Source organism: Neovison vison, chromosome 2 (genome assembly GCF_020171115.1).
Source record: "Neovison vison isolate M4711 chromosome 2, ASM_NN_V1, whole genome shotgun sequence".
Taxonomy (NCBI): Eukaryota; Metazoa; Chordata; class Mammalia; order Carnivora; family Mustelidae; genus Neogale; species Neogale vison.
Window position 1 is genome coordinate 68292975 of NC_058092.1, and position 1153433 is coordinate 69446407.

Below are 1153433 nucleotides of genomic sequence, written 5' to 3' on the forward strand. Positions count from 1 at the left end.
GTTCTTACACGAGCTAAAATATGACTTGAAAGGTTAGTGGGGATAGGGTTAGTTCCCAAAGGGAGAGGCTGTTCCCCCACCCTTGCTTGTTGGAGGATGAGTACGCTAATTGGAAAACTAGAAGTTCTGGGGGATTTGCAAGTGGAACAGGTGAAAATGTAACTGGTGATAATTAAAGGCTAATTATCTTCAACCCACAATTGGCCACAGGAGGTTAGTCTGAGACACTTAAAAAGAGAGTCTAAGAGAGAGAGAGGAAAAAAGCCATACAGAAAAATATACAATTCTTTTATACACCTGTGCCATTAACTATAGACAAAGACTGAACCTGTGCAGTTGTTGATGGTTGATGCCTGCCTCACTGCGCCCCCCCACTGCCCAGTTACCTTCCCTCCCAAATGTATCTTAAAAATAAGTACATCTTACATCAGCATTAGCAGGATTTATCCAGTTTAAAGTTCACCTGTTGATTAGAAAATAGATACTGCTCTGGTATCCTGGAGAAAACAATTTCTGATGTGCAGAATCATTGTAATAACTCTTCTGGAAAGCTCGGGAATATAAATGTTTTGCTTCCATGGATCTCCTTTTTAACAATGGTTTGTGTAGCAGCAAGGTCAAAAGGCACCTTTTTGGGCTGAATTTGGTTTTACTTAGGACACTTCTGTGTTAGGAGAGATCCCAGAAAACCTTCTCCAAGAAGCTTCACAGTGGTGTTAGGTGGCCCAAGAGGAGCACGGAACAAGAGAAAAGGACTGGCAGAAACTTGCTTCCAGTGGTGATGGCCTCGTCACTGCTCCTCCGGCAGTGTGGCTGCACGTGACGTAACCCTGACACTGTTGCTTACTCCCCAGCCTCGAAGCCCACCAAGTAACCTGCCTTTCCTCGTTCCTGGAACTTCTTCCCCCATTCATATGATACCCTCTAAACTAAAATGTGCCTACATAACCCTTGGCCTCCCTGACTAAAGTCAAGTGATCAAGAAATGAGCACTCATTTAACCTAGGAATGTCAGGGAACTCCCATGGAATTTTTTTTTTTTAAGATTTTTATTTATTTATTTGACAGATCACAAGTAGCAGAGAGGCAGGCAGAGAGAGAGGAGAAAGCAGGCTCCCCACTGAGTAAAGAGCCTGATGCCGGGCTCGATCCTAGGACCCTGGGATGATGACCTGAGCCGAAGGCAAAGGCTTTAACCCACGGAGCTACCCAGGTGCCCCTCCCATGGAATTTTAATGAATCGAAGTGATAAAGGTAAACTTTCTCAGGGGGAAAAAAAAAATTATGGGATAAAACTCAGAAGCTGTCAACGACAGTTTCCCACTATTTGGGGGAAGAAAAAAAAAAAAAGCCAGTAAGAGACAATTAAGCTGACAGACAGCAAGTGACAAGGACTAGAGAAGGAAAATGTCCTGTTACATTTTGCGCTCCTAATATTTTTGATTCCAAGTGCATCTGTACTCTCTGTGGTTTAGACCTTCAATCTTTTCTTTTTGACTAAAATAATTCAAGTTGGGATTTTGTCATTAGAACTAAGAGGCTTCTTCATGAAGCCACATATAATGAGATATAATTTAGCAATATTAACCAAGATTTCTTTTTGTATTGTAATTGCCAATCCACACAACTCCTGCCATCCACAGAGAACAGAGCATCCTCCCTTTTGGCTAAGCCTTGGTTTATAGGAAAGGGGAAATGCACCGAAAGTGTTTGGTCCAGGTGTAATAGGGATTTATTTCTTGCCACCCTGGTGATGTTTGAGATGGCGCTATCCTATGACTTCTGGAGAAGTAGTACAGCTATTCTCAAAAACAAATTGGCAATTCTTAATGAAATGAAATGAAATGAGCATTACCCAACAGTCTCATTTCTTGGCATATGTGCCAGGTAACGCAAGCATGTTCATTAATGTACTGCTGGTCTTTGCAGGAAATTGGCCACAGACTAGTCATTTGTCACCAGGGAAATGGGTTCGTTTAAGTTGGACCATATGAAAATGCTAATATTTGGCCATTTTTACTATAAGAAAATATCAGTTTCATACCGTTCAACCTGTATGAGATAATAGAGAAAAAACCAAGTATACCTAGAAATGTCCTACATGCATCAATGATGGTGATGTGTCATGGGCTAGAGAGGGATAAACCCAATTCTCTGCACCTGAGGAATAATAACAGGGAAACCAGAGAGCCAAGGAGGAAGAAACAGATGAAAGTTCCCTGTACCAACTTGAGCTTTCATCTAAAAGCAGTAAGTGAGGAAATGTGTCTAGGAAAAAAAGATCTGAAACAGATCCCCAAGTCTTCCATCCTTCCAGAAAAACATTGGTAATCTTTCTGAACATTTTCCAGGCTAGAGAGCCGAATGAGACTGAAGGAGTTGAGAGAGGAATGCCAGATAAGGCAATATCTCTTTATGGTGACTAGGGGAACACACTCAGTGAGGGTATGTGGCATGAATCACATTGGTATGTGGCCAAGGTCAGCTGTGGATCAACTTGCTGATGCTGTAGAAAATGAGACCAATGAGACCAATGAGCAAAGACCTGACATCATGATTTACATCTCTGCAGAGTCTAAAAGAGGCCAAAGGTTGCTCATGGTCAAGAAGGTGCCCGCATTCTCACCGTCGACGCATCATCTGGATCACACAAACCTTCTAATTTAGGTGTATTCTGAGGACAAGTGAGAGGGACATCCTTTGAGTAAAAACTAGAAATGGTGAACACTAATTTGAGTTTACTTAGTGGAAACTTGAGTGAGTCATAAATAGGGGCTCAAGTGTAAATGACATTCAGTAATAGAAAAAAATGAAATTTTAATTTCACACATCTGTATTTTGACTGTAATTTATAATTAAAGTATATATAAACATCAGTTGCTCACTGCCTCACTCATTTAAATACTAAACTTATCAATGAATTCACATTCCATATAGCATGTACATTTTGGCTCCATATACATTTTTTTGCACCGTGAGATAGTACAGGCATTCTAGAGACAACGTTGGAGGTTTTCATTAAATAGACATGCCACTGGTGGGGCACCTGGGAGGCTCAGTCAGTGAAGCATCTGCCTTTGGCTCAGGTCATGATCCCAGGATTCCAGGATCCAGCCAGCAGGGAGTCTGCCTCTCCCTTTCTCTCTGCCCCTTCCCTTGCTTGTGCTTGCTCTCTGTCTCTTCTCTCAAATAAATAAATAAAATCTTAAAAAAAAAAAAACCAGACATGCCACTGGTATTTCAAAATAAATAACACGTTCATTAGAAACTGATATGTCAAAAAGCTAGTAATTATTCTTGGCTCATTTTCATGCAAGTTTTTTTTTGGGGGGTAGGGTGGGGAGATTGTGCTTTGCCGTTGGAGACTAGTAGCTTTGCAAATATGTGCAACGCATTAAAAATGAAAGGAGCCTCGTTTTAATTAATGCCATAGTTCTAGCTCGAACTAACTAGAGCAGTCTCAGGGAGAGCAGGCAATGTCACCTCCCTAATATTCTACAGCATGCCTACCTTTCACAAAATGTAGACTTTTTCTCAGGAGAATTCATCCTACAAGACAGAAGGTCTGAGCCAAATGCACACACTTCAAGGATTGAGCTAAGGAAAAATTCAGTGCCAAGTGGGAAGTTTGGCTCTTCAAGTGTAGTATTTGAAAAAAGTAGATTTGAATATAAAAACAAAGGAGCATCGCTAGGAGTACATCATTGATTTGTAAAATTGTGTTCAAGAGTAGAATGCATTGCACTCAAAATTCAAAACTGAACTCCATTAAATAAATCACCTAACATCAGAGGTGCTCTGGTTGAAATTTCTTTGCAGGGCAATTGGAAGTGCTGGTGCTCAGACCCAGTCAAAGCCAGGAGAAGCCCCCCAAAGCATTGCAACATCCAAGGACTTTGAGCCAAGCCGACTTTGAAATGACTGACTAGTGGTAGCTATAAAAGTATGATAATAAAGGGAAAACCAATACCAAAAGCTACTTTTTATTTATATCTTCCTAGGTGCTGAACTCTTAATCACATTACCTCTGTCAATCTTTCTAGCACCCTTAATCCTCAAGTTACAGATAAGCAAATTATGGCTCCAATAGGTTAAGTCGGTTGCCAATATTACTAAGCTAATTATTGGCAAAGTTGGAATAGAAACACAGGCTGCCAGAGTCCGGAAATCTGACCTATTAATCACTCAGACTATAGACATTTATATTGGTTGACTTCTTGGTCTGTGATGATGCTACTAGGGCATAAAAGGGGCACTGAGGAAAGGTTTCCTTGGAAGGGAAGGAAAGGGTAATCATGCTTTAATTCAGGATCCACTGTGGGTGAAGCGACTTCGAGATTTCCAAATGGACTTATGTAAGCTCCTGGTCACATGAACTGAGAGTGCAGGAGATACCAGGATAAGAAGAAAGAGATCTCAGAGCAAACTAGAGAAGAAGTTGAAGGTTACATGGGGGAAATCATATATGGAGAAAAGGATGTCATTAAAGCTTTTGAAAACATTAGCAATAAAGGATTCCTGGAAGGAAGGGGAGTAACAACAATAAAGTAGGAAAGAAAATATTTGCAGAAACCTGGCATAAAGAGGGTATGTAAGTGCCATGAGGGCAGGGCTTCCTACTTTTTCTTTCCTGTTTTATTCACTAAGTACCTAAAGTAATGCCCCAAGTACACGCACTGATGCCTGTTCCATAGCAGAAGCCACTGAACAGTTGTATAATGCAGCGATAAGGATCAAATGTTGCAGGGAGGGAACTTTGCCCTTGAACGGTTCAGAGACCACATACAGAAGGTGCTTTTCACATATCCTCCGCACACTCATTTCCCAAACAGAGACTCAGCATAGTCCACACATTTCCTTTTTTTCACCAAGTCAATTTTAAAAAGAAGGGTTAAGTATACAATTTTCTCTGACTAAAAAAAATATGAAATATTTCAGTGTATTTCTACATGCTTCAATATTTTCAAACTAGCTTTTCAAAAAGGAGATAATTAAACAACTTCCATGACTAAAAAATACAAGTATTTCAGAAATTTCTTACCAAAAATATCTTTCCTAAATGAGATCAAGGGTGGAGTTAACAAATTTCTGAAGCAATAAAGGGCTCGCGAGTTGTATTCGTTTTTAGCTTCAGATTTGCCTCCTTTTGCACACACCTACACGTTAGTGCGTTTTCATTAATTTTTCAGTTGGCCTATGATTTATGAAGCAGTTAATATGAATTTAGGAATTATCTGCTTCCAAAAATGCATCATAATTTGTGTCTAAGTAACAACTGTTTCAAAAAAGAAAGCCACAGTCATCACTCGGTTATGTTGGCTGACAAACCTGGAGTAATTAATCTTTGTTTTCAGTGAATATTTTATTAAATTAATTTTCAAAAATATGTGCAAATTACGGTTTAAAAAAAGCTTTTATGTGTGACAGTGAAATGTAATGAAATGTACTCAGGCCCAGACATAAGCACCTGCCAAGATTTGAAAAATGAACTGCTTTTTTTTTTTCTTTTTTCTTTATTTCATTATTATTTTTTTTTTAAATCCCAGAGAAATTTAGGGGCCTGGAAATTTGAGAAATGAATAGTTGCAAGCATGTGAGTTCCGATATATGTGAGCAAATACTATTCATCAGACTTTGTTCATGGCACTGTGACAGAGAATATGTCAGGCTTTGAAGACAGACGGACATGGGTTTGGATCCCTTCCTGGCACTTCTCAAAGGATGACTTTGAATGAGTTATTTCACTTCTCAGAGCTCTTGTTCTCTTCAGCATAAATTGGGGTTACTTGGACACCCACTGCAAGGTTATTGTAAGCTCTAAAAGGGCATAAACTCTTTCTTGTCCAACCTTATATATCTGACCCCCACCATAGTAGGAGTTGAAAAATCCTTGTTTTATGGGCTTGATGAATATGCAGGATAGTATGCTCACTGCCCAGCACACAGAGGGCACCCAACAAACGCTATCTCCCCTTCCTTCTTGCGTGGTTAATGATTTGCCTTCACTCTATCTCTTCCAAATATTTCTGTTATCGGAACAACTGTGCATTTAAGCTTGAATTGTCAGAATAATTCTCTAAAGCCAACTAACCCCCCCTCTTTGGAGATACCACACCCATCCTTTAAAAATAAAATTATCATTAGTCGTAATTTAATACACTAACGCAAAGCTACCCAAACGTTAACCTCAACTCCCCCACGGTGACCAGAATTGCTCTCTTCATTTTCGTTCTTTCACAGGACGTCCACAAATTGCAAGGTTAATTATCATAGAGTTGATAGTGTTTTGGTTAAGTAGTTGACAAGGCACGTCAGGCACACTGCCCTTGGTCGTCACGCATCAGGTCTGCCTCCTCTACTGGATATTCTACTTACGGTTCTGGTGTCAACAGCGGGTGGGGTGATGAAATACACACGGATTGTTATTGAAATTAGGACGACCAGGAAGAAAGGTTCCAACGCAAGTTTATTATTTATCTTACGTTAAAACTATTATAAAATTGAAGCAGTGACATGATTCAATTTAGCTTTGCTTAGAACTATTGATCTTGATTTTTGTACAGAGAAGTCCTTTTGGGCTAACGCTCTACACAGAAAATCAATTTGCTTAAAATGCTTCCTTTTATACATAATAGCTTACTCATCGAGGACTGAATTTCCACATGTGAATAACACTGCAGTCTCCTTGCCAATCACTGGAAGCACTATGTAAATTATAATTGGAATATTATGGCAAAAACCTGGAGGCCACAATCTTTCCACACAATAACTGAATGTCAATAATGTCCAAGAAAGCATTTAAAGCCGCACCTCAGCATGGGTATAAATGTCCTCAAATTTAACTTTTAGAGAGTGTTCCTATTCAATATGCATTGAGCATTTGTCCAAGGATGGACAAATACAAGCAAGCAGCTACCCACTAAAAGCATTTCAGTTCCGTGTACAAATTGGAGCTTCTACAATAGGAGTACTGAATTCAGTTCTCACTGCACATGTGTAGTCAGCAACCAGACTTTGTACAATTGGCCAGTTACGTAACCTCTCTGCATCTAAATATTCTCATTTATAAAACTGGAAATTCCCTCCCAAATACACAAGGCTTCAGTTACATCAAGAGTTGTGTAAACATCTTATATTTTGAAATTATATTATTTAGACATTTTTGGCAAGAAATGAAAGAAAAAAGAGATTTTGTCCTAGCACTTCCAAGGTAAGGCAATAAAACAAGAATTTCAGGGGTTTACACACATATGCTTACTTCAGACTTTTTCAAAATTTATCCTGTTTCATGTGACTTCAAGAGAGTTTTATGTTATAAATCTTAGCAATCAACTTAGAAAATCTTATATAGTATCTTTGATGTAGCCTAGTAAATCCTGTATTAATTAAATAATAACAGAGAGATTTAGAAACAACTTCCAGAATCTAACAAGATTTTTCTTATGTTAACTAAACTTATTGTGGGAATTAGTTATAGTATATGTAAGTCAGGTCATTATGCTGGACACATTAAACTTATATATGAGTATGTCAATTATATCTCAATAAAACTGAAATAAAAAGAAATTTCAGTATCAGTTTCTATCTGTTTCATATGAATTCTAGAATACTAACTACATTAATAATTTTCCTATTAAGGTTTATATAGGAATTTGATGATTACAAGTAAGAGGTTGACTGTTGCTATTAACTTTACTTCCGATTGTGACAAAAATGTTTTCCATGTTTTTTTTTTTTTTTTTTCCTGGTATAGACCTAACTTTGTCTAATATGTCACACAAATTATCACCCAATTCGAAGGGAGATAAGATAGTTCCATGCATAGATATAATATATACTTGTTAATACTATGCATAAGTATTGCATTTTGCCTATGATCTGCTTCCATTCAATTTTCTTAGAGCTAATTTCAGAATCATTTCTCCATAAAGATTTAATTGGGAGTGTCTCTTCACTACAGATCTAATTATTTCCTACTATACCATGAACACGACACACTTCCGGCCTCATATACCCTAAAGGATTTCAATTAATTCGAGCTATTGTGAAACATTAGGAAAGTAATTCCTAGCCATTGTGCAATATGCCTAATTTGTATATATCTAAGGAAATGTGATCTAACATAATCATATTTTACTGGAGGCCAAATAAAGAACATAAATGTGTTATTGAAAGGCAAATCTTATATGATTGAAATTTGTTTTTCCTCTAGAGCACAGTTACTTCAAAAATTGTCAGAAATGAGGATTACTCCATTTTCTCATGCATAAGGGGGAACAACTAATCTTTTAACTCTAGCAAATAATGGATGCATTTTAATAAGGTTTTTAAGAATCTGAAATTAGCATAACATAAAAAGGAAATTAGACATTTTATCAGTAACTACATGTAATGATTTACTAATGAAAAATTACAGTTCTCTAAACTTTTATAATTTTATAAATAAATCAATAACTGTAAATAAATTAAAAAGTCTAATAGTTTGTCTTGTTTAAGCCATACTCACTAAAATTTTCTGTATTTTCAAAATAAAATTTAATCAATATATAGAATAGTGATTAAGAATACGATCTCTAGAGGAAGACTGACATACTTTACCTGTTATGAGAAATTGGGTAAAGTTCTAATATCCAAAGTCTCAATATCTTCTTTTGCAATAATACCTTCTTCCCTTTCCCTATCAAGTTCCTTGTAATGATTAAATAAGATAATGCTTGTGAAGTTGTTACCTAGCACTTAATCTAACAGTTAGGTCAACTTTCACCTGTCCTAGAAGTCTTCCTGATTTGGAGGGAGATTTGAACAGAGTGAACACAATAGCTTGAGCTCTGAACTTGTTTGTTAGTCTAGCATGGGCTTGAAAGATTTGAAGTGATCCCAAGCCATTTCTCAGATCCTAAGTCCCCACTCTCTCATTTGCCCTCCACTCTTATGGTGACTGTTGTTTGAACTGGCCTCCCTGGGCACACCCAGCTGACAAATCTAGCAGTGAATTCCTATCCAACCATCATACGGCTGTGCCTCATCATCCTGTGTTCTATTATTATTTCCTGTCCCCCATAGGATTTCCTTTCAATGCTTAACATTCCTCTCCAGCAGGAAATTCTTCTCGATAGTTAACCAAGTTCTTCTGATACAATTAAAGACCATCTGCTCGATTGTTTAAAGTTGATACAGAAAATGGTCAGTATTCTTGGTGTAAGAAGTCTTTATATACTTTAACAGCAATATTAAGAATACCACAGCAAACTTATGCAAAGTTCAGCCTTAAGTCATTTTGGCATGGCTAAAAACATAAATGAGAGTCAGGACTTAATAGTTTTTTAAGTTTTTTGTTTGTTTGGTTGGTTTTTTTGTTTGTTTTTTTAAGAGAAAGAGAGAGAGGGTACACACATGTGCAAGACTGTAGGCAAGCAGGGGAAGAGGCAGAGGGAGAGAGAGAGAGAGAGAGAGAGAGAATCTCAAGCAGACTCCCCAGTAAGCGTGGAGCCCAACTCAGGGCTTGATCTCAGGATCCTGAGTTCATGACCTGAGCTGATATCAGGACTGGGACACTTAACAAACTGAACCACCCAGAGACCCCAATACTTAATAATTTTGAAAACAAAAACTGGTATCTCAAAACTCTTTCAGTTAGGAAGTTTTAACTTACATAAAATTTAAATCCATTTGTCTACAACATAGGCCTATTTTCTCTTGTTTTGTTCTTAGCAGATAAGGAGAACAGCTATTCATTGTTCTGCCTGCAGTTTTTATCTTTCTGTAAATTATTGCTCTTTTTTCAAAAATCCTTTTTATCTTAGTCATACAAAAGAGCCATTTGTCTTTTTTAAATGGGTCTATCTTCATAATAGCTCCAAAAATACATATGTAAGTCTGGATGTACTTGTCCTATTTAATAAAAACACTGCAAGAAGATAATAGCAACACATATTCCCATTATGTGTAATAGTTATTATATATCGAGTATTATATGTATAAATGTTCCTTAATATTATGCCATATGCACTTCTTTTGGAACAGATGTTAATAGCAACTCTCATGTCTATGTTTCTTAACCATGTTTCCTTATATCATTTTGGATTTATTTTATGACCTATTATTAGCTTGGTCAATTTCATTCTTTCAGCTTAAAAATATTTCTTGATAGGTTGTGATATATCTTCTTTGAAGTGTAAACTTTATTTAGTGTTGATAAAAGAGAGCATCTATGTTTCTTAATAGACAAATGAAGTCCCCTTGTAACTCCAACAGCCTGTTGGTTTTTCAGAAATAGAGGCATCAAGACTCAGTCCCACTTAATTACCCTAACTTCATCCTCCTCACTTCCATTAACTCTATGCACACCAATCATGCACCCCATTGTCCTGGATTTCCTGTAGTTGTCCTTATTTTCCAGAGACTTATCTACATCATTTCTTTCCATGAGTAATCAGAAGACAAAGTTGATCAATATATGTCCCTTGAATTTGTCCTTTCAATTGAGTGTTGCTCTCTTACTTGGAGTCACTTGGAATTGAAATTGACATAACCAGTAGGCCAGGTGATAATCCAGCTCAATCAACATCAACATAGGAAGACAGAAATGTTCACATTTCCTCTCAAGTCTCCTCTTATGCTAAGCTTCCTGTACTCAGAAAGCATCACCGTTCTTTCATTAACCTTCCAAGCAAAGCTCTCAGAATTATTTTCTTTTCTTCACTATGCTTTACCACTAAACTCGCTTACATGCCAAATGTTGTTTTACTGTTGTTATATATTCTAAATGCTTACATTGGTTGTTCTCCTTTCTTGCAATCTCTGCATTCCCTAGTTTGTTTTGTTTTGTTTTGTTGAGAGATAGAGAGATTGAGTGAAAGGAGGGGCAAAGGGAGAGGGAGAAGGAGAGAGAGAATCTTAAGCAGGCTCCATACCCAGGGAAGTACATCACAAGGGGCTTGATCTCACAACCCTAAGATCATAACCCAAGCCAAAATCAAGAGTCAGGAGCCTAATCAACTAAGCCAACCAGGTGCCCCTGCATTCCCTAGTCTTAATATACCTTTGATCTTCCATCTAAGTAAGCATACAAAGAATACTAAAATGTTAATCAATTTATAGCACTCCTCTGAAAGTATTAACTTTCCAACTATTTACTTTGGCACATTTAAATATACCTCTACTCTTTTGAACATGATTTGTAGAGATGAAACTAGGTTCTTTCTCTACTGACTCTTAGGGATAATTTCATCAGTATAAGTGTTGTCTTTCCTACCATTTTCCCTACTAATGTTTAATTTTGTATAAGCTATGAACTTTCTACTTTAAAGTAATATACAGCTTTACCTTTCTCTTTCATCATAATGTCCACATTTGTTTTAATCTCATTTCTACAATTAAATATATTCTGTGCTCACCACACACTTTGGTTGACTGAGATTAATACAAGGGTAAATTCATTGACATTTTAGGGAAACAGTATTTCCTGAGTTCTTGAGTGTTTAATACTGGTTTTTCTATGGCTTATACACTTGAAGGCAACTTGTCAGGTCAAACATCCTTGGCTCACACTTTCTTTCCTAGATTGTCTTGGATATTTTACTCAACTTTTCTATTGTATTAAGCATATTTTTGTAGAAATCGAAGGCCACCATGATTTTTTATCTTTACAGTTTACTTGCCAAACATTTGCACACCGTATCTAGAAAAGGAGTTAATATCTCTAATATATAAACAACTCCTACAACTCAACAAGAAAAAAAAAACAAACAAACCTGATTAAAAATGGGCAGAGAACTTAAATTACTATTCCTTCAAATGACAATGAATACTTGAAAAAGTACTGAATATCACTAATCCTCAGGGAAGTAGAAATCAAAACCACAATGAGATGCAACTTTGCACCCTTCGAGGGGCTATTATTAAAAATAATAATAATAACCAGTGTTGTCAAGATTGTGAAGAAATTGGAATTTTGTGCATTGCTGATGAGAATGTAAAATGGGGCATATTCACAATAACCAAAAGATAGAAACAACCTAAGTATTCATCAACAGATGAATAGATAAATGAAATATACATACTGTGACTTATTACTTGGTCTTAAAAAGAAAGGAAACTCTGACACATGCTACAACGTGGATGAAAAGACATTAAGCCAAGTGAGATATGCCAATCACAAAAGGACAGAAACTATATGATTCCAGTTATATAAGGCACCTAGAATAGTCAAAATCATAGAGAAAATATAATGATGGTGGCCAGGAGCAGGACAAAAGGGATAAATGAGGAGTTGTTGATTATGAGTACAGAGTTTCAATCTGCAACATAAAAAAAAAAGTTCTGGAGATGGATGGTGGTGATGACTACACAATGATGTAAATGTTTTAATGCCTTTGAGGTGGTCATTTAAAAATGGTTAAAATGTGGGGCACCTGGGTGGTGCAGTGGGTTGAGTGTCCAGCTCCTGGTTTCAGCCCAGGTCATGATCTTAGTGTCGTGGGATTGAGCCCCATGTCAAGCTCCAAACTTAGTACAGAGTCTGCTTGAGATCTCTCTCCCTCTCCATCTGCCCCTACCATTTGTACTCTCTCTCTCTGAAATGAGTAAACAAATCTAAAAAAAAGTGATTAAATGGTAAATTTTATATTATGTATATTTTACTACAGTAAAAAATATAAACCTAATTTAAAAAACTGGTATAAATTTTAAATGGGAACTTATTTTTAATTAAATAATGTATGTCTAGTAGTTGACAATAATAATATTAAATTCCTAAAATAAAAGGTGACTGAATACGACAATTGACAGCAGAAGAGCAAATAAAGTAATCCAATATATTGATATAACTGAATACCATTCAGCAATGTCACAACATGATTAAACCATGTTTATCCATAAAATATTATGTTGAGTGGGGAAAAAAAAAAAAGAAAAAGAAAAACTGCCACAAAGCAATATATGTTGTGTAATTGCATTACATGAATTACTATGTGATGATGGAAATACAAAAATTGTTTATTGGAGATGATAATGACGAGAAAGAGGCATCAAAAAATTTTAGGTGGTAATGTTCTCTATCTCAATTCAGTGATTACATGGCAATGTGCTTGTCAAAAATCATAAAATAGTACACATGAAGTCTGCATTTTTTTTAGTATGAGTTTTACTTCAATTCTGATTATGTTAGGCACAAAACAAATTATGATCTTTTGTCTGGTTTGCCTACAGGAGTTTCTATTTTTTAATCTTAGAAACCCAGTCACTGTTTTAAGATATATCCCTATAAGATCTAATTTCAGTCACATTCCCCAGAAGATGGTACGTTCCTTTATTATGATAAATAAAGTTCTTCTTTTATTTTAGAAAAGAGTTCATGAAATGCATATATAGATTTGTGATCTTTTTCTTTTTTTTTTCAGAGATTTTGAATATTTGTATATTTTTCTCTCTCTCTCTCCTCTTACTCTTTTTTTTTTTCCAATTCTTTTTAATTCTTTTAAACATGTAACCTCCTCCAGCCTGGCATATACCACCAGTATTCCACTGAGATTGATTTACATATCATTGTAATAACTTTAGCATCACCAAATCTAATGGAAAATATTTGATTTTCATCTAATTTGATCAACATTTTCATCTCCTTTTGGAATTAGTATTTTCCCCTTGATTTCCAGAATAACACACTTTCTAAAGCTTTTTTTTCTGACCTATTTGGTTTGTCCAGCTCTCTACTGTCTCAGCCTGAATTTTCTCTAACCAGTGAAAAAATATAGAACAAATCAAAGACTTTTCTTTAGTCTTATTTTTTCCTCATTTCATTTACTCCTCCTAGATGATCTCATCTAACATATCTTTATCTATCATTAACATTCAGATGACCCCAAAATTTATACCTTAAACATAAATCGTGACTTTGAACTGTGGACCTGTACCTCCTACTGAATTCTTCATTTGGATAAATCAAAGACACCTTAAAATTCATAATTCTAAAACAAACCCAGAAATGGACTCTCCCTGCCAATACTTATTAATTAATGATTTCGTGTTCCACTAAATTAAACAAGCCAAACCCTCAGAGTCACTCTTGATTTTGCATAACCCACTCACTATATCAAATCTGCTACTAAGACTTGTTGATTTTATCTACATATTTCTCAGGTCTATTTATTTCTTTCTATAACCATGGCAACTACATAACCATAGCAACTATTCTAGTTCAAACTCATCATCTCTAGCCTGAGCTACAATACCCTCCTAACTACACCACTCTACACATAACCATTCTTGTTTCTTTCAAACCTACTTTCCACAGCATCCTTAATACATTTTCCCCCCAAATACAAGTCTGATCATGTCACATCTCTATTGAAACCTTCAGTGGATTTCCACTGATCTTGAAGTAAAGTCTAAAATCCTACAAGGCATTGCATATTTGGTTCCCGGGCTACTTTACTTATCTAACTTCATCTCAAAATTGGAACCCTTTATTCTCTGCAATCACAGCACTGTTTTTAGTTCCTTACACGATCCAGTCTACATTCTGCCACAGAGATTTTGAAAATGTTCCCTTTCTTCCTTTGGATGATATCCTTAATCCCTCTCTTCATTAAGTTTACCTTATATTCATTTTTATTTTTCATCATAAATCATTATTTTATTAGATAAGAACTTTCAACTCTCTTAATCTAGTCAGAATCTACTATTGTATTATTTCATTGCAGCATGAAATTCTGCTACTAAAATTAGAATTATAATTTTATGATCTTTTGGGTGATCATTATATTAATATATGATCCAATACCAGAGTTTATGGCATTTTTTGAGGAGGAACTATATTTGTTTTGCTTACTACTTTTTCCTCAGTGCCTAGTACAGTGCTTGGCATTACTAAGCACTCAATAAATGTCTACTGAATTAATAAATAAATAAGAGGAGATAATCCAGATATTATAAATTGGGACCAGATTGTGAAAGATGTTCAAACAAAGCTAAAAAGTTGATATATAATTTGGTAGGCAATAGGAAGTCACTGGAAGCTTTTGGTGAAGAAGACAGCAAGAAGTAAACTATTCATCAGAAGGACTAATATGTTAATGTTTGCATGGTTGGTAGAGAATTGAGGTCAGTTAGAAGCTAATATTTATAGTCGAGTCAAAAAATTACAGAGGTAGGTAGATTAAAAAAAGTAGAAGTGCAGTGAGACTAGACTGAAATTTCCTTTCACTGTGGCATCACGTGTGTTGTAGAACACGGAAGAAGGAAGAACCCATGTACTTTAAGGTAGACCAAAGACTATCCTGGAGAAAAAATAAATCCAAGTATATGAGAATTGTGGAATAATATGAAATAATCTAACATTCACTTAAGTCTCAGAACAAGAAGAGCGAAAGAATGGTGTAGAGGAAAACATTTGAAGATTAAATGGCTGAAATTTTTCAAAAGTGATAAAAGATATAAAACCATAGTTCTTAAAAATTCAGAGTAATCGAGATAAAAATAAGATTAAGTATAGGCATATGCTAGTCAAACTCTTGAAAAAAAAGTCCAAGAGAAAATCTTAAAAAGATTTTTAAGAAGGGAACTTGTGTGGCTCAGTCGATTAAGCATCCAAATCTTGATTTCAGCTCAGGTCATGATCTCAGGGTCATGGAATCCAACCCCTTTTCAGGCTCCATGCTCAGTGGGGAATCTGCTTGAGTTTCCTTCCCTCTCCCTCTTCCTCTGCCCCTCCCCCTGCACATGCTCTCTCGCTCACTCTTTCTGTCAAATCTTTCAAGGGAAAATAAAAATGACCATTGAGTTCTTAATAGAAATGTTTTAAGCCTAAAGACAATAGATTGAAGGAGAAGAAAAAAAGAATTATCAATGTATCAACTAGAAATGCATGTCCACAAAAATGTTCTTTAAATATGAAGATGAACAAGAAGTTTTTTAAAGATTTTAAAATAATCTCTACACCCAATCTGGGGCTTGAGCTCACCATCCTGAAGACCGAGAGTTGCACACTCGACTGACTGAGCCAGCCAAGCACCCCTGAGCAAGACAATTTTTAGACAAATATAAACTTAGGGAATTTTCTACCAGATAAAAAATTGTTAAGTAAATATTAAAGAAGATTTGCAAAAAAACAAGAAGATATCTCAAAAATAACTATGAGAAGGAACAAATTAAAATCCAGGTAGTAAGAAATATAATGATTAAGTAACATTTAAAGAAATCTAATAGAATAAACTCAGTATTAGATATAGCTAAGGACAAAACTAATAAAATGGAAAGTACTATAAAAATAAACAGTACAGGGCGCCTGGGTGGCTCAGTGGGTTGAGCCGCTGCCTTCGGCTCAGGTCATGATCTCAGGGTCCTGGGATCGAGTCCCGCATCAGGCTCTCTGCTCAGCAGGGAGCCTGCTTCCTCCTCCTTCTCTCTCTACCTGCCTCTCTGCCTACTTGTAATCTCTCTCTGTCAAATAAATAAATAAATAAAATCTTTTAAAAAAAATAAAATAAACAGTACAAATATGGAAAAATATGAAAAGAGAATGAAAGTAAACAGAAGACAAACTGACAAGACTCTACAGTATACCCCAGAGGCTCACCGTTAATATCACAGATATGAACCAAGTTCTAATTCTTTTTGTCTGGGTCTTTTTAGACATCTGTAGCCCAGTTTCTTTATGTATAATATAGTGATATTCTTAACGTAGAGGGTAATTGTGAGATTGAATTACAGTTGACCCCCCAACAACATGGTGGTTAGGGGCATCAACACCCTGAAGAATTGAAAACCCACATATAAGTTGCTCCCGAAAAACTTAACTTCTAATAGCTGAATGATGATCAGAAGGCTTATCAATATCATAAAGAGTCAACCAACACATATTTTGTATGTCATATATATTATATGCTGTATTCTTACAGTAAAGCCAGAAAAAAGAAAATATATTTATATTACTGTACCGTATTTATTGAAAAAAAATCTGCATATAGGTGGATCCATGCCATTCAAATCCCTGCTGTTCAAGGTTAACTATAGTTGAAACATTTTTAGAGAAATTTTCGGCAAATATTAAGTATGCAATAAGCAATAGATACCATATTTTTTGAAGATTTTATTTATTTATTTGACAGACAGAAAGCACAAGTAGGCAGAGAGGCAGGCAGAGGGAGAGGGAGAAGCAGGCTCCCTGCTGAGCAGAAGTCCAATCTGGGGACTCAATCTCAGAACCCTTGGATCATGACCTGAGCCAAAGGCAGCCACTTAACTGACAGAGCCACCCAGGCGCCCAACAAGAAATACTATTTTGACAGTCATTTAGAAGTAGAAAAGAAAAAGAATGACAGACCAATAGTATTTCAAATATAAAGGTTAAGGTATTTTAAGAATTATAGAAACTATCGACTCAAAGGGCATTGCAAATTTTGATCAGCAAATAAAAGTAGATTCAACACTATCAAAGAATAGTTTGTACTTTCTATGAATAAATAATAGTTGTACTAATAGAAAACTTCTGGGAGTTGATAAAATGCATTACCATTGTATTTAGGCAGTAAAAAAAAAGATGGGTTAATCTAGATGGAAAGCAATTGGGGTGTGTGAGCCAAGTATTCAATAAAATAATTTGGTAAATCATTGTTGATAGGAGAAAGTAATTTTTATTTGGTTCAAAAATGATTTGGCTATCATGCTAGATTATACTAACAAGGAAGTTAATACTCATTTCTACTTTCAAGTCTATTAAATTATATGTAGATAAGTATATATGTTAAAAATAAGAGTGATTTTTTTCCTAAACAAATAGAAGAAAATGAGAATAAAATAACTGTTAGCAATGAAATCAAAGCAATGAAAGAACAAAGCCCACAGAAGCAAATTTAAAAGCATTAAATAAGATGATAGAACTAAGTAACCACAGCAAATTTTTATAAATTAAATTTATGCATGAAAAGGGAGGTTAGTTTGGTGAATATATGTGTTTAATCAAGTTATATCCCACATTAAAACAACACAGAAAATAAAGAGATGGAATAAATCTTGATGGAAATATTAATCAAAGAAAGCCAGTCATAATACTAGACAAAACACAATTTAAGGGTAAAAGCACTGACAGAAATTCAATGGGATGTTAAATTCTGAAAACTGCAGTAATCCAGCAGCAAGAAATAACAATTATGATCTTGAATATTCATAAAAAGATAGGTCTTTAAAGAAGCAATATAAAAATTTAGTGATTTAAAAATAAATATTAACAAATTTATCAGTAGATATGGACCTAGAGATTTTAACAAACTTTTAATAAAAACTACATGCATCGAGCAGGTATTTTAAGTACTAATAAAATATTTACAAAATCTGGCCACTTAGTAAGTCACAAAAGAAGTCTCAAAAAATTCCAAGGATCGATATTATAAACACCACACTATGACCACAATAAAATTACATTTGAAATCGATAATTAAAAAATAGTCTAAAGAAACCATATGTCTGGAAGTTATAAAATATTTAGAACTGCACAACACAACATAGTATATATTAAAACTTGTAGGATACAGCTAAAATAATCTAAGAAAGTTGGAGCTTTAGTTTGTTATTCCCCAACCAAAAAAGGCAGAAAAACAATTGAGTAAATTATTCAACTCTAAAATCTAGAAAAGTGTAATAAAGACGCATGGAAAAGCAGAAGAATAAAAGAATAAAGATACTATTTTAAAAAATTAAATAAAATAGAAAGCAGAGAAAAAGTGAGATGATCAGTTAAACCAAAAGCTGATTCCTGGAAGAGCCATAAAACATAGGAACTTGGAACAAAACTGATTTTATAAAATAAAAGTCATGAACACTATTGGAAATATAGAAAGAAACCTAACAGCAAATATGTAATTTCACAAAAGAAAATTACACTTAAACTTATGCTAAAAAATGAAAAAATACAAACTGAACAATTTTCTAGAAGGTAGGAACTTGAGAATTCACAGAAAATAAATAGAAAATCAGTATAAGCCAGTAATCATTAAAGATATTACAGTAATAATTGAATTGAACATCTCTAATCCAACTCTCAACAACAATAAAGCATAAATTACCTTGAAAAGATTTTGCCAAATTCTAAAGCACAGATTTTCTTAGCTTGTAGAAATATTTCAAAAGAAAAAAAAAGAAAATCAACCAATCTATTTATGAAGTGATACTAAATTTGAAACCCAACTAGAGAATAATACTAAATTTATAAAACAATCACACTTACATATATAGCTTTAAAATCTTAAATAAAATTTAGCATATAAATTCATAAATTGAAAAAGAATAGCAATAATACTGCATCCTGACCAAACAGGGCTTATCTCAGAAATGAAATATTTAAACCTTGTAAAATATATTCATGAAATTTACTTTCCTTGATTAAAACACAGAATAATTGTTAGAAATAACTGTTAGAAACCAGGAATGAAAGATTATTTTAACCACAAAATCAGACCATGTCATGCTTAAGAGAAAACCCTAGTAGAATTTCTTTTAATATCGGGAACAATAGAAGGATGCCAAATATTAATTAGCAAACTTAATACTTTTTGGAATTATTAGTGCACTGATACAAGAAAAATTAATACAAGTTAGTAAGGATTATAAATGAAGATAGTATCATTAGCTTCATAAATAAAAGTGAAAATCAATCTTTATAAAAGCGAACAGAATCTATAAGCACATTTTATAACTAATAAGAGTTGTATCTTAGTTTTGGGGAACAAAATGAACACAGAAATATTATAGCATTCCTATTTACTCATATTAACTATGTGAAAGTTTAACAGAAAAGGGGCTAGCCAAATAATAGCAAAAACTTTGTCACCTGGGTATAAGTATAATAAAAGATGTGCAAAATTTGAAAAAAAAACATTTGAAATATTTTTGAAGGAAGTAAAGAAATATTTGGATAAGTGGAGAGGTATATCATATTTATGGAAGGGAATACAAAAGCATCAAATATACATCAAATTTTACAAAATTATACATTTCCTACAGTTCTGAAAGAAATCCACTGAAGATTTTCTTCTGGAAGTTGAAAAATAGATTTCAAAAATCACACCTAAAATTAAAGTGTCAAAAACAGCCATGAAGAAGATGAAAAACATAAAAAAGAAGTTTCATGATTTGAAATAAAGATTATTTTAAAACTATAAATAAGATAACATCATATTTACATAGAGATAAATAATAAATGAGGCAAAATCAAGAATTAAAAAACAGAAGCAAATATATTTGGGACCTTAGTAGGCAATCAAAAATCTTTGAGGGAAAGAGGGTTGGGTAATTTGTTTTAATATTTTAAAATAACTGAATTAATTCTTTTCAAAATAGAACCAAAAATCAAATAAATTAAAGTATTAAATGTAGAAACAAACATATTAGAAAATATATATCTTTGTACCAAGAATGCATAGAATAATTCCTTCTTCAATATACAAAAAATAATACTACTAAAATGAATAAAAGAAGTTTTAAAAATAATTAAGAAATAAATGAGAAGAATATATTTGATGATACTTTTAAAAGAACAAAAAATATACAAAAATAAGAGGTGAGCAAAGAATGAGAAAAATATTCTGATCCAGTCAAATAAATAAAACATTAATACTCTAAATTTTGGTAAGAAAAAAGTCTCATTTAAAAAAATAGTTGTATGGATGGAACTAGAGCGTATCATGCTTAGCGAAATAAGTCAAGCGGAGAAAGACAACTATCATATGATCTCCCTGATATGAGGAAGTGGTGATGCAACATGGGGGCTTAAGTGGGTAGGAGAAGAATCAATGAAACAAGATGGGATTGGGAGGGAGACAAACCATAAGTGACTCTTAATCTCACAAAACAAACTGAAGGCTGCTGGGGGGAGGGGGGTTGGGAGAAGGGGGGTGGGGTTATGGACATTGGGGAGGGTATGTGCTTTGGTGAGTGCTGTGAAGTGTGTAAACCTGGCGATTCACAGACCTGTACCCCTGGGGATAAAAATATATGTTTATAAAAAATAAAAAATAAATAGTTGTAAAATATGAACAGGCAAATCACAGAAATAGAAAATGTAATGGTCAATAAATAGAACATCAATCCCACCAGTAATTAGGAATATGCAAAACAATAATTATGAAACACCATCTGATATATATCAAATTGGGTGATATTTTTAATCTGATGATGGCAAGAGTTTGTAAGAGTATAGAGAAATTGGAAATAATTTACAACCCAGAAAATGAAAGATATTTCAACCCATCAAATACAGATTGTATGTGGCCCCCTTACTTTAATTGCTATAAACTCTGATCAGTTACATACCAACATAGATCCCACAGGTCAGAGCATCCAGATCCTCATTGTATCCCTTTGTCTTCCTTAAACAAGGGCCACCGTATGGCCCCTTCTCTTCAGGATCCATCTCTCAGCTTTCTGACCTCTAGAAGAGAGCACCTCAAATGTTATTAAAGGATACTGGTGTTTCCTTCCCCAGTTCCCCTTTTAAAAACTTTAGGGAGGAAATGTTCTCTGGAACATAGTGGGGGAATATGGCTTAGCATAGATGAAAATATTCACATAATGAATCCACTGCAGTATTATATCTCCCAAAGCCTTTAGACTTTTCCTCTATAGCAGAGGTAAGAAAACTTTCTCTGTAAAGTCCCAGATAGCAAATATTTAAGGCTTTCCAGGCCACATATAGTCCCTGTTCCACATTATTATTTATTTAAAATCTAAATATGTAAAAAACAAACAAAACAAAACAAAAAGTATTCTTAGCTTGATGGCAAAAAAAAAAAAAAAAAAAAAAGGAAGAAAAAATTGAAGAAAAGAAAAGAAAAAAGAACAAAACAGGCTGAAGGCTAAATTTGGCCCAGGCATAGTTTTCTGACCCTGCTCTACAAAAGAGCAAGGAAGTGCTAGCATCTCAACCTCAATTTGTGTATTTCTATGAACTTGTCCTTTTCATCTAGGTTACCCAGTTTCTTGGGTGATAGTTGTTTATTATATCATCTTTATTTCTGTAAGGTTGATAGTAAAGTCTTTGTACTCACTTCTTATTTATTTCATATATTCTTTATTTTTCTTTGTCAGTCTAGCTAATGGTTTATTAATTTTGTTGATGAAGAAAAGCAATTTTGAATTTCACTGATTTTCTTCATTGTTTTTCTATTCTCTATTTTTGCTTTTCTCCACTCTAATCTTCATTTTTTTCTTATTCTTGTTAGCTTTGGGTTTTATTATTTCTTTTTTTTTTCTAGTTCATTAAGATGTAAAGTTAGTTTATTCATTTAATATATTTCTTCTTTTTAAATGTAGGTATTTACAGCTATAAATTTTCCTCTCAGTAGAGCTTTTGCTGCATCCCAAAGTTTTAGTATATTGTGTTTTATCTTTCATTCACCTTAAAGTATTTTCTAATTTTCTATGGATTTCTTCAATGACTTTTTAGTCAACATTAGTTGTTTAAGAACGTGTTGTTTCCTTTCCACATATTTATGAGGCTTTATTCCCGTGTTACCTCCTTTATTGACTTCCATTTCAATCCATTACAGTTGGAAAATATTTCTTATTACTTCAAACTTTTCTACATTTAGATAGCTTTATTCTATATACTATCAACTATGTAACTTCAAGAATTTTTTCAAAAACTTTAGTAAATTGTAATCAGTGAAATCAGAAAAACAATCAAGATTCGCTGAATGATATACAGTCACAAATGCAAAGAAATGCATAAAACTAAAAGAAAAGAAAAACTGAAATAAGAAATTATGATACCATAAGGAAGAGGCACAATATGAGATAAAATATGAGTGAGAGGATGATTCCAAGTGAGGCTAAGTTCCTTCCAACTTATGAAAGAGTGGCATAATTAAAGTTCTTTGGTGATGATACCTAGAAACTCCATGGAGGTCTTGCATTTCCTGTCAAGATGGAGTAATTGGAAACTGATTTACCCACTATCTAAAATAAGATGGAAAAAAATACTAGACTGTATACATGAAACCAAGATTTTCAGATATTGAACAGTTGATGTGCAGAACATCCTACCACTGTCAGTAGGGAGGGTATCCCAGTTGCAGAACACAGATAGAGAACCCAGGAACCCAGAAACTATCTGTGCTAACAAAACAGAACTAGAATACTGAGAGTGGACAGCACCCAGAGATGTGAGACAGAGTATCAGAAAGGTTCTCATACAGGAAAAAAGAAAAAGAGGGGTGCCTGGGGGGCTTAGTCATTAAGTGTCTGCCTTCGGCTCAGGTCATGATTCCAGGGTCCTGGGATCAAACCCTGTATCAGGCTTCCTGCTCAGCGGGAAGCCTGCTTCTCCCTCTCCCACTACCCCTGCTTGTGTTTTCTCTCTTGCTGTGTCTTTTTCTGCCAAATAATAAATAAAATCTATTAAAAAAAAAAAAAAGGAAGAAAGAAAGAAAAAGAAGCGCTCTAGACATGAACAAATGGTTCCTCTTGAGTGTTCAGCTGAGTACTGATCAACACAGCCATATCAGGAAAGAAGGGCCCCAAAAGAGGAGAGGGAATAATCTGTTGAAGTCACAGAGAATTGGAGATAATCTGTGTCCTCCTCAATGATAATGGGAAAATATAATTCACAGGTATATGGTAGCACAGTTGGGAGATTGCCACATGTTCTCAAATAGGCATACATTAAAAGTTTACTCCCATTTAATCATTCTGAGTTAAAAAGTAAACTTCAAAAGGATTAGTTTCCAAAGATGGAGGACAGGCAATATCTGATTTTAAGACCTTCTAAAAATTTTATAGTAATAAAGACAGTGTGATATTGGCATAAAGGTAGATAAATAGGTCAATGGAACAGAATAGAGTCCAGAAACAGACTCACAGGTATATTATTCAAATGATTATTGACAAAAGTGTCAAAGCAATTCTATGTGAAAAGAAAATCATTTTAAGAAATGATACTGGAATAAGTGGAGAGTTCTATGCAAAAACAAAAAACAAAATTCATTGACCTTGGTCTTATGTTATATACAGAATATTAATTTGGAATGCTCACAAACAGAATGTAAGAGCAAAGACAATAAAAGAGGAGAATATCTTAGTGATGTGGATTTGGTAAAATTTCCTGGGTATTACTCCAAATACTATAAAAGAAAAAAATCAATAAATAGAAATTTATCACAAAGATAAAAAAAAAAAAAAAGAAATTTATCACAAAGAAACACTCACACTTCAAGAGACATTGTTAAGAAAAGGAAAAGTCAAACTGAAGATTAGAAAATGTTTGCAAAACATACATCCAATAGATTTGCTGCTAGAATATGTAAAAAACTCTTACATTTCAATAATAAGACAACACAATAAAAATGGGCTAAACTGTTGAGCAGAAACTTTGCCCAAAAAAGCACAAATGGCAAATAACACGTGAAAAGTCATGGCAATATCACTGTAAATGGGGAAATGCAAATATAAACCACTATTATATATCACAATACCTTCACCAGCATGGCTAACACTAAAAAAGTCTCGCCATACAAAGTGGTGCAACCGGAATCCTCAGGAACTGTTAATTGGAATAGAAAATAGCTCATATGCTTGGAGAAAGAGTTTAGTAGTTACTTGAAACATTTGAACATACCTGATCCAATGACCCAGGCTGTATATTTATCCAAGAAAATGAAAGTTTATATCCGCACAAAGACTTATACATGAATGTTTATAGCAGCTTTATTTTTAATAGCCTAATACTGAAAACAACAAAATGTCCATTGACAAATGACTTGAAAACAAATTGTCCTGTCATCACACTGAGATAACATTCAGCAATAAAATAGAATGAACTACTAATATATGCCACAGTATAGATGAATCTCAAAGTAATTATGCTGAGTGAGAAGGGTCAACCAAAAAGAGCATACGTGTTGCATGATTCAATTTATATAAAGTTCTAGAAATACAAATTATTCTATAGTTATAGATCGATAATTGTCTTGGGTGAGGGGGGCAGGGAAGGAGAAGAGAATGGAATTAACTCAGGGCACAAGGAAACCTTTGAGGTTGATGAATATGTTTCATTATCTGTGATGGTTTCGCAGGTATATATTTTTATAATATATAAATGTATATTTATAAATTCATCAAATAAATTTTCTCATGAAATTTATGCTATATATGTGTATATGCCAAAATTAACCAAGAATACCCTTCATATGTAGTATGTGCATTCTAATATGCATCAAGTATACACAATAAAGCCACAATGAGAAAAATAAACTTTAGAATATTAATTATTAACTTAAATGCTATGGTTGTAGAATGACAATGGTTGTAGAGAGACAAGGTCTGGATTGGAAAAGAAAAATATATTTAAGTACTGTGAGGACTAAAGTCATCAGAAGAAGTGGAATGACAGCCGAGGAACCAGAAAATATTGAAAATGAAAATAAATGACTTTATAGGAGAAAGATGCTAAGTTTGAAAGAATGAAGGGGAAACAAAAGGAGTGAAAATTTTACCTGTTCATTAATGAGATAATTGACAGAAAGCCTTAATTTCCTCACCTGAAAATGGATTAATACCTGTACGATTCCTTTTGCTAAAATTAGCTAACATAAGTATTTAAAATCTCTGTTATAATCAAAGAGAGCAAATGTTATCACCATTGAACATGAAGGTACCATTTATATAAAAATATTTTTTTTAATTTATGTATAGGTTTAGTTGTTTATACAGGTCAGCCACTATGAATATTTACCTTGTTTATGGTCAAATTTACTAATTGAATTAATTTTAATGGTAGCAGTTTATTTTTGTGATAGATTATGTGTTTAAAGTCTCTTTAGCATGCACAAAGTGAATTTAAAACAATTTCAGTAATTCTTGTCTGATTAGTTAACCTTAAAAGCAGGTTCTTTCAATGAAATGCTAAGAACCTAGAATCTCAATTTACCAATTATACAGTCATTAGATCATTAAACACATCGCTATCAGAACTATTTTTAGAGCATATTCAAGGATTGCTTTCAGTATCTGGGCTTAGCCTCAACATTCCTCTGACTCTCCAATGTGTTCTTTATTATGAAGCAAAGATACAGTGCAGTTGCATAAATATTTAATAAATAAACAAGGTCAATGACAGTTTGAATTAAAATGGAAATAAAATACAGGCATACATGAACTAAGGTGACAATTGTACCTTAATAAAAAAATACACTCAAATTACAAATAATGGAGAAAAGAACACTTTACATAATCAAATAAATGCAATTCATTCATTCATTTATTCAACAAATAATTTTTTGGCAACCACACTAGACACTTGGGATAAGTCACTAGGGAAATAGAAAAAGAACAAAATTCCTAATTTGGAGTTTATACTTTAACATCTGAGACTGACATATATATATTCCACAAGGTCAAAAATTCCATAAGGGAAAAAAGAGAACAGGGCAGGGAAATGGGAACCGAGAGAGTAAGCCAGAAAGTAGAATTTGAAATTTTGGAGAGGCTGGTGACATTATCTCCACTGAGAAGGTGAGGTGAGTAAAACCTTGAATGAAGTGAGGGATTTAGCCACAGAGATACTCAGGCAGAGTGTGAAGGCTCTCAGGCTCCTGCAGCATTCAGTGAGAGCGAAGATGGCGGCTGGCTGGAGAGGAGGAACTTGGAGAGAGTAGTAGATGGGGAGGTGGGAGAGCCTACCTACCCCTACGGACACGATCAGGTAGGTGTTTGTGTACCGTTGGCTCTTTACTCTGAGTGAAATAGGAACTGTTAACGGTTTTGAAAAGGAGGGCAGTAACTAATTTCAACTTGGAGAAGATTCTGGCTACACGGTTGGGCCTAGAATGCAGAGGGACAGGAATGTCCCTTGTAAGTAGGAAGACAGGGGGCTGTTGATAAAATCCAAATGAGAGAGAGGAGGAGGCTGACACCACACAGTGAATGTAAGGAAGGAGCTGAATTCTGGATACACTTTGTAGAGTACATAGTCTTTTAGGATGGATTGGGTGTGAGGTGTGAAGGAAAGGTGCGAACTAAGGAGAAATCCATGGGTGTTAGCCCAAGACACGACATATAGAGGGATGGAACTCTTACTGATTGAGATGTGCAAGACTTGGGATGGAGCAGGATGTAGTGCCCACACACCAGGAAAGCTGCATGGCGACTTCCGTTCTACTGGAGTGGACACCAAAGGGCCTGCACCCGACAGCTGACGGGTACACAAAAGAGGACAAAACACAGTTCCAGCCCCTCAGGGGATTCATAGTCAAGTGGGCCCACTGATAGACTGGGAACTCTCCCATCCAAAAAGAAATTGCCTAAGGGGGGTTTTATGCCTAACTTCTCTAACATCACCAAATCTCAGACTGCCCAAACGTGCAGAGTAAAACGTGCAGAAGGTTTCAAACAAATTAGATCTCTTGACCTGTTGGGTAGCAGACGTAGGGAGCCAATACAGTTCATGACTAATATGAAATAAGAAAGTATAACTTGAAATTAACATTCTAAATTTTTACAAGTCCTCGATAGCCTTTATTTTACATATACAAGTATTAGTGGAAGGTAAAAATGTCATTTGCCAAGCTGGGCCACGCGCTGAGCCGACATCGATGCGTTGATGCGCTCGGTCCCCGGAGGTCGCGGTGGGTCCACGTGACCAGCTCAGCTCAGCCGCATCTGGTGTTCCCGGGTCTGTGCCAAGGAGAGAGGCACTGAAGACAGAATTCAAAATGCCCAGAAGACTTCTGGGAGCAGCATACAAATTGCGAAAGGGAAACAGCAATAATCTGCCCTGACTAAACTTGAATGCTACATTTTCAAAATGAGAATGTGTGAGCACATGCTAGGGCAGATTGAAAACGATCTCACTTCATGGGGGGTAAGAAAGGATACCTGGCTTGTTCATAGACTGCCATTGAATAAATTGAAGTCTGGTTCAGAAAATGTGTTATTTACCAAAATGTATAAATAAGTGCTTGATGTGAGAGACACAGACTAAAAGTAGAATTAAGAATTTGTGAAAATATTCCTCCCTTGATTATTGATCAAGCTTTGCAGCCAGTATGTATGTTTTCTGAAGACTTCAGATGAAAGGAACTATGGGTTTGACAACAACTGCAGTGTCTATAATGTAACATTTTTTTGTGTCTCATGGAAGAAGTCCAAGATTATAATACATATTTTGAAATACAAAGAAAAATATAATTTATTTTCTAGAATGGAAAATAAATCATTTTTAATCTCCTTTCTTAGGGTTAACCACTGCTAATATTTTGGTGACTGTCCTAAAATGACTAGTGTAAATGTATATTTTCGAATAAATGTAAACACACACCCATGCACATGCAGACACACTTATGTTAATATTTACCAATTTCCCTCAGAGGTGACTTGGAAGAAAAGAAAACTTGTGGTTCAGACCACATATTGATGAAAAAAAATGATAGTTAAGGTGAAATATATATTCTAAAATATATAATATATAATAAAATAAATATTTTTAGGAAGAGTATATCTGTAAAATCAGAAGGTAATAATCAAAATAATATTCAATCAAAATGATATTTTTTCTTACAAACTTTCTGACACATGTTATGCATCAAGTGAACTAAAATTCAGTGTTTTATATGTCTTATTAGCAATGACTTTTTATGTAAGATTTTAAAAGGTATGCTTTATATTGATAACTGTCATTTCATTTAGTTAAAATGTCATGATTAATATACGTCTATGTGTGTGTATATGTGTGTATCCTCTTGCTAAGTATTTCTTTCAGTCACTGATATAATGCTAAGAATGACCTAAGACGATATTCATAACAGCAAACATTATATGAAGAGTTCAATATATGCCAACGACTTTTCTATGTGCTTTCCTATTTGTCAACCAGTGTGAATCTCACAACACCTCAGCGAGCGGAAACCTACTATTATTACCACTTTTCCAATGAGGAGAAATGAGTCACGGAGATGGCGTGCCTTACCCTCATTTACCTTTGGTCACACAGAAGGGAAGTGACACTGGGTTTCAAGCCCTGGCTATTGGGCTTTGCACTTTGTGCCCTTACTTGCTGTGTGCCCTTACAGTCTCAGCCCATTGATTGCTGTTTTTTTACATGAATAGGGACTTTTGAATTACATTAGATAAATATGTATGTTGTAAATAATCACCATTACTCTTAACTTAATTTAGAAATCTAAGATTAGATTTTAGAAATCTAAATGTTTAACCTAAACGTTCTCTGTGAACTTTTTTTCAGGGAATTTACATTACCAATTGCTTTTTACAATTATTCAACAGATTTACATTTCTAATTCTTTCCTAAAATTCCAGAAAATTTTCCTAAATTTTAACACCTCTGGTATGAGAAGAAACCTACTATTATTACCACTTTTCCAAAGAAGAGGTGAAAAATAGGTTATTTGTAATTCAGTTTTTCTAATAGTAATTAATAAGTCACTACATTAGCTGATCTAGTTCTATTATCTAAGAGACTACTGTGTGTCTCACCCTATAACTGATCCTTGAATAAATGAAAGGCAACGTTCTTTCCCTGGAAGAATTTACAAAGTATATGAGACATAGCTTACCTTCACATCACCAAGAAAAACTGCCCATACAAGAATTTCTCAGCTTCTTTTCACCATGTGACACACAGTGACTTTCATTAGGTCCCACATTGCAATTAACCTATATTGTAGGTGATAAACAACTCCTGATTCACTCACTAAACTTCCAAAACTTCCCCCCACCCTTTGGTGGTGGGGGGGGAATGTGATAAAGTTATCAACATGTTAGTGAAAGAGAGCATGCTCAGTATAGAAATAAGTTTAAATCTCCATAATAATCTTTTTCTTCCTGAAGTGTGTCATTTTTAAGCTTTCTTAAAGAATTACTTGCAACTATTCACATCTTGTCTTAAAAGAGTTTTTTCCTTCCATCTCATATAGTCTTTGAAGGCTTATATAGTCATGGAAGGCTTTATTGAGAAGATGGGCTTTGAAGGATGTATACTTTTATTCAACTCCTGAATAACATTTTATGTTTAAGTTACTATGGTCTTATTTCAATAAATCATTCTTCCTGAATTCCATTGATTTCCCAAGCAACATTAAAGCAGCCTACATTCATTTCACCAAGGGCATCCCTTGAAGTGGTCAGATAGCTCTCTGTTCAAAGTTATATGGTATTGTATGAAATTGGTGTTTTCCACTTAGAAATAACTTTCACTCTTTTAGAAAACCATATATCTCACTAACAATGTACTGGTGTTTATTTTTGCTACACGCAAATAGTCAAATGTAAATCCTCCCTTCATTCCCTATATTTTATCCATCTCTAAAGATGTTCACTCTCTATTGGCAAGTAATTATTAACCACCACAAATCAACTTTAAGCTAGTTTTCACAAAGAAGCACTCAATTACTTTTTAAAAAATTATGTATATCCTAATTACTTTGATGCTAAATAGAACATTTATTTTTATCACAAACAAGCATTTGGAAATTATACATTTTTAGAAAAAAAATTACCTTTTCTAATGAAAGAAACTATTTTGCTATAATGTTTTGACTATTATAACAATTAGAAAGGGAGATCTAAAGATTTTTACATCTGTATCAAATTGTTTCTTATATATTTAGCAGTCTCTCATTAAAGGCAGATCTAGACAATCAATAGGATCAGGTCTACAGACTCTTCTTTCTGCAAAAATTTAAAATCTGTTTGCCAATTTTTTTTATTGACAGTTACTTCTTAGTGTCCAGTGTTTTGTTAATGGAAGTTTTTCCAATTCTAGAATTTTCGGTGGATTTTTTTTTGTAGGAATTAAAAGATTTAAAGAATACTATTCAAGCTAGCAATGATCATCACTCAGTAGAGTCACCCCAATTGCTGAACATTACTGGGGCTATCTCATCCAGGCTGATGTGCCCCAGGTTGGACTTCAGCATCATGTACTTGTTTGAACTCTTACTGACCCACGTGCTCTTTACGTCCTTGGGAAGCAATCAGATTGTGATTTTGGTTTCCTATTGGGGCCCGGTATTATATAAACCTCTCACCTCTTTACCATTTTAAGCAGTGGTCAATTTTGACAACATATTCATTAAATATTGTGGCCTTTGAACTCAGGGATAACCTAAAGTGCACACTCCTTCCTTAAACCAAATTTTATGGACAGTTACAGTTCCCTCTATAAACGTAACCAAAGTCTATATGCCTTTTGAGTGTCCCTCATACTTCTATTTTTTGATATCCTAGTTAACTTTTTGTTTTTAAACAATTATAGTGTTTCAGTGTTGAAATGCAAAGACCAGGTGACAGACTATTTCAAGGCTTATACTTCCATAAATTTGTAAACTTGTGATATAAAAATCTGGATTCTCATTTAATAGAAAATAAGCCTTTGATCTTGGCATTATGTTGGGCAGGGCTCCAGTCTTCATTTTTATGTGGCCTCTATAAATGATTTGAGGATAATAAAACACAGTTTCAAATTTTCATGAGAGTCATAGGAAAGCAACAAGAGCAACAAGTTTCTATAATTCCTAATCATTCTCCTTATATGATTATATCCAAAATCAATATTGTCTTTTATTATTAATGTAGAATACATATTTTTAAAATAATAAAATAGAGTAGTTTTATTCCTCAACAGTTCCAGTCTCTGACTTCATGTTTTTATTGGCAATAGACAACATAATAATAGTTCCAAGTATTTTTCAGGCAATTAGAAAGTATACTACAATTTTAGGCTAATGTTTTTTAATTCATCTCAATAAATAAGTGACTCCATATACAATCTAGGTGCAATACATGACATGTATTGATGTTAAATAAAAACAATCTCACTTCCCTAGGACCAAGCAATATTCTAGGTAGTAGAGCAAGGTTAGAATGTATGCTGTATTGGTAGCTACATTTCACATAATTGATTTAAAATTAAACTTATTATATATCAATCATGATTATGTGAAGGTGATATCAATTATGATTTTTAATGATGATTTATGAAAACATGATCTTTCATGATTGCATAAAGATAATATTTAATCTTCCCTAGAAGGGATGCCTTCATGACAGTAGAGTCATTTGAGATAGACGTGAAGAAAGGATTTCAAATATGGAAAGAACAGCAAAAAAAAAGAAGTGAGAAAGTAAATGGCATCTTATGAAATAAGTAATTCAATTTGATTAGAGATGATGCTACATGCAGCAGAACAATGAGAAAAAGAGAGACTTCAATGTTACAGTAAAGAAATATTGTTTCCACTCTTGATTTCCAACTTGGAAACAAACAAACAAAAAATCACATTTAATTCCATAGACAATGAGAATCCAATTCAGTTTGGAAAAGAGCATGAAAAAGAGTTAGAGTTGGGGTTAGAATCAAAAGTAGCCCAATAATAATAAATGTGCTTTTGTAGAGAGAGGAGGTGCTGGTACAGAGAGATTATTTCTATGATCCAGAAGAGAAATAATGAGAGCTTAAACTAACCTTCTGTCAGAGAGACTGGAGAGCAAGGGAGAAGGTGTTGTTTTTGTTTGTTTATTTTGTTGTTGCTTGTTTGTTAATAGAAGAGGTAGACTCTACAGACAAGTACTTAAATTGTGTGAGGTAATATCACATGAAGATTTACAGATAATCTGAGGCACTAACAGTGGGTAACAGAAAATTCTGCTACTATTACAGAACTGAGGAAACCAGGAGCAGGAACAAGTTGTGAGAAGATCAGCAGGGCTGATTTTAAGGGTTGACAAATTGTCCATGTTAGTGTTGCAGAGAAAACTTTTGGAAATGCAGATCTCAAGTTCTGAAATAAGATGACAGCAAACAGATTCAGGAACCCTCTCAACAGTGGTCCAGGTGAGTCTATAATGACTTCCTTAATGCCAGCCCCCTCTTCAGTACTCCATAGAACTTCCTCCGTCAATACATTTATTACAGGGTTGCCCACACATTTTCTTATTAGGATTTTAACTCTATTTAAAACGGACATTATTCATGTCTCTTAGTTCAGTGCATCTTGTAGGGTCCTTGTCTGTGACCTTAAAATAGAGAAAATATTACCCCTTTATCAAATCACGTGAAGCTTCAGGGATGACGTGATTCTTAGGAACAAACCCTGAACTCTATACTCACTCCATTCTTTCTAAATTGATAATGTGTGAGTAGCAACCCTACCGCGCCTGCGAAAACTATGTCGTAGGCGCAGTAGGGTTCTTAGTAAATGCATTCTTAGTAAATGAGACAAGATTAAAGCATTATTCAATAGAAGGTGTGATTATGATGTTCTCTCTCTACCTTTATCTTCATTCCCATGTGAAAAATTCAGCCAGCTGACTGGTGGGGACAAGATAGTCTAGCTGCCTGGCCTCACATGGGCTACTCTTGTAGTTTGGGAAGTTTGGACATAGCTCTCAAGTGTAGGTACGAGTGAGGCGTGATGCTACTGTGCCTGTGAGCATGGGCTATAGACTCTGGCAAGGTAACACTTACAATGTGCCCCAGTTGACTACTCAGTAGAACTCAGATGATGATAGTACCTCTTCATTGGGTTGTTGGGACTACTAAGGGCTTAGACATATTAGCTATGTACTATTATTTTAATGAGTTCAAATTTTCAGCCTCAAAGAGTATTTGAAAAAAATCTAATATTTATTTCCTTAAAAAATTAAAATTAATATAGTTCTGCAGCCTTGTTTCCAGCTATCAGCAAATTTCTTAGCACTTCAAGGTGATAGTCATTCCAGTTTTTAAACGACTTTATTTCAGGATTTTGATCCAATTAAGATTTTATACCTGGTCCCTTTGCATTTTCTCATCTCTGGTCCTTACTTATGGTCCAGACAGCAGGTCAGAGCTGTTTGGTCCTCATGGCCACAGGCCATCCTGCACCCTGGCTGCTCTCCACTCTTGCATGACACGTTCATCCCGGTTCTCGTTGTGCATTAGCATCCGCTGCTGAAGTCCATGACCTCTGTGGCCTCTGGGCAAGAAGTTCATAGTGTGTCTTCATTGTACTCACTTTTATTAATGGGCTAATTTTGCTACAGTAACAACAACAACCACCACCACCACAAACCCAAATCACAAGGGCTTCTGACAACAAAGATTTACTTCCTACTGGGGCTGCATATTCATTGAAAGTCAGTAGCAGTATCATCTGAAGTCAGTCTTTATTCCAGGAAATCCTGGAATGTATGTCTGAATGAGTGGCTCCTATCAAAGACTTGCCAAGTCTCACAGTAGAAGGAAAGGAGAGACAGTGGAACCGAATATAAGTAGGTCATAAAGCTTCTGTTAAAAAGTGCTTAAATTACTTCCACTTTCATCTCGTTGACCAGAAGGAGTCCTGTGGCTAAGTCTGATTTTAACAGTGTGGAGAAATATAATACTCTACCAGGAAGAAGTAACAAATTTTTAAAATAATATAATCTATCCCAGCACACTGGTCTTCTCTGCCCCCCTCCCCAGGCCACTTTCTGGCATACCATATCTCTTTCAGGCAGTCATAGGCATTTTTCACATGTGGGGAAGGTGAGCAGGACATGAGGCTGCCCTCACTCACATCTGTCTAGACACACTGGAGGGCAGAGTTCCAGATGTGCAGGGAGATACACACCTACCTGGTATCAGACCTCCAAATACGTTCAACCTTCAGTGTCTAATGTCGTTCTAAACATAGTAGACACTCTAACAGTCCAAACATTTGCAGGGCCCAAAGCAAGAATACAAATGGAAGTTCATATATTATATGTCTAAATATTTTCAAATCATGACAAGCTCAGAAACAATTACGTAGGATACATTCTAACTTTCCACATAAATCCTTATTAAGATTGAGAAGGCTAGATGCTCCTCAGAACATAACAGAACAAAGACAGTCTACCCAATCCCAGATGCCAGGTCCACTTGGATGGACCTTTTCTTTTCACCCTCCTGCTCTCCATGCACCCAATGGGCCTTGTGCCTTTATATCATTAACACATTCCCAGCAGCCTTTGCATGCTTGATCCACATTCCCACATTGAAGGGTGTATTCACCACCAATAGCCTAGTCTGCTTTCGGGGAAGGCAGATTTAGGAAAAGACCCACAGAAGCCTGAGAAACAATTTCAGTGATATTTGGACTGGAAATTCAGATGCCCTGGAAATTGTAGAACTTTCTAGAAAGGGGTGTAGGGGTTATAGACTGGAAATTCAGATGCCCTGGAACCTGTAGTACTTTCTAGAAGGGGGTATAGGAGTTATAGACAGGCCCTACCACTCACCTGTGTGGTCGGTGTACCCAGATGAGAGCCAACATGGGGCCCTCTAACCACATGACATAGGATAGAGGGACCCTCCTTTACGGTCAAAGTCAAAATAAACTTTAGAGGTTTAGGGGACATAGGCATACCTTTCACAAATTACATTCACATATTTGTGTATGTCAGTAATAGAACCTAGTCATACCAATTTTCTAAAAGATTATCTTTTAAGGTTATCTGTTTTTCTCACTTCTGTCCAGTTACAGACAGATTCCAGTACGATCACCCTCACCTAATTTCTGAGCCAAACTGACCCAGTCAGGAAGCATTTTCAGCAACCCTGTTCATGTTACAAAGTATCTATTCCTTTCCAGAGAGAATCCCCTAAAAGTTTCTTATAAGTAATTGTTTCCTTTAACACTTTTAAAAAGATAGCATTATTTCCAAATGTTGTACTCTTTTAAGACTACATCTATTGTGTAAAGTAGTATCTGTCTTTGCAAATAAACACAACACAAATTCTGACTTTTGTCTAAGAACATGATACCAATTTATCAGCAAAATAAATAGTCTGTGTCAATATGATGGATCACTAGAGATTCATCTGCCTTCCTTGGCATAAACCTTGCTTTGAGAGAAGGAGATGACTTTTGTACACAGCTAGCCAAGATTCAAAGGTTGTGCCTCTGGCCAAGGCAAAGAGCTTTTTTACTCTGGATGAAATTAAATGAGACTCCAACTGTGGCCTCACCAGTACCTAAATGTCAGGTTCTCTTGTCCCAATCCTATCACCATATACCATTTGCCTAAATAAGTAAGTGGCATATAAGGTTAAGGTTGGTCAGTCTTCCTTGGAAAAATGCAGAATGGAAATGCTTTTCAAATGTGAGTTGTGACATTTGAATTAGAATTCTGTATGGTATAAGAATATCCCTTTTTTCTTTTTCTTTTTCTTTTCTTTCTTTCTTTTTTTTTTTTTTTTTTTCTTTTCTTGGCTTGTCACTCACTGCAAAAGCAGTTTAAAAAAAAAAAAACCTGACAATTTGTTTTATCTTATATATATTTAATTTTTTGATTCTTAAACAGGGAAAACATGAAACAGGAAATCTCACATGTAACCAAGCTGAAACAAGAAAGACAATTACTTTTCCCTAATGAAATGTTCTATTTCCTTGGTTTGCTATTTCATTAATTTCCCAACTTCATTTTATGCTGATCTAGACTTTAGTAGTTTTCCCTGAACACAACTTGAACAAAAGATGTTTGGATTAACTCAAAAAATCATTGTGTAACTGTGGTGTGAGAGGCCCTTTCTTATGAACTGGGTAATGCTAAAAGGCAATCCAGATTTTTACTGTCACAGGACTTTCATTTTAGAGCTAGGATGAAGACAGATTAAAACAGGCAAAGCAATAAATATAAGAATTAAGCATAATTATAGTTATGATCAAGAAAATAAAAAGATATATGTCACAGAGAATGACTCGGGGCCATATAACCTGCAGAAAGTCCTCTCTCAAGAGATAATATTTGAACTGATAACCTACTGATGAAACAGTCAGTGTGAATATTTAGAGTAAAATCAAGGGAAACAGCCCAAGAAAGAGACCAGTGGAGTGTGTTCAGCATTGGAAAGGGAGTCATTGCAATGGGACCACAACAAACAAAGGAAAGAGTGATAAGAAAGGAGGGAGGACCAATACCTGTGGGTGAAATTAATCACCACATTCTAAAGTATTATAAGGCAAGCTCCTGTGTTTTTAGTAGGAAGTCACTGGAGGATTTTCAGCTGAGGAGTAATATGATATAATATATGCTTTTAAGAGATTAGTTTGGTTGCAGGGTATAGAATGTATTGGGGGCCCGGGTGATAGAGTAGTTGAGAATGAAAGCAGGGAATCACTTGGGACAACAGTATAACTTGTAGCCTGGATCCCTTACTAGATCCCTTTGAATTTTTCTATTAAAAAAAGAAAAAAAAGATGGGGCGCCTGGGTGGCTCAGTGGGTTAAAGCCTCTGCCTTCGGCTCAGGTCATGATCTCAGGGTCCTAGGATCGAGTCTCGCATCAGGCTCTCTGCTCAGCAGGGAGCCTGCTTCCTCCTCTCTCTCTCTGCCTGCCTCTCTGCCTACTTGCAGTCTCTGGCTGTCAAATAAATAAATAAAATCTTTTGAAAATAAATAAATAGATAGATAGATAGATAGATATTAAAAAAAAAAAAAAAGATATCATCTTCCAGACTCTATGTTCACTCACTTTTCTTCTTGGCCTTTGACTTGGTTCATAATTTGTGGATCCCTTATTTCATGGTCTCCTTCTCCCTTTACCTAAGCTATGTCGTGAAATCACTTTTGTTTACTACAAATATTCAGAGTTCCTCCCCGACGCTGCCCCTGACTCTGAGCAGAGGAATGGAGAGAATTCTCTTCCCTGCTTGTGATCTCTCTCTCTCTGTCAAGTAAATAAATAAAATCTTTAGAAAAAAAAAAGAATTCTCTTCCTGGGAAAGCCACCACAGCACATGGCAACTGCACTCAGAGTTGCCACCTTGACATCCACATGACAGTAATGACCAAAGAAGCTCACTATCTCCCTGAAATTGATAATGGGTAGGTATATTGCATTTTTGCCTCTTTATAGCTTAGCCATTATAAGTTCTTAAACTGTAATTGATGAGAAAACCAACTTCCTAGACATGGAAATCCATTCAAGTTACAAAAAAGCAAAAAAGCCATTTTTTTTTTTTTTCTGATTCTCCTTACCCCAAGTTATTGGACACTGGCAGCTGAGTAACATTAAGAGGATTAGAAACATGCATGGTCTTCTGTTTAGTTTTCTGTCCTTATCATATGTGTCAGACTAATTTCTGGAACATCACTTTTGTTGTCAGTTATTAATCTTTCAAGGTGCAACAATTAGTGGTTTGGGTTCAGTGCATAATTTCTCTGGTCTTAAAATGTTCTCTAAGTGTAGTGGCTCACATGTGTTTCTAATTTCATTTCTGGCTGGGTGTTTTAGTCTCCTACTTCGGTTGAGCCTTGATGGGGCCCAACTCTACAGAACTATTAGCAAAGAGAAATCTCTGAACTTATTGAAGGGAGGGAGTTATTTCCCATTGCTGAGAGGTGTTGGGTGATTTTTCATAATTCCTTTCTTCCAAAATCTTATCGTTGTGATTTCTGTGTTTTCAAGGAATGGGTGTTCACAACAGAAATGATGCGGTAGTTTGAAATGAAAGAGCCATAAATAGAAAGAATATTGCCATGTTTTCTAACAGATGCTCTCTTTGGCTTAGAGCTCAATTTTATCAAATTATTGAAAGGAGCATTTGTAGCATCATGTCTTGGTGAAGAATAGAAAAAAGAAAAGAAAAGAAGAGAAAAGGAAAAAAGAAAGGAAAAGAAAAGAAAAGAAGAAAAGAAAAGAAAACCCTTAGGCTATCTTTCTGAAATACTTTGTGTATTTAGAATTAAATACTACATTTGAGTGGGCCAATGCCAATAATGGTAATATTTTAAAAATATGTGGAGATTTGCTTGGGCCACTGTCATATTATTCTTCTTCCTTTCTTGAGATAATTACCTTATTCTTGACATTGAGTCCAGATAGCCAAATATTCACTTTATCTTCTCTGGGAGATAATACATTTGTTTTCATTTTAGCTACAGGCAATTGAGTACATGTCGGCCATGTAACAGATGTAAACTTTGCATGTTTTTTTGTTGTTGCTTGTTTCCCTCTTTCTCAACCTCTTTATTACCTTCATACCAGTCTACTCTTTTAGTTTTAAAGGGGGATGAGCAGATTGCCACTTGGAGGCATCCCGCAAAGTAGGCAGGTCACCTGAAGGGCAACCTTTGCCCACATAAAAATTCATCTCACATGAGCAGTGAGCATTTGGGCATCACCCCGAATCCTTATTTTGTTAACTCATAACTTTAAGGCATTAAACTTTGCATGTTTAATACTCAGTAGCCCACATCATTTTGTTTATACCAAATCTTAGTTCTAGAAAAACCTGTGGCTTCCATGGCTGAAGATGTAGAATTGAATGCAAATACTGTCATGGGAGTAATTGTGGATTATATTATGTATTGATGAATAGTTCTCAATTTTCCAAACTAACTAATGCAGTGGAAAAATCCTGGAAGCTGTCTGTGGACTTGGGATCAATTTGCTTCTATTGACCATTACTTCTTTTTCAGTCTAAGTCTTAACTACAAATGACTTTTAAGAAAGAAATTCAGTGTCTGTAATTTATCAAATGCAAGTTCTTTTAAAACAATGAGCCAGGATAGTTAAAATTGTGTTGTGTTAATAAATACCTCTAACATCTCAGTGTCTTCAAATACATGGCTTCTTCCTGGCAACTTTGCCTGAGAAATCAGTCCTTGAGGGAAGGCAAGACAAATGCCTGTTGAGCTAAGGAAGGAAAGAGAAGAGCATGGCATTCACCTCTCTGCCTTGGATTCTGATAGTTAGAAAATATGCACTGATGTTGATTCACATCCTTCCTGATACTTGCAACCCCATGAACTGATTGCCCCAGTACATATCCTAATGCTGGTAGAGACAAAGCACTTAGTATAACTAAGTCTCTGAGATTTCCTGTGGGAAAACTGGGTTTATCTGCCACTTTCCTGGCATCTTTGGACTTCTGCTTCTCTATGAAATATTTCCACACCAGAAAATCAAAAAAACTATTTAATAATCATTCATTTGGAAGGTGGATCATATTGAAAAAAAAAATTTCTGAGTTGTGCCTTCACTTTGCTCAGGGGAATTCCTTGGCCCACTCTCAAGCATTCTGTGAGCATCCTCAGATTTCACCAAAAAAACACAAAAAACAAAAAACAAACAAAAAAAAACCTTTAACCATAATCCCAACTTCACTGTCTATTAGGCAGATATGTCTACCTTCACCTGGTAACATTGGACTGTTGTAGTTCAGACTCACCAAGTGTATAAGCTTGTGCTCATTTCTACTTAAACTTACCAAGAACTCAGCTAAGTGTTTCTTCTTCCTTCCTTGCTTCCTTCCTTCCTTCCTTTCTTCCTTCCTTCTTTCCTTCCTTCTTTTTTTCTTTCTTTCCTTTCTTCCTTCCTCCCTCCCTTCCTTCCTTCACTTACCTTTTTTTACAAGCTTTGTTGAGGTACAATTCACATATAATAAACTACACATATTTTAAAAATACAATTTGATGTGTTTTGACTTATATAAACACCAGTGAAACCATCAGTATAATCACAGAATGGACATAGCATATCCTTCACTCCCAAAAGTTTTCTGGTGTCCTTTTTTACCCCTTGTCTGGTTCTCCCCTTCTCCCATTCTCTCCTTTCTATCACTACAGATTAGTTTGCATTTTCTTGAATTTTATGCAAAAGTAATCATAGAGTATATACTCTTTCTTTTGTCTAATTTTTTTTCATTCAGCATAATTATTTTGATATTTATCCATGCCATTGTGTGTATTAGTGGTTGATTGTTTTTCTTTGTTGAGTAGTATTCCATTACAAGGATGTATATCCCCGGCTAAGAGTTGTTCCTAGTTTTTTGTTTTTTTTTTTTTTTTTAATATTACTAATAAATTTTCTATGGCTATTTGTGTGCAATCTTTATATGAACATATGCTTTCATTTCTCTTGGGCAAATATCCATGATTAGAATGATGGGATCATATGGTAGGTAATATTTAATTTTTATAGGAAACTATCAAACTGTTTTCCAGAGTGGTTATACTATGCCATTTTCTCGAAAGCAAGGAATGAAAGTTCCAGTTTCTGTACTTTTTCATCCAACATTTGATATTGTCAGTCATTCCCACACTTTAATACATGTTTTCTGATGTTTCCATATGGTTTTGGTTTGCATTTTCCTAATGACTAATGATGTTGAAGATCTTTCCATATGCTTATTTGCCACCCATACATCAATTTTGGTAAAATATCTGTTCAAATTCTTTGCCCATTTTTTACTTGAATATTTTTACTTTCTTATGATTGAGATTTTCCCCCTCAAAATTGTTAGTTTTGGGATAATTGCAAACTACAGTTAAATAAGACTTTTAAAAAATACACAAAGATGTCATGTCCTCAACAATCTGAAGGTAGTTTGTCAACCTGATATCCCCTACTGCATCAGTAGGGGATATTTCCTATAAAAGGAGATTATCCTATATAAACATGATACAACTATCATCAAATTGGGAAATTAACATTATATGTTATTACCACTTAGTTGTCAAACACCAGTCAAGTTTTGGCAATTTTTCCAAAAAATTGTTGTTCCAATTTTTACCAATTGTTCAGAAAACAAAAAATCCATTCCAGAATCACACTTCACATTTAATTTTCATGCTTTCCTAATTTCCTTCAGTCTGCAACATTTCTTCACTCTTTCTTATATCTTTAGGACTTAGGCACTTTAAAAGATTGCAGGTCAGTTATTTTGAAGAATGTCCTTTATTTTAGGTTTAAATTCTGATGATATATTTTTTGTGGGAATATCTGGAAGTGATGATTAATTCCTATCATTGGATACTACTAGTTTCTTAAGACAACTTTACTGAGATATAATTGAAAAGCAATAAACTGTTCCTGGTATACAATTTTAAATGATTTGACCTATGCATATACTGTTACTACAATCCAGATAATGAACACATCAATAACTCTTCCAAAAGTATCCTGAAGACTTTGTTTACATCTCCCTCCAACCCTCATCCTTCATCCCCCAGACAACTGATCTGATTTCTGTCACTGTAGATTAGTTTATATTTTTTAGATTTTATTTAAATGTAATATTGTTTGTCTGGCTTCTTCCACTTGGCATAATTATTTTGGGATTTACCCATGTTGTTACATGTATCAATATTTATCCCTTATTTTTAAGAAGTATTCTATTGCATGGTATACCGCAGTTGTTGACACTTGTTGATGGACATTTGGGTTGTTTCCAGTTTTTGACTATTACAAATAAAGCTGCTATGAACATTCATGCACATGTCTTTGTGTGGACATATGCTTTTATTTCTTTTGGAAAAATACTTTGGCATGAAATAGCTGGATCATATGGTAGGTGTATGTTTAACTCTTTAAGAAATTGCCAAATATTTTTCCAAAGCGGTTGTGCCTTTTTACATTCACCAGCATTTAATAATAATTGATATTGTTGGTTCACTTCCTCCCCAGCACTTGATAAGGGCAGACTTTTTAATTTTAGCCATTCTACAAGGTGCATAGTAGTATCCCATTGTGGTTTCAGTTTGCATTTCCCTAATGACTAATAACATTTGGGGCTTTTTTCATGTCCTTATTCATCATCTTTATATCATGATCTTTCTCTGAGTCACTCAGAATATGCTTGTTAGCAAAATTTCAATGCTGTATTCATAAGAATCTGTGGCTCTGTCATAATTCCTTATCCTTTTTGAGGCATGGTGGATCAAGGCATCTGTATTTTCTGTTTCTAGTACTTACCTGTATATTGAATAGTTGAACACCTGGTTCACACTTTTGCTTGATGTCTTCAAAAGTACAGTTATACTTGGGGAACCTGGGTGGCTCAGTCGGTTAAAGCCTCTACCTTCGGCTCAGGTCATGATCCCAAGGTCCTGGGATCAAGCCCCACATCAGGCTCTCTGCTCCGCGGGAAGTCTGCTTTCTCCTCTCTCTCTCTCTCTGCCTGCCTCTCTGCCTGCTTGTGATCTCTGTCTGTCAAATAAATAAATAAAATCTTAAAAAAAAACAAAGTACAGTTATACAAACATACAAAGATCTCGGTGTTCCCATCAAAGTACTTTTGTGGTTGTTATAGCTTGGTTCTGTTTGTTTGTTTGTTTGTTTGTTTGTTTACTTTAGTACAGAAGCTTACTGACTACAAGCAGACTATGGTTCTCAGATATATAGAAGTAATGAGAAATTTTCTATTTTGGCTTTCTATTTGTTGGTGTTCTTTCTCAATTAGCGGGGGGTTTTGTTTTCATTTTGTTTTGTTTTTTTTAGTTAGAGATTTTTAATTTCTTAGAAGTACTGAATTTCATGCTAGGTGCAAAGACATGATTCTAGGAATAAAATGTCTAACTAATGTTTTATGTACTTTGGGATATAAATAATAGTATCTTAAATACAAACAATCCTATTTCTTTTTCTCCTTTGCACACAGCTCAACCACAATCCCAATCATCCCTTGGAGGTCAGAGTCATGTGACTGAGTTCTCACCAGCTGAAAAGGAATAGACATAATGTGCACTTCTTCCAGATCTGGCTCATTAAAACCCACCCCACATGACCCACAATATTCTCTTACCTTCTTGTGACAAGTGTTGAAGATGATAGATCAACAAGATGGAACGACACTGGGTATCAGAATCACATTTGAAAAACCACACATGGACCACGAACATTAGTTTTATAGATTAAGTGAATGATTTCCATTGTTTTTAAGCCACTAAAACTTAGGAATTTGCCTGTGACTAGCATTCTTCTTACAACTAGAATTCTTCTTACTAATAAAGAAGTCATTAGGGTCGTAAGTCCATGTCAATAATAAAGTTTCCACGTTTTTCTACAGACAGTTCTTCTTCCTTGTTCGGACTTCAGGCTTCTAGCCCTTGAAGGAATCCAGAAGCCCATTGAGACAACAGTGCTTGGAGTTTAATTGAAAGGCGTAACTACTGTGCAACAGTCCTTTTAATCAAGATGTTAAAAGGAAACTTTATTAAACTGTGATTGAATATATAAAATTAAGGTGTAATGCATTTTAAATATATTAGCTCAAATTATAAAATATTAAATTAAGATTTAATATATTAAATTAAGCACAGATTAAACTAGATTGAAAAAATACTTTTAAAAATCTCAAATACACTGGAGGAATTATTAACCATTTTATTTAAAAGTGAAAGTCTAGCAAGTACTAGAGCCATACAAGGGGGACTATTGAGGGGAACCTCGCCACATTGGGTATACAGCAGTTCTCCACAAAGTAAATGAGATTATCAAAAAGCTGAAACAGAAATTTGGTTCTGGATTAAAGAGTGTGAGAATAAGAACAAAATGTCACAACATGTTGAATCCACCAGATCCTGTGAGATCCCGGTGGCAGTGACAACTCTGATAGTGAGCACATGGCTCATCTATTTAGAACTGTTATCTCTTCCCATGCCCAACATAAAATCTTCTTGAAATGATTTTGTTGTTTGTGCTTCCATATTTTCATGAGACAGGCTGGCCCTTTATAGATATGGACCCTTGGGTCTTACAGACTTTTCACAGGCAAAGAAAAATAGAAAGAGCAAAGTATCTGAAACCAAAAAAGTGTCAACTGAAAAAAGAAAGAAAGAAAGAAGAAAGAAAAGAAGTAACCTTATTTCTTTCTTCATGTTTAATCCTGAAAATAAATGAACGCAAACATACCTTTTTACTGAACTTAGGAAGTGCCAGCACAGAACCCTTAAAATAAATGTTGTTTCATCCAATTTTTGCAACTGTCCTCTAAGTATTATTTTTTCCCAATTGTACATATGAAGAAATTACAAATAGAACAAATAAGTCATTTTCTGGGGATGAAATAACTAAAAATCAGTGTAACCAGACTCAGAATTTTTTCTGTTTTTCTCTAAATGACATGTTGTGGACTTATAGCTAGAGGATAGCCATAAAGGAACTCGGGCAGATTCCCAGAGGACGTCACTATGCTTAATCACAAGGAATTAAAGTACAGTTGATAATAATAAAAAATAATAATAGCAGTTATCACTTATTAGGCATTTAATGATGTGAGACACAATGATAAATGCTTGGCTTGTGATGAGTCTTGTGATCATCTGAACAAATTGTGAAATAAACACTATCAATTCCTCCATTTTAGAGATCAGAAGCCTAAGATTTAGAACTTAATAGGTCAAAGCCACAAGGGTTTTTTGTTTTGTTTTGTATTTTTAAAGATTTATTTATTTACTTGAGAGAGTGAGCCCAGGGGAGGGGCAGAGGGAGATAGATAATCTCAAGCAGACTCAGCACTGAGCCCAGTGCTGGCTCTACCTCACTGCCTTGAGATCATGACCTGAGCTGAAATCAAGAGTCTGCCACTTAACCGACTGAGCCACCCAAGCATCTCTGGGCCACAAAATTTTGAAGACACAAAGCTGGGCTCAAACTCACAGTTGCCTCCTTCCTTCTCCCAGTCAAGAGGTCAGACATATTCAGATGGACTAATGAGAGGATGAGAACTGTGGCCCTCCCTGGTTTCTACTCTAAATCATCTCAGCTGACGCCTTCCTAAGCCTTAGAACCTGTACGTAAGACTAGGCTGATGTCCATATGGGATCATTATCAGGCTGACATGAAATTCTTATCTTCATGTTGAAAAAAAAGCAATGGAAATACATCTGGGTGGTATGAGAAGTGCCAGACAGGTGACCAAAGTCTGTTTTTACTTAATATCTTCCCTCGCTTTATTTCACTCTTCAACCCACTCTAATCTGACTTCAGCCTTCCACTTCACCAAAACTTACCACTGACTATCCATTGTTTAATCTCAAAGGCCTCTTTGTAGACCTCTCTGCTTTTGCCAAATATGTGTTAAATATGATTTAACACAGCCAAACACTTTCATCTTCTCAATATTCTTTCCTGAATATTCTTGACTTCTGAAATATTATTTTTTTCTCTGTTTTTCCTCCTATCTCTCTGATTGTTCTGTTTAACACCTCTCATCCTTTTCATTTTTTTCTCAACCAATCACTTCATGTCAATACTTCTGCATTTCATTATATCTCTGAGCCATTCCAGCTCCTACCACTGGTGCCACCTGTACTCATGACAACATGTTTCTTCTCTAGTATGCCTTACTTCAGTCAAAGATATAACCTTCTAGACACTCTTTTTTGGGTGATCTCGTCCATGTTTATGTTTCCAAATCTACACCCAGTTACTATCTCTATCCTGATCACCAGAGCCAGATTTCCAACTCCCTATATCTTAACATATTTGGACACCTATATCTAGATCTCAAACACAGTACATTTCAAACTGATCTCATCCTAGCTGAACAGTGGATAAGAACATGCATTCTGGAGCCGAGTTCTTTCACTTACTAGCTATAAACTTGGACAGATTATTAAATGTCTCTGTGTGTCCTATCTCGGTAAATTAGGGATGATTACAGTATCTTCCCCATACTCTGATATGACTAGTCTTAGTCTGACCAGGTCTTTTGTTGATGTTGTTGTTTTTGTTAGTTTAGTTTAGTTAGTTAGTTAGCTTCTCTGAGTCTACTAATGCCCACTCATGTGCTATGTCGGCTGCCTCTGAATGTCCACTGATCTGGATCAGAGTTGGCATACCCATAGCCAGAAGTTCACCACATCTATATTATAGCAACCTTATCAACCATCAACTTTAGATATAAAGATGAATCAATCGATTTTCTCTGGCTCCAGTTAGTGCTTTTCCTAATTTGTTACTCAAGATACCCATAAAAATATTAGGACTTAACGTAGTTCATTTTTTTGGTGCACATGAAGCAAAACGTCTACCATACCTGCCTGTTACTTGAGAATGACTTCCCACTTTGTGCTTTAATGGACCTGTGAAAGAATATAGCCTTCAGTTTGTAAAAAAGAAAGAAAAAAAAAGAAAGAAAAAAAATCTTCCTGTTTTCCTGAAAAAGGCCAGGTTCAAACAAGTTCAAAACTGAGTGCTAATTACACACATGTGCGTACACACACACACACACACACACTTACTTTCCTCTTCTCGGGGTGAGTCAGTGAGTCATTGAGTTTATCCTACTTTCTATACAGAGCTAGCAAACTTGACACCCACCCAAATGAGTAATTTAATCATTTTAAGCTTGTTAAAATGAGTCTAAATTTCTGGGGATCATTCAATGTGCTTATAATACTTTCTTATTTATTTGATACTTTTCTGTTTGTACTTCAAATCCCTACTCATAGTTCCACTTCAATAGTGTCTCTCCTGATACACTTAGGAAGAGTTACAGCACTTCGTAAATAATAATAGTAATAACAATAATAATAATAATATATTTAATAGTAGTATCATGTCCTGTGTGCCTAGAATGAATCAAGCCCTTCCAACAAGCTTACTAGGTAGTACCTGTTTTAACATTGAGGAAACAGATATCCCGTGAGACTGAGTAACTTGTGCAAGGCACACAGTATGCACAGAACTGACAGTTTTTCCCGTCTTTTTCCCATTAGCTCGCATGTCCCTCCCACCACCATACATCACACATGATCTAATGAGTATTCCTGTCCTTGTCCACCTCACCTAATATTACGTAACCTCAAGAACAAGCATCATTTTATTTCTGTTTTTCTAACACAGTATTTATTACATAAAAAGAGATTCAAAATGTTTGTTGAATGAATTAGTCAACCACATAGTAACCAAATTTCACATTTGTACTAAACATATGTTGGCACTAAAGAGTTAATAACATGGAAATAGAAAGAAAATGGAAGACATGGTCCCAATTTCAAGTAGCTTAGTATCTTCTAATTTAGGAGCAACACAAGAACAGGCTTTATAGTACATTCAAATTTGTAATTTTGACTTTACTAATACAGGCATTGGGAAAATCATGTAATTTCTCTGTTACATGACTTCACAGCTTCTCAAAAGCCAAAAGATTACTTTATGTAATCAAAAAGCTAACTTCCCATGGTAACAATCTGTCACTATTCTCTCAGAAAGTCAATCTTTGATAGCACTACACAGTTCATATGTGTAAATCACTGGTCTTTAGGAAAAAATGGTTTAAAGGATTTAAGTATTATAATGGACTCCCCTTCAGAAAGCACAGGTTTATGAATCTGTTACAAAATGTTGTCCAGTTTGTATTTAAATTCCAGTTGGTTATCATACAGTATAATATTAGTTTCAGGTACAGAATTTAGTGATTCATCACTGACATACAACACTCAGTGCTCATGAATTTCTGAATGGGTATGAATAGCAGAAGAGTTGACCTAAGCATTTTACTTGTGCTATTTTATTTCATCTCGAACTCTGGGCTTCAATTTCCCCACCTTTATAATGGATAGTCTGCGAAGATATAAAAAGTCCTAACCAGGAATGAAGGCATAGTAGGTTCTAGGCAAACATCATGTTCCTTTCCCTATCTGTCTCTAATCATTTCTTTTGAGATCTAGACATTTAAGGTCCTGCCCATCTAATCCTTTATACACAGAAATGATCTTACAGTTAGTCGAGTGCCAGACTAACCAATCAAAATAGAGTTCTGCTTCATCATTGAGAAGCTCTACATATCCAGCAGATCCTAGGCAAATGTGTTCTAGTGGATAAGTAGACGTGGGCCAGATTATTTGAACTTCACAGTCAGAAGTGCACCAACTTGCCTTATTTGATTTGGACTTACCTACTTATTGCATTCTGACTCAGCTGTGGTGCATAGCAAAGCTTGAATATTCCACCAGACACCCCAATTTCAAGTTTTACCATTATCATTATTTTTGACACTTTCTTCAAGACCAAATTTTTACATATTTATCTTCTTTAAAAACAATAAAGAAAATGGAAGGGAAATATTTCATCAAGGCAACCATAATAAACTATTTGAACATTTCTCAAGTGTGTTTCTCTATCAAGTACTTAAATGATACAAGACACTGTAAAATGGACTCCTAGATGAAATGGGAGCAAGTGGCAGAAAGAACCTGAAAATCTGTAGCGTGGTTCCAATATAGTAAAATAAGAAATGTTAGCATCTACAAATCAAAGTAGGGATGCAATTTCATGGAATATTAAGTAGCTGTCAATAATTCCTAATAACTTTAAGTCCAGCTTACTCAACTTTTGACCAACAGCTCTAAGATTGAAGTCTTAATTAAGTTGTTAAGAGAAAAATGTTTTAGCAACAGCATCGTGAAGAAGGGTTTTAAACATAGTGGAACGTAGCCCTCTTGATTGGAGAGTGTATGTGAATTGACCCTTAGTTTTTACTCTCATCCCACAAAATATTGCTTCATAAATATTTAGAACAATTTATCCAGGATATAATAATGTAGGAACTGAGACTATTGTTAAAGTTAAGCTGCAAAAAGACCATTTCTGGTAATGACACAAAGACATTTCATTCACATTTCTTGAATAGGCAGGAAAAATTAGTCACTAGTTGATAATAACTTGGCAGAAAATTGTTAAGTATACAAAAACCATTTAAGATCAGAGTAAAAAACCTTATTAATGAAATGTCACAAAATATCATGGTTCATTAGTCCCAACTTCCCAATGTCTACTAAGTATAGACTTTTAAATAAATCACTCTTTTTATGCACACATTTGAAAAAACACAAAAAATTAATGATCAAATTCACTAAATACAATTAATAATTATTGAGAAAATAATTTTAAAATATCCAAAGCTCTTTATTTAAAGATTACAATGTACAAAATGTCTAAATTCAACCAAATTAATTATTATGAAGGAGCTTTAAGCTTTAATTTTAATTCTTGGATTTATTGAACTCAAGAAAATATTTAGCAACCTGTTTATGTGTTATGTATACAATAATTTTAAAGCCTTAAATGTATTCATAAGCACATTTATAAAAATTATAATGTCATATGTTTAGAATTTTTTATTTTACTAACCTTGCAGTTTCAAGAAAAGTTAAAAAAAAAAAAATTTTGAAAGTGCCATGTCTTTATATCTTCATTTTATTCTTCTCTCTCTTGTAAGTACTTAAGTAAGGATATCTTGGATGGTGATACTGGGATATTTATATATTTATTTAGTTAGCTCATTGCATGAGCTTCTAATTGGTGAGACTGTTCTTATTCTTTAGGTTTAGGTGTCATACTCTTAACTGATCTTTTAAAATTCCGAGATTGCCATTATAGCGAAATAAAAGGGTGGAAATTCTGTGGAATATACTCTGGATTTTCTAGAATTTTCTAAATTTTGCCAAAAAAAATTAAGAGGAAAATAAATTATTAGAGTCCCTTATTTTCTATTTCTGTCACTGATATTTTTGTGTCTAAGTCATCCAAAATGGAATCAAATAAATAGTCTTCTAGCCACAAATCAAAATGAAATATTATTGATTTTCTAAATTGTTTTGAAATCTGCTCCAACAATATTATTTTCATTTTAATGTATATTTGTGAACTGAAACATATTGACAATAATACTATTTCCCTTGAGGATCTCTCTGCATCTACCTTTCATAATTATTTTCTTATATATACCTCAGGAGGCCATTCTGCTTATAAGGATTATAACTATAAGGATTTGATTATAAATATTATATTTTAAAGACTTAAGCCATACCTATCTTTTCTTATACCATGTAATACATTGTATATACGTGTATTTGTGTATTACACAAATATTACAGTTCACTAGTTGCTCACTTAATTATAATAGCTTTGTTTAAAGCAGCATAAAATCATATATTTTGACTTTAATCCTGAAGTTCTATCTCAATGTAAATTATATAGTAGAAATCCAACTTTTTACTTGATTTTAATGGGAGAGATAGTTTTATGGTTGACAGTACAACATTTGCTCAGCCACAAAACTTGCTTCCATCTCATTTTAGAAGGACTAAGCTAGTTTAAACATTGCATGTGTATTTTGGTTGAATAAAAAGTGGTCACAAATATACAACTTCAAATTGTGAGTGCTTGTCAAAGTGGGCTGTCTGAGCTCAGACCACTGCATCAGATAGTGTAGCTATAATAAAAACATTTCCTTTGTGTTATATTCAGATGAAAATTTAGAATTTATCATCTCAATATAAGAACTGTAGTCTTTAGGGAAAGTCCAGAGAGTTTTCAGGAAGAAAGCCTTCTGGAATTCAGGTTTGGTTTAGAAGGTAACTGAGGCTACCTTCAATGAGTAGACCAAACTGAGTTAGTGATTTAAAAATCAGATATCAATGGTCTAAAAAAGTGATGTTTACCAAGAAATCCCCACGAACAAGCTAGCATCACTAGCTGCTCAATAAATGTTTGTTGAGTAAATAGACAAATAAATACTCAAGATCTGAGCTGGTAATGTTTGACTTATAAAAGGCATTTGTCCCTGCCTCTTTTCCTACTTTCTCTGTTGGAACAACCCAGTACCTAGAGTTGGAAAGGTATAGCAAGGAGCAGGGAGACCATACGTTCACAAAGTTCCTCACCATGCAAAAGCATTGGTGTTAAAAATTACCAAAGATTTTTTATGTGCACTTTAGTATATAACACTGATTTTTTTGATAAAAACAAAGTGAAGTTGTTAAAAAATTCTCAGTTGAATTCTGTGCTACAAAGAAAAAATGATTGTGGAAGTCTGATGTAGAGGATTGTAGGCCAAACATTGCCAACTGTTATTTTGCCCCTGGTAAGTCTGATATTTACCATTGAGACCGAGGCGGGGAGGGGCAGGGGGAGTAGAGACATCTTACATAACTTTGAACAACCAGCTTAAAGGCAGCCAGAGACAGAATTAAAATGAAAAATAATTGCATCTTTAATTGATGAAGTTGAATGATGAAAAAGACAATAGCTTAGAAACTGAGTTTGAAGGAAGACAAAAATAGAAAAAATGGGAAATCTTTGTTAGCACATAAATTTGGTGCACCAACTTTATGCAAATATGAAAAAAATGTACTGCCAGTTGAGTTTTCTTTTTTAAGTTCAAAACTTCGCACTTATTACAGAATGAAAAAAAATGAGTATTTTGATATTTAAGCTGAAAAACAAAGTCACATAAAAATAGTTCTCAAACACTGTGAAATAACATTATGCAAAAGTTCAAAATATAACATCGAAGAGAGGAATGTATCTGGAGCTGGAGGGGGAACTGAGGTAAGAAAATAAAGAATCAAACTGGCATCTATCCAGAACACAGAGGCTGGAACAGGAGCCATGTAGAGCTTATCAGATGGAATTGGGGGAAAATATATACAAGCCTTTGTGTGGGATCATGGAGTTACACACACATGAACAAGGTCTTCACGCTGTTACACATACATGAACGAGGACAACACGCTGCAGAATTCTAACCATTCTAACCAGAAATAATTCTGCAGTTGACTGCATTTCGATTCAGAAACAGAATATTACAGCCCCAAACAATTTCCAGTAACTAAAAGAGAGTCATCCATTGGAGACTGGCGTTCATAAAGTCACTAGATCTTTTATGAGAGATCAGATTTTCTTATGGAATATCAAGATAAGCCCAAGCTGATTTCTCTTTGAACATCTAAGCATACCATATAAGGGTAAAAAAGGAAGGATTAAAATAAAATGTTCTCCAAAGAGTAGGGTTTTTTTTCTATTCTGTATTATTAGATACTTCAGTATAAGTGAGATATGTTATAAAATAAGGCTTATATACATATTTCAAAATGTCAACATGTTTAGCAATTTTTTATGAAGGCAAAAACTTTGTAACTCATCTTCAGTTTACCAAAAGATCCTTTGATGTATGTGGTCCACTTCTAATGGGCTCACTCTAAAATCAAATCTACTAAGTCTCTTTAGTATATGATAGGAAAACAAGGTAGAGGCTCTAGGGTCAGGCACCCTGAACTTGCATTCTAGCTTTGCCAATCACAGACGTGAAATTTAATCTCTTTGAGCTTCAGTTCCATCATTGAGACTTTTGAAATAATAATATTCAGCCCCATAGAGTTATTTTGAGAATGAGCCATCTTAGGGTAGCTGCTATACTAACATTAATGCCATGCAGTGTACTCAATCAACAAATTACTATGGGCCAGCACTGGGCTAGCTGCTGGGAACGAAAAAAAGATGCATAATTACTTTGCCCCTGAGAAGTTCACTCTCTGGTGCAAAAACACACAGACCAGCAGTACAACACAGTTTAATACATTTGCTAACACAGCCCGCTACTTAATAACTTAGGTGGACCTGGATTCCAAAGGAAAAGAAAATTCCAAAAACTTTGTGTCCTCATAGAGTGTTCCACTTTCCCAACTTTCTTGTCTAAAGCACTTCAGTAATCACAGTGGCAGTGAGCTATAAAGTCAAGTAAGCTAAAGCAAATCCCAGCTCCTTTGGAGGTATGAGGACATGGAAAATCTCCATTCCCAAGAAGCTGTGAGATCATGTCTGATTTAAGTCCCAATCCTAAACAAAGCGGGACTCATGCTGGGTTTCATGTGTAGAGTTTCATGTCCAATCCCTGTAACGAGGTGATAAGGCCTGTGTCACAGTTAGTCAGTAGCAGGCGATGCAATTAACAGGATTGCACTAACCTGGAGATGCGCCAGGCTGGCAAAAGAAGGATTAGAAAGTAAATGAAGTGAACAAGCATGAACCAGCAAATAGGGCTTAATGGACAGTACAAGTCAGTGAGGCAAAAATGGGCCAATTTGCTCTCATTGATTTTCACTGCCCATTGAGCTGCATTCCTCTTTTGCTTTCTAATGCATTTATCTTGGCCTAGGCAAGTTCTCTGGCTGTCATCCTGAGGACAATTCCATTGACCGCGACAACTCCATGAGTGGACCAAAGTACAATCTGACCTACAGAGCCTTCTCTCAAGCATCCTGATGGGGTGTCTGATGACTAAAAAAAGTCCGAGGAAGAAATTCCAATAGGTCTTATCCCCAGGAAGTTATCGAGGAGACATTTTATCAGAGGAATGAAAGGAAATACTGCAAAGTTCCTTTCAACTTGTGCGGTCCACCTTATTTTTAAATAATTCATCAAAGTAAATGAAAGCACTCCACCCTGCCATTTTCCACTAGTTTTAAATCATCTCCAGTGGAAGTGCCAGATGACTTCTGCTATCCAGAATAAATAAACCTGATGACCATTTGTTGTTCCCTAACTATGAAGAGAGGAAAGCCATGCAGCTATTCAAACTCTAAAAATAGGAAAATGGAGTCAGCTACGCTGACCAAGCAGATCAGGATATCAAACGGGGTTTCCACCTGGGATGAGTCCTTCCTTTCAGCTTCTTTCTTATTCTTTTCACACCTCCTCTTGTTTCCTGTCCTCTTTGCCTCCTTCTTTCATATATATATCCATATATATATGTATTTTTTAATTTTTAATAAACATGTATTATTAGCCCCAGGGTACAGGTCTGTGAATTGCCAGGTTTACACACTTCACAGCACTCACCATAGCACATACCCTCCCCAATGTCCATAATTCTTTGCCTCCTTCTATATACATTTTCTTGTTTGGCTATTACCCCCCTCTCTCTCTTGTTCTTCCTACCTATTGGATGCTTTCTTCTTTCTTAATCCCCCTCCCCCAAAAAATAAATGCACTGCCTCTTACATCAAAAACCAATCAGGAAAAGTCACATTTGTCCACTGGATTATCCCATCAATTGTGTTCCAGATAATTGCTCCCTACCCCTATATGTATGCTTAATTATAGAATGAAATAGCTTATAAGATTTTGAAATTCCATCAGTTGATTATGGGGAAAGAAAATCTTTATCCAGTTTCATGTGAAACTGAGTATCTTGCCATGATCCTGAGTCAAGCTTCATGTCTTTAAAAGAAACTCAGACTTGACAGAAAATATTTATCTCCCCATAAGAGAAAGATTTTATTGAGTTGGGAAGTAATGGGCAATGTGCACAGAGAATTCAATTTGATATTTCCCACAGTATGAATCTCCCCATGAAATGGGCCACATTGGTACCTTCGGCAATTCAGAGTCCTTCATCATTACAAAGAGCAGAAGGAATGCACCTGGTCTCCAGTGCTGTGTGTGGAAGCCTCTGAGATTTCACTGACTGGGCTGGAGGCTCAGACCCTACTTAGCTCAGGAGAGCTAATGAGATTCCAACCTGACAGGGAATGGATGCAGGCTTGAAAAAAGCCCTCCCCCAGCCCCCGACCCCCTCCGGAGGTAATTAACGGGTATTTTCAATGAGTCCAGTAAAATAATAATTTCTTTCTCTAGTCACCATTGTCAACAATGCCTCATTCAAGTATTTGACACCAGGACACACATACCAAGAAATGATCAATGATAGCTGGGGAGTCTATTCATTTGGCCATATATGTGATTCCTTTTTTTGGTTCTGTTTTAAACTACTAATAAACTAGAAAGAAAAGGAGAGAGGTGAGTCTCACATGATCTCACAGATCACATTACGTTTGGTTATTAGTTCTCTCCTCACCTATGCTTTGCTTCCCGGTGGACCATTTCCCCTTGCTTCCAGCAGGTAGCTTTGCATTCCTTAGATGCATCCTGGGGATTACACAGCCAGCTGCTACACTACTTTCCCAGAGCTGCTGCTGCTACTGCAGCCAGAAGAAGAGATACTGGGGGGTGGGGGGGGGCACTTCAAATTCCAAAAACTGTTAACTGCAGCTGTTAAGCAGGAGAAGAAAAAAAAAAAATCTTCTTCTAAGTTATGCATTCATTGCACAACACGTGCATTTGATGCCTCTTCATATGTTTCCAAAGCAGCATGTGCAACAGATCACACTCAAACTGTCACCATCTGAAACAGAACAGCACACAGGCTAAATGTTCCAGGGAGTCTATTGCCTGCTTGCAGCCCACCTGAAGCACCTGGAAATAACTAAACTCCCAAACATAGGTTGACTTTGCTTGAACAGAATAGGAAGACTCGGTGTTGAAATTGAATGTAATTTTAGCTGGACTAATTTATCCTAATATGGACCTTCTGAATATTTTATAATTCCTGTGGATTCCTCCGAACTTGGAATTGATCTTCGTTTCTTTGTTTCCTTCCTACCTCCTATCTGTTTGATCAGATTCTTTTTTTCCTAAAATGCACATTTTTTTCCATATCGCTCCTCTACTTAAAAACCAACGATGGTTTCCTTGATGCCAAAAATAAAGCTCAAATGCCTTTGTTTGACATTTAAAGTTCTCTGCCATCTGGCCTCGACTTGCCTATGGTTTCTGCCTCATCCCCTAGTCCAATGGATCTCAGCACTGTTACTCCATCACGCTTTTTTCAGAGCCCTGAACAAAATTTCCTGTGAGTTTTCTAATTCTCTCTTAGTATTCTCTAGAATTAATGTTCTCTAGCATACTAATTCTCTCTCTCCCTCTTTTCGCTTGAAATAACCAATTTCCCTCTCTCCCTCCCCTTAGCTGTCTGCCTTATTGTGTCCACCTTCCAGACTCCACTCACTCTGGAAGAATTTTTCTGCATCTGCATAGATCTTACCGAGTAGACTTGGCAGTGTGGTGCTGCCATGGAAACCGGACAAAATCTAGAAACTAGGAAGAAGGACCAGGTTTTAGTTCCAGCCCTAATACATAACAACTGCATGACCTTGACTGGGCCACTTAACCCTCTGGGTCTCTGTTCCCGTACTTGAAAAATGGGTTTAATAATAATCGTCTTCCGTTAAGTCAGCTGCAAAATCATCTAAGACCATCTCTGAAAAAGTACTCTGAAAATACTAAAGTATTCTTTGAATATAACACACCATGACAATTTTCTTCTGAATACCCAGCATTTCCTGTGCAGTTTTGCCATGGACTGTTCTCCCGAACCTGGAATGACATTATGGTTGATACTATTGTGTACAAGTAATAAAACAGAAAAGCTAAATGACTTGTCCAAGTTAAAATAATGGGCAAGAAGAAGAACCAGGATTCAAACCAAGGTAACAAAGAGCCTGATTTCATTACACTACACTTTACTGCTTTTTATGCTATCTTGTAATCAATTATTAGCATGCATTAGTTTTATGAACTCCTTGAGGCCAATAACCACAATCATCTTTCGTATGACTTTACACTTGGTATTCCCTTTGTCTAGAATACTGGCAAAGTGGTTCACATCTCCTTGTCTCCTTCAGATCTTTGAAGAGCGACTTCTCAATGAGGTCTTCTCTGACCACGATATTTAGAATTCTAACCCTCCAGCTTTTCCTATCCACCCCATCCACTTTACTTTCTGCATATCACTTAACATTTCACATCCCACATGTTTTCTATATTTATATGTTTTTATTATCTTCTTCTAATAGCATGCAAGCTCTATGAAGGCGGAGATTTTTGTTGTTTTATTTACTACTGTATCCCCACTATTTAGAACAGGCCTTGAGACATATTAGCTGCTCAATAAATATTGGATAATGAACTAATGATTTAGCTTAACATGTGATTGACCAAATGATTCAAGATTTCTTCACTAAAGACCCTTGATCTATTTATTCAGTTGTGTAGAATTAGAATAGAGACAGTCTCTGGGCACCTAGGTGACTCAGCTGGTTAAGCATCACTCTCTACACTCAGCTCAGGTCTTGATCTCAGGGTCATGAGTTCAAGTCCTGTGCTGGGCTCCATGATGGGTGTGGAGCCTACTTTAAAAAAAGAAAAAGAAAAAAAGAATATAGACAGTATTTACAGTTGTGGCATTCTCTTTGAATGATGTCATTTGCATTAAGAGGTACAAGAAATGCATTTGAAATTTGATAGGCTAAGAACTAAAGTTTATTTTTAACTGTGAAAATTTTCTCTTTTTTTTTTTTAAAAAATTTGCATATAAATATTTAACAAAAGAAAAAGTATCTTGGGATGCCTGGGTGGCTCAGTGGGTTAAGCCTCTGCCTTTGGCTCAGGTCATGATCTCAGGGTCCTGGGATCGAACCGCACATGGGGGGGTGGGGGTCGCTGCTCAGTGGGGAGCCTGCTTCCCTCTCTTTCTCTGCCTGCTGCTCTGCCTACTTGTGATCTCTCTCTGTGTCAAATAAATAAATAAAATCTTTTAAAAAAAGGTATCTTCATGAGATATACTTGTATTTTCTGCAAAGATTTTGTCCATCATGATGACAAATTATCCATGTTGATCAGAGGATAAAATCTAAGTCCCTGACGAGGTGCCACAAGTCATGTTAGGATGCAGTCTCCACCTTCATATCTACTTTCTCCTCTTTTCAATCCCCTTTCAGAAGCTAAATAGTATGGTAGCTACTGCACACCCTCTAGAGGCAAGCTACCTGAGCTTGAATCTCGATTTCACCACCAACCCTGGAAAAATTACTTAAATTTCTTTAAGTCTCAACATTTCCTTTAGTAAACTGGGGACAGTAATATTATTGAATCCCTAGAGTTGTTGTGGAGAGAAATGGGAAACCACCCACACAAAACACTTAGCAAACTGCCGGCTGCAAGGTAACTTTTGGGAGATTGTCTTTCACTTCAGTTTATAATCCAGTTATGTGCCATTCCCCAACCTCCCCAACAGAGACTGTCTCACACATTTTGTATCTCTGAACATTGGATTCTTGAAAGAAAGAAAGAAAGAAAGAAAGAAAATATTTTTATGTATTTATTTCTTTGACAGAGGAAGAGAAGGGAAAGAATGCAAGCCCCTTGGGGTAGGCAGAGGGAGAAGCAGACTCCCTGCTGAGCTGGGAGCCTCAAGATGGGGATCAGGGCTCAATCCAGGAACCCTGGGATCATGACCTGATCCTAAGGCAGATTCTTCACCAACTGAGCCAACAAACTCAACAAAGTTATAATGAAAACATGAATTAATGACTTGAGTTTTTGTTTTTAAGTGATATCTAATCCTAGAAATACATCTATTTGTATCCTAATTATTTTAAGACTAAATCGTTTTTAGATCTTTGGTATAAAATTCTTTCAGTACCCTTTGTTAGGAAGAAAAATTTTTCCCCCACCCTGAAGTTTTCTTCTACGTGAAGCAAGCTGTACTTATGCAGCTTCCTGGCCTTTCCATTTTCTCCTTCACTCTTCCTCACACATGAATTTTTAAGCAGATAGAAAAGTTTGGAATGAAAACTGGTCTTTCGAGGCCAAGTCACTTTTCTTTGCTTTTTGAGAGTGTACTTAGCCGTAAAGAGTATGAGTACCCAAATACTATAGTCAAATAGTCACCATGGCCATGAAAAATCCTGTCCTCATGGTGAAAGTTGTTGACTCCTTGATATTCTACCTAATTTTGAGTTTTAAGATCAGGAAGCTTGCTTATGTTCAGCTATGAGCCATATAGGCCGTGAGAGCAATAGCAATACTAAGGCTGATACTTTTGTTTCCCATTTACCTCTCCTTTTTGTCCTATTTTTCGCTGGTTAGAGTTCAGTTGTGAAACAATGAGGTTCTTTATCAAACACTTGAAACACCAAACATCTTTCATAATTTACTTATACTTACACTACAACATAAAATATATTACCCATCATCATTACCATCCTGCAATACTGAATCATTTATCTCAAGGGATCTTAGGTGTACAATAGCGCCCCCCTTATCAGTTGGGGATACATTCCAATACCTCCAGTGGGTACCTGGAATCACGGATAGTACTGAACCCTGTAACTACTTCGTTTTTTCCTATGAGATGAGGCGAGTTGAACGACACTATAGGCAGCACGATAGCCTTAGACTACTATTGAACTTACTTTCTGTCAGAAAGAGGATCATGCGCTTGCAGACTATGTTGACCATGTGTAAATGAAACGATGGAAAGTGAAACCACAGATTCTTACTACATGAAAAATCTACAAAAGGCAATGTTCACTATCACTGTGAGGGGAGAAAAAAAAAGAGAAAGAATCTGAAGATTCTGAAGAATTCTGAAGAAAGAAAGAATCTTTTGAATCTGTTATAACCCCAAGGTAAAGCATGGTGTCCTCAGGAATGGAAATCACTGTGGTGATACTCAAATAATTTGTGGGAGAGAGGAAGTATATACATCAGTCATCTGAGTGGTACCTCATTAGACTCTTCAGATTCTGCAGGCAATCTCTTGCTCACAAATTTTATTTCCACAGATTCTAACATGCTATTTATCTAGTGAGAATCTCATATTTATGCATGTTTCATAGATCCCCTTATTCCACTTTCCATTGAAAATAAGCTTCTAATGAATAAAATGTTGTTTTTCCACTTTATTAAGCAAAACATTAAGATAGTGAAAGACAATTTTAAGTTGAAGTGTCATATCAGATTTTTGTCTACTTACTAATCAAACATGATTATAAGTGACAGAAGTAGTTTGCATTTTCATTTTATAACATTTTAATACTATAAAACATAAGAATAAGAAGTTAAACAAATTATAGTCATATTAAAATACATTTTCAGGGCAGAGCATGGAAAATGGTTTCTCTTTGCTACATAATTACTGTTCTAAGATTTCACTAAGCTACTATTCTAGGGTGTCAACTTTTATTTGGCAGTTTACATTTTTATACAGGTTTTCTGAATTTCAGTCATTTTCAGTTTATTTTATCTAGAAAAGCATGAGCCAGTCATAAATGACACATTATTACTCACTTTAGCCAGTTCTTCACATTCAACTAAAATATTTTTCACTCATGCAAGCTATTAGGTCAAAATTTTTACCAATATCCATAAACACTTCACATACAAGTTCTATTTTTCTTTCTTAACTCTAGAGCAGGTAACACAATGGATGAAATATTTGTAAAAGTAGAACATATCAAATTACCAAATATGTCAGTGACATCTCTACAAGGTGCCATCCTACATCCTGTGAAATTTCATGAGCTGAGGACCAAATACTTTGCTTTTATCCAAACTTTCTCAACACTTCCAAAAATTTCATTATCTCATCCAGTTCACAGATGCTGCAATGGCATTTTTATAGCAATCAGTATTCTGTTCTAGTATAGATTGATGATTTCTGTCCTTCATGCTATGTGTGTACCAGATAATGTCTTCATACCGAATAAAATGTCTTGAACATCTCTCTGGCTCGCACTCTTTTTTCTCACAATGTGTGTTTTTATCTGCAAAATGTATGTAGCATCTATTGTGTTTTATTTTTTAAGCTTCAACAAAAATGTCATTGCAGTTACCTGTGTATTTATGAGAGTACATTCTCAAGCTAATATACTAAAAGTACAGCAACAATCACATGGGTGTCTGAATGTGTTTTAATGTTTAAAAGGTGTTTATTGGAAAAGGTGTGACACACATTGTATAGACTAACACTTTTAAAAATGATGATGAATATTTTACTTATGCATAACCTTTCCTTCCTCAGAAGACTTAAGGAAAAACTTAAAAATTTGAAAAAAATTGTGATTTTATAACTAGGAAAAAGATGTCATTGAATGAAACAAGAGAGTCCTCATTCTTTGAAAATCTCAACAATATTTATCCAAAGGTTTATGATGTGCCTGACATTGCATTTTAAGACATTAATGCCACATAATTCATGGTACTTTTTTTCTATTTTAAAGAACTATTTGCACTGGATTATACTCCTTGAAATTCTATCATTTAGAAATTCATCTGTGAGGGGCAGCTAGGTGGCTCAGCTGGTTGGGTGTGCGATTCTGGATTTTGGCTTAGGTCATGATCTCAGGGTTGTAGTATTGAGACCTGTGTCCAGCTCTGTGCTCAGCAGGAGAGTCGGCTTGAGAGTCTCTCTTTCCCTCTGCGCCTCCCCCACTCACGCTCTCTCTTTCTCTCTAAAATAAATAAATAAAAAGTAAAAAAAAAAAAAAAAAGAAATGAAATGAAATAAATAAATAAAATAAAAATAAATAAATAAAATAGAAATAAATAAATAGAAATTAAAGAAATAAAATTAAATTATAAATAAATAAATAAAAAGTAAAAAAATAAATATATTTTTTTAAAAATAGATATTCACCTATGTTAACCAGAGCTTCCTGTACTAGCCAAGAATCTTAATCTCAAGTGAATGAAACCCTCCTCAAACTCTCTGGGATCAATTGACAGCATCTTCTCCTTTCACCCCTTTCTGTTGTACCTTTCTCTATGGTAATGGTTGAAAGCTAAAAACGACACTTTCCAGGCTTTCTTGCAGGTAGACATACTGAAAAGACAATAAGAAGAGGGGAAGGATGCAGAACCATGTGCTATTAATGTTTATTCTTTTTGTAGGTCAGCAAGGTCATGAAGAAGTATTCCATTGCATTCCATTGCATTACCTCTAGCCCTCTTGGTCGTGGCTGGCAGGATGGCAGGATGGACGGCAAGTACCACATTCCTGTATGCAGGCTCTAGTTTTGATGATGTCAGAAGAAGATTCTGGAGTGAGAGGCTTATTGATCCTGTTGCCAGATTTTTAACTCCTGCATTGTGTTCTTAAACTATGAGTTCTCCTCACTCCAAACGCTGGATGTAGTTAAGATTAGAGACTCCCTGGCAAGACAATTCTGCAGTGCTCTGGAAGTCTTTTCTAGAGGTCTGATACTCTGGGATTTCCAATCATTTTGTAAGTACTTAATTCACTCTTTTACATTTTTTTCTGCTTAAACTACCTTGTGGTTCCCATTTTCTATAATGAATGCTAATCAATATATTGACTCAAACTTTATTGAGCTGTAAAGATAATTTATTGGCTGACATAACTGAAATACCCAGGCTTACATATGACTTTAGACAGGGTAGCTCCAGAATAGAGCAACATAACCCAGTGCTACTCTCTGCTTGACCATTTTTATCTTTTTTTATTTTTTTTAAGATTTTATTTATTTATTTGTGAGAGAGAGAGAGCACAGGCAAGAGGAAGGGCAGAGGGAGAGGGACAAGCAGACCCCACTCTGAGTGGGGAGCCCAAGATGGGGCTTGATCCCAGGATCCCGGGATCATGATATGAACCGAAGTCAGATACTTAACTGACTGAGTCACCCAGGTGCCCCCACCATTTTTAATCTTGACTGCATTGTTAGGTATGGTGGAAAATGGTTTTGACAGCCCAGTTTCTATTCCTCTCCAACTGAAGTCTTTTTTTTTTTTTTTTTCAAGATTTTCTTTATTTGGTTGACAGACAGTGATCACCAGTAGGCAGAGAAGCAGGCGGGGGGTGGGAGGGAAGCAGGCTTCCTGCTGAGCAGAGAGCCCGATGCAGGGCTCGATCTCAGGACCCTGAAATCATGACCAGAGCCGAAGGCAGAGGCTTAACCCACTGAGCCACCGAGGAGCCCTTCCAACTGGAGTCTTATGAAAAAGATACCCTGGATTTTTTATTTTTTTTCTCAAGATTTCATTTATTTATTTTAGAGAGAGAATGTGAGAGCAAGAGCATGAGCTGGGGAGAAGCAGATGAAGAGGGAGTGGGAGATAATGTCCAGCAGGACTAATATCGAGCTTGATTATAGGACCCTGAGATCATGACCTGAGCTGAAATCAAGCATTGGTTGCTCAACCAACTAAGCCATGCAGGTGCCCAAATACCACCTGCCTCTTTAGCAATCCCAGCAAAAGTTCCAGTGAATACAATAGTCTCTAACTTGATCAGAGGGCTATTATCTGACCAAAGGAATAACAAAATGTCCCATTTATCAGAATTGGGGTTTTTGTTTTGTTTTGTTTTCCCCTTATCAGATTTATGCATTATGCCCTACCCCTGGAACAGAAGTAGTAGGAATAAGCTCCGCTCAAAAGAATAATTGAAGAGAACTGAGGTTTTGCCACATAAATTTAAGTGCCATTATCACAAGAAGGGAGATAGATACTTTGAAACTAAACAACAAATGTCTATTGTGGCTTTTTTTTTTTTTTTTTTTTTAATTTCAGCACTTCCGGGAGGATTATTTTAAGTCATTTACATATTAGTGAGAATTTACTCTTCTTTCACCTTAAATAGAAAATTGTTAAGAAGAAAGAATTAATTTAAAAATAATCATTAACCTCCTACTTTGCTCTAGAATATAATCTCTGGGATTCCATAAAAAAAATGCTTGTTAAGAAAATTACAAATCTGTAGTAAGGTAAATGCATCAATCATTACGAGTAGAAAAACAAAATTCATTATAATATGAGTGGAGATAATGACACTCAGGAAAAGAATTACTTCAGTTGGGGAAATTGAGGAAAGGTTCATGGAAATAGTGATGTCTTAGTAAAAACCCACATGTTTGATTGGACTAAATTTATGCAGAAAGAATGAGTCAACACAGAGATGTGATAAATGGGGTGAGAGGAAGAATTTACTTTAAAAAGCTTCCTGAGAACTGTGACTCTGGGTGGATTTTCAAAGAGCTGTAGAATTTCTTCATAATTTTTATTTTTTTGTAGAAATTAAGAAAAAAATAGAGTCTATAGAATAGTTGGAGGGACTGATTCAATAAGATTGAGTGATTTGATGTTGTCTGTTTGTTTTGTAATTTATTTATACTTAATTTCATTCCAAAAAGGATTTGAGATAGCTGACCTGACAATTGATTGAAATGTGGGGCAAGGGAAAAGAGAGAGACAACAATGACGTTCAATAAATATTTGTTGAGAAGTGAATTAGTTTACTGAGCCTTGGTGAATGGAAAGTGGAAATGCCACGACAGGATTTGGGCCACTCAGGAAGGAGTTGATTTGCAGAGATAATAGGAATTGACAGAAAGCATATTAGAGCAGACACATCTTATGTTTGTAACTACATGCACTTTTACCTCCCCTCCCCTAAAAGTCAATTTAGTTGCCTGTGTCAGCCTTCACAAGCTGTGAAAAATGTCCTTGCCAAATTTTAGTTGTGGACAGAAAACCAAGTATTTCAATAAGGTAGAGCATTTCTCTTTAAGTGGATGGACAGCAAGTGGAACTGATTTTCTTTGTGGTAGTGTGGGACTCCCAAATACTCTATATTCTGCAGCCATAGTTGAAACATTGCTTTGAAATACTGGGGTCATGGGGCTTATCTTACCTTTTATAAGAAGTATTACACTTTCCTCTCCTTTTTCCTTCTCTCAAAACATGCATGAATGGCCATTTTCAGGACTCCAGACTCCCTGATAACATCACTGCAGAGACATTTCCAGGGAGAAGAATTGGACTCCCCTTTTGAGAAACAGCTGTCTTGAAATAGTCAAAGCCATGCATTAATATGTTCTTTAAGTGCAAGATAGATTCTCAATATTCTTGTAACATATAGAAGCTAGACATATCTTAACTTTGTAGATTAAAAACCAAGAAAGGAAAGAAAGTTAAAATCTGCTTACATTAGTGGTACTACTGTAATTTGAGGCATAAACCAGACCTGGACACTGACTCAAAACAAGGTTTTCTGCTTTGCCCACTTGCACTTTATTCACATGCTTTGCCCATAAGCAGCAATACACAAAGGATACACCTTTCTGCCCTCTTACAAACAGAACACTTCCCACATTGATAATTCTGTTTGGCCACTTTAGAGAAAGGATTGCATTTCTAAACTCAAGTCCAGGGGTGTCAGACAGCTCTCACTGTACACTTGGAAAGCTGCCTTATATCTCAGTTTTCTAATCTGAAAAGCAGAAACAACAATACTGTCTTGTTCATAAGATAACTATTGTTTTCAGAGCACATGCTGGATTAAGTGTTTAGAACAATGCCTTACCCTATCATGTCCCTTAAAACCATGAGTTATTATACCTGAGGTCCTTTTACTGAAAAAAGTCATTTCTTTTTTTTTCCAAAAAGGTAAAGCTCCAGTTTTAAACCCATTGTATACTTACAAATAATTAGGATGTTTGCAGTACTCAGTCTTATCCATTTAAAAAGTAGTAGGAACAAGAGACTTTAGCCCTCTGCAACCATTTCGAGAGTAGTCCCTTCAGCAACAATAACCATACCGCTCTGTGATTTAAATTTTTCATTATGCACTTTTGCATGGTGAATTGAGAAGGATACTTCATCCCCCTTAGATCTGAAGACCAAATGTGCTCAGCTGCAGACCAATTATGATATTCAAGTATTTTCAAGACTGCTGAATGGGAAACGTTGAACTGTGCCTGTGTGATTAGCTTCATTGATTTCTATAGAAATGTAGTACTTAACTTCAATCAGTATAGTAGTTCAGTAGTTCAAGGAAGTTTACTCTTTTTTTGAGATTCACACCGAATATGTAGTACAAAACTAACCTTGCGAGAGTCACAACGATAATTTACCAAAACTAGATGTTTCAGGATTATTTGTAATTTGTCCCCTAATTTGAACAGATTAGTCCACCTCATAACTCAGATGTGTGTTTTCAGTTTTACCTTACTTACAGATTATACTGTGCAATTACTTGCAAACAACTATTGATTATTTTAAAAATAAATAGGGATCAATTACATGGGAGTCTCCACTGTTCCTTTTGTTCACAGACATTTTACTGTGTTCTAGTTGAAATAGTGATGTCTTGGGTCTGGAAGGATAGTCATTCACTAAAAAATATGGAGACTTAACACAACAAAAAAGCTTAAGTAGAAAACTAGTGGGTTAGTGGATCCTCAACAAGAACAAACATAAAGCTTGATGAACACTTAACTCAATCCATTTTTCTATCTATTCATCTATTTCTATGGTACCCATGATCAAAGCTATTAGACAAGCTAACAGCAATATTCAAATTTCAACATAATAAATGAAGGAAAGGATGTTCCCCTGGCCGTACTAAACTTGAGACATGTTGGGGTGTATTTGTATAATGACACAATGTCTGTCACGTACAATGAGTTTAGAAGGGAACTGGTACAAATTTCAAGGCTAAATTTTATACTAAATTTACTTTCATTTTGAGGTGAATCTTTCTTTGCCAACTCAGGTGTGATTTGGCCTATCAACTACTCTCAAATTTCAACAGCTATGACAGTCAATGTGTAGTAGATATTTTTAATTATGCAGAACACCAATGTGAGGATTGTTCCTCAATGTTCCAGCATCAAAGCATTCATGGAGAATAACAGCAGAATTGAATGCTTCTGCTTCTATTTCAACTTCTCATAAGGATTATTACCTAAAGCAGAATCATATCCAAGACAGCCAGCTCATCCTTCTGGCCAGTAAGTCCAAGACCATGAAAAAGTGTAGCTGAGTAATATAATTCCAATATATTGTTAAATATTGTTTTCAAACATTTACACAGATCGATGTTGAAAATATAGATTTTTCTTCTCAGTGGTATTCTCAAGACTCTCCTGCTAAAATGTGAATTGAATTTGTTATGGTACCAAATACTCAGAATTTGAAACTGAAACTCCCAATTACCTCCTCTATTTACCCTCTTGTGTTGTACTTGCTCCACTTTTGCTTTTGTAAGATGATATTTATTGAGAAGTCTGTAAGATAGTATTCTAGGGGCCAATTTCTAGATACTAGTATTCTAGTATTCTAGTGGCCAATTTCTCTTTTGTCTTTTGCCCTGTGAACTCACTGAAATATTTTGTCTTTGAGAACCTTCAGCCAATTGAGCCATTCATATAAAAATGAAGGTCGAATGACAGGTCAAATATAGTAAATTCTAGGATTGGTGAAATCTGGGGTTTACTATCACTTGGGTTGTTGTTACAGAAGTTGTAAAGAACATTCCTCAAATTTAATTCTTCAACAATCTTCAAATAGAATTTGGAAATCTTTCATGGGCTATTTTGGGGTCCCATCAAGATGAATAAACATAACACAGAAATAAATATTTCATACAGGTTTGCCACTTAGAGCTGGAGGGGGCAACATTCTTCTGGTTTTCCTTTTGATAATACCAGAAAGTACCACTCAAGAGGCTAGACAATCTTCATAGGACTAACAGAAAGGTATCTGAAGTGATTCAGAATAAGCATCCCCCAAATGTGCCACTTTTATATGTGGGTTATTTTGAACTAAAAATTATCAAGGCCAAAAATACTCAGGAAGAGATTTTTACCTTCCCCTTAACTGATTCTAAGCATGTCAATAGAGAAACTTGTCCAGAAAGACAGCCATCACCAGAGATTACTACAAAGAGCTAGATGAAGTAAACTGTAGGGAGCTCAGCAGGGCCTGTTCGTTCAAATTTTTCTCTGTGTCCCATTATCTCTGCAGGGCATGACAAACATTTGTTTACAAAATATTTGCTCTTCTCATCTTCCAGTGAATCCTTCCTTCCCTTCTAAGTCTCAGATCCCTACCTGCTTCTCCTTAGCTCAGGGTGTCATATAAACCTCAACTACTTGACTGTCTTTGAGCCTCTCATGTCTTTGTGGGGCTCTCGTGCATATGCAATTAAATTTGTTTTTCTCCTGTTAATCTGTCTTATGTCAATTTAATTAATAAGACAGCCGAAAGAACCTAGAAGGGTAGAGGACAGATTTTCCTCCTCTACATATTTAACTCATTCATTCAGTCACTCATGCATTCAATCAACATGTATTTGCATTCAACAAACACATTACATATTCATCTATTCTGGTAAATAAAGAGACTTTTGTTGCAACAGGAGACTGAAATTTCATGACAAGGTTGTATTTCTTTTTTTGTCTGCTTCTTTAGACTTTAGATAATTAGAACTAATGTATGAAAATATTATAATTTTAGGAAATTATATAATTTTTCAAGTGCTTGGAAGTCCTAAATTTTATTTCTATCAAATAATTACTTTTAATTTGACTTGACTGTTCTTTGTTTTGTTTCCTTGTCATTCCATTGACGTATCTAAGGGCTATACAAAGTAAATATCATTAAAAACACACTATTTCGTTTTTGAGCTCATCAGTGTTTTCCAGGTCAACAAATTATTGATAGTATTCTGTAGTGTATCCATTGTAATAATGCATTAAATATGCCTGCTGACAAGGAGCATATTTTGTCAAAATATGCCTCTTTGACACAACAATTATTTTTAAAAAACAGCAGACACAAGAGAAGCTCTGAAAACAAAGCAAAGGCTATTTCTTTGTAAGGGACATTTAAAATTATAAGAGAAATCACCCTCTCTATAACAAGAAAAGAAGAGTGCCTAAATCTCTAGAAATTTTTCAAAGGGGAAAGCAAGGATCTAACTCTGCATAACAACATTACCCTTGTTTACTATATATATAGTTTCCTGGTAAACTCTCAAAACTGCCCACGTCACCACCAACATCCATTTATTCAGCTAGAGATGATACTTAAAGTAATGGCTTAGGCCATTTGGGGGAGTTACTCAGTTTTCCTGGGTATCTACCATGTCTATAGGGAGTACACATGTTATTAAACTGGTTTCTTTTCCTCCTGTTAATCTCTCTGAATTACAGGCATGTCTTAGTCAAGAACCTAGAAGAGGAAAGGGAAAATCATTTTTCCTACCCCACACCATGTCTGAGGCAGATGCTTTGGTTTTGAGTCTCCTTCCATCCACTTGAGCTGTCAAATATAAATTTCTTGTGTGCCAGTACATGTATTTGAATAGTAGTAACAGAAGTTTCTCTAGTGTCAAACCATGATCATGTCAAAATGACCATAAATATTCAGTACACTAGCCTTTTAAGAGTTATACCTGTTTGACATAAGATTATATTTTACAATCTGTTGAGTTGGGCAACTACCTCCTGTGTGACATCTGATTATCTTCAAGGTCTACCTCAAAATGTCCCTCAATTCTTTCAGGAATGTGTGAGAAAGGGTCCTATGTATGGTAAATTTTGACTGCCATCTTGTTCTCAAGTCATCTCTGATGTCAACTGTAAAACTGCTTTTCAATAATTCTCTGCTCTCTTTGGTTGTTAATTGGTTCTATCCATTTGTCACAGATGGAAATACTTCCACTGTATAAATTCAAGGAGGTTAAATTCTTGACCTTCTGTCCAAAATAAAGATATCTCCTCTGGGGGAATAAAAAAAAATATCAAGAAGGTATTGCAGAATATTAGAGGAAAGATTGTTTATGGACTTCTGTTTTGCAGCTTGTCTGTTGAGGGATTTGAAAGAAAAGTGTAAATGGAGAATTATCTGGGCTAACAGGTTTAACCGGGGATGGCTACAAATCCTGATTGTTTTCTTACCAAAAAAAATGGAGCTCAATGTTTAGAAAGCTCTGTTTTTCTATGGAAAAATCAATAAAAATCATTTTACTATATACTGCTTTGGTGAAAGTGGCTAAAGTCTAGGTGAAGTTAAAAGTGAATTGGTTTTCTTTAACAAAATTGTGGATGACATTAAGTAGCAAAGTTCATCCTATTCTCTAGTCAGGAGGTGTGGCAGAAGTCTGGAATGTAAAATTGCTCAAAAACATCTGCAATTGCCAGCAGTTAACTTATGGGAATAAAACCTTTTTTGTATAAGTGATTAGATTCTTGGGGCTTCAAAGACAGTTGCAGCATCTTAATTACTTGCAATGTAACTACCCCAGTTTAAAAAAAAAAAAAATCAAGGTGAAAACACACAGTAGAATTAAGCAGTATTATTTCAACCTTGAAATTGAAGCTTTATCTTATCATTGTATTACCCTGTAATGGAAAACTGAACTTGTGTTAATCAGTATTCCTGATTACAAATAGGGAAATTGTGGGGATTTTTCAGAGCCTTCCTTTTATTTTAAATGAAATGTCACGACCATGATTTAGATAGAAATATTTTGCAGAGGATAAAAGGCCCTTAAATTTCTGATAAACACAGGCTAACTTCTGAGATTTATAACTTATTGAACTTTTTATGCATAAAACATTTAGGTTAATTCATTTAAATAAATGATTGTATTGTTTTGCTGTCACTGCCTCAGATGTTCCTGGTTAGGCTTTCTTTTCCACAAAGTACATTTAGTGATTAGCTCAGTACATTTAAATGCAATTTGTATTGAATAAGAAAAATCTGAAGATAAAGTAGCTGTAAACAACTAACTAAATAAATAAAGCTATAACCATGCAAAAGAGAGACACAAAGCTGAGAACTGAATAGATAGGAGACTTGCAAGCATTGAATATTGATTTGGGGCTTTAGTTCACAATAAGCTTGTGGGTCTATCTTGCTTGTTGGCTCTTGCATATTTTTAAGGCCCCAAACAAAGCAAAACAAAAAAAGACATGAATATAATTATTTTATGTATAATTGCCTTCATGCCATTTTAACAACTCTTGTTGAATGATCATGACAACACCGGCTCAGGGCTATAGAGGCACAGAGAGTTTCTAGACCATTTCAATACATGCAAGATGAAATGAGGTCCATATCTCTAATCCCACTCTAATTTTATAGCTGGTAAGACACTATTCAGACCTGGGTGTTTTCATACTAATCTTCAGCAGAAAATACTCACAATGTGGTACAGTTCCAAAACAGTTTAAGTCACCTAGGTCTTAAGGATTCCATTTCAAGTACCTCATGGTTCTGATTCAACTTGAAGGAGTAAAACAAAAATTGAAATTTGCTCAGGATAAAATCTATAGTTGTATTCTCCAAAATTCATTCACAGTTAAGAATTGAGATAGGTTTGTCAGACTGCAACCAATTTCCACTCTGGGTGTTCCAAGATCCCCATTTCCTGAGTGCCCTACCAACCAAAGGGGCAGAGTGGATCCTGAAAGTTTGTGCCAATGGCCATGAGAAAGCCTGGGATGCATATGAACCCATGTAGGATTTCTCCTCTCTCATAAGCTGTTTTTTTTATATCCTGCATGAAACCTGTTGGGGAGGAAAAAATTTACCTATACCATTCAACCTTCTTCTGCCTGGTCTAAGAATTAAATTGACATGAGAAAGAGTAGCAGGAGGAAATAAAATTTAATTGAATAGGTACTGGGAATCCACATAAACATGAGATTTAAAAGACAATCATGCAAAGTGAGATATATATATCATTTTAAACTAAAAAGACTAAGCATCTAAGATTTCAAAGGGAAGAAAAGCAACTTACAGGAAGATGAAAAAGAGTAAATGTTTGGTAAACAAACATTTGCTGGCCCCTTCAGAAACAATGCGACATAGGAAAGAATTTTAACAAACAGACATTGCTTAATTTCTCCCTGTCTACTACCCCTACTTCACATTATAATGTAGCTATTTATGGTGATAGCTCTCTTCCTGGAGCAGGAGCTTTATCTAAATCCTTTTAGGCAGGTAGAGAGAAGATCAAAGTTTCTTCCTGAGTTTTCTGGGCCTTGATTGTTTTTAGCTTGAAATAATCTTCCAGCCAAAGTGGCACATCGTGGGCTAACTTGTTCTGAACTTCTACAACAGTAAGCATTTATAAATATCAATATATTTTATTATTTTCAGTAGAATGAGAGAGAGAGTTATACAGACTGAAAAGAAACTAGAGCATGAGAATTGCAAGAGTAATGTGCCATGGACCAAATTTCCTGAGGATTAAAAATAGAATTATTATAAACCTAAGAATGTAGAATACAAAGGAAAATAGGTTTAACCAAATGCTGATCTGCTTCAGTTTTTTTTTCCAAAAATTTTCTATCCAGTATAATTGTTTCCAAAATAAAAGAAGTAAAAATAATTCTTACATATCAGAATAGTGTTAGGAAAGCATTAAAATGTTCTATTCTCTCTTTGTTTATAGACAAAATAGATAAAGTACTAACATGCTGACAAAGGGATTTTATGAAACTCAATGCTCTGAATTAGATTCTATTCAAAAGCAGTCTCCTTTTTGGCAAGTGCCCTAATTCCAAAGACAAAAGGTCATATTTTTTTTCTTGTGGGAATTCTTTATTCTTTTATTTCTGACTTTTTACCCTACTGCCCATCTCCCTAGCTAGCTATTTTGGGTTAGTTATGCAGCTTAATTTGATCAAACTTAGCACAGTGAGAGATCAGACTAATCTGGCTTTCTCCTTTTGGATCATTTACTGCAAAATGTTCTAGATCCTACTAAATTGCCAGAATCCTCTGACAATTGTAACAAGGGGCGTCTTTGGATATGTCTTCATCTTTAAACTTCCTTCTAAATATTGGAGACTGAAAATACATGCATTGAGAGATCAAATGTATTCTTTGAAATGCAATTAGCTCAGTCTTGTTACCACAAATCATGTTGTTAAATATGCTTTGGATAATCACTTAACAGTATGTACATACACCCATGTACATAAACATATAGAATAACATTTTCTTCTGGCTTAAAACAAAATTCTTAAGATTGAAAATACAATAATTATTTTAACTTGTTACATTTTATCTGTTACATGACTCAGTTTGACTGAAATTCTTTTATAATAGGCGCAATATATTGATATAATTAATTTCATTGGCAAGTGACTGGAAATTTGAGTTCATTGAATCTTTGGTTTTTGTTTGTGATGTGGTTGATGCTTGTGTGTGTGTGTGTGTGTGTGTGTTCTGTCTCCCCGTTAAATATGCATCTTACAATTCTTGAGAATTGCTTCTACTGGATATATAGTATCATTGTTCATATCATTGTTCATGGAGTTTTATGTCAATATGACCCCTCAAAAACCCTCATTAACTCAACATAGTGCAATGTAAATATAAATGAATGAAGAGCAATATAAATATAAATGAATAAATATAAACGAATTTTTAAGTTGAAATTTTTCAAAATTATTCTAGACCATTTAAGTTGGGTAGAAAGTTCAATATTGCTATATTTCTTATGCACAAATTCATTTTAAGTAAACTAATATATGCATTACAAAAGAAAATATGGAAAAAATATTTAAATAGTTAAAATCCTACTTCCATTAATTTTGAAAATTTTTTGAAGTTTTTTTTTCAGACATTTTCTAAAACAGACTGCTTTCCCTATGACTTTAGTTATAACCATCATGAAAATACAATAGAAGGGTAGCAGTCTTCACCTATAAGAGGAAGCTTACAGTCTCTCTGCATAACCTTTAATGCCCCCTATACAAACTGCCCCTCATTTCTGTACCATCTTTAACCAGACCTGGTGAACATTATGGTCCCTGTTCACATATAATGATATATCTTTTCTGGTCTCATCCTGTCATGTGCACAGATGGAAAAAAAATCACAGTAAAAACAATCCTTGATGCTATCATGAAATTGCTGTATTAACCCACCCTTGAAACTGGAGTCCTCTGGGTTTTCTAGCTATATGTGAACCCATAAATGTCCTTTTATTATGTAATTTTTTATTATTTAATTTAGTCTGATTTTCTTTGCCCTCCCAATTTGCTTAACAAGCAATTGATGTGATAAATCACTTTATGGCACGATATTTATGAGCAAAAGCTAATGAAGAAGACTGCTGTGCCCCATCCTCCTAGGTGAAGATGTGCATTTTCAAGGATGCCGTCTAGTGCTGGTGTCTTATCTATTGCCAACCCGGAGCGAGCATTCCCTGCAGGACATCTCTGAACACATTAGCAGTATATATTGAGCTCCCACAGGGTGTCAAGCCTTGTGTGAGGGCCCTGTGGTACTTATGAAGAATACTCAAGGCCTGGATTTCATGGAGAGGACAATTTAATATTAAGAAAGTGGTAAGCACACATCAGTAAAAATACAAGTGTTGGAAGGGTCAGGGTGTGATACAAGAAGCTGCGGAATCAAAGTCAACTACACCTGTAATTGAGTCTGGCTTTATGACATTATAGCTTTGGAATTCTGATAGCGTTCCTGAGACTTCCAGAGCCCCGTTTCTACATATGAAAAGAAGGAGCAGCACCAGCGTTACTGCAATAGATAGTATTTATTAAATGCTTACCATATTCCAGGCATGTTCTTTAGTACTTTGCGTATTCTCACACAATTATTCCTTAGAATGAACTTAAGAGGTAACCATTATTCCCTATTTACCAATGCTGAAGTTGAGGCATAGAAAATTAAATAGACCCAAGGTCACAAAGCTAGCAAGGGAAGGAGCCAGCCTGCGATCCCAGGCAGTTCAAGTCCAATATCTGGATTCTTAACCTCTATTCTATACTACCTCATGAGACTCTTGTGAGAATTAAATGAAGCAAGGTGTCTAAGGTATCTAGCAATGTGCCAAGACATAACTTCTGAGTGTCCTCTGATTCCCTGATGAACTGAGAAATTTGCAAAAGAGAAGAGTTTTCTTGAAAGTGAAACTTGACTTATGACTTTGAGGAAAAGGCAAAGAAAAGTTGTTCTGTTTTTTTCAGGTGCAAAGAACATTTACCTGAACTTCACTATACATCTCTAGGTGTGAAATCCTTTCCTCTCAGAGTACTTTAATTCTATTCCAAACCAGATTCATGTTTCATCCTCCAAATCATTCTATTGAGAGTGTTAAAGGTAAGATCAGAAGAGAGACCATTCCTTAAAAATGATATAGCTGAGATGTAGGTTTCAACATGGACTCTGGAATACAAAGTTTTCTACAAAATATACAAAGGCAAAGATTATTATGTCTTGTCCATTTATATTCTTAATCAGGAACATTTATTCACTCAGTAAACATTTATTAAGTTGATCAACATAAGCACCTACCATATACCAGACAGTACAAAATCCTGAGAATAAAAAGACAATTTATCTGTGTTGTATCACTGTGGGGACATTTTCATTTCTTACTTCCTGTCATATTCTTCCTTCCTGGGGCAAGATTCCCTCAATTTAGTTTGAGGAAACCATGTCCTACTCCTTACTCTAAGCTTATGAGCTTCAGGAGAATCTGGATTCATTTCCTGGCTCCCATCATATAGCATCTCTCTGGCTAAAATAATTTGTTTGGAGATTAGTGGATTAATTAATCCTATCAATCACATTGAACCTCAGAAGTCCGCTGAGAATTCTGGGACAAAATCACTGGTTCTCTTGTACTTGGTGGCATCATGGGAATATAAAATCCTCTGAGCTCCTGCAGACAAATGTCCATCTTTTTTTTTTTTAATTTATTTATTAGACAGACAGAGATCACAAGTAGGCAGAGAGGCAGGCAGAGAGAGGAAGGGAAGCAGGCTCCTTGCTGAGCAGAGAGCCCAATGCGGGGCTCGATCCCAGGACCCTGGGATCATGACCTGAGCCAAAGGCAGAGGCTTTAACCCACTGAGCCACCCAGGTGCCCCGACAAATGTCCATCTTAAGGACAGCTAACCTGAGGATGAAACCAGCCCCACAGAGGCCAGAGGATTCAGATGGGGGGAGAAATAATAACAAAAAGTACCCCTTGATGCTCTCATTAAATTACTGTTATGAAGCTACCTCTGAAACTTGAGCCTTCTAGTCCTTTCAGTTCTATGTGAACCAATAAATTCCCTTCTATTATTGCAGTCAGTTGAATATGGATTTTATTTTCTTAGAAATAACAGATTTCTGATTGGTCTAGTTTCCTAAAGTGAATCTGATCTAAAGTGCTTATCTTTCATAATCATGACAATACACTAACAAAATGAGTTGCCCTCACTCTCAGGTACTCCTGGCAAATATTTTAAGCTCCCTGGATCTCACAGGTACTCAGCTGTTTAATCACAAAGGATCCATTAGTTGGCTGATTTGCCAATATATTTTTAGGGTTTTTTTATTGTGTTATGTTTTCTGGTGTGATTGCTGAGATGAAATGCAAGAATTGGACAAACATCTTGCATTTTTATTATTTATTGGAATGTTTCAACCAGAAATAGCATTTCTGATAAGCAAAGACTGAGTAGTAAATCTTTGGACTGATGTCTTTGAAGATTGTCTTTAAAGATACTGTACTATATGTGCTGTTGTCAAAATGTCCTACAAAACATTGGGTGTATTAGAAAAAACAACAGCCTTAGGGGCACCTGGGTCACTCAGTCATTAAGCGTCTGCCTTTGGCTCTGGTGATGATTCCAGAGTCCTGGGATTGAGCCCCACGTTGAGTTCCCTGCTCTGTGGGGAGCCTGCTTCTCCCTCTCCCACTCCCTCTGTTGTGTTCCCTCTCTTACGTGCTCTCTCTCTCTCTCTCTCTCTGTCAAATAAATAAATAAATAAATAATCTTTTTTTAGAAAAAGAAAATAAAAAACAGCAACCCTATGGGGGAAAAGCATTATCACTGATCCTTCTGGTTTATTCAACTTTCTCTCATTTGCTCTACACCACTCTCAGTAAACCTCTTGCTCTTGCTCAAATATTCTGGGCATGTTCCCACTTCTGGGCTTTGGCTTTGTTTCTTCCTTTGCAGCTAGATTGCTAATACTCAGGTTTTGTTCCTCTAGATATCCACATGACACTCTTCCTAATCTTTTTAAAGCCTTTACTCAAATACATATTTTCTATGAGGTTTTTCCTGTCACTTAACCCAAAATTATTAACACTCCCCTTCAAGCCAACAATTTCTACCCTTTCCCGATTTATACTCTCTAAAATACTTAACCACCATTTAATGTACTATGTGCCTAGCTTCCTTGTATAGTGTCTGTCTATACCCACTAAAAGATAACCTTCATGAGGGCAAAGTATTTTTGCTTTGTTCACAGCTGTGTCCTCAACAGCAAGAGTCCCTGGCCCTCATCAGTTGATAAATACATGTTCGCTAAATGGAGGAATCTGACCTTGTAATAAATTGGAATCATTTGTATTCCGAGATATCACACCGCAAGAAAAATCCTTAAGAAAAAAGTTAAGAGAAACATTATGAGAAGAGATGAAAATAAAGAGTGTGTGGGGCTATGACTAAAATATGAAACTCTAGAACAAGGGAAAACACAGTTAAAACTTGAAAGAAAAGCAACAGGGGCACCTGGGTGGCTCAGTGGGTTAAAGCCTCTGCCTTCAGCTCAGGTCATGATCCCAGGGTCCTAGGATCGAGCCCCTCATCAGGCTCTCTCCTCAGCAGGGAACCTGCTTCCCCCTCTCTCTCTTCCTGCCTCTCTGCCTGCTTGTGATCTCTGACTGTCCAATAAATAAATAGAACTAAAAAAAAAAAAGAAAAAAAGAAAGATAGAAAAGCAACATGCTTTATTTGGCATGGGTAAGGAATCAAGTCTTTCGATAGTCAAATGTAACGCATTGTGAGAAAGTGTCTGAAACGTGTAATTCTGTGTGAATCAAGATCAGTTTAATGGGGAAAAAATCTGAAAAACCCGAATCTGCGTCCAGCCTTCCTCATGGTGAGCAAGGAGCCTCGTGGAGAAAAGACTGCGTATCACCTACTCCACAGATGGGTCAAGGGGGGAGTGACACTGGATTATCCCTGCTCTTAGAAATAAAATCACAGGACAGAATTCAAAGGGAAGTTTTCAATTCCTGTCTTCAGAAGAGAGTCAAGAACTGTTACCAAGGGAATAAAACTGTAAGAACTTTGTAAATGTCTGTAACCTTCATCACTTTCCCACGTTTGTTATTTTTATCTCTTCAATATTTTTCCCAGAGGAATTAGCAGGAAAATCCTTAGAACAAAAGAAGCCTGTGTGATTTTGTCAAAGTTAGGTAAATAAAGGGTCAAACTGGCCTGACTTCACAAGCCTCTGCCTTCCTTCTTGGTGGATAACAAAACCCCAAAAGATAGAGTGGGGAACAGAGGCTAATCTAAAAAAAAGGAAAACTCGCTGAATCTTGCCAGCTTTCAGCAAGAGAGAAAAGAAGAGCCCAGGGTGACATGGATTCTGCAGATGGGCTGTAGAAATGTCTTGAAGTTCCCCAACATTTAAAATATCATTACCTCTAAAAGATAGAGTTCACATACTAATGCCTTTAAAACACAGCTTTAAATATATTTTGGGTATTTTAAGCAAATGAGAAAGGCTTGGCAATTCTTTTTGGAAAGTGATGTTATGCCAAGCATGTCTAAAAACCTCAAAATCCACCTTGGTGAGCACCACAACCCCAATCATAGACTGGCTACATGATTAACTGGCTTGACCTATGAATCTGTTGAGTAACTGCTTTTAAATGAATGCGCCCATGGAAATCTAGGATAGTACATTCCCTGGTCAAGGGAAATGGTTCTAAATAAGGCAAAATATCAAATGAATTTGATAATGAAGCAAAATTTTGTATCTTGCCTCTGAGAATGTTCAGGAAAATATGTCACACCAAATTGTCTATAAATGTTATCCCTAACTCTTGCCAGGTTTACCAAATTGCTAGTCAGTTGTTTTCAACCTAGGCCCTAATATTTAACAAAGTCACAGTATTTATGTGTTATTCTCCCCCCGAAACTCTATTAATACATTTTTTATTAATAGATGAATGATTCTAGTCTCTTGATGGTACTTCAATCCTTGTGGTTCTATCTCCTTGCATTCACATCTCAATAATATGCTGTAGATTACTGGGTTGAAACTCTGCTCCCATCCGAGCTTATCAGTAAACAATTGTGTCTACTGACTTCTTAAATGAAAACTACTCAAAAACCCCAGGACAGCAAGAAGTAAAGTGAATAAACAAGATCTCACTTAGACCTGTTGTTTACTTTTGGAATAAGTCTTCCATAAAGTGATGAGCTGTCCCAGATGGCCAGCCAGACACATTCCTTGAACAATGAGACGGGTCCCCAACAATAGCAAAGTGTTCTGTCAATCCCCGAGTGCTGTAACAATATACATGTGCAAACATTCTGTCCCAAAGAGAGGATTTCTGGTAAAATAATTTGGCTCCCTCTCCCAATTCAAACAACTGCAGATACATTCCAGTGTGTCATTTTTAATAAAGATAGGTAGCCTGCTGCTTCTTCATACTGGAGCTGTGTTGTATGCTGTGAATAATAGGGAAGCTACAGTTTAGCTACACAGGCCTGTGAAGTACTCATGGAAATGTAAATTGGAGCCACTTCCACCAGCTCCATAGTGAGCATTCCTATTCTTTGCACACTTCATAGGGTTATGGGGTAGTCCCTCTTTTTTTTTTTTCCTGCAGTATTCAAATTTGAGTCAGCGACCAGCATAAATGTTATGAACTTTCTCACTACCAACGGAATTAAGTGGAAAATTAATACACAGATAAGCTGTGTTGTGTTCCCATTCCAAGCTAAATGATTCACTGAACAACTCATGTTTGCCATTTCGTGTGACCCCAAGATTTGTATACACATCTTCATGTTCTTACAGGAACAATGCAATGCTCTTGGAGAAAGCTTCTAGAAAACCAAGTGGGGGGAGTTAAAGTGTAGAGGAGTGTGTTGGAAGCATTCAAAATGGATAGTTCTAAAGCTGCAGGGGCCCTCAGTTCTGGTTATTAATAAAGCAGTTGGCACCCAGTTTCTCTTCTATCTGGTCAGTTCTGCATTAACCTTGACAGTAAGTAAAGATTACTGGATGTGCAACACAAAAAGGGAACATAATATTGACCCCTTGGCTTGATATAACAAGTTTATTGTTGGTACAGCCACTATAGAAAAGAGTACTGAGTCTCCTCAAAAAAAGTAAAAATAAAAATACCATATCATCCAATAATTCAATACCAGATATTGACCCCTCAAAAACAAAACCACTTATTTAAAAATATATATGCTCCACTGTGTTTATCGCAACATTATTTATGAGAGTCAAGATACGGAAGCAACCCAAGTGTCCGTTGACAGATGAATGGATAAAGATGTTGTCATACACACACACACACAATGTAATGTTACTTAGCTGTAAAAAGAATGAGATCTTACCACTTGTGATGACATGGATGGACCTAGAATGCATTATGCTAAGTAGAATATGTCAAAAAAAAAGACAAATACCATACCTATATATGGAATCTTACAAAAAAAAATAATAATAATAATTAAACAAACAAAAAGCACCATCAGACCTACAAGTACAGAGAACAAACTCATGGTTGCCAGAAGGGAGGGAGCTTGGGGGAGGGGAAGTATGGGTGAAGGGGAGTGGGAGAGATAAACTTCTAGTTACGGACTGAGTTAGCCGTGAGACTAAAAGTTCCAGCATAGTGAATACCGTCAACGGTATTGTAATAGTGTTGTGTGGTGACAGATGGTAGCTACACTTTGGTGAGCATAGTATAAGGTATACAGAAGTTGAATTACTATGTTGCATACCTGTACCTAATGTAACATTGTATGTCAACTATACTCAAATTAAAAAAAAAAAAAAGAGTTTATTGCTGGACTAAAAGAAGAAAGTCTGTGATAGAGAGGCTTTGGTATCAGGACCTATTTCCTGGCATGAATAATCATTACCAAGCCTATGTGTATATAATGGATGACTAGCATCAAAATAATCTATTTTTTAAAAGGTCCATAAACATTTTTTTCCAATTTTAAACCCAAAGCATATCTTCAGATTCTCAATGCCACTTATATAACCCTAAATATACCTTCATATAAACTCGAGCTCTCTGCCCTATATTCTAACCTTTAGGAAATTTCTGGAAGTTCTTACTATACCTTACTATATTTACTATAAACTCTCAGTACAAGTTTGGGTATTATAATCAAGAAATTCTACTTGAGGGGTGCCTGGGTGGCTCAGTGGGTTAAAGCCTCTGCTTTCGGCCCAGGTCACGATCCCGGGGTCTTGGAATCAAGCCCTGCATCAGGCTTTCTGCTCATCCGGGAGCCTCCTTCTCCCCATCTCTCTCTCTGCCTGCCTCTCTACCTGCTTGTGATCTCTGTCAAATAAATAAATAAAAACTTTAAAAAAGAAAGAAAGAAATTCTACTTGAAATATGTAGTTCAAATAAACTTATTACAAGTCTTAATTAAAGGGAGGGTAATATAAATGTGATTTTTCCTCAACCACTCCTACTAGTCACACTTTATTGAATTTTGAGACCTCAACCAGAGTGAGAGATCCTTGAACTCTCAGGGTGCTTTTGACAATTACAACTCGCTTCACGTTGGTTAAACTTCAGTCATGTATTGCTTCATGAAGCTCTCCTTCTCTCAACAGATATTGAGTTTCTGGGCACATGGAATAAGAACACAGACAGAAGCATACACTGCACTACACATCTCCCTTCCACCTAAATTTTTGATGTTGGGTTAAGGAAGAGAGATGAGGAAAGGAAGGCAAACATCTTGTTATATATCAGGCAAGAGTGTTGCAAGTATTTTGGATTAGTACTGACTGGCAATGCCCTCTGTCTCATCACTGTTGGAATGTTGACCTTTGTGGCTACAAATATGAGATTTGGTCTGCCCAGTGGAGCTTCCTCAGTACTCTGCTCAGACTCGGGCTCAAACTCATCTTCAGCTTCTAAGCAAGAGCTAATAGGTTCTCCACATCCAGTGCAGGATAACCTCGGTTAGGTGGGGACCCAGCAATGCCATCTTGGGTCGGTTACCTTCCATGGTGTCCCAGACTCAAAAAAAAAAAAAAAAAAAAAATCCAAGTACCAGTTCCCTTACCAATCAGACAATGGAAACATAGCCAAGTTTGGAATAAAGGGTTACCTAGAAGCTTTTCTTTTCAGCTTTGGCATTAACTAAGGTAAAAATCAGATTTAACATCCTATAATATTTAAATAGGAAAAATGCATTAAATTGCCTGCTGTAAATGACAGCTCCACAATTGGCTGTCTCTGTGAACTTGATAAGTCACAGTATCTCTGAGCCTAAATTTCCTCGATTCTAAAATGGATAGTAATGGTCCCTGCTTCATGGTTATCTTAACTATATGGATATGTCAGGTTAGCTATACGAATAAAAAATTATCTTTTTAAAATCCAGATTTCTGTTACATGTTGAAATTAAAACTTCAACAGTATAAAAAAAGAGCAGGGACCAAGGATCCAATGTTTCGCTAAACATCCTCTGCTTTCCAATGAATTTGAAGCAGGTAATCCTCAGACTACACTTAGAAAAACATTGTTTTTCTTTTTTTTTTTTTTAAAGATTTTTATTATTTATTTATTTGACAGACAGAGATCACAAGCAGGCAGAGAGGCAGGCAGAGAGAGAGGAGGAAGCAGGCTCCCTGCTGAGCAGAGAGCCCGATGTGGGGGTCGATCCCAGGACCCTGAGATCATGACCTGAGCCAAAGGCAGCGGCTTAACCCACTGAGCCACCCAGGTGCCCCAGAAAAACATTGTTTTAAGATGAATGTGAAACTTTCTCACCAATGGATACCTGTGATTGTTTGCAGCTATTTATATCTTAGTTCTCAAGGAATGCTTTGCACTAACAGAAAAAACACAGGTGCAACTTGTATGACATTGATTCTATAGTTACAGAAATTAAGTGACATTTTGAAATAATTATAGATTTGCATACTTACTATGCACCAGCAACTCTATTACCAGATAGTGTTTCTTAGAGGTGTAGAAAAGAAACTGACCTTGAAAGTAATAAAGCACTGAATTATAACTCCACCTAAAGGGAAAATGGCAAATCTTGATTTTTGTTATACAAATAATGGACATTAAATAAAAGAAGCAAAGTAGTTACAGAAAATGATTTTTTTCCTAAGCATACTTCCTAGAAAATTTTTATTATCTTTTATCTCCATGTTAGATAGGGGTGGCATATTTGAAATCATTTAATAATAAGTGTTATGCTAAATATTTGCCTGGGAAGTTTTTAGATTCTTGATTTAAATGTGTGATTTTCTCCTTCTGTCTGTCTATCCTTCTCTGATTCAGGCATTTCTCTTACACCAAGAAATCATCTAGGAAAATTTTCTTTAGCATTTTAAATAATCTCTGATTATTATTACTATTTTTTTTCTCCACCCCAACCTCCCCTCCCCCTCCCCCACACCAGCAATATTCCCCAACAGGTAAATTAATAAAATATTCCTGCTTCTGAGTAAGAAATACATTGAAATGGTAAGTGGCAATAAACACACCAGTGATCATAATATTGAAATTTTTAAATGAAATAATGGACTATCTAACCACTTTGTATGCAGCAAGAAAATGATAGCATAAATGAGGAGGTCCTTTTTCTAAAGTAAACTTATCTTTGTCTCTGGTTCAGGAGGGACCACCCCATTATACAGACTTTTCTACAGGGGATAGATTTGTAAGTAAATTTTTTTGGAAGAGTCTCTCTGCTTATTCCGATATCTATTGCAGCCCACGATTTTGCAACGAGGCTTGTCCTCATTTAAAATAATTTTGGACCTGAACCAGAAAAGTTGTGTTGTCTAGACTCCGTTTGATTTCCCATAGTGCTTCAAATCAGCATTAGAAGCATTATATAAGAGACAAATTTGTTCTTGTGTCTCTTCATGTGCAAAGCATAATTCAGTCCTGCAGAGAGCTCGTTGCATTCAGACAACCAAAGCATGTGTGAACCTTATGTTATCCTGCCCTTTCTCAATATTTAAAAACTGATACCCATCTCTTCAGGAGGATAAGGGTTTTCCTAAGTTAAAAAAAATTTAGTGCAGGCTTGGCCTGCATTAATTCCATTGAATTCTTCAAATACATACCAAGTTAATGAAGGCTAAACCATGGTGGGCTAAATTTTTTGATAAATATCGAAGTCTTTGATCCTGATAACCCACAAATGTTCAGCATGAGTGAGTTTTCACGGTCAGCAGGCAGCGATTTTGATATTTAACTTAAGCTCTTGCCCAATGTGGTTTACTTCACTTATGTGGATGGTATGCTTAGAAATAAGAATCAAGAAAAATTGGAAACAGCAGAAGGGCACAAGACAGGACATAGAAGGCATTTTTTCCCATTTGGCTAAGCGTCTACATCATTTACTGGTGGCTTCGACAGCTCTCTCTTTGCATGTGAGTTCGTTGGAAGTAAAATAAACAAAATCTCAGAGAACACGTCTTCTTTTTATTTTGTTGACCAGCACTTGTCTACTTTGTTTTATGAATCCGGGTCTTCCTGTTCCATCATGGTAAAGCAGTAGGAAATGAGGTAGGGGGGAGGTGTGTAAACAGAAATGCACTGGGAAGAACAGCCTTCTCTTTCAAAGCTTCAGTGATAATAAATGGGAACCCTCAACAAATTCACCATAATCTCAAAGTTCCCCAATTTTTCCTGGGCCAGAATAAGTCTTACCTTTAATTTGTAGGATTCAATGGCCTTAGGATTCAAAGGAGAGAAATGTGTCTATACAGTTTATGCAACATATATGTGTAACCTGCTCTGTGATTCCATTTAGATGCTCTTAGAAATCAGGACAGTGGTCATCACTGTCAAGGGTAGAAGGAAGCATGAGATGACTTCTGATATGCTGATCATCTTATTTTACTTGATCTTGTTGTTATTTGCATTCATTTTTTTTTTTTTTAGATTTTATTTATTTATTCATTTGACAGACAGAGATCACAAGTAGGCAGAGAGGCAGGCAGAGAGAGAGGAGGAAGCCGGCTCCCCGCTGAGCAGACAGCCCGATGCGGGGCTTGATCCCAGGACCCTGAGATCATGACCTGAGCCGAAGGCAGCGGCTTTAACCCACTGAGCCACCCAGGCGCCCCTGCATTCAATTTTTGAAATGTGTTTAAGTTGTATATTTAGGACATATATACTTTCTTCATCCTTTTACTTATTTAGTAACATTTTTAAAAATTTATTTGATTGAGAGAGAGAGAGTGAATGAGAGACAAAGAGAGAGCGTGACTGGGGAGAGGAGCAGGCGGAGAAGGAGAAGCAGACTCCTCACTGAGCAGGGACCCCGATGAAGGACTCGATTCCAGGATTCTAGGATTATGACCTGAGCCGAAGGCAAATGTTTAACAGACTGAGCCACCGCCACCCAGGCACTCCCTCTATTTATTTTGAAATGAAAAATAAATATATAAATATTTATGTATGTTACCCATGTTTTCTTAATCTCAACACTATTGACATTTTAGAACACATAATTCTTTGATCTGTGGGGGGGGTGGTTATCCCTTGCATTGTAGAATGTTTAGTAGCATTCTTAACCTCTACTTATTAGATTGGAATCACATATCTCTTTCCCAGCTGGGACAATTGAAAGTGTCTTCAGGATTGTCAAATGTCTCCTGGGAAACAAAATCTTGAGACCTCTGGTGAAACCTATCATTGTTAAAAGTATATATCAGATGTGTAGAAGAAATAGTTCTTTAAGACTGTTTCCTCATAGCAAGAGTAGTATTATCATACATGGAGAAGATCCTGTGGTTTGGCATTATTTGAAATTCATGCTACCTTCAAAATCATTTAAGTCTATTATAGCTTTGATACACCATGTTTCCCACTGCTTAATGTTCATGCATAGCTTCTATAAATCAAATACAGCCAATTCAGAAATGTTTTTGACAACTGATTGATTGATTAATCTCAGTTTTGAGCAGAATAATTGGCAAGAAATGGGAACCCATTATAGGACTACATTATTTATAGAAACAAAAGGGCTCAAAATTACCTGCAAGACAAATACACAAGGGTATTCTCAGTTCTAATAACAAAACCTTACTTTACAACTGGCTCTTGAGGCAGGTAAATAAGTCTTGAAAAGAATGAACGTTGCCAAATCTCTGGGCATGAGGAATTCCTAATACAAGTTCAGATTGATCATAAGAACTGATAAAATTAGTAGTAACTTGGTTATTACAGAGACAAGCCAAACAAGAAATTCTGAGATAAAGTACTGTGTCTAAAGATTCAAACAAAATGGTGTTTAAAAAATGAACATTAACATTACAGGCAAACACATTAAAAGGCTGTGGCACCAGACACAAGCCCCAGCAAATCTTGATAACTCTTTTTATTAAGACAAACTGCTTTCTGCTTAAAGGGCATTCGACATGTTTTTGTTTGGTTTTCGTATTGGTTTTGGTTTTTTGCTCTGTGTGTGTGTGTGTGTGTGTGTGTGTGTGTGTTAAGATGACTTATGGCTTACGAAGAAAAATAATGCCATCTGAATCCCACGTTTTACCAAGAACTGTTTATCAGTGTTTCGTTCTGTGCTCTCAGGGCATAAATGCTTTCTTTTTTCCTGAAGCCAGATTTGGATCACTCACTTGAGCTGGGCCTGGGGGAGAAACACAGCGGGTATGATGAGCTGATTAATTACCAGAAATCAAATGCCTTGCAGTCAGGAGCTCTGTGCTTGAAAGCAAGCACCAGGACTAGAGGAATGGCAAGCTCTGCATGCATGCATGGACGGACTGGAACACCTCAGGGATTAAGTTTCACTGTGGCCCGAAACAAAGGACTTAAGAATGATTGTTTATCCTTGGCAGTGTGACCTGTGCAATATTTTTTTCTTTCTTCTTCTTCTTCTTCTTTTTTTTTTTTTTACAAGAGCTTTCAGCATATGACTTCTAAAGTCAAAGAAACCTGTTAAATCAACTTTAAGATTTTGTCATCTTAAAAAAAAAAAAAATCTGCATGATTTTCTCATTGCTTTTCCAACGCCTTTCACACTCCTTGAAACTTAGGTAGTAATTCATAATTAAAGGTTAGGATATGTCTTATTTCAAGTCTTGTGTGCATAAATAGAACCCTTTGCAGCTGTCTCTTAGGCAGAGCTTCTCATTTAGAGTGGAGTGTGTGTCTACCAGGGAGATATAAACAGAGACAGAATGATAGGAGATGCTGGAAACAATATACAGCAGGTTCTGAAAACTGGAAAGCCATTAATAATCATAGATGGGCAAGATCAGACTGTTGACAGACTTCTCTCATCTTCAAAGATTGCAGAAACATGCAACTTACTCCCTCATCTCACTCTGTAGGTTGGTTACCTTTTTTCTGTGCCTAATATCCATAAAACCCCCATTAGAATCACAGATCCATTTGTAAAAGAGGACTAAGGTCAAAGGGGCCAGTACTGAATTCTCACGCAGCAAAGTTTACCTATTTTTAGTTGCTGTTTTTAGACTTTTGTTGCAGAGATCATTTGTTCCCCCAGAAACTGCTTATGCGAATTACCCTCTGTCCCCAGAGTAGCACCCAGAGATGGGATCAGGGGCTGCAGTGCTGCTGAGCTGTGGCTCACAGAGAGTCAGAAAGTTGTGTTATACCATTAGATTTGGTAGATCCCGACTTCCCAACTTCAAGTCACTGAAACACCTGAACTACTTTCTTCAAGAGGTAGATTTATTATTTATTTATTTATTTATTTATTAAAAGAAAAGCTATTGATTAAAAAGGGCAGTAGGCTACAGAGTGAATAAGTCACGGGAATAAAAGACACAGCGTGAGGAATATAGTCAATGATACCATAATAGTGATGTATCCAGACAGATGGTGGCTACGCTTTTGGTGAAAACAGCATAATCTGTAAATCTGTCAAATCACTATGTTGTAACCTGAAACTAATGTGACCTTGTGTGTCAACTATACTCAAACATAAACAAACAAACAAATAAAAAGATACTTGACCAAATTCCTTCTAAACCACCTAGGTTTGTATGTCTCCGAAAACAGATGAATTGTGAGTTCTGAAAGTAAAACAAAATTGTTCTTTAATATTGACCTTCTTCTCAGGTTGCCTTAGAAAGCTTTTTGATACTAAGTCAGTGGAAGAAATGAGAGAGAAGTTCTTCAAGTTTGAGGGAAGGGTCAAAGTTATACTCTAAATATTTTAAATTAACCAGTGGCAAAGTGTAATTTATGTTTAAAATCTACTTACGAGAGAGCACCAGCCATGATGGGCGAAAATAAAAGATGGAAATGCTTTGAGAGATGTGTGGAATTCACCAACCCTTATGCTATGAGTGTTCTCTGCTTTGGAACCCCCATCTTCTGGCCTACAAATCTAGCATCCTCTGACACAGAAGGGCATTGGGAAAAGGGGAACTCTGCATCCGGAGGTCAGGAGTCAAATCACCCTTGTTGGGTAAACTCTTCTTTAGAAGTCAACTGCCATCCAGGTTGGTGATCCTCCTGTTGCTAACTAGAAAATGATTCCTCTTCCCTATGCGTAAATTTCAAGACTGTAAGAACATATACAAACGTAAGAATTGCAGAGGACCACTACGGACAGAAATGAGCTTGACTAGAAAATACTAGAAAAAAACAAAAAACAAAAAACTAGAAAATAGCCATGAAAGTCACAATGACCTGAAAGTTTATCTATAGAACTTCTAAAAAATCAAGCTTTTTAAACAGTTAAATAAAATTTGTTTTCATTACTTACAAACTTTTCTTCCTGCCAGATGCCTACTCTCTCTCTCCCTCTCTCTTTTGTTTTTGTTCCTGAACTAATCTCAGACTTGTTTTATCCTTTGCCTACTCTGTCCTACACTTCATTCTCCAGTGATTTACTGAGACTTTCCTCTGTTTGCTATCCCTTTCTGTGCCCAAGTAGCTCATACCTATACTCTTAATACCCACTTTTCTATTCCTATTCATTAACTTACTGCCCTGTTAAATGGCAATTATTTTCCCTGTTTACCCTTTTTCACACATTCCCTTTATTTTATTTTCTTATTTTTAATTACCTGAATTGCATTGTATGGATATTAAATATTTATGGAGTTCTACATAATTATCTATGGTGTTAGAATTTATTGGTAAGTTGGAGGGATCTGTTAAATATTTTGCAAGAAAATGCAGGTTTAGTGACATTTTAAAAATTATTGTCGAAGATAGTCTACTCATTGGACAAGTGGTAATCATTTATGGATGATATCTAACCCTGAGCTGCTTTGGTATAACATTTTGGAGAAGCAATTTTTACAAAAATTACATTTGAGTTTGAAATGCCTTGCACGATTCACCCCCTTCTGGCAGAGAATTTACCCTTCTAATTATGTTTACCTTAGGCTAATATTAAAATTGGTTTGCATTCCTTGACATAAAAACTGCCTCAGGGAGAGGTCACAGAAAGAGGGACTTGACCCAGAAACTTGCAGACAAGGGAGAAGTCTGCCCAGGGGTGCAGATTTAACCTAGATAGTACAGAAAGTGGATAAGCCACAAACATATAACCAAGAGGCCCTTATCTGTAAAAAGTGAACCAGAAACCTTATTAAAACTTTTCTCTCCTGCTAATTTTTTTCCATTTTTTTAAATTCTTTATCCCTATTCTGATAAAAATCACAAAAAAAACTATTTCTTATCTTCTTTTTTTTTTTTATTTTCCCATTTTCTTTTTGTCTCTTTAGAAGAAAACATTTTAATTAGGGGGTAATCCAGAGCAAAAATATTTCAGTCGGCAGGAATTTTAGTGATGTTCTTTTTCCTTTTCTTTCTTGTCCCTACCCTAGACACACATATACGTAACTTGGGTAACATCTCTTCTTTCCCATATCATCATTCACTCCGTGTAGGAAACAGTAACAATTGTAATTAAATAGTACTTTTCTCCAATGAGCTTCAAGTGATGAATAGCCATTATCTCAGGTGTGGACATACTATTCCTATGAAGTGGGCGGGAGATAGTTAGTATCATTCTCATTTCACAGATGGGAAACCTGTGTCATAGAGAGGTTAAATGAATGGTCCAAGGTTATACAGAAAACTGCTGTACGTTCAAGCCACATAGTGCATCCTCTTTTAGAACCTGCCACTTAAGAGAATCAGCCATGTTATACCTTATTAACAATACACTCATCACTAGTGACTGTGATCAACATAAAGACATCCACTGAAGTCTTCAAAGAATGAGGGAGTTAGATTAAAAGATATACAAAGAGAGGACATACATCCTCCCTAGAGCCCAAAATATAAACTCAGTCTTTCAACAGCAAGACTTTTATTGAGCTCCTGTTATTGCCAGTTACTCGACTCATGCTGGGGCTATAACTGTGAAGACTCAGTCTTTGCCTCAAGAAACCTAAACGTTGTTGAATAGAATGCATATCTTCAACAGATACTTATATTTATTTGTAAGGAAGTATATAAAGCTGTGTGATCATATGTTAAAAGGGTCCATAATATGATTTGGATCTCAAAGACTTCATAGAACTGCTTGATATACATTTCAGATCTTTCTGATTTCCCCCCAAGGCAATGAATTTGCCTATAACCTCTTTCTACGGGGGGGTCACTTTTAATCTTCTAAAATGTATTAAATGAGAACCAAATGTAAAAGTTGTCCAAATTTTATATATATGTAAAATCTATAAAAGTACATAAATGTGTGTATATATATATACTTATATATTACTTATATAAGTAATATATTAATACTTATACTTAACTATATTACTTATATTATACTTAATATATTTACACTGTCCTTTTGTCAGGACTTAAGGGAATTTTTTAACAGTAAATGAATAAGCTTGAATGTTCAAACTCTTATGACATCCAATTTGGAGATTTAAAAATATTTCAGTTTGACTGTGCTTCACTATAACATGTAGATTGCAGACTGTTTTCTCAGTAAGTATGTTTTTATTGTCATGTTTGAATAACTTGATTATTTAACATAATTGGTTATCTTCATCAATCTTCACGATGCTACTTTAAAACTTCTCTGGCCTTCTGAGACATCTTTCCTTTCCCAGTCTCCACTCAATCACAGAGTAACTTTCAGGAATCACTCATCTATCTCCTCATCAGTGATACAACTCACCATCTAGAACACTGTCCCATAAGCTTTCTACACAAGACTGGGAATATGGCATGTGGAAATCATTAAGGATATTACAAGTAGCTTGCACAATCAGCACATGCCCAGAGCATAAAGGATATTAGCCATTCTATCTATGTCAAGTTCACCATTCCTCTGCCTTATAGTCATACAATTGAGAAGTGGACATTTGTTAGTAATTTATACTTCCAACTTTTGTGTTGCTGTACAATGAAAACCATCTCTTTAGGTGCATGTTCTGATTCTTATCCACACATTTACAGATGTGTATTCAAAGACAGATTTCCACACATATGATTTATGTATTAACTAAAAGCCTTTTCCTTAGGGTGCCTGGGTGGCTCAGTTGGTTAAGTATCTCCCTTCAGCTCAGGTCATGACCCCGGGGTCCTGGGATCGAGTCCTGTGTTGGGCTCCCTGCTCAGCTGGGAGCCTGCTTCTCCCTCCCCTGTTCCGCTGGCTTGTGCTCTCTCTCTGTCAAATAAATTAATTAAATCTTTTAAAAAAGTAAAATAAAAACAAGAGCCTTTTCCTTAAAATGCAATGTAAGTTCCATTTATTGGGGTTTTTTTTTCAGCTTTATTGAAGTATAATTGACAAATAAAGTTGTGAAAATCCTTCCATTTTAGACATGAATTAAACTGGATGGCATTATGCTAAATGCAGTAAACCAGATAAAGATAAATATAGCATGGCATCACTCACATGTGAAATCTTAAAAAAGAGTCAATTTTAAGTTAATAGATTAATCCATCATCCACTTCCATTTTTTTCTTTTTTTCTGGTTTATTTTAAGGTTTGTTCTAAAGATTTTTTCATATATCCTTACTTTATTACTTCAAGATTGTAAAGGTTTATGAAAATATACTATCTTCCAAGCAGATGATAATTTTTTTAAATTATCTAAGTATTGTCATATATTTCTGGACACAAAGACAGAAACATAGGCAAAGATATTTGAAAATTTTGCTTTTAAAGAAATCAAATGGGGGTGCCTTGGGTAGCTCAGTTCAGGTCATGATGACAGGGTCCTGGGATCAAGCCTGGATCAGGCTCCCTGCTCAACGAGAAGCCTGCTTCTTTCTCTACCTCTGTTCCTGCTTGCATTCCTTCTCTCATTCTGTCTCTGTCAAATAAACAAATAAAACCTTAAAAAAAAAAAAAGAAGTAAAAAAGAAATCAAGTGTCCTCAAACTGCAATGTCCACATTGCCTGTGTTCATAAGTTAATATCAATTCTCTGTTCTGTTTTTCTACTCAAACCTAAACTTTTATATCTACATAAGTTAAGTGACCTATTTGTATGCACTCTTCAGTTCTTGTTTGTAATCAATAATGTTCCTGCTCGACAAGTGTTCAAAATTGAATGTTTCAGAACCTTGGGAACAACGTATCTTGATGAGAGGCTTTACTGTATACTATTATTCGCAGTTCTTCTACTGACAAATAGTATCTTCCTTCTCTATGGTGAATACAAAAATATTTAATTAGAGTAACAATGAACTACCTCCTTTCTTTGGAGTATCAGGGATGAGGGATGAACCTAAACTATGATAATCAAATAATCTTCCTTCATTGAGCACATAATATAATTAATTTGAAATGTAAGTCTTAAAAGAGAGGGAATGGAGATGAGAAAATCCGTGATTGAATTTGCTGCTAGCATCTGTTTTTATTTTTTAAAATATTATGAAATCCTCTTTAAGAATTTTTTTTCCAAAGAAAGAAACATAGGTCATCAACACTGCTAAAAATAGTTAAAGATATAAATGTCAAAGGAAGGATTCCTGTCTTCTGTTTTTTTAGTGCTGCTCTTATTGCCAACTGTTGTTTTACGTATGCAGATGTGGTGGAAACAAAATGAAGTATGCCCTTTCAGCTATAGGTGCACTTTTAAAAGGTCAGGTCTATACGACCTGTCATTTTTTTGTGGTTTTAATTGTTGAAAGGTAGCAAGAGTCTTTTGTAGAATCAACTCTTCTTTTTATGCTTTTTCTTCCCACATCATTTCTGGTACCAATTAGCAGAGCAAAGAAGTGCAAACTCGCAAATCTCATTCATTGAAGAAGACACATCAAGTATTTATTACAGATCTACCATGTGCCTTCATTGTTCTACAGATTAGGGATACATGGAGAATAGGGATTTTTGAGATTACAGAGTGTGCCTTTGGGGGCATATGATGAGGTGAGATGGAATATAAAAAAAAAATACTTCAGATTGTAAGTAGTTCTGTGGAGAAAACAGGTGACTGGAGTGGGACAGAATGGGACTGGGTTGTGGGAATGTCTTACTTAGGAAAGAACAGTAGGAAAGGCAACTCTGAAGAGAGAATTTTGAGGCTGACATCTAAATAATAAAAATGAGTTAGTCAGGCAAAGGCATAAGAAAAATGTGTTTCAAACATAGGGACCCACAAGTGCAAAGGCTCAGAGTTAATCATAAATTTGGCATGTGAGGAAAAGAGACATGGTAAGAAAATCGAGCAAGGGCAAGACTTGGAAGAAATAAAGCCAAAGAGTAGGTTGAAAGGCAGACCGAAAGGATCTTGAAGCCGTGGCAAAATCATGCCTTTTATTGTAACCTAAAATCAAAAGCTTGTGTATGGTCTTAAGCAAAGGAATGTTACGGTAAGGTTATACATTTAAAATACCCTTTCATCGATCGCTATGTGGGGATGGGGTCTTAGGGAAGTGAGGCTAAAAGAGAGATCAGGAAGCTACCACAATCATTCAATAAAACATGATAGTAACTTGACCTTGAGTGGTTAAGAGTGAAAATCATGAGAAGTAGTGCATTTCAGGAAACACTTTGAGACTGACCAACTGAAGGACTGTGTGTAAGAACTGAGGGAAAGAAAAAAAATCAAGAACAGCCCCTAGGAAATCTGGGAGATGATAGCCCCATTAACTGGCATAGAAAACAACAGAGGAGAGGTTCAGGAAGATAGGAAAATCAAGAGTTCTGCCTCCTGATACAGGACGGCTTCTGCAATCTAAGGACAATATAGATGGGAACCAATAGTCACTGCTTGATAGCTTCTAGGAATAGAACTTCATACTACTTTCAAAACAATACATGACTAATCACAATTAATTTTCACAATATTCCTGTGAGAAAACTGCTGTCCTTTTAATCTCCATGTAGCTGAGAAAATTAAGATTTAGAGAGATTATGTAATTTGTTCTGAAAAACCCATAGCATTTATGCACTGAGAATTCACAGTCAGATATGGCTGGCCCCAGAGCCCAAGTTCTAAAATACTATGTGTCAGGAAAAGAGCTCCTGGTGGAGGAGGGTTTTTTTGTTTTTGTTTTTGTTTTTTTCAGAAAAGCTTCCAAAACAGAAAGCAGTTCCTAAATCTCTGCAGAGTGGATCTGGATTCAGGAGATTTGTTCAGAGGTTTCAAGACGGAATTCAGAATGCAGACCCGATATTAAAAGTGGACAAGCAGCAAAATGCCTTTGCCATTAGACTAGGAAAGTTTGCCAAACTCTGCTGTGCCGTTAGACTAAAGAACATAAATTCTCTCTCCCTGGGAAGAAGAATGTTCCAAGAACCAGAGCTGGAACTCAACTTGTCAGTTGGCTCTTAAGTGATTCCATTTACATGGATTGGAAGGATGCTGGTTCAGTAATCATTCCATCGTTTTGAAGGCAGTTGAAGCTTGTATACAAGGCATCACTGATGGGGCAGGACATGAAGAGGCTGCCCAAGCACTTGCTTCTCTCAGGCTCTAACCAGGTCTGATGTCAGGTAGAATACTGAGAATTCCCAAGTTCTGAGCTGCTCGCGCTGAAGAAATTGACACTTCATATTTTTATACAGGAAGTCACTTGTTTATCTTTCTCACCAATGGATGGATTATTTTCTCTTTAGATTCTCTTCAGAGAGAGATTTCCTTCTTTAAAAAAAAAAAAAAAAAAAAAAAGTTTAAAATATCTCCCTGCATTCATGATCAAGTGGAGACCGCTGATCCTTGTAGACCAAGCAAGACAGAGCATCTTTCTAGGGTTTGAAAGTTAAAAAATCATTTAAGGGTCATCAAGTTAAGACCACAAGATATTTTTTAACAGAGGGAAGGAGAATAATCCAATTTGTCTCAGATATGTACTTAAGGTCCTATTTCAATTCCTTAAGTAAAGAGACTTAAAAATTTTATTATTGGACCATATGCTATAATGTATTCATATGACTTAATGAATTAATTAAGTTGTTTATTAATATAACAACTAGTTAGTGAATTAAGTCAACGATACCGTGCAGGGACCCACTGGACTTCAGATACTGTGCTGGGTGTTGGAGACAATGCTGGGACAAGGTCTTTGCCCTCTTGGTATTCAGTTTGAGAAGACATACAAACAAACCAATAAACAGGTGTAACTGTAAATTCTGCAAAGTGGGAGGAAGAAAAGAATAAATCTCAGCGGGAGAAAATGATAAGGATGATCTACTTGAGATTGGAGGATCCAGGCAGATTTCTCCAGGAAGGGGAAATTCAGCTGAGATCTGAAAAATGAAGTTTGAGACAAATGAAGAATTGGGAGAGGAGGAAAGAAATGCAGGCGGTTGGCCACCTGCTTGCGAGGATGAAAGACTGGGTGAATTCAGGGAATTGAAAATCATGGGTGTGGCGAGAGGGAAAGGATGAGTGCAGTGAGATGAATTTGGAGAGTAAGAGCCAGATTATGAATGGTCTAAGACATGTGGGCATTTTCATTTGCTTGCTTCCAACTGCAAGAGAAGCAAAGAATGTGGCATCATCTAACAGAGGTTCTTCAAAGACCACACCAGCTGTTATGCCAGTAACGGATTAAAAGAGGGCAAGAGCAGAAGTAGAAAGACATATTGGGCTATTTTCCAAACGAGGACTAGTGATGGTTTAGCCTAGGAGGGATGGTGGCAACAGAGACGGACAGATCATTTTGAAGGTAAAATAGCAGAACTTATTGACATACTTCAGCTACAAAGGAGGAAGTGGGTTAAAATAATAATTTTTCAGCTGTATTTCATGAGTAGATAGAAGTAATATAAAGAAAATCAGCATTAATTTGATCCTATTATTCTAACTCCACTTGTCCTATTTAAATTTTTCATTGTTTTGTCAAATAAACTGAACAATTATTTCTCTGAGTCTTGGCTGAAAGAATGAGAGGCAATTTCCCCTAAGAACTCACATAAGGAAAGAAGCCAAGCCTTTTTCTTCAAGACTTTTTCCTTTGACCTCATCAAATATTGACGGGGTTCTCTCCTCATTTCTCCAGCCCAGGCCTATAGAGCACGACTGCCCATAAGGGAAGATTCTGGGAGGATGAGGTACAGAGGAATATGGGACATTTCTGGTATAATTGTTTCATTTTCAAGCAAAAGAAATAGCTTGCTTCTTTTTTTTCTCTATTCTTTTTTTTATTATTATTTTAAATTGAGCAAAGCCATCTATCATAAAGCTACCTAATTACCAAAAGGAGAATAAAAGAAAGATTTTTTGTCTAGTTATTAAGAGTATGCCAAAGAATAAGTCTGTTTTTTTATTTAACAATTTTTATATTTATCAGAAGCAGAATACACACACACACACGCACGCACACACACACACACACACACACACATTGAACGAGAGAGAGAGAGAGACACAGAGGGCATTTTACTTTTGTTCCTTCAGTAATAAGAAATTGAGCTTAGGTCCTATGACATAGAAGATGACTATTAAAATATTAAAATGTGTCCCTTAGCATAGCACTTAGATCAGAACATGGAGATTTCTATGTGACACTTCTGTTCATTTGTGATTAATTTTAAATCTGTTCTTACATGAAATATATCATCTGATCTAAATTGTCTATACATATGCTTATCCACTGGATATAACCAATGAACTCAATATTTGAGACCAAATTTGACTGGTTGGCTTGAATAATGCCTTCAAGGGGACTTCCTTCAACTTCTGAGCATCTGGCTTGAATTAGAATTTACATTTGGGTTCATTTGAATGCTTTTCCAGAAAAGTTCATTAGTTTTGACCTTTTTGCACCCTTACTCTAGGAAGAATCTATAAAATATTCCATTTACGGGCAACTGGTCAGCATATAGACAGCATTCATGGAGCGTGTTTCTGGACAGAACAGAGGCTATAGATCACTGCGAAGGAAGGAGATGATTTCATTCCTCTCCTTTAGGAAAGTTACTATGCAGTGGGAGAGACAAGTACAGTCTGCTGACCTAAGAGTTTCTTACTTACATGACCATAAGCAGAGGTGACTGTATGCACACAAAATCAAATAATAAGAAATCAAGAAGCCTAGACATTTAAAAGATAGAAGAAAAGAACAATAGAAAGTGCCCAAAGCATGGTAATAAATGTTGTTCACTGCTTGGCTACACCTGGCTTATTGATTCAGTAGATTTAAAATTGGACGAACCTGATCACAGAATATGAGCTACCTTAGCTGGCTCCCTAAAAACAACAAAAATAACAACAACAATTCCTAAATTAGGAGTATAGCTACTTAAGATTTGTAAGTAAATTGCAGAAATATTTTTCGTCAGGTCCAAGGTACCTCTCAGTCATTAGGTTAGAAGCTACTTATAGTGGTACTCAATCATAAGAGGTCAAAACAATTGTAAAAACTACTGGATTAAACACACACACACACACACACACACACACACACACACATGTCCTTTGCATATGACCACATACTCTCATTCACTGACACAAAATTGCCCACATCCTTCAGCTTTATTAGTGTAAGGTCTTGGGGTTCATTTCAACCTTCTCTTGTAGTTTGATTATCTAATTTCCATATTCATTACTCAGTCAGGAGTCTGATCCCATTAGATGTTATACAACCCTCGTGAGCATGGAAAAAATAACTTTTGTGTATAATGACTATTTAAATTTGAAAACACAGGAAGCAACACTCAAGAAGAGTGCACTCATTGGACTGGAAGAAAGAGACCAGAATTGTATGTGGAGGCAAAATTGCATGTATATCACTTTTCCAAATTTGATTACAGAGACGTATGTGTCAGTGTTTAATTGCTCAAAGAAGCCTTCCCTAAGAATTCTGTGGAGTCTAAATGATAAAAAGATAATTCAAGTGCTCCTTAGGAATATATGCTTTTCTCTGCTGTCCCTTTCACTTCCTTCCAAACTTCGAAGAAAGCGAAAGTGTGGGGGAAACATGGGTGAATATCATGGAACTGCTTCTCCAGCCCCCCACTTTGTATAACTTGGCGTGTGCTGAAAAGCCACTTTCAGGCCAGAAACACCCCACAATACAGTCGTTCCTGTTTGTGACCCTTTAGTAGGTCTAGAGGTAAATTTAGTAGGTTCTGACTGGTAGTTTAAGGAAATGGAATCAAATATAAACTCACACTTCATTATTAATAAAATCATATTCAGCATTGACTGTGACTTTCACTGCAGCTGTAAGTGTAAGTATGGTTCCATAAAACATTCATTTGACAAACATGCATGTTCTTCTTAGATCACAATATAAAATATATTTCCTCCTTGGAAATTAGAGGTGCTTAAAATCCAAAAAAACCTTACTAGAAGGGGTATTACATCGTTGAACATTTCTTACGAAAAATTAGATGGTTGGGGGCTCCTGGGTGGCTCAGTGGTTAAGCAACCTGCCTTTGGCTCAGGTCATGATCCTGGGTGCTGGGATGGAGCCTGGAGTGGGGAAATCCCTGCTAGGCGGGGAGCCTGCTTCTCCCCCAGCCTCTGCCATTCCCCCTGGCTGTGCTCTCTCTTTGTCAAATACATAAACAAAATCTTAAAAAATAATAATAAAAGAAAAAGGAAAAATAGATAGTTTGCCTAACCAAGGAGAATGACTCCAGCACACTTCCAAAGGGGAGGAGGTCAAGGGGCAAGGCTGCATGCGGCACGAGGCCCATCAGGACTTGGCACTGGAGACCTGAGTGGAAAGATGACTGGCATCAAGCACCACATACGCACAATTTTGTTCTGGGTCAAGGCTGGAACGATGACACCATGCAGGCCTTTAATCTTTGTTGAGTAACAGGATGGCGATAACCCTGAAAAATCGTCTTCTGACTAACATCTCTAGGGTTACTTCAAATGGAACCCGGAACTCACTAAACCTAAATGACTATTTGAACAGATTAAACTGCCCTGGGCTCTAGCTGTGCATCTCTAGTCTTCACCAGTTCTCAGATCCAAAAAGCAACATCCGTCATCGGAGAATAAATATTTCCGGAAACTGAGTTAGGGAAACAAGTCCAAACTATTTGAAATGAGTTTTTAAGATTAACCTATATGAATTCTATAACCTATATGTATTCTAATTATAGAATTAGGAGGATTTCAAACAGAAATGGAAATAATGAAGGATATGTCATCTTTTTTTTTTTTTTTAAGATTTATCTATTTGACAGAGAGAGAGAAAGACCACAAGTAAACTGAGGCAGGCAGAAAGGGGGAGTGGGGGAAGCAAGCCCGATGTGGGGCTCCATCCCAGGATCCTGAGTCCATGACCTGAGTTGAAGGCGAACCTTAACCCACTGAGCCACCCAGGCACCCCCACATATGTGGTCTTTTAATGGTTAGCAATTTTGAAGATTTGGCCTGAGGGAGTTACAGATAAAAATATACTTCAAGTTTAAGATGTATAATTAATATATTTCCCATTTTATATTATAATCTCAAAACAAAATTTTACTAGGTTTTTAGTTGGCATTGGAATATTTTAAAAAACCTAACACAATTTATTAGAAGTTAGACACTGAAATAAAACCAACGGCCAACATCTACCTGGAAGTAGATGAGACTTAAATAGTAAAGGGAAAATCACTCATTGGGAATTTAAATTCTCTTGTAATTCCTGGAAAGGATTATAAAAATGAGGCAAAATGAAATGAAAACTCAACTTTGAAATATCTTCATATTTTCTGTTCTAATTGTGCTTTTTGGTCTTTCCTTCCTTTCATCATTCAATAGGTACTTCAATCAATGCACAACAGTTCTAGCATTGTGGTTGGAATACAAATTTAAATACACAGGCTATGATCTCAAGAAAGTTATGGTTTTGACTAATTGGTATAGGTGGGGAGAAAAGCCATACTAATAAAACCATAAATGGCAATGTGAGGGAGAACCTGATAAAGCTCCAAGCACATGAAAAGAGAAGATATGTGGGAGTTCAGAAGTAGGAAGTATTACATGGTCTGGGCCTTGAGGTACTGATAATAATCAGAGGGTTTAAGTCTTAAGGACAAATTAAATTTCAAGCCAGAAAAATACTGTGAGCAAAAGCACCATTGGAAGAACACTTTAGATGTCTTCAGAGACTAATGAATGTATCTGGCCTACTACTATAAAGGGTTTGTAGAATAGGGCTTAAAAATAAGGATAGGAAGTCAATGGAGGAAGATGCTAGCCATTATATCTAAATTCCTTCCAAGAATCTAGAATCTAAATGGATTCAATCTAGCATGTTTGCATAAGGTGACTCAAATCTGCTTTTCTACCTCCTTCTCCCTCTCTCTCCCTCACCTGACTGGATCAGGGTTAGACACCTGACACAAGCTGGATGAATGAGATTATCTATTCCAGAAATCTGGAAATTGCGAAATTGAGTCATTTAGCTGTAAAAAGCAAAACAGCAATTTCATGGAATCAGAGTAAGTGCTGTGGCAAACTGAAGGCACATGCAAAATACAGTTATTATGGGAAAGCAGATGGCATCTGAATGAAGAGGGTGGAGTGGGGGAACAGAGCCAAAGATACAGAGAAATACACAGTAGACTGTCTGAATGTGGGGTGTCTGGGACTAGACCCCCAGCAGTCAATGCCAGCTATTCCTCTAACCAGTGTGTGGATATTGGGAAAGTTACTAAACTTTCCTGTAGAGTAGGTAAAGTAGCATGAATCAACTTTGAATTGTCATGAGAATTACGTGAGATAATGTACACAAAGTTTTTAGAACAGTATCAGGCACATGGTAAGCAGTGGTAACTATTATTATTATAATCATTAAGCCATCATTTTCCTGCCTATATTTCCCACATCAGTGGGTCCCTCTGTCCTTAAAATTAATTCACCCTTTCAAAAAAAAAAAAAAAAACCGTTTGTTTGACCCCATTTGAATGGTCCTATTTCTCCTGAAAGCAAATACTTCCTGACCTGAATGACTTAAAAAATAAACTTGGGTCAGACAAGAAAGATCTTGAATACTGGGATAAGAAGTTTGAGTTCAGACCACTAAAATATTCTTGTTTTAGATCTTCCTCCCTCAATCACCACATTTCCCAGAATTCAAACATGTACACTGAATCTCCCACTTGCCCCCAAATTTCCAATCTGATGAAATGTAGTGAACTAGAGAAAACTTACTTTAAAAAATTACGGTAAACATTTTCATGTTTTTGCTCTTTCTCAGTGCAGTTTGAATCTGGGAAATTTGTTGAACATTTCCTATAATTTTCAAGCTGCTACGAAATAGAGGAACTTATACTAAGACCCCACCCGGACTTTTTCTATGTGATCATTGCCAAAACCTCGCTATTCAAGAAACCCAGTATAACTTTTCATTTCCAAACAAATATAAGAAACTCAAGTATTCTGAAGTGTTCTTTTTGTTTTTCTTATTTTTCCCAGAGGTTTTTGAGTTAAGCACTCTATAGCAATGCATTATTCCTCAGATGTCCTATTCTGGTAGGCTCAAAGCTGGGACATGGAGAGGATTTTAGAATTTTGCAATGCAATTTAAAAAAAATAAAAAATTAGTCAGTTCTCATTAGCTGTAAAGTAGGTACGTTTATGGTTAATTTTTGAGGAAATGTTCAAAATTAAGTTAGCTTTTGATATATATTTCAGATTTTTGTGATTTATATAGAGAAGAAAATAGTGACCCTTACCTGATCATCTGTAATAGTTTATGGGTAAAACTGAAGTCTGCAAAGTTGATTATTCTTAAGAATGAAAAAATATTCAGTAGTCATATTTCATTATTACATCTTGGTCTGAATATGATCATCCTAATTATAATGTCTTCAAATACATAAATAAATTCAATAATCAAGTTTTTAGCAAGGCACTTGAAATTTATTCCGGAATACTTATAACAGTACAGAGATTTTTGTTTCAAAACAAAATCATATAAACAAAATTGTATTTACTTTCTACTCTCTGTTTCAAAATCTAAGTCAAACAATAAGCAAGTAAATATAGGCATTTTTAATGTAATTTTTTCAACTTTAAGTTAAAAATGAATTTAAATTTACAGAAAAATTGTACAGACAGTAAAGAAGTTCCTGTCTCTCCATTACCCAACTTCCTCTAATGTTAGCATTTTACTTAACCACAGGACATTTTTCAGAAGTAAGAAATTAACAAAAACATGAGAGTATTGGCAAAGCTAGAAACTTCATTCAGACCCCCAGGTTTTCCACTAATGGCCCAACATGTTCATGGTACAATCTAGTATGCTATGCTATATTTAGGTCCCCTATGGTCCCCAAATCTGTGATAATTCTCAGTCCTTTGCTGTATTTCATTACCTTGACACTTCTAAAGTACTGGTCAGGTATTTTGTAGAATGCCCTATTTAGGTTTGACTGATGTCTTCTCATGATTAAGCTGAACTTGTGGATTTGGAGGAGAACATCACAGAGATAAAGTGTACTTCTCATGTCACACCGTATAGGATGTATATATCAACATGACCTACTGAAATGATGTTAACCTTTATTGCTTGGTTAAGGTGGTGTCTGCCTGATTTCTCCATTTTTTTTTTAAGATTTTATTTACTTATTTGACAGACAGAGAGAGAGAGAGAGATCACAAGTAGGCAGAGAGACAGGCAGAGGGAGAGGGGGAAGTAGGTTCCCTGCTGAGTAGAGAGCCCAACGTGGGGCTCAATCCCAGGACCCTGAGACCATGACCCAAGCCAAAGGCAGAGGCTTAACCCACTGAGCAACCCAGGTGCCCTCTCCACTATTTTTATCTTTCTAAATTCTATTCTTTGCAGGGTGCATGGCTGGCTCATTTGGTAGAGTATGAGACTCTTAATTTCGGGGTCTTGAGTTCAAGCCCATGTGAGGCATACAGTTTACTTTATAATAAAACCCACAATTACAAAATTCTATTCTTTGGAAGCAAGTTACTAAGTCCAGCCTATATTCAAGGGTTGGGAACAAAACACCACCTCTCCCCACCCCTAGAGGAAGAAGGATCATACAATATTTAACAACTGATAAATATATGAGGAAAGATATTTTGAGGCTGTGCAAATATCCTGTTTCTCCTTAATGTTTTACCCAATTTTGGCATTCATCAGTAGGTTTGCCTGGTGCAATTACTGCTGTACTCTAACTGTGATTTTCTACTTCCCTCATTCCATGTATATTTAGTACTGGGAATTCTATGAGGAAAATGTAAACTTTCTTCAGCATTTTTTAATTAATTAATAATATATCAATATGGATCCATGATCATTTAATTTTATTCTTGCCTTATAATCTACTATGGTTATTGTTCATTTCTTGCTCAAAATGCACAGAGTTGGCCATTGGTGTCTCTTTTAAGTTGACTCTAATGTCCTTATAGAATGAGACCATCTTTCTTTCTTTCTTTTTTTTTTTTTTTTTTTTTTAATTTTTCTTTCCTTAAGCACTTCCTTAAGGCTCCAGGTTCACTTTTATTTCCTGGCCTAGGCCTAGAATCTATCATTTCTCCAAGGAACCCTCTCTCCATTTATTAGAGAATGGTATTTAGAAACCAAGATCTGGGTGTTAGGTGGGATTATTGCTAGTAGGTGTCACTGTTTTGAATATCTTAAGGGACAGAGCTAGGCAATATATGCACCAGCCTGTGGATATAATTACTTCTATATTTATCTGTTTGCATATATTGAAAATAAACATGAGGTCAATCTTATATCCTTGACATTGACAAAATTTGCAAATGCAAATTTTAAGTCAGCACAGATTTCATTCAAATATCCACACATTTTTTTTAAATATCCACACATTCATATTGTGAGTTTTTTAAGTACCCTCTGAATCATCAGAGATTTAATCAAGTTCACTCCTGTCTCATGTTTTAAGTATTACATTGAATTTATTTCAAACATGAAAAACACATGTTACATAGTAAGCAGAGAATTATATTGCTATACTTTCATTCCTCAAGCATTTATTTATTTTTTTTTAAAAATATTTAATTTATTTATTTGACAGACAGAGATCACAAGTAGGCAGAGAGGCAGGCAGGGAGAGAGAGAGGAGGAAGCAGGCTCCCTGCAGAGCAGAGAGACAGATGTGGGGCTCGATCCCAGGACCCTGAGATCATGACCTGAGCCGAAGGAAGAGGCTTTAAACCACTGAGCCACCCAGGTGCCCTGTCCCCAAGCATTTATTAAGCACTGAGAAAAGTAGCAGCAGTAGGACTTTCAAGGCCCCTTCCCTCACAGAGTTTTTACTTTGAGACTCATATGCATTATTTGTACTGATTCAATTGCCTATCATTTATTGAGTATTGTTGCATGTTTTATCACAGACATACCCTGAAAACTTTCCCTGGCCTCAGAATACTTGTTGTCTAAGGGGACAATATAAATCATCATGAGTTTTAGCTTCATCCGTGAAAATATGGCATATCAGTACATAAACCAGTTTCTATGGATTTAAGTCTTTTACAAATGCTGTCTCCGTTTAATTTTCTAATTTTCTTAATAAGTTTTAATATCAATCAAATTAAAGGTATTGAAATATTATTGTGATAAGTATTTAATGTCGTTTGTGCCTTTTAAAAACTGATCAAACCCATCAGAGCAGCTTATACGATATCAGGACAAACAGACTTCTCAGTAAGCTCAGCTGGAAATGAAGCCTTGATACCTACATTCACTTTATACACTTGGCCTCTTGGCTGCCAAACCAATGCCCATCTGTTTAGATGGCAGGTTGCCTACTCATAAGTTGGCTGGCCTCTTGTAGGCTGACAGGAGTTCCAGCCAATGACAGCTAACAAAATGCTTCAGGAGGCAGCTCTTCTTACAGGAGGTCCTTTCTCATGCCAGACTTAGAGAAGCAGTTGGCATTATGCATCCATTTAAACTTTGTTACACCTGTTGACACTCCTGTGCCAAAAACAGACAATACAACAAATGAACAAGAGAAAGCACAAAGGATTTAATGAAGCTTAAAAATAACCCTTCTACCCTCTTAGAAATAGATGTTCGGTTTCACTGCTAGTTAGTTGCACAGTTGACATGTAATTAATAGGAAGTGAGGAGAGCCTTTTAAGTAACCAGAAAAGAGTTTACAGTAAGGTATTCCACATCTCCAGGGTTTGGGCCCTTGACGGCCCACATTGTGTCACGCAGTAAAAGTCAATCATTACATTATCTCTTTTGTCTATGTCTTTTTCTAAAAAATGCAGACACATGTCAATCAAAGATCCCTTTTAAGATACCTTTCTTTTACTGGAGAATTAAAGTAATTATTCCAATGATCTAGGCTCCCAAATACACTGAAATTCAATTGTCTCTTTCCTGTAACCGGTAAAGGTTACTAAATGGGATATGGAGAAGATACTTTTTTTTAAAGATTTTATTTATTTATTTGAGAGAGAGAGTGAAAGAGAGCATGAGAGGGGAGGTCAGAGGGAGAAGCAGAATCCCTGCAGAGTTGGAAGCCCATGTGGGACTCGATCCTAGGACTCTGAGTCCATGACCTTACCTAAGGCAGTGGCTTAACCAACTGAGCCACCCACGTGCCTGCAAAGATACATTTTAACATTGTCCCAGAATTTAATTTGATTTAATTTGATTTAATCAAATTAATTTGATTAATTTGATTTAATAGGTGCCTATTTAAAAGATACAGACTTCAATAAAATCTTAGCTTAAATAAATAAAATAATAAATTTAAAAATCAGCTTAAGTGAAATAAAAAATATAATAAAATAAATAAATATGATTATATTCATTTTTTGCATTGTTTCAATCACCTATGATTTGTTAAGTTTTGTTGTATGTTACCACAAGCACACTCCTAAAATATATCTCTGTAAATAAAATGAATTGTGTTTTTAGCAAGAACTTTAATTAAGATAGTGTACAATCCCCTGCCCCCAATCAATCCCCACTTCTCCTTGGGCTAACATGAAGCCAGTTTATCAGTCTTCTATTCAATATCAAGGAAATGATTTTGGGAAACAGGAAAAGTGTGTATTTGTAATATTTATGATAAAATCGCAAAATGATTAGACTAGCAATACATAATGTCTCACAGATTGTTGGAAGTGTATGGGTTATCTAGTTCCTAGACACGACCTTCAAGAACTGTAATAATCTCTTCTCTGATCATTTAACAGTTGAACAACCACAATATCAAGCAGCATTTATCAAGGATTTCTTGTTTGTCAGACTTGATGCTATATTCTTTACATTTAAACCTCATTTAATACTCAGAACACCAAGTAGGATACCATTTTTCCCTTTCACAGGTAAGTAAACTGAAGCACAAAGAGATTAAATAATTTGCCACCACACACGAATGGGTAAGTGTCACAATGAAGTTTCAGATTCAAGCAGTTAGTCTTTTGAGCCCTAATCTTAATTACTATATAATGTCATCTCCTCTTTCATCACTTCTGTTTTATCCTCTGTGTTCCAGTGGACCCTGAACTTCTAGAAGTTCTTGCAGCATAGCAGTCTCACTTAAACCAATTCCTTTTGCCTAGATTTATACCCTTCCTGCCACCCACCCCTTTCCCTCCCATTCATTTTACAGGGATGACTTCTACTGGTCTTTAAGGTTCTAGGATTGATTCTAGGACTTGCTTCACTGGTTTATATCATGGCTCTCCTTGATGCCTCAATTTTAGGTTCTATATTTCTTCTGCATATTTCCATTATACATCTCCAGAGCATTTTTCATGTAGTATAGAAATTGAATGAAATAGATCATAAGTAGTTTTAAAGGTGAGACCCCATCTATCTTGTTCACTTTATCATCACAGTACCTAGCATGACACCTAATAAATTCTCAATATGTATCTGTTCATTCATTCAATTGTTCAATATCTACTACATCTAGGCTTAGGGATACGACAGTGAACATGACAGATAAAATGCTTATCTTAGAGGAGCTTATCTTGTTGTCATGGGTTGGGCTAAGTAATAAATAAAATAAAAATGGATAATGTGTAATAGATGGTAGCAAATGCTATAGAGAAAAATAAGTCAGTAAAGTGAGATAGTTTGTAGTTGATTGAAGACTTTAAATAAGTCAGTCAAGGAAAACATTTCAGGGAAGGTGACATTGGAGAAAACATTGAGGAGAACAAGAGGTAAACTCTATTGATATCTGAAGAAGAATGGTTCAAAGTAAGAAGAAAAATTAAAAGCAAATGTCCTCAAATAGTAGCATAAGTTGACTCTTAGATTTAGCAATATGGCAGTCTCTGGCAACCTTGATAAGAGCAATTTTGGTGGATTGATAAGAGTACCCCGACTCTTGTGGAAACATGCAGTAGAGATGAAAAGGAATTTATCTATAAAGGACAAGAGAGAAGTGACAGTTGGAAGAGGAAGGAGGTTCATGAAAAGATTTTTTTTTTTTAAGATAGTAAGACTAACAGTATATTTGTATAATGATGGGGAAACTCCAGGAGGGAGTTAAAACTTTATCATATAGGAGAAAGAACAGGATTGCTAGAGCTATGTGTGCTTGAGCACTTGAGGGAGGAGAGTGGTTTTATGGAGAAGATATCAATTAAGTTACTTCTAAAAGATAGAATTTTATTTCTCTCCCGTGTTACTGTCAAAGTGAAAACAGATCAGGCCGATGATGGTATCCCAGGGTCAGGATCATAGGCTCATTGCTGATTTATTTCCCAACCACCTCTAAGCTCTGGTTCACAATGTACAAAATGGCTCCTAACTACATTCCAGCAAGCAGGAGAGAAAGAAGTTTGTGTGCGTGTCAGGGGTGTACAGGTGCAATTGTGTGTTCTCTCTGTCTCTGAAGACAAGACCTAGAAGTGGGTCTTACACACAACGAACCCATGGAAGAGCTGAAACACAAGCCCATATCTAATTTCAAAACCTCTTAGAAAATGTAATTTGGCCTATGTGACTATTTAAAATTTGTGAATTTGTTTTTTGTAATAGAGGGGGAATAGATATTTGACCTATTTTCAAGTCTATAATCTTTCCAATCAGGGTAATTAGAATATATAGAAGTTGTCCTCTCTTCCACTCCATTTCCACTGCCCAGCATATCTCAGTGAGTGGCTTGTAGCTGGCAGCCGGGGTAGGGACAGACTGGGAAGCAACTCTTAGTCACTACTGCATAAAAGAAAAGGTTTTGTGTGCGCAGTGGGAGGAGATTTTTCGGCCTCAGGGAAAGAAAACGTAACACATAAGGATATCAAATCTGTATCTACCCAATCTACACCAAACCAATAAATTCATGATTTTAGTCAAAAATATCTTTAGGTCTACTCCATGTCATAAATGAAATTGCTTAACTCTTTTGATTATGAGGTAGTATAGAGGGGTAATAAAGGATAGGGTAGCTAATGTATGAATAAATAGCTCCAGGTTTGTTCTATGCTTAAACAAGTTATTTATTTAAGCTTTAGTTTCCTTATATGTCAAAAAGGGTTAATAAGAATAACAGTATCATTTGGTTGCCAGAAGGACTGAATATTAAGTAGCTAAGGTTAGTGCTTTGCCATGCTAAAGGCACAGAAATAATTGTTATTATCTTTTTTTTTTTAGTTTATTTATTTATTTATTTATTTCACAGAGAGAGAGAGAGAGAGACTGGGAGAAAAGGAACACAGCAGGGGGAGTGGGAGAGGGAGAAGCAGTCTTCCTACAGAGTAGGAAGGCCAATGTGGGGCTCAATCCCAGGACCCTGGGACAACAACCTGAGATGAAGACAGATGCCTAACAACTGAGCTACTCAGGGGCCCTGTTCTTCTTATCTTAACCTGACAAAACTCGATATGTAAAATTGGAAACAGTAGTTCTGATTGTATTTGAACATCTATTTAACAAGGGAAATATTAAATCTATCATATGTCTTTGATTTTAAAATTACTGTGAAGATAGTATAAGCTATGAGGAATCTCTAAGAGGTGACAATAATAAGAATTTCCTGTTGATCTATATGTCTATTTTTGTGCCAATACCATACTTTTTTGATTATTATAACACAGATCAATTGAACAGGATGGAGGTCCCAGAAACAAACCCCACACTTATATCATCAATTAATCTATGAAGAAGGCAAGAATGCATGATAGAGGAAAAAACAATTTCTCCAATAAATGTTGTTGGAGAAACTGGAAAGCTACATGCAAAAGAATAAAACTGAACGACTTTCTTATACCACATATGAAAAGAAACCCAAGATGGGTTAAAGACCTAAACGTGACACCTGAAACCATAAAACTCTTAGAAGAAAACATAGGCACTACTGTCCTGAACATTGAACCTAGCAACATTTTCCTAGATGTCTCCATAGGTAAGTGCAACAAAAGCAAAAATATACTATTGAACTACACCAAAATAAAAAGCTTTTGCACAAGAACGACAACAAAAAACCATCAACAGCATAAAATACAATCTACTGAATGGAAGAAAATATTTGCAAATGATATATTAGATATAGGATTAATATACAAAATTTATATTTATACAACTCAGCACCAAAAAAATATTTTTTAAAATGGAAAGAGGTCCTGAATAGCTATTTTTTCAAAAAAGACATACAGATGACCAACAGACATATAAAAAGATGCTCAACATCACTCATCATCAGGGGCCACAAATCAAAGCCACAAAGAGATATTACTTCACACCTGTCAGAATGGCTAAAATCAAAAACAAAAATAACAAATGTTGGTGAGGATGTGGATAAAAGGAAACCCTTGTGCACTGCTGTTGGGAATGTAACTTGGTGCAGCCATGGTGGAAAACAGTGTGCAACTTCCTCAAATAATTAAAAATAGAGCTACCATATGATCCAGAAATTCCACTACTAGGTATTTACCCAAAGAAAACAAAAACACTAGTTTGGAAATGCTATATGCACCCTTATGCATATTGCAGCATTATTTACAATAGCCAAGATATAGAAGCAACCTAAGTATCCATCAATAAATGAATAGATAAAGAAGTGATTTTTATTCACTGGACTTGAGAAAAGAGTGGAAGACATCAGTGAAACCCTTACCACAGAGATAAGAGTTAAAAAAGAATCAGAGGTGAAGAATACAATTAATAAGCTTAGAAACAGGCTTGATACAATGAAGAGCAGACTGGAAGAAAAAAAAGAACAAATTAAACTTAAAGTGACTTAAAGTATAAAATAATGGAAAATAATGAGGCTGAATAAAAGAGAGAAAGAATAATTATGGAACATGAGAATAGACTTAGGGAACTCAGTGACTCCATCAAACATAATAACTTTCATATTATAGGAGTCCTAGAAGAAGAAGAAAATTTATTTCAAGAAATAATTGCTGAAAACTTTCCTAATCTGGGAATAAATAGACATCCAGATCTGGGAGGCACAGAGAATGCCCATCAAGATCAAAAAAAGCAGGGACGCCTGGGTGGCTCAGTGGGTTAAGGCCTCTGCCTTTGGCTCAGGTTATGATCCCAGGGTCCTGGGATCGAGCCCCACATCAGGTTCTCTGCTCCGCAGGGAGCCTGCTTCCTCCTCTCTCTCTCTGCCTGCCTCTCTGCCTACTTGTGATCTCTGTCTGTCAAATAAATAAATAAAATCTTAAAAAAAAAAAAAAAGATCGTAAAAACAGGCCAACACCAAGACATATTGTAATTAAATTTGCAAAATATACTTACAGAGGAAAAATCTTAAAAGAGGCAAGACAAAAGAAGTCCTTAACTTACAAGGGAAAACCCATAAGCCTAGCTGGAGATTTCTCAACAGAATTTGGCAAGCCAGAAGGGAGTGGCATGGTATATTCAAAGCGCTAAATGAGAAAAGTCTGCAGCCAAGAATACTCTATCCAGCAAGGCCATCATTCAGAATAGAAGGAGAGGTAAAGAGTTTCCAAGACAAACAAAAACTGAAGGAGTTCGTGACACTAAAGCAGCCCTGCAAGAAATATAAAAGTGAACTCTTCGAGTGCAAAGGAGAAACTAAAAGTGACAGAGACAAGAAAGGGTCAGAGAAAATCTCCAGAAACAGTGACAAAACAAGTAATAAAAGAGCAATAACACAAATCTATCAATAATTACTTTGACTATCAATTGACTAAATACTCCAATCAAAAGACATAAGGTGTCAGAATGAATAAGAAAACAAGAGTCATCTATATGCTGCCTTAGAGAGACTCATTTTAAATCTAAAGACACATGCAGATTGAAAGAGAGGAGGTAGAGAAACATTTATCATGCAAATAGATGTCAAAAGAAAGCCAGAGTAGCAAAACTTGTATCAGTTAAACTAGACTTTAAAACATAGATTATAAAAAGAGACAAGGAAGGGCATTCTGTAATCATTAAAGGGGATAATCCAACAAGAAGAAATAACAATTGCAAATATTTATGCACCCAACATGACAACCCCCAAATATATAAAACAATTAGTAACAAAAATAAAGGAACTAATGCATAATAACACAACAATGGAAAGATTCTAAACAGAAAATCAACAAGAAAACAATGGCTTTGAATGACACACTGAACCAGAGGGACTTAACAGATATTTTCAGAACATTCCACCCTAAAGCAGCAGAATACCCATTCTTTTCAAGTGCATGTGGGAAATTCCCCCAAACAGATCACATATTAAGTCACAAAATAGGCCTCAATAAATACAAAAAGACAGAGAACATACAACACATGTCTTCTGACCACAACACTATGAAACTAGAAATCACCACAAAAAAAAAATTTGGAAAGACCCCCAAATGAAGGGAGGTGAAATATCCTACCAGAGAATGAATGGGTCAAGAAAGAAATTAAAAAATACATGGAAACAGATGAAAATGAAACACAACAGTCCAAAGCCTTTGAGATGCAACAAAGTGGTCCAAAGAAGGAAGTAAATAGCAATATAGGTCTACCTCAAGAAATAAGAATTAAATAGCAATATAGGTCTACCTCAAGAAATAAGAAAAATCTCAAATAAACAATTTAACCTTACACTTAAAGGAGCTAGAAAAAGACTTAAAGATGAAGCCTAAAACCAGCAGAAGGAGGAAATAATAAAGATTAGAGCAGAAATAAATGATATAGCAACAAAAAAAATCAAAAGTAAAAAAACAATAGGAGCTGGTTCTTTAGAAAAATTAATAAAACTGACAAACTTCTAGCCAAACTTATCAAAAAGAAAAGAGAAATGATCCAAATAAATAAAATCACAGAGAGAGAAGAAATAACAACAAACATTGCAGAAATACAACTACAATATGAAAAACTGTATGCCAAAAAATTGGACAATCTGGAAGAAATTAATAAATACTTACAAACATATAAACTGCCAAAACTCAAACAAGAAGAAATAGAAAACAGGAACAGACCATTAACCAGCAAATAAATTGAATCCATATTCAAATATCTCCCAACAACAAAAGTCTAGGGCTGGAGACTTTTAGCTTCCCAGGCTAATTCTATCAATACCTGAAACTAATATTGCACTTTAAGTTAACGAACTAGAATTAAATAAAAACTTTTAAAAATGTGAGATGTGTGTGTGTGTGTGTGTGTGTGTGTACAATGGAATATTACTCAGTCATTAAAAAAATAAGATCTTGCCAATTGCCAATAACATGGATGGACCTAGAGGGTATTACTCTAAGTGAAATAAGGCAGACAGAGAAAGACAAACACCATGTGATTTCAATTATATATAGAATCTGAAAACAAAACAAAGAAAAACAGGCCCATAAAAACAGAACAAACTGGTGGTTGCCAGAGGGGAGGCGGCTGAAATAGGTAAAGAGGATTAAGAAGTACAGACTTCCAGTTATAAAATAAATAAGTCATGGAGATGAAAATTACAGCATGAAGAATATAATCAATAATATTATAATAATGTTATATGGTGACAGATGCAAACTGTACTTATCTGGGTGAGCATAACTTTATGTATAGAATTGGCAAATCTCCATGTTGTACATCTGAAACTAATGTAACCTTGTATGTCAACTCTACCTTAACCACAACAAAAATTCCCAGTCATCCCTCTATGAAAGCTTTTCTGACTTGTCCAGCCCACATATTGTTCTTGAATATGTTTTTTATAGCTGAAGTATAACAACTTATACTTCAAGTTATTCATGTAGCAATAGTATTCACGTGGTTTCTGTTTATATGTTTTCCTCGTAGAGGCAAAGAAACATTCTTGAAAAATACTGACAAAAATGAAAGATGGGTAGATGATAGATAGATAGATGATAGATGGTATACTCCACAGAATTTGGTTGCTTTTATGGAGTTACATAAAATTAAGTTCAAATTCTGACTCTCTTTTACACACCTTTTTGAATGTTTAAATGGGAATATTAGTGGTATCTTTGTTATGGACTGAATGTCTGTATCTCCCCTAAATTCATATGTTGAAAGCCTATCCCCCCGCCATGTGATGGTAGTAGGAGGTTGGGGTTTTGAGAGTTAATGAGGATCAGGTGAAGTATCATAGCAGAGTCCTCATAATGGCTTCAGTGCCTTTGAGTGTCAGGGGAGAACTTGCTGCTCTTTGCCTTCAGCCACGTGAGCATTCAAGAAGTCGACAATCTGCCACCAAGAGATCCCTCATCAGAACTCGACCCTGCTGGCACCCTGATCTCAGACTTCCAACCTTTGCACTGTGAGAAATAAATTTCTGTTGTTTATAAGCCAAGCTACAGCCATCTGAATAGATTAATATAACCTTATGAGATTGTTATGATTAAATGAAATAGTAGATAACTTCTTTATCCGATTCCTAACATAGGAAGTGAATGATATATTTTTGTTTGACTGGATCTTCTTTCAGAAGATCACATACTCCAAGAGGGCAGGGACTTTGTATTACTCATTATTGCACCCCAGTGCATAGTGCCTGGAGTAGTAGGAGGTGCTTAATAAATATCTGTGAATAGATGTGATGCGATGTCATGGATTCTGGCTTTTTTTCTTGTTTTCTTTTTCCTTCTTCTTCTTCTTCTTCTTCCTCTTCCTCTTTCTCCCCTTCTTCTTCTTCTCCTTCTCCTTCTCCTTCTCCTTCTTCTCCTTCTTCTTCTTTTTCTTCTTCTTTTTGCAAGTAGCAAGGCCCACAGCCTGGAGTAATTTTCCTTTCTATAATTTTGTTATTACAAAGCTTCTGCCACTATACAGGCCCTTTGCTTCTTTAGTTTTGGCTAAAAATTCCATCACTTTTTTTTACTGTACATCAGGTTGGACTAACTGTTAGCATTTTTAGGCAGTTTGTACCAATGTCACGGGGCTTGAAGATATGCTGTCAATATCCTTATGTTTCTTCTGCCCACTGTGCTTGGAAAACCCAGTGATTAGTCACACTCCATATGAGTTATTCCAGTGGATTGTTTTAATCTGGATAATAGTGCATATTGCTCTATCTAGTCTGGCCAGGCAACACCTGCTTGGAGCTAGGAAACTACTATAGCACAGCAGAATACTGGGATGCTGATGAAAATGTCTGAGAGACTAGGAGTTGATGTTTGCAACCTCGTGGAAAAATGGTAACTACTATGGTTCAGTGAACTATTCATTTAATTTTTGGAATAGTCTATCAATGAATCGGAACTGAATTATATTTAGCCTTTATTCCTCTTGCATTAACCAGAATATTACCTTCCATTTCGTGAAACACTATTTGATTAGTCATATAAAGAGATAGGAGTTATTAATCCAGTGGATTGAAGTTCAAAAAAATTTTTTTTGAAAACTGCTTGTAAAATTTCCCTTCCATTGCAAATCCTCATCTATACTCCTACAGCTAATTCGAAATTTAATTAAAAAATTAACACTAATTTTTAAATGGCATCAAAAATAAAATAAATTTTACTTACAAACATAAATACATATGTAATATAAATGCAATATTATATATGTATGTAAATATACATAAATTATATATATTTATATATATTTATATATATATATATATATATAAAATTTTCAGAGAAGTTGCAGGAAGAAAAAACTACAGATTTTTTTTTTCCTGGACAGTTATAAATTACCAATACTGCATTATAACCTTGTCTGCTTTAAAAGAAAGGAGGAACAATAGAACATACTCATAAACTATGATTTATGCTTAGGTTAAGAAGAAAACTATATTTTTAAAAGTGTGTGCATTCCACAAATTTCAGTTTCACTAAAGGCTTTCCTCCCTTTATGCAGCAGGATAAATCTCACTCTTACCCTGAAGGGGAAGCTTTACATTACACAAAAAAGAAGAAACCAGCTGAAAACAAGTGTTCCCTACACAACAAAGCAGTCTATGTGTCTGAAGTTTTTTACTTTTTTCAGTGACGTTTTTAGTAAAATAGGAAAATTTACTCTTTGGGTGGGGTTTGGGAGGGTTTTTTTTTTTTTTTTTTTTTTGGTCCATATTTGTTACACTTTTATTAGCCTCAAAAATAGTTACCATGGTAATAGCTCCATTTATACCTAAGAGCCGAATTATAGAAAACCTTCCCACTGGGTAGCATACAATGCCATTTGACGGCTTCATCTGGTCGATTATTTAAAGTAGGAATTATTTCAAATACTATCAAGTTGTTACATTCTATTCATGACTTCTCTTTTGTAACTCTCAAGTTAGTGAAATCCTTTGGTGTGTAATTTTGGAAGAACTGTGTTTAATTTCAATTCATATTCTTTTATAATTTTTTATTATGTCTCTTTTATGAATGCTTTCTAAGCTTAGACACAGATGATAGTTTATTTTCTGCTGTACCTTCAGGCTCAAAAGGAATTATCAATAAAACAATTATTTTAAAATAAAATCTGCATTAAATCATAATATTAACCACTACTAAGGACCCTTCAATATAAGGGTATCACTTTCTCTAAAAGGCACTCATAACTTAAGAACAAGAGTCATGAAACAATGAAACATGACCATAGATCCACAAGCTTTAAAGATACTTTAGAACCCAACCAATTTATTCTTCCAACTTTATTCTGAACAGAAATTTAATCAACCAATATGACTCTCTTCTAGAGAACATTCTGTAAAGATGACAATTCTCCCTCCATGATAACATACTCGAACATTTACAACACTTATTTTTCAGGAAAGTTTCCAGTAACTAACTGAGGTTAACTCCATCAGTTTAACAGTATCTCACCTGGCTTTGTGTCATATTTGCTCCCTGCCATCTATAAAGCAATCTTCAGGAAGCCTCTACTATGCTTTAAATTGAAATGTTGTTAACAATAGCAATCTGAAAATGGAGAGATATGCATTGGTATATGGGATTAGTAGGAAAACAGGGATAGCTCTTCCTGGATAACCATTAAAAATAATGATTAAAAAGACTATACAGAGGGGCAACTGGGTGCTCAGTGGGTTAAAGCCTCTGCCTTTGGCTCAGGTCACGATCTCAGGGTCCTGGGATTGAGCCCCACATTGGGCTCCCTGCTCAGTGGGGAGCCTGCTTCCATCTCTCTCTCTGCCTGCCTCTCTGCCTATTTGTGATCGCTGTCTGTCAAGCAATTTAAAAAAATATATATTTAAAAGACTATATAGAAATGTTGAAAAGTCTCATGATACATTGTAAAAGAAAAGGAGCCTCTTACATTGCAGCATAACATGATTAAAACCAAAGTTTTAAAAGTGGGAATATAGAAACTTAGAATGAGATAGATAAAATGATAATTACTCTGTTATAATATTGAAACGTGTGATTTTTAAAAAATATTCCATTTGCCAATTTAAGACAGTGTTTTATTATTTTATAAGTTTTCTCTAAAGAGGAAAGAATAAAATCAAGGGGGCAAGCCCCATAACCCAACACCCATTGCTAACTTTGCCTCTCTTGTTTGCCTTCCCGTTAGAGGCTGAAGGAGTCAATCACAACAAAACCCTTCTATCTCTAGCTGCCAAGACAGAGAGCAAAGACCATGTAACGGAGCTTAAATAATGAGATATAAGCAGACATCTGCTGGGATATATCTGAGAAAACACGAGCTTTCCTGCTGATGACTGTTAGTTGTCTGTTATCCCCTCTCACTTACCCTGTTTTTCCAGCTTCGAATGGAAACTTCATGTCTGAGTTGGAACATAACAGAAAGTCTAAGGCTGGCCTTCTGATCCATTAGCCATTCCACCAGTATCAGCGATTTTGATATTCTTAACGTGGAAGAAAAATAAACCTCGGTTGGTTTCTGCCACTACTATACAGACTTTGTTTCAGCCAAAATATTTTTGTTCTTTTTGATTCAATATGGCACATGCAATCACTATCATTATGGGTTTGATATCCTTTGGTCTCTATATGAAAAATCTTTTAAATCCCCAAATTCTTGGATTACAGAATAACCTGGACACTTTTGTGTTTAAATGTATTAAGGATTGCTAGTTGTTAGAGAAAAAAATAAAAACGTAAAGGAAAGCACAAATTTCCAATTGATAAGATTAGTGTTGTCATTAGAAATGAATTAGTTCTCAGAAAGATTTTGATGATAAAAGAACACAGGGATCTCAAGTCAATGATTGTGTTTCCCCTATGTACTACATAGTTTTACATATTCAAAGAAACAGGCCTGCCAAAATGCAATTGTGATTTATCAAAACAAAGCCTCTGGCATCTAGTTTCTCTAGCTAAAGATTAATCTTTAACAAGTTTCCAAGTCTGAAATTATTAGCAAGCTTACTTTCTAAAAGAAATATTAGTAACCAATAAACTGTTACTGCTGGTATTTACATTCAGAGGAAAAAGTTCCTCTACAGGTGCCTGGGTGGCTCTATCTGCTAAGCATCTGCTTTTGGCTCAGGTTATGATCCTGGGGTCCTTAGATCGAGTCCCACATCGAGCTCCTTGCTCAGCTGGGAGCAGGATTCTCCCTCTGCCTGCCACTCCCCTGCTTGTGCTCTTTCTCTCTCTGTCAAATAAATAAAATCTTTTTTTAAAAAAAGTAAAGTAAAAGTTCTATAAAAACATGTGTGTCTTAAAGATTACTGGAACAGTTAGTTAATACTAACTTGAAGAATAAAATAAAGAGATTTTGTGATTTCATAGATGGATCAAAGACAGGAAAAAAAGGCATAAATCAAGGAAATACCCTCATTTCGACACAGTCCCTTTGAACTATATTAAAATAGGGGGATTGCTATTTTTATTTTAATAAGTAAAATGAGATGCTGCCAGAATGAAGATAAGACTAGGATCCTATAACAAATGAAATATTTCTGACTTTCAGTTTCTGTTCCATTCTTTCTGCCAGACAAGTGGTCAAGATACCATCCACACCGCTTGCCCATTTTTCTGAAAGTCATTCAAGGAAAAGTATTTTAATACCATTCTGTCTAATATGAATTCATCTGCAAAGATATTGTTTTCCTTGATGAAATCCAATGGTTGTATTTCCTCGTAAGGGACATTAATGTTCACTCTTTCACTTTTGTATATCACAAAAGCAACATCTTACTTTCCTTTTGATTCTATCAGCCATGACAGTGCTAAAATCTTCAATCTCTGGAAATGTTCAGAAGTTAGATGCAAATGCTTCAAAGAAAAGAATCTGAATTAATGGGCTTATTGTCAAATACAGAGATATACAGGGCATGTTTCTACTGGCACTTTTTGAAAACCACTTTAATACCCCCTTATGATATCTGTTTTCTTTACAAAAGGACACATTTTTCTTCTCACTATACGTTTACTCCTCACTATACAAATATTCTTGGAAAACCACTTGTCTTTCAGGCAGTTTACTGCTGAACAGTGGCATTTTTGGTTTTTTGTGGGTTTTTTTTTTCCCCCTTGATTAAAAAAGCTTACCCCGAGAGAAGAACATGGAAATACTGGGTGTACATTGAATTTATGCTTGTGATTACACTCATCAGTGTTTAAGGATTTACTTATTTGTTTTAGAGAGAGAGAGAGCAGGAGCAGGAGGGGCAGAGGAGAGGGAGAGAGAATCTCAAGCAGACTCCACACTGAGCACAGAGCCTGATGTAGCCTTGATCTCATGACCCGGAGATCATGACTGAGCCCAACCAAGAGTCAGAGGCTCAACCAACTGTACCACCCAGGCGCCCATATATTAACCAGTATTTAAAATATTTTTACCATTAAGAATGCCAGCATTTAATATTTTTTACGAGTACATATTTATGATTTTATTCTTATAAAAATTTTGTTGGCTGCCAAGATCTATGAATCATCGTTCACTCTACTATTTTCAAATTTTGTCATACACAAGATAAAAACTAATGAAAAAAAGCAGCACCATCAAGGAAGGTACTCAAGAGGAAAATGCTTCACATTTTAATATTACCTATGTAAAGGTCTTTGTTTTTTCAACTACAATAGATTTTACCAATAGCATCTTCAAAGATGTCTAATTGTTAAGTAACTTATACATGATTTGACACTCTCTTTTGCTCCTCAGTCTTTGCTACAAAAAGTTCCTGCAATAGCATTTAACCTATAATATAAATAGACGTGAATAGGCTCACTTATGTTGTGTTCTGGTAGGCATTAATAATCTAAACCAATTCCCTGTCAATAAAAATAGATATTCTTTCTTAGGAACAATTGAAGAAGAAAATATCTTTTAAATTTGACACATGTAATTCTAGACCAATAAGAAAATAAATAATCTTATATGTTCTTATGAACAGAGAGTTGATGATATTTCAAAAAACTAAGTTTTAACAGGCAGTATCACTATTTCTATTTAGACAATCTTACATCTCATCCTTGTGATGACAAGATATGCCCTCCTATAACATATAGAGTGGAAGTGAAAGACATAAAAACTGAGATGACATTCAAAAAGAAAAATAATTTTAGCTCCTGAGCCATCTATAGCATTTTTTTCATACTAACCATTGGGACAAATTGGGGAGCAGGTGTTGAACAGAAAGAAGAACACCTAAATATATTTTAAATTCTGATTATCCTGATCTTTCTTTCTTCCTTACTCTTTCTTTCTTTCTTTCTTTCTTCCTTTCTTTCTTTCTTTCCTTCTTTCCTTCCTTCCTTTTTTTCTTTCTTTCCTATTTTCTTTCCTTTCTCCCTCCCTCCCACCTTCTCCTTCTCTTCCTTTCTTCCTGTCTTTCTTTCTTTCTTTTTCTTCTTTTTCATTCTTTCTCTCTTTCCTTTCTCCTCCTCCTCCTCCTCCTCCTCTTTTCTTCTTCTTCTACTTCTTCTTCATGTATGGGAAATAAAACAGCATCAGGCAAAACAGATTTTGCTATGTTTGCAAACTTATTAGAAATTCTGTATATACAGAGCAAAACATTTCAATTGGGGTCAATAGTGAGGGAGGGAGAAGCTTTGGTAGTTTGAACAAATAATCAAACCAAAGATTTGTGACCAAATTTTGAAGGGGAATCTAAATGCGGTTTTGGGAAAAGATGACTGAATGAATTACCAGTAGCTGTTTGTCACTTCCCAAAACTCTGCTGCAGAAAAACAGTACTGAGCAGCTTTTATAATCTTTTTTCTTTCTTCTTCTTTTTTTAAAATAATCTTTTTTTCTTATTCTTTTCTTTCCAAATCAAGTCAAGCAGAATATAGTTAAAAGCTTAATTTTTTCTGAAATCTTCCATGTAAAACCAAATCTGAATCCAACATTTCCCAACAGTCTTTAAAAAAAAAAAAAAAAAAAAAAAAAAAAACAGTAAGTAATCAGTGTTTAATTACTTGACTTTTACATGGTACAACCTTTGAGACTTTGCTGACTCACTGAGGCTTCAAGGTGAATTGTTCAGAATGTTCAAAGACCCTGGATGTCTTGTTAGCACTAACAATGCTAAGATTACAAATGGAAGAAGTGGACTGTAACGTGCTCCTCGTGCTCCTTGGGTATACCATTGCATAGTCTCAAAAAACCTTATTTAATTTTGGATAGGAGTGGACATAAGGTAGAGATGGAAAAATAGTTCCATGTTTGTGTATTTATTAATGACTGGAGCCTCATTACCAATGACTGGAGCTTAAAGCTCTCAGATGAGATACACTGTTTTGTGACTATAAAACAGAAGATGAAGAGAATGGTTACAAGAAGCCCTTTTAGTGTCAGAACAGACAAATGTGTAATTCAGAACCAAAATATGTGCTTTAGTGATCAGTTTATTTATAATCTATATGTTTAGGTTAAGTGTATTCCCTCTTTTATTTAAAACTTTGCAAATGTGGGTTATAAGTAGAAAATTTAAACAGGTCCAAATTTAAACTCACATAATTTTCAAGATTGTTTTATAGTCTCTACCTATGTAAAAAATCTCATTAACATATGGTTTATTTCTTATCTTTTAATCAAATATTAAGAAATCATTTAAATCAGTTTAAGGAAGAAAATTATGGAGATTTCTATCTTTTACTATCAGTAATGAATCAGATTTGTGTTAATTTTGGAAAATGAATCAAAAGATCTTGTGTGGTTTTAAATATATGTTATTTCTACCCTACCCACATCAGAAAAAGTTTTGAGATGCATTACACACAATATGTATATAATAAAACAATGTATAATAAAAGATCAAATGGAAATTAAAAATTTTAAAAACTTGGAAATAATTTTTGTGAGGCCTTATAAATATAGAATTATTGGTTAATTATTTTGAACTGTCATGTTAGATTATTACTTGTGATGAGTATGACCTGTTTCTGGTATATTCTCTTCCAAAAAAATTTTGACCTCTAGTGGGACATAGTATTACCACATTCTTCCATCTTTTTTTTTTTTTTAAGATTTTATTTTTAAGCAATCTCTATACTCAACATGGGGTTCAAAGCCACAACCCGAAGATCAAGAGTGGCATGCTCCATCAGCTGAAACAGCCAGGTGTCCCCACACTATCCCATTTATGCATCTCTCAGAATCCACATAGACAGAAATTCAATACACAATATTCTATGAATTCTTTTCTCAATATCTTACTTTATGTTCTGATTCAAATCTTTCTGGAATTAGTCCACCAAGAAAACTTACCTGAAATTTCTTTTATTCAACCATTGCAACTAGACAATACACTCTTTGAACAGAGTAACCATGTTATTTTGTTTATTGTTCTTCGCTTGGTGACTACACCAGTGAATGGTAGAATTGAGCGATTCCTATTAATGACATACACAATAAGTGGACAATGTTGACACTTTCTTTTCTGAAGGTAAACTGCTCGTTTTCTTCTTAGCCCACATCTACACCTACAGAGTTAAAGGGAGTTCATACACATTTAGTTTTTCCTGGTTGTTGTCATGATTTTATCTCATTTTGCCTTCCTGTGCTTTCTGATTTTTTGTAATGATTTATCATCAGAAAAAGCAATAAACATGGTTTGTATAATTGTGGGTGTTTTTTTTTTTTAAGATTTCATTAATTTTTTTGAGAGAGAGATAAATAGTGAGAGAGGAGAACAGGTGGGAGGGACAGAGAGGGACGCAAGTTCCCCACTGAGCAGGGAGACAGATGCCCCTAAGTAATTGTTAAACAAATCAAAAAGGAAAAAACTAGGGGAAATAGATTTTTTTTTTAAAATCTAGAATGAAGGTTGTTTATGGGGCTAAAAATAGGGGCTTAAAAAGAAAAAAATGCAAATCTACTGTTAATTAAACAAGAGCGTTTGGCCATTCCACTTTTAGTGTACTTTTTAGAGAACAAAAATTGTTACAGTAATAACTATTTCACAGAGTTGCCCTGAGGTTTAAATTATATAAAATAAATGCACTTAGCAGTATGCTTGATAAGATTAAGCATCAGAAAAAAATGAGGAGGAAGAGAGGGAGGAGGCAAAGGAGGAAGAGGAGAGGGGAGAAGAAAAGAAGGGGGGTTTTAAGGAGATGGGGAGGAGGAGGATGAAGGGAAGGGCAAGAGGTGGGGAAAGAGATTAGAGGACAGGAGGGAAGAGGAAGAATCATATGCTATTTTATACATTGCTTCTTTTCTCTTCCCTTGCAGTTGTAAACTATGTGTCTAAATCACCTGGGTAAATTTCTGTTCTTTACTGTTTATAGACTACTGCTCTTACTATTTATAGGGGATCTCAGAAACCAAATTAGACCTTGTACATACAAAAAATCTCATTTAATCACCACACATGTCCTGTGAGATGGAAACTGTCTCTGTCTTAAAGATGAAGAAACTGAGATTCAGAGTTTAATGAATTTGCCTAAATTTACAAAAAGCTACAAGAGGCTCAGAGAGAATTTGTATTGCAGTCTCTTTATGTATATATGAATTTAAAAATCTTAGTAATTTGTATACTCACTTAAATTCCATTTTTTGCTATTCTAAGTAATAAAATGTTTTTAAAATACATTTGAAGATGTAATATGAATAGCACCATAAAATTTAATTTCAAACTAGTTAATTTGAGGCCAGAGTACAGATGATTGCTTAGATTCAAAAGAAGCAATGAATCACTTTTATAAGATTTCAACTAAAATAAGAAACAATATAGTTTTTTTTCTTTATTTATTTCAAATATGGGCGCTCTCCTCCATTTAAAATACTCCTTTTAATTCTTGCCAAAAATAATACTCTAGATGATTTCATTGTGGTTGATTTTGAAATGTAAATACAATAAGGAAAATGAGAAAAATATTCTACATTTTTAAATTCAGGATTTTATTTTATTAAATTCATGTCAGGTATCTCCTTTTTCATTAGATTGGAAACACAATTCTTGTTTTTTCTACACTTCTGGTTTCATAGCCAAAATAATTTTTTTGGTGGGCTACCTAGTTTATCTTTTCCTGATGGATGGAAGATAAATTTTAATTTGCAGTTTAACAAAGTGATAAGTTAAATACCATTTGGCCAATGAAAAATTTTAAATTATTGGACAATTATCCCAGACTTTAAAAATTATTTTCATTTCATTTTAGTCATCTTTAAATTAATGCAAAGTATCTTCCCAATAAGAATAAAATTTTATTCTTTTCCATTATCTCCAACGTATAGCTGTCTGCTAATTGGTTGGTCACCAAATTCGTAAAATTGCCATTTCCTATGGACTCTTTTCTGTTTCCACGCAAATGAATGCAAGTGACTGATAAATTTTCTTGATTTAGTCTAGTTTGAAGCTTGAAATAACTAAGAAGTAAGCAACTGACCTAATTATGTACACAGTGATGGTATTTATCAAACAACATATGAAGTCTGCCTTGCCTGACTACGAAATAGACACACTCCGCTGCATTCCAGTTCTCCTGTAGAAGTTGCAGTGACTGTGCATTTCATGATCTATCTGGCTAAAGCGAATAGATCTTTACAACACAGACAATGCAATTTGGTGATAGATGTTATGCAATGTAGGAAGAAAATTAAAGCATTCAGAAGCTCTCTTTGAATTTGCATTTCTGTTGGGTTTTTGTTGTTGTTTTAATTTTTTTTAATGAATAGCTTTCAGCTTCCTGTTTTTTTTTGTTTTGTTTAATTTTGTTCTGTTTTGCTTTGTTTTGATGTGTGTGTGTATTTCAGCGTGTCTGAAATTTCTCCTGGAGGTGGGAGAAAGTGGCTGGGGAGAAAGCAGGGGAGGGGATATATTTACATCAAGAACAAAAAAGAAAACAGATAATCTTTTCTTTCAAAACCACGTTACAGAAATAGATATATATCAATGACTTGAGGTGCCCCACCTGAATGACCACGAATAAAAGTTACCTGTATCTTTGGGCTGCCAGGCTATGATAAACTATAAAGGATTTCTGTTCAAAGATGATTTAATACTGTTAACAGGGAAAGAAGTCAGCAGGGAACATCCTTTGGAGACTAATAGTCTTCATATCTGAAATTCAGCTTTGGTTAAGGACTCCAAAAGAGACTTTAGAGACTGGGAACCTGCATGTTTTTCAAGTAGAATTTGACAAGCATGGCATTTCTTGCATATCAAGCATGCCAGGTAAACTTCATGAGACAATCCTAGTTGCTTGTGGTTTTTGCTAAATTATAAGTTATTTTAAAATATACAATTGTCTTCTGATTTTAATTTGGAGTGTTTTTAAGTATGCATGTATGTGTCAGGAAGGAAAGTTGGATTACTAATTGAACACTTTGAAAACAGAAAGTAGTGAAGTGTTCTCCTTTTTTTCCCCCAAGCCAGATTTTAAAAGTTAATACGATTGTTGTTTTTAAACTTTATCAAGGAATAACTGAAAAATAGAATTATATACAATTAAAGTATACTATGTGATGATTTGATGTATATATACATTGTGGAATGATTACCAAGACCAAGATAATTAATAGATCACCTCACATTGTTAATTTGTGTGTGTGTGTGTGTGTGTGTGAGTGTGTTGAGAATGCTTAAGATCTACTTTTAGCAACTTTCAAATATAATATTACATTACTAACTATAGTCACCAAGCTTTACACTAGACCCTCAGAACTTATTCATCATGTAACAGAAAATCTTCTTTGATCAACATCACCCCATTTCTCCCTACCCTAATCCCCTGAAAACCACCATTCTACTTCCTATTTCTATGAACTCAGCTTTTTTTTTTTTTTTTAAAGACTTCACATATGAGTTATGTCATACAGTATTTATCTTTCTCTGTCTGGCTTATTTCACTTAGCATAATGCTCTCCAGTTGTCTCCATGTCATAAAAGCAGGATTTCTTTCTTTTTTTTAATGGCTGAATAATATCCCATTGTGTGTGTGTGTGTGTGTGTGTGTGTGACATTGTGATATATATCACACAATTTCTTTCTCATTCATCTGCTAAAGGGCACTTAGATTTTTTCCATATCTTGCCTTGTAAATAATGCTGAAATAAGCATGGATGTGCAGATAGCTCTTCAAAATACTAATTTCAGTTTCTTTGGGTCTATACCCAGGAGCAGGATTCCTGGATCCTATGGTGGTTCAATTTTTAATCTTTTTATGATTTATTTATTTTATTTGAGAGAGTGAGCACTAGTTGCGGTGGGGGGGCAGTAAGCAGAGGGAGAGGATGAGAGAGAATCTCAAGCAGACTCCTTGCTGGCAGGGCTGATCCAATGATCCTGAGATCATGACTCAAGCCAAAACCAAGTCAGATGCTTAACTGACTGAACCACCCAGGTGCCCTTCACTTTTTGATTTTTTTAGGAGCCACCATACTGCTTTCCACAATGGCTATACCAATTTACAGTCCCACCAACAATGTATAGGCATTCCCTTTTCTCATCCTTGCTAACATTTATCTATCTCTCTCTCTCTTTTTATGACTATTCTAACAGGTGTGCAATGAAATCTCATTGTGGTTTTAATTTTCATTTCCCTGATTATTTATAATGATGTGCACATTTTCATGTACCTGTTGGCCATTGATATGTTGTCTTTAGAAAAACATCTTTTTGGTATTTTGTCCATTATTTAATTAGATTATTTGCTTTTTTCTATTAAGTTGTATGAGTTTTTTTATATATTGTGGATATAACCACTTATCAGTTATATAGTTAGCAAATATTTTTATCTCATTCTGTAAGTTAACATTTGAGGCTATTATTTTCTTTGATGTGCAGTAGCTCTTCAAGTTAGTGTAGTCCTACTTGTTTATTAGCTTTTATTGCCTATGCTTTTGATGTCTTATCCAAGAAATCATTGCTCAGACCAGTGTCAAGAACCTTTTTCATTATTTTTTGAGGAGCTCTATAGTTTCAAACATTACAGTTAGGTGTTCAATCCATTTCAAGCTAATGTTTATGAGTTGTGTGAGATAGGGTTCCAGTATCTTTCTTTTGGATGTGGATATCCAGTTTTACCAATGCCATTTATTAAGAGACTACTCTTTTCTATTGTGTTTTCTTGATGCCCTTGTCAAAATTAAGTGGAACATATATGTGTGAGTTTATGTCTGGCTCTCTATTAGGTTCCACTGGTTTATGTGTCTATTTTTATGCCAGTTCCATACTGTTTGGACTACTAAAGCTTTGTAAATAGCTTGAAATTAACCAGTGTGGTGCCTCTAGTTCTGTTTTTTCTCAAGATTGTTTTTGTTATTTGGGGATTATGTGGTTTCATACAAATATTAGGATAGTTTTTTTCTGTTTGTGAAAAAATGGTACTGGAATTTTGATACAGATTAAATTAAATCTGGAGATTACTTTGATAATATGGACATTTTCACTATATTAATTCTTCCAATCCAAGAACATGAGATATCTTTCCTTTTATTTGTGTCTTCTCCAATCTCTTTCCTTGGTGTCATATAGTTCTCAATGTACAGATCTTTTATTTCCTTGTTTATTATTTCTTAATTTAACCTTCAGATAGTTCATTATTAGTATATAGAAATGAAACTGATTTCTGTATGTTGATTTTGTATTGGCAACTTTATTGAATTCATTTATTAGCTATAACAATGTTTTGGGAAATTATTTAGAGTTTTCTAAATAAGATCATGTCATTTGCCAAGACATAATTTTACTTCTTTTTTTTTTTGCCAATTCAGATGTCTTTTTTTTTCTTTTTTTTCTTTTTTTTTTTTAGATTTTATTTATTTATTTGAGAGAGAGACAGAGAGAGTGAGAACAAGAGCAGGGTGAGGGACAGAAGAAGCAGACTCCCTGCTGAGCATGCAGGGCTCCATCCTGGGACTCCAGGGTCATGACCTGAGGGGAAGGCAGGCACTTAATAAACTGAGTTATGCAGGTTCCCCTTTTAGGTCTTTTTTTTTTGCCTAAACTCTGGCTAAGGGGGCACCTGGGTGGCTTAGTCAGTTAAGCATCCAACTACTGATTTCTGCAATATCCTTGTCTAGTTTTGGTAACAAGGTAAGGTTGGTCTCATAAAATGGGGTTGGAAGTGTTCCTTCCTCTTCAATGTTTTTGGAAAAATTTGAGAAGGATATGTATGAATTCTTCTTTAAACATTTGGTAGAATCACCTGTGAAACCATCTGATTCTAGGCTTTGATGTGTTGGGAGATTTTGGATTACTGATTCAATCTCCTCAGTCATTATTGGATTATTTAGATTATCTGTTATTGCATGATTCAGTCTTCATAAACTATGTGTTTCTAGAAATGTATCCATTTCTTCCGAGAGTCTATTCTGTTAGTATATAATTATTTGTTGTGGTATCTTATGATTCTTTGTTTTTCTGTGATATCAGTATCTCTTCTTTTGTTTATAATTTCATTAATTTGTATCATATCTCTTTTTTTCTTCATCTACCTTAGCATTTCGATTCAGTTTTTTCAAAAACACAACTTGAAGTTTCATTGATCTTTTCTGTTGTCTTTCTGGTCTCCAATTTATTCCAGATCTTATCTAATTATTTCCTTCCTATTGCTAACTTCAGACTTAGCTTGTTCTTCCTTTTCTAGTCCTTGAGGTAATTAAAATATTCTTAAGTCTTTACAGTTGCACTAATATGTTCTGTGTATATATCACATAAATGAAACTTTCCTTTTCCTTAGGATAAATTTCCAAAATTCTCTTTTAGAATATATTGTTTTCAGCTTCCAACTTTCCTTCCACCTGAATAGGAAATTTGAACTTAGGGAAGTTCAATTTTAATAGACAGTATCTATTGACATTTGTTTTAATCTAAATTTATAATATCAAAATCTTATATGTAATATGTGTGTGTGTGTGCAACACCATGCTTAATTCTATTTGTTAAGAATGACTTTTCTTAGTGATAAAGGAAAATAAAATAATACAATTATTAAAAAATCAGTTTATAAAACACAATCTGACATTTTAAGAATAAAAAATTGAGTCTGTATTCTCTCAAAAGGTGACTTTCTAAATAAGTCCTTTCAGGAGAAAAAAAATATTACTTACTATTGTCCCAATCACCTACATATAAAGAAAAAATTCTCATTGAGCTAGTACAAATGCAGATATATCTATATTATAAAACACTGAAATCACAAAATAATTACTTCATATATACATAGTATAAGAACATAATGTACTAGAGGAATATATAAAGATGAATGTAAAAACGCTTACTTCAAATTGACAATCTAGAAGGAAACATTTCTCAAATGTACATATGGATAGGCAAATACATTGGAATTATGTGTAATTTTTTAATAAGTATTTCTTAGTAAAATATGTAAGCCTTTACTTTCTTTTTAAGAGGTGAAATAAATGTTGTTGGACATACATGAGACAAAATACTCTGCTGAAATGTTTGTCAACAGACTATAAAAATATATTTATTTTTTAAACTGTCTGCATGCCAGCAAGGTAATACCTTATATTAAAACCTCTCCTGGTCAGGGGCACCTGAGTGGTTTAGTCGGTTAAGCAGCTGCCTTTGGCTCAGGTCATGATCTTCAGGTCCTGGGATAGAGCTCCGCCTTGGGCTCCCCACTCAACAGGGAATCTGCTTCTCCCTCTTCCTCTGCCCCTCCTCTTGCTCATGCTGTCTTGCTCCTTCCTTCAAATAAATAAATAAAATAAAATAAAAACCAAACAAATAAAAAACAAACCACCTAAAAACCTCTCCTGGACATGGAAAGAATCTGATGCAAGAACAATTTAACGCAACGTTTTATTCAGATAATTACATTCTAACATAAAGCAATGCCCTTCAGAAATTATGTTACCTTTTTGTAAAGTAGGTCTTGCTGTTCATGTCATTTGCCAATACACAATTTTACTTCTTTTTTGGCAAAAAAAAAAAAAATGCCAGTTTTTTCTGTTAGTTCTTTGAGCATAAAGGCTTGGAGCACTGGTTCTAGAGGCATCACATGACCAGCATCCATATCTGCACTCTTTTCTGCTTCTAAACTGAATTTATTCAGTCAAGTTCTTTATGCTATTGTAAAGGTCTCTAACTTCCTTGCACCTCAGTAATAGTATCTTCCTCAAATTTGGGGGCTTTAATTAATTAATCAATTAATTAATCTATGTAGAATTTGTTAGTTTATTTAGGACATAGTAAACACTATATAAAGATTAGCAATCTGATGTGGAAGCACCGATCTTCAGAAGAGGTAAATGCTGGCATCTAATTCATTCACTTTTAATACTAACATCTTATTAAATCACTCTTTATTTTTAGGAGTTGAAACTTAATCCATTTAATAATGTTGGTCTTACATATTTATTCAGCTTAATAAAAGAAGTATTTCCTGACTGTTATTTATAATATGTGCATTAATGAATTATAAGAAAATGCTCAATATTTAAAGGGTTGGCCAGTTTTTTTTTTTTTTTTTTTTTAGTGTTCCATGATTCATTTATTCCAGGGCTCCATGCAGTAATAACCACCACCAGGCTCACCCATACCTCCACCCCCCTCACCTCTAAAACCTTCTGTTTGATTCCCAGAGTCCATAGTCTCTCATAGTTCATCTTTTTTTTTTTTTTTTTTTTTTTTTGTCATTCAAGTTTTTTTATTTTTTTATTTTTTTTTCCCCCCAATTTATTTATTTTCAGAAAAACAGTATTCATTATTTGTTCACCACACCCAGTGCTCCATGCAAGCTGTGCCCTCTATAATACCCACCACCTGGTACCCCAACCTCCCACCCCCCCGCCACTTCAAACCCCTCAGACTGTTTTTCAGAGTCCATAGTCTCTCATGGTTCACCTCCCCTTCCAATTTAAGGGGTTGGCCAGTTTTGTTTCCATCACCTATTCATCTTTCCTGCTCATTTTTCTTCTTCTTTTTCTTTTTTTAACTATGGAAGGGAAGAGTCAATAGCTTTTACCATTTCTGTCTTTCCATCTATTATTTATCAGTCTATTTCTAGGGTGCCTATTGTTGTCCTACTGATGTTCTACCTAGTGCATATTGCAAACTTCAGAAAAGCAGGCATAAAGAGGGAATCTACAGAGGGCCTTGATTTGGCAGACCCAAAGGGAAAGAGTTTTCAGGCAGGAGGGACTTTGTTGTCTAGTGAGATAACAAGACAAAGAAAGCATATAAATGATGAGCCAAGAGAGCTCTGAGAAATAGGGAAACAGGCATCATTTAAGGTGTTGTCAAATTTCTGAGAGTTCCAGAAGAAAACTAATGTCACCTCTACAAACCAGGTAGCATCCCAAAGAAGATGCCTCTAATCAAATCTTTACTGGCTTCAGAGTTTTCTTTTAAAGTGGTATTTTTTGATTGGTGGAAGCATTTTATAACATGTTTTTGTCAGATATCGTTTTTGACAATCTCACATTTGGGGTACTTCATAGGGACCCTTTATATCTGAACATTGTTTATAGGAAGATATAGGTTCATTGACTTAATTGAAGTATTTTAAAGCAAAGATGTGACTCTCATAAAATTAGCTTAACAAATATTTTATCTACTTATTAACCATCTCACTGGCAAAAAATTGTAAGAGCTACAATGAGTTAACAAACACAATTAACTGAGGTTCAGGGAGCTTAGGTAACTGGACCAAGGGTCACAGCTAATCTACCTGTCATAAGTAAAACCCAAGTGCAGATCTAGGGAGATAAGTGAAAAACAAGTTACATATTACATGTAACAAGTTAGTAAGACACTACAAGGAGTGTGTGTGTGTGTGTGTGTGTGTGCGCGCGCGCGCGCGCACACCCGTGTGCTCGCGCGCGCACCCGTGTGTTCATGCCAGCATGCAGGGTGAGGGGGGAGAGCAGTTGAAGAAAAATCTGAACAAACAGACCCAACCCTGGGTGAAAAGAGGGTGGTGAACTTTTGAACCCTGGTGGTATACAAAGCATACAATAATACCCACCCACCCAATTCTGCAGGTAATACAATCACAGTTCTCAAAGTAAATAAGGTCTAATCCCACCAATGTGTACTTCAAATAAGAACTTTGTTTGACTGGTATTAGTTCCTTATTTTTTCAGTTGTTTCCAAGCCCTTTAAATATTTGTACGATAAGTATTGCTCTGGGTTTCTATGCTTTTAATGATAAGGACCAATAGTTTAATTTTACAATGAAAAACACATAGTAATATACCAAGAATATAGAATTGCCTAATATATGTTTTTTAATTATAATGTCATGTTCTGCTTTTATTTCCCAAATGTAAATTAAATGTTTAATAATTTAATTTAATGTTAATTAAATAATTTTGGTAGGACATAAAAAACTGAGTAAAATAATTCTTTTTAGAGATTAAAAAATTACTCTGTTACATCCTTTTGGTTCATAGGGCACAATTAAGAGAAAAACAAACTTGCTGCCTGTCCTTCTAACATGTTTTGGTCTATCTAGTATACTTTGCATGTTCATTGGATTTTATCATGTTTTAAATCTTTAGTACTTTTCAAATTTGGCAATTTGTACCAAAAAGTAAGATAATCATTTTCAGAGAAAATACGGGTTGAAGAACATTTATTGTTCATCCTTTTGCCTTTGTCCAAAAATATTACCACGGTGAGGATAAAATCATATATATGAAATTATAATGATGAAAAACATGTACATATACTGAAAATGGATAACACCAGCTAATAATGCTAATGTTTACCAATTGTTTCTACCGGCATTTGCTGTGAATTTTTTTCTTTGTATCCTTTGGAGTAGGTTCTGTTTTGTAACCTTCCTACTTTGTAAATGAGAAAAAAAGAGGCAGAAAGAAGTCCTAGGAGAAACAACTAGTCATTGTTAGAACTAAGAACCTATACCAAGCCCCCTGTCTCTACATTGCCTTCCTCTGAGGAAGGTAATCTTTAGTCATTTAAAGAAATAAAAATTATATTTCTCATTCAATATTCTTGGCTTTCTGCTGAAGTTATTTGAAAATAAAAAATAATAAGCAAAAGTGACTGAACTGTTATACAGTATATTAAAGGATTTCTCTATAATGTATGCTATTTGCTTTTTGCCACATAATCTGGTCACAATGTCATATTTACATAAATTTATAAAATTTAACTGAAAGCAAATATATATTACAAAGTTGAAACTGTTCTTTAGAGGTGAAACAGAGATAGATAAATTATGATAGAAGACATTATGCTCTAAGTAGCTCAAAAATATTAAAATTTAATGCATTAGTATCTATACTAAACAAATTTTATATTTAACGTTATTAGATAAAATTTGAAGAATCATGTGAAACATATTCATTATTCTGGATTACTTGTGTAAATTAGTTATTCAGCACATAGTAGCAAGCAACTGGCGAAAGCTTTTAAGTTATATCTCTGGAAAGTACGTTACTATTTTTACACATGCACACACACACACACAACCTTAACATTTCATTTCACATAATATGTTCTATATATGAATGTATAAGTACATAAATACTTTACATAAATGTATTATCACTACATAGTTTTATATAATTGTGAGTTGCTTTGTTACTTTTCTCATATGTGTAGGACATACCTTGTCATGACTCAAAATGGCTTACATACAATGGTCATAAATCAGTGGATTTTATCACCTACAATATTTTTTTAAGATTTGATTTATTTATTTGACAGACAGAGATCACAAGTAGGCAGAGAGGCAGGCAGAGATCATGATCTCAGCCAGGTCATGATCTCAGGGTCCTGGGATCGAGCCCTATATTGGGCTCTCTACTCAGCGGGGGAGCCTGCTTCCCCCTATCCCTCTGCCTGATGCTCTGCTTGTGATCTCTCTCCCTCTGTCACATAAATAAATAAATATTTTTTTAAAAATAGGATGCTAATTAATGAGATAATAGATCTTCCTTTTGTAAACTTTTGTAACTGGTTTTGCTTCAAATCTCCTTACTTAATACTATTTCTCAAAGATAATATCACCAATGTTCTTTCTCAGAGTGTTTTAGAACATATTAACTTTTATTCAGGTATTTTATCATGTTTTAAATATTCTGATATTTGACACTTTATTGAACTTTCAAATATTTAGTGAAATAACACAGTACATTCAAAATTGAACATAATGATAATTGGCAGAATGTTATGATTATTAAATTACATGCTACTTCTTCTGAGAGACGTAAAATGCTAGAAGTTCTCCAGCACTTTAAGTAATCCACCAAACTATAACAGTGACATATTGTCCTTGACGTATGATGGGTGATTTATATTTTCCAATGAAGGAGACTCCCAATCAATGTAAATAAAGAGCTTTCATTTTCAGAAGAAAACTAAATCAGGGTGATCCTTTTAGAGTCACATTTCTGCAATCATCTGGTATTTATGAACCTAAATATCTATACTTGCCTCTGTCCCATTATTGGATAGGATGTTATTTTCTTATTGCAAAAGACAGGAAAGTCAGAACTGATTACCAACTTTTCATGTTGAGTCTTTGACTTGACCCAGACGTTAAATTTGTCTTTTATTTTTCTCTTCTTCTTAACAAATTTAAAAATCAATATTTCCCAGGTATATAATTACCTTTTACAAATCGTAATGTTATTTTCTGAAGTATTCTGTGCTGCAGATAGTAAAAGTCTTACAGAAAAAAGAGTTGCATGCAAATTTCTTTTTCTGGATGCCTGGATACTTTTTATAACTTTTGGGAATGAGGCTATCAAGTTACAATTGAAAAGTTAGTGCTTTTAACAGATGCCATTGGATTTTCATTACCACTGCTTAGATTAACCATTTTAAGAGATAGGAGACTGTAGAATGTAATGTAAGGAAATGTAAGAATCAATAAAATGCAGCAATGACTGATATAAACAACAATAAATAAAATTCTGGAAGGTTGAAGGACTGCACAAACTTTTGTGTATGAAACATTCCTTCTATCTTGTTTTTTCATGACTAATTTAGTCTATGTTTAGTATAAACTCAAGCAAATAAGACCTATTGAATAGTTGATTATCTCTGGTTATCGTTGTCTTCACAGCGGCTGGCTCCAGAACAAACAATCCCATACTATTTGCATGGTCTTTCACAGATGGGACAAACTGACTGTCCTAGTCAGCATCCATGCCACCTCCACACTTCAATAAATCTTTCAGAGATGTCTCTCTTTATGTTGTATGAGGACTCTCCCTATTGTATGAAGGGTTAAAATGTTGGCTTTAAAATGTATGCACTTAAAAAAACCAGTTTCAACTCTTCCTCTAGCCTTCTTTTTTTTTTTAATGATTTTATTTATTTATTTGACAGACTGAGATCACAAGTAGGCAGAGAGGCAGGCAGAGAGAGAGGGGGAAGCAGGCTCCCTGCTGAGCAGAGAACCCGATGCAAGGCGGGGCTCGATCCCAGGACCCTGGAATCATGACCTGAGCCAAAGGCAGGTGGCTTTAACCCACTGAGTCACCAAGACACCCCTTCCTTTAGCCTTCTTATAAAGTACCAGCTTCTTGTATTTTTGTATCATGTTTTCAAAGCCTCTAATTATTTTTCACATACAAAGAAATTGTCCCCAAGGTATTGATTTAACTCCTTGAAAATGTAACATTGTTATTAAAATATAGTACTATTTATATAGTTCTTTAGAAATTTTGGTCCAAGACAAGACAGATTATTTCTGAATAAAATCTAAACAATAAATTGGAAACCCTGACCTCATCTTGACCTATATTCCATTCACTGCCTAGAAGGTACTCGGTGCCTCCTCACTTGCATTGGTCTTCTGAGCATGAGACAGTACAGACATAGCCCACCCCACTCATTCCTTGCGCGTGCCTTCACTTGACTGATTCCCCCACAACCGGTCTAAGCTGATACGGAATTTTCTCCTGACAAAGGACACTAAACTTTAAAAAACGGATTTAGTTTCCTCCAAAAATACCAAAATAGAAAGAACGATATAATGAACTCCCCTGCAGCTGTCAACTAGATAAACAGTTATTATTCTGCCATTCCTCATACCATGGTTTTTATCACTCTAACCTCATTGCCCACCCAGCCGAGTGTTTGGCACAGGGCACACTCACCAGATACTATGTGGATTCAGAGCCTTACATTCTCAATAGGAAAAACCTAGAAAATATATTGTTGATATCATTAATATTCAAAACAATTTATAGTGACCAACCGGCTTTTAATTAGTGACTAATTTATATCCCCTCAGAATGATTTTAGTCTCTATGTCTATATGTGTGCATGTGCGTGTGCCTATGTGCACTCAAATACAAACGTATATGTATTTGAGACAGGAGGTAAGTGGTCTCAAAAATATATATAAATACTAAATATATAATGTTAAATTATTAAATATATAATATTATTATTAGACTATATATATGTTTAGAGCACTTATGTAAAAGATACTTAAAATGATTGAAGTCCTTGAGTCAGGAAAGTGGGCAGTATGCTAAGGATACGACTAACATAAATACTTTAAATGAATACCATAATAAGCTCTAAGCTTTTTGATAACCACAGCACAAAGGAGTTCCATATGATATATAATTCTAATTATCAGAAAGGAAGATTCCAATTTTTCAAGAAAAACAACTTCAGAAGGGGGCGGGGTGAGCCTTAAACTGGAAATGTGATTTAGCTCACAAACATTATACAGAAAATATTTGAAATTATTATTAACCATATTTTTGAGAACTTGAAAGATGACTTATTCATTGAAGTCTATTACATATAGGTATACACCATATATACCCCCTCTACCTGTGATTGAAACATTTTCTTTTGTAATAACTATAAAGGAGATAAGCATAAAGATACAGATTTTAATTTTAAATAAATTAAGGGATAAATGGTTATTTAAATACATAGACTATGCTATATGATTTTATAGTATCGGACAGTTCCATAAGCCTCTTAATCTTGGGTGTTGATCTCTCTGATTAACTTGTCTATGAGTCCCTCTAATTATCCAAGACTGATAATTGGCATTCAAAAAGGTAGCAGAATGCACCTGCCACTCTGACCACTGCTGACCTTCACCATGAATTAACGGAAAAATCCATGTCAGGCAGCTAATTGAATGAAGCTGTAGACTTGTAAGTGGTAATGGTTATGATTAGTGTGGAACATACCGCATAACAGTAATGATGTAATCTGGGTCTCGAGAGACCTCAAATTGAAGTCTAAGGAGTCATATTCTCATGAAAGGGCGAATAAATGACAATAAGAAAACTTCCAATGGACAGACAGAGCTCCCTGGCTCCTGTCTCCAAAAAAGAGAAATATTCCGTCAGATCTGAAAGGTCCGTGGGTTTTATGCGGCACCCTCGTTCCTGACAGCCCTTTAAGGTAGATAGGCCTGTCAGCACTCCTTTCATTTAGGTCTGAGTAGTTATTCTTCGTTTGCAGCAGGGAGTGAGGAGTCCCATTGGCACTGCTGACTGCTGCCTTTCTTAGCAGCCGGGGACTCGCGTGTCTCAATGAGGGGCATGCTGAGTATGGCATGCGTGTGCAGAGTGGCTTACCAGTTACTTTTTGTTACATGTTTTCAGAGCTATTACAGTAATGAGATTAGTGATGCCCACGCTGATCATGCTTTCTTTAGACATGCCACGTCGTATGCAAGCGACAAATATGAAGTGAGCAGCCAGAAAATGTCATTTGGTCAGGAAGCACGATGCGTGGGTGTTCTGGCTAAGCCCACACCCTGTGCAGGACTGGAAGAGCTATTGTGGGCCAGACGCATCCTGCTGGGCTCTCAGCCCCAGTGCTCTCAAATGTGAAAGTGAGCTTGTCCTGTGTGAAATTCGCTCCTGATCTCCGGAGTCCATCTATCCCACGCTTGTAGGAATACGACATCTTGTAAATATCTTCAGCAAGACACGTTGCTGAAACCTCTCAATGAGAAAAAATGAAGCCTTTCATAGTAAATGTGTCAGGCCAGCGGCCAGCTTACTCGTGAGCAGAAGCTGAACGTGTGTCCAGAGATGCAAAGTGACGCTTTGGAGCGTGTCGTCCGGCCAGGATATTCTAAATGTGGTCTGTGCTTCTGTGATTCCACAATATCCTGTGGTGTGCAAATGGGTTGCACTTCTAGTATTCCTTTCCATAGATTCATATATTTACAGCGTAAATGATACTTGAAGTTAATGGCGACTGGGAAACTGCTTAATGGAACTCAAGAGCAGATCTGAGAAATGGCATCGGTCTACCAATAGAGCTATTAGAATGGTCACAGATTTGCATCACAGATGCTACATTAACCTTGCAAGTGCATCAACTAATTCCATAAAGCCTGGTGTGTTTATACTGTATCCTGTCAGTAGGTTTGCAAGCTGTCTGCAATAAAACCGAAGTCATGGTATAGAACTAGTAGGGGTGTAGCATATGTCTACTGTGTGTAACCAGTGTGAAAGGTAAAGGGAACATTCTTTTTCTTCTCTTGGTGCAAAAGTGAGGCTAGGAGATATGCTTTCAGTTGGAGTAGATATTGATAAACGAGGAATTCAAGATCCTGCATTGGAAGGTTAGGAATATACATAATATGCAAAAACTGGAAAGGAACATGACGATTAAAGGCAAATGCTGTGAGGTCAATGGGGATCTCAGCTCACAACGCTAAATTTCATCTCTGTCTTTCAGGATATTGTCTTCACAGTATGAGTTTAATTTCATATTAAATGTTTTTCAATTTAGTCACTGGCAGCCAGTTCAAATTAGAGATTTAGCCAGGGTCTGGAATTAAAAAAAGAAAGAAGGAAGGAAGGGGGAAAAGGAAGGAAGGAAGAAAGAAAGAAGGGAGGAAAAAAGTGGTCATGGCCTGAAAATCATTTCAAAATATTTCTTGAGAATAACTTCTTGGAACTTATACTTGGTATTTTAATTATTGATTGTAACCCAATGAAGGGAAGAGATTTTTTTAAAATGAGAGGATTTCCTACTTCTTTAGTTAAGTATTAAGGGGAGGTTTACAGGGAAAATTGTACATATACAAAATTTTTCTCCTCACAGAGTGTTGTTACCTATTACTCATTTGATCAAAAACACAGAACAATAAGATATGTTCCACTAAAAAAGGAAAAAATCTAAAATCAGTGTTTTGCTTTCTGAAATTTAAAATCAGAATTTATAGGCGTATCTCAAATACTATTTACACTGATTTTACCTCACATTTTTTTCTTTGCTCTAAAATTACATAAGACTTCTCTACATCTGGAATATACACATATGTGTGTATATACATTTATTTAGTGTTACCAGCCATTACGATTAAGTTGTAGGCAATAAAGGCAAATAAAAACTGAATAAATATTGCAACTCAGTATTTTTTAAAAGTCTTAACTTTGTCTTATAGTTACAAATATTTGATACAGATGTACATATACAGATATTTGTCAACATTGCCAAATAAGAGAGTCAAGTTTGCCTTCTTATAATTAGAAATTATGCAAAGCTTTATGATGGTTTGCATTATTATAGATCAATAAGACATATACTGACCTAGATGTTTGTCAAGGAAATATGTTAACAGTCCATGGGTTTAGGGTTTTTTCCCCAATCATCTGTCCAATTGACAGAGAAATGTAGTTTTAAAAATTGCCAAAATATATTTACTATACATAAAATTTACTATTGTACACATGACACATCCTTTTTTTTTCAATTTTTTAATTTTTTATTAACATTTTATTAACATTTGAGAACATTGAGAACTATTGAGAATCCAAAAGAAGTCTTGAAATAAAGCATGGTATTATAAAATCTATATGACTTTAAATCATTTTAAGTTAAAGCAAAAAGAAAACCGTTTTTTTTTTTTTAAGTATGTCTACAGTCAGTGTTACATGTAATGAGGAGAAGAAAACAGTAAATATCACAAATTTTGAAAATTTCCCTATCCAAATACATCTATCTTCATACACTCTTTTTTCCGGGTTAACAGATTAGTTCAAATTTAAGGTTCATCAAGAGATTAATAACTTTTATATTACAGTTTGAGGATAAAAAGCAAAATCTTTTTTATAAAGATTGCTTCAAGGAAAACACTTCATTTCTGAAAAGAATTGATAAAATCAACTAGTATAAAGTCATAGTCTAAGGGCATAAATGCCTACCGTGCTAGGGATGATTTTTTTTAAGTCACATCAGAGCTTTGGAATATACTTCTATAACTTGGATGGAAAACTTTTTAAAAACATTCTCCATCATTTTTAAGTCTGAAAGCCTTTTAGACGTTGAGTGGGTAAGAATAATTTAGTTCTTTTTAAACAAAGTTCATAGGCACTTCTATTATTAATTTTTATAATTCTATTATTAATTTCTGTTATTAATTTTATGCACGAAGAATGAAAGAACAAAAACATCAGATAGTCCTCAGAATACATGAATGTAAAACATTAGGAAACATAAGGGATTCATGAGAAAGGATCCAGTTACATCACCACCATGCACCTAATCAAAAGAACAAGGACCCACAATCACATCCTGGGGCCTGTTTGTTCACAGTTATGTCTGCACAGGGGAGAGAGCTGCACTGAAGTGTTTTAATGACCCAGCGCCTGGATGAGACATATCTGGCCTATGACAAGCCTGGTTCCATTTTGGATCATTCAAGACAAAGAGAGTGGGGTTCGTGAAAAGACCATCTACTGACAGCTCAGTGTCTACCGCAGCATTACTCCACTACTGTTGGAATCAATTTGAATCAAATTACACGCATAAATCTAATGAGCTACTGTGCTTTTTTTTAATAGAAACAAATCTTTAGAGCTAAAAACAAACAAACAAACAAACAAAAAACAAAAGAGCAAAGTATAAATGGAGTTTTCAGGGAGGCAGGTATCGGCTTGAAAAACCGAGATGATCACATGTTGCCCTTTAAATTTTTAATTTGGGGAATTGGAAACTTTGTGGCAATTAATGTGCTTTGAGCTTCCCAAGTAATCCTTTTAATTTTAGCAATCAGCCTGTGTCTACTCAGTATGAAAGGATCTATTTGGTGAAAAATAAATGTCAAATTGGTCATCCCCAGGTTGTTAAAAAACAAGGTTTTATTTCATTATCCAAAACTGGAGAAGCGGTGTGACTACACGTGCTTGCTGGTGGCCAGAGAGGAAAATAGAAAAAATATTCAGACAATTACCTATCTTTTGGAAATGCCTAAATTTCTGACAAGAATAATTCTTATATCTGAATACAAAGGTATAGTAAAAAGATACACTAAAGATTATTTTTTCAAATTTTATTAAAATTAAAATATACTTAATCTGCATTAAACAAATTAAAAGAAAACTCAAATTTTTTTATTCATCTGATGACAACTTAATATTCTTGAAGTTTCTTTTTTTAATCCCTCCCACTCATTTTAATGTATTGGAATGCATTTCAGGCTCCTTAACTGTGACTTCTTGTTAATCAACAAGCTAATTTTTTTTTTTTATTAAGCTAATTTTAAACTGTCTTAAACTAATGCTGATGCACTTCCTGTATTTTCACTTATTCTCACTCCTATTTTGTATCGACACATTTTTCTCTATTTTCTGGGAATGTACAACTATACCCTGGACAACAAGTTCAAAGAAAATGGTCAGTTAATTACAACAACAGTATATATATTTACATTTTGATACGTGCCTACAAAGAAAGAATCATTCTGATTTTATTTCTACCAAAGTATAAGTGTATAGAGTTGTTATATATGCTTGGTCTAAGTTGTTAAAGTCAAATACATTTATCTACCTGCTGTACTGCTTATTGTTTATTTTTTGTATGTTTTTTGTTTTTATTGTTAATTTAGCCTATCAAAGCTACATTTTTTTTAAAGTTACTTTTCAGTAACTTTAACTCATTACATATCTCAAGGGGATTTTTAGTAAAGCCAACAAACATTTTCCTTTCAGTTTTCTAAATGCAGTACATGAGCTCTCATTCAATCCAAAAAAAAAAAAAAAATCTTGCATAGATTTAATCAAGGAGCCCAACACTGCAAGGTACATTTGAATTATATTTTCAGTTCTTTGGGATTTGGGCAAGATCTTGCAAACCAGTTCCCAAGAGCAAAACTCTAAAATAGATATCCCTTCATGCCTATCTTCTCCTTTCCTGACTTAACGTCTTCCCGTCGGCCCTGGAAGTAAACAGGACGTATTATTCTTAAATACTTATGTGGATGTTAACAAAACGAAATAGGGCATTGCTCCAAAAAGAGGGGAGGCGGGAGAAAGAAAAAGACCTCTATAATGCTGCAAGCAAGGCTTTATCTTTATGACACTAACGATAATCCCTTGTGTAATTAACTGTGGAGTGGTTATGCATGCGGCATGTAGCCCATGACAAGCCTCATAGAAAATACATCAGTATTAGCCACAGGTGAATTCGTTTAGAAAGATTAATGACTGCACCTGAATTTTAATGTCTGAAAAGGGATGGAACACTGAATCCTTAATTAAAAAGTTGAATGACTGGTATGGTTTGTTTAACATCACAAATTTCAACGGGAGGGTTTTGTATTCAAATGAAGTATGCCAAAGGAAACTTTCCTTAGAAAGTGGTGAAGTAAGGGTGAAAAGCAAAAATGTTTTATGTGCTTTACTTTATGTAAATCGATACATGGATCAGCTGCTTTGATATGGATCAAACATGGCGTAATTATGGCTCTTTTCTGTTTACAGTGAATGTGATGCAAAGAATTCTTACAGAACACAAGCTGGCATTACCCTCAAACCAAGAGAAAGTTCGAGTAAGGGAGCAGTAAAGCCGACAAGTAATCTTATTCTTTCCTTAATGGGAAGCTGTTTCTTCTTCATTATTATTTTACAAAGTTTTTAATGAAGAGAAAGTAACCTTGAAAAACAACTTGGCAATGCCATTCCCAGTAGAGTTTTAACTCTGCTTTGCAAACTCGTTTACTGAGTATGTTAAAGCTTGTCACAGACACAAGATTTTTCAATGACAATTTTAATCTTCCTTTTTAAGATTTAGGAGGGGGGCAAGGGAAGGATGACTTGGGCATGTTTTTATCTAGAAGAGAAGGAAATGACTCTGATTAATCATTTGTCCTTCGGGTAAGAATAGCCAGAAGCAGATGTCTTAAGCAAGAATATCTTGAAGTATTAATTATTTTGGCCACTGTGCTTACAACTTTAAAGTTCTTCTTCTTATTTTCCAGTTAATCACAGTTAACATTTGAGAGGGTTAACAAAATCCAATAAGGAAAAAAAGAGAAGAAGAAGATATACAAGGAAAAGACTGACATAATATCCCTGATCTATCCAGAGTTGAGTATTGACATATTTAGTGCAGGTGCATGACCAAATCTTTTTTTCTTTAAAACAAAAAACAAAACCTTTAGCTTTTATGGCCATAATGTAGAATTCTAAAAATGACAAAACCAAACAAAAAAAAGACCAAGAAAAGATCTGGTAGCTTTGTATTAACATAGTTTATACAATTTCTGCATTTTCTGTTTGTTCTTGTCTTGAAATGGGAATTCTACTGAAATTTTACTTTAAAAGATATCAAAACACATGTAAAATCCCTTGGCCTTTTTATTTTCTAGGTCAGAATGCTGCTCACATCCATGACAAGTAGGTTTTGATGCTCCTTAGTTTCACACATTGCCTGCTGTACTACTTTTTCTGCCAAGTAAAAGCATGGCTTTTAGTTCTGTCCGCTTTCCAAGGGAACACATTTTTAATGAAATGTCATTTAGTAGTATTTGTTACTTCCTGTAAAAGCTTCTTTCATGGTTGTGTGTGTGTGTGTGTGTGTGTGTGTGGATGAAGAGAAACAAAACAAAGCAAAAGAAAAACAAAACAACAATCAGAAAACAGCCTTTTAAAATGTTGTACTTGTAACTGTTCCCAGTGTTCAGAACACTAGAGAAGAGGAAAAGAGAAACTCCAGTTCTCACAGATGTATCAGATGTTTTTAATAATGGATTTAAAAAGCATGTGTTCCATATACAGCTAGCATCTCTGAGATAATTATAAAGCAAGTTTATCATCGCCGATTTCCATTAGATATAATTACCTGTGCCATGGTGTGAGACAATGTTACTGGCACATAAAGTATAAATATTTTTCAGAGACTGGATTTAGTTTTAAAGTAAACATTGACATCTTAGCATAAAGCCAAAACTGAAATGTAAAGAAATGCTAATGCTTTGGCAGCTCTTGTCTGCTGAATTCAGTTAATCCATTAGGAGTCAATCTGTGGGATAAGGTTTGAGGGGGCTTAAGAATCTGGTATTGTTAATACCAGTTAAAATAATTTACAAAGGTGTCCATTAAATCTGTCAGCAAAGTGTTGACGGACAAAAATAGGTTGAGTCTGGATCTGCCCAGAGCTATCCACATTAAATGTCAGTTAATAATGTCTGTTATAATTTTAGTAAGTGAATGTCTGAAAGTTCAGTCTTAGAGCTTTCTCTCAGTTATGTACCTAATTCTCTTTCCAAACTTGTTTAAATCCTCATCACTAAAAATAAGTACAGTCTCAGTGGGTTCCTAAGCATTGCTGGGAGAGTCCTTGTAATTTTCTTAAATTCCAAGGGGACATGTCCACTCCTAAACTGATTAAATTAGGAAGAATAAGCAAATTTCAAATTTAACAAAAATTAAAAGATTAAAACAAAAAAAAATTTAAAGTTGCCTCTTAAATATTTTATTGCTATTAATTCAAAACAATCATTGAGAGCAATTGTTAAAGGGGATAAAGTGATGTGATTCACTCAAAAGACATTGGACCAAAATATCAAATAGAACTAAAACTCATATTCACAAGTAAGCTTATTGTGTACATGCATGTATATGTATATCTAAAATACATAGAATTTCTATGCATAATACATATCCTATATAATATATATTATATATATTATAACATATGGAACATATAGAAAATTTCTTCTAAAGATCTTGTTCTAAATTTACTAGGTCCTGCTTACTCTGAAAGGTAGAATGTAACTCTCATGATATGTGGTAAATTCTCACATCTGTGGCATTTTACCTTATTCATAAACCTGCCACATGTAGTGCTTTAGTAGATTTGAACCATTTTCCTTGCTGAATGAAAGGATAATATGTTTATAGGTAGGTCTCCCTCTCTCTCTCTCTTCCTCAAGTGCAACCCAAACTTTTGACTTTGAATCGAAATACACACTCTATTTGTAGACATAGTTCAACACTCTTGTAATATTTATAACTGACCTGGAAAGAATACCTATATATTTTGATGAAATAGTTTTAATATATATATATAGTGTGTGTGTGTGTGTGTGTAATCCATATGGCTGGTTATTTTTTAGTGATATAGTATAATCACAGAAAAATTGTCACTGAAAAATGGAAACAGCACTAGGAAGCCAATACTAATATGTACCGATTATTTATTATATAGCAGTCTTATATTACAGGCTTTAATTGTTATCTCATTTGTTATCTCACAAATATATTTGTGAGAGGCACCGTATTTAACCACATTTTGTAGATAAGAAAACTGAGGTAATGACTCTTCTAGGTTTAATGCTCTACGCTGTGCTAAAAATACGAAGACTTTTTTCAAAAAATTGCCATTACTCTGCCCACTCTATTTAACTATCTACCATTGGCTAAAATAAGAGCTATTAAGTCTTCGTTCTAGGATTCTAGAATGTCTGTCCTCAAGTTTGCTTAAAGATTTGTTATGCAGTTTGTAGACAACCCAAAACAGTAAGTGCATAAATAAGCAATTGTAGGAAACTGTAGCTGCTTTCTGGCCCCAATTATGATAGAATTGGATGTATTGTAGCTCTTACAAACCATCCTTATGGGGCTGCCCCTAGAAGACTGCAGTAGATGTTGGCAACATTTATGGAAACACAAGCACTTGGTAAAGCAATCCAGTAACGTATTTTATTTAAGTGCACATATAAAGTTTTCTGTTTCTTTGGTTTGGGTTGGGGGATTCGTTAAATAGACAGGATACACATTTCCTTTTCTGTCAAGCTCTCATTGTGTTTCACTCCAAGGCTTAAGTCCTCAGAGAACCAAGAAAAAATACAAACGACTCTTTTCTTCTTATGGAAGGATTCCTTTCATGACATACTTTTCATATCTGTAAAATAAAAGCCATTTAATGATTAAGAAATAAGACGCACAATTTTTGAAACACAAAAAGCTTAGGATACAATACGGTAAAGCTCCATTGTGGGTATATGAAATACTTTCTTTCAACTTTTCTGTATATTTTTATATACTTTCAACTTTTCTGTATATTTTTAATTTTTTTTAATTTTCATAATAAAATGTTGGGTGGGGGAAGCTTTAGAGACAGTTAAATACAGTCTAAAATTATACATCAAACTACTAAGAGTAGTTATTGCTGTGAAGAGTAGGAATTGGCAAGAGACTTTCATTTCTTCTGAATTTTTATATTTTGCGCAAAAGCTTGTGTTATCTTTTAGGAAAGGTTATTTCTATTTCTATTTTATATGTAAAATAAACCTTGTTGAAAAAGTTATCAGTAAAACAGAAAATGGATCACTGAATTGCTTTAAATTCTGTTTCCTTTTGATGAAGAGTGAAAAGAAAAATAATGTCACACATGTTGGAAAGGTTCTTTCTTTCCATGTGTTGTGCTAGGGGAATTAATTTTTAAATATCATTAGGATCCAAATAATAGAATAGTCAAAGAATAGAGTACATTGACACTTTATTATGTGCAGTACTTCACTGGAAATCATATATATGTGTGTATGTATGTATGTGTGTATATATATGTAATTTATATATATAAATACATATATACATACATTATATAAAAATAATATATAAATACATATATACATATATATACATATGTATATATAAATACATATATATATGTAATTTTCCCCATCTTCAAACTGCATATGACTTAGTTGATGATACAAAACTAACATGATGAAAGAAAAGACATTTTAAATCAACTCTCAAGCAGGAATTCAGAGAAAGGGAGTTGAATAGAGTGGTTAGGCAGAATTAATATATTCAAAAAAAAACTACAAGGAGGAGTCTAGGAATTGAAAAATCTTCCAAAACCTGTGGATTAGTCACACACACACACACACACACACACACACACATATACATGTGTATATGTGTGTATATATGTGCATTTTAATCCATTTTAAAAATAAATATATAACATGAGAATTTGTACATATCATTAAAGATTCTTGAAGGTATGACTTAATTGCTGCCTAGAATGTCATCGTATGGGCATATCTTATTTTATTTTATTAATTTTTATTTTGTGGATGGCCATGTTTGGTCAGCACTTAACTGGTATTCTAAATGATGTTGTAAAATACCCTTAGACTGAACATTTTGATATTTTTACATAGCTACATATACCACTTTTTTCAATTATTTTTGGTTCTTCATTTGCTTTTATCTTTGAGGTCTGAGGTAATAGATGATTTTTTTATACCATAGATGAGCTATAGCAACAGGTGCTCTGAGTTAAGGAAAAGTCACATAGGAACATCAATTTCTAGAAAAGATAAAGCTGTGAATAAATTCTTCATTTTGTATGAATGGTTTCCCATAGGTTCTCTAACTACAGATGCGCTTAAAGTGTACTTGTATTTATAGCATTTTAATTTATATGCCTTAGTACCTAAACTTGTTGTGTTGATATGTATGTTGAGTTTATTTCACTAGAATTTCCATACCTTTCTTAAAGGTAAAATAAATCGGTACAAATACCATAAACTTTACTTTTAAGTACTTTTTAAGCTGATTTTATTAAGAATGAACCCAGTGTATTTTATATCAACATTATAATGGAAATTATTTTAGCTCCATCCACAGGCTAAACTATTTGTCTCCAGCATATCAGAAATTCTCATTTAAGATTTTATTGAAAAAATAAATGATTCTTATAATGCAGAGACTACGTATGTCAAGGGTGAAAATGTGTTATTGCCACGTTTTCTGGTAGTGTAAGTATTCCGTTTTCTTTATGGATTTAATATTTTTCCAAATGCAGCTGTATGAAAAAGCGAAAATACAGCACTTCCCGCAGAACCATTTGTCATTTACCTACATTTACTGTGTTTACTGTCCTCTGTGTATTGCTAAACTTCACTTTTAATAGGAGAAAATGGGCCTTAAAAGGGAAGCAGTATTTTACTGCGAAGCAAGAAACTATTTGTATTCCTCTTTCAAAGCCTGCCTAGGAGCATGTAGAATGCCTCTTGACCAAAGGAGATGGTATGAATATTCATGTGTTTTATGAATCACAGAGTTGAGGCCGTATGGTTTTCCCATTTATCAATTACTGGTTTAGGATTACCCAGCCGAAGAGTTGAACTGATTAACAACGCTCTTTTTGTTTGCTCCGTGTTGAGGTGAAACAGCCCGGTGACAACTGTATTATTTCTTGCCTCTTCAGCTGTCCACACTTGCACAGGAAGCTTAACGTCCTGTCAGGTTTCATCATGTAGCCTCTTTATTACGACGTTGTGAGAATTTGTATAGCTGTGAATCAGAGTAAGTTTTTAAAGTTCCATTTCTCGTTGTGGTAAAGACCCCACGGTTACTGTGGAGAAGGAGCATGGCTAATCCTGCCCATCATAAGTGATCTCAGGTATGGTTGGCATCTGACTGGAACATTCACATTTGAAGAGTTAATGCCACAGGCAGTTGAGAAAGGCAGCTACAGCGGCCAAAGTCTGACTGGGGCTGGAGAGGAGTGGGAACCCTTCAGACAGACTCACCTGGACGGACTAAGTTAGCCTATTTGTTCTGGGTTTGGTTTTTGGATTACACTTGGTGTTGTTTCTCTCTCTCTTTTCCTCTAACCTTCTCTCTTAGTTCCTGTTTGAACGATCACTCTGAGATTTCTGCTAGGGCTACCGGTACTGTCAAATGAAATCAGCAAAAACAAAAGATAATAATGAATTCTTTAGTAGTTTGAGAACTCTGCTTTTCAGGAACTTAAAATTCTACGCTCTTGGGAAAAGAAAGAAAGTACTTAGAAACCTAGAGGCTTGATCCTCCTCTCCTCTCTACCCGCCCCCTCTGTCTCTCTCTCTCTCAACCCCCACCGCCCCCCTTGGTCTCCCAGTGCCCCGCCTTCGTGTTTACCTTCATTAGTATGCGCCAGTACGGTTTAATTGGGTAGTGTGAAAATAGTCAAAGCCTAAAGGGGCTTTCTTGATGCTGAAGTAGCGATTTCTTTTTCAAGAGAACAATGAACTTGCTCATCCAGTATTTAGCAGCTTGGATTTAAATTCAAACTTTTCTTTTTGCACTGTTACATATTGATTCCCACTTTATCCCTTCTTCTGTGTCTTTGTGGTTTCATGTGCTATCTTTGACTAGGGTCATCTCTTTTGGTTTGGGTGTGTATAAACATCTCCTGCTTTGTTCTCTTCTTCAGTGATGGGCAGCGGGTTTCAAATCTATAGAAGACTATTTTTTATATAGTCTGAATTGTTTTTTACACTCCTCTATTTTGTAAATATGAAGGAAATCAGGTGGCCCCCACAGGCTACCAAATATCCCAGTGTCATCTGGATTTGCTGTTATTTTGTTCTTTCTTCATGTCCACAACTTTTACTGTTAACCTAACTGAAAAGGAGCTGGGAAGAGAGAAACATTCCGCTGTGTAGAGCTACCACCTTTGTTCTAGTGTGAGAGCATCTAATTTTCTCTGTGGATCTGGGACTACACCAGAAGCAAGTTAGCCCCTTCCAGCACTTAGGAATCCCTCAAACAGCTTATGTGGACCTAGAATCACCTTAGTCTACAAAAGCACATGAAGCAATAAACAAACAAATAAACCTGCATATTTTAAGTAGATTTAAAAGAAGTCTGCAGTTTGGGAAATCACAAAAATTTGGGGGGAGGGGGAAGAAAAGTCCATTTACCACGTAGGACTCTATAACATCAAGACACTGTCAGCGCTGTTGAATTTCTTCTCTTAGATCTAAGCATATCGTTCTATGCCAAGTACAAGTCTTTGGCTGTCTGGGATTCTGAAAATTCTGTTTGTGAAGCAATGAACAGTGTCAAATTCTTTGTTCAACATTCTGAACCAAGTCCCACATTGCAAATTCTGTTTTCTGGTTTCTAAATCTTGAGTGATTGCATGCAATATATATGTGGGATGAAGATTAGAAAAGATTATGTCTCTATAAATTCTTACTCCTAAGCTATGTGTTTGTTTGGGTGAGTGTGACTCAACTATATCCATGCTCTTTTTTTTTTTTTTTTTTTTGATGAATAAGTTTGATTCTTTGATTTACAGTTTATCAAATATACTTTTGACATTAATATAGTCTAAGGCTCTAACACTGAATATCATTTCTGGTTTAGATTTGGTGTCCTCTAGATCATGATATGACCAAAAAAAATTTTTTTTTCATTAACAAAATGGTGACTAAAACAGGGATAGATCATGAACACGTAAGAAAGAGAAAACCAACAGTCTTCAATGGTGAGTTTGTTTTCAGTAAGATTGGTCTCCCAATTATTCCTACACTCTCCTTCCCCATACATATTTCTTTTCACGCCGTTTCTCTTCCATATTACAATATATACATAAAAATATCAAAAGCCAAAATTTTATATTTCTACATTGCCATCTTTATAATTCAATGCCCTCATTCATTCAGCTGTTCAGGCTGAAAAGTACATATAACATCCTTACAATTTTCTGCATGGTGATTACAACTTCAGAGAAAGCTGCATTCGGCAAACAACAATGGAAAAAGTTGGCTTAAGATTTTAAATTCACTAGTAAGTGTACCTCAGAGACTAAATGATGGAAAATATAAAATCAACCTGAGTCATGAAACCAAATCTCTCCTCTTTTAAAATGTAAATGCCATTTCTTTATATAAATGGAGTATTAATTTCCCCTCCTTTTGAAATAGACTTTATTTTTTAAAGTAGTTTTAGGTTAACAGCAAAAATGAGCAGAAAGTATACAGAGTATATATATATATAGAGAGAGAAAGAGTATATATATATACAGAGTATAACCCCGAACTCCCACCTACTCACAGCCTCCCCCACACCGACATTACACACCAGAGTGATATACTTCATGAAGTTTACCTTTCTATTTGTTAGTGAGAAGAGAGATCTCTTGGGTATTGAATACGTTGACATTCTAGGTTAAAAAAAAAAAAGAAAAAAGAAAAAGAAAAATCCCATTTTTAGTTCAGTTCGACCTTGCTGAGGTACATTCTTCCAAGAAACAAATAATCATACTTTGAGTGCTGCTAAATTTGGGACAATAAATGAGTTACTGAGGATATATTGTGTCTAGTGCATTATACAGAGAGAATGCTCAAAGTAACAACTCGGGAAAGGTGTCACTAAAAACACTAGCTGGGTTTTAGATGGAAACTGACAAATGCCACCCAGAGGTGAACACTGTGGATACAGCATGGCCATTGTGGAGCCTCCTCCTCCTTCTACTTTTGGCAGTTGCTTCTACCTGTGGGTGGATAAAAGTCCAGATGTAATCATTCAACATTCAATCCTGTTTCCTCAATCTGCTTCCCAGTGGGACTTTCAAAAAGGAAGCTGAGCAAAGAAATTAAAATGAAGTTGTCATATCGTCTTAGGAAAAAATAAACTAATTTTTAAACCAAATGAATTTCAATATGGGAGAGCATCAAAATGAAGAGCAGAGACTTTAGAAGGGATGGGACCATCTCATTCAGAGAGGATAATTGGAAGTAGTACATTCTTGGATAGTCTGGGTGTTTTCAGACTGTCATAAGATTACAAACATGCTCTGTCTGTAAAGTCAAATTGTGGGTCTTTCTAATAGCAATCCCAGTATGGATACTGAATCTGAACATTAAACGCGGTATGTTGCAGGCATTTGCTAATGAGTCCGCAGAGTATCTATCCTATTTGTTCATCTAGGTCTTGAATATTAAATAGGAAAGCCTTAAAAACTTGGGTTCCATAAGCTTTCATTATATCGGAGACAGATGTATATTTTAGTGAATTAAGACTGTGAGTATTGATTCTATCAAAGAGTTCTGGGAACATTAACAGAAAAGATATTCTCATGACATCATGTCCCTCAACATAAGTGCGCATATAATCCATGTGGGCCATGTATATTTTATAAAATTATTGATGAGAAAAGAGATTCCTTTAAGCCTTTACTCTTTAAATGGTGTTTCTCTAGCAGCCTCTTATCTTGTTGCTTTGAGGCTTTTCTAAGTGCTTGCTAGTTCACGTATCTACTCAGGTTTTCCACCAGCATCTTCTTCAAGAGTTGTCCTAAAGCTTCAGCCAGCCCTTATTGTGATTGCCCTCTATACACCCCCCCCATCTTACCCTAATCCCACAAACCACTTACAAATAATTGTTATTGAAGAGTCAATTAGGCATTCAAAATACTCCTACTTTGCCAGAAAATTGGCAGCAAAATAGAAAATCTGATGCCATCATCAGAATATTGTAACATTTATGTTGGAGCTTTCAATTTTAAAACCCACAATATGTAGCCCAAAATAAGTTATTTTTTTTAACTTCCTGAAACAACTTTCTTATTGCTCAATGTCTATGGATTGCTGGGGGCCTTTCAGTCATTTCTTATAACAACAACAACTTATTTCCACTTTTGTCTTCATCATTTCTTAAATTTTGGATAAGTAAGATCATTGATGTATCAACTGTAACACACAAAAGATGCTCTAGGACCATTCATTGTATGAATGAATGAGGGAAAAGTTTCCATTTGGCTTTTGGGATTTTCTTTTCACAAATAGTGTATTAATGAAGTAAGTATGGAAAAGCATTACCAAATCCATATGTACTTACCACAAAATACACGAATGTTACTATTTCTTTAAGGACTACATGTCCTTTTCTTTTTTCCCTCTCCAGTGTGCAGAAGACTGCAGATCTTCCATATTGGCCTCATGTTGTCAAAAATACAAGACTGTAGGGCACCTGAGTGGCTCAGTGGGTTAAGCCGCTGCCTTCGGCTCAGGTCATGATCTCAGGGTCCTGGGATCGAGTCCCGCATCAGGCTCTCTGCTCAGCAGGGAGCCTGCTTCCCTTTCTCTCTCTGCCTGCCTTTCTGTCTACTTGTGATCTCTCTCTCTGTCAAATAAATAAATAAATAATCTTTAAAAAGAAAAAAAAAAATACAAGACTGTAGGTAAGAAAAAGGGGCCTTTTCTTCGTAGCTGCACTCTGAAAGAGAGAAGGGATTGGTGGTTTCAATATGTGTGCTACACGGTTGAGAGCAGACAGTTACTTAGGGCTTATTACGTGTGGTTTGAATGGCTAAGAATAGATATCTTCAAAGCACGGATATCAATGTCTTAAAAGCCACTCATGGGATAGACAACAGCTTCTTTCTTAAGCCACTTAATTTTTTTGTCTCGAAATTAATATTTCATTATTCCTTTGAGCACTTGACATGGTCTTTATGGTTTGAAGATGTACAGCAACCACCATAGGAACTAATATTAAACTGTGTCTTTAAAACCCATTGAGAAGGTGTTGCAACTAAATGCTTTCACACATAACTGCAGTAATTAACTTTGGGAGACAGATTTAATGCTATGATGGTTTATTTTAACCAAGGACAAAGGTAGAGAAGGGCAGAAAGGCAGGGCAGGAGAAGAGAGGGTTATAGTGGGAAAGTAAAAAATTAAAGAAAGGTTAGTGTTGCCCATGTCAGGAATAGTGTCTCCCTGTTACTTTCTGAACTATCATGTTCAAAGCTGTTGATTTAGGCTCCTGCTGGTAAACATGTTTTTTAATAACCTCAACTCATCCATATTTCACACAAGAGACTTCATAAAAGAGACAGATTTATAATTTTCTGTCACTGAATTCAAGATTACCAATTATTTCTTTATTGAAATCTTTGCATCTTTTACCAGAATAGGTATTCATAGCTTTATAGACCTTTTCTTTTTTTTTTTTCTCAGTCACTCGATTTAAATTTATGAAGCCTAAGAGTTTTCTCCTGCAGCAACTCGCAAAAACATTCTACTACAAATTCACAGTGCCTCAATCAATGTAATTATTTCCAGGAACAAGTCACAAGTTTTAGAAATTATATGTTTTAATAATTCTATATTCTTGGATTATGACATGATTTTTGTCTGAATGGAAAATAAGGATTTTTGAGGCAGAATATATGAGAGTATTTAAAGATTGACTGGACATATATATTTAAAATTTTCCCTTTTCTCTTTGTACAATCCAAGATTTAAAACTTTCCAAACCATATCAATAGCATATTTTTAGAACACTAACTATGTTGATGTTTGCAGAAATTGCGAAGAATTTCAACCCAAATACTCTACAGTGAAACTGTAATCATAAAAAAGTTTATAAAATGTGTGTCATCTTCTGACCCTGAGAGCTAAAAGGCAATGTCCACAAAAAGATTAACAAGTTAGACAGACCGTCTTCTGCAGGCACTATGCTCTGTCTTGTTGATAGAGTTTTGTCCCCGGTGCCGTTCTAGTATGTGGTGGAATTTGTGGGGTTGTTAGAACTATATGATCAGGCACAGGCCCTGTATTATAGTCTGAGAAATGGTGAGGACCTAGAGAAAAACTATCTAAAATATGTCTTGAGGAACCTGGCATTTCTTAGAGGGCCAAGAATGATGATGCTATTTAGCCTGCGGAGATGAGTGGTAGTCCCAAAGGAAGGGACTCAGAATTACCTCATTCTTCGGCTTTAGAAGACTGGAAAAAAGAACCCCCAACTCCAAGCAGACACAGCAGCTCCCTTTCTAGGATGTATGTCTTTTTTTTTTTTTTTTAAGTTTTATTTGCTTATTTACTTTCTCCAAATTTTGATTTAAATTCCAGCTAGTTAACATACAGTGAGGTATTAATTTCAGGGGCAGAATTTAGTGATTCTTCACTTACATACAACACCTGGTACCTGGCGTTCATCACAGAAGCCCCCCTTAATATCCACCACCTGTTTAATCCATCCCCCTGCCCGCCTCCCCTCCAGTAACCATCAGTTTGTTCTATGTGGTTTAGAGTCTGTTTCTTGGCTTGCCTCTCTTTTTCTCTCCCCCCATGTTTATTTGTTTTGTTTCTAAAATTCCACATATGAGTGAAATCATATGGTATTTGTCTTTCTCTGACTGACCTGTTTTGCTTACCGTAATACTCTCTAGCTCTATCCACACCATTGCAAATGGCAAGATTTGATTCTTTTTTACAGCTGAGTAATATTTTGTATTATACATGTATGTATTTAAATATATAATATCACATATATATGTACATCGTATATATATACATATATGTATACATATGTGTATGTGTGTATATATACCACGACTTCTATATCTATTCATCAGGCACTGGACATTTGGGCTCTTTCCCCACTTGGCTATTGTTGATAACGCTGCTCTAAACTTCATAGTGTATGCATCCCTTTGAATTAGCATTTTTGTAGTCTTCGGGTAAATACCCAGTAGTGCAATTGCTGGATCACAGGGTATTTCTACTTTTAACATTTTGAGAAAACTTACTGTTTTCCAGAGCGGCTGAACTAATTTGCATTCCCATCAACAGTGTAAGAGGGTTCCCCTTTCTCTGCATCTCTAGGACTTACTTCCTGAGAAGCAGAGAAGAGTCTAAATCTTATCCCTCCAGGCTTTACGCACCTAAAGCCGGCATCTCTTGATTAGGTTCCAGAAAGTTCAACAGTGAGCGCAGGTACAGAAAGTGTGACTCAAAAACCTATTCCTTCCACATGTCCCCCCTGAAACGCTCCCTTATGAATACCTCAGCTGCATGCCCATTTTTCACAATGGGAGTATGAAACAAAGGTTCCAGAACAAATAAATGAAATAGAAGTAGATGTCTATAAAACCTAAAGAACCGTGGATTACTCCTAGGAATGAAAATTATTTAGATCTAATGCTGTGTGTCTAGCTAAGTATTGCTCATATAAACTATATGTACATGTTTAGAGTTGATTTAATCCTCCTGTTGGGATCTTCATGCAACCCTATGAGTAGACAGAGACCAATATTTTAACCCAAATGTTCATATTAAGAAACAGTATAGTTCAAAGAGGCTAAGTGCTTTGCCTAAAGCTACACAGCAAATTAGGTAGCACTCCAAGTGGAACTCATGTTCTGAACACAAAAAAGAGAGAGTGAGGGCTATTGAGGGTCACATGTGAGAAACGGAATATCTTGGATTCTGAGAAAATTTAATGGCATGATCATTTTCAGCTGTTGCTGAATACAGATGGATAGGAGAGTCCATGGAAACGATGGAAAGGTCATCCACAGCTGTGTGAGTAATTCTTTTTCTAGTTTCCTTTATCTTTCACATGTTTTCCAAGTATGTAGTAACACACATTACTGTCCCATGTTTCTCAGGTTTGCTTTTTTTTGTTTGTTTGTTTGTTTTTTGTTTTTGTCCACGAATGTGCGTGTGTCTGTGAGGGTGTGAGTATAATTCGATATTGGATGTAGGACTAACACAACCCACCAAAGGAGCTCCAGAATAGGGTACATGAATAAAGATTTGAAAAGAGTTAACTTTTTTGGTGAAAGTTGTTAATAAAGATTATTATAAGAAAGTTGATAAATAGTATTATAAAATCACTAGTGATCATTCTCATAGATAGGTAAAATTTGATAAGGCATTTTTCAAAAAAATAAAAGCAATGAGAGTCTCCCATGTGACTCCTCAAGTGATTTTGTTCACTTGTCTTTGTCTAGAACTTTTTTTTTAGTTACATAAAAATCCCAGATTAAGTAAGGTGGCTTATAAAGCTACCTATTTTCTTAAAAATGTCATGAAATGCAAGTCTTGAAATTTTTGAAATTCCTGAAGTAGTACAATAATCAGAGATTTTATTTTATGAGTGATATACGTGTACTCTATGTAATGTCAAACAAGCCACATTGCAAATGAGTTAAAATTGTGCAATTTTGAGTTTTCATTTACCCTCAAGAGTAGATTTTTTTTTTTCAATTTTAAAAGCATAAATAAAAGAAAGTACGGCATCAGAGGCCCTTTATAGAGTCCCATTTAGTGGTACAAACTCCCAAGTTGCTATAATATCGAAAACATAGTATAACTTGAACGTAACAAAGCAGAAAAACAAGGCAAGAAAAAAAAATGCATTTTATGTAAAGTATTTTGGCTTACACTATTCTAAAGAGGGCAAAAAATTGGTGGACTGTAACATTCACATATTGTTTATGAACACACTAACAGCAAGATCTGGGATTCACAAAACCCGTCTCGGTCCATTTATTTTTCATCAGTACTTCCGTCCTTTACTCTAGCCTCTAAACAATACATTGAAAAGAGGAGACATCTAATCAGTGGTTTTCAAGATTCATTTTGGTAGAAATAAAATCAAGTAACCTCGCTTGTATTTTGCAGTGGTGAACCACACCATATTGTATTCTAGTTTCTCTTAATGCATTGATGTTATCCCTTGTCAGTGTGGAATCAGTTTAGAGAAATAATTTTGTAATTACTTTTAAAGTACAAAAATTTACATCTCAATTTTCATTTGTTTTTGGTACTTTAGAACATGCGGCAATTTTTAAGTACTGTAGAAATGAGACACATAATAATATCAGATGATCAATGAAAGCGTAGTCTGCGTAGTAAGAGTTTCATATGTCAATAGATAAAGAACTCATCCGTTTCTAATGCTACATTTTCAGATTTCTTTTTAAGGCGAAGTCTTCTCTTACTTTCTTCCCCCACCCCTCCTCATTTTTTTTTTTTTTTTTATAAGATTTAAGAAATCCTCCCAAGATTCTGCAAGCTCCTTTCAGGGGCTTTCCATAATAAAAGCTGCAGGCTGTTACTTCAGGTGACTGTGAAATCTTAGTCATTCATAGAAGTCAGTTGAAATTATGCTTGCAGTAATCATACTGAATTTACTCTGAGAATAGATAGAGCAAATAAATATGTATAGGATCAATTTTTTCATTCAATTAAATATTTGCATTTTGCTCAAATAATTAACTTGAGGATGAAAATGATCTTGTGAAGCACATTATACACATTTATATAGCATGCAATACTTTACCAGGGTTAAAATATTATCATTATGCCTGATATGCACATGTGAAAGCAGATCTTGGGAATGAAGCATTTATAGTAAACATCCATATGTTTTTGTAAACACAATTGCATGCTTTCCAGAGTAAACAAATGTGTGAACTCCTTAAATGGTATGGAAGAACTAAAATAGTCACTTTTTTTATATCCCTAAAACAAAAACAAAAACAAACAAATAAAAAACAAACAAAAAAGCCCTAAGTAGCATGCTTTGAGATTGCAACAAAATAACAATAAATGAAAACAGTGGCAAGCATTTACTTGGATTTAACCCAAGTATACACGCACTCACACACACACACCAGACCAAGCCTACAATTTAGATATCATATTTTCCAGAAGTCATCTAAGAGAGAGGCAATTTAGTAATTTTCAGGTGAAAACTGACCTAGTACAACATAAAATCTAGTCTTGAAGAACTAGCAAATTATAACAAAGCTAATTGCTTTCATAGTATTTGCCAATTTGAGACATTGGGCACTTTCCTAAGTGTTTTCCATCTATTGATTCATGTAATTTACCCTATTTGGTTGATTCCATTAGGATCTTCATTTTCCTGATGAGGAACCTGAGACATGGAGTGACTAACTTGCCAAAGACCTTGCAGCTAATGAATGACAGCAGGAATTGAAGTGTAACTATTCTAGTTCTGAAGTGTGTCGTAACTGTACTCTGGCCCAGATGCAATTTTGTGAATTTAAGTTGTTCTAAACTGATCTGATTCTAATAACTCACAAAGCCTTAATTTATAAATACTCCCCAAAATTAGCTGTCATGGGATTCTTTTTGCTATGACTCCACAGGGGAGAGAGGATTCTTCCTCTACATTTCAAGGTCTTCCAACAGGGCCGAGAGCTAATTTTACATGAGACAGATTAACAAGAGAAATAACAACAACGAAGTTTTATTACCTGGGTACTGAGACCCAATAATGAGATTAAACCTAAGGAAATGACTGAGTCAGGCAGCTTTTATACATTTTATTCAAACAAACAATACATTTGTAAGGAATTTACAGGATAAGGAAAACAGATGTTTGGGAGTGTTAATCAACAAGGGATTGTAAGTGGAATTTGGGCTGAAGCAGTAGATTATTAAAAAAGGTAACAACTTATTTCTTCTTTTTTCTTTTTGTTATAAAACTCAATTAAATTTTTATTTTTTCTGAACAATTCATTATGTAAAACTTATTTTTCCCAAATTTCTTATTTAAATTCTAGTTAGTTAACATATAGCATAATACTGTAGAATTTAGTGCTCCATCACTTATTTGTAATACCCACTGTTATTTCTACATCTTTCTATAGACTTCAAAGTCCCTACCTCTGGTGATAGGGATGTCTTTTGACTTCTTAAGCCAATTAGGGTATTTTTCATATGGGAGATTTGTTTCCTGCTTTCAGGGTGACAGGAGAGGCTTTGAGTCTCCTTGCACTGGTTGTTTTTCAAGTAACTTCAATTCAAAATAATCAATGCACCACTGTGGTACATTTTGGGATGGCCTACCCTTGGGCCCTTAGACTTCCCTCTTTGTAATGGTACACAGGGATTCCCAGTGGTAATAAAAAAAGGTGTCATTTCTGCCTTCTTTCAGTTAGGGACTTCATTGTTATGAGACCCTTCACATTTTCAAGACTTCATGATCTCATGAACTGGGAATAAAATTTTGCCCTTCATTAAAAGTTTACTTTTCAGGTAGCTGCCCCTTGGGAAGGCAAATAGTTTTAGATTGTTAAGCTGTCTCTTCAAGAGAGAAATCACAGGAAACAAGGGGTATACAAAAACATTACTATGAAGAGTAAAGAAAGGACTTTGCATGAAAAAAATCACGGAAACCAAACTACGGCTAAAGCAAGAAACAAAGAACTATTATATTAAACAATTGCTTCACTAGTATCCTCCCAGTTTCTTTCTGGACTTGCTGCATCTAAGGATGCAGGGAGATCAGGACTCGGGCAGAAGTTCAGGAATGTACCAGCAGGCTCTAGCAATGCCCTTTCCTGTCCCATATGTGCAGCATGGTCAGAAGGCAGGTCATTTTCTACACCATCCCTGGGTAAGACAGGCTCGGGGAACATCATGAAACCAATCATTTCAGGTCTTATGGGGACTCATTTGTCACATGTGTGACTATATTTATTACAGCTATGGAAACGAACTTTCTTAAATCTCTTTCATGCTTTCTTAGACAAAGCAAAAACCTTAATAGAAGAAAATGGCTTTTTTACACCGATGGCTAAATGTCTTCAAGCTTACCATCAGGGACTAATCCCTTTGTCCCTGGGCTGGGTTTCATCCACAACTTCCAGCTTATGATTTTTGAAATGCATTCACAAGTAGCCTCACAACTCCATGTTTTGGTTCCTGATATAATCATTTCTTCAAATCTCAAAACACTGAAACTTCTTCTTTACTGAAATTCTATAATACCTTGAGCAAACTTTTTTTAGTTTTTTTTTTTAATTTTTTAAATTTTTTGAAACCATCTTTTAAACTGACTGAAGTAGGATACTAACTTTTTAACTTTTTCACATTCAAAGAGTGATGATCCCTCATATGTGAACGTCCTCATAAGAGCAGGATTATGTTACATATTAATAACTATTGACACGGGCTCCTTCACTCTTTTGCAAATTTTAAAATCCAGGCCAACTCTAGACATTTCTGGCTCACCTATAACAAATTATCTTCCCCTTAAACTGAGGGAATATTGTCAAGCATTGTCAACACTTTTGAGTATAAAACTAAATTGGCCTTCAGGGTGCTCTAGCAACTTGGTATTTTGGTATATAAATACCAAATGTTACTATCATAGGTTGCTAGTAAAAACAAACAAACAAACAAACAACAACAACAACAACAAAAAGAACAAAAAACTTCTTAGTTACAAGTAAAAATAAGGTAGGTCTATGGGATAAGTCCTGATTTTGCATTAATGTTGAGAGGGACCTTCTGTATATTTCAGTCAGTATGAGGTTATGTGGAGAGCCCCTTAAAGCCCACCAATGGTACACAGGATGTTCTTTGAGAATTATTGTGATAAATCATATTTATGCTTATCTTAACGGAGTAAAGGTAAATAAATGGTCTGCTTCCATTTTGTCTCAAGTTATACTATTTTTTTGGAACAATAGAAATTGCTTTTTATGTCTCAGAAGTGTTGTGGACTTTATAGGAAACACAAGAAAGTAACCTATCTTACGAATTTTGAAAAACTTTCCCTTGCACTCCAGCTGCACTCTCCTGACTTTACATTCCTCGTTGGGTGAAATATCACCACTCACACAGCTATTCATTTGCCAAACCTCCCTTTTCTTTTTTTTCTCTCACATGAGTGAATACTGTCACCTCTACCTATAGATCAGATTTATTCACTACCAAGGTATCCAAGCCCAGGTCTCCCCTGGATGCCTACAGTAGCTGCCTGATTAGACCTAATGTTTCTACCTGTGTTTCCTTTCTCTCCTTGCCCCACAGAATGATCTTTCCAAAATGAAAATCAGATCATAACACTTCAATGTTCTCAACCACCCACGACTGTCCATGGCATGGAAACCCACAATCCTTCCCCATCAGCCTCATCCCCTGCCCTTGTTCTCCTCACTCCCTCATGGTAGGGAGTCACATGACCCCCTTGTTATTCCCACAACAAACCAGAAATATTCCCACCTTAGAGCCTTTGTGCTTGGACTTTTCTCTGCCTGGAATGCTTTCTCTAGGACAATGGTTTACATTTTTGATGGATTTGTGTCTCATTCTTATGTTACTTCCTCAGAGATCTCGTTCCCAAGCAGCCTAATCAAAATGCACTCCTGTCACTCTTCACTCCTTTATCCCACTTCATGTTTTTTGCCTAGTCCTTGTTACTACATAACATTATATTATATATTCAATTCCATACATGTTTATCAGCTGTCCCAACCCCCCACTACAATGTAAGTTCCATGAGGAGGGGACTTTTTATTTTATCTCTGTATCCTTAGCTCCTAGAAGAGTTTCTTATATAGAGAACATGCTCAGCAAATATTTCTTAAGTGAATTAATGTCTATATTTACACCTACACTTAGGTTATTGTTGGAATTGATTTAGATAACTGCCTAATGCCACTTCAGGCTGCAAATTACTGGAGAGATTCTAGAGAATTCTTACTCATTTGTAGTATGCTTAATGCTTTCCTTAGATTCCCTGAGACCCAGTGGCCATTTTTCCAATCTAGCATGAAACTGGGAGGATAAGGGCTGATTTTAGTTTCTCTCATCCACAGCTGGCTGGACATTTAGCTTTCCTGATTTAATCTTTTATTTAAAAAAAAATAAAAATAAATAAAAAAGCTATCTCTCCATCATCTCCCCACTCAGTCCCTCTCTCAGAGACTTGAATCTCCAACCAAAGACTCCCATTCATAATTCTGAATGACACCTATTGTAACCACACTCCTTCCCCTAATTTTGCTGCTCCTGGGGAAGAAAAAACAATGTGTAGAAGCCCCAAACTTTAACAAGCTTCTCCCTTTATTTCCTATGACACCACTTCGACTTGCTAGATAGAAGGATTGCAGATTGGAACTGAATTATATTTCAAATGAGCTAAATATATTCCACAAAGGGAAAAATATTTAAGAGACATATCCTAGAAATATCATGCAAATATAATCCATTAGGAACTTCTGCAACTTTTCAAAGTAAAAGATTTAAAGATCTTGATTTAAATCTTTTGGATTTTGACTTAAATTTATGGATTTAAAGATCCATAACCACATTATAAATAATTTTACTGAAAATAAGTTGAATAATCAACATCAGACTATGTCATAATAATTGGAAACATGGTATAGGAAATATGGGCATTTTATATATTTATATTGGTGTTGAAAATAATAAGAAAGTTAATACTAACTATAATACCATGTGACAGGAACTGTTACGAGCACTTTATAATCACTCCCTTCAAACCTGAGGTCAGCAGCACTGTCTCTTGTGTGGTTTTATTGCAAGAGCTTCGCTACCTAGTCTATCTGCTACTGCCCTTGACCCCGACAGCCTATTTTCAGTGTAGCTGCCCAATGATGCTTTAAAGAATAAGCTATACCATATCGCTCTCCTGCTAAAAATTTGCCTGCTTTGATGAATTTCACCGCTCTTAGAGTAGTATGACAAGCCTTTATCATGTCCTCCTAGATGCTACCTAAGGCGGCTCCCAGGACTTTCCTGATAACATCTCCTCCTTGCTCACCTGGTTTCTGTGCTGCTCCTTAAAACTTCATGGCACACTCCTCCCCCTGCACCCGGTACGTGGTAGTCTCTCTGCCTAGAACACTTCCCCTGGATGTGTGTGTAACTGCTGTCTTTCTTCCTTCAGGTCTTTGCTCAAATGCCATCTTCTCCCTGACACCTTCTCTGACCACACAGTTTGCAGATCGTAGTCCTCAGCCCAGCATTTTTCTGTCCTCAAATGTCTTCCGCATCAGCATTTATCACCATCCTCCATATACAGTTACCACTAATTTCTTTGTTTCCAGCCTCTACCAACAAGAAGACAAACTACATGGGGAGATTTTCTTTTGTCTGTTTCATTCCCTTTTGAAACCCAGTCCTTAGAACAGGGCCTGGTACAAAATAGCTAAAGAATATTTGTTTTAAAAATATACATATTAAACAACAACAAGATATCGTTACCTATCTCTCTGAATGGATAACATCCAAAACATGGATATGGCAAACACAGCTACGGTTGTGAGACAATAGGATCTCTCCTTCACAGCTGATGGGAAGGCAAAATGGTACAGCCACTCTGGAAGACGGTTTGGCAGTTTCTTACAAAGCTAAACATACTCTCACTGTATGATCCAGCAATTGTGCTTTTATCCAAAGGAGTTGAAAACATGTCCACACAAAAACCTACGCAGGAGTGATTATAGTGACTTTAGTCACGATCACTAAAACTGGAAGCAACTGAGATGTTCCTCAGAAGGTGAACGAAGAAACAAAACGTAGCACATCAACAGCAATGGAATTCTCTCCAGTGATAAAAATAAATGAGCTATCAAGTCACAAAAAGTCATGGAAAAACCTTAAATACATGTTGCTAAGTGAAATCAGTGAGTATGAAAAGGTGACATAATGGATTGTGAGATTCTGGCAAAACTATGGAGAAAATAAAAATATCACTGGTCACTGGGACTTTTGGGGTGGGGGGGAAGGGAGGGATGAACAGGTGGAGCCCAGAAAGTTCTTAGGGCAGAGAAACTATTTCATATGATATCATATTGGTGAATACATGACATTGTGCATTTGTCAAAACCCACAGAATGGTAGAACACAAAGAATGAATACCAATGTGAACCACAAGCTTTAGTTAACGTGCCAATACTGATTTGTCAGTCATAACAAATGTACCATACTAATGCGAGATGTTAATTAGAGGGGAAATGGGGGGCAGAAATACATGGGAACTCTCTGTACTTCCTGCACAAGTTTTCTGTAAACTGCTTTAAAAAAAATTCTAATAAGTTAAATAAAGAAATACATTTATAGGGCGCCTGGGTGGCTCAGTCAGTTGAGCACTGACTCTTGGTTTCAGCTCGGGTCATGAGCTCAGTGTTCTGGGATGGGGCTCAGTGGGGCATCTTCTCCAGATTTTCTCTCTCCCTCTCCCTCTGCCCCTCTCCTCCACCTTGTGCTTTCTCTCTTAAAAAGAAATATATTTAGTTACTAATTTGATAATAGAAAAATATATTAATTTTGTTTCATCTTCACAAAATCTCTTTGATGTAGTTTCTATTGTCATCTCCATTTTGAAAATGGGGAAATGTCCTTGCCTGAGTTACCTGACTCCTGTCCAAGCTCATATGGCTAATCCTCGGAAGCTGTATGTGTGGACACAGAATGGATCACCGCCAGAAGCAGCACTCTCGATTTTACTCTCACCAAAAGCCTAAATACATAAGAGAAATACAGCGATAAAAGAAGAGCTGGAAGACACAGAAGCTGCAGTGTTTTTCCCATCACACGTGCAGTGACGACCCACTCCTTGTGGTCAGAGCGAAGACATCCGTATGGAGTAGCTGTGCTGAGAAGAAAATTACCATGCAAGAAGGAAGCCTAATAGTTTGTTGTCATTGCTTATTATCTCTGCTGTTGCCTTTGAAAACAATTTGATCGTTGTTGACATACATAGTCTTGATGATAAATAGGAACATTTTCTACATTATTGCATGGATCTCAATACAAACAGAGTCAAAGACACATCTTCTCTATTTTGCTTTTTAATTCATCTGGGGGCCTAACATGTGTGTGCTATAGAAGGAACAGTGGGTTATCTAATTTTTGTAAAGGGCTTTTAAATATACCTGAGGTGACATTTATGTAGAATTAAAAATTTGGCAGGATGAGTCACTGAGTGTGAAACAGAATTCCCGTTGGCTGATGAGCCCCCCAGGCGCATCACTAAGGGCTGTATGTTATTCTTCTTTAAAGCACTTTCCAGATATTCTGTTATCATGGCAATCCTTCTCAAAGTCTGGATCTTCAAAGTGACCTTTTCCCTGCACTGCCCAAAATAGAAATTTCACTCCATCTCTGCCTGTGGCAATAATAAAACAACCCTGATATTCAGCCTCTTTCCAGATGATACCGTTTATAATAGGATATCATCATAACTTCTTTCCAAAGTATAATATCCATCCAATTAACCTTGAATATTTTTAAAGAAAGCTCACAATAGAAAAGATAATTGCATAGTTGTCAAAAATTATGACTAACCAGGTACAATAGGGCCCGTAAAATAATTCCTATCAAAAGATTAACATTTACCATGTTGCACTAATGAAACATATTGTAAGAGATTTAAAAATAAATAATTGGAAAAAAGAGGAAGTAGTCATAGCATGCAAAACATACAAACAAAATGGACTAAAAAGTTAGAAAAACACATTAAATATAAAGAAATACATTTTCTGTATTTAACATGGGACTTTGTCCTGTCATACAGAAATTATTCACCCTAAATACTTGCTAAAGAAAGAACATATGAAATACAATGCTTTTCTTGCCCCTGTGTGGTGTCATGAGGTTATTCTATGAACGACTTTCTACCATATCCCCTTAGTAAAAGTCAAAGCCTTTAAGGTACAGTTCTTGGTAAGAAATAGCAAGGGAAACCTTTCACACATATAGGAATGGAGAAAATTGCTAAAGAAAGAGAAAAAAGCCCCCTTGACAGATAAGCAATAGCTCTGCTTACACAGTAATTTATGGTAATATCAGAAAGCTTTTGATAAAATTTCACACATATTGCAGGGTAGGGCATTGGAGAAGATAAAGGACTCAAAGAGATAGGGGAAAATTAAACCATTTATAAGAGGGGGAAGTATTTTGTAAAAAAAATTTGGCAATTGGTTTTGATAGTCATAACAATTTATGTAATTTCTGTGTGCATTAGGCACTTGCTGTCTGAGAAAGTGGCAGCCTAACATTTCCCCCATTGCTACAAAAAGTAATTTTTGAGAACAATAAATATGGAAAGCTTTGAAAATATACACGCACACATGTGCATGCACAAAGCTATAGTATAACACATTCGGGAATGTTAGTGAGCAAAATTTCTATCATTTGACTACTTAGGGCCTTTTAAACACTTATCTTTGTTTTATTTGATAGCAAATCAATTTTCCCATAAAATTATTTTGCCTTTGGGGTAACATAATGAAAAAACCATTTAAAATATATTCCTATAAATACTGAAAAGTATTGTCATACTAGCTATGCAGTAAATAAGGGAAAAAATACTCACACAAGTTGCTAGGAAGTACCTTCTTTTTATTGGAAAAATAGTGAACCTTAATTTACACATTTCTCCATTAACCCCTGAAGCCCTTCTTAAGGTCAAAGCCTGAATATAATGTATTTGTCATTCTATAGAATGGTATGTTTTGAATTTTAAAGTAACGTTTGTTGCTCTGATTTCACCATCTATACTAAAATATAAAAATGACATCATCGAGGAGTATTTAAATGTATTTTTAAAATCTTCCTCAACAGCCATGTACAGAAAAGTGGCTCTGTCTCCCTCTGAACTACAGTATATTTTTGACTTCTGGTCATCATTCTTACTCAATGATTTCTCAACTGTTTCTGACCACAGCCGCTATGGAGATCTTTACTTTACGTAACATAAAAGATTCTGTCACTCAAAAAAAAAACATGTTATGAGAACTCTGTTCTTTGTTTTTAAAGAACACTAACAGGAAAATTTGGAAGAAGCAATGCTAGCCTGTCTCTGTTCTCCCTAACAAATTTCTCCTGAGGCAGAGCTTTAATGAGTAGTTCTGGAAACTTCTTAAACAATATGTGTCACTGACCAGAATGGCTGACCCTTTCAAGCTGGTTGATTCTATTGAATAAAGATACTATCAGACTCTGAAGTAACTGGTTTGAGTTTTTAAGTCACTTTGAGGAAATATTTTCTAAGAGTGGGAAGCATATTTTAATGCCATTCCCATGTTTCTCTGAGAATGATAGCTGATCTGCAAGGGCGTTGAAAGCATTACAGACTAATTTCATTGCAATTTTGGGAGCTGGGAGGGAGGATGGGAGAACCGGGAGTTGGGTGTGGGTTCAAGAACATTGAGGTGAATACTATTGACCCTCTGGAAAATTGCTAAGTGCTGGAACCCACTCTAGAAGGCTCATGTTATGAACCTTTACAGCAATTCTGCAGCTCTCTTGAAAATTTACACTGTCATTTTATTTATAGCAGATGTCTCTTAAAGCAAACATTTTTACTTTATACTATACAAATCTTACGGAAAATTGCAAACATAATGTGAGTTTTGGTCATGCTGTAGAAATCTACAGTATTTTCTATAATGGATTGTGAGCACAGGGAAAGAGCTGATACTGATCTAAGGCTGAAGGATAAAGGGTAATCAAAACAAGGCTTCTGTGGATGCTTTCATGCAACTTGTTTTAAAAGAAAAGGCAAAAGTTGAAACTGTGGATTAAACCAACTAAATTAAATCATCTTGTATTCAAAATACATTCGGCACTTCAGAATAAAATGACCAGAAGTCAATGTGAGCCTTAAGAAAGGAATTTGGTTGTTTAGATACATTGTCTGGGCTGTTGGAGAAGGAGAAAGAGAAGGAAAAAGAAGGGGAGGGAGAAGAAGAGGAAGAGGAGGAGAAGGAGGACAATAAGGAGGAGGACGACGACCAGGAGGAGCGTTTTATTTGGATTTTCCCAATTAAAACTTTTATTTGGGGATGCCTGGGTGGCTCAGTGGGCTAAACCCTGCCTTTGGCTCAGGTCATGATCCAAGGGTCCTGGGATCGAGTCCCGCATCGGGCTCCTTGCTCAGCGGGGAGCCTGCTTCTCTCTCTGCCTCTGCCTGCCTCTCTGCCTTCTTGTGTGTACTTGCTTGCTCTCTCTCTCTCTGGCAAATAAATAAAAAATCTTTAAAAAAAAAACAAACTTTTATTTGTTTCTTACGTATAATCAGTGAAAGACAAAATCTAAAAATGTGTTTTATGTTTTCTAGCTAGTTCTGAATTGTAGTTATGCTCTAACCCAATGTTGGGTATAGGGACTTAAATATATGTCCTGTCGCTGCTTAGCAATAGTTCAACTGCTGATAAAGAAGTTTTAACATCCAAAATTCAGCTTTTCATATAAAAATATAATATGCAATTAAAGGAGAAAGTAAATTCTGTTTGGAAAGCCACAAAAGAAGATATAAATAGGGGGAAAAAAAACAAGAGATACTACAATTTTACAGAAATAAATATCAGCAACTTTAATTTTCAGAGGAATATTTGATCCAGGTATTAATATTTACTCCTGTATTTGTTTTCCCAATTAGCAGAAGTTAAAAATAGAGAATTATATAAATTTTGGAAATTGAAAGCCAGATAAGTAAAACCTATATTTCTGAGAATATGCTCTTCATTTTGCAGGGTTTGTTACAAGACACATGTCAAAAAGTAAGTCATTGTAGTAACGTGGCTGTTATGTTTTCACAGGCCTTTGTGAGAGTTTGAACTAATACAGTAGTATAATCTCTCTGGACTTTAAAAACACAAATCTGTGACAAGGACATAAGATTGATAGAATTAGTAGTCATATATTTTTTTTACTTATGTAATAAATTTATCATTCCAAGGACACCATTTGAAATGACCCCCCTGCATTACAATGTGGGGATTCCTATGCTGTTTTGCATTAATATGTGCAGACAGTTTTTATACTATTAACCATCTGCCGTTGGCGTTTCACTGGGTTACTTATTATTATTATTCTGGTCACAGATGAGGGTTAAAATATCTCTAACCTTTACAAATGTATTACGTGGCACCATTGACATAGCTTTTATTGCAGATATAATCTATGACGAATTTTCTGTATGACAGAAGAAGAACATGATTTCATATTAAATTCTCATGATAGAGACATATTTCTCTGCTTGTACTTCTGAGATGTTTTGGGTATAGTAACAAAGGGCAATACTTCCTCTTCCATTACATCAATAAAATCTCAAAATCTACTTCATTTTTATGGGTCCAGAGCTTTAGTAAATATTTAGTAAATATTTCTTAAACAGAACTGAATAACAGCGCAAGAAAAAAAGTGTTCAGACTTCAGCTCACTTCTAACCTTGCTAATCAAAACAGACAAAACATTACTGCTTAGACATAATGAGAAGCAGAAAGAGGAAGTCGTAAAAGAGCCTAGACATTGAGTGTCGCCATGAAGGTATATAAGAGCTCGAGCAAAAGTTTCTCAAATACAAGTGTCAAGATAATAGCAGGTCCCTCTGACAGTCATTTAAAAGAAATCATAAAGCCTATAATAGTAACTTTATGGAGTTATAAAAGCATTTGAGTTTTCAGGGAGCCACATACTTTATAAAATGTTTCTGACATTCCATCAAAAAGTTGGTATTATGACATTTTGTCATAATACATAATCATATAGTCTAAGAATGATTAGAAGTAAATCCCTAATAGCAGATTTTTTTAAGAAAACAATCTCACATTGCATTCCAGACATTGTCTTTCTCCTTTCTTTCTGTAGTTTTAATGAAGAGAAAGGTAGAGAAAGAAATCTGTTGTTTTCCCTTATCCCTTTTCCAGATAATCCCTTGGAAAAGATAAGAATTCTAATTGGTTCATATTTTTTTCAGGTATTGGATTGTGAGGAAGCTCATATAAGTCCATGTCTGATCATCTAAACTATCCAATATTATACTGAACACCTCCCTCTTCAAAGTTACCTAGTTAGAAGAATGTGTCCCTTTAAATTGCCAAGATGCCTCACAGCTGGATCACAAACCCACATGGATTGTGTTCAAGGTTCTGAGGATGTGCTGGACCTGAGTCTCCATCCACTGCTTTTTCTGCGTGACTAGAGACTGGCCCTAGATTATTTAGGGAATAGGTCTCTAATCATAAGATTACCTGAAACCAGACTCAAGCTTAACATCCAGAGTAGCCAACAGTCACATGAATATGGCTCTTCCCCTACCCCCAAATGTAACATGTGGCTTTAATTTTATTTATTTATTCTTTCAATTTATTTAAAAAAAATCTGTGCCCATTGCCTAAGCCTTTGGGCACATGTGTATAATAAAAAACACTGCTGAACATAAATAATGTATATTAACTGTGTCTATTAGGATTCTACTGAAAAGTCCATCAAACTGACTTTTTTTTATAGTCTGGAGTCTCAGTTGAAAATCTATTAGCAAAATAATTCTATTAAGTTGTATGATATTTCTAACATCAATTAATTACATTTATGTCCAGCTCTATAGTGTAATGACTTCGCAATATTAATTTCGATTTTAATTTAGGAAGAGAATTTGTAAGTTTGCCTCAAGTTTTAGTGTTTAATGATTTTTCCACATTTAGACTGTCCAGAAATTGAGACTTTTCTCTATTTTTTTTCTAATTGAACAACTGGTCATTTCAAACTTTATCTTTTATGAGGTTTTTGTTGTTGTTGTTGTTTTTGTTTTCTAAGTTAAACAACTTAATTTGCTCTGGGGCAATAAGGAAACTCAGTAAATAGACAAACTAAAAATTCCTAGATAACAGTGGTTCTCTTTTGCTATGTATCTACCGCTATGTGACCAGTAACTTATTTATACAAACATTGGAAGTGGAGTTTCCTACAATTGAAGATAGACAAACGCAATAATCTGATTTTAAAACAAAATATGTCATAACTGACATTAGTTAATAAAACCAACTAAGGGGCGCCTGGGTGGCTCAGTGGGTTAAGCCACTGCCTTCGGCTCAGGTCATGATCTCAGGGTCCTGGGATCGAGTCCCGCATCGGGCTCTCTGCTCAGTGGGGAGCCTGCTTCCTCCTCTCTCTCTCTGCCTGCCTCTCTGCCTACTTGTAATCTCTCTCTGTCAAATAAATAAATAAAATCTTTAAAAAAAAAAAAAAAAAACAACTAAGATGTCTATACCAGGTCAACACTAAGTTGATTCTTTCCCACAATAAACAAGTTCTACATCTGTCATTTCGACGAATTAAACTGACACAGAGATTACCTGCATCCAGCTCCTTCCTAGGGAAGTCACATAGTTCTCTCTTCTTTCTTCGTTTCTATGAAAAAAGCTTGATCGTGAAATGACATAGTAGTTGAAAGTGCTTAGAACAGAGACACCCATAAGAAATCAGTAAAGTTTGTTTCTCTCTTGATTGATATTATCATTCAACCTAATACTGTTCAAGCTTTTTGATTTCAACGTGTTACACTCCTTGCCTGACATGGTCTGCCCTTTCTGTCTTGTGCTTGTAAATTAAATATTTTCTTCATGCCTCAGCTAAGCACCAGTTCAATGTGATCTCTCTCTTCTTGGAACTTATGTCAGCCCTCTCTCCCAATCGCAGCTTAATATATGTATTATTCTCTAAACATTTCTTATATGTACGAGTTGCTTTGAGAAGGGAACACTAGCTATGTTTCTTGTGCCTAAATTTGACATGTAATACATGGTCTACAACCAGTCACAGTTAAAGTTATACTAATCCAAAGAGTTTTCTAGCCACTCTTCCCAACATCATTTATTCGTCCTGGGCAAGTCAGAGAACCCCCTTGTATCAGCGGAGAACTAGCTTGCTTTGTTTTGGCTAAGCAGCTGCCTTCGGCTCAGGTCATGATCCCAGCGTCCTGGGATCGAGTCCCACGTCGGGCTCCTTGCTTGGTAGGGAGCCTGCTTCTCCCTCTGCCTCTGCCTCTGCCTGCCATACTGTCTGCCTGTGCTCGCTCTCTCCTTCTCTCTCTGATAAATAAATAAAATATTAAAAAAAAAAAAAAAAAACAATAATCCAAGGGTACCTGGGTGGCTCAGTGGGCTGCTCTGCCTAGTTGTGATCTCTGTCTGTCAAATAAATAAATAAAATCTTTAAAACAAAAACAAAACAATAATCCAGGGGCACCTGGGTGGCTCAGTGGGTTAAAGCCTCTAACTTCGGAGCAGGTCATGATCCCGGGTTCCTGGGATTAAACCCCACATGGGGCTCTCTGCTCAGCAGGGAGCCTGCTTCCTCGTCTCTCTCTCTCTGCCTGCCTCTCTGCCTACTTGTGATCTCTGTCTGTCAAATAAATAAATAAAATATTTAAAACAAAACAATAATCCATGTTCCTTTAATGGCAACTCCATAGCTGCCTTTGGACTGCAAAACACACACACACTAAAATTCCTTGGATTGAGTCCAACAAAGTCCAAGATGCTACAGTTTCCCTCTATAATGCAGAATTTCCAAAACAGCTTATATGTCTTATGTTGCATTATAGAACATAAATAGAGACTTTGGATATGTCTGTCAGGATCCTTCCTTTTCCTGAAGCCAAAAGAGATACATCTACTATTACTGACACAGTTCAGGGTTACAACTCTTGGGCATAGTGTTTGTGTACGTGCAATTCTTGTTATCACCAATGGGGGTTTCAAGTATTTAAGATTTACACACGGATTTCATTGGAGTCTATTAATTGGCTCAGAGGAAGGGAAGGTAGTTGTTTCAATGGTAAGGTGCCTAGAAGATGATCTTTTAAGTGTTTTGATGTCCTCGAATTACTAAAAAATTCTGTTTGCATATTACAATCAGACCACCAAAAACCTGATTTCATTGTTTATTTTGCTCTGTTACTTTGCGAAAAACATAGCTCTTATCTAGTTGTCAGTCTTGTCTTCTCATCATAAACCAAGTTCTTTAATTCTACCACCGTGTCATAAAAGATTCAATAAATTCTGATTTGCATTTCAAATTCAAGTCTTTTTTTAGAAGGACATCGGATTCAATGACAATTACATCACTAATCTCTTTAGCACTGACAGTGGGAAGCAAGCTCAGACTCCTGCTGACTGAAGTCCTAAAGATAGAAGGTCATATAATGTTCTTTATCAGCAATAGTGATATTTTTGTATGAATTCTTCATTTTTTTAAATCAATATGTGCTCATTTAAGCCATTTGCCTGGGGTAGATATCTTATACTGTCTCCTCGTTTTATTCAGAAACATGTACCCTATTATTTTTTTTCTACAGAAAGAGGAAACTTTCCAATATTATTGCCCACAGTAATTTTTTCATTGTTATTTTACTCTTCTAAAATATTACTTGAGGAAAGTATTTTTATATAATTTTAGAGAGAAGTTTTTCCATTTTGTTTTTGTTATTGTTTAAACAGTTAAAGTGACAAAAAAATTTTAAGTACTCATATATATGAATGTGTATATTTTGTTCATGTTTGTGTACACATACTATCTATAAATATTTTGATATTCACTACCAAGAGGAAAGCTAAACTTAGCCCTTGAATAAATGCTCTGTGAATCAATCATTGCTACTCCAGATTCCATATAATTTTTTCCTCTACTTTCAAATATTTGTCACAGTTACAGCCAATTTTATGGCAGAAACTATACACAGTTACATAAATTGTATTTCTAATAATAAATTTTGCTAATTCTGTAAAGAAATAAGCAATATAAATTCACATGGAAGTCATAACAATTTAATATAAATTAATAAAGTAACTATCAAATATTATGCAATAATATGGGCAAGGATAGAAACAAGAGAGGAATTTTTAAAAGGAGGTAATAAAAATTTCCAAATTATTTAAGTCACAATTTTAAGATGTTTAAGTTATCCAGACAAAAGCTATTAACTAATAAATATTTTTAAATTCTCAATTTTCAGCAAATAAGATACCTGCATAAAAAAGTTTATTTTAGAAAGCATAGGAATAAGTTGAGTGGAGAAGTGCATCCAGATCACAAAACCAAAAAGCATAAATGTCATTTCTTATTTTTAAATCCACGTATCTGCTCTGACTGCATTAAACAGCCATTATGATGAGGGAACAGAATGCTGGCTGAAGACAAAGCAAAAGCTGACACCCTGCAACCTTCCCCCACCCCCACTCCTGGGTGGGACTTATGGGACATTCTTTAGGAATCTCCCACCCATCTTAATGTTAATAACGTGCTAGAGGGAAAAATGACCGGGACAAAGGCAATGCCTCAAGGCCTCCAGTATCTTGTAGATCCTCTTTAGCATATGAAAGTTCTATTGAAACCTCCCTTTTCCTTACTTCCCCAACATCATTGTACAGAACCTGCCACCCCTCACATCCCAGGGGCAGCGGCTCTTCCTGCCCAGGGGTTCTATCCCCATGCTTTAATAAACCACCATTTTGCACCAAAGATGTCTCAAGAATTCTTTCTTGGTCATTGGCTCCAGACCTCACCCCACTGAAGCTCACTTATATTCTAAGACTTCATCAATTACATATGCATGAAAGATCCCCCGGGGCTCCAAGCACCCCGGGATGGACCCCTTCTCAGGAGGAGACCCCCGGACCCAAAAACCAAGCCGAGTCCACTGGTCAGATGCAAACGGCACGAGGTTTATTAAGTAGACACAGGTACCTGCGGGCGATCAAGTCTTAGGAGGACTCGCGCGCCCAGCCCTTAGTTCAGGGCCTTTTTATGGGGTTTGGGGAAGCGAAAACATACGTACAGAAGCAAAAGCACGGTTACAAAGTTTTCATTGGCTGGTTTGAATGTAAAGGCATACTTGGTGTTTGTAGATTGGCTAGTTCAAATGTAAAGGTGCGCGGGAATACCCCTGATTGGTTCGCTCAGCATCCTTCATTTGCATGTAGACTGACCATCGGCATTGGCCAGATCCCAATCCCTCATTTGCATGTAGACTGACCTTCGGCATTGGTCAGACTACAAACCCTTATTTGCATGTAGACTGACCTTCGGCATTGGTCAGACTACAAACCCTTATTTGCATGTAGACTGACCTTCGGCATTGGTCAGACTACAAACCCTTATTTGCATGTAGACTGACCTTTCAACATTCCTCGTAGTATCTTATCACTTTTTACAACATGAGAGGATTGTTTAAGGGAGTGGGAGAAGGGGGTGTTGGCTAAGCAGAGAGAAGGGGGGAGGAGGGGGAAAGGGAGGGAGAAAACCCTTTTCATTCCCCCATTTTCTTTTTGGCCCGAGTAAAATCTTTTACTTTACTAGGGGCTAATCTCCCGCTGCCCTATTGCATGATATTGTTGGGTTAATACCATGGTTTGGACAAGCGACAATCTATCTTTTATAAATTGGGTTAACTTGTTAATGATGCATGGCCCGAATGTTAGAATTAACATTAAGAGCATTAAAGGTCCTATTAAGGAGGTTATTAGGGAAGTAAACCAGGGTGAACGATTCCAAACTCCTTCATACCAAGACTGTTGAGATTCAAAGTCTCTTTTACGCTTATCTAGCCTTTCCTTCAATTTATCTAGAGTTTCTGTTACTACTCCAGTCTGGTCGGCAAAAAAACAGCATTCTTCTCTGAGAGCAGCACAAAGGCCACCCTCTTTTAGGAACAGTAGGTCTAAGCCTCTTCTGTTTTGTAGCACCACTTCTGACAGGGAGGTTAGGGATTCCTTGAGGGCCCGTACTGACTGTTCTAAAGCCCTAAGGTCTTCATTCATAGCATGATGTAGAAGTAGGTATTGGTCTGTTCGGACCAGGGCGGTTGCCCCAGTACCGACCCCGGCGGCAATGCCTCCTACCCCCAACAACATAGCTAGGGTGACCAGGGTGACAGGTTCACGCCTTACTCGGCTGAGATCACTCCATTCATGGTAGCTAAGAACCAATTCATCTGAGTGATAGGTTATTCGAGGCCATAGTTGAACTAACACACAATAATCAGTAGTCTGGTTTAAGGCAGCAGCAGATACACAAGGGGTTAAGCCTGTGTTACATGCCCAATAGGTTCCATTGGGTGGGATCAAATAATAGGAGCTGGCCCATATGTTATGGGTCGAACTACAGAGTGTTTTTTTAACATGAAGAGGTGGGGTGCCTATACACAGCCCTGCCCCTGAAACTTGTGAGAGGGTTAAACGGTGATCTTGGCCATGGCATATAGCGTTGGGGGTAGTGGAGTTAGTATAGTTGGCAGAGAGGGCTATGCCCTCATAGTATGGAGGGCTTGGATTAAGACATAGCCAGCAATTGTTTGCTCTCTCAGGGCTGGAGAGGTTAAGTGCCTGGTAGGCCCCTCTCACTAGGTTGATAAGCCTGTCTCCTGTTCCGAGTAATTCGGGGGTCTTTTCAGTTTGTATAGCTGTGGAAGTCGCTGGGGTTAAAAGTGGTGTCGGTCTTGGTGTTAACCTTAACCTTTGGGGGGGGCCTCGGGGCGGTGAGGCGAGAACTGGATTGGGTCCTATGGCGGCTCTTGGGGTTTCTATAGAAAGCTTTATAGTGAACGTTAGGCCGTCGTCATAACGTTCTTTATAGAATCTGAGGCCCCAGGTATATCCCTTTACCCAATTAAGTTGTTTTTTTCCTGATTCAGTGAAGGCTATTTTGAGTGGGTGACACCACTGATTTTGACAGGCTGGGTTTTGTGTCCACTTGGGGCTGCTCCTGGCATGGGAATAATTCGCTGTTACGGTTATGTAGTCCCAACCTGAGGTGGGCTTCCAATAAGTGTCACCAGTGGTTTCACAGCCCCAATTGTGACAGTAAAAGTGGGATGCCCCACTGCATGAGGTCCATTCTCTGGGTCTGTGAAACCCGGGGCATACATAGAAGGTGAGTGTCCTTAACATACTTCGTTGACTCCAATCCCCACAGCCTCCCCAAGGATTTAACCCAAGTCGTCCTTGGGGGGACGATTGTGAAGGCGGCTTCTGTAGGTCAAAGTAATTTTCTATATCCCAGTTGGCTGGAGCTCCCATGGCTAATTTACAGATGTCGGGGTATAGATTAGGCCACCAAGTGAATGGGGCATGCTGCTGAGAGGTGTTCCAAATTACTTGTCCTGTTTGAGATAGGACCTGCCAGGTGAGCTGTTTTACATGATGAGGGGACCCATGGGAGCTCGGAATGCCCAGAACAAGGATAGTCAATGTTAGGATCGCATGAGTCTTATCTTTAGCGGGTTTTGAGTGCGTCGAACTCGCCATTCCTCCTTGGGATCGGATGCTGTCGATTCGTTTGGTCCCAGATGAGCTGGTTTTACATGGGAGGCATGGATCCACGCCGCGATGCCGTCGACTTTTAGCGCCGTCGGGGTGGTCAGGAGTACGATGTAGGGTCCCTTCCATCGGGGCTCAAGGTTCTTGATCTGATGCCTGCGGACCCAGACAGAGTCGCCGATCTGGAATTGATGTGGCACAGTTGGATTTTCTAACTGCTCTCGATAAGCTGTAGCCAGTGGCCTCCAAACCTCTTTCTGAACGATCTGGAGTGCCTGGAGGTGGGCTTGTAGGGTAGCACGATCGGCAAAAGAAGAAACATGAGGATCAATAGGATTAAAAAGGTTTACAATAGGGGGTGGTGCCCCATATAATATTTCAAAGGGAGTCAATCCTAGGGGCCCGGGGGTATTCCTGGCCCTATATAGGGCCAGGGGCAGGAGGAGGACCCAGTCCCTAGAGCCAGTTGCAAGCGTTAATTTAGTTAAAGTCTCCTTGATTGTTCTATTCATTCTCTCTACCTGTCCTGAGCTCTGGGGTCTATATGCACAATGCAATTTCCAATCAATCCCCAATAATTTGGCCACCTTCTGACTTACCTGGGAGACGAAGGCTGGACCATTGTCGGTGCCTAATACCTGAGGTATTCCATACCTGGGGAAGATTTCTTCAAGTAGTTTCTTGGTGACCACATTCGAAGTCTCGTGCTTGGTGGGGAAGGCTTCTACCCATCCTGAAAAAGTGTCTACAAAAACTAACAAATATCTGTAACCATAGAGTCCAGGTTTTACTTCCGTGAAGTCGATTTCCCAGTGAATACCCGGGCGATGTCCTCGAACGCGCACTCCAGGGGCAGCGTAAGCCTTTCCGGTATTTACTTGTGCACAGACTAAGCAATTTTTAATTATGGATCGCAACGCCTTGTCTTGGTTTAGTAACAAATACGGTTGGTGCTCATTATTTAAGAGGGTTTTTATTTTGTTTTCACTCAGATGGGTCAGTGAGTGCAAGGATTGGACTATGTGGCGAGAATATGAAGTGGGCATAACAATTTTTTCGTCCATGGTATATGCCCCTTTCTGTGGATCCCATGTGGCCCCCATTTTCTTTAGCAGCTCCTGATCCTCAGAACTGTACTCCATAGGTTTATTATTTTCTTGTGGGGGCCCTATGCTCAGGGTGAGAATGGGCCCAGTTTCTTTTTCCCCCAGGGCAGCTTCCTTAGCAGCTTGATCTGCCAGCTGGTTTCCCCTTGCCACCGGGCTATTATTCTTTTGGTGACCTGGGCAGTGCATAATGCTTAACTTTTGGGGCAGGAACAAGGCCTTGAGCAGAGCCAGTATTTCAGGTTTATTTTTAATTTCTTTTCCCTCGGAGGTGAGGAGCCCTCTCCTCCGATAGATTTCGCCATGTATGTGGGCCGTAGCAAAGGCATAGCGGCTGTCGGTATAAACGTTTAGTTTCTTACCTTCTGCCATCTGCAGAGCCTGAGTCAGGGCAATGAGTTCCGCCCGCTGAGCTGATGTCCCAGGAGATAGCTTCTTGGACCAGATTACCTCTGTCTCATTAGTCACTGCAGCTCCTGCTCTTCACTCGCCATTGTGCAGGAAGCTACTGCCATCTGTATACCAGGTGTAGTCTGCTCCCATGAGGGGCTGGTCCGTCAGATCCTTTCGGGTGCCATGAACTTCAGCTAGGATCTGGAGGCAATCATGTGTTTCCATAGTCTCAGGTAAGGGGAGTAGGGTGGCAGGGTTGAGCGCCACCACAGGCCCGAACTGTACACGATCAGTGTCCAGGAGCATGGCCTGATAATGGGTCAGGCGAGCATTGGAGAGCCACCTGTCTGGGGGCTGCTTGACCAAGGCTTCAACCGCATGGGGGGCCAAGATGGTAAGTGATTGGCCCAAAGTTAGCTTGCCCGCATCCTTGACTAGGATGGCAATGGCAGCCACCATTCGTAGACAGGGTGGCCAACCAGCAGCCACAGGGTCTAACTTCTTTGACAGGTAGGCCACCGGGCGCTTCCAAGGCCCTAGCTTTTGGGTTAGTACTCCCTTGGCATAGCCCTGTTTTTCATCTATGAACAGTTCGAAAGCCTTAGTTACATCTGGGAGTCCCAGGGCTGGGGATTCTAGTAAAGCCTTTTTGATGTTGAAAAAGGCCTGTTGCTGCTCCTCGCCCCAATGGAACCGAGCCCCTTGCTTAGTGAGGGGGTATAAGGGGGCTGCCATTTCCGCAAACCCAGGGATCCACAAGCGACAGAATCCAGCAGTTCCCAAAAATTCCCTTAGCTGTCGTGGGGTGGTAGGTGTGGATATGCGGAGGATAGTCTGCTTTCGTGCCTCAGTGAGCCATCTCTGTCCTTCCCTCAGCTGGTACCCCAAGTAGGTGACTTGTTTTTGGCATATTTGGGCCTTTTTTGCTGAGGCTCGGTATCCTAATTGTCCCAGTGTCTGTAAGAGGGCTCTAGTGCCACTCAGACAGCTTTCTTGGGTGTGAGCCGCCAAGAGGAGGTCATCGACATATTGAAGAAGTATCAGTGAGGGATGCTGCACTCGGAAATCAGCTAAGTCTCTGTGCAGCGCCTCATCAAACAGAGTAGGACTGTTCTTGAAACCCTGAGGAAGCCGAGTCCAAGTCAACTGTCCTGAAACCCCAAGATCTGGGTCCCTCCATTCAAAGGCGAAGAGTGGCTGGCTCACTGGATGTAGTCTTAAGCAGAAAAAAGCATCTTTCAAGTCTAGCACCGTATACCATCCGTGGGAAGGGGGCAGGGTGCTCAGTAGATTATATGGATTGGGTACGGAGGGATGTATGTCTTCAACCCTTTTGTTAACTTCTCTTAGATCCTGCACTGGCCGGTAATCTCCTGTGCCGGGTTTCTTTACCGGTAACAGAGGTGTATTCCAAGGTGACCGGCAGGGAATTAAAATTCCTTGATCGAGAAGTCTCTTAATATGAGGTCTGATGCCTTGGCGTGCTCCCTGAGACATTGGGTACTGCTTTATTGACACTGGGGTGGCTGTCGCCTTGAGTTGGATTATGAGGGGGGGTTGTTGGCGAGCCATACCCATGCCCCCCGTCTCCGCCCAGGCCGTAGGGAACTCTTTTAGCCAAGCTTCATTTTGGATCTCTGAGGATTGTTCAGGTTCATATAGTCTATATTCCTCCTCCAAATGGAGGGTTAGTACTTGTAAGGGTTCCCCATTGGGGCCTGTTATTGCCGCCCCTCCCGGGTTGAAGTGGATTTGGGCCTTTAATTTGGTTAGAAGGTCTCTCCCCAGTAACGGGTAGGGGCAATCGGGTATGTGTAGAAATGAGTGTGTCACCTTACCGGTAGCCAGCTGGACCCTGCGTTCCGTGGTCCACCGATAGTTCTTTCCTCCAGTTGCTCCTTGTACCCAAGCAGTTCGGTTGCTGAGTGGTCCTAGAGTCTGGGTTAGGACTGAATGCTGGGCCCCGGTGTCTACTAGGAAGGTAACTGGCTGCCCCCCGACGCTTAAAGTTATCCTGGGCTCAGGGGGGGGTTCCTGGCCCCGACTTCCCTAGTCTTCCAACGTCAGTAGGGACGTCAGTGGCTTGGGCATCGGAGGTCCTCTGAGACTCTTGGGGTTCTTGGGACACTCTCGTGCCCAGTGTCCTCTTTCCTTACAATAGGCACACTGGTCTTTGTCTAGTTTGGTCCCTCTTCGTTCTCGCTCTCCCAGTCTGACTCCCTCTCTGTTCTGTCCCTGAGTAACTACGGTGGCCAATACCTTAGTCAATTCCTTGCTCCGCTTTTTATCTCTTTCGTCCTGTGCCTCTTTCATTCTTAACCACATTCTTTCCTCTTTCTCTTCTGGAGTTTCTCTCTTATTGAACACCTTCTCTGCCTCCTTTAATAAATCAGAAAGTGTATACCCCTGTAACCCTTCTAATCTCTGTAATTTGCTCCTAATGTCAGGGCTTGACTGCCAGATAAAGGACATTGATACACTAGTAGCTTGCCCTTCATCATCAGGGTCATACGGGGTGTACATCCTATAAGCCTCCTTAAGTCTCTCTAGAAAGGCAGAAGGTGTTTCTTCCTTTCCCTGTATCACCTGCTTAACCTGAGCCAAATTAGTAGGCCGTCTCGAGGCTGCTCGGAGACCCGCTATGAGCAACTGGCGATAGAGACGAAGGCGCTCCCTACCTGCAGGTGTGGCGAAATCCCAATTTGGGCGGGTTAAGGGGAAGGCCATGTCGATCTCATTAGGCAGCTGGGTTGGTCGCCCATCGTCGCCCGGTACGTTTTTCCGGGCTTCCAGAAGGACCCTCTGCTTTTCCTCCGAGGTCAGCAGAGTCTGCAACAGCTGTTGACAGTCATCCCAAGTGGGCTGGTGGGTAACTAGAATAGACTCGATCAGGTTAGTTAGGGCGGCGGGGTCCTTAGAGAAGGGGGGGTTATGTTGCTTCCAGTTATAGAGGTCAGAAGCGGTAAAGGGCCAATACTGTGGCCGACCATTTGGACCTTCCCTCAAGGGTAATGCTTGGGAGGTTTGGCTCGGAGGCTGCGCGCGTCGATCTCTAAGCCGCCCAGCAATGGGCGACTCCAGAGGACCAGGCTCTCGACCAGGCTCTTGGCTGTTTGCAGCAGCCGCCGGGTATGGAGGCGGTTCCTCTGTTAACAGATCTATAAGGGGGGACCCCGTGTCTGGGGGCAAAACAGGAACAGGCTTGGGGGGCTTTGGGGACTTGTCTTGGAGTGGGGTGAGGGCGGGGTAAAGGGAAGAGGAAGTAGGGGTGGGTGGAAGAGATGCAGGTTGGGGATGGAGCAACTGCTCCTTTGGGGGAGGTGGGGCAGTGGGGGTATTAGGGGAAGAGCAGGGTTTAGGAAGGGAAACAAAAGGCTGAACCCAAAGTGGGGGGTCTGAGACCAGAGCCTTCCAGGTGACGATGTAGGGCACCTGATCGGGGTGTCCGTTGGGTTCAGGGCTGAAAACTTTGGCTTCCACCTGAGAAATAATATCAAGGTTAAAAGTGCCACCGCGCGGCCATCCGACATTGAAAGTGGGCCACTCGGAGGAACAAAAGGTGACCCATTTCTTCTTCCGTATTTCCACCGACTGGTTGTTTGCTCGGTTCTGGACGTCGCCCCAGTGGCTAAGGGTCAGACTTAAGGGGGTAGTCACTGTCTGTCCCATAATCTCAAGGACAAAAAGGGTTATTATAACAGAGACAAACACTAGACTCAGACACACAACAACCAGACGCGCTGCGCGGCTTCGGCGTAAAACCGAAAGCAAAAATTCAAATGGAGATCCAGGGGGTCCGGATTCCCCCTCTCCAACCAAGGCCGCGTATCCCTCCGATACCGGCCGAGCTCCAAATGCCCCGCTGCCCCAGGGCATAGATGTCCCGAAGGACCCAAATGTCCCACCTGGTGGGACTACAAATGCCTCTGGAACGTCTTCCAGGGCTGCGAGGGAGAAGTCCGAGCCCGTCAGCTCCTTCTGGCCCCCGCCAAATACAAATGGATCCGATCGAACCCCAAACCAAACGCGTGCGCCAAATCACAAATAACAGATCCAGACACAACCTTAGACACTACGCAAAATTACAAGTAACCGACTACAACCACAAACCACAAACACACGAATATAGCGCTGGCCAGCTTACCTCCTGACAGTGGGTCGGTGGTCCCTGGGTGGGGGTCTCGAATCCCAGGACGAGCCCCCAAATGAAAGATCCCCCGGGGCTCCAAGCACCCCGGGATGGACCCCTTCTCAGGAGGAGACCCCCGGACCCAAAAACCAAGCCGAGTCCACTGGTCAGATGCAAACGGCACGAGGTTTATTAAGTAGACACAGGTACCTGCGGGCGATCAAGTCTTAGGAGGACTCGCGCGCCCAGCCCTTAGTTCAGGGCCTTTTTATGGGGTTTGGGGAAGCGAAAACATACGTACAGAAGCAAAAGCACGGTTACAAAGTTTTCATTGGCTGGTTTGAATGTAAAGGCATACTTGGTGTTTGTAGATTGGCTAGTTCAAATGTAAAGGTGCGCGGGAATACCCCTGATTGGTTCGCTCAGCATCCTTCATTTGCATGTAGACTGACCATCGGCATTGGCCAGATCCCAATCCCTCATTTGCATGTAGACTGACCTTCGGCATTGGTCAGACTACAAACCCTTATTTGCATGTAGACTGACCTTCGGCATTGGTCAGACTACAAACCCTTATTTGCATGTAGACTGACCTTCGGCATTGGTCAGACTACAAACCCTTATTTGCATGTAGACTGACCTTCGGCATTGGTCAGACTACAAACCCTTATTTGCATGTAGACTGACCTTTCAACATTCCTCGTAGTATCTTATCACTTTTTACAACATGAGAGGATTGTTTAAGGGAGTGGGAGAAGGGGGTGTTGGCTAAGCAGAGAGAAGGGGGGAGGAGGGGGAAAGGGAGGGAGAAAACCCTTTTCATGCATATCATTTCAAATATAAAATGGTACTTAATAAACCCTTGTTAAATTAGGTTAAAAGAAAAAAAGCAAATTATTTATTTTATTGTGACCAAAAAATTACATTATTATTACAGAAAAATCTAGTTAATAGCCTAAAGAATTGGTTGTATTCCATAAAATGGGGTGTGTGTGTATGTGTAGACTCAAGTTCAGAAAATTTTAGAAACAAATCAAATTAAAAAACAAAATCCAGAGGTGCCTGGGTGGCTCAGTCATTAAGCATCTGCCTTCAGCTCATGTTATGAACCCGGGGTCCTGAGATGGAGCCTGTATTGGGCTCCCTGCTCAGCGGGAAGCCTGATTCTCTCTCACTCTCCCTACTTGTGTTCCCTCTCTCACTGTCTCTCTCTGTCCAATAAGTAAATAAAAATCTAAAACACACACACAACATCCGCAATGCAATATGGAAATATTTCCTGGCAAGTTTGTGTAAAAGTCTGCTCAAGTTAAGGATCATGTATAGGTGCTGGGTGGTTCAGTCAGTTAAGTGTCTGCCCTTGGCTCAGGTCATGATCCCAGGGTCCTGGGATTGGACCCTTCATCAGGTTCTTTGCTCAGCAGGAAGCCTGCTTCTCCCTCTTCCCTTCTCTGTCCCTCTACCTCCCTCTCTTTCTGCCTGCCACTCCCCCTGCTTGTGCTCTCTCTGTGAAATAAATAAATAAAATATTTTTTTTTTAAAAAAAGACCATGTAAATACTTAGGAAGTTAGAAAGAAAGGAAAGAAATTTAAAAATTGATTAAACAAATAAATATTCATTTATCAAAAATAGTGTGCTGATGCCAATGATGTAATAAACAGTAACTTCTTAAAAAAGAATACTTATATTCACACCAATATAAGACTAAGTAAATGCTTCTTTTATTCTCCTCTTCCTGTCTAAATGCCTTATTTTGCACATTTTATAAGAAAATAAAAAATGAATTTTGCAGCTACTATTTTTATATATTATGCATGATAAAATAAAATAATGTTTTATTTGTTAAAACTGAGTTTTATGAATATCTCTATTACTTAATATATATAAACCTATAAAAGTATGTATGTAAATATATTCACATAAAGATTTTTTTATTATGTGACATTTAGAATAAAAACAAATCTGTTTGAAAAAAATAAATCTGTGTAATCAACAGAAACTAACATTTTTATTTCTTAGAATCAGTCTGATTATAGAAAAATATCAGCAATGTGGTCACAGTGAATAAATTACTCTCTAGGTGTTAATAGCAAAGCTGTGACTACTGAAACCAGAATAACTAAATAAAAAAACAGAGAGATGTCTGTTTCATTATTTAAATAATACCCATTCATCCAGTTATTAAGATGCAGTTGTTCAATATCTTCTGATTAAACAAATGTTCAAAAAATGGTGTCTTGTCAACCAAACAACTGTATGATTTGACTGAATCTTTCAACAGGATGTTTGGGCATTATGTGGACATAGGTATATTTTAAAGATCCAAATAAGTTCCAGAAAGTTGTTTACACACACAAAGATAATGCAGTTGTATCTGATTTTATTACTATATATGACATGAAGAAATTTGAGTCTGGGAGAGATATAAAGTTATCCAATTTTTAGGGGGAAATATAAAAGTATACTCCTGTTCAGAATTGTCTCCTTTCCTTCAATCTATGCAGCTACCAAAAGAGACTAAAAAATGTCTCCTTGTGGAGAAAGAGACAAAAGGAAGGAAGTAGTTGGCACGCAACGGAAGAGACAGTTGACAGAGCATAAATGAAAAGACCCCAGAGGCAGAAAGTATGTGGAAACAGTGTTGCATGGATGAAGGAGTAGATAGGGACTATACAAACTTGGGGAAGACGGAACTGTACTGAAACTAGGGCACCTCTGGTTCTCAGACCTAAAATCTGCACATTCACTTCTCTTGGTTTTCTGGAATTTCAATATTCTAGACATAGCAATTACCACCCTGCTCTGAAGAAGTGCAGAGATTGAAGAGAGTATGCGTTTCAGTCACTGAATTTTTTGGAAAACTTTTGCCTAAATAACTACTCTTTCATTATGAGTATAAGAAAATAACATTTGAGATGTATATTCTTAGGCAGAGGCAAAAATCAAGAAGTAGAGGTTTGGTTAAAATGCCATGGAATCAAAAAATGATTTTAATGCACTCCATCTATTCACTTTGTGATTTTTATGCATGTGTAGATTTAACCAGAAAAATATGTAACCAGAGAAAGAGAAACCCATCAGTTTTGTCTTCAAGAGAATCTGAGAAATTAGCAGTAGGTTTGTAGAGACATACTACCTCGGTAATTCCTGTGTTTTTAAGGAAGAGTGTTGGAATTACATGTTCTCATCCATATCATGTTCACTCTGTAGAAAGACTAAGCAATAGAAACCTTCTTTTAAATTCCTGAGCTCCTGCAAATCCTGCCATCACCAGCTAACCACCGAGCTTTCCTCCGAAAGTACTGCCATTGTTTTGCACTTACCAAAATCCTTATATCTCCTAGGAAGGATCTTTAATTGTATGTAAATAATAAAGAAACACAATAAAAATAAGAAATGAAATACAATATAACAAAGTTCTGTTAGGCTAACCATAATCCTCAGCAACTTTCTTTTAATAAAAATTTGGGCCTTTCCCTTATTGTCTCAAATTCACATTTTTGTACCTAAGATACCTAGGGAAATGAGTAGACAACTGAATGCTCTAAATAAACCCAGAGAGCAGAAAATGTGTTTGACTCTATTGTAAAAAGGTGCCAGAAAAAATTACGAGAAGCGTGGTTTATTACAGTGCTCAACAGTATTAAAATAAATAAATTAGTAATAAAAATAATAATAATAATACTGAACATATTGAACTGATTTGAGATGTAACCATTTCAAATGTTTTCAGCCAGGCACTTGTCTGACTTTCAAGTAAATTTCATAGATTTTGCTTTTTGTTTCCTTTGCCTTTCATACCTGAAGGCCAATGCTTAAAATAACTCCAGACTCAGGTTCCCTAGATCATCCTCCTCTGTGTTCCCCAAGACATTTTTTCTATCCCCTGTTCTACCTATGTTTCTCATGCATCAAAAGAGCTATCCATGTCATTTTCATTTGCACCACATTCTCACTATGCTATCCTTGAAATCCATTCCATGGGACCATGTTCGATGTAAAAGTCTTCTAACAAGATCCTTCTGGTTCATTTGGTAATAAACCCATCTGGATTTGATCCAACATGTACTAGTTTGATACCAAATCTGACCTATTAGGGCTAGAATTACACTAAGGGTCCATTTCACATTATTTCTTAGTTAAATTGTGATCCAGTCATCAAGGATTTTTTTAAAAGATTGATTTATTTATTATAGGGAGAGAGAGGGAGAGAAAGAAGTGGAGGGAGGGGCAGAGGGAGCCATAGAATCTCAAGCAGACTCCCCACTGAGCACAGAGCCTGACTCAGGGGCCTTCATCTCACAACCTTGAGATCATGACCTGAGCCGAAATCAAGAGTCAGGTGCTTAACTGACTGAGCCACCCAAGTGTCCCGGTCATCATGGATTTTAGGCAGCAAATTATGAAAACTAAGTTTACACAAAGATCACTTTACTAAGTGTGACTTTTCTAGAGCCAGAGACAAAGACAAATAACCTAGTTTGAGGTGTCCTGCTAATTAGAATAGTAACTTTCAAACTGTTTTGACCTGTACTCATTTCAACAAGGCAAATGGCCCTGAAACTCACTTAATTTTCCTGTTCTTAATTTCCATTGAAAATATTACTCCATGATGGCAATGAAATATCACTCACTGAACAATTAAATTTGGGGGAGGAGGTTAGGATTAGATAATACAGATGATTCATATATGATTCAGAGTACATACCTTAACGTCAAGTTATTATAAGATTGGAGGACAGAAAATTAGTAGTATAATTATGCTTTGCTAACACTATAGAGCATGATTAAATAAATACACAACAATGTTGATCATTATGAACCTAAACCTAAAGGGACTTACCATTAAAGCCAAGAAGCCAAGAATAATAATTAAAAATCATCACCAGTGTAAGACAGGCTTTGCAACACTTCTGCAGGCAGCCTTCCTGAGGAAGATGGAAGGCCACTCACCTCCAGAAGCTTCTCAGACTGTCCAAGCTGTGTGAGGCAACCAGACCACTTAGTAAAAAAAGATACTTAGCAAATCTAAGATTATACAAATTTTGGCTTCTAAACACTAAACCCTGAATAAATTACATAGTATTTTACTGGTAAATAGGCTTTAATTGTACATTAAGATGAAATTCTATAGAATTTCTTGCCAGTGGTCCAAAAAAAACAAAGAAAGAACTTAATATTATTGTAGCAGTTCAAGATAAGCTGTGGGCCAAGACACTTAATTAAAAAAAAAAAAAATCTGCTGGATTCCTGAGCCCCTAAAAATTTAGTTGTATGTTTAGTATGGTAACCTAAAAACTTCTCAGTAATCATACTGTGAATCATCGGGATGAAAAGTCTATAACCAAATACTATAACTCACTTTTGGCTCCCAGATACACATGTATGTTCAGGATGTCACTGGATCAAATTGCATCACTTTAATTGTCTAAGGCTAAAGAGAAATGTGCATCATAGGCAATTGAAGGGTACCTGCTCAGAAAAGGTTAGCTCATTTCATTTGAAATCCTCATGAAGATTTTTCTACAGTTTGAATACAGAAAATGGTGAACAAATTAAGTCACAATCAGTGATAAGATAGCACTGGCATTCCAAACTCAGAAGAGCCTGATTGTCATTTAGGTTGTAAGTAGCAATTTAAGTTCCACAGAACAACTTCATCTGTCCATTAAATTAATGATCTTAATTTAAATTTTATTAGTTTTATAGTTTTTATTGACTTGAACTTATAAAATGGTTTTTCTTATACATAGTCATATAAAACCGATAAGCACACAGAGTTTATACCTATTTTTATGTTTAAATGTGTTTAAGTAACACTATAATAAGAATAATTAAGTCAAAACTTGGGGACATTAAAAACCTTTGCTCTTAAAAAGGGCCTATACAATAGTAACCTGGTCTGTGGGAGAGGGAAGCAGCTATTGGACCTAGTCACAGTCTGTCTCAGCTAATCCCCAAAAGAACAAAGACAGAATGAATGGAGCAGACTGAATCTAGGGAGAAAATGGGAACAAAGATTAGGAAACATTTCTGTAATCAGTTGGGAGGATTTTAGTAGGGAGCTGCTGAACAAAAAGCTTCCCCATGCCCTCTGAAAATATCTAGAATATCATCTCCAAGGAAACCCAGTGAACTGGCACTTCCTGGTTCTTCTAAAGACTTCTAAAGGCCCCAAAGCATCTTTCTCAAACTTCCAGAAATATCACATTTTGCCAGTTCCCACTTCTCGTCACAACAAATCAAATCCCCAGCCTCATTTACCTCTACACTGTGGCCTGGGAGCTCTCCCTACCATTTCCTCTATCATTAACCATGGCCAAAAACCATGATTTCTCCCTAAGGAAACCGAAGGTAATCCCTCCAATGGGTCTTTAATATGAATTCTTCCTCAATTGCATGTAAATGCAATTTACATATCTTGCAGTATTCCCACAGCAAGGTTCAGATCAGTTTAGTTGCCTGCTCTAAAAGGCATGAATGTTCCAGATTGCCAATTAAATTAGGTATTCAAAGCAATCATCCTAGCATTCAAAGGCTTTTATGATTTGGCTTGATCTTTCTCTCCAAGCATGTTCCCCAATACATCTAAACTCCAACAGTAAATTACTAAGTGTTCATACCTATCACTTCCCCACCTCTGTGCATCTGTACAAGCTATTTCCTTATAAGGAAATATTCTCTCCTACTACCCAAGAATCATAGGACAGATTCCCTAAAAAACAGGCTCTGAGATTCTGAAATGTATAGATAGGGGTTTAATGGAGGTTTAATTGGAGAGTGACCTCTGGAATGGTGCCTATAAAAGAGTAGGGGAAATAGGACTGTTCTGGTAGAAATTGAAGCTCAAGTTGGATAATATTGCAACATAGGACTCAGCAACTCTTGCAGAGAACTAAGAATCTGGGGATGCCTTTCAGACATCTCCCAGTCCCCAATCCCCCCGATCATATCCTTAGTGGTAGAGAGGAGCCAGGCAAGCACTTGTACCACTATACTGACCTATCACTGAATGCAAGCTGCCTTGCAAATGGAACACATACTTGAGCAAGGCAGTGGTCTTCAGCTGAGAGGAAAAGAATGGGATGTAGCTAGGTGTAAACAAGTCAATAGCCACCATCAGGCATATCCTAAAAGCAGATCTACATAAGAAAACACACTCACTTCAGGTGGCCACTTCCATGTGCCACTCAAAACTACTTCCTCATAGCAGGTTCATCCTACCTAGGAAAAGCTCTAGAATTCTGATTGGTCTCTTTCTTATGGTAATTCAGGAGATGCAGGTTGGTGGGAAAAGTGGAGCCCAAGACTACATCTAATACTCCCTGTCCTTTCTCCAATATCTGCTATAGATTCCCTAATTTCTAGCCTAGCACCTCTGCTAATTTAAGTAGGTTACATGTAGAGTGAATTATATCCTAATTGCTGAAGGGTCTTATCCCCCGGTCACCAATTTCTCAGACCATGACTGATGTACCTTTTTTTTTTCTCTTACTATTAAGTTATGTAGGGGAGTTCCAAGAAATGCCCCAGTGGATCGCCTGCTCTATTGTTCCTTGCTCACATTTGTATAATAGCAGTCCTATCTCCTCCTGATTATAACATTACAACATTGTTGTTCTCCATATCTATAGGTCTGATGGGACTGGGCACGGGCGATCACATGAAAGAACAATAGAATACATGAGATCTCCCCTGAGGTAATTGTTCCTGCCTAAGAACTTTAACTTCTAGACATACAGAGCCTAAAGTTACAGATGTAGGGATCACAAACTCCCCAAATAGGTCCTTGTGAAAAATGGGAAGTAAGACCACTTATATTTCTAGCTTTTGATTCCCAGACTTACATATTTCACATATTGGGGCTAGAGCACCCTAAAATAATCCTTTATTTAATTGAATATTACATTCCATGGGGTTGTAATTACCCACACCAGGTATTATCAGCAAATTGGCATCTTTGTTGTACTTTCAAGAGATATTCAGTCAGCAAAACTGGGTGGTGCAGTATTTAACAGGACCAGTATATTCCATGACCTTGTGCCCACTGTCACATCTCTATTGCTTTACAGAAGCTTCTTTGATTTAAGAAAATGCTAGGCAGGATTCTCCCATCCAAGTACTAACCAGGCCCGACCCTGCTTAGCTTCCGAGATCAGACGAGATCAGGCGCATTCAGGGTGGTATGGCCGTAGACTAGGCAGGATTCTATGTTCATGGATCAACTAACCTCAGGTAGTGGTGCTGGCCGAGCTTCTGTAATGTGGAAATAGAAACCCATAGTTGGAATGTTTCATGATTTTACTCATATCAGTCACAGCTTCTTCCAGAGTAAAAGGAATCCTGTGAAATCAACTTGCCATCAAGTGGGGTTTTGATCCCCTCAAGAAATGGTACCATATCTGAGGCTCATCACTGGTTTCTGTTATCAACATGTAGACTCGAAGTAGCAACAATAGTTATGATGAGGGAGCAGGAGGCTGGCTGAGGACAGAGCAAAAGCTGGCGCCTTGCACCCCCTCTTCACCCGCTCCCCTCCATATGTGTAGCATTCCTCAGGCACCCCTGACCGCCATAAAACAATAAATAGTTAACTTGCAGGGATCGCAATCCTGCAGGACAGGAATCTCCCTTGCTCTACAGATGTCCTAGAGATCTAAACAGGAGGTTACCTTATCAATAGCACAAATTTCCAGAGGCAAATAACTCTCAGTTCCTGAAGCCCTAATGTCTCCCTCCCCACCATAAACTGGAGGAGGCTGAGGTAGAAGGGAATGTAAATGATAGCAGGGTCATAACACCCCACCAAGAATCTCCCAACTATCTTGATGTTAATGCCTGACCTAAAGACGACATTGATTAAGCCATAAGGGCAAGGCCTCCCCCGGCACCTTGTAGGCCCTCCTTAACATGTGAAAACTCTGTTGAAACCTCCCATCCCTTCCCCTCACCTTCCCCCAACCGCAAGGTTTATATATAACACGCCTACCCTCACAACCCAGGGCAGCAGCTCTTCCTGCCCACGGGTCCTGTTCCCGTGCTTTAATAAACCACCATTTTGCACCAAAGATGTCTCAAGAATTCTTTCTTGGTCATCGGCTCCAGACCTCAGCCCACCGAACCTCACCTAAGTTCTAGAACTTCATCAGTTAGATTAGTCAAGGTAAGTAGATACACATATGGTAGAGTGCCACCCATTCCACCCTGGCTAACTCTGATTCTAAGTCATTTGGCAGCTCTTGGGTGGCTGGCAACAAAAGGCTGATTGATGTCAACTGGCTGACTGGTGCCGTCTACTTAATTATTTAGGAACTAAATAACATTCCATAGTGGGTGGTCTCTGGCAGAAATTAACATGCAATGCAAAGATTGCCATACTTTGTGCCCATTCACAAAGGTCTAGTCACATACTAGACCTCCTTCTGAATACTCCTTTCCTTCTCTTTTCAAGCCACATAACCAATAATCTAAGCCATTTGACACTGTCCACAAGCCCATATATATTCCTAGTCAGGGCCACTACCCTTTCCACATAAAGTGCTTAACTAGGTACACTGACCAAAGCCAGACTTAATAGGAGAATTTCCCTTAACACACTCTGTCAGGAGCAACCCTAAGAGGAGTTCTAGTGTGTGGGTACTCACATTCCAAGTCAATCCAACTGCAAAACACATCGGACCTCTTTTCCCCTCTTCCATCACCTGGTCACAGTTTACTTCTTGTGGACATACGTATAAGGTAAGGAAAAGGTGACAATGCAACTGTGATAGATGATATGGAGTCTTGGCAACTTGTTTAAGACTCTTACTTGTACCTCATGGCTCTACTCATGCCCCATTCCAATGAATCACTTCCATCTGATAACGGTCTATGACTTGGCCTGGCCTGCCCAAACTTATGACTCAGTAGATCTCCCAGAACTCAGCTCACAATGGCCATCTCTGGAACCATGAGTATTTGATGTTTCATAGTCAGATTCTCCACATCGATCAGAATTCAGGAGCTCACAGGGAGTTTGTTTATTTGAATAGTGTGTAGCACTATGCTGGGAGTGGCATGGTGGGCACCAGGTAACTGCATGTCTCACTGTGATTCTCTTTTGGAGTTTTACCCACCACAGATACCTATAATGCCAGAGGATGTGCCAGACTGGATAGCACAAGCCTCAAGGCTGCTTGGATTGCAGCTTGGATTGCACATTGGATTCCTTAAAGGTGGCAGCGTTCCATGTCACTCAGTAAGTGGGTTGGATATTCCTAAATGTGAATACGCTGCCTCCACAACCTGCAGAAGCCTACCAGATACCATATTTACTTCTAGTGGTGGGAGTATGAGATGTAATCATTTGCCTTTATTTTAGAAGAGATGTCCTGGCAAACACCGCTCCCCTAAAAATTTCACTAAGGAGTTAGTACCTTGACTCTTTGTTTGATTTCTCTCCAATCCTTCAGAGTTCACGTACTTACTAAAGCCTTCAATGTACTTGCCACTTTATGCTCAATTTATCTGATTCACATGTATCATCAATATAGGAGTCCAATGTGCTGTCAGGTGGTATATATGGATGGCATATATCAACCTAGATCCTTTCTGATTATATTCTTTTTTTTTTTAAGACTTTATTTATTTATTTGACAGGCAGAGATTACAAGTAGGCTGAGAGGCAGGCAGAGAGAAAGAGAGGAGGAAGCAGGCTCCCTGCTGATGCAGGGCTCGATCCCAGGACTCTGGGATCATGACCTGAGCTGAAGGCAGAGGTTTTAACCTACTGAGCCACCCAGGTGCCCCCTGATTATATTCTGATAGAAAGTATAAAATATGGAGCAAGACAGTGAGGAAATACTCTTATCTACCTTATGAGAATTCTCCTTGCTCCTAGTTCTCTTTCTGATGGATATTGAAAAAAGTACATGGTCCAAATCAGTAGTAATACACCACATGACTAAGGCCATGTTAGTCTTTCTGCCAAAGACAGCACATTTGACATAACAGTTTCAATTGGTGTTACTGTTTGGTTGAATCTGCAGAAATCTGTTATCTTCTAGATTTCATCTGTTTCCATAGAAACTAGGCTGAAGAATTAAATGGAGGGTGCCACCATCCCTGTATCCTTGAAGTCTCTAATACTGGCACAGATATCTATCATTCTTTCCAGGATGAAATATTGTTTTTTATCAACTGTCTTGGCCAGGGTTTTGAGAGAACAGTTTAGACGCTTCTGCTTGGACTTCCCTGTGTTAGTTTTTATTCCACAGAGTAAAGTAGTCAATGTGAGAGTTTTGCCCACTACCAAGTATGTCTCTTCTTGGACCTCATAAACTCCACTCTAACAGGTACCTTGATATTAAGATCAACTGAGTCGTCATATCCAACAGTACAATGGCATAGGTATTTTGTTAAAAGAACTAGGGCGTTAGTTATTATATTTACCTTCTATGGTATTGCAGGATCTTACTTCCTGTGACTTCTTTAGTCATTGATGATTCCAGATCTGAAAACAAACTGTCATAGAAATAGAGCAAGGGATATGATTTGTTTATGGTAGCTGCCCTTGCACTCCTGGTTATCAGTTCTTTTTTTTTTTTTAATTGCATAAATAGACAGTACCCTTGATGGCTGCCAGTTTATCTAGAAATAACATTATCTATCAATCATCTCCATTTGTCTCAGCAAATCACACCCTGTCTGTTATACATCCAGGTTACAACTCCACCTTACTTGTATCATATCTTATAAGTATACGCGCTTATAAGTGCGTAATATTTTGGGATCTTTCCATGGCTTTTGTTATCAAGGTATAGTTCTTTTTGCCAATTAGCGGGCTAAGCACTTATCCACTAGATTTATCCTTGTGATTTGACCGTATTTATTGGCCTGTTGGCCAGGATGGAAGGTAGGATTAGATTCAGAGGGCAAATATGCTATCTTGCAAAGCAGAGACCTCTGCATCAACTTCAAGCAGAACTGGGAGCAGTAGACCACTTCTATAGTCCAAGAGAGTTCAGAGAATCTAAGTATTTGAGACCTTTTGAATGGAAACTTAGACATTCTTAACTCATTTCTCACCTTGACACAGCAAGTTTGCTAATATGGAGAATTCAACATTTACACGTGGCTTGTAACTAGCAATTATACTGAGCCTTCCACTGGCTAACTCCAATATATAGATTCCCCAAACAACAGCCATCCAATGCCACAACACTTTTAATTATAATTTTCCTCAAACCTCTAAAATACCTGAAATATTGCATCCACTAGCGTATTCCTTTCCCTCAATAACCTACCCTATGTCCAATTCACTGTTGGACTGTTGAAAGTGTTAATAATTGCCCTGCTTGTATAGCATGTCATGAGCTATCCATATTCCAGTCACCACCAGTGATGGAATCTTCATGGCTAGCTAGTCTGCTCAGCTCCAAAATTCAATTTTGCAGTCCACTTTCTAGTACCACTCCCAATGCCAACTGATGCAATTTGGGTTCTCCAGGGAACAGACACTGAAATTCTAAGATTTGTGTGCAGAGGTTTATGGGACAGTGTTTTTGAGAACATTTGTAAAGAAGGAGAAAGGAAGTAGAATCGGGCAGAAAGGGGAAGGGGAAATGGAATATAATTGCAAATACGGCTTCAGCTCATGACCTTAGAAACTCTGAAACAAATGATTTTTAGAGGTTATCTCAACCCAGGCAAGGGGCCCTGATCTTTGTAATGTCACAGTAACTAGTGCCTGGTTGAGGACTCCCCTCAACCCTAAGAGGAGTGTACACTTCAGAATGATGTGTTTCTTTCAGTCAAAAGCAGTTATTGGAGAGGGACAGGGCTATGAGCTCTTAGCACAATACTCACTCATAGAATCTGAGGGAATGAAAATCTTGATCATGAGAGATTTGGATGGTACAACCCTGCATTCACTACACCATCTCTGACAATCTCTGTCAAATTCCATCCTTTTTCTTCTAAGATGGAAAAAAAATCCATATTTCTCTTCTGAACTCTCAATGAACTTTGCTATATATTTCTTATGACACTTTCTATCGTCTACTATATTTATAGATAAATCTAATCTAACCTTTTATATTTAAAATTCCTTGGGTGCAGAATTTGAGTCTGATTTATCTTGAGTTCTTTGCTAAGTCTATTTCTGTACTTTCTCATTGTTTAATCAATATTTGTTTCATCTTGTAAACTTCTATTCATCTACAGATCTCTGCTTACAAATCATTTCTTCAAGAACTTCCTAGACCCAGAAAGGTTATCAGCGTTCATAACATCTTGTACATGTTGATCATTGCATTAATTACAATTACACTTAATTTGTCACAGAAGTAGTTGCTGGTAGAAAAAAAAAAAACATGAAGCAAGATCTATGTCTCCTTTGTTCACCATTTTTCTACAGAAATTAGCACAGTGCCTAGTGCATAACTAGTTGCCAAGTAAATAGTTATTAAGTGAATAGATGAATAAATTCATGAGTGAAGAGAATTCCCTTCAGGATGAAAGTCACTTGGTAAAGAATGGAAATGAACAGTCATTATTGAACTGGTTCATGAGCTTTCTTTCCTCCTAAGACCATGCCAGAATCCGCAGCACCAAGGAGCTGCTTAATGAGGAAATGAAAGGATCAAAGTATCTCAGGCATTTTGATTGCAGGGCAGAGCTGAGTGAAAGACTCCAGAGAAATTGGTCATCTGGAAAACATGAGGACCTTGAACCTCTGAGGTTATAGATAAGATAAAGGGATAGTTTGCTATGAATCAAGGATGTAGGAAGGAAAATAATATGGTTGAACCAAACGTTGTCTTGTGTACTACTTGACCACACCCCTCCACCAAGAGAGGACTACATTTTAGTATTATTTTATTTTAGTATTTTAGTATTTTTTAACTTATTCTTGTAGAGGATGGAATTTAGCAATAGAATATCTAGGTTCAACTCCTGTGTGGACCATTTGCAAAATGAGCTGTTTTTGAAAACTTACTTGGTCTCAGTTTCCTCATTTAGAAAACTAATATTAATAGAAAAAGTTACTTCAAAGCTGTTGTAAGGAACACACTTAAAAATCCATGCAAAAGCACTTTGTAGGAGATAAGTCACCACCCCTATGATTAGCTCTGATAGTGACAAGCCAGGGTCGATGGAGAACATCAAGGCATTTACAGATAAGGTTATGGACTTCTTTTTGTGGATACTTTATTTGGGGCAAGTTAAAAGCACCCTCATAATCTAACTGATTATTTTAAGTAATAAAAACGGATTAGAAGGAAGCACCCAGTATTAGCAGTATGCTAGTACACTCAATGACTGCCTGCTGAGTGACTGGTTGGTGTTCCTGGCAGTTAGGTCAGAAATTAAGATGCGGGGGGATGCGTTTGCAGTTGTTGTAAAGCCAGGTCATTAGCAAAATATCAATTATAATGTCTCATTGTATATTGAGACTTGGGAAAATAATTGGCTTTCTTCTCCAGATCAAACTATTTTCAGAACTTGTCTTGGGTTTCTCATAGCCAAATATAACCTATTTCTTATGTCATTTCTTTATGAAGAAAGTCTAAGGGTCCACAGGTCTTATGTTTTTGCTAAAGAAATCTGTATGAATGTGTGACTACAGGCAGCCCCTTGCCTTTTTGCCTAGATGATTGTAGTACATAGCACAGGCTAAGCGTCAGCAAAGCTCTCTTCTAGCCCTCTTCTGGGTGGCCCTATGTACTTGGACATGCCAGACATGCCTGTGTTCTTCTCTATAAAATTAGGAATCTATCTCAACTAACATTTCTCAAGCACCTACTACAATCAAAAAAACTGTTCAGGCAAGAGATTGTGGTTCTAGGATGCCTTCGATTGTCTCACCGAACCTAGTATCAGCAGCCTGTTTGTTGAGTCTTGAGGTTGCTTCTTTCTACTTTCAACCCATTTTCTTCACATTTCTCCTCCTTCCATTAATTGCCTTGTAATGTATGTGGACATATCTTGTCTTCCACTCAAGTAAGAGCTCCTTTGAGTGCAGGAACTCTATGATAATATTATTTTTATCTCCTATTCTCATCTTTGGCATTGACAAAGCCGTTAGACATGGTAGACACTGAATTTAGAAGTATATATAAAAAAAGAGCTGTTATCAAAGGGGAACTGGTAAATGTCATAATGGAAGTTTAAGAAATTTACTCTGAATAACTGGAGTTTATACTAAACTTCTAATGCCATTATCTCAAAGGCAACTGTAACCAAACCAACATGAGTTCACTTCTTGGTGATTCAGAAATTGCACCAAGTTGAGTTGTTGCACAAAGAAAACTTTATTTGCAGCATATAAGGAGATCATGGGGAATAGCTTCCAGAGATGTGACTCCCTGAGCAAGGGTGGATGTGTTCCTTTTATATAAGGTTAAGATGAATACTTAGATAGGGAAGACTTGTCATCAGATGTAGAGGCAAGCATAAGGTTAGGGAAACATGCCTATACATACATTGTATGATATATAAATAAGGCTTGTGCTCCTCCTTGGGTGGAAATTTTAGCCTTATAATGAAGTAAAGGTAGTCATTTGTCATTCTAGGCGTCACTTCATGGTCCATCTGCACAGGCACAAATCAGGAGTTAAATTCAAACTGTCTGGGTGATCTGAGCCAGCTGGAGGACTTGTCATGGCAGATACTGTTGCTCAAAGTCCAGCTTCTCTTTCCATGTGCCTGAGTTAAGACATACACTGTGGTCTCACCTGGGTGGTAGAGTCAGTTAAGTGTCTGATTCTTATTTGTTTCTATGGTCATAGGATCAAACCCCCACATTGGGCTCCTTGCTCAAAGGGGAGTCTCCTTGAGATTTTCTCTCTCTCCCTCTCCCTCTGTCCCTCCCCACTCCCCTCTCTAAAATAAATAAATACATAAATAAACATTTTATTAAATAGTATTAAATTAATATTATTAAAGTATTATATATTATATAGTATATTATATATTTAATTATTATATAACTTATATATAATTTAAATATATTTAATATTTATTTAATATTTATATATAAATTACATGTAATTTATATATAATTTATATATGCTTTAAATTAATTATATATAATTAGATATATATATTATATAATATATGTGTCCTATATTTCCTCTTGAGCTCTTCTTTCCAGCTTACATCTTTTAAAAATATATATACATATTTAATATTTAATTTAATTTATTTAATAATATGAATATATATTAATATAATATTTATATTATATTAATATTAATTAATTAATTAATTAATTAATATAAATTTATATATGATATAATTTATAAATAATATATAATATAATAATAATATTATAATATATATTATATATAATATATATAATATACAATTTATATGATATAAATTTATAATATATATTATAATATATAATATATAATTATTATATATATTATATTTATAATATATATAATATATTTATTTAATAATAATTTCATATATATAAATTTATATATGATATAATATATATTATATATTATATTATATATATTATATATTATATATATAATATATTATATATATAATATATAATATATATAATATAATATATAATATATATTATATCATATATAAATTTATATATATGAAATTATTATTAAATAAATTAATATTATTAAATAAATTAAATTAAATATTAAATATATATATTTTTAAAAGATGTAAGCTGGAAAGAAGAGCTCAAGAGGAAATATAGGACACAGGTGAGTAAGTACAAGCCAGTAGGCAGCAAAGATCAAATCTTGGCATCTAGTTGGTGACATAACTTCATGAGACAATTAAATATCTTTATCTTGTATGTAAAGAATTCAAACTCAGAGTAACCCAATAATTTGTAGATCAATCCTGGATTCAAAAAAGAGTTTGTCTCTTTTTGGGGTACCCTGGTGTATGACTGGAGAAATAGTAATCCAGGTGAGCTATAATTTTAATACATGACTAGTAATCAAAAAATATTGTGATTGGAATATGATGCAAAATTATTCATATACTTTAGCTTTTGAAAAATTACATGTAACAAGTTATGTTATTCCCCTGCTCAGAATGCTCCAAGATACTTCCATTTCACTCAGAATAAATCCAAGACCTTTTCCACATGATCCCCATGGCTGCCACACCAAATTCAGTAACTACCACCTTTTCTCTCTCATTTACTTGGTTCCATTTATAGCTTCTCTGCTACCTTTCAGCCCACAAAGGCCTCACTTCAGGATGTCCACATTGACATTTTATGAGTCTAAAAAGTTCTTTCTGTAGACAGTTTAATCACCTAATCTCTTGATACAGTCTAGTTTCTGTTCATTTGTCATCTCAAAAGTTGGCTTACCTACCCATGTTATCTGAAATAACAGCCCCCTTTTCCCTCAAACCATTTACCTAGCCTATTTTTCCTTCATCTTAGTTGTCTCTAAACAACATTAAAATAACAATCAAGGTCACCAGAAACAAGGATCATCTGAAAAAATGTCACAGTCAAGAGGAGCCTAAGGAGACATGACAACTAAATGTCGTATGGTATCTTGGATGGTATTCTGAGACATTAAGTAAAAACTAAGGAAATCTGAATAAACTATGAACTTAAGGTTAATAATATATCAATGTAAGATGTCATTAATAAGGAAAACTATGTATAAGAGAGCTCTCTGTACTTTCTTTACAATTTTTAAATTCTTTACAATTGTTTAATAAATCTAATCTAAGGGGCATCTGGGTGGCTCAGTGGGTTAAAGCCTCTGCCTTCGGCTCAAGTCATGATCCCAGGGTCCTGGGATGGAGTCCCACATCAGGCTCACTGCTCAGTGAGGAGCCTGCTTCCACCTATCTCTCTATCTGCCTGCCTCTCTGCCTACTTGTGATCTCTGCCTGTCAAATTAATTAATTAAAAAGTATGTGTGTGTGCTGTTTGATTACTGCCCATTTTCCTAGAAACTTTGTTCCCTGCTTTATGACCAGTCTTAGAACAATGCCTGGCACACAACAGACATTTGATAAATATTTGTCTAATTAATTAATCACTTATGTCATTTATACCTCCCATGAATCCTATGATGGGCTCAAGTATCTTAAATAATATTTGTGAAGTTATACAAAGAGCAAGAGTTAGAACTGGGATTTAAACTTGATTCAAACCAACAGTAAAGGCTCTGTATTTAACCAGAATCTGGGATTGAAAAGGGAAATCAGAATACTGAATTTGTATTTAGTGTAGGTGCAGTAGGGAATCATGGAAAGTTTTGAGCAGAGAAAGTAGGAAAGTGGATCTTCAGAGTGAAGAATGAATTAAGAAAGGTAAAGCTAATGATAGGAAGGCCAATTCAAAGATTATGACACTGAGGCAGAGGAAAAGATATCATGTCTAAACAATGAGAATAAAAAGAAATAGATTGGTGTAAGAGATACTTTGGTTGAGGAATATATAGAACTGACAAATGACTCAAGGAAAAAAAATAGAGATTAGACTGAAGTTATGACTGAATGATCAAAAAAATGCTAATATCATCAACTGGAATGAAGAATAGTAATTTTTTTCTGACCTTCCTTCATCTCTACATACTCATTTGGTTCTCATAAGCAGCAAATGAATATAAATATTCAAAAATAAGAAATTCTTTGAGAAAGTTATAATATTACACAAAATATAAATTACTTTTCAAAATGCTTTTCTTTATAAGATTCCTAAGCAAAAAGCCAGAAAGGCTGAGTTTATTATGCCATGTTAGTATGTGTTTTGCTTTGTCTGACAGAATGTGAAAGGTTTTAATTTATTCATGTCTCAGCTGTAAAACTGTGGTAATAAAAAAAAAATCTTTAGAAAGTATCTTGAAACTACTGGTCTCCACATCAGTCTTGGGGTTATTAAATGATCATTGTAACTCTTACTTAATAGTTATCTGAGACTAACATATATATAACCTACAGAACAAGTGAAAGATGTTAAGGAGCAAAGTAATTTTTTTTTATGATCAATAGTCTATCATTAGCATAATGTTTATTATATGCATCTGCAGACTTTTTGTCACCTGAATTGTGGTTTATAAGTATTAACCTATTGATCTTTGCTGCTCTTCCATCCGCTGTAAGAGTTTCTGATAAACATCATCACTTCTTTTTTTTGTGTGTGTGTGTGTGTGTGTGTGTGTGTAAGTGAAGGACGAAACAATAAAGCCAACCTCTAGATATCTGATGACCGGACATGGTTACAGAATACTCAGAATCCAAGGTTGTTTAACCACATAAATTCCTCATGCTATCATAAAGGTTTACATTTTAGTTTATCCATAAAACGCCTGCTAATAATATGTTCCTTTCAGTGCAAATCTAGAATGAGTATAATAACATAACATACATATTTTACACAGCATCATGACTTGTGACTTACATATGCTTCATAAATTATCCAATAACAAGCTGACATGTACTTGGTCTGTTTCACAAAGATCTACAGCCATTGATTTTCTTTTGTGTATTTTTTTTCAAGTTTTAGCAACAATTTATTAAGCAGGATTTCCTGATTTCTTCCCTGGAAACGTGTCTATCCATTCTTTGGGGAGTTGATTACACTGGATAGCAATCTGATTTCATTTAGGCAGTGCGGATCAGCTCTTCGAATGACCAAAATAATGTACCCTTAAAAATAATAAAAGAATACATTTACAGGAATCTACGAAATCCATTACTTTTTCTAAACTTTTTTTTAATTCAGTTTGTGTGCGTTTTCCAATAGAAGGCTTTATCTCATCCATTTTTTCTCTAATTTATTTTGCTAAAGTAAACCTGACACGAGACCGAGTCCTGGGACCAACATTTGAGTTATATTTAATGAAAATTTGGAGCACAAAAGCACTTCAATTATTCATATTTCCTGATTGATCCTGAAAAATGGGTGCATATATGTGTGTTCTTTTGATAGGGTTCAAATTAGCAGTGAGCTTTTGAAAATTGGTCCTTCATAACTTCCACAAATGTCTTTTTACCAGCTTATCTTGAGCAAAACAGAGACTTTTAAATCAAACTTCTATTTCATCTATTTCTTTCTTTATTACTAAAATGAATAAAGTAATTTTGTATGGAAACTTAAATGCTTATCAAACTTGGGAAGCAATAAGTACAACAATAAAGCCATTTGTTAGAAGCTTCATATATTATTATATTATTACGACTAGAGTGATACATTTGTCTTTTCATAGGGAGTTACAGGGATTTTTTTTTTTTTAAAGCTGTGAACCCAGACATGTCACGTCTATGCAAGGCAAAGAACCAAAAATTGTGTCCAGTTGAACTCACTGAAATTCATTTAAGCAAAGGAACTTTCAAACTAGGAACCAACAGCCCTTCATTTCATCACTTGCAACACAGACAAGACTCTCAGTCACAGGCTTGACAAATCCACATTCAGGTCCATATGGCCATTTATCCTCCCTATGTCTTTGAAAATAAAATACTGTGAAGGCGGCATTTGAGTTTTTGGTGACAAATTACTTTTCTCAATGGAATCAAAGGCTGTGGCCATCTGCAGTGAAATAGATGAGCCACAGCTGGCTTTCATAATAATCAATCCTGATTGCGGCAGTACCGTGGCACTTCTGGATTGATTGTGCAGACCCGCTGTGACAAACAAGACTGACCAATTCAGCCACGTAGGCAACCAGTTACTTCTCATGTTTAGATGCAGAGTCTACTTCATGCCATCAGAGGGAAGGGAAGAGATGAAAATCATCCAGTATACTTTGGTCAATAATGGAAACCTGAAAATTCTTAAATCAGATGTGGAGACTTAACAATCTACGTGATATGCCAATAGTAAGCCTAGATGTATGTTGTAGCAGCAGTGTGGGAATCTTAGTGGACTAGGAACTTATATCCTGCCTCTTCAACCTGCACATACATCCTGAAGAATACTTCCTTATGAATAACTCCTGCTTTATGCATGGTAATTCACTTGATTTCACCGTTTGCCTTATGTTCCCCCTGCCCCCACCGCCAGTGCAGCTGATTCAACCAGGGATGGACACCAGTGAAAAGGCAAGCAGTTCATAAGCATGGTAGTGACTTGTGGCCCAAGCCAATCAGATCTTCCTTTGGGAATTTGGAATGGAACATCTAAGACACTGAGTTAGTTAGCAGTGAAGAATTAAACTTAGAAGCTACATAACCTCTGAGGTTGGGTAAACTAGTATAGACCAAGGATTAGTGGCAGAAAAGGAAGAGTAACAATGGCTAACAAATGTTGAATGTTTACCCTGTGCCAGACATTATGTTAAATGTTTATCATCCACCATCTACTCTAAAACTCACATCACTATTAAACCTTTTGACAGATGCTGTTTGTATCCCTATATAATTGATGAAAATTCTGAAATTTGGAGAAATTAATTAAACTCCCCATTCATGTGCATATAAAGTAATGCCAGACTATTCAGCTATAGAACTGGGAATCTTGGCAGGAGAGGGGGATGGAGAAAGCGAGAAGCAGAAATAACCTTACTAGGTAGCCTTGAGGTAGTGATCTCTTTTTACAGCTTCTGAGTTGCTGTTCCCTTAGACCTAAACATTCATTGATCTCTGTCGTTAGGTTCCCTTGGCTCCCCACTGTGTCTCTAGATACGTGTACAGTACCCAAAACTTTGGGTAGAGTTCATTGAGAGAATTAAAGCAAAGATCATATTTGTCTTCATATTGATGTTTGGTAATTCACTTTGATTTCGAAGATTTGACTTTAGCATTGTGTTTTTCCTGATTAAAAGATAACCAAGTAGTGACTGTGAGCAAATGTGAAATTTCAGTTTTTTTCAACTTTACTTTTCAACTTATAAGAAGTTCCCAAAACCAAATCAGAAAATGTTTATGTATTATTAATAATCTACATGATTTGAATGTACATGTGCTTCTTCTTCCCTCTAGTATCATTTTCATGTTGTGATATATTAAATCTGTTCCAAATAAGAAGGTCACTAATGGTTTCAGCCTGTTACAATGTTTCAATTTTGGAAATAAAACCCCAGTTTGGAGGTAGCAGCGCTGGTCCCTTTCTCCACTTTTTAGCAATTAGTTAAACTATTACTCTATGGATGAGACATTGGGGGATTTATATCCAATATTCTTTTCTCAAAGCCTGGAAAAGAAGAAAGCCTGGATGATTCAGACAGCCCCAAATTTCTGAAGCCTGCTTTCTTATGTAGGAGCGACATTCAAAGAAGAACAAAAATTCTGTATGATTCTATGTCTTATATCATTTGTGCATTTCAGTTCCTTAGATTTTATTGTCCTGAACTTTGAGGATGGGAATTTTAACTTCATTGCCAAGTTGGGTTAATTCAATTTTCAACTCTTCAAAGGCAAGATTCTGCAAAGGCTCCAACACCAACCGCATGACTCAGTCTGGGCCAGGCCTCCATCCTGTCTGGGGGTCCATCCACATTTGTGTGCTCCATGTTCTACAAGCAGACAGCACAATCACTGTCTCTTTTCCAGAGAATAGACTACTGCTATGTTTGGCAGTAGTTAACTGTTTAAGCAAATGTAGGATACTGGAATAGCAATTTAAGATGTATAATGAGACACAGAAATAGTTCCTTAGCATTTTCCATTACTTTCATAATGCTTCACCATCATTCTCTCTAAAATTGTTTCTCTTTGTTTTATAGGGGGGAGAAAAGAAAAGGTTATTTATTGCAAAAATATAAAGACTCCTCTATTCTCTTTGATATTGTTCACAAATTCTGTGTCATTATAGACAAATTGTTGAGAAGATTTGCAGATAATCTTGTCCCAATTTTCTTAAACTCATTCTACTGTATTTTTGCCTTAGAGTAATGTCCTCACTGTAATGGAATTTCAAATATATTAACAGATATTGCCATTGATCTTCCTCCACATTGAATGACTATTAAATGTATATGCTGCATTCATATAAATAAAAAATGTAAAAATCATTCAAATATATACATTTATATTTTACATAACTCTACTCATTTCTATAGCATATTTTTGAGGAATAATTGTTCATTTGCATTTCTTTGAGTCGTAGGGCTTTTGCTACACTGCAAAGTTCACACTGGGGCAGGAAAAAAATTCAGCAGAGTATATTGAAAGAGAAGTTGAGAATAATAAACTTGTGAGCTACTTAAAACCCAACAAAATCCAGCTCCTTCATTATACACATACACTGAAATGTCTAATCAGGATTAAACTAAGTTATGTTGGTTAATTTTATGTATATATGATAGATATGTAAATATATTTACACATATAAACATATATACATACACACATGCACACATATCTATTTAAGAAAAGAATCTACTGAAGTAATATTGCATGTTCACATCAAGTGTTTTCAGAAATATTAAAATGTTTGCTTGTGGGAAGTATTACAAAGATTAGACAGAATAAGAGGGCTAGACTATGATGGAGGCATCACGTTGTCACGCAATAGGGACAGCATCTGTAACAAGGCACCATTTGAATATTGAACTGTCAAGCTGATGGACTCTGTTTTCAGTTTGGGGGAAGATCATTCCAGGTGGAGGATGCAACAAAGGCATGCTGGTTCTGTTCTGTACCCAGTGAGGGGGCCAAGGGGCTGGAAGGGCTGGAAAGAGTAGAAGGTGGTAAGACTTGTAGTCAGAGAAGGACCACCTCAAGCAGTGTCTCACAGGCAATGGAAACGTTTTGCATTCTACTCCAGGAAGAGCGCGGCGGATGATAGGAGAGCTCTAACCAGAGGGGTAGCATGATTGGATGCATATTTTTAAGGCTTACTCTCTCACATTTGGGTTTTTTTAAATTACTGTGTGTGTTGTGAGCTCAAGCACGGCATGCACTGTCCAGTTGGCTGCATGTACTATGCTCACTCCATTGTCTCACGCAAGGTCAGCTCCACTTGTGCACTTTACCCTCTTTTTTATTTTATTGAGGTCAAATTGGAAGACATTATATTAGTTTCAGATGTACAACATAACAATTCAATATTGGTGTATACTACAAAGTGATCACCCCAATAAATCTAGTTACCATCCAACACCATACAAGTGATCCTCTTAACCCATTCCGCCAACCCCCACTTCCTCTCTGAAAGCTACTTATCTCCTCTTTGTATCAAAGTTTTGTTTTGTTTTGCTTATTTTGTTTGCTTCGTTTTTTTAATATTTCACATACAAGTAAAATCATTCGGTATTTGTCTTTGCCTATCTGACTTATTTCACTCAGCATAAGGCCGATCTGTATAGCCGCAAAAGGGAAGGTTTTCTTCTTTTTATTCTTCCATTGTATATTATATCACCCTTCTTTACGCATCCAACCCTCAGTGTACACTTAGGTTGTTTTCATATCTTAGCTACTACAAATAATGCTTCAATTAACATAAGGGCACATATATCTTCTTGAATTAATATTCTCATTTTCTTCGGAAAAGTACCCCAAACTGGAGTTGATGTATCAAATGGTAGTTCTATTTTTAAGTTTATGAGAAACTTCCATACTCTTTTCCATAGTGACTATACAAATTTATATTCCCACCACCAATGTATAAGGGTTCTCTTTCTCTACATCCTTTCCAAAACCTGTTATTTCTTGTCTTTTTATAATAGTAATTCTAACAGGTATGAGGTGACATTTCATTGTGGTGTTTATTTTATTTTCCTGATGATTATGTGCTATTAAACATCTTTTCATGTGCCTGTTGGCTGTCTGCATACCTTCTTTGGAAAAATGACACGAGATCCTCTCCCATTTTTTTTTTTTTAAGATTTTATTTGTTTATTTGACAGACAGAGATCACAAGTAGGCAGAGAGGCAGGCAGAGAGAGGAGGAAGCAAGCTCCCTGCTGAGCAGAGAGCCCCATGTGGGGCTCGATCCCAGGACCTTGAGATCCTGACCTGAGCTGTAGGCAGAGGCTTAACCCACTGAGCCATCCAGGTGCCCCTCCCATTTTTTAATCACTTTTTTTTTTTTTTGCTATTGAATTGAGTTCTTTATATATTCTTTTTCTTAACAACTTATCAGATGCAAATATTTTCTCCCATTAAGTAGGCTGCCTTTTCGTTTTGTTGATGATTTCCTTCCCAGAAATTCTCTAGTTTGATGTAGTCCCCCCTGTTTGTTTTTTCCTTTCTTGCCCTTCCTTTTAGAGTCAGATCCAAAAGTTCAATGCCAAGACTGATGTCGAGGGTCTTGCTGCCATGTTTTCTTCTAGGAGTTTTATGGTTTCAGGTTTCACATTGAAGTCTTTAATCCATTTTGAGTTAATTTTTGTATGGTGTAAGAAAATGGTCCAGTTTCATTCTTTTGCATGTGGCTGTCCATTTTTCTCAACACCATTTACTGAAGGACCTGTTCTTTTCTCCACTATATTGGCTTTTTTGTTACAAATTCAATGGTCATAGACGTGTGGATTTATTTCAGAGATCTTCACTCTGTTCTATTGATCTACCCATCTGTTTTTATGCCAATACCATGCTGTTCTGGTTACTGTAACTTAGCTGTACAGTTTGAAAGCAGAGGATGTAATAATTTCAGTTTGTTCTTCTTTGTAAGATTACTTTGGCAACTTGGAGTCTTTTGTGGTTCTGTACAAATTTTATAATTATTTCCTCTAGTTCTGTGAAAAATGCCTTTGGAATTTTGATAGGAGTTGAATATGTGGATTGCTTTGGGTGGCATGGATATTCTAATTATAATTTAATTCTTCCAATTCATGAGCATAGAATGCTCATTTATTTGTTTTTCAATTTTTTGTCATCAATGTGTTACAGTTCTCAGTGTGTCTTTAACCTCTTTGGTTAAACTTATTACTAGATATCTTACTCTTTTTGATGCATTTAACTGCTTTCTTAATTTTCTCTCTGATAATTTGTTCTTAGAATATAGAAACATAACCAATTTCCATATATTAATTTTGTATACTGTAATTTTACTGAATTCATATTTTACTTCTAACAGCTTTTTGGTAAAGTCTGCAAGGTTTTCTATATTTTCAACACTACATTGAATAAAAGTGGGAAGAGTGAGAATCTCTGTCTTATTCCTGATCTTAAAGGGAAAGCTTTCAGGTTTTCACCATGCAGTATAATGTTAGAATAGTTTTGTCATATATGGTTTTACTTATGTTGAGGTACATTCTGTCTATATCCACTTTTTTGAGAGTTTTATCATAAATTGATGTTGAATTTGTCAAATGCATTTTCTGCATCTATTGAGATGATTATATGGTTTATTTTATTAATGTGGTATATCACGTTGTTTTGTGATGTTGAACCATCCTTGCATCTCTGGAATAAATTCCACTTGATCACAATGTATGATCTTTTTAACATATTGTTGAATTTTACTTACTAATATTTTGTTGAAGATTTTTTTATCTATGTTTATCGGGGATATTGGCCTTTAATTTTCTCTCTTTCTTTCTTTTTCTTTCTTTTTAATTTTTCTGTGGTATCCTTGTCTGGATTTAGTTTTGGCTGGGCTCTTAAAATGAGCTTGGAAGCATTTCATCCTCTTCAATTTTCTGTAGGAGTTTGGAAAGGCTAGCTACTAAATCTTTGAATGTTAGGTAGAATTTACCAACAAAGCCATTTGCTTCTGTACTTTTGTTGGGAGGTATTTGATTGATTTAATCTCCTTACTCATAACTGGTCTGTTCAGGTTTTCTATTCTTCATGACTCAGCCTTGAAAGATTGTGTTTCTAAAATTTATCCATTTCTTCTATGTTGTCCAATTTGTTGGCATATAATTGTTCATAATAATCTTTTATGATCTTTAGTATTTCTTTGGTATCAGTTGTAACTTCTCTTGAATTTCAACTTGTATTTATTTGATACTTTTCTCTTATTCTTGGTGAGTCTAGATAAAAGAAACTAAAAGCTAGAGCTAAAGACTTAGCTCTTAGTTTCATTGATCTTTTCTATTGTTTTGTTGTTGGTGGTGGTGTTTATTCTTATTTTAGTCTCTATTGCATTCATTTCCACTCTAATGTTTATTATTTCCTTCCTTCTACTAACTTTGGGCTTTGTTCATCTTTTTCTAGTTCCCTTTGGTGTAAAGTAGATTGTTTGAGACTTTTCGTGTTCCTTGGGTAAGCCCGGTTGCTATGAACTTCCCTCATAGAACTGCTTTTGCTGAATCCCATCGATTTTGGATTGTTGCATTTTCATTTCATTTGTATCTAACTTTTTTTTTTAACTTCCCTTTTGATTTCTTCATTGGCTCATTGGTTATTGAGTAACATGCTGTTTAGTTTCCACATATTTGTGATTTTTCCAGCTGCCTTCTTATAATTGATTTCTAACTTCATACCATTATGAGTGGAGAAGATGCTTCAAATGATTTCAATCTTCTTAAATTTACTGAGATGTGTGTTGTGTCCTAACACGTGATCTCTCCTGGATAATTCCATGTGCACTTGAGAAGAATGTGTGTTCTGCTGCTTTTGGATGGAATGCTCTGTATGTATCTCTTAAGTCTCTCTGGTTCATATCCATTTAAGGTCAATGTTTCCTTATTGATTTTCTGTCTGATCATTCACTTTACCTATCTTGCCCCCAGTGGCACTTGGATTTGTGACCCTTATTCCAAGCTCTTACAATTTCTGTCTCTTACCACATAATAGGAAACAATTCTTAAAACATAAGCTCAAGCTGCTACCCTTTATGTATCATTTTTTTCTTTCGATGCACCAGTTTTCCTCAGACCTTGCCATGTTAACATTCTGAATTGTAAAATAGTTCTAAAACTTCCAAGTCTTCTGGGACTTGTTACGGCACTCAGAATAGTTCAGGCCTAAAAACTAGACATACCAGAAATCGTGAGCTTGTTGCCAGCTAGAGACTAGATTGGCTCTAAAGATCTTTTAAATTTCTCTTGAAGAAGAACTGGGACAGGACTCATCCTAGGTCACACTAGGAAATGAGGAGGTCAGCCATAGTATCTCATAAAATATACTCCTTGATTCCAAAACATACTATTATAGAAATAACAGTTGAAAATTCACTTCCAGTACAGACTTGAAGAGGGAAGGAAATATCTAAAAAGCAGACTAAATATGTTTAGAAGTGGAAAGGAAATGGTATCCCTTTATTCTGGTAATGATATGTATAAAAGTCAAATTGGGAGGAGGGAAGACAGAAGGAAACTCAGCTACATTTTTCATGACATTCCCTCCATTCGGCTTCCTTCTTGCGTACCAAGCATGTCAGTGGAATTCAGAACTCTCACTACTGTGCATAGGACCTACAAGACATCCCAATTTAACATTTCATGGAAGATCAAAATATCATAGATTAACATTTAGTTTACCCTCATGGGATTCCTAGCACTGGTCCAACAATACTCTAGAATTGACTCATAGAGTCTATAAAATTGTCCAAGCAAATTTAATTTTTATTTGCACTGTTTAATATGCATTACCAGTTAGATTTATTAAGCATGTACTATGTGTCAAGCACTCTGGGCTCTGGATATTAGGTCTTGGGTATAGCAAGATTAATAAAAACTATTCCTTCCTTGAGGAATGCATGTTCTAGTAGAGTAGATAGAACTATAAATAGATAAATGGTGATGTAGTCTATTAAGTGTTATTACTGAGGTGAAAATAAACTGTGAATGCAGAGAGGACACTATCTTGCTGAAGGAAGATCTCACGCAGAATTGAGCACCTCACTTTTCACTTGTCATTTTATATTTTAACTCATACTAGCATTCAGGAAAAAAAATAATTTCATATATCACAAATCCTATAAGGTTGTAAAGGTAAGATAGTATATGGGTTTCAATAACACCTTAAAGACATTGAACTGCATGCTATAGCAATGGGAATCCACTGGGAGTGTTTAAGCTGAAGAGATACTGATTTTAATTACATTACCTCATTTATACCCCTAGACCAGGCCTCTCTTCTGAGTATCTGATTCATATGTCCAACAGCCTATATTATTTACTTCTCTATTTGAAGGTATCACAGATCTTGCAGACATAGCAAAATTAAAATTCTTGATTTCTTTCTAATCTAGTTCTTCTCCAAATCTTCACTATCTCTGACAGTGAATGACATGACCATCTACCCACTGCCTTAGAAGACATTCACGTGTCTTCCTTTTTCCTCATCCCCCATCACCAAGTCCTTTAGTTTTTCTACTTCCAGGTTGTATTTTGGATCTGTCCATTCCTATTTATTTCCATTACTATCACCCTGGTCCAAGCCACCCTCATGCTACATTTTTCTTATGACAAAGACCTCCTCCTGGGTTTTTCCACTTCCACTTATGCTTCTTTCCAGGACATTCTCTATAACAGCCAATAGTCTTCCTCTAATTTATACCATAGCACTTAATTCACATCCTTCATAAAACATACTGCAGTCCGTAATTAGATAGATTATAGTGATGCATGATAGATAGGTAGATAGGTCAACAGAAAGGTAGACAGATAGGTGGCTGTTATTTGCTTCTTTAATGTCTGCCTCCCCCATTAAACCAATACACTGCAACCTTCATAGAGTCTCTTTTATTCACCAGATCCTCAACATCAAAGTGCTCAGTGAACTTTTGTTGAATGAATGAAATACACCTTTGTCTTTTTTCATCATTTTTCTTTGAACTTATGTAACTAATTTTCATATACTTCCAAGTTATTTTACTTAGATGTCTAAAAATTCCTTCCCCTGACCACTTCCTACTAGGTGCAAAGAAGAATAGAAGAGAGAACATTTCACCTACTCCTTTCCACTGCAAAGCATTAAGAAAACAACACTGCAGGGTGTTTTCAAATGCTATAATGCATTTTTAAAAACTCTCACTGACCACCAAATTTCTTGTTTTTCCATACATGACCAATTTTCAGCTGTCTGGAGTTGGATATTTAAATAGATATCCGTTTATTCTATCACGAAAATGAAGCAGATAGTTAAGTCTGCTTCTCTATTGTTTGTATCTTGAGCAAAATTAAAAAATAAATAAATAAAATGATTACACTCAAACATCACTTAGATATATAAGCAATATAGGTAACTTTTCACTGCAAGTACACGTAAACATTTTTCTTGTGTTATTTCACTCCCACTTCTAACCAAAACATTAAAAAAAAAAAAAAGACTGTTCTTACAATCCTTGCAGAATTTCAAGCCTTAGTCAAAGAAGAAAATCCCAAAAATCTTTTCAGAAATCCTATTTGGGCGTTATTCCCAGCCTAATTTTGCAGACCAAGATGTTTGGGCAGTCCTGGTATGCCAGGGATAAGCAGTTGAGGATTTTTATTTGAATCAAACCCGAACTCCAACCCTAATTAAAATACCACAACATTGTTAACTCCTTGACTATGTTAGACATTGGTTTAGTTGAACTAATTCCACTTCTGGAATACAGCTTCTCATTTATGTTCCTGCTGATTGCTTATATTTTCATTTCAGCTCTCCCATTGCTTTTCAAAGGATAGAAGCATTGCCTGTTTTTTTTTGTTTTGTTTTTTGTTTTTTGTTATTTTGCTGTGAAAACACCACTGGAGTTACATAGAGAAAGCAAAATTACTAAAGCCAGATAACATAGATATGGTAACAGAAACTTCTGGAGCCTTCTGTTTTATCCATTTTTCTTCCTCTGATGACTGAGCATGATGCAAAAGATGTCTTGTGACACTTTTTATTGTCCTGTACATTTTGGAGAAAGGAATACTGACGATAGATATATAGATAGATAGATATAGATATAGATACAGATATAGATAAATTGGCAAGTGCATTAATGTTGACATATAAGTTCATAGTCCCCAATGTCGGAAGCATGAGCTGGCAGCATTAGTGCAAACTCTTTATGTGTTTATATAAGCAAGAATATATGTAATTGATGCTTAGAAGTTGCCATTCTGTAAGAGCATACCCTAAATTCTTTGAAATACTGCCAAAGAAAATCAGCAAAGGACAGCTTCTCTGTCCCTCATCCCAAGACCGCTTTACATGCGTATCCACCTTTTGATCCTGTTCCCTTCAAACCTTCTTTAAGTCCCTAAATTTTAACTTGCATTACCGGTTGCTAGCATGGCTGCTATTCCCTCATTACTATTTCACTGGGAGTTCTGGAGCCTGGTATGAAGTCAAATATAAAGTGACAAGTGAAAACCAAGGGGTTTCAAAGTACAAATTGTATATGATCTTCTTGCCATAACAGAATAGTGTCATTGTCCTCTAAAATTAGAGAATCTATGCTCTTCTACTCCAGAGAATTAGCACTATGAATGCTACTTGACAGCTAATAGGAACTCTGGAGAGATTTGGAAATGTTCCCTAGTAGCAAAAGTAGGAAGTTCCTAGATTTCCTATATACTTTCCTCAATTCATAAATGCGTCATTTATTAAATTGCACAGTTATTTACTGGCCATATCTCCTAAGTGCTGGGCAAAGAGCAATGAGAAAAGCTCCCAAATTTCTCTCTAATGGAACTCATACTCTACTTGGGAAGACAGTTAACAAACCAATGAGTAAGTACAATATATATTAGCTCAGAGGATGGCAAATATTGTAGAGAGAAGTAAGTCAGGAAAGGGGAACAGGACTGTGAGCTGAGAGGGAAATATTGGGCAGTAAATGGAATTTTAATAGAGTGATCACTCCCCACACTCACCACATAAAAGACATATCATAAAAATCTTGAGTCATGCAGGCAAGGTATCTAGGGGAAGAACATGCTAGATAGAGGGGACAGTGAATCAAAGGACTTGAAAAGGTACATGCCTTTTGTGTTGGAGGCACAGCAAGCAGGCTGGAGGTCCATGTGGAGAAGGTAGGAAGAAGGTATAGGAGATGATGTCAGAGGGGTCAGAAGTAGGGAAAAGGAGTCCAGGCAGGGACTCATTGATCAATGCAAGGACTTGGCAGTTATGCTTTAGTCTGAATGAGACCAGGAGCCGTTGGAGATTTACTACTTTTCTAGGACTGTCTTAGCAAAATACCACATATTAAGTGACTTAAAACAAGAGATACTTTTTTCTTTCTTAGTTATGGAGATCAAAATTCCATGCTACCTCCAAAGATTCTAAAGGAGATTCCTTCCTTGCCTCTTCCCACCATTGCTGGCTCTAGGCATTCCTTAGCTTGGGACTACATCAACGAAATCTCTGTCTCCGTGTTCATGTCATCTCCTCTGCATCACTCTGGTGTCTTTTCCTCTTCTGTCTCTGATAAGGACACTGGTCTTTGGAGTTAGAGCCCACCCAGATAATCATCTTAAGATCCTTAACTTAATTATATATAAAGACTTTTTCTTTTTTTTTCCCCAAATAAAGTCACATTCAGAGGTTGCAGAGGATACCATGTGAACATCACTTTTGTGGGTCCAAATTCAATCTGTTCATAGAGTTCTGAGTAAAGGAGTGGCAGGATTTCATTCTAGTTCCTTTGGTGACAATGGACTATAGGGAATCAGGACAATGGCACAGTAGAATCCGACAGACCACAAGACACAAAGTGAAAATTCAGGTGAGCATGTGGCCTGTATGTGAACAGTAGTAATGGAGGCAGTGAGAAGTGGTTGGATTCTAGATATATTTTAAAAGTAGAGATGACAGAATTACAAAAGACTTTATGTGAAATGTAAAATAAAAGGTAGAGTCAAGGGTGAATCCAAGATCTTGGGCCTAAATATTTGTGACTTACTTTGGATGGATATGGTAGGAATGCCTCTATTTCTATAAAGCTTTTATATTTGGGGGGTCAAGGTCATTAACTAGCTGTTAGTCCTCATCTAACAAGTTTCAGGATGGATGTCATTCCCTTTGGCAGCCTTCTCTGACTTCAGAAGTTTAGATAAACTTGTCTCTACGCTCTGCACCCTAAGCTAATCCCTATTATAAGTTTCTGGTCACTTGTTTTAGTTTGCTTTTGCAAACTACCCCAGACGTTAGTAACTTAACACAAACAAACAGAAAACATGTATTTAGCTCATGGTTTTGCAGACAGACCGACAACTGGTTTATCTTGACAGTGCTTCTGCTGGGCCATGGACTGCTGATCTTGCCTGGACTTCCTCATGCATCTGTAATTTTTTAGTAGGTCTGCAGGAGCTGGCTGAATCATAATGGTCTCAGGTGAGATGACTGTGATGGCTGGGGTCTTTCATCCTCTACAGGCTGGCCTGAACTTATTTTCAAAGCAGTACAAGGGTTCCAAGAGTGTTTGTGCAAAAGTTACAAGGTCTCTCAAAGACTGACACGTTCAGAATTGGCACAATTTCTCCTCCAATTTTAGTCAAAGCAAGCCGCAAAACCAGTCCAGCATCAAAGGATGAGGAAATAGATCCCCTCTATTTTTGGAGAAGTTACTATGTATTATTGAGGTTTTTGCAAATCTATAGTGTCATTTAATATAACTGCTTATTTTTGTGTCTCTCTTCCCAGTTAACTACCCTGTAAGCAGGGACACAAGTCTCTCCTGTTCACTGCTGTATCCCAAAACAATAGATGCTGAATATATATGTGTGTGTGTGTTTGTGTGTGTGTGTGTGTATATACTTTTTTTTTTTTTTTTTAATGAATGAGTGGAAGAATGAGTGAGGAAAAAAAATCTAAACTAATGTGGGCATTCGTAAGAAATGGTCAAAATAAGCATTATTTCTAAATTTTTAAAAACACAATACATATTTGGAGTAACCTTTTAAGGGAGCTAGATACTCATTGGCTTTATAGTCACCTAGAACAATGATTTATTTTAGATTGTTTGTGGAACAGTTGTATTTGTGTATATAAGTTAACAATACAGTTACCTCTTGAGTTGTAGTTGAGGTTATACAGATTCATTTTTCTTTAAGGGTTAGAGTTCAAGTAAATCTCTTCTTTGCATAAGTCACATTGGTCTCCTTTGAAAAGCTTTGCAGAAACCAAAGTTTTTCAAAAGCACGCTTTTGTTCTTCACTGATATTCATCTTAGAATCTCAGGCAAAGGATTCATTAATGGTGATATGCCTTTGTTGTTAAACAATGCTATTGTCTCGGAAACTCCAAGTGTTTTACAAATGGAATACGGAAGCAAGTTGTTACTCTTTTTGCAGTGGAAACATATAAGGGCTTTGGTGATAGAGATAAGAACTGAATTTAAAAATCTCAGTGCTCAGGGCACCTGGGTGGCTCAGTGGGTTAAGCCTCTGCCTTCAGCCCAGGTCATGATCTCAAGGTCCTGGGATTGAGCCCCACATCGGGTTCTCTGCTCAGCAGGGAGCTTGCTTCCTCCTCTCTCTCTGCCTGCCTCTCTGCCTACTTGTGATCTCTTTCTCTGTGTCAAATAAATAAAGTCTTTAAAAAAAAAAATCTCAGTGGTCACTAATGACTTCATCCCCAAAGCCTCATTCATTTTTCTCTATTACTCCATGCACCCTGAAGAATTTACACTACTGAAGGAGAACAGGTTCTATCACCCCAAAATGTCTCCTTGGCATGAGGGTTATTTTGAGTGAAAGGCAATCAAAACCCAGGAAAAGCTCTTTTCCTTCCCTGTCAACTGCTTAAATTTACATTGGAGAGAGGCCTGTACCAGGAAGATAGCCATCACCAGAGACAACTTTTACCCAAGAAATATCTTGTATCTTCGTAACAGGGCAACCTTTGCTTTCCAAACACCTTCTCTGCCTTCCTGTGATGGCCTTTCTTCTCTTTGTAGCCCCAGTCCCCAACTCCTTTCCTTAGCTAGGGATGTTACGTAAGCTTCAATTGCCTGACTGCCTTTGGGATTCACATTTTTATGGGGCTCTCATATGTGGGAAATTAAATTTGGTTAACCTGTTTTGTATCAATTTAATTATTAGACCATCCAAAATATCTGGAAGAGAAAAAGGGAAGGTTTTTCCTTCCCTATCCTACCTACCTCCCTTACTCTAACTCCTTTTAGACTCTTTTACATCTTTCAAACCCTCCTTCATGAGAACTTCTCTCAACACTGAACCTGAATGTCTTCCAGAGCCTCATTGATCTAAATACATCAACATGTTGTTTGTGCGGATTGTCTATCTGCTGCAGTTAGTCTAATAAGCCTGCTGGACTGTTCAGTTCTGTGTTTGGTGGGGTCCTTGTGTTTTGTACTCAGTCCATCAGAGGTGTGGAAACACAGGAGGAGCCTGAGAAGCCATTCCCCTAGAGCATCTCCTGGAACAGCTTCAGCTTTCCAAAGAATCTTCCCTTTTTCCAAGAACAAAAATATCTGGGAAGTAAAAACACAGTGAGGAGCTTTCTAGGGGTCCTACTGATCAATGATGAGTGAGAGTTCAGTTCTTTGGAAATTGAAGGGAATAAAGATGAAGAAAAAAGAAAGAGAAGTTGGTCTGCATTAAGTGAATATACTGTTGACGATTAGGAACTTGCATTTGCTGGGAAGTGAAGATTGAGAGGAGTTAAGGGGTCTGAGTTCAAGGAGGGACCCAAGCCTGCGAAAGTCAAATGCTGGGAGAGGCAGGGTTGGGTAGGGAAAGCCTCAGAGGAGTCCTGCCCTGGGCAACAGAGATGGGCCTTCAGAGCCCCATTACACTTGGTCATTGTCTAAGAGCTGCCTGAAGAGGAGAATTGTGCCAATGCCAATGGCTGCTGGCTGTCAGCTCCCTCCCCTCCTTGCTGCAGCACCCCAGGGTTTTCCTTGAAGGGACATCCAAGTGACACACCCCCTTCCTTGGCTGCCAGAGAACTGGAAGCAATTTTAAAATACTGGGGAAAGAGCTGGATGCGGGACTAACCAGAACTCTTGTCACCTCCACTGGGCAGGAGGCCGGCAGCACGAAGGTGACAATCGAAAGATAATTTAAAAGAATCCTAATGTATTCAGTCATTCTGTTAATCAGCATAATTTTTTAATCATTTGTGGTTTGTGTGCCCTTTTTGGAGGTTTTACTTGTCATTGTGTTTATGGGAAATTGACAGTTATTAATTGTTTTTCAGCTTGAACCAGTCCTTATTAGAATTCAAATATATTTTCCACTACTGGGTCCAATATCTATGTAATCATTTATCTTACAGTGAATTTTACTGTAAGTGTAATATTTACAAGAAGCAATTTGTCATTCTTGGGTTAAGTATAGAAACTTCTATATTTTCTGGATAAATGTGTCAAAATAACTAAGATTCAGGCAACAGTAGAGAAAGGAAGCTTATAATACAGCATTTTAGATTAGAGTTGGGAGGTTTGCTATCCGGTTTGAGTCCGTTATCGTTACTGTTTTTATAAATATGATTTTCCAATTATTAACCATCATTAGTATTAATGGCACTAATGCTGGTAATCTGTCTCACTAAGGATTTCAAAGTGCTGTATTTTTTTATATGCTAAATGAGTTTCAGGGCTCCAGCAGTGATTCCCACCCTGATTTGCTACATCCCCAAGTCTCCAAACACAATTAATTTTAATTCATAGATGAATATGCCATTCAGCACTTTAGGTTACAGAATGGGGTGGCGGCCCCTCACAAACGATTTTGGAATATTTCAATGCCCTACAGACTTCAATCTCTAATCTAATTGGCAATACATCCCCCTTTCCTCACCGGGGATAGCACTCCTTGTCATTTAAACGTTGTTCTCTGTATGTGTTCCCAGGGCTGGGGAGCCCTGATGAGTGTGTGCAGGCGGCATAGGGAGGTGGGGTTGAGGAGAGACAAAGGTCCCTGGCTGAGGCCCAGAGGTACAAAGGATCTGTCGTGCTTGTGCCTGTGTTTCCTTCCTGAGACCCGCTCCTCGGTTCTTTGTGACACTGCAGTCACATCTCTCCACATTCCCCACTCATCCTTCTATCCTCAGCTCTGGGGCACCTGGGTGGCTCAATGCATTAAAGCCTCTGCCTTCGGCTCAGGTCATGGTCTCAGGGTCCTGGAATCAAGACGCGCATTGGGCTCTCTGCTCAACAGGGAGCCTGCTTCCCCCCCTCTCTCTGCCTGCTGCTCTGCCTATTTGTGATCTTTCTTTCTCTGTCAAATAAATAAATATCTGTCAAATAAATAAATAAAATCTTAACTTTGGCTCTGAGCATACCCAGTTGATTTTCCCAGCTGGCTGTGTCTCTCGTGCCGCCCTGCTTCCGTACCCGTGTTCACTAGACTGGGCACACACCTGCCGCCCGGCCAGCTCCCCTTGCTTGTCCAACAGCACTCTGCCTTCAGGAGTCATATCAAGCGTTGCCTAGTTTGTAAAGGCCTTAATCACTCCAACTGTGCTTTGCCTTCCTTGCATTCTTTCCTCTGTACTCTTTTCCTTTGTTCAGATGTCCAGTATTAGACTCAATCTGATTCCATGCTCACTTCCATCATCTTCAATAAAAATGAGAGCAAGGACCATCTCTTTTGAGATAAGCAGCCCTAGGTTCTTGCCAACAACACACTCAATGGATATTTGCTGAATGACTAAATGAATGAATGCACCCTTATTCCTTGTTCCCACACATGGGGGTGGGGGACAGGGGTGGGGGAGGGGCGGGCCGTGAGCACCTGCACCTTGGTCTCTGAGGGCCTCCTGCTGCAAGATCTCTCAGGGCCTGGGTCTGAGTGCACCCAAGTGTGGCTCTAGCACTACCCTTGTTAGGATCTCATCCCTAAACACTGTCTGGTGTTCACCAAAGGAGCTTTCTCTCCACCTTCATTGAAATCTGGCTTTTCCTTGGCGTTATTGGTCCTCAGTTTGTTGCTAGAAGAAAATATCTCTGATAGAATAATTAAAATAACCATGAGTTCATGTGCTACTCTAAGTGTAAACTTGTTAATGTGTCAATTTTGCCAGTAATATGTGCATTGAAAAGAGAATGGGAAGCCAGTAAAACATAGAAATAAACTTCTAATGGTGGCATTTCAGGAAATAGGAGAGGACAGATGGGAAGATATTTCTGGACCAGCAGCTTCTGGATGCCCTTCACTTTGTACCACACAAGCCATTTCCTATTCCCGTACAGAAGGTTGGATCTGCTTGCTACAACACTCTCTAGCTCTCCTGAGAATAGTACTTCTATTTCTGTCTTTTATAAAAAGGTAGAGGCACCAGTCCTTCTGGTTGTCGGGGACCAGGAAGGAGCCTTCTTCATACAATGGCAAGAAAAAGGCAAGAACAGACAAAGAAGTAATCTTTCTTTTTTTTTTTTTCCCCCACCCCTACATCCAATAGACCCCATAGTAACACTTCCCAATTCAGAGACAACAGTGTTCAATGGGAATGGATTTAAAATAATTCAACAGTAGCTTACACTGATTATTTATCCACATGCTATGCTAAGCCCTTTCTTTTATTCCTTTCATCAACCATATAAAAAAGGGATTTTTAAAGATTTTATATATTTGACAGAAAAGAGAGAGAGGAGAGAGTGAGCACAAGGAGGGGGAAAGGCAGAGAGAGAAGCAGACTCCCCATTCAGTGGGGATTCCTAATCTGGGCTCAATCCCAGGACCCCAGAATCATGACCCAATCCACAAGCAGACACCTAACTGACTGAGCCAACCAGGTGCCCCAAGAAAAGGCTATTTTAATCCCCATTTTACACACAAGTTAAGTAACTTGCACATGGACACAGAGGCTGATAATTGTCTGAGTCAGTACTGGTGCCTAGAAAGTTGTGACTTAAATCCTAAACACACTTTCTGGAAGGTACCCTCTGGAATGAGGAAGGGGATGCCTAAATAACCTTCCATGCCCATATACTACCTAACACCACTTACACTCCCATGGATGGCAAGACATGTTCATGGTATTAATTTTATTTCCTTGTATTTCATGAAGGTACAGAAGACATTTATGAATCCAATTTTTACTTTAAACAACTGGCATAGAGCATCTATGTGCTTTACCATTATTTCCAATATCTCCTCCATAAGCATTTATGAAATATCCCAAATATGTATAGGACACTTTCAAAATGTTTGAAGAGATATTTTAAAGGATATTATATGGCCCCTGACTCCAGAGTTTACCATCTGAAAAGTAATATTAAGATCCCATTAACCATCCAAAGCCAACCTGTGTGCAAGCTGTGTCCATATTGGTATCAGAAACCTGAGAACTCACCCATCCTCTCAAAGAGCAATCAGACCACTGGATGCCAGAGACATAAAATAATTATTGTCTTCACCCTTTTGCTTTCAAGCAATTGTTTCCTAAACGCTATTATAGTCACTAAATCTGCACACTTCAGAAATTCCAGATCATCACAAAATCTCATGAAAATGTGTGCTGGCATTTTCCTTTAGATTTCTTTGAAAGTAATACTTCTGTCCATCAAGACAGAGTTCCTTTAAGTATAGTATATGTAAAGATTTTATTTATTTGAGAGAGAGATCACAAGTAAGCAGAGAGGCAGGCAGAGAGAGAGAAGGGAGGAAGCAGGATCCCTGCAGAGCAGAGAGCCCGATGCGGGGCTCGATCCCAGGATCCCAGGATCATGACCTGAGCAGAAGGCAGAGGCTTTAACCCACTGAGCCACCCAGGCGCCCCAAGTATAGTATATTTAAATTCATTCTCTTTCCTGACAGGATATGGATTCCCAACAGCAGCAAAAATCTGACTGGTCTCTTTACTACTCCCTGCAAATATCCCACACATGTGTATGTTGAGAGTTTTAATGTCATTTGTTGAAATATATTTAACCAATGTCATTTGGTTCACACCAAGTTAATCATGGCTTCCCCAAGGCTATGATCAATTCAGTCAACCGGCTGGTTTGACTGATTTTTCCTTTGAATTGACCTAATTGCCTGCCTGTTTGGACATCTGCAGACACCTTTACACAAAGAGAAGGCAGGCTTTACGTTAACTTGCTAACTGAGGGTTATTCTTTTCTTTCTGAGATCTGCCACCGACTTACTGAGTGACTGTTGGCAAGAGTTCCAATCATATTCCACTCCCTCTCTCTCATTTTCAAAACGAGGATAAGAATATATAAAGCTTCGATGATGCTAAATGGAAAAGCAAATGATCATTGTCTGTTTAAAGATACATGTACGGTAGAGAAAGAAGGATTTCTTCTGTTCTGAAACACCAGGGAAAGACAACATGAAGGTGGGGGGAAAACCCAATTAACAATCTAAGGAGATTTAAAAAAAAAGAAAAAAGCCACGAATTCCCTTTCAGTTGTGCATTTGGGTTCTTTCAGAGAATTAATCATTAATAAATATTCAAATACTCTTTCCTTTTTTGCAGTGCAGGATGTAGCACTACCTCTTTAAAAGTTAACAGGGATTAATTCTCTTTCAAAATAAACATTCTACTTAACAAACTGTCTACGTTCCTTCACTGACATACGGGTACATCAATGAAGTCAAAGCTCTGATCGCATTCAAAACTCAGAGTTTTATCCAAATGTGTTTACCCGGCTCCTAATAAGAGATTTTCTCTATACCATCTAAAATCCTGATGACAAAACAGAAAGACTCCTAAAAGGCTGACAAAACCCGGCTCAGCTAGAGCGTCAGCTAATCTGGGTCTATTTTTCCCTATGATTAACCAGTTCCTAATGACAACGTTGCTTATCTTACAACTGTGACATGAAGAGGGAGCTGTAGCTCTTCTGAGACACAGTTCTGCAAGCACCAGCTTATCCACGCTCTCCGATCTCGTGTCTGTTTCTCTTTCTCTCTCCCTCTACTTGCGCTGTCCCTCATTCATTCACTCTTCCATCTTTTTGCCATTGTGCCAGCTCAATTTAAATGTATCTGCTCTGTATCTGTTCAAGTGGAGATAATCCATGCAAATCAGGAGCAGGGGCTTTCCATGCTTGGTTCACAGGGAGGACTCGGCTTGAGGAGGTCGCTCGTTCACAGCCGCTCCTCCCATTATATTTTTCCCCTTATTGCAGAACTGCTGTATGTATACAGTGACTGAAAGGACTCAATTTACTGCAGCTGCCGCCTGGCTTTACTTACAACTTTTTTTTTTTTTTTTTTTTTTTTTATAAAGGAACTTACCTCCATCTGTCTTTTCAAGGTAGGAAGTCTGATTCTTCTAAAGACCGTGTGTAATGCCTGCACTGTCTGCTCATTATCAAATGTCACTTGAATGCTTTATATTGTTGCTGGCATTAGGCAGAAATGCTGGGATTCCAGGTGCCTCACGCTTTTGTTACTTAGCGGGAGAGGTACAATTGTTTAAGTGTCGGGTATTGTAATGTTTATTTTCCCTGCAGCCAGCTTCAGTTTTACAATGTCAGAAAGATTAGAGTGTCCACTCTCTGATCTAGAAATACAATCCTTTCTATCAAGTTTTTCCCTCTTAAAAAAAAAAATAATAATAATCTCTCAGTATGTTTTAACTTCTCATGCATCCTGGCCAAGCATAGTCAAGGGTAAAATTCAGTCGTGTTAATTTTGGGGCTCTGTTTTTGGGGGGTTTTTTGTTTTGTTTTTTTTCCCCCTAACCTGGCACCTACCTGCAGCGTTTTCTGTGAGAAAGAACTAACTGTTGAAATGTTTTTAACCACAGCCAGAAAAGGATAGATTTTACTTCATTCAGCTGCAAAGCAAGAAGCTGAAGGCCTTATTGCTAACAGGCCTGTCAAATAGATTTATTCTTCACAATTTACAAATGTTACAAGGCTATGCAGAAGTATTATAATTAGCCAGGATTCAGTTCCTGTGATTGTACACGCGTTTATTTATTGTTTTGAGATTGAAATTAGATTATAAAAAAGTTTAACATCGCAGGGCTAACAAAAAAGCTTATGTTTGTACATTATTTGATGTCATTTTTTAAGACTGATTTCAATAGCCAAATTGTTGCGTTTAGATTAAAGATGCACCTAAGAGGCTAACAGATTTGACGAGATCCGTGTTGATTTATGAAGTCAGTTTCTGGGCTTCCATGACTTCTTATGTGTTTCCTTGAAGTTCCTTGTAATATTATTTTAATCATTCCTTAGTCATTTCAATTTTAAAACATACTAAATGCTGTAAAATTATAGACTCAAAAATCTCTTTTTGATTAGTACAAATATAATTATAGCATTTCAGTTACAATTTAGTTTTCAATAAATGTAATATGTCTTTCAAAGAACTCCCTATTAATATAATTTTACATTTATTACCTTATTTTCCTAAGAAGGTTTGACATGTAGCTATGACAAGACCATTTAATCGCTTGCGTAGTATGGAATTGAACATAAACAGTAAACAAAGTTGACAGTCCTGAAAAGAAGAAAAAATGATCCTCTGGTATACTGAATAGTTCTGATGACATAAATCTTCGATTTCATCTTCCAGGTAGATACTTGTAGTTAGTGGAGTTCAAGGGAAAAAATTTATTATCCACATAAAATATCTCAGTGCCAAAAATGTGCAGTTCTTTTTCTTTTGGATACAGACTCTTCTACAGAGAAAAAAAAATGCACTCTGATTTTTGAGTACAGTACAAGGCATGAAGCCCTGTCATTGTTAGCATAAAGAAGACATCTACACAAGTATTACTGTGCAGAGGGCAATCTTTCTGTCTCTGGCATTTGTTAGGTTACTGTACATAGAATTTAACAGATGAATATGTTCTGCTTCGTGGCATTTTAGTGATCCTATTGGTATGCAGGCTACTCTGCTAGGATAGCAACAGAAAAAAAAAAAAAAGGATATATGTTTTATAGCAGTGGTAATAAAAGCCTTCCGCAGTGAGAGAAGAAGAATTTGACTTATTTTCTATGCAGTAATTAGAATTTCTTTAAAACCCATTGAAATATGAGTGGTAAAAAGGAAACTGAGGCTTCTCCAGGAAGGGCTAATTGAATGTATCTATTCAAATCGTGTAGTTGCCCATGAATATCTTCTTGCCAGACACTGTCACTGGAGGATTCCATTCACATCTTCAGGATTACAGGGAAAGGAATGGATTCCTCACGAATGGTGGAGGATGATTCTTTCATATTTAAAGCGAGCTTGGGAAGAGCCCCCGGCACAGGAAAGCCTGAACAGATGGAAAGGTGTGTGAGATTGCCTGGGTTGTGTGAACTTGAGACTAGTGTGAAACCAAAGGCTGCCCCTTCAGAACAAAGGAACACTATGCAATACTCTGTCAGCAGTCAAGCTGAGCAGAGATATAAAAAGTGGCCAGGGAGATCTGGGGAGAGAGAAAATGCAAACAACGAGGCATTCTCTTTTCAACCAAATTACCAGTATTTGATAGGTATGATGGCGTTCCCCCGTGGAATTTCAGCCCATCATTTCCTAGCTATTTCAAAATCACATCTTTTACAGACTTTCACATTTGTTTGCAAAGCTCCTAGGAAACTCTCCAAAGACCTAGTAACTTGCATGCCTTAAATTAGGTTTTACTGTGCATCCTAAATAAAAAGGTCACAGCCTTTAACTCCCATGGGTTTCTTGCGCTTGGTCTGTAAACTTGCCACTCCTCTAGTAACTCATTGGAGCAACTGTTCAAGATAAGTTACATTTTACTCCATGTTACTGTGCCTTGCAGCAGAATCTATAGAACTGGTCAAACTGTAGCTGTATATAATACCATGTTGTTATTCCCACCTGGCTCTCTTCTGCTGGTTTTACTGAGTGCTGTTAAAAAGATAAATTATCATCTTAAAGGGATGCTATGGAGGGTGTTAATAAGTTCTTGTAACTTCCGGAGTGTTCAGTGGTGTCCGGGAAAATTCCGTCCCTGCTCCAGGGGATATGATGTGCCTCATCAGCAGACATTCAATGCCTTTATCATCTATAGACATGAAAAAATCCTCAAGAAGGACTATATTGTGTCATACATATTTTCTCTATCTTGAAACATTGCTGTGTGTGGTTTGATCATAATAGCAAGTGAACACTGAGCAGATACTAATTGCTTTGTGTGTATTAATTTAATCTGCACGACACTGTGAGGTGGACGGGACCATCATCCTCATTTTGCACATCAAGATACTGAGGTATAGGGAGCTTCAGTGGTACAGCCAAGGCCACTCAGTTGTGGTGGAACTGGATTTGAACCCATTTATTCTGTTACTGGCTTCAAAACATCACACAACCATGCCTCCTTCACATAACTAAATATAATGTGGATACCCACCCCACACACCACTAGCAGAAATGTTTCTATTCTGATATCTGATTCCAATTTTTCAACTCTCGCCAGAGCTCTTTACGTCTGTCTGTATAAACATTAAAGCAGAGGGCTTTGTTTTTGTTTTAAGTTGTTTCATTTAATGCATGCCAAGAACATTACAGAACATTTTGTCTTTTACCTCAAGGGGTTAAGGACCAAATCAGATCTGTAATTGGCTGACTTGTCTACTGACAGCCTTTGAAGCACAGCCCCCACCTTTATTTTTTATTTTATTTTATTTTTTCTATCTAAAGAACAAGATTGACGACTCTTTATATGTTTGGAATTTTTCAGTGGTGTAAAATGCTTGGTAATGATGGAAATTAACCTGAGGCTTTATCTAACTACCTTTTCTTGCAACTCCAATGAAGCTCTGGTAACAATTAAAATTTTCATGCAAACAACTATTCCCATCAGAAAATACATATTCTTCTATCTTGTCATATCACCCTTCAAAATCTCCTAGATAGTGAAAAGGAAGCCCTTTTCCTTGTCTTTCTTTCTACTGGGTGCATCTGAAGGAAAATTTCCCAAGTTGAAATATACCAACGCATTAAAAAAGCAGATAAAGAAAACAAATGGAGTGAAAATACATCTTTAAATGGTCGGACTCTGAAACCCTGAAATAGTTATCTGTCCTTGTGTTAGAAGGTGTTATCTCCTCAAGGAGAAATGAGCAAGGACAGGTCTATACAGAAAAGCATTTGTGCCTTTACTTCTGTCTGTTTATTTGGGATAGCTTGAACTGTCTCCCACTGTTTTTCTACCCAGTGTGAGCAGATAAACTATTATACATGTAACTCATAGGAATCTGATTCAAAGACTGTGTTCATTTGACCTCTGAATATCCGATATGTAATGTAAACAAATATCTGAACAGCACCAACACATAATCAAGAGGCAGAAATGTGGGGAACATGGGTCAGTAGCAATTGAGCAAGCCACACATTTCTCGAGTAACGAATGAAAAACAATTTTGATGCCATTCTGTGATACCAGCATATTTTTTTTTTAGATCTTATTTGAAGTATCAGGCAGATGGACTGCCCTGTATATCCAGAACCCCTATCTGCTGGCAGGCAGAAAGCCCGAGAACCTATCTTTAAAGTTATTTTAATATATCACTTTTGCCCGGATTAGCTAAGTTAGACATCGACCATTGGTACAGGGAAGGTTGGGAATTAATTTAAATTTGAGCTTACCCTTCCATCATCTCTTGCTGAGTGAGTTCCTTAGCCTGTGAGACATTCCTTTCAGATTTGATTTCTCCATTACTTGGTGGATATTTCTACTTTGAAAGAAAAAGAGGGGGCGGGAGGACAGGGCATGATTGTTACGAGCTGTGAGTTGACATAAACAGTCAAGGAAGTTAAAACAGACCTAAAACCATTTGAAGACTGTGTCCCTGGTTCCTAAATTCTTCAGCTGCATAATTGAATTTCCTATCTAAAAAGATGTCAATTTCTTGAAATTAAAAGTAAAATCAAAAGATTTTTCTCACTGTGGAAAGCTTGTGATATGAGCAAAAAATATTCAGATAAATTAATTCTCAAATGTATGAGCGCTGACTGGACGGTTAGCAACACAGCCAAGCTCAAAAAACAAAATTTCACTGGTAAGATCTACTGTTGGGGAAGCAAAGCCAACACTTTTACACAGCCTTACACCACGACTGGAAATTCTATTTGTTTCCAACTGTTGTTATGTATGTTATTTTCCTATCAATCCTCTTCCAGAAATATTAAATTAACGCCATTCCCACAGTCACTGAGACCTCTTCCCTCTCTATTGACTGAGCCTACAGTTTACATCACAGAAGTTAGCCTCTAACTGTTCTTTTCTCCTATTTCTCTGGTTGTTCTATGGGTCATAGTCTGCTGTATCTCCAGTAGCTTGTAAACTACTTAAGGGTAAAAATTATACTTATTCTGTGTCTTTCACAGAACTTGGCCCAGTGTAAAGGCCAGAGATCAGTCTTAATTAATATGTGAATGATTGATGGAATTTTCAAAAAAATCTAGTTAGCTTAGGTTATGTATATACTTTTAAATTTGTTTCAAGGGCAACGTGAGGAACATCTATTCATTCAAAACATTTCTTAAGACCTAGCTATGTAGCAGACACAGGACCTGTGCTCTGATAGCATATGGCAGTTCACCGTTCAATTTTTAAAAACAGCAATAGGAAAGGAGATTATTCCAATAGATAAAATCATATATATAAATATATCATATATGTTACAAGTATATGCTATATATAGGTATATGACTTTTCGATTGGAACTGAAAGGAGCAGGCGACCCGTGGGAGAACTAAGATAGAAGGTAGAGCAGGAGGAGAACAAAAAAGACAAAGAGAAATAAAACAGAAGATGGTGGAGGAATGGGGAAGATGTCTTGAGGGATGAGGAGGGAAGAGTTAGAAGATTTGAAAGAATGCAGACCTTGGCCTTTCTTGTGAACCACAGTTTACAGCTTTTTTAATTCCTATCATCAAATCTCCATACACAATCAGTGGAAGAGAAATCGTAATTAATCTCAAAGAGAAATTATTCTATGGCCTGAAGCTTTGTCTCCTTGGGAATGGATATACTAAGCAGGGTTGGGGTCCTAAGTAAGGAAAGATGAAAGCAAAGAGGATATGAGGCGGCTTTTAAAACAAACTCTAGAATTGTCAATCCTAGAAGAGATCCCACGCAGGGAGCTTACAACCATAAATCAGATTGTAAAAGGAATTGGGCAAGTCCCATCTTCCTCAGCCACACCTAGGCAGGGTGGAGATGGAGCCTGTCAGAGTGGGCTGCTTCCAAGGTGTGACTGTCAGCCGGCATGCTCCCGGAAAAAGGCTGGGATGCGTGAAGTGAGACATAGGGTTCAGGAGGCAGCACTGGGAAAAGTGAAACAGAAGCAGTTTGGGGGTCACCAACCTGGGGCAAAAGCAGGGTTCCCCATCTATCCCCTTCTGAACCCCAGAATCGAGGGCAGGAAAAATCTCCCAGTTCCTCAGAAGAGGAGCTGCGCCCCTCCTCGCTGGGACACTCTGGCCTTAGGCGACCTGCACTTGGTGGTCTCAGCACTCTGTCGTCTCATGTTTCCACACCGAGCTGTGGAGATGGTAAAGGCTCTTCGTGAGATCCTTCCCCTGAGCCAATGAAAAGCCATTGCATCCAGGTTACCTGGAATCTGTGGACTTCAGTGAGGGACAGAGCAGCCAGCAGGAGACTTGTAGACGCATATTTCTAATTAATGATAGAAATAGAGGACCATGTTTTAATCAACGGCCTTCTTGGAAAACAACAATCAAAGGCATTTAAAATCACGTGACCTGAACTTACAGAGGTAGCATCATGAAACAGAAAGAGCAACAGGAACAGACAGACAGACCCTGGCTGGAATCCCAGCGTTTGGCCATAGCATTTCATTTCTCAGAGTTACAGCTGCCTCATCTGTAAACTAGAAATAAAAACATGCACTTCTCAGTTTTCTAGAAAAACTAAATATCTGCCATACGCCCCGAAACAATGCTGAGCTTCTGAAAGATGCTTCACAATACGACCCCATATTCATTTTGCTTTCTATTCGAATTCAGATTCGCATGACCCTGGACCTCTCTCACAGACATAAGTATTTTGATGCTTAATGGCTTTATTTTAATGTCTAGCTAAGAAAAGAAAAAAGATTTAAGGGACCACAAAGCACTGATCCCAACTGTTACTAAACTGATATCTGAAGGTGGTGATACTTAAAATTCTTAAGTCTTCTCGGACAGCAGTGAGGTCAGTCATAGCCACGAAGAGCAAATGTTTCGAGAAAGATGCTTCTAATGCTGGGGGTTATATTTATAATTTTGATTGAAATTACTATTTTCACCTACCTCTGCTTCTCAGGTCCTGACTGAATATATCCTGAAGGCCTAATGCCTAATGCCCAGCGTGTGTTAATTTTCACAGCTTTTTGAAACCGCTTGCCTGTGGCACTTGGGTAATGGGCTTGAGCTGCAAAGTTGTGGAATTCCTTCTGAGTAGGTTCTGTGCAGACCTGAGTTTCCAGTACCCACGCTCAAAAGCCAGACTGAGAAATTTTGGAAGGATTGACCAGGAAATAGTCAAATCTAAAATCCTTCCTAAGAGCACTCTTCTTTTTAGCGTCTGTTGTGTGGGAGACGAGCTCGGGGCCCACATCAGAAAGCAAGCATCAGGACATGTGAAAATCAGGAGGGCATTTCACAGTTTTGTAGGATTTTTCTGATTTCTTTGGAAACTATGTAAATGAATTCCTTAAACACAGGCTGTCATTGATTTTTCCCGATGTTCATTGATCTCCTCATCATTGCTTCATGTATGTGTTCTCCCAAAACATCTAGTATCGATATTCCTCTCCCTCAACTCTGTCCCCGATCCATTATAAGTATATCATTAAAACCTGTTTAATTTCCTATGAAAGATTATATTAAGTGCACTTTTAGTGTAATTATGTCAATAATAGAAGATAAACATGTATTAGGCAGTGCAAAATGCTGATTATCTGTCAGGGTAAATCTGTTTATTTGAGACACGGCAATCCGACAACCCCCTGCTGTTAATCGGGAAAGTACATTCTCGTTCCAGGTACGGTGTGGTGGGGTCTGACAGCAGAATGCTGTCAATGGCCTCCTGCTGTGGCATGATCCTTATCGTATATAAACCCATATACATGGGGTCCTAAGTAATAAAATACAGACGTGCGATCATGTGTTTTAGGCATTTGTGATGTACTTACATTTGGGCATTTTTTGTACGGGTAGAAAACAAAGTTGACAAGTTCGAGAAAGGCAAGAGTGGGTTACAGGATTAGCCTGCATTTTCATTTGTGCCCAGAGCAGGGTTTGCTTCCATAATGGCAGCTCAGAATCATTTGTATTAATCCCCAGAGAAAGGAAAGAGCCAGTGCAAAGAAGGGGACTCAGAGAAGGTCGGTTTGGTAGAGGGCGTCGCTCTGATTCTCAATGCCAATGTGCTTCTTTGATTCTTTTAAGCATTTTTTTTTTTTTTTTTTTTTGAGGTAGTACAGTGTAAATACATCCTAGAGACACTACTGCCTGCCGGCTGCAATTGGGCACCAAGTTTTCCTTCAAGGAGATAAAACAGTATAGGAAGGCGACACATCATACTAGCTGTGGCTCAATTCCACCAGGTTTTTGTGCAGCAGAAAACGAATAGAGATGAAAATGGATTGAATATACAGGCACAGTGTGCCAGCCTCTCTGAAAAATAATTTTGTCTGACTTTATTACATTGTGATCATTTCCTGAATGCCGTAAAATGCTGAGTAGAATAATAAAAATTGATACGTATATTGACATTTTAGTTTTCTAAATAGAAGCTGAGCAAATATAAACAGCATTTGGTCTTTGCAACTCTTCTGACCAATCATTCGTATGCTGACTAATTCACTTACTCTCATCCGGCCTTAATATAAATGTCTTCTGAAAGAATTTCTCCCCAGTAGATTATGCACATCTTCAGTTTGATTCAGAATTTACATGTGTAGTTTGCATATTTTTGCATCAGAGTGTCTGCTTTAAATTAGATAAAGGTCACTGTCATTCATAATCAAGAAGAAGGTGGATTAAAGGTCACAATTCAATAAAAAAAATCTGATTAGATGCAGAGGTTTGTTCATGTGATTCAATATCATTGGATAAGTGGAAATCATGAGTCAACAAATTAACCTCAGGATAATGGGTGACTTGCTTCACTGTGATCAAAAATATTCACAGATTTTTTTTTATTTTTTTCCCAATGTCTAACTTGTTTGTCTCTGCGTAGCAGTGACAGTTACTTCTGTTACTACTCTTACCATTAGTTGTCTTTTATAATGTCACTTGGTTTAGGAGTGGCATAAATGACAGTTTTATCTCCAAAATATAGTAGAAAGTTATAATGAATTAATAATAGATGTGGATTAGGAAGTCCCTGAGGACCTATGGTTACTTCTACCATTTTTTCCCCCAAGATATTTCCTAGTTCCTCCACTCTTTTGAAACGATGGAGCTGTCACAGCACATTTCTTCCCTTACATAACTACTTTATACCTCTCACAGACACTTAAGAGCCCCTCTAAACCCTTCCAAATCTTGACATCTACTCGGTGTTTCTGTCTGTGATTAGAAGGGGTATGTATAAATTAAGTGTAGCCGGTGGCAGACAATTAGGCTTTGTCAGTTGGTTGAACTTTTTAAAGGTGGTTTGACAATGACTTGAATAAATGGAAAGCAGCTGAAAACAAACAAATGCTAAGTTGCAAGACAAGTTGTTGTTTGGTCCATACATCAATGATTCATGTAACAGAACTTATTATCAAAAAGGAAAGGGTCCGACTTGCTCATCTTAAAATATTTCTTCTCCTTTTTGCATGTGCTCTTGACTTAAGGGGAAGTCTTATCCCCGCCCCACCACCGCTGAATTATTTGTCTACTCTATTTGCTATATTGGCACCTTAACAGATCATCCAAAAAATAAAAGAAATTTTTAAAAAGAAAAGGAGAAAAGAGAAGAAAGATAGACAAGAAGACACTACCTTTTTAAAGCACATTGTTTATTTTTCCAAGGAAAATCAAACATTTTTATAGGAACTATAAAGGTTAAATGGCTTAAGCAGATTATAATTAGTTAATTTTGTTAAACATATATTGGATCAATTTTACATTATTTTAATTACCTTTTGGAATAAATGGTTTGGTGAACAAATTCACTTGATGTTCAGGATCAAACAAAATTACCTTTCCTCTGGGTAGGCTTAAGTTTCACAAAATGATTTGGAAATGACCTCCTTTGCTTTCATCTAAAAATATCTTTGGATTTAGAAAATGATTAAAGTTGGATATATTGTGTTTTAAGTCAATCATATTTTATCATTTTCATGGCTTGTTCTTTCTTTAAAGAGGAGTGTAATCAAACTTCACTACACAGATGTTCCCCCTTTAAGGAGACTCTTGTAATTCATGCAGTATCATGGTATTTATAAGACTGATTCAAATCTCATTTCTGCCAGAAGACATATAATGTATTCTGGTAAGTTTATGAAGTGGTGTTTTGTTTGTTTGTTTGTTTTCTGGTAAGTTATAAGAATGAGGGCACCTGGGTGGCTCAGTGGGTTAAAGCCTCTGCCTTCGGCTCAGGTCATGATCTCAGGGTCCTGGGATTGAGTCCCGCATCCAACTCTCTGCTCAGCAGGGAGCTTGCTTCTCTCTCTCTCTGCCTGCCTCTTTGTCTACTTGTGATCTCTCTCTGTCAAATAAATAAATAAAATCTTTAAAAAAAAAAAAAAAGATATAAGAATGAAAGCTGGACTAAGTATCTAAGTCACTAAGTATCATGTCCAAATCAGAAATGTTCTGATTTATGTCTCTGTGGTGTATGTGTGTATATATACCTACACTCATACCTAGAAATAGTCAATCCCTAAATTGTAAATACTGGGGCCCAGATTGTTGAGCGTAAGAAAACCACATAACTATCTCTCACCCACCCCAATTAATGGCATCTAGGAAACAAATTAGGAGAATGCAAATACTATTTGCTCCCCCTCCCTTTTTTGGTCTATGTGGAGTTAGCAAGTTAATCTAGTGCCCAAAGATAGCTATCTCTCTTTTTGCTTACAGAAGGACTCCTCAGTGAGGGGTGATTTACTTCCCAAGGGATATTTGGTACTAGACACTTTTTGTTTGGGTTGGTGGGGAGAGGTGGATGTTTGTCTTACTAACATGTAGCTGGCAGAAGTCATGCATGCTTCTAAGTATATGAGAGAGCCTTCCAAACACAGGATTATCTTGCCCAAAATGTCAACAGCCCTGAGGTTGAAAAACCTCCCTTGTAAGAAAGAGGGAGAAGGTTCTTCTTTATGTATCTCAAACCTATAGCATCCCTTTTCCCATAGCCCAATGCTCCATCATCCTGACTGCATCTGGCTAACTTCTCTTTATCCTTCAGAACCCTCAGGGCAGTCATCACTGCATTCTGAAAAGCTCTGCTGGTTTGTCATCTGATCATAATTACACACCATTATGTGATCACACCACTATATCCCTAAACTTGATTGATTTGCTTTTCTGTATCCCATCCTAGACCAAAAATTTCCTGAAAATTGTACTTTTTATTGCTGATATCTAACATGGTTTGTGGGATTTAACTGTCCTATTAAGACATGGTGTTGAATGAAATCTGGCTTATCTCTAAGAACAATACAGTCCAAGGTGTTTGGGTTTAGCTTAAATAGCACTTAAGTGCTTAATAAGCACTTCAATGGGTTAAGCCTCTGCCTGCAGCTCAGGTCATGATCTCAGGGTCCTGGAATAGAGCCCTGCATCGGGCTCTCTGCTCAGCAGGGAGCCTGCTCCCCCCTCCATCTTTCTGCCTGACTCTGCCTACTTGTGATCCCAGGACCCTGGGATCACGACCTGAGCCAAAGGCAGAGGCTTTAACCCACTGAGCCACCAGGTTCCCCGAAGAAAGAAATTCTCAATTTTTTTTTTTTTTTAACTGTAGTCATGATATCCAACAGCATTCATTCTCTGATGCTATCTGTCTGCTTTCTTCTACTTCCATCCATGTGATGCATGGAACATTCATTTTACCCCCTACCAATTTTAAGATGTTTACAAGTTTGTTTGAAAGAATTTTTAAGAGCAAGTTTCAGACTTACACTTCTCTAGTAAACCCAATGACATTGTGTTCCACATCTCCATGTCTTGCTATGACTCACCAGAGCAACAGAATTGTAAATACAAAACCAGAATTTTTTTTTTATTTTGTTTATTTATTTATTTTTTTAATGAGGGACATCCTAGTTAAGAAAGGCTGTGAAATATGTAAGTTTCCTGTTAAATTAGGAGAATTTCATCGATTTCTTCTCCTCTGATCCCAGGAGGCCAAAGTGTCTGAGAATAGCATTTCTAGAAGGCTGATCATAGAGGTGGAGCTCAACAGATGTGTTTGAATGGAACTGGAATAATGAACGTTTCTAGGGAATGATTCTATAGAGGCTAAGATAATCATGAGTCCAATGATCATGAGTTTTTATTGCATTCATTAATTTTAATTCTTGGAATAAGACAACAATTAAAGAGGAAAATAAGACCTATGTACCATTTTCTAATTTTTTCTTGGAATTATTCTTTGAATCTTTATATTAACACGTATAGCTGAACTTCTTCATAGGATGCAGTTTTGATTAGATGTTAACAATATTTTTGTTTTTAATTAATTTTAAAATAATTGAGACATAGCCCTTATTTCAAAATTTAAGGAAATAAAATGCTTTTGAGTATAAATTTGGATGAACTACTACCCTTTTATCAATGTATTTTAAAAAACAAATGCTATTTTAAAAAAAAAACTTAAAATACATTTATTAAAGTAATATGAATTATATTACATATGTCCATGATACACATTACATAATTTTATGTGCATAAATTATATACTTAATTTAATATTTTTATTTATAAAAATATTTTATTTATATAAACTAATATATATAATAAATCAAATCGTGGGATCCTTGACCCCTACCCAGGATAAGAAAGGGCTAAAACACAGAGCTTTATCTTTGCCCCTTGTCTTTGTTGCACTGAATGTGAACAAAGAAAATATGTTTACCCAGATTACACAGGAGACCAACCTGAAAAGGATAATCAGTACCTTATGTGACAATAAGCTATAAGTATAACATAGTACGAGATAAATGATAATTCTGAACATCAGTTAAAAACATTAAATGCACAATTTAAAATAAAGCTCTCTAGGAAGGAACCTTAGTTAAGGAGAAAAGGATATATGGGTTTTAGTTAATCATAAGCTTAATATGCACCAATGGCGAGATCTAGCTGCTAAAAAAGAAAAAAAAAAATACCAACACCTTAGGCTAAATTAATAGACATTGTAAGAAGGACATTGGAAAGGATAATCCTATTAAATTCTCTAATTATTAGATCACATCTAACATACTGCAATTAGTCCTCCATATTTAAAGGAAAAAACTGGAAAACACAACGTGTAAAAAAATGTGTCCAAGTTGGAAAGGAGTTTAAAAACTGTCATGTGAGAAATAGCAAAAGAACCAAGATATCTGGCCTAGAAAAGAGAAGACTAAGGGAAATGTAAGAAATAATTGATATAGATATCTTTCAACAAATATTTATTGACACCCTGATACAAACACTGGGCTAAACAGAGAAAATAAAAAGAAACTGATCTTTTATCCCCTAGTTAATGGACTTTAAAGTCAAGAAGAGGTGACAAGACTTTAAATAATCACACAAATGAACACTAGATAACAAATAGTGCTAGGAAAGGAAAAGAAAAGCTACAATGAAAAAATAAATAAACTGATCTAATTGGGATGGAGCACAACATCAAGGAAGGCTCTCTGAAGAAGTGACATTTAAATCAAACAAATAAAGGTGGGGGAGGAGGGAGGGCAGGCTTCGTTGCAAGCAATGATAATGGCCATGCAAAGTCTCATCATCAGAGCCCCTCAGGAGGAAAAGAGCTTCACAGAATTGAGGAATGGAAAGAGGGGAGGATGATGAGAGCATATTAATGAATAAGGAAAAATAGTATGAGCTGAAAGAGAGGCCAGATTGTTCTAGGCCTTTGGAGACACATTACATCTTCTAAGTGCCAGGAGTAGCTATGGAGGCATTTAAGCGCAGAGTAAGGTAAGGAGAGTTGCCTTTCACAAAAATCACTCCGGCTTTGTGTGGATGATGTATCGGAACGGGGCTTCAGGTGGTAAAGGGTCTACTTCAGAGGCTATAGCAGTAGAAGAGACAAGAGAGAACGCTCATTTGACCTACACTGGAAAAAGGAGATTGAATCACAAAGATTCAAACACATTTTGGAGGTCATATCAAGGGATTCTGTCGATGGATTGAATGTGGGCGCAGAGAACAAAATACGGGACTGAGCAAGACCCCCATTTTCTGATACATGTAAGGAGATGAATGACTGAGAAGTGGAGAAATGTTAAAGCAGAAGTTGAAATGCCTTGGCTTGGCCATAATAAGTTTGAAAAGCAGGATCAGTTGTTTAAACAACAGGGGCTTCTGGGTGGCTCAGTCCGATAAGCCTCTGACTCTTGATTTTAGATCAGGTCATGATCTCAGCAAGGTCATGCGCCCCCCACAGGGCTCAGCACTTAGTGGGGAGTCTGCTTGAGAGTCTCTCTCCATTTCCCTCTGCAGCCCACACCCTTGCTGACCCTCTCTCTTTCAAATAAATAAATAAATATCTTAAACAAAAATCATAAAGTTTTCACATTATTTGGGTGAATAACTGGTGAGTTGTCAGGCAGAACAGAGAGCAGAATTATTTTGTCTTCTTCACAAAAACAGATCTACAACCACAATGTCAAATTTACCAGAAGGTCAGATACAACTCAGTCCATGAAAGAATGATTTTTAAGAACTAAACTGTCCAAAAAAAAAAAAGAAGACTGACTTGGAAGGGGCTAAATTTCCCCTCACAGTAGGTCTATTGGCAGAGACCAAGGTCTTTAGGAAAGGACTTGGGTCTCCTCCAGCACTATAGTGTTTAATTTCAGGAATCATATTTTAAAACCTTGAGAAGAGGGGCACCTAGGTGGCTCAGTTGGTTATGACTCCAACTCTTGGTTTTAGCTCAGATCTTGATCTCAGGGTCACGAGATCGAGTCGCATGTAGGGCTCCTCGTTTGGTGCACAGTGTGCTTGAGATTCTCTCCTTCTCCCTCGCCTTCAACATTTCCCTCCTTCCCCACTCGGATGTCTCCTCGGCCACTCTGAAATAAATAAATTAATTAAATATTTAAAAATAAATAAGTAAATAGAATAAAACTTTGAGAAGAAAACAAAGAAGATTCTCACTTAGGTCACTGCAGGTGTTTAGTAAACCATTTAATTGCTGATTGCTACCGGGCATGTACCTGGCACCTTTCTACCAGAAGGGTTATTGATTGCATCGAACAACTATTGGTTATTTAGGGAAGTGTGTGCACTTTCCCTCTTGGGTAAGCTAAGGTCAGCACCATGCCAGAAATGGACTGCAAAGGTCAGAATCAGAGATGTCTCTTCTGTTATGACCCTAAGTTCTCCTCATGCAAATGTCACTAATTTATTATGGCTTGCTTTCTTGCTGTACTTAAACTTAGCCTCAAGCATCCTTTTCCACCTAGCACTCCCAGACAATCAATACCTTCTGATTGACATTGTCATTTGAGATGATCTCCAACCCGGCTGTCAGGAGTGCTAAACCCCATGACTCACAGCTGTTAAGGGCATCTACCCTCACAGACAACCCCAGGGAATGAGAAGCTATGATGATTTCTTCTAGGACTGGAGCATCTCACTGAGAATTAATGCCTCTTGCCAGCCCAAGCAGTCTTTTCTTTTTTTTCTATTGGTATTGCTTCATTTTTCCCCCCTGAAAAAGCTTTGCAAATTTAAGACTATGTTGCAGTGTGGTCTCTATAAATACAAGTGAGTGGAAAAAAATCACTATATCTTTAGGTTTGTCATAATAACTTGGTATGTGATCCTACATTAAGTGGAGAGTGAGAGAAAGAATTGACCACGTAGCCAGCAACCCATTGTAGACACAGTACCTAATCAGAGCCAGAGATTTGAGGCAAAACATCCTAGTCCTCGGGGTGGGAGTGGGGGGGGGCAGGGGAGAGGAGAAAAAGGCTTATTTTTCTTTTTCATAGACTTTAGCCTTCAGTAATAATTGTGTGCTTTGTGATTGTGGTTCAGAGATAGTACCTATCACATTAGAGTTCAATTTTAATATATCTAGAGCTCTTTAATAAGACAGTCTGTTAAGACTAGGGCACTGACTGATTAATAAGTTGGTTCAAGTAGACTTTCATTCGGTTCTCAGGAATAAGTGCTCTGTCTAGTTGATAAATTTCCACACTAAACACAAACGTCGTTATTTGTCATACACTAACTGTTTTAATGGGCCATTCTTCATGATCTTTAAGAACTATCAATTGATCTCTAGAACTCAGATGTCACCCTGCAATCCAGCTATGTTCAAAGAATCTAAGTTTAAGTGAACTACAATATAAAAGGAGTTAAAAAAACACATTAATTTGTTCTAAGGACAGAAATGTATTAAGCCCATTAATGAAGATGTGGACAACAAGCAGTGACTCAGGGCTGTTATTTTCCTCCACAGCAGAAATATAGTCATCAATCCAGACAGTTATATCTTCAGATCCTCAGGTTCTAATAAAGGTAAGTCTAAGAATTCTATTTAGACTTTCGGACCATTACATCTTGAACCATCAGAAATAATCAGATATGTCTAAATCATCTGGGAGATAAACTCAGTGATTTCATACTTGTAAAACATAAACTCCAGAGGCAGCTTAATTTTCACATTTATCATTTGTGATCATTCTTCCAGTTCCTCCTTGCCTAAAAAACTATATCAAACTCAGATTTCCCTTCAGCAGACTGGCAGGACAAGGCCACTTAATTCAAATAAAACCCAAAATGCTGAGAAATGAAATGAGTTGTTTTTTTAAAGAGGTTCAGGGCAAACACGTATGTCCAGGAGTACAAAGGGATATGCCTATTTCTTCATCTGATAGTCTCTGGTGGTGACATTAGCACATCGATGTTTTATGCATTTCATACATAATACTCCTCGTGATTATAAAATCCAGACTGTAGAGCTGAATTAGGTTTGCTGAGAATGGAATGGGGTGGGAGGAAGAACATGGGCTATTGAGAAAAATCGTCCGTTGCTTTATCTTCTAGGAGATCTGTGGGAGCCTTTCTTTCGGAAAGTGCTCAAAGACAGATCAAATGTGATAATAAAGGTTCACTATCTGAGCAGGTCTGCCCTAGAAATAGTGCTTTAGAAATCTGAGGTGGGAAAGAAAGGCAGCCTGTGCCAGAAACTGATTAAATTTCAGTCATCTATCCAAAGAAGTCCCTAGTTGCTTGTAAAATGCTCCATATAATTACAGTAACTACGGGTTTTAAAGGAATTTACACATTAGCCTTTATCATGGGACTTTCTTTGTGGGTGCATTTCTACTTTAAAATCAATATCTCTAAAATAAACTTTAATAAGATTTATTAATTTTATCTATGTGGACCTTTTAAAAGTCAATATCAAATATCTTTCTCCAGATTCTTCTTGGCATTTGAAGAAGCTTAGATATAATCAAATGTCATGCCCTCTGTATGTTAAACGATCATTGTTCTATGACTTTGGTCTTGTATACAACGCAGCCCGATTTTAAACTTTGAAAGAGTTGCGAATCAATACAAAGACTGTTTAAAAGGTGTGGGTCATCCTGATACACGATCTCAGTACTATGGACAAGGCTCATTAGTTGCTTCTTGAGCTATTATCTTGCTCAGTGTTAGATTTGAATAACCCAGGGAAGGAGTTTGACGGCCCCCAGTTGACCCTGCACTATGGTGGCTCAAATCACTTTTTCAAAACATCTATACGCTCTACGAAAAACAAAAAGGCTTTTATAAAGTTGTGTCCCAGAGAACAAGCTTACTATATTTCATTGGAAGTAAAGAGCATTTATAGGATATCACAGCCTTCAAACCTTTTCTTTTTCAAGAGAGACTTGGCACCAACATTTCTTCTCAGTAAACCTCAAAGGGGAAGACTCCCTGCCGACCACAGACTCAATGGCTTCGTGTTAGGTGGCTATAATCTTAATCCAAAGAAGAATGAATTTGTATTTTTCATGGAAAGGAAGACTTCTGAGGAAGTCAAATGTTAAGATCTTCACGGATGCCAGAAAAATTCTATCACTAAAGCATAAAGGCAACATCAAATTTTGTTGCCCCCTGAAAATGAACCTGATTTAGTCTTAAATTTTAGATGTTTGTAAACACAAAACTTAGGCCAACTTCCCATCCTTAACAAAAAAACAAAAAAATAAAAAAAAATGTAAAAAAGGAAGAAAGAAAGAAAAAGTAGAAATTAAGCTTTAGTACCAGATTAGAAGCTTAACTATGTTTCCTTTTTTCTGTCTTTACCCTCATAATGTCTAGTTTCTTGAACTGTAGCTTCTATGTAATAAATTTGTATACTACCTTGGAAAACTTACTAAAAGGTGAATTTATAATAGTTAAACAGTACATATTGGTTAGGCACACCATAAAAATATAATTTAGTAATTAGCGAAGGTAAACATCATATCGTTCCACTTAGATAACATGGAGAGAACAATATTTCAGTATTTGAACATAGATAACTACCAGGGATAAAGATCACCTCAATTTCAGTATCTGTAACTACCCAACTCAGCAATAAGCTATCTCTAGGCACCGTCCCCTTCTTCACATACACAGAAAAAAAAAAAAAAATGCTATTTGACACTGCATTGACTCAAAACATCAAAGGGTACAGATGTACTTAATTATCATTTTATAGTCTGCCCTTTACCTGGACTATTTCAATAAGGTTTTTATTTCCTTCCTTATTTGCTAGTAAATGACATTTTACATGATCTATAGAGGATCTATCAATCTGTATTAGAATTGGGTCTACTTGCTTATAATGTAAAACTGAATTAATAGCAGCTAAAACCAGCTAATAGATATATATAGAGAGAGAGATAGATAGATGAATTTTTTTTTTTTTTATGCAAAGGGAATCTGGAGTTAGTCTGCCCATGAGCAGTATGGTGGTTCCATGGTTACAAGTCACCCATGCTCCTGTTGTCTCTCTACTCTTCCCCCCTGCATACTGGCTTGCTTTCTTTCAGTTTCTCTCCTGTTTGCAAGATAACACGAATACTCTAGCCATTACATTCTTTTTCCAAACACCAGAGAGGGCAAGGGGAAAATGGCCTGCCGGATCATCCTACTGCATTCTTCTCAAAATAGCACCACCACCACATACCCAACGACTCGTATTTATATCTCATTATCCAGCCTCATTTTGAAAAGAGGCTGAAAGATAGTTTGGTAGACATACACTCTGCTGTTTCCAACAACATAGGAATTCTCTCACTTAAGAAGAGAAGGGGGATATGTATAAGATGGGCAGGTAATAGTTCCTTCCATACGGTCTTGAAATTTGGTCCTTTAAACATGCTTTCAAGGTGGCTTGTTTGGGGACCTGTAGCCCCAAATCTAATGCAAACTATTTTCCCAAAAGCCAGATGGAGATTCTGTGAGCTCAGATCCTTTAGCTTCATCTGCCTGCTTGAACAGCATTGTATTGTAGCAGTAAATGTTCCAAATATAAACTGCAACTTGAAGATAATTTGGTTAATCAAACCCGTTCCAACCCCCAACTATATTTTTAGGTATCAACGTATTTTTCACTTGTGAAACGTTGAAGTGATAGGCACCTATGACTTAAGCACCTTTTATTTTCACAGCTTAAGAGAATCAGAGAGAAAAATTGTTGGTTTTACATTATACATGTTTTCATTCTGTTTCCCCTCAAATGCAACGTTACCAGCACGTTATTCTATTATTCTAGAAATTACAATCTTCACAGATTGTCATCTGACAACTCCACTGGTGCAGATGTCCTTCTTTGGCTTTTCACATTTCCAATGATTAGTTTTTATTCTGAGTTATGGTGAAATAGAAAAAAGAATTTCATTTTAATTAAATTGCTCATATACAAATGGCCATGTTTTGGTCATCCGAGAAGCTTTTTAGTTTCTAGCCGGTATTTGCCATAAGCTAATGAACTAGAGCATCACAAGATTAAAGACTATTAAAATACGGATTTTTCCTGGCCATGTTTAGCATCTCATCATTATGATGAGGATGACCAAAACTCTCTGAAATATGCTGATGTTTTATAGAAAAAGAAGGTCAGAAGATAATCTCAAATACTGACCCAGTAGAGATTAATTCAAACAGATTTCTAAAAGCATCACATGCCACAGAATGAAGCACATGTCTGGTCTGTGACATCTGTAGCTGAGAGCCGAAAAAAAGAGAGAGGTCACACATTTTTATGTTAACATGTTTGCACGCCTCCTTGGAGAATATTCCACTGCTGAGGACCACACAAATGATGCAACTCTAATTTGTCTAAATTTAATCCCAAAATAGCTATGACGTCTTATTTGATCAGAGACCAAGAACATTGTAGGGGCTCATTATCTGGAGAGCTTAGATGTCTTTAGGTCAAATATTATTTTAAACTGGGATACTTTTGAAATTCGGTCAAATTAGTGGATCTTTCCTCTTACACTGTGCCATTATCACTCAAGTATACACAAGGCGTTAAGCCACAGCATACCTGATCATCACCACCACCTGCTGCCAACAGCTGTATCAGTCAACAACAAATGTATTCTAATCGTGTCCTCGAAAGAATGGTTTCACACCTTTGGAGGCTGACATCTGCGCCATGTAGAAGGGGAAAAAAGTGTGTAAGATCTGTATTTATTATTACTTGCTGTATGCATCTGAGAAAACATGTAAGGGTTGCCCAAAAGATATTCTAAGAACACGTTAATAATTGTTATTGGTAACAGTTTAAAAGTTTAGTAACATTAGATTAATTTGGTTGATGAGTACATACATGACTGAATCCTACATTTCATGAATGCTGGAACCACATCTCAAACTTATTTGCATGTCCTATAGTGCCTGGAATGGTGTCGGTAAACTGTAGGCTCTCAATAAATATTTGATGATAATGAGTATTTTACCTTACGTCAACATCAAACCAAAACATCGATTGAAAAGGAGAAGATCTTTGAAATTTAGATCTCTTAACTTCCCCATATTCATTTCTCATTTAATTCCTTTTTAAAAAATCAAGTCGTATGGGACTGCCGTGAATAATAAGAAATACGCAGAATGTTAATGACAACAAGTAAGTTACAGAGAGGTTTTACATTTGCAAGTAAAATGGATGGTTTGGGAATTAATTCATGTTACTAGTTTGGCTCTGAAATAATGATTAGGTAAATTTTGACCCTTGGTGAGTATGTTATTTTTTCTTTATATTGAGACCATGGTAACCAGGCAATACAAATATAGACAATAACATATCAAGTCACAGACATAATAGAGCAGTGAATAAGTGCTCATCTTTTTCATGATTATTGCCTCTATGTTATATTTATTTTCCCCAAATAATTATTAGCTTTATATAAATAATATACTTTATTCCCTTGCTAGTGGAAAATGATGTTTGACATTAAGGAAAGGTCAGGTATCATGAATGGGAAACCACAATGAGCATTGCCTTTAAGGATTATTGAATTAAGAGGTACATATATTTGACAAAGTATAGAAATCAAATAGCTGCCATGTTAGCAGTGCCCTTTTACATGCCATAGATTTATTGACATTTACTAAATATTAAAAAAAAGTTGAAACTGTGAGTGCTTAGTATGCATTATGATGAAAAACCTAATATCACTTCCCTGAAGATTTCATGACAGCATTCTAACCAGGGTAAATTCACCAAATGACTGGACATCAGATTGGAACATAAATTAAACCGGCGAGCTAATTTTAGAAAATACACACACAAACAAAAGTAGGTAAGTCACTATGCCAGATAAGCAGTCGCTGTTGACCTGCGAACAAGTGAAATCCCTGTTCCACCCACATGCACGCATACTTTCCATGGGTCCGAGTCACGCTGGATAGTTTAGTGTGACAAATGGATTCTGTAAGTCACAAGCTTACTGTTGTAGACATCATGGTAGCAGCTTTCCAGCTGAAATGAAAAAAAAAAAAAAAAAAGGTTCAACTCCACACCTTTCATTTAAGTGCAAAATCACAATGTAGGTTTTACATTCAGAACTATCATGGGAGAAGTCAAAACAATTATTTACATCGAAGGTTCTAGAGTAATTTCTCTCACAACTTCACTTACTTTTCCTTTTTTTTTTTTTTTTTTTTAAAGGCTTTATTTATTTATTTGACAGAGGTCAAGCACAAGCAGGGGGAGGCAGGGAGAGAGAGATGCAGGCTCCCCTCTGAGCAGGGAGCCTGACACAAGTCTCAATCCCGGGACCCTGGGATCATGACTTGAGCTAAAGACAGGGACTTAGTTGACCAAGCCACCCAGCGACCCCTATTTTTCTTGATAGATAACATGCTTTTTGCCCTAAATTTTGGAGTCTCCCATTTAATTAATCAAATATATTTGATGTCAATCAAATATATTTGATCAATAAAGGAAAGTTTTTTGCAGAGATTAGGGGGAAGACATAAGAATCTTTATAGAGTTTTCATAGACTTTCATATGCCATTCAAGTTGGATAAGTACCTCATGGGGCCAAATTGATTTGTATTCATCAGATTCGGTGAAGTCTATATTCCAAAAGCTTAAAAAACATTAAATTTCCTCATGAAAATATAATTTAATCCCAGGTAAATGTTTTTGTTTGCCACTACCTGATGGTTACATGGCCTTTGAAACTTATACAAGCTTGAAATGTACCAAAAATGTCCAACTTCTCTAAGGAAACATATACTTGAATGCATAGCAATAAAGCTTCATATGCATTATGCTGGACAAGGAATGACAGGTGGAGAAACCAGTGTAACAAAGTAGCCAAAGCCACATTTGAGCATATTTGCTTTCATGTCTCTGCTATATCCTTTCCTACTTGTGAGACCCTGGACAAGTTGCTGCACCTCTCAGCTGCAATTTCCCTCAGCCGAATGGAAATCATAGTAACTACTTACAAGTCTTGTGAGTGTTGAACAATATAGCAAATCTGAAGAGCTTAACTCAGCACCTCAGTAATTAAGTACAATAAGCACTCAACAGTTATAGTAAAAAATCATTAAAATTCTTACTGTGGTCATGAAGTTGTGACGCCATCATGGTGGTGGCGGCAGTGGGGGTGACCTCCAACTTCCTTTTTTCCAAGGTATTTGTTACCAAAATAAGTTCAGTAAAATGTGTATGGTAATTTAACCAAACTACAAAATGATTTCACTATCTCTGTTTATACAGGAAAATATGAAAACATAAATCCCTTATACTAGATTCTGGTCACAAGAAGAATACACAATACAGTATTAGTAACCCCCATCCAATTTTGCCTGGATATGAGTTTTTTCTTGCAATCCCAGACTCCAGATCTAGCTTTCAGGACAGGATTGAAGAAGCAGCAAATAAGGAACCTTTCCCCATATCTTAGAATAGCAAACAGTTTATAGCACAGACTCTGTAACCAGCCAGCCTGGGTCTCAGTCTGGTTCCACCATTGGCCAGCTGTGAGACTGTGCAAGTTGCTCATCCTCACTGTGTCTTGGGTTCTTTGTCTCTAACAACAATACCTAGATTTCAGTAATCTTGTGAGCATTGATTAGATAGTGCATGTAAAGGGCATGTTATAGTTTTTTTTTTTTTTAACATAAAATAAATTCTCAAAAATTTAGCTGGAATTATTATTATGACCCATGAGCCAGTCTTTCTGCCATACTAGTTTTATTCCTTTTAAACACTGCTAATTGCAGGATGAAAGGTTAGAAAATGACTTACATGTTGCAACCTCCCCAAATTTCACCAGTATTACCATCAGGAGCTTAAAAGAAACACCAGTTTTAGTTACAATTTTCTGGCCAATACATTGATAAGTTATATGAATACACTTTTCCGGAAAGTCTTACTAAAAAAAAAAGAAGAAGAAGAAGAAAGAAAGTAGTTTGTTAACATTTAAATGGAGCCATCAATGGATAGTAGGATTTCAAATGACTTTTACTGTATTCCTTTTTTTATACTGCCTATTAACACATTTATTTTCCTAGAATTGGCACTTGTAAAAAAAATGGTTGTTCACCTCTGCCTGAAGTCATTATCACACATTGATTATCAGTCAACACCTTAGAGGTATTAGCTGCCTGTCAAAGATAGACGGTAAAAATTCTCATAGGACGGATGTGAGGAGGACAGTGGAAGCTGAGGGGCAAGGAAAAGTGTCTTAGGAAAAGGAAAAGAAAAGTGTCAAGGGTGGCAATTAAAGGAAGTGGATTATGTCAAGGACTGAGACAGGAAAAGCCAAAATATGAACCAAATTGGTTTGAAAGCTTTATAACTGCAGTGATAACAAGACAAAGACACATTAAAAAAAAAAATCCTTGCATGTGATTCTGTATTTTTAAAAATGTGGGAGGAATCACTTCATCTGATCCTTACCAAAAAAAAAAGGGGGGGGAGAGGGGAAGAAAGGAAAGAAAGAAAAGAAAAAAGAAAAGGAAAACCTGTCGAATATCATTATTCCATTTTGCAGATAAAATTGCAAAGCGCAGAGTGTGCAAATAATTTAATATCACATAGCCAGAACTGAATCTTGAACCCACAATTTCTGACTTAGTCTAGTGTCTTTCTAGTACACCAACCTGTTTTCATTCATTAGTTACATATACAGATTATCAAAATGAAGTTCATATAACCAGTCCTTCACCCCCAAACCAAAAACTGTGATCCTCATTTACAAAAACATATGATTTAGTGTGAGAAATAAAATCCGCATGTACAAAGGAATTTAAGATTGCTTCCATGGAGCCAATGAGAAAATACAGAATTAAATGTAACTTACATGCATGATTCCAGCTACCCCCCAACACACTCCTCCTACCTCTACCTACCTCTATGTTCCCCTAGTATTGGTCATTCAAAATCAATTTTGGAAGAAAGAATGTAATGCAAGCATTTTTCGCCCACAGTCTGTCTCAGTTTTCACGGATTTTGAGATTCCTTCGTTCCTCCATTCTACATTTATTAAATCCTACTAATAGCTACAATCCTGAACCAAGCCCTGGGGCAACAATGTTAAAACAGACACTGCCTGTCCCACTCAGGGAGACTACCAATTCTTAACAATGTTTAGTGGAAAACTTTTAGTTCGGTAAATAGTACAATTAGTTGGGGTCTAGATCTCAAAATTTCTTAACACTTCCTTCTCTTCAGCAAGTCCCTGTTTCAAGTGAAGCTGCTTTAAGTGTGGCTGTTTGTGAGAAAAGAGCGATTACTATCAGAGTTCCATTGTGATGACCTTCACTTGATCATTCCTTTCCTTCCTGATTAACGTTCATCCGACTTGTCACAGTTTCTCCTCTACTGTGCCAATCCGCCGCTTCCAGAGCCGTTTCACCTCCCTTTCTTGACTGTAACATTCAGAATCAGATTTCTGAAAATTGTGTGTGCAAGCTGTAATAATGCTCCTTTTTATAAATATGCTGATAAAAATAGGACTGTGACTCTGATACTGACCAAGGACTGGAAAAAGGAATAGTTACACAATATGTTATTGCAACCTCCCTTTTATTTCCCTCTTAATGTTCAGTAGAAATCATTTTCTAGTTTCAAATATTAGCCACACACACAGCCAGGTAAGACTGTAAATCTTCATGGAGCCAGTCAAATGTATCCGTCTCCTTGATGTTGCATTTGAGTTGGGAATACGTGTTCATTGCCTTGGTAATTTTCTTGTGCTCATTGCCCAGGTCCCTGAGGGTTGTTAAGATAAAGGACAGCTGGACCAATGTATCTATCCATGGCTGTCAATGTACAAGGTTATATAGGCATATATATGCCTATATGGCAGGGAGCCTGCTTCCTCCTCTCTCTCTCTCTCTGCCTGCCTCTCTGCCTACTTGTAATCTCTGCCTGTCAAATAAATAAATAAAATCTTAAAAAAAAAATAGATGCGACAGACACACACACACACGCACAACTATAATCCTACTGCTTGCTATATTGGTTTCTCACCTCTACTGAAAGCACCCCGAGAGTCAGAATGATAACAAATTTGACTTCATCTCCCCAGTTCCTCCCAGGGTGCATAGCAAATAAATATAGCTAGAAAATTTAACTGTTTTAAGTTTTTCTGATTCTTTCCTATTGGTTCCCTCCTTTTCTCCTTTAGTCCCTCACCTGATACCTAGTTCCCAGGGCTTCAGTTCTTAGAATGGCTTCTCAGCTAGGTGAGCCTCACTGCTATTGCTGTAGGTCGCACCCGTATCTTGTGATTCCCTAATTCCAGTACCATTACTGAGGTCTCCCAGTATTTGTCCTTCTTCCCAGTACCATTACTGAGGTCTCCCGGTATTTGTCCTTCTTCCCAGTACCATTACTGAGGTCTCCCGGTATTTGTCCTTCTTCCCAGTACCATTACTGAGGTCTCCTGGTATTTGTCCTTCTTCCCACCTTCATACACGCTCACCCTTCACCTGGGATGCCTTTCCTTCCTTTCTCTGACTGGCAAACCATAAGTTCTTCTTCTGAATTCAGCTTAACCTTGCGCTTTGTTGGGTTCAGGTGCTCTTTTCTGCTTTTTTGTATTCATGTTTCTATGATAGCAGGACTCATGATTTGCACCGGGTTACAATTCTGTGTTTACCTGGATCTCTTTCCCCTAGAAGACTATAGAAAGGAACTTATTTATTTCAGTACCCAGGCCTAGAAGAATGGATCATGTAAAGTGTGCTCATAATATTTGACAGGCAAATATTATGTAGTAAATGAATAAATGTGAAATCTGGAGAATATACTTTGAATAACATTATCTTTACAAGAGGTCTCTTTCATTGGAAAGTTATGTGTTACTGTTCTGTCATTTTCTAATGAAAGTAATTTGAAGATGTGGTCACCAACAAATAATATGTTATTAACTCTTATTACAAAATATAGATTTAATGTAAGAAGATTGATATTTTATTCCATCTTTTTCTTGCTTTTTCAGTATATAGTTAATGATAGGAGGATACATTCACCTTATTGCTACTATATAAGCCTCTGCTTTTTGAAGAGTCAAAATCCTTTTGCCCAACTTCTGCTTGGGTCACAAGTCCACATCAATGGACTTGTGGTACAGAAGCAATCTTTTCTCTCTTCTAGGGTACAGGGTCATCTGATTGGACTTTCCATGGTCCTGGCTGAATAGGAAGGGAATTAAATGGCAGTGTCAAAGGAAATTACTCATTCTAAGAAGCATTCACACATTATCTATGTCCAAAACCATCTCTGACACTCATTTATGATTAAAATTAAAAGAAAAAAAAAAAGAAGAAGAGGCAGTTTGGCAGTATTTCTATGACAATAAAAATGTGAAGACCACATTAAATTCATGGTGTAAGTCTGTGGCACACCAGATAAGAAAGTGTTTTTCTCAGTGGTGTTTTAGAATTTAGAGACATACAGGGGGTCGGGGGGAAGGAGAGGAAATGTGTGCCCCAGTGTGAGAAGGTCTATACAGAACTTCATTCTATAACAAATCTTATTTAGGTTGATGTCTGATAAGTTCAAATCATCCAGCATTCTTTTCACGGGAAGTTTTTAAGGAGCAAAGGTCTTTTTAAATGAAATCCTGACGGTCTTAAAGGTGAAAACGTCTTCCCAACAAGCTTATTATTCACTTTGTCAATAAGCACATACTATTCTACTTATTTTTATTTTTAACATAGTTCTAAGCATCTGTTTGAAACCCCTTTACGTTTTAAGCTCATGGGTGGGTACAACAATTGGTGAAAAAGATAATAATTTCTTGATAATGTATCCCTAGAATAACATGGAGCTGAGGTAAAATGCCTATTTTAAGATATTCCAACATTATGCATCCTGGCTTAAAATTGTATTCAATCCTATGTCCATAGAAGAAATAAAATTAAAATGTTAGATTTAACAGGAAACTCAAATTGATTCTTTTAAGAGTAAAAATGGTTTTTTTTTTTTGAAAGGTTATGGGACTGTTTTAGTTCCTGGAATAAATATAGCAGCAAAGAGACTTTAAATGAGAGAGGCGCCTAGATTTATTTAAAAGACATGTCATCTCTTTGGCCTCTTCACACGGGGCAGAAAGAACAAAAATGATTTATCAGCTGGGCGATTTGCCTTTTAGAAAAAGGCGTTTGTTTCTTATATAGGATTTGTTTCTTATATAGGCCTATTTTTATGCTTTTATTTCATAGACTGGCATTTCAACACTTAAACGCCTTTTGCTTCAAACGTCAGTTTTCTCTACCAACTGAGTATTTATATTCTCTTTATAAAAGCAGGTTCTTTTCAGGTTTGAAGTAACAGTTTACTATTTATTTTATTCTGATTTTTAAGCATTTTAATGGAAGTGATACTTCTGTTACTTTCATGTGATCACATTACTGGATGATCCTATATTTCTATAAAAATATATTTGTAGAGCTCACTGGGAGTTATATACATTTATGTATCCATTATGTAACTATCTGCTAAAACCCTTCAAAGCTTGGAGAATTAGTACCAATCACTGTGATAAATGTTAGTAATTGTATCTATGTTGGATCAATATTTAAACTAAAACAAGCGTGCATTCAAATTTTACAATTTTACATTTTCCTGTAGAAAGTATGAATTGCATGAAAACTAGTTACTTCTTAAGGAAAAAATAGAAGATGAGCAGTGGTTAATGTTGGTTAGGCAAATGCGTTCCCCTCAGACTGGGTTGACGACTGTCTCCATGAGCGGAGCAGTACTTTCTGAGGTGGTGAGAGTCAGATTTCTTGGACACAGAACTTGAGAAACAAAGGTTGCTTTATACCTCACTGCAGGTCTGGAATTATAATATACCAAGCATAAGGACTTTAGAATAGATAATTTTAATAACAACAAAATGTCCTACAGTTTTCCCCCTATTAAAATTATAGGGGCACCTGGGTGGCTCAGTGGGTTAAGCCTCAGAGATCATGACTCAGGTCATGATCTCAGGGTCCTAGAATCGAGCCCCCGGGCTCTCTGCTCAGCAGGGATCCTGCTTCCTCCTCTCTGTCTCTCTGCCTGCCGTTCTACCCACTTGTGATCTCTGTCTGTCAAATAAATAAATAAACTCTTTAAAATTCTCATTATAAATGCCCAAATTAATCCACTAAAAAATCGCTTAAATGCCCATATATTATAGATCCTATGTTAAGAGTCTATAGAAATTACAACAAATAGTGAGAAACATGGAGTTACACTGGGATTGATCAAACCAAATTAGATCTATATTCTAATTTATCACATGGCTTTCAACAATTTTCTGTTTATTTTGTGATGGTTTTGAAAGACACTGATTGGCCTTATCTGAATTTAGCTATCCTACTAACTGATATCAAGCTATGCCTTCCCTGTGATTCATGGATCAAGCCACCATTTTACAGCAAATGATGGCTTGAAAGTTTCCATTTGGCTATTTGGATATAATTTTAGATAGATGTCAGTAGAAATCAAATTTACTTGAGTCAACCCCTTCATCCAGGCTTAAAAAAAAAAAAAAAAGACCCTGAAGTAATCTAATAAATTTTAATTTTCCATTAAGTAACTTTATTTTTCCTAATTGAATTCTTAATGCACGTGTTAAGTATGCATTTAGTGTCTTATTTTATCTTCATAACAGCCTAAGGGAGTCAGTATTATTATCCCCCACCCTACTGATGAAAAAAAATCAAGGTCCACAATGTTAGCCAAATTGCCTCCTGACATTTAGATTTGAGCTTAGTTCTTTCCGTTTGCAAAGTCTGGATCTTTATCACAACATCAGTGTTTTCCCAATTGCACTCTGTTTTTCTAGAAATGTTAACAAGTAGCAAGTAAACAAGTAAAATGCAAGTAACATTATTTTTCCTTAAAATAAAAGAAAATTAAAGTATATGTAAAGAAAATAATAACTACACTTATTTGACATTATCATACAACAATCTTCCTTTAGTAATAAATTATTTGCTATAGTGTTAAGTGTATACAATAATATTTTTTTAAATATTTATTTATTTTTTTGACAGAGAGAGAGAGAGAGAGAGATTGAACATAAGCAGGCAAAAGAGCAGGCAGAGGGAGAAGGAGAAGCAGGTTTCCCGCTGGGCAGGGGGCCCGTCACGGGGCTTGATCCCACGGCACTGGGATCCTGACCTGAGCTGAAGGCAGATGCTTAATGACGAAGCCACCCCTACATTAATATTTTTTTAAGCCAGTAAAAGATTAAGAAAATTCAGAACTATAATTTCTCCATGTCTTAGCTTCGGCTGCTATAACAAAATAGTATAGACTGGGCAGCTTAAACAGCAGACATTTTATTCTTTATAGCTGTGGAAGCTAAGAAGTCCAAGATGAAGAGGGGCTAGAAAATTCTGTTCTTGGCAAGGGCACTCTTCCCAGCTTGCATATGGCTGCCTTCTAGCCTGATCTTCACGTGGTGGAGACAGTAAGCTGTGGTAGCTCTTTCTTTTCTTTACAAGGGCACTAACACCATCATGGCAGCTCTACCCTCATAATCACGTCTAAACCTAATCACTTCTCAGACATCTTATCTCCTAATACCTTCACACTTAGGGTTAGGGCTTCAACAGATGAATCTGTGGAGGATGCAAACATTCATTCCATAGTACCTCAGGTAGAAAATTATTACATGGTATTTTAAGGAAGTAAGACACAAAAAAAGTGTAAATGGTTGCCAATAGTCTAGTTTTGGGGTTTAATGACAAATGACAAAGAAAAGTAAAAGATAAATAAATAAATAAATGAAGGATGTGCACGGACCAGTGATGGGGGTAAGCCAAGAGTTACAATTTGTGTGATTTATGATTGATCCAGTTTGGGGTGCCTAAAGTGAGGAAGGTTGTAGGGAAGAGAAAGAAAAAGAGAGGAAAACAATTTTTGCCATATTGAGAAACCCATTATTTAAATGGGACATCATCTGATTGACAAAAGGATGGTGTAGTTCAGTGTCTACATTTAAGCTTAGGCAACCTTAACCAACTAACCTCCATGCTCATAATGGACTATGCTTTGTAATTTGTCTTCTATCTTTAATAAGTATTTTGGATTGTTAATTTTTTGTCCTATGTTAATTATATAACAAATGTTTCCCATGAATTCATGATTGGTAGAATATTTTAAATGAAAAGAATATTTGTGTCTGAATCAAATAATGAAAATTGGAACAAGTCAAAATAAAAATCAGCAAATTCAGCTTTTAAGTTCTCAGAAATCATAAAGCGATTTTTCTACATGAAACAATTATTTTTGAAGCATCCAGATTCACTGTGCAGATCATGTAATTAGTGATTTTCTTTCCTTAACACTCGGTACTCATATCAAACAGCTAAATGATATTTTTGCAGTCTTTTTCTCATTAAAAAAAGATCATTTTTCCTTGCATGTAAAATTTTCCCCCAAAATGCAAAATTAATTATGCTTTCTTTTTTATCTTATCCTTTTTTAAAAAAAGATTTACTTATTTAATTTTGTGAGAGAGAGACAGAGAGGGAGCACAGGGGGGAGGAGCAGAGGGAGAAGGAGAGAGAGAATCTCAAGCAGAGTTGGTGCTGAGGGCAGAGCCCACTCTGGGTCTGGATCTCAGAGCCCCAAGATCAGAACCTGAGCTGAAAATAGGAGTCCAAGGACTGTACCACCAGGTACCCCGTTTTTATCTTATCTTGATAAGATTTGTTCTTTTAGTCTTAAGAAAATATGATGGATTTTTTTTACGTTTTACTGAACATTTATGGCTAATACAAAGTTCGTGTGATTATGAGTTATCTATTGCTGTGTAACAAATTATCTTAAGACATAGGGCTTATAACAACAATAAACATTTTTTTATTTCACAGGGTTTATGTGAAATTTTATTTCACAGTCTCTCTCACAGGGTTGCTGTTAAGCTGTTCAATAGACTTTCCTTTTTTTTAAGATTGTATTTATTCAGAGAAGGGAAGCAGGCTCCCCACTGAGCAGAGAGCCCAATGTGGGGCTCCATCCCAGGACCCTGGGATCATGACCTGAGCTGAAGGCAGAGGCTTAATCCACTGAGCCACCCAGGCGCCCCAATAATGCAAACTATATTTGAAAGTGTGTTGTATCCATAGCTGTCACATTATCTGTCACATTAAAAAAAAAAAAAAATTGAGGAAGCATTTTCCAGTATTTGAAAACTACTAATTCAGCAGAGAAGTCATACATGCTCTTCATGAACAAGTGAAGTTTCAGCTTAAGTGTTTATTTTTCTGCTTTTGTTTTAGTCATTGATGTAAACAAAAATATCAACCAGCATCCATTTCAAAACTATACTCATTAATCAATGAGTGATTTCTTTGCTGAATTGACTACTGATCAGTTTATCCAAAGTCTGATTTTGTGAGTCTTGTTAGAAATAAATTACAAAAACTGATATTAAAATTTGCAAGAAATAGGACTAACTGATCATGCTGAAATGTAGGGATATAGAGTTTATAATAAAGATGGTTATATATTTTATTATTGGTAAAATGTTATACCATAAATTAATTCTTTCTTTCTTTCTTTCTTCCTCTCTTTCTTTCTTTCTTTTTATTTGACAGAGAGACAGAGAGCACAGGCAGGGGGAGCAACAGGCAGAGGGAGAGGGAGAAGCACCCTCCCTGCTCAGAACTCTAGGATCATGACCTGAGCTAAAGGCAGATGCTTAACCGACTGAGTCACCCAGGCGCCCCTAATACTATAAATCTTTGTAAGAAACTAATGTGGGTATATGCACCTACTGAAATAAAGATACATGCGTTCCTTTTCAGAGAACAGGAAAGCATTAACCAGCATACCATTTTGCTGACTGAGCTTCCACTGCAGCTCGCTCACTAGGCTGGGAAGTCGATGCTGCTTGTTAACATGATGCCCTGCTCCTCGTCATATGGCCTCTCCACAGGGCTGCTCAACATGGCATCTGACTTGCACCAGAGTGAGGGAAGCAGGAGAGGCGGAACCAGATGGAAACTACCCTTCCCATGACCTACCCTTAGCACTCACGTGGCATCTTCTCTCTCGTGAAACAAACCTAAATTTAGGGCTGTTCTCAGAGATCGTTCAGGTAGATGTAAGTCACTGCTATTGATAGATTGGATGTCTGTGTCCACCGCCACCCATACCTTCAGATGTTGAAGACTTACCCCACAGTGTGAAGGCAATAGGAGATGAGGACTTTGGAGGCACTTAGGAAATGAGGGTAGAGATTTATTTAAAAGTCTGAAGCCTAATAAAAGAGGTTCCCTGGCCATTTCTTTCACATGAGGCTGTAGTGAACGGATGGCCAGCCATGAACCAGACTCCAAATCTCCCTGTGCTTTGATCTCAGACTTCTCAGCTGCCGAAGCTGTGAGAAATGAATTTCTGTTGTTTATAAGTCACCCAGTTTACGGTACTTTTGCTATAGCAGCCCAAACACTAGGTCTGTCACTAAGCCGGGACCCCAACCAAGGTAAGGAGGAAAATCTCTCAGTCTTTTCCAAGGTGATATATTTAATCTCAACAATAGCCGCCAGATTCCATCAATACATAATGGTTTTTAAAGAACCACACTTTGGCCCAGTAGGTTCTGAAAGCCATGCACCCCTGAATCATCCCATCTATCTGTATCCCCACAATCCCCCTTCCAGAAGTAAGGGGAAGACTAATAGTATTTTGCTAGAATATCGGAAAGAGAAATGATAAGTAAATTACCCATTAATGCCAGGATGAAAAATACATATATGGAACAATTTTCTCTTTATAAATATTAATGTCAGAGAATCTGTAGAGCACCTGGAAAATTTAGGTGATCTGCTTTTGGCCTACTAGCCATAACTGTCCTAGATTTAGAATTATTTAATAAAAAAGTAAGAAAGAGAGGGAAAGGCAGAAAGGAAAACAGGAAGGAAGAAACGGTAAAATGATGTAAAATTCAATGCCTAAGGAATTTTTAATTATATTCTAAAATTTGTTAGTAAAAATCTGATATTCAATTGAGATTATGAAGTTTGGAATATTCATTATATATTCTATTCACTTACCTAAGTACCACTTCAAAGGATTTGAGCTTTTGTTGGATCTGCTCTTGGATTCTGAATTTTATGAATAAATAATTTTTTATAGTTCTAGCCTCTATTGTTTCACATTTGATTTTCTGTGACAAGATATAATACAGCAACAGTAATACTTTGCTTTTCCATAACAATTTCTGCAGCAAGTTTATAAAAGTATTGTCTGTTAACCCAAAGCTAAATTGCATGCTGAGAAATGTGACAGGTATTGGGGGTGGGGAGGTAAAAGGGGATGGACTGGGAGATACTTACCTGGGAATATAATGCTTCTTACTCAGGCTTGCAAAATATCTGCAAAATAAAACGTATCCATCATATTTACGTAGAAATAGGTCACAGTCACATTTTTGCAGTTCTAATCCTTTTGACTAGTGTAAACACCATTCCACATTTGTGGCATTACAATGTCATAATCAGAAGAACAATTTGGCCATCTTTACTTCAGGGCTATGATCTTCATTCAAACGCTACATACTTCACATTCCAGTTTCGATGACAACAGCATCAGAGACTGCCATGGACTGAATTTTGTCCCCCTAAAATTCGTATGTTGAAGCTCTACTCCCCAGTGTGACTGTATCTGGTGTAGGCCCTTTAGGAGAGAATTAAGTTTAAATGAGGTCATAAGGCTCTCTAATCCAGTTGGAAGGACTGTGGTTGATAATGAGAGCATGAAACCTCTCCCCGCCTCCTTCCTCCTCTCCCTTCCTGCTATATGAGCACACAGCTCCAAAGCAGCATCTGCAAACCAGGAGGTCTCACCATAAACCAAACTGACCAGCACCTTGATATCAGACTTGACAACCTCTAGAACTGTGAGAAATTTCTGCTGTTTAAGCCACCCAGTCTGTGGTCTTCTGTTGTGGCAAGCTGAGGAGACCAAGACAGATGTTGTCTTGAGAAGCGGGGGTGGGGGGGGGGTGTTATAACGTATCTAAAAATGTGGAACTGGCTTTAGAACAGGATAGTGAGGAGAGGCTGGAAGAGTTTCGAGGCACATGCCTGAAAAACCCGAGATGTCTGTGAAGGGACTGTTGGTAGGAAAATGATATTGAATATGAGATGAAGGAAAAGAAGAGAGCTGGAGGAAAAACCTCCCTATACTTAGAGAATGCGGGCATAATCAGAAACAGAATGTTGGTAGAAATATGCACCCTAATGGCCACTCCGGTGAGGTTTCCGATGGAAATGAGGAACAGGTGATTGGAAACTGGATGGTTGGTTATTGGAAGCGTGATCCTTGTTACAGAATGTCAGAGGACCTGACTGAATCGTGTTCTAGAATTTCAGGGGCAGTCAACCATGAGAGTGGTGAAGTTGAATATTTAGCAGAGGCGCTTTCTAGGTAAAGAATTGAAGCTGAATCCTGAGTTCTCTGTACTGCTTATAGTAAAATGCAAGAAGAGAAAGACAAATTGAAGGAGGACTTGGTAAGCAAAAGGAACCGTAACTTGGGAGATTGGGAAAATTCTCAACTCATCCATATTGCGAAAAGCAGAGAAAGTTTGTTCTCCGTTTTCTCCCTCTTCTCGTTTGTTCTCATTTTCTCACTTAGTGCTGAAGAAAGCACTGGGGTGTGAGTCTGGGACGCCTGGGTTGCTCAGTCCATTAAGGGTCTGCCTCAACTTAGGTCATGATCTCAGGATCCTGGGATCAAGGTCCACCTCAGACTCCCTTCTCAGTGGGGAATCCACTTCTTCCTCTGCCTCTGCTGCTCCCCCCGTTCGTGTTCTCTCCCTCTGTCAAATAAATAAATAAAATCTTTAAAGAAAAAAAAGAGAAAACACCAAGTGTGTGGCTGAACGACCGATGAGATACAGAGATCGTGAGTGCCAGTCATGACTTGCACCTGTCTGAGCAGAAGCCAGAAATAAGAGATTAGACCAAGAGAGCCACTGCAAGTCAGAAATAAAGGGCACCGAGAAAGCAGGACGAAATGCAGGAAGGTTTTTGGACTTCAGGATTCTCTAGGACCAGACCACAGGGCTATTTGTCTGCAAAACGTTCTGACTCTCCCACCACTGAACCTATGGGGTGAGGTCACCCTGCAGAGTCAGGGAGGTGCCCCGGCCACCCCAGTGGGCCTGGACAGCAGTGCAGAGCCCCCCAAAGGATTACAGCCTTCGAGTCTAACAGAGTTTACCTTCTTCTGTAGCTAAGATGCTCACACACACATACAAACACACACACTCACCGCTGACTTAGTTCAGCTACTCCTGGTGTTTTAAAACAGGATCCGGACAGGCATATCCTGGGGGACTGCAATGTTTCTAAGTGCTATGCAGACCCTAACTTCATCAAAGTCGTCCCTACTTCACCTCTGCTCCACTTCTCTGACCCTAAAAGGTACAATTGGTCTGCTAGGTCTAGAGCAAAGGCAACTTGGTTAAAAACTTGCAATGATTTCCCTAAGCCTGACTAAACGAAGCACGGAGTGAGATGCCAATTCTTGAGTGGGAGAGCCAGATTTTAAAAATGTCAAAAAAGGGAAGAAAGCCCAAGAACAAGTTAACAACAAAAACAGCCACAACAAAAAGGGCGCATGGTGAATATCTTTTGAAGACGATACTTTGTCGCTGTTATTAAAAAAATAAAAAGTTTTTATTTTTACTTTCATGTTTTAAAAAGATTTTATTTATTTATTTGACAGAGAGAGAGAGATCACAAGTAGGCAGAGCAGCAGGCAGAGAGAGAGGGAAAAGCGGGCTCCCCGCCAAGCAGAGAGCCCAATGTGGGGCTCGATCCCAGGACTGTGAGATCATGACCTGAGCCGAAGGCAGAGGCTTAACCCACTGAGCCACCCCGGTGCCCCCCAAAATAAAAGTTTTTAAATGAGGACAGTACAAAATTTGCAGTGGCCTAAGCAAATCTTTCCAGGGTAATACTGGGAAACAGTAAACAATTACATTATATAAACCAACCATCTGAGCAGAAATGATAATTAAAGTAATGCATCTGTATGCTTCATTGATTTATGAATTTGTTTAATGATTCTTGTTCCGAGTAGCAAAAACTATTATGCATTCACCGATTTTTAAAGGCAATGTATAACTGCGTGACCTTTTGTTGCATCAAGGGAAGTAATATGCAGTAATATTCCGAGAGATTCAAACAGTCACCCTGATTTTTGATTACATGTTAACCCATATATATTTTTTTCTTCATTGAAAAAAGTTTTATGACTGTATATTCATAACTATTGATTGTTTTGGAAAGAATCATGGCACCCGAGCAAAACTGCCTCCCGATAGCGAGGCTTAGGCTTAAATCAACGCGAGCGAAACCATGAACCATGGTGGGGAGCTTGGCACCAGGCCCTCCCACAGGCCTCACTCCACAGCCACTAAAGAGGTGTCTGTTTGTAACCAGATGCTGCTGGACAAAGGCCGTGATGGGTGGTTGTTCTTATCAGGGAATGTCTTTGTTTATATGAGGGTTCAGTCACACGCTGATCTTTCTATTCATGTCTTGCGGTGTAAACTTCCCTGTTTGTTTTCACTTCTTTTTAACCTAGTTGCCAGAGAAGCTTAGCACATAGCTAACCCAAGAACCGGGGATAAGTGAGGACAAGAATGACAGGAAAGCAGGGATGAGATTAGTGCTCTGAATTTTGAACTCTTGAAAAGCTTCCATCTCTCACATTCTGTGTGTGTGTGTGTGTGTGTGTGTCTTTCACACACTTTCTCTCCTCGGTATCTTTCCTTGTACCAGTCTCTCCAAAAAAATGCAAGGAAAGAGACGCTGAAGAGGGACATGCTTTGCAAGCTTCACACACGCACACCCGCTTTCGCTCATTCAGGAAATCCAAGCTCTCTCTCGTCAGCATGGCCATGCTTGACTGGAAGCAGATACAAGGAAACTATAGAAACAGCCAATTTGCCATATCAGATAAGACCGCACATTTATCTATTTCTGTACCTTGCCTCTGGGAGTGACCGGTTTCTGATGTTTCATAAAAAGGTGGAGGGGGAATCAAACAAAAGAAATAAATACTTTCTGAAAACACTCTTTAGACACTCGTTCCCTAGTCAGGATAGCGCCTTATAATCTTCTATTCTCCTACTCTTTTATTTTGTTCCCCTGCAACCTTCCTGTCCATATTAAATTTAAAATAATTATTATAAATATCAATTATTTCATGAAATATTTAGGCAACCTTACAATTAATTATGCACCTTTCTTTTGTTCCTCTTGTGTTGAGCTTTACTTCTATTGAAAGCTGATTGTGTTTTTAGGAATCAATTTCTGAGAAAAACATATTAAGTGGCAAATAACTCACTTTGATTTTGCTAGTGCACGCATATAATTTTGCCACACACTTTCTCATAGGATGGGCTGAAATGATGCACTGTTTACCTTACCTGAAAAGGTTCTGACAAAAATACAAGTGCTTATTGCTATCAGAAATTTGCATGAAACAGGGTCTGAAGATGTTTGACATCGATTCAAATAAATATTTGTAAGGCATTTTTCCCTGTAAGCCAAAATTAAATTGGATCTTCAAGGATTTCAGGAAAAACTACCAAAAATTACTTTGGAGGCAATTTAAAAAGGATTGCCAAGATTTGAATCTAAAGAATAATCAGTAAAGAAGCTAATGTAACAACATCAAATATTGAAGAAAGCCGCTGCCAACACTTAAGAATTTCTTTTGTTAACTCTAAGACAGTTTGGACTTCATTAACAGAATTTGGGGCCAGACTGCATGGAAATACAAAGAAAGCAAGGGAGCATATCTACCTAAGTAATATCTTTCAGTGGCAAAATTTAATAACAGTAAAACTGGTTTATGATATCTGACAGTGTTTATGCCTCACATCTCAATTTTAAAAATTTTAGGTGTTTCACAGATAAGTGTTTGTTCACACACATATGTGTCTCTTGATTGTGATGAAACATTGCACAATATGACTTAGTGTTGATTTTATAACATTAGCATGGATTTTCTATCAGCAGCTCTCTGATCGTTGAAAGAAAAAATTTGCTCATTTTTATTGACTTGTGACTGACTCGAAAGGATGGTTCTAAATAACAATGTCCATCATCTTTTCATTGATTTTTGTGATTAAGTACAAAATTACAAAAATAAAAATATTTTAAATCTGGGACATATTTCCCACTAGATTATGACAATTTAAAGCTTGCTCAAAATTTGACCCTAAATTATTTGACAGTGTCCCTTTAAGCCTTTTAAGGGTCACTTAGCATTTCCATTACAAATCTCGACTTTCAGAGGTTTAAAACTTGGCAGTTTAAAGTTGCAGGAGTCTGGAACTTATACAAGTTGTCAGAACAGATGTTTTTTATTTATTTGAGATTTTTTTTCTTTTTACCCTTTCTTTTCTTTCCTGATGCACTGAAAGTGTTTCTAAAACTACTGATACCTTCCAAAGTACACAAAAACTAAAACCTTTAAACTTTTTATTTTCCTGCATCAGAGCCATCAATATTTTTATTTAAAAATATGATAAGATGAAGGAATCTGCTCCCCACACCATGATGAAAGTAAGCCCACCAGATTCCAGAATTATTTATATGTATTATGATAAAGATTAGAAATAAAAATGAATTTTAAAGACCAATGATAGTAACAATCAGTGATATTAAACCAAACGATGAAATCCTACTGAATGGACAAGGTATTTGACAAATGCACAAAGAAAAAAAATGAGCTCAGATTAATTGTGGGAAAGCCTTTGATGTCCTTTACCCAGCGCGTAAAACCTTCACGTCGGTGGAAGGAGGTCTGAATTCTAGAGGAAAGGTACTGAGTGTTCAGAATCAAGTTCAAGTCAAATAATGTTTTTAGTGATTACACTTTCTGTCAAAAAAAAAAAAAAAAAAAGGGTTCCTCTTATCGACTGCACTTGCTTTTTAAGAACCTGAATGACTACATAGGTGACAAAGTTATAAACCCCTTCAAATAACTGACAAGTGTCTAAGTCAGTTTAAAAAGATTAAGAGTGGCTCCCTTGTTGTGAAATTATACAAAAGTGCCATTTCACTTTTGAAGCAATTTGAAAGCCATTCATTTCAGTGGCAGGTAGCCAAAACACAAAAGCCAGAGAATGGCAGCAGAGATGTCACACAGGCAAACACACGTCTTTTCCAAAGGCTTGTGCTGCCTGTAACCTCAAAGGCACAGCCTCAATAGGTTGCATAGACAAAAGAGTCGCAGCGAAGGTGCACGCATGTGTCCCGGGTTCTGGCTTGCCCTGATTCACTCTCACCTATCGCCATTTCTTAACTGAACTCTTGAGCCCGGTGCCGCACTGTGGGTGCCTGGATGTCCATGTGAAGTTGCTGGCCACAGAGTAGAATTTGCACCATCGCAAATACCTGATGGGCAAAGTCTCAGTACCCCCGTGAACATGCTGGTAGACCACACCTGGCATTTCCAGTGCTGAAATTTTCTTTTTTTTTTTTAAAGATTTTATTTATTTATTTGACAGAGAGAAATCACAAGTAGGCAGAGAGGCAGGCAGAGAGAGAGAGGGGGAAGCAGGCTCCCCGCTGAGCAGAGAGCCCGATGCGGGACTCGATCCCAGGACTCTGAGATCATGACCTGAGCCGAAGGCAGCGGCTTAACTCACTGAGCCACCCAGGCGCCCAGTGCTGAAATTTTCTTGCAGTGTATTGACCCCCAGCCTATCCCTGGAAGGACACAACATCTAGCAAAATCCCCACAAGTCATACTCTATTCCTCCTCTCCACTTATAGCTGAAGCACAACAAGCTTAAGCCCTACCTGTAAAAACTTGAGTTTGAACAGCCTAAATGCTATAAAGAATGGTTTAAGTTGTCAGTCAGGCACTGTGCTAGTTATGGAGATGCCAGGGAATACCAGAACTCCAGTGGGGGTGGGCCAGACAAACGAATCTTGGAAAACTTGAAAAATTTTGTTGGACTTCATAGTAATAAACTCTATTTTTTTTTTAAGATTTTATTTATTTATTTTATTTTACAGAGAAAGAGCACAATTATGGGGAACGGGAAGCAGAGGGAGAGGGAGAAGTAGGTTTCTTGCAGCCTGAAGCGGGGCTTGATCCCAGGACCCTGGGATCATGACCTGAGCCAAAGGCAGCTGCTAACCAACAGAGCCACCCAGGTGCCCCAATAATTTAAATTCTTAAAGCCAATGGTGATTAAATACTGTTGTGTGTTACTATTGTATGCGCTTCCATCCAATGGAAGATGTTCCATGTGAGAAAACAGGGGTGTTTTTAAGGCTCCTTTGGTTCATCTTATGCACTTGTCTAGTTCATAAACATTTCTTTTAGTCTTCTAGGTACTTGCACTGTAGAAAGGAGAAATACATCCAATTTAGTAGAATTAAAGAAGCAGCAGTGGAAGTGAAGGGAAAGAATATTTACATTTGACTGGTTAAGTCAAAAAAGACTTCAAAAATGAGATGACTTTTGAATTAATGTTTACTAGGAGTAGAAGGGCTTAGGTAAACAAATCAGGTTAGGGAGTGGGATAGAAAGATAAACAAATGTTTTTAGAATATTCAGAGAGAGTAGTGGTGGAACTTAAATTCAATGTTGGGGGCTGCAAAGTGGGTTGGAAAAATTATTGATAGCCAAAGTGTAATGATTGCTTACTACATAGAGGACAATATTGCGTATGTGAGGGTGGGGGTGTGTGCGTGTGAATTAATCATCTCAAGAACCTGATGGCTGGATGCTCTTATTAACCTCACTTTAGTTGCCAGAATTTGTACCCAGGTAGTCTCTCTGCCAGACCCTTGCACTCGGGGACCACCCATACAGCTAATAGCAATACTTGAGATGAGACTGCCAGGGAAGGATGTGAGGCATCATGGGCCTCGTTTGGCATGATGGCAAGTTTAAACTGGATCCATTTATTCTATAAATACTAGGGAGACTTTGAATATTTCTGAGCAGGTGAATATCATGATCAGATTTGTTATCCAATTTACAAGGACAAATTGATGAGCACGTTTGGAAGGAGAGGGGCCATAGTCCGGGTTAGAGGTTCTGATGACTGGGCCACTGAACACATTTGAATTTAGAAAGATGCAGATTCTTGGGCTCCACATCACACCTACAAATGACTATTTCTGAAATGATGAGAACCTTCATAAGTGAAGCAGGAAGAACATTAGAGAAAGGGAAGTGAATTTGCAAAGAAATATGTAAAAGAAGATTTAATGGGACGTGAGGATTGATTGGAGGTGGAAAGATGAAGAGAAGAAAAATCTAGGTTGACGCCAAAGTCGGTGCCTAAAGGCTGGCTTGGGCAACACTGCCTTCAAACAAGCATATCAAACATACATATCAAACAAACGTAATCCATAAGAGAAAGAAAAGGACGGATGTGCTGCATTTAAAATGGCTTTGGCATGACAGTGTGAACCTGTCGAGGATGCTGTGGTTCTGGCGCTCCCAAGAGAAGCTTTGGATAAAGTTACAGATGAGCAGTGGGTAGTTAAAACCATCGTGAAAGGAAGAATATGTCCCAGGCTAAAATATGTGGAGTAGGAGAAGAGAAGCCAAACATGCACCCATGTGGCATTTAATGCATGAGTATAAAAAGAGTAATCTGAGAACGAGTGTTGGAAGAGTTGTAGGGGTGAAAGGGGGAGAAATAGCACCAAAGAAAGATGGAATATGGAAGATCACACGATGGGAAAGGGACTTTGGAGACCAGCAGACAGGATTCGAACGTACGGGGCAAATACTATGAGCCAGGTACTGTGTGAGTATTTCCACACATTATTTCATGTACTCGTCACAAAGAGCCCTAAAGGGAAACTACAGTTGCCAGTCTTTTTTTTTTTTTTTTAATAAAGATTTTATTTATTTATTTCACAGAGAGAGCACAAGCAGGGGAAGTGGCAGGCAGAGGGAGAGGGAGAGGAGGAAACAGATTTCCCGCTGAGCAGGGAAGCCAAGGCAAGACTCGATCCCAGGACCCTGGGATCATGACCTGAGCTGAAGGCAGACACTTAACCAATGGAGGCATCCAGGCGCCCCTACAACTGCCAGTCTTACCTCTCTAACAGGGGAAATAAATATTAGGATTAAGGTCACTTAACAAGCTACTGATGGATCTGGGACCCCACTTCTTCCCCCAGAGCCAGCACACCTAATCAATCATCTGCTTAACTACCTCTGTAAATTCACACTTCAGATGCCAAGACGAAGATCTTGGTGAACACCGTATTTCCCTGTACCTAATGAACTCCCAGAGAGAGAGAGAGAGTAGTCTTCAATAAACACTGACTGAATGAAAAAAAGAATAAGGGTTGAAGAGTACATGTTGTCCTTCCTTCCATCTTCTTGGCTCCTCCCCGAATGCCTTCCCACTAACCTTACTGGCCATCAGCATATCACTAGTTTCACATTTATTTCATAAAGGCCCCTTATCAGGCTCATCCAAAGCCAGGCCTCCTTCCCCTGTATGCATACAACGTTTGTCTGTGCCGCATACATAGAATTCATTCTGTCTTGTCTTAATATATTCCCTTTCTGAATTCTTCTATCTTGCTTCAAAAGCAGGCTGTGAGCTTTGCACGGAAATTTGTGTATTCTTCTGTATTCTTCAGGTAAAGTATGCCCATGCCTTTTACCAGATAGGTCTTAGTAACTGTCTGCCAATTGATTTAACTGGTTAAAATCAGAATATCAAATGGCACATAACCCATGGCTGTGTCACAAATATCACTATGCTCCCTTCATCTTTTTGAGAAAGATTCTAAAGATGTAAAATATAGATTTTAGCAAAGGCAGCTGTATAGGAAAAAAAAAAAAAATACGTGCCAGACACTCACAGTTACCCTCAGTAATGTTCTTTGCTACTTACTGTTAGAGCAGACAACCTTTTGCTACGCTTTAATAAATTCCACTTTGCAGTTTTCACTTCTTATGCATTTTGAGTTATACTCAGTTGAAAGTTGGCATGCAATTTTAAGTTTCAAATATGTATGTATGTATTATCTTAATCTGTAAACTGGTTTGGATGTATGGCACAAAAAGTAAATTACCAAGTCCTTCGGGTACCTAGTTGGGTACGATGAAAGTGAAGGTCCACAGCTGTCCACAGAGGGAACATCACATCAGCTAGCATTTGAAAAAGAACGAATTGCAGTCCCAGAAAGTGTGCTGCAGACAACATGCAGAATCTTTCATGGGAAAAGAAAGGTGATTAGCAGGTTCACTGGGCCCACAGCTTTGCTGAATTCTCACAGGTGCTTTGGAGCAATAAGGGTTGTTTTGTATCTGCCATTACTCAATGAATGGTGACCTACTCCCTCTTGGCCTGAGCTATTCAACTGTCTTCATAACCCCTGAATTAGACTATTGGTCTGCATTTAACAGGTAACATTGACAACTGTCTAGGAGCCTCATCCTCTACAAAATTAAGAAAATGTTTTCTTATTGCCACCATGACATGTTCTTCTATCCTGGTATTCTTTTTATCTTGGGTAGGATATGAACATCGTTGGCTGAAGGAATCTTGACCAAATGCTTCCCGATTGATATGAAATTAGTCTAGTGGGTAATAGTTTGCCAGTGGATAGAAGTGGAAGCACCCGAGACAGCACTCCAGGACAATTCTCAAATGCTTCCCTTTCTCCCTTTCTCCCACCCCCAATATTTATACAGTGGCTTTCCTCAATTAGATTGAAAATGAACTAAGGGAAATGGTGTCATCTCTAACAGGAATGTTAAAAAATTAAGCATGCTAAATTCAACCTAAAATTTCACTGAGGCTTAGGTTATCCCTTGCAAAATGCTATCTCCTTTCAGGGTAAGAAAAAAACAAAAAAAGATTCTCAGATTACATTAAAAAAAAAAAAAAAAAAGGTGTGGATCAATGAAAACAATATGGAATTTTTGCCAGATGTGGATTGAACTTATGTCTCCTCTGCTTACTGTATGACCTTGAGCACATTTCCTAAGTTTAAAATTAATTTTTGTTGAAAGGGGGACTGAAATAATTAGAAAGCAAAAGGAAGATTAAGGAGAAAGAAGTGAGAGGGTCGCATTCAATTCTCTGTGAAGGAATCTTTGGTTATTTTCTCAGAGTTATAGACCAGTATGTACCAGAGTCTCTTCTAACCGAAGCCTCGAAAACATCGTAGTGGGATGCTTTGGTCTGTCTTCAAAGGAGCATTAAAAAAAGTTTTCTTTTTGAATCCTGTTAAGAGTCACAGATCTCCTTTCATCGGAGCTGCTGGGTATTTAAAGCTCATCTGTCCAAGAGATGCCCAGATAATGGTTACTCACATCCAATAACCTTCGGAGAAAGTGTAAACCTAGCAAGACTTGCCTTCCCAAGTTGGCCCTCCCCTTTAGCCAGAAGGAAGTCTTTGGACCTTGTTCTTGTTTGCCTTATTGTTTGGCTTGTGGTTTATATTCACAGACTAGGAGAGACTAATGTTTGTGATCAGCCTTCCAGACTCCTCTCTTCAGTTCTCAGGTTGCAAACATCCCATGTCTGAAACTATAACACCTTCCCACTTCCTTTACTTCCCACCTCCTTTACTTTTAGCTGACTGGTCTGCTAGCTCTACTAAATTACTCTTTGACTAGTTGTTTCTTTCCAAATCTTCAGTATACTGGTTAAGATGTAACTCAAACTGTTTTTACCCTTGTGCTTACTGTTACATAGCATGGCTTTATAGAAAAAATACCAGACTTGGTAAAAGAAATTCTTAGCACCATTTAAGTATATATATATATTTTTTTAATTTAGATATGTCTTGTTTTCTGTTCTGTACAAAAATGATAGGAGATGAATAACGCTACCATTTTACAGGTGAAATAAATGAAGCTTGGCAGGATTGGAGAGTGAGAGGGAGTTTATAAGTAAGTTGCCTAAGGTCCTACAGCCAGTTACTAATAAAATCCATATACAAATTCAAGCACTCCTGACTCTAATGTGCATACCTTTTCCACTAAACACTATTATGCCTCAGAAGTTATTTAAAGTCCTTAATCCCTAATTTATTCATTTACAAAATGAGGGTATTAATCTCTGCATAGCTCAGAATGCTCTTGTGAAAATCAAAGAAATAAAAGTGCTTGATAAACATTAAAGTGTTGTAAAAATATGGGGTAATAGTAAAGTAAATTAGTAAATGCAGAGTAACAATCATTTTTCTATAAGCTATTATACATATTAAAAAAAAGACACTTATTAATTAGCCATTTTTACTTAGAAGAATGAAACCCCCAAGTATGGAAATTAGACCTCTAATTCCCTTTTCAACATAATTTAACCAAAATAATCACAAAAGCTAATTTATCCTGGAAACAGGATAAATTTTATACCTTTAAGACGAGGTAAAGGCAATGGGGAAAGACAGATTTTTCATAAGCAGGTATGAGAATATTTTTCCCACATCATGTGAATAAGGTGCAGTGAGAGAAAGCAGTGACCTCACCTCTAGTGAAATGAATGTGCCTTGATGACTAAGTCGAAGATGCCATTGCATGCCCTCTGTGCTCAGGGTAAAGTACGAGCACTGAATCTAGATTTTCTGGAAGCTGATGGTGTCCTAGATTTTTATTGTATTAAATTCAGTTTGAATCTTTGAATAATCCAATTTAAAGGCAGATATATGGAAATGGTGCCTTTGTGTTCTTTAATTTCTTCAAAGACAGGGTATATGTGAAATTTTCTTTCTCATAGAAATCTCATGGATAGTTTTATTAATTTCTCTTGGTACAGCTAAACATGAGCCTGAATAAAACAGCTTGGTTTTATTCCTTGCATTTTAGAGATTCCATGATTCCTGTCACTTTGGAAATAATGAGGGTATTTGATTTATATAAACACCTATTATTGTCCTCACTTAGATACAATGGTGAGCAAAACCTGTTTTATAAAGAGTAAGATCTCAATTAAACAATTACACAAATGTATAACTGGAAATTTTAGTAACTGCTCTACAGGAGCATTATAAAGTGATAGAAGAGAGATCTTCTCAGTGAAATCAAGAAAAATCCACTGAAGAAGTGATGCTTAGGCTGAATTCTAAAAAATTGGCAGGCATTAATTAGAGGAAGAGGGTAGAGGAGCAGGAAAAGAGAAAAGAATTCAGGAAAAGGGAAATTTACATATAGCTTATGTAAAAGGGAAAATTACATATAGCATATATAAAAGCCCTAATGTAGGAGGGCCTTTAGTTCTCCCCAAAAGATAAAAATAAAAATGGTTTCTGTCCACATTAAGCTCAGAGTCTATAGATTCAATCCATTTTTGGTTACCTATGTTTTTTAAAGAAAAAGAAACTCCAGGTTTTGATATAAATCCCAAGTTTCAATAGTAGCTGTTTAAATATTACATTTCTTTCTTTCTTTTAATCATTCATTCATTCATTCATTCATTTGTGTCCTCTATTCTGGAAAAACTAATGGCTCTATAGAAAATACATTTCTGGTTACCCATTCGAAAACAAGCTCTACAGAGTGTATCTTTACTCAGATTACTACATGGACCTATTCAAAAACAGAACAAAATTCTTGATCAATTGAGGTATAATTTTACAAATGCAGACATAGGTGGGAGAAAGAGTGATTTAGCAAGCTATATCTTTTAGTCTAAATTCTGAATTTGCTCATGAATCTGGTTTAAACATTTCTGAAGACTCATGGTTGCTCTGCCCATGCCTTTCCCACTAGATTTCAATTGTCTGCAGAGATCTGGGTGTAAGTTCCCAGCAGCTGTGATAGGTACTCCTTGGGGAATCCATAAGTAAATTTTTTGCTGTGTGAAGAGCTAACACAAAGCATTAATAATATGGCACTCATGAAGTCATGGTCATTGGAAAGTATTGATTGCTTTGTTTGGTTATGAAGTTGTAGACTGCATTCCTAATGTTTTCTCCAACCCTCTGCCACTAATCACAAAAAAAGACAAGATGAGGAGTATAAGTATTATAAGTATGCCACCTCCCCAAGTCGTAGATGAGAAGGAGGGTCATGACTATCTCATGAACTTATGATAAAATTGCTATTTTCAACCATGATCTTGCCCCTGAGGCCCAGCCTTGTATGTCTACCCACATCTTTATCATCTCGACCTAGAGATTCTGCATCTCAAAATTAACATACCCATAAGCAGAACTACTCTTTGTCTAGGTCTCCTACTTCCCCTCATACAGTGCTTTCCTATTTTTGTTATCAGCTTCACCTACATAAGTTATTTTACTAATGCTTAAAAGAATCAAGCAGGGTATTGAACTTGCTGTTTCCTCCTCTTGGACCTCTCTGCCCCATGATCTTTTCTTCTTGTGTCTCATTCAGTTGTCACTTTAGTATTAGTTCATCAAAGATATTTTTCCCAACAAAAAATATGATGTAGTATTTTGCTCATCCAAATCATTCCCTATAATTGTATGTAGTTTTGTTTTCTATGTCGTTCTTACTATCTGTTTGTGAATGTGCCTACTTTTCCTATTCCAAGTAAATTATAAATTTTGTGAGAACAGGAATCGTACCTATCTTTTTTTGTCTTTATTTCTAGTACCTGGAAAAGTGATTCATATTATTAAATGGAAGGAGGGGAGAAAGGGAAAAAGAGGAAGGAAGAAATGATATGTAAATGAACAAATGAAGGGAAAAAGAAAACACACGGTTATTGTGTCCAGTAAAAACAAGTTGGCATCCCTTATCTTTCACTATCAGTCTCCAATCTAGATATAAGGGGGAAAATATTTCTCCCAAAGCATTCCAAAAACATTTTAATATACCCTGGGGAAGATGTCTACTTATCTAATATCTACATTTTAAAAACGGAGTAGTAAATCTGTGGATAAAACAGGAATACTTAAGACAAGAGAAACAAAAAAAGAAAAAAGAACCTAATGTTGCACTGCTGAGCAGTGTTAGTTGCATTATCTTATCTTCTCCTTTGTTTTATTTTTTAAAAAGACAACAAACCACAATGACAGTTCAAATGCTTGTTTATTCTGTTGGGTATCATTCAGTAGATGATACACTGGGCTACGTTCTCACACTGTGATTATTCCCTCCGAGTGGAGCTCCATTGATTTCGAAGTCTCAAAGCTGCCATTTTGGAGACTGCTGAATGCAAATATTATAATGGCATTTGAAATACTCTGATGTGCTTTTTGCAAAAACAGTCTCTCAATTATACTCAGACTCACCCTGATTGGGGTTTGAGCTACATTCTTGCTAAGAGAAGATGGCTCTGTCTGCTCTTATAGCTTACTTTCAGCACTTCAAATTTGACGAATCATATCAGAGTTCTTGCCCGAGATTTCACTGATTCTACACAGGGTGGCCCAAAGACTTGAAGAAGTCCTTGGGTAAGTGCTTCCTAAGGACAAGGACTTTGTGGTATAAATCAATGTATCACACAGGGGACTGGTACATTACAGGAACTCACTATATGTTTGCTGAATAAATATATCAATATTAATTTCTACCTGCATAGTAAGAAAAATGAGCAATCAGTCCTATTAATCTGATTTTTTCACTTCAGGACTCAAGAGTGAAGTAGAAACTTCCCTCAGAAGTGGCAATGGTATAAACACTTTCTTTTCCCTGATTTTCTTAATACAATGAACACTTAATAACCACGTATTATATGCAAGGCATGGAATAAACACACAGCAATTAAGAAATTTTCTGTCCTCAAAAAAAAACCTATTCAGAGACAATCCCACTAAGACCCATACCTATATTTAGACATTCTTCCTGCCTCCCTCAATAATTTTCTGCTCTAGTAGAGTTCACAGTATTTTTTTCAAAAATTCCCTGTTGGTGCTGCCCTCCATTCCTCGAAAACCATTGTTTCTTCTGGTTTATGTTTAATTAAGGATAGTCTCTTCTTCCTTCAAGCTTTAATAGACACTGTGTCTGGCTTAAGGTATCCCAAGAAACTAGGCATTAAATGATAATTTTGGGCCCTCTATAGGATTGCTTTCTCCAAGATACTTTGGTATGGTGTCCTAGGTTTTTGTTAAGCCATCCTACAGTGGAAAAAAAAACTGTAGAAATCTTACCTTGACATTTAATACAGGGAATTTTTTTGAGCATGATTTTTTTTTTCATTATTTCACTCTGAGTCCCCTTTCTCTATGATATATCACACGAGAAGATTTTTCAAAACTAAGAGCTAGGTAAATCCCCGCTTCTCCCAAAGAATTATTTTCATTATGTTCAAAATTAATTTTATAACTTTGGCAGCTGCTTTTTTAATTTTTGAACAACAAAAAGCTTAGATTTGGAAATACAACTAAACTTTAGCCATTACATTGATCACATTGTCCTTCTAACATTAGCTGATTTCTCCACAAGATAAGAGAATAGGGAGTCTCTAAATTTACATGTAAAAAAGTTTTTAGCAAAAGCTTATTTCAAAAAATATGTTTTTCACTTTTTGAGGGAATAGAGCAGTGATCAATACACATCAAAAATTACCTGTTCTTTTAGCATTTATTGTCTGTATTTTTCCTTCCTAGTTTTTAACTAAAAGAAGTGGCAGAAGAATGCCTATGCTTTGATCATCAAATGATCACATATGACTAATATTTTATTACATCTCCTCAAAATCTGTTTAGATTCAAAGACTTTCCCAGGTATAAAACCTCTTCTCAAATGATCAAGTGATATTCCATTGAGTGGATATGCCTAATTTACTTACCCTATCCTAATATCTTAATCATGGAGGCTGTTTCCTATTTTTTATTCATTGTAACCCTGTTATCTTTTGGTGCTATCATCTGTAGGACCTTCTGCCACTTTTCTTGTTAGATTATTCCAGATATACATACACTTTGTTGTATTCACCCATTGGATTCTTCTCCCATTTATCAGCATTTATACACTTGCTATATGTATTTGTTTATTGGGAGAAATTTATTAAGCAAAATAAATATATTGTCATTTAAGTATTTGGATATAATTATTGACATAATACATTGCAATTAGAAGACAAAATTTAGTAATGTGTAGTATTCCTGACAGCTATAAGATCAAGAATAGGAAACTTTGATTTAATCTTGGAAAACGAAACTCTCTGTGATATTTTAATAACTTGCTACAGTCAAGCATGCTAAAGGGTAACCTAGTCATTATTCAAATTAGGCTATTAATGAGTCAATCCTATGGTAATCCAACTGAATAATTTTTTCTCTAGAGATGTCTATACATAACAAATTTTCCATAAAGTTTGACAATTTAAAAAAAAAAAAATGTGTTCTAGTACAGAATTACTCTTCCTCTGTGGGAAAGCAGGACCAGCAACTGGGTAGAATTTTCACATAGGAGTGGTCACCAGGGAGCTTAAAACTATGTTAACCCTAGGCATAAACAATTGGTTCATTTGGTCAAATAAATAACAAAAGTCATCCAGTGTACTGCTAATCAATCAAGTCATTTAAATGTTATCTCTGTGTAGCAACAATGTTGTAAGAGAGCTGTATTTTATTTATTTTTTCCCCAATTCAGAGAGGTAGCTTTCTTCCTTGCCAGGTTAAGAAATTTTCTCAAATACACATTGGGATACAAATTAATGCCTCCATAAATTATATGGAGGAAACAATAACCTAACAATAAAAATCTATGGAAACATACCATGGTATTTTCCTCCTGTCCCTCTGAAAATATCTACTCTATTAATACATTCCTATTTCTAATATGCAATGAACAATTAAACTCCCTTCAATTAGACTGCTTTGAAAATGACTTTTCTAAGAACATTTAATGTTGTTGAAAGACCTCTGTTTCTTTGTGAGGGTAATTCATTTTTAAATTCAATATCTGTAGAGGCCTAAACTCATTCCTCCGTGCTTGTCTCTGCTCTGTTTTTGTTTTAATAATCTATTATTCCAGCTCTCTTTCCTCTCACTCTGTCCCTTGCCTCCCACCACTCTAAAACCTAACAGAAAGCCAGACAGAAAGAAAAACATAGTGGGGGGAGAGTGATTTTTTTAATAGAACAAAGAAAGGATAAGCCCTGAAATTTTCTATTTTCATAATTTTTACGGTTTTTTCTTTGTCCAGGCTCATGCTTTCTTTTCTTCATACTGGAGTGGAAACCCACCAATCATATTTTGACCAATTTCCATATCCAAATACAGTTCTTCATGGGTTATCTTTACAACCAAAGATTTAACTTACGGATTCACTCCATGAGTAAAGACACAGAAAAATAAAGCTACAAAAGGAGTTGAAAATTTATCATTTTTAATATGATGAACCAAAGTGTAGGACAATTAGATAGCAGATATGGATGTTTAGCTCTGCTGTCTAGACCTAACCATTCTTAACATGAAATGTAATGAGATAATTGAGCACTTGAAAGATTAAGACTGCACCTTCTATTACCTGCATTGCTGTTGGGGGGCGGAGGGTGGGAGCCAGGTGGGGGGGGGGATTGGGAAGGGGTAAGAGGAATGAAATAATTAGTAAAACTGCAAAATTCTAAGCAGTACTCTGGTAATCAGTCACCAGAAGTCTTCATGTCAGGAACAATAAGGTGCTGGTAATGAATATTTTAAATCTGTGACTTATCTGATACTTGGATTGTGATAACCAATTGTTTACTTGATTTGATTTGCTTCTCCATCCTGATAGCTGATTCACCTGAGGTTAGATCTCAGGTGGAGGTATATTGGACCAAGACTTACCCGGCTTCCCATTGGGACATCTACCCAAGTGGGGTATGAATTTTTTTAAAAAGTCAGTCTGTGTGTCATCCAGCTGGGTCAAGCCAGAATTGAGGCAGCAAATCATGAACTAGACGATGAAGTGGTTTAGACGTAAGTTGCACTGAACTAAGGTGGAGACCAAAGCGAAGACTAGTGGAATAGAAAGTATACATGAGTTTAAAAGTTCTCCAAATACAGGGAAAGTAATTAATGGAATTTATCAATACTGATCTTTCATTTGCACTTCTATTCAAATGTAATATCTCACTAGCTCACACTCTCTTTCAAATTGGGAAAAAACCATGGTTGTACATGCCACTCTCACTGTTCATCTCATGGCTAACCCCACTTCTGTGATGTTTATTTCTATCAAGATTAAAAGAAAATCAAGGGCTTTCTTCCTTTTTGAATCAAAAGAAGTGAGATCCTCCAGCTCTGTGGCATAAAAGACATCTCTTCATGGCATTGAATTATTGGTTAGGAAAAACACTCGAGAATCTTCATTCGATGACCACAATATCTACAAGTATGATTTCAATGACATCTACATTTTACTGCCCCTATTCAATTTTTGCACTTATTGAAACTTATTTGAAATCTGTTGGATTTTAAACCATACCACTGACATTGGGTAGTTTGATTTTAAATGATATCTCTACCATGGACTAGCTATCTGATTTTCAACACATTACCTGATTTTCCCAAGGTCCAGTTTCTTCATTGGCTAATAGGGTAAAATATCTTTAAAAATTTTGTTTAAAAGACCAAATGCATCTATTAACATATATGGACACTATTAGCAGAAGGGTGCAATTCCCCATAAGCTCTTAAAGAATGGTAGTTTCTTTCTATTTATTTTCTACTGGTCCTTCTCTTCTGCTGAATTATGGAGACATGAAGGATTTTACATTGGTTCTCAACAAGTATTCTCACACATTCCGCTGAAAGTATTTATGAAAATCTTTAACCTGGCTCTTTCAGTCATCATAAATGTCTTATGTTTTCCTACTATTGAATAATAAGTGACATGGTTACTATACTAAAGTTAAGGATAAGTCATGTAGGTAACAGGAAACTCATGCATCTCCATCATCTTCATAAACTCATTACTAGGAAACTTGCTTGGATATAATACATATGACTCCAGAAAGAGAAATAGTAAATTCAATTTGGAATTATATGCGTTTTTTTTTAAATCACATTTATTTAAAGAAGCAGGTTCAGTGCACAAATATTTATAGGAACATGCCAAAAATCCTACAAAGCCTCAGATGCCAGAAGGTAGTAAAACAAAGGATTGTAAAATTAAATGTAGAGCTTATTTTATACAGATTCTAGGTTTTCTAGTTTTCTTGCTTCACTGGGGCTGTCTTTATGCTTTTCACTGGCCCAGGATCACATATCCTTTAATACATACCAAGAAGATATTTCTCTTTCAATCTCTTAAACTCCCTGGCTTCTGTTCTGATTTAACAGAGAAATATTGTGCACTAACCTGAATTTCACAGTTGGACTGTGAATTCAACTAACATCCCTTTGAGATAAAATAATGTGAAATTTCTCAATATTTAAAGTTTATCCTTATATATTTTTAGACTCTCTAATGAATTTTAGTTACTTCTTTTCAAACCTATGATTCTTGAAAACCTCCCATCCATTGGATATAAGATATAAGATGCTCTTCATTCTTCTTCTACTTCTTTGACCATTTCTATCCCTTCCTTCCTCCTATCTATCCTTAATTATTGTTGTACCTCCAGTGATTTATCATACATTTTATTCCCTTTTTATGCTACTTATTTTCCTGAGATGATCTCACTCACTCTGAATGCTTGTGATTTATATATTCTCCTACCATTACCTTTTCCTGAGTTCTAGACCCAGACAGCCAACTGATTATTTTATAGCCACACAAATTTAATGTCCATAAACAAATGGATAAGAAAAATGTGGTATACATTATAATGGAATATTACAGAGCCATAAAAAAGGATCCAATTGTGCCATTTGAGAGAACATGGGTGGACCTAGAGGATATTAGGCTAAGTGAAATAAGTCAGACTGAGAAAGATAAATATCATATCATTCCACTTTTTAAAAAATGAATAAACAAAAAGCAGAATCAGAACTACAAATACAGAGAATAAAGGAGGAGTGTAGAGGGTTGGGCAAACTAAGTGAAGGGGAAAAAGAGCTAGAGGTGTCCAGTTACGGAATGAGTAAGTCATAGGAATAAAAGGCGTAACATAAAGAATAGTCAATGATACTGTAGCAATGTAATGATGGTAACTATACTAAGATGGTAACTATACTAGTGGCATAATGTATAAACTTGTCAAATCACTAAGTTGTACACCAAAAACTAATGAAACATTATGTGTCAACTATCCTCAAATGTCTAGCAACTTTCCTACCAGTACTATTTCTTCCTCATATATCTCTTGTCTTGGTATCACAAATTTCTGTATACTTGAACAAACCTGTAATGAGGCAACAATTTTTTAACTTGTTTTTCCTTTCCCCTTACCTAATTATTTGCCAAGCCTCATCAATTTTGTCCTTAATATCTCTCAAAAATTCAGCTAACTCCACTTCCCTTGGCCACTTCCTGAGTGGAAGCTTCCATATATCTCCTTGCCCCAGCCATCCCTACTCACCACACATCTTTCTGAGTGATGAATCTAAATGTACATCTGGATATGTCAATCCAATGTTCGAAATCTTGTAATAACTCTCTGCTGGGAATGGCCAGCAATCCCTGTACCCACGGCTGAAAGATTACTCCAGACCTTCCTGTGAAAGAGAGGAGAAGGCAAGGGAGTCAGCACTCAGAGACAATGACACTTTGCCTTTTTTTTTTTTTTTTCTCCCACCTTTATTGGTTCTTCAGGATAATTACAAATCCTTATCACTGTTTCTCAAGCACATGATGTGTGACAAGGGGTCTTACGGGAACTGGGAAAGATAGGATATGTGATATGCTAACCCGAGTAGTCTACTAAACATAGCCTAAGGGACAAAGCATAAGTATCTTAAAGCACAGGGCAGCTCTTTGGTCTAAGGAAGCTGTCAGGAGAAGGCAACTCCTGGGACATTTCTAGGGCAGAGTGGTCACACGGGACTCGGCATTCCAAAGGCCTACCTATGCCCTTCTCTGAAACCATCCATCACCTCCAGCAGCCTCCATGTTACATTTTAGCAAGCCAGGTATTACGGATGATTTCATGCTCCATAAGAGCCCCCAACAACTCTCATTTAAGGTAAAGCCAAAAATTTGTATCAATGGCATACAAAGACATTTACCATTTAACCCCTGATGATTTCAGCATCTGTCTTTAATGTCTCTACTTCAAAATTTACACTCATATTACACTGAACTGCTTACAGTCTGTCCCACTATCCTTATGCCCCCATTTTCCTACCACACTATTATTTTCTATCCCTGCGTTCCACTGAATGTCTTCTACTGACGCACAGAATGTGTTCACTGACATCTGTATGTCCCCATCCACTTGAGAAGCTCATTCTTATTATTCTACCTACTTTTAGGCATAACTCTCATTCAAAACCTTCTGTCACCACAAAAAATCCTACAAGACCATTTCCTCCTCCACCCCCAAATCTGAATCTTCTATATATTTTTGTTATTATACCTAGCATATATATCATATTAATGTTTATATTAAATTAATGTTTGTAGGAATGTGTGTGTGTATGTCAGAGAGAGACAAAGAGAGATAACAAGATAACAAAAAGTAACACAGAACAAGAGAAATGGGGACAAGAAGAGAGAATGCACAAATATATATTTAGGGATTCAATAAATACAGTGTTTGGCCACAAGAATAAAATAGTCACTAAAATAGTTGCAGTTTAGGTTATTGTTTCTCCTTGAAACAATACTCTGTGAGGATTCACCAAAAGAAAATCCTTAAATAGGGGCGCCTGGGTGGCTCAGCGGGTTAAGCCGCTGCCTTCGGCTCAGGTCATGAACTCGGAGTCCTGGGATCAAGCCCTGCATCGGGCTCTCTGCTCATCAGGGAGCCTGCTTCCTCCTCTCTCTCTGCCTGCCTCTCTGCCTGCTTGTGATCTCTCTCAATAAATCTCTCTCAAATAAATAAATAAAATCTTTAAAAAAAAAAAAGAAAGAAAATCCTTAAATATTTATAATCAGCAACGGTATAAAGATATTTGTTCATGTACTGATAGCTTAAGTGTAGTTTATGTTTTGCTATGTAGATTTTTTTTTTGCTAAGTAGATTCTTTAAATGAATTTTCTCTTCAAGCAAATGCTACAATACGTTTAACTGTATGATTTAAAAAAAAAAAAAAGATTTATTTATTCATTGGAGAGAGTGAGTGGGGGGAGGGGGAGGGACAGAAAGAATACCAAGCAGAAATCCCCTGAGCACGGGGCCTCATGAGGGGCTTGATCTCACGACCCTGAGATCATGACCTGAGCTGAAACCAAGATTCAGACACTTAACCATCTGTGCCACCCAGGTACCCCATGGCATGCATTTTTGACAAATGACAACTAATATATGGTGATGTAAAGGTATGTTTATTCTTCAATCAAACTAGATATATCAGAGATAAAATAAAGAATGTGTGTGCTCGGGTCGTCTGGGTGGTTCAGTGAGTTAAGCTTCTGCCTTCAGCTCAGGTAATGATCTCAGAGTCCTGGAATCAAGCCTTGCATCGGGCTCTCTGGGAGCCTGCTTCCCCCTCTCTCTCTGCCTGCTGCTCTGCCTACTTGTGATCTCTCTCTGTGTCAAATAAATAAATAAAATTCTTTTTTAAAAAAAGAAAAGAATGTGGGTGCTCGTGTGCAGCTAGAGATTAGTACATTTACATATAGCCATAAATACATATATGTGTGTGTATAAATATGTGTGTATGTACACACACACACATTAATTGAGACTAGTAACCACTTGGCACATTTTGAGTTAGGGTTAAAGGATTTAGAGTAAAGCGTTCAGATATAGTCTACTTCTGGCAAAATGCATGCCTCCCTGTGCAGAGCTGTTGTTCTGTTTCTAAAACTAACCTTGCTTCAGCTGAATGGATGACCTTATTCTGACGTGATTGGCTCATTTGAAAGGCCATGTATCCTTTTTTGTTTTTTCCACGAGCAAGGGAAAACCAGACTAAATCAGTGTGTAGTTTCTAAGGACATGAGAAAAACAAAAACAAAACAAAACAAAACAAACCTGGGCTCAGAAAACCCATGGCAGAAAAACATGTTATATTAAACAAGGCATCATTGAATTTGAGCATTAATCTGCATAAAGCACTTGTAATCTTACAGGAAGCACTAGACGACTTTGGTATTGGGATTAGGTATTTTTATTTATTTATTTTTTGTTACCACTAAGCTTTTTGGTACCGCAAACCTAACAGCAGTTTGCACTGATTTCCAAAGCCAGTGGAATAGCCTTGAGAGTTTCTTCCTTACTGGGTGATGTCATCAGTTAGCCAATTTCCGTCGCGCCATACACTACCAAAGAAGTTCCTCTCTGTATTAGTTCTACCTTCACCTGCCAAGAAAAGAAAACACACAGCTTCCTTTATTCCACAGTGAAACAAAGTGGTTTGGACACAATTTGGAGGAGAACTGCCAGAAAAAACAAAAAAAGGCTTTAACTTAATAATGTTTCCATACATTTAGATGCTCTTCCAGAATATATAACTTTAATTGATCTTTACCATTTTTATGGAATACAACTGGTGTAGGAGAAATTGAACTTTGGAACTGACCCAGAATTTTAAAGAAAAGATATAAAACTTTATAAAATCTAAAACTATTCAATAATTGCTAGGGGGAATTTTCTTGGGGGTGGGGTCTTTCATAAAACAGCACAATGCTTGTTGTTAACAAAAAAAAAATCCTAATTTTATCTGAGGTAATGCTTTTGTCTGTTTTATCTAAGACAAAATTCTAAAGAGGGTGGTTTATTAAAACCATATTGTGTACCAAAGAAACTGAAATAATTGCTATCGTTTCTACATGGGAATTATTAGAGTCACAAAATTATTTGCACAACCAAATATAGGCATCCTAAAAATCATGTGTGTTTCATCCTCAGAAGACTCTCCCTTGCCAAAGGCAAAAAAAAAAAAAAAAAAGTTTTCAGATATTAAGCTCTGAAGACAATTAAAACTTATCTTACCATCAGAATGCTTAGGGCAGAGTACTTCAGAAATTTTGAATGATTCCAATCCTTTTAGAAATACACTAGAAATACACTGTGGCACTTAAAATCATCTCATCCCTCATTAAATATGATTTTACCCCCTGTGCTTTAAAAAAAAAAACACTTCTCTTTATGTAATAAATTTTCATTTGGAAATACCAAAAGAATTAAGTTACACTAAGTATAATAGAATCATTGATATTAGAGATGAGAAAAATGTATTAGGTCTACCCTTTGAAGTCTCATGAAGGACAGTTTTCAATATAGTGTGTGACTTATCAAGTTCTCTAGTCTAGCGTTTAATGGGAATTTTCAGTATGCTAATAAAATGCTTTTAAAAATCTATCTATTGGGGCCATGTGTACCCAAGTGAAGCAGATGTTACTAAAAAGTGGAAGAAGTTCTCGTTTTCTGTAGTTCATTAATATTGACCGTAAGTGGAAAAGCATCCTTAGGGGCTCCACCACCCACAGAACCATTAAATGAACCACGGCAACTAGAAGCAACCACCGCTCCCTTTTCTGCCTGTTTGGACCACAGCCACAGGGATAAAACCTCAGTGTTCTGCACAAATTAGGGTAGTTATTTCCCCCAAATTCTTCTTTTACATACCAAATTAGGCTGAAATAACGTAAGGCAGAAAAATTAACTGGAGCTAAAGAAAGGCAATTAAAAGACGGAGAACAGGATAAAGATGAAGGAAAAGTATAAATAAAAAGGATGAATTCGTGGAATTAAACCTGGACTTCCAAAACAATGTTTCCATTGAAATTATTAAATATGTCTACTACTATTCTCACTTCTAAACATTTGCTTGTTTTGAACATAAAGGGAGAGAAGACTTGTAAAGCAGCACAGTACAAGATATGTATTCCATCATTAATCACTTTTGTTCTTTATAAATGAAGTGTTCTATCATATATAAGTAGTAACCTGAAATACAGTGTAAAGGTATAGACTTAAATCTCTGTGTCAGCTTCTACTGCAATTGTTTATTAGGAAATAGAGAGGCTATTTTTCAGAAAGTATGCCATGATTTTTGAACAAGAAAAATCATGTACTTCATCATCCAAACATTCACTCATATATTCAATAAATACTTATGGAACAAATCATCTCTCAAGCATGGTATTAATTACTGGGCACAGAAATGAACAGTATATTCTAACTGCAGTGGAGGTGGCAGATACAGCAACAGATAAGCAAAGAACAAAGGAACAAGTGCTGATGTGGGGGTCTGTTGTAGGTACAGCTGTAGGGAAGTCATGTGAGCAGAGTCAGCACAGGAGCTCTAGAACACTGTGGTCTCTGTCTCCCCCAATAGTAAGCTACGGCATAAAGATCTGAGATACCACCTACCAGCGTGAAACAAACAACTGACCCCTGTACATGTGAGAAGGGAGGTCATCTTTGAATCCGCCATGTTAGTTAAGACTTCATACGTTGTGTGTCAGTCTATTGAAAAAAGAAGCCTAGAGGGGTGCCTGGGTGGCTCAGTCGCTTAAGCGTCTGCTTCCAGCTCAGGTCATGATGCTGGAGTCCTGGGATCAAGCCCCACATCAGGCTCCCTGCTTAGAAGAGAGCCTGCTTCTCCCTCTCTCTCTCTCTCTCTGCCCCTCCCCATGCTTGTGCACTCTCTCTCTCTCTCTCAAATATACAAAATCTTTAATTAAAAAAGAAAAGAAAAGAAACCTAGAAACTATTACAGCAATTCTTCAATTAGTGACACATCTGAGAATAAAGATTAAACTCTGTTCAGAAATAAAAAGTCAACAAAAGTCTTTGTAAATTATTCAAACAATATGAGGGCATCATAAAGCTCAGGAACCATGTCCCTCTAAGACTGAATAGTGTTGGGCAAAGCTAAACACTCTCACCTTATGTAACGAAGGCAGGGAATACCAGAGCAGTCAAGTTTGCTTTTCTTACTTGTACCCTACTTGCCTCTATTTGCTGGCTCCTATACGACCTGAAAAGCTTACCGGTAGCTAGACTGACTGATCACAAGTTAGTCTGAGTACATTTCAGAACGTTGCCTCATCAGATTCTGGCTTCCTATAGTTATGACACTCTAATTAATTAGTTGATAAGTTTGTTACCCCCTCTCATTCCAAAAATTTTTTTGAGATAACTAATTTTCTGGTGGTTTAATATAGATTTTACCCCATGTTAAAATAATGTACATCAACAAGCAGGTAGATGTTTTCTCCCCACAAGGAAACCCTTGAAACCAAAGTATAACTGTCCACCTGTACATGTGACTGAAACCCACAGATTTATGATGCACAACCATATCATTTTGGTTAGTGACTCCTTTATCCTCCAGAAGCAACTTCATAATAATAGCAATATAACACTCTATTTCCATACACATGTGTCTTATTCCAGGAGTTCTAAAGTTTGATGTCTATCACCGTAATTCGACAACGTGACAAGTTTATTAAAACATAATAGCTTCAAGAGTTCTGTAGTTTCAACACATACCTACCAATTTCCGTATAATGCTGATGCTGCTAATTTGGGATCACACTTGAAGAACTGTTGTCCTATCCAATACCTGGTAACTACCTAAGTGGTCATAACCATGTTTTACTTCTGTATAGAACCTTAGAGAAATAGCTCAATCAATGTTGAAACATTAAATAAATTAATGAATACTTATACCTGGGTTCGTTCTCTAAGGTGGAAAGATCTCATTCAAAATGTTGGCCTTTGAAAAACCCTAAGTGGGATGATTTTGAGGACAAGACCAGAGTGAAAGCTGAAGACCTATGACTGGAAATGTTGAACAACATTTCCATCATCAGTTTCCTCAAAGATAGACAAAGGAGCTCCGCATAAATCCTTGGAAAATTCAAAACATGTTACTAAAAGGATGGGTTGTGAAAACATAGAAAAGGGAAGCAGCAATCAAAAGAATCCTATCAGTTCATCATAACAGACGCTGATGGGCAGCACTTCCTTAGCAATGTGATTTATGGAGTACATCAAGGACAGGACATTCAAGAGCCATAAGGTACGTGGGGCCACAAAAAGGCCTTGCTTCTCTAGTATAACATGGAAAAGTAAGTTAGATGTCCAAAAAATTATATAGATGAATTAATAACGACCTAGGTATCCATGTCAGACCGGAAGATGATTTTTAGTGGTAGGGCACAGATAGGGCACCTCGTTCTTTGGACAATGACATGGTGAGTAAGCCACCAAAATTGCAGAGGATTCACAGTTGGGGGGAAAATCAGCAATTTAGGAGACAGAATGTGAATCTGGCAGAATCCAGGCAGTCTGAGGTAATAAACTGAAGCAAAGATTACACTTCATAAATCTGATGGTTGGAAAATATAGTGAGTCCAAAGATTAATTACATAAACCTTAGATTCAGTATAACATGTATGAGAAATGCTGATAATCAGTAATATGTTCAACAGGACCCAACAATATTTTATTTAAATATATATAAAAATACATATAAAATATATAGTCACACATATAAGTAGATATCTGTAATATATTACACACACATAGATATATAGATATAGATATAGATATAAACATATATATAGAGAGAGAGTAGAATCAGAATGAGTAGGATAATAGTCCATTCTTTAAGGTACTGAGATAATCAGACTAATCAAAGTACTACATCACACCCTTTTATCCAGTTATTGATTCAAATCCATGTATTAAAACACACGGGAAAGCCCCAACATGATAGAGTGAAGAAGATGAAATGTTGAACTCCAGCATGGATAGAGCTGGAGATTATAATGCTAAGTCAAATAAGTTGATGAGAGAAAGAAAAATATGATTTCACTCGAATGTGGAATTCAAGAAACAAAACAAACAAGCAAAAAGGAAAAAAAAAAAAAAAGAATCAAGAAACAGACTCTTAACTACAGGGAACAAACTGATGGTTACCAGAGGGGTGGTGGGTGGGCAACACATGAAATAGATGGTGGGGATTAAGGAAGGCACTTCTCATGATGAGCACTGAGTAATGTACGGAAGGGTTGAATTACTGTATCGTACACCTGAAACTAATACAACACTGTAAGTTAACTAACTGGAATTCAAAAATTTTTTATAATGTTGGATTCCACAAAATGCAAAGATGCCTTGTTAGGAGACCCATGGAATGAGTAGGGCAAATGTGCCAGCTAATCCACTGGCCATTCTGGAGATCCTGACATGCAGTTCAAACAGGTGCAGGGCCCAGCCATGGTAGCAACTGCCCACTCTAGCTTACACATACCCACTGTGTTATCCCCACTGGTTCCCATATCTTTCTAGGATTCCAGTCTTTATTGAGAATTTCAGCATAGTCACAGCTATTTCAGACATTTCCTAATTATTTGGCACCTATTTCATTGGTCCCCGGGCAGGTAGGTAGGATGAGAGACATGGAGGTCCATTCATTGCCTTCCACTTCCTAAATAGAAAATACCCCTTTTCAGTCAGCCCTCATTGGAGATCAGGGATGGGAGGAAGACCGTGCCCAACACCAGTCATATTCTGTCTGCCTCAGGACTCCCACAGAGGCCAGTTATCATAGAGTTTTGTTCCAGACCACACACTGGCTGCCAAGCCCACAAAGATAAGATATTGTCTCCATCTCCAGGAGGCTTGTAGTCAAATGAGATATGACACCCATGAGCAGGTCTCACTTGATACTTGTTTCTACAAGTACACTTTTACAAAGCATCATGACAACAAGACTGACCACTGAAGTCTGGCTCAGGGTACTAAGGAAATCTTCATATGGGGCTATCATTGAGCCTCCAAATGAAGAGATGAGTAGGTGTTTGCTGAAGACAAGTGATCAGATTTCACCATCGAAAAGGTGGAAGATAAAGCTGGACAGTTAAGTAGGACAAGATGAGGAAGGACCTTGAAACGTATTCAAATGTACCTAAGAAAACAAGCAGCAACAAGAACTGGTAACTCTCATAATGTATGGAGATGAGCAAAAAGAGCAATTTGACTGAGAAGCTCTGAATGAACTAACTCTAGCAACAAGTATCAGTTGAACATTGTGTTGTCAGAAATACTTGTGTGAATGGAAAGAACATGGTACTACTTACAAGCACATGACCATCTTCAGGTACTTCTGACATTCTACTATTGGTTCAGATTAGGAATGTTAAAGTGGAATGTTGGAAGGATATCAGTGCGTGGAATGATTTGACATTATTTATTCAGCATGCTGTCTTGGATGATTCCTCGACTATGGTTAACAGTGGTCCCTTAGTAAAGTAAATGGGGTTCCTGGACCCCCTTCTAGGGAGACATGTACTAGATTCATGCTATAATGGAGTGATGGCCTGAGGGAGAAATTCAGCTCTGCTTCATCACTTGAACTTAATGATTTTTTTTTTCAAAATGCTGTCCTTGATGCTATTTTTAAAACCAAGAATACCCCTTTTGACATTCTGTTAATTAGAAAAAAAGAGACCTATATTGGACCTATGCTTATCATGTTCAATAAAATAAGTGAATTCATTTTCTAATACTATAATAACAACATCATTGCCAAGATCGCAATAAATACCAGCTTCTCCTCTCTGGTGGACTGGCCTCTGCCACTCCTGGCACTGGCTTTGTTCTCTCTTCCTTTTACTAGGCTGAGTAATATAGATAACTTCAGCCTTTCTTCACGAGTCATTTTACAGTGTTTTGTTAAAAAGTCTCTTTTGGGGTGCCTGGGTGGCTCAGTGAGTTAAGCCTCTGCTTTTAGCTCAGATCATGACCCCAGGGTCCTGGGATCGAGCCCCACATGGGGCTCTCTGCTCAGCAGGGAGACTGCTTTCCACCCCCCTCTGCCTGCCTTTCTGACTGCTTGTAATCTCCATCAAATAAATAAATAAATACCTTAAAAAAAAAAAGTCTATTTCGTTCAGCTCAAAACTGTGAAGTTCAAAGCTGGACATACTGGTTTCTTGCTAACCTATTCCAGAGAACCATTAGGCATTTACCCAGCTGCCTGTGGGATAACTTCACTTTTCACACTTTTCCAGCTCTGAGAAGGGAACGGCACAATACTGCCAACCAAGAAAACATTGCCTAGCAACTTGGTAATCCGGGAATTTTTCCAGCCTGCTTCACACAAGCAGCTCAAACACCATAATGTTCTCAACGTGCCTGACTGGGTTGACAAAGCCTATAGTGACTTCACACAGTTGTATGTTATGGCCTTTTTAGTCAGGGTCTCAGCATTTCCTTTCTTTCCCTCCTTCTTCCCTTCGGCCTTTATTCCCTCTTTCCTTCCTCCCTTCCCTCCCTACATTTCTGGTCTCCTTTTCTTATTCTTTCCCTCCCATATCTCCTATCAATTATTTACACCCCAGTATTTTGTGATTTGGCGTGAGGTCCATTCTGCTAATAATGCATGTTACAAGAGGCTAAGCACTGCCAGGATGTGTCTGGCCTCTTCACTGAGACCCAACCAGACCAAACACAAGCTGTGATTGTTGGAGGTGTAGTGTGGTCAGGCAGGGGCTGCCAACACTAATAGCACAGAGCTTGGTCAAGAAAGTAAATGCATGGGGCGCCTGGGTGGCTCAGTGGATTAAAGCCTCTGCCTTCAGCTCAGGTCATGATCCCAGGGTCCTGGGATTGAGCCCCGCATCTGGCTCTCTGCTCAGCAGGGAGCCTGCTTCCTCCTCTCTCTCTCTCTCTCTCTCTGCCTGCCTCTCTGCCTACTTGTGATCTCTGTCTGTCAGATAAATAAATAAAATCTTAAAAAAAAATTATTAAAAAAAAAAAAAAAGAAAGTAAATGCATGACTTTTTCTATTTATCAGAAACAACCATACTGGAGAAAAGAGATAAATAGATTTTCAGGAAAAAAAAAATCAGTCATCTACAAATATGTGAAATAAATACACTCTTGCGAAGTTACTCTGTAAGCTGAAGGCACAAGAAGAAAATATGAGAAAAGTATTCAGATTCAGACCATTGCTGACATTTAAGAAATGCTTGGTAAATGGTGTTATCATCATCATTCTCACATTTCTCATGCTTTAGTATTGGTCAGCATTGAAATTAGTAAAATCTTTTTTTTTTTTTTTAACTTTATTTGAAGAGAAAAAGAGAGCACAAACAGGGAGAGGGGCAGGCAGAGGAAGAGGGAGAAGCAGGCTTCCCACTGAGCCGGGAGCCCAAGGCGAGGCTCCATCCCAGGACCCTGGGATGATAACCTGAGCCGAAAGCAGATATTTAACTGACTGAGCCACCCAGGCACCCCTGAAATTAGGTAAAATCTTAAGGATTTGGTAAAATCTTATTCAGATACTGGCTGGATATTGCTTGGTATATAATCATTCTAAGATAGCCAGAGAGGTATTATCTCAGAAGCAACTGAGGTAGGAAAACCCTCAGATTCATTAAGGTTTACACTACCTCTGAGCTTCCTGAGCGGACCACATTACACTCATTAACAGCCCAAGTGCAAGTCGGTTGGTAGGCTTCCTGCTAGTGTGGCACATTTGTGCTGACATAATATGTGTGAATATTTTAAATTGCCTGACAGTTGTTCCTCATTTTAAAAATATCTTAGTGTTAGCCTTGATTTTAAAAAAACTTCAGAAAGAGAAAATGGACGTATTATCTATCCTGCTACCTTAATACCACATCTCTCAGCATTTTTGTGGGTTTCGTTTTGGATCTGCATGCATGTTTTAGTCATAATAATGTGTATATGCTATCCTAGCATGGTCTTTCCTATCACGTAGATTGCAGGGATTAAGAGTAGGTTTGTCCATCAAGATGTCCAGGTTCAAAATGCAAGCCTGTTGTCTACCATCCATATAATCTCTACAAGTCTCTTCACCTCTCCAAGACTCCATTTCTGCTTATGTAAAAACAAAGGAATAGTAACAACAATGACGACGCCTACCTCACTGTGAAAACTAAATCAGAGCATCTATGTGAAGTCCTCCTGCAGTGCCCAGAATACAGTACTTCAATGTTTGAGAGTAGTCCCTAGTCTTTTACCGGCCCTAACTGGTTGTTAGTGGCTACTAATGCAATCTTATAAATGATGTTATAGGTAGCAAAATTCCAGGTTCATATCACCCTTTCCTATCAATGGATATATTTTTTTTAGTGTTTTGCTGATGTGACCAGGGAAAGGTAGTGTCATATTTCATAGTTGTTAATAAAACTGTTAGCTGTTTATTAAAATTCTTATTGCAACTCAACTAAAGGAAATAATATCACACTGACCAATTTCTTTTTCATCCAAATTTCCCTTCTCTATGCCTCCCCACCACCCAGCCACCTGTATGCAGGACACCTTCAGGGAGAGAGATGCAGGACACAGCACGTCCAATGACATAGTTTTCTCCTGCTAGTTCGAGTCTCCACCCAGTCTCCAGCTGGGGAAAAATCCTGGGACTCAAACTATTTTTTTTTTTTTTAAACTACTTTTTCAAACTGCTTTTTTCAAACTACTTTTTTTTTTTTTTCAAACTATTGCTACTCCCCTTCTCTTTGCAGAAGCCTAAGTTACAAAAACAAACTATAACTTTTCATTTTTCCAATCTCAGTTGAATTTGCATTTCTTTGACTACTAATGAGGTGAACATTTTCCCATATGTTTGTTTACTAGTTGTATTTCCTCTTTGGTGAATTGTCTGTTCCTGTCCTGTGCCGGGTACTTATGAATTTGTATGGGTTTGTTTTTTTTTTTTTTTAATTGCAAAGTTATCAACCCTTTGTCAAATATAGAGTGAAGTATTCTTTACAAAATAAGGATTTTTTAGGGCGCCTGGGTGGCTCAGTGGGTTAAGCCGCTGCCTTCGGCTCAGGTCATGATCTCAGGGTCCTGGGATCGAGTCCCGCATCGGGCTCTCTGCTCAGCAGGGAGCCTGCTTCCTCCTCTCTCTCTCTGCCTGCCTCTCTGCCTACTTGTAATCTCTCTCTGTCAAATAAATAAATAAAAAAAATCTTTAAAAAAAAAAAAAAAAAAATAAGGATTTTTTAAAAATACTTATAAAACTAAATTTTTTTAACTTTATAGATTTTTTTAATTTTTAATTTTTTATAAACATATAATATATTTTTATCCCCAGGGGTCAGGTCTGTGAATCACCAGATTTACACACTTCACAGCACTCACCAAAGCACATACCCTCCCCAATGTCCATAACCCCACCCCCCTTCTTCCAACCCCCTCCCCCCAGCAACCCTCAGTTTGTTTTGTGAGATTAAGAGTCACTTATGGTTTGTCTCCCTCCCAATCCCATCTAGTTTCATTTATTCTTCTCCTACCCACTTAAGCCCCCATGTTGCATCACCACTTCCTCATATCAGGGAGATCATATGATAGTTGTCTTTCTCCGCTTGACTTATTTCGCTAAGCATGATACGCTCTAGTTCCATCCACATTGTCGCAAATGGCAAGATTTCATTTCTTTTGATGGCTGCATAGTATTTCATAGTATATATATATATATATATATATATATATATATATATCACATCTTCTTTATCCATTCATCTATTGATGGACATCTAGGTTCTTTCCATAGTTTGGCTATTGTGGACATTGCTCCTATAAACATTTGGATGCACGTGCCCCTTCGGATCACTACGTTTGTATCTTTAGGGTAAATACCCAGTAGTGCAATTGCTGGGTCATAGGGCAGTTCTATTTTCAACATTTTGAGGAACCTCCATGCTGTTTTCCAGAGTGGTTGCACCAGCTTGCATTCCCACCAACAGCCTAGGAGGGTTCCTCTTTCTCTGCATCCTCGCCAGCATCTGTCATTTCCTGACTTGTTGATTTTAGCCATTCTGACTGGTGTGAGGTGATATCTCATTGTGGTTTTGATTTGTATTTCCCTGATGCTGAGTGATATGGAGCACTTTTTCATGTGTCTGTCGGCCATCTGGATGTCTTCTTTGCAGAAATGTCTGTTCATGTCTTCTGCCCATCTCTTGATTGGATTATTTATTCTTTGGGTGTTGAGTTTGTTAAGTTCTTTATAGATTTTGGACACTAGTCCTTTATCTGATATGTCGTTTGCAAATATCTTCTCCCATTCTGTCGGTTGTCTTTTGGTTTTGTTAACTGTTTCCTTTGCTGTGCAAAACCTTTTGATCTTGATAAAATCCCAATAGTTCATTTTGCCCTTGCTTCCCTTGCCTTTGGCGATGTTCCTAGGAAGATGTTGCTGCGGCTGAGGTCGGAGAGGTTGCTGCCTGTGTTCTCCTCAAGGATTTTGATGGATTCCTTTCTCACATTGAGGTCCTTCACCCATTTTGAGTCTTATTTTCGTGTGTGGTGTAAGGAAATGGTCCAATTTCATTTTTCTGCATGTGGCTGTCCAATTTTCCCAACACCATTTATTGAAGAGGCTGTCTTTTTTCCATTGGACATTCTTTCCTGCTTTGTTGAAGATTAGTTGACCATAGAGTTGAGGGTCTATTTCTGGTCTCTCTATTCTGTTCCATTGATCCATTTGTCTGTTTTTGTGCCAGTACCATGCTGTCTTGATGATGACAGCTTTGTAATAGAGCTTGAAGTCCGGAATTGTGATGCCACCAACTTTGGCTTTCTTTTTCAATATCCCTTTAGCTATTCGAGGTCTTTTCTGGTTCCATATAAATTTTAAAATTATTTGTTCCATTTCTTTGAAAAAGATGGATGGTACTTTGATAGGAATTGCATTAAATGTGTAGATTGCTTTAGGTAGCATAGACATTTTCACAATATTTGTTCTTCCAATCCAGGAGCATGGAACATTTTTCCATTTCTTTGTGTCTTCCTCAATTTCTTTCATGAGTACTTTATAGTTTTCTGAGTATAGATTCTTAGCCTCTTTGGTTAGGTTTATTCCTAGGTATCTTATGGTTTGGGGTGCAATTGTAAATGGGATTGACTCCTTAATTTCTCTTTCTTCTGTCTTGTTGTTGGTGTAGAGAAATGCAACTGATTTCTGTGCATTGATCTTATATCCTGACACTTTACTGAATTCCTATATAAATTCTAGCAGTTCTGGAGTGGAGTCTTTTGGGTTTTCCACATAGAGTATCATATCATCTGCGAAGAGTGATAATTTGACTTCTTCTTTGCCGATTTGGATGCTTTTAATTTCCTTTTGTTGTCTGATTGCTGAGGCTAGGACTTCTAGTACTATGTTGAATAGCAGTGGTGATAATGGACATCCCTGCTGTGTTCCTGACCTTAGAGGAAAAGCTTTCAGTTTTTCTCCATTGAGAATGATATTTGCGGTGGGTTTTTCATAAATGGCTTTGATAATATTGAGGTATGTGCCCTCTATCCCTACACTTTGAAAAGTTTTGATCAGGAAGGGATGCTGTACTTTGTCAAATGCTTTTTCAGCATCTATTGAGAGTATCATATGGTTCTTATTCTTTCTTTTATTGATGTGTTGTATCACATTGATTGATTTGCGAATGTTGAACCAACCTTGCAGCCCTGGAATAAATCCCACTTGGTCGTGGTGAATAATCCTTTTAATGTACTGTTGAATCCTATTGGCTAGTATTTTGGTGAGAATTTTCACATCTGTGTTCATCAAGGATATTGATCTATAGCTCTCTTTTTTGATGGGATCCTTGTCTGGATTTGGGATCAAGGTGATGCTGGCCTTGGGGCACCTGGGTGGCTCAGTGGTTTAAGCCTCTGCCTTCAGCTCAGGTCATGATCTCGGGGTCCTGGGATTGAGCCCCACATCGGGCTCTCTGCTCAGCGGGGAGCCTGCTTCCCCCCTCTCTCTGCCTGCCTCTCTGACTACTTGTGATCTCTCTCTGTCTATCAAATAAATAAATAAATAAATAATCTTTAAAAGGTGATACTGGCCTCATAAAATGAGTTTGGAAGTTTTCCTTCCATTTCTATTTTTTGGAACAGTTTCAGGAGAATAGGAATTAGTTCTTCTTTAAATGTTTGGTAGAATTCCCCAGGGAAGCCATCTGGCCCTGGGCTTTTGTTTGTTTAGAAATTTTTAATGACTGTTTCAATCTCCTTACTGGTTATGGGTCTATTCAGGCTTTCTATTTCTTCCTGGTTCAGTTGTGGTAGTTTATATATTTCTAGGAATGCATCCATTTCTTCCAGATTGTCAAATTTGTTGGCGTAGAGTTGCTCATAGTATGTTCTTATAATAGTTTGTATTTCTTTGGTGTTAGTTGTGATCTCTCCTCTTTCATTCATGATTTTATTTATTTGGGTCCTTTCTCTTTTCATTTTGATAAGTCTGGCCAGGGGTTTATCAATTTTATTAATTCTTTCAAAGAACCAGCTCCTAGTTTCGTTGATTCATTCTATTGTTTTTTTGGATTCTATTTCATTGATTTCTGCTCTGATCTTTATGATTTCTCTTCTCCTGCTGGGCTTAGGGTTTCTTTCTTGTTCTTTCTCCAGCTCCTTTAGGTATAGGGTTAGGTTGTGTACCTGAGACCTTTCTTGTTTCTTGAGAAAGGCTTGTACCACTATATATTTTCCTCTCAGGACTGCCTTTGTTGTGTCCCACAGATTTTGAATCGTTGTATTTTCATTATCATTTGTTCCCATCATTTTCTTCAATTCTTCTTTAATTTCCCAGTTGACCCATTCATTCTTTAGAAGGATGCTGTTTAGTCTCCATGTATTTGGGTTCTTTCCAAACTTCCTCTTGTGGTTGAGTTCTAGCTTCAGAGCATTCTGGTCTGAAAATATGCAGGGAATGATCCCAATCTTTTGATACCAGTTGAATCCTGATTTAGGACTGAGGATGTGATCTATTCTGGAGAATGTTCCATGTGCACTAGAGAAGAATGTGTATTCTGTTGTTTTGGGATGAAATGTTCTGAATATATCTGTGATGTCCATCTGGCCAGTATGTCATTTAAGGCCTTTATTTCCTTGTTGATCTTTTGCTTGGATGATCTGTCCATTTCAGTGAGGGGAGTGTTAAAGTCCCCTACTATTATTGTATGATTGTTGATGTGTTTCTTTGATTTTGTTATTAATTGATTTATATAGTTGGCTGCTCCCACGTTGGGGGCATAGATATTTAAAATTGTTAGATCTTCTTGTTGGACAGACCCTTTGAGTATGATATAGTGTCCTTCCTCATCTCTTATTATAGTCTTTGGCTTAAAATCTCATTGATCTGATATAAGGATTGCCACTCCTGCTTTCTTCTGATGTCCATTAGCATGGTAAATTCTTTTCCACCCCCTCACTTTAAATCTGGAGGTGTCTTCGGGCTTAAAATGAGTTTCTTGTAGGCAGCATACAGATGGGTTTTGTTTTTTTATCCATTCTGATACTCTGTGTCTTTTGATTGGGGCATTTAGCCCATTAACATTCAGGGTAACTATTGAGAGATATGAATTCAGTGCCATTGTATTGCCTGTAAGGTGACTGTTACTGTATATTTTCTCTGTTCCTTTCTGATCCACCACTTGTAGGCTCTCTCTTTGCTTAGAGGGCCCCTTTCAATATTTCTTGTAGAGCTGGTTTGGTGTTTGCAAATTCTTTCAGTTTTTGTTTGTCCTGGAAGATTTTAATCTCTCCTTCTATTTTCAATGATAGCCTAGCTGGATATAGTATTCTTGGCTGCATGTTTTTCTCGTTTAGTGCTCTGAATATATCATGCCAGCTCTTTCTGGCCTGCCAGGTCTCTGTGGATAAGTCTTCTGCCAATCTAATATTTTTACCATTGTATGTTACAGACTTCTTTTCCCAGGCTGCTTTCAGGATTTTCTCTTTGTCACTAAGACTTGTAAATTTTACTATTAGGTGACGGGGTGTGGGCCTATTCTTACTGATTTTGAGGGGCATTCTCTGAACCTCCTGAATTTTGATGCTTGTTCCCTTTGCCATATTGGGGAAATTCTCCCCAATAAGTCTCTCCAGTATACCTTCTGCTCCCCTCTCTTTCTTCTTCTTCTGGAATCCCAATTATTCTAATGTTGTTTCGTCTTATGGTGTCACTCATCTCTCAAATTCTCCCCTCGTGGTCCAGTAGCTGTTTGTCTCTCTTTTGCTCAGCTTCTTTATTCTCTGTCATTTGGTCTTCTATATCGCTAATTCTTTCTTCTGCCTCATTTATCCTAGCAGTGAGAGCCTCCATTTTTTATTGCACCTCATTAATAGCTTTTTTTATTTCAACTTAGTTAGATTTTATTTCTTTTATTTCTCCAGAAAGGGCTTTTATATCTCCCGAGAGGGTTTCTCTAATATCTTCCATGCCTTTTTCAAGCCCGGCTAGAACCTTGAGAATTGTCATTCTGAACTCTAGATCTGACATAGTACCAATGTCTGTATTGATTAGGTCCCTAGCCTTCAGTAGTGCCTCTTGTTCTTTTTTTTGTGGTGAATTTTTCCACCTTATCATTTTGTCCAGATAAGAGTATTTGAAGGAGCAAGTAAAATACTAAAAGGGTGGCAACAACCCCAGGAAAATATGCTTTAACCAAATCAGAAGAGATCCCAAATCGTGAGGGGGGAGAAAGGGAATAAAAAGAGGTTCAAAAAGAAAGAAAAAAAAAGAAAAAACAAAAGAAAAAAAGAAAAGAATTTAAAAAAGAAAACGAATAAAGAAAAGTATAAAAAAGAAAATATATATATATTAGATAAACTTTCAGAAAGTGGTTGTTTTTCTGTTTCTAGAATTGCTGTTCTTCTCTTCAATCTGCCGATGGATTTGCAGGTGTTTGCAATCTTTAGATAAACTATCTAGCTGATCTCCTGCTAGCTGAAGTAGTCTCAGCCTGCTACTTCTCCGCCATCTTGATTCCTTCCCTATAAAACTAAATTTATTGGCATTTTTCTTTATGCTTGTTTTTTAATCATTTATAAATTCAGTCTTCTAACCAAAAGTTTAATTGTTTGTTTTATTTGATTTTTTTCTACCTTAACAATGGTTCGATTTTTTCATTTTCACATTTTAATCCATCTGGAACTTATTTGGAATTAAAATGTGAGGTAAGGAAATACATGTTTTTTTCTGAGTTGCTATTTACCCTTGACCACTTTTTTTTTTTTTTTAAAGATTCTTTTTTTTTTTTTTTTAAGATTTTATTTATTTATTTGACAGAGAGAAATCACAAGTAGATGGAGAGGCAGGCAGAGAGAGAGAGAGGGAAGCAGGCTCCCTGCTGAGCAGAGAGCCCGATGCGGGACTCGATCCCAGGACCCTGAGATCATGACCTGAGCCGAAGGCAGCGGCTTAACCCACTGAGCCACCCAGGCGCCCCTACCCTTGACCACTTTTGATTAAGCCTTTTCCTCCCCCATTTTACTGATTTACAATGACTTTATTACACACGGCATTTCAAACAATAACAACTATTATTTAGCTATTTATTCTCTTCCATCCAGCTGTCTATTTTTATATCAAAACCACAAATTTACTTATTATAAGTTTATAATGTGTTTTGTAGTGTTAGTGGTGGTTGTTTCCAATCTACCTTGATAGTCTTGCCTATTTATTCTTTCTAGATGAATGTTATGTTAGAAAAAAAGGTTTTAAATTTCCCCAAGAGCTCCTATTTTATTTTATTTACATAAAACATAAATAAATGTGGGAATTATATTACATGTATAAATAAACAAGGTTCAATCGTCTCTTCCAGAATCATGTCTTTTATCCTTAAAGATCTCAATAAAGTTTTATATTTTCATATATATTTTAGTTATAGAGATTATAGCTATATTTGTAATTTTCTTTACATATGATTTAGAGATTTCTTTTTAAGATTATCCTATGTTACTGATATCTTTTATTGATGTTTTGATTATGAATTCTTTTAATCGTATTTCTAGCTTTATATTAAACACAATTATATTTTAAGTGATTTCATATAACTCTTTGGGGATTATAACTGTCCAATATTTATACTCCACATTTGGTTTCACATTACACTGGTTAATCAGAAACCCCCAAATAGTAATAAAAATTAATGATCGTGAGGGGGATTGTTATCTTATTTCTAGGTTTAACCATTATATAAATACTGACGGTTGGTTTAAAATAGTGACTATCATGTTAAGGAAAAGTGTTTAGTGTTTTCATGAAGAATGTCTGTAGACGTTTTCAGTGTCCTTTTCAGCACCTTTTCCTATAAACATATCATTTCCTTTTAACGTATCAATTTGCTATTCTCCATGAATAGATTTTATAATACTGAATCCTGCCTCCCCTCTTGAGATTAAACCTCACATGGCTGTGGTAAATTATTTTTCACAAGACTCCAATGGTGGACTTATAACCCAAGAATTTAAACAAATAATAATTGTTGTATCAAACATTTCCCTAAAGTCCTGCTCTTATAACCCCACTTGCCTTTCTTTATCCACCAATTTGGTAATCATATAAGAAAAAAAAAATTAAGCTTGTCTGGCCTGATTTGTGCTGAGGAAGGTCATGCCCTTCATTGGTCATGATTCTTTTGTCCAAGAGTGGTTTAGGTTTTTCTCCCTGGATATTTGTTCCTCTGTTTCACTAATTTTTGACAGAAAAGAATTTCAAAGATTGTCTTCCTAAGCATTGGCCTAACTGAGCCTTTCTGTGCTTTAAGGTTCTAAGTCAAGTCTCAGGATGCCATGACATACATGACATAACCATCATTCCGTAGTATTTTCCCAAGGGAGTTACTCTGCTATTCACCCTTCACTCTCAAACCAAATCACATCAACATTCCTTGTTACAATAAGGGTTTTGTTCTCCTCTGCCTGATTAAAATTTAAAAATCACCCAGATTCAACATATGGGAATTTTTGTTATCCCATTATTATCAAGACTACTATCGCTATTTGAGTTTAAAATAATAGCAATCTGAATGCCCATTAAAGACAAACACACAATAGAGGTAGCCATTGTGAAGTAACCACTTGTTCGTTGTATTGTGTACCCGGTGACCCAACATGCAGAAGATAAAAATGAACTATTTTCAATGACATGGCACTGGCTAGATTTTTTGCTTTTTAAAAAGCAACTTCAACATTTATTTAAAATAGTAAAAGTCCTTCAGACAAGAGTTTGTCAAAGAGGTCCAACTTCTGATAATAAAAGTAATGCTAAAGATAGAATTTTTTAAAAAACCTAAAAGCTTTTACATTACTCAATCTTAATCAAGCCTTAGGAAAGCAGAGTGTGTGGACTGTTGTGGGAAAGCAATGTGGGCCCAACATTTTTAAAGGGAAATTTAACACTGCCTATTGAAACTAAAAATAAACTAAAAAATGTACCAACACTTTCAGTAATTGTACTTGTAAGATTTTTTTTTTTTTTGCATGAGAATTCTCATGTAAATGTGCAAAGATATAAGTGACAATGTTTATCACAGAAAACAACTAGAAACCGTCTAAATTCCCATCAACGGGGAACTGGTTATACAAATCAGGGTACACTCATATCAGCATGTTATGGAGTCTTTAAAAATGATAAAGATCTAGATATACTATATGTTGGGAAATAGGCTTGAAAAGGGATTAAAAATAGGTTATTAAAGTATGGTACAATCTCATTTGCACAGAAAAAAAAGGGTATATGTCTGTGTATGTATGTGTGTGTGTGAATGAGTAGAAGATACCAGAAAAATATCTGGGAAGCTCTTGAAACAGTGACCTGGCTGGGGAGGGCGGGCAGTTCTGAGGAGGTGGAGAAGGATTCTTTTCCTTTGTGCCTCTGCCTATTGTTTTATTACTTTAACATTTAAAATTAATCTTTAAATAATGAATCGTTCACTTTTCTTTTTGAGTTTTATAAAATGACAAGTTTATAACAGATGTGAAATCAGGAAGTACCGTCCGATTTCTGCCACTATCACCATAACTCTATACATTACGTGTTTTTGAAGTTTTACTGCTATGTGATCTGAAACATTTGAATGCCTTCTGTACTATTCTGCTGGGGCTGTCATAATGAAATACCACAGACTAGGTGGCTTAAACAAGAGACATTTATTTTCTCACAGTTCTGGAAGATGGAAGTACAAAGTCAAGGTACCAGTGGGGTTCGTTTCTGATAAGACTTTTCTGACTTGCAGATGGTTGCCTTCTCAAGGTGTCCTCTGTGTGGCAAGAAAAGAGAGAGCTCTGAGGTCTTCTCATCTCTTTATAATGGCACAAGTCCTGTTGGAATAAGGTCCTACCCATATGACCTTATTTCAACTCAATTACCTCCTTAAAGGTCCTATCTCCAAATTCAGTTACATTGAAGGTTAGGGCATCAACATATGAATTTGAGGGGGGCATAATTCCACCCATATACCTTCTGAACTTTTAAAACACCATAACTGACAATGTAACAATGTAACAATGACTCATATATTTGAAAATGTGGCTTAAAAGGCTACTTCATGATATAACTGGTAATAAGTGTGGTCAAAAGAAACAGCCACATTATAATTTCATCCATTCACTTGAAGTGCAGGAGGTTTTACAAATAGTTTTCAGATATATATTATTTTCTTTGCTGGTTGTTAATGCTTATGAAAAAAAAAATGATTTTATCTTCCTCCTACTTATTTTAAACACCATAACCCAGTTGCTACCATAAGCTCCACAGTTGTCTCACAAGATACAAGTTGTGGTCAGTTCTATAAATGCTGCCTGCAGTCAGATAGTCTTTGATAAATATATAAAAAGGGGATATAGTATTCCATTCCTTTGTTCTTCTGCTTCACTTGAAGAGAATACTTAAATTTTATCAATACTATTTCCACATATTCTTTTATTATATGGCCATAAAAAAAGTGATGGTCCTATAAATTTATTTAAAACCCTCTATTTTCCTTTAGTGAGATACAGCTTTGGGGGCTTAGGTGAGTCCTGGAAAATCATAAAGCCATGTGAATAGAAGCCTGGCATGAAAATACAGTTTTTAAACTGGCTTTATTTCCCCAAGTTGAAATATGTTCCAAAGCCTGCCTGAAATGAGAGGTAGAAAGATGTCATATGACTACATTCGTGAAATGTGAAAATTTATGAAAATTTGATCTATTCACAATAACTGGTTGATGTCAAGTAAATTAAATACTAGGGAAAAGGCAGATGAAGTGTCATATCAGTGAGAAAGAATAAACACAAGGGTGATTTAGGCAAGACGTATAGAAATATTCCCTGATACATAAGGCTATTAAACACTGTTTTGGAGAGAGTGGCAAGGAAAAAGTCCCAACCTATTACTCAGTGAAACTGGAATGCCTGCCCTCGGATTACAGAAAGTTATGGTGTTCACTCAGGAGAATTGGAAAATAAGTTAACAGTGTGCTAATTATGAAATATGGGCTTCATGTAATTAATAACTAAAATAAAAACTAAAAAAACCTGCAATATTTATATCAAGATGATTCCCTGGAAGAAGACTAAGGAGATAATTCTACTTGTCTAATCTAGAATTGCCACAAAGTAAATAAAAAGATTTGCTCAGAAGCAAAAGAGAATGATCCCCAAAATGATTGCTAAAGAAAATGAAAGGTCTTCAGAAACCAGGAAAATAAGTGTTAACTTGAAGTTTAAGACCACATAGCTCAGTATGTTTCTATAATTGTCTAATGTCCTTTAGGAACTTGTGGCTAATTACAAAAAAAAAGGCTCCAGAGCAATCTTAATTTGTTTTCTGTTTAAATAGCACAATCTCTTAGGTTTCCATGTTTCTAACTTGAAAAAATTTTATTTCTTTTTCCTGAAAAAAAGTCTTACTCTTTACCACAAAAAATGACAGGTACAAGGTCAAATTCAAAGGTAATTTAATGACATGTCTGACTATTCTTCTATCTAAATGAAATAAAACAGACACAGGCTCTTTTATAAAGGACTTAATAGAATCAACCTAATAAGCAGGAAACCATTTCATTTACTTTAGTTGATTTGGCCTTGGTTTTAAAGGTGACCAGCAGTCCTTCATGTGTGGTGAGGTGATAGTTGAACTGGTTTTGTTTGCTGCTCTCCATGTTGCCTTCTCTCATGGGTTTTGGTTGTGTGTGTGTGTGTGTGTGTGTGTGTGTGTGTTTAACTGTGCACCAAAACATCTTCAAGAAAATTCTTTCTCCTCTCCTAGTTGGTAATCACATCATAGCAGATGCCCAGTCAAAATCAAATGAATGCACAATTACTCACCATGATTTTCTCTGCAACAGTCTAGAAGCACACATTGTCTTTGTGCTGGTACCCTGTATTTTTTGATGGTCACACCTTACAAAAGAATATATATATATTAGGCTAATAAAAGCACATTAAAAGAAATGATGTGATGCGCATTTACTAAGTTTAAAAGATCCATGACCACTTTGGTGCAAACAGTTGGTGCTAAATAAATAGGCATTGAATCAGTTGTCATTACGGAATACAGCTTTGCTACCACTCTCATGAATAGAAGCACACTTTCAAATTGCACCCTGTTAAATCTTCTCTCATCTCTAACTGTCCTTAATAATATCTTTTTCTACTCTGTTGTCTATCAATTATCAGTCTATATTGCATGAGGACAGCTGAAACCAATGTTTCGCCATTACCTTGAGGAGTCGTTAGGCAATATGTCACAATATTACGCAGTCATGGCCTTTTATGAACTGATCATAATATATCCTAACTTTAATAGCAGGTGACCTTTATTTTCAAAATTAATTTCAGGTAGTATCATTTGTGATTTAATATTCCACAGGAAGTTACCCATTCTCCAGAAAATGATAATGTTAGCAAAGTGGGTCATGGAATGATGTATATTACTAATGCATTTTGAACTTACACAACAACATACCAATATTTATTGTTATCATGATTGTCCTTTTGAGTCTGTGCCATAACTTGTAGAACATGTTGTTCACCAATATTTTTTTCTAAAATAATTCAAATTCAGACAAGCTGATTATTCCAAAATGTGTGTACTGTAAAGCTTAACTTTTAGAAAATTGGGAAACTAAATGAAGAAATTTTTCATACAAAAATGCTTCATCATACAAGTAGTCTTTTTATTTTTTCTATTACAACCGCAAAGGTAGTTTACATTTATTATGTCGCTTTTCAAGTAGGGCATTATTTCACATGCTTTCAATATTTCTTTCTACCATCATATGAAGTCAATACTATTATTATCCTCTTTGACTGAGAGAAGAGGAACTTAACCTTGGAGAAACGAAGTAACTTAGCCTGTGTCATATGACTGAAGGATGGTCCAACCTGAAAGCCCTCAGTCTGCAGGACAAATTGCTTCATTTCTAGAAAGTCACTTGTTCACCAAATGCTGCATTCTAGGTTCTAATGCAGTCTGAAGTTTCACAATGACGTAGGTGGTATGCCTTTCTTTCTATTTATCCTGCCTGGGAATTTTCTAGATCCTGTCTTTTTCAAGACTGAGGATTACTATCGTTCTTCAGCTGAGAAAAATTCTCAGCCCCTTTTCTCTCCAAATAAAACGCGTCTCATCCTCAGCTCTCCTCTGGTGTCTAACGTACACTCAAATCTTTCAGCCCGTCCCATATATTGTTACATTTTCCTCTGTTTCCCATCTTTCTATTTCTTGAAGCTTTGGTCTGAATGATTTCTTTGTCTACATCTTTGGAGTTCTATGTCTTCTTACACTTGTCCATTGGATTTAGTGGTGGTTTCTGAAGTTTTGTTTTCTAGAACAAATTTGAAGTGATAAGTCTTTTCAGATCTTCTCTGCAGCTTTTTACAGTTCCTATTCCCTGCAGCTCTTCTCAGCCTTGCCTTTCACTTCCTCTAACGTGGTGACTGTTTGAATGTCTCTTGCTTATAATCCCAATGTCTGAAGTCTGTAGACATGTCCCTTCTGATTAATGTTGGTCCTTGCAATCTCGCAGAGGGCCTTCTTCCTGCTGTACTGAGTCATGGGGATTCCTTGGGCTCTAGCTCAGAGATGCCTTCCTCCAAAAAAAAATTATGTTGATTTTTGCCAGACATCTCTTGGAACCATCTCAAATCAAAGTTTCATAGGCGATCCCCAGACCTCCAAAGCAGTGCATAGGGGAGGCTGCAAATCTTTAAAAATATTCGCAAGTTCTCTAGGACAGGTTATTTTCCCTTTTCCTTTTCTTGCTTGCTCAACAATAGGCCAAATCCATCCTCACTACAATCCTTTAGGAGCAGGAGATGGAAAGGCAAAGACATTGTTACTGCTGGTTTCCTTGTCCTTTGAGGATTAGGACCCTTTGGGGCCCCAGCTCAACATAAGTAGTATGTCCTTTTCCATTCCCATACTTGGAGACATCAAAGGATCTGCCAAAGTTATAACTCTCATTTGACAAAATATAGAAATATCCTTGGGACACTGGCAACTTAAGAGCTTCATTCTCTACTCACCTTGCTATATCTCAACTTCTTCTTCAGTTTTGTCCTGTAGGCTTTACCATCTTGTCACCTCTTAGATGCTTTAGAGAAAATCTTTTTTTTTTTTTAAAGATTTTATTTATTTGACACAAAGAGAGAGTGCGCACACAGGCAGGGGGAGCAGCAGAGGGAGAGGGAGAAGCAGGCTCCTGGCTGAGCAGGGAGACAGATGTGGTACTCAATCCCAGGACCATGGGATCATGACTAGAGCTGAGGCAGATGCTTAAAGAACTGAGTCACCCAAGCACCCCCAGAAAAACTTTAAATACAGATTTTGTTTTCAACGAGATTTCTCTGAATGATTTAACCTTTATGGAACCATTCAGCATCCAATGATGCAGACATTATTGAAAAGAGAAGCCCTATAAATAATGGGACAATGTCTTTTTCTTAAGAGGGATTGCATTCTAGTCAGAGAATTGTACCAAGAATGATGTAAAAAGAAAAAGTGATTCTGAATTATAATATGAACCATGAAGAAAATGCACAGTGAGTAGACATAGATATTAATGGAGGGATGCAGAGGAGTAGATATTATATAAAAGCTTACTGTTTTTCCTAAATTCAAAGGAACTTGGAAAACCAACAATAATCTAGAAAGGAATTTAAGATTTTAAAGAGGTTAACATCAAATTAAATGCCTTGTAACAGATGACTCAGGCACAGCATGATTTAGGGTATAACAGTAAGAGGACTGGATGGGGAATGGGGTTTCAGGGATGGAGCCCATGTGTTATTTCCCTGGTGAGTATTGGTCTTGAAAAAGTCATCTGACCTAGTCAGTGTGATTCAACCACTAAATCATTGCACGGTTTTTGCGTCATCTATAAACGCAAGGCACTGGGCTTGGCACTAGATGGAGATGGTCAAAGAAAGTAAGTGTGAAGGTGAGCAAAGCAGGGTTTCTGTGCTTCCTTTAATATGGAGCTAATATACAGCCGGGGAGGGGGGTACTCTATGTATAAAACTTCACATCTGCTAATCCGAATTCTAATCTCAATTCTGTAGTTTGACCTCGAGTCAACCAGATGATCTGGTTAGTGTAGATTAAGATGGCAGTTTTCACACCGGGCTCCCTGGAAGAGTAAGTGTTCTGCGGATTCCCTCTTCCTCACTCTTGCTTGACGCTACCCACAGCAAGCAAGTTCTGAAACTTTGCTTGGAAATCAACACTAGCGTTCCCCATTATCCCTCCTAGGATTGGGTTTTCCTGTAACATTTCCTGAGCATGCACAAAGAAGGGGAAGCTCACAAACATTTGAAAACTTACTGTTTTTTTGGTTTATTGATTTTTTGTTGTTGTTGAAAAAGGTAAAAGAGTTATAAGAATTGTGTAAGACTGGTTTTCATTCTGATGGTGAAAGCACTAAGGGAGAATTGCAAATTATCACAAAGGATTTCCACTTGGAAGCATGGACGAAACATCAGCCACTGGCAGAACATACTGGTCTAAAGTGAAAGGGGAAAAAAAATCTATATGTCTAGATATAAAATGTAGAAAGACTATAGCTATATAATATATAATTCTATAATTATATTATAAAGCATACAGATATGTAGATAAAATAAAGAGTTAATATATTCAGAGATACATTTCGAGTTTTAAGATAGAAATAATTCATGCTCATGAGGCAAGACTTCAAACAGTCTAAGTTTATAATTGAAAAGTAAATGCTCCTTTCCTAGCACACTCATTTCCACTTATTCTGTATTCTTCCGGAACCTTTCCATACTCCTCTCCGAGAGAATTGTGCAGTTTTTCAAACACAAAGGAAGTTATGCTGTACATATAATTTGATATTCTCTCTTAATATACCTTGGATATTTTTCTGTATCAGTACATCTTCCTTTTCAGTACTGTGAAGTATTTCATGACGTGAGTGTAGCATAATTGACTTAACCCATCCACTATGGGCGGACACTTAACTACATTTTTATAACCTGTCTCCAGTTGTTTCGCTATTACCAAGATGCTGCCACAAACACTCCGTTTGCCACAAACACTCCGTTTGCTACCAGCTCCAAACAGAAGTGGGAGCTGCTTTCGATGCTGTGTCATGTATTTTCTCAATCAAGAGATTATTCAAGTGCAAACACTCATGACAATTTTTGATGCTTACAGGAAATCCTCATGTAACTTGGTAACTACTGGGTCAGAAATTCGTTTTGAGCTTAGTTTAGCATATGCTGTTTTGAAGTATAACAGGCAATCAAGTTTGTTAACAAATGAAGTAAATGAATGCCCTTATCTGGGACAGACGGGAATTGATTCACTGGTGCAGCAAACTCGTTTTTTGAGCACTTGTTCTGTGCTCAGCATTGGCGCTACACGAATAAGATATGGTCCTGTGCTTGTAGCACTTGTGGGAGAGACAGGCATGTTCGCATAAATTGCAGTACGATGTAGCGAGTGTTGTCATAGAAGAGGTGCCCTGTGATTCCGCCAGTTTAATGCGAACACTGAAAAGGATGGACTAGAGCTGCTAAGCTCTCTGCCCGTGTCTGCAGTCGCTCTTTAGGCATTTTCAGTAGCTGTTCAGTGTTCTCTGTGGAAGAAAACAACAAAAACAGCAGAGAATTTGGCAAACAAGATTCAGTTTTCATGTGCTTTGTAATCATTTCCTATCTGTGGCTCATGTATTTTTTTCCTCCAAAATGAAGAAGGGATCTATCTCCCTCCTCTTACCTCTCTAGCAAGTCCTCTATTCCTTTGTGTATCTTTATGTGCCCTTCAAATGCAGCAGAGGTTTCTTCTCACAGAAGTCTGTCTATGTTAAATCCAGATTAATAACTGACAATTTAACCACTTACACTTCACCCTCTATGCAAACCTGTGCCACCACGAATGCTGTGTAGTCTTTTTTCTGATCAGAAGGTGCCTATTTGGATCCCTCTTCTAGAGAAAGTGTTTTTATTGTGGTCAAGAAGCTTTGGAATATATCTAAAATAGGGTGTCTGAGAGGCTCCTTGGGTTAAGATCTCCCTTCAGCTCATGTCATGATCCCAGGGTCCTGAGATCGAGTCCTGTATCAGGCTACCTGCTCCATCGGGGGGGGGGGGGGCTGCCTTTCCCTCGGCCCCTCCCAACTGCTCATTCTTACTCACATGTGCTCATGTGCTCACTCTCTCTATCTCTCCCCCTCACAAAAAAATAAAATCTGTAAAAAAAAAAATTTTTTAAAAGGAATACATCTAAAATAACAATAATAATAATATAAATAATAATAGCAACCATTTATTAACTCCTTACCAACTTGATAGTGCTTTACATACTGCACTAAGCACTTCATCATCTTATTTGATTTCCATAGCAATCAATTTCTCTGATTTACTCATGAGAAGCATGAGGCAAGGAAGAGGTAACTCATGAAGCCATAGAAGATGCAAACTACAGAGCCAAGATGGAAATCCAGGTCTGTCTATGTCTTTGTGCAGACCTTCAGCCACTACACAATACCTCCACAATTAAGGATTGTTTTCAAATCTGGCAGGTATTGATATTTTTTTTTAATTTTTTTAAAAGATTTTATTTATTTGACAGAGAGAGAGATCACAAGCAGGCAGAGAGGCAGGCAGAGGGGGAGGGGGAAGCAATCTCCCTGCTGAGCAGAGAGCCCGATGCGGGGCTCGATCCCAGGACCCTGAGATCATGACCTGAGCCGAAGGCAGAGGCTTAACCCACTGAGCCACCCAGGCGCCCCAGGTATTGATATTTCTAAACCACGTGCAAAAGCAGACAAATGCATACTCCTCGCCCTTCACCCCAACCCACCCCCATACCAAAACAGCAATGTTTCCTGGACTTAAGAAGACACTTCCTGCCTGGATGCAATGAGTAAAAATAAAGTTTATTTTAGGAGTCAAGTTTTGAATATATTTGAGATATTTAAGTTTTATACCTATCTTCCCGTGTTACTTTGTTGCCTAAGGGTCTTTATGGATACTAAAGTCTCACTATTTTTACCAATTTCTACTAAATTATGCTGGAAGAGAAAGCTAATGCTAACAAAGGAGGTAGCTTGACAGATAAAGCCCCAAGGAAGCAAAAAAAAAAAAAAAAAAAATTATCTATATTAAAGTAGTATTAGCCTAATCCCATAACCCAAAATACCGTACTTGGATTGACCAATCTCTCTTAGATCAGGAGGATATAAATTAGCAATGGAAAGGTTGGCCCAACCTCTCTGCTGGAAGCATATTATTAAGAGACCATGCCCAATAGTATTAGGGAGAAATGTGTTTGACTACAATCTTGAAATCCAGTGGGAAAGGTTGCCAACTGGCATGGTTTCTTTTTATTAGTTCAGCCTCTCCTGCTTATACAGTGTGGTGAGGGTAAAACTTTATGTTTCATAGTCAGTCATCTTGTATAGACCAGACCTATCATTGAGTTAGAAAATCTTTTGCAAAATCTCACTTTAATATAATCTCTCTCGGGACGCCTGGGTGGCTCAGTTGGTTGGACGACTGCCTTCGGCTCAGGTCATGATCCTGGAGTCCGGGGATCGAGTCCCGCATCAGGCTCCCAGCTCCATGGGGAGTCTGCTTCTCCCTCTGACCTTCTCCTCGCTCATGCTCTCTCTCACTGTCTCTCAAATTAAAAAAAAAAAAAAAAAAATCTTAAAAAAAAAAAAATAATATAATCTCTCTCATTTTATTGATCCAAAAGGTTTTTCTGAAAACAGACAAGTGTAACTTTTTGTGCCCCATCCAACCAAATCACACTTTGATAAAATTGTTTTCCTCTTCCATTGTTTGTACACATTTTTTTGATTGTCTGATAACATCTGCACATGGGAGTGTAAATTTCAATATTGTTGATGTTTCCAAATAGTTATAAGTTCCAGCTGTTAGTCCTTTTCTCTCCAACTGAGATATAACATTACAAAGGAAAAGAGAAAGAAAAAAATATATATAACTAGTTCCCTGGCCTCTCATTACGGAAGAGATAAAGTGTGTGGTAAAAATTTTATTAGCAATTACATTTTTAACAAATCAGAAATTCTCAGCAAGCTGTATATAAATATTCCCAGTTGTCTCTATCATTTTGAGGTGGGGAGATCAGTGATTATAACCTGAGTATGCAGAAAGTTCAGATAAAACACAAAATTCCATGCCCTAGAAAAATCGTTGTACATACTTAGAATTTCATAGATATGCATCAATCTACCAATTACAACTGAGCACCTTTTATGCTATTTTGAGAGTGTTTATAAAAACTTGATTTTCTAGGAAAAAAAAATCTTTAATCAAGTCAGGAAATGTCTTTGTCATCCATGAAGTAATTAAGCAGCATCATTTTCAACTACCTGCTTGAACCCACTGTGCATTCATGGATTGCCTGTTTAGGGGAATAAAACCCACATAATTATGCCGCATCTTTAACTTTTAAATTTAATGTAAAGTAAGTACAAATATACATTATGCTTAAATCCCTAGCAGCATTCTCTCCTTGAAGATAATCACTCTTTCAACTATACAGAGGAAATAATACAATAACCAGGCTTTCTCTCTAAAGGATTAAAAGCAGATTTTTTTTTTTTTTTCAATTCCAAGGTAGTAAACTGAATGGATATGAATTGGCAACAAAGGACTTAATAGATGGATAGACGGCATGGTTTCTTTGTAACTGAATTAGTCTCTCTTTCTTCATCCTCACAGACCAGTGAAATCTGGCCTCTTGTCTTGGCTAAATGAGAAGATAACTATCTTCCTATACCATAAGGTTATGATAGGATTCTCACTGTTTTCTTAGACTGGTGCTTTTCCCATTGAGTGTGTCATCCACAAACAGACTACACAGTGTCTTTGGGAAATTGAGGTCAGGAGGGAATATGCCACTCTGCCTGCCAGGCTCCCCGATCTGTTATTTCACCTGCTGGGTACAGAAACTTCTCTCCCGAGTTCAACAAAGAAAGTGCTTCCTTGATTAATCACATACGAGTTCCTGCACCCAGGGGTCAATGGGTGATGATTCCTTGATACATAGCAAGAGATTCCACCATATAAAGGTGATATTACTGTTGCCATCAACCCTTCTGGTATACATTGTTCTAACCTGCAGGTTCTAACCACAGCCAGCTTGTTTTAATAAAATTACAGAAAGAGACTCAACTCAAGACTGCAAAAAACACTGGAAAAAATCTTTAAATTCCCTTGTAAACTTCCTATCCTCCTCAGAAACAAAATAACTCATGTTTTTCTCCTTTTAAGCAGATCTTGTTTTCTCCATTTTTCTCTTATATTTCCACATTTACTATTTAAAACAACCACGAAATGGTTTTTTGCACAGATCACTCTTTTTTTTTTTGGACAGAGATCACAAGTAGCCAAAGAGACAGGCGGTTGGGGGGGGGGGCAAGGAGAAGGCTCCACACAGAGCAGATAGCCCGATGCAGGGCTCGATTCCAGGACCCTGAGATCATGACCTAAGCCAAAGGCAGAAGCTTAACCCACTGAGCCACCCAGGCGCCCCTGCACAGAGCACTCTTACTCACACAGCTTCCACCCTGTCTCTGAGAGGCAACTAAGCTTGTCCCGAACTACTCACCACCACCCCCAAACAGCCTTGGCAGGGACCAGTGACTTTTGCTTATTTATCTGGCAAACGTTTTACCAAGCCATTATCCCACTCCATGCTGGATATCATTCTAGATACCAGAAGTAAAAGAATGAGCAGACCAGAATTAGTTTTTACATTCATAGAGCTTTCCATAAAATGGAGAAGACATTCATATTTTCAATCATTTTTTTAAAAATCTATGCTAAAATGGTGACTTGTATAAAATAGAAAAGTTCACATGGCTGAGAGATGATCTAACCAACAGGTGTAATCTACTCAGAGGAATCAGGGAATATGTTCTTGATGAGATGACCTTGGTAACAAGCAATTAATTCCAGAATAGTAACAATAAAAAATATCCACTGGAATTTGCATAACACTTTTCTTTAATGATAATACCTCCAGTTCCCATACCAAAATTAGTGGTATTGTCAAAGAATTCAAGAAATGTGTACTGTTAGAAAGGAAAAATAGGTTTAAAAATAGTTACTAGACAAAGAAAACACACATTTACATGCATATTTGCAGTTTATGTGTTTCTGTATTTTGGTCTTTATCTACCACTCTTTCCTAAAATGTCAGAGATTGTAGATAAAGTCAGTGTCCTTGTTTTTTTATCAGAAGATCTGATTATAGTATCTTATTTGGCAGTTAAAAGTTCATGGCCAGACCTCATGCCCTATTAGCTCACCGTATAGCACAGGGAAGATTTTGGGCCCTGGAATTAACCTTACAAAATACCAACTGCTTCTCTACCACCTACTAGTTTTCAGGGAAATTACATCAATTTGGGGGACCTCAGCTGTCTTGGCTTTAAAATGAAAACAATGCGCTGTTTTTTAATCAAAGAGAGTTTTGTGAGAATTAAATGAGCATGTGTTTTAATAAACATTTATATAGTGGTTATTGTGTCTCAAACACAGTTTCAAGAACTTTCCCAATGTTTATTCAATCAATCCTCATAACATACCAATAAGGATGGCTCTATTAGGACACTTTAGCACATTTTACCTGGGACCTGGCCAAGGTGATACAACTAGTAAAAGGCAAGTCTCACCATCAAACCCAGAACTTGCTCTCTCCACCCTTTCACATGGAGGCACTAAATGAAAGTGCTTTATACATATCCACAGGAAAAAAAAAATGTGAATTACTATTCACTTTGATTATGTATGTCTCCATGTTCTGATGAGTAGCAATTACAACTTTCCCCAAATTACTACTATGTTCTAGATGCACAATTAGACTTCCTCTTCCTTTTCCTCCACTTCTTCCTCCTTACTCTTCGGACAAAATTGTCATTCTCTTTTTCTTCTCTCTTGTATGTGTGCTCTCATTGATTTCTTTTAGTGGGCAGATATGTGACCTCTCCTTATTTTAATTAAGCCAGGAGTATTATAAAATGCTTATGGAAGTGTATAATATCTGAATTGAGTATAAACATGGCTTAGGCAGCTAAGATTCTAAAATCCCATGTTTATATTCTAAGACAATTTTTCAGGCATTCCTCAATAGTGTTGAGATTTCAATACCCAGACTAATCATCCATTGTCTTCTCATAGAAATTACCAGGTTAATTTATGCCACAGAACATAAAAGAGTTACAAGTACTTTCTGAGGAATGCCCAGTCAGGGGTGGGGAAGGGTGGCTGAGAGCATGCTCAAAATTAAATTTCATTGAGATATTATCACTTACTCAACAACGCAAGGAAATCAGAAGAATTAGGTCTTCCTTTGGCATCTGCCAATGATTCTGTGTGAACTTAGAATTGGATCATCTGCTCCAGATAGGACAAAACCTGGACTTAACTCTACTTCCACACATTCAGGGAACTATTTGGAATATTGAAATATACTATTTCATACCTTAAAGAAAATATATCACATCCTCAAAATAATAATAGAGACTATTTTCATAAGGTTTTTTCTACTTTCTAATATGTTAAAAAATCAGCTGAGCCATCTCCTCCCCTCTGGGGTGGGGGGAGTCATTGTGGAATCATGATTATGGCATGTAAGGGAATTGTTCTTATATATAATACTTTTATTTCATTTCCTTTTAAAATCCAATAAAATGTTATCTCCTCATGAAAAGTTATAAAATTTTAGTCCTCTTGAAAAAGATTATAATTAATCTGAGGTTTCAGACACATATTTAATCTATTAGTAGAAAAATGTTCCATCTCTACTATAATTATGTTGAAAAAGTTTGAGATGAGACTTTAAAAAATCTTTACCCATGCATTAAACAATTTTGAATATTGCTCTCTTTTTACCAAGAACAGACCAAGGGGAAATACACTCTTAGCAGCAGTACAAAAGATTTAGGCTAGTGAGAGAAATGGCCTCTGGTAGTTCTCACATCATGGAATTTTTTTTATCAGTGGAAACCACAGACCCTCTGTGTTAAGGGCTTCACAATAGAATTTTCACCTTTCAAATACAATTTAGGTTTAACACTGTTTTGAGATAAGGCGTGAACTGAGAGGCATCTCAGCATCTTTTGATCCCTCACCTTGAAGGGCTGAACCGGACCATAATAGCACCAATCTTGAGTAAAGAAGTGGAACCGATTTTGCTAAAACATCTGAAATATACTCTTCCTAAATAGTAACACCTGGTCATGCAGAAAGTCCCAAGGAGTCTTTGTTCCCAGGAGATTCCCCAACCCAGTTTTCTGCTGCTCCAGAGGCTTCAGGAACATGGCTCAGGTCAACGAGGTGCCGCCATGGGGTCTAGTCTCTGGGCTGTTCTTGAAGTAGAATTGTTTCTCTGACTCTCCTCACTCTCAAGTTTTGACTACTGTGCAGTTTCAACGAGTCCTATCGATATTTTTCTGTTAATTAAAAATAACAAGCACCGTTGTTGTCTGAGAGAAGTTGTGCTTCTCCCTGGTAGATGCCACCACAGCCCGAAAATCACTGACTTTAGGGAAAGCAGAACCCTGCGCCCAAATCAGCAACATCTGCAGTATGAAAGGGGACTCCAGAGGTTAAAACCAATTTAAGCTTGTCAGTCTCTAGGCAAATGCCGCAGAATCTTCAGAAACAGCTTGTGACGGGGGAGTGTTGAATGGAAATAAGCTCAATCAACCTTCCAGTTTGGATCATTGAGAAGGCTGGGATTTTTTAAAATTGTATTTATTTATTATTGTTTTGTCGTGTTTTGGTTTGGGTTCCATTTGGTTTAAGCTCCTTATTCCTCGTCTGGTGTTACTGGAAGAAATGTGTGTTCCTGCAAGATAGATTTCCTCCCATGTCCAGAAATCTTCATGGAAGAGAAGTTCATTGCTACCATCTGTATTTGGTTTAGGAGAGCTTTGATTAATAAGGACCACCCTATTGTTCATTTGTCTGACATGTGGAAATATTTGTAATCTGTTCCTGGTGAGAGAGATTTCAGCAAGGACCTGGCTTGACTTTCAAACCCACGTTGCCAATGAAAACCAGCCTCCTGAATCCAGAGGTCAGTGGGGAACAAGCAAAGGTGTTTTATCTGCCCGTCACCCCCTCCTGCAAACACCAACACCTGTTAGAAGTAAGGTTGAAACGATCCTGTTGGAACTCCGGGACAGAGACCCAATTCCAACCTGAAAGAGGCTCTGATGTGTGGTGTATAATGAGAGCCGGAGACTGCCCACTGCTACACATCATTATCATTCAGATCATGAAAGAAAATGAAATGGTTCAAGCAGATAACAGCTGTTTTTATTCTGCTTTTCAAAGATTCTCTTAAACAACCTGATCTCATTGCTTTTATTTAAGGGTGAACACCCAATTGTAAACATAGGAGAGATGCATTCTCATGATGTCAGTAATAAAAGAATGTATAAAGCAGCATGTGTATTCTGGAAAGCTAACTAACCATTAAAGCCAAGAAACATAGTCTGGCACAAATCTTATTATGTGTCCAAGAGGACTTGATGGTATGCACATAAGAAAATGTAATGAAACAGCGGGAAGGGGAAAAGAAGGGAGGAGAAGGAGCCAGAGGGTTGGGGGTGCGTACTTTTTTTTTTATAACTGCGAGATGTTAGCAAAATTAGAGGAAAGCAAAGCTGCCAAGATCATCTGAGAAAAGGGTTAGCATAGCAAGTAGAAATGCAAGCAGTTGGGTTTCTATTTCATTGTATGTTGGATTACAGAAACACCTCTTCGCTTTTTTATCTATTAGTTATAGACAATGGGGCAGTTAACTAAGACACGGACAGGAAAAAGGAAGAGGTCCAGTTTTCCTTTTATCAGGAGTTCAGATCTCACTTGGGCAACATGCATCTTTTGTGTTTATAATTGTTCCAATGGTTAAGATGAGTATTCGGGGTAGCTTGCTTCAGGGATTCAGCATCGCACATTGGTCATCAGAAAACTTATAAAATTGATACTCATCGTGATTCTTCATTTTTTCCAAAAATAGAGCAAGAAAATAGGCAATCTCTCCTAGGTGCACTATATGATGACGGTGTTCACTTATTAATTTTTTTTAATTTCAGCACAATAGGTAGCATCCTTTATGAAATGGATCCTATGTGTTAATAAAAGCAGAAATAGATCCCTTTACTAGACTTGATAATAAAAAGGGAAGCCTATGTATGTGTAAACTTTGAATGTATATATACATTTGAATGAATATATACATTCAAAGTTTACACCTAACCTTGGTTTATGACCTGCATAAAGTATGACATTTGACCAAAAAAAAAAAGAGTTCAACAAGCAATTTAAAATGGGAATCTGGGGCACCTGGGTGGCTCAATGGGTTAAGCCTCTGCCTTCGACTCAGGTCATGATCTCAGGGTCCTGGGATCGAACCCTGCATGGGGGGGATTTCTGCTCAGCGGGGAGGCTGTTTCCCCTTCTCTCTCTGCCTACTTGTTATCTCTCTCTCTCTCTCTCTCTCTCTGTGTCAAATAAATTATTTATTTATTATATAATTATTTTAAAATGATAAAATAAAATAAAATGGGAATCTAAAGTTCATAAGCTTAGACCTGTGCTTTACAAAAGAAGGAAGAAAGAAAGAAAGAAAAGTAGAAAGCATTAAAAATGTCAGCTCTGTAGACTTGCTGCTAAAAAAATTCTTGTTCACCTGTGCATAAAATACAACCACCCCCAAGGGTGTGCAATTTTACAAAGGCGAATTAATCTTTTATCTGCCCAACATTCAAACTACAATGTATTTCAAAGTTGGAGGACATAAACCACTAAATATGAGATTGTTTTAGATAGCTCTGCCAAAGAAAAACTATAATGCGTGGCTTGGGGTCCTGAATTATAGCTGAATTTTCTGCTCTCAGACGTTCATTAGTTTATGTTCAAGGGGCCAAGGAAAAGTAGCAATACCTTGCACCACCCTATGACATTCTATTCTTTGAATCCAATCGGAAATAATGTGGCAAACCAGTGTTTTGAAATGGCATTTCCAGATCAGTTAGGAACAGTGTTCAGATTTAACTGCAAAAATTTTTCATCAGTGTGAAAAATGCGGATTCCATGGGCTTATGTTAAAATATAGCAGTAATGCACACACACACACACACGCACACAAGTGATCATTCCTAATGGCTTAAACTGATACTCAAATAGTCTATTCATTATCAACTATGGCTATGTTAGTTTTCCAGGTTGTGAGTTATCTGCACCCCAAACTCCTTTTCTTCTTCTTTCCTCCTAAGCACCTGGGTAGGGTCGTTCTGCTCACTGCTGTACCCTCCGCTGAGAAAGAATTGCAAATAAATGGAGACTATAAAGAAGACACCCATCACCATGGAGAGGAACACAAAGTGTACACAGATTTATGCTAATGAGCGGCACTAAATCTCTGACGAATACATGGTTTTAAACAATACACCCAAATAAGGAACTTGAATCTGCAAATACATCCGGAAACAAGAAGCCGTGTAGGCTAGACAGCCAGGGGAGCCAGGGGAGGCCAAGGGTATTAGCCCTGAAATTCAGAGTCTTGTTTCTATTTATGGCACATGAGATAGTCACGTGGCTTTGAGACATGAGTTTGGAGACCAAATGAATAGCAAGTTTGAAGGCTGAGTGCCAAATGACTTGAAACATCTGAGAAGTGAAAATATCCCTGAACCAAGGCACGCTACTGTATTGAAAACAATTACTGTTCTTGATCATTTTTCTGCTTTAGATCAAGTTATGTCTCTTTTGGTGGGAGCAGGTGTACTCATGGCTTTGGGAATGGTAACTAATCAAGTCACATATGGACACAAAACCCCCCACACACACGTTTTTGGTAAGCCCATGCAAACAAAATCACAACTTCTTAGCATCTCAAAGGGGAAAAAAAAAACAAAAAACCTGTGATTTGTTACCAAGGAAGCATAGATTTCACCTTCCCACTTCTCCGAAGATTCGTAGTAATCCAAAATCAAGTGAGCAGAGACACATTGAAAATCTGCTCCTTTACCCCCTGCTTTTGGGATATTAATGACTACAAGATGTCTACCGCTTATTCGAGCAGGAAGAACTGCTTCCCAGAGGGAAGGAGAAACTGGGAACAGACCCAGAGGAGCAATAAGTTCATGGACAGGTCTAAAGAGCTCTCAATATCAGCACGTTCCAGAGCTTAGTAACAAAGCTTAGGCTATTGCATAATCTGTCCATCAAAGTCAGCACACACGATTTCTTTCAATCTTACTTCTAGAAGATGACTTCTTTTTCATAAATGGGCATTTTCCTTACACCGGAATTTAGTGTACAATGCTAACAATTAGTATCTGCCACTGCCTGTTTTGTCCTGGTCATAACAGGGTTTAAAGAATCAGAAAGAAGGGGGAAATGTATATTTGAGGCCATGCAGTAAATGTAGTTTCCTCTTTAAAGGATGGAGTAGAACAGAAATGTCCTGCTTTCAAAAAGCTTATTTTGATTTTGAAGGGTCCCCCTGCTCAGGTGCCATTCCTTTTTCGCTTACTTTTTTCTCAATTGTCTCGCTTTTCTCCACACATCCCTGATGCAGATTAGCACAGGCCTCCAAGCCCCAGGCATCAAAGGAATTAGGTCAGACCCAGAAGAAATCAGGTTGCAGGCAAGAAAAAAAAAATTAATAAAATAGAAGCTATGCCAGCCTGGTACTTCTGTATTCCTTCAGGCAGACTAAGGAGCCCTGGCCTTAGATGTGACAGTATTAAGTAATAAGGACGCGGGGGGGAAGAAAGAAGAAAAGATGTTGGAGAGACCAAAGATTTTAATAGCACTAGCAACAGGATGATAGGCTGAATTTCTTTAAAACTAGACTGTATATACTGCTTGGGTAGGGTGAGTTCTCAGCCTTAAAACAATATTGCCAACCAAAATATAACTCCAGGAAAGATCTAGTGCAGCATCTGTTTTCCTGTGGTTTAGGTTTTGGGGAAAAAAGCTATTTGGTATTTGTATTCCCCCTGAGATCAGTGGTCTTTTAAGGTATATATTATCTACCTACAGGAAAGTCATCTTATATTAGCATGTTTAATGCTCACTTATTCAAGTAGCACTATCTTATGTGTTTTTGGGTTAGTCTAAGGACAAAAGAGAGAGAGAGAGATTTTATTAGAAGATGTCCACGCTCAGTTCATTCTCCAGATGACCATTTTAGTTGCCATTATCACTCCTGCCGAAATGATTGGAGGAGTAATTCGAATTCAACCTATCACATTATCCAAGGGCATTCTATGAATAGCAGCCACCAGAGCAAGTTCTGGCAAAGCTGCAAAGGCAGCGTATCAAAGTCAGCAGTAATATTCGAGAGTGTTTTCCAGAGTTAGCGAATGCAGAAGAGAATATTTATATGTGATCTCTCAAACTATAGAAAGTATTTTGGGAGAGATGTTTTTTCACAGTCCTTAGATTAGCCATTATGCATTCTCTAAGCATTCTCAAGGGGTTTGGGGAGGATGGAAGAAGTCGTTGGGTGAAGCTAGCCACACTTACACCTGTTATCTTGTTGGGTCCTCCCTGAGGGAGATCTTGGCATCTTTAGCGCCTCCTTGTGTGATAAGAAAATGCGGCACAGGCATTAAGCAACTTGTCCAAGACCCTAGAAGGCAGCAGAAATGAAATTTGAACTCAGGGCATTGAAAAGAAGCTCCAGTGCCTTCTCCCTCGTGCTGCGAGCAGTTTCAAGTTTTAGAAAAGGCAAAATCTCCTTGGGCTTCTGAACATAGTAAATCTCAGCTCCTGAGATGTACCTTCTCAGCTCTCAGATGTACCTTCAAAAGGTTAAAAACAGAACAAAAACTATTGTCATTTTCAGCCCTATTCTTATCAATACAATAATTTTAGCCAAGGAAAAATATCATTCTAACTAATATACACTGAGAGATTATTTCATGACAGATACGGGTGTATTTCTTGCATAAGTTAATGTAATAGTCACTATACAGGACAGGACGTAATATTATTATTCCAATTTGAAGAAAGAGCAATTGAGTCTAAGAGATGTGGAGTAATTTCCCCCCAGGTTATCAGCTAGAAAGGGAAAGAGCCAGGATTTAGACTAAGTTGTCTGGTTCCAGAGACAGTATAAATAACCACCAGCTCTATTGCTTCCTCAGGTCATTGTTAATCGAATCATTATATCACACTGTACATAAAGGAGTGGCATTTCATTACATGATTATGTTGCGAATATAAATGAACACCAATTATTAGGAACATGTTTTACATATGCATAGCTTTTGTCCAGAATTACCTTTTCTCTTCCCGAGCTACCTCATTCTTCTTGCTTGTCTTTTAAAATCTGGCTTTACCATTCGCCTTCCTGGAGTCATCAGTGTGATTTACAAGCCGCTCTGTCCTCGCAGAGTCGTGCCGTAATGAGATCTGTCACACTGGGCTGTAATGATACACCTAACTTTTTCTCCAACCGGACTTGAAGCATTTTGAGGGAAGGCACTCCGTCTTTCACATCATTTGGTCACTGGTAGTAGCACTCGTCATGTAGAAGGTGCCCAAAACAGATTGCATTGATGAATGAAAGAACGAAAAAAGAAAACAGTGTGTAAATACTTGGTTGAAAGAGAGAGATGATTGGATGAAAGATGGATGAGAGATGCATGGGTGGAAATAGAAAAGGACACCTAACACATACAGACAGGAAATTCATGGATCCGTCCAACGGATGGACCAAACTTCAAATGAACAGAGCTTCTTGGGTGTATGTCTTCCAAAAAAAATCCATCTTACTATCCTACCTTTGAATACTGTTCTTTCTGCTAGTGTTTCCTTTCAGTAGTCATTAACTATGATTCAGTAAGTTAGTGGTAAATTTGCTTTTGGAAATTTTGGGTTTTGGAGCTGGATTTCACTCCTCTGAAGTCAGACACCCTAGATACCTTTGGATAGAAGAGATGCATCACACTCTTGGCTTCCTAGCTTCAGCTACTCCCTACTTTTCTCCACCATTTGCCTGGCAGGTGCTCCCTGAAGATTTGGCCTCTGTTACCCCTACAAGATTTTAGCAATGAAAATAGCATGAAATCCTAAACTACTGCCAAGTGTGAATCTTCTACTTCACAACAGATATTTCCTCCTGGTCCTAATAAGGAATAACCCACATAATATCTCGGTATTTTAATATTATGCCATTCCAAATGGCAGATTATATTTGCCTAACTGTCAGAACAAGGAAAAAAACAATGTTTTCCTCATTAATAATCACAACATTGTAAGAAAACATTAATTTCTCCACCCCAAAGAACCCACAGAAATCGCAAGCTACCTTCAGATGCCTTTCTGATACCATTTATGAATATAATTCTCTGTTTAGAGTACAATTTCCAGAGAAAAATTTTTCCACAAAGGATTTGGGGCTGTTTATAACCAGAGATATAGCCACTGCTTGGAGAGTTGCACTGGACAATTACTAGTCAAAGCTTAAAAATATAAAGGCAAGTAAAGATTGGTCTTTTACTTGAAGTCAACAGTTTCCTGATTCTAGTCAAGAAAAAGAGTTTACTGGATTTCCTTTGACACTATTAAACAGCTTTTCATTTTTGATCTGATAGACTAATTATTTTTCCAGAGTGGTATAATTTATCCCTTCAATTATTTCTTCAGATGTCGATAGAGAGCCTACTCTTTGTCAGGCACCACAGTGTAATGTATTTTCTGACTAGTGGTTAAATATCTTGTTTCTCTCTCACTATGTTTTTGCCCTCAATGACCTAGTGTTTATGACTACACAAACTAGCCAGTCAAAGTCTCCAAATAAAATAACATTGGGGGCAAAATATACATGTGTGGGAGTTTATTTTAATTAAGAGCAATAGCAGTCTGCAGCTTACATAATTTTAAACTATTAGAGATCTGAGTCAGCTTTAGAACACATAAATTCAAATTGTTGTTGGTTGCTACTGAATGGCAAGAGAGGTAACTGGAGTGCTGCCATCTTTTGGTTATGTAAATGAGGAAATATGCAAAATCTCCACTCTTGTTTGGGCCAAATATTTGTGTATAAAATTTAGGCACTATCTCAGAATCAGAGTGTGTGTGTGTGTGTGTGTGTGTGTGTGTAAATATGTGTGTGTATAAATACATAAAATATGTATTTATATATGCATATGTGTTTTATATGCATTTACAAATATATATGAATATATATGCATATGTATTTTATATATTTAAATATTTTTAAAACTTTGACACTATATATTCACAGTAGATGTGTTCCTAAACCTCTACAGGATACAAACAGCAAGAAAACAGAGCCACTGAGTGTAAAAAAAGTTTGTCCTAGTGGCCTAAGACAGATGGACTCATGCACAAAAGTCCTCACAATTTTGAAAAGTACCAACGTAAACTTTTAAACCAAATTAAAAATTACAAGTTGGAAAATGTTTGTGGGTTATCAAAACATTCTCTATGTCTGGCCTGCTCTGCACTGACTCATATTCTTGCAAGTCTCATGGGACACCTCTTAAACACACTTCACCTTTCTTTCTTTGGTTTCAGGGTAGAAAGAGTCCCTTTAACTCCTGAAGACAGTAAATCACAGTTTGTGTGGTGGTTCTCAGAAGACACTTAAAGGGCTGAATTGGATGCTCTACATAGCACCCTTGCCAAAAGAGTTCGGAAATGACTTCCAGCTTCCCACAGTAATAAAATGGCACTGTTTGGCATCTTTAAGGTAATAAAAGTGAAATTTTTTCCATTCTAGTAAATGAGAAGAGAGGCCTGGTTGTTTTAAAAACTGATTAAAATTCATGTGTTTTCCTCAAATTATAGAGCATTATATGAGCACGCTTACACGTGAACTTGGGACCACCTCAGAGCTCTGTTAGAGCCAGCTCTCTGAGGGAGACAGGATGTGCTAGTGGGTCAGTTGCAAGGGAGCCTGGGAAGGACCCGTCAGGTGCTGAGAATACTGAGGCCATGGTTCAACAGGGGGCACTGTTCCCTCTGAGTCCGTGGTGAATGCATTCAAAGTGAGCTCTTTGGAGGGTTGGGGTTTTTGTGTTGTTTTTTTGTTGTTTTTTTCTTTTGGCTTGAAGGAAGCGGTGTGGAAGTTCGGAAGTGCTTCTGGCACTGTTAAACAGCTGCTGAGTCTCATCACAGACTCTGGTTGCATTTTGGTTTTGGGAAAAGCTCTAGCAGACAGGTTTCGTGTCTTTGAGAAAGAGGCTTGTGCAAGGAATTATCGTCATTTGTATACGAGACATTTTAGATTCAGTCGCTCTCCACGTTTCGAAGGAAAATCTTTTGTCATTCCTTTGACTCATAGGGTCTAAGAGGAAGTTTGATCATCTTCCATTTCCCATCTGGGTATTCATAAGGCACCTGCATCTCTGGGATTTCTCCTAGACTACACAATGTTACCAACTGACAACAAACATTGTGCGAAGGAAGACCACCCTTCAGGAAAGGCACCTGTACGTTAGAAGCCTGTCAGCCAAAGGCACAGGATGTAGCTTCCTTTCCTTAGTCCTTATTTCAGCTGTACCAGAAGTAGAAATTATAATTGTGGCTGGAAAATTGTGGCTGGCTGGAATACACAAGACAGATACTTTTTACATGCAGGCCAGCCCACATTCGTCTTTGTTTAATATGCTGCAATTACAAGGCTATTACAAACAAATTAGTAGTATCACGGAAGAATTTTTAATGACTTACTGATTTCAATTATTGCCAAATACCTTCATCTAACCGTCACATCCTTAATTAAGAGACACCAGCGTGTGTGTTTATATAATCTCTTTGTTAAAATTATGCAATGGTGGCCTCAGCAGTTAGGGACTGGTCCATTCATTAAGTAGACACAACCATCAAAGAGGTTAAGTCGATATTACAATAGAAGCAGGATATGGACACACCCAGTCTAACAATAGTGGGGAAGGAGGTGAACTTAACAAAGATCTGATAAGAGGAAGGGGAAATACTGCTGCAATGCTTACTGATGGTCTGTAAACACTCCAGTTCATGTTTATTAAGCCTCTGACAGCTCACTTCAACAAAGACAGAATTAGATGTACATGCTAATGCCTTTTGCTCACAAATACTCCCAATGAGTATGACCCAAATCAGAGCATCTGACTTCAGTGGGTAACCATCTGTGATAGAGAGGGGAATGTTTCCTTCTGGGCTAGCCCAGAAATACCAACGGAGACAGGGTTCCTGCAACTAGTCCTTGATTTTCACCTTCAATAAGTATGTACCTATCAAATTATGTGGTCTCCAAGCAGACTCATGCAGAGGTTTTAGAAAGAAACTTATAGCCCCTGATACACTGCTAATCATCCACAAAATATGACATGACATGTTTAAAGACCTCTGCTTGCCCTTATCCCTCTGTCATGTGATTTAGCCATTCCTCTCAATACTTTGAGCTAAGAGCTTTTAATGGCCAGGGAGCATATTTAACTATGCGCAGAATAGTCAGTAGTCAATCAGTAAGTATTTGCTGAATGAATAAGTAAATGAAGAAACATGTAAAAGTTAGTTTCTCATTTTTCTTGTTGCTAAAAGGAAGTAATCTTACTTGGGTAAGTAAGACAATTCATGTTCTTGATTTTTTTTTTAAGTCTAATTAATTTATCCCTAAAAATATAAACTACACTGTGCTACCCTAAATAACCTTCCTGATTAAGAGTAGTAAGAGTTAAGAAAATAAACAGCTAGCAAATTCAACTTCTCTAACTCTTATATTAGCAAGAACTTTCTAAAGAGTTTCTAGTTGTATTTCAGTCTGTCCCCTCATCCCTCACTTCTTACCTCCTCGTAATTTATTTATCTTTTATATTCCAAATATTCCTATACACTTGTAGTAAATAAAATAATCAGTATCCTTTAAACATTTCTAATTGTGATCTTCTATTCTAACATATCTATTTTGTATTCAATGGATAAAATTCCATTTATCCATTCACTTCACATACATTGGTGAGTGTCTACCATGTGCAAGATAACCTACCAAAATTTAAGGATGCAACAGAAAACATTCAGTTTCTCTTTATTCCACATGTTTCAGAGTTTGCCTAATCCCACTGGTTTGCTTTGATTTGGCCAGTGGTCCTAAATGATCATATAGCCTGAAGACATGCCATTACGAGAGTGATTCTGAAGGTTGTCCGTGTTGTCCATACCTAGGAACCTGTGACCATGTATGTAGTAAAACAGGTTCTGAATTTCATTCCCTTAGAATCAGGCTCAGTAGATAACATGCATTAAGAATCATTGTTTTAAGAATTAAATTTCCAGGTACAACATGTATCTTCTTTTACTTCCTCATTATATTTTCTCTATAAAACACAATTTAAATATTCCTGAATTGTGTTCTACAATTACAGAAGAATCTGTTGTGATCCAGGAGGACTACTATAGTATTTTTTTGTCCCTCTAAAAGGATGGGGATTAATGGGGATTATTAAATGTAATTTTTTTTAAAAAACTCACATTTTGATAAGAAAAATACTTCAATTGCCATCATTCAATTCTAAATTGATAATATATTGTGAGGGAAATGATGGATTTTTGGTCATTAACTTTAACTATCATTTTACAGAATAATTTTCAAAAGTTTCCACTAAGTACTTTTTTTAACAATTTCTTTTGTAATTTTCCCTCAAAATATTCCATTGGGTCCTAATATAAATCTTACCTAGGCCTTTAGAAAAATGTAAGAGAAGTAAGATCTATTTTCCTTCTTATGTCAATAATGTCTTACTTCAAACTCTTTGAATGAATTATTTTTCTCTATAAGTTCTTCAGTAATATAGCATCATGTTACGGGTTGTGGACAGAATGACATTATTTAAGGTCAGAGTAGATAGAAAATCTGTGACCAGCCTCTACTTCTTCTATTAGGGTCTATCATCCTCCCTTAGAAATGTTGGCTTATTATTTCATAATAAGAGTTCCAGACATGATTTTCTTGCTACTAAGGTTGATAGGTCATTTCATTAAGAAAATCTGATATAGGGGCGCCAGGGGGGCTCAGTGGGTTAAGTCTCTGAGGTCAGGACCTCAGGGTCCTGGGTTAGAGCCTCGCATCTGGCTCTCTGCTCGGCTGGTAGCCTGCTTCCTCCTCTCTCTCTGCCTGCCTCTCTGCCTACTTGTGATCTCTCTCCCTCTGTCAAATAAATTTAAAAAAAAAAAAAGAAAGAAAGAAAGAAAAGAAAATCTGATATATTTCTAACCTTTTCTAATTTGAATGTTGTCATTGTGGGATCTGGTGACTTTTTATTTTTCTTAATTCAAGGGTTTTTTTTTTTAATTCAAGTTTAATGAATATATAGTGTTATATTAGTTTCAGGTGCACAAGATAGTGATTCAACAGTTCTATCCATTACTCAGTGCTCATCACAATAAATGTATGCTTAATCCCCTTTACCCCTTTCACCCAATCCCCCCCAGACTCCTTCTCTCTGGTAACTATCAGTTTGTTCTCAGTAGTTAAGAGTGTGGTTCTTTGTTTCTCTTTCTTACAAGTTTTGTTGTTGTTGTTGTTTAAAATAAATCAGTAATCCCCAAGTTGCTTTAGGAGATTTCAGTTGATATTAGCCTAAGGGCAACCTTCAGTCAAAGGTGGCACCATTTAGACACTTTCTTTGCGTAACAATACACACTTACCTTTTTTTTCCCCCTTTTTAAAAAGAACTTGTTTTAAGAGGCTCACTTGGAAACAGCTCATAGTAACAGACAATTTTGAAATGTTCAGATTCTCTAAGTGCTCTAAAACATTCACCTGAATAATCCGGCTCACTAAAGACTGAAAGCCATTCTAGCTATTTGTGAAAACATTGTGTCCAACACCTGGTTATCCAACAAATATGTTAGGACTAATCAAAATAAAATGAACCATAACATCTCCCCTCTAAAAACAATCAAAAAATGGATTTTAATTTTGAAAATTTTAAAGACTAAATAAATTTGAAATGCTGTTTTAAAATATATATTTCCACATGATAATATGCCCTTGGGCCTGGAAACAATTACCATAAAATTTTGTGGAGAAAACCCCCCACTGGTTTTGTGGTGGCATTTCTGCCATGGTTCCAATTAGAACTCCTATAAATCTTGGAATTGAGCAAATAGGGAAATAAAATCCTCATAAAATACTTGTCTGTATTCAAGCCGAAAAAATGAATTTGGATAGGATTCCAAGTCAAACTTTCTAACTTGTTGAAGTTGATCCATTATACCTGTTTTCCAAACTGTGGCAATTTACCTAAACAGTTCCAAGTTAGAATATATACTTCGATCTTTCCTTTTTAAATGAAATCATAATAATTTTGACCCAATGTAGCCATTTTGACCAATGTAGCCATTTCCCCACATTTGGTTCTGTTAGGAGTCACAAATAAATAAACAATTGAATTATTTCCTCCACAAATAATGCTGAGGCAGAGAATGCAGGGATCCTGGGCACTGGGAGCCAGGGCCAGACCAGGCAGTGGAAGTCCGCCTCAAAAGTGAACAAAGAAACTTTTGATCAACACCTTTACAATAGTAAAATGTAAGGTAGAGCACATTTACAATTTTTGGGACTGTTGAGCAGCAACCTCATAAAGAAAATCTTTTTTATCTTTTTAAATGTCATAATTGCATAATTATGAATGCTATGCAAATGATCTATTACTTGCTGAATGACGAATCCAAAATACTAAGCATCCTTAAACTTTGGAAAACGCATGAATACCTTTAGGACAGTGTTTTCAAATGATGGATAGAGGTAAATACAAATGCTTTCTGGAACCATGGGCAAAGCCTTTGAAGAAACTTTTTTTTTTTAAGATTTTATTTATTTATTTGACAGAGAGAGAGATCACAAGCAGGCAAGGAAAGGGGGAAGCAGGCTCCCCGCTGAGCAGAGAGCCTGATGCGGAGTTCGATCCCAGGACCCTGAGATCATGACCTGAGCCAAAGGCAGCGGCTTAACCCACTGAGCCACCCAGGCGCCCCTGAAGAAACATCTTTAAATAGGAAAATCCCCTGAGGAGAGACCTGACTCACTTTATAAACGAAAAATGCTGTCAAGAGGCAGAGAGAGTCCATCTTATAGTTTCAGTTCATCTAATCCCATCAGAGTTGACACCACTAAAGTATGTGTCTCATAGTGAAAGCATCTCAAACAGTGAAGGTCTACCTGCCTTCACTGTCTTCTAGAAATATGTTACTGGAAAAGGAAAGTATTCTTCGTCTACCCTAAGCAGTCCAGAAAGTAAATACACTCATAACTAGGCAATGTTTTTGTCAGTAGGCCTGTGATTGTAATGAAAGTTCATAATCCTTTCTTTTCTTGTAAATACTCATTTACAGATATTAAAATTATATACAGACAAGGAAAGAAAATCAGAAAGAAAAAAGAGAAAGAGAGAAGAAACCACTGGCCTATAATCTGCTTTTTGATCATTTACCAATAATGCCAAAGTGAAAACAGATAATTAAATTAGATAATTCTTTGGATTGGAAATACACATTTAAAGCACTCTGTTTGAAAACAATATCATAATTCTCATCAGCATATTAGATATCATCCTTCCTCCAAAAGACTTCAATCTCATGTCTATCTTCTATGCTTCAGTTTTTGTGAAAGGCTTTTTGTTGTTGTTAAGTTGTTAAGTTGTTGTTTTAAGTTTTCTATCTGTCCTCTGTCAACAAGCCATCCACCTATGTAAATGTCTGTATCTCTATCTTTATCTAGATACCTTCTAAAATTGGAGGAAAGAAGCCTTTTCAAATACCTTACCAAAAACCTCCCATACTAATAAAATCAAGTCAAAATTATAAGAAAATGAGTTCGTCTTCTAGGTTTGCAGCAGGAGACACCTCTACCCTTTTCACGGACTTCAACTCAGCATGATTTTCCATGTTTTCTCAGTGTTCTTTTGCTTATGAGATAAAGTGTGTTGTTTCATCCACCAACATTGCAGTAATGTTAACACAATGAGTTTTGATTTAAGAATCTTTATGTGGCATAATTATACATTCTGTCCAGGATGCTATTGACGGGAAGCAAACTATTTCTCTCCTTCCATTGTCACGCTTGGTGGAAAGGCCAGATGCGTCCAGTAGCTAAAACTACAAAAGAAGCTCTCCCAGGTCATTGGTGGGAAGTTCAGTATTACTGCGTCCCTAATAGCGGCTGCTTCTGTTTGAACTCAGGGTTATGAAAGATGAACTACATTAAAAGCTAAATCATTAAATATCCACTGAGTAAAAGCACTGTGGTGTGTTCCCTGCTTAAATCACCAGCATCTGTCTTCTCACATGCAAAGAGTTGCTCTTTACAATCATGCAGTGAAAACACTGACAGAAGGGCCAAGGCTGAAACCGCACAAAAAACCTCAAACAGCATCTTTTGGGTTTTCAGCTGGTGAGTAAACGATCATCAGCAAATATTCAGCAGTGGAACTAAAGCACAACATTGCATTTAACACAGCTATAAAATATTTAGGAATGCATAATCCCTTTAGAGCCTCAGTTTTTTCCTTCTATCATGTGTTTATTCTTCAGGAAAAGAAAAACAACTGTTTAAATTATGTCCACCTAATACCTCAGATTTACTGCAAAGCCTACAATTTGCTGGTTTCCTTTTACTATTGATCCTCCTGTTACTTATGGGGATGTGAACATCGTAACCTGAGATATAGCTCATACTTATTCAAAACTAAAACTGTACAGTAATAGATGCCGTAAAGTAAGGTTGCAGGACCGTTAGAAAAATTAGACCCTTCTCATCTACTTGAATTAGGTGGCAGAATCATCTCAAATGGCAATTATAACTGTGCTATCCACTCCCCGCTCGGCTCAGCTTTAGAGTGGTAAGTACACTCACGAGTGCAAGCCGTGTCGTAAGACAATGGTCTTTATCTTTATACCGCACGTGCTTTCATGGTGCCTTGGCCCACCGTGGGTTTGTACTATCCACCCAAGCGTTGGACCTGTCATGCCGGGGTCGTACTAGCTGCCAGTGTCATGGCAAGATACTGGAGGTAACCACAGAGCATCTCAACCACGTATTCTTTTCCCCTCCCCTGAATATACAGTCTACCGATCATTTTTATGATATGCTTATTTTGAAAATGTATCCTGTCATGTCTTTCCGACACTTGTCTCTGCTGGAAACATATTACTTTCTATAGACGGTAGAAAGAGGGCCTCTAAAGTGTTCTGAGTAGTTATACTTACAGACTCATTTCACTCAACAGATGAAAGGAAGAATTTTCTTTTCATTTCTATTAAAAGATGTCATAAAATTATTTTTGCATCAGTCGTAGAACAAATGAAATTGGGAGGAAAAAATTTTTCATGAGTGCTCTACTTATTTTAAAAATACCTGAAAGTTTAAAAGAGCACATTTTTTTTTAATTTATGTTCTTTTTTTTAAAAAAAAAAGATTTTATTTACTTGACAGAGAGAGAGATCACAAGTAGTCAGAGAAGAGAGGGGGAAGCAGAGGGAGAGGGGGAAGCAGGCTCTCCACTGAGCAGAGAGCCCGATGTGGGGCTCGATCCCAGGACCCTGAGATCATAACCTCAGCCAAAGGCAGACGCTTAACCATCCAAGCCCACCCACGTGACCCAAGAACACACATTTTTTAAAAATAATGATAAAAAGATGAAAGACACACATTTTTATATCTGTCAAACTTCGTTTTATTGGAATTGTGTTATTTTAAAAAAAACATTTTTTAAATAATGATAAAAAGATGAAAGACACACATTTTTATATCTGTCAAACTTTTTTATCAGAATTGTGATGTATTTTATCATAAGAACAAATCTACCTTTTCATTGTTCTATTAAATGGCATGTACATCCAGTAAGAATACCAGGGAATATCTTATACACATGATGCACTATTTTCTTTAGTGAAGAAGCAATTATACTCTTGTAATGAACTCTGAGGACTTGGAAGATCTTCTTATTGTGTAACCTTAGGAACATATTTATCAGCTATTGGCCACCATTTGCTCATTAGTGCTGTGGCAATAATAGTGCCAATCTCATATATGTGTGAGAATAAAATAATAAAATAAAATAAGTAGTTATCATAATACCTGGCACATATTAACCTCTTAGAATAAGTGAAATGTTGGTTTTGTTCCAAAACACATATAATATGTTTCAAAACTTTACTATGCAGTTTACCATGTTTCCTACAGCTTCTTCTCCTTCCCTGCTTTGCTAGGCATTTCCCAAAAAGACTTCTTTTTATAACTTCTCATTCCACATGTTTTATCCACTGGAAATCTTTCTGAGACCAACCAGCGAGACCAACTTGCAAATATATTAACAGAAAACATATATGGCATGCGGTTACCTCTTTGGGGACATAAATAGACAAATAGAAAATGTCACTAATGTCACAGTGTCATGTTTTAGAAGAAATACAAATCTCTGTGAATTGCTGGACATGATTTTGCTAACACAAAAAAGAAAAGACAATTTTCACAAAATTAAACTTAACCCTCTGGGACATGGTTATCCTCATGTTTGCTGCTTTTAAGATTTTATTGGCTTACACTCACATTCAGGTCAAACTGAAGATAGTCAAATATTACTTAGTAGCAATAGAGGGGGATTGAGGGTAAGGCAGGCATGTTCAGGACGTTGTCTAGAGCACAGAAGCACGATATATACCAATACTGTCTCATTATTGTGTTAAAAAAAGATACATCCAGACAACCCAGAATGTTCCCTGGACAGAAACGAGGCTTTAGAACTATAAGAGTTTGGGTCCTTAAGAGGAAGAAACATGAGTCGGTCCTAATTTATAGTGGATTCTGTAACACGGATTCTGAATACTGATAATCTAGCACAACTACAAGAATCGTTCAGTGCAGTGTTTCGAATCTTTGTCAATCAACTTCCTCTTATTTTCCCGTCCCCATAATAATGTTCTACACATCCACGTGCTGTATAAATAACAAAGATAGAAGCATAAGTATTTCACGGCAAAATGTTACCTGAAATGTAAAAAGAAACCACTTAATTAATTCTTAAACCACTCAGACTAATTTCATCAGAGATTAAGTCATTCAACAAGTTGTGTCATTACTGAAGCCAAGGTTAAATTGCTCTTTCTAAAAAATATAAAGCCAATCTTTAAAGAGCTTTACAAAAATGAAAGAACTGATTGATCTTGCCTCACTCTCCTGCTGAAAGAAAAGCGATCTATCCATCTACCCAACGTATCAGGCTCTCTATCTAGTTACTTGCTTTTTTCCGTACTGGTTACAAAGTTTCCAAGGACAATACATTTGAGTATGATAGTGCACATTCATTTCATATGGACACCTCAGTTTCTTCTCATTTTTTGGAGGAGGATGAATTTTGTCACTGAACATCCCAAACGTATGTTGCTCAAAAGGAGTCCATTGCTCACCAGCACTTACGGAAATCCTGAGCTTAGGTATCCGAGAGCCTGCAAAAAAGGATGAAGCATCACCCCCCAACGGCCATCTGTTGAGTGTTTTCCCGACAGCTGTATCTCTTGGCCATCACAAATATAGAGCATCACAAGAGGCATGAAGAAAGTGCACAGCCGTCAGACACAGAGGAAAATTCCATGTTCATCTGTGAAACAACATTGCTTTTAATTGCCCCATAATGATTTTCTAACAGACACAATGGTATGTAGTGCAGTCTTAGAGTTGATTTAAAGCACACAATAAACCACAGCGCAGCTGAAAAACCAATTGAGACTTCTTAGTGCCAGGAAGGTTTTTGTCCTACGTGAATACTTAAGAGCAATTTTCACCAGCTACTCTGTCCACAGTCCACTTTTACCAAAAATAACTGCCTCTATCATTGTGCCGGGGCAGTTTCGAAAAGTAAGTGCACATTTTTATTTCAAATATCAGTGAAGTTAAGCTTCGGTTTCATTTTTAATCTTTGGGATAGACAATTCTAAAATAAATTCATTGGCGAGGTGATGGCCCCAAATCTCACTTTTCTGATTTTTTTTTAACAGTAAATGTTTTTATTCTTAGCCTTCAGTGTAAAAGTCCAACCACCATCAGACTTTGCTTCTTCCAGAACATTCTCTGACACAATAATTGAGGTAGTATTGAGATGGAGGAATTGACTCCTCAGACACTGAAATCCTTGCCTTTTTAATGCGAGTCATTAATAACAACACTAGAAACTATTATTATTTGAGGCCCCACTATGGGGCAGTCTTCCTCTGAGGACTGCAGAGCCTGGAACTTGAAAAATTCCAGTCAAAACGACACTTTATGCGAAAGTGTGATACGCTGTTTCTGGGAATTCAGTTGTCAGAATATGATGGATTAATCAGCAGAGGCTTTCTAAATTCCCCCGCTCCATTCCATTCTGGAGCATAAAAGAAAAGAGAGACACAGAAAGACAGACAGAGAGAGAGAGAAAGAAAGGAACTTCAAAAGATCAACGCTTTTACACTTTCCTTTAATCCCATCATCGTTATTATAATAACCGACATATGTTAACCCTATCACATACATACACTGAACACAAACATACACGCGCACATGCACACACACTCACGCATGTACTCTAAACTCTCGTTTTCTTCACCAATTGCCAGATCTCACTTATTTGTACACTGTCATGTTACAACCTGTAACTGCTACTCAGTAGTGTGGCACCAAGAGGTATTTGGTGCCACACCAAATATTGCACCCAAATTAAAAACAAAAACAAAAACAAATCTGTGCAAAGTGCATTAGGTACATTTTGGACTCATTAATTTTCAGGGGAAGAAAATCTATGCCAAAATGAACCCCACATGCCATTAAGTGATATTTTTTGAGGAAAAAAAAAAAATCAGAGTCACCTACCCAGGATCCCAGATGGCACAAAATCTTGGAAAATACACTTTTGACTCCTATTACCTACATTTGTGAACTCTTCATAATGCATTCCACAAGCAGCTTTTTCTCCAATGCCCCGCTGTTTTTGGTAGTAAGGCCTGTCTATGGACCTAACTTCCTGGTTCCACTACTTCACTGTGAGTAACAATGACAGACAATAACTAATTGTGCTGTCACGTGGATGCTACTGTTACTTCTTTTTTTAATCCAATAGATATTTGCACTCTTGTAGTCTCTTATTTTCGGAAAACATTTTCTTGTTTAAAAAAAATTGGAGGGTGCCTGGGTGGTTCAGTGGGTCAAGCTTCTGCATTCGGCTCAGATCATGATCTCAGGGTCCTGGGATCAAGCCCCGCATCGGGCTCTCTGCTCAGCAGGGAGCCTGCTCCCCACCCCCCACCCCCGCCTGTCTCTCTGCCTAGTTGTGCTCTCTCTCTCTGTAAAATAAAAAAATGGAATATCTTAAAATATATATATATATATATATATATTTTTTAATTGCGTACACAATCCAAGAGGCACCAAGGAGCCAAACCTAAACTATTCAGTAATTTGGGAAGGGAGGAAGAGGGCATAAATAAGGCCTAAATCTGCTCAAAGAGTACTCCTTGTCCCTAAATCAGTAGTGGGACAGGATTTCAGCCTACCCTCAGTGCCTTGCCCATCAGAAGCACAACCCTCACTCCTACTGGGCAAAATCAGTTGCCTAAAGAACGCATACATCAAATGTCTACTTCCTTCAGGGGCATCCTCATCTATGACTAAAGCATTCTTCAATCTGTCTCTCTCTCTTAACATTTTATTTATTTATTTATTTATTTGACAGACAGAGATCACAAGCAGGCAGAGAGGCAGGCAGAGGGAGAGGGGGAAGCAGGCTCCTTGCTGAGCAGAGAGCCTGATGCGGGGCTTGATCCCAGGACCCTGAGACCATGACCTGAGCTGAAGACAGAGGCTCAACCCACTGAGCCAGACAGGCACTCCCAATCTCTCTCTTAAAACAATAGTTTCCGTACACCAAGCAATGCAGGCACTGTGGACCTTTTTTCTAATACGAGGACAATAAGGACCATGAAATTATATGCATCTAAAAATGGAACGAATAAGTACAGAGTGCCTCACAGGTACCAGCAATGTTTTGGATAGTGGAGAAAAAGGGGCAAACACATGATGTAAAGCGCCCGACCTTGTCTATTTTATGTTGTTAACAGGAGAGACAGATGAGCAAACACTAGCCCGGTAGTCACAAATACTGGGCAAAGATTAAAGCCGAGTAAGGAAACGGAGAGAAATGGAAGTAGGGAGGAGGGTTTGCCGGCCCCGGGGTCCGGGGGCTGGGGCTTTAAACAGTGTGGTTAGAGAAGCCCCGCCTCCTGTGGTTGGGTTTGAGTGGAGAGCTCTGCCAGTGTCGCAGGGAATAGACTTCCAGTCCCTGGAACGGCGGGTGCAAAGGCAAGAAGGTGGGAAGAGGCATGGTGTGTTTCAGGAACTGGCTGTTTCTGAAGGCCTTTGTGGCATGTTGGTGTACAAATTGCCAAGGCTTCGTTCTTGTAAAGGCTGACTCGTATTCTAAGATTAGGGCTTTGCTCCTTCCTCCCACCACATGTCTTTTCTTTAAAGAAATGATGTAAGATTTCAATGTTAGTTGTGTGTGTGTGTGTGTGTGTGTTTTAAATAGCCTGACTTGGCAATATAAAATGTTGGCAACCTTATGTTGTTCTTTTTCTTTCCTTCCCCCGAAGTAATTCATGAAATACAAAACTCTGTTAAGCTCTGGCTTAAGACGACATGTATTTAAAGTGCCAAGTCCCTTCCTGCCCCCACACCCGGCCCATGGAAAAGTCCATCTCAATGGGATCCTTCGTGTTTGTTTTATTTTACTAATGTTCGTACGTACTTCTTATTTTCCAGGTTTATTCTGAAAGAGAAGGGAAACACTGGGCTTCAAAGATGCACATTTTGTGTGTTTGGTTTATTTTAGTTTGTTTTTAACATGAAAAAGCGGTAGTAAAATCTATCCATGATTCTTTAATAAAACAGCATGTCAGCAGAACAGGTACGGGAAATGGGGCCCTCCCAAGATCTTTTATAGTCTGACATCAAAATTAAATTGGGATGTTGAGAACATCTGGGCCTCTCCTCCTTCTCTATCTCCCCCTAGGATTTCCAAGGGATATCCGTGTTTGTTTTGTGTTTTTGTTTTGGGGGTAAGGTGGAGAGTCTGGAACTGTTTTTTGCTTTTTTTTTTTTTTTCTTTTTTCTTTTTCTCTTCAAGGGGAAAAGAGAAAACCAGATATTTTCAAGGGAATTGACTAGTAGTGGCCAGTATAACAAAGAAACCCCACTAAGCCTAACCACAACCTGACAGAATGAAAAGTGACTCCAGAGCTGCCACTCACCACAAATCCCCACGAAACATGCCAGGAAATCAGCCGAAAGCAGTAGAGAGGCTGCTTCTCAAGGGCCACAAACATGACCCCCAGAGATTCTTCTGGTCCCATTCAAATTCAAAGCTTCAAAAGGAGGGGGCTGCTGGTGGTGGTGGAAACTGGAGACTGAGAATTAGCAGCCCTGTGATCACTTTCAGGGTTATGATGAAACTGATTTAAAATGCAAAACCGCGTTCCATTGTAAACACCCAGGCAAACTGGAAGCTGAGGAGAAGTAGGATTTCATTTAGTGATTTTCAATTTCAGGATTGCAACCCTGGGGAGGGTGGAAAGATCCATGCTATTTATTTTTCCAGAACTGAGATTGCCTGTTCTTTTTTTGTAGGATCAGTGAACATGGACTGATACATTACTTCTTTGGGCGTCCATGCTAATAAGGCATACTTCCCACAGAATCTGACAGAAAGGATGAATACTTTGCCCTGCTAATGGTTAATTTGTAGTGGCATGTGTATTTCTTGAATGTTCATGAAGTTTTCTAATTCATCGGCGCACAATTGGGCTTTTTTTCCTCCCTTTACACAGAATGAAATGCCGAGAGGGCAAGAGGTTCAGGGTGTTGTATTATCCTTCAGCCAATGTATTTACTACCCAAAAGTTATTGCTAATTTTTTTTTCTACCTCAGGAACAAAATTGTTTTTCGGCAAATAATTTAGTACTGACCACACTTTCAAATGTTTATTACTGTCGAATCTGTCGCAGATTGCATCAAGCCACAGAGATGCTAATCTATCTCATGTATTTGAAACTCCTCTGGGAAACATATATTCGGGCTTACTGCTGAGTGAACATGACTGTTAGGATTATAGAGACCATACAGAGTGAAGAAAAGCAGCATCGCTTTTCTGACTGGAAAGTAAACAATAGGGTGATTGTTGGCTTACACGTTGGGGCCAATAGCCCTACTGCTGAGGAGCTCTATGTAAAAACCAAGATCAGCAAGCAGTCTTGATGTTTTCTTCTTGGAGTTGGATGTTGTCAAGGATTCAGATGAGCCACCCCAGTGAGTATGCAGGAAACAAAACAGGATATTCTTGTTTAAGGACTGCTTTCTGTAATTATGTTGATTTTTTATGCGACACTTGAACTTTTAAAAACTCAAGGATGCATAAGAAGTACTCCAGAGGAGAATAAATGATTGGGATTTTGTCTTAAGTGAAATGTTATCTTGCGTTCTTAACAAAATTAACTTGTTTGTATTTGTGAGTGGGTCTATGAATTAAGTATACTTAGACTATGCCTGTTTTGTCTCCCTACCTCTCCCCCTTCCACCACCACCACCATTTTCAAACAGGAGGTCAAGCTGTCTTTGGAACATCTTATTTCCTGCTTGGAAAAGGCACTGGATTGTATAATTGTCTGACAGGAAAGTTTCAAGAGTACCAGGAGTTTCCCCTGGAAGGCTTGAGGGGGTAAATGTGCAGCATCTATAAAGTTCTTTCCTTGAGCGATCATGAGCTGTTCCATTGTTGTGTATACAAAGTCTTCAGAATGGAAACAGCTAAACTAAATTGTAAATACTCTAAGGAAAAGCGGCTTTGGAAATATGTGCTGTGGGCTTGCTTGGAAACATTGTACTTTTATCTGTCCTTCCTTGCTGAGGAAGGAACATCTGGTTCAGCCACTTGCCGGTGAATGCTATCATGCTACAGACATCCGGTTACTCCTTTCCCACCCAAATATCAGTTCTGTGTATAAGACACGGGATGTAACATATTTGTATGCCAAGAAATCTGATTTGGTGACAATTATTTTGCCCTTTATTTTAACAAAATTACTTCATGCTCCTTTTCTTTAATCAAAATGCCATGCAATTTCCTATTTCACTTGAATAATTCTAATAATTTTACAACACAATGAAAGGATTATAGATTAGCACAGGTCAATCTCCTCCATATTCTCCTTATTTTTCTTAAGATTCCAATCCACAAAAGGTCTTGGACCACATAATACTTCCGGGTCAAGGACACCACAAGGTCTCTTTGCAAAAGCACCCCGCTGAGCAATCATATTCCAATGGCAGTGTGCCCTGAGTTTTAACCATTGTGATTCAATGGAGAAAATGAAATGTAAACTAGATGTTAACTGCCGACTTTAGACACGCTGAGAATGCTGATTTCACTCTAGGGGTGAGGCTTATAGGATAGAATGTAAAATGGAGCTTGGGAGTCACCCTGACTGGGTTTGAATGCCGATTCTACCATTCCACAAGCAGATTACTCAGCATTTCTTTCCCTTGGTTTTCTCCTTTATAAAAGGAAGATCATAATCTTTCTAATTATGCATTACTGCATAACAAAACATCCCAAAACTTGGTTTAGACCATGTAGGTTTATACCAGCGATTTATTATTATCTTTCACTTTTCTATGAATGACTACACTCCATTGGGTGGGTCTCATTTGGGGTTGGTTATTTCGTGGGGTCAGATACTCACTGGATAGTAGGCTTGAGGGGGCTGGCCATCCAATATACTTCATTCCCACTGTGGGCTGACAGCTGACTTGAGACTGACTTTACACCTCCTCTCTCCATGTGGCTTGAGCTTTCTCACAGCACGGAAACCTTAGTCCGACTTCTCACATGGCAACTCAAGGTTCCAAAGGAAAAAGGCTGAAGTCCAGACCTACCCTATTGTCTTTTCTGCCCTATTTATTCATCAAGCAAGACACTACGGCCAGCTCAGACTCATAGGGAGAGAAGATAAACTCTACCTCTCAATTTCAGGAGTAGCTAATGATTTCCCGCCATCTTCAATCTACCACAGATACCATATCTACCACATAGAATCTTGTATACGAATTAAGTAATTCATCTATGGAAAGTTCCTAGACCAGTGTCTGACACTAGTAATATATTTTCAATAAAAGTCAGTTATTTTTATGTTCTAGTCCTGACACCATTATATTCTTCTTCTTCACATTTATTGCTATTTGAATTTACTTGGAATAATGTTTGTATATATATATATATGGGTTTATTTTCTCTCACCTATCCAAATATAAACTTCACAACCACAGTGACTTCAATTTTTTTCCCCTCAGGGCCTAGATAAATGCCTGGTGTATAATAAGAGTACCGTGAATGTTTGTTGAATGAATAAGTGAGCAAAACCCTGACAAATATAAAACTTGGATGTTTGGTTGTGGAAAATGGGAGTGTGATTGGGGTTGGGGGAATATTATGATCAGAGAGAAGAGTCAGAGAAGATTGACATTCTGATTTATTTAAATGTTTTAGAAATTAAGATATCATCTGTTATCTGGCATAGCTTTTAATTGAAACTGTCTTAAGAAACACAAATATATGAACAAGTCCCACTTTGCCTCCAGAACAGCCAACAACTGGCACGATTTGAAAACCGCCATGCGCCACCCACGGGCCTTAGAATCTGACAGGCCTGGGTTTAAGTCCCTGCTTTGTTATGTGCTTATCTGCTTGCTTACCGACCTGACAAGTTTTTGTAAACTTCTCTGTGTTGTAAATCTGCAAAATCAGGCAGCAAGGCATACCTCATGGGGTTCCTATGAGAATTAAAAACAATTGACAAAGGGTTTCAACACAAGTACAGGACACAACTGATAAACATGTACTAATATCCAAAAATATTGATGATAAAGAAACTATTGATATGACTTTGAATATACTTGTACTTTATATTAGAGGGGATGGCTTTTCAGTTTTTATTTTTCAAAAAGTCCTCTTATGTTCCAGACCCATTTTAAAATAATATGAAGTTCACTTTTGATGAATTCAACATTCAATCTGTAAGCGTATCAATCCGTAAATTAACCCCTCTGCTCCACCCAGTATTTGACACAGGAACTGAAACAGAATATTGCAGAAGTCTTAACAACCATGTTAAAAATAAATATTTACATTTATCAAGAAAAATTGTGACATCAAAGGAAGTAAACATCATGTCCAAGGAACACTTCCTAGAATTCAAGGGGAATGCCCCCGCCCCAACCCCTTCATGAGGATGTCCAGAAGTCAGTTACTTAATCAACAGATGGTACTGGTTGAGAGCTCAAAAAATTCAAAGCACTCAGAACTTTAGGGAATTTTTTTAAAGGAAACCACTTCTTGGTTTTCAGTGTACTTATTTAAAAATAAATTTGCCAACCAAGATAAACTGATAAATATAACAATTTTCTTTCCTCAACATACACACACACAAAATCAATTCAAGACGAGCAATTTATGGATACACACACATACTTCTATAAATTCATAGTGAGGAAATTGGACAAATTGTTTTCTGTTTTATTGTTTTGGAAACGCTCTCAAATATTTCCTACATTGAAAAACTGCTCTAGAATATGTGGAAGATAGACGCTAGAAAAAAAGGACTTAATAGAGAATCAGTCACGTGTCTTTGAAAGGACAATATTCAGCACTGATATTGCATACGGCCAGCAGCTAGAGAGTACAGCACATATTCCATTCTCCAAGGAACAGAACCTAGAGCGTGCACAAAGCAAGCACAGTTCAGTCCTCCAACATGAAGGGGAAGGTACTTGCAAAAGTCACAGTACAGCATAGTAAAATGTAATTGATTTGTTTTCCTTTGGGCAGGGGAGGATGTACAAATACAGGTTTGATACCAGATAATGGCAACATGAAAATTACATGTGCCTGAGAAATAATAGGTGGTTATTAAATATCAGTTTTCTTTCCCTCTTTCTTCTGAACTATATTTTCTTTTTCATCTATTACCTCAATGCCCGAGCTCTTAGCTACAGGGGCTGGTATCGTCCTATGGTTCTTTGTTCTCAAGTAAACAAACCTAATCTCCATTAAGCATTAACAACAGCAGGTCAAGGACCAATGGTTCAGTCAAGAACCAATATGCGGAAAGCAGAAACTCAGATGAAATAAATACAAATAAAATTCATCTGAGCATTTCTATCGTTCCATGTTTAGTTTCTTCATGATCCATATATCACAAAGAGAAGCATACCAGAGCTTAACATGAGAGGGGGAACTCTCGTTATTCCCTATCAAGATCTGATTGGACCAGATTTATATAAGGCTTCATATGGGCAGAGGTTGAAGTTCATGCCACCACTATTTTACGATACAGATGTGCTGACGAAAAGGAATTTTTGTTTTGTTTTTTTTCCCTCCTTCCACGTTTTACCCCTTCCAAAGATTGTCTCTAGTTCTACTCTAAAACAGTAAATCCAAATGGCATGAATTCTCCACAAAAGGCATACCCAAACATTTACCTCTTGCTTCCATATTTATAGTAATGCTCACTAATACCTATAGTTTAGATTGTCATTTACTCAATCTATCCAACCAAGACAAAAGCCCTTTAGGGGAATTTAACTGTCTAGTCTACTATTTAACCTCATGAACAAAAACACTGTGTTGCCTCACTTAAAAAGATTCATTGCAAGGGTTAAGGGCAGATGAGAAGGGCGTCTACAGTCTCCTGGAATCACAAATGTACAAACAAGAAACTAATTTTTCTCTACTGTTTTTACAAAAAAGGGGGGGAGGGGAAGCTTTTTTTTCACGCTAGGCAAACAGCAACTGGTTTAGTCTCTTAAATTTACATCTCCTAAGTAGTGTCAGTATTCAGGCAGATTAGTTTAACAGGCCTTGTGTTATCATCCAAGGGGGAAGAAAAAGGAAAATATATCCAAAGTCATCTGGTTAATTGGAGGAGGTGGGGAGACGCAGTTGTTTCCATTAAGTTCTTTTGGAACTGTTGCAAGATCCACAAAATCTGTTTTTAGCTCAGTCATTCATCCTCTTGGATGTGTGATGTGTTTTCAATTTAATGATAATTGCCCTTTCCATTTCTTTGATAATTGCCCTCTCTATTATCATTTATGGAGATTCAAATTATAAATCAAGACAAGACAGCCAGAAAAATATTATGATTGTCCCTTCTGAGGCCACAGCAACTCAAGTAACACTGCCAAAGTCTGAGAGTTTGAGCCATTTTCATTTGCATGTATCTGAACATTTTATTTTAAGGTCCAGTGGTTTTCCTAAAGAGGAGGTTGCATGACAATCATAGGACTGAACGATAATGGACACAGAGAATATAAGTTTAGCTTCAATGCAACAGTTATAAATGTGTATTTGAAACCAGAAGCTTGTTCTCCTATTTGAACCCGAAGGTGAAAAGTGGACCAGAAATGTTTGCCATCAGTCACCTGGTGTCTCCACGGTTGACACTGCACAGCCCCACTTCCACCAAGTTTCTCTCTCCTACTCCTTTTTGGGGGAAAAAACAATGCCTTCTTCTCACTGAATACCCTCAATGATCCACAATGAGATAAGTACAAACACATAAGTGAGGTTTTATCTACAAGTCCAGGAACCAATAATAAAAATCTGCACCCAAGAATGGTTCTTTGAGGCGGTGCAGCTTGTACCTGCTCAGGAGACCCTATTATTAAGTTTTCAGGAGTTTGGCAGGTTGTCTGTTCCCCCAGAATCACTATTAAAAATTAATTGTATACATTTTTATTTAAATACATTATATTAAAAACAAAGTCAGTAAATACACAGAACTCACCACTTCCTAATTATTGCAGGACCTTGCACTGGTTTCTGTATTCCTGTGGGTGTTTTTGCTTATCACATTTGAATGTTAAAAATGCCATATCATGGTGTGATCGGGAGCATCTCTTTCCAGTTGTGCATCGGTAACTTGGGACACATGAGTAGCTTAAAATCCATGATGGCGATTATACTGCTAATATAAAAAGGTGCTACAAATCATTACTTTTTCCCCCAGAGAGCTAGTAGTTAAAAATTTTGCCGCCCACTCTCTCTGGACAGTAATAGAATTTTGTGAGAGGGAGGACCTTGGAGCTGGGATGATCTTGGTTTCCTTGGAGCTCAATTAGGAGCTGTATGATCTCGGGCAGTATCCTTAAACTCTCTGTGCCTTAACTTGTCACTCTCCTGCTTAATCTCCTTCAATGCCTTTTCACTACTCTTAGGATAAAGTCCAGAGTCCTTAGGGCTTCGTCTCCCTTCTCTTTGCCCCAGATTTCTTTACTCCCTGAATCCTGTAAGTTCCTCCTGCCAAAGGACCCTCACATCTGGAATGCCCTTCTTGCAGATGTAAAAGGTAACTTTCTCAAGGTAGACTTCCCTAATAGCAACCCCCTGTATCTCCCACATAGTAGGTTAGGACACTCGCATATAGACTTTCACAGAATCCTGAGCTTGTCCTTACAGCACTTGTCAAAAGTATTAACTAAACTGTTTCATAGGTCATCATTTGCTTAATATGAAAGCCCCCTCTGTTGCCCATGTTTCTTATGCATGTTGCTTTACTTCTCAAGTTCAGGCCTATGCTTTGCTAACCGAACCACTTAAATTTAATCTGTAAAACAATCAGTTTTAATAAAGAGCAACCCTCTTTTCATAATCCCTTGTTCTATCTATGAGGCACTCCAGCATAGTCTTAAAGACAGGGTCTCTGAGTCTCTCTCTCTTATGAGCTGTGTGGCCTCAGCAACCTCTCTGTAGCTTCATTTCCTAATTTATGAAGTATGGTTAATTACAGAATCTGCTCATTTGGGGTCATTGTGAAAATGAATTGAACTGACTTCCCGTAGAGTGCTCTGAGCAGTGTCAATGACGTAGGAATCAGTATTTAACTGTCTGGTATTATTTCTACTTGCCTTCCCTCTTTCTCTTTCCCTTAATGACATAATTTCCCAGAATCCCCACATCTATGGAGGCCCCATTCTTCCATTACCTTGAGGATTATAGACGATCCCACAGCTTTAACGGTCTATCAGAATAACACCCAACTCTCTTGCGCTAGTTTCTCTCTTAATTTATACTATGACAGTCCTAGCTACTTATGTCACCTCCATGAGAGTTTTTGATACAGAAAACACAAGGTACCACACCCAAATCCATCATTACCCCATCACACGAGTGGGGTCTGACATCCGTATCTCTGTTAACAGCCTCCTGATTTCTCCAGTGAGGCTCCAAGTTTCTAATTTATCTATGTCTCTTCTCTCTCCCATACTGCACATCTCAGCAGTTGCCAATTTCTATTGATTGTCTCTGAAATACCTCTTGCATCTTTTTCTTCCTTTTAATTCCCACTGCTCCCACCTAGTCTAGGTTCTCATTAATCTCTTTCTTGTCTGGACTATAACAATAGCCTACTCTCCAATCTTCACAGCTCTAGACTCAGCTTAACATAACAAGTGCATTCTTCCAGAATCAGACACTCTTAAAACACATGTTTCTCTCCTCCCTCCCTTCTTCTCTCTCAGTTGTGTGATGTTTTATGTCTGTCTTTCATCTGTGAAAGCAGAGACCTTGACCAACAAGTTCACCTCTGTATCCTCAGTATCTAATAGTACCAACAAGAACTGTTTCTTAAACTTAGTACTACTACTATTAAATATTACTATAGTATTAATATACTATATTATTAATATAGAATATCACTATTAAAATATACAATCAAATGTTAAACACTGCTCAAAGTATTTGTTGAGTTAATTATTGAAGAAATCTGTTTTCTGTCCTTGCTCTGATCTATAGTACACACACTTCATCTACTTAAATTGGATTTCTAGTTAATTCACTCCCTTGCTCAAATATCCTCAGCCCTTCCCAATTGATTGCCTACCGCCGTATGTCCCCTTCCTGGAATATGAGGCCCCAGTTAGGAGGCCAGGCTTGCCTCTCTGAAAGCTCCATTCCACGCAGAATATTTGGAGTTGCTGCTGTTTAAATTAGGAAACTGATAATATTAGTTGTGACCTCAAAAGCCTCCCCAGCCTACATCATGCAGCAGAACCAAGAAAGCAGCCCAGCTAATCATCCCCAACAATTACACTTGCTTCTGAAACCGAAGTTGCAGTTAGTTAAGAATTTTAAGAGTTGATCATCATAGTTCCAGTGGGAGCCACGGAAAAGGGATGTACCTATTTCAAGATAACAAACTATTAAGGCTGCGGAATTTTCGCAAATCCTACCAAAATAATTTTGCCTTATTTAGCTGTAAAAGACAAAAAAGATAAGACTAGAAATTTCTTCTAGTTTACTTAAATTCATTACACTTTGCCTTTTTTTGTCTAGATAAGATAGCATCGGATGCACTTTTTCTCTAAACTGGCTTCTTTTCATTCTTGAGCTTTTTCTCATACTGAATTATGTACTCTCTGCTCGGTATATACTCAGAATTATAGTTTCTCTATTTGCATCTTGATGATCAAAATGTTGTTTTCATATTACTTGGAATTTATTTCTTCTTGAATCTCATAAATTTCCCCCTAAAGCATGGTTTAAAGAATACTCATTCTAAATTGATTGTTAAAGTTCTGGCCTTGCATTTTTATTTTATTTTATTTTATTTTGTTTCTTTTGAGTGTTCTTTTAATATTGATACCACTTCTATTAGCCTGGATAACAGTTACTCAGATAATGGGGCACCTGGGTGGCTCAGTGGATTAAGTCTCAGGTCAGGTCATGATCCTAGGGTCATGGGATTGAGCCCCGCTCTGCAGGGGGCCTGCTTCTCCCTCTCTCTCTGCCTGCCTCTCTGCCTTGTGATCTCTCTCTGTGTCAAATAAATAAATAAATAAAATCTTAAAAAAGAGAAGACATATATAAACTTAATTCTATTTCTGTAATATTCTAAATTATCTGACATAGTGTACCTCAAAATTTTAAACCACATGTCTAAACTGTCAATTAAACATTGAAAAATTTTTGAACCCTGCGTTTTCAAATATAAATGCCTATTCAAAATATAGAAGCCTGGGGGCGCCTGGGTGGCTCAGTGGGTTAAGCCACTGCCTTCGGCTCAGGTCATGATCTCAGGGTCTTGGGATCGAGTCCCGCATCCGGCTCTCTGCTCAGCAGGGAGCCTGCTTCCCTCTCTCTCTGCCTGCCTCTCCATCTACTTGTGATTTCTCTCTGTCAAATAAATAAATAAAATCTTTTAAAAAAAAAAAAAAAAAAAAGAAGCCTGGCTGTCTGTTCAAAAGCTGTACTCATTACTATAGTTACCAAAAATTACTAAGTTACCTTTGATCCCTTAAAGATAGCATAGTCTGATAGCCAATATTACTTCATCCTACAAGATAAGCTTCTTTAAAAAAAAAAAAAAAAAAGATATTTTATTTTTAAGTAATCTCTACACCGGAAGTGGAGCTTGAACTTACAACCCTGAGATCAAGAGTCTCATGCTCCACTGACAGACCCAGCCAGGTACCTCTAAAAGAGCTTCTTTATTACAGATGAAAATATCCCTCTTTTACAAAATTACATAATCAGGTGTTCATTATTTCTACGTTAACCTCATTTCTACTAGCTAATGGTGAAATGAAGAAATTGGCAAGAAAAAAACTTTAGTGCTACTTTATTTCTAAGATATTATGCTCATCTGGAAGTGGACTTACCCAGGACATTATGAAGCCTGAAGATGAGTCTGCCTAGCAAACTTTCCTTTGTTACTCATTGTAGAACCCTTATAGCTATGTTGGACCCTCATCATAAAACATGGTGCTAGGGAGAAATATTCAGTGTTAGACTTGGTTGAACTGCATCCAAGAATCGTCATTTTGATGCAAGATCACATGGAAGAAGGACGTATGTCCATTTTCCATCAACCATCTTTTTTTTTTTTAATTTTATTTATTTATTTGATAGAGAGAAATCACAAGTAGATGGAGAGGCAGGCAGAGAGAGAGGGAAGCAGGCTCCCTGCTGAGCAGCGAGCCCAATGCGGGACTCGATCCCAGGACCCTGAGATCATGACCTGAGCTGAAGGCAGCAGCTTAACCCACTGAGCCACCCAGGCGCCCCTCCATCAACCATCTTAAGATCAAGCTTTGTAGCCTCCTTCAGCCATCTGGTCAAAGCCTTATGTAGTCATAAAACACTTTTAAAGTTTACCATCAAACTTAAAATTTGTCGAAAAACTAAAAATTACTGGTCTCCAAAACTTACTCTCTTGTTCTCTTACTAGTAATGTATACATATAAAAGCATAAGAAAACCATATTCAGGACACCTGGGTGGCTCAGTTGGTTGGGCGTCTGCCTTTGGCCTGGGTCATGATCCCGGGGTCCTGGGAGTAAGTCCCTCATCGGGCTCCTTGCTCGATGGGGAACCTGCTTCTCACTCTCTGGGAACCACACTCTCACTCTCTGACAAATAAATAAATAAAATCTTTAAAAAGAGAGAGAGAGAGCCCTGTTCTTTGCCACATATTTCCATCAAGGATACGAGTGATATTTATAAGTCCCTTTACATTCAGGAAACAATTATTACCTCATCTAGCCTCCAAAATGCATAATAGTTAGCCAATCTTGGAATTCTATTGTTTAAAATTCACTAAATACTACTTTTTTTTTTTTTTAAAGATTTTATTTATTTATTTGACAGACAGAGATCACAAGCAGACAGAGAGGCAGGCAGAGAGAGGGAGAGGAGGAAGCAGGCTCCCTGCAGAGCAGAGAGCCCGATGCGGGACTCGATCCCAGGACCCTGAGATCATGACCTGAGCCGAAGGCAGCGGCTTAACCCACTGAGCCACCCAGGCGCCCCTAAATACTACTTTTTTAATAGGCAGTCATTTCTTGGTCCGTTCCCTTATTAAACTCTGTCCCTTTTAGGCTAGAGACAGTGCTCGATTTTCTTTTGCAGGTATGAATCACTTGATGAAAAACCTGTCCATCTACACACTGCTGCATTAAGAATTAATCTTAAGTCTTCAGAACCTACAAATAGTACCTTGACTTTTAGAGCCTAAAGTGAGCATAGTGGAGAACAGTACTTAACAGACCATGAGTTGGATTTACCATCTCAGTGTTCTGAGAAACCATAGCTAACTGCCACATAGTACCGTTTCTCTAAGTTAGCATTTCACTCCTTGCAAAATATTTTTGACTGGAATCGACATGTGCAACAGAGAGAGAGAGAAAGCTATTACTGGTAGTAAAATAAATGCTCACCGCTTGAATGGTAATAATCAATAAAAAATATGTCTTCCATCAAATATGCACAAGGTAAATTAAACATACTCATTTTATTAAGAGAGAAATGAATACTTATCTTCTACAGAGATGGAATGAATGGTCTGGAGTCTTCCCATCACGTGTGCAATGTGGGTTAAACATAGTGTCAGGGGTGAGAAAATAGTCAGGAGGCCCATTTATGGTGCTTTTGCAGAGGTTCAGAGAAGTAGCCACTGGCTTCTGAGGAAAAAGATCCCATTACCAATATAAAAAATACAAAGTTTCTTCCCTGTCCACCAATGGTTCGCAGGCGCTTTCTTTGTTTTAGGACATGTGTTATGTTTCTTTTGAAACTTTAATCACTGTCGACTGATCCTAAAACGAGCTGGGTTAACCTTTCCTTACGCTTTTGGAAAAGAAGAATGGACAACTGAAAAACACACGTGACTCCCAAAGACCATGAAAGCGAACACAGAGTTTGTGTAATCTGTGTGTTTTTAATACATGGCTGTGGCAGATCTGAGGGATATGGTTACCTAAAGAAAGAAGAAAAATCCTCTGAGCCATTTTATTATGTACATTTAAAATGTTTCTTGCATTCACATTAATATTAACTTTATGACCTACTCACATCGTGGTATAGTCATTGAAGAAGAAACCATGCACCCTCCCTTCCCTGGGTAAAGTCTTGCTTTCTGATTTGCCCTCGCTCACATCTGTGCTTACCAAAGGAACAGATGCTCAGCTTCCAAGGGTCTGACTTTGGCCTTTTCCTTCCTATCAGTAGAGCAGGAAGAAAGGGGGTTCCCAGGTGATGGTGGCAGCTTTCCAATGGCTGGCCTGGGCTTTCACATTTAAAGTAAGCAGGTGGCATCAATGGACAATCTAAAGACTAACAAGATAAGAGTGCAATTGATCTTTTTATTAACCAGTGCCCCCAGGTTGGGTAAGGGGTGGAGGGAGGGAAGCCTGCTCCTCCCTCCTGAGTTCAGTTACTTGGCTCAGTTCCAGAAACATCTTAAACCCGTTCTTGTTTTTGTCTGAGCTGATCCTCAAAGCGTAGGGATACCGACACAGATACCCCATGTCATCTAAATTCTTTCTTCTCTGAGACTCCTAACCAGTAAATGCCTTTATAATTTGCATCTGACTCAAAGCAATATTTTACGTACATTGAGAATGTATCTTTAATCCTACTGACATTCTTTCCATGTTGAATTTGAACGGTGGGTTGTTTGTTTTCCTTCTAGGTCTCAGACATCTCAACTCTGAGTCACACAACTAGTTCTGAAGAATATGGAGCCTATGTAGATTCATAAGGTAAATGATTAATTTCAAACTATGACACAATGGATTCAATTATAGTATGAAATCCAGCATTGTATAAATGTGTTGTTTCTCATTCATCTATTGGAGATTGGGTTGTGCTTTAGGTTGGCTCTCTACAGAGTCAGGCTCTGTACTGTGTGTCACTTAAAGCTTGCTATGTACCTTGAATTTTTGTAAAATTTTTTTTATGATCTTAGGGGACACCTGCCCTGGGGTATGTCAGGACATTACAAATCACATAGTCAATTGGAAAGTGACAAGAGCCGTTATTTTCATACAGGAAGCCCAAAAGTATTGGGATGCATTTCTGTGTTGAAGTAGTAGGGTTATAAACTATCCTTTTAAGACCACCTCTACCACAGGCGAAGTCAGACGAGGAAGTACGTGGTGAAGGAATTTATAGAGGATGGCCTCATATTTTTGTTTCTCTAGATCAGTCATCATTTGCTTTCCTGCTTGTTAAATGATTGTTCATTTCTAGAAGGTATCGAATCTAGATGAAGGTATGTACAGGATCTTTGATATCACCTACAGCGAAGTGGTGAGGAGCCTGGGCTTCAGAGCCAACCTAAATTCAAATTGTGGTTCTGCCATTTACTGGCTATGATACAGTGGGCTTCTATTTTCTTAGTGCCAAAGTGGGGGAAACCATAATACTCGCTTCCAAGAGCTGCGGCACAATATAAACAAATGAGTAGACACAAAACATTTGAAATATTGCCTAGCACCTAGTAAACACTAAATTTACTGATTAACGAAAAGGCTTTCATTCTACCTCCTCATTTTGTTTCAGCTTCTTAATTTTCCTGTCCAGAAACTTGGTGGTTGTGGGAATTACTAAGGGAAGCAAACTCCCAATTCGCTCTTAGCAGCCTCTTTTCTAAAGGAGATATATTATACCTTTCATTTAAATGCCAGGAAGGGAAATAATTGGCATCCCATTGCCCTTTGAATGGGTCCCTGGCTAACCCTAGGTGGTGTGACGTGTAAAGTGACCTGAAGGCAGGGTGCCTGTCAGCTCTCCAGCACGGTGGAGTGGGAGAATCAATTAGAAGACTCATAGCCATTTCAGAAACATGCAAACATCAACTGGCATAGAGTTTCAGGAAGCAGAATAAAAAGGGATCTACAAAACGAAAAGCCTTTCAAAGGGATGGAGGCACCGTTCTTTCAAATCACAAACGGATGATTATGATCCCCATTAGAGCTTAATGAGCCTATATATGGCTAATGACTTCATCTCTCCAGTAGATTTGCCAGTAGTCTGTGTTTCCACTGGTATCCATCCTTCTCTTCTAATGAACGTAACCATCCTGCTAGTTGGTCAGAACAAGTCACTGGATTTCTTCCTCTTCCATGAGCAAAAGCATGTTTCTAAAATCTGCCATCCACCAGTTTCAGAACTGAAAGGAACAGAACACAGAAAAGAAAATAAATAACATCAGCATATGGTTTATGGAACCCTGGAGTTCTGGGTCAGTAACTGCTCTCTGACCTAGTTTTCTCAGCTCCAAAATGCAATTGATCACTATTCTATTTCTGAAGATAACTTGGAAAATGCAAACATGTGCAATTGATCTTTTAACACACATAGGAGAGATGGTTTATTTAACATAATTTGTATATTTCTTACAAATGCCATCATTGATTATGACTATATTTTTATTTTAATAACCATATGTAGAAAATGGTAATTATAAGTTTTAAACAAGTTATCTGCTGAGCCATTTAGACTATTAATTTGAAAAAGAAGGAAGACCTAAACTGAAGTTAGAATCTTTTTTTAATTTACCATACTATTATAATAGTTCACAGTGATACTTAGTGTTAAAATCATTTAAATGGGCAATATTTGGCAAAGTAGAAATAACAAGGTATCTTTTAAAGAATAGATATTAATAATAGGCAGTCTATTGGAAGAGAAAATTTCTTGTAAAAATAATAGAGACCATTCCGCATCATGATTTTTACTCATATGTTGGAATGAAGTTTTTTCATTTTCTTGTTTTCAAAATATATCCAGTAAATATAGCAGATCTCAATCTAGTCTTGAATAATGACCACACACGTATTATTGTCTTAACATAGTCTTGAAAAAGATCACCTCACTATAATATTGAAAGTAAGGCAAGTAACAGTTATGGTGGAAGCAATAATATTGACTATTAAGACAATGCTTTAGTGTAACACTTCAGAAATTTTAAATTGTTTTATCTTAAACTATTCCAGCATAATTTTGGGGGGTCTTTATGCTACAAATAAACATTGATTGCTATGGTAATGTAAGAGACATTAAAGTGGATAATGTCTATTCCCTGTAACCAGCATTTCAGGTAAGTGTCATTGTGAAAAATACATGGCTGGGATAGCATTTTTGAGTTCTAGTCCCAAACCTTCTACTGAATTTCCCGAGTGATCTTGAACAATTAACAATGATCTAACAAAAAATTTTTTATATAAAATTTGAAAAAATAAATAAAGGAGTTTCAAAAGTGAAGGCTGATTTTTTTTTCCCCAAGGATTTTATTTATTTATTTGACAGAGAGAGAGAGACAGCAAGAGAGGGAACACAAACAGAGAGAGTGGGAGAGGGAAAGGCAGGCTTCTGGGTGAGCAGGGAGCCCGATGGGGGGCTCGATCCCAGGACCTTGTAATCATGACCTGAGCTGAAAGCAGCTGCTTAACGACTGAGCCACCCAGGCGCCCCTGAAGCTGATTTTTAAGAAAAACTTTCAAGCAACAAAAATATTTACTGAATTCCAACAGGCACCAAATCCACATTCTGTTCTCAGGCTTTCCTTCAACCTCTGCCCTTTCCTCTTGTGCCCGGATCCCATCATTTCAAGAATGAAAGGGTTAGTTTAAAATGAACCCTGTTCACATAATTAGAAACCTTAAAATCACAAAAAGCATGAGCTAAATATATTATTGCAGTCTCACTGGCTAGATGTTTAGAAACTGCTTTTTTAAAGTAATTTAACTAATTTTATTGAGGGTCTCTAACATCTCCTCAACTGTTCCACAGGGGAGTACAAAAAGAGTTTTAAAAACTGTGATTGTTGCTTTCTCCAGTTTATTTATAAAAGTAAAATCAACATATAAAAATAAATATATCATCACAAAAAATTTATGTATGTGTTCATTCCAGTATTATAAATGATCAATTCTTTCAGAGTTATGACAGAAGAGGTGGGATCCAAATGGGGATTTTAATAATGAGTAGAGCTTGGAGACATAGTTCTTCTCAGGACCAAATAACCAGTGGTCCTGTATTTACAATATCCAGGGTCTATATAATGAGCTACTTGACCCCTAAAAACAAGACAAAGGAGTAGTCAGATGAAGGGACTGATTAATTCACCATGAAAGCCAGGTGAAACCCAGCAAACAGGTCTTTCTTTCACTCATCTGTGCCCAGTGAAATCGAGGGTAGACATCCTACCAAAATCCCATCACATTGCAATTGCAAAGATCCATCTTGGATAGAAAGAATTCCTTCCCCTCAGGAAGAACTACAGTTATTGTAGCTAAGTTCAAGTCTTTAAGAACCAAATGTTGGGTTTGGGCGTAAAGCTTACTGAGTGACCCCATCTATTCAAAATAAAAACCCGGGGTCTCAGAAGGTTCATCAAGCATAAACATTCTCTCCCTGAGGACTCATTCTCCTCAGCTGTCCCTGCTGGCCCATCAGCTGCTGTCTTTGGGTTTCTGACCAAGCACAAAAGGAACCAATTGAGAAAGAAAAAGCTAATACCATTATTGACATTCATAGAGAAAGACTGGAGAATACGGAAGATGAGTCCCTGAATTAGTTCTATGAATTAACCATTTGCCATCTAAGGAAAAAAATAAGAACATTTATATTAATAATCCAAAACTTGGCTCACACAAAAGAAATTAAAATTAGATACTGTTCTTGAAACTCTAAGTCGCATTGTGTTGTGAAAGTAAACTGTGAGTATGTTGATGGCAGTGATATTTATAGCTACTGTGGATAGAGTGTTTATTGCATATGTGGCATTCTGTCTATGCTTTAATTTATGTATATCTCATTTAATCCTCACAAAATTTATATACACTAGAAGGTATTGTCCCTGTTTTAAAGATAAAGAAATGAGGCTCAAAAACTTAATTTGATCAGATTTAACAAGGAGCAAGTAGCAGAGTCAGGACTCGAACTCGTGTCTATCTGAGGTCAAAGGGCATGCTCTTTCCATTATGTGTACTACCTCTCAGACAGTGCTGCCTCACTGTCTAATGACGCTTTTCTTATATACTCAGGTAGACCAGGAAGATGACTAGGTTGACAGTTTTATTGCATGTATGTACATTAACATCAACCAATACTTATTATTTAGTCCCATGAAGTCAATGAATGTTTCACAAGCAGATAGGCTACAGATTCAGAAAAATCAATGAGGATTTGACTAAGCAAGTGAATTATGAAGAGTAAAAGCATCATATGTGCTTTTTCTTGGAAGTAAAGGGAAAGCTAAGATGTTAATAAACCGGACCCAATGCTAATAACTTCGAGTCCCCCTACTGTCGTCCTCGACCCGCAAGGACGACAAGAAGCTCCGGTTCAGATGTATCTTCTCTCCATTTCCGCAAGTCTACACACTTATATACGTTTACATGACCAATCAGCAAGCAGGGTGACCAATAAAGGGCCAAGCAATGGGGAGAGCCAATGAGAGTCCTGTTACTATGCTGATTAAATTTGAAATAGCCAATGACTATGTCCTCCTTTAGGCGGGCTTCAGCAGAACGTTGGTTGTTTACTTGCAGCGTATTTTGCTGGCAGTGAGCCAAGCGCCATCTTGTAATGGCGGGGACTTTCCGGGCCGGAGGCGGTCCTTGACACCCTACCCCAGTAGAAATCAATCTAACTCTAAGGTTGATTTTGCTCATTCCATAGGCTTATTTCCCAATGGAGTTCCTTAATTTTGACATTCAAATTACAGAGTTCTGTCGTGGCTCTTTACTTTCAGATTCAAGGCCAGTTTACTTCCTAATCTCTTCTCATTTATTATTCACTTTCATATAAAGCTCACTTTGTCTTGTTTTCACATTCCTCATGTTCTTACCCACTCTGTAACTAACTGTTCTCACTGTCTGGAAGATCTTCCATTGATCTTACCTTTTCTTCTCGTGTCTCTTAAGTCTTCACTGTATTAAGCTTCCAGGATCGGTAGTTCTGATTTTGCCTAAAGCTTTCCCAACTAATTAGATATAAAACACTGTAATCCTTCTATGGAAACCCTCTTTCCTCTATAGCCAAAGGCATTACCAGTGGTAAAATGCATTCATTTTGTATAGAACAGTAATTTCAACCACTAGATTGTGCTTTCCATTGATCTATTTTTTTCTGGGTAGAGTAGAAGTGCTATTGTTGAAGATTAATAAATTTTAAAACATACAAGGAAGAAAATAAAAGTCATTGTTTGTGCCAATACCTCAAGAAAAACATGGTTAACATTTTGTTATATTTCTTTCCAGCTTTTTTCAACACATTTGTTTATACTTTATTTTTAAGATTTTATTTATTTATTTGACAGACAGAGATAACAAGTAGGCAGAGAGGCAGGCAGGGAGAGAGGAAGAAACAGGCTCCCCGCTGAGCAGAGTGCCTGATGCGGGGCTCGATCCCAGGACCCTGAGATCATGACCTGAGCCAAAGGCAGAAGCTTAACCCACTGAGTCACCCAGGTGCCCCTCATTTGGTTATATTTTAACTTCAATTCTCCCTGCCTTAATATATTCTTATCCTGCTTTGTTTCTCCTAAAATAAGAGCCTCTAAGATTTGGATTCATAAAAGCCAAGTGACCAGTCAGAGGGTTGACCCTTAATGCCTAGTGAAGCATTGACTCATAGAGGTCAAGAAGTAGTCCTAATTCTGAGTTTGTTTACAAAGATCAGATCTTATGTGAAACTCCTGGATAATTCTCTTTGCTTCCATTATGTGTTAACCTTCTGTTAATTAAAACTACTCTTGTTTTATTGCACAGAAAATAGAAAAATATATTAATATTACATTATATAAGCCATGGTATTATAGGGGTGCCTGGGTGGCTCAGAGGGTTAAGGCTCTGCCTTCAGCTTAGGTCATGATCTCAGGGTCCTGGGATCAAGCCCCGCATCATGCTCCTGGAGGCACCTGCCTGCCTCTCTGCCTACTTGTGATCTCCGTTTGTCAAATAAATAAATAAAATCTTAAAAAAAAAAAAAAAAAGACATGGTATTATAAAATAATACATTGGTCTTCTTGATTTCTAAATTAAATTAAAGACCTAAAAAACTATTTTGTGTTCATCTAATGTTGTAAATGTTCTCTGTGGGTTTTGTCTCCTGCCTATAGGCCCATCTTAACTACATGGAAAATGAAATTTTCTTATTCAGATATCAGCCTTTTTATCACCTTAGCTCATTTTATCAAGAGTGATTCATCAGGTTTTTATCTGGTGAACAGACATTGTCTGAAAACTTAACTTTTTCCACGCAACTTACCTGACCAAGTTTTGGGGTTCAAGTTTTTATCCTTTAGACAGTTAGGAAGGACTTTGCCCTTACGTAATTGCTAAGCATCTCATTTCTTCCACCTATTAAAAATAATAGTTGACTATTCTCCCCAGGTGTAGACACTTATCCAATTTGGGTTTTTTTGGTAACCAAATTTGTAAGGACACTAACCAACATTTTCCCCTCCCCAAAAAAAACCCCAATTTGGGTTTTTTGGTAACCAAATTTGTAAGGACACTAACCAACATTTCCCCTAAAATGTGACCTCATAGGAGAAACAGCTTTTCAGTCTTACTGAATACCTTCCTCACAATTCCTCTGCTATCATAAGGTGTATCCTTAGCAACTAGCATGAATTATACCATCATCAGCGATTTGTAAACAAATAGCTTTGAAACAAATGCCTTTTAGGACATCAAAACCCATTCCCAAGCTAACAGGACAAAGGTTATAAAGGCTAAAAGTTTCCATGACTTGCAAAATCTTTTTGTTCCAGAAACCACTTTCTTAAATGTTACCTATAAGCCTCCTATCCTTGAGAATAGCATTTCTCACCCTTCCCCCACCCCTCACACCACCTAAAAGAGATAAGAGGGACTATTCAACTTAAATCCTGAGTCTAAAAGTACTGAGAAACAGCTAAGTATATTGATGGCTCTGTAGTGTAGATTCTACATACAATAAAGTATCTTCCTTAAGATGGCCCCATTGTCCCCATGGATGAGGCTGAGAACTGAACAGGTCTGGGTGCTGAAGTTCCCCAGGCGATGGAGGTTCAAGGGCACTATCATGAGTTGTCAGAATAATCAAAACACCACAATATTTTAATCTGTACACGTTCGACATCAGAGCAGATACTGCCCGCAAGAGGTTTGTGTTTTATTAAAATCTAAACTAATTCCCCTTGTTTTATGCTACTGAATGGTTCATTTGTTGTGGGACCCTCAGGGGGTAAAAGGGAGGGAAACAAATTAAGTCAAAACTGCAAAGACTTGTTAAGACTGCATAAGATGTATCTAGCTCTCTTATTGTTACATGATATGTTGGGAGAAAAAAAAAAAAATCTGTGGGAAACCCACCCTGACTGATCAAGGCAACCTTTGAAACCTGCAAAAACACTGAGAAAACCATACGTAGTACACAACAGCACAAACAAATCGTTTCACTTTCTGGAAATGGTGTTGGCACTAGGATGAGACGTGGATGAAAAAATTCCAAGAAAAGCAAAGACATCTCTCAGTAAATCAGTAAGTTTATTGGTTAATGAAGAGCCAGGCTTTGCTCTTTAAGACTTGATGCTTAGTGGCTATGAGCAGGTCTTTCCATAAGGGTTGCCACTGACGAGTGCTAATGAGAGACTCGTATATGTGCCTGGAGAAAGAACGAAATAGAAACATTTATGACTTTTGCACCACCCAACATACACAAAAACACACCCTCACCTAATCCCTGTCTATAAAAGTTTATTTATGTAGTTGTAAATTGGAAAATCTCAAGCATAAAACTCTATATCTATTAAATATACAGTGGTTTAGTGTACTGGAGACAGGGCAGCCTTGCTTCTTGGTGCTTTTTCTGTCAGCAATGACAGGAGATCATAGGGAATCCATATCTCTAAAGCCGTAGAATAGCTCCCAGTCATTTGTGGCTTCATTAGCAACGTCGTGATGTCCCTTAAGGACAAAACACATAAATGTTCTCCTGTCACTTACAATTGTGTCAAGGAGAAAACCAAAATGAACTTGCAAAGTCATGCACCAGCTCAATTTTGGAAGGAAAAAAAAAATCTTCTTTGAAGGAAACGAAATCAATCCCCAGTTCAAATTAAATTTGGGCTATTCTGTGAAGCTCCGATACGTAGCTCCAATAACAATCAGTACTTATGGACTTAAAATGCAGGCAAATAATGTTTGATTTAAAAGAAATTGAATGAGGGTTACTGACAGAAAGTTTTAATGTTATTTTATCATTAAAGTTAAATCATGCCATTATTGGCTCAGTCGTGAACATCTCAATCCCCACTCCCCACCCCCACCCCCCAAATGTTACTAGAAGCCCTTTGCCTGGTTGGGCTTGTGTTTTCATCTTATTAAAACCTTGTCATGCAAATGTATCATAAGTGTAGCCTGAAGACTTCTGTCTCATGCAAAATTTAGCTTGAATTCTACTGGCACGAGATACTTTGTTATGCACAAACCTTCTGTTTGGTTTGCTGACATTCTTCTTAGTCTGCTCTCATGGTGATTCATTATCTTGTGATATAGATTTCCAAGTATCATCTTTGTATTGATTTTTATATCTTTAATAACCACTCCACAGAAGATGGCTCCACTGGTGTCATTGATCGCATCAAAAATTCAAGGCTTACAGAAATACTAGAGGGCTAATTGGTAGCAGAACATTTCAGACTTAATCTTAATGCAGTCTTAATCTTCTGCATTAAACCTACCTGAAGGTTTCCTTTTGGAGTCAACGAGGGGAAGTTTAGTGCTTCGTTGAAAAACACCTGGTGAGAGCCTGCCAGAACAGAGCCATAATAAATGGACTACAGACTTGGGAATGTCACTTGACAAACACTCCGAAATTAAGAGCACTCCCTTCATCTGGGGCCCTCATCATCAGAATGCTTTTTGCTTTCCCTTTCCCTCCGTAGAGCCAGGTTTGCTCATATGTTTCTGTAGCAGAAAAGTCGCCATGATTCTGAAGTACTTGCGCCTCTGGGATTTGAGAATTTCCCAGTTTACCAATAGAAGGGCTTTCTCTGCAGAAACCTAGAGTGAATATCCTGTTTGTGTAAATGACTTTAAACAAGAAATTTAGGACTGGGTCTGTTAGTCTGGAGTCCCCGTATATGACCAGGTATACATCATACTCTTAACTTCCTTCTCGAACCCTGTGCGTAGAGCATGCAGATCTGTTTGAGGTAAAAAGAAACTGAAACAGATGTAGGAGCTTTCTGCAAAGCTTAAGGGTAGCTTGATTATAAAGCTGGAACTGGGTTTACTGTATTCTTGCCAAAAATTTTTTATGAACCTCCTCTATGCCCATCCCTATACGGAAGCACAGCTGAGTAGATCCTGATAGCTGCCCTAGAGAACCTTAGCTTCAGAAGTCAATGGGCAGAAGATGGAAGCAGACTGAGACATCCGTGATAAAAGACTAGAAGGCAGAATATATAAAGATATGGCTTTGCAATTGGCCACACCTAAATTCTATTCCACATCCAACACTGTGTTGTGTGACACTCGCTGTCTCCCTGAAAAAGGGGTGAAAGTTACAAGTTCCTTCTCGTGAGAATTAAAAGTGACAGTGCATCGGATGCGAATTAGGAGGGACGTCATCCAGGCACCTCAAAGGCATGTTACTTATTAGAAAATGATAAAAGAAGAACCCATGTGGTGTTGTTTTACCCTTTGTGTGGCAATTGGAGAAGTCCTTTAAGAGCAGGTGGAAAAGAGATCAGTTCAAAAAAATGGTATATATTCTTTTTTGATGAAGTTTAGACGAAAGAACTAAACGTATGTGTATACATAATTTCAGCACTAGGAATGTAGCATCCAACACTGAAGAATAGAATTTTTAAGACTTTTAAAATTTGAGTGAAGGCTTTAGAAAGGCTGGGAAGGAAAAGGGACGAATCAAGAATGGAGGCCATCGTGAGATTTTCCTAAAGTCATGGTGTGTTTTTGGTGTGTAGCACTCAGGTACTTGAAACTTGAATTCAAATAACTTTTAAACCACCAGATATTACAGTCACAAATTTCAAAGTTTCTCATTTTCAGAATAAGCTGTAAAAATCTCATAAACAAAAGAGTAAATATATAAGGGTCTAAGCAATTGATTTCAGTGTTGACGTATGGGTAAAACTTATTGCTGAGATTATCTTCAAAGTATTACGTTTGCAATGTAAGCGTGGATTTCAAGTAACTACCTAGGACATGACCCATAAAGAAACAGCAAATGTTTGTATGATACAAATTATTTTCCTTTTCCAATCATTATTCATGTTGTGTAGGTTGTTTGCCTCACAGAGTTTAGTCATGTTTCTGGTCCATAAACACTCATTTGTTGAGGAAACTCAGTTGGCACTTGCATGTACCCTCTTTCCCAAATAAGGAACAACTTTTAGCCTAGGACAGTAAAACATTTTCAGGCGGCTTCTTTATGGATGTTTTTATTTCATTGTTGTGTATCTCTCTTTCAAGTTGCCTTCACACAAAATAGTTCCTAATTTTATAGTTTCCCAAAGAATTTATCCCACTTGCTGCCTCCTTCTTTTGCCTTTTATTTTCTTCCTTTTTGCTCCCTTCTTCTCCTTTCCTTCTTTGCTATCATTTTTTCTGTTACCACTGCTTTTCTCCACTTCACTTCCCTGCCTCCGCTCCCTTCCTCCCTTCCCCTTGCCCTTAGAACATTATTACTTGAACTGAAACCCAGTGCACAGAACTTTAAGTTTGACTCACACTTGTTTTATCCTTTCATTATTTTATTTTTTAAAGATTTATTTAAAGGCTCAGGGGCACCTAGGTGGCTCGGTGGGTTAAAGCCTCTGCCTTCAGCTCGGGTCATGATCCCAGAGTCCTGGGATTGAGCCCCACATTGGGCTCTCTGTTCCTTGAGGAGCCTGCTTCCCGCCCTGCCCCGGCCTGTCTCTCTGCCTACTGTCTGTCAAATAAGTAAATAACATCTAAAAAACAAAAGATTTATTTAGGGTGTGTGTGGGTGGCTCAGTCAGTTAAGTGTCTGCTTTTGGCTTAGGTCATGATCCCAGGGTGCCGGGATGGAGTCCCGCCTTGGGCTCCATACTCAGTGGAGTGTCTGCCTCTCCCTCTCCTTCTCCCTCTGCTCCCTCTTCCACTCATGCCCTCTCACTCTCATGCTTTCTCTCTCTCAAATAAATTAAAAAAAAAAAAAAAAAAGATTTGTTGAGAGAGAGAGTATGCATGAGCATGCAAGACCTAGGGGAGGGGCAGAGGGAGAGGGAGTCTCAAGCAGACCCCTGCTGAGTGTGGAGCAGGACATGGGACTGAGATCATGACCTGAGCTGAAATCACGAGTCAGACGCTTATCCAGCTGAGTCACCCAGGTGCCCCATCCTTTGGATATTTTAAATAACAACCCAAGGAATCCTCCAGTGTGGCACTAAATTCATTTTCCATCTATCATAAGAAAGGATTGATACAAGGGAACAAGAATTCTACCAAACACATAAGCTGCAAAATGCAGTAAGGATAATTTCTTTTTTCCTTACCCCTTACCTTTTTTTTTTTTTTTCCTTCAGTGTAACAAAAATTCAAGGTCTTCAAGTCTTTGATGCAGAAAAAAAAAATGCTTTTACTCAATAGTAAGTTAATATGGAATACAAACAGTAATTTTCCATTCTCTATTCTTAAAAACATCAAAATATTACAGAAGGAAAACATGGGTCTCTACTTTTAATACACTAGAAAAAAAAGACATTCAATATTAACCAGCTTTTTCTGAAAGTTTTTTTTTAAATAGTTTTATTCCTTACCATTGTCAGGGAATTAAGTTTTTGTTTATTAATACAATAATACTGTTAACAGTATTTGATTCTTGACCAACAATCAAAAGATTGGAATACAGTAAAATATCTCTGACAAAAATATATTTGTAATTCTTCCTGTTTATTACATTCCTTTGCAATAAGCATAAAAAATAATTTAAAAAAACCTTACAAAACAGACTTAACAGAGATTTCCAGCCATGTGAATTTTTTAAAAAATATTGGGCTTATATATAAAATGGCCCAGATGTGAAATAAAAAAGTTTTGACACTTTCAAAGTGTTTCCTTTTAAGGGCTTTCTTCTTCTGATCACAGCTCAGTACTGGTTACAGTCTCCAAATGGAGGCCCTGTATTATTCCACAATGGGAGCCACCTTTGCGATCATTATTGACCCTAAGCCTGAAAGCATTCCGCACATGCCTTTCAATTTGCCACTGTGGAATTGATGGAACTTCAAATTATAAATTGAATGCCTGATGGACGAAACTGGCTTCCTAACTTTTAGTCCCATAGTAACAATAACTGCCACCTTTTAAGCAACCATGATGCTTTTACTTGCATTATATTGAATTCTAACAAAGACCCAATATGAGAACTAGTATTGCCTTTATTTTACAGATGAGAAAACTATGAATCAGATATATAAACCAATGTCTTCCAAAATCACACAATCACTAACCATCCCGTATAAACTTTCGGTTCTGTTTGGCAAACAGCCATGTCCTGCAAGATTGCAGTTGGCCAACAATTAGTGAATGGCATGGTCTCGTTGGGTTCATTTATTGCAGTAAGAGCATTTAACATGACATCTGGCCTCTTGACATATCTTTATGTGTATAATACAACAAGAGGCACAGGGTTGCACAGTAGACCTCCAGAATTTACTCTTCCCCCTAAACTGTATCTTGGGCAGCGGGATTGCTGTCTTCAACGTGTCTCCCCCTACACAGGGTGGATTTCCCTTAGGGGACTGAAGAATCACTCCTTTTGGGGCACCTGGGTGGCTCAGTGGGTTAAAGCCTCTGCCTTCGGCCCAGGTCATAATTTCAGGGTTGAGCCCTGCATCGGGCTCTCTGCTCAGCAGGGAGCCTGCTTCCTCCTCTCTCTCTCTGCCTTCCTCTCTGCCTACTTGTGATCTCGGTCTGTCAAATAAATCAATAAAAGCTTAAAAAAAAATCACTCCTTTCACTTTACAAATGATGAACAAAATGGTCCAAGGTGGGGCTCGAGACATTTTCTCTCCTGGGTCCTGCAACTTGCCTCTGAACGCCATACTAACCAGGCAAAAGACCCATCAGGACACAAGCTATTCGATACACTTCCATGGCTGCAGTCTTCCCTGGGAAAATGCTGGAGCTTTTGAGGCTTCGGGACCATCTATCTTGCATGCCTCAGTCAGGTGTACGTTTTATGTCCAGTTCAAGAAGCAACAGCAGTACTTCCGCAGATGTGTGGCAGCATATGGTCAGGATTTAGATGAGTGAATACTTGCACCTGGAAATCAAATCCGAGCACAGGCAGCCCCCTCCCGCTTGCCCAGGGCAGCGGCCACCTAACCGGGAGAGAGCCATCGGATCAAACGCAATCCAGATGTTGATCCCGTCTCCTCCTCTCCCCACACAGCCTTCCATTGTTTCCCTTGTCCTTTGGCAATATTTCTACATTTCTAAAGGAGTCAAAGGGCCCAGAAAATCGGAAGAAATATGAGTGTAAAGCCGAACAGACACACCACCCATCGCGCAGTGAAGGCGTTTTTTTGAAAAATTAGTTGTTTCAGCTTTTTAAAAGGTTGGTTTTCATCATCTTTTCCAAAACCATCCGATTTTTGTAGCAGTCTTGGTCAAAGATTTAGAAGAAGAGTATCCTTAGCTTAATTCTCAGATTGCCAAGGCAACTTTTGCGAATGTACCAATTTGGGTGTCACTGGAGTCAATAATGTCCCAGCCACCCGCCCGGATTCTGATGTTTGCATATTGCTAACTGCCCGTTTATTGCATTTTACTCGGAAATCTAGTGTGTTGCTTGGGGTTGCTCTCCAGTGAAGGACCTTGTTTTATCTTTTCAAACACTTGTTGTTGTTGTTTTTCTCCTGAGTCTTGCCATGTACCCTCTTTGTACCTTAATATCGCTATTTATACTTATGAGAGAGAAAAAAGTGAAATATTGTAAATGAGTTGAGAACTTCTGATCACTCTGAAGCTAATTAACCATTCAAAATCTCTGATGTAAAGATAGGTAGCTTTATAAAACAGGCCAAAACAGGGTGGGTGGGGGAAGGTGGACATGCCTAAGAAAAGGAATAAATAAAACTAGCCAGTAAGTGTGAATTCTTCAGAGCATAGCCTTGCCGAAGAACGGAAGAAGAAGGAAAAGGGGAGGAGGAGGAAGGGGTGGGGGGAGAGGAAGGGGAAAAGGAAGAAGGTGAAGAAGAGGAAGAAAGAGAAAGGAATGAAGAAAAGGAGGGAGGGAGGGAAGGAGGAAGGAAAGGGGAGAGGAGCAAGCCAAAAAGAAAACGTTGTCTTTATTAGTCCGTGACTGCCCTTCACAGTATGTGGACAAAATGCCCACTTAGAAGCAAACTTCAAGTAATGAGAGGTGGCAGCTCTTGGTGATTAATTTTTTCCCTGTGTGATCTACAAATGTGGCATTTGACTTAAAGTTATCAGGTAGAGTAGTCTGTCTAATTCTGACTCAATTATTCTGTTACTAGAAATAGGCCTTGTTCATATTAGCACCTTGCTCCTGGATTAACTGTTTAAATATTTGATTTTATGACTTTCTGGTTAGTCAAGATCTAAGAAAGCTATATTCTCAAAAAAACCAGACTCTTCTATTTATTCTATAGGAAATCATTATGTGGTGGGAGGGCAAAGAAAATTAAGGTAGGAAAAACAAAAAAAATTGTGTCAACTTTGTATAAAAATATTAGTAATCATTGTCTCCAGGATGAGGATGTAGCAGGGGGAGAGTTGGTGTGGACAAACATAAACTGATTTCTTACCTGCTCCTTCACTAGCTGCACTGTTGGTCTCTCTGAGGCTTGATTTTGTCCTCGGTAAAATGGTAAAATGGATATAAAATTTTTGTGTAGGTTCAATCAAGCAGGAGAACACAAAGTGCTTGGCACTCGGTTCACTCCTGTTAAATGTCATTTCTCTTTACTAATTTTTTTTCTTCAAAATATTTCCATGTGTTAGAAATGGTGGTTCCCCAAACTAAGAACTTTTATTACAAAGTTGTTCCAAAGACAGCCCTGGGAGCCCCAACCAGCAGCTGTTGTGCGATTTCAAAATGAACAGAGGTTCTCCTCCAGCTTCGTTCCCCAGCTCCCCGAGCCAAGGTGGGTGTTGGGAAGATCGGAGCCTTGTTTTTATTTGTCATGGATTCTCTTTTTGTGAGATAGTTACCTAAATTAGCCCGTAAAATATACAGCCAGCAAATGAACCAGAAACGCAATAATCCCCTGTCCAGTCAGCCCCGAGCTACTTCATGAGGTGGCACGGAGACGGTAGCCGGAGATTGATGTGTGTGAAAACAGTTTAAGTTCTTTGCGGGAAAGTGTCCTTCGTGTCAGTATTTATTCCCAGCAGGAGTGAAAATATCACTAATGCTCTCATTAAAGAACTTCGTATTGAAGCCCACTTTCAATCTGTTTCTCGGATTTGTCCTGATATTGTGGAATTGGGGAAAAAAGTTTTTTTTTTTTCTTTTCTTCTTTCACTCTCTCTCTCTCTTTAATACAAACATGCCTAAATAAACCCTATTAGTGCTCCCAGATCCAAAGGAAAAGAATTGCACACATGCGTGCTCCTAAACACACACACACACACACACACACACACACACTCTCTCATATTGGTAGTAGTCCCCATCAGGAAATCTTAAACTGATTGATATTTAAAGTGTTATCATCTCAGGTGGAAGCCCCCATCAAGTACACATTTATACAACAATTGCATTTTTTCCCTTTCTCTTTCTTTTCCGCAAACCTGCTAGCCAGCTTTCTTTTTTCTCTATTCAGTGCCTTCCTCTTTTCCCCCCTCCCCTCATTACACAGCCCCAATTTGTACACACACTCTGTCCTGCCCCACCCCCACCCCCATCTCTAGTGGTGTGAAAATAGAAAAGCATCTGAGTATCTGGGCAGCCTATCAGTTTGCTAAGGTTCATTTTAGCTAATCCAGACATCCCGCACAGCAGGGGGAAAACTGCTGTATCTAGTGAAACAAGAGCATGAATAATTAAAACTCTGTTATTAATGAACTTCCAGTCGTTATGTAAATGAAACTGATTTCAAGTCTAATTTGTCAGCCTGAATTCTTTTTCTGTTCTTCCTTTGTCTAGGACAAGAACTCATCATAATGGACTTGATAATAAAACACTAGTAGACAAGCTGTGTGCAGTGCCCATCTGAGTTAGAGCTTTTAGCCTGCTTAATTGATACAGTTACTCCAGAACAAGTCTATAAGGCATTTTGTATGGCTCTACGTTTAAAAGCCGCTCTTTTTCCCTTTGACAGGGCTGCCTATTATTCGCACATACCTCATTATCATTTACCTTTACACGAGGGGTGGCATATAATTACTGCCTAGTAAATAGTTTCTTTTGCAATATCCATGATGTTCAAAGACAGCAGAGTTCAAAAAGGTCCAGGGGAAGGGAAGTCTGTAGTCTTCGGAGAATAACAAATAGCCACCAGGGAGAGAAAATAAAAGGAAAGAAAAAGGAATACTTGACAAAGCTTGAGACCATTAAGTACCAGTGGCCCAGTGTTCCACCGTCAAGTGTCACTCACGCTATTGGTGGCTTTGTCCAAGTGATACCCCGATGTCTGTGGCTACATATTTCAGCGGCATTGTTTAGGTCCACCGTATTGTTTGTGAAACCGTTCGCTATTAGGGTGACAGCTTCAAATTCTACGATCTGACTTCCTGGAGTTACAAATATTTTACACAACATAAAAGCAATCATTATTTCGACAGAGAGCTACCAGGCAGTGTCGACTCACTGAGAATTTCCTGAGCCAGAGTCTTTACGTTCGAATTTGGAAAATGCTCCCATACTATTTTAGGGAAATGTATAAGTTAGATATCAGAATTATAGTTTGGATAATTGGCAGCTGAGTTTATTTCTATAAGGCACTGTGTAAGTAGGATAACAGACATAAACTCCTATTTTGTATACCCGTTCCACTAAAATAATCAGTTTTGGTCCATGTTTAGAAGGAGGGAAAAATTCCTTCTAAAAAATCCTAAATTTTTAAGCTGCAGATGCTAACTGCTACCATGATTCTTGCTAATCCAGTAGATTTTTCATTAATGGAATCCTAGTTCACAAGAATATGAAGAACTCAAAAACTTCTTTAGTCCCCCCAGATATTGACGTCCTAGCTCCTAGCGAGTTTTGCATGCCCAAACCAACATCTGCAGCTCTTTGGCACCGGTGAAATTAGAGAAGTATTGAAGGCATTGTTTACTTCTGCTATCTTCTGTTATTTTGTAACATTGCTTTGTGTATATACCAAAGAATAAATATTATCCTAATTGCTTTTGTCCAAACAAAGAAAAAATGGACATCTCAGCATCTGCCCAAATGATGTAATCAGTCCTTCAGGAATCAGAGACTCACAACACACATTTTCAGTTCCCTAAAATATGCCTGACACAGGGCTAAGCAATGGAATTAAAAAATATGAAAAGGGAACAATTGTTTTTAAAAAGGAGGAGAAAAGTCAGTTAACCCATATTCATTACTTGTGAAAGGTCATATACATATACACACACACATATATATATAATGGTATGTATATATGAGGTATGTATACATATATGGTATGTATACATAGGTATATATGTATACATATGAATATATAGTGTATAAAGAATGTGTAAATTGTCAGAGAAACCAAAAGTAATTTAATTCCCTAGGAAGCCAGGAGACACGATGCTTCAGAGAATAACGTTCTCTCTACTTATTCTAGTCTCAAAATTTTATCTAGTCCGAGCTGCTGTCAGTGTTGTCCAATGCAAGGTCTGGTTTCATTTGATTCCTTTTCTTCTAGATGCATTATATAGCAAACTATGCCTCAATTTTCCAGCCAGCAAAAGGCATACAGTTATTCCAAAACATGTCTGATCTTCACAATGTCAAAATATAAGTTGATGGTGCCCTGCAGTTTCACAGGGACATGGCTAGACCTGTGTCATCACAACAGGTATGGCACAATTTAAGGTCTGATGGCACCCAGCTCCACTCTGCTCAAGGGACTGTCCCACAACATAGGGCAGGCTTGCATCGAGGCAATCTTGTTCCCATTGTGCCAATGCCGGACCTGGCTAAAACCACTGCTCACTTTGAAATCTTGATAAACCTTGAAATTCCTCTGAGCCCATCTAAACCTAAATGAGTACCTACCTGAAAAGACAGAAGCAACTCAGTGATGAGCACAAGATGTGGGATGACATACGACATGCAAGAGCGCATACGCAGGCACATGGGCACACACACATCTCTGCCGGCTTCCAATGGGTAATACGGCTCAGGGGGCTAGCAACTGTATTCCTCCCTAGCCAACTCCAGAAGAAGTCATAAAAATACGTAATCTGGAATTAAAGTCAATTAAAGTACGTTGCTTCTTCGGAAAGTTAAAAGGAAAACACACATAAGTAATAGAAATCAATTATTGTATATTCCCAGGCCTATTCTTATAAGCCGGAGAGGTAATCAATCACTCTAGAGATTTCTACAAGGTAATTACTGTTTATTCTTTAATGATACTACCGTCTTCCTCTTCTTTCTTCACACCAGCCCCCTGCAGCTGCCACCTCACAGAAAGCAAATAAGCTGCAGTTAAAAAAAAAAAAGAGAGAGAGAGAGAAAGATAAAGTTGGTGTTCTGCATAATGTGGACAATAAGCCTGCCAAACCTTCATCCCTCTCTGTGACCCGAGGCTGCAATACTTTATGGCCCACGCTGTATGTACACATCATAACTGCTTTTTAGTAATAAATGTGGCCGTGGCTTTGAGAGAACACTGCTGCACGGGGAGAATTAATGGGAAATATCCTTCTTGTGGATGTCTAGTCACTCCAAAGAACAAGATGTCAAAATAATAAGCAGCTGAATAAGAACGTGGACCAATTAAGAATTTAAAAACAACTAGCATCCAACTGAGACTCTTTCCCCCTCTCTAAAAAGGAGAGGGGGCACCTGGGTGGCTCCGTCATTAAGCGTCTGCCTTCTGCTCAGTTCATGATCCCAGGTTTCTCGGATCGAGTCCCGCATCGGGCTCCCTGCTCAGTGGGCAGCCTGCTTCTCCCTTGCCTACTCTCCCTGCTTGTGTTCCCTCTCTCCCCGTGTCTCTCTCTGTCAAATAAATAAATACAACCTGAAAAAATAAAGAGGGGAAAAAATAAAGAGTCAAAATAAATGCTTCTGCTCTTATCAAGGGCCAGAAGCTCTAACCAAGAGGTTTCCCAGTGCTTCAGTCAGAGCTAGGTTAATGAATATAAGTTACCTTTGCTGGTTTTAGCTAACTTTGAAATTAAAGTTCCAAACCCTTGCATGCAGGGAGAGCTGGATTTGAGCAAAATGGACTTAATAAACTCCATTGTGCGGTTAGATCCCTAGTGAGATTTCCTGCCCATCCATGACCAATCGGTATTATTTTTCAGTGACTGGTACTTTTGTGAGCAAGATTGGGGTTTCTGGGAGTGATTAGCACTTTTCACCATTGATTGACAGGTTCAAACAGAAATGAGACAATAGGAGGAGTCATTAGGAATTCAAATGTAAGGTTAGTGTTTGCAGGCTTTGAGATTGATTTTAATAGGGAAAAAAAACCAAAAAACCCTGTATGTAAGGAAAGGAATTAATGTTTGAAATGTTAACTTAGGAAGTATAAATCAATCTGTTCAATTTCCAAAAAAATTCAGAACTGAAATTAATAAAAAGGAGAAGATAAAATAGCAATATTATATTTTAGGCATACTTTCTAGAAATGTCTTATGTCGGCCACAGATACATTTAGTTTTTTGCTGTGGATATTTAAGACCCAAAATCTAAAATCTTAGAGACATTCACAGTAGCAAAGATTTAGATTTGGTTTTCTCATACATGAAAAATCTTGTAGAAAAAAAACAAAAACTGTTTTGCTAAGAAAAGAAAAGTGATGAAGCTCTCCATTATATCCAGGGAGGATTCCTCAGGGAAATAATTACGGTGAATGATTCTAGCATTGACCAGTAATTGATAATTGGCCACAAATAATTAGGGTAGAATATCTTTACTGGTGTAAATTATGCTAATAGCTCAGCCTTGTCCCTAGATGCTGATGTTGGTTTCTTATAAGTAATTTTGTTTTAAATTCACATTATAAATTTAGCATACTATACTTGAAAATTTAATCTTGTTTGGCATCAAAGCAAAGGCAGATACTACAGAATTAAGCAAGCCTAATCAAAGAAGAAAAGTAAGATGCACACCATCATTTTTCAGGATGTTTTGCTAAGGGTTGACTTCTTGTGGGAAAAGAAGTGTTCTTTGACAAAAATGCACACAAACTTATGTTTCTAAAAAAACAAAACCAAATCAGAGCAAACTGTGTGACTTGGAGACACCTCACAAATTCGGATAGAAGCATTTCCAATACCTTGCAAGTTGTTACTATTTAAAGGACGACCGCATAAATCCAATACCCCGTGCGAGATAATCACTGCATCAGATTTTTATGCATATCCTGTGCGCAGCTCAGCATTCAAGCTGCATTTTTTGAATATGTTGTGACTAATTTATGCCAAGTTTTCATCAACCTAGCATTTTTCATTTTTCAATTGACATACAAAGTTCTGTAATTTGTGTGCTCAGTATGTTAATATACTGAGATAGGAAGAGAAAATCCAATGCATCACGATAACAAAAATAAACTGTCAGGGAACCTCGGTAGAAGTGAGAGGTCAAGAAAACAAGCACAACCCTGTGAGTGGCTAGTGTTAGGATTTGCGTGGGTCATGCATAATGCACACGTCCATATCATGAGATGATTTTGGTCATTCTGTTTTAACCAACTCACTCACCATCTGCTCTTCAGTTTCCCTCCAAAAGTTCAAGGCATGCTCTGTAAATAAGTGTTTTTCACACTTTGCTGCAAACTGGAATCACCTGCTGATCTTTAAAAACTGTAGAGGCGTGGCTCCTATCCTGCACACTCTGATTTCTTGGCATGGGGCTCCACGTAAGCATCAGGAGACTTCTCGAAGCTCTCCAGCAGAGTCTAACGTGCAGCCAAATTTGGGAAACAGCTGACAAGGCTTTTCTGCCTCAGTTTTCTCTGATTTGGTCTGAAGAGATGCCGATGTCCTCTCTCACACATAGTTTTTTAAAAAATGCTTTTCCATCTTGCTGTTGATTTCAGGCACACAGCTCCTTAATCTGCTGTCTTCTGAGAAGGATCACAACACAGTGCTCCCTGCTTCCGGCAAACCCGCTTACAGCCTCTCATCTGCTCTCGCCTTCTTTCTTATTTTCCCTTTATACTCTTTCATCCCCTAACTACTACAGATCAGCTATAATCCTCTGAGTTTCCAGTCCTTATCCAATTTCCTATCTTTAGCTATCTTTGGTACCTCATTGCCAGATTAAGCATGAAAAGGTTTCCTTAGCCGTGTTACCCATTTCTTTCTCGTTATCCGAAAACCCACAGGCAGGCTCTACTCCTTTCTTCAATCTTCACCCAAGAACAAAGTCAAGACTCTTAGCGATTTTTTAGCTCATTAGAGTGAACTTCTCTGTTCCAGACTGTAGTTTTCTATCTGTCTCGTCCCCAAATGCTCATTGTTTTCTTGCACAAAACACTACTGTCAGACTTCTTGTCATTTCCCTTGCTCATTATGAACACTGTACCAATGTGTTTCTTAAACACATCCTATCCAATTTGTCTCCCTATTCTCTTTCCCAGAGCCTCCTTCAGTTCCAAGTTAACCTCAGAATTTTAGATCTGGAAGAGTGTCTGCTTTGGGAATTGATAGAAATACTTCCTAAATGCTTGTATACCAAATGGAGGCATACAGAGGACTGTTCCACGACAGAAATGACCAAGAGCCTCTCTAGATTTCCTAGAGCTACTGTAAGCCTTAGAAATGCAATTGTTCCTCACCCCTGTTCTTCCTTTCCTCAACACATTTCATCCAGATTCACACAGCCGACATTGAGCTGGGATCACCTAAAGGGGCAGGAAAGGCTACATTGAACGGAGAGTTATATACATCTGTGTCTGGATGAGGAGACTTGACCCGAAGCTGTAGCAACCCAGCTGTGTAGCCACACTGTTCTGTCTTCAGCATGTTTCCCATGGCCAAAAATGCTCTAAGTCGTCTCCAGCTTCAAAGCATTCAGCAAACAATGGCAAGGCAGAGCAGCCAGAAGCAGACACCTGATTTCCATGACAAATATGGTAATGCTGCATTCGCTTATGGAGCCACTTTCTGTGCTGCTGTATGTGCATATACAGCAACACACATTGGAATAGAATGGAACCTGTCCCCTGTTAGCAGAGGCACCCCAAAGGAATGGAGAGACCAGTAATCAGCCCAGCTGGTGTAACACTCAATTGTTTCAAAACCAATTCAGAATTGATTTCAACTAGAAGCACTGTGCACCCTTTAAAATAGGGCATAATTGAAGAAATAAAGTATATTCAGAACCTTAAAATATATATATGTGTACATCTAAGTCTGTGTTCTAGTCTTTGTCAGATTATGCAAATTATACACTTATTTGGAAAACTGTAGAAGACAGAGGTACCTTTTTGCCTTTCACCTAAGGGCCTGTTTCCCATAAGAGCTGAGTTTTGTAAAATCCATCACTACCCCGTTTCTGTCCCCCACCGCTGCCGCCCACCATTTCCCTCTCATCCGATTCTATACTCAGCTTCTTCCTGGGCTCCTTCTTCCCTTTCATGTCTCCATTACCCTGTTTCAAGTTCTACACTCTCATTTAGCAGGTCACCACCACCTTGTACTTCTCAACTCCCTCCTGTAAATTTACTTCTTGCCGTGATACCTTTCTATGATAGTTTTTCAAAGAAGTCTTTTTTCAGAGGAAAAGAAACAACCTTTTTTTTTTCTTATTTTTTTTTTTTTAAGTCCAAGAATCTATACCAGTGAGGAGAACCCTATCTTCTTTCTGGATGCACGGCGTTTCGAAGTTATTCAATGCACATGAGTCAAATGATTATGAATGTCAATCCCGGAGGTAGAAACAAGCTCAAAGTAACACCCCAGAATAATAATGGCTCAAGAATCAATAGGCAAGATTCGGTTGTCACAAAATCACAGGGTGGTTTTTTTTTGTTTTGTTTTGTTGTTGTTTTTTTTTGTTTTTTAAGTGAGTTCGAGCGATATATGATTATTTTTAACTTGTTCATTTTAAAGGACGTCATTAGCATGTAGAGTTGGGTATTAATCACAGCTTGGCTTCTCTGAGTTTGGACTTGGGAAGGGGATAGATCCGGATTGCACTTGTGCCTTCAGCAAGCAATTTAACCTCTCCTGGTCTGTTTCCTCATTGGTAACCTAGAGGTGTATATCATGTCTCCTCTTCTGAGAGCTAAGTGAGAAAAGATCCGTTAACCACGTTGCAGGACTGGGACATGGGAGGAGCGCCTGTAATGGTTGTGGACCTGTTACTGTTGATGTACCTTGTTACACCTATTACCAAGTATCTAGGTGTTTTTCCTATATTTCTTGAACAGCTGTGATAGGATTCTTTTTCAGACCATCCCAGATCCATCCTGGCTTTTAACATATCAACACAAAGAAATTTTATACTTTCTTACCCATACTTCAGCATTGTTCAGTATTAGGTATACTTTGCCCATTTTTCATTTAAGAACATTTTAAATGGAAAATATTAATACTCCATGCGCTTTCAAAATAGTGTATCTGTTATCAGCCTCTATAGCCACTAGATGTCAATACAATGTTTATCTGGGAAGTTTAATAAAGACTCATTAGTATCCTATTTAATGATTAAGTAATGTATTTCTTTTGCAAGATATGTTAATATCGAAGTGTTTCAGAACATTTTGCTGTCATATTTATGGAAATCACTCCACCAACAAATGAAGTGCTTTGCCTCATCCAGTCATAAATAGTTGCTGAATAGAAACAGTTTTAAGCCTGAATCAAATTTAAATTGCTAAGAAAAATGTATATAGGTAGAATATAATTACCCTAATTGGATTTTCTCCAGGTACTTTACTTGCAGAAAGACAATGAGATCTTTATTATTCATAACTGGATAAGACCTACATTTTATATTGCATTTTAAAGGTAACGTCTTAACTTTTCATAGTTACAATAGTAATTCTGAGGAAGAAATACTAAGGTATTTCTACAACCATTTCCTTTAGGATGTTGGCTATTTTGCTATTTGGCTAAAGATCATTTAAATTCCTGTCAAAACTGAGCTTTGGAAGGCTTGAGTATTTACTCTTCAATCTTTAACCCTCAAATTATAGTCAACAACTTTTTCCTGAACATACTAAATAACTATTATTTTTTGAAACCTCTTACTGATGTAGAGAAATGTAATTCAAATCTCCTTTCCTTTGACATTAGAGTGTCCTGACTTATATGTAAATTAGAAAAAGATCTCAAAACAAATAAAAAATGAAAATCAGATAAACAAAGAAGAAAAGAAACCATATTATCTTTATCTGGGAACATTATTAGATGTATGCTTTTTCCCTCAGTCCCAAATTTTTGTGTTTTTTCTTTCAATCTTTCATGTACCATATCTGTTCATTTTAGGGGGGGAAAAAGGCTAACAAAAAACTTGGAAGATCTACTAATCTAAGACAGATTTTGAGCCTGATCTTTAGTCTCAATATTTCGTATTGTGTATCCTAGTAGTATCCAACATTCCTAACCCCCAACCTTAAGCAAAATTGTATTGTAATAACATTTTAAGACAGAAAATGATATTTTAGGACAATATTAGGAAGTTTCTATTTTTCCTTGCCTGTCTTTCCCCATCTACACTGCAAGTTGGCAATATTTTACGTAAGATTATAACTTAACGTATTAAATATTTTAGAAAGGAAGAAAGAGTAAAAACAGTAGGGAGGGAGGGAGGAAAGTGAGGTCAAGAGGTTCCATCTGAGACCACTCATTAATTTCCCAACCATTTTATGAAAATCCTCTTAACAATGAGGAGCCCAGTGCCTGTTATGTGATAAATCACAGTAAGCAGAGCAGACACAGGGAGAGTAGAGGAGGAGGATATGTGGATGTGGAACATACAGGGAGTGACAGAGGGAGTGGACTGGTAGGCAGGAAAGATTTGTGTTGGTTCAGAATGTTCAGTTGACCTCAGTGCCCCAGAGTTTTGCCTGAGGTCCAAAAGGCAAGAATAAAAAGTGATACCCTGCTTTCAAGGGAGGGACTAGCCCCTTGTCCACCATTGTAGGTACTAGGTACATGAACCTATGGAGCACTTGGAATGTGACTAGTTGAACTGAGATGTGCTGTAGGTATAAAATACATACCAGCGTTCAAAGATGTGGATGGAAGAAAGAATATGAATGATCTCTTTAATATTTTTTATTAGTTATGCATTAAAATACAATTTTGGATTTCTGTGGATAAATAAAATGTTTTAGTAAACTTAACCTCATTTCTTTCTTTTGGCTTTTTCACTATGGCTACCAAAAGATTTAAAATTATGTAAGCGGTTTGCACTGAGTTTGGATTTGGGAAGGGGATAGATTTGTTTCAAACCCTGATTGCACTTGTGCCTTCAGCAAGCAATTTAACCTCGCATGGTCTGTTTCCTCAAGGGTAACCTAGAGGTGTGTATCGTATCTCCTCTTCCGAGGACTAAGTGTTAACCGCATTGCAGGACTGGGACACAAGACGAGCTCTGTAATGGTTGTTGACCCTGTATTTCCACTGGGCACCAATGCATGACGCCATCCAGGAAGGCCTTTCTAAAAGATAATAAAAATGATTCTGTCACCTTTTAGCATTTACCATCATTCACCTCCACCTTAACATCATAAAACTAATTAGGAAAAGTGAAAAATGCTTTGAAAAGGAAAAATTAAGGCCTGTCATCAGGCGTGACATCATGGCATCTTCCTTCCATGGAGCAAGGGCTGGACTTTCTCCCCACTTCAAGTCAAGCAAGGAACTTCAAAAAAGATCCATTTGTTCCAATCAAGATGTAGATCTGAAAAGGAGACCAACTCCTCACTCTAGGATGCTGAAATGTTTAGACAACTCTTTCTCCTGGTACCTGGAACTGAAGGTGGTAAGAGGGCTCTTAGAAAAACCACCCAGGGGGCACCTGGGTGGCTCAGTGGGTTGAGCCTCTGCCTTCGGCTCAGGTCATGATCCCAGGGTCCTGGTATCCAGCCCCACATCAGGCTCTCTGCTCAGCAGGGAGCCTGCTTCCCCATTTCTCTCTTTGCCTGTCTCTCTGCCTCTCTCTCTGTCAATAAATAAATAAAATCTTTTAAAAGAAAGAAAGAAAGAAAGAAAGAAAGAAAGAAAGAAAAGAAAAACCACCCAGGCTTCTTACAGTTGAAGGAATTCAGAAGCTGAATTAGTGATGGGAAAAGGGAAAACGAGGAGGTAGAAGGAAGAGGCTAGGTCTCCTGTCCCTAGTAGAGGTCCTGGTGTGGGCAGGCTTGAGTTGGGGAAGAGAAAGGAGTTCTGAATTGGATGTGAAAGAAACATTTTGGCTTGCACAGTACTGTACTTTTTAATAGCTGAAGGTGACATGTCTAATTCATGTAAAAGCAAAAAAAAACCTATGGAATATGTCTGAGTTCTGAAGCAGGAAAAGACCTATTATATTTCTTATCTGTATCCCCATTAGAATTTAAGCTCCAAGAAGGCAGGGTTACTGTGTCTGTTTTTTTTTTTATTTTCACTTGCTTTACCTAAGGGACCTAAAATAGTATCTGGTCACATAGTAGATATGCAATAAATATGGGTTAAACGGATGAATAAATTGGAGAGAAAATGCTTCCTTTTGTACTTATAGAGTTTTGCACATTCAATAAACTCAACACTTGGGTTAAGAAAAGCAATGCCTGTGTCATTTAATGAGCATGAAGTTGCTGGTGCATAAGGGGAGGTATTGCTGGTCAGTTCAGCAAATGCAGTCCATTTCAGAAATTACAGAGAATAGTCAAATCACTGCATGATGCTCTATCAAGAACTCTGGTAAATTTTCCTTACCAACACTCTCACATTAAGGCTGGTGGTGCTTAAAATATTTCCACTGTTTTAGAGTTATTGAACTTCTTTCAGTCAGTAAGATCCCTTGTGAAATTTCTTCTATCATTCATGGTCAATTACCTTTGTTTTTTCAATTACTGGTCATTTTGTTTGAGATTGAGTTTTGAGTATGATGAACACTTTTCATCATTATTTTATGTAGATTCAAGGAACAGTGAGAAAGATTGTAACTTTGACGAAGATAGATGCTGCCACCTGCATGCTTCCTAACCTTCTCTAACAAAGCACCTTGTTAGATAGTATGTGATTGCTGCCCTGAGGACCCAGGGCCTTAAAGCAATCAGCATCAGCGTGCTGGGTTCTTAGGTTTCTAAGACTTTAGTGCTCTATTTTGTCCGTTTTCTGGAACTCATGGACATCAGTTTTTGTACTTCAAAGTCAATAAAGGTATGATAAAACTCTAAACTTCTAGTTGAAAAAAGTTTGTGCCTGAACAGTTTTGAAAAATATATTTATGGGCATAAAAATATATTCATGTTCTATTCATGGCTACTATATCTCAAAGTATGCCAAAAAATGGTGACGATTGTTTTACCTGGGTGTGGGAACTTAGCTAAAAATATGTGTGCACAGTCAGCACCTACCCCAAGCACAGGTTGACCATCACAGTTGCCATGACTTTGGTCCATGTCCTGATACCGCCTTCCCTTTCTTCATTGCCTGACAACTTTGTTCAAAGGTAACAACTTGCCTTTAAGCTATATAGATGAGATCTTTCTCCAAAGATTTTAAAAGCATTTATGCATATTTTAAAGTATTTCATGAAAGAGAATTAGGATTCTCTATTTTTCTATTTCTTGAAATAAAAATTTGACCAATTTTAGTCTAATTGCTGTCCTCATAGATAGTGGGAAAAGAATGTTGTAATCTTTAATAATTTCAGAAATGATTTCATCTTTCTTGAGGAGAAAAATGACAGGGAGCTGTCACACTGGAAAGGATAATCTATGAGAGGAGATGGGCAGAGTAGTACAGAAGACAAGGACAACAGTGAAAAGATAAAGATTGGAGCAAGGAGATCAAATGGATAGAAAAGGAGCCAACTATAAGGATATCAAATTGTTGTCAACTCAAGCATCAACTTAGATTAAGAGTGACTTTCCTGGAGCAGGTTGTTTTGAAAATTTTTAAGACTATTACAAGCTGTGTAGGAAAGAGAGTCTTGATCATAGTGCAGGAAGGGGGAGCTGGGTCACAAAATCCATGTACTTCCAGACTCACCACCAATGTCAAAGAACCCTAAGAACTAGTTCCAAATTTACTTTTTCCATTGAAAAAAGAAAACTCTTCCCACTAGACATTTCACTTGATATTAGCCAAAAGGCCGAGAAGACATTTAAATTTAAAACAAATCAATGGTTTAGAAAGAACATAAACCAAAAAAAAAAAAAAAGAAGAAGATGAAGGAGGAGAAGGAGAAGGAGAAGAAGAGGAAGAAAAAAGGAGAAGAATAAAATCATTTGACAATTTCAGACTAGTTCACATCTCTGAGGTCTCCATTATTATACTTTAAAGTACTGAGAAAGCTTGAATAGATGGGCCACTGAAAGAAAGAAAGAAAGAAAGAGAAGAGAAGAGAGAAAGGGAGGCAGGAGGAAAGGAATAAAAAAAGAGGGAGAGAGAGAAGGAGGGGTGGGAGGAGGGAGAGAGAGGAAGGAAGGAAGGAAGGAAGGAAGGATGGATGAATTATGGAGGTACAAAAAGTACTATAAATCTAGCTATAAGGCAAATATTCTTTCAGTGCTCAAAAAGAGGAGAAAAAGATGAATTGCATTTACCAGGGAAAACAATGCCCTTTCTCTTCTCCAAAGTGAAAACCTCCACCTGTGCTCCCTCTTGTCATGCCAAGAGCCTTCCTTCTTCTCTAAATAAGCAAATTTAATGAAAGAATAGTATGCCCAGCTACCTTCCCTTTTTCATCTTCTAGGACCACTTAATTCCTTATAATGGATTTCATTTCATTCCACTGGAATCTCACAAAATTCTTACATAAAGAATTGCTAAGTGTCCGGTTTGCAGCACATCGTTAAATATCTTTCATTACACTTGCTTTCAGATAACATTGTGTTACTTTAATGTACAAGACCATATGTTTGCCTGTAGTCACCTTGTGTCTTTCTCAAGCTCCTCATCTGGCCCCTCCTCTTCTGACTATAAGTATTTTCTTAGATTCCATCCTCATTCCAAATGTTTGGCCTCAGATACTATATGTTCATGACAACCATGAATTAAACCATATTTTTATCTCACGAATACTCAAGTCTACCTGCTTAGTCCAGACCACCTAAATGTTGACGTTGTGTTCCAGCTGCCCACTAGAAAGATCCATGGTTGTCCCACACATACTTCAGTTCAACTTGTCCAAAATCAAATATATCTTCTGTGTTCACAGACCTGCTTTTGCCTTTGTTCTCTAGATCGGTTGACCATTCTGGTGAACTACTCTTGAACCGATCGATACTCAATACCCACTGTGCATTTTGCTAAGGTTTACTTGTGATGTATCATAGAAGAGGCACGACAACCCTCTGAGAGGAATAATGATAACCATTTTACAGATGGGGGAATGGAGGCACTAGCTGGGTAAGGAACTTGCCTGAGAAAATACTAGGTTATTATTAGGTTGTAGTGTCAGAATTCCTACCAACAATTACTATCTTGAGGCACAATAACATTGTGTGACCCTGATGGAAATGTGTATGAGGAGAGGTGGGTTTATTCTGTTTCTACAGAGGGCAGAATTGGAACAATAAACAGAAATTACGTGAATAAAAACTTCAACCAATTTATCAAAGAACTTCTTTAAAAGTGGTATTAGAACACAAAGAAAAAAGTTTGTAGGCAAAATAACGGCTCCAGATTTGGCACTATGGGGGGGAAAAGTGTTTGGGACAAGAATAAATTTAGATCACACACACTCCTAAAATTCACTATAAAATAATGTTTCCTCCCTCCTTTGGATAATAGATTCAATAGTCTGCTTACTAGTCACACGAAAAACTAAACAGATGCCCATGAACATTTAATAGATACAGTGAATATTGGATAATCAATGTATCATGTACTCAACAATCTTAATCATTTTAAATAGAAAAAAAGTGATTTTTTTTCTTTCTTATTTCAGTGGTTCAGCTGCTTTAGTTCATGTCATGCTCTCTGTCTTTGAAAAGCAGCTTCCACAGGCTGCTGCAAATATTTCTAAATGCTCCTGCCCTATAACGTAGCTCTGGTTGCAGCATCGCCACGCTGTGTGGTTTCAACAGGAAGCGGGCCGAGTGGGGTGAATGGAACAACTCTGAAACTGTGCTGGGAAATTGAAGAGAACATTCCTTGTGTGTTTGGGTATGATTCCTGCCCCCACCCCCCAAGTGCAGTATATCTGCGTTTTATGTAGTTTGGGGTTTCATTTGTTTGTTTGTGTTTTTTCAAGACTTTAATCTAGTTTTTATTGTTTTACTCTCAGCTGGAAGCAAGGGTCTGTGCGTAACACTTCGGATCACGTGATCATTGTTACTCAGGAGAGTAGATAAATAGGGGGAGGGGCGAGAGGAGTCATGGTCTCCTACGAAAACCATAGCGGGGTAAGATAATGAAAGGTGAGGTGCCGGAAGAAAAATGCCGAAATTCACGCGTGGTTCCCGCGGCGCGGCAGGCCCGGCGGGATGCCCAGGACTCTGGCTGAGTCCACGGAGGCCACTGGCAGGTGCCTGCAATAAGACTGTTCATCCCCTTTAATTAGCACCTCATCACTCACACCAGCTTGGTGTCACCCAGCTGGCTAGAGCACGACGACACCTCCAGCTTGAACTGGGCTCCATTCCATTTTCTTGGGGCTGATGGAGACATGTGGTGCTTTCTTCAAGTGCAGCTGGTGCTGGCACTTTCATTGTAAATTTAAATCTCTGTTTGGAAAAAGGTGATAAGAACAGTTTGTTTCAAGTCCCTGGTGTTTAAGCCTTAAGCAATTCCCAGCAAATACATTCAAGGCTCCTTCTGGTTTGATCGGCTACAATTTGTAGTCTTATTAATAGTAGCAGTGTTCCAATCCTTCTTAATGATATGCACCCCAAAGGAAGGCTCTACACAGTCATCGCTGTTTCTCTGTGGTTCAAAGTTGGTGCTGATCGCTTTTAGCATTTTTGGTGGTGCTTGTTGATCAGTGCAAGTTATGAGAAAAATGCTGGCATCTACATGCATTTATTGGAGATTTTTTTTCTTGTTTCTATGGGACAAAAATGGGAGGCTTTCTAGATGCTCTCCATTTCATTGCAGTGCTTCCTAAATAACACAGGTGCTAACATCCAAGACTGCACAATGAGCGTGTAAGAACTTTAGGTCTTCTATTTTTCTGAACACGATTGTGCCATCATTCTTCAACTCATGTCTTATAAATTATCTTGATATGTATTGCACTTGAAAGTTATTACATAAATAGCATTTTTATCTATTTTATAATCAGCCTGTATGTCTCTTGGCTTTGGTCCCCAAGACAAAAATATTTGTCTTTTCTTTAATTTCTTTGAAAACCTTTTTGTATGCTCTTGAGGTATCAGGTAATAACTGAACTTTGGAAGTAAAGAATGAAAGTGCCCAAATAAAATAACTTCATTTTTTATGTGATAGTCTAAGCTCCCACCAGATGTCCTTATTTATTCTCTCGACTTCACGATCACCCTTTTTTTGAAATTATCATTCCATGTCATAATGATACCTTAAATTGTATGCCTTGTGTTTTCTGGACACTATTTAATTTGGTTCTCGTGACAATTCTGAATCTTAAGATTCAGTAATTAATTAATCAATTAATTTTAATTAATTAATTAATTAATTAGTGATTAATTAATTAATTTACCTTATGGGTAAGGAAACAGAAATTCTGTGTCGTGGGCTGGGGTCACCCAGCTGATGACAGAGTTGGCAGATCCTAAGCCCACGCCTGTTCTATAATACAAGGCTAACCCGCTAGGTGACTCTAAACATACCTACTTTCCTACATCCAGAATCTCTTGCCTAGTAAACCTCCACCAAGGGCAACTAACTAGAAGCCCTTACGCATTAAGAGGGGCCTCACACATCATCAACCATGTTACTTTGGCCTAGTAATTGAACTTCTCAGACTCTAGCTTAGTATTTGTAAAATAGAGAAAGGCCGCACTCATGTAACTAAAGACTAAATAAGGTAAAAGGGCAAATATTTAGCTTGGTAACTGTTAGTTAACTTCATTTCTCTTTTATACCAAAAATGTAAATGCCCAACCTAATATTACTAGGTGAAACTGAAATTGTCTCAGTTGTTCAGCTAAGAACTGTATGACATTGAACTTGACAATTTGTCCTGAAGCAGTGTGAAATAAAAGTTTTATGTCAAATAGAAGTTTTATTTTAGAACATATAGTGTAAGACTACCCTGCCTCTGTATAAAACAGATAAGAAACATTTTTCTAAAGAGCAGAAGGTATAGATAAACATATTGGTGGAAAGGAATTAAACAGTTTTTAAAGCTTTATATAATTAATAATAATAATGGTAGACTAGTAGCAATAGCTATCACTTATTATGTAATCACAAGGTGCTTTTTACAAGCTTATTTTATCCTCCTAACAAAATTATCTGATGTGTAGTTTTTATTAAGCCCATTTTACAGATAAGGAAACTGAGGCACAGAGGCAAGGCCATCCAGTGCAGGAATTTACACCAGTCTGCTGATCATGCCCATATATATCATTGCAATATATTGTCTTAAAATAAATAAACCACGACTATTAACTCTTCATCAGCATATAGATTACAGTAATGAAGACATGTGCTGAACTCTTGTGTTCCCAGATTAGAGTTTCAGTGTATTGCAGCATTTATGTCATTTCTTTACTTGTTAACATCAGTCATTGTCAATACAACTACTCATTAAAGTTGAAAATAGATACAGACTAAAGACACTTAATTTGAACTTTAGATAACACTAAAAATATTTGTTCATTAAATATTTTCCAGTTATTTCTATCATTATCTGGTGACAAATATTTTAAACATACAAAAAATAACTGCAGGTATTGGAAAACAATTTGTGACAATAATAAAGGAGCTAATTGAGATTTCTAAACCAAGAAACCCAATAAACTGTCAATAGGGAAATAATTTTTACAAAATTCAAGGTCTAAGAAACACAACTTTCTTATTCCAGTTCTCTAAGATATAAAATCCCATGAGACATCTTGTCCCCATGGAGGTTACACATGAGCTCCATAAAGAGAGAGAAGAAAATTGGAAAAATACAATATTCAACATCACTTTTCAAGCTTCAGCCATCCTTTGAGGATGTCTCCACTGCCATTGGTGAGGTTGCAGAAAGCACTGTGGCCCTTAGCTCAGAAGCTCCTGGGCAAATGGGTAATTGCCCAGGGCTGAACCAGCTCGGTCAGCCAGGAGCCGTCTTCCCCCTGATTTGGAAGAGAACCAAGAGTTGTGTTTTGTTAATCTGGGTAACCTCATTTTCCTCTCATTTAACTAGTGGGAGTTAATTGAACTACCTGCTGAGATCTCTGGCACATAGCTAAATAAGGTGAAATGAGGTTACAATGTTCCCTAACCCAGTTTTGGCCCCATTTAAAGCATGGAGTGGTTTTCAAAGAGGGTCAGAAAACACTTTGAAAAAGGCAGATCACATGCAACTGCTTCATAGCTACGCCTGTAGAGATCCCTTGTTTTCCTCCTCCTTCACTCCACCCTCCAACCTCCAGGCTGAGTCCTTCCCTGTTTCTTCCTTCCCTCTCACCCATATCCTCTTCCCATCTTTCCAAGCCAGTTACTAGTGAATCCTTAGGACCTTCCCACATCTCTGTGTTCCACTGAGGTTTCCAGACACAATGGGTTTTCTGCAGCTCTCTGTCTCCTAACAGTCCTTGCTAATCCCTCTTTCAGTCTGTAAAGACTGAATCTATACAAGGTTGAATGTTGCCTTGGGGAGAAGAAAAAGATCCAACCCACATACTGCTTATATTATTTTAAAATATCAAGCCGTTCAATATTTTAGCTGTGTTATGAGTGCATTAATCAATTATCTGGGGTTCGGTAGAAACAGATACTTGTTATTTCTGACATAAAGAGCAGAATATAGTTTGTGGCCCCCCCAAAAAGTCTGAATAAGGCACTGCATGTTTCTGCCTTGTTTTCCCTTTGGGAAAGTGCTAATGGATTCATTTCAGTATCTCCTTAAAAATGTATATTCTTCTTTTACTACCCAAGTAATGCATGTTGATCGGAAAAAAATTAATTTAAAAAATACATAATCACTGCCTTTTTTTCTTGTCTTGAACTGGCACATATAAATTATTATAAAGAGTCTGATAGCCATTTATACCTTGTTTGAGCTGTGTGATTCTGAAGATGAAGCCCAAATACCTGAAATTTCTGGAAATTCCCACTTCACACTGTGAGAATTCACTGAGTATTCTTCCTTTACTTAAAAAATAATTATTGAAGTATAGTTGACATTCAATGTTATATTAGTTTCAGTTCCTTTACTTTTAACTTGTGTTCCATCACTATCAGTGTATTTTTCTGGGAGAATAGTAGCAATTGTAAAAATGTTAAAATGTATCACTGCATGAATACATCTTTACTTCGTACTTACGACCAGCAGATATTAGCTAGTGTTCTCTTTCTAGATGTAACAAAATTCTTTCTAATGAATGATCATTCTAAGCCTTACGCCTACATTATACACATCCTTACCTTTTATACTGACCACATATTTTTATTTAAAAAAATATATACCACTCTATTTTTATTTAAACTGGTCACCATCTCCTCCTTGACTCCCCCTGCTCCCTCCATCAATCTATCTATCTATCTATCTATCTATATTTGAATTTGCCCAAATTTGTGGATTTATTTTGCTTGTTTGGCTTGTCTCCAAACTCCCTGTAGAAAGCTAACTACCCCATGACACCACAAAGGGAAACAAAATGTCATCCTCAGGACCTAGACTCGGCAATAAAACGACTATCGGGTGTTTTATGAAACCTGAACTCAAACTAAAGGGAATGTCATAGAATTGTTCCTAAAACCACGTCTGTTTTGTGCAGCCCACCATGGAACATTCTTTAGACCTTTAAGTTCAAGTTAGGAGTGATCAATGCCTTGCATATTGCATGTTATTTAATCCATTTAAAAAAGATTCATGGTTGTTACATCCTAGCAAGATAGGGCAGATGAAGCCGCCAGGAAGAGTAAAGAGCATCCAAGACAAATGCCCCAGCACTTTTGTGCATTTAGAAGCAAAGAAGTATATTGACAAATAATAGAATATTCCTGGGGCAAATTTAAAAGGCAAGGGAGTGGAGGAAGGAAGCAGAAGAGGGAACAGAATAGTATATATAGAGCCAATCAGTATCTGATAGCCATTTTTATTTCAGGGTAATTCATTCTTTCACTGATAACCCTAAGTAAAACCCAAGTCTGCATAGGATTATATATTATTTTCCAGAAGAAAAAAAAAAATAAGTCTTAGCCATGTGTAAACAGAATCAAGACGCCAGGCATAGTGGTCTTACCGACATTTCCACACATACTGTCAAGCACAGCATGATTAGAGTATAAAAATAAGAGAGAAGTTGACCAGGCTATTTTTCACATTGGATATGACTTGAAGTTTGAGTTTAAACAAGGTATTTTCAAACATATTTCCTTTCATAAAACCTTTTAAAGACATATGGAAAGACACATGTTTAACAATTATAAGATAAGTTCATTTGAAACTCTTTAGAATAAGACTGAACTTCTCTAAGTCATGGTGTCTCTGATTTTCAAAAGGTGAAATCAAATCCCAAAAAGAAAGCAATTGTGGTGGAGTTAATTAAGACAACTTTGTGGCTATATTTGATCATTTTTAAAGAGTATAAGTTTCTAAAGGGTATAGGTTTTCATGTTTTAAATTGTGTAGGTCTTCAGTATAAAAGGGCCAGTTCCCCTCACCAGATGTTTGTGTATACCTGCCGGGGGCTACTTATACATGGATAACGTGGGGGACCCAATCCCCTGATGATCTGGCTTTTATAAATTTAAATTTGAAAATAAATTTAAAGATTAATTGGGCAAAATCACACAATGAAATAAAAAAATGCATGTGTTTCCTTGTTAAATCTGATTCTTTACAGAATTTTTTTTTTTTTTAAGAACACATTCTTAAATCTTACTCTCTTTCCTAATTCAAAAGACTGATTGGACTACAGAGGAATGAAACAGCTTGCCCATGTCATCAGATCTTTTTATTTGGGCTCCAGGTTTCTGAATGAACTTCCACACATGCCCTTGCAGACATCTGAACTGCATAAATCCACAGGTGTTTAAGGAGCCCTAAAGCTTGGGTCAGATAGCAGACATGCTCCACTATGACTCTGTAAGGATTTCGTACTGTGTAAGCAACAGTTGCAAGGATTTCTCTTTACTGCTGGATAAAGTCAGTAGCAGGAGAACCACGTTTTGTTTCCTTCCATAATTATGATGTGGTTCAGTTGTATTTCCATTATGAACTCTGTAGAGTAGATTATCTTATCCACAGTGTAGGTAGCATTTTCCTTCTTTACTTCACATACAGGACAGCCTGGCACAAAGTATCTTAAAAGGAAAAAAAAAAAATAGCCATCTTAGAAGAGAAAATGTAATCTGATGTGCTGATTTTCCATCTTTCCATGCACTATACTAAGAAAACAATTTCGAAATGCCCAAATAGCATTTATTTGTTCTTCTTTAACACTGGTAAGTTCGCATATCTCAGATACCCTTTTCGTAACAAAAATTTGAGTAAAGTTAGTATAAGCAATTGACAGATTATACCCATAAAAATGTCTGAAAAATCTAGTTTTGTTTTGTTTTAGTAATTATGCCTGAAACCAGATTTAGAGGACAATTTCAGAAGAAAAACAGAGAACTTCATAGAACAATAAATATACGATATGCCCTGAATGATATGACAAACTATAATATTCAAATGTTGCTCAATATAAAAGTATTAGCTCAGCTTAGACAGAGAAATTGAGTCTAAAGAAGAAAAGTAAGGAATTAAAATGGGGAAAAATATGCTTGAAGAGTGAAAATAAAGTTACCTACCTTCGTGACATACAGTAATTAGAAACTAGGGGGAAAAAAATAAAAATCTTTAGAGGATTTTTAAGATCAGAATAATTTAGAGGGGAAATGATAAAGGTCTATAAGAAGAGGTTACTTGAAAAGGCATAATTACCTCAAATAAAAAGCCTGGGGGTGTCCATATTGCTCCTGTTTTAAAATTTTAAATAATTTCAGAAATATATTTATGATAAAAATTTTCTGTCATATATTAAAATGGTATACTTTGAACTGTATTTTAAATTGAAGCAGAATAAAAACAGGAACATCAAAACGTTCCTTTATATGGTCTAAATGGTATTTCCGTGCTTTGCTTTAAATGCAGTATTTTCTTTTTTAAAAAGATGTTTCTAGGATGCCTCAAGAGCAATGAAGTCAGTCTCCTAGGGAAATGATAATTTCTTAGACAGTATCACTGTAGAGTACACACAGGTATCAACAAGTGCCAAAGAGTCTTGTGACCTCTCTGCGTGAGAAGGTTGCTGAGGCACACTGCCCTTGCCTCCATGATGAATACACAAACATTTGGGAAAGAGAGAATCAGATCCACTCAAGTAAACATTGATTAGCAGTCCAGCCTGATTCACCTATCAATGAATCATGTATAAATGATGAATCAAGTGAACGACTGAAGATCAAAGGCCATCGGCACGTACAAGTGAAGACTCAGAGTTAACCTCCACCTGAGATTAGACATCTACTGAGCCAGCACCTCTGCCCTCCACACACCTCCTTCGTGCTTCATGCCCTTGGGCAGCCTCGATAGCTTTCTAACGACTTCTATATTTAAGTCACTGTGCTAGCTTTCTTAGGAAAATGTGCCCAAATCTTTCCTTTGAACATCCTCAGCAGGAGGAGGTGGTAATTTCTGAGAGGAGTTTGGTTTTGAAAACAGGCAAGAGTTGCTTGTACCCTTGTTCAGGGAATCACATGAGAAAACAAACCAAACAAGGCACATGGAACCAAAACCCCTTGTGTCAGCCTTCACGGCAGCTGATGGATGTCATCCATTTAAAACGTCACTGATATTCCCTCTAGACCACGAACTTCTCAAAGTCAGGAATCAAACTATTGCCATCATTCTGTATCAACTCCTAGCACATTGCTCATTGGTTGAAAATAACTAATCTGAGGCACCTATTTGGCTCAGTGGATTAATCCTCTGCCTTTGGATCAGGTCATGATCCCAGGGTTCTGGGATCCTGCCCCAAGTAGGGCTCTATGCTCAGCAAGAGTCTGCTTCTCCTTTGGTCCCTCACCCTGCTCGTGCTTGCTCTCTCTCTCTCTCAAATAAATAAATAAAATCTTAAAAAAAAAAAAAAAAGAACTGATCTTTTTGTATGGTTCATAAATTGCCTCTGAAGGCAATCCAAAAGAGAATCATAAAATGTGAACATCTTTGTAATAAGTATTAACTATTTGGATGAATAAAACTACACATGTTCTGAAATTTTTTTTTAAAAGAATTTATTTATTTATTTGACAGAGAGATCACAAGTAGGCAGAGAGGCAGGCAGAGAGAGAGGAAGGGAAGCAGGCCCCCTGCTGAGCAGAGAACCCGATACGGGACTCGATCCCAGGACCCCGAGATCATGACCTGAGCCGAAGGCAGTGGCTTAACCCACTGAGCCACCCAGGCGCCCAACATGTTCTGAAATTTTAAAGGCAAAATCCAATTATTTATAGATCAATGCAGAATATCTACTACAAATTGATAAAATTTCAGTAGTGTATAGTGCTGTTGCAAATTATTTAAAATGCATATCAAGTTCTATATCATGATTTTTTTCTCCACAAGTAGCATGTATAACTCCGAATTCATCTCTCACTTCCAGAGTTATAGAAATCTTCCTTAAATTGCCTTTTGTTCATTTAGACAACACAGAGATGTGGATGTTTTCCTCATGATTTGCATATACGAATTAGAAAACCAACCTCACGTTTGGCAGACTTATAAGTGCTAAATTTCTAATTTCGTTTCTAGTTCTTATTTAATTTTTAATTCTAGTTTGTGATTATTGATTCAACAGGGGAAAAGTAACCTCATCAAAATGTACACCTTTTTGAAAATATCTGAAGTCTTTTGGGGCACCTGGAGGGTTCAGTTGTTTAAGCATCCAACTCTTGATTTTGGCTAAGCTCATGATCTCAAGGTCATGAGATGGAGCCTGGGGTTCTGTGCTCAGCCCAGAATCTGTTTGAGTCTTTCTCTCTCCCTATCTCACTTTGTCGCTCTCCCTACACTTTCCCTCTCTCAAATAAATAAATAAATCTTTAAAAAAAAAATTGTCTTAAGACCTTAGAAGGGAGGGGTGCCTGGGTAGAACAGATAGTTAAGATAGTTAAGATTCTTGGTTTTAGTTCAAGTCCTGATCTCCAAGTCATGAGATCAAGCACCTGGAGGGGTTCCATGCTGAGCCCAAAGTCTGCTCAAGTTTCTCTCTTTTTCCCTCTGCCCCTTGCACCTACACACTCATGTTGCACGCTCTCCCTCTCCAAAATAAATAAAGATCTTTAAAAAAAAAAAGACTTTAGAAAGGAGGCAGGAAGTGATACAGCTACCAGAAAGAAGTAGCAGGGGGAGCTAATGGCTTTATCAATTTAAAGCTGAGTAAATAAATAAATGAAAATAAAAGGGGCTAATTACATCTGAAGTTCTAGCAATAGAAGTCCATTTAAAGATAAATTAGAGGAGTGTCTGGGTGGCTCAGTCGTTAAGTGTCTGCCTTCGGCTCTGGTCATGATCCCAGGTGGGATCTAGCCTGGAATTGGGATCCCTGCTCCGCGGGAAACCTGCTTCTCCCTTTCCCCCCTGTTTGTGTTCCCTCTCTCACTCTCTTTCTCTCTCTCTCTCTCAGTCTGTCAAATAAATAAATAAATAAATAAAATCTTTAAAAATGCATTAAATAAAATTAGATTAAAAAAAGATATATTAGAAAGTGAGGAATATTGCTGGGGTACAACGGAGCTGAAGTTGTTTATTCAATAATGCTGTCCACTCCTGTGATCATTCAAGGTTATATTCTGGAGTTTGAGGCAGAGGTTATCTGAATAAACCTTTACTTGAAAAATGGACAGGCTTTAGGAGATACAGAAAAACGTACACAAATGTCAGTCTAAAGTATATTTCCCTCACAAATGCTTAGATATTGCTGGATTTTTTAGCTACACATGGTAATATCTTTATTTAATTCAGTGAAATAGTTCGGTAAAGAGCACATGCCTTTTGTTTCCAGGAGGATATAAAACGGCAAATCTCCAGTGATATTCCTTCCATCTTTTCCAATAATATTTTGGTTATCTTTACCTAATAGGCTGATTTTGCATAGGTGGTTTGAACTACTTAAAAAAAGAAAGACAGACAGAAAGAGATGTGGAACATACATAAAGGCCTTTTTACATAAATGTCTTTGTAAAATGACCAAAGAAGTGAAGAACACTTTAAATTCTACTCACCTTTTCATATCAATTTTCAAGTAGATTTGTGTATCTTTCATAAGTTCAAAATTCAGTTAAATATAAAGAACTTTATTCTGATAATGACAGTCTATTGACCGAGAGCACATGGGAGTGAGAAATGTAATACGACCTAGAAATACTTAGATTGTTTCTGGAGAAAAATGGGCTGTAAATGAGGGATTCTTGGGCCCAGACGTGCTATCGTATGAATGTGTTTCTAATCATTGAAAATCATCACTGTGCGACATTCAAACTAAGAATGCTTCGTTTCTAAACTTGGAAAAACTGATTTCATGTGAATAAAATCGTCCTCAAAATTGGATATAATGTTCAATAATCTGTGTTCAGAAAGACATTTTAAACAGCGAGGCATTTACTATTGCCGTCCAGACACTTGATGTGCTGAGAACAGTGTGCAGAGCGCGCTACTGACGTAGATCCGAAATTTGCTGATGTAGGAACTGGTGAATCGACTTCCTTTCTGGATTTCTTCCTCATCCAGAAACAGAACAGGAAGATCATTTGGGGGGGGGGTGGCGTGGGTAGGAGGGTCACGACAGGGAGGCACAATAGAAGAGTATGTGAAAAATATAAAATGACTTCTTTGGATTATGATCTCTTCTGACATTGAATATGTAGTGCATATTTTTTAATCTAGAAAGAAATATAAAATATATGTAAGTGATAAACAAAACCTGCAAAAAAATAAAAATCCGTTTTAAACAATATATCTCTCTATGTAAGCCTAGTGCTAGTGAGAAATACCAACATCTAAATGTTATATGCTCTAACCATTACAAGAGGCAAAGTCATTCAACCTCAAGGAGATCTATGAACTATATTTCAGGAGCAAGGAAACAAACAAAATCCTAAAGAAGTAAATGCAATCACTTGATAGCTAAGCAGACACAATATCAGGTTGCCCAGCATATTGCAATTCCAAGACAGTGTATGACAGTAACCAAAAGCTAAACTACTAGCGAAAGAAAATTTGCTGTCCATCAAACATAGGTCGATGGTTGCAATAAACATTTCTCTCCATGTATCACTGGCTACCTGCCTATCTTTAATCAGGCCTTTGAAATTTTATCTCATGAAATATTAAGATATGCTTGTGCTCTCCTATTTTTAGTCCTATTTCTCAAAAGCATTCTATTTGTATAATACATCAAAAAAGAAGACAGTGGCTGTATGTTTCTTCCCTTTGTTGGGATATGTGGAAGGAAGGGAGTGGAGGTTATTTTGGGCACGAGTTTGTCTCTGGTCAGCCGAAACACATCAGTGAAGTAATTTCTATTTTAAGTCTTGGCTTTGCCACTCAGTCTGTAACACGCCAGAACTATCCAACAGAAATCAGGACCCAAATCAGGAATGATTGCCAGAGAAAATACACAGAATCAGAAGAATCGCATTCATAAGGTGGAGGGTGTGGTCAGTGGTCATTCACAGCACAAGCCAGCAGGCTCTGCAGAAGGGAGGGTCTGTGGATGCAATAGCCTTGTTCAGAAACCTCATAAATGTGTAAAAGACGGGGGCAGCTGGGTTGTTCCCCATCTCATTCTAGATGGGGAGAAAATAAGAGGTATTATTGGGGGAGGTATGATTGAGGCGCTTTCTGGAACAATTTTACATTAATAGCTCGCTTTGCTTTTAAATGAGCTGAATACAAGAGAGTGTCAACATTCCCAAACTCACGTCTCCTTCATGTTTTGACAACGTTCACTGACCTAATAGCATCAAGTTTTGCAAACTCTCTTGCCTACATGCAACTCTGCATATTAAGTTAGCTCTGTTTTGCTAGGGGTGTCAGAATCTTGCTGATTTTCTCTCCCTGAAATAGAAGACTTGCTTCTATCAATCAGCAACACCCTTAGCAATTTATCCCTTCTGTGTAAACTGAAGCAAGATATGGTGTCCCATTTTTAAAATTTCATCCATACTCATCATTTTTAAAAGTGTAATCAGGAGACTCGGAGCCCCTCTTCTGAAGGTGGATGATTTATTTTGAAATGGCTTTTCCCTGGGCAAGATCAAATGCCCCTGTGAACACCAGATCCATAAAGTAACTGCCCCATCACCTGCAGTGTGTTTCATGGGAATAAGTAATAGGGCCACACAATTTCACTGGTGGAGGGAACCTTAAATATCACCTACGACCTTCATTTCATGTCACCGCAGAAGAGTATGCCATTCATTTCATGTCACCCCAGAGGAAACAGAAGCTCCAAGAAATTAAGTAACTTTCCTAAGAGAGAGAAAGTCATGCTTTGGTGGCGGGGTACAGACTGGCACCCAGAAGTCGTCATTCTTAATCTGGACTTCTTGTCCGAATTCCTACAAATGTCACCCTAAAAAGTGTACATTATGACTGCCTTTTTGCTTTTTTGTTTGTTTGTTTTTGTTTTTTACACATTTGCTCTCCCCTCTCTCTCTCTCTCTCTCTCTTTCTCTCTCCAGTTGTCCAGTTTCGCTTTTTCTTCCCCTTGAGAAGTTTAGAATCAACAATTCTTTTCCTGGAATATTTTGTTTCAACACAAAGTATTATCGTTACCTTTTTATATTTTCAATGCCTGAGCTCAAGGCCATTAATAATAAAAGTGTTCAAAACGACACATCCCATATGATGAAGCTGCTAAACCACATTACCATTTTTTTCTTTAACAAAATTAATCTGTTCATGTAAACCCTGGGTGGGTTAAGTTCGCACTCAGAACCCATCCGAGAACCACACTGTGACATAGATAGATAACTATTAACTCCTTTTAAGCTTTCAAATGTCTCTGAATGTACGAGCAAAGGATCTAAAAACTGCAGATCGAATTCAAATGAGTCAGGATAGAGCAGATGGTTGAAGAAGGCATACAAGCAAGGAGGAAATCTCCTGTTCTCCCTTTCTGATTGCTTTGCCCACAGAGGAATAACAATTCAAAGAAAATCAGTAATCATGGCGGATGTCATTAGCATATTCCCGATAAGGGAGCTTACATAAAAATTCCCAGAGAAAAGGAATGACTGCTTGAAGATCAATTGCAAAGAGCACATTTCCAGCTGCCAGCCTTCTTCTGAAACATGAGCTATTTAAGACTTTTAAAAATTAAAGTTTGTAAAAAGTATGGGCAAATACTGAAGGTTGTTTAAATTAATAATGATGACGGTTGTAAACAAAATAAAGCTAGTATATTTGCAAGTTGGTCAGTGCAATGATTAGAATGCTTTAGTACCTTACCCTTCACATTTCTTGACTAAATTCCATCTGGGGCTTCAGCAAAGTCCAAAGACTTATTAAAATATTGAATATCCCTTTTCTTCTCACCCCTGTGTAATGGAGGATTAAACGAGCTGCAGTGAAGCACCTTCATTGCTTTATCGTGAATCCATGTGGCAGAATGTGTTTTCCCTCTTGACTGATGAGCAGAAATCAGTTGAAACACACATCTACTCTCAATAAAAACTTGCATGAAACAATTTTAAAAGGGGAAAAATTCTAATTCAGGTAACTCTGGATCGAATGTGCCAATATTGAGGAAAAAAAAACCTTTTGGAGGATATGCTTTTAATGAAATGCTAAGCAAGAAAACAATAGGTGCTTAATTAGAGTCCTATCCTACACACCTGATGAGACTTTGTCATTGGTATACATTCCTTGTTGCTTTCTCGTAGAGTCCCTAGATTTCTAGTTACTGAAGGGATACAAACATCCATGTTTTGTCAAGGGGAATATTTAACCCTCAAAACGAGACTAAAGTATTTCCCCTCTATAGGAAGAACAGCAGTCACCAAATATATAAACACCTTAATCAATAATAAATCTCCTCATAAATTAACCATGAGACACCAATTTGGCAGGTCTTCTTGTTGACTAGAGAGGACCTAGGTAATGCTCCTATTGATTGGACCAGTGGGAGGTAGATGGTTAAATAACACAATAGGAAATGTCACAATAGTTTTAATTTTATTATTGAAACCCAAACTTTCAATGGCGGTAGACAGATTGCCTTCATTTTTCATCCATAAAACAGCCATCTTGAGCATTTCATCAAAAAGAACTTTTCTTACACTGGCATTGCAACCAATAAAGCCTTTTATGCATGGCAAGTTGGCAGAAACTATTAATAAAATGTCTGTCAACTGCACATCTCTCTTTTTTTTCTTGAGCAAAAAAGGGGGGAAATCATTAATTACAGTTTCTGTCACACACAAAAGACGCAATGATTGTTCTGGTTTCTGAACAGCTTGAATTCACCTACTGACCACCTCTTCTGTTGTATTTGAAGAGGGATAGGTCCTTATCCATCTAAACAAAAAGCTACAGAGCCATCGGAACACATTGCCTGTGTCTGCCTGGGCAACAAATGTGGTATTTTAGGTTGACTCTGAAAGAGGATTATGAATATGGATAGAATGCAAATACTTCATCTATCTTAATCAGAATACAGGAATTCAAGCTGTTGAGGAAAAAAAAAAAAAGACCTTAGAATTCCCATACAAGGAAAGAAATTTTATAGTGCTTATTGAATTTAGAAGACAGAGATTAGAAATGAACTTAATGAATCCGTTCATCAGAAGGCAAGCAACAGACTTAGCAACAAGTGTAGCTCAATTACCCTGATGACAAATAAATATAATGAACTTTCAGAGAGGGAAACAACTGTTTAGCACAATTAAAAAAGAAAACGATTTTGGCGCATTTGCTCTGTCCTTGCCTTTCTACCTGACACTAAGTTTTTTCCTTCTCTCCCTCTCCATCCTCCTAAAATGATATTTCCTCACACAAGTTTTGCAGTGGAAAACAGAAAGCATAACTATGCGATTTCTGTTAACAACATAGAGAACAAAAGGGTCAGGAATGACTTGCGATAGGTTCCTTCTGAATTTGCAACAAGGCTGTAGTAATAACACGGTGTAGAAAGCTGCCAGTTTCTTTATTATTTCAATTTATCTGTTCAGAGTAAGTCAACTAAAAGGTCTAGGTGGCCAGTTTCAACTTGTCGGGGTTCCCTGTTTCCTTCACATTTAATGGATGCATTTGCTCCAGGCACTGGAATATTGAAATGCAAAAGCTTTTTCTTTGTTTTTGCTTTTTTTTTTTTAATTAAAGAAACTTTTTGATTAAGTGCACTTCTTAATATAAATACTAATAATTATCAGTCCATGATGCTATAGGCTTTTAAAATATACACTATAATTATTTTATGAATTTTATGGATCAGTCTACAGGTTGATGACAACTTTATGTTATAACAGATCTGTATTAAATTTCCAGCTCAACTCGTTATTAGCTGCGTTACTTTCAGCAAGTCATTTAATCTTTCTGGGCCTCAGTCTCCTCATCTGAAAAGGAGGAAAATACTAATAGCTACATCATGTAAAGATTAAATGATTTAAAGTATATAAAGTGCTAGAACACTACTGGGACATAGTAAGTGCCATATAATCATTAGCCGTTATTATGAGCCAGTCCATTTTCATTTGATCCAAAGCCAACAATGAAAAGATGTGAATTCATTTTAATGATAACAAGATTAGCGCATACACTAAATCTTTTCTCATTCTTACCTACTGACAAATAGGTATGTTAAAAATTTGAATAAGAATTTTACAGAATAAAACTAGGGACCCTTCAACTTGAAGGGGATATTGTGAGCAGCTATTACGTTGGGAGATTGAAGACAACAGAGGACGATAATATTGGTAACGTTCAAGGATGTGTTGTTTCATTTCTATTAGGAAATAAAACAGCTATAAAAACCTATCAGTATCAGAACTGATATTATCTTTTTTTTTAAGATTTTATTTATTTATTTGACAGAGATCACAAGTAAGCAGAGAAGCAGGCAGAGAGAGGGGGGAAGCAGGCTCCTCGCTGAGCAGAGAGCCCGATGTGGGGCTCAATCCCAGGACCCTGAGATCATGACCTGAGACGAAGGCAGAGGCTTAACTCACAAAGTCACCCAGGTGCCCCTGATATTATCTTCTTTACAAAACTTGAATCCAAGTTAGGAGATGACTGTGCTGTTTCTTACTCTATCTAATATATGCATAGGTATATATGATACATATATCATGCCTCTATGTAGATATATATCTCTTTATAGGTATAGATATATCTATATAGAGAGTTATATAGAGAGATATATATATCTATATAGAGGCATGATATATATATATGTCATCTCTATAATCTTTTTTCAAAAACCTCCATTGAATAGAACTTTATTACCACCGGTTAAAAATGTCATATCACAAGAATCTGGCAAGCGTTCAGAACAGTTTAATCTTTCATCAAGGTTTAATCAGAAGAGGTTTATATCTCTTTTGTGCATTGTCAAGTGCCCACCACAATTTGTCTCCCCCATACTGGACTGACAGATTGAGCGAATAAGCAAAGAGCCGGAACATTCGAGTATAATTGCAGTGTCAGCACTGTTAACTGTATTTATGAGAAGAGAGTTAACACTATGACATTAATAATTTCATCAGATTACACATGTTTGCTTGACAAACAAGCAAGCTATTCTCTTTAAATTATCTGTGACTAGTGCCGTTTGCAGCTGGAGAAGAGCCATGAATTCCAGTTTAAAAAGAAAAATAAACTCACCAAAACACCATTCAACTTATTTTGTTATGTTTTGGGAGAAAGTAAGAAAAAATTAAGTCTTTAAATATTTGCATTGAGCCAGACTTCATAAATCCTGACTTCCTGTCAATAAGAAAGAAAAAAATGGTAGGGACGTACAATAAAAAGGAAGGGCCAGGAAGTAGAATAATTGTGTCTAGCTGTACTGTAGTTCAAAAATAGCTTCAGGCAGAGACATGAAGTCTTTTAGTTTGCCTTGACTTTTTAAACCACTAGATGCTCACCTGCAGTGGTTTCTGTGATTTGTGGCAGCTTACCAAAGGCACAGGATAATAAAGACAGTTTGTTACCCTCTAATTTTGGAGGGGCATAACACATGAAGCTTGTACAGCAATCTCTTACCTACATATTTCACTCCATAAGGGGAAACAATAAGAGAGAACATGACATGTATTAGAGAAGTAAATTACAATGTTATACTCTTTGGTCCAATAAACCATTGTGGGCTGTCATGCTCCTGACTACTGAAGTGTTGTTTTATGCTACAGCTTAATCAGCTGGGTGTAGGCTATGCTTTCATATGCCAGTGCCTTAGGCAGTATAAATGCTATGATTCACACACATGATCGCAGGAGCCTATGTAGTGAGGTCCGCAAGACCGGCCTGAAATTATTGGCCAGGGTGATGTATCTCCTTGCACTTAATTTAGAAGAGAGAATGGACTTGAACCCGATTGTGAAAATTATCACAAAACATCAAGCTACCTGTTTGTCTTATCTAATAGGAACATCTTGCTGGTGTTGGTTCTCACAAAGGTCATGTTTCATCATTGGAGTCTAGAATCTATGCCCTTGTGAGAACCTCTCAGGCAGAAAGCATCTGTATTTATGAAGCTTGTGTGAGGCAGCATAATGTTGACCTGAATGCAAAAAGTTAAAAAGAGATATACTGACTGCATTGCTAGTGAGCCCCAAAACAAAAAACAAAAACCCACCGCTTCCACAAATACATACAAAATCAAGTGTCTGAAGAAAGTGTTTGGAGTACCCTTTTTATAATTCTGATAGTAGTTTTATATTCACTTTCATTATTCTTATTTATTTATTTGACAGACAGAGATCACAAGTAGGCAGAGAGGCAGGCAGAGAGAGAGGGGAAAGCAGGCTCCCTGCCGAGCAGAGAGCCCGATCCTGGGATCATGACCTGAGCTGAAGGCAGAGGCTTTAACCCACTGAGCCACCCAGGCGCCCCATTCACTTTCATTATTCTTATGCCAGTAAGTATTGATAACATACCAAAAACAACATGGTAATAATTAGTTATATGTTTATTAGATACGAATATTATACACACACACACACATACACACACACACATAAACATAATCCCTGTTACAGACACATAGAATATTATCATGCTGTCTTGAACAAAACTAATAAATCTGATGAGAAAGAAGGAATAATACATTTTTGGACTGGAAAAAAAATACTGAATTCAATATCAGTAACTTAGAAATAGTTATCACCAGAGTTTTATACAAAATGAAGAAAAATACTTATGAAACACAAAGATAAAACAAGGTTTCCAACTAAAATGGCTATTATAAAATAACAACAACAACAGAAAACAAGTGGTGGTGAAATTGTGGAGAAATTGAACACATCGTTGATGGGAATGCAAAATGGCGTAGCCACTGCGGAAACAGTATGGTGGACCTCAAGAAACTAACCATAGAACTGTACATATGATCTAGAAATTCCACTTCTCAGTATATACCTGAGAGAACTGAAGGCAAGAACTTGCATAGATATTTATACACCAATGTTTATAGTAGCATTATTCACCATAACAAAAAGATGGAAACAAATGTCCATCTGCAGAGAAATGGACAAACAAAACGTGGTATATGCACGACATGGAGTATTACTCAGCCTTCCTAAAGACTACAATTCTGACACAAGCTACAACATGGACAAACCCTGAAGACTTTATGCAAAGTGAAATAAGCAAGACACAAAAGGACAAATGTTATATGATTCCATGTATACAATGTAACTTGAATAATCAATTCATAAAGACAGAAAGTAGAATGGGAGTTACCAGGGGCTGGGAAGAGGGATGGATGAGGAGTTATATTTTAATGAGTGTAACGTTTCAGTTTGGATTGATGAAAAAATTTCTGGAGATGGGTTGGTGGCGATAGTTGGCAAAACAGTGAATGTACTTCATATCACTGTACACCTAGAAATGGCCAAAGTAGCAAATTTTATGTTGTATGTATTTCACCACAATAAAAAAGTACATTTCTTAAATATATAGAGTCCCTACCCCGACAAAACTGTTGATATCCAGAACTAAAAATTTAACTCTATCAGAAGGGAACTCATAAAAACGTATTGACTTTAATTATAGTAAAATCTCACAGTTGTGGATTGTCAATTGATGGTAACATGTTCGAACTAGATCAAAAATTCTTTGTATTGGATTCATACCCTTTGTCCTAGAAACTAAAGGTGCTCTTTAGTACCCTCAGGATTAGTCTCTGCAGTGTTAATTGATTAAGGATAGATTGGATGCCCATATTAGAGAAGCACCAGTATGAAAGTATTTATATTTATAAAATTGATTCTGTTCACTTCTTTTAACAAATACAACATTTTATCCCTCAAATTATGAGCAAATTTTTATGGGTTTGACTACAGACTTAGGATGATTTGTCTAGAAGTCCCTCCTAATAACTTATGGGTTTACTGTTCTGCCATATTTCTGCTATGTGATTTTCAGTAAGTGTCTGGTCAGCTCATGTGTATGTAGAGAGTGCAAGGCAAGTTATTTCGGCTGCTGTAACTTGCCATCTGGCTTCAGTAATAGCTCACTCTCTGTTCTGAGAGAGAACTGTATACCTTATCCTGTTTGTATTTTGGTTCGCTCATCTAGGTACAGAGCGGGTCTCTGTTTCAACGTGAACGTCAATTATAACAGCGGGGTCCTGAAGCCTGGAACTGAGAAACCCCGACTTTTTATTTTATTTTGTTTTGACTTTCTTACATCTACCTCCACTGCTGTTCATTAATAGGGGATCAATATCATTATGCCATTTTCATTAAAATCATTTAGATTAAAATCATTTTCATTAAAATCATTTAGATTAAAATCATTTAGAAAGTGTACCACATTGTGCCCAAGGCCTAAATATTGCACTAAAGATCATTACAGGTGCAAAGGGCCCTTTCCTTCTGCCTGGGGGCATTTCCGTTCTTATTCTGAGAGATCCAGACTGATAAGCATGAAGAATTATAGGAAATACAGAAAACAGTAGGGCACAGTAACCAAGACTGTGGCATTTACATCAAATACAGGCTAAGGGTAAACTTCTTTTAGTGTGAAATGCAAGAATAAGATGAATCTGGAAAGAGCAGGACCCCAATGGCAGTACCTTTCTAATCAGCCCAAGAAAGGCTGTTTCCAAAAATATTAAGAACTTGAAGGGAAGAGGTGGATTTACTCTGGTACAATGTTCATTTACAATTCTGTGAGGTCAATAAATTATCACTTAAGATAACATTTCCCAAAATGTGTTCCACAGAATATTGTTCCTACGTGGGGATAAAAAAGAGTGCCAGGGCCCAGCTGAGTTGTACATTCTATCTCTGTTAGAGATTGACAATGAACATTGAGCTATCAAAGGCCTATAAGTCCTGCAATAAAGAAGATAGTTATGTTTTGTTTAATCCAGTCTTTTTCAAACTTCTTGAACCTTCAACCATTTCCCTCTCTTCCTCCACCCCCATTCATCAAAGATAAAATAATTTAGAAAACTGGAAAGTTTACCTTATGGTATCTGGGGACACATCCCATTTTCCATTTCCTTGGTAGAAGTATCTCCTAGTTCATAGAGCGCCTACTTCAACCAGGCAGTGTTCTAGGCTCTGGGAATACAGCAGTGAACAAAAAACGAAGTATTTGCTTTGTTCAACTATATTATGAGGAGAAGACTGAGACTGAACAAAACAAGTACTGTATATAATGTGTCAGAAAGAGTTAAGTGCAATTGAAAAAATTTTCAGGGAGCAAGGGGAAAGGGTTGCTTGCTTTTTTAGAGAAAGTGGTCAAGGTTGAGAGGACAGGAGACACAGGTGAGATGTGCTGATCTGATCAGTTTCTGGGGGACAAATGGCAGCACACAAGGAATATGGGAACTAAACATCCACTCTAAAGGAAGCCCCTTAGCACTTTCTCTTCAACAGAGGAGATTTAATATTGATAAGGAAGTTCTACATGGACACACTAGCTTTAAGCAATTCTATTAAGGGACCAATTTTACCAATGTGGATGGGTAAATGGCTTATCTCCTTGTGGTAAATTAACTATTTGGGGCTTCTAGGGCACTGTTCATTTACTAATTAATCTAAGAATTGTTTGTTCCTTGGCTTCTAATTAGTAACAGTTTCCTCAGTGACGGCATGTTCTGGAAGCATGCTTCTTTCAAGTCCTCTATTTCACATTGTACTATGGCCATTCATCTTGCTCCTCACAAAGGAGGTAGCACATGGGAGCCACGGGTCATACATTATTTGTCATAACCAGAAAGGTAGCTATCAAGTTGCTGAGCTGTGTTGAGTGGAACAATGACAGGGCACTGACATGTTTGCTGCCTGAGTTGATTCTTGAGACCAGAAGAAGGGGTTCCATTTACTACTGTTGTGATCAAGATTGAATGACTCCTTCCAAGATAAAGTAATTTAGAAAGCTGGAAAGTTTGTCTTATAGGACTTGGGGACACATCCTATTTTCCATTTCCCTGGTAGAAGTATCTCCCAGTTTCAGAGCCAGCCACATAGTTTGTGGAGTTCCGGGCAAAATTAAAATACGGACATATTGTTTAAAAAAACTGGAGAAAGTGGTAGTAAAGGTCCTAAAATACACAGATTTCTTTTCCTTTCCTCCATAGCCCCATTCTCGTGACTTACATTGGTGTTTATTTGCTATGTCGTGCCATTCTAAGTACATTTTAAACTAGCATGAATTTTACCGTTCAATTTTATATTGTGCAATGCCCATTTTAAATACATATATAAGAGCATTTAAGTCACATGGAAACATTGAAATCACACAATTCCTATTTTGTAGCTTAGATATGTATATGCATTTTATTTTTACCAGAACAGTGAAAACTAACTCGATTGTTTTCATTTCACTTCTTGATACATGCACGTTCTATAGTCACTCTGTATCTTACTGAAGAGTAGGAAAGGTTGAACAGGAAAAGAGCTATGTGTTGCCTTATAATTTATTTCCTTTCCATGTCATCATTATCACCAGAACCTCAGTGACAGATGTAACTCCCCTACCTTGTGCTCACTTTTTTTTTTTTTTAGATTTTATTTATTTATTTGACAGAGAGAGACCACAAGTAGGCAGAGAGGCAGGCAGAGAGAGAGAGGAGGAAGCAGGCTCCCTGCTGAGCAGAGAGCCCGATGCGGGACTCGATCGCAGGACCCTGAGATCATGACCTGAGCCGAAGGCAGCGGCTTAACCCACTGAGCCACCCAGGCGCCCCCCTTGTGCTCACTTTTAAATTCACTATTCTCCCACACATTATGGGCCCACTGGAATTCTGTGCCCGTTGGGGCACCACAAATGGTCTATGTGCATGGGAGATAAGGAACAACAGACTCACAGACCACATACATCTCCTCTGGTGTTGTTCATGCTCCATTGTTCTAGTGGAGTTCACTTCGTACAACACAAGTTCCAAGATAACATTATTATTATTTTTAAAGATTGTATTTATTTATTTGACATAGAAAGAGAATAAGCAGGGGGAGCAGCAGGCAGAGAGAGAGGGAGAAGTAGGCACCCTATGGAACAAGGAGCCCAATGCAGGACTCCATCCAAGGATCCTGGGATCATGACCTGAGCCCAAGGCAGATGCTTAACTGACTGAGCCACTCAGGCATCCCCAAAGATAAAATTATTAAGAATTTCATACAACAAACTAAAAAGTTTCTGCACAGCAAAAGAAACAATTCACAAAATGAAGAGGCAGTGGGAGAAAATATTTGTAAACCATATGTCAGTAAGGGTTTAATATCCAAAATATATAAGGAACTCATAAAACTCAATAACAATCCTCCTCCTCATCATCTGTGTGGAAGATGGACAGGAAATTCGACTAGACATCTTTCCAAAGAAGATACAAATGCCAAGAGTACTTGAAAAAAATGTTCAACATCCCTAATGATCAGGGGAATGTAAGTCAAAACTGAGATTTTGATTGAGATATCACCTCACACCTATTAGAGTTCTAGACAGTTATCAAAAAACATAACAACAGTTCACGAAGTTATAAGAAAAGGGCTCCCTGGTCTGTAGGAATCTGAATTTGTATGTATATTATGTAAAACAGTATGGAGGTTCCTCCAAAAAGTAAAAATAGAGCTGCCTTTGGAGCCAGCAATTCCACTTCTGGGTATGTGTCTGAAGAAAATAAAATCACTATCTCAAAAAAAATCTGTGCCCTGTGTCCATGGCAACATTATTCATAAGAACCAAGACATGGAAACAACGTAAATGACAGTGGAAAAAGAAAGTGTGATATCTGTATATATGACAGACAGATATCATATCTATATAGCTATGAAGATATATATGGGATAAATATTGGACTATTACTCAGCCATAAAAAAGAAGACAATCCTGCCATTTACATCAACATGGATAGACCTTGAAGGCATGATATTAAGTGAACTAAGTCAGGCAGAGAAGGACAAATACTGTATGATATCACTTCTATATGGAATCTTAAAAAAAAAAATCCAAGCTCACAGAAACACAAAATAAAATGGGCTGAATGGACTGTGGGGTGTGGAGAAAATGGGGGGAGGAGATTTTGGATAAGGGTACAAACTTCCAGTTAGAAGACAAATGAGTTCCAGGGATCTAATACTCAGTGTGGTGACTATTGTTAAGAATACTCTATTACGGGGGCACCTGGATGGCTCAATGCATTAAGCCTCTGCCTTCAGCTCAGGTTATGATCTCAGGGTCTTGGGATCGAGCCCCGCATCGGGCTCTCTGCTTAGGGGGAGCCTGCTTCCTCCTATCTCTCTCTGCCTGCCTCTATGCCTACTTGTGATCTCTGTCTGTCAAATAAATAAATAAAATCTTTAAAAAAAAAAAAGAATACTCTATTATGTACTTGAAAGTTGCTAAGAGGGTAGGTCTTAAATATTCTTATCACACACAAATAAAGCACAACTATGTGAAGCGATGGATTTCTTAACTAACCTTATTGTGATCATCATTCTACAATATATACATATCAGATCACCACACTGTACATCTTGAATTTAGACAACATCCGAGGTCAACTATATCTCAGGAAAAATGGAGGACAGAATGAAATTTACAGAAAGAGGCAAAAAAGAAAACCTAATTAATGGGAAATATGTCCTGATAAATCAAACTGATTCCAATATTAATAGTCAATTTATTTATTTAAGATTTTATTTATTTATTTGACAGAGATCACAATTAGGCAGAAGGGCAGGCAGGGGGTGGGGGGGAAGCAGACTCCCCATTGAGCAGAAAGCCCGATGCAGGGCTCGATCCCAGAACCCTGAGACCATGACGTGAGCCAAAGGCAAAGGTTTAACCCACTGAGCCACCCAGGCGCCCCTTAATAGTCAATTTAAATAATGGAATTGGTTAATAGCATCAAATTTGGATTAAAGAAAGTGAAAAGAAACAAATTGTTTCAATACAAGATATTCACTGGCTGACGCCATATTATATCCATCCGATTACACCATTCATAATAAAGCACAGTCCACAATTTAAAAAAAAAAAAAAAGGAATTTCAAGACTGTGACAGCAGAGCATTAAATCCTGAGGCCATGTGCTCAGGTCGTATACCCTAGAACCCGGCCCTGCCAACTTTCTCCAGTGCAATGTGGAGACCACAGATGAGGGTATAGACACCTCATGAGAAATGTTGCACACTCTGTTCCTTCATTAATTTTCTAGATCTACCTCTGACATAACCTTTAGAAGGTGAAATACTCACCAAGAATATATATTAAATATTAGTTTGAAAATAGCTTCAGGACTTAGTTTGTACAACTAAGCTCAAAATGCTCTCAGCCCATGTGCCCTTTTCCTGGAGGCTCAACTCAAGAAATTTTTGATCCGCTAATGGAGCAATTCTTCCATCTTTTAATGTATGCGATATCATAGCTCCTCTTTCCCTCTTCTCCTGCTAAAATCACATTTTGATTAAAGTCGCCCTTTGCTTCCTCCTTTCTTTCAACCACTGCCACACTCCTTGTGTATCAAATCCCTGTCTTTCAGGATGATTAAAATCTAGAGTAATGGAGTGCCGCAAGTGCCAAAATGAATCGGAGATCAATGCACAAAAACACACAAAGCCAACAAGCCTGCTCGCAACTCTGACACCCCATTAACTGCATCTTAAGGTCTGGTGGCCTCTGCTTCTCTTGGGGGACAACATAGCCCTTGTTCGGCTCAAGGTGTATTGTCTTCCTTTAGTGGGAAATCACTTAGAAAAAAAAATACACCAGTGACATGGCAAAAAAAAAAAAAAAAAAAGATGCCGCCTCTCTTAGGAACACACAAAAAAGCTGCTTCCCGGCTCCTTCTTCACCACTCTATCTGCCCTCCGACACTGTACTGACCTTCTGCCCCGTCCCATACGCACTTTGTCACCGAAGCGGAAGACCCAGCATTTTGACAGACAGCTCCATGCATTTACCGTAAACCTGGGGCTTGCCTGCATCGTGGTAGAAATCATATTACCAGATTCCTAACAAGAAGGATTATGAGGTTAGAAACTGTTAAAAAAAAAAAAAAAAAAAAAGGAAGAAGAAGAAGAATGAAAAAGGACTCCTTCACACGGAGCCCCAAGAGCCAGCTCCCGCAACAAAGCCCTATTTTCCATCTTTTATGTAAAGCAAATGGATTAACAACGGGCACGAAGCTGAGCTGCCGCCCCGACTCACTGTGCCAGGCAGGCTCTCTGCGGAATTGTTTGCACCAGCCATGGCTTGTGTGCAAACAGGAGGAACGTGTCCAGGCGACAGCCACTCGCCACGGTATGCGAGGAGTTAGCGAACGACATGCCCGGGACCGCTTTCTTCCCCCTGGCCAGTCCGCCCGAGCCAGGGCGTGCCAGGGTGATGACGGATGAAGGCAGACCCCAGGTCTGTCTTGGCACGGACGCTCAGGTCCGGGGGAGAAAGTTGGTGGAGCTCTGGTGTGTATTCCTTTCCTGTTCACTCAACAAACTCCACCGCGGGGAGCAAACGTGAACCGCCTGATGGTAGTACGCAGGCTGGGACGACCCACGGATGCCGGCGTCCTGATGCCTCTTTGGAAATCAAAGGAGTTACCCTGCTAATGAGCTAAATTAGGCTAAACTAGCATTCGCCTTAACAATTATTACTTACAGAGCTAGCTGTGCTCGGCGTGGTAACAATGATGCCAAGGCTGAATGGAATGCTATTTCTCAGGTGCATATCCTCCTGCTGAAAGCCCACTGGACCAGGACCCGTGCGGCCCACTTCTGCGGACTGGAGGGAAGTTTTTCAGAGTCTGGACGGTAGATGAGGTCCTAGGTGAGCAAGGAAAAGAGGGCTGAGAAACAAAATTCCTTATTAAAACCAGAAGTGTTAACCTGACAAACATACTCATTGAATCTCTTTAATACTATATATGAAATACATATGGTACTCATTTTCCCTTAAAATGAGCCATGATAAAAAAAAAAACAATTTTATATTCTCAAGGCCAGAACCAGAGAAGATATGCATTGGTGATAATATTGATTTTTTTTTTTTTAATTCTACTGAAAGGCTATTACTAGACATAGGTTATAGTTACAATGAAAACCAAGAGCCGCTTTTAATCCGCTGAGGGGGACAAGTGATGTTGGCTCCTTTTTGTCACTGTCAAGGTGTAGAAAGAATGAAAAATACTTTGGTGGATTTCATTATTAGTACACATGAACAGTCTGAACTCTCCATTATTGGGTTGCCTTTTTTCATAGTCAGTGCCTTTTTCAGGCTCCTTTTAAAAAACTATTTGACAAGAAAAAAAATAGCTTTCTGGGTTTGATATGTGAGTACCTACAAGTTTTCACAAGTTTTCACAAAAAAGTAAATGAGGAGCAGGTCCTGCAAGCTTAATCATATTAACTCGGAACACAATCAAGCTTCACATCTTAACCAAAGCTCGGTGCTTCGTGTGAGTGTGAACAAAGACTGGATGGAGTTCTTTCCTGATCTTGGACAATAATAATAATAATAATAATAATAATAATAAAATAAAACAGATCCCTACCTTTAAAGCAAACATTCTAGTAAATCTAGAATAACATGAAATGTCTCGGGTAGCTGCAACCAAAATAAATAATCATTGGCAATCAGAATGCTACCGGTACCTGGAAAGAGATGTCGTATCCCTTCGACTAAGGGCATAACTGAAGAAGACCACAGACTTTTCAGTACACAGATGACTAGGGACTTCATCTCTCGGTCCTCTAAAAGCCTTACTGTTGATTCGTATCAGTACCCTGCACCTTTTATTTGCTTTGCATTAGGGAAAGGGATTTATTTTTTAATTAGTAATCTCACTTTTTCCATCGAAGTTTGTTTGATACGATTATACTTTCCACATGTTTCTTCTGTGCTGCTTTGTCTTTTAAGGCAGGCAAGGTGAGGCAGAAAGAAAAACATATTTCATGTGAATATTTAGCTTTGACACTATTTGGACCAAATTATAGAGAAAACAATGTTCTGGAAATGATTACTTTTTGTTAAACTTATGAAGTGTCGGGATAAGCCTGAGTGAATCAAGCAAGCACATTTTTCAAATTATTTCAGTGAAGGATGGGAGCTGTAAAAACAACTTCTTAAATCTCAACGACTTGGGATAGCTTTTTGCATTTTGGTTGTAGAGGAAAAGTTATCTCTTTAATATGGAGGTGTTTGTCCATGATGCACGTCTGTATGAACTCAGTATGGATTTTACCTCATCGTGCTAAATGAACAAACCAAGTGATTTTAAACATGTGAGCCTCCTACATTTTAATATGTGAGTTTCCAGCCTGCTGCGGGCAGTCTCCCACAGTTTATAGTGTGATGTTTCACGTCAATTTAAAAGAGATGAGAGAATGGGTTACTTGAAGAGTTTGTTTCCTTGTAATCAACTGTAAAGAGACCAAGGTCATATAACAGATTTCTTCTTCTTTCTGTCTTAGCCAGGAAGACTATGTGAATGCAAATTGCTTTATTGGTGAAGGGAATTAAGATTATAAAAAGCTAGGCTTAAAGAAGTGCAAAATCAGGGCTGTGTCAGAGCAGGGACAACATAATTGTGGTATGGATTCCCATATGGGACTAAATTATCTAGATTTTAGTAATGTCAGCAGTTCTGTGGAGTTGCTGGAATGCGGCCAATGTGCCATATTTGCTTCATTTTTTTAAGATGGTTCTGATTCTACGCAATTTTAAATATGTACGAAGCTAAAATTGTTTGGGTATTTTGGTGGCACTTCTCAGATATATGTCTGTGCCTGTCAGGAATTTTATTTGACTATGAAACAGGAAGTGATGCTGACGTGCCTTTATTTTTCTAAACAAAATGCCATTTATTATCATTTCTACCCAGGCTATCAAATCTTCACAGTAGGGGAAAAAAAATACCCACTTCTGTGAGTACACATCAAGGTTGTCTTCCTTTACCGTGTACCATTCAGTAATACTGTTCTGTAGCAACTCAATAAAGCTGATAGTTTTTCTGGGTAATTACCCACAGCCCCCTGCAGGACAAATTAGCATTCATGACCTGAATAATGCTTACTAGAAAGAGTTCAATGGAATTTACTTAATCAGAATCATTGCTTTCTCTTCACTAATTTTTTTTTACCTAGTCCCCAATGCCTGGTAACAGCAAATATCTCTCAAACCAGTGTTTGATACCCGATGGGGGTGGGGAGCATAAATCTTTAAATTTGAAATGCAGTTGTGGCCTTGGAAAAAATTGTATATTTTTATACGAATAATTAAAATATCTACCTTCCTTAAAATTTTCTATTGTTTTCTCTTTTTAATGCTTACTGGTTTTTGAAAATGAGAGGGTTTTTTTTTTCGTTTTTCTAATTATTCGCAACAGTTTTCCCATTTGTTGAGAATAAAACTTTACAATTGGTCATGATTCTGGAGTGAATGCTAATACAAGCTCCATATTGCTGGGCATCAAAAATCAGATAATAGCTCAACAAACTATGGGTATTGTTTCTGATGATTTTTTTGTTCATATTTGGTTATTTATTTGATGATTTGTACCAAAATACCAGGCCATGTGGTTATTAGAATATTCAAAGAAATGAGAAGGAAGAATTAACACTCACTGAACTTCTACTACGTACAAAACACTGCCAAGTTGGGGCGCCTGGGTGGCCAGTGGGTTAAGCCGCTGCCTTCGGCTCAGGTCATGATCTCAGGGTCCTGGGATCGAGTCCCGCATCAGGCTCTCTGCTCAGCAAGGAGCCTGCTTCCTCCTCTCTCTCTCTGCCTGCCTCTCTGCCTACTTGTGATCTCTGTCTGTCAAATAAATAAATAGAATCTTTAAAAAAAAAAAAACAAAACTGCCAGGTAAACTGTTTTTTCTCTTTCTTATTCTTTTTTTTTTTTTAAGATTTTATTTATTTATTTGACAGACAGAGATCACAAGTAGGCAGAGAGGCAGGCAGAGAGAGAGGAGGAAGCAGGCTCCCTGCCAAGCAGAGAGCCCGACTCCGGGCTGGATCCCAGGATCCTGGGATCATGACCTGAGCCAAAGGCAGAGGCTTTAACCTACTGAGCCACCCAGGTACCCCTCTGTTTCTTATTCTTGAAACAGTGCCGTGAAGGAAGCACTAGTAGGTCCATATTTATAAAGAAGGAAAATGAGTTTCATGATTTAAGGTAATTCTTCCAGTGTTTACATAGAGTTACCAAAATGTGATCCAAAAGCTAACACTTTTTTTTGTTTTGCTTTTGTGTTTATGTGTAACGATTTCACATGTTTTGGAAAGTCAAGCAAAAGGCAGTCTTAAACCAATTCCATGTACTGAATCTCTAATTTGGAGATTTCTAACCTGAAGAAGGAGATTCCTGAAATTCGGTTGCAAATTTGTGTCTTTGAACACTAACTTGCTGTAAGTGTAGCTAAGGCTAGAAAAATCCACAGCACTGCAACCGTCCTACAAAGGTTCTGTTAGTCACTTCTTCTCTCCATCACCTTCTGCAAATCCCCTGACCTCACAGAGCTACAGAAAGGTGTGAACTGCTGGAACATGGTTCCTCGATGGAACTTTAGTAAGGGTTGGAAAGCAATGCTGTCAAATCAAGCGAAAGGATTCGGGTCAGAGATAAGAACCAAAATAAAACAAAGCAAAATCAGGGTGGTCGTCAGTGTTTCTCTGTACTTAACTCGGTGGAGACGGTAAGAATTTCTGTAGGATAGGAAAACTTGTCTGGAGGCTTGGTTTGTGTAACAACTTTGAAGTTTTTACTTACGTGGTATGGTTGTTTGGGTTTACATATTATGTTTGTTTATTGTTTATTTATTGTATGTTTATTGGAGGTGACTTGAGGGGAAGCTGAAGGAGATTATAGGGAGTAGTTAGAGCCCCAGAAAGAAACCTCTTGGCTCCGCCACTGATTAGATTCCAAACTTCCAATGTACTAAAACCGTTCACTTGAACTGCAAAGGGGGGGGGTTCACTCATCCAGGCCCCTGTGCCACACAGCACTGAACTGAATTTGGTACCTAATTAAGTTTCCTGGGGTGCAAAATGGTTATCCCACTTCTAAATCTAAATAAATCAAAATGTTTTTTCAACTTTGGGGGTTTCAGAAAACCCGCAACACATTTCTGCACAGATTTTCCTTCCAAACACTAGAATATTGCAAGGAAAATTCGATCCATATGTTTCAGATTTACTTAGAGTTGTATCAGAATCTTGTGTTGCAATTGACATTTGATGTTCATGAGGTTTTCTGAATGCTTTCTATTTGCCTTTAACTCAAGAACAGAAAGTTGATTTGTCAAGCTTATATGTACTGAAACCCCAAAATATTAAATTTGGGTGGAAGACAACAAACTTTTAAAAATCGGCATAGGGCATAAAATTTAATAAGGCATGTGTCTTGCCGTGTCTCCAGTGTTGGGGACGTGCAGATATGCCTCTCTCTGGCCATATGCTCTCTATAGATACAATTTTGATATTGATCCGGTGAAAGGAAAAGTGGGACAAGGAAAAGAATCAAGGTCAAATTTTTATTATTATTATTATTCCGGTACTCCTACCTGATATAAATATTAACAGGATATCATCTGCAATGGGAGGCAAATGATATGTGCAGTGACAGCTTCTACCTAATTTTCTTCCATCCTACCGACAATCTCCGCTCAGTCTCTGACCCGCACTGGAGCGCTCCCTCTCCCACCAGGATGCGGGAGATGCTAGATTTTCTGGTCGGCAGTGTCCCTCCCCATCACCAGACAGATATCAGTGGAAGGAGGACAGGCAGGAGTGAAAATAAATAATTTAAACTGCAGCATTACGTCTTAGAGGAGGTAGTATAAAAGAATCTCCATTTGTGGCTGATAGTGCTATTTTTAGGGCTTCTAAAATAATGGCTTCCCTTTATTCATGGCTAATAATGTGGTTCTGCCTCTGCTTAGAACATGACAATGGTGCCTTCCAACCAGAAGCCGTTTGGAAAGAGGCATCGTGTTTCCAAGGAGCCAAGCACCTCAGGAAAAAAAGTTTTCTGTTAGCAGAAAGTAAGTCACCATCTTCTGGTGATGGCTGACGGCAGTTGTCTGCAGATGGTGTGGGAGTGGCCATGCGCTTTGTTGGTTGTGCAATCCGCATGTGCGCTTTTATTGTTTTCACTAGTTTCACTTCCAGTGTGTCCTCTCTTAGAACAAAAATGATATGGAGAAAAAGAGTTTTTCAGTGTACAAACATAAAATGAATGCAACCGGAAGAAAATAAAAAATCCTGAAATCTCTCTTCCCCAAATAACTGTCACTTATACTTGCCATATATAGGTCCGTCTACCATATTTTCTATGCTTAAACATGCATGTGTTCTGTTTTTACAGAAATGATATCATATAGGGGGCATGGGGATGAGTGGTCTGGGGGGCACTTTTCAGTGCCACAAGGCCACACACAAAAAAGAAAGAAATGATATCATATAGCCCATACCACCTTATTCACTGGCCGTACAGAGTCACAGACAATTATGCCATATTTTAAATGTCTCCGTGGTATTCCACTGTTGGAATGAACTATTTAATCATCCAACTATTCAAATATGATTATTCCAATTTAATGATTCAAAATATTAGTTTTCAGGTTGTTCCGATATATTGGCTACTGGTCATATAAATAGCACAACAAATGCCATCTTTACTTAAAATCTTTGCCCATGTCAATAATTATTTCTTTAGGATAAATGTCCAGAACTGAGATGACTATTCAAAATGTTAAGGCTTATGAAGTATATTTACAAAAATAGAATGCATTTTTTTTTTCTTTCAAAATAACAGTGGGTATAGGGGCCTGTCTCCATGACTTCATCTGATCTTTGTCAGGACCAATCACTCACCTTTGCAAGATGGCCGGAAGGTTGGGAAGGTAGCAGGTGGTGGGTGGTCATCAAGTCCAAAGGGACTAAAGCGGTGTAGTTCCAACACTCCCTCTTGAGATTCAGAGTCCTGTGCTCCCTCTTTCATCTTCCTGCATTATTATTTTCCTTTATCTTTCTCAAAACCGTTCTCACTCCTTCAAAGTATTACCTCAACTTTAAGATCTATTTTAAGCTACCCATGAGCCCCGTGTGTTTTCCACGAATGCAGACCATTTTTATAACGAATCCTGATGGTTTGATAAAATGGTAGTTAATTGTAAGGAATGTCTTCATTTCATAAAAATCCTTTTTAAAATTTTTTTTTATATTTTGAAAGATTTTATTTATTTGAGATAGAGAACAAGGATGAGGAGGGGCAGAGGGAGAAGCAGATTCCCCGTTCAGGAGGCCCCATGTGGGGCTTGAACCCAGGACCCTGAGATCATGCATGACCTGAGCATGACCTGAGCTGAAGTCAGATGCTTAACTGACTGAGCCACTAAGACACCTTCATAAAAATTCCTGGAAGTCCAGCATTGACCAGCTTCCATGTGGGGGCGTAATCTTCTGTGACATCACTGGGGTGAACCAAAATGAAGTGATCAGGGAATTCAGTCACTCTATCCCTGCCTAGGAGACAGGACAGGACAGCCTTTCAGAAAAAGACCCAGTATTGACACCGTGTGACTTTAAGCAAAAGGCTCAAGCTATCTGAGCTTCAGCATCCTCTGTCAGAAGCTAATAATATCATCTTCATACCATTATGTAAGAAGTCAGTGGTGCTAGAGAAACACCTTGTATGCAACGAGTGCTTAATCAATAGCAGATCCTTTAGATATATTTAGACAGGGAAAGTGCAAGGTAGTCATCGAAGGCCATTTTAAATGCCTTTAGCCCATTTCAGCCAGAGGTCGTATTGATTAAGAATTGTATTCTGCTACAAGTAATAGAAAAAGAGTAACTTAAATAAATAAGGGACTTTTTCTTTCCCACATAATCCCACTCTTGGAGGTAGGGCTTGTTGGTGTTGATTAGTGGCTTAAGGATGTCAGAACCAAGCTGTTTGGGATTAATTTAGCCTTTTCCCTCAGCCATCAGCATATGGCTGCTGCTGCTGTTTTAATCCCATGTCCTCATTTCTGAAAAGGAGAGGAAAGAAGTGACCAGAAGGGAGGTGAAGCACCCACCAGAGAAATCCAGAGCAGACTGTGAATGTCTCATGGGCCATTGCCACTCCTCACTGCAAGGGAGGTTTGGAGAGCTGGCACTGGTTTTCCCAAAGAAAACCAGAGTAATTGTCTGCCTGCCAGAAATGTCTCTTCCCCTCCCCCCACCCCATCCTTTTTTTTTTTTTTTTTTTTTCTTTTTATCATATCTCTTTCTTTTACGTGCTTCCTGTCTGAGACAGAACAGGCTCAGTTGCGTGAGTCGAAGGATATTGCAGATCCCACCCAACCATCTTTCCTCACCCACCAGTTTCTGTGAATGCCCTAAATTTTATCATCTGTGAATTAAACTATCACCCCTATATGTCCAAATGCATTTATCTTTGGAAAGAAAATCAGCACCTTGCTTCATTTCTGTTATTAACACCTTACCTAGTCCATAAGTTCACTGATGAGAACCCTTGGAAGGGAAAACTAATAGAAACTGGGTTTTGAGCCCGAAGGATGTACAGCTTAATTCTGAGCAACAAGCATGAGCCAGGCAGGTACCGAGCGGGGAAGAGAGCAGGATGGGAGATGTGAAGACCCAGAGGGATCGGAGCTGCTGTAAAACAATAGATAAGCTCATCAAAGACAAATGCCACCTTCTCCACAGTTGGTCCTCGGGACAGACTGATTGCTCTTTTCTCGTCAGTCCTCAACATCTGTGAACGTGTGCGATCATACACAAAAGAGAAAAGTAGCCCAACAGCCGTCAGGTATCCCCTTAGCTTCTGCTTCAAGTTCATATGGCTGCATTCAGGCCCCTCTGTCCAGGGGAAGGGAAAGTGTGGGCTCCGCAAGAGGCTACTGAAGTCCAAGTCTTCTGATCTGATGTTAAGGTATTGGGAAAGAGACATTCATCTTAGCATTTTTTAAAAAATCACACAGAAACACTGTAGCACTGTGGCTCAGCCTAGGCTTTCTGGAATCAAACTGCCTCTATTCAAATTTATAGTGACTGTGGGAAAGGTATTTAATATCCTTGCACCAGTTTCTTCATCAAAATGGTCATAATAATGGTATTTATCTCCTTAGGGTACTGTGAGGATTAAATGAGGTAATAGCACTGACGTCCTGAGAACTATGTCTGGAAGGTACAAGTATTTGCTTTATTAAGTTGAAAGCATTCTTCTTCTTTTTAAAATTTCTGACCTTTCCATAGATAATAAATAATCATTTAGTCATCGCCGTGTAGGTAGGTAGGCTGGTTCTATCATCCCCATTCTACAGGTGAGTGAATGGAGTCACAGAGATTATGCTCTTGCAGACTTACACAGATGGCGACAAGGCAGAAAGTCCGACCCAGAAATCTGAAGACAAGTTTGATGAACTTTCTGTTATGCCACACTGATTTCTACTGATTTCTACATGGCGTGATGAACACGTTTTAGGATTGATTCTGTTTGAAAGTATTAATGATTCCCAGAAGCTGAGTCTTCCTATATGTGTAGCCCAGTATTCTTGCCAAGAAAGTATAAGGAGTATTTGACTTCCTGATTTCTATGTAATTTTTGTGGTATCTCAGAAGGGCCATAATTTATTCTACTAATATTGAATGACCCAGTAATTATACTTCTAGTAGTATACCCAAGAAAACAATGCTAAACAGAGAGAGAGGAAAAACAGTTGTATAAAAGATGTTAATTTTAGGGTTATATATAATAGCCAAAAAAGCAAAAACTAACCCTAAATATCCTTGGCATAAGATCAGATACATCAACTCAAGGAAATAATAATAATAATGATAACTACCGTATATTAAGCACCCAGTATGAGCAGCACATTCTACTAGCTCCTTTCAAATAACATCTCTTTTGATTTCCTAGGATTTGGGCATCATTGTCACCCCATTGCATAGATAATGCCACAAAGTCAAGGTCATACAGCAAGCATGACAGATGCAACTAATGACTCATCCTTCAGCCATTCTATTTATTGCTAATGGAGTGCTGATTTTATTTGAGAAGAAAGTTAAATAACCAGTCCAAACTGATTAGAGTAGTCCCAACCTCCCAGCCTCCTTTGCAAGTAGTAAGTCTAGGGATGTGCATATGATATAATCCTAGTCAATGAGATTTAAGAACAAATTTACTGGGGGCTTCTTGAAAACAGCTTCCTACGATTTTTTCCCCCTCTTTTCTTTTCTTTCTGCTCCCTTTTGTCTTGTCTTTATACATTTTTATATAAGTAGATGATGTTAGAGTCTGAAACAGCCATTTGGGGATCATGAAGGGATTAGAGAAAAAAATGAAAATGATGAAATAAACAAGGGAAATAATCTAAGTTCTTGCCAATTGCAGTGAGCTGCCAAGCCACACTGGTATTGCCTGCCTTTGAGGGGTTCTTTTGTTAGTTTTGGTTTCTTTTGTTTTTATGGGAACAATATACATCTTTTTGGTATAAACCACTGTTCATCTATTATTTGGCACTGAAAGAATTGTATTAGTGAAAATTAAATAAGGCTGCAAGTGACTTAGAACTTGTCCAACTTAACTGGGACTTAACCTTGTATAAAAGTATCAGAAAAGCCCATGGTGGTAGGCAGTCTGGGGTGAATATGGCATTCCACAAAGTCCTCAGAGACCCAAGTTTTTCTAATCTTGCTCCATCTCAGGAGTGAGTTTTGCCACTGGGATCAAGACGGCTGCTTGAGCTCCAGCCCTCATACGTGCAATCCAGCCAGCAGAAAAGAGGAAGGGGCAAGAAAAAGCATGCTCATCCCTGCTTTTAAGATAAAATCTTACTTTTAAGATAAAGTTGAGAAATTTCATACACCATTTCACTCACATCATATTGGATAGAACTGTAAGAAAGGGAGAACATGTTATCCTCGTCTTGGGAGGTCATATACTCAGCTAAAAATCAGCAATTCAATCAGTAGGGATAAAGTGTAAAAAATACAGAGGAAGACACATATGGTTGATGAACCCACATCTGTCTGACTCCTAAGCCATGCTATAGTCTACTGTCTCTTGTAGCTAATTAGACTGTATAATGATGGAAGGAGTCTGTTATTTTATATACTTTATTTTTAAACTATTTTGCCATTCAAGTGTACTATAAAAAGGAAAATGGCTTTGATATGTTATGCAGAATAAAGTTTTATATAGAATATATATGGGTAAAATTATGCTCTCAAAATATTTGAAAGAGAGGTTGCACTGGAATTTAGGAACATGAATGAATCAGGGATTTGTTCCTACACTTCTCTATTTTTAAGTCTTATTTAATAATCAAGTAATAATTTTATAATAAAAAGATCTTACACTCATATGTGTGTGTGTGTATATATATATACATATATATATTTGCCATATTAAAATCACATGAACCACACAGAGAACATTTTTATATAGCCACTAAGCAGAGTGTATAAGTGTTGAATTTTATGAAGAAGAAAAATGATAAATAGCATGTCATTTGATGCTTCATAATTTTTGGTTTGTAACTTTCTGGGTCACTGATTTCTCAAAGAGTTTTCATTCTTTCCGCACATTAGTTAGGTGATTGAAGAAGGTGTCAGGCTACTGAGACATGGGAAAAGATGATGTGGAGGAATTAAATTCTTCTTTTCTTTTGGCTGAGTATACAAAATGTGCAGTATGATTTAGTAGTCCTTCCCCTGTGTGTGTTCACCTCTGTCTGCTGTGGGCAGTGTTGAGAAGACATTGTCATTGGCATGAGATACATGCCAATGAGATGCATCCTTTTTTTTTTTTTTTAAGACTATGTGCAGATTTAATAAAATCAACGCCAAGATTTGGTGGAATGGTAAAGACCAAGAAACTTGAGAAAACGTTAGAAAAAATGGCTGGTTCATTGTTCAGTGTTGGAATAATGTTTCTTCCTTCTCCTATGTCAACGTAGGAGAAGGAAGAAACATTATTGGAGGAACACTGTGAATATGCTGGGTCAGCTCAGGAGATCTTCATCTCCATTCAATTAGTGCGTGCACAATGTTGCCCAGGTGGTAGCGGGAGGGGTCACAGCACATATCAAGAAGGAGTAGAATCCCTAGGTTGACCTGCAATAAAAGTGATACACACCTTAAAAAGGGTAGGTATGTGTAGTGTAGGCAGTACTTTTCTTGTCTTCTGTGTTTGCTTGCTTGCTGACTTTTTGAGGAAAAAAGGCACAAAAATTTAACATTTAAAATGATTAAATCAGTGATCTAACATGTAATTATAAGAAAGATATAATTGATATTTTACCTTGTAAGTTGTAAGGATGATAAAGCTAATTCATGTGTGGTTTGTAGCCATTTTCCAGTCCAATAAACAGAATAGAAACTTGACCCAACGAGAAGTCTATGGCTTCATTTCTAGTCATTTATTTACATTCAAATGGCTCATTTCTAGTCATTTATTTACATTCAAAGGCTCAATAGAAATTTCATCTCTGAACATGTTCTGAGGAAGATGCCATACTTTTCAATTTTCCAATTATGTCATTCAAAACCTATAAATTGTAGTATAATAAAAGTTTGGCTTCTCAATAACAGCAGAAAAAAATCCAAAATATCTGGGAAAAAAATTAACCAAAAAAAGGCGCAAACATCATATGATGAAACTTTAAAAACTACAGAAGAATAGAAATGACTTGAATAAACAGAGAAGCATACAATCTGATGTTCTTCGATAAGAAGACACACATCATAAAGATGTCCATTATCCTAAGTTTACCTATAAATATTGATCCTAATATAAAATATTAATCCATGGCTCTTTGAAATGAGATAAGCAGATGCATGTGAAAAAATACACAAATAGAGCCATGAAAAGTCTTTTTAAAAAATATTTATGTATATATCCATGTATGTATGTAAGCTCTACACCCAACCCATGCTTGAACTCACCAACTCAGGACTCTACCAACGGATCCAGGTGCCTCACATTAAAAGTCTTAAAAGGAAAAGTCATGAGGGGGAACTCCATCTTCCAGTATCAAAATGCCTCATAATGCTTTAATAACTAAACAGTATAATATTGGCATGCACGTGTATACACACACAAATGTGTGAACATGTGCAAGCATAAATAGAACAGTTTTAAAAGTCCAGAAAGATATAAAACCATAGAAGAGTTTAACATGTAAAGATGGCATATCAACCCATGGAGAAAAGAGTGAGAGTTAATAAAGGACACTGAAAAAATAGGATAGTCATATGAAAAAAATAATAATTTGGATACATAACTTATCTTAACCATATATCAAGATTTATGGGGCCCATAGGTCGCTCAGTCGGTTAAGCGTCCAACTCTTGACTTCAGCTCAGGTCATGATTTCAGGATTGTGAGATTGAACCCCACATCAGGCTCCACGCCCAGTTTAGGATTCTCTCCCTCGCCCCACACACACTGGTGTTCTCTCTCTCTCTTTAAAAAAAAAAAAAAAAAAATATATATATATATATAGAGAGAGAGAGAAAGAAAAAGGAAGGAAAAAAAGAAAAGATTTAAAAATTGCACAGTAACTATAATGTACAGAAACTTCATAGAAAAGCAAGCACTTTTAAATAAAACAAAAGATAGCATCATTCATAATCTGAGAAATAAGAATCAAAGTCATCTTGAGATTTTTGTTTTTCCAGGTATAACATTAGCAAATTTCCAAGTTTGGTAATACTGAAACTGAAATTACATTTCTAGGACTTAATCAAGAACGTATTTAAGACTATACATACATATATGCAAAACAACATATATAAAATGCCATAATGGGAACTTTGTGCATGTGTAAAAGCAAAAAATAGGAAATAACCTAAACAGATGCACATCAATAGGAGACAGTTCAGAAATATAATGGGACAGCCATGCTATTTAATATTTATGCAGTATTTAAAAGGACAAGGAAGTTCTTCCGGATGCCTGGGTGGCTCAGTCAGTTGAGTATCTGCCTTTGGCTTGGATCATGATCCCAGAGTTCTGGGATCGAGTCCCGCATTGGGTTTCCTGCTCAGTGGGGAGCCGGCTTCTCCCTCTGCCTGCTGCTCCCCTTGCTTGTTCTCTCTCACTCTCTCTGGCAAATAAATAAATAAAATCATTAAAAAAAAAAAAGAATAAGGAAGCTCTTCATATATAAATGTGAAACACTTATCAATATGCACTAACAACAATAAAAGGCGAAAAACAGTATGTATAGTGTGTTACCATTGAAAAATGAAGGAATGGGCTATAAACATTTGCATAGAATATTTTTGTGTAGATATGCAACACAGATACAGAAACTGACAACATGGTTCATCTCCAGGGACTAAAACTTGGCTAGGATATGGGGGTGATAGACTTCTCACAACTTTTCCATCTTTTGAATCAGAATCTTCTGAATATATTAATATTTAAAAACTAAATTGAAATATGATAAACTTTAAATACCTTAGCTTGTGACTAACAGTTATACCCCATAACCCAGTGTGACTGGTTTCAAGCACATATTTCTTAGTTAAAGGGAGACTGGCCCAGTGGTGTGTTGGAACCAGCTCCCTTCAAATAGGTAGACTTAAAATCTACATACCAATTAGAAAGGCAGGGTCTAAAAAGCGTCCAGAAAGAACCTAATATTCTATGCACAGAAAAATGTCAAAATGGACATCCTAAGTATACTTTTTGACATAATTTATAAAATATCTTCCCAACTCAGCACTTCAGTGACACTGATGGACGCATTTATCCCAAGGAAATCAGCAAACACTACAAATCAGGGTACTATTAGCGCGAGCAACAGGGAAATCCAGTGGTTAGACACCTCCCAGCACAGCTTCGACTCAAATGTTCTAACTCTTGCCATGATTTTCTTTGAAACTTTCCGATTACGTGGCATTCTTTCCTAATAACTGGGTTGATATCTACTTGATAATGGAGCTGATAAGGAAAGATAAGCATGGAGGGCTCATAATTACAAATATATCCCCACCTTGTTGCGCAAGCAGGGCACTCATTGAGAAGAATGAGAGTGTGGAAATGCTATTCACTGTGCCTTCCCAGTTTAAATGTACAAAGAATGCTCTATGCCCTATTTGTAAGCAAGTATATAAAAACTAAAGAGAGAAAATTAAGCAGATTTGCAAGCTTATTTTGTTTCCTTGTATCATATAGTGCATCTCATTTAATATTTGCATGTTTTATTAATAATTGAAAGCAACTTTGCAACACATAGGCATGCAGAATAACTTTTGACCCTATGGGAATTAATGTCTAGTGACAGTGGTCCAGAAATGATGCAAGTTATGATAATAAAAGCCCTGGTCAGCTATTTTGCACTTTATGTACTGTAGATATTTTCCCTACAAGAATGCGCCCTTTCACATGGAATTCGCACAACCAATTTATCTAGATGTAACAGCTTGATAAGCAGCAGACTACTTGTAAAGAGACGGATGGCCATAAAATAAAATTAACCTTTTTAAAATAAATGTGATGAAAGAGAAAGCAAAATGTCCTATACATCTTCAAAGGAAAATTACTTTGAATGTGTAAAGAAAAAAAAGGAAATGTAATGTTTAACATCATCCTGTGTTAAGCTTTTATAAGGCCCAATTAGGAGTCCCTTCTACTGAGGGTTTTCTCTGAAGTAAATACATGTTCAAGCGGGAAAAGATTTTGTTTTGGGTGAATGTTTATCTTTTTCCTGCTTCAAAAACAGCTCCTGCTGATGTAAACATGCCTACCTTGCCATTACCTACAAGAGCACTGTCCAAAGGGCAGTCTATTTCAAACAGACAAATTCTCCATATTTGGCAAACAAAAATTAAATTCAACCCATTTCTATTTGTTTGTTACTAAAATTCTGGAGTAAGTTTGCCTAAGGACAAAGCTAACACAAGTTCACCTACTCATACGGCACAACGCACACACGTACTTACCTTTTTTGAAAGAGCTGTATTGACTGTTTTGAGACACCTCTGACTGCGACATTCCTTTGGCTCTGGGGTTAAAGGATGTGTTTCTGAGGTATTAAAAAATCAAAAGCCAATGGTCTTTCGATCACTTCTAGCTATAAAAGTTGCAAAAGCAAAACCAAAAATCCATTTACAAAAATCCAAATGTTTTTATTCGAGAAATTCGAATGGAGCACTTAGCTCTCTCAGGTACTGTTAGCATCACCAAAAACTCTGCTAACCATGGATCTATCCGCCCTCTAGGAACACTCAAAGTAGATCATTTGTCAGCGGCATGAAGCCGATGGAGTCACGCGGCCGCCCGAAACCTCAGTTTCCTCGGCTCAAAGTGATGTTAATGGGATGAAATAAGCAATGTGTGTTTTGTACCAAATTAGTGATGCAGCAAGTACTGTGGGGCTTAGAAAGGGGACAACTGAGACTCGTTAGAATAGACACAGAGCCTTGTTGTCCCCGGTAGTCGAAGTCCTCGGCATAGCGCCTGGCATGTAGTGAGTGTTCAAACCGCTGTGGCAGGATTCAAGCCATTGGCCATTCATTGCTGGCTGATGTAGGAAGACAATCTATGCGTAAAATAGAATTTTAATTCCATCTTGAAGGATGGGCAGGATCTGTATTGATGAGGAGAATAGGAATGTGTAATCTAAGTGGGGAAAAGAGCAGAAGCCAAACTCTGGAGGGGAAATGAAGAGCATGTGTTACAAGGACCACGAGTAAGGTTTCCAGACTAGAATGGAGAGTGCGTGGAGCTAAATGTAAACGTTCCTCGGAAAGGTGAAAAGAGATTTATGAAGAGCATTAAAAACCAAGTGGAGGAGTGTGGGCTTTATTGGGTAAGTAAATGAGCAGTGGGGGGAAGACAGGATGAAAACTGCTGTTTTAGGGAGTTAACCTAGCGGTGGAGGGGGGGATGGAATCCAGGAAGGAAGTTGGAGCTGCCGGCCCACCAGGGGAGGTTGGAGCAGCAAAACAGCTGGTGGGGAGGTGAAGGGCTGTGGAAACGACAAGGGAGGAAGAGATTTGGGAGAGATGCTAAAGTAAGAATCCAGAATATTTAGTGACTTGTAATATGAAGCCCAAGGATGAGGAGCCAGGAAGATAGGATGAAAATGATGCTAATAATGGACCACCGCGAGAACAGCGCGTGTCAGATGGGCCCTGCGACATTCTTCGGAGAATAACTGCATTATTTGTTACAGCGAACCATCCAATATATGCTGGGCACAATTATGTGTTTATTGGATGATTACCCTCTGTCCAGTCTATATGAGGTGCTATGGGGAATAGCAAGGAAGTGAGTCAATGACGTGGATGACCTCAAGATACTGATGAGGAGGCATATTAAGAATATTAATAGCAGTGTGTGTTGAGCACACAGTACGTCCGGACTAGGTACATTAAATAGGCTGTCTTATTTAATCCTCACAACAACTTTACAAGGAGATGCTACAATTTATCTTTGATATACTTATCCAACGGGGCACCCGTCTGGCTTTGTCAGTAGAGCATAAGACTCTTGATTTCAGGGTTGTGAGTTTGAGTCCCATGTTGGGTACAGAGATAACTTAAGGTGAACACACACACACACACACACACACTTACACAGAAACTGTGTCTTACAGTGGTGGGTTAACTTGCCCAATATAACAAACTGGAAGATAATAGAGTCGGGAATAAAATTCCAACACTGTGACCCCAGAGCTCGCAATCTCACCATGGATAGAAGTCATTAATGGAACACCTGAATCATGAATTTTGGTTCAGGACAAGAAGGAGAGAGACAGGGCTTACAAGAGAAGTTACAGAAGAAACTACACAGAAAGGAACGAATGTGGAAAGACTGACTGTGGCCTGACTGTTGCATGAGGGTGAGTCATGACGGGGAGACCATGGAAGGTATAAATCGGGGCCACACGATGGCTGAGGGCTACTGCCTGGCACAGAGCTGTGGCTCAGCACATGCTGGAATCCATCGACTCATCGACACTCCCTGTGACCAGTCATCTTTCCAATGGGGAGTTCAGGATGAACAGGGCTTCCTCTCCCATTTCCTGGGCTCCCGCTTTTCTTGCACATCAGCGTCATCTCAGGACACCATCCATCCAGGCACGCGCCTTATTTCAGATCCCTTCAAGCTGCTCCTTTCTCTGGATGGCACCAACTCAAAAACATCCTTGCTGTCTTCTTCCTCACACTCGGCCTCATTTCACTGGAACAAAACCTCTAGAGCTCTGCGTGACGGGAGGAGAGTGTATTTTCGGTGTATAGAAGGGATCAGAGAAGAAAAAGAAGAGAGCATAGAAGCAGAAGTACCTCGTACTCTATCTGGTGCATACCTGGTATGCAATAAATATTTGCTGAAATAAGAAAAACGAAAGAGGTGTATTCTGATAATCAGAGTTTGAAGACACAAGGACTTGAGCTAGCAGAAAAGGGGAGTTAGGATTGAATCAAAAGATATTTCGGGGCACCTGGGTGGCTCAGTGGGTTAAAGCCTCGGCTTTCGGCTCAGGTCATGATCCCAGGGTCCTGGGATGGAGCCCTGCATCAGGATCTCTGCTCGGCAGGGAGCCTGCTTCCTCCTCTCTCTCTCTGCCTGCCTCTCTGCCTACTTGTGATCTTTGTCTGTCAAATAAAAAAAAAAAAAAAAAAAAAGATATTTCACAGGGAAAATAAACACAAGAGACTAGATATGTGGGGAAAGAAAGAAAAAAGTCACGGATGCCACTAAGGTTTTAAACCTGCGTATTTGAGAGGAGGTGATGTAACAAACATATTCCAAGAATTAAAAGTTTCTTTAGAGTAGGTTTATCTCTGTGGTTCTGTGTTGTAATCTAGAAACTAGCAGCATACTTAATACATACTAGACAGGCAATAAATAATTAGGGCTTTGAATAAATAATATGCAATATTAGTTTTAAGAAGAAAACAATTCTCATATTCTGATGCTGTGAGTTTCGCTTCAGAACAATGACATTTACTGCCAGGAATTCATGTCTTAATGAATCACTGTCATGGAAAGGACCTTGTTGTATCCTTTCATAACTTAGAGCAGAAAAAAACAAAATAATAATAATAATAATTAATAATTAATTGAGGACCACTGTCCTAAGGCCTAGCACAAATACTTAGAGGTATTGTTGATTTAAGATTAGGATGAGAATCCTAACTAAAATGAAGGGCCTGGGTGAGGACTTAGCTGTATTCCTGAAACCAAGTAACTCTAAGATAGATTTATCAGGAAGGTCAGTGGATCCCTCACTTGCACAAGCCCCTGTATCTAAATTGTTTTAGTTTCTTAAGTTTTTATAGGCTTCAGATCCCACCATACCTGGACCCATCTTTGAACCTCAGCCACATATTAGGTTCAGCTGGTGCATGAAACTGTTTGAATATTTCTGTTGCCATTTCATCATCCCAGATAACTGAAGTTTGCACCCTAGACTTTGGGTTGAGTTAGAGCTCAATATGAATTCCAGTTAAGCCATTCATGAGCTCCATGGCTTTGGTCGACTATTTCTAATTTCCTCATCTGCAAATGGGAATACTAATAACTGCCCCTCAGGGTTATTATAAAGCTTAAATGTACATAAGAGTTCAATAAATTGCAGCTCTATTATTATTGCTAATTAGTCCAGTGATTCTTATGCTCATTTTTCCCATTTCCCATTTAAAATTTTATATATAATTGACATTTTGTTATAAATCCTTCGAAGCCCATTAAATAAGATTACCATAACTTTTCCTTTACTTTTCAAGTTCTGCTTGGAGAGCTTCGGGATATGTTGATTTGCAAGAGCTTTGTATCAAATTCAGAAAGCACATTTCCTTTTCTTAAATTTTTGCAATCTTAACATCCATTGAGTACAAGTCTGAACTTAAGCACTAATCTTTTATGAATAATAATTTGGCCTGCAGATCTTACCCTCTCGCCAAACTATTCCAAGGAATTTTCAGACTGAAGGAAAACTAAAATCACAGAATAATTTAGGCTTGCCATCTGGAAACCCCAAAAATCTATGTGAAATTAATGAATAAAGGAGTAATTTGTATCACAATAATGACCCACTGAAGAGTGATTAGAATTATTTGCATAATTGTCTTTTAAAGAAATGTGGACTACTCACACACCTTTTAAAAAAGATTTATTTATTTATTTGAGAGAGAGAGAGAAAGTGCAAGCGGGCACACATGAATGTACAAAGGGACGCAGGGAGAGAGAATCTTCAGGTAAGAGAAGTGAGGTTTAGAGATTAAGCAGCTTGTCCAAGTTAGAGTGAATTAGTGTTTGAGGCCAATACCTAGTTAGGTCTTCTGATTCTTGAACTCATCCGTTTCTGGCTACACCTCACTGATGCCACTTCTGTCAATCTAGGATTCTAGCATCTTTACATGGCTTGTGCCAGAGAATATTTGGTGTCTGGTAAGAATAGAAAAATGCTGCCATTCTTTAAAGTTTTTTTTCAAAGGTTACAGAATCACATGGAAGTTATTTTTAAAGATTCTTTATTATTTCAGATATTGGGTGAAAGCTGTGATTTTTTAAAAAATTTCAATGACAACAGCATACATGTGAGAAGCTTTCCTTTCTCTTTCCCTCTTTTTTCTCTTAAACCCAAAATCAGGACTTGCTGGTTCTAAGCTTTTTGGCATCTCTGAATGAATCTTAGTGATTTGAAATCGCCGCTACTGAGCTGTTGCTTAGTACTTGAGTTCAAGTCTGCTGTAAGTGTGTAGAGCATAGAAAGAGTTCTTTTCTGAGGATTGGGACTCTAAGCTTCGAGAATTGTTGAAGGGTTTTGTTTTCCCAGAGCTGTCAGGTTTCTTTGAAAGAACTGAAAAGAAGCAGCAAAGGAAGATGTGAGAGTGATTTTAAAATATTTTAAATATCTCTGGTTTTCCAATCTTTTTCAAATTAAAGATCTGTGATTAACCATTCCGTAGCTAAATGTCTCTATCTTTGGAATGTTGCTCTGTAATGACGTACCGTTCTTTACTGTACTTGTGTGTGAGTGTAGGAGTGTGTGTGTTCTGTCCTGTCCTTTTGTTTCCTTTTTTTTCTTTCAGCATTTTCTCTGAATGTTAAAGTTTTATCAGAGACCAAAACTTATCTTTGCGAAGAACTGAATTTGTAGTAAAAATCGTTTGATCTATACACAAAGAGGGAGATGCCGTGAAATATGTAACATTGGAAAAAGAAGAAGAAGAAATAGACAGCAGATCCAAATGGTACAGCAGACCATGTTTAAGTGATTTACTTGGGGTTATGTGTTTTTAAAAGCAACATATAAATGCATAGCAGGGTTTTGGCAGATGAAATTGTGCTGTGTTTACTTTCAGGCACTCGACGATGATAAACAGTTATTTAGTACAAGTAGTATGCCTATGGTGCAAAGAACACTGAATTAGATACAGTTCCTGCAAAACAGGTTTGAAATCTAAAAACAAATTGGAGAGGCAGAGTATAAAATACCCAGAAAAAGCCTAACATTCTACACATGTAAAAACGTCATCAGGGCATTCTAAGTGTACTTTCAGACCTAATTTGTTAAATCCCTTAACCGTACATACAGACATTGTAAATAGAGTCATACTTACACATATCTGATATGTGTACAGATGTAAGCACGTCGGTCTCAGATGTGCAACTTAAGGGTAATACATTTAGCTGCTAAATGCAGGCATCCACCTGATAATTGCTGTCTTTACTGCTCATCTACTTTACATTTTTAATTCCTTCCAAATTCTTTTTTAAATTATGAGTTTGCATTAACATGCAAACCTTTGTAGTTTCTGAATAATGTATGTCAAGCAGATACTTGAGTGACATTTACTCTAAATAACTTTAAAATTTTATATTTCATCTCTGTAGTTGCTGTTTGCTCACTTTATGAAAAATTTTATTTTGTTTTAATTGGCAAAATGGAAAATTGAAGCGCTATTGAGAAAAAGAAACCAAATCTTCACGTGAACAATTGTTTCACATTGATGTCTTGAAACAAGAAAGATTTCTGCTATTTATTTACCAGAGATGAGTACAGATAATTTCATTGTGCATCGATTTTCTCTACGGAGGGAGGTAGTGTGGTCAGCTAAAACAAAGCACTGAAATGGGGAATCAGCAACCACGACTTCTATTCTCATCTCTGTCTTCAGAACTTGCTCTCTTAGAAACTCACTTGATTACCAAGATTCCCGTTTTTTTCATTTCTTTCTTTGTTTCCTTTGATTGTTATGTCTGTGTGTTTTTTTAATGGACAAGATCAGACTTATAAATAGAATTGTCTGAGCGAAATAAGTCAATCAGAGAAATACAATTATCACATGATCTCTCTGATATGAGGAATTTGAGAGGCAGGATGGGGGGGTTGGGGGTTAGGGAAGGAAAAAATGAAACAAGATGGGATAGGAGGGAGACAAACCGTAAGAGACTCTTAATCTCCCAAAACGAACTGAGGGTTGTTGGGGGGAGAGGGTATGAAGAAGGTGGCTGGGTTATGGACATTGGGGAGGGTATGTGCTATGGTGAGTGCTGTGAAGTGTGTAAGCCTGATGATTCACAGACCTGTACCCTTGGGGCAAATAATACATTATATGTTAATAAAAATAATTAATAAAAAAAGAATTCTGGGGCTCCCGGGTGGCTCAGTCGGTTAAAGCCTCTGCCTTCAGCTCAGGTCATGATCTCAGGGCCCTGGGATCAAGCCTCGTATCAGGCTTTCTGCTCAGCAAGGAGCCTGCTGTCTGCCTCTCTCTGCCTCAGCCTGCCTCTCTAACTACTTGTGATCTCTGTCTGTCAAACAAATAAATAAAATTAAAAAAAAAAAAAAAGAATTATTTGAGTTCTTTTGTTAGAATATTTTAATTGGTCTGTTCTATAATCAACATAATGATAAAATGGGAGTCAATATGAGTGTACATCATTCAGGAATATAATCATTCAACATTCATGTAGCCAAATATTTAGTGAGTGCTTACTGAGTGCCAGGCACTGAACTACGCACTGCATAAATATATTTGGTCCTTAAATCACAACATAATTATGCAACTGTCATTATGTGAAAATATAAATGTCCCAGTAGGCCAATACTATATAAATTAAGGATAATTATCCAAAAAAGATCACTGTTTTCTTTAAATATGAAAGAACTTTATTTGTTAAAAATATTTGCTAAACACTTAAAAAATTCCAAGTCCCTTAACCTGCTTTTATTCTGTTTTCAAATTACTGTTTTTAAATTTGTAAGATTAATCTATTGTATACATTTGGAAACCTGGCATGGTAGTGTGCCTATTTGGGGATTTTGGATGCTTATTTATGTAGTTACATATGTACATAAATAGAAGCATCATGCTTATGCCTGAAACACATGTGTCTGTACCTTTCTAAATTATGGATTATAACTCATAGGAACACTATAGCTAATTAAGATTATTTTATCCTTATAAGAAGTGAACCTGTTATATTACCTATTTTCAAGTTTTTTATGCCAGTTCCATATTCTTGGTTACAGTGAAAGAAAACATAAATTAATTAATTAAATGTCTTTTTTCAAGTTCTTGATATTACTTTTTTGCTGGCTTTTTAATTTGTCATTGAAAATGTTTCCAGGATTGGATATTTAACAAGAAATTTTGTGACTTGTGCTACATTTTACTTATATTTTGCTCTTCATGTCTATATTAGATGAAAATCTCCTTAGGCTGTTACAAACAACAAAAAGACCAAAACACAGATGTTCAAACAATATAAAAATTTGTTCTCTCTCACAGAACAATTTAGATGGGCAGCATATGACTGCTGTGTAGTATCAGGGACAGAGGCTGTCTCTAATTGCTCTGCCATCCTCGGCTGTGACTTCTGTCTCCTGACCCAATGTGACTGCTCCAGCTCCAGCTATCACGTCTGCCTTCAACCAACAGGAGAAGAGAAAAGGGTAGAGGAATCATGCTTTCCTTAGAGGGCATAATCTGAAATTTTCACACATAACTTCTTTTTTTAAAAAAGTTTTTTAGGGCACCTGGGCGGCTCAGTGGGTTAAGCCACTGCCTTCGGCTCAGGTCATGATCTCAGGGTCCTGGGATCGAGTCCCGCATCAGGCTCTCTGCTCAGCAGGGAGCCTGCTTCCTCCTCTCTCTCTCTCTGCCTGCCTCTCTGCCTACTTGTGATCTCTCTCTCTATATCAAATAAGTAAAAAAAATCTTAAAAAAAAATTTTTTTTTTCACCATGAGAGAGAAGGGGAGAGAGAGGCAGAGAGAGAAGGCAGAGAGAGAAGGGGAAGCAGGCTCCCTGCTGAGCAGAGAGCCCAATGCGGGGCTTTTTTTTCTAGTTCATTCATTGTAGGTTATTGATTTGTATTTTCAAAAAGCCATGCCAGTTTTTTTTTTTTTTTCTTTGACAGACAGAGATCACAAGTAGGCAGAGAGCAGAGAGGCAGACAGAGAGAGAGGTGGAGGCAGGCTCCCCGCAGAGCAGACAGAACGATGCAGGGCCGAGTCCCAGGACCCCGGGATCACAATCTGAGCCAAAGGCAGAGGCCTTGACGCACTGAGCCACCCAGGCGCCCCAAGTTTAGGACATCTTATGACTAAACTCTGTCTTGAAACTTTTTTTCCCTAAAATTTTTCTAGTTCATTCATTGTAGGTTATTGATTTGTATTTTCAAAAAGCCATGCCAGTTTTACAAAGTACATTAAGAAACTAGAAGTTTGGGGTTTTTCCATGGCCACTGCCCAAGTCTATTTTAATTGGTCAGTGTTAGGCTGGAGCAGCTACTAAATATACTTTAATGTCATCACACCTTTGTACCAGATTGTTTCCATTTATGTCCAATAGGGGGCTGTTTTTTGTTTTTTTGTTTTCTGTTTTTTGTTTTTAAAACCTGTTCCCCAACTCAGTCTCATCTCTCCTCAACTACAATCCTAGTTGGAATGGCCATGGTCTCTTTTCTGTATTACTGCATTAATGTCCTATTCAATTTCCTGCTCCTACTCTTGGTTCTTCTTAATTCACACAGAGTGACCAAATAATCTTTTTTTTTTTTTAACTTCCTTCATTCTAGCTATCTCTTGTCTTGTTTAGTCCCTGCTGTTGTTTTATTGAAGTATACTGGACACAATGTTACATTAGTTTCAGGTATACAACATAGTGATTCCACAAACTTATTCCTCATCCTATGCTCAACACAACTGTAGTTGCTATCTGTCACTGCATCTGCAATGCTATTATAATATTATTGACTTTATTCCCTATGCTGTAATTTTTATCTCAGTGATTTATTCATTCCACAACTGGAAGCCTGTATCTCCCACTTCCCTTCACCCATTTTTTGCCCATTCCCACCAAATGTGTTCTTTTTTTAGATTCCGCATACAAGTTGGAGCATACGGTATTTGTCTTTCTCTCTCTGACTTATTTTGCTTAACGTAATAACCTTGAGGTCCATCCACATTGTCACAAATGGCAAGATTGTATTCTTTTTATGGCTGAATAATATTCCACTACACAGTGTGTGTGTGTGTGTGTGTGTGTGTGTGTGTGTGTATTGTATCTTCTTTCTCCCTTCATCCATCAACAGTCATGTAGGCTATTTCTACATCTTGGCTATTGTAAATACTGTTGCAATGAACATGGGGGTGCATATATCTTTTTGAGTTAGGGTTATCATTGTCTTTTGATAAATACCCAGGGGAATTGCTAGAATTATATGGTAATTCAATTTTTAATTTTTTGAGGAATCTCCATACTATTTTCTCTATTGACATCACCAATTCACATTCCCACCAAAAAGTGTTCCCTTTCGCCACATCCTCATCAACACTCATGTTTCTCGTCTTTTTGATAACAGCCATTCTAACAGGTATGAAGTAATAGATCACTGTAGTTTTGATTTGTATTTCCCTGATGATTAATTATGTTAAGCATTTTCTCATATACCTGTTAGCCATTTGTGTGTCTTGTTTGCATAAACGTCTGTTTGGATCTGCTCATTTTTTTAAATCAGATTGCATGGTTTTTTGCTTTTGATTTTATGAGTTCTTTATATATTTCACCTATTAACCCTTATTAGATACATGTTTGGTGGATGTTTTCTCCCACTCAGTAGGTCGTGTTGATTTTCATTGTGTTGATAGTTGCCTTTGCTATTCAGTTTTAGTTCAGCTTAATGCAGTCTCCTTGCTTATTTCTGCTTTGTTCTTTTCAATTTTTGGTATCAAATTAAAAAAAAAATCATTACCAAGACCTATGGCAAGGAGTTTATCACCTATGTTTTCTTCTAGGAGTTTCATGGTTTCCGAACTTACATTTCTGTAAGTTCTGTTCAGAACTTACATTTCAATTTCTGTTCAGGGTATAAAATAAGGCCTAGTTTCATTCTTTTGCATGTTGCTGTCCAGTTTTTCCAGCACCATTTGTTGAAGAGACTATCCTTCCCCCACAATACATTCTGCCTCCCTTGTAGTAAATAAATTCGTCATTTATGCATGGGTTTATTTCTGGGAGAAAGACAGAATTTAATGAAAAAAGATTTACTCTGTCTTTGTCATATTTCCTTTAAACAAGTATGTATTGAACACTTACCATATGCCAGACACTGAATTACACACTGGAGATGTAATGGTGAGCGAGACCGGCACCATCTCTTCTCCCATACAGATAAATAGAACACAATTGTAGTTTGTGGCAAGCACAATGAAAAAAATAGTTAAATGTCTAAACAAGAGACTAACAGAGGTGACCAGCTTTACATAAGACCAATCACAAAAGACCAAACAGAGACCTTTAGATGAGAAGGAGCTGGCTATGCAAATCGTGGAGATCAGGAGAGCATTCCAGGCCTAGACAACAACCTGTATTTAGGTCCTACAACCTGGGAGGAGGGGGTGGGGCTGTGGAAAGAAGGACCGGTGGGGCTAGAGACTAGTAAGGGGAAAGGGAGAAGGAAAGTGACTCAAGAATGGAAAAATAAATAGGGACCAGATCATACCGACACTGATAGGCCCTAGTAAGATATGTGGATGTATTCCGATTTATTTCCAAGGAAAGGTGAAGACATTGAAGGGATTCAAACAAAGGAATTATGTAAACCAATTTCCTTTTTTCTTTTCTTCCTTTTCTTTTTCTTTCTTTCTTTCTTTCTTTTTTTTTTTTTTCCTGTTTCAAGATTTTTTTCCATGTATTTGACAGAGAGAGCGCACAAGCAGGGGGAGCGGCTGGCAGAGGGAGAAGCAGGCTCCTGGATGAGCAAGGAGCCTGATGTGGGACTCGATCCTAGGACCATGGGATCATGACCTGAGACAAAAGCAGTCACTTAACGGACTGAGCCAAATAGGCGCCCCTCATTTTTTAATTTAATGTCACTTTTGCTTTTGGTGGAAAAGAAACAAAAGAGTAACCAGAGAAATCAATAATCCAGGGAGAAAAGGTAGCAATTAAGATAGAGAGGTGGCAAAAAGAGAGAGAGAAAAAAAAAAAAACAAAACCAAAACCAAAAACTCTTACAAAGTATAATTTAAATGCTTAATTATACCTAATACTACACACAACCAACCAACAAATAATCACTTTTTGAGGGCACACCATGTGTCCAGACAGAAATTGTATGATGTATTGTGCCTGCCCTCTGAGAACTTATCATTTATTGGGGGGGGTGGATTAACACATAAAAAACTGTATCAGTAATCTCATAGAACCTCTGCCTGACACCTTATGCAAGGTTATTCCTTTAGGTTAACAGGGAAAATATGTAGAAATCTGAAGATAATGTTTTTGGGTTAGGTCACTGCTGTTACTTGTAATATTTGTAGCCTGATTTTCCTGTGCCAGTAACCAGATGTGAGCAATGTCCAAATAGGCTATTTTGCTATTTTCACCTATCATATTTTTCTTCATTTAAGCCAGGTTCTGGACAGGGGGTAGGCCCCAGATTGCAGCAGGCAGTGGAAAGATTAAAAGAACATTCAATTTGGACTTTGCCAGTATATTCCAAGCTCTCACTCACACCTGCTTACAGAGATCCTGAACTCTGGCTTCTTCACAAGACCCACTTTTTGCAAAGATTTCTGCCTAAAGAGGAGACTGATAGCTATTTGCTTTCTAAAATTATTTAAAAAAAAAAAACTGATTTAATTGAAATGAGTGAAGAAGATCAAGTGTAGCAAATGATCTCGTTTAAAATAATCAGTGAGCCATATTAAGAATACCTTTCAAAGCAATTTTTTTTTTTAAAAAATTTATTTATTTATCAGAGGGGGGTGGTGCGGAGAGCAAGCACAGGCAGACAGAATGGCAGGCAGAGGCAGAGGGAGAAGCAGGCTCCCTGCCGAGCAAGGAGCCCGATGTGGAACTTGATCCCAGGATGCTGGGATCATGACCTGAGCCAAAGGCAGTTGTTTAATCCACTGAGCCACCCAGGCGTCCCTCAAAGCAATATTTTGAAATAAACTGAGTAACTTGTCTCAGACTTAAAAGTCCTAGATGGAAAGAACTATACTTTGGCTGCTTAAGTTATTCCTTGAGGGAAATTGTAAAAAATTACTGACATTGGAGAAATTCTTGTGATAGCCTCACATCAATGGCGTGGGAAACTACCAGACTTTTGCATTCTTCCTGGTAATCCCAGTTCTCATCCCCTGACTCCATCACGATTAACTGGAACAAGAGAAAGAAAAGAAAGCCACTTGTGGCCATTACCATTCCCAGAGTGCCTTTTGCAGGAGTAGGGAATGCTAATTCTGATATCCTGGAAACATTTGAAACTGAGTAATAACACTTTGCCTACTTAAATGCCCCCTGTAGTTTCAATTAGCTGGGCACCATGCTTCTGAACATTCTTTTGCTGTTAGGCGAGGCATGGACACAGCCAGAAAGTGTTGCTTCAGCAGTGAATGAAAGGGTGTTGTCATCTAGAATCAACTTTTCAAACCTGTGCAAGGACAAGGATATAATTTAAACATTTAGGTCCTCATTTGCAAGGACATTTTCAGAATAGTAGGGTCAATAACCCTTGTATAATATTTCTACTCCTAGAAGAGGTATAAAATCCAAGAATATAGTGGCCTCATATTGTGATGATCAATTCAATAAATGGAATCAGGGCATTATTGCAATTGAATGCCTAGTTAATAGCCACATGATAATACTCCAAAGCTCAAAAAGAAATATGAAAGATATTAATGTCAATGGATTAGTCAGATTGGATAGACGTTATCTCTCAGAAAATAATACCTGTTATAGAAATCATACATTTCTAAAATAAATAAAATCTTTAAAAAAAAAATAAAATAAAATAAGGGACGCCTGGGTGGCTCAGTTGGTTGGACGACTGCCTTCGGCTCAGGGCGTGATCCTGGAGTCCCGGGATCGAGTCCCACATCAGGCTCCCAGCTCCATGGGGAGTCTGCTTCGCTCTCTGACCTTCTCCTCGCTCATTCTCTCTCTCACTGTCTCTCTCTCTCAAATAAATAAATAAAATCTTAAAAAAAAAATAAAATAAAATAGAAATCATACATTTCTAACTCAGCATCACTCTCACAGAAAACTGGTGTCCTTAGAGAGCTTTGTAGATGTCCATCACAACAGTTTATGTCACCTAACACGTTTGAGATGTGTGCATTAAAACAGTTAAAAGTGCTTTATTTTTGTTTCGCAAGGCTTTAATAATGTGCTAAGGTTTATTTTGACCTCCAAGAAAGGAGATCGAGTAGATAGGATTGTCTTTCTGCAGTTCGTGTGATTCTAGAACCCTGGAACGTATGTTACCAGATCTGGGATATATTTACACGACTTATTCTCTCTGCTTGGAGGGGTCTTTCCTTGAGGACCACGGGGTTTGCTCTCTCCTTTCCTTCCAGTGCTTCGCTCCAATGTTACCTTCTCAGTAGGACTGATTCTCACTTAACTAATTAAAATATCAACATCTGCCTGCACCCTCTTAGGCATTCTGATTCCCCTTATCCTGCTTTACCTTTTGCCCATTGTACTTTATCATCTACATAAGTAAGTAATTTATTATGTTTATTTTCTTACTTATTCCATTAGGCAGGAATTTTTACTTTTCTTCTACTTTTAGTTCCTAGAATAGGGACTAGCATATACTAGGTTCTCAGGAAATATTTGTTGAATGTTGGAAAAAAAGAATATCTGCCATATGTTTTTAAAATCAAGATGTGTCATATAAATGATATGTTTTCTTTTTTCCTCTTAGAGAATTTATGATGTATGTTACAGTCAGTTATGTCTTAGAATCTAGGAAATATAAATCAGGGGACATTTGCATTGTTCTGAACTCATTGCTGCCAGAGTTAATTTAATATCTGGTAAGAAAGAAACAGCTTAATGTCATTCATGACTTCTCTTTCTCTAATTTTATCACTCACCTTCCTCCATCTGAAATTAATTTTTGCCAAGTTGTGAAGGCCTTCCAACTCTATTTCAGTAATAACTTCCTCATTAATTTCCGTCCCTCCTTCCCTACTAGGAAAGGCACATAGAGGGGGACAGCTGGCAATAATACTGAAGAGAAGGCCGGAACCTTAGCATAGGTGGTCTTCGAGGCAATTAGACTTTCTGTGGGAAACAATAGAGAGCCGCTATCCGGAGAACTTTTAGAAACCTCAGAACTGGTAGAAAGATATCACTGACAGTGATGTATCAAATGACCTGGAGGTATGATTCTCAGTTTTATTTTTTTTAAGATTTTATTTATTTATTTGATAGAGAGAGATAGATCACACGTAGGCAGAGAGGCAGGCAGAGGGAGAGGGGAAAGCAGGCTCCCTGCTGAGCAGAGAGCCCGATGCGGGGCTCGATCCCAGGACCCTGAGACCAAGACCTGAGCTGAAGACAGAGGATGATTCTCATTTCTAATTCCGTACTAACTCTTGATTTCCCTTCTCGTGATGCTCTTTCCATCAGTTTTGCATCTGCTTTCTCTGAGGTTACCGAATCCCATCCCACACCTATTAGTTCTCCAAGAGAGTCTGGATATGCAACAAAGACACAGGCCCAAAGACGTTCCCATTGCATCTCTTCCGAGGTCTTCTGGACTTCTTACCCACACGGACCAGAAGACACAGGTCAAAGGAGTAGGGGAAAGGTGATGAGCTTGGCATGTATTTCTTATCATGATCTCTGGACACTCTCATGTAATGTGAGTTAGTCCCACTTTACAAATGAGGGGAAATTAGTTTAAAAAAACTTAAGTATTTTATGCGGTTTCATGTAGGTAGTCAGGTTCAACACTAAAGCTGCTCTAGAGGATAAACAGATAAGACTGGCTGATGAACCCATTCTCAGCTCTAGGTAGTGTGACACCTACTTTCCATGAATTGTCACATTTCACTTCCAACAGCCTCATGAGAAGCTTCAGTTCTTTCCCCCATTTTATAAAAGGCTAAAGTTAGGAAGATTTCCACAATTTGTCTAAGTTCACACAGCCAGAAGATGATGCTTCTAAGCACGGCAGCCCATTCCAGCAACTGAAGTGAGAGGTCCACCCCCACATTGTCAATCAACTCCACTTCTTCCCACTCTATCATTTTGCCTCCAATGCTTTGAAAAGCAAGGACACATGCTAGCCTAGCCCTGACCAGCTCAATGGTCTGTCGGCCTTGGTGTCAGTGAGCCCTTTGCTTTCTCTGCTTAGCAAATGTCTGGGCAGCCATGGACCCTTCCAGTTGTGGGGGTGGGGTGGGGGCACGAATAGCTCTGGACGAATCAGTGCCCGAACATAGAAGGTCCTTTTCCTGTTTCATCTTAATAATTTATATCCCCCCTACCTCCACCACCATCCTTCCTCTACAACTGTTGGGAAGAGACTAAACTCTAAAGGTCAAGGCAAAAAAATTAAGAGTTGAATTTCAATTGACAATCAAAGAAGAAAGGTCCTCTGCAAACTTTTAAAAAAAAAATACCGTTAATTTCATGTTCATCACTGTGGATTACACTGGGGCTGGGCATCATTTTATATGGAAACTCAGAGACTGGCTTCCCCCTTTTTCGTTCTTCAATATTCATTTGAGGTTGGTTCTATAGTTGCAGTTTGGGATAGAGACATCTTAATTAGTGGTTAATTTGTAGCAGAGAAGCTGTTACTCAAAATACTCCATGACACAGAGACTGGAGCAAATAAAGTCTTAGAAAAAGCCAATTCCCACTGATATAATGATAGAATGCAATAATGATAAATCAGAAAAATCAGAAATGTGTTTTCACTCTGCTCAGATGTGCAGAGAAATGAGGATTCCTTACTCTTTTTTAAATGATTGGATTTTCTCCACAATCCTACACCCACCAGGTGGTTTAGAAAAGTTGTTTTAAATTGTCCATTCAGTCTTCCTTGGTAAATCAGCCCATCTCTTTACGTAACCCAGTTTCTGCTTAGATGAGTCAGGGAAATGCTTGTCAGAGTTTTGCCCTTTCCACCTGCATATCTGTAGGATGACTGAGATGTATGCTATCTTAGGGGAGGAGGAGTCCTGGAGTGCCCGAGGGATCCTCTTGGTTCTCCTGGTTGGCCTACTCCCACAGCTGGTAATATCTCAGGAGTGACTTGTGCATACCCTGGGCATTCTGATGCACCCACTGCTAAAAGCTGCTTTTCAAGATAATGGGTCTTATTTTGTTCACTCAACTCTGACAATGCTGTGGGGCACCATTACCTCTTGGAGATTGGGCCCTGTCTCCACTTTCTCTAATAATGTGTATCCCTGACAGAGGACGGGACTGTGACTCCCAGTTGGACTTTAGTCTGTGGCGGATGGCTTCATTCCCCTTAGGCAATCTCCTTAGGTGAAGTTGCCAGGCAGGTCCTTCAATTACTTTCAGCCAGATCCTTCTAGCTCATTCCATAGGACGCTCAGGAACTTCTGGATAGCTTCACATCACACAGGAACTGAGTGAGACTCTAAGAGGCTTAAACTTAGGCTTTTCTGTACAAACCTAGGTAAAGCCACTGAATTTAAATTGATATAACAGCCCCCAAGTTTAAGCAGAAGACTGTAGGCAATAGCTTCCAGTCTTAGAGGGCAGCAGCCACTTTCTTCTCATCATTCCCCTCAGACTCCCTAGAACAACTCTATACTTCTCCTCTCCCACTGAACCCTCACCTCCAGGAATCTGTGAAGAGTAGAGAAACATGAAACCATGCTTTCCTACCTCTCTTCCTTCTTCTATCCAGACTCCTGTGGTACTCGAAAGCCAGGCACGTCCCACCTTCTTCGTAACTTACCTTGTCCCCCTCTCAGTGAAGACTCTCCGTTGTTGTTTGTCTGGCCAGCTTCTCAGTATATTAAGGAAGAGGTAAAACAATTTAGAAAATCCTTTTCTTTGTTATAACCCAAACTGTTTCAGAAGAGTTAGTTTATGAGATCTAAAACTGATCAGTGGCTTCTTTGTTCTAACTTGGGAGAGCCCAGCTTCTTTCCTGGGGCTCTATGCTCAGTAGGTAAAAGTTGGTAAGAGATCTTGATATAAGGGAGAAGTGTAAGTACTTTGATTTATTATTTCAAATGATTCAAATATGATTTCAAGTATAAATTGTACTGAAATAATAACAATATTTGTTTTTCACTATGTCAGACACTGTGCACCAACATTATTTTGTTTCCTAGTTAACTCTTACAACAACCCTCTTCTATCAGTCTTAGTTCACACCTTTTCAGAGAAGAAAACCGAGGCACAGAATGATACCCACAGTTGATAAGGAGCTCTTGCCCTTATCCACCGAGGTCTAGAATAGTGTCTCTCAGTCTGACTACAATGCCAGGAAGAAGGACAATCTATGTCACAGTCAAAATACACACAAGAACCAAAGCAGAATTCCACACAAAACTTAACCACCACTCTTTTCCTACATTCCATGCGACTGTGTTTCTCTGTCTCTCTCTTTCTCGCTTTCTGTCCTTCTTTTCTTTTTCATGCTGGGCACAACCAACAAAATCAATTTTACAGTGTACTAACGAACTGGAATTGACACCTGAGAAATGCTGCTCCAGCCTCTGCAGTATCAATATTACCGAATTCTAATAGAAATTACATCAAACTATTTAGCCATTTAGAAATAAGCGAAGGTAATTTTTTGTGTACATGTTGTAATTGGGAGAGCTTGAGTACAAAAGACTTCAAGCAAGTAAAATAGTGAGTAAAATGTCAATTAAATACTGTTAAGTAGCTTTAAAACTACTTAGTAAGAGGAAATCCGCAAGCTGAACAAACATAGATTTGTGGTTTAAACATTTACCACTTTTGTAAAGTCTTCTTCAGTTTGGCCTTCAGAACTTCTACCTAGAGATTTTCACCCTTCACTTTGATCTACAGGACTTAATTATTATACCCCAGAATTTTAATTTATCTTCCAAGGATTTAGATGAAAACATAGCCTTTGTTCCTTCAATATTGTATTCAAAATCTCAAAATAGCTTCAAAAAAGAAAGGCTTTCCTGAGTTCCAAATTTATAGATGACAAATAATCTGAGTCAACAGACATTCTGCACTTAGAATTAGCAAGGCAAACACAGGACCGAGGATGGCAATGAAGAATTCGCGGATGAATGAGTGATTTTTTTCAGGAAACAGAAGGTTCAGAAAATGCTCAAGAATTTCAAGATCATAAAACCTAGAAAAACTCAATAGATTTCTGCCTTTTTCAGCAGAGAATCATTAAAAGGTTGTGTGCTGAAGTACTTTGCTTTAGGCAACTTGCAAGTAAATCAAGAAATGAGGCTTCCCCCATGTTTATTGCACTCTAGTTCTCACTAAATTATACCTTTGACCTCGGAGACATTTGCAATAGCACCAGGATGTGGTTACAAATTGGATTAGTATTGCCCAGCAGATCCTCTCTGCAGGCTGGAAGCTCTAATCCTTCGGTTATCTACGGAAGCCCATGGATGACATTAGTAGCTCTCAGGGTTAGGTTTTTTTGAGACATAAACATGTACTTTTGAAAATAGTGAAAAGAAGCTGTTCAAAACACAGTAAAGGGCACTTGAGTAAACCCTGGAAGACCTGAATTCTAGCCGTGCAACCACTGCAACTTAGTTTTGGAAGCCCCACGGTGGGTTACTTGGCATTTTAAACTTCAGATTTCCCACCTGTACGCGTCCCCCATAGCTTATCACCTGTCAATGGTCTCATAGTGACCAACGTGAGGCCAGATACTCAGGATCCATTAGTACCCTCACATGGCACATGAGATCAAAATCACCACTGCTGAGTCGCTTTTCTCAGTATTTCAGAGAGTGCTAGAAATAACCATCCTCCTGGACTCCAGCAAATGGAGAAAAGCTTAGCACTTGTCAGTTTCAGGAGAGGGTTTAAAAAAAAAAAAAAGTATCAAGATTGTGGGAGGAGAAACTCCTATAGCCTGCAGGGGGCACTAAGTTCCTTTTAGAAGAAGAATCGTGCATGGACAGGAGAAGTACCTGTTACCCCAAGTGTAAGGAGGCATGGGAGAAGAAAGGAGTAGAGTGATACCTTCATTTATCATTCCTCATATGGTTCTGTTACTCCCTGCCTTCCATCTCAAGTAGACTGCCTAGACAGCAACCTGTGATTATAAAAGATAAACTGCTAACTGATAGGAGAAGGAAAAAATTCCAAAAAGAGAAGCCACTTTCTAAGGGTTTGATGGATGAACCTTTGCTACCTAATAACGTCAGGATTTACCATTTAATCAGGATTAGGAAATCCAAGAAGAAAATGTTCAGCGCTCATGACATATGATTATTGGCAGAGCTGTGTGGTAAATTACAGAGAGAATTCTAGGACTCTTGATTCTTCCTTTATAGGGGAGGGTCAAAAGGATATCACAGATGGAAGACTCAAGTCAAGGCCTTTATATTGCAGGATTGCTTCCCTGGAAGGAATGAATCAGATTAAGAATGATGCCCAGAAATGCCCTTAACGTTTGTATAATACTTAACAATTTGTAAAGCCCTTTTATGTAGAAATTATCTCGCTTGATCCTCATGATGACCATTTTATATTTGAAGGTTTAGGGAGGTTAAGTGGCTTTGCCCAAAGTCACGCAGTAAATTTCAGAGAGGAGTCTTTAATGGAAATACTGATTTCTGGTGATTTTTAACAGATTGTTGGACTGCTCTGCCAACCAAGTGTGTTTGGGGGGACTTATTCACAATGGGAAAATTCTGTTACAAACCCAAGAGATGTCAGTTTATATTTTAGAGTGAAAATCAAATGGCAGATAGTCACAAAGTAAAATAAGGAAAATTGCTCATCACATGTTTTGGAGTTCCAAGAAGCTAACAGGAGTTTTCACAACATCGTGGAGCCAACACAAGCGGCTAATCTTAACAGCACGCTAAACTGGCAGTCATGTTGTCTGCGTGATCAGCAAGATGCTACGCTGCTTTAAATTTATCCTGTTGCAAGTCCTCTGGGTAAAGGTATCATTTCCAGAGGTCCCTCTCAGAAACGAGATAGAATTCTGGTAATAAAAGTTAATAGAAGGAGAACGGTGTACGCCTTCCATTTCCCACCCTCCCCCCAACACCGCACCAAAAAAATTAATTGCTGTCTGTCTTCCAAAGCCCCACAGCCCCAAAGCCAAAGGGAATCAGGAGTCAAAACAGGAAGAACAAGTTTGGGCGTGAACTCCACCTGGAAGTCTCAGGTCTCGGATGAGACATAATGATGTCATGAGCCAAAGGAGGGGCTTTGAAGTAAGACCTGGGGTAGAAATTCAGCTCTGCCCCTTGGAAGTAGTTAGACTTAACGAGCCTCATTTTCATACCTGTGAAATGGAAATAAAATACTGATCCTGCAAGGTCATGTGAGGATCAGAAACAGTTTGTATAAACGTATGGCACCTAACAAATCCTTCACGATGGGTAATTAGAATCTTAGGATCCTGGTGCTCGGTGGGAAATGCGGCAGAGAGCAATGTTGAAAGGCTTGAAGACAAGTTTGACCGCCTTCCAAGCCTACCTAAAGCTAGCCCTGCCATCAGGTCTTGGGTGGGTCTGCATATTCTCCAGGCCATGAGCTCTGTTAGTGCCATTTTATGTTCCCAAGTGTAAAGATTTATTGTACTTTGATTTGTACTAGTCCTCCAAGATCAAAGATGGATTCTGAATGTTAGTTGTCAAACGAGCGAACGATTGTGGAAATATAAAAGCAAAGCAATTCATGTTGCCTTAGGAATAGCTCATTTGCACAATCTAATATGCTATTACACTGACATAGTTCCTCATTTCATCTATTAAATCTTCCATTTTAACAAAACTAGTTTGTCACAACCAAATGCTACAATTATGTACACTTATGGACACATTGTACGTCTATAGTCTGCCTAGAGTGTCTTAACAAATGCTGGGATTTGGGTGGGGGGGGGAAGAAAAGGAAATTAAGATCCAAAGATGAATGGCAACCTCTGTATCTAAAATATCTTTGAGTGTGGCTACATTTTTAAAAAGTGCTTCCAAAATGTCTAGCTTTCTAAAATTTTAGTTCTAGCACATGAATCCACTAAACTAGAAATTGTTCTTAAATAAATAAATAAATAAAAAGTCCAGCTGGAAAAGCTATGGACGTAGACATCATGAATTGAAATGCCTCAGGTTAAACACATTTTTAAATGGGCACTGCTGTGGGATATGGTCCTAGAGCAAGGGACTGGCTTTCCTGTTCCCGGAGCTTTTGTTCTAATCCTCCAACCAGGACTTGGCCGATTTTATTTGAATTTACTTGCCTGTGGCCTGGGAAAAATGTTTATGTAAAGACTGACCTCTCTCCGGGTCTCTCAGCAGCTTGTTTGTGGTGTGGATGAGGGCGCTCATTCAAGCTCCTGTGTTCACTGTGGACTAAGACCTTGAAGGGTTCTTCAGGCTCCACTAGGCCCGAGAAGAGCCTATTGAGACTTTCAGCTTTTTTCTTACTGCCAAGTTACTTTTTTATTAGGCTTTTAAACTCCTGAATTGTTGAAAAGCAGCTGTTCAAAAAAAGATTTAGCTTATTCTTATGGGGTTTCTGGATGTCGGGGAGAAAGATTTGTGACTGGGATCTACTGGTCCCCAGCACAGAGCTCTACCACTTCTCCTTCAGACTCTGACAAGGTTTCTGGAATGTGATGGAAACACAGCACCGCTTTTCAGAGAAAGCCATAGCCACTCAATCACTTTTCTTCCTGTGTCCCATCTCAAGGCAGATATTTCTATATACATGTTAGTCTTCAAAATTAGGATTACAGTAATTTGGTGTTCACCAGGTGAATGCTAACCAGATAGGGTACATACAGCTTTGCTAAGAGAAAGAAGGGAAGAGAGAAGGAAAGAGAAGAGAGAGGGTCAGGAGAGAGTTGGGAAGGGAGGACGGGGAGGGGAGGGGAGGGCAGGAGAGTTAGGGGAGAGAAGGCAGGGAGGGGAGGGCAGAGGAGGGCAGGGGTGGGAGGGCAGTGGAGGGAAGAGTAGGGAGGGGAAAAACAAGACAGAAAGCTCAGCCACAGTAACATGAGTTCTGACTAAGGCTAAGTCTGGTCAGATGCCTGAAAGCCTTTAAACTGTTAATTTTCACATATTGCTCAAGTAAGCAAAACTAAAAGCATTTAGTTTTTCTAATAATCTCAGACATGGTTTCCTCCTAATGTACTACACAATCTGTATTGATTACTCTGTCGGTGAGATACGCATTTAATAAACATGTATTCCAAAGTGAAGCGTAAAATCAAAGTTTAAATTACTCTTTTTCAAAGCCACTTTTTTCTCCTAGTGTGTCAAAACAAAATGTAGACTGGTGGGGGCAGGGAAAAGACTTACATTTCAATTGTTTCTTGAGAAACGAATTCATAACAGACATTAATATGGACAGGGCACAAACAGGCAGCAGAGGACCATAGGAATACACTTCATACTTTTTCAAACAAGTTGGACGTAGAAGTGTCATCCGCGAGGTCTTCTGACGACAAAAAAGAGCTTAGTTGGAAGTTAGAAAAGAAGAATAAACTTTTACGTTTCTGAAAAACAAATAAAATTTTCCAGTAATATTTTAAAAGTATTGACTTGATAAAGGTATTTAAATATTGATCTGCTGAATAGTCCATTTATATGCATGTAATAAAGATTAGATTATAAGCTTTTAGCATTATTTACAAAGGGCAGTATTTACATATAAGAGCAATTACTTTGCCAACTTTAAACAACCAGTTTCTGAACTTTTGTATCCCCCAAAGCAATATATGCAACTATGCAAAAATTTTACACATTTTTAATGCCCTTGAGAAGAGTTCTATAGGAAAGGAAATTGTGAATGTGCAAATTGGTGCATACAAGGGGTGATTAAGGGGGAAAGCAAATTTATGTTTGTAGTAGTGGAGGGTACGTTGTTTTTGATTTGGTATATGCCTTAATCTGGCACGCTATTTCACCCTTCATGACGCACATCAATACCTTCTTTATGTCTGGCTATTACCACTCATTTAAAAATCTATTTTACATGATTCTTTCAGCCAAAAATGGACCATAATGACACAGAATACAGCATGTGCTTCATAAATTCTGTAAGAATCAATACTTTGGCTGGAAATTTGTCAGTCTCTCAAAGTTATGCATCATTAAACTTTATTGTTATTACAGTGGACTCTTCTTCAAAGTTCAGTACCTAGTTCGTATTGGAGAAACACTTTCAGAGCCCAGAAAGGTTGAGAGAAGCAAAAGCTACTCACGATGGGATAGATACCCAGAGAGGATGCTTAATTTGCAAAATGCAAATAGAACAAAAGCTATTCTGCTTCTGTACGGACTGGGAGTTTAGAAGATTCAGGTTACATATACATAAAGGTCATAGAGATGATATGCAAACAAGTTTGGAGAAGCTGAAGAATATTCATGGACGGAGCAGATTCTACCTTTCTTCTAATACTCTCACAATTATAGCATACAGGTCAAGAAAGAGATGGCATCTGGATCCTTCAACCATTTTACCCCGCTCTCTGACTCACCTGGAAATGAGAACGCCTATTGTTTTGTCCTCTGTGAGAGGCCCTTGGTGTTTGTCATGATGACTGGCCTGTGTAGACACCTGCTTTTTAGGCACACCTATAGGGATTCCAGCTGTAATCATGTCACCTACCAACGGCCTCAGGAGCATCACAAACAAATATTGGTGCAGTCGCCTTCCTGAGCTGTCTACTGCTTGCACCTCCACTCCCATCAGACAAGGTCTCACCATGCTAACCAGAATGAGATACTGGAAGTTCCCAGAACAGACCGCACTCTTGCTGATGGGTTCAAGGCCTTGGCTCCCGCAGTAAATGTCACCTGACCTGCCCTTTCCCCTCTTACCTATTACTTTCTTCATGATTTAGAATATTCGTCACCTTCTCCGGGAAGTTCTCCTGATCAACTTAGATTGAGTTCAGTACCCCTCTACTCTGGGGAGTACCCCTATAGTGCCCTAGCCTGTATTTATACCTACTGAAATGTATTTATTTATTTATTGTCTGGCTTCTCCACAACAGGGACAACTTTGGCAAAAACTGTATCTTATTTGCCTTTGTACTCCCTCAACCAGTCCACCGCCTGACACATAAGTAAGTACTCAAAAAATCACCACTTAGTAAATGATTGAAGTCTTCCATGTGTCAAATGAAAGGGTAATCACTAAAAATCTCAAAGAGTTCATATAAAACTTAGCTCCTATTCTTGAGGGGCTTCCAGCAGGGCAGGGAAAACAGAGCCCAGACATGGATTTTTTTTTTTACAAGAGGGAGAAAAAACTAAGAAAACATTATAAGAAATGATTTTTATCAGCTTCGAGAAAGTCTGACTTTCTTTGTAAGGATAGCCCCGAAAGATTATTTCTCACACCAGTCATTTAGAGACTACATGAGTAAGTAAAACATAAACGGCCATTTGAATGAAGGAATTATGTGAAGCCGCAGCAGCTTTCGTAAGCATGTTTTCGCTTATTCCCGTGGCTGAAATGTCTCATCCACTGGTTTGTTGACAATGCCTTCAGGGCCACATTGCTACATGGGAGACTTGGAGGTACAACAACTCCTCTATATTCATTCCTTTACCCAAACTTTCAGCTCAGCTCTATTTCCAAGTTGGATCTAAGCTCTTAGGATTGCTTCTTAGGAAAACACCAAAAAACGCCCCCAAACCCCCAAAACCTGATTCTCATCCTTCTGTGTGAATTTAACAAAGTGCTCATGATCGTATCTGGCACCTCGTTAACTTTCCATATGTGTTTGTTTTTCTCATTTCATACTCCCTGATATCTTCAAATTACCCTTTCAGAAAAAAGGCTTGAAGCTTAGAAGCAATACACATGGGAAAGGAAAGGGATCTAATGAACCTTGAAGCCAATTCTGGGACTATTTTGTGCATTTGAAATTATAGTTCAGAGCTTAGTCATTTGAATTGGCTGCTAAACAATAGAAGGTGCTCCTGGTCTGGGGAGGAGTAAGCAAGCTGGAATCTGGCACAGAGAGGATCCTCACTAGTCCTTCACTCTGGCCATGTGCCCTCTTACTTCCATAATCTTTACCTCTGATTCTTCTATCCCCTTGTTTGGGGCCTGGGAGTAGGTCATCCTCCTACAAATGCTGAGAGGCAGCCTGCCGTGGTGGGCTTGGGAGTCAGAAATTCTTGACTCAACCTGGCCCTACTAGTTAGCCTCCCCAAACTTCTTTTTTTTTTTTTTTTTTTTTTTTTTTTAATTATTTGTGAAGACACAATTAGTAACCAGTCAAACTTCAAAATCTTTTGAGGATAAGTGCTAATTAATATAAAAGTAATGGCATAGGTATGCTCTGATCCTGATGAGAGAAAATCCTCTTCTAAGTAGGTAACTGATTAATGTCAGTTGTGATGGCTATAAATACTAGAAAAAGTTGGTATCATGTACAGTTCAATACCGCTCTCATGCATAGCAGTATACAGTCTGTGGCTAACAGACTATTGTCTGAATTTTTAAAAATATGTTCACCTGGGCACCTGGGTAGCTCAGTCCATTAAGCATCTGCCTTTGGCTCAGGTCATGACCCTAGTGTGTGGAGTGCTGGGATGGAGCCCCATATTGGGCTCCATACTCAATGGGAAACCTGCTTCTCCCTCTCACACTGCTCCCCCTGCTCTTTCTCATGTTCTCTGTCTCCCAAATAAATAAATAAAATCTTAACAAATATGCCTACCACACAATTTTGCACTTGTTTAAAATTCAACATGTTTTTTAACTGAATAGAATTGATAAAGTAAGAGATGATTCTCAAAGAATGACAAGAATACACTCCCTAAAACTTTAGTGTCTTATTACCATTCAAATAATAATTTTCAACTTTGCTGAGTTATTTGAGTTCACATGGAAGATTTTGAAAGAGTCTATCAACAAATCCCCAAAAGGCCTTATAGAAAAGAAATGAGTTTTCTGACCTACTATGAGTGTTGTATTTTTCATCTCTGGGGAGCAATGTTTTATTTTCTTTCATTTGGCTCCTACGATGGTGTCATGCACACCACCATGGACTTCACTAGGGCATCACATCTAAGGGATAGTATTTACTTCACAAACATCTTTAATATCTTGGCTTTCATATATATTCTATTTGTGCACCTGCAAATAAATTTATATATCTATTATTACCATTTCTCAGCAAAAGTGGTTAGATGACTCGCTCTTCAAAGATCAGAATATTACAGTAATTTTCCACCAGAAGAAAGTAAAGTGCCTTCAGGAATAGACACGTTTTTCTAATTCACACAAAGATACCTTAGAGGCCCGCAGCTGCCCTCTGTCCTCAATGCCTGATAGCACTGAGAAGACAGTAGAGTGGTAATAAATACTTGCTGAATGAACAAGTGGATAAAGAAACATCTCAAAGAGTATGAGTATTGTGAAGGATTACAACAATAGAAGGCAGTATTGTGAATGGTTAAGACCCTAAACTGTGGGGTCAAAAACACCTGAGAACTTTTAGTTTTGAGAAGTTTTAACTCTGTAGCTCACTGTCTGCATATTTTGGATGGGTTATTTAATCTTCCCATGTTTCATTTTTCTCATCTTTAAAATGAAAAAAAAAAAATAGCATCCATTTTATAGGTTGTTGGGAGGACTGAGTGAGATACCACATATAGAATGCTAAGTACTGTATCGTGTTCAATGGTGGCCCAGAAGACCATATTCTATTGTCAGAGTCAATAGACTGTAGTGCCTGACACACAGTTTTGCACACATTAGGAATCCAACACATATTTTTGGATTGAATAGAAGTGATGAAAAGAAGAAAAATCTGGAAGTACATTCCTAGAACTTCAGAATCTTATTATTGTTCAAATCAAGAAAAGTGTTCAGTAAATAAATGCCTTGGCAGTGAAGGCGACCTTGGTGATGGAGGAGGAGGCAGAGGAAAATAAGGCAAGGACAAAAAATTGGCCAATCAGGAGTCATCCAAAATCAGTCTTCACAATGGCTTACAAGCCCCTCAAGATCACTTCTCCCCCTCTTTCCTGCCTCCGTTCCAGCCATATTCACTTTCTCACTGTTCCTTGAATGCATCACACACACTCTTGCCTTAGGGCTTTCATTGAAGTTATTCTCTCTGCTTCAGACATATTTTCTTCAGATATTTGTTGGGATAATTTCCTTCTTTAAGTCTTTGTTCAAATGTCACTTTTTCAGCTTCCTGTTAATACCAGCCAGGTCATGCCAACCCTCACTTTGCCCCCATACACACTCCCGTTCCCTAGCTCTACATTTTCTTTTGTCTTTGGCACACCACACCTTCTAACACATCATATAGTTTATTTGTTATGTTTGTTATTTAGTGTCTCTCTCCCTTCACTCAAGCGCCCCTCTCCCCATGAGAATAAAAGCCTAAGAGGGTGGAGTTTTTTATTGATTTTATTTACTAATGTAATCCAAGGACCTGGTGCAGTACCTGACTCATAATCAGTGTTAAATAAATATTAGTGGCATAATTTCTCATTTTTTAAAAATCCCTTTCCCTCTTGCTATTGTTTTTTCTTGCTGTTTAAATCCAATGAGAATTTTCATTTTGCACCAGTATTACTTTGGTTATAGGATTTCCATGAAACAATTGACACTCTGTATTCTGTCCTAGTTCTAATATGAGCAAAGACCATACACAGCTTAAAAGAGCAAAATTCTGCTTTGCTTTGTTTTGTTACATTCAGCCAAACTTCATGAGTTTCTGGGCAAATCACAAAATACAAAAGTTTGCATTACCTATTTAAAAACACTCCTGATTCAAATATTTCTTGAAGAAGCTGAAATAGTTTTTCTGGTTGTAAAGAAAAATACAATGAATAAATAATAGAAGATATGACAAATATGAATAGATTAGGGAAATTTTAGGAGGGGCTGTGTAGTTAAGATATACAGTAATTTAAAAGTCTTGAGACTCTTAGGTAGGTAAGAAAGGAAATTCAACTGGAAGCACCAATGACTTTGTTCTGTATATACATTCTCAAGTGTATGTATATATATCTCCACTCTACCCACACATATTTTCATTAAAAGAGTAGGAAATAGTTACACCCAGACTGTGTATGTTTAGTGTACTAAATAACAAAGATTGAGACGATTACCAGTTTCCTCCTATCTAAAGAAATGGCTTATATGTGTTCACTGATATTTACAAAATGCTTTTGATTGATCCTTTCCATAGGAATAAGAATGTTAGGAATGTAAGACCAAAGGGGTAGATGTAGTTAATATCTTTAAATTCAAATTAAGGAATAATTATAAAAATAGCTAATACTTTCTGGATGTCTACTAGATGCTAAACATTTTTGTTTTGTTTTCATAATCTAGCTTTAAAAAACACTACGAAGTAATAGAGATAGATAGTTTTACAAATGAGGAAAGGGAGGATCAGAGATATTAAATAACTTCTCCAGTGTCTCAGAGTAGTAAATGGCAAATCCAGACACAGTCCAGATGTTTCTAATCCCAAAGCAATGATTTTATCCACTATGCAGTTTTCATAGTTACTGACATCAAATCCATTTCCAGAAGTTATTCTGGATAGTAGGATGGGCATTGTGTGCATAAAGGGTAAGAAAAGAAATTCTTTTAGTCAATGCATTTGTTATATATCACTGTGTAGCCAATCCTTCCACAACCTAGCAGTATGAGGCAACCAATACTTCATCTCACAGTTTCTGGGCCAGCAATGGGGGCCCAGCTTAACTGGATCCTCTGGATCAGGTCCTCATAAGTCCACAACCAAAGTGATCCCCAGAGCTGAAGTCACCTCAAGGTTAGATTAGAGGCTCACTCTGATGGTTGGTGACAAGACTCAGTTCCTTGTGTGTTGTTGGACTAGAGGCCTCCGTATCTCATGAGCCATTGGCTGGAACCCCTCTCAGGTCCTTGCCACATAGGCCTCCCCATAGGACAGGCAGCCTGGAGAATGGCAGCTGGCTTCCATCAGGATGAGCAAGCAGAAAAACAACAGATCATGGATAAGACAGAAATCAGTCTTTTTGTAAACTCATCTCAGAAGTGACACACCATCTCATTTACCATATTTTATTCAACAGAAGTAAGTCACTAGGTCCCTCCTCATTCTCCAGAGGAGGAGATTTTTTCATGAGTACTAGGAGAAGGGCATTACTAGTGCCATCTTAGAAGTGGCCCACTATAGTCAAGAAACTGTTCTCAGAGGATACTGAAGACCAAAGTCTCTGTTGACTCTGGTCTAAGTCTAGGTTTAGCAGAACTCCTGAAGAAAATGTCCTTCAGTAGCCTCCATCCAAATTCACACAGAGTTTAATGTTATGCAGATTACTGCATATGGATTTCCAGCATACCCTGAGAAACACTGAAGGTCTGCCTAGGAGTCACATAGGCCAAAATTCTTTTATTTTTCCAGAACTAAATATTCATTTAAAATATCAGAAAAAATAAAATGGTAAGTGTAAGTAGCCATTTTTGTTTTGTTTTTTTTTTTAAGTCAATTTTGAGAATTTTATTTATTTATTTGACAGAGACAGAGATCACAAGTAGGCAGAGAGAGAGAGGGAGAAGCAGGCTCCCTGCTGAGCAGAGAGCCCGATGCAGGGCTCCATCCCAGGACCCTGAGATCATGACCTGAGCCGAAGGCAGAGGCTTTAACCCACTGAGCCACCCAGGCACCCCAGTCATTTTTGGTATATTATAATGAAAAGCAGGCAGTTTCTGGAATCTTCTGTTCATGTTTAAAGATACATCTCTAATATGTCAGCTGTTTGAACACAGGCAACTCCCTTACCCAACAGAGCTTCAGTTTCTGGACTGTGGTTCAAGGACGTGCTAACTCTCACAGTGCTACTATGAAGATTAAATAAGATTATCGGTAGGAGATCATTTTGTTAACTGGAAAGTACAACATATAAATACAAATTTTGTCAGTACTCCCCTTAGCTACAGAACAGGACAGATTGTTAAGAACAGCTGCCTGGCATATTATTTAACTGTCTTATTAGAGCAATAAATATTTCTGGAATATGGATAATAAATGGACTGTGTTTTTGCCATATTCAAAATGTACCATTAGTAGCCACATTTGCTGTTGATTTGCTAAAGAGAGAGGGAAAAAAAAGAAAAGATTTCTAGAGTTTTTTGCTTCAGAGGCACTTGTGTTTTTAGAACTTAACTTGCCTGACCACACTGAAGAGATTTCAAGGCAATGCATAAACTTTCTACAGTGTCAAAACAATCCCGCAGCTTGCACTTCCCTCAGCCGTTTTCCTTCATTCTACGCTGCCCTGGCACTAAAATGTTCCCCTCATCTGTGTGTCTTTGACTTGAGAGAAAACATTTTCCCATTTCATGTAAGAACTACATGGTGTTTAGGCCCCTGATGGACCAGAAGAGTACATTAGCCTTTCTTCTTTAGTGGCCCAGATTGAAATCTCATCTAATGTTTTCCCATTAGAAATGAGATGGCGAGATATTTTCTGGGAAGTGATTTAGGTATACTAAAACAATCTATAAGGATCTATTGATTAGAAGTAGACTTGACTCAAACTTGATTTGTGTGCAGTGAAGTACCTTGGGAGGGGATGTGATTGACAGTGCGGAATAGATTTGGGGCTGGAATAGTTAAGATACTGCAGCTCTTTATGGGGTACATGGACAGGGCTTATCTGAAAAGAAAAAAATTAAGAAAGAAAAATGAGGAATTTAGAGTACTGAAATATTGCATATGCTGTGGATTTGGTTGCATATATAAATTCAGACAAACAAACAAAAAAGGGATTTGCATACAGAGTTATAAGAGAAAGGAAATTCAGGGGTATTTCAGTGAACTTAAAAAACTATTCCTATTCCCACAAATAGGTATTGGTTGCCATTAGGTTATTCTTAACTGGCTTTGGCCAATCACATAGTTTTAAAATAACTTTATCAGCAGATGATAATGGCATTACCCATTTAACTGGAATCAAACAAACAAAAGACCCTAAACTAAATGGCCTGCCCATAATCTTGTAATACAACATAGCAGGAACTAAAAAAAGATAAAATGATGAATTAAGAAGTTCATAACTAGAATAAAAGGATAAAATGTATATTAACATAATACGTTAAACCCAGCCAATTATAGAAATACAGGAGTCTGTTGCAGATTTTATATCCATTCTTTTCTTTCACTCCACAAATTTACTTGAACTCAAGTCATCATGTAAGCAACACTTGAATAATATGATATTGTGTATTTTCAGGCATATTTTGCCTGAGACAAAGCTGAAACCAATATTTTACTTTTCCATATAACTAGGAAATTTAGATCTCATAGTATTTTATTTATTCTGAAGATAATTCTGAAAACTTGTTTGAAGAAATTTTAAACTAATCATGACATTGAACAAGACAGAAACCCAGTTATGTAAATAAATAATAAATTTGAAACAATTACATGTAAATTTAATTTTATCTGAGAAGCTCAACTTTTTGTAGAAAGAAGTTAAATACATCTTGTAGTGTCTGTATATGCAAAGTACCTCAAAAAACAGGCATTCCCTAGCAAATTTTAAACCTATAGTATTTAAACCCCCCAAAACAAAAAATTTTAAAAAATTAAAATAACACAAAAGTTGATCTTTTTAGACATTATCTATACAGAAATTAGAATGGCGGGAGCCACAAATTAAGATAATCAATTGTTGTGGAAATGGCTGTCCTTTCTGAAAATCTGGTCAGAAACGCACTGTTCCCTGTGGTAGGCACGAACAACATGGGGCTACTTAAACTGAAACAAATTAATGTAAGTAAATTAAAAAACCTAGTACCTCGCTTGTACTAATCACACTTCAAGTGAACAAGGGCCACCTGTCGCAGCTGCATTCTGGGCCAGCACAGCGACAATGCATTCCCACCATCACAGAGTACAATCAGACAGCACCAAAGTCTACTTCCCATTCTCCATGACCCCACATCTGGTCTGTGTCATGGGTAGAATCAGAAAACAGAAAACTATGAAGAGCACCTCATATTCTGGCCCTAGTGCTGGTAATTAGATAGCATATCTCTTCCTTTTTAAAAGTTAATGAACACAAAATACTTCATGGCCCAAGGTGTTCCATTAAACTATGAAAGTTATAACAAAATGAGTGTTGAAAAGACATATCGGGTGCAATGAAGCGCTGATATATGCTTATCAAGTCTCCATTTGTCCTCTGTGTTTGGAAAGAAGTTAATGGAAAAGAGCATATTTGTTAAAATACATTTTACACTAATGAAACAATATTATCAAAGAAAGTCCTTAATGTGTATAAAGATTAGAATGTCACTGAAACAAAATACCTGAGAGAATGGAACCGCGTTCGCTTTACTTGGGGGGAGAAAAGAAAAAGCTTTTTCCTCCTCATGTTCCAATATTTTGTTCTTGTAAGACTTAAAGTGAATGTTTTTCAAGGTTCAAAGTCATCAATAATAAGATAAGTCATAGTATTTTTTTGTATCTGAGCAGTTACTATCTGAGGATCTCAAAGTAATACATTGTCTTGCTGTAAAACATTTTTTAAAAAGTCAGCAAGCCCAATTTTTTCCTAGCCTTTGCTGCCTGCTGTGGTGGTAAGTGAAATACAATGGTTTCACAAAGAAAATCAAGAATTCTGAAACCTCAAATTTAACCCTTAATATGATGACTTAAAGAGAAGGCAGATTTTTGCCCGAAAAAAAAAAAAAATACAGTGGTGTTTTTCACTGTCAAAAAATGAACAGCTGAGGCAGTGGCTTTTCTTCTTGTTATGTATTTCTAGAAACAGGGATCATTGTCTCTGAACTTTCTTGACCTTAGCCTGTTCTTTTTTGCTAAAGTCATTAAAATGATTAGAACCTCAAGGAGGGTTACAGTGTTCTATTCTTTGTTTCTTTTTAACTTATACTGAACTGAATCAACCAGCTTAAATCCTGCCTACACCCTATTAATCCCATCTAGCTCTTCTGTGTGTCTGGATGAGTTTCTTCAACAGATTCCTTGAATATGCGTTAAAAAACATAAATCACTGGATTAAACTTGTAGAGAATGATGAAAGCTAAATTCATGTATATACATGTGGTGGGACAAATGGACCCTTTTATTATTTAACCTGAATGAAAGCAATAAATTTGAAACAGGTTTAACTGATGATATTGGTAATCCACAACAGATTTCCTAAGTGTTTTTGAATGAACATCGGTTTTGTTCAATAATCCCCTGGATTAAAGAAGGGTTAGATAACTCAAACAACCTGCAAAGCATCATATTATTTTGCTATTTATCTTTTATTTTTACCAAAAAACATTATGTGTGGTTTAGGTCTTAGCAAATTAGACCAAAAATTTCATTTGTCATTGTGTTTTTTAAAATTTGTGGTCAGGTTTAGACTATAGAATTTTACCTGTTTTCTTGGATAACAGCCTGTTTTTCATCCTCTGTTGTTTTTATACATAATATTATGCAGAACTAGTATATATCTTAGTTTTCCAATATAATGACAATGGCCTTTTCTTGTAGTTACTTGCTTTACTGACTTCCCCCACCCCATATTTAGTTGAGTTGTTCTAAATTGATAAACTCTAGGATGTGTGATAAAAGTCCTTTAAAGTTCTACTATGGATTCACTTAGTTGTCAAAAAAACAAAAAGAGGTCTGAAAGAATTCTTACTTGTAACTTGGAGCCCATTCTAATGGTAATTAAAAGCAAATAATTGCTAACATTTATGCAACAATTACTACCTCCTAGGAAGTCTTTTCACTCATTACCTCATTGAATTCCTCACAACAATTCTGTGATATTGATGTAAATTATACCCCCATTTTTCTAGATGAGAAAACTAAGTAACAGAGCTAATCATCTGCCCAAGGTCATGCATTTAGTAAGTGGTCGATCCCGGATTCAAACACAAGTTGTGTGACGTCAGAGCCCACATTCTCATACACCATGGTAGATTTTAAGAATTTTTTTATTTTAGATTTATTTACTTTAGAGAGAAGGAGAGAGCACGCCCTCACATGTATGCAAGTGTGCAAGTGGCAGAGGACGAGAACCATAAGGAGAGGAGAGAATCTCAGGCAGACTCCCCACTGAGCACAGAGCCTGATGTGGGGCTCAATCCCAGGACCCTGAGATCGTGACCTGAGCGGAAACCAAGAGTAAGAGGCTTAATCCACTGAGTCACCCGGGAACCCCCATTATGTTAGTTATCTATTGCTGCATAATGAATTACCCCAAAATTAGTGGCTTTAAAACAGTTAACATTGATTATCTCATAGTTCTGAGGGTCAGAAATTCAGGAGTGACTTAGCTGGATGGTTCTGGCTCCAGGTCTCTTAGAGGTTGTGGTGGAAATGTCAGCAGGAGCTATAGTCATCAAGGCTCAACTGGGACTTGAGGGTATGCTTCTAAGATGGCTCACTCACTGGGTATTCATGGATTGCCTCAGTCTCCTCATTGGCCATTGGCAGATGGTTCAGTTCCTTTTTCCAGGGAGCTGCTTGAGTGTCCTCCAGACATAATAGCTGGTTCTTTCAGAACAAGACAGAAATCACAATGTCTTTTATGACCTAGACTCAGAAGTCACACTCCATAATTTCCACAATGTCCTATTGATTACACAAGTCAGCCCTATTCTGTGAAGGATGGGATGACACAAGAAAGTGGATATCAGGAAATAGATCCCCTTGGAACCTGCCTACAATATGTACTGAAGTATTCCGCCTGCAGAGACAAGTCCTATATTGCCAGCATAGAATATAAAAACTTAGACATAAAATTCAAACATTCTAGTTTTTCATGTCCATACTTAATATTGAACAAAAGAGCAGCAGTGAAATGGAATTCCAACTGCTACTGACTTAGATCTTTAAGAATTTCCAGAATAATATTCTCATCACACTCCAATATAGGAACAAAAATATCCAAAGGGAGATGTTAAATGTATTTTTAGCGATTCACCATTTTGTTCCTACCCAAACTGCCAAGGGTTATCCATGCTACTTCCACAAATAGCCAGATAGTCAATATTTTCGGCTTTGTAGGCCATACAGTTCCTCTTACAGCTACTCAGCTTTCCAGTTGGAGCAGTCATAGATGGGAGGTAAGTGAGTAAGTATAGCTGTGTCCCAATAAAACTTTACAGATTTGGCCCAAAGGACATAGTTTACCCACCAATGGTCAGAACCATTCTTTAGGTGGGCTTTTGAACAGTTACTACTTTGATTTAAGGTAACTAAATTTACTTTAAATTTTATGTGATAGAATCATATTACGTGGTTTTGTCCTGGCCCATAAAATATTGTACAATTTCAGGAAAGTTGGCAGCCTTGTCAAGATAGAAACAGAGCAAAATAGATAAGACAAACAATTTACACATGAAATCATCACTCTAAAAATACCAAGCCATTCTCTAGTATGAACTAACTGGAGGGGGGGATGAAATTTTGAAAATTCTTAATTCTGTTGATACCTGTCTGATGAATATTTCATATTTTTGTCTGACCTTGAATTGTCTAGACTATACTCTGTGCCCAGCATAGGATAGGCATTCAGTAAATATTTGTCAAATGAATTAAACATCTTACCTCTTTTACCTCTTCTATACCACACACTCACTCCCACGCCTTTTCTCTTCTCTTCAATGTGAAGTTTCTCGGAGCACATTATGATATATGAAGTTCACTATGAGTCTGCTTTTAAGAAGTCATTCAACAAAAAGTAAAGGGCAGGTAAAAAATAGCTATATGAAGATAATTGAAGATATAAAGACTTAAAAAACAAATTGGAAAATTACAGAATAGAATGAATATTGACTTCAAACAGACCGGCTAACAGAAGCAATGAAGCATCAGACAACAGAGTAATTGGTGAGGAATTTACTGGCCTCTGACAAAGCTATTAAAGACCAGTTCAGTTTAGCCATTCTCACTTTTACTTCTGTTATTTTTACTTTGAGGCCAAAATTACATTCTGATGTGGTTATAACCAATATGTAAAAAGAAGTCTACTACAGTGTTCATTTATTCATTCGAACAAATATTCCCTGAGTGCCTACACTGTACTAAGCACCATGCAAGTCCTCATAGATACAATGGAAAATTAAATATGGACCCTAAAACACTAAGGGGCTGAATACAGAAAAACAGGCACGGTAAACACAAACAGTGACATGAAGCACAAGGTTCATACCCAACTTCAATGAATTGTGCATTAAGCAGATGTACTAAATTTTAATATTCTGGTCCCAAAGTCAACACCAACCGTGTAATTCAGCTATTTTTACTCTTCAAAACAAAAGCAACAACAACAAAATAATAAGTACTAATATTGGAATACACTGCTTTATAACTGTGTTCCAGAAAATGCAAATTATTAACAGTGTTTAAGGGAGAAAAAAAAAAAGTTTCATAGCCTCTGTGTGTGTGTGTGTGTGTGTGTGTGTGTGTGTGTATAAAATGCTGGATTCAACATAAACAGGTTTTGTTTTGTTTTGGTTTTTCCCATGGCGGACTTCGCAGCGCCTATAATGTGGTAATGAGCTTTGTGACTTCCTTAGAGGGCAAATATGGTTTGGAGTCTTACAGTGTATTTGATGAGAGCATGCTTTTTTTAAGGAAGCATCAAATATCTAGCAGGACATTAGTGTTTCTTAGAATATAGTTTGAGAAACACAACCACATTCAATTTCACAGACTTTAATCGAATCATATTTATTATATTCTAGGACAGCTAATTCTTAAACTGAAATATCAAATAGATCTTTTTGTTAGGTAACAGGCTGTTTTTGCAAATTTCTCTAATTTTGCATCTTTCAAATCCAGAATTTGGTTGCTTCGGTCTTTTTAAAAGAAACATTTGCCATGGTCCCATTAAAGACGATCAATTTTGCTAATCCTCAGCTAATTATGAGACAGCATTCAGTGGAGTCAAGCTAGGTAGCAAGAGGCATTTGTGGCCTCAGCCTGCAGAGGATGAGTCGAACAATGAGCTCATCAAGCCAACTGATGGTAGCACTCAACTTCAGCACCCCTTTTCTTGGCTTTCCTCCATTTTTTTCTCTCTTCTTAACGTCTTTTCTTTCTTTTCCTTTTCTTCATTTTTGGTTTTGTATTTTGTTTCATTTTGCTTTGGTTCTGCTTCCTTTTACTCGCTTCCCTTAGGAATGACAAGTCCATCTATGGCCACCGAAGGTTTAAATTTAATCCTAGGGTGGTCATCAGCATTTTATACAGCATTTCAACAGCATTTTATAATTCATATGTGGGAATGGAAATAGTGAGGTAGGCAGCTCATTCATAGCAATGGAAGGGATAAAGACACTGTCATTATCAGCACAAATGGACATCTGGTTTCCCAATCTCCTCACTACAGCTCTGTTGGTACTGGCTGAATCTTACACAAAGTACTTTTGGAAGATAAGACTGCAGCATCTCAGTGCATGTGTGTGGAGGGGAACTTCTTTCGGGAATAGGTTTTAACTTATACAACATTTGCCCCCAAATTTGGCACCTGATACTTGAGTTGTTTGTATTTTAAGGTGCTTTCTCAAACATTTATTTTGAACCATAAAGCACTGTTTGGAGAAGTTGTAAAGATAACTCAAACAAAAATCATTTCTGAATCGTTAGGGAAGTCTTTAGTTGAACTGGTAAAAATAGGAAACAAAGGAAGCTAATGCAGAAAATATTTCTGGGGAGTCTCACTTCATAACTGCAAGTGGTAGGTAAGGTAAGCAAATCTTTATTCAGGTTATTTTAAAAAATATAATAAGTTATTATGAAATTGAGATCAAATGGATACCTACAAAATGAGTTTTTGAAGAAGTTATATGCACTTTTTTAAAAGAAGCCTATGGGAATCCCTACAGGCTTAAGCAGGAAAATCATCTAACATGTGGTGAATACTTATAGAAGGGGGGGCGGGGGCTATGAAAATGAAAATGGTTTAAGCTAAAGAATGAAGGAAAATCAGGGATTGGTAACTGACCAAAGGAAGCACCTGCTTTCCGGAAATTAAAATCATGTATTAGGCAGCTCTGACTTAATTGCCAAATGGGGTGTAGCCCAGTCTCTAATGTAAAAGGGTCCCAAATTATAATTGGGCATCATGGATTAAAATTCAATACCTGAAAATTTCCTCAGAAATGAATAGGCTACTGGGACAGACTGCAGAGCCCAGTACAATATGCTTCCCGCAGCTGACACTGGCAGGTCACTTTATTTGGCACCAAATAAAGTTCCCAAGTGGTCTTTAAGGGCATTCAGCTGCTGAGTGCTTATTTCATTCATCCCTTATTGTGCTGCCAGTAGCAGATCCAAAGAAGTAGTATGAATCAGCTCTGTGGATGAAATTTTCTCAGGCTGAGGGATGGAGAAGCAACTGGACTAACTTCCCTGCTGTAGTGGGACCTCTGCTAGCCGCAAGCCCAGCCCTGTGGGAAATGCCTTTCACACAATACCGGCCATTCAGGGGGGATTCGGGGAACCGCAAGATAAATGAACTCTAGGATACTTCCAAACAGATATTGCTTAGGGAGGAAAAAGTCTTTTTAATGAGAAACTTCATATGAATTTTTGGGGGATGATCATGTACTTCGAAAACTGGGAAACAAGGCTGTGGTCCCCCTTCGAGTGCACCTCCAGACACAGGGAAGAGGCTGACCCCTCCCATTTCCTGCTTTAAGACTAGAACTATGGCATTATAGTTCACTCTTGTTAGCTGCTTCTTTTTAAGGTACCTAGAGGATGAAAAGTCAATCCTCAATATCTGTATTTTTATATGTGCTCATTTCATAGCATGTACTCAATATGGGAGTGTGTTCCCTTGTTTCTGTCAATTCTGGTAGAATTTTCTAATCATAAAATAGTATTTCGTGTCTTCTCCCATGCCGGCTTAAGAACTGCAGGAGCTACAAGCAATTCCACTGAGGTCATGAACCTGTCTGATGAACTACAGATGAATGTAAAATATTCTTCAGAGCTTAACAGGCCTTATTAATGTGCAATTCCAGTACACATTTTTTTATTTAAATTCATGGAAAGGTTAAAAGGCAGTAGTTTTTATTATTGTTTTGCCTTTGGTTTAGGACAAATTCTGCATGTATCTACCACAGAAACAGTCTGCTAATTATTTCATATAAATCACTGTTAGCAGCAGTATCTAATGGTGCTACTATTACTGAATATTAAGAGTCTTACATTTCCATTAGAATTAGGACCAAGGGCTAATTATTTTAGTTAAAGCTAAATTTGATCTAAACTGGAAGCATATTTGGCATTCAGTCTAGAAACCCAGGGCTGTTATAAAAAGACTGGTTGTAAAAAAAAAAAAAAAAAAAAAAAAGACAGGTTGTGAATGTGGAGAGTAGAAAAGTATATACAGATCTTTTGGTTTTTCCATTTTTAGGAGAATAGTATCGTTACAGTGGAATAATTAACATAAATACAGCAATATAATATAATTAATGTAAGATGTTCTGTTCTCCTGTTTATAGCCAAATTTTGCAGCATAAAATGAATTAATTTTCCCAAATAAATTTGTACAAGACCTAAAAGCCTCTCCAAATTACATTTCTTTTAAATTTTTCTTTTTCAAAAAAGATTTATTTATTTATTTGACACAGAGAGAGAGAGAAAGAGCACACAAGTAGGCAGAACAGCAGGCAGAGGGAGGGGGAGAGAAAGAGGGAGAAGCAGGCTGTCCACCAAGCATGGAGCCTGATGCAGGGCTCGATCCCAGGACGCTGGTATCGTGACCAGACCCAAAGGCAGCAACTCAACCAACTGAGCCACCCAGGCACCACTGTTTTAAATTTTTCTTATGGAAAATTCAAAATTTACACTAAAGTAAATAGAATAGTATAATGAGCCCCCATGTACCCACTATTCAAATTCTTTAACCATCAACACATTACCTTGTTTTCTTTGCACCCTAAACCTTTCCTTACCACATTTTTCCTCTTCAGCAGACGAAATGTGCAAGACGAATAGTAGGGGATTCTACAATTGGTGCAGCTTAGTTTTAAAACTGATGCATTTCAGTTTCAACCATTTTACTTAAAAATGTACTTTTTCCCAGTTTACCGAGGAAAGGAGTGGCATATTATACCCACAACATGAAGGGAAGGATGAATGGACATTTAGTAAAATCATACCACAAACACAAGTAAGTCAATGATCTGGGCTTTCATTTCCTATGAGTTTTCTAGGTAGTTGATAAGATGCGCTTTTTTGCCAGTGGAATTTCTAGTCTCTAAATCATACTGCTCCTCCAAACCTCTCACCCTTTCCTTTTTTCTCCTTATTTATTTTTGCCTCCCTATAAATCATAGATAATAATAGTTCCCACATCATAGCTTGTTAGATTTTAATGATAGCCTCCAAGGACAGGTGTCAGTTAAATGAAACATATAATTAAAATTTGTGCTATTCTAAAATTGGGTTACTTGGCAATACTCCAGTCAGAGACTAACCCCATTCAGATGACAGGCATGCAGTACTCATCCGGGTTACAGAATGTATGGCAGATTCCATCGAGGCCTGTCTTTTGGTAGGTGCCAAAAAATAGGATGGAATGCCCAGTACCACACACCCACATTTCAGGTGTTTCTACCTGGTCCCTAAGTAAGGGTTCTATGCCTTGGGACTTTGGTAACCTGTGCTATAAGCTTATATATGCTTACCAAGCAATTAATTTAGGTGTAGGGATATACATATGTATGTATGCAATCCCCATACTTGTGCAGTAAGTATGGTATTATGAAATTCTTCAACCTCTAGTACTTCTTCACTAAGAAATAAAGAGGCACGGTCTCGGGATCAGTCCCGTACACCCACATCATCTTGCTGGATCCCATGCTTGTCATTTTAGGCATGGTTATCCTTTTCCTACAAGGAATATCTTTCAAAATGTCCCAGCTTCCAGGAGCTCCTAAGACTTTTGGCATTTGCTCAAAAGTAAGCTCTCTGACTTTGTTCCTATCCCTATAAATTTTGTTCATGTAACTCGTCAGCCTTTCATTGATTTTCTCTATCTTTGGGTTTGCCATTTTTGCCCTGTTCCACTTTGCCGAGGGAGAAAGACATAAGCTCTAATAAGTGGGAAAAGTCATGATCTTGTTTGTCATCTTAGCTATTGACACCCTGCATGAATCTGTGCCGGGTTTTCAACCTCTTGGTCCCATTAACCACTGAGATGCATTCCCTTCTACTTATGGATTCCTGGGTCTTCAATCTGTTTGCCACACATGGTTCTCCAACAAGAGTCACCTCTGCCTATACAGTGTCTCAGACAATATGCTAGCAGACCGGCAGGTCTTCTATCTAGTCTCGCCATGCTCCTTGGTGATACACAGGCTGGCAGACACATCAAGTGGGCTCAGCTCTATGTCATAGTTGAATCTTGAGTCTCAGTGTCTCTGGCTTGCCTTAATTCTTAAACCTGGGCCTTTACAAATTAGCAGTCAGATTAGGACAAGTTCTTTTCCTCAACGAGGTGTCACTGCAGGATTATCCTGTTAGGAAATTAGCCCCCTCTCTATGTTCATGTATGCAGTTTCCCATTTCAAATCCTTCCCTTCTCCCATAGCTCCAGGCAAAAAATTTTTTAGCGAAAAAAAAAGAAATCAAGTTGCCACTGTTCAACCAGAAACACCTTTATTTTTAAATTATTTGAACATTCAATCTTTCCTGCCTCACTGTGTGTGGGTTTCATTCTAACAAATGCACTATAGAAAAATCTTGATGTATATTTTCTTTGATTTTCTTTTGAATACATCTGGATTTTTTTTTTTTTAAACCAGCAAGAAAAGGCACAAACCATTAGGAAAGCATTCAGGGTAGATTAATTGCTTATCAAGTTTTCATTCTCTCTTCAAACTATTTTGAACCACTTGTTTTACATGAATTCCAAAGGCTGCCACTAGCTTTCACTTCAGGAAATAAATGACACAGGGTATTATATTTTAAGGACCATTAAAACCTTGAAATTGCACAGTGACTTAAAAAACAACAAGTTTTTTAGCCTGGATAGCTTTGTAATGGTTATACAATGGAGAAATTCGTTGTTAAATGACCCTCCCACTCTAGCTTCACATATACTGCTTGGCAGGAAGAGGAAGGAAAAAGGAGACTAGCATCCGGGTACACAGGATGTAGTATAAAGGATGGAGGAACATTCTGGGTCTGCGTACTAAATGGCTCAGGGAGAATGTACCAAGCCTTCCTCAGAATCTTGAGTTCATCGACCCATGGTTGATGATCAGAAACTATTTTTGCCCAGATTAATGAGGCTGGTTCGCCGCCATTGTCATAAATCCAAAGCTCTATACTCGGTTCCAGAAGTTGCTCTTAACTACATGTTAACGTGTTGGGGATAAACAACAGAAAGGAGCTGTAATATTGTTACTGAAACCATTCTGACACATGATTTTGGAATTATAGTAAGTGGCATTTGAATCTGATGCTTCTATTGTCTAATTTATCACCTTTCTAACCTTTTCTTTTACACCTTCATTAGAACACCTAGGAAGGTAATGAAACCTAGCTACCAGATTAAAGACAGAACATGCCAAGTCCTAAAATAACAAGAACGAGAACATAAAGAATTCTTTCCAGCAAAATTACAAACCACCACCAACAATAAACAAGAGCAAACCCCACCTGTTTTTATGATGAAAACCAAACTGCATTTGGGTCTATAAAGAAGCAATAATTGCTTAACTAACCAAAGTGATACAGTTCATTATTTTTCTATTGCACGTTTACGTAGTTTTGCCCCCCTGAATCACACATACAATTTGGGTGGATTTTTTTTTTCATATGATTTACATATGGCACTTGAGGAGAGATGCTTTAGAAAACCATAAAGTGTTCTTCCTTGTAAAAGCAATGTCCTTTCTTGTTAATGCCAAGGATGCTTTTCCCCAAGCTCTCATTCCCTGCTCAAGACAGTGTAGCCACTAATGAGGAAAACACAGCAAGTACCTCAGTTGAATGTTTCCCTTTGTTTATCTACAGGGAGTTCATTCTGCAATGGGAAGAATCCCTTAGTATCAATGAGTCTGAAAGTGCTCAAATTCTGCCAAAAGGAAAGTTATAAAGCTTTGGATACCCGCAGTTTAAATTAATCTAAAGCGATGGAAAGGAACTCCATCATCCCAAAGAACATCAGCCACATTGTTTCCATTGTCTCCATTTATAAAATACATTCCTTCTTATTTACTTACATAGGTTCCGTTTGGGGTTATAGGGTCACTAGGCTGGCAATATTAGAAGCTGTACAACTAAAATGACAAACGTTGTTACTGGCACTTGCCACTATTAAAGGGATATGATGCTTTTTAGTCTATTTGGGGTTTCCAGAGTAGTTCCAGTTACTGGCAATCAGTCCTTGAAAAAGGACTCTATGCCCAATAATAATGAGCACCTTCAGATGGATTTTTTAAAAAGATGGCATTAATTCAGAATATAAATTAAGAGAACACTTTTGATGGCAAAAAGTACAAACTTACCACATATTTTGGTTTCATGTATAAAATATAAATAGCATATGAACTCTCCCTCATGTCCTCAAAGAGAGCTGCAGCTTTTTTTTCCTTCTGAAGAGTGTTCAAAATATGCTATATTAAACATAATAATCCATAAATAAAATACAGCGCTTGCCAAAATTATTTTTTCACCCATATATAGGGCCTTTAGACACTGTTCTGAACTCTGATTTTCTCCTGAGATACAATTTAAGAGCTTAAAAAATGTCTTTAAAAGACTTCCTATGAAATATGCAGCGTTTTTTTTTTAATTTGTGTTTCTATATGGCCAAATTGCTCTGTTGTTATAAATACTGTATGTAAAATTACCAGATTTCCTGGCATTCCATTTTTACAGGGGATACTGCATCATTAAGCATTGAAAGAATATAATATAACTATTGAAACTGCTTAACATATTTTGTAACCATAAATTATTATCCAAAAATATTTTTCAAGTAGATAAAAAGAGTTGTCAATTCTGCATAGTGAATGCCTCATAAGGGGCTCGTTTGTGGTTGAAAACTGAATAAAAGCAGTAAATTAAGACCAGACTTAACCATAGAGAAGCTGTAATCCACTGCAGATTTCCTTGGTGAATGAAGTATTGTTATGTGGATTTATCCTCTTTGCTTGTACAGTTAACCAGGCACATCTGGGGCCAAAGTGCTGTCTGTGCTCACAGACAACGTGGGTTCACTAACCCCGAGGAGGTAAGCCCACTCTGGTTTTCATTGTACTGATGGGCACAAAATAAACTTCACAGCCGTTTTACGCGGGGGCTGCCTGGGCACAGGCGGAGAGGATATTGAACTGGGCTATTATTAAAGATGAGAGGGGTATTAGAAAATAAGCAGGCCCCGGAAAAACAGCGAGTGACTCTGGGTGTCCAGTTTTCTGTTGGGATGGTGTTAGCAGAGGGGGCCAGGATGGAACCGAGTGAAAGGTGGGTGTGAATGAAGCACCGGGTGCGTCTGGCTTTCCAAGCGCAGGCAGAGCGGAGAGCTGATGGAAATATGGTATACATTAAAGAAGCATCACTCATCATAAATATTCAATTTCAAGAATTTAAATAGTTTACAGACATAGAAGCCCTTGATGATTATTTTATCCAGCATTGTTGATTTTCCTCTGTTGTTTGCTGGCAGCCACCATAATTAATGAATAAGACCCTGGAAGTCTTGACAATGAGTCGGTTTAGTCTTAAGTCTGTGTATTTTTCTTTGTGATTACATGCCAATAACATAACTGATTTGCCTTTTTGTAAATTAAACTAGGGGGAGCCAAATAAGTCATATTTCTGCTATTGCTTTTTTTTTTTCCTTTCAGAGCCCAATGTTTCCAAAGGACATTAACTTTGATTTCTCTGATGAAGTCTTTTGCCTGCCTCTCATGCTTTACAAAATACTACTACGTCAGAGCCGAAAAGAAAACTGTAAGTGAATGTTATTTCAAGAAGTTATTTTTCATTATTAAGGAAAAATTTCCCAGATTTCTCTATAATTCATGCCAATAAGGCTCACTTGTTAAGAAATGTGGGAAAAGAGGAGAGACAGAGAATGCACACATGAAAACGCCTTTTTATGTTATGGAGGATTGATATTCAAGAATCGTTAAGACCCCATTTTTTAAAAAACAGTATTTTATAAATAAGGTTAGCTTTGCAAGGGGAAAAAAAAAAACCCTTATATTGGAACATAAGAAAGTACTTGTGCCTTACTGTTCGGTAAAATGTATGTCAGGGGTGGACATACTAGGTTATTCCAGGACTTGAATCCTTCAGATCAAGAAAATTTTCTCACAATTTTTCAAAATTGGAATATTGCTTCTCTTTAAGAGGGAAAATATTTAGGCTAATGAAACCTTTAACAGATTCGGTAGTTCTACTAAAGTATAAATAGGTTACCTGTTCCAGGAAAGACCACTGGGACTTAGAGTAACATGGATTTCCTTACATTAGTAAAGAGATCCCAGAAAACATTAACTCTTTCGAATATGTGCTGATTTGATTTGATTCCTGAAGAATAAGATTTATAATTTCCAGCTCTATTTAATAAAGAAAACCAGGACTTGGTTATACCCATTACATCTTACAAAGGTGGCAGTTTCTGAGGAAGGCATAATCTTAAAATCTCTAACACCACAGGAGATATACATATTTTCTACACATATGTGTGTATATATATACATATATATATACTCCATCAATAATACTTCTGAAATTTCAAAACTTTTCCTTCTAGTTAGTGAAAAAGGGTGCTGTGCTAGTTGTCTGTAAGTTAGTTCAAATTGCCTGCAAATATTTGTAAGTGCCTGAACCTAAAGATGATGTTTTTAAGTCAAATACCACTGTTTAAATCCCCCATCCCCTCCCCCGCCACACACACATCCTGGAAGCCAAAGGGGGAAAACTTCAGTAGAAATAGTTATTAGGAGTAAATTACGCTTTGGTGCCTTGGAATTCTATTTTCTAAAATGGTTTCAGCTTGATCAAAAAAATAATGATTTGTTGTTAGACTTTCCCATGGCTTCTGTATACTGCAACAATTTAATAAAGTAACACGACTTCCCCTTAAAAGAAAAGGTGCTCATTAGCGTTTGTAATTCCATGTTGTGTGGCATGGTAAGTGTTGTGAAAAGGTTATGGATCTACTCACTGTAGCATCAAAAGTGTAAAGGTGATAGGTGAGATTCTCTTTGTTGCAAGTGCTGAGAAATAATCATTTAAAGGTCAGTTGCACTCAAAAAAAAAGAACATTTGTTTAATAAGTAACTCATTTTGGGATATGCTGCACTTTTAAAGGTTACAGAGTAGACCAATTTGCCAGTGATGTCAGCAAGAAGGACTATTAAAGTCATTGGTCCTATTAAAACAATCCTTCGTAAAATTCAGATTGCATGCCTTCTCTCATAGCCCAGCACACATCAAAAAAGTGCCTAAGCTGTTTATCTTGTGGTTCCAAGGGGACATTGCCTTTTGTACTTCACCTTAAGAAGATGAGTACCTTAAGTACTCATCTCTTAAAAGCAACAAAGGAGTATTAGGTGGGAAACATATTAGTGTACACACACACACACACACCCCACTGCCCATCAGATTCAATTTTGCTTCATTCTTTCAGTTTTATTAATTTCTATGAACATGCCTATATGTCATGAATGATAAGAATTCTCTCTATGTCATATACTGATAACCATCTTGCTAGAAACTCTTATATAAATGAAATAACTATTGAGTCAGCTATATATATGAAAAACTATTTCTATCCTTTCCTATTCCAAGAACAACTTCCCTCCTCAAAAAGACAGAGCATTTGGTTGGGCAATTAAATGGGATATTAATCTCAAGGGAGACAAAAGAGAAGTAACAATAATTACAATATGGGTAAAATTTGTTTAATACCAGAAGAGTTTGTTTGTTTGTTTGTTTGTTTTCAAGATCTGAATGAAGGTGATGGTTTATTCATACAGCTTTTGTACTATTAAAATCTTTGTCTTTAGGGAACTGACACACAGGAAATAAAAGTTATTTTGTTGTTTTTAAATTTAGCACTTTCGAAGTAGTGTTTTAACCTGGCAGTAATTTTCTCTGGAAGATTAGCTCTTGCCTTGAGATGAGTATATGAATAAAAAAGCTTCAGGAAAAACCTCTGCAGAAAGCAGTCCCTCTGAACACTTGATTGCTTAAGATTTACATTTACTTTTTCACCCTTTACATAGGTTGCAAAGCTTCCTAATTGTGACATTTTGGTGGTGGTGGACAGTGAGTTCTTTATAAAACAGTGAGTTCATTTTAAGAAGTTGATTTTTAGCGTATGCTCAATAAGAAATTAAATTACAGTTTAAAACAATACGTTTTCATGCAAACTTCTAAGGTTCATTATTTAGACCAAAGGAACTAGAAACTTTATAACCCTATCCTAGAGTAAGAACTGTCTTTAGGTACAGAAGACATTTGCAATTAGAAGAAAATACGACACTCTTATTTCAAGCAACTTAGCTAAGCATCAAGTTATTCTCTTAATTTGCTATGCTTTTCATTTGAAAGAGAGCAAAATCTATTTCCTGAGCAATTTTGCAGAGCAAAGATATTAATACGTTGGGGTTTAATTGTATCCTGTGTTTAAATACACTGTGGGTGAAACCCCAGACCTCTGCTTAATTGCTGTGAGAAAATAGCCTGATTTCTCTGAGATTAGGCACACGCTTATGTATACTTTGACCCAAGAGTGCCTCCTTCAGAATTAATCTTCTAAGGTAGAGGGATTTGCTTTTATATGTGCAGCAGGGCCATTCGTGACAAACGGGGCCTAATAAACTACCTTCACCCCCTCAGACCTTGCTTTTGCTGTCAACGTTTTTCTTCATCTATTCATTTCACACATCTCTTGTCCAGTGGCTTATTAGCAAAACGCTAAACTGGGCAAGAGGAATAATTTTTAATGGTGTTTTTAATTAGAGGACTTTCAAATTTAAATAAAATACTTCAGAACTAAAATTGTTAAAAAAAAAAACCTTTCATTTTTACTAATAAAACATAAAGTGTTCTAAAATAACTCCACTTAGGTAAACACCATAGCCCTGTGAAAAGACAAACAATTCATATTTACTTAAAATTTTGTTCTGCAGCTGTATTTTGTTGGATTCGTCTAAGGCATGAAAGCACTTTTTCTTTCCCATCAGCTACATCAGAATTGTTTTTGCAAGATGTAACAGAATGTTCTGGTTTTTAAATATTTATATTAATCAAAGTTAGGGCTGTTTATATTTTTTGGCAATAGGGCTTTTCTTTAAAAGTGATGCACTTCCATTTAACTAAACAAAAGTGTTGAAATGGCCTGTCATATAAACTTCAACATAGTACAGTTGGTAATAGAAATTTTGAAGACAGGAAGAAAGGGGCACTAGTTTCTAGGCTTCAGGTTAAACACGGATTAATAAGACGTGCAACACTGGTAATTTCCAAGATTTTCCTGAGGAAATGTCATTCATTGCCACTCATAAACTATAGAGTTACCTGGTTGAAAGGTTTGCATTCAAGTTTCTTGTTCTGTTTTCTTGGGGCATTGGTAAGTCAGACCTAAAAACTGGCTAAAAACTGACAAACCACTAAAGCTTGGGGCTTACTAGATAATTCAATTCATTAAAAAAAAACAAACCTCTGTTATATATTTCTAAACTATTTTAGTAGTGAAAATTACTTCACATTATTTACCTGCAATCTTCTCTATTCGTGAGCAGAAATAGTTCAAACTGAAGCATTCTTCAGGTCAAATCTCCAACTGTTATTATTGCCATAAGGTATGTCTGGTTAATACAGAACGGTGTGGTCTATCTAGACTCTTGTAAGGAAATGGAGTCTTTATTAAAGGCATCTGAACAGCAAACCAACCTGGATGAAATTCATTCATAATCACATATAATTCTTTTGTAGTTCAGACAATCCCAAATATTTTGAAAGCCTAATAAGACACAGCTGGAAGTTGATTGGTCCAGTAAGGATTTTGTTTTTGTTGTTGTTTTCACTCAGTAGTTCAAATTGTATCGATTCACTTCTGTGGACAGCCATCCTAAACAGGAAGAATGAGACCAGAGTACTTAGTTCCTAACTTAAAAGTTATAAAGGCTTTTATGTTCAGGGAGCGCACCTATCAAACAAACAGGAAGTATTATTATGCATTGCAGGCAGAAAGGCTAAAGGTCTCCTGTTCGAACTTTTGGCCCTTCCAGAATCCTGATCCTTCATTATTTTGTTTAACTTGATATAAGTCTTGACCAGTAGCTGACTCTGAGAAAACATTTCCTGACATCATTTTCACAGGTGATAAGGGATTATTATGCTTTGCCTTTTCATTTTGGGTTGAGAATGAAAAGTCCTACAGCGTTTCTGGTTAGTACTTCATACATGGTCTTTTAATTACCAGGTCAGGCTAATTCACTTGTTTGACCTTTAGCACTACAACTTCATTTTCAAACATTGATTAAAATAATCAGTGTACACACACACACATTCACAAACACCCAAATACATTTAAAGGGGCAAAAATGGGCCATAATGGAATAAAAGAGAAGAGACTCTTTTTAATTACCTCATTCATAATATAAAGTGGTAAGAGAAGAGCAAAAAGGTCAGGGTATAATAAATATAAATTTAAATCTCTAAACTAATTTACCTTTTCTTATTATACCAGCTAAAACCAATGAGAATAAACATGCATTCCACTTGGTCACACTATTATGGATTATTATTAATATCTTGTTTCTAATTTTATGCAATTTTGGTATGATCCAAATCTGTGTATTAACCTGAGTAGGGGATTTTGCTTGAGGTAATTGACATTACATAGTCCAAAGCACAGAAAGAAGAAAACATATCTATAATCTTTACCCATTTCCAAACAGAGGGGGATAATCAGACCAATTCTTCTATTGTGTGCCCTCCTTCTTCATTCAGAGTTTCTTTTGAAGTCGGAGGGAGCTGGAGGAGCCAAGGCTGAGAATTGTGGCTGGAGGAAAAGAATGAAAATTATCAGGTCAGATTCTTATAACCAGGTTTTGTGCCACATTAACCATTGAGTTTCCTATAACACAGAGGCTTTTATTATCCTATTTACCTTCTTGTTTATTTCAAGATCACTAATACAATTTCTAATATTATATTAGGGATTTTCTTAAGTATATTTATTTAAACTTCCAACCCCTCAAAAATATAAAGAAATAATGGTTCTTCTAAGAAAACTTTGAAAACTTAAAAAGTACCATTTGCTGTATAAATGGATATCTAGATGAATCTGAAACACTAGTCAAACAACTGGTCCCAGGCTGACTACAGTGTAAAGAAGTTATGAAGTAGGTGGGGGGTTATCCTGGTAAAGCAGTGTTCTCTCTGTTCTCCTTTGCTTGCTACCTCTTTCAAGCAGAGATCAAATATAGGATTGCACTTATGTTACTGAGCTAAATTTCAGGCTTGCTCTTGCCCTTTGGAAGTATATTTCTTGGCCGTTTGTTACAAATCACAGGGAACATGAACTTGTGTGAATGTATAGCAGGTAAAGTTACCTAAACTCATATAATAATGGACTGAAGGTGCGAACAGCTATTTGGTTTAAACGAACAGTTGTCCAAAGACTCCCTTCAATTTCCCAAACTCCAACAAGAGGAAAATGATCAAAGGCAAGAACTAGAATAGAACTGACCAGGGATGTCTGGGTGGCTAAGTTGGTTGAGCATCTACCTTTGGCTCAGGTCATGATCCCAGAGTCCCAGGGATCAAGTCACACGTCGGGCTCCCTGCTCAGGGGGCAGTCTGCTTCTCCCTCCTTCCTCCCCTCAGCCTGCTCTTGTGCTCTCTCTCTCTCTCTCTCTGTCTGTCTCTCTTTCCCTCAAATGAATGAGTAAAATCTTTAAAAAAAAAAAAGAAAGAAAGAAAAGAAAAATATATATAAGTATATATAATATAATAATAAATATTATATATAGTATATATTATATACAATATAATATATTGTATATAATATATACTATATATAATATTTATTATTATATATTATATTATACACTTATATAATATATAAGTATAATTATATAATATATATCTATTAAGAATACTATGTTAAGCAATGTTATCATTAGTACAGTTACAAAAACAAATTACATGGCCTTTGAAGAATTTTAATTTATGTGGGGGAGAAAGACATGTTAATGTTTATTAATTAATATATTATATATATATACTTATATAATAAAATATATAAGTATATATATAATATATAAGTATAATTATATAATATATACTTATATAATATATATCTATTAAGAATACTATGTTAAGCAATGTTATCATCAGTACAGTTACAAAAACAAATTACATGGCCCTTGAAGAATTTTAATTTATGTGGGGGAGAAAGGCATGTTAATGTTTATTAATGTTTAATCACAAAAAATCGGACAAGCATCATAACACAGGTGAGTACTTAATGCTGTAAGAGCACAAAGAAAGGACTTAATAATTCTTCCTCGAGTCTGGAAAAAGTTCAGAGTTGGTCAATAACAGCTTCACAGAAAAGCTGATAAAAAATCTGTGTCTTAAAGTATAATCAGGCATTCACAAGTAGAAGAGGAAAGAGGAGCCATCCCAGGCAGAGGAATTAGCATGGATTTGAATCTGAGCATTCCGTATTCAGGGAAGAAGACTCTTTTCAGTCTGACTGTAGCATGCAGCATGTGGGCTGTGTGGTAGGGGGATGAGTCTACTACAATTCAGCTCAAAATTGCAACCCAATAAGCAAAGTCTTGTATGTCATATTAAAGACTTGAGACTTCATCTGGGACATAGTGTAAGGTCACTAAATGTTTAAAATGTTTAATCAGGGGAGTGACATGATAAGAATGGCATTTTTTTTTATAAACATATAATATATTTTTATCCCCAGGGGTACAGGTCTGTGAATCGCCAGGTTTACACACTTCACAGCACTCACCATAGCACATACCCTCCCCAATGTCCATAACCCCACCCCCCCTCTCCCAACCCCCCTCCCTCCAGCAACCCTCAGTTTGTTTTGTGAGATTAAGAGTCACTTATGGTTTGTCTCCCTCCCAATCCCATCTTGTTTCAAAAGATAGTTGACATCAGTGTAGAGAAAGCCTTAGAGAGTAACAAGAATAGAATAATGGTCATCAGTTATAGTAAAGTTGAGAATTGAAAATGAGTGAGAGCTTTGTCATGTTAATAAATCAAGGGGAGATTTTAGAAGGTCATTTTTTTTTTTTAATTGGCAACCTCAATCTGTATAACTTTTCATGTGCATACTACCAAGTTTGAGTCAGAACAAAATGGGTGAAGAAAAGATTGTTCCAGCAGGGTTAATAGCAGAAGATGGTATCTCAAGTCAAAATTCCTAGAAATAGGGCTTGAGATTGAAATACTTCTGAAAATGATTTATCAAGGGAGTGCTCCCAGAAGGGGAGCAGGAGAAGTCAACTAGGCGAAAGCACTTAGCCAAGAAGGATGTGGTCTCCGCTGAAAACCAGCGTCAGCTTAGCCGGGTCCCCTCGGGGGACTTTGGAACATAAATTGTACCACAGGGTGAATGCCTCTCGTTCCCAGGAAGTTTAATTCTCCGCGGAGTTGGCACTGTTCAGCTAAGGGCAAATCTTTGTGAAGAGGAACGCCATGAGCTGTTCGCAGCCAAACACAGCCGCCGGTGGGTGGGAACAATGCCACCAACCGCCCCCGCGGTCCGTCCCTTACCTGGCTCAGACCCACTTGCTTCTCATATCAAGCAAACTCCTTTCACGCCCAGCTGCTTCAGGATTCTGGTTAGCCGCATTTTCTGGGCTGACGTGTAAGAGAAGAGGTAGCAGAACCAATGAGAGCTTCCCCAGCTGTGGTGTGTTCCAAGGTCCAGTCAGGGTTGTGTTCTCCCTCCTCGATCACCCTTCTAGATGCTCCACCTTACGGGTTGGTACTTCTGCAGGCCTAAGTAGATTGCGGAAAAGTAAACCGAATGATCAACTCTGAGGTCTCTGAGCCCTGGGCTCTCCTGCCCTAATCAGGCTGTGGTTGCTGTACTTGCCCACTACAGTTAAATAAGGTATGGAGACACCAAAATATGTCCCAACAGATCACTTGAGTGACAAGTACTTTGCTCCTTCTCTCTGATATGTGTCATCCCTTCCTCCTCATGAAGATCAGGTAAGTTTCTCTGCCAATATAGTAACTTTTTTGTGGTGCCGGCTTATTTCCTGGCACAAGGAGGCCAAAATAATGTGGCAATAGTTTTATGTTTACTGAGAATCTTGCTAGATTCCCAGGGGCAAGTTTCCCTGCTCTGGGGCCTACAAGCTCTAGGCTCACAAAACCTAAATTTCCTGAGATGGCTTTCGCGAACTGATAATGAGTTAGGTCCCTTTTGTATCTACCTTTTAATTCCTGGATTCATGTATTCTACCTATCAGGGATGGAGCAACATATAATAGCTAGTGGTTTAAAGTGTATACAGGGGCTCCTGGGTGGCCCAGTCAGTTAAGTGTCTGACTTTGGCTCAGGTCATGATCTTGGGGTCCTGGAATCGAGTCCTACATCAGGGAGGGGGGATTCCTGCTCAGAGAGCGTCTGCTTGTCCCTCCCCCACTGCCTGTCCCCCCACTCATGCTCTCTCTCTCTCTCTCTCTCAAATAAATACAACCTTTTAAAAAAGATTTTAATATTTTATTTATTTAAGAGAGACAGAGATAGTGACAGAGAACATGAGCCAAGGAGGAGAGGAAAAAGCAGGCTCCCCCCTGAGCAGGGAGCCCAACGCGGGGCTTGATCCCAAGACTCCAGGATCATGACCTGAGCCGAAGGCAGACACTCAACCACCTGAGCCACCCAGGCGCCCCTCAACTAAATAAAATCTTTTTAAAAATGGAGTGTGTACAATACCCTGAAAGATGGTACCTATCCTCACAGGATATCATCTCTAAGTCAGTGCCTTTTTTTTTTTTTAATGTTTTATTTATTTATTTGACAGACAGAGAACACAAGTAGGCAGAGAGGCAGGCAGAGAGAGAGAGAGGGAAGCAGGCTTCCCGCTGAGCAGAGAGCCCGATGCGGGGCTTGATCCCAGGACCCTAGGACCATGACCTGAGCCAAAGGCAGAGGCTTTAATCCACTGAGCCACCCAGGCGCCCAAGTCAGTGCCTTTTTTACACCAGAGTATAGTAGGGCCAGTGAACTTTATGCTCACTATGTCCACTATGTCCACTATGGCCATACTTCCTTTGCCATAAAGTGAGTTCCTTGGTCCAATTAACATGATGTTATCCATATAGTGCACACACATGATGCTCTGCAGAATGTCCAGACAGTTCCAGTTCCTTCAGACTATATTTTGATTAAGCCAGAGAATTAACATAACACTAAGACAAGACCATGACTGCTGTTGTTCATCCATATGAATGCAGGCTGCTGCTGATCCTCCTTCTTGATGGGCATTGAAAATAACGTATTTGCCAGAACAATAACCACATACCTCCTATCCAGTTAACTTGCCCCAGTGCATATGTCACATACTGCACGGCAGCTGCAATGGAAACTACCACTTGTTAACTTGGCAGCATTCCACTGTCATCTGCTCTGATCCGTCTAGTTGGTGTATCATCTAGACTATTGAATTGCATGGAGGAATGATGGGGATCCTCACCCCTGCATTCTTTAAATCTATGAGAATGGTACTAATCTGTGCAATTTTCCCCAGGATGTAATCATTGATTTTGATTTACTAACTTGGCAGACGAGATAGTTTCAAGGACTTCCACATGACTTTTGCTAATGCAATAGCCAATCAAGAAAACAACAATAGAATTCTTCCAATTTCTAATGGATCCCTTCAATTATGCATTCAAGGACTCTGTAAATGACCACTGGGTGAGCGTGTGGACCCAGCTGACCCACCAGGAAATGAATCTTGGGCATGACTCTATTTCCTTCCCAACATTTATGTATTCCCACTTTAACAGGGGCCCATGAGGTGCTGTAAACCTCAACTCACACCTTGTATCTAATAGTCACTGAGATGTCAGGGTACCCCTTTTCCCCTAGGGTACAGTTTCCTGAGTAAATAGCTCTCGCCCCTTGGAGGAAGGACTAGGGAGCTACACTTGCCATAGTGTTGCAGTTCCTTTCACATGAGACCTAGAATTTCCTTCAGTCAGTGGATTCTGGGTCTTAGAACTGGCTCAGGTCTGAAAACAGAGCAAGAGATTAAGACTTTCATTCAGTTGCCTGACCTCAGCCTTTTGCCAATCTACTTTTTTTTTTTTAAATCTCTTTTGATTATATATACAGATAATACCCTGGTTGGCTGCCCATCCCTCTTGCCCTAACATAAGGTAACCATGTCCATAGGTACTTCGGAACACCTTCCACTCCCACCCACAGGACAGCCATCCCAGGCTTGCTTCCCTTTGTGGTGATTGCACCTACTCTGCTTCTGACAATTCAGTGTTGCCCTGTCATCTCTGGTAATCTGGAACCTATCATCCCCATTGCTATTCCATGGACTCCGGTCCTGTAACAGCATTTCTAACTATCCCTAGCCTAAAAAGAACTGTGCTTTTCCAGTGTTGGAATCCCCTTCATCAACAGATTCTTCAGCATGTTAATAAACAGACTGTCCCGCAAGCCCTCCTGAAGAACATAGTCGAATATGGATTTTTCAGTCTTACTTAATGGACCCATTTTTCATGTCTATTTCCTATCTGTTTTTTCCTTCTTCCACAATCTCTTACTAGAGCGCTGGGATCCCTAATTCATTTCATGTGAACCATCACTTTTTCCAAGCAACCAAGAGCTCTCCCAGCCTTTATTAGGCATATCATCGAGGGCTTTGCCCAGGTGTTAAATTTAGTGTCATGGTGGAGTAAGCCCATATCAGTGAACAGCCCATATTGTCCCCACCTCGATCCAGATCCCTCAGGGTCCACTTCCAGGCATATATGTCAGCCAATACCTGGCATTCCCTTGGTATGTAGCTCAACTCCTCCCCTAGTAGGCCATTACTTTCCTAGTCAAGATGCTGAGATATGACCCAAATTATCAGTCTGATTCTTGTGATGGAAAGTACAGACAGATTCTGAAGCTTGTCCTGTAAGGAACCTGCCTCATCTGAGACTTTTTTATAGTCTTTAAAACAGAGGGTCCCTTTTCCAACAAGAGAGGAGGGGCTTACTAGTCACTGCTGGCAACCCAGTGTTCAGGAGAACATACAGAGGTAAGGTTCTCAACTCCCCAAATCCTCTTATCCCAAACTTCAAGATGATACTCCTTTTCTTTCAGGGCTCTGACTTCTGCCTAAGAGACTTGTCAAGGCCGAGAATTAAGCTCTCTTTTTTTTTTTCCTTTTTTTTTCTTTTTTTTAAGTTCTGCCACTTTTACAATTATGATGTGAGCCTGATCTTCAAATGTCTGCCCCCTAGCTACAAAAGATGAGTGTCTCTTTAAATGCTTCTAATGAATCTTTTTGACTCCCACAGTTTGCTTTAAAGTTTGAATAATAGATCTGAGCCTATGTGGCAAAGAGACTCTTAGATGGCTCCCAATGAGCCCTGCCTCCTGGCATTTATATCATTGTATAATCTACTTTCTTGGGTATGGCCTGGCCTTGAGACTTGTCTTTAACCAACAGAATATGGCAAAAGTGATGGGATGTCACTTCCATGATTAGGTGACATCAGATTGTCACTTCCTTCTTACTAGCATAATCCTTCTCTTACTGGCTTTAATGACTTAATCTGACATCTTAGAGAGGCCCATGTAACAAGGAACTAAGGATGGCCTTCAGCCAATAGCTCCCAAAGAACTGAATCCTGTCAAAAATCACAGGAGCTTCCAATGGGATGCTTTCCCAGTCAAGCCTTCAGGTGAGACTGTGCCCAAAATGACGCAATCATTGCAGCCTTCTAAAAGACCCAATAGCAGAGGACCCCTAACTCCTCTAACTCCTGATCCACAGAAACAGAAACAATAAGTGTGTATTATTTTAAGCTGCTAAATTTGTAATCCTTTATCATACAGCAGTAGTAACTAATAGAGCATGTCCTTTTCTCTCTTTAATGCATCAGTGATACTAACAGTTACCCAACACCAGAGTCCTCATAGTTTCAATTTCCTTATACCTCTCAAGGCCAAAGACATTAAACTAGCTACAGCAACCCCTTCTACCTGTATCTCAATCCAACGTACCACCATGAATGAAAACTTTAGCCTGGAGCTAATTTGTTTTTCCTAAAAAGGAACTGATAATTAATATTTCAGGTTTTGCAGGCCATTCGGTGTCTGTCTCAGATACTCAGCTCTACTAATGACACTATACAATACTAAAGACACAATACAATACTAATGAATGTGTGCCACTGAAACTTGATTTACAAAAAGCAGTGAGCTGGATTGAGCCCAAAGATCATAGTTTGCTGACCTCTGATCTTAATCACACTGCTACAGAGCATATCTACCATTGGTGACATAGAGGACTCATCTCCATCAACCTCCAGGATCCCATCTTAGACTCTGCCTCTTGGGACCACTTCTAGTATAATCCATCTTGGCTTGGGTTCTCTCAAAGCAGAATCTAAGAAAAAGATCCTTACAAAAATGATTTATTGAGGCAGTGCTCTTAGGAGAAGTTGATGGGAGGAGCCAGAGGTGGGTAAGGGAAGAAGCTAAGAAAAGATGTGTATTCAGCTGGAAATTGTGAGAGCATGGTCCTACAGGAAGTCCTAGAGCACCAGAGTTCAATGCACTCTCCAATCCACCTTTTACATTCCATATATATCAGTTGATCATGGCTGCTGGCTGCCCCCATGGGGGAACATTCCAAGCAAGGCAGCTTCCCTTCTCAGAAAATAAAGGCAGTTGTGAGCTTTTAGTAACCACCCCTCCCAGCAGCTGGAGAATGGGTACTTCTCTGTTCCTCCCCTGGGGCAACCTTTACCCCAAAATCTTCTTAATAGCTTGGAAACATCTTTCATTAATTTCTAAAGGATAGAAATGAAATGGTTACAATACAAAGAATAGTAACGATGCTTTAAAGTATCCAACAACATTTCTGTTAGTTTCTGTTATATATTTTATAGTGTTGATTATCACTTTCCTTGGCCTTCTGTCAGACTACAACCAACATAGTTAAAGTGGATAGAATTGAGATGACAGTTTGGGGAGCAATTAAGGAAAACATGGGGAGTACCAAGATGTAAAACAAATAGCTCAAAGTTCTCATATCATCTGGCGTTCACCATCACATAGTGTAACAGCAATCATGGAGACAGGCTGCTTCGGTTGCTCTCCCTCTCAATCCCATACTAGCTGTGTGAACCTGAGCAAGTTACCTAAATGTTTGTTTGTGCCTCCATTTCCCATCTGTAGAATGATGCTAATATCACTATCTAGCACCTATGGTCACTGTAGGGGGAAAAAATGAATTAATATACAGACTGTTACAATAGTACTTGGTACATAGTACACACTTAGTGAATGTTCACTTTATTATTATTGTTGTTGCTATTATATTTATTGTGATCTCTAACTTTACTATTATATTTAAGTAACTTTTTCAGTGTACCCTAATTTCACTGTGCGTTTTGAGTCCTATTTCTTAGTCCTGCACTTCAGAATGCTAGAAAAGAGAATTAGATTAGTCTGCTCTCAAGCAAAACTTCCAAGTCTCCTTTCTAAACCCCAAGGGAAATTCTGCAAAGAACCATATTCTTGTGTCCCTTCTTAGAGAAAGCACTGGAAGTGCACCCATGCTTCTAAGTGAAAGCGAGGAAAAAAATTTTTTCTCTAACCACATCTGAGATAATTATCCGTTAGTAATAAAACTTCAAGAGCCTCCAATTTTGGTAAGGTAAAATTATGACTTAATTTTCTGATCCTTATTGTCTGTCTAGCATTTGTACTTCTTCTCTTCATCTTTATAAATCACTACCTCTCTTCATCTTCATAAATCACTGCTCAATAAACAAGAAAATAGGAACCAAGCAACCAGGGAGATTTGGAAGAAAGATCACAATTATTTGACGAGTGAAACATCTGGAAAGGGATCATGGCCTCATTATCTTTCAAAAATAGTTAATGAATCTCTTCTTTTAGTTCACCGAAGGATTGTAAGTGGAAGTGCTTCATCAAACATTAACTAAGAAAATGTATGCCAATGCTTTGGATAAGTCAAGTTGTCATTCTGCTCCATAAATATTTATTCTGCAGATGGTTTTTTAAACCAACCAGCTTCCTTTTTATAAGGAAAAGTTAAGTTGGTGTATTTATTTTAGATTATATTACAGAACTTTTCAACAGTTGGGATTTTTAAAAACATTTATTCCATTCCTTTTCCTATTGAAAATCAGTGGCTTGAATTGAACAAGTCATAATGTGGTAGGAATTATCAGGTGAAAGATTGGTCTCACCTATTACAGGTCTCACTGTTTCTTTGGCAATGTAAAAATCTCTTTTTTAAAAAAAAATTAGAAATCTTTTGAAATCCTGCTCTTCAGAAAGAAAACATTTAAATCAATAAGCCATTGGACACAAACAGCCTTTGAAAGATAATTCAACTAAAGAACTAAATTATTTCAACCTCAATGTGATTATGCCTTTCTGGTTTAAAAATTCATTCTTTTAATAAGGACTTAAGTATAATATAATAGGGAACAACTGGTGTCATGTGAGCCAACAAACACATTAAACATCAACACATTGCGTTGTGTCTATTTGATTCAATCACCAAACACTTATTGAGCCGACTAAGTGCCAGGGACTGTGACAGGTGCTAACAATGCAAAAATGAAACAGTGGTTACTGCCTTCAGGGAATTCATAGTCTAATGCAGGCGACAGCCACTGCGGCAACTATCTGTAATCCAGTATGACAAATGCTGTACTAGCAACACCAGTTAAATATTATGGGAGCAGGGGCAAGAAAGTGACTGCCCAAATGTGGTTTAAAATCGGGAAATGCAGTAAGAACTTTTTAAGAGCCAAGGATCACCAAAAAAAAGGCAGTGAGTAAATGAACAAAGATTAACAAAAGCTAATCTTTGTTCCTGGGACAAAGAGAGAGGAAAATTCTTCACTGTAATCTCCCAGGAAAAGCGGGAATAAAAACACCTGAAGAGGGGGTCTGGGTGGTTCACTGGGTTAAGCCTCAGCCTTCGGCTCATGTCATGATCTCAGGATCCTGAGATTGAGCCCCACATCAGGCTCTCTGCTGAGCAGGGAGCCTGCTTCCCCACCTCTCTCTGCCTGCCTACTTGTGATCTCTGTCTCTGTCAAATAAATACAATCTTTAAAACACACACACACAAAGAGCCACCAGATTGTGAGCACTGTCCCTACTTTAACATCTCAGAAACGTTTTGATGGGAACTAAATTGTGACTCTAATGACCGATCTCATTGTGTGCAAGAGTATCCCTATAACTATGAATGCATTAAATTTCACTAAAATCATTAACAATGACAAAAGATCATTATTTCAACATGGCAGATGGCCACATGCTACAAGTAAACTAGCACTGTGGTGTATTCAATTCTGGAATAAATGTGGTCACAATGGATTGATATCAAGAAAGTCAAAAAAAAAAAAAGTCACATGCTCAGCTCTTCATTCAGTAAATAAAACTGATTTAGTCGGCAAGATTTAATTGCACAAACCTGTAATATGAATGTTTTGCTTTGGCATTTGCTTTCGTATCTTGGTAGGCTGTTAAATAGATGACCACCATCTATTTAACCACCAAAGTTCTTTATCTGATTTATCTTCTCCTCCACTTTGCTCCCAGAATGCACAGATTTTACTTCTAGATGGGTTTCTGAGCAAGATGGCTAAAGGGTATTAAGCGATGAAAACCTCTGGGTTGACAATTTTTTCCCCCTTGCATTTTATTTGGGAGGTAACACACAAGGTTGAATAGTCTTTAATTCTCCGCCTCAATGGTCAACTTGCCTTTTGGTTGATAAGAGGCCACTGCCATCTAAAATCGCAGCTTCTTAAACTCTTCCCTCTGTCTGTCTCCAAACCATCTGTTTTTGGTCAGTAAGTTTTGTTTGTTTTTTTTTTTTTTTTAATCTTTCTGAATATTTGAATAACATGATTAACTTTTAAAAGCACACTACAAAATAAAGATTTAAATACAGTCCCTGCCCCGTGAATTTATAACGTAATGAAAAGGCACCTTCCAAACAAAGAAAAGATGGAAAGATATTCTTCCCTAGAAAAGTAAGTGACAATAGGGAAAGCCAGTTGTCTCTTTTTTAATCCTTTGTCTTTGACATCTGTCATTTTGGGGAGAGGGTTATGTGGGTGTTGGGTGGTATTACAGTAGTAGTTGAAAAGTTCTCTTCACCTTATGGTGCTAATTCTCTACCCTTTGTCAATAACTTTCTATCTTACATTATTTTTTACAGATATTTTTCTCTTTAGCTCATGTAAAGATTATATTTGCAAATATTTTACACACCTGAATTAAAGTTTGAAAAACACAATAGCAATGGCAATAATAATGATTAAAATTTTAGTATGAATTTATTTAGAGTTGCACAATTTTCAAAGCATATATTTGAATTGAATACACACACACACACACACACACTCAAGGGCAGTATAGGAGGATACGTTCCAAGAACCTCAGCAAATGCCTGAAATCGTGGTAGTACTGAACCTTATGGAGAATGTTTTCTGCCATGCAACATACCTATGATAAGGTTTAATTTATAAATTAGGCACAGCAAGAGATTAACAATAACTGATAATGAAATAGAACGATCATAACAAGATCCTGTAATGAGGGTTATGTGAATGTGGTCTCTCCCTCTCAAAAGACTTTATTGTACTCACCCTTCTTGTGAAGACGTGAGATGAAACACTTCCATAGTGAGCTGATGGGATGTGAATGAGTAGGCTCTGTGACAGAATGTTGGGCTACTATTGACCTTCTGACAGCCCTGCAGAAGGAGTATCATCTGCTATCCGATTGCCATTGACTGCAGGGGATTGAAGCCATGGAAAGTGAAACCCGGATGAGGTAGGGGGACCGTTGTAATTTATTTGGGAGCTGGTCCCAGGAAACACGGACAGGGTGTGAGAAATGAGACAGAGAATGGAAGAAAGCCAATAAAAAGTGCATTTTCAAGACAGTTCCAATGTGGCAACTGGAGCTTAGCCCTACTGGGGACCCCTGAAGGATGGTGTAGAGCACAGCTTAGTATCAGCCCAGCCAAGGGGCAAAGAAGCTAGTATATTTATCTACCAACTCCCTGTCCATTTTTGATTGAAACTGGCCTCTGGAGAAAACAATTCTAGGGCATTTCTGGCTTGCTTTATTTGCAAAGCAAGCTTACTCTCAGAGGAGAAAAAAAAAAAGTCCTCCGCTCCAGAGTCACAGGTGTTCACGGTAAGTAAGCCGTCTTCAGGTGCAGAGATGGATGCTGAGCGAACATGGACAGGGCAGGACGAAGTCTGCTGACCAGCCTCTGCAAGAGTGGGGTTAATCAATCCCCAGCCACACAGTTGGTGTAAGCAAGGCCAGGAAGGGACCGGGTGGATTCCCCAATACTGTCAAAAAGAGGGAGGTCATTGTGTTCCAAGTGTAGGTTAGGAGAGAGAAGAGATACTATACTAAAACACGGAAAAGTATTCTTTGCAAAGGTCTTCCAGTAACTGAAAGTTTAGTCACCCTGTACATATAATAAAATTATTCAAAACCTGCAGCTTTCATAGAATGCAAATATCAATATCAATACATGATCCTTTATGTGGCCAACATACTAATATCCTGCCAAGATACATTCCAACGGAGGCATTTTGCCAAGGACAAACTGGAACCAATTTTAGTGTTTACAAGTGCCATCATACGTTTAAAGGACACTTACATTGCAGAAAAATTATGACACACAGGTGATTAGGCAAACGCCCTGTAGAAGGGTCACAGCCGACGTGTATGTGCCATCGCTTGACGGTCTCTTCACACCGGCAGCTCTCACTCCCCGACAGTAGTGGGTTTTCACAGTTGTGAAATATTTGCATACAGATGTGAAGGTATTCTTGTGGCTTACTCAATAAACCAGAATGGGGCTTTATGCACCCCTGAGTTTTCAATTAATGTTGTTGACAGAATGAATGGCTATTTATGCCCACCAGCCTTTCATGTTCATTCATGGTATACAATACCTAAGTCTTAAAGACCTCATCTAAATGCCTTCCCTCCTAGGAGGGCGCTTATGGATTCCATTGTATATATAGGGTAGCATAAGGTTCAATGATTCTATCTAATCAGCAGAGTGGACCTTACATTTTAGCAAAGCCTGCTGAAGCCTTTGTTCTGCAATGGGGCATTATCCTACAACTTCTACAATAAGTCGAATGTCTGTACAGAGATCTGAGGCAACCGATGCCTGAACTTAACTTTACCAAGTATAAATACCCCATCCTCACCATCTCTCAATTCTCAGACTTTTGGGGGGAAAAAAGATACCTACACAGCAAAATTGTTTTCCTATGTGTAGTAAATCCTTAGTCCACCCATCTACCCGACTGTGTGAATAAGGGGCGAGAACATAGTTGGCTGAGCACATAGTGGGAGTCCAATAAATGCTTGCCCAACTTAACAAGCAAGTTGCAAAGCTATCAGCTTTGACCACTCTATGTTCCACGCTTTCTGTAACATGGTACAGTTTCTGGGACCGGAAAGGTAAAAGTGAAGACCCTCCTTCACCCCACCCATCCCACAATCTTTTTAAGCATGAGAAGTAATATGGAAATGTGATCTAAGAAAGGTATTCATGGTAGGTGAATGAAATACCACTTTTCTACTTGGGTTAGAAATGTAGAATTCTATTGGGTGTAGTCATTACTCATATATCAATTAAAATGCAAACAATAATTTTCCTTCTATACAAATGTATTATTTTAAAAAGAATGTTCACAAATATATGATGTCTTTTTAGTGGTACATCAGCCCTGTGGAGTGACTAAGGACCACTGTCTCTATTCTTCAGATGAGAAAACTAAGTCACTGAGCTTAAGTTATGGCCCCAGACTTACATATTTATGTAGAAGAAAAGTCAGAATTCCATGCAGATGATATCAGAGACTGGGATACTGATGCAAGCTTATCATACATAATCAAAAATAGCACATTTTAGAAGTTCAAACTACGTTTCCTAAGTTTCGAGATGCCACATAAAAAATGCAGACATGTTTGTTTACTTCTGCAAAGCAAATTAAATGTGTAGTCCATGCATTATTGATGTCTATTATTTTAATTCCTAAGAAGTATGTGTATCAAATTGCCTTTACAAAAGAAACTATTAAAACAACTTGTATTTACATGCCTTTTTAGTTTACTCTCAAGTATTTATTTTACTGCTAACTTTAGGACAGTGATATAACGTGACACTGTTTTCAATATAATGTGACACTATTTGCAAAATCCAATGTACTGTTTCTGCAGCACAGATCAGTGCTCACACACCAGGGAACCCCAGCATGGGATGGGAATATATAGGGCTAAAGGCTCTTCCTTAAGGGTTTATGGGCAACAAGCAAAAGAGTCAGACCACATGGTCACCAGAGGCCTTGAACTGTTACCTAACCTCAGAGGACTTTTTTAGTCTTCACAACATTTGCCCAACATTTCTAGAAAAATCGAAGTGGTTCTAACCCATCTCTAACTTCTTCTTTTCAAATATAGTTCATTTCTCTTGAAATCATTCTCCCGCTCTATGGCCAGCACAGACAAGTAGGGACAGACAGGCCCAGCATAGACCCCAGGCCTCTTAGAGCTAATTTAGGGCAAAGGCAGAAAGATGCCTCAGGCAAATATTCACAGGGCTCTCAGGAACTCCAACAGCAGGAGAAATCACTGCCTGATTTACAGTTACACACTATTGACTACCAGAATTTCAACATAAAAGAGAAATTAGAGATTATTTAAAATAATATACTCGTTGACTAGATTAGGAAGCAGGTCTCTGACAACGTCTATGACTTGCCGAAGTCAATGGTAAAGCTAGAGATAAAACACACCACTCAGGGAGAAATGAAATATATCTATTTGCTTAAAAACATAAAACATAATCAAGATAGACCAGTGGGGAAGCTGGTGGACCAGACTAAAGAGCACAAGATTTCCGAGTAAATCTTGATTTACTTAGAAGCCTTGAGATAGAATACAGCAAGTCGGTTTGGCCTCCCTGCCTAAATAATGAGGTTAATATTTATTTCTGAAAAGGCTTAGATCTATCATCTCAAGCCTTAAATCATATCCATTCAATGCCAGGCTTCAGCATTATAGTAATGAAAAGGAACAGCCAGTCTGAAACGCAGAGGCTGGTGATAGATGCTAAAATAATGAGTATGCTTCCACCCTGTGCATAGGTGATCATCGGTGAGGGGAGGGCATGACTAGCAACTGCTTTCTCCTTGGTGCCGTGTAGAGTCGAGCGGGATGATTTATAAACCTCAACACAGTGAAGACCAAAAAAATAAATCATTAAGAAGCATGGCTCATGATTCAACTTGCTTTTTTTTTTTTTTCCCTAACATGGGTAATAAATTGTGTGGGCTTTAATAATTTATAGGAGATGTTGTTATAATGTGAGAATATTAACTTTGGTGGGTCTTTTAATTTGCTTGTGATGTCAACAGTGGGCTTCTTCCGCACGACAGCAATGCCGCTGGTGCGCAATTGTATTTTGACACTTCCGTCAGAGGCTCCGGGGGACTAGATGAGACAGTTCACTTTAGCACTGAGCTTATCAATTTGGTGCACGTCCCTCAGGAATTACATGCCACAAAGAGAATTAAACAGAATGGTTTGAAAGCACTTAGAATCGTATTAACAGATTCACATACAACCCTCCCCCCCCCACGTCCTTGTGGAAGCATAACCTGACAAAGGCCATTTTATCTCTGCCCAGGACTCTTCCTTGTGTTTGCAAGGAAAAAAAAAAAAAAAATAGATAAAAGAGAAATTTCAAAAACTAACAGAATGCAATACCAGGAAAGCCACTGAAATATTTTAGATTCATCTGGGAATGTGGCCAATCTCTTCCCAGTTAATAATGTACTTCACAGATTCCCTCAGATGTGTGACAATAGTGACCCTCTTTTATTTCAGACATCATTCTTCACTGTCCTGCCTATGTTTTCAGTCTGGAAGGGAAGAGTCATGTAACCATTTAGTGAACATCAGAGCCAGAAAAACATACACATAGAGGAAAAAAGAGGCAGAAGGAGAGAAAAAGGAAGAGGAAACGGTTCAAGAGATAACATATGAGAAAAGAGAGTGTCTGGGTGACAGGCCTGAAGAGGCTGACAGGGCCTGTTCCCAAATTCGAACTTTAATCTAGAAGCCACGCCATATAAATAAAGACCTATATCACTTCCTAGTTCAAATCCACTTCTCTCGATATATAGACCTGAGAGATTAAAAATGAGGAAGAAACCAGAAAAATGACCAGCCCAGGAAGCCTTGGTGGTGAAGTGAGGAAGGCTGGTGTTACGGTATCATGAAGGTTTCAACACCACGTGATGGTCGGAAGTTAGTGAGCGAATGGAAAAATAAAGAGAATCAATGCCTTCCACCTGCATCCCTCCACTCTTTTATGTTCCTAATGGCTATTTCTGTGTCTTTGAATTTTCATTAGAATATTTTTTCTTTGACCTGAAATACTTGGTTTCTCTCTCCTAACCTGAACCTAACCTGAATTTAGGCTTTTTTCTCATAACGTAACCCCAAGAAATTCTCACCAATCTCAGTTGGCTATTTGTTCTTTGACCTCAGCACTTTGTCCTGCTTTCTTTGTAGGGTCCAGCTCAAGGTTTGGTTCTTTCCAAAGATGGGGCATGTGACTGCGTGTATAGGTGTGTGTAATGATATATGCATTACAATATGGTTACTTGTTTTCCAGAAACAAGTATCTGGAAACAAATCTTATCTATGCAACAAATCCCTTTCATAACTATAATGATATTATAGTTATGTGATTATAGTAATCACAACCTATAATAACACTAGGTTTCTCTACCAACAGCTAGGCCCACAGGATAACATACATTTCTGACATTAAGGAAAACTTTGAAACTGCAAGTTTTTAAAACTGTTTTCTCATACTTGACAGTCCTATCCCTTAATGAATCCCCGACATTCTAAAGAACGCTCACAAGTAGACTGTTACATGGTAACCTCTGCCATCAGAGAGAAAGGGAAAGATGCTCAGGAAGAGGGGACATTTGGAGAAAATATTTTACTAATTGCCAACATTTGACTACTAGTGCACTATTTTTTTTATACCCAACAAAAGAAAAGGGAAAAGCAAAGGTCCTCCTATCAAAGGCTAGTCCTACTCCTTCCCTTTTCTTAAAGGCCAGTCTGGCTTTTTTATTAAAGTCTAAATAAAGTTAGCAACTTAATTAGGTCTATGGTTCTTAAACTTTGTTTAAGGAACATATTTTTTTTAAGATTTTACTTTCAAGTAACCTCTGTACCTAACGTGGGGCTTGAACTCAGAACACCAAGATCAAGAGTTGCGCGCTGAACCAACTGAGCCATCCAGGTGCCCCTAAGAAACATTGTTTTGCTAGTCAATGTAATATAGTACCCAATATCTTATGCAGAATGTGGAGGAGCTACTTTGGTTGAAATGGTGAGAGGAAATCTGGAGCTCTCAGTACCTGAATTCCTGTGGGCAGTGCTCTCCATGGACTCCTGGAGTGCAGTGGGCTATAGTCTGAAAACCCTCAGGTTAGAACCTAGCACAAAGGTAAGCATAAGTTGCGTTCCAACAGAATCAAATAAGTAGATAAGGTCAAAGCAGGTTGTCAAAGCAACAGGCAAGAGTGCCAACTGCAAGCAACCACCTCACATCGGTCAGTCTTTTCTTTCTTTTTAATGTTTTATTTATTTATTTGACAGACAGAGATCACAAGTAAGCAGAGAGGCAGGCAGAGAGAGAGGGGGAAGCAGTCTCTCCGGTGAGCAGAGAGCCAGATGTGGGGCTCGATCCCAGGACCCTGGGATCATGACCTGAGCCGAAGGCAGAGGCTTTAACCCACTGAGCCACCCAGGTGCCCCTGGTCAGTTTTCTTGAGCGAACGCTAAGAAATGAGAAGCAATCAAGCCCCAAACTGTGGGGTTTGGGAATGGAAAATTTTCACTGCTAAAACTGGGACTGTCTTGGGCAAATCAAGATAGTTGTTTCCCCCTACCAAAGGGATCCTCTATGAGGGTCCAGATAACAAGTCGACTCATGTCTTTCGATGTTGAGAGGGTAGAAACAGCAAGATTTTCCCACAGAGAACACAGTCCGTTAGGATTCATCTGAGCCATGTGTGGTTGGCATTAGCGAGCTCTAGATTCTTTGATAGGGAAATGTGGCGGGGGCAGGGCACAATGAAAAGGTACCCCTGTTATAAACCACAACAGAGAGGGCAGGTATACAAACACGCTCATATACTTTGAGAAAGTCTTAATACGTTTATTCTTATCACCAGTTGGTTCTTCCTTCCAACACAGATAAATGTGTTGTTATGCACACATCATTACACACACACACACACATACACACACATACACACCCCAAAGGCCAACTGGAGACTTTTCACTCCAAATTTAGTGCCCAGTGTCCTACTAACCACATAATGTGGAGATGTGATTTAGGGTCACTGATGAGAACGGTGTAGGGGCAGCAATTCCTTCAGATGCTAGAATGTCTGCCATCCAAGGTCAACACAAAAGCCCTTCCCCAGGCTGCAAATCTTTCTGTATCAGTCCTGCCTGAGGAGACTGGGCTCTGCTTAATTACAAGGCTGAATTCTAAACGTGCTTGGTGTTTGTCAAGTCAGGAAGAGAGAAAACTATCGTGTCTGTGATTTATGTGTGCCCAATGACAAACTAGATTATTCAAGTGAGAAGAGCAGATGGCCCCAAAACAAGACAGTTATGGCCCACAATTATAATAATTATAGCACCCAATGGATCTCCAGGATATCAAGAGAGCAAGGAATCTAACAGTCACCCCAAAGACACTTAAAGGAAAAGGAGTTTAAACGAAGCCACAACTAATAAAACATGTCGAGACCCTTCTTCATCAAGATGAAAAGGTTTATCTCCTCACAGTAGAAGACAGCACCACAGGGAGACTCAGCCGCGAGTAGACCATGGCCCCAGGCAGGACTTGCCGTTTCTCTGGGAATGTCATCAGCTACTTCTGTGAACATCAACTTTGTGAGCAAGGACATTGCGCTGATTTGGGTTATCTTGGGAGAAACCTAACTTCTCAAGGGCTGATTTACATCAGTCATTTTTGTCCCTTATTTCCATTGCCGACAGTCTGGTTCTATTGTCTGTGACGATTAGATTTTGCAGTCTTGAAAATAGCCATGCAAATTACCAAAATGTTTTCCATTTGAGACCTTATACATATTTGAATAAAATCAACTCTAAGCTGTTAAATGGAATTAAATGAAATAGGCTAAATCCGATGACTGAAATTTTAAAACTTCTGCAAGCGGCTCCCCCATCCCGACCCGTTTATTAATGGCCAATTGTAAATGACTTTTGCAAATGGAAACACCATTTGTCACTTTTTTTTTTTAACAAGTACTGCTCTGTACTGTCTCAACTCCCCCCCCCCAATTTAAGCATCAAGATTTATAGCTCATCGTGAGCTCCTCTATCTTTCTGTTCCTTCTTTGTACCTCTCCAAATGCTCAAGCAGCTTTTTTTAGAATGAAGTGAACATAGTTTGTACTGCACTCACACTGAGCATTCTGAGACTTGACTTTCAAAAATTTGTATTCTCCTCCGCAGTGTAGTTTGTGCTCCTTCTCTCCTGCCCCGACATCATCATATTCTATACGAGCCTGTGTTTTCTTTCAAAGTTCCCACTCTGTATATTCTTGGGTTTTGTTCTGGGGTTTTTGCTACTTTGAAACCATTCTGTGTGTATAATCGTGATTGGCCAGTAAAGATTTACTTGTCACATGGCAACCAGTTACAGTAAAAATTCCATACTATTCCATTTCACTTCATCTTTCTGCAAGGTGTGACCACGTTCTGGTCATCAGCAAAGTGCTTTAGTACTTATTTTATTTGTACAGAGGAGAATTTTATCAAAGATTACAGACTTCTGATACAAAGTGTGCATAAGCTAATGAACACAGTGCATTACCAAGAAAAGACTCCTACATACATAAACACACACACACACCATACCTGAGGCTTCAGTTTAGCTTATCTCAATCAAGTATCGATTTTCTTTCATTTAGTTAATGTATTTATACCAGGAACCCAGAATTCGGCTATGAACCCAAGTTTTGCTCTTTCTGCCTGTCTCTTTATTTTACTTTTCTTTATTTCTTTCCTCTTTTCTCTTTCTTTTCCCCCTCTCTATACACCCTAATATAGCCATGCAAACCCACATGCAAATGAAGGTCTCGAAAAAAGAACATGTGTGTATGTAACCTAGATTGTTCAACTATTTGTTTATTTATTCTGTAGCTTTCACATAAGTATGTGACCTTTACAGTCATGTGACTACAAAACCACAGCGCAGACTGTATATTTCAATGAAACAAACATCTTAAACAATGAAATGCCTCTCAATCATCTAACTTAAACTTTATAACCAAAAACAGTGGTTTCATAAAGTGCATCAATTTCACAAATTTGCAAAACTCAAGATTACTTTAAAAAGTTTATCTCTTAAGTTTTTAATTTCTAATTTTCATAATTCTTAAACTAAGCTTTTCTTTGAATTCTGGTTAAATTACCCTGGAGCTAATCCCAGGAATATATCTTTCTCTGATGGCCGGTAGATATATGAACAAGGAATTCATATTTATGCTGATGTAAGTTTCCCCAAATGCAATTTTGGACATCAAAATGTAGGTTATATTCTAGTTAAACAAAAACTATAGAATCAAACTTAGAATATAGAAAAACTATAGAATCAAACTTTAGTTAAACAAAGACTATAGAATCAAACTTAACCAATTAATTAAGCATCTGTTTTCTGCCAGACAATTCATTAGGCTCTGGGTACTAACCAATGAATGAGATATATGTGGTCCCTGACATTTTGGAGTTTATAATCTGGCAGTGAGTGGGCAATTAAATACACAACCAGATGTGATAAGGGAAGTTACAATGGGACATCTGACCAGGTTCTTCCAGACTAGATGGCTGGCCCAGGAAAGACTTGTCAAAGTAAATGTCATCAAAACTGCAGACTGAACGATGAATGGTAATTAGCGAGGCAAAGACAAGACCAAAGAGCTCCAAGTGGAAAGAAAAGCCCATGTGAAGTTTGGGGCCTAAGAAAGAGCACATGATTTTATTATTGTTTCACCTTTGCACACATTCATATGTCCCTAGTGTTATTCAAACATGTAATGGTTTAGTCATATGCCTTTTGGAGTATTCATGTTTTAGGAATCTCTCCCAAAATATATTTCCTTAATTCTCTGATTCGATTTGATTTTTAGTTAACTATAGATCATAAGAGAAGGAAAATAGTCATCTCTTTGTGGCATTTACTGAGTCTAGAAAATTTAATTCAAATGTTTTAGTTGCAGTATTATGGAAAAGAGATAGAGACAAAATCCATTAAAAGTGGTTTTTCTTTTCCTCTCTCTCAATCCCTAGAGTTTATCCTCAAGGGCATTCTCAAGGCCATAAACTCATGAACCCTATTAAAGTGAAACACCTTCATAATATTTCTCCTAGGGCCAAGAAAAGGAAGCATTGAGCATGTGTGAGCATTAGGCCGATCTTTAAAAGGATGTAGTAAGTGGGTTTCACTGTACTGGCAACTCTCATGGGTTCATTTTTTCTGCTACACTGGGTAGCACGTTCATATCTGATTTTCAGTGCATGATTGCTCCTAGTTATCTCTCTGTATTCCTGCTTTGGGAAGGTTCAGCCATTCAGCCCATCTTCCTTTCTCTGGGTGAAGGGTGGGTCAGAAGGCAGAAGTAGACTGAGAGTTGCTTCCCTGGCTGCTTCAGAACCCAGTTGCTGATGCCCTCCATGCCTGAGGCGTGTGGGAAGGGAAGGTTAGACCCTTGCCCCAGAACTAGCTTCACAGGATAATGAAAGCACTGGTATTTTCTTTGCCGCTTCCCTATCTACCACCTTCATGTTTTTCTAAAGCCCTTTTCAGAGTTTGTTAATAAATGTCACAGAGAAAAAAAGAAGCCCATGTTCAAATAAGTTTGAGAAATGCAGGGTAAAACAAAGTTAACAAGGTGTTTTGGTGTGTGTATATATGCCTGTGTATGTGTGTGTGTGCCTGTGTTCCCTAAAATGCCTCTCAGAGCTGTTAATATGCTAATGTGCATTGTGGATATTAGAGGGAAAGGTTTATGTAGTCCTTATCAATCTTAGTGATCTACTCAATATGTTTTTTCTCATAGCATCTCACAGAGCCAGTATTCCAAGAAACACATGTTGGAATCCTAGCTCCACTACTTTTCTCCATTGCCTATTTAAGACTAAGGACATTTTTGTCCTCTCTATACATCTATTTTTCATTCTTCTCCAGTTTCCCTTACCCCTGTTTCTCTGTTCCATTCCCTTTTTTTTTTTTTTTTTAAGAGAGAGAAAGAAAAAGAGAATGTGAGCAAGTGGGGTTGGGAGGTGCTGGTATGGGCAAAGGGAAAGGAAGAGAGAGAATCCCACACAGTCTTCATGCCGGGTTGCAGAGTCCAACTGAAGACTCAATCTCATGACTCTGAGATCATGACCCAAGTAGAAGTCAAGAGTTGGACGCTTAAGCCACTGAGTCACCCTGGTGCCCGTCTGTTCTATTCTTTTAACTTTCCTTCTCCCTTCCCTTTATTCTATTTTTGGAAATCTAAAATAGCCACTGAGTGACTGAAATAGTGACTTGGGTTCCAGGTTCTTGTCAAGGCTCTGGGAAGAGATCAACTAAGACTTCTGCTCTTGGGAGATTTACACTGGAGTCAGGGGTGCAGCGAGGAGATACTTAACAAGTAAACGAACATGCAAGTGAATTTTACCTACTAATTCTTATAAACCAAGCCAAAGTCCATTTGGGATGCACAAGTCTTGGGTTCTTTTTGATAGATAGCAATTACCATCATAAGCTTTGAGATAGGTAAGGGCGAGCTACTCCCTCTACAACCTTGCCATTAGGTTATAAACAAAAGCAAGATTCACACTAACTCCTACCACACACTAAGGACTTTATTAAATAAAATGGATTAGCAAACAGGCTTCCCACAGTTAATGAAACCTGTTCTGTGGCTTGATGGTGTGTCACCTCTCCGTCCTTCAGATTTTCCCATCACTATCTTCCATGAAAGGTTTCCTCAAGATGGATGTGACAACATCCCAGAGGCAGGATTCTGGTACCCTCATGATTTGCAGCAGGCACTCAAGTCTTCAAAACCAAAAGCTAGACGTGGGAGATTTCAAGATCAAGTTCTGCATTCCAATTCCAAAAAGAAAGTGCTTTCAAGTTTTCTAGGCCTTGTGCATGCCAGATTAGGAGATACAACCAAAACGTTTTTGACACATCCACCTTTAATTTTACCAGAGTCTTTCTCTAGCACCCATCACGTTAGTTAACAAGGCACTAATTTCACCAATAAAAATCCAGTTCTCGGGGCCCCTGGGTGGCTCAGTTGGTTAAGTGTCTGCCTTCAGGTCAGGTCATGATCCCAGGGTCTTGGGATTAAGTCCGTCTCTCTGCTCAGTGGACAGCCTGCTTCTCCCTCTCCTACTCCCCCTGTTTTTGCTCTCTCTCTCTCTCTGTCAAATAAATAAATAAAATCTTTTTTAAAAAATCCACTTCTTAGATTTATGATCTTAATTAGCAGAGCATTTTTAGCGTGAAGATAGTGAAGTGCTAGGAGTAGCCTCCTCTGGAGTGTGGCCTTTTTGAACAGTCTTAGCTAACAGCCTCCCACCCTCCTCTGGGAGTGTGAAGTCCTGATGAGAGTGCTGTCTGCACCTGGAGTGTAGCTTCAACTAACTCACTGTTAGATCACAACACATAATCAAATACATTCTGTGTAAATTACAGTGTGACCTCTCTCAGTCCTAGAAAGAAAACAAAACAACTTAGGTACTTGGAGTTTATTTGAGAAGGTCCCTGGGAGGAGAACAGGGGATATCTAAAGATACTTAAATTAATATTTGAAGGAGGAGAGCAGCTAGACTTAAGAACATCTTGGGGAAGTGCATTCCAAGCAGAGGAGAAAGAGGACAGAGTTTCGCATGCAAAAGGAAGCCTGATGTGTTCGGAGCTGAAACAAGTTCCATGTGACTAGCATGGAGAGATGCCATTTGGAATGAGGGGAGATGAAATGAGAAGGACCAGGAGAACGGGGACTGAGGAAGGACCCATGTTAAGGAGTTTGGATTTTATTCCAAATGTAATGGGAATTTATCTCTGAGTTGTAAGCAGAGGAATGACATGGGATTTACATTTTAAAAGAGGTCTCTCAGCTAAGTGAGGAGAATGGACTGCAGGGGGCCAAAAGAGGAATCTGAGAGCCCTCTGTAGGCAGCCTAGGCAATTTATGGAAGAGATTATGGGGGTCTAATTTGAAGAGGAGGTAAGAGAGGAAGGTAGAGAGAAATGGAAAAATGTAGGATATATTTGGATCTAGAGCCAATTAGATTTAGTGATTAATAAGAATTAGGAAACAGAGTGAGTGTAAAATGAGTAAGAACCTCAGTTTGGACTATCCAGCTAGACTGTGGTTCCATTTGCTAAAATAGGGAGGGCTGAGGGACAAATACAATCTTTCGGGGAGCAGATAGGAAGCAGAATCAATACCCTAGAACGAGATCTTCAACATGGAGATCAAGATCCGCCTGTAGGGCCACAAATTCTAAACCGGTGGTTCTCAAGACAGTTTCATCCAATGAGCCTGGCAGAATTTTTTTCAGGTCTGTGGAAATTGCTAGAGGTATACGAAAGCCTTCAGCAGCATTATGCCATCCATTTCGTTCAGCAGTCTCCCAATAAAAAATCCTACCCTTCTTATCTAAAAATCTAAAAGCTTTGTGAAAATGAAATGTAGTTGCCTTTCATATAAAGACTACATGTCCTACTGTGACAGTGATAGACCACAAGGCAGTGATTGAGGGGCTGAATATATCATGGCCTTGGGATTCAGGAGATATGAGATCAAATTCTGGCAAAGCTCCTGATTCACACTGTGACTTTGGACAAACCCGGCCGCCTCAGTTCTCTCATCTGTAAAAAGGAAATAATCTATGACATGAACATGAATAAAATAATATATGCAAAAAAATTTTAAACTTAGTAAAACTTTGTGTAATATTAGCCATCAGTTTTTTTTATTATAAAAAAGAACATTCCACGTAACACAGACCTCCTTTGTGACTGTAATAAATATGAAACTCCTTCATTGAGCCCACTACATCTAAAGCCCTCATTTTACAAGTCTTTGCCGTGAATAAGTTACCAATTTTAACAAAAAATACATTCTCCTGAGCCTCCAAGAAGTGAGCCTGGATAATAAATGACATTATCTCTTAGCTAAAGTCATTTCAATGGTATGCAGAAATTCACTACAGCAAATCACCTGGAGAGATTTCAAACACGCTTGCCCCAAACCTGCAGAATCCGAATCTGTGAATGGAACCCAGGGATCAATATGTATCAAATTCCCCCCTGGTGATGGTGATACAGCTAGCCCACAACCCAACACGTGGGAAGCCAGTTTATCGGTGAGATAACCAAAATGAAGAGAAGTGAATTGACTGACCCAATAACATGGTTGGATTGAGAGCCTTGTTTTCCAGTCTGGACCAACATGACCCCCATTGCATGCCAGGGCACCATCCCGGGCCTGGGTCTTGCTGATCCTTCTAAATAAAAAAACCTTGAGAGGTAGCAATAGTAAGAGCCCATCCTCTATGGTACACGAATCTCTCTGTTTCATTTAATCACAAAAATAAGCAGGGACCCATGAGATTAAAGCTGAAAGTGAATCGGAATGGGCTCAAGTAAAGTAGATCAACAGGCCTAATCAAAGTTAGAGAGCTTGCCCATGTTGATGCATATATTTGGTCTCTGGCTTGCATTTAAGTTAGGGTTCATTGACAATTGCTGGAGAATCCTACAGACATTTTATGCCTATTTGCTGTCAGATGAGAATGCAAAAGGGTACCTCAAAAAGAGTGGGGGATGGAGAGACAGATCTGTATAATCTTAAAAAGGTTTCTCAACCCTCTAAGCCCCAAGTTCCCCAATATAAGCTAAAAATGATTTACCCGCTCTGCAATGTTTGTGAATAATGCACACAAAAATACATGTAAATTCCTAAGCACACAATTGGCACTCATTAAATATTAATTATTCTTGTCCTTGTTGTTCTTGTTGTTGTTGTTGTTACTATTATTATTATTATTATTATTATTATCATCATCATCATCAAGCTATGTGTACCATGCAAGGTACTGTAGATGCTAGGTGATTATGACACAGTCGCTAGCCTCAAGAAGTTTACACTAGTAGGGGAGACAGACAAGGAAACACATTTTTAAAGACTTGTTTATTTGAAAAAAAAAAAAAGGATTTATTTATTTGACAGTGTGAGAAAGAGGGGAAAGGGACAGAGGAAAACGGAGAGATACCTCAAGTAGACTCTCCACTAAGTGCAAGCGCAGACTGACACAGGCTCGACCTCACAACCCTGAGATCACAACCTGACCCGAAATCAAGAGTCGGACATTTAACCAACTGAGCCACCCTGGAGCCCCAAGGAAACAAATTATTATAAGAGTATAATTTTTAAGATATGGACTCTGGAAGCAGTTGGAATCCCAGCTCTGCCACTTACTGGCTTGGCAATTTTGGGCAAGTTACTTAACCAAATGTGTGATTTTCTTATATATAAAACAGATGATTATATTCATCTCCTAAGATTGTTGTGATGGTTACAAAGACAATGCATGGAAATACATAGCCCTGAGTCTGGAACATAATTAAGTGCTCAATAAACTTGGCCATCGTGATGGTCAACCGGTTATGTTAGAAGTGGGCAGTGTGTGTGACGGCAGTGCCAAGGAACCAAACCAAACTTGGGGCTGGGGCTGGTTTATGTGTACAAAAGCCCATGAAAGAGGAGAGGCCGAAACTGAATCTTGAAGGTCATATGGAGATAATCCAGCAAAGAGAAAGGAGTGGCACATTAAGCAGATGGTGTGGTTAGTAATAAGGTGGGATGCAATCAGGGAGCTACAAATAATTCTGCCTGGATGCAGTAAGGAGTTCAGAGCAGACAGATATGTGAAAGAGGCCAGGAATATGGACAAAAATAGCAAAGGAAAGGTTTCCTATAGCCCTAAGGAGCTTGGATTCCATCCTGTAGAAAACCCAGAGCCTTTCAAAGATTTTAATCAGAGGAATAACATGATCAGATTTGTATTTTAAATGCTAAAAATAAACAATATAATCCAGTGGAATAAAAATAGCTAGGAGTGGGGAGGGGTTAGCACTTATAAATGTGAGCAATGTCTATGAACATTTTCTGAGCTAAATGACTTTTAAAACAATTTCTATTGCTGATTTAAGATACTTTGCACAGATGTGAAAGCACATTTTTTTTTCTGATGGAATCTCATTTCTGTTCTAAATTCTTTATATCCTTTTGTTTGCCCTCATTTGTGTTTACACCACCTGTCAATTTAGTATAATCTGTGATTTTAATGTGTTTTCTCCCTCTCCCAGATCATTTTTAAATGCGCTAAATAAAACCAGACCCATCACTGCCCCTGGCACTTCCCTCCCTGAACACTTCCACCTAGTTCAATATGCTGATTGCTACTGACATAATAATACTTCTAAACTCCTTGAAATTTGCTTAGTACACTCTAGTCCGTATCTATGAACTAGACAGATTTCACTAGGCAAGATCAGGGCTCTCTCTAGGCTGGTCCTATGAGGTTTGGCCATCTTGATTTAATCTCAAACAGGGGCATATATGCAGTCCAAAAAAGATGTTACTTGATGATGCATATGTAAATCAATGAGGTCTTGCTCCATGTCTTCGATGCAAATGTCCTAATGGATAGACCTAATCAATATCTTCACCCCATAGTACAGTGATTGAGGAGTTGTGTGTGTGTGTGTGTGTGTGTGTGTGTGTTTTGGGGATATGAGCTTCCAAAGCCAGATTCTATGGCATCAAAATCTCTTCTTTGCAGAGAAGACAGCTGTCTCCTCAGTGGCTCGGATATATATTTTTTTCTAATTTTTTTTTTTTTAGGTGAGTCTGGAAATGCATGAGTAAGTCACAGACATCTTCTCTACCATTCCATTCACTGCTGCCTCTCCATCTCTCACCTCCACCTCCAGTTCTACTCCTAAATTCCAGCTCTTTAGGAAGTCAAAGCTGCCGGTGTGTGTGGGCATACTGGAATGGCATAAGAAATGATGTAAGAAAAGAGGGGAGGCTGTCTCCATTGCAAGGGGCAATTCTCAAAACAGGTATCAGTAAGTCAAAAGGCAGTAAACATAAACACAGAATACTGCAGGCCATTCTAATCTTGACTGCTAGATTTGGCCTTCCCATTCATCCCTTCAACAAATACGTTTTGAGGCCCAGTCTAAGTGTCAGGCCTAGTGTGTGCTCTAGGAAACGCCCCAAAATTTAAAAATCAAGATTGAAAAATGAAGACTAGCTGGTCTCTAGCTTCAGGAAGCTAAATCTAGTTGGGAGGAATAAATGGGGAAAGCAATCCAGACCTTGTATTTTTGAGCATTTTAATTTTTTTCCCATAATCAAAATGTTTCTATTTTGGACATGCTTTCACCTAAGGGAGTTGGGAGTTTCAAAACAGAAGCTTCAGATCGCCTACGTCAATCATTCACTCCACCATGCCAATACCTTATCTTTTTGCATACCCATACCTAATGATTTCCCACTTCTGACCAAAGTCAAGACCTTAAACAGTCAACCTTGCTCACTGGTGCCCTAGTCAACTACAGAGCCATCCCCAGAAGCATTTGGAGCCTAAGCATCTCAACCAGGCCAGGGCTGACCCCAAATCATCAAATGTAAGAGGAAGCCACACTGTACACAACTCCTGCAGGCTCCCTAAGAAACTTTTGTAACTGAATTTTAATGAAGCTCAGAAAGGAGGAATCAGGTATAATGCATCCCCTTTCCCTATCTCTCTTCCAACAGACAACAAGCACAGGACACAGGGAAGTCGCCTCAGCTGTCCAAAACAAGAGGCAGGTCTGATCATCCAAGTTCATGTACTATATTTGGAATTTTGCAAAGTCTGGCTGTTTCTATTCTGTAGTTGCCTATTTTTCTCTTTTTGCCTACATTTTCTCTTTTCGGGTCCTGCCCCTTCACATTCACCTCCGGGAGGGTAGAGCAGTTTTTCAGAGAAATGGTGCTTTCGTGGTTGTTGACTCCTTGAGGTCAATGTGCCTCAAGTGTTCTATTTTATAATGTTACTACTTCTAAGTCTTTAGCACTGTGAGCCCTTTCACTTTGTGAGGATGCCTACACATTAGTACACAATACTAGTTTTCAAAGAGGTCAAAGACTTACTACCATGGGCAAGTTCATTGAACATCAGTCTATAGGACTACTGGAGGGACAGCAGGCAATACCTCTCTAGGGCATCTTCCTCCTGGGTTACCTATTGCCAATGTCCCAGATGACCCCCACAGCAGCTTTCTTTATTGGCTTTGGTAATAATCTCAGTTTTTCATTTCACATTTTGCTTTTAAGTACTTCATCTCCACCTGGGATGTGAACAGCCATGGGTTTACAATTATGTCATGGATTTACAACTATGTCATTGATATGGGGCTCACAGTCCACACAAAGAACGTTTTCCTTTTCAAGAACAAGCTTAACTTCTTAGTTGTCCCAGAAAGGTAGCAGAGCTCAGATGCTATGTCAATGTTTCTTTAAATGGTGTTTTTGTTGCAAGCTCCATTCCTGTAGCATAATCTAAAATAGTCCCTGTAGAGTTACCTCCACAAACAAACACACTTCAGTAAGTAGCCCTTTGCCAGGGTCATTGCAACTAAAATGAACACAAAAATTCCACCCACTCTTATTTCTGATGGCGACCTAATATTACCCTTGAAATGTGGAAGGAGCAACACCCCAGAGCATAACCTTAGTTGGTTATGGATTCCCCTCTATTATATCACTCCTTTATTTTCAATTGCTGAATTTTTACAGCTACATAACAAAAAGCTTTATGGTTAAAGGCCACATTGCCTGTTTCCCCTTCCAATTATAGAGACTATATCTTTGTCTTTGCAGCATAGGAAAAGTAAAGAGAGGAAAAGAGCATTAAGTAGGTATAGTAAGTGATTTATTTTTATCATAGGTAGTTTGGATTATGGCACTGGATATTGACATTTGACTATATCAAAGCATCCAGAAACAAAGCTTCAATAGTAAAGTTTCAGTAGAAAAATCAGTTCTTGGTCACCATATAATAGTTTTGTGGATCCCTTGCCCCTGAATCCCTTGCCATCACTCATAATACACTGTTCCCAGTCCACTCAGAGGCTACTGTCTAAACAAGATTGACTATTACAAGAGGAAGAACAGAAAGTTTCCCATGTAATGTCACCAATTTTTTTTTTACATTCTGAGAATCCTTCCCCAGGCACCAGCACAGTTTTAAAGGCAGAAAGGTGACCATATATTTATGACAGGTTTTTTTTTAGCCTTGGTCTGAGGTTGGAGCACAAGAACAAAATAGCTCTTTTTGTTCATTGTACCAAGAAATTCCCTCCTGGATCTATCAAGTGTGACTGTTCACCTAGCAAATAGCTTGGACATATCCAGACATAAACACCATATGAATAAAACATGTTGCAATTGTTGGATATAGTTATGTTTTTACAAAGACAAGGTGTTCTGCTCTACCCGATCTGCAGAAGTTCAGGGTAATCATTCTCAACTGTGACATTTTGTCTTATTAGCTGAATAAAAATACTTTTAATTATCTCAGTTAACTCTGTTTATTGTGACAGTATATGCATCATTAATTTGGAAAAGTTTTTTTTGTTCTTTTTTTTTAACTGTTACTGTAACATAATGACATTCTGGGTTGGGTTCTGAATTCATTCTTTTAAAAGGCTGAACATTTGGTTTCCACATTTCCACTCAGACATTTATTTATATATTTTCTTTTCTGTTAACTTGAAATGAAGTCCTTTAAAATGAAAACTGTTTGGAGGGGAAGGATCATTAATTAGTCATACCTTGATGTTTTACTGATAATCAAAAGGTCCGGAAAATAAACAATTCTGTCTAATCCAAATTGCTGTACCATATCTAAAGAAAATATAGTCCCTAAAAGAAAACTAATCTGGGCCACACAGTGATGTATAGGCTGAGATCTGCATCTTCATTTGCTTGACCAGGTTGAAGAAGCCAGGGCGTATCACCATTTATGAGTGGACTGCCAGAGCCCAGCACAGTTGTGGATTTTTTTTTTTTTTTTTAAGTCTGCCTTCAAACCACCTGCAGTGCCTTTAATACCTCATTGCCCTGGGCACTGACCCAGTGGAGATTTCCCTATTCACCAACGATCTAAAGCAATTTGCACTTATTGACACCATAGCAACTAATTGGTCTTCATGACCTGCAAACTTTCAGGAAGGTCAATTTAAGCCACCTTTGTTGTGTCAGGGATCAATGTAAAATTCCTCAACTCAGATGCACTTCTGCTCTCTAACCCCCCCACCTCCCCCGGAAAGTTGTCTGAAGTTGTTTTAGTTGCCTCCAGGAGAAGGCAACAGACGTATCCAGTCTGAGGCTTAAAGACTGATAAAACACATTTCGTGATCCCTACATATGGATGAAACAAAATATACCAATCTATCTTCTAGAAAGATCACTAAATTGTACTGAATTCTTTCTATAAATTAGGTCTGGTGCTAGGTAAGGGGTGTGTGTGTGTGTGTGTGTGTGTGTGTTGTATTTTGCTTTGCATGTAATCTTCATAATATCGGATTAAACCAGGGAAGCAGCGCATGAAGTAGGTAAGAGAACTTCCTCTGGAGTCAGACTGTCTGGGTTCAAATCCCAGATTCCTGCTTAGCAGGTGTGTGACCTTGAACAAGTTACCTAACTTCTCCGGGCCTTCATTTCCTTGTCTGAAAAAACAAAATGGATAATGACATAGGATTGTTTGGCGGATTTAATAAATGAATATATATAAAACATTTAGAGATTTACCAGACACCTAATGTTTAAGGATAAACACTAATTGTTACTATTGTCCTTATCCTATATTTTACCGGCTCAGAGAGCTAAGATCTAGAGCAGATAGTGCCCTATTATGAGAATAGAAGTGTTCTGCACAGTGCAAGTCATATGCCACAGTTTGGATAAGCACTGTTGGTGGTACATGAATGTACCACCTGTAACATCTGTAGGTAGTACATGAATGATACTTTATTTCAATAATAAGTACTTTCGTGGGAAGTTGAAAAATGTAAAATGTATAAGTAGCATATGAAGTACATGGCTTCAAGGATACTAGTGTTCAGATTAAGGTCAAGTAATTAAAATATTATTTAAAGAAAAATATTATTTAAAATGTAGCATAAGATAAACACAAATACGGTCCTCAAATTAACTCACTATCCGCGAATGTCTAGAGTTCAGGAATACTCCACTGGAACATACTGTTACATTCTCCTCAGAAACAATAGTCATTTGAATTCGAGTTAAGGACCACTAGGGAAGTGCTCCATCCCTATTTTCTGAGTTTAGCCAATTAATGAAACTAAATTATGCACTTGTGATACACTCAGAAATCTGGTTTGTGATAATGTAAGAACTCTGTCCTTGAAAAAGGAATGCTTCAGTTGAGGAGAAAGATCCAAAAGAAGTGAAAGGGAACTTACAAGCTGACTAACCTGCGAGGTAGTATTCATAAGTCAATCTTCAAATATAGAAGTTCAGGGTAGGGAGACATTAGCATGTACTGGAATAATCAGAAAAAGCTTCACGTGAACACAGAAGCAGAGTGGGGTTTGTAGAGGCTCTAAATATGTAAGGCTCTACACCGGTGGCAAGGTTTTCCACATGTTAGGGAGCACGGAGAAGCTCACCAGTACTCACTGTGGAATTTCAAAAAAATGGAAATACCAAGGTTGTACTCCAGACTTTTATGTCAGAATCTCCCAAGGTGTGCAGTGGGATGTTGTGTGTCTTTTTTTCCTATGCCTCGGTGGTTTTGTTGTAGATACCGCTATGTCTTTTGTTGTTATTCCTGCTTTCTGAAGGCTGAAGAGTTTCTTCTCTTTGGCTCCCAAGGACAGCACCCCCCACCTGAGAAGGCCTGAGGAGGGAAGAGACTGGTTTCAGGGTGAAGTCCATTTGGCTACTCCTTCTCTCAGTGTTTCTCAGAGACTCGCAGTGTGCTTTGGTTTGGGCAGTAGGCAGAACTCCAAGGTGGTTCCCTGATCTCCCTGCTCTGGTGTTATGCTCTATCTCTCCTTGAGTGTGGGCAGGACTCTGCCTTGCTCTAGCTAATAAAATATGTAAACATGATGGCATGCCACACCTCTCTAACATTCTGCCTTAGCAGATTGGAAAAAGAGGTTTTCCTAGAAGCCTTAGAGAAGCAGACAGCCATGTGTCTGCTCCCTATGGAGAGAACCATGTGGCAGGGGACCGCAGGTGACACCTAAGGCCCGAGGGCACCCAGCTGACAGCTCGTGAGAAGCGAAGGCCCTGGGTCATATAGCTGCAAGGAAATGAATTTTTCCAACAACCTAAATGAAACTGGAGTAGGTTCTCCTTTAACTGAGCCTCCAGATCAGAATGCAGCCTAGCCAACACCCCAATTAAAGCGTAGTGAGACCCTCAGAAGAGAACCCCAGTAAACTGTGCCTAGTCTCTTAATCTACAGATAACCTACAGATATATGAAATAAGAGATGTCTGTACTGTCTTAAGCCTCAGAGTTTGTGGTGATTTGTTATGCAGCAACAGGAAATTAACACTCTGACTTTAGCCTGAACAAACAGAGATAAATGACACCGGTATCTGAATCTAAGACAGCACTTGACTCCCTCACTCTCTCCTCTGCAACGAGTTGCAGTTCACCATACACTGGCATTTTTCCTTTGGTGATCCAAGAATGAGTAATTCTGGGGTGCATGGCTGGTTCAGTCGATAGAGTGTGCCACTCTTGATCTTGAGGTCATGAGTTTGAGTCCCACATTGGGTGTAGAGTTACTTTAAAAAAAAGAAAGAAAGAAAAAAGAATGCATAGTTCTACCATAGGTCAAAAGCGTCTTTCTCTTCAATTACCATTTTAAAATCCATTCCATTCCCAATATGCAAATAATCCTTAAAAAGCAGAGAAACATACATTTATATAGTTAGGATTTTTGATAACTTCCTTTCTCGTTATGACGGAACACATATGTGATCATTGCAAGAAGTAAATCATAACAGGAAAGGAGTCATCTAAAACAGTAGCATGAAAAAAATGCCCACTGTTAACATTATCCAATATTCATTAGTCCTTTTATATATATCTATACTCAAAATTGGCACTATGTATCCTTTAGAACTAGCATTTTTAAATTAGCAATACACCATGCATATTTTCTAAGTTATTTAACAATCTTTGACATCATTGTTAGTTCTGTAATGTTTTTTATATGACATTCCATTTTACATATTTTATTTAACTTATTTAACCAATCTAGATAGAGGTAGATTTGAAAGGACTTTAAAATTTTCCAGGGGCACCCAACTGGCTTAGTCAGAAGACCATACAACTCTTGACCTTGGTCTCATGAGTTTGAGCACCACATTGGGTATAGAGATTACTAAAAAATGAAAAATAAAAAATAAAATTTTCAACAAGAAAGGCATTGGAAAACTATTAAATGGATATCAATTTTGTCCTAACCTACTTCACGTTTGTCAAACTCTAAAGAACCTCACTTGGTGATCTCATTAAAATGCAAATTCTAATTTAGAATCAGAATCAGGTCTAGATAGGGCCCGATTCTTATTTCTACCAAGCATGTAGCTGAAACTGATGCTCCCAATCCTTGAATTACACTTTTAGTAGCAAAGGACTAGGTAATGGAGAGGCTGGAATCAATAACTAACTTGGAATCAAAGGCCTGGCCCAGGACATACACAGCGCAATGGACAGTAAAAGAAATTGATGAACATGGCCAAAGGACAAACAATGCAGCTTTATGACAAAGTAAATCTAGAGTATAAGAGTGGTAGAAGCATCATAATCATGTGTTTCTTTTTCCCAAACACTTCAAGATTAGTGACACCATTCAACAGAAATGAAGACAGTTTCAAAAGACTGTCGTGAAATTCATTTCAGCCATCTTGAATATGGCATAAAAGTAAGTTACTGTCATGGGTTGAATTGTGTCCCCCCAAAAGATATGGTGAGGTCTTAACTTCAGGTACCTGTGCAAATGATCTTATTTTGAAATGTGGACTTTGCACATGTAGCCAAGTTAAGATGAAGTCATACTAGATTGAAGTGGGTCTAAAATCCAATGACAAGTGTCTTTCTAAGGAGACTGAGATTTGGAGACATGTATATACACAGGGAAGTAGGTCATGTGATGACAGAGCCAAAGACTGGAATGATAGAAGGTGCAAGCCAAGGGATGCCAAGAATTGCCGGCAACAGTCAGAAGCTAGGAAGATGCAAAGAAAAATGCCTTCCCAGACACTTCAGAGGAAGTGCTGCCCTACCGACCCCTTGATTTCAGACTTTACCTACAGAACCACGAGAGAATACATTTCTGTTGTCTTAAGCCGTGGAGTTTGTGATATTTACTGTGGCTGCTCTAGGAAACTAATATGGTTATCTAACTGTTAAGGTGTGAAAACAAATAGAAGTATGATATTGAAGAACACACTTGTCAGAGATAGTGGTGCCAATTTTAGAAACTTCAGAATGGAGACTATAGTTCAAGTTTAAATAGTTCAAGCCACTAAGAAAAGAAGTATATACAAAGAAGAATTGACAACCTAATCTTGAAAATCACTCACAGTTGAGGAAACTAAGCAGGGAAGTATAGTAACCCCAAAAAGTGATTTAATGTCTCTAAATCCCACTATCCAATTCTGTATTTAAAAAAAAAGGCTGAATTCAACAGCCTTTAGTTCTTTTGCAGCTCTATTATTTTACACTCCTCATTAAGCTACCACTTTGGCTAGACACTGGGAAAATAAGAAGCAATAAGAAGGAGTACAGAGTATGTTTGGTGATAATGACAACAATAGGAATACTTTGTATTGTGTCTTTCTGGGAAGTTCAAAACATTTTTATCTGTAATACACTATTAATCCTAACACCTTCACTATGAAACAGAACAAGCATTATCATCATTTAAAGGATAAAGAAACCGAGACACGGGAGAGTTAAATGAAAAAGAGTCTTCGGTGTAATATATTGTATGAATGAGGCAGAATGCTTATCAGGAGAAAAACTAATGACAATATAAAGAGCATAGAAATGCTGCTAGAAGACGCATCACAATCCCCCACCTTCCCTCCCTCCTTTCCTCCTTTTCTCCCTACTCCCTCCCTCTCTCCTCTAAATTACCTTGCCCCTATTTGTAAAAATAGATTTTTTGTTACAGAATTATTTGACACTCAACAAAAGAGAAATAATTGACATGTTGGGTGATCAGGAAAATAGGTATTTTTCTTCCTGGTTATTTCAAAGGTTCTCCTTCTTAGGGTTAATGAATAAAGAATAGTTATGTTAGATACTCTATCATTTCTGTAAAGCTGTCAGTTGTTTCCAGTCTTTAAGGACTAGAGCAGCTATCAGTGGTATTTTACTTATGGAAAGAAACTACAGAGCTGCCAAATCTATGTCGTGAGAGTTGGGCCTCATTTTGTGCTTTAGAAAAAGTCAATTCCTAAGCTGTCTCACCCCTTCAAAAGAAACATTCCTGATGTGCTTCCACAATATTAAAATTTTATCCTTTCTTATTATAGTTGCATTCTTTGGGGTGCTGTTACTGAGAAGTTGAAAAACAACAACCAACATCAAACAATTCTTATGAAAACACAAAGGCCATCAGCAACCATAACTTCCTATTGGAAGTTATTACCATCTTAAGTGTAAAGACTTAAGTTATTACCATCTTAAGAGTAAATTACACGTAAAAATAATGGCATGGTTTGCATGAGCTAAATTTGGACTAGATATAGTTAAAAGTTCTTTGTTTAAAAAACTGTCAGAGAAGAATTTCCTTCTTTCGTTTGCCTTTGAAGAGAGACTAGCCTGCAGCAATTTCAGCTCTATTTTTCCCACTATGACACAATAAAAATCCCAAGTGATACACCCCCACCCCCAAATGATTGGAAATTGGGTTAGGCTGCAGGAACTTGAGACCCAAAACCCAGTGGCTTAAACATCCTGCCACAGAACCCCGTCAGTGATGGATGGCTTCCTAACATAGTTTTCTAGTGGCGCTTCCCTGGAAGAACTCCATTCTTTTCCACCTCTTGACTAGTAAATACCAATGGCCAATAAACACCACCAAAGACCAAGGTAGTGGTGTTGTCACCAATCAGTGAACTGTTGAGTCAGTGATGTGCTTCACTTTCATAAAAGCTATAAAATAAGACAAATGTTATCATCATTTAAGACATGTAAAAACTGACACACGGGAAATTTGTGTGAGAAGATTCTTCACTCTAACTTAATGAACTGGTCAGAGGAGTGGACCTAGGAGACATCCCAAGGCCTCTGGACTAGAAGGTACAATAAGGAATAATTTCACTTCAGTGTTTTGACCAGTCCCTCCGAGAATGCATTTAATAAATATGTGCTGGTGTGGAAGTGAAAGCATTTGTATCTCTACTTTATCAAAAGGAAGAGAAAATTGGCAGTTACACAGTTTAATGATGCCTTACACCCTCACGAACACTGGAATAGGGAAGGGCACGGTGGGTGGAGAGGCGGGGAGAGCTGAGTTAAGGATGGGGGAAGGGATGGCTCTGCTCTTTTTGCTTTGATATTTTATTCATTACAGTGATGTCAAACCAGATATACAAACTATTCGGAGGGTTTTTATAGTACCCTTAGTAATTATCAGTAAATGTTAGGTATTATTCTTATTACTGTTATTTTATTCTAGAAGTGGGTAATGGGTTCAGAAGTCATGAAAACTGAATCCATCTTTCCATAACCAATGTGACTATAAAGGCACATGACCATTTAAAAAAAGTACTTGAATGTACATATCCAATTTATCCAACCAGTGTGGTGCCCTTAATGTCTTTCTCTTCTCCCACGGTATGAACTTGGAACTCTACAAATATTTCTTACCCAATTAATAGTTGTTGAGGATCCCGTTTTTTGATAAATATGCATCTAATTGAGCTGGGCTTCCTAGGCATTGAGCTGGGCACAGAGGTAGATCAGGTTGCTCTGAATAATAGTAATAATAATAATAATGATCTCTATAATCTATTGAGTTTACTATGTGCCAGGTGTCCCATTGCCCACTCTACTTTCATTATCTTATGTAACCTCACAACCACCATACTGGAATGCATTATTACTACTTTCACTTTCCATAAGGAATCTGAGGTTCAAAAAAGTTAAACAGTTTTTCCCGTGATCATCATGGAACTGTCTCATTCTGAGTAAAAGCAGACTCTGAGATGCAAGGGCAAATTTAAAACAGTAAGACAGAGAGCTTGAATTGGGTGAGAACTGTAAAACCAGCCATATCTTAGCTAAGACAAATTCTGAGCGTGGACCCTTGAGAGGTCCCTTAAAGCTCTAGATTTATACAAGCTCCCAAGCCTCACGCTCTAAGCTCTTGGCCTCAGTACACCACAAGATTTCAGAGCCTGGCTCTGACCTGCCGCTGGGGTATGACCCTGAGCAGCTGGGAACTGTCCTTGGCTTAGTGTTGAGGATCACCTGCGGTTGTTTTTATCTCTACTTCTTGACAAGCCAAGCTGATCACCTAATGATCATGTTACTCGCAGAGAATCAGAGTATTTTTCAGAGTTCCTCTTTCCGTGTGGCCCTCAGATCCTGTATCATAATTTTTTTTTCCAATGACTTAACCTTTTAAGGTTGAATTGGACTTTCAGAACCATGTAAACTCATTGAGATCTAAGTCTGATGAGAAAGATACAGCTGGATAAATACTGAATAACATCACTAATAAAATGTGACTATAAAGTAAGATTTCCTCTGAAGGCAACTCCCGGAGGGGAGTTTTGAAGATGTTTGGAGTGAGAACATCATGATTGGGCTCTACAAGTGGCATCTCAGAGCTACTGTTTGGATACAGAAGTCTCAGTGGGTATGTTAAACAATCAGAGAATTTTCTTATGGTTTCTCTGACTTCTTTTACCATGGAAGCTAAATGTCCTCTCTTGATGAATCTTGATTGATATAGACTAACATTTACTGAGTGTCTACTGAGTGATAATGAGCCAGACATTCAACATACCATCATATATTTTTCTCAAAATAACCCTGCGAAGTTAGCATCATTATCCCATTTTACAGAGAAGGAAACTACAGTTCATAGGCAAGCCCTATGCCACACACTCCTTTGGTAGAATTAGTATTTAAATCCAGGTCACGCTTGGGGGTGCTTTCTTTCCACCATTCAGAACTGCTTCAGTCTTGGCCTTTCTAAGTCCCTCTCCAGGAAGAATTATTTGTAGAAGTTACGAAACTTCATCATTTCTCAATCAATCAAGTGCAAACATATGTCATAACCTCTTCTCAAGAGGAAAATGATTTTTTCAAAAACTGAAGTTCTTTTGCTTCACAAATATTTATGGCCTATATTAGATATCTTTACTTCTCAAAGAAGTAACAAGAAATACTGTGATTTATTTTAGATAAGGTTTTAAAATTGTTTAAAAGCTTTTACATTTAGAGGATAATACCTGAATCACAGATTGTATATTATTCCCAGGTCTCATTAGAGTTTTCAAGGAGAAAGTCATCCTTATATCTACCAGCCAGTAGAGTATCTGCCAATAGAATTTATAGTGCAAGAGTGACCATTAACTCCTACTGCTTTAAAGTACATTTTCTCTTAGAGACCTTGACAGTTTAGACATAGAGCAAAAGCCCCATTTATTGACTTCTAGTTGAAGAAGATGAAAAGGGTATTTTGAAAAGAAATACTAATAAAAGTAAAGGTTGAATCATATAAGCCTTCAAGGAAGAAGATAATAATACCATGCATATGTCAGTTACATATTTTTCCTCCATATTAAGTATTATATCATATTAAATGCCTAAAGGTATTAACAAAAACATCCTTAAGCCTTATAAAATCAGGCTCGACACTATCTAAGGCAATATTTTTAAACTAATGGTTATAAGTCTCAAGCACATTGTTAAATCAATTTAGTGGATCATGAACAGCATTTTTTTTTTAAAGGAAAAGACACAATAGACTATAAAAGAAAATATTATAGAATACAGTGTATCAGCCTACAGATTTAACATGGTAAAGTTAAGTCTTCTGTTAGAAATGCAAACTCCATTTTTACTGCTATTTCCCCATCAAATAGAACAGAGAACAGGGTTTGGTGCATAATAGGAAACAGATACACATTTGTTGCTAATGAATGAATATGTATGTGTAGATATATAAATTTTTATTAATCTTCTATACTGGATCAAAATGTAAAATGGACTTTTTAACCTAGGGCAGGATAAAAATTTTTAAAAATTTTGCGTGTTACATACCCACACGTACATATACTTGCATATATACACATGTGTGTGTATATATATATATATATATAGTATGTGTACATACATATATAAAATATATGATAGTCATGCATAGAGTGTCTCAGATCAAATTTCCCAGAAGCAGAGTCTGAGACAGGAGATCCTGGGCAAATGACATACAGAGAGCATTTTTAGGAGACACCTATAAGGTAGGAGGATGAGCAGGACAAGAAAGTGGAGAGAAAATAAGGCAAAGCTATGGTTTCATAGGTCTAGCCTCCCAGTTTTCTCTAGGAAAGTTCCCATCAGCCAAGGGCATCCCCCTTCCAGAGAAGGAGGCAGTGATAAGCTGATAATTATCCATTCATTTATTCAACACATACTTACTGAGCACCTACTCCATGCCAAGAATGGTGTTCACTTTTGAATCTGATTTCACCTCATTGAGATTATAGTTTAGTAGGTCAGTGCCCAATTGTAATTTTTGAAAACATAGACTACATATTATAAAAACTTTAGAACAGAAAAAGGGGCCATTTACATTGCAAATCAGATTCCTTAGATAATCCTTCTCTTTCTCTCCTTCCTTAGTTTTCCTGCATTTTCCTCACCCTTCACAGTGAAACTAGCACATGCATTTAGAATGAGGTGACATTAATGTGAAGGTATATATTAAGCTTGATTAGCAGCCCAGAGGAATTTCTGAATATACCAATACTTTCTTAAAATATGTAAAATGTGTTACAACTTTAAAGTTTGCAATTGTAAGAATAGTTATATAAAGTGGCAAAAAAAAAAAAAAAGTCAACTATTCTATTGACATGGAAATAAAAACTTATATTTCTGAAGAAAGGAACTTAGCAGCATCTTAACAAAGCTAACCAAGCAAAACAATTTCTAATCTACTGTTGGTTTCTACATGTTCTCCTAATTTTAGGTGATTTTTTAATATTTGGATGATTAAAATAATAAGCTACACAATCTAATTCTGAGACTTGTGGACATACTGCAATATTGAAGAATAGTGCAAAAATTACTGCTTATTCTCATTCTTTTACTATCCTTATCTCAATATTGTTTTTTTTTCAGGAGAGCATCAAGAATTTCTACCTAGTCAATCTGAATCTAAAATATCGATTTAATCATGTCACTCACCAGCTCCAACACCATCACTATCTGTGGTTTTACATTCTGGAACCAACGTATCTTTCCAATGCCATCTCCAACCAGTTGTCTACAGTGGATTTAAATCTTGCCTAGATCCCTGTTCTTTTAACTGACCTCTTCTAAGGCTAAGACCATTTGTTCTCCATTTGAATGACCCCTAACCCCACCCCCACTCCCAGGCTCTGGAACTAACTCTTACCAAATCAGAAAGCAGAGTGATCATAGTGGGTTTATGGTCCTCTAATTCACCTCAGAGACTTGAGGATTAATGACCTTATCTCCTGCCTAGCTCTGACCTTGTGGTCTATAATAGTGCTTCTCATATTTCAGTGTTCACCTCTTGTTAAAAATGCAGATTCTTATTCAAGTACAGAGAGATGGAACCTTCAATTCTGCATTTCTAACAAGTATCAGATAATGCTAGAGCTACCAGTATGGGGACCAAAATTTGAAGAGCAACCACAAGTTTACTGATCTTCAAATTTGTCTGCACCTTGAAATTGCTCACTGGACCCGCATCCTATCCCTAGACATCCTGACTTTAATGGTATGGGGTGAAACCTCATGATGGAGGGTTTTTAAATTGTCTAGTAGATTCTAATGGACAACAAAGTCTGAGACACTAATATTTACCCTAGTTCTGATCATTAGATCTTTGATTGTTCTACTTTGCCTGAGATCTAGTTTCAACAGTCCATACAATATGATTATTACCATTCTTTATTTTTTAAGATATATTTATTTATTTATTAGAAAGAAAGAGCATGAGCAGGGGGAAGAGCAGAGGAAGAGGGAAAGAGAATCCTGCCCAAAGTGGGGCTCCATCCCAGGACCCTGAGATCATCACCTGAGCCAAAACCAAGAGCTGGCCACTTAACCAACCAAGCCACCCAGACAACCATGATTATTATCATTCTAACCTCTACCCCTGAATCAGACACTGGAGCTCTTTCCCTGAATGGCTAGTGGCAACTCACTAAATTTTGAGGGCCTTCCTGATCTATAGGGCCTGCCTGCCTAGATCTTTGAATGTAGGCTCTGAGATTTCCTATCAAAGCAGATCTCTTCTACCCATCAAATGTTTTTATGTGGATTTCTATAATATTCCATAGTCACATAAGAAATATTTGATGATATAAACTTCAAAAGAATCATTTTTTCATTTATTTATTCAATTAAATCCTTACCAAGTATATTTCATGTGCCAGGAAATTTTCCAGGATCTGAAGATATAGCATTAAACAAAATAGACCAAATAAAGTCCCTAGCCTATTGGTGCTTACATGCTAAAAAGAAAGACAGGCAATAAGCAAATAGATAGATAAACTAAACTCAAGTGGTGATAAAAATTATGAAGAATAAACAGAGTAAATGGAAAAACAATGACAGAGTCTGATATTTCACATTGAATGGTCCAAGGACTATCTCCTATGGCGGAAATATTTGAGCTAGACCAGAATATTTAAGCAAGGCTAGGGGAGAAACCACACACATATCTGGGGGGAAGAATGCAGAGGGAAGCAATTAGGACAAAGGGGAGTGGGCAACTTGGAATGTTTAAGACAGTTAGGATACTGATGTAGGTGTAACTGAGTAAGGAAGGGAGCTGTGCTGGAAAAAGGGTATAGGTGGGCAGGGATCAAGGGTGGAGACAATCAGATCATGTATAGTCAGGACTTTTATTTAAATAAAATGGGAAGGCTCAGGAGGTATTCGTGCAGGGGGTTTAAAAAGGGCTGATTTGGGGTACCTGGCTAGCTCAGTTGGGGGAGCCTTCAACTCTTAATCTTGGGATTGTGACTTTGAGTCCCACCTTGGCTGTAGAGATTACATACATACATACATAAACAACAACAACAACAACAACAAAACCTTAAATAAATAAATAGGACTTACTTGACTATCATAGATTTTTTTTTTTTTTTTTACATCAAAATGTCTTTGATAAGGATACCCTACTGTTTCGGGTGGCTAACCTGCCTGTGAACATTTTAGGATATATGTATGGGAATGTTTTTCAGCCCATATCATCTTCTCCTCTTTCCCAAGGGTTTAATGGTTAGACAACTATTCAGTTCTGCAGTCCCAATATACAGAGAGAAACAGAGAGTCTTTATTTTAAATCTTTTAAAATTCTTATTTAGCTTTAATTTTTTTTTTTCAGAATTACTCGTTTTTGAGAGAGAACATGCACACACACACACACACACACATTCGGGTGGGACTGAAGGGGTGAAGGGAAAGGGAGAGAGAAAATCTCAAGCAACTCCCCCCCCACAGAGCACAGAGCCCGACATGAGGCTTGATCTCACAAGCCTGAGATCATAACCAGAGCTGAAATCAAGAATCAGCTGCTCACCCAACTGAGCTACCCAGGTGTCCCCTCATTTAGCTTTTTAAATATAACTGTGGGTGATGGAGCCTCTCCTTTAGCACCCCAATACCTCACACATCCTATTGGATACTTAATAGGCATTTCACACTTAATGCAGTCAAAAGAGAACCATTGATTTTTCTCTGACAAATCTACTCCTTTGCATTTCAGTAAATAACACTATTGCATATCCAGTTGTTCAGGTCAAAACTAAGTTGCCGTCTTAGATCCCTCCTGGTGCTCATATCTAATCCATCATGAAGACTTGTGGGCTATTCCTCCAAGATGTTTCATGAGCCAACCACTTTTACCACCTCGACTGCTATAACCTTAAGCCCTACCACCACTTGCAGGGCTGAGGAGAATCAAGGGTTCTGTTTTTCACATGTTAGGTTTGAGGGGTCAGTCAGACCCCCAAATGGCAATGAAGCTGGTAGTGACATAAACGACTCTGGAGTTCAAGACAAAGGTCTGGTCTAGAGATATGCTTTTGAAAGACTTCTGGGAGCCAGCTTAAAGACTTTCCAGTATTTAAAGCTGGAAAACTGCCCGAGATCACCCAGGGAGTATATAAAGATACAGAAAAATGTCCCAGAATTGAGTCCTGAAACACTCCAAGAAAGGAGACTGGGGAAGAGTCCCAAAGAAGCGGTGGAGGAACCCAGAGAAAATGGTGCTCCAGAAGCTAAGGCAAGAAAGTATTTCAAAAGGAAGTGATCGATTATGTCAAATACTGTTTATAAGTTGAATAAAAAGAAGACTAATAATCTACCACTGAACCCAGGGAACTATGATACTTGCCTGAACTACTGCAATGGCTTTCTAATCCATCTTCCTGCCTCTTGCCTTGCTTCTTTATAGGCCATTGTCCACAAAAACAAACAAACAAACAAACAAAACCCCCGCAGCTATCGCTCTTACAGCTTGATCTTATCAGACCATTTCCCCACTTCAGATCCTCCAATACTACTCCTTGCACATCGACTTAAAACTGGCAAATTTTAGACATATCTGACATCGGCCTACCTCTCTGAACTCATTTCCCTTCATATTCTCCCACTATGCTATGACCCAGTGAGCCTTGACTCATACTCGGTGAACGAGAGGCGTTGTTAGTGGCCTGCCTCATTCCCCTCCGCAGCTGAAGAGTTCTCAGCACACTGACAGTTTCCTATCTTTGGCAACCATGTTTCCTTTTATTTGCCTGAGGACTTTCTCTAGTTCTTTAGGAGTTTGCTTGACCTCCTCAGGTACAACCTAAAAATGCAAGAGAACGAACACCCTGAGGTTAATAGTCAGTAGGAAATGGGAGAAGGCAGATACACGGCCCAGCCTCCAGCCCTCTGGTTAGGATGACTGTGGGGTGAGTCCCAAATGATTTCTCTAAAGGGCTCCACCCCAGAGGAGATAAGCCTCCATTATGCATAACAATGAACCTCGGCTAACACAGCCCCTATTGGGTTTTCTCTCTCTTTGCCTATATTCTCCGTTTCCTCTTTGGTGCTTCCTGGGGTGACCTCCCAAATAAACTTATACCCTGTCCTTATCTCAGGGTCCACTGCGGGAAACCCAAGCTAAAACACAAATCAAGCCACTTCCATCCTCTGGCTTTTGGAAGTTGTTCTGCCTTCAACTTAAAAATCTCTTCCCTCAAACCTTTGTGTGGCCTCCTAGGATCAGCGGGCTCCAACCTGAATTCTTCATCCTCAAAGAGCTTCCCTGACTGTTGAGCTCAAATTAACTTCCACCAGTCACTCCATCACTGTCATATCTTCTTCATAACATTAAAAAATAAAAGTTATCTTATTTATCATTTTGTGAGCTTATTGGCAGTCTCACTTCTCCCCTCCTCAAGTTCAGCACACGACTCACTCCACCCCATGCATCCATGACACACAAAGCTGTAAGAATTCCTTAAAGGCACAAACTCTTTCTGCCTTCTTGCTCAGCTCCAAAAACAGTACCCAGACTAGAAAAAGCAGTCTGACTGGCTGACTTAAGGCCTTCCTTCTCACCCTACAGTACATGGACTTCTCCCCAGTCTGCTTCATATTGTACAGGGATTCTGTGTTTATATACCCAATAAGCATGAAATATGACATATCATCCAGGAACATGAATTAAATCAGAAAAAAGTACATGTATGGATATGTGTAGGAAAGCACTAAATCATTTACTTTTCAATAATTAAAATCTTTATTTTTTTATTTAAAAAAACAGATACCTTATGAAGTAACATGGGAGATTCTCATGGGCTTTCATGAAAAAAATGAGTGTTCAATGTCCCTTGCTTTAGGGGTACTTAGATGGAAAAGTCTGAAAACCTTCCTCTAAGGGACCCATAATCTAATTGGAAAAAGAAAGGAAACTCTAATGGGAAAGGACTGTGACACAAGCTATCCCTATTTTTTTTCTCTAAGCTTTTCCCCTGTTCTTAGGAGCCTTAAAGCCATTACCCATACTTCCCCATTTTCTGGCCCAGTTTTCCCCAAAACTGAGTTCCTCGGAACCATTAACTTACATTCTCTAGAGATTAAAGAAAATCTGTGCTCAAAAAAAGATTGGAAAACAACACATTAAGTCTCCTTAGAACCTTTACTATACTAATGTGCATTTTCTTATCCCAAAGAGAGGGACCAAGTATGTGGTCTTCACCCAAACTTACTTGACTCTGAAATCCTTTTTAGAGCTTTTCAAAATGAGGTTGGGAAATATTGTGCTACCCACGAGGAAGAAGATGGTATTTCGAATCCTGAGCACATTTCCTAGTCAGGTACCATGCTAAATGCTTTTCAAAGGAATTTGTATACCTATAAGGTAAATGAGTGACTATTTCATTTTCCTTTAATCCTAAGGAAAAAAAAAAAAAACCTTCAAGGTAGAAATATAATTTTCAATTTCTGAAGAGAAAATTGGGAAGTAAAATAATTTGACCCAGCTAGAAAGTAGTGGGGAAAGAATTTGAAACCATGTTGGTCTGGTTCCAAGGGCCCTTTTTCTTATTTAACACAGTTGAAAAAGACCTAGAAAGAGCATCTATTGAAGCTAAAGAATAGGATTGCCAGATGTCCCCCTCAAAAATAAGGGACTTGGCCAAGGGGAGGTGGTGAATAAAAAATTAAATACTTTAAAACTATTGCTTATTTCAGCTGATATTTTTATTTGCTGTTTGTAAAATATTTGCTTATGCTATGTTCCTCCTAAGAATAATTATTTTCAACAATTTCATAGAATTTTGAAGAAAAGTCAAAATTTCAGTTTGAATTTATTTTATATAATCAGTCCACACAGGGTTTGTATATTGAAAATTAAATTTTTCCCCCATGGAAGCATGTAAGAGTGAAATCATTAAGATTTCTAAAGTAATTAAGAGAATATTAACTTAAAATTAAACATACAGCATACTAGTGTAGGGCACAAGGGCAGTGCACCCCAAGATGGGCCACTTTGGCATGAATATTATTTTGAGTTAAAAGAAATCAAAACTTAGCAGATTCAGGAGAAGTTCTTTACGTCCCCCTCAACTACCTACCTATATTTTAAAAAGGAGCTATTAACAGAAATTTCTCTTTACTAAATAAATTTATCCACATAATAGGGCAACCTGTGTTTTCCAAACATCTCCTCTCCTCTGCTCTTTCCACTAATGGTCTTTCTTCCTTTCGTATGCTCAGATCTCTACTCCTCTCCTTAGCTCATTTAAGTGTCATGTTATCACAGTGTCTTTGAAATTTCCCTGTATGTGTGGATTCCATTAAACTTGATTTTCTCCTGTTAGTCTGTCACACATCAACTTGATTATTAGTCCTGCTAGAAGGACCTTGAATGGTAGAGCAACACTCAGCAACACTAGTGAATGCTGTTTGTTGACCTAAGGAAACACTTTATGAAAGGTACCACATTTATCTACATACCAAAGTTATTATCATATACAGGTTTTTAATTCAAATTTTTAAATAGTCTAAATCATTTTCTAAAACTTCACATGCTCTGTATTTTTTTTTTCATTTTACCAGAAAAAAACTAAAATACAGGACTGTAAAATTCTAGTTACTGAACATCTGGCAACCCTATTGAGAAAAATTACTGGATTTTTTTTTTTTTTTTTTTAATACGAAGAGGAGTTTTCTGGTGGTAGAATAAGCTAGGTGGCATCACTGAATCAGCCCAAGTTCCATTTCCAAGTCTTTAACTTTTCTTCTTCCACTCATATTTTTAACCAGGAGACCTTGAGATAGATATATCCCTGTCCCTATTGGTAGTAAGAGCTGTAGGTCAATTTGATGAGCTAACAAACAGTTAAGGAGTTGGTAGCACATTGTTGGGGTACACCATATAATCCTCTCCCTCATCGAGCAGCCATTTATACACAGTTTCACTGTAGATTATTTTCTGGCATCCTTTTGGGAAGCAAATAGGATGTCTACATTCTTACTTTCCAAAGAACCCATCACTAAACTTCCTGAAAAATAAAGCAACTGAATGAAACCATGGAGACCTCCCTATCTCCAACTGAGTGACTTTAAGCAAGTCATTGAACCTCTCAGGCTCCCCATTTTCTTATTTGTAGAAGGAGGCTGTTGGAATCACTAAAAATGTTTCTAAATTTCTATAAGTTCCAAAATTCTATGATTCTTTGTCTCAGTTCTCCAAAGTGTGCTACAGCATCTCTGTTATCCTCTCTGTATCTCATCTTTCTCTTTGTTTTTAATTTGCAGAAGTTCTCACACAAGAGTACTGAGGAATAGCATAATAGAGTTCAATTCAACAAGAATTTATTGTGCACTTTTATCAATGTGGCAGCTATTGTCAAACATTTTATCATATTTATTTTTACCAGCAACCTGGATAAGAAAATATCATTCTTCCTATACTATATTCAGATTTTTCATGCAACTTTTAAGGGGCAAACTGGGATATAACCCAGATTTCTTTATCTGGAATGCACTTTCCACTACATTACCATTGAATGTCTTTTAGCTCTTTAATTAAACAAAATTTAATAAATTTTCTTTGCAAAAGCCATTTTCATTTTGTTGCTATCAGAGCTTAGGCTGGTATTATTAAAGTGGAAAAGCCACAAAGAAGACATCTAAGAGCCATTCTTTGCCTTAATCTCCCACACTTCTCAGTAGTTCCTGCTCTTATAGTTGAAAATTTAAAAGTAAGCTATAAAATAGACTCTTCTAACCCATCTGAAAGTGTGTGAATCAGGTTGTCAGCTTTTGTCCTTGAAGTCACCCTTTCTCACAAGTTGTCCCTGCCCTAACCCCTCACCTTATATCCATAACAGTAATAGCATCTTGCATTTGCACAGCAGGGGATTTTAGCAAGATGTACTGGCATCCTAAGAGTGAGCCCCAGATTGTAGAAGAGGTGCTAGAACCAAAGTCAGGACATCCAAGATAGCACTCCATTTGAAGCACTAATAAGCAATGTGACCTTCAGCAAATTCTTCATACTTAAGAAGAAAGGGGTAGCTTGTGCTTAAAACCTTTTGAGCCCCTTGTAGCTCTCACATTCAATGATTCACTTTTGATTTTTCAGAGTGCCTATCAATTAGGTGTTAATACATGTACAGTGCATTCCTTCTTTTTCATATGTGAGTACATTCTAATAGAAAAATCAAACATTACAGTTCTAAAATCTCCTTCAACTACTACTCCCCAATCTTAGACCTAGAGTCATCACTTTTATCTATTTTAAGTACTACGTCTTCTAGTATATTTCTGTGCATTTCCATATACTTACAGATATATAGATATAGATATAGATATATAGATACAGTAGGATTTAAGGGAGAGGCACCATTTTTTAAAATTTCAAAGTGTGCATTAACTCTCTTTCCATATGAGTATATATTGATTATCTTTATTCTCTACAACTACTACTTAGTATGTACTATTATGAATGTATTCTATCCCGTGAAATTATCTTCCTTTGCTGGACGGTTAGACTGTTCCTTTTCTCTTTTCCTATAATAAAAAATGCTGCAGGGATGACTGGGTGGCTCAGTCAGTTGGGCATCTGCCATCTTGGGACTGAGCCCCACACTGGGCTTCCTGCTCAGCAGAGGGTTTGCTTCTCCCTCCGCCCCTTTCCCCCATTTGTGCTCTCTCTGTCTCTCACAAATAAATAAATAATTTAAAAAAAAAAAGATATATTGGACATCTTAGCATGTGTGTCTTTGGTCATATGTATAATGTTCATTGGTTAGATATTAAGATGAAATTCATTTTTAATATACTGTCAATTCATCCTCAAAAGTCACTGAACCAATTCACTCTTCTCACTAGCAAAGTCTGAAAGAACCCCACATCCTGACGAGTATCTGATGTTATCAAATAAGTCAAACTAAGAGGTAAAAATGTTATCTCATCCTTGATTTCAACCATTCTTTTCTGTACTAGACCTTCCCATCACAGTTTCTGATCTCTATCCCTCCCAACTCCCCTGAAGAAGTTTGGTTAGTTCCCTTTTAGCAATTTTTTTCTCAGGAAAGAATCTGGTATCACTTCTTCTTACAAATGTAAATCAATTAGCTACTATTCTTATAGATATTTGCATTCCAAACTTCATATCTAATTGCAAAATCAAAGACTGGAATAATTTTAAAAATTATATAAGAGGAGGGGTGCCTGCATGGCTCAGTAGGTTAAGCCTCTGCCTTCGGTTCAGGTCCTGGGATCGAGCCCCGCATCGGGCTCTCTGCTCAGCAGGGAGCCTGCTTCCCCCTCTCTCTCTGCTTGCCTCTCTGCCTACTTGTGATCTCTCTCTCTATCAAATAAATAAATAATTAAAACAAAACAAAACAAAATTATATAAGAGGAGAATTATTTCTTGGATGAGGGGTTTTTCATAGCTCCAGAAATCACACTATTAAAGGTCTTAGACAAGATCCACTAAGAGTGACTTATTGATGTGTGGAAAATCATGATGTTCTGGTTAGAAAACACTTGTTTATGCCAACTGCTATTCAGATCATCTCAGTATCAGAGAATTTTTCAAGTAGCAAATGCACTAAACTCTTTTCTAAAAGGCAACATGGTATGACTATTGAGGAAAGATGAGATGCTAGAATTCTGCAACAAAATTCATTTATATTAACAGGAACCCTGTTGAGGTGTGGTTGTATATTTATAGATCAGAAATATTTTCTCCAAGTTTATAAGAGAAGACAAACATTTCAACCACTCAGCAAGTCCATTCCTAGATTTATTAATAAAGTTCTTCCAGGGCTTTATTATCTGTGCCTGGCTGGTTCAGACAGTAAAACATGCAACTCTTGATCTCAGGGTTGTGAGTTCAAGCCCCACTCTGGGTGCAAAGATTGCTTAAAAATAAAATATTTTAATAAATAAATAAAACCTTAAAAATAAATAAAGATTTTCTGAATCTATTGTTAGCAAATATGCTACCTCTGAGGACTGCCTTTGGGTGAAGGATTCAGTTTGAAGAAATGTCTGACTCCAATCACTCTGAACCTCAAATTTCTCTTAAATGAAGGTAAAATGCCTTAACAGCCTCACAAGGTGGTAAGAGATTGAAATGTTGTGCAATATGCAAAAGTACTTTTATCAACTGTAGATAGGGGCTGCAATTATTATTAAATATATAAACAAATAAAACAATATTTTTGAATACCTACACATACCTGAGAGTCATATTTATATTCACAAAGATCCTGTGAGGGAAATATTATTGTTCGCAAGAGAATGTGGAAGCTCAGGGAGATTGAATATCACATTTAAGGTAAACTTAGCACCAACAGCAAAATTTACATAAAATCTTTGAGTCTAAAATCTAGATTCTACCCTGCACGGACTTTGTCTTCATCATTTTATAGTGTATCACACCTCATAGGTTGAATAACTGCATTTTAAGTGAATACATAAAGGAAAGTTTAATGTGTTTAAATGCATAACTCTGAATGCCATGAGATTTCACTTTATTTAAATATGCAAGTATCTAAGTTATAACATTAGTCGTATCAATATCCCTCACCGCGTGTAAGTTTCAAGGGTCACTCCCAACAAAACGGCATCTATCGATAGGTAAGGTACTGGAATTTGGACTCACGAAATGGATGGTAGGCCTTACAGAGCAACGAGGAAGTTGCTATTCCACACAATTTCCCCAGGCTGCTGCCAGTACACATTCTGGGGAGATGCGATAACAGCACATTTTACATCTTCGTGTGTTGAAACCAATAAATCTTAGTCCTTGCAGAAGCACAGCCCTGCTCTGGGGTGAAATTGCAGCCACTGATCTACAGTTCGGCTCTGACTTCACTTTCTGCCTTTTGTCATGCCACCTCCACCGATTTAGATGTGGGTCACTGGGTGGCAAAACGCAGAGCACACTAAACGTGGGGGATGATAAGAGCAGTCAGGAAGCTAGCAGGTGGGGATTTCGGCTTCTAAATAGAGGCTGAAAGAGAGGGATTTCAGAGCAAATGCTTGTTATATGCCAGAACCCGCAGTGAGATAAGAATCAAGGGGCTGCGCCGCTAATTTAAAGCTGAACTGGAAACCACCTTGATAGCAAGGATGACTGGGTCGTGCCAACTCAGAGGATTAGAACGGCAGACCAACCGAATCCCACGCCTTCATTTTCTAGATCAGGTACCTGAAGTCCAGATAGGAGACACAGCTGGGGGGATTCAAACCCAGAACTCTGGGCTCAGTTTAGGGCTCTCTGCCCCATAGTGCTATTTTCAGCCACCTACTCCCTCTTAGCTGTGGCTTCGCACCACTGATGTTGGAAAACCTAACACTTTATAAATCATTTCTGTTTGCTGAAGCAAAACAAAAGAAAAACACTTCTTCCTCCTCCCAAAAGACTGGGCACAAGATCGCGCATAAATGCTATGGTTAATTGCAGTTAAAACGTAATGTCATCGGGAAGGATTGCAGTAGATGGGAAGAGGGGAATGAAGAGTTAATAAGCTCTAAAGAGAACCTCATTTCCAATCCTCCTTGAATGATGGGTTAGCTGGGGGTGGCGGGGGTGGGGGGGGTGGGGGGAGGGTGCTTCCCACAGCTCTAAGGATACATGTTACATAGTGACATTTCCATAAGCCTCTAGTTTCATTCTAACTAAAGCTTTTAGTAGTAGTGGGGAGGGGGTATTCCTGTGTTTCCTAGCTTGACATATTTCAGAGATGTGTAAAAGTATAATTTAAATAAGGAATGCAAGCAGGTTTCAGGGAGAAAATCAGTTCTGCATTCCCCAGGATTCTGACTGTCCTACTGGACAAGTGTCTGCCCGCACAGTTCTTGGAGTCCTTGGACACTTGGGACCAGGGTGTTGGGTTATCCTGGAGGGTTTGCTCTGACCAAGTATCCCAGCTCAGGCATCAGCACCATGGCAGTGGTGCCAAAGGGAAGACAGGAGATGATTGTTACTGACCAAGCGGTTAACAATCCCAACCTCAATTGCAAAACAAAGGAAGTTTATTTTGAGCTCTCCCACATTTTCCAGATTCTTCTTCCCTCTTTTGGAATGCCCCACCTCCTATCACCAAGCACCTGGGGCCCTCAGGCTTCCACCATCCTGGCCAGAAGCATTCTACCTCCTATTCAGTTCTATCTCTTCTAGATCTACCCTACCCAAAGTGCACAAAAATGCTCTTCCTTCTCCTTGTTGTGCAGGAGATCTCAAATAAGATATTATTTGATTAAAATAATTTATAACAGGCCGATCACTCACCAACACTATCCCTTTGCTCCTCCTACTCTCAAAGATCTGCACGTTAAAACATCTGTTGATTTATCCTAAAGGAATCTCTCAAAGGGTAAAAAGGTATTTTTGTGCTGAGATCCCAGATTTCCTTGAACACCCCTACTAGTCCCAGCACTTGTTCTGACCAGGAAGATGCACTAAGTGGTGAATTTCCATTTCTCTTTTCCTAGAACATCTCATTTCTTTTAAGAATTCCACTCACCTGAACTTTCTGTGTTTTTAAAGAGTTCTGTAAGAAAGTTAACCGAAAAAAAAAAATAAAAAAAAAAAAAAGAAAGGTAACCGATATTTCTGATCCTGGTAGAAGGATAGATTGATCTATCCTAGTTAACCCTTTCTGAAACTGGATTTTGTACTTAGCACAAATCTTTTATTACTCTTGCCTACAACCCTCTAAGGGGTATTCTATCAACATCTCCATTTTAGAAAAAAACAAGTTTAGAACCATTAAGTAACTTGCTCAAGGTCATGGTAAGAAGCAGACCTGAGTCAAATCCAAATGTTCAGATCCCAGGGCCCATGTTCTCAACCCCTGCACCGTTGTGAGAAAAACACTAACTCCCAGTCAGAAGACCCAGATTTCAGTTGTAGCTCTGCTACTAAGGAATGATAATCACCAATTTCCTTAACTTCTCTAAAACGCCTTCCTAATCTGTAAAACAAGCTAATAACAAACTTATCATGCTGGGTTAACATGAGTTAAATGTGAAAAGTGATTTACAAAATGGTACCAATTTCTCGCTGATATAAATATGGTGCCTCTTCTTCTTCTTTTTTAATCACCTCTCCCCAAAGGAATTATTTCTATGTTTATGCGAATTCTACACCAGATGAACTTGGAACATTGAGGATAGCATCCTGAGACCCTCTCTGTCTTGTTCTTCACTCAAGCTCTTCACTCAACAAATACTGGTTAAATAAGGGAATGACCGATTCTTGCATGGAAAACAAAAGAGGAGCATGACAGGTGAAGGGAGAAGGTTCTCTTAACTGAGAAATTGTCACTGGTATAAGGAAACACTATTGACTTTTATGGAGCCCTTTGTCGCTAAGCAGTAATAAGATATACTCTGATATCACATTAAAATGAATGAGATCTTGTGTTCGTTTTTAACAAATCAACAGGGTTTTCAAGGTTTGACTTGAAGCCCTACTTTGACCTGTGTTTAGCCCCCTTTAGGCTTGCTAAAGCTATCTTAATCCTACTTGAACTTCTGTACCCCATTTCCCCGTGGTTTGCAAGTCTTTAAAAATATGGCTGTATGGAGAGTGTGTTTGTATAGTCCGGTTCCTTTCCCCACCCCTACTCCATTTGCTATTTTCGGTTTTCACCCTCCCTTCTTGTACCTGGCATGTTTCCCAAGAAGTGCTTCAGTGGCAAAGAAGGAAAATACTGACAGTGCATAATTTAAATGAGAGAGATGTGCCATGCCACATTTTCATTAAAATTACAGAAAAATCCAAGCTGTGTGGAGTTTAAGGGAGATCAGAATAGAGTCCAAAGTGCTATCATTACATTTTGTAGTGTTTTTTTAGCTCAATAAAGCAGCTGTCCTATATTTGCAAAATAGCTTAGAAATTGTTGGTCGTGGAAAAGGGAAGATGCACACTGGGTTTTTTTTTTTTTTTTTTTTCATTTCAGTTTAGAGTTCTCTACTAGTTACCAGAATTAGAAAAAAAAAAAAAAAATCCAACTGCACAATTCCTACCATCTCTGTTAGCATCTAAATATCAAACCAAGAATATGTTGAAAACAGTTTGTAAATGTAGCTTGGGACAGAGCCTTGCTAACAGATTAACAAATTCTTACTCTCAAATCAAATACTCCTCTGGTCAATAAGCTTACTAAAACTTGTTTATGGGGCACCTGAGTGACTCAGTGGGTTAAAGCCTCTGCTTTCCGCTCAGGTCATGATCCTGGGGTCCTGGGATCAAGCCCCGCATCAGGCTCTCTGCTCAGCGGGGAGCCTGCTTCCCCTCCCCTCTCTCTGCCTGCCTCTCTGCCTTCTTGTGATCTCTATCTCTCTTTGTCAAATAAATATATAACATCTTTTAAAAAAAAAAAAACTTGTTTATAATGGTATTTCAGGAAGCAAAATTTTCTGTGAACTTAGGCGAAGCAATCAAATAAAGATGTGATTTGAAGACCTGAAGCAAATGTGGAGAATAAAGAATACTGAAACAATACCTATTTCCTCTGTCATGGTGAAGTTCCCCACTCTTGAATTCAATCATCCTTTAGATCTGAAGGTTCATTATTAGGCATCAGTTTGTCATATTTTGGAATTAGTTTGGATAACTGAATTTACCAGCCAGGAGATTTTCATCTCAATAGTAACTTTCCAGTATAGGGCTAATGCCAATTTTGTCATACTATCTTAGGGTCTAGACCCAAAGACCAAAGATATCAAATAATTTAAAAAAAAAAAAAATTCTCTGAGCTATTTGGGAATCCAACAGAAAAAAAAGCAAGACTGCTTAGGATTGGGAGAGAAAGGAAACTTACAAGCTAGTTCACTTCACTGGTTCTGCAATAAGCTATGTTTCTATGGTTTCCTAACTGAAAATATGTAATAATGTGACACTGGACACATGTCCTTATAAATATAAATCCATCTTCAGCTTTATTCATTCATAAGTGGGATTGCCACTCAATATACATCTAGAATGTCCATTCTGCCAAATCATGCCCTATGTTCTATGTTTCAATATTTCATCTTTTAATGTTATATTTAACTACACAAATAGCACATGAATACATTACTGTGAAAAGAACAACATGGAAGGTGAAATTTATCACTCACTCAAGTGGTTCCTTAAATATTAAAATATTTAAGTGTTGCCACTTTTCCATTTTTGAAGTCTCTTTAATCATAACTCCCTTCCAGCTCTCTCTCACTCTTTTTATTATTGTAATTTGTTGAGTAAAATAAATAATGTAATCATTTGTCCTAAACAGATCCCCCCTCCCGCTCCAATTTGGATTTTACTGATTGCATTCCTGGTGTTATCCAATATAACTGTTCTCTGTAATTTCTATAAATTGATAGTTGATCTAGAAGCTTACTTGGATTCAATGTCATGCCAAAAATATGTATAATATATATGTATATATAAATAAATGTATTACTCATTCAAAATTCTTTATAAGTTATGGGGTATTCTTCATCAAGACATTGTCTTCTTGGGGCATCTGGGTGTCTCGGCTGGTTGGGCGTCTGACCCTTCGTCTTGGCTCAGGTCTTGATCTCAGGGTCATGGGTTCAGGGCCACATTGGGCCCACAAGTCTACTTGTGGAGACTATTAAATTAAAAAAAAGACCTTGTCTTTCTTGCAACTTATTTTTTTACTTAATATGTCTTGCAGATTCTTACCTTCTCAATACATGTTGCTTTACCTTCATTCTTTATTCCATAAAATGATTTATCATAATTTGTTTTATCTTCTTCCTGATAGACCTTATTTTCACTTTTATCAACAATGCTACATTGAACTTCCTATCTACACACCTCTGTGCACATAAGTGAGAGTTTTATACGGCAATGAGGTCTTTAGTGCTTTTCCTTCTGAGAGCATTAAGAGACTCTGAAAAGGGAAATTTTCATTCATAGGAGAAGAAATAGTTTTGTTCATCTGTTCACTTAGTTCAATGCAAATGCATTCAAGTCCCTTCCCAACACTGGAAAGGGGTCAAAGATATTGCAGTGGTCTCTAAAATGAGGTATACACCTGTCATAGGGTACTCAAAAACATCCTTCTGTTTGGAAGCATAGGAAAAATATTGGAATTCTATTATTTTCAACATGCATCTTTTATAATGTGCACTAGTATATGCAAAGAATTTGTCAATAAATATATACAAATTATAGATGTGTAATACATATATACAGATATACACATATGTATATATTATGTATGCATGTGTATATAAAGCAAGTGTGTGCTCAAGATACTTAATTGAAAAGGATGTCCTGAGGAAAAAAGTTTAGATACTGCTGTATGTTTATCATATGGAGCTGAGTTCCTGCAAAGCTGATTGCCTTCTGTGTATCTCCACCTAAATTATTTGTCATCACCTCAAACTCTGTGAATCATCATTTTCTCCATCACGGTCCAGTTTCTCCCTCTGATCTGTTTCTGTTGATGATGTCAGTCTCTGTTCCCTGTCACCCAGCCTGGAAATCTCGAGTCATATTTCCTTGTCTGTGCTTACTTCAGTGGCTGCAATAGCTTTTACAACTCTGTTTCCTCCTTTCTTCCCCACTTTGTCAGGCCTACTTAAGGACTGTGGCAAAAAATGTCTAATTGCTCTACACTCATTCTCTCTCGTTTTAAACTAATATGTCCTAAAAGGTTCATTTTTCTGAATCATGTTTCTGATCACATCACAAGCTTGTTGCAACTCCATATATAATTAAAAACTGTGAACTGGAATATGTCAAAAACAATGCCTAAGTATGGCATTCAAGAGCCTTCCTGTGCCTTGGCTTCAAACTCCCTGTCTCCTTTTCTATGCTATGATTTATTCACTTGAACCCTTACTCCTGACACTTTGCTAGTGTAGGGGAAGAAGAATAGTCCTCGATCCTCTTAGGGTCTCTGGCTGGGTCTGAAAATTAAACTGACAGAAACAGATTAACAAGAGAAAAGTGCATCATTTATTTAATATATAAGTTTCACACAACATGGGAACCCTCATAAGGAAAAAAGACCCAGGGAAACAGACCTGAGTACATTATGCTATGTTTGAGGAGGAGTCAGCGTTGTGTTCAAATATGATAGTTTAAGGAGAATGAAGTAAGTGTAATAGCTAGACCTAATTGCCAGGTTCTTCCTGGCATTTCTTTGCCTTATGAGATAAGGTTGCAGCTTCCCTCTGGGCAAAGGGAGGGCCCTCTCCCATGAGGATTTTATGACCTGTTTCAGGAGAAAAAGGGAGAGAGGGGGGACCCTGACGTTCCTGCTTCTGCCATTTTCTCGAGCTCCTTCAGCTTAATATATTCAGTTTGGGGGTAGCATGTCCTGACCCCATCACTGGGACTATTATAGGTGTTAATCTCATTTAATTCTTGCCCATACTGTGTGAGGTAAATGGCTGAACTTCTAATAATGAGGGGGATTCCAGAACCAGAATCCCTGGATTCCAATCCTTATCTTATCAACTGTGCTACAAATGACTTGCCTGACAAGTTTGTTAACCTCTCTTGCCTCAGTCTCCTCACCTGCAAAATATGGCAGTGATTGCATTTACCTCAGAGGATTGTTGTGAACTGTGTTAAACACCTCTAAAATATTCAGACCCAGGCCTATGGTGCTCAATAAAGGTTACTATGTCCATTTAACTCCTATCACGACTGTTATTAATACTAATATCTCCATCTTCCGGAAGAGGACACGGGGCTCCTAGAGGCTAGGTCAATTGCCCCTGCTCACACAACTGCCGATTGTCAGAACAGGAACTCTCAGCTACACCTGTCTGGCTCCACAACCCATGTCTTCACACAATGAGTCACCGCCCCCGGTTTCCAGACCCATCTCTCCTACTTCCTGCACATCTGTGCTCATGGCCCCAGTTGAGTCAGCTTACTCACATGTCTCAAAGATGCTTTGTACTTTTTCCTTTCCCTTTCCTTCTTTTCATGGTTTGCCTTTCCTCCTGACACGTTTCTATTGAAATGCATTTCATTCCTCTCCTTCCTCTTCAGTGGTGATCTCAGCCTCTTAAAATCCTGCCCATTCCTGTGAAAGGCCACCTTCCCTCTGATACCATCACTAACCCTCTTCTGCCCTTTTCCATGAAACAAGCAACTGTGTGATCTCGATCTCTGTCTGAACTGAACTATATGCTCTGGTTGTTATCATATTCATGCCTTTCAGCACAGATATTTGTGCACCTACAATGGAAACCTGGATTTTATGTCTGAAAATCCCCCAGAGATCATCTTGCCTGATGACGCTTTTCAGGGTCCCAGGGTTCAAAGGAGGTTCACAGGACAATGGTCCAGGATGGCCAAAGGTGGCTGGGAAAGCCTGAGTGGGTGGACGTGTGTGAGCTTACACACACCCACAGCCCTTCACACAGAATGTCCCCTTTTTTATCTGTTCCACAGTTTGGGGTAAACGTCTAAACACCTCCTCTAATAACTTACTGTCTTCTCTCTCCCACTGCATCTCCAACACTTTGTGGGAGGAGAGAGTCTTACGGCGAGTGCGTCTCCAGCAGCAACTAGCTGTGACAGACTGCTTATTCAAGACAGGTCCACAGACAAAAGACACTGTGCTCAGCACTTTAGCATGGCCTGTCTCAAATATTAAACCTCCGGACAGTCGTGGGATGTAGGCTTTCTCTCCATTTTCAAAATATGTAAATGGAGACTAGCCTCACCAAAGTTAAGAAATCTGCCCAAGTTCACACAGCTAGTGAGTGATGGAGGAGATTTCAAACCAAGATATGTCTGGCTCAGGTTCTGAATTTGGATGGACCAAGATTCAAATCCCTGTCTGTCTTTAGCTAGCTCTGTGATCTTGACAAAGTATTTGATGTTCCTGAATCTCATCTTTACAACAGGCAGAACCATACCTCTACATACTGTTTCTAGAATTAGATTCTGTATGCCAGATGTCTGGCTTTTAACCAATGTTGGCTAATGTTATTTCACTATACGGTCTACTGTAACATTTTCTGGGAAAACACTAGGTACCCTAGTCTCTGAATCTTCTTCAACAGGTACTAAAGAGCCACATTCTGAGACAGTTTACCATGTACCCCATGTAATTTTAAAATGTTGAGAGAGTCATGCAGTGTCTATGAGGGTGAGCCAGCAATTCAAGACTCCAATATAAACCAGTGTACAGAGAGTTCTGTTTTATGACACAGCTTGAAGTCTGGTGAATCTGGTCTGCTAACGTAATTCCCTCATGGTTAAAATATCCTAACAAAAGTAGCACTTCTGCTCTCTTCCTACTAAGCCCCTAGGTATCTAAATCTCAACTCTCTCACCAGGAGGAGCAGTCAATTGTGAGAAATGTGTGTGCGTGTGTGTGTGTGTGTGTGTGTGTATGTGTGTGGTATGACCTCAGTGCCTGTGTATCTTTATTTCAATGTTGTGAGGATGGGTAAGTTACTTATAAAGCATAATAATAGAAAAAATGGCAAGACAACAGGCCTAGCGTACCTGGCAGAATGTTTTGGATAGGTTCATCGAGTTTTAACACATATTCTATAGCACATTAATTAACGTTTAACCATATCATTATTTATTTATATACACAAACACTGGCTGGCTTTTTCTAGTATAGTTAACACACAATATTACATTAGTTAAAGATTGTCTATTTTTAAATGTTTGCTTTTTTATTTCTTGAAATTCCATTAGTTAACATATAATGGATTATTGGTTTCAGAGATGGAGCTCAGTGATTCATCAGTCTTATATAATACCCAGTGCTCAGTACATCATGTGCCCTCCCTATAAATGCTTGCTTCTAATATGACATTTGCTTTATTAAATGCTTATTAGTTGTAATTTTGAGACGAGAGTGATGATTGTTTGTTGTACCTGTCACAAAAAGAACATGCAATAAGAATGAGAGAAGTGCACCTTTAACTAAAAGGGAACTGGGAACTATTCTGCAGAAGAATTTAGTATAAAGTTTTTTTCCTGTCTAAGTCTTCCACTCTTAGAATCTGGATTCTCCACCTGCCTGAGAATCCGGTAAAAATAGTGGGTTTCTTTTATCGACCTTCCCAGAGAACATGTTCATTTTTAAAATGGATTGACTGGCGATAAAAAAGGAAATTTAAAAAAAACGACTGACTGTGTGCCTGAGTGGGTCAGTCAGTTGGGTGTCTGACTCTTGATTTCAGCTCACGTCATGATCTCAGGGTCATGGGATCAAGTTCTGCAATGAGCTTCCTGCTCAGCACAGAGTCTGCTTGTCCCTCTCCCTCTTCTCCTACCCCTGTTCATGCTCTCTCCTTCTCTCTCTCTCTTTCAAATAAATAAATAAAATCTTTTAAAAATAAATAGATAAAAATAAAAATGGATTGGCCACAGGATGGGCAACATCTATGACCCTAGACCATTGCCGTAAGTGAAGAGCTCTTAAAAAGTATAGTTTCTGGGAGCTTAGGTGGCTCAGTGGGTTGAGGCCTCTGCCTTCAGCTCAGGCCGTGATCCCAGGGTCCTGGGATCGAGCCCCGCATCGGGCTCTCTGCTCATCTGGAAGCCTGCTTCTTCCTCTCTCTCTCTCTGCCTGCCTCTCTGCCTACTTGTGATTTCTGTCTGTCAAATAAATAAATAAAATCTTTAAAAAAAAAAAAGTTAAAAAAGAAAGTATAGTTTCCTATTGCTGAATGACTAACAGATGGCCATTACATGTCACTGTTAGCTTCTTCAACAGTTTCTTTTAGAGCATCCAGCTGGTTTACCACGTTTTAGGAGAAATTCCTATAACTGGGGTGCCTGGGTGGCTCAATTGGTTTAGCGCCCAACTCTGGACTTGGGCTCAGGTCATGATCTCAGGGTCATGCGATCAAGGCCACATAGGACTCTCCCCTTGGGGTGGGGTCTGCTTCTCTCCCTCTTCCTCTGCCCTTTCCCCTGCTGACACATGTGTGTACAGGAGTTCTCACTCATTCTCTCAAATAAATAAACAAATCTTAAAAAGAAGAAGAAGGAGAAAAAGAAGTTACCGTAACTGAATTTAACAGAATGTATCTAAAATATTTCTAAATTATTTTCTTTTTCTGGCATTAATGTAGGTAGTGAGCCATGAATCAATGTTTATTAGAAAAACAGAACTTCACATACAATGAAAATGTGCTTTTGTGTGTGGGAAAGCACATTTTTGCAAAGAAAACCATTATTTCAATATACAAATATTTTCAGAATCTATCACCGTGGAAATGCTTAATGTGATCACTACAAATGATTTTCAGATTGATTTTTGCCATTTGACAGTCTATTATCAATATCACATGGCCATCTTTTCTTCCTACCAAGCACAGAGTCCAGTAATGAACTGGATGTATTCTCAGAATTTGGATTTAAAGTTTCCTTCACAATATGCCCGTTTTGGAATTGTAGTCTAAAGGGAATATATGACAAAGGGACACTTCTTAAATGGACCTTGTTTGATGGGTTCAATTTTTTTTTTTTTAGCCCTCTGCAAAGTAAGAAAGTGTGATCTTTTATGTACCAGATCTGCCATCAGCTGCTTGTTTTCCAAACTGTTAATAGGTTGTTCTGAGTAATCTGCACTCTCTTTGTGACCCAAGAGAACTCACTGAGCTTGGAGGTACAATCTGTGACTCTGGGGCAGTTTCTCTCTGTGTAAAGCTAATAAAACCTGCACCCTTACCCTTATTAGTGCTGTCCTCTCACCAACTGAGCTAACACCTCCAAAAGCAAATAGATGATTTGCACAGAGCCATATTCACATCCAATTTCCAAACCAGCTCTTCCTGTGTCGCAGTGGAGAGGTACCCTACAGTGAAAATTTATAGAACTTTTAGTAGTTTTTATAAGCTTCCTTTTCCAGGTTTAGTGGAAAGGGGATTGTTGAAAAAAGTCGAACATAAAATTCAAAAGAAAAGAGAACCTGGCAGAAACCTAAAAAAGAGTATTAATATTCAAATAGAGGTATCTTATTCTGTCTTCCTAAGTTTGTCACCACCATGAATATATTTGGTAAAAAAAATATTTATTGAGTATCCACTTCGGGTGAGACATTGTAATTTAATGACAGATAAAGCATAGTTGGGTCTTGCAAAACATATAGTTTAATTGGGAACATAAATAACGATAACAATTAAGTGCCATAAGGGAATTCAGGGGGAAGTTACAGGATTCTGAGAAGGCTTTCTGGAAGTGTTAGCAAATCATCAAATGTTGAAAGTTTTCCAGTCGGAAAGACACACTTTTCTTCCATTTTATTTAAATATATTTATCTGTACCCTTAATTCTGTATTCTAAGACACTTTACTTCTCCTCTTTTGCCTTCTTTATTGTACAAAGCTCTTGAAAGTGAGATATTTAAACTTAAACCTCTTAGGTGTTTTTTGTTTATAAGGGTTTTTTTGTTTGTTTTTTGTTTGTTTGTTTTTTTAACAGAGAGAGAGGGATCACAAGTAGGCAGAGAGGCAGGCAGAGACGGTGGGGGTGGGGAGCAGGTTCCCTGCTGAGCAGAGAGCCCTTTGTGGGGCTCAATCCCAGGACCCTGAGATCATGACCTGAGCTGAAGGCAGAGGCTTAACCCGCTGAGCCACCCAGGCACCCCTCTCTTAGGTGCTTTTAAAGTATTTCCATAAGCCCTCCCCAGGAAATTAACAAGTGAGGCTATTATGTTTGTAGCAATGAGAAAACTAAAGGTACAGTGAAGGTAGGTCCTACTTGGTGCTGGTTTTAAAATCAGAACAATATTCTGGGTTCCTTTACTCCTAGTAAAGCTTCATTTAGCTTCAAGTTTCTAATTCTTGCTTGTTAATCATCATAAGTTTTTGGTTGCCCAGGAAATTGTATTACTATGAGTGTTTTAGATGATAAAAGCTTTTAGAAAAATAAAAAGTGAAAAATCCTGAACTAGTCTTTTTTAAAAAGTATGTAAATACATGCCATTTAAACCAGAGAAGATACAGAGGAACAAGATGTTTTGAGTCAATGACATGATTTTCAAAGACAAGCTAATCAATTATGTGGTCCTAACTCTAAAAGCCTTACTTAAAAATTTTAAAAAAATAAAAACCCTTACTTTACACAGATTGTATACAACTAACGTCACCAGTCTGTCCTAACTAATTTTAAGTTGTCTGATTATGGCTAATTATTCATAGGCTGGTCATACATCCCAGTTTGCCTGGGATGATCTCAGTTTACACCAATTGTCATAATTGAAAATAACATCCTCTCTCACTTGAGAAGTACTGAGTTTCAATAATAAACCACATGATCACCCTAGTTATTCACCATATTCTGGCCAAATGGGTTGGAAATAACGGGTATATACCTCCCTAACCCACGCCGGCTCTCCACTGCCTATCTTCGTATTGTCTGTGTATAATTTTGAATATCTTCCAGGTAAGTACTACCTAATTGTGATAGAGTACAGGAGGAAAAAGAAGGAATGCAGTCTGCTTAAATGTTCTTTAAGTATTGGTGGCAAAATTACTTCCAAGTCGTTTGGTAATAGTACACTTGTCTAATTCTTTTAATCATTGTATTTTGGTTGCTTTGTTAAGTTAGTCCTGATTGATTGCAAGAGGGTGTGGGCAGGTGGTGAGCATTTGGCCATTTGTCTTGCTGTTTGTAGGGTGCAACATTTGCTAACCATATTAATTGTTAAAGTCAAGTTTAGATGCATAATAAGGGAAGAGAAAATGTTCTTTAAGACTTGGCTCCTTATTCTCATAGTAATTCCTCTATGTGATTTACAGGTTTGTTTTTTTTTTTAAGTATGGCAAAAAAAAAATTCGGTAGATAAAAGTTAAAAATAAAATATTTAAACAAATATTACTATGGTTCTTATATTCGAAGGAGGAAGGAAGGATATCCATCTTAGGATTTAGGTAATCATATGTTCACGAAGCTAAAAGGATCATTGATAAATTATATATCTTGCTACCCTAAAGCATGACTACAGATTATAAAACATCTCAACAGTCAGAGGAAAATACTGTATCCAAAGAAGTATTTTTTTCTTTTTATTAAGCCATTCTATTTTGTATTTGTATTTCTAAATTATCCATATCTAGGAAATCTTTACATTTTCATTGCCCAGCATAATACCTTATAACTAATACTTGAATAAATACTTATCAAGTGAACAAATGAAAGGATTCTTCACATCTTAACAGATACCTCAGATTTCATATATATATATAAAATGTATATACATATATATGATAAACTATCTCCTAGATTTAAAATAAAAATACTTTCTTACATTTTCATAATTCAAGGGTATGTTAACATCTGCATGTATACGTTCCTTCTTCTCACAAAAGCAGTAAAAGATTTTCCAGCAGAAAAACCTATAATTCTCTTCTGCTTCCACTATAGTAATGCTGACGGGCTTCCTTCTGAAATGATCAGTTCCTTTAAACAACAACAAGTAGTGATTCGAGTATGCATTCCACAAATGGTACCAAAGCTTTTTGTGAATCAAATACTTTCAATTCTCAAAAGTTTTCCTAACCAGGCATAGATTCAAGATATTTCTCAGTGATTGCCTTGCTTACTAGAGGATGATTGAAAAAGAACACATAGTAAGCCTCCAAATTTTGACAAGCTTTTCAAGGGCACAAATAATTGAGACAATTTAAGAAACCACTTCTATTGGGGCTCCTGGGTGGGCTACACACTCTGTGCAGAATCTGTCTCCCTCCATCTGCTCCTCCACCCTCCCCCACTGACTCATAATCTCTCTCCCTCTAAAATAACTAACTAACTAAATAAATAAATAAATAAAATCTTTTTTTTTAAAAGCTATTTTCATTTCAGTCCATGCATGAGAGTATCACATTATCATTTTCTTCTCTCTGTCCCTCTTAGTCCTAAGATATCCATAAATATTTTGTCTTTGCCTAAGCTCATTTAATTTGTTTATTATATTTATCTGGGTAGAACTTTTGTCTGAAACAGATTTGATATATGTGATGTTCAGGCCACATTCATTTATTTTATATGTATTTATTGAGTCACTATGTTGTGCCAGGTACTGAAGTTGATGTGAGAATACAATAAAAAATGAATCTGACATTGGTCCTCCCATAAGTATATCATAGTCAGAGAGGGGAGGAATGTCAATAAATAATTAAAATAAATGCTGTGGCTCAGAGAATAAGAAAGAGTTGATCAAGGCACAGTGATGACACAGAGAAGAAAGTGATTCCAAATGAGCTTTGTGTGAAGTTTTAAAATAAAATTTCAGAGATAGATGGGTAAGCTGAATCTTTTAGAATTAGTACAGTGAGCCAAGTAAACATAGTTCACGAACGCATGCCAGGTAGTGGACATGCAAATGTACCTTATAGAAAGATCCTAAGTATCTGGAAATCACAGAGGAAGTATCCTAGTATAAAAGTAGTCTTTTCCTTTAAAAATTTATATCTTACGTGCTTTCTATGCAAATGATCAAATAGTTGATCCTTTTTGATCATTATCTTTAAATAAAGTAATATCTAAGCTGAGAGGCACTTCGTTTCTTACTTGCCAGTAGAGGCAATAAATTCTCATGAAGGAATTACTAATCCCAGTTCCAATTTTAAAATGTCATTTTTCATACAGTTACATTTGTCTGCAAAATGAGTAGCCAGAGTGGATACTGGGTCTTCCGCCCTTATGAGTCTTAGTCTACAAAATGGAGGTTGATCTTCCTTTGACAAACATGTTCCATAAATATCATATTGTCTCTGCCTAGGAACTTCTAGATGTTATAAATTGTCAACCTCTGAATGAGTTATCACACCTAGAAACCCCCAATATTAAAAACAGTGCAGGTATCCCTCTACACGGAGATGTTTAAAGTTTCTCCCATTTCTAGAACACCATGACTAATTGCCTTACGAACCTGTGGAGGGTCTAGTTTACATCAATAACCTCCAGGATACACCATGATACTCTGAGTGATCAAAATAACATTTTTTTCGACACCTCATGAAGTCAGCTGAACTAAAAGGAAAGAACTCCTGTGAATAATGACTTCACCTGTTAGCTCATGGATTTCCTTCTAGTTAGAAAACAGTTTCCTGCCTGAAGCTGAATGGCCGGGCTCAGGCAGGCAGGGCTATAGAAAATCCCTAAACAGACAAAGAAGCAAGCCCAACCAAGGAGAGCTACTGCCCGGCCAAATTGTAATGTGTCTTTTTAAATCAATCTTGAAATCAGACTCTCAAGAAAAGGAAATGTTACTGCATGTCACAACATCTGCTAAAGTGCATTTACTTCCAACAGAAACAATAGGACAACTCCATGTGGCACTTAGCTTATTGAAAAAGGCCGAATTGCTAAAAAATAAAATAAAACAAGATAAAATAAAATAAAATAAAATTGCGATACCCTAAGTAGACACGGGAAAGGTTTGTCAACTCTAATGAAGTGGTTTCTGTAGACTGTGCGCTTTTCTGTGCCCCCTGCATCTCCTCACTCATATAATAAGTAAGTAAGTAAGTAAATAAGAAAATAAACAAAACTACTAAAATGAGGGAGCCTGAATATAACCTTTTCAGCAAGAGATAAAAACATATTGATTGGTGCGTGCTGAAGGACATCATTAAACTCTCAATGTTTGATTTCATTTCTTCTTTTATTTTATTTATTTATTTATTATTTGGTCGCCCGCAGGCATCTCTGTACTGACTGACCCTGCTAGTTCAACTATTAAAGAATTTTTCTCTCCAAGGAGGCCTGATGTAAACATGGTAATCTGTTTGGCGGCTCCTATGATGGTCCATGAATAAAACATATGACAACCCAGTTGGAGTTCAAGCAGTTCACTATTTGTTACCAAAGAGAATGTTTGGAAGCTCATGGAAAGCTTCACCATGCTTAATCCCAGAGGCCTGGAATCCCATTCTTGGTTCAGACTAAGCCACAAGAATTGTGACTTAAATATTGGCCTTATGGTCAACCACCTAGATATCTTACTAAACAGACTGAATGCCAGGGATTGGATTTGAATGTGCCTCTAATTATGGCAGAAAGCGAGTCTCTGCTTTTAGAATGTATATGTTGTATCCTTGACAACAAAAGAAAATGTTGACTAGGTGAGATTTGGAAAAAGAAGTCACCAAAATGAAAGAGCTAGAAAGCAGCTCTATTATATTTAAGAATGCACACACTGAAATCAGAAGGCAAAGATACCTACATGGGTCTTTATAACATTACAAAGAAGTGATTGGATATTTTTTGCCCTTGATTATCTATACAACTATAAAAACAAAGGGCTGTGCTATAATCACTACACGAGCAAATCAAAGAGGCAAACCTGTCCCTGTTTGGGTGGATGCTGTTGGTTGGATAAAATCAGAGAGGAATTATTTAATGTGACCTTTCCCACACAACAAGAGAACAATTGTTGTTATAATTCAGGTTTGTTTTTAAAGCATAGTCATTAAAAAACTGCTTATAACACATTTTTTTCCTGGAAATCTCTCCCTTTGCGCATTGTCTCTGGCTATTAATTCTCTAATTATGTTCCCGCATATATTTAATTTTTGATCTCCTGTAGAAGGAACCATAAAGTGAACATTTTATATAAAGACAGTTTTATATTGCAATGTAACAGCTGCTATTGATGAAACAACTTTCCTGGGACTGTCTTTTGTCTGTCAACAAGTTCTCCTTATCATCTCTGACATAATTTGTACTTTTTACATGGTTGTCACTATTCTTTATTTCAAGAAAAAAATTAAATGTAATTCTGGATACTAACGACAGTTGGAAATTTAAAATATACTTTTGCATTCATGGCATACTTTAAAGTAAGTGTGATTTTGAGAGTGTATGTGAGTGTGTATAGTTTTTGTAAAATTCGGCATTCTATAAGAGCACTGCCAACATACAGGGGCATAATTAATGTAAAATTATAAATTAATGTCCAGGACACACCTACTTTTAAAATATTATAAATAATAAAATTTGCATCTACTACATATGTATAAGATCTAGTCTATATTATTTATGCATTTCTGTTGTAAGATTTAGGTGACTTAATTTAAATATACTGCCTAACTCTCATTAAATCATTATTGGAAAAAAAGTTGGATATTAAAGCTTTTTGAAATCACAATGAAATCTCTTTCCAACAATTCTTTGAAAAAATTAACATCTAAATACTCCTTATGATAATTAGTGAGAAGGAGCACCTGGCTGGCTCAGTAGGTTTCCACTCAGGTTATGATCTCAGGGTCCTGGGATCAAACCCTGCCTGGAGCCCCACATGAGGCTCCACATTCAGCGCAGAGTCTACTTGTCCTTCTCCCTTTCCCTCTGCTCCTCCCCCCACCTCATGCTCTCTCTCAAGGAAATAAATAAAATATTTAAATAATAATAAATAAATCAATAATAATATTAGGTGAGAAAATTATAGTAATGCCTAATTTATCAGCTTCACCCTGGAATATGATGTACTACACAAACAAATTTTTCTGACAGTTGCAGTTTAGCCCCTCCTTTTTCCATTAAAGTCAAGTGAGATAACATATAGAAAAGTGCTCTATAAACTTTCAAATGCATTATAATGGATACTATTATTTTTATTGTGCTACAAACTTGTTTTCAGATAATTTATTTCTAAAAGCGTTTCCCAAATATTTACTTTTCTGCTTTCTTAAACAACATACATGGAATACAATTTTTCCTATATTTTTTAAAGGGGATGGATAATTATCATAATAATCGTGGGGTTACGACATTTTACAAAGGTCCCCTCTGCAATATCTTGCCCCTGACTCCACAATGGCTCCACACTGATATATTCTTTTTGTTGTTGTTGTTTTTGTGATGTTTTTTCAGTTCTTTTATCTGTAGTGTTCTGTCCTCTTACTCTGTGAAACTGTCCATCCAGTTGGCTTTTTTCACCCCCTCCTCGTCCTTTTTTTCTTTCTAGTTGACTACTTGGGTCTGTTGTAATTTAGGAAATTGGATAAACAATTCCCTTGGTTCTGTCTAAACAGTAAATAAGTCTGGGTGAGGGTCCAGTAGGTTCCTCTAAATTTTGGTAGATGTGTTTTATATATGAGTCTTTGGAGTCTATATTCAGGCTACTAAATGTGAACTTATGTAACAAGTATATATTAAGTAGCCTGTGTGTTTCAGGTATATAATTATTCAGACGTAGCCTTTTTCTTCAGGAAGCTTATAGTCTACTGGGAGAGATAAACATAAAGCACATGATTAGCCAATTATTTAATTGGACTGGATAGGTGCTGTGGAGGAGAAATGCAGGAGGAGAAAAGTACACTTACAAGAGGGCACCTGAACCAATCTATGATGCCTTCCCATTTCAGCTGAGTCCCAGAGGTGGGGTGGAATTAAGAGTGCCAAATAAGGAAAATAAGCAGTGCTTAGAAAACATTTATTTCCAGAATCTTCTAACTAGGTAAAATGGCTAATTTTAAAGACCTCTTAATAAACTGTTAGCTTACTACATAATTTCTTTCACGGAATTTAAAAAATTCCTTTGATGATTGGCCGTATCATAACTTACTTTTACTTGCTTTTCCTTCTAGAACTTGGGGGATTTCTTCTCTAAATTCTCAGTGCATTTGCTACTTAACTGTGGAGTTTGGCTTTTCTGGAACCAGCCACTTAACACTGCCTCACCTTGAGGACAAATTTCCAATTCTAGACTGTCCCCAGCTCTCAGTCGGATTGTAGAACTCCCACTGATGGCAGCGGGAGCTGTGCCTGTATATCTAGGAAAATACACTGCCCTCTGTGTCACTGTCAGCCTCCTCTGGCACAGAGCCTGGAAGCCCGAGCATACACGTGAATCTCTAAGGAAACGTTGCTCTCGGCGGTGCCACACTAGCATGAGTGTGAATGGAAGGAGAGAAAATAGAAGAAAAGGAAGGACGTGGCATCAGGACTAGCACCTGTGATCCTGCCAACCAGAGCAGTAGGAGGAGTGGTGGAAGAAATTGCAAATATATATATATATATATATATATATATATATATATATATATATCTTTAAGACTAGACTCTCTATTTCATAAAATCATCAACTTACAGTCACAGATTGATTTTTACTAATTACCATACTCCCTAACATCTGCAAGTCCTGCATGGGCAAGAGTACAAATGGAGGGCTGAACGGGGGACCAGCCATACCACCTCCCACCCCCTTCTGTTCAGGACTACAAGGGGCCTACCAAGTGCATGTCCAGCCTCTGTCTCTTACCTGTCCCGACCCCAGAGAGCCACACCTTTAGGAGGACTGACCCAGGGAAGAGGCCTAAATTGGCCGTGGAAGCGAGCTTCAGGCTATTTGGACAGGGAATTTCTGGAAACACTTGCTCTTAAGCAATGACTAAAGTATACTACCCTTCGATAATGGGGAAGTTCATAATAGCTTGGAACGGAAGATGCATGGGTTTTAAGTATGAGAGGTCTGTGCAACTTTTTAAAACTTGCTTTTAGGTCAGTGCTTCTCAAACTTAATGTGCATGAGAACAGGCCAGGCATCTTGTAAAAATGCAGATTCTGAGTCAGTAAGTCTGGGGTGGCGTTCCAGATTCTGCAAGCTCCCAGGTCACATCTGTCTAGAGCCCACACTCTGAATAGCAAGTCCCATGAGAGTTTTGGTGGTTTCTGTTGTGTGTGGATGTGTTTGTGTGTGAACATGCTGCTGCTTTGGGATGGGAAGTTTTAATACTGAGTGTAAAAAGAAAAATCACACAGGAGCAAGAGTTTAAAAGACATAGCTTTTAGATGATCAAGATTCTTGTCTCCAATGATGTCCCAGACAACAGCCTCTCATCCCTACTTATTCTTCCTCCCGATTAATCAGATATCAGTGATGTCACTGCGTCTTATTTTTGAACCGGGCTCTCAGGTATAACTGTAGCAGCCTTCCAAAACCTTACAAATTTCTAAGATACATATTAGAGCCCATGGAAGACTAAATGTCTCTTGGTGTAGCAGAGAAATTTTGATTAGAATTAAATAGCTGTCGTCTCTGAAATTTCCCACTCCAAATCATTTCCTACTCTCAACAAGCTCTTGTATGTTACTTTCTTGGATGGATGCTGTTCTTGGTACACTTCTAACTACTCATGTTAACTGGGACCTGTGGCATGGAACTGAGAGATATTTAAGAACATCTTCACAGCAAAAAAAAGCACTTGGCTTAGAGAGATTTTACGCTGGTATCTTCTTTTCTATAATAACTATATTTCCTTGGATTGAGCAAAATTCAATTACATAAAGAAGGACAATGATACCGCAGGTTGCACTGCAAAAAGCAGGTTTGAAGCCATCACAAAAGTTGCCATTTTCATTTTACTGAGATGAAGTGGGATCTGAAGTACGTATGTTTTCAAAACCAACATAATGTCAGTAATCAAGTTCCCCAGACTGGGAAGACATGGCAATTTAACAAGTTCACATTGACAAAGATTACATAATGGAAAATTGACTAATGTTTTAGGGGGTAAATATATTTCTAGATTGTGTTCGTCTACATTTTTAAAATAAAATGTGAAATATTCTGCTGGGTAGTGGACTAAAACCTCCCCCTGAGAATTTATAGATTATTAACTGAAATGGCAGTTTTCTTGTTAGCCATGATCAAAGAGATTTGGGAATGTCTAAAAACATGTGAAAGTTGATTACACATTTTATTACTGGGACCACATTGACTGGCCACCCATATGATGGAGCAATTGTGACTGTGGATTAGTTCCAACTAGCCTCGGGGAAAGAGCACACTGAGTTGAGACCTTTAGAAAGCATTTATTTGCCTGCCTCATTTAATCAAGTGACTTTTATAATTTTCCAGCTTTTACCCTTATTTATTCCACATAATAAGAAAGAAAAAATATCTTATTTCTGGCCTTTAAACAAAAGATATCCACCCTTTAAGATTTCATTTCAAGACACAAACACCTATCTTTTTCAAGAAGTGTATCTGCTTTGTTTTTCAATGTGACAAAGCCATTCTTAAACAGAGGAATTCTACTTGATCTTAAAATACCCATTATTGTCTTCAGAGTCATACCTCTTAAAATCCTACCCATGTTTTGAAGATCAGTAATATCCCTTCTCTTCCAGATCTGTATTCCTCCAGTCAGAATTAGTCTCTCACTCTTTTGTATTCTGAAAGTAGAAGTTATGCACAGGTAATATTAAATCCTTCATATAATGGTATGTGAGGTACTAGAAGGTGAGCTTCTGGGGAACAAAAGTCATTATTTATTACTTATTTCTTATTTAAAATATTTAATTTATTTAAATTTTAAAACATTAATTTAAATGTATTTTTACTGTTATTTTTTCCAAAAATAGCATAATCCAAAAGAGCATAATCCAGTGCTTTCTCATAATAAACGTATAGTGTATAATGCTTGAATTAAACCTTTCGAATTGTCAATGACTATGCATAAGTGCACTGTGAATGAATTTATTAAGATCACCCAATCATCATATTGAATTTCTAAGAAACAACCTAGTAAATGATTACTATAAAGTAATAGAGCCCTGGCAATATTTCAAAATTTAATATTTAAATACAATTTGGATAAGAGAAAATCACAGTTTAAAATATGCTTTGTGTCTAATGAATCTCTTTAATATGGACGTTTCAATCATTTTAATGGTGTTTTTCTTATTTTTAAAAGTTCATGGAACAATTACCTCTCTTGTCTTGAAAATAAATAGAATCATGTATACTCAATGTATAGCTCATAGGATAGCTGATACGTCAAGATACCTCCATGTGCATTCCAAATAGTATTTGTAGTTTGCAAAATAGCGTACTACTCCAGTGAACACATAAATAAAAACACACCCAATGATCATTTCTGTATGCTGTTTACTATTGTAGGAAACCAAATAGGACAGGCCAATAGAAAATCAGGGCCAATTTTAATGCTTAACCCCCAGCTCATTTTTAACTTCCATTTATTGCAATAAAATAATAGGTTTATATACTTTCTTTTCTGCTTTCCTTTTTCTTTTAATAGGTGACCTTGGCAACTCCTCCATTTTCCCTATTTTTAGAAAATTGTTAACAAGTCCACGGCATCAAAGGAAATACACTCTCCGGAGTATTAGAACTCAAGAAATAGTATAATGACAATCTACTCCTGCAATTCAGAGAACTCCTTGGCAATGGCATGAAGAACCTTTCAGATGAAAAAAATATATAAATTAATCGTTTAAATTCAGGCACTGAAATGAGAAAAACTTGGGTTTACCAACCCATTCTCTTATTTACTAGCTGAATGACCTTGAGAAAGGTACTTCATGTCCTCTAGGTTCAGTTCCCTAATTCAAAACAATGGAGTGATAACAAGGCCTATGTAGGTTGGTTGGAGGATTCTTTTTTATCATTGATTTTTTTTTTAAGATTTTATTTATTTATTTATTTGACAGACAGAGATCACATGTAGGCAGAGAGGCCGGCAGAGAGAGCGAGGAGGAAGGAGGCTCCCTGCAGAGCAGAGAACCCGATGTGGGGCTCGATTCCAGGATCTTGGGATCGTGACCTGAGCCGAAGGCAGAGGCTTAGCCCGCTGAACCACCCAGGCGCCCGGTTGGTTGGAGGATTCTAATGCATGTAAAGCACTTAACCATCCTCCCTAGTGGAGAGCCCATCCTGAAATTGAGGCGACATGGTGTGCTGAGAAGATCTTGTCCCCAACAGTCAGACCCCGCCATCCATCAGCTAGTCAGGCACAAGAACGCCTGAGCCTGTCTCTTCACTGTTTCTGTTTTTGTTTACTCCCCAGCAAAAGGGGACACCACACTGTAGCAATTAGAAGAGAAAGTGAGAGCATTCAAAGTCAGAAAAGAAAATCAAAGCAAAGACTTAGTCACTAAATCTTCCAGAAGGAAGGAGAAAGAGGAGCTAAAGCTTGATGGATTACATTCTGAATGCAGTTTCTTAAAAGGAATTTTTTGTGGTAAGGGACAATGGAAAGATACCAAGTTACAATACAAACCCAAGGGCAAGCCTCATGGAAATCAAAGAAAGTGACACTACAGGCACATTGTAGAATAAGGGAATGTTTGAAAAGAGAGGGCTATGTATTTACCATTTTGCTTGATCTACATATCAAAAGCATCTTCCAACTGTATATAGAAGATCCTTGCAGGAAAATGTTTCATATGGAAAATAAAAAAATAAATAAAAGAAAGTAAAAAAGAAAGAAGAAAGTGCTGGAGGCCATGTCATTTTTTTCATCCTATTCTCTTTCACAGATCTCAGGCCAGGTGCGACTAGCTCATGCAAACGAATACCACAAAAGCGAAAGAAGTTACTGGGAAATACAGCGTCCACTGTACTTAGAATGAGATAACTTAACTGAGAAATGGAAACGACAGGAAAAGGAAGTGGCCTCAGCATGAAAAAGCACAGCTTTTTTTTTTTTTTTCTTCCCATCTAATAACCTATTACGTAATAAATAAAAGCCCACTGTGCTTGTTAGGAAAAAAGAAACTTTTGCTCAGCTAACTATAGACATATTTATATTTGATAATAAATGTTCTTAAGTATTTTGAATGAGTAATATTGAAATACTGAAATTCAAATTTCCAATGAGTTGAAATCAAGTGATTAGCTATTTGAAAACCCATTATTCTACTGATGTGTTAGGCCTTGTCTCTATAGCAGAGCACATTACGGCAGAAATTCTTCCTTAGCAAAGAGATGTCAATTTTTTTTTACTACAAACCAGTTTTAATGGGAATTTAAGTTTGTTTTCTGTTATGTTTTTGTTTAGCAGGAAAAAAAAATCTAAAAATTTTTAAAAATTAAAAAAATGATAATAAAATAGTCTAGTTCTAGAAAAAAGAAGTCATTTCCCTCAAAATGAAAGTCTTAAATATGTCATAATACTCATTAGTCAAATTTGTGACTTATTTTGATTCAAAATTCATATCAGCGTTTTAACAAGGAAATTTCATTAATACTACCAGCAGGTTTCCAGAAAAGTATAGAGAAGATGCAGATTCCAACCCTGACTCTATTGTATTCTCGTTGGAATATGGGCAACTTTCTTGCCCATCCTGAGTTTCATACAAAATTCTGATAAAACTCCCTATTGTTTATGTCACATTGTTATTGTGAGAGTTGAATAAACTAACATATGGAAATAACTCATTACAGTTCCTGAAATATTTGGAAGACAAAATGTTAATATTTCACCATAGGAGCACCACTATCTAGACAACTGTTCAAGCTAACCTCCCTCTCCCACATATTGTATTAATTGTTAGTTATCAAGTCCTTCATTTATACCTCCTTTCTCTCTAATTGCATCTTTTTAATCTTCGCTTATACCTCCTAAGGAAATACCCTCATTGCCTTATACCTTGACTAATAGGATGACCATGTAATTAACCCTACTTACAGACTCAACTACTGCCAACCCATTCTTTATGCAAAATTCTTTCTAGTAGAATAAATATAATTATATTATTTTCTGCTTAAAACTCTTCATGACTTCCTGATGCCCATAAAACAGAATTTAATTTCCCTACAGATAAAGAGATAAAGAGAAAAAGGCATTTACCATTAGGTAGTTCAACATCATCTTCTACTTATCATATACACTATGTAATAAATGCACTATACTATCCTTTCCCATGGATTTCTATCTTTGCACTTGCTGTTCCTTTTGCCTATGATGTATTTCCCACCCTCTGACAGTGGACAACTATTTGTCTTTAAGACACAACTGAAATGTCATCTCCCACATGTCACCTTCTTAGAGTACACAGGAAGAATTTATCATTCCTGTAGGACTTATTTCTATTATACCACACCATATTTTATTAATTGCTTGTTTTCATGTCTCTCTCTACACAATACTATGAGCTCCACTGCACGGCATAGAGCCAAGAATATGGTAGGTAGTATTTGAAAAATATTTGCTGAATTAGTGATTGGGAAAAACAATAAAAAATCAATGATGTTACCATAGGTCTGCTCATGAATTAATGACCCGAATTGGCAAGTACCTTCCTATTTTTACTGTATATTCGTAACCTCTTTCCATACAGGGGACCAAAAGAAATGGAGTTGAGATCATTTTTTAGGGAAATCTAAAACAAAACAAATAGGACAAAAAAACCTTTTGAGTTAATTATATTGCTATTACAAACAAATATATCTTTGGCCTAAATTATCTCACATTGAAATGTTCCAATTTACTCTGCTTATTTAGACACAGCATGAACTCAGAGGTATTTTTATTATTCTTAGAAAACACAAATTTGAGATAGTCTATTTTTCTTTTTTTTTTATAACTCAATGTATAATCTCATTTTAATGAAAATATTAACATGTCCCTTGAAATATATTTGGACAATATACACTGAAATTTGGACACTGATCATCAGTGGTATGGTTTTCATTTCAAAATTATTTATTTCTATAGTGTTTTAATATTTTGCACTCATTTCATTTTCTTTTTATTTCAATTTCTGATTTTTAATATTTAAATTTTTGCCTCTTTTTAATTTTTTATTTATTAATTATTTTTTTAACATATATTATTTGCCCCAGGGGTATTAGTCTGTGAATCCATCAGGCTTACACACTTCACAGCACTCACCATAGCACATACCCTCCCCAATGTGCATAACCCCACTGAGATAGTCTGTTCTTTCCCTTTGCGGGCAACCACAAAGGAAATAAGACATGCACGCAACAGCAAACTGGTGTTTACATAGGACTTTATCAGTGAGTCTCAAAAAGTTCTCATTCAGCACACTTTGCACCTTGGTTCCTCTCTCTACAAAAAATACCTCTGTCCTGAAGTCCGTGGATCTGAACAGTGACCTTGAATTTCTCCATCCACCCAGGTTACAAATTAGTGAGGGGTGGCCAGTGTATGATCACATGCACAGCTGCTGGGTATTTGAGGGATGAGCACTGGCATGCCTTGAGGTTTTGAGTGCTGTAGTGCTAAAGGATGGTGATCGGCAGTGTGGAGTTTTACAGCCGGTCACAGCAACAGCTCAGCCCCCATGGAGGCTGTTTTCCCAGAGAATGGTCAGCCATGCTGCAGCAGGGACAGAATGTGGAGTTCCAAGGACCAGTGGCCACCATCCATTTGGACTGACAACCTAGGCTTCCAACAGCTGGTATGGTTGTGCTGAGGATCGAGTTAGAAGCCATACTTACCAACAACAGAGCCAACAAATGTGTTTGGCAACCTTTTTCTAGGATCCAGGCACTCTCGGTGACATTAAATTCATGAGTCTTCTAGCATTGACCCTTGGCCAAAGGGAGTTTCTCTACTTCTTAATATTGTATAAATTTGTTCTGTTGCATGAAGGCTTGAGTTCTTTAAGCCGGAAACTGAATTCTTTCCCAAATTAATATTTCCATGCAATTACCATAAACATAAAAAAAAAAAGAAGTAGCTATATCTTTAGGATACTGTGGATTTTAATGAGAAGATTAAATGGTAATTTTTTTTTTTTTTTTTTTTTTTTGATCAAGAAAATAAGAGAGGAAAGTAAAACATCTTGGAGCCCGGCTTCAGTAATTAACTTCATTTAGTGCCTAGCATAGTGCTGACAGTGAATAAATGTTCCTTGCTGGTGATGAAATACTAAATATAAGAACCTGTGTTTCCAGTTCTGCACTGTCTTAAAGCTGCTATTATTCAGCATTTATTAGGTATCCACAGAGTATGAGGCATAAACATGACAAGTAGAAAACACACAGTCCCTAACCTCTAAATTACAAAAGACAGATGCACAGGAAAGTAGGTGGACCTCTAAATTGTTTCCAAATGGCTGTTTGTAGGAGGATTTAGAGAGTAGGAAAACTGAAGGGCAGCAGGGTGCGGTGGATTGGACGCAGTGTTAGGAAATGGGACGAGTAAGAGGAGTTAGTGTTTTCATAAAAGGATCAGGGTAGGAAATCAGGCCAATTTCCAGAAGTGTAAGAGTGAACAGGGGAGATGCACTGATGATACTGAAGAACCCAAGGGAACAATGAGGGAAGAGTTTTTCCTATTGTCTCTCCATGTTCCCTTTGCTGGTAGGGACTCTTCCTCTAGCTTCCCTGATTGGCAGGAAGGGAAGAAGCATAATTATTTTTGAAGTAAGACATTCCCATGCTAAATGAATGGGTTTGTCATTTACTGGCCTCAGTTCCCTCATCTTTAAAATGGAACAATAACACTTCAAAGACTTGACCCAAGAAGATGAAGCACGTACATGGCCCACACTGGTGCCTTGTGCACCCTTCAGGAAGCAAATCCAGAGCCCCTGGAAACTTATGATAGTGTTCTCATCTGTGACATCCCAGTTTCCTGCTTTGTTTGCTTTCTCCTTCTTCTCTTTATCAAAAGGAGTAAGATATCTTCTACAAGGACAAAATCAAGTTTAAACAAGCAGTATTGGTTAGTAAATATGTAGACGGGATTTATGTTAATGATAGGCTCGTTTCTAACTGAATTCAGAGCCAGTGAGATTTTTAACCTAGTTAGTAATTTCTCCTTGCCCATCAGATCGAAAAAAAAAAAAAACCAAAAAAAAACACACCTACCAGTGGGAGCCTTGTAAAATGGCTCCTGGGGCCCTCAAGGGCATTTCTCTCAGTCTTTTCATCAACAGAGCTGGTCTATATCGTACGTCTTATTTATAAGGAGGCTTTCAGGCAATTTCACACTGCTTTTCTCTGATGCAGCCCCCAAAACATGTAAACCCAAGGGATTAGTAGCGACTTAAAGGGAAAATAGTGTAAAGTTACACCATGAACTGAGGCAGTGTGGCTGCCTTGATGCACTATTCCCTTGGGCTCCTACAGTGAATGAAACTTATCTAAGTGGCCCAGTCCATTCCCACACTGCCAGACCCGGAGCCCTTTGTCACAACGTGCGTGAGAATTGCTCAATCTCAGGGGGGCAGCCGAGTCAGTAATGACCTGTATTGTAGAAACACACAGGAGTTCACTATCTAGGAATGAAAACTTAAATCTCCTTTTATATTTCTTTGTTGACAGTTGCAAGCAGGGCTGTGTAGTAAACAAAATGTTTATTCTGGCAGTGTTGCTTTCATAGGCGGTTCAGATACATTTATTGAATGGGGCAGCAGCCTGAAATGGAAATGAAATGGGAGTATCATCGGAGGACCATGGAGAAGTCCTGAAAAAGGCTGACTATTCCCCAAATGCAACCATCGTGAGGCTGGCATACTTACATTGATGATCTCATCCAACCAATAATTAATAAGCGTGAATTAGGCTAATGAAATCAGATAAGGTAATGAAAGGCAGGCTCCTGCTTGTTAGCATTGCTATTTTCTTCATTATTTAATCTCTGACAGAAACCGAATTTGCTGCTCGAGGTCTAATTGGGCCTATTTGACTTCGAAACAATTTTTTAACGTGTTCCAAAGAGCATTTACGAAAGTATAACTGTGAAAATATTAAGAATCTATAGGATAACATGCAACATCGGGAACATAGATCAAATCAGAACAACTGTAGGCATTTCCTGATCCTTTGATAAGACTAAATTGCAAGTAAAGGAAGTGAAGCGGGGTTTTTTTGTTTTTTGTTTTTTGTTTTTTTTTTTCCAAGGCTGGGATTTTTAAAAGGCAGAGATCCTCCATCCCCAAACGACAGCTTCTTTAATTTTGCACACGCACAGTTTAGTAAATAATTAAACTGTAACATCTCTCTCTCTCTCTCTGAGGGTAAGCACTATGGTATGATTTGGAAAAGTAATGGGGATCAAAACTGAGTCCTTTGGTCTATAGAATGGAATGGTGAAGACTTGACCTGGAAATGGAATGGGGAGACCACCTTCTCTGATGACAATGTATGAAAGCCCACTGTATCTTAAATCTGCAAGAAAAGGGTGTCTGATGTGATTTGGTTCTGATTTGAGGCTTCTCTTCCAAAGAAAGCTTGAGAATCTGCAAAAGGAATCAAGGGCGTTCTTCTTCTCATTAGCCACATGTGGATAAGGGGAGCCCCATGCTAAATGGAACTGTCAGAAGACCATTCCTGTGACTTCACTTTTTCTCATGTCTTCCGTTTGAGCACAAGTGCCAAAAAGGAGACAGGAAGTTAGCATTTGTGAGTAAGGGGTTAAACCCGGCAGGATGTGCGATAAAATTACAGTATATTTCCTATTTGATAATATTGGATCTATTTTGAGATTACTTATCAGTTGGTTATTGTGCTAATAATTGCCATTAAAATTAATACTACATTTTGGGAATTAGGCAAAGAGCTAACAAGTTTGCTTTTACACAGAGCTTTCCAAAAGCAATCTGGGTAACTTGTTTCTGGAATGCAGCTGTGTAAGTTTTCATTAACATCTTGCAGGTGGAGCCTAATTTTAGTTCAGCCTTGAGAAGGGGGAATTGTTTTCCTCATGATAGGCACAGCACCACAACAGCAGCAAAGCAGGTGGGGCTTCACCAAGCACTTGTTTACTTTCCTGTTTTTAAAAAACCGATGATTCATGTGGTTAATCATATAGTTTCTATCTGATTTTAACATGTCTTTAATAGAAGATCTGGAGTACGTTTGACCTACAGTTACTCAAATGTGAAACAAAAGCAATGAAATGGAAAATGATAAGAAAATGAGCATTGAATCCTAAATATAGTGGAGGAGAAGCCAGTGAATGAAGTGAAGTAAAATTTAGAAATACATCTGTTTGGCTACAAAAGCATCTCAAAAAGCAACCTTCCAGATTCTAGTTTGGCAATCTGAAGTTGGCTCAGTTAGGAAGTTCAGTGTTTTTTCTTCCTGCCATTACAAGGAGGAAACTATTAGAGAAAGGAAGCAGTTGCTAGGGAGAGGAGAGACAAGGGGTCAGAAAGGACACTTGAGATGCCAATTGTTTTCTCTTGTAAGTTTCTCCCCACAACCCCTTCCTTTGCATCTCTGGGAATGGCTGGTAATCAGCTTAAATTTTAGGTCCAAGGAAAAAATATTTTAAGGATTCAGAGAGTGATTAATGACAGTAATTTCTCTTTTAATTTAAGAAATATCTTCAGCTCATGTTAGACTTCCAGGGCACAGACCCCCATATTTCCGCTTGGCTTAATGTGTTTGAGCACAGTGGACCTACTGTGTGTGACTCTTTGGATGTGACTACGGTGTGATATGGCCACAATACTGTTGCACATTTCCTGGTCTTCTGGCTTAAACAAGCACCTTTGAATTCTTCTGCCCTGTGGGGTGTGCGTGAAAATTCCATTACCTCCCAGAAAGGGGGCAGCTCTGTGCATATTTGTTTCGTTCAGCTCAGTCTCTTGGAATGGATGGAATTTGTGATTATGCTGTATAGGACTCTACTGTTCTAAACCTTAAAATAAAACTGTTTTTTCCTTTTTTCCTTGAAAGCCCTCTTCTGAACCTTGCAGGTCACCATTCAAGGGCTTCGCCTTTATAAAAGTTCTTAACCTGGGATACAGGTTTGTCCCTGAATGAGCTTCAGGGTACTCGGGAACAAAGTTTCTTGTGGTTTTATTTCTTTAAAAGATTTTTTTGAATGTGTGTTTTCATCTCAGGAGAGTCCATAGCTTTTCGTGGATTCCCAAAAAGAACTTATAACCCCCAAAATCTTAAGACCCATTGCCTTACGCAGAATGCTTTCAAGTAAATATAAATATTTATTTAACATAAAGGAAATACAGTAGCTGACTTGGACTAATGATTTTAACTAAAATATAGTGCTTGTCAGCCTTCCTCATGTAATGTATCTCAGTTTGAATTAGACCTAAGCTCACACTAGAAGTCTGCCTAGTTCCTCCCCTGGGATATCATCATTCTTCCCTTATCTTTAACCTGTAACTATGCTAAATGAGCATCTAAGAGGCTATTAAATTTTTAGATGTGTTTCATTATTCAACAGATATTTGTGAAGCACCTATTATATCGAAGGTACTTCTAGATTTCAGAACTACCTGGCAGTCTCTCTTTTTAGGGTCCCAGACCTGTGGCAAAAACCATAAACTAGGAAAAGAAACTTAACTGACTGATCTGTTTGTAAAAGGGGAAAACATAATGTGAGGCTTCAGATTTTCAAAACATGCTGTACATCCTTCTTTTCAGACATACATACGAAGGTTAAAAACAAATGACTGTGACCCTTTGACAAGACCCATACCACACCCAAACCTGTTTGTTCTGCCATCCCATTCCACCCACCCGCAGACTTGGCAGGAGAGGGGGCTGTGTGGGTGACAGAAGGGAGGAATGGACCTTTAGAAGTGGCTCCCATGAGTGGAATGGGAGGAAAGGTCATCAAAAGGCAAGGAGGAACCAGTTTGTTGGAGATTGAGTCTAAGTAACTATTTTTGACTGATCTGATCTCGCAGATTGCCTAAAATTCCATCGGATGGTGATTTTGCAACTGTCTTGAGGATAGTGCTACTGGAGATTTCACACACACAGAGGCCCTTCCATTTTCTTGACAAGACCCTGTCTCTGGATGAGATCTAGCTCTCCTGGACACCTGAAACTCAGGCTTTGTTGCTGTTTCTTCCATTCCCCAACATCTGAGGCTCTTCTCACTCTGTCCCTAATTTTTCTTTGACTCCAACGTATCCGCAGGAGTAGGAAGACAAAGAAAAAGGGAAAGAAGTTGACAGGGAGCAGGAATGGAGTACTGCCAATTCTCTCTTGTGATGACCCAGACTGCCAAGAGTAGATTCTGTAGGTTTGATCTTCTCACTATCCAGTCTGCTTTTAGCCTCATTCAGAATGTAAAATTCAGTACCCAACTTCTATTCATCATGAAATCCGGGGCGATGTTGGAGAGGGTGGAATGGAGTTGCAGTCCTATTTCCGAAAACTATAAAAGTTGTTTTGGCTATCTATACAGAGGGCTCGGTTTTTGAACATTCCTAGTTAAAAATCATAGAATTGGCAAGCTGCCTTCCTCATTTCTAGGTTTTTCATTTCTTTGTAAATTTTTCCTACACTTCTCTCTAGGCAAACCTACACTTTTCCTGCTGAGATTCCTTAAGTCATAGAGTAAAATGTCACCTCCAGGAAACATGTGATTCATTTCACTCTTGCTGGTAGGTACATTCAGGATTCGACTTCAAGAGGGTTATTTCCCGTTTTTAATCTAAACCTTATTGTGCTGCCTGCGGTGGAAGCCTCGACCACAGCTGCTGAAATAAAGTCTTTATAAAAACACTTAAAGAAGACCCGCTTGTTCTGGTGCTGCTTCTGAAGAAGTTCCAATCAGCAGCAGGGTCAAATTTATGGGATGCTTATGAGATTTTTGGTTTCTTAAAAGAGCACACATGCCACAGAGAATCTGAATACTTTCTATGAAAATTGTACAGGCCTCTCAACCAGAATAAGGACATGCACAGAAAATTGGAAAGGTCACTGTTTGGCAGGACCACACTCAAATCCTCCTAGACAAATGAGACAAATCCTGTTAAAGACTTCAAGTCAGAGAAAGGGAATCTGCAACTTCAACTGGGGAGCCTTGCCAGCATCTAAGTGTTATCTTTAGTTCTAGGACCCCGTCTTTAGCATTTATTGGTGTCAGCCATGCTTATTAATTTTTTTTAGCCTACACATTGGGTAAGGATAAGTGAAACTTTGTCCCAAATCTCTGTAAGTACATGAGAATCTCCACTTTGTAGAAAAGGAATAATAATTTAAAAAACAGAGTCTATTTTGATAGCTCATACCAGTATGTTTGGGTAACGTCTACTCTCCATTTTCTTTTTTAGATTTTTGATAATCCGAAGTTTTGAGGTTGAGACAAAATGGCTTTCATATGTATATAAACATATATACCCATTCATAGTGTCATCGAATTTGTTGATACATCTTAAAAGTGTTTTTACCCACCCTACAGCAAAAGGAGCCGATGCTCAACTAACTCGAATCAGGTGGGATAACACACGTGCCAACCCACCTTCACTCAGCAGTGAGCAGGGTTGGATTCATTCCTCTGACGTCAGGCTATAGTGTGCCTTGCTCCTTTTGGGATTACTGTTAGATAAAAATAAATAGTATTAGATAAAAAAAAGATGGGATAGAGTAAAGTGAGACACAGATTGGCTTGTTTAAAATATAAGAATCAGTTGGGACACCTGGGTGGTTCAGTTGGTTAAGTGTCTGCCTTTGACTCAGGTCCTGGGATTGAGTCCCGCATCAGGCTCCTTGCTCAGTGGGGAGCCTGGTTCTCTCTCTGCCTGCCACTCCCCCTGCTTGTGTCCTCTCTCCCTCTCTGACAAGTAAATAAATAAAATCTTTTTAAAAAATGAGAATTGCTGGCATTGATAATAATATAAGTGATATTTTAATTGTTGTAGCACATTATAATTTTTTAGGTTTTTATCTACAAGGTGATTTGATCTTTCTAATACTCTTTTGAGAAATATCGGGCAAGTATTGTCAACTCACTTCATAGAATAGAAAACTTACATCAGGACCTACAGAATGGCAATAGGCATTATTTTTGCCATGATAATATTTTAAAAACTTCAAACTAGTTGTCCATACTTTAAAAATTGGACATTTCACAAAACAACAACAACAAAACTGGGTAGCTGACTTATCTGGGATAGTTGGAAGCTCTGCTCCCAGTGGCTACCATGTGGCCTACGGCAACTCAGTATACCACTTCCTGTTGCCTTATTCCCAGTCTCCCTACTCATTAACCATTACTTACTAGGCCTTTTTAGGCATTTAATCATTACTTACTAGGCCTTTTTTAGGCATTTCCTTTTTGCACCCATAGTGTAAAAAGACTTTTATAAGTCTGACTCTTGAAGTCCTGAGAGAGGTAGGCCTCCAGTACAGGTCTACTGCCACACTTTTTAATGATAAAATCTGCTGGACCGTGTGGCTAACACTTTCTTCCCTACTCCAAGAAACTTCTGCTCCACTGAACTTCTCACAGTCACCCAAGAGGACCTGTGCCCCTGGTCCCCATGTGGTTGATGCTCTTCCTTATATTTTTCACACTGCCTGCTTTCCACTGTCTCCTCTTTTTTTTTTTTAAAATATTTATTATTTATTTATTTTTAGAGGAGGGGAGGGGCAGAGAGAGAGAGAGAATCTAAAGCAGACTCCCCACTGAGCACAGAGTCCGACTGGGGGCTCGATCTCAGAACCCCGACATCATGACCTGAGCTGAAATCTAGAGTCGGATACTTAACCCACTGAGCCACGTAGGCACCCCAGTCATTCTCCCCTCTTTTAACTAAATTTTATTCTAGTGCTCCACTCAGGGGTCTCCTGCTCTCTGAAGCCATCTCAGAGCCCGCCTACAGCGTCCCACCCCTCTTCCTGTCGTTTATTCTCTCATCTATTCAATAAATGTCAGATGAGTGGATAAAAACAAGCAAAGAGTAGTATCATGCCAATGCACTAGTCTGCACTTGACTTTCTCTTCGTCCCAGGTCTCTGTTGGGGTGAAAACATTATAGTTTCTTCTCTGTTTCAACTATGGGTCACTTTGCTTAATAATAAAGACTTTGGGGAAGAATAATATTGAGCCTCATCTATCACAGGCACAATAGTCAAATTTTTGGCAACTTCTCTTTGGGGTAGTCCAACACAAAGCTTGTTGATTCCATATTTTTCATATATTTACCAAGAGTACTGCTAGTTTGAGCAGAGAAACTCATGTTTCCTTACCACTTTAGTTTAGTCAACAGGAAAAACATTAATTCAAAGTGTAGAGAAGGCAGTACTCTGCTTTCCCCCAGCAGGAGACAAATTGGTGCCTGGCAGGGAAAATTATGTGTCAAAAAGATGCAGAAAAGATAAGGGCTACCCCAGTTATTGATTCATTACACAAATGTTTGTTAACAGCTATTGCATTTCAACATCAAGGTAGGCCCCTCAGATAAGTAGATATGTAAATAAATAAGAGCCATGGATATTTTGGGTGTATACAGGCATCTGAACAGGGCACTGGGGATTCAAGGGAGACAGCAGTCAGCTCTGCTCTATGAAATCAACAAAATCCATAAATAACTTGACACTTGAGCTAGCCTTAACAGATAAAGTATATTTTACATTCACTTTGAATAGGATATATTTTTTAAGATTTTATTTATTTATTTGTCAGAGAAAGAGAGAGAGTACAAGAGGGGGAGCAGCAGGCAGAGAGAAAAGCAGGCTCCCAGCTCAGCAAGGAGTCCTATGCGGGACTCGATCCCAGGACTCTGGGATCATGACCTGAGCCAAGGGCAAATGCTTAACTAACTGAGACATCCCTTGAATAAAATATTAAGAACTGGTTAGCATTACAAAATAACTTAGAATGATGGAGTTTTCCTTCATCCAGCATATGAAAACACTTAAGCACATAGTAGATACTTAAAGATAGTACACAGTAGATGCAAAATAAATGAGCAGTGTACAGTCTCCATATTCTACATGAGTTTTGTCCTGGCTCAATTGTTTGCTAACAATGTGACCTTGGACAAGTTGCTTAACTTCTCTGTGTTTCAGTTGCTCCTGCTTTTAAAAGGAGATGATAATATTATCTACTTCATAAATTGCAGCAATAAAAAAGATAATGTACATGAAGTGTTTAGCACAATACCTGGCACATAGTAAGAAAAAAGTTAGCTATTAGAATTATTATAATATAATGCAGTAGAAGCCCATATAATATGTTGCTTTGAAATAGGCAGCATCAAAGAAAAGATCATATATTTCAAAGCACTTATTAATGAAAACTTAGATAATTAAAACAAAAAAGAAATCTAATACCTAATATGCTTTGCATCATTTATGTTTCAGTTTTGCATTTTATTCTCACTCATCTTGGATAATGAAACTAGACCAGGTCTCATAATTGCCCTTCTGCAACTAACTGTTCAGTATTCAGTTTCTTGAATTTTTCAGCGAGGTTCATCTTCCAGCTGTAATGCATTAGCATAATACTACTGTGCTGATGCTTCCAATACTGCATATTACCAAAGAGAAACATTCTCAGCAACAAATTTTTACTTTCGAGCTGATTAAAAATTGTGAATCTTTTTTTGCCACACACCTACACATATATACACATATCTCTTTTAATAATATAATATATAAATTCTTGATACTCCCCATCAGAATTAGTTTTATTATTAAACATTTATTTTATTAAGAATATTTTAGGAATATTGAAAATAATATTATATGTGTATGCACACACATACACTGTTCTTCTGGAGGAAAATGGTCTTAAAAAGCCTTTTTCTTCCTGACAGTTTTTTGGTTCTTTCTGTGAAATTCATATTAAAATGATGCCTTAGTCTTTTCTAGCTAGAGTAAAATAACATTTTTAAGAGCCTTTCATATTGGAGGACTTGACATTCTCTGGATGACATACCTTCCTTTCATTCTCTGCTTACCTACCAGAAATAATCTTGGACTTTTCTATGTAATAAAAATATATACTACTCCATGAAAGAATTAATGCAACTCTTCAAAATACAGTGTAATAAAAGTACAATTAGGGAAAATTATATCAAAAGACTGTTATAGAATATAAGGGCTTTATTATTTCTTAATATCCACTCAAACTAGAATAATTAATGTTACCCCAGAGAAGGTCTTTCCTCTTTCAAAGGTATTTTTTCACTTTATAAAATTGGGATCATCCCTTGTAGTGAAGAAAAGGACTCTGTCCTCTATTATCATTTCCAAGTCCCCTCGTGGGCCAGCACAGCCATGTTTTGAGATTTGCATTTAAGCAGCTTCAGAATTCCTCCCTGTCTGTGTTCCTCTGTTGTGTTCTGGCCTTTCTGCCATGTTCTTGGGAAGCCCCTCACATCACTACACTTTCATATCTCTTCCCTTCTGCCCATGTCCAAGTCCCACTTCCCAGACTGACAAATTGTTCATCATTTATTATAAGGAAATTTAGCCCACCTGTTAGCTAATGTTGCCCATCAGGCTATGTCCAAAAGTACCTTGATTTTCTCAACTTGAATATCTCATACAGATTTCTCTAGTTTTTTTTTTTTTTCCCTTAACAAAAGAACCATTTATGTGTGATATTAATGTTTCTCCTCCCAAGAAGGCAAAAAATAGGGGTCTTTTTTCTTTTATATAAAACAAGATTGTAGAGCTTTTTTCCCTCTCCACTATGTCAATTTTTTTCCAACAAATATTTAAAAGTGTGTTCGACATATAAAACTTGGTACAGAACAATTTAGTCTTCACTTTCAAGAGCTCACTTTTAGGAAACAAACCCCAAGAAGGTGAAGCAGATAGCTACATAAATACGTTCTGGTGTGCTCAAGAAAGAAAGGATTTCAAATGTGTTCATAGAACCTCTACCAATTATTTCCGAGGTATCATGGAGAATAGGGAAGAATCAAGAAAACCAAAGATGAGTCTATACTGATCTGATTTTATTAGAAAGGAAAGATTGATTCTGTGAACTGCAAACCAGTGAGTTCAACATCACTCTCTAGCAAAATTTGGACAAAATTATTAAAGTAAAAGTGAGCATTTTGAGACAATGTCAGTGACTTTTAAGAATCAATATGGGTTCGGTGTACCTGATAGGTTCAGTCAGTTGGACATCTGCCTACCGCTAAGGTCATGATCTCAGGGTCCTGGGATCAAGTCTGTTTTTTCTTCTCCCTCTACCTGCCACTCTTCCTGCTTGTGCTCTCTCTCTCTCTCTCTGTCAAACAAATAAAAATCTTAAAAAAATAAAATTAAAAAAAAAAAAAAGAATCAATATGGGTTCATTAAGAACAAAATAGCTCCGGGTAAAATATATCACTTTTACTCTTAAGAAAAAAAAAGTATAACTGAATTTTGGCAAGTCTTTTAATCAAAACTCTCACGCATTCTTAGAATATAAGTTAGATTAGTTTGTAGTATAGTTAGAAAGTTTCCAAGAATGACAGAATTACCTCTTTAAGAGTGATGAAGAATGAAATTTGGAGTCACAGATCCTCGGCAGTTCAAAGTAAAGCCCTGCAATTTACCAGCTATGTCAATTTGTGCAAGTTGCATTAACTTTCTGAGCCTGAATCTTCTCAACTGTAGTGAGAGATTAAAGCTATCTACATCCTAAAGATGCTGTGCTTTTTAAATGATATAATGTACATGAAGTGCTTTTTACCTTTCCTTACACAAGTGCTCAATAAAAATGATAGGTGTTAACATTTTATTCTCATGAGCTAAGGGTGATTGAGTGTTGTCAATCTGAAGAGAGATCTCTGAGAACTGTACTATCTTTTTTTTTTTTTTTTTTTTGCTAGTGATTTCAAAAAAAAACATGGAAGGCATAATAATTACATTGGCAGTGTCATTGTTTTGTTGGGAGCTTTCTCAGGAAAGTGACCATGTCTCCTTGCCTTTGGTATCATCACTGCCTGACACTGACATAGTGCCTGACCCATAGGAGCCACACAGATTCTTTCCAAAAATGACACAACACAAAATATAGTAACTAAGACATCAGGTAGCAGAATCGTGATTCAAAAATGCCTCAAGGAATGAGAACAACGGCTGGTACCAAATGTGAGCTCTAGTATGGATGGATAGAAAGTCTTCTTTTTCCATCCAAAGTTCAACGACAGTAAGAACACGTCCCGAGAGGCTGGAATGGAAAGAATTCGGAATGAAAATATTTAAACTTTTTCATTTTTTAAAAATTCAAAAACTAAGAGTATGATAATGATGCCAACCCCTTCTCAGAATGCATTTTCTGCCTCCATAAAATTCTGAATTATTAGAAATAGAAGGCAGAACAAGGCAGGCATCAATATCCATGTACTTTGCATAATTAGACGATGTCTCAAGTAATGCATTCGATTCTGATGTCACATTTAGAAGAGACATGGACAAACTGGAATCTGTCCAATATGGTGAGAAACCTTAAAAGCCATCTCATATTAGAATGATTAAAGGAATGTTCGACTGAAAAAAGAGTAGACTTAGGGAAAAATGATAGCCATTTTTCAAATAGTTGAATAACTTTCATGTGGAATAGGGATTAAATTTATCCTCAAAGCTTCGTGAAGCCTCAGAAAAAAACATACCAAAGAACAGACAATTCAGGAAGTATTGGTCAAAATAAGGAAGATCTCTATGTAAAATCAGAATGGATCATCTTAGACTTACTAATGTATTCTCGTCAAAGTTATTTAATTTCAATTTATTTAGAGAAGGATTACCATTTGCGTTTATATGCAAACCTTGCGTAAGCCCCATACAAGAAGGAAACCTTCAAGAGTCTGAGGTTAGTTGATTTATATCATTTACAAAGTCCACATACACAGTTTTAAATGTACCACTAACTATTTACTTAGCAAAAATCTGTTAAATAGGGGCGCCTGGGTGGCTCAGTGGATTAAAGCCTCTGCCTTCGGCTGGGATCCTGATCCCAGGGTCCTGGGATTGAGCCCCACATCAGGCTCCCTGCTCAGCAGGGAGCCTGCTTCCCTTCCTCTCTCTCTGCCTGCATCTCTGCCTACTTGTGATCTCTGTCTGTCAAATAAATAAATAAATAAAATCTTTTTTAAAAAGTCTGTTAAATATCATTATGTACCTGTCAGTTTTGTGCTAGCTGGTGGGCAGATTGAAGAAAAGGCAAAGTTACATAAGAAATGTTTGCTTTGGGTAGGATATTGGGCCATACTTTGATATTTGAATTTAGACCAGTTCCCCCCACCCCCAAACAAAAAGAAAAAAGAGTTTTCTTGATTTAAATGTCACTGAGGAATTGAGGAGTCTAAAAAAATTAATAGCCCACCACTTCCAGAGTACACTGATAAAATGGGTAGAAATTGTAATTCAAAGACATGCCATTTACATCTATTGAGCTCCTTATTTTCTAGACTTTGTTGTGATCATGTTATACTTACAATGATTAATAAAACATATAACGCTGTCAAGTTTCTAAAATCTTATCTAGTCACTTGCAAACCTGAATTCCATTTATACATACACCTAAAGGAGATGTATAGTCAATCAACTTTTAAAAAATACCACCAGTAATTAAAAAAAAAACTTTTTTGAGTACCAGCTATCTATTATTCCTTAAGATGTAAAGGATTCCCTTTTCTTATAAGGTTTACAGAACATTTCTCCTATTATCCCTCTCCCATAAGAAGTTAAAGAATCATAACTAACAAATGTATTTAATTTGCTATCAGAAAGTTTAAGAGCAGAAAGTACAACATATGCGGTCATGTTCATATTAATTGTTTGGGGAACTCTAATTTTCTTTGCCTTTTGCTTTGCATGTGCTTGCTTTTTTTTTTTTTTTTTTTTTAAGGTTAAAATATAGTAATTCTCTATGCTTATAAAAGCTGTATTTTTAGGGAATGAACATCAAAAAGAATCTATTTTTGCTAAATGGTTAATTAGAAGAGGATGGTTTCTAAAAAGGAAACAAACAGAAAGCGGTAGAACTGCCTAGTCCTGCTCAGTGCAGCCCAATCCTGATTCAGCAAATAGGTATTTGCCAGTAGCAATGTGCATTGTGTACTACAATGACAGTGCTGCTTAACTCGATACTGTTCCCACACCTCTGTTAGTCGGACCCAGTGCGTGGGTAACTCATGAAGTCACCGAAGACCTGAGCGAGATTTTGAAAGCATGGAGGTTATGAGGGTTTAGAGACAGGTGGAACTGGCTACATGATCACGGCCACGCCCACCTCTTAAACTGCACTTGGCAACGAAATTCATGCCAATATGACACCTGTCTGCGTAGGAAATTCATGACAAGACAGAAGGGCAGGCTTCGGATCACAATAATAGTGACTGTGATCTCCCCAGAAGCCTCTCCGGGAGAAACTCAATGCTCCTTTCTCACCTGTATGCCAACTGGAATTTGAAGGGAGCTTGCTGACTGATGTTCTATGTGGACCCAGAAGTACTACTGATAAGGTAAGGGCAATTATATCTCCTGGTTTGATCACTAGAGATTGATTATAAAGGATTTCCCTGCTTGATCTTTCCTTTCAAATGTAGATTACTAGGGCAATCTTCTTGGCAGTGTATTTCAGTGTCTTGAACTTGAGGGACAGAACTGTTTGGTGCCTGCTCTAAAAAGAGACATCCAGCCCCTGCGAATAGTTATCTGTGCGGTTTCTGGCTAATGGGATACAGAGGAATGAGGACGATGGTGAGCCGTAGTTGAGTGCTAAGGCGTGATTTCAGAGGAACGTGTCAAAGCAGCTCATCTCCTGGGCCCTACATGATAGTGTTTTTTAGTAGCCACCTGTATTCAGAGATTGAAATTTATGAAGAGAGACTCATAATGGTATCTTAATTGCTCTAAGGATGTCTTTTCAAAGCAATTGTCACAGAAACAGTTTCTTCTGAGGAACTGAGAAACCGAAAGGTGATGACTTTATTATGGAAGAGCTGAGGAAAGCCCGTGCCCTAGAAGGTAACATTTATGGATCTCTTTGGCAAATAATAGTCTCTGTTGCAATACTGCTGTGTTTGATGAGATTCAAAAGTCTTAATCAAATCTAGCAGTCATTCCTGCTTCTTTCTCTCCTAATCTTCCTGATCCTGAATTATGAGATCCTTATCTATGAAAATAAAACACCATTTGTTAAAGCCTTTTCAAAATTAAGACAAAAGCCATCAAAACTAATTGTTTGCTACTATCAAACAAACAGATTTTTTTAAGTTTGATGAATTGTTTGTAAGCACTAATCAAGTGGGTGGAGTCCTAAAAGAAGGAGGGAACCGACTGAAACAATATATGTAATTTGTTTGCATTATTATTTGAGATAATTACAAAGCAGTCGTTCAAAAGCTGTTCTTTATCTTTATACCAGAAGGGAGAAAAATAGGGAGGAGAGGAAAAGCACAAGAACACCCAGCCATTGTCAGCTGCAGTCTAAAATATTGCCGGATTCACAGTTGTCGAACATTAGCATTACTGAGAATGCCAGGGACAGAAGTGTCACGTTGAATGTAGAGTGATGACTTCATAGGAAGGCAAAGCTGAGGATATGACCAGTTTGCAGTCACAGAGAAATCAGCTTTAATTAATTTGAGTGCCAGCTCTGTGTATAATTACACAGCATGAGAGTTTGCATGCAAATGCGGAAATGCTGATTGTTCAAATACTTGCACTTGCTCATTAATACATTGGGACTAAGCAGGGCTGGCAAGCAGACAGGGTACGGCACACACGGTGCCTGCAGGCTAATTTGTATTATACTGTAGTTAGCAAACAGATTTCAGATGTTTCCCCTTTCTTTAAATAATAAGCACAAAAATATGTGTGTCATTTTCATCTGTGACATACCTTGTTTTCTTCTTGATTAAAATAAAATGTTTTGGGTTTTAAAAAAAACTGTTGAGGGTACACTAAACATGGCTGAAAGGCCGATTTATAACTATTTGATGGCAGTAACATTTATACTGGTTATAGGCTATTTCTATTTGACATTTATGTAATTATCCAAAGAGGTCATTTTTCATAATTGGCGAAACTATCTTCAAAAAAGGTACATTGGTAATTAAATCCCGGGAGGAATAAAGCAGTGGTCACAGTTGAATTGTCTGCTTGTCTACCAAATCTAGTATCTTATGGCCAGCTTCAGCTAGGGCCAGAGCCTTTAAGAAAAGGACTGCTTTCTTTAGGAGAGCATCTAACCCTTAAATGTACTAAGGTGGGATTTTCCAATCTGCCCACTGAATCTCTTAGCAGAGATCAATTTCTACCAATTCCTAACTTCCTTGACAATGCCTCAGGGAAAAATCTTAAGTCACAACCCCAGGAATATGTGATACTTTCTTCAGAAAATAATATAAGAAAATAAGAAATTTGCTTAAGTCCCCAAAACCTAGTACTACTGTCAAGTGCTACCTATTTCTTTGGCCACATTCCAATTCTACAAATATTTAGGGAGAACCTCTTTCTGTCCGAGGACGCAAAGTAAGCAAGATAGACACGGTCCCTACCTTTGCCTTCTCTCTTCTCTCGGGAGTTGTACAAAGGAACGTAACTCAGTTTCCCTGGGAAATACATGCTTTTAGCAGTTATTACCTCAGAGAAGCCCACATTACTGAAACTTGAATCTATGGCCTTCCATAAAGAGAGTTCTCATGGCCTTTCTGGGAGACTAACTCCCTCTCTGACTTTTCTTTGACCCTATTGTGTTAGATAAAGGGAGCTGCCTCTGCCCCCAGGGCTGAATGGACACTGTGAGAGACTTGTCAAACAGTCCATCAGGCGAGCCCCATAGTCCATCTACAGAAGAATAGATTGAAGAGGAAGGCTGTCAATATCTTTTTCTGAAAGCCTATATCCGTAAGAATAGTCATTTCTCAATGAGGCAAGTAGGACACATCCTGTGGAGGGATATAGGATGCTTCACACCATTTGATCTGACCAAAAGTAAGCAGCCATCTACATGTCTTCGTCTACATGCTGGGGATAGAATGTTCGCTAACATGACCCTTCCTTCCTAAAAAGCCTGTTCAAATATCCCATGGCCAAAGATTTCCTACAGATATGAGATATGTATATGTATAAAGAAAAAAGGGGACAATGAAAACATCCATATACATCACGGAGGCTCCCACTTCACTTTTGGGGCAGTCCTAACCCTTTCACCTACATATAAAAAATATGCAAGGAAGGAAGGAGAAAATCCAGAGTAGTGCAAGAATTCAAGGGTGTCTCCATGATGTGTACATGGTAATTTGGAAACAGCAGTTTTCAAAAGGCTAACTATGAATCCCAAGTAACATCAGCTGAAACAACTTTTCCTCGAAGCTCTATGACAATCAGACACCCATAAATCAGAAAGGAAAAACAAAAATAAGCCAAAAATAAATTCCCAAAATATGTCTGCATCTCTGGCTGGGATGAAAATATTTTATACACACACACACACACACACATACACACACACACATTTGGGATGTAGATATATTGGTATCTTTACCAAGGAGATCAAAAAAAATCTTAGAGGATGTTGTCTGCAGAAAATGACTTCTAGTGTGGGGTTGTGATGATTTAAGAAAAGACCTCTATTCATAGATGATAGAAGTGATTCCTTGCAACAATTATGGGGTCAGAAGGAAAGAGAATAAATACGTAGAGAAGAAGGAAGAGGACTTATTATGGAGATGGAAGGTGTTCAGGAAATCTGAGGAAGCTCTAGCTTGGAAGAGTTAAGAAAAAAAAAGCTTATAACCCAGTGTAGAAGCACAACCAGGATGATTCAGAAGGGTCTGCTGTGAAGATTATTACAGAGTGAGAACCATAGATGGGCTGGCAGCAGCGAATGATTCAGCAAGAGTTAGGTCAACAAGAGCTGTTTCCACAGATTCATGGGTACAGAATATGTCCTTCAAGGGCATGAGAAAAATGAAGGTGATAATAACTAGAAATAGAAAATGTGTGGAATCTTTATTCAAAAAGTGAAAGGTAAAAAGTAAAGCAAGAAAAAAAATTTTTTTTAGGAAAGTGGAGATTTGACCATGAGAGGAAGAGCTGCTGGAGCTGGAACAATTTGGAGTATAGGAGGAAATATGTCCTTAAGGGAGCAGGAACTGGGGAGAGTCCAGCTTATAATGCTAGCTAAAGAAACTTGTTTAATTTTTTTTTTTTTTTTACTCCAAGAAAAAAGAGGAAAAGAATATGGTGACAGAAAAAATCTGGAGTAAGGATGAGGGAAGTTTTGAGACTATGTGCCAGATGCCTCTGATCCTAGTGAAGACGTTATTGAGATCGTCTCCTGGGAAGGTGTAGGAAAGGATGGACATGACAGGGAGATAACAATGAATTTACTTTCTTACTGGAAAAAAAAAAAGAGGGTACAGCAAAATAAATGACAATGAAATTAGGTGAAGAAATGAGGGACAATGGAGAAATGGAAATGGGTTATTATAAAAGGTTCACTTAGACATAGACTCGCCCCCAGGTAAAGTGAGTAATAGGACTGGACTTGTAATTACCTAATAGTCTATAAGTTTACATTCTCCACTATCAGTACACTTAAAGTAGTTGTTTCCAACGTAGCACTCTTGTATTCCACAGTGAGAGAAGAGCTCTGGGGAAGACATGTGCTCATGAAATAGAAGACACTTTCAATGCACAAAGGAGCTTCAACTTTGGGAGAAAACCTACCATCTCTCTGGAGCTTCCCTTTCCCTCTGCTCTCCTGCATCCTTGTTGGTGACAGTCAATGTATTTATTTAACAAAGGAGAAAGCTCTGTGGTACTGCCCAAGTCTCCCTTTATCATAATACTTTCTTCCCACAGAACCCAGATTCCTGTTGACTCATACCCCCTGGGTTAGGCACCAACAGCAGGGCAGCATCTTCTGAAAAACCAGAGTTTAATACAGTACCCATGGGTCATTTGGCAGAGAGAAGGCCCCAAAAGTCTAACTCTCTGCTTGATATGTATGGAATTACCATTAGCATTTCAGGACAGGTGCATTCTTAGGCTTAGCTGGCTCTTCCAGTTTTCCTGCCAGAAGACAGGAGCATAGCACGTCAGTCACTGAGTGGTTGCCAACAGACACAGGGCATCCCCTGGGAGTGGCAGGCCTGGGTGTGGTATAACAGGGGCACTGAGCATTCCGTGATTCCTGGAGAGATTGGTGGTTGTGGTATGTGCACGTCTGGGCCCCCAAGGATCAGGCCACACTCAGCAGGCAAAAGAACAATACAAATATTGTCTGAGAATGCTTCCAGCTGCCACTTGCTGGGCTTCTCTCAATTTCCTTTTTGTTTGGGCCTCTTCCCCCGCCTTGGACTATCCTCTTGCCAAGCTTTCCCAGATCCCAAATCAAAGGGTCTGACTGACCTAGTAAAAGTTCATGGGGTATAACAAATAGGGAATGTTGAAGGTTTCTAAACAAACGAATGATACTAAACCCAACCCCAAGAGCACCTGGGTGGCTCAGTTGGTTAACCCTCTGCCTTTGGTTCAGGTTAGAGTCCTAGGATTGAGTCCCACATTGGGCTCCCAGCTCTGCAGGGAGTCTGCTTCTCCCTCTGACCTTCTCCCCTCTCATGCTCTCTCTCAATCTCTCAAATAAACAAAATCTTAAAAAATAAAATAAAATAAAATAAACCCAACCCTCAAGTCAAAGATTTCATGAGGGTCTACCTTATGTCAGTCACTACAGGGTATGTTAGAGATTTGAAGTAGACACATCAAGCCCTTTACTTATAGAGCTCACTAACAAATGAGTCTATCCTGTTAGATTAGAATACTTAATGATATAAAGGCACCAACAAGAGAGAGATTTCTTCTGTAGGAAAAGGAAAATATTAGCGAAGCAAATGACTGAAGCAAACCATTTAGGTAAGACAATATACATTAACATGAAAAAACTCTGTTTTAAAGAGATTTTTCTCAGATGCCTGGATGGCTCAGTCTGTTCAGCGTCTGTCTTCAGCTCAGGTCATGATCCCGGGGTCCCTGGATCGAGTCCCACATGGGGCTTTTTCCTGCTCAGCGGGGAGCCTGCTTCTCCCTCTACCTGCCACTCCCCTTGCTTGCTGTCTCTCTCTCTCTCTCTCTCTGACAAATAAACAAACAAATAAAATATTTTTAAAAATAGAGATTTTTCTGGCAGCAACATATAAAGTGGTTTGGATGTCGAAGAACCTAAAGAACATTTATGAGGTTATTGGGAAGTCTATAGAATGGCTGGAAAAGAAGATATAAATCACAGCAATATCTCAGAGGCAATATTGACAGGGTTTTGTAAATTATTGTGGAAATGACCAAGAAAGTGGTCATACTTGACTTTGAGATTTCAAACACTGGTGATGACATTTTTTTAAAAATAGGAAACATGAGGAGATAGAAATGTGATAGTTCAGTTTGGATATACTGGATAAATTCAGTTTGGATATACTGAGTTTTTCGAGGTGCCAGAGCCTATCTTCATAGGGAAGTGTACAGGTAGACACCTGTATCCAGCCCTCTGAGAGAATGACAGAACTATGGGGGTCACTCACACTCAAGGCCCAAGTAGTAGATGAGATTGTTAGGAAAAGACAGAGAACAGGCAAGACGAGGGTTGAGGAACAAACTTTTAGATCACACATTTGAACGTGTGAAGAGGAAGGAGACAAAAGCTTCAGTCACACAGTTAGAAAGAAAACTAGGAGAGGTGCCTGGGTGTCTCAGTTGGCTAAGCATCCGACTCTTGGTTTCCTCTCAGGTCATGATCTCAGGGTTGTGAGATCAAGCCCCACATCAGGCTCCAAGCTGGGTATGGAGCCTGCTTAGGATTCTCTCTTTCCCTCTCCCTCTGCCCCTCCCCCAGTGAAAGAAAGAAAGAGAGAGAGGGAGAGAGGGAGATGGAGAGGGAGGAAGGGAGAAAGGAAGAAAGGGAAGGAGGGAAGGGAAGGGAAGGGAGGGGAAGGGAGAGAAGGGGAGCGAGAAAGAAAACTGGGAATGTCCATACAGAGGAAGGGTGGAGAGTTTCTAAAAGAAAGGACTGTTGAGCTGAAAAGGAGGATACAGAGACAAGGAAGATGAAATATGAAAACACTGGATGTCCCAATGAGTTAGTCATTGAGACCAATAGGAGAAAGATTTCACTGAAATTACGGGAAGAGAAATCATATTGCTAAGTGATAAATCTTTACCAAATATCTTCAGTGTATTTGAATATTGAAAGTAAAGCAAAGCATTAAGCTTTCTAGGAGTTTGGTCTTAAATGAGAGGAAGAAGAGATAAGGATAAGAAGTACCTCAAAGAGTGAGGCAAGTGACACCAGTTTAACTTGGTTGGCTGCTCCATTTTACCCAACCAGTGCCCTGTTGTAATTCTCGTTTCTCTCAAGCTTTTATTTCCTGTTGTTAGGGGAATGTGGGTGGCAGTTAATGGGGAAAAGTTGATGATGTTCAAAGATGACTAAGGCTGTAAAAGACAATTGGGCTCTTCCTACAATTCATATTTACGAATTAAAAGTATCTCCCCCACTCCCACCCCACCCCCCACCTTCCAAAAAGTCATCTCTACTCCACCCACTGTCCTCGGCTTATTTTATCTTTTTTAAAAAAATACTTTATTAATTTATTTATTTGACAGACAGAGAACACAAGTAGGCAGAGAGGCAGGCAGAGAGGGGAGGGGGGGAAGCGGGTTCCCTGCCCAGCAGAGAGCCCGATGTGGGGCTCCATCCCAGGACCCTGAGTTCATGACCTGAGCTGAAGGCAGAGGCTTTCTAACCCACTGAGCCACCCAGAAGCCCCTTATTTTATCTTTTTGAGCACAATTTACACTTACAGATGTGGGTGATTGTCTTCCGGGGCAAGACCATTTGAAAATACCTTGATAAAACAACCAGTTCGTTTAAAGGTGTGTTCTTCAGTTTCTAGTAATTTCTAAAGACTACAGAATTCTTGGAATAGCTTGACTATAAGTAGCAAACTCAGTGGTCATTCTCCCTACCTTATTATGCTTCTCTTAAGAAATAAGCTAACCTAGAAAATATTAAGCAAAGAACATCTTTCCAAAGCTTTTTGCTTTGTTGTATCCACATGTTGTAGTGCTCCGTACTCAGACCTACACAAAGCAATCAGATAACAGTGCCATGAGAGTAGAAAATTATTTTTAGAGCACCTGGGTGGCTCAGTTGGTTGAACTACTACCTTTGGCTCAGGTCATGATCTCGGAGTCCAGGAACTGAGTCCCGAATCGGGCTCATGGCTCAGCGGGAAGTCTGTTTCTCCCTCTGACCTTTTCCCCTCTTAAGCTCTCTCTCACTCTCTCTTCCTCTCAAGTAAATAAACAACATCTTTTAAAAAAAAGAAAAGAAAATTATTTTTACCTGAGAGTAGAAAATTATTTCTTGCCCTATTCAAACACTTTTATTATCAGACACCTACAAATCCTCTCAATTATATATTGATGTCTGTTTAAGTGTACAGCTGTGTAGTATCTAGACTGTTGGGAGGGAATATAATTATGTGGTTACTTATGTAATACTCTCTGTTAGCAAAGAGTTATGTATGGGAAAGATGAATTATTTGTGGGCCATATTATCATAGTGTTCCATTGCATATCGTTTGTGTTCTTTCCAAAATACTAGTAGCTATGTGATATGTCTAGGCTTTTTCTATATTTATTTTTAGTTGCAGGAAGATCTCTGTCTCACATAGTTCTACAGGATTTTTCTTTGTCTATATATGTATACACACACACACATGCGTGCATGTCACACACACGCACATGCACACACTGTCAAGCACTCACTCCAGCACCTTCATAAACTTGCCCTGCATGGTTATTGGTTGATCTGTCAAAGAAATTCATTACCAAGAGAATGACTTGCTTTATATGCTTACTAAATTTTTAAAAAATGTTTTTCATTATATTTATGCAAACGTACCTTGGCTAGCTCATAATTTACCAAATGCGAGCATTTGTCAGGGTTATTTCCAATCACTCAGAAAAATGTGCCTTTGTGTATTTTGATTATTTAAAGCAATTGTGTTTCCATTATGCGTCTGTGCGGCCAGAAAAGCATGACTGTCTTGACTGAGGAAGTGGGAATGCTCATAATTTTCATACGTGCATCTGCAGAAGTACTTTGGATTGTTTAACCAATGTACAGATAGTGACATGGCATAAATGCTTTTGCACACATTTATTTTCCTTGACACTTCAGAAGAAAAGGGTGATGCATAGCAAAATTACATATGTTGTTGTTTGCATAAAAATATATATAATCAGCTGTAAGCTGGGAATATGTTTAATATTTTGTAACATAAAAATTAGGATACACTATATAGAAATCTCTGCCTTGTGATCACATCTTATTTATACATTAGCTAAACATCTGGATTTTTTTTCCTTTTGGGCCTGTGCAAACTTTATACCAAACTCTGAAGTTCTCTGGGATCAAATAGTGTCATTCAAATTTGCTTACCTTGCCTTGAAGCAAATCGGCTTATTTGCTCTTTAGATGAAAAATAGTAGTATTTTCCAATGAGACAGGAAAGGGAAATAGAACCAATTCAAGGCATTAGAACCACTATCCTGATTACGGTGTCACCATATGACTGTAGAATCAAGTCTTATGGAGTTTTCTGAGAAACTATGTCTCTTTGAATTTAAAATGCTATCAATAGTAAGAAGCACCAATATTTTATATTATACAAAGAAAATTCAAAACTATGCCAATGAAATTGTGATATATCATTGATTGAATAGCCTTATCCCAATTTCAGAAATGTTAAAACAAGGGGAGAAAATGGATCTCACAATGGATAAAATAGCATATAAGAAATAATTACAGAGTTTTAGATCTTGGATATAGTGTATTAACTACATCAGCACAACTGAAAGGCATTTCTTTCTTGGCAAGAGAAAATTTATTATCTCCTTCATTCAGTGGGACTAAAAATATGTACTGCGTATTCCAAACTGTTTCTACCTTTTCTCATTCATAAGAGTTATCAAGAAGATATTCTCCCTTTTGAAAGACTTTGACTTGTTTTTTCCAGCTTTTTTAAGCTATAACTGACAAATAAAATTGTAAGCTATTAAAGCGGACATTGTGATGATTTGATATATGTATAGTGACAGGATTTCTCCCATTGACTTATTTAACACATCCATCCCTACACATATTTACTTTTTCTTTCCCTTTCCTTTTCTTTTTCTCCCCCTCTTCTTCCCCTTCCTCCTCCTCCTTCTCTCTCTCTCTCTTTTTTTTTCCTTTGGTGAGGACAGAGATGACTTTGTCTTGAAGGAGGCAAAATAGTATATACAAAGAGAAAAAAAAAAAAACACCTTACGATTTAGAATTTAAATTCTGACATGATTCATGTGAGAGTTTAGCCTGTAAGTTAATCTAGTTGAGACTCTGTGTCCCCACTCACTCTATCCCCTCAGGTTTCTGTTTTTCTGCCCATCAAAACTCCCCCGCCAACGCAGTCTGGGACTAATAGGTATTCAAGCTTTTATGACAGGAAACTCGAAAAGAGGTGGGTACTAAATATTCCTTACAGCACAATGATAAAGCAATATAAAAAACAGTCAACCAAAACTTGTAAAAATCTTCAAAAGGTGTTAAAACTATTTTATCCCAAACATGTTTGTTGTAAAATATATAAACAAGTAAATTCTTTGATTTGGCTGTCAAATAATGAACTTTAAGAAAAATAAACTATTTCATTGTCCCTCTCATCACCACCTATATCCAACCTAGAGCCGGGAAAATAGTACTTTCCCAGTAGATGTCTCTAGAGTGATTTAATCAAATGATAAATTTTGACCAAAGAGTCCTTTTCCTTATCTCAGTTTTGGAGATAGGCATTATGAGGCAAGAAACAATGATAGACAAATAATAATACAATAATAATAAACTGCATTGTAATGGATTCCTTATATATCGCCTATCAAGATATGTTCTATCATAGTAAAGACTTTTGCGGCATTATATACAATATTCAGTTCTTTTATCAACCATCCATCTCTTAAATAAACATGTATAAAGCACCTAGTGAATAACAGACATTTTGGATAGAAAGATGAATGGCACTGCCCTCTGAAGCAGTGATTTTTCCATTTTTTGATCTTGGTACCCATTTCCATCCTCAAAAATTATTGAGGATGCCCAAAGCTTTTTTTTGTGGACTATAACTCTTGATATTTTTCATATTAGAATATTGAAAAATTTTAATATTTATCTCTTCAATTAAAAATAGCAATAATAAACTCATTGCACTTTGGCATAAAAACACACTTTGGGGCCACATGGGTGGCTCAGTCAGTTGAGCATCGAACTCTTGGTTTCTGCTCAGGTCATGATTATCAGTGACTTTTTAAGATCAAGCCCGACCTCAGGCTCACTGCTTAGCGAGAAGTCTGCTTGAGATTCTATCTCTCTCTCTCCCCCTCTGTCCCTCCCTCTGTTTGCATTCTCTCTCTTACTCTCTCTCTAAAATAAATAAATCTTTTTTAAAAAACCCACATTTTTATGAAAACAAACTAAAATTTTGAAAACAAAAATGTAGTCTGAAAATTGGCATCATTTACATTTTTTTTGCCAAGTCTTTAATATCTGTGTTAAAAGAAGACATCCAAATTCTCATGTCTACTTGTATATCTAGTGCAATGTATTGTTTTGTTTGAAGTATATGAAAAAAATCAGCTTTACAGATATTAGTTGAAAGGAAGGAGAATTATTTTAATAGCCTTTTCAGATAAATGGGATATTCTTCTTTGGTACTAAACCAGACTTCAACAATAATAGTTCTTTAAAGGTCATTTGCAAGATGGAATCTGAAAGCATATCAAAGAACGTTTTAAAATCTGTTGCACTGAAACATATTGGCTTATCTTACACTTTTTAGAAGTAATCTCTATGACTAACATGGGGCTCAAACTCACAACCCCAAGAACAAGAGTCACATGCTCTACCAACTGAACCAACCAGGAACCCTGGTTTATCTCACAATTTGAATAGATCTTTTACCCATGCGTTACTTGCATTATTTTATAACATGATGGAAAATACCATTTTACTGAATTATTCATATTTCCCAAAAGTTGACATATGTCATAAAACTTATTTTTTTTTAATCACCACTGTTAATATCACCACCAAGCTTACCAGAAAAGTACTGGGAAGTTGTCAAGTTCACAGTGGCAGATACAAATTGTTCTTTAGATTATAATTTTGGTATGAATGTTTGAATTTTATCATTGGCAATAAATATCATTGGTTGTTTTCCTTGAATTGACTTGCTTGCTTTCATTCATCTTTTGAAAAATATCTGTGAAGTACCCAACTCTGAATAACCATGATTTGTCTGTCAGTTGCTTTTTAAAGTAAAAATGGTATTCCATGAAAAGAGAAGCTATTTCAGCCTGCAACCCAAACATTTATCTCACAAGTGCTTGACAATCATCATCCTTCGGTTATAGTGCGAGTGCTTTTTATACACATCCCATTTGGCAGAATATTTTGGCAGAATATTAAAGATGTGTATTCAGGAATTTGGACTTTATCAAATGAATGTTAATTTTCATTGTTTTTAAAAGGGCATTCTTAATTGAAATTGGTATGTTACTTTTTGTTCTTTGTTTGGTATTGTTTTGCTTTTCTGTTATTGCAAGGGTTAGGTGATAAAGCAAGTTTGGTACCACTTGCCTTAATTCAAAATTTTAGCAGTTTTATACACCAATGCTTTTCAGTAGATATGTCCATAAGTGAAAATGACAAGTAAAGTCTTAGTATTATTTTGAAAGTAAATTGGGACTTTGCAAATCCCCCTAAAAGGGTCTCAGAGACCTTGAAGAGTCTGCTGATTTCACTTTGAGAACGGTTATGCTAGAGATTGAAAGGTTAAGGGAGCAGATACATAAATGAACATTAATTTTCTGTGGCTTGTGATAAGTACAGTGATAAAGGATAAAGCACAGGGTCTTTGAAGAACATTCTCCCCCACCCCCACCCCCACCCCCCGCAAAAATGTGTCTGACTGGGATCCTGAAGGACGACTAGGTATCTACCAGGTAAAGGATGGAGTCTGGCGGATTGAATCCTGTACCTCACAACATTATTTCTGTTTTCATTTTACTAATGCTCTTTGTAAAGTCTAAAGAGATCTCAACCATATGGTTCCTATATGGCAACTGGATTCCAAAAAACGTGCATGCCTAGTCAAGTAAGGTCATTAATAAGCTATTACCACTCAAAGCTGAGTTACTATGGGAATTTGAAAGAGAGAACCTGGATAGTTGCATGAGGCTCCGTGTTGTGTTGCACAGACATTTTTATGTGTTAAGCCAGATGTCATCTATTTTATGTGCTTTTGGGCTCTGTGTCCCAACAGAAATAAATTCAAATTGGTCCTCATCAGCGTGACCTGGTTAGGTATCATTAACCATGTTACTAACACAAAAAAGAATTTAAAATAACTGACATGGATTGAATTCCTAATATGTGAGTTAGTAGGCTTACAGACATGATCACATTTCATAATCAAACAATTCGATAGGTACTTATAGTAGCCCCATTTTTTAAAAAAAGATTTTATTTATTTACTTGACAGATAGAGATCACAAGTAGGCAGACAGGGAGGCAGAGAGAGAGGAGGAAGCAGGCTCCCTGCTGAGCAGAGAGCCCAATGCGGGGCTCGATCCCAGAACCCTGAGATCATGACCTGAGCCGAAGGCAGAGGCTTAACCCACTGAGCCACCCTGGTGCCCCATAGTAGCCCTATTTTTAAGACCAGGAGACTGAGGTTCAGAGGAATTTAGTAGTATGCCAAAGGCCACAAAGTACATAAAATGTAGAGCTAGGTTCTAAGCCAGTGGTACCAATGAGGGGGTCTCTGTTCTTTCTCAAACTGGGGTAGAGGTAACCTGGAAGCAGACAGAAGTGTATCCGGAGACAGAGAGCATCAGGAACACACACTACCCACCTCACTACAGCCCACAGAGTGACCTTGGTGGCAAATTTTTAAAACATTCTAAAATTCAAAACAAAAACAGGTATGTAATGAAATAAAGTGGAAACCACTTGAATAATAAAGAGTCAGATGGAGAGGTCTAAGAAATTTTCTCTCAGGAGGGGAGAATCAGGCACTTTCCTAGATTGTCCAAAAGTTAGAGTTCATACTGCTCTGCTTAGAGGGGACTTTTGAGATGCACTCTGAGATACTCATTCCTGTATCAAAGTGAACCAATGTGTCACCCCAGGAACTATACCAAATGTTGCCCTGGTAGTTTTCAACACAGTGCCAGTCTAAGGTGCTAGGAAAGTGCTCCTAATTCCTGGATGTTATGGGGATATCTTCCACAGATGTGACTTGAGTACAGGAAAAGATGACGTTAGAAGGAGAGAAGCAATTAGCTCTAATATTTACTTACAAACAGCCACTAATGGCAGATGATAATGATAATTATGAGAATGATTGTGACGAAAACTGTATTTTTGTGTATCTACCATGTGCCAGGCACTATGCATAAATTCATCATTTTAAGTTAACTGCACAACAATCTTATAAGGTGTTCTTATTATCCCCATTTGTGTATGTACCCAGACATAATACTATCGCATTCATGTTATCCCAACAAGTCTATGAGCTATTATTATCCATATGCTGTTGACGACACAATTGGTCTCAGAGTAGATGAGTAATTGCCCAAGTATACACAGTAAGTAAATGAAGGAAATATACACAGACCCCCATGGGCCTGTCTCAAAAGCCTCAGATCTTTTCATGCCATGCTGCCTTGATACTAGGTAGGGGTGACTATATAATTTTGATATAAACTTGGATGCCTTTGGGAGTAAAAGAGATGTTATTAATAATTGTGCCAGAGCAAAAGACATAAATTGAGACTGCCCAGATAAATGGTTACTTATTGTTAGGCAAACATGGGAACTATATGGTATTAAACTTCTTAAAAATAATGCATTTTGATATTTCTTTGTTTTATAGTATTTATTAATCATTTTACCTTAAGCAAACTTTTGTGACCTAACGGTAAACACTTTTGTGTATGCTTGATAGCTGAGAAAAAATTTTTACCTAGCAATTTAAAAAATGACAGTATACTTTAAAAAATATGCATAATTTTTGATACATTTTTATACACAATGAAACAGAAGTCAGGTATAAAACTCTAAATGGGATAAAGACGATTTAGAAAACTCTAATTCAGTATTAGAGTTTAATGAATGTGGCACTTGCTGTGTTCTGAAATGCTATAACTTACTGATTGAGGGGAGAAAATTCTGGGAAGCATGTTGCATACTTGAGTATTTTCCTATTTCAGAAATAATCCTGTAACAATAACTTGAGATGGTTTTATATAATTGTGGCAGGTAGCTACTCCACCTTGATCCAAATACAGGTTTGGGCATGTTTTTTTTCTTCTTCTTCTTTTATAGTTGCTTCTACTCCAATGTATCATAGGTGCAAGTCTTAATTTCTTTCCAGTAAAAGAAGAATAGCTTATAATTTCTTTTGTTTCTTTTTCTTTGATGCAAGAGTTCTCTCCTCCCAGTTTTTAACCTGCTTTGTTCAGAATCTTTTTTTCTGCTCTCATTTTTTTCCTCCCCCATAGATTTACATAAAGTTAAATGACTTAAGCTATTTATAATATTATTTTTGGATTTTACTGCTTCTTGCTTTGACTGTTCCAATCATATCCAGATTTATTTCCTAGAAGAAGCTAATTTAGTAAGATCTTTTGTTTTGGGGGGGTTGTTTTGTTTTTTGTAAAGTACTATAAACTTTCAACTGAACAGGCCACTCAAAAATACAGATTTGTTAACAAACAGATGTTAATCTTTTTTCTTTTCTTTGTTTTTATTTATTTTTTAAGGTTTTATTTATTTGACAGAGAGAGACACAGTGAGATAGGGAACACAAGCAGGAGGAGTGGGAGAGGGAGAAGCAGGCTTCCCACTGAGCAGGGAGCCCAACGAGGGGCTCAATCCCAGGACCCTGGGATCATGACCTGAGCCGAAGGGAGAGGCTTAACGACTAAGCCACTCATGCTCCCCTCTTTTTTCTTTTTTTTAATTCTGAAGAGACATACATATATTCTTGAGTGACACAGTATGTATCTGCTTTGAACAAACATTTTATGCAGACATTAGGTCTAAACAAGAGAAAGAGCAACAACTCAGAGTGTCTTTTACCACCATGAGATTTTTATAAATTTTTGTGCTTAGAGTAGCCTTTCAATCTTTTTAAATCATCCTTATGAATCTTTTCAGTTGGCTGGACATAAGAAAAGAAGGCTTTTCTCTTGAACGAATATGAGAATTATTATGTTAAGCGTAGAGTAAGAGTGTGCTGTGTACTTCATGCAACTTCACATGCACGGTACCCCCCAACAAGCGTACCTTCAAAAGGGGGAGACAGAGATAAATACAGATCTGCATACATGTCAAATTGCCAAGTGCTGGGAGAACTATCTCTTATCCCCCCTGCTTTCTCTTTTATTGTTTCTTTGTGAAACCAGAAACACATAACATAATGAGGAACAGAATTCAAAGGAAGCAGAGCTCTTAGGTCCAGGGTACACATTAGTAAAACCTGGTATTATAATTAAAAGCTAAGGTTTTGAGGCCAACTAGATCAAGGTAAGCAAGGCAGCCTATTCCCACAGATACCAGTAGGCTTGGCACTTCTAGCATTAGGGATGGTTTGTTTCCTCCCTTCATTTAGGACAATCACTGCAGACATCCAAAACCACAATATCACAATTGCTCAAAGTACTGAAATACGTAGTATCATTTCACATAAAAATGGGACAAGAGTGGACAGAAGGAAGATGCAAGTGATAAGAAGGGAAGAAAGAAAGGCAGTTATGCTACTGTATCTTACGCTAATGATCTTCACTATTTGTCTCTAACAGAACCTGTCAGATCCTAAAAGTTTATTTCTAGCCTAAAAGAAAGTAGCTTGGAGGAGTGAATATTCCTGGATATGGAAAGCACAAGGTCCAGAGGCAGACAGATATGTGTTGGATCAGTTCTGCTACAGACTTTTTATAATCTGAAACAAGTTCTTAAAATTGTTTGAGCTCCATTTCATTATCTGTAAAATGGTCACCAAAATACTTACTCTACAGTGTTACATGAGTGTTGAATGAGTTTCTACACCCAAAGGACCTAGCATAGGATCTGATATGAGTGTGCATACATTCACTGGCTGCTTTTTTTTTTTTTTAATTTATTTATTTGACAGACAGAGATCACAGTAGGCAAAGAGACAGGCAGAGAGAAAGCGGGGAAGCAGGCTCTTTGCTGAGCAGAGAGCCCGATGCGGGGCTCGATCCCAGGACCCTGGGACCATGATCCGAGCTGAAGGCAGAGGCTTTAACCCACTGAGCCACCCAGGCACCCCTCATTGGCTGCTTTTATTGTCGTTAAAAATATAATTATATTCCCAGAAATTACATTTTGTTACTGTCAGAGTCATATAGACCAACAACAAAGAGAGGAATCTCTATTTTCTCTTCCATATATGGTTACCAATTTTAAAGAAAAAATCTCTTAGAGGGAAATAAGAGCAGAACCAACTGTAATTGGCCAAGGTCGTACAAAGAGCTGCACGCTACCACCACCACCAACAAAATCATAATCTAAGACCTGAATTAAACCGAGTTAAAAAACCATCAAAAGCAGCATAAAAGGGCGCCTGGGTGGCTCAGTGGGTTAAGCCGCTGCCTTCGGCTCAGGTCGTGATCGCAGGGTCCTGAGATCGAGGCCCGCGTCGGCCTCTCTGCTCAGCGGGGAGCCTGCTTCCTCCTCTCTCTCTGCTTGCCTCTCTGCCTGCTTGTGATCTCTCTCTGTCAAATAAATAAGTAAAAATCTTTAAAAGCAGCATAAAAGAATAAAACTACAAAAACCAATGTGTACCCCAAAAAGTACGTATAAAGGGCAAATTATCTTCTTGGTGGTGGTGGTGGTGGTGGTGATTGTGTTGGGAAGGATTGAAGGGAAAGACAGTATTTAAAGTGGTTAAGAACGTTTAAACCCCAACTCTACTACACAGCATTTGATCTTCAGAAAAAATAGAGTGCTCTATGGTTTTAATCCTCAATCTTTTCATTTGTAAAATAGGGACAAGAATAGACCTACTTTATAAGACTGTGTAAGGCTTATATGGGATAATGCATATAAAGCAATAAGTATAAGCCCAAGTAAGCACTCAATATTCTTACCAGTGCTTGTGGGCATTTTGCCTCTGTTTAGCATGGTCACTTCCCCATTTTTTTTTTTTTTTTTTTTTTTAATCTGGCTGTTTCTCTTAAGTCGTCAGGACTTCCTAATGTATAGTCCTGGACTGTTTACTTCCAGAACACCTGAGTGCATTTGAGAGCTCCATGACAGTGAAACATTTTAAAATGTAAATTATGAGCCAGTCATATAGGATTCTCTGCATAGCCCCACAGGAATCTGAGTCTGGGCTTCTCTTTGGAGAAGGGCATTGCATGTTCCCAAAAGACTAACTACAAGCCAAAGGTCATGCATCATGTTTTGACATTTCACCATCAAAAATCATCTATCAGTGAGACTCAGTTCATATGACTAATCTTGTTTGACTTGGCAATGAGGTGAAATGTCAATAGGCTTCCTATTTTGACTGAAATTGTTGAATATACCAAAGGGAATATTGCATGTATGTTAGTCATCCCAGAATAAAGATGAGTATACTTTCCTAAAAAGTTCAGCTACACTAATGGGATAATGGATCACCAGAATGCTTTATTTTTGAAATGGGTACTTTGTCCACATTCTTGCTTCACTTGGAAAATTGTGTCATTGTTGCCAAAGCCTTAAGTTTCTTTTACCCCATGCCTGGATTCTCCATTGACACTAATGGGAATTTCACCTTCTAGCACAGACAGTATATGGAACTAAAATGACAATAGCAGAAGGTAAAGAATACATTTTATACATTGTGCTACATAATATTTTTCTTGACTATTCCTGTTATAGTCATTGACTATTGCTAAAAAGATCCATTTGGAAATCTGAAAACATATTGTCTCTAGGGGCTAGTCTTTTGAAAACACACTTTTACCCATACATGTCATCACAAATTATATAAAAGAATACTTATAGATCAATCTACATAATTTTAATTTTGTGGTTAGTTAATTACAAAAGCATATCCCTCTGGCACTGCCATTAGTCTATAAGGTATGTGTGCTTTTTTTTCAGTCTGAAGCAATGACATTTTGGGGGAAAAAATTGTCCCTATTTTCCTAAGAAAACATAATGCAAAATTTGCCACTTGCTGAAATTTAAAGTACGATGAACTCTTTGTAGTTCATGTTCACACATTAGCAATAACCTGTAGAGCTATGAGCTGTTAGAATGTAGCATTAAAAAAGAAAACTTACATGAAAAAAAGAAATATAAAGCCCCATTTTTATGAGTGACCAAATGTCAAAAATGTATTAAAGCAGTTTACAGGCTATCCTGTTCATTATTTTGCTGACTTAGAAACCTTGAAGTGTTTTTGTATCCATTTCATTATCTGCAGAAGTATGAACTGTAATGGAATTTACATAAAAATCCTGCTAGAGAGTGGGGACTTTACTGCATAGTCAGCTTTGCCTCCTAATCCAATCTTCCCCAATGCAGTTGGTAAGGCAGTTGCCAAATTCAAACAGCAGGATCTCTTTTATAAAGAAAAGTATGAATTTGAGCTGTAAAATGAGCACAACTATTTTTCTATTACTCTGGATGCTTCCTCTTGCTGAGTTTACATAAGAAGTCTAGCAGGAGGTGTTATTAAATAGCCTCAGAAATTAGCCCCAAAACAATTATCTTGGTTTAGCCATGGAAAAAGACACAAGAGGCTTAATAAAAAGAGCATTTAAATTTTTGTGACTGAATATCTGTTGGACACCTCTGTAGTTATTAACCCTTGTGGGCAGCATTTCAGATTTTTTATTATTTTTAATTGAATTGTTTTTGGAAAACTGCAGATTAAAAACTGTTTTCTCCCCTATGTTAGTCAGAGATCCCAGGGCAAACTGTGTAATAATAATGGGTTCTTTAAAAGTTTGGTTTAAGCCTCACTGCATGGCAAGGAATATACCCTTATTCAAGATAATTTTGAATTTACATATTATAGTAGATTTGTAGAAATACTAAGTAGGGGAAAACGTCTCCAGTTGTATCAGCCACCGCCCATTCCTTACAACCATCTCCCAACACCCATGACTTTCTTTGTAGTTAGTAGTAAATTTGCCATGAGTTAAAGCTTCCTATGGTCTCCTCAAGAGAATTATTTCAAAAGTTACTATTTGTGTGTGTTTGTTTTTCATTTTCCCCCCACATAGCCAGAATTTTGGATTTCTCGGTGGTACTGCTTATTTTCCTGTGTTTTTTTTGCCATTCCAAATAATTTCTCTGTCTCAATAGTATTTGCTATTTTAAAATATTTGTTGGCTCTTATCATGTCAGATCTTAAAAGTTACTTGATCAGTTGCTTTAATCTTTCCTCCCAAGCTCCCTCCCAACCCCACCTCCCCAGTCACTTCATCATTTTTTTCCCTCTTAACTCTCTCCAATCTTCTACATATTTCTGGAATTGAGTTTATCCAAACTGAATGCACTTTTCCAGGTGCATCATATATCATTCCCTAAGTCTGGGGATGTGATGGCTTTTTGTACACAGCCCAAATGCTAGTGGAGTTTGTGGAGTTTATTCTTTTTTTCCTGATCACTGTCAGCATGTTGACTCAGAGTGTTTTTTGAATATTTCCCACCTGTTCCTGAGGGAGCCCTTCTGAAAATGGGCTGTCTTCTACCTGGTTAGTCTGTTTAAGAGTTGTGAAATAGAAGAAAATGTAATTTTGTAAACTCTGTTAGAAGACACGTCCCGTTACCCCACCCAATCCTCTGCCATTTTTAGAAACACATTTATTTTCTTGGCATTTCATCTCTGTTAACTATATTTCATTATGAAAATGGAATGGAACCATGGGCAAACAAATTGCTGCAAAAGCCATCAGAGCGAAAGTGGAGAACTCAGCTCAACTTGGGACACAATGATTCTCCTAGCTGTATTACAGATATTTAAAGGAGAAAACAAACAAATAAACTACTTGACAAGACCTTCACTGAAATGAAATCATTCTTTATTTAATGATAACAAGCTGGGTCTTTACATTTTCCTCACCTATGCTTTACAGTTCATTTTAACTACTTTTTTGGACCTTCAAAGCCAGTGATAGTAGGTGTAAATTAGGGGAGAGAAATAAGAGAAAAGAAATATAAAATTAAATATGGTACACCAAAATGTTAGCAATAAATTACACAAATTTCTTTCTATATCATCATAAGAACTATGACTAAATATGAAAAGACTACGTATCCAATTATTGGATAGAAGAAGGCTACACCAAAATGAAACACAAGCCCCTTCAAGCAGTATACAAAAGATCATAAACATGGATACACGAGTAAAGCAAGTCTGAGAATGTATAAGTTGATGAATATGGGGGGAAAATTATTGTCCTCCCAAAGTTTTCTATATTCACATGAATATGTATCATGTTCATAGATTCTAAGAAGCTATCAATTATATGAATCTACTTCCACTGATTTGGTAACAGCTTTTCAGAGAAGAAATGACATGAAATTTACACACAAGAGTTCTGTTTGTTAATTGGCAACAGCTTACATATATCTATATAATTATATATCACTCTTGTATTTGAATTACAAAGTTTGACTCAAAATCTTTTTTGTATCCTTGGAGTCATTTTTGAATGTTGCTGGTGGCATCAAAGAAACAACTACCATGCTTTTCAGTTAATTCACCTTCGATTATATATCTCAGGCAATACTTCTTCAGTTACGTAACTAAACAACCAAACAGCCCCCAAATGATCTTGAGCAAAAAGGAAAATTATTGGCTTTTGTAACTTAAAAATCTGTGAGTAGCCTTCAGTCACTGCCAGTTCATAGACTCAAGAAACATTACCATGATCTCATTTCTCTCTTCTATGCAGTTTCCATACTCAGCAGGTTTGTCCCTTGTGGAAACTGCACTAGCTCCAATTTCATATGTTTTTTTTTTTTCTTCCCCAATAGAGTCATGAGAACTTCTCTCTTTCAACCCTTACAAAAGTCCTGGTCCTGGCTCTCACTAACCTGATTGGATCATGTGTCCTCTGAACTCATCCCTATGGCGAGTCACATGGGATTTCCCGAGTTACTTAATTCCACAGCACGATTCAAAAGAACTTCCTGTGATGATGGAAATGTCTATAATTTGCACTGTCCAAAATGGTAGCCATTTGTCCTGTGTGGCTATTGGTTACCTGAAATAAGCCTGATGCAACTGAGGAACAAAATTTTAAATTTTATTTTAAGCAACTTAGATTTAAAATAGTAGCCACTACAACACTGAATAGCACAGCTCTAGAGTTTGGTTTGTAGGTCAAAACTACATGGATGACATGAGTGGAGAGGCGGTTCCCCAAAGGAAAAGTTTTTGTAAAAAGCAGGTCCTATCTTCCAGAGTGGGAAATACAGATGCCAAGGGGTAAAAACAATAGATGTTCACTGTAATGTACCCTAAAACTTGAACTTTTTATTAACATCTTTTAGACTGACAGTTTAATTTCATATTATATGGCTTGCATTATATTACTCACAGTTTTTCTATTTTCTATTGTTTTGTTTTCCTTAATTAAAATGCATACAATGGAAACTTTGGACACAGAGCTGTTCAGGCTTGAATGAGAAACTATTGTTAGGGATCCACTAGCTTTAATTAAATTGTCTTTTAGGTACACTGTGCTCATCTTCTCAAAGGACACTTTAAACTATATATATATGGATCCAAACAAGTTAAAATTCATGTGACATTTCAGAAACAAATAGCTCAACTGGAGGACAAAAGTATTAATCAGCTTATAGGCATCATTAATGTTAAACATGCACAGTGACAATTGTACTACAATGTACTCCTTTGCCTAAAGTATGGATGCTTTCTTTTTGACACTAACACATTCATTGATTCAACTAAGGCTCCAACACAGACAGATTCCTGCCCACATTGAACTCATAATTCTCAATCTTAAAAATACAAAAATGTGAAACAGTATGTATCTTATACTTGAGGCAAAAGATACCAAACTATAACAGGTTTATTACAGAAAATCTAGAGACATGATATGAGCAAAATGAAAATTATTTATAATCTTATCATAAAGGCAACTACCATTACTGTTTTCATATATATTTCTTTTGATTTAAAAAACATATGTGTGTGAGTACTCATCTCACTATTAAACTATTTGAACTATTTTTCATAAGGATGAGAAACTACCGTAGTTACTCCTTTGTAACCCAATACTTAACCTAACATTATATTCTTTAAAAACAGGTGTTTAAGTGCAACATAGTATTTCACTGTGTGGAAAAAATACATATACGTATATCTAGAAACTACCACTTTTAGGTTAAAAGGATATGTACAGTTTTAAACTTTTTGAAAAATATGTAAGTTCCATGCAAGCAGATTTTTGTCTGCAAATTTTTGTTCACTGCTAAATTTCAGCACCTAGAACAGTGTTTGACACTGAGAATGCATCCAATAAATATTTGCTGAATGAATGAGTGTTGGTGTATTTCCTATTATAATTCAAATACCCAAGTGTGAGATGGCTCATTTCCTTAAACACTCATCAACTCTAGGTTTTGGGGGGATTTTTTTTTTTCAGTTTTGTAGACAAAAGATGGCATCTTATTACAGTTTTTCTTCTAACATCTGTACTTCTACCAGAAGTACAAATTGTGGCACATCAGGCTTACTTAGGCAAAACATGTTATGTAGAGGAAGAATTTCAGCCTAATTTTGGGTAACTGTTCCAAAATCTTAAAGTTTTGATTAAGTAAAACCTGATAGGAGAATTATGTGATCGGAAATTATATTCTAGTTCACTAAGAAACCATAAGACCTGGAGAAGTTACTAAACCTACTTATTTCATTATTATGTGTTAACATACAGAGTCTATAAATGCAGGTATCGTGTTTTAATAAATTACCAAATAGAGTAACTTAAAAGAAATGTGATGATTCTGCCTCATATTTAGCTCTCCCCCCTGACCTCTGCAAAACCTTACCTTTCCTCCATGCCCTAAATTTAACTCAGAGCCTAATCCTTATGCAAATTGAAGATTATCCTAAAAACTATGGGAAAAGATCTCAGAAACCCAGATTGGAGACCAATCAAAGCTCATGTGAAACTGTAGCCATACAGAACAACAGAAAGATTCATGGGGCTGTCTCTCACTGAGTATCTGCTTTTCTCATGTACCTCCCTTCTCCCTTTCTTGCTTTTGTCCCTCAGTCTCTCTCTCTCTCTCTCCCTCTCTCTCTCTCATTCTCTCTGCATCTCTTTCTTCCTCCCTTTCTCTCAGGTGACTTTTTCTGCTTCTGCACATGCACATGCCCAAACATAGCCCTGAACTGGCTGTCCATTCTTTTCCTATTCCAATCCTTAATTAACTGCTTCAGCTTCCAGTTCTCTAGAGAATCAGCTCTGCCTATCTTAGGGAAGATCTCTTTCACTCTGTTCTCCGTCCTATCTGCTATGATGACAGGGAAGGGCCACCTCATTCAAATTTGGGACCTAGCATCCACTACAGAAATGGGACTAGTTTTCGAAGAAGAGGGTTAGGACTAGTAAACATCTCAAAAGGAATACGTCATATGTGCTTTTCACTTATTAGAAGCTGGGCTTATAAATGTAGGTAGAATGTGGCCCTTATTATGTAATAATTCACTAATCTAACTTGAATATATAATTTTAAAATATCTTCTGGACTTTACCATTTAAAAAAATCATTTATGATCATCAGGATTTTGTTTTGTTTTCAATTTAGTTTTAATTTTATGTCTAAGCTTCTTTACTTTTCTTTTTCAACTTAAGGTTTTTGCCATTCGTCCCTGCTAGAGATTTTTGATTCCCTGAAACAAAACTTTTTTTTTTCAAGTTTATTTTTTGTTCTACCAAAGATAGCTTCCTATTTGTAACTATTTTTAACTGAGATGCTGTGTCTAGCAATTTTGCTATCTTCTACAGTACTATTTTTCTCAAAATTATTCTGACTTTGCAAAAAATTTTAAAAAATGAACAGAACTATCTTTTGCAATGCCATATTTCAAGCATTTTTGGAGATAATCCATTATTAACTATGCTCTATATACTAAGCAAAATGATTCGTCTGAACTAATGACTTGATGATGTGTGTATTTCTTTATTTTCATTTTCTTTCTATTTCATAATTTTTATATTTTTCTCCTTCAATTCTGATCTAATTTAAATCTGTTATGGGATAAACTAAATCATTTTCTCTTTCTTAGTTAAGTAATTTCTGACAGTTAATCTTCCCAGTCTTTTTTTTTTTTTAAATTTTTTATTTTTTATAAACATATATTTTTATCCCCAGGGGTACAGGTCTGTGAATTGCCAGGTTTACACACTTCACAGCACTCACCAAAGCACATACCCTCCCCAATGTCCATAACCTCACCCCCCTTCTCCCAACCCCCCTCCTCCCAGCAACCCTCAGTTTGTTTTGTGAGATTAAGAGTCACTTATGGTTTGTCTCTCTCCCAGTCCCATCTTGAATCTTCCCAGTCTTAACCATGGTTATTTTGAGGAAAAAGGAAATAAATTACACGTAAGTTATACCTGTGGACAATAAACTATTTAAATCAAGTCATCTCCATCATTAATATCCATTACCCTGGCCATTGACTCTAGATCTTGTAACATGTGATAAATGGCTAAATTTACGGGATTGGCCATGTTGCAGTTTCATTGCTTCCACTATTCAGACATGTCCTCAAATTATGGCAATATGCGTGAAATGACAGCCTTCCTTAATGACTGATGGGGAGAGTCTCATCATGGTTCTGGCTATGCGATGAGCATCAATCACAAAGACAGCCAAAGATGTCAAATCTGCTGAGATGCTCTTTAATCCTGTGATCCTAGAAAGTCACAACTGTCAGCACAGATCCAAGCAATTGTCTAGCTCGATGGTCCCTAACCTTTTCCAGTTAGAAGAATGTATTATACCAGAAAACACTGTTGAAGAATTCCACTTTTCGTTTTGTTTAAAAAAGCATACAATGGCCCAAACCAGGAACATTGTAACAAATACTCTTTGACACATTTTGCACTGCCTTAAACAACCCCTTTTCTCTGAGAACTGCTCCTGCATCTACAGAAATGGTACTTTGTGCTATATTTGAAGTCAAAAATATTTTTAAATGAAATTTTGATTTTCTAAGTATCATAACACTTATACTTATTCCCAAAAAGGTGTGAAACGTGTTATTTATTCAGTCAACAGATACTGATTATCTTGGTTTAAACAGGATGATAACCACTGATCTAGAAAATGTACTCTTTATAAAACCCACTCTTAACTTAATAATTCAGGTAATAGAGGGAGAAGTTTTGTTTTATCGTTTTATTCTTTATTCAACATTATTGATTGATTTGATTCTCTAATTCACCTATATAGCCTAAGCCTGTGATTTCATAGAAAACCATGTCTAAAGTATCACAGTTACTCTCCCATGATTCAGGTAGGGTAAAATTATGAGTGTGTTTCCCTAAGGTGCAGTAAAATAGTTTATTTATTACCACTTCCTCAATGTCTCACTCACAGGTGGTTAGATTTTGAAAGATTATTAACTAGGCTTGTGTAGGCAAGTACAACAATCTGACTTCAGGAGGCCATTATCTGAGACAGCCTCCCTTCTGTTAGGGCCCAGGGATATTATTTACAGAAATGAACCATTGCAGTATGCTTAATACATTCTTAGAACATTTCTACATATACTATATCAAGTTTTTCTGTTTCTCTATTGTATGAGTTCATTAGAAAATGTGCCCACATTATTCTGTCCCTTAATTCCACTAGGCATTTCAAATTCCTACCGTAGCTTCCTAATCATTCAGTTTTGCACTTCTTACCAAATGAGAGCTTACACTTCCTTCAAAACTGGACTTTTTGGAGCAAATCTATTTCCTCCAAGAACTTTTCACAGTATTTTTCATTTGATTTTGCATTTCCTCTGGAGACTTCCTAAGATTTCAAATGTCCTATCACTGGTAGTGGGGGGAGGGCTGGGGAGGTAAACGCATGGACACCATGTTTATATATTCTGTTTGAACTGCTTGATGGGTTATGAGATATATGTAATTGCTGTTGCTTCCTTATTTCACAGATGTGTGTCTGTGTTTGCTCCTCTCTCTGCATCTTGATAATGCTTTGCTTGAGCCTGAGGCAAAGTGGCCTGTGTGTTTTTTGGGTTTTGTTTTAATTTCACCAGATGGAGTTCAGTACCATTTATCACTGTTGACTAAGCAACAGATAATATTTTTCCTAATGAAGAGTGGTGATATATTTTTCAGTTTGCTCATTCACTAATTTACCCATTAAAAATTATTTATTGATCACCTCCTGGGTGCCTGGCACTGTGCTAAGGACCTGGGAAACAATGACAGAAGTGAGAAACAGTTCTAGACCCTAGAGTCTATTCAAAGCACTTGAATCCTGATGCTTTCCGGTATCATTCCAACTCTCAGATGTTAGCCGTAGAGATTAGAGTATCAGTAGCCTTGTCTCCCTTGCTTTGCTCAGTAACCTATTTATTCATGCTAACACAGTGAAGAAACATGTAGATTACAGTAACAGTGAGAAATCCATGAATTTTCAGAGGGAACACAGTGGTGGATCACATATTCATTGTCTTGACCTTGGAGCAGGTCAGAATAAACACAGAGGAAAGGAATGCTACCTGCTGCCAACTATTGTTAAGAGAGTACAGTGTGAGATCCACCCCCAGAGTACTGGTTGATGTATTGCCCTAAAACCTCTAGGTATGCCAGTCATAAGTAATACGCCAGATAAACATCTCAACAATAAATATATTTGAAATGATACTTGTCAGAGAAAATCTTAAGAGAACTATATATGCTTCTTTAACTTAATCATTCTGCCTTTCTGTTTTAGAGGTTGACAATATCATTATTAATATTTACTGTTAATTGCTTATGTATACTATTTGAATGCCAACATAGGCTTACAGATGTGCTGTTTTTAATGACAAAGATAATGATAACTGAATTGGTGATTAAAAATACACTATAAGCTTAGCACCTTCATAAAACTCCCAAAGCTCTTTACAAAAGCAATAAAACAATGAACTAAAATAACAGCTGTGCTAATCATAAGCTAGTTAAAAAAGATAACACTTAGGAGTTTAGGGTTTTTTCAAGCCCATAAATTAAAAGATGCAAAGTTTCATGCTCATGAAACCTATTTTTAGAATTTGCAAATGGAAGATGATTGAATAGGTAACTTAATATACAAGTGAAATGGCTCTTAATTTGAAATGGGGTAAAATATCATGTATATGTCTTAAGAATTTTATTTTTACTTTAATAACCAAAATTGTCAATTAACCAGATTCTTTTTTAACATTCAATTTGCAAAAGGAAAAGGTAGATCACAAGAAAACAAACTGTCATTTTTAATCTAAATCCTCTGTACCTTTTAGATTTCATAATAACCATACTATTCATTATGATGGTCTGAGATACTACAGAATTTTAATTGTCAGGTACTTGACTATATTCACTGTATTTTACTTAATTCAGCTACAAAATCATGCAGGATTTCAGTAAAGTGGCACTACCTACTGTATTAAGTAGTATCTGAGCAGGAGGGAAGTGAGCTTCCTCATTGTAAGGCGACACAAACAAGGGATTCATGAGCACATGGTAAGAAGACGGATTCCAAATGATGAATCCCTAAATTCTACCTCTGAAACTAGTAATACAACGTATGTTAATATGAAAAAATAAAAAATAAACACTGTATGGAAGGTGAAAAACAGAAAAAGAAAAGTCAGTTTCTTTGTGTAAACTGCTAGACCCCTAAAGAAACAAAAAAAGGGGGGCACCTGGTGGCTCAGTCGCTTGAGTTTCTGCCTTCAGTTCAGGTCGTGATCCCAAGGTCCTAGGACAGAGCACTGAGTGGGGCACCCTCCTCAGCAGGAAGTCTGTTTCTCCCTCTTCCTTTTCCCCTCCCCCCTGCTTCTGCGCGCGCTCTCTCTCTCTCTTTGATTAAATAAATAAATAAATAATTAAAAAAAAAAAAGAAAATAGGCCACTCATTAATTTTATGTATTATATTAGTTTATGAGGGCAGCCTAACAAAATATCACAGACTAAGTGACTAAACAATAGAAATTTATCTTCTCAGAGTTCTAGAGGCTGCAGCTGCAAGCTCAAGGTGTCAGAAGGTTGGCCTTCTGAAGTCTTTTTCCTTGGCTTCACAAATAGCCACTTTTTACTGTGTCCTCACACAGAGCATGCTTTCCTCTAAGCGTGTGCATTCCTGGTGTCTCTCATTGTGTCCAAATTTCCTGTTATAAAAACACAAGTCAGACTAGATTAGGGCTCACACTAATGGCCTCATTTTAATGTGATTACCTCTTTAAAGGCCCTACCTACCAAATGCAGTCACATTCTGAGGTACTGGGGTTTAGAGTTTCAACATATGAACATGGAGGGATACAATTCAGCTAACCACATGTTTTATAGTAGAGCAAACTATGTTCCTTGATATGTCCACTTGGAATTTCAATTGATATGTCCACTTGGAACCTCTCAGTGTGACCTTATTTGGAATAAGGATCTTTGCAAATGTAATTAAGGGAAAGATCTCCAAGAGATCATTCTGAATTAGGTTGGACCTTAAATCCAATGACATATGTCCTTATAAGTAACAGAACAGGAGAAGACACACAGAGACACAGAGAGGAAGGCCACGTGAAAACAGAGGTAGAGACTGGAGTGTTGTGTCTACAGGTCAATGATTACCAAAGATTGCTGGCAGCCATAAAAGCGAGGAGAGAAACGTGGAAAGGATTCTCCCCAAGAGTCTCCAAAAGAAACCAGCTATGCCAACAGTTTAATTTTGGATTTTTTTTCTTTCTTTTTTTCTTTTTTTTTTTAACCTCCAGAACTGTGAAAAAATAAATTTCTGTTGTTTGAAGCCACTCAGCTTGCGATAATCTGTTGCAACAGCCACGGGAAATGAATACAGATATTGGTATAGGGAAATAATGAAACAACCATGTACTGATGACTTCCATGTGTAAGGCCCTATCCTATGTATATATCATCCCTTAAATCCTCTTATCATCTATGTGAGATACAATTTCACCCATTTTACAATGAAGACACTGAGGCTTAAAGAGGTGTAAGTAAACTTCTCAGGGAGGCACAGACAGTAAATGTCAAAGCCAGAATTCAAACTGATATCGGTTTGACGTGGTCTTGTGGTCATTCCATTATGGTGCATCAAACTGACAGATTAAAAGTAACTTGGAGCTATAGTGAATTAAATATTTTGTGCTGAAAGGGCTCAATTTATTGAGTTTAGGCAGTGACCCATGGAGGCAGTTACAGAGAAAGGCAAGATGCAGGCAGAAGACATATCATGGGGAATTGATATTGATAGGGACTATTGTAGGGAAAGCCTTGTTCCAGCATCATCCCAAAACTAAGGTAGAGGAATGAGGTCCCCTTCTTTTCCAACCATGCTATGTCAGTTGGTGTTTCTATGCTTTATTACTTCCCTCAAGGCTCTGCTGAATTCAGTATCACCTGCAGTTCACGGTTGGGCAGGAATGGGCTCTTCCTTGATATGGCCATATTCAGTTTGCCATCTTGACTTTCTCTTTATACCCAGATCTCTGTGCTTAGTAACCTCCGTCTGATTCCTAGCTGTTTCTTCAGTTTTCTGGACTCTACATATCATGAACAGAGTAGAAGTGGTCACTGAGGACAAATGTATCAGGAATAAAGATTGAGATAGCAGCTGGAGTTTTATGTGAGCATTCTTGCCCCATCTATTTATAAGATTTTTTTTTTTTAAGATTTTATTTATTTATTTGACAGACAGAGATCACAAGCAGGCAGAGAGGCAGGCAGGCAGAGAGAGGAGGAAGCAGGCTCCCCGCTGAGCAGAGAGCCCGATGTGGGACTCGACTTCTCCAATAATATCCTAGAGAAAACTTCCTCAATCCCCATCCCTCACCCCGGTTCCAACTGATGACTTCTGTCATGTTGATGGAACTCATTTTTTCTAATTTTAAGTCTGAACCATTAAACAGAAAATATTTCCGTGGCTCAGATATTTTCATGTATTTACATACTTTGAGTCCATAGAATATGTTTATGTTCCATTTCTTTGAGAGTGTGTGATACTGTAAGGATGATCTGAACAAACAGAAACAGAAGTTGACTAAACAACAAGCAGGATACTATCCATTGAGCTTCTATAGTCATCCTGGCAAGCGGAACCTTTCACGTGTGGCCTTTAAAATTAAATATAAGTTGTATTTATACAATTTATATTAATTTATAATAAAATTATTTATATTTATAATAAATAACTTATATTTGTAATATATAAAATTAGTTATATTAATTATTTATATAATAATATAAAAATTATATTTATAATAAATATATTTCTTAATTTATATTAATATAAATTATTTATACAATTTATATTAAATATAAATTGTATTTATAGTTGCAAATCTAGATGTCCAAATTCCACAACCCCAAATATGTTCACCCTGTAATATATAATACTATTGTTCAAATTATCAAACTATCCTTTGATTCACTGGATATAACTAAAGCCTTAAAAAGAAACTGAAACCCAGGTTAGAATTCAAAATTTGAAACTGTCTGGTAAGACAGATCATGGTGGCCTTAGAACGAATTATAAATAAATAGTGATGTCATAAACAAGTTCTGTGTATCCTACAATGCAGGAAATGTATCAGTGTTGCCAAAGTTTGTCTTTAGGGTGTCATACGATTTAGCAGGATCTGGATTTAGGTCAAGATTGAATGCTAAGCTACATTACAAACAATATATCAACTAATGTCTCCCTTAGCCAACCAAGGCCCTAATTCTCAGGACTAGAAGAATGACAGATTCTCTGAGCTAGCCCTCATTCTTCTATGGTAGTTTCTAGTATGAGAGTCAGCAGCTGTTGAAGAAACTGTTCAGCCTCAGTCTGCTTCTCCATCAAAAGCAATAGCCCAACACAAGGAAGGTCAATGACCAACACAAGGAAGGTCAATGAAAATGCAGAGTGGAAAATGAAACCTTTCCACACATTCCTAGATGTAATTCTACAAGCTTAGGAACCTAGAACTAAACGTGAGAGATTAGTGTTCACTATCAGAACCATAGAGAAAAAGTAGATAGGCTAGGCACAAAGGGGTTGCCATAGTAGCTACAGATGCAAAACGGACCCCACCAAGTACAGTGGACTATGCTTGCTCTGTTATCTGGCAGTTTGACCTTTCCCCATTCTACACAGTGAGCCTGAGCTGTGGTATGTCTTTCCTACCCCTGTTTTCCTGATGCAGTCTGGTATTCTAACACCTGTGTTTTGACCTCCTTTTCCTGGTGCTCTCTTAGCCTTACCTCAGGCCCTGACCTCTGTGTTCTTTAGCTAGCACCCTTAACCTGGTGACCTAAGTGATCATTTCTCTAGATTCTATCTTCACAACAATTAACCTGGTTAGAGAGCTGTAGCCAGCAGGACTTAGGGCTACTGATGTCACGTCGTCCACTGGGTGCTTTTCTATACCTGCTGCCCCAGGGACCAGTGGCCTAGTGCCCTGCTGAAAATGTTGGTGTTTTACTTCTGGAATAATCAGGCCAAGAGAAAGAGCTTCACCCAAAAACAAGAAAACAAAACAAGAACAAAAGCTTTTGTGCTGGCAACTGTAGACAAGGCAGTCTATTCAGCATGATTCAACCTGGCAAAGTAAGCCTGGCAGACAGAAAACAAAACAAAACAAAACCACAACTTCATACAACAAGAGTTGAATTAATTAACTCAGTTACCCTAGGACAACCTTACTTGCTGAGAGGGCAGGCTCTCAAGTCAGGGTTCCATCCCTGGCTCTCCCACTTGTTGCATAAGCTTAGACAAATTTTTTAACTGATTAGTGCCTCAGTTTACCCATCCATCTGTGAAATGAGGACAGATGTGTTGGGAGCCTGAAAATGAAATCATTTATGTAAATATCTTCAAAAGTGCTGGCACATACGTAGTGCTCAAAAATTATGAGTGCTTTGATAGAGTCCATCGACCTATTTCCTCTACCTTAGACACAAAACCATGAGCTCACTCGAGAAAATGCCCTGGCCCGAAATACTGAGAAGGAGACAGCATAAGGCCTTGTTAACTGTTTATATTAGGGCAGAATATAAACTAATTTCTTTCTACCCCAGCCCAGCCCTGTGGGCTGAGAAAAATCAAAAAAGAGCCTAAATTGTTCATGATGAACAATAAATATTGATTGATAAATAAAGCAGGTAAGTGAAGTGGGGGATATACACGTCCACAGGGGCCCTATAAATAATCAAGCTTAGACTCACCCACCTGCCTACCAAGCAAATCTCCATGACACTACCAGTGTTTCTTAACAGGGAACTCTTGGGGTGAAGTCACTTTAAAGAAAAGAGTGTAGTTCATGTGTTTTTCTTCCAAATAATTTTCTCACAAAATTCTTATTATGCAGTTTCCATCCATTTAAACAAGGGTTTATTAAATGCTACTGAATACATAGCAGTCTTGGATACATATCCACTTTAAAGGGTTATTTGAATCAGAACAAAGCACAGTGAATTTCTGGCATCCTTGAATATGATTTCTAGTCTATTTAATAGCCACGTCTGAAGTGGCATCTTATTTTTGAGCTTTGAGTAGTTGTCATTCACACAATATAGCTTAAAAATCTTTTTCTTTCTTTTCTTTTCTTTTTTCACTTTTTGTTATTTTGTGAGCTTAAGTCAAACTCTTTGGCTTGGCAGTATATCTTTTACAACTTCAATGCCTTTTGGTCTGAATGACTGCACTGAATAATCCTAACAAAGTTGAGACAAGCGCATGATTATTCAGACACAGATATGGAGTCCAGACATACACAGGGAAATAATTCTAAAGTTTTGAGCCCCCATAGTGCTTACTGTTCGTACTGTACAGACTTGCCACTTGGCACTCCAGCCAACATTCACATTTAGTATTTGAAAGTAAAACCACTTGGTGGGCTTTCTCCTCTATATCCCCTCCCTGGATGAGCTATCTAGAGGATCAGCTGCCATGAACAGAAGTAGGGAGCTTTTGAGAGGAGACAGGCATGCAATATAGCAAAAGGGATGAAAGAGGTTCAGATCTCAAAGACAGTAATAGAGAAGGAGGGTCAAAACCTGCAAGTTGAGTGTGGAGAAGCAGAGTGATGGATTATAGAACAGAATGGAGAAAGACATGGGTAAAGGTTTCTATTACCACAGAAAGAAAGGCCTCAAATGGGAAAAAAATATATTATAAACTGGAGTGTTATGTTTTCAGTACACGGAATGGTCTTACCCCCCTTTTGTGTATTATAGGCTAGAGGCTAATCTCAGGTGAAGATGAGACAAGGGAATTCTAAGAGAAGTGACAGGTTATAGGATCAGGGTAAAGAAAATTACATGAAATGAAGAGTGAAGCCAAAATAGATACAGGAAATGGGAAAAAAAAGGAATCAGTGATAAAGAAAAGCGTATTATAAGGAAAAGAAAAGCATACAAAAATAATTTTACGCTTTCCTTTGAATTTAGGGTCATCTTACTTTTAGAAAACAGACCTTTGGGGCAGTATATTTTAGCAATTTTGAGTACTAACCACTAAGATACTGAAACTTGATCGAGGGAGATGTAGTCTTTGAGTTTCAAGATCCATATCCTTACAGCAACTTTAACATAGTAATGATCATACTCAGAACACGATAAATACATACATTTAATTAAAACCATGAGAGACTATGGACTCTGAAAAACAATCTGAGGGATTTGAAGTGGCGGGGGGGGGTGGGAGGTTGGGGTACCAGGTGGTGGGTATTATAGAGGGCATGGCTTGCATGGAGCACTGGGTGTGGTGAAAAAATAATGAATAATGTTTTTCTGAAAATAAATAAATTTAAAAAAATTTCATTGAGAATTACCCTTACTTCTCACAAGAAGTGGGATATTTTACATTTAAAATTTAAAGGTGCAAGTGACGTATTGCATGGAGCACTGGGTATGGTGCATCAACAATGAATTTTGGAACACTGAAGAAAAAAATAAAATGAAATAGTTTGAGAAGAAAAAAAAAGGAAAAAAAATAAATAAAAAAATAAAGGTGAGGGTGCCTGGGTGGCTCAGTGGGTTAAAGCCTCTGCCTTTGGCTCAGGTCATGATGCCAGGGTCCTGAGATCGAGCCCCACATCAGGCTCTCTGCTTCGGCAGGAAGCCTGCTTTCCCCTCTCTCTCTGCCTGCCTCTCTGCCTACTAGTGCTCTCTGTTTGTCAAAAAAAAAAAGGGGGGGGGAGTGTGTTAAAAATAAATAAATAAATAAATAAAGGTGCATGTGAAGTCTACACAAACCTACCCACATTTTTTCTGAAAGCTAACACACTAACGCCCCTAACTGAATTCTCCTTAGAAGCTGCATTTTTCTAAGTAAGAGAAATCAACTGAAGACAGTTTTAAGTACATCTAACCAAGAAGACTGCAATATTCAATCAAGTTAATATTATCAGTGTGGTGATTATTTGACTATCTTTGATATCAGAGCCATGCTTCAGAATTTCAAGATTCACTTCACTTTGAAAAATCAAAGTATACGTGCTTTTTTCCTACTGTAATATAAAATATACATATTAAAATTTTATCAAAAAATTGAACACACAAAAGGAGAGTGTATACTTTACCAAGGATTTTGACAAAAACTTAATTTGTTTTCAGATATCTTAGTATCTATGAAATATATAAAACATAAGCTAATGTGAATGTGGTGTATACTATTTGTATGACAAAGACTGCTGGTATGCATTAGCATGAGAATTTTTAAAAGACAGAAGTATATATAATAATAATAATAATAAAAAGCAAACCACGATCTGGGAAACCTATGTTTTAGCCTCAATCCTGCTTTTGTCTATAAGCTATGTCACTTGTTTAACTTTTCTCTCTCTTTTTTCTGTGACAAGCATCTTTTTTTATTGGTTAATTATATTTTTATTGAAATATAGTTGACATACAACTTTTTCTCTCTTTAACTGGAATAATATGTTTAATATGTTCCCTACCTAGTTTGTTGAACATAGAAATGTAGTTTTAAACAAAATCTATAAAAACATATGAAACATAATTTCATTATTTAAGTGTAATTTCCTTAGGGGTCATAAACAACTTCACTCACTAAACATTTGTTATCCAACATATGGCTCTCTCTCTTTTCTTCAAATTATCACATCTTGGACTTTTCTTCTACTGGGAGAAAAGGCAAGAAAGGGGAGGAAGAGATAAAAACATTTTTATTTTTCCAATCCATTACTTTATAACCGTAATTCAAACTATTCTAGTTGAAGCTTTTGAGGGAAATGATACTGAATTCAATACTTAAAAACACGTGTTTGATGTCTTATGTGTATCTTTTGACTTTGAATGGTATCATGTGAAGAGTGAAGAATGAAAGCAAAGAATGCAACAAAAAATAGCTTATTCCATAAATGAATATGCCAGAAAGTATATATTTTACTGTGTGGATCATTAGCATCATCCCAGGCTCTAGTGTAGTAGAGAATCTGGGATATTTATTATATGAATAAATGTCTCTATCTTTGCAAGAAAAAAAAAATTCCTATTCTTCATATACCTAATTATTTGCCATGGAGTCATTCTTACCACAAATTTTTCTCTGTCCCCCACGCAATTACTTTTCCTACGGTTTCTAAATTGGGATTCGTTGGCATTTTATCAAATGTAGGACCTGTAGTCATCCCTTAACTTGTTTGGCAAGTTCAGTGGTAACACATTTTTTCTGCTTAATCAGGAGGTGAGGTTTCCAGAAGCATCTCAAAGATAGAAGGACAAGACTTAGAGAACTTTAAAAAAAAAAAAAAAAAAAAGCACTGTCCTTGCAAAAAGTGATGTAAGAGGTAAGGAGGTTAAGAGACAAAACTGAACAAATGAGTTTGGGGAGAAACCTAGCCTTTTATAGTGTTAAAGGAAACAGAAGTACTTTCCGCCAGCCTAATGAAGGGTTTTGAAATTGAGGGTCCTTAGAGGAAACCTGGAATTAGAACAAGTTAAAAAAGTAAAGAATGTAGGGAGTGAATGGAGAGGGCTTGTTTGTCTAGAGTTGGTGCCTTAATAGAAAAACGGCAGGCTAGCAGTAATGCTGCAGCTGATAAATTGGCATGTATAAGAATGGGGACAGGAAAGCACGGTGCTAATGACAGTTAGAGATTTTTTTTTTTTTTTTTTTTTTTTTTAAGGAGCACATGAACTAATCCAAAGGAGTTACTTAAAATTACAGTTTGCTCTTTTCTCTCTCTCTCTCAGAATTGTTTAAAGAGAAGAGGGAGAGGAAAAGGAAAGGTGTAATTTATAGGATGTACCTTAGGAACTATTATTAGAAGAATAAAAAAGAGAACTACTGGCAAATGTAAGTGCATTAAAAATGCAGTAATTAAAAGGTTCTACAAGAAAAAAGGAAAATCAGAGCTAACAGTCTTCTATTAACCTACTGTGATTTATAACTCACATTCTACTTTTTTCTTCTAGTACAAGTTCTCTGTTACTGTGTATAATAGCCAGAGCAATTTTCTGTTGCGGTAACCCATATTGGTTGTAGTGAGTGGATCTTAATTTGTTTTTAATGTGCCTCTAGTTCATCAGCTTCAATTTCAGGGGGAAATTTCTCTGTGCTTCAAATAGCACCCAGTGTAGCTACTGTGTATTTGCAACTGATGTCTATTTTGGTAATACAGCAGTTATCAGTAAATAAGAAGAAACAATGAAATGTGCTACAACATTGAAGGAAAGGACAAGGATAGATATAACTGATGATGAAGTGTATTTATTCTGGGAAAACTGAGGTGGTATGTAAATGTTGGGAAGTGGGAAAGGATACACTAAAGATAAATCTAGAAAATAAAGTGAGAATAAGATAAATGCAAGGAGTGTGATGAATCATTTCCTAAGGAAATTAACCTAAATTCCTGATGGATGGTTAAGCATTCTCTGAACACATGAAAGCACTTGTGTTTCTAAATGTTAAATTAAGATATGCTCAAAATTTCATAAGAAATCAATACCGATTAAAATGCTGAGCATGTTTGGCAATGTTCTAAAGATTACAAGCATTATCCCACTTAAAATGCTTCTAAATAATATAGGTAGGAATGAATATATACCCTATGAAAAACTGATGTACAGAAATACGAAGCTTGCCCAAAGTCACACAAGAAGTTAAGTGGCAGAAATTTCAAATGCAGGTGGAATCTGGTTTCATGCACAGGTTGACTCCTGAGGTAGGCACTGGTAGTCACAATACCCTCTGTGTCCAAGAGAACCATAAAGATACACTGTTACTGTTGCAGTTGAAATTTTTACAAAGAAACCACTAATGGAATTGAAGTACTTCATTGGACTAGCACACCTAGCACAGGTTGCTAAGAAAGATCTTCAGGTTCTTTCTGCCAAGGCTGAAGATGGTCTCTCCTGGCCTCATTGCAGTGCACAAAATGCTGCTCAAATGTGTCAAAGTGCCTAGCTTATTACAAGGGCATTGACAAAAGTAGAGCAGAAGAGAAAAAAATAACAAGAAGAAGAAGAGCAACCTGATGTCTCTACTTAGTTTCTTCTTTCTTCTGCCATGTATGCTTTCTAAAATATCCCTCGTTCCAGCTCAAATTAAATCCCATGAAATTTTGTTTGAAGTTTATTGTGTGCTACTTGAGAAATGATAATGTTTCATCAATGTTTTTATGTTATCTCCAATAGCCCTTGCACCTCATCTGTCTCAAGGACATCATGGAAAATAATTTGAGGACAAACCAAAGTACTCTCGCACCTTAATCATTTGACATTGAGTTGATAACAGAAAGGGCAGGATGGATGACTGCAGTCACCCTGTCATTTTGGAGGGAAACATCTCAGAGGAGAGTAAATATGATAGCCTTTTTATCTTGAAACCAAACCAAAAGCATCATTTCCTTGTAATCCTTGGTGATTGGAGAATGAAAGACCCAATATAACCGTAGGAAGAGAAGATTTTATGTTAACAGCAGAAATAGTTTAACATTTTTAGCAATATTGAAATTTACAAAGTGCATAAGCAGATATAATCTCTTTTGATCTAACTCCCTGAGAGGCAGGTAGCTGTGTATCCACAGAAAAGTTGCTTGTTCTTTCTTAAATATCAGCTTTCTCAATTGTAAAATGAGAAAAACAATGATTCTCCTTAGGCAAGTTACTTAACCCCTCTGTTCCTCAGTTTCTTCATTTGTAACATGAAACGATAGGATGAGGTTGAAATATAATTCTGCAGATATTCAACTGTTTTTCATGTACAGAAATGGCAATTTCATATGCTTCAACCTAATATTTGTAGTGTTGTTGTAAAGATGAATACACTTAAAACAGGACCAAGATCTTAGTACACACTCAGTGTTAATTTTATAAATATGATCTCACTTCATTCTTAAAACAGTCCTGTGACAGATAATTGGGTTCCACCTTTGGGTATAAATTTATGTGAAAAAACATATACTCTTTATGGATTTATAAGGGGGGGAGGAATGTAGCTTTACAACAAATACCACTGCAACATAACCCTTTGTCCAGTGCTTTCTAGGCTTCTCAATGTATATATACTATATCAGCCGCTAACAAGTTCTCTGAGCTGCTTTTCCCTCCCATCCAAATTTGCCATCCACTGGATACATCACTAGTTTTGTAGTTGAGGTTTTAACAAATACTTTTACCTTATAAAATGGCTTAAGGCCAAAAAAAATGAGTAGCTTTATGCTCATCAACTTAGATAGGGGTATAAAAGCATGTCAGAGGAAATTTTTTAGTGGATTCAGGTATTGCTTGGTTAAAAAAAAATTAAGTGGAATTTATATAATATAATGTACAGGAAGAAATAAAATCAAAATTCAGAGTTATTTGTTTGTATATTCTGATTATTTTGTGGAAAGTTTTTCCATTTTGGTTTTAACTTCTAAAATATCAATCATAGTACATATACTAAAAATTGGAATGATACAGAGAAGATTAGCTTGGTGCCTGCACAAAGGATGCCATGCAAATTCGTGAAGTGTCCCATATAAAAAAATTTAAAAATAAAATAAATAAAATAAAATATGAATTATAAGGTCCTTGCCAGTGCACATTGTGCCTTTGCACATATGCATATAATATGTATACAATATGCATTATACACATGTAAATACGTATATAATATGTGTACTCAATTGGTACATATTAAAAAGGAATAATTCATTAAAATTGAAAGTATAGGATGCTAAATATTATGGAGACAAAATGAGTAAAAGAAATACATTTTTGAAACTGTTTAATCTGTATTTTATAAAATGCCTTTGAAAATGAACCAGAAAAATCACATGCATATTTTGTAAAGTATTCTCTACTGTGAATAAATATATTATATAAAACTCAAGGGGGGCGCCTGGGTGGCTCAGTGGGTTAAAGCCTCTGCCTTTAACTCATGTCATGATCCCAGGGTCTGGGACCCTGCTTCCCCCCCACCCCCCGCCTGCCTCTCTGCCTGCTTGTGATCTCTATCTGTCAAATAAATAAATTTTTTAAAAAAATCTTTAAAAAAAAGTCAAGGTATTATTATAGTTAACAAAACTTATTATTGGATTTTTTTTCCAATAATTTTAATAGTACAATAGTTATTTTGGGTCCCTTTCTCTCTGAGAATGAGTAAACTAATTCAACCCTGTACATTATTATTTATTTGAGAAATAATATAAAACGGGAATTTTTTCATAAAATGTATTTTTGCACATATGCAAAGTCTAAATGATTGAGATAGAGATGTCTTTTGTGAACCGTACTGAAAAAACAAACATCAAAAGAGAAATATAATGTAGCTATTTCTCCTATCCTTCTTTTTTCTCAAATTTAATCATTTAAGAGGATTATTATAATTTTTGAAAGAATCGAAACTAACAGAGCAGTAATCGTAGTGAATAGGAATTTTAATAATTGAGTATTCAACATATTCTCTTATTGGACTGAAAAATAATTTTTCTTTTAGTACAGTATGTGTGTACAGTGTGAGAAAGTGCATGTATCAAACCACATGAGGCTGGTATTTTTTTATTGGGTTTGTTGGTTTTACCTCTAGGATTTTGTTTCTAAAATGGTGACTTTGGACACGAACTGACATCATCTTCATTATGCCAAAAAGAAGACAAGATAAGAAAATAGGATTTGTTTGCCCAAAGTTACCTAACTAGAACTAGGAAGAGTTCAGATCAGATCTCAAAATTCCTGTCCAGTATTCTTTCTTTCACATATGGATGCTACTTACTTCTATTCACTAATTTATTCTAGAATTTAATCACTTTCATTTTCTTATTTTTCTTTCTGTCAAACTGATATTATTAATTCTTTAAATTTATAACAGTATCATTGGAGTAGACAGAAATCTACTGAGCTAAGAAATAAGATACCAAATTTTGCTTGAGCATAATAGAAGGGTTTTCAGCCATTTATCTATAATTTAAATTATTAAAGTAGAATCACCATTAATAGGAATTAGTAAAACATACATATCTGGAAAGTGGCTGATGAAAAATAGATTTACAGATTTTTGTCTATCTCAATGACTTCATTTTCCATTCATTCTTGTTCAGGATACATAAGCTATTAGCATATTATTTGAAGTAGAACTCAGCCACTCTGAAAGTATTTTTTTTAACAAAAATAGTTTTTAAAGATCATGAAGATATCAGAACTCACATAGAAAACCTAAGCAACATGAAGAAGATTCCTTTTTAATTTAAAAATCCACTCAAACTCCTTCCTCAAGTGATTCTTCCTTTCCCTTTTACTTTCCCCAATTTGCTATCTTGATTAATATCTGCCTAGTCTGTTCAAAATGATTTAGATACAACTAAGAGTTTACTATAAATTTGACCCAAACATACTAAAGAAATCCAGCAAACAAATATGAGAACAATGTATTTCTCACCTTGAGAAGGAAAATCTCATTGGATAAATAACAAACTGATGGCAAGGAAAACTAAATTAACCATCTGTCTAAGGCAGTTCCCCTAGCTTTCTTTATTTTTCTTCTTGCACTTATAATACCTGGAATAGCACAAATTGCCTGTTTATTGACTTTTTCCCCCTCATTAAGATGCTAAAACATCTTAGTGTTTTAGCACTAACATCTTAGTGTTTTAACACTAAGATTCTTAAACAGTGCCTGACACATATGTTTCCTAAATATTTGTAGAATGAATAAATAAATGAGAAATTGGTTGTTTGGGGAAACCAAATTAAACTAAAAATAGTTTTATGGTTAACAAAATAAAACAATATTTGTTGAAAATATCTAAAACATGTCTCTAATGAGCATGGTAGTATTTAGATTGTGATTGAGTTTCATATTCCCTTTCAGGGTCATAATCCTGAATATCACTTCTTATTATATAGTATAATACATAAGTCATGAGAATTACAGTAAAATCCATACTGACTTTATGACTGACCTTGTTTGGAATAAATCTTCAATTTGGATGTGATTTCTTATAATGGGCCAATTTCACTGAAAAGCAAGTAAGTAAAATATATTGATTAATTGAGAACTGTAGTTAATTGGGTTTTTACTAAAATTTATTTTTACTGGCACAGAGTAGGTACTTAATAAATATTTGTCAAATATGTGAAGTTTAGTTAGTTAAAGTAGACTTGTTATTTTGTTTTTAGTTACTCAATAAAAAAAGAATTTTTCAATTAAATATGTAATATGCAATGACATTAGAATCCACATAACAGACAAATAAGCAATTTAAAAATATTACAAGTTCGGGGCGCCTGGGTGGCTCAGTGGGTTAAGCCTCTGCCTTCGGCTTGGGTCATGATCTCAGGGTGCTGGGATTGAGCCCCACATCCGGCTCTCTGCTCGGCGGAAAGCCTGCTTCCTCCTCTCTCTCTGCTTGCCTCTCTGCCTACTTGTGATCCCTCTCTCTGTCAAATAAATAAATAAAATATTAAAAAAGTATATATTAAAAGTTCTTCCCGTTCTCTTCTTCGTCATCTTCCTTTCCATCTTCCCTTCTCTTTACTTATCTTTCTTTCCTGAATAATTTAGTCCCAACTCATTAGATGGGGACAAGTAAGGTTAGCATCCATAGAGAGTATAGGTATAAGTATATAGACTCTATAGAGTATAGAGTATAGGGAGAACTCAGCAGCCTGAAGAGCAATGTTGGAGCTCAAGAAGGATGAGAAGAGCATCTGGTGTAGGGAGGGAGGACTGGGATGTTCAGCATCAATAGGATAATATACATGAGGAAATTGATCAAATAAATATGTTAAGCAAAATTGGGAGATAGGGTTTCCACTGTTGTAGAAAGAAGTTACAAATATGAAAAGAAAGAAACTATGTTGGATCTTGTGGTGTTGGCTTAAAAATGCACATATCAGTGTGAATTCCTAGTGTATGGATATAGATAGAAGATATATGTTAATATGTGTATATATGGAAAAATAGATAAATAGATGGATAGATGAATTTTTCCTACATATATTTTCTTAGTTCCAAATCCTGAGAACAATGACACACTCAAACAATGGGCACACCTACCTCCCAAATCTTGGTTTCTAAATACCATTTCTGAATAAAAGAAACTAGGACTGCTTGGAGAAGTAGCTGTTTGCACAGCTGGGGCATGAGAAAGACAAAAAGAGCCTCTCTTATTGTACAAAAATATGGAAGTACTCAAAAAAATGCCAGGGACATGTCAAAGAAAGAAGTCAGATTAAAGAAGATCATACTGCCCATATCTAAGATTATTAGAAGATCAAAGTGAATAATAATAAAAGCAAATGATAACCCATTGGATAAAATGGATATCCATGAGCTTAGATTTATCGTAGTAAGTCAGTAAGTTGAAAGTTAATGTACTTCTCCATAATATACTTACCAAAAATTCTTTTACATGATCACCTTAATTGTGAATTAATACTAACTTCACAAGTAATGTACCAAATGATAGGGTACTGTGAGATGAACAAAAAAATCCCTTTCATGATTCTTTAAAGGCAGACAATTTAAATCCAGTAATAGGAAAATAGAAGATAAACCTCAAACAAGGAGCATCTTGCAAAATAACTAAGTTGTAATTTTTTTAAAGGTCAAATCCATGAAAATTATGGGGAAATTGAGGAAATCTAGATTAAAAGAGACTAAAGAGGCAGAATAATGAAATGCACTGCTTGATTCTAGACTGGATCCTTTTGCTATCAAGAGTATTATTGAAACCAGCAACAAAACTTAAATGCAGTCTGAGGATTATATGGTAGTGAGTATCTATTTTCTGAATTTAGTGGCTATATTTCATTTATAAAGAGATGTCCATGTTTGTGGGGAAGATATGTTCAAGTGCTCAGTTGTTACTACTCTCAAATTATCATAATTCTCAGATCATTCAGGAACAATATTATTTGTACTGCAGTTACAACATTTTTGTAACTTGGAATTGTTTCAAAGTAAGAAAATAACTTAAAAAATTCAAATTCAACATCTTCCATGAAATTTTGTCATAATCCTAAAATAGTGTTCAGGTTATAGAAAAGTCATGTATATTTTGTGAATTTGTATAATACAATCTGAAGTGTAGACTGCAGGCCCCCCCTTTTAAAATAAGGTAGATAAATAATTTAAAAAGAACAATATGCTTTGTGGGGTTTCCATTGAAAACAAGATGTTTGGTACTCAGATGTTTGGTACTAATGGTTATAGTGATGGTTTTCTGTTTTCTTTTGTTTAAATGTGAAAGGTCTTTTTATTTAATTTAGTAGGAAGGAGTCAAATCTCTGATAGGTATTAAAACATCAATGAATATTGTCTAAATGGGAAATTATGAAGGGCACCTGGGAGGCTCAGTTGGTTACGCATCTACCTTTGGTCTAGTACCTTTGGTCCCAGAGTCCTGGGATCAAGTCCCATGCTGTGAGCCTGCTTCTCTCTCTCCCTCTACCTGTCACTCCCCCTGCTTGTGCACTCCTCTCTCTCTCTCTTTCTCTCTCTCTCTCTGACAAATAAATAAGCCTTAAAATGAAGTTATGATACTTCCTTAGGGGCAGAAAACTTAGCAGAAATAATATGTGGATAGATAACATTTTTATACTTACCCATATTACTATAATACAACCATTTTTAAATAGTATGGCAAATAATAGAAGGCAGAGGCTTAACCCACTGAGCCACCAGGTACCCTAATAAATAAAATCTTTTTAAAAAATTTAAAATTACAATATTAAGTTTGTGTGGCATAAAATATTCTACTTGTATTTGAATGCTTGTTTAGTTGGTCAATCAAGTAATAATTTTTATATCTGGAATTTTTATTTAAAATAAAATCTGGCTGAAAGATTATCATAATTAACCTAACAAGGGATCACAGAGGTTGACTATATTTTCCTAAAGGCAAAAAATATTTAAAGGAGACTATCCTTCAAATATTCTTTTCCCCTGTTTTGGAGAATACTCATTCTTATGTAGAATTGAGCTGTGGGCATGAGGGGTTTGGAGTATGACTGGAGAAGTTAGGAGCATGGGAGTCCCAGGATATCTGGAATTTGCTATGCTTTCATAGAAAAAAAATTTCCCCATGTCTAAATGTCTGCCAGTCTTGGGGAATTCCTCCTAGTCAGGCATTGAGACGTACTAATAGAAGCAAAAATATAACAATAAGACCTCTTACATTTCATGGACTCTTTCTTAACTTGTGAGAAAATTAACTTTCCACAAATATGATTTGAGGAAATTTATGGTGTTCACTTAAGAAAAGAGAACTCTATATTACTAAAAACAAGTTAGGCTAAGATCAGTAACATGGTATAGAGGGTTCAAACTATAATTATGCTCTATAAATATGGAAACTTAGACAAATTATTTAACCTCTTTGTGCCTCATTTTCTTCATATGTAAAACAAGGGTAATAATTACACCTAAATCATGGGATTATTATGAGCATTAAATGAGACAACACATGTAAATTGCTGAAAGTAGTACCTAGGACATAAGAAACACAAATTCCAATCTCTTATTTTAATTATTTAGGATCAAATTTGCTATCAAGCAAAAATGGAAGCTACACTAAGAAATGAGGATTTGTGGGGCACCTGGGTGGCTCAGTGGGCTAAAGCCTCTGCCTTCAGCTCAGGTCATGATCTCAGGGTCCTAGGATGGAGCCCCACAGAGTCTGATAAGACTCTCTGCTCAGCGGGGAGCCTGCTTCCCCCTCTCTCTCTCCCTGCTGTCTGCCTACTTGTGATCTCTCTCTGTCAAATAAATAAATAAATAAAATCTTTTAAAAATGTTAAAAAAAATAATAACAATAAAAAAGAAAGAAACCAGGATTTCTTAGAACACATCTTGACTGATCATTCTCTGAATGTATTATAATGTATTATATTAACATATAGTGTATTATTTGCTTCAGGGGTACAGGTCTGTGCATCATCAGTCTTACACAATTCACAGCACTTAACAGAGCACATACCCTCCCCAATGTCCATAACCCAGCCACCTACCCCTACCCCTCCACCCCAAGCAACACTCCGTTTGTTTCCTAAGATTAAGAGTCTCTTATGCTTTGTCTCTCTCCCCAGCGCCACCTTGTTTCATTTTCATTTACCCCTAGGACCTTCTGCCCTTCCTCTCAAATTCCTCATATCAGAAAGGCCATATGATAATTGTCTTTCTCTAATTGACTTATTTTGCTTAGCATGATACACTCTAGTTCCATCCATGTTGTTGCAAATGGCAGGAGTTCCAATTTTTTAATGGCTGCATAGTATTCCATTTTCTCTGTATACCACATCTTCTTTATCTATTCATCTGTTGATGGACATCTAGGTTCCTTCCATAGTTTGACTATTGTGGACACTGCTGCTATAAACATTAGAGTACACAGGCCCCTTCAGATCACTACATTTGTATCTTTAGGGTAAATACCCAGTAGTGTGATTGCTGGGTCATAGGGTAGCTCTATTTTCAATTTTTTGAGGAACCCCCCATATTGTTTTCCAGAGTGGCTGCACCAGTTTGCATTCCCACCAAAAATGTAGGAGGGTTCCCCTTTCTTTGCATCCTCGCCAACACCTGTCATTTCCTGACTTGTTCATTTTAGCCATTCTGAGTGTGAGGTGGTATCTCATTGTGGTTTTGATTTGTATTTCCCAAGTGATGTTGAGCACTTTTTCATGTGTCTGTTGGCCATTTGGATGTCTGTTTTGCAGAAATGTCTGTCCATGTCTTCTGCCCATTTCTTGATTGGATTATTTGTTCCTTGGGTGTTGAGTTTGAAAAATTCTTTATAGATTTGGATATTAGCGCTTTATCTGATTTTATTTGCAAATATCATCTTCCATTCTGTTGGCTATCTTTTGGTTTTGTTGACTGTTTCCTTTGCTCTGCAAAAGCTTTTGATCTTGATGAAGTCCCAATAGTTCATTTTTGCCCTTGCTTCCCTTGCCTTTGACAATGTTTCTAGGAAGAAGTTACTGTGCCTGAGGTCAAAAAGGCCTGTGCTCTTCTCAAGGATTTCGATGGATTCCTGTCTCACATTGAGGTCTTTCATCCATTTTGAGTCAATTTTTATGTGTGGTGTAAGGAAATGGTCCAGTTTCATTTTTCTGCATGTGTCTGTCCAATCTTCCCAAAACCATTTGTTAAAGAGACTGTCTTTTTTCCACTGGACCTTCTTTCCTGCTTTGTTGAAGATTAGTTGGCCATAGAGTTGAAAGTCTATTTCTGGGCTCTCTATTCTGTTCCATTGATCTATGTGTCTGTTTTTGTGCCAGTACCATACGGTCTTGATGATCACAGCTTTGTAATAGAACTTGAAATCTGGAATTATGATGTTGCCAACTTTGGTTTTCTTTTTCAACATTCTTCTGGCTATTCAAGGTCTTTTCGTTTCCATATAAATTTGGGGGCTATTTTTTCCATTTCTTTGAAAAAAATTGATGGTATTTTGATAGGGATTGCATTAAATGTGTAGATTGCTTTAGTTAGCATAGACATTTTCACAATATTTGTTTTCTTCCAATCCATAAGTGTGGAAGGAGTTTCCATTTCTTTGTCTTCCTCAATTTCTTTAATGAGTACTGTATAGTTTCCTGAGTACAGATTCTTTGCCTCTTTAGTTAGGTTTATTTCTAGGTATCTTATGGTTTTGGGTGCAATTGAAAATGGAATTGACTCCTTAATTTCTCTTTCTTCTGTCTTGTTGTTGGTGTAAAGAAATGCAACTGATTTCTGTGCATTGATTTTATACCCTGATGCTTACTGAATTCCTATATAAGTTCTAACACTTTTGGAGTAGAGTCTTTTGGATTTTCCACACAAAGTATCATATCATCTGCAAAGAGTGAGAGTTTGACTACTTCTTTGTCAGTCCAGATGCCTTTTATTTCTTTTTGTTGTCTGATTGCTGAGACTAGGACTTCTAGTACTATGTTGAGTAGCAGTGGGTGATAATGAACAGCCCTGCCCTGTTCCTGACCTTGGGGAAAAGCTCTCAGTTTTTCCCCATTGAGAATGATATTTGCTGTGGGTTTCTCATAGATGGCTTTGATGATATTGAGGTATGTATCCTCTATACCTACACTATGAAGAGTTTTGATCAAGAAAGGATGCTGTACTTTGTCAAATGCTTTTTCAGCATCTATTGAGAGTATCATATGGTTTTTGTTCTTTCTTTTATTAAAGTTTTGTATCACATTGATTGATTTGTGGATGTTGAATCAACCTTGCAGCCCAGGTGTAAATCCCACTTCGTTGTGGTGAATAATCCTTTTAATGGATTGGCTAGTATTTTGGTGAGAATTTTTGCAACAGTGTTCATCAAGGATATTGGTCTCTAATTATCCTTTTTGATGGGGTCTTTGTCTGGTTTGGGGATCAAGGTAATGCTTGATGAGTTTGGAAGTTTTCCTTCCATTTCTATTTTCTGGAACAGTTTCAGGATTAATTCTTCTTTAAATGTTTGGTAGAATTCCCCTGGGAAGCCATCTGGCCCTGGGCTGTTTGTTGGGAGATTTTTGATTAATGCTTCAGTCTCCTTACTGATTGTGGGTCTGTTCAGGTTTTCTATTTCTTCCTGGTTCAGTTTTAGTAGCTTATACTTCTCTAGGAATGCATCCATTTCTTCCAGATTGTCTAATTTGCTGGTGTTTAGTTGCTCATAATATGTTCTTATAATTGTATTTCTTTGGGATTGTTTGTTATCTCTCCTCTTTCATTCATGATTTATTAAATTGGATCCTTGGGGTGCCTGGGTGGCTCAGTGGATTAAGCCGCTGCCTTCGGCTCAGGTCATGATCTCAGGGCCTTGGGATCGAGTCCTGCATCGGGCTCTCTGCTCAGCAGGGAGCCTGCTTCCTCCTCTCTCTCTCTCTCTGCCTGCCTCTCTGCCTACTTGTGATCTCTCTCTGTCAAATAAATAAATAAAATCTTTAAAAAAAAATTGGATCCTTTCTCTTTTCTTTTTGTAAGTCTGGCCATGAGTTTATCAATCTTATTAATTCTTCCAAAGAACCAGCTCCTAGTTTAATTGATTTGTTCTACTGTTCTTTTGGTTTCTATTTCATTGATTTCTGCACCAATCTTTATGATTCCTCTCCTCCTGTTGGGTTTAGGCTTTCTTTGCTGTTCTTTCTCCACCTCCTTAAGGTGTAGGGTTAGTTTGTGTACTTGAGGCTTTCTTATTTCTTGAGAAAGGCTTATATTGCTATATACTTTCCTCTCAAGACCGCCTTTACTGTGTCCCAAAGATTTTAAACCGTTGTGTTTTCATTTTCATTTGTTTCCATGAATTTTTTCAATTCTTCTTTAATATCCTGGTTAACCCATTCATTCTTTAGTAGGATGCTCTTTAGCCTCCGTATATATGAGTTCTTTCCAACTTTCCTCTTGTGGTTGAGTTCTAGTTTCAAAACATGATGGTCTGAAAATATGCAGGGAATGATCCCAGTCTTTTGATACTCGTTGAGACCTGATTTGTGACCCAGGATATGATCGAGTCTGGAGAATGTTCCATGCACACTGGAAAAGAATGTGCATTCTGTTACTTTGGGATGGAATGTTCTAAATATATCTGCAATGTCCATCTGGTCCAGGGTGTCATTTAAAGCCTTTATTTCCTTGTTGATCTTTTGCTTAGATGATCTGTCCATTCATTGGTGGGGGAGGATGTTAAAGTCCCCTACTATTATTGTATTATTATTGATGTGTTTCTTTGATTCGTTATTAATTAGTTTATATAATTGGCTGCTCCCATGTTAGGGGCATAGATATCTAAAATTGTTAGATCTTGTTGGACAGACCCTTTGAGTATGAAATTGTGTCCTTCCTCATCTCTTACTATAGTCTTTGGCCTACAATCTAATTTATCTGATATAAGGATTGCACCCCAGCTTTCTTTTGATGTCCCTTAGCATGTAAATTGATTTCCACCCCCTCACTTTAAATATGGAGGTGTCTTTGGGTCTAAAATGAGTTTCTTGTAGACAGCATATCGATGGTTTTTTTTTTTTTTTTAATCCATTCTGATACCCTATGTTTTTTGATTGGGGCATTTAACCCATTTATGTTCAGGGTAACTAATGAAATATATGAATGTCTTGCCATTGTATTGCCTGTAAGGTGACTATTACTGTATGTTGTCTCTTTTCTTTCTGGTTTGTTACTTTAAGGCTCTCTCTTTGCTTAGAGGACCCCTTTCAGTATTTGCTATAGGGCTAGTTTGGTGTTTGCAAATTCTTTTAGTTTTTATTTGTCTTGAAAGCTTTTTGTCTCTCTATTTTCAATGACAACCTAGCTGGATATAGTATTCCTGGCTGCATATTTTTCTCCTTTAGTGCTCTGAATATATCATGCGAGTCCTTTCTGACCTGCCAGGTCTCAGTGGATAGGTGTGCTGCCAATCTAATATTTCTACCATTGAATGTTACAGACCTCTTGTCCTGAGCTACTTTCAGGATTTTCTATTTGTCTCTGAGACTTGTAAGTTTTACTATTAGATGATGGGGTGTGGGCCTATTTTTATTGATTTTGAGGGGGGTTCTCTGTGCCTACTGGATTTTGATGCTTGTCCCCATTGCCAAATTAGGGAAAGTCTATGCTATAATTTGCTCCAATATACCTTCTGCCCCCCTCTCTCTTTCTTCTTCTGAGATCCCAATTATTCTAGTATTGTTTAATCTTATGGTATTACTTACCTCTCGAATTCTCCCCTTGTGGTCCAGTAGTTGTTTGTCTCTCTTCTGCTCAGCTTCTTTATTCTCCATCATTTAGTCTTCCATATGACTAATTCTCTATTCTGCCTCATTTATCCTAGTAGTAAGAGCCTCCATTCTTTATTATACCTCATTAATACCTTTTTTGATTTCAACTTGGTTAGATTTTATTTTTTTTTATTTATTTTTTAAAAGTCTTTATTTATTTATTTGACAGACAGAGATCACAAGTAGGCAGAGAGGCAAGCAGAGAGAGGGGGGAAAGCAAGATCCCTGCTGAGAAAAGAGCCTGATGTGGGGCTTGATCCCAGGACCCTGGGATCATGACCCAAGCCGAAGGCAGAGGCTTTAACCCACTGAGCCACCTAGGCGCCCCTCAACTTGGTTAGATTTTAGTTCTTTTACTTCTCCAGAAAGGGAGTCTCTAGAATGTCTAGTATCTTCTTTGCTCTTTTCTCTAGTAGATTCTCTAGTATCTTCTGTGCTTTTTACAAGCCCAGTTAGCACCTTGATAGTTGTCCTTCTGAACTCTAGTTCTGACATATTACTAATGTCTGTATTGATTAGGTCCCTAGCCATCAGTACTGCCTCTTGTTCTTTTTTTTTTTTTTTTGATGTGAGTTTTTCCACCTTGTATTTTATCCATATAATAATGGATGAATGAGAGAACAAAATACTAAAAGGGTAACAATGACCCCAGAAAAATATAGAGTAACCAAGTCAGAAGAGATACAAAACCAAGGAGCAGAAGGAAGGAAATATATATATATATATATATATATATATATATATAGACTAGAACAGAGCCACACACTTGATTTTTGGTGTATTTTGGTCTGTTAGAAGAAACTGTCTCCCATGGATTTTAAAGAAAGAAAAAATTTCTTTCTTTTGTGTTTTGTGTATATATATATATATATACACACACACACACACATATATACACACACACACACAAATAAGGTTAAACATGATGAAGGGATAGAATATGACTGTAAACATGAAAAATTTAAAAAGATTCTAAAAAAGGAATTGATAAGATAAAAAGTTGTTTAAAAAAGTGGTGGGGGGAAGAATGTTATCAGACTGGAGACTAGAACAAAATGCTAGATTTAGGGTATATTTTGATCTATTAGAAGAAACTGTATCCCAAAATTTTAAAGAAAGAAAAACTTATATGTTAAAAAAAGAAAATAAGATTAAATACAATGAAGGGATAGAATATGACTATAACAATGAAAATTTATAACAATGAAAAATTTAAAAGATTTTTTAAAGATATTGATAAGATAAAATATTTAAAAATTGTTAGAAGGGGAAAAAGGAAAAATTTAAAAATTAGAATAAGAAAAAAAAAATCTGGGGGTACCTGGGTGGCTCAATGGGTTAAGCCTCTGCCTTCAGCTCAGGTCATGATCCCAGGGTCCTGGGATTGAGCCCTGTATCAGGCGCTCTGCTCAGCAGGGAGCCTGCTTCCTCCTCTCTCTCTGCCTGCCTCTCTGCCTGCTTGTGATCTCTCTCCCTCTGTCAAATAAATAAATAAAATCTTTAAAAAAAAAATCTGAAAACTTTAACTTTGAAAAACTAAAGAATCATGAGGAAAAGTCATGAATTCTATGTGCTGTATTCCTGTAGCTCTGAAGTGTGCAGTTCTCATTGATCAGTAAACTTGGTCTTGGCTGAATGTTCTTGTTGATCTTCTATTGGGGGGGAGGGGGGGCTGTTAAAGTGATTCTTAAATGTCTTTACCAGAGGCAGAATTGCACCTCCCTTGCCAGGGGCCAGGTTAAGCAATCTGCTCATTTTTGTTTTTCCGTAGCTTTTTTCCCTGAACGCTCTCCGTAGAGCTTTGGAGAACAGGAATAAAAATGTTGACCTCCCAATCCCTGGCCCTGTAAAGCCGAGAGCTCAGGGCCGCAGTACTCAGTGTACCCTCAGAGAAAAGCAGTCAACCTCTCCCGTCTCCATGGTCTCCAGCCACACTCTGAGCTCACACAGCCCGTGACCAAGCATTTCTATGTCTGGTCATGGCCCTGTTTGGAGTCTCCAACCCCAGCGGATTCCTGCAACATGCTCCCACACCACCTCTCACAGAGGAGGAAGGAGGCAGCCTACCCGGATTTGCCACTCAAAGAGCGGTGGCCTGAATATGCCTTGGATAACAGTTTAAGGTAACCTCAAGCTGAGAGCCCACTGCTTGGCTTCATCTCTGCAGCCAGCTTCCCCACTCTGATACCTGTTAGCTCTGCCACATCAGACACCCCTGGTCTTTTTGTGACCTGATGGCTTCTGAGACCACACTGTCCCCATGAGGGCTCCACCCCCAGCTTAGCCTCTGGAGCAACGTCCCTCAGTGGAGCAGACTTCTAAAAGTTCTGATTTTGTGCTCCGATGCTCTGCCACTTGCCAGGAGCTGGCCCCTCCCCCCGAAGTCTCTCTTCTTGTATATCACCTCAGATTCACTTCTCCTACCTTCCAGAAAGTGGTCACTTTTCTGTTCCTAGAATTGCTGCTTTTTGCTTCGATCTCCAGTTGAGTTTGTAGGTGTTCAGAATGGTTGAATACCTATAGCTGAACTCCTGGGACCCTATGATATTAGGTTTCCTACTACTCCACCATCTTGCTCCAGACAGAAAGGATTCTTAAAACTAGTTTGGGAACATTGATCAATCAAGGCCACTTCCTGATTGGTTCAGTGGCTACACATCTGCTCTGGCTTCCCCAGCTGCTGCTCCTTCATGCCAGGCTGAGATAGTTCTCTTCCTTCCAGTGCCAGCCTGTGGGAAGGGCCTCTCATCTAGCACATAGCTAGACACCCCCATGCCAAGCATGCTCTCTTTGCACTCTGAGTAAATATATGTATTGGCCTATAACTAACACCTTATTAAGGCATGCAAGTATTCTTTTTTTCCCCATCTATAGAAATGGCGATGATAATAGCAGTATTCCTCACAGCATTGTTATAAGGATTTAATGATAAAACTTAGCAATTTGCCTGGCAGTCAAAAAACATAAGTTGTATTACTATTGTTTTATTATTATTATTATTATTATCTATATGATAAAATAAGATCAGAGTCTGAGACATACATGTGAGGGTACACTTACAATTTTATACTATGATAAGAACAGAAGAGCTAACATTTCAACTATTTTTAAGAAGGAATGCAGTTTTTCCAGATGGAGAGGAAGGGAAGAGCACGAATTCCCCGTGTGTTTTATCTAAACTTGACTTGTTTTCAAAAAGTCAGTGGGCCCACAGTTATTCCACTGAGAAAGTACTTTTGAATTGACCATGTCCACACAAACTAATCAATCAACAAGTAATTGAAAACCAAATCTGTGAAATATGCAGATAAAGTGTAAGACAGCTTCCCAGCTGGTTTTCCTATATCCACATTCTTTCTTCCTTAACATAAGGAACCTTATATTCATAAGGTTGACACACTAATCTTCTTTCATGCAGTTTTCATCATGCCAAAACTGCTGGAAAACATGGAGTAATTTTCAAATAACTGCTGTATCAAGCCCATATGACTGTGTCTAGACTCAAGAATCATCCATAGTCTTGCAATTCAGAATACAGCACCAGCACCAACATCACGTGGGAACTTGTTAGAAATAGATAATCTCATACTTCAATCCAGACCTACTAAATTAGAGTCTGCAGTTTACCAAAATCCCCACGAATGCAAACTAAAGGTTGAGAAACAGTACTACACAACCTCCATGAATCTAAACCAAATAAAATCACTATCCCATTACACAACCCATGGTCCCATCAAAAAGAATGAAGTCCTTTCATTAATATCTCTGCATCCAAACAATCCCTTTGCTCATAATCTTAACACCACTAGAAATGTTTTATTTCCTTTCCCCCTTTATCTAAATCCTATCTGTTTCTGAAGGCCCATGGAAAAAATCCTATACCTTTCATGAAACCAACACCATTTCAAGCCACACTAACCTTGCTGAACATTCCTGCATTTAGGTCAGTACCATTTCATTCTTCTTATTTATTATCATTCATTATTCATTGAATAATCATTTTCTAAACGTTTAGTATTGTTTACTAGGCACTGTTGCATTGGTCAGAATGCAAACAAAAACACAGAATTTCCCTGCTTTCCTTAAGCTCACAAATGGAGAAGAAACAGTTCAGTAGAGATGCCTTATGCTCCACAGACATATAGGGCAAATGGGTAGATGTGGAGGTGCAGGGCCATACGGGGTAAAGCAACATGATTTGTGCTTTTTTGTTGTAAAAACTACCTAAATGAAGGGAGTAGTGCTGTTGAAATATATTAAAACTTTCTGTGGCATCAAATAGATTAAACATTTTAACTGATAGAGACAAGACAGGGATACTGTGCTTGGTTTCATGTTAATTTTATGATCTTACAGATGATGAAGGGTTTTTTAATAGGATGGCAATATGTCTTTCTTCGTTCGTTCAACAAATAGCAGAATTTTAAAATAGCCCTTATTTGTCCTTTTCTGACTCTTTAGGCTTCAGACATGGTATGCACTAAATAAATACTTGTTGATGGAAGACAGTCTTTGATCTCGAGTCAGGAACTAGGTTTACACACATGGAACAATCATTGCACAAATGCAGCCCTTTCCTCCTACCGCTTTTCATGACATAAGGAAATGTTCATGAATTTGCAATGACACTTTGGTTTACTAGTAGTGTCTTTTGGATCAAAAAGTTCCTCCAGGGTGCCATGGAAGTTTCTGTTTCTCTGTAGCTAATGTTTTTGTTCACCAGAGACTGTTTTGGAGTATAGCCAACCAAATGGAACTGGCTAGTAAAAGCTTTTGTGGGTGAGCAGTTTGGAAACAAGTTTCAAGACCATTTGCCAGCTAAACCTCAGCAGGTAGAATTTTAAACAACATAAGTTAATATAAAGGCTTCAACTGAAAAAGCCTGGAGGAGCAACGAGAGAGAAAATGAAGTAGGTAACATCCCATATCCTTTGAGGGTAAAAATCAAAGTTAGCTTTTCTTATAGTAGCAAAACTACCCATTGGCTCTTTGGATAGAAACGGATGTTTCTGGAAGACAGTCACCCTTCAAAAGGTTGCATGCTCCAAACAACAGCACCAGAGTACATTAAGGTTAGATATTATGCAAGACCTTTTGTGAGCCTCTTGTTTTCTTCAGTGTGATTTGAGAGCAGGATCACACAAGGAAATTTCAAAACCAAACTGAGCAAAAAGACTATAAGTAACATAAACTAGAACGTTATAGGATCTGGTATTAAACAAAAAGTGCCCATCACTTTGGTTAAAGAACCAGCAATTTCCTTTTATTTATCATCTTCAGATTAGTTACAACCTTCCCTTATCTTCTTCAGCAATCTTGGGGAAGGTGAGTATTCCCACATCCCATGCAATTTTCTCTTCAATGTTTAATTTCTCTGGGTGCAGGGAAAAAAAAAAAAAAAAGCTCTGGACGCTTAATTGAGCAATTATTATTTCTTAAGTGAATATAGAGTTTGAGGATACTGCCAACATCTCCCTTTCATCCAGAGAACATGTCTGACAGTCAGCGGCATACGTTGTCTGGCAACACCCCAGCTTTAGGTAGAAGAGCCAAGCGAAGACTGAAAGGGAAACTCATTCTTCACCCCTAGTCACTCCCTGGCATCTACTGAGGTTCTTGAAAGAATGCCAATTAGGACCGATTTACATGTCTCCTTGGAGGTTTTAGATAACTCTTCACTAAGAACTGTTTGTTTTTCTCATTTAGACCATTTCTCCAGAGTAGGATTTGCAAACTTGCTGCTGAATATGCTGTTTGCAGATCATTGCTTGGTTTCCATACTGACATAAAGCACTGGTACTTGAAAAATTCATTAAGAAGTGACTCATCTGAACTCCCAGATCTCAATCTGTGGAGTGATTTTACCACATTTTCTACAGTGTTGTTCCAGAATCCAAACAGCAGAAAATAAAGAGTCCGTATGCAAACAGTTTATAAAATATGCCTAGATGAGGAACTTACTGCTTCATAGCTTGAGCCATTGTTTGAGCAATTCTAATTGTTTTAAAATTTTCTTTATATAGAGCTGGAATCCACTTCTCTGCCATTTTTCTTGGTTTTCTAGATACTCACTGTCTCCTTTATATAAAAAGTCCTTTGAATATTTAAAGATAGTTTCCATGCTTCTCTTCCTCTGCAGGTTTCTCTTTAATTAAACTACTCTTCCTTCGGCTACTCCTAAGGTTATATGGCATCCAAACTTCATCATTAATGAGCAGTTTTGAACATAGTCTGTTAATAATCAGCTCAATTAAAATAAAAAAATATATACAACTTACTTAAATATAAATTTAAGGTTAAATAATCTTTTTTATGTTTGGTTAAGTTTTAATTGAATACTATATTTAATGGTCTATAATACCTAAGATACAATCAGAAATTGTTATTAAAATGTCAGACTAGTAGACCCAGCTACAGAAAGCATCTTTTTTGTTTGCTTCTGTTAATGAAAATTTTACTGGACACTACTAAAAGGTGATTGAAAAATCATGCTGAAATATTACTGTAATCTACTGGTGTAAAATTTCTCACCAGAAAACTATGAGAACTTTGGGATTAAATGTTTGCTATCTAAATACAAATTTTAGCAGCCCCTAAAATTGTTAGGAACACCTTAGAACACTTTGCTTCTTAATTACAGTTTCCCCCCAAAATTATTATACAGTATCAAATTAAAATATAGTTACTATTTGAGAAATTTCAAGCATTTATGAAAATATAATGAGCTAACCTTTTAAATCAGACTTGAAGACAGTTTGAATATTCCTTATATGCCCACAAAAGTTTCTCTAGTCTTTTGCAAAATGCTAACATGATTATATTTGTCCAACAATGTAGATGGTTAATATTCACCCAAGTGACATCAACAATTTAATGGATCATGCTTTTTCTTCTCATTAAAATTGCTATTACTGAAGCTCGACTAAATTTTCTTCATGCTTGGCCTTCTGTATAAGTCTGAAACCCTACAGTTTTCCTCCTATACCATCACGTTTTGCTTTGTCTTCAGTTATTTTTCCTTCCTTCTCTTACCTGCTTTCAAGAAATAGAATGAGGCTCTTTAATGTGCCAATTCCAAGTATATTCAGATAAAATGCAAATAAATCAATAGGCTTCTTCAGGAAAGTTTACATTTGAATGTGAGAGGCTGTTTTCCTTACTCATTGGCTCTCCCACTGAGGTTAGATGACCCATTGCAGCGACTTGATGGATTGAGTTTCAAATTGGTAAAAAAAACTCCTAATAAAGGAATGGTGGCAGAAAGAGAGAGAAAAAAAAAAATCTGTGAAATAGGAAAGTCCAAATGTATATTCTTATCAAGTCTTATACTTGTCCAACAGTTACAAGCCTCTCTGAAAATATTTATATGTGTGGGTGGGGGCAAGTTGCCCATTAAATTGTAGGAAATGTTATCAGATTCATCAGGACTTGGTTGTAAATTTGACTACACAGTTTTGGCTCATAGAGAAATAAGGAGGAAATATCTGATTAAAGTGTGCATTGCTGCTGAGGCAACTGAATGTTGCCATAGCAATTGAGATGAAATGTGCAAGAAGTGAGATAATTAAATCTAACCCCTTTAGTAGTTTTGACAGTCAATGCACTGCCAATAGGAAAAGTTATCTACAGTATTAAGATAAAACACATTCCTCATGGAAAGTCTCCTTACTAGTATTTTGTTGTTCCCTTTCTAAATACATTGCTTTAGGTGTCTAATTTGAATGTTCTCTTTTAATAATCAAATACAGTTTTGACCTTGGTCTACAGCTGCCTAGAATTTCTGCTAGTTTATTGTATCATGGGAGCAGACTTCTATAAAAAATATCCAATTTTTTCCCCTCAAGTTCTTTAAAAAAGTATACTAAAGCCAAAGCTGTCATATTTGAGCTTAGAATTCAATAATATCTAGAACGTGCTGCCCTCTTCAGGAGCTGGTGCTTAAAAATACTTTACTTTTTTTTTTTTTAGCAGTTTAGAAATTATAAATATGAATTATAATATCAAATATTGTATTGATAATTATTTGGGAATAAGCACGACATTAGTAAAATATTTCTAAGTTAAAGAGTTTTTTCCATTAAAATATTTCAAGAAAAATCAATAAATATAAATTTTGAAATAAATTATTAATATTTACAATTAAGTACAAAAATAGTTTTCTTAAAAGAAACTACACTCATTGGCAGAATTCCTGAATCACTACAGAATTTCAGAGTTCCATATTTTCTACCCAAATATTTCTTTAAGAATATAAATGTCTAAAAAAGGTATCTTTGATGTCAAAATCTAAGTAGGACACACTTCAAATCTTAATTTTATTCTCTAGGAAAAAGCAAATTTTGTGAACACCAAAATTTGTCATTTAAGGGCACCTGGCTGGCTCAGTCATTAGAGCATGCAACTCCTGATCTCAGAGTCATAAGTTCAAGCCCTACGTTAGGCATAGAGCTTACTTAAAAATATGTATTTGCCATTTGAAATTTTAGCTAGTTTTCATTTGTAGAAGCATTATCTTTTTTGGAAATAGTGATTCAGATTACTTAACACATGATAAATTTTTATTCAAATTTACTTCATTCAAAAATAATCCTGAAGGGTCTGAAATATCATTATTCAAAAATTCAGGTAAAAACCCTTTTCTGAGTATGTTATCTATTAAAATTTCCTTAGCCATCATCTAGTTTTGATAGAGAGGTTAAGGGAGATGAACTCATTGTGTTTTTCTCTAAGTTAAGTTTATGATATTTAAAAAATAATTAAGTAGAGGAATGGAAAATGACCAATATGTAATAACATTATCAGGATATGAGAAAAGCATTTTTTCTCACATCTGGACATGTTTCTTTATATTAGAACTATTGACATTAAGAAAGTTTTTTTTTTTTTTTAGCTAATTATTAAATGTGAAAGTGTTGATTAAAAATCTTTAAAGAACACAATAAATTCAAGAGTAAATAGCTTTTTAAAACATGATTTTGCTCTAATTTTGTGTGATGCGATTTAAAACCTTATTTTTAATCAACAGAAAACCATATAAATATATAAATAATGCTTTATTATCATTTATTTAGTATGAAAAAGTAGAAGTTTGGACTCCTAATTTTGTTTCTCAGTTCCTACGTTAGATTTCCAGTTCAAGAATCCAAACAGGAAACTAATTTAGATTTTTTAATAAATAGTCATTAATGTTGATTTCAAGAAAGTAGAATGACCCTCAGTTTCCCCTTCAAGAGTTTTAGGCATAGCTGTCCTATCTGTATCATTGAAAGATTCAACTGAGCTTAAGGGGAGAAGAATAAACAGTTAATTGGCAATATTTTCTTAATCCTATAATATTTGTTTGGGGAAAATAAAATGTTTTATTTCTGACCTTGAAATTACTTATCACAACAACTGCTTAGTCTTAAAGTAGCTCTGTCCACAGGCATGCAATACGTGTTCAATAATTCTTAGAACACTGATTCATGCTTTCTGCAATAGATTTACTTCATTTTTGTTTTGCTGCTGATGCATGACATTTGGTGGTTAGAACCCCTGTGGATGGAGGTATAATAAATAACAATATTTTCTTTGCTTTCCAGGGTATTTATGGCATAATGATAAATTTCATCTTTCCCAGAATGGTAAGTAAAGAACTCTTTCTATATATGATAGTACTCAACACAAACAAGAAAAAGTGAATTGCTATAATAAAAGTGGAGTGGCATTTGCTAAATATATTAAATGATCTGATAATCATAAGATAGCTTATACTCTTGAAATAAATGGATGCTGCATTCAAATTCTATAAGCATTCCAAAATTCTCACCATATATGCTACAGGCTCTTTGAAGGGAATATAAGGTTTCTGTTTTCTTTGTTGTATGGAATTTGAACACAGTGGAGTCAAGATTTTGTTTTCTGGGGGTAATTTATTTTAAAATATACACAGATACAGAAATAAATGTGGTTTATATTCTATGAACATAGAGAAAAAGCGTATCTGTGATACATATTGAGAGTGGGTGAGTAAGAGTCCTTTGGAATTTTTACTGTTACATAAAAACTGATTGTAATTTATGTTTGACCAGGGCTTTGCAGCATCTGTGAATTTAAAAGTGTTTGTTTTTTAAAAGTATATATCATAACTTCTCCTAGGCAAGCTAGCTACTGTATGATTTTTTTTAAACACATAGTTTTCTTGCCTTTACATTTTTATGATGCAAAAAGGTAATATTTAGTTTTAGTCTTAATCATAACCTCTTTACAATTCAAATAACAATAAAAATTAATTTTATTGATTGGGAAAGGTCAATGTAAAGTGACATTTCTCAGGAAGTTATTACTGTCTCCTATGAAGTTTTTTTTCCCCCCAGTGGTCTTGGATAGTCCCTATAAAAAGTAGGAATTTCCCACAGTAGAAAAAAAACTCTTTGAAATAAACCAATCATCAAAAGTGCTATTAAGTGAAAAAGCAAGGCACAGAATACATATATTATATGTTGTGTACACGTGTGCATGTGTATCCAATGGAGAGAAAATTGAGAGCATCCTGGTGGTAAGCTTAGAAAAGTTTCACAAAAGGTGCACAAAACAGTGAGAATATGGGTAGTTTAATAGTCTTCACTCCATCTTCATTCCGTATAATAAATATGTATTATGGGTGCCTGGGTGGTTCAGTTGGTTAAGCATCTGCTTTCCGCTCACGTCATGATCCCAGGGTCCTGGGATCAAGCCCTGTGTTGGGCTCCTAGCACAGTGGAAAACTTATTTCTCCCTCTTTCTTTGCCCCCCTCCACACCCCCTACTTGTGCTCTTGCTCGCTCACTCACTCTCACTCTATCTCAAATAAATAAATAAAATCTTTAAAAAATATATGTATTATTTTTGTAATCAGAATGAAAGTATTATTTCAATAGTTAACTTAAAATAGTGTATTTATTATTAATGAAATATAGATATATATAATAGAGGAAATACTACGTGTGCCTATTGCATAATCAAAATGATCTTATACAATTTTAAAAAAGGAAAAAACAAAAACAAAAAGACCCTTTCACCTAGTCACAGAAGGAACCAAAATAGAAATTGAAGATTACTTGGATTTAAAAAAAAAAAAAAAAGGTGCCTGGATGGCTCAGTGGGTTAAAGCCTCTGCCTTCAGCTCAGGTCCTGGGATCGAGACCTGCATTGGGCTCTCTGCTCAGCAGGGAACCTGCTTTCTCCTCGCTCTCTGCCTGCCTCTCTGCTACTTGTGATCTCTGTCTGTCAAATAAATAAATAAAGTCTTGGGGTACCTGGGTGGCTTAGTGGGTTAAGACTCTGCCTTCAGCTCAGGTCATGATCTCAGGTTCTGGGATCAAGTCCCTCATCGGGCTCTCGCTCTGCAGGGAGCCTGCTTCCTCCTCTCTCTCTCTGCTTGCCTCTCTGCCTACTTGTGATCTCTCTCTGTCAAATAAATAAATAAAATCTTTTTTAAAAAAAGACAATGAAGTATTTTAAATGAGGTTAAAGCTATCAATTTTATTAATTTTACTACAATACAAAAAGTACTCCTAGAATTCAGGAAATGCATGTGAAAGAAATAAACACTTTAAAACTGTAATTTAAAAAATCTTTAGATTCACATTGGTGTTTAGTATAAAAGAATGTGATATTTTATGAACTTTTTCAGAAGAAAAGGTCTAAGGGCACCTGGCCGATTTAGTCAGTAGAGCATCTGATTCTGGATCTCACTGTTGTAAATGTGAGCCCCATGTTGGGTATAGAGATTACTTGAAAATAAAATCTTTTACAGATAAATAAAAAGAATTTTTTTTTAAAAAAAGGAGAAAAGGTCTACCTACATAAAAGCTAAAATATGAAGGTGAAACTTTAAAAATAACTCAAATTTTAAGTCAGTAAATCAAACTACTCAATAATAATAAAAAACTGATCTAAAATCTGTGTAATTTACTCATCTACAACCAAGAGTCATCTTTGCAAGTGTAATGTGCAAAATTATTTTAAGGTCCAAGATGAAAAGAAAGTATAATAGACAATTAGGCAATTATAAGGAACTTTTAGCAGAGTTCTTTTTTTAACCTAAATATGTTAATAAATAATTTCTTAATCATAAACACAATAGTAGAACAAATAGAATATTTCTGAGATTAAAAACTTCTTCTCAAAAGTGACTTATTATAGGGTGAAAACTTAGCATATAAGTATATATTGCTGTTGTATCTCGAATATCCAGCATCTTTGTTTGGACATAGGCCAACGATTTCAGAAGAAATTTAGGGAAGAAAAAAAAAAAAAGTGCTCTAGCAGGTATTTTAATCCTGTTTACTTTAATGCTTCCCGAATTCTCACTTCATCCCACTTGCTCTCAGTTTACATAAAATTAAAACAGAACTTGTTATCTACTTGTCTAGCTCACAAACGAGAAAGGATACTATAAAAGCCATGAGGGGCAAGAGAATGAACTGAAAAGTTAGAGTCCCTTCATAACTATTCATCAGCTTTAAGAATTGAGAGACCAAAGACTAGCTGTATGATTTTGAGAAGATATATCCTGTACTTTGGGTTTAAAATTCCTGATGTCTTAAATCAGAAAGTTATACTGAAAGATTTTTTTTTTATGAAATCTGAATTCCTTTCTAGCCCTAGAATTTTACAATACAATGATGTATCTTTAAACTTACTATACAGAGCATAAGATAATATTGTGATATTTGGAGTCATTAGAATGAAAAGGTTTTAATGATTAAAAGGGTTATTTTCATTCATTTGTGAAATTCACTTACATTTAAAGTCTTATCCAAATTTTTTTTTTAATTTTATTTATTTGACAGAGAGAGAGAGATCACAAGTTGTCAGAGAGGCAGGTGCCCCTTTTATCCAAATTTGTTAAGCATCTGCCTTAGGCTCAGGTCATGATTCCAGAATCCTGGGATCAAGCCCTGTGTCAGGCTCCTTGCTAGGGCAGGAAGCCTGCTTCTCCCTCTTCCTCTGCCTAATGCTCCGTCTGCCTGTGCTCGCTCTCTGTCGAATAAATAGATAAATAAAATCTTAAAAACAAAATCAAACCCTCCAAAAAACACAAATTATATTGTGTAAATAAGAGACTATATATTGTACATTTTCATAATATTCTTCTCATAGAACTATCTTTTAAATGTGCCTAAAAGTGACACCTGGGTGGCTCAGTGGGTTGAGGCCTCTGCCTTCAGCTCAGGTCATGATCTCAGGGTCCTGGGATCGAGCCCCACATCGAGCTCTCTGCTGGGTGGGGGGGAGCCTGCTTTCCCCTCTCTCTCTGCCTGCCTTTCCGACTATTTGTGATCTCTAGCAAATAAATAAAATCTTAAAAAAAAAAAAAAAGTGCCTAAAAATTTAACCTGAAATTTCTCACTGTGCTTTAAATAACACTGTAAATAATGTGAAGGAAAAATCTAGCATCAGTCTTTTCTAAAGAATGGGAAACCAAATTCATACCTATCTGTATATGGAAATATATATTTCTCTTTTTTTAAAGATTTTGTTTTTTTTATTTCACAGAGAGAGAGAGACAGTGAGAGAGGGAACACGAGCAGGGGGCACTGGGAGAGGAAGAAGCAGTCTTCCCACCCAACAGGAAGCCCGATGGGGACTTGATCCCAGGACCCTGGAATCATGACCTGAGCCAAAGGCAAATGCTTAACGACTGAGCCTCCCAGGCACCCCTGGAAATGTATATTTTGAATAGGTTTATTCTGTCAAGATGCTAATTTGATGTATTGGGCAATCAAAATTTTAATTCATAATTCTCTTTTTACATCTACTCATCTTTAGTACAACTGACATATCATGACATTTTAGGGAAAAAAAAATAAACTTTCCTCCATAACCTAGATCGGTTCAACATAACAACTAATTGGATAACTAGGGCGCCTGGGTGGCTCAGTGGGTAAAAGCCTCTGCCTTCGGCTCAGATCATGATCCCAGGGTCCTGGAAGCAAGCCCCACATCGGGCTCTCTGTTCAGCAGGGAGCCTGCTTCCCCCTCTCACTCTCTGCCTGCCTCTCTACTACTTGTGATCTCTGTCTGTCAAATAAATAAATAAAATCTTTAAAAAAATTATTGGATAACTAAAACAGCTCCTCATTCCAATTATTTCTTTCTGATTTGTAACTATGCAAATTTAAACAAGCCACTCATTTTCTGAATTATTACACAAACTGAATTGAAATGTAAATATATATTTTGTTTGACATGTATCTATTCAAACTAACTTTAAAATAAAATAAATCTTCAGCATTAACAAGTTTTTCTAGTAGATTAGAGATAAATGCCAACTATTTAAATAAAGCAAATTTCTCAGTGTAATTAATCTGCACTTCAACAAAATAGATCTTTCCTCTCATTCCCAATTCTGACTTAATGAACAAAGATTGAATGCATATTTCTGTGAATAGTCACAGCATCTAGTCTTCAATGAATAATAAAATATATTTTATTTCTGAGAACATTAATAAAAATTTGTTAGTTATTTCATTAATGACAAAAATTTCATATTGGAGTTAACTATAGCCAAGTCATTTTGCCATTTATCTTTTAAAATTCCACAACAGTTTCTGATACATCAAATGTCAATTTTTAGGTCAGATGTAGCAATAGTAAAGAAATGTTAATTGGCCAACAGGTTGATTAGTTTTAAGATATTGAAAAAGCAAAGATTAAAAACAGTTCTCTCCTTTTCCTTCAATTAAAATTGCATGCAATTATTCTTGTAGATTATAGATCTCTTTTGGGATTTCTGGTTTCATATAACTTTTTGGTTCATTTCACAGGAATAATATTCATCTTAATTAGCAAAAAACAGCTGATGAGTTTTTATAAGAGGGAATTCACTCCATGCACTGACTACTGCCACTAGATTATTCTGTTTAATAATAATAATAATAATAATAATAATGATAAAGCTCTGCTTTTAGAGCAGTTAAATATGTTATCTGTTGATAACCATTTTCTTTGAAGACAGGATGTCTTTTTTGATAGGTGATTAATCCATTTTGTTTTAACCTCAGAACATTCCTAAGCAATATCCTAAATTGGCTTAAGAATGATTTATTACCGTATCAGTTAAAACATACAAATAAAAATTATTAAAAAAAGAGACATTTCTCATGTGTTATTGCATTACTTTTCAAAATTTATAAGATGAAAATACTCGCTTCCTTTTAAAAAATTTTAAATATTTACTAGCCAAAAATTTTTTTCCATTACATATATAAGAAATATATCATGGGGGCGCCTGGGTGGCTCGGTGGGTTAAAGCCTCTGCCTTCGGCTCGGGTCATGATCCCAGGGTCCTGGGATCGAGCCCCATATCGGGCTCTCTGCTCGGCAGGGAGCCTGCTTCCTTCTCTCTCTCTCTGCCTACTTGTGATCTCTGTCTGTCAAATAAATAAATAAAAATCTTAAAAAAGAAAAAAAAAAAAAGAAATATATCATGAATACCTGTGTCCCCTGTGACCTTTCAAGCTCTCTTTGTGCCTTTCTACAATTCCTTAACTTTCTTCTTCAATTAGAACTAAAAGTTATCCTAAATTTTCTGTATCCCTTATTTTTCTTGTAATTTAATTTCATGTGTTTGCACCCTTAAACATATTATTGTTTGGTTGACATATTTACAATGATACATAAGTGAAAATATAGGTATCTGTCTGTGACTTTTCCATTCAACATTAAGTTCTCCAGTTTCAAACATTTGCAGCACGTAACTACAGTTCATTAGTTCACACTGTTGTATAGTATTCCCTTGTGTGACATAATTTATTTGGCTTCAACACTGATAGATATTTGGGTTGCTTCCAGTTTTTTGGTTTTGTTTTTTAACTCTTTAATAGTGCTGCTATGAACATTTTTGAACACGTATAAAGGGATATGTACAAAGATTTCTCTAGGGCAAGATGTTCTTAACCTGGAGTGATTTTGCCCTCAAGCAATACCTGGCACTATCTGGAAATTTTTGGTTGTCCTAACTTGACAATCAGGATTCTACTGGTTTCTTGTAGATAAAGGCCAGGAATGCAGGAATGCTTTATACACCCTGTAAGACACAAGAGAGTCCCACAGAAAGAATCTTCTGGACTAAAATGCCAATAGTGTGAAGTTGTGAAACTCTACTCTAGAATATACACTTGAAAAAGAAATTGCTGAGCCACTGAGTCTGAAGATTTCAAATTTATTAGAGAATTCTTAACTTGTTAAATGTATCAATTTTACATTCCTGCCAATAGTGTAAAGATAAATGTCCCAATAGTTTCAACCAATTTTTAAAAATTGAATTTTGGGTAGGGGCACCTAGCTGGCTCAGTTGGTGTCACATGTGACTCTTGATTTTGGGGTTGTAAGTTCAAGCCCCACCTTGGGTAGAAATTACACTAAAAATAAAATCTTTTAAAATTAAAAAAAAAAAATTAATTGTAGGGGTGCCTGGGTGGCTCAGCTGTTAGGTGTCTGCCTTCGGCTCAGGTCATGACCCCAGAGCCCTGAGATCAAGACTTGAATCAGGCTCCCTGCTCAGCGGGAAGCCTGCATCTCCCTCTCCTTCTGCCGCTGCTTGTGTTCCCTCTCTTGCTGTGTCTGTCTTTGTCAAATAAATAAATAAAATATTTTTTAAAAAATTGAATTATAGGCAATATCTTTACTAATTCATTGTTCTTTATTTGTGTAATAAATATCTTTTTCTAGTTGTGGATTGCCTCCCCCCTACTTTTTTTAAAGAGCATATTTGGGAAAAAAAAAAAAAAAGAGTATATTTCACCAAATACTGATTCAAAAAGAGCAGCAACAAACCAGAAGTGGTTGGGTAATCCCCATCTTTTCACTTTATTAAGTTCCCCTTTTATAGACAGAACTCTGAATCTTAAAGCAGTTAAATTTAACAAAGTTTTCTTTTTTGCTGGTATCTTACATTTCCTACATAAGAAATTTTTCCCTTGATCGTTTAAGTATTTTAACATTTTACTTTTCATATTTAAGCCTTTCATCCTTCTGAAACTTTTGTGTATAGTATGAAGTAGAAATATTTTTTTAAATAGAAATTATAGTCTTTACACCATGTACTGAAGAGTTTATATTTTCCATAATGATCTTCAAAGCCAGCTTTTTCTTATATTTTATGATCAGTTTTAAGCTTTCTGTTTTATTCATTTGTCTATCTCTTCACCAATATTATACTGCTAACTTAAAAATCTGGTAAGTTCCTCTCTTTGTTCTTCCTCAGGAGTATCTTGGCTCCTAAGTCCCTTTTCTTTTCTGTGCAACTCTTAGATTATACATATATTATATTTATATAATATATATAATATAATGTTTCAAAAAGGTTTTATTTTTACCATACGTTTGTTAGATATATCTCTAAATGTTATTTTATAATTTATTTTAATTACTTACTTTTAATGATTTTTTTTAAAGATTTTATTTATTTTGAGCGAGAGAGCAGGAGTGGTGGGGAGAGGCAGAAGGCGAAGCAGATTCCCCCTGGGCAGGGAGCCCCAAATGGGGGTCAATCCCAGGAGCCCAGGACCCTAGGACCCCCGGATCATGACCTGAGCCAAAAGCAAATGCTTAACTGACTGAGCCATCCAGGTGCCCCAGTGATTTCTTTTTTAAAGTGATAGTTTCTGGGATGCCTGGGTGGCTCAGTTGGCTGAACGACTGCCTTTGGCTCAGGTCATGATCCTGGAGTCTGGGGATCAAGTCGCGCATTGGGCTCCCAGCTCCATGGGGAGTCTGCTTCTCCCTCTGACCTTCTCCTTGCTCATGCTCTCTCTCACCCTCTCTCTCTCAAATAAATAAATAAAATCTTTAAAAAAAAAAATAAAGTGATAGTTTCTAATGTTTGCTTCTGATATATGGAAACACAATTTTTTCATATTTTTATTTTATCCAGCAAGTCAAGTATCTTAACTTTCTTATTAATTCTCATAATTTATCTGTATTTTCTCTTATATTTCCCATGAAAACAATGATTTCTTCTGTGAGTAATTTCAGATTTACTTCTTCTAGTTCTTATAACATTTTGTTTTTGTGTATTCCACCAAGTCAACTTCTAGCCCAGTATTACACAGAAATAGTGATAGTATGGAACTTTGTTTTTTCCTGAATTTTAAAAAAGAAAATGTTATGAAAATTTCACCATTAAATTGTATGGGTTTTGCAGATATCTTCTATCAAGTTAAGAAATTTTCCTTTTTTTTTTTTTTAATCTTTGATGGGTATGAAATTTATCATGTTTTTCTACAGTAATTTAGAGGACAACACAATTTTTCTCACAAATGGTTGTTTAACACTGAAGTACTTCTTACCTTAAGGACATTTACTGAATGAGGTGAGCAAGAATTTTACTTTTCATGTTCTTGCTGGTACTAGAAAAAGTGACAAAGCCCAAGGCTTAGCGTTAGGATCCAAAATGGATATATCCTCATCATTAACTTGGTCTACAAATAAATCCACCCCATAGAGGACTGCAAGAAAAACTGTAAGTCTTAAATGTATAACTAAAAAGAAAAAAAATTCTCCTCTGAAAAGTTGTAATCATAAACCAGCTTTACTTTGTTTCTAGCAAAAATTCACATAATCTCAGTGGTCTAAATACTCAAGATAAGAATTTAAGCTGGTCCCTACTTGTGCCTTTTGGGCTCGGTAAAATCAAAAGAAAATCCATTCTAGAGAGCTCATCTTTATGCCATTACTCCAAGAATTTTAACAGATAAAACTCCATTAGTATAAGCCCACAGACAGAAATCACAAACACACTATTTTAAAAAAAGGAGGGCGAGGTGGGGAACAAATGATCAAGAATCAGGTGAAAAAAGATAAAAAGCAGAATCAGACCCACAAAGACTTCAAATATTGGAATTACCATTTTCATTCTTTTTTTTTATTCTCATTCATTGTTGCACATAAAACTAAATTCAAAAATATTTTTCTAGCATTTAATTTCCTCATGAATAACATAGAATATGTTTATATTATGAATAACATAATATAAGCTTTCCTTTCTATAATGTCATAAATTAGTAATATAGCCAAGTTTAACTTGGTATATCCAAGCTAATCCTGGTTATACTGAAATGGAATTTGATCACATTTATTTACCAAGCTATAAGAATTCTGGAAAACAAAAAAGGAATAGAAATAAGAATAGGTACTTTTCTGTTCAGCTTAAACAAACCAATAAGATGGTAAATACTTTATTAGGATAAAAATACCAAAACATATATTGGTGGCTATTGGAAAAAATCTACTTTTCAAGCTTTTTTTTTTTTTGTAGACAGATTCCATTTCATTAAATACTTAAAATAAGGATATTCTAAATTCTTAGAATATGCTTTATTTGTGTAGCATGTTATTTTCACCTAAAATCTCAAGGATTTTCAAATGTTTTTACATTTGTGTTTTGAAATTTTCTAGAAAAGAATTATATTCTCACTTGACCTTGAACTCCTGATTGGTCTTACTGTGCCCACTGGCCAAAGCTGAGCCAATCATGATCTGTCCTTTTAATTTTTTAAACTGGAATCATGGAGCCGGTTTGTAGGCAAAGGGAGAATACATTGGTTTATGGATCCCAAGGAAGGCTGATTTTGAGACTTAATTCCAGTTATTAAACTTTCTAGGGATCCATGAACCAGTAAATTGCTTTGCTGAAGCTTGTTTGAGTTATTTCTATAACTTGCAACGAAAATGGTCCTGATAACTACACTTATATAAAGAAAATTAAATTCTGAGATGGTTTCACTGCATGCTGATAGTCATAGAAGGAAATGGATGAATAATACTTTTAATACCTTTTCCACCACAAGGGAAGGGACTTGGAAAGAGTGCTGGGTAAGTTCTTTTGAAGCCCTGCCTTGACCAGAATGTATTTCTTCCCTCTGATTTATTCTTGAGTCAGGTCAAAGTTAAAAGGATTACCTAAGATTATTTTTTATAATAAGGTTTAGGATCCCTATTATTTTGACAATTAGAGATTTTTACATGGCCTGAAGAGGAAGGGCTGAAATTTAAAGAAGACTGTAATATTTATTGAGCATATGACACTATATTAAAGACCTGGTTGGTCCATTTTTAATTCCTTTCCTCATTGGATGTTATGAGCTGAATTGTGCCCCCCCCCCATTCATGTATTAAAATCCAAGACTCCAGAGATGTCTGGCTGACTCTGTCAGTGGAACATGTGACTCTTGATCTTGTGGTCATGAGTTCAAGCCCCAAGTTGGGAATAGTGATTACTTCAAAAAAATCCAAAAATTCCAGTACCTCAGAATATGGCTGTATTTACAGAGACAATCTTTGAAGAGGTTATTAAGATTAAATGAGGTCATATGGATAAGCCCTAATTCAATATGATGGTGTCCCTATAAGAAGAGATTAAGACACAGACACACACAGAGGAAGACCATGTGAAGACCCAGGGAGAGGACCGCCATCTACAAGGCAGGGAAAGTTCTCAGAAAAAATAAGCCTGTCTATCAAATCTACTCATAAAATGTGTTGCAGAAATGTCTGCTCTACTTTCTGTTCCCACAGTTATTGCCTTAGTTTAGGCTTTGTTTTTCTTACTTGAAATATTCCAGCAGCCACCAGCTTCTCATCACTCTAATTTAAACATTCATAGTCATGCTGGCAAACCCACTTAGTGAGAACAAGTTCTGCTCTGCGGTCTCTTCTTATCCCTAGGGTAAAGCCCATGGTTCCTGAACCTGGCTGTGCATCAGAATTTTGGGTGGCATTCTTTTAATTATAGATTTTCAGGCCCCATACAATTTCTACTGATTCAAAATCTATGGGCATGTGGTCTAGAAAATGGTATTTTTAATATTTTCCTAAGTTGATCTTATGAATAACAGAATCTATTAAATTTATTTGCCACCTTTTTATTAATGATCATATGACAGCTTCCTCCAAACTTCTGACCTCAGCCTTTTGAAAATATATTTCTTACTATGCCTTCCATGATCACAGTGTTTCTTGAATAATATTACACCTTTTTGAAGTAAACTGGTGATTCTCTTACATTAACATCACAATTTCAGAAATTTTCTTGTTAAAGGTCTATACCTATTGTAGGTTACAATATGTCTGCCTCCTGAGAAGCTACAAAAAAAGTCATAAAGATACTTTAATATGTAGAATAGTAAAAATATATGAAGCCTATCTAGTTTGTTCACTGTAAAACCCTTCACCACTGCCTCCAACTATGTAAAAGGACTGGCAGAAACAATTACTTCTCTTGCAGTTAGTTATTCTGTGGCCTGGCCCTATTCATAGTGACACAAATTGTGTGGTGGGACCACACGTGAATGCAGGTTTAGAGTTCACCTTCGAAAAGGAAGTAAGATCTCAAACTCTAATGTTGTCTTCTGTATTATAAACTCGATTTATGTACTTATCATTTGGCAAAAATTGACAGCTTTATGCTCTGAGAAGAAAAATCATATTACTCTTCTTACCTTAAAAAAAATACTTTCGGGGTGTCTGGGTGGCTCAGTGAGTTGGGCAGCTGCCTTCGGCTCAGGTCACGATCCCACATTGGGCTCCCTACTCAGCAGACAGCCTGCTTCTCCCTCTCTCTCTGCTTCCTGCTCTGCCTACATGTGTTCTTTCTCTACCTCTCTGTCAGATAAATAAATAAAGTCTTTAAAAAAATTGGTTAAAAAAAAAGTTTCAAGGCTGAAGCAGTGGGTCTTTGTATCTACCCATAGATAGGAAACATGACTCTTAAAAAGAAAGATAACAAATAATGGCAATGCTTAAAAGTAAACTACATTATCTACACTTGAAATCAAAAGCACTTTTTCCCCACCATAATTAGATAACAAAAGAAACACTTGCTGAATATATCTGCCAAGCCATTAATTTATGTGTTTTGTGTCTATGATATCAAGCCTTACATAATATAGAAATATCAGAATAGATATTGATTCTTGATTTTGTGGAACTTTCAGTTTAGTTAATGGAAGTCCTGGTTTGAAAAAAAATAAAATAAAAATAGTATGCTTATAGGAGCCTGGAACAGAGGCAGGGAAGGAGAGTGTGTATGAATAGAGGTCATGCCCAAATGATACTTCCTGGAGGGACCACTTATTCTGTACTCAGATGTCAACAGCCAGGAGTTCTTTAGAACTTGAATAAACAAATGCGCATGCCCTCTTTCAGTACAGTCTTTGCTATCTGCGCACACTTTGTAAAAAGTCTGGTACAAAAACTAAATATTACCCATGGTCTACTTTCCCTGTTCTAAATATATACATTCATGTATTCATTACACAAATATTTTATTACAAGTACCTATAAAAATAAGGCTTCTTAAGCAGACTGAAAGGCCTTGGTATGAAGTGACATATTAACAACTACCTAGTCCTTGGCTTACTTTTTCCTGGCTCATATATCTAACATGGTTGATCCTTCAAATTATAATCTTAACCACATAGAACAATAAAACTGTACTGTTTCTAGACTTGGGTTAGCATCTCCAGAAACAGAAAGATCACTATTTCTACAATCAAGATACTGCATCTCTGAAAAATTCTGACTGTAAGTGATTCTGTTTTTAAACTGAATCATGCCTCATTATACCTTGCAGCATCTTAATTCAGCATCTTGGGACATTCAGAATTAAGCTAATCTCACTTTCAAATAATAATGCCTTTAATTCAAAAAATATTGGTGAGACTTTCATGAAATTCGGATAGGCTTAATCATGAAAATTTGGAAATTAAAAGAAGTGGATAAAAGAAGGAACTAGTCATATCCCCATTACCCAAGACACCCACATTTAAAAATATCGGTGTCTCATTTCCAGGCTTTTTACTGTAAATAGTTTGGATTCTCTCTCATTTAACATAATTTTATCACCACATATGTAAACACACACATACAATACATAATTGAGTTCCCATCTAGTGGAAGAAATCTACCATAGAAGATACATGGACAGGCACTGGGGAAAGACCTAGATTCAAGGTCAAGCACTATCTTGCTAGCTTTTATAACCTCAGACCTGTTACTTAATCTCTCTCAATCTCAATTTTCTAATCTATAACTAGAACCTACTTCTTGAGGTTGTGACTAGCATTAATTAACACAGTATTTTAACATAGTATCTAGCAAATAGTAAATGCTGAATAATGATTAGAATTATTATGTTTATATTTATACTATTCTAACAAAGCCATCAAATTTAATAACTGTCAGACTAAAATTCCTCGATTCTTTTAAGCTTTTCTCATGTGAGATAGTTTTAAGTCCCCTTAACCATGAAGGCTGCTAAATACCGGAAGTTTTATAACTTTTCTATTCGTATCTTCCTTAAAATATTGCTCTGAGATCTGATTTTGGTAATCTGAAGAGCTTGAAATATAATCAGATTATGTCCTCCATTATTCTGTTCACTCCTAAATTTATTAATGCAGTTGAAATTATTTTTTCTTCATCTTTTTCCTTCTCTCCTCCTTCTCTTCCTCCACCTTCTTCCTTGTACTTCTTCTGTAACCATATTATACCATTGATTCACTGCCAAGTAAAGCTCTTCTTTTTTTCCCTCTTAATACTGTTAGTAAATCTCATATCCTTCAAATTGAATTTAGGCAGTTGGTGTTTTGTCCCAAGGCAGGACGTCACAATTATTCCAACCAAGTTATATATTGTTAGATTTTGCCGATTTTTTATTGTTAAGAACTTTAAGAGCTTGATCTTTTAATCTAATGCATATACTACTCACTCCTCCCATCTCATGTAACCAATTTTTGACAAGTATGCCTTCTTACAGCTTTATCTCAGTCATTGATAAATATGTTTACATCAGACAAAGCCAAGGCCAAGACTTGTGGTATACCACTTGAAAAACCTTCCTCCAGGCTGACACAGATTCCTTAAAATTACCATTGGGTGCAATCATTCAGCCAGTTATGAAAACATATAATAGTACTATTCCTAAACCTATATTTCTCTATCTGGTCCACAAGGATATAAAGAAAACCTTATTAAATGACTTGCTAGAATCCAGATGTCTATTTCTATTGCCCTAATATACTGGTTTATCAATTTTATAGAAAAGAATATGTAAGATTGAGCTGAATTGCTTATTCTTGTTGAATTTATATGTTCTCCTAATAGCCACTTAAAAAATGCTCACAAAATTGTCATTTGTGATTGTGATTTGTAATTGTCTTGCATAAGTATAAACGAGACTATTCTCTTCCAAGCAACATTAGTTTCATGGATTCGAAGTTTCCAGATGTTGCCATTTTTTTTTAACATAAAATATTCTTCTCTTTTTCTCTTCATTCTGTTCTCAAAGGAAACCAGCTACGTACTCCATAATCTCACTTAGAAGGTCTCCGGTAATAATTCAGAGGGGTCCAGAAACATATTGGCACCTAGACCAGTCAGGTCCTCCTAGTATAGCACATAGGTGAAGGGCTCAAACAATGGGCTTAACTCTTGGCTCAAAACCTAGCTCTACATCTCTCTAGTTGTATCATTTGGGACAAATTATTCAATCTGATAATGATGTATGCTTTATAGCTAGGATGATTAAATGACAAAATGCAAATCGGGGCTCCTGGGTGGCTCAGTGGGTTAAAGCCTCTGCCTTTGGCTCAGGTCATGATCCCAGGGTCCTGGGATAGAGCCCCAGATCAAGCTCTCTGCTCCGCAGGGAGCCTGTTTCCTCCTCTCTCTGCCTGCCTCTCTGCCTACTTGTGATCTCTGTCAAATAAATAAATAAATATTTTTTTAAAAAAAGAAAAAATGCAAATCAATATATAGTGTATGACACCTACTGGGTCCTCAATAAATTTTATTTACATTAAAATCACTTTAGCTGTTTTGTCTTTCAATTTTTGGCCAATGGCTAATGGCCTTGACTTTATTCATTAAACAAATATTTATCGAGTTGTACTGGGTACATACAAGGTGCTCAAGATACTGTACTGAACAAATCCAAACTTCTTGCACTCAGAGAGCTTACATTCTAGTACAGGAGAAGAAAAACACCAAAGTATTTGAAATAATGGCAGTCAATGATTGGAAGAATGAACAGTTTAAGAATCAGAGGATGTCAGAATTATTTTATAAAGGATGGTCAGGGTCCGCTCTGAAGAGATGGCATGTGAGCAGAGATACCAATGAACTTACAGGGAAGAAACAAGAGGAGTAAAGATGCTTTCCTTTCTTTTTTATGAATAAATGTTACATCTTCAATGTAAAAAAAAAAAAAAAAAAAAGGAGGGGGAGCTTATTCCTGTATTGCTCTTCTTCTTCATTTCGTGCTAAGGAAATAATTTTTGTTCTCCTTGGCATCTTTCACAAGCCCCAGCTCTTTTTGTGCAGTGTTGCTGATGTTATTTTTATAGGTCTATGTGCTACCTTCCCATATTTGTGCTTGATTCTGTGCCCCTTTTTACCATCTTTTGCACATGCTGTTTTAAATTCAGAGCCTGTCAGTTGGTGCCGGTGCTGCACACCGATTTCTTTGGTTTCCTCCCCATTTTCTTGCTCATTAGAATCATTTGTGTTTGCATAGGCAGAACACTGCTTAAATCAAACTCTTGAGAGTGCATGGTTGCTTTTCCCCATGGTTCCCATCATTTCCGTCTTACCTACTGGTTTCTGTCAGAATTGGGTTTAGAGTAGGAGTTCTTCTTACTGCCAACTTTGCCGTCTGGGAAATGAAATTATCAGCAAGGTCAGTTAAGAAATTGTCGGTGTTTTGCTTTCTGAGGAATGAAAGTTTCTGCAGATACTTTGAGATAGGAAATCCCTAACGCTAAGATATCTTGCTGCCCTGATAATTTTGTGGTCAGTACTAGAAAAACATCCTTCTTTACTGTGACTGTGGTGCAGTCACATAGTGCTATCACTTCTTTGTGTCTTATTTATATTCGTCTAGATTTTTCTCCAGTGTTCCCCCACCAACAGGTTCTTGACTTTTCACGTGCATTCACAACTTCTAACCAGTCAGGACCATTCACCTATTTTTGCAATTAGTTTGGTCTAATTATAATTAAAAATAGATTAGAAATTAAATTGAACATGACCAAATTGTACGCCTAGGAAACCAGGAAGTTTCCCTACAGCTTAATATTAACAAGCAGCACGAAATCATAGAAGGCTTTGGAATAGAAGGTAGATTCTATTCTTGACCAAGCCATATAGTATCTTGCCGACATCAGAACTGAAAGTCCCTTAACTGAAGGATGAAAGATCTGGACTCTGCTTTTACTGAGGAGCAAACAGTTACCTAACAGGGTTAGTTGGCTTGTCCACAGTCTCACAACTAGTTAGAGAGAGTGGTTGCAAGATAAGGCGTTATTCCCTTAGGCCAGTAAATTTCCCCCCACCAGGTTGCTTTCCATGAATGGCCCAGAGACTTACTTCCCCTCAGTAAAAGCCAAATACTACCTGCCTGTTCCTACCTCACAGAGTTGTTGTTGAAAGGGAAGGAGCTAATAGGTGTGTAACGACAGTAACAGTGTAAAGTGGTATTATTATGATAATGATTTAATCTGTTGGTTTCTGTGGGCTTTTCCCCCCTTCTTGTTTGAGATTTGCATTTTAAATTTAAATCTATAGTGAAATGGGCTTACTTTGTTAAAGATTTACAACAAATTGCAGGTTGCATCCTACAGAAGAGAATCTGGGTTTTGGCACCCCTGGGACCAGGATGATAATCCTTGTTCTGTCACTCAGGGGATGCATGGCAATACAACATCCTCTTAACTTCTCTGATTTTAGTTTTCTCATCTGTTAAAGAGCTAAATATTCCTATCTCTTTTTTTTTTTTTTTGAAGACTTTATTTATTTATTTGACAGACAGAGATCACAAATAGGCAGAGAGAGAGGAGGAAGCAGGCTCCCTGTGGAGCAGAGAGCCTGATGTGGGGCTCGATGTGGGGCTCGATGTGGGGCTCCATCCCAGGACACTGGGATCATGACCTGAGACGAAGACAGAGGCTTAAACCACTGAGCCAGCCAGGCGCCCCTAAACATTCCTATCTCTTGAAGTTGTGAGAACTGATATTGAAAGTCTCAATATTGGTGGTTGTTTTTGTTTGTTTGTTTGTTAATTTATTTTTCCTGTATATTTCTCTTCCCTCAGTTTATGAGCTTCTTGATGGCAGACAGTATTTATTTATCTTCATATTCCAAGAGTCTGGCACTCAATAGCTACACAGTATGTTTGTTGAGTAAATTATTTACCAAGGTGAACAAGAGTGGGTCTGAGGGCAGCAGTATTTTGGAAGTCATTGTTTTTCCAACTTGACTCTTAAGAGCACTATATTAAGTTTCACGGAGGTACTTTGGGCACTGCTCAAAGTAGAGAAGGCGTAGCTGAGTGTGAACTCTTGGGCTTCATTTTGCTTTAATCAGAGCATACATTAATTGTTTATTTACAGATTGGCTGCTATGTAAGATTGTTTTTAGAGAAAAATGTTTTTCAGCTAAGAGAAGTTGAAACAAGATGTGTATGCTCTAGAGTCTCAGAGACACATCTAATACTTATTTTACTGTTAGCACCTCAGACAAAGTAACCTTTCTTTGTCACAATTTCCTCACTTATCCTAGAATTTACAGCACTTCAGGTTGGTTATAGATGGACCGAAAGATATCACATACACACCTGCCATTTCCCAATATTTAGCCAAGAATACCAAAGTGGATTCCGCTTGGATGCAGGTGGCCGTCTGTATCAGAAGCAGATGGATGCGGACACAGTATACCTTGGCTTTGCATTTCTCTTCCTCTGGTTCCCTATGGGCCATACAGCTGCCAGAGACACTAATGCCAGGGTTGAAAAACACAGTTTTTTAAACTCAAACTTTCTATTCTAGAAGGATTTATACCCTAGGTACTTCCATGTAAGAAAATGCTTACTGATACACATTCTCCCAGTTCTAGAGCCAAACCAGCACAAGGGAAAAAACCTCCTCTGGGCAGGATGGGGAGGAGCAGGCAAAGCCAGGGTCAGGGGCCCCTGAATAGTATCTCTGCCTGGAGCTTCCTGTGTTCCTGTCTCCCTGGAGGTTTATCTTGAAGATTAAATAAAGTAAGGGTAACACTAAGATATTTAGCAATGTGTAAATGGTTGAGCTTGGGCACTAATAGATCGGAACAGATGCTGGTCATAAACTACCAGCAAGCCTTGCTCATGCTTGCCAGATGAATGCCAGCCTTAAAACAAAATAACGTTAAAATGTCCTCATGCTATCTGACACACAGAGATGGTGTTTGATTAATGTTAATCTCCTACCCTGCTTCACAACTTCCTTTTGAACAAACTCCAGTGAAAGCAAAAAAGCAACTCCAAGAAGACATAGCCTCAGATAACCAGACAAGTCAAGTTTATTATTTTATGACAATGGGATATTAATGGAGATCATTTCTCTTCTACCAATAATATCAAAATTCACTCTGTGCTCTACAGTAAAATGGATATACTTTAAAATGGATACACTTTAAAAAATATTAATTGTAAACTATTCCCTCAGTTAAAACCCAGCTGTTAACTATTACTATATCTTAGTTATACCCAGTGGGACCATTGTCTCTCTCCTCAGAGTTTATAATTTCCTTGCTAGGAAGGGTTAATTCCTTAAATTTACTTAGATTCTATAGTTCTTTAAGGCAATGTTTCTTAGGTGTTGGCAGTGGAAATGGGGAACACTCCACCAAAACCACCTCCCCAAAGTCCTTCCAGAGATTTTGGTGCCTTCCTTTCTATTATGAATCTTCCAGAATGACTATTTATTCAGCGTTTGCTATAGCAGATAGTCACTAAGACTTGCATTTGGCACACTGGAGGTCAGGCTGGGGAGTGGGGTTGCTTTATGATGAAAAAAGGAGAAGGCTTCAAGTAAGCACTGATTGGAGGCTGTTGGCATGGGGAAGATAGAGGTGGGTTAACTTGAAGTGAGAATCTCCTGTGATGTTTTGGGAAATACATTTGTCTTTTTCTGGTTGTCTTGAGTTAGAAGCAGGATCAAAAAAACAGCAGGGCTGGCAGTAGCTGGTGTAGTTTGATCATTCTGGGTTGATTGCTATAGAGGTTGTGGGTCAGAGTTCTACTGTCATGTTTGGTCTATTACTTATTTGTATATTCAGTTTCTCAGACAACATGAACATATATGTAGGAAATTGGGAGGAATCTATTAAAAAGCTCTAGAAATAATGAGTATAGCAAGGTCTCATGATATAAGGTCAATACATAAAAATTAATTCTATAGGTAAATCCACAGAGATAGAAATAGATTAGTGGTTGCCAGGAACTGTAAGGAGGGGATATGCAGAGTGACTGCTAATGGGTATGGGGCTTCTTTTTGGGGTGCTGAAGATATTATAATATTAGATGGTGGTGGTGATTGCACAGGCTTCTCAACATACTAAAACCACTAAACTATATTCTTTAAAAGGGTGAATTTTATTCTATGTGAATTATATCTCAATAAAAGCATTAATTTTACTTGTATTAACCAGCAAAAAGTGATTGAAATTGAAAATGTAAAAAAGTACTTGTAGGAGCATTAAAAGATATGAAATACTAAGGGATCAATTTAACAAAATATGTGCAAGACCTATGCTCTGAAAACTGCAAAATATCTCTGAGAGAGAAATTAAAGAAGACCTAAATCAATGGAGAAATGCTCTATTACAAGAAAAAAACCTGCCAGAATGAACCAACGGAAGTATGTATAGGATTCCTTAAGTAATTTGGCTTAAAACAAACAAACAAATAAACAAAACTGCTAAACTAGCCTTTGGGGAGTTTCTGTTGTTATTGGAACAACAGAGGAAAGAAGGAAGGACACCTTTGTAAGCAAAGGCAAAACTGGACTATAAACTTCAGTAGTGGAGAAGACAGCATGGAGGGATGGACCAGAAGTAGAGACAGGATGGAAGAATAAGTAATTGATGAGTATCACTAGTTAGTCAGGGTCCTCGCAGGTCTCACCATCAGGTCATGCATTTGCTGGGCATTGGGAAACTTGTAACAGCACTTCTCTTTGTGTAGCTCTTAGACTAAAGGCAAAAATATAAAGCTGGTGTGCATATAAGCATACCTTGCCTGTACTTATTTTCCTGCTTTTTACTTTCCAATCTTTACTTTATCTTTACCTTGTCATTCTTAGTTGCTTTTATTACTTGTATTTCTATTTGTTTTTAAATATCCTTAAATTTTTTTTAATTTTATTTCATTTTTTCAGTGTTCCAAGATTCACTGTTTATGCACCACACCCCGTGCTCCAAACAATATGTGCCCCCCTTAATACCCACCACCAGGCGTAAATTCTTTTTGGAATATGAAGGATTATAAATTAATAAATAAAAATTAGAGTGCTTCACAGAGAATTGTCATCAATTGTGTTTAGCTATTTAGGAGTATAATAAGGGTAACCAGATATTCTTCTAATGTTGTGGATTTATGAAAAAAATAAGCATTTTTTTTATAGAGAGAGAAAAAAAGAGTGCATGTGCATAAGCAGAGGGGAGGGGCAGAAAAAGAGGGAGAGAATTAGGTTAAGCAGGTTCCACAATCAGCACAGAGCTGGATGAAGATTCAGGGCTCAATCTCATGACCCCAAGATCATGACCTGAGCTGAAATCAAGAGTCAGTCACTCAACTGACTGAGCCAAATAAGTGCCCCCAAATGAAGCACTTTTGAATAAAAAAGAATGAAAATCATAAGCTGTGAACATAACTAAGAGTGAGCGGTTTCCTCAAATTGTTACCGTAAAGCAATCAAAACTACCAGTTCGTGTGACAAAAAATTTTCATTTAGTCAATTTAAAGCTCTATGTTTAAAAAGTACTTCTAAAATCTGCTATAATACAGCCCAATATGTGAGAAAATATAGGAATGTTCAAAATTGTTTCGCAATTAGCTCGTACAGTTTTTTTTTCTTTTTTTAAAGATTTTATTTATTTATTTGACAGACAGAGATCACAAGTAGGCAGAGAGAGAAGGGGAAGAAGACTCCCTGCTGAGCAGAGAGCCTGATGGATGCGGGGCTCCATTCCACAACCCTGGGATCATGACCTGAGCCAAAGGCAGAGGTTTTAACCCACTAAGCCACCCAGGCACCCCTAGCTCATACAGTTTTAGGCATTTATGAAGCAACACATTTTGAAGAGCGATCAACTGTTTTATGCTATTAATGTACCAAAATAATAGTAAATATTTAAGAACTGACTTACTATGTGCTAAAGACTACTTGTATTAATTTATATAACCATCATGACAACACTATAAAATACACACAATTGTGATCTCCATTTTAGAAACAAGGAAAGAAAGAAAGAGTTAATTTAAAGACGAGCCTCCTGGGACACCTGGGTGGCTCAGTTGTTTAAGTGATTGCCTTCAGCTCAGGTCATGATCCCAGGGTCCTGGAATCGAGTCCCGCATTGGGCTCCTTGCTCAGCGGGGAGACTGCTTCTCCCTCTGCCTGGCGCTCTGCCTGCTTATGCTCTCTCTTTCTGAAAAACAAATAAATCTTTAAAAAATCTAAAAAAAATTAAAGTAAAATAAAGATAAGCCTCCATAACTTGAGCAAATTATGGAAGCCTGAACATGGCAGAGCTGAAATTACTAGTGGTCTGGTCCAAATTCAAAGCTTTTAGCTTGTGTTGCTTTTCTAAACAATTTTTTCAAATATCTTAAAATTAACATTCATCAAATTAAGTAAATTTATACTTTATGAAGCCCTTTACAGATCTTTTTCAAGATAAGGTAGAAGAAAAGTTTCATCTTCAACATAGTGTTTATCTTAAAAAAATAGGTCTGGGGGCGCCTGGGTGGCTCAGTGGGTTAAAGCCTCTGCCTTTGGCTCAGGTCGTGATCCCAGGGTCCCGGGATCGAGCCCCATATGGAGCCCCACATCGGGCTCTCTGCTCAGCAGGGAGCCTGCTTCCCTTCCTCTCTCTGCCTGCCTCTCTGCCTACCTGTGATCTCTGTCAAATAAATAAATAAAATATTTTAATTAAAAAAAAGTAGGTCTCTGGGGTTTTTTTTGAAAGCATATATCAAATGCTTCAATGGTGGTGTTTCAAAAACTTTGGCAGAGCAAAGTGATTTCAAATGGTATTTACCAAATTCTTGACTGTACCAAAACATAGAATTTTAAGAAGTGAATATAAATGATTTAAGCTAGGTATAGTCTCATGGGATGCTTATTAAGCATTAAGAAAAGAAATTCTACTCCTCAATGTATGTGTTCTGTTAAGAGTCAAAAACAATAATAAAAATGTTTCATACCCTTTAGTATGACACAGATTAAGTTAATTGGTCAAATTAATTATCCAGTTTTATGAATGGAATATACCTTTTGTCTTACAATTTGGCAGGAAAAGTGAAAAGGGAGAGAAGACAAAATTTTTGAAATTAAATACTATGATTACTAGAAACAGTTTTACTTTTGTTATTATAGAAGAGCTTTGCTTAGTGAAAAAAAATTGAAAATTTCTAATATGAAAAGGATCCAATCATATATGCCAATATCAGTTTCTATTTTGCATGGGAAATTTGAGGGTTTTTTGTGTTTTTTTTTTAAATAGTGTCTGTCTCAACAGTTGCCATATATAATTGTTATAATAATTTTTTTAAAAAGATATACTTATTTGAGGAGGGGAGAGGCAGAGAGAGTCTTTTAAGCAGACTCCCTACTGAGTGTGGAACCTGAAGCTGGGCTCCATCTCAGGATCTTGAGATCACTAACTGAGTCAAAATCAAGAGCCGGGTGCTTAACCTACTAAGCCACCCAGTTTGCCCCTAAAATTTTATGAAACTTAAATAAGGACAACAGTATTTCAGTAAAACTACTACAATGAGCACAAAAGGCTCTTTTCAGAAAGTGTGTATTAGGATTTTTTACTGATACAAAGGATAATATGCAAACTATAACTTATAGGAATTTTTAAAAACTGGTATATTTAATATAGGTGATTCTCACTTTATGGAGTTAATTCACTATGATCATATTTTCCAGTTGATATACTTACAAAAAATTGAGTTACATTCATATGGGAAAATGTTTTGACCTATAATCATAATAAAATTTTTATATATGAAAATACAAATTATAAAATAAAATTAGGAATTATGATAATAGTACTAATAATACTCATAAATAAGAAACATAACAAACTTGGGATAATAAAATAAAAATGTTCCTGACTCAGGTTCAGTAAATTATCATTATTCTTGGTAAATTCTCTCTTTGAAAAATACACCCTAAACAAAGAATATTTTTTAAACATATGAGGCAATCAACTGCCTCTAGTATTTTTTAGGAAAGGCTTAGCTTGTTTGCCTTAAAGCATTTTGTGGTTAGCTTTTTCTGCTGTATTAGTGTGTCTTAATTGTTTTAACTGTTAAGACTTTTAAACCCTGTGAATTAATACTCAAAGGATATTTGTTTCCACTTGTTTGTTTGGTTGGAAAAGACTGATTCCTTTCATGTGTCCTGCCTTGGTGAACTACACTTATGGGATATTAGGTAATACAAAAATAATCAAAACCATCATTTGTTATTGTCAAGTTACCTCACCACGTAGGGGGAAACTGAACAGATCACAGAAAGAAAAGAATATGTAAGAGTAAACATCAGTGAAAGAGTGCTAGAAAGTGCTGTCAAGTGAGGAGAAAAAGAGACAACTGGTGAATGTAGATATAAGTAGAGAGAGGATTGAGCTAATTGGTGGCAATGGGGGGTGCAGCATTGTAACTTCAAAATCTGGCTGTGCATTAAGTACACAGATGAGGTAGTATAAATACATACCCTTTGAATACAGCAAAGCACCATTACTACTATACAGTACATTTCTTCATATCGTTCAATATATATTGACAGTGTAATTCATGCATTCACTCACATATAAGTTTTTGACCACTGGAGCTAAAAAAATTAAAATGTTTATAGGAATAAGAAAGAAAAAGTGAAAGAAAGACAGTTAGGTTAAACATATAGTTCTCTAGATCTATCTTGTTATTTCTCACTTTCCAAAGATATGGGTGAAGGCAGGCCCAGCTGGTTCAGTTGGAGAAATATTGGGCTCTTGATCTTGGGTTCATGAGTTCAAGCCCCATGTTGGGTGTAGCGATTACTTAAATAAATAAGTTAATTAAAAAACAAAACAAAAACAAAGATGTGGGTGAAGATATATTTCACTTTCCTTTAACGACACTTAAAGTAGAACACAAAACATTATCAATGATTAGATGATTCATGGTATAAGATACTTTTTAAAAAAATTGTACTTATTTGACAGAGAGAGAGACAGTGAGGGAAGATGAACAGGGTAAGTGGGAGAGGGAAAAGCAGGCTTCCTGCTGAGCAGGGAGCCTGGTGGGGACCTGGCTCAATCCCAGGATCCTGAGATCATGACCTAAGCCAAAGGCAGAGGCTTTAACAACTGAGCCACCCAGGCACCTGGGCACAAGATACTTTGCTTTAATTTTAAGGAGGTCATAGGGAATGGTGGAGACATGTTTTCATTAAAAGGGAAGGCTTTAGGGCACTTGGGTGGCTCAGTTGTTAAGCATCTGCCTTTGGCTCAGGTCGTGACCTAGAGTCCTGGGATAGAGACTGCATTGGGCTCCTTGCTCAGTGGGAGGCCTGCTTCTCCCTCTCCCACTCCCTCTGCTTTTGTTCCCTCTCTCTGTGTCTCTATCAAATAAATAAATAAAATCTTAAAAAAAAAAAAAAAGGAAGGCCTCTTCTGCTGCTGAATGTTACTATGAACTAACATCCACCCAATGTTATTAGACCTTTCCTTTTTTTTTTTCCCCTAGAAGCTGGAAATCCATGTTTTGATCAAAACCTCCTAATTTTTTAAACTTGACAAATAACTATTTAAAAACAAACAAACAAAATACTATGTAATCCAAGATCTACGGAGCCAATAAGTTACATTTGTTGGCTAGATTTTATATAGGGCAGCAGTTCATGACCTCTGTTGTATGCTGTGCTAAGAGCTGGCATAGAGAGTTTAGTGAGATTTTAAGGAGCTAACTGTTTAGTGCGAGAGGAGTAAATCAATAAATACAATGATGTGTAATAAGAGCTATGATAATCAATGTTCATTTTTATGGTTCTGCAACACTCAAAAATTGCATGTCATCAAAGAAAGATAAAAATAATATTCACTATGATTTTTTAGATAGCAAAGTACTATACTAATATATTTTGAAAAGATTTTTTAAAAACTAGGAATATAAACAAAAAAATAGAATGCAAAGTGTCAGCAGAAAATGAGATCTTCTTTGGAAATTTTAATTAATTTACTCCTTAAAATAATACTAATAGAATTTACAAGTGATTTGGCAGGAAAAAAATAGTTAAAATGTTTTTTCGGTCTTGGATGTAGGGTTTCAGTGCTTGCTTAATAATCATAAATGAACTAAGAGGGAAATATGATACTTTTACCATAATGCATAAAATATCAGACGTTTTGTATTTGAATAAAACCAAAGTACTAGGATACAATATAAAACCCTTGAAATGCTTCATCTAAGTCTCATTGATTCTAATTTCTGAAGTTCCTTAGATATATCGTTACATTATATAAATTGCTGGGAGAGAACAGTAGAAGGGAGAAAGCTTGTTCTAGGTAATGTAGAACAGACAGCCAACTTTTCAACTTCTCTGAATTAAAAAACTCAAACATATTAATTCCTGCCTTCCTTGAACTATTTCCCACCTCTCCAACACACATACACACACACACACGAAGATAATAGTGCTATATACTCCCTGAACAATTTTGTCTGTATTTATGATTCTCTTTACTTACAAGCACACTCACACACAAATATTGTCATTAAATTAATTTTTAGGAAAACATTCAAATTTTCATTGTAATCACCAATTTGTAAAGATAGTAAAATATTTACAGATGGTCTATAGAAATATTTCAATAAATTGACTAAACAAATGTGTTAAGTAAATTTATGTATGTGTGTTTATATGTACACTTGTGATAAGTATGTTTGTATAAGATTTCTAGGTTATTTGACTTGTAATATCCATATCAGCAAAGCAATGCTACAATATTTGGATAAGAAGTAGCCTTATTATTGAACTAAATATTATAGTAGTATTCATGATTATAGGCTTCTGACTCATATATTCTATAAATACTTTTCAATAACCAACTATAGCTCAGGTCCTTTGCTAGACACTAAAGGGGCCACTATTTTTCAAAAATCTGAGAGTAGGGGGTGCCTGGGTGGCTCAGTGGGTTAAAGCTTCTGCCTTCGGCTCAGGTCATGATCCCAGGGTCCTGGGATCAAGCCCCACATCGGGCTCTCTGCTCGGCGGGGAGCCTGCTTCCTCCTCTCTCTGTCTGCCTCTCTGCTTACTTGTGATCTCTGTCAAATAAATAAATAAAATCTTAAAAATAAATCTGAGAGTAGATAAAGTGTTGAAAAAATTACTTCACACGATTGGTGTGTACTTGTGGTTTTAGAAAGAAAGTTCCAAATAAGAGTTTTAGGCTTGTAATGAATTTTTGAAAAACTGTTGTCTCCCCAGGAGTTCATGATGCTACATTGGTATAACAAGTACCTTTAATAGTTGTATGAGTCCACTGAGAGCTTCTTATACCTGCTTACTAAGGTTTGAGTATTGTGGGTAACGGGTATAAAACCATATTGTGTAATAACTGGGTTTATGGATTGTTGGGTAAGGGAGAAAAGGACTGGAGAAAATAGAAGCTTCAAAATTTAACTAATTGTCACAAACATAGATTGAGATTTTAATATGCATAAAATAAAGTCAAGCTAAAATGAATTTGTGGAAAGGATGGGTCACAAAATTGAAATAAAACCTGAATGAACCCCCCAAAACTTAATTGAATGGACAGGGGTATAGCATCACAAAGGAAAAACTGGATGGAATTTCCGAAAGAAAGTAAAAACACATCCATCCATCTATCTATCTCTCTCTCTCTCTCCTTGTAGGAGATACTTAGGTGAAAGCTTATTTTCCTGCATGTTTAAAACTAAAATTGGGGAGAACCTTTCATAAATGTATTCTATAACCTTACCAAAACTGGGGAAATATTTCATCATTTTCATTATTTTTATAAGTAAAAATGGATCTTCAGGGAAAGAAGAACAATAAGACCGTTTTGAGAGCAAATTTTGTGGAGTAATAGTCTGTGAAGAAATAGTATATAACTAAAATTCCTAAATGCCATGCACATTAAGCATATCATATAAATCTTTATGTCCTAGTTAGTTTTGTGTATTTGTTTATAAATTTTTGTGTATATTCTTACTTATTTTCCATGCATGTTTGCCCTTTGCTTCCACACATGATTTATTTCTCTGGGGAAGGAGTGTTTACCACTTCCCACTAGCACCTAGAGCCCTGAATTGAGGAAAGCAAGTTTTCTATCAGTGTTGAATAACTGTCTTTCTTATTCTTACATTTTGGAAAATATATGTCAGCCTGCAATCTCAGTAAAAATGCAAAATTAAAAATGAGTACAAGAAATAATGTGCACATTTCTCTGACATTAAACCACCCTGTTGTGCCAAATGTAGCACAAATGGCCCTCTAACAGGGGTCCTATGCAAACAGTGGGTGATCAAAGAACACTTTGCAGAAACAACAAGTCACACTGGTGGTGTCAAGGACAATGTATTCTGAATTTGTTTCATATTTCTTCTGTGATATTGTGCCAGAACACAAATATATAGACACAGATATATACATATACATGTGCATATATATTTTACAGAATTTAAATAATTCATTCAAATAAATTATTTAAATGATTTAAAAATTCCTTTGTCAAACAGATTAATGGAACCTTGTTATTCAAAAGATAAATCATTTTATATGAAGTGGCAAAGACTTCAAGGGCTAATAAAGGTTTTATGAGAGATAAACTTTTAATGAATTAATACTTTTGCATGTACTTATTTTCTATATACATAAATATACACATGGATGCTTACAATGATATTTATATCAACATTTTTGACTGACTTTTAAGGAAATAGTATTCAGAGTGTTGAAAATAAAGGGTTTTTATAGATCTGATTTTTAGGAGCTGATGGATTATAATTCACCAAGTTAAGTAGAAGGTTTAAATAATAGTGCTATAAATGTTATAATCTGTGTAATGAGATAAAATAGGTTTTTTTTTCTATATGTAATTTATATGAGTCAGTAATCCTGAACAATTTTATATATGTCATTTTCTAGGGTTTGGAATTTATTTAGCACTTACGCCCTTTTGCTGCACAGGTCTTCATCAAAAAGATGCTTTGCTCTAGAAAATTATGGTGAACTACTATTTGTATAACAAGACCCTAAGACCCTGGGAAAAAAGTTTTAAGGATTTTTATGAAGCTCAGTACACATTCTTCAGCCAAATTTTGGCACAGTTTCAATCTGAGACTCCAGTGAAATTCAACTGGTTTATTTTATAATTAAAAACAAGGAAATCATAGTAACAAAATTATATAATGTATAGTATTCATGTTTATAACAGAAACATCCATAAAGAAAGAAACATGTTCTAACTTTTCTCATTACTCCAAAGAGAATTGCATCTTTAATCACAAAGCACAACTGCTTTCTAATTTTGTTTAAAGTGTTTCAATACTTACAAAACCCAGATCAGGTTATTATAAATCTAGAGCAAATTAGAATCGCTGGCCTCTGCTCAGCTCTATGTAAGGGTTCTATGTAAATCATAAATTTAATGGCATACTAAGACACACATCTGTTTCAGTTTTGTAGAAGTTAATAATCTAACTATAGAGTATTTAAACACTTCTTTCATTAACTGGAAAACTGAGGCAAAGATAGACTTTCCTTAGTTACAAGTTGTAATATTTTATCTACAAATTTTGATAAGTTATAAACTTACCTAAGTCATTAAAGGTAGTTTTCTAAATATTCAATCTAATATTTATTTTTGACATTACATAATTCCCTCCTGTATAGAAATATTCATTATAAACAAACAGGCTAGCATTATCATCTCAAATCAACACCTGTATAAACACTTTGATTTATATATATCATATCTTTGCAATAAGGTATTGGAGAGAAAGTAAATATTGAGTAATTATATGAAATGTCAAAATTCATTTTTTTAAATATTTTTCAGATTCTATATTTGATTACCTATACTTTTTTTTTTAATGATAAATGATTGTCTTCTGGGGATCCATATTATTTAAAAATAGTTTATATTCTTGAATACTCAAATATTTACATTTTATACCTAACATTCTTACTCAACATTTCTCTAATTTTATTTTATTTTTAAATATTTTTCATCTTATCTCCATGACCTATTTCTTTGAGACATGTTACTTCGTATATAGATGTAATCCAGTATTATAATGAATTATTGTGTTTCAATTATCATTAGATAATAAACAAGAAATTAGTTTTTCTTGTAGTGTATTCTGCATTGTCTGAACAATGAAATATATGTGGTTTGAATTTGGGTCATTAATTCAGGTAGTAAGGACATAGTTCTAATTAAATTGGTGTCATAAATTACATTCCCATAATGAAGAGGGGCACTCTTTTAATGCACTGAAAGAGTTATTTGTAGATATGTGATTTTGGTAACCAGGACAGCTGGATAAGAGGGTGGATGGTTCAGTGTAACACATCTCCACCACTGAAACAAAACCTTTCAAAGAATATATTGTTCAAGTGACAGTTCAGCAACTTCTTTTTTAATGTAGAATAGCTGAAGAGGTTATGTGTTTTTATTTTTTAACCTAAAACAAAAATTTTTCCTTGAATGTAGTTCCACAAAACCTTATCATTTCCAAATCATTTCAGTAGTCCTTTGAGATATAAATGACATTGTAGCATGATTAGAAATTTGGATGCTTATTTTAAAGAAAACAAATTCTTTTCTAATGCACTTTTACTTATCAAAAAACATATGCCCATTACATCATTGTTTGGTCTAGGTCCTAGTGATTGATTTCATAGTGACCTTAAGAATGCACTGTAATGAGCTGCAATAAGTTGAAACTTAATTATAAAGATTTAAATTATTCTTGAAAATAGAGATGGCAACATTCTATTATCTTATCAAGAAACTATGATGAGAGCTAGGCTTAGGAGAAAAATCTTTGCAAATTGCTATTCTATTTTCCACATGCTCAGACAAATTTATGGTTACTGAAATATACATAACAAAGAAGGGCCTTTAAAAAATAAAGTAGTTAAGTGGAGTTAAAAAATAACTCTCATATTAGAGAACAAAATAGTGAAAAATGTTAGCAATAGGTTATTTATCTGATCAAAAGGATCAACCAAAGCCAAGGTCAAACATCTCGCTTTATACAGTTGTACACTGTATTTTCAAAACTGCAACGAAATCATTTTTTGTTGAAAAAATACTGAGATCATAGATTACAATTATGATTTTATTATTTCATGCTTATCATTAAGAAAATCATAACATTTTCTAATATGAAAATGTTATATAATTGTACCTTTGACTCATTATCTAAGGTGCAGTTTATTTTCTTACTTTTAAAAGCCTTTTGCAAGTTTGCTGTGCTATAATGAACAATGACATGAATAATCAAAATAATTCATAGAGACACTAAAAATTCTATTTGGACTTCTCTGAAATTGGTCTTTGGTAATCTTTGATAACTCAATATAGTGGAGTTGCCTCTACTATGAACCACGGACTTGCTTTTGTTCTCATCCAAGATATACATGTTTGCTTTACGAAGAATTGCCCATCCAAATATTTTATATTTAAAACAAAGAGTTGTGATTTAGGATACTCTTAGTTTAGCTTCAATATTTTTTGAAAAAATTAAGGAAATTTTATCTCTATTGTTGATACAGGTTTTCTGAATATTTTAAAAAGGCATGAGGAGACCCATTTTTAAACTATGGACTTTAATAAAATATTTGGTTGTGAGTACAATGAACAAGAAATTACTATAAGAAGTTATAGACAGTTTTGTATAAAATAAGTGTTATTATAGTTATACTTCATGGTTTAACAGAAACATTGATAGTAAAAGATCTATAAGACCCAATTATAGAAAATCCTCAAAGTGCAGAGATTAACAAGAGTTATGGGAACAATCTATGGGAAAGAATGACTAATTTAGAGTTGTATAAGACTCAGTGGAACAATGATTACGTAGAACATCTTATTTAATTTGCTTACTTTTGAGAATCATAATGGCAATGGTATAAAATCTTTATAATCTTTTATATATATTTATACATATAAACACTCTAAGTGCACAGTCATGCTACCAGATGTATTGGTGAATTTTTTTAAAAAGTATTAATTAAAAAATGATAGGTATATAATAATAATAATATATGTGGTGATTATATACTTCTAAACAATATCATTAAGCACAGTTCATCATAAATATATGTATACTGTTGTTTAAATGTCATTACTTCTGGAGACTGCATCTCTACATTTTAGATGGAGTTTGGCTTTCTTGGACAAAGATTTACTCTGCCTGAAGAGAGCTGGGAGAATAGTTAAATTTATTGGCTTTGCCAAATGCTTTCATATGTTTCTACTCTCATGGAAAATGAGTTTTGATTTCTTCTCAGCCTCCATGCATGGCAAAGCTAAAATGAAAAACAAAGCTAGCAACTTTCAACCAGTTCTAGTTAAGTTTGGTATTCACACATTGCTTTGATCTGCTCCAGAGCTTTATAACACTTACTTTCTAGAGTAGGGAAAGCTAGTTTCAGCACTAAGCATCACTGAATAGTAAAGATGAAGAAATGGGAACTGGTTAACTTTAGGGTGAGATCTAGCGAATTTTATTTCTGTTTGTGTATTAGAAACCAGACCAGTTTCACCTGTTATTTGTTTACTTGTCTGTTTTATTTTAGAACTCACATCACTCTCATCACAGGCAAAAATATACTCCCCATAATGAATACAGCCTACTCTCCTTAACAGTTCTCTACAGCTGCATAGCTCAAACTTAGAATTTTTGGCCCAGTATCAAGTCCCAAATCTCCCCACTCCACCCCAGCCCACCTCCATGTAGCCCCTTTTAGAACTGTCTTATCTATATCCGAGTTTGGCAGAGTGGGGCAGTGAAGAAGTTACTTACTGTTCTACTGGCTTGTACTAATCATAATATTTTAATGCCCATTTTCCTACTTCTTCAGATTCTTTAATTTGGTACCCAAACTACTGTTATTCATACTTGTATTTTGACAAGTACCTCATCACTTTCCTTTAAACAAAGGTGCTTAGATGGTAATAGCTTCAAAAATTAGCATAATTTCTGTATCAGAAATATGTGAAGCCACAGAATAAGATAATCTAGTTTCCTAAAGTTGCTTAAATTAAAAACATGAGTTTCTAGAGTTGGAAAAAACATATATGGTTAAAATGTTTGAAGCCCATCAATCTCTCTAACCACGTAAGCTAACGAGTACCTTCTGTTTTCTTTGAATGAAATCACCACGAGTGGTTAGATGTTGATTTAACATAAAACAAATGGAAATGGGTGTTTCCTTTGTCCTTTGCAGAATTTATTTTTTAAAAACAATTAGCAAGTATTATGAATAAGTCAATGATTTTGCCATTACTTAAATAATAATACAGATTGAGTAATTAATTTGATTGGATTTTAGGGAATGCATAATATACTCCAACTCCCCTTAACTTGCTAACATCTGCAGACATTATTAAGCTTCTCATTTCATTTTTTTCCCTGCCATAACACCTGTATTGTTATAAATTATGTTTTGAATTGTCATGAAGTGTCAGGCAAATTATGTTTTCTGGTGTGTATGTGTCATTTAAAGGTTCCTTTGTAATGGTAGGTTTGTGGCTAACAGCTTAATCTTTAATATATCAATGCAATTAAAAGCTCTTTTCAATTCCTTTTTGTGGACACAGAGAAGGTTGAACCATTATTATGGGTAAAGTGCAAGGAAAGAATTAAAAATTCTTTAATATTTAAAACATCCTAGAGAAGGAATACATTTAGCTGTAATTTTAAAAACACAGCAAGCTTATTATATCCTTTGCAAAAAAGCTTTGAATGCTTTGAACTCTATAAAATACACATCCTATTGAATTAAAATTAAAAACTTGTATGACGCATTTTCCACTCCCTATAGTTTTAACCCACTTCTGACAATTCTTTTCAGGAACATAGTGGAGAGTGACTCACTTAGGTCCAGAGCATCAAAGAATGTCAGACCTATGAAATGTAGACAGTGGGCTCTTCCAGATATTCTTTCTGAGAGTTAAATAAATAAGTAAATGAGCCAACATATGGCCTGCTTAATTCAGTCAAAAATTTCTATTGATTACTTACTAAGCTCACTAAATAAAAACTTCAGCCCAGGTTTTGCCTCCCAAAAGAAAATAGGATTAGACTGATCTATGCACTCATTGGGGCTTCTTGTGAATCATGCCCGGATGAGTGAAAAACCTTCAAATGAACAAAGGAAAGGGCTAAAATTTTTCAGTAAATGTAGATTATTATTTGACATATTTTGGTTTATAATCTTGAATAAAACAATTTTAAATTCTAGAAGAGACCAAGATATAAATAACCTCTGAGGTCTAAGAATCTCATAATTTTACCTCTTTTCAACTAAAGAAGCCTGATTTAATTTTCCTAGGTAGATCTGTTGTATGTGTAATTTTGACAGATTTAAAAACCTTAGGTACATAGTAAGGTTTCATACCACCTCTGCATACGTGTTTTTTTTTTTTTTTCCAGATGAGGCTTGTGTCCTCTATCGATAATATTTGAATTATGTTATCTATGAAATTCCAAATGGGAGTGTTTATGTAGTTTAAAACACAAATGCTCTGAGTGGCTCCTCTTATCTTTTGGAATGGTGAGAATATTAATACATCAATACATTAAGTACAAAGAAATCTGATCATCAAGGATTCTTGATTTGAGAAGTATAATGGATCAACCGAAAGAGTATATTTTGGTTATTTGCACATGTGTACTTTTAACTTGTGATTTTTTACAAGTTGGGAACAAACTTGACCAATAGCTGGATTTACTTTAGTACTACAAATGCCTGGCTCTGTGACAAAATACTGATAGGTATTTAGAGGCTTCAAGTCTTTTAACAGTCTGCTGTTGACATTTTAAGAACATTGTTGTTTGAAATGATTCCTGAAGTATGATGACTACAACAAACCCGCAGCAACAAAAAGTGCATAGTTTCTGAAAGCAAAGCAGCTCAAGTTTCATCCTATTTTCTAAAGGTTTTAAACCTTGATGAATCGGTTTTTCTTGAAAACCAATGCATACATGCTTCTTTAATTGAGGGCAGCGTTCATTAGTAGTATTAGTGATTGAGAAATACGTCTGAAAATTTAGGGACTTTCAGCTTAGAGATTTTGTAATAAAATTAAAAAAAAATCCAGTTTTGACCTTCCTCGTATACAGAGGACACTTAAACTGGCTTTAAATATTTTTCAAGCGTAATTTGTCCCGTCGTGGTCTGCTCTCTTCAGCTCAGGTTCATCGCTGGCGCTGCTTGGCTGTTTACTGACACTACCATCAGAGAGGTGGCAAGGAAGTGTGGTCAGAGGACAAGAGCAAAAGCAGTTTCAATGTAAGGAAATGAGGGAAACAGACCTAACAGCACGATGAATGCACTTGCGAGTAAAGGGAGCCTTGTAGTCTCCTTTCCTTCCTTTGCTTATCCTGGTGGGTTTAATCAAAAACAAACAAAACGCTCTTGTGAAATATAGTCAATAAAGTCAAAGTTTGGCGAGGTCTCTGTAACTACAAAGAAAAAGTCACCGCAATTTTAAAAAATGTAACTTTCATTAACGAGCGCGCCGGAAATCTCAGGTATCAAAGACGCATTAACCCTGGAGCGTCCCCCGCGCGCCGCAGCCGGACGGAGGCGACCGCGGCGAACAGACGTTCTTTTCTCCTCGGAGCAGTCACACAAAAGGAGGGCTGCGGAAACTAAAAGTTTCGAAGCCTCTGGCTCGCTGCGTGGAGAAAAGAGAAAACCTGGAGACGGGGTGGGTAAAAGACGCATCCTGGGCGCCTCTCTGAAGTGCAGGCAAGGAGAAAGCTCCCGGGCCTGGAAGGAAGAGGGGAGGGGACCCCCCCACCCGAGCCGCTGGGCAGTCCCCTGCGCCCCGCCTCGGAGGCCCGAGCGCCGCACTCCGCCGTGCTCTCCCAAATACCCTTCACCCCGTTCCAGAAATAAAATAAATGTTTTTAAAGTGCGTGTGTGTGGACAGGATGGAGAGCGCGCGCCGGAGGAGCGCGCGAAGGACCTCGCGCGCAGTGAGTGGAGTTTGGGGGTGGGGGTCGGGGGGGAAGGCGTGTGTTGATGGCGGGAGGGGGGAGGCTGGATGCGAAGCCCTGGGACTGAACGGGGGGTGGCGAGCGGACGGAGAGGCAGAGGAGGGGCGCCAGCCGCCGCAGGCCGCCTCCGGGGCGCGTTCCGAGGCCGAGCGCGCGCATCCCTCGCCGCCGCTGCCCGGACAGCCCTGCGGCCGCCCCGCCGGCGGAGCCGGGGCCGGCCTGTCCTAGGGCGGTAGCTCAGCCACCGCCACCGCCACTGCCACTCGAACTGCTCGAGCCCGTAAGTGTCCCCTTTCGCTCCCCTCCCCCCTGCTCGGGCGCACCGCCGCCGCAGCTGCTCAAATGGAGTGGAAAATGGCCATTGGGCGGCAATGAGTTATAGATTATCTGCTCCACGTTTTGTACTTAGCTGCCTGTAATCTTCTTTTGAGTTTGCCTGAGCCCCTTGCTGGAAAAATCAGGAGGGAGAGATTTGTCCTTTGCCGCTGTACACGCTAATATGTTTATATGATTAGTCGAACTCGGGAAGGGGGGTGGGTAGGTGGGGATTTGGGGAGGAGGAGGAGGAGGAGGCTGGAGGTGACTCCAGTTCAGACCTCGCCGAGAGTCTGTGTCAGGACTTCGCACTCCCCCATCTCTCTCCCTCTCTCCCTCTCTCTCTCCCTCTCTCCCTCACACTCTCTCTCCGCTCACACACACTCGCAGAGGTGCCGGAGCGAAATCGGGAGCTTACCGGAGAATTCCTTGGGATTGTGGGGGGCATCTCCCCTCCGTAGCTGTGCGTGGCGTGGCTCTTCCGTGCACCTCCCAGCTTCCCCGAGCCAGAGTCCTCGCCTTCAGCCTTTCGTGGGGCAGCGGCCACCGCTCAGCCTCGGGCCGGAGCCCCGAAATGTGAGGAGGGGGCGCCGCTGTCTCCCGCCCCAGGCCGCAGGGTCGGCGCGAGGGATGCCAGTCCGGCCGGCGCAGACCGCGGGCTGAGGGGCTTCGCCTGACAAACTGAGTTGGCCTCGCGCCGCCGGCGTCTGCCCGCCCCTCCCGCGGCCGCCGCTCCGAGGGGACTCCCAAGTCTGCGCACCTCTGTCGGGCTTTTACCTCCGCCACCCCTTTCGCTCTGATTCCCGAAATTTTGATTTTTCTAAGCGAGCGTGAGGTCTGGGGGTGTGCGCGCGTGTATAAAAGACCCCTCTCCGGAGCGGCGTGTGGGAAACTGCGGGAAAATGTTGACCTAACCCCAGGAGCCGCCCGGCGCTGGCTGCTTGGCTGGAGGAGGCGGCGGCGGCGGCGGCCGAGCAGGAGGACGCGCCGAGCAGCGGCGCCGCGTCCCGCCGGCGAGCCGCGGCGCTGCCTCCGGCGCGGACTCGGCGGCCGGCGACCCGCGTGCGGCCGGCCTCGGCCCTCACCGGCCCGGGTCGCCGCTGCCCTCTGCTCCTCTCCCCGCGCGGCCCCCGCGCCAGACGGCCCGCCCCCGGGGCGCGCTCGCAGACCGAGGTAAGATCCGCAGGAGCGAACAATGTGCCTCTGTGCCGGGCTTCGGAGACCTGTTTGCTTTGCGCCTCCTGCCCGGGGGTGGATGCTGGAGGTGGAGGGAGCCGCGGGTGAGTTGGGGCTCGCCTGTTTGTTTATGTTCGGCCGGGCCGAGGGAGAGACCCGCGCTGGCTTTAGCTGCGCCCCCTCCCCCCACCTCCTCTGCTCAGAAATCGATACGCAGAACTCCAGTCCCGTCCAGCCACCTTCTCCTTTTCTCGCGGAGCTGTTGTAACGCTCTCTAGGCATCAGTCTGTTTGCAGGGGGCGTGGGGAAGTACATTTGGGTTAGCGTTTTTTGATTTTCTGAAAGCTTGGGTTGGAAGGTGCCGCTCTCCCTTTTAAGGCCCGTCTAGGGAGGGCGATGTGAGGCGCGCCCACCGTGGGACCGCTCTGCTTGGGGTGCGGGGCCCCTCCCGCCCCTCTCTGCAGACCTGTCCCGGGCTGTAAGTGGAGCAGGGAGGCCGGGCTCTGGGAGCGAGTTCGGGGGAAGTGGGCGGTTTGGGGGGCTTGGGTGAGTTGTTGCGGGTTGTTGTTTTTTCTTGTCGGTGGTTAGGTGGTGTGGAGTGGCCAGGATGACAGCAAAGCGCAGCCAGATGTGGCCAGGCCGGCGCGGGGGCTGGCAACGATTAGGGGCGGCCCCACGGGGCGAGCTGGCGGCTGAGCCGGGCACCCGGCGGGCCCTGGGGAGGGCAGAGAGCCTCCCGGACCTGCAGTGAGAGGGCAGCAGCGGGCCGCGCTGGGCCTGCGGGAGAAGTTACCAACCGTGGGCTCCTGGGGTGGCTATGGGGCTGGGAACCTTGGGAAGTCTGGTTTGTAGGATGGGGGTGCCGGGTGAGGATCCACGGGGAGGAAAAGGCGTGGGAGGAGCGCGAGGAAAGGCGAGACCCCCGGGCTAACCGAGCGTAGGCTCCTTGATTGGCTGGGGCGAGCGGACCCCTCCGGTGGGGAGGCGAGGGCGGGCGAAGCGACAAAAGCGTCTTAGCAGTGGGGAGGCACGCTTGCAGGACTGCTTCACTTGGGATCAGTAAAGTTTGTTCCTTTCGCCAAACTACGGGGCTTAGGGTAGGGGAAATCGCTGGAAGCTTTACGTTGTGCCCAAAGTGTCGCTGATCGGAGGCTAAGGAACGTATGCCATATATACATATATAAATATATATATATATTTTTTTCCCCTCAATCTCTCTCTCTCTCTCTCTCTGTCTCCTCTATATATATTTATCTTCTTTTCATTCCGTCCTCTAAAAACGTAGTTGGAGGGGAAAAAATAAAAAATCTTTCCTCGTCTTTTACGGACTCCTCCCCCCTCATCATTCCCCCCTTCCCGGGCCCTCTCATTCCGTTCTTCCTGATGCAAACTGTGTTGTCTCGGATTCAGACCGAGGAAATGTTTTCCTCCTGTTTCTTGAAAGGTGTCAGGCTGGTTAGCAGCTCCTCCAAGCAGCCTGAGAGCGTCTGAGCCGCAGCCACCAACCATATGGTTCCCGTTACAAAAGGCCCGGTTCTAAGGCACTCTCCTCCCTGCCCCCGCCCCAATTCTTAAATTTTCTTCTGCAGCCTTTACAGTATGTGCACTTCTCTTGTCCCCTTTCCAGGGGCGTAGATTTAACGGACGCTGTTTCATTCATTTCCCTGTCAGTGTTTGTGTCTGCAACGGGCCCCACCGAGTTTGCTCTTTGCTCAACTCGAGTTGCACAATGAAGAAAAGTCACATCCGTTTGGTAAATAATTTCCTGTCGGGATGTCTCTTACTAAATCAAGTTAGATCTTGGGCAAACCTTAAAAATTGGGTACTAAGGAGCCAATGTGCATCCACAGAAGAAAAAAATAGAGTAGTTTGTGTAGTGTGTTTAGTAGTTTAGAAAAGTTGTTATGGGACTCTTGACCTAAGAGGTAACTAAAGGTAACTTGGTGACTTTAAATTTAGTATGTTTCTAATATTTGGAAAACGTTATATAAGAAAATGTACTTCTGTTCAGGTGTGTTGTGGAACTTTTTGTTGTCCCTCCCTCCGCCCTCCAGGAAATGTATGCATGATAGAGAGAATACTGCAGAACAAATGTTCTGTTGTTTAGTTCCTTCAGACATTCCGATTCTCTCCTTTTGTTGCTTGCCTCTAAAAGAGGTGCCATTTCACATCATTCTGCACAAATTGTTTGAATTAATGCAAGTGTGAATTCTTACCGTTTGAAGGGGGCTATTAGCATATCAAAGGTTTCTTAGCTTCAGCTCAATTGAGAAAACTTCAGCCTGTCTTCCATTTGCTTCCAAGCAGAGGCCCAAAGGGCAATGAGAATTGTAAAGGGTAAAAATAGGGAGGTGGATTCAGGCTGTGTTTCTGAACTTTCACTGTTTTGTAATTATGTGAGCGAAAAACATTGTCTATTGCTGTGGAGCCCTTGCAAATGGCAAGACAATTATTTTCTATTGATAAATGGTTTGTTCCTAGAAAAAGGGTGACCTTTTATTTTATGATAGTCACTGTTGCCTGTCTTTTGGGGTCCCTTCAGTGGAAGAGAGTGAGAAAGCTTTTCCTTCCAACTTAATACTTTTCTAGGGCCTTATACTTTGTTATATTATTAAAATGGGTAGGGAAGACTTTTTTAATTAGAGTATAAAACAATAGAAATCTTGTGATTAAGGGACACTCATTTTTACACCTAGGAAACTTATTTTTAATACACTTGCTGAATTAAGGGGGAAAATCAAAGGAGGGTTTGAATATTAAAAACTCAGCATGAACTTTGTTAATGTAACTTTTGTAAGTGTAAATTTGAAAAAGGGTTCTAGGTGATACTCAGATTATTTGTGAATTCTATTTAGTAGTAATTCTTTCTGAATATTGATTGTTTTGTCTCAAAAGTTTTGTATTTTCTAAACACCGTAAGCTGGAGAATTCAGCTTACATTTGGTTTATTTTTCCTAATATTTATAGCATATTTGTTAAAGCCTTTTTTACATTTGCAGAGAGATAAGTTCTTTAAATTTCTTTTAACAACTCAATATCCATTAGTGGAGAAATAAGAACAAGTACTTGGGTCATTTGGGTCATTTCATGGCAAGCAGATGGGTTAAGAGAGAACTTTTTTTTATCAACTTCTGGGAAAGTGTTGGTTTTATTTATTTAGCTTAAGATTTCCTAAAACCTAGTTTTAAGATGAAAACGAACCTCAGAGAAGATTTTGGAACCTATATTTTTAATAGTTTTACCTTTGATGGTTAGTTGATTTTGAACAGAAGCTTATATTCTTTCATTAGAAGAGGACTTTTCTTTTTTTAAATAAACTAATGTTCGGATTTCCTTGGTTTTATTCTAATATTGAAACTTAACTCAGTTTTGGAGGGATAAATATCATTACATTAATTGCCTAACATGTTTAGTTTATCGTTTAATAAGATACTTTATTTAGATTAAGAGAAGATTTTTTTTTTTTAGTGGCATTCCTATTGTATATCATTCCCCTGAAATCATTTTATTATAGTTTATTTATCTGGTCCCTTCGGTTATCTAAGAAGTACTTTTGAGGTAAAAATGCCCACATTGATGTAATTGCTATTATTGCACTTAAGTTGCTGTTAACTAGTCTGCTTTGAATGCAGAGTGCTATAAAGAAAACATTATCCTTTAGAGCTATTAGTGATAATCTAAAAATTGTCTTGAAAACGTTGTTCTTCATTTTATATGATGGTGATCCTGAATTCAGCAAATCTCTGAAGGTGTAAAATGCAGTGAAAAGATTTTTCAACATCTCAATGACAAAATTGGACTACTAAGAGAAAAATTAATGTGTTGTAGAAGCACTTCAGCTGCCATTTTCAATCATTGTGGGTTACTATGTGTTGGCAACAAAAAATGAGTTTAGAAATACAGATAGTTCTGGGACCAGGTTGCTGGAGAATCAGAATATTAAGTAATGTGAGGTAAAACAAACATTACTTCTGGTTTTGATTTGAGAATTTCCAATAAATATAATTTTTTAAGGCTTTGATTCTGCTCTATTAATGGATTAACATCAAAGCAGACAACAAAACTTCCAAATGTTATAAAAACTAATATTAAATATACGGATCTCACATGGAGTAGTACTACAGGTCTTAATTTAAGACAAGCAGTTGGAGTTTTTATTGCTGCAATTTTCACAATCAGCAGAAACGTTAACACCAAGCTTCTGGGCGTTTCCTTTCTTAAAATAAGCAAGAGGAGAGCTTTAAAACCAAGGTTTACTTAAGGTTGGATCTTTATTTGATCATTATTGAAGCTTTTTGTGTTTTAGCAAAAAATCTGACATAGTATTTTAATGTCTTAAGTACTATAGGAATACGTGAGCTAAGATTGAGAAGTTGGGAAGGTCAAGAGGTAACTGGAAATCTGTACACCATAGTAATAAAATGTTATTGCTATATTTTCTATCAAAATATTTATTTGACCTAACTTTTGTGCATAAATACTCAAGTCATGCTTACTTTATTGACAGAAGTAGTATGAGATGAAGAGAGCATTACAATTTAGGTATGGGCTATACGCACTAAACTTACCTGAGAGAAATCTGTTCTCGTTTTAATAAGAATCCATACCACTTGCTCAACAGCTAATATTTAAGAGCGCAGATTAACTGTATTTAGATTAGGAATGAAACACAGTCTTGGAAATTTGAAGAATTCAGTGATTGAAGAATTCAGGATTGATATTTTTACGAAAAATCTCAAAGACTGTACACTTTGCCTCTTCACGTCCACTGTATCTGATTTTGAGTGTTGGAGAGGAACACATTTGACATCTCTCTGCTTTTCTATGGAAAAGGTTCCTGTAAAATTAAGGTGGAATTATTTTCAAACTAATAAATTCTAGAAATAAAGTGCATGATTATTTAGAAATGTTCATCAAATTATTTGCAAGAATACTTAGCTAAAAATTTTTGCAAATTAATGGTTTTGATCAAGTGTTAAAAATAACAACTTTAGCTCCTAGTCCTGAAAAGGCCTTGAAATCCTACTTATGTTTTGGTCATATCAGTTCTTCAGGTAATTTGTTTAAATATCAGTTCATATTACCTAAATAGATAACTGTTCTGTAACTATTTTCAAGAAAGTTTAAAACATTTCTATTTTAAAGATAGATTAAAATCATAGCTTAGTTAAAGTCTCTCTTACATAATACTAATTAGTCTATAGCCCCACCTAAATATTCATCTCTTCAAATAATTCTTGATTGAAGGTTGAAAGGTTGAAAAGTATTTAATCACCCCGATTACTGTAATTAGACTTGATGTTATCAGAAAAATTGAGACTATTCTCTGAAATCTTTTTGCCACTCAAGATTGGTCAAGTAGTGATTTTTTTAATGCTTTAAGAAAAACGCTTAGGAAATGGATGAATATAGAGATAGTTAATGATTGGAATTAGGGAATTAGAATCCTGAAATGGTGACATTTTTTTTGACCTAAGTGTGAATAACTTTTAAAGGAGAAACTATATAACTGGAGGTCTGTAATTTCCGAATTTTATTCAGGACGTCAGTGTGGCATTTTGACTTTTATAGATTTTGTTATATGTATGTTATAAACAATGAAAATCTCTTAATGGTGTTTTGACATAAGTGGGTATTTTTTTAAGTGGATCACTGTGTCATAAAAGGTCTTAATCAAACAAAAAATACTTAAAAATCTTTTTACATCACTTATCTGATAGACTATATATAAGCAATAATTTGCAGATATTTTCTAATATAGTCTTATGCAGTGATTTTTAAAAAGTTATTTCTTAAGAAGAAAATAACCTCCCATGTATTGCCAATAAAAATTATCTTTAAAAAAGGTAGGTCGAGTGAAGGAACCTAGCACTTAACACCTGCAAGTAAAGTGCAGCTTACAGCAAAACACTATTGATTGTTTTGAAGCACAGAGCAAGTTTAAATACAATTTGTTTAATTACAACAAAAATGCAGTTTTATGAAGTAATATAGTTTGTCTTCATAGAGAATTTTATGCATTGTGTGGTGGTAAGTAAAATCCCATCACAGTTGTATAAATTTGTTCAATTACCAGAATGGCTAAAAGAAAAAAAAATCAATTTACATTGAAAAGCAACAGAAATTAGATTACCTTGGTTAGTAGGACTTTGCCAGCAATGTTTAAATTGCTTAATAATATCAAAAGCTACCATGTTTCATACTATAAGGATATTGTGCCTGTTTTAATATGCATATATCTTGTTTACTTGGTGACTTCTGCTATGTAAACTTTTTTTCTTTTTGTTTTCCATTTTTTGGAAGCTGTTATATTTCATGCAAGAAGCCATTTCCACTTGCATATTCTAATTTTTTTTAGAGATTTTCTTTTTGTAATTGCTTTTCTGGGTTCATAGTATTTGTAATCTGCTGATATTTCAGATGAATGTAGTGAAATATCGATGTAATTTTAGGCATCAAAAGAGATCTAGCCTATCAGTATAGATAGCTAGGTTATTATCAACAACAGAAACATATTTTAGAAATTTTTACTACGGGCTCTAGAGTTATAAGGAATTTTAAGTCTTAAATTCTTGTAGCAATAAGGTGACATGGGATTCATCATAGCGGATAGCCGGGCACCTGTTTTATTACCACCTTGATTGATTCTGGCACCCAGATTTACCGAAGTGCAAGAACAGGCCACAACTGCTGCTCACAGCCACCCAGCTGTTTTTAGGTCATGAAGTCAACTTCCTGGAATTTCTGGGGAAACCAGTTGAAAAGGGAGGACAAATGTCACTTTAAATAGAGATGTTTAAATCAGATTTCTGCCTGAGGGTAAAATTTAGGTCTGTTTTAGCCCGGATGTAATGTCTCCCTCTACAGAGCACAGCATTAATCACTACCTGACAAGAAAACCTATGCTGAGCAAAACGGGCCCCTGTTGGTCTTGTCATTGATTTTTCCAATCTGTGAGGAATACGTTATAAACATTAAAATTCACACACAGGGATTACACCTTAATCTCTGAATTTCAGTATTGAAATTAGTTGCTTTAAAAGAAGCCTACTTAAAGCTAAAACAGAAAAAAAAACGTTGGCAGACGTTTTGTGAGGATAAATTCAATATTTTCATAAAAATAGAAATATTAAAAAGCAGGCAGGTTAAGCAGAAGTTAACATCCTAAATAATGACTTAATTTTGTTCAAGATGCATTAAGTAACTTCAAAAATGTGTCGGTTTTTGTTGTTGTTGTTGTTGTTTTAATAAATCTGATACTAGAAAAAAGAGGTAAAAATGAACTATTAGTTCTTGACCATGACAGATGAAAGAAGTTGAAAAGATGGTTAACTTTAGACCTAGATCAGTTCAAAGACTTGTTATTTTGTTAGAACAAAACCGGATAGATCTATTTCTAGATGAGTAATAAAATCTTTAGCCATTATAGCAGTGAAATATGCACCATGAAGTTCCTCATAAAAGAAGGGTTAGTTTTGCTCTTTCAATTATTAGGTAATACTCTTTAGCTCCTTTCTTGATCAAATAAATATATACACACATGTACATACATAAGCATGGAATTTATATTCTGTTCCTTTGTATATATCAATATTTATGACTTTAATTGACCAAAAATTTTTGCAAATATAAGTTTAAAATGTAAAATATCTATGATTGAAATAACTTTTTAAACTGATTTTGAAAATGATATGTTTAGTTAATCTCTTTTGTTCTCAAAGGTATTTACTACTTTTGGATCACAAAATGCTTGTACTACCCATGCTTTGCAACATTATGTAGGTACTTTACATCGGCCCATGCCTCAAACAGATTGTTGCCTTGTATTTAGATGATAAAATAATCTAACCCCAATTATTGTAGAAAATGATTCTAGGCTGCTAAGGGTGGGCTCGGGGACCTTGCTTTTGACTAATGCTTTCTTTTGTAGAGTACAGTAAATAGTGTCGATAGAACAAAAGAGAATTCTGGTTTGTTCATAAAGTAAGTTCTAATTTTAATCATTTATTCTTAAAATAGAATACTGTGACAGTAGTTCTTCACAATGAGGGAATCATTACAAAATTTTAGAAAAGGTCTTTAGTTGATATATTTCTCTCTTATGTAGCTATATTTACTTAATTGGTTCTCAACTACAATTTACATCAAAAAATCATGTCGAAAATTATTTCCCTTTTCTGTACTTTGAGACAAATTATTTCTATTTAGAATTATTATTTCTTTATTCCGCTGGCACTTTCCATACAGAAATTTTATTCCTCTGCCTTAAAAGCCAACCATTTTTTCAGTGGTTATTACTGTGGTTATTGATTAGAACTTACAGAACACATGTTTTTATACAATATTTTCTCCACTCATTTTTGTATTCTTAATCTTGTCTTGCTTATGGTATTTTAATTCTTAAAATTCCTCGTCTTCCTACGGGTAATGTCCAAGACAGTTTGGAAAACATTCATTTTGGTGTTGTAGGTTTACACATCTGCATCCCAGTGATTATGCTTATTTGTACAGAATTTGACAAAGCTTTAATGTATTAAATGAAGAATTGAAACACTTTATGTATCTTGTCTTACATTCAAAAAAGGTAAATCTAATTCTGAAATGTTTCATTTCATTTCATACATCAACAGATAAAAACTATACTAAAATTTGATGGTCTAGACATTTCATTTTTATTAAGGATGTTTAACTGTTTCTGTCTTTTCAAAGTTCCGTGATGTCATGAGAAAGATAGTATTGGGATATTGGTTGCTTCCTCTGGATAGCTCTATAGATGAGCAATAGAGATGTCTCCCCACCTTTGTTTTTTCTGCTGGGAATGCTGTGATACTCACAGCCTTCATGGAAGTCACTGTTCATATTATCATTGGTTTTAAACTAGATCTGCAGCCTGAATATTTAAAAATATAAGTGAAACAAAATTTTATCTTTCTCTAAAGTGAAAAACTCACTACAAGTGCTGCTTATTACAAGTTGCCTTTACCCTTAACCTTGTTTTCTTTCGCAAGTAGAAAAATTTAACTGTTTATCTCTGTATGACATTTTTGTATGTTTAGCGTGAAAATGAGCAAATCTTTTATAATTTATAGGTGTTTAATAAAGATCTTAGTTTAAAAAAATCACTTTCTAAGCCTGTCAGTTCATTTATAGCTGAGTCAAATGGAATGCCTCAAATTTCTAGTTACTGCTTATATGCTATACGGTGGTGCATACATGTTTGAGGGGAAAAATCAGGGGGACATCAAATTGCCTAGTAATAATTTCTAGTAACACATTGCCCCCAAGACCTTGAAAATTTTCTTAACGTGGCCTTTTATTCCCCTGCACCCTTGTCAGAGGTGCACCTTGTATCTGTGTATACACGGAGAAAGGAATATGGTGAGGAGAGTATGCAAACACAAATCTAAACTGATTCTGAAAAAAATATGATGGAGGGGTAAAGGGCATTTTGTAAATCAAATCAGTTTTTCTTTTCGTATTGAATTAGTGAAAATAAATTTATTGTTCAAAAGTAAATACTTCCAGGTTCACATTTCAGAATTTTTTTAAATAAGAAAATATGGTAGTTACTGCATTTATTTGAAATTCATCTTTTATTTTTCACCATAAGTCGATCCTAAAATACCATCTTTGATTGTGTACTTTGGGATCAGAAGATGCATCAGATAAACGGGTAGAACAGCTTTGTTTTGGGTGGTCTATCATTTCAGGCTGGTGCTGTGTAAGCAAGGTAATGTTTTCTTTTCCTTGAAATACACTTTGTAAGAGTGGCTCTTGGGTGACTTTGAAAAGTTTGTCTATTCTGCCTACTCAAGCCACGTTCTTAACCAAGCTGAAGGACAAGAATAATCATGTTGAACCGCAAATTTTCAAAAGCAGTTATTTTAATCGGATAATTGGTAAGGAGGAGACTCTAGATAATAGTATTTTCATACAATGGTGACCTGCATCTTTACCAGGCAACTGCCTACATGTTTCAGATATTTTTGCTAACCCTTGTTATTACCTGCAGAGGGAGCTTGTATATGAGATAAAATAATCAAGGCAATATCAATTGGAAATGCATTTTTGAAAATTGTATTTTTTAATGTATTTTTAAATTTTGTTTGAGAAAAATTGTTCTAAGGAATATAAGGCATTTGGGATTAGCCAAATTATAGTGAAATTTAATATACTAAGTGTCCAAGTATTTATTATTTCATGTATTCACAGCTTACGAATGTGCCTTTTACCTTTCCTTAATTAGTGAAAATTAGTTGAAAGGTAATGAAGATAGTGAATCAGTTTTATTTTGAGATGTTAGCTATTTTTATGATCAGCCAACACTCTGGATGACTAGAACTGTGTCTTGTTTAAATATCGAATAATTGTTAAAAGAGAGGTCGGATTTTTTATAAAATTTTCCAGATTATGTGAAATATTATAAAGTGATCACTGAACAGTAAGTAGTACATTACATTCTTCTATATTTAATTAATAGATCAAAGTAGATGAGTTGCATATGCTCTTTTCTAAAAACAAAAATGATCACTTTGGATTAATGACTTTTGCTTGCAATAACGGACTGATTAGTGCAGTGACACTTAAAAACAGGGAAACCACCAGCAAAGATCTAATATTAAATGGTTTAGAAAATTGCTGAGTAACTTGGAAAAACACGAATGCAGGTAAGATAGGCAGTACTTAATTAAAAAATGGGATTATATTTATGAACACTGTGTCAGCTAAATTTCTAAGAAATTATAAGCCAGATACTCAGAAATATTTGAGAGTTTTCCGATCAGGTATTTTGGTAATCATTGTTAAAAGCCTTTAGGAGCATTTGGTTCTTTTCACTTAGCAAAAATTTTCACATCATATGTGTAATTGTGCCAGGAAATTTAGGGTAAGATGTTCTATTAAATTATACTAAAGATGAACCTTTTTATTTTTATTTTTACATTTTAGTATAAAAATGTTATTTCAGGATTTGCTTGTTGGAAAAAATAATAAAAGAAAGTTTATCCTTTAATGCATCCTTGAAAAGAGATATAGTAGTTCATTTTCTTTCCTTTAGTTTAACAAGGAATGATATGACAAGTAAAAATAACTTATTTTGTATTTTAAGAGGCCTTGTTTCTTAATGAAATTCGTTGTCGTAGATTTACTGTTTTATTAGCTAAGCTTCACTAATGTGAAAAATCAGATTGTTACTGTTACACAGAATGACCCTCTGAGTAAGGAAACTGTTGTCTAATAAAGAGATTTATGGTACTGGCATGGGCTTTTACATAAGTATTAACCTCTCAGCATGGTCATGTATTATCTTAACAAGTCTATGCTACATTTATGCAGAGCATTTTCATACCAGGGTAAGAATATTAGCAACAGCAATTACACTTCAATAGGATTATGATGGTATGTTTTTACGCAAGTATACAAATGCTCCTTTTCGGTAAAATTATTGATAGGCATCCTGTACTGCCAACTTCATTGTCTTGAATAATATGATAAAAAAGATTTCTTATCATTGTTGATGCTAACTATGATCAGCACTGGAAAATAGAATCTGATATTACAGTTCATTACCCTTTTCCCTTGAATATCACACCTCCCTTCACAGAGAGGTAAGGGTTACTAGAGAATTCATTCCAGGAAAATTGTTACGTGAGGAACAGTAACTGTCACAGAGTGCATAACTTCTTTGAGGTTATTGGAAAGGCACAGCTAGGGTAAGTTCTACATGTTTTGTCTTAAATATGGAGGTTAACTACTGAGTGTTTTTTAAAGTAGTGAAATTTGAATCCATTGCAAAAAACTGTTTTGTTGACAAGTTAAGTTATTGTAAAAGTTATTGGTATTATACTGGGGATGTTATGACAAGGAAGTTAATTGGCAGTGCTCTTCAGTTTAAAATAACTGACATTCTTTGCAAGTTAACAAAGTCAAATATTCTTGAATGAATAATAAAACTATTAATTATGATATAATATCTTCTGGTCATTTGTATATATGTTGAATGACTGTGTATGTATTAAATTGTTTCTACATCTGTTTAAGCCGATTGGCTTTTTAAAAAAAATAAGCTGTATTATGAGTAAAATAAAATATGAGGAATAATTCTTGAGATAAGAGTAGTGTATATTATGAATGTTTACTTGAAATAATCTTTTTTAATATACATCTTATAAAAGTGGAAGTTTCTATTAAAAAACTTGCTATGTTTTATTCTTTTTGAACCAAGTCAAATATTTTAACAGGTTAACATTTTAAATGGAAGTTAATAAAACATGTAAAAAAAACCCTAAGTAATATTTATTCAAAATTTATGTGTACCTATATGAAGAGTCTGGAATTCAAAACTGTGAATCTCCATGTTTTAATAACTGTTGGAAAAATATATTTTATATTGCCTTATTAATAGAATTAATTTAAAATTTAAAGACTTTCATTTTAATTATAATAATAGATAAATAATATTAGTTCCTTTTTCCTTTTAAATTTTTCAAAAGCATAGATTTCACCAAGTTGAAATCTAACAAAGATATAAAAGACTACTTTTTATTATGTACATTTTATGTATATGATTCTATGGTAATCATAGTTTATTGCTAATTCAAAGCTGCACTGAAGAGTGAAAATGTTAAAATCTTAGAATATCAAAATTCTATTCATTTTTAAAAAGAATCAATTATAAGATAGCATATCTTTTTCTCCAGTAATTTAAACATGATTGCATTACCTATGTATAAGAATAAACACAAGACCTATGGATATAACTGGAATTCAAAATAAAAATATTGATACTTTCTATTCATGAATAATCTTGTCTCATATTTGATTGGTTTTCTTACTTTAATACAAATACGATTTTAATATAAATTTAAATAATCTTTTTGAGACATAACTAAGGAAGCCATTTACTCATTGAATTTTTATTTTTATGTAATATATAATGTTATATGTAATGTTCTTTAAAAATTAGTTTATATTCAAGGCTCTTTAATTCAGAATACTGATTTGAAAGGCATTTTTGTTTTGACCAAATACCAGTCGAAGCAGAAAAGTAGTTGTTATTACTCATATCAGAGGCCTGAAGTTTCCAAGGAAATAGCTTAGCCTAGTATTTTATTACTTGTCAGAGCATCATAAGGGATGCTTTGTTATCTCTTAGTAGTAATTACTGGCCTGTTGTAGCTGTTGGCAGATGCAAAAATAAGTACCTGGACCTCTGAAATTATTTGAATTACATTCAGGAAAATCTTTGTTTTAGATCTTTGCTACATGGGACTCAGATAACAGCTTCAATATGTTAAGGTATTTAAGAGTACACTCTAAAAGCACTTTTCTTTGTCCTCTTCGTAGGAATTTTGGGTTGATTAGTGCTTATAAAATATTTTGTCGAATTATGGTGACATAAAATTATAATGAACTTGATGGTCAAACATAACTTTTATACTTTGCCTATTTTAATAGTGTAGTCACTCTCTCACACCTCCCATTTGTTTTGCTGTTGTTTTTTTTACTAATATTCTTATATTGTGTTCCTGATATGTTAAGTGCAAAGTTCCCTTGACATTTCAGCCTGAAACCTATAATTGGTTTCATTACATGAGAAAAGATATTTTTCAAAGCATTTATTATTCAGTCACTAATATTACATGATTAAAAAATTGAAGAACAAATCTTAGGTATCTTAGAATTCACATTTTCCAGAGTTGGCTTTTTAAAAAAAAAATTTAGATTTGATTTTTAATAGCTTAAGAGTGTTCTTTAAAAATTAGAATAAGAACGCTTTAGAACAATACTAAATTGAATAGCCTTTAGTACAACTATTGCTTAAGTATTTGAAGAATATTGAGAATTTTATAGATTATGTACACTAATAATCTCATTCTCTGTATTGCCTGTTAAATCTGGGAAAATCAAGAACATTACCAAGAAAGTTACAATTAAATCACCACAATGTTAACGTTTAATTGAAAATAAGTTAAAATATAAGCTTAATTTTTTAGCTTACTTTATTAAAATTGATTTTGTCTGTTTATGAAGAATAAATCACCAACTCCTGTGTATTTGTAAAATTGGTATTTTCTGATTTTTTTTAAATAGTTTTTTTTTAAGTTTTTATTTATTTATTTGATAGAGATCACAAGTACCACAGAGGCAGGCAGAGAGAGAGGAGAAAGCAGGCTCCCTGCTGAGTAGAGAGCCCGATGCGGGTCTCGATTCCAGGACCCTGGGATCATGACCTGAGCCGAAGGCAGAGGCTTTAACCCACTGTGCCACCCAGGCGCCCCTTTTCTGATGTTTTTATGTTTAACACTTCTTTGTGTTTTGTGTATTGCTTTATAATATTTTTGGTATTTCCTCTGATAGAATGTTTTCATCCTTAATAATTTGATATTCATTTCTGAATTGATGGCCGAGGGTCTCATTTCTTTTTTAAAAAAATTAAATTACATTTTTATTCATTTGACTTCCCAAGTAAATGCTGTTTTACCTCTGAAAAAGACCAAGGTGTAAATTTAGTGATTAGTATTAATATATAAGTTTTTATTTAATGTGGAATCATGTGGTAATGGTCTTTAGATTGTTTCTATATGACTGAATGTGTATGTGTATGTATGTATATACACACATACATACCTCATTTTTGGCATTATTTAACTCCTGTAAAATATTCTTTTAATCTTTGTTCTGATAATCCATCTTTTGTCATGATATATGAGTGATATTTTAATACTTGCTTATTGTTCAACCTACAAAATAAAAATTTCAATCCATGTATTTTTACTCAAAGAAAATAATGAAAATTTTTATTGAAGCATCTTAAATGACAGTTTGAAGAATGTATATATTTTGCCATTCTTTAATTTGTGTTACGAATAAAATGATTTGATTTTATTATTTTTAAAAGATTTTATTTCTTTATTTGACAGACAAAGATCACAAGTAGGCAGAGAGGCAGGCAAAGAGAGAGAGAGGAGGAAGCAGGTTCTCCGCTGAGCAGAAAGCCTGATGCGGGGCTTGATCCCAGGATCCTGAAATCAAGACCCAAGCCGAAGGCAGAGGCTTTAACCCACTGAGCCACCCAGCTGCCCCCAAAAAATGATTTTAAGAGAAAAAAAATGTTTGTATAAAGAAGGGTTTGTGTGGGAATTGATGTCTTTGATTGGCCTGCCATTGTACTTTATTTTTATTTTTAATGCTTCAACCAAAATATAGTAAGGCAAATATGTTTATGTTAGTGGCCAAGGATTCAGCATTGTCTTGATCTCATTTTTGGCTGAAGAGTAGGCTGTCTGTTCTCTAAACTTAAAAATTTTTGCATTATATCTAAGACTTAAGTATCTATTAATTTTCTCCTGTTAGAACCTAGGAAACCCTCTATAAGGGTAGGTGTTTAGATAAGGAACTATATATAACACGGAGGAATAATTCAAGTAGTTAGAAAGTTAAACTAAAAATCTGAGGAAAGATTCCAGGAAACAATACATAATTTTGACTAAATAGTTAAGATTTTCATTAACACTGCTTATAAAGGTTAGCTTTTGGACAGAATTCACAACTATACCATTCAGAATTTATAAAGCTCTGCTTATCTATTTGAAAATTAATTCCTTACTTATTAAATTGACTTCTTAATGCTGAGTACTCATTAAAACTCTAATATTTTACATCATTTTAACATACAATCAAAAGTTGTTGAAATTGAAGTGTTTAACATCCAGGTTAAAATGTTTTGAAATCACCTGTCATGGTGGTGTAGAAACTGCTTTAAAAGTAGGACTTAAGTCCGTTTTTTTTTTTATTATTGCAAAATTTGTAAATAGGTTGAAAAATATTTTAATGAATAATTCAGTACAAATTAAAAGCTCCCTATCTCTAGTAGTAAGCTTTCTTTATTTGAACTTTGAGTTTTATTGATTTTATGCAACAGATAAAGAATTGAATAATCTAGAATAGCAGTTTTTGGTTTAATATACGTAAATATGACAAATTTTTAAAAAATTGAAAATTGCTCTTAGTTTTAAATATTGTAGAATTTCATTTTTATCTTTCAGAATATAGTGCATTTGGTATATTTAGCTGTTTAGGTGAAAGGCAGATTTTCCACCTTTGGAATTGTATTCAAGACTATATTCATCTAATTAAAACTCCTTAAGCCAACTTTTCATTTATAGGGACATTTATAAGGCTACCGCTAAGATCATAAAGGTAAATTTGATGAGGTAAATCTTCATTTTTGGCGGCCTTGTCACCCTTCTATGTTGTGCAATTTATAGTTTTCTCAAGGCCAGAGGGTTTTACCAAGCCAGAGTGATTAAATTGTTGCCACTGTCCTACTTTTCAGTCCCAATATTGATTAGATTAAGTAGTATTAAGATGCACAGTACTAGAGATTTCTTACTATATAAAAATTTTTTAAGAGTCCAATTAAAATAAAAGTCAAACCCAAATTACCCTTTGAAAAGCCCGATATTTCATAAGTGGGTACATTCTCTTAAAGTCCCTTACGCTTCTGTAGTTCAGAGCAGTCATTCTTGATAATGTTGCATGTGTGTAAGTGACAGGTGGGGGCTTGGATTTACTTTAATAATTCACAGTATTTATAATGCTTTGGATTTTACTTTCAAGATGTTATTTTTGGTTTCCTGCAGTGCCACAGAGGTTATTATGGCAGCACATGTGGTTTTAAAAATGTGAGAACTCCTACTACTGAGTTCGCCAAAATTGACAGACCAAAAGTATGCATTTGCTTGAATTGGTCTTAAAGTCTGTGTTTTACAATATTTATTGTATTTTATCCTTTACAAGAACAGTTTTATCTATAAGTGCACTTTATCTAGTTATCCATCAACTTTTGGGCTCTAATTTTATTCATTTTGAGACAACAGCCATTTATTAAGGTCCTGCCTAGAAAAATGTGCTGTGTTAAGGACTGCTCTATAAAAGGTACTTATAATCTTGTGAGAGAAACAGGTAGTTCAACAAATAGTTATAATATAAGGCATACTATAGCCACATGTCAAAATGAAGAGTAAAGTCTGCGGGATGTAGGGTGGGGTTAATTCAAAATTAGAAGTATGGAAAAAAGAGACTCCATTGAGGTAGACTTGAAGGCAGAAGATGATTTTAGCAGGTTCAGGCTTTTTTTTTTTTTTTTTGAGAGGTGGACAGGTCAGGTAAAGGCACTGGAAAACGAAGAAATATGGTACCTTCAGGAGAATGTGTATGTAGGGTATGAGTCGTACAGAAAATGGAAGGAGATGAAAATGATATGTTAGTTTGGGACCTGATTATAAAGAGCCTACTCCACTAAAATTAGACTTTACATGTGGGCCATACAAAGCTGTTAATATTTTTGATTGAGAATGTGTTCTATTTTTTAATTGCTAACTCTCAAGATGGTGTAAGCAGTGAACTAGAACAGGGAAATAATGGAGGAAATAGAACTTTAGAAGGTGTGGATGACAGTCCAGGTGTGAAGCAATGCCTATAGATGGGAAAACTTGTAATGATGGGGTAGAATTTGGTAATTGAATGTGGGGTAGAAAGAGAGCTAGAAATCAAACACAAGTTCAAAACATCGTTCATTCTTGCCATTAGCTTGCTTGAGAGCAAGGAGAAAGAACGAGTCCATTTTCTTGCCTGGACTTTGATGGGGCATGCATTATCCCTAAATAATACCAGTCGTTGAAAAAAATTGCTTCAAGTTGATATGCATATTTTAAATGTTATACTTGTGAAAAAATAGTAATTATGCTTCCTTTATAGATGTTCCTAGAAATATTCTTGAGTATGTACCTATATATGTTTTAAATGATATTCAAGTTTCTTCAAGTGCTGATTAAAATGAAAAAATTTATTATGTGGATTTAAGGCTATAAGATGTAGGTTTTTGGTTTATTTGTATTTTGTGTGAGGTTTCTTCTAAGGTAATCAAGACTTACAAAAGTCAGTTATTAAAATCTGGTTAGAGAGAAATCTTTTATTTTGTGAAAGAATACTTTTGGCTTTGTTGAGGGCCATTTTATTAACATTCTTAACAGCTCTTTCACAAACTAATTTGATATTCTTAGGTTTCCTTAGATACAAGTCTTGTCCCTTTTTGGAAAGCTTTAGGAATTTCTATGCCCTCAAAGATCTTTTTTGGTAATTCATTACAATTTATTGTGGCTTTCTCTTTTTGTTAGCATGAACTTACTTATTTATTCTGTTGGCACCTAGAAAATTTCCTAGCTACATCTTATTCATTATTAAGAACAATGCAATTATTTCCTCAATAGCATTTCAATTCTTTAGACCCAGTAATAACTTTTGGGTTTTATAGCTGGTTAATTATGGGTGACAAGGCTGAACAACAACCACAAGCCCCTATCAGCACCTACCATCAGTTATTAATTCAGAGTAGGCTCTCAATATGTTTTTGAATAAATAGTTGTCATTTATGATAATAAAGATCACAGTATCATATGGTTTCACTTATTTGTGGAGCATAACCAATAGCATGGAGGACAAGGGGCGTTAGAGAGGAGAAGGGAATTTGGGTGAATTGGAAGGGGAGGTGAACCATGAGAGACTATGGACTCTGAAAAACAATCTGAGGGGTTTGAAGTGGTGTGGGGGGTGGGAGGTTGGGGTACCAGGTGGTGGGTATTATAGAGGGCACGGCTTGCATGGAGCACTGGGTGTGGTGAAAAAATAATGAATACTGTTTTTCTGAAAATAAATAAATTGGGAAAAAAAAAATCACAGTAAACTGGGCTAGAACCTAACCAGTTTCAGATTCCTGTCATAGATGTAAGAATGATAATGGTAGTAATACAAGAGTTAGTACTGATTTTTCAGTGGTGATCGAACATATTCTTACTTACATATAATAGAGAAAAAAATGTGTGATACACTTATCAGAGTTTAATAGAGCTTCATACATGGAAAGCTCAAAGTAAATACTTACTATTATCATTATTGATGTGGATTGAATTTTGGTTCCCATATTTGGTTCACAGTGGCTCCTGTTGTTTGGGATCCATTTTCACTCTTTAGATTTATTTTATTTTTTTCCTCATTTTTGTTGGGAGATTCTCTCTTCCTCCTTTTTTAAGTTCTGCTCAGAGTTTTCTGTTTTTGTCGGTGTCTTCTTTAGGTGATAAATCAGTGATTGACCTGATTTGCCTTTATCAAAATTGATGTTCTGAGACTGAAAACAAATGTTGATGCCTACCCACCCACCTAAAAACATCTGCTTCCACTTTTACTGTGTGATTAAAGAAAAAAAGACGGATAATTTTCCTCATTTTATTATAATCTGATATCTGATTGAATTACCATATGGAAAATATGCAAGTAGGACTCTTTTTTTTTTTTGTAGTTCTTCCCCCTGACCTACAATCACAGTTTCAAAATCCCTGCCCCCAAATCATACGCAAAGATTAGGATCCTCCCATGTATTAACAGTTTTAAAAGGAAGTCAGTAGAGGCTGCTTGTCAGAACTGTGCCCTGGTATGAAGGCTGACTTCTTTTTTCTCCTGGTTGACCAGTTATGCTGAAGATAGATTTGCATAAGGTAATCAACAGGAAATAAAGGGAGGTTAACTAAACGTGGGTATTGATATTCTAGTGTGAATTTTAGTTTTTTAATTGTTAAAGGAAACTGTAAGAATAATAGAAATGTTTAAAAAGATATTTTAATGGTCATGAGATAAAACATATCAAGAAAAATTGTGACAAAGTATTTTAACAAATCCATGTTTTAACCATCTAGGCATTTAGCAAACCATGAAAAAACAGCATTTAATATCTCATGGAAGTTTGTAGTAAGGGAGCCTAAATCCGAGGTTTAGAAACATTTTCTGGTATGTAAGGAGCCATTCTTGCTCAATTCCTTTACTCCGTGGGTATCACAGGTGGATAATTTTTATCTTTTAACTGTTAAATGATAGTGTTTCTGGAGGGTGGTCATGGTGGTTGTTGCCTTCCAAAATGTGTGTTAGTGACTAACAGTAGATTCTGATTAAAATCTCATTGTGTTCTTGCACTTAGAGCAGAAGACTACTATAAATTGCATTATATGAAACTGAATAATAACTATGATTTGATTTCAAGTATTAATAAATTCTAAATTTGCACATTGTAGCTGTAGGGTTTCAAGATTTTAATTTAGTGAAATGCCAGAGCAATTTTTTATATTCAGTTTGATGAGTGTTATGTGAGAAGTGCATCTTCCCAAATTAGGACAGACATATATATATATTGTACAACTTACAGAGTCTAATTGTTAAAACCTGTTAAATTTCATATTTAATATTCAGATATCTTTCTGCAAACAAGCTGCTTAGATTTATTATCAGTGCTTGATTCATATATTAAAGTTGATTAAATTGCAAATTTTGGTTTGAGGAAGGGTAGAAAGTTAGGATTTGGAAATCGCTGTGGTTTTTCAACAGCCTCAGCAAAACATAATACCAAAAAGAAATAACCTACAATGCTGCATGCTTTATAGGCAATATCAGGTAACTTAATTGCAGAGTAAGGCTGAAGTGTAATTCCCATTGTGAAATGTATTGTCTTTTCATTTAGAGGTGAGGTATAAGCCCTCAAATTGGCATTGAATTGGAGTGCTAAGGTCAGTCTCATAATTTTGGGAGAGAAAAGAGGTGTGGATTTTAATTTTTCCATTCTTTGTTCTGAATGGTGATAAAAGTGTGTTGTATCCATGTGTTGCTCTCTCTATTTAAAAGCTTTCACTTTTAAGGGAACTTTTACAATTAAAAAAAAATTATTGATACAGAAATAGCATTTCTCTAAATTCCAAAAGTGTTTGGAATTTATTTATTGCTGGGCCAATGTGTAGATGTGAAGCCTACCTTGTCAAAAAGTTTTGCAAGAAAAAAAATTCTTGTATTTTTTGGTGTACTTTGAAAATCAGTGTCTATTTTTTTAGTATACCCAGTCTATTTTTATTTAAAAGCTTATTTATCAGGCATTTCTAACGTAATTTCATGGAGCTTCATATTTCATAATACTTGAAGTTTTAAATTACTTAAAATATTTAAAATTACAAATTGTTTTCATAGATCCTATTAAATTTTCAAGTATTTTATTTTACTTAAAGATTTTTTTATTTTAGAAAGCGAGAAAGAGAACAGGGAGTTGCGGGGAAGGGCAGAAGGAAAAGGAGAGAGTCTTAAGCAGACTGCTGAGCACGGAGCCAGACGCAGGGCTTGATCCCAGGACTCTGAGCTGAAACCAAGAGTTAGATGCTTAACTGACTGCACCACATAGGCACCTCAGATTTTCAAGTATTTTAAAGGAAAACTTCCATCAAGAGATTATTTTTCTGTAGTTTGGTTTTGGTTAGAGCTGATGTGTAGGTTTAGTTTCCCCATTAATTGTGACCTTCCTGTTTTGCTTTTATAATTAGGAGGCTCAGTTTATTTGGCTTCTATAAGGGATTAAAACGTTAATATATTTTATGCCAAACAATGGCAAATTAAGCTTTCTGAAAAACATTCATTTTTTATTTTGTCTTTTAAATAAGCTTTCTCAATATTTAATTAAACATTTAATTAAAAATAGTCTTGTATAGGAAGGAAAATCCTTGAAAAACCCTATTCTAGGAGATTTTGCATTTGTTTCTACTTTTAAAATAGTATGTTTCTTTCACACATTAGTTTCTGGATTCCCTTCACTTTTCTTTATTCTTTCCACCATTCATGGTCTTTCCTTTGCATCTGTAGTTCAGTTTATTCATTCACAGCTTTCTCCTTTCTTCCCTGTTTTCCTTTCTTTCTGTCAAGAGCATTTGTTATGTGCTATTTGCCAAGCATTAGGCAAGGCTGCCTAGCACTGAGATTATAGATGCGAAAGCCATTGGTTCTGTTTTCAGTTAACTTACAATAATTTGAGATGATATTTTGTGATATAGCAGGTTGTGCTATGGATACAAATGGTAGTGCTCTTTTGTTGTTTGTGCTAAAGTTTAGGGGAAGGAGGGAGTTAGTTTAGTTATGGCCTACACTGAGTATTGGAAAAAGAATAGTCGTGGGCCAGGGAACAAGTGGCAGAGGGCATTTCGGGCAGAAGGAACACCGTAAGTATGCCAGGAAAGGTACAGAGGTGAGGGCAAGCCTCCTTTGGTTCAAAAACTGAATCTCCCTAATTTTTAAAGAGGAAGAACAGGAAATGAATGAATGATGGTCATTCTCAAGCTTAGATGTTAGCTAAAAAAGGAAATCCATTAAAAAATAGTGATTTCCAGAAGCCTGTTTAATTTATTATATATTCACTGTTGATCACCAGGATATTATGCTACATATCAGACTCGATTAAAGTGAGGACCACTTTTCTTAATTACATTGAACTAATTTGTAGTTATTTGTGTCTTTGTTTCATTTCCTGATCTTCTGCATCCTTGTATTGCTTGTAGTATCAGCCTCAGTGTTTTGAACAAAGTATGTGTGTTGGAAACCAAGCCTTCTGGTTTGGTTTGAAGAGACTTTATATTGAAGAAAGATAAATATGAGAAATTTGGACAAAAGAGGTTTTTAAAAATAGTTTAAAAGCTTAATTGAAGAGTCCTAAGACAACCCAAGATCACCTACCATACAAATGATAAAGATGATGACTATAGGAATTTGTGGAAGGAAAGATTTTTCCACCTTGAGGCGGTCAGGTTGGCTTTATGGTTTAGGTGGTTTTTAAACTTATGAAATCTGTATAAATTTCCTTAGGTGGAAAGGAGGGTGATGCTTTGTATGTGAGTATCTTGGTAAAAATCAGTTCCAAGGGCATATTCAGAATTACTGAGCAAATAAATTTGACAGAAGCAGAGCATTTAAGTATTTTTGAAATTAGATCTATTTGGATTCTATTCCTAGTTCTGCTTTTTGCCACTTTTTATTAAATTTCCATTTACTGCTCCTTCAGCCTTCAGTTGTAATTTCCCTATTAAAATAGAGATACTAGATTTGTTGTGATAATTGAATTACAGCAAGACAATATATGTAACTTAACGGGAAATTCAAAAAACAGCAGTTCTGCGATCTGCCTTTGTCAACTCAAAACCCCAAGTCTTTTCTTTGTCGTATGTATGAAGTGATTTCTGGGATTGGTTCCAGTTTTACACATTTTTATGTTGTTGAGTGAAATTAGGAAGATTACTCCAGTGGAGATTAGCAAGTTGGATGGAGGGTGAAGAATCACCTATGAGGTTTTTACACAAGTTTAGAGAGAAGGTGTTAGGGCCCTGGGAATGAAATCAGTGAGAGGGGATTAAGACATTTCAGAGTCAGCTGTGAGTGAATGTGTGCCACCTTACATTGAAGTACCTTTTATATTTACAGAACATTGGCTTACTGAAATTTATAATGAGTAATGTTACCGAGGATTTTTGGTTTTAAAAACTATTAGAGACTGAGCTAATTTCATTTGTGTGTGTATATCTGCACATGTACACTCAAATACATTTAGTTAAGTTTGGTTCAAAAAAACCACAAAAAAAACCACTTCACAGAGAATGCAATTTTTTCTTTTACCATTTCATACTAATGCATTTCTTTGTTGTTATAAGTCACCAATTGAGGGATGTATGTATAATTCATGCTAAATCAGTATATTGGTCTAGAAGGTTTTTTAGGAGACCAATAATGGAGTAGAGGCTTCTTTAATACATATGACTATATAAAACATTATTAATGTTAACAGATGTTGCACTTTAATCCCCTAGAATGATTGTTTGGTACCAGCAGGAGATTTATTAAGCCTGAATTGTGTGAAATTGTGTGTGCATAAGCTGCTACTTAGATTGTAAAAACGCTATTGAAAACTGTTAAAAAGTTTTAGCTATAATTGGCAGAGAAGTATTAACTGTGCTAAAAGAAGTATGTGTGTATGGTTGGCCCATGCGCCTTAACCTTTTTATCATTTATCTTCTTGTATTAATGTCACTGAATTATTAATTCATGAGCCAGAGTGGAAAGGGTGAAGGCACCATTTAAATGTGTGGCAAATTTATCCTTATCGCTAGAGACATGAAAAAAAGTCATTTTGTGTTATCTGTAAAATGGAAAGGACATTTTAAAATTTCATTTACAGTAATCCACTTCACTTTCAGTAAAACACCTAGATTATTACTACCATAATATAATGCTCTTATTAAAAATTTGTAACCTTTTCCACTCTTTTGTCTTATATATAATATTGGCAGAAAAGTTTAGCCTTCATGTATTTTAATGATACCTATTAATTGTAGCTTAGAAATGTTATTCTTACTCTTATGATATGTCATAGGATGGCTATTCAATTTTAAGAAATATTAGATAGCAGAAAATAAAAATACTTACTGTATTAGTAACACTTAAAATATATTTACTGGGGAGAATCTAGATACAGGGAATTGGAAAGCAGTAAAAATGCTTATGTTCCAAAAGAAGTGTGTGTATTTATTGTGACTTAATAATTTTTTGGAATTAAGATTGGTGATTCTGGCCTTGTAGAATTTTTAGCTTTCTAGCAGAAATTCAGCAAATTAGAATTTAGCAGTTTCCTGTTGAATACAATGTGGAACTGGGGTATATCCAGTATTTCATATGGGTGAGTAGCAATGGTGACAGAAATTTCAGGAGTCTGAAGCCACTTTTACCAACAGCTATTTGAAACCATCATGCTAATGGTAGAATACCTCTGGGGTCTTGTCCAAACCTCATTACTTTTCAGTCTTCCATTACTTACTGTTTTGATTGGTTTTACATTCTCTTCTGCCAAACAAAGTAGCAAGATATGTTACTGTGGTAATGTCCTTTATTTTCTTTTCTGGAGTTTCTCCCCAGACACTGTAAGCTGTACATAATGGCTTTGTTATACACACACAGAGAAACACTCATTTGTTTTGGTCAGTATAACGTTGCTTTGTTTTATTTTTCTTATTCCAGCATGCTTAATTTACCTTTACATTAACATTTAAATTAATTTCTTGAAATAACAGACTAAAATTGGTTTGGTTATGTTGGCAAACATTGATAGTTACTGGTCAATTTATTACTTGACTGAACTGCATTTAGTTATCTTCTTCCTGCCAGTTCATCTACAGCTGGGGTTGGCAAACTGTTGCTGGGTGACTGTTTTTTGTGGTAGTTTATTGGCCCACAGCCATGCTCATTCATTATTACGCATTGTCTATTGCAGGTTTCATGCTATAATGGCAGAGACTATAGAGTCCTTAAAGCCTACAATATTTACCATTTGGTCATTTGTAAAAAATGTTTCCTGATACCTGCTCTGTCATATCAGTCTACACAATCCCTTGCTTCTAATCTTTACAAACATGATGGGATACTATTGATAAGTTTTAGCTTATGAGATTTGAAGACTCACTAGTTATCAGTGGTAGTTATTAAGTACAGCTTTTTGCTATTCTTTATATATGGCCTAATAACAATATATTTTCCTCAAAGTTTTCTGAATTGGAGATTTTTAAAATATTTGTTGAAATATTATGAAATACATTAGTTATTTATTAACTAAGAGAGTCTTGGGGCACCTGGGTGGCTCAATCAGTTAAGCCATCTACCTTTGTCTCAGGTAATGATCTCAGGGTCCTGGGATGGAGTCCTGTGCATTGGGCTTCCTGCTCAGTGGGGAGTCTGCTTCTCCCTCTGCTTCCTGATTACTCTCCCCCCTCAACTTGTGCTTTCTCTCTCAAATAAATAAATAAAATCTTAAAAAAAAAAGAGTCTTAGCAAGTTAATTCAAGCTTCTAGTCAGTTTTTCTCAGCTGTTTATAATCTATATTTTCTATTAAACAACATTCTTTTATTACCACTTTAATATTATTTTAAATTTTAATAGAGGCTATAAAATTATATTTTAAAGTTGCAAATCCCTTTTCTAAAAGCCACATACCTCCCCCTACTCCATGATTGAGTAGTTAAGAAGCACTAGCACATACAACCTGATTTCAACTTTTTAATGAACTAGAGTTTTTATTTTGTGTGTGTGTGTGTGTGTGTGTTTAACAACCATTTAGAATAACCTAGTCCATTACTACTTCTTAATAGTTGGTCCATGATGATTTTTCTTGCCTTCCCATCTAAGTCCTAATGTTTTTTAGAGGAGTCAGCCATACCAACTATACAGAATGTGTTTAACAATAAAGTAAGAGTCTGTTCTGTTCTTAGACGTGGGCTACAACTTGAATAGTGTTAATTAATTTTCGGAAATAATTGATATATATATTTTTACAACTCAGTAAAATGCTGTTGTCTTGAGTTTTACTTGTACACACACATTAAATGGTATGGAACATAGGGTTTGATGGAAAGCAACCCTGGCTAAGGCAAAAAATTTGCTTTTTCTGGAAGAAGTCCCAGATGTCATCTTGCTTTTTGATCATGTGTAGTTTTCCAATGAAGTCAGAGCTGAGTAACTTAGGTTATTATTATTATGGCTGCCAATGTGATCATGTATAAGTAGGTTTCAAAAAATGTTTTTCTGAAATAGCAACTCCTTTAGATATTTTTAGAATGTGAATTATTAGAATAATTGCTGAGACATATTTTGAGAGATGGGACAAGCCCTTAGTCAAACATATTGCAATAACCCCTAAAATTCTTCTCTAAGATTACTTAAAGTGGAATCAGGACCATAAATGTATAATTGGAATAATTGGGAAGATAATGAGATAGTAGATTTATTGTCTATTCCTACACTCATATATAGTTGGTGGACTTTGGGACTACATTTTTGTGAATTGTACCAGCTTTCACAGTGGTAGGTTAAATCTGGATTCCAGAGTTTGCTCCTGATCTCAATTTTGGACTCTTGCTGTCTAGATGATGTTGGTTGATCTAGGTGCACATCTCAGGAGAAACACAGGTACAGAAACTCCTTTTATTTCTCTTCTCTCTCACTATTTTGGTATGAAATACATTTATTACCACAGAGTTTGGGGGAATTATAACAATTATTAACTAATACATAGTTTGGGTCTTAGGTATTTTATTCAGTTTCTAATTCTCCTTAGAAGATTATTAACTTTTTGAAGGTGGCAACCATATCTTATTCTGTATTATAATTCCTCTTGAACCTAACACAGGACCAACTAATAATATATAAGGTAAAAATAATTAACAAATAAGTAACATTCCTTCCAGTACTCAATATCAGAAATATCTAGAATGTAATCACTAGATATTCATTGACCTAAACTGTTGAACATGTGATTATATTGTTAATATAATCTACTTTATTTTAGAAGTGAAAATTGTAAGTTTATATGACACTATATATTGACATAGCTTGCAAATGAGTTGTATCGTTTATTGATTACATAAGGCAATGTGCTATACTTCACAAAATTTTCTTCAGCTTCTTACTCTGTATTCATAATAATTTTTCATATTTATTTTTAAGATCATTTGACCTACTTTACTCAGATTACCTAATTATCTCTAAGAAACCTCTGATGGTGATATTGATGATCTAATATACAACAGATCCTGGGTCATTATTATTTCATTTAGTGGTTATATATATAGACCAAGAGGGAATCTGAATATTGATTTAGGGAATGACTAGTAACAATGATTTATGAACAAAGGATCCAGTGCAGTGAGCCAAACATAAGATTGAATCTCATGAGCAACATTAGATTTTTTTCCTTTTTGTTTGCCTGAACAATGAATGATTAGTCCATAATATTATAGATGTTAATGTGAAAACATTCTTTCCAGGAATGTTAGGATTTATTATTAATTATAACTGTTGGAAATACTTAAGTTTATTATTTGACTTGTAAGCAACTTCACAGGTATTTTGGCTGATGAGACTTATTAGTTAAGAATAGTTTGTTAATTTAAATAGCACTATAAATGAATGAAATTAAGATAGCTTGACTAGAAATAATAAAAATTAAGTTAACATTTAGCTATCATTACCTAAGGGATGTTAGTTTTACAAATGTAAACATTTTGAAAATCAACTCATTATTCTTTTGGTATTTTTTCATTTTCCCAATCCCAAAATGCCTTTGTTTTACTTCCATCTTTTATTCTAAAGGGAAAGATGATAAAACATAAAGTAAGTTTATCTGAACTACTTAATTAGTGGCAATAATGGTTTTAGAACATGGGTTTATATCCTACCACTGGTATTTACTTACTGTCCTTGAACAGATTATGTGATTAATTTATGGCAAAATATTTATTTCTTCAAGTTGTGAAAATTTCATGAAGTCTTGTGAATAAACTATTTAGACCTAATTGTGTACCAGGCACTTAAAACTTTTTTTGGGGAAGGTTTATTTTTGAGCTGGAATGTAATCTCCCAAGAGTAAGGAGTTTTATCTCTTTTGTTCCTTAGTACCTACCACATCATAGGTGCTCAGTAAATGTTTGTTGAATGAATAATGTAGTGACTAGCAGAAAGAATGGATTTCTAATTAGCCTTAATTAGAATTCAAGCTTTGCTACTTGCTAGCTGAATAACTTTAATCGAGTTAAACTTTTCCTCTTTGAGGCTCAGATTTCTGATCTTTATAATATTGATTTCATGAAGAATACATATTCTTCATGAATATATGATGTATAATATAGTGTTTTGCCCATAGTAGGCATCCAGGAAATAATTTTAGGCTGTAGTACCCATAATTGGTATTTAACTAAAAAATTTTTCTAAGAATTCTGGACTATTAGAAAGTTATGAGGAAATAGAATGTCTTAAAGTTGGAGAGGATTGCCATTTAAAAATACCTTTCCCAGGGTGCCTGGGTGGCTCAGTGGTCGGGTGTCTGCCTGTGGCTGGGGTCATGGTCCTGGGACTGAGCCCTGCATGGGGCTTCCTGCTCAGTTGGGAGCCTGCATCTCCCCCTGTTGGTGCTCTCTGTCTGTCAAATTAATAAATAAAATTTAAAAAGAATAAAGATAAAAATACCTTTCCCTTTCCCCCAAATGGGGAAAAAACTAACTTCTTGTGTAAGTGGATTATAATTTAATAATAAATACAAAATATCTTCAACAAACAGATTTAACGATTTTTTTTTTTTTTTTTTTTGGTAGAAAAGTTGAGGAAGGCATCAACTTTTTATGATATAGGTGATACTTTGAACTGGGCATGTAACTTCTTTTTTGTTTGTTTGTTTGTTTTTTTCTTTTGAGACTTAATTTGCAAGTTTATGTTCAGTCATAAAATGTCCCCTACATTGATTTGAAAATGACAGCAACTTGTTTTTATTATTTCAACTGGAAGGATTTTAATGAAGAGAATGGCAGACTGCTATGCACTGTGCCTCCAGTGTCCACAGCTACAAGGCTCTCTTGCATGCTCAGCATGGCTGGTAGATGTTATAGCGGATTGCTGATGTAATTTTCTAGGAGCATTCTTGAGCTCTTCCCCTCTCTGCTCTAAGACCTAGAAGAATTTATTCTCTCGAAGTGCAGAAGTTTCAGTAAAGGGTAAGACCAGTAATGACTGTTAAGAGGACTTAGGCATAAATAGTTTAATTAAAGTACTCTGGACTTGATACCAGTGTCCACAGAAATGAAATGGAGAAAGAGGGTGGCAACTTGTGGTTTGCCATGTGGTTTTCAAATCTCTATCAGCATTCCCAGCCTCATACTATCTTTGTGAAAGGGAAGAAAATAAACTGAAACACAAAAGAACGTTGAATGTCTGGAGCTAAAATAAGCTCACTGATTACCAATAGCAAGGGTTTTACTTAGACAACTTACTGAAAGAAAACTCCCAAGAGTATCAGTGTTTTCTACGATGTTAACAAGAAGGGGGGAGTTCTGGCCTGTCAAGCCCACACATAAGATATTTCTGGAAAGTGAATATCCCGAATGAGATTTAGATTGAAATTAAACTAATTTATTTTTCATTTTCTAAGACTTTGCTTGGGGGCATAATAGGGTTAGTATTATCCATTTTTGTTGTTTGTATGGGCAAAATATAGAATAGCAGCTCTCTTTTGCTAGTAAGTTCCATTTCATAATTATAATTTTATAGTGCAAATAAGATTAGAAAGACTGATTTTGTACGTATCTTCTTTGGCTTTCATTTAGTGCTGACATACATTTAGGGCATAGAATAAGCATTGATGTTTCCTTTTACACAGCATTAGTGTATAATAACAAGGATGGGTGACTTTGATAGGTCTCATACTTAGATGGTACTTTTCTTTCCCTGTTCTCATGCTTTTAGTTGTTTTTGGGTTTATCATCCAGTGGTCTTAGTACCTCAGTGTCTGTAGGTAGAAATCAAAGACAAAGCTTTGTATATGAATCTTTATGTTGGCTTTACTCCTAATAGAATATCAGCCTTAGTTAAGCTGTGATAGAAAACCTTAAATTATCTTTTCCTTTTATTAATTTGAAGCATGGTCTAGTGTGCCTCTTTCATTGATACTTAAAAACAAGCAGGTGGTTTTTTTTGTTTGTTTTTTGTTTTTTGTTTTGTTTTGTTTTCTATTTTTGCTGAACAGGCATGTTGCATATGAGGTTAAATGTGATTTCCTGGTAATATAACATAAACACCTGAATGCTAAAATTGGTTAGTAATACTTTCTTAATTTTACTGACAGTTTAAAGCATGGGATGTTTTATGCAACTAATAAATATAAGCAGGTTACTGTTTGAAGGACTACACCTGACTATATATTGTAAGTAGTGTATAAAACATCGAGGGGTATAAGCAGTGCTGAGGTGTATTCCTGGAAGTCATTTTTCAGCTTTGGAAGATTTAGTAGTAAGGATGCATTAATTGACTTTCTACATGACAGTGTCGTAAGCTGTGTAGAGCTAAAAAAAAAAAAATCTTGACTGAGGTTTGGTAGAACTAAGACTAGGATAAAATTGTTTTTATTCTTTTTTTAGCTTGGGTGGTTCAGTGGGTTAAAGCCTCTGCCTTCGGCCCAGGTCATGATCTTAGGGTGTTGGGATCCAGCCCCACATCGGGTTCTCTGCTTGGTGGAGAGCCTGCTTCCTCCTCTCTCTCTCTGCCTGCCTCTCTGCCTACTTGTGATCTCTGTCTGTCAAATAAATAAATAAAATCTTTTAAAAAAATTGTTTGAATTTTATCTTCTTATTTGAAGGGTAAAAACAAGGTTGTACATTAGAAGTGGGTTGGGATTTTAAAAACCATGGTCATTTATAGTTTAAGTTGAAGTGTTTCTGATTTTATTAAGAAATGAAACTTTACTTAGCATTAAGAGGAGTTTGATCTGTCTCCTGTGCCTTTATAATCACAGTTCTTTCCTCACCAAAGTTTTTGGAAAGAGGTTTTCCAAAATTTAAGGACAAACTGGTTATTAGTATGGAGAGTTACTTAATCTTTTTTGTTCATTGAAAGGAAATTTAATAGCTTCTTTTCTGATCTCTTCCTTGTTTTTGTTTTGCATTATGAGAATATTTTGTTGAGCTTCATTTTGCAGGTAAAATGTTTGGAAGAGTCTGTTAGCTAGCTACATTTATGCCTGGAAGTGTCCTTTGGCTCCACTTTGGTTAGGAGCAATGTTTCACCATGTTTGATTATTTATTCATTCTGTCTTTAACTGATTGTGGTTTGTTAAGTATTTCAGTTTTCATTGACTTTTTTTAATGGAAGGTTGTTCTTCATTTGGATCACAGTGATAAAATCTTTGGACTTTAGTTTTCAAAATTGCATTTAAAGCTTGAATTTTCATAAATAGTTCTGTTTGATCTAAAGATGATTGGATATAGATTGTAGGATGAGAAAAATAAATTTGATATTCCTTTTACTTATTGCACAGATGGACGTAAGCTTTATTTGCATAAAGAAAACCATGATTTTATTACATTCCAAAACTTGTTTCTATTTGTTAGAAATAATCATCTATACTAAGTGTCATAATTGACTACAGTGTAATTTTAAAATTGTGTTTCACATTCTCAAACCTTAAAATTGTGCTTCACATTAAGATCCTTAAGAATACACTTAAATTTTTAGTATGGTTAGAATCAGCTCATGAAATATCTGCCTTGGCCAACGACCACAAAAGAGGTCTTGGTTGTGCGGTTTCCTCCTCATTTTCCCTTTACTAACAGAGGTTTTCCTATCTTGGCAGCTGTTTCCTACAAAGCAGTCATCAGTCTCTGATTTCTTCCTTCCCTTTCTCCCCACAAACAAGGAGTCTTTCAAATATCAGATGACCGAAGACGGACTAAACTTGGATTGCTTTAAGAATGTAGAAATGTGTTCAAGAGTTGTGTGCATGTGGGCAGGCAGCCTGTATTCATGTCATTGAAATGAAAATACTCCTTACAAGCAGAACTTGGACTTGCTCAAATCAGGAGCAGTCCAGAGGCTGATTTAATTTCATGTGTACTAATTAATGTGCCTCATCCATAACATTAAAATTATTCTGATTGCTTGGTCAGATCCTTGAACAACATAGAGGATATAAGAAGTTGTTTCTTGGGGCGCTTGGGTGGCTCAGTCATTAAGTGTCTGCCTTCTGCTCAGGTCATGATCCCAGGGGTGCTGGGATCAAGCTCCGAATAGGGGTCCCTGCTCGGTGGGAAGCCTGCTTCTTCCTCCTCTATTCCTCCTGCTTGTGCTGTGCTCTCTCTCTGGCTGCGTCTCTCTCCGTCAAATGAGTAAATAACTTTTTAAAAAAAAGTTGTTTCTTGATTAGCCTTTTCAGTCTGACAGTCATGAAATTATTGGACTTCTCTTTATGTTTATATAAAATAGCTCACAGTTTTAAGGCAAGTACTTGACCACAGTGCTCATAAACTGCAGGTTCTTTTGCGTTTTGTCTTTTGAATGGTCTTTGGGAGTTCAGTGTGAAAAAAGAATAGAGATTGCCCATTTTACAAGGTTTTTGTGCCATGTTTCCCCATCAGATTAATTTTTGATGTATCATTTTTTAAATATTTTTGGTATTCAGGAGAGGAAGTTTGCTCTTTTTGTCTTATTTCTCTGGGTACAGAATCATCTGAAATGTTCTCAGAACTGGGTAATAACATTTCTGACTCCTTTCATCATGATACCTAGATGTCTTCAGTAGTTTCAGAGACAGCTAAAATTGGGCTGTTCTGGGTCATGGAGGGATGTATAGGGAAGCAGTTTCATCCCTGAAACTATAGGCATGCTGAAACAAACTGCGTATTATGGAAATATCTTGCTAGTTTCATCTGTGATTTTTATGGATCTTTATATTTAAACACTGGATAATGGCTTCAGATTAATTTTTTACATTCTTTTTGGTGTGGTTGTTGGTGAAGCAAGATAGCGACTTTGTAGGGTAATAAGTGTTCCAAACCATTTAGAATCTCACTGCTTTTCCATTGAAGTTACATCATAGTCAACTGATAATAGAATATAGTGAACTGATAATAGGATATAGTAAACTACTAATAGACTCACATGATATATGAAGCATGTAGCAAATGCAGAATAGCTCAGATAATGTGAAAGAACTACAGGGTTATCTAGGAACTTTTTTCTAAAAGTTTTTATGCTTTTGTGTCAAGATCTAAATTATATGAGTTCCTTTTTATAGATACAGCTTCAGAATGGGGGATATTCCCCTTACTCCCCCACTTTAAGAAACTCTTTATCTGCAGCAGATTAAGGGTAGATTGAGAGAACTTGGTAGGAGTATTATTTAGAAGAAAATTTCAGAAGTTGGTATGAAGAAACTGTTAAGATATCCCTTTAAAGGAAAATTTTGTTAATTTTCTATCCTCAAGGCTAGACCAGGAGGCTGGATGTATTTGAGAATTGTCTGCATTTTTTTTTTAAGATTTTATTTATTTATTTGACAGAGAGAGATCACAAGTAGACAGAGAGGCAGGCAGAGAGAGAGAGAGAGGGAAGCAGCCTCCCCACTGAGCAGAGAGCCCGATGCGGGACTCGATCCCAGGACCCTGAGATCATGACCCGAGCCAAAGGCAGCGGCCCAACCCACTGAGCCACCCAGACGCCTGAGAATTGTCTGCATTTATGTGTATTGTAGGGCTAGTATTTACTCTGATTCCTCATGTTAACCTAGGAAGAAGTGAAACACTTCAGTAGAACCCAGAGAATAACCTGGTCTTATGTCCCAGGAAATGAGAATTCTGATTAAGTCATGCTTCTGAAGTTTTTATAGCCTCTCCAGTTGAAGAACTGGATTCTTATGGGCTAGTCAGAATTAGACTTGGTTCCAGGTTTTATATTCTTTACTCTTCTCCCAGTTTTTAGAAAAATAGTGTTACAACCTTGGAGAAACAATCATCATAGTCTTGGGGTTTTATTTGGGTCTAGGGGATGGACCAACCTGCTCAAGGATACAGGTTTAATCTTACTAAGTTATACTTTGCTATAAAAAAACCCCAATATATGAAAATCTGAAACTTTAAAATGAAATAGTTAAGAGACCCTTTATTAAACTGCTCTGTCTATGGATAACCGTAATAATAGCAATTTGATATATGGTATTTAGGAATGTGATGTTTTTAGAATGTCATTATTATATAAATTACATGCACCCGTGTGTCAAAAATTGTACATCCTTTTATAGAAAAATAAACTGCTTAATTTATCTCTAATCTGTCCTGCAAGATAACAGGATAGAATAGTAGATAATACTACTGTTATCATCACTAGAAACAAACAAAAAAATTACAGGTATTTATAAATTTTTTAGTTCTATATATAATATATATTACATATATGTATTTAACCTATACTAAAGCTAGTAATTTGATTAAAAGACTGATGTGTGGCATAGAGAGATGTATTGTTCTCGAATGACTTCCTAAGCTTTTCAAAGAAAAAAATCGTTAGGGATTTATATAGCTGTTCTACGAATTCATATGTCATGGTTATCTATAAATATTTTTCGAGCTTTGATTGTTTTCTTTATATTCTTTTAAGGCTCAGATATCCAGTATGTAGGAGCAGCTCTCATATTGGATATAGAGTCAAAATACATACCGTTTTAAAATAAAATTTTATACTTAGGAGATGGATTGAGGCAGGGAAGGAGAGAGAGACTTACTATTTTTGCATTTCTTTTGTGACGTAACAGGACCATAAGAGTAAATGATGGATTTGTTTGTTTTTCAGATATGAGGATCAATGATGCAGACTGCTGGGTTCGATGAAGCTGGGCATTTATAACTAGATTCATTAAGGAATACAAAGAAAATATTTAAAGGGATCAATAATGGTGTCTTCTGGTTGCAGAATGCGAAGTCTGTGGTTTGTCATTATAATCAGCTTCTTACCGAATACAGAAGGTAAGATGCAATTTAAATTTTATTTTTAAAGTCTGGGTGAACTTGGTTTAAACTGTGCAGTATTCTCTATACAGAAGTGGCTAGAATGAGTTTTATTTTAAAAAGTAGCTGTTAAGAAGATTTCCCGACTGTCAAATTCTTTTTTTGGTGGTTGAATTTATTTTCATTACACACAACTATAGTAGTGAAGAAAGTGCTAGAAATCTGAATTTATGTTTCACATAAATTTGTAAAATATTATTGTTAATATCCTGAGAGAAGTAAATGAAAACTTTGCTTTGGTATATATTTTACACTTATCAACTAAATTTATTCCAGTAAAATCAAAAGTATTTCATGTCAGTGTTTTTACTTCTTTAGTTTGCTTGCTTCCTAAGTGGAGTCATAGTTTAGTTCTAAAACTCCTAAATAAAGTTTTTTCATATCTCCTGGAAAATATTGTTTTTTTTTTTTTTATTTGTAGTGCTTCCTTTTGAATGTCATTTATATCGTTTTGAAGATGGATATGCCTTTTAAAGAAATAAATACTTTTGAGGCTTAGTGAAATAATAGAAACCATCATTTATCAGTTACTATATGATTTTTATAGTATCTTATTTCTTTAGTTTTACATATTATTTCCATGTGAAAATAACACCGTTTCAGGTGCTTTTTATAGAGCAGGTCAGAAGTTAATATGGAGCTAAGATATGTTAATTTTATAGCTACTTAATAGTGGTAGTTATGTATTCAGTGTGAAACTATATTAATCTTGTAAAATCTGTGGAGAATATAAAATCTCTGAGAAACGCATGGATTTTATTTGTCCCAATTAAATATTCTTGAAGAAAATACTTTAGAATTTTAAAATTGATTTTATATGTATTTTTAAGTGATCCTGTTTATACCTAGTAACAAAATGATAGGTGGAGGTTAGAGGCACCTCTCTACTAAGAGAAGCTTATTATTCCAGTATCTTTGTAATAAGCTTCAGTGTTAACATTTTACTTTTGCTGAAAGAATTTTATTTGAATTGCTATCCCAAAATTATATTTCATCATAATCTTCTTACCTTACAGTCCCCTCCTTTCAGTATTGACATAACTTAATAATTCAAATAAATGACAAATTTAGGAATATTTTTAAAATAAATTCTGTATTTAGAAAGTAAATAATGTTCACTTGGATTTAAGTCAAGCTTGAAAGTTACAAATGGGTTAATGTTCTGTTTTTAGAAGATAATGCTCTTCGCATCAGAACTGAAAGATGTATCAAATCTAACAGTAAAATGCAGCATGTCTGAATGAATAGTACCATAATTATAAAAAACAAGCAGAAACAGAGTTTAAGAATATGAATCTCTGGGTTGGATTGTTCAGAAAATCTTGTGTATAGTCTATAATTTTGCATCTGTTTTTTTTTTGGGGGGGGGTGGAAACTAACTGAATTCCTGCTGTTATGTTTGAATGTTTTTATACATTTAAAAAAGATTCCAGGTGTGGACCAATGGCTCATTAGTCCACATAATGAAAAAATTTCCAATCAAGATAGAGACCACTTTGCTGGCACAGTAGCTTAACTCAGCGGGGGGGCTAGCAAACAGAGACTTTTTCATGAGATACTGCAGTTTTATTTCTAGTGTCACCTATCAGGTCAGGATTCATATCGCTGTTAAGAGAAATTTCATTTTTGGCGCATCAGGCCAGGGGGTGTTGCTTTTGAAGCAGCTCCCTCCTACGGGTAAAAAGAACCTGGGAGGAATCCACACTGCTGGCTTTGAGTGTAGACACAGTTAATGCACACTGTTAGAATACTGATCCGGCATCACGTGGTTTTGTCTTAGTGAAGTTTTACATGACATGATCGTCCTTTATTGCCAGAAAGCAGATAATGTTCTGTGAACACCTATAGAGAAAACCAATCCAAGTTAGGTGTGAGAACACAGGAAAGGAGTTATAAATTTAACCATTCAGCCCATTAAGTTTCTTCAGAGCCCTTGCATGATGGTTACCTTTTCAAATCTCACAGAGATGAGCACTTTTTGTATTAGTTTCTGGATTCTTACAGTTATGACTTAGATAAAGTTTCCTAGGTGGTTTCTTCCTTTCTCATTTACTGAATGACTAAATTGAGCCAGGTGCTTAGGATTCTGAAATGCACAAGGCACAGTTTCTGCTTCTTGAGGAGTTCACGGTCCTGTGCAGGGGCAGAAACCTCAGGTACTTACTGCTGCCAAGCAGGCGAAGTTAACTTCAGGGCAGCAGGCCAGTGAAGGTCTGCAGTAGGCAGGGAAATGCTTGCCAGAGGACCCGTGATTGCCATTCCAGAATTTAGCCTGGTTTTGCCAATCTTCTGACTTTTATGTGGAAATCAAATGTGGATTTTAAATAGTAGTAGCTAATTAAGATCAAAATAAAACAGAACAAGAGTGTATTATATTTAGTGATGGACTTGCCTTTTTCAGAGCTTTTATTTTTCCTCCTCTTTGCAGTAGTGTTTCACTTTAGTATATTATTTTAAAATAGGCCAAACATAATTTTAGAGTTATTTTACATCTATACTTGTGAGACGTAAATTTCCACATTTGCAAGGACTTACCTATTTTATGTTCAGGTGAATATTATAAATATGTCATGTTTTGGGTACACAGTAAAGAGCAAACTACGAAACAGTTTTTTTAAGTTTTTAACCACAGTAAAATCTAATTACATAAAGATTTAATTGTTATAATTAGCTTCTCTCCCTTTATCTCTAACTTTGTCATCTAGTATTGAACAATCAAGTCTCACCCCTTAAATTTATTTGTTTTTGCAAAATAAGAACAATGTTTTATTTATTCTTAGTCTCTTTTCCCCTGTGTATTTCGGAAAGTTGTTTAGAATTTCCAAATAAAAGTGATTATGAAAGATCAGACTTTCAAAATACTTAGTAAGTTTTTCTTCGAATTGATTTTATTCCTACAGAACTAATCTCAAGCCCTTCAAAAATCAGTTTTGTTGAGAAACTGGTGTGCTTTGATTTTTTTGGCCAATTTTTATAAGCAGAGTAACCACTGTGGTATCATGTATCAGTAAGTAAGAAAGTAAATTGAATTTTTGTGTCCTAGAGAATTAAATTATGCTATATAATGGAGCCCTGGCAAGCATAAGTCAGACATGTGAATGCTTGCTCAAGTGACAAGTTACAAATAATAGCAGTTCTTCAGCAAAGTCGGTTTTAAAATGGGTTTCAGGTTGACTTCTTTATGCAGTGAGTATTTAATTAGATTTCATTAGTCAAAATTTTAATTAGTTCAAATTACATTGTTGTTTATCCATATTTCAAAAAAAATGTTATGTCCATATAAATGCCAGCTATGCAAGATACAGCTTTACCTTTTAGTTTTACATACATCCAGAAATTTTAAGAATATCAGTGTAGAAAGTGTCTTAACCAATTTTAAATGTACTTCTAAATTCTCTAAGCATATTTTACAATAACTTTTGTATTAATGATATCTTACTGAAAAATGATGTTTGGCTGTAGGGTCTTTTTGCTAGTTGAGTGACAGAAAAAAGTAGATCTAGGTGTTAAGTATGAATTAAAAAACTGTTTTAGTCATATAAATATTTCCTTCAGACTGGTCCATAATTTGGAAGGAGTAGTAACATTTTCTTGTTAAAGATTTTATTCATTTATTTGACAGAGAGAGATCACAAGTAGGCAGAGAGGCAGGCAGAGAGAGGAAGAGAAGCAGGCTCCCTGCTGAGCAGAGAGCCCGATGTGGGGCTCAAACCCAAGACCCTGAGATCATGACCTGAGCCGAAGGCAGAGTCTTTAACCCACTGAGCCACCCAGGAGTAGTAGCTTTTTATCCAAGGTTAAACTTAAGGATTATGATAATTCAGACCTGTCTGTATTCATTCTTTCTTTTATTTACATACACATATAAGAAAATGTATAAAATATATATTCATACACACACTATGTCAACATCACAAGGGCAGCAGTTGTTTTTGTTTCTTTATTTCATCAATGTGTCCAAGTGCCTAGAACAATGCCTGGCTTATAGTAAGTACTCATTTTATACCATCACATAAAAAACCTGAAATTTTTGAGAGGTTAATAAACAGTTGCAATACCAGGGTAGTAAGTGCCATGATGATGATACTCACTGGGATGAAGGGGAGGAGGTGGCTGGATATATATCAGGAAGGGCTTCGAGCTGAGGTGATCATAATACTTGAGGTGACTCAGTATGAGTTGACCAAGCTATGTAAAGGCAGTGGTGAGCATCGGGTGGAGACAAAAAAGTCAAAAGACAGAACAGCATGGTGTGGAATAAAACACTGTAGTGATTCTTAGAGCATCAGAATTGCCTAGAAGGCCCAGGGTGGGGCCTAAGCATTGTATTTCTGACAGATTTGAGGGATGACACTGATGTCCCTTAGCATCACACTTGACCATTATAGTATTATATGTGTGGGGGTAGTTGAGCTGAGGTGTAGAGATGAGTGGATATGGATATAATGTTACTTTTTTGAAAGGGTTTTTGAAAAGAAATTGTGATTTAATTCACTGTGATCCCAGAATAGTAACCAGTTGATTACTAGGAGTTACTATGTGTATCTTTTCATATGGTGTTTTACTCCTCTGATCCCGCTTCTTGGTCATAATTTTAGGCTCTAAAATGGGATTTTTCCCCCTCTTTCTTGACAATGTATTGAAAAGGAAAAAAAAAATGGAAAACTTGGCTCCAGATTATAAAAAACAGGACATATTTTCTGTTAAGAGAAATTGTTACATTTTCAGAGCTCCTAAACCCTTGCTTCAATTTGTCTCTTCATTGTGGTAACCTTGTTCTTTTTCTTGTTGGGAATAACTATATGGCCGTTGCTGTGAAAATGCTGAATTGACTTACTGTAGGGACTTTAGATTTCCCAATCTAGCAAAATTGACTACTTTTGTTCATTTCAGTATATTTTTGATTAGTTGAAAGCTAGCAAGTAAATTTTCAGCAAGGTATTTGGAGATTTGGCCGTATGACTCCTATTAAACTTAATGGGAGTCACAACTCTCATTAAATTAATAGGAATCGTACAGCGTATCTATGTTGGCTGCATAGCAAATGTAACCTTATTTTTTAAATTCACAAATTATGTAAATTAACTCTGGTTTAAAACAATGCATTTTTTTAAATAATGATTTTATTTATATGTTTAGTGAAGATCAATGTGATTTAACTCCTTGAGAAAGTACCCAACTATATTGCTCTTAGGACATTTTATTGTATTATATGAGTGTAATGTAATTTGATTGCAGCAGCTTTCCTCTGCATAGGTAGAGATGTAATTCAGTTTTAAACATATAAATATTAATGCCATTTACAAATTATGTAACGTTGCTTCTTATCTTGTAAAAACCAAATGCATTATTGTATTACTACCAAGATTTAAGAATAAGGTTTATTTGTTCAGAATATGACTCAAAATTGAAAAAAATTAAGACTAAACTTACTGGGAGACACGAGCATCTTTTAAAAAGTTAGTTTAGAATATACATTTATCATCTTATGTACCAATGTTCAGTGTCAAAATATGCCATATTTCATATATTGAAGATTAAATTCCAGTGTTTGATTTCCCACTTTCTTCCCATCCTCTACCCTATTTCATGCTCTTTTGTTCTCTTCCCATGTTAGAAAAGGTTTGTTTATCCACACTCTATGTTGATTCACAGGTAGGTCTGTTGCTGGTGGAAAAGTGTTATAAATCAGTGTGTCATACACAACAGCCACCCAGCAGACCTCAATAACAGTGTATTGTGTGGCTGTTCAATTTTTACAAGCCTCCGTTTTCTGACAGAAAAGACTGCATCAAATGCTAAATAAATAAATCTGTTGTTATGAAACAATACTTTGCTAAAAGTAAAGAGGTTATGAACTTGTCCATATCAGAGTAAATATTTGAAGTATTGATTTTACATCCATATTGGGAATTTATCACAGTTGTTGTATTTTTTGAAAGAACAGGGTTATTAAAGGTAGCTTAATTAAAAGCATAGGAAGCATGTAACGCATCTTAATTTTGCCAAACAATAATTGTGTTAATTACTCCTTACTGAGTAATTTGTTTTGATGAATCTTTTGTTTCATTTTCTGAATTAATATAGCTTTTCAGTTTTTTATATGTTATATACTTAGGTTATGGTATTAAAGAATACGATAATACAAATGACTGAGCACTTCGGAGTATTAATGTAGAACTGGTATGTCTCCAAGAACCGATTTATCTGCCGCATTACTAAGGGAGTGTTTTACTGAAACATATGCTTGGTACCCTATGGTACTCTTTATTTTCTTTTCACCTCTTGCATGACAGAGAATGACATATGACAGCCGTGCGGTCTACATGTATTAGACATCAATGTGGATTAGTGAATATCTCATGACATCTTTCAACCCTATTCTTGAACTCCTTTTGTCAACTTGACAGAAGTGATTTCAGGAGAATACCTAGCGCCGGCCCTGGGATCTCTTGGCTAAAATGTAAGGCTGAGAAGGGAATTCCATATCAGAGCTTCAGGAAGCAAAAACAACATTTATAATCCCTCCTTATCAGCATGGGACTCTACTGAGTTTGACTTTTATGTCTGCCATTATTCTTGTCTGAAGGGCTTTTTTTTTTTTCCCTGAAAGTACTTTTCCCCCTTCTGATTTTGAAAGTAATACATTCTCATGAGAAAAGATAAAAAATTAGGAAGTTGAAATAAGCATTTAAAAATGTTCATAATTGTAGGACTTTGACATAACCCATGGCACGTTTCTTTTTCTTTCACAACATACCTGATTTAAAAAAATATATATATATATATATATTTATTTGAGAAATATCGTAAACGCCTACGCACGCACAAGAGAGAGAGAAAGGGAGAATGAGCCGGGGAAGGAGGAGGCAGAGGGAGAGGGAGAAGCCGGCTTCCAGTTGAGCAGGGAGCCTGATATGGGGCTTGGTCCCAGAACCCTGGGATTATGGCCTCAGCCCAAGGCAGATGGCTTAACCGATTGAGCCCCCTGGTGCCCCACCAACTTGCTTGATATTACAGCTAAAACAAAATTATGAGGTGTGAAGCAAAATTAGGTTTTTCATTTCCATATACTTTTATATTCTGATTTTTTATTTATATTATCATAACTTGTATTACCATGTCATTATATATTTAGATAATGGATTTTAACACCTGCATGGTTATTTATCATTTATATGTCAAAAATGATATAAAATCCTCTGTCTGTAATTGTTGACCATTTGAATTTAATTTCTTTCAAGTATAAGTAAAATTAAATATATATATAGCTGTTTTTTCTTCATATCTCATTATTTCCTGAGACTGGAATTCGAAAATTCTGATGTTGTGGACGTCTAGATGATGTGGACGTCTTCCAAACTGGTTTTTCTGAACGATTATACCACTGTTCATTTTGATCCCCAGTGTCTGAAAGTATCGATCTTACATACTTTTCCATCATTGATTTTAAATTTTTAGAAGAAGTGACACTTTGATAGGAGAAAAAGGGTATCTGTAAGTTAAATTTATAATTTCTGGGCTAATTGTGAGGAAAAAATTAGTTTTCATGGATTTATTTATTGGTTAGTTGTAATTTTAATGTGAATTTTTTTGTGCACTGCCTTTGTCAACTTTTCTGTTTAGCTTTTCTTGTTTTTAAACTTTGATAATATCTTTTTGTCATTTTTTGTTGTGAAAAATCATAATTTATTTGCCTTATAATTCATTTCATTCTGTTTAATTTAAAAAAATTTTTTTTAAGATTTTATTTATTTATTTGACAGAGATCACAAGTAAGCAGAGAGGCAGGCAGAGAGAGAGGAGGAAACAGGCTCCCCACTGAGCAGAGAGCCCAATGTGGGGGCTCCATTCCAGGACCCTGAGATCATGACCTGAGCCAAAGGCAGAGGCTTTAACCCACTGAGCCTCCCAGGTGCTCCATTCTGTTTAATTTTGTAATGAATATTTCAAATAAGAAAAATTTATAAAATAACAATAATCACAGATTTAAAATTATCAACTTTTCATTTGCTCTTATTTGTCTTTTTCTTTTCTTGCTTTTTGATGTATTGCTCTTTTCTTTTGTGAGATCTTCCATTATTTTTATCTTAAAAGTCCTTATCTTGAGATTGGTTAAATATTTATTCACTTGCATTTCCCTGTAGCTCTTTTAATCCATTAGGAGTTAACTTTGTTAGTAGGTGAGAGCTCTCAGATCTCATTCAGTTGATTTGAAATGAAGTTTTGGTGTGAATCAGATTTTAACTAACAAAAGTAGATAAAATTGGGACATTATCCATATTAAAAAAGGATAATGGATAATAACAAAAAGAAAAAGCAATGAACACAATTTTATATCTATACAGATTGAATTAGGGATGAAATGTTACTGTTCTGATTTCAGTAATGGTGCTCGTCTCTGCTTAAATTCTTTTTTTAATCTAGTTTGTTTAATACATTTTATTTTTAACAGAATTTTTTTGTGTGAGTGAGAAGAATGAATAAAAAGCATGACAACAGTAATTAAAACACCTCATAGTAAAAATAGAGTTTGCATTTTAGGAATTCTGGAGTGTCAAGAAACACAGGAAATTTCTGGAAAAAATAGAGAAATCCGGAGATAACAGAGTTTTGTTTGGCATCGAGGTTTAATCTAAAAGAGATCAAGTAAAATTCTCATTCATTTTGCTGGTTATTTATAGAATGCTACTTACTCTTGTCTCTTTGTGTGTGTTTATGTATATGTGTGTGTGTGTTAATCATTAGTTCTTTCTCCTCTTTATTTTTTCTTTGTGGTATTAAAATCCAAACCATGTGTAGACATAACTAATATTTAGGTTTTGATTAGAGACAATATGCTTATGAGTCAGGGACTTCGTAACTTAGTCAAACATAATAGTCAAACACCATAGGAAGGATGACTGGGTTGTTGCTGGGGGTGGTGGGGAGAGAGCTGTCTGGGATTTTAAGAAAACCACATTTACATGGCAGAATGCTGTGCAGAGGTGATGGTGGCAGGGGATTCTCTAAAGGAGAGAGGTGGTATTTCAGTATACGCCATTGTTTAAGGAAAGTACTTTTTACAATTTTTTTTTTAGTTGTTTTTAGTAGATAGGTTGGGTACCTGAATTTATTTCCAGGCAGAAAGGAAATGGGATCCAGTGCAAGGACAGAAAGACTCCTCATCTAGGAAGAGAGAATATGTATGATGATCCAAGGAGGGGAAAAGTCAGGAAGAGATGTGTATGTGAGAAGAAGAAATTGAAGTCAGACATGCTGGATGCTTTTAATCTTCTTGTTTATCTAGAACAATGCCCCTCAAAATTTAATGCACACATTAATCACTTGGGGATCTTGTTAAAATGTAGATTCTGACTCAGTAATCCAGGATGGGCCTCCAGAGTCTGCATTTCTAATAAGCTCCCAGGTGATGCTGAGGTTTCTGGTCTGTGAGAGGACATCTGTATCAGAGTTTGGTTATTAAAATGTTTAGTCTAGAAAATCAGATTTTGTTTGACAGTGATTTCTACCAGTGCAAATCAAGTTTTTTTCTAACCTTAATAGCACAGGTGAAATACAGAAAAAATATCACTTTCAGTTTTGTAATTCATTTTATTTTAAAAAGGAACTAAGCTATCTTGAAACGTTACTGAACATTTTTACATTTTGTTGCACTTGTAACCCAATTTTATATGCTTTCTCTTGACCTTTTATCTGATGATTTGCTTTAAAGATCCCTGAGTAACAATGCAGCCTGACCCTTACCCCGTAATATTTTCTTCTATTCCCCGTTCATCTGTCCTATTTTCATTCTGTGTTATGTTGAAGCGTTATTTTTAATAACATTTTACTATAAATGCATTTATTACTTAAAGTAACATTATAAAATCATGTAATGCAGGTTGTATATTTTCTTAACCTATCTGGAAAAAGTTTATATTTTACTAATTATTCAAAATCCATGTATTTAAAAAAAACAACAACTAAGAATTGTCACTTTCACTTCAATATTAACACCCTGACATGTTAGCCCTGTAAGAGAGTGAGGATGATGAGTACTGGAATGTAAACTGGTTATCAAAAACAGCTTAAAGATTTTTTATTTGCTTAAGATTATTTAATGATTTTTCTACTTTGTTATACATAATCAAGGATTTTATTCATTTTTGGTAGTGGACATAATCTCCCTCTACTTTTCCTGTCAGAGATATAGATTACTATAATTATTTACTTTAGATTTATGATAATACAAATCACAAATTACATTTATTTCATCATGAAGTTTATTAGATTCTTCCACTTTTTAAAGCCATCTGAAGAGTAACTAAAAAGCAAATTTTAAACAAAGAGAGTTTTACGTGGGTATCTTAGAGGTCAAAATTGTTTTGTTTTGTTTTGTTTTGGGGGATAGATTGATGAATTATAGATGTAGTACCACAATTTGAGATTAGTAGTTAGAAGTTTTCAGTTTATGGATGAAGAAACTAAGAAATGTCTGCAGAGCTCAACCCTCTGCTAAGCTCTATTTACTGCCAGTCCCTTTTTCTTTCTGGAGAACCTGATAAATAGCCTCAGGTCATTGGTATATTTTCCTACCTCATGAGGCTGTCACTCAGGAGTATTTAAGATATACTTTAAAGTATATTGGCTTAACATTGTTTAACTTAATGGTTGTGATCGAAAAAAATCCTCTATTTCAGTTTTCTTAAACATTACCGTTGTTTTAAAACAGTGTTAAAAACAGTATTAGCTAACTCTGCAAGTTTCCAATGATCTTGAGAAGTTATACAGCCATAAGGCATGTATTTTTTTCAAAAATCAGTTTTTCTTTGAAAGTACAAACTATTGCTAAGAACGATTTACTGCCGCAACGCTGGAAAACTGAAATATGCAACAGTAATTTTTACTTTTACTGTATTTAGTTTATCAGTTCACACTTATTAGCAGTCACCATTAAAATAGTTGAAGGCAAGCCTTTGGAGCCCCTCCTTCACGTATGGGGTTTAGACATTATCTTTTTTCTTTTGTTTGCTTACAACAGGAAGTTGATTTAATCCTTTGCTTTGTTTTAGAGTTTAGGCAAATAGAGACCATCCTTGTTAGCTTTCAAAAGCTCTTACTTTTCCTGCATTAATGGCACTCCGGGTACATTCTGTGATCCCTCTTTATTTACCAGAAAGCTTGTCTTTGAGAGCTGTCACTCTCTTCTTTCATCCGTGTTGTTAATTGACTGATAGCGAAAATTGTGTGGAAAACCGTCAGTGACGAAGATCGGTATAGGTGTTACTCCAATCTAAAGGCTGGTGAATCGTTGCTTCTTGATCCCATTTCTATTTGTACTAAAATACTAAATATAGACTAGAAGAACAAAGTACATTTAAAAGCATTCAGAAATGTTAAGCAACAATAAAACTCCGTAACCATTTAAATGACAGCAGCTGACTGTTTGAATTAACTTTGTGTTTGGCTTAATTTGGGGCCCTAATTATTCCTAACTTACGTGAGTAGATTTCAATTATAGTATCCTGCAGGGATTTGTAGCTAAGGCAACTAAAAGAATCATTTTACATAAAGTACTTTTGTTCAACTGATTAGGCAAGTTAAAACGTAATGATGTAAAATTGAAACCCTTCTGACAAGGTCCAAACAAATGTTTCTAGTAATTTTGCTTTAAAAGAAAAAAAAAAAAAGGATTGAACTGAGTTTAATTTTAAATAATATTTTGGTCTTTTGGGAAGATTGACTTCCTGATGATATTGATAAATACATAAATGTGTCTTAAGATCACGTGTTTTAATAGAGTAGTAAAACATTAAAGATAAATTTGTCACAGTGGAAACCTTTGTAAGCAATGTCTGCTTTATAAATCTTGATACATGGTTTTTGACAACTTCAAATACGTAGCTTTAGAAGAGAAAGATAAGTTAATAATTTGAATGACTAGCCCTTCTGTGTTTTGGAATGCATTTCAGTTGAACACAAATCAGAGACTCGTTTATAGATTTGATACCAATAAGCTATATACCAATAAGCCCAAGGACACATGATAGTGTGACCCTGTGCCACAGTCCGTAGACAAATCGAAATTTAACACAACCTCCTTAAATACTCTTTCTCGCACTACAAGATTCCACCATAATTTTGAACACCTTTACCAAAGTGAACTTTCTTCATGGCTGTGTGTGGTGGATGCCTCTTTGGTTCCTTACCAATCTGTGTGCTGGAGCAGAGTATAAAAGGCATCAGTAGACCATTCTGAGACTTAACTGTAACATTTCAGTGCGGTCTTATAGCTGTTTAATACTAGTTTAACACAGTGAACGAAGTTAAAAGTCTGCAGTTCTGTTCTCTTTCTTATTAGCACATTTTTGGTCCTCTTTGTCCTCTTCCTCTCTCCTGATCATTTTTACAACTTTAACACTAAGTCTTTAATATATGCATTATTTCCTTTAATCATGTCAATTCTATGAGTTTTCCACTGAATAAAACCAAAACTAAAAGGCATAGCATAAAATTCAAAGACCTGAACTTTGATTTCAAAGTGAGGTTTTCCTCCCATCGCTCCAGCCACGCTTTGTTACTATGTGTTCCTTAAAAACAATGCCAAGCTTATGGGTAGGAAACAAACTGAGGGTTGCTAGAGGGCAAGGGGATGGGGCATGGGGTGACTGGGTGATAGATATTGGAGAGGGTATGTGTTGTAATGAGCATTTGGTGTTATGTAAGAGTGATGAATCACAGTCCTGTAACCCCTGAAACAATTAATACATTATATGTTAGTTAGTTGAATTTAAATTTTAAAAATAAATTTAAAAAAGAAGAAGGAAAAACAAATGCCAAGAAATCTACCCTCCCACCTGTTCAATTCCTATTTGTTCTTTAGGATCCTTTTCAAAAGCTAGTACCTTTGTGAAGCTTTTTCTCATATAAACAGGAATCATTTGAATTTACATAGCAGCAGTACAGTAGAGTCAGTCACTAGTCCCCAGTGGTTATGGAGCACTTGAACTATGGCGAATATGATTGAACATGTACATTTTAATTTTATATTAATTATTTTACATTTAAGTAGCCACAATGGCTAGTGGCTACAGTAATGGACAGAACAGTTTGTAGGCACTTTAGTTTTCTTTGTTCACTTGACCCCCACCCCTTTTTTTGGGGTCAGCTATTGTCTTTTATATGTCTTCGTGAATTACTTGAGGTCAGGGAAAATGGTTTACTTATTTCTATACTTTTCATTGTGCTGTGGTGCTTAGAAAAATATTTCAGTTAGTTGAGAAATCCATTTAAGGTATGTTAGTACCAAAGCAGTGGTTTAAATATATACTTCATTCATGGTAGAGCAGTTTCACTATCAGTGAAAGCAGTGTGTTGTGTTTGTGAATTTCAAAAGCAAATGTAGCTGTTTGCATAGTATGTAGCTTGAAGGAATGGAGTCTTTGGGATTAACAGCTGAGTTTAAATATACTTTTAGATATAATGGTAGCAAACCCTAGTTGCTGACTGCAGCCTCAGTTTGTACATGATTTTGATAGGTCTTTAAATTATCTGGATTGTAATAACCTACATCTAAGTGAGCTAGTGTTGATTTCTGTTCCCTAATAGAGCTTCTTTCTTGAAATCTAATGATGAACTCAGCTGATGCTGCCATTTGCTTTCGATGGTTTGAGAAAATGCTTTAGAGGATAAGTAGTTATGAAAGCATCAGCTTAAAAATGATGAGTAATGTAGTCATTTAGGAAATTCTTGTGATCTTGGCTTGTGAATTTCTTCTTTTAGCAATTAGAAAATTCCTTAATTTTAGCTTAGCTTTAAGATAGAGGGAATTTTATTTTTATAATAGATAATAGCCTTTAAGTATAATGACATTTTACATAAACTTATATATCACATTTGAAAATTATTACTATTTTGTTTAATATGTTTGTAATGACTATTATTAAAGTGTTTATAGCTTATAAAATTAGAATTGATAGCTTTGCTGAGGAAAGATTCATAAAATGTCTTAATTATATATGTATATAATATACACATATTTATGTATATATGTGGATATATATCTTTATATATATATATACACATGTGCATATATATATGTGTGTGTGCATATGTATACCGTCATTCAAATTTCTTTTTAAATTTTTTTTCCAATTTTATTGAAAAATAATTGATATATGTTGCTTACAAGTTTAAGGTGTACAGTTTGGTGGTTTAATTACCATATGTTGTGAAATGATTTCCACAATAGTTTTAGTTAACACCCATCTTCTCATATAGGTAGTTTTATAACGAACAGAAAAGAAAAAGAAAAAAGGAAAAAAAATTGTGATGAAAACTCTTAGGATTTACTCTCAACAACTTCTCTATATATTATACAGCAGTGTTAGCTATAGTCATCAGTGTTGTACATTACCAACATTTCTTATTCTCTTTATTTAAATAGCATTTGCAAATGGATGTTTGATTTAACATGCTGTCTGTTTCTGTCTACCTATTTCTGTCTCTAATGTAGGAAAATGACAAATTCTCCAGCAGCTAAATGCACAGTGCAACTTTTGCAGAAGAAAATATTTCACTTATATTGGTGATTTAAAAAATACTTTATTCAGGACTTCTAACTATTCTAGCCTTCAACACTTTGTAATTAAAAGCTTTACTCAGAGAACTTAAGAAGTTTCATTAACGTACTCAGCATTGATTTGAGGTTTCTGGAGTGCTGGTTTATGAGCCCCACATCTAATAGTTCATTACCACTTCTTGCTTTATAACAGTAATGGTGTCTCTCAGATCGAAGGATTATTTTATTAGCTTCATTTCTGCTTGATTTATATTTATTTTAGCAAGTCAGTTCATTCTTAAAATGGGTATTTGGTATCACTGAAAATAATTGAAAAGAATGTGTTGCCATTTCATATAGCAGGTGTAAGAGGAGAGTTCCAGAAATTCTTGAGCCATGGCTGTGATAATAGAACAAATGAATAAACCTCCAGGTGACTTATTATGGAGAGATATTTTTTCATATTACGGGGAGAGATTTTTTTAATATTATCTCGTATACGTATGAAAAAAAACACAAATAGTAGTACTTTAAAGGTATAGTTCATGTGTTTGCCTTTTAAATATGAAGAGAATAAAAAGTCTAAAATTTGTAATTTCTGAATATAACATTTGACTTCATTATCTTTATATAGTCATTTTTCAAACTATGATCATATGAAAGTATCTAGAAAATAAACCTGCATGGATTTAGGTTCTAATTTCTCTTTATTTTTTATTTAGCATTTGCAGATAAATATTCGATTACCATGCTGTCTCTGTGTGTCTTTCTTGCTTGCTTTTGTTCTCTTTATGTCAATTTAGAAAAAAAGATATTGGGCACCTGGGTGGCTCAGTGGGTTAAGCCGCTGCCTTCCACTCAGGTCATGATCTCAGGGTTCTGGGATCGAGTCCTGCATCGGGCTCTCTGCTCAGCAGGGAGCCTGCTTCCCTCTCTCTCTCTCTCTGCCTGCCTCTCTGCCTACTTGTGATCTCTCTCTGTCAAATAAATAAATAAAATCTTTAAAAAAAAGAAAAAGAAAAAGAAAAAAAGATATTGTGTAAAAAAGTATTGTGTATCTTTCACAAAAGATACCGTGAAAAAAAGTACATTGTGTATTTAGTAGAAATATGTACTTTCATGTTTTTTGGCAGCTGAGAATAATACTGCACTATATAAATTAGGATATACTTACCCAGTGAATTTTTTTACAACTTCATTTAAGTTATTTTTCTTAACTATACTTAAGGACGTTTTATTGGTATTTTTTTCTGCATGAAGATCATACAGAAGATCATACTTTAAATTCACTCTCTAAATTTCAATTTTTTGTTGTTGGTGTACTTAAAAAAGTACCCAACTGTCAGTCCATTCTGAGAGTGAAGAAGGCAGATGCAGCTGGTCCAGAGGAGAGAGGGTCTAGTTGGTGCATAAAAAATTCATGTCAGCATTTCGACACTGCATTCTTTTGGGGTATCTGTTATCACTGAATAGGAAACTGTTTCAAATTGACAGGCAGACAGAATGTTGTGCTGAATGTGTAAATTGGAATTATCACATCTAGCAGTTCCCTTCACCAGGTGCCGTCTTGAAGCTCCATTCTGCACTAATGTCGAGAGAGTGCCAGGAATAGTTCTATTTGCTAATTATCCCTCATCTTTACCAATGTCTAGTTTTTTTAGTAAAACAGCTTGCCCAGGTGTTTTTAGGAATGCCTAGCAGGACAGTGCAAGACTGCAGGTGCTTATGTGGCAAGAAGATGCCATACAGAACACTGGAAACATCTCTATCCATCTGTGTAGAAGAGATTATTGCTTTCAAGGGTTTTACTCTCTAATGTACTGAAAACAATAGTTGTCAGTACTTTGTTGGCCCTGAGATACTGTGCGGGGGACAAAACATGGGGGTTAGTGTTTTTAGGAATGCTAGAACATTTAATTAGGCTTTATTTTGAGTCTCTTTAAAAACAAAAACAAAAAACCAAACTTCATGATATGCAACCTATGTGGATGAGCAGTGAAGTTTTCAAAGATTGTAAAAAATGAAGGCAAAACAACTATTAGGGAATATGAAAGATGATTTTTTTTGTTCCTTCAAACTTTTTTATCTTACTTCACTATTACATGGTATAATTGTCTTTTTTTCCCTATCTTTTTAAAAGGAATTCTTGTGCAATATATTACTATGATATTTCAAAACAAAATTTAGAATTATTATGCTTTATGAATTTATATCACAAGTTGTTGCTAATGTTGCTCAAATTAATTTGTGCATGAAGCGTTTATAATAGTTACTTTTTTTGAAACTTAATAACTTGAATCACAAAACTACCCTTTAATTAGTTCTGTTAATTGTGTTTTCTTGATTTTTCTTAAGAGTTTGTGATCTATCTTTTGCCTGTCCTGTGGGCATTGAGTTTTCTTCTCCATTGTAGATTGCTTTTTCATTTTCTTTTTTTCTAATCATTTTTCCATTATGGTAAGATAATGAAGTGCTAAGTGCTCAAAGTAGGAAGATTTTATGAAGTTTCCTCTAGTTTGCCTAGGACTGTGAAAGTTGTCATGGCATTTTGACAGCCAGTCACATTTCAGTGATACTGCTGAACATTTCACAGGATTTATCCTGTCAGCTTTGATTTAAGATTAAACATTATTGTCTTTTGTATTGACTTGGTCTCTGTTTCCTTTCACTGACATATCCTGTAGTGAAATTACATATATACCAGAGTTTCCCATGGGAGTGAAAAAGAGTATATATTCAAAGGCAGCAACTTTTGGTATAAAGTCCATTGGTTCATATTCTGACTCTTACCAGCTGGGGGAACTTGTGTAAATTATTTAACTTGAGTCTGCATTTTCTTATTTACTATAAAGTTGGGAAAATGCCTACTTTTTAGAACTGTTGATGCTTAGAAATGAGATGTTTAAAAAATCATTTATTCATCAGTAATTATTGAACACCTGCCAAGTGCTAGGACTGTGCTGTGTGATAGGCACGGGTTCTGCCTTTAATGAATTTAACAGTAATTATGGTACATAACAACACCTACAAGGAACCAGGGAGATGTGCATAGGTGTCAAAGCCAGCTGAAACTAGATATGTCAAGAAACACTTTCTGGCAGAGATACCTGAATGAGTAAGAACTGGGCAGCTGAAGAAGAATGAGGCATTCCAGGAAAGAAACTAGAGTATGCAAAAACATTGTCACTAAAAACTGCAGGGAATTGTAGGTGGTCAAATGCATGTGTAAGGTGGCAGGGGTGGGGGACAGGGGGCGGTGACAAAAGATAGCACTGGATGGAGAATATAGGACAGGTCATATGAAAGAGTTTAAGGTTTTATCTTGTGACAGGATAATTATTGCATAATTTCAAAGGTGATTATAGATTTGTATTCTGGATGCATTTGTTTGCATTGGATGGGATTGAATATTGAAAGCATAGAGAGAGAATGTTGAATGGGTTCCTGTGGGGCCAGGCAATTAATATAGAAAAGTGAAACAGGCAGAGTATAAAGAAATGAACAAAACTGTGAGAAATGCGTGCTTGTCTAAAGTAGACAATTGCAACTTAGCTCCAGGTGATTATTTTCAGTACATGTTGTCAGTTGATCTGATTTATTTTCCCCAACAGAAGTCAGAAACTGATTTTTTGGTAAGATTTTATTTTTAAGTAATTTCTACACCCATCATGGGGCTCAAACCTGTGTCCTGAGATCAAGAGTCTCCTCCGCTCTTTTGACTGAGCCAGACAGGCACCCCAGAAATTGATTTTGAATGATGTGTTTCCACAGTTTGAAACATTGGCAGGTAATTCAAAACACAAATTCAAATATGGTGGGGGTGCCTGTGAGTAGGCATCATCCTGTTGTCTGCCCATTTAAACTCTTTTTCTTAAGACTTTTGTAGTAATCTAGGTGAGAAAGAATGAGAAAAAAGTTGCGATGAGATTAGATAAAAAGGAATGAATAGATGAGATTTCAGAGGTAGAATAAAAAGTTGAATTGACTTGCTAAGTCATTGATGAGAGATAAGGTGATTTATTCAAGTTTATTGGTAGTAAGGATGTGAAATTAATGGGGGGAGTAAAATAAACTGGACTCTCCCAGGGAGTCATACTGCCTGGTTTGGCCTGTGGAGGTTGAAAGATGTAAGGAAACTAGTCATATCCAGCACCTATCCAAGATCAGGAGCAGCAGGGGTTTTGGGGACTCTCTTTGCTTGCTGTGGGTTCCCTTGGCATCCACTTACTCTTCTTCCAGAATCCAGGATTCCAGTTGGCTTTTCTTTTTCTCTTCTGTTTTCTTCTTATCTTCCCCGCCTTTGCCTTACGCATGATTTCTCCTCCCTCACAGTTTTATCTTAGGATGACTTTAGTATACTCCACCCAGCTTGTTCCACCTTGACAGCTTTAGCTCTTTCTTTCTTTTTTTATTTTTTTAAATTTATTTTTATTGACATATAATGTATTATTTGCCCCCGTGGTACAGATCTGTGAGTCATCAGGCTTACACATTTCACAGCACTTACCACAGCACATACCCTCCCCAATGTCCATCACCCAACCACCCTCTCCCTAGCTTACGCGCTTTCTTTTAATTCTTTTAATTTTGGAATTGGCCCAGTTTTCCTAATCGAGATTCTTGAGAAAGAGAAATCCATGGGCCTCACTCCTTTTGTATGAAGTCACATACATTTCTGTTTAGATTACCGACTGTTCCTGCATGGAGGAACCGTCTTTTTCAATCAGCTGTGTCTGGTTGCTGATAGGATTTCATAGTCAGATTGACTTTGTCTTCTCGGCAGTGCTTGTAAGCACAGCATTTTTAGTTAAAATGAACTGAGTGCTGGCAAGAATGGCAGTTAATATTTAGATATGTAAGTGATGAATGTGGGGAGTCACATTGAATCGTGAATTCACTAAGATGAGAAATATAAAAAGAGAAGTGGATTTGATGGGTAATTTGTGTGGTCAGTTTAATGAAGTTCCTGATGTGGGAAACAAAGGCAGAAGAAAAATTATTAAATGTCTTTACTACTTACAACCCATTGACAAATCCTTGAAACGGGCAGAGTGACATTCCTCTAGGAACTTAGCTGCCTCGATATTAATACTTGCTAAGGGCAAAAGGCCCGACCCCCAGGATCCTGTAAAACTACTTTAACATATAAAAATTCCTTCGGAAACTTCCTTTATCTCTGTCCCCCAAAATACATGTTGGTAATTATCCTCCAAGCATGTGAACCACTGATACACATCTGAAAGGTCTCAGGACTGAGTCTTTACTAACAGAAACAAATGACCTTTTCCTAACAATAGCTAACCCCCTCAAGGTCCTGGAAGCCTGTTTCCAAAATACCTGGGAGGTGTACACTATCCATAATCCCTCCCAAATGGAAAGTATGTAATGGGCCACTTCTCATGACCCCAGTGCAGCTTTCTGCCCCTTGTACTTTAATAAAACCACCTTTTTGCACCAAAGGTGTCAAGAATTCTTTCTTGGCCATAGGCTTCGAACCCTAACATCTTTCCTAAATCAGCTGCTACCATCAGAAGCATAATAATAGTAAGTTCAGACTCAGACAAATGTGTAAGTGGGGTGTACATACTTGCCTTAATCATTAAATAATAAATATGAATAACGTTTTGAAACTTTTATTCTAAGTATACAGAGACAACTAGTTTTTAATTTCTCTAGTTTGTGCTTTTAATTTAAATCTAAAAACAAGGGCTGTCCTGGGATCCTACTAGATATCAGAGACTATAAGATTCTTTTCTTCATTGTGCTGGATAATGTTTTCAATAGCTCTGTGGGGTTTGTGTTATTTTCTCAATTTTGTCCGTGAGGAAACTCACAGATAGGCGAGTTAGGCAGCATTAAATCAATAATAAATGCAGAGAGGAGATGCATTGTCCCGAGACTGTGTGACACCACGTTCTTGATGTTTTTTAATTTGCGTTTTCATGAAAATCCACTTTCATTTTCAGTTTTGGAATGTTTCTAGATATATATTGTGTGGTGCTTACAATTATGCCATTTGTATTTTAAGCAATGCATATGGATAAAAAGGAAATGGCTTTTAAAAGGTTCAGTGATGTACATGCACTGTTCAGACTCAGGCTAGGTCTGTTGGACACCAGAAAGCCTACTGAGAAAGTGGAATATGTAGGCATTCAACATATGCTTTTTGTCTCTGGTGCCAGACATCCGAATTAGCTTTATTTTTTTACTTCGTTGACTACATATTTTGGCATTGTGTTGACACATCAGTAGAAAAGCCTCTATCAGCCCACACATGGTTCCTTCTGGTGGCAGTTCTCTCAAATGCACCATCCATTGACAGCTTCTATTCAGAGAGGGGTCTGTTCCTCATCAATAAATACGCAATTGGGTGATTATGTTGTGATTTGAATGTAACACTATTTTTTTTAATTTTAAATTTGTGGGTTCTTGGTATAGGATTTAAATAAGTAATTGAAAAAAAGCAATGCAATTTTTAAAACCAATTTTATCACTTTAGATAGAATATTATTGGCTGTATACCATTGATAGAACCATTTATGGACCTCTTAGAAGAATTATTTTTGTGCTTATATAGCAGTTAATCTTTACTCTCACAACTGTCATTTAAATCTTTACTGTGATAGTTTGAGAAGTGGCCCTTGAAAATGTACAGGAATGGTAAAACATTTGATCTCAAATGGAAAATTAAAATTAGCTGTTAGTTTGCACTAGGGAAATAAGGAAATGTAAAGATAAAGATTGACTACATTTGGACTTATGGAGATGAAACTGGATCAGGGAGGATGAAAGTTAAATATTATAATACTCTAACTCTCTGAGGTATAAGCAGTTAGTTCTTGCCTTTGAAACCTGCAGTTACTCTCCTAGGTTCAGGCAGTGTTGGTTTAAATGAGGCTACATGTAGAAAGTCTGAAAGTCTATACATGGCACGTGAGACAGGAGAAAGCCAGACCCAATGACATTTAGGACAGAGCTAATGCCATTGAGCCAATAGTACTACTCCTTGACTGTATTTATTCTTGGAGTCATTTGTCAGATCATTCAGCAAATGATACATTTATTGAGGTCTTACTGTGTGCAGGTTTTTTTTTTTTTTTAAAGATTTTATTTATTTATCCGACAGAGAGATCACAAGTAGGCAGAGAGGCAGGCAGAGAGCCCGATGCGGGGCTCGATCCCAGGACCTGAGATATGACCTGAGCCAAAGGCAGAGGCCTAACCCACTGAGCCACCCAGGCACCCCTGTGTGCAGGTTTTTTTGCAGTTGGTGGTGTGAGGAACTGAAACCAAGAAGAATGAACATCATTTTACCTATTCCCATAAACTTTCTCTTAAGGCAAAAACAACCGTATTATGAAACTATTTAGAGCTAAGACCAAATGCAGGATTTTCCTGATCTTATCTTTGCAGTCTTTTGAAGCAGGGCATGTTCTCACCTCTTTAGAGATGCAGCTTGAATTAGAACAGGGTCAGTATTTGAGTTAGCATTTTACTTCCCAGATTATAAGAATTTAGGATGATTACTTAGATGAGGGCCAGATTAAAATTTAACAATGATAGCAAATGGAGAAAGTCCTAAAGAAAAGTCATTTATAAAACCTAAGACACATGAAATGAACTGTATATACATCACCCCCACCCCCACGTAATAAAGAGTAAGTGTGGTGTTTGTAATTTAGAGTGCTTATTGAATATGGGTGACTTTCAGCCTGCTATGGAGTTTTTGTTTTAACATGCCATGGACTTCATAGTCCTATAATGTGTATTGCCATTTGTTTCTCTAACATTGGAAAATGTTGATTGAATAAATAGTTTTGCTGGGTACCTCTGTGAAGCTAATTGTGCAGAATTTAAGTAACTATGAACATTCATATTTTAATAATAATTGAGAAGGATTGAGAACATACTACTAATACAAGCTGTAAATAACTGGCATAGTTTAAGACGGGAATTAAAGCAACTGAGTTTTATAATAATTTAATGATTTGAGCATTGTATGATTTTAAAACATTTGCCATTCTAATTCTGATATGATTGTGTATAAATGTTCTTTAATTTTTATGAAAGAAATTTTGTTGTTGAAGTCATTTGAGTCAATTCAATAGTATTACTTCTATTTGTATTGTGTAGTATTTTTTAAATGTTTCATTCTTCAGCCTCTACGTGATTTGAAATTCTCTTAAGTAAAAATGACCAAAAAATAACTTAAATATTCTTTGAAATATTATTCGATAAATGCTCACTTTTGTGTGGGGCATATGTGTGTATGAGTTTTTTTTGTTTTTTGTTTTTTTGGTCTGTCGTACTGTGTAAGGCTTTTTAAAAATATGAAGTATTTTGATATTTTTTAATATTTAAAATATTTGAGATATTTTAATATTTTTAAGTATTTTAAGCAAAATTAGATGTCATAAAAAAGTAGGGATTTGAAATCCTGATATCAACAAACTGATGTTTTCTTGAAACATCTGTTGGTGAAGTTTTTTAAGTTAAAAAGAAAAAAAACAACTTGTTGGGGCCCCTGGGTGGCTCAGTTGTTAAGCCTCTGCCTTGGGCTCAGGTCATGATCCCAGGGTTCTGGGACCCTGCTCAGGGTTGTGGTCCCTGCTAGGCGGGAGGCCTGCTTCTTTCTCCTCCTACTCCTCCTGTTGTGTTCCCTCTCTCGCTGTCTCTCTCTCAGTGTCAAATAAATAAATAAAATCTTAAAAAAAAAAGGCACTAAAACCCCCTTCTTTTTCTTTTTTAAAAATATTTTATTTATTTATTTGATAGAGAGAGAGAGAGAGAGAGAACACAAGCAGGGGGAGAGCAGCAGAGGGAGAGGGAGAAGCAGACTCCTCACTGAGCCTGTCCTGGGGCTTGATCCCAGGACCCTGGAGTTGTCACCTGAGCAGAAGGCAGATGCTTAACTGACTGAGTCACACAGGTCCCCCATATACTTCAGTTTTCTATATTTTAAAAAACAAAATGATATGTTCTTACCTTAGATTTTTTTTAGTGTACATTAACATGTTAAATGTATAACTATCTCTAGCAAATTTTATAATCACTTATTTTATGGTTTCAGTTACATAGGTCTCTGTGTTAGCTGAAAGAATGTCCCATAGTAACATGACACAAGAGATGCTTTAGAGGGAAAAAAAAAAGTGTCTGGGAATCCAAAATTTTGGTTCTTGGTCTAACTTGGAGTGTAGTTAAACAATTTCTCTGGTCCAAATTTCTTAATACCAAAATTTAAGAAATTAAATTGGGAGGGGGCCAGTATCTATGCTGACTCTAAACTTTGAAATAAAGTTAAGTCTACTGGAGCAGTATCTTTCTTTTTAACTTTAAAAATGTGCTTGCCTCATTAATTTTAGAACATGTGCACATTTGACTGACATTTTAATAGTATGATAAAGTATTTTGTCATAGTTAATTTTGCAAAGATTTTAATGTTTTCAGTAATATTAAATCAGTTAAGAAACTTCTCTACCACTTGTTAAGCGATGTTAGAATGTCATGGCCAGGGGGCCCCTGGGTGGTTGGTTACATGTTAAGCATCTGCCTTTAGCTCAGGTCATGATCCCAGCCCAGGGTCCTGGGATTCCCAGGGGGAGTGGGGGCTGGGGGGGCAGCGCTGCTTCTCCCTCTCCCACTCCCCCTGCTGTGTTCCCTCTCTCGCTGTCTCTCTCTCTCTCTCTCTCTCTGTCAAATAAATAAATAAAATCTTAAAAACAAAAACAAAAAACAAGACAAAAAGAGTGTCATGGCCAGTTCTGCATGTTGGCTTAAAGGTGCTGCTATGCACTATTGACCAGAGAAATATAAATTTCACTGATTTATATGTTATATATTATATTTTATGGACTCTGTCAGTATCACTTCAAAAATACCTTTTAACATTTGATATTCTTTATTAACAAATCCATGAATGTGTTTACTATAGACCTTGAACATATTCTGTGTGGTATTTTGTCATAAAAGGATTTAGTATTTTTGTGTTACATCAGTGTGTTTATGTACAGTTTTGTCATTATAGAGTACAGCAGAAGTCAGTTTGTGAACAAAGAAATCTTGTATTTATCCTCGAACTTTATTTCACTTGCCAAAGTTAAAACTAGCAAAGTTTGTAAATTAAGAGAAAATTAATATGTACTCATCATACTATACTATCAAGGAATTTTATTGTTAAAGAAGGAGTCTGAGGGGATGAGAGAAAAGAACTTAAGTTTTGAAAAGTAGATTTTTTTTTAGAATGCATTAACCATGTTTTTACATTATCCTGTCAGTAAATGCACTAGAAAAAACCATAATGAGCCAACACCTTTAATAACTCTTGCTTCCCTTCTAGTTTGTCACTAATTTTTTAACTTTCTTTTAGCCACCTAGTAGCTCCTATCATTTTTTTTTTAATCTTCCTCTGTACTTTACCATTCCTCTCTGACAATAATGAGGAAACTGCAGTCTTTTCATGTGATAAATAGATCTAGATTGAAGGGTAGTTTTACTTAGCTTTATTCTATGGGAAGGCAGGAATCATGTCTTTTGCCTGTGTGATTTTCAGACCTCAGGAAAGGGCAGGGCACAACAAATACATTTTAAATGAATAAATATTTGGTGAATGAATGACTAGATGAATGAATGAATGATTATATTAACAGAGCTGAGTAAGCCTTTTTCTGGACTGGATTCACATTTTATAAACTCTAGAGAAAAGATAACAGTTTTTCATAGTGCTTTTGTTCTTTGACCAAGAAAGTGCACCTGTCACTTCTCACATCTACTGTTGTCTACTGTGCAGCCAAAGCAGTGTATGACCTAGAGAAGATACTCAATAAATATTTTTTTGGTAGAATGAGTAAATGAATAATCCCTTCTCTATTTACACTATTGTCGAAATGGGGAAGAAAAAAAAAAAAGCAGAGAGGAGAGAAAGATAGACAGAAAAGATCAGACCTTGTTTTGGTGGAAAAAAACTTTCCATGAACCCAGATGACATAAAAACTATTCTGGTTTTAAGTACGCAGTCACAGAGAAACATAAGCAAGCACTGGAAGACTGGGAATATGATTTTTAGTGTCATATTTATACTTTCTCATAGATACTATTCTGTATAGATTTTACAAAAGCAAGGGGCCTCCATTTTTTGGGAGTTTAATAGTGCAGTTAATTTAGGTGATTTGTTTGTGACCAGTTAGAGATAACTGGTGTCAGAACAAGAATTAGAAGTTGGTTTGTATGATTCTTGGGCTATTGATCTTTGCTCTGTAGGATTGTTTCCATTATGGCTTTCGGCCCTGTTCATTTGAATTGAAGATGGACAGCTCATGTTGGTCTTCATATTGTATTGCATGCTTTCGAAGTACCCACCCCACAGTACCCATTGAATGTGACTCAGGGTTGCTCAGTCCTAGTATTTTCCTGTTGTCTTCTAATGCTTTGTGGCCGAGGAGCCTGGGGTTTTAAATGATAGTCCCAGGAAGAATCTTCTCCTAGAAACTGAAAAAAATAATCTAAAACCATGTTTGACAATCCTTTTTCTCCACTAGTGCCTGTCCCACCACACCCCTTTGAAGAATGTGACACTTCATCCTAAACAACAGTGGCTCTCTCCTGTGATGATTCTTAAGTTGCTGGTAGTGGATTGTAATGAACAGATGAAAAGATAGCTATTTGGGTGGGGTGGGGGTATCTCAGTCTCTTGCTGTTATTTACATCTGATTTGGTGTAAAGTGAGATTTAATTGTTTATATTAGGGCTAGTTAATGGGGAAACCCAAGAAACCTGGTATCCTATATTGAGAGCCTGATAAAGAATGAAGGAGTACGTTTTCTCACACAAAAAGATTGGAGGTAGTATTATATGCATTGTATATAAAATAATGATGTCTGAAAAAATTAGAAGTTAATATATTTGACCTAAACTTATTGAATTATGTGTCACAAGTATTATATCACCTCCAAACTTTTGTAGTCCCTGGGAATTGAATTTATCTGGATAGTACCAGATACTTTGTTTTTAAACTGCTTTAGGTATTTATAGAAAAAAATGTTAGAAAGCCATTGTAATTTTCTGATATATGTAGCAATCGTGGAGGAAGAGCTAAAAATTCTGGAATTAAGTTTTTCTTTATTATATGTCACTAAAACTGTGAAAACTTACATTTTTAGCATTTCGGGACTTTAAATTTCATACTTCAGTATGCACTTATTTACTGTAAGTATGAGTCATACTTTACTGAGTATGGGTCAACAACAATATGGCAACGGTCACATGCATTCCAAAATAGTAACTCATCACATATATTTCTTGGCTTAATTCCATATATCCTTCTAACAGTGTGAGCCTCAGAACTATCAAGCATGAAGATTTTTTTGTATGCAAAATGAATTGCCAAGTGATGAGTCTGAAGGCAGCATATCACTTGGCAAATGTGTACATATTTCTTCTGATTTGGAAAAAAATCAGTGTGTTTGCTATAGCATTGAGACAATGCTTCGAAGAATTCTTTTTCCTTTTCCTCCAAATAGCAGCCATTGACATAGATACCATATTGCACAAGTGAATGAATTGGCAAGTGGCTTATTACGATTAAAATTACATATGTGTATATATAGTTACATGATTATTGCATGTTTTCTATTTAATTTGACAGCCTCATTTGCATTTTTGTTAGTATGAAAGTTTCAGTCACTATTAGTATATTTACAGTGAAGTAGGAAAATTAGATTTTCGCGTCTCCCTGGATTTGACCATCCATTTACTTTATTTCTATAACTTGAGAAAACTCACATATACTGCTTTACAGGTAGCAAATTCTCCATATGTGCTATCTCCATCCTTTTTCTCTATTTACTATCACTCTAAACAAAGAGGCTTAACTACCTTAAAGGGATAATTTAGGTTAAATGCTCCATTGTCTTTCAGCTTCCTAGATATATTTCTAAAACTGTAACCTTTTTTGTTTATCGAAAATTTAATTTAATTTCAGCTGGTTAGACAAACCCAGTTGTGAAGCACTGGACTTTTTTTTTTTGTTTTTTTGGTTTTTTTTTTCAGTTACTTTCTTGCCATGTTTCAGTTCTGACTTACTAGCTAAAATACAATGATATAGGTGAGTCAGCCAAATCATTCCCTAATTAGACTTTTACTAATACAAAGATAAATGTGAAGTATTGAAATTGGAAGCATTTTATCAGCCTCACTACATTGCAGTTATTTTTTTATCACTTTTATTTGGGAATATGGAACGTTCCCATCATATCTACTTTAATGATTATAATTTATTCAATTTTCCTTCCTTCCTTCCAATATAAAGAGATCACTTTACTCTGAACACTGTAGATTAGGAACTACCTGTTCTAGGAAATGATCTCTAATTCTTCCTAGCTTCTTAGATTCCTCAAATGTGGGATAAGTAGTTTTAGCTACTGGTTTTGAGCCAGTAGTTTGTTTCTTCTAAGAAATACCCAGGGAAGTGTAGTGGCCTTTGTAAGTAACCTTTGTTGTATGCCCCACAGGCAGTGCTGAGAACAGAACTCCCAGGGAGATAGTTCCTCACCCTAAAGGGAGGGAGAAAGGTTTACATCATCACTTTCCATGAAAACTTAATTATTTTGAAGGGCATTGAAAAATTTGTTTGAAATATATTTATTTAAAATGTTCTGTACAGATTGTGAAATTAAAAAAAATGTTTAAAGTTCAGAAAGATAAAAGTGATGCCACTTTTGGAAAAAGGAATAGTTTATTGGGTATTTTTTGTTTCCGGAAGATTTTTTATGTTAATGGTCATAAAATATGGATCTTATTTTCTGTACTGTATAGATTAGGAATAAATGGCCTAAGTATTTTCTTAATTTACTGTCCAAGATCACATAATTTTTAAGTTAGTACAACTGAGATTCAGATCCAAACTTTGCTCCAGAGTCCATGTTCTTACTGTTAAAGCATGCTGAACTTAGAGGAATAGGGAAGAAATGTTAACATTTTCGTACACTTGCCTTCCTTCTGTTTCTGGAACATGCCAGACTTTTTCTTGCGCCTGGAACTCATTCCTTGGGTTGTCACATCACTGATTTTTTCTCATCCTTTAGGTCTTGGCTCTAATTAATGTCAACCCCCAGAGAGACTATTCATAACTATCTTATGGAAAGCACCTCCCAAGTTACATCATCCTATTTATTTTCTTCTTTAACAGTTCTAGTATCTGTAAGTACTTTTATTTGTCTGTCCCACTATAAGCTCTATGAGGACAAGGATCTGTCATTTTTCTCTTTTGTTTGCTCAAGTTTTATTTCGCATAACAGTACTTGGCTTGCATTAGCATGTTCAGTAGCTGTTGGTTCAGTGAACAAATACAGCTGTTTATATATCTTGTTCCCTTTTAAATATGTAGAGATAAAGAAGTCCTATTTTCTCAAAAAGTTTTAAAGAAATCATTAAAACTGCTCTTCAGTGTTAATTTCCAGTTGTTACTGTGGTAGTCAGAAGATATTTTAGGGGCGCCTGGGTGGCTCAGTTGGTTAAGCCTCTGCCTTCAGCGCAGGTCATGATCTCAGGGTCCTGGGATGGCACCCTGCGCGTGGGACTCTCTGCTCAGCAGGGAGCCTGCTTCCCCCTCTCTCTCTTCCTGCCTCTCAGTCTACTTGTGATCTCTGGCAAATAAATAAATAAAATCCTTTTTTTTTTTTAAAGGGAAGATATTTTAAAGAAATAATAACCTATATGTAAATTTCCATGAAAATTATTGGAAATTCTTACTGAAGCTATGTTTTACTGATACAAGACATTTTATAATCTTGCATTCATTTTCCACACAAGATCTACTTCTGCAAGTGTATTTTAATTACTGAGCTGTTAACTTGATTGTATATCTTACACAAAAGAGAGTAATCTTTCATGGATATTTGGGATTTATGTGATTTCAGTTTTTGCATGAAATAGGTACTCTGGAGACCTTGTGCTTAGCATCAGAATCTTACACAAGTCTTAACGAACATTAACCAAGGGTGAGCTCAAAATGGTAAGTGGCAAGTAAATGCTTTCATTGCTAGAATGCAGGTTGCTACCTTTGGTTACAAATAAAGTATACTAAGCTATTTAAGGACTGCATTGTGCTTCTAGACAAAAGAATTTGAAATCTTTGTTACATAGAATAGTGATTTCTTTTTCTTAATAGTGATTTCTTTTTAAACTATGGAGAATAGGAAAAAAACCCTCCACTAATTTAAGTAGTTTTTCTTAAGTAAATTTAATAGGAGTGATTCCTTTCTAGTCTAATTAGACAAGATAAATGAGAGATTAACCTCGTAAAATATTTCTAGTTATCTTATAGTAGCCAATGATTCTGCTTTAAAAATTACAATATTTTCGGGGCGCCTGGGTGGCTCAGTGGTTTAAGCCTCTGCCTTCAGCTCAGGTCATGATCTCAGGGTCCTGGGATCAAGCCCCGCATTGGGCTCTCTGCTCAGCGGGGAGCCTGCTTCCCCCTCTCCCTCTGCCTGCCTCTCTGCCTACTTGTGATCTCTGTCTGTCAAATAAATAAATAAAAATCTTAAAAAAAAAACATTTAAAAAAATTACAATATTTTCATATCTCAATTCTTATGCATCTTACTTGATTTTACAAAAGACTACTATTATGATTAGTGTTTGATGATCGCCACAATCTCAAAGTTTTGAAATGTCTACTTCCCAAAAATAACAAAACATAGCTTGGATATCATAGTGTTTTGTGAAACTAGAGTGGACAAGGTAGTGTTGTTGCTAAGCCCCATGGGAAGAGGGGAGTTCTATTTTGGGTGTCTATAAAAACAAACCAAACTCCTTCCCTGGAGCGTTCTGACTTCCTTTGCTATGTGCACATGGGCCTGTGCCATTTAGCTCTTTTTAGACATGTACCAGAAAGTCAGAGATTAGGAGGTATCTCTACTAATATACAAGAGAGAAAACAAAATTGAGGCTGGTGAGTGAGTTTTGTATTTAATTCTGTACTTGAAAGAAACTTGTTAAATAACTGTAAAACAATATCTGATTATCTATAGAATAATACTTATACACAAACATTTAAAAAAAGTGTGATTGTGCACTGCTTTCCCTTCCTTGGAATTGCTAATAAATGAAGTACCAAAATGAAATACAATTATAAAGGAAAACCAAATAATTAATTGCTGAGTCAAGAAAGTAATGTTTTTAAAAAATTTAATTCGTATGATATCTGCACTTCATTTGAGTATCAGATATTAATTTATGCATCTGTGAAGAACTTAGATTCTATTTACTGTTTTATTTTAGATTCTTCTATATCCTATGACAACTCTACCTTCTAGATTTACGGTGAGATATAGGCTTCAGTGACACTTAAAATTTTGTAGCTTATAGACCCCCCTGGAGAATTTGCTAAAAGCTGGACAACAACTCCCAGATAAATAAGAAGATTCACACAGACACAAAGTATTATACCCTTAGAATCTATTTAATAATGAAGTTCCACTTTGAGTAGATGTGTGTGTGTGTGTGTGTGTGTTATAAAAATTTTACTGACCTTTTCTTTTTGTCTTTAAGGCTTTCATTGATTATATCCGTCTTTGCCACTTGCTTTATCCCAGACACTGGTGATATTGTTGAAGAAAAACCAGACAAGTTTTAACTTACACTTAGTTAAAATCTGGGGGAGACCACATTAACTAAATAAATTACAAATGGGGTAGGTTCTACAGTGATGGTTTCTTGGTGTAGTGGCCACTTTCATCTGAGTCCTCCCACCCCCACTCCTTTTCCCCTGCTCTTTCTCCGTTTATTTTCCACAGGTTAGCAAAAATGAGCTCTATAAAACATAATTTGAGTCACTTTCTTTCCATATTCAAAACTCCTTTATGTCCTCAATTGGTGTAAACCCCTCCATGATGTAACTTATGTTTTTCCTCTCTAGCTTTCCATGAAGCCACTCTTGGATAGACTGCCTTGTCTTCAGGCTTACCAGTCTTATTTTAGTTCCTATAAACCTCTGAAGGACTTTACACCTGTGGTTTCTTTGCCCAGAATTCTTTTCCCCTCCCCTATTGACAATTTCCCCTCCCCTACTTTTAGATTAAAATTCAACTATTCTTATCTCAGAGAAGCTACCTGCCCAGTTAAAATATCCTCTTCTCCTACAACCTCCAGACATACAACACTTGAACCCCTCATCTATTTCTTTATTAGTACCTTCTGCAGCATGAATGTGTGTTTATTTTACATCTTTTGAGAGGTAGGTAGGTACCCATTATTTGCACTAATTTTGGCTCCATGTGGCAGGGAATCCTATCTTTGTTTTAGCCAGCTCCTTGTACATAGTATGCTCTCATCCTTTAATAAATAAAAAGAAGAGTTGGAATGTAGGTGGGAGTATTTGACCGAGTTAGGGGAGCCTTGTTATTCTTCTGTGGAGAATTGAAAGTTGCTTGGCACTTTTGACTAATGGAAGTAAAATGTACTGTGTGAGCTGAGAGATCTTGTGTTCAGATCAAGTGGGACCCTATGGCCTATGTTCAGGATTTTCATCTGTATGCTAAGAGCTGGTCATAACCAGGAGCTTGGCCTAATTAGATTGTGTTTGGAAAGGTCATTGTTGCTGTGAGGAGAAAGATTGTGAGGTAAGGAGGGTGGAACTAAAAGGTATGCAGGAGATTTGAGAAGATGTTATGAGAGCTTAGGAATCAAAAGATCAGTAAGTGGATTATCTTACTGAAAGTAGAGACAAAGAAAAGGAAAGGCACGAAAAAATAAATAAATAAAACATTAAAACCAGCCATAGTTTGAGGCGGGAAAGCTGGTGTCAGGTGGATTCTTGGGTTTCTGGCTTGTGCAACCTATGTGGGTGTTTTTGACTGAGATACAAGAAGACCACATTGTTGTCCAGGTACAGGTACAAATCTGTTTCTTGTGTTTTTCTCCAGGTCTCTTTTTTCTTTCATTTTCCTCTTCAAGGTATGTTTTCCAGTATTTTCAAAGACTGTAGAAGTAGTATTAGATCGCTCTGTATAATGACTTCCAACCATGGTAAATACACTTGAGCGTACATATAAAAGTACTATAATAGAAAATCACTAACATATAGGTATTCTTTCAATACTTCAACTATTCTCTCAACAGTTTATAAAGAAGTGTAATTTCTCACTGTTGTGTAGAAAGGTCACATTTAATTTTGAATTCTTTTGTATTTATTTATTAAGTGTCCATATCTTTGTATGACAACTTGTTAGTCATTTGAGCTACACTGGCAAATATTATAGCTACTAATCTTGAAAACTGTAGTGTTTCACCATGTTGAAATTGAATAGTAGGAAATGCACATTTTCCTATATGGAGCAAAAACACAAAATTGGTAACATTCATTATGAGAGTTGTATGAAATTAAAAGACTTGGTTTGTGCCAGACAATTATTCAGAGTTAATTTCATACATATTGTGTATCTGCACATAAAACTTTTTATACATATTCATGAGAGTTTTTATGAAAGGAGAATAAAATGTGGTTAATTTATTAAAAATACGTTTTTTGATAACCTAACATTTGTTGAAGCTTATGACTTGTACAAAAACTTTTTTAACTTTAATTACCTAAATTGGAATAATTAGGTTCCTTCGATCTTATTTAGTACATCTACTTAGTCTAAAAACAAGAAATTACCAGTGTTCTTTTCCCATTAGTACTTGAAATTCTCTAATAAAAAGTAAATACTCTGTTTATCCTTTCTTGCAACATCTTCATATATATTAACACAAACTAACACTTTATAAGGTAACATTTCTAATTGCAAGAATCAGTTTTCAAGTAAAACAGGTAGGCATCGGGACTTTTCTCTTTGTCAATTTCAAGTAATGGTCTCGCATTTTGAAAGTACCCATAATGATAATTTAATTGGGCTATGAAATTATTTTAAATATATAGGAATATAAACTACATTTTAAGTTGTCGGAATAGCCAGTCCTAATGGAAACATTTTTACATTTGCAGGCAATATTATGAAGAATCAAGGTTCTGGTTTTTATCGATGTTATACTGTCAAAAATAGTTTCGATTTGTAGTATATTCATTTACATGTTAGCATAGTTAAAACACCCATAACCATACTTCTTATTTTTTGGTAGGTTTTCTATTTTTCTGTTCGAGAATACTTTCATAGTCTTACATTCATTGGTACTTAGATGAAACTACTTTTGAAAAACAAGTTGTTCCATTTTACCTAAAGTTATTACCTAATCATTAGTAAATGATAATCTTTTTTGCCTCTTTTGGAGACAATACTTTTATTGTCTGGTTCTTAACTATATACATAATTTTAAGTGACTATGTTATTGGTGGAATATGAAAAGTAAAACTACTTTTCAGGTCAAGTGTTTAAATAAGTCTTACTTCATTTCTCGTTGATTTTAAGTATTTGTCACTAAACATGGATAGGCAGAGAGATTAAAATTGTTTAGAAATCAAATCTAGCATCTTTTTTATTCTATTTATTAATTTTTTATTTTATTTTATTTTATTTATTTTTGTTAGAGAGAGAGAGAGACAGCGAGAGAGGAAGCACAAGCAGGGGCAGAGGGAGAGGGAGAAGCAGACTTCCTATTGAACAGGGAGCCCGATGACGGTCTCCATGCCAGCACCCTGGGTTCATGAGCTGAGCCGAAGGCAGATGCCCAAGGACTGAGCCATTGAGGCACCCCTTGGCATCTTTCTTAAAAGATGGGGATTTAGATTGATTTGCTCCCTACCTATTTTGTATTCTCAAGGAAATGCACAGGACCAAAGTAGTAATGAAAATCTTGAAAGTCAGGCCACAACTTTCTGAGTTGTAAGTTTTCATGGATATGGAGACAGTTTCTTAGAAATCTTGATTCTAGTGTGAAAAACTTCAAGTAGTAGAATCACCTCCCTTACCTCAAAGGAGTCTTACCAATTTTTCCACTGTGTAGTTTAAATCTTTCATATTTATTTATTTAAAAGATTTTACTTATTTATTTGACAGACGGAGATCACCAGTTGTCAGAGAGGCAGGCAGAGAGAGAGAGAGGGAAGCAAGCTCCATGCTGAGCAGAGAGCCAATGCAGAGAGGTTGGATCCCAGGACCCTGAGATCATGAATGGAGCCGAAGGCAGAGGCTTTAACCCACTGAGCCACCCAGGAGCCCCTCATATTTTTATTTCGAAGGTCCTTCTGATGCTAATGATTTGAATGTTCACTGTAACCTTTTTGTATTGACATATTCTTCTCACAAAGATTTATTTATTTACCCTGTTAAGTACTAACAGATTTTTGTATGTTAATCTGGCTCTCCTAATACTCCTTTCAGATTAAGAAGAAGGAGGCATATGTCTTTAGAAATTTTATTAAATGTTTTGTACTTTTGTTTCTGAAAAATCATTGCCAATAGATGACACGAAAATATTTTTATAAATACCTATGTAGGTATATTCTGGATATCTTAGGAGTAGTACATAGTCTATATAATCATGATTTTCCTATTGTGTTGGTGTCAAAATAATTTTTTATTTTTTAAAAAAATGTTTTACAGTCCTTTTTTTTTTTTTAAGATTTTTGAGAGAGCAAAAGGGAGAGCACATGAGTGGGGAGAGGGGCAGAAGGAGAGGGACAGGCAGACTCCCTGCTTAGCAGGGAACCCCCAGCATGACCTGAGCCTAAGTCAGATGCTTAACTGACTGAGCTACCCCAGGCACCCCCCTCCCCCCTTTTTTTTTTTTTTTAGTGTTCATCAGTAAAAAGGAATGCTGGCAAGTCTATAGAGTATAAAAATAAATAAAATAAAATAAGACTATCAGAATCACTTGTAATTTATTACTAGATCATTTTATTTGTTTTGTTAGCTTAAATGCTTAACTCTTTGGGGAACGTGAAGGATTAAAATGAGCAAATATATGGTATGAAACCAGAATGTGGAATGTAGATTAAAATAAGAACAAACTGTACTGCGTTTATTCTGTATTACTGCATCTTGTAGAGAAAACAATGAAGTTAAAGCTCAAGTTTATTTTTAATTCAGTGTCTTGACTGAAATGTAAAGGCATTTTAAGCCACCTACCTATTTCTGAGATGGTATGGATAGACCACCTGCTGTTAACACACTGTAAGGAAAATGGAGGGATGTAAATGAGTTTGGGTGATTTGCCTGCCTCTGAATATAAATGAAGCTGAAAATCTTCTGTCCTGTGCTCTCGGTAGTGAACTACTAGGCTGTTCAAATCTTTGTGCAATAGTGAAGGCTGTTATAAGGGATTACCATTAGCTCTTTTTTTTTATTATGCGAATACTTGTTAACACTGGATAATCAAATATAATTTGGTTATAATACTCTTTAATATGTCTTTAAATATGGTACTTGGTGAAGGTGCTTTGACATATTCTGACTGAAATGTAGGAAAAAACATTTTATTCGAATACCATAAATGATAGATCAGAGTTACGGCTAAGAATGAGGAGGAGTAGCCTTTACGAGGTATACAAAGTCAGCCTAGCTAAGGTAGTAAAAATACTTTTAGAGTTCAGGTGCCTTCCACATGAGACAAGACTGGTAAAATTCACTGAGTATATTAGATGGCAGGAGGCTGGGAATTTTTTGAAAACTTGTATAGTATATTCTATGAATAGTATTGTAATATTTGAGTAGAGAATGAAGGAACTTGAGATAATCACATGATTCTTAATTTTCTCCTTGATATGGAAATACCTAATTTTTTTTTTTTTAAGATTTTATTTATTTATCTGACAGACAGAGGTCACAAGTAGCAGAGAGGCAGGCAGGGAGAGAGGGAAAGCAGGCTCCCTGCCAAGCGGAGAGCCCGATGGGGGGCTTGATCCCAGGATCCTGGGGTCACAACCGGAGCCAAAGGCAGAGGCTCTAACCCACTGAGCCACCCAGGCGCCCTGGAAATACCTCATTTTCACCAGTGAACACATCCAAAGTGTGCTGGTATTGCTGAAAAGAATTTCAGTTTTAGTTAGGATTGATAAAGTTTACTGTAGGTTCGCATTCCTTCTGATGGTTATATATTAAGATGAGAAAAATGTACAAAGCTTTCTAATTTTAGATATAGGTAAAAAGATGGAATAGTGAGAAGTCATATTTATGAATAATTCTTTATCTCCAGGTTTCTGTGAGACATTTGGGTGGTTTTATCTTAAGAATCCATAAAGAGTTTCCTAGATCTTTTCATAGACTTTCAAAACCACAAAACCATGATTCATTTTGGATGAGTGGCTGCTCCAACATGCCCTTTATACTCCTCCATGACATCAAAAACCTGCCATTCCACTCTTTCTGCATGCCTCTCTTTGGAAACAACTTAATTGTATGAGAGTGTCATAATGTATCTTTAAGTCCTTCTGAAGATCATAGGTCAAGATGAAAATTAAAGGTGAGCCTTGCTTTATAGTGTCAATTATGCCTTTTGGAACATTGGTGGAATATTGATCAAACATTTTAATAATCAGTTTCAGTGTGGATTAATTTATATAATGTGTAAAGTTCATTAAAGGTAACAATCAACATGGAATGAAACTGAAATTTTTGATCCTGGAGGTCTTTCCTTATTTCTTTTCTTTTCTTTTTTTTTTTTTTTTAAAGATTTTATTTATTTATTTGACAGAGAGAGACCACAAGTAGGCAGAGAGGCAGGCAGAGAGAGAGAGAGGAGGAAGCAGGCTCCCTGCCGAGCAGAGAGCCTGATGCGGGACTCCATCCCAGGACCCTGAGATCATGACCTGAGCCGAAGGCAGCGGCTTAACCCACTGAGCCACCCAGGCGCCCCTTTCCTTATTTCTTTTAATGAAATTAGTCATAAATGAAATTTTTATTGAAATTTGAAATAAAAAGTATAGGATTATATTCTCCAGTTTTCCATAAATATTTCTCCAGTTGCTGTTTTCCAGATGAACTCCCATTATAAAACATCAGAGGAATAACACCTTAGCATTTATTAATGTGCTTATAAATATTATTTTGCCATTGTCTGTCTTTTATACAACTGTCATGTATATTTAAAGGAAAGAGAACTTACAGATAAGTCTTAATTTGTGATATAACTTTAGGTTTTTGAAATTAGTATTAAAGGAGAAATGTTTGACCTCCTCAATGGCCAGAAAACTTTCCCTGTGGTTGTGATTTGCTCATGCTACCAAAAGAAAAATACCTGGCTTGCTTATGTCCTAAACTCTTAATTCTATAGGTAGCACATCCTTTCTTCACAAAATCCCTTCAGCAAGTGACCTTGTCAAACAAAAGTGGGGAATAATGGGAAGCAGCCCGAGGATAGTGGCTCATTTACAAGCAGCTGTTTGCTACTGTCAGAACAAAGGCAAATCAGAGTTGGATTAAAGGGATGTGACAGGCAGAGTGAACAACTGTCCAACGGCCAGCCCACTTCCCTAATAATAATTATCTTTTACTGTTTGGTTGAAAAAGTCACTGACTTAAGTAGTTTCTCTTAAGGGGATGGGGTGAAAATGGATAAGAAAATAAAGATCCATTTCTATCCTTTAAAAAAAAATAGAGAATTATGGAGTAAAATTGACTAAAGCACCTGTATAATGCTTTTGAGTGACAGAAACATTGTGAATACATTCCATTCCATAGACTTTTAATTGCATTGTTTCTTGTTACATAGCATTTGAACTATGACACATTTGAATCTTTAGTATTGTACCATGTTGTGATTAGATCCTTGATGTACTTTATAAACTTGGAACAACAGTTAAATCTTATTCCTTAAAAGAGTAATTGAGTGCTGCAGCACCCTTCCTACCATGTTCACATGGAAAAAGATTTGCCTTTTAGTTGTGTCCTGTTACATACTTTCCCTTTTTGTTACTACTTTTGGAGGGGGACTTTGGTTTTATTGTGACTTATGTGTTGATGTGAAATGGAGAGCTTTGCCTGTATCCAGCATTTTCATTTTTTAAATATTGCTTTTAAAATGTTCCAGAGAGGTACATTTTCTTCCACCCTGCCTCTTTAATGCACAGTTAGTAATATGTCCTTCACTTGAACTTCTCCCCCATAAATCAATTATGTATTTGTGATAGTAGTTCAACTTTTTAAAGTACATAAAGGAGAATACTGTATATCAGGGCTTGTGAAATAAGTCTTTATTCATTTGAATAAGAATGTAGACCTTGAAAATTTTCACATCTGCGTGTCTTTCACTGAACGGGGTAGGTAGTTTAAAAAGTTGACATTTTCTAAAAATTAGCATATTTGAGCTAATTTTTAAAATATTGAAAGCTAAACTATCAAAATGCTTTTCACATATGATAGTATACAATATAAGTGAAATCAAAAGTATAAAAAGTTTTAATGCCTGGCCAAAGAGGAATTGAGGACGGTTTTATCATGTGCTTTGTATGTGATCTTGAAATCTCTTTTAAAGCAGATACAGGTTCTTTTCTCATTTACTCCTGTCATAACTTCGTATTCTACCTTAAAATAAAATTTAAGAATTCCAACATTTGTTAAGGCTATACCTTTGTATATTGTTTTCCATTATTTCGTTACAAAGCTCTTAATGATACTAAAATGGACAACATGTGATCTTTTGCACTAATGCAGATGTACTACAAAGTGAGTTTTTTCCATTGATTCTGTTAGACCATTTTGGACCACAAAAGAAATCCTTGATTTACATTTAACAGACCATTCATGTAATAACAAGTGGAGTCACCTGACTATCAATAAATGCTTGTTTAACTTGAATGACAAAGATAAAGACTGTGGAATTTAAAAAGGACTTCAGAGATAATTTAAATCCAACCCCTTCATTTTTACTTGAGAAATATTTTTTGAGTTGATATTTGTTCAAGATAGCAGTAAGTTAGTAGCAGATTCAAGGTGACTCAAACCCTCAGACTGAGAGAAAAAAAAATATTTAAAAATTCTTGACTTCCATTGTTATTCTCTGCCTTGGTTTTTACCAGCTAAATCTACTGATGAAAACTCAGCTTCAAAAACTCCCAGCCACAGTTTCTAGACTGTGGACTGCTGCGGTTATGTATCAGCAAGCTCAGTTTCTTCTGTAGTGGAATGGAAAGTCGAGTTGATTCCTTTTCTGAAACAAGATTCCCTGGGTGCTCATCTTTTTCTTTTTTCTTTTTTTTTTTTTAAGATTTTATTTATTTATTTGACAGAGGTCACAAGTAGGCAGAGAGGCAGGAAGCAGGCTCCCTGCTGAGCAGAGAGCCCGATGCGTTAGATCCCAGGCCCCTGGGATCATGCCCTGAGCCGAAGGCAGATGCTTTAACCCTTAACCCACTGAGCCACTCAGGCCCCCCCCCCCCGCCCGTGCTCCTCTTAACCACTCCTGCTCAGCCCCTCATTCTACAATATCGAGTCTTAATTCCTATGCCTGTCTCCCTAATCAGCCTTTTTTATAGTTCTTATTTGTTTGTTTTGAGTGTCAGTGAAGTAACAACATTTGTTGTGATAGTTATTCTCACTTTAAGATGATGTGGATTCTCCAGACTGACTTTCAAACTAAAAAGTGTTTGCCTTTATCGCTGTGCATCAGAATTTATTGCTGTAATTGACATGACTAAGGTGGCATGACACAGCGCTTAAGAGCATAGTCTGGGTCCGGAATCAGCCTGTTCAGTCTTAAATAGGAGTACTCTCCTGCACATGACCTTGGGCTGCTTACTTAACCTCTCTATGTCTGGTTTTACTTATCTTTACATCAGGGTTGATTACAATAGCACTGTTAGGAGGATTCAAGAAATGAATATTTGTAAAGAACTAAGACACTTTGTTTTAAAAGGAAAACTTGGTATTTTAGGAAAAGAGGTTTGAGATGGATCTTAAAAGAAATTTTGCCACCAGCTTAAACAGATAGCCAACAGGATACCTTGCCCTTAGAAGTTACTGAGTACAGTGTAGCTACTTAATAACCATCAGAACCATTTGAAATGTTTACCATGTTTTAATCATGAGTCAGGCTTGACAAAGGAAGTTTAATTGTGTTTGAAAGAAAGAAAAATCTCTGTAAATCATGTTTACAGATTTAAAAAAAAGCTATGTGGGAGTGTTTATAAAAATCTATAATTTTCCATTTGTTTTACTATATTAGAGTATTATGTAGTTTTAATGAATAAGCATTTATACTTTTTGGTCCTGAAATTGTACTACAATAATGGGTGAGGTTTATTCTCCTCTGGTAAGCTTCCATAGATATTCAGGGGATCCATAGTTTTCCAAGTGATTAAATCTCTTGTGTTCAAAGGCAATCCGTTAGGCATAGGAAGACTAGACAGTGACCTGCCCTGCTCTTCTTCCCTAACGTAACCTGAGATGACGCAGTTTCTCATAAGGTACACAGGTACCATATCACACATACATAGAAATTACTGTAATAGAGATCAGAAGTGTAGTTATTAATTGATTTGATATTCTTACAATTATTTATAAATAGACATTACTTTATTCCACTCATTGAATACTGATGACACAATTTTGGAAAGTGTTTCAAAATACATGAAAATGTAGCAACATATAAAATCTAAGTTATTATGTGTATGTTTTTAAAATTATATTTATGTTGGGGACAGAGCCTAACTATGTATGAATAGATGGTGAAGATATCACACGAAAAGAAATGATAGGAAACTTGATTTTTAGTTGTTTACTTTGTTAATATATTCTTTACTTAGTGTAAAAAATAGATTTTGGAAGATTTACTTATACTTTTTATTAAAGCATGCATTTAAAAATCATTCTTTTGTTTAGAAACTAAATAATGAAAAATGCTTTTTATATGGCACTGAATCAGTCTGTTAGTCATACTTCTTTTTCTGTATTTCATTTTAATGGTCCCCTTCTCACAGCAGAGGAGGACATTTATTCATTACTTTGCTGAGTAGTACTAACACACTAGCAGATGGTATCTTTCCAAGGAGTTTGTCTTCAAAAAAGAAATTAAAATATTGTAATACCAGAGAGAGATGTTATAATGTGTCCCTTTTAAAATAACAGCTTATTCTTTCCAACTCTTTTTTATAATCATGAACTGGCTGAATGTCACATAAAAGGCTAAAAACTGGAGTAAATGGCACCATGGGCAACTTGAAATAAATACAGCTTATAGTTGTATTCATGAACATACTAGGATGTATTTTCTTAAAAAGATAACATGTTATAGACTATAATTGATTTATATAAAAATTAGCAGTTTTAAAACATAAATAAATACACATTCTGATGGAGCGCCTGGGTGGCTCAGTGGGTTAAAGCCTCTGCCTTTGGCTCAGGTCATGATCTCAGGGTCCTGGGATCGAGTTCTGCGTCGGGCTCTCTGCTCAGTGGGGAGCCTGCTTCCCTTCCTCTCCCTCTGCCTGCCTCTGCCTACTTGTGATCTCTCTGTCTGTCAAATAAATAAATAAATAAATAAACCTTAAAAAAAAAAAAACACATTCTGAAAGACAGTACTTCCCCTAAAACCATTTAATTAAAACAAATTTGTTGAGGAGCCTGGGTGGCTCAGTGGGATAAAGCTTCTGCCTTTGGCTCAGGTCGTGATCTCAGGGTCCTGGGATCGAGCCCCGCAAAGGGCTCTCCATTCTTCGGAGATCCTGCTTCCCTTCAACTCTCTGTCTCTGACTGTCTCTCTGCCTACTTGTGATCTCTGTCTGTCAAATAAATAAATAAAATCTTTAAAAAAAACAGAAGCAAAAAAACAAATGTGTTAACCTAACAATGACATAAAATATTAAAGTAATTTTTCTGTTTCTTCCTTTTACACTCACTGGACACTTTCAGGGAATGATCTGTATGTGTGCTTGACTTTGAAACCGTTGAGTCATTTCCAGTGTAGAACCACACTGTGGGAATCTAGCACTCTGGAGTTAGAAATGCATCATATGGATAAGTAGATTCAGAGTCTGTGTGATTAGAAAATATCTGGGGAAACAGAACTGTTCTTAAAACATAGAGTTATCATTGAAGAGGCTTGGGAAAAATCTCAAAATACTTATAACTGTTTGAAAAGCTAGAATCATCTCAGTTGAAAGTAAATCATTTGTTTTGACCTTTCCCTGCCACTAATCTGCCACTAAACATATCCTTGGGCAGAGACTTATTATTTATGGACTATCGTTTTCTTATCTGGAACAAGGCCAGTTGGATTAGACATGTTTTTTTAAAGCTTTATAACTACTTGATTGGTGATTATTTACTCAACCAAAATAAAATATTTAAAATGAATTTGCCCAAGTGAGAAAGGTGTATCTCAATGTACTGCAGTGAAATGTAACTGAAATGCAATGAAATGGAACTCTTCTAGTGATTGTTCTTCACACTTGTGGTAAAAAAAATCAAATGTTATGGAAGCTAAAATATAAAACAACTGAATTTGATTTCCAGTTCTAATTTCTAGTACTGTGAACAAAAATAGCCCTTTAAATGTGCTGAGATTTGTTTCCTCTTCTGAACACTGAAGATAATAATACTGCATGTTTTAAAAAAAAATTATACTTCAGTTTGCCTCACTTTGTCTTCTTTTAAAGAAATTCCTTGATTTTTTTTTTTTTTCTGTTTCACAGCGTGATCACTTGCACATATTGTGGGCACCCTTGTTAGAATGCTTTCTGTCTTATTACTTAAACCTCAGATATTGTCAGAGCAGTTTTTTTTTCTCAAGTACTTGGACATTTCCTGTCCCTCTGAGCAAAGGACATGAAACAACCTTTTCTGATTGTTTTAGATAGAAGATTAAGTTATTTTGGCATTGAAAGTTTTTTTTTGTAGAAAACAATTTTAAAATCTCTTAGTCTTACCCCTTTCAAACCTTGAATTGAACCAATAGCATCTTTCAGTTTTTAACATTGTGGTGGTATGGACTTCCCTAGGCCCCCAGCTTCATTTCTTCATATATTTCTTTGAAATACCAGTGTACCCAAATTCTATATTATGGGATTAAATAGGTTTATATGGTAAGTGTAAAATTAGATTGTTATGAAACTGTATGGGGATTGATGAATATGGCACTCAAAATAATGAGTAATAGAACTTTTTTTTGGTAAGGTATTAATTCTTCTGTATTTTAAATATTAATCCCATGCTAATGTTTACATTGTTCCTGTCAAATCACATTTGTTATTTTCATGTTGTTATAAACAGCACATAAGAAAGATAGATATAAGAATAAGAGGGAGGGAAGGAAGGAGGGAGAGGGGAACGAAGGAAGGAAGGAAGGAACCTACTTTTTTTTTTTTTTTTTAAGATTATATTCATTTCTTTGACACAGAGAGAGATCACAAGTAGACAGAGAGGCAGGCAGAAGCTGGCCCCCTGCTGATCAGAGAGCCTTTTGTGGGGCAGGATCCCAGGACCCTGAGGTCATGGCCTGAGCCAAGGGCAGAGGCTTAACCCACTGAGCCACCCAGGTGCCCCAGGAAGGAACCTACTCTTAAGATTGTTCTTAACTTCTGGTTGTCATCCTTTCTATATTGTCTCTCTGCTCATCCTTGAAGGTTAAAAAGAGATTTCCCTTCCTTCATAACATCTTATTTCACCGTACTAGTGCTCATTAATATTTCTTTACTTCCAATTTTTACACCGTACAGTCTGTGCTGCATAATTGAATGGAGATATATATATATATATTCTTTGTGTAGATCTGTTTCTTTGCCCCCCAAGTTATCCAAGGTGAAGACAATGTCTTATCTTAATCTTGCCTTAAATCTGCCTCAGACTGTGTGCTAAAGCAGCTAAGTGGCAGTCAGTGGATACTTGATTGATGCACATTTTATTTCAGTGATGGTGAGAATTGTTTAGAGACCTACCCCCTTTTTCCTGAGTCTGCCAGTGGAACTGACTTCCCTGCTTCTCTGATACGGCGACATAGATAGATGTACTGTAGAAGCCTTGAGGTTATACAGAATTTGTGCAGTTTTCTGATTTTAGGTATTAGGAAAAATGATGCTAACTAGAAATGAGAAAGGTGATCAAGCAACCAAAAATTAGGTTGGTGCTAAATAGGTGGAGATGGTTTTTTCCCCCATAATCCTTGCGGTTTGTGAGTTTCCTGGTTTCTATCATAGAGGAAAAAGAGATTGCTTTTTAGCAAATCTATGGAAGGACTTTGATTATGCCAAAATACTACCAATAATTAAAATGTCCTACATATTTTCTTGGCCCTTTCAGTATTTATCAGAATGGAAGTTAATTTTATCTAAAATAAATTACAGTAAATTTTTTTAAAACAATATGAATTTAAGCTTCCTGTAAAAACATGTTCAAATAACTAGAGTTGTTTATATGGGTAATGACATAGTAAACAAATGTGAAAGCAGTTAGAAAATTAAACATTGTAAACATACAAACTAGCTTTATGGTTAGAAGAGACCCCTGAAGGAAAAGTTAACTGTAGCTTTTTGTAATCATAGCATCTTTTAAACTTAAAAATAAAAATATGGAGTCTGTTTTTATAGGTTTTAAGGAGATTCTCTATTTACGCCTTTCAGTCTGTTCTTGTAGGTAATTAAGATCTAACACATCCTTCATATGTAATGAATCAACTTCTTTCCAATGTATTCAGAATAGCAAAATTGGGGGATAAGACTCTAAATCATTTTAGGTAGGGCTTTATTCTCTTGTGGAATCCTAGCTGAGAAAAGCTTAAAAAAAGTTTTAAAAATATCTTTTAACCTTCTTTTACATAAAATATTTCCCCACAAATATGTTTCTTTGAGCTTTTCCCCTCTAGATTATTCTTATCTGACCCATCTAGTTAGTGGTTCAGATGTATTGATGGATGGTCTATTCCAAATCCGGTTGACCTTACTTGTTTTAAAAGTTTTAAATGTTGTAGCCATGTTTTATTGACAGCATTTTTTCGATTTAATTATGTCTTTTGTTGACAGCTCAGACTGTCTCTGTTTACTTTTATTTAGAATACAGCTGGCAACAGCAGTTTGTTTGTGAAACCAAAGCACGTAATTAACTGATTCAGTTAAGGTATGATGTATTTCCGTGGGACAGAGAGGATTTCATAGGGTGTGTTGCTTTACTCTGAGATGTTATGCAGTTCATTTTCGGGATGGTGTATTTTTTTTTTTTTTAAGATTTTATTTATTTATTTGTCAGAGAGAGAGGGAGAGAGAGCGAGCATAGGCAGACAGAGGCAGAGGGAGAAGCAGGCTCCCTGCCGAGCAAGGAGCCCGATGTGGGACTCGATCCCAGGACGCTGAGATCATGACCTGAGCCGAAGGCAGCTGCTTAACCAACTGAGCCACCCAGGCGTCCCGGGATGGTGTATTTTATATGAGAGAACTTAAGCAGAGAATAAGAATCATGTGTAGCATTCTAACACTACTTGAGTACTTAAGTACTATAGAAAGTACTTATTTTAAGTTTATCAGCTGCATCAAGAAAATCAAGTACCAGTATTCATTGTAACATTGAATTAACATGGTGGAGCCAATAGGAATGTGTGGGATCATGTTCTTTTTGCATCTAGTTGGATGATTAATTAAGCTTTGATTATATTACTTTGATGCCCATTTTGGAAGAAATGTAGATACCCTCTTGCTCCTCCTCTTTTCAAGGACATTTTGTAGTTACTAATTCTAAAAGAAAATAAGTAAATCCATTAATTTGAAATAAGATAAAAATGGGGAGAAAATATTTAAGCATTAAGTTTCATATTGTGTGATTTTTTTTTTTTTTTTTTACATCCTGGCTACTTGCCCTGAGTTTCTCTTGATACTGTACCAAACTCTGATTCCAGATCCTTTTCTTCCAGGTATTAGCTATTTTAACTTTATTATTTTTCCATTTCTAAAGCCCTGCCTGAGTTCCCATAATCATTACACTTTATTAGTTTTATTTAACTAGTTACTTTCCATGCTTAGGCAAGACAAGGTTTTCTTTCTTCCGTTCTTTTTTTTCTCTCTTTCTTTTTCTCTCTCTACCCCCCTTTTCTTTCTTCCTCCCTCCATTTTTCTCTTCCTCCCTCCCTCCCTCCCTCTCTTTCTCACTCTCTCTCTCTTTTTTTTTTTCTTTTTTAAGATCTTATTTTTAAACAATCTCTATACCCAATATGGGGTTCGAACTTACAACCTCAAGATGAGAGTAGAATGCTTTACCAGTTGAGCCAACCAGGTACCTCTACCTGTCTGGTATTTTAGTTTTGAACTGAAAATGGAAAAATTCCTATTGATGTTGGAAGCTAAAATTTATTGAATGCTTTCTGACTAAACAGGCATTGAGCAGAACTAAACACTATGTATGCGTTCTTTCATATAACACTCAGAAACTTTTTAAGACTTATGAGATAATCAGTTTTATTAGCTTTATTGCTGGGTAAGTAATGAGCTTTAGAGAAACATACTGAGTTTAAGTAAATAAGAAGAAAGATTGAGGACACTGAATCATGGCAGTTGTCCTCCTGGTGAAGATAATTTTGATTTTCATTTTAGACTGATAGAATCTGAAGATAGAATGGTAATATTGCTTTTTACTATTTAGTGGTTGAAATGAGTAGAGAGAACCTCAAAATTTGAAAATGAATAGAATTGTATTGGAAAACAAATACTTTTAAGGAAGTAAAAATAATAGAAAACCATGGAAGCAGTGTATGGATTTAGGGGCATAAAACTGCCAATTTAGGGGTGCCTGGTTGGCTCAGTGGGTTAAGCCGCTGCTTTCGGCTCAGGTCATGATCTCAGGGTCCTGGGATCAAGTCCTGCATCAGGCTCTCTGCTCAGCAGGGAGCCTGCTTCCCTTCCTCTCTCTCTGCCTGCCTCTCTGCTTACTTGTGATCTCTCTCTGTCAAATGAATAAATAAAATCTTTAAAAAAAAAACTGCCAATTTACTTTAGGATTTTATTTTAAAATAGTTATTATTTGAAACATGACTAATATAAAAGAAAATAAGAGAGATGAGTTAAGGAGACCATTCTGAGCTGGTAATACCTATTTGGCACTGTTTTTACTGCTTTACTAAAAGTATTTGGTTTACCATTATTAAATGTACTGTTTGTGTATTTGTGTTTATTTTACATACGTCTCTTTCAGAGCTATAATCTGATCTTTATTTTCAGAGCAATCAAAAAATGATATTTAACTTTAAGATATTAATGATTGCTGGTTCACAAACAGGTCTTCTGATAATAAATTAGTAAATTAGTAAAAACTTCCTGTAAACACAGCTGTTAAGACCTGCCAAGGCGCCTTGGTCCCATTTCCTATCTAAAGCTTGATAGAAATATACTGCTGCTCACTAGTTAATTATTGTCTCTAAATAGAAAAGGAAAGGCCTTGAATTCAGCATTTGTATGGTCGCATGGCCCTGTTCAGTCAAGCTCAATGCATGTTACATGATTGCCTAAAAGGAATAGAAAAGCTACTTTCTCAGTCTCTGACTAGAATGCCTGATAAGGCTTGGTGTCAAAAAGGGCAAGATGGGGATCACAGCAATTATGGCAGAGGCAAAGTAGTTTCCTTGACAACCAGATTGAGGATTCATTGTGATTTATTATTTACTACTTCAAAACCTCATTCTGTGATTTAATTAAGCATTGGGATTTCCATAAATTCTGTCTTTTCCAAATTTGAATATCCTGTTACTATAGTTAAAATGTACATTGAGACAATTCCAAATTGTTGTTACTCTGAAACAGGGGCAAATTAGGCTTAGCCTGTAGCTTTGTGAAAATCTAGGCAGGTCACTTAGATAACAGTTAACTGAAATTAAATGGATCTTATATTAGTTTGATGTTAATCAACATCATTAATAACTTAGTAATGACCTCCCTGGAAATATTCAGTGCAGCATGGTTGCAACAAGTGAATTTTATCTTTTTTTTTTCTTGAAAGCAGTTTTACATAGTTTGCACATGATTTGTATTTCAGTATATCATTTTAAAGGTAAACTACACATTACTTCTTTGCTTTTACAATTATAATTATACACCTTTCATATTGTTCAAATTGCAGGTTTTTTAATTTGATAGTAATCAGATGATTTTTTACCAGAAAGCAGAAGTTCTGCTTCTTAGAACAAGTTAACCATAGATAATTTTCCATTTCCCAAGTATTCCTTAGATTCCCAAATATTCCTTATTATCTTTGCGGATGAAGCTCTTAGTTGACTACTTATTCTGCATCATTAATAATCAAATGCGATAAGCTTTTTAACATGTGGTTTTTATTTAAACAACAAAACCTGCCAAATAAAAATAATTTTAAACCTTCATTGAATTCCTATGCAAAATGAAATATTTGCATGTACTCTTTTTAATTAAAATAGCATCTGCTTAGCTCGTTTACATTCTTTCTGTCAGAATTTCTGCCTGAGGATTCTATATATAATTAATGTAAGAAAAACAAGATGGTAATCCCTTGATACAAAACTGGTAATGGATTAAAAGACCAAAGCTCTGAAATTCCAGGAATGTGACACACTTTCTCAGAAGATGCACTTAGTCCTAAAGTCTAGAGATTTTGAAAAGTGCCCCCTAGTGTAATTAGCCAGAGATAGACATTGTGAGTATATACTGTTGTATGTTCAGTAGGGATTGTTATAAGTAAATTTATAACTGCTATAAAATATGATTAGAAGAGAATCATTACTATGTCAGAGTAGAGCTTTAAGTATTCATTGGAAGCCTCAGATTTCTTACTGAACCAATTGATGGAATACACGGATATGCATGCTAAGAATATACAGAATAGTTGCCTAGGTTAGTATGACCAGTGTCTTAGAATATAGTGTCTAATATTAACTGGTTCAGGAACCTCAGGGAATTCATAGAACGACTCAGAGTTTCATTTCTTAATTTAAGAATTTAGACTAGATCGGTGCTTTTCAGGTTGTAGGTTGCCATTGAATAACAGACTGTGAATACAGTATTTAGTGGGTATGATCAGCACTTGAGTGAAAGAGAATAGTAATTAGAATACATTATATATGAAGAATATTTTTCATGAAATATGTAACTTTGTATGTGAACATAAATATATTACGTCTTGATACTATCAATGTATATATATGAAGAAATACTGGGCTGAGTAGTTCCAAAGGTCTGTCCCAGTTCCAGCATCCCCAAATGAAATTTTAGTTTTTTAGGCTTTGCTGGAATTGCATTTTTATTTTTGTTTTTTTTAGATCTTATTTATTTATTGTGTGTGTGAGAGAGAAAGCAGAAGGGGGAGCAGCAGGCAGAGGGAAAAGCAGGCTCCCCACTGAGCAAGGAGTCCAAGGTGGGACTCAATCCCAGGATACTGGGATCCTGACCTGAGCCAAAGGCAGACACCTAACCGACTGAGCCACCTAGTATCCTATGAGACTGCATTTTTTAAAAATAAAACTTACGGGGCGCCTGGGTGGCTCAGTGGGTTAAGCCGCTGCCTTCGGCTCAGGTCATAATCTCAGGGTCCTGGGATCGAGTCCCGCATTGGGCTCTCTGCTTGGCGGGGAGCCTGCTTCCTCCTCTCTCTTTCTCTGCCTGCGCCTCTGCCTACTTGTGGTCTCTCTCTGTCGGATAAATAAATAAAATCTTTAAAAAATAAATAAATAAAACTTACCACAAGCAGATACTTCTAGGAATAAAAAGATAAGATATAACAGTTGATATTCTGAAAGAGTAAAACTTATGTAAGTTGTAATTATTCCTAATCTCTAAGTGCGATAATTTAGGCCTGTATGAAAGCTATAAGAGCATAAAGAACAAGTGATTAGTTGTGATTGTCAGGCTCAGAAAATACTTCATGACATTAGAGTATATCCTTGAAAGATGAGTATGATTAGATTCATTTTAGATAGAAAATTGAGAGAGATGAGTCTGGACACTTTGAATGTGGCTAGAAAGTCAAGAGGCCTTGCATGCCATACTTAGGCATGTGAAGTTTATTGTGAAGACCAGGGAGAGCGCCAAACCTATTAAGCCTGCTAGAATTAGATCTGCTTTTAAGAAGAAAAAAGTAGCAGAGTGGTGGTTGAACCGAAGTAGAGAAAGATCAAAGTGTAGAGATGATGAGTTGTGGGAGAATTTCAAAAGGGCCATTCATGAATTGATGAGGGTGGGGGCTGTAGACAGTGAGAAACTCCTTTTCTGATAAACAATAAAATTGATTAATTTTAGTCCTTATACAATACACTAATTGATTATATTGAGTTTCCCAACACATTGGGTTTTATTTTATTTATTTTTAAAGTTTTTATTTATTTATTTGAGAGAGAAAACATGAACAGGGGAAGGAGCAGAGGCAGAGGGAGAAGCAGGCTTCCCACTGGACAGGGACACTGGGATCATGACTTGAGCTGAAGGCAGATGCTTAACCCACTGAGTCCCCTAGGTGCCCGAGTTTTATTTTAGTATTTTGAAAATACTGGAGCAGTTTTCTATACTTTTGCAAAATACCCAAGCAAACATGAAATCTTGAGTGACAAATGACCACCTTTGTTAATTAAACAAAAAATGCAGTGAGAAAAACTTAGTATTAATAGGTTGAAAATGAACTTGATGTGGTCTTTCTCTCATTTCATTTCTGGCTAGACTCTTACCTGTTTGAGTTTGCATATTGTTGATACTGGGGTTTTTAAAACATTGTTTTCCCTGAGGAACTTTCCTTGATGTCCCTTCTGTCAAGACAGTTCTCTTTTATGAAGTCATTCACCTTCCCCTCACTGTATGTACTCCTGCTTCGTACTTTTTAGACTGAGCTGCTTAAAACTAGAAACTGCAAAATTCATTTTAGTATATTGTGTCTCACGTGTATGGTATATTATATGTACCACATTTATGTACGTGTATATGGTGACCACTCTGTAAATGTGAATAAGCTACCAAAACTGAAATATGCAATGAAGTTAAGGGAATAAATAGGGCATTGAGTTTAAAAGATTAAAAATAGAATTATCTTGGGGAGCCTGGGTGGCACAGTGGGTTGAGCCTCTGCCTTCAGCTCTGTCATGATCTTAGGGTACTGGGATCGAGCCCCACTTCGGGCTCTCTGCTCGGTAGGGAGCCTTCTCCCCCTCCACCCCCCGCCCTGCCTCTCTGCCTACTTGTGATCTCTTTGTCAAATAAATATATAAAAATCTAAAAAAAAAAAATAGAATTATCTCAAGGAATTAAACTTTAAAATTTGGTCTGATAAACATTTGGACATATGATGGTTGCTGTTGGCATGCTAACGTGGATTTATTAAGTATCTACCCACCCACCTTATAGGTGCTGTGATTATGATTGAATGGAACAGAAACTGTATATACATTCCTGTAGACTGGCCTTTTCATCTTTAGTCAGAGAGCATGTGAATGCAAATTACAGCATGATGGACACTGAGAAAATGTCATAAAAAATTCCTAATTATACTTGAGAAAATAGCGGAGTTGCTTATTAAAGGTAGTTCTATAATTTCTGCTGTAGCAGTTACTGACATTAGACGTTTATCACCACAGTATCGACTGTTTTTGCAGACCATGTTCACGTTTAACATATTAAGTCTGAAAAAGTGAATGGTAAGACTCTTCAGAAATAGGGAGTGCCATATGATTATTTTGGTTCAGGTAAAATTGTTAGTGAAATTGGAGATTGAGAATGGGATTGAGGCACGATGACAATGCCTCTATTCTAATATAAGCACATATTTTCCAGTTCCAGAAAGCATACTCCTCTTAAAGCTCTCTATGGCTTCGGAAAACTTATCTGAGCTTCCTGTATAGAATGATCTCTTTCTTTTTCATATCCACAGAGGTACATCTTTATAGACTTTAAATATATACTTTCCTCAAAGTAATGTGTAGGCAAGCATATTTCCTCAGAAATAATGAAATGGGCTTTTAGTAAGATGATTAATTTATTCAACAAACTGACTTTGTGCTAGACACCATGAAAGCAAAGGTGACCAAGGCAATAGACCAAGATATATAGAACCTTTTAGTCTATTTCCTTTGAATCCTGTAGAGTTTTTATGCTCTTTGATCATTTGGTTTGTGTAATAAGAGATCCTAGCATCTGAATGCTCAGGAAAAAAATGGTAGTAATGTTATGTGTTATGCAGTTTTCATCATTATAATGTTTGTTACTAACGTTTGGATGGCTTTGAGATTTTGCCTATCAGATTTCCAAATAAATATTCTACTTGTATAATACACAGAAGTGTTACTAGGTGAGAGAATTATATATTCAAACACAGTTTACAGAACAGCTTTAATATAACCTTTGGAAAATCTGAAAAAAAAAAAAAAGTATCAGTATGTCCCTTTAATGTGTATTTGATGGATTTAATTTAAAAGTCTGGGAAAGATTTTGAGAAACTTCTTAGGATTGCAATGATGCCCATGGTAAAATAGGTTAAAAAAGTGTTGAAAGAGAGTGGTTTGGAATCTCAGAAAGTAAGTATTGACAGTTGGACTTGACAAGGTATGATGGTATATAGTGAGAGGAGCCTTAAAGCCAGTCTTCAGATTTCCTTTGCAGTAATGTGACCATAGATCAGTACCCCAGAGCCTCCATTTTCTTAGCTCTAAAGTTAATATCATATCTATATTAAGTGTTTACTATAACCAGGCAATCTGCTAGATGCTTGGGTAAAAATAGGAGTAAGTATTCCTGCCTTCAAGGAAGTTTTAGTCTTAAAGGGGTAACACATGACTAGATAACCTTGAAGCCATGTGATAATTGCAGAGAATGCCCATGGATGCTTGGTCAGATTATGATACATTTTAGGAGATGAATGGGATAGCATGGTTAGATGGTCAGAATAGATTTCTCCTATCTCTAATGTTAAAAAGTATGAGTAAAACTTCACTATGCAGGCAGTATATTCTGTAGATGCAGCCAGGGTTATTGTGATAATTAAGTGAGATAATGTACTCTGTGTCTCGCCTTTTTCCTGACCTGTCTACCATTGTACTCTGTGTGCACATAGAGTTGGTCACACATGCAGTTGAACCCGCACATGCACACACAGACCCAATTAGCAAGTGAACTTTGTGCCCTCAAATAAACTATTGGGAAGAGAAATGGGAACGACACAGTCCAGCTTATTTCTAATTACCTATAATTAAATATAATCTGCAAATTATCTACATGTAATGAGTTATTCAATTATATCTGGTTTGTAATTTACCAGTTATGCTGTTTCCTTAGTTTATTGGAGGTGGAACCTAGAACCTATGACTAGATATCATGCATGAATCACTTAAGAAAAGTCTGTTGGCAAAATTGCGCACTTAGAATTGCCATGCACTGTTTTTCAATACTTTACATGTAGAAACTTATTTAGTCAGCACAAAGCCCTATGAGGCATAAGAGCTATTATTATCTCAATTTTACAGATAGGGAGACTGAAGTACAGACTTTTCCATCTGAATAACATCACTCAGCTAATAAACAGAGGAGCCTAGGTTCAAATCTAGACAGTCTGTGCTGGACAGTGTTCATCTGAAAAATAGCATGTGATTAAGAAGGTCCTAGAAATAAGCATTCTTGTGCCAGAAGACTAAGATTTTCAAGATAAATGTGCAACCAATAACTAGGTTTCAAGGCACATAGGAAACCAGCAAATTAGTTTACGGAATATAAGTGGATACTTTTCCTACAAGATAATGTGGCTGACAAGCTTGCAGAATACTGTTGCAAAGCTGAAACTGGAAGTCAAAATTCTCCGTCATCAGGGTAGCTAGAGAGAGCATCTCACTAAAGACGAGTATTGGTTCTTTGTCTCTGCATTCTTGGGGAATTCTGAGGAATATGGATGTGCTGGCTGTACTCTTCAACTTCTCAGTAAGACTCTCTGTACAGAGTGGTGAATGTGGGTCACTGTGATAGCCGGTGACCCCTCCTATAACGCTCTTGTTCCTTTGGCAATAAATTCTCTTTGAAAAACCTACCATTTATTAGTGTGATTTTGGGGAGTCTTGTGATTATAATTGGTATAAATGCAAAACTTACTATCCCATCTCTGAATCAAGTGTACTTTCTGTTCGCTTCTGAAGGTTTTATTTTGTATCTTCTCCTAAGCTTTAAGAAGAGGGAAAGGAGGGGGTGGCCGGGAAACTGAGCATATAGGAAGGAATTCCAAGCAAGGGGAGTTGTATGAAAAAAGTTACAAAGTCAGGAATGCATATACTAGATTTTAGATGAAGAATAAATTATTTAAGACTCAATTCCATAGTGTAAACAGATTAGCTTTGTACATTTTAATACATTATAAGGAATACATAAATTACAATTTTCTGCATAACACCTGATGTCTCAAGTACCATTTGCTTCTTTCTTTTACATAAATAGTTAATTCCATAAAAATAGATTATTCATCTACCTTTCAGCATGTAAAAGTTAACGCAAACAACAACAAAGTTGCCACCCTGGGATGTATTTGGAGGAAGTCTGGATTAAGTGGCGGGAAATTTGGAACAAACAGTGAGAAGAAAGTACGAGCTGGGAGGGATGGGCAATAGGAAAACCCATGGAGTCTATAGGAGACAGGCCCCTGCATGAGCAAAATATTTCTTATGGAGTAAGTGTGTTTCGACATAGATTATCCAAGAAATATGTATCCCAGTTGCAGTGAGGGAACTGTGATGTAGGGAGGACGGATATATGTAGCTTTGGAAAAACCTCCAGGATCTCCCATGTCCACATAGGCATCTGTTATACAAAGGCTGGAACTCAGAACCTGGAAAGTCAGGGAAGCACCCTCAATCTCAAGCTGAGATATGGTATATTTTCAGATTGTTCCTGGAAAGGAAAACAGGATTTCTCTCATCTTCCCAGACTGAATGTTTTTTCATTCACTTGTTCACTTTAACCTGAGTACTGTTTCTTGGTATCTCAGGGTTGGTGGCTAGTTTTCTTCAGCTCCCAGCTGGTTACCATAATGGTCACTACTATGCCAAAAAGAGTTTCCACTTCTGGATTTTTTTTCCTCTAGGCATGTATCTGTCTGTCTATCTATCTATCTATCTATCTGTATTGAAGTACATATATAATTCTTGTGTACAATTTTCTAGGACTACATTCCCATGTCATTATTATTTATAATATTTACTATATTGTTGATTAGGTTTGTATCCTATTCTATTTTGTCAGTCTACTTTTAAATCATTTCCCTAATTGGGGTCTTGAGTTTGTTTCAAAATTTTCATTGTTACACATATTCACATATTTGGCAAATTTTTGGCTTCTCTTTAGAATGTATACTTATAGAAGGAATTTGATAAGGTTATTTTAGAAAGATTGTACTACTTTGTAAAGCCTCAGAAATAATATGAGGCTGTTTGTTTTATAATACTCCCAATAAATTTTTGGTAATTTATAGGAGACGATTTGACCAAATTTTATTTTTTGCCTTCTTTTTGTTCTTACCAGTTAAACTGAGCATTGTGTATGTTTATTTGTTACTTACATTTTATTTCATTTTCTTTTATTTTTCTTTACCTACTTTGAAATTAATACCAGGATTTGTAAGCACTGCTTATATAAAGTATTTAACCTTTGATTATTTGTTTAGACAGTTTATCTTGGGATATGTAATCTTCTGAAACATTCCTGTTGTCATTATAAATCAGATTCACTTAAATTTACTCTCATTTTCTGATAAGAAACACTGCTTGTTTTTGAGATTCTTTCAAGTTTTTTTTGTTTCTGTTTTTGTTTTTTTTTTGCCTTGAACAGTAAGGGAGGTTTTTTTAATATGGTAAAACTTCAGCTTCATAAGGGTGAAATAACAAGTATTTGAGGTTGCAAAGGTAAAGAAACATTTTTCTTTTTTTTAGAGTTTATTTATTTGAGGGACAGAGCACAGGCAGAGGGAGGGGTAGAGGGAGAGGGAGAAGCAGACAGACTCCCCACTAAGTGTGGAGCCCATCGCTGGCGGGGGGAAAGGCGGGGGACTCCATTCCAGGATCCGGAGATCATGACCTGAGCTGAAGTCAGACGCACTTAACCAACTGAGCCACCCAGGTGGCCCCAAGGGAAATAAACATTTTAAGTACCAGGGAAGCGGCATTAGAGTAGTACACTAGGACATAGCAACACTGGTTCAAACAGGATTTCTTAGAGCCTTTTTCCTCCATTCCTTAGAATGTCTGAGTCCAGAAGTTGGAACTGCTCTGTTGTCTCTGCACTGTTGGTACCTGTAGGGAGCGAGTATGAAAGACAACAATGGGCTATATATGTAGGGGCAGGGCCTGTGCTTTTGGATCTGCTACCATGCTGTTTCTTAGTTCCCTTGATGTTTAGTTTGGCAGTTAAATATGAGAGAGGATATAATTTTTAACTCTGCAGAAAAGTAGTGGTATTTCTTTTTTAAGGCAGCATTTTGTAACTTTACAATGTCAGGTTAAACTTATTTCTCTCTCTCTCTCTCTCTTATTCTCTCTCTCTCTCTCCCTCTCTTTGCTTCCCTCCCAGAATGTTCTAGTGACACATATTTGAGAATAGTGTGTGTGTTCTTGGAAATCTCATCTTTCATTAAAAATGGAACAACCTCAACAGCCCAACACAAAAATAATAACAGCAAAACTAACCATGAACTCGGTGATACGGTCATTTAAGGAATTATTTGACAACCTTCATAGCATTTTGGGAAGCTGTTTCTGTTTTAACTCACACTATCACAGTTAGTAGAGGAGTGAGTACTTCTGTAAGTCATCTCTTTACTGCAGGGAGGATTTTTACCACTGTGTGGGCTTTCTGTAGCTTGGAGAAGTAGTGAAATGGCCTCCAACCTGAGAGTTGTTAGTTTCTTTGGCTTATTCCAAAATAGCCTGATGGAGGAATTTGAATGTGCTACAGAGACAAGTACATAAATGGACGGATGGATGAATGAGCAATGAAGTGTTGGGGTGAGGCTGCCAAAGATGTTAGTAAGAGATAACATTACAGATGCTATTTTCATTTAGTGGTGGTTTGGGTTATTTTGAGTTTGTATTTTGAAGTAAAGTTCACAAAATAGGCTCACTGCTGTGTTTAGTTTCACTCATTTTGTCATTTTGCAGTTTTTAATTTGTCCAGGAATATTCATTGAAAAAAGTAATAGCATAATAATGCAGTGGAGTAATTTTATTTCCTATAGATGGTATTAGTCACGTGATTAGTTATTTCCATAAGCTCCATGTATCTTTTAGAAATTTATCTTTCCAAGTTTTTCATGGGATAAAAATAACCTTCAGCTTTAAAGGAAGTTTTACATGTTAGGAATGATGGTCCAGAGTTTGGGCTAGAAAAAAATTCATGTAAGGGCACCTGGATGCTCAGTCGGTTAAGCGTGCAACTGGATTTTGGCTCAGGTCATGATTTCAGGGTCCTGGGATCAAACCCTGCATCAGAGGGAGTCAGCTTGTTCTTCTCCTTCTGCTCCTCCCCCATGTGTGAGTGCATTCTCTCTCTATAAAATAAAATAAATTTCTTTTGAAAAAAGAAGTTCATGTGTATAGCATAATTTAGAATAAAATTTTAAGCATTATTTAAGAGAAAAAAGGTAGGAAATTTTAAAAATCAACTTTGGTGTCCTGAATTGCTTTTTTGAGGTGGGACGGTACTCCCGTAAGCATTTTTCTCCCTAGAATCTTATTGGAAGATGCTTTCTCACTCCCGTAACAGAAAAGCCTTTCTGTCATCTTCCTTAGTATTATTGTGAGTAAACAAACAAACAAGTAAACAAAAAAAAAACCCAAAACAAAAAACTAACTTTCAGGAGTCCTTTGAGGTTTTAGGGAAAGAAGAGTACCTTTTACAGCATGTAGAGGAAAGACATGAAATTTCTCCCTTCTTCAGTAGGAAAAAGGTTAAATGGCTGACACTTTTTATTTAAATGATCAAAGTGTTAGTGTACGTGACAGTTTGTGAAAAGTCAGGATAACAGTTGAGACTGGTTTCAGGCTACATTAATCTTTCCTACCTGAAGTGAGAAATAAATACTTCATAGAAATGTATATGGAGATATAATGTCTTTTCCTTCTAGGACACTTGTTTGAGTCACTGTCGTTGAATGTGATTACCTTTGGATTGCTGTTTAGGATTGAGAGAAATGAGTGGGTGGTTTCAGTGCAGTTTCAATGTAGTTAACTCAAATAAGTTTTAGAATTAGTATTAATTTGGCCCCCTTATTAGATACCTTTAATGAGGAACCCAGTTGTTACACAGGTAACTTCTTTACGACTTTTTATAGAGAGTTTATTGTTGTCAAATAAATGTAATTGACCTGGAAATCTTAAATTCATGTACATTGTTTTCCCTTTTTGAGTCTACTTAAATGTACCTTTTGAAGAATGAAATAATGCCTAGCAGCTTTTTGGGGGTTTTGGGGGGCATTTAAAAAATATTGGTTATTTTGAATACACATGGCACTAAGAAAAAGACTCAGAATCCAAATTTTGACTCTCTTTGACAAATGACAAATGAGGGCTGTGCCTCTAACTAGTTTTATCAAACTAATAATACAGTGACAGGAAAGGAATAGAATCTTTTAGCTAGTATGTTTTGGGGTAAGTCAATGGATGAGGGAACAAATCACAGTTTTCCATTTTTGCTTTTTGTTTAACTGCTTTGGAGAACAAACACTCGACCTGGTTGGGATTGGGAGTTGTTAATGGAATTTATAACAGAACAGTAAAAGAAAGAAAATCGTTGGGAAGTTGTGTTAATCAATGTGGAAGTAGAAATAAATTGTTGTACCTGAGGAGATGATGGAATTGTTGTTTTGTTACTTATTCTGTGATTGTTACCTCTGGGTCTTTTGATGTCAATGAATAAATTATACAGAATTAGTTAAGACTTTAAATTGGATAATCCAATGTGACTGACTTGAGAAATTGCATTTCTGATAGTAACTTCATAATGTTAAACTGGTTTTAACTAGTTTTAAGAAATAATAAATGTAAAGAGTGTTTCCTATTTAGTGGGGTAGGGAAAACAGGGTAAAGTTGTTATTCTGGTTTTTGTCATGTTTTTACATGGATTCCTGGATGATTGTGAAGTCCAGCAGACAGTTGGTCATTTAGGGGTGCATTTCATTGCTGAGGCCCACTGATTTGGGGACTCTAGTGAAGATGTCATCTTTGTTACATTTGTATTCTTTATTTCCTGATATCTGGATTTTATTTTAAGTTTTAAAACATTTTAATATATAGGTAAATAGATAGAATTGTGGTTTTGGTTTTTTCCCTTGTAAAAACATCTTCATTTTATGTTCCTGGTGTATCTGACATCTTTTTGTATAAGGAATTAAGGTATAAAATACAGCACAAAATAAAATTAAGTAAAAACTGAATGCCTGTTGTGCATTATGCATTGTGCCGGAAACCAAGGATACAAAAGTAAATAGGATTCACTTTTTTCTGTTGAGTAGCTCAGAGTTCAGCAGGGGAGGAATATTAAGTAAGGAGACTCTTAGAAGCATGTTGCCTCCTCTGCCAGAGGAGCTCATAATTGTTCATTCACTTAGTTCTTTTGCACATCCATTTATTTAATATATCTTTATTTCATGCCTTCTATAACTAGAGCCCCGTCAACTAACTGTTAGGTTTTGGCATTGTAATGGTGAACTAGATAGATGTGATACCTTACCTCAAGGAGAACTCACTACCCATGTAAATTACCTAGGCACAGGGATCATTGTCATGTTTGTTCACTGTTAACCTCTGCGCCTAGGAAAGTGCTAGACACATATAGTAGGGGTGCAGTAAATATTATTGGAAGAAAAAAAAAATAGATGACCCAAAACCTGAGCTCAGATTCTTTTCCTCTTTGCTTAGAGAAGGCTTGACAGGATTTGGAGAATAATTGTTGCCTAAGAGAAAAATGAGTAGAATATTCTACACAGAGGGCACAGTTTAAACATAGGCAGGGAAATATTGAGGCTTAATACAAAATTTACTAATTTCTTTTAGAAGTAGATCAGAATCCTACAATTCTGAACTTTGAAGAAGTTATAGCTTTTACTGAAACAATTAAAAGCAACTCTTCATGTTGTATATAATATTTCAGTAGACATGCTTATCAGGAATTTTTCTAAAAGAATTAATATCAGTTAGTTAATTAATTAATATTAAGAATTAATATTAAACTGATAGTATTAAATCACTAAGTTGCTGTATTTTAGTGGCACTTGTGATTTAATAATGAGTGTAAGTAAGCTCTCCACCCACCATCAAGCTTGAACTTATGACCCTGAGATCAAGAGTCACATGTTCTACCAATTGAGCCAATCATGTTCCCCTACCAACAAAAGCTTTTTTATACATCCTTGAATTTTAACATTGTCTTGATGACATCATGAATATTCAGAAAGAAATAAACATGTTGAACCATTAGTGAAATAAATTTAGGCTTATTTTTAACATTTTTTTCATCTGAACGAAAATGAAATGGAAAAAAAAGTTTTCTGGAAGCTTGTAGGCTGTAAGTCAGCCTGGTTGAAACCATGTCCCCACCTATTAAGTAGTTTTCTCATTTCCATTTTAGGGAAAAAATCATTAACATATATAAACAGAAATAAATCAGATTTCAATATGCCAGCACTCGTAGTAGACTGTGGCTTGCGTTAATGTTTCAGTAGAGCTTTAAGTCACAGCCTCAGTTCCATAGAGGTCCCTGATAATCAGAAGACATGGTGCTTACCAGGACCCCAGACAGCAAGAGCAGTAGCATCCATGACAGGGTTTAGTTCAAAGTAATTAAGAAAAAACCGTTCCAGAAAAGTTGATGTTTTTATATTATAGCTTAATAAGACATATAGGAATGTATGATTTTGCAGAAATCTTTATAAAGAGCAAACTGAATGGAGACAATGTCAGAAAAGTAAAGTTTTTATAATCAAGTGCCTAAAGTTTATCACAGGTGTAAGCTTATGGCAGAGTATACTGTCGCCAGAGTAGCATCTATTCTTGCAAAAAATGCTCATATGATGCAAAATCCAATGACAGTTCCAATTCCGATCTTACAAATTCCCATCTCAAAGAAGTGCATCTGTTTATTAGGAGTTATCCTCTGAATGTGAATGATTTCAGTCCTAAGTCACCACACCTGTTGCTGGGAGGTATTTATTCCAATCACTAGCCTAAAGCACAGAGAGTTATTGCTTGACATTTTATAGCTTGGGGGGAAAAAAACCCTGTCTTTTCAAAATCATTTGTTCAGAGTGGAGAAAATGGAGCAAAACAGTTCATTTTACTCTAAGCACCACTATTTGGGGATATTCACATTTGCACAGCACAAAGCTGCAATATTGATTTTTTTGCTCACAGGGCCTCCCACAAGTTTTTTTCTTCGATTGACAGGGTTGCACAGTGGATTGGATTATACTTTGTTTGCTGGGATGCTCCCCCACCCCTACCGCCACTTCGTTGAAATAGAAATAGATTGAAAATACGACTTAGAATAAATGTCATAGTAATAGTATAATTAAAGGGCTTTAATTTGGGAATTTCTTTATGTTGATTACGTTGATTGGACAGTTTCATAGTAAGCTTAACAATCAAACACACTATTATTTCCTTTCCTGCTCTTCTTCCCCTAAGACTGGAAAGCACCCAGTACATCCTACTAACTAATTCCCCTGCCTCCAGGGTCTGCAGACCTGCTTCTAAGAGGCATTAAAGTAACATTATTAGGGTATGAACTTGGGAGCTGCATTAATGTATCTCAAACCTTGATTTCATTCTTACTGGATGATATGATGATGGAAAAAGTAATTTTTCTGTGCCTCAGTTTCTTCCTCTTTAAAATGGTGATAATGGTAATATCACCTACCCCATACAGTTTTGAGCATTTTACTCAGTAAATATTCATAAAGTCCTTTGAGGAGCTTCTTCAGATGTTGGGGATGAAGAAGGTGACAAATCCTCTCCCAAAACAAGTGTAAATCTGTACAGAATTGTGAGCCACAACAATTTAAGGCTGTGGAAATGAACCAGAGCCAAATAAGAAATTGGGAAGCATTTATTTATGAAAAGCTATACAACTTCTGGTATGAACAATGGAAGTTGAAAGCCTTCTAGCCTGGGGCTGCTCCTACCCTCCACTCCTTACTAAGTCTTTGTGCTAGTTTCATTAGGGCAAGGCTGGCCTTGAAAGTCAGTGACTGCTGCCAGAGAGAGTTGGCTTGATTTGGAGTGGAGGATGGAAACCCGTGCCCAGCAGTGTTGCCAATGAAAGTAGTAAACACTGTGGAAAACAGATGGGAAAGACTCACAGCTCTGCTAGCCTGAGGTTGTAGTCCCTATTGGGGAGACTGGAGGGCCAGTCTGAAACAAACCCAGGGAATCTTTGAAATGAAAAGAGCCAAAGTTCTCTATGCATTCTTGACTAAGTGGGAAGCTACACACACGTGCCAAAGAGATGTGAGAGGAGTTGGCAGAAAGTAAATAACTGAGGCTGACTTGGAAACTGCCTGAACCTTGCACACTCTCCCTACACACACTCAAATCAGTCAGCAGAGGGTAGAGACCTTGTTCATGGTGTTTAAGGTAAAGACTCTGCCCAATCACTGACCCATCACTAAGCTATGCAGAGACAGGAATGATCCCTAGGAAGCCAGGCTAGAAAATAAAAACAAGAATTAAAAAAACAATAGTGAGTTGAGACAGCAGCGGAAGAAGATGGAGGGGACAGATTCTGTAGCTTAAATCCAGTCAAGATTCTAAAGAGAAAATATTACAGTAGCAGCAATTCTCTGGGGAAGAAAATCTGGATCTGCATTTGCTAACAGAATATTTTTTAAAATGTCTAGTTTCCAACAACAAAAAATTTACAAGATTTGCAGAGAAACAAGGAAACTGACCCATACTCCGGAGAAAAAGCATTGAGTAGAAACTGTGTCTGATGTAGGCCCAGATGTTAGATTTAGCAGATAAAAATTTCAAAGTGGCTATTATGAATATGTTCAAAGATTAAAGTAAAACTGCATCTATATTAGAAAATTAAGAGGAAATATGATGGCAATGACTTAATAAATATGTAATCTCAATAGAGAAATAAAAACTATTTAAAAAAGGCCTTGGAGAAATTCTTGGCACATATTAGTTATTATATCATTGTGTTGCAAATAAATTAACATTTTCCTTCCCTAATACAGATACCCAGCTTTATCTGAACCCAGAAACTGTGATTCAGTAGGTCTGGATTAGGGCTTGAAGATCTTTTTAAAAACATTTACCAGTTGACTCTGATGCAAAATCATGTTTGGGAATCACTTATGTAGTCCTGGCAAGTGACTTAAAAAAAAGTCCTAAAAATACCCACTTTAAATACTTAAGAGTTACCCCCCCCCCGCCACTTGGGGTACCAGGTGGTGGGTATTATAGAGGGCACAGCTTGCATGGAGCACTGGGTGTGGTGAAAAAATAATGAATACTGTTTTTCTGAAAATAAATAAATTGGAAAAAAAAAAAATACTTAAGAGTTACATCATATACAAAGGAAGAAAGTGTGGTTAAGAAGTAGTAGCCATACCTGTGATGTTTTATTTCTGTGATTCAATATAGTAAGTCATTAACGTGTTATAAATAAAGGAGTAAAATAATGTATTTGGGAATAAGATCTGTTCTGGGTTGGTTTTTTTTTTTCCCCATCACATTTTCTTAGTGAAAATGTTGAATTAAAAAAATTAATGACAACAGTTTTATTTAAGACTTTTCCAAAACTCCTCCTGTGTACCATTGTTGAAGAGACTGAACCCACTCCTTGAAGTTTTTAGGAAAAATAGTGTGGAGTGGCTGAAGAAGGCACAGCCATTTACATTTTACTAAGAAATTAATGTGAATTTTTCTTGTGATCCCATGTTGGCCTATGTTTATTTTATCCCTTTGACTGTCCTTGATTAAAATAGTTAATCCAGAATGATGTCTGCTTATGATTTGTGTGAATCCTGGCTGCCTACTCATCACATGTGCTTTGGAGAATTACCTTGACAGTAGTAAGCTACAGTAGTAAGTACAGTAGTAAGCTGTAGTAGTAAGCTACACAGACAGTAGTAAGCTACACAGTTGTGCCATGACACATCCATGTTAGCCTTCTTATGTGTGTTTAAAGAAAACAGCAAGTAATTTATTACTCAGTTACTGCTTGAGAATGTTAGAATAGCATGTGTTACCTGATAAAAAGGAACTTGCCTACTTAGAATCACAGATTGGTGAAATTTGATGCAACTTTGAAATGACTTTAATTCTTCAGAAAAAGAAATTATAACCCAGAAATGTAAAATGCCTTTGCCAAACCCACAAGCCTCACCTAGACACACGTGTTTTAGTAGCCCATGTTCTTGCCATGTATATATATTTGAAGAGTGTAGGCTGTGCTCTCTTTATATTTATGGCATTCTACACTACATTTCCAAAAATAAAATTTTCATTATTATCTATATGTTCTGTGAACCTTTCCCATAATTTTGTCCTGTCAAATTTACTAATATTCATTTGTAGATTTTTCAGATTGTGTGAAAATTTATAAAATTATTATCAGTAAGGTGGTTTAAGAAGTCACACAATACTCTTCTGTTTATTGCCGCTAAGAAGAACGTGAGCTCAGAAGTCTGAGAACCTGTGTACATTATAGACAAGCTTGTAGTAATCCTTGAGATGCCGAACTTTATGCCTTAGTTTCATACTCTATAAAACTGGTATTATAATAGTAACTTACTCCATTGTTGATCTTGATGTTGGTTAGCATTAAAAAAGTGATCCATATAAAGCATTTAGCACAGTGCCAGAACATAATAATTAGTGTGCAAATGTTAGCTATTATAACAAGTTTTCTATGTTCCTATTTGAATTTCTGTGTTTCTGATTGGAAAAACAGTGTTTAAGTAAATGAAAGCTCACAAACATGTTACTCACCTGTCTTTATGTTAAACATTAATGAACGCCAGCAGTACCTAGAAAATAATTGGCAGAATTTTTTTTTCTTTTTTGAGGATGGCATATCATTTTCTCTGATTATAAGTGATTTATCTGTTTCTAAATGCTAACTGTTTTTATTTCCATGACCAAAGGAAATAGGTATTATAGAGGGGAAAGATTGTAATTATTTATGGTTTTAACAAACACCAGTTCGATTTAGCTTTGGTTTGATAATACTTGTTGGAATTACATGTCATGTACCCACCTAGGCATTGGCATTATAAGAACTCTATCATCATAGTCTAGCAGGGAAGATATAAATTAAAAATGAATATGCATAGTACTGCGTGGTAACAATAAGCACTTTTGTGAAGAAGTATAAAGTTCAATGGAAACAGAGGGGAGAGAGCAAGAATTTATAAAGAACACTTCTGATTCAAAATAATAGACATTGTAGCACTTAATAAAGCAATATTCCCTATTAAGAACTCATTTAGTTCTCTGCAAAGCGTAAGCACCATGGCCTCTCTTCTCCAGAAGATTCTACATTAGAAATCGAAATTATTAAAGTATGCAGATCTTTCTTTCCCTTTTCCTTCTTTTTTTTTCCTTTTCTTTCTTACTTTACCTGTTTGGATGACTATAGCTAAGGTTTAAAAATCCTCTCACTGAATTACCGAAACAGCAGGACACTCAACAATGCAATTTCTTAAATATCTTTCAAAAGCAGAGAAAAATTTACTTAGAACCTTAATAACTGTAATCCTGCATACTATCAACAGCAACAAAAACTAAGGGCTTATTTTAAAAACCACAATGCTTCATAGTCAATCCTATATTTTTGACAAGTAGTGAAAGTTGTGAATTATGGCTCCAAGCCAGTCTTCTAATGTGTTCTAAAATTCACAGTATTTTCTAGTAATATGATTTATTCTCATTTATTAAGGAGTTATCATTACAAAATATCTGTCTTTTTAAAATACTTTGTGCTTCAAAATTTTGTATGTTGCTTTTTTGAATTTCCACAAAGCTTTTGCCATTGCAGTAAGTGAAGCGCCAAAGCATTTATTTTTTAAGATTTTATTTATTTATTTGAGAGAGAGGGGAAGCGAAGAGGGGAGGGGCAAAGGGAGAAGCAGATTCCCTGCTGAGCAGGGAGCAGGGGGCTTGGGACTCCAAGATCTTGACCTGAGCCAAAGACAGGCACTAAACTGACTGAGCCACCCAACTGCCCCTAAAAGCGTATTTTCTATCAAAAACAAATATAAGAATACTAGTTTTTTTTTTTTTTTAAAAAAAGAATGCTAGTTTAAGTTGAATTAGATAGTCAGTACAGTATTGGAAAACAGAGAAAAGCAGTAAAAATCATGTAAAACTTTAGTTATGAAGTTTCACAATAAACTTTTTGAAAGGTTGGCCTATTTACTATCTGTCTTGACATTTGTTAAGCTCCATTTCTTCTTCTTCTTCTTCTTCTTCTTCTTCTTCTTCTTCTTCTTTTTTTTAGATTTTATTTACTTATTTGAGCTAGAGTATGAGTTGGGGGCGCAGAGGGAGAGGAAAAAACCAACTCCCCACAGAGTGTGGAGCCTGAAGTAGGGCTCAGTCCCAGGACCCCCTGAGATCATGACCTGAGCTGGAATTCAGACCTTTAATCCTCCCAGGAGCTCCTGTCTAGCTTCATTTCTGTATTCCTTCTTCATTGATAATGCACCTCTCCACATACTTGTAGTAACTCATAAGACCATAAGCCTTCTTAGTGAAAACCTCCCAAGGTTCGGGTGGGCTGCAATCCTCTGAAGATTTCTGTGCTCGAAATTGTGTCCTTTTTTGCTCTCATCATTCCAATTACACCTTTAGTTTTCTCAGTAGAACGAAGAGCTCGGTCAAGTCTGAAAATTGGCAAATTTTTATTTTGAAGATTTTATTTATTTATTTATTTATTTGAGAGAGAGAGAATGAATGGGAGAGTACCAGACAGTCAGAGGGAGAAGCAGACTCCCCGCTGAGCAGGGAGCCCAACGTGGGACCTGGTCCTGGGATTCCAGGATCATGACCTGAGCTGAAGGCAGTCGCCTAATCACCTGACCCACCAAGCACCCCAGAATTGGTGATTTTTATGTCCTATCAAAGTGTAACCCAGTTGCCCTTCTGGAGGATTATTTACCTGTTAGGAAGAAGGTACACGTTTTACCAGGTGACTTTTTTCATTGAATTAGTATACAATACAGTTAAAGAGATCAGGTTTTGACATTGGATTGACCTGGACATAACCTAGTTTGGTTTTTGTTGTTGTTGTTGTTTTTAATTTAATTTTATTTTTTAAAAATTTATTTGATAGAGATCACAAGTAGGCAGAAAGGCAGGCAGAGAGAGAGGAGGAAGAAGGCTCCCTACTGAGCAGAGAGCCGACTCGGGGCTCGATCCCAGGACCCTGGGACCATGACCTTAGCTGAAGGCAGAGGTTTTAACCCACTGAGCCACCCAGGTGCCCCCATAACCTAGTTTTTAACTTGACCTTCATAACTTGGAACCGTTTACTTCTGAAGGTCAAGTTTTTTCCTATAAAAAGGGACATAAAGGATAATTTACGTGATGCAGAGTGATTAAAAGGATAGAGATAAGAAAAAATACTAAAATTATTGCTAGTCTTTTATAACAGGAATGTTTGAGACGGTGACAGGTTAGAAAATTGAAATACAAAATTGAGGCAATGCTGGAGAAGTTTTTGATAGTGGTAGCTAACCATGGGTAGAACACCAGCACAGTGAAGATGGACTTCACTCACATATCTTTGTCCTACGCTGTGTTGCTACTTCACAGGTCCCTGGTTGGTAACTTAAAATCCTAATCTTTTATTCCATCTGCAGATCTTTTTCAGCACTCATAAGCAGAAGGTGTCTGCACTCTTTCTAATACACCACACTTACATTCATATAGCATTTTTAATTGAGCACGGTTATGTACATGATCTTATCTTAGAGTCACCCAGGTAAGAAAAGTCACATCACAGGTGTTTTATCTCCGTTCTGTAGATGACAAAAGTGACTCTTAGACGAATTTTGCCCTTCCTGGGTTTTTTCAGCTTTCAGATGGGGGGTGTTGACGCCTTTGAATGCCCAGCTGCTGCATGCGTCCATCGATGCCACTTTTAAATAAAGTAGAGTCGGTCGCTTAACTGACTGACCCACCCGGGCACCCCAGTCCTTAAGGTGTGTTATAAAATTTAAAATATATAAATGATATCTCTTAAGGGGATAATTACCTTCCTACATATCGATAGAATACCAGAAAAACTGCTGAGAATGGATATTGCTTTTTCTCGGCCTTACTACAGAGCACCTAACTGCTGGCCTCTTTTTTTTCTCTTTTGATGCCACTTTTAAATAAAGTGTCTATAAATTGACATAAGCTAATATGCCATAAGTATGTTGTTGTAAGTATCTTCGGTTTCTTTTCTTGGAGGGGTGCAAAACTGCTAAGACAAAAGTATTTTTTAAGATAATGCTACTAACAGCAATTAATATGTCTACATTAAATGAGAAAGTCAAGCCATTATATACAGAGATTTTATTCCACTGCCTAAATGAAGATTGTTTCTTGATTAGTTGTTCCATTCTGTATTTGTAAAACATCATTATTTATAAATCCATTGATTAAATTGGTCATTTTTCTTTGGATTGACTCAAAAGAGTCATTTACTTTCTGCTTGTGATTAGATTATACAGAAAATATTTTGTTTGCATAATTTTAAATTATGCAGGTGAATAGTTCAGCTAAAGATACATATTTAAAAAACTAAAAAATTCTTGACATAAGGAGTCAAAGAATTATTTAATGTGTGAATGGGTGACTTAAAAAACATACTTTTCGTGACACCTCTTGAATGTAGACATGAATCATAGTACTTGAAATGCCTTGTTAAGATAATATATTTCAGGGGCGCCTGGGAGGCTCAGTGGGTTAAAGCTTACTCTGCCTTCGGCTCAGGTCATGATCCCAGGGTCCTGGGATCAAGCCCCGCATCGGGCTCTCTGCTCAGCAGGGAGCCTGCTTCCTCATTTCTCTCTGCCTGCCTCTCTGCCTACTTGTGATCTCTGTCTGTCAAATAAATAAATAAAATCTTTAAAATATATATATTTCATAAATGTGTTGATTTTAATTTCTTTTTTCTTTTATTTTTAAGGTTTCAGCAGAGCAGCTTTACCATTCGGGCTAGTTAGGCGAGAATTATCCTGTGAAGGTTATTCTATAGATCTGCGATGTCCAGGCAGTGATGTCATCATGATTGAGAGCGCTAACTATGGTCGGACAGATGACAAGATTTGCGATGCTGACCCATTTCAGATGGAGAATACAGACTGCTACCTCCCAGATGCCTTCAAAATTATGACTCAAAGGTAAATACATATGTGTTAATATCCCATTTTAGCTACTGCATCCAAACTGGTAAAATTATTAGAATAATTCCAAAGTAGATGACTAGAGTCCATATCTCAGCCCATTTATTAAACTGAATGAGGCTTTTACCTACTAATGTTGATTTCTCCTTTTAAGCTTTCAACATTTAAATCTCAATATCATTTTTATATAGTTTGACATATCAGAAGGAATATGTAATACCTTTCTTTGATTTTTATATATCATAAAATACAGAGTAAGAGTAATATTCCAAATGTAATCTTTTTTTTAGGTCTGCAGAATTTTGGAATTTTTTTGTAACGTTAAAAATATATAACTCTCTGGGTCTTTGGCATAATTCGTCCTTAATTTTTTTTTAAAGATTTTATTTTTTCATTTGAGAAAGAGAGAGAGAGAATGAGAGGAGAGAGGTCAGTGGGAGGAGCCAACTCCCTGCTGAGCAGGGAGGCTGATGTGGGACTCAATCCTGGGACTCTAGGATCATACCTGGGCTGAAGGCAATCTGCTTAACTGACTGAGCCACCCATGAGCCCTCATCCTTAATTTTTTAAAAAGATTATTTAGGGTCATGTGGGTGGCTCAGTTGGGTAAGTGTTTGCCTTTCAGTGCAGGTCATGATCCCCAGTCCTGGGACAGAGTCCCTCATCAGACTACCTATTCAGTGGGGAGTCTGCTTCTCCCTCTGCCTTTGCCTTCCCCCCGTTCATATTGTCTTGCTCACACTTTCTTTTTCTCTCACATAAATAAATAAAATGTTTAAAAAAATTTTTTATTTATTATTTTAGAGCAGGGAGGGGCCGGGTCAAAGTGAAAGAAAGAATCCTCAACCCTAGTCCCTGCTGAGCATGGAGCCTGACATGGGGCTTGATCTCATAATAGTGAGATCAACACCTGAACCAAAATCAAGAGTCGGTCGCTTAACTGACTGACCCACCCGGGCTCCCCAGTCCTTAATTTTTTGATTAATATTTCTTACAACAAAAATGAGCAGAGAAAGTAGAGTTATCATACTTCTATTGCTACATAGACACAACCTCCCCAGTTACTGACGCCTTGTGTTGGGGTGGCTCAGTTGTTAGAATAGATGAACCCACACTGATGCCTTATTATCATCCAAAGTCCATAGTTTACGTGAAGGTTTATCCTTAGTGTTGAGTATTCTATGCGTTGTGACAAATTTATGATGGCATGTGTCCACCATTGTAGTATCGTACAACGTAGTTTTGCCCTTTTAATAGGTATATGGTGATGTGTCATAGCTTTGATTTGCATTCCCAGTGACATGTCATATTGACCATTTTTTAATATGCTTACTTGCCATCATATATTTTCATTGGTGAGTTGTCTATTCGGGTCTTTTGTCCATTTTTTAGTCAATTGTTCATTTAAGAGTTCTTTATATATTTTGGGTAACAATTCTTTATCAGATAGGGTTGTTGGCAAATATTTCCTATCAGCCTGTGGTGTGTCTTCTCATTCTCTTGAAACAGCTTTAAAAAAAAAATAAAAAAAAAACCCAGCAAGTTCAGGTTAAGAAAACAAATAGTGTGCTTTCTGTCTATCTCTCCTTCCATATATTTATCTCATTGATTAATATTATGTTTTTTTAAATGGGTGTTGGAGTGGCTCCATAAGTTGAGTGTCTTGATTTGTTTTCAGCTCAGGCCATGATCTCAGGGAGGTGAGATCAAGCCCAGAGTCTGGTTCTGAACTCTCTTCCTCTCCCTCTGCCCCTCCTGTTACCCTCTCTCTCTCTCTCTCTCTCTTAAATAAATCTTTAAAAACAAAAAAAGATTTCTGAAGATGATGTGTGTTGGAAGGTGTGTTATAAAATTTAAAATATATGAATGATATCTCTTAAGGGGATAATTACCTTCCTACATATCGATAGAATACCAGAAAAACTGCTGAAAATGGATATTGCTTTTTCTCGGCCTTACTACAGAGCATCTAACTCCTGGCCTCTTTTTTTTCTCTTTTTTAAATTTTGCTACATTTGGCATCTTAATTAAAATTTTCTTATATATAAGATATTAAAATTGTGGTTAGTTATGGTCAACCGATACAATAATATCCAGCAGTTGTAGTTATTTGGAACACAGAAACTCTCTGAAGGAACATTTAAATATCACAGAGTTTATTATACATTATTGCTTTTGTATTTTGTTTACTAGGAAAACCCTTCATCTTTCCGTTCAAAGCCTTCACCCTCTTCTCCTGCTTCTTTTCCCCCACTGGACACAATATTTTGTCTAACTTTCTAGCTTATTTATTAGTGTACCTTAAAGTAGAATAGCAAAATTTCTAGACTGGGGTCTGGTTAGTATAAGCAAAATGAAAACATCAAAAGGTGCTAAGAGGCAATGAAGAAAAAAAAAAAAGTAGAACAACTATTTTTTAAAAAATCCATGCGAGGGGCACCTGGGTGGCTCAATGGGTTAAAGCCTCTGCCTTAGGCTCAGGTCATGATCCCAGGGTTCTGGGATCAAGTCCTGCATTGGGCTCTCTACTCGGCAGGGAGCTTGCTTCCCTTCCTCTCTCTCTGCCTGTCTTTTTGCCTTCTTGTGATTTCTGTCTGTAAAATAAATAAATAAAATCTTTAAAAAAACCCCATGTCATAAGAATATGGGTACAAATTGCTGTAAAATCTCTGATTTCATAGAGAATAGGTATTGGCCATATTATAAGTAGCACATAATAAGTAGTTTTTCTTTAATGTTAATACTGGTCAAGATTTTTTTAAGAAACCAGAGAACAGATTTCATCAGATTTTTATTTTGGTTTCCATCAAAACCAAAGATTTTCCAACAAAATGATTTAATTCTGGGGGCACCTGGCTGGCTCAGTCAGTAGAACATGTGACTCTTGATGTCAAGATTGTGAGTTGGAGCCCTACATTGGAGGTACAGATTACTTGAAAAAATAAGATCTTTTTAAAAAAATGTTTTATTTTTAGTTCTTAAGGTCTCATTATTAAAAAGTTAAGACAAAATCTTATTTGCATAAATGGTACTTGAGAAAGGTTTTTAAAATTTAAAACAGAAGTTCAATCTTGTGTACCATTTGGAATCTGGCCTGTGAAATAAACTGTAAAAAATAACTTACCTTCTTTGGAAGAATGGATTCTGTGCTCCAGTAAATTGTAATAGAACAATTTGCACATAGTGTTTCAAAATTTGGGGAACAGTTCATGCTAGAGAGACAGTAAAGGTAGCCACTAATAATGGACCATTTATCCATTCTTTACATGTTGAGCTGTTTAATAATTGAACAATTTAATTTAATTGGTATTAGATGAACATTTAGAAGTAGGCCAGAGAGAAGTGGGAAGTAGAGAAATATGTGCAACTCCCTGTTTTTACAAAATTGACAAGCAAAGATCAGAGGAGTTGGTACAGAGAGGGTTTGGAAGAGTTGGCCTTGAGGGGACTGTACATTATAGGTAACTTATCATTGTTTGTGGATGTCTACAGTTAAAATACACAGTTCAATATCTAACAAAATGTATAGGTCTACATCATATTTGTATCTAGTAAATATAATTACATATTATAGGACATGTAGAAGCTAAGTTATTTTTATTGTTTCATCATGTTATAAAAGCAGGGCTGCATTTTTTATAATACTTTAAAAGGAACTAGAGTTTTGGGAGTATTTAAATTCTTTGGAAGCATACAGTTGTTCACTGTACCCTTATTATCAAAAGTTTTGAACAATTTATGAGGTACTAGTGCAAATAAGGGGTTAATTCCAAAACTAGCTGTAGGACCCCCATTTTTAAATTGTTATATTATACTGGTGGCTTATAATTATTTAGTCAGCACAATAACAGTTTAAACAAGAACACTTTAGTGAGGAAGACGATGTTAAGTGGAATTAAAAATGAGTTTCATAGTAGTAGCTTGTAAGTACTTCATTCTGCCTTTGTCAGAATATAAACCTTCAGTCTACCATACTTGACCAGTACGAAGTTACAAAAAACTGTAATAAAATACGTCGACAACATTTTTGCAGCTGAATTATTACTGAATAATAATTGAGTGCCCTGGGGTTTTTGTTTTTATTTTTGTTTTTTAAGTAAGCTTTATACTTATACTTTATACTTACAACCTGGACATCAAGAGTCTTACACATCACCAACTGAGCCAGACAGGCACCCCATTGTTTAAGTATATCCCTGTTTGTTTGTTTGTTTTTTTCATTGAAAAATACTTTCAGTATTTACAGATAAAAAGTAAGAGTTATTTTTACCAAATTCCTAATAATTTAGCAAATTTTCTATTTATAATTGTCAGAAAATGTGATATTTGATAATATAGGAAAGAGACATTTTTTGCTCTGAGATAAGATAAATTCTCTCTAGAAAGCTCTAATAAAAGCACTTGAAGTTTTCTATTCAATTTCTAAACTATAATGATGGAGATAAACACTAATTTCAATACTACTGAAATTAAAATATGTTCGTATTGTATTTCAAGGTTTTTTCACCCCTGAATGGAGGGTGAAATAGAGGTACTTTCTCCATTGTCATCACTTCAACAGTTGAAAGCCAAGTAAATAAAGACACTTACAATTTTGGCTATAGTGGTGGTAAAAATATTAATAATTGTTCTTCATCTTTCGCTTTTTATTTCCTGTTCATTCAAAAGTGTGAAACGAAGGCTCTATATGAAACTGATAGTACGTTTGTCTTATAAGTACAACAAATGGCTCATCTGAGCAAGTGAGAAATGAAATTCGTCCCTAAAATGCTATGTATTTTAATAAACTTAATAAATTCATTAAAAATCAGCGTGTGCTTTCTCTCTCTGACAAATAAATAAATAAAATCTTAAAAAAAAAAAGGGACGCCTCAGTGGCTTAGTCGGTTGAGTGTCTGCCTTCAACTCAAGTCATGATGCCAGAGTCCTGGGATTGAGTCGCTGCATGGGGCTCCCTGCTCAGTGGGGAGTCTGCTTCTCCCTCTGCCTGTTTGTCCCTTGCTTGTGCTTTCTTTTTCTCTGTCTCTGCCTCTCTCTCCCTCTCTGACAAATAAATAAAATCTTTTAAAAAAATAATAAAATAATGAACATTAAAGGTAAAGTTTTTAGCACTTTTTGAAGATAATTATCGTGAGATACCTTAAAAAATTGTACAATAGTTTCCGCTCTTTGCTTTCATTAAAGCAACAGAAACAAAAAACTTTACTACTGCTCTGAAGTATTTGATTAATAAGGAAATTAGAATTTCCCAATAAAATCGGGTTTTTGCAGTCTTCAGGTACAATCTAGTTTCTAAAGTGATGTGCTGAATTGTATCTGCGATCATCTTCCACTGTCATTTATGGCTGTTTCTCTGTTCATGTTCTTCACTCTGAGAGCCTGCCCATTCTGATCAAGGGAGTTTGCTGCCTTAAACGATGCTTTATAATGTGCCCTTAAGTTTTTAGCACTTTGGTTTAGAGATCTGAAAGTAAATATGTACTTTTTTTCAATATTTAATGTTAGTTGAATGGGCATGGGTAGGTGAGGTTTTTACATCAGATGAGTTACAGATTTAACTCATGCTACCAGATATGCGTCATTGTACTTCTGTCAATGCAAAGAGGTTCTGAAATTAATATGTGTTCCCCTCAAGAAGATAGAAAGGATACATGCCTGAGTTTTTTCTTACTGTAGGAAAGGTTTATGTTGTGTAATTGATTAAAAAATAGGCTGTTGTCATTTTGGAATTGCCCAAGGAGAATAAAGGACTGCCTTAGACACGGAGAACTAGTCTGGCTCCTTTAAAGCTTCTGGCCAAAATTTTAGCCCACATGTAGACCCAACTGGCTAGAACCTTATAGCATAACTGCATGACGTTTCTTATTAAATAAATAAAGGTCAGTGTATTTTTGGTTGTTGTGCTACCCATTTAAGTTTCTTTTGGGAGCAAGCAATTTTGCATATAAATGAATAACTCAGCAAGCAGTTGTTTATACAGAATTGGCACTCACAAGACTAGTAAAAGAACATATAGATGAAGCAAACAAACGCAAAGTTGACAGTTGCTGGTGAAAGGATGATGTCATGCACAGAGGTTCTATAGTTAGAGCATGCAAAAACTCTAGAGAACACCTGAATTTAAGGGACGGAGGTAAAGTTGCCATCAAAGGAACCGGGACAGGCACAAGAAGGTAATGTCTCATAAAGCCAATAGCAAAGTTAATAGTCATAGCAATAGTAAAATAATAATAGTAAAGTATAAAAGATGTACACTTTTTTCTTTTTTTAAGATTTTATTTATTTATTTGACAGAAGAGAGCAAGAGAGCACAAGCAGGGGGAGCAGCAGAGGGAAAGGGCAAAACAGGCTCTCCGCTGAGCAGGGAGCCCAATGCAGGGCTTGATCCCCAGACCCTGGGATCATGACCTGAGCCAAAGGCAGACGCTCAACCATTTGAGCCACCCAGGTGCCCTGCCAAGATGTACACTTTTTTCTTATTGGTGTTGAAGATCTTTATTTTATCTTGACAGCCCATATAATAGAATACATAGGGTTTTCATGGTAGAGTTTCAGAATAGAAATCAAGAAAATGGCATTTAGCTTTGCCTAGACTAGAAGAATTAGGTATTTCCCTAGTCACAGAGCCCTCAATGAATAAATACATGACCTAGATTCTTAAAGTAGGGGTACAATTCAGGGACTTTTGTCTTAAAGGGAAAAGATCTGCTTCTCGAACTTTGGTACAGTTTCATTAAATGAAGCTAAACATGTAGATGACAAAACTTATTTCAGAGCCTAGATCTTTTCCACATTGGTTGGGGTGATGAAGATAAGCTCAAATATCTAGGAACCAAGTATCCCTTCCCATCCTATATCCCATTCAGTAACTTTTGTATCCTTGAATTTCCCTTTTTTAAACCTATCAGTATCCCAGCCTATTATCACTGAGCATAATTACATTTTATTGAACATGTCAACCCAACAGCAACTCAAGTGGTGACAGTTCCTTGCGTGTATGAGGATTCGAAGGAACATGTTATTATATATGTAGGTGCATTACCTATTCTGTCCATGCCTTGTTCCGTTTTAGTGATGCAGAGTGAGTTTCGGAAATTTAGTGCGTATTCTCAGCATGTAGTTAGAAGGTTCCATGGAAAGGACCAGCATACCTTAGTCTGGAATAAGCACAAGAATCTTTCCTCTGCCTTTCCACCTCCCATTCTTGCTACCAGTCAGGGCACATAATGAGGGACCCTCTGTGCGGGTCAGTGGTGGCGACATATGTGATTGTTTCTATTTTAAGAGAGTTATTGAATAACATTGTTAGAACTGCTGAGGAACTTGGGACTCATCATATTCTAGTTCCCTTTCATTACATCAGGGAATCAACTGTCATTGCATTCAGTACATTTTGTCCACACTGCAGCATGTATTTTCTCCCCACTTACTTTAAAAATATACTTGGGAAGGTGTGACAACATGATATCCCTCTTTTCACTTTGTGAACCTTCAGAAAGGTTGAGTGATTTGTAATAGGAACTGAAACTTCAATTCGTCTATACCTGGAATCTTATTAGCTAGTATCTTAATGGCATGAAAATTTATTATTAGTGATAACTAGTCTTAAACAATTCTGTTCCCTAGGTTTTAAAAATGTGTTTCTGCTATTTTCAAGTACACTGGTAAGATATTAAATATGTGTAAAATATTTAAAAGAGATACTTAAATACACACATATACATACAAAATTTTCCTATGAGAACTGATGGAGATTGGAAGCTTCTCACAGTTTAACCAAGAAAATCCATTAGAATGCAGTCACAGTTCTGCTAGTATTCTCTGGGAGACTTCATGATTATAGATTTCGGTATGGGTTTATTTTCCTTCACATACAACCCTCTCAACTTTTATATTGATCATTCAGCCTTTATAAAGAAGCTTTGTATCCAAGTCAGAGCTGTATGAGAGTTTAATTATTTTTCCTGTTTCCTGGTCTCTCTTTATAGTTATCAATACATTTAAAACCTGTGCTTCTAAATATTCATATCTCTTTTTTATTAATGGAACTTTTTTAGAAGGAAAAAAATAAGCCAATCTGCCTTTCCCCCTAATTTCATAGTTTGTAATATTTGGGGGTTTTGTATATTTTCTTCTTGCATTATTGTAAATACTGGTTAGGGATACTTTTCTCTTGTTTAGTGTATTTATTCATTGAACCTATTCCTTCTCATAGGATTTTAAGCCTGCCATTTCTGAAGAACTACATTCTTACCTTTGTACTGTTTATCTCAAGTGCTTTTATCTATCTGTGGTGTCAGATTTATCAGCCATTTGTCCATTAAGATGAAATGTATCTGGGGAAAATGAATAACTCAGATGCTACTAACTCATCATCTCTGTGCAATATATTAGGTTATTTTCTGTTAGGTGATGCATTTCCACTAATTCTTTTACTCTTGGCCAAGCTGCTTTAAGACTGCTAACTGAATTACAAGCATCTCTCTTTGGCCAAGGATTGGGAGGTTACTAGTATAGACTCTTGAACCTTAGTATAGGAATAAATAACCATTAAAGCTCTAATTGGTCTATCTAATTGGACACACACTTTGCATGTCACTTACTGATGGGTATTTAAACCAAAGCATTCATTGTAGGAAGGGGAGACTGTTAGCAGTAATAAACATGAAACATATTAAACATTCACATTTACTGTGCAAGAAAGACTAATAAATTGTAAAATGGCTTAGAAGACAAATAATCTAAATATCCCTTACGACCCTGCTTATCAAATGTAGAAGAAAGAAACAATGTCACATCAAAGATTCTGCCCTACAGGGTCCTCTGTTTCTCCTTTTAAAATGAAAATTAGTGAAACAATTCTACTGGTTAATGAGGACTGAGAGAATAAGTGTGAATTGCCCACTTCTAGCTAATATGTGGGGTTTTTTTTAACCTTTTATCTTATGTCTTTTGGTCAAGGAAGCCAGGACCAGTTTTCCTTAGGACTAAACATTACTACCCTCAGTATTTCCTAAGGCTTATTCAGAGAAGTAAGAGGTCTGAATAATACTTTAAAAGTTTGAATTTGATTTTTGTTTTGGCTTCTGGTCAGATGAGAGAAAAGGGAAGTTAGTTGAAGTTAGTTCTCAAAAGGAAAGACATCACATTTCAATTGGTAATTTTGCTTCAGTTTTTATTTTTTAGAAGTTGTCTTTATTTTTTAAACCAAAGTGGAGAGGTAAAGAAATAAAATAAGAGCAAATGTGAACATTGCTTAGATATACTAATTTCAGTATCATTGCAAATAATCTGTTCATAATACTTTTCATAGTTTTAAGTATTATTTACTCCCGCTTTCTCATTTGAAAGATGTTTCAGATTGAGTTTACAATGGTATCTCAATAGCACATATAATGTCATATACCTTGTAGTTTTTACTCAGAACATTCCTGACTTCATCACACTTAAATATCGGTTTCTATTTACAAAGTCAGTTTAAACATTAATTATGTTAATTGACAGAAGCGAAGTCCAGTTTAGTGTTATATTACCTAAATGTACTACATAATCAATGTTAAATAACTAAATGAAAGCACACTGTATCTGCTTACATTAGACTAGCTTCAAATACCTGATGAGTACTTTGTTTTGTACTGGCGTGATTTTTTTTTTTTAGTGTATGGCTGTTCTCTGATGGCATATTACTAGTGTCATATATAAATATGCTAGAAGCGTCTTTTTTAAAAAAGTCATACTTTAAACAAAAAATAGATACTTGATCAATATTATATTATACATTTGATCAATATTATATTATTATAGAGAATAGAAATGATATTTTAGTAGATTTTCAAATCAATACATAGTCACTGTTTTTTCTTTTTTTTTGGCTTTCTCTTACCACCCCTCAACAAAATGTCATAGCAAAATGCTACTGAAGTGCAATGTTATATGTATTTTCTACCATTATAAAAATAAACTGTGAATTTTAACTTCACTTAAGAATTTGGAGTTGTTTTTTATATGTAGTGCAACTTCTTAACAGCATGTTTATTACCAGGAAATTAATACATGTATTCATAAAGACTTTGACAAAAATTCACTGCCTGAAAATACACTGTTGATTATTTAATATATTTTATTATGCAATAAATGAGAATAAAATATAATTTTGAGTGAAAATTAGAATCTTCCATTCTAACTTTCTTTTTTATTTTATTGAAATTCCTAAGTAAGAAAAAGAGAAAAACTTACATGTTATTTGGTAGAGAAAAAAAATCCTTAGTCTTTGTTTTATTCCAAATCCTTACTTTGTTTTCTTAGTAGGAGATGAGGAATTCTGCTTTGCCACTCAAAAGCAGGTAGCAATTGTGAATCAATATCACTTATAATATATTCTAATGGCTAATTTTATCAAATATATAGAGAAAATATTTGATATTGAATTATTTCAAAAGAGCTCAGCTGTCATTTATTATGGGCTTACTGATTTTTCTATATATCATATAGTGAAATTATACCTGGACCATATTAACAATAGCAGCGGTAACAAAGAACACCGGTATCAATATACTACTCTGTATGTAGTCTAAAGAAAATTATTGTGGTTAATTAGGTTTCTGATAGCATTACGGATTTATCTGTCTTAGAGGTTTTAAAGACCTGTTCTTTTTCCTTTGCTATGTATTTTCTTGAAAAATACATAGCAAATAAAGCAATTTAGTTATAGTTCTTAATGCTGCTTGCTATTCCATAGTAGGTTTGGACCTAATATTTCTGGTGTTTCTAGGAAAAATCAGGTTTTCAAGAAATGAAGTGAGCGATTCTGTAGTCTTGATAAATTTCATATAAATCAGTCAAGTTTATTGTTTGATGCATTTCCCCGTTTTCCCAATATTCTTCACGTCATATACAGCCAACACAGACATGATTTTAGAACTCACATAAACAACACTCCCCAGGCCTTAGAGTGTTTGAAATGATAGTTACTCTGTATAAGCTGTCTTGAGATTATAGCAGTGGTCTTTTATTTATTTATTTATTTATTTATTTATTTATTTATTGAAGATTTATTTATTTACTTGAGAGCGAGAGGAAGGGGCAGAGAGAATCTCAAGCATACTCCGCTCTGAGTGCAGAGCCTGACTTAGGGCTTGATCCCACAACCCCAGGATTATGACCTGAGCTGAAACCAAGAGCTGGATGCTCAACCAACTGAGCCACCCTGGTGCCCAAGCAGTGGTCTTTCTGTTCATTTCTTTCAGACCAGAGATCTGTCATTGTTACTGAGCTCACCTGTAATTTGTGAAAATACTACTGTTCCTAAAATTGGATTTACCATGAAGCTAAAGAATCTTAAATGTTAGAGCCGTTCAGTTGCCAGGCTCTTCTAAGACACTGCTGGGGCCCCTACCAGTGTGCTCAAAGGATCATATGTTTTTATAAAGTTTGCTGAAGTATGATATTTAAACACAATCTTTTAAGGGTTTGATTTCATTCTCTGACTTCTTCTCTGTTACACTTCTCCTCATTTATGGTCACTTAGGAGTAGCCAAAAGCTACCAGGATTCTGTTAAGTAGAGGTTCAGTTGGTGATAAATTCAGTTTGGATTCAGTGAGGTATTTTTATGTTTCTGCAGACACTCATGTACAGTTTAGTTATTGCTAGCTGTTCTGGAGAAGAAATGGCCTCTAGAATTACTCCTATTATTCATTATATTGCCTTACTGATTGTGACATAAATGTGCAAGGCCAGATGTCATATTACAATTTGAATGTGTCCTATGGCACCTGAAATATGTGGCAAGTGGAGAAGAAATAATGTTTGAAATGTAGGGAGCCAGAAGCTAGTCTGTGGAATCTTTTCAGTTATTAATTGTGTTAAACAGTAAGTGGGGGATTTGGTTCTTATATATAACTAACCAAAACAGAAGTTCTCTCCTATGTATTCTTGGGGGAGTACATGGACATTTCAGGTATAGCACTTAAAATTATAAAGACAACATATTGTTCTGTTTTTCAATGAGTATCAGATAAAATAGAATTTACCAGGATACCTGTATTCCTGGGGCATAGGCTGTAGCAGTTCAACAAACACAAGCACCCATGACCTTGTAGGCATTCACTTTATGTATCCAAATCATCAGTAATAAATAACAAATTCTGAGCAGCTGTTCTAGAGGAAAACCAAAATTATAGAAAGTGAATTTGTGAAATTGTTATATATGAGACAATGGTAGGATTTGTGGTTAAAAAATTATTAAGGAAAATGTCATAAAGGAATGCCGGCAATTAATTTATTAAAATGTTATTTCAGGTCTCTGGATTTTGTTGCTTGTGATACACGGTTGTTTTGTGATTTTTTTCTTTTCCTAAATAACTATTCACTTTGGTACCTAATTTTCTACATGTAATTTTTCTGTTTGTTTACTTCGTTAAAGTGGTACCCCTTAATTTGAGCTTTGGACCTCACAAAACTTGAATCTACCCCTACCATTTTTATTTATAATATGTTGATTTTGAGAAATTGGCAGTGTTCTACTTGACATTCACAGCTTGATGTATGCGTTTCAGGACATTTCATTGTATCTTTTTTATTTTATTTCATTGTGTCTACATTATAGGCTAAAGATTTAGAATTTGGGATGAAAATGTGAAAAATTAAAAACTTAACAAATAAATTTATTAAGGGATATTAAGTAGATAAGATAATAAAACATTAATAAAAGATTTAAGATAAATCTATTTTTCACAGTTTACATTAAATGTTTTATATAAAACCTTTCTTTTCTTTTTTTAATATAAAATCTTTCTATTATGATGTAGTCTAAATGAAGAGAGTTTTAAACTAAATGTGGTTTAAACAAATTTTTAAGAAATTGTACTAATAGGCTTTGCTTTTATACTTTTCTCCATTCTCCCCATTCCCCATTTTTGGAAGTTTCCTTTGCCCTCATCTCACAGTCCTATTATAGCCTTTATATGGAGAAAAATATATATATTTTTAAGTTACTTTTCTTTAGTAATTATTTCATCTATAAGATCCATAATCAAAAAATGTTTTAGTAAATCAAACCTTTTTATTTTTCTTAGTCTTGGAACTTGCGAAAACAATGTAGCAAGAAGAGGCAAGAGAAAGTATGCCGATTTTGCTAGGATATGTTATAATTTGTGGGGTTTTTTCCCCTACATTATATTATATTATGACAGTCCTAAGATGTTCTCATTGTTAATTCATGGATTTCTGTAGATATAATTTAAAAAATGTTTATAAGTAACTTTTGAAATCTGTTTGTGGGTTGTTAGGTGAATGAGACTATGCTATTTGAAAATGTGTATAAACAGGTATGTTAGACAGAAAGATAAATAGTGGTCATTACAAATACATTATCTGATAAGTTGATTTGAGACCTTTATATGTGCATTGCCATTTATTTCAACCCTTGACGAGTAGACCTTTATTAAGCTGTGATGATTACTGAATATGAAATGTAACCAAGATTATTTTTTATTCAAATATAATTTAAATATTCATCAAAGAGAAGTTATGCTTGAGACTGACAGAGACTATTAACATCAAAAAATATAATTAACTGCATTGGGTATCATGAAGCAGAGTTAGCCAAATAGCCGAGAGGTCTAATTGCTCTAGAGTTTGAGAAGCAATGGTTTTATTTTATGCGGTAGCTGTGGAATTAATAGTAATGCAGTTGCCTATGTGGGCCAATTAAAAGCTGCCTGTTAAGGTTCATTGCTCTATAGGAAACCCATTGAATATCGCTTAGTAAACAGGATTGACATGTCAGGGTGTACAAGAAGATGAAATGCAATAAAATCTGTGAAAATGAGAAGTATCATTAAAAGAACTGTTTTTGAAAACAATTCATTAAACTCTTTACTATAACGGTGTGGTAGTGGAGGTTGTGGTGTGTCCTCAGATTCCCCATTTAGGACCGGCCACTCTTTCCCCCAGCCTGCTGTTGGGCTCCCAGTGAGTCCCCGCCCAAGACTGCCTTGGGCTAAAGGGATCTGAAACCCTTCTCCCAGGAGGCAGCCCTCACTGATTGCCAGAGTACAAAGGCTTGGCCTCCTCATCCTTTGCTTCATTTTGAGACAGCTCTGAAGGGCACTCTCCTAACTCCAGAGCTCCCTCCCTAAGGAATTTGTGGCGCCTTTGTTGCAGCCACGTTAGACTTCTACCCAATTCTGCTTCCCTGATAGTTCCAAAAGTACAGTAAGCCTTCCAGAGATCTTCACCTCCGATTGTGCTTCCCATGTTACCTAACCTAAGAAAGGTACTACTTTAAATATAAAAACAAGTCCTGTCAGTGGGACTGGTTACACACATTGTAGGAATACAGCAATTAAAAACTAAAATAGTTTTACCCCCCTCAGCCCTGTAACCCCCCCCCCCATTACCCAATTCAGGTCTACAGATGGCATTTTATCTTTGTCATGTGATCCTTTTTCTTTAATAAAGGTAATATTCTGACCTTTGCGGTATTATTATGCTTTTTAGCTGAATACAGAAAGAAAGCACTCCTGATTGAACTCAAAAGATTTTGCCTTGCCCAGGCTGTAGAGATTTAAAAGTGGGCCAACATTCTCATGGCGTTTTGACATTAATGAGGTTGTTGAAATGGAAAAGTTGAAGGGTCAAAGATAAGAATAGTAGCAAGCTTTTCTAGTGTTTCTTTTTCTTAATAGTGATATCAAATACACTTAATAAATTGACTATGATTCCTAACATAAAATCTGTAACGTTACGTGTTAAGTGTAGAACTTTAAGGATTAGAATTTTTTTTTTGCAAATAAAAATAATTCTAACACTCCCTAGCTATAAATTACACAACCTCAAATGCAGTTTACTAAATTAAGATAATATTACATATCTCTATAACTTTTATAAGATGTGTAACAGATTTTAAATAGCTTCATAGATCTTAATATGTACAATGTAATAAGGTATACATTGTGTCTTTAGTCTGCAGTGATAAAGATGGTTTCCTACACATTCATTATTGACTATGCTCCCCCGTTTATATCTGTGGCCTAAGACGGCATGTCAGCTTTCAGAGGAGTGATGTTGCTGCTTCACAGCACACAGCCCTGTACTCCCAAGCCTATACATGGTGTTAGTGGTATTAAAAGCTCTTGAGTCTAACATTTTATAGGTCACGATGAACTGAGCCTTTCAGACAAGTTACTGATATGAAGCTAATTCAGGCTAGGAGTATAACGTGGAATGGAAGCGTCTGCCTTCTTTGTTTTTAAAAACCTACACAAACCATGTAAATCAGGAAAGTTTTAATTTGGTTTCTGTCATATGGGTATGGAACTATACTTCTGAAAATTATATTTTATCTTTCATTCATTGACTGATGCTCCCAGATAATTCCTGAGCTATATGATGTACAAGTGAATGTGCCAAACCTCTGTAATGGTATTTATGAACAACTGGTAAGGATATATATTTGTAAGTCTACAGACTGATGTTTATGGAGTTAATAAATTGTGGAGTAAGTCACAGCATTATGCACTGCATGTTGTCAGAGATTCTTAAAGCAGGCATGAGCCCCTCAAAGATGTAGTCTGGTGATGAAGATGAGATGTGTGATACCAAATCTCTCAGCACAATAAACTACTAAAAACTGATGGAGAAGGGAAAGTGATGAGTAATGTCCTGAGGTAGGAAGATGTGCTATATGTTGAGGGAATGCTGAGTAAGGTCTGTTTTAGGGAGTTATTCAATTTCTGACCTCACCCTTTCAAACTTCCTATACCATGGAACATCTCATAGCTTTCTTCTTTTGGGGCACTGTAAATTCTTTTCTTGTACTTAGGCTAAGGAAGGAAGGCTCTTTCAAAGATTGTGTTCTTCATTTTCTCAAAATTCTATAAAATATATTTTAAAAATTATTTTTAACCTTGTAATGTGAATATGGAAAATGACACTAGGGCTTTAGATCCTTTATTAATTCAGCAAGTGAGTTCACCCTATTTATGGCAGAGAACTATAATGCATAATTTCATATTCATTTGTTAATTTCCTTCTGCATATTGTTTGGATGTGGTATATTTAGGGTATTTCTATACTTTTAAAAGTGTAGGTATTTCTATATCTAGACTATAGCAGCATATGTCTTACATTGCTGTTTCTAGTGCCAGAATCACAGGTGGATATAAAATTTTCATTTCCTTCCTCCCCTTCTCTCTCCCTCCCTCCATTCCTTCCTTCCTATTTGTCTACTTTCTATCTCTACCTATCTGTCATCTGTTTATTGTTTGATAATTTCTTGCCTTTGAGACTGAGATGTAGCAAGAGGACACTTCCCTTGATCTGTGCGCTTTTTTTTTTTTTTAAGAGCACTTGGGTTAATATGCTGAAGACTGAATGCTTATGAGTAGGTGTTCAGTTATCGAGAATGCCATGAGCAATGCCTTGTTGCTTTCTTATCAGCTACTTCCTGCTGTCAGCTTGGCACTTATTTCAATAGAAAAGGATTTGCATCAAATGTAATGCCTTATTATATACAGCTAACATGGGGTTTTTAATTGTGCAAACACATGAGACTCCTGCAGTGATAGTCAATTTGATAAAAGGATTAGATTATGAATATTTTGTCATGATTAAAGATTACTTCTGATTTATCATAAGTAAGCCAGTGAAATTTGCCATATTATTTATCAGTCAGGTGAGACTGCATTAATTTTGTGAGTGTATGAACCACACAGTATCCACCTCTTTATAAAGAGCCTCTAATGAATTTGATTATTTATATTCAGATTATAGATATTAAGCGTTGTTTTTGGCTTTCTACACCTGCTCTACTGCTGAGACTAACCCAAGATTCTATGGTTCCAGCTTTTTGTCTGTATTAATTTTCATCTCTTGTCTTACATAAAGTTAAGTAAACATCTATACAAAATCCCCATCTTTTTTATTAAAGAAATGTCAAGTGGTATCTATAACAGGAATATTTTGAGTTGTCTCTTTGATTTAAAAAAAAAACCCTTAATAAAATAATAGAGGAACGAGAATTCTGATATAGAAAGTATTTATTGAGTGAGTACTTTCTGCTGTTAACAGGACTAGGCATTCTGATGGATTTAAAAGAAGCTGGAGAGCTAATAATAGGGCCCTACAACTAAAGGCATTGAATGAGACCTGGAGACCTGATGCAAATAAGTGCCTGGCACTCTTAGGGGGTATTTGGGAAAGAACGTAAACAAGAACATGAGAAGTTTACCAGTTAATTCGAAACATGGAACGTACTTGCTGAGTTAAATAAAAGCTAAAATGCAAAATATACAAGAGATGCCACAAAGCAGAACGTGATTAATTGCCAAATTAGTTACATAGACAATTCCTGCTGTAGGGAGAGAGACAAAGATCACTTCAGGTTCCGTTAACCAGGGATAAATATAATACTGTTGGCCTGCATCGTTGATGTGCTGGCTTTCTTTACACCCCCACCTTAGACACTTCTTAGATACTTCCTGCAAATGTGTGTGTCTCCCTCACACTGAAGTACATGGCAACGACTTGCATAGAGGCACGACTGAAAGATGGAAAACAAAAGTTTAGCAAACTAGTAGCCTATTGTCCTCAGTTCTAGAAATGTTCTACCTCAGAGATTTAAGGTCCTTCCAATGGTCTTCTTGTTAAGAAGAAAATAGTTCAAAGAAGTATATACAGATAGTTATTTCTGTGAGAATTCTGTTCTGATGCATCTTTCTAGATGAACAAGAACAATAAAGAAAACACAGATAACAGTTTTTATGGGTGCAAAATTAAAAAGAGATAACTAATAGAAGCATGTTCATAACTTTTAGATTAATTATGTAGAACTTTATTTTTGGAATGAGAGTGTTTTCACTTTCTTGACCTTTTGGGGAAATGTTGACTACGTATTTTCCCTGAATTAATTTATTAGTTTATTCATTTATTGATTTATTAATTCAAATCCTATTATTAAGACACTGCTCACTCATGCTTTTGCATCCCCTTTTATGCAAGGCCCTCCTATATTTTTGTTTATAAACTATACCACATATTTTATTACCAAATATTCCATAAGTTGCATGAGGAAAATAAATTAATTTGAAAGCTATATAAGAAAAGTGTATTTAATTGAAGATTTTTTTATGAGAAAATAATAGTAGTGAAATATGAAAAAGATTTTATGCCAAAAGAATTCACTTCAGGTAAAGAATAGCAGTGCTTTCTTGCCTCTTGATCAAAAAACAAAACCCAGGCATGTAGAGTAGAATATGGTCATTTTTAATAAAAAATGAAATACTTCTCCTGAGTCATTTAAATACTTCAGCAAAAAGTTGTATTTAGTCTTAAGTTTTTTATAGATGGAAATATTTTAAAAGTCATGCTATCAAGTCTTATGATTTTATTTCTTTGCTTGCCGTTTGATTTGTATAGGAGTTCTGTGAACATTTGTTGGCTGTACTGTAATCAAAGTGAGGTCTGTAAAAGCCGAAATTATATTAGCCATCAATTAGATTAGATACTCCTTTATTCTATATGCAGAGATCTATAATGCTGACCAAATGATGCCCCATCAAACATCTTGGGAGGCAGAAAAATGTATTTATGACATAATTTTCTTGTTTTTTAAAATCACATCCAAACCAAGGGAATAATCTTTTAAGGTGAATTTAAAATTGCAGTGACAAAAATCTAGTTTACTCAGTGTTGTCCTCTAAAACTCCTTTTAGTTGCAGGTTCTTTTGCATTATTTCAAACTCTAATCCTCTGAGCGGGTAATTAACGGACCAGAAAAGCCATTTGTGAAAAAGAAGAGCCATAAGGGTGGAAATATTTCTTCACCGAATGATCTTTAAGAAGTAAATAATTACAAAAGAAAAAGATTTGGGATGACCAATCTAAATCTGAGGATAATTAGAAGGAATAGAGTATGAAAATCAAAATGCTTGGCATGTACAATTCTCATATCATAACAAGACTAATTAAATATTTAGAAACCAAAAATCCCCTCACAATTTGAAGAAAAATAACCCACGACAAAAGGGTCTGCAACTTTGCAGATAATTAGCAAGGGTTATAGAAAGGAAAAACATCACAGATTGGCTCCAAGGCTCTGCAAGGTCATGTCTTATTACGCCGTGTCTTTTATATGGTCTGGTAACAAGTTTCTTGCTAATTTAATCTAACTAGGGCATCCCAAAGTGATTTCCCATTTCCCTTGTTAAAAATGTGATAGTTTCTGCAAATGCAAACTGTAGCAGGTTAACATTTTTATAAATAATTGCTCTTAATTGATACAGGTCATAATAATTTTTTGAATTATTAAAAGCAGAGGTCTTGAAAATTTGGACACAGAAGCTCTATTTTTTAAGTATTCCAAAATTTTATAGTTTTTATCCTGACTTAAATTATCTTACTCCTTTCATTAAGTAGTTAGACCTGATGACCCTGTGAATGAAACTTAGTCTCAGTGGCATGCTTTGTAAATAAATACTTCTTATTTTGCTAATAAAAGCAAGCACATTTATGTTGAATGTGCATTTCTGCAAACAAGAGATTTTGTACTGGATTAATAAGGCTCTGAATGAGTCAAGCCTAATTTGCATTAAACTGACCCCAAGGTCCAGTAAAAACTGCAAGGAATTTCAGAGGTTTCTAAAACATAGTAAGTTGTTTTTAAGCAAATCAGCATTGCCATTTCAAATGCTTATTTTAGTAATTAATGTGGAATTTTTGAGGATTATTAAGTTTCTCAGATGCACATTTAACTTGCAAATATTGAAGTATGCAAACTGTCTGGTTATAATTCCTAACATTTTATTCAGACACAAAATGATTGTGGAAGGTATCACTTTTATGTTATTCCTGTTTTTAACATACTGAAAAATGGAATGAAAATATTTTAGACATGGGCTTAAACAGGATTTGACTGTCAAAGCTTTTGTTCATTTGCTGTGGGTTATCTGATATTTATTTATTTTGACTTTCTATTTCTGTTGTGTACTGTACACTTCTACAGCCAACTAGCTTTACGTTTATGTATTGATAGTACTGAAAGAACTTTACCTTCTGTTTTTGCTCTTGGTTACTTAATTAATCAATTGCCTTTTTCTATATCTTTTTCTTTTAAATACAGTTGCAGAGATGTAATCACAGTTAGTTTTTTGGGAATCAGATTTGTATTTAAAAATTTTGAAAACACCAGCATATTGGAAACTGAATAGAACAGAAATTGTTATTTTTTCCAAATTATGTATTCATGTCGTGTACCAATATTCAAGAATATTTTCCTAGAGATTCTACTAGTAACTTTATTTCTGTAATTTAGCTTCGTTTCAGTGATTTCAAAATACTTCAACCAACACATATTCTGTAATGCTTTGAGTCTTAACATGCCTAACAATTAAATACTATATGATGGATTGAAATCTACAAGAATGCACAAGTTGCTAAATAAATTACGAGAACATAGTTATGTGACAAATGGGAACATTACTACAGAACACCTCTTCTTTTTCCATAATAATTACACACCATTTAGCTTCCTAATGTTATGTTTACCTAGCAATTAGTTAGGCTCACAAATCATCATTAATAAATATTTAAAGAAAGCAGGACCCACTTTTCTTAGCTCTACAGAATAGAAGTTTAGATACTAAAAAAGCATTATACAATAAGAAAATAAGAGGTTTTGATGTGATATTCGCCTCAGTTTCCCTCTTTGATTTGTGAGGATCATTGTCACCTTTTATCTTGGAACATAGCTTCTTTTTATCCCCTCGGTTTGATTACTTTCCTTGAATAAATCTATTCTCATTAGATCTTACCTATTCGTATTTTAAGGTCACCTGCTGTATGTGTAAAAATTTATTCTTAATTTGGACTCAGAAGGTAAAGAGTTCAGTGCCTAGAGGACTGTACATTCGTTCTTGGTCATTTGGAATTGTTAGTGTTTGAAGTGATTTGGAAGTTTAAAGGGTACTTTTTTTCCTTTAAATAGTCTCTCTCCTAAGTGCTGTATCATTGGCTTTCATGATACAAAATTATGTCCAAATTGACAGAATTCTCTGAGAATCAGGTACAGCTGATTGAAGCAGAATTGGATGTCTGGTATTTATTTTCTACTAACTGTGTTTATTTATAAACAGAAATAGCCAGGCTAACTACTCATCATTTATTTCATTCATTCAAAAACAATTACTGAATCTCTCTGTTATGTGCCAGGCATATAATCACCTCCAATGAAAATGTAGAGGTTGACAATATCCTTTTTCTTTTGTTTCTTTTTATGTTTTGCCCTTTGAGGTAACTTTTCTAATTTTTTTTTTAAACTGGTTTACTTGAGTAGAATAAAATTTACCTACAGACATACAATAGGTTTGTTTAGTTTTTGTTATGGTTTTAGTAATTGAGACTCAGGAATGAATATCACTCCTATTTATTATGAGAGAATGGATTCAGTTGCAGTAATTCAACTATAGACGTTGGGTTCATTAAGAAGAACTAATCCCCCAAGTGTATGTGGTTTAAACTCATCCAGGGTACTCTTGTGAATGTTCTGCTTATATATGGCACTTTGGAAAGGAGTGTCATTACATTATACCCTGGTACCTTGAAAACATGTAGTTTGTTTCCAAAAAAGTGAGCTGTTTTAACTGAGGTTGAAGATTACTCAGGAAAGAAAACAGACCCCTTATTGCTAGTATTTTATAATTGAATTTTAAAAGTAACAGATGCCATGAAGAAAATGAAATTGTGGAAGCAATCTTCACTGAACCTACAGGCTCAATAAAGAATTGGACTAATTCTAGAGGGTGACTCCAAATTTCCGCAAACATTAATTTTTAGTTTCTGTCATGAGCTTTTCTGTTGAATGCTGGAGTATTTGTTCAAGTCGGTAGATTTTGCATTTTTAATCTTCCTTAGAACTGTGGTGAATAATGGCCCCTGGCAGAAGATAATGAAATTTTCTTAATTTATATTTTCAAGCAGAAGCTTCAATTGAAAATGGCGTCCTATGGCCTGGAGACATAGCTGTAGTGCAAGTTTCAGGGGAGATGCAATAATAATGCAGTGCCATCGAGACAGGGAACGATGGGCCAGTGAAGAAGTAATTTAAGGAAGAAAAGAGAATGTACCAAAGCTTTATTGTAGCATATCTAATGATCTACTGAAGATTCCCAATGGTTTTTGGAGCATGACTGGAAAAACTAATGTTATCTTCCCAAAACAGAAGCCCCTGCTTAATCAGCAGAACAAGACTATTGATTAAAACACCTCTCACAATAGATTACACATGGAATCTCATCTCCATACTTTGCACTTGGTAAAGTGTAATAATGAGCATAAGATAATCAGAAGAAGAGTAAAAGCAATTTGTTGGGCATTGTACAATCCAAGGTTAGGATTGGAAAGGAAACAAATTTGCCTGAATAGTTGGCCTGTTTTTAAAACTGTACATAGGAAATCATATGCACAGGATAGGAACTACTCTGGAACAATAAAAGATATTCTGCCCCTAGTCAAATCCCCCTCAGGTTTGCAAATCTATGTCCATCTTATGTAAGGGAGTACTTAATTATTGATATTTTTGGTATTTCATTTTTGTTGCATTGTGCAAAGAGTTCGCCTGCATTATCCCATCTAACTTTAAAGATAAACTTCGAAAGAAGGTTGTAAGCTTAATACATTACTTAGGGGCTCCTAGTAAAGGCAACAAACAAACTGGAATAGAAACCCCAGTTTTTTCTGATTCTAAAGTGTCTGCTTTTAAACACTAATTTTCCCTAATAGCAAATGATTTTGCTTCTGAACAAAGTCAAATGGTATTCTATATTGTTGATTCTTATATAGTTTATTTTCAGATTATAACTAATGTGTGCATTGAGCTTTCTTTCATTTACACTTTTAAAAGATGAAGGAAAAGCAACATATTAATAGTTTGTTTGCATTATTAATATTTCATTAGTGATGAATCAGTACGTCCCCAAAATAAAAAAAGATAATGTTTCTTCAAAGTACTGCTAATTTGTGCATGACAATTTCTAAGGTAATTTCCATATACATATGTAAAGTAATGATAATACACATTTATAAAATGCCTTTTCATCAATTATACATTTTGGTGGCAACGTTTAACTTAATTTCAAAAATGACTGTGGATGACTTAAAAGTTAATATTGAAACCTGAGAATATTGATTACATCTGGAAGATAGATACACAGTTTTAATACTTTTAACTTTTACTGTATGCTACTTGTGATTGTTAAGAGAGTCATTAGATATTTTGTAAAGTATTTTTCTATTATATATTATGCACAAACCTAGACATTAAATATCAAACCTAGACATTAAATATCAATGACTTTAAATATCATACTCTGAATTTTGCTGAGAAACAAAGGTATTGTCATTCCCTTATGCAAAGGAGGTAAACCAATAGGTATTAATCTCCAAAATTATGTGGTTTTATTTTCATCAGCTCTTGAGATGTACATTGGGTTTCATTCCTAAGTAGAATATTTTTTTCCATTTAAAGTAGAAAGACTTGCATAAATTAGTTTTGAACTAATTTTTAAAATTCAGGTTTTTTGCTCCATTTAAAGCAGCTTTTTGACCTGTTAAGTAGGATTTAGGATTTTCATCATTGTAGATGATGGGTTTTATGATTAAAATGTAAGTTTTACGAATATTAATATCAGAAATAATACTTTTCTTCTGGTGTTTGAATTTGATAATGTTACAAAGCATTTATTATTGGATTTATTTTAGTTAACATGTGGAATTCTTAGGATGAGTGTTGTACTCTGTATATTTTAGATTAGTAAGAAAATCAGTAGAAAAAATATTTAAAATGATAGAAAGTTACAACCTAAAATAATGTGTAGAAATAATTCATAGGTGATCTTTTTAATAGTGGTTTTAACACAGTGATGTGAAATAATAAGCCTTTTGTCTGTACATGCCAGCTTTTGGAAATTTTTGGAAATGTGCTTAAGTATTAAAAATGATTAAATGTTTAGACTTTGAGACTGAGTGCTTATTAGGTACTTCTACATTTATCTACTAGTTGGTGTTAAAGCATACATTATATATACCCCGGAGATTGCTTAGACGTTATTTGCAAGAGTTGCCTTTATGCCCTCGAGTTCTAAAAACGATTATTTTCTTCCTGTAGTTGAACCACCTTATTAAAATTTGTTTTAATAAAGAAGTCAGAGGTTGAATATAGAAAAATTTACAGTGATTAGAGTGGATCTTTTTTGTTGTTACTATTTTTAATGACATTCTCCTAGAAAGCATGGTGTAATTTCACAGATTGTCAAAAATTTTATTTCCAGATTTATTTAGTGTTAGAAATTTTCATTAGCTAGCAAATATTTAGGAAAAGATTATATCTTCCTTCTGTTATTAAAAATGGGTGTAAATGAGATGCACCTATTTTAAAAAACCGTATTCTTCTGCCTTGTTTTCATTCATACTTAATTTTTTATGCTTAACGTTTAAGAAAAGTGTAGATTTTTAACAATGAATCCGTATAATATTACCAAAATATGCTGATAATCTAATAGTTAATAGAAGCCATGCCTTTGCTGATAAATCTTTTTCTGTGGGGGAAGAGGGAGAAAATTAAGCCAGGAACTATGCCCAGGACTGAGAACACAAGCAACTGAAGGCCTTCTTTTCTTGGCTTAGTTGTACCTTTCATTTTCATTAGAATGAAAACCTGAAGCAGAGCAGTTGGTGAGAATTTACTTTGCTTCTGTGGCTAATTGCTTTCACTTTCCCTATCTTCTTAAATGAGAGTCGTTTATAGCTTTACAATCTTACTAACAATATACTGGTTAAGGAATTTTCAGATTTTTCTCAGTCTTAACAGCTCTTATTTGGTATTTTCTTTCCCCTTGTGTCCCCACACTTACTGGATTTGAAAACTTCAGGCTCTCACTTCTTCATTCATAAATGAATGTATATAATTGTATTTTATTTCCATCACTTTGTTCTCCAAAAGCTTAGGTATTCTTTCCCATGATACTGGTATGCAAATCTGATAGTCTTATTCTTTTTACAATTGCGTTTCTCTTGCTGGTCTTGTTTTAGCCCCCAATTCCATTTTTTTTCTCAAGATCAAGTTCTAGTATTTCCAATATATAAAAAGAATATTTTTGACATCTTGGGAAGCTTTGAATTCTAGAAATCTTTATAATTTTTTTTCAGGAACTCCATTAAGTCTTCTTACCTTCATTTTACTTAAGATTATAACCCTGTAACACTTTCTGCTTTCATAAAATAAATGTTTTGTACAGTGTGCTTATTAAAAGAAATAAAAATCATATGGTTGACATAAACTTTGGTAATTGCGTTTGACATTCATTTGAACTTGTATTTGTGGTCAGATGACTAATGCAAAAAAGTTCAGACAAAGTAAATATGAATAGTTATTCTTCATTTTATGGTGTTGGTTTCTCTTAAAATATAGTGGAAGAAGGAATTCCAGGTGGAATCCTGTGGCATTGAAAAGTATGAAATAAAAGGCATTTTTTAAAGAGTTTAATTTTTTTGAGAGAGAGAATGAGAGAGAAAGAGAGCATGAGCAGGGGAAAGGGCATGACGTGAGCCAAAGGCAGATGCTTAACCAACTGAGGCACCCAGGTGCCCCAAATAAAAGACATTTTTGATCCCATATTATATTCATATTTATTTATCTGATCATCGGGGAAGATGGATAAGTGTCGATATATTCTTTATTTTTTAAAAGATGTATTTATTTATTTTAGAGAGAGAGAGAAAGAACACATGCATGGGTTATTTATTTATTTATTTATTTATTTAATGATATAAATTCCTAGATCCTTTGGGCTATATCCTCTTTCACTCTGGTCCAAAATCCTTCACAGTCTTGGTCCATTTCAACCTTGAGTGCAGCTCCCTTACTCTGGCCATGTTTTCCCGAAAACATGGCAGGGTTTTGTCGAGTAGCTGTAAAAGGCACACTAAGGGAATATATAACAGGGATGTCAAATCGCAGGAGTTTAGATTTGCTTGTTTTTGATAGGTATGGGAGTGAGAAAATGGGAGGATCTTTGGAGGTGTATGTCAGTATAAGGAAGGAAAGGACCAGGTAGTGGTTGAGGATTCCTGGAAGATCAAGAACAAAGTGGGGAACTCTCTTATTGTTGTAAAATTTAAGAAAGAAGAAAATATGAAATATTAGATACTGATCTATTGACAAATCTTAAATTCATCAGTTGTTTAAAATTTTAAGATAGGAAATTGGTTATTTGATTCACGTTAAAATAATTCATTTACACTAAATGGAGAACCACTGACAAATTTCTTCAAATGATTGAATCAGTTTAAGAGAGATGCAGATAATGGAAGTAAAACATGATGTTGCCTAAGAATGTAACACTGCACCATTTCCATTGTCTGTGCTTTTGAAAATTATTCTATGTGGTATGTTTTTTAAAATAAATAGCATACAGTACTCTAGATGAATTGTGATAAAAGTTATTATTAGTTTAATATCTGTGCAAGCAGTATTATAGTTTATGGAATATTTAGGACTTTTGTTTGAAGTTTTTGTATATACTTTGACCTATGAAACTTACCTGTTTGATCCTGTAGGAGTTTTCAGGTCTTGCTGCTCTTCAAGGACGAATCTGCCTGGTTTGAGTTGAAATGGCTGCAAGGGTGCATGACTTAACATACCTACCCCTCTTTAATGCATGTCTCCTTCCACTGTCTTCGTTAGCTGTCATGCTAAAAAAAGACGGAGCTGGGTTGTTGTTTTTTTCCATTTTTTATCTGCCATTTTATAGTCCAGTTATTTTACACACTCTAAGAATATTTGGTATTCAGATTGTTAAATAAATTTTGTTATAATGCTCTTGTTCTGCTTGCTTTGCCTTCTTAATTTATGCACTATCTCAAAATATAATAAAATCCTGCAAACATTACATTCCGTTGAGTTGTAATCAGGGCAAATTATAAAGGGAAATGGTTCTTGCCTTTATAAAGCTTATAAAAAGATCATTTTGAAAAATTCATAGACCTTAAATAAATATTATCTTACCTAAAATTCTACTTTAATCCTAATAATCTTGATGAGTAAGTGACAACATAAAAATAAAATAATAAATAGGACATCTTAGACATCATGTTAGTGCTCTTCTCTTTAACATTCTATTTCAGAGAGTATTAATTTAAAAGAACCTAGGTTCATAGTCATGTTGTATTTAGTATAAGCATGTGGGGAATCAATGAACATGACAGGAGTAAGAACAGTCTTAGACACAATATGTGCCAGGCACTGTGCTCGCTGCTCTAAATGTGTTCTGTCATCGATCAAGCCAGAGCACTGAAGGTGTGATCTGTCAGCTTGCTATCTGTTGTGGAAGAGTGTAGAAAGTTCCTGTAATAGAAAACGTAACACAAACTGGATTTAATGGATAAACCTAAAAACCTGGCTTCTTTGTTTTAATGTGTTCTCAGAAATTACTTCCAAGCTATTCAATTTCTGACTGTTTCTGTTTAACCATAGGATCATTTTTAATTGTTATTTTAGTTCTTAAACATGCAAAATATACTTTTTTCTTAGTACATGTTGAAAATGCTAAAAATTCCAATTAGATGTATAGTAGAATAATAGAGAACTCTTCCTTTCTTTTTGCTTTGAATGAAAATTTAGTGTGGCCCGTGATAAAGAAATAGTACAATATAAAATAGGATTTTTATGGCTCTGTATTTAATAATGTGGAGCAACCTAATATCAGTTGAATTTTTTTGTTTTACGGTACTAGTTGCTTAAAATATGAATCCGTTCTGTATTAGATTTCTTTATTGAAAACAATCTAATGATTACGTCACACAAGTTTGGTTTGTTTTGTTTTCTAGGTGCAACAATCGAACACAGTGTATAGTAGTTACTGGGTCAGATGTATTTCCTGATCCCTGTCCTGGAACATACAAATATCTTGAAGTCCAGTATGAATGTGTCCCTTACAGTAAGTACGAAGTTTGTGATGTTCACTTTCTCCAGCATTCCTCGTTGATGCTGAAAGACTACACATGTGAAAGAAGCATATGTTTATGGCCTACAAAACCATTATGCATGCAGAGCACTAACAGACTCGGGCCTCCAATTAGCTTCATGAAGTGTGGAAGGAAGCCACAGTGTGATGCTGGCCAAGTGTCTGTCTGTGTTCTTAAGTGTTTGGCTTTTAAGACTAGTGTTTTTCCAGAAAACAAACTTGAATTAGCTATTCACTAGGGCAGATAGAAATCTGTACTTTTGCCCAATACCAGTTGCTGACAAATTGGTTTGGCTCACAGTTTTCTAAAGAAGGAATTGACTTCGGTTTTAATCGTGAGCTACTTGAATAGCTACCTGCTGTTGTGGTAACTTTAGTGCCCGGTAAAAGCTACCATTGTAGTAACTGAGGCAAGTGCTTTCCTTTTTTTGTTTCCTTGTCCTTACACGAGCCTTTCTTTTACCAGATTCAGTGTTAAAATCTTAAGAGTAAATAAAATAGATAGAACAAAACCTTGCATATGCGTCTATTTTTAATTTGACAACATCCATTAGATCCTGTAGAGGGATATTTAAAATTCAGGTGGAAGTTTCATAAGTAGTCTTAAGCGCCTGCTCTAATTCTGTGTAGTTTTCCTCCTAACCTCAGAATTCATACTGCTGAATTGTATTCTGCCCTTTGAGTAGAAAAAAGCATTTTAGACGACCAGAAGGTTCAGTATGTTAGGTAATTTTCATAGGCTAGTTTGTTTAATAGTGTTATTCTTTACTTTTACAGATAAAAAAAAAAAATGTATCCTGTAACCTTGATTCATGGGCATTTGAATTGAAGTTCTTTAGCAGCAATTATCTTTAGCAGCAATGATCTGAGAAAGTTTTATACACTTCCCTCTTTTAAAAAGGTGGATTTGAACTAAATAATGAAATTGCCTTTTCTAGAACTCAAAAGCTAGATCACTATTCCTGATAGATTTCTCTGTCCAAACTATCAATATTTTTAAAACCAAAGGACTGAATTCAGATAAATATATGTCCAATATACTAGTAGTACATTCTAACATGTCCTGTGAAAGGTGCGGGCTCTCTCCTCTCTGCCCACAGTTTCGCTAAATTGTTTTTTTGTGGGTATCTGTTAAAGGCCAAACACAGATTATCTTTTCTTTTCATCCCTGCTCTGTGTTCCTGTGTTACAGTGAAATGGATGCTTTTTATGTTTTCAGTATTTTCTATACCATTTGTAGGATTGGAAGCCTACTGAGTGCACTGATCTTTATATTATTTCTCTTGTGTGTAGTGTTGGTGGCTTACATAATCATTCTCCTGTGCCACTAGAGGAATATTGTATTCTTTTGAGCTAACCAAAATTTTGTTCTGTAAAGTCACTTTCATTTGAATTTATCATGGTTTCTGTCCTCAAATTAGAAAAGGAATACAGCATCCATTCCCAAACAGTGGAATCAGTCAGAGCTGCCAAGAATTGTCTTTCTGGAGCCAGTTCCTGTAACCTAGTCTATAGACCAAGAACAGTGTTAAGCAAATATTATTTTCAGACTCTTAAGTTATTTCTTGTGCTGTTTTAGAAAGGAAAATGTGGATATCTTCTGGAACATCTAACTTTCAAAATTTTACTTTTTCAGTTCTCCAGAAGTATTGTATATTGTGCACTAAACTTGCAAATAGCTATACTCAGAGAAGTATTTGTTCTTTTTAGTTTTTGTCCTTAAAAAAAAAAACAAAAACGAGTAATTAATTTGCTGTTACCTTTCTAGATGTTTGCACGAGGCAGAAATAAGTCTGGCTTTTTTTTTTTTTCCCAAATTATTCCATGCTAAGGAATAGAATTATAATTCCTATATACTGTACAGTAGTGACACACTATCTATTGCATGATTTTCACTAATACTGAAATTTAAAGCAAAGAATCATTTGAATTGTTTTGACATTAGGTATGATTCTGTATTTCCTTATCTCTTTTCCTTATTTTCTTCTCCTTTTGTTTCTTTATGTTTCTGTTATACCCATCCCTTATACTTTTATTTTAAGTCCGTATTTTCCCCTTTCCCTTGTTTTTTTGTTTGTTTGTTTTTTTAAAGATTCTATTTATTTATTTGACACAGAGAGACAGCAAGAAAGGGAACACAAGCAGGGGGAGTGGGCAAGAGAGAAGCAGGCTTCCCACTGAGCAGGGAACCCAGTGTGGGGCTCTATTCCAGTATCCTGAGATCATGACCTAAGCTCAAGGCAGATGCTTAACTGACTGAGCCACCCAGAGGCCCCTCCTCCTTGTTTTTAGTACTTTGTATAATTTGCATACCCCCTTCAAACTTAATATAGTTGATAAAAATTGTCACTAAAACATTAATTATATGTCTTTTACCATCTGGCTTTATGCCAGTTTCTATCCAGAGCAAATTCTCGAGCAGTTTACACATCTAAATACATTCCCTTCTTTTAAAAAAAAAATCCAGAAATTTTCTATGATTTTTGAAAATTTTATAATAAATTTACCCAACAGAATTTATTAGAAATGTCATTGTTTGTTTTACTTTTTATGTTTATAGACAGACACATGTAATACTACATGTGACATTTATACCTACCCAGATAATGCCTGTATCAAAAATGTTATGTGACCCGCTTATCCTTTATCATTAACAGAAATGTTAGTAATTGAATGTGTATGTGTTTAAAAGAAATCATAAAGATCTTATAGACTAAATGAAAATAATTATTAGAATTTCGTACCTTATAGGCAAGATTGGTTTTGATATTTGTGCCCTATTTTTCAAATTATCATTAAATTATACAAATTATACCATAATTTTAGCTATAAGTTTTGTCCGAGAAAATAACCATTACTATTAATTAAATTTTTTAATGAATCAAGGTGAGATTATTCAAAATGAAATAGTGTGTCACTTCAGATACAGAGTATGTAGGCTTAAGTTTGTTTGGGGCAATTGTGTTTTTTGCATATCCATCTAGTCCTCCACGGATGTTAGTGGGTTGTGTATTTATGTTTGGTCTATAGAATAGCAAATATATTGTTATGAATTAATTCATAGTCTTTTAAAACAAGTTGCAATATACATTTGGCATGTGATGAAGAATGCTAATTTCATTAATTTTATCGTATTTTTATATTCTTCTGGGTTGATGAAGTTTTGGCTGGTTTGACAGATCTCTGTCTTTTGGGTTTTCATAAAAATCATAATGTAAGGACTTTTGTTTTCAATATCCATATCTTACATGATTCATCAATCATCAAAGTTTTATTTAATTATTTTTTATTTTTACATTTGGCTGTTACTTCTGTTTTCATCAGTTTTAAATTATGTACAACTTCTATGCATTTTCTTTTCTTCAAGTGATTAGTTAAATCACAAAGGAAGACTTCCCTATTTAATATTGTGCTAAGCAAATGCACGGTCATTTTAGTGTATCACATAATAAAGCCTAGCTATTTTCAATGAATGGAAAACAAATATATTTTTATACATTCCTTAATGAACTTGTTTTAAGTTCTGTTTTAAATATGTAACATATTTTAAAATGTATTATTCCCATCCTTCACATTTAATTGATTCACTCAGTAAAACCATTCTTTCCTGAAAAAAAGAATATGGCTGTATATAAATATAGTCTGAGAAGTCACAGGACTAATAATTTCTCTTATCCTCATTTTCCCACCACGCCCTTCCGTTATTGATTCTAAACAGGTATAATCTTGCTCTTCGTTGAGGAGTAGTTTTAGGCCTACTGGTTTATAAAAAAGATCTTTTTGATATCAGTAACGCTGAACTTACTTTTCCTGGATATAGTCAGAATTACACATTATAGGGCAAGTATGTTTCCTGAAAGTGGTCAAATAGACCAAGTTGGATGGGGAGGTGGTATTGCTTAATGCAGAGGGTTATATGCTATTCCTGTAGCAAAATATGTGTATGGCATTTCTCCCTGAGGTATTTCAGGAGGTCAGTATTTAATCTTGATGCATTATTGTAATTTTTAAAAATTAATCAAGCTAAGACATCTTAATGAAATGTACAACTACAGTGTCTTTGAGTAATCAGTTTGGAGATAGAATATTATCACACCCTAATGCATTTTAATAAGGAAAGAGGGAGAATCACAGACATTAATCTGGTCACTTTATGAAATTCAGGCAACATACTTCAGAGCCTACATACAATCCAAAATAGTGTTTTATGGTTTGTAATTATTAGACTTCTATTTACCAACAAGAATCTTATATAGCACCATTCCTAACTGTATAATCCGTTTCTTTAGACTTCTTGGAGGGAGGATTTTTTTTCTCTCATATAACTGTACTAATCAGGTTTGTTTTATGAAAGCATTTACCTCTTATGGGGTCTGTGGAGTCAAGGTATTTGCTTTGAATGCTTGGTATGATTGTCGTTGCATGCCAGCTTGCTTTCTGTGTAAATTGATGATGGTAGACAATGTCATAATAAGCTAACCATAATTCTTTCTTCCTTTTTCTCCTTGCCTACTGTGCTTGCTTTTTCCTTGTATGTATTTTTGCTTACTTTTTTTTTTAAAAAAAATAGACTTAATATAACAAGTTTGAGATATGTAATATAGAGAATTTAGTAAGAATTTTATTTTGTAAAGTATATATAAACCTAAATAAGCAAATTTACTAATTCTTGGTGGGAAAGAAAGACACTATGTTACCCTACCCTTCAGAATCCTTATTGGGGGTAGCAGGGGAGATTTATATATCTTGCAAAGGAGGCATTTTTTTTTCTTATAATTAAGATGGATTTTTCTAGAAATAGAAAATAATAAAGAGACATTAAAAAGTACTAAGATGCATAATTATATATTTATTCTTACATAAATGTCTTTGGGAGAGTGTTAAAATATAACCGTATCAATATTCATTAATTTTGACCTAAGGTCCAAAATTGAGTTTCGTTTTTTTATGATATATTTTCCTGTTGTTGTGCTTACCTGATTTTAGTCAATTTAATAATGAGCTCTTATAATAAGATAGATGGGGATGATACACCTTTGCATGCATTTGTGTCTGTAGCATAAGTATATAAAGTAAAACTGGATAAAAATGCTGAGTGACTTTAGAAAGGCAAGAGTATATATACCATGCATTAGTGAAGAGTTTCATTATTTATTCAGGTACACTAAGTGAAGCAACATGCCAACGTATTTGTATTGCCTCCTTAATCTACTAAAATGATTGATCCATGTTCCTTTATGTAACTTTAGAATCTTTCTCCTGCTAGGTTTTCCTGTTGTGTGTTTCTCTTTATCCAAAGTAGTACAGCTCTTATTCTTCCTATATTTAGCATCTATTACGAATTCAGTCTTAGACTAATAGTCAATTTATTTTAATCTTTTTTCTTTTTTCCTCGCACTTTTTTTTGTTTTTCTTCCGATGCTTAAAATAGAAGTGGAGCAAAAAGGTAAATAACGTATACAGTCTGAACCCCAGCTCCCTGTTATGTGCCTTATGGATGTCACCCCTCCCTTCCCTCCCTCCACAACACTCCTGACATTAAAATAATCAGCAGGATCTCATAAATGCACCTCATAAAGAAGTCAACTGTTTACGATGAAATTACATGACTGCTAAATCTGGTGATGGGGTAAAAATTCTGAAGTCGGCGAGGGGGAGCTGCTCCTTTCTGGGTTTCTTTTTCACCCTTTATCTCTTTTTTCGGACACCCCTGGATATTTTATTATTAACGTGTCATCCTGCCTGGCTTCCAGAACCCTCTCCATAGCATGCCATGGTTACAGGGTCTCCCGGTTGTTTCATCACTGCTTTCCTTGTATTTACTTTTCTCTGTTCCTAATTACATTTCCTGAATATTTATGTTTCTTCAATTGAAGCACCTTTGTTTTCAGTCTGACTTCTATAAAAGTTCTAAATAAGCCTTCACGTTGGGTTTTTGTTTTATTTCCTTTATTTTAGTGTTTTGCTTTTGGGGGTTTGTAAGTAGGGTAGGTAAGGGAGGGGACACCGTTGGGACTAAATTTAAGTACTTTGTACACTGTTACACACAAAGCTCAAAGTTTTGAAATATTAATTACCAGATTATAAGATTAAAAGCTCGTAACAAAAATGCACGTTGTCAGCTCAGTTATGAATGGTCTTAAACTTAGGCTTGTATGTGTGAAAATAAACCCCAGCCACTTTGTATACTGCTACATTGATTATTGTAACTTAAGGAAAGAAGGGTGGTACTGTTTTAAGTATAAATTTTGGTTAAATCTAATGTTAATAAAACACTTTTTTTTCTCTTCTGATTTGCGATCATTAAAATTTGTGTTTGCCTGTTTCATTTTTTAACTTGGCTTAATTATTGTCTTTTCTCTGTGACTGTTAGTTTTTGTGTGCCCTGGGACCTTGAAAGCAATTGTGGATTCACCATGTATATATGAAGCTGAACAAAAGGCAGGTGCTTGGTGCAAGGACCCTCTTCAGGCTGCAGATAAAATTTATTTCATGCCCTGGACTCCTTATCGTACTGATACTTTAATAGAATATGCTTCTTTAGAAGATTTCCAAAATAGTCGCCAAACAACGACATATAAACTTCCAAATCGAGTAGATGGTACTGGATTTGTGGTGTATGATGGTGCTGTCTTCTTTAACAAAGAGAGAACCAGGAACATTGTGAAATTTGACTTGAGGACTAGAATTAAGAGTGGAGAGGCCATAATTAACTATGCCAACTATCATGATACCTCACCATATAGATGGGGAGGGAAGACTGATATCGACCTAGCAGTTGATGAAAATGGCTTATGGGTCATTTACGCCACTGAACAGAACAATGGAATGATAGTTATTAGCCAACTAAATCCATATACTCTTCGATTTGAAGCAACGTGGGAGACTGTGTATGACAAACGTGCTGCATCAAATGCTTTTATGATCTGCGGAGTCCTCTATGTGGTCAGGTCAGTTTATCAAGACAATGAGAGTGAAACAGGCAAGAATGCAATCGATTACATTTACAATACCCGATTAAACCGAGGAGAATATGTAGATGTTCCCTTCCCCAACCAATACCAGTATATTGCTGCAGTGGATTACAATCCTAGAGATAACCAACTCTACGTGTGGAACAATAACTTCATTTTACGATATTCTCTGGAGTTTGGTCCACCTGATCCTGCCCAAGGTAAGAATGTTTGCTTGCCAATGCTTTTGGCTTTAAGCTTATTTTCAAAAGACTTGGAAGTTTTTTTCCTGTCTGTTTCCTTCTCCTTTTCATAGTCAAAGCTCAAAGGATAATGTATTTCATGCCGTCACATAGCGGGTACATTTTAGCCTTAGTTTGGCCGATTTTCTTTCTCTGAATTTTTTTATTTAAATGTCGATGACAGAAAATTGTAGCATCATTGGTCAGTTCAGCCTTTCATTGCTAAAAATATAATACCAGCTACAAACCTGTTAGCTTTGTGTTTTGTTTTGTTTTTTTCCTACCTGACTTCTGAATTGATTACAATCTATGTGTAGACCTTTTAACTTCTTGGCGCCAGTGGTTAAGGGAAATGTGTGTTAGGAAGTCCCAGGAGAATTGCTAGGCTTGATGTACAATGTCAGGCATAAATGTTCTGAAGTTTTGGTATCTGCTGTCTGGATAGGAGAGGGAGTCATCCAACATCCTCCTAGTAAAATTACACATTTTTATTTCCTGATAAATTAGTGATGGTTTTAAGTAAATATTTCTTTGACTTTAATTGTCACACATAGACTAAGCATTAAATGATCCCACGTGGTGATTTATGAAGAAGGATCAGCTAACATTTTCGATTTGTGTTCTCTTTAGGTATCTTTGTGGAGGATCATTACTTTAGAAAGTAATGTAAAATCTTGGGAAATGTATTTTACTTAATCAACTGAATTCAGTTCTGTGGGAAACAATTTATGAGGGTAAATTAAATGAATATTTCATTAAAACAAGATTACCTCATACTCATGATAAAAGTAACCTATTGATATGTTGTTACAGAGCTTGTACTAATTATAAGTCTTTTCTATTTGAACAGTAATATTTGTGTTTTAAAGATCTGAATATTTCAATATACTCAGTTATTTGGAATTTTCCAAGTATTAAGTTACTTGAAAATTTTAGGAACCAAGAAGTTCTTTGGAGTGACTAAATCAATCTCTTCAACCAGGTGAAAAAGAAATTAGTATATCTTTCTGTCAAAGCAATACTCACACTCTGCACACTTAAACATAATTACATGTACCTAAACATTTTTTAAGATATACTGTTACTAAGTTCTAAATATTTTAATAGGATCAGGAAGGACCTTAAAAGCAAAAGTCACAACTTTTTATAGTTGACTTTCTAATTTGAATCATTATCGTATACAAAAAATGTGATTTTTTTCTTTAAAAAGTAAGAGAATAATAATAAATTGACTTAACGCAAGACCCCTTTTATTCTAATTCATGTATGGCTGGGATTTTTTTGCATTAAATTTATAGTAGTAATGCCCATTATTAAATTTTCAGCAATTAAATCTTCAAGGATAATATCATAGCATCATTTACTTTTTTAAATTTTTTAAAAAATTTATTTATTTATTTTAGAGAGAGAGAGAGAGAGAGAGAGAACATGAGCCAAAGGGCAGAGGTGGAGAGGGAGAGAGACTGTCAATCAGACTGTGTGCTAGGCACAGAGCCTGTCGTGGGGTTCCATCTCAGGACTCTGAGATCACTACCTGAGCTAAAACCAAGAGTCGGAGACTTAACCAACCGACTGTGCAAACCAGCGGCTCCAGAATCATTTACTTTTAAATTTAGACATATCTTTTTCTCATAAGGCCAGCAATTTGGGACGTTTTCTGTAACTCAGCTGTTTTTCTTTTTCTTTCCTTGTTTTATTAACATATAATGTATTATTTGTTTCAGGGGTACAGGTCCGTGATTCATCAGTCGTATACAATTCACAGCACTCACCATAGCCCCCAATGTCTCGGCTGTTTTTCTAAAAGCTAGTACCATTCTTCTCCTTTATCCTATAGGTTTGTCAAAGGCAGAATTTGGGAATTGACAAAATCTGACATTGTATATTGATTGATGCGTTAATCTTTTTTGTAACCTGTGTTACTCTCACACAGCTATTACATTTGTTTGGGGCAACAATAAATCTCTTCCCCCTCCATTAGGAAAAAGAGAAATAAAATACTTTTAAAAACGCAAATTCATAATCAGGCAACACCTGAAAGACTGAATAAGTTGAGGACAAACTCAATTCAACAAAGAATCATTGCCCCGTCTACTTGTCACAAAGTACTTTGTGAATGCAAAATGAGTACTGATGTAATTTTCCATATGTGGCTTATATTCTAGTAAATAATTTGATCCATTTCAGATGAAAAAGTCTTCAATAATTTAGATATTTTTTGAAAACCAGTTATCGGCTTTGAAAATGGGAAACGGGCATATTTGGTAGTTGTGTTTCCACAACTGGGCTTTGTTACCCAATATAGTTAGCCACTCATAAATATTCCCAGAAAGTAAAAATTCTTATTGGCCCCGTATTAAACTCTTAGTGATACCAAGTTTTATATGACCTAAATCTCTCTTGCTCCTGATTGAAACATATTCTCTTTTCTCTCTATTGTGATTTATCTTCATGTGCTCTTAGAGACTTCTGTCTCTCTCAGATTGGCTGATATCTATATGCATGTAGATGGGGCCTTGCGGAACTATACTGGCCCATCAGTTTAAGTCAGATCAGTAAGCCACTGTCAGCTTTTCTGAAGCAAGATCCACAAAACTGATAGGACAGAGCAGTCAGAGAATTCAGATCTTTAGCCGTCATAAAACAATGACTGACTGGTTGGCTATAGTTTAGCCTTATGTACTAGATTTGCTACTGTGTGTGTTTCTAAGGTATACAGCATGCTGTAAAATCACCATTCCTTTCAGTTTTTGTTGTGGACTGTTTCATAGTCTATTAGCTTCAAAACTTTTCCCCTTTTATAAACGTAAGCCTTTTTCTTCCTAACAGGGCAAGTATATTATTTCTTTGCCCTAATCATGGTTTTCAGATACATGTTTTTTTTTTTTCCTTTGAATTTTTAACCTTATGTTATCTCTACATAGTTCAGTTGCTCCATTTCCCTAAACTAGCTCTTTATTTCCTTTTACCTTCTCCCCCTCTAAAGTGGGCTTAGGAAAAAGCCTTTCCGTCCTATTTCAACTCTGTTTCTTAATCTGAATTGCTTTATATTTACTTTGTCTGCAAATTTGATGTCCCAAATGTTATTTTTCTTAAAGATTTTTTTTATTTATTTGAGAGAGCGAGCACGCACAAGCTGTGGGGAGTAGAGAGGGAGAAGGAGGCTCCCCGCTGAGAAGAGAGCTGACTTGGGTCCCAAGCCCAGGGCCCTGGAATCATAACTTGAGCCAAAGACAGACACTTAACTGACTGAGTCACCCAGGTGTCCCTCCCAAATATTGAAAAGATTTTGTGTCTTGGGTTTTGGCAGTTCCTGGATCTTTGTCTTAGAGTATTTATGAAATAAGACACTTCAGTAGTATGAGGGAAAAATTTTTATCAAGAGAACTAGTTATGTTTATTTATTTAGGAAGTGTTTAGCATAGAATATATACTTGTTGAAACATCTCTCCACTGATAATGATTGCTCAGTAAAAGATGCTTGTTATTTTTAGACATTGAATAAAGGTAAATTTAATGAATACACATTTCTGCCTTTCCAGGCTACAGACTCATTGTAACTAGAGTTTATTCAGTGAACAATGAGTGAGTTCTTGGACCCCGTGAGGGAAGCACTACCCTTAAGATAAATGGATGTTGTTGTTAGTAAGCACTACCACAGTAAATTGAGGCATTCTGTATGTGTTTGTTGAAATTTTCAAGAGCAGTTCTTAAATATGTTTATGAGCATTTTATTAGTACTTTTCTGGGTCTCTATACCCAAATGACAAAAGTAAGCAAAATGCTAAGTCACTTAATATGGATGCTTGATATGACACTCTGATAACTCTGGGACAGAACTTTGTAAAATAAGGTTTAGATTTGATATATAATTCTACTGTGAATTGCCATGTTTTCTATTACGATTTATAGGATATTCTTGAGTTTTGAATCTTTTGCCATATAAGTTACATTACAAAACTTTTTATCATCTGTTGCTCTAGTATTTTATATTATCTTCCCACATCTTTTCTTGTTTTAGAGACTTACACAGAAAAGTATCAGTTAGATGCTCCAGAATAAGGGCAGATTACTTTGTGGGATGCCATACTTTTTCCAGATTCTATGAAAATCTTTTGCCTAGAAAAGTAAGATCATAACATTCAAGAGTATGTCCAGGTGACCTTAAGCAAATTGCCTAACCTTCACCATGGCTCAATTTTCTCATCTGTAGAAGGAAGATAATCATAGTGGCTACTTCATGGGGTTGTGTGGTAAGGATTAAATAAGATGATCTGATGATCCATGAATGGTGATTAACATAGCATCTGGTACATAAATGCTGAATAAGTGCCGGCTTTTATCACTATCAGATGCCCTGTTGGGACCTGTCTTCACTTATGGAAGAAATGTTAATTTTTAGAAACCACCTCTGCGCTTATGGCTTCATCATTAGAAAAAATTGCTTTCTGTAAAGTTGCAAAACTTCAGCTTTGCAAAATTCCAGAAATTCTGATGGCCTTTCAAAAGGGTTTAGTTTTGCCACTTACAAGTTTACTTTTAGGTTCTTCATGATGTCCCAATATTTCTTTGATTTATCTTTGAAGAAGATTGATTTCCTTTAAACTTTTGATGAACAAAAGGTGAAAATGTATGAAATTTATTATCGAAAACACATGCAAACCACAGTATCAACCACAAGCACTACTTCACATGCTACAAGAAATTTTGTGCATTTACCAGAGGTCATTTTATTACCTACCTTGATTCAGTTATCATGATGCTTTCCTGATGCTTAGCTAGCAGATCACTAATTGTAGTATTGTTAAGACATATTTCCATGACTAAAGACATACTAATTAGTGCAATGTCAAGGTGGTGTGGCACTAAACCATTTTCCTCTGTCCTTTTCGTTTATGCTCCGATTTCCCACTACTTAAGATTTGATTCAGAGGCAGTCATTTGACAGTTGTGTAAAAGAGTGTGATGCTTTTGACAAATGTTAATTGAGAAAGCACTGAAAGCCTGGCTGCATTGTAATCAAAAGAAAATTACAGAGGTTTAACAAGATGTCAGGCAAGTGCTTTACAGAAAAAGATGGACAGGTTTGAATCGGTTTCTGCAGCAGCTGGGTAGACATGATGTTTGACACAGCATCTCTCATATGGTCAATAAATTATGCCCTGGAAATAAAACACATGATTAAAAAATTTCTCTTGAGATAGAAGGAAAAAAGTGTAGAAAATGTCTATGCCTTTTTTTGACAAGAAGTTTCTCACTCTTCAAGAACTATAAACAAGTACACACTACTTTTTGTGATGGACTTAGAATATTCTGTCAGTAGTATCCATACTATATAAACAACTACTTTTGAACCAAAACTTAAAATAATGAACATATTAGTGATAAGATGAACTTGTTTTTTTAAGTTTTAATATTCTGGTTTGTTTCTTACATTATAGAGAAAGCATAAAAAAAAGTTAATGTTTAAAAAATGGTTTTTTAACTTGTTATACTCTATTAAAAGCATCATATGTATAAGGTTTCAAGAGCCAGTTATCTGTAAATGTTGATGAAACTTTAGTGTGATCACCTAATAGATTTTAAGTGATAGCATTAAAGTTTTTACTGGCAGAATTTTAGTTGTTAAAACTAGTTAAATGGCAATCAATGAAGGAAACATTAAGCTCCATTTTTTTTTTTTTTTAAACCTGGTAGATTAAACAGTTTGAAAGTGATGCTGGAAATAAAAAATAACCTTTTAAAATAATTTCAAATGTGTAACTGTAGTTTCTTTTACACTCTGTATTGTCAGTATGGTATGTAGGTTTGGTTTCAAATTAGGCATAATTTGATCTAACCTGTTCTCCTGATAAGAGATTACATCGGAACCTCTGACTAATGAACTAGTTGCATTTTCTACCTAAGTTTTCAAATGTAAATATGCTTAATGAAGCCTCAGATGTTCCCTTACTAACCCAGCACAAGCATGCCAAGCCTATCTTCTGTTTGGATCTAATCAGGCATGCTCAAAAATCTCTCAAGCAAGAATGGCTGCTGGGTGGAAAGATGTCACAGTATTTATTTTCCTGCAAGATGTAGAGTGGGTGACTGATTTTTCTGTTGTCCTAATTATATGTAATTCTCAGATTTTTTTTTTTAATTTTTTTATTTTATTTTTTTTTTAAAGATTTTATTTATTTATTTGAGAGAGAGAGAGACAGTGAGAGAGAGCACGAGCGAGGAGAAGGTCAGAGAGCGAAGCAGACTCCCCATGGAGCTGGGAGCCCGATGCGGGACTCGATCCCGGGACTCCAGGATCACGCCCTGAGCCGAATAATTCTCAGATTTTTATTGATGCTTTGAATTTGATTACTTACAGGGTATGGGCTTATATAAAAAAAGAATTTTTCTATATTGTTTCATAGTGACATATGCCTGGTCTAGACACTAAAACTGCCCTTCAGTTTCTGTTGGATGGTAAATGATGAAGTATACGTAAGCTGTATTCTCAAATATTTCATTTAGAAGTAGACTTAAGACAATTAGAGTCATACAGAAAAATCCATAGTAAAGTCTAAACTATCATTACTTAGCCAACAATATGAATAAATTGGAATAAATGAGGGGATTTATTCTTTCTCCAACCTACTGGTGTTCCCACTGATTCTCATTTTAGTGGTTTGGGGATAGTTGGTTGGGAGGGGTTTTGTGTTGTGTGTGTGCATATACACACTCACATGTGTGCCTGTATATGAGTGCGAGTGTGTGTGAGATTAACATACTCATCTTTTTTCCGTAGTGCCTACCACAGCTGTGACAATAACTTCTTCAGCTGAGCTGTTCAAAACCACAGTATCAACCACAAGCACTACTTCACAGAAAGGCCCCATGAGCACAACTGTAGCTGGATCGCAGGAAGGAAGCAAAGGGACAAAACCACCTCCAGCAGTTTCTACAACCAAAATTCCTCCTGTAACAAATATTTTTCCCCTGCCAGAGAGATTCTGCGAAGCATTAGACGCGAGGGGGATAAAGTGGCCTCAGACACAAAGGGGAATGATGGTTGAACGGCCATGTCCCAAGGGAACAAGAGGTAGTTCTTGTAAAATGCCAAACTTATATTTTTAAGTTTAGTGTGAGTAGGTTCTGAATTACACTGAAGTGATTTCGAGGAAAGAGAGACATTTATGATAGCTTATTTTTTTACTATTTTTGATAACTTTGGTAATAGAGCATTGGTAAATAACTTACAGGCTCATGGACAGTAAAAGTTATTTAAGTTCAGGCCCGAATTATCTCTCTCCCTCTTGAAGACCTATAGGGGTCAAGCCTGACATTTTTTTGCCCATGGACTCCAGGGAGGCTTCCTTACTGCTGCCTTTCTCATTGCAAGTATCGTTTTGGATAAGTCCCAAGAAAATCAAGGGCTCTTTGTTTGTTCGCTGTAAACATCTGATATTTCTATGCTGACTTTATATTTACTGTTTATAATCTGCATTATACCCTACTCTTTGTCAGTTTCTGTCAACCAGTTCCATTGGTGTTTATTCAAAATTTAACATGTAGTGTAGTATCATCATAGCTGATTTCCTGAATGCATGCAGAAAAATAGTTTCACTGCTGTTTTCTACATCTGTTGTAGGAACTGCATCCTATCTCTGCATGGTTTCCACTGGAACATGGAACCCTAAGGGCCCCGATCTTAGCAACTGTACCTCACACTGGGTAAATCAGCTGGCTCAGAAGGTTGGTTGGAACCTTTTAATATGATACACATTGGTGATTAAGGGTGTTAACGTCTAGCATAAATAATTTAGCTTTGTATGTTGAAACTTGCTTCATCGTTCTTTGTTCAGTAGAAAAATAAGAAAATCATGTATAGTTTTGTCTGTAAACTATTTATTCAAAGTTACATATGTTTTGGGGCATGCTGTTTTCTAAGTTAAGCTTTTTAATGAGTAGATACTTGCTTGATTTCATTTATATTCAGTTTGTTCTGTTTCTTTTGATGTTTGTAAGATGAATAGCCCATCGGCCTAATAAATCAAATACCATTAAGTTTGCAACTGAATCCACAGAATGCAAGCAGATGTTTATATCACTGATGATTATGATAGAATAAGTAAAAACGACTTTAAAAGGCATTAGTAACTTTAATATTACAACACAATGCGGTGACATTTTAGTTTCCTCTTTGTCATCTACCTTTCTGAAATGCAAGTGAAGAGTAGATAATAACTCCCAGTATCATACTGATTACATTCTAATTTAAATTTCTGGATCATTGGAATAAATAAATAAGATTTTTAAACAGCAGTTTACAAATGGGTGGCGGTGAAATGAGAAAGCTATCTGAAAAACTTAAAAAAAGATTTCTGGTTTTCTTTTTTCCTTTCATTCCTTTTAAAGGTCTGGTTAAGAATTTCTTTTGTGTGTTGAGGATCTAAGAACCTTTAATCATATGAAATGAGGAGAAAGTTATTGGCCTCAATTAGTTGCAGATTTTGACATATTTGCAAATATTTCTCTCACCACAACAAAGATACTCAGGAAAAGAACAAGAAGCCGCAAACAGAGCAAGAAATCATACTGAGATAATATAAATTGTCATTTCAGATCAGAAGTGGAGAAAATGCTGCTAGTCTTGCCAATGAACTGGCTAAACATACCAAAGGGCCGGTGTTTGCTGGGGATGTGAGTTCTTCAGTGAGATTGATGGAGCAGTTGGTGGACATTCTTGATGCACAGCTGCAGGAACTGAAACCTAGTGAAAAGGATTCCGCCGGACGGAGTTATAACAAGGTAGGTAGGAATTTCCTGTCATTTAATCAGACATTTTATATGGCAGCTTTTGATTCCTCCAGCACTGGACTGCCAAACTTCTGGCCCCCTTGACATATACTCAGAAACAAAATTTCTGATATGGTTAATTTCCCAAGAAAGAATTACAGTTGAAAAAGGAACAACATGGTGGGGGGGGGTGGGGAAGGTGAAATTTCTAGGGAGATTTTAGTTGGTGGCAGACATTGCCTGATTGTGGTCGGTATTCCCACTTAAGAATGCATTATCTGCACTTGGAGAGAGTGTGTGTTCTACTTCTCATATACTCTGTACACTAATACATGCAGCTTTTGTGGTTGCACTAAAATTGTAATGCACAGAGGAATGTTATCCACTACAATACTGCTTTCAATTGCAGGTTTTGGGAGAAGGGCACGTTTCCCTCTCTAGGAGGATAATATATTAGTGCCGTTAATTTTTTCTAATACAACCAAAAATTGATAGGTATTTTAACCATACTACCCAACAAGCATAGGAGATTCATATTAAGCCAAAATCTGTGGGTAATATGGTGTTATAGGGTTAAAAAATAGACATTTTTGTTCTGGTTTTATTGTGATACTTTGGATTAGTACACTTAACAAAATGCAGCTATGAACTATAAATATGCAGTTTTGGCAATCAGTGTAAACTCCCAAAAATCCAGAGGACCACCTTGCATAACAAACTTTGAAATCAGAAACACCAGCCTAAGTTTTGAGGATTTCTTTTTTTCCTCCTTTTCAACAGACAAAATCTAACCTCTGATTTTCTTTTCTTTCACTAAAAAGCTCCAAAAACGAGAGAAGACATGCAGGGCTTACCTTAAGGTATCTCTCCTGTGCTGTCACCCTGCTTTCTCCCTTCTTCAGCCACGCTTTATCATCTTGCTGCATGATCCAATGTATTTCAGTCTTTGATAATTATATAATGTGCCCCATATCAGCTGTACAAATGTTGACTTTTCTCAGGTATATTACTCTCAGAATAAGCAAATAATTTACCTTTATAATTTTTGCTTTTTTTCCATTCATCCAAACATACAAGAATTTAAATGAAATATCCTCTGAATTGGAAAGTAATCCTATAATCTCTTTGTTTCCTGTTGTCATCTATGTGGATTTAAGAACAACTTGAGTTAAAACAGCTATGATATATTCTTGGCAGTTTATCATATCAAAGACTGTATAGTCATAATGTATGTGCATGAAAAAGTCACTGCTTTCTTATCTCTGTGGTGTACTCTTAAATAAAATAGGCTTTGTCCTGAAATTTTTAGGAGTCATTTCTAGAATCAGGTTGATACATGGGGATGGGTTACTAGAAATGGAACGTACATAATGTGACAGAGTTATCGATGTATGTTCTATGTTGGTTTTTATCAGGCTAATAGAAACAGAAAGCCACTGTTTGGCTCAGAATCCTTGTTCCCTCCAGCAGGTTTTTCTCCCTGGTACATCCAAGTAATAGGAAGCATGCTGAGGCTGACGGTAGACTATGCCATTCTAGTTCTGTGTGATGGATCAGAACAACATTACCAGCTTGCATTTGGTTTTGTTATGTGAATTTTAGGTGTTTCTTTTAGGGGGATGGTTATTTTCTAATCGTACTCATGTGAGGACCGTATCCTTAGTAAATCAAACCTTAAGAACTAACCCATATGCGTATGACGACAAAACAAAAGCAGCTTGTAGTTTTGTGGAATAGAGGTTATTCAAAAGCCATGACTACCAGTTTCGGTCAGCAAGATCTAGAAGGAGAAAAAGAACGAAAGAACGAAGGCATGTCCCTAGTTTGCAAATAGACATTGTTGGACTCGAGAACCTGACAAGGAAAAGTGGTGGGAAAGTCCATTTTTAGGTAGTACTATTCTGAATGTCCTTTTTAGCCTGTTTAATGAGGTCAAAGAAAAAACTGCTGAAGTGTATAGAATTTGTCGTACTGAAATTTTCAGTTCACCTTTAAGGTATTAGTTAATGTATGAAATGTAATAATTGGTATGTTGCCCAGGACATATATCTCAGTAGCAAGAGAATAGCTTTTTCTCTTTGGCAGGGAGAGACTACTTAAGGAATAGGATTAGGCTAATGATCGTTTTTGATTCTGCTAGAAAAGTACAAATGGTAATAAATAAAGAGTGTTTCAAATTAATAAAAGCATGTCATCAGCGAGTTATGTGTGTATGTAGTAAGTTTCAGCATGACCTTAATTTCTGACCAGTGTCATTTTCAGTATCTCTCAAATGAGCTTCTCTGCTCAGATAAGACTAATAAAACTTCTTAAATTACAAATCAGAAGCTGACTTACACTATGCAAATGAAGCAAGTTCCCACTTTGTGACAGAGGATTCATTTGTAACTTAGATTAGAGACTCCAGTCTGTATTTCTTGGTGGCTAATGAATCTGGCCTCGGCAGACCAATTTCTGTTCCACTCTAGTTAATGGCTGCGGCAGTATCACTGTGTGCATTTTGACTATTCTGTCTCCCATTAGAGAGAGGGAAGAAAAGCCTTTAACGCCACTTGGAAGTATCTTCCACCTGCCAGGAAGGTTGTGGGGGCTCACAAGGCAGACAGAACGAGGATATTAAGATGGATTAAGCTAATTACTCTTACTCTGACAGTAGCTTCACACAACTTTTCCTCTTGCTTGTTTCAATATTGTACCTCAAACTAGCAATTTTTGTTGTTGTTCTTTGCACAATGTATGTTCTTTTCCCTCAGTGATTACCAATAGATTAAAACAATTTATGTACGGTCTTAATGACATGTTGTGGCTGGGTACATGGGGTAGAGTAAGTAAACTTAGTGGTTTCAGGTATTCAAGCCATGGCCAGTATATAGCTATACTAAGTATCAGTACAAAGGCCTGCCTTCAGTTGCTTAGCTGACTGGGTTTTATTTTTTATTTGTTATTTTGCATGGTAGTAAACAAAACCTACAAATACTAACATGTACAACCTGGATGTTTATGAAGACCTTATTCTATTTTTCTTAGTAGTTCATTAAAATTTTTCATTAAACTATTAGTTTTCATTAAATTGTTCAAATAGGCTTTAAACGTTTTGATCTCTTGATCCTTCTATAAAAACAGATCATTTTTTATCATCTAAGGTGTACTCTCAAGTGTTTTCTAGCTAGATGGAGAATTGGAAAAGTGAAATATTCACAGATAATATATGAACTTGAAATCATCTTGGTTTTTTCCCCAATGATATGTAATAAGTAGACAATGTTCTAAGGCACAATTTTGGCTATTACTTTAGTTTAGGTTCCAGAAAACAGTATGGTGTGACTTTCAGGCATAAATAAAAGGCTATTCCAGAGACATCAGTGTTTTCTATCTAGAACATTTAAACCTTGAGGTTATAGATAGGAGTGACCATGCATGTACCAGTAATACCTCAGGTTAAGAGTTGACATTGGTTGGGCTTCTTTTTGACAATGGAGATATTGTTAGGTAAGTATCCACAAGCCATCTTTTCACATTTACCCTTTATAATCACAGAGCAATCTACTAATCTTCAGTTAGTTTTATTTTGAGATGGTAAGATATGTTCCTGATAATCAGCCAGGTGTATGTTGTTCAGGTGTTCTTCATCTTGAAGTAAGAGTAAATCATCATGACAGATAAATACTACAATTGTCACTAGTCAGTGATTAAAAATCACCTTGGTACTAGAAGCAGTCAGGACTAATGGTGATTTTCTAATGGATGTAGGCAATTGTGGACACAGTGGACAATCTTCTGAGACCTGAAGCTTTGGAATCCTGGAAACACATGAATTCTTCTGAGCAAGCTCATACAGCAACAATGTTACTTGACACATTGGAAGAAGGAGCTTTTGTCCTGGCTGACAATCTTGTAGAACCAACGAGGGTCTCCATGCCTACAGAAAATATCGGTAAGTGAGTACATTGTCAGGATTAATTTTGATTTAGAAGATAAATGTTTAAGAGAATGATGCTTCCTTTCTGAATCTGTTCTTTCCCAGGGCCAGACTTCTCTTTCATCAAATTATTATTGATCACACTTCATAAAATTAATGCAAAAGCCGAAATCTGTCTATATCTTTTAAAAGTTGGTTTTATGTAGGGTTTCTCCCCACCCCACCCCCAACTGAAAAATCATTAAAGGAAAGAAGCTTAGAGTACTTAAATGCCAGAATATGGATTGCGTAAGTAAAGTACTTGCTATGGAACTGTGGCAAATGCTTTTCCATTTTATGTAATATGTTCCTGATGAATTTAAATTACTTTCTGGAATGTGTTCTCCAAATCAAATATTTTAGGCACACAGAATTTGAGCCAAATGTTTATACTAAACACAACCGCCTTCAGGTGAAAATGTGGTCTGCGAACTACATCTCCCATAATGCAGACTATCCATGCTTCATAAATTGCAAAATAGCTGCAGATAGTTTCGAAGCATTTAAATTTGGCATTTAAATGCTGTCCATGAGGGACGCCTGGGTGGCTCAGTTGGTTGGACGACTGCCTTCGGCTCAGGGCGTGATCCTGGAGTCCCAGGATCGAGTCCCACATCAGGCTCCCAGCTCCATGGGGAGTCTGCTTCGCTCTCTGACCTTCTCCTCGCTCATGCTCTCTCTCACTGTCTCTCTCTCTCAAATAAATAAATAAAATTTAAAAAAAAATAAATGCTGTCCATGAGAGGTAGGAATTCACTTTTGATAATATTTGAAAAATTACAGTAAGTACAGTAAAATTGTATTCATTTAGGCTTGACTGATGTAGTATTGTTGGTTATTCAGAGAGGTTGAACTCAAGTGATATTTATAATATCTTTTAGTAAAGTAAAAAAGTTTCCCAAGCATTCAAGTGGGGGCGGGGGGAGGGGGAGCCAGAAGAGAACACAGACAACTCTTGCAGCAAAAGAGTGCATTGGCACAACAGGTACTGAATAAGGTATTGCTCTGTGGAACGCCCTATCTCATTGCCTAATTGTGCCTTCCTAAGTCATGGGAATTGTGTTCTAAAATGCAGAAAATAAAAATGTGTAGAATCTGGGGCGCCTCGGTGGCTCAGTGGGTTAAAGCCTCTGCTTTCGGCTCAGGTCATGATCCCAGGGTCCTGGGATCGAGCCCTGCATCAGGCTCTCTGCTCAGCAGGAGGCCTGCTTCTCTTCTCTCTCTGTCTGCCTCTCTGCCTACTTGTGATCTCTATCAAATAAATAAATAAAATTTTTTTAAAAAGCATAGAATCAAATTACAATAACGGAATTTAAATTTAAAACCTCAAGTTTATTTTAAATAGCTGAATTTTTAGAAAGAAAAAAAATTATGAAAATCATGTTTTTATGTACTATGAGCTTTAGGGATGATAGATAACTCAGTAACTTCAAATTAAATGAAGTCAAGATACGTAATTTGGCTGGCCATGATCTGGGATACCAGTCATAAGGAAAGTGACGCTCTACCATAGCTTTAGCAGTAATACAAAATGAAGAAAGCTCCCTCTTTCTGTCTAAAACTTTCATTAAATTTGGCTAATTTATTAGCTGGTCTCATAAAATCCCTTGTGCATTGAATCAATGTGCATTGAACAATTCTTCTCAAATTTTCCCAGCAATGTACCTGTACGGATAAAAGAGTGTAAACTTGATCATCTTAGAGAGTGAATCATAGAAAATATTGTTTGAAGTGACATTTGTTTTCCAAATCTTCCAATCGCTATCTTTTTAAACAACACCTGTTATTTCCCTCCTACACCCTCTCAAAGAGTGCAAGAATATTGGATGGACCAGAGTGACGTGCTATGCTCCCATGAGCCTCACATATACAGGGTGCACTGTTCTTCAATCTCTGAGATATTTCTACACCAGCTTGAGACAGAGTCTGAAAATGTTAATGTCCAGGAATATATTTTTTCTAATGCCCGTTTTTCAGAATTATAAGGGATTAATCTTCACTCTGTTTTTTAAAAGAAAATTTTAATTAAAAAAGATTGGGTGCCTGGCTAGGTCAGTCAGTAGAGCATGTGACTCTTGATCTTGGGGTTGTGAGTTTAAGCCCCACATTGGATGTAGAGATTGCTTAAAAAATTAAAATATCTTTACAAAAATTTAAAAAGAACATTGTGGGTAAAGACTCTTATAGTATGTAGTACACATGTTACTGACTTCTCAAAAATAATGGCCTGAATTTACCATATGCATGTAGATTACCCAAGAATTATCAGTATGAAAGTCATTTTACATTCTCTTGCACAGTTAGGTCTTTTTTGTTTGTTGCTAAAATATAATTTTGTGGCAAATACAGTCCATGCTTTAGTATGAGGAAAGCATTTACCTTTTTCCTAGGAACTGTTCTTTTTTTAGACATGAGGACTAAAATAGCTTATTATTCCTTTATATCCTCACTTCCCTGAAGTTCTTATCTAAATTTAGGGCATGGTACACTATCTTAGGTTATTAAGACAATTTGATTTACTCCTTAGTGATTTCTGCTTGAATCCTTAGTTTAACTTCATTGTGTGATTTATCCTTAGAATATATGACCTCATAAAAACGGTACAATTATATCTGTCATAAATATATCTGATTATAGCTTTTTTAAGTCAACTTGGAGATAAAATCTGTATATAATAGTTGTCATACGTGTATAGTTGATGAGTTCCGACAAATGCACACTATGTGACCAACAGCATGGTCAACATTCTGTCACCTCAGAAGGGCCCTTTATTCTCTAGCAGTAGATCTGCTCAAAGCCCAGCCCCAGATGACCAATGATCTGTTTTCTGTCACCGTAATTTATTTTTGCCTACTCTGGACCGTTAGCTGAATGACATCATACGATATGTATGTACTCTTTCTGATCGTGCATTTTTACACAGAGTAGTGTTTTTGAGATTTGTCTGTGTTGGTAGGAGCATCTGTAGTTCAGTCCTTTTTGTTGCTGAGTAGTATTCCATTATAAGGAAACACCACTCTTTGAGTTTTCATTCTCTTATTAGGGGTTTACATCGTTTTCGCCTTTTCACTGTTACTTGTAAAGCCGCAGTTTTCCCAAGTCGTCGTACCATTTCATACTCCTGACTGCCATGAGACTTTCCTCACTAACATTTGGGATTGTCAGTCCTTTTAATTTTAGCCATTCAAGTGGCTTGTAGTGTCATCTCATCTTAGTTCTATTTTGCATTTATAGACTCGCTGTGGTTCTTAGGGCTGATAACTATTCAACTCTTACGTGCTTATGGGTCGGTCATTCATGTATTTTTATGTAAAGTGTCCATATAGTTTCCCCATTTCTATTTGCTCTGTTTTTCTTCTTAATAATGAGTTGTGAAGATTTATAATCTATCCCTTATATAGTAACTCTTGCTGACTGTATGAACTGTGAATATTTTCCCTCAGCATGTGACTTTTCTTTTTATTTTCTTAATGATGTCTTAAGAGGAGCAGAAGTTTCTCATGTTGCTAAAAAGTTATGCACCTTCCACAGCGTCTGGTTAATCTTATTTCACTTATTCCTCTCACCATTGTATTTTAAAGCAAATTTTAGTATCATATTACTACTATAAATACCTTAATATGCATCCCATGCTTAAAAGAACAATAATATCATTTTCACACATTTGAAGATTAACAAAAATAGTATGTTCAAAAGATAACAAAAATATGTCTAAATTTACTTCATTTTGTAAATTTGTTAATACTTAATTTGTTTTGACCAGGATACAGACAAGTCCATGTAGTACATTTGATACATTGCTTGAGTCATTTCTCTCTACATCTTTTTTATAAACTTTTCCCCTTTTTTTGAAGAAATTGAGCAGATGATTTGTACTATGGAATTTCCCACATCCTGTATTTGGCTGTTTTCATCCCCGTGATACCATTTTACATGATTGATATGTACTGTAATTGGATCTAGAGGCTTGATCAGGTCAGGTTTAAGTTTGTTTCTTTGTTTATTTTCTCAAAGAAATTGCTGTTGCATCCTGCAAAAGAGGCACATGTTAGGTTGTCTTTCTTTGTGATCTTATGATTGATTAGGTGACTTAGGTTTTATCAGCCTAATCCATTTATTATAAAATTCCGTATCATTTATTTTCCCAGTGGGCTTAGCAGCCAACATGATTGTCAATTTAGACTTAGTTATATTGTGGCAACAAGACCCCCAAAGTCACAGCATCTTGCAAGAGTGAAGGCTTATACTCCTTCACGCCACATCACCACTGAGGTTTGGTTCTGGCTGTGCGACTGTCATCTTTAGTCAGCTCCATATTGTTTGTACCTTGGATTCAGGCTGGTGGAGCCTAGAATGCTGCAGGTCTTCTGGCACACATCATAGATTTTCCTGTATGTTCTCTCTTCTTCCCCTCTTCTTTCATTGGAGCCATTACTCAGAAATGAATCTGAAAAGTACAAGGATAGAAAAATATATTAAAATACGATCTATAGCATTGGTTGTGAGGGAGGCTTTCCTATGAATGAAGTGTATTCAGTGTCAGGAAATCTGTGGTACAAGGCATATATTATTTTAAGCATACAGAATATATAGATACAGAAAATATCATAAATAATTTGTATTCCAGTCACCCAGCTGAACCACATCTTAGTATTGTACCATATTCGCTTCACATTTGGGGGAAAATAAGTAGTTATCAATAATGTGTAAGTCTTCTGGGTCCTCTCTTTCTTGATCAGACCAAGAAGGGTGTAACCTTTCCTTAATAAGCTCCCCCCCCCACTTGGTCTACAACTATGTACATTTAACAGTCGCTTTTTACACTTTTAACATTAATGATTTCACACTATAGTTGTGGTTGTATAATGGTCCCTTGCCATTATATTTTTATTCTTATGCATGTTAATATGTTCATCTCTAGTTAATTCTTTTGTTTGAGCTAAGGTACATCACAATTATTTAATATGCCAATGATAGGTTTTTTAGTGGCTTATGCTTTTTTGCTAATAATAAGGAAAACAGTGAAGGTTTTTGTATGTCTTTGTTGTTATGTGTATGTGCCTTTCTAGACATATATGGATATACACACCTAGAAATAGAATTTTTGAATGATGGAGCATGCCCATCTCCAACTTTATTAAATACTGCCAAGTTGCTCTCTAATATTGTTTACCAATTTACATCCTCACCTGTTAATGCCATTGTTCTCTCCCCTTCAATCTCTTTGCTAAATAACACTTTGTTATTGACATAAATGTTATTGTTCTAATGGGTTAGAATTGATCACATTATTATTTTAATTTGCAGTTCTCAGATTACTTATTGCCTTTATTGGTTATTTCAGATTTCTCTTCTGTGTATTTGTTCTCCACGACTTTGACGTATGCATCTGTTTCTTTGTAGTTCATGCGTTCTGGACCCTAATTCTTTGCAGGCTGTATAGTTTGAAAATATTTTTTCTGTGCATGCTTTCTCTTTTTTACTTTGTTTATGGTATCTTTTGTTTTACAGAATAATGAAGTCAAATTTATCAGTCTGTTCTCTTAGGGTAGGTGCTTTTGGGGTGTTATTAAGAAGGTTTCCTTTTTGGTGTTCTCAAGAAAATTTTCTCTATAGTTATACCTATAACTTTTTAAATGATCTTATATAAGACTTCAGAAATGATAAAATTTTGCCTTTTTATAATTTTGTTTTAATATATGTATTTTAATATATGTGTTTTAATAATTATGTTTTGTTTGTGGTATGAAGGAAGAAACTAATTTGGTTTTTGTTTTCTGGGGTTTTTTGGGGATAATATGCTGTTTCAGTACTTTTATTTCATAATTCTTAACTTTTCCTTGTGGTTTGTAAGGCTGTCTCTGTTGTTTTCTATACACATTAGAAGTGTGTTATGCATTGCTCCTTTTGTTTTTGTTTTAATAATACTGCTATCTGGTGAGTTCTTTCATTTCTGCTCCTGGAGGAATTGCCTTAGCTGCTTTTGGCATGTCTTCTCCATAAAGTCAGTCTTCGAGTTCCACAATCTCAAAAAACCTTTTTTTTTTTTTCCTTACAAAAAGTCTTGTTGGAATTTTTATTAGAATTAGGCTGAAGAGAAGGAAACAAACCGTAAGAGACCCTTGACTGTAGGGAACACACTCAGGGTTGCTGGAGGGGAGGTGAGTGGGGGGTGAGTTAAATAGGGATGATGGTCATTAAAGAGGACACTTGTGATTAGCCCTGGGTGTTTTATGTAAGTGATAAATCACTAAATTCTACTCTTGAAATGAGTATCATGCTGTACGTTAACTAACTGGAATTTAAATAAAAATTTGAAGAAATTAAAAATAAAATATTATGTTAAAAAAAGAATTAAGCTGAGTTTGTAGATTGGTTTTGAAAGAAGTTTCACAGATTTATTTACCTGTTGAAGTCTCCCAAATAAGATCTCATATAATTCTCCATTTGTTGTTAGGTCTTCTAATGATGTTCTGTATTTTTCCCATTAATGTCTTGCACTTATAAAAATCAGGTTTATTCTTAGATAACTTGCACTATTTGTTTTTATTGTAAAGTATCTTTTTTAAGGTTACATATTCTAATTGTCTGTTGCTCAGTGTATAGGATCACAGTTGATTTTGCTGATTGCACCCTTGCTAAATTCTTTTACTTCCAATCATATGGAGGCTTTCACAAAATTGCTATGTAGTTAATTATATCTTCTGTAAATAAAAAGTTTGTTTTTTTCTTCAGTCTTTACACCTTTTTTTTCTTTTTTCTTAAAATTTTTTTTTATTTATTTACTTATTTATTTGTGAGAGAGGATTAACAAAAGAGCATGAGCCCTCAAGGGTAGGAGTAGAGGCAGAGGGAGAAGCAGGTTCCCTGCTGAGCAGGGAGCCCAATGGGGCCTCTGTTCCAGGGCCCAGAGATCATCACCTGAGCAGAAGGCAGAACCACATCTTAGTATTGTACCATATTCTGGGTCCTCTCTTTCTTAACTGACACTCTTAACTGACACCTAAGGCCACCCAGGTGTCATACAACTTTTTTCTTGAATTACTGCATTCCTTAGGTCTTTTAGTACAATGCTAATAAATAAAACCTCTAATGGGGGTCTTCCTGGCTTTAGAAAGAATGCTTCTTGAGTTTTTCCACTTTGCCTGTAGATTTGGTTAGATAAAACTTCATCTGATAACAAAACCTTTCCCCAGGCAAAGATTTTTTCTTTTCTTTTATTATTTTGTAAATTGTTTTTAAATTGAATTGGTTTTGGTGTTTGTTTTCTTTTGGTTAATAATTTTTTTGTGTGCTTAATTTCTTAATTTGGTGAATTACATTAATATATTTTCTAATGCCCTTTAGACTTAACCTCAGTTTGTTCAAGATTATACTTAGTGTCCATATAATTTGTTAAACATTTTTACAACCTTTTAATTAATAAGAGAATATTCTGTAAATTTTTCCTTATGCTGTCTTATGCATCAGGATTATACAATGAAATGAGTTGAAAAGCATTCTTTCTGTATTCTGGAACAGTTTTTTAAGATTGAGTATGTATTTAGTTACATTTTATTTTCTGTAATGGTGATAAACTGTTAGAGCTTTTCAATTTTTTTTTTTTTCAGTTTTGTTTCTTGGAAGTTTTCCCTTTTGTCTGTTTTTAAATTTACTTATTTATTGATATAAATTTATTGATTAATATGAGGTTGATTATTGATTGTCTACAAAGATCTGTATTAATGATCCTTTTAAAATTCAAATTATTACTTTTTTTGCTATGGATTTGATTTTTAAGCTTATGTAAATAAATATACATTGACTGAAATTAAAGTTTGATCAGAAATATTTGTTGAACGCAATTAACTCTTTGGGGGGGTGCCTGGGTGGTTCAGTCAGTTCAGCATCTGTCTTTGACTCAGGTCATGATCTTAGGAACCTGGGATGGAGCCCCCACATCAGCTCCCTGCTCAGTGCAGAGTCTACTTCTCCCTCTCCCTCTTGTTCTCAAATTAATAAATAAAATCTTTAAAAAGAAATTAACTCTTTGTACGTATATGTCTATATCTGGAACTTTTCATGAAAACTCAAAAGATTTCAGTTTTTTACCCTGTCTTCTGTCTTGCTTTAAGAAAAGTTAGGAATTGGAAAAAAAGAGAAAAGTTAATAACTGAGAGTCTCTTTCAGTGTAAAAAGAGTGAGGCATACATTAGATGTATATTTTTCTCTTTTCTTCCCCTACTTTTCCTTCTTCCCACACACATGGGATCTGATATGATGAATGAAGATCACCTACCTACCCACCTGCTTAATATTTCTAAGCGTAAACCAATAAAATAAATATTTTAACCAGCTTCTGCAGCTTATAGAATTCTAAGATTTGTGTAACTCTCATTATAAATTTGTATTTTAGGTGCTTGACACATGAAAATCTTAAAATGTTCTGATTTCATAGATAAAACTAAATCTATGTGTAGTTTACACAACAAATTTATGAAAGATTTAGAAGAATAAATTATTATCCAAAAGCTACTATAATAGTATAAGTTCTTATCTGTAAAAGGAAAGGAGGTGGATGAATTAATCATATCTCTGTATGTGTGTGTGTCTACAAACACATATACTCATCTTTGTCTATGTATGGAAATAGCTATACAAAAATATATACCAGTAGAGTGAAGTTCAGAGAAAAATGTATGAACTGTATGTATTGAATTATTTAAAAAGTATGTGTTACTTTTAAAAATTCTAATATATGAAACTAATGAATTTTGTATATAATTCCTGTCATTTCATCAATAAAACGGCATAATCTTATTACTAATATAAAATAGTTGACTTTAGCAGAAACAATAGTACTTTTCCATTCTTTTTAAAAATTATGTGAATATGATGAATATTGATGTAAAGTATTATAATCTTTATTAGAATTATAGTAGATATGTTTATATTGATGACTATTAAATTATATGTGTGTTTGTGTGTATGGAAAAAAAGTTTAACATTGGTCTTGTTGATTAGGTTAATGTTCTTAGTGTTATATGTCAGCTTGTTTGCCTTTCCATGAATTTTTGAACTTTGGAATATTAAGTACAGTAGTTGAGTAAACTTTTACTATAAAGGCCCAAATAATAAATGTCCTAGGCCACATGGTCTGAGTTGCAAACGCTTACCGGACATTGTAGCACCCAAGCAGCCATAAAGAATGTGTAAACGAGCATACATGGATGTATTTTAGTAAAAACTTTATTTACAGGAAAAGATGACAGGACAGATTTGGCACACAGGGCCTGTTTTGCCCAACTTAAATATGTAAACATTTCTAGTAACTAGTGAGAATTAATGGGAGGTTTTAACATAATGCCAGACATTTTCTCCTAAAATGTTGTGCTGGTCTCACCATGTTTAGAAATCAGAGAAAATCAAGTATTGCAAAATTGAGCTATGCAATCTCATTATCTATTAAAATGTATCCTATGCAAAGAAATAAATGTATACATTAATAAAGGCACTCAGATTTATGCTTCATATTTCATTTTGCTATTGTCAAGGAATGTTCATTGAAAAGTTATTTAATGTACAGAGCCAAAAAACTCATTTTGAAACAGGTTTATTTTTAATATAAATGAAACTTTGAAAGTTGTGCGCTTTCAGCTCATACACCATTAGTATTCCTAGGGTAAATGTCTGGAATTAGTTGATGACAAAAGATACAAAACTATGAAAAAATGTTAAAATTATTATATAAAAATTTTTAGAGTCGTCAAGGTTTATTTAGTTATTTAGTTCATGATTTTATTGAAATGTAACAGTAAAGTTTTATAAGTAGAAAAAAAAGAAGCAGTGGTTTTCATGCAATTATCATTTGCCTCTTTGTAGTTTAAAGAATGCCCTTTTCTTCTTCCCCTCATCCAGTTCTGGAAGTTGCAGTACTCAGTACCGAAGGACAGGTTCAAGACTTTAAATTTCCTCTGGGCATCAAAGGCGCGGGCAGCTCAATCCAGCTCTCTGCAAATACTGTCAAACAGAACAGCAGGAATGGTAAGAGAGAGCAGAGTCTTTTAAAAATTGATAGGTTTTTTGTTCATTTAAATCTATTAACCCTAAAATGCCAACTATTTGACTCCTAATGTAACAATGCTGCTTACCATTTAAAATCAGATTTAAAATAATGCTTTCCTCTTTCCCAAGAAACTTAATCTAGACAGGGTCCATAAGGACTTTTTTTCCCTTTTATTCTTACTTGAATGTATTTTATTTTATTCCTAAGCATATTTCCTGGAAAGGCATATGACTACTTTTACCTTCCTAGGGCTTGCAAAGTTGGTGTTCATCATTTACCGGAGTTTGGGACAGTTTCTTAGTACAGAAAATGCAACCATAAAACTGGGTGCGGACTTTATTGGTCGGAATAGCACAATTGCAGTGAATTCCCACGTCATTTCCGTTTCACTCAATAAAGAATCCAGCCGAGTCTACTTGACAGATCCTGTGCTTTTTACCCTGCCACACATTGATGTAAGTTCTATGTGCTGATGAAGTAGTGGAAGGTTATAAAACCAGTGAGGAAAGAACGCAAAACTGGACATGCTGGGGATGGGGAGAGAGGGAATGGGAAGATGGCAGAGAGGAGAGGAAAGACCTTTCCATTTGAATTTCAAACGTTGGATTAGGTCAGACATAAGTTTATTTAAGTCTGTGAACATAAAATTAAATGAGCCTGGTTCAGTGATTATTAGAACTTAAGTGTATTCTTAATGAAAGCTAATTCAGTAATCAACAGGAAAATGTAAATGACTGTAATTTGTTTTAGAATGAAAATTAACTCTTACCTTAACAGCAGGATAACCGAACGTTAACTCTTAGGACTCTGCCTTTGTGGCAGACCTTTTTGTTTTTGTTTTTGTTCTTTTTGACTTTACTGATCCTGTGGAACACAATTGTTATCAAGCATTGGGTTTTTAAAAATCTAGGCTTGAAGACGTGATTTCTCTGTAGTGCCTTAGAATGAAGTTGGTAGTTAAATTATTGCACTGTGTTGGAAGATTGCAGGATTTTGGCTTCTGTTATAAGCAGAATGAATAAGTGCCCACAGACAGCCCAAGTGTATCTCCAGAATCGGCAAAGAAAAAAAAAATTCGTGCAGCCATTCTCTTACATCTGCTGCAGTTGGTTCACTCTCTTAAAAACCCTGATGTTGCTAACATGTCACTTAGAATAAAAATGGGCCCCAAATCGATTTTAAAACACTTGATCCTTATAGAATTTTCTCAGGACAAATTCATGGGTGTCATTTTGTCAGAAAAGAAAAAAAAAATGATTCCAATGTACCATCAGTATGTAAAATCATAAGATGGAAATTGTAATTGTGTAAAATGGGTCTTTGGTAATTTGGAGTACACTTTAGAATGTTTCGGACTATAAAACCCCTTTTAAGTTAGATATCTGCCTTGTATAACATAGTCTACAATTTTGCTGATGAAAAACTTTATAGTCCGAAACATGCAAAGTTTAATCTAAATTACCTTTTACACATATTAAACAATTGCTATTGCCATCTTAGAGTGTAAAATCCTAATTTTATCTTGTCATTTTATTTCCCAGCCTGACAATTATTTCAATGCAAACTGCTCCTTCTGGAACTACTCAGAAAGAACTATGATGGGATATTGGTCTACCCAGGGCTGCAAGCTGGTTGACACTAATAAAACCCGTACAACGTGTGCATGCAGCCACCTAACCAATTTTGCAATTCTCATGGCCCACAGGGAAATTGCAGTAAGTATTTGCACTTCTAATTAGTAGCAGAGAAAAACCTCAGGAGATTCAAAACAGCTTTATAATAGTCCCTTCTTTGGGTGCTTATCGTAACTAAAAAGCAAACAAAGTAGTGTGGATTTCTAAATGTCATTACCCTGTCCGTATATTTTTTGAACGCCTTGGCACTCAATTTATTGTTACTTCTCAAAATCATGTGCTTTGCAGATTCATTCTAAATTTTTCTCCTTTGGGCAGGTGTTTAGCAGAGGCAGTCGGGGATTTAAAAAATGAATAGCGATGGGTCCTACAAAAGAGACCGAGGGATCTAAAATTGAACACACTCTCTTCATCTGGAATGTTTGAATCTTGTTTTACAGCTTTTGTTTTAAGTTTTTCTCACAACTTTGTACACTGTGCAGAACTGCAGATTTTAAAGGTCAGGATAGCTTCTGGGATGTTTCTTCATATTCCTTTCTGTGATGAAAGGAATGATAGCCAGAAGATAAAAACATTTTAAGAAATAGAGCACAAAAATTCACAGGTCTGTTGTGTATTTGACTCAGTATATAAATAAATATCAAAACTCAAGGGGGAAATGAAAACTTAAAATTTTTTTGTTAGCCAGGAAAGTCATTAAGATACCAGTTATTTTTAATCATAACTGAATATCCTTTATCCTATTATATAAATATCTGGGTTTACGTAGGTAATTATTTCAGCCGTTATTTTGAAATGATAGGATTCTTGCATTATTTTCTAGGTAAAATCTTTCACTTTCTTAGGTCATTCTTTGGATATAAGATAAGAATGATCTGTTATGTGATCAAGTTTTCATTTTAGCTTTGAGCCCTGTTTGAACACATAAGAATATTCATAGAGTTTGGTAGTAAAAGATGAGCTACCATGGTGAAAGCTATCTTAACCTTTTAGTTGAAGCAATGCAGGAATACTAATGTTCCTCATACTATTTTTGTTTTCAGTACAAAGATGGAGTTCACGAATTACTCCTTACAGTCATCACCTGGGTGGGAATTGTCATTTCCCTTGTTTGCCTGGCTATATGCATCTTCACCTTCTGCTTTTTCCGTGGTCTGCAGAGTGACCGCAATACTATTCACAAGAACCTTTGTATCAACCTTTTCATTGCGGAATTTATTTTCCTAATAGGCATTGACAAGACGAAATACATGGTAAGCACCCCTTCAGCTTATCGCCCTTGGATCTCTGACAATTACTATACCAGTTGTGAATCCACACACGATGCCTATATAGATATTTATTTGATCTTGTAACAATAAAGTTGATAATGGTGATCTTGGCAGATAATTTGTAATAAAAGCGTAATCGTAAGGTATTATTATTATGAGCGAACTCATTTCTTGCATCAAGGTGCTTTTGCATTTTTCTGGGTTGTTATTAAGACACGTAATTTGAATAGAAGAGCGCCAGGGACACTGAAATGAAAAGATCCTATTTTTACAGTTTTCATTTTGCTTACATAGTCATTCTGGTCAGTGATCATTTCTTCGTCTTCTGAGCAATTTGTTCATCATCAGGAGGCCTCCGTGTCAGAAATAGTACTTAATCAGTAGTTAATGCTTTACCCTGTATTCATCTGTACCGGGATGAATTTTAAGAATGCTCCGCATATGACAGGAAAAGAATGTTAGGAATTAGATCCAGGGTATTCATCACTAAAGTGAATTTTTAAATTCTGTTACTGAAAAAATAAAAATAATATACTTGGAAACAATTGTTCTAAAGACATATGGAGCAAATAATCTGTAAGTAGATTATTCAGATTTAATAGTGGATAATTGTAGAAAGGAAATTAACATGTATTTTCTTATTTACACTTAATTTTACTAAAAATAGTTGGGTCTCACAGTGATGAACTTTCTAGCACTCCTGCCATTGTGCTCTATTAAGCATTAAACTCTTCAAATTTGTAGTGTTTAGAACTCATTTCCATTTGTTAAAAAAAAATTTTTTTTTAAGAAACATTTACTCTAAATAATGTTGTATTTTAAAGACAATCATGAGCACTGTCAGTGAATATTGCATCATTTTGGGGTGCCCTGCTTATATTCATGTGTTCTCTCTTGGGTTTTTTGTTCTTTTCCTTTCTAGATTGCTTGTCCAATATTTGCAGGACTTTTACACTTTTTCTTTTTGGCCGCTTTTGCTTGGATGTGTCTAGAAGGTGTACAGCTCTACCTGATGTTGGTTGAAGTGTTTGAAAGTGAATATTCAAGGAAGAAATATTATTATGTTGCTGGTTACTTGTTTCCTGCCACCGTGGTTGGGGTTTCAGCTGCTATTGACTATAAGAGCTATGGAACAGAAAAAGCGTAAGTAATTGCAAGCGACCTGAGTGTTTTTCAAGTGAATAATTTTTTAAAGCCTGTTAGCTGTCAGTGAGGGTCCCTGACAGACTAAAATAGCATCTGAAAGCTTTATTGGTAAGAGAATGGGCATGCCGTGCACAAATTACAATCAAGTCTTTTGTAATTTTCTAGGTTCAGAGGATTTGTACTCTGGCAAGGCAGATTCTAAATTATGGACTTTCTTCTTAACACAAAAGATTGACCTGAAACAAATTGAAAAAGTAAATAACTTTTTGGCCTTAGAAAGATATTAAGTAAAAATTCTTCTGAACTTAAAGCATCTGACAGGTTTAACTACTCAGTTTTAACCTAATGCTTCATTAGCTCTCTTTGTGCAGTCGACCCTCTAGCTAACTCTCATTCTGAATTGTGACAGTAGCACATTCCATCCCATATGTTCTACTTTGATAATATTTTGTCAGGCAGTTTAAAAGGATTAAAATAAGTCACTGTCTTTCATTTATAAAAAATATAGATATTTATGGAAAATGACAGAAGGTAGACATAGCCATATTTGTAAGACTTTTATTTGCTAGGAGCATGAATTTGCCTCCCAATTCTGCTTATATTTGCCTTTGATAAAATTAGTTATATAAAGATTCCTTGGACTAAAGAAAGCTTTTTGACTAAACAGATGATGAAAGACAAGTAAAAAAAATTCAGTGGGGATTCAATGTTATATGAAAAATGAACCACTAAGTAAAATCTGTCTTAATAAGTTTATGCATCATTTACTCTAATACTATATGAGTGCTATGCTTTGATTTTTTTTATCTCGTATTCATCCATTCCCAGCTGAGGTATTATATTTATGCTGTGCTGTTTTGAAACAGGCATAACAGCTGAATATTTTGTCTGTTTTGTTTCATAGGGTTAAACACTGTCGCTCAGATATTGATCTGAAAGGCAAATTTTGAAGATAAGAACTTTAAAATGATGAGACCATTTGGAATATTGAGTTTCAAGTTTTCCTTGATATAGTCAGAGGTCTTAAGATTTAGGGATTGGGGTGTAGTGGGGTTTATTGTTTATCCCATACGAGCAGAATAATGAATGCCTTTACCAAATTTAAAACCTGAAATGAAAAACAGTAAGCTGAAGTAAATAAATTACTACTCTTTATATCAAAGCCAACTCAGAATTATTAAAATTGTTCTTAGCCATGACAAATGAATTTTCAAAGGCAGATATAAAGATAGTTTTGTTAGATTTTTAAGAAGTCTAGATTTTTGGTAATGTTGAGGATCCATTGAAGCTATTTAATACATACTCTTCTTTTCATAATAGTTGCTGGCTTCATGTTGATAACTATTTTATATGGAGTTTCATTGGACCAGTTACCTTCATTATTCTGGTAAGCAAACTCTGTTTTCCCTTCATTTTTAGCTTGCTGCTTTTGTAGTGCCACTGAAACAAAGATAACTGGTTTTATTTTTAATTAATCTGTGCATTCAAGGGTTTATAAACATGCCTAACCTACAGGATAAAACTGCGTGTATACCTTAAATGTTATACCATTATTGAGAGTTTATGTACTTGCTGATTGGTCTATTTCAAAAATCCTTTTTCCTCTAAAAAATACTTTTTCTTATCTAATATAGTTTGCTACAATGCATGTCATAATCTAAAAAAAATATGTAAATTATGTTTAGATTGCATGATTCGGGCCTAGTTTAATAATTAGAAAGGAATAACTGAAATGTATAGTGTATTTTGGTTTTGGGTAGTGGAGTTTTTGCTAAGAGTTGTGGTTCAGGAGTTTTGTCTCCAAAATCTGTATATTAGCCCTGTATCAAGTTATGTGCATTTATAAATTAAACGAATGTTTTGTGGAATTGAAAGAACATCAGCTTAATACTTCTTATATTAATTTCCACATAATAATTTAGTGCTTTTAAATAAATGTCCACACCCTAAGCTTTTTAGAGCACAAAAAAATTTTTTAAGCTTAGACTAATAACTGAGTCTTAAATCAATTTTAAACTCAAAAAGAAATAAAGTTACTTTTCAAATGCCAAATAAAAATAATGGTCTTCAAGAAATTTTTTAAAAATAAATTGTTTACCCGTTAAATATAACATGACATAGGTGTTTTTTAACTGCTTACATTATCATTAGCCAACTATTTGAAATATAGTTGAAATAAAAGGATGTAGCTAAAATATTTGGTTTTCGGTATTTAAAACTTTTCACTGAGTTTTAGCATTATGTTGTTACAGATAGATGCTACTGACCATTATAAGATTGAAAGGGAAACATAAGCAAGTTTAAATATTATCTTTTAAATACCTATTTTAAGGACTTTTTAAAAGAAGTGATACACATGAACTTATTAGGATATTTCTGTATTTAACTAGTGTTTCATAAAATTGAGGAGAAAAAATGTAGTAGTTCAAGGAGACTTAAAACCACTTCAAATGTATGTACTTTTGTCTTTAAAATGAATTATACACTTACACAAAGCAAAGGGAAAATTTGAGATGAATGCCTGTATGAATCAAGCCAGTAAATCATTCTCAAGTCTTCCTAGGAAAGCTTATTTCTCACCAGAATTAATCAATCCAAATGATTACTCTCATTTTAGTTCTCGGTTAATTTAAGTTAACATAGCCTAAACCACTCTCAAATTAAATGGTAAACAGCTGAATTGAAGTGGCATGATCCTTAAAGACACACGCTTCTCTTTTTTTCCCCCTGAACCCTTAGCTAATCATATTGATAACTTTGAAAATTATAAAGACCATTTCAGAGATAATCTAATCTATAAAAGTATGTGTTAACTTCTGTTGTACTAGTTTTGTTCATTTCCATCTAAAAATAAATACTGACTTTAGAGTATTAATTTTTTTTTTACTTTAGAGTATTAAAATTTCTTTCACTTGGACAGAAGACATTAATGTTCACATATACTCAGCTTCTAGTAAGAAAAGAAGTGAAGGACATTATATTGCCCATTTACAGTGTGAACCCTACTGTTATTTATTAGTTTTGTCGTCATTGTTCTCCTGTACCCAATCATTTAGGTTGAAATGTGAAGGGCTTTGAGGAATGGTGTTCCCAACTTTAAGGGGGAAAAAAAACCCTACAAAACCCAAACACAGCAAGTAGCTGTTTTGACAATATAGATCCTAGGAGTAATTGTCCTGCAGCTGCTTTGTCCTCTAATTCTCCCGATGCAGAGAGGCAAAGAGTGGTATAGAGGTGTAAAACATCATGCATAACCTAAATTGAGATATATGATTGTTCATGTTTGTCGAATGTTATTATATTTATAACACATAACATCCTTCTGATGAGAAAGGATATTTAAAAGTCAATACAAACACAAATCTTAGTAACATAAATTCCATTATATACTACCCTTTTAAGGAGTACTCTTAGAACAAAAAGTACTCATTACAATTCCCGGAAGGGGATTGTGTTCCTTTTGGAATTTTGCATTTCCAGCTTTTCTGAATTGAAGCCATTTAACTTAGTAATATTAAGTAAGTGTATGCTTTTTATAATGTTCTATGAAGAAAAATAACATGCTCTGGAAGATAAAACTTCTTGCTTCTGTATTTCTATAGACTGTCTTGCCTACAGGCACTAGAGTTATTATATCTATGAGAAAAGTGCTTGTAAGTAATGAGCAGTGGGAAACCATTAGTATGCCTGAAATGGTTTAATGAAAGCTTGGATCATGACACGTCAGGAGCTGTTCTTATCATTTGGACAGCTCCATCTGCATCGTTAATAATTAATTCAGTTCAGTAAGAGTTCAGCTCACACACTCATTTAGAAGTCTTCTTCAGAGAACACCTCTCTGGCTGCTAGTCCCAGGGAGAAATGGGCTTCTGCTCGGCTAAGAGGAAAGATCTGGAGATACAAGTGCAGTTTAGAGTTGCATTTGCTAGGTAGCAAAAGCTCCAGGGAGGACAAAAAGGGTCAGAACATGTGCAGTTCAGTTAGGTTACTTCAGAGTGGTGTTTCTGTTCTTCTGTCTTATCATATCCATGTCAGCACTGCGAGCTGTGGAATGAATTTTAAGCTGCTAAGCTCAGACGGATGTGATTCAATTGAGCAGGTTGATGACTCTAAAGCAAACGGTGCGCTCCCACCATCGTTGGTTCCCTCTGCTTGTTTCCAAGTCCTTTGATTTTCGTGTCCCGGTATGGGTGGGTAGTTGCCTATGCCCTGTCATCAAGCAGCAAATGATACTGGCAGATTATCTGTACTGGAACTCATGAAATTATTATTTTGAGATAAGTGAAAGAGTCTTATTTGTCATTACAAGAGAAGGAGTACCCCATTTGGCAATTAACTCTATTTAGCTGAATAGGAAAATCTGTTTCTTCTGAATCTGCCATCTCTTTCACGTAGAATTCCATTAAGAGATGCCTGTTTACCTGTTTACCTGTGTGTACACACATAAACACACACACAGCAAAGATAAAATCGGATTAATTCCTGGATGAGTTGCTTCATCTCTAAAATTAATCATCAGTGTGGGCGTTAAGCTTGGTGGGTTGGTATTTCGTATGTAACACAGTCCTACAGCTGTACTTACTAGTGACTTCTCTGTGAATGATTGAGTCATGACATGCACTTTCCAGGTTCTTTGTATACAGAGTTGGAACTCCGTCTTTTTCCTTTCTCACTGATGCGTAATGCCTTTCAACCTATCCCAAAATATGTACTCTGTTTAAGGTTACTGGTATTCAAGTTGGAAAGAAAGAAACAAAAAAAGCAAGTGGACAAAAAGTGGTTGCATTGGAATTTGAGGGGAGAAGAGCAGCACTCGGACGATAGAGACATTCTTCTCTCCCTGGCTTTTTGCCTGCTTTCCAGGAAGAAATAGGAGAAATTCCTTTGATGGTTGGGATTTCTTTTATTTTTTAAATGCATACCAAATGCAGGAAAATAAATTGAGAGGAAATAAAAGTGAGGAGAAAGAGATCACTTACTCTAATTAGAAAAGAAAAGAAAAAAAAAAAAAGCAGCAGCAGCAGCCCAGAAGTTTATGTCTGGAAAGAGCCATTTGTGTTATGGGGAAAATGCAAAGAAGGAACAAGTCAGATTTGCAATCAGTAATTCATTTGAAACTAACTTTTTATTGCCTGTGACTGTTTGGAATGATAGACTTAATCAAAGATATTTCTATTTGCCCTTCGATTTCTTGTTCTGATTCCCTTAGTCACTTTTTAAGAGAATGGCAAAGAAGAGAGGGAAAAAAATATTTTACTCTACAGAATCATGACTCTTATGAAGTGTTATCACCTCTGAAAAAGATCACAGCCAACAATATTTTTTCTATGAAAATTTATGTGTATTTTTTAGCACTGGAGAGAAAGAAAGAACTCTAAAACTTCCTTTTAAAAAATTGTTTACATTTCAGGATTTATTCTATTTAATTCCAGAAAGCATTTTACTGTCATACATATTGGTGATAACATATTAAGATATTCAATACCTAAATGACATAAGTATCTTTTTCATTATTTTAGTAAGACTAATAAACACATTATCAGTGAAATTTTTTTTTAAAGATTTTATTTATTTATTTGACAGAGATCACAAGTAGGCAGAGAAGCGGGCAGAGAAAGAGGAGGAAGCAGGCTCCCTACTGAGCAGAGAGCCCCATGTAGAGCTCAGTCCTAGGACCCTGGGGCCATGACCTGAGCCAAAGGCAGAGGCTTTAACCCACTGAGCCACCCAGGCGCCCAAATCAGTGAAGTTTTTAATGTGGATTTGGGGAAAAGAAAAGTACCTTGTGTTTAGCTTTTTTTTTTTTTTTTCCCTGTTGTGTTTTATGGTTTATAGTATGTCTTGTGTGCTTTTTTTCATAATTAGTTTTTCTTGAAATGATGGTATTTTTGTCCTGTTGAAGACACCATTGCTTCATTATTTGTATATTTTCAAGTTGTATTTCGAAGTCTAAATTAGTATTGGATTTAACTATAAATTTCTTGGCAACTTAAATTTTAGAGTGCTAATCATAATTCTTCTGTTTGGTTTTTTAAATTGGAGAAATCACAGATATTCGTGAAACAATTTGAGTGCAAAAATCTGTGGTTTTATGATTATTTTTCTACTATTTTAATTGTTTTTTTAAAAGATTCTCTTTTAAAACATCTTTTGAAACATTCAATTCTACTAAGTTAGAAATGACAGTCCTTTTTTGGACTCAATTATGAGTTTGTGTGATGTTTAGTTATGTGAGTGGAACACAAACAGGTTTGAGAAAACAGAACTAACTGTTAAACATACTGTTTGTCTACTGGGAGTAGGAGTGTGTGGACATTTTAGTCATTTGCTGATCATGGGATAGTAGTGTTTAACAAAGAAATAGAGAATTCATTATTCTAGCAAGTCGATCAGGTAGAAATCATTTGAAGAGCACATCCCTTATGTTCAGAATTTCCTTGAGGCTGTATTTTGTATATGAATTTATTATTTATCTTCAACTCACTCATCTCTGAGTGATTTCTAAAATGCATGACTCTTTCTAGATGTAGAATCTTTTTTTTTTTTTTTAATAAAAAACTAGTACGTTTTTGCTTTGCTAGGAGAGACTCTTACTTTTCTCACCAGAATAAACTGGTTAATTCTATCTGTAAAGTTGCTCGACTATGGAGCCATCACAAAGTGTATTAAATCCCAGCACTGATATTATAGCACCTAAGTAATCTCTGGCAAGGTACTTAACATCTTAGAATGTAAACTGACTCTCCAAGTGCTTCCTGTTACCTCTGGACATAGGATTATTATAAGTGAATGTACTATATTTGTAACTAGAAAGAAGAACCTAACGCATATATAATGTTAACAATCCTCAGTAGAGTGATACGAGAGGAAGGAGAGAAGAGGTATCTATCTACCAGGTTGTTTTTTAAGGATTAAATAAGATAGGCTTTCTGTTCACATTCAACTTGGTTAATTCTTAGTCTTAAAAAAAAGAAAGAAAGAAAGAAATGGCTTTGTATCACATTTAAATTTAATTCTGTTCTTCAGTGGGTGAACTCCATTTCCATTTCAGTTTTATTTGAAAATGTGTTAGTTCTGAAGTAACTATTTTACTTCAGAATTTTAACATGGTCATCTTCATTGAAAAATGTTGGTATGTGTTCATCTTCAAGATTTCACATTTTGTACTCCTTTTCTTTTCATAACATAATACCTTATACATCCACATTTTTCCAAATTCGCATTCTTTATTTTCTTGTAGTTTTTACATTATACAATTTTACAAAGAAGTTGTATAACTTTTTCCTTCCTGGAGTGTACTACCACTACTATTTATTCCTGAGGGGTAATTAACATGCTTAGAAAGTGATGAACACCAAATTGTGGCCCTATATGTTTTATGAAATTGTACAAGAAAAGGAAGGGGGAATAAATAACCCAAAGTCCAGAATTACGGAGTGAAAGAAAGAAATGGTTATATTACGACATTCAAAAGGAAGGGTCCAGAAGTTTAAAGGATTTTAAATCTGAATCTACAAGGCAGCTTTTTTCCCCTAAGAGTTGCATCAGTGTTTATTTGCATTTTGTTTGGATTGTTTTTAGAATATTTGGAGATCTTATTTGTAACCATTCTCTAATTTTACTAGTTAAGACCTAGTGTTGCATAAAATAAAAAGTAAAAACACTGTTGATTTTGCCTTTAAAAAATTAGAGATGTACTGTACCATCATCTTTAGAAACTAAGTCAGCTATTTACTGTCCTATCAGAAGGATCTCCCTAACTTTTCAAAAGTAGAAATTGTATCTTACGTGCAATACAATAGGCACATTCTTGTATGGAGCAGTAAGGCCAATACATATTAGTTGAATGAATTGCATTATATTATAATATCTCTGAAAATGTAAACATTTATTTATATGTGACCACCTGGAATAATCATTAGAATATAAAGCTAGTGTTTCTACATATTTGTTTGCTTTTTCTCTGGACAAGTTTTTTAATAAGTTCATGTTTAAGTAGGTGTTTTAAACAGAGAGTTTCTTTTGTCCCTCTTTTGTTAATATTAAGTAATTAACATGAAACAATAGAATGCTATCTGCCAACACTTGCAAATTATACCCATTGACCTCATTTTATCCCTTAAGAGGAAATTCTACATCTAAGAGAAACAATAAGGCACAGTTGACAAAATGAGTGATAAACAGCTTAGATGAAAGCCTTCACTGTGTTCCTAAACTCCTCATTAGGAACGACTTGGAAATTTTATTTATTGCCCTATATAAACTTTCCTAATTACAAAATCAGAAGTAGTGATGAATGAGTAAAACAGCATTATCATTTTATCAGATGGTATTGTGACTCAGTAAAAGTGATCATCTTACTATAACAAAATTATGTTGAATGTTTACCACCAAGGAATTGCCTTTGTCCCTATTTGTTCTTTCCTGAATACACCATCGGGGCTTGCACTGTCTAAGCCAAGTAAAGCTCACAAAATATAATTTTGTTTTGTCTTTTTAAAAGTAATAATCGGGAGTAAATAAAATGTCAAAGAAATCCAGGAGTGATCAGGCTTATTTCTGTTTTTAGAGCGTAAAAATGGAACTGCCTTCCCTCTGTCCGGCATTCTGCTAGGTTTCTGTACAACCAAATGCAAAATTGCAAACATTATCTCTCTCCAGTCAAAACATGTCTTTTCTTCTCAGTTCACTCATGTTGACCTCCCAAACCTTCCTTCCATGTCTGGTTCCATCTTCCCTCTTTTTGCTTTTGTTTGCACCTAGATTCTTTACACAGCTCAGTGTTTAGAGGGACTCAAAGCAGCCTTTCTTCAGAATTTACCTACGCCCATTCATCAGAGAGGCATAAGAACAAAAGGACTGATGGCTTTTAACCATTTAGTAGCAAATATATAAATATTTTAAAAGTTTGTCTTTCTGGAACTAATAAATATTTTTCATGTATTTTTTCATAATTTTTCATATATTTTATTTCATTTGATTCTCACAATTACCTTACAAATAGATCATACAAATGTGATTATCTTTCTCTAATCAGTCAAAATCAAAAGCTAGACTCTTAGCTAAGTCTTAGGGTCCCAAATCCCACAGTCCTTGTAAGCTACATGATGTAAATGTCCCTTCTGAAGAATTCACTTCAGTGTTTCCATTGGATGGCTTTTAGGCCCTGGAGTACCTCTAGCTAAAGAAACTAATTTAGATTTTCTAATTTATTTAATCATCACCACATGATGCTGATTTAATGAGGTTGTAATTTCATGTCAAATGATCTATTAAAAAAAATCGATCATACATAGCTGGAGTATTTTTTATTTAGACTCCACTTGATCATTGCCTATGTAAAACTGAGTCAGTGAATGTCTACTATATACTCATGTCATTGATATTTAGCTGCATTAACTCATTAAGTGTATTTGCAAAACTTGCTCATTTTTATACTCTGTGGTTACAGTGGTCTAATTCTTTATTTGTTGTAACAGCTAAATATTATCTTCCTGGTGATCACATTATGCAAAATGGTGAAGCACTCAAACACTTTGAAACCAGATTCTAGCAGGTTGGAAAACATTAAGTAAGTATTTAGTATTTTAATTTTCGTGCTTGACAAACTAAGTAAAAGATACCCTCCACTGAGAATACATAAATGCTTTCCTTCAACTGTAGAAATTATTCAGAATGAAGTTTTACTGATCAAGGTTGAGTCTCACTGTTAACCATGTCACAGACATTGGTCAAAAATTAGATAATGATTTCTGTCTTGATCTAGAGCCAAGAAATTGTTTCAGTGGCTTTATGGAAATTCCGTATCACTGTAGCAGTTTCATTTAAATTTAAAATGCAGTTCAAAATGATGTTGCTGTTTGCATGGCTGATATGATGATATTAAGTTTGTTTTGTTAAATGACTTTTTTGATTTAAGGATTCTGAGCAGTTTCTACTTCTAATCTTGTTTTCCTAAGATAATTTACTCTATTACTATTGTTAACTTGGAGATTATCTGTTGTTTTTCATGATAATTGAAGAAATGTTTACTTTATTTCAATATTGAATAAAAACTACAATATCCTATCAATGGCAAATGCTATCTAATTAAATGATTGATAGCTATTGATTCATTAAGTCATTTATGGAAGGATTTTCAGAGTTATCTTTTAGATAGGAGTTAATTTAAGATTTGAGGAGGTATTATTCAAGCTGGTTATAATGTGAAAAATATTTGTAATGTAAAAAATGGCAGATCTATAGTAAAGGTAATTTTTCTTTTAAAAAATTAGATGTTTTAGATAGGTTAGTGCCAGCTTCATTGCATGTTGCATGGTAAGAGAGAGAGCTAATCTTTAGCATCTCTCTCTTTTCTTCCTTTTCCTCTTTCTGTCTTCTCATCTACACCAGTAATTACCGTGTTTGTGATGGCTACTATAATACGGACTTACCTGGGTAAGGTAGAACCCTACATTAACAAATTTATGGCATGATTTATATTTTTTACAAATCCGTCAATATCATGAATTGCCCTTAATTTTTATAGTTATTTTGGAATATCTAATTTGCTGTAGTATTTTAAAACTATAATATGCCTTTATTTTTTAATTGCTTGCCTCTGCATTTTGACTTTCTTAATTTTGACTAATTTATAAAATATATAAATGCTTTCTTATTACTTTCTATTTTAATTCTGTCTAATAATTTTGTTTCTCTTTTCTGCTTATAATGCTTTCTAGCTATGAAGATAATAAGCCATTTATCAAGTAAGATCATTAGTTAGACATGGAATGCACTGACTTTAAATCCTTTCCATTCCGTCCTATTTTCTACAGTTCTTTTCTCCTTAAGCTATTCATGATGAAATCTCTCCAAAATTATTTTATTTTGAAGTTGTTCTCATATTTTTGTCCCATTTCAGCGAGGCTTCTTCATGCTTTAGTTAAAATACCTTAGGCTCACCTAAGATCAGTTTATTAGAATCTGCAGTTTAGGTGTGAAGTGATTATCTGCCATTTAACCTTTCTGTATGTGTCACATTATTCAGTGTCATGAGTGCACCACAGGGATAAAAAGACAGGAGTAAACTCATTAAGGACTCCTTAATTTCTTTGACTAAAATGCACATAAAAGACAATAAAGTCACGGGGGATGTTTTACACCTTGTATTTTAATATAGTTCTGATACCTTGTTAATGCTGGAGTAAGAAAAGGTCATACCTGCTGTTGCTGTTTTCACTGGAGGCTGCAGTACTAAATGCTATTGTTCTTTCTCTAATCAATGAAAGGTTAAAGCCAAAATGCTGTTGAATTTGAATGTGAACATAGAGAAAGTCAACCGCTACTACTGATATGTTGATATTTAAGTGTGATGTGGTGTTCTCTCATTGGACTTGTTAATAAAATTCACTTTATTTTTTCAGGTCTTGGGTGCTTGGCGCTTTTGCTCTCCTATGTCTTCTTGGCCTAACCTGGTCATTTGGGTTGCTTTTTATTAATGAGGAGACTATTGTGATGGCATATCTCTTCACCATCTTTAATGCTTTCCAGGGAGTGTTCATTTTCATCTTTCACTGTGCTCTCCAAAAGAAAGTAAGTGAAGACACCTACGGATTCTAGTTGTTTGTTCTTTGGTTTGAAAATCAGAGATGAAATGGAGACGATTTTACAATTTTACAGCTGACATATTATGAAATAGAATCATTTTTAATCATAAATTAATTGTCACACATGTCTGGAAATTCAGGCTTCACATATAAAATAAGTCAATACCAATCATCTTTTTGGATCTCACTTTGAAAATATTAGACACTGATGTTAAGATTTCTTCTTTGCTAGTGGGGTCTACAAACATGCTTTGTGCAAACGGTATATAAGACGGGGGCCCCTTGGTGGCTCAGTGGCTCAGTTGGTTAAGTGTTGCCTTCGGCTCAGGTCATGATCCCAGGGTCCTGGGATCGAGTCCTGCATTGGGCTCCTGGCTCTACAGAGAGCATGCTTCTCCTTCTGCCTCTGCCTCTGCCTCTCTCTCTCTCTCATGAAAAAATAACTAAAATCTTAAAAAAATATATATATATATACAAGATTTTTTAAAAAGGTTAAATAATCTCATTTTTTGCTTGATGAAGGGAATGCAGTGTTTCAAAACGAAATTGAACATAAGGATAAATGACCTTGATTTTAAAAGCACCAGACATACAAAAAATTAATGTTACCTTTTGAGTCGTTATGAAAAATCTAAAACCCAGTAATTTAATATCTCAGATCTTATTATTTTGTCCTGATTTTATGTTAACTGGAGTCAGCAAAAATGATTCAAAAATTAAAGTTAAAGATGAAAAACTTGCAAGAAGATGTAAACCTTAAGAGAATAGCTTAGCCGCCTTTTAACTAGGTATCATCTTTTCTCTGCCTGCATATCTAATATAGTCTTTTTATTCTGTTATTACTAGTTGGTCACTAAATTGAACAGCGAAATAGAATTTTGAAAGTGAAAACTATTATGTTTTCAGTCCTGACAAGATGATAGTGTTGTTACTTCCATCAGTTGTTGAGTAAGCTATAATTTTGAGATAATGACAGTGGGATGTGCAATACTGACAGATAATGTACATTCACAGCAATATAGGCATTAGGCAAAACCAACACTGGAGTGTATTATTTGGATAAAATACCATTTTGATTGCCATAGACTTGGTCAGACAGCATTTCAGAGCAGTTAATAGCCATGAAATGTCCAAAAAAAAAAAATTGTGAGGTATCAGGTGTTATTTAATAACACTGAACTTTAATTTTCTAAACATTATACAGGTATAATCTTGTAATTACTTTGGTTTTTACTTTACCTTACACAAACGAGCCTTTTGTATACATGTATAGGATCACATATCATCATTTCTTCCAAAAGTGTTTAACATAAAGCATGAATTATTTCCTCATACAGGTTATGTGTATTAATTGAACAAAGAGATTTTGCTGTGCTTTTATTTTTTTATTTTTTTGTAAAGATTTTATGTATTTATTTGACAGAGATCACAAGTAGGCAGAGAGGCAGGCAGAGAGAGAGGAGGAAGCCGACTCCCTGCTGAGCAGAGATCCCAGGACACTGGGATCATGACCTGAGCCGAAGGCAGAGACTTTAACCCACTGAGCCACCCAGGCACCCCATTGCTGTGCTTTTTAATTAAAAATCACATTTTTTGAACAATGTGTTAGACTTCCCTTTGAACACGTTCTACCTAGTCTTGGGTATGTCCTGTTGGGTGCTGCCAGAATGAATGGCTAAGAATATGATACAAAATGAGTTAGTTAAAATCATGCTTCATACTGCTTGAGTGAGCATATTTAGGCCAAGAAAATACTTTGAAAGCTCAAGCCCATTGTTATTTGTTCTAATAGGTGTAGTTAAATAAGGCTAAGAGGATGAAAATGCAAGTGCACTTGGGTTTAAAAAGTCATCTAGCAACTTTAATTCTGTAATTTTTCAAGGAATAATTGTCAAAGTCCTGCGTCTGCAAGCAGATACTGAGAATAGAATGGTGTTGGGTGAGGAAGGGAGGTGGAGAGTGGAGGGAGGGAGGAGTCTTTTTGAGTGTTTTTGGCAACCTACTGGAAAGTAATTTCTTTGGGGCACCTGGGTGGCTCAGTAGGTTAGATCCTCTGCCTTCGGCTCAGTTCATGATCCCAGGGTCCTGGGATTGAGCCCCACATCGGGCTCCCTGCTCAGTGGGGAACCTTCTTCCTCCTCTCTTTTCTGCCTGCCTCTCTGCCCACTTGTGATCTCTGTCTATCAAATAAATAAATTTAAAAAAAAAAAAAGAAAGAAAGTAATTTCTTACGCAGAGTTCTAAATTCAGTCTGGCTCTAAGCCAGAGCAGAACTTGTTCATAGGCCAATAGAGCTGCACAAAATCCAGCCCTCTTCTCCGCTCCTTCCAATTCTGCATCACCTTTCTAAGTGGGGCCCTATTCTTTACAATTTTTGGGGCTTCAGTTTTTAAAGTTGACTTTAAACTTTCTTTAGGTCTAACAGCTTTCCTATCTATTCATATATCCTAGCTTCAGGGGAAAAGGGAAATTACATGGGTAACACATTAATGTGATTGGAAATTGCATAAATAGTTCCCTTGTGTGCTAATGAAGTGAATAGGCATCTTAGACTCTCTACACTAAATGTTAAAGCTAGACACATCAGAAAATGAAGAAAACATTCCATCCTAATTAATAGCATATGTATCAAAGTCCTTTTCTTCTTTATTCGTGTGCCAAAGTAGTCGTGTCATTATAAAGAGGTTACCCGCGAAAATGTGCAATCCGGTAAAAGAAGTTTATGTATTGACCTACCTAAAAGGACATGAAGCGTATGAAACTTAAATGACTGGATTATGAGTGGTTAAATGTAATTAAGCAGGAAAATTTCGAATTTTTGTCCTTTTTTTTCTTAGCATAAAATATAAAATCGGAGTTGCTAAGTATATAGATAAAGCTTTAAAACATTATTATGTATGTATTAATAACATTTGTGTAACAATAAGACATCAAACATTTTCACATATTACATCACATTTTGAAGCTCCTACTAGCCAGTCTGGGAGGCAAAGATTTTTCTGATGACTATTTCAGCATTTTCAGTTGAACTTGATTTTAGAAATTCAATTTATTTGCTCCACAGAAAAGTGTTCGTGAACTTACTCTTCTCAGTTGTTTCCACTGCTCATTTAATTAGAGTGACAGAGAGAAGCAGGTATGTTTGTGTTAATCTCTCGGTCTCGTGGTTATTCAATACAGGTACGAAAAGAATACGGCAAGTGCTTCAGACACTCCTATTGCTGCGGCGGCCTCCCGACTGAGAGCCCCCACAGTTCAGTGAAGGCATCAACCACCAGAACTAGTGCTCGGTATTCCTCTGGCACACAGGTAACAAAGAATTTGACAACATCTTTAATTAACCTTCTTTATCGAAAGCCTACCGAGACATGTTCTGTTCACATGCACTAATTGTCTCCTCATTATAATGATCTAGGTAGCAAATACTTGCTCTTTTAGTTTTTTGGTCTTAATTTCTTCTTAAGTATTTATTCAAGGTGTTTCTTTAGGCGTGAACATCATTTTTGAGAAGTGTAACTTCTTTAAGATGTATATGATCATTTGGGGGATACCCTGAGGTCACATCGCACGGTACTCCTGGTGGGTACTCACTAGACGTTTGTTAAATAATCAGTCATCTCCACGAAGAGTGGAGGATTAAATATTCGTTCTTCAGTTCTAGACTTCCTTAGTTTTAGACCAGAATCAACACACATTTTTTTTTAACAGCCACCAGATAATCCTCCACAGATTGCTTAGGGTAGATCTTTATGTGTCTTTCATAAGGTGAGCTTGGGGAAACTAACATAACATATGTCTTGCTATTTTATATTAATAGAGTCGTATAAGAAGGATGTGGAATGACACTGTGAGAAAACAGTCTGAATCTTCTTTTATCTCAGGTGACATCAATAGCACTTCAACACTTAATCAAGGTCAGTTACTAGGAAAATTTGAGTTTACAATATAAATTTTGTACCTTTTTGCCAATTTACAATAACTCTAGAGAAATACTGATTTTTTTCCTCTCAAATGGGTTTATCTCACAAGCTATTAAACCTGTTGAGTCAACTTTTATCCTTTATGAAAGTACATATAAATTCGTCTTACTCAATAATGTAATGCAAAAAGTAGAATTTTAAACTCCACAGTAACAGAATAAGGGTGAAAAAAGTAATTACTAAGAACAAATTTTGCCACAGATTAAAAATATTTTCCTTTAGTGAATACAAATTTATCTTTTCTGAAACATTTGTGGAAGTTTTCTTTTTAAAACATTAATATAGTTAGAATAACTACTATTCACATTAAACTGCCAATTTATGGTGAAAATTCTTATTTGTAAAATTATTTTACTTTACACTTCTTTCCAAAAGTAAAAAAGTGTCAAAAACATTTATAGTAAATTTTCATAAGCGACTAGTTAAATACGTGAGAATCTATAAAGCAGTTTTTTCTATTTGAATTACTATTTTTGATGTGTTTACAATTTTAAACTTGTATAAATGACGAATTATTACTTAAAATAAGCTGGCAAATAAAATAATTAAGCAGGATGAGGACACAAGTGCACGTAGACACACACAATCCTGAGTGCAAGCTTAGTAAATTTGAATTTGATATGAAAAAAATGTTATTGTGTGTATGTATATATATATATCCTTAAAAAGGTAATTTATCCAGGTAATTTGTTTTGATATATTGATTTGTAATATAATAGAACATGTTCTATTTTATCACAAATATTAAAGACATTTTTCACTGTTGACATTGTTCTGTTGAGATTCTGGTTTAAAATGAAGAAAGGAGTATGTATGGCATCAAAACCAACTTGAATTTTAAAGTATTTTTAGTCAAATTACATTAGCTATGCAAAACATATGTTTGATAAGTATTGAAAGGTTTGTAATTTGTCAATTAGAATGAGTGAAATGTGTGTTTATTCCATTGCTCTGATGTTTTACCTAATTCTGTTAAGATGACTATCAAAAAGGAAATGAATTATTCAATGATTCATTTTTGAAACCTGGCAAATAAGATTACGGAATGAAAATTCTTACTATATGGAGTTTGTGAATGGTCTAATCATTCATTATACACACAGTCTCTTTCTTCCCCCTTGGCATGTGTGCTCTCGCATTTACTAAGAGAAGCTTTGTGCAGTGTGTCGTACTTTTTACTTGTTTGTGAAAGTTGTTTTCCTCCTGCTTGTGTCAAAGTTGATATTAACACAGATGTTTTCATGAGGGATAATCCCACACCTGTAAATCTGAAAGTTTGAGATTCCCTCTTCTGGGCCTCAGTGGTTAGGTTTTTAATATTAAGCAGTAACATCTTGAAACATAATGTTGATCTCTGTGCATTTAATTGCCATTTTTGTTTAAAAGTGATTTTGTATAAATTAGTAAATGTCATCCTCAGCAGGTGTTTACTTGAGGGACTTAGAAAGCACCTGTGAATTACTGAAATTTAACTTCCCTCTCCCCTTTCTCCTTCAAATTAGTAGTTCAAATACAGTCAGAAAATTTCAGCAGATAATCCATTGCCAACTTGTCTGCTACCCTTGATGAATACAAAAAGTACTTTACTGCAACTGTAACACAAAAATAAGAGAACTGATGTATTTCTTTTTTTCTGTTTCTTTGCTTTAGGAATGACTGGCAATTACCTACTAACAAACCCTCTTCTTCGACCCCACGGCACTAACAACCCCTATAACACATTGCTCGCTGAAACAGTTGTATGTAATGCCCCTTCAGCTCCTGTATTTAACTCACCAGGTGTGCTTATACTTACGAATAAAACTTCCTTTCTTTGCTGCTAAACAGAGCTCTGATCTTTGCCCCTTTTCTAGAGTACTCAAGTTGCCATATATTTATTATTACATCTTTAATTTCTCAGTTTAAAGAACTACGGTATTGCCCATGCCAGGCTTGTAAAACTGCACTATATTATAGTAAAAATTCAGTCATGATAGTATTTACCAATAATTATCCATGTTTTTAACACAGGTGGCATAAATCTTAATATATTATTACAGGACTGACATCACATGGTCCGAGAGCCCATCTTCAAGATTTATATCATTTAGAGGTATCCTATCTATGTAATATACTGTTCAGTTTACCCTAAAGCTTGCAGACAGAATTTGCTTCTGGAATGAATTAGCTAATAAAGATAATTTGGATGCCTAGGTATAGAAAACTACACCCAGCATTATCAATGTAACCAAACTATAGTATAGTGCAGCTTTATGGTAGTGGTTTTTTGTTTGTTTGTTTGTTTTTTCCTTAAAAAAAAAAAAACTTTGAGAATGAAGTTACTATTAGTCAGTTTATACCTTTAGTTGTTTATTGGGGGAGGGGGAGAGATTGTCACTAACCCATCCTGTATTACTATGTTTTCTAATAGCTTATTAAAATAAAAAGCATTTAATATTAACACAGTTTGCAAGACTTCAGTAAAAATTATCACATAATTATTGTTAGCACGTAAAATTTATTTGTGATTGATATTTGCCACTAAATTAAACAAAGAACTTTGTTTCCGTTTTTTTTTTTTTTTCTTAAATTCTTTTTTAACATAACTGCAGTTTCTCTTTTCATTCTCTTGTTTTTCTTACTTTCCTTATGCTTTCCTCTAGCAACCTACAGAGAGACAAGTATGGGAGTCAAACTTAACTTTGCCTATCAAATGTAAATTTTTTCAGCATGATTTTTAACCGGCACAATTAAAACATAACTAGCAGTCATGAAGTAGACTCAGCGGGCAAGTGGTTCACAATTTCCAACTAAACTGGTACCAAATTCAAACAGTACATCTGTCTGTACTGCCTTTTGTCAGTAATAGAGGTCTGTAGCAAATGCTGTCCATACTTAAGTATATGCAATGCTGAAATAATTTGCTCTTTAAAGCCTGAGGTGCTGTCAACCAGAAAGCTTAATAATTGACTTATCATTTCTGCATTCCCACAGTAATCTTGCTACAGGCTGTGGAAAGTCTTCAAGTGAATTACCTGAACTTGGGCAGAAAAAGTTGCCTCTTCAAAACCAGTCAAAGATGTGCTTAAATCTGCAGTATATCATAGAAAACACCTTTTGCATTACCCAGTATATATTTTTATATTTATTAAGCAATGGTAAAAGGAAAGAAAAATGGCACGATCGAACCTCGATAGAGGAAACAAATGCTAGAAAGTGATCTGTGTGTCACCTAGAACTTAAACACCAAATGTTTTCTAAATAAAAATGGTGGCACATGCATGAATTAGGTAGCTAGACAGTTATGTGAATCAAACTAAAGGAAGCCTTACAGATACTATTGTAATAACTTCATTTTGTTATATGTGGAGCCTGGTAAAAATGAAATTGTCCGTTTTTCCAATGTAGATGTTGGATCAGAGTTTTTTAAAATAAAACGAGTCACCAACAGGTATACCCCCCCCCCACACACACACACTTAATCATTTTCTGCTAATGAGAAGTTATTGAACAGTTCCCACATATTTATTGGTCATGAAATCGAGTTTTCTAGGATAATCTGCAGCTTTAAGAGTGGAGGCAGCACTAAAAAGGGAAATTTCCTATTTTTTCCAAGAATGAAATTTTTCCTCGACTCCTCCAAGCCTTGCATACAATGCAGCAGCCTCACAGTGGCCAGTGTCATTCAGTAACATCATTTCATTCTTTTTTTTTTCCAGACCTATCTGTAAACAAGTGATTTTTTTTTCTCTAGGATTTTGAGAATGAATAACCTAACTTACCATGGTGCAGATCATTTAATTTTCTCTAAAACTTTTTATTTTCATTTGCCTGAGAAGCACTGTGATGTCTCAGTTTACATGTTTATGTGTCTGTAGAAAATACAACTCTGATTCCAAGAGAGCATGTTACCATCTTTTTTTTTCCTTCTAAACCTCTTTTCATATCTTCAGCAGACTTATCCAGTCTTTCATTCCTTTAGAGATAAATATATACTAGCCAAGGCTGACACCCTTTTCCCATTCCATAGTTAATATCTATTATTGGTTTGATTTCTGTGACCCATACTTAAGAAATCTCTAACATTTCTGCGTCTAACCTCCATGCCCATGGTGTCTGTGGGCCAGTCTCGTACAGTAGACTCTGCTGGTTCATTCGGTGCTGTCACTGTGGCTGATGCAACTGCAGGGCTGCAGGCAAACTTTGACCATTAGGAGCCTGGGGCCGTTGCGATTAGAGAGAGTATTAGTACCAAAAGGAAACAAAAAAATCAAAACGATAACTATTAAATGAAAAAGCAAAAGGCTGCTATTGCTGGTAATCTAATTTGTTGAACCCTTGCTCTGACTAAGTTGCTGAGAAGCTTAGAAATTCTTCATCATGTTACAATAAATCATTTTACTTTCTTTTATATATCAGCTACTCTTAGGCCAGATAGCCTGAGCAGACAGACATGATGTGAGTTGTCCAAAGTGAGTCATTCCACCTGCTGTCTATCGTGTTGTCGGATGGTGCTTGTGGGCCCTTGGTCCCGTCAGTGTGAGAGATGGCTGTCTTCGTTGAACATGATTCTTTGTATCTGTCCATTTTTTTCATTCTTTTTTTTACTCCATCTCCAGAAAAAGGAAATGTTAGAATGTTGTTTAAGAAGTTGCTTGCCAGTTATGTGGGTTTATGTTGTACATTTGCCTTTGGTTTTTGTATGTGACTTATTCCTTTTTTAATTTAGTGTTGTTTAGGACAAATTCTGTTAATTTTATTTTTATAAACCATAGTCTCGTACTTTAAAATGTAAATGTCACTAATGAATTGCTTTGCATTAACTATGCAAGGGCATGGAGTGAAGTCTTCCTTGTAAGAGTGTCAGAGATTTGACCAAAAATCAATTGATAACTACCGTCTCCCCGAAATTGATCAAATAATATTCTGTATGCCATCTTCCCTCCCTGGAAAACAGTCTTATTCTTTCACACTTCTTCCTATTATCTAAGGGGTTGCAACTGTTTACCGTTGGGAATGCGGGAAAGCCTGGCACTGTTCAAGTGTTAGCTTTCAAATACAACTTTGTCCTGAACGACATTAAAAAGTTTTGTACGAAAAGAAGTAAAGATGCTTTGGGAAGGAACAGCGGCAGTAACGGAAACCCCCCCTTTCCCGTTTCAGGACATTCACTGAACAATGCCAGGGATACAAGTGCCATGGATACTCTACCGCTAAATGGTAACTTTAACAACAGCTACTCACTGCGCAAGGGGGACTATAATGACAGCGTGCAAGTCGTGGACTGTGGGCTAAGTCTGAATGATGCCGCTTTCGAGAAAATGATCATTTCAGAGTTAGTGCACAACAACCTGCGGGGCGGCAGCAAGACTCACAACCTCGAGCTCACGCTGCCGGTCCAGCCTGTGATCGGTGGCAGCAGCAGCGAAGACGACGCCATCGTGGCGGACGCTTCCTCTTTGATGCACGGCGACAACCCGGGGCTGGAGCTCCACCACAAGGAGCTCGAGGCGCCGCTCATTCCTCAGCGGACTCACTCCCTTCTGTACCAGCCCCAGAAGAAGGGGAAGCCCGAGGGGACTGACAGCTACGTCTCCCAGCTGACCGCTGAGGCCGAGGACCACCTCCAGTCCCCCAACAGAGACTCTCTTTATACAAGCATGCCCAATCTCAGAGACTCTCCCTACCAGGAGAGCAGCCCTGACATGGAAGAGGACCTCTCTCCCTCCCGGAGGAGTGAGAACGAGGACATTTACTATAAAAGCATGCCAAATCTTGGAGCTGGCCATCAGCTTCAGATGTGTTACCAGATCAGCAGGGGCAATAGTGATGGTTACATAATCCCCATTAACAAGGAAGGGTGTATTCCCGAAGGAGACGTTAGAGAAGGACAAATGCAGCTGGTCACGAGTCTTTAATAGAGCAGCTGAGGAATTCCAGGGGCCACAGGCAAGTATTAATAAAGACTCCGCTGGCCCAGGGCAGCTCCCTCAGACTGCTCGGAGAGATGGCTCTGTTGACCTGTGGTTCTCCAGTGTAAAAAGATGACTGAACCTTGAAGTTCTGTGAATTTTTCTAGAACGTACAGAAACTTTGTATATACACAGAGTATACTAAAATGATTATTTGTTACAAAGAAAAGAGATGCCAACCAGGTATTTTAAGATTCTGCTGCTGTTTAGAGAAATTGTGAAGCAAGCAAAACAAAACTTTTCCAGCCATTCTATTGCAGCAGTCTGTGAACTAGATCTGTAAATATGGCTGCACCGTTTTTGTAGGCCTGCATTGTATTATATACAAGACGTAGGCTTTAAAATCCTGTGGGACAAATTTACTGTACCTTACTGTTCCTGACAAGACTTGGAAAAGCAGGAGAGCCATTCTGCGTCAGTTTGCAGTTCGTTCGCTGCAAATCTTTTACATTAAGGCAAAGATTGAAAACATGTTTAACCACTAGCAATCAAGCCACAGGCCTTATTTCATATGTTTCCTCAACTGTACAATGAACTATTCTCATGAAAAATGGCTAAAGAAATTATATTTTGTTCTATTGCTAGGGTAAAATAAATACATTTGTGTCCAACTGAAATATAATTGTCATTAAAATAATTTTAAAGAGTTTGAAGAAAATATTGTGAAAAGCTCTTGGTTGCACATATGTTATGAAATGTTTTTTCTTACACTCTGTCATGGTAAGTTCTACCCATTTTCACTTATTTTCCACTGTACACAGTGTTCCGCTTTGACCAGTTAGTCTATTCTTACATTTAAATTTCTTATTGCCAAAAGAACGCGTTTTATGGGGGAAAAAAACTCTTCGAAGCCAGTTACGCCATGCCTTGCACAAATGTGGTGAAATCTAGAAAAGAGTGTGTGTTACCCCTCTGTTTATTCTTGAACGGAGGGCAATGAGGGCACTGGGCACTTCTCACAAACTTTCTAGTGAACAAAAGGTGCCTATTCTTTTTTAAAAAATAAAATAAAACATAAATATTACTCTTCCATATTCCTTCTGCCTATATTTAGTAATTAATTTATTTTATGATAAAGTTCTAATGAAATGTAAATTGTTTCCGCAAAATTCTGCTTTTCTTTTCATCCCTTTGTGTAAACCTGTTAATAATGAGCCCATCACTAATATCCAGTGTAAAGTTTAACACGGTTTGACAGTAAATAAATGTGAATTTTTTCAAGTAGTTATAACGTGCGCTTTTATGTATGAGACATAACTGGCTTTAACACACTGGTCCTTTCCCCACCTCTCCCCTTCCCCATGGCATACGTGGGTCCCTTCATAATAATAACCCACGGGTATGAGAAAGAATACACTTAAGCTGCCTTGATGGTTCTGGGTGTTGTCGAGAATATGTTTGTATTCAGATTGCCCATTTTCCACATACAGGATCTGGCAGAAAAGTTTCAATAGAGAAATCTACTGAAAGTAATTTTTTCTTGTTGCATTGTGTCAGAACTTAAACAAAAATTACAAAAAGAAGAAGGGTAGGAAATTCTACAAATTTTGGCATCGTAAAAAAATTAATTTTTCAGCAGAATTGAGAAGACATTCCTAAAGCATACTTTTACAATTTGAGGATTTTAACTATCCCTATAGGCTGCCCTGAATGACAATATTTGTTATCAGGGAAAGGTTCAAAAATGATATAATTGAATCTCAACAAATAGATTGTTGAGATAAATGAATTAGCGCCGCGCCCCCCTCCCCCCCCCCCCGCAAAAGACACTGATTATTCAGTTAGTACTCATTTCTTTCTCTTGAAGCAGTTCTTAAAACTGGTATGATGTGAACAGGTACATAAGTACATAGTACCTACATGGTTACTGTTCTCTTTAGAAAATGTAATTTATTATGAGTCTATATTAGAGAATACAGTCTGGAAGCTATCTTTCATCTTTGTCACCAAAAGAAGAATCATTTTTTAAATGGATTTCTTTTTAAAAGTACATAAATGTTGCCTTAAAATCCATTCAGGATGTCCCCTAGTATAAACTAATTTCTTACATTTAAAATTATTAATCCATTGACTGACACATTAGTCTGTTTATTAACCCAGTGATTTCTTTGGATGTTCTCGGACTTCACCTGCATATAGAATTTCCACATCCTTGATTGTTTTTCTTTACAATAGTCACAATTGTAAACTTGTTCACATTAGTGTACCTGGTCTCAGGGACAGATACAACTGGACTACTAGTAATAAGAATTTTTTTTTTTTTTTTTTGCCGTTTACTTTAGACACAGCTTGATACAGGTTAATTCAGATTGAACTTTATTTTAAAATACAGGCTCGGTTTTGTTCTTTTATACACATGCCCACACACACACATAGGTTATTTGTCTTATAGGCTTTTAAAATCACTTAGGAATAAGGAAGACAATCCTTACAAATCTATAAATTACTTAAATAGTTGTCAACTCAAACTCCTCCGCATTCATTTGAGGGTAGTTATATATAATATTTTAATCAGTAAAACAATAGCTGCACATATTTGACAAAATCACCATCACTATCCTCTCTCCACAGAGGCATTATGCACAAATTCATTAACAAATTTCAAAAACAAATCCATGTGCAGTTATTAAAGGGGTGTATTCGGATGTCTGCTTTATTTATTTAAATAAGAAAGGAGAAAATGTATGTTTCCATCAATTCAACTTCAGACTTAAAACTGACCTTCAACATGTTCTTTTTTTTTTTTTTTTAAGATTTTATTTATTTGACAGAGATCACAAGTAGGCAGAGAGAGAGTGGAGGAAGCAGGCTCCCTGCTGAGCAGAGAGCCCGATGGGGGGCTCGATCCCAGGACCCTGAGATCATGACCTGAGCCGAAGGCAGAGGCTTTAACCCACTGAGCCACCCAGCCGCCCTTCAACATGTTCTTGTAGGATAGAGTGTTTTGTAAAGAGTTTTAACTCAGAAAATTTTTATTGCAGTTTTAACCTAACTAGAAAAGCTTGAATGAATTCATACAAGTTGAACTTCTGCAGTGAGAACAGCTCTTCATATTTGGTTGATACTGAAATTTTCTTTAAAGACAGTAATCCCTGCAGAGTTTTTCAAGTAAAACTGAGTACCAAGTGTTCACACAGTCCTCTGTTTCACATACTTCTCTTTCCATGAAATTGTTGCATTTAATCTCACACATTAGTATGAAGTGTTATGAGCATGTTGAATACAGATGAGGACTGCTTCACAGGGTAATCAAATTAATGTACTTTTTGGTGAAAACGCTGTATCTCGTGCTTCCTGCTGGTAAGCACCATGTTGATTTTGAGTAGTCCTTAAATAGTATGCACTGGCAGACTGGAAGCACTGGTGTTTTGCAGATTAATTCATGGCAGTCTTAATTATCATTTGAATGGTATGGAATGAGAATTTTCTGTTATGTCACTTTGGGTCTTTCTCCAAATGGTCAAAGAAACACATTATGTTAGCTAAATGCACCAAACAGAAGGAGAGCACACACTTAACCAATGTGTACCTTGTGCATATTATTGGTATTTTGTTCCAAAATGTTTGGGACTGGTGGAAATTTCTGCACATTATCCAAGTTCATTTCAAGGCACTGTGGCCACTGAACTTTCAAGACCAGGGTAAAATATCTGTCAGAATGTATTAACAGTAAGCTGTAGGTGCACCATATAATGAGGCTCACTAAATCTACTACAAACATTATAGATCATTCCCTGTTGTCTTAATAAGGTTTCTCTGGAAGCCTCTTCCTTTTCCTGATGGCTTTACTGTTTACTGACTGTGCAGGTTCTGAGAAAGAAGTCTTCAGATGTCAGTTTGATTTTTAAAGCCTAATGTTTTAACTGGTAAGATTTTTCTGAATTAATAGATTGTGAAATGCTGTCAGGTATAATATTTAACGTTCGAGACCACTGTATGAAATAAGAAACAAAACAGGTAACCCAGCACAACTGAGCTGACCAAAGTCTACCTGCTACGAAAAAAAAAAAAAAATACTGCCTGTTAATCTTTCACACATTTCCCCTATTTGCTTATTGAAACTCTAAGACCAAAATGCCTTAGAAATGTTTAAAAGACATAGTTAGTCTTAAGCAAACCAGTGTTGTCTGAGCCTGAGACCAGTGATGAATGATCAAGGTTTGAATAGTTTCCTCAATGTTTTTCACAAGCATTTCAAGTCTTATGTCAGAACTAAGCTTTTAAAAAAGCATTTTGGCAGTCCCAACAACATGGTTTGTTGTCTGATTTTATTAGGCATAAAATGACCAACCCTTTAATACTCTCTTAGAAAGGCTGACAGCTACTATATAGAACACCCAGGAATAATAATGATAGGTATCAGAGATATTGATTAGATGAAAGATTCATTTATGTTTTTCTGCTGAAATATCAATCCTAATAGATAGCTTTTACACCAAAACATAGCACTAGCTCACAGTAAATTCTTTTAACGGTATAATGAAGGAACTGTAAGAATCACTGTGTAATTTTTAAAAGATGTCTCAGACTGAATGACGTCCCATTTACTAATTTTACATATTACAACAATAAAAGTGCTAGTGCCTACCAGCCTACATTTAATAGATGTGTTGCATGTGCCAGGCTCTGTGCTAAATATTACGTGGTCCATTGCACTCTATCCTCTCAACAGTCCTCTGAGAAGTGGACTCCTTATCCACATTTGCCAAAGAAGATAAATAATTTGCTTAAGGTCTCACAGCTGGTGGGTGGCCAGACCTGAGCTGGCGAGATGTTTGTTTGGCTACAGAGTCTGAGGATTTAGCCAACAGAGGTCACCTCTGGTTTAACTCGGAGTTCCAAGAATATTCTCTATTATTTCCCGGACTCTGTCTCTGGTGGTAGTCAGGGGGGTTTGGCTGGTTGGTTGGTTGGCTTTGGGTTTCTAGGACTGTAAAGAAAAATGAAGTAAAGAAGTCAGTTAATTAAGTCAAAGTGCTCAGAAGAAGATAGCCAGCTAAAAGACCACTTATTTACCTCAAATTTTAGCAGAAGTGGGCACTAAGTGGTAGTCTACTGGAAAGTTTACTGGTTATTAATTTACCATTTCCCTTGGAAATAAAAGGTCATCATGAGGGAGTTGTGACAGGAAAAAGAAGCAAAAGACTTTGATTAAGGATGTCGAATTTCTAGTCCTCGCCTGACCATTAGAATAATGCTCGCTCATTCAGTCAACAACCACAAAAAATGAAAAACAGCTTAGTCACGTACATGCTTTTTCTTTTCCTTCACAATCAAGTCATAATAACAATGAAAAAAACATGTGAAAAAATCAAATTATTTGAGTTTCCTTAACTCTTAATAGTTAATATTGTTTTAAATTTAAATGGTGTGTAAGGTGAGGTGAGTGGATGTGTGTGTGTGTGTGTGTGTGTGTGTGTATTTAGGGCTTTTCAAGTTCATAATGTAGCACTATCTTTAACATTCGGCCAGCAACCTTATTCTTTTGAAAAATGAAGAGTTTGTTGGAAATGTAGTCTACTAAGGCAGGCATTATACAAAGCTTTCTGATTTATTGAATTAATTCTCACAACTGTTGAAGGTAAATATTCTTACAAGTGAGGAAACTGAGTTACCTAAGTACATCAACTTAGCCAACTACAAGCAGTGTGTGGGAATCAGAACTTAGCTTCATGCCTGAGTCCAGGCACTTAAACACTGTCTGGGGATGGTCAGTCCGCCTCGAGCCATCCCCCACCTCCATCCCAGCAGTCGGGATGTACCAAAAAAGTACCAAAAAGCACTGACTTTTCTGCTCATTAAGTAGCTGGTCCTGGGGTGACAGAGGAAAGGGAAGAATACACAAGGGATCTGAGACTATGTCCTACGGGCTCCTGTCCACTTAAACACTGTGCCTTCCCTGCTTCCCCCAAGCTCTCACCACTGCCCCATGCCCGACCACCACACCTGAGGGCTGCCTGAATGGCCTTCTTGGTGCTGTTCCTAATGCTGCTGGCACTTGCTTGCCTCCCTTGGTGCCTTATTCTCCCTCCTTTGTTTTCTCTTCAAGCTTTTTGGTTTTGTTTTTTGGTGGTGGTGGTGGTGGTATTTATTTTATTAGGAAAAACTATTTGAGTTCTTAATCATATCTACTTTTATATATCATCTTTTCATCTAATGGATTTTAGCCCTTTTTCTTACTAGAGCATATATATTTTAGTCTGTGGATTTCCTCTTTAATCTCACCATCTTCTAGCTTCATATGTGTTTTTATAAATCTCATAATTTTATATTATTTTTAGTATTAACTTTATTGGAAATAAATTGCTTACTTTAAATTTCTTTTTAATTTTACTTTTTAATTTCCTTCTAATTTTCTTTTTGCCCTTCACATTCCTTAAAAAAGAAAAAAAGACCCTCTGTTTCTTTTTAATTTCTTTTTTGTTAACTTTCTCTTCCAGTAGTCAGCCAGAATTACCGCCATGAAGATGGCTGCGTTGAAAAAGTCTCCAGCACGTCAGTCCTACTTGTAATTCTTATATATTTATCCCAATTTTAGTGTTTATTTTATATAAGATATTCACATAAATAATTTAGTCAAATAGAGGTATAATGGTTATGGAAACTTGAGATTCACATAGACATAGGTTTAACTTTGCTCTCTCTTGGGCAAATTGCTTAACCTCTCTCAAATTGTTTCCGCCTCCGTAAAATTGGAATCAGCCTACCTTGCCAAGGGTTGCTGTGCGGATTAGAAGTAATGTATGTAAAGTGCCTTAGCACAGCGTTGGCACGTGATAGGCACTCAATAGATAGTAGCTTTTTTTCCTTAGGAAAATACTGTGAGTAGCATAAACATCTCCTGACTCTAAGTTTTATGAAAATAATCAGTCATCAGGACTTCAACGGGATTGTCATTATCTGCCTCAAGCCATGTGGCTAGGATGTATCAGTCACACTTTAGGACCAAGACACCGGCTCCCGCCTATGAGAGATGGGTGACTCGAGGGAACGCTCAGCTCCCTGCAGTGATGTGGGTTAATGAGAGCAAAGGGGACCAGGTCTCTCAGTCTCCTTCTGGAATATTAATTTAGCTAATTAAAAAAAATATTTATCTTATGCAGAGAAGTGTGTCACTCGGTTTTCCACTTCTGTACTTCCTCTTGTCCTTCCCTTTGCCTTCTTGTTCTTGCCTACAAAGCAGTGGACAAATCTCTTGCTTTACTGACTGCCTCTTTCTTTAATGATATTGAGTATCTACTATGTGTTTTATAAAATTGGTGACAGAACACAGAAATGAAGGATGTCTCCCCTTCAGTTAATAATGGTAATAATTAACACTGATCACCTACTGTTTGCTAAATTCTGTATTTAAACCCTTCATGAATATTATTTCATTTAAAAATTCTGATTTTTTTAACACTCCTATAGAAACCATTATTACCTACATTCTTGTAAGTGAGGAAACAGAAGCTTAGCAAGGTGAAACAACTTGCTGAGAATTAAAAATCTAGTCACTGGAGAACCTGAGAACCTAAGAGACCTTGTTATGATACAACTTACACAGCTTGAAACCAAAACATATTTGAAAGTATAATTACAACATAAGATAAAGGCTTAACTATTGTGAGAGCACAAAGGAGAGAGTGATTGACTGAAAGGAATCCCAAGAAAGGCTTTATTGAGGAGACAGTGTTGGAGCTGGGCTTTGAAGAATAAGTAGGAGCCTGCTAGGTGACCAAAATAGAACAGGAGTATTCTAGGTAGATGGAAGATCATGTGAAAAGCAAACAAGTGTGAAAACACAAGACTGATTTGAGGGAGAAGTTCTGTGGGGCCGGAACATTATAATGTGTCTGATGGGTGTGTGGTGACCAAAAATCTAGGGACATAGATGGAGACCAGATTGAAAGGGACTTGAATGCCCCTGAGGCACTGGAAATGATCTGTTGTTTGATAACCATGTTGGAAGAAGGGAAGGGAATTAGTGTTTAGTAAGATCTCTAGGTCCCTTATTTACATTATTTCATTTAATTCTCACAACCATACAGAGAAGTATGTGATTATTATTATTATTACTTAAAGCATACAAATGATAAGTTTTCACAAAGTGAGCACACTAACATAGCATGCAGAATGGGAAACAGAATATGGAAGTCCAAAAACTGCCATGTGTCCTCTCCCAGTCATGGCACCCTCAAGGGTAACACTACTTGACTTCTAACACCATAGTGTAAGCTTGCCTCTTTTGAACTCTAGAATATGGCAATATATCATATGTTGTGTATGGTTTCTTTTCTTCAATACTATGTTTGCAAAATCCATTCAGACAGGCATATGCAGTTGTAGTTCATTCCTTTTCATTGTTACATAATGTTCCACTGATGACTACATCATAAATTCATTATCTAGACTCAGAATAGCTAATATTAAAATGACAAAACTTGGGGAGGTTAAATAACGATTTTTTAAAAAAGATTATTTATTTGAAAGAAAGAGATGGGGGGGTACAGAGCAAGAGGGACAATCTCAAGCAGACTCCCCACTGAGCATGGAGCCTGATGTGGGGCTCCATCTCTCCACCCTGAGATCATGACCTGAGCCGAAATGAAGAGTCGGCTGCTTAACTGACTGAGCCATCCAGGTGCTCCTAAATAACTAGTTTTAAATCACAGTGTTCAAAAGTACCAGAACAAAGTCTTTGACCCGGGACCATCCCATCCGAAAGCTGGAAGAGCAGTATAACATGAGGTTTGAATCATTGAATCTCTAGTTAACGATACCTTATTGAGTGCATTACATAATAGTTTACTGTGTACCAGGGATCCTTCTGGCTGCTAAGGACGTAGTAAGGAATAAAACCCTCCTGATAAATATTTAGGTGAGAAGAAGGTAGAATTTGGGCACTCGCAGTGCTGTGAAGAAGACAGTAAGAAACATGCATACAGTGTGAGTTCGTAGCATGTCCTGTTCTAAGTACTTTATCTGTGTGTGTGTTTTTCTAAACAAATCCATGAGATAGGTACAGTATCTAGTCTCGTGATCCTCATTTTACAGATGATGATGCTGAAGCCTGGAGAGGGCAAGTCCTCCCTGTTTCGTGCCCCGGTTTGTAAACGGAGGAACCAAAGTTTAAATTCAGACGGTTTGGCTGCAGGGTCTGTGCACATAACCGCAGAGCTAGGAGGCGTACAATGATAAAGAATATGGTGATGAGAAGCCCGATCTGGTTAGCATGTAGGGAAAGGCCGCCCGAGGAAGGCATGTCTGAGCTGGAGAACTGAATAGTGAAGAGGTGGCATTTGTTTGAAGATCTGGAGAGAGAACATTCCAGGCGCCATGAACATCAGGTAGAAAGGCTCCCGAGTCAGGGACGAGCTTGGCATGTTTAAGGTCAGAAAGGAGGACAGTGGAGAGGAAAGCAGCCTTAGCCACGGACACGTTAGAGCTATAGAGACATGGGTTCAAACATCACCTTCAACACCTACCAGAGGCATTTTTCTTTCTACACTGCTCTTTCATAATCCACTGCATTAGTCTTTCTGTGGTGATCTACAGAAAGGCTTAGAACACCCACAAAGCAAGCAATAAGTGCTCACATTTCCGTTTCCTCTTGTTGGTGCTGTCCCCTGCCATCCCTACTTGAGGGCAATGGTGCAACCAGCAGCTGCCGGAGGTCGTCAGTAGCTCTCGGGAAATGTGGCAACAGACCATTTTCTCAGTCTCCTGTCTTTTTCACTACGGAGTGGACATCGCCAAGTAGGGCCCCTTGGGTCTGAGAAGGATGCCACAAGAGCTGGAGCCTCAGTGAGACCTGCCCGGGACACCTCTGACGTCCAAAACTGCATTTCTGGGACCGCCAGAAGTCTGTCAGGAAGCATTTCCCATAAGAAAACAGCCTCTGTTTGCGATTAGTTCTTACTTTTGAGAGAGGATGCTCTGCTCTGTTTCAAGGTGAGACAATGTTATGTGCTGATCGTCGGATGAGTCGGTTCTAATTATATGCCTCCTTGATTATTGTTCTGCAGATTGATTAGAACCATATTCAAGACATTTGTAGATCATAGTTCCTGGACACTGCTATATGTTAGCAAATCAAGTATAATTTATCCCTGGAATTATTGGTTAGGGACGGCTTCTTTTTTTCAATGCATGTTCTCTCTAGCTTATAATTTTAATTAGTGCTTGCTCCCAGTTCACACCGAGAATAGGGATGATTGTCACTTCAGCACTGATGCACGGCCTCCGCTTGTAATGCAGCTTTGACTTCTGCATTCAGATTCCTTCATCAGTGCTGGTTGGAGGAGAGAGGACGCAGCTGAATTCAAGTTACAGGGCAGCGGGAAATGGAATCGCCCTGCTGTTCGGGAAGCGAATTTGAATGAGATCACTGATAGGCACAACTAGATCTGACAATGACCATGACCAATTTTGAGCAAAGATCATCCTCCTCCTATGCCCAGACCCAGTCGAGAGGGACTAGAGCCACATGTGGGACAGGGCTCCACGTTCCTGGGGAGACTCTGCCGCCGGGCATCTTGGTGGCCCACAGCTTCTTGAGAAAGTGAACTTAGGCTACTATTGCCATGTGACTGTGAAGCTTTTGCTGATCAGATCACCTCATCAGGTGTCCTTCTGCCACAGAGAGACGCCAGATTTTCTCCTTCTTTTCTTTTACATTGAGGGAGGTAAACAGAAGCTTCCCTGCACTCCTTTCTCTTTGGGGCTATAGCAAATGTCTGTATGTGAGGGAAGGACAGTTACATCCTGAAAATGTAAAATAACTGTAAGAAAACCTGCTGTGAATTTCTGATTACCCTCTTTCTACCCAAGATAATATTGTATTGTTTCTTGAAAGATCTAGTATCTTGAACAAGATAATTATATTCCTCCTAATACTCACATAGAATTTTCCCTCTGTGAAATACAAGAAAGCTACCTATTTCAGAATGATGTAAGTTTAAATGAAATCACTCTGTCTCTGATCTTCAAGTGAGATTTAATTATCATTGTCTTGACATACACTGACGAATGTACAAACAGTGCCAATGAGTGCGGAAAAGTGGCGGTGTGTGCTGAAGCAAACGAAGACTTGAGAGGAGTTTGACCGAAGTTTGGAAGTGTCGAGAATACAATCTGACTCAGCAAGTTCAAGCTCTTGCCTTCCTAAAGATGCAAACCGGTACTAAAATGCAATATTGCTTGGCAGTGCAAATATGAATATTTAACAGTAGCAAGCTGATGTAGTTTAAATGTTCCTGGGCCCCAGTTTAACGGAGTTCTGTGAGGAAGATTTACTTTCATGAAGTGAAAGGAGGTGTTTGCAACGAAGTGGAATATCCTTGAGGATTTTTATCACCCACTAAAGCTAAAGGAAGGCTGTTTCATCACAGAGTTGAGTTTGATCATCAGAAAACCGGTAGAAACATTGCCCTTAACAAACAGGCTGGGGAAGGAACGAATTTTCCCAAGGAAAAATATTCTGATATTTGCTATGTTAGTCAAAGTTCTCCAGAGAAACAGAACCAGTAGGATGTGTCTCTGCATGAAGAAAGCGATGTGTTTCAAGGATTTAGTGCACACTACTGCGGAGGGCAGCAGGTGCAAACTCAGCAGGCTGGCAGAAGATGGGGAGAGCCTGGGGTGACCCAGTGCTGCAGCTTAAGTCCAAAGGTTGTCACGTCAGGCCACATAATTCGCTTCCGTTCAGAGGAGGTCAAACTTTTGTTCTATTCAGGCCTTCAGGTGGTTGGAGGAAGCCCACCCACAGTCTACTTTACGCAAAGTCCACTGATTTCTTTCTTTTTTTATTACTGAGGCATAGTTGACTTTCAGTATTATAGTAATTCCATGCCCTTTTTGTAGCCAGAGTCAGGAAGAGCCAGGATCTTGGTACATCTCGCAGACAGCTGCTTTTCATGAACCCTGTCAAACCAAAACAACCGAGGTCTTGGTACTGCCTGGTCTCGCTTGGGTATTGCCTGCTCTAGGAGAGCTCTTTCCCAAGAATACATAGTCATTTGGATTTGGGTTAGGAATTATTTATATCAAACTGCCCACGAGCTGAGGATTTCAAGGGATTGCCCCGGGAAGGCAAAAGACTGGGAAGTCAATCACAGACCCTATTGGGTAAATGAAAAAAAACAAAAACAAAAACAAAAACAAAATGGTGCCATGATAAAATATTATAGCAAAAGGGAAAGAAAATATCAGCCTCCTCTCTTATTGAAAAGGGATGTCAGTTTTGGTGTTTCAAAAAAGTTCTGGAGATGAATGGTGATGATGGTTGCAGAGCATCGTGAATCTACCTACCTCATCTACCTTTGAAAAGAAAAGAGGGATGATACCAAACTGTATACTTAAAAAAAAGTTAAAGTGGTAAATTTTATGTCATGTGTTTTGTTATAATTTAAAAACTTATCTGGAGTGTTTTCCCATGTTTAATCTCCTGTTTATTATAAAATATCAATTATTTTTTTTAAAGATTTTATTTATTTATTTGACAGAGAGAAATCACAAGTAGATGGAGAGGCAGACAGAGAGAGAGAGAGAGGGAAGCAGGCTCCCCGCTGAGCAGAGAGCCCGATGCGGGACTCGATCCCAGGATATTTATTTTACCTATCTACAACTGGTTTAAAAGAGACCCAGTGACTAATTAAAAATAGGGTTGTTTTTTTTTCCTCTAGGAGACCTTTGGTCTATATGAGACCTTCATGTATTAAAAATAATATTTTACTGGGCACCTGGGTGGCTCAGTGGGTTAAGCCGCTGCCTTCGGCTCAGGTCGTGATCTCAGGGTCCTGGGATCGAGTCCCGCGTCGGGCTCTCTGCTCAGCAGGGGCCTGCTTCCCTCTCTCTCTCTCTGCCTGCCTCTCTACTTACTTGTGATTTCTCTCTGTCAAATAAATAAATAAAATCTTTTAAAAAAATAATATTTTACTACAGGAAATATTTTACTTTTGGAGGAAAAAAAAAATAGAACCTTACCTGAGGTGACATGCACAAACAAACAAACAAAATCATGAACATTAATGAGTTAAAGATAAAAGTTGGATGTTTTAAAGTTAAAAAATATGATAGAGAGGCTTAGATATAGAAAGATTTTATAATCATAAGATCAATGAAGGAAAAGCAATATAAATATGATTAGATCACATGAAACATAAAACTCTCGATAGAAATAATGAAAATAAATACAAAAAGCAATATTTAATAAAAATATTAAAATACAGGGGCACCTGGGTGGCTCAGTGGGCTAAGCCTCTGCCTTCGGCTCAGGTCATGATCACAGGATCCTGGGATCGAGACCCCATCGGGCTCTCTGCTCAACGGGGAGCCTGCTTCTCCCTCTCTCTCTGCCTGCCTCTCTGCCTACTTATGATCACTCTCTCTCTGTCAAATAAATAAATAAAATATTTTTAAAAAATATTAAAATACATGCAAGTTTACTGTATCAAGCAGACATAAATTTTTACCTGGGAGAATTCATCAGGTAGTAAAATAAGTGCAACATCACATCAAAGTATCTAACTGAAGAACCCGAGTTACTATATTTACTGAATTTGTCAATAGTGAAACCAGGGTTCTCTGCATTGTTTTGACCTTTACAAATTTATGTAGGAAATTTCTAAGCAAGCTCAATGAAGAAGCACAGGGATGATTAGATTGTAAGACCTACATAGCAAACTCAAAGAAACTGGTATGTATTAAATCTAAGAAAAAGAATTGCTTAAAACAGTAGAAGTAGAATTATTACTATATCAAAGGGTACTAACTGGATCACTTCAATAGAAAAAAGAAAAATAGGAAGTAGTACTCACAGGATAATTTATATTGCAGTTGAGAATTTTGGATATTCTGAGACACCAATTTTGCAGTAGGTTATGAAAGATGGAAAATCTTTTCAGATGATATTTTAAAACAGAAGAGATTTTCTTCTATCTCAGGGTGCTTCTGTTTTAGGTTGGAAGCTCTACTAAAAACCTTCTCAAGGACCACTCTGGAGTTGTGATTCCAAATCCAGACCTTATGCAAGATAGCTTTAAAAAGGCATGTTTTAAATAGACCTCGATGCTCAATAAAACCAGCTTTCAGGCTCCAGGCTAAAATATTCCTCTATCTTTATAGCTTCCACTTACACACGGTACTTGATTTGTTACAATATCAAGCAAACAGAACAAGTTACCCTCTCCACTGAAAGAACCCTGTGGTTCTATGAAAATTAGATATTCTCTCAGGGTCCACCTGGAGCAGATTAAATAAGGTAACAACGTGAACAATGTGAAAATTCCTCACCCAGATTCTGATCGTAGCAGTCACTTCAAATAAAACTGGGCACCGTAGCGAACATATGGTTGAGAATTAGGAAATATATTTATATGTATATACATCTAGATGTATATACATCTAATATATTCATTGTTCAAATATTGAAAGCTGGGTTTACATTAGTGCTACAAATAATTATAATATTAATGCGGAGAATGCTTACTATGTGCCAGATACTTAATCCTTCAATAACTCCCTGAAGGAAGCAGTTTAATTTTCTCTTTCTTTTTTAAGACTTACTTATTTAGAGAGACAGAGAGAGCACATGCAAGTGCAGTTGGGGGGGAGCTCAAGCAGACTCCATGCCCAGGGCAGAGCTGGATGCAGGGCTCGATCTCATGACCCTGATGTCATGACCTGAGCCAAAATCAAGAGTCGGTTGGTTAACCAACTGAACCACCCAGACACCCTTTCTTGTCCTTTTCTGAGATAAAGAAACTAGAACACAGAAGGGTTAAGACAAATGTGGAGATGTGAAGGGCCATGGAGGACAATCTGGTTGGAAAATAGTCTGAGGGTAGATTGTGGGAAACTTAGGACACTGTGATACAGGTTTGTATTTTATTCAAGGCAGGCCTTCGTGAGCTTTTGAGGACAGGGATGACTAACTATGGAAGTGTTTATAGCATCGTGCGTAGTTCTTACTCCAGTGGTGAATATGTGCCAGGGTGAGAACTGTAGTTGAAGTGGCTTAGATACTAGTTGGGGAAGAGAAGAGTGGGGATGGGAAGGAGGTCTTCTTAGTTTGAGACATTATGGAGAAAGGATACATAGAACTTAATTGCTAACTGTAAGTCATGGGAGAGAAAGGAAAGTTGAGGGTATTTTCTTTTTATCAATTTCATAAATAGGTAGGTGAATGCATCTGCACAATGTATCATGAATGTATCTGCATATAGTTGACCATAATTTCTGAAATGTGTTAATTCTCTAGGTCATTAACTTTCATAAGTTTTTAATTTGTTTATTCAGATTTTAAATATCCTGCCAAAACCCAGGTCTCTTAATACGTGCAAAATAAAGCCAAGGATATTTTTGAATCTGTGACTAAATAACAAAGAGATTTAAATCAACTCAGGCAGTTAAGGGAATAGATTATTTCAGTAAATGTCTCTCAAATGAATGGGTCAAGCAGGTAAGCTGACCTTTCACCCAGACCTTTACAGAAAATTGTTCTAAAGTTGAGGACTTTTGGCAACTCACCTGAGTCTAATCAACAGTTCAAACACCGAAATGCCAGCCACAGGATTTGGATGTTCATAACTCCAAGAAAATAGAGGAAGAAAAGAAATTTGAGAAGCAGTACCTCCAACTGTACATGCAAGGAAATAGCACCATGTGTACTGACTGGAGTGTGAGCAAGCTGGTGAGATTCTCTCATGCCTTCTTCTACTCCTTCTAGTTATTCTTGACATCTTTTGGCCCATTCTTCTCCCTCCTCCCATACTAATCTCCTTACCACTCAGTTCAATTTTCCACCCTTCATTCAGTTTCTGTTCTCCTTCATTCTGGAGACACCTCAATTTTCTTCTAATTGCATACCTTTATGCTTTCCAGCCCCCATGTCTACAGTGTTTCCCCTTCTTGGATTTGCCAAATACTTTCCCTCACCGTCTCCAAAGATGTCTTTCATTTCCCTTCCCCCCCGTAGCCCATCAAGTCCGAGTGTGTGATAATGATTCTTTCCTTTATTCTCACATGCTACCTCAAAACCCACAACTGCTGAACTCAAAACATAATGTAATACTTATTTGGAATTGGCTTGCTTTGGCACTAACGTTACCCAGGTTGGATAATTCTATTTGACTACACTAATATAGTGTGGTCTGAAATGTAAGCATGTAGACAACAGGAGTTGATTTTATTTAGCTCGTTTAGAAAAGCGTAAGGGTAGCACAACGGGACTCAATGCAATATTAAGAAGTACTGTAGTGGGTACCATTTTGCAGCACTGATAGGAGGAATCAGACTCAGGCTGTGTGCAGAACGGCCATAATCCGTCTGTGTATATTTGCGCTTCATGACACAAGTCTTGAACCTAGAGGTCAGAGACTGGGACAAGAAAACGAAAAAAGAAGATGAAAATCACATGTGTCTTCAGCGAACTTCACCTAACAGGCCTCCCCCTCACCCCAATGGGAAGGTGTTATTTCTCCCTGAACCCTGGTTCAGGCTGCTGTTATTATTTTCCTCTCATACACTCTCCCCTCTGCTTCATTAGCTAATCATGGAGCAGGAGCCGTTCCACCAGCAGGCACTGTTTCTTCCAACTCTGCAAGTAAAGTTAACACTCACTGCTTAATCACTTCTCTCTCAACAGGTAAGGATAATAAAACAGTGGGGAAAATGACAAAATTTAGTGTACCATTTTCTGTGTTAGGAGTCATGCACTAAGTTTTACTTTGACATTCAGTCACTTATTGGAGCACAGTGAGAAACACTAGCAGGTGCGACATCAGCATCCTCATTCCTGAGATTGGAATGAGGGGTATCCTCCAGGTCAAATTCTGGGCGGGCGGCGCCCACAGGACTGACTGCGAGATGGCAGTAGAAGACTGAGCAAAAAGTCTTGGGCAGTCTTTTTTTTTTTTTTTTTTAAAGATTTATTTATTTGACAGAGATCACAAGTAGGCAGAGAGGCAGGCAGAGAGAGAGAGAGGAGGAAGCAGGCTCCCCGCTGAGCAGAGAGCCCGACGCGGGACTCGATCCCAGGACCCTGAGATCACGACCCGAGCTGAAGGCAGCGGCCCAACCCACTGAGCCTTTTTATAGCTTATCCTAGGTGCCCAGTGCAACTGAGGCAAAACTTATGAAATGGAAATTCTGGAAGGGACCCTACTCCCAAGTCCTACTTGTAGGTCAAGAAACTAAGGCCCAAGAGGTTGAAGTGACTTTCCCAAGTGACTTTGGATATTGAATAATAATGGGCATTGAGTCATCAGACTTCTGTGACAGATTACTGAATCAAGTAGCATCAGTGAACTCTGATAAATAATTCAGATTTGGGCTTATTATTACCCTGGCAAATACATTTTTGAACATACAACAATGACAAGCAGTAGCTACCTCAGATGTGCAAATTATAAGTAGGTTCTGGTAGATTATAGTTGACAACACCAGTATTTTTCAGTATGATGTCTCTTCAAAGAACCACCGAAAGCTACTCTTCAGACTTTCTTACAACTGGGTGAAGTCATATGACTAAGAGTCATGCTCCTTCTGAGTGGAGGCAATGAACATCTGCATGATTTTTCCAGCTCTCTCTCTCTCCCCCTTCATTGTCTCCAGTAGAGGCAATGGGTTGAGATGGCAGAGCTACAGGATTGAAGCAGCTTGAATCCTTTAGTTTTCACATGGATGATTGACTGCTATGGAGAATTGTCTGAAAAATAGTTTATATTTTCAGGAACGGAGATTTGGGGATGGTTTGTTACTGTGACAAAAGTATAGCCCGCTCTAACTAATAGAGAGATATTGGTGTTTTTATGAGTTTGTTTGCTATTATTCTTTCACATTTTGTTGTGTCGAAAGGATGTACTATTACTTATGTCAGATAAATAGTGATCTGAAAGAAATTTTTCTTGACATATGATTTATATTTTGTGGCACTCTACCAAATAGATCCTTTGGTTACGATTCTCTGATTCCCTATCTGGTCTATTCCTGATGGCTTTCTCTCTTAGGATGGATTTTCTAGAAGACAAAACCAGAAGTGAAAGCTTAAGTATTAGTAGTTTATGGAAGTGGAAACCCGGGGAAGTAGAGGTGAGGCAGAAGGAAGGCAAGGCCAGGAAAGAACAGATATTAAGGTGGTACAGAGCTGGCCATAACTTTGTGATAAACTGTTTGGTTTCTGAAGATGTCTTCAGAAAAGCTGAATGAAGCTACCGTGCTTCTAAACAGCATGGAGGATAGACAAGAAGAGAGAAAAATATATCGTCTCACTTCCATCTCACACTGGTCAACATTTGCCCTATGAGATTTGAGCTCCCAGACATTTCTGGTTTGTGTATGCATGGATGTGGCAGAACCTCATGCCTCAGTGGTGACAGGGAAGTCCAGGGGCAACAGAGGAAGCTGCTGGGCTATGAGCAACACATGGGGTGGGGAACACCTTCCACAGCAGACCACAGAGACCAGCTCAATGATGGCGGAGCAGCCCTCCACATTTGCTTTAGTCTCTCCAGCTAGACAGCACGGCAAACAATCAGACCTTTGGGGATGCATAAACTGAATCGGTTAGAGTTTTATAATATTATAGCTTGTTGAAGGCTTAAAAGATATGATGCATACCAAGTGCTTAGCATAGGGCCTGTCACAAACTAATGGGTAATTGGAGCACCTCCCCCCAACAATCTGGTAATAATACACCTTGTTAACTGTACATAGGACTTTAACATATTTATTATTTATTGTTCTTTTATTACATCCCTGAGTAGAAAGGGTTGCTCTCATTCCTATCTTACTTGGGGGTGGGAGGTGGGAATAAAAGCAATGGAGGCATTAAATTATTTCCCAAGGCCAGTCGGGCCTGAAAGATCCAAGAACAGAAGCCCAATTTCTTATTACCAATAGGTCCAGTTCTCTTTCTTTTAGACTATTTTAATTCTTGTCTTAATTTTTTCCCAGAAATTTAATTGAGAACCAAAGGAGCTAGACAAGCAACAAAAAACCAAACATAACTGTTATGCTAGCATTTCATCCTGCACTTGATACCTGGACTTTTAGTAGCTATGAAGAGCTGAATGCTCCTAAAAATAAAGGATTTTTCTGTTCTTTTTATAACTTAAGAAAAGGTGGGCCATTGGGGTGCCTGGGTGGCACAGCTGGTTGAGTATCCAACTCTTTTTTTTTTTTTTTTAAAGATTTTATTTTATTTATTTGAGAGAGAGAGACAGTGAGAGAGAGAATGAGCGAGGAGAAGGTCAGAGAGCGAAGCAGACTCCCCATGGAGCTGGGAGCCTGATGTGGGACTCGATCCCGGGACTCCAGGATCACGCCCTGAGCCGGAGGCAGTTGTTCAACCAACTGCACCACCCAGGCGTCCCGAGTATCCAGCTCTTGATTTCCACTTGGTCATGATCTCAGGGTCGTGGGATCGAGCACCACCCTGGATTCCATGCTTGTGGAATCTAAGATTGTCTCTCTCTCTCTCTCTCTAACCCCCTCCCCCAGCTCATGCTCTCTCACTCTCTCTCTCAAAAATTAATAAATAAATCTTTTTAAAAACATGTTAAAAGGAAAGTTGGACCATCCATCTGATCTATAAGGCTGAAGTATCTAGAGAGCTTAATTAAATAAATATTGTGGAAAAGTAAAACTAAAATGTATTTTCCAATCACTTTTTCATGAAAAAATGTGTAAAGAAATCAGTAATTATTGTTTTGAGCAAGTAAGTAAATGGAAATCTGGGGTAGCTGAGAAAAATGGGTGATGAGGCATTTCTCTGTGGATGTGGACACTTCTAAATAATTTTTTCATAAAATAAATATTTTGGCACTCTGGACATTTCTATATAATTTTTTCACAAATGTAATTTTTTGTTTATAAGACATATTATTATATAAGAAAGTAAGCTGAGATAAGCAAGAAGAATTGATATGCAATCTCAAAAAGCAGAATTAACTTTATTTAAAGATCTCAAAATCCGCGCCTGGGTGGCTCAGTGGGTTAAGCCACTGCCTTCGGCTCAGGTCATGATCTCAGGGTCCTGGGATTGAGTCCCACATCGGGCTCTCTGCTCAGCGGGGAGCCTGCTTCCTCCTCTCTCTCTGCCTGCCTCTCTGCCTACTTGTGATCTCTCTCTGTCAAATAAATAAATAAAATCTTTAAAAAAAAAAAAAAAAGATCTCAAAATCCATTTTCCTTTTCACTCTCCCTTCCTTTCTTCCTTTCTCTCTTCTCTCCCTCTTCCCCTCAGTCTCTCCCTCTTTTTCTTTTTTTTCTATATAAAACTATTCTGTCTTAACTGGATTTTTATACTCAACATTAAAGACTTTAATAATATTGTGAATTCAAGGGGAAGTTTTATTTCTACAAATTTCTACTGCCTTAGCAATTTTATCTAGTAATCCTCAGAACATTTCTAACTTGAGGATTCCACCTGACAGTTGTACAAGCTACACTCAAAGCTTGTTTTGCTAAAAGTCACGTAAGCTGATATTTTAAGAACTTGGTTGCATTGGCTCAGACAGTGAGAATCATCAGTTCAATTGACTCCCCCATCTGCACTGGGGATTGAGTGATGCAGAGGCACTGGCCTTAGTCACTCACCATTAGGAACCACCCCAGCGATTTATATCCTTCATCATGAAGTATCGAGTTGCCCAATCACAGAATTGTAAAATCACAGGTGTGTTATTTTCAGAATTTCAGAGATTTCAAGGATACTACTAAAATTGATTGAATAGGCTAATAAAAAAAAAAAAATCCGCCCTAGGAATAGTTGGTTAGTAAGAATCATCAGCCCTGCAGAATGGAAATCATTTATGGAAAATCCCTGAATTATAAAACAAAACAAAACAAAAGATTCCTAAAGTAAATTTGGAATAACACATTGTCTTCACTATGTTTGTGGCCTGTGCCATTCTGTCTGCGGTCTGTGCAGACAAGGAGCATCAGGAGAAAATAGCTCTTACACTGAAAAGGTGCAGAAGTATAATTTATGACACCTTTGCAAACACACTGGGGATTGGGACATCATTTCACTTTCAGCAACTAGCGTGCAGGAAAAGCAAAGCAAAAGTATTAATGTGATACATCATTGCCTTTGGAAATTGGGAGAATAATTAAGTTCCTCCCTGACTCCCATTAACACAGTTTGCCATTTGCTATAACCAGCCAGCCCCTACACACACCGTGGAGTGATACTTTCTGAAAGAAACAATGAGGAATCCCAAAACTTGAGGCAAAAATTCTACAAAATGCAACCTGGGAATGCCATTAGTAGCCCAGCAACATTTTTGGTGGCCTCCAGTACATATCATTTAATGGTTGCAAACTGCAAATGTGAATTGCAAGTGGATTTTGTGTAGTCGATTCAGTATATCAATGAGGCCTGTTGTTTAAAAAAAAAGGGGCAATTTAATTAAATAATGTTTCCAATTCCATCAAAATGAACTAGTTATAAATATAACCACAACCACGGTCATATTTCTTAAGGTTCTTCTGCTATGTGTGTTACTTGGAGCAAGAGAAGGCGAATTCCAGAAGCATTTATCAAATGCCTACTACATGTTCGGGCTATGTTCAGGTACACCTCAGAGATACTGTGGGTTCAGTTCCAGACCACCATAGTAAAGCAAGCATCACAATAAAGCAAATCAAATCATTTTTTTTTGTTGTTTCCAAGTGCATATAAGGTTAGTTTACACTAACTGTAGTCTATTAAGTGTTCAGTAACATTATGTCTAAAAAAAATTTAGATACCGTAAATAAATAATATTGCCAAAAAATGCTATCATCTGACCTTTCAACACACTGCAATCACTGATGACCATAACAAATATAATAATAACGAAAAAGTTCGAACTCTTACCAGAGCCTGTAAAACGTGACATAGAGACATGAAATGAGCAAATGCCGTTGGAAGAAGGGGGCAGATAAACTTACTCATTGCAGAGTTGTCACAAAACCATTTGTAAAAAAAAAAAAAAAATCTCAGAATTTACGAAGTACAGCAAAGTCAAGTGCAATAAAATGAATGACACCTGCACTAGTAAGAGAAGTATAGGACAAATTGTTTGTCCTTGAGGGGCTTTCAACTGATATAATTTAACAGTGGTGAAGAGGTTATGAGAAATACAGTGCACACTAGAAGTCCCAGATAGTGGAAATGCTGGAAGAATTTAGAAGCTGTTGAGGACCAGCCCTGCGAAGTGGTCAGAAAAACCTCGCAAGAGAGTGAGGCCTGGGGGGTCCTTGGGCTGGTCCTTAAATTATGACTGTCGGTCAGAGATGAAAAATAACAGTGGGGAATGGAAGGTAGAGCAGAAGTCACAAACACACACATACACACACACACACGCGTGTGCGCGGGCACACACAACCAAGAAGGAGCAAGGCATTTGTTAGTTTTCTCAATTAATTTGGCAAATATTTATGGAGGGAGGTCTGTGTGTCCCACATTCTGCCAGTGGCTAGAGAAACAGACTAACGGGGCAGACATCATTTTCTTTTCTCATGGAGATTTCAGGTAACCTAGTGGAAAGCACTCTGGCTGCAGAGTAGAATGAGATGAAGTTGGAAGAATATAGTAAGAGTCGGGACAGAACCAGTCCTCTCATAGCATATTTCATACCCCCGCCCCGCCACCCACAGCCAGGTAATACATGCCTGGATGGTTTAAAAAGCATTGACACTGGAAACAGACCCACCTGACCAAGGCTCAGTGATGTGTGTATGTAGAATGTATGGCTTAAGGTGGGCAGATAGAATCACAGTCTCACATGAGCAGGTAGGCCTCCCTTTGGGTCTGCAATGTTGGTGAAGGTGAAGGAAAGAAGGGGATTTTTGACCTACTGTGTCCAAGACACTGTACTGGGTGTCTCATCATCACAGCAATTTAATTAATGTGATCACAATAAAACTATTATTGTCGTTATGCAGATGAAGAAACTCAACTTTAGAGAGATTTAGTAGCTTCTCTGAGAATGTATGACTAGTGAAATGGGGGAGCCAAACTTGTAACTCAGATACAATTAATTCCTCTGCTCATTGTCTTATCCACAATTACTATTCTGCTATATTGCTATTGAGAAAAATGAGGGCATTAGGATCAGAAACCATTTTAAGAAGGATTATAATGAACTTTAGCAATAGAATTTAGAATCCTATTCTCTGTTCTCAGATATAAACTTCTGGTGTAAGGGATCTGGGTTAATAATAATAGGTATGTAAGAGGAAATAAAAAGAAAAGTAAAGACAACCCTAAGGGTACTAATAATTAAATTTTAACAAGAAAGGCCTATGTAGACAGAAACCAATTACATTTAGCAAAATATACTTGTGCCTTTTGAAATGATTTCGAAGTATGGTTTTGGCTTTGAACAAAAACCTAGGGAAGTCTACTTCTTTCTTCCATTGGCAAAAGCCATATATAGTAAGCAGACTAATGGTTCCCCAAATATGCCCATGACCTAATCCCCAGAACCTGTAAATATGTTAACTCACCTGCAAAAGAGACTTTGCAGAGTGATTGAAGTACGAATCTTGATATATCTTGGATTGCACATAGGCTGAATGCAATTACAGGGGCCCTTAGAAGAGGAAGGCAGAAAGGCAACAGTCAGAGAAGTTGTGTGACAATAGAAACAGAGTGTTGGAGGAGGTCATTTGGAGGATATAACTACCTGTTTACCTGTGAGCTGGGCTGGGCACTCACCTCTTCTGTTCTTGGAATGTGCATCCTGCTTGCCTTCCCTGTGTTAGAAGCCACCCCAAGGACACAGCCTTTAGATAGTGAAGTATTGTTGATACCATTTGGACCACACACACAGCTGAACCCAGTCAAGGTCTCTATATAAACTCTTAAGATTATGGTGGGTAGGTGTAGACACCTACTAGTCTTGTGGTCACCCACGACAGGCCCTTGTTAAATTCCCTTGATCAAAACTGCCACCTACCATTCTGGATTGGTCTGCTTCTTTCTCCCATCTCTCTTTGCCTTCCATGTATGGTCCTCAGTTTGCAAAGTAACATGGAGGGGATGAAGGAAATACAATGATATTATAAGGCAAGGAGTGCACTCCTCTTCTAGAAGCTGGGGCAGAAAAGAAAACGCATTCTACCCTAGCACCTCCAGAAGGAATGCAGCACTTTTCAACTCATTTCAGACTTCTAAGTTTCCAAACTGTAAGAAGATCACTGCATTGTTTTTAGCCATTTAGTCTGTGGTGATTGTGACCAGCAGTAATAGGAAACTAATGCACTACACAAATTACCTAGTAAGTAGTAAGTTTGGGGCGGCAATGGTTTCTGATACCAGCTTCTTGGACTTGGGCCAAACTTCACAGCTTAAAGCCATCGTCCTCTATACGATTGCCCCCACTTCAGTCATAAGCCTGGGGTCCACAGGCCACTCTCACTCTGACCAACTAACTACAGATTCAGGATTTCATACTAACCCCTCAGTTTTGGTAATTGCTAGAACAACCAATACAGAACTCAAGGAAGCATTATACTATGACTATACTTCACTATGGGAAGAGGATACAAATTAGAACCTAAGGGAGAGATGCACAGAGTGAGGTCTGAAAGGGTCCCAAATGTGAAGCTTCTGCTGTCTTCTCCCCATAAAGTCAGGATGCATTACTCCTCCAGCACATGGATATGTGACAATTGCAAAGTATTGCCAATCAAGGAAGCTCTCCCAAGCCTCAGTGTCCAGAGTTTCTGTTGGAACCTTATTATACAGGCACAACTGATTAAATCACTGGCTATGTGGTTGACCTTAATCCCCAGTGGTCTTCTTATCCCCAGAAGTTGGGCTAATATCACACGGCTCAAAGCCCCAGTTCTCTAATCATGTGGGTGGCTTTTCTAACATGGCCAGCTCCCATTCTGAGTCATCCTGTTACACAAATGATCTAAGGGCCAACTCTGAATCATTTCATTAGCATAAACTCAGGTGTGGTCAGGTTCACCATGAATAACACTCCTCCCACTCAGAAAATTCCAAAATTTAGAGGTTACCTCTCAGGAACCGGGGACTAAGTCCAGCTAAATTATTTGTATGTAGAGGCTCTGTCTAAAATGTCTTCTGTAATCACGAAGCCTATGTTGACCTGGGGGTGAGACAGATGCTGTGCCTACAGAGTCTGGGACAATGTTGCACGTTAGTGATATTATTACCCGTCTTGGGCATACTGAAACTTGATCTGTCGCAGCAAGATTAATTCTTGAGCTGGGGAGCTCAGTGATCTGCCCACCTTGGCTAGGATTGGTTAAGGGCTCTGTAAAAAAGAAATGAGAAATGAAATCTTTGGTAGCTATGATGTGGGCAGATGGGACTACCGTATCCACGCTCCATCTTACGTATCACTCATTAGAGAGAAATGCCTTCTTGAAAGTGTCCTGAGATTTAAAGTAAAATGCAGCAAAATCATTCAGTGGTAAACTGCACAAGTGAAAATGTTGAATACTCTTTATTTTGCCTGTTGGGGGCTCATGAAAAAATCTTTCAGTTTAAACAAATGCTGTAGATTTTTTCGAATGTGTTTTTTTCTTTGAAGAAGCAATGACAGCACTTTTAAAGGACTTTTCAACATGGAAAAAATGTCCTAGAACAGTGGGTGGTTCCTGATATCTGAGTGAAGTGCAAACTTATGAAAAAAATTTTTAATAAAAAAAAAGGGGGGGGAACCCTCTCTAACCTAACCTAATAGGAAAAACATGTTTTCAAGACAGATGGGAGGAACCAAAAAGAGGGGACATGATTTCAATAGGTTCTCCTGAAGGATTCTGTAACAAGAGACACATGTACTTGCAAACTGCTAGGTTAAATTTGTGCCAAAAGAAGAAACCAGGAGTAATTGATGGCCCAGGACATTAGCTGTCTGATGCTGGGTTTTCTTCAATGAGGATGTTGCTAACATAAATCAAAAGGTGCACTTCTCAGAGCTCTTTCTTCCCTGGACACATGATCACCGTGATTGGGACTCTGCAATGGCATCAGAGATTTGGTGTGTTCAGGCCCCTATCCCTGCAGTGACAGTATTGAATAACCATTTAATGGGGCTGAATGTATGAGTAAAAATCCTTGGCAGGTGACAATAGCAGGTTGACTAGTGGCCTCCCAAAAGATAAGTCTCTGTTCTAACTCCTGGAAACTGTGAATGTGGTCCTATTTGGAAAAGGGGTCTTTGCAAGGTATAATTAAGTTAAAGATGTCAAGATGAGACTGTTCTGCATTATCAGTCAGGGTGCCAAATCCAAAGACAGGTATTCCTAGAAAAGACACAGAGAGGAGAGAGGCACAGAAATGAAGGCCACAGGAGGAGAGGGGCAAAAATTGGAGTGACCTGGCCATAAGCCAAGGAATGGCCAAAGCCACCAGAACCTGAGGCAAGGAAGGACTCTCCTTTAGATTTTGAAGGGAGCATGGCCCTGGTGATTGCTTGACTTCAGACTTCTGCCCCCTAGAACTGTGAAAAAATAAACTTCTGTTGTTTTAAGCCACTAAGTTTGTGCTGATTTGTTATGGCAGCCCTAAAATATGGCAGACCTAGCATTAGACATGAGTAATAGAGTGACCATATAAGTACACTATAAGTACACGAATGCAATGGGTGTTTAAAATATATTCCTCTTATGTTATAAAATGTATTAATGAATTTGCTTTCATAGATTTCTGGTGGCAGTTACCCTTTCAGCCCTAACAACTCTTTAGATTATAATTATTATAAACAGCAACAAGAACACAATGTACTATCAGTAATGAAAAGCCAAAACAGTAAGACAAGATGAATAAATCTATTGTTCAGTCAGCACTACAGAAGATGTTACTTTTATAATATTTTTAAAGAACTTAAAGAGAGTCATTAGTAGCTTTGAATTTCCATCTTAAACATGTTTTTAAAGTGTGGAATAAAGGACTAAGGCTCATTTACACATTAGTAATGTATTTATTTTTCTACTTTGGAACTGGAAGTAATATTTTTATTTTTTATAAACATATAATGTATTTTTATCCCAGGGGTACAGGTCTGTGAATCGCCAGGTTTACACACTTCACAGCACTCTCCATAGCACATAGTCCATAACCAATGTCTATAACCCCACCCCCCCTCCCAAACCCCCTCCCCCCAACAACCCTTAGTTTGTTTTGTGAGATTAAGAGTCACTTATGGTTTGTCTCCCTCCCAATCCCATCTTGTTTCATTCATTCTTCCCCTACCCCCCTTAACCCCGCATGTTGCATCTCCACTTCCTCATATCAGGTATTTACCCTAAAGATACAAACGTAGTGATCCAAAGGGGCACGTGCACCCGAATGTTTATAGCAGCAATGTCCACAATAGCCAAACTATGGAAAGGACCTAGATGTCCATCAACAGAAGAATGGCTAAAGAAGATGTGGTATATATACACAATGGAATACTATGCAGCCATCAAAAGAAATGAAATCTTGCCATTTGCGATGACATGGATGGAACTAGAGGGTATCATGCTTAGCGAAATAAGTCAATCGGAGAAAGACAACTATCATATGGAAGTAATATTTAAAGCTTATTAAAAATGAAGCTTTCGGGGCACCTGAAGCTTTAGGTGGCTCAGTTGGTTAAGTGGCTGCCTTCAGCTGAGGTCTAATCCGAGGGTCCTGGGATCAAATTCTGCATCGGGCTCCCTGCCTAGAGGGGAGTCCACTTCTCCCTCTCCTTCTGTACACCCCACTCATGCTCTCTCTCTTAAATAAATCAAATGTTTTTTTTTAATGGAGCTTTAAAATTCACAATTAATATACACCATAAATATATAAATAAAATTATTTTGGCCCTTATTCAATAAGCTCAAATTAAAACTTGAATCTGGATAATTAATGCTGCCAGGAATATTTGGGTTATTTTGGTAGCCCAAATTATTCAGATTCATTATCTACTTGAACTATGCTTCTTTTCTGACTTCTAATTTCATATGTCAACTAATTATTTTTTTCCATTTTAATATAAGCAGTAATTTCTTTCTATCTTCTAAATCTTTGTTAAATGTCACAGATAAGGGTTTACCAGCTTTCTTCTGGGGCAGCCTCAGAACATCGCCCTGTTCTATGATATATTGTCCATGTCAGGTCATTCCATGCTATAAGTGACAGAAAACATCAAACCCTATATGTAGAAGAGAAGTAGATTAAATTAGTGGATAATCTTCCTTTTGGCTTAGTATGAAAAAGAATCCCTCATCTTTAGCTTAATATTATATTTAAAATTTTGAATTTGGAGAAGCTTGTTATAATTTTTGGATGGTGGGTGTACCACTAAATAGAGGCTCAACTGATAGGTTTAGGAAGATGGGCACTTTGACAATTTTGCCATTGATGATCCAGTTTGCTTTGGGCATATCATCAAACCTTTCTGTATTGTAAAACGACAATAACAGTACCATCTTCCTAGCTTCCGTGACTTTGTTTTAAGGCTCAAAGGGTAGAATGAATGTGACAACAACATTAAATATTAGAGATTATTGTCATTTGACAGCTAATCTGATTGTGTAATTAAAATGCCATGTATTTACCCCCAGAACACTCCCTGCACAGCAGATTTAGTTCATTCTCAGGTGTGATGATCTTTTGTATTTAATAAGTCATTTGCGGTTCATTTAAGAGCTCATCATAAGCACCTCGTTAATTTTCCTGTAAGCTATTGCTGATGTCAGTGAGTGACCAAAATTCTAATAGGGCAAATCAGGCCTTGGATGAAAAGAATCTGTGATATTTCTGGTTCCTCACTGCCTTTCATAGTCACTCTCACGTAGAGTCAGTGGGTTTTTCAGGGAAAATCTTGGCTCCCAGAAATAGTCAAGGCCTTCTCTGTGTCTGAGTCCGGCTCAGGTACACCAACCAGAAGAGGCCAACCCAAGTGTCATTGCAGATGCCTTCTATAATCACAGTTGTAGGAAAGGAGAGTGGACCCTGGGGGACTCACTGTGTGCTTTGTGGGTCTTCTTCACAGGGTCTCATTTTCCCCTCTTCCATCTTTTGAACTGTTGTCAGTCTGTCAAGGCTCAGCTGTGACCCTGCATTCCTTGCCCAGGTTTTGCTTGTAAAATAAAGCCCTCATGCCTCTTGGTGTTCACATCCCTTCCCATGGTATCCTGGCAGATCACTTATTCCCTTGGGACGTGATTACAGTGGACTCTTCAACAATACATGAATTGCGTAAGTCCACTGAGACACAGATTTCTTTTGGATACATACAACCCAGTACTGTAAATGCATTCTCTCTTATGATTTTCTTAGTAACTTTTCTCTTTAGCTTACTTTATTGAAAGAATACAGCATGTAATACATATATAAAATATGTGTTAATCAACAGTTTATGTCACTGGGAAGGCTTCTGGTCAACAGTAGGCTATTAGTAGTTAAATTTGGGGGGAGTCAAAAACTTCACGAAGGTTTTCAACTGTGTGGGGGCTGGCATCCCTGACCCCCTTATTGCTCAAGGGTTGGCTGTATGTTTTCATTGCTGCCTCACCCTTTACTGTTGAGCTCAGGGGCTGTGTCTTTTGTTTATGTTTCCCCCATAGTGACTCTCCAGGGATGAACTCAATCAAAACTGAATGCTGAATACTTGAATGAATTCTTTCTACTTTTATAGTAGCAATGTGTTAGGGTGAATTTTTGACTTAGGTTTTGTTCGAATTTGTTTAATGAATAGCTAAATGAAAACATTTCACTGGTTTCTGGTATTTTTTAATTAAACTATAACCGTGGAGGTAATTTTTCTAAAAATCAATGTAGTACAATGCCCCAAAGTAATGACTTTGATTTCCTGATACTTTAGATTATAGCTTCAAAAATAGCTAATGCAACTCTTTAATTTCTTCAGCCAGGAAGGAAGGTAATTTTTATCCCTGATAAATTGAGAAGACACAAAATAACAAACACTACCATATTATGCTCCCCTAAAGCAAGGTAAGCTTTTATTCCAGCCATGGAAAAATTGTTTGGAGGCTGAGAGTTTGGGCAGTTTTCAGGGCATGTACAGAGCGGAATAATTTTAAACCTGTTGGCAGCCTTGTCACTGGCTTGAGGTCCTGGTAGGCTGCTCTCTGCCTCCCTCCCCCAATGGCCCTGCTATGCTCAGTGGTTCCACCACTGTTCTGGGATCTGGAAGATCTCTTTTCTCTCCTTCTTTTTAGTCATACCCTGGGTCACTGTCACCATCCATCAATCTTCTCCATTATTCATGTTACCCTGTCTTCCCTGCACCTGCATTTAGGTGCTCATGGATAGGCACAAAACTCTCAGCCTTAGGACTGCACCTACCTGGAGGGACACACATCATCTCCCTCCACTTAAGTGGGTGGCTCTGGATGAATCCAATCCACAGAAGACAAGAATATCCTAAGAACACAACACATGTCTCAAACAGTGGGCACATTTTCCTAAATGTCTGCTGAGCTTACTGGAAATGTGTATAAGCCTGTCTTAAACCATTTGGAACATGCCATTCCTATAACCTAATAGGTTTTTAACTCAATTTTCACATTAGAATGTAAAATATTCTATAGGAAAAAAGGGAGCCTTGCCAATATAATTTCAAGGTGACTGCATCTTTTATGTAACATATGTCTAATACCCTGGGTATAATAACTACCACTGTGTAACATCCCTTAAATTCCATGGGTAATTAATTGATAACTGCTCTGTGGATGTTATATAAACCCTTTATTAAAACACATAATTCAATAATGAGAGATTTAAGTCCAAATCAAGTGAAGGACAGCATTTGGTTTTCTTTGTTTCCTGTGCAGCTAAATTGGGGCTGCCAGGTGAGGACTATTACCCTCTTCAAGGATGGGGTGCTCATTCTTGGGGAAAAGAGAGAAACAACCAGCCATCAGCCTTTTCATGTAACAACCTCAAATTAAACTGTGAAAAGCACAGCCAGTCTGGAGGCCTGTCCTCTGGCTGGGGTTAGCCTCTGTGGTTGGCACTAGGAACTTTCTGTAATGAAAGACAAATTAGCACACTGCACTTACAAACAGGGGAATCAATGAAACCAAAAGAAGCTTCCACAGGAAAATAAAAATTAAATGGGAGATAAAGAATGATGTCCTCAAATATTGGAAATACTCCTCACCCAACAAAAGTTTCCTTTGTATTGTTTTGCTAAAGCTGACTGTAATTTCGATGTTTCATAAAAATTTAAGTGGAGATTTTCTTTCCATGGTAGACATAAATCTCCTGGAGGAAAGATTTTATATGTAATTCCAATTTTGTGGTGCTAAGAAAACAAAGAACAGGTGAAGATTTTACTGCAGGTAATTTTGTAAATTATTAAAGAAAAAACCTCCCACAGCCATGCCATAAACACACTCTCTATCAAAAACTAAAATAGGAAATCAACAATACCTCTTTTAGGTACAAAGCTCAAACCCTAAACTAGAAATAAAACTGCCTATAAATATTTACTGGTGAGATGGCTCTGTGATAATAAATAGCTCTTTCAAACCAATATAGAAAATATTGAAAGCCTGAAATATCCTTTTGACTAGATGGGTAAAAGAAGGGCAGCACATACCAATGTGTATGCTAAAGCCTTAGTGAAAACTTCATCTTTGAGATTTTAAATTATTTAAGGGGCATGAAACACCTCATTACAAATCTGTTTTTAAGAAAGTATAGAATTAGATATATAATGGGTTCATTCATAAAGTTTAGAAGGCAAGTTTAAGAAATTTTTTAATCAATTTTTTTAACATGGCATGTGTACAGCTCAAGGAAGTTCTTTCCCATGTGTGGGAAACAATATCTACACTTGGCAGTGTGTTAGCTTCCACCTTTCCAAAGAAAGTAAAAGAACACTTGGCATAAAGAAATATCGCTCGAAGGAAATGGAAAGGCTCTGTGACTGGTTTATCCACATATTTATCTTTTGACACAAAAATTTATTGCAGTAGATTGTTTATTCCCTCAATTTTTAGAGAGCCATGAAAGGAAATTCTGGTTGAGTCTCATTTTATTGCTAGAAATAGTTTAATTCTGAGAGTGTGTGTCCTACTTTGGTCAAGAACCCACAGGCACTTTTCTATCAAATGAAACCATTATTCCAATAACCTAAACCTAAAATATTTTAGAGGATCGTGGCATTAATTCCGGAGAAATTGGAAATATACTGAGAGAGAAAAAAGAATCCAGGGAAGGCAGCAAGGCAGCAAGGCAGACAGGGAGAGTAGGCAAGGAAAGGCAAGTGATGAAGAGAAATGGAGGCAGAGACAGGAGTGGAAAAATCTTCCTGGTGTTCTACCAAGGGTCTAATTGTTGCTTTCAAAGTTAATTTAACAATCCTTGCCAAGGTAGCATGAATTTAATGTAATTGGTGGCCTGATTCCCATTTTTGGTTATCATGTGATTATGAACACATTTTTGGGGCAATTTATTATGTCAGTCTGTTGCTCACCATTTTTCATCTTTGGATTTATCTGCACAGCAGGAGTTTAAAAGATCATAGAGAGGTGCCTGGGTGGCTCAGTCCATTAAGCATGTACCTTCAGCTCAGGTCAGCTCAGGTCATGATCCCAGGGTCCTAGGTGGGAGCCCTGAATGGAGTCCCCTGTTCAACAGGGACCCTGCTTCTCTCTCTCCCTCTGCCTGCCTGCCACTCTGCCTGATTTTGCTCTCTCTCTGTCAAATAAATAAAATCTTTTTAAAAACAAAACAAAAAAAAAGACAATGGAAATTTAAATATAACCTCACTCTGCTTCCCCCTGCTACTCCCCACCTCCCCTCCCTGCCGAAAAGAAGCACATCACTCCGTGTGCTTTAAAAACCTAGAGGCTGAAGCTTATTAATGTGAAATCAATCTAGTGCCTGGTTCACTCAGTCAGGGCCCCAGGGAATCTCATCAGATGTTGGCAGCTATGGTGTTTGAAGAGACTGCTGCAGCTGCTTCTGGTAAGCATCTCATGGAGCCTGGTGCCAACTTGAGTTAATCTGCCCGTTGTTTCCTACAATCTAGGGTTACCTTTGGAGCATCCTAATTGGAGTACTTCACCTCGTTCTTTCTTTCTTCCTGTCACCTGCCAATGCATACGTTAGCCAAAAGGCCAAGAGGAAGTCCCACAGGCTACTCAGGACAATCTTTGTGAAGCTGGCTCTAGAGCACATCACAGAGTAGCTAGTGTTACACTGAAACAGAATTACTCATTGTGCATTTTAGAGGAAGTGGTGTAGAGTCAAGAAATAGGAGCTGCTACAGTATACAGTGTCCTTGTGGATATTCGTTGGTTCGAGTAATATGTTCCATAAATTCCAAGTGACACCCCTAAAACCAACCCAGCCCTTGCTAAAATCTCAGGGTACCCTGGTGCTATAACTAGGGGTGCAGACTATGAGCACAGTCATTAGATTCATTTTCACTATGAGAAGGTAAATCCTGCTCCATGCTTTCTGTATAGACAATGCTTTTTCACTTGATCTTCTGTCCAATTTTATTAGAATTGATTTGTTTTTGCTTTTTCTCATACAGATTTCACTATTTTATGAATAGGCTACTTTATGTGGGAAAGGCATTTGAAAAATTTCTCAAGTTCCCATCTAAAAAATGGCACCCAAATCCCACACCCTTCTTTGAAACTTGTATTTCTAGAAATTTCTCCTAAATTTAAAATTTCAGGCTAATCTGCCTTTGTCCACACTGCTGTCTCTAAGGCCTTCTCTGCTTGGCCTCTGTGGCCACACCTACTCATGTTTGAAGACTTGGTTTTGGTTTCACCTTTTCCTATCATCTGTTCTGACCAACCTCTTCTCTACTTCTTGCTTGGTAGCATAGACACTTCAACTTCCTACACATTTCCCAGGATGGAGCTCTTGATTTCCCAAGGCTCAGAGTATTATCTTAGAAGGATTTGCATTCCCCTTATATGGCCAGAAACATAGCAGGTGTTCAACAAAATGAATGGATGAATGAAATAATGGAAAGAGTTTAGGCTTTGTCTTAATCAGATCTGTGTGTGAAAATCTAACTTTACCTCTTATTAGCCATGTAACTTTAGGCAAATTACTTTAGGTTTCTGAGTTTCACTATAAACATTTGTGAAATGGAGCTAATAATAATAATACATGCTTCCTAATCTTTAGAAGTAAAGATTAAAGAAGATAAATATATCAAGTGTCTAGGACATAATAAGCACTAAAGTATAGTCCTCTTTCCCCTGTGAATATGTAAATGTGTGAATTTGTGTTTGTGGGACAGATATTGAAATAGCCAATCAGTAGGAGGAAGCATCTATAAACCTGGCATCTTGGTCTTTTCTAGAAATCTCTTTCCTATCTTCCCTCTCACCATCAGGGGCTTTTTCTCATTATTTTGTGCAATGTTTGTATAGTTATTTAAATAAATTTTTGGATTTAGCGACTTATATTATTAATGCTTGAAAGAGGTCTGATTGGCCTTTCCATTCCTAAAATGGTGAATTAAAAATTAATGTACTTAACTGTCTTTAGTCATTTATTTCAAGAAGATATCTGACTATTATGTTTTTAATTTTACAAATGTCATGATCAATTTTCTTGACACCTCCACAACTTATTCTTTCATGTGTGGCTTCTGGAAATTTTTATCATTTGACTGACTGTATTTAGCAGGTAATAATAAGAAATAACCAGTAATACTCACATTGAAGCCAAAGAGGGAATGTTTTAAAAGTAACAATTAAAAAAGAATCTGCATTTTAAAAATGTTTTATTCAACAACTAAGGCATCCAAACTATCTAAGAGATTTAATGGCTCATCTTATAGCTGCTGAGAAGAAAGACATAATCTATTCATATGTGGCCCTGAATACAAAACAGTAAAGACACAAAGCTTTATAATATTTTAAGCATCTTTAGTTTGTGTTCTGGAAGCAGAGATGGGGCTTTACATTGTTCATAAAGAATGGGATTTTTTTTCTTATTTTTTATTAAAATAATTTTATTCAATTTATTTAAACTAAAAATCCCAATTCACTCTTCTCCCCCAAACCCTGCTCCCTACCTCTTGCAACCACCAGTCTGTTTTCTGTATCTATGAGCTTGTTTTATTAGATTCCACATATAAGAGAGATCAAACAATATTTGTCTTTCTCGGAGTTATTTCACTTAGCATAATGCCTTTGAGGTCCATGCATGTTGTTGCAAAGGGTAAGATGTCATTCTTTTTTTATGGTTGTCTAATATTCCATTGTGTGTGTGTGAGATTGTGAGATATATACCTCACAATTTCTTTATCCATCCATCTTTGGGTGGATACTTAGGCTGTTTACATATTGTTTTCTTCACTCTGTGACTTCTATTTGGTAGCTTCTTATATTTCCAACCTCGAAGCTCTCATTGTGTTTTTACATTCCTCTCCCCAGTTCAGTGAGGTCTCTTTGCGACCATTACTTAGAACTCTTTATCAGATAAGCTATTTGTCATTTAAGTGTCCTCCCCAACACCAGAGTTTTATTTTTTATCTTGTTCTTTCATTTGGAACATACTTTTCTGTTTCTTCATTTTGCTTGACTTTCTGTATTGCTTTGTATAGAATAGATGAAACTACCACTTGTTCCAGTCTTGAACGAATGGCCTCCTGTAGGAGATAAACCTTTTTGTTCAGCTCCACCCCAGCTCTTGATCATTTCTCAAACCTCTGTGCTTGTCCAAGCAGCCTATTATATTTTTAATAGCTTCCAGTAATTGAGGATGTGCCAATACCTGTCAGTGTCCCAAAGGAAAGGACCTTGGCACCTAGATTCAGGTAGGATGACAGGCACTCAGGGAACAACTTTTAAGAGGCTACAAATATATATGTATAGTCCCAAGGGGCTGCAAGTACATCTCACTGGTCATTAGAGCCAGATGATCTGGAAGTTTCCTCTTGAGCTGCAACAATTTGGGCTCCAGATGATCTAGAAGCTCCTTCCTGGGAGATACTGGGGAGCTGCAACTGGGCACAGGAGAGTGTCAAGATGGCAGCCACAGCCTGTGTTCCTTTAAAGCAGCTCCATAGGCCACTAAATGTGTGTCAGACCTGAAGCCTGCTTCTCAGTCTGAAGCTCTAGGACAAGCCCAGTGGCAAGACTGTGGGGTGTGCCTCAGTCAGCTATCTATGCAGTGCCCTAGGGGTGCAGCCTATCCACATCAGGCCTCTGATTGCCACCGCTCCATGGAATCGCGCCGCGTAAGCCCCTTCAGTCACCAGAGCCGAGCCATTGAGGGTGTCCCCTGTTAGTCAGCCTCACGTTAAGGCTGCCTTCCAGGAGACACTGGCACTGTGGCAGGGCAGAGGACGAGCAAAAGAAAGCGTCCGTCCTCCCAGGTCTCTGGAACCGACTACTGTCAGCCCCTAGAGGTTTGAAAAAAACGCCTGCGCCTCAGGTCCCAGCCGTGATAATTAGCTAATAGGTCTCCTTCACAGGAAGATCAAGCTCCCAGGTCTGTTGCCACAGGGGTGGGGTATGTGTGTGTGTGTGTGTGTGTGTGTGTAACAGATTTTTATTTATTTGAGAGAGCGCGTGAGCACAGAGGGAGAGGGAGAAGCAGGCTCCCCACGAAGCAGGGTTCCTGACCTGAGGCTCTATCCTAGGACCCAGGTATCACGTCTGATGTATCACGACCGAGCCCAAGTCGGACGGTCAACATACGAAGTCACCCAGGTACCCTTTGGGTCTGTTCCTCTTGCTGCGCCTTGCTGACAGGGGCTGTTCATAAACTTTCTCTGCATTGGTTACAGTCCTGTGAGGCGTGGGAGCAAATCCCCGGGGCCATGAGGGACAAGCAATGGGGGAGGTGTCTTCCTACCAGCTGTCACGAGAAGGGGCGCGCCACACAGGGGTGCTACAAGTTCCTTTCTGGGTGACAGCCATCATTCCAGTGTCCTTACCTGACCGCAAGCTCCCCGGCCTCCAGAGCTGAGCGATCCGGAGGATCCCCTGAACCGCAGGCGCTGTGGAGTCTCCTGCCTGCCCAGACCTGCGCTCTGGAGCAGGCGCGGGAGCCCCAAGATGGCGCCGGCCGGGCTCCTGTGGAGAGCGTCCCAGCAGCCTCCCAGACGTGCGTGCTGAATGAGACGCCTGTCCTCAGTCCATCGCTGGAATGCAAGTGGCCAGCCTCTTTCCCTCGAAGTTCGGATGGGATCTGCTGCCCCTGAGTTGGGCCCTGGGCCCGGTGAGTCCCAGCGTGTGAACCGTTTAAAAAAGTTGTTACTCAGATGGCTACCGTGTTGTGGGTCTTGGGATAAGAAACCGAGATCTTCAAAGTTAGATATTTGGGGGGACTTGTTTGTCAAGTGCATGCCTTAAATTTTGGGGTTCTCGGTGTGGGGTTCAAATTTTTGGCTCCTCAGGGAGAAGCGCTTGCCTTTTTCCTCCCCCGGTGGGTCAGTGCTCCAGAGGTGGCGTGTGTGCTAAGATTCGGGTCTGTCCTCTCGTACCCGCTAAGATGTAGTTTTTTCTTCGCATATGCTCCGCATGTGGTCATCACTCAGCCAGCATTTAGGGTTTTTTCTTTTCAAGCTTTTATTTATTTATTTGAGAGATCCTGTATGCATACTAGTGGGGAGAGGGATAGAGGGAGAGGAAAAGGGAGATAATCCCAAACTGACTTCCCACTGAACTTGGAGCCCAGCCATGTGGGACTTGATACCACCACCCTGAGATCATGACCCGAGCGGAAACCAAGAGTCTAAACCTTAAGGTACTGGGCCACCCAGGAACCCCAGCATTTAGGTTTTTAAAGAGATAATGTTTCTGTATGTAGCTGTAGACTCAGCGTATCTGTGGGAGGAAGTGAATTCAGGATCTTCCTACATCGCCATCTTAAACTTTGCATCTACAATGGAAAATATTGGAAAATCAGAGTCTGAATAAAAAGAGTTATTAATAAATTCTTACAATTATAAAGTACCTTTCATTACAACATCCCAAGGAGTTTAGTATTTTTCCCAAAGGTACTGTTTAATGCTCCTCCCATGCAATTGACTTATGGCACACTGACATGGTGAATCAGAGGCAAAATAGCACTTAAGGTTGAAAGATTGAGCCACTGCGGCAAGACCAAACACAAAGCTCATTCTAGTAAACTTTGCTTTTTTTTTTTTTTCATCTTTAGGAAATATTGTTTTTTTTAGAAGCCAATAAAGCCAGTGAAAGCTTTTAGCCTCTTCCCACAGTCAGTGCTTTGCAACTTGGACTAGCACTTCTTGTTGCCACGATAAGTCAAATCTTTCATTTTCATGCATAATCATGGCCCTTCTCTTTGCTGGCCCACTGGGACATATACTAATCATTTTTTAATAGTCCATTAGGTATAGTCATATCCTGTGGCAACCAGGTCTCTATTAATTTCAAAGTCTTTAGCTTTATGCAGCATATCTAATAATACATTTCTCCATCTGCTTCGGTGAAGAATGAGCTTGAAAATAATGGTCAAAACAGTGTTTTTAAAGTTTTCATTAGATCATATGCTTTTTCGGGGGTGGAAGGCAAATACTTTAAACTATATGTGTAAACTCTATAGAATATAATAGGATCATTATTGCTAGTCAATGCCAGTAGACTACTAAAATCATAGTGGCTAGGTCACCATCTGTGTAATAGATTCAAAGTTTGAATAAATATACATACATTATATTCCCATTTAGACCTCAGTAAACCTGTTTCTAATAAATAACAGTCTTGCTGCGTCTAGATGTCCCCTGTTTTCTGAAAACTGATTCCTAGGCTGCATAATACTTAATATTTGTAAATGGGATATGGTATATATTAAATTTGAACATGCTAGTAACAATTTGGTTCTAAAGAGAATTGGCATTTATTGAACATCACTATGCCTGGCACATCATTTCAGATAATTGTCGTAATGAGAGGATGGGATTATTTTCAAAGTCTGAGATAAGAAACTTGAGTTTCAGAGCAGCAAGTGGTCTAATTGACTGTATGATGTGCCCAAGATTATAAACTAAGAAATTAAGACTAGCTGAAATTTTTCTTTGTGGTCAAGAAATTTCCTAACTACAATATAATCTAAAAGCAGTAAAACTTAGGGTGTTTAAACTAATCTAAATTTAAATTACTTTAGACTAGCACTTTGCTATACAACTCGTCTGGAGACTTCAAAATGTCAAGGATTGTGTCTGTTTTATTTATCATTGTATCCAAATGCCTACACAGTACCTGGCACAGATTAGGTGAATAAATATCTGTAGAATAAATGAATGCCATCTTTTATGGTCTTGCCTGTCACCTTGTAAATGACCACACATGTAGATATTTCCTAAGTTGAGTTATGCTTTGATTTTATCGTCTAGGGAGATATAAAGCTCATTTATTATGTTAGAAATATCAGAATAAATCAGTCTTCATAAATTAAATGAAACATTGTTGCTCTTTTTGAGAAGGCTTACCATGTTTCTGATGGATTGCACACTAGTACAATTTTGATTTCATGAAATCAGCAGATATTGCTTTGTTGCTATGCTGGATAGTAGTTACATAGAGATGAATAAAATAGTGGCCCTACCCTCAGTAACTGGCATGACATAATGGAAAAACAATTGAATGCAGGGATTAGAAAACAAAAACAAAACAAAACAAAAAACAACACTAGAAACCTGTGACTTTGGGCATATTATTTAGCTTATTCCAGACTGGCTTTCCTATTTATCCTATTAACTGTTTACTTTCTGTTTTCTTTTCTTACATTTTAGGAATATCTCATATTGCATATATCTGAATTTTCTTTTAATCTGTACAATAACATTTTTATTTTATTTAGAAAGCTTAGGCAGTCTACATGGGTATATTTGAATTGTTTCTAGTTTTTATTTTGTGTTTTACATTTGTCCCTTTTTTCCTGTTACTTTTTAAAATTAAGACTTTTTTTTTTAAGAGCAATTTTAGGCTGACAAAAAAATTCAGGGAAAGGTACAAAGATTTCCCACATACCCCTTATCTCCACACATGCATTGCTTTTCCTATAATCAAGCTCCTCTACCAGAGTGGTACATTTGTTAAAACTGATGAACTTACACTGACACATCATAATTACTTGAAGTCCATAGTTTACATTATGATTCACTCTTGCTATTGTGGATTCTTTGAGTTTGGGTAAATGGATAGTGCCAAGTGTCTGTCTGTTACTTTTTTCCTGCTCCTGTTTTGCCTTAATTTAGTTTGTTTGTTTATGCTGGATGAGTTTCCAGTCAGCCTACCCCTGCCTTCCCTATTCAACACCCCCACACCCCAAGTCTTCCTCTTTTCTTCCTTCTTTAGAAGTTGTACAGTTTATATTTATTCCCTTAGTGGTTTTGTTGCTAATTTAAAATGCATACTTAACTAAGTCTAAAATTATTTAATATTTTACCCATTGCTCAAGCAATAAAAGGATTTTAGAAGGCATTGACTCTTACCAGCTCCTTCCCAATTTAACATGCCTTTATTTGAAGTATTTTTGACTTAGCTTGTTTCTTGATGCTTCCACATTCAGCAAATTAGTCATTATAATTTTTTTTTTTGTATAGTATTTTATTATCCAGTTTCCCCAGAAAGCAGAGCCTGAGACAAAAGTTTATAAGCAAGTAGTTTATCTGGGAGTAAAGTGAGATAGACAGAGGGAGAGATAGTATAAAGATGGGATGTTGAATTAACCACTACTAGAGTTAACTGCATATGCAATCTTTTAAGACCATGGATGAACCTTATTGAACGAGTCTCAGATTCTGGGAAAGAAGTAGAGGCATTATTTGTTGGTTCCTAGTCCCCATTGGTCAAAATTTCCATTTATCCTAGGTTAGGTAAGTGTAAGAATTCCCAAACAGGAAGTGAAAGGCTGCAGATGGGTGAAGTTGATTAAAGTTTGCATACCATTGGCTGGTGTAGCTTTGGCTGGAATAAAAGGTTTGACCAAGAGAATTTGAAGAGGTACACAAGAAATATCCAACTCAGCATTTCTTCTTACTTCTTACTTCTTGGATCATTTCTTTCTGTTTGAAGAAGACCCTTTGCAGTTTCCCTTAGTAAAAACATTTTTCTTGTGGTAAAAACATCAGTTTTTGTTTTTCTAAGAATGTCTATTTCTCCCTCCTCCTCAGTTCTTGAAAGATTGCTTCCATGTTTCAACATAGATAAAACTCTATGCTGTAAATTATTTTCTCTCAAAACAGCAAAGATATTGTTTTATTGCCTTTAGATTCTGAAGTCAGTTTAATTGCTTTATTTCTTTGTTAATGAGCTGTCATTTTTCTCTTGTTGCATTTAGGTTCCCTTTTTAATTTTGTACCCTATAGTTTCATTCTGAGTTATCTAGGTGTGATATTCTAATAATTTCCTGTGTGGAATTTCTTTGGAGTTTTCTCTATCTGACTGCTAGTGTTTTTTTCATCAATTCTGAAGTTTTCAGCCAGTATGTCTTTGAATATTGTCTCTTTCCTATTTTCTCTATTAATTCCATCTGGAACTTTGATTATACTGTCTCATTTTTATTTCTGTGAATCTATATGTCCATATTTTCTATTTCTTTGTTTCTCTAGAGTATGTTCTGGATAGTTTTTTAAAAATTTATTTCCAGTTCACTAATTCTCTCTGCAGTGCTATCTATTCTTTTGTTTAATGCATTCATTGGTTCCCTTAACTTAAGTAATTGCATTTTTAATTTATAGAAATTCTGTTTTGATTCTTTTTCAAATATGTCGGTCATCCTTTTTAATCACTCATTCACTGATCACTTTTCATGTTTTGCTGTCTTTTTAAAAAAAATTAAACACATCTGTTTTTTTCATTTCTGTGCTGTATATAAGTGTCAGTTTCTGAAGTCCTTGTGGTCCTGTGTCTTATTTCTGCTATTTCTTATGATTCCCATTCATTGTGTCTTCTCTTTGGGTATGTTTTGTGATGTGATTTTTTGTTTTGATTTTTACTGTGGGTTATCTATTTTTCTTACATATTCAGTTATATTTTTCAAAGACCAGGTTGAATTTTAATTCTTTTAAGGAGGATTTATATTTGCTTCTAGCAGTCATTTGTGGCACTAACAGCTCTGGATCACTTTATATTAAATTACCCACTTTGATATTTTATGATCAAATAGATAAGATATAGATATATATATCTATATATACCACAAATTTGGATCACTAACCTCTTTTTGGGACAGTTGCATTTAAAAATGGTGAGGAGAAATCTGTTTTCTCCACACAGAACCAAGGCCCTGGCAGGAAAGTCTCTTTGTTAATCACCACTGTACAGCATATTTCTTTTCTTTTTTTTTTTTAAAGATTTTATTTATTTATTTGAGAGAGAGAGACAGTGAGAGAGAGCACGAGCGAGGAGAAGGTCAGAGAGCGAAGCAGACTCCCCATGGAGCTGGGAGCCTGATGCGGGACTCGATCCCGGGACTCCAGGATCACGCCCTGAGCCGAAGGCAGTCATCCAACCAACTGAGCCACCCAGGCGTCCTTACACTGAGGATAGAGATCTTTGGGATTCCATCAATGTAGCTATCTTCTACTAGATTATTCACCTTGAACCCTCTCCAATTTTATTTCCTATCTGTTGCTCACACTGTGTCTGTCTAAGATGAAGAACTCTTGGGGCAAAGCCAACTTTACTCCAGGGTCCTATTACTTTGTTTTTAGTTCTCTGGTTTTTAAAAAATATTATGCTTGCTTAATAATATATTAAAATAATATTTTATATTTTATCTATCATCTTAGTTTTTTTAATTAGGAAAATTTGGAAATAGGAATATCTTCTTCTTATTGTTGTAAATGGTTGTTGCTTTCCATTTTTTTCCTTTAAATGTATCTTTTGTTTAAACTCAGTTTGAATACCCCCATTCTCTCCTTTCTGGTTCCTTTCCTTCTTCAGGTTGTTCTTTCTTTCTCTTCTTCGATTTCCCTGCTTTTTATTATCCTTTTTCTTCTCCAGTAAAACAAAAATGGAAAAGAATCTAGTGTCAACAATTTACACTCGGTGATTGATTGATTACATTTTAGTGTGGTTTTAATCTTTCAATCACTTACCTTTTACATATCCCTTTCTGTTATATAAAGAAAAGACTTTCTTCCTCTTGTTTGCTGACATTTAAAATTCTTTTAGTAGGAGACAAATTGCTTTTGGACCTGAATACTACTAAATCTCATTTTCCACAAGTCTGTTCTGATGGTAAATGTAATTTAATATTTTAGTTATAATAATAGGTCCCTTTTATTGAACACTTGGTATTTGCTGGGAACCATGTTAAATGCTTTACCTACATATTCTCAAATTTTCAAATCACATGGTAAATTAAACACCTTTATTTTATTGATAAGGAGGACTAAGCCTCCAGTAGGTGAGGTAATTTAGCCAAGTTTAGACAGTAAGATTCTCATTCTGGCTTATCTGGACTGTAAGCCTGTTTCCTCTTTCCACTGTCTCTCACTGTCTCTCTTTACTAGTTGGACTTACAAAAACGGCTTCATGATTCTCTCCTCTTGGATGACTGCTAACTTTTATAGGAAAAATGAGAAGGCTTGGTTATAGTTGTTTCTGGGTGACTTATTTCTGGGTTCTGAGTAGAGCCCAGAAGTTTTGAGATGAGGATATTGGGCCATATATATTTTAGCTATACATGTTTCTTCCAGTAACTGGAAGCCTATATAATTTTTCTGTTTTCAGACATCCTCAAACCCAAATTTTGTCCTCCTTTTGTCATAAGATCTTTGAATCATAATTTTATGTTCTAAAACGTGATATTATTTCTGTTAGTGTTGATGATATGATCAGACCATAATTGGGTCCTTTACTGACATACCAATTTATATCCCTAATGCCTCATATATTTTGAGCTCTGCTAATAAGATTTCTGACAATAAAGTATGCCGTTTGAGCATAACTTCTTCATTAATAGAGGTAATATTCTGCTTCCCTAACAAAACCCTTTTTGAATGAAAGCCAAGATGGACCAGGCCTGTACTGAAATCTGCTATATTCACTCCAGAGTGGTTCCAGAGCACTGCTGTTTTTTAACTCAGTCACTGACTCACTGGCTCTGTCTTCCCCTCAGCAAATGAGGGCAATACTTTGCCTCTCCTTTCCTGAGATGATGAGGGTGTGAAGAGGGTAGATGGGAAAGCCAGTTAAATGCTTTGTATTTTTAAGACAAACTATCATAAGCCAAGCTACCCTGGTTATAAAGAAGTTTTTTGCATTTTGCAAAGAACGCATTTAAATAAAGAGTAGAAATTAAATTTACCATGCATAGTTTATATAAATGCAGTATTAAACTATGTGTATATAAATATCTATATAGTAGAACATACTATATGATTGCAACTCCCTTGTTTTAGAATGACATCCTTTAAGCTGCTTACCCACTTAAGCTATTTTCTGCCTTTTAAGGAAAGTGAGAAGAATCAAAAGTAGAAAAATTTGAAATTAAGCAACAGGAGAGCATTCTCTGAGGGGCCTTACGTGTGCTGTTTTGTGTTTTCAGCAATCATATATGAGAGTATTGGTACAACTCTCAGGACGAGCAGTGATTAGCTGAAATGGCAAATTTGGCTCTGCAATATTGTGGTTGTCCAAGATGTATGTTATTCATTAATTTGGGAAGAATTAATGGTGTACCTATTCTGTCTTGGCAGCTGGGGATTCAAAGGTGATTAAGATGCCATTGTTATGAAGGAAGAGATATGGCACTAAGTTACAGTGAATGTGGGGGTAAGCTCTTCACTAAACTGTGGACAAAGACTCGAGACAGGGTTGAAGGGAAAATTCTATCCAGGGATATATTAGGGAAGGTGAATGCAGATTACTATGAGTAAAAATGTACTGTAATACTAAAATCAAATCCCCTGCTGTTTGTACAACTGGGTGTTGTGCCTAGCAATAAATCCACATTTAATCCCCTTAATTTCAATGCAGGAACACAAAGGAAACAAAATCAGCTATAACTAAAAACCATCAAAATTCAAACCCAATGTGTGTGTTTGAAAGGAGGAGGAAAACTCAGTCTTCTCCAGCCCTCAAACCTCTTAAAGGAGTTCCGTCTTCACAGAGAGGTTAAAGTGTGGCACAGGTGACACTTGCTCTAAACATAGACCCAGTGACCAGGCTGTGAAAGCAAGCATTGCAGGCATTTGACTCAATGGCACACTTTCTCCACAAGGCAGCTCTTCTCATAAAGGTTATATCCACCCACATCAAAGGTGGAAACAAAGTCCTTGACTCTTCACACATCTTCCTGAAGGACATCTCCTCCTTTCTCTTCCCTTTCTCAGTTCTGCTGAGCTAGGGGAAGCCTTCCTTCACTGACCAGAATTCCTCAGTTTGGTGGATCATATGAGCTTTTCTCCATTCAGATGTCTGGCAGGAAATGCATTAAGCTGGACTTCATGGGAAGTCTGCCAAAAATACCTTTTTTTAGTGTAGGGATATTTCAGAGAGGAATTAACTGCTAATTTTAGCCCATTTCCACGTGAACATGTTTGCGTGGTCCACGGTGATGGCCCTAGATGTCTCTTTATAAAGCAAAAGCAAGGGGCTGTTAGTGGTCTGAATGTCAGGGTTTTGCTGTACTTGTGTTGTGGCCTATGCTGGGGGACTGTGCTTTCTTAGATGGAATTGATATAGTGTCCTGTATCTCTGACTGGAGGAGACCTGAACAGGAAAGGACACTAGAGGATAAAAATAAAGGACCACTTATCAGATATTTATTTTTCAGAGGGACCCTTAAGACAGTTCATTGCTTGTCTCCAGAGTCCTGGTGTCTTCTTTCAGCAAAATCTGGGTGTTTGGATCAACTTTAAAGCTTCCTGAGTTTTGATGCAGTGCTGAAACAGAAGCTTTGATGCTTCAAGCTGCTGACTGCAGAGGAAATGCAGGGTTTAAAGCTTATCAGTGGAGCTTTCACAGTGGAGAAAGCGTGCCATTAATGAGTCAAATGCCCTAAGATGTACTGAACATAGACTATCCAGAACATTTTCTCCCCATAGTAGAAACACTGGGGATTCCATAGTTTCCACGATTACAAAGGGCAGACTAAATATGTTGCACTGAGTACTCAAGGGCTGGGCTCTGACTCCCTATCATGCCTTGGCTCTCTGCTTTCCCCTCCTCTACACTCAGGTTTTCACCACGCTGAGCTCAAACTAGCCAGGGGAAATGTTTTATTTTAAGGCATTTGCCTTTTTGATTTTCCTTACCTGAATGCTCCTTTGTTTTTGCTGTTGCTGTGTTTGGTTTGGTTTTTAGTTTTTGTTTTTTTTGTCCTGGCATGTTTTTTGTACTGCTTTAACAAAGTACTGCAGATTGTGTGGCTTAAAAACAACAGAACTCTATTTTCCCATAGTTTTGGAGACGAGAAGTCTGAAATCAGGGTGTTGGCAGGGCCCTGTTCCCTCTGAAACCTGTATGTAGGGGAATTCTTTGCCTCTTCCTAGCTTCTTGTAGTTTGTTGGCAGTCTTTGGTGTTTCTTGGTTTATAGATGCATCACTCCAATCCTCCATCTTCCCATGATGTTCTCTCTCAGTGTCTACACATCACTTCCCTGTGTGCCCATCCGTCTCTTTGTCCAAACCGTCTCAGTCACATTGGATAAGGGTCTACTCTAATTATCTACTTTTAGTTTGATTATCTGTATACTCCATAACCAAATAAGGTAAAATTCTGAGGTGTTGGGAGTTAGGACTCTAGCATATCTTTCTTTCTTTCCTTTTTTTTTTTTAAAGATTTTATTTATTTATTTATTTGGTAGAGAGAGAGAGAGACAGCAAGAGAAGGAACACAGGCAGGGGGAGTGGGAGAGGGAGAAGCAAGCTCCCTGCAGAACAGGGAGCCAAACACAGGGCTCAATCCCCGGACCCTGGGATAGTGATCCGATTTGAAGGCAGACACTTAATGACTGAGCCACCCAGGTGCCCCCCAAAATATCTTTCTTAGGGGGGCACTGTTTGACCCATAATAGCTGGCTGGTATGTTCTCTGAGAACTCAGCTTTTAAGCAGTCTTTGTGATCCTCCAAGCTGAGGTTAAGTATCCTTTCAGTGAATGTAAAGTCTTGATATTTCCACTATGATGGGACTTAGCATATTTTATTGTCTGCTTAATTGTTTGTCTTCTACAGTAAAGGGTCAATTGCTGGAAGCTGAGGACTCTGTTTTGTATCTCTAATAGTACAGTGCCAAGCACATAGAGAGCACTCACTCAATTCACACCAACATATGAAGTGAGAAAAAATTTCTACACATGTGAGTTGGCAAAATATTTAGCATTTACAGTGATATTTAGTATTAAATAAGAAAACAGCCTGCCAATTTACTAACTAGATTATTTGATCTGAAAATGACTTAGTGAGTATAACTGGGAAGGAGGCTTTGCAATGAGTCAGAGTCAAATTTGAGAAGTGAGAGGGGTAGTTTGAGTGTTTCCATAGCCTGTGTTGTAGAAGATGAATTGGACAGGGCTCTGGGACAAGTGTCTCTGTAATAATGGGGTGTGTGGGAATGAATGTTGTTGAGGTGATTAGAGCATGGGGCAGCTAGTCCAAACAGCTGGCTTCTCTTTTTAACTCACCCTGGATTCCCTGTGACCTCTGGCAAATCATTTACCTTCTGACGCTCTTTTAAGTGAGCTTTAAAATTACGATGGCAATTGTGACCATGTAAACATATGGGCTGTGATGAGAACTAATTTTTAGGTTAGGGTTCAAAGAGATTTTCCTGAAAGCTACTATTTATTTTAAATGTTATGAGTAGTATGAAGGAGCAGACTGGTAATGTTAGCTAAAATTTAAAAAGGTAAGCTAATTTGAATGAGTAGATTCAACTTCAGTGAGTTTAGAAGCAAATGTCCTTCTTCCCTTCCATGCCCCACCACCCTGTAAATAAAGCCAAATGTGTAGAAGGTAAACTGTTTTACAGGAAAAACAAAAAGATTTATCCCAAACTTACTTTTTTTCTCTTGATCTGTTTTGTTTTTTTCTATAACATGTTAACTGGAAAGTTGATCCTTGAAGAGAGGTTGGATGGGAACCAAAATAGCAGAAGTGGGAGTAAGGGAAATGGAGTTGACTTCACCAGTCCCTAGAGGATTTTGACCCTGAAAATAGAAGCAGAAACCACACTTTATTATCTGAATGAATTTCAGAGGAAAGTAGCAGAAGCAGCCCCATGATTTCTGTCTGTGAGGCTCAGTGGTGGTACTGTTGTTGGAAGGGGTGCTGGTGGCCAGGATGCTTGAAGTTGTGCTTATGGGGAAATTTATGTTAAACTAGAAAATTCAGGTTAGACATTTCAGATGATAGTGGGTTGGAACTGATAGAGATTATAGAAATGTTCGTAAAGCCTTCATTTCTCTCCTTAGACATCCTATAAGCTGCCAGTAGGTAGTAGGACCCGTAAAAGGAATACATGCAATAGAAACCTACAAGTAGGTGTGCATATCCACCCCAGTTGGGAATGATGCTTGCTCTTTTCTTTTGGAGACTTTTGAAGGACATATACTCCTGAATTTCTCCCAAAAAAGTTGCTGATTTCCTCTTGACCTATGAATCTAGTAATTTGATCCATAATCTAAATGTAGGCATTGACCAACTCCTATTTCTCTACAGAGTGTTGAGTGGTTGTGGGGCTATTCAAGAAGGGAAGAGTAAGAAAGTATGAGACAGGGGCACCTGGGTGGCTCAGTGGGTTAAAGCCTCTGCCTTCGGCTCAGGTCATGATTCCGGGGTCCTGGGATCGAGCCCCGCATTGGGCTCTCTGCTCAGCAGGGAGCCTGCTTCTTCCTCTCTCTCTGTGATCCTGTCTGTCAAAATAAATAAATAAATAAAAAATTAAAAAAAAGAAAGTATGAGACATTATATCTGCTATCAAATTGTTCATAGTTGGTTAATTGAGACTAGCTGCAATGGAAAGAAACAGTTGTCAGATAATACAGGAAATATAAATTCTGTAATGAATTCTGAGACAGTAATAAATGTTGAAGCTGGTTATGAAAGGAAAGACCTTATGGAGAGACCTTTCTAGAGTCAAGAAAATTATGGAAAATGTGAAACGATAGCTGAACCTTGAGGGATATTTGAGTTAGCAGAGGGAAGGGGTAGGCCAGGGATGGCAAATACATGTTCTTTGCACAATTACTGTCTCCTCCTTTGTCCGTAGAAGACATTGTTAATCAGTCATCCTATAACAAGTCTGTCTTTCCTTAGAGAACTATTCATGTACTGCTTTCTTAGATTAAATTGGTTAATTTTCTTATCACACTATAGTCTAGTGTAAAGTTTAAGCCTCGTTTATCTCTGGATTTGAGTTAGGGACATGGAAGAGGGTCATTTCAGCCATTGAGAGGTGCACTGCTGGGTCTGATCTCAAGAAAGAACTTCCCCTTCAGCTGTGAGGAATAGTTAGCTGACACTTTCCAGTTGCAGTGGTTTGGACTGCAGCATTTGAGCCAAGACCAAGCTCATTTTGTGCAGCCCCCAGCCACTGAGCATGGTGGGGGTGCTGGGGCTGCTCATCCACTTCTGCTATTTGCGCTGCACCTACAAAGGACAGTGTTTGCTCTGGAGCTCCCCATTAGGTTAGGCTGGCTGAGTGTCAGGTCTGCAATGCAGTCTGAGATTCTCTGCCCAAGTCCTGCTTCCTCCCCCTTTATCTTTCACAGGCAGTATCTGCCGGTTAACCTCTTGCACTCCTAATGCAGTTTCAGTGTCTGCTGGCAGAAGGATTTGCATCAACTCTGCAAAAGTCTATGAGATTGGATGGAGCTGGTGATAGTAGATCAACCATTTTGTTCCATCTAGGTCCCAGTCGAGAGTCATTGTTCCATTTTACAAACATACATGTTGGAAATTCAGAGATGACTAAGGGTGATCCCTATCTTTGACAAGACAGACTTGTGTGTGTAAGAAACTGAGACTTAAAAGATGAGTAGTTTGTTCAAGGCCCGTCTCCTAACTGGCCACTTGAGTTTTTAATCCAAAAAAGGGGTTTTGGTTCTAAAGTACAAATCTGTAACAGAGACAAGAGAACTGGTACAGTTAAATGCACTACATTACTTTGTCCCCATTCAGAATTCCCGTAGGGAATTCGTTGGAACACTAATCCCTCAGGCGTGCTTCATGGAATGAACATGTTAAATATATTAAACTGGGTTTCTTGATTGCAGTTTAGGGGACTCGCTTGTGTTTTAAGGTACATCGGAAGAGTGTTTGTAAGAGCAGGTCAAGTGGCCAAGGTTTCCAAATTTATTTGGTTCAGGAGTTGTTTTACAGTATACCTTTGAGGAACGCTGTCCTACTCAGTTAAGTCAGTTGATGGGTTACTACTACCAGCACAGGCTAACATCCATTCAGTATTTTCTATCTGCTAGCCACTGCAGTTCTGTGAAGGAGGCATTATTATTGATGCCTTTTTTCAAATGAGGGATCTGAGGCAACAGAGGCTTAAGTCACTTGCCTAAGGTACACATAGATGGGCAGCAGAGTCATGCCCTGTCCCACTGCCCTACACTCTCCTGCTTCCCAGGGGCTTTGATGTGTGGAGACCAGTGAGCCTGCCCCTTTCAGAGGGGAGGGGTCATATGTCAGAAATTTACTAAGGACATAGAAAAGTGTGTGAAAGAATTACAGCCTCTTTGCCCATTCACAGGCACCATGAGCTTTGGACAATTCAGTGAGATATATGCACGAAAGTTCTGAGAAGAAGGTTGGTTTGGATGATGTTTAGTGGGAGGGCTGAGCAGGCAAGCATTAATGCTTTCATCTGGCAGTCTGGCAAAGAGGACTTCTCCCTTCTGAGGGCATGTCTAGTGCTCTCCAGTGCCCCTCCACCACCTTTCTCATCCTCATTTCTGTTTTCCAGTGCCCCAGCCCTCTGTTCCTTTTACCCCAACACATACTATCAGATAGAAGCTGATAGATGGAGCAAGAGCAGGGGCTTTACAGTTAGACACCTGGTTTTAGATCTTCACTGTATCATTTGTCAATTGTTCAAGTTACTTAATCTTCCTAAGCCTCAGTTTTTGCAAGTAACAAGATGCTAAAAAAAAATGTCTACATCATAAGATTATTGTAATGATTCAGGAAAATAATGTATGTAAAATACTTAGTACATAGTGGCACTTAAATGGTATTGGCTGTAAGTCTTAGCTCTCTAGCTTTCTGGAATTAAATAGTGACCTCTTAAACTGAATATCCTTCCAAATGTAAGAGGGGGAAAAATCAAATTTCAGGCATCATGCATTTAGTAGGGAAAGGAGGGAATATTTTGCAAGGGAGTGGGTGGCTTTTAGAGGCTTGACAAATAAACTGCCTACATGCATGCTTACTGCGTGTGTCCCTCAGCTATAAAAGATCTTGAACACAGCTTTGGTTTACTTTGTGATGACTTGAGGCACCACAGGACCAGGTCATCTGCAATCGGGTGTGGGTTTGCTGGTCCTTGGCTTGTGTTTTCTTAAGGTTTTTTACTGTTACCTCAATACCTTGCTGGTAATCTGAGTCTTTGAAGAGGCAGACAATGAGGGTTTTAGTTAGCTCTGATGTCTATTCTGTGGCTTTATTTGCCTCTTTCCCAGAGATTGAGCATTTGTGTCTATGGGCATAAGATCGATTACTGCATTGTGTGGTGGAAATGAAAAGGAAACATTCTTTCTTTCCTCTCGAGCTCTGCTGGGCATTGGCTGCAGCCAGGGCCTTGCCTGAGCAGGCACATGCCCCGAGCGCATGGACACGGCAACTCTAATTGTACACTTATCTCGGAGACAAGAAATAGATGAAGTTACTATTGAATTTATTCAGATGGCTCTCCAAATGCAGCATTTCATGTATGGGTTGGATGTCCAGGAACTACAAAGTAACTACGAATGCTTTGTTAGGGAAATTACCTCAGCACAAAATGAACCCTCTTTTTTTTCCTTTCTTTTTTTTTTTTTTTAACCCAGCCACAGTAACCAATAGCTTAAGATATAAGATAAAAATAACGTATTTTGTAATTAATATTTTAATTTACTAAGAAGGGAGCTAAATGGTGACTAGACTGCTCTTCCCCTTGATAATAATGAACCTAGGCAATTTCAAAGAAGGAGAGCAGCCAGGAGTTTAATACCTTTGATTAAGAACATGTTTCCACAGTGGCTATTATGTTCCTATTTAAAAGAGCAAAACAAAACTCTGGCTTATTTTATTTTGGAACTGCAGGGGGTCTTATGGCATCAAAAGAAGAGGAGAAAATGTTTAAAGATAATTGAAGGCAATTTGCCTCATCAGGCCTTTTTCCTCCTCCTTTTTCCTCTTCTCCCCACAATACTTGCTAATTGCTGCTTCAGTGACCTGAGGATTTTTTTTTTTTTTTCCTCTTCAAGTAACTTGCCTATTTGGCTGTTGCCCACACTTATAATTGACTGCATAAATCAATGAATCTCCATTAGTTCATTTAAAAAAAAAAAAAAAAAGAACATGAGTTACTCCCTGTCTTATCATGCAGTCTAGTTAGACATCAGGAAAGCCAAAGGCAAGAAATGAATTACATGTGTTAATTCATTTAAACTCTGAAAGAATGCCATGAAGTCCCTGAGATAGAATGGGAAGCCAGAGCAGTTTGCTTAGGGTCCCACGGCTTAGGGTGAGATTGGAACCCTAAGCTTTGTTTTTACTTTATTACCTCCTTGAGTTAAGCTCTCTGTTGCTATGTTCATTTAAAAACTTTCCTTTTAGAATTTTCATTGGTTCCTTCAATTTGAATGCCCCTGGCATGCACTTAGGTTGCAAAAAGTGAACTTGGCGACTCTCAGAAGAGGCATTGTGGAAAGTCATTCACAGCAGCTTCCCCCAAGACTGAGAAAACTCAGTCACCTCCAGGAAATTTTTAGCTAAAGTTTTAAAATAACAGAGCCCAGGGTAGGAACTGAGCTCCTAAAATGCAAAGTGTTTTAATTCGGGATTAAAATGGTTAGAAAATGGCATCACACTCCCAGATCAAGTGTACCTTCTGGGAAAAAGAGTGGCCCACAAACTTTTGACCTCAGAGTTAGCACAGGTTTTCTTTGAACTCAGGTGAATTGAATAGTGTGGACCCAAGTATCACACACTAAATAAATGCTAGAAAAATACGGACTTAAGTAATGGGTTAAGTTGCATTATAGTAGGAAAACCCACAATGGCCATGAGTCCAGAATAAGGTTGTTGTACTGCTACTTTGGGGAAGGGTGGCATAGGAAATGTGGGGGGAAAGAATAATGGTTGCATTCTAATTCTTTAGCTAGATAAAATTTGAGAAAAAGGGGGGTGGAATCTGAGTCTGATCAAATAAATGTGTAAGTCTCACAGAAATAAGAAATAGTATAATTCCTCCTGCTGGTTTATTTTCTACCAGCAACTTCCAGCCATCTTCAAATATCCAGCCACACCAACTTCAGACCAATGGATGTACAGAGGTTTCAGGGTTTTCTACTTTTGTTTTTATAGCTTTTATTTTCAACTGCATTTACACACATAAACAGCCAACTATTTGCATATAAAGCACATTCTACTCTAAACTCCAATTTTAAAATAACGTAACAGAGAATATTATAGAGATAAAGAAAGATTTTGGGTAGTAAAATAGACAAGAGGCCTGGAGAAATTCTTAGAATGCCCTGGGGTAACTTCTCCTTCTTAGATTTTAGAAGTAAGGAGGTAGGGCATAACTAACTTTAAGCTTTAATTAACATCCTTAGAGAGAAAGCAGAGCAAACCAGATCCTAGCTCTGGTTCTTCTACCATTCTTTATTGTATGTCCCAGGAGATGTTTTCAATTGCCACAATCCTGTAAAATGTGTTTTATCTACTTAGTTTCTGACTGGTTGGATCAAAGTTAACAAACCATATTTTGAGGAAATATATAAGACACTGGGATTAGTTAAAATATAGGTAAACTTGTGGATTGGGAAGTTAAGATACTCTTTGAATGATAAACTGGAAATGAAATTAAAAAATTTTAAGATTGCATTAATTCTGAAGTCCCATGCATCCTAAGTTTCATGTAGTTTTGGAGGAAAGTATCTTTATGCAGAGTGGTGAATCCATTCCTTCAGACTGGCTGTTTTCTGTTCCCCTCTACCCCCCAGCCCCATTGCCTATGATTCATTTTTTTACTCACATCCAGTCCCATTGGCTATCTTTCTGTTCCTCCAACATGCCAGGCTCCTTCACACCCAGCTCCTTCACATTGTGTCCTTAGCCTAGGACAAAGGCTCTGTGTCCTCTGGGTCCCTGCAATTCTCTGTTAGGATGAATTTGTGCTCATCTGTTAGGGGACTACTTAAAATGTTCCTTGTTTTGTTCTTATACCTTTTATATGTTTCTTCACAGGACATATAAACATAGTTGAAAATCACTTGTGCAATTCCTGTTTTAATGTCAGTCTCTCTCTATAGATTACGAGAGTCATGAGAATAAAGGCTGTAATTATATTGTTGATTGTTATATAGTACTTCTAGGCCATAGCTGGTCTTGGTAAATCATTATTGTATTAATTAATGTATTACTGGTATTGGACTTGAAGAATAGGGTAAAAACTGCCTAAGGCACCACCTCATACCAGTCAGAATGGCTAAAATTAACAAGTCAAGAAATGACAGATGCTGGCGAGGATGCAGAGAAAGGGGAACCCTCCTACACTGTTGGTGGGAATGCAAGCTGGTGAAACCACTCTGGAAAACAGCATGGAGGTTCCTCAAAAAGATGAAAATAGAGGTACCCTATGACCCAGCAATTGCACTACTAGGTATTTACCCTAAAGATACACACGTAGTGATCCGAAGGGGCACGTGCACCCGAATGTTTATAGCAGCAATGTCCACAATAGCCAAACTATGGAAAGAACCTAGATGTCCATCAACAGATGAATGGATAAAGAAGAGGTGGTATATTTATATACAATGGAATACTATGTAGCCATCAAAAGAAATGAAATCTTGCCATTTGTGACAACGTGGATGGAACTAGAGGGTATTATGCTTAGTGAAATAAGTCGATCTGAGAAAGACAACTGTCATATGATCTCCCTGATATGAGGAAGTGGAGATGCAACGTGGGGGTTAGGAGGTTAGGAAAAGAATAAATGAAACAAGATAGGATTGGGAGGGAGACAAACCATAAGAGACTCTTAATCTCACAAAACAAACTGAGGGTTGCTAGGAGAAGGGGGGTCAGGAGAGGGTCGTGAGGTTATGGACATTGGGGAGGGTATGTGCTATGGTGAGTGCTGTGACGTGTGTAAACCTGGTGATTCACAGACCTGTACCCCTGGGGCTAATAATAAATTACATGTTTATAAAAAAATTAAAATATTAAAAACAAACAAACAAAAACTGCCTAAGACGACTGACATGGAAGCCACATCTCAGTATTGAGGATGGAGGAGATTTTAGGAATGTAAATGCTAAAAGTAGAGGAACCTGGATGTTGATCATAGATTGAATAGTGAGGAGATAGAAAATGTTGGGGAGATAGAAAACAAGCAATGCTGACTTTGATATTTTTGGCAGAGAGCAAAGACTGTTTACCTAAGATCATTGCTGGAAGGTAATGGGAGGGGACTGGTGGGCTAAATCAACTTAATGCTAGGTTGTTGAAAGCCTCTGGTATCAAGTATGCTATTCATGGTGACCCAAGTCTGTCAGTGAAGTAATTTCTTGACCGTCTCTCAAGGCTGGGAGCTATGGATTCATGGTTATTTGCCCATACACATAGAATGCAGTACTTCTCATCCTTCTGGATTTCTCTGATACTTAACATTCTGTAACCTTCTCTGGGAAATTTTCTGAGTAATGTCCCCTTTCTTTGTAACCCCAAATATCTATAATTGCATGTTACTATTTGTTTCCTCTACTAGACTACAAGCTTCTTAATGGTAGTGATTTTCTTATTTGCCTATTTTTCCTGACTAGCTTAGTGCCTAGCATTCGATACCCGAGTAATGTTTGGCAGACTGAATGGAATTAAACTAATTTTAATTAAATAATTGTTTCCTTTTGCCAAGTAAATAATTGGTTGGGAAATGGTTAAATATTTATTCATATAAGGGTACCTAACAGAGCAGGTCTTGTAGTCAAACTTAATAAAGTATGTTGTTGGACCACTTTTTGCCACAGATCCTTTGGTTTGATTTAAAAAAAAAAAATCACCTCATCATTATGATGTGTTTTTGCAGCATCTCACATCAAGAGTCTCTACCCAATCCTTGAATCTTGGCTGGTTTTAGAATTTGCTTTGGCTAGTAAAATGTGACAAAAATGATGGTATGTCAGTTCTAAGCCTCTATCTTCCCTCTGCTCTCTTGCTTTGTGAACAAGTCTAGGCAGCCGTTCCAGCTGAGGTCATCCTGGACCAATTGGTTCCCAGCTGACCTGGCAGCTGAGTACAGATGCATTGACTGAGTCCAGCCAAGGCCAGAACTATACAGCAGCTGTGCTTAGCCCAAATTGCTGACCTGCAGAATTGTGAACTAAATAAATGGTTTTTTAAAACTATTAAATTTGGGGGTTACTATGCAGTAGAAGTTAATTATTATAAATATGTTACTTTTTTAATTTGCTAAATTAAAATAGCTGTTGCTATATTTTGCTAAGATTATAGGTGGTGAGATCTGACGTACATATGGGGCGTTTCTTTAAAAGGAGAGTCCTAGATGGAATGACCTGGGCAGTGGAAGACTTGAGACATTAGATATCTTGAGTAGGAGTTGGAAAGTGACAGAAGAAAGTATCTTCTTTAGGGAATGAACAGTGGCTAACAAACAGAACTCATGAGGCATCTTATACAGAGTGCAAGCTTCCTCAGGATTAGGGGTGATTTCAGGGGACAGAAGAACTATGCAGATGAACTGACTGATGACATTCAGGGTCAGCAAGCCATTGTATATACACAATGTGGGAGGGAACCTGCATGAGTTAGTGATAATTGCAGTCCATCGATATTTGGGAAGAATAAACATCATAAGCAAATAATTACAAGCCATGGGATAAAAGTTGGGCATGATTTTAAGAAGAGACTTAAGAAATAGCATTTTGAAGGATGAAGAATGTAAATAGCCTTTTCAAGGTGGAGTATGGAGGTCTGAACCTGTTTTATATCATTAGCACTGTTTGGCTTTAAGAAAGTCAGTGGGCCTTGGATTCTTCAAATGAAAATTTGGTTCCTGTAACTACTTCATAGAGAAAGTCAAGTAAAATAAACAGGAACACATCTAATTAATTTTAGAGAGCTAGAACAATGGTTCTTAATGTCTAAGGTTGATATTGGAAACTATAACTAGGTAATTTTGAATGAATGATCAGCTCATGGACAATCATATAGGATTTTTTTTTTTTTTAAATCCTCGGCATCTGTCTTTATGTCAGCCTCTCCCATTGTCCTTCCTCTCACCTCCACAACAGCCTTGCTTATTGCAGAGAGTGGCAAATCCTTCTTTTTGCTGAAGTTGGACCTTCACTTACCCCGGAATCAGGATGATGATAAAGCTCCACCTGTTTGAAAACGTTATTGCTTTTATATTCCTGTGACATGCTCTAGGCCACGGGATTGCAAAGGTATGTTAGAGATCAGAAGTACTCAATGTCATTTTGTTACCCAATCTTTTGGAATTAATTTTTTTTTTCATTTTAAAAAGATTTTATTTATTTATTTGACAGAGAGAGCAATAGTGAGAGAGGGAACACAAGCAGGTGGAGTGGGAGAGGAAGAAACAGGCTGCCTGCTGAGCAGGGAGCCCGAGGCGGGGCTCCATCTCAGGACCCTAGGATCATGACCTGAACTAAAGGCAGATGCTTAACTGACATAGCCACACAGGTGCCCCTAGAATTAATTTTCTTTTTAAAATTTTGGGGCAAAGAAGGCATGATTTTGAAACTTCTCTTCTGTATTTTTAATTCCCTTTAGTTCATTGGCTTTATAATTCTGTCCATTGAGTCATGATATCCATTGCTTCAGGGGGAGGGCAGGACTCAGCCAAGAACAAAGGAAACGATGTTCAGTTTTTGAATTCCAAAATATGCTCTTGAAGCTAATTTCAGAGACAATAGTTGTGAAAAGCCAAGGCATTCACTTGCAATACCTGGATTTGTTGAAAGAGAAATCAGAAGCTTTGCTTTAAATATTAACTATTCCTTTAAAATATTAAGAAGTTACAGGATTGAAGGAAGAAAGGTGTACTATAAGCCACAGAATACAAAATGTGCAGAATGTAACACAAAATTCATTTTCCAATCCCTGAAAAGAAACAAAGCAAAACAAAACTGATGGGAGGAGTCTGGAGAGAAAGAATAAGAGGAAAGCAAGAATGTGGAGTCCTGAGTTGGGTCGGATTCCTGGGCCTGGGTGAGTCAGAGACCCTATGTGACTTTAACATTACTGATTAAAGGGAGCTTGGTCCTCACATCTTGCCTGGAACACTAAATGGAGGTGATTTCCTTAAAAGGGGCTTCCTTGGTAGAGCAGAAATTAAGGTGTTATGTGTGTGAGATGATCAGGCCTGAGCTGGCCCATTCTCAAGCTGTCCTTCAGATTCAGAGATGAGATCCAGGAAAGTCCCTAAAATTCTTCAAATTTGAAGCAAAGGAAAATGAGAATTAGAAAATTGCATGTCTGCCAGGAGCCTGCCACAACTTAAATTGGAAACTACAGATTGGATAGTCCAAAACAGGGGCCCCATGTGGATGGATGTATAGCTAAATCTCAGAATGTCAGTTGTGGATGTTAGTGCTGAGGTGAGAGATTGAGGCTATTGTCAGAGAAACTGAGTTACCTGAAAGCTATCACCTCTATGCTAGGGAATCAGACCATAGATATTGGCGTCATACAGTTTGGTGCAGTGATGGATGTGGTTGGTTCTTAGACACCAAGCAAGAGCTAGATATTCTTTCTCTAATGACAGGACAGGCTTTTTTTTTTTTTTTTCCCCAATTTATTTATTTTCAGAAAAACAGTATTCATTATTTTTTCACCACACCCAGTGCTCCATGCAAACTGTGCCCTCTATAATACCCACCACCTGGTACCCCAACCTCCCACCCCCCCGCCACTTCAAACCCGTCAGACTGTTTTTCAGAGTCCATAGTCTCTCATGGTTCACCTCCCCTTCCAATTTACCCAAATTCCCTACTCCTCTCTAACGCCCCCTGTCCTCCATGCTATTGGTTATGCTCCACAAATGAGTGAAACCATATGATAATTGACTCTCTCTGCTTGACTGATTTCACTCAGCATAATCTCTTCCAGTCCCGTCCATGTTGCCACAAAAGTTGGATATTCGTCCTTTCTGATGGAGGCATAATACTCCATAGTGTATATGGACCACATCTTCCTTATCCATTCATCCGTTGAAGGGCATCTTGGTTCCTTCCATAGTTTGGCGACCGTGGCCATTGCTGCTATCAACATTGGGGTACAGATGGCCCTTCCCTTCACGACATCTGTATCTTTGGGGCAAACACCCAGGAGTGCAATTGCAGGGTCGTAGGGAAGCTCTATTTTCAATTCCCTGAGGAATCTCCACACTGTTCTCCAAAGAGGCTGCACCAACTTGCATTCCCACCAACAGTATAAGAGGGCTCCCCTTTCTCCACATCCTCTCCAACACATGTTGTTTCCTGTTTTGTTAATTTTGGCCATTCTAACTGGTGTAAGGTGATATCTCAATGTGGTTTTAATTTGAATCTCCCTGAGGGCTAATGATGATGAGCATTTTTTCATGTGTCTGATAGCCATTTGTATTTCTTGATTGGAGAAGTGTCTGTTCATATCTTCTGCCCATTTTTTGATGTGTTTGTCTGTTTCGTGTGGGTTGAGTTTGAGGAGTTCATTATAGATCCTGGATATCAACCTTTTGTCTGTACTGTCATTTGCAAATATCTTCTCCCATTCCGTGGGTTGCCTCTTTGTTTTTTTGACTGTTTCCTTTGCTGTGCAGAAGCTTTTGATTTTGATGAAGTCCCAGAAGTTTATTTTCGCTTTTGTTTCCTTTGCCTTTGGAGACGTATCTTGAAAGAAGTTGCTGTGGCTGATATCAAAGAGATTACTGCCTATGTTCTCCTCTAAGATTCTGATAGATTCCTGTCTCACGTTGAGGTCTTTTATCCATTTTGAGTTGATCTTTGTGTACGGTGTAAGAGAATGGTCGAGTTTCATTCTTCTACATATAGCTGTCCAGTTTTCCCAGCACCATTTATTGAAGAGACTGTCTTTTTTCCACTGTATATTTTTTCCTGTTTTGTCGAAGATTAATTGACCATAGAGTTGAGGGTCCATATCAGGGCTCTCTACTCTGTCCCACTGGTCTATGTGTCTGTTTTTATGCCAGTACCATGCTGTCTTGGTGATCACAGCTTTGTAGTAAAGCTTGAAATCAGGTAAGGTGATGCCGCCAGCTTTATTTTTATTTTTCAACATTTCCTTAGCGATTCGGGAAGTCCTAGCAACAGCAATCAGACAACAGAGAGAAATAAAAGGTATCCAAATTGGTAATGAAGAAGTCAAACTCTCTCTCTTCGCAGATGACATGATTCTTTATATGGAAAACCCAAAAGACTCCACCCCCAAACTACTAGAACTCATACAGCAATTCAGCAGCGTGGCAGGATACAAAGTCAATGTGCAGAAATCAGTGGCTTTCTTATACACTAACAATGAAAATACAGAAAGGGAAATTAGAGAATCGATTCCATTTACTATAGCACCAAGAACCATAAGATACCTGGGAATAAACCTAACTAAAGAGGTAAAGGATCTATACTTGAGGAACTATAGAACACTCATGAAAGAAATTGAAGAAGACACAAAAAGATGGAAGACCATTCCATGCTCTTGGATCGGAAGAATAAACATTGTTAAAATGTCTATACTGCCTAGAGCAATCTATACTTTTAATGCCATTCCGATCAAAATTCCACCGGCATTCTTCAAAGAGCTGGAGCAAATAATCCTAAAATTTGTATGGAATCAGAAGAGACCCCGAATTGCTAAGGAAATGTTGTTTTTTTTTTTTTTTAAGATTTTATTTATTTATTTGATGGGGCGGGCTGGGGATGAGCACGACAGGGGGAGTAGGAGGCAGAGGGAGAGGGAGAAGCAGGCTCGCCACTGAGCAAAAAGTCCAAAGCCAGAGGACATGGGGCTCGATCACAGGACCCTGGGATCATGACCTAAGCTGAAGGCAGACACTTAACTGACTGAGCCACCCATGCACCCCAAATGACAAGACAATTAATAAGCCACTTAGGGATAGGAGAATGATGTTGGGGGCAAGCCTGGAATTTGGCTATCCAGAAGAGATTAAGCTTAAAAAAGAAGGGTCTAAATTACTTTGAAAGGGAAAAATCTGGTTTTTGCTTCTGTCATCAATTAAGCCTTATAGGTACAATGAGTCTAATTTTGTATCATATATAAGTTTTGACCCCACAGTGCCACTATTCCCAGGTGTTTGGGTTCATGTATCAGTTTGGCTTTCTGATATGGGTTAATGCCTTCTTTCTAAAACCACTCTCTGCATTGCATTATGTGTGAATATATCTGTCTCTACCACTTGATTATAATCTTTATAGTGGCAGGGACCACACCTCATTCGTTTTTATATTCTCAGCTGCTGGCACTGGGTCTGACATGTAGTTATGTCTTGAGAAGTATCTTTTGATTAAATCCATAAGTCCATGAGGACAAACCAATCAGGTAAGTTGTGAACATTTTTACAAAAAACCATCTGTAAGATTCTAGAAAGTCTGATGATTCTTGCTTTGGTTTATCAGAATCAACTATTTTGTCTGTGCTGTGAAAATATATCCCATTTATTAATTATGAAATGCCTACTATGTGTATTACTCTAAGCACCTTTCATGTAAAATTTTTTTAATATTCCCAAGGATCCTATGATGTTAGCCCTATCCTCATTTTATTGATGAGGAGACTGAAACCTGAAGAGTTTAAGAAACTGACTCAAGAGTCCATGGCCATTAAGTGGGCCAGCGAGGATATTAGTCTGGCTCTAGCCTGTGTTTTCAGGTACTACATATATATGTCTCTAAGTGTATATGAGGGTTCTCATATAGAAGTGGTTAGAAAATTTGTACAGATGATCCCCAACTTAATGATGTCTGACTTATGATTTCTTGACTTTATGATGATGCAAAGGCTATATGCATTCAGTAGAAACTGTACTTCAAATTTTGAATTGTAATCCTCTCCTGAGATAGTGATACACAGTATGATACTGTCTCATGCTGCTGGGCAGAGGTGATGAGTCATAGCTCCAGTCAGCCATGAGATCATGAGGGTAAACAGCCAATATACATATTTATACCCATTCTGTACCCATGCTACTATTTTATACTTTGCTTTCAATACAATATTAAATAAATCACATGAGGTATTTAATACTTTATTATAAAATAGGCTCTGTCTTAGATGATTTTGCCCAACTGTAGGCTAATATAAGTGTTCTGTGCACATTTGAGGTAGGTTAGGCTAAGCTATGATGTTAGGTAGCTTAGGTATATTAAATGAATTTTTGACTTAAGATATTTTCAACCTATGTGGGCTTACTGGGATGTAACCCCTCTGTAAGTAGGGTTACACTGTAAAATCTGTATTAGTCAACAGTGACAGTATAACATTCCCCTGTACAGTGCATATGATTTCATGAATGTGTACACTCAAAGCAAGGTTTTAGTGTTCCAACAAGTGATAAGAATTCTCCACAGCAGTAGGACAGGACTGTCTCTGTATTTCTTTGAGATAATAAGTACCACCAGGATACAATAGACCAGATTATCCTAATAGATATGTTCAGAACATTCCATCCAAAGCCAGCAGAATACTTATTCTTTGGAAGTACACATGGAACATTCTTTGGAATCAATCATATGTTGAGCCACAGAACAAGTCCCAATAAATTAAAAAAGATTGAAATTGTATCATGCATCTTATCCAACTATGGTGATATGAAACTAGAATTCAGTCAAATTCCACAAAAAACTCATGGAAAGAACACAAATACATGGGGGCTAAATAACATGCTACTGAACAATAAATGGGTCAAACAGAAAGTCAAGGTGGAAATTAAAATATATATATATATGGAGACAAGTGAAAATGAACAATAGTCCAAAATATTTGAGGTGCAGTAAAAGCTGTTTTAAGAAGGAATATTATAGTAATAAAGAGGCCTACCTCAAGAAACAAGACAAATCTCAAACAACCTAACCTTACACCTAAAGGGACCAGAAAAAAGAAGAACAAATCCCAATCAGTAAAGAAAGGAAATAATAAATGTTAGAGCAGAAGTAAGTTAACTAGAGCCTAAAACAACAATGGAACAGCTCAATGAAACCAGGAGCTGGTTATTTGAAAAGATAAACAAAACCGATAAACCTTTAGCCAGATTCATTAAGGAAAAAAGAGTGAAGATTCTAGTAAATAAAATAATTAATGAAGGAGAAAAAAAAAAACAACCAACACCACAGAAATACAAAGGATTATAAGAGAATATTAGGAAAAATTATATTCTAGAAAATGGACAACCTAAAAGAAATGCATAAATTCCTGGAAACATACAACCTTCCAAAACTGAATCAGGGAGTTTACTGAACAGACTGATTACTAGCAATGAAATTGAATCAGTAATCAAACCCCCCCCCCAAACAGAAGTCCAGGACCAGATGGCATCACAAGTGAATTCTACAAAACACTCAAGTTAATACCCTGTTCTTCTCAAACTATTCAAAAAAAAAATAGAAGAGTAAGGAAAGCACCCAAATTCATTTTATGATTACCCTGATACCAAAACCAGATAAAACATAACAAATACAGGAGCTACAGGCCAATATCTCTGATGAACATAGATGTAGAAATCCTCAACAAAATATTAGCAAACTGAATCCAACAATACATTTTAAAAAAATCGTGCATTACAGTCAAGTTGGATTTATTCCAGGATTGCAGGAGTGGTTCAGTATTTACCAGTCAACATGATATGCTACATTAGCAAAGAAAGGGATAAAAACCGTATGATCATTTCAATAAGTACAGAAAAATCGTTTGACAAAATACAACATCTATTCATGATAAAAAGTCTCAATGAAGGTATAGAGGGAACATACCTCAACATAACAAAGGCCATGTATAAAAACCCCACAGCTAACATCAAGTTCACTGGTGAAAACCTGAGCACTTTTCCTCTAAGATCGGGTACAAGGCAAGGATGTCCACTCATCACTTTTTTCAGTGTAGTACTAGAAGACCTAGCCACAGCAATCAGACAAGGAAAAAAAAAAAATAAAAGGCATCCAGATTGTTAAGGAAGAAGTAAAATTTCATTCCTTGCAGGTGACATAGCAGTATATATAGAAAACCCTAAAGACTCCACACCAAAAAACTACTAGAACTGAATAAATTAATTTAGTAATGTCTCAGGATACAAAGTTAATATACAGAAATCTGTTGAATTTTTCACACTAATAATGAAGCAGCAGTAAAAGAAATTAAGAAAACATTCCATTTACAGTTGCACCAAAAATAATAAAGTACTTATGAATAAACTTAACTAAGGAGGTGAAAGACCTATCCTTCAAAACCTATAAAACACTGATGAAAAAAACTGAACATGACACAGATGGAAAGATATTCCATGCTCATGAATTAGAAGAATGAATATTGTTAATATATCTGTATGATCCAAAACCATTTACAGATTTAATGCAATCCATATCAAAATACCGACATTTTTTATGGAAGTAGGGCAAATAATGCTAAAATTTGTATGGAACACCAAAAAAACCCCAAATAGCTAAAGCAATCCTGAGAAATAAGAATAAAACTGCAGATATCATTATCTCAGATTTCAACATCTACTACAAAGTTGTAGTAATCAAAACAATATGGTACTGGCACAAAAATAGACCCATAGATCAAACACAGAATAGAGAGCCCAGAAATAAACCCACAACTTATGGTCAATTAATCTATGACAAAGTTGGGAAGAATATACAATGGGGAAAAGACTGTCTTTTCCATAAATGGTTCTGGGAAAACTGGACAGCTAAATGTAAGAGAATGAAACTTTCTGATACCATGCATGAAAATAAGCTCAAAATAGATTAAAGACCTAAATGTGAAACTTGAAACCATAACACTCCTGAAAGAAAACATAGACAGTAATTTCTCTGACACTAACCATAGAAATGTTTTTTTCCAGATACGTCTCCTTAAGCAAGGGAAGCAAAAGCAAAATTAAACTATTGGGACTCTACCAAAATAAAAAGCTTTTGATAGTGAAGGAAACCATCAATAAAACAAAAAGGCAACCTACTGAATGTAAGAAGATAAATGCAAATGATATATCCAATATGCAGTTAATATCCAAAAATATAAAGAACTCATACAACTCAATAGCCAAAACACAAATAATCCAATTAAAAATGGGCAGAGAACCTGAGTAAACATTTTTCCAAAGAAGGGATACAGATGGGTAAGAGACACAAGAGAAGATGTTCAACATCATTAATTATCAGGGAAATGCAAGTTAAAACCACAGTGAAATATCAACTTACACCTGTAAGAATGGCTAGAATCAAAATCACAGGAAATAACAAGTGTTTACAAGAATGCAGTTGGTGGGAATGCATACTGTTGCAGATACTGTGGAAAACAATATGGACATTCCCCCAAAATTAAAAATAGAATTATCATATGATCTAGGAATTCTATTACCAGGTATTTACCCAAAGAAAACAAAGGCACTGATTTAAAAAGATGTGTGGGACGCTTGGGTGTCTCAGTTGGTTAAGTGTCTGCCTTCAGTTCAGGTCATGATCCCAGGGTTCTGGGATCCTGCCCCGCATTGGGCTCCTTATTCAGGGAAGAGTTTTCCTATACCTCTGTCCCTCCCCTGCCCTGCTCCTTCTCTCTTTATCTCTCTAAAATAAACAAATAAATATAATCTTAAAAAAAAGAAAAGACATATGCACCCCTATGTTTATTGCAGCATTATTTACAATAGCCAAGGTATGGAAGCAACCCATTAGCCGTTAATAGATGAATGGATGAAGATGAAGATATATATCTATATCTTCTATCAATCTATCTCTATATATATCTTCATGGTTAATACTATATATATTAATATTGTATACATGTATATATGAATATTATATCTATCTATCTATATATATATGAATATTACCCATGAGAAAGAAAGAAATCTTAATATTTGCAACAACCTGGATAGACCCAGAGGGTGTAATCCTAAGTGAAATAAGTCAATCATAGAAAGTCAAATACCATATGATTTCACTTATATGTGAAATTTAAGAAACAAAGAAAAAAAGAGAACTACAAAAAAAATGGACTCTCATATATAGAGAGCAAACTGGTGGTTGCCAAGAGTGGAGGTGGATTGAAGGTGGGTCCGGTAAGTAAAGGAGGTCAAGAGTACACTTACCCTGATGAACACTGAGTAATGTTGAATCATTCTATTGTATATCTGAAACATATAACATTGTGTATTAATTATAATTTTAAAAAGTAAAAAATACTAAAGTTAAACAAACAAAAAAGTACTACTAGGATCAGTGTGGCAGGGTTGGCTTGTTTGTTCTTTCAGAATTAGAATGTCTTAGTGAGGTCAGACGGGGTATTGAGCCTGTTCTATGGTTCCTTCTGTGAGTTTCCTCTTGCCCAAAAAGTGACTGTGGGCTCCTATACCTCCACTATCCTGGGAAAATCCCTGGCTTTCTGTTCATTTAGTAGGACCCTATTAGGAGAGAAAGAGGGAGTGGGGAACCCAATTCCACAGTGCCACCTGTGGAATTGGGTTCCCTGCCCTTGCGCCAGTTCCTTCTGGGAATGTACCTATCCGAAGAGAGGGGCTCAGAGTGGGACTGGGCACTTCGATCTGCTGACTTCTTTGCTCCTTAGCAGAATATGGAGTGGAGTGAATATCTTTCTCTCTGGATAAATCTGGGGGTAGCCGTCATTTTGAGGCACTGTTCTGCTTTTGTGCATGTTGAGTTTGACTGGGACAACGTACAGTGGCCCCAGGCTTGGGAATCCATGCAGTGAAGGACTAGAGGGGCCTTCAGCAAATTTATGAGATCATTCTGGAAAACTAAACCAGCTCCTTGGATTTATCCCAGTACAAAGTAGAAAAATAGTCTTTAGTATTTGGGGGTTACCTCAGTAACCATGCCAATAGGACCAGTGTGAGTATAGTTGATTTTTATGTGGTTTGGTTGGTCTGTGTGGGTGCCACATTGGCTGTTTCATAATGGTGAATGTCACGTCACCCCTGGCCTTAGGAGAAGAAAGAATGTTGCCAAAACAGAACTACATAGAACTTCTATGAGAATATGCTGAGACACAGCCTTTGTTTTGCTTCTAAATTTTTTTTTTCAAAATTTTCTAGCTTCACTGTAGGAAGGTAATAAAGATCAAAGCTGGCATAGTCAATGATCCCTTTCCAGAGATATGACCAGACAAGCCTCCTTTCATTGGGCTCTTGGGGAAAGTGCATTCCCAGAAGGGGAGAGGAACATTAAACCCTGTGTCACTCATTCTGCAGGAATGGAAATGTTGGTTTTTCTGGTTGTAATAATTTAGAGATTAAATGTTGAACATGTGACTGCAGGAAGGCTGTGATTTGTTTTTTAGATAATAAAATATCATTTCTATTTCTAATCCCGTATGCATCTCCTTTGGAAAGCCATATAACTTGTCCAGTGTGTTATTGTATGGCATCGAGTCAGCAAGTTTGTGGTTCTCTCCATAAATCATGTCATGTAGAGACTCTTTTTCATAAGCCAATCCCCCACCTGGCCACAATGCTCTGAAAAAAGAATGTGCTTTGTTACATGTGATTGCAAGCTTCCAAACTGGTCTTGGCTATTTTCTATTACTTAGGTCCTTCTACCTTTCCCTTAGCTATTAGAAAAGTTGTCTTTACCAGGCTCACTAGGATCTAGTGCCCTGAAACTTTATCACAGGGAATACTCACTAATCATTTTCAATTGTAGAGTAGGAAGGTTTGGGGCCTGACTTCTGATAACCTGCAATACTCAGTACCACGACCCCCTTTTATTTTCCTGCCTACTTGTCACATCCTACTTATTGGAACATAATATTTGTGGCTTGCAGAATCCCAAACCTAACCAAGTGATGGATGTACTGTTGATGATTAATCCACATCTCTAGGTAGTTTTGAGTCTATTGCTTTTCGATTGATTTGTGCTGAGGTTTAAGCAACTAACGGAATGACTGCTAAGGTTTGATTCTTAACTGTAATACTTTTCCTAGGTGTTTGGGTCTAAATTCTCTTGAACCTGGGGTATTATAGACAAAACAAAACCAAACCCCACATAAACTGAGAATATACTGTCTAGTTAAACATGTGGTAGCCAGAGAGTGCTGCCTTTCTCTCTCTCTCTTCCTCTGCTTCTTCCCCACCCCCATCTCACATGCTGTCTAATTATACTCCTTGGTTTCTAGCAGACGAACTAGCATCTGTTTGGTGCAGAGAATTTCTCTTACTTGTTTCAACTTTATTCCCTTTTATCTCTATAGCACCCATTCTCCTTAGAGAACAGGCAGCTAGACTGGAAGAGCTTACAAAGCCTTAGTTTGGGGATTTTAGCTCCCACAATTCTGGGCCATCGAAGATGGCACACAAGGTAATCTGAAGGGGATTCAGCAAATTCTTGTACTATTTGGATAGTTTATTGAAAGGTATTAGTTCCATTACCATAGGCAACTACTTTCTAGTGCATCTTTTTGTTTCAGATTGTGTTTTACTGTTTTGTATATACATTTTTGTAATTTATGAAAATGGTACTGGATGATGTTCTTTCATTCTGTTTTTCTTTATTCTTTTTTTTTTTTTTTTTTGATCTATCGATGTTACCTTGACCAAATCTCATTTGGTGTTTCTGTTTGCCACATCATGCTCCATGTTGTGCATTCAGCACCTTGGTTCATCCATTTTCCCAGTGATGGACACAGGGTGCTTCCAGGATCCCCTTCCTATCATACCTATCACTGCAATGAAGTGACCAAAGTAAATATGTATACCAGTTAACTGATAGGTTTTCTTCTTTAATGTGTCTTTCTTATGTTTATAAAAAACTGAATTTATGAAACAAATTTTAGTTTTTGTTTCAGTTCCTTTTTACCCTTTAAAAAAATCGTTTAATATTTTACATAATGCTCCATAGTTTAAAGGTTACTTATAGATTAGTTGTGCCCTTTGCTCAGAATTGATCTGTTTTCTCTTCTTGCTTAAATTCACAATTATCATAGTTTTCTGTTGTGCTCACTGGGTGACCTACATGTTTGAGAGAATAACTCAGTTTGCATTTTTGTCATGGTAACAGTACCATTTCTGTAATAATTCAAAATGTAAATTATCAAAACCCAATACTATAACAAATAGTGACAGTCTGTAGAAGGTTGTAGGTGCCATTAAAAAAATCTAGGAAAAAATTCTATGCATAACGGAGATAAAATGGCCCGAAGATGTGTGTCTTACATATTTTTCTTTGTCTTGAAAAACCCATCTGTTAGCTATGCCATGGGTGACTAACCCTACAGTTCAATATTTTCCTACTCTCTAGAATACTAAGCCAACAGTAAACTGAAAATAATGAATGCAGCTCTATTCATGGAAAATACATTAACAATACTATTTTGGAGAAGAATCTATGAAACTGTGAGATTTTGTCTCACCCAAAGCTGCCTTCTGAGCTAAGTTGCCAGAGGTGAGTTACGGGGCATAAAGTGTCATTAAGACCGTCCACAAGTCTGGTTGTGGCAGGCTATATTAGGATTATGTGCCTGACCAAGGCAATCATGAGCAGGTTGGCTTGTGATCTACGAAGGGACCGACCCCATTTGAGAATTTAGTTCCAAAGAGGTGCTGCAGTTCCAAAGAGGTGCTAACTGGATCCAATTAGATCATCTGTATAGTGGTTCTTAAGCCACAGAGAGTGATACTGATAATGGAATAAAAAGAAGCAGCTGATAGAGAAATAAAGTAGTTTAAAAAAGAGAATAATAAGTTGATTTAATTTCTGTGGCATCCTTAAAAAGGCTCCAGCTTTCTTTACCTGTTAGAATATTGAGACAGTTTTTTTCTGTGATTCTATTCTTAGAACATACATTAAAAAAAAAAAAAAGCCAAACACATTCCAAATATACATATAAGAAGCCAAACAACATATAAGAAGCCAAAACCCAAAGTTGAAAGTGGTGGTGAGAACAAAGTAGATTCTAATTTTAGTAATTTATATTTTAAGTATAACTAAATAAAGAGGTTATTGAACTAGTGAAAACATATTGGAACTCTTGAGTGGCTGTAAAGGGAATGACATATTCAGCTCTGATTATGTCCATGTGTTGAAAATGGAAGGAATGATTCACAACCGATTTTTCAAATACAGCAGCTATTGAACACTGCACTTGGGACACTGTAATCTGCTGATGGAGAGTGAGGGTGTTGACCAAGGTTGAAAAGTTTGAAAGTGGTAGAAATGTGTTTCACAGGCAGTAATACTAACCAAATAGCTATGTACTCAGCTATATTTTATAGCCTCCTTGTAATTAGTTTACATATGAGCTCTACTCAGTGGCCTGTGGATGGATGTGAGATGTGTCATCTCCAGACACTGCTGGTCATGATCAGGTGTGAATGCTTTCTGCTTTCTCTTTGCCTGTCTTGGAGATCCCAGAAGCCCTGTGGCGAGATGATGAAGTCACAAAATAGAGCTTGGGAAGTCAGCTTCTTTGGAGAGTATCTAGGCTTGTAGATAGTTTGTGAGAATGCATAATAAACTTTTATGTGTAAGCAACTGAGGTTCTTGAGGTTGCTTATTGCTTACTACCATGCTCATACTGAGTAGGATTTGAATCCTGTGCAATCTGTTTTACTAGAAATGTTACGTTCTTCCTAGTGCATTGAATTAGCTTTAACAAAGTGAAAGGCTCTGAGATAGATGTCTTTCTGCTTTGTCATATCAAAAAAGTATGGGGAAAATGAACTGTACCCAATAGAAGTGTTATAAAAGCTAAATGAGGTGACTTTTAAAGTGTAGATTTTATTTTTATTCTTATATGGTGGGGTCAACAGATCAGGATCTGCCATTGAAAAGATACTTTGTTACTTACAGTTCCCAAGAGGAGGAGGTGCACACCATGTAAGGCCTCATGGGGAAGCACCAGGCTTGGTCAAGCAGCAGAGGGAAGAGACTTTATTTATTGTACTATCAATCTAATCTACCTCTATAATGAAAAGAGATTCTTCAAAAATGTGTTGTTGATTATGTTCATTTCTCTTTTTTAAAGCCCTAAATTATTTTATGCTCTTCTCCCTGTTTGCCTCACTCTAACCTCCATATTTAGGAGAATTAGTCCTATTTATTTTATAAGTCTCAGTGAATGAAATTTCTTCTGGGAGATGCTTCCTTAGGCTCACCCATCTCATCCCCACTCTGTGCCCCTTCCCCCTCGGGCCTGTGTGGAGGGCCTCCTATGCACCCACACATCACTGTTGACATGAATCATACCTGATGTTAGATTTCATATTTGTCTGTACACACTCATTAGCCAGGAAGCCACATGAACATGGAGATATTTTGGGACTCCCTCTTCTAGCCAACATCAATTCCCCTACTATAAGTTCTCTCAGCACCTATATTTCTCCTTTGTAACTCTGATAGTTTTGTTCATGATAATTCATTCAGTGTTTGTCCTGTTTTCAACTTTTGGCTCCAAAAGAGTCCATCTTCTTTTTTGCTACAATTCTAGTACCACAACACATAGTCCATGCTCCATGCATGTTTGTGGAATGTCTGACAGGCAGGACTTGAATCTGTCTTATTCTTCAATGTGCTTGAGGCTTTAAAACAATGCCTGGCCCATTACAGATGCACAGGAAAATGTATTTGAATAAAAGCAAGTATAAATCTTCATAAAAATCCTGTAAGGCACATCTTGTTATAAGAACTTCTAAGGGTGATCAAATAGGTACTCAGGAAATGAAGACTTACCTGCCTAAGATGCTCAACAAGCTGGAAGCATAGTTGGGACTTGTACTGAATTCTTCCGACTCCAGTGCTTGTTTTCCCTCTGATGATGCTCAGTCTTAATTAGCAGGTTGATTTGACAACAGTGGAGCATTTCAGTGATTGTTGGGTTTTAATGTGCATAGAAGTCATCTGAGAATCTTGATCAAATGCAGATTCTGAGTTAGTAGACGCCATTCTGAGATGGCTTCTGAAGTTCTGCATTTCTAACAAGCTTCCCCCCGGTGATGCCCATGCTGCTGGTATAGTGACCACATTTTGAGTAGCAAGGATAAAGATTTCCTTGATTAATTTTCCTATCATACATGCTTATAACTTCAACAGAGAGGATAAGAAATAAAGAAAAAATTAATCAGTGTATAGGCTTCTTATTAAGGGAAAGAGTATTCAAGCAAGATTAGTTGTCTAAAATGATAAAATTCAAAAGACAATTGTTCAACTCTACCTAATTTTGCTGCTTGGGAAGAGAGGGTGTATAATTTTAAAACCAGGCCCTTGTTTTTGTTTCATCTTCAATAAGAAGTTGAAAATAACACAATTTCAGTTAAAGTGAACTCCAAGATTTATAGTGGGCTTCTCATGTGTTGGTACGGTTTCATTGCCTTAGGATGGGTGCCCTGGAAAATAGACTTTGAGGCAGAGATTTGCCTGTAGGAGGTTTACTCGGGAGCAAGGGAAGCAGGATGGGTATGGGGAGAATTTGAGCAGAATGTATTTGCAGCAGAACCCTGGCTGATGCTATGGGCAGCTCTGGAAATGAAATGGTCCTCTCAGCTGTCCCAAATCACAGCAGGAGAGCTGGGTCTTCATACCCCCACTGAACCACCCCACTCTGGGGTGCAGACTGCCACCCCAGGAGGGGAGTGAGGTGGCTTTGACCAAAGGTGATGCACAGAAAGGGACTCAGGGAGGGCAGTCATCCACCCTCACATCCAGAAACAGAATGGGATTCTCAGCACAGAGGGGGTCCCACAGCACCATATATTGTTTCTGGTACTTAGGCAGTTCTAACAGATATCTTACAGTACCATTTCGGGGTTCTGTAAACATTGTTCTGCAGACTCTCCAGAGAAACATTTTTTCTGATGCAAAGAACTGGAGGTCACTAGGAAAGAGTGGGGCCAGGGAGAGTGAGTTAGACAGTGGTATTCTACTACTTAGATCTATTTTTATTTATATTCAGAGCTCTTTGAAATAATTACTATTACAAAAATTTCATTAAACTCACACTATGTCTATTGGATCCACCCATATGTCTGCCTGTTATATTTTTCTAACTATCCCTTCTCGGTTTCTCCATTATAAAATGTGGACTCTCAAACAGATGATCTATAAAATCCCAGACAGTTTTAATAAAATTCTGATTATATAACTCTTTCTCCTTCTAAATCCCTGCCCTTATCAACTGGCTCAGAGAAGAGAAACTTGGCTTAATCCAAAAATGTTTTTTTGCCCACAAACATCTATTCCAAGAAATACCTAAAAAAGAAAAAGAACAATTGGAATAAGTGTGGGTTCTTTTATATCACACATCTCTTTTAAACTGAAAAATCCGGTCAAAATGTATTTTGACTTCATAGAAAATTTGGAATATAGAGAAAACAAAACGATCTTCACTTGTCTTTTAACATTTAATTGTGTTTTCTCTTTCTACTTTCTATATACTTTAATCATAAAGGTGCTATTTTGTATCCTGTTTTTTTTTTTCATTTAACATTGAATATCCAAAGAATTCCCATATGTACTGAATGTTTTTATAAATAACTTTTAAAAATAATTTAGAATTTACTTAGAACTTCTAATTTGGGAGAGTTCTTGTATTTTTTAATTTGCTTTATGGATATGGTTTTCGAAAATTTTATTTATTTATTTATTTATTTATTAGATTTTAAAAATAACTAACATATAATATGTTATTTGTTTCAGGGGTACAGTTGTGTGATTCATCTGTCTCATACAATTCATAGCACTCACCATAGCACATATCCTTCTCAATGTCCATCCCCCCTAACCATCCTATTCCTCCCATTCCCCTCCCCTCTAGCAACCTTCAGTTTATTTCCTGAGTTTAAGAGTCTCTTATGGTTTGTCTCCCTCTCTGGTTTTGTCTTGTTTCATTTTCTCCTCCCTTCCCTTATGATCCTCTGTCTTGTTTCTCAAATTAATGGATATAGCTTTATTCACTACATTTCCCTCAAATTTGGATGATGTTTTAGGCTAGAATCCCAGAAGTAGAAAATGAATCAGGTTTAAAGGTTGAGGGAAAGCAGTTAAGATGATCAGACCAACAGAAGAGATCAGGCCCCAAAGTATGCTATTTTATTAACAGGGTCTGCCTTCTTCTCTCTCTCAGTTTGAGGATGACATTTATTAATGACCAGACCACAATCTGATTATTTTACATGGTCCAAGAATGGCAGTAGACATCATAAAACCTAATAGATAGAGAAGAAAAGGAAAGAAGGAAGGGAGGAAGAAGTTACAAAAGAGTGAACAAATCTCGATTATCCTTACACATTTATGGGTTTTGTAAATTGATCTTCCACTTTCCCCTTAACTAAATGACACTTACCTCATTTGGGGGAACATAATCAAACAATATTGCTTTGTACTCTACTTTTGCAAAAGTCTTTGTGTGGTGAACAAGGGGGCGGATTTTGGGAGTCATTCTACACCTCAGGCAGAATATTATTATTCTAATATGTGGTTTGGAACTGGGGTGTGAAATTCTCCTTCATCGGAGACTTAGAGGAGAATGGAATGTTATTTCTCATTTGGGAACACAGTTTTGGAAGAAGAATGATCAACTTCTCAAAACAAAGCCTCTTCCACTTCTAAAAATGAAAAAAATTAAAGCAAAAGGGCAAACTCTTAGATTTAATCTTGTATTTTCCCTTTTTTCTCTTATCAAAACTGCCTCGTGTTCTACTAAACATCTTCGCTCTCCCCTGAGAATGTCTGTGTCCCTATTTCTCAGTTCCCTCATTTCTCTCCCCCTTCTTTTTTCTATTTGCCAAAGGTGACCAGCAATAGCAGTTAACCTTTGAAAATAGCCTGGGAAAATTTCCAAGGTGCCTAGCCATAGATAATGCAATGAATTCCCTCTGCCTACCTGGTAGAAATAACAGGTTAACCCCAGGAGTACTGGAGAAGGTCCAATTGCTTTTTGGCATAGCTCAACCAAAACATGAACACTCTTAGCAGAATTCGGACTTGGTATTCATAGATAAACAGTTTCTTGTTTATAAATATTCTCAATTCAGGTCAATGCAAGTCAACCTAGAGAAGTAAAGTTAGTATCAGGGGGAAGATATATAAATGAATGAATGAATGAATGAATGAATGAATGAAAAATGTCAACTATTGGAGTTAGTGATCATCCTACCATTGACTCTTATCATTCTGTGGCTTTTAGGGAATGGTAGGCTCAGGAGAGCTAAGAAAAGCAGGGAGCATGATTGTGAGTTCTTTTTCAGCAAATGCAGATAACTTCTTTTGAGCAGAGCACTGAAGCCCTTAGAGTTTCAGTTTATGGCTGTGTAAAAATGAGTCCAACAATACTAACTGACCTCTGAAGTGATTTTGTGCAGTACTAATAAAAATTATGGAAAGCAATTATCAGGTGCTAGACAAACATTTAAGGATAATTTTCTCCTGTTTAATGGTTTTGAGTTCCTGGGCTTTTTTCTTTTTTCTGACTAACCTTTTCCTTCTTTGCATTCTCCTTTGTATGCTAAGGGAAGTGTCTCAGCAAGACTATCTAAACCATTTGTGTTGGAGATTTCAGCTCTTCTTCTGTAATGTTTCTGGTATACAGCCTGTAACATGCCCATGAGTGACCTAATTCACTACTACAAAACTCAAGAGTATACAGTTTTAATGGAGCAAGTAGTACAGGCACAACTATCCATTGACTTTGCTACTTATATGAGTCAATCTAGAAAAAATACTTGAAACTGGTAATATAACATTTGAAATCATTTGGATTCTAGGAAATGCTTATTTCTGAAGCTCTCATTGATTTATTCATTCAACTGTTATAATATTAAGCTTCTATTTGTATTCCTTGCTTTTCAGTTATAGGAACTGAGGATATAGGAGTAAAGAAGAGAAGTAGGTCTATGGTCTTAGTTGGGAAATGTACACATTATTAAGAAAACAAATTATATACCAATTTCAAAAAAAGCCACAAGTGCTATAAAGGTAGTGAAATAGGGTTGTTTGACACTCTGTGAAAGGGAGAGCTCCTTAGTTAGATTCAGTGGTTAGGGAAGGTTCTTTGAGTGGTGGCAGCTGCTCTGAGACCTGAGTGATAAGAAAACATAAACCATCAGATGAGATATTTTCATGTGCTGCCACCACCACATCTATCCACCTCATGAACTCTGCCCTACTCGCTAGTGCTATGGATTCACTCCCCCTGCTTGTCTCCCTCACTTGTCAACTGGATTCCATCCTCTCTTTCCTATTCAAGGGAATCAGACAGCAGTCATTTCTTTGATCTATTGCAAAACCAAATTTTCACTTTCTTGTAGTTCATTCCCATCCATACATAGGCAGATTGTAAATTTTTTTTTGATCTTAAGAAATGCTTGACTCTGCATCCCTCACCAGTTACCACCTCAGTTATCCACTCCCTCTTACTGGAGATGTCTTAAAATCTTTCCTCTTTGTCTTTACCACTCCACTTTTGGAGCCACTCCAATAATGTTTTCACCCTCAGCACTCATTGACGCTGCTCTTATCGGGTTCACTGATAATCACAATGTTGATAAAGCCTGTGATTATCTAAACCTCACCTATCAGTAGTGGTTGACAGGGTCCATCGCTCTCCTTCTCCAAACACCTGGTTCACTTGAAGTACAGGATATTGCAGAAGCCAGAATACTTACCCCTCCACACTACCTGCTCCTTTTCACATCCTTTGGTAGCTTCCTCTTTTCTTCTCTAGATTTTGGAGTTTTCTATAACTCAGTTCTCACATTTTTCCTCTTTTCCATTTATACCATTTAGATAATTTTATAGATTTAAATTCTGTCTCTGTATTGGTGTCTCCCTAATATATCCCTCCAGGCTGGAGGCCCAAACTCTTGTATTCAGATGGTTGCCTGATATGTCCAAAATGCAAGCCTAATAATATTTCAGCTTAACGTGTCTCAGAAAATCCCTGTTGCCTTAGAAAATGATTTTTCCCTTTGACCAAAAAGGGAACCATGGGAGAGAAAACAGTTTTGTGATAGAAACCAAAGCATTCAGTTTTGGACCACTGTATCCAGGGTCACTGGTCATGTTGGGTGAAATTTCAAGAGACTGTGGGGACCAGAGTTAAAGAGTTAGGGGAATGTTTCTAATTTTCATGCAATATAGCTGTCAGAAATAAGATTTTTGTTCTTCTCTGACCATCTACCAGTGTGATCTTGGGAATCTAGAAAAGAACAAAAGGCTTATTGTTCTTGTTGTTTTTGGTGTATTTATATTCTGTTTTTGAAATAGCCTTTGTCCTTTGGTGGAGGCAACAAATGATAAATAGATTTGCTTATCCTATTCATATTGTAGTATAAGCATTTGTATCATTTATGCTATTTTAAGTATTTGTTGAATCCAAATAATCACTAACATTGTAAAAGATACTGAAAAATCAAATACTATGATGTTGTATCTGATACTGAAAAGCTTACCATCTCTTAAGACCTATAAAGCAAGTACCATTAGAAGCAGAAATAGTAGTAGGTATTTCAGACACTTCACCAAGCGTGGTTTGATAAGAATAAATTTTAGCCCTAAATAATGATAATGTATCAGGAGGCTATCCCTTATATTACTTGAAGGGTGTGAAATTTGCTATTGTAAGTCAGTTAACTAAACTATCTCCTAAAATAATTCAACAGAGACAAAAAAATGTCTAATATGCCAAATTTAGATATTCTCTTGGTTCATTATAAAAATTAAATTGCTTTATATTGGTTAGATTGATATTGAATATGATATTCAATTTGAAAATGTCAGGGGGAAATTCAGAAAATCAAACTTGTAAGGCATACATCCCATGCAATTCTAATTAGAGAATTATTTTGTATCCTGTTTCTATTTAACACAAAACAAAACAAAGAACATTAACAGTTTACTGCATGGAGAGATTTAAGACAAATAACGAAATGAGAAATTTCTCCATAGGTGAGCTTGCTCCTTTTAATTATAATTTTTAAAGGAAAGAGCCAATTAGAATGCATTGAGCTTAGAAAAACCAAAACATTTGGATACCACATTTGTGTGTGTGTTTTAAATGCTTCAAGTTCCCCAAGTTTATGAGCCCAGAACAAACACAATTAAAGCCACTGGGGAAAAACACTTAAGGAGTTATTTTGTGATACGCACAACTTTTAATAAGTCAAAAATTGATATATTCGGGATGCTTAGCTTATGGGACATGCGGTTTTAAGGGGGATGAAATGGGGAATGAGGAAATGTGGGGATAGAAAAGTTTATAAACCATTGAGCAGCATATGCATCACTCCTGTCATCCTTGATAATGGGTCCATGGTTTAAATTTACAAAGTTTTGGCCACTTGGCTAAGCTGAGAATTACCAGCTGCTAAATCATGTACCCCATCTCATTGGTTTTCTGGTGGAATCCTCAGTAGGTTTGTTTGCTGGGGGTGATGTGCATTCTTCTCCCCTTTCAGTATCTCATGGGTGTGCAAACAATACCGACTTCCCCTGGAAATGGTTCCTATAGCTTGAGCCAGCAAGGGGAACTCTCAACTTTCTCTTGTGATAAATATCTCCCTCAGCCCTCTTTAGTGACTTTTCATCTCTTGTGCTCTTCTGGCAGCCTCTTGACATCTGCTTCAACCCGCTGCTTCCTGTCTCAGGAGGGAAGCTGGGAATTTTGATTTGTAAAGGGGTGCTTTTCACTGAAGCCAGAGTTCCTTTGTGGCTTTCATCTACAATCTTATCTGCCTCCAGAAATGTGATCTGCATGATAGATGTGAACAAATGAGTTGAATGATGTGCAATTTCTTCTCTCTGGATCATCAGTTTTTCTTTCCCTAGTTGACTGGCACATTTGCAGATTTTTACCAGGCTGACACATTCATTGGGAAAGGAAGAAGTGAAGTCTCAGGCTGGCTGGAAGCCTATAGTGGGCCAAATGTTACAATACATGTTGGAAATGCATAATACAAAAGCAGAACATTCTTCTTTCCAGGATGTGCTTTTATCAAATTGCCATTTGCCTCTCCCACTGTCCCTGTCCCACTTCTGTTTCAAGCTCTATTTTTGTCCTTTCATTCGTCCCAGAGAGACGTAGTCAAACATCATGAAAAAGCTTTGGGAAATAAAAAATGCCTTCAACTGGGAGGGCTAATCAGCAGGGATTCAAGATTTCAAATCTCTGCCAGGAAGTGGCTTCAGACACTTGGAGCCTGAAGATGGAAAATCCTAACCCTTGGTGTTGCTTTAGGTTCTAGCAAGTAGGGAAGGAGTTCCCATTACACGGAGCCGTGGTCCCTGCAGAGTGCAAAGGGTTAAATGGGCCTGACCGCAATTGGACAGCTTGTACTGCTGGTCCCATCTTCCGAACCTGGTGATTCACAGTCTGCTCCAAGTCTCCATCCTTTTGACTTCCTCTGCTTAATTGTAAATTATCCTTCCTTCTCTCCTTTTCCATTTTCTTTGTGTCAGTGAAGCGGTTCAAAGAACATTGCCGGGACTGAGTTCCCACTGGAAAAAGAAGAAGCAGCGCTCAGTGCCTGTGAGGGCCCACTCATGCTGGGCACTGGAGCTGGTGACATTAGGGAGCTTGTTAACTTCAAATCTTGTTCGTTTTACATTTTTTTGGTGATACATTTTATAGAAACCCACCCCGGGGAGAGAAGGGCCAGTTGCCTCTTTATTACACTGTAGAAGAGCCACATTAGCGTTCCAGTCTATATATTATGAAATTAAGTGGATACCCTTGGGGTTAATTCCTTGTTGTAATTGTAATGAAAAGAAACAATTTCTAACCCTCCATTTAAGATCTATAACTATTAAAATCCACTAGTCTTAGTGACTCCTGGGGCCAGTGGAGTGCTTCAGTGTGTATGAAAAAGGGCACTCCTACAGTGTCCAATATCAGTAATTTAAGAAATAACAACCTCCAAGAGGGAAAACTAACAAATGAGTTTTCCATTTAGCCCCTCCCTGCTGTTTACCCATGGTGTGTTATATTCATCAACTGTGTGAAATTATATGCGTATTAAAATTACGGGCCTGGGTTCTAGGATTTCCATTGGACCAGAGGAGGGAAAGGGTACAGCATGGTGGTCTTCAGGATAAAATTCGGAGTGAATCATTATAAAGGATGGAGTTGAAAGGATTGGGAAAAAGGAAAAAAAAAAAAAAATCCCAGTACCTTCCTTGCTCTTCTGCCTCCTCCAGAGCCTCTTCTGCTTATCTTAGAGTAGTTTCAACACACGCTTTCAATTGCAAATGGATACATGTGTTCCTTTATAGTATTTAGCTTGCTATAATTCAGTTTATTGTTAGTGGCAAAAAATGTACATTCTGCATATGACATCTGATTTAATTTCTTTATTAGAGCTATTACAGCCATTAAAACACCAAATTTACTAGTGTATTATCATCTGACACAGCGTAAATCACTGGTTGGTACATGCACAGGGGACGATGACAATAATTTAAAATAAAAGAAAGGGACGTTTCAGTTCATAATAGAGTTAGTGTATGAAAAAGAATGAGACTTTGTGAGGCTTCTAAGATTTCTGGTGGGAGTTCTTTTTAATAAATGTATTTGTTCAGTTGTGGTTGACATGATCATAGCTCTTTTTATTTCTCTCCTTTCACTCATCATAATATGAACTGCTTCAGAAGAAAGGAAAAGCAGTTGCATGCTTGACAGAAAAGGAGCAAACTAAGAAAAAATTGTATTAAAAATTTTTATTCTGTTGCCTCAAGAAATGTGATGAAAAGTTCCATTTAGAGATTTTTCTTTTTGATAATGCATTGCATTGCGTGTCGCAACTTAGTGGTGGAAAGTTTTATTTTGGGCGAATAATCCCTGTTAATTCATGCAGCATAGCTCCTGGTGACTTTATGTTTGTGTGTGTGAGGTGTCTCAGAATGCTCATGAAAAGTCATTACTCCTCTGTTGTTCTCATGTCATTTGCAAATCTCATTGTTCCCAAATTTGTCTTCTATGTAGTCATTTCAGAATGCCAGCAGAGGGCTGGTAATGGCCCATCATGTTTAGGTCACTGGCTTGTATCCGAACCAGGCAGGTGGTCTGAGTGAAATTAGCAGGCCTGTCGCACAATTCAGTTCCCAGCTTTCCCAGGGCCGCTCTATCAAAACATTTGGCCAGTCTTATGACTGAGCTTCCCACTTGTCCCTAACTGGCCACTTTGGAGAGAAGCTTTTGAGAAGCTCAAATATGACTATGGCACTACAAGGGAGAGCTGCTTTGCACTGAGTCAACCTGGGGCTACCTAATTCCTGCTATGATAGATGATTTTTTAAAAAATTTTCATTTGCTTATTTTGAAACAATTTTAGACTTACACAGATTTGGAGAAACCTTACAGAAAGTTCACCTATACTCTTTACCCAGCTTCCACTAATATTTAAACTTACTTAACCATGGCACACTTGTTAAAACGTCTGTCATGGTATTAAATGAATTATAGTTTAATTTTTTTCACATTCAAGATTATTCAGATACCATCAGTTTTTCCTTTAGTGTCTTTTTTTCTGTTCCAGAAGCCAAGCCAGGATACCTACATTGCATTTAGTTAGGATTTCTTTGTAGTCTGCTTGAATCTTTGACAGATCCTTACTCTTTCCTTGTCTTTCTTGACCTTGACATTTTTTCAGAGTACTGGTCAATATTTTGTAGAATGTCTTTTGAATTTGGTTTGTCTGCTTTGAATTCAGTTTTTCCAACATTAGATTAAGGTTATGCATTTGTGCAAGAATACTACAGACATGACACGTGTTTCATATCTAGAGTACGTGATGTGGCTATGTCTTGTTACTGATGATACTGATCATGATCACTTGGTTAAGGTAGTGTCTCCTGGGTTTCTCCACTGTGAAGTCACTGTTTTTCCTGATACAGTATTTTCAGTATTCAAAATTTTAAACAGTTTGCAAGGAGGTTTGTGTTTGTATGTGCATTTCAAGGAGGAAGAAAGAAGAGCTGCCTTTCTAAGTTTTGTGTTTAAGTAATCCTAACATTTTTTCCACAGTTTTCATTTTGCAATCCAGTTCGTATTGAAGAGGCTCAAATAATTGATGTAAAATCATCTTTGGTGCTATGGCCTTTACAACAAGAACTGTAATCGCAGAACATGAGAATGGTACAACTTGTGGCTTATACTTGGAGGCAAGGAATCTGTTTACCTGGTCAGTGGCAGATGTTGGCATTAACTTCTGGGCCAGGCACATGACTGAAATCTGGAGTATTATGAAGTTTAATAATCTGAATTATATTCCTGAGATGACTTCTATTTCACAAATTTGTAGTGTTTTTGTTTTTGTTTTTTGTACATGTCTATTTCTCCCACTGTATTATGAGCCCTAGGAAGGTGGGGATTGTATAGTCTATGACATTGTTTGGGTCTGCAAGCTTCCTTTAACCTTGTAGCATAACTTGTTCACAGGTTCCAGAAAATAGAATGTGGAAGATTCCCACATTTATTGGGGGACTGAGTGAGACTAACATTGTTAGTAGGAAACTAATAATATGAGTAAAAGAAATAATACCAAGAGGCAGGGACCTCTTTCTGCTGTTTTTTGAGGGCTTGTAACATGCTTAGTGCTTGCACTTGGTATTTTACATGCTATATAAATGATGGGTTTTATTTTCTCTATTTTTCAGATGTGGAAACTGAGGATTAGAAGGCTTATGTAATTGATCTTCATGCCTAACCCCTTCTCACTTAAAAATTTTGATCTAATACTTAGAGCAAAGGAAACAAATAAGATGGTAAGGTTTCCCTCTAGCTTAATCCCCTTTCTGCTTTTCTCTTATCTGTCATCTGTTTCTGCTATCTGCTTCTCTGTTAGACCATAGCCTTTGAAGCCTTGGAATGGTAAGTCAGAATCAAAAGGTAAAAATAGCTATGGATACTATAAATTGAGAATATAAAATATTTTTTAAAATATTTTAAGTGACAAGATACAGATAAGAGAAATAGAAACACTGAACTTCCCTCTCAGGGGTTGTAAGTCTTCAATAGTCATGTTTCCCTCTTCAAATTACATAGGTTGCCTTGGAGCTGGAATAGATCTGGAACTGAATTACTAAAGGAGGTTAATTATGAAATTAATGTTATTGCATTTCATTATTGTTAAGCCACAGGAAGAAAAAAATTCTGAGAGATCTTAAATTCAGAGAAAGTTACAACCACATTAAAAATTTGCATCAAGTTGTTATAGAAACTAGAAAAGCTCGCAAAGGAGGCTACAACCATAGGATCATAAAATTATTACAACTAAAGTTATATTTATCAGGGTGAGCAAAATTTTCTTCCTTTTGGACTAGAGTGCTGAGACATCATTACTTCCTCTCTTAGTTTTTCCTGTTTTTGCTGGGCTATGTCTTCTGTATCTACCTGGTACTATTGACATCCTCAGGGGCTAGCAATCGGTGAAATCTATCCAACCATTGAACAAAGATCCTTCTGAGAGCAGCTAACAGATTATGTGTCAGATCATTCTGATATTCTGATATTCTGATACTCTGATATTCTGCCAGATCAACTGTATGGGGAACGTTAGATATTTAAAGGCTGCCTTTCATTTGTTGTCCCTTAATTCGGGGCATAATATTTCTGACATGTACTTCAGCTATTGGAAATTGTCTCAATTTCCAAATATTAGGGCTGCAAAGTTCTCTTGAAATTTTCCTAACTGCAATTTATTCCCCTGTGTGTATGTGTGTGTGTGTGAGTGTGTGTGTGTGTGCATGCACGCTTAATCTTCAGATCTTCTTAAATGAAACTTTTGATAAATGACCTTTTTTTATATTGAAGTTTAAACACTGCTTATGCATAATTTAGATTAATCTCCTCTTCCCTTTTCACATGTACATGTACAGTTTGTTTGATCTTTAAACTGGCTACTCTATTGAACAAAAACAAGTGGTTGATGATTATGCTTTTCTAAATTGACTGGCCAACTCAGTTAAACAAGATTATGTTCACTGTATATGCAGACACTGCTCAGCACATCTATAAAGTTGAGTGAGCCAAACCTTTCTCCTTTACAAAGGTGACTGTATTCATCAGATTTCTCCAGAAAAAAACAGAACTCGTAAGATGTAACTAATAAGATATGTATATATAGGCACACACACAGAGAATGAAAAAGAAAGAGACTTATTATAAGGAATTGACTCATGTGATTATGGAGGCTGGCAAATTCTAAGATCTGCAAGGTGAGTTGGCAAGGTGGAAATCCAGGAGGGCCAATTATATAGTTAAAGTCTGAGTCCAATGTTCTGAGAACCATGATAGTAAAGGTTTTATTTCCTATCCAAAGGGTGTTAGGCTTAAGACCCAGGAAGTACTGATGTTTCAGTTTGGGTGCAAAGTCAAGCCTTCTGGTTTAAATGCCATTATGCAGGAAGAATTTTGTTACTCAAGGGAGAGTCAGCATTTTTGTTCTATTCAGACCTTCAACTGATTGAACAAGGCCCACACACATTCTGGGAGGCAATGTACTTTACCCAGTCTGTTGATCCAGATATTAATTAATCTCATTCAGAGAAGCCCAGAAATATATTTTTTTATTATTATTTGTATTAACATATAATGTATTATTTGCCCCAGGGGGTACAGATCTATGAATTGTCAGGCTTACACACTTCACAACACTCAGCCATATCATAAACCCTCCCCAATGTCCATAACCCAACCACCTCTCCATACGCCCCCTCCCCCCAGCAATCCTCAGCTTGTTTTGTGAGATTAAAAGTCTCTTATGGTTTATCTTGCTCCTGATCCCATCTCATTTCATTTTTTCCTTCCCTACCCCCCAAACCCCCCACTCTGCCTCTCAAATTCCTCATATCAGAGATCATATGATAATAGTCTTTCTCTGATTGACTTATTTTGCTCAGCATAATACCCTCTAGTTCCATCCACATCGTTGTGAAGGACAAGATTTCATTTCTTTTGATGGCTGTATAGTATTCCATTGTATATATACCATATCTTCTTTATCCATTCATCTGTTGATGGACATCTAGGTTCTTTCCATAGTTTGGCTTTTGTGGACATTGTTGCTATAAACATTCAGGCGCACGTGCTCCTTCACATCACTACATTTGTATCTTTAGGGTAAATACCCTTTAGGGTAATACCCAGTATTTACCAGGTAAATACTGGGTGAGATTGCTGGGTTGTAGGGTAGTTCTATTTTCAACTTTTTGAGGAACCTCCATGCTGTTTTCCAGAGTGACTGCATTCCCACCAACAATGTAGGAGGGTTCCCCTTTCTCTGCATCCTCTCCAACATCTGTCATTGCCTGCCTTGTTAATTTTAGCCATTCTGACTGGTGTGAGATGGTATCTCATTGTGGTTTTGATTTGTATTTCCCTGATGCTGAGTGATGTGGAGCACTTTTTTGTGTCTGTTGGCCATTTGGATGTCTTCTTTGCAGAAATGTCTGTTCATGTCCTCCGCCCATCTCTTCATTAGATTATTCGTTCTTCGGGTGGTGTTTGATTAGTTCTTTACAGATTTTGGATACTAGCCCTTTATCTGATATTTTGTTTGTGAATATCTTCTCCCATTCTGTCAGTTGTCTTTTGGTTTTGTTGACTGTTTCTTTGCTGTGCAAAAGCTTTTGATCTTGATGAAGTCCCAATAGTTCATTTTTGCCTTTGCTCCCCTTGCCTTTGGCGATGTATCTAGGAAGAAGTTGCTGCGGCTGAGGTGGAAATGGTTTCTGCCTGCATTCTCCTCAAGGATTTTGATGGATTCCTGTCTCACATTGAGGTCTTTCATCCATTTGGAGTCTATTTTTGTGTGTGGTGTAAGGAAATGGTCCAGTTTCATTCTTCTGCATGTGGCTGTCCAATTTTCCCAACACAGTTTGTTGAAGAGACTGTCTTTTCCATTGGACGTTCTGAACTTCCTGCTTTGTTGAAGATTAGTTGACCATAGAGTTGAGGGTCTATTTCTGGGTTCTCTATTCTGTTCCATTGATCTGTGTGTCTGTTTTTGTGCCAGTACCATACTGTCTTGATGATTAGAGCTTTGTAATAGAGCTTGAAGTCTGGAATTGTGATGCTACCAACTTTTGCTTTCCTTTTCAACATTCCTCTGGCTATTCAGGGTCTTTTCTAGTTCCATATAAATGTTAGGATTATTTGTTCCATCTCTTTGAAACAAAAAAATTGGTGCTATTTTAGGTAGTATAGTATATATAGGTAGTATAGATGTTTTCACGATATTTGTTCTAACAGTCTATATGCGTGGAATGTTTTTCCATTTCTTTGTGTCTTCCTCAACTTCTTTCATGAGTTCTTTATAGTTTACCTGAGTACACATTCTTTGCCTCTTTGGTTAGGTTTACTACTAGGTATCTTATGGTTTTGGGTGCAACTGTAAATGGGATTGACTCCTTAATTTCTCTTTCTTCTGTCTTGCTGTTGGTATATAGAAATGCAACTGATTTCTGTGCATTGATTTTATATCCTGACACTGAATTCCTGTACAAGTTCTAGCAGATTTGGAGTGGAGTCTTTGGGTTTTCCACATAAGTATCATCTCATCTGCAAAGAGTGAGAGTTTGACTTCTTCTTTTCTGATTTGGATGCCTTTAATTTCTTTTTGTTGTCTGATTGCTGAGGGTAGGACTTCTAGTACTATGTTGAACATCAGTGGTGATAGTGGACATCCCTGCCATGTTCCTGACCTTGGGGGAATAGCTCTCAATTTTTCCCCATTATTCTCAATGATATTTGTTGTGGGTTTTTCATAGATGGCTTTGATGAAATTGAGATATGTACCCTTTATCCCTACACTTTGAAGAGTTTTGATCAAGAAAGGATGCTGTACTTAGTCAAATGCTTTTTCAGCATCTATGGAGAGGATCATAGGGTTCTGTTCTTTCTTTTATTAATGTATTGTATCACATTAATTGATCTGCAGATGTTGAACCAACCTTGCAGCCCAGGAATAAATCCCACTTGGATGTGGTGAATGATCCTTTAAATGTACTCTTGGATCCTATTGGCTAGTATTTTGGTGAGAATTTTCACATCTGTGTTCATCAAGGATATTGGTCCGTAATTCCCTTTTTTGATGGGGTCTTTGGTTTTGGAATCAAGGTAATGCTGGCCTCTTAAAGTAAGTTTGGAAGTTTTCCTTCCATTTCTATTTTTTGGAACAGTTTCTGGAGAATAGATCTTAATTCTTCTTTAAATGTTTGGTAGAATTCCCATGGAAAGCTGTCTGGCCCTGGGCTCTTGTTTGTTGGGAGATTTTTGATGACTGCTTTGATCTCCTTAGTGGTTCTGGGTCTGTTCAGGCTTTCTCTTTCTTCCTGGCTCAGTTTTGGTAGTTTATACTTCTCTAGGAATACATCCATTTCTTCCAGATTGTCAAATTTGCTCGTGTATAGTTTCTCATAATATATTCTTGTAATTGTTTATATTTCTTTGGCGTTGGTTGTGATCTGTCCTCTTTCATTCATGATTTTATTAATTTGGGTCCTTTCTCTCTTCTTGTTAATAAGTTTGGACAGGTGTTTATCAATCTTATTCTTTCAAAGAACCAGATTATAGTTTCATTGATTTGTTCTACTCTTCTTTGGTTTCTATTTCATTGATTTCTACTCTGCTCTTTATGATTCCTCTTCTTCTGCTGGGTTTAGGCTTTCTTTGTTGTTCTTTCTCCAGCTCATTTAGGTGTAAGGTTAGGTTGTGTACTTGAGACCTTTCTTGTTTCTTGAGAAAGGCTTGTATTGCTATATACATTCCTCTCAGGATGGCCTTTGCTGTGTCCCAAAGACTTTGAACAGTTGTGTTTTCATTTTCATTTGTTTCCATGAATTTTTTGAATTCTTCTTTAATTTCCTGTTGACCTATTCATTCTTTAGTTGGATGCTCTTTAGCCTCCATGTATTTGTGTTCTTTCTAACTTCCTAGATTGAGTTCTAGCTTCAGAGCATTGTGATCTGAAAATATGCAGGGAATGATCTCAGTCTTTTGGTACCAGTTGAGACTGGATTTGTGACCCAGGATGTGATCTATTCTGGAAAATGTTTCATGTGCACTAGAGAAGAATGTGTATTCTGTTGCTTTGGGGTGGAATATTCTGAATATATCTTTGATGACCAGCTGGTCCAGTGTGTCATTTAAGGCCTTTATTTCCTTGTTGATCTTTTGCTTAGATCTGTCCATTTCAGTGAGGGGGTGTAAAAGTCCCCTACTATTATTGTATTATTGTCGATGTGTTTCTTTGATTTTGTTATTAGTTGGTTTATATAGTTGTCTGCTCCCATGTTAGGGGCACAGATATTTAAAATTGTTAGATCTTCTTTTTGGAAAGATCCTTTGAGTATGATATAGTGTCCTTCCTCATCTCTTGTTAACAGTCTTTGGCTTTAAATCTAATTTATATGATATAAGGATTACCACCTCAGCTTTCTTTTGATGTCCATCAATTGTTTTCTACCCCCTCACTTTAAATGTGGAGGTGTCTTTGGATCTAAAATGAGTTTCTTTAGACAGCATAATGATGGGTTTTGTTTTTCATCCTTTCTGATGCCCTGTGTCTTTTGATTGGGGCATTTAGCCCATTAACATTCAGGGTAACTATTGAGAGATATGAGTTTAGTGCCATTGTATTGCCTGTAAAGTGACTGTTACTGTATATTGTCTCTTTTTCTCTATGATCTATTGATTTTAGGCTCTCTCTTTGCTTAGTGGACCCCTTTCAATATTTGCTGTAGAGCTGGTTTGGTGTTTGCAAATTCTTTTAGTTTTTGTTTGTTCTGGAAACTTTCTATCTCTCCTTCTATTTTCAGTGATAGCCTAGCTGGGTGTAGTATTCTTGGCTGTATGTTTTTCTCATTTAGTGCTCTGAATATATCATGCCAGTTCTTTCTGGCTTGCCAGGTCTCTGTGGGTAAGTCTGTTGCCAATCTAATATTTTTACCATTGTGTGTTATAGACTTCTTTCAGGATTTTCTCTTCGTCACTAAGACTGGTAAGTTTTACTATTAGATGATGGGTGTGGACCTATTTTTATTGATTTTGAGGGGGGTTCTCTGTGCCTCTTGGATTTTGATGGTTGTTCCCTTTGCCATATTAGGGAAATTCTCTACTATAATTTGTTCCAATATACCTTCTGCCCCCCTCTCTTTCTTCTTCTTCTGGAATCCCAATTATTCTAATATTTTTTCATCTTATGATACCTTTTGTCTCTTGAATTCTCCCCTTGTGGTCCAGTAGTTGTTTTTCGCTCTTTTGCTCAACCTCCCTATTCTCTGTCATTTGGTCTTCTATATCACTAATTCTCTCTTCTGCCTCATTTATCCTAGCAGTAAGAGCCTCCATTTTTGTTTACTCCCTTTAATAGCTTTTTTGATTTCAACTTGGTTAGATTTTAGTTCTTTTATTTCTCCAGAAAGGACTTTTATTTCTCCAGACAGGGTTTCTGTAATATTCTCCATGTCTTTTTCGAGCCCAGCTAGCACTTTGAGAATCGTCACTCTGAACTCTAGATCTGACATGTTATCAATGTCTGTACTTTTTAGATCCATCGCCTTCATTACTGCCTCTTGTTCTTGTTCTTTTTTTTTTTTTTTTTGTGGTGAGTTCTTCCACCTTTTCATTTTATCCAGATAAGAATATATGAACGAGAGAATAAAATTACTAAAAGGGTGGCAAAGACCCCAGAAAAATATACACTAACCATGTCAGAAGAGACCCCAAATTGGGGGGAGAAGAAAGGGGGTAAAAAGAAAGAAAAAAATATATATATTTCAATGAATTTTGGTTGATTATACATACATATAATGTATATATATGACTGGTGAATAGAACAGAGCCACCAACTTGATTTTGGGTGTATTTTGATCTCTTAGAAGAAACTACCTCCTAAAATTTTACAGAAAGAAAAACTTATATACACATGCAAGATAAGGGTAAACATGATAAGGGATGGAATATGGCTGTAAAGATGAAAATTTAAAAAAAAATTCTAAAATGGGAATTGGTAAGTTGTTTGGAGAGAGGGAAAAAAAAAAGGTGGAGAGAATGTGCTTGGGCTGGAGACTATAATAAAACCCTGTGCTAGATTTAGGGTCTATTTTGATCTATTAGAAGAAATTATGTCCTGAAATTTTTTAGGAAAAAAAAAAAGAACAACCCTATATGTATACAAAACTAAGGTTATATACAGTGAAGGATCAAATATGACAATCATTACATTATTATGACAATAATAATGAATGTTTAAAAATATCTTTTTCCAGAATGGTATTGTTAAGATACTAGTTTATAAAGTTAAAAAAGGAAAGATGAAAAGTTAAAAAAATAGAGTAAGAAAAAAAATAAAATTAAAAGAAATTTAATTTAACTTTGCAAGACTAAAGGATCATGGGGAGAAAGCCCACTTTTCAGTTCTGTCTCTAAGGAGCTTCCCTGGTCTGATACCTGTGAGCTCTGCCACACTCAGACACCTCCGATCTTTCACTGACCCCACGGGACCTGAGACCACACCATCCCCTCGAGGGTTCCACCCCTGCTTAGACTCTGGAGTGATGTCCCTTAGTGGAGCAGAGTTCTAAAAGTTCTGATTTTGTGTTCTGCTCCTCCACCGCTTGCGGAGAGCCGGCCCCTCCCCCTGCGGTTTATCTTCCCGTGGCTTTGGATTCCCTTCTTCGCAAGTCCTACCTTTCAAAAAGTAGTTGATTTTCTGTTCCTAGAATTGCTGCTCTTCTTCTCTTCAGTATCCTGTTGGGTTTGTAGGTGTTTGGAATGGTTTGATAACTATGTAGCTGAACTCCTGTGACCTGATGTCATCTCAGTCTGCTACTCCTCTGCCATCTTGCCTCCCCTCCCAGAATTATGTTTGACCAAATAGCTGGACACCCATAGCCCAGTCATATTGACACAGAAAATTAATCATCGCAGCATCGCAGGTTATTTTAAAGTGTTTAAAAACACTATATTTTGCTAGTTATGAACTCAATTCCAGGACACTGTTCAGAGAACCTCTTTTTTCCCCCCTTAAACATTCGAATGTGTGATAGAGTCAGGTAACATCAGTAATTGAAGGGACAATGAATGACAGGATATTTCCTTCCTTGTTCTACATGAATCTCAAGGGCTAACGGATTTTGCTCTGCTTCATTAAAACCCCAGAGACCGAGTATCTGGCAATTATGGGCAGTGATATTCCTTAGTTTACATGTTCTTTTGAGAGTAGCCTGTATTCTTGATGAGCCACATTTGCAGGGTACCTCTCTCTGGTGCCTGGAAGTCCTCTTGTGTTTGCCTCTCCCTGTGACTCCATCAGCTCATGCTGCTGGCTCATTGTCATTCTGTTGACATCTGAGAAGAGGGCATCATGGATCCTGTACCTAAATGCTGCAGAAATGATGATTAGAGGGAGAAACATCAGTGAGTTGTTGTGGAAAATGATCTTCCTGTAAGTAATAAGGGGAGATGTGTCGTTGCAGTTTATAAACTGAACTATTGCATCAAGACCCCAACTCTTTAAAGTACACCTGCTAGTTTTCAAAAGAAGAGATGAGCTCAGTGGGATTCCAGGGTGTTATACATTTTATTTTAAATTGATTTTTGTGGGAAAAAATACCTTTTGGTTATTTTAAAGAGTTTAAGGTGCCAGGGAAAATATACTTTATTTATAGAAGCTTGAAGTTTTGAATATTCTGCCTGCATTTTCAACATTTATCTCATTTACCCTTATTGATCAACTTATCTCCTTCCTCTGAGTATTTTAGTAGTGATCATTTTAGAGCATTAAAACCCGTTATCCCACAACCCTTCCACCCAAACACAATTAACTTTTCTTCATGATCTATCAAAAAATGTATTTGTGTTCTGTATAATTCTATATAGCTATGGTAAAAAGTCATGTCTTTTTAAGTCATTATTTTTTCTTTATCTAGCCCCTTTGAAAGTCTTCTTTTTTCCTTTGGGAAAATTTTCTCTTCCATTACCAGTCCTTATTCAGTGTCAGCCATGACAATATGGTAAAACTGGTGATATACGAGATAAGCAATCATTTTCTGAGTTTCTGTCACTATTTGAAGTATAAATATGAGGTAATGAATCTACTGTTATAGAGGCAAACAAAATACTTTGCAAGACTCATTCAGTCAAATAAGTTTATTGAGCTAAGCAGAGTAATGTTCTTAATGGAATAATATATATGTGAATATATACAATATTTTAAAAATATACTTTTATGGAAAATCTGTCATGTGCTGAGGTTACATCTGGTTTGGCCTTTAAGATGGTTTATTTTAATACAAATTATGTTTTTAAAAATAGTCTTTTAGAAAGGAATATGATAGACCTCCATATTTTATTTTTAAGACAGTGCTGTTCTCAAGACAGTTATTAAACTCCCCAGGCTCAGTGATGTTTCTGTGCTTAGTAAAGAAAGTCACGTGTGTTAATACCTTTTAATTGGCAAATGTATTTTAAATAAAACAGATTTTGATTTTGGAACATGGTGCCAGAGGATGTCATTGAAGGTAGAAGCATATGGCCATCAGAATCCGGATAAAGGCCCTGAAGTTTTAAAATCCTAATGCTTCCTGCATAACTGAGCTCTGAGAGGGGAAATGAAGGAATTATCCTTTCTTGATACTCCAGAGTACCACACTATCAAGTGCATTATGGTGGTTTTATACCTCCTCAAGAGGATCATTAGTCTATTTCTCTACAACAGTTTTTATGTTTTTTAATGTACATCAGTGTGGAAGGAATATCTAACTAACCTATTTATAAGGATCATAAAAGATTGTTTTCCCTCTTAAAATTACATTATAAAAAAATGAATCTTCCCTATGCTTTATTGCTGGATATGTTTTCAAGATTTTTCTCTTTGTGAAACATTTATTTTCCCTTAAAAAATAGTCGCCATTTTACTTGTCCTCTCTCATTAAGGGAGAAAGAACAATTTTAAGAGTGGTTTGAAAAGAGAACAAGCTCCCAAATTATCTCCAGACACAGTGATTTAACCCTTGTCTACCTGAAAATCTAGTACAAACTACAATAGGAACAGTTTTCCTATTCATAACTAAAGATAAATCTCCATAGTTACAATGTAAGAGAATCACTAAAAAGGTTTAAAAGTTCTGAATTGGCAGTAAGCCAATCATGTAAAAGACTCAGTCTTATTCCTATTCTAAATCTGCCTAAAATGCTTGATTTGCACCTGTATTTTAAGTACACTGTGATAAATACACATCCCCTAAGGAATTAACTTTCTGCTGTGACTTTTGGAGACTTGTTGTGTTATTAAGTGATAGATAATGTGTGTATCTCCTGCAATGCTCAAGTTATGTTGTAGTAACAAACAATTTCAAATTCTCATTGGCTAGATATATCACAGTTTATTTCTCTTCTAGTTGCAGGGCAACTGGGAACTCTGCTCAATGTAGTCACTTGGTAACCCAGGCTATGGAGGTTTTATCTCTGCTGTGTTTCCAGTGCCACCCATGCAGGATTTAATCTCTGTAGCCATGCTAGAAAGCAAGGAAATGCTAAAATAAACAGAACAAAACAAAATCTTGGTATTTTCTAAGGGGACACACAAGAGTTCTCAATGGCTAAATGTGGAACAATTTGAGCAAAAACGAAAAATTTTTTAAGCATTTTCCCTACTTCCTGGATTGTTGCAGAGATTAATTTTCTAGAAAGCTGAGTTAGCAGTCCATATTTTCCATCTGCTGAAATAACTACAACTATTATACTTATCATGTTTTACTTTCCATTTTGCTGCCCGGTCTTTTCTTTCTGAGAAAGATAGGAAGGTCTCAAAATGCCTGTCAGATAAGTTGATCATTTAAAACTGCCACTGACTTGAGGTGCAGTGAACAACAAAAATCCTTTTTTCAGAAGACATTACACATTCCAAAAGGAAAAAGATTCATAATGCTGAAAGATCTAGTTTGGCTAAGATAGTCATTTCTTCCCTATAAAGACCATCTTATAGCCATGGTTATTTGTAGGGATAATAATCCCATGGTTTCTTCTGCTGACCATGGTGTTTCCAGGAAAGGGAACCAAACCTATATTAGGATATTAAGTGTACTGATTATGGTTTTTCTAATATAACATGCTGTTCTTTTAGTTTAGCTTCTATGTACAATGCATCGGTACTGCAATTCAATATTATGCATTATAATGATAATTTTTATATTTGCTCTGGAGGGCTAAGGCTTTTAAAAAAATCATTCCACCATTTTTGTCATGATACTAGTAGAATGCAATCTCTTGCTCTCTCTGTTACAAAGAAGCTAATTGCTAAAGCTATTCATATAAATGAAAGGCTCTTTATCAAGTGTGTGCTGTGATTTGGTTCTGTTGCCATAGCATGAACTGTCACTATCAGCTTGGGTCATAAAGCTTTTGGATAACTGGTAGACAGTAATCACCACCAATCTGGGCTAGATGTTTTAATTGTCAGTTCAGGCCTAGAGAGCACTGACTTGCTCTCCATCTGCCAGCAGATCTCCTTAGGCATGGAACTATCACTGCTATTGGAACGTAATTTCTCATGCAAAAATATTAGAAGTATACCAAAGAGGCATGAGATAAAGTGACTTTTATTTTAATTGAGATAAGGGACATTGAATGAAAACAGTGAGGAATGGTCGAAAACAGTGGGGTTTCTTGTTTACAGGCAAAATAGTTCAGAACTACTTCACACTGGAGAGTGCTCTTGGAATTGGATGAGAAGAGACAAGAGCTAGGAATAGACTCTCAGGCCTGCAAACAAACATTTTCTGGAGAGATTTATTCTTCCTTTTGTGCTGTAGAAAAACGAAGGGAATGTGGCTCGACATGTGCTATCAGTTGGTTTCCTCCATAACTGAATCCCACATCATTAAGGGCCTTGGAAATACAACAGCATTTTATATTGGCTGCTAAGTTGTACTTGTAGCCAGCAAAGGGAACAAAGGTTTTGGGTAAATGTGTTCTTGGCGGCATATACTGCCTTGTAAGAGGGTTGATGTTTTCCACACCAGATAAAAATTCTCTGTGACCACCTGTGCCATATGCCATTACCAATCCCCTCAGCTCGAGGACCCCTTTAGCCAGTACAAAAGGCCTCTTTACTATCATTGGAATTCAAAAGACTTGAAAGGCCTCCAGGAGGCACTATAGAGAATCTGCAGTTAGAATTAAATACCTTTTAGTTGAGGAGAACCAGTTTCACACTGGTCTCTGAACTTGGAAATCTTAGCATTTTTCCCCCGGGAGACAGGGTATTGAAATCAGATTGCTGAAGCTGTGTTACATGAATGAGAGCTTAAAAAAAGATTAAAGAAGTTTAAGGCAAAGTTCAGATATATCTTTACTATCTTCCTCAGCACATTGACACAAAGGATTAAATGCAGTTTAACAGAAAAGTGGAAAAATGATTTTAATAGAATATGGTCAGAATTTGGGAACTCAAGGATTGTTATCTATATTCCTGAAAGTAGAATATTTTCACGTAAAATTGAGAAGTCATTGAAGTTGTATTCTTCTGTAATGACATACAGAAAAATCCCTATTTATTTTGACCTGAGAGAAGGAGTTAGGGGAAAAAAAAATCTCTCCTAGGAACCAATATCTTATTTCACTTTCTTCCTGACTCACAATCACACCTGATTTATTGTTAACATCTACCGGTGGCTGAGGTTGTTAAACACTCCTGAGCTGTGCTTGAAGTATCATTTATAATAAACACAAACTTTGTATAAAATAAATATTCCTAACTGACATTAGTATAGCTGGGCTGTAAAAAAACAAAACAAAACAAAACAAAAAACTATTGAAGATAGAATCCTTAATATCTAATGCATATATGATCAAGAATTTAAATGAATTTTCTTTCCTGGTACTTACTATTAAAAATTAAATTAAGACCAAGATGACACTCTAAGACATTGTACTTTGATGGTACTTGGTAGAGGGAAAAATGTTCCCCAAGTGCCTAACTTGAAGAGCCCCAGGAGATTCTGAGAAATATACTTTTTGAATACTTCAACTTATAGTGTCTTTTCAGTACTCAATTAGCATAATTTGACACAATTACAGGTATAAACATTTTATAGGCACTTGGTAGCAGGAGTGTCAAAAAAGTGTTGATTTCCATCCACTTATATTGGCAACACTCACCTAGTTCTAGCATGACACTTGAATGAGCAGTGAAATATGCTCCCTACTATTAATAAAATTCAAAGCATATTTCATCTTGACACCATATCACAAGTTTGACACTGCGGTTCCTCTCTGTGGAATTTTGAGTCATGGAGACATCCCCTTGCTACATCCCCATCTCAACTAGATGATAATTTGATTCAGACTATTTCAATACATGCCAATATGTATATCTCCCATGCAAAATGGAGGCATACCCACAGAGAAAAGAAGGTATAACTGACAGGTCAACATCATTTTTGTGAAGTCGTACCTTAGTGGTTTAAAAAAAAAAATACTGAAGTATGACTTTTACTAATTCTTTTCTTCTCACACTTTATCAGCAAGACTTTTAAGAATATGAAGTTGCATGAAACAAAGAAATTATTCTTAATTGTCTTAATAAAATTCTATTTTTAATGAATTGCTTTTTTAAAATTTCAATCATGGAAGAGTTCGGTTAAGCAACTGTAAAGCATTTCCAAATTCAGTAGCATGGGGATTTATTGACATCGGTGACTTCCAGTAAGTGTTTGGTTTGATTTGTTGTTTTCTAAACAGGCAGACCTTTATGTGTATGTGTATATTACCAAAATGCCTGAAGAAGAAAAAAAAAAATGATAAGTACAAGAAATATGGGAGAAAGAAACTCAATCATTAGGGAAAAGAGGATGAAAATGATGAGATGTGACATTCCTTCAGCTCTATTTTCCCTCATTGTTAATCATTTCAGGTTTCCCAGAGTTGAGATGAAGTCCATTTGCTTTGGCACCATCTTACCTGTGATTTAGCAGCTCTGATTAAAATTCATGCCGAATGAAAACAATCTGATTCATCATAAGACAATGGAAAAGAGAAAACAAGGTCCATATCAGTCAAAAGTATTTTTGGTCAACATAATTTAACTATACTGGTTAGTCTAATTTTTCAATGGTTTTTTTTCTTATATTTGTACTTATTTTTAGAAGTTGGTTTTTAGAGACATATTGTTTCAAATTTCCTCTGTAAAATTTTGCCAAAACTAGGTGATTTTTTTAAATTTTGAATTCACATTTCTTAGCCTGATACTGAGAATAAAAACCATCTTAGGGATGTTTTTATTTAGACCTTTAAAAGTAAGAAGAGCAAAATACTGTGAATATTTCTTCATATCTATACATTGATGTATAGTTTTTGAAATACTTTGATGTTATTTCAGTTGATATTCATAATAACACAAGTAGGGAGGACAGTTCTGAGAGTATATGAAATTGTTTTTCAATATTTGGAAACTGAAATATGTTCTTGGAATTCTGACCATATTATTGACTTATAGCACACATTTTATATACCTCTTAAGGTTAGAACAATTGTTATCCCCATTTTATAGATGAAAAAGCTGAGGCTTGGAGTAGTTAGGTAAGTTTATCAAGGTTAGGAGGTAGTGAGTGTAAGAGTTTGAAGTTGAACTCAAGACTCTTCTGATTCCAGAGTTTAAGATTTTATTTTATTTTTTAAAGATTTTATTTATTTATTTGACAGAGAGATCACAAGTAGGCAGAGAGGCAGCCAGAGAGAGAGAGAGAAGGGAAAGCAGGCTCCCCACTGAGCAGAGAGCCCAATGTGGGGCTCAACCCCAGGGCCCTGGGATCATGACCTGAGCCAAAGGCAGAGGCTTTAACCCACTGAGCCACCCAGGTGCCCCTCCAGAGTTTAAGATTTTAACTTGTACTGGAAGCTGTTTTTTTTTGAGAGAAGCTCACTTAACTCTTCCTTTTTTTAAAAAAAAATATTTTTTTGAGTAATTTTAAGTTTACAATAGAATTGAGGGAAAGGTACAGTAATCTCCCATTTACCTCCTGCCCCCACACATGCATAATCACCCCCATTATCATACTCAATTGCTAGAATTTTTTTATGAAAGATGAACCTACATTGACATATCATAATCACCCAAATCCACAATTTACCTTAGGGTTCACTTGTGTTGTACATTTTCTGGTTTTGGGCAAATATATAATGATATATATATATATATCATTATATATATATATCATCATATATATATATATCCTTCATCATAACATCATATGGAGCATTTTCATATCCCTAAGAAGCCTCTGCTCTGCCACCTTCCTGCTTAAGTCCAGGCACCAGTGATGTTTTTATTGTCTCCATAGTTTTGCTTTTTTTAGAATGTCATATAGTTAGAATCATTTAGTATGTTTCCTTCTCAGAATATTTTCTTTTACATACTAATATGCATTTAAGTTTCCTCCATGTCTTTTCATGGCTTGAGAGTACATTTCTTTTTTAGTGTCGATAATTTTCAGTTGTTTGGAGGAACCCCATTTATTCATTACCCTACTGAAGGACATCTTGTTTGCTTCCAAGTTTTGGCGATTATGAATAAAGCTACTATAAACATACACATCCAGGTTTTGTGTGTGTGCATGGATGTAAGTTTTATTTTTTTAAAAAATATTTTATTTATTTATTTATTTATTTGAGAGAGAGAGAGGTCACAAGTAGGCAGACAGAGACTGAGAGGGGAAGCAGGCTCCCTGCTGAGCAGAGAGCCCGACTCTGGGCTTGATCCCAGGACCCTGAGATCATGACCTGAGCTGAAGGCAGAGGCTTAACCCACTGAGGCACCCAGGTGCCCCATGGATATAAGTTTTAAACTCCTTTGGGTAACTATCAAGGGAATGATTGCTGGATTGTAAGAGTATGATTAGGTTTTTTAAGAAACCACCAAACTGTCTTACAAAGTGGCTCTACCATTTTGTATCCCTACCAGTAGTAAATGAGAATTGCCGCTGCTCTGTTTCCTCAGGAGTGTTTGGTCTTGGCACTGTTCTAGATTTTGGCCATTTTAATAGGCTAAACTCTTTCTTTCTTTTCTTCTTCTTCTTTTTTATTTAATAAACTGAATCCTAGACAGGCAGTTTTTGAGACCCAATTCTCAGCCATTTAGTAGAAAAAACTAGAGTTCAGATCTTGATGTTAGGTTACTGATGGTACTGAGTTTTTGTAGCTACATTGTTCTCTCAGTTGTAAAACTTTATACATGGATCACTGCATAGGTGAAGTAGTTACTTAACTCAAATATGTTTAATAATTAATGGCAACTAGAGGTGATTTCTTACCTGTGCTTCATGAATGAGATATTTCAGAGCTGACAGCAGTATAGATTTATTCCCTAGCTTAGACGGGATTTGAACTTGCCGTGATCACTCAGCTGTATGGATCAAATCATACTTTCTGAATGCCATTCCCCCTTAATGTGCTATCCCTTTACCTACACTGATCAATGGGCTCCTGGTTACAAGGATAGGATTGGAAGTGGTTTTCTTTCTTTCTTTCTTTCTTTTTTTCTTCTTCTCTTGATGCTTTCAAAAGCATTAAAGGATACTACTCCTTTTGTGGGCCCTTGGGCTAAGGGTGAGGCTATGGTGCACATTATAACAGCCAGCCAAGGCCAATCCTGACCTTTCTTTGCTCTTCCTTGAATGAAATTTTGAAATAGACAGAGATAAAGTGGGAAGGACAAACTGTAGAACAATATAACTTTTAACATCTATGATACACTTTGGAAAGATCAGAGAGGAGCTAAGGCAGAGGGAGGAATAGCAACTTTTTTTTTTTTTTTTTTTTTAAGAATAAAAGATAGTAAATGTAGGGAATGAAGGGAAGGAGGATGGCACAATGGGGTGAGATGCCAGCATGATCAGGTAATTAACTGAGTTCCTCTTATAATTAAGTGAGTTGACCTTTACCTATCTCCAAGTCTTTTTGGTTTTGTTCTTTTCTGGGAAAAGGTATGTGACAGTACAGAACCTGTGAGGAGGTAGTAGTTGCCTCATAATGAGCTCCATTCCCAAATGGGATAGGACAGTTTTTGCAACTGAGAAGGTTGTATCAATGACTTTAAAGAATAGTAGAAATACCTGTCCACTCTCCCTGTGAGTTTGAGCTGGAGAAACCAGAGGATTCTTACTCTGCTTGCGTAATAATACATCATTTGCTGGTCTGTAGTTGTACATAAAGGCTTAGTGAATTTGAGGGAGGAAGAGAATCTTGAGGGCAGAGAGAGAATCGTCAGCAGGCTCCCTGCCCAGCGTGAGTTTGATGCAGGATTCAGCTCACAACCCTGAAATCATGACCTGAGTGGAAGCAGGAGTCTGAGGCTTAACCAACTGAGCCGCCCAGGGGCCCTGAGGCTTAGTAATTTTTTCTTTTTAAAGATTTATTTATTTATTTGAGAGAGCATTCATGAGCAAGGGAAGGGCAGAGGGAGAGGCGGAAGAGGCAGAGAAACAGACTCTCCTCTGAGTACAGAGTTGGATTGGGAGCTGGATCCCAGTGTCCTGAGATCATGACCTGAGCTGAAACTGAGTGGGAAGCTTAATCGTCTGAGCCACCCAGGCGCTCCTGGGCTTAGTCAATCTTAAAATGAAATGGAAGCTATTTATGCATACTCATTTTAAGGGGTAAAATAGAAAAAAAATACTATATTTTGCTCTTATGCACTTTTTTTCACATTTAACATAGTTTAAGTTAGAATGTATTATAATTGATGGAGTTTTACATTAGCTGTTGACGAAGTGGCAGTTGTAAGGAAGGTGTCACTGTGTGCATGTGTGAGCCTAATTGTTATTCTCTGTGGCATGCCTGGACAGTGGGAACCTCTTGACATTTCAGTCAAAAACCATCAGGATTATTTGAGGAAGGAATATGAGTGCAAAATGGGAGTCAGTTTGAAAGAAGAGGCAGGGGACAATTTTAAGAAATGCTGCGTCACCAATGCTCTTGATAGCACAGAGGTTACTATCATGTAATCTAATATCTATGACTCTGAGATGAAATGTAGCTCAGGAAAGTTGGATTCTAGTGCAGAAGTTTTTAAGCTATAACAATATATTGTGTTAATATTTTTATTTTAACCTATGAATGAGAACAATGCATGATAAAAATGTATATGTAAATGAATCCGAGTTCCTTCAGGGGCTCCTGGGTGGCTCAGTGGGTTAAAAAGCCTCTGCCTTCGGCTCAGGTCAGGATCCCAGGGTCCTAGGATTGAGCCCCGCATCGGGCTTTCTGCTCAGTGAGGGACCTGCTTCCTCCAATCTCTCTGCCTGCCTCTCTGCCTACTTGTGATCTCTGTCTGTCAAATAAATAAATTAAAATAATAAAAAAAAAAAAGCTCCTTCACAAAGTATGAAATAAAACCCCCATGTAGTAAGAAAGCATTGTGTCCTAGTTTGTTTGTCAACATTTGTTTGATTTCCTAGTGGTGCATCTTAAAATTAATGGCAACTTGATTTGATGAAATACTGCGTTTAAAAATTACATGTTGGGGAAATAAAGTTTTCCTAAATTATAAATCAAAGGTAAACTCAAGAAATTAACTACTGAGTATCTAAATCAACCAGGGCACATGAGATTTGAGAAGAGAGTGGAGAAAAGTGGATGTTCCTCTGAAGTAGAAAATCTGAGCGGTTATTTTGCTTTTGATACTGAGCAGCTGTGACCTTGGGCAAATCACTTCAATTCTCCGGATCTCTGTTTCCTAACCTGTAAAATGAAGAGTTTGTCTAAAATAATCTCCATTGTGCCTTTTTGATCTTGGATTCTACATACTCAAAACAGGAATGTGGTGGATAAAAGATTAAGTTTACCCACTGCCTATTATTTTATCTCCTTTCTCCTAATGGAATTTTGCCTGATGTGCAACTGATATTCCTTACATTTTAGCTTAAACTAAACCAGGGTTCATTCAGCTGAACTCTCTTCAGCTCCTATGAGGTATGGGAAACAACTGGTCAGCCAGCCTCTTCTCACCAATTCTATGCATACTTGAAAAACTTATGAATAGATACCAAGGATTTCTCTTTCTCTAAGAAAATAATCTTAAGTTCTTTTTAAAAAATTAAAAAAAAAAGATTTAGTTATTTGAGAGAGAGAGTGAGAGAGAGGGAACATGCTTGTGTGTAAGCAGGAGGAGGGGCAGAGCAAGAGGGAGAGAAGCAGACTCTCCCCTGAGCGTGGAGCCCCAGATGCAAATACATAACGAAAGAAGAGTTTTGAATGAATTAGATGGTGTGGTGTGTGGTGGATTGCGGGGGAGAGGATGTGAGGCAACAAGACTAGTGAGATACTTTGGCAGTAAATCTGCTGTGATGTTCAAAGGGCCAGATATGGTGGGTGGGAAGTAATGATACACAAAGAGGGACAATGAAATGAAGAATGGAAGGGGCTTATTGTTGATCAGCCGCGGGTATCAAAGGGAAGAAGCATTTCTGAGTGATATGACTCAGGAATGGTAGGGCATTTTAGGAATTGACTAACAGATTTAGGAAGAATGAGAAACATTTTGTTGAGTGCAAGAGTGGCATCCAGACAGAAATACCCAGCCAAGATGAAGGAAGTTAGGTTGAAGCTTGCAAAGGGCTGAAGTGAAATCCTTGGTTAAGTCTTTTGTATGAATAAACAGGATACATTATCTTTTTCTTTTCTTTGAAATAATCTCAGAAAGTTATGGGAGAGCAGTGGCTTTTGAAAAACACTTAGCCTTATGGGACCTCAGTTTCCTCTCTAAACCTGATGTTGGATGATCCCTATGGGACAGTTCCCAAATTGAAACAGATATGCAAAGTGTGAATTTAAGGATTAGCTGTGTTGGACTGAGAATTATGTCATATCAGTATATATTGTATTATACTTTACCTAGCTTCTTTTTGAATTTTAAAATCAAATGTTCTTGATGTTTAAAATGCTTAAGATATTATTGAAAAAGCAGTATGTTCAAAAGGTAGAAAACCTGTTTTCTTCTTTACTATACAGTGCTCCCAGATCTGAAGCAGGGTACAGAGATACAACCAAAGAAATTGATAAACACATAGTCCAGCAGCCTAAGGTGTTTATATATGTAATAATACAGAAAATAAGATTAACTTCAAAGGAAATCTATACAAGGGGGTTATTTGTCTGTAACAGAAATAGAAACCATAGGTATAAAAATAGATATGCTTGAAAACTTTACAATTTATATGTATGTGTAAACGATTCTCCACGAAATATATGTGTGATGATTAAGCATGTAAATTTGAATTGCAAGCACAGACTGCAGTTGTGCTCACCTAATCATCCATTATATACACAGTTTACTGATTTGCACGCTCAGTATTTGATAGGATCAAATATTATCTGGATGTCACTTAAATGTCCATGGTTTGTAAGTTTAGAGTTGTTCAAAATAAAAAGGTTCACTTCTCTCACTGGCATACCACTTTACTGTGCTCTGCCTACATTTTAACACAACCAAGTGCCCATAGCTTTTTTTCAAATTTCTTTTGCCTTTAATTCTGTAGAGCTAAATCTGTTACTTTGTGATTTACTAAAAAGAAAATTTATTTTAATAATGGCTGTGCTGATCATATTAAGCCATTATATCTCTACTTGTTCCACAGGCTATGGAACTATATTTTAATTTTTTTTTTTTGTGATAGCTTGATTTGTAGAATTTTATCTGTCTGTAGTAGGGCATTTGAAACTTTGAGGAATAGTTTTATGTTAATGATTAGATTTGACATTTATTCTCCTTACCCACATTTCATCATCAAATATTTATTTTAGTATGTGTTATCTTTGATTCTGAGGTCCCATAGGGCTGAGTGCATGGTTCTTGGCAGAAAATTTTGGTCGAAGAGATGTGCTGGAATGGACTTATGATTAGTTGTAAGGATAAATAGAAAAATTTTGGAAATGGGTGTAAATCACAGTGTTCTCTTTAGAGATTTTTTTTTTTAAGATTTTATTTATTTATTTGACAGACAGAGATCACAAGTAGGCAGAGAGGCAGGCAGAGAGGAGCAAGCAGGCTCCCTGCTGAGCAGAGAGCCCGATGCAGGGCTCGATCCCAGGGTCCTGGGATCATGACCTGAGCCAAAGGCAGAGGCTTTAACCCACTGAGCCACCCAGGCGCCCCCTCTTTAGAGATTTGTACAAGAAGAGTTCCTTCCCCTTTTGCTGCACCAACCTAAAGTATTTCTTTGGAGTTAATTATACCTACCCCAAGCAGATGTTGACAGCATAGTGGTCAAGAGCTCAGTCTTTAGAGTTCGGATATGGTAATCATCAGCTAGATTTCATAATCTGTATAAGCTTAGGGTTTTTAATTGAAAGAAATGTTAATCTCCCGATGGGTGTATAGTATTGATGGTGCAATGCATGTGAAGCACTTGGAGGTAGCAAACACATACTTGTTATCTTGGGAGTTGCCATTTCTTCCTTTTATGTCAGTGCTTCATCAAAATTTTCGTGGCTTAACCAAATGGTACCTTTTAAATCAGAGGCAAACCTATTATTATTCTCTTTCCACAGCTTTTAAAAAGTTTAAAAAATTCTTAGAAATATTTGCTTTGAGAATATTCAAGCACACACATACATGAAAAACAAGTAATACTACTGGGGAACTTTGGTCCTGCGCTAATGGTCTATTCTCATAAGAATATTTACCAGGTGCTTTTCATGAAATACATATTTTAAATCTGACAATAATCTGCAAAGTGATATTACTATTATTTGTATGTTATTATTGAGAAAATTAAGACTTACTGTGGCCAAATATCTTTCCCAAAGTCAGAGAGGTAAAAAATTGTGCATTCTAGGATATATCATTGTACAAAGACTAGAATTTTTTACACGAAGTTGCTTTTTTAGGTGCATTAAAGAAAAAAATCACAACCATTTTTGAATTAAAAAAATACCAGGAATGACAACTATGTACTCCCAGCGTCTGACAACAACTCTAGGTTAAGCATATTTATTGATCCAAAATATTATGCTATGCAAGTCAAATGAAGTACATGTGAAAACAATCCTTCATCAATTTTGAGAATATAAACATTCCTCTGAAGAGGAAAAAAAAAGTCTACATTTTTCAATTTAACTACATCCCTTAAGGAATTTTCTCCCTTAGTTTCTTTTTCTCACTCACTGAAATGTTACTAGGTTGAATATCACTCAAATAAATAAATAAATAAGCCTATTTCTTTCCATTAACTTGCCAGCGTGTAAAAAGACTAGGAGATTGATTTACTTTCAGGAATCAATTCAGAGGTAATTCTTTTAGATCTAGTGCAACTTTTGATTCTTCTAGTCTCTCTAACTATCAAGCCAATAATATCTGTTTTGTATTTTTGGCCTTGAAATTCCTTTGCAGCTTCAGTGACTGAACTAGATATATCTCTACTATTTGTTTGTTTTAGCAAAAAATATTATTGATGAAAAGGAAAAGTAGGAGATAAAATAACAAGAAATTGTTCAATTTTCATTAGTTTCTGCTCTGTATGACATGTAGAAAAATGGAGAAAATACAGAAAAGTCAGTAGTAGAGACTTTAAAGGTAAATTTGGTTATCAAAAAAACAACAGTGGGGTCACTTGGGTGGCTCAGGCAGATAAGAATAAGCATCTGCCTTTGGCTCAGGTCATGATCCCAGAGTCTTGGAGTTAGAGCCCCACATCCAGCTCCCTGGAGCCTGCTTCTCCCTCTGTCTGTCTTTCTTTCTCTCAAATAAATAAATCTTAAAAAAATCTTGAAAGAGAATAGTGAATATATATGAAATCAGAAGTATATATGGGAAGAGAGAATGAGGAAGAGAGAGCAAGATATTAAGATTGAGAGAGAGAGATAGGAAAAAGGAAGGAGAGGAAATTCAAAATAATGAACTATGTTCTAGAAGCTGGTCTTTATTTGTCAAAGAGCCCCTACCTTTATTATTCATGTATATGTTGGAACACTGTAGCAAAAACCGCACATGCTTGCGGAAGGACTACTTCAGCAATATAATGTCATATAGCTGTTTCATTTGATGTGTAAGTTAAGAAAAAATCTTATCTATCAGAGTAATCTTTTTGTAGCTATACCACAGATGTTATAAGACTCACTCAAAAGATGGCATCTTTTAAAATTTGAAAACGTCAACTCTGCCAATTTACTCATTACTATTAACAAGATAAAATCATAGCAATATCTAACTCAGCAGGCATTTATTTATTGTTGCTGCTAAAAATGTCTGGCACTACAGAAAAAATAGTGTGAAAATAATAATACAAATGACAGCAACTCACAGGGAACCTACTATGTACCAGGATTTTATAAACGGTGTCCCTAAATACAACAGCTCTGCAGTGAAGTTGTTATTTTACAGACAAAGAAATGGAGGCTTAGAGAATTTAAGCCTTTTTTGTTTATTTGTTTTTACAATTATATAGGAATATAATCCCAAGTCCTAAGTGAGGGCTTGAAGTCTTACCTGTCTAGCTGAACAGACTTTGCTTCCTGGCTCTCTATGCTAAGCTGTTGTACCTAAAATAAAATGCTGCGTATATGTAAAATTATATATGTAAAAAAAACATACATATACAAAAAGCTCATATATATAACCATATTCATATCTGTATCTAAACAGACATCCACCTATACCTACCTCTATCAATTTCTATATCTTTGTATCTGTGTATTTCTCTGCCTCTCTTGCTCTCTCTTCATCTGGGCACTAATGATATATTAATCTACAAAATAACTTAAAGATGTATTACAGTGTGATATGAGCAAGTAAAGTATACTCTGAACTGAGTAAAATGTGAAAAATTTTCAAGAAGGAAAATGATAGAGGTCATTGTTTGCGTTTACCAGAAAAAAAAAAAAAAAGTGTTACTTCACACTTAGTCTTACTGGGAAAATGGGGCCAATTGTGAATAGGAGAGGGAGAGAAAGGAGCAGAACATTTTTTTAAAAAAGATTTTATTTATTTATTCGACAGAGAGAGACACAGCGAGAGAGGGAACACAAGCAGGGGGAATGGGAGAGGGAAATCAGGCTCCCCACAGAGTAGGAACCATGATGGGGGCTCTATCCCAGGACCTCTGAGATCATGACCTCAGCCGAAGGCAGACACTTGTTAACCGAACCACCCAGGTCCCCCAGAACATGTTTTTATTGAACACTTAGTATGTTCTAAGCACGGGAAAGACAGCCTGTTTTGTATACTGCGTGTAATTACCTTGTTATCGTCACTTTACAAATAGGGACAGTTCTACTTAAAAGAGATGAAGCAATTAACCCGTAACACAGTGGAGGACTTGAGCCAAAGTCTGTGGGGGAAGCAAATGCTGTGTGTTTTTCCTATTACCGTGAGATCAACAAAATTATATTAAGTGAAAGTTGGCCCAGAAGCAATATTTAGATAAATTGGAAGGGGGAAGAGACTGAGAATGAGAGGATTTTTTGAGAATTTATTTTTTTTTTTAAAGATTTTATTTATTTATTTGACAGAGAGAGATCACAAGTAGACAGAGAGGCAGGCAGAGAGAGAGAGGAGGAAGCAGGCTCCCTGCTGAGCAGAGAGCCCGATGCGGGACTTGATCCCAGGACCCTAAGATCATGACCTGAGCCGAAGGCAGCGGCTTAACCCACTGAGCCACCCAGGCGCCCGGATTTTTTGAGAATTTAATAAAGTAAATCCAGAGCTGAAAAGAAGAAGCCTTAACTAAGGTGATACTACGGTTAGACAAAAGAATAATGTGATTTTATTTCTTCTGAGTGTAAGTGATGCTTAAGTCTCTTAAATGCTTTTAGTTTCCAGAAGTTCAAAAGTCACTTCAGGTCTTTCATTCATTCGATAAGAAAAAGTTCGTCTAAATTCATCTTTGGAAGTACTTACAAGTGCATGTAGACTATTACATAATTTAAGAGTTTACAAATGAGCAAATGCGGTGTGCAGAATTTGCTGGGTGTGTAACAGATCAGGCTGATAAAATAGAATGGAACTCAGTGAGATCAGGGTAAGCATTTCTCACTGCGCTGAGTTATGGTGCAGGTGGAGGGGGAAGATCCTAGTATTTTTAAACGAGTTCACATGTACTGATTCAGTGGAATTTTTCTGAGTGGTTTTCAGAGTGCTCAAGCATGAGATTGCTGAGCAATTTTCAGTGATTTTATTGTTAAAGAATTATGGAGACAAGGATTCGGCAAACTGGAGATAAGCAAGTATCACTCAGCATTTTGAAAAAGGGAAGAAATACTTTTTGCAAACTATAGAGTGACCATCTTCATTGATCTCTCGCAAGACCAGAATGAACTAGAGGAAGGTGGTTTCACACTTCAGTTAGAGGAAAAGGTGGTTACTAGGACTCAGTGTAGACTCAGTAAGATCAAAGCATGTGAGAAGAATACATTTCATTTTTGAATGAAATTGATTTTCTGCTGCAACAGACCAACATGGTGACGTTTCTCTAGGCATGTCATCCATCTAGTTGCATGATTATTTTACATCTGCCCTGTCTAGAGATCTGCAACATCCCATCTGCATTTCTCACTCTTGAGGACCTTAATTCTTTTTTCACTGAGAAAATGATAGATACCAGAGGAAACTTCTGTGAGCTTCTTCTGCCAGAATGCTACCTCTTCCTGCACTTGTGCCTGCACAGTCTGCTTTTCCCCAGCTCCTAGGGATGAACTGTCCTGCTCCAATGTAAAATTCACCTTCTCCCCTGTGCTCTGCATCCTATTCCCTCTTGCTGATTCATGGCCAGCATACCAGCAATTGGTCCTTCTTGCTCTGATGATACAAACTTCTTTTCTCTCGGATCATCCTCACCAACACACAGACATGTTACAGTAGTTCCCATCTTAAAAGACAAATGAAGCCAAACACCAACCAAATAAAACCTTCTTTTGTCTATGAATCTACTTCCAATGCTTATTTCATTTATTCCTTTTGGACTAAACCTCCCTGAAAGAGTTGCTCGTATTTTGTTTCTAATTCTCTTCTTCCTGTTTTTTCTTGAACCCCCTTCTTTCAGGTTTTGGTAGCTGTACTCCAGTGGAGCTGCTCTTATTAGTATTATCAATACTGATGCCCAGAGGCTTTGACTTAATTAGTTTGGGATGGGGCCTGGGACTTGTTATATTTTTATAAGCTGTTCAATTGATTACGGATTGTAGCTGGGACTGAGAACTGGCCCAGACCTTCCAGGCAGGGACCAAATCCCTTAAAATGCTCACTCCATCATATCGCTGGCTGCCTCACAGGGTTTGCCTTAGACATTCGGTCGGTTTCTTTCTTTGGCTGTTTTGTAGATAAAATAGGATGATTGTTTTGAATTATTCTTTGTAAGAGTTACCGCAGAGTGCCCTTAAATAGAAAGCTTGCAATGCATTTTAAAATAAGATTATGATTTACAAAAAATTGATTCATTCCCGAATTTTATGAAACCTAGCTATTGCATTAGGCCAGGTACATATTTATTTCTCAGTCTTTTGCAGATGCTCGTATGCCTTTATAAACTAATAATCAGAAGAAATATGGCACATAAGTAAATCATTATAATGATAATATAAAACTTTATTTTGTCTCGTACAAAACATCTTCTCTCGAGCAATTTAAAGTATTTTACATCTTTGTAGGACAATACTTGACATGTTATATTTTTGAATTGAAATATTTTCCCAGACTACTAAAAATTCATAGATGCCCCTAAGCTCAGGGTTCTTTTGTATGTGTGCACAAAAACCTTTGAGGAGTTAAGTGTTATGTATTGAAAATGTAATAGTGGGCGAATTTTCTATCAATCAATCTCTGGGTCTGCCATCTACTTCTACGGTGCTTATCACCCTATCATCCATTTTCTACATATTTTCTCAAGATATACAGTTTGTGGTTTTTTTCCATATTTATGGCACATAATGATTTTTGATGTTTATTTATTCTTATTTCTCTTTTGAGAAAGATCAGGATAACAGCAGTGCACAGTAATGGAAAGAATGAGACAAATAGTTGACTTTTCAACATTCCATAAAATCTTTGAAGATCAAGTCAGCAGTTCAATAATCTGAGAATTTTTACAGGCAATCTAATACTGGACTGGGCTTCCAGTCTTAGCTTGGCCACTAAGCCACATGACCTTAGAGGAGCCTCTAACTGTTCCAGGCTTCAATTTCTTCAACTCTTAAAGGAGTTTAACTTTTAGGTTACTTCAAAATGCTTGGGATTGTATAAAGCTTTTTATAGGTTTACTTGGGAAAAAAAAATCTTTAATTTAATAAGGATTTTATTGTTTAATAAAAGAATGGGAATAAGGTTATATTAGCTGTGAATAAGCCCCGTTTTAGTGAGTGCTAAAATAAATGAATTTGGTAGTTTTTCTTTATGAAAATTGTCAGAGAAATTAGATCTGTCTTTGAGCCCAAACACGAGAGTCAGAAGAACAGTAAATGTAATTTCAATTTCATTCATCTTTTTTCAGAGACTGGAGTCAAACTTGGAACTTTTCCAAAGACCCAAGTAAACAGAGAGGAAATTTTGGAAAATTGAATCAGAGCCAGAATAAACCAGGATTTCTGTTTAGGGTGGATATTACAAAAGGATCTGAAAAAAATGATTCAGGGAGATACATTTAGATCTGGAACCAGGCAAAGTTGTTTGAATTAAAACTTTTAGAATTAGAAAATTAACTTGTATCAATATTAATCTATATGAGAGACTACTGAGGACATACAGAAAAGGCATTTGACTAATAACACGTTTATACTCCTTAGTATCAATACTAGGATGATGATAAAGATATCTTCTTAGTGGGGGGGGAATCATATTAACTCCATGTAATTGTTAATATAGTAAAATAAAATTTGTATTTAAAAAAATACGTAGTTTCGGTTTTGTTCTTAAGAATAAATGAAATAGAAACATTTCTACTTCTTAATATAATTTTAAAGAAAAAAAAAAAGTAAGTTGTAGCAAAGGCACTCAGAACTATTTAAAGGAAATAGTGACCAATAGGGTCAAAATACTATTAAATTAAGTCTTGATGTCTGATGTTTAAATGGCACAATAGAAAAAAAAGTAGATTGGTGAGATTATCTAGGCCATGGTGGAGTTCTGAAGGAGCCATCCTTTACTCCTGCAGTGAAAAGTGATACTTATTATTCAGGTTGATTTTATTACTTGTTTCTGATCAGATTTGCTTAGAGTCATTTCTTGTTCAGAACATGTTTTCTGTCATGTAAAGTCTGGTCATTGAATAGCAGTCTCAATTTTACATAAAAAATTGAGTTGTTGGGGCACCTGGGTGGCTTAGTGGGTTAAAGCCACTACCTTCAGCTCAGGTCATGATCCCAGGATCCTGGGATTGAGTCCCGCATCGGGCTCTCTGCTTAGCGGGGAGCCTGCTTCCTCCTCTCTCTCTGCCTACTTGTGATCTCTGTCTGTCAAATAAATAAATAAAAATCTTAAAAAAAAAAAAAAGAAAAAATTGAGTTGTTACCAATTTTGGAGAATTATAGACTGGTGGGATACTATATTTGAATGAGATCTCAGCTATGTAATCTGAATTTTTTAAGAAAAGATTTTATTTATTAATTTGACACACAGAGAGAGTGAGAGAGCACAAGCAGGGGAAGTGGCACAGGGAGAGGGAGAAGCAGGCTCCCCCTGAGAGGGAACCGGATGTGACATGGGCCAGATCCTGGGATTCCGAGATCATGTCCTGAGCCAAAGCAGATGCTTAACCGACTGAGCCACCCAGGTGCCCCTGTAATCTGATTTAATAAGAATTAGAAAATTCTCTTGACTTTTAGGAAAATGATAGAAAATCTTGAATAAAACAAGAACCGAAACAGCAGCAGTAAACACTTCTCATTTTAATGCCTCAGTATGTTAGGGGTGTTCTGCAAAAACTCTTATACTAGTGAATAGCACAATATGCTTTGAATTCTGGAGTTACTAGAAAATAACTTTTAAATCTGTCTGCTATTCACCTAGCTGGGGAGACACTAATCACATAAATTGAAGTAGATGAAAATTATTTTAAGATATTGGAATTGTCACTTTTTAAACATTTATTTGAAATTTTAAGGTTTGAGCTAGATTATATAGTTATTTATAATAATTTTGATAATGTATGTCACCGAAGTTACTTTTAGTGAGATATCACCTATTTTATAGAACCAAATGTGAACCTCATTTATTTGTTCAGTAAGTATTTACTGAGTGCCTACTCTGGGGAGGTGCCTTATTAAATGATGAGTAATTTTCTACTCTTTCCAGTCTTTACTTAGTATGAAACTTATATATTATTCTTCATTACTTTCCACTAAATGTGTTTTTGGTTTTATGCTGACATCAAAAAATATATGCTATAGGAGGTTTTTTCAAGATACATTCTCATTTTCTAACTTTGAACAATATATTGAATTATAAGTTTTGTTTGGGCTTCTCCAGAATTCTGTTAGACTCACCTGTTCCATTGACCCCATGCAGCATTGCTCATATGGAAACAGAAATATGAGCCTCTGCAAGGGTCTCCTGGAAGCTTGACTAACCCCGAATTCCTTCTTGCATAATAATGTTAGAGTTCTGTATCCTAACTTTTGTATGCATACACATTAGGAATGAAAATTAAATAAAATGGGAGTAAAAAATTCTTGGAGAAAACAATGTCCATGAATTTGTTTACCTCATATGTATTATACCTGTATAATTGGCAGCGCTGATGTCTTAAAATTTTGCAGCTAGAGATTAAGGACTCATAAAGACACAAAATTTCCCTGGCTGGACAGGATTGTGGCAAATCCAACCCAGTATTTGGTCTCTTTTAGTACTAAGATTGTAAGTTAAAGGTGCTTAAAAACTTTAATAGTACTGAGATTTGTAGTAAAACAGATGTGGGTTTGAATTCTGGTTTTACCATTTACCAGCTATGTAATCTTAGGTAAGTTATTTCATTTCTGTAACCCACAGATAAGATTGGTAAGACAGATGTGATATTTCTACCCCATGTAATTATTGAAGATTCAATAATTACAATAATGCCTGAATCAATAATATCAACAATACCCAAATCAATAATATCAGTAAATCTGAATCAATAATTACAAAAATATTTGAATCAATAATAACTGAAAACAAAGTGTTTATCACATTGTTTAATCTATAGCTTTAAAATTTATTTATGAAATTCTCTCTTTGTTGGTATGTATTCATAAATGTCATCATTAAAACTTTTTTGGCACCTTTTATATACCAGGGTCTCTGCTATATATCAGAGGTATAAGGTTAATTAGTGTCTGTTGTGGGGGAGAAGAGATTGGTAGTTACGATTAAAAGTACACACACACACACACACACAAATCATACTGAATTTCATTGCATGCATAGAATTCCGCTTATGGGATGGAAAGCACTTTCACCTGTTTTCTCTTTCTTTTAAACACCTTTCTCAGTAAAGCCATGCAAATCTTTGTTTTATACTATGTTATGTACAAAGACAAGATAACAAAGAAATTAAAAGCAGAGCTCTCAAATTAGACTGCCTGGATTTCTGTTCTGTCTTTATCACTTACTAGCTGTATGACCTTAAGCTGTTTATCTTTCTTTGTCTCCATTTCCTCAACTGAAAAAGCAGGGTAGTAATACTACCTGTTTCTTAGGATTGTTGTTAGATCTAAATGTTAAAATATATATAAAATTCTCAGAGCAGTTCTTGGCTCATTGTGAGCACTCAAGAAGTGTTGGTTATTCTTAACATTATGCATCACATGCTATTTAAATATAGTTAAAGATGTGTGTGTGTGTGTGTGTGTGTGTGTGTTAGGGCTTAGAACTATGAAATATTATATTAGGTAAAATAATACCAGTATTCTGTATTCCACACATTTATCTTTACCAGTTTTAATAATATATCCAATAACTATCTGTGTTCAGTAATATTACTTTTAGTCATAGGGATAATAGTGTCAGGTATAAATGGCGCAATTAAAAACGCTTCTGAAGCTAAGTTGCTCAGAAAGTTGCAGTGCAAATGTTCTTTCCTAAAGCCTTGCAAATACCCGGTGAAAAAGAATGGGGGCATCTTTTTTTATTCCCTGGTGGGAATCTATCCACATCAGAAACACTACATAAATCTGCACATGGATAATCTCTGCTGGGACTCCCTACCTCATCACACAGGCCTTCTAGAGAAGGAAATTGGTGGATATTGATTTCATTTTGAAAGGAATCAGTCATTATAAGTCCAAGTTAAAATAGAGATATTTTGAATATATCTAGTTTAAAGGTACTATATTGAAACACATTAGAGTTGCTTACATATCACTGTGAAATGAAATTTCTCTTACATCCAAAAAGTGTTTCAAAATGACATTTATTCGGTTTATTCCAGGACTATGAAATACATTCATTGATTCATTGAACAATTACTTAGTAGGTACTCATGAAAATTCAGCACTTTACTGGGCACTGAGATACAAACCTGACCTCAAATAGTGGTGTTGTCTAATAGTGGAGAAAATGGAAAGAAAAGGACTTTTTAATAGAGGGTACTATGTTAGATTTATATAGAAGAATTGAGAGGACAAAAGAATGGTTTCTAATTAAGACCAGGGGAAGCATCACCCAAAGCTTCGGAGAGTGGAATCTTTTAAGTGCCGGCCTAAGCTGATGTGTGTATATATATATATATATACACACACACACACATATATATATTAGGCAATGTGGTATGCATGAGTGGTGGGGGAAGACCAGCATATTCTACTCAAAGGGAAGAGCTTGTGTAAAGGGACAAAGGTGTGAAAAAGCAGGAACTGTTTAGGGAGCACTGGTGTTCCTGTGGATGGGGCACAAGAATTGATGAGCTTGTGGAGACATTTCCCATGTCCTCTTACAAGCAGGTAGAAACTGGGTGCTGGGTGAGGCTGGGGCAAAGTGTCAGGGGAGCCTGGATCAGGAACTGTGGCTGCATTGCCCCCTGCTCCTGGGCCACAGTGTGCAGCAGAGCATGAGGGGTGATTAAAGAGACCATACTTTGGAGAGACTGAGAAATTTAGAGTGTGAAGATCTGACATCTAAGGAAGCAGTCAGGCAGTGTTCAGGATGGAGGCAGAGACTGAGGGAAAACAGGGACTTAGATGAGAGCAAAGGCTCAAAGCTGCAACCTGGGTGTGATGTGGAGCTTGGAGGAATTTCCTGAGCAGCCGGAACATAGCTGCAGCAGATTTTTATAGGGCACTTGCAGCCTCCTGAATTGGTGAGGAGGGAGCTGTTAAGGGCACTGATCTGGCTCAGGCAGAGGGTCTTGAACTAAACGGACGAGTTTGAACTGTATCCTGAAAACTTTGGGGAATCATTGTGGGGGTTTAAGCAGGGCAATGGCATGATTGGATTTGCATTTTAAAAAGATCTTGTTGGCTGCTGTGTATGGATAGATGCAAAGTTTGTGAGCCTGAAGGTATAGAAATCAGGGAAGAAGATTTTTACTCAAGAGAGATGGTGAAAGTCTGGTCCAAGGTGCTACAATGGAAATGAGCTATGGAGGAGACATTCTGGGGACACCTGGAAGGTGGAGAAAAAAGACTGGTTCAGAAGAAGAGGAGAAGGGCGCCTGGGTGGCTCAGTGGGTTAAGCCGCTGCCGTCGGCTCAGGTCATAATCTCAGGGTCCTGGGATCGAGCCCCACATCGGGATCTCTGCTCAGCAGGGAGCCTGCTTCCTCCTCTCTCTCTGCCTGCCTCTCTGCCTGCTTGTGATCTCGCTCTGTCAAATAAATAAATAAAATCTTTAAAAAAAAAAAAAAAGAGGAGAAGATCAGAGTCTAGGAATCTAATGTTTTTGCATTGGATACTTGGGATAGAATTGGGTTCCTGCCATTCTTTGCAGCAGGGATCCCCCAGAGGAATTAGAAAGCTGATTTCACAGATGGAGGTATTGAGTTTGAGGGTCTTCTGAAAAGCTGGATGGGGGATAATCTAAAAGGAGTGATATATAGGTCTAAAACTTAGATAAAAGATCTGTACTCAGGATAGGAGTTTGGAGTTCATTAAGATTTAAGGGGTGACTGAAACTGATGGATTTGAATGAAGAGTGGGGAGTAGAAAAGGAGAAAGCTCTGGTAGATACTGACATTTAGGAGGAACAGGAAGAAAGGATTTATGAAATCGAGAAATAATGGCCAGAAAGGGAGAAGGGAAATGAAGAGACAATGGTGATATGAAAACTATAGGAAGAAATAGTTTCAAGACCAAGAAGAGGTACAGAACTGTCAGTGTGATGAGTAAATTCTACTGTGAATGTAAAGGGTAAGACAACAAGTATACTCACTTTGCCAGATACTTTACATATGATAGCTCATTTAATCCTCAAAACTATGGGTCCTATGATTTTTGTCTCCATGTTACAGATTAGGCTGCTAACACACAAATAGTTTAAGTCATCGGACTCACATGATAAAACAAAACAAATATTCATATCCACACAGTTTGATTCCCTAGTTCAGATACGTAAGAACCAGCTTTGACAGTGCTGAAGAATTACAAAACCAAAATATAAAGCTGAATTGCAGTGAGATGAGGAAGTATAGGGGAAATCAGGAAGTGGAAATAATGAGTAAATACCTTTCTCAAGGAATTTTCATAAAGTAAATTGGAGAGGTCCTTGCTAGAGGTAAGGTGAGGCTGAAGGAAGAGTTTTAAAAAATATTTATTTAAAGATTTTATTTATGACAGAGAGAGAGATAGTGAGAGAGGAAGCACAAGCACGGGAAAGCTGGAGAGGAAGAAGCAGGCTTCCTGCTGATCAGGGAGTCCAATATGGGGCTCCATCCCAGGATGCTGGGATCATGACCTGAGTCAAAGGCAGACGCTTAACGACCGAGACACCCAGGCACACCCCTCCCTTTTTTAAATTGGAAATATTTGAAGTTATTTATGCATTGAGTTACTTGAGGTGTATATAAATGTGGAAAACAATGAAGTGAGTCCTTGAAGGCATCAAAAGGGGTTAGAATCAAGAATCAAGAATATAGGTACAGACATTAGTAGTGAACCAAATATTGAATACATAGTACATACTTGTCCCTAATAGGTGTTGTATTTATAAAGATGTGTTATGTATATGTATGTTATACACACACACACACACACACACACAAATACATACACACACACACAAATATGTGTGTGTAAAATATGTGTGGCTATATTTCTATACATATATCCACCCACCCACCCATATGTATATACACACAAACACATATTTGGTAATTTGCTGTCAGAGAGCTCCAAGTTCAGTTGTAGGCAGACAGTTTTAATGGTGCATTATGACATCATGTGCTGTTATGAAAGGGGCTGCTGATAGACTGACTTCAAGAGGATGCGATCCAGAAGTTTAGGAGCAGAAGCTCATGTTCTGCCACCTTAGCTCAAGGTTTTATGCTCCATTCACACTCACCTCCTTTTAATTCCTGAGCAGGCAAACTCTTTCTAGTCCCAAGGATTTGCATACCTGGTCCCTTCTCCTCTTCAGGTTCCAGTTGGAATGTCACTTCTACTGAGAGTCCTTCCCTCAACACGTATCTGCATTCACACTTTCCCATACTTTATTTTCTCTCACATCACCCCATTTACTTCATGGCCATTTTCAGAGTTTATAACAGATCATTCCCGATTTACGATGGTTTGACTTCCAACTTTTTGACTTAATGGTGGTGTGAAAGCAATACACATTCAGTAGAAACCATACATCATGTTGTGACTTCTCATCTTTTCCTGGGCTAGGCAACATGTGTATGATCCTGTCTCATGATCCTGGGCAGTAGCAGTGAAACTTAGCTCACAGTCAGCCTCGCTGTCTTGAATATAGATAACTCATACACTGGCAACCATTCTTTACCCACACAACCATCCTGTCTTTTATTTTCAACAGAGTATTCAATAAATGACACGAGATATTCAATACTTTATTATAAAACAGGCTTCGTGTTACCTGGTTTTGCCCAACTGTATGCAGATACTAGTGTTCTGAGCATGTTTAAGATATGCTAGACTGAGCCATGATGGTTAGTAGGTTAGTTTATTAAATGCATTTTTGATGTAAGGTATTTCCAACTTTAATGGGTTTGTTGAGTTTTAACCCCATTGTAAGTCATGGAAGATCTGTAATTATCTTGTTTATTTTTATATTTGTTTATTGTCTGTCTGCTTCCAGAGGTAAGCTCCCAGAGACTGGGGACTATCCTGTTTACCATTGTCTCTCCAGTGCCTAAAGATGAATTGGCATATAGGGGATAGTCAGTATATTTTTGAACAAATGAATGAATAAAAGAAATAATATTTGGGCAAAGTCTTTATGGGAGCTATTAACAGTGTAGGTGAGGCAGAGTAGGTTGTTTTAAGTAAATAGGAAAGCATGTGCAATGTCCTAGAAGTGTGAGCCAGGATGGTATATTTAAGTAGCAATCAGTAATTTGGTATGTTTGTAGCATCTCATGAAATGGCTTAATGGCAGTGCTGGTGAGGTTGGAGGCCATAAAGGGAGTGATTGGCCACAGAATGGTACATTGTGACCACACAAGGAATGCCTTTGTATGCCAAGTCAAATAGTCTGTTGATATGGGCAACCCATTGAAAAAATTTCTAATACTGTGAAAATTAGTTGTTAAAAATCAATTCCATATGAACTTAGCATTTATGCTTAAACTCTGAATAATTAGAATCTCTCCTGTTTATTAAGCTCCATATTGATGTAATTATGATCATACAATACAAATTATTGACCTAAATCCTTTATTACAAGTGAGATTTCTGTGAAAAATTAAGGTTTTCTGCTTAGTGTGTATCACATATTTTCTTGTGATCATTGCCCAGTAATTTAGCAGCCAGAGAATCAAGGGCTTTGTCATTATATGAGGACATCCATATTCATTAAAATAGTTGGGCTGATCTTTGTAGGTATGGTAATGGAAATCCGCAAACTTGTTTAACCAAAGATCAAACAACCTAATTAAATGCTAGTCATTAATAACAAAAACCTCATTTTTTACTTTTTAATTTTTTTTGGTAAGAAATGGCAAATGGTAGAAATGCAGCACAAAAAGAAAGCAAGCAACATTCGCTGAGAAAACTGTTCTTTGTTTTTTATTAATTACTAGATTAGGGAAATGACATTTACTGAGGAAAGCAACACATCATTTAATGGAATTGCCAAAGGTCTTTTGAACCTCCAGAGAATTGAAGAAATGAGCCAAATGATCAAAACTAATGCTGGGAGCTAGGACTCTAATACTTGCTAACGTTTTTGCTAATTTGATAAGTTATATGAACTTCTAAACAACAGGATGAGAGCAGTGAAGGAACCGTAATGGGGAGAAATACTCCATTTTACATCACTATTTGTTGTTCTAGTTACCTGAGGTTATTTCCATGAGATGATAGTATTGACTTCATGGGAACATTGGTAAGATAGACATCACTAGGTATATGTGAAGAGATAATTACTATTTATCCCTTGTTTTTAGTCACTTGCTAGAATAATATGTCAGTGTAAGAAAATACAACTTTGCAATTTGCATAATTACTAACCAAAATAAAAACTACACAAGTATTATCTTTTCAATTTTCTAGCATATTTAGTAAAAATAGTCAATTCTGGTTTTGAGGTGTATGTCCAGCTTAATTCTTTCCATTTGCATAGAATCATATAGCTCTCTAAAATTGGTACCATTATCCCAGTCATCTAATAAACTGAAGGCATCTTATTTTGAGATGAAGGTTGTAGTATCTTAGCACTTGGGGTGTCTTTCCTTTATTTAGCACAGTTGATAAAACTAGACCTTCACTCCTGGCATATGTCTTTTCAAGTCACAGCGAAGTTTAAGGAAACTCCTCATTGCTCCCTGAAGACAAACCCTAATGGATAAAGATGGTGAATTTTCAGCTTCTATTCCTGGGAGAATGATCATGCTTCTATTTCAGGGTTGGCAAACTATGGCCCACTGACTAAATATGGTCTGCTGTGTTTCTGGAAATAAAGTTTATTGGATCACAGCCACACCCCTTCATTTACATATCAATTATAGTTTTTTGCATGCTGCAGAGGTAGAATTTAGAGTTGCTACAGACACCACAGTGGACTGTAAAGCCGAAAGGAATACTTATTTGTCCCTTTACAAAAAAGTTTGCTGACCCTTGCTCCAGTGAAAGTTTCCCTAAATATTTCCATATAACAAGTGTTAAAAGGAATTTTAATGGGTGGGGTTAGTCAAAGGTCAGATAGTTAAGGAAACAGTAGTAAAGCAAATTAAATTTTTCCTTACTGCAGGATTTCTCCTGATTAATGTACTAATATGCATTTTGACCCTTTTAGAAGGAAATGTGTTAGTATTTTCCAAAATTACTATTCCTACTACTCATACTGTGTGTGAACTTAGTGATTTGCAAAGCACACTTTGAGAAATGCTGAAATAAATGAGTTTTCTTTATGATTGTCTATATCTAAATTCTCTTTACTGCTTGAGAGGACAGTGAGTTCTCACTTTTCTCCATAGTATAGATACTATAAGAGTTATTTAACTTAATATAATGTGTACCTTACCTCTACTAGTTCAGCATGATCCCAGTATAAATTATTTTTATGTGTGATCTTATTTTTAAAGGAGTATTTTTTTCATTCTTTTGAACAATTTTAAATACAACTTGAACACAGTATATGTTGAACAGTTATGTAACCACATGATTTTTCTGCTGCACTTAGAAAATATTTGAAAGCCAGCTATATAAATTAGCTGCTCTGGAAAAATTAAATGTACATCTAGCATTTTCTTCACACTTGGACAGTCTAAGTTAATAATGTATCTTTCTTTAGGTAGACGTAATCATTTACAGAAAGGAAATGCTCATGGACAGTGTATTCAGTAAGGTAGTGTGATATTTTTCCCCTCCTAAGTGTGAGTTAATTTCGATCAATAAAAACTGCTGATTGCAGTTTATGTTTATGTCAGCTAAACTGATAAAAATTGGGACTCTTGTTTGTTTTAGGTTTCTTCAGTCATATAACACAAGGTTTCTCTGCAGAGAATATGGTATAAATGGAAGGTTTTGGTGGGTCACTTCAAATAGAGAGAGTGGTATGATCATGAAGTGGTAAAGAAGAGTAGTGGGTGTGGTGGGTGTGGGTTACATGGGTAATGCAGTTTATTCCCAATGTTATTAAACTGTTTATATTCTGTGTGCAGCATTAATACATGACCAAGTTTGGACAACTCCCATGGGAGGATGTAGATTATAAAATGTTTCCAAGAGTATTTCAGCAGCATTGGTCTACATGATTGGGAATATCATGATACTATAACCAAATTTAGAATTTAGGCTCAGACTGGTAAATGTAAACTTTCCCACGTCTATTCTTTGGCAAATATTGTTCACTCTGCTCTGGGGAGAGTTAATTTCCTGCATTACTGCTTTGCTATTGTTGCATTATAGCAACATAAATTACCACAAATTTAGTGGTTTAAACAACACAAATTTATTATCTTAAGTTCTGCAGGTGAGAAATCTGAAATGTATTTCACTGAGCTAAAATCATGGTGTCATCAGGGCTGCGTTCCTTCTGGACACTCTAGAGAAGAATCTGTTTTCATTCCTTTTCCAGATTCTAGAGGCTGCTTGCACTCCTTGGCTTGTGGCCTCTTTCTTCATCTTCATTCCAGCAACGTAGCATTTTCAAGGCTTTTTTGGATTTTGGATTTTGCTGTCATCACATCTACTTTTTCTCTTACTCCCCTCATCCTCCCTCTTTCTCAGTCTCTCTTTTATAATGATGCTTGTAATTATATTTGGCTTACTTGGATAATAAAAGATAATCGCCTCATCATAAAATGCTAATAACTTAAATAATTTTTGCTAAATCCCTCTTGCCACATAGGGTAACATAACTCACAAATTCTGGTGAATACCATGTGGATATGTTTGGTGGGACATTAGCCTTCCATATGTAGCAAAATGGAATGTATTCTTCAGTTTAGACATTACCCCCACCACTCAGAATGCATTGCTTCACATGACCTGTACCACACCAGACTAAGTTATATGTCCCCCAAATGGGCCCCACTAATAAAACCTCATGTTTACTCCTACTGTATTACTTATGCTGTATTATTCATGCCTGTTCCCAACCATTTCTTCTAGTAGACTGCAAGTTTGTTTACTCTCATACCTGCAATACTGGATACAATGATGAGAGGATCATGGATACTCAGTAACTACTTGATGTCTTCCAGGCATGTTTTGACCTAGGCTGCAACAGTTTAATTTACTTCATACAAATTCCTCTTACTTGGAGTCTCCAATTATTTGCTCAGTTCTGTGGTTCAGTCTGATTTACTTGCCTTCTGAGCAGCCAGCATTTGACTCTTCCATGTCATCATTTTTTCCCTATTCTTCTTATATGTCTTTGACCATTCCTGTTATTCCTTTTCAAGGAAAACACTTTCTTCACTTACTGCTTAACTGTAACTGTTTTACATGGTTTTATCTGTAAATCTTGTCTTTCTCTTCTTTGCATTCTTGGGTTCTTAACCAAACCCATGATATTACTACCTGTTTTTTTGGTAACTATGTTAATCTGTTCAACTCCTACCCTGAGCCACATGTCCAACCTTCTAACCATCTCTTCCTGAAGTGCCACAGAACTTTATACTCTTTACAATTTGCACACCTCAAGCATCAATCACTTTTTCTATCCAATCTATACACCCAATTCTGTACACCCTCCTCAACTTTCCTGTCTGGATTAATGAAGTTGAGACCCATTCTCTTCCCACTTCTGCTGCCACAGTTCAGGTTTTTAGCATTTATTTTTATTTTTATTTTTGGATAGGACTATGGCATTGATAACTTAAACTACTAGAGTCTATCCTTCCTCTGTCTTTAGGGTAATCATTCTAAAACATATTCATTCTATCCAAAACAGAGCATTTCAGTGGCTCACCAGTATTTGTCAATAAAGTCCAGTATCATTGCCACATTATACAAAGTTCTTTGTGATCAATGAATGATATTTCCAAGAGTTGTGCAGAGTTATTACCTCTGTGGCAGTGGGCAGTGGTCCTGATGTAAATGTTTAAGCCCTGGAAAGAGATTTCTTGGATATAAATCCTGGATCCATTACTTATGAATTCTCTGACCTTTGATAAGTTACTTTGTTTTCATCTTCCTTATTGTCCTTATATATAAAATGGGGAAGATAATAATACTTGCCTCAAAGAGATTAAGTAGAGATTAAATCTTAAAATTTGTAGAAGTTCTTTAAAAAGCGTTTGGCACAACATAATTGCTCAAGTAAATTCTGCATACTATTAATATTATTAATTAATTCATATTAGCTTTATGTGCTCATGAAACTTTGTATCTTTTATATTTATTCTATATTTACCGTAGCTTTTATATTTATTCTATGTTTACCGTAGTAAGCACCTGGAGAGTAGTATAGGCTAGTGTTACAGAGCACATGTTTGGACATTAGAAAGATCTGGAGTCACACCTTTAACTCTGTCACTTAATATCTCATGTTTGAAATCATGAGAATATTATCTCTTAACTAGAGCTGTGTGAGAATTAAATTTGAGAATATATATATTTATATAATATTATTATAGTATCTAATGAATATAGCAAATACCCCAAATAGTATCTGTTATTATTTCTGTATCATAATGCTTTGCATGTATAAAATATTTAATGATTGGTAAGTAGATTGCCAGGTTCTAATTTGGAGAAAACTAGCTTGATTTGAGAAGATGTAAAGGGGTTGTTTCATTGTCTTTCTTTTTATTTTTCCTTGTTTTTGTCTTTGTGTCTTAATAGAAGTATTGTTCAGGACCCTTGGGATCCAATATGAGACTGTTATGAAACTCAATCAAAATAAGGTCAAGATATAAAAATATGGAGTAATCATATACATCTTTCCATCTGCTAGTTCTAGCTTCTAGCTCCATCTTTACCTTTGAGGTACTAGTCTGATATTTTATTCAATTTGCTCAGCCTCTCCGTATCATCATTTTGATTGAAAATATAAAAATTTTGGTTTATATAAATGAAACAAAACTTTGTTGAAAACCATAGCTTTACTTAATTTTTTAATTAAACTAGGTCTTGTGGTTGATGGGGTTTATTAATTTATTTGCATGAGTTATGTATTCATGTCTGTTTCACCAACTGGACCATAATTCCCATGAGGCAAAGATTTGCTCCATTTGTATTACATGCCTGGTTCCCAGTAGGGTCTCACTAATTTTTGGTGAATGAATGACTTTCAATTATGTCTTGTAACCCTTTTAACTGACCTAAATAAGGCAGAGATTTAAAATTCATCCTATGTAGGTAAATGTATCTGTATATATTGATTTGATTTTGTGATCATTTTATATGAGAGATTGGCGAACTCTGGCCTACAGGCAAAATCTGGCCTGTTGCCTGTTTTGTGAGGCTTGTAAATTTAAAATTTCTTTTATGTTTTTAGATGTTTAGAAAAAAATCAAAGGAGGAGTAATATTTCATGATATGTGAAATTTGTCAGAAATGAATATTTTAGTGCTCATGAACAGTTTTATTGGAACACAGACATGTTCATTCATTTCTGTATCATCTATGGCTGATTTTGCTCTGAGTGGCAGTTACATAGCTGCTATGCAGACTGTAAGGCCTACAAAGTCTAAAATTTTGACTGTCTGACCCCCTACAAAAATATGCCAACATCTGCTCTAAAGAAAGAAATAAAAAGAGACACTATGGAGTTTGTCTTGTTTTTGATTTTGGAAGAATCAAGATAAATGACCACATGCATATTTTAGTCCTCTGTTTAACTATAAATTATACTTAGATAATTTTCTGTCAGTCATGGTTGTAAAGTGATAAGCTGTGCAGTTTTTAAAACCGAATCTCCCTATAAGGACATGAACCAATATTGATAAGATTCATGATTGGTTAATATCAAATTTAGTAATTCTTTTTTCAGAGCTTTGTGTTCCCACTTGCTTTCATTTATATACCCTCAAAAATGACTCATATTTGTCTATGACTATGAGTCATTTTGAGGGTAAAGCATTTAAAACCTAAAGTCTAAATTCAGCTTTGTGAGTTATAATTATTCTATGAATTTCAGAAATATTCTTTCTTTTTCATATATCTCTCTTCCCCTCTCTATCTTAGCTCTCAAGCATTGGGTCAATAGCTATCACAATTTGAAAAAAAAAAAACAAACCCTGGATAATAATAATGATAGTAATAATAACAACCCTTTATATTTCAATAGTATATTGTATTTGTTAAAATTTTCCAAAAACTTTCACATACATCAAGAAAACCTAGTGAGCTTGGTCTAAAACCTTACAAGTTAAGACACAGCATATTTCATTCTTGGAATTGGTGTGGGGCTTACCTATATAACAGAGGTGAAGTCTTTAACCCTGCTTTTGTTTTCTAGTTGATTAATTCTCATACAAATATCAAGAACTGTTGACATGAATAGATAAATAGAAAATAGAAGGCTTTTTTAAATTTTAGTAGATGAAAACAATACCATAGGAAATTGGAATTATGTTTAAAAAAGATTTTGTAAAGAAATTCAAATAATATATGTTCATTTTTCCATTTTTTTGTGTGAAATAACTCTAGTATATTAACTAGAGTTAAATTTGTCATGATGTGTTTTGTAGTTGCAACCATGTGCCCTTTCTCATTTATTGAGTGTTTTCCCTCACCCCACCTGCCATCTTTTCCCTCCCTAATAGGAAGTGTTAAACTGGGTACAGGCTAAAATTCTCTAACAAAGAGAATTCAAAGTAGTCTACTTCTCTTAAAACAATCCAGACTTTGTGATCCAAAGCTGGTAAGAAGATGGTGCTACCGTTACATATCTACATTCTCTGGTACCCTGGTGGCCACTCCAGTTGCTATCATTTCCCAACCAGAGAGAACAAAGAGCTTGGGAGTACATGTATGATCTTTTGTCGGGGAGAAATCCTCAAACTGGAATATATCAATACAGATATATAGATCTATCTATCTATCTATCTATATATCTCTTCTGCTCTGATCTTATTCCTAAGAACCTAGGCAAATGGCCATTCTAACGGTAGAGTATATACTCTATAGCTGAGAGGACTGTTGGCAAGCTTAGTTCAGTCCTATTGTCATAAAAGGAGAGAGTAGTTATTGATAGATAACTAATGATTTTTGTTACAGAAGTGATGCTACTATACGCACACACACACACACATGCCATTTCTTTTATTAAGAGAAAAACTGTGTAGACATAAATATGCTCAGATTGGCTGGGTTTTCTGTGCCATTATTTCTACAGCATTATACACAAACCACTGAATATCCCTAAACACTCTTTCTTTAAACTATTATGTGACCATTTCTTAACCTTGAACCATTATTCATAAAACTGATTTGAGTAGTGAGCACCTCAGATTAGAAAGTATCCATGACTTTGGGCCAGTGATATTAAATAACCCTTACTAATGATATTTTGCTAAGTTAACTGTAAAACTTCGCAGTTACTTTATATTATAAACAATCTAGTTTAGAATAGAGGGTTGAAGGTCCTATAAAGAATTAGTGGCTGAATTCTATTGGGTTTATTATTTTCAAATGTTATTTAAAAACTGGCTTGCAATATTTAAGAATCCTAAGATACTGTATTCCCAATTAATACACATTTTAGGTAGTATTTTGGTAATTTTCAAGTATAAACTCAGTTAGTAGAACTCATTAATTTCTAAATTTTAAATGATTTGCACTGGCTATGCTTCTTTCTTGGATGAGTAGTTCCTCTAGTAAGGACCCTAATATTAGACTGCCTCTTGAATTTTTAAACTGACTTATTAAAAGAAAAGGCTTGAGTGAGAAAAATCATACAATTACAAAGCCATCCTTCCCACTTACTATTAAGCTAACAATCTAAGCCCAATATTTAATGTTATTAACAATGCCCCAAGTCAAAGTTTTGTGATTAAATGAAGGATACAAAAGGATTGCCATTTTTAAAACATCACTTAATTTTTTTAGAAGAATATAAATCAAAGACTAGAATTAAAGCCCAAGAGAAAATTTTATTTAAGCATATTTGAATTTCTTTTCAGTTCCATTTCACCCTCATTTTTTTTTTTTTTTCTTTCCTTCTGATAAACTTTTGCCCTCTGGCCTGCTGTGAAAGGAACAATGAAGCAGGCACCAGTGTTCCCTAAACTCTGTAAATGACTCTTTCTGAGTTATTATCCTTTGGCTTCTATAAGGAGCATGAAAAATCTCCTTTCTACCTCTCCCACCAGGAATCTGGTGCAAAGCATTGCACTTGATGTCTTGTAGAGCGGAAATCAAGAAACGTAGGGCCCATCTGTGTACCTCTTCCATGCTGAATGGAGAACATCATTACCATTATAAATTAATGAGAAACCTTTATCTGGCCAAGGCTCTTTTCCCACACAATATAAATAATGTGGCAAAGATCTGAGACTTCCATGAAATGCTTGCCCCAATCTGGCCTCTTCTAGTGTTAAAGAAGAATGGGAACCTGTTCAATTTTCAAGGACTTATTTAAGCCATGAATCTACTTGCTGGGCTGGTGAACACTTTGTGTTTTAAGTTTTCAGCTTTTCATCAAAAGAAGAAGAAAGGCAAAAACAGACCCCCCCCCAAAAAAAATAAAATAAAAACAAAAAAAATTAGAAAGGAGAAAAAATCTAAAGCAACAGTTTTAATTTCAGAATTAAAAATTTGATACTGATATTTTCTCTCTCCCCCTCCTTTTTTGTTAAGAAGCCAAACTTATTTTCATATATAGTTTCTCTGCTTCTTTGTCAACTCATTAGCCTGTGAATCCAGAATAGCTTTTCATCGAAGGAATCAGGCTTCAAGTCCTAAGGACATCAGTGATTCTACAGGGTGATAAAACCCTTATCCAAACTCTGCATACTGCCATCTAATTAGCTGGCACTCTCCTTAGGAAATCCAGAGTTTTGCTAGACACCGTTGGTCTTAGATTCCTAATGTAGTATCTATTAGCATATGGAGTCATTCATCATTTGATAAGAAGCAGAAGGTTATGAATCTAAAACAAAAACTGGAGGAGGAATATGTATTTAACCTGCTTACTAGCAAAGGTACATGCTTTACAGATGACATATCTGGGTATCTTGTGTGAAAAATACTTTTCCACTTCATCTTGTGTCTTCCACCCACATACCTGCTTTCTCCTTTTAATTAGCCAAATTCCCATTCCTGACCTTTTCTCTTTTTTACTCTGTTTACCTACTGTGGATGCATCTTTTTCCCTCTGCTGCAGTAAATCCTTGAAACTACCTCCTAATTAACACATGGTAAATCTCCTCTATAAAAATATATTTTTTCTAAATTATACACAGGTATTTTGTTCTGTAAATCTCCAAGGTGGTGAAGGGTCTCTATTATCTGTCACTTATATGACAGTAAAGTTAATTACAATTGCCACATCACCTGTGGCGTTGTTCTGTCTATCATTATTAGTTATTTATTTACATCCATGCTGTAAATTTCTGAGGATAAGCCCATGTTGTTTTTCTTTGTGGAAAAGAAGGTGCCAGTACTCTTGTATTTCTCTTCCTACTTTGTACTTTTCTTATTTTTCATCTCCATCTTTCTCCAATTTCTAATTGAGATATAAATTAAAAGATTAAAAAAAGTTCTTTGGGGTCACATGGGTGGCTCAGTCAGTTGAGCATCTGCCTTCAGCTCAGGTCATGGGTCCTGGGATCAAGCCCTGTGTCCTGCTCCCTGCTTGGCAGGGAGTTTTACTCCCTGTCCCTCTGTGCTTTCCTACCTCCACTCATGCTCTCTCTGTCTCTCTCAAATAAATAAAATCTTTAAAAAAAAAAACTCTTTGAATAAATCTATTAATTTATAGGCATTTCTCCCAGTGGTTTTTTTTTTTTCTCTTTCTTCCCTTCAACAGTGGCTCATGCTAAACATTGATTTACAGAAAAGCAGCTGTAACTGCATCTGTAAATGTTTTACGCCATGATTTTGGCTCAGAAATTATAGCTTCCATAAAAGTTAATTATTAAAATGGCAGAACTTGAAATGATGTTGCTTAATTAGTGAATGTGGTATAGACTGACTTAGTTTTCAGATACTAATATTCCTACTTGATAGAAATGCACAGACCAGTAAATATCCCCAATACTCTATATAACAGCTTATGATGGCAGCGTTATGAATGAATGTACCATCATTGGAATTTCACATCATATCTTCATGATCCATAATTCTGTGGTTGCAGAAGTTTGGTTTCAGCATTTTATGTGTTGTTTCCTCTAACTTCCAAGGCATGAGTAACCTGAAATTAAATGGCAAGTACCCAAGGACATGCAAACCAAAATGAAAGAAGAAAGTGATTTCCATGTAGCAAGCTCTCTAAGTGTGAAATTATATTATACAACTAGGTAGATATTTCTGTTGCTGAAATTATTCCCTCAAAGCTAAGCTCCTCACTCAATGATAGACTTGTTTACAAATATTAACACACCTTAGAAAGTTCAGTTTAAGAGTGTTAGGGCCTGAAACAAATATCTTGTGAAACTCAAAGCATATTCTTTTTCTGCTTGAAAAACTTGTAGTGATTTATCCCATTCTTTAACTGTAATATAAAATATTGCAGTCACGTTTTGAGCTTGGTTTACAAATCTATATTTTTAGGACAAAACATATATTTTAGCATGAAATAAATAACATTAACATTTGATAGTTAAACATCCTATTTACGTTTTTAAAATTATTGTTAAAATTGCACATTTTATTTTATTTTATTTTTTTTTTAATTTTTTTTTTTAAAGATTTTATTTATTTATTTGACAGAGAGAAATCACAAGTAGGCAGAGAGGCAGGCAGAGAGAGAGAGAGAGGGAAGCAGGCTCCCTGCTGAGCAGAGAGCCCGATGCGGGACTCGATCCCAGGACCCTGAGATCATGACCTGAGCCGAAGGCAGCGGCTTAACCCACTGAGCCACCCAGGCGCCCAAAATTGCATATTTTAATTAAATAAAAAGTACCAGAGGAAACCGTAGTGTAATCATAGGATATTAGCAAAAGTATGGTTTGTAAGTTTCTTCTTTGTATGAAGTAATAAAAAAATTCTAAATTTATATTCGGCTTCTCATGATATTATTTTCAAGTTAGGTTTTTGTGTGTTTTTTTTTTTTTTTTCTTTTGAGAGAGAGGGGGAGAGAGAGAGAGAGAGAGAGTGCTTAAGTTTGGGGGAGGAGCAGAGGGAGGAGGAGAGTGAGTATCCAAAGCAGGCCTATCACCTAGCACAGAGCCTGAAGAAGGGCTCAGTCTCACAGCCCTGAGGGCATGACCTGAGCTAAAATCAAGAGTTGGACGCTTAACCAATTGAGCCATCCAGGCACCCGCACCCCCCCAGCCAATTACTTCTAATTAAGACAAAAGCTAAATATGTGAAATCATTCAGAATAAGAATGTGAAATTATGCTTTAAATTTAAATGTCTCTTTTATAGGCTAATAAGTTTGCCATGATTAGGTAAAAAATGGATACCAAATATACTGTATCTATTTTTAGGCTCATTTTCAAGCAAAAATCCCAAAAGTAATCATATAAATATAATTAAAATATGCATTGCCCAGAATATACTGAAGAAAATTAAAATCCATTAGTTGTTAAAGATTTTGAAGTGTTGTATAGCTCTGGAAAGGAAGTTCCATAGTTGTAAATTTTTTATTTATTCCTTAAATAAAAAGGAAGTGTATACTGATAAAAATTACTTGATATTAGAAACTTTCTCAAAAGAAAAAATTTTAAAAATCAAGTGGATAATGAGGAGGGAGTCTTTGAAAATCATGTGTGCCTCCTAAGTCAAATGAATAGCCAATAAAACTTATGCAGACATGGGATAAGCAAGGTTTGGTCTAATTTAACTATTATTACTCTTATTTGGATAAGAGATTAATGGATAATAATGGCAAAAAATACCTGAAAAGTTCCAAATTAATAAACTTCATTTTTTATAAAAAATAAGTCATATATTTATTTTTATAAAAATAAGTCATATATATATATACACACGGGTATGTATACGTATATGTGTGTGTGTGTGTGTGTACACACACATACATATATATGTATATTTATAGTTGTATCTTTATATGAGATTAACTTGTTTGCCCTGGAAGTTTGAATTAAATATTGTGTTTTCATTGTCTCTTAAAATGTATTTTAATTTCTCCTTAAAAAGTTTTTCTGAAAATATGCAAAAAAACTCTTAAATACCTTGACTGAAATAAAAAGATCTATGTGTGAGAAAAGTTTGTTATCTTTATCAAGACTGATCAATGCGTGCATGGATTGGATTTTCTTTTCATGAGTATGTGAGTGTTTTGACTAAGTTTTGGAAAGCTCTGCTAAACTCTACAAATAGTTACATAAGAATAACGAATAAGGATGTTTTGCTCAGATGCACATTTACCAAGCATCTACTGTGTACCAAACACATTATCCCCCTGCCAAGAATATATACAGTCACACTTTTATTGAATCATGGTCAAGACCAATGTTTTATGAAATCATTGCATGAAAATCAATCTTAAGTCATTGAAGTTATATTTGAACTCCCTCCTGTTGAAATAATAATAATAGGAGATACTTTTCAAATCAGATATTTTTATTGACATGACCCATACAACATCTTTTTACTTTGAAGAATTATATTATTTGTTTCTGTTAAGATTCTTAAGCAGTAGATCTAAAAACAAAGAAATTGTTCCCCTGTATCGTCTGCAAAAGCACTAGATTTGGTCTTAAGTGCTCTGAGTTAGTGATGTACAACTGCCACCTGTCCCTAAGCTGATTTAGGCAAACCACTTAACCTCTAGTTCTGGGTTCCTTGTCCTTCAAGTGAAGATATGTAATTTACCTCACATGGTTATTGTGAAGATTTAATGAGAACATATGTGTTAGAGCATTCTGCAAACTGTAAAGGGGCTATTTGAATGTGAAATATTTTAAGTGTCTTGGTTGTGAAATTGTGAAAGAGTCCCAACATTTATGGGGAAAAGTGTTGAGTTTTCTGAGATAAGGGTGTGTGGGGAAGGGAGTATGAGGCTTTGCCAGTTCTGTAACTGGAAACGAGGATTGTGAGCCAAGACTTCTGCTTAAGGGGGATGACAAATGTGAAAGCAGCAACTGGCAAGAAAAAGACAAAATATAGTGATGAGATTTTATTTTATTGTTGATAGAATATCATTTTCTTGGATATTAGGTTCATTTTCTCTCTGTGTGTGCTATGCACTTATAGAGCAGGTATTTATACAAATTGGCTAAATTACAAGGACCTCGTTATGGACCATGACGACTTAAAGGGAACATGAGAAAGTTGAAGAGATTTCTAAGGAGAGTCATAAATACAGTTAAAGGGCTTGGGCATGAGACCTATGGGGAAAGGTTCTGGGATTATTCAGTTTGCTAGGGACAAGGCTAAATGTAGAAATGTGGGAATGTGTAATATACTAGGGATAAAAGAACATCTGTTTTTTATGTCTAAGAAAAATCTAAAAGGAAGTGGGCTTAAGCTATAGAATAACAAATTTAAATTAGCAACAAGAAAGAATTTCCTGACAGTAAGGGTTATTGGGCATACAAGGACTTGCTGGAATTGCTTTTGCACATCTTTGAAAAAGTGTTTCCATTAAAATAGAATGGTGTAGGTGTTGACCTTCCTGAGTGCAGAACAATGGATCAGATAATTTTTAAGATTTTTTTTTTTTTTTTTTTTTGACAAACAGAGACCACAAATAGGCAGAGAGGCAGGCAGAGAGAGATTGGAGGAAGCAGGCTTTCCGCTTAGCCGAGAGCCCAATGCGGGACTTGATCCCAGGACCCCGGGATCATGACCTGAGCCGAAGGCAGAGGCTTTAACCCACTGAGCCACCCAGGCACCCAAGGATCAGATAATATTTAAATACCATTTCTAATCCTCTGATTCTAATTATTGTTACTCTGGTAAGACAAAAGAGAATTCTGGCAAAGATTGTCCAAATTAAAAAGGGTTTTTATTTGTGTAGAACAAAGAGAAAATGCATTTTGATTATAGTTATCCTATATTGTATCATTGTACATGGCTAAACTGTTGCTTGAAATATTCTAGAATGTTTAAAAAGATGTAATGGAAGACTTCTTAGAAATTCTGTGCATTTGAATTCTTTCAGTTCTGGAGTCACATGGAATAGGGCATACAAAGTGTAGGAAAGACTATTATCTATTCATCAAATGCTTATTTCTTATTTTTCCTGCACTAGACTGTATTTCCCTAACTGTTTTGATCTGACATGTAACAATATGTTTGAGTTCCTCCAGTGGAATATGAATAGGGTGGATGTTATGTATGCCATTTCTAGGCTTTTTAAGGAAGGGTATGCCCACCTTCACTCGGTTTCCTTTTCTTCCAGTTATTAGCAGACCATGATGAGGTACTAAGGGTGGGTGAGACACAGCTTGGCAGGGGCCTGGGTCTCTGAGTTTCCTTGTGGTAGAGGTTGGGGAAGGGGTGCTGTGTCATCTGCTAACAAGAACATCTCAGTCTTTTATGCAAGTAAGAAAGAAGCTTCCCTTCTATTTGAATCATTCTGCATTTTTTAGATTTGTTTCTTCTGCAGACTTGGGTGAGACATTGAGTAGCCAGGCCCATTTTACTGGGTTTATTTCTTCTCTGATCTTGAACAAAGACTTTTCTTCTCCTTGTTTTGGATTCTCTTCCATAAAACAGTGAGAACAATGAACTCACACTTTTCGTGTGTGAGTGTATGTATTGGAATGATGAATGACATTGCCTCTTGAATTGTAGTTTTATTATTTAACCTAAAGCATGAAAAGATTTTTCTAGTAGATGAATAATATCAGAATGCACTTGTTATAATATGGAGATTTACAAACCACTTTATCTTCAAAGAAAAACAAAGGAAAAAGCTTTAAAATATAGGAAGAGGGCTAAAGATTTACTGCAAAGAATTGTTTGCAAATGAATTCTTTAAACTCTGTTAAAAATATTTTGCCATTTTTACTAGAAAGATTTTTTTCAGTATGCTTAATAAGTTATTCATAAGAAAGCTGCATTTTAGTTTCATCTGTAAGTTAGAATTTTACCTTTCATTCTTTTCTACCAGAGACGATTTCAAATAATACCTATACAGAGAAAAGCCTTATCTGCATGATATTGACTATGAAACTGAAATATAAACTATAGGAGATTTAGTGAATTTTCTAATTTATCTTCCTGTCTATGGACACTGGAAGTCACAAATATGTAGAAATATTTGTATGTTAATTAGTGGAATATATTTCTCTTCCATGTCTTCCTCTTCAGGATTTTGAAAACTGACAATATAAATTTAATAAATATGGGTCTGTATGTAGTTCAAGATAAAGATACGGGGACTTGTTTTAAGATTTTAAGTATATAATAAATCATCTCAATCTCTTCTGGCTGCCTAGTTCTATTTGAAATCAAATCATTCATTTGGAGGTAAAATTGTGTGTTATTAGGAGTTTGGGCTGTGGAGCTAGATTACCTGAGTTTAAATTCTGGCTCTGCCGTTTACTGACTGATGGACCTATGGAAGCATTTCACTTCACTGCTCTGTTCTCAGGTCTGTATCTTCCAATGAGGCCTGTAATGGTACTTACTTCACATAGTTTTGTGTGAAATAACACCTTAGGGCCTGGTACACAAGCAATCAAGAAACTATATTATTCAGTAAGTATTTATTGATGATCTGCTATAGTAAAAACTGTAGTACATTAAATCTTATAGGTCAGACAAAGTACTTGACACCTTAAAAGTTGTCTCAGTAAATTCTAACAACCTCTCTGTATGGTAGATATTATTATGTTAATTGCACAGGTGAAATAACTATGTCTCTGAGAGGTTAAGTAACTTGCCCAGAGTCACACAGTTAGCAAATGGCAAAACCAGAATTTAAAACCAGTATGCTAAATTCCAAAGCATTATCCAGTGAATCACAAGGGTAGGTGCAAAGATAAAAATGATGCAGCCCAGAAGAAATCAGTTTAGTCATGGCAGAGATATTAAAAAGTATATATCTTGCTAAGCGTTAAAAAAATCAATGATGTACCATGGGAAGAAACTTAGGTGTTTTGTCTTTTTCGTTTTTTTTTTCCCATTGTCGTTATTGCTGAGTAGTGTATTTTCCTGACATTGGTTGGTTAGAGGTTGTTTCTAATAAGATAATTGTTAGGGCTAAGTCATTGACTGGTCTACTTTGTGTTCTCTGATACCATTCTATATGCCTGCCTACCTCTGCAAATTGTTTCATGAATATGTGTCTTGGGTCCAAGAAGAACAGTGAAGGTATTTGTGGGTGGAAATGAGCAAGGGTATCACTGCTATTGGAAAAGTCATTCAATATGGAAAAGTATATCAAGAGTGGAGTATTCAGATGCACATAGACTTGTCAGTTGTCACCTAGATCTGACATATCTTTGGCTGGATTTTACAATGGGACTAACATCGATTCTAGATCAAGATGACTGTTAACAGTTCTCTGCTTACACACTCCTGGCTATGTACAAAAAACTTGATGTCATTTAATTTGATCCCTCTGCCTGCAGTTGTGCTAAGATAAATTTAGTCATTTCTTCAGCTAAATTATTCACGGAGGTGAAAGTGTTAGTAACATTAGTTAGTCATAGAATTATAAAGTCAGAAAAGACCTCGGGAATCGTCTGATCCAGTGTCCTCACAGTACCAGTAAGGGAACTGAGAACTAGCAAGAGTCAACAGATTAATTTGGGTCACACAGTCTGTTGTGTACAGAGCTGGATATAAAAGTTAGATCTTCTCATCATTTTGCTCACCCGCCATATCAACTTAGGCAACAAGTCTAGTTATTGATTCTGCTTATTATTTCTGATATCCAAGACCTCGTCAACATTTTCATAGTCTCTGCCCTTGTTTTAGCTACAACAGGAAAGCCAGCTGGGTGTGGGTTAGAGAGAACAGAAATGGCTAAAATTAGCAGGACTCTTTTGGTTTATAAAGTGATAGCAGTGCTAGCTTCATTTTTAGCTGGCCTTAGCAAAAGTCTGTAGCAGCCAGACTTTTCTCCTTTAGATCAGAGTTGGACTTGGTTCTAGCTCTGTTTAGGCTCTATGCTGGATCTGTTACCTCTGGAAAGATTTGATGAGAGAAACTGCTTTTCAGACAAAAGAAGGAATATGATGAGGAGAAGCTTCAATAAAGTTTCAGGATTTAAAGCTATTAGGAAACTTAGGATCAAGTCATCTAGCTGTCTCATTTTACAGAGGGTAAAATAAAGTCCTAGATGAGTTGGGTGACTTCTGAGGCTATAGAATATGGGCTAGAATTGGGTTCCTCATTCCTAGTGATTCCTGCATTATAATAGAGCCATAGTTGGTAAATTTATTGAGCATATACTCTGTGCCTTGCATTATGGTAATGCATGTGTTTTATACTATATAAGAAAATATATATTACACCATGTAGCATTAAACTCTTAAGGCTGGCCCCACCTGACAATGGAGTCTATATTGATGCTTAGAGAGTTTAAATTACTTTCTTAACATCATATAATTTGTAAACAAAAGAACTAGGATTCCGCTATCGATATCGGCCTTGTCAAGAGCTTTGAAGGGCTATGAAGGAACTTTTTAATTTCCTTGCAAGCTGAACAAATTAACCTTTTTTCATGGATGCTGGCAGAAGACTTAAGACTCTCAGATTAGAGACAAAGGACTTTACTATTCATATTAATAGTAGTACTCATAGTGTCAGTATTTCTTTGGGCTGCATTTTCTACAGAATGGCGAGAAGAGGGCCAGGTGTAACTTGCACAGGCAGTGAGCTGCATTATAAGACAGGACGCCTGAGTTGAGAAAACTGATCTTTTATAATAGGCAGTAAGTATCGCTACCTTTTACTCTGGAGAGAAATGCTATCTCATTCTTACAAAAATGTTTGCTATTTAATCATGTTTGAAGAGATAGTTTGGAAGAAAGTCATTCAGTACTGTTGCTTGAAAGACATGCAGAAATGTGAAAGACCCATGGAGAATGGTCTCCCAATATACTTTGGCTATAAAACTTGTATTATCAGCCACTATACAACACTGACTCTGTGGCAAATCAGTCCGCAGGAAAACATGTTGGAATGGTTTGCTATTGGAATGGAAGCATTTCTGTAACATGAATTTGTTCCATTGGAATGACACTGGCAGTCAGGCCATTGAACCTTGGAATAAATCACACTGAGTGAGGTGGATATGGAGCCACAGGTATATTAACTGGGGCTGACTTTCTAAAACTTACTCTGTCCTTAGGCACCCCCACCCCTTACTTAGCACCTACTTGAAGGAAGCAAGGAAAGAAGGGAGGGAAAGAAGACAGATTGTAAGCTCAGTTTGAAGAGAAGAGCATCTCTCGGCTTTACATTGTGTTCTGGTGTCATTGTGTGTCAGTCCTTACGGCTTGTTGCTGAGGCCACGTGAGTCTGTTCATAATATCAAAAGGGATGGGGGCCATCAAGGTGGAAAGGGCAGTTGGATATTCTGAGTTTAAATAAATTCTGCTTACTCGCTGGTGTCCTTGGACAAGTTTCACCCCTGTCTCTGGGAGTTTCATTAGCTCTAAGATGAGAGTGACCCTTGTCTCCCATTCAAGTACTAACCAGGCCCGACCCTGCTTAGCTTCTGAGATCAGACAAGATCGGGTGCGTTCAGGGTGGTATGGCCAGACTTTTCTCCTTTAGATCAGAGTTGGACTTGGTTCTAGTTCAGGTGGTATGTCAAACTCAGGACAGTTCGTGGTCAATGATAAGCAATCAGTTAATGTTATTATTATTATTAAAAGTAGTAGAAGTTTGACATGGCTAAAAGTATTACTGAAAGATGCTTTTAATACCTGGAAACCCCACAAGATATATCACTTTGAGCTAAAATCAGCACAAGGAGGAATTTTAATTTGATAAGGTGAATTTTTATTATTTAAAAATGTAGAAATAATATTTGTGATGATAATGTTAATGCTGCTGCCTTTGAATCCCAGACTGAAACTCAACTGCCTTCATTTATGCATTACCCCCAAAAGGAACTCTTTTGTTAAGCCCCACTTAGTCCATCTTAAAGCACCTTTCAGTCAAAGAACAGCTTCTCATTAAGGGAAAAATGATTATTAACACCCTCATTTTGCTTCCTCTCGTGAATTATTTGCATTCAGAAATGGCATGGCATTAGTTTCAGGGTAAATGCAAATATTACAGCGGGACTTCTCACCAAGCTCTTTTTTATTATTAGCTCTTTTTATGTACTCCATTTATTATTCCCTCATCATTTTTCAGATTGTATTAAAATGTTAGATTTCTTAAAATAATAATATTTCTTTCATTTGATAATTGTCTCAGCTCTGTCACGCCAGTCTACATCACAGAGTGCCCATCTATAATTTGGAATGGCTTATAATGACTGTTCGTCTTTGCTTCGGGGAGGTCCAGGAATTAGCTATCACGGTAACTGAATCCCCTCTCTCCCACTGAGAATGTGATTACTCCAGGTGAGGTTCATGGGCTTGGGAAAGAGGGCGGTAGTGTGAGAAAGGCTTCTGCTGTGAGTGCTGGCAGTGTATTTACAGTCTGGGGCTTGAAGATAAATTAAGAATCCCCCCCATCTCCTCAGCTTTGAGCAGTGTCCATCTCCAGTGCTTTTTAAATACAATAGCTCACACTTTATTTTTCTTTTGATGTTGTGAAGTCTTTTTGTGAGAAACCTTTGTTTGCTGCATTCAGTGTCCACCCTGTGTGGAATGAATGAATTAGGAGGCTAAGTATTTAGTCCAAGGGCAGTGGTTATAGCTTGGCTGGAGTGGAATCAGGGACTCCGCCAGGGTCTGCCTTGATAAACTGATTATAATTATTTTGTTTTTCCCTGATCATAAAAAAAAAAGGTAATAGATCTGACTAATAAAATGAAACTAATAAAATCATTTGATCATTTTGATTCACCGCACTTCACTGTACAAAGCTTCCCTGTTGACTCACAAATTGTTACTGTCAAATCATTTTATATTTGTTTCTTTTGGGTATGACTTAACGTCTCTTTTTCTCTCCCCTTCTTACTGTCCATCATTTCCCTTCTTCCTTCCAGGGAGCAGGGGAATGATCAATGATCAAGTCTTAAAGCAAGCTATCCAGTAATCAAACAACTGCGTCTGTTCTTAAAATGGCATACTATGTGACATGTAGATATTTGTAAGGCTTTTACCATAGGTTCTGCTTCTTGGTGCATTATGAAGTACTAGATACAGTAATTAGCTTTTGTACTTTTGTTGTATGATATGCAAATTTTTACTTTGTAGAGGTTGAGATGAGAGAGTATTATTACCTTCACCATAACCTAGAAGTCAGTAACAGGAGCAAGTGTCCAACTCAGAATTCTGCTGGTACAGGCCTGCAGTTAGACTAGTTCTTCCACATATTTAATAATGGCTACCTTGCACCAATTTTATTAAAAATCCCCTAGTGGGTAGTGGGTTAGCATATACCAGCAATATTTGGCAGGAGGAAAAATGGGTATAAAACATTTCTCACAACGGCTGATGGGCTATTGGGTGGCAAAAATCATTCAGCCTAAAGCAGGTAATGTTAGTTTTGAGTGGTTATGATGTACCTAGCACTTTGCTAAGTACCCTACAGACTACTTCATTGATTGAAAATCAAAGACGTTCATCAGAACTGCCTGACTTTTTCAAGTCCTAGAACACTGAGACTATTACATCTGTGAGGCACACTGAGGAAAGTAGACTAGGATGCTTTCTATTAGAGCCAGTCAGCTGAAGGTTCTGGGCAGACCCATGTCCGGGCAAACCTGGAACCCTTTCACAGCACAGCAGTGTGCATATGATGGGAATTTGCATGTCACCGTAACTGGCGAGATTTTTCTTTTGTAAGAGGGGACAGCTGCTATTTGTATTCCTTTTGGAATCATTAGTTCCTATGGTTGGCCTTTTTTTCTCCCTAAAGAGAAGTTCATTCTTTTCTCTGATTCATAAAACTAATTTTAGGGTGTGGAGAGAACCAAATGACTGATTCTGGATTTTAAACTTCCTGGGTTCATGTACTGGTACTGTTCATGTACTGTTCTCTTATTTGTAATTTACTTATCCTCTTTTCCCTTGAGGATCATTGGAATTGAACTACCCCTTGGATTTGTTAGAAGTATTACCAGTAAACCACTAAGAACAGTGCCTGTTGCCCAGAAAGCACTCATAAATATAAACTATTTATTATATTATGAATATTAGCATTTTGTTACTTATTTATGGATTTTTTTTTCTAGCTATCTTCTTCTTGTCAACTTTGTGAAGTTTTTGATATATATAACTTTTGGTGATGGGTGACTTTGAAACAAATTCATAAAAGTTAAAAGTAACTTTAAAATGCTCATGTAAGGGCACCTGGGTGGCTCAGTTGGTTAAGCATCTGCCTTCTGTTCAGGTCATGATTTCAGGGTCTTGGGATTGAGGCCCACATAGGGCTCCCTGCTCATGAGGGAGTCTGCTAATCCTTCTGCCCCTCCCACTGCTCCTGCTCTCTCTCTCTCTCTTTCTCTCAAATAAATAAATCTTTAGAATGCTTGTTTAAACATAGGTATGTAGGTAATAGCAGTGAAAAGGTATGTTTGTAAAAAGATACAACTATTTTGATGACATTCCATTTTAGTCTTGTATCTATTATCCTAATGATTTCCTACAAGGGAGGAAACAAATAATCCATGTTACATTTACCAGTTAATTTCTTCAGGCTTTTCCCCTTATCCATGTTCATCTTTTGGCAGTCTGGAATGGAAGAAAGCATTTTGATCTCAGAGGAACTGCAGGGCTCAGGACTATTTGACTTTGATGTCCTCACCAAAAGGACCACCTTCACTCAGAGGTACTCAGTGTCATCACTCAAAACCTTGGCCAATTGCATTAGGAACCCTAGTGCACAGGGGTTATAGCAACTATTTAACTGCCACCAGGCAAACCCCCAGGGGGACTGGGCCACTAGATTGAGAGATGGAACCGCTGTTGAAGGATGGTCCCTCTATCAGTGTTGCTATATGTATTATGTGAAGGACAGGCTAATACAATTCCTCATCCATAGAGAGCTGGTAAGAAAAATGTACTCCCAATGGTACCAGTAAGAACCATCATTTGGTCAGAAGATAAATTACCATCATTTTTTTAAACCTAAAGTAATGCTTTCTTTCTGATTTCTATATTTGAAAGATAACCAGTCAATTAAAAACAGACTTGACAGAATTGTCCTATTGTTTTGTAAGCCATACTGTATAGGATAATTTTCCTATTTGGAGTATCTGGCATTTGACTTCTGAGGAGAAGTCCAGGTCCCTCTTCCCTACCCCAAAAAAGGAGGAACTCCACAATGAAAAGCATAGATACCTCAGATCTCTGCAAGTGGTGATCATGTTAGCTTGCATTTTAGTAAAATAGTTTATTCTTTAGGGACCTCTGCAACTTAAAAAGGCTCATATCACCCCAATATCCAGTATGTACACTTAACAACTACACCTGCCAATGAAGAAAACTGTATACGCCAAAGTTTTACATGCCAATAAAGAAAATTACCACATTGGGACAATTTTAAAATATTCTTATAATAATTAAATATCTTCAACTAACAAATATAGTTAATCAATGTTTGGAAGCCCAGGAAGTTGTCCATATGTTCTCAATTCTCCAGGCGATTCTGGCATTATCGATCAAACTCTAGGCCAAAGATTCCTTCAAGTTACTTGGATCTGCCAGATAGGAACTGGCAAGGATCTTCTCACTTTGTCATAGCCTGGCTGAAGGCCAGTGTGAAAAGCTGTATGGATAAACATATGAGTAAATCTTCTGTCCATATCAAAATAGGGTGGCTACCATCAGTATAATTTTGGTCCCTAGGCAATGCCTGAATAGTGTGGCTATTTGACTGGTGGTGTACTAAAATACAGTCATTCCTGTATTAAGAACTTAAGGGGTGTTATAATTATTGAATAGCTCAATAAATACCCATCTGGATTGATACTGATGCTTGCTGATTTATGCACATCCAAGTTAAATGTAAACAGATCCCCAAACCACCTCTAAAAGCTTCATAAGAGTAGTGCCTGCATCAACAGATTAGAAAATACACAGACACGTGCCAACACCAACCAAAAAGTAAGTTGAACCACATGCCTATATGGTATACAGTAGTTTGTACATTGCTTACACATTGCTGGGAAAGTGAAATTTGAGACATGAAATTTGCGTATCAGAACTGCTATTGAGGGATAAATAATCTCATGAATTCCAGTTACTCAGAGGATTTTTTTTAAAAATTTTATTTATCTATTTGACAGAGATCACAAGTAGGCAGAGAGGCAGGCAGAGAGAGAGAAGGGGAAGCAGGCTCCCTGCCAAGCAGAGAACCCGACGTGGGCCTCTATCCCAGGACCCTGAGATCATGAGCTGGGCCAAAGGCAGAGGCTTAACCCACTGAGCCACCCAGGCACCCCTCAGAGGATATTCTAATGCAATAATTTCACTCTTCCTTCTTCCAAAAATAAATCTTTATATTTTGAGGAGCTAAAATAACATCTGGGCTATAGTAGATGCTCAGTAAAATTTTTGTAAAAAGGAATGAAGGAAAGATAAATTTGGAAAGAAAGAGAGTTTCAGGTATGTGTGGTTGAGAAGATTTAAGACTTAGGAAAAATGGACAATTTGATTAAAGTTCTGAGAAAATATATTCGTTAAACAAAATAAGGAAAAAACCATGCAAATAAGAAGAACCTTTGGGAGATGAGTGGTGGAATGGATAAAAAAAAATTCAATTTTAATTAAATGCTTTGCAGACTTCGATAATATACTTTTTAGTTTGATTGTATAAAAACTTATATTTGACAAACATAATTATGATTAATTTTAACAGATGGAAAATAACCATAGAGTACTTATCTTCTTTTTAGTTTTAATTTAAAATTAAATTGATTTCTCTTTCTTCTTTGGAAAGGAAGAATCTTTTTGCTTAGGATGATATAGGAATGATCTCAGGATCTTTAGTTCTCTCTGTCTAATGTCATGGATATAGGAAAACCTATCGGAAGGAGTCATAGAGAGTGAGAACCATGAATTTTCTCTTGTCAGATTTTACCTTCATTGTGATGTGTAGGAGATTTGTTCCACACTACTGGAATCATGCACTGTCAGGTGGGGGAAGTTTGAATTCCAGAAAGCTTGTGCTCAAAAGGAAGTGTGGCTAATTGTAATGCCAGGGTTGTCTTGAGTGTGATGTTGAGACATTCAGCCTGGCCAGACAATAAGGACAGTGAAAGCTCTGAACTGTTTGGACTCGTAGGCTCCTTCCAATCCTTCTAAACCCCCAGAGGGTCATAGTGTTTAAAAGAAGGAAGGAAGGAAGGAAGGAAGGAAAGAAAGAAAGAAAGAAAGAAAGATAGATAGATAGATAGATAGATAAATGTGGAGGGAACCACCATAACTACTTTGAAGAAAAAAAAGAAGTTACAAAAACAAGCCAATGATACGGCATTCTGATCATAACCAAACAACAAAATCTTGCTTCTCAAAGTGGTTGTTTTGAAAAACAATGTATTTTGTGATCTGATTTTTCACTTTCTGCTGCTTCTTAGATTAGGTTTTCAGTATCCTGTAAAGGAACTGGAGTGTAATATAGGACAAGTCATTCCCCACCCACAGAAGCTTGCGACTTGCTTGAATTAAGAGAGCTTGGTCTTCTATAATACCCACCACCTGGTATTATAGAGGGCACAGCTTGCATGGAGCACTGGGTGTGGTGAAAAAATAATGAATACCGTTTTTCTGAAAATAAATAAATTGAAAAAAAAAAAAAAAGGAGAGAGCTTGGTCTTTGGATGCAGACCTAAATATAAATTCTAGTTTTGCTTTTTACCAACGATGTGACTTTAGGCAAAACTACTTAACCTTTTAGAGTCTCACTTTCCTTTTCTATAAGATTGGAGATGATAGACTCTATCAAACAGGATTATTGAGAGGATTATAAAATCACCTCGCACTAGCACCTGCAAAATCTTGAGTTCCCTTCCAATAAAGAAAGAATCTACTTTTTGAGAGAAAGAACAGATTACTTCAAGTTTCTATGCATTTTTATAGTTTCAGAAGTATAGTGAAGCTCGATAATAAGCTAAATTCAAAAATGTAGCCAAAGGATAGAATCATGATATTGTACAAATATTTATCTAAAAGAATGTTGTCATTTTGTTCATAATGGAGAAAATTAGAAATGATCCACATATTCATCATGGGATTGCTTGAACAGATGATGGCAAATCTATTTGATGCAATACTAAGCTGCCATTAAAAATATCTCATATCTGGATACTTAAAATTCTGGGATTACTTATAGTGTTTCACTGAAAACAAAAAGACCAATTTCATCACTAGAGGTGTCTAGTTTTAAATAGAAAATAATATATGCATTAATAACACAGAAGTGATCCATATGCATGTTAAAGCTATTATGTTTTGGGGATGTCTTGTGTGTGACTTTATTTATTAATTTTTTTTGTAATTCTTGGTGTTTCCTGATCAAGAATACCAAGAATTTAATTTTGTAATTGTAAAAATGTGTTTAAAAATCATTAGTCTTTGGCTTATACTTTAAATAATAGGACAATTGATTAGTGTCAGCATTCTCTAAATTGTTGAGTCAAAGATAACAGTGAAATTATTTAGTGGATTATATTTCTGTATATGTCTCTAGAAAAGTAGGTGAATTCATAGAGTTGATGACATAATAAGGTTATCTGGCTTATTTCTCGTTTATATTATACCTTTCAATAACCACAAGCATTTTCATTTATATTAGAATAAACTCTTTAAATGTATCAAGATAAAAAGGAGACTCTTTAAATGTATCAAGATAAAAAGCTTAGGTAAAATACTTGGTTTTCATTTGGTCATTTATAAGAGGGATTTCTTTTGGCTGAGATTAGTAAGAAAATAGGTATTGCTTTTATTTAGAAAATTAAGTACATGTGAAATCCAACACAGAGGCTAAATGATTAATATATGCTATTGAATCTGAATTCAGTAGAAAATAATAGTGGTTTTTAAAATGCATTACTCTATCTACCCCTTCATTTATTCTCTCATTAATTATACCTTTCTTCTATTCAAATGTAGCTGAAGTTTAAAAGCATCTAATAGAACATTTAAAATATCATTTTAAGTGTAATAAAATAATCTGAGAACAACAATATTCTTACTATTTTTCAGCCTCATTTTTAGACTAATTAAGTCACACAACTAAAAGAAAAAAATAGCTACTCATTTGCTTAAAATTGATTCCATTAAAATTTTATAGTAGTGGCCTTTGTTGTAAAGAAAATATTTCGTGAGTCCTATTAGGGTGGTTAATAATTTGGAGAATTTAGAGGACTAGATTTCATTATGATACTAAAGTTATAAAGTCTCTCTTTAATTTGAATCTGGAGTTAGCTGATACACAACATTATTTGTTAGTATCACTGGGTCAGTATGTTAGGTGTTTTGCCAAAAATTTGTCTTCACAGTTGATGAATGATTATTTTTAGTTATTTATTTTTCTAGGCAGTCTCATGATTTATTTTTGCAGAATCACTTTTAATAACTATGAAGTGAATCTGATTTGTCCACTTGGAAGACTGAAAATGGATGAACATTCTGAAATTCAGTACATATGTGTAGGGCTTAAGATAGTGATGAAAAATACACATGAATGTGTACTGATGAAAAATACAGCAAGAAATGTGGACATGGCCCCTAATAAATACCCTGTCTCATCATCTTTTGATAGTTGACTGTGGGGGACATAACTCTAACTACAGTTCACATTAGTTATCATAGATGTCTTTGGCTGATATCAGGTGTTTAGTGGACAATTAAATACATTCTAAAAATTATTGAATTTTACATATACACCATATGTGTATATATACAATAATTAATAATGTTTACTAAAATTTAAACTTTACTTCTTTTGAATTTTAAAAGCAAAATATTCAGATTTGAGGAAAATGGAGAAATACAATATATTACGGAGACTAGAGAAAATATTAAAGGGAAGAGAGTAATCATATGGAGGTAATCTTCTAACATTTTGGCATGTTCCTTCAATCTCTTCCTCCCACAAAGAAGCAAACAATTACACACACACAAATGCCTCTACACACATACTCATCAAATTCATGTAAACATTTTAACCTATTGAGCCACCCAGGTGCCCCCATATAAACATTTTAAATAATTCAAGTTATTCTTGTAATTGTAATTCCTCCTTTTTATTTGCATATTTTATCATTTGATCTATTATATAATATCAACCCATACTATTGGACGCTTAATTTCTTTTTTCCATTGAACATTTTTAATGGCCACTTACTAGTCCATTATATGGGTAAGCTAAAATTAACTATTATAGTTTGACATTCAGTTATTATTCATTTTATTATCACAAATAATACCCTGATAAACATGTTTGGTCCAAATCTTCATATATTTCTAATGATTTATGTGATAAATACATTTTCCTTCTCAGGGTCTAAATTAATCTCCTTTTGAGGCATGACCAGCATGGGATATGTGTGAATCACTTTAAAAAATATTTAAAAATATTTTTTTTTTATGATGACAAAAATTATACTTAGATTTAGCCAGCTGGACTCAGTTTAGATGATCCCAATTTTGTTGGCAACATCCAAAGCATCATAGTCAGGGGCCAGTTGAACATATGAAGAAGATGGGAAGAAGAAGTTCTTCCCATCAGGCCTTATCAAGGTGTTGACCTTGGCCATATCAATGTTGTAGAGCTTCTTCACAGCCTGTTTGATCTGGTGCTTGTTGGCCTTGACATCCACAACGAACACAAGCATGTTGTTGTCTTCTATTTTCTTTATGGCTGATCTTGAAGATGGCATAGTGATCAAGCTTGTTTCTCCTGGTGGCGCTTTTTCCAGGGTATTTGGGCTGCCTTCTGAGATGCAGAGTCTTGGGTCGTCAGAACTTAGGTGACCTGCGGATCTTTTTTTGTGACTGTGAATGCCTTTCAGCACTGCTTGCTTGGCGTTCAAAGCCTTTGCTTTGGCTTTGGCTTTGGCTTTGGGAGGGGTGGGGGATTCCTTCTTAGCTTTTGGCACCATCTTCATAAAACGAATTTATTTATTTATTTTTTACTTTAAATGTACCTTAAATAGAATGATAATGCTCTTCATTCATTTAAATGTCTGTTGAGTACCTGCTGTGTTAGCACTGTTCTGGATGCTAGGGATCCATCTTATTTTTTAGTGCTAATTTATGCTGAGGCTGTTAAGACTGCTTTTGTCAAGGTCACTGTTCACCTGTATGTCTCAAGTCCAGTGATCAATTTTCATATTTTTTTATGGACTCATCAGTAGCATTAGACATAGTTGCTTAACACTTTTTTCAGAACACATTATTTTCTTTGTATCAGAGATACCACTCACTCTTGGTTCCCCTTCCATTTCATTGGCTCCTCTTTCTGTGCTTTTTTAAAGTTTGTTTTCCTGACCTATACATACTCACGTGACCTATACATAATCAAGTGATCCTTAAACTTTCTTGGTATTCACAACCTGGATGATCTCATCTTCCCCATTGCTCTAAACATCATCTCTTCTCTAATAAGGGCTATTCTCTAATAATTCTCTGTTTTTTTTCTCCACATTCCAGACATGTACTACCAACTTGCTCTCTACAGTTGAATATCTTGTAGGCATTTCAAATTTAACATGCCCAGAACTGAACTACTGATTCACACTTTTCCACAAACAAAACAAACAACATGCCTCTGCGGCTGTTCCTGGGGACATTCAGTAATTAGTAACATCATTCATCTAGTTTCTCTGTTCAAAACCTTGGAGGTGGAGGCACCATATTTATTCAACAAATAATTACTGAGGGTCTGTTATATTTGCAGTCTCTATTAGAAATGCTGTAGGTCAGTCAGTTGGACAAACACACATACACCCTCTCAAAATAGTTTATATTCTAATGAACTTGACTTCTGTCTCTCCTAGTGCTATCATTCTATCAGTAAATTCTGTTGATTCTACTTTTATAATAAATCCAAATCCGACCACTTTCCATAATCTGTATCCCTTTTCCATCCAGTCCATGCCATCATTGTCTTTCTCCTAGACTGTTGCATTAGCCTTCTAACTGGTCTTCTTTACTGCTCTTTGACTCAACAAAGATTCTTGTCAACACAGCACATCTAGAATGATCTTTTAAAGCCAGATCATATCACTCTTCAATTTTAAAATCTTCCCATTTCTACTAGTTTAAAAAGATATATATGCCCCTATGTTTGTTGCAACATTATTTACAGTAACCAAATTATGGAAGCAGTCAAGTATTCTCTGACTAATGAATGGATAAGGAAGATGCAGTACATATATGTACAATGGAATATTACTTAGCAATAAAAAAGAAAGAAATGTCATTTGCAACAACATGGATGGGTCTAGAAAGTGTAATGCTAAGTGAAATAAGTCAGCCAGTAAAAGACAAAAATCATTTGATTTCAGCCATATTTGAAATGTAAGAAACAAAACAAACTAATGAAGAAAAAAAAAGACAAACCAAAAAATAGACTTAACTTTATAGAAGAAACTGACTATTACCAGAGGGGATGTAGGAAGGACATTGATGAAATAGGTGGTGGGGATTAAGAGTACACTTACCATGATGAGCACTGAGAAATGTATAGGATTATTTAATTATTGTACATATACCTGAAACTAATATAACATTTTATGTTAATTATACTGGAATTAAAAAAAAACAAACCTTCCCATTTCAAAGCAAAATCCAAAGTCCTTACCATGAACTCCTTGACCATAGTAGCAACTCAGCGAATACCTAGTATGAAAGGTTGGATGTGAGGGTGAAAGGCCTACAGACCCTATATAGATAGCTTCTTCCTTTACTCCCACTTCTAAAGCCAAGGTGAAGCTTGTTAATATGGTTGTCTGTGGTGGAGGAGATGGAGTGCACAGGACATAGAGGTTTGAGTATTTGATTGACAAATAGTCAACCTAGTTTTTGACAATAAGACCAATCTGGTTAGATATGGCCATGGATGCTCTAGGAAGAAGAAAATTCTCAAATTGTGAATCTTTTCAGTGGGAGGAATGTGATTGATTTGACATAAAGGCTTTACTCTTAGACTTTTACCATCCTCTTTTCTGTGACATTGAAGAACTATGAATTCAGATGCTCAAGTTATGATTCTATCTATCCATATAAAATTCTTGATTTATTTGAATCATATGTATCTATTGCCTAATAGTTACGGGTATCAGTCCCTCTGCACCACCTCATCTGTTATCGTTAACAGTAATCGGTTGACCAAGCTTGGCAAGCTACCCAGACTTTAATCTATAAGGGGAAACAAGGAAAAAAAAATCAATTTTTTTTGGTTTATATGTGTGAAATTAAAACACTTCTAGTTTAAAAACTCTGCCTGGGCTCAAAGAACTAACTTTGCCTCACTATCATTTTTTTTAAACAGAACCATTTGTTACAACTTTCCTGTTAATGTGTTGATCAGTAGCAAATTTCTCTTAGTGGTATTCAGTATTAATTTTAGTAGCTAAAATTAGTGGCTCTCCTTACTAAAAGGGCTATTTGCTGCTTTCTTTCTTTTAAAAAATGGGAGCAATTATTTGTGCTTATGAGAGCGATGGGAGCAACCAAACACTAAAAATAGAAATTATGAAATGAGCCACAGGCAAATTACAGAGCTGGGACAAGCCATGAACATTCTCTCTGACCGGCCTGCTGCTGACCTCCCTCTTGAAGTGGACAGGCCATTTACTTGAATGGATGACATGTTGGAGAACCATCTTCTCTCACTTGGTTCTATGTCTCTTTAGCGCAAAATGCCAATTGAGGGCTTAGTTTGATGCTGCACTTTGGTTCCAGAGACAAACCCATTAGAACCATAGCTGAGAGTAGAAAATGCATTTTGTCAGGGCCACCTGTTAAATTTGAGCCATAACCTTTGGACTGGGTGAAAATTTTGTGGTTTTTAATTTTACTTTCATGTCTTTGAACTTAAAGCTGTTTGGAATTCTGTGCAGAGTTACTCTCAGTTGATATATTTAAAGCAGGAAAATATTCTGAATTGGAGAAGTGATTATTGTTCTTACTACCTTCCCCAAATATATATGTATACCCTCTGTTCCACTCCCCCCAAACAAAAAAGAATCTGATTCATCTTTGGAGAAGGGAAGTAGGAAAAAAAAGCCATCAGGGGGAAGAGCTCTAAGCAAAATCACATTTAGTGATCAGATTCTCTGTTTTCTTGGCTGCTGTTGCCAAGGCATCTGCAATTATTATCCTTTTTGTATCAGGATGAACACATGGAAGCAAACAGAGCCTGCATGTAGCGATGAAATATAAGAATCATTTGAGTGTAGGTGGAAAGGAAGTGATAAAGTTCAGAGGAACAGATGTTCTAAGAGTTATAAAAACTTTTCAAAATGAGATCTCGTGCCCTATGTCTTATTATTGCATTGCTCTTCTTGTATCCTGATAAATGAGACCTGTTAAAAATCTTGGGGAGAGTGAAGAGTAATGGACATGGAGACCAAAGCAACTTGGCACCGCACCACTGATGACTTTCAGCCCAAGCCATGTTGTTGACCCTCTGTTCAGCTGAGCATCTGCAGTGGCATAGAACTGCCCACAACAGTGCCAGAGAAGAGCGCTTCTGGCTGCTTGTTTTGTATTCTTCAAGTACATTGTTTGAATTCCTTATCTGAACCCCCCCCATTACATTATTGTTCTCAAAGTAAGTGCTCTATGATTTATTTGACTTTGTGTTTGCAGTACCCTAAAACAGATTTCATTTTGTTCTCCAGTGCCAAGTTATCTGAGCATGCACTTTCTTTCCATGCAGAATTAGGCTTTCTGCACCCATAGATTGGGAGCTAAATGCTTCATATTTATTATCTTTAAGGTGCTGTGTTAATGAAAGAATTTTAATCATTGACATTGCTCTGTGAATTATGTATTACAAAAACCCCTGCTGGTGAGTTAGACAAAATTAACCTACTGTAAGGGGCATTAAAAAAAAAGTCACAGCTAATTAGTAAGCCAACAGGAACAAAGAAAATGTAAAACAAAGATGTTGAGAACAAGACGTTTAGGTAGGACTGCTGTCTCTGCTTCAGATGTGGCTCTTTCATTCGGGGTACATTTGTAATACTGCCTGCCATTGCTGGAATCTTCCTCCAATCTGATATGTTCCATTAGACTTGAGCATTTTTATGTTTTGTAATTAGTTTTCTAAGCTATAGTCTCTTCCTTCTTTCAAACTGTGGAAATCCAAAGGCTCATAATAGAAAATGGAAGATATTTTTAAATGCTTTTAAATTATTTCCCAGGCGATCTATATTAGAGATGTAAGGCAATTCACGGGGATTATAATGGGAAATGATTTCCATCGCCTTTTTTTTTTTCCTTTAAATTACTCTGTATGCTCATCATATATCCCGTATCCATTCCTGTATTCTAAAGTAGCAAAGCTTTGTCCAGGCTCCCTTCCTGATGCAATTCCACGTGGAGCGGACAAAGGCAGGCATGGGTTTAAATCACAGGCCGCTTGCCTCCTTGGTTCCTCCTCATGCTGACATCCAGGGGCTATGCATCATTCTGCTGGTGCAGGAACTGGGGAGGAGACAGTTGACCCTGAGAGGCTGGCAGAGAGGTGCTCATGCTGGGCCCCATTTGTTTATAATTGCTCTTTCTAAGTTATAGGTGGAGATAAAGCAACCAAAATGGGACAGGCAGAGGCAAGAGATGACACTAATGTCTATTTCAATGTTTCCCTGCTCAACAGAGGCCCCAAGCATTAAAAAGGATAGGACGATTCCTTGACCTTTTGTTTTCTTCTGGATTGTTTCTTTTTATTTTCTTCATGTTAAAATTTCTCCACTTGCCTAGTAGTATCCATGACCATTGTCTTTCAGATGAGAATCTGATCCGTTGTTCTTTGGAGAGAGCGTCATTAACCCTTCTTCTTCCATTCTCTTAGTTTACTGTTGGAGTAACCTCTGATTCTTGGATAATTTAAAACAAAAGCAACTGGAAAAAAAAAAGCAAATGGAATAAATTATTTTGTAACAATCTTGCCTTTATTTTAGGCAGAGGGAAATGGACAAAGAATGTACAGCAAGGAGGGGTTGCTACTGGAGAAGTGACATAAAGCATAAAGTGACATAAAGAGTGCAGGTTGTCGGGCTCAGGATGCGAGCCCTTCCCGTGGGGGTTGTGGCTCCTGCCACATTCAGCTTTGAGTAGCAGGCATCTCTTTCAGTTATTCTTCTGGACTTACAGAACTTAGAAGGATTGCTCTACCTTTCAGTTCAGATGAATTTTCTCTTTTATTATAAGCTTAGTGAAAACAGTTTGGAATACTGTAGTAAAGCCCTCTTCCCACAGATTTCTGCTTCCATCTTCATGGTTAGAAAAGGAAGCCCCAGAAACCTACCTTTCCCATCACAAGTCTTTTTACCACTATCTGCCTTGAACCTGTCATACTTTTTCCTGATTATGTCAGTCACCTCAAGAACCCCCAGGGTGCAGGTCACCCCTTTCTACCATACTCTAATCCCCACAAACTCACCTATATCCCATATCCTTCCTGCAAACTCCTGCCATTCTTCCAATGTGATTCTAATGTAATATTAGGGAAATATCCTGTGCTCCCAACTTCATCTCTATATGTTCCCTTTATAGTTTCATTTGAATGAAAATCTGGTTTTGTTCTAAGGACAGCTTTTCTTACATCCCTTTCAAGTGGGACCTCTCTTTTTCTCCCCACAGTCCTCTCCCCACTGGCCTGCAGATAGAGTAGGTGCCCTTGATCTTCCCTGCCCTTTTCACATCAGTCTCTCTCCCCTCCCCTCTAAAAATCCCAAGTTTGATCTCATTTGTCAGCTACTCCCCATTGTTGCTGTCATCTACTAACTTCTGGGTGATCCCCTCTTAGCACAACAATTTTCATACATAGCTCATTGCCCGTCTCTCCAGTATTACTTCCAACTTCATGGTTTCATTTGTGATGACTTCAGTATGCACAGGGTTGATCTTTCTAACACTGGGCTCCTAAACCCCCTACCCCACTCTTGTTATATTGTATTCACTTGAGGAAAACCATGACTTTTGATTCTTTACAACCCTTTGCCTACTTTATGTCCATAACCATACAGCTAAAAGAGATTAGAGACAAACCCAACATCACACAGAATGGCTTCACTTCAAATTCATCACAGAGATCTTCAAGTGGGCTTTTAGTGCTGCTGGTAAATAATACCATAATATTATAATGCTGTGATATATTACTGATACACTTCTGACTCTCCTGGGTGATGTACTTCTGTGCTATTTATTCTCATGTATAATGTCTAAATTGTATCAGACCCCTGGCCTGTTCATAAAGATGTTATGATTATTTAAGCCTTCCTGAGTGCTCCATTACTTTGTAGCTGTGTGATCTTGGGCAAGTTGCTTGACTTCTCTGTACCTCAGCTTCCTCATCTATAATGTAAATATATTATACCTACATCAGTGGATTGCTTCATTGAAATGATATCTGTAAAGTTTTATTACTTGAAACATAGCTGGGCTAAAAAATATTAGATAATAATATTATCACATTTAATTTTTCAGGCCAGTAGTTCTTTTTTCCTGCTTCTAGAAATTCCCACTTATCTTTGAAGGTCAGGACCTGATTTTCCTTTCTGATGAATGTGCCATGTCTTGTTCGATTCTACCATGGCACCCTGTGCTGGTCTTTTGCAGTAATCACACTGCATTATAATTGTTTCTTACACGTCTGGCTCCTCAGCTAAAGTATTTCTTCCTTGATCACACTTCGTATGTTTCATTTTTGCATCTGGATGCTCTAGCCTAGTGACTGGCAAAAGAAAAAAAAATGCTAGTTGTGTGAATAAAAGAGCTAGTTAATATGCCAGTATAATATAATACTTCTCCTGTGTCTAGATATATTGCCAAAATTCTTCTCAAATTAAAAAAAAAATCCTTTTTATGAAGAATTTTTTTGAGAACAAAGACCACTATAGAATATGAATCCTGCCCAACATCCACATACAGAAAAATCACATCTAGTTGTTCGGATAGTTGATTGGGTTTATCAATTGGATACATAATCTGTGACCAGCTCTGAGGCAGGACCTAAGGTCCTATTTTCTAACTCACCACCCTGTCAGACCCAGCATAGTCTTGGGCCTGGGGGTACTGAAATGCTTGTGTCAGAGTTCAGCTGTTCCCATGTTTATTCTGCAACACACATAACACACTAAGACATGAATTGCTTCCCTGTATCAACTCAGCTTGGGAAGTCAGAATGAGAGGTATCTATCTGTCCTCCCCTTAGGGGTTCTGTGATGTTCTATCCTTGAAAAATTCTCTGCTCTATCAGAGTCATCAGGATTATAAGATGCTGGTAAATTAAAGGTTTATTTTGAGGCTGGCTGGGAAAGGGATATTCTGCTGCTGTTCTTTTTGATGTATTTGTCCTGTAAATTTTTATATTTACCTCTTTAAGAAGATTAATTAATAAAAGTCATATGAACCAGTGTTATTGTATGCATATAACTGGTGAACTGTGACAAAAAGAGGACTATGTTGTTTGCCTTCATGGGAAAGTAAGCCATCCTCAGGTCTGGGCATAGCTGTTCCGGGGCCTTAACACACTTCTCCTTGCTGTTTTGAATTTTCATCACTTGGGACTTGACTCATGTAAGAAAGAACTACTATTTCAAATTTATGTTTGGACATACTGCTTTTTTTTAAGGGAAGGTGCGAGAACAACGAACAAACTGTCTGTAGATGTTGTCACCACTTATAAACAGTTTTGCTAAGGGCATTACAAGGTGCGAAGAACTGTCAGCTGAAAGAAGATCTATTGGTTCTCTGGCTTTCCAGCATCTGGGAAAGAACTGAGCAGCTAGTTGAAACCACATACCATGCAAAATTGTTTAGATTTTTCATAGTTAGCTTACTCCCCTTCCCATTCTGAATGGAGAACCCCTATAGGGCCTTTTCCTAACCCCCTCCACATGCAACCTGATGGATCATCTGAAACTCTCTGGGGCCACTTCCTAAGGAATTACACAAAGAAATACTATACAAGGGAAAATGCCAGTAGGTGACCATGCAAGTATCTGCATGCATGTCAGAACTTGAAAAGTTGGGGAACGCGGCTGTCAAGACGTAAGTCTATTAAGTAAATGTTAAGAAACTGACTAGTCCTTACTGTTGATCAGTTAATCTGTGTTTAACAGTAAAAAAAGCAAGGAAAAGAGCAAGTAATTCTCCACCAAGGCAGTCTTTGTTTTGTAAACTACTGTCGTCCACGTTGAAACTACAGTTTGTGTACACTGAGCCACAGAATGACAAAAAGACCAAGACTGCTAACTTCGGGCAACAGAAATCCAAGGCAACAGCACAGACTTGAGGCCACTCATCTTGACACTTAATGCTGAGAATAACATGGTTATTAGCGACCACTGTTGTTTACCGATTGAACTCCAAGTACTAGCCCCTGTGCTCAACAATTAAATGCACATAGTTATCTCATTTAATCTTTGTAAGAACCCTGAAAGGTTGCTATACTTTCACGACTTTACAGAAGTGTAAACTGAAAACTCACAAAGGTTATGTCACTTGCAAAGTCATGTAGAGAGTAAGGATGTGTGACACTGACCCAAAGCCTGTATTTGTAGCATTTTTCTCATTCTGCTTCTCAAATCTACAGATTTCAAATCTCTTCCCAAAGCTACAGAGCAGATATGCTCCATGACCAGGAAATGGATTTGGGGAGTCCAAAGTAGCAAGTGATCTCATAAGGTTGTACTCATAGGATGGTAAATTTTAATGTCTGCAAACATTAGGACTGAACAGATATGTACTGGATATGATCCCAAACCCGGTATTGTGCTCAACTTTGGATGAGAGTGTTTGTGGGTGTGGAGAAATTTGGATCACTCTATCCCTTTTCTCAGTCCTCTGCCAAAGAGCAAAGAATTAAGCTTCCCTTCTATCCCCAACCATCTAAGAGCATGTTTCCCATCCCCAAAGACCTCAGCATTTATTTGGGTAGGGGAGGTCCACAAATTCCAGTTTTCCCCGGTGGCATTGGTTTACACCCATCCTCTTGGCATACATACTAGCACCTGTTAGCATTCTCAGAAATGTTCTGATCTGGGCAATAAGTTATACAATCATCTTAATTTTATTTTTTCACAAGTTATAGGGAAACAAAATATTTAAAGAAAAAAAAAACCCTTATAACTCATTTCTCTAAGGTAATGGGTTTTTCCCTGGAAAACCATGTGGGAAAGGTGTTTGAGGACACATGGAGTCCCTGGGCAGTCTGCATTGCTGAGTGCTCTTCCGGCCCCTTGCTCTGTCCCCCTGGGGCTTGCTGCCTTGGCTGATATTTGTGAGGGCATAGGGAATTGCATGCCTTTTAGCTTTGAAAGATCTGTAAGGGAGATCTGTTGCCCAACTAAGGTGGGATATTTTGATTAAATGAAGTTCAGAGTACAGTTTCTGATGAACCATGCAGGACTCCAAATTGACGCTGAAAACCCTTTCGAATTTGAAACTTTGGCAGCATCTGTGCTCTTAGAAACAACCAAGCTAGTACACATTCCACCCCTTCTGCGCAGAGCAGCTGACACCGCAGCTGGGAACACGCATCCTGCCTTGGCCTCCTGTGCTGGGGCAGTGGTGTCGGATGGAAACACTTGTGGGGTTTTTCAAGATACCTTTTTCCTTCCTTTCCCTGCTCAGCTATCCACCACTAGTTCTTCATAAAACTCCAAGACAGCTTCAAAGGAAGAACAGCTAATTGCTCTATTCAGGATGAACATAGGATTTTTTACATTGAAAAATAAAGAATTAAAGCTTAGTTTGCGGAATTCAGAAATAATCATGGTTCTGCCAAAATGCCACCTTCATCAGAGGCTTAGGTTGAAATGTCAGGATTCTGTTTGTAGTCTGGGTGAGTATTTTGAGCTGTAACTAAATCACCTCTGTGACTGTTTTAATGTGTTTTTGTAAAGCCTGGCCAAATTATATAAATAAAATGTCTTCAGATTTTCGTCTTTGCTCAGCTGTTGTTGCAAAGGGGTAATCGGACTCCACTGTAAGCGCTATGGAAAAACACAGCTTAGCTGACAAATTAGTGGTATTTGGTGCTAATATTACTAATTCAACATTTGGAAGCGTTGCTCGCTGGGGAAAAATAACATGTTCTATAAGTCACAGGAGAAACTAGGGAGATAGTTAATGGGTGTTGGCTCCACTGCACATACTGCTCACAATACTCTTCAAACTGCTGCTGACTTCCTGCCAATAGACGTGGAAGTAATTGTCAACAAGATTTATTGTTACTTTCACATTTACACAGTGAGAGAGGAAAGGTTGAAAGAGTTCTGTGAAGTTCAGTGCTGACTTCTACTGAACCATAGCAACGCTCTCTGATTATCGCTAATGTGTGCCACAGATAGAATTTTGGATCATTTGAAGCCCTAAAATCATTTCTTGTCAGGACAGATCCCCCCACCATCTCAGTAATTTCTTCTAAGATCAATGAGCTGAGTGTTTGTTTTTTTCCATAGTAAAACAGTTGTTTTGCACGTGGTGAAAGCAGTGTCCTTCAGCTACGGAATTAGGAGTCGGATTTAGAGTGCGACCAACGAACCCCATCCTATGGAACTACCAAAAAAACCGAACTCTGTAAAGAGAAGGGAGACACTAATTTTGAAACGGAAGATTTTGCTTGGCAATTTAGAAGATGTCCGTGAGGGAATGAGCTTGGTTAAAGTTGCTAATGAATACTCAAGAACTTCTATAATAACCTATTCTTTCCATTTCAACTGTTCTGTAGGAATACCTGGTTTGTACAGGCTTATGAAGGAGTTTATCTTTCTTCCAAGTGGCATCTAGCCCTACGAGAGTGAAATTAAGATTATGAGATTTCATTTCCTATGATTTGGATAGATTTTTCTGAGAGCAAGAAGTAAACCTATGAATGTCAAGAAATATGTCAACAGAGTGTAGGCTTCTCAAACCATGCATACAATTAAACCCACACACATCACTAACACACACAGAAGATTATCTCTTCCTTGGATTTCAGATGGCATTTCCAGGCACAGGAGGCACCTGTTGGCAAAATTTCTCTCTGTAATGAAGGCCATCTGGATGGGAGACAAAAGTAGGGTGTGAGGACTCTGGTAAGTGGAGAGAGAGCCCCTAGTACTGATTGAGGCAGCAACTGCTCTGAGAACTGTTAACAACTGTGGGGGAACAAATACATTGGACAAGGAGTCGTTTATCTAAGCAGTATTTACACAGGCAGCAGGCATTCAAAAAGGAATGGATTTGGATTATGAAACCTCTTTTTTTCCTATAGGCGTGTTGCGGGAAATCTGAAACCTCTTGGCGCTCCCCCTTGCCATTTGAGCATTTACCATGGTGCTTGTTTTCATACTATTGAGTGCTTATCCCATGATTACTTTTTGGAGAGGGAGGAGAATAGATATAAAGCGACCTATCATTTTAAATGCCACCTTTCAAAATGTAGATAAAAGTGGGGCAGAAGCGGTATTATGAGAATGCTGGTACTATTAGATGTCAGAGTAGAACATAGAACATGCTGTACTGAATCGATGACGCGGCCTATTCAGCTTTGTGTTTTGTATCTTAGAGTGACACAAAGGAGAAGGATTTCCTGGAGGCCATGGTGGCTTTGCATAACAGAAACCCTGACATCGAAGTAAAACCCTCTGAGGATTAATCATCCAAGAATACATGAACACTGTTGTTGTTGTTTGCATATGTATTTCTTTTTTTGTTCCAGAGCTCCATACCTTGGCTAGAAGATATTTATTAATTTATTTAACAAACATTTATTAAGCACCTGCTCTGTGTCGAGTAATTGCTTCAGGCACTGAGGAGACCAGATAAAAATCTCTTCCCTCCTTGGGTTTATACTCCAAAGGAAAGATCATCATCATAATAAAAACATTATAATAAGTGGAGATAAGTGAGCTACAGGGCAAAGGAGAAGAAAAGGAGGGAGAGTGGCATCTCGGGTCTGGGGAGAAAGAGATGATGGTTCTAAATTGGGTGGTCACATAAGGCCTCGTTGAAAAGATGGCATTTGAGTAAATCCCCAAGGAAGGTGAGGAGTAATCCATGTAGCATCTAGGGGAAGAAAGTCTCATGTCTAGGGAAGAGGAGATGCCAAGGCCCTGGTGAAGGAGCAGGCCTGGTATTTTCAAGGAAAAGCAAGGAGGCTGCATGCAGTGGACGAAGTGGGGGGATACGCAGGGCCCTGACTGGACAGCCTTGTGTTGGCCAATTAAATAACCTCGGTGTTTGCTTTGGGATGGGAAATCATTTGAGGGTTTTAAGAAAAGACTGGTTTTAAACAGTTCATTTGCCCTGTTGAGAAAACCCTGTAAGGAGGCAACATTGTCAGTGGAGTGATGAATTAGGCTACTGACATAACTCAGGTTAGAGAGAACCATGGCTTAGATAAGAATGCCAACCGTGGAGGTGGTGAAAAGTAGCTGGGTTTGGAGAATACTGGAAAGGCCATGGGCCAACAAGGTTTTCTGATGTATTGCATATGGAGTGTATACATAATGGATTGTCCTTATATCATCCTTGTTTAGCTTCTAGGTGTGGACTTGTTTGCCTTTGTCTTGATTTTCTTAACTTCTTGTCTAGTTTTCTTGATTTTTTAAGTCATTTATTTATTTATTTTAGAGAGAGACAGCATGCATGCAAGCAGGGGTAGGGGCAGAAGGAGAGAATCTCAAGCAGACTCCTCACTGATCGTGGAGCCTGACGTGGGGCTCCATCCTCAGACCCTGAGATCATGACCTGAGCTGAAATCAAGAGTCAGACACTCAACTGACTAAGCCACTCAGACAGGTGCCTCTGTAGTTTTCTTGATTTTGTAAACTTTGTTTGAGTTTCCCACCAAAGCTGTCCTTTCTAGACTGAGGGCTTTGAACATTGTTCTCCTACAGTAACCTTCTATCCTCACAGGCATTCTGCCTTCTCTCCCCTTGACTTCTTTTAATTTTGTTATGATGGCGTTTAGTTGAATGCAGTGTTTCACGTGAGCTATAGCATATCTCAGTGTGCAAATTCATATTACATCTGTCTAGAAAAAAAATGTATTACTACTTCTCCTTCCTAGTTTCATGTTTCCTCCTCCCTCCAAGGCATAGGCAATGCATTTAAATGTAAAGATGATCAGTCAGTGTCAGTACTCAAAATGCTTTATTTACTTAATGGGTACTGTGGGCACTTCTGTCAGTTAGGATTCCTTCATTAATTCTGATAATAGAAATTTAAAATTATATTTAAAAAGCCCTGTTAGTAGCAAGGACCTGTTTGAGTGCATTTATCCTTATTTTCTCATTTAATTTTCACAGCCATTCTCTGAAGTAGGCACTAATGAGGAAACTGAATTTTAGAGAGAGTAGGCGCTTTGCCTAAGGTCAGACAGCTAGTATATTTTATCTCTGGGATCTGCAGCTAATTCTATATCTAATACATTCCTGCCTCCGAGTTTGGTATCTTTGGTATGATAGTTAATTTTATGTGTCAACTTGGAGGGTGTTTTTGGATCATATTAACATTTGAATCAGTGAACTTTGGATAAAGCAAATTGCCCTCCATAATGTGGATGGCAGTCATTCAATCAGTTAATAGCCTGAATAGAACAAGACACTGGCCTCCTTGACCAAAAGAAAATTCTCCACCAGACAGCCTTGAGATGACCTGGAACATTGGCTCTCCTAGGTTTATGCCTGTCCAGCTTTGGACTAGAACTGCACCACTGGCTTTCCTGGTTCTCCAGCCTACTGGCCCACACTATAGACTTTGGACTTGCCAACCTCCATAATCAACTGAGCCAGTATGTAATTTCCATATATGTTTTTAGACACACACACACACACACACACCCTATTGATTCCATTTTTCTGGAGTATCCTGACTAATAGAGTTGGTATTATTCTTTTTTTAAAGATTTATTTATTTATTTTTGGGAGAGAAAGTGCATTCATGAGAGAGAGAGAGAGAAAGAGAGACAGTGCCAACAGGAGGAGGGAGAGAGGAAACAGACTCCCTGCTTAGCAAGGATCCCAATACAGGGCTCAATCTCAGGACCCTGAGTTCATGACTTGAGCCAGAATCAAGAGCCGGACACTGAACCAACTAAGCCACCCAGGTGCCCATGGAGTTATTTTTTAAGTGTCGATTGGGTTGGAGTTACGTTTTAAAGATTTATTTTATTTATTTGAAGGACAGAGATCACAAGTAGGCAGAGAGGCAGGCAGAGAGAAGAGAGGAGGAAGCAGGTTCCCCACCGAACAGAGAGCCCGATGCGGGGCTCGATCCCACGACCTTGAGATCATGACCCGAGCTGAAGGCAGAGGCTTCAACCTACTGAGCCATCCAAGTGCCCCTGGAGTTACCTTTTAAAGTACAGTTATCATTAGAGGTTCAATTTAGGACTGTTGAAGTCTCATGCCAGAGCATCAGCAACTTAATGGGATACAGGATTTCTACCAACAGAAGAGTAGTATCTGCCTCCTTTCCGTCTTGTTCCTAGGCTAATTTGGGTCCAAATTACAAGGCTTTCATACCAAGTATGACACCATTTCCATCCTTTCTAATGATGACCACTTTGCATAGCACCACTGTGTTAATTAAAAACAACCCATTTCCTTTTATTCGTTTTTCTGCTTAATGACCTATTATGCATTTCCCTTTTCATCAAGTTGATTGAACATTTTCTAATAGTTTTTTTTTTTTGAAGAATAATAAAACTGTGGTCAATTCACTATTCTGAAAGTGTTGTGTGATGTTCCAACTAGAAAATTCAAGCCATGGTTTCTAATTACGATTGGATATGACACTGTAAAATTTCCCTTTACAACGTTTTTAGTTAAAAGACCAATTAAAAAAAAACTACCCCTTAGGGAATATTATCCTTTCCACGGACAGGTATCTAGGTGAAGTTTTCAGGATATGGTTGCATTCCACCCACCATTTAAAAAAAAAAAAAATGTTGCAAGTCGGAATTTTCAAAGCAGATCTTTCAAAGGTGACCAACCCTGGATATTCTCAATACAGATCAACAAGTATTGGAATAAGAGAAATTAGTAGGGAGAGTATGAGAAAATGGTAAGCTTCTGTATTATTTTTAAAAAGATTCTGTTACAATTATAATTTTTATTTGCACAACTATGTAAGAGAAAGAAGGCATTTTTCTTCACAGTCATAGATGATTAAATAGTATAAAGTCTATGAATAAATTAAACTTAATATCATCTATCAACTGCATAATGAATAAATATACTTTCCTACAACAAACAAGTAAAACATACATCATAACCTTGAGATTAGCAATATATAATGCTGCAGCTTAAGAAGTCAGAATGTCCCAAGAGAGTTATCTTATAACCATAGTAGTTAGGTTTAATTTCATAATGCTAAAACACAGATTAAATATAAAACTGATGGAACAGTTTTTATAAGGACTTTCTACCCAGTCTAGCTATTAATTATATCCTTACTGTTTTGAAGTATCAGATGGGCATGCATTCTCTAGCCTTCTTTTCTATTCTTATGAAAAGATTGGTCAAAGGCCAGCTCAGTGCTCTGTATTCTAAGTATTTTGGTCAATAATTCAGTCTTCCATTCTCTCAAAGTTACTGCTTTTGAAACCAATTATCTCTGGTTACAATCCATTTAAATGAAAAATATTTGAATGTATTATTTTAAAGTTTCCATAAGAGCTCTGGCCTTGTGTATCAGGCAGAGTGAGATGCAGAATGAAAGCTTGTAAACAAACCATTTGGGTTTTATTTATTTATTTATTTATTTATTTATTGCTTGTAATTTCTCTGTAAGTTACTACATGTTTAATTTTTGTCTACTTGATCTGCCCAACCACCCCCCCCTTTTTTTTCCACTTCTAAGGGTTCCTGGGAGAATTGAATAAGATAATTTAGGTTGGGATAAAGTGGCAGGCAAATTGCAATAATTCAAAAACAATTAGACTTGTAAGATCGTGGGCTACTCTAGGCCTAGGATCCCAGGCTATGGTTTGGGATCCTAGGTTTATAGCCTGGGATCCATAGCCTGGGATTCAAAGCCCATCTGCTGCCTTTGTAAATAAAGTTTTATTGGAACACAGCCTCACCTATTAACTTATTTATTGTGTGTGACAGCTTTCACACTTCCACACTTTAAAAGCAGACTTGAGTAGCTCTAACAGAGACTGTCTCGCCAGCAGAGCCTAAACCATTTACTGTTTGACCCTTTATAGAAAAAGTTTGCTGGGCCCTAATAAAACTGGTATTAAGATCACTATTAAGAAAATAGTTAACCTTCTCTTTCCAAATCGTTTGAAGATTTTGAGGAGTTGGAAGTATATTGATATTAGAGAGAAGTTCTGTTCCTATGTCTATAAAAACTGTAGGGAAAGAAGATAAAACAACAACAACCAATAATAAACTAAGAGCTCTCACCCCAAACTCTGTAGCAGACTAGAACATGTATGTTGCTAGAGGCAAGGGAACTCCAAGCTCACTAAGTTTGGAACTTGCTGTTAAATTTGGCATCACTAATTTTCAGGGGATTCCAAATGCAACAAAATGCTTTCTTCCATAATGATATATATGTGTCTCTTTGCCTGAACTGCATGATGAGTATTAATTAAGGTACTTTCCTGCACAAACTTGTTCCTCAGGGAGGAAGTGAACACCCTCACAGTCATTTCACTGTCCTGCGATTTAAAAAGGAAGTGATGAGCATAAGGGTCAACAATCCATTTTATTAGATTCAAATCTGTTTTTTCCTGTACTTAAGACCAAAAATATTTCTCCTCCCCCAGCCTTTCCCCCCACCCCCTTAATCTAGCATAGCTGAAGTACAGAATAGCAGTTAAGTGCAGACTTGCGCCCAGCACTCCGGTTTCCATATCCTGCTTCCATCACTGCTAGCTGTGTGACCTTGGGAAGTCATTTAACCTCTCGCATTCCCAGTTCGTCACTCATTGAACAGGGATAATAATGGTACTTTCCTTGTAGGATTGGTGAAAGGATTACATGAGTTAATATATGCAAAGTGCTTTGAACAGCAGTTGGCTCATAGAGAGCACCAAAATGCAATTTGCTATTATTACTATGATTGTAGTACTTAGCTTTCTTCAGGAGACATTTGTTCCAAAACTTGAGACACTTCAAGTTGTGTTCTTATGTAAGATATGGCTCACACTTTTAGTAAGAGAAAAACAATTACACTCTTGTCAATTGATATGAATTCAATTACATGAATCCATATAGTGGATATTATTTACTTAATACTATGCCAGATTGCTGGAGATTAAAAAAAAAGGTGACATCATTCCTGCTCTCAGATAATTTACAGTCTAGTAGAAGAGATAAAATATACACACAGGAAACAATTAGAGACCAATTCAGCAGTAACATCAGCCTCATTATCTCATCACCCAACTTCTAGTTATTGATCACTTACTCTTGCCGGACTCTATACTTGCTTTTTTACATACATTACCTCTGTGAATTCTTACACACCAGTCCTGCAATGAGATGTTATTTGTTCTGTTTAACACGTGAAGACATTGTTGTTCAGAGCAGTTCTATGTCTTATCCAGGGCCACACATGTAGTAATACTCTGCAGACAGCCATTAAACAATACAATTTCAAATATTCTTCCTCCTCAGATATCTCAGCGTGTTTTTTAAAAAATACTGTTAATTTCGTTTTAAAGATGACTCCTGCTTTTTTGAGTGTTGTTGAGGAATATTGAAGAATGTCAAGGACATGTAACCTGTCCCTTTATAGAGACTTATTATAAAACTGAATTTAGTCAGCTTAAAAATAAGTAACATGAACTAACGCTATGGGCTACATGCTTTGGAAGTTAAAAATAAGATTGTGGAAGGTTGGGAAAAATTGATGGGCAGACTTTGTGAAGGTTTTCATGATAATTTTTGTGATTATTTTAATTCAGCTCCATCGCTTTTTTTGTGTTCAAAGACCTGCTCTTGAAGATCAGACATACATTTAAATATACCCCAAAGAGCCAGTAAATGTCACTCTGTTATCCCATGTGGATATATTTTGCTTTATACAATAGAGGTCTTTTTAAAATAAATTGAAACATGATCTCTTGGCATATAGTGGGTGCTTAATAAATAGTAGCTAATAAAAAGAATGGATGAATATATTTACATTGAATTTACATTCTAATTTCAGAGCTGCTTTATTTTCATTTCTGATTGATATTTAATTGGTTGTGGCCTTGCCACTCTAACTTTAATTATGTCTGTCCCAACAGACTCTATAGCAAGAAGTATTAAGTGATACACACTTAATACTGAGAACTGAATACTGAAAACTCAGTATTCAAATAAATCCAGAGTATATCCTTTAGAAAAATAAATACCTGTGTAAAAGACAAAACAAAACAAAACACACCTTGACTTGTCTAGTCTCTAGCTTCAGTGTTTTTATGAGTTTTATTTTCTTAATATCTGTTTTCAGGAATATTAGAGTAAGATTGAGCAAGCTTGCTATTAAAATGGGGAAAAATAGGCATATTTATGTATGTGTAAGAGCACAATTTTTCAGCTGTAAGAGAGTATGTAGGAAGAAGCTGTGATATTTAAAGGAATCTACAATGATTTTTGTAATGCTATTGAGAATTTCATATGAAATGGAAGCACAGTATTATCAATTGTGCCTTTAGCCCTGTGTTTCTCCAAGTGAGCTTTTAGACATACTCCCATGAGGATCACCTGGGACATCTATTAAAATGCCCCTTCTTGGCCCTATCCCAGATATATTGAATCAAAATTTCTGGGGTCAGGCCAGAAAACATATTTTTAACAAGCATGCCAGGATATTTTTATACACATTATGAGTAATAACCACTTCTTCAGTCCTAAAGAAGGCTGAAAAACAGATCAGCTGGACTCATTAAATTTTCTGAAACTGGTATTTGAATCATATGTTTAATAATATGAAATCTTTATTATACTATGTATCTATTTATCTATCTACCTATCTATCTATCTATCTATCTATCATCTCCAGAGCATCAGAAATACCGCCTAACTAAAAAGTTGACACATTGACTGGAATATGGGATAGTCAGTGAAGAACGAAGAACCTAATTAGAATGAGGATGTACTGATTAATATTTATGCCTGAAATTCAGATTTTGTCAAGTTTTGATTTGTGTATCTTTACCATAACCAGGATTAAACATGAGGGGATGAGAAATTTAATTCTGGCAGGTGGCAGAATTAGTAGTCTCTAACTCCTATAAAAGCAGCTGTGTTTCTTTTTAAAAAATCTTCAAACGTATTTGGCTTCTGCTCAGTATGTGCATCATTATTATGTAACATTTCAAAGAATAAAAATGGTTGTAGTGGTACAAGTAAGGTTATAGGTCAGTGTCAGCATACAGTATTTTCTCTTATAAGGCCTGACTTGGTGATTTTGTTTTATTTTCAGTGACACTTACGATGATTTTTTGGCAACCTCTCAAAGAGAGACAATGATGCTATGTTTATGATGTTAATGTCATAAGTACCTGTTGGGTACTTATGTTGCATCACGCTGTCTGCTTTGCATATTTTGTCATTAGTGCTTATTTTTTTCAGTGACTTCTGAATATCAGCTTCCAAGTACCTATTACTATTAGGACGTGCAGAAGAAGAGATGGCCATTTAGAGAGGTTAAATAACTCATTCGATGTCACACATTCCTCAGAGGCAGAGTTGGGAAACAAATTCAGACATATCTGAATCTAGAGTGTGGGAGCTTTAAAATGCATCTCGCCATGTCTGATAACCTGCTCATAATTTGGTAACAGGACAGTGGCATGGGACTTTAATGAGCTAAAATAAAAAACCTATCTCCCCTTGTGCTTAATCCCTTTGTCTGCTATTTTCATCTCATTAGTCTCATTGGCCAACCTGGAGAACTTGTCATATTCGACGTACATATTTGGAATCTAACATGCCTGGAGTTTGCAGACATGCAATGGTGCGTTTTTGTCATCTAGAACTATTTTAAGGAAGAATCGAATACTAGGGCATTGACATTCATCAGGGCAAACTAAGTAGACCATAAATGATTTTTAGGTCTGGGGTAGACTCCAGAATCTGTTTATGCTACAAAAGTGCCTGAATTGTGGAAAGCTGAGTTTCATCAGAAGTTGTGACATAACGATTGTGGCACTGGGCCTAGTTCCTATGTTGTTCCTGCCTTAGACAGTCTCAGTGTTATATTTCCTGTCACAATGTTGAGAGGGGGAAAAAAAATCTTTCTCAGGAGTGAAGTTTTCAACCAAGTATCTGAGTAATAATCCTGACATTTTTCCAACTGGAATGAAAAGCTGACTGAACTCCAAGGGAGTCAGAAGGCAATTTGAGGGAGGAAGGTTAGAGGAGAGGAGCAGAGAAAGTCATGATTTCTGGAACAGAAAGGGTAGGGATAGGCAAATTAGCATAACTCCACATTCTGATGAAAACCAGCTGAGTGTGTGACCTGGAATGGCGTTCAGGATATGTACAATTAAAATGAATATAATTGAATAATTGAAAGAAGAATGATAGGTAAAATAATATCCAATGAGTGAGCAAAATGGAACATAGAGCATGTAAAGGGATTAAAAAAAAACAACCACCCAGTCTGAGGGGTTTGAAGTGGCGGGGGGGTGGGAGGTTGGGGTACCAGGTGGTGGGTATTATAGAGGGCACGGCTTGCACGGAGCACTGGGTGTAGTGAAAAAATAATGAATACTGTTTTTCTGAAAATAAATAAATTGGAAAAAAACAAAAACAAAAAAAAAGCAACCACCAAACCAACCAACCAACCAACCAAAAACAACAGAACACCTCAGAAAAGTTCCAAAGGCAGATTTTTCTGAATTATGGCAATGCATCAAATGAGATAGAATTTTTCAGTGGCTTATAATACAAAGTTTCTAGGGTTTGAACACTAACAGAAATTAAATGTCAGTAGCTTTCCAACACCATGTAACTGTTAAACCCAATATGTCATTTCCTTGGACTAATTTCTATTCACCAGAGAATGTAAATTTCCTGCAATGACAGTCAGCAAAGACAGGGTCTGTCCTTCGAAAGCTGATATGAGATTTTCATTGTAGCAGGCATTCCAGAGATGCAGACACATTTCTGTCAACTTTTTTGACTGGGTAGTGACTTGAAGTTCAGGACCACAGTATAACGGAAAGACCAGGCATGCCTTGTCCTGGAGGCTCCAGTAGACTTACTTATATCTTAGGGACCCTTTGAAACAGTAGCTACCAATGACTTTCTCCCATTACCCAAAGGGCTTGACCTGGAGGAACAGGGCTAATTTAACAGGAAGTTTTCCAGGAAAATAAGTTGTCTGGGGTCAGTCTTAGTGTGATTCTTTGGCCAACATTATCTTCACTTGTAAGTGAATTTGCAAACAAAGTCATGCGTGTGAAATGTTTTCATGGAGGAAAAAAGCCTGTTTTCTTTCTAAGTAAATTACTGTAGCTTGTTCTATAAATAGAATTTATGCTGTTTATGTACTAGAATTTATATTACATATGTACTTTCTAGAAAAATTGGCTAAAATGAGAAAAAAAATCTGAATCACCTATTTATATTTTTAAATTATGTATTGAGACTAGGTAAAGGACTGTATTTGACACTAGGAAGCAATTATCACAATAATCTGGGGAATTTGCCATTTGAAACACACTGAGATATCATAGATGCAACATGTTATGCTCCAAGAGAGCTTAAATGTGTGCCAGGTCATCTGGATGATTAAATACACATTTCTTTAAGTTCTCACTCAAAAGCCTAGTACCAGTAAAGGAATTATTAAAAAAGAAAAAAATAAAGCACACATACACATGAGAAAAATAACAGAAGAGAAGGCAACAGTAGACAATGAATTTTGGGAGAGAGAGGATTGAGGACTGAATCTGATTTAGGCCAAGGTGCAACAGAGGATACTGCAGAAAGGGGATTAAATTTCCTCTGCAGAACTCCAGAAAGGAGGCACTGGCCACCTCAGAAGACATGAAAGAGGCATGGCAATGAACATAAAGGGTCTGCGTATGGAACAGTTAGGCTCCCTGGGTCACCTTCCCAACATGATCCCCTCAATAACCCTGATTCTTACGCTCTGCACCCTTATCCCCTACCCCACCCCACATCTCCAGGCTAATCTGTAACTTTCACTCATGACTAGAGGTTCAGCTTCTTTTGAAATTGGACTAGCATGTCTGATTTTAGGTACCGCAGATCCAGTTGGAGGTAGGGTCAGTTTAAGTGATGTCAATAGGATTGACATTTGAATACTAAACGGTGGGGTAGCCAGCTTGGGGCTCTGCTTTCCTGCACTTGCACACACACACACACTCTCTCTCTCTTTTTCTTATTTTCTCTCCCATTCTCTCATCTATTAGAATGCAGAGAGCCAGAAGGACAACCCCCTTCCACTCCTATACCCAGGTAAAAGCCTGGAGAACTTTTCTTTGAAAAAGCAGAACGGCTCTAAAAGAATAAATAATAATCTCTAAATCTTGACATTGGTGGGATCTTCCACAAAAAAATGTAGCTTGTCACTCAAGGTTCAACACTTAACAAGACCCACCCTAACACTAGAACTTCTCATGAGTGTTTTAAATATCTTACTCTTAAACATATAAAAATGGACAGGGAAGGTCGACAGTTAATGGAGGAAAGTCTCTGCCATGAAAGAGAAAAAAACAAAATAATCTGTAAAATGGAACTCTTAGGAAGCAGAGCCATAAAGGAAGCAGAAAATACTTGAACAAAGGCTCTGTAATAATATTCTTAGAACAAAAACCAAAGATACTATGGTTTATGTATCTATGAAGCAAAATAGGATTCTAAAAATAAAGAAGCAATAAAAAGAAAGAGGCTTTAGATGTATAACATTCAAAACAAAAGTTCAGTGGACAGTTGAGTCTATCTCCCTGCAATTAGAATAAAAAGATAGATGGAAAATGGGGGATGGAGGGTGGAAATAACTAAGAACATTAAAAGACCAATTTTAGAGATCCAATAATTAGTTCCAGAGAGAAACAAAAAACAGAGGGGAGGAAATTATCAAAGAAATTATACAAAGGTGGATTTCACTATTGTTAAAGAAAGGTCTTCATGTTCAAAGAGACTACCACGTGCTCCTAACAATGACCATGCATGAATTTATGAGGAAACAGATATTACTTATCATACAGTGTTTCTTTTGCTGCAAAGGCTAAAACAATAGTGACTGAAATAAGATGGAAACTTGTCACTCAAATATTAGTCAAAGCACAAGCTGCTTCATGGTATTGTGAACCCAAGCTGCTTTTCTCTTTTGCTCTTGCCATCCTTAAAATGTGGTTTCCTCTCTCGGTTTGATGGCTGCTTTAGCTCTCATTGTCACGTCTGTTTATAGCTAGCAGGGAGAAGAGAAAGGGAAAGTGAGGCCATTTGCCCGTCTTTTTTTTTCCAGGGCCCACTCTAGAGGCTGTATATAATTTCTGCTCTTATCTGGTTGGCCCAGAGTTGGTCACATGGTCATCCCGCCCACAACCGAAGCTGGGAATGACAGTCCTTAGTTTGGGCTGCCCTGTGCCTGGTTAAATCTTAGAGCTCAAACTACTGAAGGAAGAACAGAGACTGAAGTTAATTAAGGAGCAACTACAGCCTCTGCCACACCCAGAGATAAAGAAAAGAACTTAGAAACTCACACAGAGAAACAACAATGACAAGTAATGTGAAGGGTAAAGGAGAATATTACTTGCTTACTCATTAGCAGCACTTTAAGCTAGAAAATAACGGAGTGATTCATTTCATGTATAGAAGGGAAAGAATTTTCATCCTATATAAAAAGAAATAAACTAACAATCAGGTATGAGTTGGAATAAAGAAATTTTCAAACCTGCAAATTCTCGGAAACAAATTCTCTAAGAAATATACTAAAAGCTGTTTCAGCACAGTGATAGAAAAATTAAAAAATGTCATAGGATTTAGAAAACAGGAAAATCCAATACAGGAGAATCGTGAAGTGGAAGCCTAGCTGAACAGGAGGCCTAGAGAGTAATGAGTCCAGATTGGAGCAAGTCTGAGCATAGGATTTATTTTAAGCTTTAGATGTCTACAACTCAGGATAATGGTGTAAAAGGAGTTTTCACTGCCTAAGAGAATGGAGAGTTCCTAAGGCTGAGAGAGCCTTGAGCAAGGGAGAGATTTTGTGGGAATGATACTGGAGATGGAACATGCTTAGGTCCTTCAGGGATCCAGGACTTCAGAGACGGGGATGGGAAGACAACAGCAAGGGAGAAACCTTAGCAGGATTGAGAGAAAATCTAAAGTAGAAAGGTCTTGTTTGGAAATCTGGAAAGACATACAGGCATGTGAGAACAATAGAACAGTCAGAGTTTTGTTTGTGTAGGCAAAGATAGGGCTTGGCTACCTCAAAATTTCCCTCCCATAGAGAGTAGAGTAGAACGGCACATGGTTTTCGATGCCATTCCTTTGAGGGGTGCTGAAAGTAGTGCTGGAGGGTGAATTTATCTAGATGGCTTGGCAAGGCAAGAATTGAAGTCCTTTGTGCTTCAGGGGGACTTCTCAGGCAGGGTCTTAACCAGGAATTACAGCCAGACCACAAAGTTTCTCTTCAGATTTAGTCAGCAGGGAATGTGCTGAATTCCCAGGGTGTGTGGCTGCGTTCCCTTGGAACAATTATGGCAGTTACTTTTTTAGAGAGAAACAGACCTGAGCTGAGTTTGAGAGAATTATGTGTGTGTGTTTGTGTGTTTATGAGACTCTGTGTGTGTGTGTGTGTGTGAAAGAGAGAGAGAGAGAGAAGTGACATTGAGGAATGACATATTGAAAAATGACAGAAATGGGAGGTGTGCTTTAACTTCTTTACCTTTGTATTTCTAGTGCCTGCCATAGTATCTGGACCATAGATATTTGTTAAGGAATGGTAAGGAACACAGAAAACAGGCTAAAGAGAAGGACCTAGAAAGAATACTAAAGATGAGAGAAAATAGTTGGGCAACATATCCGGTTTATGATATTTTCTGATTTTGGTTTTTATTTTATTTTATTTTATTTTATTTATTTATTTGACAGACAGAGATCACAAATAGGCAGAGAGGCAGGCAGAGAGAGAGAGGGAGAAACAGGCTCTTTGCTGAGCAGAGAGCCCGATGCAGAGCTCAGTCCCCAGACCCTGAGATCATGACCTGAGGTGAAGGCAGAGGCTTCACCCACTGAGTCACCCAGGCACCATCTGATTTTATTATTAACAATGTATTTTGATGTTGCATTTTTACAACATTAGGCATACATGGCAACATTGCTGTTTGATATTTGACCCAAGAACTAGATAAAATAAATCCAGGCTTACCTGAATTCAACTTTTAAGAAGGCGATTTCCCATTCCTGCTGTGTATATGCTAATTAGTTAAGAAAATGTTGTTTCTACTTGAATGTGGATTAATCATCTGTGAAAAATTACATAAATCATCCTTCATTGGGATTAAGGATGACAATACTAAAAGATGGAAGGAAAAATTTTGTTACAGGTGTGAAACATGGGTCCTAAAACCTAGGATATATGTCAGAAAAATACTGCATATAAAAAAAATAGTATTCTCCTGAAAGATTAAAGACACAAAGCAGCATTAGGATTGTTGACTGAAGCACGCGTTTTAACAGTGAGGGTTTGGAGAGAATAGAATTTAAGCTAATAACTCAGTCTAGGCAATGATTTTAATCGTATATGCCAGAAATAGAAGGAAAAATGTTATTACAGAATTTTTCTCTCAGTGGAGACTAAGGAACCCTAAGGATTTTATGAGAAGTCTACTTAATTGAGTGTTTTGTTGTTGTTGTTGTTGTTGTTGTTGTTTTGTCTAAAGAGTCTGCAACTCCACCCCCATTGAGATTTGCTCATCAGTAGTTGTTAAGCCTTCAATATATTTTGACAATAGAACACAATAATAATTATTGTATTACATGTATTTGTAGCAGCCTCAACTATGATATACAGAAAATGGGGAAGAGAAGCAATCATTTTGTGCACTTTATTAACTCATTCATTATATGAGGTGACACTGGTTATATCAAGATTGTATAATAATAGTCTTCTCTAAAGCAGGGTATTTTTTTCCCCATAAACCAGCATGAGTGTATCATGCCAGAGTAATATGAATGTGAAAGAATATCCATCATAGAATAATAAAGGAAGGATAAAATCATTTTACAAAATGAGACATAGAATTCATTTGCTCAAGTAGCTGCCAGTTGGTTGTCTGATAAAAGAGCTAATGCTTAAGAGTCAGGCTACAGACCTAGTAGTAATAGTTGAGATGGCATTTCCATCCTTGTGGGTGGTATGCCACAGGCACTACACTGTGTGTGCAGGAGTGGACTGCTGAATATATCAGCTCTGCCTGCAGTACGGGATTCTAACTCCAACAGCTTCACTGTGCAGGCTTGACTATTCCTAGCACTTTACCTCTCTAGGCTTTAATGAGCCATAGTTTCTTCATCTGTGAAATAAGGGGGTTGGGCAAAATCTTTTCCACTTTAAAAATATTATCCTGCTATGACTTGAACAAAGGAGAGACACAGTTAATAATCACAGCTCAAGGATTGACTATCTGCTGATCAATTTCAGGAACTCAGTCTCTACCTAGTAGGGAGTACTGTGGAAAATGCTTACAAATGATCATGTAGAGGATGTCTGAGAAGGAAAAGGAGACTCAGTGTCACTGACTGCTGAGGAGTATTAGAATCTGTTGGTTAACTTTGGCAGTGTTGTACTGTGAGGAGGTCATTTAGAAAGCTTTCCCTGGATTAAAAAGCAGGAGGCAGAGGATCTTGCAGCAGAGAAAGCAGAGTGAGGGGATGAGAAGCCAATTGCAGAGTGTGTGTACGTGTGTGTGAATGTGTGCATGCACATTCAGACAGCTCCATTCCTCTGACCATGTGTGCATTCTCCACTGAGAGATAGACCTCTAGCTAAGCTGCAGTTCCTTTGCTTTCCCAGTAATGCTTGGCAGAAGTTTTACTTGAATACTAAAAGTTGAAAAAAGTTCAGGATTTTTTTTCTGGTGAAGCATAGATGCAGATAAAATTTCCTATTGATTTCAGACCATTGTTACAATTGCAGGATTTTAAAATCCTGGGTTTTAAGAATGCACTTTGAAATCTGTCAGTCTTTTTAAAAAAATTATGTCTCTATGTCCTTTCTCCTGCATTGGGTAGGTTAAGTGTAAAGTTAAAATGATGATACAGAAAAAATATCTCTTAAAATAAATTATAACCTGCAACAATGGACTAAGTCAGATGGAAAATTTAACTCTTGAGCAATTAATTGATCGGAGGTACAGTGAGCTAAAGATTATGCAAGTTTCAAGGAAGAGTTATGGAGTTTGAGTTATTAACACAGATTTTGTATCACAGAGATATAGTTTGAATTCTCTCCCTATCCCGTTACCAACTGTTTGACTTTAGGCTATTGAGGTTTTTAAGCCAAAAATTTCCCATATGAGAAAAGAGGATTATATTTCCTGTCTCATAGTGTTGTGAAAAATGAAAAGATTATGTATGGAATGCACTTAACCCAGTGCCTGGCACATAATAAGTGGTTGATAAATGGTCATTACAATCTTTTTTTTAACACTCGTTCCCATACAGTAGGTGCTCAAGACGCATTTGTTTAATGAATGTTTCCTGTAGTCACAGATTAATGAAATAAAAAAGTTGTGTTTGTTATTGGCATGGTTAATTGCAGCTTCATAAAAATTGTTAGTTTCTTACCAGTCCAGCAAAGAACATAGCACCTCATGCCTTCTTCTGTTGTGTCTTCTGGGGATAGACACACACCACACCTCATGAAATGGCTTTGAGTTGTGGGAAGGAAAATTAGAGGCATACCTCCAAGATTTTGCAGATTTAGTTCCAGATTACTGCAATAAAGTGAATATTGCAATCAAGTGAGTCAAATGAGTTTTTTGGTTTTCTAGTGCATATAAAAGTTATGTTTACATTATACTGTAGTTTATTAAGAGTACAGTAGCATTATGTCTAAAGCAGCAATGTACATACCTTAAAAACAGTGCTTTATTACTTAAAAATGCTAATCATCATCGGAGCCTTTAGGGAGTCACGATCTTTTTGTGAGGGTGTTTGCCTCAGTGTTGATGGCTACTGACTGATGAGGATGGTGGTTGCTGACGGTTGGGGTGGCTGTGACAATTTCTTAAGATAAGGTAGCAATGACATTTTTCATATCAATTGTTTATTCCTTTCACCAACATTTTTTTTTTCCTCCTCCAGCATGTGATGCTGTTTGATAACATTTACCCACAGCAGAACTTCTTTCTGAATTGGAGTCAATCTTCTCAAACCCTCCTGCTGCTTTATTAACTAAGTTTATGTGATATTCTAAATCCTCTGTTTTCATTTCAACAGTCTTTGCAGCATCTTCGCTAGGAGTAGATTCATCTCAAGATACCACTTTATTTGCTCAATCCTAAGAAGCAACTCCTCACCCATGAATGTTTGATCATGAGAATGCCACTGTTCAGTCACATCTTCAGGCTCCGCTCCTAATTCTAGTTCCTTTGCTGCTTCTACCACCTCTGCAGTTACTGCCGCCAGTGAAGTGTTGGACCCTTCCAAGTCATCCATGAGGGTTAGAATCAACTTCTTCACTTCCTGTTAATATTGATATTTTGACCACTTTTTGTGAATCCCAAATGTTCTTAACAGCATCTAGAATGGAAATCCTTTCCAGAAGGGTTGACTTGGCCCAGATCCAGCAGAAGAATCACTATCTATGGCAGCTATAGCCTTAAGAAATGTATTTCTTAAATAATAAGACTTAAAAGTCAAAATGAATCCTTGATTCCTGGGCTGCAGAATGGAGGTTGTGTTAGCAGAGATGAAAACAATATGGATCTTGTGGTACATCTCTACCAGAGCTCTAGGTTCATTGTCAATGAGCAGTAATATTTTGAAAGGAATCTTCTTCTGAGCAGTAGTTCTCAACAGTAGGCTTAAAATATTTAGTAAAACATGTTATAAACAGATGTACTGTCATCCAGGCTTTGTTGCTCCATTTCTAGATCACTGGCAGAGTAGATTTAGCATCGTTCTTAAAGAGTTCTAGGATTTTCAGACTGGTACATGAGCACTGGCTTCAACTTGAAATCATCAGCTGCATTGCCCTAAGAGGAGAGTCAAGTTGTCCTATGAAGCTTTGAAGCCAGCATTGACTTCTTCTCTCTAGGTATGAGAATTCTGTCTTCTTCCAGTATAAGGCTATTTAGTCTACATTGAAAATCTGTTGTTTAGTGTTGCTACCTTCCTTAATTATTTTAGGTAAATCTTCTGGATAGCTTGCTGCAGCTTCTCTATCAGCATTTGCTGCTTTACTTTGCACTTTTATGTTATGGAGAAGACTTCTTTCCTTAAACCCCATGAGTCAACCTGTGGTAGCTTCCAACTTTTCTCCTGTAGCTTCCTTACCTCTCTCAGCTCTCATAGAATTGAAGAGGGTTAGAGGGTTTGGGCCTTGCTCTGGATTAGGCTTTGGCTTAAGGGGATGCTGTGGCTGGTTTGCTCTATCCAGACCACCAAAATTTTCTTCATATCAGCAATAAGACTGTTTTGCTTTATCATTCATGTGTTCACTGAAGTAGCACTTTTAATTTCCTTCAAGAACTTTTCTTTTGCATTTATAACGTGGCTAGCTGATGCAAGAGGCCTAGCTTTCAGCCTGCTTTGGCTTTAGACATGCCTTCCTCATTCAGCTTAATCATTTCTGGCTTCTGATTTAAAGTAAGAAACATGTGACTCCTCCTTTCACTTAAACACTTAGAGGCCATTGTTGAGTTATTAATTGGCCTAATTTCAATATTGTTGTGTCTCAGTAAATAGAAGACCCAAGGAGAGGGAGAAAAATAGGGAAATAGCTGGTCAGTGGAATAGTCATAGCACACACGGTATTTATCAATTAAGTTTGCTGTCTTATATGGCACAGCGTGGTGCCCCAAAACAATTACAATAGTAATATCAAAGATCATTGATCACAGATACACATAGCAAATATAATAATAATGAAAAAGTTTGAAATAGTATGAGAATTAACTAAAGTGTGACCCAGAGACACAAAGCAAGCATATCTGTTGGGAAAGCGTTGCTGATAGACTTGCTAGATGCAGGATTGCCACAAACCTTCCATTTGCAAAAAATGCAATATCAGCAAAGCACAAAAGAAACAGAATAATAAAGTGAAGCACAGTAAAATGGGGTTTGCTTCTGCAAGAAGAGTTCAGGGTGTGGAGAGTTTGACAGAGAGCAGGACTAGTGGGAGGTGGACGGTAAGAGAGGGAGGCTTCTCTTAGGTAAGAGGGGGGAAGCAGTGGAGGTAGAGGCTTAAGAGAATGTGAGCATGACCAGTTACACAGCACTAGCTCAAGACCTATTCTTTTTCTTCTTTCTCTCCTTCCTCCTTCCCTTCCATCCCCTTTTTCTTGTTTCCCTCCCTCCCCCATTCCATCTCTTGCCTCGCTTCTCCTTCTCCCCCATCCCCTCCATACCTTTCCTTCTCTCCCTTCCTTCTTCCTTTTCATGACCTTCCATTTTCCTTATGCCTGTTCTCAGCGGGTGATTTTATTTGGGAAGTGACAAGCCAAACAGTTTGACTATGCCTTATGTTGGGCTAGGTGTTTTGGGGGATGTTGGTGTACTTTCGAAATGCTTTTGGCGGCTCGTGGGTGGCTCAGTCGTTAAGTGTCTGCCTTGGGCTCAGGTAATGATCCCAGGATCCTGGGATCCAGCCCCACATCGGGCTCCTTTCTTAGTGGGGAGTCTGCTTCTCCCTCTCCTACTCCCCCTGCTTATGTTCCCTCTCTTGCTGTCTCTCTCTGTGTCAAATAAATAAACAAAATCTTAAAAAACAAAAAACCAAACTGCTTTCTGGGGAACCTCAGGTTTCTACAAGATGCTTCTATAGAGTTTCAAGTTTAATTCAACTAAAAATTATATTTCATTATTTTAAAAGGTGTAATCAAAACCAAAGTGAAAACTTAAAGCTGAAACAACAGACTCTACAATGTATCTGCCAATTTTTAGCACTTTAGAGACTATGGAAGATACCAGGTACACAGGGTTTATTTTGCTTTCATGCAGATTTTAAGCTATGGTTCCTTTTGCTTATTTATGCATATATTTGTCCTCCCTACAAGTGTGTACTTTAGTAGGAAGGAAGGAGCTTTTCTCTGGTCTTTCCTTGAATTCAAGCCTGTACATGTCTGCCCATGTCAAATGGTACAAATGAGCTCACTAGTTCAGCACGTGTGTACTATGCTCCAGTAAATGCCAAGCAGGGCTCAGGCACATCTGCTCGCTCATGCTCTCATCATGGCTTATTAGACAATTGTGCAGCAACAGGTGAACTCTACACACTGCGTCATGGCCCTACTTTCCAAATGAAGTGTCAGATGTTACTTGCCTAAATTAAATATACACATAAGTGTAACTGTGAAAATTGAGGTGGGATAATTGCTGTTCAAACTAGAAATCAATCACTAATTAAAAACAGGAAGTTTCAAAGAAAATAGAATTTCCTGGCTAATACTATGAAAATTATAAGGATCACATGACACAAGTTAAGTTACATCAGCCCCGAATACAGTGTCCTCTACACAAAGTCTTCATTGTGTTCATGAAATTAAAATTTGCAGAGTTCTTTGTTCTGTGAATTCTGATGTGTTCTTAAGTCCTGAAATGAAAGATTGACTAAAAAATAAGTCTCCCAGCATCTTTTAGTACAGTTTGAACCACCAGTTAATGTTATTGAAAAATTAGACTTAAAAATGTAAATCTGTCAGTAAAAATGTATTTACAGCACCATTTGAAGTTATCATGTAAGTAAGGGAAAAAGCACAAAGTATCAGGAAAATACTCATTCAATCCTATGCTATTGATTTTGCTACAGTCATGGTAAATGAGCAAGAAATGAGGTACACACTTCTTGCCATTCCTTTAGAATACTGTGTGAAAAAGATACCAAGAAGCTTCTCATAAAGAATTGTTTATTTCAAAAAGTGAAATACGTGAAACTATTTTAATTCACCTGTTTCAAGGTGTGAGTACTACGTGTTACACCAATTTGTTGGTAAGATAGGATCAAACAAATAAGCACAAAGGATATACATTACTGAATAAGATCCTTGAAGCACATACAACAGGGAAAGTGTTTAAGTTAATTTTAGTTAAAAAAAAATTCCATCAAGTCAGTTGTCAAAAATGGATTGGTATGCAATTAGCATTGAGAAAGTAATGGTTAGAAAAACTACGGGATTTGTAATACAGGAGCAGTTGCCAAAATGAGTTCAAATAATTGTGGTATATTGAGTAGACAATCATTTGCTATGAAGTAGGTTAATTAGCATCTTTCAAACAATCTTTTATTTTTTTGATAGCAATTGCCAAATTTTAAAGGTGTACTCTTTGTAATGCAGAATTTTTAGCATTGTGTGTGTGTGTGTGCGCACGCATGTGCAAAATGAGTTGCAACATTCCCTTTTCAATTGAAGTTACTTCTCCCAAGGCTAAGTGCTGATACAAATCTTTCAAAAGAGACAAGAAATCTTCCCTCCCCCCTTCCTGGTAATAACACCATTAACAGAGCCTCTCTTAAAACATGGTTTTGCCTGCTTGTTTCTCTTGTTGACATTTTTAATAAACTGAAGAAACTCAGTATGACAATGCTAGCGTGCCTTGTTAATCTCATTTACAACTACCTATAAAATCAGCAATAAAATTGAAACTTAAAACTTGGATTCAATGTAAAAACAAAGCAAATTTGATTCTTATAAAACTGAGTAAATATGTGATTGAGATGGGCATTGAAATGTATAATATTCTTCAGTGACATTACTGAATGTTTCATAATATTTCAAGAGATGTATATAATGTATACACACACATATATACATATATATATATAATTTTAAACTTGGCGAAAAAACCATCAAATGTAATTCTGAGATATTACTAATTCATATTACAAACACAGATTTTGTACTACTCCTCTTTCAAGATTCTGGATGTGTTTAATTGAAGACTTCTGAGGTTACAAAGAAAGATGTTAAAATAATTTACTCATCATCTGTGTAAATCAGAATTTTCTCTAGCCTCTGCAACCAAAACAAATGCAGAAATAAATTGGATACTCATGCTGAAATTAGATTACAACCATCAATTGTGGTGCTTCGTTTCAAAGTTTCATGTATAGTCCAGTAATCTTGTTTTCTTATCGATTGTCTCACTGAGTGAATATTATGAATTCAAACTTACAAAATAAATTCATACCTGAACATCGTTTGTATATTCTTTATACGGGAGTTTCTGCCCAATATTTTATATTGTTTCATTTCACTTTTCTCTTTCTTTTCATTTTTATGGCTGTACTGCCTTTCATTTATATTCATTGAACATCTATAATGTTCTAGGTTCTAGAGATTTAAGTGTGAACAAACCAGAAAAGATCCCTGATCACATGGAAACTAGCTTCTCTTAAGGAAAAAAAACAAAACTGCTATTAAATTTTTGAACTTTTGAACTATGATCCTAGATTTTAATTTCTACAACAAGGAGGATCCAACCTGAATCACCAAATTCTTCCTTTCCCATAGATGCTCTGTGGAACAGACTTCCTAGAGATGTTTGGAACTAAGCAGTGAGCAGACTTTAGAGTAGAGGTGGAGAGAGCACTGGATATATTTGGTTCAGAGTGAGTTGTTCAGGACCTCAGCTTTAAAGCCTGAGGTTTTCTTTATGAAGGCGGAAGGAAATAACAAAACAAAACAAAACTCTGTATTATTTGCAAGCTTTGCAAGTTCCCAAAACACATGTGCAGTAGCTGCAGTTCGTAAGTTTGTAGTAGTTTCAAAGGTCTGAACGTGACCTAGAAAGATCAGTCAACAAGTATTTTTTAACCACCAGCACATTCTTAGGTATTCTCTGAGAAATAAATAAGAAATATTAGATATTTTCTCTGTCCTTAAGAAGTTTGAGAACTAGCTCTAAAAGAAAACTAACCATTCATCATACCGGGCACAAATAGACAAAACTATCTGTAGAGTGACACTTAGAATGTTAAGATAAATCAGCTGTTCCTTTTCCTAAGGCTGGATGTAGCCAGAGATTACTGTATTACAACATGGAATATAATATGGCCATAAAAGAAAGACTTTCAAGCAATGTGCCGTTGACTTCAAAGCCGTAGGTGTTTTGAAAAAGAAGAAAATGTGGGATAAAGTGGTTGGGAAGAAAATTCTGTGGAGGTAGAAGGACACCATTTGGGTCAGTGGTATGCTGGAGCTAGCTCAAGCCATTGCCCAGAGGCCTACCATGGGTATTTTTCCCCTAACTCTGAATTGAGTGTTGCCATGTTGGTAGTGAATACTGGTCACAATGGAAAATATTTATGATGTGGAAAATGGCAAATACTACAAATCGTGCCTTTCTCTTTGTTTTTATTTTGTTTTTGTCTTTTAGCGGAGACTTGCTTGATAAACATTAACCAGTATACCACTGGTCTATTTGGATGCATGGTAGAAGGTTAGCTAGTGGTTAGGAGTGGGGTTCCAGTTGCTGAAGGGGATCATTGAACTGTATTAGTCACTATTGCCTAATAAGCTTAGCAAATTGTTGTGCATGAGATGGATAAGTTGAAAAAGTAATAGGAGAAGAAATTCTTGGGACCAGACCTACTCTGAGGTATTCAATTTCCCATGAAGATACTCCCTTGTGCTTAGATACGTAGTGCCCCTATATTTCCCTAAAAATGTTGAGCCAACTGTTCCCCATCTATGCTTCACTCAGAAGTGCCTTCCCTTCACTCTCCCTCATCAGTTGACCCTTCTGAGTCCCTTTGGCTAACAGGTTAATTTCATCACGTCTTATCAAAGTGTCACTAGATTGTGACACTCAACATGGAAAGCATTTTCTTGGATTATACTTTAGCATTCAGTAGATTTGGGCTCAATCCTGGCTCTATTTCTCCTTTATGCTGTGACTATGGACAACTTGATAAGTTGGCTTCAGTTTCCTTATTTGTTAAGCAGAGTTAATAATAGCTTCTTCGTAACATAAAGAGACACCAATGAAATGGTACATGGGTGTAGAGATCTAATGACGTTCCTGGCAGCCAGTAAGTAGGAGCTATCATTATTTTGTGTGGTATTATATGCAAATATAAACATATAAACACATATTTATAACTCCTCCAGCATCCCAATTTTTTTCTTTTTTAAAATTGAGTTGTAGGGGCACCTGGTTGGAGAGTCGGTTAAGCATCTGACTCTTCATTTCAGCTGGGTCTGATCTTGGGATTGTGGGATCGAGCCCTGTGTGGGGCTCTATGCTCAGTCCTGAGTCTGCCTGGATTTCTCAGTCCCTTTCCTTCTACCCTCCCCACTCCTCCCCTCTAAAATAAATAAAATCTAAAAAAATAAAATAAAATTGAAATATAATTGACATATAACATTGGTTTTAGGTGTAGTGATTCAACATTTATATATATTGTGAAATGATCAGCACAGGAAGTCCAGTTAATGTCTATTTTACACACATAGTTTTGATTTTTTTTCTTGTGTTGAGAACTTTTAAGATTTATCCTCTTAGCAACTTTCAAATATATAATAGAGTATTATTAACTATAGTCACTATGCTGAACATTACACCCCCAGGACTTATTTATTTTGTAACTGGAAGTTTGTATGTTTTGACCCCATCACCCATTTTGCCCACTCCCCCCCCCCACCTCAAGCAACTACATATTTGCTCTAACTGCTTTTGGTTGTTTTGTTTATTAGTATTAGATTATACATATAAATGGAATCATAGCATTTATCTTTCTCGGTCTGACATTTCATTGAGCCTAATGCCTATAAGGTCTGTCCATGTTGTCACAGATAGAAAGACTTCCTTTTTTAAATGGCTGAATAATATATATGTATATTACGACTATTTTCATAGTGGCTGCACCAATTTACATTTCCAGCAACAGTACACAGTGATTCCTTTTCTGTACATCCTTGCCAATACTTGTTATTTCTTGTCTTTTTTATAATAGCCATTCTAACAGGTGTGAAGTGATATTTTATTGTGGTTTTGATTTGTAGTGCTCTGATTAGGGATATTGATCATCTTTTTACATACCCGCTGGCCATTTGTATATCTTCTTTAGAACAATCTCTATTCAGATCCTCTCTCCACTTTTAAATTGGTTACAATTATTCTTATTGGCCTTTGAGTTTTATGAGTTCTTCATATAATATTTTGGATATTAATTCCTTATCAGATATATGTTTTGCAAATATTTTCTCCCACTTAGTAGGTTGGCTGGCCTCCCAACTTTTTTTTTTTTTAAAGATTTTATTTATTTATTTGACAGACAGAGATCACAAGAAGGCAGAGAGGCAGGCAGAGAAAGAGGAGGAAGCAGGCTCCCTGCGGAGCAGAGAGCCCGACGTGGGGCTTGATCCCAGGACTCTGGGACCATGACCCGAGCCGAAGGCAGAGGCTTTAACCCACTGAGCCACCCAGGCGCCCCTGGCCTCCCAACTTTTAAGGAGGGTTTTTGCAAATTTGTTATCTAGCTGGAGATTTCTTTTATGTTATAAATATGACACAGTGACCTATTTACCTCCATTGAGTTTTAGAGCAACAGGAACAGTCTCATTTTTATTGAGATACATGTGGAGGGGAGGGCTGGTTGACAAAACATTTGCCTGACTCCCCCCTTAAAAAAAAAAACAAAACAAAACCCTAAAGGCTGTACAAGGATGCTGCAATTTCTATTTTCCTATACATCATGTGCATGATGATGCACATTAATGCAACTTGATAATACTTTTGTGATACTAAACCAATGTATTTGTCAGCTTAAATCATATTCCCTTTTAGCATTCCATTCCTAAGGCTGAGAGGTGAAGCTTATTGCTTTAGGGAATGAGAGAGAATGGCTCCTTCCTGGAACCCATAAGGTCATTGATGTGCTTTGAATCTTAAGGCTGGCTGTTGTGAGTACAAGGCTGTAATAGTGATATCCAGACAATCTCAAAAAAGAAAAGCATTTTCCATTTCCTTTGGCCCTTATTTACAAGACCCAGACATGCATTACCAGAGTATAGAAGTTATTGTTTTGTTTTGTTTTTGTTTTTTAATGTGTCTGGAACAAATAAAAGAACAGAATATAAAGAAGATCTACCCCTTCTTGCGCTCTTGAGTTATGGGAAAAGTAAGACCAAAGTAAAGTGAAGAATTATAATTGGTGTTTTATTGTCCTTTTTTGGGAGAGGAAATTGAAGGAGGAGTATCACAGAAGTATCTACATGTTACTGAGGAGTCCAGGAACATGGCTGTGAATGTATGGTTGTGTGTGTGTGTGTGTGTATGTGTGTGTGTGTGTGTGTGTAGTAGTGTGTAGTAGCATAACTTCCTTGGGTATACAACTAAAGATTGCAAACATATAGAGCATGGATTAGCAAACTTTTCTTGTTAAAACTCAGGTAATATTTTAGGCTTTGTGGACTACATGATACAAATCTGTAGTAATAGCACAAAAACTGCCATAGATAATACATAAATGGATGGGTGTGTCTGTGTTTCAGTAAGACTTTATTTATAAAATCAAGTAGTAGGCTGGATTGGCTTTCAGATGATAGATCACCAGCTCCCACTCCACAAGACACCTCAGATGTGGATATTTCCAGCATGTCACAGGGCTTCTGTGAGGGTGTCCAGGGGTGCCATGAGAACTGGTAGACCACCAGAGGACTTAAATAAAGACAGAGAAGCTACTGTTTCTAGGGAACAGTGACAGGAGATTAGTGGTGTGCAACCCTCCAAAATTCCCACTCCCAAGCCTTATACTGATGCTAGAGGAGGAGCATGGACAAGGAGAGACTAGAAATATCTTTCATTTATTTCCACCAGCCAACAATACTTTGCTGAGGTTTACTTTTTGCCTTTAATATTAGAAATTATTATTTTTTCAGTCACCTGGGTGGCTTAGTCAGTTGAGTGTATGATTCTGGATCTCAGCTTAGGTCTTCTCAGGGTTGTGCATCCAAGCCCTTCACTGGGCTCTTCGTTTTGATTCTGATACTCATCTGTGGTATATCTTTCTTCCATGATATTTAGTCATTACTCCCCATCATGTCTTCCTTAATCTTTATCTACTCTCCCCATTGCTCAGCTGGTGGAGAATCACTCATCTATCTATATACTACTCAGTCAAGGGCAGGTGATATTGCATGGTGGAAAATAATTTTCTAGGAAACTTACTTCTAGATGAATAGATCCTCAGTGTTTTTGGAAATAGTTTAATCCCTGTTACAGGTTGAATTATGCACTCCCCCCCCAAATATTTTAAGTCTTAACCCCTAGTATTTCTGAATATGACCTCATTTGGAAATAGGGTTTTTGTCAATGACCAAATTAAGATGAGTTCATTAGGGAAGGTTCTAATCCAGTGTGGTTGGCATTCATAAAAAAGGGGGAAGTTTTGACACAATTATAAAAGGAAGAGAGTGTGAAAGCACAGAGAATGCCTCACCTATAAGTCAAGAAATATGTGAGATGAAAGCTAGCAGGGAGGCATGGAATAGATTGTTCCCCTCAATCCTCCGAGGGACAGCCCTTCTGGCAGCTTGATTTTGGACTTCTAGACTCCACAACTATGAGACAATACATTTCTGTTCTTTAAGCCAACCTGATTTGTGGTACTTTGTTTTGGCAGCCCCAGGAAACTAACACAATCCCCTTCACTGTTTCCCTTTGGAGAATATTCAAAAGTTAAAGAGCTCAAGTTTCCAAATGAGCACACATGACTAAGATGTCACCCTAACTCATCCTGTAACTTCTGGTTGGTTCTTGCCAAACATCCTATTGAACACATAGAACTAATTCTACTGATTTCTATTTAATTCTAGATAAAAATTCATTTTTAATTACACTGTTATGTAACTATATTTAGATCACAAATGAAAAGAATCATCAAATGCCTTCTGGTTTTTTCAAGGCAGGACCCAGGTCATCAATCTGGATTTTGATGCTGGCACCCAAGATAATGTAGGGAGGTCCTAATCCTGATAATTTTTTTTCCTCTATTAAATTCTTAGTATTGGGGCGCCTGGGTGGCTCAGTGGGTTAAGGCCTCTGCCTTTGGCTTGGGTCATGATCTCAGGGTCCTGGGATCGAGCCCTGCGTCGAGCTCTCTGCTCCGTGGGGAGCCTGCTTCCCTTCCTCTCTCTCTGCCTGTCTCTCTGCCTACTTGTGATCTCTGTCAAATAAATAAAATCTTTAAAAAAAAATTCTTAGTATTTCGTGGGGGCACCTGGATGACCCAGTTGGCTAAGCATCTGCCTTCTGCTCAGGTCATAATCTCAGGGTCCTGGGATGCTGTCTACATCAGGCTCCCAGCTCAGTGGAGAGCCTGGTTTTCCCTCTCCCTCTACCACTCTCTGTGCTTATGCTCCCTCTCTCTCTCTCAAATACATAAAATGTTTAAAAATAAATTCTTAGTATTTCTTCTGGGAAGCCATAAAACAACTCTATGTCTTTAGAATAAAAGAGAAATACAAAGTGGTAATTATCCTGTTAATTTTAAGGGCATAATTTTAGACCCCGAGGTGAATTCTTTTTATTGTAATCATCCAGTTTGGCTAGATAGAAGAAGCCAAAGAAAACACAAGCGTGACAAACTTTAGTTTGGTTTCAAGTCTGTGGCTTCTGCCCTCTCAGAGAGTGATTTGAGCTTTGAGGATGAATTCTTTGACTTGCCAGGTATTCTTTTAGTGTACAAGGATATTTTTGTGCTGTTCTGTAGCTTATATGCAATGGTATTGTGTAAGCTGTACTATAGGGAGAAAGACATGATTAAAAACATTTGTGGCTCATCGTTAAATATAGAAATCATTATAATTGGATTAATTTAGGAAATACACCATGATGCCTGAGTTTCCTCTTGAGAACCAAATATACATTGAGAGCTACATTTTCAAAAAGCACAGAGTTGGCTTTCTCGCATTAAAAAATACAGATTCATAATTCAGACTCCCTTAGTCCCAGGCCTCAGTTAAAGAAAGTGTAACATCTGCATGCCACGTTAGGTGATATTTTTGCTTGAGTCAAATCCATCTCTGGAAATAGTGAATATGGTTTTCTGCAGGTGAATATAGCAGTGCTCCATGAAGCTTTGGTCCTAGACGTACAACTGGAATTTTACAAATGCACTGGAAGCAGTTACATCAATCCTAGTAGGAGAAAGGAGAGTAGCAGATGTAGAAAATGTAAGTGATGGAATAGTCATGTAACAAAATACTTTCAGCATATCTTTTGTTATAAAATGTTACCCATGACATGCCTATCAGTAATATTGTCAGAGGCTATAATTGAAGAGATATATTAATTATTATCAGTCACCTCCAGCACTCTTATGGATGGTAGAGTGACGTCTTCATAAAATAAAGACACCGATGTCTGGTGTGCAGGAGGCTATGGAGACAAATTTTTTTTTTTTTCCCCAAAGGTCTGTAGCTAAAGGTGCTCCAGCTTGAATTTCCTTTTAGTTAGCACCGTTCCTAAATTCCTGGACTGAAAAACTACTGGAGATGTAACATCCAACTTTCCTCTCTCTTTTCTCTCCCTCCTTATGGTTCTGCTCTGAGAAAAGAAAAAGTAAGGGCACAGCATGGTTAAGAAGCCCAGTGCCATAGTCTGGGCGGACTAATGTAAGTTCCAGCCCTTCTGCTGGATTTCCCCTTCAGTTTGTCTGAGGGGGTTAGTTGCCTGCCTCACAGGCTTCTGCCCCTCTCCAGCTCTGTGTGCCAGTACGAAACAGGTTCAGACAAATTAAGGCCTTTGGAGCCTGCCCTTTATTTTCATTATCTCCTCACTTATAAGCTGCAATTTTGTAGAGGGAAGTAGGAGGTTGTTACCAGAAAGCAGTAGATTTCCCACAAGTTGGAAAAGACATATCTATAGCTGTCGTTTTTAATTGGAATTGGCAGAATATGTTCAGAATAAAACTCGATTGTTTCCACCTTCATTTTTTCCCCAACAATTTGAGATAGTACCTGGAATTATAATAGACTTTCATATCCCCTGTATAGGTTAGAGTCTGTTTGGCAAAAGTGGGGATCAAAACAGTTCTTTCAAACCTGCGGCAACAGTGGTATATGAGCACTGCTAGAAACATTTCCCCAAATTCTGTGAAATGATTCCAGCAGAGTGGGATGAAAGACAGAGAAGGGCTGCTAGGAGGAGTGATTCCCTGGAGCAAGGAATGGGAGGGCTGATGGGAAAAATCTGTAAGTTTTCTTTAGCAGATCCTTCTACTTAGGTGGATGTGGATTTTGCTGGAGCCACATGTATGTCGCTACCTTGGGGTAGCTCCTAAAATTCTCCAATTATTGAGAACTCAGATAAATGGGATAAATAGATTTGGAGGTAAGGGTTCACTTTTCTTGTATGAAAGGAGATGAAAGGAGACTGGAGGCCAATCCCCAACCTCCCCCCACCCCCCCCCCCAAAAAAACCCCAACTAATAGTTGGCTCATGACTAGGTCTTGATGATGACTTGGTCCTGTTTAGATGTTATCTGACTTCCCACTACTGGTATTTTTATTTGGTTGTCAAAATTACTAGCCTAGGTTGTTAATCTAATTATAAGATTATTATATCATTAGAATCTGATCTTTCACATCTCAGGCTATTTTGAATTACGTATCAAACCTGTATATTAAAAAAATTCCCAGATTCATTTATTTTTGAAGGAGTAATTTTTCTACTGAAGATTATGTGTAAATGTTGGAGATTTTCAGATAACCTTTGCAGTCTTTTGTGTGTGTCTGCAGTTAGGTGCTCCCAGCATAGAGATATCATTGCTGCCACATAACTTTCTCTTTCCTCCCTCTCACATCTCACCCACATCCGCATGCAACAACGTCCTACCTACCAGGGATTGTCATTTTTTGCTAATTTTGGCCTAGAGTCTCCCTGGCTGTAAAGTGTTTTCATGCTAAAGACCATCATTCACATCAAAGAAAGGAGATTTTCCTAAGTATTTAGTATTGAGAAGCTTCTTTTCTGCAATCTAAATGTTCTAGTGAGATTTGTTCAGTATCATTAAAAATATTAGCCCACTATAGTCTTTCATGTCTTCCAGAGGAATTTGGAAAGTAATTCTGCTCTTCAAAACCTCAGAACATTTCATGTTGTAACTCTTAGTTAAATCTTCACTGTAAAACTCAAGGAATTGAAAAATTAAGTTGCCTATCCTATTTTTTTAAAACTTGTTTCCTCACACGAATGCCTCTTCTTTTCCACAGCACTCTTGCCTTTTATGGACTAATTTCTGTTGGCACACAGTTTGTCTTGACTGGACGTGACATGCCATTTAGAAAATGTTGAGCAATCAGAAATAGCTGATTATAGGGATTCCTACATCCTTCGTTCTCAATTCCTGGTTTTGTAATGTCACTGCATTCCCACCTTCAAATTACATTATGGCAGTTCAATAGGGCCAAGAGGGAGTATAGTGTAATGGTTAAGAAAATGGATTTTGAGGTTTGAAAGGCCAATTTAGAAATGCTGCTCAGTTCATCTTAGGCAAATTATTTAATGTCTTTCTTTTTTTGGTCATCTGTAAAAATGAGGATTATAATATCTGTTTCATTGCCATGAAGATTAAGTTAAATATTATGAGTAAAGTGTATCACAATCAGCACTCACTGATAGTGAAGACATTAATAAGAGACTGGTTTATCACTAAAAAGGTGCTAGAGATTCTGTCCAAAAATAGAAATTTCTCAGCTGGACACATTATTTTACTTTCCTACTATAATTTACCATTTTATAACTATCATTCTAAATTAGCACATAGTTAATCCTGATTTCTGATATGTAGTGGTGTTTTCCAGCTATAATGGGGAAATTGCAATATGCACAAATGTAATTGGATTACAAGGAACATGAGAGATCTGAGGGAATATAGATGAACATTTCTGTGAAATTTTTAAAAAAATTTTTTATTTTTTTAATATTCTAACTTGAGGGGTGCCTGGGTGTCTCAGTTGGTTAAACCTCTGCCTTCAACTCAGGTCATGATCTCAGGGTCCTAGGATCGAGCCCCAGGAGCCCCATCCCATGCTGGGCTCTGCTCAGCAGGGAGCCTGCTTCTCCCTGTGCCAAGCTGAATTGATTAAAATTCATTCAATGATTTAACAAATTTTATCAAATCTAAGATGATTTTGATTAAAAAAAGGCACCCCAGTTTCAGAAAGTATGCATTGTAGAGTCCATGAAATACGGTAGCATTAATTTTCAAGCATTTATTCTCTTTGGGGACTGAATATGCTTTGTAATTCAAGTTCTTCCTCTCTCCTTGTCACCAGTATAATTGGCTGATTGGCACTTACAAGGATGAGAGCGCCTAGGAAACAAGCTTTGGCAAATATTTGTGGATGCCTTTTTTGGCAGATCCAAAAAAAAAATCCACATCATTTCTAGAGCACCTATTTTAATACTACATTGGGATAATTTTGTTTTTTAAAAAAGGACAGTATAATAATCCCTTCTATTAAATATAACTGAGTGTAGTCATTCTTTTTTGTCTGAGTATAGAATGATTCAAAATAATGGTTGATACATTTAATAAAAATACATTTGATAAAAATGGCCACACTGTAGACAAAAATTATTATGATTATAATGAGTTTTTTATATAATTATTCAAAGTACTTTATTGTATTACTATTAGATCAGTTATTTATTATAATTTTAATAAGCACTCTCTGTCAAATAAATAAATAAAATCTTTAAAATAAGGAGGGGGCGCCTGGGTAGCTCAACTGGTTAAACATCTGCCTTCAGCCCTGGTCATGATCCCAGGGTCCTGGGACTACGCCCCACATCTGGCTCCTTGCTCAACAGGGGGTCTGCTTCTCCCTCTCCCTCTGCTGGGGCTGTTGCTGCTCTCTGCCTGTCAAATAAATAAATAAAATCTTTAAAAAAAATTATATATATATATGTATAGTGAGTTTACTATATATGGTGTCTCTTACCCAGTTTCGTAAATGTAGGAAAGTACATACATTTGTAACAACTTAGTTTGATATAGATGGAAAATGCATAGTTTGTATGGAATCTGGGCCTTTGGTTTTACTAGTGCTTATGGGTTCTAGATCTGAAGCTCTTGTCACATGTAGTTCCTTTTCAGTTTGTGATAGAAATCTGAGCTGTGGATGCTTTGACCCTCAAACTTCTCTATTCAGTCTCATCCAATCTGTTGCTACCTCTGTAAATTTAAGATGACCAGTGATTCTGACAAATGGGCTATCGTCTGGAAAACAAATGCATAATGCATAGGGAACTAGACATTTTGGTAGAATTATAAGCTAATTTGTTTAAAATTATTATAAGAGATAATATTTCACTACATATATGCACACATACATGTGTTTATACTCATAGAAAAATATATTTAATATCACATGTCAAAAATGGAACTGTTTTCAGAAAAACAAAATATTAAAGCCACTGTGATAGAGAGGGATCCTGTAAGATGGGTGTTAAGGCATAGCATAGCAAACGTTGTCCAGGCTTTAAGTCAGACAGATGTAATTGAAAAATCTTACTTCTTGTTGAGAATTAGCTGTGATCTTAGACAAGCCACTTGACCTTTCTGAATCTCAGCTTTCTCATGTGTGAAAAACTAGTAATACCCTTCTAATAGATGTATTAAGAAGTTGATTGAGATAAAGTATGTGAAAACAATTAACTCCACCTCTCAGACTACTCAAAAAATTGCTTTGGGTTCATTCTCTCTCAAAATCAGTATTGTGCATTGGTTATTATGTAAAAATGTCTACATACATAAAAATGCAAATGCACTTAATATCATTATCTAATCAAGAACATCAAACAGTAATTTTCTGTGTATAATATAGGCCTTCAGTACCCTCCCCCGTGTTTTGTGTCAATAGTAGTGGAGACTCGAGACCCTACCTGTTCTCCCAACTGTCACTCCAGTCTCACCACCCTTAGCTGATCTGAGACTCACAGACCAAACCATGTTATACTGTGATTTCTGTTATGTTTGTCTCCATAAAATGCCCCAGAATCCCAGGCCACCCTTCATCTCCTGCCCTCTAACACCCTGTATTAATTCAGGAAATCCTGCCATAGGGCCCTGAAGAAATCATGGGTAATGATCCTCAGAATACCCTGTACATTCAGCACATTCGTGAACGCTCACCTCGCGTTCTCCCTCTGACTGGCCACCTGGTTCTCAGCATGGCTACTTCTGCAACCCTCTCTAAGTGGATGCTCAGTTTTTCCTGCTCCACTTACATAGCTGTATGGTAGGTATCTACCCTGTTCCTCAAGACTGTTTCCTTTTCTCCTCCCAGCTTTGAGTCCCATGTCATCTATCGTTTTACCACCTTTGCTTTGTTGAAGTCAGTTCCCAATCTCGGGTCACACCCCTTCATTTCTTAAAGATTTTTGCTCCTGGCTCTTTGTTTCTCAACCCAAGGCCATCCTAAGTCTCAGTGATTTTTATTTTTATTATTTATTTATTTATTTTTACTTTAAAAAAATTTTTTAATTTATTTTCAGCATAACAGTATTCATTATGTTTTCACCACACCCAGTGCTCCATGCAATCCGTGCCCTCTATAATACCCACCACCTGGTACCCCAACCTCCCACCCCCCCACCACTTCAAACACCTCACATTGTTTTTCAGAGTCCATATTTATTTATTTTTTCATTTTTTTATTTAAAGAGGGAGATGGAGGGACTGAAGGAGAAGGAGACGGAGAGAGAAAACCTTAAGCATTGAGGGGGATGCTGGGCTCCGTCTCACAACCCTTAGATCGTGACCTGAGCCCAAATCAAGAGCCGGCCGCTTAACTGATTTTGCTACCTAGGCATTCCAGTGATTTTAATATTATTATAGGTGATCATTATTATAGGTGACCTCTCAGTTCTTTAACCTCTTCCTTTACTGATTCTGTCTCTCACCTGATTGCATCCATTCATTCACTCTCAGGGTCACATCCTACATCTTCTCATTACTAAAAGCCTTCCCATAATCCTAAATTCACACAGTGGCCACCACCTCCTATATTCTCAGTTCAATTCTTCTAATATCTTTACCCCAGCAATCTTTAAGTCCTGCTGGAATCTACATCCACTGCTTCTCCTGTTTTTACTGTCCATTACATATCTTGTGTTCACACGTCCTCCCTAGACACCTTAAATTTCATGTTCAATTAATAAAATTACCTCCTTTCATTCACCCTCGGCTCTTTCACTGAGTTATGAAAAGATTGGTCTGGTAGGCTTGAGGAGATGTGTTGCTCAGATCCCCCTTTGAGAAAGAAATTGTCAAATGGTAGGGCATATAGTTGACTGGTAGTCTCCAGCTTTTAACAGCTATGGGTCTGCTGTGAACTCCTTGGAGTGGTCCAATGACTGTAGCCAATGACTGAGCAAATGATGGTCTCAAGGTCTAGCCATTTCCACTAAATGCAGGACTTCTTTAATGGGCTTCCCATTCCACTAGTGGGGTTTGTCCATCTGTATCAGGGTCTGCCGGCTCCCTTTTTCCAATCTTGCTTCCTTCTCTTTCATTTCAGAGGCATTATTTCCCAAAAAACTTTTACACTACAAATTCCATCTCAGCATAGGGAGCAGCTGGGAAAAGTACATTTCCTGTACTTTTTGATTTTGTTCCTGTACCTGGACTTTGCCGTTGGTCTCGCTTTAAATTTATGATCAAGTAGGTAAGTGGGTCCTTTGTGTAGCTTGGCAGTCATAGTGTATTTTCTTAGTCCATTTACTATTTAACTCTCCTACATCATTATTTCATGTTCTCTGTTTTTCTTCCACTATCTGTGTATTTACAACTCTCAAATTTGTATCTCTAGCTCAGTCCTCATTCCTAAATTCCAGACTCCTTTATCTAGTAGCCCACCCACCATCTCTATTGAAATGTTTAACAAGCACCTCGGTAGACCCACAGTAGAACTGATTCCCCCACCATCTTCTCCAAAACTGCTGCCTCCGTAGTTGTCCCCAGCTCAGCTAATGGCAGCTTCATTATTCTGATTGATTTACCAAAAATATTATAGTCATTCTCCATGCTTCAGTTTTTTTCTTATAATTTACATTCAGGCTGTTATTAAATGCTGTGGTTTTAGCTTCAAATATATCCTGACTTCGACTACTGCCGACATGTCTTCTGCTGCCACACTAGTATAAGCCACCATGCCTCATTTCTGGATTATTGCTTAAGTTCTTCTATCTCCACCGTGTACTCTTAGCATAGACACCATACTAATGCACTAGAAATATTAAAAAATAGGTTAGATCATGACATTCTTCTGCTCAGCTCACATCAGTGTCTCTAACTCAGAATAAAAGCTCGTAAAAGCCAATGTTCTTGAAAGGATCTAAGTGTTTGACCTGATAGGGCGCCCATTACCTATCTGACTACTTTCCTCTTGCTTTCTTGACTCTCACACAAAGTCTTTTTGCTGTTCTTTGGACTTCCCTGCAATCTTTCCACCATATAGTTTTGGCTTCTGCCCAGAATTTTCTTCCCTGAAATACTCACAGTGCTCACTCTTAAACTTCCTTCAGATTGTTGTTAAAATGTGCAACTTTGTTGTCTACCACATTTCAAGTTAATTGCCCCTGTCTTGCATTCCACATTGCCTTTTGATGCTTCAGTTTACTTATATGACTCATCACCATCCAGCATCCTTTCTATTGTATTTATTTATCTTATTATGACGTGCCTTTCTACTTAGACTGTCAGCTGAATGTGGATAGGAATTTTTGCCTGTATTCTTCACTACTCTATTTTTAGTACACAGAACAGTGATGACATACAGCAGGTATTCAAAGCATTTGATGAATATTTAAAGAATAAATGAATTATATAATTCTTTGTCCGTTATATGTCCATTATAGGTTTCCATCATCCTGTTCATAGTTCTAGGAATTAAAAAAGAAATGCATATCTAGTATGCCTTTGACCTTTTTATTACCTAGCTGGACAATTTTATACTGCCTTTGCATACACAAGTGAATTCATATTTTATTATAGCCCCAATAAGAGGGGTTTAGAAGTCATAAGGATGTTAGAATTACAGGCATATTATCCACCTTTGTACCACAAAGCAGCATTTATTCTTTAGTGTCATGCCTATTAGAACTCAGTAATGTTTAATTCAACCTTCCAATTTATATGTTTTGTCATGATTATTTAATAGCTTCATATGGGTAATTCTCAATTCCAAAACAATAACATAACAGTCTATTTGAAATCAAAACTGTGTTTCTTAATCTAGACCAAAGGATATTGCAGGCATCCAGATTCTTGAGTATTTGAGTTAATTAAAATGATTTTCTATAGTAGCAACTCTGATTAAAGCAGAGGGTTAAATAATTAGCTTTCAGCATGGAGGTTTAAATAGAAAACAATTCACAAATTTCCTTATTGCACTATTACCATTTATATAATTATGACTTTGCAACCTTTATCTCCAGCCTACATCCCTTCAAAATGCCTTAGACGCATATACTTGTCTACCTACTAGATATTTTTATCTGTTTGTCCCTTAACATCTGAAATACAGTCTAGCTCCATATGCCTGTAGCTCCCTTTATTTCTTGTTTCAGTGAATGGCATCATCATCTACTCAGTTACCCAAGACTGAAATTGGTTGTCTTCACAGAATCATCTCTGTGCGTTTAGGGCTATGCTAGATGCTGATGGTGCAAAGTTGATTAAGATACAGATTCTGTCCTTGAGTAGGTTATATCTAGGAGGGGAAATTGACATAAAATTATAATTTCACTTTTATTGTGGTCAGTGGTAAGAATGATATAGAAAAAAAATCTTTTTAAATTGGGTTAGAAATTTATTGAAAAATTCTTTTTGCTGAGTTTTGGAGAATGGATCTTGAAGTTGAAAAGTAGGAAGAATATATCAAGCAGAGAGACCAAGCAAAGCAAAGACAAAGGTGAATTAACAGAGCTTAAAGATTGAAGTGTGGTATGTGTTATTTGTATAACAATGTTGTATAATATAACAAATATAATGTTTATGGCAGTGAGAGTGGACTATGAAGTGTGGGTAGATAGGGACATACCATGCTAAGAAGCCATGGGCAATGGGGAGCTGCTGAAAATTTTTGAGTAGAGGAATAGTCAGACTTAATTTTAGATCTGTTACTTTATTGTTGTGGGGAGGATACAGCACAAAGTAGGGAAAGCCAGAGAGAGAGATGCATTAGAAGTCTATTGCTTTGTTTCAAAAAAATGGGGAATGATCTGGGTCAGTGAAAATAAGAATAGAAAGCAGGTATTATATAAAAGAAATATTCAAGGGAAAATTCTAAGTATTAGGTGATTAAGTACATGGTGATAAATGTAGAGGGAGTAGGAATGGTAGGTTTTTCCTTTGGAGATTGAAGAAAATTTCATGTTAATATCTAAAAGGAGAATTAGAACTTTTTGGAGACACCCCCCCAACACACACACACACACACGCCAGTCGATTTCATATACAAATCTGAAACAGACGTAAGGCAAAATAATTGCTGAGATGGAACCCTGAGGGAAAAATCAGGATTTGAATAAAATAGAAGCACATGAAGGATATAAAGAAGGAACAGTCAAACAGATACAGAGAACCGTGAAAGGGACTAGAATGAGAAAATAGTAGAGCTAAATCCCGCGTATAGGTTTACTAAGATGTAGTCTGAAATATGTCTGTTGAGTCTGGGATTAGCATTCATAGATAACTTAAAAAGAATTTATGGATGACTTGGACGAGAGCAGTTTTAGTTGGGGGGGGTAGAAATGGCTCTTAGATTTTTCGTATGATGGATTGATTTTATGAAACTACAAAAAAATGAATATAGACTATTTGCTTAAGAGGCCTGGTTGGCAAGAAATTATATGACGTTACGTTTTGGTTAAGAGGGATTCTAATTTATGAGCACTCCACAGACGAGGAAAGCATTGCTTATAAACATCAAGTAGTTTTCCAGGAACACCTAATTTTAAGGGTTACACCCAAAGTCATAACTTTGATTCCAAAAACCTGTTCTTGTTTTGAACTGAATAGATGTAGCAACATCAGTGATGTAAATAACAAGGTGATCAATACTATCATCACCCTATATCCTCTCCTTTTCGACCACACCACATTGGCTTCCACCTGTATGTGCACCTCATTTTAGAATGCTATCAATGGCAACAAGAGAGGATGGATTGAAGGGAAGAGGGACTACAGGTGACACAATGGAAGCTGGGAGGAAGAGTCATCAAAGATGACTTCGGGGTTTGCAGCTTGGTTGACTGAATTAATGGTGATTCTTTTAAAAGGAGAAGGGGGACCCAGCAAAGGAGCTATATGTTGGGAAAGGAAGGTGGAAGGGGGTGCAATGGAGAAGATTGTGGTGAATTTTTACAGTTCTTTGGCATCTGCCAGTCTTGAAGTACTGAACATTCACAACAATGCATTTGAGAATTCTGCAACAATGGACCAGTTTTTCATTAGTGAAAAGAATTTCTATATTCAGTGTGTATCAACTAAAAAATGAACCAAAATTGAAATTTACCAGAAATTGGCTAATTTGGAACCATCTTAGCTGTTATTGGTATCACTTGTTTGCTGAGATTTTTAAGTGGTAAATGGTCCTGAAGGGAAAAAACTATAAATGAAGGCTTTTTTTTTTTTTTTTTGTCTACATCTGTCTAAAGTGTTATTTGTACAAAGTAATGACTTTGTATTTGTACAAAATGACTTGGTTGAAATCACTGGGGAAAATTGTATGTTGCCTAGTCACATAAAACCCTGTTTTTCCCTCTAGAGAGAGAACCTTGATACTTTAATTGTCATGTTTATCAGAGTCCAACTATGACATGAAACTCCTTAGTCTAGGTGGCAGTGGGAAATTTGCAGAAAACAAAGAAGAATGACAGATAACTGAAACTATATAATTTGAATCCATATTCCATCACTACAACTAGAAGTTAATTTTAGAGTTTATACCCATTCTTTTGAATCTTAGGCCTTGAGAAATAGCTATCCTTTCAAACTATTTAAACTGAAAGACTAAGTAAAGGAAGACCAAGAAAGAATATGCCCTGCCATTAAATTTTAAAATAATTTAAAAACTACTATCTCCGACTTCACATCAGCAACTCCATTAATAGATGCTTCAGAAATCACAAAGTGAACAAAAACGGAAAATGCACGGCTGAAATTAAGACTATTTGATAAGTGTACTTTTTGCATTATTAACCTTAATTGGGGAAACGGTGTTTGAATACATGGTTCCAACATCTTAGAAATGAGTTTGAGTAAGTTCTGATATTTTCCTTATGTTTGTAAAATGTTTATATATCCTGACAGCCGCATCTGTACTCGTGGCCTTTATTTCTGTTACCCTAAAGGATCAGGGTCAGAACAGGAGCAGAAATCATTTGTAAGGCAAAACCTGGGTTTTTGAAAATTTTAACAATGCATTTGTTCTTCTGATATTCTGTCCTACGAAATTGGTAGGAGAGCTACCAGTAAAGAAAGGGTCAGTATTAATTACAGCAGGTTTAGCTTTCCTGCATATTGCATGAGACATGAGGATAATAATAGTCTCCCGGCTTCGTACTTTTGCATTATGTTAATGATCGTCAGTAAGGCAATGTGCCAGGAAGACTACCCAGCCTTCTCCTTCTGCCTGAGGTATCTGCCTTTTAATCCAAAATATCTATGTTTAAATTCAAATCCCAGAAGAGACTCAAATGAGTCGACTCTGTCTTATGAAACACTTACTTGTGCCAGTGAGTGGATTTTCACGCTGTGGTGCAGTTTTACAGCAAGCGTTCCTTAAAGAGATGCTTCTGCTCTTTGCTTCCTCACTGGATAGAGCTTTGGCAATGGTCCAGGGAGACTGAGAAAATACTCTCAAATTAGGCACGGACTGGTGATAATTGCTAATTATTGAATGTCAATGGGTGAGAAAAGAAAAATCCATGTAATGGCAAAGGGATGGCATATAAAAGTGCCAACCACACTGTCCTAGAATTAGATCCATCAGTCTTTATAAAAAAAAAAAAGGGTAAATTCAATTAGGCTAAATAGATGGTTATTTAACAACAGTCAATAAAATATTTCTTTACAGTATAGTAAATAGGCTTATATTTAACCATAGCTCAGTATATTCCAATGTTAATACCAGGGCAGTTTGTTTTCATAGCTTGATCTAAACAGCACTTGATGTTGACACTTCTATTGCGTATTTAATGAACTCATATCAAATATGCATGGCAAATAAATACTATGTTCCCGGTAAACCTTTATTCCTTCCCCACTGTCTTGATCTTTTCAAGTAAAGTAACGTGCTTTTCACAATATATTTCTTCTCTCATAAAAATGCGTATCACAACAGTGTAACTAAATCTTATTTCAATATTTTTGCAAGGCAGAAAAGAGAAATCTAGATCATTGTCAGTGCAGACTTGCCGCTGTTTTAAAATGCAGCTCGGAACTCTACCTCAGTTGGCCTCTGAGCAGCCAGTCTACTGAGAAGTATGCTTCTGAAAGAAAGGATTAAGGCTTCCTGGAAGTCCTTAATCTGCTGCCTATATGGAAAAACACTGCAGCAGTGCATACGATGCTGCCAGTCAGCATCAGGGCTGGCACTGATGGCTGCCCTTAGCTTTGTGTGTATGAGAGCACATAGAAAATGGAGCTGCAGTGTGGCTCTGCATCTGGGCATGGGGGCAAGGTATTGTTAATCTCTCCCAAGAACAAAGTCAGGAGTATTGGAAGCAAGAAGTTAGGGTGGTTGGACGTGTGTCCTTACTGTTATGGGACAGTTAGAAAATAGTCTTACAAGTGACTTGCATTTCAAAGATTTCAAAGGGTCACATAATTGGCAGGTCCTTAAGTCTCTTATCTAATCCAGATGTAAAGCACAAGTAAAGGCTGAACAGTGGAATGAAGTAGATGAATACATGTATAACGTACTGCCTCCTGATTTCTGGCCAAGTCATCTTTTGATTGTGTTCCCGCCATGAGTGTCACTTTCACTGAGGGAGGAGAGGATGGCAATTTGCTCCCCAGGTTTTCAGAGATGGCATGTTGGTTCAGCTAAACAGAGAGCAAAATAGTGATTTCTTCCTTTTTCTGCAGACAAATATGACGGCAGAAACTGCTTTGCAGTGTTTGTCTTGCCCAGAGACAGAGTGTGTGATCTGTAAAGGTTTTCCTGGTAATTAAATTTTGAAAAGGATATGAATCCCTTTATTTATATTGGGTAACTTTGAGACCAGAAATAACAAATGTTTGATTCTTTAGCTCAATGGACTTTGAAATAAATGCTTATTTTTGTTCATCTCTAGCTTTGGGTGTTTTTTGAAATGCAGCTTTAAAGCTAGCCTTCCTTGTAATTCACTATGGGATGTCTTTATACACTGCTGACAGTAATACAACTCATTTTGGGTGATTAACTTAACCCCCAGTATTGCAAGTGTCGTGCTACATTAGCATATCTTTCAAGGAATAGTTGCAGTGTGAGAAAATTGCCTGTAGGATTATTTGCAACTAGGAACCTGTGAAATGTAAAATAAAATTGAAGACTATAAAGTAAAACATCAAAGCTACCTAAAATATTAATAGCCAGCACTCTAAAAAGTAATTTAGAAGATTGCATGAGGTAGTGAAAATTACTAATTTAAAAACAGAGTTTAAAAAAAAAAATAGGCAGGAGTTTAGAACAAACAACAGACAATAGAAATTCATTTTGTTCATACTATAAGAGGAGTTCAAGAGATATTGAAACCTTATCAGTTGAGAGGGTCTAAAGTTCAATATTTGACCATCCTGAACTTAAAGAAATATGAAAGCAAAGCTGACATTTTCTCCACTTCAAGACTGAAGGGAAAATATACTGTACCCTTCTCTTAGTAAAATATTGTAGTGGATTGAAAGAGCGTTTTCAATCCCTCCTGGAAATTTTGTTTCAGTGAAGCATTTGTTTTTTAACTTGTTCTGTGATATCTGCCTGTGGTTCAGAGGTCATTCGATTGGCAATTTCTTGGGCATTTTCCAGGTTCGAAGCCAGTTTTTTGGTCGTCTGTCATTCTCACTAGGTATTTGTTTTGAAAGGAGAGATGCCAAGTGACATGGTAAGTGTACTTCCTTTTCTTAAAGTATAGAATCAGCGTTGTAGGCAGAATGGATGGATTTTGGAGTCATACATGTCTGGGTTCAGTTGACCTGCCACCTACCAGCTGTGTGACCTTGAGTAACTTAAGTAACATCTCTTAAGTCTTTGTAAGTAGGTCAGAATATCTACCTGAATATACTGTCAAAGATTCTATGGCAGATTTTATGAGACAACACTCATAAAACTTTTAGAATATTGCTTGCTAAGTAGCAAACATTCAGTAAATGGTAGTTACTTTTATGATTCATTATTCAAGATGATTGTTTCAGAGGTGGCAGTTAAAGCTCTTGCAAAGTGGTTATCACATGGCAGATCTGAGGTGCCTTTTATGGTACTTTTCTACATAAAGAACAATGTTCTCTGCTTACATCAGTGATGGAGCTAAAGGGAGAAGGGGAAGGTGGGAGAGAAGGGGTCCATGGTGGAGTAGGAGACGAGGATTATACCTCTTGCATCTGGGAAATGGGGACTCAGTGCCCATGCTGGGTGCCTACATTTGTTGGACATCTTTTAGATAATGCCTACCTAATACAGATAAAAATAAGTTAAAACTGGGCATTTGAGTAAAGCCCAAAGTGTTTCCGAGTAGTTCAAGATGTCTGATGAAGTGCAGAAGTGTACTCAGAGTAGAAGAGTGAAGTTAAAGCAAGACTGGAGCAAGTGAGCATATTAAAGAAAAACAACAGGAAAATATAAAAAAGTAGAAAAGATAGAAAAGATGAAAGGAATCACACATGTGAAAGAGGTTAAAAAAGAACTAAAATAAACAATGGGAATAAAGATGATGGCGATACTCATAACGATGATAATACCATTTTATAAATACTATTTCCCAGGCTCTGTACTAGGCATTTAAGTTTTAAGTACCCCCCCAATTTCTTTCCTTTTTTCTTCTTTTTCTTTTTTTCCTAATTCTTGAATTTTGACAAAGATCTTACTATTTCCATTTATAAGTAAGGAAATGGGTTCAGGAAATTTATTTAACTTGTCTAAGATATATAATATTTAGAAAATTCAGGAGTTTAGGAAATATGATGAAAATGATTTTTTAAACCATAGGCCTCAAATGAGATCATGTATACCTTGAAGAAATCAGAAAATAATCAGAAGAAAAGTCACTGTGAAAGTCATTTGAAGTTGAAATTAAACCACATAAAGTCCATTGAATTATAGCAGGAATATTGTTATTATAAATTATATATTTATCATTTCATATGTATCATATATATCCTATGTGCTGTTAGATTTGTCAAATTATTATAGCACAAAGAAATCCCATCTTTAGTTTAATTATTATACTTACAGTCCGGTTTTCTAAAAATACTAATTGAGCAGTCATTAGAAACATACCACTTAAAAAATGCTGGGGAATTAATAAGATGGGAAACATAATACCTTCCTCTCCACTTTGGTACCAAGAACTATTCTTTCTCAGGTTATATTCTGTGTTTAGCATTGTACTAGGACTTCGTGTTCATGAAGGAAGAAAAACTGTGATCTGTTTATCACAAGCTCATAATTTAGTTTGGGACCATGACATACATAAAACACTATAATATAAAAATATTAAGAAAGCATATAATTATAATAAATGATGTGAGCCAGTCATCACTGGAAGAATTCAAAACCAATCCATCATGACTGGAATATTTTGGGAAAATTGTTAATAAATGTTAGAAACTAATTAGTAAGAAGTCATGTTAAAAAAAAAACCAGTAAAAATACTAAAATGAGACATTGAAAAATTATCCTAGGAGTTTGAAAGGTCTAACTATGATTGAAAATATAGAAGTCAAAAAAGAAAAGATTTACTATATAAAATGAAGATCATCTGCAAAGTGAAAAAAAAAAAAGCCTTAAGCAAAGGTAAAACTCAGTGGGCAAACAATTGGTCAGTGCAACAGTATATGAGACAAAGGGATCAATCTTTCAACTATAGAGAATGCTTACAGAAATTGTTAAGAAAAATCAAATGACCCAAAAGAAAAAATGGACACAGACTATGAACTGACAGTTCATTGAAAATGAAATACAAATGATTCTTTAGCATATGAAGATTTGCTTAACCTTGTTAATGACATGAACACAAATGTAAAATATACTGAAATACTATTTTTCAATTATTTAAACTGGGAATAGAACCCCAAATAATCCACACAGACTAGTCAGAAAGGTGGAATCTCCAAAGAAATTTTGGTGTAATCATAGGAAAAGGGGAATGGAATGCTAGGTAGAAGAAAAAAAAAAATCAACTATCTAATATAAATGCTAAAACTACACCATATCATTATTTCACCAGGAGCACACTATGCTGTGGTTGTTTCTAATGAAGAAGTTATACATTCTGTAGAGATTCCACATATTTTGTGTATTCAGATATGTTTTAATATCAAGATGTTTTCAATCAAGATGGAGTAATAGGACATCAGATTTGTCCTCCCCAGTCCAGAAAGCTGAAAAAGTAGACAAAATATATTAATTTTTTCAAGAATTTGAACATTAGAGAATGAAGGGCAATGATTCTTAAGAGTCAGGTAACATATAAGGTGAGTCTTATAATTGTCCCAGCTTATTGGTATAAGAGGATTTCCAGGCTGCAGTGCATGGAAGGGAAACCCAGACAATGCCTGGCAGACTTTTTGATTTGGGAGGAAAGGAGCTGAGAGTCTTGGGAGACTGAGGTACGCAAAAACCCACGAACCAACCAAATGAAAAATAATTGTAGGTATCTGTAGGGAGTCCTCCTGGAGTAATTAGGAAAGTACTGCTCAGCAAATATGTGTGAGAAAACTACTGGAGGCCAAGGGAAGAACTAGCTGATAGCATTAAAATCAACAGTAGTCAGAGCTCACCCTAGGCCAAGAATATTGCTTATTTCCCAGCCACACTGGAAAATCATCTAATTCAGAGAATTGGGTAAATACTCAAAAGGGTCTTGCCTCAGTAGAGGGGAAAAATGAAACATCGACTACTGTTTTACTTCAACTTAACAAATATTAAGAGCAGGATCCAAAAGGATCAAACTGTTTCCAAGTGACTTAACTGGATCCCAGAACAAAAATCAAGAATTTTAGAGGAATATAAAAATATCCAGCACCCTAAAAGTTATAACTTATATTCTGGCATATAATCAAGAAATTACCAGTCATGAAAGGAAGCAGGAAAATTAAATACATAAAGAGGAGAAAAATTAATCAATGAAAAGCAGCCCAGCTCTGAAGCGGAGGTTAGAATTAGCAGACAAGGACTTTAAAACAATTATTATAACTATACTCCATGTGTTCAAAAAGCCAGAGAAAAATAGAGAATGTTATACAGAGATATGGAAGATATGGAAAAGACCAAAATCAAACTTCTGGAGATGAAAACTCTAATGTCTAAGATGAAAAATACACTGGATAGGATTAGTAGTAGACTAGACATTGCAGAAGAAATGATTAGTGAACCTTCAGATCTATCAGTAGAAGCAATGGAAAAATGAAAAGACATGGAAAAGACTCTAAAGAAAACAATAACAATGAAACTAGATCATCAGAAGTTGGGGGACAACTTCAGGCAGCCCAACTATCCAGACCAGGAAGTTCGTAACCAGTTGACTGCCTCAGATAGTCATTGATTGATGTCCTTCACCCTGGAAAGGCAATAGCACATAAGACAGAAATTCAGGGGAAAACTAGCCAAAATGTACAAGACTGCACCAGATGTCATATTTGTATTTGGATTCAGAACCCATATTGGCAAGACAACTGGTTTTGGCATGGTTTATGATTCCTTGGAGTATGCAAAGAAAAATGAACTCAACATAGACTTGCAAGACATGGCCTGTATGAGAAGAAAAAGACATTTAAAAACAACAGCAAGAGGAATGCAGAACAGAGTGAAGAAAGGCAGGGAGACTGCAAAAGCCACTGTTGCTGAGAAAAAGAAGTGAATTAGAGATTGGACAAGAGGAGAAGTAAAGATGCTGCCGTGGCTTTATCTGTGGCGATTGTGCAGGTTTTTCATGAGAGGATTCAAAAACTAAGAATATTAATGTGAAGGAAAAAAAAAAAACTGCCAAGGAAGAATTTTGTAACCAGGTCATCTTTTATTTCAGCTTAGAGATGGAGAAATCTGGAGATAATAGGAACATGTAACATGCAACAAGAAAATGCAAACTGTAAATTAATGATGTTTTTGAATTTACCAGAGAATTGCAATGGGAATTATTGGGGGTAGTAAGACAACTACAAAGAGAAATATGATCCAAGCCTTTGCTTACCAGGGGCAGGCACCATTGGCTACTTGAAAGATGGTAAGAGGGGGGCGCCTGGGTGGCTCAGTGGGTTAAGCCGCTGCCTTCAGCTCAGGTCATGATCTCAGGGTCCTGAGATCGAGTCCCACATCGGGCTCTCTGCTCAGCAGGGAGCCTGCTTCCCTCTCTCTCTCTCTCTGCCTGCCTCTCTGCCTACTTGTGATCTCTCTCTGTCAAATAAATAAAATCTTTAAAAAAAAAAAGATGGTAAGAGGATATAGCTAAAAATTTTTAATAAATTGCTAAAGATGGAATGAAGGTTGGCATCAGAGCAAAAAGGTCCTGGGACTTCAGATACTAATAATATGCTTACACACTTACAAGTAAAGCCCTAACCCCACAAGGCACTGAGAAGGATAGCAAGAGTCCTGAAATAGGTCTTCTCATGGTTCTCTTTGGGGGAAGGGAAGGACAGCCATTGCCAAAACTAGGCGCACAACTATTTTTCCTATTTCTCTTTCTGATCAAAAGCCTTAACCTTTGAGGGTGGGTAGTGGTGGTGAAGAACAACAAAAATGTGTTGTTTTAGGGCACTGGTAGCAACCCAGTGCAATTTGGAAAAGGGAATTTCTTTAAAAGCATCACCTTCAGGGAGGAGCAGAAGTAGTTCCAGGTTCAGCATTACGACATGAAGAGAGGCAGGAGTGTTTTGAAGGACCCCATCTGGACTCATAGATAATGTATCCATCTAAAATTAAGACAAACAAGGGTTGAGTAAAAATAACAGTGAAATATAGCTGAGAGAGCTACAAGGAACAGATTCTCTTTGGGGAGAAGTGCACTAGGAAACACAATGCCAAGTAGGGAGCCCACTTTGAAACCTACCTTGGCAACCATCCCACACCCTAAAACCAAGATATTGCTCAGGGAATCTGAAACATGTGGTGCATCCAGACCAATCATAGCAACCATAAATCTCAAACACAGCCCAGATCCTGACTAGATTAACACAAACCCTTCATTAATTCACTATAATAATATTTTTTAAAAAGGTGTGCTTATTTCCAAGCATAAAAATATTTATCTCAATATCTAGTGTCCCACACAAGATGTCTGGCTTTCAACAAAAAGCTGGGAGGCATCCAAGAAGACATGGGAAACCATTCTAAAGAGACAAATCGGTCACTAGAACTAGACTCAGTATGACGCAGGTATTGAAACTCTTTGACAGAAATTTTAAAATAAATATGAATAATATGTTAAAAGCTCTAATGGAAAAGTTAGTTTGCTAAGCAAGATCAGATGGAAATAGAAAAAAAAAAATAAATAGAAAGTAGGAAAAAAAACCCCAAATGACAGTGCAAGAAGTGAAAAACTTGCTAATAGAGATGAAATATGTCTTTCAGCGAGCGGCTCATTAGTAGACTTGATGCTGTCAAGAAAAGAGCCAGTGAACTTGAAGAGAAGGCAACAGATCACACAACCTGAAGTACAAAGAGTGAGGGGATAAAAAGTAAAACAGAACAAGAGCTGTGGGACAATACAAAATGTTTTAATACAGCCATAATTGGAATTCCAGAAGGAGAAGTAAGGTAGTATAAATATTTGAAGAAGTAAACGCTTAAAGTTTTGCAAGATTAGTGATGTACATGCAAACTAGTCTGAGAAGATAAGGCAACATGAAGTAGGATAAATATCATAAAACCACATCCAGAATTTAAGACACCGTAAATGAAACACAAAAGATAATCTTGAAGGCACCCAGAGGGAAAAAGATACATTATGTATGGTAGAATGAAATAATATTTACAGCATACTTCTCATCAGAAACCATGGAAGGAAGAAGACAAGTGTGTAACATCTTTAGAATGCTGATAGAAGAACAAAAACCTGTTAATCCAGTATTCTATGCCCAGCATAGATACCCTCTATACATAGAGGAGAAATACTTTCTCATACAAAAACGGAGGTAATTCATTTCTAGTAGACCTACTCTGCATTAATGTTTTAAAGGAGGCAGGGTTTTTTGTTTTTGTTTGTTTTTGTTTTTAAGGAGGTTTTTCAGACAGTATTATGATATCAATCAGAAAAAATGAGGCATATTGAAAAATGAATAAATAAAGATAAAATGAAATTTGTGTTTTTCTTATAGCTTACTATCTCTAAAAGACACTGATTGTTAAGTCAGAAATAATAATGGTGCCATGTGTGCTCTAGTGTTTATGTTTTAAAAATATGACAGTGATGCAAAGAATATGAGGGAGAGATTGGGGATATAGTTTTATAAATCCTAACATTACAGCTTAAGTGATATATTATTTGAGGATAGAGTCAGATAGTTTGAAAATGTACATTGGCAAACCCTATGGCAACCATCAAAATGGTTAAAAAAGATACAAATCATAATTCAACAGAAGAGATACAAAGGAATCAGAAAAACTGATCAGTTAACCCAAGAGAAGGAAGTAAAAGTAGAAAACAGAACCTGAGGACAATATGATCCAGCTCTTCCACTTTTAGGCATTTATTCAAGCAAAAGGAAAACATATACCTGCAGAAACATTTGTATACAAATGTTCATAGCTGCTTTATTTGTAATAGCAAAAACCTGGAAATAATCCATATATCTACCAACAGATAAATGGATAAGCAAATTGTGTTATATCCAGACACTGGACTATTCAACAATCAAAAGTAGTGAACCACTGATACACGCAACCATTGATATATACAACAATGAGAGCATAGAAAGCGCAAATCGATGATGATAAATGAAAGAAATCAGTCAAAAAAAAAAAGAGTTTGTTTTTGTTTGTATAAAATTCTGGAAAAGGCAGACTAAAGTGGCCAAAATAGATTAGTGGTTTCCTAGAAATGCAGCATGGAGTAGCAAGAGAAAACTTTTGGGAGCATAGGATATGTTAATTTTGATGTGATGGTTTTGTATGTGTGTGAAAACTTAAGGTGATTCCATCAAATATGTGTACAGTATGTCAGTTATATCTCAATAAAGCTGTTGAGAAAGTATGTTTTATACAGATTTATTATAACACTTTCCAGTTTGCAACAACTGTATTTTAATTTCCTTCTAACTTGACAATGCTTCCATAAATTTGTTCTTATACTTTACTGATGCAGGATCGGAATCTCACACCTAACTTCATTTATGCAAAAATTATGGCCCAAAACTGTAAAAATTTACCCTGCGTCATATACTACAATGAAGTACCACAAAATCTAAAACTCTGACTTTCAGTTTCTACCTACTGTTCTTTCTACGAAGTCATCTTGAGGCTAGCTGCTCATCAGCTCCTCTTCCTCATCTTCTGGGCACACAGCTGTATTACATTCCCTGTCCTTTTGCAGTTAGATATACCCTGCAACCTAATTCTAGCTAAGAGAATGTAGGCAGAAGTGATAGGCACAACTTTCAGACCCGATCCTTCAACATCCCTTGTGTGTGATCTTTCTTGCCTTTCCTTGATCACCCTTCCAGGACTCTATAAGAAGACAGAACCACAATATAAAAATGCCTTTATCTGTAAATTAAAATTTAGAAAGCTGCATGCTCACCAGAGACAGTGGAATTAGACTGTAATGTGAGCCATGAGTTAAATTTTATTGGGTTAAGCCTTGAAATTTGGCAGTTGGTTTGCTACAGCATCCATATTATAATAGCTAATATACGTTGCTAATTTTTTTTTAACCAGCATTAGTGGAGGTAATAAAGGTGACCCTTAACATAGCAATGTCTTTCCCTACACAATTCTTTTTCTTTCTTCCTTCCTTTCTTTCTTTTTTTTTTTTTTTAGCTGTTTTTCTACATTTACTCTGGGGCCAGATTCACAATAGATATTTAATAAATGCTTTTTAACTTTCTTGGACTTATTTTTTCCATTGTCTTTTTGGAATAAAGGAACAACAAAAAAAATATGCATTTATTTGTTTCAATTAGTATTTCTTTATGAAAAAACTAAAAGTAACTTTCAGAAGTTTTGTCAATACACATGTCTCACAACTATACTGTCACACAGTAGCTTTCTCTATTATTTTTAAGAATAAGAATCATAAAACACTGTGATTGAGAGAAATAATTACTATTGAAATAGAGTGCATATAAGGCTTCATATAAGTTCCTTGCAGAAAACTTATTCACACTTTTGATCAAAATTCCATTATACAATTCCAAATTATGTTTTCAAAAACAAGTTACAAAACAAAATACTTTTCATTTGTACAAAATCATCTTGTAAAAGGGTTATTTTCATGAATTGTGATATTTCATTTCAGTTTGTGGGTGTTACTTTCAAAGAAACCTAAGTGGCTCTCTTTCTCCACAGGATTTACTAAAACAAACGTGACCGCATGAGTACAGATGCGATCAAGCCATTTGGTTCTGCTATTCAACTAACTGATGGTTGTTAGAAACGCTACCATGGCGTGCCTTTTCTGGGTAGATTCAGAAGATGTGATAGCACCTCACAGGGCACTCCGTCCCCCTTTCATGTAGCATAACCACGGCCCTGAAGTACACACATCCCACAAGAGGGAAAAAGGGGGTGCTTTTCTCAAATTGTGAGAAATAGCCTTTCTAGAGAAATTACTGCAATCATAGAAGAATTGCTGTTTCCTTGAGGAATAAGAAAGGAATGTATGTGGGCAGTTGGGAGTCTGGAGTTTAGAGTGGGAGATGTGAAATGACTACTCTAACATGGAGAAAAGCCCTTCCTTACAGCACATTTTTGAATCAAGCTTTTACTTGACAAGTACAGATGGGCTAGGAAAAAAAATATGAGCTAACTCAGTTCAGAGGGTAGTGTTACCTGGGGGCTATGTACTTCACACACTGAGATCACAGATGTTCAATGAGCATTGAGATATTCTTGATGAAACTCTGTCCTTACTGCTTTATTTGCTTATTTATTGGACATACCTACTAATTAGTGAAGTAGGCACATGTTTGGTAATGAATAGACTAATTCCATAAATACTGAAAATAAAATCTTCATCCAAAGAGTGGAGGGCTTAAGAAAGATCTTGAAAAGGTTGAGAATACCCCAGAGAGAGGTTGAAGAGAGAGCCTTGAGGCAGTTCACAGGTCACAGACCTTCGCATGAGTGAGGAGTCATTCAAAACCCTCCTCTACACCTTATTCAAAATATATCAATGGGCTTAATGTGAATAAATCAACTCCATTTCTCTGCCCTGGAAGATCATAAATAGAAAATCAAAGAACTAAAATCAGAGGGCTAAGAAGGACTTAGAGAAGTCACAGAGTTCACCAGTTTGCCTCCCAGCATAGGATGGCATCTAAGTCTAACAAGGCAGGTGATGAATATTCTTAAAGGTGGCTGGTGGTTCACACTGTTCAAATGGATGTCCAACTACCATTTATTAAAGGAAAGAGATTTTGTTCCCCTGCTGGTATCAGTGGCAGAACTGTTCTAACTAAAATATGTGTTAAATATCAGAAGCCATCAATGCACTTACAGAGGATTATATTTCTTGGACTTCACAGTAACATTAGGCAGTGTGATTTAAAATTGTAACTTTGGGGGCTCCTGGGTGGCTCAGTGGTTAAAGCCTCTGCTTAAAGCCTCCTCCTCTTCTCTCTCTGCCTGCCTCTCTGCCTACTTGTGATGTGTCTTTCAAATAAATAAAAATCTTTTAAAAAAAAAATAAATAAATAAAATTGTAACTTTGAAATTTAAAAAAAAATGCCGGTTTCTTCACCACTGATAAAATTGTGGTTTAATTTTATTTTACTTTACTTTTTAATTTAATTTAATTTTTTTAACTGCTCAGTTTGATTCCCCTTGGTTCATCTACACTCAGGCAGAGAGTGCCCAAGTGGCGGGTCTCTTGCTCCCTCAGTCCTGCCTCCGAGATCAAGTGCATCCCTCTTCGGACCGCAGCACCAGTGGTGGCCTAAAACTGTGGCTTTTAAATATCACTTATTTGTGCACTTATGGGACAGATTTTTTTAAAAAGATTTTATTTATTTGACAGAAAGAGATCACAGTAGGCAGAGAGGCAGGCAGAGAGAGAGAGAGAAGCAGGCTCCCTGCTGAGCAGAGACCCTGATGTGGGGCTTGATCCCAGGATCATGACCTGAGCTGAAGGCAGAGGCTTAATCCACTGAGCCCCTCAGGCACCCTTGGGACAGATTTTTAAAAACTGTTTTTTGCCTTTACTTTTCTCCCTGTTCGAAAGTAGTTGTAGCTGGATTCTTTCTAAATTACTCCTATTTTCCTTCTCCCTCTATCCTGAGACTCATGATTTGGACTTAGAAGAATCTGGTATAATGACGAGAACTGGGGACCTCTGAGAGTTGTCTGAGTGCAAGAGGGGTGAGTCAACAGTTTTAAGGTAGTGTGGCAGAGGATTTAACAGAGTCACCTGCAGCAAGCAAATCCCTAATGGGCTCTCTTAGTGGAGAGTCAGGGAAAGTATCTTGGAAGTGGTCTGGCCAAGAGAAAGGATGGGTGAAGGGGTGTTAGTGTTCCAAAGAGGAAACAGCATACATAAAGTAGTGAAGCTATTAAATACCATAGTCCATTCAGTGTGTAGTAATCAGTTGGTCGTTACTGAAGTTTAGAGTGGGTAGCAGGGAAAACCAGAAGGTAGGTGTAGGCTAGGACATGGAGGAACTTAAGTCATTGCAGATAAATTTTTGGATACTACCTCTGACGTGTTATTAGATCTTAGTCTTTCAGCCGTTTCTTCTTCCCATGAGAGTGATACAGTAATTCACTAGCAGGAGGGCCACAAAGGTTAAGAGGGGTTGCTATGAACATAGCGGAATCAGAGTAGTAGGGCTACTGAGAAAGCAACCAAAGAAAATAAAGACATTCTTATAACCCTGCCCAGCTGCTTTTTCTTGCAGTGATGCATTCTGAGGAACCATCTTGCTCCTGAGAACCATTGTTATCTGTAAAGCTTAAACAGCTCTGTTTGTCATTTAGATTTTGGTGCTAAGACCTGCTTTAATTCAGGTCAAAGAAACAAGGTTGTTAGATAACCAGAAGACTAGCTGGCACAGTGGTGTTTTCCTGCAAGGAAATGTCTACTGCTTTAGATCCCAAGCCATTCAGGAGACTGTGTTCTCTTACCCTCTTCCAGTCTAGTGCAGTTTAGTATTCCATCGCTTCCTGGATGTGCTGGTAAGGGTCACCTAGCACTCATTCATCATCTGAACTGCCCTTTTTGTAAAGCTGATCTGAGCTACACAGTAAGTTCCAGCATTATTGGAACTTGTCTCAAGTTGCAAAGTCAATCTCCCTTTAATTATGGTGTATTTGGGTAGCACTTATTCCATAAATAAGAACAAAAAAAAGTTGAAAATGTGTTTCTGAGAGTTCGTGTAGCAAAGAAGTGGAAGCCCCAGGTGGATTTCTTCATTGTTATTACAGCAGCAAATATGTTGAAAGTACCGGTCACTGTGTGAGTTGGTTTCCATCTTATATTCGTTCATTCATTCATCTCGTATCCTCTCTTGTATTCCAGGATGATGTAAGAGGAAGACTCTGTTTCAGGTTAAGCAGGGACCTGAATAGTGAAGAGTAGTAAGAGTAGTGCCATGTCAACGCTTGTCTGGATCTTCCCCAAGATTTGTGTTTTCTCCAGTATAAAGATGTTGAATAATGTCAGTCTGGCTTTAAGCTTAATAATGAAAACAAGACTGACTCCTTGGCCTAAAATAGAGATAGACAGATAGATAGGAAGAAAGATAGATACATACATTTCAAAAAAGAGAGAATAAGGAACCAGTCACCCACCTGAATCCCAGCTTCTCAGAATTCTGCTAAGCCCCAGTTCAGGCCTGAGTTTCTGCTTTGCTACTCTTGCTAAATTTCTGTTCTTAGTGCCATATTCTCTTGTACTCCTGTTTTTCTTCATCCTCTGCTTTCCATGACTGTCTAAAAATGACTGGATAGGAATGAATTTTCAGGACAATGGAATTAGCTGGTGTAGAGAAATACTTGTTGCCAAGTGTCCCATTTCCTAGCTTTATTCTTGCTCATGTAGAGAGGCTACTACCCAGCTATGGACTTTTGGTCTATATAAACCCCTTTCTGTGAATATCTTCCAAACATGTCTGGGTCTCCAGAAATAATGAGCATATGCAATGGTGGATCTGAAAAAAGGAGAGGTCTGGTTTGCATGGGAAGGTGCTCCAGATTAAGAACCTGTTCAAGAAGTCTGTGTTTCACTTTTTACCATGTAAACAACAGGTCAGTGTTTTTTTTTTTTTTTTGAAATTAAAATTTATTGCCTGAAATGTGTTCCATATAAAATGACTCCATTTGAGATCATATTTTATAGTTCATATTAACAACTTACACTAATAATTTTGAAATTACTTTTTTAGCATTGTAGTTTAAGAAACATATCCTCAGGTGCCTGGGTGGCTCAGATGGTTAAGCATCTGCCTTTGGCTCAGGTCATAGTCCCGGGGTCCTGGGATAGAGTCCTACATCGGGTTCCCTGCTCAGTGGGGAGCCTGCTTCTCCCTCTGCCTCTCTCTCTCATGAATAAATAAATAAAGTGTTTAAAAAAGTCCTCTTAACTTTTAATGGGTATGCCATGTTCTTTGATACTTGATATAAGAAGTAAGTTATTTCCCATATCACTGTAGTCTTCTTCAGACACAGGATCAATGTAAGATCCCTCAAGTTTTAAGACTGTGGTTGGTGCTATTAAGATTTATTCAGTTAGCTTTCAGGTTATTGTTTTCGTTAATATGATTTTTCACAAACTAAGTGGTCCAAAAATAAGTAATTATATAGTGTGACAAAGTATGTTTGTACATTTCTCACCAAAAGTGTTGTGCTGAAAGCACAATTTTCATTTTGTTTTACACATGTAAGAATTAGAGGCAGATTTTAGGACAAATAACTGCCTTGACTTCATATAGCTTTCTTCTCTGTTTGGGGCTCTCATTGCCTATGACAGATGAAGCAGGTTCAGTAGGACAGTTCTATTGTTTAATTTGATATCCTGACATTCTAATGGTTGCATCACGACATTTAGTTGTCCCAGATCTCTTTATGCTGTTTTCTGGGAGTGACAGAGTCAAAAAAATATGCCTCTTTAAGCTGTCATTCTGCTTAACTCCTCCTCTGCAATTACATTTGCATGCATAATACATCATAACAAATTAGATGTCGCAAAGACACACAACAGGAATTATGTGAACTTGCGGTGAGAGCTGTGGCTGATGTAACAGGCGAGGAAAAGATTGGAGGGAAAGAAGGGAGAAAAGAAAAACAACTAATGAATGAGAACCACCGTAGAAGATAGCAGCTGAAATTTATCTTCTCATCTTTTTAAGGGCAGTAATCAATTGCAGAAAAGTAAATGAAAAGGGAAAATTCAAAACCAATTTGGTTACTACCAGTCTGATAGGAGATTAAAATGAAACAATAGTATTTTGTTCTAGAGGGAAGATATTCATTGGTTTGGAGGCAGTAAAAGTAAGTATGACAGAGGAAATCTCTTTATTTCACATGTTAACCTAGAAAAAAAAAAAGATATTGAGGTTGTAATTCAAGCTTATTGGAAGTGTTTTCTAGTAGACTGGAAACAATCTTCTTGACTGAATGAACCTAGGCTGAAATTACAGCAATACCCATAAACACCTCAGCCACTCTGTTTGGCTCCTACCTTATAATGACTGGATTAAAGTGTTTTTCTTATGTGATTGTATGTCTTCTGGCCTCCTGACACATGAAATTGGCCAATTTAGAGGCACTGGTACCTGATGGTCATCGAAAGGCCATTGTCCCTGAAGTGCTATTAGTGCATGTCATACCTTGGCCAATAACTGGCACAAGGACCAGGCCCTTCTCTAAAAGGTTGGAATAGCCACTTTCAAAATGATGAGAATCAGTCAATATCAGCTGATGATTTTCAAGGTTTTATTTAGTCTGACAAAAGAAGGAGAAACAGGAATTAGACTCCTGGTTCCCTTTGTTTTTGTCCCCCTCACCCTCCATCTCTTTCCATCTTTCATACTCATTTTGGGTCTCTTTTCTACTAATGCATAAGGGAAATAATGTATTTTCAGTAGCATGGAAGTTGGATTAAACTCAGGAGAAGCCGAAAATATGAGTGCGGTTACAGAACATGCTGCAAATCTTTGCTCTTTGTCCTGCTCTCCTCGGCTTCTATTTCCTTAGCTTGCTTCCTCCCAGCCCTCTTGCTTCTCCTCTGATCTCAGGCCAGGCGTCCCACTCTGCAAGGAGGCACATAACAGATTGCTTCAGTGAAGCATTTGCCATTCTCCAGGTTTTTCCTCATCATTCTCTTGCAGCCTTTTTTCCAGTGCTCCTGACAATGTGGAAGAGCTCCCCAGCCAATCATTTTCTGGCATTCCATTGGTTCCATGGCGAGATCCGAGGAAGCCCATCAGCCTCTGCTAGGCTGATAACCATCATTGCTTCTAATGTGTGCTTCGGCATTTCTCATCACAGCGTGCATCTGTTGGGGAGATAAAAGGAGAGATTTACAAATATATAATCAGCAGATGTATGAAGGCTGTCGAAGCAAAGTAGACTAAGAAGGAAGCATAACCACATTTTCTTGGGGTACGAGTAGATAAATATGCTGGCTTTTGTATGATTAGGTCATTACTAACACCTGGAGGCTGTCTTGGTCCTTGGAGGGAAACCATGGAGAATATTTGGTAGCGAACACATTTGGTTCACAGAGGGGGTTATTCTGAGCCAGATTGGAAAACATTTTAAAATGGAATATTGCCTGCATAAAAGAGGCCAATATCTCAGCTTTGCTTCATAACAGGAGTTCTCTAGTGGATCCTTCTGCATAATGGAGCCGTATGGTAGGTCTATGGAATGTCATACTCTAATGTCAGGAAAGCATACATATCCTCAGCCAAATGTTTGCATGCGCACTGGAGCATATAAAGTATTATTTCATCTCCCGGGCTCTTGCGTATTAGCTCCCCAGCCCCAGTTGTATAAGGAAACTCCCTTAAAACCAGCGGGGTTTTTGATTACGAGTGAAGAGTTTTCATAACTTTAATCCTTTAAATAGTGTTCGAATTCTATCTTTTGCTAATCTCTAATATTTTTCTCCTCCGACCCCAGAAATTTCCTATGTGAGAAACATGGAAAATTTTGGAAACTTTTTGAATAAATGTCAAGATGATTTCATCTTTGAGGCTTGCCTTTACCTTAACTCATGTAAAACTGATAGGTATTATTTTCAGTCTTGATAAAACACATTTTATTGATGACTTTCTCCAGCACGTGTGTTAGGAGCCATAATTTTTTTCAAAAAGAGAAAAAGAAGCAGATCGTAAACCTGTGGGGAAGGAAACAAATATCAAGAAATTAATTACTTAGCCTTTGCTTAACAACAAGAAAAACTTAGTGTAGTGATTTCTCACCATGGACCCAGATTTCTAGAAAACTATACATAACCAAGAGAAGCTCTGTGGATCACGCAAAGTCATCAGGATGTTGGGAGGTTGCATTAGGGTGACACTGTCCGACAGAGAGGAATTGCTTGCTCCGGTAAGAGATTAAAAATTTAATACTGTAGGATATTATATCATTCTAGGTTTCTCTCTATTCTTTTCCACTTTCTCTCTCACATTGCCTAGTCATTTTCTCCTTTCTACTCTATCTATGGTGATGACTTCAGGCTTAAAAAAATTTTTTTAAGGGAGTCTTTCAGCTTTTTCTTTTGTAAACTTCAATTTTGTGGGCTACATTTTCTTAAACACGAAGCTTTCTTTTTTCTCTGCTGGAATTAGAGGAAAAAAGTCATGTGCCTTCGGTACTGTGCCTTCGGTAAAGCAAAACGGCAGTGATTTCTGGACAGAATAAAATTAATAGTTAAGAGACACTAATGGAAGAATGGCACAGAAGAATGTCAATGCCAACATCACACATGCAGGCTTCTTCGGTTGAACATCACCTAAACTATTTTGGAACACAGCTACATGTCTTTAATGATTCCAAATCTTCTTTTGTCTCCAGAGTGAGATGAAAAAGAAATTATATCTGTTTTTCTTCATTGTCTAAAAGGTATATGCATAATCTATATGATAAACATGTGGCAAACAACTGGCACATAAATAATTCAGTAATGTTGAACAGGGGATGCATAACAGAATGCCATTCCACATGTCCCACCTCACCCTTCCTCTTCCTGCACTATTCAATACCAGCATGACCTCCATGGAGTAGGTATAGTCAATTAAATCTAGGAACTTCTCAATTTCTGTTATAATTCCAGATACAAAACAAAACTGGAATGAAACGAAACTTGCCCTTTCGTTTTTAAAGTACTATATTCCCTTTGTAAGAGATAAGTTTATCCCCCTCCTACTCAAATGATTTTGAAATTCAGATAAAGCTGAAATTAGGATTCTCTCTCCCTACTTACATCCTACTTCACAGAATTTCTGTGAGTCATATTGTTTTAAAGGTTCATAGAAGAATGCACTTGGTATTGTACCAATTTAATGTTCCAAAGGAAACATTTGCCCTAGAGTTTCTTCTAATACACTGTGTTTGGATTCGATGAAAGAGTTTATGTGCATAACTTTTGCTGTCTTAACGGGTGTTTGTGTGGTCTGTCTGATGGCAATGTTGGGATGAGAAAGGAAATGAAAATCAATATTGTATTATCAATTTCTGTTAATCACCATCATCAGCCTTCTGTCCCTCCCCCTAACACATTCTCATCCACCTGCACAGATTCCCCTTTTATGGTATTATTATATGATAAAACCTTACTTCACAGCCTAAACATAATACTGTGGAAAAAAAGAAAAAAATAAGCCATTTCAGAACAACTATTGGTTTTGTAGCCAAACTTTTCTTCAGTTCTTGATGCAAAAAATGCAAATTGTAACAATTCTATTTTTCCCATACAGTCAATAGCTAATCACATTACTATTTTATGTGATAGATATGACTGTTCTGTCTGATCAAATGACTTTTCAATTCTTAATTTGGACATATCTTTTGAACACTGAAAATAAAATATTAAAAATATTCAGAAGTTTATAGTATTGTAACATCCTCTGTGCATGCAGCTTTCCCTCTGTGTTGGTATTGGTGAGCAGATACTAACAATAACACTTGGAGAACTTTATTATCCAATTTTGTGTGCATTCAATAGGATTATGAGTTTTTGATCATACAAATGCAAAAGAGATTTGGCAGTAGCAGGAAGCAACATAGTTCTAGAAGCAAATTTCCATTTTATTAATCTGAGATAGAACTACTTTTTCCAAATTGCTACACAGCTTGAATTATCCGTTCAGCTTTCTGTTTATTCTTTGCACCACTAACCTCAGAATGTTAGTGGTTTATATAAATTCACAATCCTATGAAATCTGGGGACTAGAAATCTTTGGATGCCATCCACACGAATAAGATGCAGCCGATAAAATTTTTAGCTTTCTTTGTAGGTGGTCTTTGTTAGTCTTGGTTAGTGACCTGTGTAAGTTAGAACCAATGAAGACTCTCGAGATTTATTTAAGGTAAATAATTTTAACAGCTCACAAATTTGCTAGAAAATTCTTTAATGCGCCTTTGAAATCTCTGTTGAAATCCTCCTATATGAGAAACTTTTAAAAAGTGAGGTGTCTCATTTACTTCAGAAACCCATCCAATTTTTAATTCTACCCCACATTAGTAATGTGGATGGCGAGGTTCCATTACAAAAAGGTACAGATCTGGAGCTTTTCCACAGACGGCATTCTCCTAGCTCTCCCATTGCCTCTTTCACACTAAGCCAACTTTACACAAAATAACCTGAGGCTCACGCCGTCTGAATGAGCCTCTGATTATCATCTGCTGTGTTCTGGTCACCACATCTTCCTCTTCTTCTTCTTTTTAATTCTTTATTTAAATTCAATTTAAATAGCATATACTGCATTATTAGTTTCGGGGTAGAATTTAATGATTCATCAGTTGCATGTAACACCCAGCACTCATGACATCAAGTAATCCTTTATGCCTATTACCCAATTATCTCTTCCCCCCACCCACGCCCCCTCCAGCAACCCTTAGTTTGTTTCCTAGAGTTCAGCGTCTCTTTTGGTTTGCCTCCTGTCAGCGTATCTTCTTACTGAGGAAGTTGACATAATCATACAGTTCTTTCCCTACCCCCACCACAGATAATGCACTTGACAACTAATTTCAGTATTTAAAAAACAAAACAAAACAAAACAAAACACATTGCCTTTTAACAGTCTTCTTCCATGGCCACAACTGGCCTTTGTCAGTACCCATGACTCTTCCATTCTATGAACCCACTCATTGGCAACAAGACAACTTATTAGCCTCCCCAGTTCCTTTGATCCTAATTCCACTAAAATTTCTCTTCCATCTCATTAATACCTCCAGTTTTTTGAGAGTCTATCATTATCTCTTTGCAACTTCATGTTGCAGTAACATACAGGCCTCAGGTTTCACTCATCTTGTTCTATTGACAAATCCATTCTATACTTCAACCTAAGGCAGGGGTTGTGTCTGCTTGATAGCAGTGTTGCCAGTTGTAGTGCTCTGGCTCAGTTACTGTTTGAGTAAGCTGAACTAGAATGAAGAGATCAGCAGGAGATTTCAATGAGTGAAGCTTACTCTTAAGCTTCAAGTCATGATGTCTGGGTTAGTACTAGTACGACTGGAAAAAAATAGAAACTTTTGGGGGGTGGATGTTTGTGATGGGAGTGGTGTGGAGAATTGTCAGCTCAGTTGTTAGAATTTGAGGTGAATGTGAATGTTTTATTTGAAGTGTCCCTTAGAAATTAAGAAGGAAGACCAGAAATTGCTGGAAAGATGAGGATTGCAGACAGTAGTTTGAATAGTTAGTTGTCACTTCACAACAGCAGCGGTAAAGGAGAGTGACTCCACAATTCCCATGGTTTGTATTTTGCCACAGGTTCCTTTATAAACACTCTCATTTAACCTTCATAGAAACCTAAAGGGAGAATGTTGTCATTCCTATTTTATCAATTAGGAAACCAAAGCTTAGAAAATCTATGTGCTTTTGGGTAAATTGGAAGGGGAGGCGAACCATGAGAGACTATGGACTCTGAAAAACAATCTGAGGGGTTTGAAGTGGCGGGGGGAGTGGGAGATTGGGGTACCAGGTGGTGGGTATTATCGAGGGCACGGCTTGCATGGAGCACTGGGTGTGGTGAAAAAATAATGAATACTGTTTTTCTGAAAATAAATAAATTGGAAAAAAAAAGAAAAGAAAAGAAAAGAAAAAAAAAAGAAAATCTATGGATAGAGCTAAGATAACTCAACGGGAAAGTATAGAGGGAACAGAGCCCAAGTGATACAGTTTTAGGGTACATAGTTGCTCAGCAGACACTTGTTGGTTAATTGGTATAATAGAATCACATACACACAAAAACAGGGAATTGAGAATTTAGAGAAAAACAAGGTTGGCTTTCAATGCTGAATGTCAAATGTTCCAGGGAGATAAAAGGATGATTACTAAGAAGAAATTGTTGGCTTGATAGTCTCAGACTACTCACTGGTCATCCTGAGGAAGCAGGATTGAAGTCAGTCACATGACACGAAGGTGACAATATAGACAAACATTGCAGTGAATGGATGGTGAACTTGAAGGGTCAGGAGGTTTAAATGAAGATTAGACTTGTTAGTTTCATGGGTTGTATTATAGGAAGGTAGCCTTGGTGAAATCCTATTGGGTACCATAGGAAAGGGACCCTTTCAAGAAGTCACTTCAGGTGGTTACAGCAGGAAAGCCTCATCCATGCAGCATTTCAGCATGCCAACCAGTTTCCTGGTTGCTCAGGGAGCAGAAGAGAGATTGTAGGGGACTCACAACTAGTCCTAAGTGCATCAGACCATGGCATCTCTTCAGCTCCCAGCCTGATTTCCTGAGGAGTCAGTGGTCCTAATGTACCTTCAAGAGAGGCTGGAAAATATCAGGGAGCATGTACTGTATTTGATGAGCATGCTTCTCTCTACTTGAGTGAAGGAGGCCATGTTGTCTATTGAGGTATTAAAACAATAGCATGCAGGTTAGGCTTTTTAGCTATTCCTGGACTGTTTTAGTCAGAACCAGGTAATCCTGGAATGACTTCCAAGTTCCATGTGGGGATTTCTCCAAGTTAGGCATACACACGACCTTCTGTCTATGCTTTCCTCCTTTAGCAAGTTAAAACTAGGAAAAGTAATTTTGAAAGACATTTATTTACAAAATATATGGTAACGTTTAGCAGCTTCATGGATGCCTGATTTGGCATAGAATTGCCAGTTTGTTGGACTGGGGAGGGAAATGTCAAAAGGTGGCATTACACCAGGAACAAGAAAGATAGATAGAAAATAACAAATGGATCAGCAACACTGGCTCCCTGGAGATTTTGGGATTGACTCCTCGGGGAATGAACCTTTACTTTACCTTCTTTTATTACCTTGCTTGCCGAGCCCACATCCAGTTTGTATCAAGGTTAGCCTTCATTCAGCTAACCTGAGGGACAGAACATGAGGTGGGTGAGGGAAGGCAAGGCTGTGTCCTTCCTACTTCCTGTGAGCCAGTGGGCAGACACTCACACTGTTTCTTGTCTGAAGACAGAGCTCAGCATCCAGATTTCCCCAGTGTACGTTGTGTATTATGGTTGTTATTCCTCTCTCCTCAGATCTCAGAACACCATCAACCATCCTGAACAAAGCCCTGGAAGCTGCAATAAAAAGGTTTTAAAACCTCAGAAAGGAGAGCCTGAGGATGTACCATCACAGTCAAGGCAAATTAGTGCTGCCCAGTGGAAAAAGAAGGCTCTCCCTTCCATAAAGAGGGTACTCACAAGCCTGCCTCCTGAGGCATCACAGATTTCCTGAGGCCTTGTGGACTAGTGAGGTAGGCCCCATTTTAAGACAAATGATCTGATTTAATATGATGATCCATGTACAAGAAGTCAGCAGAGAAAACAGCGATAAGCTCTCAGAAAACAAAACACAAGCTCTGTGGTGGGGGGAGAAGAAAATGTGGATGAAGGCCATAAATAAATAGCCTTGTCGCTCATAGAAGATGGGAACTCTTTCTGTTTCTCTCTTCTAGTCTTCCTGCCTTTCCTGACTTCAGAATCCTTCTTACAATGATTCTTATATAGAAGCCAATATATAAACTAAGATGTGCCTCCTCTGTCTTGGTGGCAGGTTGGTTTGTGGATGGAACAGTGTGATGCTGTTGGCCTGTAACCCTCCTCCCAGCCTTCCTTCCTGTACTTAGCCCACCTCAGATTCCTGCTGAGGCAACTCTGGAGAAGGCTAGGCCTCCAGAGAGCATGGTGTAAACATCACTGATACAGGGTGAAAGGGTCTAATATTAAATAACATATTTTTAATTTTGTTGCAAGAACATATTTTTAATTTTATACTCAGATAAAAAGAAATCATGAGTTGATATTTGCAGTCTGGATTGTTTTCTGTGTTAAAGATTTTAATACTATCCCTATGGAATGGGATCTATTCCATATCCTTGATATCTATACTCCTGTGGGATCTTACCTCTTCCTACATTTTAAATATCACCCCCAGCTCCTTTCTGCCCCTTATATGCTGTGTCTCAGGCTCTCATCTGTTCTGCTTTCTGACTGCAGTCCTACCTGTTGCATGTGTCTGGGTAGCTCCTTCTTGTCCTTTAGGTCTCAGCTCATGTCATTTCCTTTCAGAACTTCACCAAATCCTGAAATAGAGCTTAGGCTTTGTTTTACGTTCTCAAAATGTACTCTTCTTTCATAACGCTTTGTCATGATTTCAATGGTCTAATTAGTCATGTGATTATCTGCTTAATATCTAGTCCCCCAATAGACTCCAAGCTCCATGCAGAAAAGTTTACATATGACTTATTCATCACTTGGTAACTGGCAGCTAACAAAATAATTGAGAAATGATGAGCATTGAGTAAAGGTTTGTTGAATGAACAAATGTTAAAACCAGAAGAGGCTTCCCCTTAGCCTCTCTCTCTTTTTTTTTAATTGAAGTGTTGTTGACATACAATTGGTACATTAGTTTCAGTTACAGCATCGTGATTTGACAAATTTATATGTTATGCTCACTGAAACTGTAACTACCATCCATCACCATATAATGGCCATTAGCTTCTTGTTAAGGTCATAAAAAGGCTGCATTTCAATATGCTAGTATATGTTTCCAGTTTAAATCTCATGAACATTGGGTTGATGGTCTAACAACCAGATTTTTTTGGGGGGCATATATAACAGTCTTATGTATTTGGATGGTGGTTTTATTAAAGTAACTTTCTGCGTATGGCAACATTTAATCTTTATACCAATCCTGTGAAGGATGTAAGCCAATCATAATTATTATATTGCGCATGAGGAAATGAATAAATCACCTAAGAAGCTGTATCTTGCCTTTGCTTCTAAAACTAGCTAGTGACAGAACTAGAATAAGACCCACAATTCCTAGCCCAGTGGCAAGTTTTTTTGTTTGTTTGTTTGTTTTAATTACATATATAGGAGCATTCCAACCGGGAGCCCATTCTGTGAATAGTTAAAGAAACCAAATACATATAATATATTTAATATAAATTGGTACCATTAGTTCATGTCTCTACTTTAGGTTCTGGCTTCTCTAATGGAGTGAAAAAAATAAATGTCTCCTGTTCAAGAGGGTTTCTGGATATACAGTGAAGTTGTCATTTTTAAAAAATTATTTTTTTAACATATAATGTATTATTTGCCCCAGGGGTACAGGTCTGTGAATCATCAGGCTTACTGAAGTTGTCATTTTATATGCATCTTTCTGTATACAGAAATAGATTGTTCTTTCTTCACAGTTTTCAATGTGGCTATGCAAAACTGGCTCTTTTCTATAATACATAACAATAACAATGGGGACATCTTGTTAAATAGCTGCATCCCGATGCTTGGACAGAAATAAGATTGAGGTTGCTTCTATGAAGCTACTCTGTTAAATGGAGTTTCAGTAACCAAAAGGGTTAAAAAGTGAAAATTATTCAGAGGAAACCTTGTTAAAGGAATTAGTAATGGGATATGGGAGCATGTTATCTTTAATTTGTGGGCAGGAATCCAAACTCAGTTATTAGTAACCAAAAATCTATTCCATTTGGGAATTTTAGAAGCTCTGCTGGAATAATTTAGGATGGAATTCGTCTGCTTAATGGATCATTGTGCATTGACATTTTTACTTTTAAGAACAACATTTCCATGTGCATGTGTTGTCTTTCCTGACTCCTTTTGCTTACTGCTGAACAGGTGCTTCTCATGACTTACTCTTCTGACATGGTTTCATGCTAAAGATCATCTGTTCACAATACATTGAAACTCCACTTTAAGACTATTTGCCTCTGAAAATACTTTCATAATTAAAGCAAATCCTTTTTGGATCCCATCCAAGAGAATTTAATTGCTAAAACAGCAATTACTTATTATTTCACACAGTCTTAATTCAAGAAGATTACAAAGTCTTGAGACTCCAAGGACAGCTTCATAAGAAAGTGTCATCACATTCTTGTAAAGTAGCACATTATGTAGCACATCAAGATAGAGATGATTTTGAGCTCTCTTGTATCACTGGTCCATCCCCTAAAACATTTACTGTTAGGTGGGAAAGGGTGCATTCTGCCAAAGGAAAGGTCAGAAAGAGAGCCTAGAGAAGAATAAGGCCAGGCCAAGAAGAGAGCTGTTGGCACTGGCCTTGTCCTTGCCATCCTCAATGCATAACCTCTGTTTTAGTTGGAGGGCAATGAGGAATCCCTAGACTGATGGCTCTGGGCCAAGTACAGAAGGAAATGAGTCAAAATTGTATGAGGTAATACATTAGAGAAGTAGTATATTTATTTCCAGGCTTAGCTGATTCTGAAAAATTACCATTGTAATTGTTCATTTTACGAATAATGTCAAGGAATAGACCAAGATAGGTTACAGAGGCTCAACTTTATTGATCCTTAAAAAATAAGAGCATCTAGATTAAGCATAAGGCATACTTGTGGACTTTGGGGAAATTTGTAATGCCTTAAAAGCCACTCCCTCTGTTGCACCTGTTCACTGGTGAAATAGAGGACTTCACTTAGGAAAACAAACACCTTCCATGAGCACTCAGTTTAGTTGTTTGAAAAAGTAATTGGAGAAAAACAAAGAGATTCTTGTTCGATCTGAAATTCAGAAGAAACTCTTGCCAGCTTTATGAATGATGGCAGTTCCACTTTCCATATAGGAATTGCTGGCCCTGTTGCTGATATCCATAAATTAAGCAGCTGGGTTGTTGCTGTTTTTTTTTTTCTTTCCTTTTTGCAATTAAGTACACAGCGCTCACAATGCACAATAGGTCCTTAGAAGTGCATCTAATCTGTCTACTCCCATTAAAAAAAAAAAAAACAAAACAAAACTGGATATAGGATCATAAACAAAGAGTCAGTTACAGTACATCTGTACAAAGCTGGAGAGTTGAGTTCCAAGAGGATTTATATTGGGAAAATCCCCAAAGCAATAAAAAGAGACAAGCACAAACGTGTCCACACTCTAAATAGTGAGGCAAAGCCTTCTCTCAAGCCAACATACTGATTCAAAGGATTGGAAAGCTTGTGTTTAATAAAACATAATTCAAAATAGCCATGTTTACAATATGAAGGGTTGCTTATAATGATTGTTCCAAGAAGGAGGAGGGACTACAGGAAATTATTTTCTAATGCAACTTGCTAATTTAAGATTTCCACCTTCTTGCTGTAATGGCGTAAGGATTTGAAGACCGTATCAACTAGCAGAACGTTGATTTCCCCCACTCCAGGAAAGTCTCTGAAGAGACCTTTAACTAAAGCTGTGAGACTCTGTGATAATGATAGCCCTTAATCACTATATTATCCCTTTAAATTTTAGAGTAACAAGCACCATTAATATCCTTGTGCAGTTTTAACTACTTATTTAGCAAAGAAGCCAACAGCCGTCAGAGTCATCCGGGCTGGGAGTTATGGCGCACTCTGGTTCACCTTCACCTCCACATGACAGAACAGGCAGCAGCCTGGAGCATTCACTGGGGGATGAGGCTTGGCTGTGTTTATAAGTAACACCTGTGTTTATCTGTGCTTCGAGGTGCCAGATACCCCTTTGTCAAAAATAGCAAAACTTCCACCAATATGCTAGTCATTTCTGAAGAGGGCTTATGGTATCATTTTATTTTCCCAAGCAGTTTTCTTTCTCTAGCTTTCTACATTGGGTTTGGTTTAAATAGAATTAGAAGTGTTCAGATATCAGTCATACTGGGGCTGAGTTTCTAAAGCTAAGTGATCAAAATAACAATTTAAAAACAATAATCCTCTTAATTTATTATGGAAAGAGATTCCTTTCTTTTTTATCCTCATTCTCACCCTTTCTTTATTTTTCCCCAAGCAATCGTGCACATGTTTTTGGAGGCATAAGCGCTCTCTCTAACCCATCCAGAAGCAGACACATTGCAATGCTTCAGTATTGCGATTGGAGTTCAGGATTTACTTTGGACCTTGAGCTCATTAGGGAAATATTTGACATCTCAACTCCAATTATTTAGTAGTCACCAAGCTGCAAAGGCCACACATAACTGCCTACAACTGGTTATAATTGGAGAGGATCAGAAGAATGATAGCAGAGGACTGCATTTCTCTTAATCTCCAAAGACAACACTACCTCAGGTCATGGTTCCTTTCCAAAGTATACTGAAAGGCTGGAAAACAATAGAAGTCCTTTCAGATTAGAAGCAACCAAAGATTTCTTTAGAAATATTATTGAGTCCTCTCAGAAAAGTTTATAGATCTTCATTTGTCTGTTTCCTTCCTTCCTTCCTTCCCTCCCTTCCTTTCTTCTTTCCTCCTTCTTTGTGCAGAAAGCATTCTTACCTTTTTTCTGAAAGATTCAGTTTTTGGATAGCTCTCTGATTCTTCCTCCCCTTTGTTCTCTCCATCTCTTCCATGTCCACATTCCAGTCTTGATTCTGAATCAGGCTGTCAAGGTGTTTCATTGCCATGGACAGATAATTCATTTCCCAAGGGTTTTGTTTGTGAAAAGAAACCATTTCTAAACTTATAATATTTCTCTAGCAAATTATTCATCTCTTCTAGTGTTCTGAGTTGAATTATCATTATCAACATATCAGCCTTCTTTATCTTCTTGGAGGTTTTACTTTACCAATACCTGCTTTACTCTCATGGAGGAATCCTCATGGCTTCTATAGATAGGTCTTTTGCAAAGGGTAATATTTATGTACCAAGGATTGTTTTTTCATTATAAATAGAGATCCTAATTTTTTTAATATGTATTCATTCTACATGATTTCAACTATGTGGCATTTTGAAAAAGGCAAAACTATAGAGACAATAAAAAGATCAGTGAGTTGTGGGGAGGAAAGATGAATGTACAGAGTATGGAGGATATTTAGGGCAGTGAAAATACTCCACGTGATATTGTAATGATGGATCCATGTCATTACACATTTGTCTAAACCCACTGAATATACAACACCAAGAGTGAACCCTTAGGTAGACCATGGGCTTTAGGTGATGATGATGTATCAGTATGGGTTCATCTTTGGAAACAAATGTACAATTCTGGAGAGTGATGTTGATATTGGGGGAGGCCATACAAGTGTGGGAGCAGGAGGTTAATGGGAAATCTTTGTACTTTTCTGTCAATTTTACTATAAACCTAAAACTGCTCAAACAAGTTAAGTCTTTAAGAAAATTATTCATTATGCACATTTTGCTGTGTTTTTATGTATTTTTTTCTCCCAACACAAAGCTGTGTTTCCTTTCCTTTAAAACTGTGGTTTAAGAATTTCTCTAATTGTTTTTAAAGAGTATAATCAGCTCATGTACCTATCACCCCACTTCTACAGTTATCCCCATTTGACCAGTCTGTTTTCATCTCATTTTTAAACCTTATAAATACAATGTAGTAGCTACAACACCATTTACATACCTTTTCCCTTACTGTTGGATATTGTTGGATTATTTCTAGTTTTCCAGTGTTAGGACAAATGCTGTGATAAACCAATTTTTTAAACATGCTTTACCCTCTCACATTTAGGTTTATTTCCTTGAGTTCAAAGGCAACTTCCCATAGTCTTGACACATATTACTAAATTACTTTCCCAAAAAGCCTTAGGAAATTTATGCTCTCAACTATGTTTCATTTTACATAATTAAAAAGTTATTGATTAAAGATGGATTCTTTTTGGTTTACTTGATTTTTTTTTTTTATTAATGGAAATCCTAAACAGTTTTGAACAGTTTTCTTGTTTTCATTCTAGTTGTGCTTACTGGAATGTAAACTGTCCTTGTTCTTTGCTCATCTGTTTTTGGGATCTCAGTACTTCTCAAGTTTTTCTTATGAGGTTTTTAGAGAATAGTAACTATTTGAGAGGAGGAACTTCTTTAAAGCACAAAACTATACATTTTTTAAGTGAAAAGTTTTTAAACCTGTAGAAGCTTGAGTTGGCATGGTTTGAGCAGATGCGGGTGAACACAGTGGATGGTTTTATGGCCTCAGCAGTGTTCTTAGAGGTAATATTTTTTAGGACCATTGATAAATCTTTTATTTCTTGACACTGGAATGTAAATATATGAGAATATGTAGACAAGCTTAGCGAAAACTGTATAAATTTAGCCCTCCCAATCTTGAAATTGTTATTAAAATACATTTTAAAATAATCCATATCCCAAATAACTATCCTCTTTTTTTCATACTCTATTTAAATATAGGGTGGCTCAGGGGGAGTCTTCAGAGAAGAACCTGTGATAGGTTGTTTGTGATGCCAAGAGCTGTTTCCTGATGAACTATGCTATTACGCCTGGCACCAGTCCAGGACCTGCCTTTGATATTTAGGTGTGATTGTTTACCCACAAATATGCAATTATTGTTTATGAGTGGCAAATGTACCTTAGCTGCCACTTCCACTTCATTTGCTCCCTGTTTAAAGAGAAATGGAGAACAGAACTTGAAAGAAGGAAAGGAGACAGAAAAACATGCTCTATAAAATCATGTATGAATGGCACCATATGAAAGAGTCCCATAAGACTGAAAGTCTACAGTCACTGTGGGGAGATGGGGCTCTGCTGAGGACAAGCCATTCCAACACTATAGAATGTGAAAATATCTGTTAGAGTGTTTTTTGCATTAATGTGTTCAGTGGCCGTTTCCATCAGCTCTGAGAAGAACCTGGCAAATTAAATTCAATGTATGTTTTAGGAATATTAAGCCCATGAAAGCTCTTAGCATTTCCTTCCTCCATCCTCTGGTATCAAACTTACCTGTTCTTCTTCTTGGTGATCTAGTTCTTCAAGTACCTATTAGATGATTACAGTTAATTAGTTAAACAGGATTGTAGAATGATATTAATGACTTATAATGACTGAATGTGATACACCCCAACCTCACAGAGTAGTTTTAACAAGAGTCTTTGATGCCTCAAGTCAAGAATATGACTCATGGTGGAATTAGGGAACTGTGAAGTATGGTGATGGTGGCAATGTGGTCAGAATTTTGACAGAGGGTTTATTCCTGTCTTTCAGAGTTTCTTTAAAGGAAGTCACCTGTTCATCTATTGAGCAATGATTTGCTTAATGTATAGATATTTATATAGAGTTTCTCAGATTTCTCTGTGTGTGTGTATGTGTGTGTGTGTATGCAAAAAATTATATGGGCTAAAGATGCCTGTAAGAAAATTTAGTTTTGACTCTCTTTTACTCCAGTACATATGATTTTTTTTAAGAAACTATTGTTAATTTGCATTAAAATAGACCAATTCATTAATTCTCACTTCAATTCTAAAGTTAATTCCCTATCTCTATGGAAAAGTAGATCTTTACTGATATAGAAAAGAATTGGCCATTCTGCCAATACCTAACTTATAATCTGGTCATATCCTTTAATGCCTCAGGGCTTTCAGTTTACTTATCTGCCACAAAAAAAAAAGAAAAGAAAAGAAAAAAAAAAGATCAATCATACCTTTCATAGAAGATTGTTTGAGAATTGTCAACATGGTAAATGTTAATACACTATTTACATTTTAATAGGCTGCTGATGGCGTAATAGATGATAGAACTGGCATATGAGAGTTGCAATTTAAAAAAGAAGAATGTGGGAATTCTGACACATTGAATTCTTTTTACTGTTTGCTACAAGTAGTTATATCGAAGGCTAAAAACCACAAGGCTAAGATTTGTTAAACAGTTGGCTGATGACCTCTAAAAGTTATATTTACTTAGTCAAAAGGATTGAAGGAATAATTTTTTAGCGGATTTCATTTCTTGTATTGTGTTTACTGGAATATTACGAGTTTTTTCCTAGTATCTCCCTGTCAGGAGAACTGACTTGTTAACAAATTTCAGGGGCAGCTGTGAAGATGAAAGCTGTCAGTAACTTCCCATTAAGTTCCAAGCTTCAGTCTAGCATGGAGAATGTGCTAGTCTCTGTGATGGATGATCCTTCCCAAATGCTGCATTTCAAATGGCTTTCTATTGTGAATGGTTAATCTTATTGAGTTCAAATGGAGACTTTCTCAGAATTCACATATCATTTTAGTTTTGTAAGCTTATCCAACTATAGCTAGGATATTTAGGACTCGATTTTTAAAATCATACTTTTTACAGTATTATGGAGAGAGGTATTTGTATAGGACAGTATTTCTCATTTTGCAGAAAAAATAAATTATTGATGTGATTTTAGATGAGGGCTCTCTACCAGATCAGTGAATCTATTTTGAAGACAGAATTATTTCATTGCAAACACTTGAAATAATGCCCCAAATAAATGGCAGTGTAATAATCTACTCTACTTGATTATTGTAGGTGTGGGCCTCCTTAATTATTTTGGTACTGGCATTAAAACAATCTCTGCGAAGAGTGTAACTTTTCAGGGAGACGGTCCTCATTTGAAATTGCATCAGTGGGATATTCCTCACCTGGATTGTGGAGTTTTTCTGTCATGTCTATGGATTGAAGAGTCAAGTTTTTTCATATACTGGATGGATTGCTGTGGTCCATTTGCCCAAACACACTCAGTAGCTGAGTGATAGAGGCAAGAGTGCAGTTACAGTCTTTTTATTTTAGTGAAATGAGTTCATCCTTTAGGTCCTTTGGAACTTGACTGGTAGAAGAGCTGGGTGCAGCTTGGTAGCATGTCCTTCATAGGCAAATTCTTTTTTTTTTTTTTTTTTTTAAGATTTTATCTGCTTATTTGACAGACAGAGATCACAAATAGGCAGAGAGGCAGGCAGAGAGAGAGGAGGAAGCAGGCCTCTGGCTGAGCAGAGAGCCCAGTGTGGGGCTCTATCCCAGGACCTGGGATCATGACCTGAGCCGAAGGCAAAGGCCCTAACCCACTGAGCCACTCAGGCGCCCCCATAGGCAAATTCTTAATCATCATCTAGCAGTCAACTATTTCCCTACAGCATACATTAGAATTCAAGGTTTTCTAGATAACATTTGCTACGATGGGTACATGAAAAGAAAGGACTCAGTGGAGGTGATCCTACAACTCCTGAGATTTAATGATGGGTAGAATTACATCATGGCTAAAGACTGGGGCTTTGGACTCAACAGGCTTTAGTGCGACCTTGCCTCTATCACTCAGCTACTGAGTGTGTTTGGGCAAATGGTTTACCACTCTCCCTCTTTGTTTTCAGACCACAAAATAGAAATAACAGTTCCTACCTCTGAATGTCTTTAGGATTAAATAAATTCACATGAAGTGCCTACAAGTATGATAAACTATTGTGGTATGTAATAAACTGAAGTTTCTTTATGTACATATTTTCTTAGGTAAACTTTTCCCCTCATTTAATAATTCTCTCCCTTTTCCCCACTATTACGGACTGCCAGAAAGAATGCTATTTGGGGTATAATAGAATGTCTTTCTCAGATTTTCCTCCCACAGAGAACAAAGAATGTAGCAAAAGGACCTCTATTCTTGGGCCATCATTATCCCCAGTGCCTGACTGACGTGGAGCAAATGCATGGCCATATTTGAATGCCCCGCTATTTCCTACAACAGCAGTCAAGGTCAGAATGATACTATTGGCCATCAAAAAGTATAATCTGTTGGATCTTGAAAGGCTTTAGCTGGAAATTCTTCCCCTTCTCATATGCACCATCCTAAAGGCCAGTCTCAAAGCTTTTTAGTTTCTCTTTAGACTTTTATTTTTGGTCCTGCATGCTGTAAGTGTGCCTTGCCTTGAACTATTTGAGGTTCATTGTTTACTTTCTTCTTCTTTGGAGTGTATTTCAAGCATGTAATTCTTGGTGGTCTTTTGTTAAAGCTCTCAGAGGCCTTCACACTCTAAGACAACAATGAATTAAAAGTTAATGTGTTATTATTTTTCACTTGCTGTAATTCCATCTTAGTATTTGAAATGGCTTCACCCAGGAGTGCAAAGCTTTCAAATGTCTGACTCTAAACCTGCCACAACACTTCAAATGTCTCTCAAAATTTACAAAGATCCCTAAATGAACCAGGAGAATGATTTTCCCAGTGTTATAGAGTCTGAACCATAAAGCTTTTAACTCCTGAAAAGTTGTACGGGGAAATCCTAGGCAGAATGGTAAATGTTGAACTTTCCTGGCACAGTAATGTCACTTGACAGTTGATGGCTTCTTCTATATTACTTGCATATCTCCCTCATTGTATTTTTAGTAAATGTTAACTTCCTTATCTTTCTTTCTTAAGAAAAAAATAAATACTCCTTCCTTAAAATTTATCTCCAGCTACATGTGATACTAAAGAATGATCAGGGTTTTTTTGTTGTTGTTGTTGGTTTTTTTTTTTTAATATTTATTCATCAGGAACCCTGATGTGGGGCTTGATCCCAGTACCTTGGGATCATGTCCTGAGCCGAAGGCAGACACTTTTATCTACAGAGACACCCTGGTGCCCTGGAATAATTTTCTGTAAAAACTGGTCATTCTTGGGGCACCTGGGTGGCTCAGTTGGTGAAGTGTCTGCATTTGGCTCAGGTCATGATCCCAAGGTTCTGGGATCAAGTCCCGTGTTGGGCTCCCTGCTCAGTGGGGAACCTGCTTCTCCCTCGTCTCCCCGCTCCTGCTCTCTCTTGCTATCTATCTTTCTCTCTCTCTCAAATAAATAAATAAATAAAATCTTAAAAAAAAAAGAAAATTATTCCAACCTGTAATATTGTAGCATGTTTACATTATAGGACTTTTGATTCTAGTGGAAGATGGTTCAGATATTATAGATAATTAATTTTAGGTACTGCAGAGTAGCTTAATATATTTTTAATGTTAAAAAAAAAAAACTCAGAAAAAGGTGGGAAGAGAATTTGTTATGATTGTGGCCAAGGTTGAAGAGTTGGAATTAAATTGTAACTGACTGTAATTATAACTAATTGTAACTGATCTATTTGTGGTAAGTGCAAGGCAACTGTGATTAATTCTTTGCTATCTTCTATAACTGGCTGCTTTCCTCTCTACTTCATTTCTAGATCTAGACCAAAATGTTCTAATGAAAATTCTTCTTCCATTATATAATCATTAGCATACAACCAGTCTTGCAATGGAATTTTATAAAGGTCTATAATTTGCAACCATCGGTATTGGAATATTAATGATTCATTCACCAAAGTAGTTACCTTAAATGCACCCCCCTCCTAGTTTTCGTTATCTGTATGTTCAGGTCTTTTTTGAGGAGGAAATTTAAGAGGTAGTTTTGCTTAAAGTTTATACAATCAAATACTGTTGTAGACAGAGTCAGTAGACCAGAAACCAAGAATCTTAACAAAGAAATTTGTAAATAATGTTTAGTTTTGTTTAGGTTGTTTTAGAGAGCAAAGGAAGGGAACATCGATATTTGGAAACTTCTCACTAAGTAATAGTTTGATGCAATCTCAGGAAGAGTTGGAGAAACAACTGTATGTTCCAAATAGTTGTTTACATAAGATTGTTAGTTGACCTGTTATTTTTTTCTCAAATGGTTATATATTACACTCCACTTTATAAATGAAATAAAATACTTGAAGGCATACATAAGAGAAAAAGCATTGCTCTCAGCTTTACACCACTTTCTAGTTTATTTGAGACTCTGTCCTCTACTTAGACATTGGTCATTTGAGATCTGTGCCAGGTAAGTACATTAATTGAGTATAAATGTGTAAAGCCTTTCTATCACCTCTTGAAAATAATGAAACTCTAGAAGACAATAGAACTTGCAGCAGTAACAGTAAAATGGCTTACTAAAGTGAATTAGAAGGTTGTACCAGATTTCATCTAGCTCTTTAACATATGTTTATCTATCCAGCTATCTATTTATCTATCTAATGTGTGTGTTTACACACAATGCATAAATGTTATGCAAAATGTATATAGAAGCAGATGCCTCTCAAAGATTAAATGTTATTTTTTATATGTCTCTAAAGTCTGTGTCTCATATTAATACAATGGATTGTCAGATTTTTCCATTGTTCCACTTCAAAGCATGCAATTATATTGCCTTAATTGGAAGCACTGATGTGTTTTCACCAAGGATGTTTATTTGTATTCTGACTACTGAGATATAAATATGGGACCATTTGCTATTTTTAGTTTTCCCCTAGCATTTTTTTAACTTTTTATCTTTATAAACAGACACATTGAGTTTATTGTCAGTTCAAAATTCTGAATTTATAGTGGATTCACATAAAAAAAATCTTACCAGTTGTACTGAAATGAATCTTTATTCAAGGGTCGTGATAATACATAGCGGAAAGTATAACAGACAAATCCAGGGACTTGCTGACTTATGTATTACCATAAATCCAACTGGCATGGATTTTATCCAAGAAGCTTTGGTGTCCATTTGACCAGAATACCCGTAAATATCTTGTTATATCTGATCAGTTTGGGCAGCACGGATTTAACACTTGATAGTCACATGTTGCAGTGAAAATAGTTTCCTCCAAAACTTTTTGAAGTTATAACCTCTGCAGGGATTTCAGTGAAACAAAATTTTCATCTTGTCAAATAATGTGTTAAATTACACTAATTCTCACTAAATAGAATTATAGACTTTAACCCCGTGTATGACAGCAGGGCTTTATTGATCAGTGCCACATAGATGCTGCCTTTCCCCACGTCTGGCTTCAGTGAGATGAACCAATCAGTTAACTTGAAATAGTCTTTGCTATAGACTGAAGTATCAAATCTTTTAGCACTGATTGTGTTCCAGGTACCATTCCAAGTACTTTGTATGTATAAATCTATTTAATCTTCATAACCTACACCATGCACTTTGATTGGTTTTCTTAATTTATAGTTAAGGTAATCAAGGCAAAGGGAGGTGAAGGTACTATGTGCTCTTATAGTACTGAGGCTACTGGTCTCTAACTAATGAAAATACTACAACAGATAATTACTATGTATTGATGACTCACCCTTATAGTATCAACATTTAATTTATTTTTTCATAATAACTTTCTTCAACACTAAGAAAAGAATTGATGCCTACCAGTACTTCATCTAAGTGGGAGTGCAGCCAGAAAAGCTTCTTAAAAACAGAAGCAGTTGTCCCTGAAACTAATAATACAGTATATGTGACCTAAATTGAACTTAAGATGAAACAAAACAGAGGTAGTTGTGAAATTACAATAGTTTGTGCATTCATTCATTCCTTCAACAAATACCATATTTATTTTATATCTGCTGTGCACCAGGTACTCTTCTGGATGTATATGAAAGATACAAAGATCTTCAAGCGGACTCTATTATAATACACAACCAAATAAATAAAATCATTACAGATTGTGTTGTGTGTTTAGAAAAGAAAAAGAGTAGGTGCTGGAATAAAAAATACAAAGGACTTCCTTTAGGTAAGGATAGTCAGAAAAGGCTTCTCTGAGGGAATAACATTTCCAATGAGACTGAAGAACAAAGAATAGTTGTAAGAAGAGCCAAGAGAAAGGTACCTGTAAGAATCTGGGGAAAGCGAGGAATCAGTGTTCCAACTTAAGGAAAGCCAGTGTGGCAGGAACACAACTGTGAACAAAGGTTATTCATCTAAGATCAGGCTTAGAAGGTGAAGGTGAAGTGGCAATACCTCACCATAGTAGCAGAGGCAGCTTGATTCAGCACTCACTCTGTCAACTATCTGATGGGATCCATCAGCACAACATGACCTCAGTGGCATTGGCTTTGTTCTTGGCAGCGGAAGGAACATGATTTACCAGTGGTATCTTCTGTGGTAGTCCCTGTTCTGGATATTTTACATATATATATATATATATACATATATATATATATATTTTTCTCATTTGATGCTTACAATCCTGTAAATAAAATGCACCTATATTTATCTAGGTAAACAAGCAAACAAACAAAAAAGCATCCAACATAGTAAAGTAACTTACCCAAGGTTACATGGCCATGAGAGAGAAATGGAGACTAGACCCAACCCCAAACTTGAAGTTTTTCTACATACCAAGTTTTATCCCTCTGATAGTGACAAGGCAGGATGGAGAGGATGAAATTGAATGATCCCCATAAAAGTGTCTGATATGGAGAAGGAGCCAGAAAGTTCCATGAGGATGTGTTGGCTCCCTGGCAGAGATTTGCTGGACATGGGAGAATTGGGGCCTGTCTTAGATATTTGTGGAAAGGAGATGCTGAGACTTAGAAACCAGGAGTCAGAACTTCTTTGGACCAGAATGGAGGCTTGGAGAGGATAGTCACTTTGCTTATTTCCCTGGGGCATATGTCCCTGGACAGTGTTTGTTAGCAAGCATGGGGAAGAGTGGCAGGTAAAGATGGGGTATCATCAGTGCAGTTTCAGTGAAACTAGTCTAAGTCTCATCCTGAATTTCATATCTCTACTTCTGACCATGCAAAGCTATGACATACATGAATGTAGGCAAGGCTCAGAGATGGTTGTAAGAATATGGCATTGGTCTGTGTGTAATGACATTCTGAATAGACCTAAGGAACTAAGTGGGGATTTCTTGGTTTGGGACTAAAACGGTGGAAACTTTGTAGTTTTCCCTCGGTTTTAATGTAATCTCCCCTTTCATATTCAAGTTACATATGCATTATTATTTTTTTTAAAAAAGTAGGACCACTGCTTTCTCTTTCCAGAAATCTGAGCCCTGATACTGTATTATAGTTGTTTCATGGGAAAAGATGGATTGCAAGACTGAATTCAAATAGTGGCCAGTTGCCGTTTTTCAAATCACCAGGATCCCAAATATTAATTTCACATGTGCACATCTTAAACCATTATTAAGTTGAACAGCAATCTGCTGGGAGAGAACATCTTGGAGTGCACGGACCTTTTTCTCAGACTCCTCAGGGATGCTATATTTTTCTTTTCTTAGTCAACCTTCATTATTTGATATGCTATTTTGGATTATGTTTTTCCATGAAGTTATTTTAATTCAGGAGCTTTTTTTTTTTTTTTCTTTTTGAAAAAGTGGGGTTACCCACTTTTGGGCCAGTGTAATAGGATGGAAAAGTTGTGTAGAGAAGTGAAGAAAGAGATATGGGAGGCTTTTTAAAAAAACACCACCAAAAAACAACAAAATTCCTGACTGGTGAAATACTGTGTGGATTTATTTTATTGATTCTTTTTAACTGATGGAGTCTAATAGAAGAAAAGAGAGAACCAGAAAGAGAGAGAGAACAATTGTGTTACAGTTATATATTTCTATTGTTTCTTTTTTAAACAAGTGTGTGTAGCTGTGAATTGACAAAGTTCTTCAGGCAACTACAGTTTCCTAGGACACTAGCAAAAGAAGACATCAGACTTAGGGAGACTATCAGGTGAAGAGGGTTTAGGATTTGGGGTAAGCATGTCATCAGAACCTTAGAGCCTGTTCCAGTTGCAATCAGATTTCACCCTGAACTTCAGGTCATGAATGCCTGGTGAGATGGCACAGTAAGCCGTAGCAGTAACAACTGAAAATGGTGGCTAGCACATGGAAATGGCAGCAATGTACGTGAAGGTGTCCCTCCAAACCCAAACGCAGTGTATCTTCACCTCAGTTTCCCTTACAAGTTTATGACTAACCAATCATGAGGAGTAATGTGGCAGATGATACCTGTAAACCCAGAGCAGAAAAGGCCTGTGAACTTAACTGGTTTCAATTAAAATGCCTTACTTTTGAAATTTTTACGCAAAACATCATGATGCAAACACATTCCTAGGTCCCCTTCCCTCGCCTTGAAGGTGCTTATTCCCAGTGAGGGGTCCTTTACTAACTTCACAGTAAATTCAGTACTGCAGTCATTAGCATCTTCATGAATCTAATAAGTTATTATTAAATACTTATTTAACCAAATGATAATATTTTGAATTTTATTAATTCTAACCTGCACAGTTTAGCATATCTAAAAATTAGGACCATCTTACAATAAATGATGTTTTATAAATGTTGTTTGCCATGCGGCAATTCATAGTAAGATTGTCATTAGCTATGTAAACATGAACATCAACAAATGCCAGCATCACGAGGTTGTGGAGGTATTCTGTAATTGATTTGATAATGATTACATAGGTGTATACATATGTAAGGAACCGATAGTGTGGGGACAAAGTGAGGTAGTGCAGTACAGGTATTTAGTAATATTCCCAAAATGGGAGTAAAAAAATCTGGCTAGCTGTACATAGTGCAAAACTAGATGAAGAGACAGACATCAGAGCCTTTTAGTATTTTGAGCATTCTTTTATGAAAACATCACCATCAGCATTCTGGTTGGTACAAAGGATGACCATGTGGAAAAACATGGATAGTAAGACTGTCAATCAACCAGGTGATTTGTAGCAGTCAGAATCTGAATTTGAAAAAAATCAGATATACCTTAATAATTTATTTTGTTCTATATTTTCCAGGTGAGTAACAAAGTATGACTGACTGGGTGGTTTAAGGATAGAAATTTATTTGCTTACAGTTCCGGAGGCTAATAGTCTAAGATCAAGGTGTCTGCAGGGTTGGTTTCTTCTGAGTCCTCTCTCCTTGGCTTGTAGGTGGCTGTCTTCATTCTGGTTCTTCACAGGGTCTTCTCTCTGTGCCTGTGTGTATCCAGATTTTCTCTTCTTATTGACACCAGTTATATTGAGTTGGGGCCTACTCTAATGCTCCAGTGACCTCATTTTAACTTGGTTAGCTTTTCAAAGACCCTGTCTATAAATGCAAGCACATCCTGAGGTACTAGGAGTTAGGTCTTCAGCATATGAATGGGGGGGGCGGGGAATGCACCTAAATACACTCACCTCATCTAAATGATTCAAAATTTCTTTTGTCTTAGGAGGAAAATATAAGATAGTGTTGTTTTCTTAACAAATTTTGCTTATCATGTATACTTTTGATAAGAAAAAAAGGCAGAGAAGAAGAGAATCTAAGAGAGAGAGAGAGAGTAAGTGAAAAATTGGAGACAGTAAGTAGACTATATTTAAGGGAGGAATCTTATAAAGGGGATGGGCAGCAGCAGTCGTTGGAGGGGTATGCAAGGAGAAGTCATAGTTATTTCTTTTCTTCTTTCTTTTTAAAAAATATTTATTTATTTATTTTAGAGAGAGAGAAAGAGAGAGAGAGCACAAGTGTGAGAGGCAAAGGAAGAGGGAGAGAGACTCTCAAGCAGACTCCACACTGACCACAGAGCGCAGCATGGGGCTTGATCTTAGAACCCTGAGATCATGATCTGAGCTGAAACCAAGAGTCAGACGCTTAACCAACTGCACCACCGAAGCACCTCCATAGTTGTTTCTTAATAGTAGTGTGTATGTTTAGGGGAATAATCCAAGAGAGAGAAAGAAAGTTGATGAGGTAGGTGATTGAGCCCTCCTCTTGAGAAGGGAATGGAGCTGAATGGGTATAGAGTGTCTGGCTTCAGAAGACTCCGTGGATGTGGGTCCTGATGCAGAAGGCAGATGTGGAGGTAGGAACTTATAGAAATCTTTTGGATCATTTTTATTTCTCAGTGAAATAATATGCAGAGTCATCAGCTGAGAGTGAAGACCAGAGATGGATATTGGTATTTTGAGGAGAAGGAAAATTCGTGAAATAGTCACTTAAGAGAGAGAGTGAACTGACTGGCTAGATGCTGTAGGATTGCTAAGGGCATGCTAGAGTTTAGTGATCATGAGTCCATAGTGAAGCCAGTCAGTAAGTGGTGATTAATTAATGCAAGGGATAAGAAATGTGGAGTAAGAAAGGGAAAGCACCTAGAATGGTTCCCAAGTCTTGCCTTGAACTGTGGTTAGATATTGTTGCATTGAATCAGGGGATGCAGGTGAAGACCCAGGCATGGATTAGGGAGTAGAGATGGTATGAACTCAGTTTTTAAGATGTTAATGAAAAAGTGCCTATAGGATATGCGTTTAGACTGGTATTCAGCCAGAATTTAAATATGTAAGTTCTTAAAAACAAAGGAATAATTAAGGCTTGGTGATATCAGTTCACATCAGCAACATATGTAAACATGAACTGATGGCCACTGGTCAGGTATAGTGTTTAGAATGAGTCTAATAGTGGTGTTTGTTGGTTGTAAGATGTCTGTTAAGGGGTGCTGAGTTATTAAGGAAAAAGACAAGAGGAATGGGGAGGCAGAGAGAACTTTACTGTGGAAGATGCAAACATAGAGCTTTGTATACTATCCGGCTGATGAGCTGTGCCCAAATGTTGGACTGAGGGCACTGTGGCATTGATTGGGTCCACTAATCTGACGACTACTCTGTACTTGTGCTGCTTTATTTATTTTTTTAAAAGAAACCTATATTAGTTTATTTAGAAAAAATTTTATTGGAGTCAGATGTCAATCGAACAAATACATAATTGAATATTCTTCCAGCTTACAGTGTGTAAAGAAATATTTCTGTTACATAGAAGGTATTTAATATACATGTAGTAACTGATTGAATATTTAAAAGGACAAAGAAAAATATCTACCAGATCTGTTATGTTAAAAGTCTGTGACTTTATTATTATTTTATTTTGAATGAACTCTTTGAATGTTCCATTGTAGATGTTTAAAACCTGATTCATAAATATACCATTTCCCTTAAGTTTCTCAGATGTTTATATTTATTTTCACCTCATTTTTTAAAAACATCAGAATTGGAATAAATTACAATTTATAAATACTTCTCTGGTTTAATTACGGGAACATTCTGAGATATCTAACATAGTCATACAGTTTAATTGTGTATCACATACTTGATAAAACTAAAATCTTGAAATTTTCATAGTTAAATAATCTAAAAAATGATTACAGAAATCAATAGTGTCAAGATAATGTTTAGAGAATAAATTAAAGCATTCGGTCATATGCCAAATAGCAGAGAAAAAAAATGCTTTAAAGGGAACTATGTTAATACATTTTTAATAGTATTCTACATCATAATATGTAGTATTATGAAATTGATCAGATTGACTTCATATGGTAATGTATTTTGCATACTTTTATTAAATTATATTCAAATTTAGTGCCTCATAATCATTTAAACAGAAATGTCATTTTAAATTTTATAATGTGCTAAATAGTTAAATAATTTAACATGAAAAATTTAATGTACCATTTTGATAATGTATCAGGATTTACAGAAAATTAGTTTCTTTTATCTTTTATTCCTGAATCCCTAAAATAAAGAGTGTCAGCATATGAAATGCAATTTGTATTTTCATTTATAAAGATTTATCTTCAGTAGATTTAGAATACAATACTTTTGGGGATTAAATAAATTTTTCAACTTTGAAAATTAAAATGTGTTCATTTAATTATGGTTTTCTGATCAATAATATGCATTTATTCTTTTGTGCCATATTGAGAGAGGACTTTATTAGACCTCCGGGGTAGGTCATGCACAACACAGTATTGAAATAGCCTGAAATTCCTTGCTTATTTGTGATGTGTTTGCTTGTGAAATGCTCTTTCTTTTCTTTTCTTTTCTTTTTTAAAGATTTTATTTTTAAGTAATCTCTACACCCAGCTTGCGGCTTGAACTCACAACCCTGAGGTCCAGAGTCAAATGCTCTACCGACTCAGGCAGCCAGGCACCTCTGCTTGTTTATATTTGTGTGCATAACTATGGTTAATACAACTTCACATAATCTTGTTTACATGTACTCCTTCACTGTTACTAGACAGAGATAGCCCCTGCTGTATTTTGTATACATTTTTTTCTTCCTCCTGACATGCCACCTTTTCACTACAGACTTGGTATATAATTACTGGGCAGATTCTTTCCTTTGCATCTGCATACCAATATAGCTGATTATCTAGTAAGTTTTGGCTCACTCTATATACTTGAGTAGCTTTGCTGTTAACAAGGCAAGATTTTTAGCAGGTCAGAACACAAAGTAAACTTTGGATTTAGATAATTTTGAGTTCACTCTGCCATTTTCTAGCAATGTGATTCTGAGTAAATGAGTTAAGCTCCCTAAGCCTCACTTTCTCATTCGTGAAATGGGATAATAATACAAAAGAGGATTCCTACCTCACAGGATTATCATCAATATGAGTTAAATAACATAGGTAAAACATCTAGCAGTATGCTTTGCTTATAGTAATTGGTTATTATATTACCATTATTTTAATTAAGTTCAGTTGAACTAGTTTCTGAGACCCAGTCATATCTATCTACTTAGATGTTATGGACATGGCTTGGAGTGTCTTGTTAGCAAAGTGTAATATCCCCCTTTCTCAGAATGGTCCTGTTAGTCGGAAGTGCATTCTGATGTGGTTTCTTTGATCAGAATTAGTCAGACTAGGAATAGGACCTGATTTAAGTCATGCCAGACAAGGTCCCAATGTAGACATTTTCAAACTGAAGCAGAAAGAATAAACTTCATTGAATCTGCCTCTGAGGGAGAGCATTTTGTGATGCTCAAAAAATCCTGGCAGTTTGGTGCCATACCATGTAGTGGGATCATTAGACAGAACGTGATTGAAAGCAGGAAGAAGCATTGCTTCAGTCTTTTATTCTATGTTTGTTGAGCACCTGGTTGCTGGATAGTGATAAGCATTAAGGGCACAATGGCGAGCAGAACCAGTCAAGTTGCCTGTTCCTTGGAGGGCTTAGCTGATGAAATGTCTTCTGTTGGAGATAGGCACTGAAGGACTAAATACAACCATGAGTGACTGATTATACAGTAAAAACTATGAAGGAAGGAATAGGGCCCAATGACAGAAGGGACTAAAGAGTTAGGAACGTGTTCTGTGAGTAAGTCACACTTGAGCTGATACAATGAATCAGAAGTGACTATTGAGGCAAAGATGGAGAGGAAGGTGGTGGAGGGGGGAGATGTATGAAGAAAGTGAAGAGGAACAGGCAGTATTTAAAAAAACTAAATGAAAGCTAAATTATGGAGTGGTAATTCAGAGTGTAGACTATGGACCTAAATGACTTGGTTTTTAACAAAGAACTACCAGTAACTAGCTGTGAGTCTTTGAGCAAATTATTTAACTATGTTCTGCAATAACTTTATCAAATGTTTAAGGGGAATCACACAAGTTACATAGCAACCTCAAAGTGTTTGGTGAGGACTGAGTGAAATGATATGTGTAAAGCACATGGCACAATATGTTCAGCATATGCTAAGATTCAATGTATATTTAGAAGGTAAATACGAGAAGATAAATGTAACTCAGGAAGAGACTGAGAAGTAGCCAAGAGAGATTATCTGATTCCTATTTTGGAAAGATCTCCAAGTCTGTAGAGTAGAAAAGATTTGACAGAGATATGATTAGATGTTAGGAAGCAATTCTTATGCTCCAAGGCTAGGTGATAGGAGCTTTGATGCAGGTGGTTGCAGTTGGGGAGACAGATTTTAGAGTGGGAAGTGGAATCTATAGGACTTGGACATAAATTGGAAATGAATGTAAAGGAGAAAAAAGTATCAGGAATAGCAAAGAAGTTCTGAGATGGGGAGTTAGAAGGACAGGAAATACACATAAGAACAAAAAATGCAATGCAAGTCTTATTGGTGAGGTAGGAACAAATTGCTAAGTGAGAGCAGAGGAGGGCTTGTATTTGTAAACAATCTGAGGATTTTTTGAAATCTCCATTATAGAGTTTGGGAGTTTGACACTCTCTTTCTCTCTCTCTCTTTTTTTCTTACAAGCAAGGTAGGGAGACTGAAAATAATATTAGGATTATTTTCCTATGCTTCCCTATGAAAAGTCAGGTTGTTACTCACACAAAGCACAGTTTTAAAATAGCTGTTGAATGGTTTATCTTTGTTTTATTATTTTATCAAAATTCTCCTATACTTTGAAATACATTATTCAGTGGTTATTTCCAAAATTAGAAAAAGTGAGCATTTCTGATAGGCAAACAATGGGAATTAGACCCTCTGATCTCACCAAGCCAAGAAAATCCCTCTCTTCTATGGGGGAAGTATGCTGATGGGGAAAAGGAAAAGGGTGTACACTCCATGCTCTTTGTTTTCTTCTGGGAGAGAAGAATTTACTTTCTGTCTCTGGAAGCTTGAGAAATAGGGATGGCTTGCTGTGGAGGCACAGCAGATGATGTAGCAAGTTGAAACTAAATAATTGATTGAAGTTTCTGGAAATTGAACTTCTGGTTATATGGGTGTCATATTTTATTTTGAATAAAACAACAAAAAGTTTTGGTATAAGAACACTTTCTTCTTTACGAATTAGAGTAGGCCAGCAAAAAACAGTGATCAATGCATATTTCTAAAATTAAAAAAATTGCTAATAAGTTAAAGCTTTCAGTTGGGCTAAAAAAGGCAGCAGATTGAAGCAAAGGTGAAGATCAAAGAACAAATTTATAGCAAGTGTGTTAAGAAGAAAGAACATTTTAGTCATAAGAGAGATCAGATGGATGTCATTTTATCAGATGGATAAAAACCATGCTATTTAGCTATCATGGCTATAATGGCATTAGCAGTATGTATATATATTTACCTTAATTTTTTAGAATCCACAAGGTGCTGGGCTATTGCTTATAGAATGTAACAGGACAAGAAGTACTTTCTATATTATAAGAGAAAGAACATGCTAGAAAAGATTTTAATACTAATTTCATAGTAACTGGCTCTATGACTATGAGCGAGTAATAAACTCCCTGAACCTATGTCCCCATCTGTAAAATGGAGTATTAATTAATACCTAACTATAGGGTATTAAAAGTTATTGAGATAACATAGATATTATGCTTTTAATAAACAATGATTATTACTATTATTTGGTCTTCACTTGTTATTTTCTATAAGATTGCATTAGAGTCATAGAGCCAAGTCACATCTTTGGTTCAGAATGGACCTACCATTAATTAAAACTGGAGCTTTTTCACAGGAACTAATTCAAATATTTCTTAAAATTTATTAAACTTTATTAAAAAATACATATCATTGATGAATAAAGGTGAACTATAGTAATAAACTATAGTTTTATTAAAATGATAAAGTTCTTTGGAGGAGATAAAAGAGGGGAGAGTAAGATCACTCAATCTTTACTTGGGATAATGCAAAATAAATCACATTGTGAGCTCCCTTAGTATAGCTGAATATCCAAACCTCTGCTTTCATTTTTTTTTAAAGCTCTGCATTATTTTAATTGCTTACTTATTTGTTTTATATCATGAGTTAAGATGTCAATTCTTAAAGAATTTATTCTCTAAAATTTTAGAATTTCAAAATTTTAGTTTATATCGATACCATGAGGACCTACAGTGAAAGTGAATTTTGATCATTTTAACACTCACTAATAAGTATTTATATTGTATATATAAAGACAGTATAATATCAGTTTCTTATGATGCCTTAACGAATTATCACATACACTCAATGACTTAAAATAACGCTCATTTCTTATCTCACAGTTTTATAGGTTAGAAGGCCACCATGGTGTCACTGGGCTAAAACTACGATGGTAATCGAGTTGACTTCTATATAGGCTGCTCTGGGGGGAAATCTCCTGTTTCCAGGCTCATCCGGGGTCTTGGTAGAATTCAGTTCCAAGCAGTTGTAGGATCGAGATCACCGTTTCATTGCTGGCTTTTGGCCAAGAATCCTTTGTGGTTTTCTGGAGGCTGCCCAGATAACCATCTTTAAAACCAGCAAAGATGGGTGGGGCCCTTTCCTACTTACCACTGACCTCCTCTGTGGCTTCATCATCCCTTCTGTTTATTCTTCTAAGTTTCTTTGACTGCATCTGGAGAAAGTTTTATTTTTAAAGGCTCATGTGATTAGATTGGGTCCACTTGGATCATCCAGGATTATGAGAATCTCCCTATTTTAGGGTCCATAATCTTAGTTACACCTATAAAGTCCCTTTTGCTATGTAACAATGTTACATATTCACAGGTTCTAGGGATTAATTAAGGTGTACACATTTGGGGTGGAAGCATTATTCTGCCTACCACAAATATTTATTCTCAGATAGTTATTGGTGTGAATTTTTGGTGAGCCCATGGATTCTTAAATCTTTTACTAGTAAACAATTAAGAAAAATATGTAACATATGCACTGCATTTTCATAAGGAAATTTGTAAATCATACTTATATTAGCTAACATTGTTTTATTTCTTCAATTACCATGAAATTACACATGTTTGGTAACTCCCTTTGAAGTAAATGAGCAACATTTATTCTCAATAAAGCTTCCATTTTAACTAGGCACATTAAATATCATTAGCACAAATTCATTATAAATTACATTCCAGATTTCATACAGGGTTTATTTACCCAGCACTTTTTATATAGGATAAGTTAACTAAGATAATATTAATATTAGTTTTAGCAAATGCCCTACAGTTAACTAGAATCTATTTAATATGAGAAGAAATTCTTGCTTTCTTTTGTAATGTTCACAAATGGACAAAAATCTAATCCATGTTTAGTTTATGGTTATTAATCTAACCATTCTATATTTATTTTTGTTCTAATGATATGTGTAAATTCAGAAACAAATTTAAAATAGTTGGACTTTAAATTTCAAACTGAAGTGTTTTATGTTATTGATTATGTTAAAAGATGCATAAATTCTCTATAATTACCCAGTTTATCACTATTTTAATGTAACATCTTTTAAAAATGTAATTTGAATTTTTGGCATTAGTCCTTGATTCTTATTTTATCCAAGCACCATAGTCTTGGCTATCCCCTGCAGAGATGGATCCATTCCTAACAAGGGTCTTTTTTTTTTTTTTTTTGGAACTTGGTAATGATTATAATACAGATGACAATCCCTGTCACTCTTTTTAGGCTGTAGCTTTTCAAGGCAGAGTGGTGCTCCCTGATCCTTCTTAAGCCCCTGTTTAAATGTAAATTAGAAGAGACCAGTTTACATTACTTATTCCAGGCATCCATATGCAACATCAGATTGAAAAAAAATATATTTGTAAGAAGCTATCCCTATATTTATCTTATGACAGTCATCACTATGACATTTTAGTGCTTAAGCCACCAAACTAGAAGCATTTCAATTACCCACCTAAGGGAAAAACCATCCAAAACAGACAGACCTTTGTCTGTTTCAAAGCTACATTGAGCGAGTGGAGAGCAAGCGACTTTTTAGTGCTCTTGGTCTAATTAGATAGCAGTTTGGTCAAAGGGTTATTTGCATCTTTTCCTGAATAAGAGAAATTAAATGCCCTTAACTGGATTTTGAAAAGCAGATGGGACCTTACATGGCCTAATATCACCTTTACCACTGGAGATTTTAATTTTAAAAGAGTTCCATCTTTAGGTAAGTGAGAGGACTTTAACATTGGCAGAAGGTAATTATTAGCATTCAGGGGCACAGAAGAAAGAAAAATAGCAAGACCATCCCCTTAACCTTTTAACAGAAGTTAAAAGAAAGTGAAACAAATAAACAAACAAAAAAAGAAGAGCTTTACCTATGAAAGGAGAAAGTTCCTCTAAATTTCCTTCAAGTTTTCTAATTAAACTTCAGTGATTTGGTGTCCTATTAATTTAGTGCTTGGCTGTAGAAGTTTTTTTTTTCTTTTCAGCAGAAGTGCAGTTTATTATCACCAAATGTCATCATTTGAAAACAAAGAGCTAAAAGAACAGAACACTGTCCTTGTTGGTATTCAATGAATACATAAAGTCTAAATCATATCACCTACACAAGATGTCCCTTAAAATCCTGGGATCTAGTCTCTCTGCTTTCCCATTTATAGTCTGTGGAATTTTAATTCCTTCGAGCCTAACTATTCTCAACTGCAAAATTGGATCAATATTGCTCATTTCATCAGTTTGTTTTAATGGCTAATTGAGATAATGCTTGTGAAATCTTTTGCATGTTTATTATCTAAGTGCTCAATAAATAAAGATGCTGTTATTTATTTTACTTGATGCTCATGGCAAAGCTGTGAAGCAGACAAGGAAGACACTATCATTATCATTTCACAGTTGAAGAAACTGAGACAGGACTAGTCAGAGAATTTCTTGTACATGATGGAATGTTCATGATTCTTTCCATTACTCAATGCTGCTTTTTAGCCATACAGTTGCCCATCTAGATGTGAAGGATACATAATTTAGAGTGTCTTCTTCTTCTTTTTTTAAACATTAATTTATTTATTTATTTGAGAGAGAGAGAGAATACAGTGGGGAGGGGCAGATGAAGAGAATCCTAAGCAGACTCTGAGCTCAGTGCAGAACCACATGACCCTGTGATCACAACCTGAGCTGAAACCAACAGTCAGCCCTTAACTGACTGTGCCTCCCAGGCGCCTCTAGAACATCTTGATTTGAAGCTGTGTGGTAGCATGTGCATGGCACACTGTCACACACACACTGAGGGGAACAGAGAAGCATACTTGCTTTATACACTGCCTGTTCAGTAGACAAAAGGTCTGTCCTTCTTGGCTCAGAGAGTTGACTCAAAAGCGTAATCACGGGGTTTAGGTCACCATAAATACAGTGCTGCCGATAGCATACATTCTGTTACATGTTAAGGACTTGATGTTAAAGCTGGTTTCCTTCTCTATTTGATAATCACTTCTTACTGCCCATTATTTCCCTCCCCCCCTTTCTTTTTCATCTAATGGACTTTTATGGGAACACAAGCAATTAAGCCTGACCTCTCTTGGAGATGAATGCCTTATTTCCCTCATGTATTTAGTTTTAGTGTCTCTAAAAAAGAGATATTTTTAAAGTGATGGGTGAAATTAAGGGAATTGTAGATGGCTTCCTTACAAATTTTTTCTTCTGTCATTTTTACGACACTTAAAAGAAGCTAGAGCTGTCTTTTGAGTGACACAAGGAGGTAGCTGGAAGGTCCCTGCATCCTGCGTATGTTGCCTTGGATCACATAACATGCGGACATGTATGATTGGTCTCAATAACATAAGGATATAGAGAATAAGCAGGTAGATTGAATTAAATATTTGTACGTTGGAGTGTCTTCTATGTATGTGTGTGTGAATTAGGTGAATTAGAGCAGAAGGGATTTAGAGTGGGAAAGAGAATAAAATCAAGATAAAATGCCTCACACAAGAATCCAAATGCTCCAAAGCCCAAGCCCTGATTGCAGTCAGAATCCAAAGGAGCACACGCTTCTTAAGTCTCTTGCTATGTTTTTTCTTGCCCTGCTTATCATTCCCCTGCCATTCCATTAGATCTGGTTTAAATCTGTTGGGAAGGAAGACAACTCTACGGAGCTATATTTTTCCCTCCAGTTTTATTTCAATATGAGGTCTATGTAACTGGAAAAATCTGTTTGGAGGCAAATAGCATGACCCATAGCATGAGAATAGTTCTGAATGATAGAGAACTGGATTTGTTAGAGCAAATTCCAACAGCTGTCTTTTCTGAGTTGGTTCCTTATAGCTCAGTCTTAAAACATTTATCTATTTGCCAAAGGGACAAGGGCTGGTTGTCTTCTTATTCTCTCTTTTTCAAACTGAAATTGTATAAGAATGAGACAGGAAATGGCTAGCATGCCCATTCAGCATGTAAACTGGAAACAAAAAACCAAAACCTTTTGAGATATACCTCTCCATATTATTGTGAAAGCTACATGAGATTGTCTTTATTCCTAATTCTAGATGTCTGTTATGTTTTATAATCCAAAAAAGTCAGATGGAACGCAGTGTGCTACTTTGTTAAGATAGCTCCATGGGATCATAGGGACATTTTCCTTTCATGATAAACCGTGACTGTATATCTGGATTTCAAAGATTTTATTTATTTGTTTGACAGAGAGAGAGAGAGAGAGAGATCACAAGTAGGCAGAGAGGCAGGCAGAGAGAGAGAGAGGGGAAAGCAGGCTCCCCATTGAGCAGAGAGCCCGATGCGGGGCTTGGTCCTAGGACCCCGAGATCATGACCTGAGCCGAAGGTAGAGGCTTAACCCACTGAGCCACCCAGGTTCTCCCATATATCTGGATTTTAGTTGGAATGTGTCTTATATACCACCTAGATTAGCCCCCATTTAATAGATACATTAACTAAATCATACAGAAACATGGTAACTTGCCTAATTTTGCACAAGTTAGTGAAAAGTTCTGAATAAAAACAAATGTAAATTTCTAGCAATTGTATATATTTGAAAAATCTAGGTATTTTGAGGGGAAAAAACATGACAAACAATCCTAAAATTACTGTTGAATGAATGACAATGTGGATGCTCTAATTTAACTCATCTAACAATAGAAGCAATCCAACTACTCTTTTCAGACCTCAGTGATGAGTGGCTTTCTTTCCAGTTCTTTCAGCTGTACCTCCCCAACATGTCTCTTTATGGTGAATGTCACCTCACAGCTGAAGCAAGTTTATGGGGCACTGCAGTTCCCCGGGCGTTCTTTGTTCAGTGGAGAACCAGAGAACTTCAGTCTCGGGGACTGTGAATCCACCAGCTTTCATCAGTCTGAAATGCATTTTAAATCAGTGTCAGGCTGGCTGCAAAATTTATGTCACCAACTTCATAGTAACTCCAGCTGTCCCACAGTCCTGTGAGTACCTATACTAATTACATATGATAAGACTTAAGAAAGGAGCAAAAACAATGGTTTTATGCTATGTTTGAAAAGAGAGATGAAAATGCAGAATCAAAAACAATGATCCTAATCAGTGCCCTAGAGGAAAAAACCTTCCGGGTGTATTATCATGGATGTAAAGAAAATATAGATATATAGAAGCTTTACGGAATTCTACATACCAAAGTGAAACTATTAGATGTTGGTGTCTCCCCTTGAGAATGCTGAAAACCTTTCATTTTCTTTTGTCTGGTATTTCTGAAGCCATCTTTTCTCACATCTGAGTTTGGTTAGTCACTATTTCAAACATTATTATACTGAAAACGTTATTATACTGAAAATTCAAATAAAATGATTTTGCCTTTAGGTCTCAGATTCCACACAGGATTCTTTAATTATTAGTGAAGAGGGTTTGATTTTTTCCATATTGAAACCAGTCTCCTTAGTGCTTCTAGGACTGAAGTATTTTTGGTTTTAATTTCATGTCACTAATGTAGTCATCAGAATTGGTACATTTTGTTCTTCATAATTTCCCTGATTGGCGATTACCTGGCTGAAAATGGTAAAGCACTTCATGAAGTAGTACTTATCAACAATTTGTCTGAATGTATAATTTTGCTAAATGTGGTTTTGCTATATATATTGACAAATTTGAACATGACTTGATGGTCTGAGAATGTCCATTGGCTAACTGGCATTGCTGGGAAAATTACAGACAGTTTGGAGTGTTGCAAGATGCTTTAATATTGTCCTAAGTGAAGGGGAAAGTAAATGCTGTTTTTTTATTTTATTTTATTTTATTTTATTTTAGATTGATTTATAAATGACAGAGACACAGCGAGAGAGGGAACACAAGCAGGGGGAGTGAGAGAGGGAGAAGCAGGCTTCTGGTGGGGCTGGAAGCCTGATGTGGGACTCGATCCCAGGACCCTGGCCTGAGCCGAAGGCAGATGCCCGCCTAAGGACTGAGCCACCCAGGCGCCCAGTAAATGCTGTTTATAACCAGAGGGGAAAGTAATAAATAAATAAATCAAGGGGAAAAAGAAAACGTGACTATCTGAGAAAGGGAGTGGAAAACAAGTTTCACATCCCTCTGTTGGTTGCTTGGGAGACAAAGGGAGGGGATATGGGGAACAGAGTTTCATTCAAAACATCAGGAAGCAACAGAGGGCACTAACTAGTTAAACATGTAGTTTGTGGGGCCAGAATTCCTGGGCTTAAAGCTTATTTTTAACACTTCCTGGTGTGGGAATAATGGCAGACTGCTTAATCTAAGCCTCAGGTTACTTAGTCCTGCAATGGGGCTAACAATAGCACCTACCTCGAATTCACTGGGAAGATTCCATGAGATAAATCATGTCTTGATCCTTAGTCCAGGGCATGACCCATTCTAAATGTTAGCTGTTATTGTTGTTAAACCTCAGGAGTTTGGAGTGGTTTTGTATGGGGGGAACTTGAAGGAAAACTATAAAGCCAGAGCCAAAAAATACAAAATTAGTTTTGTTGATAAAAGGGATTTGATAAGGCATATATGCTACCATAGCTACAATGTAAACTTGCTGGAAATAGCTTTGAAAGAGTGTGGGATTATGACAGCTGATTTCAAGTTGGAAGAAAAGCAGAGTTATTATTTTTTAGGTCCAAATAGAATTGCCTAATGGATTCCATACATTAGTAATATAAGACTATATGCCTGACTTACTTTCCCTGGCTCCGTTTGAAGGGAAGGGAATGAGAGATCTAGTAGAAGGTGACTTGGCATACAGAGTAGCACAATCTTATGCTCATTGTCTCTAGAGATCCTGGTGAGACAAAGAGATGCGGAAGTTTCTGGAAAGGAGACAAGAAGTTTTTATCCATTCCTTTTAGGCCAGAAAAGTCTTGAGCCGTGATTCATCACCAGACTAGGTTTAATTTAAAAGCAGCTTTGGGGCGCCTGGGTGGCTCAGTGGGTTAAGCCTATGCCTTCGGCTCAGGTCATGATCTCAGGGTCCTGGGATCGAGCCCTGCGTCGGGCTCTCTGCTCAGCGGGGAGCCTGTTTCCTCCTCTCTCTCTCTGCCTGCCTCTCTGCCTACTTGTGATCTCTCCTTCTGTCAAATAAATTAAAAAAAAAAAAAATCTTAAAAAAAAAAAAAAGCAGCTTTGGATCCCTTAGCTTTGGTAGTTAAACTGTTTTGTGGAGACTAAGTGGTAATACACAGAGGCACTTCAAACAGGGATAGATGGGCAGATTGCCTTATAGATTATAGTTTCTATATCTTTAAAATTATTATAATCACAACTTTCTTACTGGAATATTGTAAGAATTAAAAGATATTACTTATTTTAAAAAAAAAAAAACTACCTAACACAATGTTTGGTACATAACAGTTGTGTTGTAATTGTTAATTTCCTTTCCTTCATCTATTTTAGAATTTCTTCATTCTTCTAGAAGCTTTCTTGCTTCTACCTATTGTGACATCCAGTTGAGAGTATGATGAATTCTCATTAATTTCTCTTGCATATTTAGTTGATAACCCATTGCTTTTCCTTGGACATTTTACATCTCCTTTGTCTACTTCCTTGGTCCTCTGACAGATGTCCTTTTCAGTTCTCTTTTGTGCATAATATATTCTGTTGGCTCCTCTAGATTCATTTGCCTTCTTCTCTACTCTGCTCTGTTTTAAATAATGGTCTACATCAATGACCCCCATGTTTCCTGGCTTCTATATGTGTTTGGCCAGTGAGGAAAGGGTGCTGAGGGAGATCCTTGAGAGCGTGTGATGACTGCTTGGCCCGTGAACTGAACCCCAGCAATCAGAAGCTCCCTACCCCCTTCTCTGTCCTTGGCACATGTGTTCCACTTGTTTTCCCTGTTCCCAGAAGCTGCCCCAGGGAGATAGTGATGTGATACTAAGACCACTTGGATGGTATATGTGACTGAATCCAGTTAAGAGCTCTACATAAACTTTTAAGATTTTGTAAGCAGGTGCAAAGATGTATTCTCTGTGGCTGCCCAGGACAAGCATCATATGTAAATTCCTTTGCTTATTAAACCTGCCACCTACCAATCTGGTGTGGTCTGCCCTTTTTAAAATATATATATATATATATATATATATATATATATATATATATATATATATTTTGGTCTCCCTTACCCTCTGCACAAAGGGATTAGTTTTGGAGTATATGAGGGGAGTTCCTGAGGAAGTTGTGACCAACAAAGGGAAAAGGGATTATGAGGAGATTATTTCCTCAGTTATCTTCCTATGGGATCACCAGGTCTGGTTGCATCAAGTTAGGGGTTCTCTCCATGTGACTCTGTCTTCTCATTCATGCTAATACCTTCTCTCTACTTCTCATCAGACCTAGGGATAGCTCCTCACTATTACTAGTCCAAGGTCTATAAATTTCTCCCTTTTAAACTCTTCTCTAATTACCTAATTTGAACGTGCTATCTCTTTCCAGCTAGGATGTTTGGAAGGATATACTGCCTCTGCTCTTGGGTTCTACCACTCTTGATCTTTTTTCTCTATATTAATATAAGCACCTATCTTACATCTGGAAAATTTCGAATTTATAAGAAAATCAAAGCACATTTAAATAATACATATCTCAGTATAGATCACTCAGGTTTCCAGGTTTCACTGGTCTAATTATTGGATGCCTGAGTGGGTGAGTGTCTAACCTCCAAATACATTTTTCATGTCTTAATATATAGACTGGAAATGGGTAATGAAATAATACATATTTTGGAATTTGATATAAAATGGCTTTCTTTCAAGATCTCTTGTTTAGATAGTGGCTAATTGTCAATGGACTTTATAAATACGATGCTCTCAGTTATGGACCTCCAGGATAGAATTATATTGAGGTTTTATGTTCCATGTGTATTTGTTTAACTATACATTTATATCACTAACCCAAACATTAGATGAAAGGTTAAGTTATTTTAGTAAATTGTAAGTGGAATTTGTTATTGTTTTAATTTTTTCATCACTTAAAATTCCAAAGATCTGAAATCAACACCTGAGTAGAAATATATTCAAGAACAGAAAACATACAAAGAAAGGAGGTTTATTAGAAATTAAATGTACTCTTTAATTAGGTCTGGTGTTCACATCTGAGGAAAATCAAATGGCCTTTAGCAAATATTTTACAAGCATGGTTTTTGTATAAGGAAAGGTAGGTGACATAATGATCAATTATGAGGCTGACATGCTATTTTCTTTAATCTTTGGCTGCTCTGCTAAAATTCAAAGTACGGGGTTATACTACAGCATATCTTTTAGGAGCCCTATTAGATGTGTATTTTATTTGCTAATTAGTGTTAGTAGTTCCTCAGTTTGTAGCCAATAGGCACTAGGCATTGGATCAGAAAGATATGAGACATGCATTGACATGTATTCTTGTAAAGCAAAAATTAAATGTGTTATATTTTCTGTTTCTATAGAGAGTAAAAAAATTTCTTTGATTTATATGTATTCTCTGGGAAAGATAAATGTTAAAACAAAGTCTCATACTCTGGTATACAAAAAACTGTATGTCCTTGCCTGTATGCTCTCTAATAACATCAATATAAAAAACTTAGGTAAAATTCCACAAAGGTTGTCCAAGTGCTGTCTTTTTTCTAAGTGCAGTATTGCATATGTAATGTGATATTTGTGTCAATCAGTTATTTATTAAATTAATGTAACATATATATGTTATGTTATGCTCATATATATATATCCTATTTATTGATTTATTCAGCAAACAGGTATTATTGAGAATCTGTGATCTGGGCACTAGAGCTGCAGTAGTGAGTTCAACATGGTCTCTGCCCTCATGAACATTACATTACATATGATTGACCATTTGCTGTAGATGTGAACAGTTTTTTCCATGAAGAATGCAACAACTTAGGACAATTTAAAGACAGCAGTGGAAAAACAGAAGAACTCTTGTTAATTGAGGCCTTTTTTTTTACCACAGTGGAGTGCCTCTTAAGTTTAGAAAGAAACTGATGTCAAATAAATTTAAATACCATGTCTCAGGGCTTCTTTTTTTTTTTTCCCCGTTTCTATTTTGAATCAATATCATTCTCTCCTGTTAACTAAAGTTAAACTTCTCCCTTCCTCTGATCCTTAATTAATAATTTTAATAGTGGATTTCAGCTGCACTGTTAATATTATTACCATCTCTGATATTTTATGGTTTAACTCTATTTAGATATCATTAAATAATATTTTTGAGGTATTTAGTTTTCACATATTTCTTTACTTTTCCTAGAAATAATGGCCTTTTTAGGTTGCCAAGAAAAAATGGTTTCATTTTCTGAATACCATTACCTGACTGTTAGATTTATATATTATGTACAATTTACAGATTAAAAAACAAACAGGGCGCCTGGGTGGCTCAGTTGGTTAAGCAGCTGCCTTCGGCTCAGGTCACGATCCTGGAGTACCAGGATCGAGTCCCTCATCGGGTTCCCAGCTCCACAGGGAGTTTGCTTCTCCTCTCTCATGCTCTCTCTCACTGTCTCTTTCAAATAAGTAAATAAAATCTTTAAAAACAAACAAGCAAACAAACAAGCAAGGGAATTGACTGAGTCAACTGTTCTCCACTGTAACGCATTCAGGAGGTGCTCAGAAAGGACCTGAGCAAGGTATGCATAATGACAAGCTTGCAGAGGGCACTTCGTGGGCCCTCTGGACCTCCCAAGACAATGTCAAACATTTTATTAATTTTACAACCATTATAAAAAGAAATGAGAAAACAATAATGGAAATGTAACAATTACTATAAAGTGATAATGAAAATAAAAAAATAAATTTTTAATGGCACAATAAAAGGAAAACATGGTAGAAAAATGTAATAGAACTACATACACTATAACCCATAACCATACATTTAAAAAGGCATTAAATTGCAACTCTTCCCAGCATGGTCACCCAAGTCGAATATCATGAAATGGCTAATGGTTCACTTGATACTTCCCAAAGTTTAGAGAGCAGCAGGGGTAGAAAAATTCATTTGTCATTTGAGCCTTTATGAACGCCTAAGAGAATTGCGTTCTCCTCCACATTCACCTCGCAGCAGCAGGAAGAGTGGGAGGCAAGCCTGTGACATCCAACGCGAGAACTGAAAGATGTACAGCTGTTGGTGACGGAAGGGAATGTTGTCATTTAGTGTTGGCAGAGAAACACTATCTTCTGGAAGGGAAGACAGGATCCTGGCAGGAAAGAATTTTAGATCACATTATACTGAAATCACTGATGCTGAAAATAGTACAGAAGTAGCCTTGAGTCTGCTCTGTAATAATCAACCCAACATTGGTTCTCCCCATTCCTCATGCATATGTTTGCAGAAACACAGTGCCACAAGTAGAAATTGGTTATCGTACGTGGCTGCGCATAACCATTCATGAGTATGGGAGAACAACTTTCTTCTAAAAGAATTTTGTTTCGTTAATCTGAAAGATTGTTTTGAAAAACTTTACAGGCAAAAAACAAAACAAAACGAAACAAAAAGAGTGACAGGATATGATTGATAACAAATTTAACAGAATTTTCATAAAGCCTTTAAAGATTAAATAGTGAAAGATCAAAGGTCGAAGGTACTGTTAGGGATTTCAAAACCACTTATTGAAGGAAAACAAAGAACAAGACGCTGTGGGCCTCTGGGTACATGATGCAAGGTAAATGGATACTCTGAAGACTATACTGTGAGTGGAGTGGTTCAGTTTATTTATGATCTGGGGGCAGGGGGTGGAGAGAGAAGGAAGAGAGGAAGGGATGAATTGCAAATTCTGCTAGTGATAAAAGACTATGTAGACTGAGGATTGGTAAAAGCCCAGAACCTAATTTCAGATTTAATTTTTTTTTAAATTCTTAAAATACGTAAAGAGCTTAAAAATTCTTGAAAGTGCACACACATGAGAATAATTTTATTGCTTACCTCATTCGGTAGTTATATTCAGTCTCAAATAGGCTCGGGTTTTAGTCACTGGCCAAGAAATTTCTGTAAAGTTTGTGAGGTGCAGAAATCCTTGGGATGTATTTTACTAGGTGCTTTAAATGTAATGTATAAAGCATTAGTGAGAAGAAATTATAAAAATTATAACCCTGTAACCCTTTCAATTTTAAAATGAGTTATCCGTATATTAAGTGCTGATGGTGTAAGTTAAAAGTACATAGAGAGAGCTTAAATATATGAGTAGGGCACAGAATGAGTACCCTTATTTTTCATGTTCTCTGGCCACTTTCAGGCATAATACAGATCAATTAACTTTCTAATCCATTAATAAGGACAGGTTCTCATCTGAGTGTACGCAAATGAAATTCTAAAAATATCCCAGTTCAAGACTGCAGTGGTTTCATATTTTGCCTAGTTGCGTTGACTCACAATTTATTGCTGAAATCTAGTCATACTCTATCCAGGTGTATCCCTTGTGTCCTGTATTCGGGGGCATAAATGTTGTATATCTTCTTAGGGAAAAGAATGTTATTTTTGTGATTGTGGACTTCTTGACACTGGCAAATTTATCCAGAAAATTTATAGTAAAAAGGCTACGTAGGTTACTGGGTGTCTAAGGGAGATGTGATACAGCATGGAGTGTTAAATGTGCTGGAATCTAGAAGAATCACTTGCTGAATGTGAGCCTTGCAATGTCAGTCACATGCCAAAACTAACTTCTGAAAATAAAGTACTTGTATCCGTTAGGAAAACAAAACAGATGATAATGTACTAAAGTGGTGGAATTGTCCAATTAAATGGTGTTATTATGAACAAATGATGAACGAATTCTCTGAGGTGCAACTTCTTGGGCATTTCTGCCAGCTGTTATGGAAGAGAAACTTGAAGAAGTCATGTGATACTCTCTGAAAATAGAGATCAATTTTTAAAAAGAAAAAAAAATAGAGAAGAAAGCTAGGAGGGGGAAAAGAAAAAAGCTGGGGACCAGTACTTTTTAAGATTTAAGTGTAGGAGCTAAGCCTTGTCAGTTTTTATTACTTAATAAGATTGAGGAAATAGGTAGCAAGTATAGATGGTAAAGAGACTATATTCTGGATACAACCCTAACAGCCTTCAGAGTGTATATCTTTTTCATGATATCCTTTTTCCCCCTTCCTTGACACTTTCTCAGAGGATTTAGTCCAGTGTTTCAAGTTTAACTTCCACCTATGTCCTGACGACGTCTAGATAAATATCTCCAGCCTCAATATCTCTCAGAAGCTCCAGTGCTGAATTTGACAGGACATTTGTACCCAGGTGTTTTAAAGGCATCCCAGACCTAACCTCTTTGTTGCTTTCCCATTCCCTCTATTTCAGAAATTCCTGTGTTCATTAGTGTAATTAATGCACCTGCCATACACCCAATCGCCCAAGCTAGAAGTCTTGAAGCCAAGCTTAACCCCTTTCCTTTCATAGTCCGCTAAATCCAGTTTATCAGCAAATCCTTTAAATTATATTTTCATAAAAATTAACCAAGCCAGCTGCTTCTTTTTCTTTCTTTCTTCCCCCCCCCCGACGACATTGCTCTAGAGACCTTTATCATTTATTTCCTAGACAATTGCCGTAATTTCCAGTTAACTGTGTTGAGTCTGTCTCTCTCTTAGGTCTGTGTTCCACATTACTCCCAGGAATATTTTTTAAACAGACACACATATGTCTCTACCCATTCTTTGCAAAAACCTTTCATGGTTCTTAGATTAGTAGGAAAGTAGTCCAAAATCCTTAGCTTCTACTCTGTACTCTAGGAACATTGGAGTTAGTGGTTATTTCATGAGAAAGGAATGATTTTTTTTGCCTCATTATCTTGCTCTAGAAATTCTCTCTGCTTAGAATTACCTTCTGCCCGGTCTCTTCTAATGGAACTTGTAACACTTAACGGTTACCTTTTAACTCCCAAACCAAGTAACACCTCTTCTGTCAGATTTTTCCTGACTTTCCCCTTACAGCGTTCTTTAATCTCCTGTACTTAGTTAATTTGCTTAGTACCTTTGTTAAAACATGAACCAAATTGTATGAGAGGTTGTTTTGTTTGTTTGATTCTGTTTATATTTTTCTCTGTTCCATTATTTTCCCTTGATTTGTTCTTTTAATCCTATTCTCTTCCTTTTGTGACACTCTTGAGATCTTTGAAGTCAAGGACCTTTGGATAACTAGTGCCAAACCCAGAATTAAACATACAGCAAGGCTTCAGTAAAGGTAAAATGAGTGAACCCAATAATCTTAGAATGAGAGAAAAACATGAAAATAGAAACCTAACAGATTTGATCAGCCACTGCAGACTATGGGGGAAAATTGCTGAATAGAATAAGTAAAATAATTTCTGAATGATACTGAAGTTCAACGAAGATTGGAAACATTTACTGTGCACGTAGTCAGTGCAAGAGTTAAGTGTGGTGAACAAAAAGGGGAGGAAAGAGAATTTAAGGTTTTGGTAACAATGATATGGTCAGAATGATTGTCCACAAGGTGCCAGAGAGTAGTCAGATAAATAAATCAAGATTGAGCAATTGATCAAAGTGAGCCTGAGAACATGAGCATTCATTCTCCACTTGCATCAGTTTCTGGAGAAGAGGCAACATCTTGGGAAAATTAGTCCCCATGTAACATTAAGGGATAGAGGTAGTATTCTAGGAAAAGATTCTCATGATTTCCAAATTTGTTAGCAAACAAATGGGGGTGCTTATAAAATTGGTGGCAGAGAACCCAGAGAAAAGCGTGCTTTGGATTTGGACTTTTGGTGATTGGACTGAGTAAATTAATAGGTAGATAGGAGCAGCAGTAAAAGCGTAGTTCACAGGGGAGGGCTGGGCTCAGTGACTGAACTAGGAGTAAATGTTACTGATCTCTTCATTTATTTATTTTTCCTACTGGATTCTTCCCATTAGCATAAAAATATTTTTTCAAAAAAAAAATCTAATTTGTCTTTGTTTAACTCTCCACCTACCACCTCATTTCTTTCCTTACTTTTGTAACAAAACTCCTTGAAAAATTATATTCACTCTGTTTAATTCTTCTTTTCCTTGTCTTTTGATCCCAGGATTTTGTTCCTATGACTTCATTGCAACCCATCTTTTCAAGTTCACTAAAGAAATTTCAGTTACTAAATCTAACTCACAATTTTTTTAAAAGATTTATTTCTTTATTTGAGAGAGAGAGAGAAAGCATGAGTGGGAGAGGCAGAGGGAGAGGGAGAGAGAGAATCTCAAGCAGACTCTGTGCTTGACTCCCATGACTCTGATATCACCACCCTAGCCAAAACCAGGAGGTGGATGCTCAACTTACCACACCACCCAGGCATCCCAAACTTGTAATTCTTGGTTCTCTTTGTAACTAAGCTACCTGACAGAGATGATCACTTGATGAGATGATCACTTCCTCTTTCTTGAAATGATTTCTTTCACTTCTAGAACACCACATTTCTTTGGTTTTCCTTCAGCTTCACTGACTGGTCCTTCCCAGTCTCCTATGCTTGTTGCTCATTTCTATTATAAACCTTTGAGTACTCCGGGGATCAATCCTTAGGTGTGTTCTCTGTTTCATTAAATTATGTGCACCTCCTAGATTATCTTGTCTATTCTTGTGGCTCTGATTGCTATCTATCACTGATAACTCCCAAGTGTATATTTTTAGTCTGGCCATCCCTTTGAACTCTAGACTCCACTGTGTACTCTACATCTTAGAAAAACAATTGGCATCTCATATTTACATTGAAAACCACATTTGCGATCTTAGTCCTCAACCTATGATTCTTATAATGGTTCTCATCTAATTTAGTTGTAATTCTCTTTCCAGTTCCTTAGGCTAAAGCTGTTATTAATTCCCTGGTTCATCTGTTTTCCTCACACCTCATATCTACTCAGACAGCAAACTATATTGACTCTAATTTTAAAATATATCTTAAATCTTACCACTTGTTACCATTTTGCCATTCCCTGTCTGATCACAGCCACCAACATCTTTCATCTGATTATGTTGCAGTGGCCTCATAAATAGTTTGTTGCCTCATTTCAAACTATTTTCAGTATCACAGCCAGAATGAACCTGTGTAAATCACAGTAAAAAATCCCAATATCCCTGTACCCCAAATCCTCCACCAGCACTTTATTTCCCTTTCTTATTTCACTTTGATTTGTCTAATGTGCCTCTCGTGCTCTCCCTAGATACACTGACCTCCTTAGAGTTTTTCAAACCTACTAGACAAACTCCTTCTTTAGTACTTTTGTACTTGAAGATTTTCTTTTGCCTAGAATGTTCTTCCATGAGTTATCAAAACAATTTGCTGTTTGACTTCTGTCAACTCTCCGCTCAAATCTCACATTCCCAGTCAGGCATTCTCTGCCTACCTGATCTACAATTCTAAAACCTCATGCCTTTCCATCCTCCCTGCTTTATTGTTTCAGTTAGCACCCACCTATTCAGCAAGAACTTAGTCAGGGCTTTCTATCAACAAGGCACTGTTCTAGGCTTTGCAGAAAATATTAGCTTATTTAATTATCATAACAACCCTTTGAGTTTGGGAATATCATTAGTCCTATTTTACATATGAGAAAACTAGAACCGAGATTAGTTAAGTGACTTGTCCATTGTCAAGATGGATTCAAACTCTGGTCACCTGGCTCTATAAGCTGTGCTCTTTACAACTATATTAGGCAGCTTCTCGCCATGTATACATTCTCTCTATATTATTTATTGATCTTTTAGATTCTCTATCTCACCAAGTGTTGGCCAATATGCTGTAGGCTCAAAGTGATGGGTACAGCTTCCAAGCTGGGTCCAAAATAAAAACAAAACAAAAAACACAAGGAAATACAAAATTCCTGATAATACTTTATTTCCCCTCTTTTTCTCACAGAGGATCTAGTGAAGAATTCTGAGGACTTCATGAATGGAATGGGACAATTGTGGGAGAGCTGACCAGGAAGGTGACTGACCAGGAACATCTGGATGGGGTCATTGTATGAGCAATCCAAAAATTTAGGGGTTTGCGATCCATGAATAACACAGGAATTATACCTATAGAAGGGGTGGTTGATGATAGTGATTAAAATCGAAAGACTTGAAGGAGAATTGAAGAATAAAGAACTAAGGGAAGAGTCACGAGAAACAAAACTGAGGAACATAAGAGATTAAAAAGCCAACCAAAGAGGAAAAAGTGGAAACTTAAGATTGTTCTTTGCCACTGAAATCAAATCATGAAAGAATCTCCAGAAAGGAGTAGGTCAGGATCAGTCAGAAAATGCCATTTAGAATTACTAGAAGGAGGTTATTTCTAATTTAATGAAACATAATTGCTAGAAATTTACTTAAAACAACAGTAACCTTTTTAAATTTGATTTTTTTTCTTTTTTGGTGTTAAATTATAAGAGTTCTTTATATATATTAGATATTAACTCCTTATCAGATATATCATTTGCAAATATCTTTCCCCATTTCATAGATGGATTTTTTGTTGTTGTTGTTGATGGTTTCCTCCACTGTGGAAAAGCCTTTTAGTTTGATTTAGTCCCAGTTGTTTATTTTTGCTTTTGTTTCCCTCACTTGGAGAGACAGATCCAGAAAAATATTGCTAAGGACAGCATTCAAGAATTTACTGCCCATGTTTTCTTTTAAGAGTTTTATGGCTTCAGGTTTTAAATTTAGGTCTTTAATCCATTTTGAACTTATTTTTTGTGTATGATTTAGAAAGTGGTCCAATTTCATTCTTTTGCATATAGCTGTCCAGTTTTTGCCCATACTATTTATTGAAAAGACTTTCTTTTCCCCATTGTATATCCTTGCTGTATTTGTTGTAGGTTAATTGACCATAGATGTGTGTGCTCATTTCTTACTAGAGGACTTGAATAGACATATTTCCAAAGAAGATATATAGATAACCAACAGACACATGAGGTGCTCAAAAATCACTAATCTTAGGGAAGTGCAAATCAAAACCACAATGAAATATCACCTCACACCAGTCAGGATGGCTAGTATTGAAAAGAAATAACAGATGTCTGCAAGACTTTAGAGAAAGGGAATCCTTGTACACTATTGATGGGAATGTAAATTCGTGTAGCCACTATGGAAAGTAGTATGGAGTTTTCCTTAAAATATTAAAAATAGAAATACTGTATGATCTAGTAATTCCACTTCTAAGTATTTACATGAAGAAAATGAAAGCATTAATTCAAAAAGATGATGCAACCCTATGTTTACTGCAGCATTGTTTATAGTTGCCAAGATATGGAAGCAACCTAAATGTCCATTGATAGATGAATGGAAAAAGGCAATGTGGTATATACAATGGAATATTACTCAGCCACGAAAAAGAATGAACTATTGTGTTTGTGACTGCATGAATGGACATAGAGAATATTATACTTAGTGAAATAAGCCAAACAGGGACAATTGCCATATTATTTTGCTTACATATGGAGTCTCAAAAACAAACAAAAACTGAATAGACTTATAAATGCAGAGAACAAACTGGTTGTTCTGGGACGGACACGTAGGGGGAGGTATATGAAAGAGATGAAGGGAGTGAAAAGGTACAAATAACTAGTTATTAAGAACAATAGAAAAATAATAACCTGAACCTTTTTGAAGATGGAAGTATAACAACCAATATGTAAAGTTTAACTGAAGAAACAAGGGAGAGGCATGTATTATCATAAAAAGTGGGAAGGAATAATGTTTATAGTATAGGTAAAAGGTATAAATCAAGAGAGGAATAGAGAAACTTTCTTTGAAGGGACAGATAAGAGAACAGAGAACCATCTTAGTCAAAACATGTTTTATGTTCCTTTTTTTTCAAGATAATAAAGAAGCAGTGTTCTGACTGAATTTTGGAATGTAAAATAACACTTACATTGGTGATTATGGATTGGAACTATGCTGTGAAAGGATCATGAGAGAATAATAAAATCTTCTTGATGTGAACTCTTGACAGTTTCCAATTACAAACAAAAATTGTCAAATCGAGAAAGAAAAAAAATGTGCATGTGCCATAATATATTGTGGACCCATTTAAAATACATCCATCTCTTCCAATTCTAATTAGGCAACTAAGTTCACTTGGCTAGCTATATTGGTGTGAAGAATTGTGGACAAGTAGCACACAAGACATTTTCTCTTTTATCAAGTAAAATGTCCAACAAACGACAATGATAAGAAAAGCAATTCTTAACCTAATGTGTTCTTTTCAAGCATAATAAGTTGACGAACAGTAATTGATGATGTTTATCACTTACTGTTGTATTTTTCTTCTTGGAGAACATCTTCATTAAGCTATAAGTAAGATTAGGAAAATCATGTGTTTGGTAAATTAAAGGTAGAATCAGACAGACACATTTGGCTTCTGGATCATAGTAGATTCACTAATCACCAAGGTCCACTCAAGGTATTAAAACAAAACAAAACAAAACAAACAAACAAAACCCACAATAAACACAACTCTATAATTATAGAGGTAAAACACTTCATTTATTTTAAACTTATAGAAAAGATTACTTAGTCAGATAAAAACAGACAAGCACATGCCCATTCTCTGATGTTAGAGGAAAGAAGTATAATATAGCATATTTTCTAGACTAAGATAAGCATGAGCATCTGTTAAGTCTCCTCCTCTTCTTTTCCCTCAGACAAGGACTAAAGGCTACTTCCTTCATATCTTAAGATCTCCAGCAACAACCTAAATGCTAATCCTGATTTTGAAAATGTTATTATTTTGTTTCTCTGGTTAATACTAAATGACATTTAGGAAACTGCTGTCGAGAGGAAAGATACAAGTTCTTTGTTTATAGACAAGATCAATATGATAAATGATGTCGCATTTGTTTTCTAAGTAACCCCTGCAGTGTCTTGAGTGATTATACAATTTGTGTGCAAACTTGGGAACTAATAGTATTGGTATTCATAATACAGCACAGTGTCTACTTAAAGCCTAATAGAATTTCCAGTAATATTCTGCATGGCATAAGGAGTGTTTCAGAAACTGACTCGTCTTTTACTGTAAACTAGCTATGTCAACCCAAAACTCTTCTTTGTGTTGATATAGAGGTTATTCCATCTTAGTACAAACCAGAATTTTAATTGCAATCAGTTAACATAACTACCACAATGCATTTCAGAAAAAAAAAATATATATAGGGAAGCCTAAATAAAGGAGCATTTTGTTAAGAAATTTTGTAACAATAAGCAGCAATAACACTGTGATTTATTAAATAGAAATCTTACAAGATTTGGCTTAGCAGTAAAAAAGTATGTTAAGTCAGGAAAAACTGCAAAGGGGATGACTTCAGCCTTGATCACCTTGCTCTATTCTTTTTGTGGTTTTGAGGAAATGAAATAAACCCTGCTAGGGAGCAGACCAAAAGGTTAGCAAGAGGAGATAGCATCATTCTCTTTCCTGATTAGTCTATGAGGGCAATTAAGCAAGAGCTATAAAGTAGAATTTTTCTTTTTCTCCTATTTTGGGGGAAAATATGGCATGTTATGTAATCACAATCCTTTTGAATGCTGTTTTACATGTTGAGATGCCTAAGGTCCCTTACTAATTGGGAAACGTTTGGATGGGACTCATGTTGGGATGGCATATCTTGCTGAGGGGACCATGTGGGGTATAAGAAAGGCAGTACGATACTTTCTTACTTTTATAATTTCTCTGTGCACTCTAAGATTTCCATAGCTCAGTTAAGTCCTCCATCTGTTATTAAACATTGGCCAGATTGCTTTTATTTGTTGATTGTACTTCAAATCTGACATTATAGATAATATGCAAGGGGTGGCTGCCTGTCAGATGCATGAGTCTGTCTTTCGGCCTGGTGGCGTAGGTGAGGGACCCACATGGCCAGGACACAGGATTTTTTTTTTTTTTCTCTTCAGATTTATTTATTTGAGAGAGAGAGAGAGAGAGAGAGTGAAGGCGAGAGCAAGTGGGGGAAGGGCAGAGGGAGAGGGAGAGAATCTCAAGCAGACTCCTGCTGAATGCAGATCCCGACTCTGGGTTTGATCTCATGACCCTGGAACCTAAAATCATGACCTGAGCCAAAATCAAGAGCTGGACACTTAACCAACTGAGCCACCCAGGCACCCTGGGAATTTTTTATTCATCTGAAAATTACTACATCAAGCCAGGGGAGAACACCTCTGTTTCAAAATGTGTTTTAAGTCTGACCTAAGTCGTTCCATCTTCATGTAATAGGTGGAAAAACATTGGTTTGGATTCAGGAGACCTAGATTCCAATCTTGGCTCCATTATGTAAAAGCTAGACAAATCGCCTAATTTGCCTGTGCTTCAGTTTTTTCACTTATAAAGGGAGGATTTAGTCCTTAGAATTGTTATGAAAATTAAAGGATGAAATCATAGAAATTTATTTAACACCATACTCATTCAGAAGATGCTCAGTCTGAATCCTAAGGGAGTTCAGACTGAATTTCCCTTTCTGGAACATATATAATTATCTGTTTCTGCTAAAAGAAGGGCAGAGTTAGGGTGCCAGCGGGGGGGGGGGGCTCTTTATACAGCTGGAGACACTGTGGTCTATGGGAAATGGATGGGAAAGGCTGAGGCCAGAGTGGAAGCCATAAACAGATTTTGATCTGATAAGGCAGGTTTTGTTCACCAAGGAGGAGTTCAAACCAGTAAGAAGGACATCATTAATAGGAAACAAGAGGATTTTAATTAGGAGCTTGGGTACAGATCAGAACTGGCACCAATTCAGTGGACCTTTAAAGATGATGAGGTAAGCATTCCTATCAGCATGATACAGGTAAGGATCCCACTGGGCACAGGGTAATCCTTGTGGATAAAATGGTACATATCAAAAAAATCTGTTGACTTATCATTTAGCCACAGCTGCCCAACTACCTCTTTCCCTACTGTGAGAGTCACTGGCTGAATCATCAGAAGTTGATTGATAATCAAAAAAGTAGAATCTTCTAGGGTGTAGGAAATAGGCATTGTGCAACTGAGAATGAAATTGGCACAAGTTTTTTCTGGAGAGGAGTTGGTCTATACATTAAATGTTTAAATATGGTTACTCTTTGACCTAGCAGTATCACATCTGCAACACTATTCTAAAGAAAAATCAGATAATGTGCAGATATATAGGTGCAAGGATGTTCACTGCAGCATTGTTTATAATAATGGAAAATTGGAAACTAAATGATCAATAAAAGGAACCTGGTTATGGTGCTTTTATTATGACAGAATAATATGTACACATCTAAAAATGTTTTAAAAATGGCATAATGATACAGAAGAATATTCATGAGCTAATGTCAAGTGAAAAAAGGAAAATAGAAAACTATGTTTACATAGCATTCTATTTTTGCAATAAATATTTCTGTTTATATACTTACAAAGAACTATAGTAACATGTATCAAAAAGCACAAGAGTTGCATTAGTGCTGTAGTGAATTTTTTTCTTCTTATGCTTTTGTGTCATAAGCATGCTCTAATTTTGTAATAACTTAAAGGTAATTGTCATGTCGAAAGCATCCCTTTCTTCTAGAATCACAAATGCCATTAGCAGGGATTTTTATCTCTTCTACATTGCTAAGTGCTCAACACCTACAACAATATCTAACTGTAGTTAGGTGGTTAATAAATACCTACTTAATGAATAAATACTCTGTTCTACTATTCTCAAACATTACTGTACCAGAGCTCTAGAACCTTCTTAGGACAGTTGTGTTTAAATGAATAGGAGCTCAAAATGAGTCAGTTCCCCGAAGAGTCTTAATATCTAGAATAGAGATTGAAGGTAGTATTTTAATACTATAAGACACCCCAATGTAACTCTCTAACGCTCCAGTTATTGTATATTATTTGTATCATATAAGGTGGGGACCAGGAGTCAAAACAAAGAAATAACAAGTGACTGTGCATTAAAAATGTAGTTCCTCATTCATTTATATTTTTTATTCAAGAAAAATGATCATATGCTTATTTTTATTGTGTGTACTGAGAAAAGTTTTGATGATACTACGACAAATATGTAAATACTCGTAGTTTATGTTTGTTGCAGTATTGTTTGCTCACATCTCATGAATACCCTTTTTATATTTAGGGAATCTCTCCCCTTATGAAATCTCAGTCTCCAAGGTAGATGCCAGAAACTTAAATTTTAAACTTCTTTTACAACTAGAGCTCAAGAATATGATGTAGATTTCTCCTATCAAAGGTTTCTAAGCAAGATTTTGGTTAGGAGACAAATTGCAGAAAGATGGAAGCAGAGTACAGTGCCTGTTTGTTTGCTGAGGGTAATTGACAGATAGCCAGTGTTTTATGGGTTCCAACAGCTGGACTTGGGGATCTATAGGCAGGAAAATCTGGGGTTCCCAAAAGCAATGGAAAATTATGTCCTGTGAGCAATTGTGTCATTGTAATTTGGCAATTGTCCTGGTTGGATAGGCCCCGATGATTCTTTGACCTTCCCAATGATCCTGTGAATTGCCTACTATTCCATACTGTCCACAGTATATTTTTCCTTCTAAGAGAAATACAACACCCAATAAGATGCTTCTTATGATCTTGTCTTCTGCCTCACTGTAGCTACCCACTCCTACAGTCACTCCTACAGTCACACGAAACGTTCTGCCACCACCAAAGCCTCAGTTTGAGATATCCTATTCTTTACTCCCCACTTTTTCTCCAGGATACTCCTTTAAGTTCTCTGCTTCAATAATTCTTTGAACCCTTGGTCCTACCCTTTTCATTGTGTATTGCTACCATTTGTTCTCACTTCCTTCCTTTATTGGTCTATTCTGTAATGCATAATTATAAGAATTATTTGCATTCGTCTTTACACAGGTGCATGCTGATTGATCTCACTTTGTACTCACAACCCAGAATATCAAAAGTTCTGTTAGTGCTGCCCAGTTAGCCTAATATGTCTCTGTTCAGTCAGCCACCTCCAGCACATCTGAGAAAATACCTTGCCACAATTCTCTCCTATCTTCTCCCCATGTATAGAATGCCTATCTGGTTATACCACAAAATCTACTACCCCACCTGTACCTGCATCCAAATACTCCACATCCCTGTCCACTACTATAGTTGAACTATCTGTCACTGGTCCATAAAGGCCACCTCATTTTTTTGCATCCTGCATCCCACCCTCTCTCACCTGCTAAAGGACATGGCAATTAGACCCTCTCAACCCTGTATCATCAACATTTTCTTCTTACCTGGATCTTTCCCATCGGTGTAAAGTGTGCTATAATATATCATAGTGAAAATTATCCATTGACCTCACTACCCTCTCCAGTGAATTAACCATTTCTCTTCTCTCTGCTGTAACAAACTTCCTTAAGTGTTGCCAAGGTTCATAGTTTTCACTTCCTGCCTCTGCAGTCATCCCAGGACAAGCTGCCACCACCAGTTTCCACCTGGACCAATGCAGTAGCCTCTTCTACATCTCTTTGCTGTCTCACTGACAAGCATGCACTCTATTCAAAGAAGCCAGAGTGAACCTTTAGAAATAGAAATAAAGTCAAGTCACATCTTGCTCAAAATTTCCCAGTGCTTTTATCTTACTAAAATTAAAGTTACAAGTCCTTGCCAAAGCTTAGAAGAGCATGCCTTGGCACCCAGCTACTTTCTTGACCTTATCTTCCATTTCTCTCACCCTCTTCCCCTCCCTCTGTTCCTTTTATTTTTTTCTTTAAAACTTATAGATCTGCCTTCACCTCCAAACCTGTGCATTTGCTGCCCCTTTTTCCTTGGATGCTATTCTCCTAAGTGGTCACTATCTCCCTCATTTAATTCTGATATTTGCTCAAATATTCCACTGTTTTGGTGGATTTTTCTCCCCACCTTATACACAACAGTGGTCTTCTACCCCTAATACTCTTTCTTACCCTGATTTCTTTTTCTTTAGAGAACTTATTACTTCTTCTATATATCATGTGCTTATTTGCTTATTATCTATCTGCTCCCACGAGAACATTATCTCCATGAGAGCAAGAATGTTGTTTTGATCACTGCCATATTCCCAGTGCTTAGAGGCCATTAGATAAATATTTGTTGAATGAGTGCCTGGGGTCTTCCAAGAGCAAAGAGGAGGGAGTGTCATATTATTCCTAGGAGGTTCTTCTCCGTGGATGTGATTCTGGAATAACTATTGAGTAATGGGACTATGTGCCAGGCAATAAGTAAAGGAGCAAGGGGAGGACATTATAGAAGAGAGATGGTATGTTCAAAGGCACAAAGAAATGGCAGTTTTAATTCTAGAAAGGAGAGTCCTTTTTTATAGTTTGAGCGTAAGAGTGGTTGGAGTAGGGGGTGTGACAAGAGTTTTCAGAGATAAACCTTGAATGGTGGACACTTGATAATGTATTAGGTAGACAATGGTAGACAATGATAAATGTATTAGGCTTATTCTTTCAAAGTTTAGCAGTTTAACTTATGAATACTGTACCATTCCAAAGATTTTTTTCTACATTTTTCCTATGCTTATTTTATTGAGTATTGGAAAGAAAATTAAACCACTCTATATTGCTGTGGATGAAATGATGCAGAACTAAAAATCCAATTGCCTAATTTATGTTTTCCTTTCTGAAAAAGCATCGAATGCTTTTAGTATTTTTCCGTCTCCACAACGTGGTATAGCCTTGTATATAATCTGTGTACATGAGCTATGGTCATATGAAGTGGCAAATCAGAGATGAAATCATTCTTTATTTGAATGAAAGTTTCTTGGCTTCTGTTGATCTGATTCAAAAATAATAAAAGAAAGGATTTATTTTCTCATACATAGTAGCTCTTAATCCTTTGAAACTGATAAAAGTTATGGATAGTCCACCTAGAGAAATATGCATAAACACACATAAGCAGTTTTGAATAAAATTTCAGGAGGTGTCAGATGCAACCCCGAGGCCATTCATACCACCCTTATGTCCACTGACTAGGTTACCATCCACCTTTATAACACATAGACCATGTTACACGTGGGGTAGTTAAGTCAAAGAAGTATGAAATGAGTCAACTAAATATTTTCCAAATTAAACACTTTGGAGATATTATTAGCATATGAATGCTTTTTATATATTGGATGTCATTATTTATCTGCTGTGTTTCTGAATGGCTTATAAAAACTGGATTCTCTAAATATATAAAACATCTTGGAAAATAGTCTCTCAATTAAAAAACACGATAATCATAAAATAGTATTTTAGATTAACTGGATTAAAAAAACATAGGCAGGATTAGAATATTCCTAAATTATTGTTAAAGTGGAAAAAAATTACTTAAGTGGAAACTTAAGATATTTACTCTCAAAAGTTTGCCATAAAGACCAAATGTATGTATGGGAAATTTTATTGGTTAGGATATGTTTGGCTGCAAGGACGAAAAATATATCTTAAAATGCTTAACTCTGGAGAAAGTTTAACACTTTGTAAGTTATTTAGATATAGGATGACTCCAAGGTCAAGTAGTTAAGCAGCTCAACAATATCATCAGAGATTAAGGTTCTTTCCATTTTCCCACTGCCACAGTTTCAGGGAGCTGCGTCGGTCCTCAGCCCAGCTGCTCTCGTGGTTGCAGTATGGGTCCCACAGTTCCAGTAGTCACATCCAGACAACTTCAGCATCCAGAGGAATAAAACAGCAGTCTCTCCTTTGTGTTTCTTTTGATGAATCCCTCCCCTTAGACTTAGGAGACCTCTCTTTAGAGCTCATTGGCCAGAATGGGTCATATGTTCATTGTAAACCAATCATTCTTAAGGAGGATTTTATAAACTTGATAGAGGTATGATGTTCAGGATTTGCTCTTGAGTTGAGAACAGGAATATATTTTCTTTTTTTTTCCCTAAGATTTTATTAATTTATTTGACTCAAAGAGAGAGATCACAAGTAGGCAGAGAAGCAGGCAGAGAGAAAGGGGGAAGCAGGCTGCCTGCTGATCATAGAGCCCACTATGGGGCCTTGATCCCAGGACCTTGAGATCATGACCTGAGCCGAAGGCAAAGGCTTAACCCACTGAGCCACCCTGGCACACCAGAAATATATTTTCTAAGTTATAGGTACACGGATAAAATTGGAGTTTCTTTGACAAATAAGAGGAAATTATGGGTAGATAATCATTAATCTCTCTTTCAAGAGTTGAACAAAATATGAAAGAAAAATATTTTCTCAGCAAAATAGATTTAGAGTATGTATCTACAGTATTGGTTTCAGTGGGTGATGAAAGAAAAATCTCATGAAATCTTTAGCTATTAGGCATTGATTAATATGATTATTGAATACCAGTAGAAGCAATCATTTCTCCTCCCAGAAATATCTATTAATATTTAGGAAGTATTATGTTGTGGGCCCTGGGTGGCACAGTTGGTTAAACATGTGACTATTAGTTTATCTGCAGGTCATAATCTTGGAGTCCTGAGATCAGCCCCAATTAATTGGTCCACTCTCGGCGTGGAGTCTGCTAATGTTTCTCTCCCGCACTCTCTGCGCCCTTCAAGCACTCTCTCTCTCTCTCTAATAAATAACTAAATCTTTAAAAAAACGTTTTTTGATTGTGAAAGAAAGTATAATCTTACATTATAAACCAATACAAGTGTGCATTTGCATGCACATGCACTACACATGTATCTACTCAAATATATATAAAACTGGTATAAAATTATAAAAAATACTTTTAAAAATTTATTTCTCCACTTGTCAGAGAGAGAGAGAGCAAGCACAAACTAGGGGGGAGGAGAATGAGAAGCAGGCTTCCTGCTGAGCAAAGAGTCTGATGCGGGACTCATTCCCTCAGGACCCTGGGATCGTGACCTGAGCTGATAGGAGATGCTTAACTGACTGAGCCACCCAGGCATCACAACATACTTAGTCTTCTGTGTGCAATTAGTTCTGATGTTTTTGTTGTTGTTGTTAAATTTCACTAACACATTTATTGCAACTATTAAATTGATTTAATGAGCAATCAAGAGATTGTGACCCATAGTTAGTAACACAATACCACTACTGCTACTACTGGTATAAAAATAGTGAAAGGAAGGTAACCTAGAGAGTTGGGGGCTCTATCTGGTAGAGGTCCTATAGATGTGTTTTGTTAGTGTGGGCAGGTTGTTTGTTTGTTTTTTATTAGCCTAAGCTTCAGCTCAGAAGTACTGAATCATGATATCTAAGATAAGGCCTACACATACATATTTTGGAAAATTCTCACAAAATAAACAGATCATTTTGTGAGTAATCGTGTCTAATCCCCTGATCTTCCAACCATCAATATTCTACTGGACTGGATATATTAAACTCAGCATATACTAAATTGAACTTAGGATCTCCAAACAAACTCATCTAGCCCATCCCTCCCTTTTCCTTCCAATGTCCCCATACCCATATATAGATGTTTTGTCCTACAAGAGTTTCTAGGCTCTACATTCGTATCAGTAGAGGACATCACCGTTACTCAGCAATAAGCTGGTTTCCTTTCACTCATCTTTCCTCCTTCCTTAAATTAATTAATTAATGTTACTCATTATTTCTGCTATCAGTGTCCCTGTCGTAGTTCAAGGCTTTTTCATTCTTTACCCGGACTATTGTATAATCACTCTTAGCAGGTTTCCTTATCTCTCCTTATTCTCTTCAAATCAGTTCCTAATGCTACAAGCCAGAGAGACCCTCAAAGTCTTTGCTTAAAGTGTTTAATGGCTCTATTTCCCAATAAGATAAACTCTAAACTCTTTTTGGGAGCAAAGAACAAGTTCTCTATGACCAGGCTTCCATTTATTTATTTCTTTTTAAATTTTTCTTTATTATTATTATTATTTTTAAAATTTTTAAAATATTTTATTTATTCATTTGTCAGACAGAGATCACAAGTAGGCAGAGGCAGGCAGAGAGAGAGACGAGGGGAAGCAGGCTCCCTGCCGAGCAGAGAGCCTGATGCGGGGCTCGATCCCAGGACTCTGGGATCATGACCTGAGCCGAAGGCAGAGGCTTTAACCCACTGAGCCACCCAGGTGCCCCCATTTATTTATTTCTTGCATTGTAATAACTGCAGCTCCCCTTTATACATATCTTTAATTTATCATGTTCCCAGTATGTACTGGACTAGCTTATGCTTCTGCACCACAGTGGACCATGGTCAGAGATCCCTCACTAGCTCCCTCATTTAATCCCCAGGTCTGGTCTTTCAATTCATATTCTGTATATCCTGCCTATTGTTGGGAGACACCTCTGCATTCAGATTCTGTCTCTGTCCCCTAATCTTTGTTGTGATCTTTTTTTAAAAAGTATTTTTATTAACATATAATGTATTATTTGCCCCGGGGGTACAGGTCTGTGAATCATCAGGCTTATACATTTCATAGCATTCACCATAGCACATACCCTCCCCAATGTCCATAACCCAACCACCCTCTTTCTAACCCTTCACCCCAAGTCACCCTCAGTTTGTTTTGTGAGATTAAGAGTCTCTTATGGTTTGTCTCCCTCCTGCTCCCATCTTGTTTCATTTTTCCCTTCCCTACCCCTTAATGCCCCAGCCCTGCCCTGCCTCTCAAATTCCTCATATCGGAGAGATCATATGAAAATTGTCTTTCTCTGATTGACTTATTTCACTCAGCATAATACCCTCTAGTTTTATCCACATCATGGCAAATGGCAAGATTTCATTTCTTTTGAGGGTTGCATAGTATTCCATTGTACATTGCCACATCTTCTTTCTCCATTTATCTGTTGATGAACATCTAGGTTCTTTCCATAGTTTGGCTATTGTGGATATTGCTGCTATAAACATTCAGGTGTATGTGCCCCTTTGGATCCCTATATTTGTATCTTTAGGGTAAATACCTAGTAGTGCCATTGCTAGATCATAGGGTAGCTTTCTTTTCAACTTTTTGAGGAACCTCCGTGCTATTTCCCAGAGTGGCTCCATTCCCACCAACAATGTAGGAGGGTTCCCCTTTCTCCACATCCTCTCCAACATCTGTCATTGCCTGACTTGTTAATTTTAGCCATTCTGACTGGTGTGAGGTGGTATCTCATTGTGGTTTTGATCTGTATTTCCCTGATGCCAAGTGATGTGGAGCACTTTTTCATGTGTCTGTTGGCCGTCAGGATGTCTTCTTTGCAGAAATGTCTATTCATATCTTCTGCCCATTTCTTGATTAGATTATTTGTTCTTTGGGTGTTGAGTTTGAGAAGTTCTTTATAGATTTTGGATACCAGCCCTTAATCTGATACCTCATTTGCAAATATCTTCTCCCATTCTGTCAGTTGTCTTTTGGTTTTGTTGACGGTTTCCTTTGCTGTGCAAAAACTTTTGAACTTGTTGAAGTCCCAGTAGTTCATTTTTGCCCTAGCTTCCTTTGCCTTTGGCAGTGTTTCTAAGAAAAAGTTGCTGTGGCTGAGGTCAAAGAGGTTGCTGCCTGTGTTCTCCTCAAGGATTTTGATGGATTCCTGTCTCATATTGAGGTCTTTCATCCATTTAGAGTCTATTTTTGAGTGTGGTGTAAGGAAAAGGTCCAGTTTTATTCTTCTGCATGTGGCTGTCCAATTTTTCCAACACCATTTGTTGACGAGACTGTCTTTTTTCCATTGGATGTTCTTTCCTGCTTTTTTGAGCATTAGTTGACCATAGAGTTGAGGGTCTATTACTGGGTTCTCTATTCTGTTCCATTGATCTGTGTGTCTGTTTTTGTGCCAGTGCCATACTGTCTTGATGATTACAGTTTTGTAATAGAGCTTGAAGTCTGGAATTGTGATGCCACCAACTTTTGCTTTCTTTTTCAATATTCCTCTGGCTATTTGGGTTCTTTTCTGGTTCCTTATAAATTTTAGGAGTATTTGTTCCATCTCTTTGAAAAAAATTGATGGTATTTTGATAGGGATTGCATTAAATGTGTAGATTGCTTTAGGTAGTATAGAACAATATCTGTTCTTCTAATTCATGGGCATGGGATGTTTTTCCATTTCTTTGTGTCTTCCTCAATTTCTTTCACGAGTACTTTATAGTTTACCTGAGTACAGATTCTTTGTTCCAATTTTAGTATATGTGCTGCTGAAGCGAGCACTGAGTACAGATTCTTTGCCTCTTTGGTTAGATTTACTCCTAGGTGTCTTATGGTATTGAGTGTAATTGTAAATGGGATTGATTCTTTAATTTCTCTTTCTTCTGTCTTGCTGTTGGTGTATAGAAATGCAACTGATTTCTATGCATTGATTTTATATCCTGACACTACTGAATTCCTGTACAAGTTCTAGCAGATTTGAAGTGGAGTCTTTTGGGTTTTCCACATTAAGTATCATATCATCTGCAAAGAGTGAGAGTTTGACTTCTTCTTTGCTGATTTGGATGCCTTTTATTTCTTTTCATTGTCTGATTGCTGAGCTTAGGACTTGTAGTACTGTGTTGAACATCAGTGGCGATAGTGGACATCCCTGCCATGTTCCTGACATTGGGGAAAAAGCTCTCAGTTTCTCCCATTGAGAATGATATTTGCTGGGGGTTTTTCATAGATGGCTTTGATGAAATTGAGGCATGTACCTACTATCCCTACACTTGGAAGAGTTTTGATCAAGAAAGATGCTGTACTTTGTCCAATGCTTTCTTAGCATCTATTGAGAGGATCATATGGTTCTTATTCTTTCTTTTATTAATGTATTGTATCACATTGATTAATTTGCATATGTTGAACCAAAGTTGAAGCCCAGGAGTTAATCCCCCTTGGACACAGTGAATGATCCTTTTAATGTATTGTTAGATCCTATTGGCTAGTATTTTGGTGAGAATTTTTGTAACAGTGTTCATCAAGAATATTGGTCAATAATTCTCCCTTTTAGTGGGGTGTTTGTCTGGTTTGGGATCAAGGTAATGCTGGCCTCATAAAATGAGTTTGGATGGTTTCCTTCCATTTCTATTTTGTAACAGTTTCAGAAGAATAGGTATTAAATCTTTAAATGTTTGGTAGAATTCCCCTGGGAAGCTGTCTGGCCTTTGGCTCTTGTTTGTTTGGAGATTTTTGATGACTGTTTCAATCTTCAGTCATCTTTTGATGACTGCTTCAATCTTTTTCTTTGGTTCTAGGTCTATTCAGGTTTTCTATTTCTTCCTGGTTCAGTTTTGGTAGTTTATATGTCCCTAGAAATGCATTCATTTCTTCCACATTGTCAAATTTGCTGTTGTATAGTTGCTCATAATATATTCTTATAATTGTTTGTATTTCTTTGGTGTTGGCTGTGATCTATTCTCTTTCATTCATGATTTTATTAATTTGGGTCCTTTCTCTTTTCTTTTTGATAAGTCTGGCCAGGGGTTTATCAATCTTATTAATTCTTTCAAAGAAACAGCTCCTAGTTTTGTTGATTTGTTCTACCATTCTTTTGGGTCTATTTCATTGATTTCTGGTCTGTTCTTTATGATTCCTTTTCTCCTGCTGGGTTTAGGCTTTCTTTGCTGTTCTTTTTCCAGCTCCTTTAGGGGTAGGATTAGGTTGCGTACTTGAGACCTTCCTTGTTTCTTGAGAATGGCTTGTATTGATGTATATTTTCCTCTCAGGACCACCCTTGCTGTGTCCCAATGATTTTGAACAGTTGTGTTTTCATTTTCATTTGTTTCCATGAACTCTTTTCAGTTCTTCTTTAATTTCCTGGTTGACCCATTTGTTCTTTAGTAGGATGCTCTTTAGCCTCCATGTATTTGAGTTCTTTCCAGCTTTCCTCTTGTAGTTGAGTTCTAGCTGAAGAGCATTGTGGTCTGAAAATATGCAGGGAATGATCCCAGTCTTTTGGTCTTGGTTGAGACCTGATTTGTGACCCAGGATGTGATCTCTTCTGGAGAAAGTTCCATGTGCAATACAGAAGAATGTATATTCTGTTGCTTTGGGATGAAATGTTCTAAGTATATCTGTGATGTCCATCTGGCCCACTGTGTCTTTTAAAGTCCTTATTTCCTTTTTAATCTTTTGCTTTGATGAGGGGGGTGTTAAAGTGCTCTACTGTTTATTGTATTATTGTCAATATTTTTCTTTGATTTTTTACTAATTGGTTTATATAATTGGTTGCTGCCATGTTAGGGGCACAGATATTTAAAATTGTTAGATCCTCTTGTTGGACAGACCCTTTAATTATGATATAGTATCCTTCTTCATCTCTTACTATAGTCTTTGGCCTAAAATCTGATTTATCTGGTATAAGTATTGCCACCCCAGCTTTCTTTTGATGTCCCTTAGCATGGTAAATTGTTTTCCACCCCCTCACTTTAAATCTGGAGATGTCTTTGGGTCTAAAATGAGTTTCTTGCAAACAGCATTTTGATGAGTCTTGTTTTTTTTTAATCCATTCTGATACCTTGCGTCTTTTGATTGGGGCATTTAGCCCATTTACAATCAGGGTAACTATTGAAAGATATGAATTTAGTGCCATTGTATTGCCTGTAAGGTGACTGTTACTGTATATTGTCTCTGTTCCTTTCTGGTCTACTACTTTTGGGCTCTCTTTTTGCTTAGAGGACCCTTTCAATATTTCCTGCAGGGCTGGTTTGGTATTTGCAAATTCTTTTAGTTTTTGTCTGTCTTGGAAATTTTATCTCTCCTTCTATTTTTAATGGCAGCCTAGCTACTATAGTATTCTTGGCTGTATATTTTTCTCATTTAGTGCTCTGAATATATCACGCCAGTTCTTTCTGGCCTGCCAGGTCTCTGTGGATAAGTCTGTTGCCAATCTAATATTTCTACCATTGTATGTTCTAGACTTCTTGTCCTGAGCTGCTTTCAGGATTTTTTCTTTGTCACTAAGACTTATAAGTTTTACTATTAGATGATGGGTGTGGATCCATTTTTACTGATTTTGAGGAAGGTTCTCTGTGCCTCCTGGATTTTGATGCTTGTTCCCTTTGCCATATTAGGGAAATTCTCCACTATAATTTGTTCCAATATACCTTTTTCCCTTTTTCTCTTTTTTCTTCTTCTGGAATCCCAATTATTCTAATATTGTTTCATCTTATGGTATCATTTATGTCTCGAATTCTCCCCTTTTGGTCCAGGAGTTGTTTGTCTCTCTTTTTCTCAGCTTCTTTATTCTCTGTCATTTGGCCTTCTATATCACTAATTCTCTCTTCTGCCTCATTTATCCTAGCAGTAAGAGCCTCCATTTTTTATTGCACCTCATTAATAGCTTTTTAAAATTTCAACTTGGTTAGATTTTAGTTCTTTTATTTCTCCAGAAAGGGATTTTATTTCTCCAGAAAGGGATTCTTTAGTATCTTTCATGCTTTTTGAGCCCAGCTAGCACCTTGATAATTGTCATTCTGAACTCTAGTTCTGACATATTGCCAATGTCTGTATTGATTAGGTCCCTAGCTGTTGGTACTGCCTCTTGTTCTTTTTTTTGTGTTGTGTTTCTCTGCCTTGTCATTTTATCCAGATATGAATATATTTTTGAGAAAATAAAATATTAAAAGAGTGACAAAGACCCCAGGAAAATATATGCTAACCAAATCAGAAGAGACCGGAAATTAGTGGGAGAAGAAAAGGGGGAGAATAAAAAAAATTTATATATATGTGTGTGTGTGTGTGTGTGTGTGTGTGTATGTGTGTGTGTATGTATATATATATACACACACTTTGCACTGGTGATTAGAACAGAGCCCCCCACTTGATTTTGGGTGTATTCTGGTCTCTTAGAAAAAACTACCTCCCAAATTTTAAAGAAAGAAAAACTCATATATGTACACACGATGAAGGGATGCAATATGACTGTAAAGAGGAAATGAAAAAAAATTTTTTAAAAAGGAATTGATAAGATAAGTTGGTTTAAAAAAGAAAAGAAAAACAAAAGAGGAGAGACTGTGATCAGGATGGAGACTAGAACAAAGCCATGTTTTAGATTTAGGGTGTATTTTGATGTATAGAAGAAATTGTATCCCCAAATTTCAAAGAATACAAATCTATATGTATACCAAAAAATAAAGTTAAATACATTGAAGGGATAGAATATGTCTTTAACAATGAAAATTTTAAAAGATTAAAAAAAATTTATTTATTATTATTTTTTTATAAACATATAATGTATTTTATCCCCAGGGTACAGGTCTGTGAATCACCAGGTTTACACACTTCACAGCACTCACCATAGCACATACCCTCCCCAATGTCCATAACCTCACCCCCCTCTCCCAAACCCCCTCCCCCCAGCAACCCTCAGTTTGTTTTGTGAGATTGAGTCACTTATGGTTTGTCTCCCTCCCAATCCCATCTTGTTTCATTTATTCTTTTCCTACTCCCTTAACTCCCCCATGTTGCATCTCCACTTCCTCATATCAGGGAGATCATATGATAGTTGTAAAAGATTTTTTTATAAAGTCATTGTTAAGATAAGATAGTTAATGCTAAAAGATGAAAGAGGAAAAGTTAGAAAAAGTATAAGAAAAAAGTAAAATTAAAAAAAAAAATTCACTTTGCAGGACTAAGGGATCATGGGAAAAATGCCCTGTATTCTATGCATTGTTTTCTTCTAGCTCTGGAGTACCAATTCTCATTGATCAGTGAACTTGGTCTTGGCTGGATGTTCTTGCTGATTTTCTGGGGGAGGGGCCTCTTGCAGTGATTTCCAAATGTCTTTGCCAGAGGCGGAATTGCACCACCCTCCCCAGGGGACAGGCTAATATAATAATCTGCTTGGGTTCGCTCTCAGGAGCTTTTGTTCCGTGAACACTATCTGTACAGCTTTGGATGGTGGGAATGAAAATGGCAACCTCCCAATCTCAATCTCTGGCCTAGAGGAGCTGAGAGCTTGGGGCCCCACTCCTTAGTGTGCCCTCAAAGAGAAGCAGTCAGTACCTCCCATCTCTCTGGTCTCTGGCCATGCTTTGTGCTCACCCAGCCTGAGACCAAGTGTTTCTATCTTTGGCGCAAAGCCTCATTTGGAGTTTCCAATCCCAGTAGATTCCTGCTACGTGCTCCCTTGCTGCTCCTCCCAGAGGAGGAAGGATGGGCTCTCTCTGGATCTGCCACTTGTGGGGTCCCTACTCGAAGAGCAGTGGTCCAACTGTGCCTTGGATCACTGCTTAAGGTAACCCTGAGGTGAGAGCTCACTCTTTGGCTCTGTCTTTGTAGTTGGTTTCCCCACTCTGATACCTGGCAGCTCTGCCACACTCAGACACCCCTAGTCTTTTTGTGTCACCACAGATCTTGAGACCGCACTGTCCCCGCAAGGGCTCCACCCCTACTTAGCCTCTGGAGCAATGTCTCTCAGTGGAGCAGACTTCTGAAAGTTCTGATTTTGTGCTCCAGTGCTCCACCACTTTTGGGGAGCCAGCCCCTCCCCCCATGGTCTCTCTTCCCATTGCTTTGGATTCACTTCTCCACACATCCTACCTTCCAGAAAATGGTCAATTTTCTGTTCCTTTAATTGCTGCTCTTCTTCTCTTCTATCTCCTGTTGAGTTTGTAGGTATTTGGAATGATTTGATAACAACTTAGCTGAATTTCTGGAACCTAATCCTGTTTTAGTCTGCTAATCCTCTGCCATCTTGCTTCCCTCCTCTTTGTTGTGATCTTAAGCAAGTTACCTTCCTGTACTTGAATTTGCCCTTTTGACTTCCAGGGATCTTGCAAAGTTTAGACTTACATGTAAATTCAACAGCATAATTTCTGGATATCTACACAGCCATCTTCTAAACCTTGATTTCATATTTGTGAAGTTAAAACTAAGTTTTATATAGCAAAATTAGCACACTTAAAATTATTTGGCTCTAAACAAATAATGTCTTATCTAAAAATACACATTTAACTCTATGTTTAATTATTGAGTATCTGCTTTATGCCAGGTCTGGAAGGAAAAGTGAATAAACGATTGGTGCTTACAATTTATATTTTTTTTGCACCACTGACACAAACTCTAAAACAGTAACTAGATATTTATATACATCTGATAATAGTCATGACTTCTGTAAAATATTTTGTAGCATGATATCTCTTTTTTCCCCTTTTGAGTGCCCTCAAAGCCAACAACTTGATAACTGGCTTAGCTTTGTAAACAAAACATTGTGGTGCTTTAAAATGGCATGAATTGATCAATTTGAAGAGGTAGTTAGTATACTGTAGCATTAACTTCACTCTTAGTGAAAAAATCTTTAATGATCTATAAAGGGTAGTAAATAGCATTTTAATGAAATTTGAAGGCAATGCCAATATTTGGAAGAAAAGAGGAATCATAAAAATGGACCACACTGTCTTAGAACAGGAATTGGGCTTCCCACTAAGTAAGATACAAATGCAAAATGGGACAAATCCATCAGAAACCTAGATGTTCAATAGGCAGAAATGGCTTCTGGGGGTGAAGAGAGATAGCTGCAGAGGCTCATGGACAAATCTCTCCCTAGTTTAGAGAGTGCTAGAATTAGGGTGGTTGAGGAGAGGCATTACCTTTTGCAAACATCTTCTGGACATTGTCCTAATCTCACCCTCTTGGGAAAACAGTGCACACAGAGCATTTGGCACAAAGGGAGATACATACTTGGTATATATGACCAGCTACTGGATTTATCTTGGATGAGTAATAAGAAGCGGAGAATAATCCTAGGAATATTAGTATAAATATAACACAGCAGAGAGATTTTTTTATATAGGATCCAGGGAATTTGAATGAGAGAGAGTAAGAAAAAATTAGCAAAGTCAAATTTAAGTTCTGCCTTTAAGGGAGAACAACTAGCATCTAAGAACTCTGCTATTTCAGAAATAAACTGCTAAGAAAAGCAGTTGAAAGCTGTGACACAGAGAAGGCACTAATTTCCAGATGACAGAATCTAAGATGTATTGCTCTAGACTGATCCTCTGTCAGAGCAAGATTGAATGGATAACCTATTTGGTCTTTGCCATCTCTAGCTCTTTTTCATTTCCACTTCCATTATTCTATGAATATACAAGAAAAGGAAGTATAATATTGTTAAATCTCAGGTATGATTTATTGAGTCACTGTATCTTTAAGATAACACATGTACATTGTGTTGTTATACTTGATAGCACATTCGTTTTCATGAATAGTCGTGAATAGAGTAAACAGACTCATAAAGCCTGTTTAAAGTGTCAGCATGTAAGTTACTGCCGGTGGTGTCTTGGGGCTGCATTAACTTATACACGTAATTTCTCTTCCTTCCTGTTCCCTCTCCCCCTCCCTCTTTTAATTAATAGATTTTCTTGTTCACGAGCATTTAGCATCACCCTGTTTGCTTGATGCAATTCCCTTTGGGGTTTCCCCTGTGGATGTAGTAGAAGGACATAGAGGAAACAATTTGATGAATCACAATTTGTTGAAGGCAGTTATGGTAGCAGTGATAGAGAAATAGAATATTTACAAAATGCCAGAGGTGAAGGAATAGGACACACATGATTAAAGTTGCCATAAAATCAAAGCTGTCAAAGCAACAAAAGCCGTAAAAAAGAAATATTCGGGCAACATCAGTCTCCCCACATATTCAAGGGTGCCATGAAGCATATTACTAAAGAAAGTCCATTAGGAGTAGAGGAAGAAATTTTTCCCATTGACTATGAAAACATGTGTTGAACTATAAATGTTCTCTGCCCCAGGTATTTTAGCATGAGCATCTGGGGACTGCAACCTTAAAACACCAGTCAGAGAACAAACACGGGCAGCACTATTTGAAAGGGCTGAGAAAAAAAGGCAGGGGTTGGGGGGAAATGAGGTGGGAAAGGTGAATTGAGGAAGGAGATTTAAAGGTTGGGGCTGTTTTGGGGGAACTGCGGTGGAGGATCTGGAATCTTGCACTGAAAGGCGCTTGTGTTGTCCTTTCATAGAGATAGTGTTACCACAGAACTGGAAGTATGGAAGATGCCTCCATTTCCTTCCCAAAATCCACAACTAGGGGTCAAGTGGAATCTTCTGAGTGATATGTGAAGTGTATGTTTAGAGAACAAAATGGTTATTTTCCTTTATCTGATGAGATCCAAGCTACTTTGGTGTAAGTGGTTGGTTAGAAAAGGAAATGATCCAAAAACTTCATGGAATCACCTAAGGAACTAGAGAGGTATCAGGAAGAGGCTGCTGTGGTTACTTTTGCTCCTTTGATGGAAAAGCACAATCTGCCTGATTGTGAGGTAGTCTCCTAACATGAGAAGTTCTAAAGTTATGGTCAGGGTTTGAGTGGGACAACAGAAAACTAAGCAGCTAACAAAAGAATAGATTTGGAGTTTGGCTTTAAGCAGAAGCAAACTGTTATATAGCTCCTTGTGTGGAAAGTATATATATATGTAATTGTTTAAAATAACACTATTCCTGCCAGGCTATTAATGGTATAGTTTAAAATACTTTCATGAAGACATAAAAGTCCAATGGTCCCCAGGTATCCATGGGGGATAGGTTCTAAGACCTCTAGTAGATGCCTGAAACTATAGGTAATACTGAGCACTATGTTTTTTCTTACATATACACACCAATGATAAAGTTTAATTTTAAATCAGGCACAGTAAGAAATTAACAATAAGCGGTAATAATAAAATGGAACAACTATCACAATAATACTGTAAAAAAAGTCAAATGAATGTGGTCTCTCTCAAAATATGTTACTGTACTGTACTCACTCTTTCGTTCTCGTGATGATGTGAGGTGATAAAATGCCTATGTGATGACTTGAAGTGAGGTGAGTGATGGAGGCAGTGGCCACTATCAACCTTCCAACTGTATGTCAGGAGGTCCGCCACAGTGGAACGCAGCTGGACGAAACCAAGGAAAGTGAAGATGTATATAAGGAGGAATTACCGTATCCCTTGGATGCTTGCTGAACTTGATTGTATTCAGGCTTTTTTACACCATGAACCCATGACCATTTTCTAATGAGGCACTCATTTTCCTTTCCAACAAACTTTTTTTTGAAATCTCCAGTAGGAACAGTGTTGAGGGAGAGAAGGTAAAAATTCAAAGTTGGAAGAAATTGAAAAACCCACTTGTCGTTCATGTGCTCTCCTCCCAAAGGGGCACCCCAGAAGACTGAAAGTCAGGAAACACTGTGCTGAAAACTAGTTATTGGGACATCAGATATGCCTCAAAAACCCTCACAGGCTTCAATCTTGGGCAGATTCTTTCTGTTAGTCACTATCTAAACATACCAGGAAGATTTCTTTTACTGACACCTATGACTACTTGAGACCACTTGATTGCTTCAAATCTTATCAAATAGTGGCCAAAAGATAATAACTTTTCCAAAGACTGGCTTTATTCCTGATGTGGAGTTTGTGCATTGAAGACCCCATTCGCCTATGCAGCTCTCTGTATAGGGCAGTCTGGGGAGAGGCTCACCGCCTCCTAGATGTTTGATCTTGGGAAAGTCACCTTTGATTTGATCATCAAATCTCTTACTTGCAAAACAATGGAACTGGGGGCGCCTGGGTGGCTCAGTGAGTTAAAGCCTCTGCCTTCAGCTCGGGTCATGATCTCAGGGTCCTGGCATCGAGCCCCACATCGGGCTCTCTGCTTGGCAAGGAGCCTGCTTCCCCTTCTCTCTCTCTGCCTGCTTGTGATCTCTGTCAAATAAATAAATAAAATATTAAAAAAAAAACAAAAAACAAAAAACAAAGGAACTGGTGCCAAACATTTCTGTAATGACTCTTCTCATTGAAAAACTTAACAATTTTAGGTAAATCAACTTCTCAATCTGTTTTCTTCCCATCTTATCTGTAAAATGGGAATATTAAAATTAAGCCATCCTTGGGGCTCCTGGGTGCTCAGTTGGTTAAGTGACTGCCTTTGGCTCAGGTCATGATCCTGGAGTCCTGGAATCCAGCCCTGAATCTGGCTCCCTGCTCTGCGGGGAGTCTCCTTCTCCCTCTGACCCTACCCTGTCTCATGCTGTCTCTCTCATTCTCTCTTTCAAATAAGTAAATTAAAAAAAAAAAAAATTAAGCCATCCTTCTTCCTATGGCGGTTGTAAGCTATCCTGTTGCAAACTTTTATAATATTACATACTAAGAAGGAATCATTGTCATTAGTAATGTAGTTATCATCACCACTGTCACATTGTCATTAACATTTTCCTGTAAATATAAAAAGTTCCATTTGGGAATCTGTTCACTTTCTTTGAATGGATAAAAGAAAGCAACACAATGAATTTAAAAAAAAATGTAAGAGTTTGCTTTAATTTTTCTCTTTATAAATATCTGAACTCATCTTGCAAGAAAATATGTACTTGTGTGATCGTAGTCATTTCCATGGTAGCAGATCAGGGGTCACACACAAAGGTCTCAGACTTGAGTATAGGTTCAAGCAGCAGGAGAAACTGGTTTGGGACCAAATAAGCTCTTATTCAAGTAAAACTGTCGAAAAATACTGCCAAGGGAATACAGAAAATAACTGGGGAAGGAAATTGCTTTTGGAATAAATGTTCTGTTCTTTCAAGTTTGCTCTGGTAGAAAAGTGCTCCTTTGAAGAGACTTAATAGAACCATTAGAAGGACCAAACATGAAATATCTCATGAAATCTTAAAAGGTTTATTTTATAACCATTTTTCCTAGAGGTGTATGTAGAGGAAAAAGACACCAAGGAGATGAAATTTGCACTCTTGTACAAATGCACAAAGCTATTTGTTGTAGAACAATTACTTCTGTCTAAATCTTTTCCAAATAAGCTATCTGATCTCTGCTTTGCTGTTGTTTATGCGTTCTCTGCTTCCCATATGTCTGGACATCAAACTGAAGTGCTTTATTTTTCCTTGACTTGCTCATTCACTGAAGTTTTGCAGTTACACATAGCTCTTTAATTATAGTCAGTTGAAGTTCCCTTCAGTATTGGTGGAAGTTTTGACATAACCTACCTTTCTTTTATTTATCAGTTACTGAGCATCTACTACGTACTGGATACTGTTCATTCATTTGTTCGCCGAATATGATGAGTACTTGTTCTAGACCCTGAGAATAAAGGAATGCATAAAATACATTCCCTGCTTGCAAATAATTTGCAATTAGGAATTTTAAATTTAGACCATTTGAATACAACAATAAGGAGCTATGTGTCTGTATTCTACGAGAAACAACTAATTCAGCATTGCCTAGAGGAGAAGTCAAGATTGTTAAGGAAATTAATAGTTTCACTGAGGTGTGAAATACCAGCAGGAATTAGTCTGTCCAGTGTGGGGATTGCAGAGGGGATGCAGAAAAGGCAGAGTGGTATTTCTAGGCTCAGAATGGAAGAAGGGTGTATTAGTCCGCTAGGGTGACTATAAAAGAATACCACAGACTAAGTGGCTTAAACAGCAAAAATTCAGTTTTTCACAGTTCTGGAGGCTAGAAGTCTAAGATCAAAATGTCACCTGGGTTGGTTTCTGTGAGGCTGCTCTCTTTGGCTTGCAAATGGTCACCAAGGTCCTCACATGACCTTACCCCTGTGTGCATGGACTCCTGGTATCTCTTCCTTTTCATATAAGGACACTAATCTTATTAGATTAGGGCCCTACCCTTAAGACTTTATTTTACCTCAGTTATCTTGTTAAAAGTCACATTGGAGGTTAGGGCTTCAACATATGAATTTTGAGAAGAGTATGGGGACACAATTCATCCATAACAGAGAGGAAAAGTCTTATTTCAGCAGTTCAGTATTTCTTTCTTTCTTTCTTTCTTTTTTTTTTTTTTTAAAGATTTTATTTATTTATTTGACAGACAGAGATCACAAGTAGGCAGAGAGAGAGGAGGAAGCAGGCTCCCTCCTGAGCAGAGAGCCCGATGTGGGGCTCAATCCCAGGACCCTGAGACCATGACCTGAGCCGAAGGCAGAGGCTTTAACCCCACTGAGCCACCCAGGCGCCCCAGCAGTTCAGTATTTCTTAAGTTTAGTCAATGAAGTACAGGAATGGGAAAGATCATAAAATGCTTGAATGTCAGACTGTGTGTCTAAGTTAATAAATCTTAGGGTACTGGAGAACCACTGAAGGATTTTGTCAGATGGTCTACAGTGATCAGATTTGCCCTTTGTATGGATCATTCAGGCTACAAGATGAGAGATGAATGGAGACGGGGTCAGTGGCAAGAGACAGATCAGATGCAGAGAGACTGGTTAACAGAATATGGCAGCCAGCCAGACCAGGGACAATGATGGCCTGAGTCAGAAGTGGATAAATTAAGAACTTTAGGAGGTAGAATTGATAGGAATTGATGTTAAATTGTGTATAGAGAATTAGGAAAGAAAAGTGGTTGGTGTTGGCTTTGTAGTATTTGGAGTAACTAAGTAGATAATGAGATAAATATAGTAAGAGTTCTGGGATTTCGGGGTTAGGTAGGAGATGATGCAATCAGCTTTGACATGAAGAATTTAAAGCCTGTGAACATCTAAATAGAGATGTCTAGATAGATATGTAAACCTGAATCTCACTAAAGAGTTCTTGGATGAGAGCAGTTTGAAGATATTTAGGAATATCAGCAAGAGTTAGAGTGTGAGAGAAAATTACCTAATTAATATAAACAGTGAAGACAGCAAAAAACATCTCACATGAATAGAAAGGTAGGAAGCATTGTGATTTAAGGTATGAGTCGAGGAGGACAATTCCTTCCTTCTTGTTGATGGATATAAAAATATAATTCAAATAATACCCTAGTTGTGAATTTGACTCAGTTCTCCAAATAAATAGCAAATTATATTTGTATTGCATAAATTGCCTTGGAAAGTTTTATTTCCATTATACTTAAATATCTTTATTTCCTTTGATTTGAATTTCAATCCGTGATTTGATTTTCAGCTTAAAATCTTAAAAACTAATCACAGGTTGCCTGGGTGGCTCAGTTGGTTAAGCATCCAACTCTTGGTTTTGGCTCAGGTGATGATCTCAGGGTCCTGGAGTCGATGCTCAACATAGATTCTGCTTGTCCTTCTCCCTCTGCTCCTTTCCCACTCACTTTCTCTCTCAAATAAATAAATAAAATCTTTGAGAAATTTTTTGAAAAACCCAACTAATCATTACTTTAATTGCAATAACCTTTCTAGTCTTCCAGGTAGTGCGAAGATTAAAACCTAAATTCCTATTGGAAAACTCCCTAATGGAGTTTTGAAATTTTGAATAACTCCATAATACATTCAAATTTGCGAAAATTTGACTATCTACACATGGCATTGTTCTGTGCTTTTGACTTCCAGTGGCATAACTTTAACAACTGTATCTTAAAAGGGTATGTGGAGTTGCTAATTCATATTCTTGGCTGGGATATTCATCACTGTTGTGTCCCATTCATAATAGTCACACACACATGCACGCACACACACAGTGTATCTGCTCAGGGATATTTACTGCGGTTGTATGATTGGCTTCAGGGAGACTATGGGAAAGGAAGAGACCCAGATAGCTGGTAACAGTGAGTCAAGAGCCTTGGCACATTCATTCTTTGTATATCTATTTATTTACTGTCTCAGGCACTGTCCTAGGAGCAGGGAATACAGAGAATAGTAGGAAACAGAACTTAAATCAGTCCCCATTCTTTCAGAGCTTACACAGTGTATCTGCTTGTGAATGTGCCTGAAAATAATGCTATAAAGCCCTTTCCCTTACATATAAGTATGGGATGATGTGGCACTTTTGTTGCAGCTGTTTATGGAGTGGGCCATTATAACTCAGGTCTTTAATTCTATCAACTGTTGTTGAAGGTAGCTAGTCTGTATTCCAGATGTTCCCTCGCAGTGGTGTAAGTAATGGCTTGGACCAAGATCAGCAGCCATGGAATCATTTGTCACTGGGCCCATTTGGATAGGAATAAAGATAGTCCTTGGGTTTTCTTCAACCTTTTTTCTTCCAAATTTCTGTTCTACTTCTGTTCTACTTTTCCAGCCTTGAATATTCAAGAACAGAGAAAGTAGTAGATGAAGGAGGAAGAAGGATGTGGTTGGTCTTAGTTAAGTGAAAGTGACAGCCTTTTGAACTCTACAAATGTTACAAGGCATTCACCACCACTTGATTATTGATTTCCACAGATTTTTGCATCATTGTTTTTAAAAGCCAGTCTAACGTAAGGTAAGCAACATTATCTATACTGTATATTTGTCTTTAAGGAAATGTAATGGCATTGACACATAAAATGGAAAACACTTTTAAAAATACGTATTTTAATACAGTGGTTAAGTTATTGAATAACATTTGTTGTGCCTCCATTTAGAATATTTGGATAAAGAAAAGCCTATAAAATTTTCATATAAGTTTTTCTTTCTTAGTATATGAAAAGAGAGAACTGTTAAGTAAACATACCATCATTTTAATGAGAAATATTTCCAAATGTCGAATATTTTCATTGTCCATTATTTTTCATATTTACCACGCAGCAGACTAAAAAAACACACTTAGGAAACTTAGAAATGATTGAAACTGGAAATGCATATTATTATACTGGCCTAAGAATGTCATGATTTTTCCTCAGGGGCTCATTAGCACACTTCAGTACATTGATAGAGCATAGATGTTAGGTTATTATCAAATACTGACAGAAAAGGCTGTGATTTGAAAGCTTCCTTAAGAATTCTATCTATAATTTCTGTTAACATTTGACAGAGTTTCATGACATTAGAACCACCAAGTTCATTGAAATTCAACATTGGCTGAGTTTCTTGCATACACTTCTCATTTAGAGATAACACTTCTGTCTCCTGACATAGAGATTCAAAATGAATACCTCAAGAAGGAGAAAAAAACAAAACAAACTACAAAAAAATTCATTTCAAAATAAAATCAAACACACCAGAACAAGTACCATACCGAGAAACATTTTAAAGGCGGGGGGGCGGGGGTGGAGAAGCAGATTTAATTGATAGAAAACAGACTTTTACACTCAACTTCAAACAACTCGTCTTTTCTGTCCTGTCAAGGCAATACCAAATATTTTGGAAAGTAAATAGTAGTAAGCCAAATTGCCCTAGGACTGTTTTGTCAAACTCAGTAGTTCTTAAATTTATGATTAAAACTATACCTATCTCACAGATATTAACCTTTCAGTAGCTTTTGCAACTTGTTTCAAGATGCATGTATGTAGGAATTTTCCAATCCATTGACTTTTCCCCCCTTGCTATCCCCATGTGGGCATATTTATTCAATTTATATAAGCAACCACTTTAAGGTAAACTGAGAAAAATTGATTCAATTTGACAACTCCTAAGTATGATCTTATGTACTTTTCATATAAAGCTGAAAAATAATCAGAAAGTCCACCCCATGGGGTATTGAGGGGGGAAAAAAAAGAAAGAAAATAAAATATGTATTTGTAGACACTATATCTTTTGAATTAATCACATGGCCAGAAAAATGCTGCAGAAACTCACTGGACCAACATATGAAGTAGACACTCAACGTGCCTGTTGATTTTTAGAAATTGTATTTTCTTAAAAAAGATGAGCAATACTATCGACAAAGCCAGGCAAATATTTATTTGATGGAGCTTATGAAAAATAAAACATCAATAGTTAAATAAGTTCCTCTTAATGAGATTCTACCCATTAAAATTGCTCAGGACATCAATAGTTAAATAAGGTCCTCTTAATGAGATTCTACCCATCAAAATTGCTCAGAGCATTTTAATCAGTATCATTTTTATACTTCTTAAAAATGACAGGGTTTTCTCTGTTGGGGAGACATGAAAATTTATACAATGAATGCATATTGCATGCCTATTATGTGTCAGGCATGATGCTGTTCTTCTAAATAAAAATTTAAAAATGGACACATAGTCTGGGAGCGGATCTTCCTGCACTTGCCATGGTCTTGCAGTTTCCCGTGTATCAGCTGTAATCTCCTACCTCTAATATGCAATGAACGAGAAGTTAATTTTCAGGTTACAGATACCAATTGATAGTTGTATTCTGAATGTCAGACTTGGAAGTTGCTGATGAAATAATAGTTTATGCTCTGGGAACAAAAGGATAGACCATTCGTAATTCTGACTTTCCTACACAAACTGAAGACCCCATCCTGTTGAACCACCAGAAAAAAATGCCCTTTAAATTGGTGTGCGCCCCTCCTCCCCCATCCCTTTATGAATGTTAGAATTGTAAGAGAAAGGCCACTGCACCTTTGAAATGTCTCCTGTGAAAGAGCCGAGTTTCTGGTTTCTATTTTGCACTTCTAAGTGTTTTCTAGATCCTTTGGAATGCTTTGCCTGCAATGGCTGTGCCATTCTTGCAGCTTAATGTGTGCCTTTCTTGCAACTTTATTTCTAATTAGTTGTTGCCTTCTTAGAGATGAAAGCCCTTTTGCACCTTGAAGGGCGATGTGAACTTAATGAAAATATGCTGATACAAGTTTAAGATGTTTCCTTATGCGAGTAAGGCCGTTGAAGGTTAACCCTGACCTTCTCAGAGGAAAATTGCTGTACTATGTTTCAGCTAAGATTATGTATTACCATATTTCTTTCAGCTAAACCAGGCACATAATTTCAGGGTGAAAAGAATTGTTTTCTTTAGAATCACCTAAACACAAGTTGGCTTAAATGGATAGCTGCAAAAATAAATGCTTGGCAGCAATGACAATACTAGGAGAGAATGTGGAGTGTTATCGAGAGTCACATCGGTACAGAGGATCCGCCTTCCCATTTGTTTTTCTTTGGCTGGGGAAATAACGTCCCCTCTGGCAATAGCTTCTGAAGTTTCTTTATGTATTTTGAAGCATTCATAGTGGACACTGTGATGTGCTGCCCAGATGCCCCTAAAAGGGGCACTTGTCAGCCCAGCTGCTGGGAGCGCTGCAGACAGAAGGCTTTCAGGAATCCCCTTTAGGGACTGCCTCAGGTGGAGAGTGACCCTGCTCAGGCCACGCTTTTTTTAGGTCAGCCCCCATCAGATGACTGATAATGTGGTTGGAGGGACATGAAAGCCTGGTCACCTTAGCCCAGCTTGGAGCAATTTCGAAGGGCTGTTCTAGTCTTAGAGTTGCCTGTAAAAAGATGAAAGAAAAGTACAACAAACAGGCATATAAGCATCTCTTAAATTCACCCATTTGCCACATTTATCTTTATACATGTATACATACATGTGCAGATTGCTGGAGTTTCAGAAGAATGTCTCAGATGTTATGATGCATCACCCTGAAGTGTCAGCACTTATTTTCCAAGAATAAGGACATTCTGCTGCATAGCCATGATGATATTGTCCGTCTCAAGGGATGTAACATTGATACACAACTGTCTGATATGCAATCCATATCCTAATTTTCCCAGTGTCCTAATAATATCTCTGATAGCTGTTTCTTCTCACTGAGGATCCATCAAGAATCACAGCTTGCATTTGTCTCTTTAAGTCTAATTTACAACAGCTCCCCAACTTTCCTCTTTTTTAATCATATTTTTTAATAGTTTGGAAAGTCGTTTTGTGGAATGTCACACAATCTGGGTTTGTGTGATTGTTTCCTTATGAGTAAGTTCATATTCAACATTTTTGGAAATAATACTAAATAGGTGATACCCTGTCCTTCTCAGTGCATCGCATCAGAAAATACATAAGGTAATTTTGCCTCTTTCTAGGTAATGTTAAATTAATGACTTAGTTGAGGTAGTGTCAGTGAGACTTACTCGCTTTTAGGATATCTGTTATCCTTTATAAGTAATACATAATCTGTAGGGAACTCAGTTTCACCAAAGCTTTAAGACTTTGGATTTTATGTTCTCAATAACCTTCTTTAATGGTTTTAATATCCATTGAAAATCCTAGCCTAAATCTATTTTTACACTGGCATTTGCAAAATAGTGCTTTTACATTTTTCCTTCTACATATATTAGCTGGGAGTCTTCTATAAAGATGAGCCTTCCTTCTTTCCTTTTTCTTCCTCTTTCTTTCTTTTTCTTTTTTTTCCCCCTAAGGTAGAATTCATGGATTTTTTAAATCTGATGTGTTATAATTTATTAAAATTATTTTAACTTTATATGCTTAAATTTCCCCAAATTTAGTCAGTGGAAGCGTCTTAAATCCTTTGATACTTTTGGGGCACTTTCAGGCATAAAAAGCCTTTTATTTTTATTTCTTTGCCCACATTTGTGATCAGTTATTTCTTCAAATGGTATTTACAAACTAAAATGGCATTTGCAGATCAAGATCTGGTGCCAGTTTGTTCGTTGTTACTGGGATTCCATTTTTAGGGCTTTTCTTTAAGCAGAGCCAGGAAATAAACAAAAAAATAAAAATCATGTGTGTTTACAGGGACCTCAGTTTTTTCCCATCTTTCTTCCATAATTTCTTCTCTCAGTGAGAATTCTGGTTCCCAAATAACATTAATCTATTTACTCATTGCCACTCTGTCTGCCTATCCATTATCTATCTATCTATCTATCTCCTCCTTCTCATCCTTCTCCATCATCATCATCTTTCACTTATTAATTGAAAATTTTAAACAAAATCCTGCAAGCCACAACCCCACTGAGTAAAGATAAAGCTATTTTTGCTGTCTTTGTAATTAGAATATATCCAGGATGTATAGTTGAAATAGTACAGTCAAAAGATAGTTAAATTCATTGTGTTATTCCTATGTAATTATATTACCCATTTGATATTGTTGCATCCATTCGTTTCTGTGTGTAATTAATTTTGCTACCTTTATTAAAACTTTATTGATTTATTTTTGAAAATAGAAAATGTTTTCATTGCTCAAAATTTATTTTCTTTCTTTCTTTCTTTTTCTTTTTTTTAAAGATTTTATTTTTAAGTAATTTCTATTACCAGTGTGGGGCTTGAGCTCACAACCATGGGATCAATAGTCTTATGCTCTTCTGACTGAGCCAACCAGGCACCCCTAAATTTTATTTTTTCTTAATCCCTGCTCCCTTTATTATTTTATGTAAGAATTGTTGGTGATTTATTTTCAATTTCTTTTTCTTTAGGTTACGTAATATTCAAGTTTGACTGCAATTGTGTTTGGGAGTAATTAACACTGACCAGAAATGTGTATCGATATAATGAAGACTGTGTTTACCCTTTTAGGGCAAAATGAAAGAAGAGTCATATCTGAGTGAGGGATAGGTGCATAAAATGTTAACACATCAAATTCATGAAAGCCTAAAAGTGTTACTTCACTACATAAGATTTCACATATGTTTAGGAACATGTGTATGGCCATTGAGTAGCTAAAGTAGTGGACTGTGCTGGCTATTTTCTCTTAGCTCCAAATATTCCCTAATGTTCTCTGTGATGCTGGCACTCTCTAAACTCTGTATCACCGTTGCCACTTTTTGTCCTATTAGGTTCTACTATAGGGTGTCACAGGAGACTGGAGAAAAGAAGGAAGATGGGAGAAAGGGCTGGTTTCTTCTTGTTTATTTGTTGTTTCTTTCTCAGTTTCTCCAGCGACAACCCTTTATCCAGACAGTGGGAGATCTTTCTAGTAATAGTTGTTTCAGCATATCTCTTCTTCCAATACTTTTAGACTAGTCACTAAGAACACTATTTTTTCAGCGGTCGGAGTCCCAATTTCATGATGCCTCTCCTCAGAGCTCCTAAGGTTCTAGCACCATCTGGGAAGTGCCCTGCATTCAGAAAAATGTATTCCAACTTGGCAAATTTCTTCCTTCAGTTTCCTTCCTTTTCTTCCAGCTTTTTGGGTAGGAGCTGCTCCAGGCATTTATAATCTCTATGTTACCTTAGTGTTCCATGGTTACCGTTTCATTCTTCCAACATTGATCTAGATAAGCTCCTATTTTGTCAGCCTAGTTTACATGGTTTCTGTTTTCCTGCCTGGATACTAACACATATAGGTGTGCTAAGAATATTCTTACTCATTCTAGTAGCCTTTCTATATCCACACACACCTGTGGGTAACCCTTTTATTATATTTCACTATATCCTTCCTATATTTCATTTGAAAAAAAAAGATGTTTATATTTATAATTAAATCTAAACCTACTTGCTTTTTAAATTTGCTTATAGTGGTTTTTGTTTTGTTTTATTTCATTTGTTTGTTTTTGCCATGCAACATGTTTTAAATTGTCAAAACTATTACTATTTTACTTGTATTACTTCTAGATGCCCAGATATTTGGTTAGATGTTACTCTGGATGTTTCTGTGAGGTGTTTTGGGGATGAGATTCATCTTTCAGTCAGTTGACTTTGAGCGAAGCAGATTGCCCTCCATAGTGTGGGAGGGTTTCATCCAATCAACTGAGGTATTAACAGAACAAAGACTGACCTCCAAACAAGAAGGAATGCTGCCAGCCCAGCTGACTGTTAGGGGCCAAACTGTAACTCTTCCCTGAGTCTCCAGCCTGCCAGCCTAGCCCATCAAATTTTGGACTCACTAAGCCTCCACGATTACATGAATTAATTGCTTAAAGTAATTCTCCCTCCCCATTGGTTTTGTTTCTCTGGAGAACTCGACTAACACACAAACCTTATCTATTTGGAATTTATTACGGTGTTTGGTGGTGTGCATCCATTCTTATCTGTTATCCAAATGGTTATCTCATACGTCAACACTATTTATTAAAATGCCTATCATTTTTCAGTGATTTGAGAGGTCACCTTTATCATATATAAACTTTCATCTGTACTTAAGTCAATTTCTAGATAGTCTGTTCTGTTCCACTGTCATATGTATTCTTGCAACAGTAACACTTTACTTGATAAATTTTAGAAGCATTATAGTATGTTTTCATTTCTGGGAGGGCTATTGCCCTGCACTTCTTTTCTTCCTCCCCCTCCCCCCCATTTTGTCATCATGAAAACATTTGAAATGTTAAGAAAGGTTGAAAAAATTTTACAGTGAACACCCATATACAACCACACATATTCAAACAATAATTTTCTTCTAAGCTCACTTTATTCTTTATTTGTTCATCTATCCATCCCTCTGTCTGTCCATCAGTCCATCTTATTTTTTGGGTTCATTCCAAAGTAAATCACTAGCAGACATCACTATCATCCTCCTAAATACTTCAGTGTCCATAACATCAAATAGAATTAAATATTTGTTAGAGTTTTCTCTTTTTTTATGATAAATTTTCATACAATGAGATGCATAAATCTTTAGTATAGCATCCAGTAAATTCTCACAAATCGATATACCTTGTGATATAGTAAAGTTCTCTCATTCACTCTCCCGGTAAATCCCCAGTCAGAGTCTAAAGACAATTACTATGTAGGTTTTTTTTTTTTTTTCCCCCCACCATAAATTAGTTTTGCCTGTTCTTGGGCTTTGTAAAATTGAAGTAAACTTTTGTTTCAAGTTTTTTTTAACTTGGCAATATGTTTTGGTAGTCATCCATATTGTGTATATGAGTAAATCATTTCTTTTAATTGCTGAGTTGTGTTCTATTCTATAAATATACCATACTTTGTTTAATTTTACTGATAGACCTTCAGAGTTTTGGGCTATTACATATAAAACTGTAATGAACACTGTTAAATAACTTTGGGAGAATGTATGTTTCCTTTCTCTTAGGTAAATACCTAGCAGTAAAATTTGGGGGGTGTGGGGTAGATGAATCTTTAGTTGTATAAGGAATTGCCATTCTTTTACCTAATGTGTGTGAATTTCAGTTGTTTAATATTTGTTTTTGATAGTGTTTAAATTTCAGTTACTCTAGTGAGATTGCAGCAGTGGTAGGGTTCTTCTTTGTTAGGCTTTATTTTTATTAGTTTTTCTTGCATTTTCCCCCCCCAAATGAACTGTAGGATAAAGTTGTCTAGCTTTCAAACAAAAACAAAAACTACTGATGTATTTTTGAGAGATCATTTTAAATCTGTATCATTTGGAAAAGATAAATTTGAAAAGTAACCTTTCTAATGATGAGGAATGCTTTCTATTTGTTCAGGTCTACCTTTGTGTCTTAAGGTGTGTTTTTACAGTTTTCTCTTTTTTTCCACATTTCTTACTAAGTTTACTCCTAAATATGTAATTTTTGTGCTGTCATTATAAATGGCTTTTTTCTTCAATTGGTTATTTCCATCTCTCTTTATATGATTTTATATACTAATATATAGTATTAATTCTCTTTGGTTTTCTAGATATACTGTCATGCCGTTTGTACAGAGATAATCTAAGAGCCTTATTACCCCCAATTCTTATGACTTTTAATAGTTTTCAGGTTTTTTTATTTGCATTGCCTCTTTTTATTTTTGCCCTGAATATAACCTTACATAGTATTAAGATTGTTAATCCTGCCTTATTTTTCTTTGCATTTTCTTTGTATGTCTTTCCCTATCATGTTATTTTCAATCTTTTTGAGACATTTTGTTTTGGTTTCTGTTTTTATAAGCTTTGCTCAACCTGAGATTCCTTTTCTTTTAATAGGAGTCCTTAGCCTACCTGTATTTATTGAGGTGACAGGTTTGTTCGGACTTAGTTCTTTCATAGTCCTTTATATTATACTTTCACTTTTTTATGGCTTCTTTGATTGTTTTTGTATTATTATTTGGCAGTTTTTCTCTTTGGTTTTGTCTTGTGTGTAGACTCTTTCTGATAAATTGTAGGTTGTATCTTCATTGTCAGTTCTTTTAGTGATTGTTTATACCATAATTTTATATAATACACTTACTACTCTGTGTCTTTAGGTAGTAACTTTTGAGTCTCCATTTTGTGGAGTAGCAAAATTGCTGTAATTCCCCAATCTCTTCTTTTTTTTCCACTTTCAAACTACCGATAAATAGCACCTTTTTCTTAGTCTACTCTCTACCTTTACATATTTAAACACAGTTCTATTTCTATTGTTTTTCTATTTATTTATTTTTTTCTATTTCTATTTCTATATATTATACTTATATTTTATATTTATATTTCTATTCTATTTTTTAAAAAATAATATTTTAATCACCAGCTTAGTAATGAAGAAATAA

General features: G+C 36.8%; 3 protein-coding genes, 2 long non-coding RNA genes and 2 other non-coding genes across 42 annotated transcripts; 4 read left to right on the forward strand and 3 right to left on the reverse strand.

Annotated features, from left to right (window-relative positions):
• Positions 1 to 39023: 39023 nt before the first annotated feature.
• Positions 39024 to 39173, reverse strand: LOC122901395. Its single transcript, XR_006383472.1, has one exon. It is a non-coding gene; the product is annotated as a U12 minor spliceosomal RNA (small nuclear RNA).
• A 23136-nt stretch (positions 39174 to 62309) lies between these two features.
• LOC122898751 lies at positions 62310 to 74470 on the forward strand. The gene is made up of 3 exons (XR_006383044.1): positions 62310 to 62388; positions 69757 to 69759; positions 74460 to 74470. It is a non-coding gene; the product is annotated as an uncharacterized LOC122898751 (long non-coding RNA).
• Positions 74471 to 177537: 103067 nt separating this feature from the next.
• Positions 177538 to 182851, reverse strand: LOC122899135. The gene is given in 1 exon segment (XM_044236772.1): positions 177538 to 182851. A coding segment is annotated over 1 exon segment (5235 nt). The 5' UTR covers positions 182773 to 182851.
• A 57637-nt stretch (positions 182852 to 240488) lies between these two features.
• Positions 240489 to 853901, forward strand: ADGRL2 (adhesion G protein-coupled receptor L2). 35 transcript variants are annotated; one of them, XM_044238560.1, is made up of 29 exons: positions 240489 to 240511; positions 322711 to 322885; positions 349720 to 349789; positions 467427 to 467532; positions 626857 to 626898; positions 699148 to 699320; positions 768904 to 769117; positions 797001 to 797110; positions 802572 to 802583; positions 803511 to 804311; positions 811114 to 811407; positions 811957 to 812060; positions 812931 to 813116; positions 813926 to 813964; positions 816855 to 817038; positions 826960 to 827085; positions 827357 to 827562; positions 828649 to 828822; positions 829785 to 829994; positions 830935 to 831155; positions 832479 to 832545; positions 840638 to 840729; positions 841551 to 841595; positions 842564 to 842732; positions 845927 to 846055; positions 846564 to 846660; positions 848377 to 848505; positions 851125 to 851177; positions 851869 to 851955. In XM_044238560.1, exons 6-28 carry the CDS (start codon positions 699248 to 699250, stop codon positions 851160 to 851162), a joined length of 3720 nt encoding a protein of 1239 aa, XP_044094495.1. In that variant the 5' UTR covers positions 240489 to 240511; positions 322711 to 322885; positions 349720 to 349789; positions 467427 to 467532; positions 626857 to 626898; positions 699148 to 699247; the 3' UTR covers positions 851163 to 851177; positions 851869 to 851955. The 35 variants fall into 35 exon arrangements, with proteins under 35 accessions (XP_044094495.1, XP_044094497.1, XP_044094494.1 ...); XM_044238562.1 differs by lacking the exons at positions 848377 to 848505; positions 851125 to 851177 and adding an exon at positions 848766 to 848818 and having other exon boundaries at positions 851869 to 851966; XM_044238559.1 differs by lacking the exons at positions 851125 to 851177; positions 851869 to 851955 and adding an exon at positions 849369 to 849582.
• LOC122900125 (cytochrome c oxidase subunit 7B, mitochondrial-like) lies at positions 372161 to 372732 on the forward strand. Its single transcript, XM_044238570.1, has one exon. The coding sequence runs from the start codon at positions 372186 to 372188 to the stop codon at positions 372426 to 372428; it is 243 nt and encodes an 80-aa protein (XP_044094505.1). The 5' UTR covers positions 372161 to 372185; the 3' UTR covers positions 372429 to 372732.
• Positions 466881 to 475559, reverse strand: LOC122900127. Of its 2 annotated transcripts, XR_006383182.1 has the most exons (4): positions 475351 to 475559; positions 472486 to 472603; positions 471313 to 471667; positions 466881 to 467102 (listed from the first exon to the last, which is right to left on the reverse strand). It is a non-coding gene; the product is annotated as an uncharacterized LOC122900127 (long non-coding RNA). The 2 variants fall into 2 exon arrangements; XR_006383181.1 differs by lacking the exon at positions 466881 to 467102 and having other exon boundaries at positions 470820 to 471667.
• LOC122901552 lies at positions 605945 to 606050 on the forward strand. Its single transcript, XR_006383561.1, has one exon. It is a non-coding gene; the product is annotated as a U6 spliceosomal RNA (small nuclear RNA).
• Positions 853902 to 1153433: the final 299532 nt, after the last annotated feature.

What these genes read in the sequence shown, in the direction of transcription:
- LOC122900125 (XM_044238570.1), top strand. Translation starts at nt 372,186, where the DNA reads ATGTTTCCCATGGCCAAAAATGCTCTAAGTCGTCTCCAGCTTCAAAGC.
- ADGRL2 (XM_044238533.1), top strand. Translation starts at nt 699,248, where the DNA reads ATGGTGTCTTCTGGTTGCAGAATGCGAAGTCTGTGGTTTGTCATTATA. An exon ending in TCCACCTGATCCTGCCCAAG is followed by an intron (nt 804,312 to 811,113) that starts GTAAGAATGTTT and finishes TTTTTTCCGTAG; the next exon opens with TGCCTACCACAGCTGTGACA. An exon ending in TTACCCTGCCACACATTGAT is followed by an intron (nt 827,563 to 828,648) that starts GTAAGTTCTATG and finishes TTTATTTCCCAG; the next exon opens with CCTGACAATTATTTCAATGC.